The 1,145,462-nt window shown below is 39.8% G+C and overlaps 9 protein-coding genes across 30 annotated transcripts; 6 read left to right on the forward strand and 3 right to left on the reverse strand.

The window, feature by feature from the left end:
* Positions 1 to 30,626: 30,626 nt before the first annotated feature.
* Positions 30,627 to 73,020, forward strand: LOC141921620 (vesicular inhibitory amino acid transporter-like). Its single transcript, XM_074820545.1, has 6 exons — positions 30,627 to 30,863; positions 54,414 to 55,561; positions 67,546 to 67,603; positions 71,923 to 72,048; positions 72,278 to 72,342; positions 72,684 to 73,020. Exons 1-6 carry the CDS (start codon positions 30,627 to 30,629, stop codon positions 73,018 to 73,020), a joined length of 1,971 nt encoding a protein of 656 aa, XP_074676646.1.
* Positions 73,021 to 103,663: 30,643 nt separating this feature from the next.
* Positions 103,664 to 521,902, forward strand: PTPRK (protein tyrosine phosphatase receptor type K). 7 transcript variants are annotated; one of them, XM_074819158.1, is made up of 34 exons: positions 103,664 to 103,878; positions 194,350 to 194,472; positions 244,118 to 244,389; positions 295,670 to 295,751; positions 297,605 to 297,720; positions 311,841 to 312,015; positions 347,704 to 347,997; positions 425,043 to 425,345; positions 435,804 to 435,913; positions 437,379 to 437,580; positions 441,149 to 441,254; positions 448,236 to 448,509; positions 451,462 to 451,498; positions 484,863 to 485,001; positions 486,113 to 486,154; positions 488,295 to 488,324; positions 491,849 to 492,009; positions 494,130 to 494,165; positions 498,341 to 498,525; positions 500,288 to 500,375; positions 501,182 to 501,258; positions 501,453 to 501,470; positions 503,767 to 503,803; positions 505,529 to 505,626; positions 506,349 to 506,465; positions 507,205 to 507,359; positions 508,440 to 508,575; positions 510,363 to 510,512; positions 511,084 to 511,257; positions 514,233 to 514,364; positions 514,596 to 514,721; positions 516,702 to 516,865; positions 518,076 to 518,211; positions 520,637 to 521,902. In XM_074819158.1, the coding sequence occupies exons 1-34, from the start codon at positions 103,767 to 103,769 to the stop codon at positions 520,688 to 520,690; spliced, it is 4,461 nt and encodes a 1,486-aa protein (XP_074675259.1). In that variant the 5' UTR covers positions 103,664 to 103,766; the 3' UTR covers positions 520,691 to 521,902. The 7 variants fall into 7 exon arrangements, with proteins under 7 accessions (XP_074675259.1, XP_074675253.1, XP_074675254.1 ...); XM_074819152.1 differs by lacking the exons at positions 486,113 to 486,154; positions 488,295 to 488,324 and having other exon boundaries at positions 103,665 to 103,878; XM_074819153.1 differs by lacking the exons at positions 486,113 to 486,154; positions 488,295 to 488,324 and having other exon boundaries at positions 103,665 to 103,878; positions 484,866 to 485,001.
* A 17,233-nt stretch (positions 521,903 to 539,135) lies between these two features.
* THEMIS (thymocyte selection associated) lies at positions 539,136 to 622,247 on the forward strand. 4 transcript variants are annotated; one of them, XM_074819159.1, is made up of 7 exons: positions 539,136 to 539,269; positions 554,075 to 554,233; positions 562,190 to 562,648; positions 566,328 to 567,373; positions 605,486 to 605,639; positions 615,551 to 615,707; positions 620,105 to 622,247. In XM_074819159.1, the coding sequence occupies exons 1-7, from the start codon at positions 539,179 to 539,181 to the stop codon at positions 620,112 to 620,114; spliced, it is 2,076 nt and encodes a 691-aa protein (XP_074675260.1). In that variant the 5' UTR covers positions 539,136 to 539,178; the 3' UTR covers positions 620,115 to 622,247. The 4 variants fall into 4 exon arrangements, with proteins under 4 accessions (XP_074675260.1, XP_074675261.1, XP_074675262.1 ...); XM_074819160.1 differs by lacking the exon at positions 620,105 to 622,247 and having other exon boundaries at positions 615,551 to 615,711; XM_074819161.1 differs by lacking the exons at positions 605,486 to 605,639; positions 615,551 to 615,707; positions 620,105 to 622,247 and adding an exon at positions 576,872 to 576,959.
* An 8,440-nt stretch (positions 622,248 to 630,687) lies between these two features.
* On the reverse strand, positions 630,688 to 652,627 carry C3H6orf58 (chromosome 3 C6orf58 homolog). Of its 2 annotated transcripts, XM_074820731.1 has the most exons (8): positions 652,567 to 652,627; positions 648,747 to 648,875; positions 647,824 to 647,853; positions 641,472 to 641,558; positions 637,262 to 637,446; positions 634,347 to 634,477; positions 633,661 to 633,899; positions 630,688 to 631,128 (listed from the first exon to the last, which is right to left on the reverse strand). In XM_074820731.1, the coding sequence occupies exons 2-8, from the start codon at positions 648,808 to 648,810 to the stop codon at positions 630,941 to 630,943; spliced, it is 924 nt and encodes a 307-aa protein (XP_074676832.1). In that variant the 5' UTR covers positions 648,811 to 648,875; positions 652,567 to 652,627; the 3' UTR covers positions 630,688 to 630,940. The 2 variants fall into 2 exon arrangements, with proteins under 2 accessions (XP_074676832.1, XP_074676831.1); XM_074820730.1 differs by lacking the exons at positions 647,824 to 647,853; positions 648,747 to 648,875; positions 652,567 to 652,627 and adding an exon at positions 645,795 to 646,116.
* A 14,935-nt stretch (positions 652,628 to 667,562) lies between these two features.
* Positions 667,563 to 713,492, forward strand: MTCL3 (MTCL family member 3). 3 transcript variants are annotated; one of them, XM_074819166.1, is made up of 12 exons: positions 667,563 to 667,638; positions 667,962 to 668,091; positions 670,347 to 671,371; positions 671,713 to 671,937; positions 675,399 to 675,557; positions 698,946 to 699,017; positions 699,650 to 700,825; positions 701,731 to 701,745; positions 702,118 to 702,453; positions 703,079 to 703,167; positions 709,343 to 709,445; positions 713,476 to 713,492. In XM_074819166.1, the coding sequence occupies exons 3-9, from the start codon at positions 670,421 to 670,423 to the stop codon at positions 702,226 to 702,228; spliced, it is 2,709 nt and encodes a 902-aa protein (XP_074675267.1). In that variant the 5' UTR covers positions 667,563 to 667,638; positions 667,962 to 668,091; positions 670,347 to 670,420; the 3' UTR covers positions 702,229 to 702,453; positions 703,079 to 703,167; positions 709,343 to 709,445; positions 713,476 to 713,492. The 3 variants fall into 3 exon arrangements, with proteins under 3 accessions (XP_074675267.1, XP_074675266.1, XP_074675265.1); XM_074819165.1 differs by lacking the exon at positions 713,476 to 713,492 and adding an exon at positions 704,729 to 704,780 and having other exon boundaries at positions 709,343 to 709,408; XM_074819164.1 differs by lacking the exons at positions 703,079 to 703,167; positions 713,476 to 713,492 and having other exon boundaries at positions 709,343 to 709,446.
* A 47-nt stretch (positions 713,493 to 713,539) lies between these two features.
* On the forward strand, positions 713,540 to 777,534 carry KIAA0408 (KIAA0408 ortholog). The gene is made up of 7 exons (XM_074820547.1): positions 713,540 to 713,674; positions 717,043 to 717,384; positions 717,730 to 717,809; positions 719,143 to 720,517; positions 722,408 to 722,559; positions 776,269 to 776,324; positions 776,852 to 777,534. Exons 1-7 carry the CDS (start codon positions 713,540 to 713,542, stop codon positions 777,532 to 777,534), a joined length of 2,823 nt encoding a protein of 940 aa, XP_074676648.1.
* On the forward strand, positions 776,953 to 815,540 carry ECHDC1 (ethylmalonyl-CoA decarboxylase 1). Of its 8 annotated transcripts, XM_074819167.1 has the most exons (7): positions 777,055 to 777,089; positions 779,944 to 780,088; positions 784,631 to 784,852; positions 789,867 to 790,009; positions 794,735 to 794,787; positions 796,735 to 796,815; positions 815,067 to 815,540. In XM_074819167.1, the coding sequence occupies exons 2-7, from the start codon at positions 780,070 to 780,072 to the stop codon at positions 815,470 to 815,472; spliced, it is 924 nt and encodes a 307-aa protein (XP_074675268.1). In that variant the 5' UTR covers positions 777,055 to 777,089; positions 779,944 to 780,069; the 3' UTR covers positions 815,473 to 815,540. The 8 variants fall into 8 exon arrangements, with proteins under 8 accessions (XP_074675269.1, XP_074675268.1, XP_074675270.1 ...); XM_074819168.1 differs by lacking the exon at positions 779,944 to 780,088 and having other exon boundaries at positions 776,953 to 777,089; XM_074819169.1 differs by lacking the exons at positions 777,055 to 777,089; positions 779,944 to 780,088 and adding an exon at positions 777,521 to 777,543.
* A 5,653-nt stretch (positions 815,541 to 821,193) lies between these two features.
* RNF146 (ring finger protein 146) lies at positions 821,194 to 832,555 on the reverse strand. 3 transcript variants are annotated; one of them, XM_074819176.1, is made up of 3 exons: positions 832,407 to 832,555; positions 826,603 to 826,759; positions 821,194 to 822,961 (listed from the first exon to the last, which is right to left on the reverse strand). In XM_074819176.1, exon 3 carries the CDS (start codon positions 822,958 to 822,960, stop codon positions 821,902 to 821,904), a length of 1,059 nt encoding a protein of 352 aa, XP_074675277.1. In that variant the 5' UTR covers position 822,961; positions 826,603 to 826,759; positions 832,407 to 832,555; the 3' UTR covers positions 821,194 to 821,901. The 3 variants fall into 3 exon arrangements, with proteins under 3 accessions (XP_074675277.1, XP_074675278.1, XP_074675279.1); XM_074819177.1 differs by lacking the exon at positions 832,407 to 832,555 and adding an exon at positions 831,441 to 831,947; XM_074819178.1 differs by lacking the exon at positions 826,603 to 826,759 and having other exon boundaries at positions 832,407 to 832,505.
* A 24,169-nt stretch (positions 832,556 to 856,724) lies between these two features.
* On the reverse strand, positions 856,725 to 918,805 carry RSPO3 (R-spondin 3). Its single transcript, XM_074820732.1, has 5 exons — positions 918,210 to 918,805; positions 883,724 to 883,915; positions 882,079 to 882,225; positions 879,492 to 879,689; positions 856,725 to 857,783 (listed from the first exon to the last, which is right to left on the reverse strand). Exons 1-5 carry the CDS (start codon positions 918,304 to 918,306, stop codon positions 857,590 to 857,592), a joined length of 828 nt encoding a protein of 275 aa, XP_074676833.1. The 5' UTR covers positions 918,307 to 918,805; the 3' UTR covers positions 856,725 to 857,589.
* Positions 918,806 to 1,145,462: the final 226,657 nt, after the last annotated feature.

Consider the following 1,145,462-nt stretch of genomic DNA (forward strand, 5'->3'; position numbering starts at 1 on the left):
GATCGCACTGGCAACCCCTTTCTGACTTGCATCTTCCCAGATCTCGTAACGCTGCACTTCAAACTGAGCGTTCTTTGTATTTCACATAGAGATTAAGCAATTGTATTTCCCGACATGAGTACTTCAGTATGTATGCACACAAACACATCTTTACTTGCTGAAGTCAACACTGAACAAGGCTAGGGATAAGTATGCACAAGCCTGACTTTGATACATTGTCTACTTTAGCTCTCAAACCACAGCATTTTCTGTTAGTAAATTTGTCTGTTGCTCCAAACCCAAATTCAAGGAACGCGGCATTTTGCGAATAATAGACCACTACATCCAGCACCACAGCCTGCTTGTTTCTCTCGCCGTCATCCTGCCCCAAGCAGACTCGTTCTTTCTCTTCACAGTCACTGCTCACTTCTGAGGTTTCACCCCGAATGGCCTGGGCTCTGCTGCTGGGATTCCTCTTGCCAGATGCCCGTTGCGTCCGTGGCCTTCTAGAAACCACTCTCCCCGTACAGGGCGGCAACAATAATGCTCTTACACAACTCGGCCATTTGTCACTCATAAGTCAATGGAAAATACTCCAGTCCTCTTGCCAAGAGATGATGTAGTGGCCTTCTGCACTTCTTACTGGGAAACCCGAGTTCAAGGTTCATCTTGATAGTTTTCGTCTTGTCAACTATTTGCTTTGTTGTGGAAGTGTACATAGTCAGTGAGCTGTGAGGGACAGAGAGGAGACAGTGTTTATGACACTGTCCACAGTTCTATCACTGTCACTAGTCCATAAAGTGTTTCCATATAAGCAGTAACAGTTGCTAATTTCTCATGGCTCCTTCTCCCTGTGCAATTCCTTTCATGCAAAAATTTGGCCTACAAGGCAAGAAGAATGAGTGAATTGTTAAGTACAGCAAATAAAGTAAAACCACTTCACCCCAAGTATATGCCTGTAACTTGGAGAATTCAGTACCAGTTTTACAGGTAGGGATTTGACTACATCTACACCGGTTTAATTCTAAAAACACATTTACTGATGGAATTAAGTCAAGCGTAGTGGCAGCTGCTGCATGAAAGCCATACTAGCATGAATTGCATACTCCCCTAGCTGGAGAAATTCTTTCCAGGGCTCCAAGAGCTGCAAGCACTACAGATGAGTTTGAGGTAATACTCTAGAAGCAGATTGTAGAAACCAGAAGTGACACCTGAAGGAGGGATCCTCTGCTGCTTTATGTAAAGAAGGGTTCATCAGATCTTGGGCAGTAGGATCAGATATGGAGTCATCATTTACCGAAGCTGAAATGGGTTATAGTTTTGGCTTTATGTTCAAAACTATCTTAACAACGTTTTTATTCATATCCAAAGAGGAGTCAAATTCACTTTTGTCAGTGCTGTTTTTTTCCATGTACCAGCCTTTCTTGCCTTTGCAGGTTCTCAGGTTGCTGTTAGTCTCAAAACCAAAAGCTAGTACATTTTCAGTCCCTGTCCCAATATGTTTTCCTCTTTTTAGGTATCTGCAAAATATCTCAATGACTTGTGAATTATTAAGATCAACAGCAGATTGGTTGTAGGGGTCTCTACTTCCCCAAATAACAATATTACACCAATATTAACCCCAACACATGTTATTTACCTGACCTTTTTTTCGAATTGGCTTTTCCTGCTGTTGAGCCTGCATGGTCTTTAATGTGAGATGGCGTTGTAAGAACTCAGCCTAGTTTCAGTTCAGCTGCACTGTTGTCATACCCAGGTACCTAATCACCAGTCAGAGCCAACACTGACATCTCTGTAACTGTACGCCAGAGCTATAAACTTTAATAGCTTGGAGACACAGAGAGGCAAGATATGCAAGGATAACCTACTTATTAAATCAATAGCATTTTTCACATCTGGACCACAGGAAATAATTTCATACTATAAAATGTTGAGCTGTGTCAAGAAGCAACAAGAGGGGTCTGCTCCAAAAGCAGAGGCAAGTTGGAAGATGAAGGCAACACCAAGGTAGGCAGGACAGTGGCCTCACCAACAGGTCCTGATCCCATAGTACCCGAATGCAGGAAGAACAGGTCTGAGGATGATAACCAGAATCAACCAAGAGTCCAGCTCTCCAGACAGGTTCATAGTGAGGAGACAGATCTAAGGTCAAGCCAGGCAGCAAGTCTGCAAATAGGGGTCAGGATGAGTGAGGTGCAAGGTGAGGCACAGGTGTAGCTGCAGTGTAGCGCAGGCAGAGACTGAGGTCAAGGGCTTGAGCTTAAATGCAGCACCCTCTCCTTAAATGCAGGGAGGCACCAACAAGGTTTCTCCATGCTCTTCCTCACACGTCAAATGTGTCACCACTGCCTGACACAAGTTTACATGGCTGTGCCAGGCACAGGCAGCCAAACCCATAGGAGTGGGGAGAAGAGGCTGCAGAGCCTTTAGGTGCAATCAGGGCCATGACAAGCTGGACAAAATGGAGACAGATATGAAGATTTTTAGCTATAGCACCGGCTAAAGGAGCAATAAAGATAGTGTGTACTGAGGTGAGAACTGCTGGGCTGAAAGAAGGATGTGAGTACAGTCAGGTAAGGATTCATCTGGGAACCAATATCACTTAATATTTTCATGACCTTTGCATTAAAATGGGAGGGTTTTTTAATGAGTAAGATTGGGGAAGACCAATGTATATGTATAAATTTATACATTTATGTATCTACATTGTAAATTTATACAATTTTTATTCTGGATGACTGAAGTATAGGTAACTAGAAGATACTAAATACTACAAGACCCAGGGTCATGCACATAAGGACTAACAGTAACAGTTTCTTATGAGAATTAAAAATAGAGAATATAACCAAAACTCCTGGGTGGAAGTTAGTGAGTCACAAGGCATTTTTGAGTCACCAGAGTGAGGCAGCTATGAAATAAACAAATAATGCCTAGGATGCATAAGGCCTAAGATCAGTTGAAATAATTCCAGTGAAGATATGAAAATTAATACTGTTGTACTGTTGCATCCCACTTAGGATATCATATGGAATTATGATCACTCATGTTCAAGAAGAATTAATTCGGACTTAAACAGAGCAGAGGCCTCTGGTGAATGGAGAGCTTATCTGAGACACATAGATTAGAAGAGTTTGATTTGTTTAACCTAGGAAAATAAGATGCGAGTCAGTTCTAAGCATATCAGGGATGTTAATGGATGGAATTGTCACAAAAGGAAATGAGCATAAGCAGGATACAAATCAGTATAGGCTGGAAAACTGGAAGATGGTTTCGAACCATTAGGTGTGGAAAGAGCCTTCTGTTAGGAGATCAGAGGGAGAAAATTTAATTGATTTAAAAGTAGAGCTTGGAAGATTTATGAAAGTAGTTCCATGACAAACTTGCCTGCAAAAGGCAGGAGGAATGGATTTGATGACCTGTGCAACCCTGTCCTATATTCTTCAGAGGACTGTAATCAAAGGATAAAGCAAATAAACATGAAAAAGAGGTTTAAAGGATAGAGAGAAGAATCAGATACAGCACTTGGGATGAGTTGAAATGAGTGAATCACAACAATCAAAGAATTAACCCATTTTAGGGGCAAGGTGAAGCATGGTCTGTGATTTAGACCCAAATCAGGAGGAACCAGAGATGTCCTTGTGCCAGGGTTGTGTTCATCCAAAGTAGGTATTAGGGAAGGGGCTGGCAAAACACAAGATAAAGACAGACAAGGGATAAAGAAATGAGATATGTGACTAGGAATCAATATCGAAGCAGGGAACAGAATTCAAGATCGAAATAGACAAAGGAGACAAGAAGAAAAAGAAGAACCTAACACCGATAGAAAGCCATTCTTGTGAGACCCCTCTGTTGCCGGGGTCACTGAGTATTGTCAGTTTCAAGGCTGATATGCTAGCAGATGCAGATAACTGCAGGTCAGGAAGTAATCCTGTAAAATTACAGGGGGAAAGAAAGGAAAAATAATCAAAAGAACAGTGGGAGAATAGGATAGACCTGGGCCTAGGTAATAAAGAGAGGGTAAATATGATAATTTGACAGGAAAGGCTGTGAAGAGAAAGGTGACAACAATAGCAGTCACTGCATCCTGAAGAGTCAGGAGCAGAGTTGTTACAGTTTGATGAGCTACAAACGGCATCAGGATGGAGCTCAGTTCAGAACAGAGATTATTTTGTTTCAAACCCTCCATTTTGCCTTGTTCACCACCCCTGTAATTAGTCAGACTGAATCTCATGCACCCAACCCACCTACCGCCATTGTTTTTTATTAACTCTTACAAAACTAAATGCTCATCTATTAATACCTCGCTATTGGTACTTATGCATAAGGAACAGATAGGAGTCATGGTCTTGCCTGATATTGGATTCCATGTGCCATTTGTACATGCCACTCATTTCTTCTCTTGACTTCTAATAACTTCCTTTTAAGCCACTGTCCTTTCTATGCTGCTATTTTAAGTGGCTTTCGTTTTAATTTTGGTCCTGTGAGAAAGAAACGATTTGGAGAGCGATGGCAGCAACATTATGTTACCTTATGTTTAGCTAAGAATATGAAGCAGAAAGCAAATAGAGTTGCTCAGCCCATAATTAATTTTTGCAACCAAAGCCTTTATATATTCTCCATAAATAATATACCTGTTGCAAAGCATTTTGTAGCTTATTTTCGGAGAATCCGATAGCTGCCAAAAAAGACTTACTGATTTTAATAACTACTCATTACAAAAAACCTAGAACTTACTCTGCAATGACGCATAATCCTTTCAGCTTTAGAATGCATTTAAAAACAGTCTCTATCATTCATTTATTTAGGAGGTCTGTTGCATGTGAGAAACTGCCAAAATTGTTAGAACTGGTTAATAAGAAGAGTTAACATTTACTAATTTTGCCCTGAAGTATAACTTTGCCTCTCATGGAACGGAGACGGGGATTGTTTGGCTGAATCATGAGTGTGGGCTTTATGTTTTCCTGCCAGCCGTTAATGAATTGTAAAAAATAAAAATTAAATAATAATAATAAAACAGAAGATTAAACCAATTCTGTAGAATTATATTGACAAGCCTTCCTAAAAATGGGTATTACTGCAAAACATGCAGATAGGGAGAGAAACAGATGGACGATATCTGACAAATAAAATTTCCAGATACTGCCCCATCTGTTTCCTTCTACACATTTCAGCTATAAGCTTTTTAGCATTATAGGGTTGCTTAGGTGATATTCCTCTTTGCAATGACGTCACACCCAAAGACTAGCAAAAGCAGGTTGATGCAGTAATCTGAAAGCAAGAATCAGTTCACTAGATTATTACCAATTTATATCCTCAAAAATACAGTCATTAAATTTCCCTCTTTTGTAATGGAAAGATACTATCTTCAAGAAATTGTTTGATAAACCTTTTGGTTTGCTTTTGAAATAGTAAAACCAGCAAAATTAGAGAAAAAAATCAAAATGTGCAGAAAACATTGCTTCATATATGAAGTAAAAGAGATGTACTTAAAAGTACATTGGAGACTTTAGGTCATTGTCAGTTAAGATGTGAGGAGTTCCTGATATTCTCCTGTAGATTTGAAGGCCATATTACTTTATCTGGTAAATTCTAAATTTTTAGCTCTTCTGCTTAAGTTTTATTGTTTTCTTCACTCCCTGATACATTTCTACACAAAATTTATTTTTCCTCTCTGAGACTCTCAATGACGTCATTTATGAAAACAAAATGTGTTGTGAATATTGCTACATTTTATGCAACAAGAATTCATTAACTGGGAAGTATCACGGCCCTAAGGAGAATAACCATACAGACTACCCAAAAGGCAACACAGTCCAGACTCCTCCCACTGGCTTCAGGGAATCAAAATGGGCATTAGTCTAGCAAAGTATTTAGAGAAACGTCTTTCATCACCTGGGTGTTCATGGAGACAACTGAAAGGAGTATGAAGTGTTAGAATCAGTGAAACCAGGTTAAAGTTACACACATGATTACATCTTACTGAGCTGCCTCTACTGTGGTTTGATAAGCTAAGGAAAATGGCATTTTTCTGGATCAAGGCTTTTAGAACTCTGCATCATAGTGTAGTTGAAGCTGGTGACAATTTTGGCTTAAAACAGAGGAACTTGTGCTAACTAACTAGAAAGCAAATCAAAAAAGGAAGAAAAAAAGAGGGGAGGGAGGGAGGGAGGGAGGGAGGGAGGGAGGGAGGGAGGGAGGAAGGAAGGAAGGAAGGAAGGAAGGAAGGAAGGAAGGAAGGAAGGAAGGAAGGAAGGAAGGAAGGAAGGAAGGAAGGAAGGAAGGAAGGAAGGAAGGAAGGAAGGAAGGAAGGAAGGAAGGAAGGAAGGAAGGAAGCTCTTGAATCCCTTAAACTGCTATTGAGTTTTTCTCAGTTGATTTACTCCCAAATATAAAGGGCCAAACAAGAGATCTTCTTTAAAGAGTTCTTCCATGCAGGTGCTCTGCAAAGTGACAGATCCTTATTGATAGGTACACTCCATCACTGTTGGCTGGACGATTATTTTAGTCAAATAAAATTAGTCTATGGCATGAAATCTAAATGCTTTTATTATTGGTATACTGCCCATCTGTTATCCTGCAGCACTGTACACACAGTACTAAAGTATATCCTACCTGTTCTAGACATCCAAAATAATGCCACTTCTGCACAGAACCAATAAACATAAAAAGAAACAGGCACATGGAAAGTAATTCTGTTAATGAAACAGTTGATCTTGTTCTATCTTTATAGGCAAGAAACGAAATGTTTTACAGATCATCTCTCATCAAGCTTTAGCTTGACAGCTTGGCTAAGATAAACAAGATACATTCAGAGGTTTGTTTTATATGAGGCTGGTGACTGGATGTTCAGAAGAACAGAAGGTTCTTCATTCTGTTTCTCCTCCTCAGTCCAAGGTTGTAGACTTCTAGAACTTGCTCCAAAATCTGCTTCTTTATTAAACAAATTCTTAAAAATGAGAAGAAATTTATTTGGATCTTAATCTAGAAAATAGAGTTCTGTATATTTTATATCAGACATGCTTTTTGTTGTCTTTTCAGGTTAGCATCCCAAAGATGTTGAGATAGTGTTGTTTGATTTCTTTGCCATCTACAGCTGAGTTGTGGAGAGTTCATTTGCTTATGCATTTGTTTCAATTTCAGACACTACTTTTTTTTTGTTTATAAATAATAAGGAATGGCTTGACACATATCAGAGCAGTACAATAAAATATGACTATATGCACTGGGAAAATGCAGGTACTTCTCTTTGATGGCATTTGTTGACATTTGTTGGATGTAATATACTTTCCTTTAGTAAGAATTTTGACATCATCTCCTACAGGGTTCTCATTGGGAACCTGAAGGCATATGAGCTGGATGAATCGACTGTTAGATGAGCTGAGAATTGGCTGGACCACCAGGCTCAAAATGTCATAATCAATGGCTTGACATCCAAATAGCATCCGGTAGCAAAATAACCAAGGGGTTGTAACTGGGGTGCATAATGCTTAATGCATTCATCAAAACAGATTTGCAGATGACACTAGACTAGTTGAAGTGTCTGACACAACAGCTGGTAGAGCTTCAGTTCAGAGGGAGTTGGAGAAACTCAAGGACTAACAAAAGCTGGACAGAGCCATGGTTGACCTGATGTAACGTTGGCAGAAGGGCTGCATCAGGCAGGAGGCTGGACTAATGCACCTCCAAACATCTCATCCAGCTGACATTTCTGTCTGTGATTTCTATGACATTTGTATGGCATGCTTGCTGTTGCTCAAAGAATATGATTTATAAATTGTGAATGATCTGTAAGAAAATAGGGAGACTCATAAATTGAAAGAGGTATAAAATGACTTTTCTCTGGCAGATTATAGTTGATGCATTGCAAAGCATTACCTTTATAACTAGTTTTCAAATGTGTATTTACACCTTCTTATACAATTACTGGATTTATAAGAGACTTGTTTTTACAAATGGCTAATGAGGTATTTGACATAAACTGTTTGCAGTGTTTGGAAACAATAAAATTTAAAATACATATGAAGTTAATATTAAACCATGCATTATGCTTTAATAACATTAAATATAACAATAAATTAACAATATTAAATGTGTACATATAAATATGCTTCCAACAGTTGCTATATATGGTTTTAATTTTCTGCTGATATACATATACACATATACACCCACTTGGTGTATGTTAAAATACTACTTTTTCATGAAAGTCACATCCATTAATGTATGTAAATGAATGATATATATCTCTCATAAACACTATCCATACTATTAAAAGTTTTAGTAATACCATTGGTGTAAATTTTACCTGAGTGAAGTTGGGAAAAAACTTAAAGTTTTTTGAAAATTACCTGTAATTCCAGACTTCAGGAAGCTGATAAATTAGTACAGGCAACTGTCTCCTAGCTCCATATTTAGATTTTTTTTCTACTATAAACTTAACAAAATCTCACTAGGGACTTGTCAAGATTTATATATTTTTTATGAAATCACTTAAAGCCTCCCAGTGTAGATTATTAAATATAAATAAATAAATAAAACAATTGAATATGTTAAAACATAAATTAAATTCTATCTCAAATCTCCAAGAGGAAATTACTGATTCCTTACTGCTATGGTAGAGGGTATTGAAGTAATATTTAGGATGTCCTATCCTGCAGGATATACATACATACAGAATGCAAAACCACTGTCAAGTCAGTTCAGCTTCCTAATCTCCGAATTAAGACAAAATGGGTTCACACTCCAAAATGAACTAAATCTGTTAATTACCAGGACAGCTGGGAACTACCAGCATGCATCCTCCCCCATCCTGAGAGTCTGTCTGCCTGGTGAAGGCCTTGAGGAGAGCTATGAGATGCCTCTTTGGGGAGACTTCCCCCACTTCTGGGACCAGGATTTAAACTCAAGATGTCAGCCTGGTTCTGCACCTAAGTCATGATGCAGGTGTGGTTGCGCATACCTCCTCGATTCTGACCCTGACCGACAGACTTGGCTCTCTAGCCTGGTCCCAGACCTGTCTCGGCACTTCAGACTTGTTTGGTGGTCACTGGACTAGGTCCAGCCATGGCTACAGTCACTGGACCCAGTCTGCTTTCCTTGTTCAGCTTCTTGTCAGGAAGGCCACTACCACCCCTGGCTTGGTGTTGTCCTCAGTTTCAGATTTGCTTCTCCTTGCAGAGTAACCCACCTCATGCTGCTCCCTAACACTGATAGGATAGCATGCATAAGGATTCAAAATCTGCATAGAGTAGGAAAGTGACCTGGGTAGGCTCAGCTCACTGTGGTTCTTCAAGGATGTCCCAGGAAGCCTTGTATCCCCAAATCAGAGATTAGGAGCAGGGATTAGGAGTAGGTCACAACCCTTCCATGGATGGAAGGCCCATATTGTTGAGGTGCAGGGAATGATGAGGCAGTCCTTGAATCACAGTGCTCTCCTGCTATTATGTCCTGCTGGAATGGATGTGGTTCCATGGCTCAAAGAATCTGAATCATGAACAATATAATACAAACCCATTTACATTACTCAGCATAGAGAGTATTTTCCAGCATGATGACTGAAGGCAATACAAAATATAGCTTTAATAAGAGACAACCTTTACCTTGTAGACCTTACGAGTGAAGAGGTAAGATAAGCAAGAGGTGGGAAAAAGGAAAAAAACCCTGAATTTTGACAAAGCAGACTTTTAACAGCTAAGATCTTTGAAGAATTTTTAAATATATGTATTTACAGCCACAGTATTGTATTGTGTGCATTTGCCAGATACTATCAATAGCCAGTCATGAGCGCTGCACTCATCTATGCTAGCTTTAACCCTCAGCAAGAGCTGTTAGGCAGCCTAAACTTTATTGGAAATCTCAAAGTATTTTTTTTTTTCTTTGAAGGTCCACTTCCTGGAGGTAAGTGATTTCCTGTGAATATCAGCTTAATTTTAAAACAAAATGTTAACTTATAGGCATATTGCTTGCAGAGGAAAACTTAATCTAAGTGCTTGATCTGAAAGAATAAAAAAAAAAGTAAATAAGACATTAAAATAATATTGTATTCTTATAAATATGGAATTTGGTTATAATTGTCAATACCAAGTTGAGCCTTTTTTTTTTTTAATCAAAATGCATTTGGGTTAGGATTTGGGGACTGGGATTGGATTTGAAGGAGCAAGAAAAAGCATCCTTCAAGCAGGCAAATGTTACTGTTGAAAAAGTTTGTTCTCACCCATGCTTTTGTAGTAGGATCAGAGATTTAGTGGGAAGACATCCAACTTCTTAACTTCTTTCTCCCTTGTGCAGTAACCAGTAGAGCTTCTCCCAGCTCACACAGCACCATCACCACCGTCTGACCTGAGGTTACATGCCTGCATTGTGTCAGAGCTAGCCTTGAGCGCAGGCAGCCTACTCTCTAGGAAGGTGTGTGGCAGGCTGCACTCAGAGCCTTGACAAGGACTGAGGAAAGGTAGTGCTTTTTTCTATGGGATAAGTGTAGTCTGACTGTGTGTCAGTACAATTAACTAGTTTCAGGGTTTTCTTTAGTATGGTTTAACATTGAGATTTTTGGGGGGGGTTTATGTGCAGGGCTGTTACAGTACTGAATAAAGGCTCTTGATCTGTATTGAAGTGTCATGGTAGAAATCACAGGTTTTGCAAAGGATAGCAAAAAAAACCTTTTTGGTTAACTGACACTGTTACTATCAATCAAGCAAATAAGAAAAATATATGTAGATGTCTATCCACAGATATAATGAGATTACAAAATAAGACTGATACTGGTTTGTCAGCTGAAACCACCAGACCTTTTTCATTTTAGAATCATGGGATCCAGTAGCCCAAATCATTGATAAACAGTTGAAAACAAATCAGAGTGAAATTAGCACTGTCAAAAATAAAGGAAATTTGGCTTTATTTTATCCCTATGTTACATGTGAACCTGATTCTGAAATACTAATTCTCTTAGTAGGATCAGTGTGAACAGTGTTGAAGGTTATAATCAGTATGAGCAAAACAATGATTTTTTTTTTGCCTTAGCTCATAAATGAAAAAGAAAAAGTGTGGTTTAGAAAGTACACTTATGAAAGGTTAGGATTCTGAGTAGCAAGCAAGGATTACTTTGGCAAGATGTGTAGGCATTTATATCTGAAAAGCAAATGGAATTTAATTATTTTGACAAACCACTGTGGTTTTCAAGATTCATTGCTCATGAAGAAAAATTAATATGCTTAATAAGTGATCATTCTTGTTCCAGCCTAGTAGTTCCAAACTTTTAAATGCTCTTTTCTTAATTCTAGTTAGCATATTAAGCATGGAATTATATAATTTTCAATATATCATTTGAGCTATAGTGTTTTATTTAGGAAATGTTTTGCAGTCCTGGTCTGACCAAAAAACTGTTTCATCTTCTCTGCTACCAGGTATTAGTCTTCTTCTAGCCTCAGCTGTGTTTTCAAGCAATAAGGGTTCCCTCATTTCTTGGATGCATTTCACCTCAGTTTCTGTAACAGTGAGCTCCTTGCTCTCCTTCCATCGTGGCACAGCCTACTGTTGGTGCTCCCCAGCAGTTCTTATCAGAAAGCTGGTGTATTTTATAACTAGACTGCGGCATTTGAACAACTGCAACACAGAGATCCATATCTACACTTACAGCGTTCTCGATCTGTTGCAATGGCTGCCCTAACAAGAATATTTTTGGGGACTCACAGCTTCATTCACACCCATACCTTAAATTTCTGGGGCATCTCTGGATGTCATACCTGATTCAACTTCACAGTCCTGGTTGAGAGGAATTCAAACATTAATGTTTACTGATAGTACCATTTCATCTTCCAAATTCTGGCGTGATCAACAGTGAGCTACTAATTTCAGTATATCCAAGTCCCTCTTCCAGGACTTAACACTAGGTCTGGTTATTTCTGGTCCCCCATTTGAAACCTAAGACGACATTATCATGTTCCAGTGGGGAAACATGCCCAGCTGTTCTCAGCTTTAGGCAGATACACATTCCTTCCAATATTCATGGAAAAGAATCCATGACTAGTATAAGTAACTGAGAGAAGAGACAGCTGCTCAGTATACTTCAGGGTCTCTTAGTCACATCCCATCAGCATTAGACACATTGGCCATGTTTATGATGCCCAAGATTTTTGAAATGCCAAACAGACACCCTACTGTATTGATACTCGTTGCATGACAGTTCTTACCTTCATTATCAGCATTGATACTTATTTGCCATTGCTGAATGTTTGAAGTGTTAAGGTCTGCCAGGGCTGCATGCGATATTGATTTGATGACATATGCCCTTTACAACCTACAGAAAGCAAATGAGGAATCTTTCTCGCTCATATAGTTCCAGTAAGAATGAACGTTTCACAGACCTTTTGCTGTATCATGAGGATCTGTTTCCATGAAGAAAATATTATCCATAACATCATCTCCACTTACACTGATTCCACTTGCCCTAAACTTACTCTAGAGTCCTCCTCATTCCATCTTTTCTACATCTCTCCTCCTATCCTTTATCCCTCTCTCTTCCTGAAGACACTAGATTTATTTCTTTCTTCTCCCTATAACAGGCAGCAGATTGACTGCGCTGGCTAGAGGAGGGAAAGAACACTTGTATCCTAAATGATAACTTTCTGCTTTACTCTCACTTGTAAAATAAGTTTCACAGCACCAAGTCCAAAGTCCCTCTCACATCCGTATGTAGCATCCTGCTGTTGTGCATGCCCAGTCTTTTTAGAGAAGCCCGGGTCCTGTGAGAGTTGAATGAAAAACGTCAATTCTATTCAGTGCCTAACATAAGGCATAGTGGGTGGCTGCCCACACATGCAGGAAGTGCAAAAATCTGTCTGCAGGATGCTTCCCACACATTTCCCAATCTTCTCTTGCTCCCCTGCTACTATCCTGAACCTGAAGCCTAGAGTCAGGACATATTACCCAACCTTTTATTCTTTTATCAACTTCTCTGAGGTCTCTACTTCTAGGTTAAAAACTGCTAGAATGTGCAGAGGTTTCCATCACTCAGCAGAAAGCCATGCAAAACTTGTCTCCCATTGCAGGGAGTACAAGAAAGGACAAAGAGATGGGCTTTGAGGCATCAGTGCGTGAAGAGCAGGCTTATGTCCCCTTTCTCTCTCCAAGTAATCTGTTCCATTTTATAGCACCTCTCTACATAAGTACAGACCAGTTGCTGGTGTTAGAATTCCTTCTTTTACTAAAACTTGTCTCCTGAGAAGAACAAGATTTTCCATATCAGTATAATCATGCAATTTGGAAGAAGGGACAGCAACCCAAGATGCAGCAGTGGTGCCTCGCTGTCTCTTGGGGGCCCACCAATGGAATGGGAATACTTATCTGCTTGAAAGCCCAGTTTCAGGCTGGTGGCATTAGTCCTTAATGGATATCAGCAAAGCAGCAATGCTGGAAAGAAGATTTCTGGCTGTCAAATGACAGCCTGGCTTTCATAGTGAGCTACCTCTGGTGACCGAAGGCCTGAGGAACTCATTTCTTTGATCCTCTACATTTTCTTTTGGGTGCTTTATGGAGTGGCCTGACACTCACACATTGTGCCAAGAAATAAACACATGGTGAGTGGAGTGAGGGGAAGGATGATCTCCTCCTCATCCCCTTGACAGAGAAAGGGAAGGGTTGAAGAAATACAGGTTTCCAAGGCAGAAGACAGCTCCATTGAGGACTGTGAAAAAACATCAGAAACATCCCCCATGTCTAAACAGGGTGTTTATTTTTCTATGCAGAACAACAATAGGTGTCTGTGAGCCCAGACCATGTTTGTGGCCTGGTATTTTAAGCAAGAATCAGCAGTGAGGTATTTCTTCTCTGGAACAGAAAAGTAGCCCTACATTAGCAGGTGTACAGGCAGCTCATACTCATTTCTTCAGGCAAAATAAAACCATCTTATTTTGTGAAATAAGAAAATCTCAGTGGGACAAGAATGAACAATCACAAACCAGTTTTATATAAGAATATTAACTTGTCACTAACTTCCATATTGTTTCCATGTGTTGAATGAACTAAATAATTCTAGGATTTGGTTACCATGATCCAGCACTGCCTTGCTTGAGAAGCAGTACTGTAAAGGGACCATTCAGCCTTCCTTTAAAATGAGTTTCTAGCCCTTTTGCTTGAGGTGATAGAATTTAAAATATGTTTAAGTGCTACTACTGAATCACTAAATTTAAGGAATTGAGCAACTGAACTTTACCTCTGTGTCAAGATACAATGAACTTTACCTTTGTGTCAAGATACAATACACACAACTTCATGTGAAGTTAGAAATATCTCTGGACACATCTTATTTCTAACCCATAGCCCTCTTCAGAAAAAGAACCTTTAGCCAGGTCTGTTCATAACGAGCATTATAGGTGAACAGGACTTCCTGAGAGGTGAATAGCAAGAGCAGAACACAAATTGTTAGAGAGGGGAAAAATGTTTGATTTACAAATCACCTCAGAAGACCAGATCTGACTGTAGAGCAAACGGACATTGTACAACCTATACCAACAAAACCATTTTTAGTAGCAGTAAATATTTTCCTGGTCTCCGTCTAGGAAAAAAGAGTTGTGTTATTCACATTGTATTTTCAGCATTCATGACTTACTCCTTTCAATAGCTTATTGTTAAAATCCACAATACACATAATAGGGATACTTACACTATACTGTGGCTGTATTACCTTAAATCAACAGCAATTTAACAACTTTTCATTATAGTTCTTCTGCATATGCCAAGGAAACCTTCCTTTTATTACAAATCAACAATGAGTAGTCTCTTATTAAAAATCTGAGAAATTGAGAATACCTCCCAGACAAAACAGCCATACGTCCTGACCATATCAATAGGTAATTTTTTCCCATTCCTCTGGTTTACACGGAACATGTGTGAAGCCCAGTATTGCTTTTCAACCCTTTTTATTCTTGGTTGCAGCTAACAATCGCTGGTTGGGAAAAGTGATGATGATAACATTTAAGGGTTTCATGGAGCAACAGATGCTCATCAGTCCTTAATCTTCTCTTCTCCTCTCCTCTCTTCTCTTCATGCTGTGCTGCTTCTTTAACTTTGCTGCCTCTATCAGCAAACACTTTGTGGCAGACATACAACCACAAATTCAGTCCTGCTATAACTAGGGTAATAATAGTTGGAGTTCTTGCTAGAATATATATTTGAACTTTAATTTTTTTTTGTTTCCACACAAGGAAGAAGCTAAAAGGTTCTGGCTGTGATTTTTCATGAAGCCATCAGTTCCTTGCTCTAAAGCAAGTGCTGTTTCAAAAGTAATCAGTGCCTTTAAAAGCAAACAAAAAAAGGTCTCTCGTGCTTGTTGTTGAAATACTAATTTTTACAATATAGACAGATATGAGTGCATAACATTAAAGACATAAACATTGTAATCTGAGTAATATCAATGAGGTATCTCTATTGTTGTACACATATCATCTGTATAACTACTGAAAAGATTGTTGATCTGTAAACCAAGAACACGTAGAAAAAATGAAAACTAAAATCATCAGGGTAACAAAAATATACTAAGAAAGACTTTGTGTATCTTACAGAAAAAAATGTATGACTGAGGACAGGGTTAATAGAAATGGGGTGGAACTTGAGGAGTATGAAGCTCAATGTTATGCACATAGGGCTAACAGAAATGTCTGCAGTGAAAGGTCAGTTGCAGAATACAACTGAAAAGGTGAGAGACTTGTACATGTTAGTCAATCACAAGGTGTCTATGATTCACAAATGTGATGATATAATGAAAAAGACAAATACACTCTCTACATCTCAAACATTTCCCACAAAAGGAGGAAAGATTGACAGCATTGTTCAAGCTTTGAGAGATCTCATGAGGTACTGAGTACAGTTCTCATTATTCACATTCAAGAAAAATTAATTCAAAATGAAATGAGACAGAAAATTATTAGATGTATCTATGGGAAAAGACTAAGAGACACTGGTTTCTTTCAGGGAAAAAAAAATTAAAAGCTGTATGACTACTGTCTAAGAAAACATTTGTGTTAGGGCAAAAGCACACAGCTAATTCTTGTTACTATGAATTGGCATAAGTTAAGTAAGAATAAATATAAGCTAGAAATAACAGTGCAATTTCAGTGCAAAACCCATTAAGAACAAATACTACCAGACTGAAACTGGGCTTTCAAGCAGGTAAATAATCTCTTTCCATCAGAAAACCCCCAAGAGACAGTGAGGCACCACTGCTGCAGCTTGGGTTGCTGTCACTTCTTCCAAATTGCGTAATTAGACTGATACGGAAAACAGCTTGTTCTCCTCAGGAGGCAAAAGGAAGACTAAGAAAAATATGGGCCCATTGCTCAACAAGGCAGGGGACCTGGTTACACAGGACATGGAAAAGGCTGAAGTAACAAATGCCTTCTTTGCCTCAGTCTTTATTAGCAAGACTGGTCTTCAGAAATCCCAGGTCCCAGAGATGAAGGGGAAAGGCTGGAGCAAGGAAGGTCTATCACTGGTGGAAGAGGATCATGTCAAGGAATATGGACATACTTAAGTCCATGGGCCCTGATGAGATGCACCCATGAGTGCTGAGGGAGCTGGCTGGTATCATTGCAAAGCCACTCTTGGTAATCTTTGATTGATCATGGCAACTGCAAGAAGTACCTGAAGACTAGAGGAAAGCAAATGTCACTCCTGTCTTCAAGAAGGGCAAGGAGGACCCAGGGAACTACAGGCCAATAATCTCACTTTGATCCCTACAAAGGAACAACCCCAGGCACCAGCATATACTAGCATCCACTTAGCTAGAGAGCAACTTGGCAGTAAAGGACCTAGGAGTCCTGATGGACACCATGTTGAATATGAGGCAGCAATATGCCCATCTGAACATGAGAAAACTCTTTTTCACTGTGACGGTGACCAAGCACTCATACAGATTGCCCAGGGAGGTTGTGGAATCTCCATCCCTAGAGATATTCTGAAGCTATCTGGACATGGTCCTGGGCACCTGGCTCTAGGTGGCCCTGCCATAGCAGGGAGGTAGGACCAGATGACCTCCAGAGGTCCACTCTAACCTCAACCATTCTGTGATTCTTCTCATAGGAATAATTTATACAAGAAACCTTAGAAGTTTTAAATCAAATTTGATCAGTTTAAGAAACAGATTAATTTGATCAGTTTAAGACACAGATTACATGAGAAATTTGTCCATAATAAAAGACTAGAACTGATGATAGTGGAGGACTCATTCCTATCTGTCCTACTTTGAAGTTACCCTCAAAAATTCTCATTGAAAATACTTACTGATAGAGATAGAAATGAGATATTGCAAATATTAGAAAATTATTTATGTTGTTTAATCATACAGTGATATGTGTGCTATGCATAATTTAGGATGCTTTTTTACCTAACAAATAATGAACTAGGTATTTTACACACACAGCAACAAGAAATCTTCCCTGTAATCAAACCACTGTGTCAACTCTCTTTACATTTAATGAGCTGGTTCACTTAGAATATACAGCAGTATCCTTTTTTATGGGTAGATGTATAATATAAAGGACCCTGATAACAAAGAGCGAGCTTCAGGAGCTGGCCAAATGTGAGTTTCAGCAGTGGGACTCACTATAGGGACACACTGTTATTTCCATTCTCATTTCTAACTTCTACTGCTATCCCCCCTACCTCGCTCAGATTCAGAGTTTATTCAGTTCCCTTCTATGAATTTAGAGTCAGCAGCTGGATGTTGTACATACCCAACCCCCTCATGAGTCTTAATTATTTTATCTTCTTATGGACTGACCCTAAGAAGTGAAAAGTCATGTGCTTGTGACTCAAAGGGAATTGTTCATGAGGGTCTGCAATTTGGCAAGAAGTGCTCAGTAATTCTGTGTTTAAAATATGAATAACTTCTTTATACACAATCTTAGAAGTAACAATAAGTCTATTGTACTGTTATTACAGTGTGTTGTAACACAGCCTGTGCACCAGCTGTTCTTGTTTACAACATGAGAAAACCCTTCATCATAAAGGCTTATGTTTAAACAGAAAACATGTCATATATTCTGCTCATGCGATAAGCATGTAATTCTTATGAACAATTGTATGAGCTAACCATACTATTTGATGATCACTTAGATCTAATTAGGTTGTGGTTGAATTAACCTTGATCTTTCATCTTATATTCTCCACATATATTGTGCATGGATGTATATCTACAGATTTAACTTAGAAAGAACATGTTTTTTATTATGCTTGCTCTACTAAACAGGTAGTAAGGTGCTATTATCACTATGTAGAATTAATTGCTTTGGTTTAATTAACTGAGTTAATTTGCATCCTCTTCTGTTTTCTCAAAATAAGTCTATTTTTTAATCTAAAAGACTGTGTCGACATATGCAATATGTAGAGTGCCCTTCTATTTATATAATACTGATAATAAGCCACCACACAATTCCTCTTAAGTTCTCAGTAATGAAGTGCTGGCATGTGTCTGATTTTTCTCCACATGGTTTTAACGAAGAGCTTTTCAGTTTTACTAGTACATAATTAGAATATATGCATAAATCCCACTCTATTGCTCCAATGTAATTAAAGATCTTTCTTCAAGAAGAAAATTATAAAGCTTTTTTAAGCAGAGTTGCTGAAACTTGAAATCCTTGACTAAATGCATTTTTATGCATGAAGCAATCTTCTGAAATAGTTCTGAAAACAATTAATAATGGTCTGCTTAAGAGAAACTGTTTTAGTTGTTTAATGTGGGAGAGGAGTTTCTCAACGTTGTCTTTGCACAACTTTTATAACAGACTTAAGCAGAATGTTGAGGCATTCTGCTCATGTAGAAGATGCAAAATCCTTTTGTGATAATTAGTTTAAATAAATCTCTTGACAGGTAAAGTTATTTACCTATCTGGATGCCTTATACTATATACTCCAGTAAAGTGTAAAGCAGAAGACTCATTCAAACAATAGGCATTTTAGGGCTATACAAGTCATATTAATTTATTTAAACTTCATCTCCTTTGCTCAGGATGCAGCAGAGGTAGCTAACAGATACACCACTTTGCACAGCAATTTCTGGGCTTCTTTTACTGCCTGGGACGGTTGGAGGACTTCCTGGAATTTGTCTAAGAATTTTGTGGTAACTACTGCTGTTGGAAAAGTGTGGGTACTAGAGACTTTTTCTTCTAGCAAACAGTTTGTAAAAATGTCTGCTAGCCTTTGCTGCTCAAAAGATGCTTAGAGCTTTTGTCTGTAACTGACTCCTGATTAGGGAGCATCAAACACCCACTGAGCTAGTACTAGCAAAAGATCTATATAGCTACCACACCTACAGTGCAGCAAGTAGTAGCTAATAGATGCAGTAATTCGTGCAGAAGAGTGCATGGAAGGGAGCTGGAAGGCTGCTTAAAACAGCATGTGGCACAAGGCACAGTCCTCAGCATCAGCTGGAGCAACTAGTGGTACAGTAGAGGCCTCAACTCAGAGCTCTGAAGGGCAGATGTGGCCATCCAGGTCTGAGGCTACAGGAAGGGCCTGGTGCCTCTCCCTGGGCTGGGACAGGAGAAGATGGTATCCTTGCCTGCAGGAGGTGTGCTCTGACTGAGGACCTGCAATGCCAAAAGGAGAAGGCGAGCAGACTGTGTAGTGTCAGGGAATGTGAAAAAGATTGACAGGTTCTTCACAAAGATCTTGCAGAGACAAAAGCTCAAATCATCCAACTGCACAAGAGAAGAAGCAGCCAGAGACCTGTACTTGTTTAAGCAGCAAATGAGACTTCGAAGACCAGGAAGTTTGGGACTGACTGGGGAGCAGGTCTGCAGGGAGAGCTTGGGGGTCCTGGTGGGCAGCAAACTGAACATGAGCCAGCGGCTGAGGGAGCAGGGCTTGTTCAGTCTGGAAAAGGGAAGGCTCTAGAGGTTCTGGGGAGAGGGGGAGCCCAACAGCAGCTTCCCCATATCTATGGGGAGATTATCAAGAAGATGAGGCCAGGCTCTTTGCTGTGTTGCATGATGGGAAGTCAAGACACAACAGACATAAGTTGAAACAAGAACGGTTCAGATTGGCTGTAAAGAGGAAATTTCCTCCCATGAAGACAGTCTAGCAGTGGAGCAGATAGGTTGCCCAGAGAGGTTGTGTAGTCTCCATCTTTGGAGTTTTTTCAGCCTCAGCTGGAAAGACCCCTGAGCAATCTTGTCTGACCTCACAGCTGACCTGACTTTCAGCAGGAGTTCAAATGGAGATGTCCTGAAGTCCTTTCTGACCTAAATTATTTTGTGATCCTATTATGAATAAAATATTTGTCATGTGCTCTGAACAGTACTTGCACAAAACATGAAAATATTGTGAAGATTTCATATGGTAACTCTTCAAGCACAAAGACTTGAATGGCCCCACATTTGGTATTTATATTTAATCAGAAATGTTGCTTGACATTGGACACTGTCACTTCCCAAAGGAACAGTGGTTTAAAAAAAAAAATCATTAAAAGATGAAAAGATGAGATAAAAAGAAATAAAATACATTGGATTTTAATTGAGTTCTTGAAGAAAGATCATTGCTGAAAGGGAAAAACAGAAGAGATAAACCACCTATGAAGCTTGATGCATTTCTAATCTAGAGAGCAGAGCATGGCAGTTTTATAGTAAGGAACAAGAGATGTTTATTCAGCTGTTTTCTGCACCTTTTATTTCCTCTGCTTATTCTGATTTAGCCACCTGAAAATTTTCTATTATTTTGATTTAATTACTGCATACTGTTTATTCTAATCTGGAGAAGTGCTGATATTTAATCTTTGTTGGAAAATACGACCAAGCTTAGCACCTCAGAGCATTTGTTTACCTGTGAAAGCAAAGGACAATGATATGTTCTGCAGTTCTTTCTTTATTCATATATACTTACAATAATGGATGTCTGTGTTGTCAGACTATGTGATTTCACTATTTATCTACATATTTGAACTTTGTTTCAAAAAATTAAATGTATGAGACTTTGAGGAAGGTCACAGAACTAAACCAATGTTTCACCTAATCATTCTTCAAAGTCTAAAATGTTTGTCATCAAGAATGAGAGTAAAATATTTTGTTTCCAAATGACTGTAAGCATCACAACACTGTCATCTTCTCTGTTAACTGCAACTACTCCTAAAAGTAACAGTTTCCATGGATAACACTTAATTAAATGCACACACAGATGACAATAATGACATGCATATAAATTACACCTGTATCTTCCTTGAAGACAATACCTATAATGAAGACATATAATAAGGGAAGAAACTCTTCCTCTAAAGAATGACTTCTTGAATACAGGGGCTATAGATGAGAACTGAGAGAGCAGAACTTGCTGATGAAGCAATACAGTTGGGCCTGTGGGACTACAAATAAACACAGAAAATTGCAGCTTTGATGGAGACACATTTTCTTTCCTGAAGGCAAAGTAAAAAACCTATTATACTGTTGAACATACGTACAAAAATATCTAGCATGGTTTTCATGTTGTACATCTCTGTTATTTCTAAAGAAGTGGAAATAATAATTTTATGTGCTACATAAGGAATTGCTTATGTCTGCTGGTCTTCATTATCATGACAATTTTTTTCTCAACAACTGTCTCAACTTGAATTGTAGACATCAACTTCACCTTTACCTGTAGATATGCTTTATTGCTTTCCTATCCCTCACCCTAAGTGGCAAATTACTTCATCTGGATGTTACATTTCCAATTAGTAAACTCTTGATCTTTTCCTTTTCACAGTTTGTCATGGTCTAACCTCAGACAGCAACTAAGCACTATGCAGCCGCTCACTCACTCCTCCCCACGCCAAGTGGGATGGGAGGAGAATCAGAAAAAAGTAAAACTCACAGGTTGAGATAAGAACAGTTTAATAACTAAAATAAAATAAATTATAATAATAAATATGATAATAATACTAATAACAATAATTGTAATGAAAAGTAATATAACAAAAAGAGAGAGAAATAAAACCCAAGAAGAGACAAGTGATGCACAATGCAATTGCTCACCACCTGCTGACCAATACCCACGCAGTGATCTGCCCCTGCTGGCCAACTCCCCCCAGTTTATATACTGAGCATGATATCCTACAGCATGGAATAGCCCTTTGGCTAGTTCAGGTCAGCTGTCCTGGTCATGTTGCCTCCCTGCTTCTTGTGCAGCTGCTTACTGGCAGAGCATGGGAAACTGAAAAGTCTTTGACAGGATAAGCACTACTTAGTGACAACTAAAACATCCATGTGTTATCGACATTATTCTCACACTAAATCCAAACACAGCACTGTACCAGCTATTAAGAACAAAATTAACTCTATCCCAACTGAAACCAGGGCACAGTTCATTTCATAAGGAAGTGGAGGAGGATATTAGTATCTATCCACTGTCCACTCACCTACATAACTGAATTTTTTCAGACATGACAGACTGTTTATTAGTCTTTGTGTGTGCTATTAATATATGGATTGCTGAATTAATGGGCAGTATGTTGGGCTTGATAGTTCTTTTACCATACCATCTAAAATTAGAACATAAATACATATTTATTTTTGTAAAACTGTCATTTAAATTCATCAAAACAAGAACAAAACTGAGTTAACATGCCTTCTACCATTGTGACTAAAATTTAAGATTAAATTTGAGTTATTTTATCAGTCCAGTAAAAGAATTATGCCATTGAATCACTGCATAGGTACAGTTTCTGCATGAGCTGTAGAACAGACACTTGGCATATTCCCCCACAACCTGAGATCCTTTTCTAGTCCTATGAAACAGGTGTACCTCTACAGGATGGTGTATCCCAAGAACTAATTACAAGGTAAGCCTGAAAAGGTGTCATGGTTTGAGTCCAGAGAGCAAGTGAGCACCACGCAGCCGCTCACTCAGCCCTTTCCCCCCCAGCACTGGGAAGGAGAAAATAAAGCAAAAGCTCAGGAATCGAGATAAGGACAGAGAGGGATGATTCACCCATTATGGTCATGTGCAAAAAACAGACTCACTAGGGGAAGAAAAAGAACATCAATTTAATTCAGAAACTAACAACAACAACACTTAACAGACAGAGTAGGACAAGGAGAAGCATTACCACATCTTAAAACCACCTTCCTCCCCCCACCACCTTCTTCCCAGGCTCAGCTTTGCTCCCAATTTCTCTACCTCCTTTCCCCCAGTGGTACTGAGGGCAGGGACTGGGGGGCTGCAGTCAGTCCTGCCGTTTTGTCCGTCTTGAGGGGCAGGGGGAACTTCTGGCATTCTTACTCTGCTCCAGTGTGGTGACCCTCTCACAGGAGACAGTCCTCCATGAACTTTCTCTGATGTTAGTCCTTCCCTTGGGCGGCAGTGTTTAGCTAGCTGCTCCAGCATGGGTCATCTCCACGTGTTGCAGTCCTTCCAGTGCCAAACTACAACAACTGGGGCTTCTTCCCACAGAGTCCCGGCCTTCTTTGGGCACGATCACCTGCTCCAGTGTGGCATCCTCCACAGGCTGCAAGTTGGCATCTGCTCCACTGTGGACTACAAGGGAGTCTCTCCACCAGCACACACCCCTCTTTCTGTTCCTTTCTTCCAGTGATCTCGATGTTCACATAGGTGTTTCCTTCACAGTTCCTCCTCACAGCTCCCCTTTCTCCTCCCAGGTTCCCCTTCTTAAATGCGTTATCACAGAGGTGCAGCCACTGCTGCTAATTGGCCCTGCCTTGGCCAGAGACAGGTTCGACTTGGAGCTGGGGGAACTTTAAGAAGCTTCTCACAGGGGGCCACCACTGTAGCCCCCTTCCCCACTACCAAAAACTCCCAACACACACACAAACCCAGCACAAAAGGCAATGCCAAAGAACTGTGAATGCTATTTATGATTTGCTATTGTAATCTTAATTTAGCTCCTTTATGCATCATTACAATAGTCATTTACCACATAATCACATATATTCACCCCCATCTTATCCCATGCTCAAGGGATGTTCTCCATATAAGAGTTATTCAGAATCTCTTTTTAATCCTCATTCTCACTGTGGAACCTCATACAAAACAGAGTACACAACATCAAAACCACACCTTGAACACTGAGTCATCAAATTCCTACTATCCATAAGGCTATAATTTAAGACATGTAAATATCTAACTTTCTAAATCAATAAGAGCAAAGTACTTCCAAATAAATTAGATTTAAAATCTTGTCCTTATTTCTTTAAAAAAATGAGTGAATCTTTTTCTACTATAACATTTAGCAATAGGGTTAATTATTTTCATTTACATGTATCTACATGTCTGAACAAAACCACAGATTATCAGCAAAATTACCAAAGATGTTGATGAACTTGAATGCCAAATTTAATCAGTATCTGGTGAGAGCACTAAGATGGGCTACACTGCAGTGGCAGTTATTCACAAATTGAAATGAACATTCAGGAAATTCACAGTATGGCATTCACCTCACCCACCTTCACACACATGACTACAGTACAGATAAGTATATAAGTCTAAGCTAGTGATCCCAGATTTCCCTTATATACAGAGGGGGGAATTTTATGGCACTGACCTGTGACATCTGGCCTACTTCAGGTTCCAGCTTTAGGCTGAGACAAACCATTCTCTAGAAGCACCTGTTTTATTCTATTATGTATTTGAAAGCAGCCCACATGGGTAGCTCAGAAAATTTTTCTGGTACTCAGAGGAATCCCACCCATATTAACCCATGTGAAAACCATGGTGCAGCTCACCAACGTGTAACTTAGTGTTGCAGTCAGAGAGAAAACACATTTCTCCATTACCTACAAGGCTATCTTGTGTCTTCTTGAGAACATCAGTCATTTTAGTTCCATAACACTAATTCCTTCCTAGATAATGGTGATTTCTCTTCAGTGAAGTAGGCGATGGGAAGAAATATACCTCTATACAGTTAAGGACTACATCATAATGCATGTGTACAAATGGCCTGAATTAAGGTCAATGCCTACTTCTGGTGTTTGCACCTCTCGTGAGCTTGATTTGGAGACCATGTATTTCTTGAGGATCATCTCTGGGATATGTTTAAATAGCCACTCCTAATGAAGTATCTTTCTGTCTCTTTCCTTGGCATTCTTTCTGATCCTCACAAATTACATTTCTTTTTTCAGCAGAATATCCTTAACCGTGAAAATTGCCAGGACTGATTCTCTTTCCCTCTATTGCAAGAAATAGAAACAATCTTAGCATATAACAACTTTGAGAAACTCAGAAAAGGATTCACAATTCTGGTTACATATGGAGATTTTTGTGGCATGTCTTAGGCAATATTCAATGTAAATAAGTAATAAAGTTCTTCATACTATGACATCCTGCCCTTGAACTTGATCTTTCCAGTTTCCTTTCTGTCTCTATGCCTGTTCTTATTTTTCTCTTTCTTACACCATGCAGACATACATTTCTTACAATCCTCTTCCCTACTGTTTTCTCTATCCCTCCACTATTGGCTTACTTCCTTTCATGTCCCTTAGACTTTGAATAGCTCCTTCTCCTCCGACAAGAACTGTCCTCTACAAATTCTAGTCAATGATCAAGTACTTTCAAGAAACTTCCCAGTACTGATTTGTTCAGTGTTAACCACTCCATTCTGTCCTTTTTGTTTTAAATTGGTATCACCTTAATTTCTTTCTGTCCGGATTAGAGTTTCTCTTCTTAGGGAAGAGACCTAATCTTTCATGCACTTCTAAAATGCCACATACATTTACAGTCATATATTTATATATAAAAGTTTGCATGCATGAACATAATTTTAAATAACTATTCAAAAAGTTGTCAGAGTAATATGCATAGAGCAAACAATAATACAGAAAACCTTACAAAATCATACAAATAAATATAAGTGAATGCAAAGAAACCTTTCCACAAACATACAATCAGCTACAAACGTTGTCTTTCATCATGTGGTATGCCTTCTCTGTGTCTGCTTTCCAAATTTGTATAATTGATAGAAAAACCTGGAGAAGATGAATTTTGGTAATAAACCTGAGCATTCACAAGAAGTATCAGTTACAAGTGTGAAAGAATGTTGCAGGTGTTTGTATTAGGGATCCACAGTACCAAAACTGAAATCCTTATTTCACTAAAAAAAATTACTCATCTCAGTCACCATTAACATACACAAGGCAAAGGGTGGATGGATAGTCTGGTATTTTTTCTGGATACGCCTGTCAAACTGAACACTGTTTTGTTTCAGGTATTTTTTCATTTTGCACTGTCATCTCTATTTTAGTTTAAAGTCATTCAAGCAGTACTGAAAGCTAGACTAATATCAAAAAAGAGCTTCTTTACCAAAAAAGACCCTATTGAACTTGTACTGGAGAGTGGGATAGCCAGGATGTACCTAAACTGTGCAACATGGGCAATGCAGTGCACCTGCATTCCTCGTCACTCCATCATACAGCAGGGTTCTGTGGGAGTATACCATGGTCTATTTTCCCTGACTCTTAAATTTTCATGCTCTTGGACCCAGGTTTACACATAGGCCTAGTGCATTGACATGGAAAGACTGAAAAAGCCCTTTAGTTGCCAGCTGACTCCATTATGGGAAGTAATAGCAGTGCATATCCTCTAAGCAGATATTTATTCTAGAGAAAACATCTTACGTATCTAGAAGTACTGTATTTGCCCCAGTTAGCCTCATGACTAAGAATGGTGACTACTTAAGACACCTTTTTTGTGGAGATCTTCTCCCTTGTGAAAGAGTATGCTAAGCAGCCATGACATGTTACTACCCCAGTGCTTGATCCAAACCAATGTCCCACAGTGAAAGTGACATTATGAGGGAGACATAGGATTGACCATTATATAAAAAGATCTGTAAATACACTGCTATGTAAGATAAAAGCATATGGGATTGAGAAACTATTTTGTTTACCTGCTTTTCATTGCTGTTCTGAAACACTGTCCTGAAGGGTATAACTGAAGGATCCTACAGTTAAATAGATTTTGAAGAAAACATGGCCAAAACAAGTGACAGCTCTGAAGACCTAATTCCCTCAGTCGTAAGCAGCTGCACTATGAAATCCTACCAACCAAGAAAGATGTCTTTTTCAAGACTATCCACATATTCTTCCTGTTCCTGAAATTCAGCCCTGTTAAGCTTATGAATCACAGTGGCAGTCTGCTGCTTTACAAGGAGAAAATTTTAATCTCGATTTATGTACTGAAATAGAAATAGATGAATAGGTGATGAGGACAATGAAAACCATGCTTACAGGTCTACCATAAATCAGGAAGTTTTTCCTAAGACAAGACATAAGTTTTAATTAAACTTACAATATTGGCTTGTGTGGATAAAGAACATCTGCAGAAAGAATGTCTAGCAGAATTAGTGCATGGGAAAAGGGAAGAACTGAATCACCCTATGACTGAGTCCAGTTCTCATTTCTTGCCTTTACTGTTTATTTCTGATGGCCTGGAAGTAGCACACAAATATGAAATTTGCTGCAGTCATCTAGACAGCAGTTTTTAATGCAATAATAAAACCAGATTTGATATATCTTCCTTTGGTCATTATTTATGTCAGCCAGTAGATATACAGTGGTGTAACTAAGAGCATAATTTGTCCTACTGACTGCAAAAATCAAAGCTGCAGGTAATATATAGAATGAAAAATCCATGCCCAGTAGACAAAGAAGAAGGATAGACTCACAGATTGACAAATCGCTGTCTGTCTTCTCATGTTAAACTGTAAACATTTCATAAAGAAGCTGTCTCCTACTATTTGATTTTAAGACACTTAATCCAAAGGTGACTGCTAGGATCTCTAAGCAGTATTATAAATAAATAATAATAAATATTGTACAATGGTGATCTGTGTTGTCCCGTGCTATGCTGTATGTGAGAGATTAATAATGATATTAAATTGAAACAAATAGTCCCAACAGTATACTGAGCTTGGGAGATCTAACATAAATATTTTATCAAAATTCAGATATTTCTGGAAACATATAAACTTACTTGCGTTTGTATTTGATAGTCAGTAGGAAAGAGTGAATTTAAACCAAGTAAAAGTTATTCTTTAAAATCAATTTTACGTTATTTTTTAAGTTCTTTTGCATAACTGTGAAAGAACATTTTTAGCTATTATTTAATTTTTCTACCTTCCAGATGTGATGTGTCTGGCAGATAAGAGATCTGAAAATGGGATTCTTTCCACTGCTGTCAGAGGGCCTTGGATAAAACTAGACAATTCCTCTCTAACCATGTAGACGCAAATGAAATGGTTCTATATCCAGAGGTATCTCTGTTCCTAAACTTGCTTGCACTTCCCTTAAGACAGCTGCATGAAACCCTGACTAATTTACAAGGAAAAACAAACTTTAAAAAAAAAAAAACCACAACAAAACATAAAAACAAAACAAAGAAAAACAAAAAACTATCAAGCAGAACTGATTGCTTTCTCAATAAATTCTTTTAGACAGAAAAAAACACCTACAAACACCAGACAAACAATGCAATTTCTTATGTAATGCATCATTTGTAAATGAACAACTTTTGCATTTGATGTAATTCAATTCCTCAGGATGTTAAAATGGCTCTTATCTGCATTTAATTAATAAATAATGTATTTTTAAATGCTAATTTTGTGTCCCATGAGGTTACACCTTTCACATGAGATAAGACAACTACAAGAAAATGTTTCTGTCCAGAAGTGTAAATATCTTCAGAAGTAATGCTTAAGAATAGACTTACTTATGGAAAATACATACTAATATTTACCACTACCCATGGTTCCATTTGCATATCTCAGACCATTCTGTATATATTAGGAAAATCAACTTTGTAATTTTTATGTTATATTTTTCTCTCTATAGACACTGTTATCAGGTTTACTTAACGTGAGCAGTATATACACTATCATAGAGCAGTTCCCCTCAGAAATCTGCCCGAAGCTTTCAGTTGGAATGGCTTTGATGAGAGAAACCGAGGTCAAAATTTGCTGTAAAAACCATAGTTGTATTTTCAAGCACCTTCCAGGTCACTCCAGAAGATCATGATATGTTTGCGAGATGGCTAGTGACATTCACTTCGGTCTTCAGAAATACCAATAAATGGATATTTTGACAAGCAAGAGCCACTTGTTCAGCTCAGGTCAACATTAGCAGATTTCACAACGTGTAAAAGAAATACTCTAGAGCATCCAGTGGTAAATCCATGGACATGGCATATACAGGTGTCAGTGATGAGGTTTGAACAAGGTAGGCACAGGAACATAATTCTGTACCGGTAGTATTTCTGAAATATTTCTGGTTTTTAGAACAGATGGATAAACTGTGGAGAGCTTCAGAATATTAGTTATGTGATGAGAACAAGAGAAATTTCAGTGTCTGGTCATAAAAGACAGAACAATGAAGGCTGTCTTCATGTTTATTTAATCCTGAGCACATAAGAAAAAACAGACAACAAGGCCTGCATGAAGGTTATTTCATTTTGGAAATGGGCAAGACCTGAGAGTTACTAGTAAGACTGCAGTTCATATATATCTGGCAGGAAAGTCATCAGTTCAGAATTCTAGTTCAGAAATATAAGCTTCTAAATTTGTTTTGAGAACTCCTGAAATTTCAGCTAACAGGAAGGACATGCTAGTGCAAGTAAGGACTGTAACTGATCTCACATGGTCCAATTTAGATCCCTTTTGAACAAGTACTTTTTTTTTTTTTCAGTGTGATCAGCAGCATTGTACCAGTTACTCAGTTGTTAATGTAGAAATATAGCTGTTAAAACCCAGTACTCTTAATAAAAAAACAAAGAGGGAAGAGGAGTGAAGGTAGGGCAGGCATGGGAAACAACAAAAGAAAATGGGCATAAATAATCCTACAACAGTGATACCCAACTCTCTACCTTTCTCAAATTCCATGGGGCATGCAAGAAAAGAAGAGGATACTTTTGTAAATATTATTTTTAGGATTTTGCAGTGTGAATAATCATAATGTATCACTATGTATATCCATGCAGTAAATATACAATCACAGCTCTATACCATTCCCCTGTTACCAGCAACTGTGAATTAGATATAGTTACAAACAAGCTGCTTCTTTTTTTCTTGCAACTTAGAGCTTCTTAAAGAACATTTTTAAAGTTCTACTGACCTCTGTAGACACTAAAATACAGCAGAAAAATCTCACATCTGGAAAAGTGAACTTATTTACATGCATTTACTTAGCAGTCAGTCCATCAACTCTAGTTTTTAATGAAGCATTTTTTTCCTTTGGCAGAACTATTTATTTGTATTAGAAACATGCATAATTTCCAGGAAGAGATTCTTGCAGCCACCTGTAGATGCTTCATGAATGACTGATCTTCATAGATACCATATGTAAAAGGAAAAAGGATTTGAATTGTAAATTGCAGCTTGCAGACTACTAAATCTTGCTGCAGACTACTCTGGGCAGTATGTTGAAGACCCTGGAGATATTTCTTTAGCTAGCATTTGAAACTGGCACAAGTAGATGAACTAAGGACAACAAGCTTCATTAATCATAGCTACAATATTGAGGCTAACATAACAAAAGGATTAACAATGTACAACTGCTGAAAACAATAAAGACATGTAAGAAAATATTTTACTTTAATACTCAGCGTTCAGGATGGCTCACCTGAAGCAGACTTTTTCATCTCTTTTCAACTGCTTTAGGGAAACACCATCTCTCTTTTTAGGAATGGTGAGATGGGACAGCTGCCTTGACACTGATGAAGAGCATGTGAATTTTGCTAGAAGAGATGAACTGAACAGAACTCACAGTGAGGAGAGAGAGGAAGCAGATGGACCTCTGAACTTTGAGCTTGATGTTTGCCACCAAGATCCAGAATACAAGTCCCCAGCTCCCCTGCCACATGCCCAGATCAAACTGATCACCAGCTGGGAAGCAGGATGGAATGTAACAAATGCCATTCAGGTAACCTTTTACTTCCCCACTTATTACATTCATCATTTGAAAAACCTGTTCATCACTTAGCCTGCTTTATTTTACTTAACCATACCATCATTTTGCAATATTCTAAAAGGTTTCTATGAATTTATTACTAATGTATTTCAACCTTTCTGCATAAGATTAGCACTCTGAAGAAATAAAGTTCCAAAGAGAAAAAAAGATAGATATGTTAGCTAAAGTTTAAAACATATTTAAACTAGGTGAAAATGAAAAGGTGGTGATTGCATCTGTTTTGAAAGTGCAGACATTACCTTTAATAAGTATATTTGAATTCAGTGACAGAGATGTTTGATAGAAATGTGAGGTAAACATCTAATAAAAAGAGGATAGCAAGAGCTAGACTGACGTCAGACATAAATTTACTGACATGTAAGTTAGGCTAGATATAAATTGGAGCATGAAGCACAAGAAGTGTAATAATACTTGTCAGTGTTAAACAAAATAGGTCGAAAAGACTGAAAGCATTTGGTCCCAGCATTCTGTGTGGAATTTGAGTATCCTTCTGAATTCTTAAATTTAGCATTAAATGTTTCAGATTCTTTTTCTCACTTTCCATGATTCATTTTCTTACATAATTCTCTCATTAACTCTAACTTTCTGTCTGACATAATAAGAGGAAAGCAGTATCCACAGACACATCTAGTCCCAGTAACTGTTACTTAAACACTTTTTATGGCACCTTAGTTACAGAAAAATAATCCTTCCAGTGTCACACAAGTCTGTGATTATGCCGATGACCATTTGTTTAGGTATCCAGTTCATTCTTCAGCTCTGCAAAGGACAAAAAAAAAGGACATACTTCTAACCCTGCCGTATTTTCAAACGTGAGCACCACCACATGAGAGCCAATGCAATAACATCTAGGGCACAGTAGCATATCATACTCAGGAAGTGTTCAGCTGTGAATAAAAGCATGAAGTCCTAAAATATCCCAACTACATTCTAGTAACACATTTTATCTTCAGTCTCCCTCAGCAACATCTAGTCAGGACAGGAGCCTGGGAGGAGAGCCCATTGCTGTCTCTGTGAGTTTTGCCTTTGATTTCACCGAAGCCAAGATTTCATTCTGGAAGTCAATTTTGTCAATATTTGCTGTATGACCTTTTGGCAAGTCACGTTCTCTCTCACCCATTGTTTTCCTTTCTGAAAAACAAAAGTAATAATATCTCTGTAAATACATCAAAGTGCCTAAAAATTCCTGAATGTTGTTATGTACACAATTACTATTAATTATTAATATTATAGCTCCCAGTTAAAAAATAGACCAATAACACAGTGTAAAAACACAATCAAACATACAGTTGCTTATTTAAAAACAGGACAAATGTAGACTAAATGATCCAATCAGATCAGTGACTATGGTCTTAGTCAAAACCCTCAGCATGCAGGGTGTTGCATACTGCTATTGGATCTCATTTGATCAAATATTTTAGAAATCATCATTAAAAGAGCAGTTGGCTACAGCTGTATTGAGCTTTCCTCCTAAGGCAGGCTGAGGATGGCGAAGCCTGGGAGCTGCAGTTGTGTTAATATTAAAAATGAAGCATCCTAACGAAACACTGTGACAAACTACATGTTTAAGCACATATGTGAATCTATGTACACATGTGTGTATTTTTCCTATTTCCCAATACCTTGGTATTTGGTTTAGGAACAAGGGTAGAAAGCAGAGAAAGGGAAGGGGAAAGGCAAGAGAGGAGAGGGCAAAGAATTTTGAACAGGCATCTGTCAGTAAAAAATAACAGTTTGAAGAAATTTCTATGAATAGCTTTGAAGAGAAGTCAGAGTTGTGAACAGAATGATTAAAACAATCCAAACATTCTTGACTGGTGAAGACAAACTATGCTAAAATGACAGTTGTTTTTGCCCTACCCAGAGGAAAGGGCAGAAGTGTTTTGCATGGCAATTAGAGGTAAACATTTCAGCAGAATTCAGAAGTGTTCTAAACAGTTATTCTGGTGAATACAATTAGTCTAAAAGTGAAATTATATCACAGTCCAGATTTATTATAGGAATGATTGATTCTTTGGTCTCTGAAATTAAATACAGGGATTTTCTTGCAGTGTTTTGAAAGCAAATATTTTCAAACAACCAAGTAGAGATTTTCATTTTTTTTTTAACTTCAAGTGAAAAAATGTGCATTTTTGGTGATGATACTATATGTGTAAATGATTGCTACAGACATCTAAAGTTTGCAGGGAAACGTGTTTTATATTCCAACACTGCACAGGCAAATGAAAACCTGTAGCCAGTTAATCTAAGTAAGGACAGAGTCCATAAAGCTGAGTTAATTCAAAAGTGAAAATAAACAGCATCATCTGACAGAGTGATGCAAGTTGCATTTGTTTGTATATAGCCGTAAAAGGCCAAAAAAATTTGTCCTGGTTCTACAGTAGTGCTGGATAGATAAGCAAAGCAGCAGTCACAAGGACAAAGGTAGTTAAATTCTAATGGTACAGCATTTCACGGCAGAACCAAAGGACAATAAAGTCTATTTATTTGCTAGCCACATGTAGGGGAATTGTGGCAAACAGTATGGAGAATGTTTGACCAAGAAAGAGAAAGCCAAAGTAAAAGAAAAAGGCATTCAATCTATAGTGTCATGAAGGGGTACAAGACAACAAAGACTGGAGAAAAAACAAGAGAGAGAAAGGGAAGAAGTGAAATAATGGCAAGTGAAATAATGTTCATCTCAGCATAACTGTAATCACCAAAAGCATCACCATTGTGAGTCTATCTCTGCTTAGGTCTCAGAGGCACAAACAAGTTTAACAGTGCAAAAACATCAGCCACTTTACCAGGCAGCTCCAAAGTGCTTTCAGTATTATGATGTTCGTACAATCTTTAAAATACAGTGTAATATAAGCACACAATTCTTTCCTGGACATTTGGTAAAACATGATATATCAAAGCATACTGAATGTGCCATTTGATTCAATGCATCTGATACCTAATGTAGCCATCTTTTGTCTCCTGTCTTTTGCAGAGATTAGGCGGTACAAAGATTAGAAATACCTACTACAGAGGCAATTTTCTTGTTCCATGATCAGAATAACACAATAGGGTGCTTGTGTAGGAATAACAATAATGAAATTATTATTAATGATTAAAAATTGTGTCAATACTAAATTAATAATTACAGTAGTGATCATGAATATTTATATTCTGTATACATTAGTTTAGAAAAGACTCAACACATTAATAATCACCATTTTTAAAAATGAAAGTGTATATCTGTATATACTTCACGGTGTGTCATTATAGATACATTTCCATACTGTGTTCCAATTTGGCTCATTTTTATATATCTAAAAGATTCACTTGAGAATATCTCATAGTTAATATTTATTTTTCTATAATGTTTCCTCTGAGTTACCTGCCTTCATCTCCCTAATATAGACTGAATCTTTTGAGTGCTTACACACTTTGGGAGTATCAACAACTCCCAAAGACTTAAGTGGAAAACACAGTGATGCTGAGAAACAGAATTAGCAGAATTAGCAGACATGCCCCTAAAGATATAAAGGCAAACATCTTTTTAAGGCATCTAAACACCCCTCCCATTAAGCTTTGCTGACACTGTATTTAAGCATTTTCTAAATATAAATATGTACATGCTTGTGTGCTTAGAAAGCTAAATGTTTTTGCCATCAGGTCATTAGATGTACCACAATACAAATCTTCTCATCCTCAACCTTAAATAATTTAGTGACATTTAACTAAATAACCACTTAGATCTTAACTGCAGTACTTGATCTTAAGTATTTATTTTCCAGACTTGAGAACAAACGTCAATCCTTTCTGGTGCCCAGAGCAGTTAACTTCCTTGAATTATACATTGAAGCTAAAGTCACATGCTGAACTAAATTATAGATGCCTGAGAGAAATAAACTTCTGCATTTCATATCAAGAGGTGGTACTGAGAATTAAAGGGAGATGCCCAATGCTGATATCTAACCTAGGTCCAGTAAATAGTTCAAATTTCCAAATGGAGCTACTCAAAATATGACAGCACAAAATTCCAAGACTATTGTGGTGCACATAAAAATGCTAATTAATATGATTTTAGATGAAATGTATCTGCAGTACTGGCCAAATTTACTTTTCATAGGTTTGCAATCACAAACCCATATAGCCACAACTGGAGACCCCAAAAAAGCCTAGAGCCTGGTGAGAGCCATCTAAACTCAGATCTCTTTTTCCTGTAACAGAATATCACCATTATACAATGCAATTGATAAAAGATGTATTTTAGGGACGAAGACTCTGTAACTAATGTTTGTGCCCTGGTTTTGTCTTTGGATTTTCTCTTGAGGGAAAAAAAGATTCCGGACATACGTCACTACTTCATATAACCTTTTATTTCAGCTCAGACGCTGCAGTAGATTTCTTTAGTTTTGTGCACATATTCATATAGCACAGAGAAGGCTGCATACAGGATATATATTCTCTCTATTCCCAACTCTACTTTTTATCACAAAAGCTTTTTATCAAAAATGTGTTATCCTGCAACAATGAGATTACATCTACTTCACAGAAGTCTCTTTATTTGACATATAAGCACTGTGCAGTGGACTGATTTTGAGTTAACTAACTGCCATTCCCATAAATCTCATTAGACGATGCACTATATCAGTCTACTTTTCCCTTGGTCAGCTGCAAACACTAAAAATGTTATGAAACCAGAACTCCTAAACATAGAAAAGTGGCTCATCTAAAATTGTTTCTTGTTCCAGGAAGAAATATTTGGATTGTTCTCATGGGATTTAAGTTGCTGTTTTGTAGGTTTTGCATTTTATGTTGTTTGTCACATCATCTGGGCAATGAACAGATGGAGGGAGCGTTGAATAGATTTACATCAGCATATTCTACTGTAACTATTATGGAAATGTTCGGAGTGGCAAATCAGTTTTCCATAGCCCCTCTGTGTTAGATTTGCTAGGCCGTAGGAGCTGTGATATAACATAGCTAGTCCACAAATTATTCCCTGGACATACAGACAGTCCTGACATATGGACAATTGGTTCAGAAAGCACCATACTAGCTGCTGAAACATCCTAGGAACAAGTATATGGGTTACACAAGTAATGGATCAAAGTACTCCAATTCTTGCAGCCATCTAGATGTTAAAATGACATATTAAAAATCTTTAGAAATTAAAGCAGTCCTCAGATTATGCTTGCCCACACCATGGGCCCAAAATTGCATTTCCTAATAGGTGAGTTGCAAGAGAGTTATGGGAAGTATCTCTCTCTCTGTTTCCTTCATAAATGACTCTATTAGCCTCAATAGTTTGGCTATAACTGATATAGAGTGGTCTATAATTTATGATTTTATGTTTTAAGCTAATTACTATATGAGATGAGAGGGAGACATTCTAAAGTATAATAGTCAACACAAACACAGAATTTAACATGCAACCTCAGCCTTAAATCTGAGTATCTTGATTACACTGGATATAAGATAGATATGTTTAAAAATATTTATTCTTAACCAATACCTTTATTTTATATCTTTAAGTGATTTTTACCTGAGCTTTACTGACATAGGTGACTAATATTACATCCTTTTGATAACAGTAGCCACAAGTGCTGCTGTGCTTAAAGAAATCTGAATAATTCTGTTCAGAACCTCAAATTATAACCTCACATTTCAGAAAGTATTTATTCCACACCGGATTTTTAGCAATGTCAATTATCTATCATTTCCGACAACTTTAGCTGTGTAGGAGTCTGGGCCGCGCTGGGAGAAAGTTAGTGCAGACAGAAGAATGCAAGGACGAAGACAAGGCCAGCAAAATAAGGCTGGCAAAAACACACAAGATAGCAGATAAGTGAGAAACACCTGTGGTCAGCAAAAGCACACAAGTCTGAGCAAAACAGGGTATGAGATAAGGGAGTTTTGGCAAGTTTTGGGCTTTACGTGCTAATTGCAATTAACCAATGCAAATACTTGTAGAGGCACGTGAACAGCGCGTGTAGATGACCTGTAGCCTATTAGAAGATAGATGAGTGCGTGTACGGAACTTAGTAGAATATAAATGTAACCAGGATTGGAATAATAAAAAAAGATGGACGACCTGATCATCACATTGGTGTTGTGTCGTTTCTGTTCCCGCATGGAGAAATAAGGACCCCGGCTAATGGTGACCCCAATAAGCTGAAACTCTTCTTGGCTAGTACTTTTGAAATCTATATATTTTAGCATCTGAATTGCAAAGCCACCATACCATCTTGCAGGTTATTCTTAGAAACAGTAGCCAAGTCACTGCAATGCATAATATACTTATCATGGTGTTGATGTCCAGTTTGACACAGTCTGGTCAGGAAAATCTTGAGGAATTTACAAGTGTCTGTTTCCTGTAGGCAGTGACTTCTTGGGGATTGTTTATTTGTCATATAAGTTTGAAAATCTTTTCATCTGGAAAATCTACTACTATTAATCTTTTAGAACAGCTATTTTATAGGTGTGAGGCTATAGTCCTCCTACAGTACAGCACAGAAGTAGCTGGTAGTTGAAATTTTGTGCATGTAAAAGAACAAATGAACTAGGGAGTAAGCATACAGTAGTGTGGTGGGTTAGCCTTGGCTAACAGCTACACTTCCACCCAGCTGCTCGCTCACTCCCACCGACCCCCAGCTGAGCAGCAGGGAGGAAATAGAACAGGACCGAGAAAGAATGTGGATCGAGATAAGGACAGGAAGCTCACTTAACAGATACAGTTTGGGGAAAACAGACACAACTTGGGGAAAATTAAATTTATTGCTAAGTAATAGATGTATATGTTTAATTACTGCATCTGGTATTGGAGAATAAAAAGACAAACATTAAAGTAACACCCTTCCTCTTGCCTTTTCCATGCTCAACTTCACTCCTTCACTCGAGACTCCTCTATGGCACCCTTCCTCCTCTCTCTGTGGCATTTTCAGCCCTTCCTTACACAGCTTTCCCCAAGACTCTGCCATCTTGCCCTGCCATGGATCTGCTGGAGCTGGCTGGACCCAGCTGGGTCCAGCATGGAGCAGCCCTGAGCTCTCCTCACAGAGGCCGCCCTGCAGCCCCCTGCCAGCGCCTGGGATGGACACCCAACACAAGTAGTAGAGCACATTGATCTTGCTGGTGTTTATCCTAACTGCTGCATTCTAGTGCAAAACAGCAGTTTCAGAACAGAGAAGAGGAAAAGTGCACAGACACAGCTGAGTACTTGGACATGGATTTTCAACCACCTTTCTAACTCATTTGCCAGTAAAGACTGCGAACAAAGCTTTTGTTGTCAAAGGTAAACATGACCTCATGCTGGGGGCCCTCCTTCTTGCTTCCTCCTGCCCTTTTCCTTCTGCCTCACAATGAGAGGGAGCTCCCTGTAGGTCTGGTGGAGTCAGAGCAGGGAATGGGTGCCAAGGTCCTTGTGTGGGGGTCAGTGGAGGATCTAGGAGAGGCCAGCTCAACTCTTCTCCTTATGGTGGTGCTTTCTAGCCAGTAATAGCATGAACCTTTGTGTTAACTGGGATTTGTGAGTTGGTTTGGCATGCTGCAAAATTCAGCTTGACAACAGACACCCTTAGCAGGGACATCAGTATTTCCACTATTTTGTATCTCAGTCAGCTTAAGTACAGTTACATGAATGAAGTGAAAGCACATCTCCACCCAAGAGCTTTAAACCCTGCCATTCTTCTAAGTCCAACTACTATCAACAGTGTTGCTAGAGCTTAATAGCCTGCCAAGTGACAGAGGTGTGATTTACATGCACATGTACTTGCAAAAAGGGTGTGTCAGTTTGCATTTCTCCCATGACATACATAAAATAAATTATACACTTCAGAAACCTCAACATTGTGTCTCCTCCTCCCAGACCTCTTTTTCTTTCATTTCATCATTAGGAAGCCTTCAAGCCACCCAGGAGAAGGCCTGCTCTGGGAGTGTTAATGCCTAAAAAAAGCTTTTGCATGAGTAGGTAGATAACTACAAGCACACACATGCTACACCACTCTATTTGTGTTTTTCATGTCAATAACTTTTTGTAAGGAAAAGTGTAATATGAATTAATACACAGGGTCACAACCAGCTTTCTCTGCTCTACACTGCTGTCCATAACCAGGCACAAAACAAATGCTGGTGATCTCTCCTCAATGTCTGCCTCCTGCCTTCCTCCCAGAGGTTGTCACCTGCAGCAGACTCAGGCTCTCAGGGCTGCTAGAGACACTGCTGATAGACACCACATCCTTTACCGCTTGTGGGTGTATGTGACAACAGGAGAGTGTGTTTTCCTGGGCTGGTTCAAATTCCCATCTTATTTAGATCCCTCTGCTAACTACATAAAATATTGGTCTGTCTGTTCAGCAGTCAGTAGAAGCAACTAAACAGAGCTCCTTGTCTTCCATCCAGAGTCTGCCCACGCCAACCTTCTTCCTTCACCACCTGTAAATGTCTTAGTTCTTGTTGCCATGCAGGCCTGTCATCTGGCATCAGCTTTCAGTCAGGCCTCTTTCTAAATCCTCACACTCAGACTATGTCCAGCTTCTACTTATTTTTACTGTAAAACCTCACTAATACATAGTCTGATTTACCAATCCACAAGGCTAAAACTCTTATCTGAACACTAATATTTCCTCATCTGGGTCACAGTAGCACACTCTTCCCTGAGCTTGCCAAGCTTGCCCCATGCACACCCACCTGGAAAGCTGATGCAGTGCCATACCCCATGTGTCCATCAGCTCTTGCAAGCACCAATTCAACCATCAAATCAAATGTAAGCCACTCATCTTTTCTTTAACAATCTACCATTTATCTTTCTGCATCTATTGACTCAGATCTCTGTTCTTCCAGTTATAATTACCATTGTCAATTTGTTAAATATTCAAACAAGCATTCCTATGAACTTATATGAAGACATTTATTTGCACTCCTCTGATCCTCTTAGAAATGTGCTTTTGTTGAAAATTTCACAGTTATAAGCTATATTGAAACCACCATTTACTCTCTTGACTCACAGTTTCCGGTATTGACTTACAGTTTCCTTGACTCCCCTGTCTGCCTGTATTCATTTCCTGTTATCTTACTCCTAGATTTTAAATTATTTGGAGAAGAGATCATCTTTTTGTACTTTGTTTGCACAGTGCCCTGCACAATGAGTTTCCAATCAAGGTCTTCCAGGTGCTCCAATAATGAAAACAATTTTGAAAGTAAGTCTCAAAATGTTTTCTATTTTACAGAAAATCTTTACAAAATAATGGTTGTTTAAATGTGGCCTGAGATAAATCAGCTTGAAATTTGATTTAATTTCCTCTCTTTTTTTCTATGTGGAATGGATTCTCCTTGCTATTGAGACCCATTGTAGGGGCTGACTACAAGATAAATCAGCAGGTGAATGCAGTAAGAGTACCTTAGAATATTCGGCCATTGAAATGGGCATTCCATCTTCAAAATCCAGATGGTCAAGAAAGAGAATGACAGAACCATGTTATCAAAGATAAATGGATAGTAGCATTATGAAAATCATACTCTCTGAAATAGTAAATGTTACCAAACAGGATCAAGCAACAGTCAGCTGCTTGAAATCAATGATCACTTTATTCTATAGGAGAACTCAATGCACCACGACTTGTTGCAGAACAAGGATCTCTGGCTCCCTCAGGTGAAGGGAATAGCTGTTGTACTTTCCCAATACACTAAAATCAAATTAATCTACCATGTTTTTTGGTTTCATCAATCCCTGAGAGTATTTGTAACAAGCTGAATAAAAACAGATGGTATAATTTCTCCCTTTTTAATTCATGGCAGGTCACATGGTATTTAAACCCACTATTATTAGGCAACTTTGAATTTCTATATCTGTTCTATCTGCTTACTTTATTGTTGTGATCTTATGTTTGACAGTTACCTTTCAAAACAAAGCCCAAATTACCTATTATAATTATTTACCAGCATTCTGTGGCTGAGATAATTTTTACACTTGTGCCTCTCTATAACACATGCCACTAAGCAGCATTGGTAGAAATTATTCTTCTTAAAAATATTCTTTCTGTCCCTATTCTTCAACTTATGAGGTGTGTAACTTCAGTGAATTTGTGTTAATAAACTGTATTTAGACATATAACTCCTCCCAAGAAAACATTTCTCCCAAGACAGCAAGAACATAGTGATAGCCAGCAGAAAGTAAAATATTTTGTCAGATTGCATTCCTTTCCTGTTTTTTATAAACTTCCTTCACTTTCATTAACAAATTTCCAGAAGGGGGTTCATTTTTGTATAAAAAGAAAGAGTGAGCCATAGGGTTCATCAAGGAATAAAAGTTGACAACCTCATCATCTGCAGGTGTGTATGAGAATTTAATGCTGAAAGTAAAGGATATCTGAATTATTATAATGTACTGATAGAATCTAAAATAGTAATGTTTCTGTAGCAGACTTTCCAAACGGTAAAGCTTCTTCCACACAATCCATAGATGGTTAATCTACAGTTTACTTCAATGTGTATAATTCACTGAATTCAGAAGATTCACTGAAATGACACAAGCTCTGTCTGAATGATCAAATGGAGCTATTTGAGAAAATAAAAAGCCCTAAACACTGATTACACACAGTACTGAAGATGATATATTGTAACCTAGTTTTAGTACAGTAAGCTGTATAAACTGTTTTGCCTCTAAAGCTAAATAAAAGAAATTGACTTCTATTTGCATCTATTCTCCCTCTTCTCCCCACACACACGTTTCTTGGAACCCAATGTTTCTCTGTATTCTTGGCCAGTGGCACTAGTTTTGCCATATGTACAATACTGTGTTCACTAAATAGCTAACAAAAAAAATATCAAATTTAATATTTATTCCTCAAAAATATAAACATATGAGTCAAAGTAAGGAAACATTCACTTCAACTCATATACACATACGCTGCTATCCATTTAATTTCTCTCAGTCCATTTCTTGAATTGACACAAGTAACAGCACCATCAGATTATGTTTTCTAGGTCCCTAGAGCAAACAAGCATTTCTGGTTGTTTTATGTTATCAGTAGCAATGGTAGCTACAGCTTTTGCCTTTACTGTACATGGGTCTTTCCATTCATGATAGCTTTTTTTATTGCTCAGTTTTCCCCTCTAGAAACATGTTTGATTCTGGCTAGTTCCTCCCTGATAAGCAGAGAATTTTTTTCAGTTTTAAAACCCATGCTAGTTTGATTATTTCAAACTAAATTTGGGTATTTCAGAAATTATGAATAGTTCTAATGAAGCCTGAAGAAATGTAAATATGGGTATAACAATGATATGATGTAAGATACATTATTTCTTTTTTATAAGAAAATTATTTATAAAACATTATCTTGTTTTTTCTTTTATAATGACTGTTAATTCCCTCACTTTACTGTTTGTATCATATTTAGAAGTTGACATTGAGGTTTGTTCTATCTCACTACATTTTAAAGCCATTCTCTTGTCTCATTGTCTGCATGATTTCTGAAACTCCAAATGACATCTCCCCAGCCATTTTCCCTTAAGGGACTTAAAAATCTTCTAAGCTTTAATTGGGATCTGGAGTTTAAAATGAGTTATCCACTCCTGCTTTTGTTGCTTTTGCTTGCCTGCTGACTTTTTTCACTTTTGCTGGGAAGCCAGCTTCAATCAGAGCTCTTCCTTTTGTACTTTTTATTGTTGTCATCTCAAGTTAAAAAAAAAAAAAAATACCTGCTCAAAACTGTAGGCTTCCCTCTGCTGCTTGGATGGGATTTCAGAGACTCTTTACTATATCTCCTAAATTGTGAGGAGCTGCCATTCCACTGCTGCAGGTTTCCTTTCCTAATCAGAAAGGATAATCAACTGCACAGTGCATACTTCCCCTCTAGCCTTCTACTTATTCCTGTCTTATGCCTATAGTTAGATATTTCTCATATCCAGTCATTTTTCCTCACAGCCTCTTGCCTGTCATGTTCTCCTACCCTTTGTTTCTACCTCATATGTTTCACAGCCTTATGTTCTAGTGTTTACCTAATGACATCTTTTTTCTCCCTGTTCCTGCCTCCCCTGGTGCAGTCCTACTTCCAAGTTATCCAGCTTCCTGCTCTTCATTTGCTCTTCCAGGGCACCTCACAGTCTCATGGCCTTCATAAACAAACTCTTCTGACTCTACAGATGACATAGAGAGATAAGCATCTCTAATGGAGATTCACAAATCCTAAAATAAGTGCCCTACACTATTGGAATGAGTAGTCCTCTGGTGGTCCTTATTTCTCTTCATCCTTTCCAGAGCCAGCAGATTATCTTTACTTTTTCCTGTATTTAGATAGGTGAGGTTAGGAATCCCATTCCTAATAAGTGTGCATCAAAGAAAGGTAGATTTGTCATGCATGTCTTTTCTGCTGCTCTGTGTACTCATTCATTAAATGTCTGTTTGAGACAGAAGTTGACTAGATTAATCCGATTCATAGATGCCAAGAAGTGATCATTTCCTTGGGTACCAAAGAGAGTAAAAAAAAGTAGTATCTTTAGTAACTTTACTAATAGTCATTGAGTTTTCACCTAAAATCCATTAATTTCACCTCATTAATAAATTGGGATTTTGCTTAAAAATTTGAATGTGAGCAATGAAAGTTATTTAGGAGAAAGGAACAGAAACTAAATCCAGTCTTATAATAAATTTCTCAAATATGAAATCACTACAGCTCTCCACACTGAAGTATGAACAAAGGAGAGATCCAACAGAGCTGAGAAGTTTTCCCTGCACTGTCAGAATGGCTCAGGTTAAGAAAAAGGAATTAAACTCTTTTTTAAAATATACAAAATTTTACAGTAATTACTTAACTAACTTCATTTTAGTAATGAAAGAATTGTTTTTATCTCTATCCATACGGACAGTATTTGTATCTAAAAGTTAAGAATAAACCTGAAGTCTTTGTCAAAGGTCAAGAATAATCAAGGTCCCCAGTTTGTTCATCCAGAGATCCTCAGCTGTTGTTTCCAAACAACATCCAAGTCTTTCCAGTGTGGCTGCAGATCAAGAAAATAAATGTTTAAAAAAGAGGAAAAAAAAAAAAAAAAAAACAAACCACAGAAAAGGAATATCACTTACTTTATAACTCCAGTACTTTTGTTCATGGGCCAGTAGAGGTCGAGAACCACTGTGCCACAGTCTCTACAGACAGAATGAGAAATACCTCATCAAGTAGTAATACCAAGTATTTTACATCTAGAGACCTTAAAAAGACATCTTCAGCATGCGCTTTATATGCCATATGCCTGGTTTCACAATGCATAACTATATTAAAAATCTAGATTTTTTTTAAAAAGAGAGCTTAAATAACTTTGCTTTTATGCTGAGTAATCAGGGGATGCCAGAAAACTCAATCACATTTCTTTTCTGATCTTTTGTTTTTATTATTAATTATACACATTTGGGAATGTTTGTCTAATCTACTTGAAATTAGGGGAATTATTGTACTTTGTTGAATTTTAAGAATTGTGTGATCTTTTATGTCATTATAGAAGAGAGACACCTCCATTAGAGTAATTCATTTGCAAGCTCAACTTTATCTGTATCTGTGCATCATGAAATACCAGCAGTAAAATCAGTTGCTGCTTTTTTTATCCTAAAGGTAGAAGTCCCTGGGGTGCCACTGAGGTTTAACTGAGGTTAAGAGAGGAAAAGCAGAAGAGATTTGTTGTCTATTCCTAGCCTAATTGTAAGACGTCTTTTCTCATGTACTCCAGAAGAATATACTATGATACTCCATATCAGTTTGCTGATTCCTAGAGACCAAAAATAATAGTATACCACTATTTATGTCTTTCACACAGACTATTAACTGTATTCTCTCCAGGCAGTGCTCTAAGACAAATTTCCCCTTTATATGCTGAGCTCTGGGAGTCATTATAGCTTGAGTAAGAGTCCACCTAAAACTGGTGGTTGGGTCTGTGCTGAGGAAAGAACAGGATAATATCAGCCAGGGGAGGATTCAGTCACCTTTTATTCTGCATGCAGTCATAACAAATCTTATGCCAGTTTTCAGAAAATATAACCCAGCTTCTAGAAGATGCAACATGGCTTCCTTTTCACCTCTCAGAGGTGCATAAGGTTTGTTCCAGTGAAATGTTCTTTGTAGTATGGGGTTGGTTTTTTTCCATTTCCTCTTCAGCCTTATTTGTTAAAAGTAACAAGAACTGTGGCTTGTCCCATACAGGCAGCATTCAAGAAAAACTCGTAACAAGCCAAATGCTTTCTCCCAGCCTGAGTTTGAACTTTCTATGGACTTTAACTCTTCCTTTTGTTATGTCAGTGCACACTCAAATAAAGTTATTTGGCTCCCCACTGCTTTGCTTTGCTTCTAGTCTCCCAGAGTTCCTTCTCTGCCTCCCCTCAAGCTCTTTTGACCACATTTCACTCACTCACATGTTGCTGTACTGGATGTTTTGAGTACTTGCCTGCCTTCAGGTGAAACCCTGAGAAACCATGATGAGCTATCAAGTAAGGAATGGGTAAGCAGCCAGTGAGTTCATGTTGCTCACCGCTACTAACTTTCAAAATAATGTTTGTTTTAGTTTTGACTGCTTTACTTTTTTCATCTCTTTTTTCTCTCTGCTACATAACATATAATAAAAGCCCTCATTCTTTTACTAAAGCCTGTTTTCTCCTTTGGGACCAAGCAAAATAATATGTTTTCTTAAAAGGTAATTTGCTTGGGAGATTATTTTGTGTGATTCAGTGCATTCTTGCAGACAGCTTTGAATTCATGCAAACTAACATTTTCTATCAAACCATGCAGAATTAAGCATCAAGGATATTATTTCAGTTTTAGAACAAACACTTAAACCAATAGCAAAGACAATGGATCAGCTGTCATACACAATAGCAGCAATTCCTTTTTTGTTGAGGCATCTATTTCCTCTGTTCCCTTTCCTAATATTTAGGAGATTCTTAAAACTAATCTGTCCACTAAAAGGAAAAATCAGTGGCTTCTGTCAGTCAAATGGACACATGCATTTTGCAGTGCAGACCATGAGACTTCCTTGCTTGCTTATCTTATCACAGCATCTCCTGAGCAGTCTATCTGCCTTATCATCTGCTTATGGGACCTGAAGGATTGACAGAACAACATTTCTAAAGTTTCTCTCAGTATATAAGGTGATTGTAGGCATTAATCACAGAATAAACACCTTAGCTACTTTCCTCCCTGCAGCTAAAACAGGCTGGCATTGGCAGAGAGAAAGAATAAGGAAAAACAAGATTGCTGTTGTCTAATACAACCGTTCCTGAAGTTAAAGGAAGATTTTTTCACTGCCATTAAAGGAGATGGATCTACTGCTAAGGTCATACAGGCCATGGACAATATTTGAAGTTTTCCACAGAACAGCTTGTAGTATTTTTGAATTCAAACTCAACTGAGCTGTGAACAAACTGTGAAGCAAGTAGGAAAGCAGATGAATTCTTTTCCTGGTGTCTGCAGAGCAGTGCCAGGAGTCTGGGTAGTCAGCTAGGGAACCAGAAATTGTTACTGGTGAGAAGAAATAGGATATAACTGATGATACTGCAAATACATAGTGGGATGATTTATGCAACTGGAATTTTAAAATAATCAGATAAATCATGTTTACAAAAAAAGAGTAGGTAAAAGAAGTTGAGGGTGGCACTCTATGTTAGAGAGATGATTATCTGTGTTAGAGCTATTGTCTGGAAAGAAAAATTGTATTGTTCTTGGTGACTTCAGTTTTAAAGACCTGTGCTGGAGGTTGTATGAAGTCTGTAGTAAAACATCTTTAAAGTTTCTAAAAATGATAGATGATAATTATCTAACACAAAAGGTATTGAACCTAGCATAAGGTAGTTCTATTTTGAGCCTCATTACATTGAATAAAGATGAACAGATCAGTGGATCTAATTACATTCATTATGGGAAAACAGAGGACAGTAATAAAAAACTTGGTACTTCAAAAGAGTGAATTTTACAAACCTGGAGAAAATTATGAGTGATAATTGATTAGGAAGAATAAATACAGACAGCTAATTTTGAAAGCAATTTGAAAGATGTTTAACAATAATTTATGAGATGTCCGGAAGCCACATCTCATAATTAAGAAATAGTACACCTATGTGTTAAAACCCCTCCTACTTCAGATATGAAATGAATATATAAATTAAAATTTTTTTTAAAAATAACAAAAGGGAGAAAGGGAGGGTGAGAATAATCATTGTAAATGATAAATTATGAAGTGTAGCAAAGAAATATAGGAACCCAAAGACACTAGGAAAAAATGCATCTCCGAGGGATTAGGACAGTAAGAAAACAATTATTAGGAATTAGGAAAAAAAAGGCTAGGTTTAGTGTAAAAGTTTGAAACAAATACTAATAAATTAAGTATGAATGGAACTGTTTGTCTGTATATGTGACCATGAATGCTTGTCTAAAAGCACCAGGAGAAACATCAGAACAAAGTTAAAAGGGAAGGTATGCGTTGACTGCTACAGAGCACCATATATGTGATTTCATTCAAATGGACAGGTAGAACAACTGACCTATAGATAAGTGTTAAGGGTATGAAGTAGAGCACAGTATCTATAAAACATGCAGATAGGGAAAGCACCAGTACGGTGAAATTCAGGAATTTTGCCTAAAATTTCTGAAGGATGAGACAACATAATAAGGCAAAAGATCCAAAACTGCAACCATTTCAGAAGAGTAAAGAAGGTAAATCCAAAATCTGTTTGTCATCACTAGTCAAGATCAACACCAGAGCACTTGACTGCCAGCATCCCTTGTCCTCCTTGATGCTTGCAAGTGATCCTGGCCAAGCCACCAGGATACACACACCAGTGTTGTTGAGTATGTGAATCTGAGAGTGGGAAAAATCAACTTAGAGATTTTCTAATGTAAGGTCACCCTCCTCTGCTCTGAGATCTCTTACTGAATTTTGCTACACTGATTTCCTACACTGGCAGTAGAGGGAGGTTCTAAAATTGTTCTTAACTCTCAAAAAAGATTCAAATGTTCATAACGAGTCTCTGTAGAGAATCAGGAGGATGTGCTCATAGCACAGGAGAACTGTGGGTCATTTTGTAATTTTTCAGGATGAGTACCATGGTATTCTGCATAAGACATTTAAAAGTTAACTCTCAGAGTTTCTAAGCTGTGTGTCTACACTCCATTGTGTACATATTCTTTTGCCCAGCAAGAGGAAGAGGGATCTCTGAAAGGACATTTGTCTCAGCTCTGCTATCTTAAGATAGGTGTGAGTATAAACTGAGGTGCCTATTTTTTCCAAGCTTAGACTTGGACAATTAACTATTAGATAACTATAGTTATAGTATTCAATTGCTATTACATGTGGAATTCTCAGAATATTGTGGATGTCATTCCAATATTTTAAAAGTCAGTTAAATCCTGACTAGTGAAACCTGGCAACAATTCTGAGAAAAAGAATGTAATTGGTGATACAGGTTTTAATTGATACAGAATAAAAAGCTAGGAATATAATTAGTGTCAGTCATTATGGTTGTGAAGAAAGAGTCCTTACAGTCCTTATTAAACATATGTAATATAATTCTTAGATGACATTGTAAAATAGGCAGTGAAAGATAAATAATATATTTAGACTTTTAAAAGGAATTTTGACACATTAATATACAACATTCTAATTTGAAATTTAGTGCAACAATAGAATACATCTTAAAAGGATTAACAACTGCCTAAGTGACAGATCCCAAAAAAGAAACTGTCAATGTGGATCTATTGTCAAAGGAATGAGGTTTTAGTAGGGTTAGGAGGTTATCTAGTAGAATAATTGGCATCTGGTCCAGTATTATTGAATGTAGTCAACAGTGATCTGGAAGAAAATACAAAATCACCGTTGATCACAGTGGTGTTTGAGAAAGGAAAAAGACCATGGAGGTCAACAAGCAAGTAGCTCTGTTATCATGGCATGAAATTAAGGGATTTGCTATATTTTTTAATTTAATGCTAATAAAGTTTTATCTTCATATAATTACCACAGCAACACAGGCTTGCATTTGTTCAGGAAAATGATTTATTTTAAATGACAGCAAATGCTAAACGACGTAATTAAATATTTTGTGGAAGTGTACTGAAAAACAGGGTTCTTGAATTTATCTCCCTACTCTTCTAAGAAGATCCATGAAGGAGGCTTTCCTGTATAGTTTCTATGCCTAACCCGTGTTCATGAGGGGAATCAAATACATAGTTGGGAAATAGTTAGGCTTAAATGAACCGTTCCAGTAGAGTAACTACAGATGGTGAGAAAGGCAATCAGAGCTAATTCAGCAGTCTGGGATATTAACATGTATTCTGCATATAGGAGAGTTGTACTAACTAAATGATTTTCAGTTAAATTATTCTTAATTTCTTAACTTATTTTTCCATCTGATTAAATTTTAAGGTGAAATCTTTTTCTCGCTCTTTTTTTTAGCATTGTTTTTTACTCCATTTTATTTCATTGTCTTTTGGCACGTCTCAACTCTGACTATGATTTGATCTTCTTTATTTTTTAATTACCTATCAATCTGCTTCGTTTTTCAAAGTGTCATATTTCAGGTTAAAATAGCCTATGAAATGAAGCATTTTACCTGGGATTAAAAAGTTTTAAAACTGAACATTAAGGAATTTTTATATTTTCTCAGAGTGCTTGTCTGTGCTCATTTATGTATTTTTCTAAGCACATTTTAGTCCCTGGGGAGGTGCTTGCCCTGAGGTGAAGTAATGTCAAGCAGTGATAGCAGAAGGCCCACTTTTTGCATTCTACACTAATCCAGATATCTAGTATTTTTAAAAAAGCAGCCAGACTTGCTGTCGTGGGAAACACTCCCATGTAGTTCAAATATTGCAGTCAAACTATTCACAAATGCAAAAATGTTTTATTGTGCAGATGTAGTTTGGAAATCCTGATCTGCTGCTTCTGTATTGGTAGGTGCCTTGGTAATTTCTGGCGGTAGCTGTCATACCTGGTTGCTTCCGCTTGGAGGTATTCTGACAAGGCTAAGAAACAGCTTTTAGCTGAGACTGACCTTTTCTTATGTGCCCTTTCCTCTCTTGTCCTTGCCATTTCTTCAAAGGCTGATCACCAGTTCAGCCCTCGGTCCTTTCTCCCTTCTAGGCCCAGCTGCCTATGGCTGAGTCTTTGGATATTTGAGAAGGACCTCCACCCAGGCACTTGTATTCATTCATTGACAACAAACAGTTCACTTCCATCCTTAACCTAGGATGAAATACACAAGTCTTGCAAACATCTTGGGAGACAAGGGAAGGTGCAGCTCACTGGGCAAGCTTGGGGTCTCTCCCGATACAGGGTGGATGGAGTGATGGCACATAACACTCAAGCTGAGCCATGATAGAGGATTGTTTCAAAAAGTCCATCTCCCCTGCACCAAACTGTGTGAGTGCTTTTTCCCTGTGCTATTCTATTTTGTATCAGATCACCTTAAAACAGCATATTTAGAGCTAACGTATTTGACTTTGTTCTAGAACAGTTGGAATTAAAACCACTCAGACAGTAACACTTCCCAGACAGAACACTAAACTAAGAGCTGGGAGGCAATTTAAGAAACAGCTCCTTTTGCTGCTCATTTTTAATTGATGCCTCACAACTAAGACTGTCTGTGCCATAATTTGGACATGAGAACACAGGATCAGAAGACTCAATAAGAGCAAGTGTTGTGGCCAGGATGGACCAAATGAGCATTGACAAAAGGCATAGGGATTACCTGTGTCCCTGTTCCACTAGCAAAGAATCAGTGAAATGTTGATATGCTCTGTCTACATTCTCTGCACACTCACTCCTCATGAGAGGGGTACAAAAGCCGCCTTCAGCAACATCCATGAAAGGATTTCTTTATGGAGGAGTTTTCCACAGATAAGTCACTTTAAGCATTGGTCTAAGGCTGTTGACCAGCTTTAAACCAGAGAACACAGCTCGATGCCTGTACTGTCATATTACATTGACAGCAAAATAAGTGCTTATTAAAGATACCTTTTTCTTTGAAACTAAAGTATTTAAACTAGGTGATGTTCAGGAAATGGTCCTATCAGAAAGTATTGCTTTTGGAAAGGTAAGAAGATCAAATACAAAATGCGTTTTGAAGTCTGACAAAGGGTCTTTTGTTGTTTGAGTTCTTGTGGCCATCACTAATATTTTTGGTTATTTTGCAGAAATTTAACAATGTGCTGATACATTAAACCTTTCTTTTTTTTTTTTTTTTAATGGAAAAAACATTTCTGTCAAGGCAGGAAAAACACTGTCATTTCACCACATACATATTTACTGTATTGGCACGTTTGGAGTTCTCCCATTTCTCACCACTAACTATGCTCTGTATCCAAAAAGCTGCAAAACCAGTTATGTCCACAATGTTTGCTTTCTGCTATTAACTGAAAGCTGCAGTTTACAAAGACATCAGCTGAAAGGAAAACTCACAGTTTCTGTAGAGAGTTTCAATTTAGAAATTCTAAAGTCTGAACTTTGAAATTGGCAATCACTGGTACATAATTTTAATAAAGAATATATATAGTGCAAAAATGGGTTTGTTTACTAAGGCCTGAATTCAGAAGATGGGGAAAAAAAATCAACCCAAAAAACCCCACCTCTATCATCCTGTGGTCTGTGTTACGTACCAAATAAAATTATTTGATATAAACAGCAAGGAGATGTTAGAGGTTAAAATTATGTTATGCTCTGATTAAACTAACAATTAAGCATGGAAAAGCAGACACCTGTGGGAAGGTCTGTAAATGGCTGTCTAATGTGATAACGTCTCTGAAAGACTTATGCTTTGGTTTAGGTTGAGGCTAGTCATACAAACATTAATAGACTAAATTCAGCAGGGGAGAAGCCATTGTGTGGGTAAGGCCTGTGCTGACACCTACCTGTGGTTTAATTATACAGTGACCCTTTGTGTCAGCAGATACCATTTGAACTCCCAAATGCAGGTTAAGGGGCAAAATAATAGTGCTGTGAGTACAGAACAAATGAGATAAGCTTGCTACAAACTGCAAGGAACTGAGAAAACATCATTGTTCTTATGTTAATATGGAAGATGACTCTGACTTTTATCCTCTTGATTTTTTCATAGACTTGGTTTATTTGTGATGCTTTTAAAGTCAATCTGTTATGTAAATGTTCTCCAATGATTGTTTTCATAGGAAAGAAATCATATGGTGTTCTTTAAGCAACTAACTAACTTGCCAGTCAGTGAAATCCACAATTAAAAATGGCATGATGTCAAAAGCTACAGTTACATGGGTGCTACCTGCAGTCTGGATACAGCCAGATATCTAGTCTGTTTTAAAAAGTAGACTGTTGGAGGGCAGAAATGGTAGAATTCTGAACACTTCTGTGAAGTTCATGTAAAAGAAATGATAATTACACTGCAAGATAATTGGGTCATGAGACCTGTATTAGAATGGAGCTAAGCCATTGGAGTGGGGAGATTTGGGTGACTGAAGTACCACAAGCTATGTAGTTGAACATCCCAGCTCCTAAATGAAATGGCACCTGTGACTTACACAAAACCATTGCTGTAAATGAAGTCATTGAAAACAACCAAAAAAGGTATCTAGTCAATAATTTTATTGTTGTAGCAGTAAAAATAACTGAGGTACTTGTGTTTCAGTACATGAAGGCATAGACCTTTTTAATCAAAATGTACTAGGGCATGTACTTAATATGATTCTTCCAGCTCTAATTCAGCTGAAAGCTGAAGATAGCTGCATCTAGAGTGAAGCCTGATGAAACAGGCAATGATGTTCATTAATATGATGGGCACTCTATTTTTCTCATTGACTTAGAGAAAAAATACTGCTCTAATTTAAGGATTTCTAATCTTCCTTTTCTGGTTGATGCTCATCCCACAATCTGCCCAAAAAGGACTGCTATTTTGTGGCTAGAAGAAAAGGAGAATACTTTTTATACACTGATGATTATTTAGTGTTTGAAAAATTGCCTCGCTTCAGAGCCCTCCTTATGGATCAGGCCTGGGAGTACTTGTATCACTTAGAAGTGGAGTGCTAGGTATAAACCCTGCAAAGCTGAGACAGGTAGAGCTGGGCTCCTAGATTGTCCTCACAGGAACTGTCTGCTGGGTATAAAACCTGAAGGAGCTGATAGAAAACACCAAAGACAGAAGCATGCCTGAAACATTTGTCCCCCACATGGCCTCATGTCTGCAGTTGTGGATGGAAAAGTCTGAAATTAAGATTTAGCCCATTAAACTCACCTCTTCTGCTTTGGCCCTGAGTGGGCACTACCCACTCAGGAAGTGAGAGAAGAAAAGTGGGTCACCCATTCTGCAAGGAGGCCTGTTTCTGTTGGGCGTTCATGGGTTTTGCAGAGCAGATGGGGTTGCACAGGTTTGGTCAGAAAAAGAGTTTAGATGGGTTTGATCCAAATCAAGTCCTTCTGTCAGGCCAGAATAGCAAACATGAGGACAAATGCTCATATTTCATCATGTCATTGGTGCTGTAAGAAATATTGAAATAAAAATTTCTGTAGAACTAGTTAAATGTATTTTGTTTCCTCCCTACCTTTCTTCAGTCATCAAGAATGAAAACGCCTGACCAGTCCGACTAATGTACATTGTTTAATTTCAGCTTCGTAGCATAAAAAGGGAAATGTCATTGAAGCATCTTTCCTAAATTGAATCTTTTTATGAATATTGTTCAAGGGTTTTGTTGGTTTTGTGCTGATGGAAATTAAACCACATAAAAGTGTCATTTGCCCTTAAATATAGGGAAAAAATAGGGACAAAGAAATACACACAGTGTTCTGTGAAACTAAAATGTCACAGTTTTTTTACTGGATAAAACAAGTATAATTCTGTTCCTTTCAGAAACTGTTTAGAGGAAAGTATATCTATATGTTTTACATGTATTTTTAAACACCTAAATAAGTTTGCACAGTCTAGAATCTGAGCTGTGAGAAGAATCACTTTAGCAGTGGACTTAACAAGAGCAAAGACTGTATGAAGCATACAGAAGCCACAGAGGAAATACAAGCAAAATCTGATGTCACTCTAATGCCATTTTATTTCCAGAAGTCTGTTAACAATTTTTAGACTGAAGAGGATTGTCATTACTGGATCTATCTATAGTGCTATTTTTAATTTGAATGAAACTTGTACAGATGATGCTGCAGTTGCTTAATTTTACTGATATTGAACCTGTTTCATTAATATGCATGTTGACTGAATAACTGCCTGTGAACCTTCTAAAATGTGCTTCTAATCACGTCAGCGTTAAATATTAACTAGGAACCTGACTCTATCATTCAGTCACATTCTCTTTTTCCTAGCTTATCATTATATGTGTGTTGATAGGAGCAGTTATTTTTGCTGATAATTTCATTTATCATGAATAAACACATTTCTCATGATTGTTACTTACTTAGCTAAATGTAGAAGTACTTTCACCATGCTGTTAGGTGAAAGCAGTGTTCAATGGAGGGCAGGTTTGGGAGTGTGGCTTCTAGTAAACATTTTGCCTCAGGGATTTTGTGCTATCTTTTCTTCCTCTTTTTCCTCTTCAGGGAATATTCGTCCTAGGATTGCCGTATGCTCTTCTCCACAGTGGATATAGTGGCTTGTTTCTTATTATCTTGGCTGCAGCATTATGCTGTTACACGGGTAAAATTCTAATCGCTTGCCTGTACGAAGAAAACGAAGATGGACAGCTCATAAGAGTGAGAGATACGTATGAAGATATTGCAAATGCCTGCTGTAAAAAGCTGTCTCCCAAACTAGGTGGCATAGTTGTCAATGCGACCCAAGTGATGGAACTGATCATGACATGTATTTTGTATCTGGTTGTTAGTGGGAACTTGCTGTTACATAGTTTTCCGTATGTACTAGTGACTGAGAAAACTTGGTCTGTAATTGCCTTTGTTACACTGCTGCCTTGTGTATTTATCAACACTCTCAAAATTGTTTCCAAACTCAGCCAGCTTTGCTCCTTAGTCCATTTTTTTATCATCCTTGTAGTGATGACTTACTGTCTCACACAAATACATCAGTGGTCCTGGGCAAAATTCAGACTCTCCATTGAGTTTGAGGACTTCTTGGTGTCTGTAGGGGTGATCATTTTCAGTTATACTTCACAAATATTTCTTCCCACACTTGAAGGTAACATGAAAAACCCAGGGGAATTTAGATGTATGCTGAATTGGACTCACTTTTTTGCTTGTGTCTTGAAAACAACCTTTGCACTGACTTCATTCTTGACCTGGGGTGAAGAGACAAAGGAAGTGATTACTGACAACCTGCCATCATTTCTTCAAACCCTAGTGAATTTGTGTCTCTTAACCAAGGCTCTTCTTTCTTACCCTTTGCCCTTTTTTGCGGCCACAGAAATTGTGTATACTTGTATTTCTAGAGGCAACCATTCCAATTACAGATCTCCACTATTTGCTCTGGGTGTAAGAGGCTCATTTCTCCTGATAACTCTGCTGATGGCCATGTTCATACCACATTTTGCCCTGTTGATGGGTTTAACAGGCAGTGTAACAGGTGCTGCTATGACTTTTCTTCTTCCTTCTCTCTTCCATTTAAAACTTAAATGGAAAAAACTATCCTTCTTAGAGAAATGTGCAGATATCTCTGTTTTTGTTTTGGGTTTCCTTTGTAGCCTTGCAGGCATGGTTTGCTCAGTAAAAGGGCTGCTTGAAGTATTTGGAGGAATGTAAAAACATTTCGTAAAAGCCAAATAAGGCCCAGATCTTATAAATGCCTTTACCTTGTTAGTCAGTATATAAGAGATTTTGTCACTAAGTAAAATTCAGCATATGCTTAAATGTTTGCAGGGTCAGGGCTTTAGTAAAAGTATGTGGCTCTAAGCAAATTGGAAAATAACCTTTATAGACAAAAAGTACAAAATTACCCCTACTTAAAATGTTGAGAGGAAAGATGGTGTTGGAGATGGTTTAGAATGAAAATTATTTTAAACTAATCTTATACAGTTTTGTTCATACGACATGCACATCCTGAAATGGTTACTGCAAGTGATTTCACTAATTTAACCAGAATTTCTCATATGGCTAGATACTGTTCAGTCTCAAAGCTATCAAATCTAGCTTACAGGATATGACAGAGCTTGAGAGAGCTATCATTGCAAATGGATGAAATATGATTTCGCATTATTGGTGGAATGTAATTCAACAAGTGAAAAGAACAAATCAGTGAATTTCATTTTTGATGTAAGACAAGTTCTGCTACTTGTTTTTTAAATGAGTACGCAAAAAGAGAACTCAGTTTACAACAGCTTTGAAAGCCTGCTTTTATCATGAGTTCAAATGGGAATGCAGTCAGAGTAAAACGGGCATTCTAACAGCTCACAGTCATGGAAAAGGGAATTTGTTCTGAAAGAAGCTATAGCTGATGACTGCGGCTTTTCTGCAAGTCTAATTCCTAAGATTCATGCCTCTGCAATGCAGTTATTCTATTGGTTGGGTTACAAGAAGTCTCACTGGTAGCATGAAAAAGTTAATATGCGGTTCACTTTCCCTCTTAGGTAGGAAATTTCTTTGATCTTTGTATTTTATCTGATGATATTAAAAGCTCAAGGAAGTAAATCAAGTTCAATAAACAGACACACAGTTAACTTCCTGTATGACTTGCTGGATCTTTAGCTTTAAAAGATATTGGCTTAATAAAAAGGTCAACATTGCAACGTATTTCACACTAGCGATAAAATATCATGACAAGAAGCAATCGAATCAAAGTACTCTAATGAATACATATAATCTTTTTGTACTAAATCTATGTTATATTAGGTAATTAAAGTAATTATTTGAAAGAAAAGAGTTTACATTTTCATTATGAACAATTTCACACAACCTTCTACTGCATCATATGAAAAAGCCTTTGCATGTCAACATAAGACTGGATTATAGAGTAAAAAGCCTAGTAGTAACTGCTTAACTAAACTATTTTTCTATGTAGTGTCTCAGCATTAACACTTCTGTCCTGTGTGAGCAACAGTGACCTCTCAAGGCTAATTTGCTGGATGATAAATAACATGCAATTAAATTTAAGAGAGGAATTCTCATAAGCCTTGTATATCACCCTGTTCCTTTCTTTGCCTCCTAGTGTATGCTTGTCATGTGTAGAATAGTGATGAAAAGTTTATTAAAACAAATTAATTGTGTAATTACAAAATTATTAAGAAAACTGAGGAAATAACTAGTCTCTTAGAACTCGTATTACTTCTTTGGTATAATGGGTCAAATCCTGCATTCGAATCTACAATTTAATTTATTGATACAGAAATTTGTGCTGGAACAAATAGGAGGTATGTATGTTTAAGAAGCATTTTTATTTTTATGTAGGATGTCAAAAATACATTATTCATTGAAATACTTGAAAGCTTGTTATTACCCCTATGACACAGTCAGAAGGATATTATTACTTGGATGCTGTCAATGAAAGGGTATCATTACTTTCTGTGTGGAGAAGTTTCACAGATAAACAAACATGTAGGAACAGTATTTGTTCTATTTATCCTATATAAATCTCTGAGGACAGAGGGAGGTTGTCCAAAGAGTTTTGTAAAAATTCTTTCACCTACTTTATTTAAAAACTCTCCACAAACAATTCACCATTTTTTCCCATCTTCTACTTCTATTGAATGTGGTTTGTCTCTACCTCTTCAGAAATTCTTGGAATTGCCTCAGTGCACTTGCTGTTGAGGGAAGCTTGGAAATGGGTTAAGCACTTTATTTGTATGGCACTTTTAGGAATTCCCAGGCCCATCAGTGTGATTCAAAACTGGCTTTAGTTGGACTTTGTTCTCTCAGCCTTTTCAAAAAGCCAATGCCTATTCCTTTCAAGCCAAAAGATGTTTATTTCCACCCACAATCATGCTCTCTCACTTACGCAAACTCTTTCCTACAAGGGTAGATGATTCATATTTTATAAGACATGTACTATTATTGTCCTTATTGAATCATTTACATAATCTCTGTTAGCATCAGGAAACAACAAGGACTATGATTAACAAGTAAATACAACTGTAAATGCACAAAAGCGAAAGAAAAGTCATCCAAGTGCAAGGCCTCAAGAAGTCACTTAACAGAGACCACTAGATTAAAAGAGAAAACATAGTTCAAGATTCCCTTTTTGTGCCAGCACTCAGCAATTTTGAAGTGTGCCATTGTTGTGGGACACAAAAGCTGTATGAGCTTCCCTTTAAAGCCACAGCCAGACATCTTCATGAGAAACTATGTTCTGGGGTCAAGATTAAATGAACCTTCCAACTCAGAATGGCAGAGATACACTTACACACCCTACAGTTCAAGCCTGAATGTGGTGCTCAGCCCATGATAAAGACAAAAAATAAATATTCATGATATAAGGCTGACTCACTGGATTTCTTTTCCTAAAACACACAATTGCGTATTTTTAGATATAGACATTTCTGACTACTTTCCAACGGCAAAATTCTATTAATAATGTACTTAAAATATTTGCAACTGTCTATATTAGACATTAAAATACCATCTATAGAATATGTTCAGAGAATCTAGAAAGATAGTATTACTACCAATTGCGAACTAGGAGGCACTGTATTTATCTATATAATGACTATCGGGAATTTTTGTCACTAAATTTATACCACTAATCATTAGAATCACTGAAGCTAGAAAAGTAAAAGATTGACTAAGTATTAATCTTATTATTTTGACCACTCCTGGATTATTCATTGTAATATGATGGTGCTTTATCAAAATTAATTCTGAAAGCAAACAATGAACAGTAGTGAACATGAAGAAAATGCTAAGGAACAAGTTATGTACTGAAATAAAGCATTTTCAAACAGTCTTGCTTCATTTGTTGTGCCAGCAAAATATGAATAAAGGAACCTTTTTCCTTTCAGCAAGAATATCAGAGGCACTGCCCAAAATGCTTCCCCTTTTTTATAGGGATTGCTGTCAACACCAAACCCTGAATTCCTAGTTCTGACAGTAGTCATACAGATTTAAGTCAATCATAGTACTCTAAAAATATAGGCTCAACTAAGGTATCTCTTGCAGGTAAACTGAATAACTTTAAGTGTTTATTTATCAAGGCTTTTAAAAGCTTAAATCTGAAGTTAGGTTGAAAACCTTGATCCCGCTGACTCAGTGAGAGTATAATCATTGACTTCAGTGGACCAAGGCTCTAATGTCTATCAGCCATTAACAATGTTTAATTTACTTTTACACCAAAGCTTCCTTGTCACTTTACTTCATAACTGGAGGTTCTTTTCCACATTATCACATCTTTTATCTTTTTCCAGCAGTGAGATAAATGTTTTCCTTGTCGATGCTACTAGTATGTTAGAGATGTCAGAAGAACTATTGAAAGAAGTTCTTGAGGCTAACACTATTTCATTAACTCTTCATCCTTGATTATTCACTTTATTTTTATTTTGTAAAGTTAATTCTGAACTATGTGTACAAAATTCACTTTGCATTAACTGGTTACTCTGAAAATGTGGTTGTACAAAAATGGAACAAATAAAATATCCTGTGAATGCTTCATTAAATCAAGTTTCAATTTTCAGCATTTCTTTTCAGAATTACAACTTTTCTAAAACTGATAGCTGATTTCTAGAAATCACTTACCCAGTTCTTCTGCATTATTATTAATTATCTGGATGATATATTCATCTAAGAAAATATTTATCTTCCAAAATTAAGTAGAAAAGGAAATGTATCTCAAAAAATATTTTGATAGTATGCTGAGATTTAGTTGTCCCAAGAGTTCATATGGGAAATAAAATGTTGGAAAATTTATTGTGTTCTGTAGTAGCTGGCAATGAATTTGAAAATACACAGTCTGAAAACCACTTCAATATTTTTGTCCACTGCTTAAGTATATGTCAAGTTGTTGCCACTTTGAAGTTAACTGGTTTTCAGTCTTCATTGGTGTCATTACCTTTTTTATGTGGCCACCCCTCAAACTTCTAATATATTTGTCTTCACACTGCCTCTTTGAGAGAGAGAAATTCCAAAATCTTCATTTTACAGATGCAAAGCCAATACTCAGACCATAGTTTAACTCAAAAGGGAATCCCAAGGAAGCTCTAGGTTAGTACTCTTCACTATACCATGCCTTTATGGTGATTCTGACAGTCAACACTTCTTTTTTTTTCTCTCCTTCATCCTTCATTTTATCTTCTCTGTCAGTTTGCACCAGGATAACATGAAGGTATATAACACAGCAAGCAGCCCATTATGCAGCATAAATATTTTGCTGAAAGCTACCTATCCCATTTAATTTTTTTGTCTTTTAAGATAGAAATATTAAGAGATCCAGGGAAATGAAGTAGTTAAGTAATTATATATAGAGAGAAGAAGCAAGTGATATGAAAGAAAAAAGGCATGTGGGAGATAAATTAAAGATAGAGCAAATGCAACAAAAAAGGTAAAAGAGGAGAGGAGAAAAAGTGTGGTGAGGAACTGGAAGAGAAAAACTAGAAACTAGCAAAAAGTGAGAAGCTGAGAGCAAGTAAAAAGGAAAAGAAAGATCAGAGAAAGGAAAAAACTCAGAAGGAGAGAAGGGAAAGGCAAAGTGGGGGAAATCATCTTATGTGAGAATAACATCGCCTGTAAACATTTTCTACAGTTTTGCACAAGCAGTAATTCAAGCTTCTCTAGTTGATGCAAGTCGATATATTCTGTGTGTGAACAGTTGTCATTTCTTTCACTTCCCCAAACCTCTCATGAATTCAAACCACCTAAAATAAAATCTTTCTCATTTCTCTGGAATTATGTCTATGTTTAATGTTCTGTGTTTCTCAAAGGAATCTGAAAAAATGCTAAATAAATAATATTATAAGCAAATTCTATTTGTCTATGTGTCCTTATCTGTTCCTCTTCCTGACCTCTCCTACAACATTGATTCAGATATATGAACTGCTCCTAAGCAGTTGTTGCCTAGCAGACCCAAAGCCAGTGCAAAAATATCTTAAAATGGTAGAAAACCTCTTACAATGACCATAACGGATGGTCTTTTGCACCTCAGACCAGAATCAAAGCTAATATCCCTGAAGAATTCCCAGTCTGGAAATGGTTTAGATCCACTTAGGTGCCTGCTAACAAACTCAAGTCAGGCAGGAGTTGGGAAAAGATAACACTGAGATGGCACTGTACTGTACCTCTCTTGCTCCTCAGGCGACACAACATGTAAAATGGCAATTTCTACCAGGACACAAATTAAAGTATTCCTGTGAGCTCCTTCACATGGTAATAGGGACCTAATTATCCTGTCAGTTTCCCCCAAATCAGGAATGTGCAGGAGATCCAGTTCCCTCCAGAGAATATGTAATACACCAGTGGGTGATTGGGCTGCCTCTGGATGTAACATGACTACTAATCCAAATTCTGCATGGATGCTTCAGAGAGAAAGATTTGCTCCAACATCAAGAGGAGTTTTACTGTACACTTTCTGTGCTAATGCTAAAACACTAATGATGACGCAAAGAATGATAAGAGATAAAGGATTTGTTAATAGCTAATCATATAAATGAAATAGGAAAGAAGATAGGATAAGGATCTTGAAGGAACAAATTTGGAAGTGACTGGAGAAACAAAGCAAAGGAAGGAAAAAGAAACACTAAGAGTGCAGTGGAAAAGAAATTGAAAGGTATAAAGTTAATCTTAATTGCACAGAGTGAATCAAGGTTATCTTTTACCTTTGTCTTCTGGCTTCAGTGATAGATTCAAAAGGGACTGAATTCAATAGTTAAGCCTTGCATCATGTTCTTGTGTCATGGGCTACCATTTGAAATGCTATTTACCCTTCCTACACAAGACTATTGACACCCATAAAATTGTTCCTACTCAAAGTGGAAAGCAAAGCAAAACCAAACCAAAACAGACAAGAAAAGTAATAATTTACAATGAATGCAGAGTGTAGTCTACCTTAGGCCAGGAACCCAGAGAACACAGGACATAAGGCTAGGTCAACAGGTTGCCATAGTTAGTGCTTTAGCAATGATCATAATTTGTAATAATAATGTAATGAGCAAAGATAAGGTGAAGGCAGAAGGATTAAAGGAGAGCACTCAGCACACATAAGCCGTGTTACATCTACCAAATACCCAGTGCAGCTGCTTCAGCGATACTAAGCCTCATGCAGACAGCTGCATCCCCTTGTTGCCATCTGTGACTTGCATCTCTGGTGCTACTGTTCACGACAATCTGCACAGTTGTAAAGGCATAACCCTCCATCAGCAGAAAATATCTGCTCCCACACCTGCTTGCAGGGAGCGTGGCTAGCACCCAATCCATAGCATACAAGGGCTTTCCTGAGATTTAGTCATCTGTTAACTAATCCTAGGAGTGATGGCTACAGAGAGGAATGTCTTGCCAGCTGAGGCATCAGATGGGAACACAGAATAGGCATTAAGTTATCCATTTTATTAGACAACACTAATCTCATTGGTACAGACTTGCTAATTACACTTCAGGAGAAAGTTTTATTAAGAATGGTGTGATGGGAATCTGAAATGGATCAAATTTTAAAGGTGGGTCAACCTAAATCAATCCAAATCAAAGGTGGGTCAAATATTTTGTGAGTGTTCCCAGAACTTCAGGAGCACTGATTTCCAAAAAGCGGATTTATTGGAGCACAGGAACTTAAACAAACATCAGAAACAGATGATTTATAAACAAATTTCTCCTCTGTCCTAGAAATGATTATTGGGCAGACCCCTTCCTTCAGTCTCACCCTCAGTCCTGCAAATCAGAGACTTACTGGGTTGCAGCAAACTCCACTGTAACCCCTTGCTCCCCAGAAAAAGACTTTTCCATCACAGTTAAGGCCCAGTGAGATGTCTGCTCCCTGTTCTTCTTGAATATCCCCTCATTCTCTGCTTGTGCTTTTAGTCCCTGCCTCTCTCACTTGCACATCACAAGGAACTCACCCCTGTGTGTTTTCAGCAGCTTTCAGAAAAGAAGCAACTTCCCCAGATCCCCACAGGCTGCTCTTAACCTGGTGTAGCAGCCAGAGCAAGGGAAACGTGTAAGTGGGCAACCTTCTCTCCTAGTTCAGTGGTGCTGGTTCAGTGTGCTGCTTTTACATGATAATCTGCAGACAGGTAACTAAACTCATAGGCTAGTTAACACAGGTGGTCATTTGAATTAAAAAGTGAATGCTCCCATCATCTTTCTAATCATATCAGTCACACACTTTGCTATTGTGGGCCCAACCTTAATCTTCTATGAATGGAAGTCATGCAAAACAAGTTACTACCAAATAAAATATATCTGCTGTAGTTATTGCAGGTAAACCCAATCTGAGCTTGATAATTTACATTTCACAGTGGCTGTGTGTATGAAACATGTGAAATGATCAGGCCCTAAAATACCAATTCAAATCAGTTAAACATCATGCTTTCTTATGCTCTCAAACTCCGTTAGTCACCCAAATGAAAAAAAAAAAATCAACATCATGGAAATCTTATTATCAATTTTGCCATAACACAGCCATACAGGGAGCTCCAGGCCAGTGTGTAATGCATGAATTGAGTCAGGAGTACAGCACAGATATTTTCAGAGCCCTTGAGCAGCACCAAACAGGACAAGAGGACACAAATTTCAGGAGATCTGAGAGCTGCTAAGGCCACAGATCTCAAAAAGGGAAGGACTGGATCAGAAGTCCTAAAGAAGTCCTATACTCCCAGGAGGGACCATATGAGTAGCACTGAAGGACGCTTAATCAATAAATGTCTAATGCAAAGCATCATCCCTGAATGTTGTCCATCCAGGCTCATCTTGCAGATCCAAATCCTCAAATATTAATCAAGACTTACTTGCAAGCCTAACTTGTTTGCCTACCTGGGAACAAAAGCCTGACCTTGATTTTCAATTACACTTCATCTATTTTAACTCTAGAATTTGGAAATACGGTTATTTGACAAGGCCATCAGGTGAAGCAAATGCAACATCTTACTTGCCGTCCAGGCAGCATTTCAGCCTAAGGCCTGATTAGGATTCTTTTAGGGTGATTGAACATGGTAAGCTTCTGGAATAATGCTAAGCCCGTACAATTGGAAGAGGCTCTTAGAAGAGATCTAGTCTCCTAATGACATATGGTCAAAAGGTTACTTTGAAAACCAAGAAGTCTTTCTGCCTTCATTTCTCAGGTCTGCAGATTTCTTCTTGGCTGAACCTGGGGATGTGGCTCTGAGACTTTCTTCTAAAGATAGAATAAGGGAAACAAAGCCTTTGAATACTGACTTTGTGTGGTAGAAATGGTGTATTGGAGAAACGAACATATCATTTTAAAGCCAGGGACTACTGTATTTTCCTGCTTAATGTTATTAAAACTACTGATAAAAGATTGCTCTATCTCAATGGTTGATTTCTAATACAGAATACATAATATATTATATATAAGAACCATAATTTCATTCACCATTGAACTGAAACAATCTTAGAATATATTATGTACAGTGCAGAATGGAAGTGGATCAGACAATACAGGTAAGAAAAAATTATTTGCTATCTTCCTGGAAATAGACACCATTGATATTTTAGGGAGGGGCAATTGTAAGACAATGAGTATTACTAATATTGGTCATATTAAAAAGTATGATTGAATCACAATATGATCAGAATCTTGCTTTTATGCAAGAATGACTATGTACAGTATCATCTATTTAGAAATTATAGGCCTAAATTATGTTTATTTCACTGAAGATTTCTCCCTCAAATTAAATAGCAGAAGCAGGGAGAAAGGTACAACAAATACATAAAGCAAGGCAGAGGGATTTGAGGGAATATGGAATTTCCCTGCCTACAGTATAATCATAATCTTTGAAAACCTTAGCTTTATGGTAAAATACTATTTAATTTCATATAAGAAGCCTGTAATATATTCTACTTTAAAGCTCTTGACAAAAACAGGTGACAAAATCATCCAGAGATGTTTTATGATACAGCCTACTGTACGAAAGGCAAAACAGAGAGTAATCTGCTCTTTTAATTACATGCTTGGAGCAAATGCAATATCTGCAGCTTTAATAAACATTGACCCTTTAACTGAATGTGCCCTACAAACACATTAATGCCCATCTGGGAAATAATCCAATGAAATAATCCAATCATACCAACAAGGAATGACTGTTAGATTGGCAAGGGAGGGTTCATATACCTTGGTCTGTAGCAGGCTCTTCCCTATTAGCTTGTTGCCAGAGCTGTGCACCTTTCATAGAATTTTTTGTCTTTTGAAAGCAACTTGAAAAACCAGTTGTCATGAAATGAGTCAAACTAACATCAATGTGAAATTAAGCCCTCTTGGGTTACACATACATTAGTTGGCAGAAAAAGATGTAAACTGAATTTCTCTTTGCTAGCTTCACGCCTTGCTTCAGAGAGGTGCTTTTTTCCCAGCAAAAGGGAGCTGATGTTGCTATTGTTTGCCTTCTCTTTAGTAAGGCTGCTGAATGGGCACTGTGGTTACAGAGAAAAAAGAAATTCAATTGAGGAGACTCTTCAGAAAATTGATTGAATCCAGAAAATCTCCGAACTGCCTGGAAGGACCCAATCCAGTCTCAGAAGCAAAGGCTACCTGCTTATCACCTTTGAGACTCAGAAAACATGATGTCCAGCAAACAGAAATGAAAATTTTCTCCCCTTTACCACACTGATGTTTGTTGCCATCAGTTGTGACCAAACCACAGCGAAAGACTGAAAACTTTCCAGTTTTGATGTTACAGTGGGCTACAAAGTTGTAACTGGCTAGCGTCTCATGGCTAGGTAAAATCTCTCTGAATCGGTGAGGTCCAGACAGACCGATATTCATTATTGTACTAACTTAGAGCCACTGCATCCTGATAGTTATCAGGAATTTTTGAAGTGCAGAGAAGGTGTTACATTGCTGGCAATATACATCTACTGGCATAAATATAAAGCTAGCAAAAAAGGAAGAGAAAAAGAGAGGAACAGACAAGTAAGTGATTTGCCTAGGTTGGAGAAAGAAATCTTGTCCTGTTCATTCTTCCTATAATGGCATATTTTTAAATTGTATGTATAGGTCCCTACCTACTGGTCTATGCACCATTTTTTTATATGGATTGTCTCCAAGGAGAAAAAGTGAGAACAGACTCCAGTCATTTGATTCACAGCAATTGCGGGCTAGCGAATTTTTGATTCATGCTAGGTTTTTTGTTTGTTTGTTTGTTTGAATGTTGACTCTAGAAACCAAAAAGTGTGCAATTAATTCCTGTAAGGTCTCAAGCCACAAGCACAAGGTAATAGTTTGTACTCATTTCTAGCCTTAAAAAGCAAGGGTTGTCATGAAACTCAAATACTCATCAGCAAATTGCAAACTGAAGGAGCATTTTATTCCTACTACCTTCATCAGAAACTCTGTGGAAAATGGCCACACTTAAAACACATGCGGACCTCTTTCTACTTTAAAATTCTAGCTCTAATTTGGTAACAGATTTGCACTGATGAATCCCTTTTTTGTTGGAATTCATAACTGTGTAATGTCTACAGATGCTAAGCCTTAAAGGAGACCTAATGTTGTTGTATGTTGAAAAAAAATCCAACTACAGGAAATATTGACTATTTTTTACTTTTTTTTATTCTTCACCCTCAGTTGAATAATTCCTGGGCACAGATTTTCCTTATGGACATTTTGGAATATATTATTTTTGCTCTATCTTGTCTTCAAGATGATTACACAGAATTTCACGTACTTCCTCAGAGGCACAATGTTGTGTGCAATTATTACAAAAAAATAATTTATTATTTTAAATCATCACTTTTTTTTTCATTTCCTCAAGATCTGATGAAGTAGTTTGCATTCTTGAGAGGCCAAATATTAGTAGTAGCTATGACATTCCCTTCATACCTAAAATCTAACCACATTTGTGCCTAAGAGAAAGAGAAGGTAGATTCTGACTAAGACTCTGCCCAGATACCAGGGCATAAAGGACTTCAGAAATTAACCTTGATACCCTTTATAACCTTGTATGGGGTATTCCTATATGCAAATGATGATGCAAATGATAAGTATAGCTTACTGTATAAGATCAAAAGTCCATCCAAAAGTGTAACACCTCTTTGACAGTGGCCAATAACAGATACATTATAATGGTGTGAAAATGAAGCCAGGACATGCCAGTACTTCCCCACAATACTTATTCAATTTCCAGTAATTAGTGGTTCAGCAAATTCCTGAATGAGAGGTATTATCTATATGCACATAGTATCTGGTGGATTTTTCCTCTGTTAATTAGCTTTCTGAACAGCTGTACAATTTTAATATCAAAATATCCTGTGGGGAAGAGTTCTACAGTATAACTAATTTTGTTCATTTTCAACCTACCCCTCAAAAATATCATTTGAGCTCTCACTAGCTTTTGTAGGAAAAAACTCATTGGCTGTTTACCTTCTCCAGGCCATGATAGCTGTACAAAATTAAGTTGTCTCTCCCTGGCTGAACAGTCCTAAACAATTTAGTTGTTCCTCTTGTGGAAGCAGTTTCATCTCTTTGATCACTGTTATTGTCCTTCTTTGAACCCTTTGTAGTTCTGCCCTGTCCCTTCTGGGGATGAGAGATAGGAGGGAAGACCAGAAATGTAACACAGTATTTAAAAGTGGACATAGCTTGACATGCTGTTTTGTTCTCCATTCCTGCAGTAATAATTTCCTGCTCTTTTATTGGTAGCATTGTTCCTGCTGTGGTGGCCCAAGGACATATCAAAGCACGTGACTTGGAAATAGAGGTAATATGTTTATCAGAACAAATGAAAGAAGAAAAAAACCACTTTTGACATGCATTTTGCAAAGGGGCTCATATGCTGAAGAACAAGTGTAACACCTAAAAATTCTGTCTTATTCTGTAGTTGCTTCTTTGACTTTTATTGAACACGAAACTGACATTTTCACAGAATTGTGTTACATATCTTTCTTTTTCTGAGTTGTAGCAACTAGTTCAGAGTTTATCACCCTGCATGTAAATTAGAATTATTTTTTCCACATTGTGTGTTACTTCCCAGAAATCAAAATAACTGGTCTGTAATCCCAGAATCCCTAATTGAGATGCTTGTAAAAAGTTATTGTCACAGTCGCCACCTTCCATATCTTTAGTACAGAGGCAGTTTTCAGGAAGATACTAGTTCAGCTATTTCATCCTCAATTTCCTTTAGATCTCCTGGGTAAATACCATATGGTCCTGGCAGTTTGCTACTGTTCATTTTGTAAATTTGTTCTATAACCTCCTCCACAGATATTTCAGTTTAAAACAGATCTTCTGATCAGTCCTCCTAAAGGCGACTTCTGGAGTGTGAATCTCTTAAATCTTCCAGAACGAGAAAACATGCAAGAATCCCTTTGTTTTTCCTGCGGTAACCTATCCTCTCATTGATATGTCAATTGGCCTTAACGACTCCGAGGGAGGGTCCCCACTCCCAATGGCTTTGAGGAAGAGTTTGCTGTTAGTTTTCATGCGTTTAGCAAATAGTCTCTGAAACATTTATTGTTGGCCTGTGATTTGTGTCATTATGCTTAATTTGCCACTTTTCATACTCTCTTTTGCTTGCTTGGACAGGCTTCAGCTTTTGAAGAATACTTTCTTACTTTTTTCATCATTTTTTAGAATCAAGATGGTAAAACTACATATTTAGAGGGAAAAAAGGACAAAACCCTTTTGTGAATCATTGTTTAAAATATTTTTTTTTACTGTTTCTTTTATCATCTTTCTTTTCTTCACTACTTTTTAAAGACTGATTTATTAATTGCTTTCCTTTTTGCCATGTCATATACTCACATTCAGCTCATTTATTGTTCTGGTCATGCCTTCCTGCCCTCTGAATTTTTCCTGGTCATAATTTGGTATAAATTGCTGCATTTCTTTACTCTTGTGATTTATTCTTTTTCTGTTGGCTGGAATGCATGGGGCACATTCTTAGGTTCACCTATGACACATGCTGACTGCAAATGCTAAAAGTCTGATAATTGTGATTAACATGCAAACACTAATGCATCAGAAGAAGAATGCATCATGTAAGCAAGAATTTTTCTGAGCTGATCTACAGTGTTAAGGTATATGCTGTGATCTACAGACTTAAATGAAAATCAATAGATAGCAGTGAAAATACCTCGGGGACGTTCAGGTTCTACTGAGAGCATTCTCTTGGGGAAGTGCAAACATTTCAGACACGAACAAAAACCATTGATTGCGAGCTGAAGAGGAACAGAAGTACCAAAAGTTCTTTATAAGAGGCTTATTCTGTCCTGTATCCTGAGCACCCTACAGATAAGCATCAGGTAAGTTTAACGTTTTTCTTCAATTGGCTTAGCCACAGAGAAGAATTGCTGTCCTAAGAAAACATGTGTGAAATGTCCAGCCTAAGATGACTCACCTACTTAGAAGAGAAGACCTATAGATCTTACTTTTATCAGAGCCACAGAAAACAAATTTTCAAAGGATGGAATGTCTTAGATGACTGATGTAATGAATTGCCTAATCAATTTTCTGCTGAAGGACAAGGCAATTTCCTGTCTAGACTGTATTGTAGAAGTGCTTGATACTAATTTTCAGCAAGCAAAAGAATAGCTGTCTGTGACTATTTTCTGTTCACACAAAGCCTGCAGAAGACTCTGCAAGTTTTTAGAAGTAATACTGAGCTGACTAAAAAACAGGATACACAATAAAACTTAACATCCTGCTCTCCTCAGTGTTTCTGTTGAGAGCAGACAGTGTTTATTTCTGACATCAATTGAAAAAATTGTCATAGCAAAGCTAACCTTGCCTCAGGTCTTCACTTACAACCTCAAGGTTGCATGACTTAACTGTGATACTCTCCTATCTGTTGTACCAAATTAATCTAATTATTTGTGAAATAAAATGCTTTTTCGAAGTAAAGGTATCACAATTTGACTGACAGGTTGCTTCCCCTGCTCAGTCTTTTTTGTCTGTTATTAAACTACAATTCAAAGGACAAACTGAAACAATTCTTTTTGTTTCTGGACTGGGTTTGACTCATTAAATATACTACTGCTTTGCAAGCAATTTCATTTCTTTGATTACTTGTCATACACTTGTTATCACTATATATTTGTTACCGGGTACTTGCTATATATCTGGTATAGGGGAATCACCTCTTTAATGTTAGTCGTAGTAGTTGCTTGGAACAATTAATTAATAAATTGCAGAACTTCAATATATCTTTATTGGTCACATATGTTCTGCTAATGGCATAACAGAAAAAATGTCTCTAAAATTACACAAGTGACCTAGGAGCACTGTGGTCTTGCTTAAGGACATGCATTCTCTGTTTTATTCAGACATCAGGAGCTGATTTTCATATATTAATACAATAAAAAGATTTTCAGAGGCAAAGCCAAAAGAGAAATATTTGCCATTAATCCAAGGCCAAAGAACTAAGTGGTAGAAATGCTCTGAAATTTCTTTTAGATATTGAGAATATCCAATAACTGTAAGTAGATGCTACATGAAAAATTGCTCATGCTTTTCAAATGAATCATACTGCAAAGTAGGGGTTTTTTTCATAAACATAGGTTGTCATAAACAACCTAAATTGGAAGGGGCCTGTGGAGGTCATCTTGTCCAATCTCCTGTTGAAAGCAGGGCCAGCTCATCAGTCAGGTCCAAAGTGAATCAATCACCTGTATCTTTTCTGCATCCTGAGTCTGAGGTATTCAGCTCCTCACTGCCTCTGCCTTCTGGCCTCCCAGCTTTGTCCCCTGAAAAGCAGAGCTTGGAGGCGTGAAGGACTGAGATAGGGATCACTAATGGAAAGGGGAGAGGGACCAGACAGGATGGCAGGTCATGTCAAATTCTGCAGTCCTGGGGACCACAACTTTAGTCTCAGGAGCCAAGGAAACCTGCCCCAGGGCTGCCTCAGAGCTGTGCTGGAGAACCTCCCCACAATCTAAAAGGTGGTAAGGAGGTCAATTCTTTACTACTTCAGGGATCTTTTTTCCTAGCATATTACTTTATTTAAATCCTTAGTAGCACAGTGTCAGATATCCTTTCATAAGTGAACTTCATATGAGATGAAACGGCAGGTTTATAATTCAAGTTCTGAGCTCCATTTCCATAGGAAGTTTTTTGCTATTCAGTAGGTCCTGAATTTCAGCTTGTATTTCCTTGCATTTACAATAATTTAATTTCAAAATTAGAAAAGGATATCCCACACAAGGTTTCATTGGAGGACCAGGGGAAAACAAAAAAAGCAAAAAAAAGATCACTTGTTCACAACAGATCACACTTGTTCACAAAAGATCAACTTGTTCGCTTTTGAAATCCCATCCTGAAATTATGGTTATTTCTATGGCCCTACAGAAAATCTGAAAGAGTCTTTCATCAAAAAATGTGGAATTATTTGAGTTACTCTGTAGACACTAGAGTATATAAAGCATTTAAAATGCCTGAGATAGAAACAATTACATACTTGACAGTACTGAACACACTGTTGGCACTAAACAAATACAGATCTAATTCCTGACATGTTTAATCAGTTCTATTCAGAAAAAAACCTTTTGACTTCAGGGAGAACTGTGCTGGATTAAAAAACATGTATGGACTTCAGGGTCTAACCTTATATTAATGAACAGATAGAATGTCCACCATGTAACCACTGCTGTGCTAGAACAGAACTGCAAGGCCAGTAGCTCTCTACTATCTTAGCACAAAAAAAGAAGGTGTATTTCTGATTGTAAAAGTATTTTCTGCAGCTCTAAAGATCAAGTAAAAAGAGTATCTGAGGTTTTCCAAACTTAATTACTTTAATTATGACAGAAGGAGTAACATAGGCTGTCAGCATACATCTCAAAATTAAATCTGCATACTATGTAAAATAATATTCTCCTGCTTCCATGGCACTACTGTGGTCTTCCTGAAATAAGATACAACAGGAATAGCACAGTTAATCATATTCTGATGTCAGAATTTTTCAGAAGATGTGATTTTAAGAATCAAACTTTCAACACCATGTACTTAGAGAAAATCCTTTACTAGATATAACCTTCCTTTTAAAAAGAGTAGATCACCTATATACATCTTGCCCTTGTATCACAGGTGCAGGAACAGTGGTTGTTTAATGCCAGAATGAGCGTGACTGCAAGTACCTGTGGAGCTAAAACCAAACTACGGTTGACTGGTACAGCTCAGTTTCTACCCATCTTCAGGCCGAATCTATTCAAGGCAAATGAATTTCAAATTTTAGAGTCTGTCTGCTTACAAGTCTTTCAAATATTATTTCAAACTGTCTGCCTGTTAATGCAGTGGTGATAGAGCCATTTAAAAACATATGCCAGAACACAGTCCACATGCTGAATGGTGGCAGAGGTGTTAAAAGTATGGTGCTCTGTACACAGTAGGCAAATTGACTAGTAAGTCAGTACCAATGATGAGTCTTTACCTTTGCATTTAGCACATCAAGACCTTGCCTGGGCTTGGAGGCAGTGCTATGGCAGCTCCAGCATTCCAGCAGCAACGGTATGTTTCACAGCTTATGATCATAAGAGAAGGTTAAATTCTCCTTTGTCTTGTGCCTTATGCAGTCATTTAAATCTGCTCCATTGAGCACAAACCTGAATCAGAGCAGCAGTGGGTGGTGCAAGTATACACACCTACACTAGAGCTGGGTGGTGGGCAAGTTTGCATCGGCTGAGTCACCTCAAGGAGCTGCCACCCATTCCTCCCCAGGTTCTTGCTCCCATCCCCTTGACTCTCCCACTACCATGATGGCACAAGTATTTCTACAGCCATGCATTGATCCAGCACAGATTCCTAAAAAATAGGCCTTTGATGCTGGGGTGGGTTATTTTTTTAACCAGGTCAGTTCCCCCCATGGTTCCCGTGCAGAGCTGTGCAGACTCCAGCATTAGCCCAGAAGCAGAGGCAGCAGTGCTGCCGCAGACTGTCAGATCGCAGCCTGAGGGGCAGTGTCTTGTTCCAGGAAAAGATGCATCCAATAGCCAAATACCAATTACAGAAAACCCTGTCAAAACTGGAATTACATACGATGTTTCCCATAAGAGCAGGAAAAATTACTATAATCTCTCACCTCAGGCAGTAGTCATGCGGTTGGTACCATCGCACTTCACATCTCCAGACCTGCGTTCCTGCGGGCTGGCGTCATTGAACTTACATCCACATGTAGAAGTCTTGTAAAACTCCCTTAGGAGAATAGGCATGCATGCATATGCGTGCACACACATGTGCACACATGCACACACACGGGCATGCTTTCCACAAGAGAAAGACACCATACAAAACCTCTTTGAGAACTGTGAGGCTCCATAAGACTGTTGACAAAATGTTGCAAAATAAACCTTGGTCACTTGTCCACATAAGCCTTCGCATCCTAATGGACTGGTTACAAATTTTTTGATTTCTACATCAGGAAAAGCATAGCATTTTTTTGTTGCCAAAAAGCAGTGCAATGATCACACTTAACCACCATTTTCCTGACTGCATCATGTGTTTTATCCTCTCTGCATGAAACAGTAGCTGTACATTAGGTATGTTACTACAACATCTGCCTTCAGCAGGAGGGAATATGCTCTTGTATTGCACTGGAAAGTCTATAAATGAAGGTAATATAACTATCAGCCAGTTTGAAGCAAACACCTTTTAAATAAAACAGAAACTAAAGAGTAACCAGTGCATTATCATGTATACAGAATTTTTCAGCCATCGGTATTCATTTTATTCTGTGCTAGTTATTTTTCTCTTCTATGTTAGCACAGTTCTGTGTCTTTGTCAGATACAAAGCTATACAAAGCTATATGCAGGCATGTACATTTCATCCTGATGTCAGCATAGATGATACTAGTATAGATAGCAGCAGTTGACATCTCTGGGCCAGATCAGAAGCTGGGGGAAATTTGCTTCAATGTATCCCTGACAGTTTATACCAGCTGAGAATCAAGATTGCTATCTCTATGTGAAATGGAGTTTCAAAGACACATCAGAGCACTTTTATAGAATTGTTTCAGTTTGTTCAGCAAAGAATTATCTTTATACTCCCCAACTCTCCAATAGGAGGTTTCCTACTTTTTCTTCCACTTATTTTAACAGTTTTGTTGATCTTTCTTCAATTTTTGTGAAATGAAGTTCAATTTGACTTGCCATGTTAAGAAGGCTACTTCAGGCACTTAGATCTAAAAAATTATTTAGGCGTCTGCAGCTAACACACATGTACCCAGAATTGCACTCCCTATAGCCAACACAGGACCAGTATACACCCCAAATGAGTATGAAGAAATGTCATACACTGAACATGGAATTGGCTGTACCTCAAAAACCACTGAGTCCTAAGGGGTATCTGAAATACACATCTCTCTAATGTTCAGGATCTAACCAGGACTCACAGTCTCAAAACCTCCACAAGAAGAAGCACACACTTGCACGTTTTTTAAATAACTCATTCTCTCAGGAAATGGACACATTTGGTTCAACACCTCCTCAGTTAGAGATTTCAGACCTACACCTCCCACCACCCAGGGAAGTGCTCTGACCAGGGTAGAGAGCCTGGATGTGCAGCTAGGATGGCCGTGCATCCCCTGCACTGCTGATGAAAGTGGGGCACTACTCGAAGGGGTGGACAGTCCCTATGGGGCTGGGGCCAGATTGCTCTGCAGTCGAGAGGTAAGGCATTCAACTGCAGGAGAGGGTTTGGAGGAATTTCCTCCTTTCTGAATCAGTGATTCTGCATTTTGCGAGGGACTCCCAGCCTGCCAGAGCATACCTGTACAATAGGGTACCACCTCAAGGCAGCCTCTGTCCTGAAGCCTGGCTCACTCTACATGGCACAGAACATGGATGCTCCAGAGCAGATGTACAGGACTCCACGCTATTTCCAGGTCTAACAGAAAGACAGGAAGGCCCACTATATTGAGTACCTTCAAGACTTGGAGGCAGTCTGCACAGGAATTTTTATGAAACAAGATTTTCAACTTGAACTTTCTTGTTTGAGTCTTATTCACTTTGCATTGGTATCTCTATCCCTTATCCAGATACCTCCATGTAACAGGAGTCTGTTTTATGATCTAGATTAAAGATTATTCTCTGTCCATCACACATAATTTTACTACCCTTGGTACCACATTTCTAAAAAAGATTCAGTATTTTATTTTTTACTGACCTGTACCTGTTACGTGAGAGAGACATTTCTCAAATGCAATTAATTACTTGCCCGAATCCTTCTAATTGCTGGATTCCTTTCAAAATGTTTTAGATTTTTTAAAGTACTAAAGTTCACCAAAGTACTTGAGCACATAGTGAACCTTAAGCATACTCTCAAGGAAATCTCTCTTCAGAGGCATTCTTAAACAACATGGCTTAAGTATATTTTAACAACTGTTTTGCTGAAAAGAGGATATACTGCATCAGATCCCGTCCTGATCTGGTTGAAGCCAGTATAAAAGGATATCATCAAAAGCAGTGACTATTGGATTAGGCTGTTAACCTCACTGCTTTGAGACTAATCTGGGAAAAAGTCTGATGTGCTTAATTCTACTGTAACTCTTCAGAAACTCATAGAACTTCTTCCTTACATGTTTAAATATGAGGCATCTTATACTATGAAAAATAATTTGTACCCTCAATTTCTTTAATGCAATTTCATTATTAAAAAAATAAAACCAACAACAATCTACAAGGAAGCTTATTGCGTTTATGAGGTCTTAAGACACTTAAAATAATTAATAATATTAATTTATGTCATCTTTGTCAAACATATATATTAGAACAAATTATGTGCTGTGGCCTGTTTGGAACAGAGTGATTAATCCCAAACTCACTGGCTGAGATCACCAACACAAGCTGCACTGACAATACAGCACCATTTATGACTTGAGAACATTTAAAGGCTTCTGATAAACAAATGGGGTGTTAGATTGATTAATATTTGCAAAGCACTCTGACTTTTTAAGATGAAATATGTCAAAAGTACGTATTCTTATTTCTTATTATTTTTCACTAATGATAAGCAAAGAAATTTACAGAATTGAAAACAAGTGCTCCTTAAGCAAGAGTTTTAATTAATGCAAAATAATGGGAATTTTCTGTACTATGTCTGGAAATATCTGCACACACTACAAACATCTGCAGTTTTATGCACAGCTGTTGATCTCTGACTGGTGCTTGACAAGCACAGGGCTGGAGGAAAGCTCAGCGAGGAGGGTGCCTCATGAAGAGGCTGTTGCCCTTCACGATGCTGAGCCTAGATCCTGCACCATGGACTCTGATGCTACCAGGGGTATCATGGGCTTCTTAGCTTGACTCACTTCTCCTCAGCTACAGCCCAGTCTTCAGAGCAGGTGTAAGAGGTCTGATCTATTAGAATTAAAGAAACTGACCTTCATATTTGAATGTGCAGTTTGCACCACTGGGTATATATATTTAATGTATGTAATATATAAAAAAAAATAAATTTACAGTAATTTAAAGTTTGTCTGTGACCAAGTACAAGAACTGTTTTTGTTAGTGTGGTTAATGTCTTCATCATTTATGGTTTATTTTTAGAAAAGATCAGGTTTTCTCTGCAGAACATGTATTCCCATGTTATTTTTCCCTCTCCCCACCCTCTCTTTTCAAGGTTCAGACAGTAGGTTTCACCTGAGAGTGTCTGTCGGGTACATACTTTACTGAAAAAATAATGGACCATCACATCATATCATGTAGTTTTGTCATCATTCTTTGAATTCTTCAGGATGAAGGTAAGGACAGATGTAAAGCAGGCTGCCTGTGAATCTGTAGTCCATCTCAAAATGGATAGTCTGCGCACCTGGATTCTGAGACAAATGCTTTTTTTTTTTTTTTTTAATTTTGTAAGTTCTTCTAGACTATACCAGAGATCTAGCACTAGAGCTTCAACACTGTCTCTCTTTGAGCAACATCAGGTGTGTTGTGGCAACCTCTCCCTGACACCACTGATGTGGTCTCTGCTTCTTTACTGTGTTGTTTATGAGAAACAATAGAGATTGTAACCACTGAGAGGAAGCAGACCTTGCCTTTGTCCACCGCTTTATGCTTGGTCTTCCAACAACGGTGCAGATTATTATGCTGGGTTTAAACTCTAAGAGATATTTTTTCTAGAATTTAGGAAGGTAACAGTTGCCCAGTGCAGTCTATTAGACAATACAGAGTTTTTTTGCTCTGGACACAATCTACCTCCTAACTGCAACAGTCTGGGGAAGATCAAAATAAAGTTGAAAAATTCCTAACATTCACTGTAGAGGGAGAAAAAGGGCTACAACTGCTTTTCTCAAAATACCACAGATACCTTTTTATCTGTTAGTTAGAAGGAGGGAAGAAGTTGGCAAACTAGTGTGCAATGGCCTGTAAAGCATTTAGTGCCTGTACAAAAACTTCCCACAGGGAAAGTTCAGGCTTTCAAGAAGAAATCCTGCAGGAAATAGCTCCTTATCCAGCCACAAGCACCAAGCAAAGTGAAGCTCTGTTGCCAAAGGGATCCAACAGTAGAGAGAAATTTCACTTTTATAGAGATTTTCTTACCTCTTACTGTTTTCTGCAGATCTGTGCAATTTTTAATGTATCTGTGGGTTAAAGGAATCTTGGCACTTGCTGTATCAACAACCCAACTTTCAAGCTTCAGCTCTGTTATCTAAAACCCATTTTCTAACTGTAACCTAGCTATTTATATATATATATTGATCCTATATGGGAAGAAAAATGGCCAGTGTAGTTTAAAATGGTGCAAGTGCTCCTTCCTTTGATAGATTAGTCAATGGAATAATAGATTACAATGTAGGATATTTTTTTTCCCCTGTGGGTTAATTTTGCTCAGTTTTGTTCAATATTATTAGAATTGTTTCCACTGCATCTGATTCATGGTCTGTGATATCTCACTAACTGAGTGTCTATCATGTGTGTATTTGTGCCTGAAGATTGGATATTTTATCTACTGTTGCAAATAAGATAAAAAATAAGTGTGGAGCATTGCTTCCCTTGCAGCTGTGTGTACTACACACTCTTATTTAGTCCTGAAATCTTTGGAAAGCTGAAGTCAACAGAAGGTTTAACCTTCTCAAGTTAGGAATCTTGATTTCACAGGCTCACTGCTTATAAACTTTGTTTGAAACATATAGGATTGCACTCTGAACTGCTCTGCAATCCTACTGTTGAGATTATATGACAGTTTGGTGAGCACAAGATTTGGCCCAAAAATCCCAAAATATTTTAGCAGCCTCTAGCTCCAGTAAGACACAGTAAGCTTAGCATTGACTTTCTACCATTATATTTGAAGCAGGTACTCTCTTGTGTGCCCTATTAAAATAATTTACAACCTCATTTGTAGAACTTCATTGCCACCTTGTTCATGCCTTCTCTTGTCAGTCCCTCACACCACTGGAACTCATTACTTATAATTTTTCAACAATTTCTGTGTTTATGAGGTGAGATACACTTCAGATTTTGAGTGGGAAATTAATTAATTAGGGATATTTTCCTTTTGAAAAAACACTAGGTTTTTATCTGGTTTTATGTCCACATTTTAGACCTTCATCCGACCCAAAGGTGCCACCTTAGTTCAACTAAGGATGCCCGAGGGTGCCATTTCATTTTAAGCATTAAGATCACTAACATTCTTTCATCCTATCCACTTAAAGTCTTTGGCAAAACTGTTTGTTTTCCACAAAACTGAGTAGAATTTGAAAGTTAGGTGTTCCCCGCCCCTAATTATGGTTTCTACAAAGCCTGATCATCTTGGTTTTCTGGAATTGTGTCTAATGCAAGCAAAAGGCAAAGAAGAGGGGGAAGCAATTCCTCTAATTACATCATTAGCACCATTAGAGCATTTACCGGAAGGGTAGGCACAGGCCTGGGTACAATCTTGATCTGCATGAGGAACTGGCATCTCCGACTGCACTTGGCAATACCAGAATATATACCACACCCCGGCAGTAACAGGAGAAGCTATTTCCCACTACTAACTCCTTTCCTTACACCCAGTAAGTCAACATACTTAAGATTCACAGAAAACTTCCATTCTTGCTTGACTGTTGGTCTCTTAATTTGTCACTAAGCATATTTTTCACTAGGCTATAGTGGTTTCTAAAGTTGGTCTCTCCTCTTTTCTTTGAAGATTTTCTCTTGTACACAGATGTGGAAATGTGTCGGGTCAGAGAGCGTGAACTGCAGCCCACCTGATAGAGCACCCATAGACCTCCTAGTTTGAGAGGCTTCCAGATGCTCCTTGGAATGCCCTATAGCCTGTGGTTAACACGTTTACCTGAGAAACTGAAACAACCTTCAAATTCCTGCTTCAGCTCAGGCAAAGGACTGATCTCTACCCTGCATGCTGTCCCCAGTGATTACTTTCATCACTGTACAGTCAACTATCCGAAGCAGTGAAGAGGGAAATGGCACATCTCTGCTTTCTCTGACTTAGAAAGGGAAGGGCTTGTTTCCTAGGTCTCTACCATTGAAAGGGATCTGTAGCTGGGAAAAATGCTCATCTCTGTGAAAGGAGGAAAAAATAAAGCCTATTTCTTGCTTTGAGATTTACTTCCAGTTAAGTTTTGTGACTGTACAGAGAGCCAAGGCATCTTAGAGCTGCTGCTTTCCCTAGGTTACAGGCATGTAACCTTTCTTGCAGGCATCTCCCAAGCACCACTCAGCAATGTGCTCCTTGGGTCCCTCTGTGAGCAGGGCTCTCAATCTGTTCAATTCTCTGCTGCGTTAGAAGTCACCGAAAATTACAGACTTCAAATTTCTTCAGGAAGTTATGAAATGTTTTGGATGACATGTTGCTCATCATAAGCAAAACCTTTGGGACCCAAAACAGAGCAGCAATAAAAAAGATGTTTTATGTTCCATGTTCTCTAATGAAAAAGAGGTAATATCTGCTTTGGAAGGAAAGATTCAGAGGAGTAACCTGAGACACTTCAGGGAAGGAGTACAGATAGAGATGTGCTGCTCTTTGGTAAGGTCCAATTTAAGCCTCAAGAGCTGTTTCACCACTGCAACGGTTCCCAACATGAATAAGCTTCCTGAAAGAGGATAGGTGAGGCCACAAGAATAACCATCTGCTGTCTCTCCACAAGCCAGTTTACCAACTCTTTTGGGAGTCCTGGACTCCTTGAAGACACACTACACTCCTCCTGACCTGGGGAAAACCTCAGTGGAATATATTTGAGTCATGACTGGCCTAAATTTCTCTCTGATGCTTTCTCTGTATGATTTTGTCTCAAATATAATTAACAGGAAAATGACCTATACGCCTTCTCCCTTCTGTCTATCTGAGATAATATTCAGGCCTATTTCCTTTAGCAAATAACTTTACAGAGGGAGCTCAACTTCCTTGTTTTCCAGATTAACTCAGGTTAATAAATAACAAATTCTTAGTCATTACACTAAGGATAATTCCTTAAGGAAAAATCCCCTTTTGTTTCATCTCATTCTTTTATCATTGTCCAAAGAGAATTTTGTTTTCGTAATGACAAACCCCAAATAATTCTCTTTCAATTAAAACAACAAAATCTTACCATGCTTATTCCTGTACTTAAGCCACTCCTGCAAAACTCTGCAGGTACTAAAATCCACACCCAAACCAGCCCCAACCCCAACAAGCAGAAAATGAAATTTGACCCTTTCAGCCTCCCTTCTCTCTTTCCACAGACCAAGGGCTACTTGTATCCGACATGTTGGCACAGCCCCTAAGTCAGATGTTCAGAGATCTGAATCTAGACTTTGTATTCAGAGACAACCTGTTAGGGGAACCAGGATGTTTAGTTTCAATACATATATTTTACCCTATGGTACTTTTGGAGGACCACAACTGGGGAGTCCTTGTAGAGTACCTCAAGTGAGTAAGAGTGTCCCAAGTTGCTTATTTGTGATTTCAGTTCTATAGATTTGGTGACATTATGGCAGTGACTGACAATCTAGGTATTTAACCTGTCTAGATATTACACAGACAAGGTCATATTAATCAGCAAGGTAAACAATGAATTTGATGTACTACAGAAGCTGCAAAGATGTTATTGACTAAAAAGATGCCAGTCTTAGTTTGTTTTAAGTTACTTCAGGAATCTTCAATAACAGCTATACAACTGTACATGTGATGGGTATAACTGTGTTTGTGGAGGAGGATCAGAAATGCTATGTTAAAACCGTCTGTTTCCTACCACAGTGTACCTTAATCTCAGGAGCATATGAAACAGAGCCCTGTTCCTAATGGCTCTATCCACAAAAAAATTCAATCACTTTGTGTTGATTGCTCGCTCTGGACACCAAAACTCTCTCTAAAAAGAGGCAATTAAAGCTTTCGATTTTTGTGTTTCCTGTCAAGGCACCGAGGGAGGAGGTGAGTGAGGTTTGGGACTGCAAATACTTTCAGCTGTCTCAAAGCTTGTTACATAGGAAGTGAGGCAATTCAGAGGGCAGAGTACTTTGTACCTCCTGGCAGCTGTATCTTTCCTTGTTTAAAACTGCCTTGTTTGCAAAAGAGCTACGCATGGGTGTACATGAAAGCAACTAAAGCTGTTGTTCGCAAGGTTCCCTAAATACATTAACCTTGTCTTGGAACGGGGTAGGGATTTAGTTTAATGGTTACAGCAGGGGCAATGAGATTCTTGAATTGAACTCTAGCTTACATCAATATTTAACTTTGAGGAAGGCTAGAATTCAGAGAGCTATTCCTTTTTCCCCCTTGTTTTAATTGGTATCATTCTCTTCTCCCAAGATATTTGAAGGTTGTAACGAGAAATATTTAGATCCCTCTTTCCATATTCATTGAATATACTGATATTGTATTTTATTAAAGAGTCTCAAATAGCTTATATCCCACTCTTAATAACCCTATGCATTACAAGCTTCTGTTTCCTCAAGCTACAGACAAATCCTATTACAGGGAGTAGATTAAACTGGGCCTTGACAGATCTTTGCAATTCACTGACAAAAAAGGACAAGTTGTCTTACTAATAAGACGACATCATGATCACACTAATATTATGCATCTCAGTGCTCTCGGATGCAAAAGCTTTTATGCACACCCCCTCCAGCAGTCACATTACCCAAATAAAAACCAAGCAATTTTCTTTTAACAATAAGCTAAACTATCTAAGTAGAAAGAATTACTTCAGATTCGCATTGTGCGAACAGGCCATCAGTCAACAACAACTGCATGCTTGATCATGCCCTCTGGCTCCACATCCGCAAGGGACCTGGCTCATCCAGATTTGCTTCTGCCACTATGAATGATGTGTATGCTTTTGTGTACAAACATGAGCCTGGAACAGAGGGCAGAGCCAGGGCTAAAGGGAGAGAGCACAAAGCAGCATTTTGTTCAACTTTCTCTGAGGCTCTGCAGTGTAGCGGAGGGTGGACCTTGGGTTATGAATGCAAGGGAAAAGGATCACAGTGCATAGAAAAACATCTGTATCCCTTTAAAATGCTCCAAGCAATGTAATAATCCCTAATATACAGCCATTTTTTTATAATCAACAGAAACTAGCCTGAGTGGTCAGGTGATTTTAATCAGATTTTAAAAGGGGCCATGTGATTTCTTCACAGTGTTTTGATGTGTGCAAGGATAAAGGGAACTGGTGGCACCACCAATAGAGTAGCAGACCAGCATTCAGGGCAGCAGTCTGAGAAGAACATGACCTCCAGCAGCAGTTCTTTTATCCAGGATTTCCCACTCCTGGAGGGCACCCATGACAATTAGTAATGGAGAACTGACAGCATGAGAAAAGCTTGCATATTGCTGCAGTGAAGTTAATAAACCCATAAATAGCATATACTGAGCCGGGAAGCTGGAACTCTTACCATTTTCCCAAAGACAGATTTATCAAGAGACTTATTAAAAAATACCCACAAATGATTCTTGCTCTGTTTCTCAATAAAGGTAGTTTACAACAAAAGCTTAGGTGTTATGCAGTCCAAGAGAAAGGCAACAGTAACTGAACAGATCAATCACAAGTGGTTGCTTGGAAGACGGAATTTAACATCTTGCCCAGGCTTGTGTAAGTACAGTCTTAAAACGGGTGTTCTTGAGAGAGAAACAATGTGACCGCATGGCTAGCCATGGTTAGACACAGCTGCACAGCCATCATGGGGAAGAAAGGATCTTAGCAAATGTGGAAATGGTTCATGGGTATCTTGAATGATTACAGCACATTACTTCAGCATTATGCTAGATAAAACCAGCACTGTCCTTCTCATTTACACAGAAATCTGTTCACAGAGAAAATGTGCGAACAGATAAGCACAGTTCTGGATATTATTTATGTATTTTTTATGTACTCAATCTACAATATACTTGCCAAAATAGTTCTGTGCCACCACCAAAGAAACTGGGGCCCCAGTAGCTGTTGCAAGTGACCTAAACTCTTCAGAGGAGCATCTGGTACGGACATACAATGTCTGCATATTCTGCCAGATACTACTCTGATACTAATAAACTGTTATCCAGAAAGATGTTATAAGGCTTTCTAAAGAAAACATGCATATTTGCCAGCATTTTTTATGCATATCTAACTTTTTGTATACTTTTATATTAAAGGTTGTGCTTACCTCCACCTGGGATGTTCTTTGGTGATACCGCCATCCAATAAAGCACATAATAACAACGCACTAGTTTTCTGTGACCTGTCCATTATGTACTATACAGGGATCAACTAGTGTGTTTCTAATAGCTTGTAAAATGGCTTATTCACTGTAAATAGCTATTCACTGTATTTCAGAAACTCTAAGAAACCAGCCAAAGCATTATAGGCACAGCAAGGTCACTGCATGTTTGTCCAGTGTTTGTAAATAACATCTTCTGAGATACTGCGCCAGACTTTTTTCACATTGCTGTTAACTGTATAAGGCGTAAAATTCACACAGATGGAGTTATGTCAGGCAGGGATTATGGCTGGATGGAAATCAAAGGCACAGCAATGAACCTCCTCCATCAGTATCAGCCCCTTCCTTTAGAGAGATTAGAGACAAATTATAGGTCTGAGGCACTTTTTCCCTGGAGCCCACAGCATAGTAGTGAAATCTCCATTTTCCAGGCAGTCTGAATGTGCAGCTGAAAGAGGAATCTCCTCCTTAATGAGCAACAATAAGTTTTAAAGTGTCTATTAACATATCTACTGCTGTGTCTTTATCTTTCTACAGTTACAAAATGGTACAATGGTCATAACACTCTCTTTCTTTACAGGCTACAGTGTAGACTGTGCAGTAAAGACATAGAATAGAATAGAACTGCCCCAGGATAAATATGTTTTGAGAGCGAAAAAAAGAATTTAAAAAAAACCTAACATATAAATTGTTTTTTAGCATGTTCAGCAGCTATACTGCATGCAGAAGTATAGATTCATTTTTTCTGCTCCTTTTGATAGCTATTTGTTTTTCCATTGCAACAGACTGGTAGAAAAATGATTGCACTCAGGTGCTAGTTCAATAAAATTTGGGGCAGATATATAAAATCTGAGACATATATATGCAGCAGTATGGGATCCTGTTGCCAGATCCATTTAGTTGTATTCATGTTTTACTAGTTATAATTCTGTTTACTATTTAAGACTGATATTATTTTAGGTTTGTTATTCTCCCCTGATGCTAATCATACCAGCGGACCACTGACTGGAGTTCTGTCCAATATTATTTTGTCTATGATCTTTCTGTACACTTTTTTTCTTTAATAAAACATAGTAGAAAAAAAATGAATGCATAAAAAGTCAGGAATTCAAAGTTATGGTTCCCATGGCAACATTAAGTCCCTCATGTTGCATTGTACATGCACTAAAAATAAACATGTAATGAAGTACCATATTTTGTATGTCAAGGGGAGCAAGTGACTGCAACTTTAATTTTACTTCCCTGAGTTTTATAGATTTAAGTTCTCAGCCCCAATATTGCAGGAATGTGGTTTTACACTGACACAGACATATAACGCACAGCATCTATTTACAGCAAGTACATACGGTCTGCCGGATGGGCAGCGCTGATTTACACCACCTGAGCTAGGGGCCACCTGTGGGTATACATTTAGGGGTGCACTGAGTCTGTGGAGGGATGGGGACAGCATGTTCCTGTGCAGCACACAGACATTCCAGGGGGGTTCCCAGCAGTGCCAGAAAGAGGGGCCAGGGGCACCACAGACCTTACCCAGCCTGTCATTGGCATCTCATCACAAATACCAGCAGAAGCACCAATAAATTAATATGCCATCCTGCTTTTCTTTACAATTTGCAGCCCCTTGGAAATCTGAAGGTATTTCTTTATGGAAAATAATTTTTTAAAAAATTAGAAATTCAAAGCAAATTGAGAGCTAAAGCATCTGGGAGTGCAAAATAAGGAATAGCAGCATAAGCAAAGAGCTCCCTTTCACATTAGGAAAGGAACAAGTATTTTGTAAATACTTCTGGTCTTCAAAGGAATTTAAATGCAATCAAGAACTTGTAGGCGCAGATAAATCTGCTTCCAAGCTATTTTTCCTCTCCAGAGAATGTGAAAACCAGAACTCAAAGTACATAAGCAGTTCCAATATTTTTTATATGAAGGTATCCTCAAAACCAGCTGGGCAACTGATGTTCAGTCACTGAGACATTATTTCCTTTTACCTCCAGACCTGTTTGCATGTGTTTGATGTCCTCTGTCCTAGACCATCTCATCTTTGAAGGAGGGGTTGTTTTCTCCGACACTGGGGATGCAGCATGAAACACCGCATGGCTCTAACTCATGACAAGGCTCTGAGATGCTGTAATACTACTAATGCATCCCATAAGCTACACTAATAGAGTTTTGTTCGACCTGCAGTTACTAAATAAATAATATCTTTTGCATAGTTCCATTTAAAATAAACGGATATGTGAAGGCTAACTGTGGCATGAAGTGAGTTTAGCTTAGAAACAAATAACTCTTTGGGTTTGAGGTTTGGTTTTGTTTGGTTTGTTTTGAATGATCCTAAAAAACAGTATGCAAAGAAAGACATAGAAACATGCATGTTGTAAATGCTTGTAATAAGGATCATAGGCAATAGGCAGAGACATTGGATATGTTTGTTTCTGGAAGAGGACAAAGAGGCAATAGCTCTATTACTGCACCTTTTCTTGTGTTTTGGAAAGAGGAAATCCAGACATACCCCTGACTTTCCTAATACTTATAGTTATGAAATTAGTTTAATGTAATGACTGTGTCTTACAAATACGCTTTCAGTCCTACAGGGTAAAAACACTTTCTGAACATTTTCATGTGAATAGTATGATGTTTGGACTTACTAAGCACATTTTGACTCAGAAGGCAGGTATGAGTCCATTTGCTATAATATTAACATGAGACAAAGGACATCTCTCCTACAAGTTTCATGTCAGATTATTCAGAAATCTCTGAATTTCTGAATGTGTGAAATTCAGATGAGTGAAATCCTTTGCTCTGAGACATCAGAAATGAGAACTGACCTTAGAACTCCTCCATGATGGGTGCTTGTGCTAATGATGTTGGGAGAGCCTCTCTCAAAATGTTGTGTTGAAATGGCACACTTGTGAAACAACACATTTCAACAGAAAAAAAATAATATTGAAAAGCTGTGACCAGCTCAACTGCAGAACCGTGACACTCACTTCTATGATCATTCTAAAACTACTCCCTATAATACAGTAATTCTCAGCATAAAAATCTCAGTTCTGGAAAGTTAATGAATTTTCACAATGTTTGTCAGTTAATTTATTTACATATTTTCTCCCTTCCATGAAACCACAGAATTCACTGATCAGTTTTATGTGACAGTAAATATTCAGTGATGACAGCAATATCAGGGGCATATGTCTGTTGTGTCTAAACCTAAGGGGTCAAAAATTAGGTTTGTTCCACAGAAAGCACACATCAAATATTTAGTACAGTGACATTCTATATAACAAGCTTTACCGGTACATCTGAAGTCTTACTGATGATTGGCATAAGTTTTCTGAAAACATAATGTTAGAACTGGCCCCTCTGGAGCATGTACCTCAAATGAACTCAGATGTAGATACATATTTTCCTTTTTCGAAAGAGAAAACTGTGATGGCAGCTGGATAGCAGAGCTGTTTCACACAGATGTTACTGAAGCCAGAGTTTGCATCCTAGCTGCAAATCAACATATGGTGTACTAGCTACAATTTTATTTTTCTATCTTTACTGCTACTGACTGAAGTTATTTATTACCGGCTATTGCAAGACTGAAAGAGGAACAAACCAGAAAGAGTTCCACCACCGCAACTACTGTGTAAGACACAGATACTTCTAGTTCAGATCAGCTGATTCTTGCTAATTACTTAAGGGTAAGTGATCATGTAAGAAACACTTTTAAAGAAGCACAGATGAACTGCTGGACCCCAAATGAATATTTCAGAATATTATAATTGAGCAATGCACATTTGTGACATATCAATCCCAGTAATCATGTAAGTGCCAAAGTTAGATCATTTTACATAAAAAGGTCTACTACAAATGTTTACTTGTTTAATTTAAGAATAGTTGAGGAAATACATGTTCTTTGGACCACATACAAAGAATGAGGAACCTCTAAGGAAGAAGTAAGTTGCAGAAACAAAATTTCTGTATTGAGAATTAGCTGCTGTTACAGAGATTCAGACTGGAGTAATAAGGTCATTAATTCTATCTTTCTTTAGTTTCTATGCATTGTGGGTTTGTGTTTTTATACATATTTGCACAGTACTTAACTGTAAGTGGGTGCTTCTAAAAAATAGTTTACTATTAATAATGGATATCTGAGGTGAGGCCAACATAGAGAGAAGAAACTGTAAACAACTCATGCAGCTAATATGTTGACTATTAATTAACATGAGTGATTCATTCAGTGCTATATCCAGACATAAAGCTAGGATGAAAGATGAAAGGGCAATTTAAAAAAAACCCTGTAACTTGCACAGTTATCAGCTGCAGTAGCTGAGACCTCAAATAATGGCCTAATTACAGTTTGTCTGAAAGGTATCAGGGCCTTATCCTCTACAGGAAATATTAATGGAAAATTACTTGCTTTTCAAAGCCAATAAGCCTATCCGCAGGTTCCATATCAGCTCCCACCAGACATATATCTTTTTACACATGGGTGGTTTGTCACATGATGATTGACTCAATCTTGACAAGGAAAGGGATAGAAAAATTATCACTTTGTGCAGATATGACCACTTCTGACTTTGGCAGGTGAGGCAGTTCAGATTGCCCAACACCGACCTAACTGCAAAAGATAACATTTTTGTCAATTCTTCCATTTTCATAAGCACCAGCCAACACATCCGTCCTTTCCGTGTTAACTAATCCCCTCTCAGATTATGACTTCTGTCATATTTTGTCCATTGGGACCAGCCATATGGGTAACACTTCTGTTCAGTAGTACTGAACACTACTGAGTATTCCTTTGCATAGCAAAGTAGTGCTGAGTAGCACTTTGCTACGTGAAAGCAGCTCCTTGTAGCTAAGGTACTTCTCATTGTAAGCAAGTACATCACATCTCTGCCCTTTTACTAAGGTGATATGTATGATCAAAGACAAATGAAAAACTGTTCTGCCAGGATACTGGCAACCTGGATTACAAGCAGAAAGAGTGATGTGCAGGTGGTTTGAGTAACAAGACCTGAGCAATCTTAAAAAACAAAAAAAAGGATTTTTGCCCAGAATTAGGATGTTGACAAAGTTACCTAGGATGATAGTCCCTGGGACCATGGGATGCAAGCCAATTCTGAAGTGAGTCACTAGGATAATCAAATCTCCTCAAACAATAAGTTTGATGGCATTCTTCCTCCCCTCCTGAAGGCTGGCCATTGACCATTTGGTTGAGGCGTTCGATACAGTGGTGTAGCTGGTCACATGGATTATTTCTAAACTTGCTCACTCTTGATTCTCTTGCAAAGGAAGCAATCTCCACTCTTGTCTTGTGACACAGAATTAATCTGAAACCAAAAGCAGGAGGTACTGCTATACCAAACAGGACCAATGCTTGCTCACATTTATTTATTTACAAAACAGGTGCTTTCCAAAAGTAAGGTACAAGGTACAAACAACTAGTTACCAGAGCAGTCTCTAGGCTATGTTTTAAAATACCTTTCAGTGCACCTGAATGTCACTGAAGCTGGAAAAAAATAATAGATCAGCCACTACAACCTCACTTGAATAGTAAAGGACCAGCAGATGTGGAATCTGAATATTCAATAACTACTAAGCAGAAACAGTAAGTCTCTCAGTGTGGAACGTTTTTTTGTTTGTGTTAATTATACTAATTAGAATTAGAACTTCCACCACTCCAATTTCGTGCAGCTGTGTGGTGCTAGCTGCTATTGTTAGCACTCACAGAAAATACTCCAACAGAGGGCACCAAGAAAATTACTTACAATCTGAACACCCACACAATCCTGTCACATTGGAAAGACTGCAGACAGCATAACTAATAAAGTTATTGTGCTATTTTGAAAGAATAATAGCATGTTTGAAGAGACCATATTAACCCTGTTGTAAAGTATTGATTGCGCTCTGTAGTAAAGGAAATGAAACAACAAAGACATAGTGTTTTAATTCTTTTCCTGTTTGCTCTTGCTAGTTTTACTCTGTTTCAATTTACACCTATATTTGGGAACACAGAAAATGTATCACCTATGGTTCACAAAGACAGTTTTATTTTCATAGACACTCTTTCAGCAACTTGGTGCTTTTAAGATTGTACTTCAATTCCAGCAAATGGTTGTGAATATGAAAGGAATCCCTGTCTAAAACGGCTCGAATCCTGTTTGTCATGTTTATTTCTATGTAAAAAAAAAAAAGTCAACCAAAAATGTCAAAAGATGTCAGCTGATTAGCTCTGGACATTTCGGTTCAGACGTGTTACCAAAAAAAAGGTATAATTATCATTTCGGTCTCTAAGGAAATCCTTTAATTCCATACCAGTGCATTATAAATGAGCAAAACAAGTAGCGTGTCTTTAGTAACAATTTGTTGTTGTTTTGAAAGCACATCTGCGTGCATACGTCTAACAATACAATGCCACTGTATAAAGCTGTTCTAAATGAGGTTGAGGCAAATATTTAGGATGACTTTAACGTTTACCATTTTCACAGAATTAAAGCACTGGTCCTCTCATTAAAATAGTCAGGTTCAGTTAATTCTACTAGATTTGTTTAAAGTTGGTAAAAGCTATTTTTTTAATTCTGTGCTAAACTGTAAGTTTAAAGGCAAGAGGATAGCTGAATTAGCAGAGAATGATGGACATTTCAAGCATCATCTTTTATAGACACCAATATCTAAAAATCAGTTATCACTCTTCAGTTGTAAATGAACATCATTTGTAATCATTCTCTGAGGTGATCTAGTATATATAAAATCACTTCACCTTTTTTTTTTTTTTCTTAAATGGTGTTTTTAAGAGCATGATTCCTGTAATTGCATTTCCTTCCTTTTCTATGAGAGTATCTGTAAAGACATTTGGCATCTCATCAGCAAAAACAGCAGATGGAGAAAGGCCTTCCTACGTGCTCTGTCAAGGGAATTGCAAGTTTAGGTGGGGTTTTAATAGACATCAAGGATTTAGTGACATGCCAAAGATTGCATGCCTTCACTGTACCTATTATTTGTGCCTTTCTCTTTTAATAGAAATGAAAACAATTACTGTGCAGAAAAGATTTAGCTTCTCTTTGAGAGTATCATACCATATGGTATGGGGGATGTATAGCTGACAAAATGAATGTAAAAATGAAGTACATACACTTCAGATGATGCTAGTTGAACTAAATTTATGTTTCATATTTTAACTGAACTGATAGAAAAGTTTACAAATAGCAAAAAACTTCATATGCTAATAGCAATTCAAGTAAGACATAAAAATACTTGTTACTGAGTTTGGCTTTATATAAAAATGGCCTTGGGGACCAAAGAACATTTCAAGAGACAACTAAGTAAGCACTGTAATTACAAGAATGAAAATCAACAGTTTTCCCAAATAACAGTCTTGTTATCACATGATAGCACATGAAATTGCAAACAGAGCAAATATTTTTCTCAGTTACTGAGAAATGAGATTTTCCTGATAGGACATGATGTTCATAGATGAGGCATGAAGATATTTGTACTGGCCATTCAAGGAGGGAAAAAAACCCCTTTTGGTAGGGGAGCAAACTCACAGACTGTATCTTGCATATTCCTCAGGGAGCCATTAAAAAAAGCTGTATCTGATGAGTTAAACCCTCATCAAACTTACCGAAAAAATGCAGCTATCCTGAATTTGCACTTTTTGTGAGTAACTGAAAGTGCTCCCAGAAAGTTTAATGTTCTCAAAATCCTACAGCACATGAAAGCAGTGTCAAAGTACTCATCAGACATATATGTGAAATGTTTGGGCCTGCGCAGATTCTAGAGCTGGATGGAAAGATTTTGTAAAGAACCTTCAATGCCCTGAACTCTTTCAGTCTTTCATGGTATGAGTTCCCTCCTTGTCTCAGAGGATAGAGGGAGTTGCTGTCATGCTCTAGAATTTAGTGTGGAAATACAGAAATAACAGAACTCAGTGTTAGGTAGATAGGTAGACATCCATTGACATGGTGAGAATATTCACATCCTTGCAGCAAAAGTTATTTGTAGAAAATGGGAAAAGAGAAAAAAAAAAAAAAAAAAAAAAAAAAAGGACGAAATAAGATTTGGGGACTTTGGGAATAGAATAGCATTGAAATATTAGTTACAGTGTTATAAAAGCACAGGGGAGTTGTACCAAGAACACTGCAGCTGCAGCAAGATCTCTTGAATCAGGTTTCAGACAGCTCAGTATCTGGGTGCACAGGGGAGAAACATGAGCTATTAATTGCAATATTAATCATATACTGCCACCGCAGTAGTGCAAGGTAGCACTTCACCGCATGTTCACAAAGACCAAATGTCCCCTCAGTAATTTCTGCAACTGCTGAATTCCTTGCACCTCTACAGGACCTCATTTTCAGGCAAAACAAACAAAAAAAAGAAGTAGTTCAGTTGGGCTGCCTGAGCAGATTCCTGACCAAAATTCACTACAGTCACATAACCTTAAACTCACTTTCTGAGTATTAAGTGCTAGACATAGGACAGGAAGAAAGATCCTGAGGAGTTTCTCCAGTCACCTTTCCTTTGCATGTTTTTTCCTGCCTTCTTTTTCTCTCTGATCACAAGCGTATTCCTGTCTTGATCTCACCCTCTTCCTCACCAACGCCTGCTGTCCTGAGACAGCTGTATGCCCAGCCAAGGTCCTCCTTTTCCTATCCCACCACAGAATGCCGGTTTAATTTTGGCTTCCTTGAAATAGGAATGTGCTAAGAAACCAATCATTAACAATATCTTCTCATTTTACACTCCAGTGTACCACTTCCCAAAATGGTACTAAAGCATTTTACGATCTATAATCCTCATCTGCATCTGTGAAAATCTCTTGCAATAACCAGTGTGCAATTCACTCATTCACTATGCTATTCACTGTCACATGTTCAGGTCGCTCCCCCAGCTATTCCCTCTGAACTCACTGAATTTTATAGCCATGCAAGAAGAGTCACAAAAAAAATTCACGGTGTATCCCCTCAGTTTCAAAGAGGCACCAAAGCGCTGAAATGAATGTGATCAGCCCCAGGTATCATCAGCTAAGATTCCTTTCTCCAGTCACACAAATGCAAAATATAACCTCTGTTTTCCTTTCAAACAAGGGACACAGAGTAGCTGGAAGGCTCAGGTGATTGGAAACAAAACATTAAGGCATTCATCTATGAGACACAGTTCAAATTCAGACCAGATCAGTCTTAAATGAAAGTCACTACCATGTGCTGACCGCTCAATGAAAGCTGATGTTCTCAGACATCCAGATCACAGAAACTGCCATCACAGTGGTGGGTAGCTTTGGCAAAGACAAAGGACCACATAGCCTGGTTAACTAAAATAACCTCTACTGTCTTGAATGTTTCCCTGGCCATGTAGATTGGGGCTGAAATAAATACATTGGCAGGGTAGCTCACAGAAAGTTGCATTTTTACTAGTTGTGCTGTATCTGTACTGGGGATAAACAGAGGGCTTTCAGTCTCCCAGGGCTGTCAATCTGTCATCTTCCACACACACACAGAGAACAGGTTTTGCCTTTTAAAAGAAAGAACACTGTGAACAGAAACTCGTCATTAATCAAGGCTTATTTCTCCACATGAAAAAAAAAAAAAAAAAAAAGCAGAGTCAAGTCACCATCTCCACATTTGGAACTCTATTCCACTTCACAAGCTGTGGATAAAGAATATAAAGTAGAATCAGAAAGTTTGTCCTTAGAGAAAGGAAAATGAAACACTTAGGTCTCTGTGTGGGATATGCTGGTCTGTGGAAGTTGAATAAACTGGTACAATACACAATGCTATGACTCACAGTGCTGGATGGAAGAGCACTGTATGCTATCCATCAAACATTAGCTTCAAGACAATTCTTAAAACTTTGAACACAGCAGGATGAGAAGATCACAAACCTCTCTGGAATCTGTGCATGCTGCTAGGCACTCTACCTGCCTTATTGCAACCATGGTTATAAAAACTCCTTCATGTGCTAACCTGAAATAAATTAATGAGACTGCTTATAATTTATGACTGGATAGGTAGGCTTCCACTTTCTGATCCCAAAGACTTGTTGGAGTATTCTTTGTTAATGTAAGCCAATAGAAAAACCTATCTTCTCTCAGATTTCACTGTAAATCAGGCATGACTCAAATCCCTGACAGCTGATGATTAAAAAATTACAGTAAAAATAATTTTAATGTAAGTGCTTGCTAACAATATATTTTTAATCATTTTATTACTGACAACCCCCTCTGAGATCTATAGTATATAGATAAAACAATAATTAGTGTAGGCAAAAGCAAAGACTAATTTAGAGAGATGTTGTCAAGAAGAATTTTTGGAACTCAAAGCTTGACACATTTTCAAAATTACGTTGATTAGTCATTGAAATCCATCATGAGGCAAAGTGTTGGTTAAAGACTTAGACTCTTCAAAAATAAAGACTGAATGATTTTTCAGACCTTTGATTTAGCTGAGGACAAGTGTGGTCACTTAACAGAGGGTATTGTGGGATGACACTATTACTGACCGTGTTGCAAAGCAAGCTAACAAACAATCCCTTCTGGTGGCTTTAAAAGCTATATCGGGAAATCTCATCAATTTTTATGGGTACTTTGCATTTTTACCAGTTTGGGCATTTTAATATACATTTTTAGCTTCCAAATGCTTTGAAAACACCCTCAGAAAGGCTGGGGGGAAGTTATAAGATCTGGCCCAACCTAGCAAGCCATTACCATCAGGCATGATGAATGAGGCCCTGATTTCAGTGGGGCTATTCACAGTACCAGGTGGAGAGCCAGTGTTGCTGGACAGGGCTTTCATTGATTATATAAAAACACCAACCAAATAACTAGACCTGAAGTGCTATAAAATGCATCATGTGAGCACATTGAAAAATAGGAGGAACATATATTCTCTAATCTCTCAGGTACAATAATCTGTAGATGTTACTTGTAACCTCAAATGTAAAAATGTAGGCAGAAGATTTTAAGCAGACTATACTCCTTATTAAATTAAATATTTAGCAATTCAGAATTAACAATTCTAATCATAAATGCCAGGCAACCACTTCTGAACTGCTACCATAGCTAATTACTCCAGTGGGAAAGGAAACAGGAGAAAGGGCATTTCAGCTGTGCAAGGACAGGTTGTCTCTGAATCTATATTTTGTCCAAATAAAACCTGTAGTTAGATGGAGTTCATGGGAATCTTAACCCTTCATCTGTAGGAACCGCAGCATTTCTGATAATTGTCTTTTTCTTCCTGCTGAATATACTAGTGATTTTCTCCAAGACTAACATCATTTATATTTATAGTTTTCTTCTTGCGCTTTGTCATTGTCTATTATCTCCTCTGGGAAAATGATTTAATGATATTGTTGTTTTAATGGTGCTATTGCTAGTGCTATCATTATAGTGGTGCCACATAGTCAGCAGTCATTAAGTGCTGGCACTCAGGTGGGCACTGTAAGAGGAGTAAAAAACTAGCCACTGCCTCTCATTGGGACACCAAAAATTAGACAAATGTGCCGAATTATTGCGAATAGGACCTAAAAAGTATTTTGGAGTTTCACGGAGACCAAAATCTTGCTGACTCAGAAAGCCTCAAGATCAGGTCCACTAGAAGTTACTATGATACACTTCTTTTGGGTCAGAGTCATTCTTAAATACATCCTTGATGTGTTTGAGTGTAGAAGAGAACCCTGCCCTTCTTCTCTGGAGGATGAGAAGCCAAGAGAAGAGATGAAAAGACTGGAATGTGAAGAAAAACAGGCTGAGATCCTAGAGATTTCCTCAGGTCTCCTGGGGCAGTTTTGACTTAGGAAGATAATAAGCTACCCAAACCCAGGCTTAAGGTGAAAAATGGCTGGTTCTTTAGACAGCAACACCACTTTGCAAACGGTATCAACGTTACTACTGCTATCAGTACTATAATGATGTAGGGTTCTTGTTTGTATCCGAAATGTCCCTTCCCAGAAGAGATGACAGTTCAAGAACAGGGTGGGATAATGCAAAGACATATTGATCCAGCCGTTGAACCTGGAGAAACTACCTTCTTGTAGGCTAAATGAAGATCTATAAACACATTTCAATCTGCAAGAAAATATTGCTGAGAACCTGAAGTCTGTGATTTGTTTGAGGGAAGTGGCATCTGGAAGGAGTTAGGCAAAACAAAGGATGTGGGCTTATTTACAGCACATAAAAGGATGGTAATGTAGTACAATATATTTTTCACAGCTGATGAAGGGTGGCATTGCATTTGCCATAAGTATTCTTGAACTGTTCTTCTGTCCCCTAGTCTGTCATTACTGAGATAAACCGGACAGTAATACGGCTCAGCTGAGTAAGCGATAGCCATGATAATAAAGAATCACCCCAGTACAGACAGAAAAAAAAAGCAGCCAAGTTCATTATAAAAGCTGCCAGATTATTCTATATAAAATGTAAAGACATTTTCCTTGGACCTGCATTAAAATGAAAAGAATTTCAGAAGCCAGTGGAGATATATTTTTAAGACTAAAATGAACAATCAGGACAGGTAAAATATTTTTCTCACATAAATGGCTGGTGAACCTTCTTTTCAGGAAACAAATTCTGTAACAAGTTTCCAGGTAAACCCCACTAATTCTGCTCTACAAAGTTTTAATTTTTCAACACTCTCCAGACCATAATAAAATTATTATTAAATGTATTACAGTATCCTCTCTCATATAACATTGTCTTTCACAACGCTGTTTTCTCCAACTTTTCTGATTTGTTCCTATAAACTTATTCTAGAGAAAGAAGAAATATTCTAGGTATTACACAACTTAAGCTGGATATAAGAAATGCAAGTTTTAAATTTAGAACTAAAAAAAAAGGAAAAAAAGAAGAATAGAATAACTTTACACATGGCTCCAACATCCTGACATACAGTAATTCAGAGTGAGTCACTTGCCGTCTAGGAAAGACAGAGTAAGGTAATTCAACTGCTGATAAACTCTCTGGGCAGAAGTTAACCTACTTTGGAAAAGATATATACACATCTATTCTTGGAGTAGGTAGCCTTTTCCATTTTAGTAGCTTATTTTAAAAACTGGGAATTGAAGAGAATACTTCAGCTCTGAAATGAACATAAAAGTGGAAACTTAGGGCTTTATGGTAGATACCTGAAAGTCACAATGAAATCTTGGAGTTAAAGTACACAGAACTGAGGCAGTAATATTCTAAGAGCAACCAGAAAATAGCTGTCGGACCCCAGAGACAAAGTCTTTATGAGTTTGTAAGACTTATCTGATGAGACTTCCCACTTTGGAAGAGAAGTTTAGTAGCAGCTTATGAAAGACTGTTCTGATAGAGAAAGCTTTTGCGGAGTGACATGAGCAATCATTATACCAGACGTCAGTTATGACTTGTGAGTCTGCTGAGTATGTATTAATGTGGCTTGATTAATTTCCCTTGGGGATGAAATCTGCCTAAAACTATAGACAAGATGGCACCCATGAATTTTTAGCAATTGTTTCTGCAAAAGTATCTTCAGAGCTTTAACAATTCCTCGGTTTTATGACAGAGGAAGAAATAATTCAATATCTATTCCTCCTTCTTTGAGAGGTCATATATCCCTAACCCAGCTGATAAATTTACATGGTAGGCTGAAGAAGAGAGAGGTATATTTTGTTTAGCATCTTTCCCTGCCCTGTTGCAGGTAATGCCAGAAAACCTCTGACAGATGTGAACTTTCCTTTTCAGGTGGCTGTCACTGATCAGCAGCGTAGCCACAGGTACGAAGTGCACATACCTGGGCCCCAGCTTTGCTTTCAGTTGGTAGCCAGTGAGACTGCAAAAATAAATGTGAGTATAGTGCTGGACTTGAAATGTCTTTAATCATATTCTTGTTCCCTTGAGTATGGACTGATTGATTGCAGATTCCAATTTTAATTCCTGGCTATCATTAAAATTTGTGAAGGTAAGGTTGAATCATATACTGGGCTTCTTGAGCCTCTTTCTTATTCAAATCATAGCCATCTCTTGGTTAACAGCAAGAACCTGAATATATTCCTTTTTAATGGATAAATGTGCCGGAGGAATGGGTAATGTTTTTTATATTGTCACTTACTTGTGGTTGTTTATGCTCAGGGTTGTTTTCTTTAGATCATTTTATATTCAGGCAGACTCCTTAGCTACCCTCATATGTATCAATTTCCAATTAACAAGAAGAGGTGGGAACATGTAAGAATTTGGATCTCATAAAAGTTTTGAATACACCACAGCAACACCAACAATTATTACAGGGAGAGTAATTGCTCTCCTCCAAGCCAAGCCAAGCTTTAATTTCAGTAACAGGTTTTGCAGTAATCTATATTGGACATTTATGCCTGGATAAGCCAAACAAAGTCACTACCAATCCCAGCAGACCTGCTAAACACTACAGAGCTCTGTGTTACTTAAAAGTAATTTTTGATTTATAAGCTTTATTTATTTCACTTTAAGGTTTTCTCAAATAGGTCTTCTTTCAGATAAGAGTTCAGCAATGTCTGATATTGAGGATCTTATGGTAATCTTAAGAATGCTACTTCCATTAAGGGAGGGAAGACTTAATTCTCAATTTATTGTACTTCTAAATAATTAATTTGCCTCCAAGGCACCTTAATAAACTGATCATTGGATATAGCACAACTGGACATAACAGCACTGTGAAAGGTCTTGAGGCTATGGACAACTTGCATGTCATTACTCTCCCTAAATGAATCACACCATCCAAATGAAGTTGTTGAATTTTTTGTCAGTAATGGGGCCAGGGTTTGACATTTACAAATGCATTTCTGATGTCTGTTTTGTATGACATGTCTCCTCTGCAACCTCCAAATCACTTAAACCTTGTAAAAAAAAGCATAGGAAAGAGATAGTCAAGTGTTTCCAGGCCTACCACTTGACAATGTTCACAAACCGCCTGCTCTTTAAAGGTTCTCAAGAGGAAATCATCCAGCTCTGCATTTCTTTTTATGTACAAAACATTGCCATGTCACTTGTGCCAATCACAACATGCTAAGACTGGGTAAAAGCTGGATGAAGAGTGCAATGTGATTTTGGATCACATTGATTTTACTTTCAGTTTGTTTCTTTCATCCATTAACATTTTACAAACATTCCACTCATTGAATTTTAAATGTGCGTGTTTACCCAATTAAGCCACAAATATATGCAGGTTTACCTAATAAGGGAACAGAAGTAATACTGTGTGATTTATCCTACTGATTGTGGCCAACTATTTAGCCCAAAAAGCCACTGCTAAAATGATCTCTCTAGATGGCCCATGTATATATTATCCTTTTACATTCATTTCTCTGTCAGCTTCTAGTTTTCACTGCATAAGATTAACACCTCCTAGACCTCATCCAACTCAGCCATTCTCTACTGTTGGATCTTTGTCTGCTGTACTTCAGTGGTCACACATGCCCTAAGGTCATCTGTCCATTTTTCTCCCAATTTCTTATGAATCTTTGAAGAGCACATTGAGTGGGCTTTCAGAGCTGTTCCAAAACCTGAATGAACACCTTCAGCTGAAGTTCAAGCTCAGCTTTAGTGTTGTGGACTTTAAAGCTCTACATGCTTTCAAACCACTGCAAGCAGCAGGTACAGGCAGGATAATCTAAAAAGAATTGGTTGATCAGTACAGAAATGCAGTGTATCTCTGCAAGTCCTCAGAAACTTCTAAAGTCTTGTTGGTATCTTCCTCAACGGCACAAAATGATGTTTGCTCTTATGTTTCTAATGAGGAATACTAACACGAAGCTGTGACAAATGGCACGGGGGTAGACTATGACTAGTAAAAGGCTTCTAGGTAATGTGGAAAGATGTATTTGCTTAAAGCCATACACACAGAAAAAGTGTTGCAATAACTTGTCTAAAACTAAACAGTTCTGCAGAGTTTAACGCATTCACAATCACCAATAGACAGGTGATCTGTGCTTCACATACTAGCTAGCTGCCTCCCAAAGCCCAGCTCTCAATGGCCCTTGCTTTAGCCAAATAGTGTCTTATGGAACATGACTCTCTTAAAATAGACACTTTTACAGAGCAGTTTCTTCAATGTTTAGACAAACTTGGAGATCAGTTTCTTTCTGGGCTGGACCCTGACATAAGGAATGCACAGTACAATGTACTTTTGAAGGGATGGAATTCAGTAAAACGACTTATTTCAGAACAAGGCCCTGCCTCACTCCTTCTTGAAGGCTATTCCCATGCTGTATTTAATTTGTCAACTATTTTGTCTGCTCAAAGGAAAAATAAGACAGGATTTGGTCAATAATAGGGAATGTGCTCTTTAAAAATCACAGGCTATTTTATCAAAACTGCAGAAATGACAAGCAGACCAAAGCAATAGCCCATCTTTGGATAAAGAAATGGAAAATTCTAGCCTGAAAGGTGGATATTGCTGAGAATGGTGGTCAAGTGAGAACAGGAGGCTCAGGATGGGAAATGCCACAGAACTTTCCATAATCACAGAAACCTGTCACTAATTCTGATGACAGAAGGGCTGGAGAACATGAGCAAGAACTGCAGAGGTGCTCCTGGGGACCGATAATCACAGGGCAGTTCCTCTGTTGCATGCCCTGTTCCCATCACGTACCACAATTAGCTGGGTGAATGTGGGGTGCTCCTATTTGGAAGATATTACCCTAGTCTACCTGTGCACACATGATATGCAGCAGTGAATCCCCATCCTTTTTAGACTCTCTACCAGCCCCACATTTGCATCTGAAAAGCAGCTGTATGAAAGGAAACTGTTCAAAAGCATCAGTAAGACTCTCAGCATTGTCTCCTTCTCTCCAGTCCACGTGTCCAAGGTTTGTTAGGAGAGCGTTGGTCGCTGGTTCTCTGTGGAATTAGTATGCTCTAAAAAAGCCTCTGTGAGCACTAGGCAGTAAAATAATACATTTAGTTGAAATTTGCAGTACATTTTACTGAGATACTTTTTCAGAAGTCAAAATACAATGAAGACCCTGCCGTGGGTATTATTGGATAACACCAAGAAAACCTGAGTCAATACAATACTCAATTTTCTCTAGGATCTCCAACCTTGAGAAGCCAGATCTTCAAGGCCTTGGGTCTTGCTAAGGCTCATAAAATAAGCAAGCAGATTTTCACAAAGGAAGCAAAAATGCAGAGGGGTGGAAAGTTGGGTGGGAGCAGCAGGATAATGAGAATCCTTGACTATTTGATCTTTCGCCTAGAAAAATTTCATTTAAATCTCTTGAAATCCCCTTGTGCTCTAAGAGAATGGTTAAAAGTTCCTGAAAAAAAAAGAGGGAAGAGAGAAATATTTTTGCTGGTTAGGAATATGTATTTTACTATAACATAACTATATTTTACCTACTATTCAAATACCATGGGAAAATACATTAGATATGAATTCTACCATACAGCATTGGAATACTGCTAATTTAAGATATTTTACTGTGAGATGATACATTATGCTAGACATCTGTCAGTCATTATGAACAAAATTAAATGATAGCCTGTGTTAAAAAATGTTATGATGGGCTTAGCAACACCCAAAAATATAATGGGAAAGTTTTAACAGGGAATGCAAAGAGGGTAGAGGCATCTAGTAGAGTTTCAGAACTAAACTTTCTTGAATTTGACAGAGATTTATTTGACACTTTATTCAGAGGTTGTAATTATCAGGATAAAGACTGTACCTTCCTTAAGTTCCAAATACCCCTCGGGCTGGAAGGAAAGGCGTTACTGTGGGGTCGCTCCCTCTTTCTGCTGTTCTATTTAGCTTACATTTAAAAGATGTGCAAGAGGTAATATAAATATGCTTTGCTCTTGATTGAAAATGCAAAAGACTATAAGACATTTAGAGCTCTAAAAATGTAAAAGCTGGAACAAAAATAAATCCATTCATGTCATATAACATAAAAATGATTTCAAACCTGATGTGTAAGTTTAAGTATTTGTCAGGATGCCAAGTACAGTAGAAGGACACATAGAGTGAACTACACATAACAGTTCAACAGATACATACCTGAAGGAAAAGCGGGGTCATGTGCGCATCTTGCCTCTACCTTTCAAGCTTGAACTCTCCAGTCAAGGAAAGAATAGCAATCAAAATCCTCTTTGTTGCTTTTTAATAGGAATGCGAGTAATGGGAAAGGATGAAATCCCAGAAGACTCCCACTGGAAGATATGGAAACTATCTGGAAACTATCACCGCACAGGTGACTGTACGGCAGTGGGACCCACAACTCACAGCAGTGAAATGGAGTAGTGACCTGGTGCTGCACATCCACCATCACCTAACAACCTCTCTCACACTCCTGATGTGGCAATCTGCAGTGCTGGTCACCGGAGATACTTGTGAGACTGCCATGGAGGTTAAGGGGAAGCAGGCATTAGTCCTCCTCTCCCCTGCCCTCCCAAACCATGCACGAGTTACCTGGCTTGAACTGATTTTTACAGTGTTAGTTCTATAGCTCCCAGCATAAAGGATGGCATCAGATACCCATGTACCCCCCCGACCCCTATACCAAGATTAATTGGTACGTCTTTTCCATTAAAAATTTCCACGTAAGAAGAAATGGCAATGTAACATAACGCAACAGAAGCTGGGCCAGCACACTGCTTTCCTTCACCTTGCTCAGAAGAATTTCTCATGTTTACTTGGACCCAGTATGTGGCCCATCCTTCCTGAAACACCGGGTGTCATGAGATCTGCCTCACCCAGCTCCCATCCTTCTCAAAGTTCAAACAAAGAGCCAGTGTTCACTGAAGCACATCACTTTATAGCTCACAATAAGCATGCAAGTTGGTTTCTAGCCACTCCACCTAAATGAAGTACGGGGGTTTCCAGGTGTAGAGCTTTTTTAGCATTCCTTCTTTTTGCGTGTGAAGTACATGTTAGCTTGTCTAAGAAAGCAAACTGTTGTGTTTCACCTTTTTTTTTTTTTTTTTTTTCTGTGAAAACATGAGGGTTTGCTTAGAGGCAAACCTATCAATTGCCACGCATTGGCTGGAAAGGATTTTGAATCACAGCAAACCTTCGATGAACCTGGATTGAATTTCGAGTTTGCAATAAAACCTGTGAGTTTCCAGTGGCTTCAGGTTCTGTTGCAACCATTATACAACATCTCTAATTACAATCTGCCATACAGAAAAGAAAAACTAATAAAAAAATAGGTTACAAATTTTGCAGGAAATTTATTTAAACAGAAACTCCATCACCGGTGCCTTTATCTGCTATTCCAAATGTTTATTAGGGTCCTAAGGCTCTGGAAGCATACGGAGCTCCAGGGCTTTCAGAGACAGAGAACGAGGCCTTTATTGGATGGCATACCTGGAGCCTGGGTCTGGGGAGAAGATCCTGCTTCACAACCCACCGGTGTCGGAGTCGTACAGCTGCATACAGACCTGTCTGGAAGGTCGGTTATTTATTAGATGTGGAAATGACAGCATTAACGGCAATAGCGTTTATTACAATTTCAATTCCCATCAATGAGACTTCACTGGCATTACGAACCAGGCAAGTGTTGCCAAAGCGAGGGGAGCAGAGAAAAAACACAAGCCCTGGCTCGCAGATGCAGCCAGGCTGCCTGATGCACGGCGATAACGCAGCTCTCGCCCCCCGGTCGATAACGCGTTTCTAGCAGCCGGCACCGCCGGCAAATCACACCCGGGGCGGCTGCACTTTCCCCCTGCAAACAGCTCCCGGGACCCGCCGCCCCCCGGCCGTGCTCTCTGCCCCGACCCTCCCCGCCTCGCCAGCTCCCTTTCGCCCCTCTTCTCCTTCAGGGGCGGCAGGGACCCCCACCCCGGGCGGGGGGCTGCGAGCGGGGCTCTCGCAGAGCCGCCGGTAGCGGCTGCAGGGCCGCGCTGTGCCGTGCCGGGGGGAGCGGAGAAGAGGCGAGGCGAGCTGTGCCGTGCCGGGGAGAGCCGTGGCGAGCCGAGCCGCGCCGCTCCGAGCCGTGGCGAGCCGAGCCGCGGCGGTGCTGGCCCCCGCGCCTGCAGCAGGAGGCGCTGCCGGGCGCCGCTCCGCTCCGCCCGCGCCGGGCTGCGGGCCGGAGTCCCACATTCCCCCTGCCAAGTGCCGGGGAGCGGGGGGTTGGACGTCCGCGCTCGGCTCCTCCCTCCCTCCCCGCTCACCCAGCAGCAAAGTAACTCCGGAGTACGAGGGGAGCCGGTGCCGCCGCTGCCGCCGCGCTCGTCGCGCCGCAGACGGCTGCCCCAGCGGGCGGCCCCGGGGCCAGCGGGCGCCCCTCGGCGCGGGGGGGTCTCCTGGCCAGGGGCGGGGGGGGCGGGCGAGGCGAGGCGAGCTCCGCCCGCTGCCGCCGCCGCCGCGGGCCGGGGGCAGCCCCGGCCTCTTTCGGAAACTTCTCCGCAAGTCGGCATGGGCAGGGGGGCCGGCGCCGCCGCCTCGCTGCCGCTGCTGGCGGCGCTCGCCCTGCTCGCCGGCAGCTCGCCCGCTCTGCTCGGGGCGGCCCGGGCCCAGCTCTCCGCAGGTGAGTTGCCGCTCGGCGCTCAGGTGAGGGCGGGCGGGGTCGCGGGGTGCCCACTGGGGAGGGGAGGGAGAGGGTCGCGGGTGGCACCGCGCCGGGACCCGGCTCCTGCCCCGAGGAGCTGCGGTGGGGCCGTAGAAGGGTTTCCCCCCCCCCCCCCCGCCGCCGCCGCCGCCGCCGCCGCCGCTCTGTGGGGCTCGAGGGCGACCCACGCGTGTCCGCAGCTGCCGGCGCGGGGCTCGCAGGACGCAGGCTTCGGGCCCCCCACAAACTCCCCTTCCTCCCCTCCTCCTCCTGCTGCCCCTGTCACCCCCGGCCAGCCTCCCAGGGGGCGGCGGGGCTGGCGGCGGGGCCGGAGCTGCTGCCGCCCCTTCCCCCGCTCAAACTTTTCCCGGCGTTTCCCTGCCCTGCGCGGGGGGTGCAGCCCTCGGGGCGCCCCGGCCGCTTCCCCGCCCGAGCGGGGCGCGGTGCCGAGCTCCCCGAGGCGTGGGGCGGGGAGGCACGGCCCGGGCTGCCGCCGGCTACTGGAATCCCCCCCTTTCAAAAAAAAAGAGTGGTGGGCGAGAAAGGGGAGGGAAGGCAGCATATGGGGCCGGCGTCTGTTTTGTTTGAAAGCCGCGAATTTCTCGCTCCTTCCTCCCCCCCCCTCCTCACGCCACGGCGTTTTGCAGAATAAAAGCCCGCGGGGCCGGGCGGTGGGAGCTGCGGCCGGTGCGGCGGTGAGTTGTTGGCCCCGGGGGAGCCTCGGGGCCGGGGCCGGAGCGGTCGGTCGTTCCGGGAGGGCAGGGCAGGGCGGGGCGGGGGGGCAGCACCTCCCGGGCGATGCCGGGGCGATGCGGGGCGCGGCGGGCAGTGGGGGCTCGTGTGCCGGACCCTGAACCCGCCGTAGTTTAAGAAGCATCTTTGGTTTGCTTAGGGTGAAGCTGTAGCGTGAACGTGTTCTTCTTGCTGTCTGCGGTGTGAAGTACTACGTGAAGGACTGGCTGAAGTAGACTTTAGGCTCTTTTTTGTGCGTTTGTCTGTTTTTAAATAGCCCTTGCAATTGCACCGGGTGCATCAGTTGGACAAGCGTTTGAAGGCTTTATCGTAGGATACTGATTTGAAAAGTGCCATTAATAAAAGTATCTACACTCATGAGACTTGGAAGCACAGTTTTCGTTAAGGACTCCTGTAGTTAGGAGGCTTTTTTTTCACTCCGGTCCTCCTCTAAATTAATTTTTAATTGAGACATTTGAGATGTCATTGATTAAGAAACGTACTGAAGCAGTAAGAGAAATTGTGCTGGTCTGAACAGATTACATCCCTGCTATGTGGCTGACTTTGGTGTGTATAATTTAATATCTGTGTATCAGAATTGTAAGATTATGTAAGCACCTATAAGCCTTTTACTAGGGGAAGGGCAGTGTACCATATATGCAGCTGGTATGTTGTAGGAATAGCCAAAATAAAATATGCCCGTGCATAACATCTTCGCATTCAAAACCATACTGAAATCAGACCAGGGATTTTGGCTTTGCCGTAACTAGTCAGGCTAACGTTAACACCAAAGGTAACTCTTATGTAAAGATTTTTTAGGAGCTTGTTTACTGGCATAAGAAGAGTAGGAAGTTCTGATAACTTATATGGTCTGTGGTATTTTATGCTGAAAATGTAGCATGCAGCCCTTTTTGGAACTGCAAGTACAAGAAGCTGGGTTGGTACCCTGGGGTATGTGTTAGGTAAGCAGAGAAGAATGTTCGATATCCTTCTGACCACAGTAGGTGAAGCTTGTCAAGGAGTTGAACAATTGTATCTAGGAAACATGAGATTAATTTTTTTTTTTTTGTATAGTGTGTCAGCAGCTCGAAACTTCAGTTTCTATTGCCAAGCATCAGAAATACTGATGTGTTGCACCGGTTGGAGGTTTATTAATTGGAGACTTGCTCAGACTTTCCTGATGGTTTGCAGAAATAGATTTGTTAGTAGCTGGTGCTTTCACTGCACTCAGTTTAAGGTATAGTGCTCAGACTCTTAGTAAATACATTCAGTATCCACATGTAAGAGCTATGCCCTGCTGAATACTTGCTTGTGGTTAATCTTGGATTGAGGGCTCTGAATTTGATAGCTACCATAAACTTTTTTTTTGTTCCTTATTCTAGGTCAGTCCCTGAAGTGTGTATCTGTGTTTGTGTCTTTGTTGATGAGACATCTTTATCCTGGTGTTAGTGGATGAAGGGCACAAAGGTTGGGGTTGACATGTCTGTACCAGTGAGGGTCTCTTTGTAGCCTACAGTGAGATGTTTCTGTGTTTGGTGCACCCAGGAGCATCTGTTTTCTTCATAGTCATCTCCTCTGTTTAACAGTACTGTTTTTCAAGCATCTTCCTTTGACTGCCTTTCCCCCACCTCACCTTAATATAGCGGTCTGTACTTTCCCATGTTAAACTGAATCTAACTTATTTTCAGCTTCCTTTTTATTAGTATTCTTATTATCTGAATTCTAAGAATTTAAACCTGTTAATTTTTCTTTGCTTTTAATGAAGCTATTAATTCAGTCTGGACTTTTCACAAATCTTTCATCATAATTTGATTATTATTTCCTTTTTATGATGCTTTGTACTACTCCTGAGTGTGAATGTTGGCCAGATCTGTAATTCTTCATATAAATTTTGGTATGTTTATTAAGGGTCTAATCAAATTACAGAGTATGACTTCCTTGAAAGTTGTCTTTCTGCACAAGCGTGTGTGCAATGGTTGTTATCTGTTCTTCCTCATAACATATTCCATGAAAGCAAATGAGAAGGCAAGAGGAGGAGCAGCAGCAAGTTAGGAAAAGGAACAAGACCCATCTTGTAATTTGTTGCTGTCTTAAAAATTGTATATCATCTCCACCCCCTTTGCACATAGTAGAAACACTGTGTATTTTGTCTTTCCCCACAGATCTCAAGTGAAAAAAAAACCCAAGCAGCTTCTCTCTACCCCCCCAATCCAGCCATAATCCACAGTGTAATGTTTTCTGGTCTCTGTGGATTGTTTCTTTACACCGCTGCTTTCCATGACCCTTCAACTTGGGTGCGTGCCTGTCAGAATCTAGGCCAAAATGTTTTGGCAGTGAATTCTCTGTTGAAGTCTAGCTATTCCTTTTATAGCACCTCCTTTCATCTGCAACTCCTACAGTTCGATAAAGAACAAGTTCAGCTTGTTTTCACAACTTGATCACTTTAAACTTGTATTTTTTAAATATTATTTTTAGCAATTTACATGTTTTCAAATTTTGGAAAAAAAAATATATCAAAAATTTTTTTGAAGAACACTGCTGGCTGATGGAAATAGCATTGCACTGCCTCCAATGGTGTCTGTGCAACTGTGTGGCTTTTTTAATACTAAATGAAAGAGATGAGGATAAAAATTCTAGAAATGCATCAGTTTACCTGAAGTTATTTAAGTGTGGTATTTCAGACCATAGGAATAGTTAAGCACCAAAAGGAGGACTGTATGTTTTATAAGTTCATGTAATTTATTAGTTGTTCCTCACGCTTTCTCATGCAAAGTAGTTACAGTGTCACAAATGAACAGGCAAAAGTAAATATTTCTGGATGAATCATCTTTCCCCCCGCCTCGATAAAATAGTTATAGTCTGTCTTTGGGAGAGAATCTCACTCAGAAATTTGATATTGTAAAGTCAAAGATATTATTTGTTTTAAAAGGATTTTCTAATTAAATATACTTACAGAGAAATACACAAAAATTGTAATAAGCATATCTAATTTTTTTTTTAATTTGTAATCATGTAGTAGAAGAAATTAAGTGCTTTTTGAAAATGTTTTAAAATACTTTTAAGTAATTAAACTCACATTAGCCCTTTGCTGTCAGAACAGCAAGAGTTGCTTCAGTCATATTTTATCCCTGAATGCGCTACAATTTGCATGTAATATACAAGAGACCCTTGTACAGGTAGGCGTGTATGTATAAGAGAACTTCTCAGTAGCTTTTTTTTTTTTCCACCAAGCTGTTAAAATGTATTGACAAATTATATGGAAGATGAGGGGAATTAAAAGTGAACTTATTTCTTGCTTTCACCCTCTTCTTCCCAAATGTTTTCCTTTCCTTTGTACATTCAGCTCCTTCCATGGCACTGCTAGTTCAGAGATCGCTTGTCTATCTGTATTTTCAGATGCAATATTACAATTATAAAATGTATTTAAATTTTCAAAGTGGTACTTAACTGGTTCAGATGGGATTGAAAGTACCCAGAACACAGTGACCCCAGAAGTCTTTGTTTAGTTTGTTTTGTCTGAGAAATCACAGTACTGCTTGATCAGATTGGTGGTGATGTAAACAGTGTCTCTTAAACCAGGTTGATGTCTTTTTGTTACTTGAGATCTACTTAAGATAATTAAAAATAAAAAAAAGGGGGGGAGGTAAGAAATATGCACAGGATCAGGGCCAGAGGTCCACCTAGCCTGGTATCCTGCCTCTGACGGTGGGCACTCAGGGGGGAGGGATTTTGGCAAGGTGAGTGACTTCCTCTGAGTACTGTCTATCCACAGAGACAATGTGTTGGTATTTAATGTTGTAAGTGAATTCTTGTAACTGTGATTATGCCTAATATCTTCAGCCTGTATTGCTTTTAGCGTTCGCCTCACTTTATGACAAGGTATCTGTATGTTGTGTGGAAAGAAGTATGGTCCTTTGTTTTTGAAATTGCTAGTTGTATTTTATATCTCCTAGCTCTTGTATTAAGAGATGATTAATAATTTATCCCAATTTACCTTCTTCATGCCATGCAGGATTTTTCCACCCTCTCTCAACTATTCCTTTTCTAGTTGGAAAAGTCCAGTTGTAGCCACTTGCTATGAAAGTACCATTCCATATCTTTTTTTCATCCTTTATCAGCTTTCTCTTTCTTTTCCAGTTTTACATTGCTCAGAGTATCCAAGAGACAGCTGCCTGATGGATTTATATAGTGCTTAATAATGATTTCTGTTCTGTTCCCTATCCATAGGGTGATCGTTTCTGGCATTTGCTTTGCTTTTTTGTACCATTTGTCCCACTCCAGGTTGTGAGCTGACACTTCTGTGGAACTATCTATTTAATTACTGAAGAGCTGAGATCTTGTGGTTAAATGGTGGTCTGTGGGGTGTCTGTGTCAGTGGACAGCAGGACACTTGGAAAGGGGAGAGTCTTTAACCAGCCCTTTGGGGTGGGGGAGGCAGGGGAAGAACTTTTAAGCAAGGCTCTGAAGGACCTGTGACCTTGTGTTGGATGTCTGGGAGAGTTAACCTGTTTAATGCTTACCACTGTGGTTTGTCTCTTCTTTCTGAAATGCTGTTAATACAGGTGAGTTAAAAAAGAGTTTATCCTCTTACATGCACAGATTCACAGTATCTGGATTAACAGGCAGAGATCTGCAGCACTGCTGTATAGTTGCTTCTTGCCCTGGAGCCTTTATGGTGTCTTTATATGACCTCTTTAGTTGGAAAACCTTTAGGCCGTCTTGACTCTCAGGAGTTGGATACATCACAAAGTGTGTCCGCTTTGCTTTACATTAGCATTTGTTTTGGTGAAATGCCTGCTCTTCCTTTTGCAACACGGATCCTGTTGGATGTGTAGTAGGAAACTTCCAAACCTATTACTTTAGTCCTGATAACTGAGTCAGTCAGGACACACCTTGTGTTTTCATGTGCTGATGGGATCTTATCTGTCATAGTTTATTATTGTCATGGAAAGATGCCTTTGTAGTGTTGCTCCCAGAAGTGTGCACTCAGATTTGGAGCTTCAGTTAGTCTGCCGATGCCATTAAGCTAATTTAAGTTACTGCTGCCACAGAGGGGGGCATTTCCGTCATTTGAATGGCTCTCAGGTGCTAGATCTGGCCACCATGTGGCCTGTGGGTGAGTTGGTTTAAGTTTATGTGAATCTTCTTTGAGGAATGATAGGGCTTGGGATTAGTTTCCTTTTGATTGGTGAGTTTAGCTGACTTGCAGGTGTGTGGCCACATAAATTTGATGTATGGGAGGAGGGGTCTGATGGTGGGATGGCTCTGTTTGACAACAAGCTGTAATCGCAGCACAGCTCATGTAAGGTGAACTTGCGTTGTTTTGAGTCATGTTGGCTCTATGCTCTGCTGTCCATGCAACCGCTTCATCCGCTCGAGGAAGTGCAAAGAGGAGGTGGGAGGGCATGGAAGAGGGGTGGGAAGAGAGGCCTGGTGCTCCCTCTGGAGCTGGAGGGGTTGGACTGGCTGAAGGTGATTGAGATTGTGTTCTGGCTGACTGCATGCGTACCCATGACACAGTGCTAGTGTCTCTTTCCCTGACATGCATCTTTGAGTAAACTGGGCTTAAGTATGTTCTTTCATTATAATAGATAGCTAAGGCATTTATTACAGAAATGCATAAGCAAGAAGTGGCCTATTAATGTTACTTCGTAGAGAGCAGGTGTGGTGGCAAGCAGTAGAGGGCTTGGAGGAGGTGACACCTAGATACCAGGCTAGAATTAGAGGATGTTGTGACACCTAGTTTTGGGGTGCAGCAGAAACCGGTTTAAAGCCCAGTTCTGTGTTTTTACCTTTTCAGCCACATGATCTGTCCTTCCCCATCCCGTGGGGTGTTTAAATAGGATTGCCCATGAGACATGTGGATGTGGGTGGAAGAAGAAAAATGGCTGTGGTTTCTAAAGGCCAGGGTGAGCCAGTTGGAGTGGTAAATGACTTTGGTGAGAATTTTGTAGCATCTGGCTGAGCATAAGGTCCTGCTGTATCTAATTTTGTAGGTCAGAAAGGCCATTATCTCATGCTGCTTCCTGCTAAGTCTTGACTACAGGTGACTTTATACTATGTAGTTTAAAACTATGCAAACTACCAGTTTGAAGTCACTTATAGTGCATATTTACCATGTAGTTTAAAGTCACTTACAGTCTACTCTTACCAGGAAGCTGTATAGTTGAAAGTCATGTTTGCTTTTTCTAGAAGTTTTATAAATATTAGAAGGTAACAGAAACATACTGAAATCTTTTCCTGAACAAGAAGTTATTAGTATTTGTGTCAACTCAATGCTGTGTTTAAACAAAGAAACAAACAAGCAAAAAAGCCACACACTGCCCCAGCCCCCAGAACACAGAATATGACAAAAGAATAGCTGTTTGTTGTAGAGTTTTTTGTAAGTGCATGCACACTTACCCTCAGACTTGAAAAGCTGATGTTGGTGGCATGTGAAACTGTTTTAAATCTGTTTTTTCCTTCTGAATGTTGAGCTGCTCAATAACCATTAAAATTGTGGAAATTAAAATTATCCATTAGAAAGAATATTTACATGTTCAAGGAGCTCCTTTTAGTTGACTTAATATCTGAAACATTTCTCTCTAAGCTGCATTTATCCTTTGGAAGGTAAAAGCTAAGTATTGATCAGTGAATTTGAAACAGCAGAAGTTTTTAGATTTGCTTTTTGTTACTGAAATTTAATTTTGATAACGGAGTTTTTATTAACAAATCTCTACGTGTATTTCAGTTAGGAACCATTGCTTTGTTTATCTAACCAAATCTATTTTGTGATTACTGTCATGGTCAAATCTTTGCCTTGACAACATTTGCACTGTTTTATTTTAAACACTCTAAAAATATTCAGCAGGATCTAATATATCACTTAGTATGAAAACAATGAACTAATGACACAGTGCTGTGATTTGGTTTATTTGAAGGACTGCAGACAAAAAGTTCTGTGAAGCTGCTAATCAAGTTAATTTCTGCTGTTGATAGATAAAGTGGTTGTAGAATTGAAGAGATTCTCAGGTCTAATAGTTCAGAGGGGGGAAAAAAAAATCAGTATTTTCCATGGGCATGAATTAGCTTTAACATGTAAAAACTTGTTTTAAGCTAAAAGGTGTTGTGCATGGGCTTGTCAGGCATTTGTTCTTTTTAAGAAGATCGTATGTATATGGAATTGGCTCATCTTTATGGTAGTGCACCAAGTATATGCCTCAGTAAAAGATTTGAGAGACTTAATTTCTTGAGGATTGGTGCTGTGAAAAGAATCAATTCTTTGCTCAGTACTACGGGTAATACGAGGTTATTTTTGTTAGCCAGTGTATGAAGGATTGGACTCTTCAGTTTGCCAGAAAGTCATTTAGTTCTGCTACTGTTTACAGAAAACATGTGATTATATTTATTAATTGAGTAACAAAGGGAGCCGTTTCTTGACTACCATGTCATGAACATTCTACTGACTTATGAGACAATGTTGTATACTTTAAAACCAAGTTCTGCTGCAATTAAATTATGGTATTTTCATTCTAATTATTACACACTGGTTACTCAATTTATTCTGAGGTGGAGTTGTATGCTTTCTTTTGTGTGTAAACACTTGCTCTGTAACAGTAAAAATGACTGATGAATATTAACCAGAAGTGAAAAATGTTATGAAGAACAACCGTGGCTGTAGTTCACATGAATTCAAAACAGCTCAGAATGAAAATTTTGACTGAATAGCTGAATACTTGAACTACTGGGTGTTTTTTTGTTATTTCCAAATACAGGTCGTATTTGTTTGTGAATCCTATAGTGTGATTTAGGATACCTGTTACTTTTTAAATGATTTAAGGATTTAAGTAATAAAAAATGTATTGAAGCTCTGAAATTTTAGGCTGCTTTTGTCATCTTCGCTACCGTGAAAAACAAAAATTGTAAGACCTGGTGGAGACTTGCCCCATAGTTGTTAATTTGAACAATGCTCTGATTTGATATTTTATCCCTTAATTATATCTGTATCATCTCTGTGTGGTATTAGGCTGGAGTAAGATCAAAATGGGGAGTATCAGTTGTCTTGGTTCTGCTAGTGTTATCCTGTTTGCCTGTTCTTTGTAAATGTGAAAGCACTTACCAGTCGTGAGAGCACTGAAGAAATGTGGCTGAGTTCATGGCTTAATACAGCAGAGATAAGTTCTCAGTGCTGACTGCTGTCGCTGTACTTAAAATGCTTTAAAGAGACAATTTGTTAAAACCTACTAATCTGAAATACCAAAGACAGTTTTATATTTTGTGAAACTTCTGATTCCTTTGAAGAAATGCATTTTTATATTTGTAAAGACATGTCTTCAGGTATCTCTCAAATTAGTATGCTGAAATCTGAGTATTGTATATGTTTTAAGTATTAACTTTTCAGTGCTTTTCATCATATGTTTTACAGATGAGATAATGGTGTTGGTTTAAAAATAATATTAAATAAATAAACCCAAACCAAACTCAGAACCACTGAACCATTTCATAATCCCTTAACCTGTCCCTGAAAAAAGAAGTGGGTTGTCATTTTTCCACTACTCTTATCTCCTCTCCCTACTCCTTCTTTTTTTAAATCTCTTTAGCTCTCCTTGGTTTTTCTTGGAAGAGTTTTATGGCAATGTTACAGGATTTCATGCCATGATTGAAGGGAGGCAAGGTATGTGAGATTCCTTACTCAAAAATGGTTAATGAGTATAAATACTAGACTTTTCAGGAAATTTACATGCTCCTTCACTTAACTACTTAGCTGTATCTGTCTTTGTTCATGTGACAGTGTTGTTTGGTGCATTCAATATGTTCAGTTTTTCAGGCTAGAAAATTTCTAGTGAAAGAGGCTTTTTTTTCTTTTCCACAACGGAAATGTAATAAAACGGTCTTTTCTTTATTCAGAAATTCAGAAAAGCCAAACATACAGTCTTTTTGGAGTTGGTTTTTACTAGTAATCCATCCTGACCCAACCTGTGAAAATACTAGAAATTGAAACTAATTCCACAGGCTTGCCAGCTCTTCAGCATCTGAATACTTTCTCTGTGTGGTCTTGTTTAGTGCAAAAGGTCTATTTATATTAAGTTTATTGCATTTGCAAATCTCTGTGGGGTTGGCTTTCCTCTTCCTTGCTACCTTTTCTTTCAGATAGTATGACAAACTATTAACAACCCCCACCCCCAAGAAAACCCTTCATCTCCTTGCTACATACACACATAAAGCTATAATGTACGTACATATGTAAGTGTAAAATAAGGACAGAGTATTTCCAGGTGAGAGCAAAACCTTTAGCATGTCATGATTTGAATTTCTGAATCAATTGAAACAAAGCTTGGTAATGGAAGGGAATATAATTTCCCTGGTAAATTCAACTAAATAATGGGTGTAATGTCATAGAATGTAAAGATGATTTTTTTTCTGGCTGTAGTGGCTGAAACTTGGCAGTGAGAAGTTGTCAGTCAAATTACTTTTTTTTTCTTTCTTAACCATTAACTTTTAATATTTTTAAAACAATTCTATTAGTAGTTACTGAGTTTGGATGCTGCTAATAGCCAAGCTATGTAGCTTTTTTCTTTGATAAAGTTGGTCTGATGCTTTGATTCATCTTGCATAAGTGGGAAGGTGTTGCATTCTTAGGTGGTGTGTTATTCTCAGAACTTTTTTTTCCCCTTTCCTTTCCTTTTGAAATCCCTGTATACTGACTTGGTTAAATACTACAGAGTAGGTTAACAGCTTCTGAGTCACGTTGAAGGCACGAAGTGTTTCCAGGTCTGCAGCCCTTTCCAGGGATGAGTGAGTTCCTCGCTGGTTTGTGTATCCTGTGTCTGCACAGCAGCAGTTAACTACCAGGCTCAATTTATAGGTTGTTTTAAACATGTTGAAGTAGATATACTAAACAGCTTTTTTGGGGGTGGTGGTTGTTCCCTTTGGCTCACTTATCTGTATTTCTTTAAGTTTATACTCCAAATGTGCAATTCTTCTGGTGATTTATTGGTGTTTCTGTCAACTGTTGAACAAGGAGTTGCATTAAGTGACCAGCATTTGGGAAGGGCAAGATTATGCTCTCGTTTAGAGAGACTGCACAGATGTTCTTTATGAGCATTCAGAAGAGGGGAGACTGTACATTACTTTCAATTTGACAGAAACCATGTATTTGAAAATCTTTGGTCGAAGCTTTATGGCCTGTGTGATGAGGCTGTGAACCTGAAAGAGTAGCATTTGCAGACCCTAAGAATACTGAAATAATCTGTTGGATGTCTTTGCATAGTGATAGTATCCAGATGCTAACTATAAACATCTTCCTCTGTTTGCTTAAGCATGGAAATGGGAATGAAAACAAGTATTAGATAGTTTGTGTTTTAGGGAAAGAACTTTGGCCATCCATCTCTTAAAACACCTATTCTTCACTTGTCACCGGAAAGCAACCTTAAGTAATTTATAGGTCCATCTTATTCTATGATGTTGAAGTTAAGAGATTTAGAAAAAAAATCTGTTTAATGGATGTGAATGCATGATTAAAAAAACCCCAAACAAAACAATCCCTGCACTTGGATGTGAAGCATTTGCATGGTGAGCCTAAAGCTAAAAAAAAGTTAGGTAACCGGGAACTGAAGCAAATGCCAAAGAAAATGCTCAAATTCAGTAAGCTTATATGTTAGACAGTCCCTAGAAGACACAGGAACAAGAGAATTAAGTTAGTAAATGTTTATTTATCTCCTAAATAACATAACAATTTGATTCACTTTGGAGGTGCACTGCAGTACTGACGTTGATTACCTCATAGATACTTAAGTTCTTACTGAATACTGTTCCCTGGGCACTGCATGCATCGTCCTTGGAACAAAACCGTAGTGGAAAGTAGTTTTGGAGAATTTCTTGCCATGAATACTACTTTGAAAATAGGAAAAACATAATATAATCTTACTTTGATTTATGAAATATAGGGGAGTCATAAAGGTATTGCTTGTTATGGCATCAAAATCCATATAATTACCCTTCTCTCAAAGGAAAAGCAACTGCTTTTGTATGTGGAGGAAAAATACTGGGTCCTGGGATCATAATTTTATAACTAAAAATTGTATTAAAAAAAACCCTTTTAAGTCATAACAATCCCAAATCCTCTTCCATGTTCTTCCACATTACATCAGTTATTGCCTTGTGGTTAAGGATTGAGTCCTGAGACAGTGGCAGCCTTGCAGTCATGCAAACAAAACAAAGGGTTTGAAGAAGAAAGTGTAATATTAAAAAGTGGCAAAAGGGTCTGTAAATCTATTGTGAAAATCTTGAAGTTGATGAGTTTCTTTAGTGTGCCATCAGTGAGGAGGATGATTTTAATCTCTTTAAAATGGAAAAGGTGGACTGAGTAAGTTAAGCCTATGCTTGCTGCTGCTCTTTAGCTTTTGGTACTTTAGGAACAACTCATGTTTTATCATCATCTTGTTACTCTGACAGTTGTAGGTGTGTGGGCAGGAATAAGCAAAATTCCAACCCCTCCACTCATGCTGTGTGTTGACTGTTATTGCCAGATTAAACAGGACAGAAAAACAAACGAGCGTACTTGCCTGTGGGATGAATACCTTCTTGCTTAAGACACTTTCTAGGCTCCCAGCCGCAAGTCAGGGGTTTTTGGTAACTTCCCTGATAATTCCCTAGTTTCTTCCTTGCTTCTGCTTAGCCTTTGCTTTATTGGTGTGGGTTTTTTTAAACTCCCAGGTCACAGCATCTTTATCCTCCAGTTTACTATATTAAAAAGGCCTCGTCCAGGAGGAATCCAGGTAAAACTGGTATCTGTTTACTTCCTAATCCTTTTCTGAGAAATTCTGCATCTGAGATGACTGTGTCTTGTTTGTGACAGTATCCTTCCTGCCCTTCTTTTACATTCTCTCTCACCTGCTTGTTTACTGTATCCCAACTATAGTAATCAAGCATCTGATTAAATTTACATTTCTTTGTGTAAGAATTAAGAAAGAGAAGGCAGTACATGGTCTCAGTGTTTAAGCAAAATGGGGCCTTCTTATGTAAAAGACTACTTTGGCTATGTTTAGGACAAGAGAAGTTGCTATTAATAACTTTTGAGGTTCAGAACCCAATTAAAAAGGAGTGGGAAGGAAAATCAAACCTCAGAATTTCTCTCATCTTGAGGGATGGGGGAAAAGTAGAGAAAGTGTAGCAACATTAAAAACACTAGAGTTGCATATATTGGAAATTTCTGTCTAAATAAGTTATAATTAAGAGGATTTGCCTTTAGCAGCGTATAAGATAAACTACCAATGATTGTATCGTCTATGTAAATGTTCAGTAATTGATGTGTAGCTCATAAATGGACCCAGTGGCTGTTTGAGGAATGTGTTTATATGTGGTAAAATATATAAATACTCTAGGTTCCCTGGAGTGTTATTGGTTTCTTTCATATATGATTGATCAGTTTACCTAAGACAGAGTAGTTTGTTCTCAGACATGGCTTACAGATTCTGGCATCATGAAATGTAATAGCAGGAGATGAAGTGCATAGGAAAAGAAGATATTCTGGGGGGCTGTAATCAGTGTTTGAGAACTGGCTAATAACAGATTGCAGAAGATAGTAGCCTAGCAGACAGACAGCCATAAGGACCATGTATGAAAATGCAAATGCATGGTAAAATTAAGTTAAGTTAAAGCTTGGATAAATGATCTAAAAAGTGTTATTCACTTTGCTTTGCAAAAAGTTTTGAATGGAAGACTTGGAAAAGCCACTCACCTGGATAAGTAGGAAAGCTTCTTTTTTTTAATTTAAGCTTTTAACTTGAATGTCTGCAAATAGAAGCATTTTCAAAAAAATTTTCCAAAGGCAAAATAAGGTTATGTTTGGGTAGGGTTGTCTGCATGCTTAGCTGCGCTGCCTTTTTGCTCTTGAACTTTTATGAGCTGCTACAGCGAGAAGTTAGGAGGATCTTGGCAGTTTTATCTGTGACACTAGTAACTGCCAGGGCAATTTTGGTTTGCTACGTCTTAGGAAGACTGTGGCTGTACCTACATTGGCAAGCAATTTGGTGCAATAGATGCTGGCCACTAAATGGAAGCATTACAGAAAGTGAGGATCTCGGAACTATTGCATGTGGTGTAGCCAGGCAGGGTTGCCTCAGATTAGTTTTTTCCTGTGGACCGAATGGGAAAGGGAAAACAAGTGTTGCGTTCCTAGAGATTTTGTGGCGTATAGTCTACTAAGTCTGAACTGAGCTTCCATGTGAAGTGTTGCTGCGCTTCAGACGTGGAGCTTCTGGTTTGCTCTTCTCTGAATGTGGTGGTGTCTCATGTGTGTGAGAGCTGTGCTGAGAAACAAGCTAATGCTTGGTAAATAGAGGCAATCAGGGCATTCACTTTTTCCTGCTGTTTTGAACCAAATTCCTAACGCAGGTACAGCTTATTTAAAAAAAATTAGGTAGGACATTAGAAAGGCTTCCTGCAAGAGAGTATATAAAAAAATCAATGGTATAAAAAATTGAAGAGATGCATGCTCTGAAAGAGTAGTGATATTTTTGAAATAATGCCTCTTGCCCTTTTTACAAATGTGCATCTCTGTGTTTTGGATTTAACTATTTGGCTAGTAGGTTTTTCAAGTGGTGGGCAAATGGGTGATGAGGATGATTATTATGTCTTAATTTGGTGATGAGAAAGTGATTATGTTTTCAAGGCTGAGAAGCAAACTTTGCAGGGAAAATTGAAAGCTTGTTTAGATAGTGAAATTAAATACCGTATTTGTACAGTGTTCTATATTCAGTGGGAAGAGCAAAGATATGGTCTCAAAATGTTTGAGGTCAGATATCATGCAGGCTACAGATCTCTGGTTCTGTTTTCCTCCTTTGGGATTCTGTTGGCCCTTATGAGACTAATTTGAGAGACCTGAAGTACTTTAGCCTCGTGATGTTCCTGTGAGGTCTGTTTGTACTACACTCCCCATTTTGAGGGAAGAGGACTGCATGCCCACAGACTTGACTGTCAATTGGAAAGTCTACAAGAAGGCATTATACTTTAATTTCTTATGTTCTAACTTATGTCTTAGTTCATTACCTAGCTGTGGGGTTATCCCATCCTGAGTCAGGCAAGTGAGATTTTATATGAAGCAAGGCTGCACAAAATTAAGCCCAGCTGAGAAAACTAGTCCTTCATAAGTCAAGCATTATCAGTATGTTTGTGAGTAGTATTGATGTCAATAATGCCTATTAACAGTAACACCAATAACACCTCCACCTGGACATAGCACCAATAATACCTACGATGATTTTGAGAGAAACGGTGAAAGGGACCAGACCAGTAGTTTTCCTGTGAAAATCTCTGAAAGAGGCAGAGGAGGGAGAGAGGAGACCTGTTGAGAAGAGCGAAGTAGAATATATTAAACTTGAAAGAGGAATATAAATCACAGGAAATTAGAATTAAAATAAGAATTGACCAGAAGAGGGGGAGCTGTGTGCTAAGGCCAGCTGAGATGTCTGCCCCCATAGAGATTAATATCTCACTACGTGTGAAGACTCTGATCTGGAAATGAGATTAAAACAAGAATTGACCAGAACCAGGAGATGAACCATTGCACCTTCACAGAGGTGTCCACCCCCATGGAGATTAATATCACACAGAATAACGAAAATCTGATTTGGAAAGAAGATAAACATGCATTCTCCATACCAAGGGGATGATCTTATACCACTTGCATAGTAAATAGCCTTGACTCTCTTTCAGAGACTAATGCTCTGTTGTCAGATAGATTCTTCCAAGGCCATTTGAACATTTTACTTTAGCAGACTTGGCAACAAAACTACTATTGAACGCTTTATTAATGTTGCAAAGCAAATCATGGCAGGTTCACTCTTCTCATATTTAATCCTCTTTCTTACACAGTGTAAGTAATAAGCAGATCAGGTTTCTGCTTAAGCAATGTAGGATCGATGTCATTATTGACATATCAAACAGTTCTTTCTACCTCTGTCATTTCAACAGCTCCTGAAAGCATAGTTTCAGAAGTTAGATCTCCCTTGGGGAGGAGGGAAGTGCAAACTTTCCATAGTCTATGTTTATCTGTTAGAAAACTGTGTAATATATTTTTGTATTTAACACTTCAATGTTAAAGCACAACCTTTTTTTAGGAAAAAGGTAGGTGTGTGCTTATGCTTAGTTTTCCTTAAACTTTATTCTAATTTGTTAGGATGAATGTGTTCCTTTGACACTTTTCCTTAAATGCCTGCAGAAATTGACTTTGAGCCAGCTCTTACTCAAAATATTAGTATTATGGTTCATATTATGGATGAATCAGGTTAGAAATACAGATCAGTTGAAAGACACTTTTTTTTTTAAACTCCAAAGATTAGTTGCCTCTTTTTCCTCAAGTTCTCCTATGCATATTTTCACTGAAGAAGTCAGGGAGGTATTAGTATATCAAACTAGTGATCTCAAAGTAAAATTCCAGATGAGATATATTCAGTTGCTTGCTGGGGAAATCTGAAGGTGGGGAAAATTTTTCAAATCCCCTCCTACCCCCCCAGTTTTTACCTGCAAAACTTTCAGGTGTACAGCTTTGCTTTTGCTGCAAGTCATGTGGGTGTCAACTCTCAAAGGTGTGCATTTTAGTAGGCACTCAGAAGAAGAGCATAACTGTAATTCATGTTATAGTAGCAGTACTGACTCTACCACTTGTTGTTGTCTTTTCATTTTCAATGCCAATTTTTTAATGGAGGATGACCAGTGCTCCTCACTGTTTCTGGTAGGGACTGTCTGATGTTGAAATAGCACGATTTACAAAGTGAGTTGTGGAGTCTCTATTCTACAGTAGTCATGACACATGGTATGTTACTGCAAGCCAGAATGATTTATGGTTGATCATTTAATTTTGAATGGAGTCATGAAGGGCATCTAGACCAAGAACATCAGTGCATGGGCCAGACTCAGCAGGAGGAATACCTGTACCTGGGTGCAGACTGGATAGTGGCTGGGTGACAGCTCTGCCAAAAAGGGATCTGGAATTGTTACCTGGCTGAGTATTAGGCAGGTTTTTGGGTTTTTTTGTGAACAAAGCAAATGGCATACTGGGCTGCACTGGGAGGAGTATAGCCAGCAGATTAGGGGAAGCTGTTGTCCCCCTTTGTTCAGTGCTGGTGAGGTATGTCTGGAGTATTTTGTTGGGTATTGGGGCTCATGCCCTGTTTCCAGATCTAGAAGGATGTGGGGAAACTGAAGTGTGTTGAGAAGCTGATGAGGCGTAGAAACTGAGATGGTTAGGGCCCGGATGGTGTGACCTACAAGGGGTGCCTGAAGGCAGCTGAACTTGTTTGGTCTCAAGATGAAGAGTAAGGGGATAATCTTAACAGGAGCTTGCAAGAACTTGAAGGGCAGTTATGAAGATGACAGAGCCAATCTCTTTTGATAGCAGCAAAGAACACAGCAAGGGGTAGTGGCCACAAATTGCAGCTTGGGAGGCTCAGACTGAGTGGTATGAAACATTGCTCATGTGGAGGAGGGTGGTGGAGCAGAACAGACTGCCCCAGGGAATCCCTGTCCATGGAGGCTTCCAGGTCTTGCTTAGACAGAACCATGGCTGACGTTACAGTGTTGGTGATAGTTCTGCTTTGAAGGGGATATTTGACCTAGATGGCCTCCAGAGGTGCCTTACAAGCAACACTGCTGTGACTCTAGTAGAACTGTAGTCTGCAATTTCATGGCATGTGGGAACAGGTTGATGCAGGTTGAAAATGCTCCAGCCTGGCAGAATGACTGGTTGGTCTCTGCTTTAGACTCTTTCATAACCTTTGCTCCTTCTTTGAACAGTCGGACAGAATTTTTTAAGTAATGTGTTTCCAGCTAGCCCAGTATCAAAGAACTTTCAAAAGTTTTTGTTGCAATGAGCAATGCGTTTGAAGAAATACCTACACTTCTTTCCTGGTTTTTTTTTTTTCTTTCCCCTTCTCTAAAGCTGTGAATTGAGCAAGATTTATGGTTCTTAATGCAGATTCATTCACAAACTTAAGTTACTCTGCAAGTCAAGCATGAAGACAGCTAGTGTTTGGAATTGAACTGCTTGTTTCTGTTCTTCAGTAGGCATAGCTCTATGAGGAAGAGGATGTCTGCAAGTTCTTCCATATGGTTTTCACCTTTCCCCAAAAAAGGTGTTTTACAGTTGTATTCAACAACACTTGTTGAGGTGAAACCCTTCACGCCTGTTTAACTCTTGGCTTTTTAAGGAGGTGGCCAAGTGAGAAACTGCCTTTTCAACAGGGAGGACAGGATGCCTTTTGTGAATTTTTTTGCCTGGCACAGCAGTGTCAGTAGATATATTGTTCCATGTTGTCAGGCCCAACTTCCCTATTTCAGGTGGCCTTTTTTTCAAAGCGTGGGTGAAGGTGACTTGTCCATATGTGACAATAAGGTCACATCCAAATTAAAAATGAATTTAAAACAGTTTAGTTAAATCGTGTTAAACTTCTGCGTGGGTTGCCTTCATTCAGTATTAAAATGACATATTAAAATTCAGTTTAGTATAATTCATCTTAGGAATGGATTAGGATAAATTGGATTAAAGTAGACTAATTCTGGAAAAAGAGGCTACGCAAGTTTTTCAAAGTGGAATAAATGACTTTAGAGTTAATTCAGACTAATTTTCAGTGTGTCATCCTAGGGCACATATACCTTATTTTAATCTTGGCAAAAGAATGTTTATGATCCAGCTCTTTCTTGCTCTGCTGGGCATAAACCTTAAATAATTTTTTTAATGTTGAGCCCCTGTTTTATCCTCTTCTGGGAAGCCTCAAAAGGCCTTCTTCCTCAGTGTGTTAGGGAGGTACATTTTTAGTGTTCTCCAAGGTTACATCAGAAGAAGAGTGAACTCAGTTGATATATTTTGCTTATTCATGTTGATCTGTGGAGATTGGGTAGCTTTCAGGACAAGGCTGCTTTTCAGGATATCAATAAGGAAATGTGTATGAAGGGGTGTCCCCAACAAAACAAGTCACCTAACTAAAGGCCTGGCATTAAGGTAATCAGCATGAGTGCATTATTTGTGCACTGCTTTCACTGAGACTTGCTTGGCTTTAGCCTCAGAAATAACTCAGATAGCCAAGGTCTCTGAGGCCTCTGCTGATCTGTTCTGGGGCAATTTAAGGAGTTGTTATCCTCACTGTCTGCTCCAGTAACCCCCATCAGGTTGAAACCAAAGCTTGTGGCCACAGTTGACAGCCTGGCTTCTGCCGAGGTGGGTGATGGTTACACATGATGTGCTGGGCTGTGAGCTCCCCAGCTCTCATTCCCAGTTTCTGTGGGTGCTCAGCGAAAGGGTGAATTAACTCCTTCAGCTGCTTTAACCAAATCCAGTGGGAGTTGGAGCTGCAAGTGTGCTGTGTCGGCAGATTCTGAAAGGGATTAGTTTAAGTCTCCTTGAAGCTGTGTGCTCTGAAATTATTATAGGCAACCTTCTCATGGTTAAAAATGAAGAAACAAGCTGCTGCTTACCGAGGAGAACATGCCCCCTCTCCCAAACCCTCAAACCCAAACAACCCACAGAATGGCACCTTTGTGTGTGATGCATTTGTTGTGATGTATACTAATATTTGGGAAACAAACCTTACTCATATTGTCAAAACTTTTTCAGCTAATATATTCAGAATATTTGGTATTTGGGAAAAGTAGTTTACCTGTTTATATTGGTTTTAATTTATGATAAATTGAGTGACTTCTTTTGTGAAAGGAAACAGAAGCAGTTTCTATTCCAGAAGTGTAGGGCTTGTCTTATTTTTAAAAATTTTTTAGCTTTTCTTTTTAAAGGAAGCCCCTTTCATTGTGTTAACTTTAACCATGCATTGAGTGTGTCTTAAGGTGGTGATATCTTGCTCTAGCTGCCTAGTGACTCAATTTACTAGTTCAGATAGCTCATTACCCCTTTCTAAATGGTATCATAGATAAGACTGCTAATTATTTCATGCTACTTTTTTTTAGCAGAAATATTCAACTTTTACCTGTTCTGTGATCCTAAAATTCTATCCTTCTACCAAAACCATGAGCTGTTTCTAGACCAATTAAGAGTTTCAGTCTTAGTTTTGTACAAGATCAGTAGAAAATTTTGTAGCATATAGAGAATTTGCTGTAGATTCAGTGTAAAGTTTTAAATTCTGACTGATTTTGATAAGTTGGAATTGATTTAATTAGTTAGAATTAAAATTTAGTCAGAATTTAATTTTAAATTCCAGTAATTTTGACTGGTTGTTGTATTGCTTGGTGCTTAACTAGAAGATTAAAAGAGAAGATTTTATTTAGCCTGCACAGAATTCTTAAGCAATTTCTATGGACAAGATGCCTTCTGTCATGGGACACTCATTACATGTAAAGATCACTCTTAATGGCATTAAGACTGCAGTTAATATTGTATTTACCATATTTGAAGGAATAGTCCCTCATTTAAAATGCATTCAGTTCAGGGTTACATAACACTAATATTCAAGACCATTGTGATTGTAGGGTTTTGCTCCTACTTTTGTATCCCCTGTATTATACACTGTGTGTTTTCTTGCTTTGTCACTCTTTGTTATTTGCATGCTGCATTTTCAGTCTGATGAGGAATTTGATGCACACTCTGGAAAACTGCACAGGACTAGCAACCTATTGTCATAAAAATACACTCTGAATGCAAATATGCAGATAATCACAAAATGCTTGCTTTAAAGTTCTTGAGAAAGATCAGGAGCTTTAGCTGTTTTAGATGTGGAAAAAAACCCTCTCTCCCTCTGGTTGCTAGTAACATCTTCCACTGAAATGATAGTACAGTTGACCCAGACATGTTTTAGCTTCTTTCTTTTTTTGTACACTCCTGATGACTCCCTGACATTCAAAAGTCTAGGAATAATGATAATTGAAATGCTTTTTGAATAGGAAAACCACAATATTAATGAAAGTGAAGGAAGAATGAGAAACCAACAAACAGTGGAAGCACCAAAGCAAGGAGATTGTGTTTAGTAAGGTGACTGATTTTTTTTCAATCTTTTTTTTTTTTTTTTACACTCTTCATGATTTAAAAGAAGTATGAAGTTAGACAGGGGTCAAATTCTGATCAGATACATGACATAGTACTGTGAGAGGATTTTTTTTTTTTTTTTAAAAAAGTAAAGACAGTATTTGTTGGCCTAGAGCTTTGAAGCCCATTTTTAAATACTGGCAGTGTTGCATCTTGTTGAACATACTTGAAACTTTCACAATTCCCTGGAATTTCTGGGAAAATGCTTCAACTCTAAATGGTGTTTCTTGCTTGTTCTTCTTAAACTCACTGTGCTTAGAAAAGTTAAGCAACCGTGTTCAGAGAATACTTCAGAACTATCCAAAGCGATTAGTATAAATTTTGTGGTTTCCGTTTAAAAATTCTCATTCCCAAGAATCTACCCAATCTATCCCATTTTTTGTTTACTGTTTTGAATGAAACAAAAATTCTCAAGCCTTCAAGACTGCATTTGTAAAATAATTTCAAATATAGTGTGTAGGCTTCCAAATCACTAGTGGAAACTAGTTTGTTTAGAAGGATGTCAAAACCTATTAAATCTAAATTCTCTGTGGTTTCATGTATTGGAGAATGTTCTGTGTGGGATCTAGAGCTTTCCTTGGATTCTGTAGCAGCAATATGTGCTGCTTGAATGAGTTGATTAACACTGCTGGCAGTTCAAGTAGAAAGAAAAACCTGAGGAGAAATTATGTTCAAGTGGGTAGCCACTTGCAATATGATACCAGTCTTTAAATTCCTAGAGCCAGATTAGTATGATCTGCTTTATTCTTACAAATGTGGGCCTTGGGGCTTTCTTCGTTGTCAAGTAAGTACGTTGAAGTCACAGTTCACTGCAGAGCCATATGTGTTATGGATATTACATACTTCTAGCTTGAACGAGGAGGGGAAAAAATGAGAAGTGTGAATATTTTTGTTTTCAGGCTAGGTTGATGCAAGCTTCTAATGGAGAGAGAGGCAATTTTATAGAGCATTTGGCACTGTTAGATGGAAAACTCAGAAAAAATCTGCTTACGTTCAGGAAGATTGGTACTTTATTTCCCTCTTTGTGTTTCTAGCAATACCTTAATTAAACAAGAAATCTTTCAAGCGTTGCTGAAGTGATGCTGTAAGACTGTTATACCTGTTTTCACTGAAGCTATACCTGCCTCCTTCTGTAGCAAATTTGTGAATTAAACATGAGTCACTCTTTCTACATGAGACAAGAACCATTTTGAAAGTTATCAGAAAAGTGCATGTATGTATCCCTATATATTTTTTCTTATTTTCTGCATATTTGATTCTTTTTACTCCCCCCTGCTTTGTTTTCTAATTCTTGAGCACTAATTCCAATTGCTTTTGCTAATGCAAACAGAGGGGAAACCAGGAGAGAAACCATGTGTAAACTGAAAGGGTTACTCTTCATACTGGGAAGTTGAAATCCTTTTATTCAGGGGCTATGTTTCTGGGGTTTTCTGCGATAATCAACTGCAAGTTGGACTCCATCGTGTGGTTATAGATTTGTCTGCCCTAATGTATAATTTAAGCTGGTTTTATAGTGCTTTTTTGGGACTGGTTGGAGGGTTGCTTCCAGCCCAGCTGAAGCTTTCCAGCATCTGGAGGCAGCTGCTTGAGGGTCTTGGAGTTCCTCTGAAACAGAAACTCCAGCAGGTACGGAGCTGCCCTGGGACCAGGGATTTGTGCTTTTGCCTGTCTCCTTCAGTTTTTCTGTGATCTTCCTGCTCAACCTGCTCTGAGGATAGTAAGCAACTTCCCTGTGAAGACTATGTAAAAAAAGTGGGAAGAGACTGGCTGAGGCTTCTGACTTGTGAGCTGTGGAAGACAGTATTACTCATGGTAGCTTTAGGCTGTCATGAGATAGAGTTTGAGCTGAATTTTACATATAGGTTTAGTGCTCTGGAAAGTAGGTGGTTATGGTAATTGCATCTCCAAGCCTACTTCATTTCTATGAATGGAATGTGGAAGTAAGGGTATTTTTTACTTCTCCTCATGCTTGAGTAGCTTTTGACTGTTGTCTAAATAACTTAAAAATGTTAATAACACATTTGGGTTAACATGGCAAGCAATTTTTCTTTTCCTGGTTTTCAGTGAGGTAAGGTTAGGAGTCAGTTCCTTGCCAGCTGACCTGAAATGACGCTTCCCTGGTGCCTCTCTTCTCCTTTCCTTGGCGTGAACCTGCTTGTTCCTGGTTTGCCAGTCCAGCCTGATAATCCAGCAGGAAACTATTCCCTGAGGTGCCACGCAGGTGGAAGGGAGGGCTAGGAGGCGTGCTGTGCCGCGGGAAGGCAGCGGGGCCAGCGGTAACCCTCGGGTCAAGCTTCGATCTTGGTGGGCTCTGGATTCCTGGCTTTGTGACTCTGGTGAACGTGAGTACCAGCACAAAGGGTGGAAGCCAAAGTCAGCGTGGCCACTAGGTAAGGGTAATGAATGTTAAATCATGCCCCTAGGGTTTCCCTTCATCTGTCCTTCTGTTTTACTGAAAACCCTTTCAATTTTTTCCCCATCAAACTTGGCTGGGTAGCTTTTTAGGGCTTCAGAGTTAAGGCTGTGTGTATTGCTTTAGCCTGGGTTAACCACCTGCTGTTGGTTAGCAAGGGTGAAGTGCCCACTCCTTGTCCCTGGGCTCCCCAGAGTTACACATGCAGCTAAAATGTTGGAATTCCCCCAGAATCCTCCATTCTGGGGAAAGGATACCTTTTATTTCATCCTGAACACTGTGCAATGCTAGTTGTCACCAGTCCTTGATGCGCACCAATAAATTGTGCACTCTGCACTGTGCAAGCAGTAGGCTGGCTTGACCAACTCAAATGCCAGTATTGTCTGTAAGCACTTTCTATGAAAACATCCCATAGCTCCTGTTTTATGTCTCCTGTGGCCTCTGACACTTTATTAATATCTGTTTTCAAATGCTCAAAAAGGCTATAATGTTACTTTAAATGCTTGTAGTTGTGATGTTATTTTTCTCCTGTGACTTAAAGTGGTAAAAGGTCAGAATTGGTAATCAAATCTACATCCCTTTCTGGACTCAATTTAAAAATGTATGCTTCCCTATTATGAATGATTTAGTAGTCAGGCTGTTTGTAACTTTCCTTGGATAGCATGTAGCAACCTTTTTATAAACATGAGCATGCTATAGCTAGTATGCCAGCATGTTGGATGTGTTTTTCCTATTGCAATTTTTTTCCCCAAGTAGTCCTTCCTTAGCGTTAGGCAAATAGGGAGGCGGTCTGTTACTGATGTTGCTAATTTCAAGCTGAAAGACTTGAAAAGGTCAGGCTAGTGAAATAGTTGAAGCGAACCAATTTTATTTTTTGACTCAAGGTAACTTTGAGATCCCTCTGGATGGCATTAGTCCCATTTGAAGGTTTCTATAGTGATTTCTGTTCTGGAATTTGAAACCAGAAAGTATTTTTGTAAAAGCAGATCCGTAGTTTGCCATTGTAGGTTAGTACCTTCTTTTTCATAAAAGACTGAAAATGCTACCTATTCTAGATAAATCATCCTAATTATATCCTTCCATTGTAATTACACGTGTAGTATTATTAGGTGGCATTAAAGATGTAAATAATCAACATTTGCTCTCTGCAGACTTACTTTTTATTGTGGTTTCAAGGCTCAGCTTTCTGAATTGTTGGTCCTGACAGTGTTGTGTGGAGGTATAGTCTGCTGCTTCTAATCACAATTTTATTTTATGGCTTCCATGTACCGTTTGATGTAGATGCAAACCAGGTTGTAACTATAACACCTTGAACAGATCTATATTTTTCTTGGAGTGATCGAGGAGGGATAGTGTTATGTGATTAAAACCCCAGAGCTTATTAACTGCATAGTACAGAAAGTGTGACCATCTCTAACTGTTGGATTTTTATCTGTGACATTCTGTTTTTTTGAAGGGGTTTGAAGCGGACAAGTGATACTAATTAAAATAATCTTGATAGTTCTATTAACAGGAATACGTGGTTAGGGAATGCTCTATAACAGCCTCTTTGTGTTACCAGCAGTGGTATTACCCATTAACATGTTACCACATTTGCATTTACTAGAGCTGCGGGGTTTTTTGTTATTGTTCATTTTATTTATTTTTTAAATAAAAAAAGCCATTTGCCAGTGGCCGCTGTGTCCTTTAAAGTTTACTTTGTAGAAAATTAGTCAGGAAATAACTTGTGTCATATTCAGTACTGACCTTGGGGATGTAAATACCCAAGTATCTCATTTTGACAGGCTGCTCCTAGAAAACATTATTTTTTTAAATCTATTTTTTTTCCTGACTTAATCACCTAAATTTTAGTATTGTATGTTCTTATGTCTAACCTCAGAATTTTGCGCTTCAAGGGCGTTTAGAAAAGAATCCTTGTATGGAAACTTACCAATGATCTCACTGCAAACAAGGAAAGTGGCGTTGTAGGTACACATTTGAAACTATTTTTGCTTTTTGTTTTAAGTAGTGTTGGCTATATCTAGAACAAACAGTAGAAAGATTTCATACTATCACTCTGTATTGTGCAGGCAAACCAGAATCTGTGGTGTTGACTTATTCTCATGGTTGAGTCATTCATCTCCAATTTGCAGTTGTGGAAAATAAAGGGGTTCTCTGGGAAGTGATAAACGTAGCTTAGAGAGGGTGCTATGCTTCTCAGTACAGTCTGGATTTTGGCTGTCTTTATAGGAGGAACAGGGAGCACTGCGACGTGTCTGAGAGGTGTTAGTTGAGTTTGTGACAGTCTATTCCACATTGGCAATAGTATGCGATGTTAAATATGGTTTTGCCCATAATTGTCTAAAGACACATTACATGGTTGCTGTTGAGTCCTTAAAATACTCACTGAAGACTAACTCTGAGTTAGTTAACTCAGTGTTAATTGGAACATTGATTGCTCCACCAGTCAGACTCCTAAGAAGATCTCTGATCTTCAGCATTGCTTACAAAGGGGATGTGAAGAAGGTGAGCTCATTGTCTGGGTAGACAGAACAGGAAGCATTTTAAATATGACATTCTTAACTAATACTTTGTTACAAAATTACTTCTAGGGGTAAAATTTTAGACTGTCCTCATCTTGAGTCTCGTTGAAAGGTCAAAGTTGGTTCTAGATCTTGTAAGAGTCAAGTTTTACAATATTGTCCCCTACTACTAAGTAAGGTATTACTTTAATGGTTCTGGGAGATCTCGGAGTAGATGCCTGCATTTTCTCATCCTTCCTGTTTAATTAATTTTTGCTGGTCATTAAATCTATGGAGATCGCTTTGTTCAAGTTGTGGAAGGAGGATGAGACCAGTAGGATTTACTTAAATTATTTATAATGTTCCTGTGGCTATCAAGATAATAACAATGCTTTATGAAAGCTATGAAACTTGATGTTATAACTTCCCTGATTTTAAATAAGATTTGTGGGATTTAATACCTTCTCTCAAAGTTTGCAAATGAGTAGCAGAATGCACAACAGGAAAATAGCAATGAAGTTGATCACACTTTACATTATACAAAACCATTTTGCAGTCTCACACATTACAAATGCAAAGTGTGTTGGAGGTAATAGAAAATACAAAATCACAGGTGCTTACAAGCCATGGTTACAAACAAACTTTGGAATTTAGAGGAATGGCAATTTATCTTTTTTGAAAAGTAGTAACTTTAAAATACCTAATTCTGATTCATGGTCTGGTACTGTGCTTCATCCCAGGCAGAGTCATTCTCTCTTTTGGGTCTGCAGTGGGAAAACCTCTAACTGAGAGCGATGAAGAAGTAATCTTCCTCTTCACTGATTGCTATATTTTTATCTAGGAAGAAACCCTTTGGGAACATGATCTTTATGTTCCTCTTGATTTTTGTATCTTTTGACTCATCCATTTGACTTCTGTTCTTGAAGATAATGGAGTAAAGTTTTCAAGTTACTGAGTTTCATAGATTCTGTGCAGTAGTACAAAGCCTGAGGAATTCTACTATGAGCAGTGGTGACAGCAAAGACAAAGAGCAAACTTAAACTATGTTACTACTAAGTTTTGGCACAGATTTAAACTTGTAACTTGTTTAAACTTTCAAATGTTTCTAACAAAGCAATTTGTAAGGGAATTTGTATGCATGATGTTTGTTGTTTCTGTAGAGCTGTAAACATGAATGACTCTTTCCTACACAAAAAATGAGTCTCATTTCCCTTCTCTAAAAAGCTTATGATCTGAGATACAAGGCAAGCTGTGGAGCAGTAGCTTAAATCAAGGAAGTAAAAGAGTGTGAGCAGGAAAAAAGGTATAATCTGCATCTGAGTTAAAAGATGAAATTCCTGATTTTATTTTTGGATTTTAAAAGGTTGTTTTAATCAAAACTTAGTAGAGAACCTCTACCTGCCCATTATAAGTAGCAATTTTTGTGGGAAATAGGAAAGCTGGACATACAGCAGGTTATGAGCCCATAATTTATGATCCAATGAGTAAGCACCTATGAATGGAATAACATAACTTAGTAGAGGAGGCAAAAGTGCCATTTTTCATAGAGAGGTTGAATCTACAGGACAACATTAACTTTGCAAACATTTTAGTGAAGGTCACTGTTAGCCAAGCAGTGATTTATAAGGAATGGCATAATTTTTTTTGGTCAGCACCCAAAGTAAGGTTTAACTTCCATCTATATTCGTTTATTACTTGCTGGTGTTTCTTCCACTCCCTCCCAGTCCCTTACCCCCACCCTGCAAGCATTCCAAAGATAGCCCAGAAATACTCTTGGGTAAAATCAACTTGAAGGCTCTGGAGCGCTTGTTGTAAGGAAGAGATTAGATTTGTTTGGACAGGAATGTAGAGTTGAGTTGCTCATAGCGTGGTGTCACGCAAGTGCATGTAAATTATTCCAACAAACAAATAGTCACATTTTATTTTACATGTGACATTTTAAGATCTGTTTTTATAAGCAGCCTATGTTGAAGATAGTAGAAAATGTCAGACAATTTCAAATGCTTGTAAGCGGTGTTTATAATTTCCAAAAGTGATTTTTTTTTTTTTTTGTGAGAGCAGTGGTTAATTTTATTTTATTTTTTTTGGGAAAAAAAGCTCTTCTGTGTAATTATATGTGCACTAATTATAAATGCAACATTAACTTGAAGTGTAACCACAAGATAAATGTTTTGCCAGATGTTTAAATAGTGTGATTTCACAAGTATTGCTCAAGTGAATTCTATCTTCTTTCTGTTGACATAAAATCTTGGGTGGTAGTCTTAAGTACAGTTAGGTACAACCACAAGAAATGTATCAGAAAAACTATGTTCTTGGTTCTTGTATGTAGCGCATACAATTTTGTGTACTGACTCTGAACTTTCATTTATCTTGGAATTTCAAGCTTCATCTATGCAGCAATTTTCCTTAAAGCTGTGCTCGGCTTATTTGCAGAAACACATCTGTTTTGTCAATAATCAGTGACCAAGTGCGAGGAAGTAAAGTGATTAAAAACCACTGGAGAAGAAGCCTTAAGAAAAGACTAGAGGTGAATGCTTTGGTTCTCCCCACCTTGCACAACAGCACTTTTCCTTCCGTAGCCATTTGAGTGTGGGCCTGAAGGGATTTCTGGTGTTTCCAGGGGTTTTTTTTTCCAGCTAGCTGGGACTCATTTGAATGGTGGATGTGGGAGACATCGCCTGCTACAGTGAGGTTCAAACTTTCTGCTAGATGAGCTCATGTAGCCTTTAAGTTGATTGAAAGCTGTAGGGGTTGTCCTCCTGGTAGCACAACCCATGAAGACCCTGCCTGGAGGCCCTTTTGGGGCCTTCAGGAAGGCAGGTGGCAAGGAGTCAGCAGATGGGTCAATGTCCAGGTGAGCCTTCTCCAGCTTCCAGAGTTTAGGCCTTAGGCTTGGTGCAGAGCAGGAGATTTTTACTTGATGGTTTCTTTTTTGACACAAACAAAGCTGCTCTATTGTTTCCCATTTCAATAAAAACTAACACAGTCTGGGGGAGACTCCTGTGGTCTTATGCTTTGCCTCTTCACCACGCTGCTGGGAATCGGTTGGCCTGAGCTTGTCAGACTTGAGGCTCTTATGTGTATCCCCGGTTTGACAGTTTATCCTCCTGCCTAGATCAAGCCTTTTCTCCTCCTTTGTGGGAGAAGCAAAAGCAGCTTTAAAAAAATAATGTTCAAACTTCCTCGGGTATTGGTGTGGGGTTTTTGTGGGTTGCTTTTTTTTTTTTTGGTTGGTTGGTTTGTTTTTGTTTTCCCTGTCATGGAGTTTCTTTCAAGACGGCCGTTAACGTGCCCCCTCCGTACCCGCCGCCGCCCGGGTCAAAAGCTGTTCCGGAGCCTGGCGGCCGCCAGCAGGTGGCGCTGGAGAACACGCGCAAGCACCGGGCAGTGACGGCCGGCGGCGCTCCTGCCGCCCGGGCCCGGGCCCGGGCCGTGGGGCCGCTGCCCCTGCCCCGCTCCTGCCGCCCGGGCCCGGGCCGTGGGGCCGCTGCCCCTGCCCCGCTCCTGCCGCCCGGGCCCGGGCCGTGGGGCCGCTGCCCCTGCCCCGCTCCTGCCGCCCGGGCCCGGGCCGTGGGGCCGCTGCCCCTGCCCCGCTCCTGCCGCCCGGGCCCGGGCCGTGGGGCCGCTGCCCCTGTCCCGCTCCCGCCGCCGGGGCCGTGGGGCTGGCCGCCTCAGAAGGCTTCACTTTCTTATAGTGGCTGTGCATTCCGGAGAACTGCTATTTAAAATGGTGTCTCTGTGAAAGTAATTTTTAAAATTTTGATTTGTTTTGAGATTTTACTAGCCCAAACTAGGGAGAAGAGAGGTAATACATTAGCAATGCCTGTGTCTAAATCTTAATAAGCATATTCTTTTAAAGCTAGAATATGATGTAGACAGACAGACAGTCTACTGATTTATTTAAGGTTGTGTGAACTTTTCTCTCCTAAGTTCCTTATCTGCCACTTGTGAAATTGGAATCTCTTGGACTTCATTTTACCAGCCATCCACTTTCCCCAAAGGTTTATAGAAATTCACGAGTATGAATCACGAAGCCAGAGAAATGTTAAAAATTAAGGAAAGCCTATTAGTTTTATGGAAAAGCTGATGTAGCTGAAACAGTTAGGAATTTGAATGTGGAAACACAGCAGTGAAATACCTCCTCCCTTCCCACTCCTATCTTCATGTTGTCAAGAAAAAGTAAATTTTATTTGACCAATTTACAAGCCTATGCGACTAATTTGTGCTGTACAGGTTAGTTCTCACTCCCTGCCTTTTCTGAGCCCACAGCATGCTTGGCAAGGGCAATATTGCATACAGTTTCACCAGGTAAGGTTGGTGTCCCTCTGTCAGTAAGTCAAAGGTGTGTATGGCTGGTGGCAAGGGCTCCCTATGGAAACATGCCTGGTAGAAGACAGCGTCACACAAACTTAACTGCTGTTAAATTTGGATTTTTGAATTATGCTGCAGGTCTGAGGACGGGCACAAGGAATGAGGCATTCGTGGTGTAGGACTGCTGTTGTCTGTTGTGTGGCCAGACACCCACAGCCTTTGTAAGGATCCATGCCTTAGGTGTGCGCCTGACCTCCAAAGCGCGGGGGAGGCTGGAGCCAACCTCCTCTACCTTTGGTGGGTGAATTGCAAGGGGATCCCCTCTGACTGTCCAGATACTTCTTAATTATCTTTATTCTCAGATATCGGGACCACATACACTAATTTTTAAAAAGTTTTGCATATCAAGTGGTATGATTCAGTCATTTACAGTCGCTTCTAGAAGCAGTATGTACAAACAGTAACTTCCATGCTAACTTGGATAGAAATGTTAGTTGTATATTTTGAGCTGTATGTCTGACTCCTGGGACTTTGGAAATAGTTTCCTATTCCAAGTCATAATTAGCATAACTCATTATTATTTAATAATTGTAATGTCTTATGTTTTCTCTGTCATCCGTACCTAGTGTTGAATCACTTATCCACAGAAGAGCAAAGCAGTTCAGTTTTCATCGTTCCCCTTTCCTGCCTTTTTCCCTCCATTTCGAAGTTCTGAAATGCTCTAAAGGGCTCTTCTGGAAAATCAATTTGCTGTTTGTGTTGGTTTAATGCTTAACACTTGCTGCGTGTCCTTTGTACTGGCAGCTGTGGAATGCTCTGCTGCAGTTGAATATGTGTGTTTTCTGACATGCTAAATACAGTGAGAAAATTCCTTACAAGAGGAAGGGATTTAGGTTTGTTTTCGGTACCTAAATTTTTTGAAAGAATAACATTTCAACAGTAACATTTCCATAGTTCTGTGCACAAATGTTTTATGCAATCTTGTACAACTTTTCCTATGTTGCACTTCGATAATCAATTTTATATTCCACTTAGTAAACTTGCAACCATTTTTGAACAATTTTAGTGTAGAAGTGCTACTGCATTTGTATTGCTACCTGCTTCCAGTATTACAGGGAAGCCTGAGGTAGGAAGGAATAGAAGTTGAAGTGTGCTAGATATTGTGAAACTTAAGTGATATAGTTTATTTTCTTCACAGTTTTTTTTGTTTGTTTTCCATGCTGTAGGGAAGAGTGAGTTATCATCCTGAAAACTTGTTAATTAATACTTACATACTTTGTATGGCACAGCAAAGTTGACAGGCCTCTTCATGAGCTTGCTGCTTATCTCTAGTATATTTTCAGACTTGCTCACATATAATTTGCTTTGCCAAAAGGAGTAAAGGAAGCTCAGGGAGGTATTAGGTATATTGCATGATTATCTTGAGCTGCAGTCACTATCTGGACAAAAAAGTCCCGTAAGTTTTTTGGGGAGATTTTTTTTTTCTATTAAACTAGTTTTAGAAAGTAGGAAAATCATCTAGCAGTGTTTTGTTTTTTTTTTTTTTAAACTGTAATTTCCAAACTTCTTTCTCAGCAGCTTCTAAATATGAATCTTGCTGATTATTTCACAAGGACCATCAACTACTTTGAAGTAGTTACTGTCCTTTTGAAAACTGTACAAGGAGTAATGAGAAGTTAGGAGACAACAGTAGAAGGAAACTTTGTAAGTTGTTGACATGTATCTTGAGTCTAGCTGAGTATGTAGCTGGGAGGGACAAATGCCTAGTGGCAAGGCTTTGAAGAATATTGTGAGAGACATTGGTTTAATTTAAATTGGAATTTAATTTGGCAATTGATAAGGGACATTCATAACACGTTGATAAAGAAGAAAACAGGCTTTCTTTAGAGGGAGGTATGCAAATTGCAAGTGGGGAAATTAAAATTAGTTTAAAAAAACAAAGGAGAAAAGCTGAATACTAACTCTGGCTTTGATTTTAATTCCCTTAACAAATTTAGGGAAAATGCTAAAAATGGGAGACATGCATTTAAGCCACTGGAAAGAATTCTGTGGGTCAGAGATGGTCTCCTGAGTGCTCTTAGGCCAGATGAAACTGTCCATAAGGTTTTACCAGTAAAATAAGTTTTGAGCTGAGAGCTATTATGAGTGGCAGCTAACAAAAAGGAAGAAGTATGTATTTGAGACATGACTGGAAAATTTCTGAAAATTCCTGGTGTGGAAGTGTGTGCATGTGAAATGTACCATAGACATTAGTTGGTTTCAGCCCTGGCTGCTCTAATCGAAATGAACAATTTGAAACTTCTTCTCTTGATGCTGGTAGTGACCAGCGTTTTCAAGGGCTGTATTGGGAGTGGATTTCATCCAGCGCATGCAAGAGGTTCTAGGGTATGAATAGAGCAAATATGTGGTATTGAGACGCGGAGCTGCATGCTAATAAGGGCAAGCTTGGACTTTGAAGGACCATTTCTGTGACCTCTGATGTGCCCATAGGGAGACACTACATGCACTCGTGCAGTGTTTTGAACTAATCAGTTCTGTGCAATGATACCTCTAAAGCATTGTGCTGTTGGAGTGAGCCTGCCAGGATGTTTCAGTCTGCGAATGCCTCGTCAGCATTGTCTAGTGGAGCTCTGGTGCTAGGAGAAAAACAGGTTTTGGCTGAGAGCAATTATAACATAGTTAATGAGGAGGGTGCAGTTTAAACTCAGACCTGGAGGGTAGAGTCCACTGTAAAAGGATTTTCAAAGTTTGTCAGAAGATATGAGATAAAAAGATATCCTATTGATAGAGGCTTTCCTAGCAGTTAATCAAAGGAGGTAGTTACCATGAAGAGCAGCTGCTTATAGAGAATGCTTTCAAAGACAAATGAAGAGATTGAACTGTGCAATGAAGGCTAATGCTGCATTACCCTTTAAGAGGGGGTGTGGTTCTTTAACGTGTTGATAACAGTCCTTCTGGGGTCAGATAGTGGAGAAAAAGTGTTAAACCAGAGATGGCCTAGTTTAGCAATGTTCACATGCCATGGAGTTTGGAGACTTTCATGTATATTGGCTGTGGACTGATATCTAGGTAGCTTTGCCCTGAGGACATACTCCATAAAGTGCAAGGAGCAAAATGTTTAGCAGGTTTTTGTTTATTCTGAGGATATTCCAAATCAGAAGTGTTTTGATAGTATGGGGGGAGGAGTAAAGTAAGAACTCAGTTTATCTTTGTGTGTTTAATGACTTCATTTTTTGGCATGAGATGAGTAACATAGAGGGTTGGGTGGTGGGGTTTTTGTTGTTGTGTTGTTTTGTTTTTTAAAATGTTTTATGGTAGGGCATGCCTTTTGCTTCCTGTAAACTGAGTTGCCATAGTTGCTTCTCATTATTAGTGAGATGGGTCTCAGTCTTACAACTGAATATGAGAAAGTTTTTGTTTCCCATAAACCTGGAGAAAATTTGTAGTTAGTGGATTCACAGATCTATATGCTTCAAAGTCTAGCAGCAAAGCCAGTGACTTTGAAGAGGGGAACACTGAAAGGCTTTTAACCCCTTGGGAGAAGACTTCACAGTAGCATTTGTCATGCTTGTGCTAGTCCACTTGTAGTAATCAGTGCTGCCTTCAAGGCTGCTGCAAACGTGTTGCATAATTTTAATGACATCATAAATTAAATGGTACAAAGTTATACCTGGACTCAATTGTGGAGGCCCTGTAGACCTGTGTCCTATCTCCTAGAAAATGAAGTTTAGACTAGTTGTAGAGCACTGTTTTCCTGTGGTGTCTACAGCCAGGGAGAAGGCCTTGTCAACCCCAAAGGAGTCATAGTTCAGAGTTATAAGTGAAATGTGGTTATAGATCTCTTTAACTGTAGGTATTCATTTGTGTGAAAACAATGAGAAGCAGCAATTTGTGATGGTGTCTGTTATTGATCAGAGGAATGATAATGTGGCACCTCTGAGGAGAAGAGCCCAGAGTAGGCTGGTGCAGCATAGGCCTAGAAGAGTTACCTTGAGTACGTTTGGTGGCAGGGTGTCCATGTATCCATCACTTCAACTACTTTTTCAGTGGAAGAAAAAAGTTCACTACTTTGAGAAAATATTTTCAATGTATCTGCAAAGTTATTGCTACTAGGGTGACTAGGTTTAAGCCTTGACTACCTAAAGTTGGCTTTCATTTTTGGGTTACCTACTGTTTTATTTGCCCAATATACAAAATACTATACATTTAAGTATACAGTGCTGTCAAGCAAAATATTTTGTGGTTGGTTGTGTTACATTCTTCTGTGGCTGGGACAGCGTCTGCATTGGTGGAGTGTCCCATCTAGTTGGTTCTCTTAAAAGGAGAAGAAATTCAAGGAATAAGGAGGGAAATGGTAGCAGCCTTCACATAAAGTTTACCATAGCCTATTTAGAAGGATTTCTTTCAAATGCTTGTTGCGTGTAGTAGAACATGTAAACAGACCGGATTACCAGGCCCGTTTCAACAGTGGCTGATAGCATGCCTCAGCATAAGAATGAATTCTTGAAATTCCTCTGCTAGTTACTGTGAAAATATGAAAAAATGTGGTGCTTAGTAGCCAAGCAACATAAAGCTGACATCCTGTAATTTGTACTTTGATCTATTATATAAACCAGTTGACTGTAATAGGAAATGAAGTAAAATTTTTTTTCTGAGACTTAATCCCAGAGAGACTATACAAGTTCCAAAGACAATCTTTAAGGATTTTCATCAATGTTTGTTTTTGTCACCTGATAGAGGAAGCAATGTAATGAAATAGCTGAAAATAGTATAGCTTTTCTGTGATCAGTTATGCCTCAGACCATAGAAATATCAAAAGATTTGTGTTAGTGTTGCTACTCTTCTTGAAAAGGGCAGGTGACCTACTTAATTTTTAAAACATGGTGAGCCTAAAATTTATTGAACTTGGTCCAAGAATTACATATAGTTGACAGTGTAATGCTTAGGAGATACTTTGCTGTCTACAAATTAATGCAAAACAGGAGTGGCTGTTTGTTTCAGCAAATAAAAAAGTCATATGCTGCACAGTACAGGAAAACATGCTGTAGAGTAGCAACCATTTGATTGTGAATTACAGGAGATGATTGAAAATATGAAAATATAGAGGTATGCTCCAATAAGCTGTATGTACCCTGCAATGGAAAGGCTCTTATTGGATAGTCCAGATACCAGTTACTTTTGTACTTGGTAGGAGACTCTTACAATTATGACTTTTAACTGCCTTGTAAAAAACAAATGAAATGGGAAAAATGAGTAGAAATATTGATTGACCGAATGCTACTTTTTATTATTACAGTGTGCTAATGTTAGGGAGTTTTACGTGATGAGTTTGATTTGTGTACTACAATGTGATATACAAAGATTGCTTGTTGAGTTACTTGAGAGGTGAAACAGGTGATTAAATCACAAATGTAACTGTTCTGTCATGCTGTATTTTCAAGGTAAAACATAAAGAGGGGAGAGGGCTCATCAGTAAAATAAAAAATTTGGTTTCTGTGTAACTGTCATAGTTTGATTCCAGTAAAAAAATCCCCACAAACCTACTGTGACCTTATTCAGTCACTTCTCTGACAATTTTTTTTATTAAATGCATTATCGAAGAGCTCAAGTCTAATATACATCTAGATGCGGATTTTTTTAGAGTGATATTGGAAGACTCACTAAAAAGTTCACACGATCTTCAAAAATCTTGTCTTGAGAAATAGCTTTGTTTCATATTCAAATACAAGTTCCTTTAGTTTGTCGTGTCCTTTTCTACCCTGAATGCATCAAACGTATTTGTGTAAATACATTGGAACAGACTGCAGCAATTTGTTACTATACATTAAGGCTTAGCTTTAAATTGTTGATTTAAATTGCATCTCTGAACAGATTTTTATTTTTAAAAGAAAACAAAAAACCCAAGCCCTATACCACTTGAAACACCTCAACAGTTATGTTTATCACTGTAGATTGTACATCTTTAGCATCCTCAGGTATATAGATGGTAAGCTAGGAAAATGAAGTTTCCTTGGTACCTGCATTTACAAAAAACTTTTTTTTTCCACTTATGATTACCTCCTCACTCACTGTAGCCCCGAATTGGTTTACTAGACATTATGTTAATACATAAAATTAATCATTGTATGCAGTTTGGAGAGAGCATTTTGCCTATGATGAAGCAGTGGACATTCTTCACCCGGAAAGAAGTGAAGGTGGAAGGGGGAAGACACCTGGAAAGCAACACACTTTCAGATTCAAGTTCAAGTTCTGTATTCAAGTCATCTTCAAACTGGGTTGATGTTTTTAATAGCTCGCTCTGAATTTTATTTAATTATGTTAATCAAGGAATAGCTGAAGAATAAGCTAACTATTAAGCTATCCTAATAGCTATTCTATTAATAGCTAAAGGCTAACACAGCGGTTAGCTTGCTGATTTGTTTTTTCTTTTTTTCTCGCCAAACTGTGCCTTTTCCCCTTGCTTCTCTTTTACTGTATACAGCTAGTCCCACTGACTGAAGATGCTAACAGAGAGTAAAGGATTTCCTACCAGCTACTCATAGCACTGGTGTAGTGATATATTTGTTTTACGCAATGTGCTTCTAGCTATGTTTAACTTTCCTCTATTTTTAGAGATAGCGCTTAGAACATTTTAAATATACCTAGAACCGGATTTCTTCCTCCAGTATTGTATAACTCAACCCTTTAAAATTGGCAGAATGTTTTCCAATAGAATTGAAATATCTGTGGTGATTGCCTGTATGTGTAGATATATTTATCTCCCTCTAACTGAAAAAGATTAGATATAGGTTAAAAATGTACTTGTATATACCACATCTTATGGTTCATGTGCCTGTTATAAAATGGAGAAAGCATAATCTGAGAAATGTTGATTGTCCTTTTGAATACTAAGTTTTCTCTTTGTATTACTTAGTCTTTTGTTAGCTTGTTGGTAGTGAACCGGATTCCCTTTCTCTGTTGAAGCTAAAAGCCTAGGAGCTTGAAAAATAATCTTTCAGTATGCCATTAACGGGCTTGTCCTTCCTACGGATGCTTTAAAAATGCAATTTTAAAATTCATGGAATCTTTAATACAGCATCGCTGATGTTGAGCTGATCGTTTAGCAAGAGTTAGGAAACTTCACACATTCTGTCATTGGTGCAGTGAAGCCTTTTGATACTTGGCTTATCTGAGCAAGGAAGTTGTCTGATTCCATTTGCAAAATAGCCATGACTAAAGGTAGTTTTTTGGGGATCAGTTAAAAGTTCTTTTGCATTAGGAAGCATTTCACCCTTCCACACAGATGTAATATTTGCTGGAAGGAACTAATATTTGCTTCTGGTGGAATCCTTAGCTAGTCTGAAGTCCACTCATTCTCAAGGTGGATTAAGACAGAGTCAGGAGACTAGTCTGGCTGCTGCTTATCACAGTTGGGTGAATACAATCTCCAGCTGTTAGTTCCACCTTCCAGCTCTCAAATCCTCTGGTTTTACCTGGCTGCTCTTGCACTAAACCTGTGAAATAACAGATTTTATTTTTTTTTAAATTTGTCCTTTTTTTTTTTAAAAAAAAAAAAAAAAAGAAAATCTGGCATAGGGAACATCTGCACTTTTTTTTTCTTGTTGCTGTCATATAGATTAGGAAATGAAATTTAAGTGACTTATTAACAGTCAGACAAGGGCCAGTGATGAAGATAGGATGGGCAGTCCAGAATCCAGGTGTACAGTATGTATCAACAGGTATGCTGAAGTCAGGCCACCTTCCTCATGATCTCTTCCTGGAGATGTCTACTCCCAGTGATATCTTCCAGATGATTTTACTGTTCTGTACTTGCCTGTATGGGACTTCTGTTTTTCCCTTAATGAAGAACATGAAAAAACTTGTAGGGCTACAAAAGGAAAGATTAGTGGTGTTTGTAAGCGGATCCTTCCTCTTTATAACAATAATGAACCCAACATAGGAAGTTTTATGGGAGTAGGAAATTTACTGGGGACATGGTGGTACTGGTGGAGAAGGAGCCCGAAGGATGTTTTCTGTTCTTACTCTGTAATAAAAACTTGTTGTTTGCACGTACTGTGTATTGCTGCCAGAAGGGGAGGGTTTTGACTTCTGTTCATTTGTATCGTTTCTTTGATGCCAGTGGAAGAATCTGAGGACAGAGCCACCTTTTCAGGAACAGTACCTGCTTATACTTGTTGGTTTCACCAGAACTAAGGTGTAGGTCTTGTATAGAGAAATGCAGTTTTAGTATGGATCTCACCAGGCTTCAATGCTTGTTGGTGTTGTTTTCCTTTTATTCAAATTTGAGAACTAATGCATTAGAAGATATGCTGGTTGATCACCTAATTAAGATTTTTGTATTTGCTTGATTAGAAAGATTTGCTGAAATAAGATGCTTGACAGATTGGTTGCAGACCTCCTAGAGGGAGAGATGCCATTATCAGTGGTTTAAATGCCAAGTTGTAAGAGTGTGTAGGATAGTTGTAAATACTGGTATGTTCTCATCACATCTCAGAAGAAGAAGGATGTAAGCCGTGATCTCAGTCAGAAACTTTTTAAAAGAGAAGATATTGGCACTCTTCTGATAAAATGGGCAATTTAGTTGTTCAGTTCCATAGTCATTGTTAAGTTTTAACCTGTGTTATTTCCGTTATGGCATTTTGTGCTCAGGATGGGCAAGTATTGCAAACTGGGAATCAGAAGTGGTAGATGTAGGGATTTTAATGGCTTTATTCATGGTCTGCGAGCACACAAATATTGTCTGAATTTATCTGATTGCATTTTGGTTTGGTGACTTCAGCGAAGTTGGGAACTGTTTGAGGGATAAGACAAATAGTCTGGGAAAACACCTTTGGAGGCAGAACCTCCTGTTTGTGTAGACTGCCGTTATTTCACTTTTGCCACAGTTTCAAAGGAGAGTTGGTATGTGTTGCTTAGCTTGACAGACAATTATTTGCTCTTGTGGGATCGCTAAGTCAAATTGACTAACTGTTAATGAAACTACTTATTCTTGCCTGTACTTTACAGTTTCTCTGTAATAACTATTGCAAGAGGTTTGGGACAACTAATTCTCGTAACGAGTATAGATAAATAAGATACTTGCCATCTTGCTTTGGATGTTGTCAGACTCTTCAGAAACTGGTTTTCCAGTAATCATGAATGTAAGACCAGGGTATAGAAAGCTACTTTGTATAAATTTGAGCCTTATTTTTCAATAGACAAAAGCAAGTAGACAAAACTATTTTGAATTTCTGTGAAATTTGCTTACAGTAAGTTTTCATGAGAACTTTGTTTCTATGATACAAGTAATGGGATATTGGGCTTTTCACTTAGAGATCACAACTCTGAAAGTCATTGACACATGATGTGGAAAATGAGATAATCCAAAATGCTGGAATGGTTAATCCAAATTTATGTTCAATTGCAGAAGAATGAATGAACAAATATACAAAGAGAGGCTGAATCATCCTCTTGGTTTTGTAAGTAGTCTCTTCCCCGAAGCAGTATTAACACAGTCACACATGGAGCTTTTGTCTCAGAGTTTCCATGGCGTTTTAGTTTTTAAGGAATAAATGAATGAATCTCACTGTCACTTTCACGACTGGGAATACTAAATTATAATTAAAAATGCTGCTTGCATAAACAAAACCATTTGGATACTAGTGGATAATGCGATGTCCAACCTTATAATAAACTTTTATCATAGATGAAATCAGTATTGTTTGACTACACATTAGGTTTTTCGTATACCACCTACCATGAATTATTAAAAACTGATCGTTTTCCTCTATTTTTTTCCTTTAGAGTCTAGGAGGAGGAAACAATTAACGATCATGTGCTGTCAAAAAGTCCAAGGCAGAATGCAGTTACGAAACAGTCTTCTGTGTAGATATTTAGAGAGTGAAGAGGAGCTAGTGTTGACTCACAGATAGCATAATTTCCCTTTCTTTTTTCATTCCCCCAGGCCTCGCAAAATTGTTTTGCATCTTGAAACGTGTTTAATGGAGCTATTAAAAAGTAATATCTTATGTTTAGGAGCTGCACTGGTATCATGGGATACCACCAATGAACCAAAAATCACTGAGATCAGAGTCTAGTTTTAAATATTTAAAAACAACTTCTAAGCGCATCAATTTTATTGAGATGATTTAATATACAGAAGGTCTTACTGGGCCAAAATGTCAGTTTGAGATTTTGTGGGTAAATTTAGGCTCTTAGAAACAAAGCTATTCAAATTTTAAAGTATTCTGGCTAACTGTCATGGCTGAAGTAATACTTTGGCCAAGAAAAAAAAGTTATCGCAGGTGATTAAACCTCATAAACTGTGAAGGTAGTACTAGATACAGAAGAGGAAAAGGCCAATTCAGAATGTTTCATGCTTATTTGTTTAAAAAAAAAACCCAAAAGGTAAATGTGGGATGAGGTGAATGTGCCTCGATGCTGCATTTGATGTTTGACTTTACTGTTGTTCTAACAGTTACTGATCACAAGTGGGTTATAGGTTATGTCCAATCTGTTTAAAGGTATGTGGAGATTTCTCTTTCAGAGAGTTCTGATTGACCTGACGGGGTTTGCTTTCAGTATTTAGGCATCAGGGAAGTGCAAATCAACAGTGTTTTTCCCCCTAGGTAGGCTTAAATAAAAAAGGTGTAAGGCTTTCTACCCATCTTTTGCGATCTGAAGGGCTGAGAGGCGCTGTTGTGGGAGAGGGCAGCATCTGCCAAGCACTGCTTTCTGCATATTTTTGGTAACTTGTATTGTGGATCAGAACAGCTTGGATTCTGCTATACTTTCCTCAGCTAAAAAGAAATTGAATAGTAGATTAAGGTTTTTTTTATCTCCCTCCTCCTTAGCAGCGCTTTGTTCCAACTTCCCTGTGTAGCTAAAGGTATAGGTATTTGAACAAGTTGTCACAGGATAAGGTAGGGCATGAACTTCAAGCATGCCAATGACTGTAGCAACTGCGGGCTTGGTGTATGCTGCGGTACATGTGGAAATAACCTAGTGCTTAAGTTATATTGAAACAGGATTTGATGCATAGTCAAGGAAGTAGGAACAGAAGCACTGGGAACTGTTTTCTTCCTTGTAATGTGCACAAAGTTGAAGAGGAGCTACTGAGCAGCAGCAGCAAGAGATGAGGGGAAGGCCTTGGGCTGTACTTGCTGTGCCTGATTCTGCATGGGCGGGAGGAGTAGTAGTACCCCCAATTATTTCTTCTGTGAAATGGAGGTTATTTGAAAACATGGGTTTAAAACCAGTTGGACACTTCCACAATCAAATACAAAATGGCATTACCTTTGTGGTCTACCACAGAAATGGTTGGGGAAGGAGGTCTGTAAGATGAAAACTAACCTGGATAAAGTATCTTTAACATTCCTTGGATGCGTTGAAAATAGGGTAAAATAGCGTGCGTTTATGCAATAGTTACAGGTGTCTGTAGAAAGATTTATGGCTGTCCTCTTGTACTCAAAATATTCAGACATAGAGTGTTTTTTAGAGTGCAAGATAGATTTGTAAAACACAGTGAAAAAAATTCAAGTCATCATTAACACATGTTGTTTCTAGATGCCTGCAATCTCTCATTTGTCTGATCAGTGTGCTTGGATAAACTAACTCTGCAGGAGCTCTACCTCCTCATATGTAAGAAAGTGTGAGGTGTGAAGAAATACGTGTAGTGGTGATAGCAGAATGGGATGGTGTGTGGCTTTAAAAAAAAAAAAAAATCAGTCTCATGAGCAACCTGTAATGTGTATGAAAAATTCGGTGTTAGAAAGTCTTGCTGTAGCTACATCTGTGATGTAAATTCAGACTTCTTAGAAGGCAATTTAAAGCAGCCTTGTATCTGGACAGTATTTCATGTGAGGATTTGCTTTCAGAGTGTAAATTCACATGTTTTTGTTACACTTGTAGTGTTATTTTTCCACCAGATTACTGGAAGATGATTTTGACTGTTTGTTTTTTGGAAGAGTTCACGCTGTGCTTAGCTGTCATGATTTTTTTTTTTTTTTTTTTCTTCTCCTTCCTGACAGTTTAAACTTTCAGAGTAGATAAAGGCAACCTTTTCTGGGGACCCTTCTGAGCCAGGAAGTGTTACTAGATTAGATTGACTCTCACTGGCTTACCAAATTTGTTTTGTCATGGTGCATACATTTGACTGTTGTTAAAAAAAAAAAAAAAAAAAAAGTCAGGTGTGTTTTCTTCAGAAGGCTTTTTAATACTTAGGAGTTACGGTACTGCTGCCAGTAGGAAAAGTTTAGGGAATTCTCTTTATATATAGAAACTTAACCTAACCGTGGAGAACAACAGCAAATGGGACGTTTTTTCATTGCCATTTGTTACCAGTGTTGTCCTCCCCTTCCCTTAGTGGTCCCCGATCAATTTTATGATGCTGACACTAAGACAGTGTCTCCTGCCTTGTCTTAGCTAACTCTTTACCAAAACTTTTGGCCAGTAGCTAAGCTCACTGTTGTTTTCCAGATATGAACACATAATTGGTTATGCATTTGTATAATAGGCGTTTGAATTCTGCCAAGGACTTCTGAAATTTGAGAAGTGCTCTCCTGTGTTTTGCCTCAAACGCTACAGTTAATTATTGTACCTTTTGTGAAAGGAGTCTTTGAAAGACTTGGTGATCTGCTAGCAGACAGATACTGAGTGAAAATCTGCCATAGAAGCAGTCAGAATTTTACTTGATGTGCAGGATCCTGAAAAGCGTCAAGACTTGTATTGCTTTGACTGCTGAGTATATTTCTCTTATCTTCTATTTTCTGGTTCACTGAGACACTTTGATGCTTTACAGTGTTCATGTACAGTTGAAATATTTTGTCTGTTTTTAAGAGTTTGGAGTTCTGTTTTAAATAATTTCAAATGTTAGTGGACACTTGCTTTCAAAATTAGAAAGTGCAAGTTTAAGTGTTGTATCTGATAAAATTGCGCTGTGTGCTGGAGAGATAATGAAATACTAAAGAGGTGTTTAGCATTCCATGTATACTTACTTGATCTGACTGTATGACTGCCAGAAGTTTCAAGGGAGACATCTTTCCGAAGTCTAACTTCTCTAGTGAGCTTTTGGGGTGAGAGAAATGGTCTATGTCGTTAACCTTTGGTATATATTACACTTGACATAACAAGGCAATTAAGTTTTTGACAATGGTTTCTTAATGTCAAAGATGAGTGCCACCCAGAAACAAACCCCCTCTATTTGGGGCTATGGATATGTTTCTTTGCAAGCTAGCACAAGAGTGGCAGTGCACAGAGCTGTACTGTATGTAGAAGCGTATGGAAATCCTGGAGGGTGCATGCCAGCATTTTTCTACACTTGGTCAACAGGAGGTAAATAACAGTTAGAAGAAAGAGTGGTTTTATAGGCATAAAAAGCAGTGGTGGTAGTTTTCATGCTATGTGTAACAGAAGGCGTTTAATTAGGTTGCAAGTTTGCAGTGGGGTTTTTGGCAATTTGTTTCTCATCAAGCCATAAATCCCTTTCTTCGTGTAAAACTAAAGCTAGTTTTGTTTGTGCTTTAATGAGCTACAGTTTATGCGACAGCAAAACTGCCTTGGTTCACTTATATCCAAATGACAGTGTTCTCGGAGGGGAAGGGGGAAGAATTGAAGAATTGTTGTAGGTTTGTGGTTTTTTTTTTCCTTTTTTTTTTTTTTTTTGATTACCAGTGTTGGGGTACCTGGTTTATACCAAGTATATATTGGGGTACAGGAGTTGTGTGTGGACTGCTTCTGTGAGCAAAGAGGTGGTACATAGGGGAAAGGGGGAAAGTGCATTGTTACAGGGAACTGCCTCTTAAGCAAACACAACTGCTATTTTACTAGTAAAATATAAATATTTTGTTTGCGTTCACATGTTAAGCATAAAGATATGTGTTACAAGTGGAGGTAAGAGAAGATGATAGGCTGGCTAGTAGAATTTCTTTTATGTTATGGCATGAACTTGTTTTCTCAACATTTATTGTCTTTCAGTCGGGGATTGTCTGGCAAAATTTTCAGGCTTATAGTGTCAAAGCAGCTTTGAAAAGGAAAAGAATCTACTGAACACCTCTTCAGAATTGATAAATAGAGATTATGTACTTTCTGTCCTACAATTTAAGTTAATGGATTACCTTGTTAATAAAGTTACCTAGTGACTTACCCTGGCCTTGCTGTTGACCATGAGTGGGAAGGGAACATGTTAAATGACAGCAGTTATTGTGCGAGATCCTCCTCTCTACTGGCTGGTGTTGATGTTTGGTACTTTTCCATTAGCTGGAAGGGCAGATACGGCTGTCATAGCACTGAATGCTTGACTCTACATTTTTATCTCCATGATAGGAAAGTGCCTCAGAGAATAGAAACAAGTACAGTGTTACACGAACTGTGTCTTGCAGTGTATCCCTGACCTTACTGTTTAGGAGTCCCTGAATCCGAGCCAGCCCAGTCCTTGGGTAGTTTCAATGAGCTGTGGCTGTATTAGGGTTTGTTCTGTATAGGCAAAGATTGTGTAAGACACTACTGAATAGTGGGATGAAACCTGGATGGTTTGGGCCAAGCATTTAGAATTTCTCTACTTGCAATTACCTAATTGCAGTACCTTAACACTCTCTTTTTCCTTGCTTCCCTTTTGAGTAGTTTTGTCACTAAAAAGGTCAGGAGAAACAGTGATGAAAAAGTTTCTAATTTATGTATGCAACGTTAAGAATAGCTGTGTACGTTGTTTCTAAATTTGAAATGATAGGCAAAGATACAAGCGTAATATTCTAGCAAGGAAAGCATATAATAGTTTTATTTTTGTCCCTATCCCATCCATGCATCCTGATGTTTGCTTTTGATGGGACCTGAGGGCAGAGATATTGACCATAGTTGGGCTCAATTCACCTTTGCTTTTTTCCCCTCCTCTGTGTCCTAGTTTGTTCCCTGTGACCTGTGCCCTTGCTGTTCTATAGATGAATGTAAATATCCTCTTGAGCAATCTCTGTAAGCTGAAGTATTCTCTTATTTCTGGCTCTCTCCTTTCCAGCCTCCACCATGCCTTATTTAAAAAAACCCCACAAACTAAAACAAATGACAACAAGAAAAACCCCCAAACCCAAGCCTGTGACATATAGCAGAAACAGGAATCTATAAATAACTGTTAATAAAACTATCTGGCTGAGCAAAGCAAAGTGATGTTAAATGTCTAAAGATTTTTCCTTTCACCTTTGGTGTAATTTTAATGGTTATCAGCAGCAAGTATTTTTTTCTAATGAAAACAGTTTCTAAACTGGAACATGTCTTTGTAATAGGGGTTTTGTATCACTGCATTACAAATGTAGGAATACTTCTAAGGGGGAAGAGGGGAGGGAAATATGAAGAATCCCAGATGTGTTGAGAGTTAGGTACAAGTTTCTAACTTTTAGAGCTGTAGAAGAAAATTCTTACAAGTTGCAAGGATGCAGACAAGCGTTCCCTTCTTGCTGAAGGTTTGTGGACTGAAGAGGCTGCTTCGTGTAGCTGCTTGTAACTGCTGCCATGCAGAGATGATTGCCCTCTCATGTCTTCTGCCTCCCCTCTTCATTTGTTCAGTCTTCAGTCCACTTGTCCAAATCAACTGGGTAAACAGGTTTCCTGTGCAATTTTACCTGAGAGAGAGGTTAAATAACCTTATTGCCTGATGGATATGGGAGGGAGGGGGGAGTGATGGTCTCCAACGGAAAGGTGCAAACTCTTGAACCCAGGCTGTTGACACTGAGCAAGATAGTGCAGGGTTTGGACAAACTCCTGCACTGTCTGCCTGAGCCTGTGGTGGTTCGCACCCCAAAGTTACTGTTTTATTTTTAGTTGGGACTAACTTAAGAAAGTCAAAGTGAAAATTCTCTTAAATGTTCTGGCTTATTTGAAGGAGTTGGGGGGAAGGAAGACGGATTGGGGGAAGGAAGAAAAAGAGAAGGGTGTAGGGATCTTGTGAAGATCTCCCAGCACGCCAGCACGTGCGGTACATGCCGGGTAGCATCTCCCACCTGGGGGACAGCCAGGAGTTTGTGTGCAGTGTCTGGTCCTGGTGGACAGGCCAGGACATGTTTGCTTTGGAGAGGCAGAAGGAGTGTGTGGGGTGTCCTATTTTCCAAAAGCTGGAGAAATCCTGCTTTTTAATGCAAGGCTGTGTATCTCCCATTTCCCAAGGAAGGCTCTAACTTGGGATTCAGAGTTCTCTGACCACTGTGGAGAGAGGCAGCTTGCTTGATACGACGAGCCGTGCAAGCTTGCACAGACTCTGCCTCCTCCTTTGTGTGCGTGCTTATGATTGATGTTTTCTATTGCTGATCCTGACAACTGGCACTATTGTACTGAGGTGAGGTAGAGAGAAATTGTCAGATTGCTTAAATTCCTGTGAAGCCTGGCAGCAGAGCTGTGGTAGAGGAAGAGGGAATACAAATAATGTGAGGCTGACTTTCCCTCCCCCCCCCCCCTTCTGCCCAGCCTGTGTCTTTGCAAGTACAAGGGCAACACAAGGCAGTTCCATGTGGGAAAGTTAAGGAATTAATGTGCCATGTCTTAGTGTTACTGTACTAGGGCTAAACAGATGGTGTAATTAGCCTACAGCGGTGAAGAGCTATTTTTCTGATAAGATAAAAGGAAGTAGTTGTGGGTGGTGGAAGAAGAGTCTCTTAAATTGGCAGGGCTTACAATGTGTTTATACAAAAGTATGAAGTGTATGTGTATTACAGTTCCTCTCCAATTGCAGTTTTTTCTTTATATTTTTGTTTATTGAGTAGCTTGTAAGGGAAAAATATTTTGTTGAATTATTGTTCAATACTTTTACCAGTTCATCTGGAAGAGTGAAGGAGTCAAAAATAGGCATTCCCTTTTCTTGGATAACGGTGCTCGTATTGCTTTGGAGCAATGGGGAAAGAAATCTCCCTCCTTTCCCACCATATGTGTTGGGAGGCTGTTGGGGGATGCGAGGGTCTGTAGGAGGTCTGTTCTTGACTGACCCCACATGTTCTGGATTTTGAACTTGTTCACTTTTCATGTGTTTCTGACTCCCCCTTAACTTAGTTCGGTTGGGATATTTTAAAAAAGGATAGGAGCGGTTATAAAAAAAGAGTTACAAGCAATAAATGAGATGAAATTTGGTTTGCACTGTTTGAAAAAGAAGACTTCATCTAAATTAAAACAGTGGACAAACTGAGGAATGGCAACAGGAAGAGAGGAAAAAAGGGTTATATTGGGAGAAAACACATCTCAAACTGGATAGACGTTCAGGTTTTGTTAGTTTGTTTTCAAGTCCTTTGACTCACTTTTGCTTCCTTGTGAAAAGATAACAGGTATGCTTGCTTTTCAAGCCCAGCTGTTCATGTTTTGACCCTGAATCAGTAGTATCTGGTCTGTTAACAAGTCAGTAATTCTGATTTTTGCATGGTTTGGTTAAAAATGGCTTCTCAGATATATTTCAGAAAAGACATCAGTGAGTAGAAAATGTGACAAAAGCAATTGCTTTGCAGATTTTTTTTCCTAATATTTTTCTGCTCGTTTTCCCAGGAAGCAGTTAGGTTTGGTACATTGGTTTTATTTGCCTTAGCTGATAGAGACTGCTTGCTGTTGTGCAGTGCTAGCTCCTGCCTGTCTTCAGAGGATTGAGTTTCTCCTGTTTACTCGCAGGAATCTGTGCCCTCCTTTATCTGCTTGAGAGTATATAAAGTCTGTCAGTATGCTGGGTTTTTTCTTTTCCACCAAAAAAACCCTAAACCCAAACAACCCTTCAATCTAAATTTAAGCCTTATTTCACAAGTCTCTTTTTCTGCATCTTCTTTCCTGGGAGAGGAAGTGGGTGGGGAGGGCTGTGTTTTGGTGGTGGTCTGTATTAAAGCTTAAAATACCGCTTCAGGAATGTCTGCTGGATTTCTTTTTTTCTTTTTCTTTTTTTCTTTTGTTCTTCCCCCTCAGCTTGTAGTCTAAATGACACCAGAAGATAGTCCACAAAGTAATTTATAAACTCCCTTCTCCAAAGAGTGTATCTGCATGTTTGCTTGCATGGAAGCAATCAAAAGGGGAGGGAATAAAAATAATAAAGGAATGTAAAGACACTTATCCTCATCATTATTTAGCTGTAAATGAACACCATTAGAACAAGTTTATACAGTTTTTTTGGGGGTAGCTTTTTCTAAAAATATTATATAGCCTTTCCTTTAAAAGTGTCTGAGGAAACATGCCGTTAAAAGTGATTTTCATGAAGTCATGGTAGGTTTTTGTCCCCACGTCATGAACAGCAGTTGAGTGACCAGTGTGTGTTATAACTTCTTTTGGGCAATTACCAGTGTTGCAGAACTTCCCGCTTTCAAAATCGTGTTTCCTCTTGCAGCCATGGGAAATGGGCACGTGCAAGTGGATGCAGCCTCTTGGCATCTCTTACCAAGAAATTTCATCTAGTTCTGAGTGCTCCCAAAGAAGCAAAGGGGTCAAAGGATCCAAGCGTCAGCCTTAAGGTTGAACTGCAGCCCCTTGCTATAGCTCATGCCAGCTGCCTGCTTTCTTTGCTTGACTGTATTCTCTGAACACCACGCTCCTGGGCAGGTGTGACAGCTTAGAGTGCTTGAGGGTAATGAAAGAAGATTTTAAAGTTTACCACTCTTCTATACTGTCTCTGTTACTCATTCAGGAAGGACTAAGGATTAAATAGAATGAGGAGAGGAAAAAGAGTAAGAATGTAGTTTTTCTTCTCTGAAATATTTTTTGTTTTCAAGGAATTATATGTAATGTAATAATATGTTACGGATATTTTTGAAAGTTCACTGAATTCCTACTTTTGGAAAAGGCTGTAACACTGCAGCTGACATTTAGGTACCTAGTTTTAATGAAAGAGTGAGATGGTTGGATTTAGGTTAAATACCCTTCCAAGTCAGCTCCTTTTTTGACTTAACAAAAACGTGTGTGTGTATAAATGCATATATGTCTGCATATATTTTTTTAATATACATACATGCTCTCTTTCTACATAGTGAGCATATAAAACCAGTTATTTATAAATAAAAATGAGGTGTGGGAGGATGTACATTTCTTCTTTCTACCTTTCCTTTTTTGTGAGGATAGAAACTTGAGAAACAGTGATTATGTTTGCTTTCATTTGTAGAAAGTCTATTTGAAGATTTAAAGAAATATTTATTGTGTCTTTTCTTCTGCCATTGAGAAGAATGAAAAGCAGAGGTGTTTGAATGTCTTCCTGCTAGTCCTGATGTTCTAGGAAGGATTTTCCCAGCAGGTATTACCATAACACACTTCACAGTGAGTTTCAGGGAGGGAATCTATCCCCCTGGCTTGTTCTCAGTATTGCAAACACTCTGTTCTTATTGCTGAACCTGCGGTTCTTGAGCTACAGAACAAACTCAGACTACATATTTTTTTACTAGATATATATTAGGTTAAAAAATTTTATGCCCGTTTCAGCTATTGAATTTTATTTTCTACTGCCTTAATGTGTGTAATTGTTTCAAATGAAGATTTTTATGAATAAAAATCTGCTTTAATTGAAAAGTCTGGCTTTGAATCCCTTCTAGATTTAAAACAAAGGCAATTGGAAAAAGCAAATATTTTTGATTTGGTATTCTCCAATATTCAGACTTACAGGAAAATATTCAGTGTCATTATTATTCTTGCTTGAAGGTGTATGGACTAGAAGCTTATGAATAGATAATGGGTATATGGTAAAAAAGGAACCTGTTCATATAGTTATATTCTCTGTGAAGAAAAGAATTACCTGGTTCACTTATATTTTTGGTCCCAAATAGTGTCTCTAATTCTCTATTTGCCTGAGAAGTTCATGTTTGTATACTAGTGTCTTTCTACTAAGAGCAAGTCTTTAGAAAGCCCTAACAAATTGTAGTCTCTATTACATTTCTCTGGAACTGAACAAATTCTTTAATTAGCTAGAACCTGCCTTTCCCTATATCTTAACACTCTCCAGATGAGCTTTTACCACTCCTCATGAAACAGAGGAATAGCAGGCCCAAGTCTGAAATATTTTTTTTTTTTCTCTTCTGTGATTCTTAGCAGCAGTTGCAAAATCTGAAGCTGAATCTTGGAGGGGCATGAGAGATAGGAAGCAATAGAAAGGCAAGAAAAATTGCTTTTTGGTATGTAACACAACTAGTACAAAGAATTTATGGCCGATGAAGCATGTGGTATCTTCTTATCAAAAAGTGCTACTGAAAGTGAATGGTAGTTACGTTTCATGAGGGAATATGAAGACTTTATTTTCCTAGAAAACTAAAGTTGTACGACAGTAAATGTCTATTATTTTTTGAAGTAACTATGTTTAGTTGATTGCATTTCTGCTTGGTTTCATATCAGATATATCTATCGGGTTTTTTTGAAATGCATTTTTAACTTCCAGCCCATGGGGCTTAACTTGGGATCTGACTTGATTTCTTATCTTCTTGCAAATGTTTTGTGGACCAGAGTAGGTCCTCTGCAATAACTGTACAGCATTCCTACTTTTTTCTTAGACTTATGGTGTCACAAGGCTGAGTAAGGTTATGAAAGTTGTTGTATGTGTTGAGTTAATGAGCTCATTGAGAGGTAAAATGTCTGGAGAGATCAGAATTTATCTTTGGCTAATCATTTATTGATTAAATGCATCTTTCAAACATGTCTGAACTTAATTGAATCTCTTGATTTAAACATTGTATAACTGCTGTGTTGTTTTTTTCTTAATTCAGTAAAAGAGCCAGATATCTGCTTTGACAGACTGAAAAAAATTTAGGCAAACTTTCAAGGTTGAAGCGCTGTCCTGAAGTTGATCTGTTCTGGTATGTTGTGCCATGCTCTTTGCTGTGGCACAAATGTGAATCCAGCTCTCAGATTTTGGGGAACAAATGCTCTATTTTTTTTTTTTTCAAAAGACAAATACGTCACTTTGCAAATAATACAATGTGACGTGGGTTTAGAGATACTGAAGGGCAATTCCAGAGTCACTTTTATTTGATGTCTTTTTATCCTTAAATAAAGAGAGTATTTAAGGGGGTGGAGGGGAAGAATACTGGCTGCAATAGTGCTGTACTGGAAACACTCGCTGAAGCCCTATATTAGGCCATGGTTGAAGACAATGTATTTCCTTTTTAGTAGCTGTTGCTTGATCTTCAGTATGTGTACAAGCTAGTTTGGAACAAATGTTTCCATTTAGTTACTGTTTTGATCTGTTTACAATTGCTTAGTTTCTCTACTCCTCGAGTCTTCCCTCCCACCACCCTTAACATGAGGACAAAATTACAAGTCACAACAGTAACTTTCTAGTTAAACATATTTGCCTGTAAAGGAAGTGATTCAAACTGTGATAAATGTCCGTCATATAATGCTTGGCTTAGTTCACAAGAATTACTGTGTCCCTGTGCAGCTTTGCTCAAGTTAGCGAAGATGTGTTTGGAGGCTAGGATAGTCCCAGAAAGTTAGAGGTCATCAACTGCAGCTGGCAGGTGTGGATGTGCTTTTACCAGTACTATACAGCATCCTTATGTCAGCATACGTACAGCAGAAAATGTTTAGGAGGTTTTAATTTACAAATGTCCTCTCTCTAGAAATGCACTGAGATTCCCTACCTTGGCAGAAATTCCCCAATAGACGTGGACATAACTATATGACAGATTATTTAAGGTGCTTTTAAGGGATTTAAGATTGGTTGGTGATAAATCTCTCATATCTTTAAACCTTAGTTCAGGATTAAAGCGAATGCTGATCTTTTGTGCTATATACTTTGTGTTCTCATTGTCTTCTCATTTACTTTTAAAGGTGTATCTCAAAGGAAAAACAGTGAAACTTTGCCATGATTATGTATCAAATAGGCTGAATGCTGTTTTCTGTCCTCCCCCGACAAAATATTTTAGGAATTTTGAGCAGTCAGCTTTGATTCATTCAATATATTGTGTTTGTAAACTTTTGGGATTATCGTATTTCAAGAGGGGGTGGTGGTGTGTTAATCTAGGACTACTCCATTTAATTTTTATCTAAAGCAATGCAGTAGCTCTCATTTTGTCTGGGTTGTCACTGCTACTTGCTGTTCTCATGTCTGAGGACCTGCAGTAGTGCACTGTCACGATTTCCCAAGAGTCTGGGAAAGGGTAAAAGAGTTCTTGGAAAAATGTGGAAAACTCCAGCTGGTTGTGATCTTGGGTGGAAGTCTGACAAAATCTCTAAGGTCCAAATGGCATGAATCATTTGAATTGCTCTGATTTCAAAACACACAATACATTAAAAAATGTTGTTTGTTTTAGAACCAATTCATGTTCTCTATATAAAAATGTTCCTTACATCCAACACGTGACTACAACACTGTAGCCAGTTTAAGGCCTGAGAAGAAACAAAAGACCAGACCAGGTATGTTGATGCCAATCTTTCATCCTTGATACTGGCCCTTTTTTTTTTTTTTGATACACAAATGTAAGATAGCCTTACAATGCAACATCTGTCCTGTTTAAAACATATGTGGTGGACCCGCTGTGAGGTAAAAACCTTCATTCTTATTCTTAGTTTATAAACATTTAAATTGAAATGATGGTGACAATAATGTGGTTTTTCATGTCTGAATGCACTGAAAGCAGTTGGGAGGGAGCTCTTCATGAGACTGTGGACCTCTTCCTTCTTCCCCCATCGTTTTGTGGGTGACATGTTGAGCAATGCTGCTGAGAGAGTGGGTTGGAGTGAATGATTGTGCCACAGGACACCTGTGTATCCCAATCCCTCATTCTAGTTAGGTTTTAAAGTGTTGATACACTGAATTCCATAAATTAAAAACAACTGATGGGTGGCAGGGAGAGTGTGTGAGGGAGTGCATGTACTTTCTTGTGTCTTGAGGGAAGGAAGTAAAGATGTTACATTTTGGGCAGACCCCAGAAATGTGGACAACTGGGGCAACAAGATTTTTTGAGACAGAAATAAAAAGGATGATTCATAGGGGTGGGTCTCTATTCCAGAGAATGAAAAGGGTGAATTGGCAGGAAAAAGAAAAGGGATGACGTTTTCAGAGATCACAGTTTTAGAGTGAACGTGAAAGGGATTACAAGGAAGTTTGAGCTGAGAGGGGGCAGAAATAATATGAGAGACAGGCATATAGCATTGGCTTTACCAAGAGAAACTATAGAAGAACAATCTGGCCTTGCAAGCACTCAGGTAAAGTATTGCCTACATTTCTAACCAAAAGGCAAGCATTTATCCCCCACCTCCTCCTCATGTTCCCCTCCACACCCCTGTTGTCTTTGCAGATAGTGCACTGGGTTTCCAGTCATCCTTGGTCACTGACAGGATGTCAGAATTTCCTTAAAACTTTAATAGTGATTTCATAGTGTCTTGAAAGTAGATATACCTCTTTATGGAAATTTTAAAACATTCTCAGGAATTGACAAAAAGGAGTTTGTCATTTAATTTATGTACGTTAGCTTCAGGCTGAACAAACCATAAAGTACTTTAACCTGCATGTACTCATTTGGTACTAAAAGGCTTTCTTGAACTTAATTTAGACGAGTGTTTAATGCTTGAACTAAGGCCACTTTAAACCAGTAGAAGCATCTGTACAGATTTAATTTATTTAAGATTTGTGTTTGGAATTATGCATTCCATTTTCCAAATACCTTGGGTCAGAACAGCTTGATGGGTGGGTAGAGTATAGTAATTTTGGTTTGAATGGCTGTAGTTTACAGTGATGCTCTTGCTATTTTTGGCTGGAGGCAAATTTCTGTAAGAGTGGCTTAAAAGCACAACACTGCACATGTTCACATTTTGAATGCTGTTTGCATTTTTCATATTCTTTTTATATCATCTTCTATCTTGCAAAACCAAATGCTCTCGCTCTTTTTCAGAGTACGTAGAAAAACTATTTTTAAAACTTCTTTTCCATCTGTTGGTTTCTCTTATTAACAGAGAAGAGAGACAGTCAGGGAGGTGGAATGAGATACAGCAGTGCAAGCTGGTATTTAATTCAGCTCAACAAATAAGAAAATTTTTAATTATCTGTATGTAGCTACTTCATTCAAAATTCTCTTAAACAAAAGCTTCCTTCTGTTTTGAAGAGCCTAAAATTGTCTAAGCACATCAGTGCAATCTTGACTTATATTAGTGGTTGTTAAAATAAGAGGTGAGACTACCCTGCTGGTGATTCTTCCTCCCTCTCTCCCTCTCCCTCTCTGTGGGGAACATGGAAACAAAACCATTTCTGATTCTTCAGGATTTTTCTTTTTAAAGTCATTTTAGACAACATTTCATGACAATTTAAATTGAATTAATAGCAAACATGCAGAAAGTTTGCCTCTAGGTATTTTCTGGCAGAATTTCAGAACACTGTTTAGAACCAGGGGAAAGTAAGACGCTAAACCTTTCCAGCTAAAATTGGCTCATATTGACTCTTAAGCCAATATGCGTATGCAGACAAGGAGCAAACAGTATTTGCGCTTTTACTAATTCTGTGTAGTGATGGACTCAATGAAGTGACCGTAAGTGCAGTGAGTTGTCACAACACTCAGCCACTTCAGCCTTGTTTTAAATTTGAGTTAATGATGGAAAAAAGGATTGCATGCTTGGTGATGTATGGTAATTTTTTCAGTGCCCCAACACAGTGCCTCTTATTAATGTTAGCGTGCTGATTTTGCTTCCCTGGGGGAAGAAATAGTCATCTGGGATATCTGATCACCACGTTTCCTGGGATGTTTGTGAGTCAATATGTTTGCTTATTTGTAGAGGAGTCAGAGGAAACAGCGGAGGCCCAAGAAGTTGATTTCTTGATAGCAACTGAGGGGAAATGGTTTACAGCAAGAGCTTCATCTTTCCTGTGGTGGGTAGCAGTGGGTTAGTCTTTTCCCCCCTCTTCTGCTGCAGGAATTGGATAGCCTGCTTCTGGACTAGTGAAGCTGTAGACAAGAGGTATTACTTAGAAGCAGGATGATGACTGAGCAGGGCTCTGTGTGTGTGGAGTGGGGAAGGACTGCATTGGGTTAAACAACCTTTGGTCAAGCCCGGCCCTGTATCTTTGGTTACTGAGAGCTAGTTGAACATATCTGCTATACGTATAGCGTATATGTTGCTAGTCAAGCCGCATATATAAGCTGGAATCCTTAAATTGAGGCAAGAAAATAGTTATGCATCTTGGACTAAATATTGGTAAATGGTAGGATTTGGGAAATTACATTTATTCCAGGAGGTGCTTAAAAATCATAGCATCTTACTGCTTTTATCTAATGCCTGGGAACCTTGATACGAAGGTGACAGGTGGCGTAGAGTGTGCAGTTGGCCATGGCTGTTCTTTTTTTCCAACGTTTTGCGCTTAGTCAAAATATTTCTGAGAAACACTGAGTTTAAAGTTACATGGTACTCTTCAAACTGGTGATGAAGCCTTTACATGTGCTGCTATCAGAAGGTGAATTTTAATTATATTGCCTGCCTGTCCCCAGTTTTGAATAGCACAGCTGGGAGGTAAGTGGGAAGAGGACAAATGGGAGGCAGATGGTTGTGTCAGAGAAGTTTACAAGAACTCTTTCCTGGAAACTGTTTTGCAGAATCCTTCACGTTAATAGCAGTGATGGATCCCAAACAAGAGTCTTCCTGCATCCTTGCTGCGGTAATGGGGAGTAGCTTCTGTGACTGAGGAATGTTGCTTGCTAGGTGAGGGCTTCTTGCATGTTCTGCCTGTGTGTCAGTGCCTGGTTTGAAGGGCCTCTGCCCCCCTAGATATTCCTACTTCAGGTGGTATCGGTTCTGGCACTGGGATGACCCCTACCCTAATGGGGTTGTCTTCAGGCTCTGCCAGAACACAGTCTGTTTTGTTATGCCAAAGTCATGGCACTACCAGTTTTCTTATTATTCCTTGACCTTTATTTAATTTACTTTGGATGTCTTCATGTGTGTTCTGAATTACTGTCTGTTCAGCTCAGTCCCTGATGATTAGCCAGAAGCTCCTGAAACAGTGTGCCTTGTCAGGCTGGAAAGAGAATTGTATGAAATACTGAAGATGTAGTTAAATGTCTTCATATCAACCTCGCCCGAGTTTTGTTTCATGCTTTTTCTTTCTTACATATTTTTGAAATAGAAAGCCTAAAGAAAGGACCATCAGGGTGGATGCTCATGGAGTAGCAATAAATAAGATATGGAGAAGGACCCATTCGGATCAGGTCACAGTTTACAATACTGTACACAGATTGTGGGAATAGAGTGAATCTATGCTTAGGATTGTGTGCTCTCACAAACTTTGGGTTAGCACAGTATAATTAAAAGTGACTGTGTGGTCAACCCCTTTGTTTATAGTGTAGCATTTTCTGCATAGAACATCCTTTTAACAGGGTGAACAAGCTGAGCAAGAGATTAGTGTTCAGTGAAGATGAAGGTTGTGAAACCCCTGCTCTCCCTCTGCCAGTCTGATTGATGCTCTTCGTGTAGTTGGATCCATTCTGTCTGGCCTAAGACAGCTTTTATAGAACTCTGTTTAGAAAACATTTACAGACTTCCTCTTATGGAATAAGTACACCTGAAGTAAAACTTTATGTAATAGCGACTGTGGAAGATGGGATTTGTAAACCTAGTTATTTGAGGTCACTTTGAAAATCTTCTGCAAGTTTTATGTGATTTTTGTCACCATCTGATTGTAGAATAGATTCCTGTTTGTTAAGTAAAACAAGGCCTCTCTTAAAGATCTTAATAGACTTCTTACTCTTGGTTTGCATTTGGTTATTTACAAGTTAGGCCAGGTATTAAAGTTGATGAGGAGAAGGGAAGGAGTAACTTCAGGGTCATGAAATGTGGTTAATTTCAAACCTTGTAATTTAGTTTCAATTTAAACTTAACTGCATTTAAATAGATGGGCTGCCAATTTATTTTCTATCACAGGCATACCAGCCTTCTGCTATTTATTGTCTGTATTAAAGCCTTCTCAATGCTTGAATTTGACAGCTTGCACGTGACCGGCATAGTGCGACATTGCTTGGTTACAAGCCTTTCTTCTCGATGCAGCTATGTAAAGTATTCTACGCGTGTTCAGTAACAGTAACTGGAATTTGGCTTCTGTAGGATTAATCATCATAGATGAAATTCAGGCCTGTGCATGTTTTGCTTTCTCTGTCACTTGGTGCCGAGTGGCAATTCTTTGTGAAGGACGGGGTACGTACAGGCTATGGGTGCTGGAGGGAGTGGCTGAGGAAAGGCCAGGGGCAAGGGGACGTTGTGCACCCACAGCCGCCTTCCTGGCACAGAGGGATCTAGAGGGCCCTTGGGAAGTCCAAATTTCAGATTAGTACTGCAGCAGCAGAAGAGGCTGTTGAAGCCTCCTGGGTGTGTTTTTGTTTTTTTTTTTTCTTTTTCTGGCTAGTCAGGAATTGAGTGTGGGTTCCCCTTCTCAGATCAAGTCTGGTCTGGTCACCTGGTGAGGCTACGAAGGCTCTGCAACTGTGCCAGCATTTTTGCACAAATTTTTGTTGTCACAGCTCTAGCGCTTGCAGCCTTAGCATAGACCAGGGTGTCTCCCACGCAGAGGTGTCTTAAAGATTGCAAGTGGACAATGTGTATTGGTGCTTGCCCTCAGTAGAGCTTCAGGCTCATTGGGAAGTAAATGTGAAATAAAACGCTACCCTAGATGATGTTTATGTACAAGAAGGTGGAGGAGTTGAATACCTGCTATGGGGGAAGGAGTGACTCATCACACAGAAAAAGTTTTAAGAGCTAACAGACTTAGATTTCAAGTACTGTTTATCCTTGTTTCAGGGCTACATCCTCCCTGAAGTTTAATCACTTAATGTATAAAGACGAATAGAGGGCACTTTCAAAACAAAGGTGATTCTGTAAATGAAGAAATATGCTATTGCAATTTCTTAGTATAGAAAAAAATTAATTTTCTTGTACTTAATTTTCTCTCAAGAACACTTGCCTATTGTGCTTTGCCAGTTCCTGTTCCTTCCAGTTGATTTTTGGATTAAAATATATATGTTCAGATATATTAAAAATCAGGATGGAAAATAATCCTGATGCCTGCTAGCTTAATATTTGAGTTTGCTAGAATAGTGAAAAATATCTGTGTTGCCTCTGTGGTATATATTGTATGATTGCAGTATTTTCTAATAGACTTGAAGCTATGGTGAGCTTTTACAACAATTTTGAATGGTTATTAATCTTCTCTAAAAATGCCAAAGTTCATGTGTACCCTGTTGATACCAATTTATACTGATATCAGTATAAATTAATACTGTTATCAGTATTGTTTTTTCCCTCATACAAAAAGCCCTTATCTGGGCTTAGCTTGTGAGTTACAATATCCATATTAATTTGGATGGTTTTTTTGTAATTGAGTATTTTAAAGCAGACTTGGACTAAATAACAGTCCTGATTTTATGCAGACTAAAAGCCTCTGTGTTCTGTCATCTCCCCCTTTCTCCCTCCCTTTGTTCACACTGGCACTTCATGGCTTTACTCTGTCCCTTGTGACAAAGGTAGTCTTTTTAGTACTTTGTACTCTTTCCCTGCATTTCCTCCCATTGCCTCCAGACTTGTATCATTTTTTCTGTCCTGGTCTACTTTCTCAAATTTCCTCTTTTCTTGTCTATTCCTACACTGTTGTCAGAGTAGCAACTTCTAATACTTCTCTCTTCTGTGTCATTTATAAAATGAAACATATTGTATTATATATTAAATAGTTATGCATGTCATTTAATATGAGCTATTATATATATATAATATATATATTTATATATGTGTCTATATATTTTATAGATATATCTTTAAAAAGAAAAAGCATTCCAAGGAGTCTTCCTCTTGTTTGGATTGGGAGGGACACAGCTCTTGCATGTGTGTGCTCATATACAGTTTATGACTTGACACTTCTGACTTAAAAGACTTCTCAGGTTTTAATATGTAGGTGTTTAATGAATTTTAATCCTATATAGAAGAAAGATGAAGAAATGTACATAATGATATGAGCCTTTAATTCATATTTCAGTTTAGAAAAGGCTTGTGTAGGCCCTTGAGAAATTTGTTACTCACTATTACACTTAATCTGAGTACCACAAATTTTAACTAGCTCGCTTTGTTTGCTGTTCTGTGATCTACTCACTGTGATATGGAAAGCAGACAGAGGTGGCCAAGTCTGATTTGGAGTTATTTTAATTTCATCCCGAGTCTTACAGATAGGGCTCTTTGTTTCACAGTCACGTGGACTCAGTTGTTTAACTGGAAAAGGTAGTCTGTCATGTCAAAGATGAATCAGTCTTGTATCTTTAACTAGTGAATTAAGGATGATGTTTTTCTAGGTGTGCTTCTAGTTCCTCTTTGCTTTTTGCAGCAGGGAACTGTTAAGGGACTCGCTTTTCTTTCCCTTCCTAGTTACAACTTATTTAGTTGAGAATTGTGGAGCCTTCTTCAGTAAGCGAGGCAGCAATTGTTATCAAGTCTTTTTTTTTCACAGTAATATGTTCTCCTCCCTATTCATTATTTTCCTTTTTAATTTTTTTTTATTATTTCTTTATTAGATTTGTACTGGATGGAGTCCTTTGTCAGGGCTCTTTGCTAGTCTGCTGTAAAGAGACAGCTTAGTCCGCGAGAACCTGGTTATGGACAGAAATTGTTGGGAAGGTTTCTGTGCTTCTAAGGGCATGTGAGGTAGGCTTTGAATAAACTTTTACCTGATGACAGTTAACTTTCTTAGAGACAACAGGCTGGCCTAAATGCACCTTTGTTTTTCTGCATTATTCTTCAGAGTAAAATTTATATGTTCAATGTTAATTATTTCAATCATGGAAACAGATGATGTGGTCAGTTGGCTTCCAGGTGGAGTTGCTGTTATCAGAATTATATGAGCATGTGAGGTGGTGGTGTGTGGTCACAATGCTGTCTCTTGAGTTAGACTACTCTGATGCCAGTATCAAATACGCTGCTGAGGTGCTGCCATCCCTGCTGGATGAGGAGGCAGCAGGAATTGGGTTGAAGACATGTGCCATGGGTAATCCAGGGATTCTGCCAGTGGGCTGTAAGAAATCCTCTCGGCTTCCTGCTGCTTGCCCCCTTTTTTTTTTCTTTTTTTTCTGTCCCAGTGCAATCCTCAGGCCCCTCACACTGCAAACATCACCACTGTGACCATACATGTGGTGGCTGTGCTTTACTTCAGTGCTTTTTCCAGAGAGCTGGACAGCGAGCTTCCCTTTACCCCCCCAGCCTGTGCCCTCCCTTGGGCCCGAAAGAGAAAGGGCACAGTCGTATCCCGGGGCTGGAGGGTCAGGGGTTTGAGGGAGCAGTGCTACATGCAGCTGTGCAGCATTTCAGACCCTCACTGTTCTTTGTCCTGAGTCACGCTAGTACGGGGTATTGATGTATAGTCAGCCGTAGCGCAGGAAACAGTGTTAATGTTTATTGGCTTTGTCTTTACTCGTTTTGTTCGTGCCAATTCTCATCTATAATACAGCATGCATAAAGACATAAAAATGCGTAATGAATACTGAACATCTGTACAGAGTGCTTTTGAGCACTTTTTTGGTAGGAGTGTTTGAAATGCTGGCTGACTATTTAAAATACCCACAAAGGAATCTTGTGATCTTACAATGTTTTATAAAACTTGTCCTAAATATTTAAAGACAATTTTGGGCTTTGTAAAATAGCTTTATCTGGTGTTAGTGAAACTCTTGGGTTTGAAATGTGGTTTTCAGTAGGTATGTGTTTGAGAGAGAAAAGTAAGCCAAAATGATTATATATTAAACACTGTGATAAAATATACCTTGGCTATGTAACATGTTCAGTATTTTTCCTATTGATGCTCACTTGAATTTGAATGCCTTCTGCAATAAATCTTGCTGCTTTTTTTTTTTTTTCCCCCAATTAGCTGTTAGGCTTACAGATCATTATTTAATGGATAGTGTATTAATGGACTTCCCACCCTAATTACTAAAATGAGTGCCTTGCAAATGCACTAGTCAATCAATGATTGAGTGCGTGTGTTGGATCTTGAACTCTTCTATTTCACTGAACTGCCTCAGCTGTTTAGAACAGAGATATCCTGGGAATCTGTCTTCTGAATTTTAGTCACACCTCCATGATATATATAGAGATACCAGTTACATTTTGTCAATGTAATTGTTGTTACCATTAAATATTCTTTTTGATGCTAATTGTTGACAGTGATTTTGTTGAAAGAGTAGAGCCTTGTTTGGTCCTACTCCATAGCTCTTAAAAGGTAAAATGTGAGTTCGAAATGTGTGAATGTGTGTGTATCGATAGCTGTCTGTCAATTAGATACATATAAAGGCACTCATATAGATGTTTATATACATTTAAGGCTCTGGCCTTAATTGCTCTTATGCTTCATTAATACGCAACTTAGCAATATTGTGTTACGTTTATATCAAGGTTCAAGCTGCAGAATAGTTGTTTAAGCTATTTTATTGAAACCAGTCAAAAGATATATGCTAGAAGCGGTAGCTATTGTGATCAGGGCTATTGTTTTGAGTGCTGTTTTCCTAAATCTGAACATATTCCAGAGACCGGGCTGAAAACTCATCTTCCAGTAACTGGAACCAGGAAGGTGGAAGCTTATTGAAGACCTTGAAATTCAATATAAGGCTTTGTAGTGTGTCTTGTAAACAGCAGTAACAACCAACAAAGTTGTGTCACTTAAGTAACCTGTGCCACTTTTGACTTTGTGTACCAAAGCTGTTTTCTTTTCCGAATGCTGTTGGCACATCCCAGGGTTTGGGCAGTGGGAGGTTGTGTGTGCACTGGCTGCCGTGAGCCTATTCGGCTCGTTAGTCTTCTGGGTCAGGTGTCTGGCTGGAAAATCCCAGAGTGCTGAACTGGATCAAAGAAGAAAAATCTGTTTTAAGTTTAAATCATTCAGTGATAGAACACTGTGAATGTCATAAACGTGCTGGTGAAAATACTGGGAGCTGGTAAAGCCTTGTTTTCACCTGGATTCCCACCGCTGAGCCAGTGGCCACACGGGTAGCTGAAGAGGTGTGGGTTTTGTGTAGGGGGTTGCGCGTTAAGTTGCTGAACACTTCCTTTCTGTTTTTTTTTTTGTCATTGTTAAGAATGTTATGAATTGTTGCTAAGAGTTACCAAAAACCCCCCAACAATTCCAGGTCAAATAGACTTGAAAGAAGATCGCTAGCTATAGTGCAAGGCTGAACGACAATAATGCAGTAAGGCAGTATAATCCTAGCTTTCAAAAGACATCCATTTTCTTCCTCTCTCATGTGGATTGCTGCAGAAGTGCTGAATAGCTTCTTAATGAGTCATAGGTTGCAACCCAGGCTGTGCTGCGTGCATAACCCTCTTTCTCCCTTTGGCCAGTTTATCACAGAGCTGACACAACATGACTCTTTCCACATAGCTTCCAGTCAATTATTTTGAGGCCTTGGAGACAGCCAATATCAAGAAATACTGATAAGAGTGCAGGCTTTGCAAAAATGTTAATGGTAGATAGGAGTGCATTTTTATCCCTCCAGGCAACCTGTCTCCTTGAACTCCTGCTGTCACCTGCTACTAAGGATAAAATGACCTTCATAATTTAATAAAGTTTTGTTACTAAAGTCACGGTTTTATGTTTTGATTTTTAGGCAAGCCTTTGAATTTAGAAGTAAGCATGCTAGTGTTTCACAAGCAGGATTCAAAGACTGTTGGTTTTAGAAATTAATTGTTTCCAGTTGTTTGGATATTCTGTATGCTTCATTGAGTCTGTTCTCTAAGATGACTATACCTACCAGGGCTCAGCCATAGGTAGACTAGATGCATCTATCAACAACCCCTGGCTTTTTCTTTAAGGAAGACATTAAGGTAGATATTTCAGTGTTTTTGCCCATTCTAAGGTTTTCCTTTTAGAACAAGAGTATCTACAAATAGCACTGGAGACAGTAATTGATATCTCTTAATATTACTAAGAAATTATGTCTCTGTATCCTTAAATGAATGATATAACGACTCTCAGGGGCTTTGATAGGCTAGTTGAAAAAAAATGCATGTAGTGTTATAGACTAAAAAGATGATGCATGTAGCTATACACCTCAAATAAGTGCGAAAGAAAAATGTCAGTGTTACAGTAAATAATCAGTTATTGGTTCACTGGCCTCGTGTTGTTCCAAAATCAAGAGTCTGTGTATATGAAACAAGTAGACCTGCATTGAGGAGTTGCAACTGTTGTGAAAGCTACTTAGTCATTTGAAAATCTGTTGGAGAAAATACCTAGTAAGTCAAACTTTTGCACCTCATACAAGTGAAAAATAACATTCACATAATGTGAAACATGAACATAAAGTTGAAAAACATTTGCGTATATGTAAAGTAAGCAGGTTTATTCAAGAAGAATTTCGTAGAAGGAGATTAACTTTTGATGTGAATACAGTGAATGATGCCAGGATGAACCAGAGTTTGGCAGAACTGTAGTACAAATCTGCTGTGATTCCAGGTGGGCATTTCCATTTCTGAGCCTCTTAGCATGGCTGTTGACTTCTGCTGCAGTGAATGTTCCTCAAATTTTACACTTGTGTTATAAGTGATGCTGTTGTATGATCATTTAACTCTGTCTTCTCCAGCTGCTTTTGGAAGTAGTTTGTGTGAGAGAGTCTCATGTACCAACAGCAATATACCAGATGTTAAAAACCCAAAGTGTGCACAACTGTAATGTAGAGAATTGCCATGCTAAGGTAATTATTGTTTCAGAATGTTATTTAACCTCTGTAGGCTACCCGTTATAATCTTTTTCGTGGTTTAATCTGAATCTTTGTCATCCAGTTCCTTCACTTCCATGAAGTCTGGTTTATTCAGACAGAAACGGCCAGGAAGGGCTTCTTCATCCAAGAAGATCAGAACAACCTAGTGGAAGGAAATGTAATTATATTTGGAAAGGTTTAGTCATATAACTACAAAGACAAAGATGTAGTGGACCTTGGTTAGGGCTTAATGTACTAATTAAATATTTGAAGAGTGCTTTGACATAGAGGAGAAGTTTAAATAAACTAAAAATCTTCTATGTGTTGGGTTTTTTTCTGTGTTCTCCAAGCAATGTCGTGGCTATCAAAATACTTCAGCATTCTGAAATTTGATTAGCTGCTGTAAAAGAGGTCTTTGCTTTGAAACAATCTACCTTGAGACGTGTAGTGACAGTACGTTGGACAAGAGACTGTCAGCTGTGCAGACTGCACTTTAATAACTGTTTCTTAGGTGCTGCAGTTCTAGACATGTTATTTAAGAAATATTAGAAGAAGCATGGAAAGGCAATTTTTTAAAACCATGGTGAAGTCCAGAAATTATATGCTTCAGATTTTTCTGTTGTCAACAGGGCATTATTAATCTTCTAATTGAATTCTTCCATGTAAAAAGCTGTCAATCATATCCTGCCCTGCCTTTCTCTCCCTCCCAAGAATAAATGCTTATTTTGAGGCATAGAAGTTACATTTATTTTTTTAAATTGAATTCTCTTTTTAAGGTGCTTAATATGTTATATGGTGACTTTTCTGATGGTTTTACACTTTCATCAATTTTTTGTTGTTGTTGGTCATTAGAATCTGTTGTCTCTATTTTCATGACATGTACCAGCAGAGCTGGATTTGGGAATCTCTGGCTGGTGCCAGCAGAAGCAGCAGCTTGAATATCACAGTTTAATTTCTTCCCAGGGCATTTAAGATGGATTATGTTGCCTTTGGGGCTGTATACATTGAGAATTTTCTAACCAGTTTTAAAACTGGTTGGAGCAGTAGTGTAGATCATGCTCTCTTTTCTTCAAATAGCGCTGTTTTGTCTGACCTGTTTTCTGTTGAAATAGCTCAGTAAAATGCCCCCAGACTGCAGTGTTAATACACTGCTTATTGCTCTTCAAATGCATTAGGAATTTCTTGTTCTACTTAGAGCTGTTCATATACAACTCTAGATTTAAAATCACTTTGCATTTATTTCTTCTTGTTTCAGTACAGTATGTTGTTGTCAAGCTCGCCTTCTTAAAGGTCAAAATGATTTGTAGGTGTGAGCACAAATTTGAGAGTGGTAATTTGGGAAACAAATGTAGAAGATGTCTATTTGATGCATTTGTCTGCTACTAAATTTAGTCTGAGTTGCCTTGAATTGCGTATAAATTTAGGTCAGACCTGCAAAACTGTTCTGACAAAAAATTTGTTCATAAATCTGGTATTTAACTGATAGCACAGTACTCTGTATTGGGAGGTCAGGGTTCAGTTCTCTCCACTGTCATTATTACTAATGTAAATCTGGCCATTTTTCTGTGTTATGTTGGCCTTTTTCTCTGGTGAGATTCATTTTTTTTCTGAAGTGGCAAACTGTGTCAGAATTTATGACTTTGAGCAGAATGTTTTAGGTTTGGGTCTCCTGCTAACAGGGAAGGATACTTACTGTTAAGTCCTCATGGCAACGGAGCATCATGACTTTTGTTTGAGGCTCTTTCTCAATTCCTTCTCTATGAAAAACAAAACCAAAAAAATCACCACAACTGGAGACATTTTTGGCTAGACTCTGATATGAACCTGTTGTTGTTTACTGGCTTTATGTGATGTCTTATTTTGATAGAAGTATTTAACGTACTGCATCCCAACTGAATGTTTTTTTCCCTGCTTTACCTCTAGTACAAGCTGTTACGGCCATTTTTCAGAAGTGACGACAGCTCTCCACTGCAGTTTTTTTCCACGCAGATGACTAACACAGGGTATGCTCACAGAGTGTTTTGCAGCAGACACAGTGGAGCGTGCTCCAAGCTCAAGGAGCATCATGTTAGCTCTCATCCTGGAGCTGTGCTGACTCAGCGCAGTGCTCAGACCAGGCTAATATGATTTCCTTCCAAGCAGGGCTTTCTACTTCAGGCTGGCCACCGTGTTAACACAGTTGTAAAGCCTTCCAGAGGCTCAGAGCATTGGCAGGGCAAACTTAACATCTGCTGTGGAGCCAGGGCAGAGTGAGTCCCTGTCTGCCCAGTGTGGACGTGCTAATGGTGTTTAGTGAGCCTGACAGATCACTGCTTTCCATAACTTGATGTTCTGTGGTTGCACCAAATGGCAGAAGCTGGAGGAGAGCCTGCAGGGAGGAGTTAGGGCTGTGGGCACATGGCTGGAGTGACAGCAGCAGTTTCATTCCTCTAATAAGTAGTTAATGAGGAGCCCACCTACTTTTGGAGAAGCAGGGATTAATTTTGTGTGTGTTACTTAGTGTGCAGTAACTGGAACACTTGCTTGATGATGGGAAGGCAGTTTTTTGTCTTAGGAAAGGGAATCTTATGTTTGTGCTTGTTAGAGAAAGATTTCACTGTTCTTCCTGGACTTGGTTTTGTTTCTTCAAAAAAAGACTATAGATTTCAGTAATTAGTAGGATTTGCACATTGATGTGAGAGTAGATGGTTTTCAGGTGATGGTGACAAACCTTTATCTGCATATGTATTTTAATTAATAACAGACATAATTAGACTCAGCGTACTTCATTAGCCAAGTTCTAGCCTCAGAAAGAGAAATGGTTAAGCTGTTCAGACTATCTCTTTCCTTAAGCACTGACTGTCAAAGAGAAAAAAATGTAACAAGTCATAGCTACGGTTCTTATACTGCACACTTTTATTCTTGTTGCTTTAAGTATTTAGATTTAGAATGCTAACTTTTTCTTTCCTGGCAGATTTTTAGAATTCCCTCCCCTCCAGCAACACTAAAACCAGCTTCACTTTACTTAAAACAACTCCGAAGTTTTTAAACTTTACTTTTACAATGGGAAAAGTACTAAACTGGAGTTGGTAAGACGCTGAATTTGCTTTTCATCTTAGGACAAAGCACAAAAACGTCTTCTGGAGGAGAGATAAATATCAGTAAACACTTTTATAGTTCACAAGAAGTCTTAAAACACTATTTAGATAAGATCTCATTTGTTTGACATACATGAGAACTCTTTCTTGCTTATTGCTATTTGTTAGCAGTTGGTCAGTGTATCTTTACTTCTACGCTGAATTTATACTAACCTTTTAATCAAAAGCTAATGCCAGCTGCTAATATCCTCTAGGATGAGAAGTCACTGTTCTGGGTGCCCATGTTTTGCTTGAGGGACAGAATAAACCCCAGGTATTCTGTGTTTTGTATTTTTGAGTTTCATTTACTGGTATTTAAAGAAGAAATTATAGAAGGAAAATGACAATTCTTAGCATACAGACAAATAGAATGAAAGACAATCACAAGTGCTACATTTGGAAGAAAAAGTCAAATTGGAGAAGTCTAAGAGGGATATGTATGCTATCAAAGCTCTTTGGTCCCCTGTCAGCTTGTGTATTATGGAGGAGAGATTGGGGTACTTTGATAGAAAGTAATGGTTACTCCCTGGTGATCCCTTCCAAATTTGTGTTTTCTCCTCTCCGCTTAGTAAGTGAGAAGGAAGTGCTAAGTGTACAGTAAGTTGGGTTTGAGTCCTTTAATGACCAGTCAGTTGCTTTGACTTACTAACCAGAAGAGTGGGTGGTAAAGTGGGTGAATTATATTCAAGCTCATGTAGTGGAAGCTTTACATTCTCACTTTCTTCTAGGAAGGTTTTGTACTTGTGACACGATATCCAAGCATCCTAGGCATCTAGAATATATAAATAAATTTTATATAGTTCCATAAAAATAGAAATTTAAAAAACAATTGGTCCTGTTTTTCTATCAATTTAAGACTGACTCTGCTGCGCTTTCGTCAGCTAGCAAATTGTGAAGCTGTAATAAATGACTGATGCATAGCCGAAAGCGTGACAGTGACCATCATCACTGGAAATTTAATGTTCTGATACTCCAGAAAAACTGATTAGTAACAGCAATGGCCCACCAGGGAGCTGTTGCAGTATTTAAAGGCAGCAAACCTCATGATATATCGTGGCTCAGAGATGAACTGTGAGACAAAACTCTGATTGTTTAGGAATTATTAATCCACCCTATTTTATAGCTTCCACAGAAAGCAGATACTGCCTACCAATTTCTCAAGAGAGACTTTGAAAACAAATTAATCTGTAAGAGTAACTTTGTTTTTTAAGCACAGTGCTATATTATTGAAGACAGACAACAGTGGTACAGGTAGTGCTTAATAAAAGCTGAAAGTGTTCTACTTTTTACTGTACTTGATTCTCATGAAAATTAAATGGAGTAGAAAGAATTGGAACAGAGTACTTCAAATAGGGTAGGTGAAAATTTCCAAGCCTTTGACAGTAAAGCCCAAATAAGAGAGTAAAGCCATATCGTACCAAAGCAGTAGCTGCTCCTGTGTGATCACCAGCTCTCTGTGTAACAGAGTAAGGAGGGGGAAACATTGAGCAGTGGCATTTGTCAGGGCTATAAAAAGTGTTTTATTGCCAGTGCCTCTGGGTATATTCTGTTATATTGAGTATATTAGTTGTAAGTGCATTTTCAAATATTTTTATTCTAATATTATATATTTTATTAACAAAAGACATGCAGAAATTTTACAGATATTTGATCCCCTGTTTATATTAGTAGGATATACAGAGTATTTTTTTTTTTCAGAACAGTACTTCTTTGTATAAACTAGTTGCCCTAAACTTGACTAAAGCTATTTATTACTTTTGTAATTGGTATGTTTAGGTACTGAATGACTTAAGACTTGCTTCCTAAATTGGAAGCTTGACATTTTATTGTGATAATTTGTCATGACGTAATTAGCAACAGTGTTTCTAACTAGAAATGTTCTTTATTGATTTTTTTCCAAGTGCTCATTCTATTCCAATTGTATTGATGGCTTATATAAAAAGAATTCAATATCAAGTCTTTTTCTTTTTCTTGGAAAAAAATAATAGTATAACATCTAATGCTTATTCACTGCTATCTTTCTCTTTCACATTTCAATACTTATTCTTAATTTTCCTTTTTTTCCTTTCATCCTATCAATTCAAAGTAAGATGCTGCTGATAGAGCACCTCCCCTCCTACCCATTCCCTTCTATTTTTAACAGCCTGAGCTGAAGAAGGCTGCTGCATTTGAAGCATTAACATGTGTGTAAATAGCCCCTGTATGCATAACATCTCAACTCAAAAAAATAAAATAAAATTCTGTGTTAAAAACTTATTGTAAACTTAGCATCAATCTGCACTTATGTATACCTCCTGTATTTAATCCTGAGTAACAGCTAAAGCTTACTTCATATTGCTTCTACGTATTTCAGGCACAGCTGACAAGCGGGCTTTGCAGCAGGGTTCTGTCCTAGGGCAGAACTGTGTCACTCCAGTGCTGCTCCGCAGCTTCTTGCTCTTCTTGAACTGACACTTTCTCCTTCTTGAATTCTTTACATCAGCGGCAATGTTCAACGCTCCCTCCCATAGGCCAAGTAGTATATTTGTCCAAAATTCTAACTACTTTTTCTGTCTGCTAGTTGCTTACAGATTAGAGCACCAGTGTTTGAATCTTGTAGAAATGTAAGAGCATTTAATTTTCATGATGAACTAACATTGTGAAACGTCAAGCTGGTAAAAGGTCTAAACCCAGAGGTATTTCTGTGGTTACCTCAGACTATGACCGCTACGTGATAATTCACTGGTTTTGGATGTCAGTGAGGTGGCAGTTTTGGGGGCCTACAGTTATTGGCCAGCTGGAATAATTTATCTGTCAGTGCTTACTCTGTGGGCTTTGGCAATGACGTCGTTTGCAATTCTTAAATGACAGGTTCTTTAACAGATTTTTGTCTTCCCATTAGATTTCTGATATACATCTGGTCTGATCTAATATTTAAAAGTACTTAAAAGTGTAAATTGACCATAAGTTTTTTAGATTGTAACTTGTGAATTGAATATAAAAATTAGGAATTTAAGGTCCTAGCTTTTTTCTGGAAGTAGTACAAACTGAACACTGTTTTGAGACTTCAAAAGAACCAAAAAAGTAAGTTCATCCTCCTTCTGCTCTTCAAGGTCTACAGCGACAAGTATGAATTTCCTCTTCAGAGAAAAGAAGGATGAAACTGAAGCAATTAGTCTAGCATATGAATTGGTAGCAGAAGGTTTAAAGGTGACCTGAAAATGTTGATTGAATAAACATAATCTTAATTCATTTATGGCTGTATAATTTAAAACCAGCTCAAATTAGATCCTCCTCTGCTTACTTTCTGAAATTGGAGGTGTGAATTTCTGGTTTGCTAGGCCTAAAAGCAGCAAAGAAATTAATGAGTATATCAAAGGATGAAGATGACCGCTTCTTTCTGAGGGCAAGAAAATGGAAAATTTTGAACCCTCATCAGAGTAGCATTGATAGTAAAAACAATTTGGCCTAAGGAAAAATGTCTGTAGTTCTTCCTCTCGTCTTCTGCCATTTTAACTGTTTGTAATTGTCTTTCAGTATTTCTAAAAAGTAGGATTGGTTTTGGTGGTGCAGTATATTCTTTTACATTTCCTGTGTACAATGTACAAATGTAAAGATGATGGGGTGAGGTGGTGGGAGTTGCCTTTATCAACCTGGCGACAGTTGCTTTTCATAAAACCCACTGTATCCTAGTAGTGCTATTCCTACTGTGGCAAAGGAGTTTTCAGGATTTGGTGGGATCCTAACTTTTAGTAGTGGTTGTTCGCTGTTTGTTCCAGAGATAGTGTAGACTCTTTCTCTTTTGTTGTTTGTAGCATTATTAATTGCATAACTATAATGTGCTAGGTAGTCACTTGTCTTGAATAATATTTGAGAACACTTGCCTAACATTTTCTTTACTAAGTATAGCAATGGATTGGGGCATGTGTGTCTTTTTCTAGCTGAATGCTGAAGGAATCAAAATATTTCCTGGCAGTCAGTCTCCTTCATTTTGTGTTTCCTGTAACAAATTAATACTTTTTATTTCTTGTGCTTTTCTTCTTTGGGATTTTCTAGTTCTCTAGTTTATGGATTGAATGTAGTAGTATTGAGTGGGTTAAAGTTGGATGGATTAGCAGGGAGGTAGCAAAATATTTCTGGTAATCAAGTTTCAGATTTCATTACTACTGTGGTTGATGTATGTACAAAAACCAAGCCACAGCAGTTTTGGAAATGAAATTCCTTGCATTAGCCCATGACTGCTGTGGGCTGAAGCCTGTCCTCTGCGAGGCTGCTGCCTTCTGTATCTGCATACAGATGTGCCAGTCCCTCTGCTCAGCTGGAACCCAGCTGGGTCCTTTTGCTGCCTCCTTGCACCAAGGGCCTCTCTGGCCAGCAGACAGGTGATTTGGGAGTATCCTGAAGTAGCAAGGCAGAGAAAAACCTGATTGCTGAGTGGTATCTTATCCTCTTCTAGTGAGTTGCCTCTGACAAACAGCAACATGACAAAGCTGGCAGTAAGAAAAAATTGAGGCTGATACCAAAACAGATCTAGGTACAATAAGTCAGATGAGCTTTCAATCTTTGTGACTATTTTAGCAAATGCATATTCAAAGTGAGCAAATGGCAGAGCAGTATGACTCAGCAGTGGCAGCTGGGGTAGAGATGCCATCTGTAGTCTGAAATGACACTCATAGTAGTGCAGAGTTGCATGACAGCTAACTACATGTAAGGTAGGTGGGCCCAGAGTGATACGTGATATTCAGGCTATGGAGTAGCAGCACTCAAGAGCAGATGTCCAGAGTATGAGTGATCCCTGGATACATCCAATATTGCTGCTGTGTAGACTATTATTGTGATTTTTGGGCTTGGGGGAAGGGTGTTACATCCAATTTTATCAGATGGCCGTGCTAAGTCAGAGACCTACTGAGAGTGATGCTGAGAGAGAACAGATGTGGATTGTTTTGGTAGAGCTCTTTTTTGGAAACACTTTGCTACTGAGTTGCAAAAGCATTACTAGAGATGGAAAATATGCCAACTGCAGTTAAGTGTCTGCTGTAACTGCCAGTTTGCAATTCCTGGTTCCCTCAGGATTAGAAAATGATTGAGATTGGGTACCCAGACAGATGTCATCAGCATAGATAACTGTACTGTATGGATTGAAGAGTAACACTGATTAGAGCTTAGAAAATGTGGAGCGCTAGTAGTTGTACTGACTGTTAAGGTCTGTTCAGTTGAGCTGTTCCTGTAGATACTGAAAACGGTGGCTGGTTACAAGGGCATTGCACAGTAGAGACAGATCACTTAAGGGATGTTCTGGATAGATTTGTTAATAGACTGTCTTAGTATACCTCCTAAACAGACTAAGCAGGAAAGCATGGCATCAGTCATCAGCATTTTCTCGTCTAAGTTTGCAAAATGGGGTGTCAAATTGAGACCTTCAGAACAAAGCCAATGTTAGAAACTAGCTCTGTCTTGTTGGCTAGTCCATCATGAAATAGATTATTAGAGTACCTTGCAGCAAATTCTGAGTGGTGATTTAGTTCTACAAAATGTAACTGATCTTTATCCTCATTTGAAGCTGATTATTTGTCACCAGAAGGTGATTGTTCACCTTGGTGAGAGGGCTATGGACAAGGAAGAAGTTGAGCTAATGGGTTGAAAAGGGTGTTGGTATGGCTCAACTTTCCCTGCTCCCCTGCAGCATACATCCCTTCCTGGATCGCAGAAATGAAGGCTGTCTCTCAGAGCTTGCATATGTAATGCTGCATCTACCAAGTTAACTCTAGGTGAAACTAATTTGGACTGGAAGATGAGGAGTGTTTTCCATATAACTGGACTGTATAAAGAACAAGACAAAGGCGTAATAGTGCATGGGTGCCACAGTCACTGCTAGACAGAAGACAAGACCCCACTTGCCATCTAAGGATAGACTGATCACTGTTGAATTGTACCTTCCCTGAAATTTGATACATGGGCATTAAATGCCTGTAAACATTACAAGGAGTTGTCTTGTACAAGAAGGTGCTGACAATGTCTCTCTCTCTTCTTTGGCTAGTGAAAAACATGTGCTGGCAAAGTTGGTCTTTTTCAGATCCCTTTGCCTCTCTAGTTGGTAGGAGATGCAAGCAGTGCAAGACTGCAGATTAATGCTATTGGCCTCTTAGTTTGGCTCTGAATTTTGAGATACGCTAGCACTTCTTCATGCTCAAGCCCAGAGACCATATCAGTGCAGCTATGGTTAAAACCCCTCTTTTAAAGAACAGTTGTGGTTTGTTAGCTACCTACAACACTTGTGCCTTTGCCAGGTCAGCCAGTCTGACTCTAAGTAGATGTTGTTGGCAACTTTGAGTGGGACAGTGTGTGATTTTTTTTTTTTTTTTTTTTTTTTTTTTAAAATCTTGTATTGGAGACCTGTGGGCAGCCAAATGCAGGAAACCTAGCCAACCAAATGGTTTGCTTGCCCATGCTCAACATTCCATGCTTTCTCGTCTCCCTCTACACACATCTGCATTATTCTAGCAATGGACTCTTGTCACCTCCTTTTTTGGGCACTTTGACCCCTCAATCCCCTTCCCCCTTAATCTTCTGGGTTGTTTTAACAAGCTAAACCAGAGGAAAGGAAATCCAACAAAGGAATAGGGTTCTGCCAGTTACTGCCACGAGTTCTGTTGAGTTGAATTGGCTGGCTTTCCGTAAGTGGGCACAAACAGTGAATGGTTACAAAAATAAGTTTGTTCTGTGAAAATTGAGAGAGAGGAAGTGAAAGTGGAAGGCAGCCAAAGCAATGGGCTGTAAAGAGAGTCTTTTCAGCAGTACTGTGAATAGATAAGAGTGGGAGAAGACACATTTGTCAAGGGCAGAGAGGAGATGCTGAAGTGATTGGGTTAAAGGGAGATAAAAGCTGGAAGAGAGTTAGAGAAAGTGTGTCTCGGAGAAGCTTTTTACTTTCTCTTCAAAAATCAGGCATAGTTGGAGTGCAGGACACAAGAAGAGGCTTGAATACAGATGTGAATGATGGATGATGGTGTCTGTAATACTTGAGAAAAGAGGTTCTGACCTGAGATCAAGATGGGAATGAAAGAGTAAAAGGGTAGTTGTAACTGTTGTGCTGCTTATGATAGCCAGATGTTGTGAGAAAGGCAGGCTGAGGTTCGGTTTAGGCAGAAGGAGGCTACATTCAGTCAGTGGTATGGTGGAGTCAATGCCACAGTGAAAATGTTTGTGAATGTTTTTATAGATGAGGATACCCAGAGATGAGATGCAGATGAGAAGACCTGGAGTCCATATTCGTCCCTTTGAAGTATACGCAAATATTCACAATTACAGGGATCAAAAGAGGACAGAACCTCACCGTGCCCATGGGTGACATGGATTTGTACTTGAACTTAAACCAGTGATTCTCAATAGTCTATACCTGTCACTTCTTGTTCCTTATGAAATTGTGATTGACTTACTGGTATGGTAGGAAACATTTCTATTTTTCCATTGTCTCATACTTTAGCGGTGTGAACTGTGATATGGCAAAAAATTGTGGTGGGGAGGAGCTTTTGGTCACACTTTGAGGCTGTTGTTTTATTACAAATTACATATATTCCTCTGGTACTAAAGTGTTTCAATTTAAAATCAGCAAAATTTTATTATGCTTGTTGCTTTATTTGTTGCATCCAGATTATGTGCTGGTTATTAAATATCGATTTTTATATTGTATTAAATAGTTCTATGCTTTTCTTGGCTTTTGATCTTTATAAAGTATTTTCTCTGACTGTATTGCTCTGCATTATGGTCTGTATTTTAACTTTAAAATTATAACTTAGCTAAAAATTGGCCCTGCACTACTTTCTTTAAGTTATAGTGCAGAAAAAAATAAGAAACAATCAGAAGAATGCTTCTTTTGTGGAGGGGTTGGTTGGTTGGTGTGGGTTTGGGTGGGGTTTGGTTTTTTTTTTTGGTGTATATATAGTGACAAGTAATGCAAGCATCGGGACACACATTGCCTGCTGAAACAATTCACACTTACTCTCCTGGCCTTAAAAAACAGAACAAAACAACCCCCAAACATGAAACTCTTCAAATGTTTCTTCCTCCCATGAGGTTTTCATTGTCAGATGAATTACAGTATGAATTTTAACTTAACTGATACTTTTTAGAAGCTTATCCTGCTGCCACCTTTTTCACTAGCAAACTGCCCCTTTTTAGGTAGCGGCATACCAAAAAGTGAATACTTTGTCATATACACGTTTTTGTGAATACACTAGCAAAGGGTGACTGAAAAGATGTTGTGAAAACATGGGTGTGTAATATTTGCACAAGATCTACTTGAATGTATAAATGCCTTGTCTAGCTTGAAAAAGAGAAGCTAGCGTAAGACTTCTTTTTTTTTTTTTTCCCTTTTTCCCCTAGGAATGGGGGTACAGAATGTACTTTAGTCCACTGAACAGTGAATCATAAAATACAGCATCTTTTCCAGAGTCTAGTTTGATTGCAGCCTCAGTTACTAAGCTCTCAAGTGCTGGTTAAGGAAAAAAGTTACAAGGGGGTTTATACATATGTGGTTGACAATTGCTGAGAAAACTACTGCATGTATATCTTCTATTTGATCACATCAGGACTACATCTGCATCATTAACTCATTTTTAGAGGTGTGTACAGCTGTTTCCTCACAGAGACCCATATATGCTTCACTGCACTGGGCAATACTCTTGACTAATGGAGCCCATCAGTGATTGCATGACATAGGAGAGAGTGATGGGGAATTACCAGCACAAACCTACAGATTCTAGGCTACTTGTAACAATGCGTATTCAGGACATGATTTCTTCAGATTTCTTTGCCACTGATTTTAGTTGTAGTCCTCCTGTTACTCTTTTTCTATCTTGTTCTCTTCCATTCAATATAATATCTCTTCCTCTCTCACTCCTTAATTCTTAGTGTCTCATTTTTGCCCTCTGAGACAGTTTAGCCTTATTGTTACATCAGTCTGTCAGTTATGGCTTTATTTCGTTCTACATCTCATATGCTTTTCTCTTACTCAGTAAAATGTGTTGGTCCAAAGACTGATAGAGGTCAGTATCTTTTCTCCAAACGCCCTTATTTTATATGGTCTTCTAGTCACCAGAGAAATCTGTAGGTATGCTTTCCCAAAATACAACACCCGCCCCCCCCCCCTCCTCCGTATTTGTAGCAGCCGTAGCATACTGTGGCAAGGAGTCCCATGGCTTAACACTGTGGTGTTTAATTTGATCCTGACACCCCATAGCTTCATTTGAAGCCCTGTAATGTTTTCACATGCACAAAAAAAAGGATGTTTGATCTCTATTCTCTTCATGTCACTAAGGATGCATCTGTCCTATTTTCTGTGTCATCTCTGGCTGAAAATTCCTTGTCTTTTATGTTATTACTTAAAACATCCTGTGATCATCTCTATTGGATGTTCTCTAAGCCTTTTTAATTTCTGCTGTAACCCTTAGGAGATGGAAAACCAGAACCACAAATAGTGTCTGGATGTGGCTTAGAATGTTGCAAAGAAATGTTGTGTATTCTTTTCTAAATTTCTTATAACTTCTAACTTCTGAATTATTTTTTAACTACTATTTACCATCAAGCAGATGTTTTCATGAAAGTATCTAATTCAGCCTTAAAATCTTAAGACTGGGTGGTAAATACCTGCTCAGAGACTGTTACTGGTACCCTGTCAGTGCCTACCAGGAGTTTTCAGCCATACTTTTTCTTGACTTTTGTGCAATGTATAACATAAAGGGATACATTTTCACTTGTGCGCTGAAATTGTAAGATTGTAGGGATCATGTTTTTCTCTTCTCCTTACTGTGCTTTGGGCAATATGCCTTCAGGACATGGACAAATGATTGGCTCCAAAATGCTACAACTTCATTGCACAGCCTAAAGTAGGATGCATCTAACCTTCAGGCTTATCTATTACACCATTTCACAAAGCCACCCCAGTGAGTATATTTCTCCATTTAAAAAGTGGAGGGATTAAATACAACTTGAATCTGCTTGAAAAATACTATAATACAGCTAAGGATTCTTGTAATAGTTACTTTTATTGAAACTAAAGTGCAGATTTGCAGATAAAAATACAAGTTTCAAGTCCTTGAGTTCAATTCCCTGAGGAGTAACAAAATAACATTTCCTTTGTTAAAGTGCAGTAGACATACAATTCTGATTGTAAATATTTCTACCTTAAAATAGTGGATTCTTGGTAGAGCTTTACCCACCTATCGCAATTTGTCTGGAAGAGGGTATTTTTAATTGCACAAATAAAGCTAAGTTTGATGGCATATCAGTAAGCTTTGTCCAAAATGCTGTGCTAACTTGTGTTTCTTCATCAGAGGTCTTGTTGAGGACTAATGGTGATGAGAAAATACATGCACAATTTATACGTTAAATAAGTTCAACACTAAGCAGTGCTTTATGCACAAGATGTAAAGGAAGAAAGGGAGTTGTTAGTATCTTCTTTTTCTGTATGTGTGCTCTGATTCTGTTAAATAGCTTTGCTGTCAGATGACACTATCCTAATGAGATCTACCTAAAATATCTTCCTGATAGTCTATGAAATATTTTGATAAGTCTTGCTTTGTTGAAAAATGAAGTAACAAGTAATGCAAAGAGTAGCATGTGAAATGAGTCATCCATTTGATGTTAATTTGACTATGTAGGGCTCCTTTAATGAAAAACTTTGATTTGTAAGGCTAAAGAGGAAAGGTAAAAGACATATCAGAAAGAAAGATAAACCTCTGTTTCTGTGTATTTGCTGCTCTCAGCTTGTTAAATATTAAAAGTTTTCATATAATTCTGGGTTTTATCTCAGTTCTCTGATACTCTATAGTCCATGTTTAAGCATGATATTGCAGAGGGCAATGTTATACTTGTCTGTGATTGAATAAAAGGTGATAAAACTTGTAAGGATGTGCAGAGCTTTGCTTTGATACTGGAGAAAAGGTGAAGTATTACTGAGAAAAATTTAAGAAGAGAGTATTTTAATAGGAGATAATAATTGGGCAAGAAGGAGAACCCAGGGAAGGACAAGGCTGGTCAGTCTAGTCTTAATCCTGGGAAGATGATAGAAACCTTCACTATGTTTTCAAAATGCATTTACATTGTTCTTCTTTGTACCCTTCCTTTCATGAGAATATTGCTGGATTGCATGAAAAGATATGCAAGATATTAAAATGCTTATGACTATTTTCTTACTATAAAATGGGAAACTAGAGCAGTAACTGCACTTCTGATAGAAAAGGATTTGGCTTTCAGTTTAGCAGTGCCTGTGTGTGTGAAGATATATTTTTGATCTCAGTGTTGCATGTTACCTCTCTCATTCATGTGCCTGAGTTCTGTGATTCACCACTAGCTTAATTCTTCATGTGCTTTGATGTCGTTTCTTGAAAGATCTCTTCTGAGAGGTCTTTGTCATCCTCCTGTGACTCTGGATTTATACCATGACTGAACTCTTCAATCATCTCTCCACCTTCTTGGACTTATCTCCTTCTGTGGCTTCAGAAATGACCTTTTGTAACAACTTCTGTCATTTTTGACAACAGAGCTTTTTCCATTTCCTTGCATTTAATTTGATCTTCCTTTTTGCATGACCATTTAAAATTTTACGCACAGTCCTATGCTCACCTTCCCCTAGGAAGTCCTCAGCTTTCGTGTTGGCCATATTCCTCTTGAACTCTTTGCCCCCCTGTTCCTTGAGCTCCTTTTGTAGTTTAGTGTATATAACTTACGCACTCTTCTGTCATTTCCTAATTTGTTTTGTCTGGCTTTTGCACTGATGCTGTGGTAACTTCTGATCATTTGTTGTCCTCAAATGAGACTCCTTTTTATTTTTGAATGGTTGCTCCTACTCTCCAGCTGGAAACTCTCACTTTCATCTGTTGAATTTGATTCCTGATATCAAAAGAAATGGTTTTTAGAACAAACTTTAAATAACCTGTTTTTTAACCCTGTCACCTTGTTTTATGGTTAAACTGTCGAAGTTGCAATAGGGTGGCTAGTGTAGTTATTAGGCCTGCTTTTGTGGTTGAATTGCTGATGTGATTAGTAGACATTAAAGTTGAGCTATAAACTTTTTTCTTCCAAGTCCTTGTTTCAGCGTGTTTTTTTTTTTTTTTTTTTTTTTGTTCCTTGGAGAGTAGGTTACAAAATAACCTAGCACTCTGAATCTATAGAAAATTTTGTGATTTAATGTAATGGTTGTAGGGTTCTCTTCATTCAGCACTCCTACTGAGTTTAATCGTATTCTTATCCATTAACTTTTAACAGCATGTTGTGAGAACATTTAGGAGAAATGCCAGAGACTGTGATATCTACATTAAGATTTTCTATAAATAAGCACTAACACTGTCTTGGAAAAAGGTGTTATTTTCAGAAGCAGCATTGTAAGACCACATATCCGTAAATAAGCAAAGTGATTAATTTCATTTTGGAGCTCTCAGTTGTGTCCTTGAAGTCATAGAATTTGCTTGCTGTTTTTTTAGTTACTATTGGTGTAGTCATGAAAATATTTATTAATCTCAAGTACATGATTCCACCGCATAGACCCCCAGTTATTTGTATTCAAATGGTCAACAGTGCAATTGGTCAAAAGCCTGCTCAGTGCATTGGAGGAATACTAAATCTTGCAGCCTATGAGCTGAAATATATAATAGCTTTGGTGTTTTGTGGATGTTGACACTTGTGTATTAATGAAGATGTGTTCATAATTTCATCAAACTGTTGTATCTCTTCATGGCTTCAGAAATATTTTGTGAGCTGAAATGGAAATTGTCTTGGTATCTTCAGTTATATAAAGTAATTCGCATATGCGGGACTATTTCCTTTCTGTTGCCTTGCCCATGCCAAGGAAGGATGAAGAAAACGTGAAAAAGACGTTAAGCAACTGTGACTCTTCACAGCTACCTGTTGTCATCTGTCCAGTAAAGAGCAGAAAACCTCCCTTTCCCTGGGGAACAGGAGGAAGTTTAAAGACACTTCTGTTTAGATTAGATTTTGTTTAGTTTGGAAACTGAAGGACAGATAGTGTAATAGAGATTGATCTTCTCTCCGCTTCGTCTCTTTCCTTTTTCCATTCTGTTCACTGCTGGTAAAGCATGGAAGGGTTTCCTGTTGCCCATCAATAGGGAGCTTTTTGAAATTGGAGATGAAGAAGCCTTTTCCAGGCCTGGTATAGAAATAAGGAACCTAATTTAATAAAAAAATCTAATAAATAGCATGGCTATGTGGTAGACCACATCTAATTGTGAATCTTCGTGCTCTCCCAAAATTTGGGGTTAGGATAAATGCTGAGATTAATAGTGAGATCTTTCCCTGATGATTACAGGAAAGGATATCCACATGAAGCTTCCTGCATTCTTGGTAACTCGTACGTAATAATTTTCAAGTTCCCTGCCTTCCTTCTAAAATAAGCTACTATGTTTTATTAATAATAAATATGGAAGACAGACACAAAATGAAACACATTATGTCTAGATTGGACTTGATTATGACCTGTTTAGCCTTCACCCCCACTCCTTTATATTGGTTATGGTACTACTTTATGGTTATTGGGAGGTGGGATTGTTTTTTAATGTCAAGGTGATTTATAGCATGTAGTGATTTAGGAGTGGTTTTGTCCACTTCGTTTTCTGAAAAGTTTATATTTATAGGGATGTTTATATTATTTGACTGTTTTAACAGCACCAACAAAAGCCCTACAATGAAAAAAAAGTAATGCTAACTTGGGAATATGACCAATTATTCCTTATTAAGCTGTTGGTGTTTACACTTCATTGGTGCTTTTGGGTGAGACTTGGAGTTCCATGTTCAAGTTAATAAGCTTAAGAGGATGATTAAAACGTACTGATAGTGGGAACAAGGTTTGTAGGTAATTGAGTTTACTTGGCTTTTATTGTTCTTAACTGTAATTAGTCATGTTTGTGTAATGAATTCAAGTACTACAAAATAGGATACCATTGCAAAGAAGATAAATATTCTTAGTATTAAGCATGACTTTTCCCTGTAGTGAAGGAGAATCTGTCATTTTCCTTAAGTGCTGCTGTTTTCATGGTTATTTTTTAAAATTAAATAATGCCTCTGACCTTCTCCCTTTTTAGATACCATAGGTTAATTAAGGTTATTTCAGAGTTACATTTCAGCAGGTAATACTGAACATAAGCATTTTAACATAAGTCATTAAAATTTATTTTCAAACTGCATTAACAACAATTCATAGTATATTCTTAATAGGTGTCTGAATGCTCTTCAGTCAGTGTGTTTTGAATGCTCATAACAGAAGTAACATAGTGCCTTTAGAAGGTGAAAACATCCTGTGCTTCAAGGCATGCTGTGAAAGAAACAGGTAAATTAATGTGGCAGGTCGGTGATTTTAAAAGCAGAACCTGTTTCTGGATATATGACTGACAAGAGACCTGCAATAGCACCTTTATATTCTTCAAGCATTGAACTCACCAATCAGTGTGAGGAGAAAAATTAAGTTTTCACAGGACTTTTACCTGACATCCCAGATAAACATAATTTTTTAGTGGGTTCTTACCATGGAGCTATCTACTTTGATAGATTTAGAGTTAGTCATTATGCTTTTACAGCAGGTGGTGGAGAAAAATAAAAGCATGCTGTTGAATAAAAGGAGCAGATTGTTCCAACTAGGCATTTGAGCTGGATGAGAAAAGGGTATTTAATTTCTGATGTGACATCTTTGTACATATGAGCCCCAAAGAAAGCATTGGTAACTGAGCCCTGTGTAAGGGAAAAGTTGTCATGATGGAAGTTTGTTGTGTACCTGTAGTACAACTGTTCTTTCATGCTGGAATTGTTTTTTCTCCTGTATTGCTGATATGCTTGTTCTTAGTGGATGAGTTCCTGGGGTTTTAACCAGCTCCTCAAAATTGAGGAGCATGAAATTTAAGACGTTACTAGTGTATTTTACTTAATGTTCAAGGATCACCTCCTCCAAGCTCAGGAGCAATGCATCCTGACAAAGAGGAAGTCAGGTAAGACTGCCAGGAGGCCTGCATGGGTCAACAAGGAGCTCCTGGACAAGCTCAGACATAAAAAGGAACCCTACAGAGAGTGGAAGCAAGGACAGGTAGCCTGAGATCAGGTTAGGAAGGCCAAAGCCCTGACAGAATTAAATCTGGCCAGGGGCATGAAGGGCAATGAAAAAAGCTTTTACAGGTACGTTGGTGATAAAAGGAAGACTAGGGAAGATGTAGGCCCTCTCCATAAGGAAAAGGGAGTCTTGGTCACCTGGGATATGGAGAAGTCTGAGGTACTCAATGGCTTTTTTGCCTCAGTCTTCACCAGCAAGTGCTCCAACCACACTGCCCAAGACACAGAACGCAAAGGTGGGGACTGGGAGAAGCGAGAACCATCCACTGTAAGAGATCAGGTTTGAGACCATCTAAGGAACCTCAAGGTGTACAAGTCCATGGGACCTGATGAGATGCATTCGACGGTCCTGAGGGAACTGGTGGATGAAGTGGCTGAGCCACCATCCATCATATTTGAGAAGTTGTGACAGTCTGGTGAAGTTCCTGCTGACTGGAAAAGGGGAAGCATAACCCCCATTTTAAAAAAGGGAAATAAAGAGGACCTGGAGAACTACAGGCCAGTCAGTCTCACCTCTGTGCCTGGCAAGATCATGGAGTTGATCCTCCTGGAAACTATGCTAAGGAACATGGCAAATAAGGAGGTGATTGGTGACAGCCAACATGGCTTCACTAAGGGCAAATCATGCCTGACAGATTTGGTGGCCTTCTATGACAGGGTTACAGTGCTGGTGGGAGGGGAGAGCAAATGACATCATCTACCTGGACTTGTGCAAAGTATTTGACGCTGTCTGGCACAACATTCCTGTCTCTAAATTGACTGGATGGTCTCACTCAGAGTTGAGGTCAATGGCTCTGTGTCCAAGTGGAGAGCGGTGACGAGTGCCATTCCTCAGGGGTCAGTGTTGGGATCAGCGCTGTTTAACATCTTTGTTGGTGACATGGACAGTGGGATTGAGTGCACCCTCAGCAAGTTTGCCAACAACACCAAGCTTGTGGTGCGGTTGACACACTGGAGAGAAGCAAGATGCCATCCAGAGGGACCTTGTCAGGCTTGAGAGGTGGGCCTGTGCAAAGCTCATGAAGTTCAACAAGGCCAAGTGCAAGGTCCTGCACATGGGTAAAGGCAATCCCAAGCACAAATGTAGGCTGCACAATGAGTGGACTGAGAGCAGCCTTGCAGAGAAGGACTTGGGGTATTAGTGGATGGAAAACTGACCATGAGCCAGCAATGTGTGCTCACAGTTCAGAAAGCCAACCGTATCCTGCATCAAGAGAAGTGTGGCCAGCAGGTCAAGGGAGGTGATTCTCTGCATCTACTCTGGTCTCGTGAGACCCCACCTGGAATCTTGTGTCCAGCTCTGGGGCCCCCAACATAATAAGGACATGGACCTGCTCGAGTGAGTCCAGAGGAGGCCACAAAGATCATCAGGGAGCTGGAGCACCTCCCTTATGAGGACAGGCTGAGAGAGTTGGGGTTGTTCAGCCTGGAGAAGTCTCCAGGGAGACCTTATAGTGGCCTTCCAGTACTTAAAGGGAGCCTACAGGAAAGATGGGGAGGGACTCTTTATCAGGGAGTGTAGGGATAGGATGAGGAGTAATGGTTTTAAACTGAAAGAGGGTAGCCTTAGATTAGATGTAAAGAAGAAATGCTTTCTTGTGAGGGTCTTGAGACACTGGAACAGGTTGCTCAAAGAAGGTGTAGGTGACCCCTCCCTGGAAGTGTTCAAGGCTAGGCTGGATGGGGCTTTGAGCAACCTGATCTAGTGGAAGGTGTCCCTGCAGGGGGGTTGGAACTAGATGATTTTTAAGGTTCCTTCTAACCCAAACCATTCTATGAGTCTATGATTTTACATTTTGCGTAACACCAGAAGTAATTGAATGCAAGAACAGATCTCAGAAATGAACTGTAAAGTTGTGTTCCTTTGACTGTCCTTCTATAGATGCCATTCTATGGCTGAAGGAAATCCTTTGCAGTGCTGATACATTATAGAAATAGGTAATGAAGAAGACTCTTAAAAGCAGTTTGTTTCAGAAACAGTACCTAATTAGGTAGTCCAGTTTCCCTTCTCTCTACCCCTGCCCCAAATCCAGAAGACACAGTTTTCTTTCATTGCTTTCCCTTATTAGTTTCTGAAACTTAGTGCTAGATTTTGGTGACAATGTACTTGGGAGTTCTAGCAGATAGATATTGTTGTTATAGGAGACTTAAAAATAAGTGCCTCATTCCTGTTGTTGCATATAATTTGTTATACTTTTTTTTTTTATTTTTAATTCTGTAGAAACTGTGACATAAGATAAAAATATATTTGTTGTTGGATTTAGAAAAATGAATGCCAGCCATTCCTTTCTCCTATCCTGATGCTAAAGGTCATCCTTTTTTGTAAAGATGGTATAAAGAATGACCAATAAATGTGTGTTATTCTTCATCAGCTAGTTTTATCAATAGGTATTTAATTTATTGCAATTTAGTAGCTTTATGAACATTTTGAATGGATTTTTTACTATTGCTTTTCTGACTGTATTTTAAAGGGCACTGGAGTTGTTAAGGTCTAATTAAATATGAAAACTAATGTACACAATTTTTAGGTGACATGTGGGAATAGTGCCTTTTAGCTAGAAGTCAGTAGATCTCCACTATAGCATCCCTATAATGCCATTCATAATAAATGTTATGGGTATCTTAAATTTCATGTAATATTGGTGTGCAACCAACTGTTTCTATTCTAAATAGTAAAAGTGACATCATCTCAAGGAAGTGTAGTGAGAACACTGGAATTAAGATAAAGATCATTAGTGCAGAATCTGAATCAGTTTTCCTTTCTGTCCTGAGCTGATGATCTGGGGTGGCCACCATCAAGTTGTAGTGGATGTCCATTTATCAGTGGGAGTTACTGACACATGCTTGTCTTAGTCTTAAGCTCATTTATATTTTAACCTGGTGGGGAAAAATCCATTCAGCTTTTCTTTCATGAGTTGGTATGGAAGGATGTAGGATAAATTAAAATGAGAGCAGTGTCAGCACTGAGTGTTGCTGCTAAGGATATATCATGTGAACATCTTAAAAAATGTAATTTCTCTTTAAATTCAAGCATCTTTAAATAGTTTTTTATCAGTATATTGGTTTTGTGTGACAAGGTTTTGGTAGTGGGGGGGCTACAAGGGTGGCTTCTGTGAGAAGCTGCTAGAAGCTTCCCCTATGTCCGACAGAGCCAATGCCAGCCGGCTCCAAGACAGACCTTCTGGTAGCACCTGTGTGATAATGTATTTTAAACTAGGGAAAAAAACCTGCGCAACAGCAACTGTAGCTGGAGAGAGGAGTGAGAATGTGAGACAAACAACTCTGCTGACACCAAGGTCAGTGAAGTAGGAGGGGGAGGAAGTGCTCCAGGTGCCAGAGCAGAGATTCCCCTGCAGCCCGTGGTGAAGGCCATGGTGAGGCAGGCTGTGCCCCTGCAGCCCATGGAGGTTAACGGTGGAGCAGATCTCCACCTGCAGCCATGGAGGACTCCATGCCAGAGCAGTGGATGTGCCTGAAGGAGGCTGTGACCCCATGGGAAGCCCACGCTGGAGCAGGCTCCTGGCAGGACCTGTGGCCCCATGGAGAGAGGAGCCCACACTGGAGCAGGTTTGCTGGCAGGACTTGTGACCCCGTGGGGGACCCACATTGGAGCAGTCTGTTCCTGAAGGACTGTACCCCATGGAGGGACCCACACTGGAGCAGTTCATGAAGAACTGCAGCCCGTGGGAAGGACTCACGTTGGAGAAGTTCATGGAGGACTGTCTGCCGTGGGAGGGACCCCACGCTGGAGCAAGGGGGAGAGTGTGAGGAGTGCTCCCCCTGAGGAGGAGGGAGCGGCAGAGACAATGTGTGATGAACTGACCACAACCAACAGGCCCTGTCCCCCTGCACTGCTGAAGTTGGGGAGGAGGTAGAGAAATCAGGAGTAAAGTTAAGCTCATGAAGAAGGGAGGGGTGGGGGAAAGTGTTATAAGATTTGGTTTTATGTCTTGTTATCCTACTCTGATTTGATTGGTAATAAATTGATTTTCCCAAGTCGAGTCTGTTTTGCCCGTGATGGTAATTGCTGAACAATTTCCCTGTCCTCATCTTGACCCATGAGCCTTTTGTTATATTCTCTCTTCCCTGTCCAGCTGAGGAGGGGAGCGATAGAGCAGCTTTGGTGGGCACCTGGCATCCAGCCAGGGTCAATGCACCACAGCAGGTGATGTGTAAATCTTAACTGTATAATCTTTATTAAATTTAGGTTAATCTTTGGGATTTTAAAATTAATTTTAAGATTAAATTTAAGTTAATATTTATGACCTTGTTACTTAGTAGAGCTTTAATTTCTTTTCTGGGAGTTCAGTGTGGGATATTCATATCTTTCTTTTTATAATGAACATTTAAGATTCTTTATCTTTTATAAATGAAAGTGGACATGTAGTCAGGAAATTTTTTATCAGGCTAGCATGATTTATCACTGATCTTTTAGAAGTAAGTTGAAAAGGAATGTGTGAGCTTTCTAGGTGCGTTTAAGCTGAAGTTAATAACATAGTGAAGCTTATGGGAAAAGATAATACAAACAATGAATTGTTGATTTTTTTGTTGTTGTTGTTTTCGGTGGAATGTAAATGTTTCCCAAATACCTTCTCAGCAACTGATCAAATTGGATTGACCCAAAATACAGTTAGCAGTTTGACAAAATAACCATCCAGACTTAAAATTCCTTCTGTCTTCCTAGCTTACGATTCCAACTCTTGCTAGGGTGTTTGTTTCTGATGGACTACCTGATTTTTCTTTTTGTTAAATTGATTATTGAGGCTGACTTGATGGCCGCTGCCACCACCACAGGTATGGCAGGTCATGGCTCTGGTTGGTGCTGCCCCTTAGCAGAATCTGCTGCTTGTCCCTGTCCTGCTCTTCTGGGCCACATCCCGATGGCAGCATTGTTTGAAGGGAGGAGATGCTCCCTGTGTTGCGTGCCAGTCTCTAAGCCCACCTCAGGTTGTTGAGGTCGGACCAGTCCGATGTATTGCTTTGATTGCTGCTGCTTCTGCCACTTTTTTTCTGAAGCATGATATTAGAAATCTAAGGTAAACATGTAGGTACTGCAAGGTCCAAGAGCATTTGAATGTCAGCTCTGCGTGCTTCCAGCCAGGAGATTGAACAGAAGTGCACAAATCACTGTTTGTGGCATGGTGTGTGTGTGTTGGTAGGTGTGCACAAATTCCAGTGGCAGGGTAGTATTGAAGATAAATTGCAGGTTATACATTAGATGTAGCTAAAGAAATGAGGCAGTGATATGTAATGGGACAGTGGTTGGTAGCAAAGTACCTTTTTATTGAGTTTTGGGGGAAGTTACAAATGGCTGAGTTCGAGATTTCTGACTTGTCATTTGTAGGATATTAGCAGACTGTTGTCAAAATGTTAGGCAACAAATACGAATGTATATTTGAGTTCAACTGCTGAACCTCACTGGAACGTACTAAACACTCATTAAGCCGATCTACTTTCTTCCCTGAACGGTGCTCTTACATTATTCTGGAGAGTGGCCCAACAGCTGAGTTAGGGTGCTACCAAGTCCTGACCTACGGTGTACTTCTGTCAGATGTGGCTTTATGTTTGAGTAGTTAAAGACTGATTTAAAATGTATACAGTTTTGAACAAATGACTGGGAACTAAATATCACTGCAGGTTTCACCCACCCACCATCTCTTCTTGGGTTTTCCACAGAGCATGTTACACTAGGTTTGTCTCTTTGTACCCAGAGTTACCAAAATAGCACACAGGCAATTGACTATTAAAAGAGAGGAGATCCAAACTTGCTCATGTTTTAAGTCATCAGGAGTACTCTGCAGGGGGTTTAAAATGCTTAGTTATACCGGATGATTTGCTACAGCATTGGCTTTTACTTTACTTGGCTTGAAATGTCATGATATGTTGGTAAGAAGGTGTGCTGTGCTCCATAAGGGGAAGCCATTGGTTTAAGCAGTTGTTACAGGGTGGATTTTATAGTGGGTTGATAATTTGTCCTGTTAATCTTTGTTCATGTGAATGTGATAAATGGACACTTGCTTGTTCTGTGGATGCAGCCATGATGTGCTACGCATAGGGAGTTTTGGATTGCTTGCTGTGTAATAACAGGCATGTTGTTATTGCTAATCAGAACCCTGGTAACTAAAATTAATAGTGGGCACAAAGATGAACAATTAAGGACATTCATCTTCCAAATGAGACTACACAATTCATTGGTAGTTTAAATTTATATACTGAGGGCACTTAAACCATTAAAAAGGGTAATGGGTGCCCTGCAGGCATGTGCTTCAAAGCCATATGTCATTTTGGTGCTGGGACAGCAGACAGTGATAACTTCCCTTTAAGGGAAACTGCTATTCATTTATCAATTAAATGTCGAAGAAAATGTACATTTTTGCTGTAGAGTGATCATAGCAGTGTATTGTAAGTTAAATCAAACCCCAAGATTTATGTTCTAAGACTTTCTGGCTTTATCATGATAGATGTTAATTAGAAAAGTCTCTCAGTGGTAATAGGGCATTGGAGTTGGGACTTTTAAAGGCATAAATGTTTCTTTGATGCACAAATATGTCTCTTCTTGTGCCTTGCAGTCTTTCACAGTGACACTGATGTAGTAACCAACTTAGTGCAGAGTATAAAATGTTGGGACACTTCTGTTGTTGTTGATGCTGTGCTTGTGTTGTCACAGGGTAACATCTGAGAAGGTTTTGCTAACATGGAGCTGAATATGAAGCTTTAAATTTTATGGTACAAGGATTTGGCAGAAATTTTGCTATAGTGTAGAGTTTTTTTTTTTTCCCCTGGTGTTGTCCTTGCCAGCCAAAACTGTTTAACAAGTGGTTCTGGGTGTGCCTGGGAATGAGTATCTGGCAATGGTTTTTGGTGAAGTAGAATTACCTAAAACTTGTTTTTTGCCATTTATTCAAAATGACAAATACTTATGCAGAGCTGTGGGAATTATTTGAGTTGTCTGTAATTGAAGATGAAACGTAACATCAGTTTGGGACACAGCCTAGGTTTGCTGATGAAATTTAGTAAAAGGAACTTCCCCTTCCCCAAATATGAACACTATTTTTGCAAACTCTGAGTGTTACGTGACATTTGAATACTCCATTTTGGGTAGGTAAAAAATATGTTTATCCTCTATTTGGTGTCATACATGCCCATTCCTCCTTTCCTTATTCTCTAGCCTGTCTTAGTTCCAGGCCGTGTATGTCTGGTACAGAGGGCAGAAATGAGCACAGGCTGTAGTTCTTCATGGTCTTCCATCTCCCCTTTCCCACCTCCAGCCCATTCTCCTTCAGGGTGTCCTGTGGGCTGGTGAGAGCGTGGCAGGCATGGGAGGGTGTTCACTGTTAATGCAGTGGTGGTGACCCATCTTATGGTGACACCAGAATTTATCATAAGGGTTTTTTGTTTGTTCTTGGGGCTTACAGTACTTGTCCCATATTTTCCAATCAAAAAGTCAGACAATGAGGCCAACACAAATGCTTCTGTTACTCTGGAGGTGTCTTCTTAACAATAAGAATTTTTGTTGTAATGACAGTTGTTAGTTGGATTTATATGCCCTAACTACTGAGGACAGGGAGAAGAGGGTACAGGAAATATCTCCCCCAATTTCTAAGAGTTGTTTATAATTCTTGAGTTCTTACATAGCTTCTTTTCTGGATTAAAAAAACCTGTCTAAATAATATGAATGCACTGTGTTCTCTCTTTCACTCTCTCCTGGTCTTGCCTTTTATTTTTGAGCAGGAGGAGTGAACTCGAGGACTGTGTGCCATGAATGGAGATAACAGATGCTGCAGAGTTGTATGCGTCACATCTGTATTTTCTTACATTTAGGCTCTACTTTTTCTTCAGCCAGGCTCTTTTGATTCCTTTGTTTCTTCTTTCTTAAATCTTGATTTCTTTCTGCAATCATCATGTTTTCTTCTGTCTTTTTCCCAGCCTACTTAATTGCCTTGAGTGAGTAATGTAAATAAAAAACTTGGTGAATGAGACCAGGCAGACGTTATTTTGTTGTTCCCCCCCCCCCCCCCCCCCCCCGATCTTTTACATTCCTCCCCTTTTTTCTTTCCTTTCTTCCTGTCACTTCTCACAACTTTGGTTGTAAGGTCTTCATATCTGTTGTTTGTGTGACCCTGAAAAAGGGCCTTTAATTTGTGTTCTGTTATGCTAGATTGATTTAATAAAGCAAGATTATCCAATTCATTCTGCAGCAATTATTTCATTTCTAAGTAATTTTAATTATTTTCTCTGACTGCTTTTGTTTTGTGCACAGTATTTATCCTTCTTGGTGTTTGGACTACTTATGCTTTCAGTGCATCAGAACTGTTGATTTACACCTTTAATTTCTGAGCCTAGTCCATTATTTTCTGTTTCTGCCTTGGTTAGATAGCCTGTTGCTTTTTGTCACACAGACTTTGGACTGGGTTTCACTTGGACTGAGTGATTCTGCCTGTGATCTCCTGCTCTGACAGAAGGTGTTCTTGGGGGAAATTAGTTGTGTGAAGCAGAGACTTTTAAAAAAGAGAGAGTGGAATGCTGATGGATGAGCTGCTTGTGGGTTTTAGCTTTACACAGGCAAGCCTGTGAACCATGCAACAGGCTGCATGGGCTCCATATTTGTGGTGTGCCCAGGAGGGACACCACTGCTTGACTCTTGAAAGACCTCTGCTTTTAAATAAACTAATAACAACTCTTTCTTTCCTAGGGGGATGTACGTTCGATGATGGTCCTGGACCCTGTGACTACCACCAAGACTTGTATGATGACTTTGACTGGGTGCATGTCAGTGCTCAAGAGCCTCACTATTTGCCGCCTGAGATGCCTCAAGGTGAGAAACTCCACAGATACTGAAGGGATAAGCTTATTAAGAAACACAGAGCCTCACTGTATATGGCCTGAAGGCCATACTCTGTGATCTCCACTTTAACCTTGATAATGGAGGTAATAAAAAGAAACAAAAGTAATAAATATAACAATCTTGGTAACTGAGAAACCTTCTTAGGTCAAATTCCCCTTTAAAGTTGGGGGACATAGGGAAGGGAGAAGGGAAGCCATAACCTCTTCTTTATTCTGCGTGGAATTCCTGTTGACTCGCAGTGAAATTCTGCGTCTTAAATGACAGCTAATGTATCGATTGAATTATTCACGTATGCATTAGAAGAAATGGTGAAGAAAAGGATACATGCAGAAACCCATACACTGGTTCCTTTCCTCCCCTCCCCACAACTGCTCATCATCTGAAGGTAATCAGAAAAGCTTTGATTTATGGAAATATTGCTGTTGTTAATTACTATTTAGGACAGGTAATGAATAACTGAAGAGGTACAGCCTACATGACCTTGCCTGCTCACCTTTGATGAACAGCTTAATCGGTGCTTCCCAGACAGCATGATATGCTGAGAAAATGAAAGCATTTGAAATTCAGCTACATTTTCCAATTAATAATACATTAAGTAATTAATCATGCAGAGGAGGAGAAAAGGTCATGGCTATTTTATTTGTATCTAAAAGGTTTTGTGAAGTGAGGTACGTGTGCAGAAGGAATGGGAAATGTTGCCACACAGAAGTAACCTAACCTCTGCACCATTCCTTCCCCTGCTTTTTATATATTGTTGTGCATTATTAATGGTGGTTAGTGTATGTAATTGTACTTAACTGCTAACTAGCTGGTTCCCCCTGCTTTGGAGTTACTGGTATGAGCAGCTGTTACTATGCCCATGTCTTACGAAATAGGTTAGTTAAGCAAGATCCACACCTCATTTAATGGACTGCTTAGCACTTCAAGTTTGCATATGGAAGAATAAATTTAAGCCCTGAAGCCTTGGCATTCGTGATGGTCTTGTGTTAACAAATTCAAAAGAACATCTTCCCTAGGAAGGCCAAAATTAGTTACTTTTCAGTTTGTGTTTTTCAGTCTACATGGTTTGCTGAAATGGTTGAAGGTATGTTAATTGTGGTAGAAGCACCATTTTGTAAAAAAATTTCATATTCTCAGACCTCAGTCACACCTGGTATAGGAAGAACAGCAATTTGAGGAATTGTATTTTGAATGAATATAAATGACAAGGTAGCGGCTTTGTGCTTCTCCCAAATAACATACTTGTGGTGGTTTAATCCCTGCCGGGGTCTGAGACCATGCGGCCGCTCCTCCTCCCCCACAAAGGGAGTGAAATACAAAACCCCGAGGCTGAGATAAGGAGAGGTTTAATACAACAGTGCAACAGTAACACAACAAACAACAACAGTAACAATAACAGTAACAGTGATAACAATGAACAGAGCAAAATATCTACCAATACAGCAGTGAGAGGACCGGCTGTACAAAACCACGCGCTCTGTGCTCTCGCTCCAGGATGTGATGTCCACATGGTATCTGAATAACCTGGCTAGAGCTCCCCCCCCCCCACTGCTAGGGAAACTTAACCCTATCCTGGTTAAACCAGGACAATACCTGTCATCCTTATGCGGTTTTCAGAGTTAAATGACACAGGGCTTTCTGACTTTGGCAACTGACTTCTTTCTGTTCAGTTCTGCTGCAGACCCTCTTCCTCAAAGTGTAGCATGTGGAGGAAGTTCTTTTTTCACGTCTGTAAGTGAAATTGTGGCTGCTCAGTAAAATCTATCAGAATAAAGGAATGTTTCAGAGATAGTCCAAAACAGATACAGAAGAAGCTCTGATTATTTTTTTTTTTCTTCCTCTGGTTTCAATTCTAGACTTCTTGAACCACTGTTTAAAAGTTTGATGTTTGGTAATTGAGATCCAGACTAAAAGTGAGCAGTCTTATCTGATGAGCTGCCCTTAAGAAGTTCACAGTCTTCAGATTCTGAAGATCTATGCTGTATCTAAATACTTAAGCTCTTTTGTGTTTGAAATAGCATGATTTTAAATTAAGTCTAAGAATGTAACACAGTTTTAAAACGAGCGCTAAATTCCTCTGGTGAGTCTGTGGGAAGTGGAGCAGCAAGAGGTTCAAGGCAAAAGCAGAAGGGAAATAACTATGCAATCATCTGCCATGCAGTTTTTTAACATTTCTGACCCTGCCTGATTACTGTTGAAATTGTAGGTTAGAAAGCAGTCCACTGCTCATGAAGAAGTTATCCAAGTAGAGTAAGATGTGGTAATGAAGGTATAGGTAAAATTAAACTACTGCTGTTTTCACTTTGAAAAATGCTGGGTTTTCTAACCTGTAGAAGCCAGGGATCTCCTAGGAACCAGAGTCAGCTCACTTTTTCTGGCTCAGAGAATGAGAGAAGGGGTATCCAGAAAAACTGAGCAGCACAGAAGCTGAAGTGCTAGGGTAGGGCCTGTTTTCTCTCCATCTCTTCTTCTAAGGCTCTATAATCCTTCAGCTAGGCTCAAAGCTTCTTAATGCATGTATTGACGTTCTCTCAATGGACGCTCTTTGTAGTGTTTGAAGCCTTTGTCTCTTACGTGTCTCTGGAATCCAGTACAATGTTCTGGCCTTGGCCTTAGTAAATGAAATACCTATTCCAGTACAGCTTTGTCCTGGAAGTAGCACTGTTTCACCAGTATGTTAAAAAGATAATATCCTTATACTGAGTATGCGGCTTTCAGGGCTCTAACTTTACCAGATTTACCCAGAACCATTGTAGTCTTAAAGGGTTATACACAGTTTTCAAATGTCAATTTTTAGTCTTCCGTTGCTTCAGAAAGTCTTATTTAATTAAAAAGAAAAAAGAGAAAGAGAAAAGGACATATACTAAACAGGAAAAGGGAAAAAATTGACAATTGACTTCGTGTTCTACTTTTGATTCAAGGGAGGGGTTTAACTCCAATGTTGTGCTTTGGAGAAGGATAAATCATGGGAAATTTCAGACCTAATGGTACATGCTTTGGAGTGCTATGCAAATGTGAAAACTTGTCCTAATGGAAAGTGGGTATAGCAATAGTAAACACTATTGGTAAGGCAACTGTAATTACCTCTGAGTAATTAGTGCACCTTCAGAATTTTTTTACAGTGACCTACATTGTATTTCTCAAATTATGAGTGGAGGCAAAAGCCACTTATAGTCTGTTATGGGAAAAATAAATGCAGTACATAATTATTAATTTTGAAGTAAAGTGAACACTTAGAGTAGGTGCTTGTGTACAGCTTTAAATACCAACTTGTAAATTGCTTGAACTGCAGCTTACATGATAAAACCTTTGGATTACTTATTGAAACATTGGAAAACACCTGATGTCTAACATTAGGTTTCTAAGAGCATATAAAAGCGACTGTGCTAGATGAAGCTAAAGGTCTGCTGGTTTTGAGAGTAGCCATTAGCAGCTGCCTAGGGAAGAAGGCGAAGGTAGGACAGGTAAGTGCTGATCATGCCCTGAATGCTCTCCCAGTTTCCAGCTGTTTGGCATTTAGGAATGTCCTGGACTAGAAATTTTCTTTATTTGTGATGTTCTCAATGAATTCATGTTTTCGCCCTGTCAGCTTTGTCTTACTGTGTGTGGGCTCCTTGCAGCCTTCTAGTATCTGCTATGTCCTACAAGAGTGCCAGCTTTTGTTACAAATCATGGGAAGATGCAGCTCTTCTTACTTGTTTTGAACTTGCGCATGACTTCTGTTTGATACATGTTGGCCTTTTCAGCAAGCAAAGCTGATTCCTAATGACCACCTCCAACCCATTCAGTTTTTTAAATATCTTTTATATAAAATACACACCCTTCTCCTTACATCGTTCTAGGTTGAATGGTCCAAGACAATTGAGTTGTTCCTTATGTAGAAATGGTTTCACAACTGTGGATTTGCATTTTGTGTGAGGCAAGGTTGGTAAGCTGTTACGTTTTCGTAGAGATGGTGACAAAAATGAAGTCAGAGTATTTACCTGATGGTCTTTGTACCTCTGAAGAAAGGCATATTCTATATGTTGAAGCAAACCCTTTAGAGCGTGCATTATGTTCTTAGGTGTATGATTTTTATACATTATACTATGCAAGATAGAAATTAGAGAATGCTATTAAGATGAAATCCAATTTTGGCTATGGATTTTTTCCAGTTATTTTTAGGGGACTATTCATTTTGTGTAGGTAACTTCGTTTTACAGGTGACAAAGTAAATAATGGTGCTTTCTTATATCACTGGGGATATGCAAAGGGGTGATTTTATCCATATTAATCATACATTTACAGATGTTTTTACCCTTAGATAGAAAAGATAGTTTATTTACCCTGTTCGGTTTGCTAGTTAAAAGCAGCATTATTCTGAGGCTATGCAGGGTCAGGGCATGAGAGCCTGTAATGGGCTGTGTGACAGGTCTTAATGAAGGGCTTTTTTAATGTAAGAGCTATTACCCTCCTGGATACAAATGCAATTTGAACAATATCTAAATTATAGTGGACAGTAGTGATGTGCTCAGATGGACATCTTGTTTCCGATCTCAGATGGATAATGTGCCTGGATTGGATGTGTGCTAATCTTTTTTGATTAGTTTTCTAGAAATCTGAGGAAAATAAATTAAGTAGTAGGGTAAGTCCTTAGTTGCACTTGTCATCCAGCGTGACTAAATGAGAACAGTTTAAATCTGTAAAGATGTTCTTCAATATTAGAGTGTGTTTTGCAAATGCAAACTTTATTCTTTACAGTTAAGAGTATTGCAGAAATTAATTTTTTTACTTTGCAGAAATTACATATGACATATTACATTGCATGTTGCCCTGTAAAGAATAAAAATTCACTACTCTGAAAAAAGGAAAAGAAACACAACAGTCCCAAAAAGTAAAACATTGCATATTCTGGTTTAGGCTGATATTTTGGGGTCCCCGATGGAAGACTGCACAGTTGTTTTAGAATGGAGAACATACATGGTGAAAGGCAATGGAGATGGAAGGAAGTATGTTGACAAGTAATCTTACACCACACTTCCATGGTAATTTCTTTTATATGGGTTTTAGGCAGAATGTCTCTGGCTGCTTATTCCCTTGTCCTGTCATTCCGAGAGGCATTTTCACGTGGCTGCCTCCTCCTAGTTCCTCTGATGTGCATGTAGTTGTGAACTGCTGTGGATTGCAAATAATAACTGGGGGTGGGGGAGTATGCAGCATGTGTTGGTTTGTTAACCCAGTTCATTGTGCAGCTGTAAGAAGAGTTGTTACTTTGGTGCAGCCAATGAAGACCATGAGAGCTGGTAGTGTGGGTGGGTACAGGTGTTGTATAAACCTCTGGGGTGCATAGAAGAAATATGAAAATTACACCCTTAGATTTGTGTGCAACTAACTTTCCTGTACAAATAGCATTGAGTATTTGTTGTGATCTGGAAGGTCAGTTGTGCGCTATTTAAGTTCTGCCTTGTACAGAAAGGAAATAGCTTTTGTGTCACCTGTGTGACCCAAAATGAATTTCAGCCCAGGACTAAAGTAAGTGTTTATGAAGTGTATAAATGAGAGAGGGGAGCTAGAAGGTCATGAAATTTGTGTTTTAATATAGATCTTGTATGAATGTGACTGAGGAAGGAAAGCTGTAATGTAGAGGTCATATAGAGGAGACTTGGCCTTTTACTTATCTTAAACCTGGATTTTTCTCCTGTAGAAATGAAACCACCAACCCATGAATAAATTTAAATTATGTGGATGTGTATGGGCACAGTCAGACAGAAGTTAACTGGGAAGCAGAGTCTGGTGAAAGCTGGGTATTTCTTGAGGCGTTGGCAGGACAAAACCTTGGCGAGCAGCAGGAGAGCCCTCACCATGTCCTGGGTTACTAAGCTTTTCCATGGAGATCCTGCACCACACATTACGATCCAGCTTGCTGTTTTGCACTACAGAAGGATGAAGTTCAAACAGAATGCTTTCTGTGTCTCTTTATTTTAATAGACAAACTAACAAAGTTTACCGGACCACGGAGTGGTTGAGAACTGACTTTTCAAGGTTTTGCTGCTGTATGGCTCACATTGCCAGTTTAAATGTAATAGATCAGAGAAACTGTGCACAAGGGAATTTATTGACTAGTCCATGGATTGGCAAATGCAATTCAGGAAGGTAGTGGTTTTCAAGTTTGATCATTGAAAGCTTATCTGGGTCATTACATTATGAAATAAATTGCAAAAGCTTGGATCTGTGTTTGAGGCTCTTAAGAAATTCTGGTTGTTTCTCCTTTTGCCTTTATTTATGTGATGGGATAGATACATTTTATGTAAGGTGACTAAGAGAATTTCTTTTCTTCCTTAGATACTTAAGTCTTCATACACTCCTTGGCCCTAAAAGCTGACTGATAAATTGCTTCCTGTTTAACTTGTCAATATACTACAGAGCTGAATTTATTTGAAATACTTTCTTGATTGCAAAAAACATTTTACTACTTTTCTTATTTCATAAGCCTTGTGGTTGGTTTCTTGTCTGTATTATTTGTTAGTAGCATCTTTAACAGAAAGAAACCTTCCTTGTTAGTGCAGTGCAATTAATGTCTACTTGAAGAACACCTGTAAACATCCTGATCCTATTTGGCTTGCTGAGTACAGTGCACTAATCAATCTATTGACTAATTCCAAGGATTCCCTGTTATTCTCAAGCGCACTTCACTAAAGGAGGGAAAGCTTTATAGTTAATGCAGTGTAGCAGTGCTTTTGTACATGTAGAAAAGCTGGTTTTTTTAATTGGGAAATTTAGGCACGGGATTAATAAAAGTAAGGTTTTTGTAGCAATAGAAATGACTTTCACATATGTGTTGGTTTTTCATTCATTGACACAGATGGATTTCTTGTGTTTCATTTGGGTGGTGAAAGACAGAACATTTAAAAAGGATTACTTGCAGTATTTGCACAAAATATACCTCACCTTGAAGGCCAGCTGCTATACCTGCTTATGTAGAGTGATATTTGGTTGGTTGGTTGTGCTCTTTTTCTTTCTTTAAACTTATAATACTGTTTTGTTCAGCCATTGTTCAACCTCTTCCATGCAATATGGATTTCCAAAAAGCTCATTTGTTCTTGAAGAGCTTATCTTTCTACTGGCTAGTGTGGGTCAGATGAGTTTGTTTTACTGATATTCATTACATTTTAGAAAATCTGTCAGATTGTTATTTTGAGTGTAGCATAACCAAACTCCAGTGAAAGCTGCACAAAACGCTGCCTTCTGAGAAACTGTTTCTTGTCTTTCTTCATTTCTTCTTTTTTTCCTAGTTCAGTATTAGAAGCATATTAGTTTATTACTCTGAATCTGGAGTAATAAATTAAAGCAAGGTGAGAAATCTGTTTGCTATAGATAGAGGTCCAAAGTAAGAGGTTAATCTTGGGCAATTTACCTTTGCCATGCTGATTACCATCAGAGCATTCATAATGGTGTTCTTGCTTGTGACGCAGCCTTCTGTTGCATGGTGCAGCTTTCTAGCTTCCGATATCTGTATCTTGAGATGTTCAAATGGTATTGGCCATCACTGCAGCACTTTCAGGGGAAGGGGAGTGACCAATTTTTGTCAACTCTTGCCACTGTTAGTCAGGAGCCTGGTCTGTAAGTGGAAGCATTTCATTGCTTGTATGAAGTCAGCTGCTGCTTGGGGAACTGAATGTCAGTAAGAGGCATTATCTGAAGCTGCTATTTTGGTGGCATTGTGAAGGGTGAACAAAAAGCAAAATGGTACTGTGCTAGCCTTTCAGAATTGCAGGGAAAACAGGGTTTGAATAGCACCTTGGTAGCCTGGAAGTTATTCCAGATTGAGGCATTTAGTGTTCAGAGTGTGCAAGGCTGGAAGCTTGCACACTGTGGACTAGTGTTTGTTTGATTTCTCACTGCTTCCCTGTATGGAAAGGAGCAAGCCAGCCCTGCTTTTCAGTACTGCATCTGCCTGTTGTGCTGTTGTCCTACCATTATTTTAACTCTCAGCCTGCTTGTGTGTGTGTGTATTATATATGTAAGTACAATTTTTTTTTTTTTCCCCTCATGTCCTGAAGATAACACTAGTTTGCCTTGCCTTCAATTTTTCTAGCTATCTAAGAGCGTAGTGGAGGGCCAGACCTGAGCTAATGTACTGCTGCTTCTCATGTGGCTTTGTTTGGCTCGGAGCGTGAGCACAGATCACAGCGCTCCTGCCCACAGAGCATGGCATGGGGTCAGCACATCTGGTGACTTTGTACCCTCTCTTTGTCACGCTTTGGCTGGACCCTTTCACAGAAAAGAGAAAAAGCAGACAACCAGTGTATGTGAACTTATTTTATATTTACATGGTTGCTTCAATTTACTGTAAGTGTAGGTGGCCTTTCCTTCCCGGCTGTTCCTGTCTTTAGCTTTGACATTTCTGTAGGTTGCCCTGACTGGAAACGTTATTGCTCTGCTTTCCACTCCCACTTACCTGGGTGCAATTTTTAGCAGTCCAATGAATGCCAGATTCAAGCAACAATATAACTACAGGCTGTCCTGTAGGAGGTGTAGGAGAAGCCAGGTTAGAAGTAGAGGAGGAAAAAGTAAAATAATTTTACTACTTAAAAGAGTGAAAATAAAAACAGGGCCTGAGAACTATTTGGGTGAGGGAGTGAAGGAAAAACACCATGGTGTATGAAAAAGAATGGTGTTCAGACAAGATGGAAAAAAGTCCTGTAATAGAATGAGTAATGTACAGTAGTTGCTAGTGCAGTTTAATATTTCTGAAGCAGTAAGCTTCAGAAATACCATGTATTTCTGTGGTCAAGGTGCTGTGGTAATCCTTTGTGCATGGATGCCTCACCACCTGAGAGGATATTTCCCTTTCCCTGTGCTAACTTCCCACTTCTGTCACATCAGAGACGAAGCCTCTTAGTAGTGGAAGTGAAGCTGTGAGATACTTCGAATTCACTACAGAGTAAGGGCATTCCCAATCCCACTTTTAATATAGGACCTGTTACACAACTGGAAACTAATAGCTGAATTACCTACATATCTAGAATCTGAGCAATGACAATCCCAACAGAAGCAGCAATGCTTGTAAAAAAAGACAAAAAGCCTTCAAGTAAGATAAGGTGAAATTCAGCAAGCCACGTGATAGTAAGAAAACAAAGGGAAGTGATGCTTTCCTCCACATTTTTTCATGTACAGTGCCTGAAATTTTCCTATCTGCTTAAATATTGATTTCTGAGCTCTAACCCTTTTGCTGCTCAGTATGGCATTTATGTTTCCTTGTTGTGCTTTTGCTGCAAGTCCATGCTGATGCAGCAATCGTTGATGTTTGTCAATAGTGACTAAAGCTATGGTAGTAATAAAACTATATTTTACAGAACAGATTTTGAGTCAGCTGAGAAGATTCAAACTTTTTTCTTAGGTTGTGGTGAACTAATGAAACAACTGTATTCAGAAAACAATAAGGTTTTTAATTTGGGTATTTCTGTCATTGCTTGTACAGATACTTGTTCAAATTGCTGTTATCAAGCTAATTATGATTGGTAAGGCTTTTTTATTCTTTTTTCCCCATTTTTTTTCCCTCCATCCTTTCTTGGGATTATTTTGTTCCCTTTCCCACCTTTCTATATAGAGATACTTTGAAAAGGCAAATCTGTTGTATTTGGGGTGTCACACAAACCTCATTTGCAAGTATGTAGGCTGTGAAGAGGCAATTGTTTAGGTGGATATATTAGGGAAGGAACAGGTTTATGTTGGTTATCATTCAATTGTGTTGCTTTGCCTCATATGTGATGCTTGTTTGTTTCTGAATCCTGCTTAATTATTAGCATGGGTAATGTTGCTGCCACAGATACAGTGACATCCAAAGCTGTCTTCCTTTCTTCCCATCTCCTCCTGGACTTGAAAGTGTAACCTCCTTTAAATATGTTTTAATGTAGATTTTAGAATACTATTCAGAAATTAAATCCATGAAGAACATGACCCACTGGAAAAAAATACTACTTTTGAAATGCAGTGCATTTCTTCAATTCCAAAATATGTTGCTTCTGTCCAAAGGTGGGTGGATTTTAATCAGATTTAAACTGTAGTTAAAATTAGCAAGCAAGAAAACTTTAATTAGATCATACATTTTTAACTTTGATTTGCATTTTACATAGTGTCTATTTTGGAGAAGAAAAAAAAAAAGTAAATTTTTTTTCCCCTTGTACCCTCCCTCCTAAAGGACTCTTGTCTCCTTCAAGAAGCTGTTCACCAGAGCTGTCAGCCATGTCACAGGTTCAGATGGCCTAGCTATCAAATGTTACGTGGTGCTCTGCTGAAGGCTTCTTTGTTAAGAAGGTGAGTTTTCCTGGAGGTGTTTGAAACCCCAAACTCCTCCTTTCCTGAGGGAGTTACAAGTAGGGAGGGCTAGCGCTTGCATCTATCCAAAGGGAGATGATGGGTGTTTTACAGGGCAGCCTATGTGTGATTTGGGAAAAGATACGCACCTCTTCCCATCCCCTCTTTTCTGTTTGTAACTTGCAGCGTTAGTTTGGTTTACTCCCACTTCCCTAGAAGAGCTTGAGCCTTTTTCGTTATCGACATAGCACACATGCTGGTTTCTTCAGAGCCTCTTGCTGGAGCAAGCCATCAAGTTTCTTCTGAGAAGAAACCTGGGTCTAGGTTCTGAGAACTTTGGGTATTAAGTAGTCACCGTGTTGCCTCAAGTTTACTGCTTCCCAAATGGGGCAGTCTCCTAATGCTATTGCAGATATGCTTGTGTTCCAGAGTGTCCCCTCGTGTCCTCGTTTACAATGCATGTGTTAAGCTATAAATACATCTCTCAGGTGGATGCAGAATGTCCCTTTTACTATTTCCAATAGTGTAAACTGAAGAAGAAATGTCATGTGGACAGCAGTTGTCAGCAGGGCTCCAGAGGACAGCTGGGCCAGGTACGATGAGGTGTAGGTGTGAGCCAGGTATGAGCCTGTCTTCTTCAGAGGGTGATGAGCGTATCTTATATGGACAAAGACAGCTGTCACCAGTTAGCTCGGAAGCTAAGGTGGTTAATTCCCCCTGCCATCCACGACAGCAGGATAGACACAGTGATACTCTGCCAGGTCAAGTTATCAAAGTATAAGCAGAAAGAACAAAGGTTCCTGGTAGGTCTTGAAACAGATTGCTTGTAGCAGTGTGCATCAGTGGAAAAGTATACAGAAAACAAATACCCTACCAGACAGCTATGAAAATACCAGTCTACTTTTTCACTGAATGTTTTATACCTTGTCCTACCAGACTTGAAAAAAACCTGCCTGGTATCAAAACTCTACTTTGTTTGGGGAGGTATAATTAAGAAATACTCTGGACTAATAAAAGCACAAAGGTGCGATTCCTTTTTTTTTTTTTTCTATTTGCTTTTTTTGCATGCATTTTTGGTTTTGCTCTTTATATCATGAAGGGAAGATGCATTTAGCTCTTATTTTCTTTCAGAGGAAATGATTTTTAAAGCTCTCAGTCTATCCTACAGTATAATCACAGCTTCAGAAAAAAAATCGATAAAAGTGCTGAACTTTTAGGTACACTTGTGATGTACAGTGCTGGACCATCCAGAGATACTCCAGCTAACCTTGTGTTCCTGAGGTAGGAGAGATGGCCCAGCTCTCTCTGTTACTGAGTTAGCTTGGTTGTATGCTGCACTGGGGCAGCTGTTACTGGTTCAGGGACATGGGTATTGCACAGAACTGGGAAGATGTGCTCGTGTTCATGTGTCTTACATATTGTGGAACCATGTATACATCAAAATGGTGCTTACCAAGGGATTTGTGAGTACTTTGTCAATGCTTCAGTATTTTGCAATTTAAAGGAAAGAAAAAAAAAAAACCCACAAACACAAAAGACCCCCAAATAAAAAATTCCTCTGCTTTTGTCTTTCTAAAGAGCAGCTGTCAGGATATAACAGCTATTTACTCTGTTTTGGATCAAACCATTTTTAACTCCCTTGAGGAAGAAAACCTAGCCATGTATAAACATGAATCTGACATACCGTACTATTTTAGAGAAAGTCAGCAAACAGTATGAACTAAGCATTTCTCTTGTGCGTTTGGTTTCTCTTAATTCCCATGAATTGAGGGATCAGCAAGCACGTGACATTCAAACAGAAGAAACTGTTGTCGTTAATTTTTTCTCTTTTGTATAGCTGACATCTGCTAACCTAGCCTTTACCTTCTATCAGCTTCTCCCACTGTGTGTGTGTTTTGTGCCAAGCTTATGGATTGCTTTGAGATCTCCGAACTTGTGGACTTTTTTAAAAGAAATAAAGAAAACATGCTGCTGAGTGACATCTGCAGTGCCAGTAGCAAGTGTCTCTTGCTCAGGCAGTAGAGATGGTTTCCCATGCTCTTTGTGCCTGTTGGTTATAGTGACTTGGGAGCAGGTTGCTTTGGCTTGAGGTTTTGTAGGTGGGCTCTTACCACTTTTGTCCTGACTGGCAGTAACAGCTTTGCTTTCTAATTGGACTGCACTTGCAGGTAGATATTAAGCCACTGTAAGTTTCTGATTAGACTGCAGCATCACAAGTCATAATGGGCCTGCCTAATACCTTGCTGTTGAGTAAAGGCATTATTCTGCTCCTCTCTACTCCCTCTCCTCCCTTGCCTTTATGATACAGCTAGCTTTCCTAGCTAGCTTTACTCATCAGAGCTTACTGAGAGCTGGTATAACTCATTATCCCAGACAAAATGTTGTTGTTTTTCTGGATTTGGCTGGCTTAGTGAATTGAGTTGACTCATGGAAAGGTCTGACAAGCATCAGAGCCAGCAGCACAAGGGAATGAAGGAGCTGGAAGCAGGAGAGACGTAAAAACGAAAGGAGAGGCAGGCAGGGAGTTGTTAGGTCATGTCACCTGTAAGCTGTAAAGAGCAGCTTGTGTTTTGAGTTTCATGATAAATATAATCTAATTTGTACCCTGTAAGCCCCCAGTTTTTCATTGCATGGTCCTGCCAATGCCCTTGTATTGCGTCTTGTGTGAAACCAAGAGATGAGTCTGTTCATCTTCTGAGTCAGACAATGGATATGTGCATTTATGTGTAAGTGCCCTCTCCAAATGAGGAGAACCATGTAAGTGGCTTCTTTGGAGGTTTCAACCGGGTATATAGTCCAGACCTTTTGGGTGTATTGATAGCACATTGTTGCAAAACATTCTCCACCGGACTTCATTTATCACCAATTAAAAAGTGATGGTTACCTAGGAGCAGATGACTGCGCAAAGAGAACTTCTGCATCAAGCAAATGCAGCCTACTCCGTAAAAAGGTTGATGTACCATAGCTTAAAGCAATCATGGACAAAAGTGTACAAGGAACTTTTTAAACAGGAGAAACAGATGATTTCATCTAGAATAAATACATTTTTGCAATCTGATCAGCTGATCTAGTATGAAAAGAAAAAAACCTCCTTAAAAATACCATGTAAATTTACTTACATTAGTATAAAATTCATGTTATCTATAATATACACAATTTAATTTACATATATAATTTATATTTATATCAAATTATATTCATACAATATGTAGAATTTATATAAAGATTTTGATTAAGGAAGGTGAAAGAAGCAAAGCTACAAAACAGTAGATAGCTTATGGGTAAGGATCAGAGGATAAATTGGCACAGGTGGTATGGCAGTGAGTGCTACAGCCTATCAAGAGCAGGAGATGGATGAAGCCCTCTTTATGCAGCTGGTGATAGCCTCACAATCACAGACTCAGAGTGGTGCTACCTTCACAAACAAGGCAGAACTGTTGGAGTATGGTTGAGGGCAGCCTCAGTTGAAATAACCATGAGACTTAAGTTTGAGATCCTGAGAGGAGTCACCAAGCTGAACAGTAGAATTACAACCTTGGACTTTTGAAGAGCAGATTTTGACCTGTTCAGGGACTTGCTTGGCAGGATCCTATGGGGAGGTGCCCTGAAGGGCAAAGGGGCCCAGGAGAGCTGGTTGATCAAGGACAGCCTCTTGGAGCACAAGGATGGACCGGTGCCTTGTGCAGAGTTGAGCAGTCATGGCAGAAAGCCATCGTGACTGAACATGGTGGTCCGGACTGAGCCTGAGCACGAAAAGAGACTGCACAGAGACAGAAGCAGGGACAGGCTACTTGAGAGGATACAAAGACATTGCCTGCTTATGTAGGGATGGAGTCAGGAAAGCCAAAGCTCATCTGGAATTGAAGCTAGCAAAGGAGGTGGAGGACAACAGGAAAGATTTTCTCAATAAGTACATTGACAGCAAGAGGAAGGCTAATGAGAGTGTGGGCCCATTGCTCAGTGAGATTGGGGACCAAATGACAAGGGAAAAGTGGGTGTACTTGATGCCTTCTTTGCATCAGTTCTCACAGGTAAGGCTTATTGCCAAACTTAGCAGAGTCTGTGGGAGTGAGGCCGCACCTGCAGGAGATGAGGACAGATTTAGGGATCACTTAATCACTTGGACATGCACAAGTCTGTGAGACCAGCTGGGATGCATCCAAGAGGTGGCTGATGTCACTGCGAGGCTGCTCTTTGTTATCTTCAAAAGGTCATGGCACCTGGGGGAGCCGCCTTAGGACTGGAAAAAGGCAGTATCACACCCATCCTCACCGTGGATGAGAAAAAGGGAACTACAGGCTGGTCTGCAGCCTTCTCCTGGGATAATGATGGAACAGGTCATTATAGAAACAGTTTCGAAACACATGAAGGACAAGAAAGAGATTGATGGGAGTAGCCAACATGGGTTTGAAAAGGGCAAATCATACCTGGTCAGTCCCACTGCTTTCTGTGATGTGAGGTGGACAAGGAAAAGGTAGTATGTGTCGTATACCTTGGCTTTAGCTAGGTCTTTGACATAGTCTCTCATAGCTTACTTATCACTGAACTGGTGAGATATGGGCTCTGCAAGTAGATGGTGAGTTGAAAATTGTCTGGACTCCCAGACTCTTAAGTTGCGATCAGGGGTGCAAAGTCCTGTGGGCGGTCAGTTTAATGTGGTCAGTTTAATGTCTTCAGTATGCTGGAGGGCCGGGCTGTGCTCGGAGGGTCATGGACAGGTTGCAGAAATGGGCTGACAGGAACTTCATGAAGTTTAACAAAGGGAGATGGAAGTCCTGGCCCTGGGGAGGAGCAGTAGCCTCATGCAGCAGCACATGCTGGGGCCAACTAGCTGGAAAGCAGCTTTGCAGAACCTGGGAGTCCTGGTGAACCATGAGCCGGCAATGCATCTTTGCAACAAAGGTGGCTAATAGCCTCTTGGGCTGCAGTAGGCAGCAGGTGATCCTTCCCTTTTGCTCAGCACTGGTGAGACAGCACTCCAGACGTGTGTTTGGTTCTGGGCTCCCCAGTACAAGAGAGGCATGAACATACTGGAATGAGTCCAGCAAAGGGCTACCAAGCTGGTCAGGAACTGGAGCACAGGGCACCCACGGAGAGGCTGAGAGAGCTGGGCCTGTTCAACCTGGGGAAAAGAAGGCTCAGGGGAGACTTTGTTTGTTGTCTAGAACTGCCTGATTAGAAGATACAGAAAAGGTAGAGCCATACTCTTACCTCACGGTGATGGGATGAGGGACAGTGGATGCAAGCTGGAATATGGGAAATTCTGGTTTAGATGTTAGGAATTTTTTTTTACTATCAGAGTGGTCAAATACTGGAGCAGGTGACTAGAGAGGGTGTGGGATCTTCATTCTTGGAGGTGTTAAAGACCCAATAGACCTGCTGTGTAGTTTAGCCTGATTTGAGCAGTGGGTTGGACTAGCATGACCTCCAAAGGTCCCTTTTGACCTGAACCACTCTGTGACTCCATGAAAGCAGGTATATGAGGATGCTGATTAAGAATGAATATAAATCAATTATTAGAAAATTAAGATGATGAAAAACAGACTAACGAGTTGAGCAAAACGGAAGGAAAATTGATGTGGGTTTCTGCCTGCCACAAATCAGTATTAGGCAATGGCAGTACAGATCTGAGTGAGTTGAGAGTTCTGCTCAGGAATAGGCAGGGTGCAGTACTCCTTACTTGGTAATGATAGACTTTCTTCTCCCACTGGTAATTGGGATATCAGATGACAACTGCTGAAAAATAAATACATGTTAACTCTGTAGGATGCTATAATTTGCATACAGGACCCTTCAAATCAAACACTTGATTCAGTACTTTTCCAAGCCACTGGTACTAATTTTTTAAGATGAGCTAGATCTTTTTTTTTAAAAAAGACTATAGATTATTCCAAGTTTTTGTGTTTTTCTTTTTAAAATCTGATTGTGAGCTTGTTGATGTGATGTTGTCATTGTATGAGCTAGGTTTTTTTTGAAGACTAGAAATGAAGCAAAACTTTTGGTGTCATTTAAAATAATCTCGTTGGGAGGCAGTTGATATGATATTGTCAGCAGAGCAGTATCATGGGATGCATGAGGTTTAAAGATGGTAGCATAAGAAGATTTTGTTTGTTTTATGAAGGTAGTGTTTTATTCACAGAATATTCTTTGTTTTGGCACCTGTGTTCAGTCAGCCATTTATGACTAAATGTATTTGTGGGACTGTGGCTTGAAAAGCAATGACGCAGAAGATCTCAGGGATCACAGGCAGCCATACAGCCACGTATGTTTGTAAGTATAGTTGGAGTATAAATTATTGGTGGGCAGATGCAGTTGCATCTGCAGTGAACATTTGCCCTTGTGATACTGTCCATTTCAAAACCAGATGCTGACAAATGGGAAAGAACAGAGAACGGACAAGTGAGGAAGGTTAAGGATTTAGAAAGTGCCTCTTGGTGAGACTGAAGAGTGATCATCTCTTCAGTCGATCTGAAAGAGATTTCAGCTCTTGTGAGGATGGCGAAAAAATGGCTGCATGAGGAAGAGGTTTAATTGGTGATAGCTGTTCAACCCAGCCAACAAAGACATTGTAGTGTCTAGTGATTGTAAGCAGAAATGATATAAATTCTCTTCAGCCCTATTTTAAACATTTCTTTGCCCAGTGAGGCAAGTTTAATGTTAAAAGAATTTTGGTTGGTTTAGATTTTTTTGTTGCTTGTTTTGTCACTTTTTAGTTTTCAGTGACTGTAACTGGCCTACTTCAGATCTAGTTTTTGTAGCTTGTTTACATATTTATTATTAGTTTTCACGTGTGATCTGAAAACAGAACTATCTGTTCAGTCTGAAATAGAGAAGTGATTACATGGATATGTGCTATGAAGGTGCAAAACGAGTAATGAGCTGGAATGCAAAACCCTGAAGGCAGCTAGGCCTGTCTTTGGGAGAATTTAGTTTATTCAGTTTCCAGGAAGCTGCTTGGTGGAAAGATTTATTTATTTATTTATTTATTCATTAATTTTTATATATTCGGAATATGGCAGCATTTTAAAGTCTGTATCACGGATGTCCAAAACCTTCAGATTTGCAAGTTGAGAAATTGTGGTGTGGCCAAGAGTTCAGCACCATCAGCCAGGATCACCCCTAACTAGCCCAGTACTCCTTCATTCTGCCAATCTGTCCATCCTATCTCCTAAAATCAACTGCCCCCTCCATATTCCTTTCCCACTTCACTGAGACAGGTTCCTTTTGCTCCAAGCTTTATTCAGGTCTGAGATCTCAGGAGAGGATCCCACCTGCTCAGTCATGTGTACCAGCAAGCAAGTCCAGAGAGTGGAGTCAGGACCTAATGCTACATCTGTGGTCACGCTTGAAACCATATATAGCTTGAAACCATATACTGCTTCAGCCTCTCTTTCTCCTTGGTCTAGTGTAGCTGGCCATTACAGGTGTGATCCCCAGATGTGGGAGGTTGCAGCAGTGCTGGAGAGAGACATGCATGCCTTCTTGAGGGACCTGCAATATTTGTGTGTTACTATATATTATTTGTATAATATCTATATACTTAAGGTATGCTTTGATAAGATTGTAATAAAGAAACATCATATGAAACTGCTTATTAAACTATGCAAAGTTGCTCAAGCAGTATCACTAGCTTCTTGGTTGTGGAGCTTCATGCACAGTAGAGAGTCTGTTTCAGAGGTAGTAATATTTTGCAGTTTCAACCTTTTTAAGATAGAGGAACAAAAGGAGTATTTTCTTTACCATCATGACACCTGTGACAGGTGTGTATTTTGGTGAGCAGGCCTTTGTCAAGCCAGGGATTTGACCAGATCCCCCAGGTAGGCTTCCTGGTGTCAGCTAATGTGTTACAGGAAATCAAGTGAACATTACAGTTAGGGGTTAGTGAGGGTTGTAATTTTTCCATTAATAAATCAGAAATACTAGCTTCAGGGAGAGAGCAACGTGTTGTTGCAGTACAACATTCAGGTTTCTGCTTAATGTGAGCAAGAAATAGTGATAGCATTAAGAAGCGGGAAGCAGTACGCGTACAGATCTTTGCTAAGTGTTTCCTATCGACTTCTGAAAAGGCAACTGGCAAAAATCTTTGCTGCTCTTTTTTTTAAGTCATGTGCTGGCTGTTACTGGATTGCTTGGAGAGTTTAGCTGACTTTCCTGCTGGGAGAAACTTTCAAATATATCTGACTTATGAACACTGATGAACACTTATCTTCCATGTGCTTTGATAGCTCCTCTTAACAAGTTTCCTGTTAACAAAGATATTTGCATTTAAATGTTTGTCTCTTGCATCCCATCTGCTCCATCTCTTTGATCTTTAACTGAAATCCTAGTTATGATAGCATTTATGATTGTTCCCCAAGTAAACTTAGGTATCACTCATATAGGAGCTAATATCACTACAGCAATGTTTGAAAAGGTGAAGTTTTACTTCTTTAAATAAAAATTTGATCTGTACAAGGAATCAAATTTCATGTTTAAGAGTGTAAATGGGGAACAGAACAGTATTTATTCAACATTTACCTTTATTCAACAGTGTTTTACTGAACTGGAGAAAGAAGTAATGTGATGCATGGTTGCCATAATTGAAAGGTGCTGAATTTAACAGATGAATGAAGTTTGTTTATTATACATCCTAATGTTCTTCAAGTGTGGAGTAGGTTACATTGTTTTATATTCAGGTGTGATGCACTGAGGTTTTTACTTAGAAAGCTAAATAAAATAAAAAATTTGTAAAAGTAATGAAGAAACCCTTTGTTTGAGGGAGAGAAAATAAAATGATGCAAGCCAGAATCTTGTGGAACTAAAACCTATGTTACTTTCAGAATAGCCTAAAAAAGGATAATTTCTTCAAAGATTTGCGTAAGGGTTTTTATAATTTACCTTCATATAGCCTTTAGAATGTAATTTTCTTTTTTTGGTCACTGTGTTAGTCCTGTTGAAGATGAACAAATATGGAAACAACTATCTCTAAGTTAGTGGTATAAAAGCGTTGTTGGGGGTGTGGAGGGTGTTACATCTCCACGATCTGTTTGTCTTCCTTCACTTTGAGACTCAGCATGACTTGTTAGAAATGTACTGAAATCTTTTGGAGGTATGTGGGAGTTAAAATGAAGAAAATTGACTTAAAGGAACAGAAGACTAAGTATCAGCTGAAAATAAGATGTGTTATGTGCTTCCATCCCTTCCTCCAAATATAAACTGTAAGTGTGGGACTAAAAACTCTTTGTCTGGTGATTTACTTCTCTTTAAAATTCTAAGTGAGATCGAGCAGTTACACAGAAAAAGAAAATCCAGAGTTAATATAAAACTGGAAGCAGTAGCCAAGGAATTTTATTGACAAGATTATAAGATCTGAAGCTGATAGACTGAATGTTTAAATTATTTGTCAGGTTTCATAAATATTTTATAATTTTGTTTAAAAGTTTATATTTTGAAATAAAGTTTGAAAAGTAAAACAAAGGCATGATCTAATCTAAAATAAAAGTATTTTTTAACACGGACCACTGCACTTTTGCATGTTCCATTACTAAATTCAGCTCCTATACCAGTCTGCCCTCAGATAATTTCCAAGAATATTAGGAATTTTTATGCTAAACATTAACCGCTTTTAATTCATCATTTACCACAACAAAGTCTTGGTTCTGTAATGTCATCAGCATATTAATTTTCTGTAAGATCTAAAATGCTATAGATCTTGAAAAAACAAACTTTGAACAAAGATCTGAACTTGAAATATATATGTAATTCTTCCCATGTTTGGCATTGATAGGATAGTGAATATTTTTTGCATTAAATAAGCAAATTAATTTTAATACTTTTAAAAACCTACAGTAATTTGCATGCTTCTCTACGCCTCTGTACTTGATTGAAATTTATAATAAGAAGAAAAATTACATATAATGATGTTTGTCTTTGACCTTCCATGTTAATTAAAATGGTAACTATCTCTAGTTCTATTTCATCACCTAAATGATGAAAAACGTTGATTTTGTACTTTGTAATTTCCTAGCCATCCCTTCTTCTTACTCTGACTCTTCCCCCTCCCTCTCCCACTCTCCTGAAATGCTTTAACCTACCCTTATGTATATAGGCACAAGGTCATACAGTAAAAGGACATCCAAAGCTGCAGCATCATGACTTCAGTGCTTTACAATCAGTTTGTTTGCTTACATATGCACAAGATCTTAAGGATTCTACTATTCCCTTCATGTCTTTCCCTCCCCCAAGTACTTTCCTATGTGCTAAATGAGACTAAGCGATGCACTCAGGAAGCCTGAGGCAAAAGAACAAGCAAGCATTTTTCATACATATTTGCACTGCTTATAAAAAAAAAATTAACGACTCAAGTTTTAATCTTCTCTCAATTTGATGAGATGCCAGCCATTTGCAGAATTCTTAATTGACCTTTGAAATATAAATCAATGAGTTATTCACCAAATTAATTCTTCTGAAAAGAAGTCCTGAAGACAAAACTCTCCATGAGTAGGTAGGCATGTTGGAACACAATGTAAATAAGGAGTATGTAAAATGACCCAGAGTTTGAATGATTTGTTTTCTTTTTATTTACAGAAGACTGACTTAACATATAATGATAAAGAATTATCACAGAATGGTTTGGGTTGGAAGGGGTCTTAAAGATCATCTAGTTCCAACCTTCCTGCCATGGCCAGGGACACCTTCCACTAGACGTTGTTCAAAGCCCTGTCCAACCTGGCCTTGAATTGTTCCTGTTGCTTTACAAGACAGAGCATAAAGAAAGTTAATGTTGTCATGGTGTATGGCAAAAATTAGGTCGAATGTATTTGATCTGAAATTTGTGGCCCTATCATAATGAGGGAGAATGGAGACACTGAATGGCTTTCTGGCTCAGATTTTGTTCTGGTAAAACTTGTGTGACGAAGGCCAAGTCTTCTGATGCTTTGAGCTTCATAAGAATACAGATGAACTTTTACCTCTGAATGAATAAAAGGCTAGATCACCAGTGAAAACAGATATTTTTGCTTTTAAAAGAATTCCTCTACCCAAGGGTTTTCTCTTGATGGCCTGCTTAAATATACAGTTCTTATGTCATGCTTCATCTTTAGTCGTGGGCTTTCTTTCATCTGGTACGCTCTGTGCCTAACACTTAGCACTATATTGCTTTTCTCTAAATCTGGCCAAATGTCTAATCTTGTGCATCAGTGAGCTAGGAAATTGGGGAATCTTATCAATATATGTAAATACCTGCTGGGAGAGTGTAAAGATGACTGAGCCAGGCTCTCTTCAGTGGTGCCCAGTGACAGGACAGGAGGCAGTGGGCACAAACTGAAACACAGTCAGTTCTGTGTAACAATGAGGAAACACTTTTTTACTGTGAGGGTGACTGAGCACTGGTACAGGTTGCCCAGGGAGGTTGTGAAGTCTCCATCCTTGGAGATATTCAGAAGCTATCTGGACATGGTCCTGGGCAACCAACTCTAGGTGGCCCTGCTTAAGTAGGAGGTTTGGACCAGATGGCCTCCAGAGGTCCCTTCCAACCTCAACCTTCTCTTATTCTGTGAAATCTTTGAATTTGGTTTTCTTATTTTCTGTAACTGTGGAATGCTTTTAAAATAAGATTTACTACAGCAAGGCAAAGGAACTTTCCAGCTTTGAAAGTGTTGTCCAGCGCTCTTACTGTTGTGGTCTGTATGTATGGAAGGAGATTTGGTTTTGTCTAGACTTCTATTGGTAGCAAAACTAGAAGATCATTGGAAAAACCATTCTCTTTTTAAGTGTTGCACAGCTATCATGATTCCTGTGTTGCTTTGCCCATCTGATACAGGCTCACAGTAAGTGTAACTCAAGCAAAACGTCTTCATCTTATGTCACTTCTTTTTTTAATAATCACAACTTTAGCATGATTTTTCTGATGGATTTCTCATGTTGGCAGTGTTAATTTATATACAGTTTCCTGGGGCAACACAGACAGTTTCATTACTGTTATGCCTTTTCATTATAATGAAAATTCTACAAATAAGTAGCATGCATGTCAATATTGGAGATTTGTGAGAGAGAGAGGAGGGAAGAGTAGATTTGCTCAAATTTTCTTCAGTCTTTGTCCAAGTTTGTTCTAATTTAAATATACCCGTAAAATAAATCATTTTCAAAGATTTAATCTATTCTGAGATAGCACGAGTTTGTAAAATTGCAGAAGGTAGGTATAATTTTATTTTAGTGTTTCTAAAGTTTGAAGTTTATGACTTGCCATATTGTATTAAGTGTATGCATAAATTGCAGTGCATTGTGCTGTTAACTGGCATGATATAGTAATTTCAAGTCTTTAAGCACTTTATTAAGGGATGGAGAAATTGGAGACTTTTTGCTATCCAAGAGAAGAGAACATAATTAAAGGAGGCGCAAACCCACATTTATAAGATATATGGCACATCTGGCAGCTTGTGTGAAGATAATATGTTTGTTTGGCTGTGGGAATGCCTGCAATTGTATCTGCCAATCTGACACAGTAGGAGTTTAGCTAATGAGGTTGCCTAGCAAAAAGTGCATCAGGAGGAAGTCAGGGTTAAAAATAAGCATACATATGAAGAGAGAGCAAAAGATTTATAATGGATATAGAACTGTTCCAAGTTGTTATGGCAACTAACATTTTAGACCCATAATTACATAATAACAATGCTGGCAATCCTAAATAGATTGCATTTTTGTTATGTGTTTTTCTTTGATATTTTTTTTAAAAAATCTTGAAATATTTTCTAAAATATTCAGTATTTTGAATAGTCCACCAATGATTATGTAAAGCCCATATATTTTCATTCCTATAGAACTACAGTGAACAAAAAAATAAAACTTAATGGAATAAATCTGAAAACTACAATACAGGAAAACTGTGTGTGATTTTGATACCAAAGCGCTGCTTTTTTTTCTCCTTAAACCTACAGAACAGATGTAAAGATATAAATTCTAGTACAATTTGTTAGCTTAGACTTAAATAATGGATTTTTCAAACTTTTAAAAATTAAGCTAATAATGCTGTTTACTCTTTTGGGACAATTTGTAGAAAACCTTTGAAAACATACAGAAATAATAACCAGAATGCATAGTGTAGTTATTTGCCCTAATTGTCCCAAAAGGGAGAATAAATCTATTTTCTTTTTTTCAGAAAGTCCATGTAATAGATGATATGAGAAATTATATTTGATAGACTTAGAGTTGCAGTTCTTCCAAGAGTGAAGAGAAATTTTAAGTATGAGATTTTTTCATAGAAGGATTTCGTGTCCAAAAAAGAGCAATGAAGCTTGTGAAGGGTCTAGACCACAAGTCTTGTGAGGAGCAGATGAGGGAACTGGGGTTGTTTAGCCTGGAGAAAAGGAGGCTGAGGGGAGACCTTATCACTCTCTACAACTACCTGAAAGGAAGTTGAAGCGAGGTGGGTGTTGCTCTCTTCTCCCAAGTAACAAGTGATAGGACAAGAGGAAATGGCCTCAAGTTTCTCCAGGGAAGGTTTAGACTGGATATTAGGAGAAATTTCTTCAGTGAAAGGGTTGTTAAGCAGTGGGACAGGCTGTCCAGGGAAGTGGTTGAGTCACCATCCCTGGAGGTATTTAAAAGACATGTAGATGTGGTGCTTAGGGACATGGTTTGGTGGCGGACTTGACAGTGTTAGGCTTGTGGATCTTAAAGCTCTTTTCCAACCTAAATGATTCTATGATTCTATACTATTTCTTATTTCTTAAGAAATTACTGTGCCATAGCACTCTTTTAAGATTTGGTATAAACATTATTAATTTTGATTAAATCATAATAAAAGTAATAGTGAGTTACACATTTACTATTTAGAAGCCACCTTGGAGTGGTCATAATGTGACGTATGCACAGCCTGCCTTGAGGTTGTTCTCAATTTAGGCTTTATTTTTTGAGGAAAGCAGAATTCCACCTTTTTTTTTTTTTTTTTTTTTTCCCCCTATATGATGTAGAGAACTTGCTGCATCATCTGTGCAAGAAGGATGAGACAAATATGGGAAGGTAGTTGCCATAATTCAGAACCTGCCTTTTTTTTTTTTTTAATCAAATGGGCTGAAACAAGATGATATTTCAATTATTTGAAGCGTGAAGATGTTGAAGATCACCCAAGAAAAGTAAACTGCTCCAAAGACATGCTTAGATACAGCCCTCTAAATTTCTTCTAGAAGGAGCTGTGGCAAAGCACTGGCTATTTAAGGAAAGGTGTGATTCTGCCCATCTCAAAAATTATGAAATTGCCATCCCAGCTTAATTAAGTGCTTGGAGCACTGCCTTGCTCTCTGGCTGACAAGTTTTTCTTGACTAAGAAACAAGTAACACAGGTGTACTTAATTCTTCTTCCAGCTCAAACTACTCCATGGTGGTGTGTCTTCAGTTCTTTAACCCTTCAGGTTTTCACATGTATGCAAGGACTGAGTTGTGTAAGTTGCTTGGAAAATCAGTGGACTTTTGAATTGATTGAGTCTTGCATAAAATTCTTGTAGTATTGAAGAAGACTGGATTATGTTCCATGATTTGTGAAGGTCATTGCCAATGTCACAGAATTGTTGGATTTATTTTCCCACCGTGGCAAGGAAAGGCAGTTGCTTAATATTCCTGAGTACAGATTCATAAGCGTTACTTAGTACAGTGTAGTGAAAACTATTTACTCTGCTGTCTTTCTAATAAGGGTGTATTTACAATATGATAAAGAGAATTGGTACTGGTAAGCATGGTGTTTGATACGTTGTAGGTATGTGTGCATAAAATAGTGACATCGGGTTTTCTGATAATTTGAAAAATAGGTAATTAAGCTGGAAAGAAAGCTGACAGAGGGCTTGAGTTGCGAATTCAAGCTTGGTTAGCCATAATTGAAGAGTGAGGTTACCTGTAATGCTCAAGGTCTTATTTTTTTATCAAATGTATTAGGAGTGTGAATTACGTACCAATGAGGAAAACAGGAAAGAGTATAAACCCTGGAACATTAAGTGCAGTGTTGCAATACGGCTGTCCAAGACAGATTTTTTTAGTAGGAACTTGATAAATCTTAAAATTTAATTAAAACCCCAACTTTTTGTGAGATGTCAGAAGCTAAGAGGTTGGGCGAGGGCTGTTGGGGAGAACAGATATTGAAGGTTTAAAAAGAACATTCCAGACCACGTTATTACAGGGAAGCTGAATGTGTTATTTGAACTCTATATACACAATAGAGGAACTTCTTCGTGTGAGAACATCTGCAGCTGTGTTTATAGGAAGTCTCCATAGTGGATACTATCCATTGCAAGGAATCACTGGCAGCAGCAAATAATGTTCCAGACATCTGAAAAACTCCAGTGTGAAACTGTGGAAGTATCACCTGGTGTCCTGACCATTGCTGACACTACAAGGTAACAAGTCTGGTGCTAGCCTTTGAAAAGGGAGAAGGTAGGAAGTAGGAAAAATAGCCAGTCTTCACAGTGGGAAAAGTTATCAGTAGGCTTTCCAAAGTATGTCCTGTGGCCTTTGCTGTTACGTGTCAGAAATGTTTTGTGAAATAGGGTGGATTCTGGGGCTAAAAAGTTGCCGTGTTTAAAAAAAAAAAAAAAAAAAAAAAAAAGGAGGTTATTTAGGATGATTAAACCTGTAGCTTATTCCAGAGAGTTGCAGAAGACTCCTGTGGAGTGGCTGGATGATATCAGAGACAGTATTAAAGCCTGTGAAGCACAATGCACTAATTTATTTATCCAAGCTATGGAATAAATCTTCATTCCCTGTAAAAAAGTGCCTGGTAAATAGTCAAATATTGTGCTAATGTGAAAGTTATCGGGTGAGAAGATGGAAAACATTTGTAAGCTACAAGAAAATTGGTCTTGTGCCTGGTGTAGGCCTTGCCAGTGCAGAGTAGATGCAATAGAGAGAGAATGGTCTTATTAGAACTTGTCTTGCTAGGTGGGGGGGAAAAACCTGACAGTTGCTGGCACTCCCTTGTCTTAGGCAATTTTAGGTAGCTCTTCTATGCATGTCAATATGTCCAGGGTCGATGTTTGCGCAGGTGGCATGATCTTCCAGTCCAACACAGTTTTAGTAGAATTACCTTTGCAGACATACAGTGGCATGTATGCTGCTGTTACAGATCTGTTAAAATACTGCTCTTTGAAAGAGGCTTAGCTTTGCAGTAGTTTGTAAACCTTCTTGCATAGCATTTGTTTTTGCTAATTTGCTCTGTTATTGTGAGCATGCAGGAGATGTATTATGTGGTGAAGGAGAGTGTGGTCAGCTGGTGGGCTTGGGCTGACGGAATTATCTTTACCAAAGTGGTTGTGTAAATCGATGGTGGTTTCATGTCTTCATGTGATCAGGAGTGGATTGAGTATTATTTGAAAGGATATAACCCATCTGAAAAGATAAAGATGCAGAACAAAGAATGAAAAAGGGATAAAGAGTGATATCTCTGTTCCTACCTTTACTTGAAGGTGATGAATTTTGAAATACACCCAGTAGTGTGGAGCAGCTTGGACAAGAGAAGTGAGAGAGCATATATGTCAGACATTACATACCACCATGAAACAGTATGTATGAATACAGAATATTTTTTCTTAGTATGCCAGTGGGAGGGTGAGACAATGAGAACAAGCAGCACATCTTAAGGAAGGATTATACGTATGTTTGCACGTAATGAATTTTTTTGACAGACAAAAGTATAGCTGGATTAAAACAAGTGCTGGATGAATTAATGAATGATAGGATTCCTAGCACAAGAGTTCAGTTATAAAGTGTGGATCATGAAGTTCCTGACCTCTCGTTGGAAGAATGAGCATGAGAAAAGATCAGTCCTTTTCTTGTGCTGTTCCTTAAACATCCCAAGTGTCCCGTGTCACAATTATTATGGTCTTTTAATGTTTCATGAAAGAACATAAGAAGCTTATTTCAGAAGATTCTGCCTACTGCTTTTTCCAGCTCTATCCCGGCATGACTTGGAGAGAAAGTGACTAGTTCTAAACTACCCTTAGGAAGCCGAGATGTTGGCATGAGAGATTAGTCCTCAATTTTTGATCTTACCAGGAGATGGACCTGGTGTGGAGTGGTCCACAAATGCATCGAAGGATGTTTAAAGTGGCTTTGAAGCTGCCCCTATAAGTAGCTTCTTCTAAGTTCTGCTCTTTTCCAAACAACAGGGATGGAAATGATTGTAAAACTATGATTATTTCTGTGGTGGATAGTAACATGATTTGGATATTCTCAGGTTCATGCTGCATGCTTCGTGGCAGCTGGAAGAGGTGCGCTGGGAACTAGCTTGTAGTTATGGATGTTGCTGAAAAGTTGGCTGCTGCAGTTAAGCAAGGAGAACCAACTCAGATTGTGCTGTTTAGAGGAAACCTGTATTATTACAGGACTGTTGTTGTTTGGATACACCTTCTGAAAGGTTTGGGGCCTTTTTGGGTTTAGTGGTTGTTAATTTGTATAACACCTTCAGCATCTTGGATTAGGGATTCTTGAAGTAGAAGCAGCTCAGAAGGGAGCTGTGAGGCTGCTTTCATTTTATGAAACAACCTGTCATTTATTTTCTGAGTGGTAAGTTACATAGTTCTGTGGTATCTTCAAATTAATAGAAATGTTGTTGAGTAATCAGAAAAGTATGAATCATTGATTAGCATCTTTATATAGTTGAGTATAGTTTCTGTCTAGAACTGATTAAAAATATATTTTTATGGTACCAGGATGTAATTGAAACAAAACAGAATTAATTTTTACAGTGCATTTAAAAGCATTCTCTTTTTGCCTTTCCATCCTCCTGCGCTGGAAAGCAGGAAAGCAACATTCAGCTTTGTTTTGTTCATTTAAGGTGTGAATTTTGATTCAGACAAAAATATTCTATAAAGAAAAGTACAGACAAAAGTGTTGACAAGCTGTCTAGCTGTAAACGGACAACTGTGGTTTTGCATCCCTTTCTACTACACAGAAGATTTGATAGCCTCATAAAGAGTTTATGGGAAAAAACTCTGGATGCTGTTTTTCTGCCCATGAGTATCTTCTCCATCTTGCTGAAAATTTAGGCAGTGACAGGTCCTGAAATTAGGAATGTTGGAGAGATGAATCTTCAATCTCAGCATTGTTAGCAGTAGAGCGCTAACAAGGAAGAGTAGCCTGGTAGCCAGCTTCTAGGAAGCTGTGCACGGCGGAGTTGGCTTATTTATATACCTTAGGCATCTCCCCTTACAGGCTTTCAAAAATGGTGAAGTCTTCTGTGTATGTAGTACCTACTCTTTTGCACTGAGAAAATAAACAAAAAGCAGTGTCTCTCCCTTTTTAAATTATATGGGCTTCCTAAAGAACGTTTTTCTCTCTTTTGTTTTGGTATGTGTTTTTCTTGTTACTGTGTTTCTCTCTAAATTTTGACTGTAGATTCTTTAGGTTAAGGAACAGGTTTATACATATGAAGTAGCATATTCACTCAATCTCATATAATTCATTTTCTAAATAAATATTTCTAAGCTGATTTACAAGGACTGGAGAGGATGCCTGATTAAAAAGTAGTGGGAAACTATTAGCAAACATCTTAAGCGTAGAACTAAGAAGCTGAATGGTAACTCACTGGACATGATTCTCCAGTAAGTCTGCTCAATAACATATGAGCTCAAGCAGCTCATTGCTTTTAGATGTGTGCATATGTGTTTTGAAGGATTTGTCTTGTTTCTTAACTTACTAAAACATATTGATTGGTCAATTGGAAGTACTAAATTGAATGAAAAAGTAAATTAAAAAAATACATAGCTTTTTACATTCAGTGAGTACTTGAAAAACTTGAGCATTATCCTTCCTTGTCATTTGTAGTAGTCTGGAGGGTGTTCATGCTAGACAAGAATTGGTTTTTTTACAAGTGGTAATTTCACAGGTTCTTAGTTTTGCTGTTTTTGCAAAAAGACTTAATCCAGTAATAAAATTAAGCTGTAATCAGTTCTTCTATTAGATTTAAATTTTTTATAGACTTGATCAATGGGGAGTGTCATGAAATACATGCTGAGGTTGCTTTTGGTGCGTTGTTGCCAGCCCTTGCTGGTGTTGTTCTGCCCCCGCTTCCCAGAGAGGTGCAATTTCTTTGATATTCTTGAGAGGGCGATTCTTAGATATTTTTCAGAAGGAGTTAAAATTCAGCAGGGAGTCCAGGTTTGGCAAAACAGCTTAAAGTTTCATGTGAGTAGTCTTTTATGCATTATATGCCTGGGGTGGATATGGGCTAATATTTGTCTAGTTTACTGTGAAATGTATTTTTTCTGAGATACTAATAATTAGATTTATTTAAGGTTAATACGTAGGTCCCAGTTCAGTGCCATGTTGCATTTGCCTTCACAAGAAAAGCACTATGTATTGAGCAGGCTGTATTAGGGAAGCAGTGTGCATGGACAAAATCTTTTTGTAAGAGACCTGGTGCATTTCATATGAACCAGAAAGGAGCCGTGACAGGTTGAATCACTTCAGCAGCATGGCAAAACATTGCTTGGCAAAAATGGCAGCACAATATACATGCTGGACAGCAGGAAGAAGATGGAAGGTAAAACTCATACTTTGTTGGAATCTAGGAATAAGTGGGAAAGGTTGCATTAATCATCAAAGGTCTGGTGACAAACAGAATTAAGGGAACCAGGGCTGTGTTTGCTGGGCCGTGCTGTCCCTTTCTCCAACTGCAGTTCTTGGGTATTTCACTATCAGTGCTGGTCTCACAGTTGCTGAGATTTTTATTTTTTTTTCTTGGTAGAAGGTGAATGATAACATATTTTAAAGGGTTGCTAGTGTTTCAGTATGATTGGTTGATGTTGGAGAAGTGAAAAATGAGTTTTCATCACCCCCACCTCTCATCCAAAGCTGAATATGGGAATTTCTTGTGAACGTGGGTTGGGTATAAGGCATATTTTGTTTGAAAACTTAAACAACCCCCCTCATTCCCCTCACATCCCCACGCCCCCAAACCCAGAAAACAAAAGCAGTTCTTCAAAATCTGATTTATTATCGTGTCTTAGATCAATAATTTAAAATTGCACATTTTTAAGGAAACTTGTTATACGGTAGCATGCCAGTTTGCTTCATAGTATTAATTTAATACTGCACATTACAACTGCATCAAATGTGTGAGAAAAGGGTCTTTTTTTGTGTTGTTATTTTCTCTTGGCGCTTACAAGAGTGAACAGTCTTTCTAAAACCTCAGAATTATTATTAAAACCCCTAATACTCAGAATTATTTCTGAATGAAGTGACAGTTTCTTTCCATCCAATTAACTCCCTTTCTCTGCCCTCTATTCTAGCCTGTTCTACTTACTAGATACTGTTTTCTCTGCCCCTCTACATTTTGGATTTCCAGTTTTATTTTGTATGATTATCAAATCTTAATAAGAGACGTGAGGCACTGGAGAGGCAAACTGGGAATCCTTGTGATTTTATTTCAACAATTTTAAATACTTCATACCTCCCCTACTCCTACGGATGTGGATATCCATACCCTCCATTTATATATTCTCTATAGCTAAGGCCTTTGCAGAAATACATAATGACATCAGTTAATATGAAAGATGGGAAATTATTTGGGTTTGTTTTCTTTCTAAAATGGAGCTAGAAGTGGAATAAGTAATAAAATTTTTCACTTGCACCTGTGCGTCTGAAATAAATCCACAGGAATTTTACAGGCTTTGATTATTTGTATCTGAACAAGTAGATCAGAGATTTAGAAGAGAACTAGAAATAGTTTAGTGAGAGGAAAAATAATAAAAAGGAAAATCTCCAAATGTCATGTTACTTTCCAAATGAGATGCTGTAAAGCAAGACTGGCAACCCCTTAACAGTTACTTCCACAGCCTTTCTGCAAGGACTCGGAGAGGGACAGAGAGCTTCAGAAAACCTGCAGTGGTCTCAATGTGTGCATTCTCCTCCATTCAGTCCTTCCTTGAGGAAGGTCAAGGAGAGCCCCAAGTGGGGTTTGTTTGGGATTTTTAAAGGCTACTTTCACTGCTCATGAAATATTTGAAGTTTTTGTAGTCTGGAGGCCTAATTATCTAGCTATTCACAGACGAGACCTGGAAGAGTTGTTCCCAGTCTCATCTTCTATGTGTTGCTTGTGTGCCTACTTATGTGGAACAAAACCCCTTAAGTACTTTGTTTTTATTGCTTATTCACTTAATGATGTCTCTACTGAAATTAAAGTAATGAAGAGTGTTTTTTGTGAGACAGATACTGGCCTTAGGTGTACTGAAGTCACTAAATTGATGCTATCTACTGAAGGATTATATTGCCAGATATTTGCTACAACAGCAATCCTGTCCTTGAATTGGTAGCCTAAAAGTGGAAGGTCTTGCTTTCTAAATACGAGCGAGATCTGTGTATAAGAAAAATGTATCCTGGAACTGTTGAAATAATGTTCCAAGGGCATGTTGTTTTGGGAAAAAGATCCTCCCCATGTTTAATGTGCAAAATCATTTACTTAAAGCTTTCTTTCAAGAGGACTTTAGGATCATGTAGCATCATATTTCAACCACCCATGACATGGAGCTGGACTTGGTGTTAGCACTATTTGAACTATAGCTACCTCTCTTGAACTCCTCTCCTCCTGCTTCTCTGTGTTTTCAGCTGTTGGAGTCTTATATCTAAGGTCTTTAATTTCTGACATTTCAGGTTTTACAACTGTATTTCACCAGCTGCTCTCCTTTCCTTTGATAACCCTTCTTTGTTTGTAATGCTCTTGTTTTCCATTACTTTGAGGTGTCTCACAGCGTTGTATCGCAAGCAGTCGTGCAGAATATCACTGCTTTTTTGTACTATGATGTATTCTAGGGCTGGTCCTGTAGAACTCTTGTTAACCTCTCTGCAGCCTGATGGTTGCCTTAACAGAGTGCGTGGGTTTGGTTTTTTTTTGGTCTAGCTATGCTTTCCTTTCAGATATTTAGATTAATTTTCATCTCTGCTGTTCCATCTGGTTTTGTGCTACTTTTTTCCCACCAGCATATTTGATGTGATTTTTATGGTGATTCTTCAGGGTGATTCAAGCCATATTTATATGTTAGCTTCTACTGAATTTGTTCTTTGTTGATCCCCCCCCCCCCCCCCCCCCCCGCCTTGCATTTATTTTGTTCTGGGCAATAAGGTTCTTGCCCTAGTAGTGTGAACTAGCTAGCAGAACAGGGTTTATGTGAAGAATTTTGCCTACTCATCTCACAGTGATGAGTGGTCCTGAGTAGAAATTAATAAACCTAACAGAGAATTGTGTAGTATTAAATTTGTCTGTTAAATTGGTTAACTCTCAGAAATAATTCAGAGCATTATTGAAGTGTCTGCCTATGTGTGTAGGCATGTATGTTACTGTCTTGTTCCTTCCTCAGCTTAATTATACAGCACCCAAAATGATTCATGAAAGGTGAAGATAGTTTCTGTTGAATCAGATGGGACAATTACGTGTTTGAAGGTGATGTGGGATTACTCCAGTGCTTTTCATTACTTTGAGTAGCACAGGTTCATGTGTGTTTAGTTTGAAATGAGAGGGTAAGAGTAAGAGCCTTGTTGTATGACTCACTGTTACATCGAAGGGAAATTTTCCAGTATGCTGCTTCAGAGTGCATGTCTCTGGCAGCACAGCACTTTTAATAGTGTTATGATTTATCAGTATAGAATCCTCTTATACCAATGTGATGCCCCTATCAGTCTGCAGTAAGTAATCAAATTTTTAAGGCTTTGGCTGGAGGTGAAACTTCATAACCTTTGCTTCTTTGGAGATGGGAGCAATTTTTTTAATTGTTATAGATGATAAATAGCTGTCCAAGTAATTGTACCTTATAAGGACAGTAAGGCACTGATCACTCAGATTAGCAAATGTGCTTGCTGACCTTTGAATTAAAGGAGAAATTGTGGCAGATATTAAAAATTACAGTCTGCTGGTAGTTTTCCTTCCCAAAAGTTATGCCTATCAGTGACTTTGAACTTGAGTAGCATAGTTTAGATAACATTATCATTCCTTTTTTCATGGAAACTTGATTCATTGGATATCCTGTAATATGAAAGCCTTAGCATTCTCAAGCAAATGCTAATTTACCAAAAATTAATATATTCTCTGAATATAAATTACAAAAATAAACTATGACAATTGATTAGTTGCTATGAGACACACAGAACTGAGTAAGTTCTGGCAAAAGAGAAGTGTAAAATTAAGCACAGAGTTTGAAGTAATTGTTTTAGATAGACTACAAGTGTCTGGCATTACACAGGTGTAGATATTATGTGCATTCGATATATGCTTTCATTTGCTTCTGTTGGCTTCACCCTTCCATATTCCTGTACACCCACAATCTCTGAAGGTACCTTTTGTGTAGAACTATTGAGCCTTACAGGAGAGAGGCATTTCTCTTGATAATTCTAGCAGTATGCATCATTTTATATGATGATTTTATCACACATTGTTCAAATTGGTTCATTAAAATTAAACATCATTGAATACTTCCATAGCCACGCGCACTGCCTTAATTCCTGTTTTGCTGTACGACTGAGCCATACGGTTGCTGCAAGCTTTGCCTTGCCCTTGCTATGTGCTTATTACAAAAATGCTTGATTATATTAAAGAAAAAAAGGTACTTGCTTTCAAAATATATCTTGCATCTCTCAATGTATTATTTTTATTCCTGTAAGTTTCTTAGTAGATTTACAACTAAAACGGTAATTTGTACCTGACATTGAAAGAAATGAATGGTTTTTATTAGCTGTATAGACTTCAAAAATATTTTTAGCTTCTGAAGGTATTTAAGTTTTTTTGTTTTGCTTCTTGTTCAGACAAAGCAGTTACACCAACCCAAGCTCTACAGCCTAATTGCTCCTTTAGGTCCCTAAATCTCTGGGCTTGCTTATTATTTATTTATGTTCCATGTAATAATAAGAACATCGGAGAAAGGAACGGGGGAAACTGAGATTGTAGATGTGTAGAGTCAGAGTGGCTTTTTGCATTTATAATCACTGGAATTATTCTTCACCTCGCCTCTCTCCATCTGCAGTCATGCACTCGGTTACTAACAGCTTTCCCAAAACCAGCCAGCCAAAAAAACCCCAAACCCAAACAGTTGATTCTTACATAAGGTAAGTCATGAGAATATCTGTAAGTATTTTCTGTTGTTAGTCTCTAATGTTTGCTTGATGAATTAACATTCAAAATGGAAATAGGTGTGTTGCAGTAAACTTTGCTTTAATAGGAGCAAACATTTTCAAGAGCTGTGCTTCTTCACTTGCATACTGTAGTCTGTAGTTCAGTAAGATGCACCTAAAGAAAACCTGGTGTGTCTATGCTGTCACCTGATCCTCCCTGTTTGCTCATGGCTCCTGGTTGTGCAGCCCTCTGTGCTAGCCCGGTGTTAGCTGAGCCCCAAGTGCTCGAGGTGCAGTCCTGGGCGCTGCCCTCGGCCGGCAGCGTGGGTGCTGCACTCTTCCAGTTCATGGCTTATGGCGTCCGCCAGCATTTTAGCATGGCTTCTCCTTCCAAAAGGGTACCCTTGGGTGTGCAGTGATAGCCTCGGCATCATGCTACAAAAGCTGCTGAAGCGCAGCCCCCTTGCCCATACCGTTCCCAGCCCCAGCATTTTGAACTGGGAAAGCACCAGGAGGGGCGCGGGGAGGGTTGTCTCTTGAGCTGTGGAGGTGACATGCAGGGCTGGGGTGTGAGCGAGCCAGGTGTGTGGGGGCTGCCTGGCCCATCTGGATGGCCTGGATGGAGTTACCTGTGAGTGCCTTGGGATCAGGTGCCCTTGCTGATCCCCTCGGGTCAGGGAGGAGCTGCTTCCGCTGCTGCTCTGAACAGCTCGGGGTTAGGCATTGAAACGAAGTGTCTTCTGTCCAGCAGAGCTGATGATCTTCAGTTCCTTAACCACATCTCAACATGATAGTCTGTTTTATGTGGTAGTGAGCAAAAGAACACATGCTGGGGAGTATGGAGGAAGAAGTTCCATAATATTTAATGCAAAGGCGAAGAGAGTGAAGCAGTTGATACCACATGCCTTAATGTACGACGCTTACCCTATTAAGCTTAGGAAAGAAACATCTTGTTGAAACAAATTTCTTTACAGTAGGTAAAAAGCTGCTTGGAAAACACCAATAGCATCTAGTCATTCTTAACATTTTCATTAGTGCCGTGGATGATGGAACAAGTGTCCTTTGAACTTGCTGAGGATATCGATGTTACCCAGCCTGCGAGCCTATTTGAGAGTAATCTAGGGTTTACGATGATTATGATGGATTGGGGTACTACTAATCCAGAAGAATTGAAAAACGATGAAAAAGAAATGATTTGGTGAAACTGTGCAGGCTTGCAACTACACATGGGTGAAATGATCAGCAGCATGACTGCAAGATGAAGTAGTAGATCTGCACAAATGTTTTTTGTGGCTGCTGTGAGTTACTAATTAAATGCAAATCCACATTGTTACACTGTTGTGAAAAAGACAGCCATTGTGATCGCTTTCTAAAGGATATTCTGTATAAAAATATATAAAATAGTCATCTTGGGTTTTTTTCTTAGTGCGGTTAGAAGAATAGGTACTTGTATTCTGTTTGAGGAGTGCAAGGAAAATTCCCATTCTAGGAAAGCAGCAGAAATGACAGAAGGCTAGATTAGCAGCATATCCTCTCTGGAAAGACTGAAGAAATTAGGATTGTCTTTTTTTACAGGAGAGAAAGAAGAAAAGGAAATTTTCAGAAAGTAAAAAGTTGGAATAGAGAAGGCGGTAACCTTTTTTTTACGTTGGCTGATGATAGGTTAAGCAGTAATAATCTTAAATTGCAATAAGAGAGGTTCAGGTTGGTGATTAGCTAAAACATTAATTGAATTCTGAAATTGAGTGCTTAATAACTGTCTCATACCAGAGTTGTAAGTGTTCTGCTATCTACGGTCACAGTTTTCTCTCCTGAAATGTCTCTATGTGCATAAATGCCAGGAAAAGTTGAGTGTCTTCTGTATGCAAGAAAAGAGCTTTTTGGCTAACAATACACAGACTTTATTGCCTATTTTTATGTATTTTTTGTTGGAAAGAGTCTACATTCCTTTTTCTTTCCCTATTGTGGATTTCCATTCTGTATAGGGAAGATTCTGGTTAGCTCTTGATCAGTCCTGGGAGGATTGATAGATAAAACATAAGAGGAAATAAATATTTTATCTTTTTTTAAAAAAAAATTTATATTTTTAGAAACTACTTCTTCATGATTAACAGTTGTGCTTGTTTTCTAAATTTGTTTGATATTCCCTTCATAGAAAGACATTTTTTAGAAAAGTTTATCATTAAAGACAATACTATATGATTAATATCTTCATTTTCTGAGATGCTTCTTGACACTTGACTCTTGAGTATCTTATGTGGACGTTCGGAACGATTGAAGGCAGTATTAAGATTCATAGTTGTTAACAACTTTTAGATTTCCTTTATGGTTTCAGCAAATATTAAATTTGAAAGAAAAGTTTTACAGACTGAAATTATACTCTTAGTTCAGGATAAATTATACATTCCCTTAGGAAGTACAAGTGCAGAAACTTTATTTAAAAGCTTTAAAAAAAAATTAAAAATGAAATAGCTCCTTGCATGACTTAGTACTCTGGTATCTGTACTGTCACTGGAGAAACTAAAATGTGAAATAATCACAGAAGAAATTTGCATGAAATTACATTTGGACCATGGGTTCAATTCCTAGTTCTAATAATTAAGTACAGTGTTTGACTAATGAGTGTTAAAAGTTCACCAGTTGTCTGAAACAGAAACTAGATGCTCATGTGTCATATGGTAGATCTTTTTGTAGATTTCTCAGTTTTGTATTTTTTTAGAACTTTAGGTTAATCACATTAGTTGGTGTCAAGCTTTAGCTGGGAACCTCATGCAGGTAGAGTAATGTTTTATGGTCTTGGATGAATATGCTTAGTGTATTTTTGTTAGCATTGTGAACTTCAGTATTCAAAATAAAGGAGGATTTTAAATAGCATTAGCATGTATAAACTAGCTATTTGGAAGCAAAAAGCTGTTTCAAGTTTTTATTAATTGAAAAGTGTGGTGTCAAGAGGAAAGATGCTGATCTTCATAAGCTGAGATGTTTTTTGAGAACAAAACAAATCCCCCAAATAACAAGAAAAAACACCAAACCCCATTAACATCTGTGAACATCAAGTTTTCTCTAAAAAGCAGGCCTTGTTTATATGCAGTCTTTTTCCTTGCTGTTCTTCCCATTGCTGAACACTGAGCCCAATTATTTCCTTCAAAACAGTATAAAAAAAATACTAGTATGTTAGCATGAGTGATTTTTATAATAGATAGGGTTGTTTCCATCCATCTCAGAAGTATTTCCCTGTAGAAGAAAGATGGTGTGTACTAGAGTGTAAAACCAATTGAGCTGCTCATATAATTTGAGAGGCAAGGGTTTATAGGGAGAGCTTATTTATTTATTTATCTATTCATTTATTTTAAAGCAGCTAATTCAGATGGAAAATATGATGACCTCTCGGGCGTTCTAGCCTCCATCATGCCTGATGGAGATGCAGAAAACATCAAACTAAGTACAGGTTATAACCATTGCTCTGGATATAATGTATTAATGCTAATCAGTTTAAGTATTTGGGAGAGAGGAGTAGTTGATGTCTGTGGAACAGAGGGCTGTTAGCAAGAGGTGAAGCGTGACGAGAGTTGTCACACACCATAAAACCCATGTGTCGTTTTAACTGTGAGCTCCAGCATCTATGAGAGAAAGGAATTCTAATTTCTGAACTTAAGTTTTTTTGAAGTATTTTCTAAGCTTCCCTAGAGTATCAAGACAAATGTTTCAACTGTGATTTGGGTGGATTTTCTTCTGGTTTTGTTGTTTTTATTGCCTGTATGAATTCTTTCTGGTGCACAGCGCATATTTAGGGTTTTTAATCTTGTTTCCATGGTATTTAATATGATGGATTATGAATCCTTATATTCTTGGATAGGATTCTTCAGTGCATTTTTTGGATATGTAGGGTCTGTGGGTTTTGACTGTTCTCTTTAGGTGGTGTTGAGTTATTTATTATGGTGATCACAGAGAAGCATTATAGGGCTGTTTGTGCTTGCAAGATCAACATCACAGTCAGTAACTGGAAAATCAAAAGACATTCCAGAAGTAGCTGTCTGTAGAAGTTCCTTTTTTTAGCCTTTTCATTTCCATCTGTGTAAAATTCAGAGCTTTACAGGGCATTCAGTGTTGATGTATCACGCTTGTTAAATTGCTTAAGATTTTATTTTGCAAATATGCATAACCGTGTGTAGTTAATGGTCTGAAGACAGATTGAAGGCTTCCTTGAAAATAATAAACTTCAAGGTTTCCAGCTTTTTTTTCCTTAAGCAAGTACTTAAGTTCACTAAATAATACTGTAACTGTATTGATAGACATGACTCCTGGTTATTCTCAACTGGAGTGAGAATCACTACAAAGTAAGGTACATACTTCAGAGGGAAGGATGGGTGATATTTTCAAGAAGAGGTAACAATTTGCTATTAGATCTATCTTCTGAATATATAGGTAAGTATTATTTCCATGATTTAAATATCATTCTATATTGTTTTTCAAAACTCTTATTAGTGGTAACTATTATCAGTAGTTGGTTCTTAATTTGTGTTGTGCATTTCATCAGGAGATAAACAGCTCTTTAAGTGTAGGTCCTACACCTGTGAAAGGAATAAAATCTGAAAGTAAAAGATGATTCTTCAGGTCGCTCTTACATAAAGCAATGTTTTCATAGCAGGAAAAATTATTATTTGGTGCCAGGAAAAACTGGTCCAAAATGAAGTAATTAATATTCTTCCAGTTAAAAAAAAAAAAAAAAGGTCTAATGAAACTATTTTATAAATCTCCCATGCTTTAAATAAATTCTAAGACTACTTCCAAGAAATACAGGACACCTTCTGAAAGGTCTGTAACACCAAATGTAACCTGCTGTCACATATGGTAATGATTATGGCTTTTGAGCCTTTATTTAACTGTTGGTGATCCTTGGGAGTGGCATTCTCAGCATATTGTTAATTCTTATTTTCTGCGGTTACATGCTCATCCTGGGAATGGCCAGTTTAATTTCTGTTTTCAATTTCAGTGTCTTAAGCTGATGGGAATAAGTATCTTTTCAGTGCACTTTAAACACTGTTGCTTTTTGGAAGGATGATTAGTGTGATAAAGACACTCTGAATATGAATGCTGCTTCAAAAATTACATTTTCCCATTCAGTTAAAATCTAAATGCCACTTAGGAGGGGAAAAAAATCTAAAGAGTTTGCAGGACTTCTTTTTTTTTGTTGTTGTTGTTGGCAATGAAGAGAAAATTTTTGAGCTGTCTTTCTCTAAAGACTTTCTATCTACTTGAAAAATTACTTTTAACTAAATTTAATTTTTTCTGGGGAAAAAAAAACCCCTTGCTGTGTATGTATTACAGATTCATTTTCCTCTTGTGTCTTTACCTGGCTCTGGTGCCTGTTGGCCTGTTCCAGGAGTCAGTTTATTTCCCTCACCTGGGAAGAAATCAAACTTTGCTGTACCCATGCCTCTCAAGAGGGGACAGAAGACCTGGGACATTTTTTGCTGGATTTGGGTGTTGATTTGTCTCATGCAAGGGTCCGATGAGCACAGCTGGAGGAGGACATGGGGTGTATCTGTGTGCTGGGAGGAAAAGCCCTGTGTGTTTCAGCAGCAGTGAGCTTTCAGGTCGTCTCTGCTGACATTTGTGAATTCTCTGTGAACTTATTTTGTGGACCACAGCAAACGCACAGTACACCAAAGACTTAGGCAAATGCTCAGCACTCACCTTTTCTATAAGACTGTCTGCCTTAGAATACTTCTAATATTTTCAGACTGTGTTTTAATTTCTTTCCAAATAAATAACACCCTGCAGAGAAAGTGGATAATTTGATCTCTGTCTGCTTGTAGCCTTCTCAGTGAAGAAAAGTGTGTGTCTCTAATCAGCATTTGAAAAATCTAAATGCCTCTTGGCTTGGGCGTCTGTTTGGGTGTTCACTTTATGTTCAATAGTGGTGATGATACGGTTGTCATTGGAGTCCTATAGATGGACACAGAATGGCCAACACTGGTCTTTCATCCTAGGAGGTCTGCCGCAAAAATGGGTAGAACAAAACCAACACACTGGGAGATGTTTATGCATTACTGCTCATCTTATCCAGCCAAGTAATATCAAAGCCGTTTACAGCAGTGGTGAAGCAAAATGGATTTGAACTCTTTTCTGCACCTGTATTTCATACAGTGGAGTTGTTGCAAGTGTTTGTGGGTGTCTGTGTTTCATGGGACTGAATTTTTCCCAGGAGGTGCAGAATGCCTTGAGGTTTGGCAGGGTCAGCTCCTGCTCTGGGAGCAGCAGAATGTTGGAACGTTTTACTGGCTTTAGGCTGTGCAGGCATGAATGGTACCCAGTTATTTGATATCACAATTGGATAACTTCATACAGAATTGATATTATTCTAGAGTTGGAAGTTTCTTGGAAGATTTGCTTAGAAAATACATTTTCTTCCAGACAGATACCTACCAATGTATGCTGCTTCATGGGCAGCCAGATCAGCCCCTGGGTAACAGAGAAGCATCCTACATTTGCCACCATGCCACCACCTGTGGGGTATTTATGGGTTTACAACAGAATTTCAGACAACTCAGAGCTGTTGTTACTTTCATCTTTGCCATCCATTCATGGGCGCTGATGTTACAAATTCATGACCGAGTGCCTCGCTTAATTCCCAAATAAATATGAAACTATTCCATGTGCCTTTTGGTTACTTAAATGCAGCTTACTGTTCAGTAACACTGTCCTTTCATAAGCTTGCCTGATGCACCGTATCAAATGTCATTTTGTGAATGCTTTGTTGGAAGAGACTGTTGAAAGGAGCACGTCGTAAGATAAATGGTCTTTTGTACAGCTGCTGCAAGCTTGCATTACAAATTTCAGTTGCTGACATTTTTCTGTCTCAGATTTTGGAGTGCTTAAAGCCTATGTATTTGCTAAAGATCCTTCACAGGAAAAACCAGGGTGAAAAGACTTAAATTATCATACCTCAGAAACTGGTATCTCATCATGTTTTCTTTCTGTGCATCAGCACAAACATATCCACAGGAAGCTGGTGTTATGTATGAGAAAACTAGGAATTCAAACACTTCAAAAGTGTGTATTTTTCATGTTTATTCATATGTAAAATGCTGATAAGGGGAACAGAACTTTTGTAGCTGCTTATAGCCTGAGGAAAGATTTTCAGTCAAAACGTCTTCATAAACTTTGCTCCAAATACTGGCGTACCTTTGAAACATGGGAGCTTTTTTCTTTTTTTTTTTTCTTTTTTCTGTTTTTTTCTTTTGGTCTTTTAATTGGAAACATTTGCATATTGTTATAGAATAGATGAGTCATGAGTGATAGTAGTTTCGTGCCAATAGTACTATAGGTGTGAATACTGATAAACTGTGGCGCCCGTGATAGTAATTCTGTGGCTGACTTGGTGCCGCTTCGATTTACCTTGCTTGCATCAGTCGTATTCTCTGCTGCCTTATAAGCTGTCTCTCTCTGTTGCTTGACCTCCGTGGGTGTGGAAAATGAGGGAATCCCAGTTACATGACCCTGCTGTAGAGCAGTGCTTCTGGCATCATCAAGTACAGGTTGGAGGGCAGGACACTTTTTCTCATCACATGAAATTGCAGTGTCTGTGCAAAATTGATGAGGTATTGCATTCCCTTAAGATGAGTTTCTGTTTGAATGAGTGAGTGCCCTGCTTTTATTCACATGGTGTAGCTTAATGACATGTTTTGGTTTGGTTATTTTAATAATTCTCATTCTCTATCAGAAAGAGGGGGAGGGGGCGAAGGGTTGCATTCTCCAGAAAAATTTCCCCTGTCTTTGTGTTGTGTATTTGGTGGTGGTGGTTTTAATCTTTGTAGCAAATTCAGAGTCTTGTCTTGACGTGCATTTGAGTTGTGGTGCATTGGCAGTGAGCTATGCAGTGAAGTTGAAATTGGTGATCCTGATTTTTTTTTTTTCCCCCCTTTCATTTTGACAATCTGCAAAGAAATTGAAACAAGCCTTTAACAATTTGATTCTTGAATAGGGAATAATACTGCAAGCAAGTGAAGTGTACAGAAAGAGACCCCTGAATTGTAGCTATTTAAAGAAATTTTGGAGAGCTCCTGTGTTGCTTACACCAGTAACATTATTTCAGATTTTTCTTAAATGAAAGCAACTGACAGACAAATCAGGATATAAAGAGATTGCATATTTTAGGCATGTATCAAGTAATGTATCTTAAGTGGGATTATATAGTGTCCTTACATTTAGTTTCAGATACACTCCTTAAGGCATGGAACTGATGGGACAGGGCATTAAAATTGGAAAGCTTAATATTGCCTCTAGTTTTTCTTCATAATTTCTTTCATACTGTTTTTTCTCCGTCCTAGGGTGGCAGTTATTCACTATGTGTTGGGTAATGGAAGGAGAAAGAGTAAGTGGAGGCTATAATGGTTTGAGGGTTTTTTTTTTTAAACCCAAGCAGATGGAGGTTCACCTGGAGTATATTTAATTTATTCATTGACTTTCTTTTTTTCTTTTGAAAAGAATATCCTTCCTGCAAGAAGAAAAAGTTAATAGCTTTTGAGGTTTTATCATTAGCCTTTACTTTTTTCCCTTCTTGCAAATTACAGAAGTACATGTGAAGGACCCTCTGTGAAATGATCACAGGGGTATTATTCTGAAGAATAAAATAAGCATAAATACTAGTGTGTGTGAAATTTAAGTTTTCTGTGAATTAATGTAGATGTTTCTGAACTACTACTGTTTGCAATCTACTTCCAGTTGCAAGCCTGTTTCTGTATTTCAGTGTCAGTTCATTGCCCACTGTCTCTCATAAAGGTTGCCTGAAACCTAATTGGGGACTATAATGTTATATAGTTGTTATTAAAAAATGAAATAAAAAGGTCACAGAGTCCTGAGCTTTAGGATAATGCACTTAAGTACCTTGACTCTCCACCTCATGTCGTTGACATTGCCATGAAGTAAAGACAACTCCTTCTTTTAACTTTATGGGAAGGCTTCTTTTTACCCAATCTTTTGCCATAGATCTACTTAACCATCTTCACATTACTCCCTACTACAATGGCATGTATATCAATTTTTTTCCCCATCAGCAAACCACAAAGCTGAATCCACTTCTGTACCCATAAATCTAGTTGCATACGAAATTCAGAACTTTCTGAACTCTTTTTTTTCACCTGAAGGCGATATAATCGTGTGCTGGTAACTGAAGGAGCACACTCACAGGCAGAGAAGTTAGCGTGGTGTGCCCTTGAAATGGAGATGGCTTGATGGTTAGTATGGTTTGGAGGAAAGAAGATTTGCAGGAGTTGAAGACCAGCCTGCTGAAAATTACAAGTTTCACACTTCACACAGAAGCTCGGTTTTCAGGGAACAAGGAAGTGAGAGAAAATAATTTGATTGGAAAACTGATCTGTCACATTGGTACATTACAGCAGTCATATTTTATTTAAGGATTTTTTGTTTTTTTAAACCTTAACATGATTTCTTACCTGCAGTTAACTGATAGATGATAGGAAAGCTTGGTTTTCAGTAGGGGATAAAACCAAAGGCTTTTCACAACTAACTAGTTAAGGAATTAATTTATTCTGAAGTGATCTAGCCTTGCCACTGAGCTAAGTCATCAAGTTCGATGTTTATCAAAATAAACAAAACATAATGAAAGCTATAAGGAATGTACAGATATGTGGCTCAGGAAAAGTCTGATGTGTCTTCTTCCATATCTATGTAGATGACTTTTAGCAAGTTCATGGATAAGTGCTGAATAGGCAACAAAATTTTCCTGAAAATCAGATCCTAAAGTTGAATTCTTAGCGTGAGCTGGGTAAAGGCTTAGGAGGCAGTGCCGTTTAGCTGTTCTATACTCTGAAGTTCCTATTCTGTGCAGGAGAGAATTGGATTAACCTTTTACATTAGGACTAACATTAGGCACTATTAACTGGCAAGTAAGTAGAAGGCATGTCAGATAAGATAAGCAAAGAAGAGGATGGTGTTTGATTTGAAGAAAAACAAACTACATGTCAGTAGGAGAAATTAACACTGAAGGGTGTTGGGGGAAAGAAGGTGTTTTATGAATTTTAAAGATGGTAAGCTCGCAAGGGTGGAGAAAACTTTTGGGAATTATTGAAAGGAGGGTGAAGCAGCATCAATGTCAAACTACATGTTTCAAGAAAAATGTTGCTTGTGATACATTTTGTAACTGCCCTACTGCCAGAGTAACTAAAGACTTTGTGCTTGGGCATGGTGAAAAATAGACAGTGGAAGAAACAGTTAAGAGCAATGGCTCTTTGTCCAGGTATAAATGATAACTTTGGATACTTTTCACCTCTAATTTCTTGCAGCATCATCCAAGGATGAAATCTTTGGATTTCTTTGGATGTCTTAAAAGACATCCTTTCTGTCTTGTAAGAAGAAGAAATGAACTTTTGCTCTTTCATGTTAAGTTTCTCTTCCTTCAGTGCCCAAAATATGGATTTTTTAAAAATTTTTTGGTTTTGCTTTTACCATTTTGGGTTTTAATGAGGCAACTCAGTTGCATTGACTTTCTTCTTGTAAAATCCTAGTGGAAACAGGGCACAGGTCAGTTGTTTTTTTGGTTGGTGTGTTGGTTTTTTTTTTTGTCTACAAGGGAAGTAGGAGTATATAGTGTTTAACATCTGCTTGTGCTTGATCTGTTAGTCCAATAACGATGGAAAAAATCACAGACCCTGTCTCCACTGGCATTTAGTAAAACAGCTAGTATATGCAGTATCTAACTGCAGTTAGCTAACGTTATCTAACTCTTTACATTTTTGACAACTGTGGTGGGTTAACCTTGGCCAGACCCCCACCCTGCTGCTCTTTCACTCCCTTCCTCAACAGCACAAGGGGAGAAAATAAGGTGGAAAAGCTCATGGGTCGAGACAAAGACAGGGAGCTCACCTCTTTGGTAAATCACCCGTTACTGTCATGGGCAAAACAGACTTGATTTGGGGAAAAATTAACTAAATTTTCACCCCATCCCCCTATACAGGGGGATGGCAACTGAGGGCTGTGGTCAATCCATAGCACTCTGTCTCTGCTGCTACTTCCTCCTGACCCTGTTCCCCCTGCTTCAGCCTGGGGCACTGTTGTGAATAGTTAGCTCTATCATTTGCTCTAAAGTCTCACAGAAGAACTCACAATCTCAGTAATCCCCAAGATTAACTAACTATTTGAGAATCTCCCTTGTTTATACTTTGCATTTCTGCCAAGTCCAATAATATCTTACCATCTAGCTTGTGATTGCCTGTCCTCTCTTTATTTCTCTCTGTTTTAACATTAAATATCTGGGTAATTGTTCCCTGTTGCTTGAAGAAGTTTGCTGAGGTTTGCATACCACCTCTTGATTTTGTACCTTGCTAGTATTACCAATAATAATAATAATCCAAGTTGTTGGTTAGTTCTGTGAAGTGGCCTCTTGGCTGTTTTGTCATTCCTTTATTAAATACACGAATTAATTGAAATCTTTTGACTTGTTAATACAGTATTACAGATTTATTTCCTGTGTGTTTGCTTTTATTTTTCCTATACACAATTATGGCTATGTTTCCTTGTTTGTACATAAATAAAATGCTATCTGCCCATTTACAGGGTCAGCTGGGCATTGCATTAGCTGTACATGAGAACAGGTCAGATGTTTGCCTGACCACCTGGGATCTCTATGCCAATATCTGTGCATACCCTGGAGCATATGTTATCTTTGAAAGTCTTTTTATGTTTCTAATATCATATATTTAGGCATTTATTTTGGTTAGCGTTAATAAATTACTTTCTATCTCAAATCAACACAGTCCCTGTTCTCTGTGGCTAATTAATTATATTAAAAATAAAGGAAAATACACTGGCACTGGTTTTATTTGATCCTTTTACTTCATGTTTTATAACATTTATAAAATATGTGCGTTTGTTTTGGTACGTGAAGGGACATTTGGTGCTAATACTGTGAGTGCTTATTTTTATAGGATGCATCTCCACTGTGATCCTTCTTCCAGTGTGTATTGCTTTATAAAAGTAGTCTAGTATTAGCTGATACCTTTCAAATTTGAAAACTTATAGCTTGGTCTCATCAATGCCATGCTACCTCAAACTTTGCTGGATATCTAATCATAAATGTTTTGTTTCAAACACTATCCTTGCTATAATTTCTATTATTCATGTTCATGTGGCCTTATTCATTTTAATGGATTGCACAGAAACTTGTGCTACATGCATAGTACTGCAAAATACAGTTTTCAGTGTTAAAGAAAATACTTGTTTAAAAAAACCTGTAGAGACTGCAGAGAGAGTATCTAGGGCTTAAGTTTTGCTTAACGTTTTTAAGTTTTGACTTAAGATATTACAAGCTTGTATAAATGGGGGAAAAAAAAAAAACCAACTCTTTCAATCCTATTGTATTTCTTTACAAATAAAGAATGACTTTCTCATAAAAGGTGTAAGAAAATATTTTCTGTGTTTTCCAAAGATATAAATTTGATGTATAGTTTACTTTGGCATTGGCTTCTGATTTTCTTGGAGTAGGTAGATGACTGAGGAAGGAACGAGGTTGTGTAGATTTGTGGGATATATAACCTCCTAAGTTTAAAAAAAGGGAGTGAAGGGAAGTGGTTAGCAAGATGCTGAACAGATGCTTTGGCTTTGTGATAAATGGTTTATGAATGCTGTCTGAAGCATTTCATGAAATGCTGTAGGACCAACAGATGTAGACAGATATATGCAAATTTACTGCTAAGTATTTTTAAATGATGAAAAATGAGGTTGAGAAAGTAGAGTACTACAAAATGTGTTGATATGCAGAACGATGTATGTTGGAGCTTCCAAAGACTATAGTCTTCCTTACTATAGGAACAAGATCTTGAAATACTTCTAGTTTATTTATTATTATTTGATTGTGATTTTTCTCTTCCTCCCAGTGGTTTCATATTGAGATAAGTTAAAAGAAACAAAATTTCAAAATTTCTTCAAAGGTCAAATCTTGTATTCTGTTCCTTCTTTGCTGCCCCCACTTCCCTACAGAAAAAGTTGGAGGGTTTATCTGCTTTCTCATCTTAGTTTTAAAAATGTTAAAAATAAATCTTTGATTTTTTCCTACACAAAATAGTTACTTCTTGTGTATTGCTTAAAAATAATTGCAAGATAAATGTAACAAAGGCTTAAGAGACAATGCAGATGGCTATGGAGAACCGGTGCTAACGGTGTGGAAAGCAGTCTTTGTAATTTTTCCCTGATCCTTTTCAGTTTTCCAACTCTTACGTAGGGAAAAAAAATCCCAAATTGCTGACATACAACCTCACCCTGCCGCATGCATAGTATTTATTAACAAAACTTTGAAAATATTATTCTGTAGTCAGTCATGTATAATCAGGTGCTTATAAGCACATATGTATTATTAAACTAGAGATTAGAATAAACTTTATTAATATGCTTATTTGTAGAGTCAAGGGACATAAAAACTGCACATTAGTGGACATGGTTTACAAACACTTTTTTCTGAGCAATGCTCATGCCTTTGTCAATTGATTCTAGACCGTAATCATTAAAGACTTATAATAACAGCAAACCTAAATAGTATAATACGATTCCTTTGTGTCTTTATAAATGGGTGCTAATGATGAAGGGATGATCAGAAACTGATGCTTTGCCAGATTCTCTAATTAAAAAAAAAATCCCATAACAGATTCTGCATACAATTCTTAATATGAACTAACTGCTTATGTTACATTATAGTAGAATTTTATTTAAACTTTTCTTTTTTAAAGATTAGTATTAAAAATAAAGATCTCGCCACTATAATAAGAGCTGTTTTCATTCTGTAGTACTGCTTTCTCTTTTGTTATAAATTTTTTAGCACGGAATTGCTTTACAGGCTAGTAAATTAGCATGTCACACAGATGACTTAATCCATATACATAAATTTTCATCTTTTCTTGAGCAACAGCTTGTCAACAATTTTCAGAATGGTTAATACAACTGTTTAGGACATATTGGAACACAATTGTTCCTTGTTGCCTAAAAATCAAAGGACAAAACTTGACATACAGAATGATAATAATTTATACAAATATATACTTCAGAGAAGATTTTTTTTTTTACCAATAAATGCTCATTGATGTACATACTCTCAGGACTTCTGTGAGACTACTCGTTTGGGAAATGCTCACAAATCTGTGATTTCTTAAATTTAGGTTAATTTTTGAACTGTATTTTTGATGGATTTCATCAGAACCTTCCCCAGAAGGAAGGGCTGTTTATTATGGTGCTCTTTAGGGCTGAAAGTAGAAGGAAGATCTATGAACATGAAGCTTCTGGAAATATTAAGCAGAAGAGTGGGTAAGTTCAGGTTGGGAAGCTTTCCTGCAGCAAGGATTCAGATTGTATACTGAGTTGGATTTTCTCACTTGGTTGTAAAGTTTTGCCCAGCATGCTGTGCCTCAGAAGCTTTGTTCTGTGGGATTCATTCACTAGATAGTACCTGATATGGAGTTGTTGGCTTTGAAGAAATAGGGCTGCTTTAGGGCTAGGGTAGATGATAGCCCTGTCTTTACTGTCCATTCTGCAGAACAGCAGGACAAACTGTATCAACATTATGTTCTGTATAACCTGTTTAAACATCTGATTTCCGCTTTCTGCCTTTGTAGCCAGACAGGCTCAGCTTGTTCTGACTTCTGTATACTTGTAAAACAAATTTATGAGATGGGCTTTCTTCCAGCTATAGAAACTTCTGTTATCCCCTCAAATCCATTGACAAATGGAACAGCAAACCCAACTTTTCAGGACAAATGTGGCTTGGTGTGCTAAGTGAGCTATTTCTATTGATAATGTATCTAAAATTCAAGTCTGCCTCTCTGGGTAGAAAAACTTGTGATAAAGCTGCCCTGAGGAATGTGAACGCTACTGTTCCATGTTTTTCATTTACGGGAAACCTGTGGAGCAAGTTGAGAGAATTTTGGCTTTGGTAGCCTCGGAATAATGATGATCCTCATATTTCCAATTATCTGATCCTAAAACAGGAGAGAGAAAGCTTTGTAGGTGGCAGCATCTAGATAGGTCCTCGGAGATATGTGATGTCTTCTGTAGATACTGCTTCAGTGATGTTTCTAGGTGTTTTATAGCTTGCTGAATTTTTTGCTACTTCAATTTTGAGATTTTTGGTATATGAAAACCTATACATTCCATCTTTTTTCACAGTGAACATTGAGTTTCTTAGCATTTATCTTCTTCCTTACTACTGTTTTGTTTTTTGGTTTTTTTCCTTTCCCACTCCCCCCTTCCTTAGGATCATACATGATAGTGATTTCTTCAGACCATGACCCTGGGGAAAAGACTCGTCTCCAGCTTCCAACGATGAAAGAAAACGATACTCACTGCATCGATTTCAGCTACCTTCTCTACAGTAAGAATGGAGCAAACCCAGGCACTTTGAACATCCTGGTTAGGGTGAACAAAGGGCCACTGGCTAATCCCATCTGGAACGTCACCGGTTCCACTGGCAAAGACTGGCTTCGAGCAGAGTTAGCTGTCAGCACTTTCTGGCCCAATGAGTATCAGGTAAGCTTGCAATAAATTCTCCCTGCTTTATAATGTTTACAGTGAGGTCCCATACAGTGTGTGTTTGTTTTGGTCTGTTCTGATAGAGTATTATCCCAGTGTCCTTAAAGTGTTCTGTTCAGAATAAACAATTATTTGGGGATGGGTTTTTTTTTATAGAAGGTGATTGTTCAAAGTTATCTGTTACTGTAGAATAGGAAAAAAATAAGCTGGAAATAAGCCTCATTAAAAGAAATTGTAAGGTTAAAGTTCAGGAATATCAAAAATTATAAACTCCCAGAAATAAATTGCCTGGGCAACTGTAATTTGTACCTGTCTTCCCTCCTCTTCTGGATATGCCTGTGTTACCGTGTCTAATTACATGACTGTAAACTGTGGGTTTTTTTCCACATGACATTTGCTTCATTTGCTGTGCAGGCAGAATGGTCGTCACATAATGAGCAGCTGCTCAGGACGCGTTTTTCTCCTGTTTGCTCTCTATGGGACAAAACCACCTGCAGTGTAGGGCTGTTGTTTAGAGAGAAAAATCATCTTGTTATTACTAGATGCTGTTATTTGATTTGTTTGATTAACCTGAGAAAGTACCTGCAGCTGTTTCGCTCAGTGGGTATTTGATGTGAAGGATGAATCTCATACACAGGCATTTTTGTCCTGGAGTGTAGGAGCGGGAAGAGTTGGATTAGATGCACTCATCTGAGTTGTTACACCATGAGGTGTTATGTCGTCATTGTATGTAGTGCTTACAGGTCCCTGTTTAAGGACGCTTCGGGTCATTAGTGCTCTTGCAAACAGTTTGGATGTCCGGACTAGTTATCACATGAAGCAAAGTGGACTTTTTATTAATGGTTTCCTTGAATAATGGTATTGTAGGAATGCTTCTTAAAGTGCCTTTTCTAAAGTTCTTTGCAACTGCCTACCATGAAAATAATCTCCAAAAAAACCCAAGCTTCAGAGCAAGCAGCCTTACCTAAATGGTGAAACCGATGTAATTTTCTATCATTTTATGTTTTTCTTTGGTTTTTGTTTCCCTGTTTTTAATATTTTTATTTATAAAGGAATTTAATCTATCAGTGACATTGAAACTGGGTGAAATTTGATTTAAAGTTCTGAAACCTGGTTTCATAAAGCTTGGCTTCTGAGGAGGTGTTTTATTAACCCTTTTACGTTGCTAGAAAGTAGCTTTTGGTGTGCTTAAAAAAACCAGGAGCCTTTCATAGCAGTATAGTGGTAATCAAGTATAGCAGTATTATATGCAGTAAATCAGGTTTCTGTTGACAGATGGCCAGGCTTGACAACAAGATTGGTGGTTGGGCCTTATCTTAGCAACATGGCCATTTTTCACTTATGTTATAGCCTTCACATTATCTCTCTATAGACTGCACTTAAATTCATTCTTTCCCTTGCTTGGTCATCCGGCAGAATATTGAAATCACGTGTAATACAGTTTATTTTTAAATTAAAAATAAATCTGGAGCAGGACTGGAGAACTGTTAATGCAACCTGCTGTGATTTCTGTACAACTTGCACAATTGCTTTTAAGAACAGGAGGGGAAATCTGCATGCTGTCCATGCACACCTCCTTGTTTACACAGACAGGGTTGGTATTTTTGTTGTTTTAAGTGGTCCTTTGATGTCTCAAAGTCAACATTGCTCTTCATTGTTTGTTTGTTTGTTTTTTTTTAATTTGTTAGTTTTTTGTTATTCTTCAGCATGGAAATATTTTTTTCATTTTTCTCATAGCAGTTCTTTGCTGTAGAGGTCTAGCTCATGATTTTGGCACTTTGATCTACCTGTTGGTCAATGAGTTTAGCTAGCACTGAGGGAAATACACACTGGTTTTTATAACGAGATGGAAATGGTTCCTTACTAAACTGGGAATTGGATCCTTGCCTGTACAAGCAAGGTGACTGCTGAAGATCACTGCAGAACACAACGGTTTGCACGTACTTTGTTAATCAGGTCAACATCATTGCCATTTCCTTCACTTTTAAGTGAGGGAAGAGAGTAGAGATTAGCAGGGGCTGAATAGCAACAGGTTATGTTATAAGGAAGTCTTGTATGGTGACTTGGAAGTTAGCAGAATGGCGATGTTAATAGTACTAATACAGTGCTGTACCTCGGCTAATTAGCTCCTAAACAGCATTTCTGTGCTCTGAAGCTTCATTGGTTCCTGTTCAGAACTAGCAGAGTGTTTTTGCATGTCACTCTAGTACGCACTATAGGTACAATTTATGCATTTTTGGATGGATTTAACATTTCCTTTTACTTATGGGATTATTACAATCCATTTACTTGCCTTTCTTTAGCCATATTCTGTTGAGTGGTTGGTTTTGTTTGTTTTTTTGGTGTGTGGGGTCTTTTTTAAAGTTATTTTCTGGCAAAACTTAGTGCTGTTTATTACAATAGCTTTGCTGGATCAAACAGAGTTTTTGTTTAGCTTCGTATCCTGTCTCTGATAGCAGATAACAGTGGAAGCTTGTAGCAGAGTTCATGAACAGGACAAACTCATGGTCATACCTCCCCCAGAATACACTTCCAGCCTTGAGCCTATTTGTGGTTCAAGAGTTTTGAGCTTAAGAAACAAAGTAGTGCCTTTCTATTTTCCTGTTAGTCCTTGGGTTATCTTTTTTTTTTTTGCAGTGATTTTTGCTTCTAGTCTCTACAGTGTATATGACATGAAATTCTAATGTTAATTCCATGTTAGGACTGTTCCTGTGGGTTTCTCCAAGCATGGGGCCTGTAATTCTTCAGTTGTCATACTTTGTACTTGGGGAGTTCTAGCAATTCTGTAATGATATGATCTGTCTTCTCTTTCCTGCTAGCAAGGCATCTGAATCTTCTATTCTGCTTGTTTGACATGTGGATGAACTGTTGAGGGAAAGGGTTTGATTGGAAAATCCCTTGGCATCGAGGATATGACTTGATTTTGGTCCTTGTTAGTTCTGGAATCTTTTTTTATCACTCTGTTGGAAATACGCCACCTTTGACCTGCCTCAAATTTGCTTCAAAGGAAGAATATTTTGGGACTTTGGTTGTTTAAACTTTGTAACTGTCTGGGAGTTCTTTTTCTCTGTTGTCTGTGTTCGTTACTACTGTAACTCATTAATTTATTTTAGTTGAGATGTTTATTCCTGTCTGGTTGTGTTGTTTTGTCTAATGCTTCTGTTCATTTCCCCCAGTTCTCTGCTGCTTTGCACAGTAGGAATTATCCCAACTGCTGAGGGCTGTCTCTGCCTTTCTGCTTCTGTCAAAGTAATTTTCCACTTTTCTTCCCTTGCTACATTCCTTATCCTTTGTTTGTTTGTTTTTGAACACCATCCCCCAAAAGTCCCTTGTTTTCTATTTTTTGTGTCAGCACCCAGCAAATTTGTTTTGCTCCCACAGGTTCATATCCTTTCTTGATCACATGCAAGGTCCACTTTGCAATGTGAACCATGGGCTTTCCAGTTTTGGTTTTATATTACATCTCTCTGTTTTTTGTAGCCTTTAATCAGAAACTGATAAACTCTTGACTTGGAACCATAAATCTTAAACTTGTAAAAAATCAATTATTTGGTTTCTTTGTGGTTCTTTAAAACTTCGTTATACAGTAATGATGCTCTGTAGTTTAACAAAGAGGCTGGCTAGGTTACCGGATTGATAGGAGTGATGGAAGTATAACTAACAAAGTAAAAATACTGAACTGCACCAAGCAGCAGTTCAGGAAGACTTAACGATGCATGACCATTTTAAAAATTGCAGGAAAACTCTAGAAAGCCAAATCATTTTCTTGCTGAATTGTGAATCCTGATTTGGATAATGTATCCCTCACTATCAAAACCCCGCCACACACACAAACACAGCACAATTGTATACAGTCTCTAACCTTGAAACACATGTAGCATCAATAAAATCCAAAGAAATTCTTTAAAAAAAGAAAGCATTCCAAAGAACTGATATTTTCAAAGGATTTTATTTATAATGTATTGGAATACAGAAAATTACTTAAAGACATACTGGATGAATAAAATTTGGAACTAGTGAAAGTTTGTTGACTAAATAGATAAGAATACAATATAGAAAGTGTTATATAAGAAACACTGATAAGCAGCCAGCCAATTAATGTGAAAACCTGCTGTGTAAGTCATGGATGTTGCATTGCAAGAAATGGCATGGAAATAGCTGCGTGGAAATAGCAGCATGAGCAAGAGTTCGGTGGCGGAGGATCAGTCTGTAGCCATGCATGAGAGGCAATGCTCAAATAGGCTGTTTCTCTGACCTGGAAAAAGACACAGTTCAGGGGAATATGATAGAGTTCTGCGAAACCATCACTGGCACAAAGGGGAATCCTCTTCCAGTTCAAAAATTAAGGGCCTTTTTGGTCTGGTGGGGGAACCAGGCTGAAAAGAAGCAAATGGAAGTGGGTCATGCAGCAGGCTCTAGACCTGTGCAAGTCTGTCAGAAACAGCTGTGTGGATGTCAGAGGAGTATGTAGGCTTAAGGAGACACTGGGAAGATTCTTGAAGGAGAACTATTAGAAATTAGTAATTAGGCAAACAAGTCCAGTAAGTCTCATGAACTGAAAGTAGTTGGAGGAGCAGAGAATGTTTTGGGGGACACTGAGAAGTGATGTGCATTCTTGCCCTGTTCTTACCTTTCCTTATGACCACCGTTAAAGAGAAGATGTTGGGGTAAGTAGACCTTTGTCCTGAACTGCTAAGCAATGGTTAAGTTTTTTTAGTCAAAGGGCAAAGACCTTTTTCCCTTATTTTTTTTCCAGCTCTTTCTGCTTCCCTCCCCTGCCCCCTCAAGTGGATGTGTACTTAATTTATTTCCATATTCCTAGGCAGACTAAATATAGTTTTTATATTCTGTGGTTACCTAAACCAGTCTGGTCATATTCTGTGAAAGTTTTTGTTCAGGCTGTAGAAATGAAAACTAACTTAATCTACCACTACCAGCCCTATGCCCATTTCTCTTGCCTCTTTTCCCCTTGTCATCTCCTTTCAGTCTAACTTGGGGTAACAGATAATTTTAGACTTTTAAAAATTGGAAATTACAAATTAAGTTTGTTAAATTCTTCCAGTTTGTAAGGATTCTCAGAAATAAAGTATGAGAACTTTTGGTGAGTGGCTAGAATTTCATTCTAGCAGAGATATAAGAGTTATTTAGTAAAATGTATTAGTAAAAGGTTGGGTAGCTTTATAATTAAAGAAGACTAAATTAATATTTATTAACCTGAGACAGCTTTTTTTCTAAAACTTGCAGCAGCTTTTGTTTAGTAGGTAGTATAAATCACCAAAATGCTCCTTGTATAGGTGCATCATTCTTTAGCACTCCTTTTGTGGAACAACTTCTTTAAGAATACTTTGTGGCTTTTAAGAATTTAAGGTGACTGTCCATAAACAGTTTCATTCCTAGTTCATTAATACTCAATGAAATGGGTTATAGATCTGTTTCTTTCTTTCCACTTCCTTCTTTCCTCCATAATTTTCATCACTTAAAAGCACTTTTAACTGTCTCACCGCTTACCACTATCGCTAATGATTGAAAGTGGATGCCTTTGGAAATATCTCCAAATAGGAACAATGTTGTTTTCTTGTCAGAAATCCTTTGTAAACCCCTAACTGTACTCCTGACTGTTACTTGCTAGACAGCACTTAATCAAAAGACAGACTTCCTTTATACAGTTTATTGAAGAGTAACTCAGAGAAATGCTTTTTTATAATGAACTTTCTTATTGCTTCTCCAAGACTTGTTAGTACAATCAAAACATCTTTTTTAACTGTTAGGATAAACATGAAAGTGTGCAAGCATATCTGTCACATTTCTGTCTCGTTTATTCCAAGATGTTTATCAATTTGGTGAGGACAAAGAAAGATTGAGTTCCAGCAGAGTGATTACCAGCAACATTTTAATAATTTAGTTCTGTAGATCACAAAGCACTTAGAGCTCTCAAAGGACTTCTATAAATACTCTCATTCAGTCTTCAAACTGGGAAATCACAGTGCACAGAATGAAAGTGAGCGCTGCCCAAACAAGTCCAGTCACAGCTTAGGTGCCAGCCTCCAGGTTTTCAGTCCTGCCATAAGTATTGGAGATTTCATGGAAGCTCTTTCTTTTTTCTTAGAAATGACAATGCTGGTTTTGACTGTTAGTTCAGGTCTGTGGCATCGTTTCAGTAGGGTGTGTTCCACAGGCTAGCCACAACATGTCTTTTTTCCATCTGGAGTTAGCTCATTTATGAGCACAGGAAGTTCCTGAGGGATAAGGGAATGATGGTGGTGGAAAAGCAAGTAAATCTTGCTGATACATGCTGTTGTCCTCTCCCCAGTCTGGTTGTATTGTGTTTCCCGCCTCCTTTTTTTTTTTTTTTTCCTTCAGAATCTTTAATTTGTCATATGGAGATGTGTATAATAGCTTTCCTAGCTTGGTGGATTTAATTTTTCTTAGCCTATTTTGGAGATACCTAATTTGTTTCTAATTTGGTCTGCTACATTAAAAAAGGGCAAATATGATAAATTAGTATCAAAGAATATTTACAATTAAAACCATCAGAGGTTATTGTTAATTGGGTAAAACCTGCCCACCTTGTCAGTGACCCAAGCTGTACTTCTCTGTTGCAAGCAGAGATGGCTCTGCCTCCACAAAACACTGAGAAGTCTGTTCCATCAGGAGTGTAGAATAAATCACTTTGGATGCCTTAGTTTTTACAGGCTAAGGAACTATGGAGTCTGAGCAACCACTTATGTTACTGAATCCTTAGTCCTGTGCTGAAGAAAAACTGAATTTGCAGAATTTTGAAGCTAAAGTCTTTGTATGTCTAAAAAGGAAATTTTAACAATAATATAGCTCTTCAGAAAATAACACACTTTTCTAAATTTACTCTTTCCCTTTTCCTTTGTTTAAATTTTTCAACACTGTCTTTTCCACTGCTTTGCTTTCTGTTATATTACAGTCTTAGAATCACAGAATCATTCAGGTTGGAAAAGACCCTTGGGATCATTGAGTCCAACCATCAGCCCTACTCTACAAAGTTCTCCCCTACACCATATCCCCCAACATCTCATCTAAACAACCCTTAAGCACATCCAGGGATGGTGACTCCACCTCCTCCCTGGGCAGCCTATTTCACTGTCTAACCACTCTTTCTGTGAAAAACTTTTTCCTAATGTCCAGTCTAAACCTCCCCTGTTGGAGTTAAGCTGTTCCCCCTTGTTCTGTCACTAATCACCTGTGAGAAGAGACCAGCACCAACCTCTCTACAATGTCCTTTCAGGTAGGTGTAGAGAGTGATGAGGTCTCCCCTCAGCCTTCTCTTCCTCAAACTCAACAGTCCCAGCTCCCTCAATCTCTTCTCACAGGATTTGTTCTCCAGGCCCTTCACCAGCTTCGTTGCCCTCCTCTGCACTCGCTCCAGCACCTCGATATCTCTCTCGTATTGAGGTGCCCAAAACTGGACACAATACTCCAGGTGTGGCCTCAGCAGTGCAGAGTACAGGGGGACTATCACCTCCCTATTTCTGCTGCTGGTCTTTTGTTCTACCGTGTTCTGAGTTTCCTTTGCTAAATGTATGAGCTGAACTCAAAACTAGGGTAGAAATGTCATATTTCAGTGGTTCTCAACTGTGGTCCATGGACCCCTGGGGGGCCACGATGTCATCACAGAGGGTCTGTAAAGGCTTAAAGCAGGGGTGGGGAACGTCCAACCTGGAAACATTTGGTCTGGCCTGTGGCAAGCACTGCACCTCCTTTTCCCACAGCCCCCTCCCCTCTATGCTGCTCTCATTCTCAAGCCCCCCACCACGCCACACCTGTCCTGACACACTAGTATATTTGGTGCTAGTATGGTTGATGGAACCCGCTTTAACTAGGCAGTTTTTCTCTTAAAGACATTTTCTTAACCCAGCAGCCCTCTTTAGGGCCACAAGCAGCCTGAAGTCTGTTCCTCCAAGTGGTGGTCCTGGACCTGTAAACAAAAATATATGGTGACTGAACACAGACAAACGAGAGGGGAGGTGAGAATTGTAAAAACTTTTCATCAAATTTTAATGTAAAACTTGGCATCAAATTTGGGATTAGCATGTTAAAATGCCATAAAATGGGCCATTTGAGCAAGAAGAGTGTGGATGCTATTATTTTAAATTCACATGGAATCATTACAATAAAGATATTCTGATAGGAGTGTGTGCATTAACAGATTAACTTATTTCCCCTTCTCTCTGAATTTGAAGACCCTTGGTGAGAAAATAAATATTTGATGCAGTCTGGTGCTTTAAATCTTGAATTAATTCTTGGTGGTCTGCACCCACAAAAGGTATGTAAAAGGGGTCTGTGGTAAAGGAAAGGTTGAGAACACCTGTCATATTTGAAGCACTGGAGTATTGTAAGGAACTGTATGGCTCTACATTCAATTCTCTATCCATTAAATAACGTAGTGTCACTGAAACTGATGAGCATTTTGACTTTTTCACTATTCCCTGCAAGACAGTGGACATCTTCAGGGCAAGGTGATGAAAATTTGGCAGATGCTTGGCATTTCCAAAGGCTATAAAAGATATGGAGGTTAATGTGCTGTATGAGTCCATGTTATAAATTATCTTTAATTACCTAAAAGTCTTGGGTGGAAAACTGACTGGTTGTAAAGTCATGAAGACTTACTTTGAGATAAATATGTAATATTTTTAGCCAGTGCTTAATTTCTGATGAAATATATGTGACTTTAACCTCAGTGCTCTTCCAGGAAACATTCCACTCATCAGCAAGGTGGTATGCAAATTTTATGTTAACCTTGATTACCAAGATTATGAAAAGCTTATAGCATTCCCCTCCCTGTCATACACCAGGCACTGTCAGGGAATGAAGTGGAAAACACTACTGCTAATCAGCCACCTTGGAGTGTCTGATTCAATTTTTCAGAACTACAAGATTGACTTAAATCATGGTGTGTAAATAAAGAAGTTCTGGATGGTTCCTTTTGTCAAGATTTTTTTCTTTTTTAGGATTTTTGTCTGTAGTTGGAAAGCATAATTACTTGTTATGGAAGAAGCTTGGATTTTGTCATATTTTTATCAGCTTCTGAAAGATCCTGTCCCTTTCTAAGAAAAATTGTGAATATCACGCTATCAAGGAGCTGGCAATGATATACTCTTCCACTCAGCTCTTCTTAAAATACATTTTTATGCACATGAAAAGTGAAATGAATGAAAGAGGGTTATGGCAGAAATCAGTGATACATGCTTGAAGTAGATAGTTAAAGGAAAGCAGAAATTAGTAATTCATTATACGGGTTGTGAAAAGATTAAGTAATGAATTGTGCTCTGCTAGGGATTTCTAGACTACCCCTAAGTGAAAGCAAATAAAAGAAAAAAGTATAATAGTGCAGTATTGAATCATTATCAAAAAGTTCACTAAAATCTCTGCAATTCAAAAATTGGAAACCAATCAGCCTCCAAATTTATGGGCCTTGAAGAGTCAGGGACTTTGACTTAAAAGTCTGAACTCATCAATTCATCGCTGATCAGATGTATTGTTAGGTAATTTTTCCTGTGAAGCATTATATGCTGCTAGATGTCTAGATTTTCCATGACACCCCCCCACCCACATCCAACACCTCCCAATAGTGCCTGTGTTGGGGAAAAAAATCCCAGAAGTATGCAGCCACTTAACTTTCTTTTTGTCCTTTCCTGCCTTTTATTATTTAGGGCAAGATGAAGTGCTCTAGAATATATTTTTTTTTTAAGTCTGTGCACACCATGCTACAATGTGTTGGTGGTTTTGATGGGGTTTTTTGAATATTTTCTCTTTTTCTAATGCTAAATGGTGAACAAGCCTGAGGCTTGGAGTAAAGTCAAAAGGTTTTCTTCATCCAGAGTAGTATGTAATAAGAGTCCCATGTTGACTGGTGATATGACCTCCTCATAGGAAAATAAATGCCCTGTATCTTTATAATTCTCTCTACCCTGTATGTACTACTTTCCTTTTGTTTGAGGTGACATTGAAAAACCAACCGAGATGGTTACTCTGAAGGAAAGAATATTCAAATTTCAAAGGCGAGGGAAGAAATGTATCAGTTACTTTGCACTGGGATTACATTCTGATCAATTATGCAAGGTGTGTATAATTAAAGAAATAAACAAGCAAACAAACAAACGAGTATCGTTTAATTTTCCCCTTTGCCCAGAAGATATGACAAAGCATTTTAAAGACATCTCACCCTCCTGTCCCTTCCTGCCATAATGAACTAAATACACCTATTCTGGATATTCTGAAACACCATCTGAAGTAGAATAATTTTCTGGCTCAAAGGTAATGATGGGAAGTTTGCAAACTAGTAATTGCCCTGTGGGATGCAGGGCGATGGCACAGTCAGGCAGATAGTGCTCTGGGCTCAGAGCCAGGAACTGTTGCATTGTAGTCTTTGCAGACATATTATTTCCTTCTTTGAGAGCGCTTTCTCTTATTCTTAGTCAGTTGTGGAGCTCCTCCGCAGTTTTCTTTAAATGTCTTTATGTGCAACTCCCAGAAGGTTTTAAAAATTGGTATAAAACTTGCTGGAATGTATTACTTCAGTAAAGTACTTGGCTACCTAGAAGAAACTCTTCGCAATCCTGTGAGCCAGGCTGGGTTTTTTCTTGGAGTTTTGTTTTTGGTGGGGGTTTTTGTTTGTTTGGTGGGTTTATATGGATTTTTTGTGGTTTTGTTTTGTTGTGGGTTTTTTTTTTTTTTTCCCCTCAGGGTCTTCTGGAGTCTTTTGCATGTGGTCCATGAGACCTTTTCACGTACCATTAATTTGCTGGAATAAGTTCTGTAGCTGGAAATCTTTTTGGCTTTAGAGTTTACAGTTGCTCACCGAGGTTTCATTGATGCACACATGCCAGGATTACCATGTCTCTGCCTGAGTCTTGACAAGCGACAGCAAATGGGAATTCAACCCATAGCTTGTCCTCTACATTGAGCTGGGATGGTGCATTAGTACCTGGCAACTGCAAGACATAGTGAAGAAACGTTTTCCGTGCTGGTGGAGCGACATATTGTGTGGGCATCTCTGCTAATGCAGAGCAGAGAAATTCATGGGGTTGTGGTGCTATCACTTTACTGTCCTGCTGCAGTGTGATGATTGTTGTCTTTACCAGGAGTAGTGGTGTGTGCCTGTTTGGTGCCCATGTGAGTTGTTACCTTTAGAAATTTTGTAACATCAATTTTCTTTTTCTTTTTCTCTCCCCCCCCTGCCCCTTTCTCCATCTTGACTGATCAACTTTTTGGCTTGGGTAACACAACTGACAGTTATGGCACAATGTATTTTTTGCTGTGCTTGCCAGGCAATGAATTTATTTCACAGGTTGTGCATTCTTCAGTAGGTGTGGTCTGTTGGAAGAAAATAACTTGTCAATTTTTTTAAAAAAAATATTTAAAATTTTATTATTGTGCTGCATGCAAGTGACTGAAATTTCGGTGCTGCAGGTTTTTAGTTATTCAAATATAGGAGACATACATCTGTCACGTGAGGATAGTAGAGGCTTGCTGATATTCATGGAATGAAATAATTTACAAGCAAGGAAAGCATATTTGTTCAATTTGAATGATTTTATGATAAGCCTTTAAAAAAAAAAAATCCTATAATGCCAGCCTTCCCAGTGCACTTTTGAAGTTCTGGAAGAGGAATCAAGTATTAGGGATTTTTTGGTGGCACTTAAGTGGTGGCGGTCTTGAGCTGTAAGACAAAACAAGAAAAGAAGCAATAGAAGAGAAAGAACGAGTGAGAATATTGTATCTTCCTGCTGCCCTTTGGGCGTGTGTTACGCTCGTGTTGTGTAACTTGGATAGGTTTGATCATTAGTTGACTTGGTTGGACCTGATAAATTTAAAAATTTGTGGTTGACTGGTTAACTTCAGAATTGGATTTCATCAGAGAATGCAAAAAAAAAAATCCTCACAAACTAAAGTCCACTAACTTTGTGGTCTTTAAGGCAGGAATGGAGACAGACAATCTTACTTTTCTCTGATTTTTTTCTTCCTTTCTTTTTGTGAATTTAAAGGCAGACACACATGCTCATGTGCTCTTCCTCTCACATGTGAGTGAAACCCTGTTTCTCACCCCCATCTTCCTTACTATGCTTAGGTGATTACTGTAAACTTCCTAGCCTTCAGAAAATGAATTAGGAAACAATTGCAACCTGCACAAGTCTGGCTTTTCACCCCTTTTTTTCTTTTGAGTTATGTTACCTTTTGTATCAATTATGAGTGTATCCTTGTGTGTCTGCCTTGTCAATTGGTTCACTCTTTCAGAGGTTTTGTAGGGTTTTTTTAAATCAATTTCAGCTAGTGATGCGCTTAAATTGCCACGTGGAACTTTGATGAATTGAACTTTGGCACTTCTCTAATTCTGGTTCATTACAGCGCAGCCACTGTGCTGTGTGTCTGGAGAGGCAGCCAAGGAGCAGTGAGGTCCTCCCTTAATCTCAGCGTTGCCTTCAGAAGGACAGGGAGGGCGGCAGCACTGTGGTCCTTGCTTCCCTCTCCTGGTTGCAGGCAAGAGGACTGCGACGCTGGTTCTCCCTGGCCACCACCCCTTTACCAGGCTTCCCAGCTGCTGGCGTTGGAAACAGTCTAGGGGAGGTCAGTTTTGGTCTTTCCTCTGCTCTGGCACAGGTCCCTTCCCTGTTGCATAACCAAAGGCTTCCAGTGTGATATTTGGTCTTCTCCTTTGGCAGACTGAATATGTACAGCCCTTTATGCTACCCTTGTATTTGCGAAGAACACACAAACCCAAAGAGTGTCATGTTTCTTAAAAACAAATAAACCAATAATTAATAATAACACCACCAACAAAGCAGACCACTTCCCTTTTTCTATAATGATAAGCCAAGGGGATGACAAGTGTCTGTAACCATTTTTCCAGTGCTTTTTAATCTTAAAAGTGAGGTAACAATCTGTTTTCTACTGCTCTTAATGAGAGAAGAGTAAGCCTACCACATTGAACAAATTTCAGTACAATTTTAATGTACTGAAAACTGTGATGTTATCAATGTGGTGAGGTGTTTTTTTGATACAGGTTAAAATATCATGCAGCTTGCAGTGCATTGCAGTCAGATTTGCAGGTTAGAAAAGAATATTTTATGTCATAGATCTTGAGAGGAGACCAGTTGGGGTTTTTTTTGTGCAACTTAACATAGAAACCATGGAACAAAGCTGGAATTTGGCATGTTTCTATTTTAACCAAAAAATGCAAACAACAAATGTGATGACGGGTGTCCGTGTGATGGGGTTTGTGTGTATATCAGCATGCGTCTAGGGGTTGGTTTTCTTTTTGCTTTTGTTTTTGAAAGGATAAAAATAAACCCTAAAGTAAAGCATCACCTTTGGTCCCGGACATCATTATGAGATCTTAACACCATATATATATTTGAACGATGAAAAGGAATACAGTTTAGGAGCAGCTGTCTGGTTTTCCCTAAAGAGTTGGACCATCAGATATACTTATCTCAGTAGCATTGAATTCAGTCTGAATTACATTGCTTAAGCGTTGATTTATTACTAATTTGTCCAAAGTAGAACATATAGCACAACCAATATTTTTCAAAAAGCAGTGTGAGTAGTTTCAGTTTTATGTTTGTCTTGATTCAGAAATCCTAGTGAAATAGAACATGGCATGCATCTTAATATATTATTTGTTTACATATGTTAGATAAATATTGCATAGCGAGTTGAAACATAAAAATGTGTTAAGTGGGTATTTTGTCACAACAAAACAGTTAAACTAGACACATACGCTTTCGTTGGCTGCAGCTTTACAGAACCATCAGTTAGGTTCAATATATTTGATAGAATAACTGCCCCCCCCAATTTGTTTTGGTTGGTTTTTGGGGTGTGGTTTCTTTTTCAAAATTGTAACAGTAGAGCTTTAATTTTCCAGAAATTTACTATTTTCTCCCCCTTTTTCTTATTTTATTTTTTTCCTCTTGTCAAGGGTATTATGTGTAGTAAGATAGTACTGGAAAATGTGTATGTTTCAGGACCTTGTTGATTGTGGTCAGATCTGTAACGGGGAAGTAATTTGAAATACAGTTGTCTTCATGTTTCTGCTTCTGAAGTTAGAGATCGTTTTATTTTGAGCATATGTATGTCTTGTTCATTCTCAAAAAGGAGTGGCAGGATCAGTAGGACAGGTAATAAGCTTAGCTTCTTTTTCTGTGAATGTGAAAACATCAGTGTAATCCAGGTACAGATGTTCTTAATAGCTGCATAGAGGGTTATAATTTCACTCAAAAGTAAAGTCATAATGAAAATAAGTAATGTTCTTCCCCAGTTTAATTAGATTGTTAATTAAATTGGGAAAACTAGCTTGTCCATTGTTAAATCCATAGTACTTTTGCTACAGTAAGTCGACTGTAGTGTTAAAACCGGTTCTGCAAGTGCTGTGTATGGCTGAGATTGCAGAGCGGTTTCCCTGCTACAGAACACCTCGACGCCAACTCTGCAGTAACCACCTTGATAGCTTCATTTAACAGGCAATATTTGGTTAAGGTATTCAAAATCCTTGTACTTTCACAACAATCTTTTCTGATAAGTTTGAGGAAAAAGTACTTTGGGTTGGACCAGGATGGGAGCAAAGCATAGCACATGATAATTAAGTTAATTGTGTTGTTTTGCAAATGCTGCCTCTTCCCCTTGGTGCTTATTGGCTTCCTCCATGAGCAGGTTCTTGCTACATTGGTGGGAAGAAAAAAAAAAAAAAAAACAACTAAAAAATTGCAACCCTCCCAAAACAACACCTGGCCAAACCACACAGCAAAAACGAAGTATTTGCCTGTGAGGCTGGTGAATTGCCTACGGTCACTGAAGAGTGTGGTGCTTCCCGGTGTGGGTGTAGGAGAGCAGGCAGCAAAGGGGACCGAGGGAGCGGTTTGGGGACCAGGAGGCTCTGGCACTTTTTAGCCCATAGATCATAGGCCTTTGATGCTGTGACTTGCGCTTGCTTAACCAGGGCTGTGGCAAAATGAGTGCAGCCGGCTCTGTTGATTTGTGAGGAAACAAAAGGCTGTATTTCCACTTAAGATCTGGGAGGTTGTTTTCTCAGGGATGGTTGGGAAAAAAACTTGTGCCAGCACTGTTTGGAGACTTGACTTGACTTTAGGCAGGTCTCCAGCCTTCGTGCTCGGGAAGGGAATTTTCCAAACCTATAGCAAATGCAAAATGCTGTAGGGCCTTTTTCTCTGAAATCTGCAGGCGGACACAGAAGGGATAAATTGCAGGGAAGGCTCCAAATGCGAGCATCAACAGAGCACAAGGTGCTGGAGCAGTCAGTACCAGGAGGCAAAAGCAGGGAGAAAGTTGTCACTTCACCTGCAAGTTCCTGGAGTTGAGACATCAGTAACAGGCAACAAATCTTTCTGGAGGCATTATTTAATGGCCAGTTAAGTTGTCTCTGGAGCACTGATGACAACAAGAAGTGAGTGCACATGTACTTCTAGAGACAACTTATTTTTAGCAAAAATTGTTAATGATTAGGTATTTGCTTTCAGAATATATATGTCAAAATGAGAGTGGGATCTGCTTCCTTAAGTGTAGTCAGCAGGTTTAGTGTGTGTGTTTGCAAGAAAAATAAATTTGTGATTAATGTCTTCTTAAATTGTAACAAAAAAATCAAGAACAGTTTTCATAAAAATGGAAAAACAGGTCAATTTCCAACCGTGTAAATTTGGAAGTTTAATAATTTGAGTATTGTTTGATACAGTCGATTTATTCCTGAGCGAGAATAGGGCCAGATACTTCATGCCTCCAAAGATCACATAGGGGAGGTGTGCAGCTGCAGATGGAAATTGTTTGTGTAAAAGCCCTAAGCTGAAATGATTATTTTTTTTTCCTAGCACTTCTCTGAAAGTGCTAGGTGAAGCTAAAGCTGAATATCTGAAAAATGATCCAAGAAAAGTTATCAAGTATAGAAAGTGGCCTTCTGATTTTCCATTGGTGTCACTTGTATAGTTTAAAATCAGATTAGTTTATTAAATAAGATGACACAGTTTGTGTTTAAGTTAAAATGTGGCTTTGACTGCTTCACTTTTATTAGTTCAATTACTGTAATTTTAAATGTAGTAAATTTTCATGGTGTACAAAGGAGCCTTATAGCAGATCTTAATTGCTTTTCTAAATTCTTTGGTTTCATATAAATATTGTGATTCCAGTTGATAAGTAATTTTTATCTATGTTATTTAATGTTGAGGCTTTTACAGGTGTTTCCTCCTTTAGTTCCACAGTGATGATATTTAAGATATAATTATAAGTTTACTGTTTAGAGCTGTAGGAGCTCTTTTATCTCTGCTCTAATATAGCTACAAACTGAAGTGGGCTGTGTACCGAATGGGAGTAAAATTCGGTTGAAAAACTGATACAGACTGCCTGCAGAAATATACTAAGTATTCAGAAATATACTAAGTATTCAGGAAATAAAGTTTTGTATATTTTTTTGTGTACAATATTTTCAAATAAATCATGAAGAAAGGGGCTGAATGAGTCTAATCTAGATGCTATTCTGGTGTAAAATTTTTCAGGAAGGCATTAATATTCTTCTGACATTCACCAGGGAGAATTGTTACACACGCTATTTAAAATAAAGCTAGCATCTACAGGTTTTATTAATAAATCCAGATGTGGTTATTAGTGGGCTTTATGTTTTCACTTATTGTTGTTTCTTTTGCTGGCTAATGTACTTAAGCTTTGATTTTTCTTAGCGTTATGAAGACATATCAAGTGACTGCCATTGAATGTAAGTTTCCACATAGCAGTGGGAATAGTATTTCCTATTTACTTACTCTCATTGCCATGGGAGGTAGCAGTAAATAAGGCAACTTTAAAAATGGTGGTTTAGTTTCTCTTTCAGGTTTTCTTTCCCAAGCCAATTAAAATGAAAAATACCCCCTTCCCTCCATCCCCTGATTATGAGTTGCTGTGTTATTGCTGCTTTTCCACCGTGCTTGGTGGTAGCTTCGTAGGCAGCATGCGACACTTCTGCTAAATTACAGAAGATTGAAACTTCTGGCAACTTTCTTCTACCTTGTCGTCCTCATCATCTACCTAATTTGCAAATTCATCACCCATATTACAGCATTCAGTATTTTAATTTTACAAATGAACCTTTGCTATTTTTCTCAAAGGAGTAATTTGTTCCTTCAGAGTGTAAATGAGCTGTTGGTATTGTGCTGGTGGTAAGCTGTCTTTTCTAAGGATGATTGTTATTGAGCCAACATGCTACGGCTGGTGCAGACCAAGGAAAACAGTGGTACTGAAAACAAGTAACCACAACTCAGTTTGAACGTGAGTTGGTCTGTCTCTTCTGGTTAGCTGCAGCATCCCAGGACATGCATTTCCTGAAGTGAAATGTAAACAGTTTCTAAGAACTGGTCCTTGATAGCTGATTTAGATATTTTGTGCACCATTAATCTTTGTCATGTCTTGCAGGCATGTATCCATCACTGAAATCAGCCCGTTAAGAGTGTTTGGTACCACAGATTGAGTATCTGCATGCATCACTGCAGGAGCTCTAGGTTGTCAGTGTTACACAGAAAAGAGGATGAGGTCTGTTAAATGAGCAGCATACTATAAAGTTGAAGATGATTTGCGTGGGGTATGTTAAAAAGTGGTCTACCGGCACCTTCCTTGTGAAATCAAACCTGACACTTTAGATGTATATAAGCCCAAGTCAGCAATAAAACAGCCAGAATGCAGTACAGTGTGACTTCTGACAGAGAACTACAGTCATATGGTGGAACTGCAAGTTCAAGAAGTTCCCGAAGTCTGCTGTGCTGTGTTCAGCCACTCGCGTTCAAATTGCTAACGCAGTCAGCAGTTCTAGTTTGCTTAGCATCACAGTGGAGATGGAAATGTGGTCCATGCTATGCCCCTCTTAGTCCATCAAAGGATTCAAATACAGATGTAGTAAGCACAGTGCACAGCTGGAGAGTAAAGGGATTATTCATAATACTAAGACAACCTGCATGCTGAAGTTTTTTGATAGACATGGTGTTAACTTAGCATGCATTTTCATACAGTAAATAATGAGACTTAATGAGGTATTTTACTTGAAAATAACACTCTGAGTATGTTTTGTATGTTCAGCTGCTGTATGGAACTGGAGTCCGTGGTTGAAAGCTAATCCTGCCATATGTAATGTCTGTTAACAGCACTGAGGCTTAACTTTCTGGTGTCTTCAGTGGTTATTTCTAATACAAGAACTAAAAAAAAGTTTATATTTGTTTGTATCAATCTACCACTGTAATTTTCCCAATTATGAACATTTGAGACAAACTTAATTCACACTTAGCAGGTGTATGCTTTAAACCACCGTGCAGTCCATAAACCACTTTTAAACCACTCTTCAAACCACTATGCCTGTGTTCCTTTTGAACATTCACACATTAAAGATAGTTAGCCTCCCGGTCCAGATAGGGCTTCTCTGGGCTGCCTTCAGGAGATACTGACTTTGCGAGTCAGGGATGTGTTGACTTGTTTCTACTTGGGACAAGTCTACTTCAGCAGTGCCCTGTGCATTGCGGGTTTTGTTGTTCTTCTTGCTGAATGGCAATTTCAGAAGAAAACTGAAAAATTCTCCCAAGGCTGCAATTGCCATCTTTCATCTTAAAATCACTTCCACCAGAAATAAAAGATCATTACTCCCAGTGTGTAGTTATAGGTAGTGTACTATCATGTCATCTTAGTTCAGATTATTTTCACTTATTCGAGAGGCCAAGGCAGGAGAGTTCCAAGATGACAGTGGTGCTAAACTGAGCTCATCAAAGCTGCAAAGGTTTCACAGTTTGTCTACCAAAGAGGCAGCTGAACTACAGAGAAAAAGCAATTACTTTTCTCAAGATAAAAAACCCCTTTTGATAGAGATATGGTTTAATCCAACTTCCTAAATTCATGTGAAACATAACAGTAAAAAGATTCTGCATCTGTCCACAGATAGGCTTACTAGACATGTAATTTCATCGTCTCCCTCCAATTTCTGAAGGACAAGGCCGTGCTGTTCTGCTTTGTGTAGATAGTGGTGAGCACAGAAGTAGACCCTATTGTGATGAATTGTGTGGATTAGTTTATATTTAGTTATTCATAAGCCCCTGCTATTGAATAGTTCTTTATTTGGGTATTATCATTTCAAAATATCTTATTTCTGTGCACTCTTAACTACTGGTGCTGTAAGAATGTCCTCACCTTGGACTTGTTCATGAACAGTTGTACTGAGTAACTGCATGTAGACAAGACTGTAATCTTTCCTGATGAGTATAAATACATATTTATCCAAGTAGCTGAAACTGTTAACAGATGGCAGATGGAAGTAAAAACATATTGTGTGTGCTGCTCCTTCTTTCTGCATTCTTCCCTCCTCCTGTATTTGGGGAAACCAAGAGAGAGAATTATCATGTGTTCTTGAAAAGTGGATATAACTGCTCTGCCAATGAGCTTTCAAACACTCTGCTTCCAACAAAAGAGTTTTAATGTTCTCATGCCTTTGCAGAGTTGGAAAATGTTAAAAAACAGTTCTGAGAAAAACATCATAGCAACTCCTTGTCATCTATTTAGAGCAGAACATAGATGTTTGCAAGACAGAATGTCAATCAGGATCTGAAGTGATTTTTTTTTTTGGTCCATTTGAATAGAGGAGTACTTAGTTCTGCTGTTGTTGTAAGGATCTTAAAATACTTAACTTGCTGTGCAGAACAGTGATTTTTAAACAATTTTGAGGGAATCACAGAATCTTGAACCCCTAATTATTTTTGTAAGAAGATGAGGGAAAACCTTTCATCCTTGAAGCGTATTGAGCAATACACCTTCTCCTTAGTTACTCTGCCCAAAGGGTCATTTTTCTATACCCTGCAGCTACTGAATGAAATCCTCTGTAATTTTGGAAGCTTGCTTGCTTGTTTTTAAAACATCCATCCCAGCAAAGAACTAGGGAACTTCTTTTGTTTTCAACGTATATCTAAGGCCATTGGTCATTTGGAAGTTTAAGAGCTTTTTTTAAATAAACAGATGGGAGGGGTTGAGGATGGCAGTAATTTGAAAGGGCAAATACTTCTGATGTTTTTTGATCTTGTTAAGTTACTGTGAGCTGCAGTTACTCTTATGCAAGTTGCATGAGGTTAGCTGTCAGAGGTGAGCTTTGGGAACCCTGTGGCTTCCATGTAGTTTTTATTTTTCTATTTCACTGGGGATTCGTTTGCTTTTTCTGAAGTGTTTCAGTTTTATATTACCTTATTGTTCGCTCCCCATGATAACTCTTATTTTTTCATTTGAAGTTAGTGAGTTTAGTGTATGATACTGGATAAAAATGGTAGGAAACATTCAGGGATTTTTCTGCTCAGCTTCTTGCCTGAATTACAGCACATCTTCAGAGAAATAACTCTTTCTTTTTTCCATTGGAAGACTTCATTTACCCACTTCCCTCATCTAAAGAGGGGGAAACCTTGTGGGTAGGATCTACAGGAGAACAGTACAGACAGATTAAAACTGTCAGAAGACTGACATTTGGAAATTCCGGGAACTGTAGTTTGAACTGGAGACAATAACTTCACTTACTGAAGGTGTAGGAACACCCACGGGGCATGGTTGTAAAAGGAGGCGGTCAAGCCTGCCTGCAGTTTCACATGAGTTTGTGAACATATTCCCCTCCCCACCATCCCCAGCGTGGGTCAGTCAGAGTCTGCTTGGCCCTGGACAGCTTCCTAGTGTTTAGTAGGGGAAATACTACCTGGTCCTCAAAGTATGAAGCTGCTTCATCTGTGACTTCAGTTTTATTGTTGTCCTGAAAGGGTGTGCTTGTTACAATTGTGATTTATTTAATGTAGTTGTTTCCTTTGTGTGTAGACCTGTATTGCATGAGCATTGAAAGAAAACAGGCCTATAGAAGAGGAGAGGTACTTTTGCCAGCCCCGGAGCCCCATGAGGGTCTCTCCCCTGTTTGTGGCTGTGCAGGGCTACTGCTAGCGCTTTGCACACTTTGGGACTCTTGGACCAACCAGCTGGCTTAAGCCGTTAGCCTGGCAGAAAAACCTGACCCTGCAGTAAAAGTCAGTACAACAGAGTTGCTTTGGCTTCTGGAAGTATCTGATGAGCTTTCATGCTGGCAGAAGGTGGGGTGTGGACTGTTCAGGCAGGAGCAGTGAGATTAAGAGGGAAGCCTGCCTTTGCTGATGGGAAAGTGCTAATAGTGTCAGCAGCTTGTTAAAATGTTGCCAAAGCTATCCAAATTTCAAGAAAGTAATCTTTTTTTTGTCTTGAAGTTTGTGTTTTATAATTTATTAGCCATTTAAAACACTTTTACCTATCTGTGAATCCTGAGTGTTTCTTAACATGATCAAAAGCTGAAAATTACAAAATGTTACAATACAGATGCTTGTTAATAACCAAATATATGAGGGATCTGAAAATAACCCTATGAATAGCATCTGTATTTTTTAGTACTACTTTACAGTGTTTTTGGAACAAGACAGGGATCTGTTCTTGGGGTTCTGTAGGAAAACAAAATGTGATTTCATGGGTTTATATATTAAAAACTGAGCATTCTGTGTTAACTTTTAAAAAAAAGTCACCTGTTACTTGTGCTGTGTCACAGAGATCCTTTTAATCAATCAGTGTCAGTCACTGTTTATTTTAGAGTGCTCACTTTCAAAACCTTGCTCACTGTTTAAATGGGATTCACAATGCAGTTTGGTTACTCTAAAAAAAAGATTCATTTAAATCTGCTGGGTCAAATTGTGTATATTGATCTGGAAAAATAGTTCTTGCTGTTTGTTTCTAAACATAGTCTTCACTTTCTACTTTGATGCTCAGATTATCATTATGCTCTAGTAACTACCCTAATAGTAACCACCACTATTGAAAGATAGTAATTCTAAAAAAATATTTCATTATTTAAATTATTTTAATAAACTAAAAACCTTTAAAAGCATTTGGAAGTAGCACTTACCATGTAGTAAAGATGGGAAAGCTGATATGGAATAAGCTATAATTAACAACCTTTTCTGTAAGTTTTCAGAAGACACCTTTAAGTATGTTTTTCATATTGGAATGTGAAGAGAGACAGCTCCCAGTGATTAAGCCAATTTGATGAATATGGAGAAATTGCATTCCTATTCTTTGAAGAATACTTGAAGGATTGAAAACCAGAGTTCTGCACTAGACAGCTGTTTTGTCTTGCTTGCGGTAGATGAGAAGTCAAGTCCATAGTTTAGTTTGTTTCGCTTGTGATTCAAGGAAAGTTAGAGAATACAACAGAAAAGAAGCTTCTCTTGGGACCTGTCAAGAGATGTTAACTATTATTAGCTATGGTATCTAATGACCTTTTATCATTGTGCCTGTTATGATACTTTTTCCAGTGCACAGCAGTTTTTATTTTGCTTCCAACCGTATTAATTATAATAATCTTTGTCATAGCAACCAAGTCTCACAGTGTTCGGTTGCTAAGGGTTTTGTTAAAAAGATAAAGTACACTTAATTGGGGAATACTTTTTTTTGTTAAAATGAAGGCAAAGTACAATTAATTGGGGATTTTTTTTTAATTAGTGTGAATTTACATCAGTGGGGTTTTTTTTGCCTGAGTCTTCTGACAAGATCAGAATCTTCGATTCTGCTGAATCTGTAGGTTCACTTCTACTTTTTATTTCCTTTTAGTAAAGTTTTAATAAAGAGTAAGATATACAGAAAAGGAAAAAAAAATTAACTCTTCAAGAAATATTTCAGTAATATATTGTCATTCCTTATGGAGATACTGGAAAAATCTTTTGCTCCTAAGCAAATAACTCACCAAAGAAGTGTAACTGGGTGTGGGGGTTCTGCACCCATTTGTTCACAGGGCAGCATCAGACTCTTAAAAAATTGTCAGCTCTATAAAAGCATGAAAATTGTGATTTTTTCAGAGAAACCCTCTCAAAAGTTCTAAGACATTGTGAACCTGATTAGCAGAAATATTATCCTAGGACTGTAGTCCCAACCTGGCTAGGATGGTTGCTGTTAATGGGATATACTAAGCCAATAATACTGATTGGTAGGGTAAATATTAAGGTGCAATGTGGAGAGTAAGGTTTCAGTTCTATGAGTGGTTATTCCTTGAAGTAACTAGTTAGGAAACCTATCAAAGAGAAACCTCTGTCTAGCAGAGGAAAACTCAAGTTGTTATTATCTCTATAGCTATTCCATAGGAGTGATCCTCTTGCATTCCATAGGAGCAGTCTTTCAGGAGTGAGACCTTTCTAGAGCAAAACCAAAAAATACGTTGAAAGAAACAGCTGAAAGGTTAAAGTAATTGCAGGTAGCATGGAACAACCCTCCTGCATAAGAGGGGTCAGGAAGAATAAGTGTAGCAGGACCAAGAATATCCCAACACCACTAAAACCAAAAGCTGTTGTGATTTAAGACCAGAGTGAAGGCGTGTGAAGAGGATATCTTTCAAACAGTGCAAGTCATGTCCTAATAAGAGTAATTAAAAAAGAGAGTGAGACTCTAAAATGGCAACACACCAGGCCCAAACATTAATGACTGAAATAAAAATAAAACCATTTCCGCCCCTCTTTTGTGTTTTCCCCTTCCTCTTCCTTTCCCCCAGCTTATGTTGCTGAACACGATGTCATATGACGTGGGATATCTCTTTGGTCAGTTGGGGTCAGCCGTCCTGGTTGTGCCCCCTCTAAACCTTTTGCCCACCCCCAGCCTAATTGCTGGTGGGGCAGCGTGAGAAACAGAGAAAACCTTGATGCTGTGCAAGCACTGCTCAGCAATAGCTAAAACATCCTTGTGTTATCAACACTGTTTTGGTTACAGATCCAAAATGCAGCACCATGTGAGCTGCTATGAAGAAAGTTAACTCCATCCACACCAAAGCCAATACAAATAGCTAAGATGAATTAAGTGTACAAAAATGGAGTAAGCCTTCATCCACTTTATGGAAATAAGTTGTTCCTCATAGATCTTTGAGTTCCTAGAAAAGAGTTGTGTGAGGAAATGTGTAAGGATGATTCAGTTGATATTTTTGGAGATTCAATGTGAAAAGTTTTGACTAAAGTTTCTTTGCCAAGGCTTAAATTTGCTAGTGAAATATGTCAAAAAGACAACTTACGTGTCAGTTGCCTATAAAATAGGAAATTATAGGTAGGAGTAAAATTTGTGGTCATGGATTGGGAAGAGAAAAGCTGATACTGGAGTTTTGAAAAGATCTCTTCTGGAAGCCATGCAGTTCAGCATCATTCAAAATGAATTAGAAAATGGATGGTTAAGCAAGTGTTAATATTTTTCAGATAATTCAAAATTAGATAGTCAAAACTAAAATTGTCTCTTCCAGGACAAGAGTGGGCCAGATAAATTTAATAATAAAAATATTACAGAATAAATTATGGGTTTGAGAGGGAATTCCAACTAATAATTTGTATCTCATGATGATCACGGATGATGGCAAAGAAACTGTTGCCAGGAGGAAAGAGGCAGTGGAATCATTGTGGATAGTTCTGTGAAATCTTATTGCTCAAAAAGGTAATCAGAAAGAAAAATAGAACATTAGGAATTGCTTAGAGAGGAATAATACATAAAGAATGAAGCAGAAAGCATTATGTGAATAGTTCTAATAGCATCAGTTTTTGACTATTCTGAAACGGTGTCTGCCATACAGCTATGTAAACTGTGGTTTAAAAAAATAAAAAGGCAACTGAACAAAGAAAAACAACTCCATAATCTTTCAGGATAGGAAAAATCCTTAAAGAGCAGGAAATATGGTGAATAATTGTTTTAATGAAATACATATTTCACAACAATTGGAAAAAAGAGTATTTTTTTACCATTTATGGTATATCAGGTAAACTCTCCTATAAATATTTTTTTGTGTAGTATTATACAATACAGAATAATTTAATTCAAGTTATTTTTTTGTCTGTTCTATATTTGATAACTTTAAGAGCAGTTGATTGACTCATAGGTTTATGAATAAATGTAATGTTGCTCAAAGTGTGAAGAGCAATGTTAGAATTATATCTCATTTTGGAACTCACATTTTGACAATGAAAATGTATTTTGGGGTCAAAATACAAGAATATTCTGCATAATAAGATACCATCTTTTATGGACTTCTGACATTCTTACAGTGGCAAGAAAGACCAGTGCCACAGTTATTCAAGTGGTACAAATGAGAATAGTGTAGTGTACTTTTTTGGTTTTAAGCTGAGTAGAGGGAAGGTAAAGTTGTCTACTCTCAACCTGTTCAACTTTCAGATACTTCAGAATAAGTTCTAATCTAATGGGTTCTTCAGATATCAAATACTATCCATGTTACTAAGTGTCATCCGGTCTTCCTAACTTCTTTTTAGTACAGTAAAGAAGATGTCTTTCTGAGGACTGTAGTTTTTGGTCTTTTGTTTTAACCATCTTTGACCCTGAAAGGGCATGCAATAAAATAGAGGCACCCATGATTTAGCATCTCATATATAATCATACCAAGAAGGAAAAAAAATTATAGATATCATCAACTTTTCTTACTGTCATCTTGTTGACAGCATTTTCTGGCTAGGGAAACATACATCTCATTAGCTAGAAGATGGAAACTGCTGAACTGCTGCTTCAAAGGTCATGTGTTATTAAAAAATTAATAGAGCTTGGGATCTCTCCTCCTAATAATCAGAAATCTCTGGATGACATGCTTCCTTTTTCTTGTGAGTAGAATTGGATTCTGACCCTCTCCTCTTTCTGTGACTGGCTTTCACGAAATATATGTCTATGTGGATAAATATATACATATATAGCATACTTTCCGAAAGTATGTGGAAAAGCAAGCTGCAAGCCAAATAGAAAGAAGTTATCTAAATTTCCTAGTGTTGTCCTTGAATCTACTGCCTAAAGGATGCTAAAGAGAAGATGAAGCTGTATTCTTCTGAGGGATGAACGGTAAAAGGATAAGAGGCAGCAGTTACGAGTTTCTGACTGGATGTAGGGAAAAATGAGTAGTGAAGCACTGGAGCAAGTAGCCTGGAGTGGTGGTGGAATATCTTCCAAAACTTGATCGCATAGTAAGGTTGCTTGTGACCTTAACTTTGAAGTTGGCTTGCGTTGAGTGGGTGGTTGGACTAGATGATCTCCAGAGGTCCCCTCCAACTTAAATTATTCTACAAATCTATAGAAACAAGTCTACTTAGAGCACCTCTATCTACCGGAGTTGTTTTTTTATGGGAGGAGGCAATGGTGATTATGAAATGGTAATCCTGGAAGTACTGTGTTCTTGTAGAACATTCTTAATCAAGTAATGTCTTGGATATTCAAAAGCAACTATGATTTGGATTTGTAAGCTTTTAGAAGGGAATGTTGTCACTCTTCCTCCGTTTCATAGACAACTTTTGTAGGTGGAACGATAATTCCTTATATTGTTCTGGCATTTCATGTATGGTCTCTTGCACTGCTACTGGAGTCACCCAAGGGCAGCTATTTGCTGCAGAACAGTTTGGCTGCTTGATTTTGGGAGAACTGGAAAGGGAATGCTTATATAGGGTTGTAGGTTTTGCATTGGAGGAACTGTCTTTGAGATGATTACATACAGAAATAATCCTGTTCATTTCTCTATGGGACTGTGTTAGCATCAGAATGATTCAGTTCTAGACTTGTGTTACATTCATGCCAACATTTGTATACTTAAGTTTATTTATTTCCCAGTCTACACTTTGCACACCATCCTGACTATAAGGATGCAGTACATCACTCTGGGACATATTTCACAAGCACAGCTTGTCCTGTAAAAGGAAGAGCCAACTCTCAACACTTGGACAAAACCAGCTGCTCTTACCTGCAGGGGAAGGACTTGGAGCTTTCCAGGAAGAAGGAATGAACGAGTTCCTCACTTGCATGATGGATTGAAACTAGGCAGGCATGAGGAAAATAATGAAGGCAAAAAAACCTCTTTATGTATAGAATGAAAAAATTGAAAAGAGGTGCAAAGCACTAGCTGACTCCTAAGAAGCAGTAGTTTACAACAAATATGTTTGAATTGAGCACCGTATGAGGTTTCAGAGTGCAAGCTGTGTGTGATCTTCATGGGTGGGCTGAAAATGGAAATGCTAGATAGTGCTTTTCGCAGTTGTTGACATGTGATGGCTCTTTGATTTGTATAAAATAGATTTATATTTTATTGATTCATGGCAGGCATGTTGTTATAGCAGCAAGCAGCTTATTTACAAAGGGAAAATATGTAATGTAAATGACAGTGAATCAAAAGAAGCATTACAGAAATGTGAGCAGCCTGATATTGCTAAGTAAAGACTGAAACAAACAAAATGATGCCAGTAAAATAAGCACTAGTTTGTTTGCTTCCAGTTTATTCTGAAGCGTACACATTGGCCCTTCTGAGGTAAGCAGGAATAATTCTGGGTAGGTGGTACTCCAGACAGATTATGATGAACTATTTGTTAAAAATATGATTCTGAGATTTAAAACCAAGAGCAAAACCAGAAGCTGAACCAACTTCAGTCGCATAACTGATAATATGGTCATTAATATGCATATGTATATTTATAGCACTGTAAAAACTATCACTTACAGGTAGATGTTACCAGATAAAATAATTGCTCTCTTAGATACAAGCGTTGTGAATTCTTTTATGATAAAAATACTCTTTATTTTCAAGAATAATTATGTATTTCGGGTAACATAGGTGATTTGGTCCATCAAGCATGAATTTCTTTATAAAGATTTTTACTTGGGCTCTACTTTTGAAAGGCTTCACATCAATGTGATTGCTTTCCATTTTTCATCTTTTCTAGCTGTTTTTTTCTAAATACTTTATAGTGATTATTGTGAAGTTCTGTAAATCTTTTCAGACTATACAGGTTTACTCATAGAAGTCCCTAACCCAGAAACTCTGGCTGTTCAGTTTTCATTTTAAATGGGAGAAATTTGGCACTTCTTGGATTCTTTGCTACTATAGTAACACTATCTGACCACTTCCTCTTTATCCCTGTTTTTTTTTTTTAACCTGTGTATAAGAGACTTTTAAAAAATCAGTATTAAGTTTGTGTCACAGCTAAGTTCAGTACATTTATCTCAAGTTGGCAAAATGTGCTAGATCTAGGCTAAGAAAGTGTATTTCCTGGCCTGTAGTGTAATGCTTATTTTTGAAACACAGACTGAAATCTATTTTTTTTTTTTAAGAACTACTCATTTGTTATAACAAGACTTAAGTGTATTCCCAACAATTCGTATATATATGTGAGATAATAGGTTTTCTTTAATAACTGTGTTATATAATCTCACTTTTTTTTTTTTCCGGATTTGTAGGTGAATTAGTTGAGGAGATGAAACAGTCTTTGTGTATCTGGTAATTCAGATCTAGAGTGAGTTAGGATTAGTAAAGGAGCAGTGAAGGCTTCATGGTCCAGAATACAATGAATCTCATGTTTCCAAGTACAAATCATGTACATTCTCCGTGTCTGTGGGCAAAGCAGCAAACCTGAGCCTTTAGCAAGTCCTGCCCTGTCTATTGGCAGCACTGTACTAGTTTTCATTTTCAATCCTTAGCCTGGGAAACTGCTCCCAATCTGTCCAAGAAAGTTGTTGTTCAGACCTGTCTTAAGAAGTATTATCATGTTTGGTGAATGTGAGCGTGGAAAATAAATGCAAAATCAGAAAAAGTGGAAAAGATAAATGAAAGGTCCTGTATGTGCAGAGATAGGTAGTTCAGGAAGGTGTGACTAGAAAACAAACCAGTGGTACTTGCAGATACATCCAGGACAAGGGCAAAGGGTCATATGATTCGGCTCTAAATGGTTGAGTAAGTGACTGTGTGACACTGAGAAAGAAGTGGAGAACACAGTCATCCTTGTGTCATGTCAACAGGTGATGCACAACAGGCAGTGTAGGAGAAGGGAAAAAATTGCTTCAGATCCCTTGAGACTTTGCTGTAGTTGTACAAGTTTGTTATGCTTAGCAAGATGCTTTTATTAACAGCACAGCAAGATTGCCAAGAAACGCTTGCCCGCTGTTCAGACATACTGTGTGTATGTGGCTTTTTGTTTTGCATATGTTTTATTTTGTCTTTTAGAAGTGGATTAAGGGCTTTGTTCTTGGACATGTATGTAATTGCTGGATTTGCTGAAGTCATTTAGTGACTCAGTCATCAGTCATTTAGAAATTTGCCCAGTAAACTGAAGACTTTTTATTTCAGTGGAGTATTTAGCAACATGTGTCTTTGAAAAGTGACTTCATGGTAAATTGGTCTTACTGGTTAGACCAGACAAAGCATATGCTTTGCTGGCAAGGGCAACCACAGATGATGAATTACAGACTTCCCCACCTCCCAAGGAGAACACATAGTATAGTAGTTAAGAAGCAGGATTTCATGCTCTTTTTCAGCAAAGATGCTTGTAACTTTTATACACAGGCTTCAGCCTTAGTGAATGAAAGGGACATTAAAACAGGTGCTTTCAGATAAGCATGTGATTTAAGAATATTGATTTATTTTGGTTTTAAGTAATTTAAGTTTCTATTCCTGACTTTTGCTGAAAGCTGTGGGACACTTTCAGCTTCTGGCTTTATTTTTACTCTACTGTGTTACAAATAAAGATATTGTCTATGTAAGAAGCTTTCACATATCTGTTTGAAAAATATATCAGTAGCCTTGGATAGAAGTCTTATGGCTTTTATGAATGGAGCGGAAAACTTTAAATGGAAGGAATCAAATTACTATTCCTGAAGATCTTTTCAGAGGATAGCAAAAGATACTTTATCCTTTGCAGAAAGGGGAAGAAAGAGAGAGAGAGAGAGAGGGGAGATGGTTAGGGAAACTTTGGAGGGGAAATAAAGAGAATAAGATGATCTGGGGAAGTAATCTTTCCTTTTAAAAAAATAAATAATAGACTTTAGTAAAGCCTTTGACACTGTTTCCCACAGCATTCTCCTGGAGAAACGGTCTGCTCATGGCTTGGATGAGTGTATTCTTTGCCGGGTAAAAGACTGTCTAGAAGCCGATCCCAAAGAGTGTGGGTGAATGGAGTGAAATCCAGTTGGTGGCTGGTCACAAGTGCTGTTCCCCAGGGCTCAGTACTGGGACCAGTTCTGTTTAATATCTTTATCAGTGATCTGGACGAGGGAATTGAATGCACCCTCAGTAAGTCTGCAGACGATACCAAGTTGGACAGCAGTGTTGATCTGCTTGAGGGTAGAAAGGATCCACAGAGGGATCTGGACAGGCTGGATCAATAGGCCGAGGGTGACTGTATGAGGCTGAACAAGGCTCAGTACCAGGTCCTGCACTTGGGTTACAACAAGTCCCTGCAAAACGCTACAGGCTTGGGGAAGAATGGAAAGCTGCCCGGTGGAAAAGGACCTGGTGTTGGTCACCAGCCATCTGAATGTGAGCCAGCAGTGTGCCCAGGTGGCCAGGAAGACCAATAGCGTCCTGGCTTGTATCAGAAATAGTGTGGCCAGCAGAACCAGGGAAGTGATCGTCCCCCTGTACTGGGCGTTGGTGAAGCCATGCCTTGAATACCATGTTCAGTTTTGGGCCCCTCACTACACGAAAGACATTGAGGTGCTGGAGTGTGTCCAAAGAAGAGCAAGGAAGATGATGAAGGGTCTAGAGCACAAGTCTTATGAGGAGCAGCTGAGGGAACTGGGGTTGTTTAGCCTGGAGAAAAGGAGGCTGAGAGGAGACCTTATCACTCTCTACAACTACCTGAAAGGAAGTTGAAGCGAGGTGGGTGTTGCTCTCTTCTCCCAAGTAACAAGTGATAGGACAAGAGGAAATGGCCTCAAGTTTCTCCAGGGAAGGTTTAGACTGGATATTAGGAGAAATTTCTTCAGTGAAAGGGTGGTTAAGCAGTGGGACAGGCTGTCCAGGGAAGTGGTTGAGTCACCATCCCTGGAGGTATTTAAAAGACATGTAGATGTGGTGCTTAGGGACATGGTTTGGTGGCGGACTTGACAGTGTTAGGTTAACAGATGATCTTAAAAAAGTCTTTTCCAACCTAAATGATTCTGTGATTCTACATCTCTCTTTATGGGTACTTTGACTTGATTTGAACTCAGCAAACTTACATATGAAGACATCACCTTGAATATGATGGTTATTATTTCTTTTTTTATGGAATGTTTTTCTCATGAAGTGACTTACTACAACTGGTTTGGCCACTAGCCTATGAAAAGGGATGCTACCCTTTGGTTTGTCAGTGATAACAAATTGTTGAGTGACCTGATCTCATTTTATTGCCAAAGAGATTCATTAACGGCTTAGGGTTTTTTTACACTTTGGTCTTACTGGTTAAAGAGGCAGCGAAGTCAAAAGAGACAAGTTAAGGACTGTGCAAATTCAGTATAAGAAATGCTCATTTTTGAGTGTGCTGGATCTTATTTAAATTCTAAAAGAACACTGTATATCTGTCTTAGTATCGTAGTCATTACTTTCATGTAGTTTAGGTGTTAAATTATTTGTATCAATCTGTGGTGGTAGCCCTTGTTATAAACAGGGCTATTAAAACGGTGTTTTTCTCAACTTTTACATGTTGTATAAAGTGTAGCATGTGCTTGTCTAGCTACGCTTACCTGATATATGAGTAATAGTCTTACTGACATGTAAGTATTGGAATACACTCTTCATTGGTTAGTTTTTAGAGATGACGTGAAAATCCCTATAGGTGCAATATTCCATTTCTTCTTTATTTTCACTTTCCTCAGGCCACGTACACCAAGAAACTTAATTTCAGCTAACTGCTGTGAGCTTGATTTCACATTGCATCAGTTTTAAGAAATGTTGCTACAGTGACAATTTTTATCCAATCCTCTCATTATCCTTTTTGAGTGAAAGCAGTGCTGGAAAATGGGGAGGAAAAAAAACCCAACCCTCCAAAAAACCCAAAACCCCAAACCCTGAATTTTTTTTTTCATTTATCCTTTTACTAGTTCCTCCTCTGTTCACTGAGTTAGAAAAAGGGTTTGAAAGTAAATAAAAATTGAACAACTGATACTACATAGTAAATCTTTACAGTTTTTGATGTATGGATGTTTAAGAGCATATGTTTGAGGCTGCACTGGAGGAAGCGTCTCGGAGTATCTTCAGAATGAATGAGCTGGTTTTTGCATGCTAGTTAGTGTAATGGTTTACATTAGAGCTCTGTAAACAGGTAAAAGCATGAGATGCTCTAGTAACTTAATGATGCGGAGACACAATGGTCTGCTGAAGAAAGGCTGTGTGGAAATAAGAACACCGTGTCAGGAACATTCCCTTTAATGATATTTCTGGGTTTTCCCCCTTTTAAATTAAAATGTTTGATAATTACAAAGCAGGTCTTTTTGTATTTCTTACATATTTCTATTACAGTTAAGTACTATTCTACATCACCAGTTGTCTGGTTTTGGTACCTGATAAGTATATGTTTAGTTAGTTTCTTTCATAAGGATCAAAAATAGCCTTTCAACATATGTCCAGCTTATTTATTTTTTTATTTCTTTAACTCATAATAGCAGCAGAGTGAAGTGAGATATAGTGAGAGATGCTGGTAAAACTCTGGGTTTTGCAGTTTGTAGAAGTGTGCTTTAAAGCTCTGGAACTTCTTAATGGCTTTTTGGCATTAACTGTGTACCTTCTGGTACAGTGTACCTGTCTTACCTTTTGGTCCTCACCAGAAGTTTTGTTTGGATATAAGATATAAAGCGTTTTCTGGGTTGAACTAGAACGTTCTTAATGTCCCACCATGAATAAATTATACTTGAATTTTATATACTCCGTGTATAGTGTGTGGATGAAGTTTTTAGAACAAACATGGAAATCTTTCTTTAATGTCCCTTACAGTGTCTTGAAATCTTTTATATTGCTGGAGATAGTGGCAATAAGACAGTAAGGGGAAAAAAAATTGGTGTGAACATGCACACGTGTGTGTGTTAAGACCCAGACACGTACATAATAAATTGCTGCACTTACAGTGAAAGCATTTTCTCAGAAGTGCATCCTGGATTTAAGAATTGAGGCATTCAACAACTTTACTGTAAAGTAGTAAAAGATAAAGAGGAAGGAGGAAAAAAAGTCATGACTGTTAGGAAGGGATTGTTCTACATACCTTTCAGGCACAAGATGAATGGCACCTGAGTTGCCTAGATATTCTGACATCTACTAAATTTATTGTTCTACAAATGCCTTGAATTTTTTCACATCTAAAGACCTGAGATGGATCACACAGTTTTTTCTTCTTTTAGTTTGTATTGTCCTTATTCATCACTTACTTTTGTCAGGACCGTAATGTTTGAGTTCAGTTTTGTGCACAGGATTGACTAAACTTAAAGCCAAGGATAGCTGGATGTGCCAAAGGACAAAATGACTATTACTCAGTATGTCGTGTTTGCCATTATTAAACAGTAATCACTGTAAGGGAGGGGAATAGAAGTGCTTTGAATAGTCCTGTCCTATCCCTGTTTGCCATGATCAAAATGAAATTCAGCTTTTGCTAAGGTACATTGGTTATTTTGCATTCAAACTGTAGAGGAGAAATTATCCTCTGGAATATCACTGGGTTATAGCTATCAGGAAATGGTGATAATGTAGAGGTGATCTTTGAATATTTTGTAATATTTTGGGGTGTTAGTCTTAGTTAATGAAACATTTTCTCTTTACCGCCTGTAAGGTAGCTGGTCATAAAAGTTATTGAATCATATTTATGGTTCTCTAAGCAAGGTGTGCAAAAGTAATTTTAGCAAATGTTATGAAATAAATTTAAAAGGACAGGTTTTGTGTAGTGTTCTTTTTAAAAGAATTAAATCTGGGTAGAGCTTCTGTGCTCAAATGTCAGGAGTTGAGGTCTAAAGTAAACCTAGGCAACAAGCTAAATCTACTGTTCAGATTTACAGTTCCAGATTGCTTTTCAGAAGTAATAAAGTCTTGCTGCTTTAGCTGACACATGACTGACTGAACCTCTCTGGAGCATTACACCACCATGAGACAGAAGATCTAATCACATCAGTTTTCTTAAATCTCCCAAGTGCTTCTTATTGAATATTTTATAAGTATTAGGTTACTCTTCATATTATTTATGTATCCTTAGCCAAAATTTAACTTACCTGAGTGATTAAAAACAAAATTTAATGATTGCAGTTTCAGGTCAGGATAGTTGAGGAAAAAGTACAGTGCAGGAGACAACATGTTTTGCATGCGAGCATGTGTGTTCTGGTATCTGGTTTCCAATAATGGAGACTTTATCAGCCTTCTGCAATTGGCACATCTCAAGCCCTGGTTTGTGACAGGACGGTGATTGCAGAAACGGGGATGACACACTCCGCTGAGAGAAAATAATTGTTGGTGCTGTATAAACACCTCTGTGAGATAAGATCTGTTTGGAAGCTCTGGAATCCAAAGAGCTGGGGGATGGAACTGGAAAGCCTCAAAACCTCAGGCTGGGGTTTGGGTAATGAGGTTGGTATGTCTGGTCTGCAACTGCAAGGAGAAAGAGTCTGACACGCATGGCTGAAGTACTTGGCAGCAAAGGGAAATCCTGTTTATCAAATTGTTTTTTCAGATTACTCTGCTATGTTAAGTTATCCTTGTGGTCTGTTCATATCAAGTCAGAGTAGAATTTGCCTTTCTTATATACAGTGTAAAGTATGTATGTGGGAGGGTGAGTTCAATCTACATCTGTGGGTGAAATGGAAATGGGCAGAATAATTTAGAACAAGTTGAGAAAGTGTTAGAGAAGCAGCAGCAAAAGGAAGTACAGCACTCAGATTTCCACACTGTCTAGAGGCAGATTAATAGAAGAGAATCTGAAGAACGCGAACAATACAAACAACTGGTGAAATCTGTGGCTATTTTCTTCCTGAAAGAAGAAATTCTTTAGGTACTGACTGTTGTATTAATGGGTTTTTTGGGAGCAAAGTAAAACCTTGGACTACCTGTAGTGTGATCTGGGGACATTGTGTGTATATTTTTTTTTTCCTTCCTATTTGGTGATGCCCATTTTCATGACAGCAATGGTCATCACCAGATGTGATGGTGATGCCCATCACACCAGATACGACAGAGTAATCAGTTGGAGTTTAGACCTAGTGGTAACTGCATCTTACTTTGGTGTCTTTGTTGCCTTGTGATACCTTGATGCTTATGTTTCCAGTCTCATCGTCCCATTTATTTTATTCATGCACTGGCCTTTCACTCAGTTGCCTGGGATGGAAAAAGCTTACTTACTGCACCAGAAGTTTCCACACCGTTTTAGTTTTCTATTTCAAAAGTAGTAGAAATATATTTCAGTTTATAACTATTTTAGTGCCTGAGGGTGTCAGTACTGTAACAGTTACTGTGCTTGCTTCATTGGCTGTTCTCAGCAGTGTGGTCCAACTGATGGAGCACATCTCTGATGGAGCTCTACACTTTGACTAGTTTGCCACTTTTTCCTCAGAGAAGGTAGCAAATGGCTTTTCAGTGAGTGTGTACTGACAAAAAGCTAATACTTTTTGCACTTATTTCTGGGACTCATTGCCATATCAGTATGGTCCATCAGAGCTAGGAAATGGAAGGGATGTTAAAAGAAGCAAGTTGTGCTGCAGCTGTCTAGGTTGTATGTGTCTCATGGAAGGTGCTCCATCTTCAGCTCTGCTAGTGCTGTGCTTCATCTCACAAGTTATGCTTAGAGGCAAGAAATTTGTTCCCACTTAAATACTTCAGGAGCTTATGCTGTTGCATAAGTTAATATCCAAATGGAAAAATAACTTCTAGATTCTCCATTGTCTTCTCTTGCTTGAGGCAAAATAATGGGCACCCCCTGTCAAGGGGAGAAAGAGAATGAAAAAAAAAAAAGAGAGAGAAAGGAAAGAATGAGACCGACAAAGGCTTAGTAAAGATCCTGTGAAGCCCCAGTGCTACAGGAACAAGAAAAACCTCAGGTGGTATCCCAAGAGGTGACCTAAAAAAACCCCCATGGTGCTACAGAAGCTAAGTGCACTCAATTTTTGAAGGGAGGACAGTAAGACAACTTGTCAGATGAGGATGGAAATGAATCTTAGCTTTGTTGGGGGACAGATTTTGGTGATGGTTGTTTTTCTGGTAAAGATGAACTAAGGAAATGTAGTAGTGAAATTATGCATTTGGAGATTAATTCATTGAAAAGAGGGACAGAGAACTAAGGAAGATGGAGCTGTAGTTGGAGTGTACCTTGTTTTCAGATGGGCAAACTGAGTGTATTCTCTTGGGAAAGAGCGAGGAGGACAAGATGGGTGAGGTGGTGAGTAAAGGCAGGTGAAAAGGGAGTCTGCAAAACAAAGCTGTTAAGAAATGTCTGATAGAAGAGAATGTTGTGGTGAGGAAAGGAAAACTGAGGAGAAATTAAATTTTCATAAGGAGAAAGTTGCACATGAATTTTTTCCCTGAAAGTTATTATTTTTGTTTCCTAGGAAGGCTGTTGGGAAGTCTGACATTGGAAAATAAAAAAAACATTGAGGAGCTATTAAAGCACGTATTAATATAAAGCATGCATAGAAAGTTATTTTAGGATCACCATGTTTATTTTGGTAGAATATTGTGCAATGTACCTTTGAGTTAAGTGAGTGTTTATTTTGTGGAGCGGAAGAGTTCACTCAGTGCTGCAGATCAGGTGCAGGTATAAAAACATGCAGTGAATAGCCATTAATCCAAAACTGCCAGGAAGCGTGGGGAGGAGAGTGTAGACTTAGGTGGAAAAGAATTGGATCTGCTGTAACTGAGGGAGAGGGGAGGGGGAATCTGATAATTCCATGTGGATCAGCTGAGCAATTAGAGAAAGCTTGATTTTGACACACCTCTTTACAAAAGGCTTCTATGCAATCCAGATGATTTGCTCTAAATGCTGTGTTGCTGAATATATGAGAGAATATCTGAAAATGTTGCTACCTAAAAATGGCATCCAACAGTCTTGACAGTTTGTCAGCATTACTTGGATAAACATAGTTAATGTTTGATAGGGCACAATGTCCTGTTCATTGTGTGTGATCAATACCTTGCTCAGATTCAAAGTATGTATAGGCACATGTAAGCACGAGCACACATGAATCTATATATCAATTGCTAAATGCAGAAATGTTTTAGTTTGCTATAATCGGATGCCTTGTTCTTTTCTAGTATATAGATGTTGTGTACATCTTGTTGAACTCTGCATTGCGATTTAGGCTTGTGATTTTATTGAAAAGTTTAGTGAGACTTGGTATCCAGAAGAAATTCTGTGAACAGGTGAAGGCCTGTAGTTTTTCACACAGAGATGGATTTGAGGTAATTTTTGCAGCTCATCTTTAGAATTGTGAAAACAAATATTTTTGCATGTGTATTTAAGTGTGAGCATAAAGTAAATGTGTATTCTGTGGTGATCTTTGCTAATTTAAATTTACAAGGATTTTTCAGTAGGAAACAGTAGAGAATTTATTGCAGAGACACTGGCGCTGCCTTCAGTATCTATTGTGGTGGAGCAATGTACTCTTGGCTTTTGCCTGGGACTTGTCTGTGGTTGTTAAAGTTGTGTTTTAATGTTGGGAATTTCTTGTGGCCTGTGGTGAGTGTAACAGATGATCCACAAACCTTTGTGAACTGAATGTGTTGATAATTGCCTGTGACTGCAGAAGCCTGAATCTGGTGAGGAGGGAATCGCCGTTTCATTCGAAATCCCTAATTTACTCCCACTTAAGAATTGCCTTTATTATCTTTCATAAAATACCATGTAAGTGAAAAGCGGCAGGTTGAACATAATGCAGCATGCTGTGATACAGATATAACTGGATCCACTGGTGGGACAGTGTCCTCGCCCCGCTGTTGGAAAGAAGGGCAGCTTAAATATAGGTTTTGACTTTCCTGTAATTGCCAGTGGCATGTTCTTTAATAACTTACAATAGCTCACGATAATGAACCATGAACCTTGAGAGCAGAGACTGTAAAATGTGTTTGTTTTGGGATTGAAGTTTATCTTCAGAAGGTTACTAGTAAGGACGTCCTTTTCTCTTATCTGCTTATTGTAGATAAAAATTGTAATTTTATGAGGTGAAAGGTTACTATTCATCTATGCAATCATTTTCTGCCATTTAATAATCCATCTGTTAGAAAATTATTTTATAGGAACCTTAAAAATATATGTCTCAAAAGAATCTATGGTAGAAGGTTTGTTCTGCTAGTTATAAAATCTAACCTGTTTCAAGAATAGTAATTGCTTGGTGCTTCATAGCTATTTTTCTGAAGAATTTAAAAAAAAGTTAGTGCTTTATCCTGAAAAAGTTCAAAGGATGTGAGTATGAATGGTTCTTAGTTATGTGTGTCTTTCAAGAGACAATATTCATTCTGGTAGTGAGTACTTTTGGATTCCTCTTTCTGTGGAGAAAAAAAGATAAATTTATGTGTGGTACCAGAGACCTTAAGCATTACTCATTTTGGGAGACAAAAATCACTGAAATAGCTTATGCGATATATCTATAGAAGAAACAAAGAATATCTGCTTAGTATTAATCTTCAACACTTAAAAAATGAAAATGGACTTGTTTCAGAATGGAGAGACCCTTTTCTCTTGAATTTAGGATTCATTATTCCTTGGGTTTACTTTTCATTTTAGTTTGTTTGCTCAAAGGCCAGTCAATGTAGCAGATGTCTTTGGAGATTGATCAATAGAAGGAAGGTAGAAGGGAAAAGGACTAGTAAGATTTTAGTGGGTATATTCAAGGTAAGGGTTTTAAGGGGGACAGAGGAGGTTCTTTGCCCCCAAGTCTCTGTCTTGTTGATTTTTATCTTCCTGTGATGTGCCTGACTTGACTTGTCAGTAACTTGTCTTATCCGCTCTGATCCAGTTTCATTTGTTCACCTCCTTAATAGCATCTCTTTCATACTTCTTCCTGCAAACTGAGAATATAAGGTGAATAGCTATAGCTTTCTGCTCCAAATAAATGGAAGAAAGAACAAAGATTCTGAGTATAATTCTTTTATTATTATTAATATAATGCCTGAAAGCTCTAAAAATATCCCAGAAAAATGTATCTGGAAAATCCCTTCTGAGTTAATATAACATATTGGCTTGCCAGGGCGGGGTAAACTAGATCTGTATCATTCCTGAGTGATGTTTATCTTATCAATAACACAGACAGATTCCACAGCCATTACTTTTGGTGCTTCATCATCTTTACTACCCATTTCTGATGTAGAAGTACTTTGAAAAAGAAATATTTCACTGTCACAATCTCAAATGCAAGTTTCTGCTTTAACTAGGAAATTAATCTGACTTGTCTGATTTCATTAAGCAAGGCATGTTTTATTTCACATAACCGAGTAATAGTGACAGTTTAAATGGTTTCAGCGTTACTGGTCTAATGTTTTCAGAAGTAGGAAGACAATTTTCAGAGACACTTGTTGAAAAGAATCTGAGTATCTGGAGGTCTGGTGTATCTAGAGGCCTTTTCAAGGTCTTTCTGTAGTATTGCTGAAGGCAAAATTGCCAACGCTTGGTCCCAAGTGTACACGCTAGACATGACATGTACAAGGATGTCAGTTAATATACTTTGAAATATTCAGTTAGTGATTCTCTTTTTCTGGTTTGGGTTTTTTTTGGTTTGGTTTTCTTTTTTTTGGGGGGTGGGGTGTATTTATTTTTCTAATTTTACAAAAAAGTCTTACATTTAAAGAGAAAAAAGCTGTGGATACCATTGTGTATCTATGGAGATGTATTCTGATCTTTTAAAAAGGGATATTAGTTTTTGCAGACAGAAGCACAAGTTGGTTTAAGCTTTTTCTTCTCAGGTTCTCATATTTTCAATGCATTATGCTCTTAAGAACCACCTTGTTCTTTCACGTTTTCATTCACAAATGTGAATTTGATAGGCTTCACTGTCACTTTGCTAACCATGAGCAATTTATTTCTTTCATTTGTTGTAGGAACAGAAAAAAGGAGTTGAACCAGTTACTAGGCATGGCTTGCAGTTGTTCTTCTATCCTAACCCTATATGGGAATTATGCTACTTACATTAACATAAAGGTGTTATCTGTCAAACTGATTTGTGCAAAACTACTATGGAGCAATGAATTAACGTGGGCATGGCTAACAGAATTTAGCTGGCATTCTGTTGCTTCACTGTGACAAAAGCCATTTTATACCTGATTTCTTTGATGTAACGTACTCCTAAGAGAACTTGCATGTGCTGCCTTCTCCATGCAACTGTTCCACCTGTAAATTATGGTCCTATGATTATCCTTCATATATATACACACATATATGAAGAATAATATATATATGGGTTTCTTGGGTCTGTAATTATTACTGGTAAACAAATGGTCATCACAGAAAAGGCAGTAACAACCACTCTCTTAAACTTCTGGTGCATTAAGTCAAAACTCAGAAAAGCTTTGAGGTGCAAAAACCAAGCAAGAACATACAAAAAGAGCATACAAGGTAATTTAGGAGTTACCGTATCAGTCAGCTCCATAATCCAGGGCAGCATGATCCTTTAGGCCTGGATTCCCTCATGGAAAGAAATAGGAATTGACATAGTAGTTTTGGGGCTTTGGGTTTAAAAAAATTTTCCTTATTATGGCTATTCTTATGTCAGCATTTGGCAACCAAGGCTCTTTGAGCTCACTCTACAAGCACAGAGTGGGTAGGTCAAGATTGTTTGAGGTATATTGCGTTGTCCCTTGAAAGAGTCTCTCCTTCAGGGACTTCATCTGTTAAATTGGTTACGGATAACGCTTGTTGTGGCTAAAAATGGTTGCTCGAGAATATTTCATAGCTCAAAACTTTTCTTTGTTGATAGATTGTGTTATGTTTTTACTAGATTCTAGTGGAAGGGAATAGCAAACCTTTCTGAGTTAGGTAGTCCAGGTGGTTTACACAAATAGTGCTCCTATCAACCCACAAATGATTCATAGGCAGGAATTATACTAAATGAGTAGATGTTAGTTAGGGTCTGGCGTTCTGGCAAGAATACATCTAGCAAGTATTAATAATTGTAAAATGCATATATGAAAATTTTCAGTTCATGCTTTCTAAAGAGAAAGGAGTTATATACAATCCAAACTACAGAGAAAGTCTGGAAGAAATATAGTCAACACTGAACATTAGTCCTTCTATTTAATATCAGTGAAATCATATTTTGGGGGTCAATATCATACAATCACAGAATGGTTAAGGTTGGAAGGCACCTCTGGGGGTGTCTGGTTCACGCCCCTTGCTCAAGCATGGCCATCTAGATCCAGTTGCCCAGGACTTGGCTTCTGAATATCTCCAAGGATGAAGACAACCTCCTTGGGCAACCTGTGCCAGTGCTCAGTCACCCTCACATTAAAAAGTGTTTCCTGATGTTCAGATGGAACCTCCTGTTTCTGTTTGTGCCCATTGCCTCTGGTCCTGTCACCAGGTACCACTGAAGAGAGCCTAGCTCCATCCTTTTGCACCCTTCCTTCAGGTATTTATACACATTGGTGAGATCCCCCTGAGCCTTCTCTTCTCTGGGCTAAACAGTCCCTGCTCTCTCAGTCTCTCCTCATGTGAGGGATGCTCCAGTCCCTTCATCATCTTTGTGTGTCCCTTCATTGGACTTTTTCCAGTATGTCCATGTCTCTCTTGTACTCAGGAGCCCAGAACTGGACCCAGCACTCCAGGTGTGGCCTCACCAGTGCTGAGTAGAGAGGAAGGATCATCTCCCTCCACCCACTGGCAACACTTTGTCTAATGCAGCTCAGGATATCAATAGCCTTCTTTGCCACAGGGACACATTGCTGGCTTATGTGTCTACCAGGACATCTCGGTCCTTTTCCACCAGCTGCTTTCCAGCAGGCTGGCCCCCAGTATATGCTGGTCCTCAGGCATGTCTTCCTTGTTCCAGACTTCTTGGTTTCTGGTCCTTGGATTTCAGAAGGTCGATCTTACTAGCAAAGACTGAGGTGATGGCAATCAGTCCCTCAGTCTTTTCCATGTCCTGTGTCACCCCAGGGTCCTTGTCCCATTCATCAGCAGGCCAACATTTTCTCTAGTCTTCCTTTTGCTACTGATATACTTGCAGAAGTCCCTCTTGTTGCCCTTGACATCCCTTGCCAGTTTGAACTCTGCCAGATTAAGCTCAGTTTAGTGGATAGTGTGCAAGACTGAGAGCAAGGAAATGTTTTGATGTCATAGGTCCTGTCTTTAGACATAAGCTGTTAGTACAGATGTCTGTCATCTTCTATGTTTGTCCAGCACCAGCATGTTGTGACTAATACAAAAATAGGATAAAATAAGAAAATATACAGGATTTGTGGATGGAACTATTGCTATTGCATCTTGAAGTACATATCAGAGTAATTTCCTACACAAACAGTGCTAGTTTCAGTGTTAGTGTGGGCAGGTGCTGATGCAATGAGTATCTCCACAGCACTGTTTGACATAACCTGTCCATTGCTTTGAGTGAGTTGCTTTTTGTTTATTTATTACATTTTTTTTTCCTTGGCAGTATTTGATCTGTATTTATTAAATATCTGTTAAACTGTATCTAACAAACTCCCTTCCCCTTGTATTGGAACATATCCTAACTTTCCCGATTTAAGACATGTTGATGTTATTCCACACTGTTCACGGTGACACAGTTAGGAGATACTGTGCAGTTTTGCCTTTTTTTGTTGTTTACTTCCTTCCTGACACTTGCAGCTGTCATAATTTAGGACAATTGGATGTCTTTGGTCACTGAATTTGCTTGCAACTGTTCTCATACTAGCAAGAACCCATGCTCAGGGCTTTTTTAAAATATTTTTTTAAAAATATTTTTGTCAAGATACATCTCTGAAATATGCTAGGTTCTATTTTTATTCTCTGTAAAAGGCTCATACTTTTCTGCACTCTGCTGTAAACGGACCTTTTACAAGAATGATATTAATTCAAAATTGTATCTTTTCACTGTATGTTTTTACACTTTAATTCCTTTCTGGCAGGGGCTGTTCTTCAAGCAGGCTGAGTATGAACCCTTTTGGAAGAAGTTGCAGAGGGTGATAGCTTCAGTTATAGCTCATGTGAGTTTTGTTATGGAGGAGCAGAAAAGAACGAGGAAAGGGAAGCAAGGTACCTGTCAGCACCTTGATTGGTGGTTGCTAGAATTTAAAAAGTGGTTTTGACCAGCATCTTTTTCTGAAGCAAGCAAATGCATGGACATGGATTTGACTCTCTGCATAGGTCCTTCAAATTGTTTTGACTGCCGTTGTGAAAGTAAGCAATTTTGGATATTGTTCTCTGATATGGACTGGAAAAAGGTTCACATTGCATCCTACATATTGCTTTCTAGAACAACTGTGATTTTTGTCTGCTTGTCTTGTCTTTTGCAGTTCTCTATGGATGAATTCTATGAGGTTGTCTTTTTTTAATTGAATATGGAAAAGATTCAGTGGTTGAGATACTGAAATTTTTATTTATCTGTATATTATTAATGGCTATATTACTTCAAGGGATAATGGTTGTGTTTACTAAGCGTGTTCAAATGTATCAGTAATTTGGTTGGGAATATATATGGTTTGAGATGGAGCATATTTAAAAAAAAAAAAAGAAAAATTTCTCATATGGCAAGGAATTACCAATGGTCACTGAAGATCAGAAAGGACTGACCTCTGCTATAGGTTTAGAAAAGTACAATGTCGTCATGTCAGACCTGTACTGTTACAGTTTCTAGTAGCTACCCGTGTTCGAAAGGACTGCTTCTGTCCTACTGGAAAGTATTTTCTTAAAGTTCTAGTCTATCACAAAAATAAGCGAAGTATTAAGTATTTCAGATTGATTCTTAACTTGTCATTTACTGCTACTGTCCCAGTTTTAGCCTTTAAATGTCATGATTTACAATGCTATCAAGGTTTTAGCTTCCCATGGTTAAAACTCATGCCTTTGCATGCAGTGTTATTATTTTTAAATCTTAATCATTTAAGAACTTTCACCGTTAAACAAATGTTTTGTTTTATTGAAGATCTTGTGCTTACAGACTATATAAGGATGCTTTTTCTTCAACTTCTTCAGTCAGGCCAGAGCAGGGTGGATTTTTGTAAGACTGGAAGGATTCCCAGATGGTAAACTACTACTGCTCCAAAGCCAGAGCAGCTGTAACTCTTCTGTGTGTGGTGTTTCATTCAGACATTTTCTAGGCATGAGCCTAGAAACATTTGGCGTAAGCAACTTAAAAGATATAAGCACAGACAAGTGGAAGAATGTGAGGTTTTTCTTGGTGTTCCTAACTAACATAGGGGTCTCCAGGGTCACTGAGTCTAGTCTCTAGCTTCCCCTGTATCAGGTAATGGGCCCTTTCAAAGGTTTGTTATGTTTCATCTTAATTGTGTGTTTTTGTGCAACATCTGTGTTGTTTGTGGAGGTAAAATATTGTTACTAACTCCTCATGTTTAAATTGTGTAGTTCACCAAAAGCTCACCTACAGTTCTTGCTTACATGTAAAGAGACAATTTTAGGGTTTTTTCCTTTTTTCCCTTCTTTCTTTTTTGTTTTCTGGGGTTGAGTAGTGGAGCTAGCTCATTTACAAGTAATAAATTCTCTGAAGAATTACCCTTTGGGACCCTTGGTAGGCATGGTTTCTGGGTGGTTCCTCACCAGAGTGTAAACTGAGATGAATCTTTGGAGTATAGGCTTCTCCATGTTGAGTGCACCTTAAATACGAATTTGGGGATGAGAGGAGGGGTGTATGTCAGAGATCCCTCTGGGTGACTCTGAGAAGGTCAAAGAATCTGTGAGCCGACCAGCTTTGCGGGTAAGGATACTAGTGAGAACATGGCCTTAACTCCTTTGGTTTTCAATCTCAGGTGGTGTGCTATAGAGGAAAAAATAAGTAATAGGGTGGTAACTATTGGCAGAATGGAGACCCCAAAGTTTTCACCCAAGTGTTTTATTTCCTGTGCTGGGAATTCTCCTGGGCCCTGTCAGCAGCAAAGTCTGCCTCACAGCATTGCTTAAGCATTCAAATGGAAGTAATTATGTTTTCATAATTTCTAAATTAGTTCAGTAAAATATTCTAACTTTCACAAGGGAAATGCTTTTTATTATGTCAACAAAAGTTTTATATGTTAGGTAAAAATTTGTTTAGCTGTCCCTTTCAGCTAGCTTCTATTAAGGATTTCTTTTGTAACATGATACTGTTTCCATGTTTGTATTAATATTTAGTTTCTTGGTAATTAAAAACTTTGCTTTAGTATTTTAAAATGCCTTTAACACTGCAGAAACATTGGATAGAACTAGAAGCTTGTCAGTGAATAGGATTCATTAGTGTTTTATCTTGCATATAACTGGTCTTGCTGTTCATGGCTTTTCATCTGCAGAAAGTTATTTTGCTACAAAACAAATTTGCTCCTATGTGTTGTTTAATCTTTATGAATTCTAGTATAAGTACTAGGCTCAAGTATATCTGGAGTCACCCTACTGTGCTTTTACAATAATTAAAATGAATCAATGAAGGAGATGTGTATGAAGCAGAAAAAATAAATAAAGTGTTTTCGTTTTATATTCTTATGAAAGAATTTCTATCTGGTGAGGTTAATGTAACTCCACTGCTTCTTTTGGTTCTAAGGAATTTATTCTTCATTTGTTTTATTTACAAGTTGAATAGAAATTATGTGGGATGTGCCAAAAATAGATCAATGTACACCATCAGGATTATGCGTACTGGAACAGTGAGGAAGGAGCACAAAGTTTCCAGTAAATCTGGACTCTAGTTGAAGTTCAGTTTTCATTTTTGTTTGTTTGGGGTTTTTTTGAGGTGGTTTTTGTACTGTGATTTATCACGGATATGATACCTTCTGTTTGCTTGCAGGTCTCTAATACACCTTTCCACCAAGCATTGGAATGAACCTATTTACAAGTTTGATTTCAGATAATTAAGCTAGTAGAAGCCCTTCTGTAGCTGAACAAAAATGTATTGCAAGTTGAATGCTCTGTGGAAATTACCAGATCCAACTATTTTTTGTCTTCTATATCCATCTCAAATTCCCTTTTAGCACTCTCTAATGTGTATTAGAGTCTAGCAGGAAAAAGTAGTCAATGAAACACTGCATTTCTGTTGTAACTAAACCTTTTAATACTCACTTTTATCTAACTGATGTGTGGATGCTTGGTTCATATATATGATGGTCTTACAGGACTGCTATTAAACCTCTGGGAGATCCTCTCCTCCTTTAATACTGTGAATAGTCAGAACTAGTCAAGCACAGAAATGACAAGGAAGGTCTCAAACTGTAGGGAAAATACCCTGCTTGGTTGATGGTGGTGTGTAGTTTACAAGAAAACAGCTTTTACAAAACCTAAGAGAATTATGTTCCAAGAGTAGGCTTTGGGCTACAGAGTTGTTCTCCCTCTTTCCTGACTACATTTTGTACTTAATTGACTAGGTATGCTTTGGGAATGCCTATTTTGATCAATGCCTCAAATGAGCTAATAATGAGGATACTTAAATTTTTGGATCCTGACAAGAGTTAAAAATTTGGCTAGACCAGTCGTTAAGATGTATATTTTGTATATTCCTGCAGTCTTCATGGTGATTGCAGGATGTAATGTTAGGGCTGTCTAGGAATGTGAAGGTTTGAGTATTTCTTAAGCATTAAACTTAAGCAACTAAATCCCTTTAGGGGTCTCTGCTGCAACAATTACTACTTTTTTACATTGCATTCAAACACTCTTGAGTATGTAAGTTGGTCACAAACATTTATTTCTGGAATAATATTAGGTGAAGAATGATTGTAGTCATCTCCATTTTAGAGCTGGGATGTGAAAACAAAGTATGTTCTCTGTTGCAGTGTCTGACACAAAACAACTAAATTTTTTTTCTCTTTTTTGCTCTATATTGCACATAATAGGCTTAATTTTCAACCTGGGAGCCCTTTACAAGGGTCACCAAGAATATAATGGTGATCTGATTGATACGGGCTAGTTAGGTTTCCAGAAGGCTTTTGACCATGTCCCTCTGCAAAAGCTTGTAGTGAAGCTAAGCTGCCATTCTGTGAGAAGGAAGATACTTCCATAGATAGGTATTTGTTCAAGAGGAAAAAGAGAACGTAGGAATAAGTTGTCAATATGCATAGAGGTAATCACCAAGGCATCCTATAGAGATTTCTGCCTTTCAGCATGTTCATAAGGGACCAGAGTAGGGGCCAGAGAACAGTGCGAAGACAAAAGTTTGTAGGTGAAAGCTACTTTGGAATAGCAAGGACATTATGTGATTGTGAGGACCTATAGAAGGACCATAACAATATCACCAACCGTGAGTGATTGGGCAATAAAATGGTAGGCACATTTTAGTGTAGATAATGAGATATAAAACAATGCACACTGTATAAAGTCCTAATTTCACACAGAATGATGGACTCAAAGCTTGCAATTGGCACTCTGCAGCAAGATCATGACATTCATAAAAGTACAGCTTAGAGCCCAGTGATGGTCAAAAAAAAGTAGATGAAGTGCTAAGAATGGTTAAGGAAGTTCAGTATAAATCAGATAATGACATTATGCTGTTGTATAAGTTATGACTCACCCACATCTTGATTACTGTGTGCCAGCTCTGCTCTTGTTATCTTCAAAGAATATAGCACAGTTAGAAGGAGCTTTAGGAAAGGATGAGAAGGGTTAGCAAGGAAAAAGGAATGGTTTCTATACGAGACTGACTGAATAATCTGGGACTCTTCAAATTTGAGACAAAATTACTTGGGGATATATAATAGAGGTCTACAAACTGTGAATAATAATATAGCAGGAAGATTGGGATCAATTTTTCACTGAGTTGGGTCATTAAAGGAAGCCAGGTACAAACCAGACAAATGGCAATGGCTCTTAATACTGTCAGTAGTAAACTGATGGATTTTCCCAAATGATACTGTGTTCACTAAAAGCCTGCATGGTTTTAGGGGGAAAATGGACCCATATATGGACAAGATATGCATTAGGGATGGCTAAATACATAGGAGTGTGTCCAGTTCAGGGAGTTCTGACACTGTATCTTCATTTGCATCCAAATGCAGGCCCTTCATAAACAAGGACATGCCATTTTATTTGGAGAACTAACTATTTGAGTATCACCTTGGAACTGTGTGGAAAATTCAGGGATCAAATCTAATTCCCTTGAGTAGTATTTGAATTACCTGAGCTATTCAGCATTTCCGATTCTCATTCATTGCAGTGATGCTGGTACAAATGAGACAGGATAGCTCTCTGCACAGCCCTGCACTGTGCAAGACCGATTCATCCCCTGGAAACAGTCTCTCCTCTCCATTAAAAGGAAGTGAACATCTCTCAAAGTGCAGTGGATGAGCATACGGTTAAATTGTAATAAGTGGAAAGACATTTATAGTTGCACGGGCAACTAATGGTTTCTGGCTAGAGTCATTTTACCTGAAAAATAATTCAGATTATCAAAGTGTTTAAGCCATTCTTTCTAGGACTGTAAACTGAACAGCAGTGTAGACTAAGTGGAGGATTCACTTCTAAAGCACTGGTGTCTTATTAGGATAAACCTTCTCTGGTGAAAGGAATAGCTCAACAGTCTCGTTTTTCTCAAGTAGTGTGTGCATATGTGAGGAAAAGAACTCTACCTCAGGTTCTGGTCTGACTTGTCAACATTTTAAATTGCTGTTTTCACATATCTATGGAATTCCCTTTTTCCATTTCCCATTTTAAATATGAACAGATGTTATCAAATTATAATAATTTTTTAAGTGAGCTGCACCTTTTTCTATAGAGTGTCTATAGTTATGAATGTTTCATAGCTGTATTTATACCAATCCTGAATGTAAATAAAAATAATTTAGCACTGTATATATGAAATCTCAGCTCTCTAATATCTCTGTCTTTTTAATCACTTTATTTTTCCTTTACCTACCTCATAAACATTACTGTGTAACAGTTTATAGGCTTCTTACATTTCCTTATTTCTTCATGTTTTTTGTTTTGTTGTGTGGGGTTTTTTCTTCTCATGGATCTCCATGTCTTAATCTTACACTTTCCTGGGAAATGCTCTTTTTTATGATAACTTCATACTCTCAGAGGGTGGGGATTAATTAAATTAATCTGGCAGAGGTAGGAAAAAAAAAAAAAGTAGTAAATTCATGTCCCAAGAAAAGTAGCTTTCTCCCCTTTGCCCCCAGTGTAGGAAGGTATCAACATACAGGGGAAGGACACACTTACATGAGGCCAAGCTTCCCTGGGAACTGGATCTAAGTTACTTCCAAATGAATTAATAGCAAACTGGTTCAGAGCGAGGAGTAAACTTAGACCAGTTCTTAACACTGATTTCTTAAATGGACCTTGAGAAACAAAGTGCTTTTGGAGTTTGAACGGTAGAACGGTGTTGTGTTCTAAAGAAATTGGTCTGCTAGAAAGGCTTTAAATATAGTATTTACTTTTTATTACTTTTTATTGTTTGTCTTCCACACCACACAATAATTTAAAAAGGGGGGGGGGGAAGGAAGGATCAATCCAAATTATTAAAGAATTGAAGATATTCATGTTGATGTTCCTTACTGGGAACAAGTGCCGACTCTGAAAATGCCTGAGGAGCTGGTGGACACTGTCAAATAGTGCACTGGTCAGAGAGATCATTTGGACAAGGGAGTGAAAGTAGGACCCCCAGACACTAAATTTCTTTCTATCAAGCTGCTGTTCGCCAAGGCATGAGGAGAAGGCAGAGAATGAAGTGGTTTCTGTATCTTAATTACACTGGGGTGCAAATAAAATTAAAAGAAAAAGAAAAGGAAGAGGAGAGAAGTACAGCCAGAACCTCATCAAGAACTTCTGGAGAAGTTGGAAGAGGGATTTGTAGCCTGGTGCTGTCAAACTATATACTCCCCACAGGCTGCTGCCTCCTGCAGTCAAAGCACAAGTTGGGGGACCCTGTGAACCACACCATGAACATGCCCATATGCACCTTTCCTCGGAAGTTTTCCTTATTTTCCCCCCTTTTAGTCTGTGGAATTAGTTCTGAGTATAAACAGGCCACCAGGGGTCCCTTTCTCCTTTGGTGGGAAGATAAATTGCACTTCATGTCTGGGTGGAATGTAAGTCTGAGGAAATATAGCAAGTGGAGCATAAGCACACAGGAGTGTTCCTGATGCAGCATTCAGAGCCAAGTTGCGTAAATGCCAGGCATCTTGCTAAAGAGGATAGTTTTGTGAATGAGAGGTCTGAAATGAGCTCCAGGGGTAGAGCAGAGCTGCTTGCTCTCAGGACTACCCTGAGACTGAAGAGTCCAGTGGTCATTATTTCCTAGGAAAGTGCCACGTGGATCCCCCAGTAAGAAGTCCTGAAAGGTGCTTGATGGGGAGACCATTCTCCTGTTCACCTACAGGGTACGTTGGGTTGTTAACCCGTTGCCTTTACTGCTCCCTTACATTGTCCCCAAGAATGAGAGATATAAACTACTTGAAAAGATTGTGTATAGAGCAGCTGACTAGCTCTAAGCCTGTCTTGCACAGAAGACCCCAACAGATACTTTGGGCAATCACAACTCAGTCTTTACTGGTGTGCTTTCCTCTTTCATATCTTCCTTTTAGTTTAGACATTCATGCTCCATCCTTTATTTTTTTCCCTCTAATTATTTTTCTTTTACTTTCACCATATTCCACTTTTTTCCTTTTTTTCATCCATACAGGGAGACATATCTTGACAATAAATTCGTTCTGGTCAGTTGGCATTGTTTTGCAATATCTGTAGCAAAACACAGCTCTGTGCTCTGGAGCAATCCAAGAGCAATTCTTTGTTGTTACTGCCCATTTGGGGTGGGACAAGAAGTTGGATATGAAGACAACCTCTTCTTTTCCTTCACACACAGCAATTTCCCCATTGCCCCAAGAATGAATGAAGTTAACGACTACTACATAAATCTCATGCTACAGCTGTTCATTTCGTTGCCACTGGGGAGTGCTGCATTATTTCTGTGCTGCTGCGTGTTTTTCTGTGCAATTATGCTGCAGAATGTTACAGGAGGGTATGGACTATCTGTGACCCCCGATAAAAATAGAAATTTCGTTAAAATTGGTTGATCAGTTGTATTCTGTGATGTTGAACCTGTCTGAAAGTAATGGTGTTTTTCAGAATTGAATCATGTTTATACACTTAGTGGAGAGAAAGCAGTATGCTGTTAATTGAGGTAATAAGCATGCTTTTCTGGTGTGCCATAAGCAGCAAATCCAAAGCAAGTCATGTATGTGAATGGGTATGGAACTGCAATACATTAAGTAATAAATATTCCATTCAGTTGTCAAACCTTGTAGGAACTTCAAGTAAATGAAAAAGGCAATGTGTCTTGTATCTACACGCTTGCCACTGTGGGAAATCTGTAGAAATGAGTGTTGTAAACATTTTTTCTTTCATTTTGACAGGTAATATTTGAAGCTGAAGTCTCAGATGGGAGAAATGGCTACATTGCCATTGATGACATCCAGGTTCTGAGTTACCCTTGTGGTAAGTAATGATTAAGAGCTGCATTTTTCTCTGTCTTTTCAGGACATATTTGATATTGCTGTAGACTGCTGAGTTTTCATCACTTGATCACTGAGTTTCTTTGTTCTTTCAATAGTATTTTTGTTGCAGCTTCCAGGGAAAAATGTAGTGTTGCAATAGTGATTTACCTGGGTAAAATCTTTGTCTGCCAGATGTAAAGTATACAGGAATACAAAAGCAGAAATTCTTCAGTGTCTTTTTAGTCATACCATAGTTGGTGTGCATAATCAATATGGGTTTTAATGTTAATGTGTATACTCACTGATTAAAGAAAACTGAATTGGCAGATGCATGTAGGAGGTTTATCAGACTTCATGCCCTTTGTTCTTTTTTTATTTTTTTAAATTTTTTTAAAAAAACCACAACAGTTCGTTGTTTTTTTTTTTTAAAAAAAGCTTCTGGCTGCTGAACTGCTGAGGGACTGCTTTTTGTTTTTTTTTTAGTGGACAAACTTCAGGCATTTGTTTGCCTTTCCCTGCTTAATCCTGGGGAAGAATTACACACATGCAAATATAAGTTTTGATAAGAAGAATATGCTATGAATAAAAAGTTGTGAAGAAGAAATTATTACTATGCATTTCTGTCAGTTGTTTTCACTTTTTTTTTTGGTAATTTGATTCTGTCCAACTCTTCTGATCTTACCCTAGACATCCCCTTTCTAAAACGTGATTTCATTGTAGCGGACCTCATGGCTGATAATTTAATTGCTTTCTGAAATGATCAAGATATAACAACCCCCTTCCCCAAATTTGCAAAACAATGCCAAATAATAAAGTTGCAATGGCAACCTCACACTTTGTTTTCTTGTACCCCAAATCTGTTAAGACCACAGCTCTCAGGGGCTACCAAGCTTACAGGGTATTTGAGTGAGTTCCTCTTTCTATTTCAGCCAGCCCAGGTATATTATGTCTGTACTCAGAAAAGCTTTGCTCGGATTCAGTATCTGGCTTTCATTTTTTTTATTCTATTTTTTCTTTTTTTTCTTTCCCTTTGTGTTTTTCTTAACTGCCAAAACAACAGGCACTTGGGTACAGCCATGACGGCAGATTATCAGCATGATACAGTATTCAGATAAACTCTTTTTTGTTAGTGATGTTTAAACCCTGTTGGTTTTAATTTGCTGTTTTTTCCTGTGTGGTGTTTTCTTTTTAGTAAGAACAAAGAAATAACAGTTCTGCTACTGGTTTTGTTAGTTCTTGAGAAAGGAATGGGCAAGAGCTGTGTAATGTACCCATTCCTCAAATATGTTTTGTTGGCTTTCTTACATCTAATAAATCCTTCAGGTGGTTATGCCAGTGAGCTTTCCTGTAGCCTTTGTCAGTGTGGGAAATAATTTGTTGCCTCCTGAAACACTGTATTTAACGGCACAAATTATTTCATTTAGTAAAACAACAGAGTTCTGAGTTACATTGCAAATAATCTGAATAGTATCTCTCTATTTGCCCGAGCAGTGTCCTGCTAATTGAGTTTTTCTCACTATGATGTGTTTCATACAATTGAAAGTCTTTGGGATAATTTTTGTAAAATGCTGCTGACATTTTGGCATTTGATCTCCTTCTCTTGGCTTTGATTTTTAAAAGACTTTATTATAACTCATTTATAACATAAAGTTAGTAGAATCACCAGGGGAGAAGGGAAAGGACTGAAAGCAGCCTTTCTTCTCAAACAGAGATGAAATAAATCATTTTCTCTCTTCTGTTTCTGTTTTTTAAGCCAAAGGTTCTTATAATATGCATCTTCAGGGAGACAATAATGTTGCTGGCACCTTTTTTAGCAATAAATGTTATTTGTAATTTTTGTTTTCCCCTCTGCAGATAAATCTCCACATTTCTTGAGGCTGGGGGATGTAGAGGTCAACGCAGGGCAGAATGCTACATTTCAATGCATTGCTACAGGGAGAGATGCAGTGAATAACAAGTTATGGCTCCAGGTAAGGCCAACTCATTCAAGTCTATTTGGCTAGAGGACAAGCTGATTTCTGGAGGTGAAATATTTAGATTCCTAAGCCTTTTTTTTTTTTTTTTTCTTTCTGCATGTAAAATATTTAGTTTAAATACAATTTTTTCTCTGTTAAATGGAGACATTTCTAATCAATTTTGTAATGTTAAAAAGCTTGGATTAGAATTAGAACAACTGGTGTGGACAGCAGAGGAGGTTTGGTCTTTAAGGCATTGTGGGCCTTCTCTCCTTCTAAATAAGCTCCTCTGTATCAAAATTTATTATCATTAAATGCAAATAATTGGCATTTGGGATCTGATAAAACACAAATATCATAAATTTTGAGGGTTATTTTATCATATAAATTACAACTAGTTCTTTGTCCAAGCTGGTGACTGGAGGGATGTGGGTGTACTTCTGTGTGCATATCAGTTTTACTCAGCAGCATATTTAATAGGACAACATAAAAGGACCGTTGCATGTCCTTTGTCTCCATAATAGGAGAAACTTAAACTTTTTTTATCATCTGTAATTCGGAGTAGTATGTATGTTAGTATGTAAGAGAGAACTAAAACCAGAAAATAACTCTTCTCACTAATAAGCAAGAAAAAATGAGAAAACAACACAACCACCCCCCAAAAACAGCTACTTTGCTTTGTGGTGTGGGGGTGGGGTTGCTTACAGTGAAAACCACCAGTTAAGTAGAAGGATGGCAAAGTTTCACAGTCATTCCTTAAAAAATTAAATTTTGCCACTTAACAAGGGTTAAAAAAGTCACTTTAGTTGTATGTGTACCTTTATGTGTATGTTTTAGTTTATACATAAACCTTAAGCACCAACATTCCTTTAAAACGATTTTTAAATATGCGCTTTAGTTTTTTAAAATGTGTATTTCTGTATATTTTCAGAACTGTAGAGTGTATACTTTTTGGGAAGCACTGTACTTGGAAATGAACTATAATCAGAACTTTAAAATCTATTTTTTGGCAAGCGTTGTACTTTGAAGTAACTGATTATAGTTCGTTTCAATCTGATTTTTCTTTTAATGGAGAGTGGAGCTGACAAACCTTTAACAGTTGCATGTAAGTGTGTGATAAACTTAGAATTTTAAAGATATATTTTTTAATAGATTGAGATTAGAAAAAATCTGATATGCAAAATCTGTTACTGGACAAATATGCTGCAACATTAATAAAGGAACACAAGTCTAGCAGTAACTGCATTGCATTTAGTGAAGAGGTATCATAGCAGTAGGAATGATTTGTACTCCATGTCATTGAGTAGTAACTTGTTTAAATTGAGCAAACATATAATGCATTCACTGAGGAGGAGGAGTTTGATTTCAGAGGCTTGCCAAATAGAGCACACAAAATGAAATTGAGCTGGGTTTTGCTATATGAAAGGCAAGACTACAGCAATAGGAGCTTACCAGGAAACCCGTGAAGCACCACCTTCATTTGATCATGGGTCAGAAAGGTCCAATGGAGACAGCCAGCTGGAAATCTTCCCTATCGTTCACTCCTCAGAGTCAGATAACTCTGACAGATTATCCTTTCTAACTTTCACTCCCCTGAGAAGCCTGGTTAGCAGCCAGAACAACTCAGAAAACATATGTTTTGTCCCTCCACATACTTCATGGGTGGATTGTTTGTTTGAGATTTTTCTGTGTATGTGGATCACAGATGTGGTAATTTCTCACAGTGCGAAGGATAAGGTAGCTTTGAGGTTATAACTCTGCTTGCTTGTGCTTATGAAGTGCCTTGATATTCTTGGAGATGCCTTGTTATTAAATTACGTACTTGAACTTCTGTTCCCCTTGTTTTCCCTTAAACAGTGCCAAATTTTCACCAATTTAAAGAGGACCCATTTTTTTTATCTCCCTCATCATTCCACCCCTCCATCGTACTTGCCCACCATAAGTGTGAATCAGCAACTTTCCCTCTCTGAATGCTCTTCCTTAGATAACACAGCAAGTTACTGCTGTTGTATGCAGCTAATGGTGAATTCGCTTTTTTTCCTTAAAACCTGGTATGGATATATATGGGTCTCATGAGGCTCCGGAGTGTGACTTGGAAAAGGTTCACTTTAACCTTTGACCAAACCAGAAATTCATAAAGCCCGAATAGCCAGAAAGGAAGAACCAGCAGATCAAATCAAATGCCTGAGTAATTGTTTTTGAGAGCCCTGAGCTGAAACATTCCAGGAATGTGTTTTTCTCATAACAAGAAAGTTTGTTGGGGAAAAAAAAAGTGCAAAAATGAAAAATGAAGGGGGGGGTGGGATGGGGAAGAAGACACTTTCCAAGTACGCTGTGTTAGAGAAAATAGCTTTTGGTTATGTCCTTATTGAAAGAGAAAAGATATTTCCGTGGGAATAAAAAAAAAAAAAAAAAAAAAAATAAGAAAAAGCTGCAAACAATTTGCTATTAAAATTCTTTGACGAGGAAAGATCTGAGCTGCGGTCTGGCTTTTTGTATCTGAAATTATCTAAGATCTCATTTGCTTGTATTGAAGTATTAGCGATGTGTAGGCACAGATTTCATTACAGAATCTACCAGTGCTCTCTGGCTCTTCCAGCCCTCTGTTTTCAGAGAAGGGCTAAAGTAAATTCAGCAGCAGGAGAAAAAATATAGCAGCCACGCTCTCTGTGTTCAGAGTCATGCAGCCTCACAACTGCTTCAGCCAGGCTTGGTTCGAGCTGCCACAGGCTCGGCTTCACCCTCCTCATCCCTCTCTGCACTCACACTGGAGCTTTTGTAGGTTGCCAGAAAATCAGTTCAGGAAAGTGATCTGGCTAAAAAAGATTTTTGTTGTTGTTGGGGGTGGGGAGGACTGTTTGTTTTGTTTTGGGTGGGTTGGTTGGTTGGGTTTTTTTCTTTCTTTTTTAGATGGATTCGTGTCTGAATTACCCATATAAATAGTGCCAGCAGGTGGAAAAAGATGGGGATGTTTGGTTAGAAGCAGGGAAGAAGGAAAGATTATAACAACCTGAACTGAAGTAAAAGTGGATCTCAGTGGCATGTCTCATTGTAGTGTCCTCCATAAACTTTAATTCTTTTTAGTTATTGGAAAAAAGCCCATATCATATACTAGATAATCTATGTGTGTGCACAGTTCCATGCTTATGCTTTTCTCAGTGTGTATATAATTAAGTGCACATACCCTTGTGTGTCTGAAAATAAAAATGGACCAAATAATCACAGCATTTCAATATGCTGTTTCCTGTGTGTTTACTGTTGTAATGACAGTCTTTTCATCAACTCCATTTTCTATAATTGTACATCTGTAAACATTTCAGACAAATAGGAATTAACATTGGATTGAACTTCTTCTGACTTTCATGGCTGCAGATTCTGCTCTTAGTTGTTTGGTTTTATCTGGTCTCTTGTCCACCTTTCATGCGCTTTCCCTCCCACGTCTGCATTTTGCCCCCCCACTGGACCAAGGTCTGGGACAGTCAGAGCTCTGGCATTGAAAGATGAACAGTGAAGATAACAGAAGTCTTTTAAAAGTTGCAGCTGCATTAATATGAAACATATTTCCCCAGGCAAAGAGATTTGACTGGTTGAACAAGATGGTCTGAAACACACCTTTTGTAACAGTGTAGGTGTAGACAGTAGGTGTGGGAGCAGGACAGATATGCAGCTCTCAAATTTTTTTGTTCTGCATTTTTTCAACTTAATTACTATCTAATCTATTATGGTTGTGAGCTGAAGGATTCTTTTTATGACCTGCGATCATTAGGAAATTCTGAGTTTCGAAGTCCATGGTTTTTGTTTTAAGTGAGCATTGATGCTGTTTCTGAAATACACACCAAGACTGAATGTATTATGTCTGAATGTAATGCTGCGGGGTTTCTTTTACTCAGTATTTTTCCTCTCCTCTTAAAATTTCCACTGTAATGTGTCGCACACCAACAACTGTAGCTTGGTGCCACTGTACACACTGAAGCAGTTGGGTTGTGTGATAGGAATCCCCCAACCCGAGGTGGTAACCTAGCTTTTCTACCTGTTATGCTTTGGTATGCTCTGTCTTAGAAGCTTCAGGAATTAGCGGAAGTTCTTGCTGAGAAATTGTTTCCTGTAGGAGGTGAATGTAAGAGTGTGTGTGTGCAATCTTAAAAGATTGAATATAGCATGTATAGACATCATAATTGATTGATTGTTACCCACTTCTGCCAAAATTATTTTTTCTAAAGTCTATGAATCATCTTTCTTCAAGAAGAAGGATTCTTTCGTTTGTTAACATTCGATGTACCTTGCTGCTTTGTGCATGTTGATCTGATGAATTAGTATAAATAGGACCGAACCCCCTTTTTATTCTGTTTTTTTCCCTGTGAAACACCATACATTCCAGTGGAGTTATGTCAATAAATAACCTTGCAAACAAGTCACTTCTGCACATTAATCCTGTGTTTGGGATGGATAAGTGTTAAATATTTGAAAGAGTAGTGCACACAGGGCATTCTAAACATGAAAATGCAGGAGTGGGGTGGGAGGGTCTGTTTGCACTTTTGATTTGGAGATTTTTATGTGGAGAATGGTTCCATGGTTTTAAGCTTCATTTCTTTACTAAGACAGCAGAGAAATAGAATTGACTGACTAGAATAAATAACATTTGGGTACACAAAGACTCCAGAAAGCAGTGTATGTATTGTCCAGCATTTGTTCTGTGGATCTAATTGGGATATCAGAGCAATAGGGTTTCTTGCATAATCAGGCTGTGTTTAACGGCTTCCTGAGCTGGGAACAATTGTGGCTCCCAGAAGCCCAATACGATTTTCAGTGTCTTATCGATGTCCGGTTTAACTGGACACTCGCAGAGTGTGGAGAATAGAGCTTTTTGCTAGAACATCTGTTAAACCATATGTCTTGGCACCTGGTTCAGATGGCGATAACTGCAGCACTAATGAGTCCATCCATCATTGCAGAGCTTTGCATTAACATAGCATTGGATTAGGGAAAGCGGCTTGTTCTGGCTTTGCAGTCGGATGTGTTTTGCCACGGTCTGCGGTGATACCATTTGCTTTGGCAAATCTGAAATTCAAAGGGGGTACCGCATGCGTTTAAAAGTTTAATACGCGCCTGGTAATCCTGTGCAGATTGCCACGAGAGCGGTGGCGAGCGGGCCAATCTGTCAGCAATAGCTGTGGGTGCTGGCTAACCGCCGCTCCACTTGGGCTGCCAAGGCTGGCAAGGCAGCCCTGCTCTCGCCCGTGGAGAGGCTCGTCAGCGTTAATGCGTCTGATGCAGCCCCCCTCTCCGCCAGAGGAAAATGTCATTCCTTGTGGAATAACAGATAATTAAAGCAATTGCCTGAGAGTAATAATTGAAAAAGTGAAATTAAAAAGCATTATGGAAAATAAAATGCAAATTGCTGTAAAAACAATGGAGTTGGGCTGACCTCCCAGCGGTACCAACTGTTACTGGAGGATGAACGAGCATCTGCACAGTTGTCTGTTTGGGCTCAAACAACTGGCCATACCTCGCTCCCTTTCTTGAGGAAACTGCCATAACCCTTAATGTCCTGTTTACCAGCATCTTGGGCTTTGGTGCTGGTTGCCGTAGAACGCGATTTGATATTAGCATTTGTTTTTCTTGCTAGATACTGCATATGCATGCTTTTTAACAAGTCTTTGGAATAGGCCCATGCAGATGGTATCGTGTGATGATGCATTTGGGCAGATCGTTGTGCAGGACCAGTATAGCGTTTCAGGAATTTAGACTGGAGTGTGTATACGAGGACCTGTGCCTCTAGCAGGGAGTTGAGGGACACAACACTGACTGTTTTGTTTTACTTTTTGGATGGATGCTATTTCCTTTCAGAGGAAGGAAGTTGTGCCACACAATTCCTCTCTTCCCACTGTATGCAGAAGGTGAAGGCCGTGGATCAGTATTCAGCAGGAGGGTTTGAGTATGGGCTGTGGGCCTCTGGGGTAAACCATTTAGCTGCAGTGAAGTGTTGGGAGTCTTGCTCGTGGTCTCAGAAAAAAAAGTATCTCTAATAGGAGAGTCACATCCAATTTAATTTTATTTTCCTAGTTTGCATGTTTTTTCTACTTTAAGTTTTTCATAGTTTTCTAATGTAACTTTGCCTTTTGAGATCCCACTGCATTTTGATGCAGTTAATTAATTGGCTAATATACTGTTTCTTTAGTTTGAACATTTGCTGTTATAGTGCACCTGCCTGTTAACCATTTTCATTACATTTGAAGAATTTTTTTTGTTATTTTCAGGAATTTTATGACCCCTGAATGTTAAAGGGAGCCGAGTACACTCTGAATGTTAGAGAAGCTTTGTTAGCTTTTTCTTTTGTGGGGCCTAGAGAAAATTCAGAGAAGGTGCCTTGTTAGCATCCACAGGGTTTTGACTGTGTAACTGATGGAGATTTTTGGTCTCCTTTTTGGTTTTAGTCAGCTGTCAAGTTTGGTGCTTTTTGGTGTTGAACTGAAATAAGTCAGTCAGGCCTGCTTGCCCTAAGGAGGAGTCCTAGCCTTGATGTTGTGTGGAGGCTGTGGGAGGAGAGAGAACTGATCACTCTGGATTTGCTCTTCTCCCTGGGTGGTAGGAGTGATGGGTGAACCTCTGAGGAGCCTCTGGGAAGACAGCAGACTTTTTGAATCATCAGCATCATATGCCCAAAACAAGTATTAATTTGTACAGCAAATTGGGCCATTTCTGCCAAACCTTCTTTCCTCAGCCGGTAAATGCTGCTTAAGTCTACATCATTGTACCTCTATTGTGATTGCTGACAATGGCCAAGCAGCGTATAAGTTCTTTTTCTGTTGCACTTGAGGCTTGCACAGAAACTTTGCTTCCCTCATTTGTCTCATCATTGATTGCTTTTACTTATAGAAAAGATGTTTTAGAAAGTGAGCAACAGAATAGGGAAGCATAGAGGACAGGGCTTCTCTTTTGCAATGACTTGTCTACTTTACCTGCACTTTCACCTCGTCATATTTATGTTCTGTGATAGACGTTCTGGTTTTCCAATCATTTTTTTCAAAGATGTATGAAAAGCTACCTTGAAGTGTTATATCAAACTCCTTGTAAATGACTTGGCTTGTAGTTTATTCTGTATCACACACTGCTGACTGTGACATGGTTATAAAGAATATTCACCAATGAAAAATACAGTATTCATAACTTCATATATGAGATTCTCCTTTTAACTTGCTTGTCTCACAAAGGTTTTTTTTTTTTTTCCCCCCGACCTTCCACTCTGTATTCACCTTTGATGCTAATCTATGTCATTTAACCCTAAAGGAACCATTGTCCCTCTCTCCCTCCTCAAGTTATCAGCTTCTTGGATAAATATGGCAGTTCTCCCTAGATATCCGGTCATCTTAGGTTTCAGCAACATGAAATACTGTAATCCTTCTGGTTTTAATTTAATTCTGCCCCAGTTAACTTAAGTCCTCCAGCCTGCATAGCTACCAGTCATAGTTTACACAGCAGCCTTTGGGGTTGTCAACCCTCTATGTCTTCCCTAGGGACGGTACTGATCCTGCAGCGGCTGGAGCATCAGGTGCTGGGGGACTGTGCTGGGGACTGTGCCTGTGCCGGTGCCCTGGGGTGGCTCACTGACCACTTGACACAGCAGGTGCTGTTGCCTTCTCCTGCCGTTTTGTAGTTTACATCTAGACCAGCTGTGGTGGAAGCTTGGTCAATGTGTGTAGTCCTGGCAGTATTTCCTCAGCCAGCCAGTGGCTTAAACCCATATAAATGAGACACATGAAATTAAGATGATGTTTATAGAAACATATTGTTATAAATTCCTTGACAGCTGAGTCCTGTGAGTCTTGTCTGTTAATGCCTGCATTCAGGTTGTCTCCTCCTCAGTGATGTGATGTGCAGTAGGTAGTGTAATACCCCAGGCCCTAGTTTCCTCAAATAGCTACAGGACTTAATGAATTACAGAAGAATAAGAGCAGCTGGCATAGTTGGCTGCTTTTAGAAAAGGGTAAAATCATCTGCTGAGAAGTGTTTGAGGAACTGTCTTGTTCAGTAGTAGATTTTTTGTAACTTTTTCCCTTCATTGTCTTCTCTGAACTAACCAGACTTTTTGTTTTGAGCTGCAGGATGAATACTGTAGTTCAGCATGCACTACTCAGGTTGATATAGATCTTTAATCACTGTGACCAGAGTTCATATTTCTGTGAATTACGTTTTTTTTTTTTTAAAAAAAGTTAACACTGCATTCAAGAACTATAGGTTTCTGAAAAGCTTTTTTATTATTTTTTTTAAGTATAGATTTTTTTTTTTGGGGGGGTGTATGTTAGATAGGGTTCAAAATAAGATGCTTTAAAATGTCCAGAGAAAGCAAGTGTTATTTTTATTTGTGTAGTGGAATGACCAGTGACACTGTAGTATGAATTTCGCTATTTTGCCTCCAGTGGATTTTTTTATAATAAAATAAATCAGGGTTGCCACCTCTGAAGGGCCAGGTGGCTCTCAGTTAGATTATTTCATGAGAACCATTGCTTTCTTCAGTAGGAGGTTGAGTGCAGCTTGAGAGAAATTAAGCTACTTCAAAGTGGACAAGTTTGAGTAACAGCAGTGCATGCAACCAAGACATTTAAAGTAATCATGGATTTTTCTGTACTGCAGTGCAGCATGCAGGATAAAACTTGGCTTGTCGCATTTATTCAAGATCTTCAATATGTGTTTCCGTGGGAAAAACTATGTTGCTTTTTCCTGTTAATAAATGAATGCATAGTTCAATGGAAAGTAGAATCTTAGTCTGGTTTGCCATGCATGTAGTGAGACCAGAAAGTTAAAGCAAGTTGTATTAATTTCCTACTAAAAAAGTTTGACTGCATGATTCCTCTTAAAAATTGATCAAACAAAAGAAATTTCTACTTCACCTTCTTGTATACTAAAAATAAGATAGGACTATCTAGGCATATTATTGAAGCTATAGTTCCAATTCATGTTACACTTGGAAAAAATTACTTATTAGGCTTAAACTGTGTATTTGTAAATAAAATTGACTGGAAAAAAATGCCACTTGTTCAGTCATTTTCTCTTTTGTAGGTAGGGAAAAAAATAAAATTTTATTTATAACTTCTTACAATAAATAGATATCATGCTTTATTATGTTTCTAGTATGTTTAATAAGTTTTAACACTCCAAGAATATATATTGACACATTTGTGTAAAAGACTAAAATATACTTAAAGTAATAATAAAGAAATTTTTTTAGAAAGATTTTTTTCTCTGTTTGGAAATTGTGTCCTAAATGCTGTAAAAGTGTATGCTGTGTGTTCTGAAAAGTGCCAGTCAGCTACATGTAAGTAAAATTTAAAAAGTATAGTTACTTGTGGCGTTTATTCTTCTCAAGTTGTTTTATTTTTTGAAAACATCTTTCAGCAGAGATCATGCATTATTACTGGCATTCAAGCTATCCACATTAAACCCATTTCCCTCTTGCAAAAAAAGACATTTCTCCCTTTACACAGTGAGCAAAATCAGGAACGTTTTGGACCATGTTATTTACAAATTCCCTTTTCCCTGGGGCAGCAGAGATGTAATTCCCCTGGCTGCTGGGGGCATCCTTCCAGCCCTCCCACTGTCCAGTGAAGTTTTGATTGCACCTTTGGGGACCAAGTTGCATAGACAAACTCTCGCCTTGCACCCTGCTCCCCGCACAGATCCTGCCCTCTTCTCTGCTCTCCGTGTCTGCACAGTGAATCTGATCATGAGCTAATCCATTTGGTGAGGGAGTATGTTTTCTGGGAAGGTTTTTTTTGTTCTGGGTCGGTTTTGTGCATGAGCACAGGAGTGAAGGCAAGGAGGGAGCGAGTTGGGGTCAGCTGAAGTGGGCGCTGCTGCCAGAGTAACGTGTGTGTCATTGCAGCCGAAGTGTTGACATCTGATCTCTGGAGGCTCCTGGCATCCAGCCGAGAGTCTGAGAAGGCAACCAGAGTTGACTGTAATTATTAGCAGTGGAGTGGACTTATTTTAAGGTGTTTGCACTAAGGGATGGGGATATGTAAGGTTGAGCTGTCCAGGCTGATAAAAATCACTGGTGTGAAAAAAAAAAAAAAAAAAGAGTTCAGAAAAATTTAGACGGAACATCACCACAGAAAGCTATGGTATCTTATCGCTGTTTTAAACAACAAAGCAAACCCCACCACTTTTCATCCTGGAAAATTGAGAGAGAAATGCAGATAAGTTTTAAATCTATATGACAGAATTTGAAATGCACCTAAATTCTATAAATTAAATAAGTTGCTGGGGTTTAGATGCTTCTGATTCCATTTAGGTTCTAGCATATCCACTAAAATTTCATTTCATGTTTATTAAATGCTTGATCTCTTTCATGAGATGGAAAAGAGAAATTTAAGGCTAATTGTTAATTTCCCTATGCTAGTTTTTTAAGCTGTGTAGACTTTGCTGTTGACTTTGTTTAAAATATAGATGATCTCATTTCATTGCCTGAAAAAAAAAATTAATAAAATCATGTTCCTATCAAATTAAAAAGAACCTTGAAGTCATAGAGACTTACTTGAGGTCATAATTTTAAAGGCCTGAAATGCCAGAATTAAGGAGTTTTTTCCACATGCTTATATTTCTTTTAATCAAGTGTTTATACAGTGTAGTTCTTTGTGAAGCCCAGAGTTATTTTCACAAAAGGAGGAGAACTGCCTGGTGGTGACCTCTCCTAAATGAGCAATTCAGGGTTATCAAATCAGACAGCAAGGGACTAGAGGAACCAAGGATCGCACAGCGTACAGCCATTACCTATTAGTATAATTCCACATTAATCTTAAATTGAATTTTTAAAACCTAATTGAGCAGCATTTTCAAGCTCTGTTCAGTGTGAGAAGGACATAAATTGAAACAGTATGTACCAGGAACCCTCTAATAAGCAAAGAGTACTGCTGCCTTTCTTTCTTCTCCTTTAAAATCAGTAGTAATGCCCTGACATTAAAAAGAAGAATTTAATTAAGAGATCATGGCAGTGCATCTGAACTCTGACTGGCTAATGGCTTACCAATGTAAGGGATACACGCCAAAATGAATGCAAAGTATTTTCTTCAACATTCATTTTTAAGTGAGAACTCTCTTCTGTTTGAACTTTTCATTTTAATGATGGAAAAATATTTTAATGGATAAGCTGTACATGAAGACAGACTTTGAAGATGTAATTGTTCAGTAGGATTCCTAAGAAACAAATCTTAATACAGAGAGATTTGAGCAACTGCTCTCAGCCTGGTAAGATAAAGTGGTAGGAAATCACTGATGTAAATAGAAAAGAAAATCCTAGGTTTTGTTGTTGGAGTAGAACTGTAAAGCCTGTTAAATTTTATTTTGATTAATTGTTCTGAAAGTGCATGAATATTTCATTTTAAGTAGGAGCCCAACTCACTTTGTTTCTCAACATGAAGCGTGCAGATGAGCTTAAGTAAGCAAGTTCTGAGCTTTGGAGGGTAAATTATATTACACAGCAAACTTGGATGTGCTTCTCTGCTGCAGACTGAGCACTTGGCATTCAAATTTAAAGCACTGGACTTACTGAAGGGAATCCTTCATTTTGGAAAACTCTCTAATATTTATTTTTTCCTTCATAGCAGAGCAAGAATGAATGCATTATGTGGGTTACTTGTCGAGTCTGCTATTATATAATTTTTAACAATACACCTTCTGTTTATTATATTCTGCTTGGTCATTTAACAATCATGCAGCAAGTTTGTGTTTAGTGGGGGAGCTTGACTTCCCTTGGCTTTCTGGCAGTGGTGTGACGGTGAGAGCGTGTGCTGTGGGAGGGCACGGACAAGTATGAGAGGAAGAAAGTACCATGAGGTTTGTTTATTTTGGTTATTTCAAGGCACTAGATCCAAGCTTTATATTAAGTTATCATTCCAGAGAGTTCAAGCCTTTGCTCAAAACTGAGGTGGAGGGGAAGGGGGAAAGTAGCTTGAAAATCCTGCTTTTGGATTTAGCTTTTGCTATCAGGAGAAGCCAGCTAACCAGAGGGGGGGAGGTGCACCTCGCACCAAATAACTTTAATGTAGCTTAAGCAGCACCAAAAAATAAAGCCTTTGACATCACCCCTCTACGTGTGATATTGGAATTTAATAATTTCATTGATCCCTGAAGTTCAATAAGGTTTTTCATTTGTAGGAGTCTTTGCAAGCGTCAGCAAGCTTCCTTAATTCTTATTCATAGGAGGCAGATACTAGCCAAGCTGAGGAGGGAGACAGTGCCTGCCATGGGGCAACTTTGCTGTGCCGCACTGGATCCAGATTTTCAACTACCCAACCTCCATTGCTTTTGCCCTATGAACACCCTGTCAGATAGCACCCATGTGATAAGCAGGCTTTTGGCAGTTACGGGATGGTGACTGTTTTAGGGAGATGTGGTGAGAGAGTACCTTTGGAAGTGTCTCAAGTGCCACATTCTTTTGGAGATCTGGTTTCACTTTTTGCCTCTCACTGTACTTTCTGGCCTGGCTCTGCAGGCTGAACTTACCCCTGGGGAGTGGCTCCTGGCCATTTCTGGTGTAACAGCAAAGAGAGTGTCTGCGGGAGCAAGGAAACTGGGTGGTACCTTCATGAAGTGGGGAAGAGTCACACCAGTAGACCTGTTGATAAAGACGATGACGCGGTCTTTGTAGTGGAATACCAGTGACTGAAATCTGCCAGGCTGGTATAAATGAACGTTTTCACCAGGGCTTGCAGTGAAGCATGGGAAGAGTGCTTTGACTGCTGCAAGAAAGGTGGCAGAAGCTAAAATTCATCTGTTTAAATATATTAATAGTTAAAACAGATACTTGTTTCAGTGAGTTTGAAGCAGTGCTGAACCCCTGGCTAATCTACTGCAAAACTGTTTGGAGAGTGACTAACCCATGCTAAGATCACGAAGGGTAGATATAAAATGAAGTATTTTGAGTATTATGAAGTACTCCTGCCTGTGACAGGAGGCCAGCTAATATACACATGCAGCATTAACTCATCTACTTTTCCTCCCCTTTGTATTTTGCCACAGGCTTTCAGTTTATTAAATTCCGTGGCTCAGCAGTAGCGCTTCTTGTGTTAGACAGAAAGCTTGGAGTGTAAGACCTCAATGAAGTTTCTCATTCCAGGGGTTGATTAGAGCTAAAAATGTCTGCAGAGGTCACATTTTGCTACGTATCAAGTAGAGCAGGTGATGCCGTTAGAAGGAAATGATGATGTCTTTCTGGGGACTGAGCAAAGCTGAGTGCTCAGAAACTATCCTGGTCAAAGAATAACATGTGGTTATGGGAAAGAGCAGTGACATCATTTGTTCTTAGTGCATATTTCTGGGGTTTTTTTTAATGCTAACTTTTAGTGAAGGGTCTGTTTTTTGATTAAAATAAAAAAAATCATCATTTAAAGTGAATGGTAATGAGGAAAAGGGGTCACCAAAGAGCTCAAACTATTTTTACCTTACTGACTGATCTCTCACCCTGCCCTGCAGCTCCAGACAGATTAAATTTTTCAGTGATTTGTGGTAGCTGTGATTTTTTTTCCAGAACTCTTTAAGCTCCTTCCTTTAGATGAGATATACATTATTCCTCTTTTAGCAGCTTCCTTCCCTCCCCTTTTTATTTCAACTAGCTTTAGGTAGATAGGTGGTGCTTAGTATAACAAAGGTACAATTTTAGAAGTATTGAATTTAGACAGATAAAAGGTAGCATTAGAAAGGAAACATTGGTTGATTGCTGAAAAAGAGCTGTTGAAAACCTGTGAAATCCCTCAATGCCAGGTTTGTTTAAATATCTCTTATAATACACCCAGTATATCTGTTATAATTTTATTTAAAGTTGAATGAATTTTCTTAGGAGTACAACTGCTACTGCTGGGCTCTCCTGGGATGCTTGCAGCTATGAAGTAGTGGCAGATGAGTATGTAGTGGTCATGTTTTGCGGCAGTGTGAAAGCCTGATGGTGCTTTTCACCCCCTAACTTGATTCTGAAATGCTTTTGAGTACCACTTGTCTCTTGATGGGACCTCAACACTGAGCTCTTCTACCATGGAAATGAGGCATGGGCTGAATATACTTGGGGTTTTTTTATGTATTCATTGTATGATGATCATGCTAAATGTCTCTTGTAATAACTCTGCTTTGGTTACTCTTATTTTCAGAGAAGAAATGGGGAAGATATTCCAGTTGCTCAGACTAAAAATATCAATCACAGAAGATTTGCTGCTACCTTTAAGTTGCAAGAGGTGACAAAAACCGACCAGGATTTATACCGCTGTGTAACTCAATCAGAGAGAGGTTCTGGAGTGTCAAATTTTGCTCAACTTATTGTTCGAGGTAAAGTTTTAGTTGCTCTCATTTTGTCCAGTGAAATGCTCTTAATACCAGTGATTTCTACTTGCACCTTTTATTTAGACTACAGATGCCTTGGTCTGAAATAATCATACAAAGATAGCCCTGTGAAGTGTCTGAAGTTGTCATAAAATAAAAGACTGGTTTGCAAAACTTCTTACAATTGCTTTCCATAGAATGCATCTGTGTAAAAAACCCTGATCTTACAGTGTGTTTAACATGCCTGTATGCTTTTCTGTGGATGCTATTTATTGAACTTCAGGTGAAAACTCCTTAAGTTTTCATAAATACTTTTACAGGTAAGAGAGATTCCACTGTACTTAGTTAACCTTTTAAAATCAGTTGCCTTGAGCAGACTGGTAGTACAGCAAATAACACACTGCTCTGTTACCTGGGAAACAGGTATATAAAAATAGTTGAAAACTTTCACCTACCCGAGGACTGAGAGCTTTATGGAGATGATCTGTGATGATTTCCAACCTCTGAAGTAGGAGGAAGAAAAACAAAAACTTGCTTTTTCAACTTGAAATATTTTTTTTGTTGCAATTCATTCAGAAGCCTGCTCAGGTGCAACCACAGCTTGTGTGTGGCAATGTTGGGTTGATGATTTTTTTATTTATATATTTTATGTTCTGGAAGTATGTAATATATGATTGAATATAGGAGTTCAGTTTTCACTTCCAGAAGTCACTTTCTGGTTGGCCTGGGATAAGCTATTAAGCCTCTCCGTGCGTAGTTGTGCCACCTGCAGAACTGCCCATTTCACTCTTAGTTGTGGTGAGGCTTAATGTTTTTTAACTGGGAAAAAAAAGTGGTGTACAAAATCTGTCTGTGGTGCTGCTGCCCGGTACAGGGGCTGTTTTGGCCAGGGAAGCACAGGGGTTGGGCACACGATGGGCTCTTGCTTGACTCGGTGGTCCAGCAAAGGGCTGTTCAGTCAGTTGGTATCTGGGAGTAAGCCACTGTGTCTGCAGCCCGAACAAGGAAAGCAAGTTTCTAGAAATAAAAGTAGCATAGGAAATGCTCTAGGATATTTGCTATCTGGCATTTGCTGGCAGAGGTCCTTTCCCTGGGAGACCAGTTGATTGAGGTCAACTAGGTTTTACACTTTCTATATAACATCAATAAAAATGGCCTTTGCTGACCATATGAGGATTTAGACAATATGTTAACAGCTTTGTGTTATTCTGTTACGTGTACCTTTTTTCTAGCAAAGTGCAAGATAGTTTTTATCCTAATAAAATGAAATCAGTCCTGTTACATCATGAAAACAGACTTTTGTTGTTAGAAAAGCAGGGCAAATCGATGTATTTATCCAATAACCAAAGTTTTCTAGTTCTAGTGTAATAGAGCAATAAAATGGTGTTTAAAACACTATTTCTCTCAAAAAATGAGGTAACAATATCAAAGTTCATAGTACTCTCCTTTTAAATGCAGAATATTGTCCTGCTGAGAAGCTTAGCTCATTTGATAGAGAATACCATCTTTATGGCTTGAAACATAAACTTGATATCTAGCTATATATACAACAGCTATATAGGTTTTATATTTTAAGGTTAATTTTACTTTTTGTGTGCTTTTTGGATTGGAAGCCCAAGAATTTTAACTTCCTTTTAAAAATATATATATTTACATGTATGTGTATATATATACACATATATGTATATATATTTATACCATTAAAAAAAAAAAGAAAAACATTAATCTTCTAAAAACATTTTCATCTATTTGACATCATGGTAGAGAACAAAGATTTATGTTTTATAGTAGGATTTATTGCTTGCTGTTATATTTGAAAAGCAATATACAGTAATATATTTTCTTGTTTGTCTGGATAACCACTAAATAAATCTTGTTAGCCAAAAAAGCATACCCTTAGGGATCAGCTACCCTGGTGTTAAAACTGTACTGAAAATTAACCATAATGACAGGTCCTATATCTCAGTGGCACTTTAAAGCTGACATTCTGCTATGTGGATACAAAAGATGATAATTTTAAAGGAAATTTTTGGGCCACTGATATGAATTGCCTTTAATAAGAGCTGGCATAGTATTGCCCATTGTCAAAGATGACCCAGGGGGAAGAGTTTATTAGTGTGTTTCCTTCTAAACTGGAAGTGACAGGGCATGCTTGGGGCCCTTTTGTTGCTGTTTGTAACAAATGAAAATTTTGCTGCAGAATTCTCATGCTGAAGAGTATTGATCTGTGTGTTCTCACAGCCAGAGGAGGGGAAAAAACCCAATGAAACACAATTTACTTTGTCATGGCTTTAGTATTGCTTCCAGATCATTTTGAGTAATGATAAGGTCTTCAGTTTGTAGAAGCCAAACTTTATTGTCAACACCAGTTATTAGAGAGCAAGAAACAAGGAACAGGAGTTGTTGCCCAGGTGTTCCGTTACGTGGCTGAGATCCTTACATACTCCACATCTGTACAGACATGTGGTATCATAATATAGGTGTGGAGGCATCTGATACTTTTTTGATCAGCAGTCCATAGACTAGTCTTGGTAATGAAAATTCCAAGTTATAGAATGTATATCATGTTGAAACATCATTATTTCATTCTGAGCTTTAACAGAAGAATTACATTCAGTGGAGTTCTCAACTTCATTTCAAATGTAGTTACCTGTGAGGGATGGTGTACATTTAAAGACCCTGACTGGGATAATTCAATTACTCTGGTTAATTTTTTGAAGAAAATTCAGACTAGGATAGGATTTGTAATTCAATTATGACATTTTACCAACAGTAGTTCCAGTCAATGATTTAATGTCTCACCTTTGCTTGGAGCTGGTCTTCATCTCCCAGGTCAGCAGCTGCATTGTATTGATTTTTTTTTTTTACATGGTTTCTATGACATTGCTGTCATTTTTGGATACATGTGCAAGGAGCTCTCCCTTTTCCCTTCCTTTTACAGGAAGCTTGGTGCTGTCATTACTGTTAGTTGACATACCCTCCCGAATAGGTCCATCTGATTAATTGTCTATTTATATTTTGCCTTGGTGTCTGGTAAGTTGGCAATTTCTGGGAAGGTAGTTTCTTGATGTCTTCAGGGTTGTGTGTACTGGAAGTTGAAGGAGATGCTGAGAGGAACAGTAACTGTGATATGTAAGAGTGAACGAGAAGACACTGACTGTTTCTGTTCACTTGTTTCTTACTTGCTTTTGAGAACAAGTGTATCATGCTCTCAAAGTCTTTCTGCTCCTTTTGCTACTTAACATGGAAATGTAGAAATTAAGTGCCCAAAGTATCACCTGTGCACTTGTGCTTGTATATACTTGATATATACAATTGTATAGACTTTCCAAGTTACACTACTAAATGTACTGATCTTCAATCAATAAAGAACTTTGCCCTGTGATCAGTTCTTGTACTGTGTCATCGTTCAGAGCTCTTAAGACAAATATTCCAGCAGGTTTTTTAAGTTGGCAATATTTATCAGAAGAGTGATCTTGTGCCTCAAGAAATGAGGTAGTTTTCATCACAGCAGTTGTGATCAACTTCTTGGTTGACTTGGCATGTTAAAAGTGGCTGGGCTGTCAGGAGAACAGGAAGTTGATGATGTATTCTTATGGGATTTGTTAGCAAAACTTTGTAAAAGAATCCAGATTTAGTTTGTTCCTGTTTGGAATGTCTTATGCTCAGGCAGTCCTGCAGGGACCATGAATAAAATCACCATTTTCTTTGGCTGCAGTGTACCTGGAAGATCCACATGAGTGATAAGTCTTTATGTATTTTTTTTTTTTTTAATTTTACTGAAACAGCAGTTTGTTGCTCTGATTATCAAAAAAAAAAAAAAAAGGCAAACCACTCTCTCAAATACAATGATAATGAATGACACTTTATCTAAAGTGTTTGTATACTTTCCCAACTTTTCCTTTAAAGTAGCTGTACGTTGCTAGCAGACTAGTTGTACAAAACTTAATATTGTGCTATGAAATACTGCAAATTCAGCAGGAAATGTGCATTTTATTTTATGTAGTGGATCTTACATAAATTAGTTGGAAGAAGATGTAGATTAGTGTTAAAGACAGGGAGGAAAAATAAGGGAAAAAGACCTCAAAATGTATGAATCAACTGTAATGTTTGTTAATAATCTGTGAACAGCTCTACCATATGTCTGATTCTACTGATAGTTTCTATTTGAGTCGTAAGTTATAACAATTTTTTATGTTTTTCCTAGGTGAATGTAGTTAACATTTCTTCATCCAATCCAAGCAGCCCTTCTGTGGTGGGGTCAAAGCAAGGGGAGGCTTACACCTTGATTTATGATTCCCATATGGAATTGCCTTCATGTCCCTGGTAAATCCAAGTTAACAATAGAAAAGAAAGGCAGTTTTCCTCCATATGTTTTTCTCTACTGTTTTCTGACTGTTCTTCCAGAAATCAGAAGTCTGGTAAACTTACCCATTTGTATGAGTTTGTTAATATGAAGGAGGCTGTTTTGTTTCTTGTGTTTACTTTGACATGGCAAGCAGTCTCTCTGTCACGAGGCTCAAGTTTTGGTGCGGTTTGTGATTATATTCTTCTTTGGTTCCCTTACTGGACTTAGTTTACTATTAGGAGCAGTTCTTATTATGTAAGTAAGTCTGGCAGTGATATTTCTGCCTTTCTTGTCTGAAATCTGTTTAGGGGTTTTATACAGGAAGACCAGCCATTTGGCTGGTCTCCGCTGATGCCAGAACACTGTGAAGATGGAGTTTGCCATCACAGGAGTACATCATAAGAGCATTATTTTTTTCTCTTACAAGAAACTCTGAAGTATTTCTATTTAAGAAAGTTGTGGACCAAAATTCATTTTCCAAATTTCACTAGTACTTGTTTTGTTTGGAAAAAGAGTGAAATCTCTGGACTTGCTCCTGGTGTGTGTCCTCAAATTTGCTACCTGGTTTATTTGTTCAGTATAATAGCAGACTTAAAAATATGCCAAGGAGAGCACTAGGCAGCAGATAGAAGTAAATGCATCAGGTACTCTGAATATATACTCCCTGTTTGCAAATAGGCTAACTCTTTTTGTACCAATTTTGCAAAATGACCCATATCTCTGTCCTCCAGTATTAAGTTCTCTGATGAATAGTAGATTTTATTTTTTTTTCACCCCTGGTCATATCACCCACCATCATAAATGCTAGACAAATCAGATTATTAGTGACACTTTGTTATGTGTTCAGAAATTCAGTCTCCAGGAGACAGTGGTGATATATAATAGGGCTTTGGACTGTATCTTTGAAGAGTCTTGAGCTAGGTCTTTGTGTGTGTGTTTCACTGAATTTCAAAGCAGAGGGAAAACTGGGGAGAGAGATTCCACAGTCCAAGTTGTTGAAATCTGTGGGCTTTACATAATTATCTTGGCTAAGTGCCCCTTTGAACCATCGCCAGACTTCTGTAGGAGTATGCAAACATTTTAGTTGTAAGTTGGAAGTCCCATGTGGCTGCTATGCTTGGTTCATAAGGTGCATTCTTGGAGTACATATATTAATACTGTCACACTTTTGGACACTCATCCCACTTTCAAGACTACTTTATATTCCAAGTTTTCCTATTAGTTGAAGCCTAATTCTCTCATGGTTGTATCCCTATAGGAAAAGCAGGTGACAATCTCTTAATGACTTTGCAGCAGTTGGAAAAATAATTAAATGATTTTGAAGTTTTTCTAAACCTTGCTAATAAAACACAAGTTATATTTTGGGTGTATGTTTAGGTGTAACCATCCTTCAGAGAGTCCAGGATCCAATTAACTTGATCACTTGATCTTTTTGTGGCATCCTCTGGTTTAGATTTCTCTACCATATTAAGATCTTATCCTCTTTAAGCAGGTTTAACAGGGAATCTTCCTATTTTCAATCCTCTGTGTATTACAGTCAGTAAAGAGGGGTTGTCTCCCTGAAGTCAAATCCTGCCTCCTTTAAAAAGAATGAAACAAGAATATAGGAAAATAATTCAATAGTCTATATGTTCATAATTAATAAATTGAGTCAGATAAGAGTCCTGAGCTCTTCATATATCTACCATACCAGAAAGAGTAGCAGTCTCGCTTTCTCTGAAGGCAGCTCTTCTGTCCAAGTAACTCTGCTAGACTCCTTTGCTAAGGCAACATTTGTCTCTGGTTTATGTAATTAATAGGTGCATTGCTCATTTTCTTTAGATGGCACAGGAAATTTGCTTTTCCTGGAGAAGCAGGAGAAAATAGTTTTGACTAGATTTTTAAAAGAAGCTGAAGAAACTTATATTAGCAGGAGGTAACAGAAATGCAGTGTTTGGAGTAGGCTCAATTCCATCATTCTGAGCAATCTTTGCTGGGCAGTGTTACATTTGAAATGACAGAACCACCTAGGGCAGGTTATCTAGGAGTGTGTCCAGATGGCTTCTGAATATCTCGAAGGATGGAGACTCCACAACCTCCCTCAGTCACCCTCACAGTGAAAAAGCATTTCCTGATGTTCAGACAACCCTTCCACATTTCAGTTTGTGCCCATTGCCTCTGATTCTGTTACTGGGTACCACTGAAAAGAGCCTAGCTCTGTCCACTTTGCACCCTCCCTTCAGATAGTTATACAAACTGATGAGATCTCCCCTGAGCCTTCTCTTCTCTAGGCTGACCAGTCCCTGCTCTCTCAGTCTCTCCTCATGTGAGGGTTGCTCCAGTCCCTTCATCATCTTTGTGTGTCCCTTCATTGGACTTTTTCCAGTGTGTCCATGTCTCTCTTGTACTCAGGAGCTCAGCACTGGACCCAGCACTCCAGGTGTGGCCTCACCAGTGCTGGGTAGAAGGATCACCTCCATCAACCTGCTGGCAATACTTTGTCTAATGCAGCTCAGGGTACCATTAGCCTTTTCTTCTTGCCACAGGTGCACATTGCTGGCTCATGTTCAACACAGTGTCCACCAGGACCCCCTGGTCTTTTTCTGCCCAGCTGCTTTCCAGCTGGGTGACCCCCAGCCTGTGGTGGTGTCTCAGGTTGTTTCTCCCCAGGTGCAGGACTTTGCACTTACCCTTGAACTTTGAGGCTCTTGTCAATCCATTTCTTCAGCCTATTGAGATCGCTCTGGGTGGTAGCGTGACCCTCTGGCATTATCAGCCACTCCTCCCTGTTTGGCATCGTCATTAAACTTGCTGAGGGTACACTCTGCCCCATCACCCAGACCATTAATGGACATGTTAAACATGAAATGCTACAATGCTTTGTAGCAGTCAGTTTGATTATTTACTTTTTTTTTCAAGGGACGATCAAGTTGCTTTCATTTCAAAGTCTTTTCATGCATATATGATTTCTTTAAAAGTTTGCGTGGTACTGTCAGAAGTAAAACCTTGTATTCTTGACAAAGATCAGTCTCCTGTTTGGTGTGATGGACTCTGTTTAGCCGATTCCTTCATTGCAGTGTTGGCTTAGTTTGGGTGGAGAGTGTTTCTATCTCCTTATAATACTCTTGAAGTCTTTTTAATGTGAACTGTTGCTTTATTGTAGTTCTGTGATTTGTTCTTCAGAAAGATCTGAAACATGTAAGGTAAAGCACACGTTTTGCTTTTATCTCATAAGACGTGAGTTTTGTACTGCTTGATATAGTCTAAATTAATATTCTCGTTAGGCAAAAGCTAACCTTTTCAGCGCTGATACGTAGCTTCTTACTGTATTCCCTGAACTTTAAGGTCACTGATGTGGATCAGAGCAAGAGCCAAAGTCCTGTAGCCCCATGTCCTGCCTGTGGTTGGGTTCAGTAGCTGGAATTTGGGACAGGGTATCGGGGAAGAGCAGATGTAGAGGTGACCCTTGTTGGGTCACCAGTCATCTTTTAAGTAAGGGGTGGTACCCTCTCAGCTCAGACATTAGTGATATGACTCTAGTTACTCATTCAGGGAGAAGATGTGTGAGTATAGAGCAGAGGGGCAAAGTACAGAGAGAGAAAATACTGCTCGTCTTAACTTGTTCTTGAAAGTATACTGTTTGCTCTACATGTGAAGCCTGTCAAAAGAGTTTACCAGATACTAACAAAATACAAAATTAATGTCTACATCAAAGAAGTGACTGTGCAAAGTGATTGAGCTGATATGAGGTGGTTTTTTTCAATCTTTATTTTTATTAGATCCTCTCCTAACCAATGAAACTCAATCCTGTTATCACTGGCAGGTGGGAATGGATAACATATAACCTCTTGTGACAAAGCGTAGATTTAAAACCTCTGTAGAGGTTTTACATAACTGCTAAATATCTTTATATAAGGATCATAGTTAACCTAGAAATGACCTATTAAAAAATAACCATGCAGGAATCAAACCAGATTCACAGTTAACTAATTTTATAGTTAACTAATTTACAGTTTTCATTGCCTGGTGTATACTTTTTTCTGACATCTGTGGTGGATGCTGATGTTGTGTGGCACTTTGGTTTGTGAGTCCAAGCAGCCAGCTGTTCCTGTTGTGTTTCCTGCAAGACTTCATCCCACCTGTATGAGAGCACATGGGATAGCAAACCCTGTGGAAGTCCTCTTATCTTCTCTCTCCTCCAGTCACTTCTCAGTGGAAACCCTGTGGGAACTCCCTTTCCACGGGATCTGGGTGGAAACCAGCAGGACAGAGGGGAAAAAAGAGGAGGAGGAAGGCTGGTGATGCTGGTAATTAGCCAGATCGATGTTTACGTGGCTATCTTTATTTCTTTAAGAGCATTGCTTTTATATATCTGAAGCTGATACATTTCTAGGCATCTGATCACTTTTAGAACTACAAATAGTTTTCCTTGTATCTTTTCTAATTATTAGGTATAACACTATTTTGTGTGCCATTAGGTGCAACACTGTTTTGTGTCCAGGACTGAACATGTAACAGACCTGACTGATTTTTTGAGTGTTGTCTTCGACCACGTACATAAACATTCAGACAGGAATGTACTTTCAAAACAAATCTCTGGATTGTCTCCGCTTCTGAGCCCTCAGTTCCCGTCAGAACAAGGGATCTACCCTTCTTTCAGAGGGAAGTAAACCAAAAGGAGGCACATAATGCTTTCCAGCTGCCAGTAGGCATTCAGTAATGACTAAAACTCATCCCAGGTACAACTACCTGAAATGGACATAGAGGGTGTTGCTGGGTCTTCAGCACCAACACCTTCACTCTGCAGATCTACTAGCACAGCGTTAGGGAATCCCAACCGTTGATTAAGTGTGGGGTGTTTTCCCCACCAAGATTAACTCAGAAAAAGAACTTTTGAGGTTAGGTCTGTAATCCCGATCCCTCTTGCCATGTGAAGGAGATATGCCCGTGCTAGCCAAAGAGCGAGCAGTGCAGAGCCAGGGAGGACTGGGCCTGGGCAGGGCTTTAAGGAATGGCTATGCTTAGTGTTTGGGTAAAATGAGGGTGAAAGGGCAGTTGTTGGCAGGGAGGGAGGCTTTGCTCCTCTCCTTGTTCCTCTCCATGCCCCTAGGGGTGCGCAGTCCCTGTTCTCCTCTTGGCTCAAGGGCTGTGTTGCTTTTGAGGGCTGGTTCAACAAGCAAAACAGTCATCAAGCTGCTCCCTCTCAGCGTGGCTGGAACACTTCTGCCTTACTGGGAAGTGCAGTCAGCTTGCTGGAGCTGGCCCAAGAGCCAGGAGCCCGGAGCAGGGAGGAGGGCAGGAAAAGGGCCCTCCCCTGCTTGCCAGGCAATGGGCTCCTACTTGTTCTTGTCAGGTCTTGTGGACACCTCACCGTGATTTGGCTGTAAAATAAATAGAGCTGTAGGGTCAGTCAAAATCAATGGAAGCCTATAATGGGAAGTGGTGACCTGGGATGAACTTGGCCAGGCAACTCACGGTTTCAGAGGAGTTAGCTCTGTGCCAGCAGCCTTAGTGCTGAATTTAGGTAATGTTCTGCTGGGGTCTTCTGCCACTGTGGCAGACCAGGTATTATCAGCCCCCTTACTGGCAGCATAAGTTGGGTATCACCTGGATATGATGTGGCTTCACTGAGCCCAGTTTAAAATTGTATTGCTGGTGATACCACAGGTGTGGTATTAATGATTGATTGTGTGAGCATGGTCTTGCCATTTAGGTGTTGTTCTATACCTCTGTCATTTTTTCATGTGCCTCCTTATTGGGAAAGTACATAGGTGTCACTTCAGGGAGGAAATAAGGGGATTTCTTTGTTTTTTATATCTGCATTTTATCCAAGTAAAATGACATGAAGATCATTTGAAGTAACATGATTTTTTCTCATCTTAGAGATGTCTCCAGACTGCCCTACCCCATCAGTACTGTATTTCACTTGGATAATTTCCCTCCCAGTATCTGGTCTGTCTCTACGTTTATTTAAATCGCATGTTTTGTTTGAATACTGCAGCTCAGGATGGTTTGTCTCAGTTTAAATGCCATTGATGTAAGCGGGGAGGTTAAGAAAATATTTACTTAAGGGTAGGCAAAGTTCCCTTACCTGCCATCATTTCCCAGTTTGGGGGAGGGGAAAAGCCCTCTAGGTTTGACATCTCTGTGTATTGTGCAGGGTTGTTAAAAAGTGTGTCGATGAGTAGATGCATGGTAATGATGAAAAGGAGTGCATTTGGAATTCAACATAGATGGCAGAAAATGCAGGATGTCAGAGAAGCCATATATTAAAGGGAATTTGAATTGGAAACTGAATCCCAACCTGCCACTGGGGGCATTTTGATCATTTTGATTTATTAAACTTTTATAACAGCATTCAGATGAAGCTGAATTAAAACGCTTAGTCTTGGGTGGTTTATGGTACACAAGTCATCATGCTAGTGAAGTCTTGCCATGATCAATGTAGAGTTAATCTAAGTTTCTTTTTGAATGCAGGTGCACCTGTGTGCTTTAGTCTGTATTTTAAAATCTAATAGGCTTCTAATTCTGAATCACTTAACAAAAATACAGAGTGAAGCCACCCCTGACATTAATTTTCAGCTGCATTTGAGTGAATCTTGCTATTAAATTGTAGATGAACTGTAGGAACACAAACTGCATATATATTCCTATACCAATTTTATATATTGATAAATATACATGCAATATGAAATAGCTAGCTATGGAAATAGAGCAATATTTCCTTGGAAATGGGTCATATTCCTAAAGGCATAAGGCACTTGCATTGTAATACTATCCTGACCATCTCCCAGCTTCGGCAGCCGTACATAGTCTCTGCACTGTCTGAGCACCATCTCTGCAATAAAAAGAGATCAATTACTATTAGAGTGGTACTGCAGGTTAAAGGCATTACAGGTTCACACTCAGTTTTGCAGCAGGGAGATGATACTTAGCTGCAAATGGGGAATGATGCAAAAGATGGATGAGACAGAGTTCAAGGAGCAGTAGTGTGAGGGTCCAGCACTATCATTCCAAGCTGTCTCAGAGACATGATGGATGGTTCGGTGGCAAGAAGCAATCATACCAGATGATGAGAGATTCGTCTCCAGATCTTGAGCCCGCTGCATGCTGTCTACATGTTGGTGTTCTAGTGGCATAATGATTCCTGATGTGTTATGAAGAGCTAAATTACTGTACTTAAACAACTAAACTGGTATGTTGAATTTAGTAACCCAGATTTTTTGGCAGCTGCTAGAAAAGCAAGTAGCATATCAAACGCTCCTGCACATTGTAAATTTAATTACCTCATATTTATGCATAGTACTTGTTGACAGGATCTTGTAAGCTATGCTAATATGGTAGGTAATTTGTTACCTCCAGAAATCACTTTCCATGTGCCTTCTGATCATTATCATGAAACATGATAAATGATCCAGCCCATGAGGTGTAAATGAAAATGAAATGGATAATTGGATTCTATGTCTAAATTGAGGCTGGAATAGTTGCTGCAATTATAATGGAATTTATCTCATAAAAATATGCTTTGCAATGTACTAGTGACCTTTAATCATTTTGGTTGGGGAGTTATTTGAGGATAATTTTAAAGAGATTACAAAAACTTTACTCAGAATAGTTTGGATAGAAGTTTTTTTTCTTTCCTAAAGAGTTTTAAATATTTGTCTGTTTAATAATTCATATTGCAGGATTATCTGGCAGTGTTAACTGCTGGAAGATAGTTTATTTGCAGAATTATATAGAAAATGGTGAGAAACATATCTGCCTCTCCTGAAGAAGAGTGAAGCTTAGCTACGTGCAGAAAGGAATATTTCTTCCAGGTGAGATGCAGTGTTGAATCTGGATGTGCTGGTTTGCTAGAGAGCTTGTCATTGAGACTGATATGGAACTGCAAACAGGCATGTCTTGGAGAAGATTTAAGGAGTGTTATAAGGAAAATGAATGTGTTTCTCTCCCCTGTTTCCCAGGTATGTGCATGTTTCTTATGGCAGAGTTAGTGCCCTACCTCCTCAAAGAGGAAGGGTGACACTGTTGTGTTGGGACTGAAGTTTGAATTTTCAGCTCTTCTCTGAACTTTGTGTGGTTTTTGGTTTTGGTTTGTATGTTGGGTTTTCTTAAAACTGCTTTGTGTCTGGGACCTCATCTGTAAAATTTTGTGTAGTTATTCTATGTCTCTTTTTCTTAGCCATTTAACTCTTAAAGCTTGTAGCATATATTGTGTTGCAAAAATTTTGAGTTTACCATCCCAGTTGATGTCTATACATGGTAACTAATGCAATTTTTCATTTTCTAGATTCTTTACTAGTAAATGGAAGCAAAAATTTCCACTCATGACCTTGTGGACTAAACAAAGACAAAACCTCAGTGAACAGTGTAAGAAAAAAGTGAGAGTACATTCTTAGGAATTAAAAATTGCCTAGAATCGACTTAGATTAGAAACCTTACAGCCTAATAAAAATTATTAGTAGGGATGGTAGGGAAAAATCTCCCAACAGTCAACTTACATGCATTACTTTATCCTCCAAGGAAGAAGTTCAAAAGTACAAAATATGTTCTTAACCAATGTGATCTGAAAGGCTTAGACATTGCATTGGGTTGGTTCAAGGCTTGTTAAGGTAGGGTCGACATCTGATGAGGAGTTCTAGTATTATTAAGAATGATAGTCCTAACTTTGTATGAATTACTTAATTTGAATAAACAAATAACAGTAAAAATACTTTTCTCAATTTAGAGTTCTTGTTTAGATTTTCACACAAATAAATAGACTATAACTTAAATGAATTTAAACTTTATTTGAAATTGCCAAGCATCTTATAAGATAATTTCTGTAACCTAATGGAAAGTTTTATTCAAATTTTTGAGTATTTATAATAGCTTTTTGGTCCTTGTGTCTTTTTTGTGGTAGATCCCATAAGCCATATGGAGCTGTACCTGTTTGTGGACACAAGGAAGAATATTACAAAGTCTCAATGCCATACATGTTTTTTGTAAAGCTGTCTGTAGACCAGCTTACTTGTTTTCTGGGAAAATCAAGATTAGTGTATTATATTGATGATTTGATCTATTTCACTATCTAATAAGGATGAAATCAAAGTTTATGTGAAAATTTCAGTTTTATTCTTACACTGACATCCTCATGGTAATATAAGTTGAGTTTTTAACAGCTGGAGATGTAAAGGCTACTGCTTTTGAAGGGAGATATGAGTAAACCAAATGCTTTTCTTTGGCTTAAAAAAAAAAATCAGACTGTAGTCTCATGATTTTTAATGCTTGCTTTGAACTTCACTCTGACTTTGAAATGTGTTGACAGCAGTTGCTTGACTAATGATTTATTCTTGATTCACTTCTCTTGGACTGGATGACTTACATGTCCTAGACAAAACAAGATGTTCTCAGTGGGATCAAGCTTGTGACTATAGGTTCCATGACCAGCCATGGGAATATCCTCCTCTTCTCTTTACTGGGGATGGAAAGGAGCAGCTGTCTGGCAGTGTATGAAGCACTGCTTTATGTTGGCAGCCAGATACTTCCAGGGTACAGTTGTAGGGTGTTGTTTTGTTTTTTTGTTTTTTTAAAATATGTGGAGTTGTGGCACAGTTCTTCCTTTGGATGTATGCAGCATAGCACTTGGTCACCTTAGTGGACTGAAGAGAAGAGATTTCTCATGTTCCTGTAGTTGAAGGCTTGGGTCATCTTACCATATAGAATTTTCCTCTTGAAAGTAAGCCAGAAACATTCTCTAGTATTTCTGTGTCATTCTGCCCCTTTCTAGTTTAGTCTGCCCCTGCCTCAGGGCAAGGGGTAAGGCATGAGTTCAGAACATAGGGAGAAGAAAAGCAGCATCTCTGCAGATCATCCTCCCATGCCCTCAGACCAACTTCTGATCTCTGCGGTGTCTGAAGACAAAGTAGTGAGGGAAGCCAGCACAATTTTTCCAAGTGTAATAATGACTGACAACTCCTGCTCAGCTCTTAAACAGGTTAAAAGAGCTTGGGTGAAGTCAATGAAGCTTACCATTTTGATTGTGGATAAGCCAGAGTTCTTGTCTGTGATGTTTTTCTCCATTTTACTTAGGTGAAACATGGCATATATTACAAGAAGCTGGTAAAGTAGACAACTGTGGGGAAAAAACCTTGCTGAAATTATCAGTATTTGTGCAAAGAAATGTCTTCCCATTGTTCCAGGAACATCTTTAGTCTGATATTTGAAGCAAGGGACTCAAACCTTACTCCTGTGATGACTTTGTCAGCCCATTGACTGCTGTCCACAAAGTCCCACTTGTCATCCTCTCAAACCAGGCCATTTGGTTTATGCTTCTACCCAAGAAAGTACAACAAATCGGCTTCGCTATTAATTTTTGGTTGGCATCACGGTAATGCAGCATCAAGAGTATGTGCCTCTCCTCTCTGCTTCTGCAGGGGAGGGATTTGTCTCACCAGTTTTCTCATGCCCCTTGACTCCTTGCATTGGCTGTCCTTCAGCAAGTTAACAAAATTATGTGACACACACTCACAGCTTGCCATTACTACTCTTCTCTGCTAGTTCTCGTAAGTATGGCATCCTGTAATCCTCACTTTTGCCACTGCCTTCTCTCTATATTTTTTCAGTTTTGCACCAACAGACCCTCTTGAACTTTCTACAATGTGATTTATCTCTGCCATCTTTTGTACTCTACATTCCGGCTGCTACTTTAATCAGTGGAGCAGAGAAAATGCTGTCAGGTTGAATATGCCAATAAATGACAATGAGGTAATTGAAAGGTGGTTAAAAAGCATATTTTACTAGAAAGAGTAACTCCTTTTCCAAAAGGTTTTGTAAAGGCAATATAATTGGACACTTCAAGAACAACTTTCTGGCTGGCTACAGACATGTTTAAGATGTATTTTGAATGTAGGCTCACAGACTTCTCTTCTTTCCTGACGTTTATCTGGTTTATCTGAGAACCTGCCTCAACCTTTTTTTTTTTTTTTTTTTTTTTCTGCATAAGTTCTTTAACTTCAGCTATTTCTTAATGCTGTTTCAGGAATCTGTTTGACCTTCTTCTTGCATTTTTCATTCAACATGGCTGCCTAAAGAAATATTTAATGAGTTTTATTTTTCCTGGGAACACCTCCGATACTTGACCTCTAGGTATGTGGACTTTGCCACAGAAAGAATGGTGCCCCAGTGACACTTCTTTTCCCTCTAAATTACCCTCGTTATCAGTGACATTTTCACAATTAGAAACAAAGTGATTCTCCTGTTTTAGTTGTTTTAGGAGCAGCTTTAGCCTATTGTTTGAATAATATATAAGGTTAAAGAATTGATTGAGAGAGCACAGGTTGGCTATTTATTCAGCCCAAACCGAGTGGCTGCTTCAAGAATTTCACGAAGCAACTTTCTGGAGTTGCAGAGGGATAAGAGTAGTTTAATTCATGTTTTGTTTTGACCAAATTTTGTTGCCCTGTATGTAAAAATAAAATGAACCCCAAAATAGGGATTTAATTGTATGTCAGTACTTCCAGGCTGACATTTGTTAAAAGCGTGTAATGAAAGGAGGAGAATGATCTTGCTTCGAAGTTGAACGCTTTGTAACAGCTGCTATTGCTTACATTAAAAAAGGGGGGGGGGAGGTGTAAGTGTGTGCCAAACAATACATGGTACATGCAAACTGTCACCTTATTAAGGAGACTGTCCCCTAAGACATTTGCACCATTAGGACTTCTGATAATTAAGATGAACTATATTTCAGCAAGAAGGCAGCCTTCTGGCCAACTGACTAAGCAGATGCCAAGTGGAAGCAAATGAAACTAAGTTGAGCTCTCAGGCAATTAACAGAAATTAATGGACCAGGTACCTACAGTCTGTTTCCTGCGGGTGTCAGTTGAATGTCCTCGCACTTCCTGCACTTCCAGCTCTGCTTACTTTCAGGGGTTTGGCACCTGAGGTTTCCGTATTGAAATTTGCTGGGATTTATCGCCTGCTTAGCAGACCTCACAGGATTCCTGTGGGGGATTAAAAATTTCACAGGATTCTGGAATTTTAACGGATTGAGAGGGAATCATTGAAGTGATCCTTTGATGACAAGAATCTTGTTTTGACTCACACTGTTGGAGTACACAGGAAGCCTTCCAGAGGGACTTGCACTAAGTAAAGAGGTGAAGCCTATCAGTCACTGTTTGTTCTGGTTTCAGCCTGATTTCTGAAAGATGCATCTCCATACTGCCATAATTAATGAAGCTTCCTAGTCTGTGAAGGAATTTTTTGCATGTTCTGTTTTTAACTGATTCTGTGCCTCATGAACAGGTTCATACACTGATTATTTATTTGTTTATATATTTATTTATTTGTTGGACCCTTTCTGAAATACATATGGAGGCATGGGCAAGGGCTGTATATGTTACAGCAGATGCACCAAAAGGCATGGCCCTTCTTCTCTTTTCCCTCTTCACTCCCAGCAATGTTATTCTTGCTTTTTTTTCCTCTAGAACTGTACTTGTCCCTCTCTGCAGTGAGCTGGCTGGGGAGCTAAACTAACAGACACTGTAGAAAGAAGTGGGTATTTTTATGTCAGGGTAGTTTTCTAAGAGTAGAACCACTGGTCTAAAAAAAGATGGAAAGACCAGGGAAGAGGTGGTAGTTCACTTCCCACAACAACGTGGTCATTTTAGGTTGGCTTAGCTGTAATGTGCACTGCATACTCAGTCTGCTTTGCAAGTGGATTACACTACACTGCAAAAATCTTTGTGCCTACAGGGAAATGTGGTGTGGAATGGTTCCCGAGATAAACACTGTTGTCTTGGGTTGTTTTTTTTCTGTAGCAGCTTCCTTGTATGAACAAGCCCTTAGAGGAGCTGATATAACAGAAGGGGGCTGACAGGAGATACTAGTATGTTCCCTCAAGCCCACATTATCTTGTCATAGTACAGGAGATAACCAGATACCAGAATGATGGGCCTTAATGTAATAACCCTGAATAGTAACCAGTATATAATCCTGAATAGAACCCAGTAAACCTCATCTTTGGATTGTTAAGTAAAAGAACAGTTGGACTTGGTATGGAAGAGAAGGGAATCTACCAAAAAAAAAAAAAAAAGTAAATAAGAAGGACGAGAAAGGCTAAGTAAGTAAAATGTCTCTCTTAAACTGATTGTGCAATTCAATTCAAGTTCCGAATGCTAATTGGGACATTTAAATACATAAATACAGTAACACTTGGAGTGGCTTTTCCACAATATCCTAATAAAGTATGCTAGTATGATTTGTATAGGTATAATTAAAGTGTGGAAAAGCAAACATATCTGTGTAGTTGTTGTACCAGTAGTAGTCAATGAATAGCATGAACAGCTGTCTGTCTTATATCACTGCACTGCTATAAAGTGTATTTGAAATTTTCACCCACAATAAACACTTAAAAAGAAAAAAAGTGGGGAAAAATGCACTTATGTCAAATGATTTGTTGAGTCTAAATTAAAAATATTCTTCTGCTGAAGAAACAGTGACTGGTTGTGATATTAGAAGTAATTCAAGTTTCTCAAAAAGTCATTTAAAAAGAGTGAGGCAACCAGAGAGCACTGTTAAAGTGTTCATAATTCAGAGAAAGAGAGAAGGCAATATGTAGGCAAAAGCAGTATACTGAAGAGCAAAGGATTATGAACCTGGATGAGGAGAGTGCCACTAAAGTCACTTAGGTGGAATTACAGGTGTGTTTGGTTTTTTTATAGTCAGTTATGGTGTAAATGACATAGGGCATGAACAGAAACACTTGATTAAATAACTTGGGAAAAATTAGGCAACATATCAAAGTGAAAATATCTAGGTCGCTCTAGTGTTTTCAAAGGGTACTTTGAGCTTCAGCAACATTACTGTCCCACTTCCATTACCCATTTTTTCTTTTATGTGTTGGAGAGAAAGAAATTATAAATAATTCAGGCCAAGGAAAGTATAAACACCACAGGGTTAGAATACTTACCAGTGGGGGAACTTTTTATACTGACTGTGAAACAAAGGCAGACAACAGGGCAAAACATTTTGTCTTGGCAGGAGAGGCTGTGTGGACAAGTGATAATTTTATCTTCTTTTAAGGTATTTAACAGTTCTAAGCTCCAGTAATACTCATGGATTGGCCTGCAGTGAGAGGAAGAGTTAAAGGAGTTCAAACAAGCTATTTTACTTACTGACATTGTTTACCTTTGCTGTTTAATTCCCCCTCCATGCTAAAGAGATGATGGGATGGGAGAAAGTTTTTCATAAGGATGACTTAGTGCAGATACAACATAATTATGCTCTTCTTACTACACCTGTATTATGTTAACTATACATGGTATGTAAATTAACAGAAAATTAATCTCTTTTTTCAGTTGGTTAGTTTATATTGGTTTAGCTTGGCAAAGTAGCTTTTCTTTTAAAACCAAGAGCTTTCCATTCAAGCATCGGAAAAAATGAAACTTGATCATTTATAATAAAATGGGAGAAGGAGATGTGGCCATACAGCCATGCAGCATTCACACCCTGAAAGAAGAGGTGAATTGGAGCATTTATGGTTTTATGCAGAGGGCACTCACCTAGAATGGATTGAAACCTGTGTTTGTCTCTTTGTCCAACACTGATTCAGTAACTTGACCACTGCTGTTTTTTTTTCCTCTGGAGAACGTGATAGCAATTTAAGAAAACACTGCTACTGGGCCAGAAAACTACTTAGTTTAGTATATAAGCTTAGGGGAAGATTTAAGAATGGGAGACGCACACAGTGATTCACTCCCTTCATGCATCAGCATAGCATCTAGCAATCTACGGTTCAGGATTTATCAAGCCAGAGGCTATATCAACATATTTGTGTGTAATATCCTTGATGAACCTTCTATTAATTTGTCAAATCATTTTTGAACTTGTGTTTTTGCCCATCATCTTGCAGCAATGAATTCCTACGGTTAACTCGAGTTAGAGAAGTACTTCCCTCTGAAGCTGCAGGCTACTCTTTTTTAAAAAAATTGTTATGCACCATCTTTTTTCACTGCGAGAAATAGAAAAAATCATTCCATATTAATCTCTTTCATGCCACTTGTCATTTCATAAACACCTAGCATGTATTCCTTCAATCATCATTCTTTCATTTGAGTAATCCAGACTTATTTAATATCTCCACGTACGAAAGTTGTCCTAGGTCTCTGATAATTTCTCTTTGGCCTTTTGTACATCTTGTCTTCTAGGCCATCCATCCAGAGATAGGAAGACCAGACCTATATCTATTATTTTAAATGAAAGAACATTATGAGTTTACACAGTAGCACAAGATACTATGCTTTCTATTGTGTTCTGTTCCTAATAATCACTGATATCTTTTCTTTGTCTGAATTGAGGTGACATGGTCATGAAATTTCCCACAGACATATTATTCCTGTCTGATTATACTGATTTAGAGTCCATAAGGGATTGGCCCCCTCCTCATATGCACTGTTTGGTATTTATCAGCTTTGACTTTATTTACCATTTTATTTCTTAATTCGTTAGTATCTTAAGGAAAATGAGGTAAGCTGGATGCATCTATTCACAAAATACTACCATCACAGATAAAAGTATTGCTGCACTAATTGGACCCACGACTAAAAACCGTTTTTTCTTCCTGACCTTCTAGGTAGATGTATGACTTAATGTGTTGCAGAAAATGGTTCAGCTTCAAAAGGAGGGATGTAGAGACACTGCTGAGAATCCCTGAACCTGTAGGTTAGGGTGTTGTTCTGGGAAATGGGAAGTTTCTGCTGAAATCCCTGCTCCAGTTCAGTCAGACAAGATGAATGGAGGTAGAATGTCCTTATGCATTCAATCCTTATGGATTGAATAATCCACTTGCTATAGACACAGTCCTGAACTGCGCTCTGAATGCCCCATGTTATTATCTAGTGCCCCACATGCAACTAGGCTAAAAAGTCAAAGTGTCATTTTGGAAAGGCTAATGTAAATGGTTTTTATTGCAGCTATTAGCTGAATTTGGATGAATTAATCAATCTTTTAAAAAATCTTAGCCCTCTCAACTGTTATTGAGTGTTTTGCTCCATACCTCCCCCACCCTCTTCTCCTCCTCAAAAAACCCAACCCTAACCTCAGCCCATCTATCCCATTTCATTCCCAAGGAGAAAGAAGATTTTTTTTTTTTATGTGCAGTTATTCTGTTTTCAATTTTTAAGCCTCTGCACTTAGGAAGGTATAAAATATGGGTGTGTGAGATTGGTTTGTGGTACCTCTGTATTCTTGGCTGTAACCATAAAATAGGTTTCCTTCACTTTTGTGGCCCTGAGAAAGGAAGGGATTATTTGAGGACCTGAGAAAAAGCCAGAAATGGCTTTGTGCTCAGGGTCTCCTAGCCCCTGAATTTCCACTGGCTGGATGTGGGTACTAAACAGGAGGATTTGCACCCTAAGACGTGCCTCAGAAGTCAGGAAAAGAGGCTGTTGCAGGAGGTCAGTGGGGGGAGCTTAGAGATACACAATCAGCGCTGACTTCTCGGTTCTGTGGCCAAACCATTTAACTTCTTAAAGTAAAACTCAAATGAATTTTTGAAGAAAAAACTATTTTAACTAAAAAGGGGAAGGTTTAGGGTATTTTTTTTTTTAATGTCAAAATACTGTGTTGTGGGTTGTTATGTTTGGAAAAAAGTTATGTGCATCTATTCTGAACATTCTGAACATGTAAACCCAGTTTGTCATTCCCATTGCAGGGTGGCGAGGAGGATGAATAAGAGGCAGAGGCTTTCTTGAAAGCAGGCAAGATAATTATTTGAATCCAGAGGTAGAAGCCTAAAGAGTTCAGGGGGCAACTTCACCAGTTCTCTGACTGACTTGACAGAACTGCTTTTTTTTCATGAAACCACATTTATCAGAAGGGTAGTGAGTCCCATGAGAGAGGTGCTTGCAGTTATTTAAAAACAAACAAACAAACAAAATCCTTCAAAGAACCCTCACACATCAAAAGTTTGAGGTAGACTTCGGGATCCGGCAGGAGGAGTCATGACTTCCTTTGTCTTCATGAAAAGCGGTATTTAAAATTCCTGAAAAAATGCTACTAGCTTTGTGTACTGGTGCTGACAGCTTGCTGATAAAATTATGCAACATTTTTCCCCATGGTTACATGCTTTTGTTGCCAGTATCCTTATGTAAGTGTTTCTTTAAGGTATTGTTCCTATTTGTTTAACTGGTAATATGTTTACATCTGATTTATTTTTGTCTCCAAGTACTATTGTAATGTGCTCTTAGCAGCTTGATTCAACATGCAAAACCAGCAAATACAGTCTTAAATAAAGTGCCCGTATGCACAAGCAATCTGAATTTAATCAATAACATAGCTTAATCTTTGAAGGTAGCAATCTCCATAATCTGTATATTACTATAAACTGTATTATTAGCAGTGGATCATGTATTTGAAGAGGAAAGCTGTACTGTCCAGTTTGTGCCCTAGTAATTTCTTCTCTCAGTATTTCTGTAGTGTTGTTGATTTTGTTTGCCTTTTTTACATGAATATACAAGGCTAGTTACTGAACTTTCAATGTGCTAGCTCAGCCTGAAGAAGTGTTTGTTAGCATCGTATTCAAAAATTAAAACATGCAGTAGCAGAATAAGAAGCTGTACGTTCTCAGGTTTGCTCATCAAAAAAATAATAAGATAACTCAGAGTGATCAAAATAAGGTAGAAATGAAATTTTTCTTTTAATTTGACTATTATAGAAGCATATTTTATTTCATCTATTAAAGCTGTGATGAGGTGGGAATCAGCTCAGTTGCCTGAATTAGGGTAATGTATAAAAATTATTATTTATCTTGTCCCATATTTGATATCCGTGTCTTCAGTTTATCTATTCAGTATCAAAATTCCTGAGTTTAAATAGAGATTAACAAAATACAGGAGCACAACAAGGGACAATCACAGCTATGCAAACCAAGGATCTAACTAAATCAGGATTCTTAAGCAGTGGCCAGAGGATGACTTCTTGGGAGAAGAGCTTAATAAACATACACGACATTTCCCCTGATACCCTCTCAGCATCTGATTCCTTTCAGCAGTGGTCCTAAGCCTGGTGGTTGTCTGATTAGTAAGGGGTAACCTTCATTTGCCCACAGCACCATTTTGCAATGAGACTGCTACCTTTTTTGGCATGAAGACCCCTTCCTTTCTTCTTTATTTTTGAGCCTGCCTTCTGCTAGCTTCACTTGATGACCTATATTTGCTGTATTGCAAAAGGTGAAGATTAATTGAATCTTAACATCTCTCTGGTGCTTGACTTTTGTAGAGCTCTGTCACAGAATTACCCTTAGATAATCTCTTTGCCAACATGAAGATCCCTACCCTACTCAACTGTTTCTCATATCCAGGGTGTTCCATGATTTCAGCAACCGATGTTGCCCTTTACTGAAACGTAGTCATAAATAGGCAGATGCCTTGACATAAACAGGCGTATCTGGAGGATTGTTCAGGATGGTACTCTTCAGGTGATAAGCACAGTATTTAACAACAGTGTTGCCTCATCCTCCCATGCAGTGGAAGTGCAGACTGGATTTCAAAGCCAAGCTTCCCCAGTGGTCTGCCACCATGTTGTCCATTTATTTTGAGAGAATGTTTCTACGAACTCGAGTACAAGAGCTTCTGCCTCTCAGATGAGTGATATAGATATGGTATGCAACCCATATCTTAAGGTACGGTTAACTCTTAATTGCTAATGAGTGAACATTGAGCACTGTGCATTAGTTGTGCTGTAGATCTACAGAAACTTGAGCTGGCTTTTACTGATTGTCCAGTTGGGTTATGATTGAACAGGTCTATTTCTCATGAGACCAGACTTCCTAGTCAGATTTTTCCCAATGTAAGTGGTCACACTAATCACTATTACCACAGAAAAGCAAATGTTTGTGTCAGTAGAAATAAGATGCAAAATTTAGACTCTGTTACTGTACTCGGGGACTTGCTATTCCAGAGTAAATGATTGGTAGTTTTTGTCATATTGATACTTTGAATCTTTGTTGCAACAAAACAAAGATATTAGGATACAAAAAGCTTCTACAAACTATTCCTTGGAACATATTTTTATAATACAAATCATCTAATACAGACACTAATTTTTAAGCTGTCTATGCTTTTACATCCTGTAGCGAATTTGGGATTCAATGCACTGGGTGTCAATTTAATTACAAGGACAGCCTCTTCATGGCAACGCTATCATACTTGACAATATACCCATTTTCAAACTCTTTAACAGAACAGCCCCATCTGAAAAGTAGATTATGAAAATATCCCATTAAGACCAATCTAAATACTTTTCAGGTCAAAAAGTACCCTTTTTTCCATAATCTAGTGTGCTGCTTTCTCTTTCAAAGACAAATATTCTCATTCCCTGTTTTTGCTGCACCAGCTGAAAAAAAGACCTTAAACGAGCTTGGCCTCTCAGGAGTGAAGCTGTTCTCATGATATGAATGAAATAGTCACCCCTCTCCATTGATTATGTTAGAATTTCATCACCAACTTCACTCTTCCATTTCTACTTCACTACATTATCAAAACTCTTAATAAAAATCACTATATTCTGTTCATTCCTTTAAAAAAAAATGTGTATCATAATGTGTTTCCTATTAACATGCAGAAGAAGTGGTGAGGAGTTTTGTTCTGGTTAGTTTTTCTAGAAAGCTCTTCCTGGCTTTTCATCACAGTCAAAATCCATTTGGCCATGAGAAGGTGGGCAGCTGCTTTGTTACCTATTCCCTTCATTTCATAGGTATTTCTTGTCTAGATGCTGTGGCAAGGATGTTGGTTCCTTCTCACTGCACCCCTCTGCACTGCCCCCCACCCCCAAAGGTGGCTTTCCTGGTAAAGTGAAGCAGATGTAATTATGGCCAGCAAAGGCAGTCTCAATCCTTGCCCTCCCTTTTCCTCTCTCTTAAGCACCTGAACTTGTGCTCCTGCTTCTGTGCTGACACTGGCTCTTGTCTGAAGACATGTACATGTCTCCACATACACACACCCACCCCTCCACACCCACCCCCAAGATCAGTTTTAAACCTAAACTGCCTTGGGTGTGGAGTAGATGAGTGGCACTGCAAGCGACACATGGTGGGAAGTGGAGGAGCAGGGTTGCCCTTTCAGGTAGGCGTTAGATGATGTGTAATTCACATCTGTGATGTAAAACTGTGGTGTAAAAATTAACCAAGTGGGTTTCCATTTTGGTTTCTGTTGGTTCATTGCATAGATCGAGGGAGGTATCTCAGTCCCTCCTAAAATTAGCCCCCTTCTCTGTCATTCCAGTGGGCTGCCTTCTGGCATTTTTGGCAAGAAATATTTGGGCATGCTGTAATAAGAAATGTGAAGACGTTCCTGGTGGGAACATCTAAATGTGTCTTGGAAAAGGTTATGAATAGAAATAAAGGGATTTGAGCAAGGAAACAGTCCCTTTAAAATAAGTTTGCTCAGAAGTGATGAATTTTGTCATTTTTCCCCATAGACTTGAGTAGTCTGAGCACACAAAATCTCTAGATAATCATTAAGGTGTAACCCATATACTAAATTGTATCCCTTTTTTCTTTGGTGATAGTATTGAAGTGCTGATAGAAAGCTTTTAACTTCAATGAAATGGGATACCTGAGGAAGAACTTTGGAGAAGGGAGACATTATTTATCCAGTTCTACGGGCATTCCTGGATGCCTTCTCAGGTCTGAAGGGGAAGGCTTTAAGTTCACCTCTGTCCCCTGTGCATTTGTAAGGGTCTTGCCTCAAGAATATGGTGTGTGAGCTGCTTTCCTTCCTTCTCCTACTTCTGTGCATCAAGGTCCATGGTCTGGCTTGATGCTTACAGTGAAATCAGTCTTTAAGGTACGTAACTTCCTTCATTTGATGGATCAAATAACCAGAAATAGAAAGACACAGGAGGAGGAATTGGGGCTGCCTAGATGGGCCCCAGGGTGCTGCTGGGCAGGTAGAGTTGAGAGAGAACAGTGCAAGGTGGTGGGGTAGGAGCAGCCTCAAGCAAGTGATATGACATGTAGCCCTGTAGGTGTGCAAACAGCTTGCAGGTGCTTGGCTGTCACACTTAAAAACCTGCACAGGTACTACATGGCAGTGAGTGGTTCTGGGACTGATAACAGTATCTCAGGTGCCAAGTGAGCAGGTATATTACAGAGGATGGGGAGGGCTGGGAAGGTGAGATGTCCATGACTCACCTCTTACACTCCTGAAGTTTCTGTAATGACTATTAAATAAAATTGTAAATGCTTGGAAACCATGCCAGCTATTCCTCTCAGCTGCAGGTACATTATATTACAGTACCCTTCTGGCACAGCGATGTGTATAGCTCATTGCACTTAAGGAGCATGATACGGTTCTGAATTCTACCTTGCCATGATACTGTCCCAACAACATGTGAAACATTTTTCTCTGTCATTTAAAAGGCATGCAGGAAAGCTGATGATAAAAATTTGGATTAGTGATGACCAGATATAATGTGGCTTCCAAAATGAGACATACAGGAGTCTTCCAGGACAGGCAAACGCCCTGGCAGGAGGGTCAGTTGGTACGCAGGAAAGTGCAGATCTCCCACGTGACACAGTCATGTCATCAGTTGAACAAAGCTCCACCTTACCTATAAGTACAGCTGGGCTGCGTATAGGTAATTCCAAGTCATTATGGTAGATGGCTTTCACTGAACTCCAGGAGTGCTGGCCGGGGGAGGGTTTTTAGCTTTCAAGTTTTATAGAGATGTAGAGTTAGTAAGGTGTAAATCTGTGGTAGGTTTGGGGTTTTTTCACTGAATTCTACTGAAACACTCTAGTTTTGTTGCAGGGCGTTTGAAGTATTTGAGTTGTGTTATAAATATGTCACTGTAACAATTTGTCCATCAGAAAGTTTCTGCACGTAGTTTGCTTAGGCGGTAAACGGAATGTGAGCATAACTATAGCATCAACAGATATAACAACAATGCAAAAAATCTTTGCAATATCAGTTTATTTGGCCAGTTCAAACTTGAAATTAAGAATAAATAAATAAATCCAAGTACTTGAGAAGCAGGAAGGAAAAAAAAAATATTCTCATTACATAACTATGTAAAAGAAAATCCTGGTGTCCCTAAAATACTATTTTGTCCTCCTTCAGGCACTCTTTCCCTAATCTCTAGTTTTATTCCTTCTCATCGACAGCATGTGGATGTGCATCCAGAATGCAGTATTGTCAAATAACCTATTGCAAAGCCGTGTAGAGTTGAGAGTAATTCTTTCCTGGAAAGTACCAATTTTTGAAGAAGGAATTCAATTTTGTTCTTAACGTGCTAGTTTCTGACAATGAAGCAGATAAAATATTTCTTTGCAACTATAATCTCAATGTTGAGATCTCAAGGGAATTACTGATACATGTGGATAATGAAGTCATTGTGGTCAAGTCTTTGCCTGAGACATTTCTATAACTGGCTCATTCATACTGAGTAATTTTTAATTTATTTTTTTTTTTTAAGATTTGAATGTCTTCTCATTGCAGGCACCTCTTTCTTACATGTATTCATTTTTCCTGTAGGAGTGTACTGCTTAAATGTCTTTAACACAATACAATCTTTTTTATAAAATATGTCATACTCTTCTAATTGATTTCCAGAGTCACATGGACTACTGTCATTCAATAAATAGACATGTGTTCTGTTCATAAATTGTGAGGAGGGATGACATGCTCCAATTTTTAGAAAAACTGGGGGGTTTTTTTACATGTAAGCTGGGCATGAGCTTAACCTTGTTTACGGTTTCTGCTGACAATGCTAAAGCTGCACACTGTTCCTTTTATTTAAAGGAAGATAATAAAATGAATGCAGTAGTGTTTCAAATCAAGGTGAATAAAATGCCACAGTGATGCATAGGATATAAAATCACTATGCAGAAGTTAGCAGTTTTCACTGTTGAAATAATTCTTATTTCAGCACTTCAGGTGGTCAGTAACTGCCATGTCACTTACACATTTTAGCTGCATCAGCTTGCAGACTTTGTACTTACTACACAAACTTGATATATTAGGCAGGTGCTCAAAGATAAATCAGTAGTTTGAGGTGAGCTTGTGACATAGTATCCCCATTTGCAGACCCAAAATTAGAGATGATATTACGGTGAAATATGTCAGTATCCTACCTAAGCCAGCACTGCGAGCTCACGGTTCAATTTGCCATTTCTGTTTGTTGCTGGTTTTTCTCCAGTAACCAATTCTCTAGGTAATAACCTGAATCTTACTGTGTTATAGATATTTATTTGGATTGTTTGTTTAAAATAGATTCTTTCAGTTTTTCCATTCCAAGTAATAAAAGACAATGAAAATGTTCCTGCAGACTCTGAAGTGAGTTGAATAAATCACTTGATATGACCTGGTCACAAAGCTATTGCTTAGAATGAGTTCTTTTGTTCCAGGCAACTAACTCTCTTAATTAGAATGTAACATTGTGTAGGTATTGTGTCTTAACCTCAGGTCTAGCAACTAGTGCCAGATACTGAACAGTTGTGATAAATTGTATTTTAAAGTCACAGAGAGAAAGTTTCTGGAGTCACAGGAATTAAGTCTGCATAAGCATCATTGAAAAGAAAAAAAAAAAAGCTGGAGATAAAGATGTGTTGCAGAATAATAGATCACAAGCTGTTCAAGTTTCTCCATGCGACCACCATCGCTGATGGTTGCAGAACAGCAGGTCTGAATTAGCTTTTGCTTTTTTAAAAAATATAAAGGGAGGCTTGTGGCTGTTTGGAACACTTAACTGTAAAAATCTGCTGATTTCTACATGAATTTCTACATGAAATCATGATGTGGCGTAATATGTTGAAGTCAGTTATTTGCTGACAAGTTTTTTGCTGCCTTCTCTTCAGTATACTTTTCGGAGGAGGTATTGTTAAGTTGCATAAGCAGCAGGAACCCACAATAAATGCTTCCTCCAAGTTGTCTGCAGAAGAAAAAGGTGGAAGCAATAGAAACTTTTATATCAGAAAAAAATAACAATGTAGAAGAATAAAGCAGTTGTTAAAATGAGTTAAACTTGATGAGCAGAGGGAGGTTTTTGACCACTGGAGAAAACAAAGAACCAAACATATTTCTTGCAAAAATGGTAAATGAGTTTGTGAACAAATAGAGAAGCCAAGCAATGGCTTAGGGAAATATTAATTAAACCTGAAGAACGGCCAAGGCCTGTGAGAATTCCAAAGGCCTGCAGCTGGTGAGGTTTTTATTGTGTGATTCTATAACCAGGTTTTGGTCTTGGAGTAGAGGAGGTGATTCTAAAACTCCTCTATGGTGTCTCTGTGTTATTTTGAGTCTCACAGCTGGTTTAAGTTCTCCTGCAGCCTGTGCAACATGCACTACCTGCAGTTGAGCTCATCCTGCTGAAGCCTGTTTTTGACTGCCACTGTACCTGGCTGTCTTTCGAGGTGAGACACAGGATCAAGCGTGGGTTGAGGGGTGGTAGCTCCTGCCCCACTGTTGGTATGTAACTGGTACAGTCTACCCAACTGAGGGGTAGGAAGGTGGTAGACAAAAGTGTAACCCTTGGGGTTTTGTCCCCGGCTGGGAAGAGAAGAGGCTGCTGTGGCAGCTGCCTCTCACTCCAACCCCTCCCTCTTCCATAGGCAACGCTACAGCAATTGAAGAGTTGCTTGTGCACCCGCTCCTTTATTCTGATGGTTTTTAGATACATCATGTCTTTTGGGCGGGAGTAATCTCTAGCTGATGTATAGTATGTCTGACCGAGAATAAGCTTACATTTACTCTCCTCCTTTGCCACAAGAATAAGGTGGGCTGCCCGGGTGAGAAAAATCAAATACCCCTATACAGTGTGCAAGCAAGAATCCCATGAGCTAAGCCCTTAACAACAGCGTTTCTATACTTAAGGATGCATGTGTGTCTGCATCTTTGAATTGGTTAGTTAAGATTGTCCTGATGTTACTTTTGTTTATTGGACTTTCCACGTGAAGTCTTGGCTAGTGGTTAGAAGGTGTCGGAGCAATGTACATCTAGAGTTGTGTTCGTAATAATGCAGAAAAATATGTTAGAAGTGACAGCTTTTTTTTTTGCTTTTTTTTTCTTCTTTCTTTTCAGCAGCCCAGTAGAGTACTCAACTCCCATTAATGAGCTGTCCGCAGTGTGTTGGGCAATCTCTTTGATCCATAGGCTGTTGGGTTTTTTATTTGTCTTCTGTGTTATACAGCAAAACCATTAAGGACCTAACTATTCACTAGAGATGGCATGTATAGGGTGACAGACTGAGCTGTGAGTGTAGTCTGTCATGCAGAGAAAGTGAAAACTTGAGATCTTGTTGGAAATTTAAAAATAAACTGCAGAGGCTTTCTGTGACTCTAAGGTTCATGATACCTCTGCTGTTAGTCAGATCTGTGCTTTCAGCTTGGGATCCCTCAATCCCCTGCGTTAACCTGCTTTTTTAACTGAGTAGAAGAATTTCTCATCAGGCACGTACTGCTTTCTGTAATGCTTCTCCCCTCACTTGGCAAAGCCTCCTGTTTGTGTTAGTGTAGCTTTTGTTGGGGCTGAGGGCGACAGGTCTTGTCAGGCTGTTGTCAGCGTAGAAGACAGCCAGGTGTCCTTTCAGGCAGGCACAAGCCCAAAATAAACCTTTTTGTCTTAAATTCTGAATTTCTTTCCCTAGCAGAGCAGTACTTCCTAACCATTTTGGAGAGCTGAATGAAAATATTTCTAGTTCATATTAAAGATATGCCACATGTGGAATGATTTTTCTAAAAATAAAAGGAACCCAGTATTTGTGGTGGAAATATCCATAGTTTGTTTTTATCTTCAACCTTTTCATAGCTGATTTTGTGACCACCTTCACAACCGCATAATTTCTTTCAGTTGTATTTCTTTGGAGCCTTACATATTGTTATCATCTTCCATTTTTTTCCCCCTAACATATAATTTATAAGAAGACATCCAGCCTTGACTGAAAACACTCAGAGAATGCAGAATTTCCTACAGTATTACTATTTATTGTTCTTCAGTTACTATTTTCACTGTTAAATTTGTGGCTTAATACCCTATTTGAATTTAAGCTTTCTGTCACTGCTTCTTGTTAATTCTTTTTTTTTCCATTAGATTAACCAGCTTTTAAGACCGAGAATTTTGTTTCCCTGCTAGTACTTGACTGCCATAATTCTTTCTGCTAAATCTCATACATTTTTCTTCAACTTTTAAACAAATGTTCTTGGTTCTTCAGTTTTTCAATATTTTTTATAATGTGTGAATCCCTAAAGCCATGTGTAATCTTCCAGTACAAGAAGAGTACTGAAGCTGTATAGCTGTTGCATGGGATTGACAGCCTGCTTCGCCATGCTCTTCTGGCTCCGTGCTGTGGGTCTTCTGACACAGCTTTGCCACAACATCTCCATGTGCAATCTGGAGCCCAGCGCAGCTTCTGCACAGGTCCAGCTCCTGGCAAGCAGGGATTTTCCACTTGGCCTATATGCCTTGGATGTCTTGAACTGCACTCCCTAGGGCCGCTGGTCCCAGGGGGCTTTGTACGGCAAAGATCATGCTCTATCTATGCATAGCCAGTGCGGGTCAGGCACTGAACCTCAACCAGAAACCCACAGTACTTGCAAGAAATATGCAGATATACTTAGAAAGCTTTGCAAGAAGTTTCTGTAGAAGAGGGAATGAGTTTGATTGAGGTGGGAGCTGAGTCAGTCTTGAATCATTTGTGGAGGCATCTCCGCTGTACTCCTCGGAACACCGAGTATTAGCTGCATTTATGTGGATTTGTATGTTTCTCTGAATTATGAAAAATTTTAAAGGAAATTTGTATTCTTTTGATTTACCTGCTTTCTTGACAATTTATGGCATAGTTAAGATGTAACAATTTTAATTTCTGGAGGGGTGAGGCTGATGCTGGGCTTCTTCTAATAAATGAATGCCTTGTTATACTTGTAAAAATTAAGATTTTTATGATTACCCCTGTTGTATGTATTGGGTTAAACTGTTGATACCTGTCAGCATACCAACTGTATTTGACAGAGAAGGCTGAACATGCTGTCACCAGAGGGAAGGCACGCTTCACATGTGAACAGAGGGAGCTTGCAGGCATTAATGCAGAGTATTAATGTGTGAAGGCTCCATATGAGGCAGGGGTGGGATAGAGAGTGGCAAGAATGAAGGCACAGACCTATCTTTCATGGTCAGGCTGTATGGTGATCAGCCCTCTCCTCCTCACCTCCCCAGACCCTTCTGCTGTAAGCAAGGCAGCAGTCTCCTGCTCCTTTAGCAAAACATGACTTCGTGTAAAAATATAAGATTTTATCAAACATGCATCCCGTATCAGCTTTTCCCCCAAAATGGAACAGCCTGTAGGATTCTGGTTTGGTTTGATTTATTTTTTTTCCCTTGCTTTGAACTGATAATCAACAGTATATGATTACCGCTAAGATAATAATGAAACTCCCTTCTTTTATTTTAAATTTAGGAGGTGTTTAGTCTTGGAGGGCAACGTAGTAGGGATATTGTCACCCAGGCTGGGTAAATGGTATTAAGCAACATAGTATGCATATGTTACTTGGGAATATAGGAAGTTTTATGCATACTTGTTACTGTACTAATAACACTAGTGACCTTTACTGGTTGGTTTTTTTGTCTATGAATACATAATTATTTGCATACAATACTTAATATTAAGAATATGACACAACTGCTTAACTGTAGGAAGACTTATAGCTGGCGTTGATGCTGCATGCTTATTCTAGTCATTGGTGCCTAAATATCACAGTACATTTAATATCTAATGTCATATACATACTGATGTGAGCATAATGTACTGCTAGTAGCTCAGCAGAATGAGAACTTTGTACTGATGAAATGTCAGTCTTAATTTTTGATTAAGTTAGCTGTGGGCATTTTATGTCAAAACCAGAAATGACCAAATACTGCAAAATGCTATGCATGAAAATACTTTAATTTCTTTAATGTCTTGCAGATGTACAAGTGGTCTTTTTATATAGTCTTTCAGAGATGTTAGTGGCCATGCATACTGGGGGATTTCATCAGATTTAACACCTTTAAGCAGTGGCTAGAAAATATAGTCATAAAATGAGACAGTAATCAAACTAGTTACACTGGAAAAGGAATTCTAAATTTCATGCTTAGCGAAGGAAAAAATGAAACTTGCCATGCAGGTTCTGTTTAGTGGGAGTGTCTTAAATACCTATTGAAATTGTGATTCTACTGATGAGTTAATAAACCATCCATGGATTGAAATATTTTTTCATAAAATATTCTTTAGAACCTTTATGGCTATTCACAGAGGGTTCATGGCCAAGAAAGGGGGAACCATGCTCAATAAAAATTGCTTGCTAGGAATACTGTGTACCTTAGCCACATCTGCTCATAAGAATTGAGGGGGATGGGGTTTTTTTGGCAGAAAGAAAGGGTACAGTTCCGTGGTTTGGTTGAAGTGACCAGGGCAGCGGGGGGATGGAGGGAGGTCACCATGCTGCCTGACCTGGCTGTGGGTGTGAGTGACTGAAAGCCGCAAAATGCTTTGAGTAGTGTCCATCTATCTGCAGGCAGGGTGCCTCAGCAGGGCCCGGCAGGACAGAGGCTGCCATGGTGGGTAACTGGTGAGCCTCAGCTTCCTGCAACGCTACCTCGGATCCAGGCTCTGAACTCCAGAGCTGTCACTTGGCTTGCCTGAAGCTGAGTTTTTATATTGTTTATAAACCAGACCAAACTTCCGAGAGGGTTATTTTCTTTGGGGTTCCCTTTCATACATCTCCTTTTTTTCATACCTCATAGAAGAGGTTTTTCATTTTTGGTAGACTGCCTTCTCAGGACACTCTGAAAGTGTATTATTGATTTACTACTAGGTGGACCCAGATTGCTAGAGTGAAAAGCCAGCAACATCACTTCCTTGAAGGATGTAAACTGTGTTTAAAAACGCACTGAAAGAGAAGTATTGTTGATATGTGTGATATTTGCTACAGGAGTGGCAAGAAAAACATTATTAATGGCTTTGTACTTTTAGTTATCAATGGCAGTTTTTAAACCTTAGAAGTTTCAGGTTGCTGTATGTATAAAAGGAAATTATGTTATTTCAAATTATAATTGGGGAATATTTGATGGATCTGGTTATAGAATAACGAATTAGAATAATTAATAGAAAGTTAATTGGGTAACATCAGAAAAGTTTATCCTGGTATGTTGAGATTGCATGCTTCAGTTGATACTTAGTGTACTTTTGGGATTTCTGGTTGCACCTCACCTCTGGTTCTGATAGTATATTGTATTATGAAGAATATTAATAATGCTGCAGAACAATTACTTGTTCATTTGCTAACTGATTAAAATTCATGCATAATTTATTGGAACTGGGAGAGACTTTATAAATAAGTCTCCTTGTCCTCAAGAGCTTAAAAACAAAATGCATATGCTAATATAAGAATACGCTTTATCTCTTAACATAAAAATTTAATATGCAATGGTATATTAGTCTCATTAATGTGGGGTTTTATTTGTGATAATCGTGCTCTTAATCAAAGTGTATACTTCTAAACATAGCCTTATGTTTTAGAGGTTTATAACTTGGAGTTGGTAGTGCATCATGCTCATCAATGTTTATGTTTTCTGCTGTAATATACATTGACCTTAGAATTCATTAGTTTGACATTTAATGTGTTAGTTCCACAGCAAATAAACTGCCCTCATTAAACCTGGCTGCATTTCTGAGCTTTGATGCAGGTAAGGATCTAAATTAGTTCATATACACATTTCTTGCCAAAGCAGGGTAAAACATGTTAATAATTAATTGAGATACTTTCTAGAGTTTTGCATATCCCAAAGCAGAAAGAGGAACACCTTAGATCATTCACCTTTTCACTCTGGGAGGAGAAAATCAGCTCTGCTTCCAGTTACTACGGCACCTTCACAGATTGCCTGGTCCCCAAACTGAGTGGCCTAAGACACAGCTAATTTAGAAAAAAGTCTGCAAGAAGTACTTTTGTACCAAAATGTGGGAAACTTGGTTGCTTACCGAGCTGTTAAATACAGTTGGGAGCCAGCTCTGGTATCTGGAGGGGAAACTTTACCGCTGGATGTAGAGAACCAGGGAGTCAGTAGCCGAACTTCACCATGCAGGAAGGGTGGGATGTCAAAGGAGGCCTGGAGGCCCTCTGTGAGCCCCTCCGTCACCACTCCCCCCGTGGGCTCTGTCAGGGACACTGGTAGGGTCATTCCTGGGAGGCAGAATATGTGCAGTGGTTCTGTGTCTTAACTTCTCTTGTGCAGAGCGGTAGGGGGAGTGGTGATGAGAAGAGCGCCCCTCTTGGGAAATCTTATGGTCTGGGGTTGAATATTTTTAATGTACTGGCCATGAGATCCCCTCTACTTGCTCAGAGTTTTCACGTTGTTAGTTCTGCATCGCTGCTGTGTGAAACCCCTGTGTGCATTGAATTTAGCATTGTTGCCTAATTAACTGAAACAAATTAGTTGAAATATGAGCCATCTGGAATGAAAATGAACCTTCCGTGTTTATCAGTGGATCCATTTTATTAGAAAAGTACATGTTGCTTGTGATTTGTTTTTCAAAATAAATCACGCTGACGCAATGTGTTGCTTCTCTACTTAAACATTTCTCAGGGTAAGGGGGACCTTGCCTCCCTGTTTGGTCCGTAGTTACCTTTTCACTTAGCAGGTGTGTTGAAACATTTAGGCAGGCAGAAACTGATGAGAACAGAGGAAGACAAAGGCAATGTACACCCTATTGTTTGAAGTTTCTAAATCTGTAGTAAGTTACTGAAGAATAAAATATTATGTCGTTGCTATACATCTTTTGTCATTCTCCTGGCAGTTTTGCTCAGTTCCAAGTATTCTGAATGCCTGTAATGGGCATCTGTATCTTTTACCTTAACTGCTTCTGGTGGGTTTCAAAAGAACTGCAGTGATACTCAAGAATATTTTGTGCAGGGCTACTGTATCAATTATTGTAACTGTTTCTTAAAGTAAAGTACATATGTGGCTTCTGTCAATAAAAGAAAATCAGTTATGTTTCTGAAAATCTCAAGTTATTGCCATAGTAAATTATATAAATGAGCATGAACCCAGATTTTTTTCAGAAAAAATGTTAAAAAGTAGCAATATGTAAATCAACTAGGATTTTGTGGTCCCTAGCTGAGATTTTTACATGGAAAAAATAGCACTGGGCAGATGCCAGTGGTGTACCACTTGCTTCCATCAGCTGAAATTCTCCTCAGCTTTTCTTCATTGATGTCACTTTGATTTTGCTTTTGAGTTTTGAAATCTTTGCTGATCAAAACTTGACAACTTTCTGTGGAAGGAGCCCTCTTGTTAATGGGTTTTCCAGCTTTCATTTTATCACTGGATTTATTTATTTATTTTTTTTTGTCTCCCCTACAGAGCCACCTCGGCCGATAGCACCCCCGCAGCTGCTGGGCGTTGGGCCCACATACTTGCTCATTCAGCTGAATGCCAACTCAATCATTGGGGACGGACCCATTATTCTGAAAGAAGTGGAGTACCGAATGACATCTGGGACCTGGACTGAAACCCATGCTGTCAATGCACCGACTTACAAGCTCTGGCACTTGGACCCCGACACTGAATATGAGATTCGGGTCCTGCTCACTAGACCAGGCGAAGGTGGGACTGGGCAGCCAGGACCACCGCTCATCACCAGGACCAAATGTGCCGGTGAGTGCTGCTTTGGAAAAACAAACAAGCAAACAAAACTCTTTATTTAATGATTTAATTGGTTGGTGGGTTTGTTGGCTCTAATTAACTTTTAGCAGAACTTAAGTGTTTCCTTGGCACCCATAGGTTCCCCAGGTTTCTGGGCCAATGAGGATTTGGTGTGTCCCTTGCTTTGCCTGGTCACTGTGTAGGTTGCTGTTTGCTAACCCTGGGAGGGTAGCTTAGGAGCCAGGATGTTAGAAAGCTAAGAAAATATTTTACTTCTCCTCATGCAAAGAAGGAGATGTCTTCATTTCTGGAACAGACAATCCACCTGTTTTTTCACCTTCATATTTTCCCTTACATTTTAAGTAACCTTGCACATAAAGGAACGTGCACGGGGGAAGAAAAATCTGTTTAAGAAATAGCATTTTACAAGAAATGTAGTGTACTTCTGTGTAATTTTTCTTTTTCCAAGCAGATATACCAGAATCTCCAACAACTAAAATACAACTATTAAAATCTTTTAACTCCTAAAATACAATTGCAAATATTAATAGAGTGTTTTCTCCATTTTTGAATACCACCACCAAAATCAAGTACTGCTGAATCCTGCAGTCTGCTTCTGGTTTGTTAGAGTGCCCCTGCATGGCCAGCACCAAGAAGATTAAGCACTGCCAACTTGTGTTATATGCTGTTCCTTCTAAAGCTACTTAAAGTTATTTAAATCTCAGCTTTCATAAGAAGAAAGATAATACCTATGTCTCATAGTTGTAGAGGAGAAAAATTATAGATTTGAACATCAGACTAGGAGGCAAAAAAGCGGAAATTAAACCATGGGGGTTTTTTTGTTAATCTCGGGACTTTTGGGGCCTGACCGTATTTTAAAGTTTGCAGTATATTAGATTTAGCAAAGAGTGCTGATAACAATCTATTCAAAACGATGTTAAAATAATAAGAAAGAAGAGCTGCAGTTGCAGATATCTGTGTCATGTATATGTGTACATATGTAAAACAAACATAAATGAAATATTTCTTTTCACAAGTTGATGACAGACCTCAGTGGGACAGCTGTTCAGGTTCTCATCTAAGCAAGGACAACCACTCATTTTATTTAAAAAAGGTAGAGTCTTAGGGTCTGGATCAGAAGCAAGAACTTCAAGTGGACCAGGTCAATAGATATGAATCCCAAAATTCTAGTGTTTTTTGAAGTTGGGCATAGTACTGTTGGAAGCTGAGGCACACAGCTGGAGCAAGACTAAACCGAAGGCATTTTTTTGAATTTGTGATTGTATTTATAATTTAGTCACTTTCCTGTGAAGTAAAAAGATCTGTGTGTCCATCTCGGTTAAGATGGCAGTCGTTAGATCTAAGTAAGGTTAAAGCATTGATTTATTGTACTGAATTGGTTTAGGCATTGTTCTGAAAAAGCAGGAATTTGAAAACAGCTCTGTTTCAAAGAGACTGAGCTAAGACTAACAAATCCCAAATGTTCAGGTTCTTTTTTCCAGTGCTTGAAAAACTATAATTTCATTTACCCAGGTTGTGACAGACTAAAGCTTTTTAATGGGAAAGGAAAAGAAAGGATTTATGTGATGTATTTTTAGAAGCCAGTTAGGGGAAACAGCATCATTGTGGGTGTGACTTTATTTTTAATTTGTTTTTAACTTAACACCCACATATAAGGCACCAAAATCTAGTCTGTCTTGAGACAAATTTTCAACTCAATTTAATCCACTATGAAATGAACCAGATCAAAAAAACACTTGAAAAGAAAAATCTGAACTTCCATGGCAATATTAATAATAATACAATTTTGAGCTGTTTACCTTGCAGTAAGACTGGTTCTTCTTATTCTGTGAAAGTGAAGATGAATAAATGTTACTATTAACCATCTTCAATTAGAAAAAGGTGAGTCAGCAAGGCTTTGAGGAGACTGAAGGAGTATGCCCAGCATCAGGGATGAGTCAGGGGTGGCACCAGGTTGCTGTCTCCTCACCTGTCTGGAAAATGAAGACAGACCTTCTTTTTCCATGGTGTTTCCCCAAGACTTCTGTAAGACAACTGCAAGCCCAAGTCAATATGAATATTTTTTAAAAATATTTTGCTCATAAAAGGCAAGCTATAAACATAAAAATTAGTCTCTTCTGAAGAGAAGATTTATAAGAGAAGGTAAAGCTCTCTGGAATGGAATAGCTCGCCCTGCAGTCTCTGCTGCTGGTATTGTACGAGTGACTGGCAGGTGATTTACTGTGCTATATTAGATGACATCTCCGCCGCAGTGTCTTCTTTCTGGAGATTCTTCAATTACTCCTAATTCTTGTTTCTGACAAGATCACTTATTTTTCAGACAGATACTCTCTTTTCTGTCGATGTTCTTTGTCAATTTTGTCTTTCCATAAGTTTTGTATGCATTAGTTCAAATTCTGGAACAAGTTATAATTGATTATCTGCTTAGCATCAATTGGACTAGTGGGAAATAAGTGAATTTTCAGCATGAAGTTTGACTGCTCTCTGTATGGATTAAAAAGCACCCATTAGCAAACGTTGATCTGATGAGTTTTTAATGTTTACATTCTAAATAGCAGCAATAGCAAACTCACTGACACATCAATAAGAATAGGTTAGCATTCTGCTTTCTGTTTATTTAAGACCTAAGTAAATATTAGCATTGTTTTCAAGTGAAGATTCAAAAATATTTTTTCCATAATTCATTCAGTATTTATAATATCATGACATTTCTTAATAACATATTATTGATCATTTGATCTGTGCTTTGATGGAGATATATCCTAGTTCTGAACGATTTGAGTGATGATTGTATTTATCTCGGTATCAGACATTCACTTCTATTATTAGGTATTTGGATCATTTTCTGTCTTCCTCATAGCAAAACCAGTGTCTGGTGATTCATTTAGTAAATGTTTCCGCTAATGCTAAACAAGATTGTTTTCTAATGAAGAAATAATTCTTCCACTACTTAAGTCCTCCGACAGCCTGTTTGTCTACCCAACATTTCCCAGGTAATCTGTCCTGAGCTGAAGCTGAGTGACAGCATTTTGCTAGAAAACTTGTGCATTGTTTTATCAGTCTGCAATTAAAGGTAGTGCTGAGCAGTCAAATACATGAAACGACTGAGTGTTTTTAAACAGCTGAAGTAAGACTAAAACATATGAAGCAAAACATTATTTTCTGACATTATTCTCCTTAATAGCCAGGTGTATGCTTTGTATTTTTATTTCTAAACACAGCTGAAGTCAGTGCCGAGCGTGGCATTGTGTTCCTGGCTGCGTGTGGTAGGCACAAATAATTTCAAGCTGCTGATGCTGAAGGCTCCTTCCTCCCCATCAATTCTCATGGGGCACCTGCGCTTTATTTCAGTATGACTGCACCTCTTGCCTGGTGTCGTTGCTCAAATTATTCACTTCTCAAGCATTTTAAAACCAAAATGAAAGGCAGAGAGTTGCGCTTTAATCAGAAGTACTCCTTAAGGCTGTTTTCTGTGGCTTTGGGATGTGTTGTCGTGAGCGTATCCTCTGAGTTGTGATTGCCTTTCCTTTGCGGGGGGGTGGGGGAGTGGGGTGGTGTAGAAAATGTGGTAATCTAAAATTGTCCACTTAGCCTGCTTTATCAACTGTAAATTAGAAGTTTTTCTCTGCTTCTGAGTAACAGCTCACAGCTCAGTTTTATGATTAACTGATATTTTAGTGGCAAAGGAGGTCAATAGTTCAGCCTGTCCAGAGCTTAATATATGTACACAGTGGAATTGCTTGTTCCTGCTTTACTGAAGTTCAGTGCAAGGGTGTGATTTTCAGTAAAACATGAAGAATTGTAGAGCAGTTGGAGAAAGAGTCCTGTGTGGTTTTAGTTTTTTCCAAATGGCTTGATTTGGGTAAACAGTTACCATATTATTTAGTTTTGATAATAAAATGAGTAAGGGGGAGGGGAAGCTTTGTAGCTTTATTAGAGCTGAGAAAGGAACTATTATTATTATTATTATTTTGTTCAAAATCGTTATGCATCGAAGAGAGCTAGCTATTGGTAACAGCCAGCCTCAAGGTACAATAGAAGAGATGCTGGTTCAGCAGGGCAGCACTGGCATATGATCGCCTGCAGTTGAAGGCTTGGGAGCTGGGCTGCTTTTCTGCCTGCCTTTTTGAAGTGCAGAATGTTTACAGTTTGCACATTAATTAATTTTGAAAACAAAATACATAGGATACAGGATAGTGCTGAATTCACCTCTAGCAAAAAAAAGCCCAAGCAAAACATGGGGAAACATTGAAAAACAAAAGCAAGCTTAATGTTTTTGTTCATTTCCTTGGGATTTTTAACAGAGGGACCCCAGTGATGTTGCTATTGAGAAAGTGACCTTGCATAGCCATCTGGAGAACTAAAATGTTGTTCTGGTTACACAAAAATTGTGATTGATTTTTAAAATGACTGGAGCAAAAGGGACAGTGCAGTATAGAATCTGCCTGTGCCGATGTGGGATGTGTAGAGTGCTGCTTCAGTTGGTGGTGTTTGCCTTTTACACTTTGCAGAGTGGAGGTGGAGGGTTCAAGGTTGTGAGCTGGATTTATAGGCTTTGCTGTGTGCTGTACATGAGAATTTAGGATGTTGGTATGTGAGGCAATGGGCTTGTAAAATTGGGTACAGTCAACATCACAGGAGGGTTCTGGAAAATATGGCACTGAATGGATAAGCTATGCTCTTTATTTGTGTCTCTTGCAGTAGTGCATCTTAAATTATTGTTTAAATCTTTGAAAGCTAATAAAAGTACAGATAAATGTGTAATTTGCAATCATTTAAATTTTTTTAAAAGTGGACAGAGAGAAGATGTTTACAGCAAAGCATCTATCTTAATGTTTCAAACAGAATCTTTACCTTTTTTCCCTCGAAGTAGGTATCATTAGAGACTTACGGTACAGCTTCAAGAGGAGCTTAAATACATTTTGAGCACTTAAATTACACGTATTTATTACTCATGTTTTTGTTTACAAGTTGAACACTCTTAGAATAAACTAAAGATTAGCAACTTGAAATTAAACGAATGGGATACTTCAGAAATTATTTTACATTTGTCATTGCAGAAGGACTCACATTACACCAATATTTATAAGTTGCTGTTGTTTTTACAAATGTTTGGCACTCATGACTGTTTCTGGGCTTTTGGCCAGGTAGTAATTGGAAACATTTAAGATCTTGCTATCAGATATCAAATGCACCAGTCTCTTGTTCCATATAGGTTTACCAGTTGGCTATCATATGGGGAAAAAAAATGGTATTTAAACAATGGAGAAAGTCTGGACTAAGGAACTTCATCATATTCCCTTTAGGATTGAATACCAGAATTGTTACTGAGAGAGCATCCTGTAGAAAAGCTATCAGATTTGGACCATCAGCTGGCACATGTGACCATACTCTGCTTATTGTGCTGCTTGCCACTGTTCAGATACCCATACCACATATAGAATCCTAATGATGCTTATATCCATAAGAAAGGACCGTAGTGCAGCTGACTTACCTAGCAGGAGAGCAGGCAGACTGCCTAGCCAAGTTCTTGTCAGATTGTGTAAATTAAGCATGCTATCCTCTTTTTCAAAGGAGCACAATGCTGATGACTCAGTTGAATTGGCAGCAAACTGCAAGTTCAGACACTGACCTCCCCTAAATTAGTTTTCAACTTTTTTTTGTTCGCTATATTCAGCCTTGCTTAGTATCATTTTTTTGGTATTTGCAGCTGCAAGCTCGCTCTGCACTAACTGGAAACTTTCTTCCTGTGACATTGTGAGTGCCATGTTATACAATGAGACATGGGTTTCCTGAATTCTCTTGTGCTTCGTTTTTGGGATAAGTTTTGTGCGTGTCTAGTTCTTTATTGTGTAGTGTTATATTTGGCAGTGAACCACACTGCTCTTCACTTAGGGTTAGGGTAGCAGACCTAGGTAGGTGGGTTCCTCTAACATGGCCACCCACTTTTCAAAGCCTCTGTTGTGTGCAGTGACCTCTTCCTTTGCCTTCTTTCTGAGGTGTCTACCAGTGGGCAGGGCAGGACAAGTTAGCTACAGCAAGACGTGGTTGTGGTCATTGACACCTGACATGCTGGGCAGTCAGGGCTTCAGTGCAAAGTCCACCAAGTTGAGGGAAGCCCTTCAGTTGAAGTTAGTGGTTCTCTCTGGGAAAGGACACTAAGTCAGGATACCACTACAGCTGTGTGAGGGAGGCTGGGGGAACAAAAAGAGCAGCTGCCAACCCCACCCCGAGCTCCCCTGTCTTGCAAGCAATTCCTCCATCTCCTGTCTCACCTCAGCTTGTTCGGCGGCTTTTCCCAAAGCCGAGCGTGCCACGGCACGGAGACCGTCGTGATTTATCCAAAGTGCGTGTGACTAGTCAATAGATCACACTTCCAAGAGGAGCACTGTCTGTGGCAAGAAAATGTATTGCGGTACATTAATCCACAGCGCCCATTCCAGCTGTAAAAGAATGGACGTGGGCAATAATTCATATTGCAGCACTTGAAAATGCTATGGGTGCACCCGGGCCAGATAACTCAGAGCCTGATTATAGCTTCCTCTGAGTTTGGGGACTGATGTTCACAGATTCTTGGTCTGTGTTCGCTTCCAAAGAACATGACTGCAGGCTGAGATAATCTTACCCTTTCAGAAGACTGGAGCTTTTTTTTGAACTGTGACTTCTATTATAATTTCAACTGAAATAAATAATTTTTTAGTATGATTCATTAGTGTGCTTGATACTTTAATTAGCTTGCTTTCATAATTAAGTTGTCTCAGCTGTTTAGGGGTGCAATATTACTTTTGTAGTCTTTGAGAATTTGTAAGTACCTAAATAAACTTTCATAGGACTTGCTTTTATTGTATTTTCATTTATCACTGTTAAAAATTAAGCAGGGAAAATTTGAATAAGGTTTTGAAAGTTGCTCTGGTCATTGCAACACTTAAATGTACATTTTTGGAAACACTTATTTTTCACTGTTATTTTGGCACTATCAGCAGAGTAGCGTGGAGTAGGTAGAAAGGGCTGTGAATAGCAGGAGTGGCAATGTGGAAGAGTAGAAGAGGAAAGCAGTACCAGCAGAATGTGCTGGGGGGGGGAGGGATGTTGATGAGATTTCCCAAATGCATTCCTTATTCTTTCTTTCTCCCCCATATGTCTTTCTCCTCCAAAGCCATTACAGAGAAATACCATTTCATTCATGCTAGTGTGAGATCTGGATAAAGTTCAAATTAACATCCTCCCAGAGTTAGGACAGGCTTCACCAAAGCTCTGGTTCTTACTGACATTGATTCTTTGGGCTTCATTCTGCTAGATGAATCTTTGTTTTTCATTTAATTCTTGTTTGCTTTTCTTATTTTTTTCAACTTTGCTTCATTTTGGAAGTGGGCAGCATAATTCTTTCCTCCTAATTTGAACCTAGACTGTGTGACACAAAACTGAGTGAATTTCACTTTCTTCATTTTATTTCTCAGTAAATCCTCCTGCTAGTGCTGAGAGGGAGAATGGGCCAGGTGATGCTTTTGTATGGTATGATAATGAAAAAGCTTCCATTATAAAAGTAAGTTGAGGAGCATATTAAGCAGCAGCTGATGTCAAATTACACCTCAGGTGGTCAGCAGGTCCAGAATCCTAAAATGGCTTGTCAAGACGCTTAATGTTACCTGGTTTTGTTTGCTGTTTAAAAAAAAAAAAAACAACAACAACCAAAAAAACTGGAGCAGTCCTGGAATGTTCCAGAGGACTTGAAAACAAACATTAAAAATACTGACATGAAGGATCAGGATCACCCAATTAATTAAAAGCTTGTCATCTTGACTTTAATTCTAAACAGAATAATGAAACAGCCAATACAAGGGTTGATTAATGAAGAATTAAGAAAGTAATATAATTAGAGACAGTCAACAGGCTTATGGAATACTGATCTTGTCAGAATAACTTGATTTTTTAAAATTAGATTACAGATTTTGTTAATAAAGGCAATATTGTTCTTCTGTAATGCATTTAATTTGATATAAAACATTTTGATTAAGAAACCAGGATAAAATCAACTCAAATGGAGAAGAACTGGCTGATATATCTAAAACCGTTTTTATGGATTAACTGAATAAACATTTCTGTTTGGGTCCTATCAGGAACAGTTCCATGTAATTTATAAAGAAAATATAACTACAATAAAGCTGGCAAATTGCAAAAGATTATGAAAGTGGTAGAAAAAAAAAACACTTCAAAAAAGAATTGAGTTACTATTTTACAGTGGTTTGAGTGATGCTAATCTATGTTTCAGGTAGCCCAGCTGCAGTATAATAAAAACAAAGTAGTCCGTATGTACAGAGTGGGAGAAGGAGGGGCTCAGGCCCTAGGGATGGGCTGACACAACGTGGGGATCACTGATCATTAGGGCTGTCACTTGGGCACTGGAACTAAAAGAGCTCCTGTAGGCCTTGACTGTGTAAACCAGAGCAAAATTTCTCACCCTTTTCTTAGTATTGGAGACTGTTTCAAAGCTTTTGAAGGTGCGTATTTGAGATTGCTTATCAAATTAGTTTCTTCTGACTCAAACCCTTTGTCTCCATCTCCCCAACCCTTCCTTAAATCCGCGTAGCATCCTGTTCTATAGAGTTAAAGGTATGGTGTTGTACAAGAGGTTGTTGTAAGAAGGATTAAGAAACCAAAATAAAAGAGTTATGGCAGAAACTTAGAATCTGGAAACAAAATCTTGTTGTTAAGCTGTGACGTGACCAGAATTAATACTGGTTTTAGAGATGCAGACGTAATTTAGGCAATGATTTCTCATGTGGTTGAAATATATTTTCCTTGTTTCACATCTCCAACCCCACTGCATAAACAGCCTACCATTTCATTTGTATATTAGTATTTTTCATTTCATATTACCTTTTAAAACTATTTTATGCATTTTGTTTTCCAGGTCATTAATTGCTGAAAGCTATTTCATTACTCTTGGAAATGGCAGCATGTTCAATTATCATTCAGATAATTAAACATTTCAGATACTAACAGTTACCATAAGCACACATTTTGCAGTTTATTACCTTTATTTTAGAGGATTATGCTGAATCTGAGTGACTGGTGCAACTATATTTGACAATGTACCTTTTTTTGTCTGTAAAATGAACTCTACCAATTAGGCTGAAATGTCAGAGGCACCCACTGGGAATATGATATGCTGCATTCACAGTCTACAACTTGTAGCAGCTTAGATGATTACAAATAAGTAAACTAGTTCAGTTGCACCATATTTCCTTAAAGTAACGACCTTTGAAGACAGTGCTGAACTTCGATTCAAGAAACTTGCTTTCTGTTTGTGGCTGGTTTGTCACCTTTGACAAATGAATTCACTTTGTGTATCCATGCCATTTGGAAAGCAGGGTTAACATGCATGTTTCCCAGCAATTTCTCTCATTTTCACTTACCTCATGTGATTTATTTTTTTTTTTTTTTACCTTTTTTTCCAGAGCAAACACTTCTCTTACTTTTATTATGCTGGCTGCAACGAGATTTTGGTTTTATCTGTCTGAATGCTTTCTACACATAAGTAGTTTGTAATTTGAATTCAGGACAGTGGAGACCATATTTTAGAGAAGAAATTTTTATTAATTCAGTGACAAATTTTGTTACTGATGTCATTTTTGTGGTCCTGTGGACAGACACCCCCCACTTTGAAAATGAACTAGTACAACTGCTCTTCATTCAGCTCTTAGTACGACCAACATTTCTTTGTGTCTGTCCATGCAGAGTCTACTCTTGGTGTTCGCTTGATACAGTAAGGGCTGATGTGGGGAGTGTGGGAAGAATGCAGCAACCATACTGTATAGAAATCAGTAGAGATGAATTTATTCCTGAATTTGTTTTTTGGCTGTCTTAGCACTTCTCTCCCATCCTCTGAATGGCTGTAATTAAGGGTCATGCTAGTTGAGCATGTTCCCTTTTTGTGTGTGTGTGCGCCACTTCACCTCTTAAGACTTAGGTTGCCATTACCAAGTTTTCTTTTTCTGTTGCTCAGCTTTTTTGTTTTTTGGAATATAACAATACCCTCCCCACCCCACCCCCCGCCACCCCCCAGCTACTTCTTCCCTTCAGCTGTGAAACAATTTAAAAGTTAGAAGCAAAAACACTTCTAGACAGATGCTTCTGTCTAAACAATGTATGAGAGAACGAGTAATGTGTTGTAGAAATTACTCACATTGGGTAACGTGCTTGTGGAAGGTTTGCAGATCATTCAGTGATGAATATAGCATAAGAACATGTACAGAAAAGAAACAAGTAAAAAGTTTCATAGATATGACTTATCTTGCCTAGCAGTAATTGGAAAAGGTGGTGAATGCATGTTTGAAAGACAAATTAAGATGGTAGACATTTTTCACTGTCACTTTATGGATCGGCATATTCAGAGCATATACCCATAGTTTGTACAATGAGGAAAAAAAATATACAACAGTAATATTGTATAGAAATCAATAAACATATATAACCGTGATCTTTATGTCTTACTGTGAATTATTTAGTCCTGAATTTACTAGTTGCTGTGTGCTTTAAATAAAGTCAGTTCACAAACTTAGGTTTTTTTCCCCTGTGTTAATTTGATCTGGTTCCCACAGTGGAAACAAAAGTGTTACTGCTGTTCAATATTGCCTTCACAAATCAGCTTACTGTCTCCGTGTTTAAGAAAGGATTTGCAAGTTTAAGGTGGGAGTTCTGAGTCTGTACAAAGGTTTCTGTGGTGACTCTAGGTGATTTAAAGATCTCTTGGAAATAGATATGCTGTGGATTCCCAGGGGTGAGGCTTCAGCTGGGCTGCTGCGCCCCAATGGGGAACGGGTTCTGTGGGAGCTGTGCTCTTTCAGCACTCTCTGAAAGTCTGCCTTGTGGACAGACTTATATTAGAAGATGTCAGGTGCTTTTGTTATACACGTTGTTCTCCTAAAACTAATCTCTTGGACACTTCACATGTTCTCTCAGTGGACACACATGTGCCCGTGTGTGTTTATTTCCAGCCTCAGAAGAGCAGCCTCCCTGCGATGGTAGTTCCATATAAGGCTGTCAGGTGTGATGGGCATCCTTCCTTTTGTCTGTCTAGACAGCAGCTCAGGCCAGGAAACAAATAGGCAGCAATTGTAATAAAGAGCAACTACAAAAGACTTGTAGCCTTTGCAATATGGTTTTGCAACCTTAGATTGCAAAAATCTGGTTTTAAATATCCTACTGTTACTCTCACCATCCTTCTGTCTGTGTTTCATCCTATGCCTTACTCCAGCTGGTGTGGGCTTGTGGTGGGATTGAGTATCACATAGCACTGACTGCTCACGAAGAAACTCTTGTCTCTGCTGCTGAAGGTCTGTTTTTTGGAACGAGGTTTGCTGAGTTGTTTTCTGCACAGAATAATTGCTGGTAAGAGAAAATGGGGTACTCAAAGCAGTGCACCTTCTGTAATAAAGTTCCTCTCAGTGGATATGAGGGCATTTAAAAGAATGTAGAAGTCATTGTATATGCTTTCTTATTTAAAAAAAATAATAATTGAATCCATCTCTCTGAATTTAGTCATGTCAGGAGTAGCTTCCTTTATGAGGAACAAGAACATGAAGAGGACACAAGTCTGGGCTGCTGCAGAGTAAGACGCCTTGTTGCTGGGGGGCTGAGTGTCCTTGCAGATGGGCAGCGTTGAGAAACAGAGCTCTAACATAGTGGCTAGCCTGTAATATGTTTTAATTTCTGCAAGTAAAGTGTAACTTTTCATCCTTGGTAAAGTGAAAATCTAGCTATTTAGCAAGGGACAAAGCATAATGTCATCACTGGAGAGATGTATTGTCAACTTGGACAGGTGATATTTAAGGAGCCTGAAGAGAGAAATGACCTGGCAGTGTAACAAGACATATCACAAGTGACTGTCTCAGAAAGAATGAGAACAAGACAGACAATTTCCATTACTTCTCAGTGTTAAGGTGCTAGGATTATCCCCTAAACAACCACATGCTCCAAGCAATAATCATGCACTGTCTTCTTCTGTACTAATATGAAAGTGGAATTCAATCTCTTTGACACATATTGCTTCAGCTTCTGACTTGTCAAGTTGTTTCTCTGCTGGAGCTCAGCTAATATATAGTGAATGATCTTTGTATACTGACTGAAATGGGGAAATAGTTATCCAGTTTCCTTTGAAGCTGGCTGCAGAGGTGCCTAGAATATGCTAGAAAAGAGAGGCTTTGTTTCTGGTAGCCTTTAAGTTATTGTAGGTTAGGAAACCTGTGAAACCTTGAGCCCTTTGTCAAACTGGCTCCTCTTTTGGAGTCCATTCTCCAGTCTGAACCGAGTAGCCTGTGGCTGTGTACTAATTCCCATAATAGCTTGGAGAGAGGCAATTGCTGTTTTCCTGCTGTCTTCCCATCAGCGTGTGTGTACGCGCTGGGTTTTATGGCAGAATTTCATGCACTTTTTTTATTTTTTTGCTTCTCAGTGGGAACATATTTTTACAATAGCTGACGAAGAGGTTCTGCATCTTCTGTATCAGTCAAGTCCTGCCTTTCCATGACAGTATTCACTGTCATTATGATATTATGCATATTGATGAAACACGTTTTACAGTAAACTTCCTTTAATTCTGAATTAATAGATACTGCTGTTCAACTGTTAGATTTCTGCATATGTAAGGAGAAATTAAGATATCAACTATAAAAATGAAGAAAATAAATGTCCTCCAGCAATAGTCAGTGCCATCCTGCTGCTTCTTTTTAACCTGTGGTGTGGTGGAACAACCCACTACTTCCATATTTGAAGGATTTGAAAATTTAAAATACTTAATCTGCATCAGATACAAGAAAAATTTTTAAAATCAATATTTTATGCATAACCAGAATAACTTTTCTAATAAGCTAGTATCTATTTAGTATGCCTCTGTTTCTGTTCTTTTCATTTTAAAGCAGGAGTGTAAGCTTTTCTAAGCTGCAATTACAAGATCAATTTGTTTAAAGAGTTAGGATAACTGGATTTTTTTAGATTTACAGAGCAAATTGGGGACACTTTTTCCTGTAGTGTGACTGCATCAGTACGGGAAACTGATAGGATGGATTAACCACCCTAGCATGTGCTGAATCAAATGGTAGATTGTGAAGCTAATATTACGACAAACATCAGTAGCTTACAGGCGAGGCAAACCTTTCAGGATGTTCTCTGATGAATGCCTAGTGGACTATGTGCTTCCGCGTACAAAATGTGTGTGAGGGTTCAGGCGGTAAGACACCGATGCTGCTGCACTTACATTTTCCTGCAGCTGTCAGTAATGTGTGTTCTCTGATACGACTTCTGCGATCTAGTTTGATTATTTAAAAGCAGTACACAAAGAATGCAGGCAAAATACATACCCAGTTGTATTTATTGCTTTTTTCCAACTGGTGCCACCCTCATTAGTTGACCTTACATTTTTATTTATAGATTTTTGTGTGTTGTCTTAAGGAAAATAATGTGTTTAAACATAATATCATAATGCATATGCAAAAGGAAATTGAATTAAGCTTGTTACTGATATCACAAAGGTGGCATTTTTTAACTTTTGAATACTTTCTTCTGCTCTCTTACTGTAATATGGCTTTTGTGCATATAATTTGCTATGAACAACAACAACAGACAATCCTTCAAATTCTTTCACTTGAAAGTTTCTGCTGGCAGAGGAAAAGAAAATTAATAAAAAATTCATTTTGACATTTAAAAGAGAATTATTTGCCTTAAAATGCATAAAACATGCAAACACTTGAATTGTTTGAGTTTGCCTATTTTAGAGCATTACTCTGACTGACATTTATTAGCTAAGTTAAAGCATGTCTAGCAGGTTTCTGTGTAGCAAGTTTCAACTTTGTTTCATAAGCTAAATCACATTAGAAGAAGTAGCCTTCCAACTCTGAGAAGGCTACAGAAATTTTTTTGTCATCAACATGTCTTTCCCCATCCTATTCAGATCTTGGACAGATCATAGACGACCAAGTCTATGTCCCGGTGACTTCTTATCTTTTGGACTTGCATATTCAGAGCCCACCTCGTTGATCCCTACATTTTTTTGTTGCTGTTTTTGTGGTCTTCTTGGAGCCATCTGTAAATCATTTTCTTTGCACCAATCGGTAACCTCTGGATTTGTATTGGTGGTGCTGCTGTGTGTGTGCTAAGAGTTAACAGACTGCATCCATCCTCTGTAGCTGCTGGCCCTCGGGCCTTTTGCTTTGTCTGAAGGATCCTTCTGCTCTCTTGACAGTTACACACTGACAGAGCAAATCTCAGAAGTGGTGAGGCCAGCGTTTGCTTACAAAAACTCTTCCTCCCCATCCTCTACTATGTCAGGATCAACTGAAGTCCTTATACAAGAGGACAGTATTTCCTATTTAAATATAAAAAGGGGGGGAGAGTGAGATAGGTCTTGAAATGTTTGCTGCTATCTTAATTTTTCTTAGGAGTGAACTAGTCAATAGACTTTACCATTGCATAGCTACTGAAGCTCTCATCTGTCAGTTGTTTCTAGGCCACATAGTTCAGCTCATGTTGTCTGGCAGGGTGCTGGACTTGATTTCTTCCTCCATGAGGCCACTAATGTGAGGAAACAGTTCCTGGCTTCCCAGGTCCTTCAGAGGAAGATGTGTAGGGTACAGACTCATATGGACTGAAGAAACCAAAGGAGATGAAGGTGGTGAAACCCAGATTTAGCAGCTAAGATCTACTGTATCAGAAAGCTGGAGAAGAGATCAAGGCACTGCAGGACATGAGAACCAACTTGTCCCTTGCAAATCCTTGCTGTTCCTGTGCTGTTGAAATCCTGTCATACACCGCTGTAACCAAGTGGCAGGAATAGACAAGGGGCAGCTCATCCTTGAAGGCTGGGGTCAGGAAACGGCGTGTGGCAATGGTGGGTAGTATGTTTTCTCATCTGCCTTTTGTATGGAAATTGTCCAAGGCATAGAGGGAAGAACAAACATGAACATTTCCTGAAGGAGTCATGGTGAAATACATGTTTCAAAATCAGTCATTCTTGCTTAGCTGCTTTAAAAAAAAGATAAAAGAAGGCAGACCACTATTCTCTGCTGTGTTCAAGGACAGGAAAAGATCTAGCTTTGTTCGGACTTCAGTGATTAATTGAAATCCTGCGGTACCTGATTGCTTTCAGGAATTGCTTGCAAATGTCCATCACCTTTCATAGGTGTTGCTGACAATGTTTTTTGCAAAAAGATTTGAAAGAAATAGAGAAACTTTTTTTTGAGATTTAAACCCATGTGTATGCACATAAACTCATAGATGTGTTGAAATATTTATCAGTTTCAATAAAAATATTCTGATAGTTTTGGAAAAATAAAAAATTGGTTTCATCTTACTGAAACATTTTTCTGTACATTGTTATAATATCTTTAATAGCTAGTCAGATGGTTAGAACTATTTTTTCTCCCCAGTGTATTACAATAGGTATGAAGGGAAAAAATCCATACCTGCAGTATTTTATGAATTTGAAAAAATAGACAAAACTGTATGTTCCTGCCAGGTATCATTTGCAAAGAAGGGGCCACTTATTTTCAGTGCATTTTTCCAAATTTTTGTCTGCATCACAGTCATGTCTTGGTCTCAGTCAGTCATGGAGACAGGTACATAAATTATACCAGCTACCTGGATGTCTGTAGCAACCTGAATTCACCTTACTATTTAGAAACCACTGTATTGTAAGGATGGGTTGTGGTGAAAGAAAGAACTACTTAATCTTAACAGTTGTGTCAGAGAATTACATTAGGAGTGTTGTGGTTTGAGCTCAGAGGGCAACTGCGTACCATGCAGCTGCTCATTTCCCACTTCCCCCCCGCCCCCCCAGCGCTGGGAGGAGAAAAATAAAGCAAAGGCGTCACTCCCCTCTTCCCCCCAGTGCTGGGAAGGAGGAAATAAAGCAAAAGGCCCAGGAAATTGAAACTGAAATAAGGACAGGGAGGGATTACCTCATCTATTAAGGCACATGCAAAAGACAAATCTGTTAGGGAAAGAAAAAAAGAAGAACACCTTAATGCAGACACTAACAACAACACTTAACAGACAGTGGGACAGTGAGAAGCATTACCATTTCTTGAAAACACCTTCCCCATCCCTCCCATTTTCCCGGGCTCAGCTTTGCGCCTGATATCTCTACGAGCAGCGCAGGGGGCAGGGAATGGGGGGTGCTGTCAGTCCTGCTTGCCTCTTCCACCTCGGGGTGGGGGAGCTTCTGGCATTCCTCCCCTCTTCCAGCGCCGTCCCCCTCTCACAGGAGACAGTCCTCCACAAACCAACTCTGACACGAGTCACTTCCACGGGCGTGCGGATCACCCGCACATGTTGCAATCCTCCCAGCACCAAACTATAACAGCCGGGCCTTCTTCCTGCAGGGCGCCGGCCTCCTTCGGGCGCAGCCACCTGGGTCAGCGTTCACCACAGTGGTCACCACAGGCCACACATCTGTATCTGCTTCACCAGTGACCTCCATGGGTGGCGGGGGCGGGGGGGCCCTGCCGTCTCACCATGGGTACAGGGGAGTCTCTCTCTGGCACATCTCCCCCCCTCCCTTCCTCCTCCTTCCTTCCACTGACCTCGGTGTTCACACAGATGATGTTCTTGCAGCTCCTTCTCCTAGGTTCCCCTTCTTAAATATGTTACCACAGAGACACGGTTAATTGTCTTGGCCTTGGTGCAAAGGCAGGTCCCACTTGGAGCTGGGGGAGCTTTGAGAAGCTTCTCACGATTTGGTTTTCCAGTTAAAGATGGGGGAGGGAAGGGACCTACTACTTTTTTTTTTCTTTTTTTAAGATATTTTTAAAGTTTATGGAAAGGAATTTGGAGAAAACCTAAAAGAATTGCTAGAGATGGAAAATTATTTGGATATCCCAGTTGCTGATATTGAAGAGATTGGATTTCCTTGCATTACACATGTGTGGTAGTAATCTCGTGTGTCAAGATTGTTGCTGATCTCTGCTGGGGCCAAGAGCATCTGCCCTTTCTCCTCCTGCCAGCCGCCTTGGTGCATAATTTGTCTTTTAAGTGTTCTGCTTTTAGTCTTTCCCAGAAGCATTTGTCACTGGTTTTGTGTTCCCATCTAGCATCATCGGGAATGAACCAGCGGTTGGATCTATGGTCAGAAGGTCAAACTTTTATTAAGGGTAGACTCAAGTATCCCATAGGTGGTATATCTGGTAGATTGTGAACACTTACTGAAAGGCTCCTGCTTCTGTCTGGAGGGTAAATGAGTTGAGGTAGGCTAGCAGAGTTTTTCAATTGTTGCTTTGCAAGTGATTTCAGTTTTCCAAGTACATATTTAATGATGTTTCCCTTGTGAGCCATGTTTAGTGATCTCCTCAAAACCAAGCTCCCACTGAGGCATGGCCAGTGAAACCTGACCTTGAAATGATAATGCAAGCTGTGCCGAAAATTAATTACTAGTAGCATTCTCTCTGCTGTTTGATTTTTAATGAATAAAGAGTTACTGCAAGTTTTAAAGTTTTTAGAGACAGGATGCAAATTTACTCCTTTTTATTTTTTATTTCAAATTGAGAGCTCAGTTGCTCTTGGTGCAGATTATTGAAGGCATCTTTTAGGAATTATTTTGATTTTTAATGTTTCATTATAAAATAAAAAGGAAATACAATGGTTTAATGGCATTTAGAAGTTTACATCATTAGTTTAATATTGTACTTGCAAAACACATAAGCGCAATACCAATTTTGCATTACTTTAAATTTAATTTAACAGTGTTCTTAGAAAAAAATGTGCAAGTCTAATTTCTGTTGACAAAGGCAATACAAAAGTATTTTGTAACAAGCACTAATACAGCACACAAGAAATCGATTTCATATTACACTTTTGTATAATTAAGTAAAGTGCTTACTTTGAGCTATTTCTTATAACAGCCCATAAGGCTGTATTTTTTGCACTCTCGCAGTTAGTGTTTAAGTTGAAAAGCACATTCAATTTAAGAAATGTTTGCTACCAAGTATGCTAATATAATTGGCACTAAAGTAATTTAGCTTTATATAATCTATAATTAAGTAGAAGTAATTCTGTATAGATTTTGTTTCCTTGTTGCTGTGATTTTAATTACAATATTGGGAGTATCCCACATTTGAAACATTACTCAACTTTATCTGGTCCAAAGTGAAGGGATGCAAGATAAAACCATCTGTGCATTGTTTCACCCTATATTCCTCTCAAACTTTTCATATGCTTTCCTTTTAAGAGTAGATTTATTCACTTCATAAATTTAACTTCCAGTTTTAGAAGTGAGTTATGGAAGTATGTCTTTGGGAATGTGTTATTCCAAACTCCCAGTGCTTTATCCCTTTTTTCTGGAATATAAATTCAAGGCGTTTTGTGATGGGTGGGTTGGTGGGTTTTTGGGGGAGGTAGTGGTTTTGGTTTTGTCTTTTGAAAATATAAAACAAGTCAGAGGATGCAAGACTGTTGTACTTAACTTTCTTCCTTTGAAGTATTTTTCCCTAGTGCTGATGGCAATGAATTGGATGTGCTTTACCACTTCACATGTTTTTCTCATCAACTGTCTGACCCTCAGGGATTCACTTTCCAACTTTCCGTTGTATCAGGATTTCAATTTCCAGTTAAGTATCTGATACTGAACCTGGAAATTGAAATACGTCTATGGATGGGGACTGCTGTGAATCAAAGGAAGGCTGTAGCTCTGTCCTACCAGCAACAGCATCTGCTTTTATTTCCCTTGTATTCACTCTTCTCTGTAACACCTGTTCCAAACTGCCTTAGCAATACATATAATTTTACAGTTGTGTTTTTATTGGGGTTTATATGGTTTTTGTCCTCTGCTGACAAGGCAGAAGCAGCAAATTATTGGAAGAAGATATGAGGCCAACCCTTTCCTTTCTTGTTCAGAAACTTCTGATTCAAAAGAAACAAGGAAATTACCATATTCAAAATAAAATAACGAACAGTGATTGACTGTTTCAGTTTATTATTCAGTGGGAGCATTTTAAGTTGTGCCTGATTTTTAAAGGATGTGTTAAACACTTGTTGAAAATAAAGAGAAGGGGCTTCCAAAAGCACAACTTCCTGAGCTTTCACTAACATAATTTTTATCCTTTGTTTTAATCATCAATAGAATGAAACTGCATGATTGGCTTAAAGTCTGACATAAACCTGTCAGGTGCTTTATGCTGTGCAATGGCCACAGAATTACTGGTGTAACCAAAGCTCTAGCTAATTGGGATGACCTCAGTGCATAACAGTGCCATCAGATATGACCTGTTTGTTTTGAAATTTTATTTGAAAATACCATCTCATTATATTTGAACTAGCTAGAAAACTTAGTATTTGGAGAATATTGCATTCCTTGCATAGAATGTTCAGCTTATGCTTCAGATTTGTTATTAATATTCAAAAACGTTCAGCTTTCAGCATGCAAACCTTGGGTCAGGAAATTGTATGCATTCTCAAAATTTAGAGATTGCACCACTGAGGTTATTCTTGAGAGGTATTATCCTGTGTTTCCTGTTAGGAAGAAGATACTCTATAATGGTATGAATTTTACTCTGTGTTGTTTACATATATACGCAATGAAGTTTGCTTCAGTATGCTTTGAAAAACCACTGGGTCTGCTACTTGTAATTGTAAAATCTTTGTGTCAAGTTGATAAGTTCCAAAAAGCCATTTGTTGCCTTTCTAAGTAACTCAGTTTAGGCAGTTGAAAGAAGATCATAAAGATAACTAGTTTGTTTCTCCTAGAGTTCCTGTTGCTGCAGTGCAATTTCCACAGAAAATAAGAGCTGAAACAAGGGTATAGAATAACATTAAAGTTCAGTTATCTCAAGAAACTAACAGTGCAGATTGATTGAAAAAGAACAGATTGAATTACTGCAAATGTGACATAGGTAATAAATGAGTGCAGTCATTTCCTGCTTAAGAAGCCTCCCTTTTGAAAGACAAAGTTTGCTCATTCTACTGAAAAGTGAAAATAGCAAAAATTAAATAACACCATTGAGTCATATTCCTTTTTGTCAAAAATGAAAAAAAAAAAATTATCAAGTGTCATAAAAATAAATTAGTCGGAATAATCAACTTCCAAGTTATTACCAGTACCAAATAACAAGTAACAGTATTTGATGCCTAGAAGGAGTGGATTACTGTAGGATATTATTGTACCAATGTATCTGATGTCTCAGAATTTAAATACGCTAATTTTTTGAGCTTTTTAATCAAAAATATTTTCTTTTCATTTTCTCTATTTCCAATCCCAAAGAGCCAGAGTGCTTACAATGCTTTATGACAGCAGTGTGATCTATGCCACATAAAATGGTCCCTGAGTTATATAATGCAAGAAGTAATGTGGGATTTGCCACGTGAGTGCTTGAGACAGCCTAGCTCAGAAGAGCAAGAAAATAAAATCAGTCCAGGGGCCTCCAGAGTGTGATTTTTCAGAAGTGTGGAGGTACATCAGTTGTATGGACATAATTAGAATTATGTGTCTTAAGACTTCCAAAAATCCTATTGCATTCCTGTATGCATTTTTATCTCAGAATATTTTTCTGAGTACTGGTGAGTTCTTTCCTTAAAACCGAGCAAGGTTTTACATTACTTAACTCACTTCTAATAATTTTACCTTATTTCGTTGCTGTATGTTGACTGCAAACTTTGCTTTACATATAGATGGCTTGAGGCGTTATTGTCCTTCATCTTCTTACCATTGCATCTCTCATGGATGGAAACCTTGCTTTCCCCAGCCTTCCCTTCGGCAGGGAGAGCGAAAAAGATACTGCCATGCAAAGCCAGCTGTGCATATTAACTTGAAAATCCCCCTTGTTGGCAATTTAATCGGAGCTGCTTGACTTTTCACTAAAGAAAATGAGATTTGCTCATTGTACTGGAGGAGATTTTGGGGGAGAGAATTGTTGGCTGACAGGCACTAATTAACTAACTGCTGGAGTGCTAATACTTTCGGGGCAGTACCAAGGTTTTGATTATCTCTCTCTCCTTACCTTGGACATATATCTGCACAAGTATATTCTTCCTGGATCATGAAATGTGAATATTTTAAAATTACCTGTGATGAAACTGCCTAGAGAGAGCAGTACAGGCCAACTGGCACAAATGTTAAAACTGGAATGATAAGTCAAGCTTCTAGTTCCCAGTTTCATGTTGAATCCACCAGTAAAGATAGTGATATTAATGTTAATATAAGACAGTAGGGCAAATTATTCCATAACCATTAACTACTCTGTTGGGTTTTTGATGTTTCTGCGTGTAACAGGGATGCCCAGCCTCCTGTCTTAAAGTAACCACGGAATCTTCTCCAGGGAGCTGGTGTCTTGACATTCGCTGCAAAAACCAGAAAATTATTTGGCTGGGTAAAGAAATGTCATGTTTGTGTAATAGGATCTAATGTGTAAGCTATAGACATCAGGCTCACATCAACCTATCTGATATGGCCTGTAAACCAGCTACTGCCCCCCAAGCTGTTCGAAGTCTGTAATTTTTCTTTACTGCTAGTTTTAAAATAATGAATGTACAGTGCTTAGAAACAATTAACTGTGTAACACCAAGCTTTACTACTTTCATTTCTGTAGCATGTAGGAGATGATGTGGCTTTTTCTTGGCTTGAATTATGCCATGCCATAAAGGACTCTAACAGTACTAATTTGCTTGAAATGTGGTTGAATTTATCACAGCCAGCACAAGCTTGTTTGTGTTTTCTTTCCTGTTTGATTTCACAAATACAAAAGAAAATAAAAATTAGTTTTCCCCCTCTGTTCTTGCAGTTCCCCCCTCCCCAACCCATATGAAAAATAGTCTTTCAGAGCATGTTCTGAATTCACATTAGTAATACAACTTACTGTGTGTTTTATTTTTAAATACATTATACCAAAAAAGTGAGGCTGGGTGGGTGTCTTGTGGGTGGTTTTTTGTTTATTTTCTTTAACTGTAAGAGAAAGTATAAAAGCATTTTTCTAGTGGGTGTCGTACGAAGAAAGAGTATTGATGAAAGCCAGTCTCCTCAGTGTCTGTTGGAGCAGTCTGTGACAGCTACTGTTGTTTAACCGTCTAACCTACTTCCCCTTCGCGCTGTAGATATTAACCTTATAAGCCCAAAGTATTTAGAAGTTAATGGCCTGTTATACAAGTCTAAGCGTTCATGGTGATGGGATATTAAGTTATTAAATGTATTTTGCTATGTAACTAAACCTCAAGTTGTGCTCGTAAATAATGGCTTAATTTGTTAGTTTAAATTGAGTGCATCTATTTTTCTGCCTCTGTAGTCCTTGTTGTGTTAGGAATAGTATTAAAACGCGAGTCTGGTAAACATCAGCATAAATCTCTTATCTTCCCTGAGATAGTGAAAGAAGTGCAGATCATCAGTTTTTTTCCCTTGAAAATAGAAATTTCAAAAGTAACAGATTAAGGAAGATAAATTCAGTAGCAGTATGTTCTGTCAAGACCCTTACATGTCCCTGTCAAGCTTCACTGAATTTCATTTTACATTTTGAAATTTTCGAAGAGTTAAATTTGAATTGAAGCTAATGTTACTGACAAGAGGAAAATAGAAGCAATTGGTTTGCACTAAACAAGTTTGAATGGTTGTTAATGTGAATGACTTTCAGGCAGCAAATGTCAGAGAACAGTAGATTACTTTCTTTACCTCAGGCATTTTAAACCATCTCCTGTGGTAGGCTTGACATTATTTTTTTTTTCTCTTGAACATGGGAAGCAAAGTAATTGGAGTCTGGTAATTTCAGCCCATGGCTGATGAAGATAAATCATAACGAGCTACTGGAATGCACACTGACAATCCACATAGGCTACTAGAACCTGAACTCTCACTAATGCATTATTCAAATTTTGTTTCCTTCTGATTCATATTCTAGAAGGCCCCTGAAACTGTTAATTATTAAGCCAACCACCATTTGTTATTCTGCAGAAATTTCATTCCAGAAACCAATTGCTTCAAAATGCCTTCACTTTGTTTCCAGGACTTGGGCACCCGAGTGCCGTGCAGCTTGCGTGGTGGTGCTGGGGCGGGTGTTCAGGATCAGCTTATTTGTCATAGGGAGTGAGAGCTGGTTTTGGTGCTTCCGAGCAAAGTTGCCTTTCATCCGAAATGGGCAGCTGTTCCTCCTGGCAGATGGTCATGTCATTCCATCCTGGCATTTGTTTCCATTAAGGTGTGGCTGGACGGCTGCAGAAACTCAGCCCAGGCGATACATCCAAAGATCAGCCGTGCCACCTTGCCAGACTTCACCTGGATTCACCTGGTCACTTGGGGTTAATGCTTGACCCAAGGAAAGGAGTGCAAAGCTGGCCACAGGGCAGGAATGTGGCAATGCAGCTTTAGCTTGGGTTATGCTTCCAGGGAATTACACCCTTTGTGACTTTGCGCTTTTTCAACCCTTCCTAGCCAACGATCCTTTCCTAGCCTTGATCCTCGTGGCTGGTCTGGGCAGTCTTCAGTAGCAGGACCTTCCAACCATATGTGATGACTCTGGCTCTATCCTTCTCTAGGAAGGAAAAGCAGATACATACCAAATATTTTCTGCCTAAAAACTCTCCATCCTGTTATTTCAGCCAGTTAAAGCAGACACTGGTGGCAGTGCTGCATCACCAGGTGTGGGGGGGGAAGACAGAGCAGGGGGGACCAGTGGGAATGTTGTTTTCTCTTCGGCTACTCCATCTCTTGTCCTTGAATTTAAGCAACGCTGTAGTTTGCGTCCCGCAGCAGATTACCCAGTAGGCAGATTGGCTTATTTCTGTGGTCTCGATTGTACTCATAGTAATGCTTGATGAAATTGTTTATGCAAATAATGTGTTAACTGAAAGACACAGTGCTGTATTGATCAAAGCTATTTTCTTGTTTTGATGCAATTCATCCAGTAGTTTCAGCTGAGGAGAAATATTGGGAGCCTAAATATTTAATTTCAGTGGTTTCATAATGAAATGGTTCCACTTTGATTTTGAAACAGTGTTTTGTTTTGAAATTGAACGAAGCTAAATTTTTAAAAGGATAAAAAGTACCTGGCAACAATTGTATTGTGAGACATCCAGAGAAAAAGTTTTACTTCAGTTTTACTGAAACTAATTTTTTCTTTTTTTTTTTTGCTTTTCCTTCCACCTTTTTTCTTTTTTATTCTTTTTTTTTTTTTTGCTTTTGAACTGAAAATATCTCACAGCTCTGTATGTGAGCTGTGAGAATTGTTTCATTTTACATTTCGGTACCTTGTTTCCTTCCCCTGTGTTTCACAGCCATGGAATAGTTCACTGCCACTGGTAATTTTCAGGGGACCTGAAAACACAGAGGAGGAGAATGAGCACTTTTCTCCAGGGGGAAGCCTTCTCCTCTGATTCAGGAGCAAGCCCCTCCGTGTTTCTGATTGAAGATTTCACCTGCCAGTTGCTATCAAAAGCCCTGCGTATATCCGGAGAGGATATTCATGTGAAGAAGTGCTTTCCTTTTGAAAGGAAGCAGGGAAATCACTTACGATGTTTCACAAAAATACCAAAGAAATGTTTCACAAGTCTGCTGGCTTACCCCCGAATTCAGCGTTTCACTTGTGCTTGGGTGATTTTGCCCTGTGAGGTTTATTCTCTCCAGGAACTGTGCCAGTGCAGACCAGCTCTCCCAGTTAGTCGGTCCCTCTCCATCACCTCTGTTTTGTGGCTGGCAAGTTGCGATTTGTCATGGAACTCCTGAGCTTGCCTGCAGAATCACACTGTGTTTGCTTCTGCTGTTGCCATGTGCTTTAGGGGACTGCTTGTAGCTATGTGAACCTGGATTTCGAGACCTGTGGTGGGAGAAGGAAGACCATGGGGCAGCAAGGGAGGGAATTTCGGGGATTCTAAAGCTTAAAAGGTTTTTCAGCACTGAAGGTCATATATCCAAGGGGAGAAAGCGCATATGGACTGAAGCATTCAACCTAGGCATTTAAAATGTTAGCCAACTAGCTCATTTTCCTCATAGCTTTATGATCATAAACCTTATTGTAGTTGCAGAGATTGTATGCAGGCTCAGTCAGTGGAGATGCTCTATCTGTGGTCTCTGACCACCAAACCAGTGTTTAACTGGTAGTATAAAGCTGGTGCTTCCATAGTAGATCTAGTATCACTTTATGGCTGGTAGTTAATTGGTAGCTTCATCTAACAGACCTCTAAGGATGTTTTATTACTCCAGTATGGAAAGCCTGGCAAATGAGGTAAGGGACTCTGACCAGAAGGAAATTTGGTCTTAACATTTGCAGCTGCAGACATCTTAAGACTGTCAAGGCTATGATTATGATTTGTAGCCCTTTTGGCTGAATCATTTTATTTGAAGTCTTAGAACTTTAAATTGTTGTGAAGGACTGCTGCTTGCTAGAAAGAAGACATATTTTTAAGTGCAAGTATTTTAACAGCTGCTAAAAGAAAAAGTCATGTGAACCAAGAACAGTGAAAGCTCATTTTCAAAATGGTAGTCATCAGAAAAGAAATTCGTCATAAATCTCAAATCTGCTTTTGCCTAGTCATTTATTTCTTCAAAAATTGTCACTGTATCATATTGAAAATAAATCAGTACTTTTAAACAGTATGTACCACTTTATTGACCACTTCTTGAGAGGTTATAAAGGCCTTTTTTAACATTCTTTCTAGTGTTACTTTTTAAATTATTTGTTATGTGAAGTTAGGAAAGTTTGGGAAGATCTGTTTATTATATGGGAAGACAGGCATTAATGTGAATTTTAATGCCAGTCTTGTGATCCTGTGTTGTTTCATCCTTAACCAAACACTAAGAACAGTATGAAGGTGAACACGAAAACAAATAAAAAAGAAGTTAGGAAAGGAAAGAATATTTAACAAACAAACCATATGTCTTAAGTCATTCAGTAAGTAATGGATCCACTTTTTTAATGGCTGGTACTAAGCTAAATAATTATAACACACCCCAGTAAGCAGTAAGGACACTATATCATTTTAAATAAAAATTAAAATATAGTGCTGTTTTAAATTGCTTCCAACTATAATCATAAAACACATAATTATCTAGTAGGCATAAGTAGAGAAGTAGGGTGAGTGAGAACTAGGAAGATATTTTTTGCTTGCATTTGTGTACAAACTGGGGTTTTCTAAAATCTGTCATATCAATTGTCAGCCGTCAGAAGAAGGCTTTTATCATAAGACCTACTGCTCACGCACACAGAAAGGGAAAATCTCAATTTGATTAGATTATGATAGTCTTTGTTTTTTTTATCCTGTTATTCCAAAATGCTGGATCTGAGTAAGGGAACTTGTGGATTTTTTTTTTTTTATTATTATTATTATTTGTGGTTTTTTGAGTACCTTGGTCTCTTCTACTTCATAAATTTAGCTGGCAATTGAAAATCTTATGTTTGATCTCTCAATCTAATTGCCATGGAAATGAAGGGTATTCCAGAAATTCTTGCTTTCTGCATTTGTTGACTGATTCAGAAGGGAGAAGAGGTGAAAAAAATACAAAACATCTTTGAAGAAGAGGGAAAAAGAGATTGTCAGAAGTGTTGTATTAGGGTAACTATTTTGCATTCTTAAAAACTTCATTGCATTCAAATTCCACATGTGATTTTTAGTGCTATATATAATACTGATTCTAACTATTTTAAATTATATTTTTAACATGAGCTGATAGTGGAATTTCAGCATTAATTGTGCATTCATTTATGACTTTTAATACATGATTAACTACTTTGCTAGTGCATTTGAGTGCTAGTCAGCATTTGAGTCAGCAAAAATATTAATGATTTGTAATGCTGCTTGGCTTTTAAGATAGCTGGCTAGAACTAGTCATGTTATATGACATCTTAGGCAGGGCCTCAGTTAAACTTCAGCATTAAATGATGCCTATTTCTCCCAAATTCTGTGATTCCAAGCAATTTCTGAATAGAATGGGAAATCATGGATTAACTGAGTCAGCATTAGGAATAGAAGAATTCAGATCTTACAAGTGCAGCCCAGGTGAAAGCTAAAAGAAAGGTGGACAGCTAACACAGGTTTTCAAGGACCTGGTTCTTTAACTGCAGTAAAGAGTTGCAAACAGTAGAAAACAGCCATAAAGAAGCTGGGGAATTATGGAGAAAAAATACATTTCAGAAATATGAAGTACACAGCACTCACATAAGACATGCTGCATCTCCAAAAGAGCACTCAGGAGGAAGGTAAAAAAAGCATAGAGAATTTGGCTGTACTTGGCTGTCTACCTTTTTTTTGGGGGGAGGGTGGGGGTGGGGGTGCAGAGGATGGAGGGGGATTTCACAGGATAGAAAAGAGCTTTAATTAGAAACTACAAAACCATGGCCAGTTTACACAGGTAAATTATTAGGAGACTTGCAATTAACCCCAGATAAAGCAGAAAATGTGTCAAATAAAATACGATACTGTGAGCGGGCCAAAACTTGTGGAGAATAAAGCTCTGATGGTGAGTGCTGAGAAAACCCACAGTGGTTTGTATTCTTGAGGGAGAGGCAAGTAGGGTCTTAAGTCCAATCCCCAGAAATAGCAAGGACAGTGATGCACATGAGGTGTTACCTATAAATGTAATGGTATACTAGAACTGTGATTGTGAAGCCATTCTGAAACATCTGTCCCAGGTACCTTTGGAGCACTGGTGGGCTGTGGGATGCTGCCAAGAGCACTCCAACATAAACAGCAAAATGGAAGAGGATAAACAAGACCATATACACATAGGTGCTGCCTCATACACAAGCTAGCAAAAAAAAACCCCCAGAAGTAGAGAAGAGCAGCAATACCCAAAGGTTAGTCTGCTTTGCATTTGGGAATGAGTTACACCAGTGTCCAAAGTTGTCCATAGGCTCTTCCCTGTGCCCCATCTCTTCCCTGCAAGTTACAGGGATTCTTTGGATAATCTGGTCCAAAAACCTTTGCTCTTAGTCTCAAGCGTTTGATAAAAATGCAGGAAAGTGAAGTTTGGAGCTAAACAGCACAAAAATGCACAGCTAGCTGAATAAATTTGGAAAGAGATAGCCACAGCTGTGATTTCCCTCAAATAGTTGCTGATTATTTCCTCAGGCTGTGTCCACAGTTAGGAATTTCTGGGGAATCTATAGGTTGTGGGAAGCTGCTCTCAGGATGATGACCTCATGAGGTGCGTGGTAGAACTGACTTCTAAAGAGAGAGATAAATACTGCACAGCCACCCCTTCACTGGGACATTAGTAGTGTGTGGAAGAAATCTATAGGATTCCCAAGCAGACTGTTCAGTAAGCAGCTTCATTCCTAGGCAGTGCTGTTCTTGTGCTGTTTGTGAGGTCTCTTTCCTTCCTTGTTCTTTTTGTCATTGTGTATCTCTCTTGCTATCCAGCCAGGGAATTGCTGTGAATAAAGGGTCATAAGAGAAGAGAACCTAATTTGCTCTGCCCACAAGAGATGCTCTGTGTAAATAAAGAGAGATAATGGAAAACTACCTTCTGTCCTGAAAAGTTAATGTGACTGACTCATGGGTGGAGGCAAAACCAGTATTTGAAAGACAATTTTGTGGCAGTGACTAATCTTCTTTTCTGTGTAGGAAGGCAGGGATGCCGTACAGAATACTGAGGCTCCCTCAGATTTTTTTTTTTTTTTTTAATATTTTTTTTCTTGTTTTGTTCTAAAGGTGAGGAGGACTGGAACATAACCCTTCTTTAAACTGTCATTATTAAGCCTTGGAAAAGTGCTATTTTGATTATGCTGGTGCTTCTTTCCAAATTTGAATGTATTGTATTTTAGAGCCCTACCCTATATGTCTACCCTGAGGAATAAGAAATACGTGGGGAACTTGCAAGGTCAGAGACAGTACAGTGTAGAAATCTGCTGCTTTTGTTTCATAATCTCAAGTACATATTTCCTGCTTCTTTCCTTCTTCAGCGAAGATACGTAAAGGCTAAATGTAGCAAAATTTGAGCTTAGAGCAAATTTTGAACATAAAAGAACAGATTTATAATAGAACTTGGCAAGTGGATGTTATCTTTCATCCAGAGATCAAAATCTACAATGTGTACTTTGGGGATTGCAGCCATGCCTGGCCGGACAGAGGGATTCAGAGTTGTTCTCTCCCTTTCTTCTTTTAAAAAAAAAAAGTCCTCATCAGTTTAATTGCTTTGACCAAAGGATACGTCTGTGAACACTTTTACTTTTTTGGGGGAGAAAAAGGACACTGGAGGGTTAGTGACTACATTACTTGCATTTGAAAAAAACAGATGAATTTCACTTGCTGCAAAACATGTTCGTGCATCAGCCAGACGTAGAATGCACTTTCTTTTCCTAGTGTTGCCATGAACTTTAGGCAAACTGTATGTTTTATATACATACGAACAATGTATTTGATGTAGCAGGAGGAAGCTGCTATTTTTACATCAGCTAAGACCAGAATGCCGCTATTAAAACTGCTTTATAGCTAGCAGGCACCCTGTATTGTTTGCAGAGCAGCAGTTACTGTAACCCACGTTTTGGGGGAGGCTTTTGTGTAGGTTTACATTTTTGGTTCTGAGGTTCCCTTGTGGGACTGAGGGTTTATTAATAAGTAATGTGGGGTAGTGGGTACGTGCCTTACTATTTGGAAGGCTGCTGATCTTGAGCTGAGCAAAGAAGAACTTGTAGCAAGTTCCTGTCTCACAGCCATGACTTTATTGAAGTGGCTCTTTAATTTCAAAATATGTATATGCTGTTCCCTTAACTGATCTTTCTGAAGTTTTTAGCTTATCTGTTTCCAACAGATTCCTTAGATGAAGATATTATTTGAATGGTCTTTTAGGTGTCCCCTCCCCTGGTAGTTGCTCCAGAAATCTCTGACTTTCAGTAGGGAGGAGGAAAAGAGCAACTTGGCCTGTGCATAGGCTGGGATCAAAGGCAGGTCATTTGGTCATGGCCATGCACACTTGTCCACATGGAACTGCCTTGAGGTCTGCCGGGGCTCATCCCTCCTCCGGGAGATACGGGAGGACTGCCTCTTTGATGGGTTTCTTGGCATATGGATGAAGTTTTCTGAAACTGCATTGTGTTAGCAGCGTGTACTGGGACCAATTATGGCATAGCTAAAGAATTAATATTTTAAAGTCTGTTTTTCAGCATTCGTTACTATTTCATTGGAATTCTGTCCCTGATAAAGGAGGTCAGATTTCAAACCAGTTGATGCACACTGCATATTGGTGTAAACTGCTGAAGAAATCAGCAGAAGAAAATTACTTCCTTTACCGTAGATTGCAGTTGCATCTTAAATAGTTATTCTCTGACACAGTGATCCAAGCATTTATTGATGAGTCTCCAAAGTTTTGATGGCATTGTGTTTTTCAGGAGGAAACATTTTTCAGGACCAGACTTTAGGGGTCAGCCAATCATTTAAATAATATCTTGGCTGGCAACATTATAAAAGTGTTGTTTATTTCTAGAGACTTTTCAGCCCATATTGTGGAATATCAGTTATGCTGGCTGTAGCATAATTGAGTGCCACAGTAATTCTTGTATATCTAGTCCATGAAGCATGCTAGCATGAAATTTTTTTTGAGAAATCTTTTATAATTGCAAGCCATTACTCATTAGACGATGATTGTGAAGCATTTTTTAAGCCTGGAAGCCAGTCTACAAATGTAGATAAATTCTGTTAGTGGGTTAGCGAGGGGGTGAAGGCTGAAGCAGTAGGAATAGGACAGCCAGGCAGGAGGTAAAACTGGTTTTGCCTTCAGGCCCTTGTGATATTTGTGCAAATTTCTGCCCAAGAAATGAAGCCCTTTCTCCATTATCGTAGCTGTATGCTCTGTCCTGAGACCAAACTGAAGCACTGTATTTCTACTGTAGAATAATCAAAGTCAGTGGAGAGCTTTAAGTCAATAGATAGGTCTTTCGAAGGAGCAAATAAAAATACCAGTTTTTCAGCTACAGGTTGTTGTGCTGGTTGTGATGGCTGGTGTATGTCAAAGAGCCCATCACCTACTCCAGGAGCAATAGAGCAAAGAATACTTTGGTGCTCTTGACTGAACTGTGATGAAACCCAACCTCTGCCCATTGCTGCTTAGATACCGTGATGGATTGTTGAGGGATATGAGTATCCCATGCATATGCTGGCTTCAAAAATCATATCTTGGAAGCTCATACATTGGAAAGCATAAAAATTATCCCTGTGTTTAGTAATCACACACATCTGAGAAAAAATTAATTGGAGGACAGATACGCAGAAGGTGGTGGAGTTTCATAGCAAGGTGTTTGATGTCAGTACTATTTCAAGTATAGGAGCGGGGTCTTTGCTTCCTGGTTTTTGAAAGCCAGGTTCGTTCCTTGACCGGGTTTGCAGCAACTCATAAACACAGTTATGTCAGCACCTCTGTGGGGTGATTTCTGAAATGCAGAAGCTGTGGTGGGTGGCCACGTGTACAGTCAAGATCTCTGTAGACTTTTATCAGGTTGGAGGTCCATGTAGCATTTCACCCCACGTGTGGAGGGACAGAACAAGAACAGACCTTTACAGATTCCCATGGGAAAGAGAAGTGGGAGATGTTTGATACTCCCAGTTAGTTTTGTTGTTTAGGAACAACCTGAATTACAGAATCTCAGTTACTGCTACAAAACCCTTCCTGGAAGTGAAACAGCCTTGCTGGTGGGCAGAGGGAGTGTTGGGCAGGAAGGTGATTGGGAAAATGGTTATAGGTGTTTACTTGCAGTTTTCACAACTAGCTTTTACAAGTTGTTCTACATAACACAAGTCACTTTTTAAAAAGCCTACTTAGATAGTATTCCAGAAGCGGTGCTCATTACATAGGTGGGTATATCATGGTGCCTTTTCCAGGTGTGAAGACTCCAGAGTTGAGCTGAACCATTAGTATGTCCCTGCAGAGCAATTATTCACCAGAATGCCCAGTGAAACTATATTTTACAGTATACAAAACTATTTTTTGTTGTTGTTTTGTTTTATTCAGAGGTCCCTTATTCTGAGAGGAGTGTGATCTTACTTGAGAGCACATGTTCAACTGCTGTTATTGCTACTGCTGCTTTTCTTCAGGAACATACCAGAGCTATGGAAGCTTAAATCTAAATTGCAACATACAGAGTAATAACTTTGCAGTAGAATATAAATTGGTTGAGTTATAATGAACAATTGCTGCTCACTTGTAACAAATGAAACTTCAAGGCATAGCACCAAGCATACTTTAAGAAGAAGATGTCTTACTGTCGTTTTCATTCTTTCAGTTGAACCCATGGAGAAAACACTGTGGTGTTTTTTCCTGTGTGCAGTGTGGTCGGCTGACCTTCTGCTGTTAGGAGAATCACAAAATGATTACAGGATGGGACAGAGGACTTCTCAACCATAAAAATGTGTCAGTACATGTTTAGTGAATGCTAAGGTTTGCTTTTATCACCCATAATACTTCATATAAGGATTACAGAGATCTCAGCAGAGAAGATTCCGCCTTTTGGATTGTCTTCAGAACTGGCCTTGATTTATGCACAAGAAGTAATTAAGGATTTATAGGATATGATTGGACATAGTTTCATGCAACTTACACAGCAGAGCGAATATATATGGTGCATGCCGCGTGTAGCAGTAGGAAAGCTGTACAAACTGTGATAAGTAACAAGTAAACCATGGGGTTTTTTGTTTTGATTTGTTTTTGTTACTGAAATCTATAGTGTTTTCTGACTGCTCAGAAACTAATGCCTGGCATGTGTTATTGTTTAATTATATCCTGTTGGGTGATTTACAATACATGCAACCTGATCCTGGAAAGAAATGGACTTTCAAAATTATAATGTGTTCTTCATCCTTATTAAATCTTTGGATTTTGTTGGAATGTGAGTATGGGCTACTTTCACTCTCTTCAGTTTGCCCCTGTAAAAATTAAAAAGTTTTTATTTTAGTCTGGTTCTAATGGTAGAACTTCCCCTGTCAGGTTGTTAGCTATTTCAAACCCATAAAATCCCCGAACAAATTTAATTACAAATCTTTCTGTGACTGCTCATTTCCATCTTGCTTCTGTTATCTTCCCATCTGTAACTTTATTAAGGGTGATTGCCTTGTAGTTCCTTGCTTCTTGCTCCCCCTCTGGCTGAGCAGTCAGACTCTTAGAAGTGCAAAAATGTGTAACCCCTTCTCTGCTGAATCTTTTGAGGAGACATTGAAAAACTATGACGTTAAGGCAGAATACATAAACAGTTTCTGTTTAAAGAAAAAACCAAAACACACACCCCAAAAAAACCCAAACAAAAACCCCCAAAACCCAACCAAAAAATCCCCAAACCCAAAAAAACTGTTAGTAGCTTTTTTAGTCATTTATTTGACTCTTATAGGCTACTTCTAAGGCTACCAACAGTGTGGTTTGGGTATTTGCTAATGTTAGAGAAACTAGGCTAGTTGATATGTTCCACAGGCTATTTTCCTTCATATTTCTTAATTATGAATGGCTAGCTTGAGTGGGCTGTGTTTTTGACAACCTTCAGAAGAATATTGCAAAAAAGTTATTCCAAAGCCCCTATTTGAATGTGGTAGATACTACAGGGATATGACATCTCTTTTGTGTTATTTGTTATTGAATATCTCAGCCTTCGCTAACTGATCCTGTTTTTCACAGTGCAGGCAACTTTGATGTGGTCTCTGTGGTATAAAACAAAAGTATAGAATTTACTACAAAAGCTGTAGGATAGCTGAAAAAGCACCTTAGTGACTCCAAAGCCTCAAGTGTCTGAACTGCTTTTGAAATATTTTTTCACACATTTGTCAGAATTTCTGTAGCGTTGGCTCTGATAATTCTAAAAATTCAGGTGGCATTATCATTCCATCTCAGCCCTGCAAATAAAAATGTCTATAACTATTCATTTGAATAGTCCCAGCAGAATTACAGCAATTCAGCTGAATTGTGTTTGCATGCAAGGTTAAGACGAAAGAGACCGGAGATGTTGCTAGCCATGTTGAATGGAGTATTTTGTGGATCGAGAAAATAGATTCTGAAAGGGTAAAACTTCATTCAGGATCCTGTCAGGGTTGTCTGAATGACAGATGGATAAAGAAGAAAACATGAACACCTTAACAAAACAAAAGAAGGAAATGTAGGTACTAATAGTATCTATTAGCTCCTAATCTGTTTTTCATGCTGCAACACTGATTTTTTGTTCTGGTTCCTGGCCATCCTTACATGCCAAACTGACAAGTTTTATCACAGTTCTACATTGCACATGAAATGGTGACTGAAGTTACCTAAAATGGTGACTAATCAGTAGCATCTTCCATGAGATCTACATTTTGTAGCATTACTTTCTTAAAATATCCTAACAGTCATTACTTTTTGAAGACAGTGGGCGGTATTTGAGAGACAGGAAAGAGCAGGCACAGCCTGCCCCAGGGGGTTTAGGAGAAGCCCACAGGATTTTTCCCTTGGGTTTCCTCCTGTGCTGCTACTACCAGAGAACAGTACTGAGATCTGTACTGAGATTTTCATGGGGAAGGAGGAGATGGGTGGTCTTCTCTGGATTTGCCAATGTTTTCATGGTATTCTTTTAATTTTATTTTCATGGTATTTCAATATTTTCTTTCAACCTTCAAAGGGATAAAATGCAGTTATGAAAGTATAAAAGATGAGAAATAAAATGACATCATGCCTAGCTTGTCAGAAATTAACATCTAGAGCATCTTACTTCTTTCCCCTCTGCCCCAAATTGCATGGCTTATTGTTGCTTTAAAATGTCTTTTGAACTGCTATTCCTAAATTCATTGAAGTAATCCAGGTAAACTTAAAGCATCAATGTCAGACTTTTTGGGGACTGTATGAAGTGTGGAGTTGGGAGGGAAACTCTCGTCCAGTCTGCCTTGCCTTCCCAGCATCCATTACACAGCACCCGTTGTCCTTTCCACTGGATATTGGGAAAAGCTGTGCTGCAGGGATACTGCCAGGGACATGGCGAAACATGACTCCCCGCTTCAGAGTGCTCTTGGCTTTTTCGTGGTTTTGGAGCCCGCTTATCAGATCCAGCTGGTTAATAGGCTAATGAGTCTGTGAAGTGAGAGTCCGGAGAATGAGCAAGCTGCTTCTGTTGTGGCAAGAGGGGAGGAAATGAGACCCAAGGGAAGGCTAAGCTTCCTGCGCTGGAGTCATGCCTGACTTGGATTACATGTTTTAGTTTAACAGTCCTGTAGATCAGGCTTGAGATTCAGCAGACTTGGTAGTTTCTGGTCCGGTAGAGTTTGAAAACAGAATGAAATTTTGTGTTACAGAGGTTGGATGATCCATAAAGGATAAAATTATAGTTTTCCAGGCATAAAACCTAAACAACCTTTTTAATATATACGGTTGTTACTGAGTATGTCATTTGGGTAAATTCAGATACCAATGGGCACAGAAAAAGACATTATACAAAGGATTTTAACATTATGTTTTACATTAAGTGTCCCTATTTGTCTGCTTAAAGAGCAAGAAAAATGAAAATAGGGAAAGAAATATGGAACTTAATGAATATTTAGGCTATTTAACCTATTTTGTTGGTTGACTGCTGAGAATTTTCTCTGTCTTAATCAGAGTTCTGTAATTTGAGCCCACCTTCCCTCCTGCACTTTTTGTTATTTTGGAATATGGTTTATGGTCATGCTTTGAACTTGTATAGTTGCAAACAGGTCCGCAGGGAGGGATCAGGCATAGTCTTTGTTCAGAAGTGTTGATGGGTTTTGTGATGATTATTACAACTACAAAAAGATCTGAGACAGGATAGGCTCTCCTTTTTTCCCCTCATTATCCCTTGCAAAATATATACCCTTTCCACTGCAGCCTTTGTCCTTCTGTCTTGTGAAGTTTATGACATTTGGGGAGCTGCTAAATTGCTTCATGATGTCTAGCATTCTTTCTTTTTCCTTCATATATTGTAAGTAACAGTTTTCTATATGGCTGTGCTTAACTAACCTCAGCTAGTTATGCATGGCAGATCAGACCACCACACAGCCCAGCTTTGGCCAAACCTCCCACAGTTTGTTGCTCTTGGCTGACACAGATTTCTGGTCTCTCTAGTCTCTGAAATACCTACGTCTTTCCTCACCATCACAACCAGGGCTGGTGACTCCCTTAGTTTTGTGTCACCTAGTTCTCAGGTTTACATTTTAAGTTATTTTTATCAATGTCTTCTGACCTGGACTCTTAAGGGAAAGCAGAAACAAAGACTGAGATCACTTTAGGGAGAATGAGCTTTCTTGTATAGTAGCGCACATTCAGGCAACTGGTGCCAAGCAGAGCTGTGTTTGAGCAGTATTTTGGATATCCAGGCACCCTGTAAGATGTGGAGGTAAGAGTTCAGGGTTGTCATTCAAGAAAAGGGCATGATGGATCTCTGTTCTCAGAAATCAGGGAGAAATGCTGCCAGGTAGTCAGCACAACCCCTGTGCCCCTCTTCAGAATACAGGCACCTGCAACTAATTTGCTTTGCCAAAGGGGATGGATGCACTTGCTGATTGAGCTACAGAGCTGTATTCACCATGACTAGAGCTGTTTGTTAAGCCAAAATCCTGTGCAAAGAAAATATATTAGAACACTGAACTCACTGGGAGAGAAGCATAAGGCTGGATTCAAGGTATAAACACAGTATGGGTCCCTAACAACCACACTTTATTTAAGGGCAACTTAAGAAAGCCTGAAGGTTTGTGAATGCTTAGAAGTATTGACTGTTAAGTAGAGAGAAATTATTAACCTTCATATTAAAGGAAACTATAACATGCTAAAATGAATGTTTTACTTAAGTATGATTAAGTAATATACATACTTAAGTATGATTGCCATCCCTTCAGGGATTTCTCTCCAACTTCCTATTCAGGTTATATCTGCCTGGCAGACATACACAATCTTGTTGAAACTTGTGTAAACCTGGGCAGGTTTTAAACTTAGCCACTTTACGTACCAGTAGGTGTATTGCTAAAGGAACAGAGAGCCCTCCAAAAGCTGAAAAACTTATCAAGGTGCCTGGGCAAACTCAGAGGGTCCCCGCCTGCGCTGAGCTCAGTGCTGCCTCATCTCTGGTCCTATGTAAGTACCTGTGCTGCTAGCATAAAAACAGGATGTAGCCAAGCAGCATCACATGTTTTACTGTAGCATGGATATCATCTGAGATTTCAAATAGAAATGAGCTGTTATTAATGCTTTATATGAAAACTGCATAAGATAACTTGAGGCCCTAAAAGAAATTTCACAGTCTTAATCTTCCATCCAGAACTTCAAATCCTGAAAGTGTCTTTTCTATCACACTCACCAACATTTTGCATTTCAACCCAAGAACTGTATTGGTGTTTATTACTCCCTTTTTTTAAAAAAATCTATTTACTATTTGGCCATTCTGGATTTTAAAATCAGCTGTTCTTAATGTAGTGACTTTGATGTTAGAACAGGTATTTTTATGTATCACCAATACCTTTCCACTAAATAATGTCTAATTTGTAGGGGGGAAAGGGCAATTGATGAGGGGAATGAAAATTGTGAATATATGTTAAAACAGAATTGCTTCAGAACTGAGAAACTGAAAGCCAAATCTGTTCTTTTGGTGAACTTCTGATGTGTTTGCTCATTAGTATGCAAGAGTTAAAATTCAGCTTAGATTGAAGGAATGTAGAAGCTATATCTCAAAAGATAACAGTGGTACTGAACTAAAGTAAATGATTTGCTAATTATAACAAAACAGGGAAAATGTTTCCATTTTGCCCCTCTAGCGGATGTTTTTTAAGCTGTTCATTTGTGTTGAAAAATGTTCATGTTTGAAGCAATTGCACATTGCATGTAGATTTTGCAAACAAGATATGAAACTAGTTTTACTGCTCAAGAAAGAATATTAAAGTATTAATTCTACAACTTGTCATCGCCCCAGTACACGTTTGCAAGTGCAACAGTAAAGAAACACTAGTTTTCTGAGAATTTGCCCATATGTAGTGAGCCCAAAATAACAAATTTAATGAAACAGAATTACAGCCAATGCTAATTTACACTCCAGCTCACTTACCATATAATTTTTTCATGAAATGTATTTCTATTTTTGAAATGGTTTAAGAGTATCAAAATACTTTAAAATATTTGCTAATGTGCTGTGAATTATCATGGTGAACAACATTCACTAATATTTATTCCAACTAAGTCTACATGTTTTTTCTGTCTTTTGCTTCCAGTGTTAGGAGATTTAAAAGTTATCTCCCCCGTGTTGCAGAAAATCATCATTCTCCTCTGAAATAGCATAGGGTTTCTCTCTGCTGTACCCAGTACAAGTGTGAGGGGGGGGAAAAAAGCCAGGCCTTGCTGTAAATAATTTAGAAGCTGATTAAAACAAGGCACTGACAGAGATAGAGGTCAAAATACAAGGAAACATGGGGCAGTGTTGGTTTAGCCACCTTAGCTTAATGGTTGTCATGTTTTTTGGAGGCACTGTGGTCAGGAAAGGTTTTAGATAAGGAGCCTTATTTTTCTTCAGGAGGAACTGGACCAAAGCCAACAGGACAAAGCACCCAGGAACTTGAATAACACTATTACCTGCTTCACAGCTGTGGCGCCCTCAGAGATGGAGGTGTTACATGAAAGATAGCACGTGACAACCTTGAGTGTGTACATGAGTTGCAATAAATAAGCATTTATTCAAACAGGCCAGGGTGGGATGGAGTCTTCTGTTAGTTTGGAGGAGTTGTCCTAGGAGAGGAGGTGCAGACCGGCAAGCACAGAGATGGGGCTTCTGCAACCAAAGTGGGGCCGTCAGGGCAGCCTCCTCTAGCCCCTGCAGCCTTCCTGTTCCTTTCCACATTCAGCAACAGTAACTTCACTGTTTGGTATAAGACTCAACTGTCTCTTATTCTCCTGTTTTATGCTTCCTGGGCCTTGGTAAGCGACAGTGGTGTGCTGGGTTAGGGGGGGCAGCTGTGGTTAATGTGTGTTTGGTGAGGCTAGGCTGGTACTGGTTAAAGGATTGGAGAGGACAAGCTGCCATTGGGAGAGTGGCAGGATGAGATGAGGAGGGGAGATGCAAAGGGAATTACACCTTCATAAAACACTAATCCAATCCTTCTGACAGATTATGCTGGACCCTCTCCTTAGAGTTATAATTATTCTGGTTTTGTTGCCAGCTGCTAAAGCTCTTGCAGTATAATCAAATGTTCAGCAGACAAAGCTACACTGCTACATGGTGTAATTTCAGAGGGCTTTTTTATAAATTCCCACCAGTTTTATGGAACAGGAGGTGAGTATGAGTGTTCATTCCTTCATTCCATTAAGCTTTGGTGTATTAGCAGCTTGCTGTAGTACATTTCACTCCAATGTTGATTGGATGAGAGACAATAGCAATAAATACTGCAAAATGTAGCATTGTTTTAATATTAGAAAAACTTGGATTTGTAAACATTTAGTCTTCTTGCCATGCTACAAGAAATGACCAACGATGGTGTTTATTGTGATATTTGTTGTTTTAAAGTGAGAAATCGATCATTAAAACTACTATTTTCATCTTGAAAAATGTCACGCGAGACACGCTTGGATTTAGCTTTGACAGTGCTGGTTACAACCTGTAATATGTTCTTGACATTACTTGATTAATCAGAATTCCCCCAGAATTTTTGCAGTTTTTACCATAGACATCACATATTTTCCTATTGTCAAACTGTAATCTATTACTGAAAATAAATACATGGAAATAAAAATGCTGAAGCAGCTCTTTGTAGAGATTAAAAAATTTTCATATATATATATATGTAGTAGGATAGATGTGCCTGGGATGCTAGGTCTTTTTCATATCTAAGCTTTGGTTCAACATTCATATTTTCATTGTGCAAAGAAGTTTAGGACGTTGTAAGGTTATCATGTGTGCAACCTGACAACTGTATAGAATAAATATTGACGGTGGTTCTTTGTTGATTGCTGTGGGCTAGCCTAATAGCTGTAATTAAACAAAACCAGCCAAACAAAAACCAACACAAAAAACCACCCAAAAAACCAAATGTATTTTTATTTTATTTTTCACCTAAGTCATGTATAAAGTGTGAAAGTAAACACTAATTCTGAAGAAATCCACTGTACTGAAATAAGTAAGAGTGACTGATTTATCTTTGTGACAGGTCTAACAATAAATGATGTGCAGAAGTTATATGAGTACTTAGTGTTATGGCTGATTGGCTAACAGACTTTTGATAGAAAGAGGCAGCATGACTGCCTCTTTCTCATGTTTGGGTTTTTGGGTCTTTTCCTTAAAAAAGTATTGAGAATTGTGACAATTCATGCTCCTCAACTTACCTCCTTTAAAAATTTCCTTCTTGCTCTGGTCATTCTTTGTTAACCCAACAGTTGAAGAATGCTTCTTACCTTCTGCTTTATGTTCTTCTTAAAATATAATGCGTACCGTAGAACTCCATTTTATTCAGAACTCTAAGACACATTCTTGTGTATATAATATATACTCTTTGAGATATTTATATTCATAACTCTAGCTGCATTTTGTGCTTTGTTTTGCTTGCATGGGTAAGAGTTGTGATGGATTCGTTCACCCTAGATGATATTTATTCCTTTTACTTCATTACATATAATCCACCTGTGCTAGATCTTAAGGTCTGTGTACACTTTATACTCTACTAGAGAGCTTATCAGCTTCTCTGCAGGCAGCTCAATTTGAATTTTAAAACTGAAAATGAATGAATTTGTGCTGCTTCTTGAGCTTCTGCACAGAGCTACTCTTGTACCCTCCCATTGGTGTGATAACTGGAGGATATCAAGTTTGCAGGTTGTTGTTGATTTTGGATGAAGGGTTTATGATTTCATTCTGATCAGCAGCTACTTCTACTATTTTTTTTTTCTGCACTCCTCCACTTCTTTCTCTTTATGAGAAAGTCTGAGATTTGTTGGCTGGGATAAAGACATCAGGAAGAACAAGAGTAATTGGTACTTTTAATTTTAGACAGAATCAAAGTCCAGGCCTAAGTGTATAAGTAGTATTCATGTAAATAGTTTGATTCATTATCCTGTAAGACACAGGTTAACTCACACTTGGCTTCCAAGTCAGGTAGGTGTTTAAGAAGTCGCTGAACGTCATTGGAATTTCTTATTGGTAACTGAAGTTTCTGCACCTTATTTATGAGACACACCTAAAGTCCTGTTAGCATCAGATTTTAAAATCAAGTCAAATTCAATTTATGAATACATTACATTTTTTTAACTTATCTGCGTACTATAATCCACTCGAGCTAATCATCATTAAAACATTTTAGGGATTGTGTATATTTTAGCATTCTATAACATATAGCGGAGAAGTACCTCTCCTGATAAATCAGCTGTTTCACGAAAGGAATAATTAATCAAACCAGTACATGCAGTTCCTTATTATGATGATTTTCTCTGCCTAACCTAGTTGTATGTAAAGTATATTACTTAATTGGACTCATAAAACATTTGTTTTTTGCCCTGACAATAATACCATGTTACACTGTCCTTATTAAGGAGTTGGGTTGTCTTTTAAATATATGTATTCTAAGAAAATGCCACTTATTTATCTTCATCTTTCACTCCATGAGTTTAAGGCTACAAAGACAGTAATAAAAGTCAGGTGCCTGTTCTTGAGGTCTTCATGGTGGTTTTGGGGGTTTGGTTTTGGGGTGGCTTTCTTGTTTGTTTTCCAAGGATGTCTAACTTGTTAGCTAGTTGTCCAGAGCTTGAGTTTGTATCATTGAGGAACTGGAATACTGCTACTTCCTTTTCTACTCTGATGGGCTTCCTAGTGCTTGTGAAAAGGTTTCCCACTCCATTCAATGTGTATGAAGCCAGGGAGAGGTAAGCCTGGTACAAAACATTTTTTGCTGTTCTTCAACATCCACAATCTAATAACTGAGCTGCAAGCATTATCTTCAGTGCATGGTTTGCTATAACACTGATCCTTATTGAGTGAGTGTCAGTCAAATAGTGCCGTCTATTTGGGTCATCCTTTTCTGTGAATATAGAGTCACAGAATGGTTTGGGTTGGAAGGGACCTTTAAAGATCATCTAGTCCAACCCCCCTCCAAGGGCAGCAGGATCACCTTCAACTAAATCAGGTTGCTCAAAAGCCCATCTAACCTGGCCTTGAACACTTCCAGGGATGTCTCACCACCCTTTCAATATTGAAAGAAGAATTTGCTAACTATTGCTCCTCCTGTGGATCAGAGGATGTCCTTCTTACTACAGAACTTTTAAGTAACGTAAAGGAGGATGGTGTGGAAGGAAAAATTTTTCTTTAGCCCCTTATTTTGTTTGGTCAAAAACTCTGAGGAGACGCTTTATAAAAAGATGGGCAGAGAGAAAAAGGGAGAAGGTAGACCATGAGAACAAAATGTGTATAGTTAGCATTTAGTTCTTTTCATAGCAAACTGTAATACCTTGGTGAAATACAGAGGCAGAGATAATTGCTTTTTTCTTTAACTAGCTGTGATTTTTACCTTCAAATATTGTGTCCAATATGTTTTGACACTGTAAAATTCATGGCTTTGTATTTCCAGTTTTCTCAAATATCATATTTATTATTTTAAAATATATTTTTATTTTTATATTATCTTTATTCTTTAACACATCTAAAACTGTATTAAATACAGAGCTGACTATGATGTAAGCTATTTATCATGAAGGGTAACTTAATTATGTTTTTATTGAAATTAATGGAATTAATACAACTATTTCCTTACCTACAGTTGCAGGGAAGGTGAAAGAAAGAAGGCATTTCTTGACAATTATTATCAATTCTAACTTACACAGACAAGCTGCTTTTGTTTCTTGACCCCAGATTTTATCTACTATGGACACAGCTTGGAGCTTTGCATCTTAATTTTATATGTTTTACTTCTTTTTCATCTTGGGGCTCAAACAATGTCTCTCAGTGATTTAACTTGGTTTACAGTCATGGATATACTTGCATATGATGACCAGTGATGATGTTCCTTTTTTTGTCATGTCAAGATGAAAGCAAGCAATATTAATGAAATGTTAAATCATTTCATGGTGCCCTTTTAAACTTTGCTTCTTGAAAGTTTGTGTATATTTCTTATTGTTTTAGTACTAATCCCATCAATGTGTTCGAAGGTGGGTTGGATTTCTTATTTTCTTCACATTCGAAACCTATACCATTCTATTTGAGCTGCAAGTAATCTTGTTCTGGGTTTCTCTTTTACATTTCACAAAATAAAAAGCTGCAAAATCATAGCATAGAGATCAGTTGCACTACATTCATGTTAATGGCTGAAAGAGGCTATGTGTATGGCATCTGTTTCATCTTAAGGGGCTAACGATTCAAAGGAATCTGCAGTAAGTGAAGGAACTTCATTAGCCTGTTGGTGCACCGGTCCTGAGTTAAGTGATGGAATACCTTCCCTTCTGTACAGCATAATTCTGTTGAGGAGATAAATTGCAGGGTGCATTTTGTCGTGTTTTCATGTTAGTTGATTGTAATTACTGTTCATGGGGTTACTGAAGTTAATTTCTATATGGGAGAGATATGTAATTTTCCTAGCTATATAATGCAAAACATGTTCAACTGTCACTAATACATTTAAGTTTCATTAGAGTGAATTGTTTATCCTGATTAGACAGAACCATAGCATGCCTGAAAGGAAAGCAGAGAGGTTATAGGATGTGCTTATAGTTACGCACTCTGCATTGACACAAATTTTTAAAAGGAAACACTCTCCAAAGTTTAAATATATCAAGTGGGCAGCACTGTGGCCTTCCCAGCTGTCCACAGACATGGTGTGCTTTCATTGAACCTTAATTTCTGAGCTGTGTGGCTTTCACCTTCTGATAGCAGATCTGTAGAATTTGAAGAACAAACCACAGCTGTCGGCAAAATAAACTGGGTGTGATGCAGGCTGCAGGTAAGATGTCTCAGAGTTTTTCTTCTAGACTGAAAGGGAATCTAAAATACTGGTGGCCTTCAAGTAAATTGTGAGCAGCCTTTTCGGGAATACAAAGCTTTTGAGAGAATGAGCTTAAAATCAGTAAAACTAAGTTGGATTAGCCAATGCTAGATAGCAGTTATGGGCAGGTATGTGTCATTTGCACAGCCATGGCATTCAAGAATCCTGATCGTAGATTGTCTACCCTGCTACTTGCTGTGCAAGCACGTATACAACACTGTGCATATTCTTTGGAAGTGAAGAGAAGGATGAGTCTGATTTCTGCCTTTTCCAATGCATATCATGTTTGATGCACACATTTTTCCTGAGGAAACACATCCTGAAGAGATGAACACATTTTTCCTGAGGAAAGCAAACATCCTTACATGGTGGATATTTGAATAAAAGGGACTCATTTTAATATCCCTTGGTAACTACTAGGGGCTGCTGTGGTGGAGGTGCTGATATAAACTATATGGCTTTATGGACTATAGGCATTAGCTGAAGCCGGGCAGTTATCTAGATTTTGTAGTTGGCCTTGTGATGAGTCAGTTTTATATTGAAAGAGTTCTTCCTGCCTGGTGAGTAGAAAGTGAGAAGAAAGTTAACAAAGGAAACACTGTTTCTCTTTTTCTGTAGGTCACATTTTAATTAAAAAGAACTCTATTTGTATCATTTTGTAACAAGACCTTTGAAGGCAGCATTTCACTTGCTCAAAATGTAGTAGAGCTATATAGTTTGTTGATGTTTTCTGTCAACAGGGAAAGCTCCACAGGCACTTCGAACTTCACATGCCTCTTAAACAGCAAGCCAAGGGAATGGGTCAAATCTTATCATCATCTTCTGTCTACGGACCTTTGTTTAATATCACTGTTTCCTAGCTCTCTGTTGTTTTAGCAATAAAGGAGTTTGTTGGCTAATTGGTGGGACTCCCAAGATGAAAAATTAAAAGTCTCTTTTAAAAAAATCTGCCTTTTTTCTCAAGAATGTTGAGGTAATGAAGTAGAAAGTCTGCTCTGGTCAGAATAATTACAAATATTATTTGTACATATCTATCAACCCTAGACTCATTATACTTGCACTGTAAATATCAGCAAAGAGGTTTTTCAGTTATTTCTCTCTGCACTCTTGTTGTGTTGACTCTGCATCTGGTTATAGACCTGTTTCTTCTTCATTAGTCATGCAATGACACTGAAAATAAATCCATGTTAAAACTTAGAGCAGTCTGGTGTCAAACATTAACTTTCAGGAAAACATGTATAGAGTTTAACCGGTGAGCAAACTTAAATATTAGCCAGGATTCCCTGCTGTCCTTCCTTACCCCTATCCAAAATCATGCAGTCATGATTTATTTTTCCTTAGTTTTTTTCTATGGGGAAATATACCTTAGAAAAATACACTTTAAGACTGCAGGATTTTAAACATCTGTGATACTGTCCTTTAACTGTGCACAATTTCTGTTGTGGGGTTTTGTTGGGGTTTTTTTACATTGCCTTACATTAGCATAGTAAATTATAACAACAGAAGTTCTTCATCATTTTTGAATGAAGAAAAGTTCTATTTTTATCTTTAAAGAAAGGATGCTTATGCATAAATGAGTAATTTGTTTAAATGTTTTGTGTACGAACTACACAGGGTAATTGTCTACTTTGGGAAAAAGATCAGAGTAAAAAAGAGCAGCTAATAACACCACTTACAACTTCTGAATCCTTTTATGAAACATTGCAGCATTTAGTTACCACTAATTTGGCATAATGAAAAAGTGGTGGAGATATATTCTTTGTGTTTAAATAGTTAACTATACTTTGTAAGAGAAGAGGAAGGAAATTGTCTCCTTTTAAAAAAAATAAGTTACTTGTCTGCCTATTGCTTATGTATATACTATATAGGGGTTTTTATCACAGAATTGTGCTGTGACACCTAAGGGATGACATAGTGCTTCCTGTCAATTTTTTTTTTTCTTTTCATTTTTTTTTGTCCCCCAGAACTGGAAGCTCTTCAGCTATAGCTTCAATGAGATAGGAATGCTGTTATCTATTACAGAGGTCAGCGTTGAGAGAAGCTTTCAGGAGAAAACCAGTGAATTTCAACAGTGATGCCTAATTAATTGATTATGTGCATCTAAATGACTCTCCATCCTGTATACAGACAGAGCACAACACATACCTAATCTGCCGTAGTTTCCTATTGATCTCCATTAGGTCAGTTTTCCTTTCAAACCCCCACCATTAGTAGTTCATGTTTAGATACCAAGGCAAGGAGTTATTCCTGTCAGGCACATCTCGGATTTGGAAAACTGCCGTAATTACAGACGCTTGCTTGTCTTCCAGTGCTTGAAAGAATGCCAGAATTAGAACTGCTTTTAATTATACAAAGGCTGCTGTGATTACTTGATCTTTTGCATAGCATATCCATTGTAGATTTCTACTTTAAAGCACCATGGACTTTCTCCAAAGAGGAGGAGGTCTTACTCATCACAATGTTTCATAATTTATCCACGCAGAGTAGCAATCTGTCCTTACCTCTGAGCAAAGATTTAACGGTGGATGACTGACATGAAAGTTCCCATTATTGCAAGATTTCCTGGCTCTTCCAAAATATGCTACAAACTTTTTTAGGAATTTAAAGCTATGCTATATTTGTTCAGTGAGAACAGTATATTTTATGATGCATTACCTGTGCTGTTTCATTAATTTTAGGACCGAATCCCCCAAAATGTAGCTTGAGTGAGTAAGATTCTACTGAGGTCCATTTTAGTGAAAAGTATAAATGGATTTATTTATGCAAGTTTGAAGGAAGCTGAAAACTGAAAGTTATTGCAACATCTGTTCTTAAACCTGCTTTCACCTGCAGTCCTATGAATAACACTGATTTATGAATCTGTAAGATTATATAAGAGGGCAAATATTAATAAACACCATGTTATTTCTTAGGTGTATATTCTCACACTTCTAAATTTCTTCCTTGCTTCTTGCAGTTTATTCTGACACTAAGAAAGTAACTTGTGGGATAATCCATTCTGCACCTGTTTTTAAACGGTGATATTGAAAAGTTTTTCCACTGATCATACTACAAAAGCAGCATTCTAGTTGTGTTCTAACTAAATCTGGATGTGAGTTAGTTAGAAATGGATCATCGGTGGTTATGAAAAGCAGACAGATGAAAAAAAATTCCTATCTTCCTAACTATACTCAAGAAACTTACTATGAAAAGTTAGAAACCATACCGTGTTGAAAAAGATGTACTGAATTGTTACGGCGTCTTACCATGCAGTTGTTGTCAAGCTGTATATTCAGGATTGGCAGGACAATTGTATGCATGTGGCATTATCTGATGACACATAAAAAGATATGAAGAAATGCCTCATTGGTTCCCTTGGGTAGTGGGGTTTTTTTCTTCTTTGAGTGGGAACATGGTTAATGTACTCAACTAACTTGTCTGACATCAGAAAACATAAAGACTAAAGGGAAGATAGACGTGGGCAAAAGAGGTGTAAGAGATCTTAAAAAAATATACAGATTTTTCCTAACATTCCTGACTTTTATTAAAGATCATTAAATTTAATTTGGGATTATATTTGGTAGTATTTGTGATTGAGAAGTCTCTAGGTCTTGACTGAACTTGATGAAACTCAATTTTATAAATGGAAACCATTTCTCTAAGAAGACTAAGAGTACAGGAACTCTTCTGTGGGATTGGCTGTGTTCACCAAGCTGGCTGCCACTTCCCATTAGTTACAGAAAGGTTTATTGCTTGCCCTGTTCTCAGTTGCATGTAACATTGGGTTGAAATTTTCAAGGCAAGGTGTTTAGAGTTTAATTGTCTTTTGCATGGGGAAAAAAAACAGCCAAAAGATTTCAGAGATTTCTGAAAGCAGTGACTAAGGGATATATGTTTTGTCTGCATCAAAAATAAAGAAACAGTATGATGTCCCTAAGCTTTCAAGCAAGGACTTGACTCTTCACAAGGAATTTGTGTGAAGGGAGTGGCTTTTTCTATTCCTGTGTGAATCCTGTCAGAGTTGTAACCCTTTGAAATATCACATCTCAACAGAGACTTGTTAAGAACTCAACGTCTGCTTCCCCAGAGGTCCTGTCTACATTAGCATGTTGCTGACCAGTACTGCAAGAGGCTGAGCAGATCTTTATTGCTGTCATTCTGGACTGTTAAAAGTAGTTTCCATCTAGACACCAAAACAGAGTAGGACATACGTGTGTCCCCCTGTGCTCTTCATAGTCTGGTAGTTTCCTGGCATCATGGGAAGGGAGTGAAAAAAAGAAAAAGAAATGAACCTGAAAAATGGGAGAAAACTTGGCAGAAAGTCTGTATGAGGGAAAGAACAGAGACTGAAGGTCAGTTCAACAGAGCTTAGGTTGTATAGGATCTGGAAAGCTGCAATGCAGAGAAGCCAAGGGTAGTGGCTGGAAGTAGCTGGGCAAGATCCAAGGGGAGCAGGGTCTGCTAAGAGAGGAAGAAGATTATAGAGCTGGGGCAGACAGAGTAGATGGGACTAGAAAGAGGAAGCTTGTGGAATGAGTGTGGCTACAAAGACTGGGATATGCCATAAGAGGAGAGTATGAGAAAGCTGGCACTGTTTAGTGTGGAGAAGAGAAGGTTTAGGGGGATCTTATCCATGTGTACAAATACCTGATAGGGGTAATAAAGAAGATGGAGCCAGGCTCTTTTCAGTGGTATGCATTGAAAGTGCAAGAGGCAGCAGGCACAAACTCCAGTAAAGGAAATACATAAGAAGAAACTTTACTGTGAAAGTGGTACTGTGAAGCTGGATAACGTTGCCCAGAGGGGCTCTGGAGTCGCCATCCATGGAGATACTCAACACCTGACTGGACAGTGTCCTGAGCAGCCTGCTCCAGTTGACCCCACTTTAGCCAGAGGGGTGCTTTCCAACCTCAGCTGCTGTGTGAATCGGTGAGTAGGGCAGACTGGAAAGCAAGCACTGTGACAAGAAGCCTGGAGACAAAACAAAAGAGTCAATGTGGGAGAAGTAATACTGGCAAGAGGAGTGAAATCAGGGGAAAATTAGATGTGGGTCATGGACAGCCTAGAGGATAGATAAGAAAGGATCAGATTTAGAGAAAGCTGAGAAGTGAGTGTGAAATGTAGTCCAGGATCACTGCATGTTGCTGTTTTTTTAAATGCCAGCATAAAACTGCAAAACTGACAACAATGTCATTCCTTCAAAGTGATGTTCCATGTATCTGCACTAGGTTGTCAATCCCTCCCTGTTGCCCCATTGCCTCAAAGCTGCAGATGTCTCTGCTGGGGACCTGAAAGCTCAAGAGCTATTGATGATTCTGGTGGATATCTGCATAATAGCACAAATTGTTCTGTGAAGGAAAAGAAGTTGTACACAGGTGTCAAAGTCAAGCCTTCGTTAGTTAGGAAATGCCAGGTTTTGATTGCCAGTGCAATCTCTTATTTGTTCCTCTTCAGGGTACATGCCGAGATAATGTGCAATTGTCTCGTTAGCAGTAATCTTTAGCTCATTCAGTGGAGAGGATGATTGTGCTCTGGGGTGTCTCATAACGAATCAGTTATTTAATAAAAGGGTCTCTTGGCAGTAAGACCCTTACTGGATTTGTAGAAAGTTGAGACTCATTGGCAAACAAGGCAAAAGACTTCAGGAAGAGAAAGAATCCCTTTTTAATGAAAGAAATTGAGCTCTGCTCACAAAAGCCTGTATTCTCTGGAAATTTTGGAGTAATTCTAGGTAGGTCTTATTAAACCAGATATTTCACAAGTGGCCATTGGTAGAATTTAATCTGGGCCCCTGCACTGGGGTCACAGGGAGAAGCCTACAGAACTGCTCATTTTTGTCAGCTACAACTGGAGTCAATGGGAAATTCACCCTGCAAAATATTTAAGAATAGTAACACTGTTGTATTTGTGACGGCCAGTGTTACAGGGAGATAGCTTTATGGGGGAAAAATGATATAATTTAGTAGACCCAGTGGTACACCGGAAAAAAACCCAAGCAAACGTTGAGGCTTACAGGCCCCTCCTGAGAATGAACGTCTCTGTGTGCAGAGCAGCCCTTGGACTGCATGCAGCTTGCCAGGCCAGGCAAGAGGGGTGGATGAGGCGTATGCTGGCGAAAAAGGAGGTCTTGACATAGAAGATTAATAATTTTGCTCTACCATGTTTAATACACTATTGATGTGGTTAGTTATGTGCCTGTGTGACTTGCAAATGTGAAAATAATGCACAGTTATCTGCTTTGGCATATGGAAGGAAATAATAGGCCATAAGCAGTTTAGCATCAAATTCAGCTATTAATTACCAAGATGTCTAAGCAGAGAACGTAGTTCAGTTCTAAGCTTGATAACTTTTCCTGAATTCATTTACAGTTTTATTGTCTTTAACAATACGAAAAATTCTGATGGTGATTAGTAATGAAAACTTGTCTGCTTTCACTTGAGCTACTTGGTGTGTACTGTAAGTGTATTTAAATGGATCTTTTGGCTCTATCCGTGCCACACTGATTTTTGCCAATGTCTTTCCTGAATCTCCAGTTTCAGGCTAGTTTTCTTTTTTCTTCTTTTCAATCGGTGTTCAGACCATTGCCGCCTTCTCTTTCTTAGCTGCCTCTGAGCATTCATAGTCCTTGGCAGAGTGCCCAGCAGTGCTTGTCCTCACCAAATACCGTTCGCATGCTTTTAAAGTGACACTTGCTTGAGAAAAAGGGAAAACTAGTATGAAAATAAATGGTAGGATCAATACAGGCATAGCTAGAATGTTACATCTTGAACCCATAGCTCTTGGTGATATATATGTGATCTAATGAAATCCTCTTAATTTTTTAAATCCTTGCTGAAAAAGTCACAGTGCGTGACTTCAATTTATTTCTCATTTCTCTAGAGAAAGTTTGACGTTTTAGCAAGTTGTCTTTACATAGGCAACCTCTGAGCAACGGGAAGAGACAGTGATGGTCTAGGGCTCTGTTTTATACCCAGGCATCCCTTCAGCATTTTTTAAGTTACTTGCTGACCTCTTTATTAATTGCAACATTTGAGTTAATCATAATTTATTCAAATAAAGTGTACTTAATTTTCTCCTAATTTCTAGAGAGACATCATTTACACATCTAAAGAAGTTTTTGAAAGTATCTGAGGTCTCTATGGTGTGCACAGAAAGATAGCATCTGCATACTTCGGGGCCAAGCTGTGAGGCCCCGCCCAGACCTCCCTAGGTGTTCCCTACTGCTCCCAGCCCCCAGGGAGCCCCCAGATCCCCTAACACCCTAATGTAACCACTGGTAGTTTTTCGATGACTTTCTCCAAAGACAACATCCCCCATCCTGCCTTTTCTAGTCCCTTTCTTCCTCTTGGAAGAAGGAGGGTGGGTGCATGTTTCAATTGACCCTTGGCTCAAGCCCCATGCATTGCCTTTCTGCCTGGAAGGTGCAATGATGTAATGCAGCTGCTTCTCAGGAGAAGTGGGGATGCTTGAGAAATACAGAATATCTACTAGAAATGAAGGAGACATCACATGTCTTCTGCCTTTCCAAGACAAAAAAAAAAAAAAGCACTTGTCCTGATCTAAGCAAGTTTCTGTATTTTGTAGCCCATTTCTGGGTATTATGGACAACAAAGTAACACTGCAGTTTCTATCTAGAGCAGTGGTTCTCAACCTGTGGTCGGTGGACCCCTGGGGGGCCACGATGTCATCACAGAGGGTTCGCAAAGGCTGAAAGCAGGGGTGGGGAACGTCCAGCCTGGAAACATTTGGTCTGGCCTGTGGCAAGCACTGCACCTCCTTTTCCCACAGCCCCCTCCCCTCTATGCTGCTCTCATTTTCAAGCCCCCTGCCACGCCACACCTGTCCTGACGTACTAGTATATTTGGTGCTAGCATGGTTGATGGAACCCACTTTAACTAGGCAGTTTTTCTCTTAAAGACATTTTCTTAACCCAGCAGCCCTCTTTAGGGCCACAAGCAGCCTGAAGTCTGTTCCTCCAAGTGGTGGTCCTGGACCTGTAAACAAAAATATATGGTGACTGAACACAGACAAACGAGAGGGGAGGTGAGAATTGTAAAAACTTTTCATCAAATTTTAATGTAAAACTTGGCATCAAATTTGGGATTAGCATGTTAAAATGCCATAAAATGGGCCATTTGAGCAAGAAGAGTGTGGATGCTATTATTTTAAATTCACATGGAATCATTACAATAAAGATATTCTGATAGGAGTGTGTGCATTAACAGATTAACTTATTTCCCCTTCTCTCTGAATTTGAAGACCCTTGGTGAGAAAATAAATATTTGATGCAGTCTGGTGCTTTAAATCTTGAATTAATTCTTGGTGGTCTGCACCCACAAAAGATATTTAAAGGAGGTGAAGGAAAGGTTGAGAACCCCTGATCTAGAGGATTCAGTAGATATTATTCATCAACCAGACAATATGCAAAGTAGCTGCAAATTAAATAGATTTCTCCGTATTTGTTTCTTTGGGTTTTGAATTTAATTGTTATGTAACAAGAACACTTCGTGTCCAGCATAAGCGTGCTGCTGATTTTCTGCAAGCTGTATTTGTGTTTATCACATCAAAAATACCATTTTTTCCCTGTTAGCTGCTGTCTTGTAGGGTAGAGATGACCGTGAGTTGCACCTGTCCCGGTGTTTCCCAGGCTTCTGGGGCCAATCAGGTTATATTCCCTGTGCCTATGCAGCTGCTATCCCACCACCACCACACTGGGCTGGAAACATTGTCCCAGCTATTTGAACTTGATCACCAGCAGAGTTCAACTGTGTGTTCTGGATTAATGTTCAAGCAGCAGAGGAAATATTTAGGCAGCTTTAGGATAGGTCAGCAGTTCTGAGCAGTATGGAATATAACCAGCTGTGAAGATGGAGAGATAAGATGGGGCTCACTTTATTGTATTGGGTTATAAATTGATTTCTGCAAGATGACAGCTATCCTCACACTTGCATGAATTTTTATGCATGTTTCTTACCTACTGTTAGTTTTAATGACCTACTGATACAAAGATGTTTTTTTAAAAAGTTTTCCTTAATTAAAATTAATTTTTCTTCAAAATAGAAAGAAGCGAGGATATGTCCATATGTGTGAAAATATTACCTGTTAAAATAATTATTTAAATGTGCAAATGATAAGAACCTGCCTTAAATTTTTATTATTATTTATTTAATTATTTATTTTACCCAGGGACACCTTTTCTTGCAGTGCTGTGTTAGCAGCAGTGCTTTGGTTTGCATTGTAATGGCTCTGTATTTGCAACAGAAACTCAGAGAGGTAATCTTGGAGGCACTGAAATTTGCATCAAAAGTTTCAGAGTAATTTAGGCTGCTGATCTCTTAAAATGTGCATGCACTACACCATTTTCTCGTGTCCCTGATATTAAAGCAATTTTCAGGAAAATCATACTATATGTTCCAGTAAGTTGTTTTATTTTCCTTATTTCAGTTTTCCTAGACTCACTGTAGCTGGACACAGTTTGCTAGCGACAAGGTGGCTGCACATTCAGGCAGAGTAGGAAGCTGTGTAAAATGTCTGAAAACCTGGTGTGGTTGAGGATTTTACTGTCTTTGTTCCCTGCTCTGCTTCAGCTACTATCCAAGGCTGAGAGCATGAGTTGTGTTCATGAGAGGAGCCTCAGCTTGCCTTCAGCTCTCGTCCTTTCTGCCTCCTAGACTGAGCGCAGAGGGAAACGGGTCACGGTCAGCTTTTCCCTTCTCCCAGCTTGCTCATGCTTTTAGTACCATTTGGGAGTCAGAGGAAGGCAGAATGAAGCTTGTTTGGGCTGAGGGTTGCACGTATCAAGTCAATAAACTCTAGGAGGGCTAACGGGACTAGCTCTGAGGTTTGAGAGAGGAGTTCTTATGATAAATCACCTCCAAAGGCTCCCTGCACCACTACAGCAAGGACAATCCAAGTTGTATCTCCTCTTACCCTCAGAGAACAGCAAAATTTAATTTTGCCTGCAGTTCTGCAGTATTTTAAAGCAGCCTCAGCTGGACAACACTGGTAGGTGCTTTCAAAGGCCTGGAGAGAACAGAGCGAGGTCAGTGCCAAAGCTGTGATGTGGTTTGCACATTGTTGGCATACCACTCAATGTTTTGCATGGCTTCCTTATCTTTAGATGTTCAGAAGCAGCACTTGTTAACCTGAGGAGCACTTGGGTGGCTTCCTTAGTAAGCCAGGTTGTACTGTTACTCCCTGCACATCCCAACACACCAGCTTCCTTCCTTCTACCCTGGGTCTTCAGTCCAGCCATTCTTGTTGCTGACAAACGATGCCCCTGCCTCTACTGGTAACCCCCCTGTTGGTCCCTGCAGCTGTTGGCCAGCATGGACAGGCTGGGGACATGCCTAGCACTAACTGCCTTCTCATCTCATCGAGCCGCTGCAAAATCTGGCCTCGTGTATAACTGTGTCGTTTCCTTGTGGGACACATAAACAGTGACTTAGTTCTGCCTGAGCGCCAGGATAGCATTTGTGAAAGCTATTAAAAAGTTTGTAGATGTCAAGTAAATGTATATGATTAAATAAGTGATTCAACTAGTATAATTAACAGATGGCAGGAACAATTACATATTCATATTTCAGGCCAGCAACATTTGGTAGATATAATTACTTTACAGGTGTTAACTGCCCTTTATCATGAAACGAGGTGTCTCCAAACACTAGTACTCTGCAAAGTGACTTGCGGTTATGAACTTACAAGGAGGTTAACAGCTCTTCTTTTGCATGTGATGTTGGAAAGCTAAATTCAGATCCTTGGTCTGATAGCAAACCTACAAAAGTGGAGGGAAAAAGATGAGCAGGTGTTACATAATCTGTTTTCTGGAAAAAGCCATCGAACATTACAATGGGTTTAAAATTCACTTTGACGTTTGAGAGATGCAAAGTCCAAATAGGCAGGGATTCAGGGACAAAGAGACAGCTGGTAGGAAGAACTCCTTTGATTTTTTTCAAAATTACTTTTTTTTTCATATGTAGAAGAGTAAATTGCATGTAATTTGGATTGGATTCTAGTACAGATTGTGATGACTTGTGGCCAGAAGAGCAAAAATGAATAAGTAGGTTGTAAGTTTATGCTCATTTTGTAACTGATTTTTTTTTAATAGAACCAAAAAGTGTTAATTCACTGTAAGTTTTACATAATAAAGTTTGCCAAAGAATAAATTGTATTTTTTGGAGGTTCTTTGTTTTATGCCTTACATTTAACATTTGCATTAAACAAAAAGAACTAAATCCGTGGAAAATGAAATACTTTTCATTGGCAGATAAATAGGAAGTTAGTAAAATTTCACGATTTCCACAGATGGAGGGGATGAGCTATAAAATCAAGAGCAGAAGCTGATCCTTAATTTTCACTTTGCTTGATATTTGGTACCTAGAACTATCAAAACCAAAGATTTATTCCAATATTATAATTTCAGCATTGCATGATTTTGATTAAGGTAATTAGGTTTATAGCCTAATTTATTTCTGATTGGCATCAAAGATTGATATTTATTAAACAACTTAGCTTAAACACTAGCTTACAAGATCTTACACTTAATACTTCCACATTGAAAGTCATGCATTTATACACAGTGTTGCTTGTGTTGATGCTGGTTGTGGTTTTCAGCTGTGTTTGTCAGGGGACACAGCAGTGGTTCTCTTCAAGGTGCCAAAAGATGCATGTTAGGGGAGAGGGAGCAGAAATGGTGTAGAAGGTGTGGAAGGAAACGAGTCTGGGAACTTCTCTCCAATATAAACTGAAATAGAGTGGGAAACAATGTTTGTAAGCACTGCCATCTGAATGCTGTAGCAGAGGTTACATACATTTGTGCAGTATAAAAGCCTGCTGCGATGTTTATAAGAACTGGGAGGGCCTGGGTGGTGTGCGGCACTCAAGCTATTGGCTCTGGTGCCTGCGCTGGACACGGTATGGGTTGCATGGCCATAGCTGTGTCTGCCTCAGTGGGTACTCAAATCTCAAGACCTGGACCATAAAGAAGCCTTCCTAATCATTACAATGTTTATCTCTTTTGTAAGTTTTCATGTAGTAAAAATGTCACATGCATTATTCTTGTTATGCAAAATCCCAGCAAATGGCACAAGGTCAACAGTAGCTGTCAAGATTATCAGAGAATAATTGTAGCAGCTTCATGGCATATCAAATGTGAAGGCTTTTATTTAATAATAGTTCACATGGAGTAGCTGGGAAGTAAATATCAAATGCAAAACATGCTATGCGAAAGGAATGTAAGAGGCTTATTTTTTTTCACTTTGTGGGTTTGTTGATCTTGCTCGCTCAATCATTTTGACTCCCTTTATCACTACAGCAGATGTTTCATCTCCTCCATCTCTGATTATGTATTTTTGACAGTTTTGAAATCTCTGAACGTGAGCTGATTATATGTTAATTTCTTTCTTTTCGAACCTGCAAAATAAATATTTTTTCAATTTTTATTCTGACTAAAGAGCATGGAAATGTACCATTTCAGCAAAAAGACATTCTATACCGAAATGGTTTTATAACGTGACATACTTCCAAACTGAAAGGCTGTCCTGAGCATACAGAATTAGATCTTCTTGGAACAGTTTTGACAAATGCTGCTTAACTTACCAGTTGTGCATTAGAGGCAAACAGGATTGTTGATAGTTTGCTATTTTCTTACAGAAGTGTCATATATGCAAAAATAAAATAATGCTGCGGACTTGATCCCATATGGTTGAGGGAAGGGAAAGAATTGTGTGTTACGTACTACAAAGCCTGAAAGTGTAGGGCAATATGAAATAAAAGTAAAAATTGAAGAAATTAATTTAAAACAAAATCTGCTAGGTGCATTCCAAAGTCCAGAAAAAAATAAAAATATATACAACTTTTTCCTCCTTTTTTTTTTTTTCTGTTTTCTGTTAAGAGAGTATGAAATTAAATATTTGGATTGCTTTTTTAATTTATTCATTTATTATCATAAGTGATAATAAACTGTTGAGGGCAGCTGGTTCATTATGCAGTGGGTACACAGTAGAACTAACCAATTAAAGCTTGGTTTAAGCAACTTGGATTGCTGTGGTATTAAGTGCTAAGTGTCAATTGTTTCCTACTGTTTTGAGTTGGTCTGCTGAACCCACTTTCAGGGTTAGGAAGCACTTTACTAATTTTGAGTACTGGGTATCCTTATATGGATTGTAGTTTTACCACTCTTATAATTCCAGTAATTATCTTTTTAAAAAACAGCTTAGGTAGAGATTCCTTGAAATAGAAAATAGCATTCAGCCTTTTACTTGTTTGGGTTTATTCAGAGAGAGAATTGGCTAGAAAACATAACCACTTTTAGAAATATAGAATCAGGGCTTTAACAGTGATTTATTAATTCTGGCACTATTACAGGAAATTAATTAATTTTCTATAACGATTATTTAATATGGATTGCTATGTCTATGCTGTGCATTGTTGCTATTGTAAAACTTCTAACCTGCTTGAATTTGTGAAAAAATCTTTAGATTTTTCTTATCAAAAAATTATTTTTACAAAGTATTATTCATTCTGTGTGTTTGGGCAGGAGAAAAGAAATAATTCTGATATTTTCCTTATATTTACTGAGTTACCTTGTGTATAGCACACCTGCGAAGGAAGCTAACTGAGCAATATTTGTACACAAAAATGGGTGTTGATGTTGCCAGTGACAAATAGAGAAGTGTGTCAGAGGAGGCTTTCCAGGACATTTGATAACTGTGACTTGAGACACATCTGTTAAATAGCTGAAAGATACAGATGAAAATGCATACCTCACCTTCATATGACAAGAAGTTGATTCTAAAATATGATAATAAATGTTCAATATACTGATTATCTACTGATTATCTACAAAGGAATTATAAAAGATGTTTTTTAAAGGTTAGTTGTTTATCAGTATATCAACGAATGACGTTCAAAGGTGGGGGGAACATAAAGTACAAAGAATAATTTAAAGTATATATCTACTGTGTTATGAATTAGCCATACCATAACTCATAGGATTTCCTTGAGGTGTTTGGAAAGTTTGTAGTGTGCCATTATTAGAGATTTTGTCTTGATTTTCCTGGACTTCAGCTCCTAGTATAAAGTAGAAGAAGGTGAAAACTTGGAGAATTTTTTGATTGTGTCAATTCAGTTTGGACTATGAAATTTCCTCTGCTGGAATTCAGTTTTATTTAAGGCTTAGTTAATTCAGCATCTAATGTCTTGGCAAAAAAAAAAAAAAAAAAATCAATTTAACAGCTTGTTTATTGATTTATACTATTCAATTGCAAGACTAAAGGAAAATGGATGAGGAGGCAATCCACTCCTTCACGCAGCATAGGCCTAAGACTGTCTGGACCCAAAATGTTTCCTTTCTGTTAGCATGTCTCATTTTGATGTGGAAGGGAGGTGGGCAGAGGGGAATGGGAGACTGGTGCCCCAGTCATAATTTTTTGGGTGGTGTTGCATCCCATCTGACGTAAAAGACATGAGCTCTTCAGAGATGCCCCATTCAGGTCAAAGCCTGGGAAACAAAGAGAAAGTAGGAGAGGTCCTGGCACTGGTAGAGAGTCTGAAGTCTATTAATCTTGATTTTTAAAATGCTTTTGTGATTGTTGTGAAGACTATAAACACATTTTGTGACATTTTTGTGTTTACTCGGTGCCTCAGTTCTGTATCTTGTTTGCAAGTAATAAAATGCAAAATACCTTCGATTTTTGCCTTGGTGTGGGACAGAAGTATCTGGAATTGCTATATCTATCTTTGGAGTTGCTGATGACATTGTTGGATCAAATCAAGAGCAGGGAAATATTTTTTTAGCTGGGGTAGGAGAATCCAACATACCTGAGCCTTTAAGATGGAGCATTCCTGGAGTATAGAGATTAAGGAAGCCAGGTGGGGCAGGGGGAAGAGAAGTGTTTAAGGAGAAAGCAAAGAGACAGCAAGTGTGTGAGTCTGCTGGAGACCCCGGTGAGCTGTCAAACATGTCCAGGAAGACCCTAAGCAGTTCTTGTTCTGTGATGGACAAAGACTCTGGTAAAATGGTTTTCTGAATGAAGACTTTTTTGGTTTTAACCAGAAGACATATAAATGCTTGCCGGCTCTAATTACTTACTGTTTAAATTTTTCTATAGAGCTAATTTATGAACAAATTTGGATGGTTCTTATGGGATACTAGTGTCAAAAAATGTGCTATGCTTGCAGGCTCAACCTAAGTCTGAAAAGACATGGGGGTCATTCTTATACCTAAATCCATGCCTGAACAGGACTGTCTCAGAAGGATGGTTGAAAAGCGAGCAACTAGGAATCCCCTTTTGTATAAACCCACAGCAGTAACACTTAAATTTCTAATGCCTTTTTGTCTTTTAAATGCTGTTATGTTGATAATGCCAGAAGATAGTATTTTGGAAGGGAAAAAATGCGATATAGAATGGCAAAAGGAGAGTGGCATCTGCTTTTATTTTAGTTGTGTTGATACTTGTTCAGATATTTGAGTTACTTGGTTTTGAAAACACTGAAGAAAAACAAACAAAACTGCCAGTGCAATCCCAGTGGTGTGTTTTCCTGACCAGAAGCTGCAGGAGCATTTTAAATGGGCAAGAGGATTAGGTTTCAGAGAGGTGTCTTTATGTTTGGCCTCTGACTCTAATTCAAGTTGTCCTTGGGGAAGCTTCGGTGACTTTCAGTGAGACACTAGTCTTTAAGAAAAAAATGGTATGATTGGTTTTTGCAGTCAAGCACGACTTCTTTTTTTGTGTTGCTTATATAGGGAGACGGTGTGACCCCCCTTCCTGCTGCATTGGCATTCTTTTCTGGTTTTGTTTTATTTTTCTCTTCAGTTGATAATATGGCATAATTGTCATATTTTAATTCAGACAAATGTGTGTACACATACACTCATTTTGGGTTGATGAGCAAAGTAAATTAGTAAAGATGTTTACAGATAAGGTTTACTGACCTTCACTTTAGCCTGTTGTGTTTGCCTTTAATCTTTTGCATCTTTTGATTGCGAAATGCAATCAAAATTGCATTTTGACCTGTGAAGTGAGAATATGAAAAGACGAGATTGCTCACTATATAAGTTTATGATGTTACACTCGTTAGAATTTCATACTTGCTTTGAGATTTAAATTTGGGGGTTGATTTCTGGTTTTGTCCCTCCTCTGATAGTTTAAGGTAGAGATAGTATAGATAATATGGCATACTATCTACACACAAATGCATGTATTTGGAAGAAGCAGTACAGAAACTCGAAAAGAATTTTGGGGGACATAGGTCAGCAGTCAACAATAGTTCTTTGTGTAGTGCTATGAAAAAAACAGGGCCATAGCTAGGAGGAAAGATGTGATTTTTGTGGGTATGACCAATACTGATATACTGCATGCACATCTGCTGTCCGTGCTTTCAACACACTGATGAAGATTTGGGAGGAATGGAGAAAAGTGCCACAAAGAGAGTCATGGCTTAAGATGTAGGCTTACAGTAGGTGACTTAAAGATCTGAACCATTTAAGTCTATCGGAGAGAAGGTGGGAGGTGAATATGTATGCATATAGGGGGAAAATAATGCCAGGTACAAAAGGCCTCTTTCCTCTAGAGAAGGAAAAATGTTAGAACCTCAAATGGCTGCATGCTGAGGTCAGACTCATTCAAATTAGAACTAAGGGACACTTATTTATCTTTAACAGTGGGGCTATTAATCATTGGAACAAATTACTGAGAAAAGTGGTAGGAACAGACAATTGCCATAAATTATAACTCCCTGAGGAATTACCACTGGATTCAGTTATTGGTTTCACCGAAGAGGCATATTATGGAATCCAAATACATTATCTAAAGGAAATTGAACTCAGGCAGTAGTACAAGCCACGTAACACTAGGATATAATCAGATTGTGCAACACCAAAGCATAGTTATACTTGTAATCGTAGCTACAGCTCTGTCATTTGTTTTTACTTCGTAACAGTATCATTAAAATGATTTCTCATCCTCTTGTCTTTTTTCAAAGAATGTTAAGGAAATGAAAGTTGTTGGATTTTCGTACTTAAATGGAGATGAGGTTAGCACAAATTTTACAACTTCATTTACCTTTGCAATGAGTCAGTATTCTTTTTTTGTCGATAGAATCTGTTATCTTTTGGATTTATTGCATGTCCTTCTCAAATGCCAAATGCCAGTTGTTATAATTGAGCTTTTAAATTGCTGTGCAAACAGCAGGCTGTGAAAAATTCTGTTTCCAACCAGTTCTGTAAAGACAAAGCTGTTTAATTTCTGGTTATTTAATTTAAATTAGTTTCTTACGAGTCTGTGGATAACTTCCTCTTCTGATATTCTATATTTAGGTAAATTTGAATTGATGTGGGATCTATTAATCATGATAAAAATAATTAAAACTAACTTGGAGTATTTTGGATCCCTTCTAAGATACATAGCAGTTTTCCTATCATGCTACTCAGTTATGGCCTGATCAAGCTAGGCAGGAATGAGGGTTCAGAGCCAGCAACAACAAAGAAGCCAACCAGACATTTCAAATAAATTTCTTTGAGGACTTTTGTGTCTAGAAAAATAATCTGAATTTAAATGGAGAGTAGCTTAAAAAAACCCCACCAAACTCCTCAGCAAATGAAGGAAACTTCATTTTGTATGCCCTGCTTTAATTAGGCAGTAACATTTATGTCCAAAAGAAGACAGGCAGTTTGTTGTCCCTTTGGGATGAACGCTTTCTGGACATGTTTCTTGAGGGACACGTTCCTCAGGAGCCAAACTGCAAGTAGAGTGTGGATTACATTATTTGCTTAGAAATTTGTTTAGCTGTGGTGATTTTTTCCCTGAAATCATTCAGGAGTTATGCTTGATATACAACCTGTGCTCTCTTTTTTCAGAGTATATGACTGCTTTCCTGCAGACTATGTGTCTTAGATAAGCCAGTCCTGCAGCCTTGGTAGAAATACCTGATGATAGACCTCATTATTAAATAAAGTAGTTCACCCTTTCAGTAACTGGCTTGATTTAAATGCTTAGCTGTGAAAATCATATATTCTATCAGCCTCTTCAATTGCTGTATAAAGCCTTTGATCAAAACGAGTTTATACAGATTACTCATTTTGTTGTAATGCTGAAAAGAGCACTGCACTAACATGGTGCTATAGCAGTTAGAATAGAGACTGAAAGCATAAATTTCATTAATTATACTGGTGATTACAATGGCAATACAGATCAGAAAAGTATAAGGATATTAGGCAGTTTCTTATAAGACTTTGATATGCATGATTTTGTCTAGATGTCAAAACATCAGCTTCCATGCTCAGTACATTCAGATTTCAATTGTTTGCCTTTTCTGTCTTTCTTTTAATTTCATTAAGAAGCAAAGGCAATGTACTTAGATGCATCACTGCACACTTGTGATGATTGAGTTCTGTTCTTGGGTTCTATTATAATGTCCAGTAGAAGTAAAACCCAACCCAATCCCTCTAAACAAAACACCCAGCAACAAATTTCTAGTAAATATGTATAGTAACCTAAGGGTTATTAAACAGGACAACCCTAACTCATTTGGTTTAGACAGGTGTCCCTTGCCAAACATCTCTAAATAATGGTGGAAAATATGCACAGTGTAGTAGAGTAGATTGCTTTGTTCTGTTCTCTAGCATAAGGTGGCTTGCAATGAGGAGAGCTGAATATTTCCATTCAACTTTTTTTTTTTTTTTGCACATTTAACTTAAATGCTGTAATTAAAAATAATATTTTTATAGGAAGCAATGCTTCTGATATTCTGCAAACTGCAAAGTTGTATGTCAAACAAGGTGAAGCAAGGTGAAATTTAAGTGAAGTGCTTACAGTCTTGCCATCTAACAGAGGTCAGTGCTAGATGCTGTGAATCAAGAATAAAAAAAATCTGAGTTTTTTTAGGGAATTGTAGAATTCTCTGCTCTTCTGTCTTGTTAGAAAAGAGCTCAAGCTTTGAAGTTGTATTTATATCTCCTATATATCTTCCATGCCTCCTGTCCTGAGACGATGTAGAATCTCCCTCCTTGGAGATACTCGGAAATAGCCTGGACAAGTTCCTGAGCAACCTGATATAATTGCTTTGAGCGGCAGGTTGGGTTATATGACCTCCAGAGGTCCCTTTCAAGCTGAATTGTTCTATGATGCCATGATTCAAGCTGTCTTCCAGATATCCAAGTCAAAAGCAACAAGTAAAGGGCTGCTGGGAAAGGCAAACATGTGCTTGGTTTTTTGGTGGTTCATTTTTTTTTTTTACTGTTAGCACATGTCCTTGTTACACTTGTTACAGCTCAAATTAATAATAATGCTGTAATTTTGCCTAGGGAAGGCAAGAGCTGCTATACCTTTGAGGTTCAAATCAAGGAAAAAGGGAGAAAATGGTTATGAAGAACATGGACATTGGGAAATTGAGGTTGGCATCACTAGCTGGTATGAATATTAATAGAATGACCACAAAAGGGAATGCAAAAGATGTCAAGAATCAGGTGTATTTGGAATGTAAGTAAAAAAATAATTTCATTACCAGTCATAACAGTCTTCAAACCAACTCTGAGGAATTTTATATTTCTAGTCAGTCTACAGCATATTCCTATTCCTTCAAATTATCATGGTTATTGATGAAGTTTGTAAGCTAATAGGTTGATTGTAGTGACAAGAGGGGATGGTAGTAGATTGCACGTGTGCTTATTATGCCAGTCTGCAAAAGGTTAACAGTTAGATGAGGTGTAAAAAAAAAAAAAACCAACACCAAGAATTACAGAAGAGAGAAGCTAGGTCTACAATTGCCTAGCAGACAGTCAGGAGAATTTTAAAGCCTGTCAGTAATAATTTGGGAGGAAGGGATTGTTGTTCTTTTTATTCTTAAGTATTTATTATGCTTAGCAATAAATCTGATTTAAGTGACATAATGCTGGTGTCCAGCAATTAGCCTGCACTTTAAATTAATACTGCTTTCGCCTGTGTGGCCTTGACTAATTGGCCGTCTTTCCTTTTTGTATTCTGCTGTGATTGTATGATGACAGTGATTCAGCATGTACAACATAGGCATAAAAAAATAATTTAATGCTCCACTTACTCAGCAGGCATGATTGACACTCTCTTGGGTGACTGTTACAGTAGTGCTGGTCGGAGTAGCACGTCGGCAGTTGCTTCGCAGTAACAGTGAAGCCAAGACAACTGTGCTAGTACCATATCTTTTTGAAAGTCAGAACGTGGTAAAATTACTGAATATGACTGACAGCTTGAACTAGATAAATCTCTAGATGGGTATCTAGAATAAGGAAACACATAGTAAAGAGTGGTGACTCCTGTAAGTGAAGACCTAATCCTTTACATTTGCATGTGAATGAAAACTAGGTTTGTTGGTTTTACACCATCTGTTCCGTATAAAGCAAGATCAATTGCTCATTAATTAAGCATGTTTTAGAAAAAACACCTCATTTTAAAAGGAGAGTAAGTTGCTATCAACAGCATCTAAAATTATTTTTTCTTTTGCTGCTTCCTGTAAGCTGCTGGGTTTGCCACCTTTTTCTGCTACCACTCATCCTGCTTTACTGTCAACTGAAAATACTCTGGGATCATTTTTTGGGAGCATTTTTGTGTCCTGGGACCATGGAATAAACCAGAAGTGTTTAGAGGAAGTTTGCAAAGAGAAAATTGTTTCTAAAACAAATTACCTTGTTTTATTGTAAGGTGAGTTATTTTTTGTTTTCCAAATTTCTGATTAGACAGGAAACAATAGCTTTGCGGAACACTGGCTGGCTCCAAGTAAAGCAGCAGGGTAATTTCTTTAGAGTGTTTTATGCAGCTAAATTTTTAGAAATATATTATTTAGATTTCATGGCCTATTTTAGAAAGCATTTCCCCACCTTGCCAGTGCCTCCATTTGCAAGCAAGGCATTTTTACTTTTGTATTCTTTGTCACGAGGACCCTGTTTCATGGTGCTTGTGAGCTCACTTCTACAGAGCTCTGCTTCTTTCAAGCAAAGTCAGCTCCAGGAACAAAAGGTTTGCAGGATTAGGTCCCAGTTCCCAAAGTGGCCTTGCAAACCTTCGTAGCCAGATGGTGGTAGGAAAGAGAACTGATACCATGTAAATTCTGCCCAGACAGCACTAGTCAACATAAAAAGCAAATATTCCTCATCGTCATTTTCCTTTCTGAAAACAAATATTGTAAAGAACTCTTCAGAAAAAAAAAAAGACAAAAAAAGAAGAAAAAACCCAATTCGTCTGAAAATTAACAACTTTGGACTGTATTTTCTAATGAATATTTCACAACTGTTCCATTAGCTAATCGTAAACAGTGCTTTGCCTGTTTACTCAATAATACATTTTTTTTCCTCATAGTTACATCAAGGGACATTCAACAAAAATTGAGTTGCTTAAAATGCACAGAAAATTTTTTGTTGTTTAAAATATTTGTAAAGAAATAGCAGCTTAAGGTGTGCTGGAGGCATAAGGAGAAAGGATTCCTTACACAGGGACAGGTATTACATTTTCATAGTTACATGGCATTGGTCATTGAAAAATGGATTGAGAAATTTTGTAGCTGTATTAGCCAGGTTTTTGCAGGTGACTGAGTGACTTAAGTAACAAAGTTTCATCGAAATTCAAAGGTGGTAAAAATTCACAGTAATCAGATAATCTAACTTAAAACCGAATTTGCCTTCTTGCCACCTTACCAGCATTTTTTAGAGTTCTAAGTACCTTTGAAAATGGTTTCTGATTTTGCATAAGATTTTAATGTCGGGTGAATTGTTTTTTGCCCGCCTGTGTTATTTTTGACTGCATTTTTGAAGAAAACAAGCTTTCCTGTATTTTCAACTTAAAGTTCTTCACCTTATATGAAGCGATGAAGAAAACAAAGCCAGTTTACTAAATGAATTTCCAAGTGGTTAAGCAAAATTTTTCTGTACAATAGAAGCCCCAGGTTTGAACATTTGGAGTAAAACAAAAGATAAATACCAGAATTGTTTCATTAGCAGGACAAGAGACAAACAACAGATGTGTTATATTGTGAGTTAATTATATAGTGGGTTTAAGTCACTTAATGAATTTTTGTTTCAACCAAGGTTTATCATAGTAGTTCTATGACACATATGTATCACTATATGATATATACACAGTATGACATATATATTGGTATATATTGATATAGAATCATAGAATCATTCAGGTTGGAAAAGACCTTTTGGATCATCGAGTCCAACCATCAGCCCTACTCTACAAAGTTCTTCCCTACACCATATCCCCCAACATCTCATCTAAACAACCCTTAAACACATCCAGGGATGGTGACTCCACCACCTCCCTGGGCAGCCAATTCCACTGTCTGACCACTCTTTCTGTGAAAAATTTTTTCCTAATGTCCAGTCTAAACCTCCCCTGTTGGAGTTTAAAGCCGTTCCCCCTTGTTCTGTCACTAATCACCTGTGAGAAGAGACCAGCGCCAACCTCTCTACAATGTCCTTTCAGGTAGGTGTAGGGAGTGATGAGGTCTCCCCTCAGCCTTCTCTTCCTCAAACTAAACAGTCCCAGGTCCCTCAATCTCTCCTATAGGATTTGTTCCCCAGGCCCTTCACCAGCTTTGTTGCCCTCCTCTGCACTCGCTCCAGCACCTCGATATCTCTCTCGTATTGAGGTGCCCCAAACTGGACACAATACTCCAGGTGTGGCCTCATCAGTGCAGAGTACAGGGGGACTATCACCTCCCTACTTCTGCTGGTCACACTATTTCTAATACAAGCCAGGATGCCGTTGGCTTTCTTGGCCATCTGGGCACACTGCCGGCTCATGTTCAGCTGCTTGTGAATTAGAACCCCCAGATCCTTCTCTTCCACACAGCTCTCCAGCCACACCTCCCCAAGCCTCTAGTGATGCATGGGGTTGTTGTGACCCAAGTGCAGGACCTGGCACTTGACCTTGTTGAAGCTCATCCCATTAACGTTGGCCCACCGATCCAATCTATCCAAGTCTCTCTGTAGTGCCTCCCTATCCTCATGCAGATCGACACTCCCGCTTAACTTGGTGTCATCTGCAAATTTACTGATGATACACTCTATGTCCTTACCAAGATCATCAATAAAGATGTTGAACAGAAATGGTCCCAACCCCGAGCCCTGAAGAACACCATTTGTGACTGGCTGCCAGCCGGACTTAGCTCCATTGACCACCACTCTATGGGACCGTCCATCCAGCCAGTGCTTGACCCAGCAGACTGTTCACTCATCCAGGCCATGAGCAGCCAGTTTTTCTATGAGAATCCTATGGGGAACTGTGTCGAATGCTTTTCAAAAATCCAGGTAGATAATATTGACAGCTTTTCCCTCGTCCAATAGTCGGGTCATCTTGTCAGAGAAGGAGATCATGTTTGTCAGGCAGGACCTACCTTTCATAAACCCATGCTGACTAGACCTGATCCCCTGGTTGTCCATTATATGACTTTTAATGGCACTCAAGATGACCTGCTCCATGACCTTCCCTGGCACCGAGGTCAGACTGACAGGTCTATAGTTTCCTGGATTGTCCTTTCTGCCTTTCTTGTAGATGGGTGTCACATTTGCCACCCTCCAGTCCAATGGGACCTCCCCAGTTGATTTCAGTTAAATCATGGAAAGCAGCTTGGCGAGCACATCTGCCAACTCTTTCAGCACCCTTGGGTGTAACCCATCTGGTCCCACAGACTTGTGTGCATCCAAGTGGCGTAGCAGGTCTCTGACCACCTCCTCTTCAGCTGTGCTGACCTCATTCTGCTTCCCCTCCCCATCTCCCAGCTCATGAGGCTGGGTGTCCAGGGAACAGCCAGTTCCACTGCTAAAGACTGAGGCAAAGTAGGCATTGAGCACCTCAGCCTTTTCCTCATCCTTAGTTACCATGTTTCCCTCTGCATCCAGTAAAGGAGGGAGATTTTCCCTAATCCTCCTTTTGCTGTTAATGAATTTATAGAAACATTTTTTATTATCCTTAACAGCTGTAGCCAAGTTGAGCTCTAGCTGTGCTTTGGCTCTCCTAATGTTCTCCCTGCATAACTTCACTACATCTTTATAGTCTTCATGAGAGACCTGCCCCCTCTTCCAAAGGTCATAGATTCTCCTTTTGTTCTTGAGATCCAGCCAAAGATCCCTGTTTAGCCAGGCCGGTCTCCTTCACCGCCTGCTTGTTTTTCGGCACACGGGAACAGCCTGCTCCTGTGCCTTTAAGACTTCTCTCTTGAAGTATGTCCAGCCTTCCTGGACTCCCATATCCTTCAAGGCAGCCTCCCAAGGGATTTTGTTAATCAGTCTTTTGAACAGGTCAAAGTTTGCCCTCCGAAAGTCTAAGATATTGTGAAAGGGGCAGAGCCAGACCAAAGTACAGCATACAGTTATTACTCAGTTTTACCATACAAACACAGCATTGTAAGGGCAAGTTCATGGACTGTGACCCAGCATTGGAAGGGCAAGTTCATGGGCTGTGACCCAGCATTGGAAGGGCAAGTTCATGGGCTGTGACCCAGATAGAAATTCCAGGCTTTGCTGGTTTCAGGGAGTGGGCTGGGGAGTGGGTCGTTTCAACCAGGACCCAGGGGGCTACAGGAACCAGACAGGGTGAAATGGGAACAGGGGCAAATTGAATTGAGAACGTTTCAGTAGGTGTACAGAGAGAGAGGATGTATTTTGATGGGTGTTTTATCTGCCTGTGGTGAAATGGCTGTGTATGCACATAAGTGTGCGAGTATCTGTGTGTACATGTGTGTAGACACACACGTGTATATAAAAGTTTTAAGTGAGTATTATGATTACTGCTTGCAATTTTCAATTCTTAATCATCAGAGGTGAATGTGGCACTAGCTTTATTCACAGTCTTGAGTCTCTCTTCTGTGCTTACTATTTATTTATTATAGACTGTGTCCCACATTTGATCATTTCATTATGTATGGTGATATTTATGCTGCCTAGCTTAGGAGGACTGAATTTTTATACACAGGAGAAAGGAACTGAAGCTTTAATGATATCCATAGAAAACTCTTGTTCTGCTTATTCACACTACTCCAACTTAGGCATTTTGCATAATACTCATAACATCCTAAGCTCCCAAATATATTGTTTGTAAACAACACCATAAAAAGATGTTTATGAATGTGCATTGGGGAGAAATGAAAAATGTATTATCTAAGCAAACTGGTGATTTATATTCAAATAAATGTAAATGCTTTCTTCATAATGTTGAATGGTTAGGTTCACTGTTAAGATGGGTAAAAAGTGTATACATGTGTGTGTAAACATGTATTATATATTCTATTTAATATATTCTTTATAATTTTTATTTTTTTAGATTATGAGTCTTCCATTCTGATTTAATATATCCATGTCACTTATATTTAAGTCAAAGTTCATTTTTTTCCCCATCGCTATTAATTTTGTAATTGACTTTACACAATTAAACTTCACCATTGCAGTCCTGGACAGGTTTCCTAGGAATTTTATAATGTCAGGCTTTCCCTGTGTTTACTCCTGCAGTCTGATGCTTGTTGACATGCTGATTCTTCATGTTTCATACCTCCAAATAGGTTTTGTCCATCTGGAGGAATGAGCTTAAAGAGGTTATGCCAGCTTTTCCTCTCTCCTCCTAAACTATATATCTCCTCTAAATTTAAACTAGAGAAAAAGAAAAAAAAAAAAGAAAAAACAGTGGATTTCTGGATCTAAACCAAACTGGAGAAATCAATGGAATTTATTATCAGGGGATGTCTAATCTCTAAAGCTAATACAAGACTTCACAGCTATTGATTACATACTAAGGATGCACAAACTGTTAATCATGCATGGAGGCAGTAGAATAAACATACTATCAAGAGGAAATGGGCAAATAAGTGTCAGTAGTGCAGTTATATCCATCTCTTTACTGTACCTCTGAAGCAGGGACAGCTATATTTTGCATTCAAAAAGATCTGTCCTAAAATATATTGAATATCTCCTCATTGCTACTGAAACTAGCATAGTACAGCTGATTATTTAAGTAATGATTCAGATGTTTTCTTCAGCTCCCTGAGGTATATGGTCAATAAGAAATTTGTAAATTGGCTTAATAAGTCAGTTGCTAGATGAAGTGCAAAGAGAAAAAATATCATAGATTTTCATGCAGTTGCATTATAACCTTCATTTGCAACAAAATAAATCTGTAGTGCTAGTACCGTATAAATGCCATTTTTTCTTTTATTCTGCGTTCATATTTCACATGATGAATAGGTGGACATAGTATTTTTTGTGTTTGCATCCCTATTTGTTTTGTATTCTGTATGTGTATTCTGTATACACATCTGAGAAAGGAGATGCCCAGTAATTCCTTCAATTATTATTGTGGGAATATGTACCTGTTAATTTCTCATTTTCTGTCAGACTGCTGAAATGCTTTCAAATTGTACGACTTCTGTCAGCTTCATTAGATTTCTCTTTCTTTGATGTTCACTATTTCTGGATGCTTCTAAGTTTAAAAAGATTGAAGACCTGAGGTTTCAAATTTGGCTGCCTGAAGTCAGGCCTTTAAACTGCTGACATGGAACAAGATCAGAAAAAAAACCAAAAACCCAACTCCTGAGTACCTCAGTTAAACTTTCCAACCTGTATTTACGTACATGACAAGTGTTCTGGTTTTTTAATGTTCTGAGCAAGAAGAAATGCTGATACTCCAACACTGGAATATCTGGAATAATAATTTATTCCAATAACATATGAAAAGTCTATATTGATCCAGCTGGTAATATGATGTTTTGGCTTGGAATACACATAAGTAGATAAGAAAGAGTCCCTGACTGAAGATAAGTAGTTCATGAACTATCATTAAGTAGTTGTTAAAGGATTGAGGCCAGCACTCTTAATTGATTTTTGCCTTTAACTCTAAGTTGGCATTTAACTCTACGTAGAAATGGTCAAAAATCTGCCAGAGTTACAGACCATAAACTTCAATAGAATTTATAAGAATTATTCTGTCATAAAGATAGACTGGTTCAAGGAAGTCAGACTGAAATGCATGGCATTCTTGGGATGCCTGACTAAATTGCGTCTTCCTGAATTGTAATCATAATGTTAAATAATGGAGTTATTGGGAGTTAGTTGAAACCAAATTCTTTTGGATTTGTAGATTAATAATCCTTGAAACACAGGGGTTTCATCATGGATATATTCTAGGACAGCTGACCTTACCTAGGGACTTTTGTTAGCTTTGTTCATAATGTAGTTATAGGATTCTCCTTTGACAGGTCGCAGATCACACACACAAGTGCAGAAGTGATCACAGTCACTGTACATAGTTCTTGCTCAGACTTCGGTTGTCTGTTGAAATGTAAAACTCTAGTTCTGTCCTTTTCGATGAGTGATACACTTCTATATACAGCTATCTTAACCAAGTTCATGATGTGAGGGAACTTAGTATCTACATAAAGCCTTTCGATGTGATTCATTGTTCACTAATAACAAAAGTAATAATTGAGAGTAACGCAACTGAAATGAGCATGTGAAGAACCTGTGTTTATTGTTTCCTTACTTTTGACACATTTGACAGCTGTTCTGGTTTAGGTTGTACTTCTGCTGGTGTTTTTCACTCATACCATTCTTCCATGCTCTTATCAGGAGTCTTTTAGAAGAATTCTTTGCAGCAGCAGCACTGTAACTTTTTTTTTTTTTAGTTTTGGGAACATTTTGTTTTTGTAGGACCTTGCATGAACCGAGGAAGCAACAGGAGCCACAATGACATCTTAGAATAATCCTTTTTTATTTCCCACATGCCAAGGAGAGATCTATCCAGGAAAGGTCAGGAGAAGCCACAGGACAGAGAGGCTCATGTTCTCGTAGAAGAAAAGTCTGGGGAATTCCAGTGGCTGTTCAGACTGAGAATATTAGCAGAAAAATGAGGACTTTTATTTTTCTATGTCATATTTGTTTTAAAATAGAAGGGCAAAATAATTAAAGTGAGAAGCACTGTGTTTTAAATTACAGGGTTACCATCTTAAACCAGATTTACTCCTTTAATAATTGTCATGTGTTTGCTTTTGTATGTCAGAGTTTTTATTTAATATAAGCCCCACATCTTTCTGCAGTTCCCTCAAACCTTATGCAAATTTATGTGTTATCTCACCCTCCACGTCCAGTTAGTTTTCGCCTCCTGTGTCACCAGTGAAGGTGACCTGGGTCACTCTTAAACTTGGTATGAATTTCAGTCAGTGTGGTTAAAGCAGAAATTTGAAGTCAGCCCCTCAGTGTAATGCTATACCAGAAGGAGTTCAAGGCAGGGAGGAGGGATCCGAAAGCCAATCCCAGTTAAAGAATTGTATACACAGTATATAGACAGTATACGGTGGTGTTTGAGAAGCACCATCTTTATCTGAAATGTTTGTGCTTTAAAATTTGTCTGATTGTTTTCCCTTTCATGCGAACAAATTTGTGTTCTGTCTGCTGGTCAGAAGATCTAATCCCCCCTTCCTCTGCCAGGTAAACGGAAATGAAGCTGTGTCTTGCAATCAATATTTTAGGATTTCTGAGGAAAGGCAGCAAAAGCAAAGGACTTGTCATGCTTTACTAGCCTCGTTTTATGGGATTTTTGTCACAACTTCGGGACATCTGTTTGTCTCTGACAGCAGGGTAATACGTATTATCATTAAGAATAGGTTCTGAGGAAATGCATGCTCTCGCCTTCTTGCTTCTGCAGCTGTGAAGGGTTTTGTTTTCGCTGCCATCTCTGTGTAAGTGAAGATCATCTCTACCAAGAGGCTGCAATATTGACCTGTCATATCACGTGTTGCTTATCAAGCACTAAAGAAATTGAATTTCATTTATCTGTTATCTGGAGCATCTTATTAAATCATCCTGCAGTTGGCAGTTGGTATGGGGTCAACAGGTTCTGTCTCTTTTGCCATCTATCCCTGGATTATTAACCTTTGGAGAATTACTAAAGCTGTTCTTTATCCCATAAAGTTGGGTTAAATCTTCTTGATCCATAAATTGTTGTGAATGCCACATGCATGAAATTATTTTGCTTAATGCATTTTCTGGATAAGGAATGAGTATTTAGTAATCTGCATAAGTGTAGAGATCTCTTATTATTCTGGTTTTTCTGTTCTTCTGATATTCTCCCAAGCCTCTGGTTTTAATTGGCTCAGTGAGAGTAAAAACAGTCAGCTCCGATGGTGGATCTGAGTCAGTGAGCACTTGGTAGTATTTGTTTGCCAAGAGATAAAGGGAGGGTGAGGAGGAGGAAGATAGAAGAGCTGGGTATTGCCAAGCATTGAGATCAAAGGACAGAGAGAGAAGCTGGCTGTAAGCAGAGGTGGGAATGGGGTGGAGGTCGTAGCAGCAGCCCATGGGCAGGAAGGATCTGGCAGAAGGGAGCCTGCCATTAGCAGAGGGGCTTGAGAGGATCTAAAGGTCAGGGTTACCACCACCACCACCATATGCATTGTTGCCATATTTCTGTTGGAAGACGTGACTCTGCCAGTCAGGATGTTCATGTTTTAGGGCTTGATACAGTGACAGGATATTGAATTTCCAGCAACAGCAAAAGCCCTGAGAACTTTGTGTTATCACCACAAGGAACTTCCTCCAGTCTTAAATATATTTTCTTCTGGAGAAAAAGGCTTGAAAAAATAAATCATGAATGCCCCCTACCCAAAATTTTAATTTTAAATACAAGATGTAATGCAAAAAATATGCTGTTTCACTCAAATTCCAAGTTCTCAATCAAGAAATCTTTCAAAAGGAATAAACCAAACTTGTTTTACAAATAACTTGTCCTTATGCTCAGATATTCACTTAGCGTCTGAGCACTGTTACGCTTTTTCAAGCTTGTTCTAAGAAAATCTGCAAAAACCCTTCTAAAAAAGAACTAGAGTTGTGGAGTAGAGTTAGCATTTCTGTGGAAGCACTGACAACTAAACTGTAAATGAGCTGTCTGAATTGCTGTTGCTTGCTGGTGCTGTCTGGTGGCCAGGGCATGGGTGACCTGGAAGCTGGGTACCATTCAGTTTTTTTATGACCCTGGTAGTAAATCACCTTGTAGCTTTGAACAAGCTATTAACCATTTTATGTGTCTTTGTCCTCAAAGAAAAGAATTAACACCACCTACTTGTCTCACAGGGGTAATTGGTAGATTAATGTTTGGAGAATATTAAGTGCTTCCTGCCATTATTATTGAAACTCCAGCTGATAGGTTAAGAAATGAACAGAGATTTGGAGAGAGTGTTATTTCTTCCCGCTTTTACATAGGATGCCAGTTTGACATGAGTAATTCAGCAAAGAAGTTAGAAGTCATGGGTTTGGATGTCCATGTATTTTGTATGTTCTAGATGTGACTGAAAGAAGAAAGGTGAGAAAACAACAACTGGGAAGACAAGGTGTAAATTGATTTACTAGGGTTAGTAGAACTGAAAAAGTTTCCAGAGATCAGAAGAGAATACATCAATTGAAATTAAATCCTGGTAGGATTAAGGAAATGTTTTGGTAAAATGCAAACTCTAAAGTGTGATGGGGAAAGGGAAAAATGGCAGATGAGCACTTCTGTTTGCCCCACACTGAGAAAAAAGTTATTCTTAATGAGATACCGAGATTTTTAGGAAGCCTACTCAAAAATTCAGTAGTGTTTTATCTGAGAAAAATAATTATTTGAAGATTGGTTTTTATTGAGGTGTTACAGATGGAGGCTTTGTGCTGTGGTAGTTTAAAACAATTGGTCTTTGCCTCTAGAGATCCCTGAGACGAGTGTTGCCCAGAAATGAGAGTAAAATTCTGGTTTTAAAGCATCATTTTAGGAGCAATGGGACAGTTGGCAGACTTTACCAAAGCTGTTGAGAGACTCTGTAGACTTTAATTACCATCTCAATATTGCAGAAGTTGTTTAATTTCTGCCAAAGAAGGGAATAGTTGTGAGAAAGCAAGATCACACTCTGTCTTTCATTCTCTCCTTTTGACAGGTGAATAAAGGATGCTTTTCAGATTCTCCTCTGATACTGTGACACATTTGTAAAATTTGCATAGAATTGTAAAATAATTTTTCTTTAAGATTAACAAAGCGTTTAATTTTTTTCTTCTCATCTGAAAGTGCTGTACAGCATCTGTGAATGCAGTTTAAGTCTTCTCTTGAAAGGTGCAAGATGAGAATGGAGTGCATTATCTGCTACTGGTTAGTCAGCTTCAAACATTAATAGTTTCAACCTTCATGGCCAGATGACGTGTATTATGTTGTGTTTATTTTAGAGGCTCCAATAAATTTTAAATTCAGGTTTGAATTCCATCTCTGGTGTGGGTGGTTGAAGGCACAACCTGGATTTAGTAGAATAAAGAGGAAATTATTAAAATGAGAAGGATCATTCCATTTTAGAAGGAAAAACAAGCCTGTAATACAAAACTTCCTTGATGAAGGATATGTTTACTCTTTTAGGCCTCAAACTCTAAATCTAGTGTGCAAAACTAGGTTTTTCATTGTCATTCATATGAGAAAAAAGCTGATAATATAAATCTTGTTTGTCTTTTAGCAGTTCTCTTCCCCTGTGACACCTGCCTGTGTTCGTTTTTTTTCTAAGTGCTTGCAGTAGCCAAGGAAATACTGATTCTTTGAAGACTCTTACCAGCTCCTTCAGTACATCTACTGTGTTGCTACTTTTTTTTTTTTTAATGACTGCCTCACACCCGACTGTACTTGCTAAAGCACCAGCCACTGTTTACTCTATAAAACCCTTTTTTTCTCCCTTCTTTTCAAGTCTCTTATCTCTCAAGGACCTTTTCAATGCTATCTTTCAGCTTCAGATCTCTATTGTCACAGTATACAATATATTCAGAAAGCTACTGCCCAGGAAGTCTACTTAGTCATTTGTATTTTTCGCCTTATATATGATAAATAGGTAGTTAAAGGCAAAGGGAACATACTTGTTCAAAATCCAGAAAGGGAAGGATAGATCATGGAAACAAATAGGCACATTTTTTAATCCTTAACACTCATATATTACTAGGAATACCTTTATGTTATATTTAGAATTTTGTTGTTTTGATGTTTGAAACTAAATGTTTGCAGTTTGTCTGGCAAACTGCATGCTGAATAGATTACACCGATTCACATTTCCTTATTTCAATATACCATCTGTGCTTTTGGCTGGTTTTTAGCCTGGTTGGGACTCTTATTTCATAAATGCAAGTTACAAAGAGCTGTTATGCCCAGAAAGAGAAATCCTATATTTCACTTCCTTGAATGATCTTGCCCGTTTTGACCTTACACCAGCAAGGACATGAGGCTGAAGCTGTACCTACAGCAGGGTTTTATTTTCTCTGATGAAGAAGGATGTATTAGCAGGGTATAAAGATCCCCTTGGTATACTTGCAGTGAAACTCTAGTATATATAGTCATGGTCATGATTTTCATTGTGTAATCATTTTAATTAAGTTCAACGATAAAAGTTAGTCTTGCATGAGGAACGAATGCACTAGAGAGACAATGAAAGATTGATGGCAGCTTGGGGAGCATCATGTACTCTGCTGGTGAAAATGCATGTGTGGAGAGTGGCTGATCTTAGGTAGCAGGTCAGAGATTACCAGCTCAGAGCAATGTCCAGGCAAAGGTTTGGGGATCTGAAAGAGGTGGGATACAATGGGAATATCCAAGAGCATTTTTGGTAATATTTCTGAGGGTTTTTGCTTGAATGAATAGCTTCATTACTAAAATAGTAAACATTAATTAATATCTGCATCATTTCTGTAACTGCTGGTTTAGTAAGGTAATTAGTGTAATTAGCATACAACATTGCTTGGTGGCATGATAAATCATAGTGTAGTGAATGTTGACTCTTTACCACTATGATGTATTATCTAATTTACACAGGTAAAAAAAGAGAGTTAAGGAGGAAATGAAGAAGGGAAGCCAGCAGTGACAGCTGATGGCCTTTTGGTCACTCTTCTTGCATCTGCTGCCTGTATTCTCAACTGCTTTGAATAGCTTCACTGTTAATTAACAGATCTTTTTCTCACTGTTGCTAAGTCTTAATCACTGATTGAAACCTGCAAAGAGAGGCCAGAAAAGAGTGAAGTAAAAAAACAGGGACTGTCAGGTTTTTTCCCTTCAGGGGACTTGTACAAAGGATGATACTTCTTCCAGTAATAAGTTTGTGTTTGTGGAGTATCTCCTTTGCTTTCACATTTCTGGAGACATCATCTACCAGTTACAGTTCAGTGCAAGGATGAAAACCATTAATGATGTTTTTCTTTATTATATTCTATTTTCTAGAACCTATGAGAACACCAAAAACGTTGAAGATTGCTGAGATCCAGGCCAGACACATCGCTGTGGATTGGGAATCTCTGGGTTACAACATCACTCGTTGCCACACTTTCAATGTCACTATATGCTACCACTACTTCTGCGGACACAATGAGAGCAAGGCGGACTGCTTGGACATGGACCCCAAAGCACCCCAGCACGTTGTAGATCATCTGCCTCCCTACACGAATGTCAGCCTCAAAATGATCTTAACCAACCCAGAAGGGAGGAAAGAGAGTGAGGAGACCATTATCCAGACAGATGAAGACGGTATGCGTAAATGCTGTTATGAAAATCACATCCAAGTCCAGTCTAGACAGGTGGAGGGAAATGACTCTATGTGTTACAATATGTGTCCTGAAGGATGGAAGTTCTCTTCTATTAATGTATTAATTGCCCTAAAACAGTAGCTTTAAAAGTATTATAGCTGTTAGCCTGTATATGTGGCCCACACTGTCCACGTACTGCAAGTCAAACTCAATCTCTCTCGCAAGAAAAAGGAGGGTGGCTTTCCAGTCATTCCAAAAATGTGCTAACACAGGCGACAAGAAACACGTGGTGGTGTTAGGTGAAGACTTCTTCACAGTATTAGGTGTAGTATTTGAAAATTAATTGAATTCTGTAAATTTATTTTTAAATATTTAAATATTAAATATTCTATTCAAGATTTAAAACCTCTTCAGCAAATATATTTGAACAATAATTTATGTTGCAGGTTACAGTATATAGTATCTGTTAACTGTTTGAAAGCCACCTATCAGATTAAAGTATTATTTTGACAACTTGGGAGTTGGACTTGATTCTTATGGGTCCCTTCCAACTTGAGATATTCTATGATTCCTCTTTAAAATGCTCTCGATGAAGTTTCATTGACCAGACAGTTGAACTTACCTTAGCTGGGAAGAATAGATGTAGATGTTAATGGTGACAATCAGTGGTTAGACTATGAATCTTGGTATGAAAGAGATTAAAATAAAAATATCTATTTTTCCCTAATAATATTTAAAATGTGGTTGTAAAGAGCAATTTTAGTTTCCTTTTCTTATATTTAGATTTTATTAAAATACTGACAACAACAAAATGAAAATAGATACTGCCATCAGTAACAAAAAAAGAATACTTGGTCTAATGTAAGAGTGTATGTAGATAAGAAGATAAAATTGAAAAAGGTAGTGTGTTTGCCTGTAGATTGGAGGAGAGATTATAGTTTTATATATGGATAGCAATCAAGGTTAGAATCTGGTAGCACTTTTTTGCCATATATTTTCCATTTCACAAGAAATAAAAGAGAAATATGTTTACTGTTGCAATAAAGAAGAGAGAACAACTTATTAAATAGGTATGTATGAGGATCTGTAGAGAACTATAGAGACATAGGGGCATCACATGAAGATTTATTGACAAGTACAGAATTAGCATATTTCATGCAATTCAAATTTTAGCATTACTTTTTAAAAAGTTAATTATAAATATAACCCATGATGAATTGGATTTCTGTATCTGTGTTTACATTATAGATATTTGTGGTTGCTCTTTTCCTTGAGGTTAAAACAAAAAAAAAAAATAAAGTAATATTGTTATGTCCATGTAAAATAGATTTCTTTTTAACTAAGTTTTCAAGAAAGGGTATGGTTTCTGATAGCCTTTATCTAGTTAGATGTGCAGAGGTGGTGGCTGGTCACTATAGTTTGTGCTTGTCAAAAGCAGAGTCAAGTGCATATATTTTGTCTTCTGGTTCCGTTGTGGATTATTCTTGGAAAATGATGCACACAAGGCAGGTTTTGGTTTGAAGCTAGAGTGCTAGTGTGCTACCAGTGAACTTGTTTAGACTCAGTTTTGGTGTCAGAGGTACCATAGTGTAGAAGAAGCCTCTCCCAGTGAACAAAAGTTGCTAAGATAAACTATTTCAAGCAGATGTTGTTTTCAAGGAGGGATTAATAAATTTTAAAAGGTACTTATATTTAGATGCAGTGGTGGTAATAATGCTTGTGACCTGAAAATTGCCTCTTGTGAGATATACTCGGTGGTACTATTGGAAATGAAATGCAGATTTTTAATTGTGTGTTACTGATTGATTTGAAAGTCTATGTCCATTTTGTCATGTATTTCAAAATACAGAGCATGCAAGCAGTGTGCAATACAGAGGGCTTTCAGCTGTCATATCAAAGGGGTATTCACACCTGCATCTCTCCTTGAGCGCTCATAGCAATAGTAAACTGAGTTCTGTAGCTGACTGCCTATGTGTATGCTGCTAGTTTAGTCCCATGTCCAAGTGATCACGTATCTGTCTGAAAGTGTTTTAAAAAACAGTTTGCAGCCTAAAGCAGGACTCGGACTAAGAAGATGAGAGCTACAGGTGTCTGCCCACGTATTTCACATGTGGTCAGAAGTAGCTGCATTGTCATGATGATTTTTGCAGTTTTTGTAGAATGTGCATGATTTTAATTACATAGTGGGGGCATTATCAGTGATGCATTTATGAGAAGGAAAATAGGGGGATCACAGTACTTTCCTACATTTTTGCAAATAACATTAATTAGAAATAGCCATTGATTACATGATTATCTGAAACTGTGCATTTACGGTGTGTACTTTTTCATAAATGGAAACTTTGAAAACTCCAGATGACAACAACAGATAATTAACTTGTTGTTAGCTTTTCTGTAGTGCAGCATTCTTTCCAATGCCATTCTTTCTTACAAGGATCTGCTAATCAACTAAAAACTTTGCAGACTGTTGGAGTTAAAGCTGTCTACCCCACATTTTCTTGTCTCTCTTCCTCTTTAGCATTTTGGCCTCATCTTCTGTTGCTTTGTCCAGCTTCCCCATGCTCCCAGCTCTCTGTCCCTTTCTTCTCTTTTTTTTTGTTGTTTTGCTTTAATCTTTCCCTTCATCTCTCTTCTTCTATCATTTCACCTCCTCCCTTCTGCTAGAAGCTTTACATATATTTGAACTTCTGGGATTCCCTAATCTTGGACTTTTGTGGGGCTCTGGTGTGAGACAGGGAGGGTCTCTGGTGATCTTTCACAAAGCTTAAGTAAGGCTGTGTAGCTGTGCCAGACCTCCCAGAGAGATGAGTGATAACTGAGCAATGTATGGTACCAGGAGCATAATTAACTCAGGAAACAATTAGTAGAAGAACAGGGTAAGATTCAGAAGCTGTGCTTCAGACCTTTGGAGCTGTGACTGACAAATGAAGAAGGTTTTAATAGCTTGTAATTCGGTATCTGCAAGAAAGCAAAGCCAGGAATATCAGTGTGAAAATAACCTCCTTTCTGACCAGAGCTAGATCTGAGTACCTGTGGTTTTAAGTATTTCTATTTAGCTTGGCTAGATGTAATTAATCTTTAAAATATATTGTAGTAATTTGCACAAAGCTGTATTCCGCATAAAAATCAAGCCCTTGAGCAATACACTATTAAACAATTTGTACAAAAAGAAGATGAAAACAAGGAAATTGGTCAGTGTTTTATGGGTGAAACACTGTCTTTCACTTTGGGAAGAGACCTAAGAATCATTAAGATTTGGGAGAAAGGTCTTCTGAGTAGCCAGGTACTTGGCACTATCTGTGCCAAGGTACTCACTGCTTCACCTGGCTTATATAGGAGATGGACAGTGTTTGAAGGATTGATAAAGGAAAAAGATGAAGACTCACACAGTCTGGGGATTCATACGTGCTGGGAAGAGATGATGTTTGGCATTTCAAACAAAGTACAAGAACCATCAGTGAATTTATCACTTAGCATGAATCAGCAGCATGCACGCGTTCTCAGAGCTGCCTGTTCACAAGGGCGCTGCGAACTCAGAGGGACCCTTTGTAAGGGCAGCGGATGGTGAATGGGATTAAAGCAGATAAATGCTTCCTTAATTTTTAATTGGAAACAGATGCAAAAGGCAGTGGATTAACAGGAATGGTGACATTAGCTCTGAGAGAGCAGCTACAGAGAAAGGAAATCATGAAGCTGAAAGTGTTCAATGGTGATTTTATAACTAGTAAGGGAGTGTGTCAGCTAACAGCAGGCAAACAACTAATTGAAAAAGATCACTTGGAATAAGATAAGTACCCATTTTGGGCCTTAAAGTATACCAAAGCTTTGGTCTGAGCCAAAGGACATGCTCATTGGACAAAAACTCTTTCAGAGATCTTTCTGAGAGTATAGCTCATTCAGCTCCATGCAGGGATATCTAGAGTTACAATGCAAGGTTAAGACACCAACTGTCCAACCATTACTCATGCTCCTGGGAAAACTCCAGCAGGTTCATCACTCTGGGGAACAGCAGAGGGAGGGGGAAGTGTTATAATTAGAGGACAAAAAAAAATTATAGTGAAATGCTTAATTATAAAGTGAAATACTTTGTATACTGTCTAAATGTGTAAAGAGGAAATAGCTTCCATCAACTTCAAGGGAGGATTTTATGTAAATAGTTGACATTTAGTATTTTTCTGTGATCAATAGTATTAAGTTTTGTAAGTTGCCTTTACAAAAAAAGTGAAATATCTCTCCTCTGCCCCCCCCCCCCCCCCCCCCCCCCTTATTATTTGCTATGAGAAGCATTTTTCCTTTGTTCTTTTCCAAGTTTTTCTTGCACCCCAGGAAAATATTGGAATATGGGGGGGGGGGGGGGGGGGGGAAGAGAAAAGGTAAAAAATATACTTCAGTCAAAGGAAACAAACAAACAAACAATGCTTGAAGGAGCTTTGAAAAAGCATAGACATAAAACTCTACTAGTAATCTTTTAAAGGTAACAGAATTAGCCCACCTGGGAGAAAAGTTAATGCAGCAAGATGAGCAGGCAGGCAGTATGTCTGATGCAGCAAAGGGGGGCTGCAAAGAGTGCTTGAAATGGCAAACTGTCTCAAAAAATATGTGACTTATGGAGCTGAGTGACACATGCATGGATGTCAGGTGAACCTGGTATACTAATCCTGTTGGGAAAAAATTGGCAAATGGTTGCAGTTAATAAGGAGAAACCCATGACTAAGATATAAAAGTTTCAATGTGAAGTTGCCCATAAATGCTGCTGCTAAAGGTATTGACCTCACTCCTTGATCTAAAAGGGAGACTAATGACCCTACATGTCATGAGCAGAAGCAAAATTTAGTGTCAATATAGTCAAATAAGGGAGGAAGTTTTATACCTCTAGCAGCAGTGAACTGAAACTGATTATAACTGACCTACTGCCATTGGTAAAAGGAGCCTGGGATAACCTATTTGTCCTTTAGCTTGTGAAAATAACCCCAATTCTTTTTTTCGGATGGTAGGTAATATTCGCTATTGGTATATCCTTGAGAGAGAGAAAAGGTGGTTGCAGAAAGACATGTGAACACTTTTTATTAAAGACATCAGAAAAGTTGATTTGTGGGAAAGTAAGAAAAATATTGAACTTATTAGCAGAGATTTATTCTTTAAGCTTACACTGAACAAATGACAAATGAAGTAAGCTGTTTTAAGATATTGCAGAGACTAGAAATACAAGTTAGGTTTTATATTAATAGCTCAGGAAAAATTGGCCCTGAAACACAGAATTATTTACCCTGGCTGAAACAACTTCCTACTTTCATTTCCTTTAGATACCTATATTAGAAGCTTTATAGCTGAAAAAGTGATACTGCATATGAGATTCTTTGTTGAAATGGTGTGTTTGACATAATGATGCCTGCAAATAGGCCAGAATTAGCAGCTATTTCAGCATTTTGCTGTGGAATGAGGGCTTACACCTGGGCCCACAAGTTCCTCTTATTCCCAAGCTGTGTGTTAGCTGAAAGCACTCTCTGAATATTGATTTACATATTTTTAGAAAGTTGTAAGGTATGTGAGGTTATTTCACCCTGACATGGAGAAACATTTCCAAATCCCAGAAATGAGGAGTACTGAAGTCAGCATTTGGTGTAAAAAGGCTTTAAACAAAATACTGCATTAGGTGTCTGAGCCCTCAAATTCAGGAAATCTAGAACTCGAGGATTTAACCCCATTTGATATTTGCTCCAGTATCTACAGTGATTGCCACCGCCTCTGAGACTGACTCACCTCTGTCAGCTTGCTTAGTAGCTTGATTGTAAGCATTTATGTTTGTAAGGCTAGTCATTTCATATAGGCTGGAAGGTGTGGGGACCCGTCACAGGCGTGAGTGGGTCAGTGCCCGTGCAGTCCAGCAGTGGCCCTGGGTGGGTGCCACAGACCTATGCAGGGCTGTGGGCTTTCTCCCCAGGGAGCGTGGCCCCATGCCCCCGCTGCTGCCCACCACCCAGGGAGGGCAGCACCCCTGCTGCCTCCCAGGGCACCCGTGCCAGCCCCATTTCTCCAGGAGGAGAGATCATTAACCATGTACACTGAAGGAGACTGTTAATATGCAATCAGTTTTCTTCTCAACAACATTTTGTTCTTCGCTGCAAATGGTGCAACTTGAGCGATTTCCAAAGAAGTCATTTTTGTCACCACCTTTGGTGTACTCTTATGGTAAAGAATAGTAATAGCAGTTTGATTTTTTTTTTTCCTTTTTATTATATAAAATTTGCTTCTGTGTAACCCTTAGTCTCGAGTGGTAACAAAACATAAATTTAAAATGGTAAATCCCTCAGAAAAAGCCAATGGAAAGGTGGGCTATTTTAATTGCTTGTAACATTTACACAGAAGAAGAGATTGACTGTCACCATCCCCTGAAAATGAGCATCTACCTTCGGAGAAAGGCTGCAAGTTTGCTGCTCATACACTTTACTTTTTGAGTACCACAAAGGAATTTTTCCCAGTATAACCATTCATATATCTGAACATAGCCTTTACCGTATAGCATAATAATACTCTGCACAACTTTCACAGAGTATAATAAAAATAAAAATACTCTGGTTTACATGCACTTTCATTATTTTGTAGCAGGAAAACTGAAACCATATAAATTCATTTTTATAGTGGTTGGTGTCAGTTAATACATTGTTTTTCCAGAAGTAATGTATTGTAATATAAATTTGCCGTTAAGTTAGTGTAGAACAAGGTTCAGGTGACGGTATTTGTGAATAACAATTTATTTGTGACTGTGACATAATTTAATGCAAATATATTGCTCTAAAATGAATTGGTCTGATGTCAGATTGATGGTTTGTACTTCTATTATGCATAATATTTATAAAAGTCCACCATCTCACACGTATATAGAAGAAAAGATTATCAGCTATTCACTATATGGATATATAGCTTCATTAAAAGGGCTCTGGAGATCCATGTAAATCATGAAAGAAGAGCTTGTGATGTTTTCACTATAAAACCTTGCTGAAATTCCCTTTGTTTTATGTTACTTTTCTATACATGTGCATTTTATGTTTGTATACATTTTTATAGGCTGGGGTTTTTTTGCTTTAAGTTAAAAATCTCTTTTGAAACCCATACAGTTAAACCCACCTATATGATTTCACTTCTTCATATAAGTGTAAATCTTGACTTGTTGGAAGTTTAGCGTAAAATAATGCATGTGAGAGTGTTTACTGTTGTTGTCACTGAGAGATGGTAGGGCCACACTTACAAGGTCAGTAGATGGAAAGAAAATCAATGGGACCAGAATCTTTTTAAAAAGAGAGTGTGGAGGCCAAAAGGTCTGAGTCCAACTCCTCTAGAAGCCACTTACCTGAATAATTCAAAAAGTATACCTGTCCATTGATAGGGAATCTTAAATAACGTACTTCACCAATATACTCTTGTAATAGTCGTGATTTAGTACAGACTGTCTGTAAGTCCAAGGGGAAGAGCAAGAGCTCGCGTAGGAAGAATGGGAGTTCAGAAGGCAGCATAGAGGCACTGTGGTGAGCGATGGGGCTTCTGGAGGTGCGCACACAGGCCCAAAGAAAACCTTTTGGGCTGTTTGTGAGGAGGTTTCCAAAAGCTGTTATCGGCACAAAGATGATGTTTACCTGGCTGTTTTTCACCTGAGTCCTTGCTAAATATTATATAAAAGGGAAGGATCTTCACAGTGCATTGGAAAGGTGAAGTTTAAGGTATTTCTTGAGTCCTTAGAGTCCTGCCGGAAGTCATAGGGAATAGGCAGCAATGGCTGCCCACGTGGAGAGATGCGGTTTGAATTTTCAAAGTAGTGTTACCAAAAAGTTGCCTTGCTGTTGTTTTTCTGGTGTTGCTTTTTTGGTTTTATGGGGTTATTTTTACTAATTTCAGCCTTTTTAAAATTTCTGTTTGTAGCTAATACCAACCTGAGAACAAAGACATAAAACCACAAATGGAGGACATTTAGTCATTATTTTGACTAAGTTGACTGATAAATCTATGGACCTGCTCACAGATACTCTGTTCTTTAACCAAATTACTTTGCTCTTGCTTTTCTCTTTCCTTGCTTTCCTTTGCCCATTTGGTAAAGCTCTGCAATTAAAAGACATTTTTACTGTGGTTGAACTGAAAAATGAAAGAGAAAAAATAACTTCAGACCCATCAAAATGTGTCCTTCAAACTAAAATTAATCTATATTCCTCTTTCTAGGCATTTGAACTTCTATTTGTTTGTTTCTTTTAATTCCAGTTGAGCTCTCAAATAATTTAAGCTGATCCCAAGTTTAATTTTTGGTGAATTTGTGGGGATGAGTGAGGTTTGTGGACATTACTGCTCTCTTTTTCTAGACCTTTCCTCTCTTTTACTTTCTGACCTTATTTTTACTGGGATTCCCAGCAAGCTGCTCATCACTGTCCTAGCTTCTGTTCTTGTGCCCTTCCCATGCCAGTGGGAAGAGAAGCATGAAACTAACTGGAATCATGTAGTTCCAGTCAGTTTAACATTGCTGCTACTGCCACAAGCAACAGATTTTATATTGCAGGAGAAGAAAACACAGTCATGCGATGTGATGAGCCTAGAGGCTTCTCCCACTTGGGTGATTAAACAGAAAATGTAGGAGGCTTTATGGAGTCTTCAGACTTAGAACCCTGCACCCAGTTTCAATTGAATATGAAACATGTTCCTTAAAATCACCACGCAAAAAGTATTTTGCAGGTTTTTGAGCAATGGTGTCTGTTTTCTTTTTACCTCTCATTCTTTAACGTGTTTTAATGTCAAATTTCGTATTATGTGTGCGTGCCCCAGTGCATTCCTGTGTTCTCTCCCAAACACAGATGTACATGCACATACACACACACGTGCACACATCTTCCAGGGAAAATGTCACGTGCATGGGTATACTAATACCTCATTTGAGATGTAAAGAAGAAAAACAGTAGAGCATTCCCATGAAAAACAGAAGTGTTGCCTACAGCAAGTCTCTCAATGCCACAAACAGCACACAGGGGTTGTCATGGCATGTCAGCCTTCATCCACTGCCCAGTCTGTATCAGGACACTGAAGCAAAGCAACAGCGTATGATTTAAGTTTGCTTGTCCTTAGTCTTCATGTGACAGATGGATGAACAGCTCTAATCTGTTTACTTCTGGGCCTTTTTGACTCCATGAATTTATTATTAATGTGCCAAATTATGTTCTTTGTACCAGGGGTCAGATCATCATTTATAGTTTCCATGTAGACTGAAATAAATCCTGCTGTTGAGACAGACCGCTCACTCCTTGGTGCTGCAAACACAGTGCTTGGCACTTCCTTTGATCCAGTGGGTTTTAATCTATTTTTACTCTTTGTAAAACTTCAGTTTGCTTTGATAATTAATGCCCAAGAAATGTCAGGCATGAGGCTCACTGAAAGTTGCATTGAAGAAAGTAGGCTGATTAAGAAGAGGAGAGAAATATATGTCAATATATTAAATACAAGTAGCATTTTAGTTTGAAAGTCTGCAGATTTAGGCAACTTTGGCTTTTTGAGAGGGGAAGATGTTTCTTTGGGTTCAGGGTTTCTTCAGGCACTCTCTTATCCTCATCCCCTTCTTTCAGCATGTATGTGTTCAAATCTAGGTGAGCTGCTGTGGTTAAAAAAGAATTGTAAGCTGAAACAGGAGATAACTAAGCACTCCTGCCTAGTGTTGATGGGATTACCAGGTACTGTGAATCGCTCAGGCAAAGAGGCCTGAGGTGACACTTCAGACTTGTTATTACACCAGGGATATTGGTTCCATTTAAAATAAGAAAGTAGGGTCATCTTAGTGTGGTTCAGTTCAAAGCTTTGAAAATGTCTCTTACTGGAAGGATTTGAAGTATGCAGTTTTGATCTTTCTGCAGCATGAGCACGTCAGTGGCTGAAAGAAACGGCAGCTGAGCTGGTGTGTTCACTCTGTGCCCAGCTCCCTTTTTAAATGAGGATTTCTTTTAAAACAACAAATCATAAAAGGAGTGACTGAAACCTATTTTGTAAGCATTTCTCTTATTTGGAAGATGCTGTATAACAGAGGCTCTTCCTTGCCTTTGATTTTTCTCTTTAAAAGGATTTTAAAACCGTGTAGTCCTTGTCCTAAGATACGCTTATTACAGAGTTCAGTGATGTTCCCTGAAGACGTAATCTAGCTTGAACTGTTTCCCCTGGCTATACTACGAGACAATTTGACTTTGCATGAAGTTTTGAAAACCATATACGTTTCATATACGGGGATAACGTTTCAACTTCATGCTCTCTCTGCACTGCGAATGACAAAATACACTTTGAAGTGCTTTTTCATACTCTATACCACTCTGTTTTGCATGCGAATGAATATTAGTAAAAATAGACCTGCACTCACTTTTGGTTTTAATAGGATGTTCTGTCATCTCTTTAATTTTTCTGTTTCTTGGATTTCCTATTTTTAAAAGTTTTCTTTTGTTTGTAGTGCCAGGCCCTATACCTGCCAAGTCGGTGAAGGGAACTCCTTTTGAAGATAAAATCTTCCTCAACTGGAAGGAACCTGTGGATCCAAATGGCATCATTACTCAGTATGAGGTAATCATTAAACAGTTAACAAGTATAGGATGGGGCTAGGAAAGTGCGGCAAGAGGGGTGGCTGATGGTGGGCATTTATGCTCTGTAAGCAGCTATTCACTTATATGCTGCTTTCATTTATGGAATACTGGATTTTGTGTAGTGATTAGATATTCAAAACCCGTAATTATGGTGCATGTATTGTTGGCTGGCCAGCCCTGTCAAGTGGCTTTGGCATGTGAGTATAACAATATTACAATACACATGGGAGGTGCTAGTTTTAAAAATCTTATATCATTACTATACACCCTTCAAAAGCCATGACAGCCATGATCTGTGAAATCGTTGTTGGAAGAGAAGGTTACATGAAAAGAAAGATGGTTATTAAATTTGGAGCAATGTTTTTTGCCTTTGCCAGTTCTTTAGATATCACCCTTCAAGGAAACCTCCATATATATATTCTATTTAAAGTGTATTTAATATATGAGCCTTTTGGGGACCTACACAGGAGATTGGCAGGAAATATGAGCTGATTTGAGGAACAAACACCATCCTCTCCATCCTTTTTTAAAGTAACAGAAGATACAATTTTCTATACTAGTGAATTACAGGAAGAAGACAAGCCAACTAACCAAACAAAACACCTCACTATGAGGTCAGTGAGGCACTGAAACAGGTTGCCCAGATAAGTTTTGGCTGCCCCCTCCCTGGAAGTGTTCAAGGCCAAGTTGGACGGGGCTTTGAGCAACCTGATGTAGTGGAAGGTGTCCCTACCCTGTGGCAGGGGGGTTGGAACTAGATGATCTTTAAGATCCTTTCCAACCCAAACCATTCTATTAAATCTGTTCGCTAACAGATTGCTAACAACGTTCTTTAAATAGTGTGGGTTAACCCTGGTGGGCAGCTCAGCCCCACTCAGCTGCTTACTTATTGCCCTGCAGTTAGTTGGGGGGAGAATTGGAAGGGCACAAGTGTGAGCTTTTCTGTTTTAATCACAGATCCAAAACACAGCACCATATGAGCTGCTGTGAAGAAAATTAACTCCATCCCAGTCAAAACCAGTACATTAAGATATCGCCGTGAAGTGCTAAGGCTTGGACAATAAGCCCAAGCCAAAACACGCCGCTGCTTTAGACAGCATTTAAATATGATTGATAGAAAAGGAGAAGGAAATGTATTACAGGGAATGAAAAATAAAAAGAGTTTTGGTGGGGATGGGGAGGATGGTGGGGGTGTCCTAACTTAAATGTAACAGTAAAATTTTCCATATATGAGCTAAAATCACAAAGAAAGATAGATGAAGGGCACCTGCATGGCCTTTCTAGGGAAGCAGACTGCAGTAATACACATCAAGTCATCATGGTGTCCCCAAGATAGCTGGGTAACTAGATGAGCATGTGTCTTTTGTTTCCTTTCCCGCCAAGCTAACATAATCCCTTTGCACCAAAAACTGTAACAATTGTTAGAAAAATAATTGTTTTCACAGGTCAGCTATAGCAGTATACGGTCATTTGATCCTGCAGTTCCAGTTGCAGGACCTCCACAAACTGTGTCGAAGATGTGGAACAGCACACACCATGTCTTCTCACACTTGCATCCTGGTACTACTTACCAGTTCTTTATACGTGCAAGCACTGTCAAAGGGTTTGGACCAGCAACCACAATCAATGTAACAACCAACATCTCAGGTAAAAAAAAACAGAAAAAAAAAAAAAGTGGGGTGCTTTTTAAAAATTTTTTTGTAAGACTTGAAAAATCATGAAATGGGAAAGAAAATCCCCAAAAAATCCTGTCATGTTGTGAAACTGTATTACTGAAAATGTTTTTGAGTGTATTTGCCAAACAGTAGCATAAGTTCAGGGATAAATCCTTGCATGAGGTGGAAGTTGCACACCTGTAGTTGTTAACTGTTTGATTTTGTGTAACCTTGTACTTTCATCTGAAGATTTTGAAGTGCTGTATAAACCTTAACTAATTAAGCCTTACAGCACTCCATAGGTCACTAAGTACTGTATTTGTTTTGCAGATTAGAGAAGTCAGATGCAGAAAATTAACTGACTTACTCAAGGTGACACCACTTAGCAGCACACAGCTATAACAGAACTGGGACAGTTGGGAGGAAGTGTGAATTTCTTTTGCCAGATTCATGGAAGTCTGCTTCCTCGTGCCTTTATTCACTTACTGCAGTGCACCAAGATTGACACTATTCGTCTCAGTAACACGCTGCAAACTCTAGAAGAATGTAACATGCAATGGAATGCTTCAGTACTTTTATTTTCTTAAATTTCAGTATTATTCTCAAAAACCAAGATAGTGGCTTATGCAGTTGATAGCAGAAGATAAGTCAATGCTATGCCTAGAGAGACTGTTGATTTTATGACATGGCAACTTCAGAGCTTTGGCAGAGATCAAAGTGAGTCATTTAGAAATCTAAGCAGCACAAAGCAGGCTATTTTCCTTATCTGCCATAATGAAACTTACAGTGTCCTGTAAAAGGAAGTTAATAATGTATTGGAATGCACCTACCATTTCTGTGGGAAACTATTCACGTAATCTCCTTACCCAATTCCCAAAAACATGCACATAAATCAAAATGTGAGAAAATTCAAAGCAGAGCTCCTTGAATTATGTAGCAAGCGAAATGCTGTAGTTGTAGTTAACTGGAACAATCTGTTGAATTCCATCCCAGCGCATAAGCACTAGCACTCCTCATGCCCCAGCCCCTTCAAAAAAATCCAACCAAGCCACCAAAAAAACCCAAATGACATGTTCTGTCCTGTTTATCTAGCTATTAGGTTGTTTTGAAGTCTAATATTTTACTCAGGTTGTTTTAAGGTCCTTGTGTTTCTTCACAACAAACTCCAGTTCATAAATTTTCAGGGATAATAGTGGTGTAGTACTTGCATACTTGTCTTCTAACCTCTATGTAGGAGGAATAAAAAAGGTGCAACTATGTAATGTCTTGCTAGCATTTCTGTCCCCCAGATATCTCAGTATTTTGAGAAATAAGCACCTCAACACGTTTGGATTATTTAGGACTACAGTGTGTTCAGGCTTCTTCAGATACGCCCTTTTTTTCCACCCAGAAATTTTGGGAATTTTGTCCAAAATCCAGTCTACCACACTTTCTAGGCACAGTATGAGTCTGTTAGTTGGCAAAACATGGTTAATAGTAGGAAAGCTTAAAGGCAGCCTGTGACACCCTTTGTATCTGAATTTCAGCCTGTTTTTTTTTCATCTTGCTTTATGCTGAACTGTTGTCTAATTTTTCTCTGCATAACTTTTTACAAAGCAACGTATATGGTTCAGAAAATGCTACCTTTATTTCTAATGAGGAGTGAAATTATTCTTCTTAACCAAGCTTACAAGTGGTTGCCATGATCCTAGTGAACATGGTGTAAACATGAATTTATAAATTAACATTCAATGAATATTATTTCTATAAAATAATATTTCTTGAAATAAGAGCGATTTTTGTGTTTATCTAGGATCTGGGACTAATGAAACAAGGTTTTTAATCTTTCAGAGCTTCTCTATCTATTGATATATTATTGTAAAATTATTATGACTTAAATGATCAACATCCTACTAGGAAACATCTTTTTTGTCAAAGTTCATTTTGAAATATACAGGCATCATTAACAATTTTATAAAGATACAGCCACATATTAAAAAAACCATGCAGATAGTTTTCAAGCTTGTTAAAGATTAGTAATTAATAGAAATCTATTATTTCCTGAATCACAGAAAATCCTGTTTCTTTCCTTGCACTAGAGCTGAAGTAAGCAACTGTATTACCAGGGAGGACTCTACAAGGTTTGTGGCAGCAGATTAAAGTTGGGTGGTTGAAGTGATCACCAACACTAGCCATATGTCCCGATCCGATATCGGGAAGGGTTCTTAAACGATCCCAGGAGTGAAATTAAGACACAAACGAGGTCAGATGCCGTACAACCTTGTTTACTTTATTTACTATAACAATTAGTAATAGCGATAGGACAGAGAGGAAAAGAAGGGGAAAGTCAGAATCCCTAAGCAAGAAAACGGTACATATGCAGCTAATTACCACCACCACCGGGGATCCAGCGATGTTCTGTTGGCTCGGGCTCGGTGCAGATGATGGTGACTCCAAGCTCCAAGCTCCGCCGAGGTCCCGGCTCCAAGTAACAGGTGTCGAAGAAGGTGCAACGAGGGAGGAGTACACAGTCCTTTTATTGTCCCAGTCCCCTCGACCTTTTCCAAAAGCGTCCGCCCATTTCGTGCCAGCCTGCACGTCTCATCCCAATCATGGGGCTCCTGGTCCCGTGGTCCTCCATGCGCAGATGCCCAGGCACTGGTCAGGCCGGCCCGCGTGTCTCCCGCACCCTGATTTAGCTTCGGGCGGATGTCGTGGTTTTGTCTGGGACCCTTCGTCTCCTTTAGAACGTACTCTTCCATGGCAACAGGGTGCCGAGGCCAGGAAATGGCGGTGGTGCAACAGCAATGTTGAGACAAACAACGTTTAACACAGTTCCTTACACCATACAACCCACAACAAATATTGCTACCACGAAGGGCTGACAGCCAGTCCATTACTGAATCAGTTCCTGAACTGCTTCTAGTTTTGACTTTGATTTTTTTTTTTTCTTGATACCCTGGGCTGAAAACTGCAGTGTTCAGAAACTGATTAATGAGCAGCTTGGCCATCCATTGTTAGAAATGGAGAAGAAATGGGCATGGGAATAGACTCCCCCAGCCAGTTCTAGGCCACAGATGCATGTCTATCCAAGCCAGATTTTCCTGCACTCCGGTTGATATTGGCATGGTCTCCCATGACCTTTAAGAGGAAATGTGAAAGGTCCTTAAATTGTTGGAGGAGGAAAAAGAGAGGTGGTAGTGTTGGGGTCTTCAAGATGGTGGATATAGGTGTTTGTAAGGTAGAAAGAGTGAAGCCACAATGGGGTTTTGTAGTCTTAGGGTTTCTTGGCAGTCACCTCCTCCCTTTATTTCTGTCCTTCTTGAATAAACCTGTTTAGCTTGATAAGTATCATGATTTGAGGGGGAGCAGTTAGGGATGGGATTATCAATTGTTGGTGAAGTCCCATTCATGCTCTAGTAAAAAATTGTACCTGACTGGAAAATCGTTAAAAAAGACTCATGTAGCTGATGAAGGATTGTGGCTTTGTACTATATTATGAACAGGCACAATCTCATGAAAATTCAAAATGTTTTCAATGATTTGTTTCTTGTTCTTCCTTCCCACTCAACATTAATCAGCTCCCACTTTACCGGACTATGAAGGAGTCGATGCATCTCTCAATGAAACTGCTACTACAATAACTGTACTCTTGAGACCAGCACAGGCCAAAGGTGCACCTATCAGGTAAAAAAAAAAAAAAAAAAAAAAGAAGATTTGAAGATTTTTTTTTTAATTGATTGTATGCTGTATCGCAGCTTATAGAGCTGTTCATTTCCAAGTGATATCCATTTGACATTACTATTGTTTTTCTTAGCTAGACTGAGTTTGCCAATAGATCTGTAATTAAAAAGAAAAATGTCTTTGGTTTTGGTTGTTCAGGTTGGGTTTTTTTTTTGAAGGTAGTCATGACCCGAATCATCCAGCTGTCTGTCCTGTTTGATTTAGGGTCCCCAGGACCACCTCCTATCCATTATGATTTCATTTTTCTTTCTCACAGTGTCTCTGAAATACGAAGTTGAAAGGTGTTTGTCAGAAAGTGAATCTGAAGATAACACTTCCTCACCAGTGCTTCAAATCAGCTGTTCTATAGCATATATGTATGACTGGAAAATTGGAAGCTCAGAGAAAATGGGAGAATAATAGTGATAAATGCAAACTATTTGACCTTTATCCTCTCAGAGTGCTTCTTACTAGAAATCATGCAGCAAACTATTAAATTTTATTTGGCGTGTCCCATAATCATATTAAAATGTTTATGTTAACTTTGAGGGGTCTTTCCCTTTCTACTCTCTATTGAGAGATAATTTAATTCTGTTTGCAAAGATTAGTCCACATCCTGCTCTTTACTCCTACTTGTTAGTGCAAAAATTTTGTGATATTATTTGATTCCATTTGTGTTTTACTCATGTGGCTGCATCAGCAATATTCAGGGACAGGATTGACTAATAGGGGGTTAATTAGCTACTGAGCATCAGAAGCTTTTCATGCTCTTACCCTTGTGACATTTTAGAGAAATACAGGCTAATGCATTTCATTCTGTGTTACATTAAGTCGGTTACCATGGCTCAGCTGATGTCAGGTAATGTGCCTGAGCCCTAAAAGTAGAGGAAAAATAAGTGTTTCTGAAGTCTTTCCATTAAGAGGAACGTATGTTTTACATGGATGTTGTGGGGATGAGTCACAGACCTATAAGCATTTTTATATGCTTATATAGTCAACCTGATGATTGATATGATGAAGTTATTTATTAATATTCCATCATAGAAGATAATCCATATTCATCCCCTTTATAGGAGATATTGATGTGCTATATCCATAAATTAAATTGTAATCCCATACATCATTAGTTTCTGAAAGATTGCCCTGGAGCAAAGCTAGGATTTTTTTGGGTGTGAAGAATGATAAAATGTACAGGATACATTCAGTACAGGACTTGGATTCCTAAAATAGGGTTTTTGTTGAATTGATTCAGTAGAAACCAGGCCTGTGATCTGAAAATGTCCCCAAGTTACGCAGGTGCTTAAACTCACTATTTGCCTTTGTAGGTGCTTTTAAAGGACTTCCAGGTGTCCTGCTGCTGGCCATATCCAAAGCTGTCCCTGTTTGACAAATGTGATATCTATCTCTCTGTAATCCATGCCAAATCCTTTCGGTCCTGTGCCCGGTCCCCTGAGGGGGCTGATGCATAGGCTCCCCGAGAGCACCCCTGCCAGACACCACTGGGATCTTCTGACAGTGGTGCTTATCTTCTCTACAGCAACTGGTCGGTAGCACATGGGTGTAGACAGCAGCAGGCTCCCACCTTCAGTCCTGCCACTCACACTGAGAGGGGTCGGTCCCATGTCCCAGCTTTCTCTCCTGGGAGTTTTCTTTCATGAACTGGTAGTGTGATGGAAGCACTGTACCGGCAGGCGAGTAACTCACTGCAGACTATACCTGCAGCACACCACCTCACATTTATTCTCTCAATTTTCCTTACAGCATCCTCAGTTCTATGGCATGAGCTGTTCACTGCAGCCTATGAAGGTGGCAAAAAGGATTTATGTACTAAATGTTAATCGATAGTTTTATAGAGTATTAATAACTGATGTTTGAGTATGTTCTCAAAAAATCATATGTATTCCTGTCTTCCATATTCCCTCACCACTTTAATTAATTTCTAAAACGTAAGAGATTACATTGAATTTGTAACATCAGGAGGCCAAGAAAGTAAGTCCACCACCATAACCGGAGAGCTGGGCTTTATTCTTAAAGACAGACAGGTGTTTTATTCCTTGCTTGGAATGAGGAACATTCTCCAGGGGAATGCAGAAGACGTGGTCCTGTTCCCTTCCGTGAAGTTATGCATGTTGCAGTCAAGTATTTTTCAGCAGTTTTTTAATAGGGAAGGTAAATGTAACAGTGAATTCTGAACTGATTCAATGCATTTCGCTGAACTTTGTGATGCGTTTTACTGAAGCTTCACTCCATCCACACTGCAGCTGTGTTTCCACTACAAGCTGGCTTGCTGCCATAATGAGTGTTACTAGGTAGGTGGGAAAAATTGCATCGCCATGCCTGCAGCTGTGATTGAGTAGAAGGGACTCAGATGCTGTTCTTTAGCCTGACACTGAAGAATACAGTTGCCTTTTTGGAAAGGTTTGTTTGCACCCAGTCCTCTAATCCCTGGATGATCAAAAGATCATTTTATTTAATAGCAGTAGGTCCATGTTTTTAAAAAAAAAAAAAAAAAAAAGGACAAAAAGCCCAAAAGAGCTTAGTCTGATACTCTTTTGCTTTTACAAACAGAATTATAACATGATCAGATTTTGTTGTACCTCAGTCTCTCCATCAGCACAGCCCCCCAGGAAACAGATGTTCCTTAACTCTAGTGAAATCTATGTGCAGCTGTCAATCATTTCTTTAAGATGCTACATGCCATAGTCATCACATTTTAAACATGACTCTAATCATATCTTCCCTGTCAAATGTTATCGTGTAATCTTTAGCATTCTTTCTGGCCTCCTGAAATCTTAAACCAAATTACAAACTAGAAATGTGAAGGGAGACAGGGCTGGATGGCTCAGGCTCACTGTGAAGCATGTACCACTTCACCATCAATCTCATGGATGAGGACCCAGTCAGTAGCATCAGTGGTGCTTCAGTGATTCATTTGAAGGTGTGATTTGTCACTGTGGTTTTTTCTGAAGGATCGTAACTGAGCACCCACAAACCAATATTTTGTTTTCAACCTACTGCAGATGAGTATTATGAAGCACATGTATCAGAATCAGCATAGACAACTTTTTAATGATTAAATTTATTTGATTGGTAAAGTGTTTTCCTTATACCTCCATATGCAAAATCAGGTTGTTTTCATTTTGCAGCGAGACTAATTAAGCAGACCATGGCAGGGAGTAGCTAAAACTTAGTTGTCAGTTGGGCTTCCAAGAGCTCAGGTTGTAACTTGGGCTGTCTGTTAGTCAATCTGGCACCCATCAAAGGAGAGGACACTGTCTCCACTAGATGCATGGAAGGAGGTCTCTAGCTCATATTAAAGCCCTGTCAGAATAGGGCTGAAGTATGAACAACATGTTCACCGCTGCAATACCTCTTTGAGAGCCTGAGTTTTTAGAGAGAGATGAAAAGCAAGATTTGTTGGCAGGGGCCTCCTTTAGGCTGTTTGTAATTGTCTTGCTCAATAGGGAGGTTCTGTACAGGTTTTCTTATGTAAAAGTTTTTTGACAACAAAAATAATTTCCTCATGCAAAATCTCAGCAGAGGAGCTCTTCACCTGTTACATCTTCAACACTTTCTCCACTTATCTGACTCAGACAACTGTTGGGCCTCTGATCCCGGCAACTAATGTAGAAGCTTCTGAAATTTGTATTACTCTTTAGAATAGCTCAGAATTTATTTTAGTCATCAAGGAGAAGGAATATTGTCACCTAGGTTTTCCACCCCTCCCTCTTCCTTTCTTTCTTTTATTCCTCATTTGCTGTCTGGGAAGACTGGGAAAAAAATAGCTGTTCTACGAATTTCCTCAGCTCTAGTCACAAGAAAGTCTCAGTAATTGAATTCCCACTGTTACACAAAAAAATGTGTAGAGAACATAAGGTAGTTGAAGGATTAGGAAGGAATATTTAGAAATCCTATGATAAGCACAGTACATAGCCTTTAAAATTTCACTTATAGCCTGATATCAGACCACCTTTGCAGCCAGTGAACACCCTGCTTTTCAAGTTGCAAATTTAACTTTGGCTTCTGTCTTCACATCTTACAGCAAAGTGTCCTTTCCAAAACTGTTATGTGTGCACCGAGTGACAGTGCTGCTTTGCAGCCACTGTAGCATTAGTAAATGGACTTAAACAGATGGTATCACAAAGGGATCAGAGGTAAATTAGTATTCCTACGTGTCTTGTTAGACTATAATGTTGCATGAAAAATACTACCAGATCCCCTGTCCAAAGAGGATAGGCACATCTTTTATTTAAAAAATGCTTTGTGAAAATTAAAAAAAAAGCCTCATTGGAGACTTTAAGGACTTTCTGTCATTGGGTATTCTTTCTTTAACTAAAAGTAATTGTATAGACTGGCTACAGTGTGTATATTTGTATCTTATTTTCCACATTTTATAATTTTTCAGATGTAGGGGCCCAAAAAGCATTATTTTTGGAAGCATATTTTATGTAAATTATTTGAAAATTTGAAAATTTTTCAGAACCTTCACATTTTATTGTGATCTCATGCTTAAAATTTTACCGTACCTTTTATATCACATTCAAAAATTACTGTGTGTTTTTAAAGAATGCTATTTAAAGAGACTTTCCTAATATTTCACTCTCGTGCCCTTCATCTTTGATTTTTGGTTTGTTTTGGTCTCCAAGGGGACTTGACCTTTAAAAAGGAGATGTCCCTTAAAAAAAAAAGATACCTTATTTGCCCCTTATTCTATAAAATGGGGAGGGAAAATGGGGGTTAATTTGGTAACTGTGGTGGATCTCAGCTTCTGCACTGTGTGACAAACCAGGCTGTTCCAGGGGACAGTTGCCGCCGTCACATGCAGACGTTGCACTGTCCTTCCACTCGCCCTGCTGGCTTCCTCCTCCTAAGTTGGCAGGGTGTCGCAGATGACAAGTTTCCTGCTCTTCTGGCACTTCGGAGACCAGAATTTGTGTTGGTCCCAATCCTTTGGCAGCTCATGAGAGAAGGCTGCAGAAGGGAGGGAGCAGACACACGGTGTCTGGTGTTCCCGGTACTCTTCAGTTGGTTGGCTGCCCAGTTCAGGAGCAGTGGTTTTATTCCTGCCTAGGCCCAGGGCCAGGCCAGGAAGGGAATGAACACCGGTAGTAGTTTCTGCCCTTGGGACATCATAAATAAAAATTATTTTAAATATTTTACATCCTGTCAAGTTTGTAAAATATCGATGCTTTTAGGGTTTTTTGCTAGTACGTTAATTTTGAAGCGTAAAGAAAGATTCCGGGTGCACAGGGGTCTTGTGGAAGTGGTTTGTTGGTGCAGGCCACATTAACTGGACATGGTTAATACATAGAGTTTACCACAGAAGGTGATTTATAGCCAAGCTCAGTTCACAGACAGTTTATGAGAAACAGATCCCTGGAACTAACTCATCATTTTTTTGTTTACTTTTTTCTTTTTACCTGGAGTTTCAAAAATGAGGTGACTTTGTATATTCCTCTTGGACACTTTGAAAGGGAAGAGGCTTTCCTCCTTGATTTTTTAGGTGGTAGGAAAAGGGGATGCTAACTTTTTCTTTCAGCTCAAGAAAGGCATGAAACTAATTTCTTATGTTTTCTGCTCTCCTCTCTTCTGTTCCCGAGTATCATACTTCATCTCTGCCACAACAGTTATTGGGTTTTCTGGGCAGTAGTAGCAGAGAAAATTGACAAAATAATTTAATGCTGCCCTGTAAGTTCTGGAAGAAGGAGGATTGTCTTTGCCTTTGCCTTTCGGAGTCCCGGCAGCAATGCAGAAATACTTCGAGATCTCTGTTCAATTTTACTTTTTCTGTTTAGAAAGCTTTAAAACAAAACCAAGACAGACAATTCTGCCAGTTTAATTGAATAGCTTCAGGTCTCTCTACATGATTGAGCATATTTTCTTGCTAATCTCATAAGGTCCTCAAATGTATCTGCATATAAATGAGGAATTGTGTGCATGTGTACACGTGTGTATATGTGCGTATGTGTACATATAGTTCTTAAAACTCTAAAAACTTTTTTTTTTCTTTTCTTCTTCTCTTATAAAATGAAGAATTGCCTCTTGCTCTCAGTATGTAAGTTCTGTACTTCGGCAGAGCAGGGGAAGCTGATAATGAGTTGGTAACATCCTGCAGTTAGGTAGTTTCCCTAGAGGAGAAAGAAGAACTATAATTACCTGTTCTATTTTAAGCAGGTGATTTTGAAAAGTGACCAAGCCATGGACTGTTTCAAGAGAGGCATTGGGAGGTTGGGATGGCATTTTAATAGGCCGAATGCCATCTGCTTCAGCAATTTGTAACGTTTTGTCATTGACAACTGTAGAGGAATGAGGCAGTCTATTTTGGTGGAATGGACAGATTTCTGTCCATCTGTGCTTGTATTACAGCATGTCACTTATACTTTAGATCTGCATAGCTCTGAGCCAAGATAGAAGCCACAGCAAGGTCAAGAGGTGGAGAAGCCTGTCAGCGTGTTCTGTCTCTAATGATATGACAACTGCAAATTGGTGCTTCAAGCACAGCCTGGAGGCAGTCATTATGTTGGGCCTTGAAGCTCAGCTTTCTCTAATATTGTTTCAAAGGAAAACGCTAACTTCAGATGCTTCTGATTAACCAAGAGTTTAATCTCTTGTAGTTTAAAGTCAGCTTCATTCCTGTGTTTCTTCAAAAGAAAAAAGCCTGGGGGTAAAAAAAAAAAAAAAATCATTGTTAGAAGGTTGTCCATAGATTTGTACTGTTGTTTTCCATGAAAAAAATGGATGCTACTTCTTTCCAATGGCTGAATTAGATAGCTTTGCTATATTTCAAGCCTTTTTTCCCTCTCTGCATCAATGCATCTGCTGTCTTTTCCTCTCTTGCTTTCTTTTTAAGTTTACACAAAGCAATTGGGTTAATATTTTTATGAGACTAGACAGCTGACCCTGGCAGGTCCTTAAAGATATGCTGTTCTTCCTCTGTTTCGCTAGTGCCTACCAAATCGTTGTTGAGGAGCTGCATCCACACCGAACAAAGCGAGAAACGGGTGCCATGGAGTGCTACCAAATCCCCGTCACATATCAGACCGCTCTTAGTGGGGGGTCGCCATATTACTTTGCTGCTGAGCTGCCCCCAGGAAACCTGCCAGAGCCAGCACCCTTTACCGTGGGTGACAACAGGACTTACCAGGGTTTCTGGAACCCGCCGCTGGCTCCTCGGAAAGGCTACAACATCTATTTCCAGGCCATGAGCAGTGTTGAGAAGGTAAGTGCCAACCACACCTTTCTCCTGCAAGGAGTCAAAGACATGCCTGTGGTGACAATTAGGACTGCCGGAGTTGGATGTAGTTTGGTGTTGGCAGTGGCACTGCTGTAATCTGGTCCATGCTGTGACAGTATGGCAGCATGCCAGTCACATTTCACACCACCTTTGTATTATAGTAACTGCTACTAGATGAAAGTTTAATACATCTTGTAGTAATCACCTGAGTGAAGTCATTTCAGTGCTGGGACTCTACCTCCTCAGTAAATAACATCCACAGCCCTTTCCCAAGTTCTCAGTACTTGCGCACTTCAGAAGATTAAATTACTGCAGGATAAACAGAATGTGGGCTGCTCAGTGGGCTAATAAAACTTTACAAACTTTTTGAGACTCTTGCACTGAACATCAAATAAAAAGCAAAAATTTGCTTGAGTAAAAATAACCTCAAGCCCATGGTGTGTTTTCGAGAGCCTTTCTGAAAAGGTGTGCTTGAGGCTTGCTCCACTGCTGTGCAGTAGTAAGAGTATGGTTGTCGCTCACCTTCATTACCTCCTTGGTGTTTCATTTTTAACTGTGTTGCTGAGTGCTGTTGCTGGCTCTCTATACATATGGGAGGGGAAAAAGTGCCGGGGAGGGATGTTCCGGGTGGGAAGAACAACTGTGGCTCTGCAAACCCTGTGCTGTCACTCTTGAATGGTTTTTCCTCTCATAAATGAAAAATGGGGAAGGGGAAGATGATCAGTTAGGAGGGAAAATGTGCTAGGCACAGAAGCTTCAGATATTTAAAAATTTAAATTTTTTATTTAGAGTTTAGAAAACTGAAGGAAATTGCTGTAATATGTCCCTAAGAGTCTTCATAGGAAGTGTCCAGGCAGGTCAGAAAGGAACTGCCTGACAGACAGGTAGATCAATAGCCACTGAGGCTCACCAGAGCCATCGGAAAGGATCAGAAGCCATGTTTATCCTCACATTTGGGTCTCTGCCATGACTAAACAAATCCTAGCTAACAGGTGGCCTTGCATTGGAGCCCCTTGAAGAAAAACTCACCTTCTACCTATGGTTATGAAAATTGCATATGCATCAAGTCAGAATGGGGACGAAGCAGGAGCTAATAAAACCATACTGGAACTGCTTGAGACCCAGCTTCCAGAACTACTGGATCTGATGGAAGCTGTTCCTTCTTTGTAGTTCTTATCTATAGACCTGTATGAAGCAAACAAAGCAAAATAAAGGTAGCGGCTAGTCACTCATTTATATTTCCCTCACCTGCTACATATATTCCCTTTGCTTTTGTTGGCTTCCAGCTGACTAAATTGTAAGGAAATTTGTTTCATTCCCCGAGAAGTAAATGGGAGGGAAAAGTAAAACAAAAATATTAAACACAAAAATAGATCTTTATTTTGGCTTTTACATTTTGACAGATAAGTAGAAGATGAGGAAAGAACATGTTATTTTTTACTGTAACTTGATTTCAGTTTGTGAGGGAGTTTAAAATGGTTTTCTCTGGAATGATTTAAAGCTTCAGATCAGATTTCTGTTCCTGGGGTAATTTGGGGGAAGATTCGGGGGGGGTTGCACTGCATTCTGCCAGGACAGAGATCTAGTGGTTGTAAGATAACCTCTGAGCTGCAGAATATTTAAACACATGTAAACCAGTGAGATCATCAAAATAGTCAAGGGGAAGTAAAGTATGCTCTGAAATACACTAGTGTTGGGATGAGGGTTATTCCATCATCCTTGCAGATAATCTGAACAAAAGTGGACAAGTAAATCCCAGTGACTGGGAGAACGCTAATTAGGTAAGATTATATTGATAAACTTTGTGGGGCTTTCATTTACATTGAAAAGTTGTTTTTATTGTAAGCCTCTATTCATGGCTTTGCTCATTCTTTACAAGCTATGTTTACAAAACAACATCAACATATTTTACCTGTTGCTCAGGAATCTTCAAGAGGAGAGAGATCCCGGGGATGTATTCGGGGATGGAGTGCTGGGGGTGCAGGACCAGAGGGAGTGTATTTTATAGAATGAAACTGTTACTATATTTTCTAATTCCGTGCTAATATTGTTTAGAGTGATCTAATACAGCAGCAGCTGCATCCTCTCACACAACCTTATGCTATTTCAGTATGTTTGCCTTTAAAATGACTGGACATTGTACAGAAAGGTCAGAAAACCCATTTATGACTGACCATTGTCTGTTCAGATTGTCCAAGCTGTGCATAACCAAGTCATTTCTCTGTCCATTTTTTTGGACTTTCTGCAGTGGGGGATGCGGGGGGGGAAGTAAAATACATAAAAATTGTCTTTGCATGTGCAACTTCTTTTGGAGCACATCATTGTCAAATTACTGTCTCTCCTGGGCACATTATGTAGGTTGTAGATTAACTGTGTCATATGTGAAGGGATATTTGGCTACTTCTATGCCAATTCCACACTCAGAAGCATGAGGGATTGTGTTGCTGACGTGCTTCAGGTGACTCTATTCAAGACCATCAGGATGCAGCAAGACAAGTTAGTTTGGAAACAGTGCTGAACAGATGTACCTTCTTTGCTTCATGGTGCTGGTAGAGGTCAACGCTGACTCAGGATTTCTGTGCCATGAAATAACCAGGAGCACCAGTCCTCCCCTTCTCTTTCACTGCACCCTCCCTCTGTATTCTTATGGCATAATTTCCATTTGATTTGAATAATCTGAAATGTGGCTACATCTGGGCTGTCCTGCACCTATTCTCCCCATTGTTATCCTGAATAGTACAGACCAATGTCTAGGTTTCATCCAGCTTTTGTAAAGCCAAAATCACTCAGCTTCCTCCCCTGCTCAGCCCAGAGCCCTGTGTCACCTTGTTACGTTACCCTAGCTGATCAGCAGATCTAGGATGAATTTATGGAGCAGGGAGGGCAAGAAAAAGCAACCTGATCTGACTGTTTTCTTTACTTTTCCCTCCTCAACAGGAAACCAAAACTCAGTGTGTTCGAATAGCTACAAAAGGTAAGAGGTTTGTCCCTCCATGCAAAGTAGCTTTTTTAATGAAATGTGGCATTTCTGTTAAGTGTTTGAACCAAAGCCAGTACTCTCCCTGTATTTAGAACCACTTGATTGTCTTCGAATGTAATGGGCTACTGCTTTTATTCTTTGGTATGAGGCCAAGAGACTACTGTTCTAGCAATACTCAGAATGTAGATAAAATAAGCGCTCCTTTTTTTGTTTTTTCCCCTTTCTGTGGTTTTCAAGATCTGCTTTTAGGCTGCTGGAGCATTGCAAGCGCCAGATAGATGGGCTGGAGACTAGAAAGAGCATGTGGTTAAACTGTTATACTAACAATTATTTCCAAGCAGGGGTGGAAATAATTTAAATGAAGGACATGATAGTTAATTTTCCTAAGTAAGAGCTCCCAGTGTTTGCTAGACATAGGGGAGGGTTGATTTGAGGAAGGCTCGTGTCTTTGATAGCAAGTGAGGCCCAGGGCTAAGACTGACTGCATAGCTGTGAGAATAAATCATATTGACCCCACATACAGTGGGTTAATCACATACCACTCACTCAGAAATGCTGTTTCATCTTCAAATGAGGACTTAGTTGTTCTGCTTATTGTTAACTCTTGCTTTGACTGTATTTATAGCCATTAATTTTCGTTGCTTAACTGTGTCAACATGAGAGTTGTTTGATAGACTCTGGCAGCATAAACAAGAAAGGAGCTTACAAATGCTGACAGACTACTCTGCAGAGGCCCAGCACTACTTACATTGTCTCTTTCTAATTGCATATTAATATTCAGCATAAAAACAACTTTAGATATTAGCAAGTGGGCATTTAAAATACTGCAGTGGCACATCAGCACCATTTTTTCAATTGCTTCTTTCAATTTAAAACTTGTTCCAATTAAAAACTGATGCCCATAATGAGGTGGTAGCAACCAAACGTTTTCCTGAGAAAACAGAAAATAAAATGTACTTCTCAAGACATGTTAATATTTCTGTCAAGTGAGGTAAGCTAATAAAAACAGGAAATTAAAACCATGAGCTAAGTCTTCTGTGAAAAAGTACATCAGCATTATCTTTCTTATGTTTACCTGGCAAGATTAAATGTTTGAATTAAAATATATTTGCATAAACAAATATTTATGTACCACAAGCATGTATTGCTAGGCTTTGAGTCAAGGGAGAGTCTTGAAAGGCTCAGAAGTAACCTAAAGTATGCAGGACTGAGGAAGGAGAAAGCAGTGGTCTCTCTCATCATAAATTTTCTGGATAGTAATAACAAAATAGGGAAGAAATTCACCTGTCTTAGGAGGAAATTATTTTTCACTTAACCATACTCAGTCCACCGATCTCAAAGCAGTGTTCACAGGAGCAATAGTCCTGTTGGTGGTTGCTTGTATGCCTTCCTCTGATGTAACAGTCACGTTCACCCCAGTGGCTATAATCTGAAGGAAAGGGGAAACGAGTAGCAGGTTTCTTACCACCATGCCATAAATTTTGCCTTTGCCATTCTGGCTAAAGACAAGTTTTCCTGAAGTAACTGCATTGCCTAATATGTCAGTACTATACTCCTTGAACATGGAACTGGAAACCAAAATGTTTTCTCTGACTTTATTTTAATTGATAGATGTGAACTGTGGGGGGGAGGCAACATTAGGAGCAAATGCTTTCTCTTGCTCTGAAGGAGTGCATTTAATAGGGCATCATCACTTCAAAGTCACATACATTCATGCCTCTCAAAGAGTTACACTGGTATTCTAAATAATTTTTTTAAAGCTGATACTCAAATTTTTTCTCATTGTGGTATTTTTTTTACAATGAAAACATTTCTTGTACTTGAAGAAAAGTATACTTAATATATTGGTTTATGTGTATGTTCATCTGGTTATGCTGACTTTTTTCGTAGTGTGTAAGTTTGCTTTAAATCATTGACCTCAGAAACATCTGGTTACATTTGTAATATATTCATAGAGAAAAGAGGACCGTCTCACCTTACCTAATGCACCCCAGTAAAGCTAACGTACCCTTTTAAAATCCAGCAAATTGTCTAAACTATGTATTCAGTTGTAAAAGTAGTGCGTAGTTCTGTGCCATCTCCTGTGTCTTGAAGGAGCCTACAGCTGGCAAAACCAATTAAAAATCATAAAGATCTGGGGTGGAAGGGTGCAGGGGGGAATGACATTAAAGGTGCATGTAAAGGCAAGACAAAATTTCCCTGGTAGTGAAGTTCAGTATTACCAGCAAAGGTACTTTCTCATTTTTGTCTCGTTCAAGGGGCTGGTGTTATCTACTGTGTATATTCACACCGATAAGATGTAAAGATGGAAAAAAAAATATGGTAGTAAAGTCATGGTTTGGTGCTGGAGAAGTTCATATCCCTGAAATTATAATCTTGATAATTTAACTTTCTTAGATATGTTATTTTTCTGACTAATTTTTTGTTTGCTTGGGCAGTTCCCTATTAACATAATTTACATTTTAATGCATAAGGGATTTTGCACATATCATTCCCTTGGGTTGCCTTCTACCTTTGAGAATTGGTGGAATAGTTTGTTTATTGGTGTCAAACTAATGAAAGTCAGCAAATTTAAATTGAAGTGCTCATACTTTTTCACTCCGTATATGCCAGGTGCAGTGTTCTCATGTGCTTCTGATAACAAAATGCACTGAAGTGTGAACTCATCTAAAAGATGGTGCCAAATCATGACTAAAGTATGTTGCTGCTTTTGGTGTGTCTTGAAAAAATGTTTTGAGAGTAAGCTGAGAGGCTTACTAGTGTCTGGTGTATTAAAATACACTGAGTTAATTTTTCATGGAAGAAAATACTGGAACAGCACCAGATTAAAAAGTCCTCTCCTGAGCAGTTCCTGTGTACTTGCAGATGAAAGATGAATGCCAGAGTGATTCTTTGATGCCCCTGATTTAAAGTAATAATAGGTTTCCCCCTTTATCTGGACACCTATTTCCACAAAGCTTGTAAGAATTTAATGACTTTGTGACTTTTGCCCTTCTGCAGATCAGACTGAATTGGCCAAGGGAGTCCCAAGTTATTAGATGTGGCAAGAGGGTATGAAAGTTGCACACATGTACACAATCTGTTCACATAAGCTTTGATTCTTGAGGAAACCAGGTTAAAAATAACTTCTTGTGACACAGGTGGTGGGTAGGACATACCTAAAGCACCATATCCATTACAAGTGTAGCCCAGAAAATTTATGAACTGTGAATCATTTTAATACCTTGGACACTTTTAGCCAATACTGCTTTCCTCTGTCAACCTGAATTCCCTTCCCATTCAGATCCTCTTAGTAACCATTAATCAGCATCATTTAAAAAAAAAAAAAACCAAAACACAAAAAACCAACAGTTGATTGTTCTCTACCTCATTATTTTTCAAATCTAGGTAGTAACATTACCCAGTCACTAATAGTCTGGTTTTCCACACATAGTAGCTGAAGAAGGAGGAAAACAAAATCTTGTTTTCTGAAGTGCAGAGAAGGGTACAGAGACTGACGTAATAGGTCAGATGTTCATTAGAAACAGAAAGATGGAATTATGCTAGGAAATGTGTGTTACTTGCCAAAAAAAAGTGTTATATATAATTTCCTAAAGAAAGTTCTCAAACTTCCTAAAACTAGTTTGGTAAGGCAGAGTTCAACCAGTCTGAAACATGCTCATATATCAATGAATACATGATAACTGAACCTGCCTAACCAAAGTATTGCTAGAGAAGTGAATAAAATATGTGTGATTCCCATAGCATGCACTTCAGAGTAACACACGATATTGATGACTGATCAGTCACATCTTGGAGTTGAGTCTGACTGTGTAGAACTTTGAATGGGTTGCCACTTGCATACAATGTTGACATTTCATTTTACAGTCTAAAATGCTATCAGCTGCAAAGGGAATGAAACCAGATTAACATGGGCAGAGAAGAGTGATGCTTCAAATTATTTAACGTGTAAATAGACATTTAAGAGGACAGAAGGGACAGCAGAGCTGTTATTAAGCAGAGACTATATGAAGCTGACATTTCTGACAGTTTTTAGGCTGCCAAGTTTGAGGCTAACACTGATTTACGTGTATTCTTTTGTTTTGTTTAGGGGACTAGAGAAAAATACTGAAATTTGATTAGAAGAAGTGTACTGTGTCAGTAAATAAAGAAGTGGTGGGCCTGGCAGCTCTATCCCAAAGTAGTTAGAAGGAATAAATGAAGTCCAAGGTTCCTCACTCCGCATTTAAAACATGAACTTCTTCACCTCCAAATTTATTTTCCCTTGTGGTTTTCATTTGTATTATTAGTTCAGGCAGTGTAGAACTTCTCTATCTCTATGCACGTTTGGTTCATACAGATGGATGAAAATGCCATTTGAGATGATGCGCATCTGGAAGTAATTGTGAAATAGCAGAAAATTACTTTTTAATCTGATTTGAGGAATAAAAAGGTCTGGGTGGTAACATTTCAACTGCAAGTGTGCATTTAGTCCACCATCATTATTGCTCTGAATTCATTCCCACAGCAGCTGGGGATTGATCCGAAGGCCTTTGATGTCAATGGGAGTCCTTCCACTGACATTAATGTGCTTTGGATTAGGTCTTTAGAAGTCATAAATCTGTCTAGACCATAATTATTTCCTTGAAATTGTTCCTGATGATGTCTCTGCTCTTAGGGAAATTTGTGAAAGTCAAATCACCTCCTGTAGCAGGATGCTCAAATATGTCTGTTACTGATTAATGCACAAATAAGGGAAGATGTCAGATGCTAAATGTATATGAAACGAAGCTTCTCTCACTGTTGTTTTTATGGTTGGATCAGTGCTCCTACAATGACTTTTAGCTGTAGCATCATAATAGGCACTGGAGACCTAAGTGGCAATATAAATTTAGAGAAGAATGCAGATATTGCCTAAGTCACATCTTTCTTTTCACTCATTCATTGGAAAAAGCTGTTAATATGTTTAAACTTCAGTGGTCTTTTGCATAATGTCTTTTATCTCACAAAGAGGAGATTTTAACTGGCTTGCTGAGCTTTCCAAAGATGGAAACAAAATATTAGCATGGCATATTTTCCTCTTTTGTATGTGAAACTACAGTAGCTCACTGAGCAACCACATCTGCCAGTTCTGGTAAGTGATACCTTCCGTTGCAAATAAAAAATTGAATGATCCTTTGATGGAATACTTGATGATGGTTATAAAAAAAGCAGTTATATTAGGGACACCTCAAGATTTCCAGACACAAAACTTATAATGTGAGTACTTTCGTATATGTGTGGAATCATGGAATTCAATTACAAAAATTTTATTAGATTAAAAAGGAATTTAATGTAACAACAGCATTTATCAGGTGAAGCTACCTGATTGATATGCATGGAACAACAATTTTCAGAGAATGTATTTCCCATTCTTTATTATAAGGCACCAAAGAGAAGTACTCTTTTCTGCTTGTTGCTTGACATCTTTAAGAAATAAGGGGTCCTTCTGAGGGTAACAGCAAAAAACTCTGAATTACCTGATGGTTTTTTATGTGTATGACTTTGCCTGAGCTGAACCATTTATTTTAACTGTATTTGAGAATTATTATTATTAGAAGTATTTTCTAGTTTTTGGCCACTTTTCCAAGTCTTCAGGAATATGGGTTTATTACTATGTTTTGAAAGAGTAGTTGACTGCTTTTGGTCAGAAGAGTTTCATGGATGAGTAAATCTAGTAAATACAATTGATATATCTAATTGCTTTACTGGAGAACTTTAGTTTTAAATACTTGCTTAGTGAGTAAGTGTATTACATGCAAACATTCTTTTATTAAATTTAGTTTGGTTGTGAAAGATAGCTTTTTTAAAATCATTAAGTTTTAAATCAGTAAGAGGAAACACTAGTGATACATTTCAGTGTTTTCAAAAAATCAACCATTAGAATGAAGATATTTTGAGTCCTAAGATATAACAAATATTAGCTTTCCTGACTTTGAAATGTTTTGGTATTTCTTTTGGCCTAGATACTTAAAAAATTACTTTGTGCAGATGCTGTAAGCAGATTTAAATCTTAGGAACCTTAAAGGCTTCCTAAAGAATAAGAATTTTAAAAGTAAGAATTCAGGTAGAGGATTCTAGTTAATATTTAAATATTAGAGAATGAATGTTGATACATTATCTTGCTCTAAGTGAAGGATCAGCATCTTAACATATATGTTCTTTTAGGAGGTGCCTGGTTTCTTAGGTCTCTCCAGCTATTATGAATATCATTTCATTAATCAGATTGTGGACATTGAATGTTTTGCATCCATTGTTAAAGAATATGGAGACATAAAGGTAGAAATCTATTGATTTTACAAAACCCATTAGACTTTTAACTGCAGTATAAAATCCTTGATTCCCCTTATAATAGATATGCAATTAAAAAGAGCATTTAAAATTACTATTTGCTAATAGTGCAGTGGGGTTTTATTTAATTTTACCCCCCCTTTTTTTCTGTTCTTTCATCATTTCTTACTTGCCTTTTTTTATGTCTTCACCTTCTTCGTGTCATTGTAAAATTACAGATGTTTAAAGAAGGTAAACTCTTATCATCACCTGATAGGACTGGCTCATTATCCCTTTTTCACACAGAAAGCCTGTGTCCACTTCGATTTTATATCGTGATTAACTGTACCACTGGATCAAATGGCCCCTTGCAATGCCTGGAGTTGAAGAGTGTGTGAGGTGGAACAGGCAGAAATTGCTGCCTCTAACAGTCTGTCACAGCCTTCTCATGTGCATGCTTGTCCCAGGAGCAATAGGATTTTGGCTTACCTGTGCAGCAGCAGAGCTTTAGAGCAGCCCCATTAAGGGACAGTGCTGTTTCACCTTTTCAAAGAAAGGAGGAGAAAAGAGTCTCTAGGAATTAGTAATTGTGTTTATATCCAGTCAGTAGTCTTCAGTCTGATGTTTTCTCCACATTAGGGGGCATGTCAGTACTTACAGTCCAGAGTAGGTTTTGGCATGCATATCACTGAGATGTAAGTTTAATTCTGTACCCAGTAAAGCAGCCAATTGCTGATGCTAGAAATATCCCTACATACCTTACCACCGTTGTTAGTGCCAGTATAGAAACTACAGTTCAAACTGATGAGATCAAAATCAGTCATGATTGAAACTGGTTCCATTAAATGGTGCATTAGATTGGGAAATTTTAATACACATTTATTGGATTTGGAAGTTTGTAGGAAAGTCCCAGATTGTTTGGAAGTGGTAATGAAAACCTGAATGGCACTCCAGTAGTGATGGAATGCTCTGAGCTGTGGATGGTCATCACTGTCCCATAGTTCTGATGTGCTGTCATTACCGAATGGATGCATTCAATGTTGAAATAGTAGCAGCTTCCTTCCTATGCTACAACTTAGCACTGGTCAAGTAAAAAATCATTTATGTGGCAGATTGATGATACAGTCATTAATAAGGAGGAGTTGATGTTGGTAGATCACACATAAGCCAACACAGATAGAAAATCAAATTATTAGAGAGTATGTATGGCTGGTGGTCATAGAGCTAGTGGAAGAAGTGCCTGTCAGCAGCTCATTGCTATCCCTGTTACGAACAACCAGTCTCGCTCAGATTCACCAAAAGAAACTAATTTAACATAGTAAAAATAATTTAAAACATGTCCTAGGTTAGAAGAATTGCATGAGCAGTTCTGAAAGCAGGGTAGAAATGACAGTACATGCTGGAGGAGTAGCGGTGAAAGGCAAGGGGGGGGGGTGGTTTTCACCATCTTCAGGTGCAGACAAAAGGTCTTGAGGTCATGTTTAAAACTGCTAGAAGAAATTGAACCTCAAGGTCAAAGCTGCTTCAGTCCAATTACAAAAAACAGACATAAAATGTTATATCAATATGTGATATCTTAGCACAGAGGTGATAATCTTTGCAATTATCCATCCTTGTATTAACAGCTACCTAACACAGACATTTTACATAGAAGACAAAATATTTTTGAGCGATAAAACTGCTCACTGGGCACCTGGACAGGAACGACAAGCAGGACTTTATCTCAGGAAAGAATGATGCCCAAAGAATGCAGAACAACTTCAGCAACATCTGAAACGGAAATGTTCTTACTGAAAACTGTTTACAGCCCTAAAATCAGCATCACTGTGTTTCTCTGTATCTAATCAAACACTTTTAACTAAATGAAAAGAAGTTCCACCTCGTTGTCATGAACATTACAAGGGTTTATTAAACTATTTGCTTGTCATCTCTGACAGAGTGCTAAGTGAAGTTCTACAGCTAGTCATCTAGAAACAAGGAGCTGCACTGCCAAGCGTAGTAGCACTTTGTAAACACTGTCAAATGTGTTGCAGAGCAAGTCAGTATGGTTGATTGGCACTGCTGCCAAATTACTCGAATACAGAGATTGATGCTTTGTCAGCTGTGTAAGGAGACGATGGCTCTGAAGTTCAGGAGCACAAACTGCTTTCTGCTCTGATGGGAAGTTGTGTGCTAACCACAATATTTCTGGAAAGATCCTGACCAGAAACATATTCAGGTGGACCTCGCAGGAGGGACAATCTTTCTAGAAATTGTGTGTTTATCACACATCTGTCTGTCAGAGCAGGAGGCAGTTGCAGGTGTTGTTAAAGTGATTTTTTTAGACAGGTAAATTCAAAGCATAGGGAACAGAATTACGACCCTGTGTGTGGCTTTCAGTGCTGTTGACTTTGGAAGTGTGTGGAGGCTTTTGTGCAAATTCAGCAGTCTAGAAAGGACTGTGAATATTCTCTGTGCTTCACAGTGACGTGGTGATGAAGGTTCTTGATCAGGATAGACTTCCAGAACCCTTTACTGTCAAAGAGGTCACAAAACAAATTGCATCTTTTGCCACTTCTGATTAACATTTGCTTTGTTGAGTCAACAGGAAAGGTAACCACATTCAATACCATATAGATGTCAGAATATTTAACCTGAACATTAAATCAGAGGTCCCATATCTGCTGACTTGTGTTACTTGCTCTTTGCTGATGAGTGAGTATTGGTTATTCACACATATGTAAGCAGGCTACATATTATTGACTGTTTCAGCCCCTCTGCCAAGTGTTTTGGCCAGACCATTAGCACAGAGGAAAAAGAGGTCCTGCTCTAACCTTGCTGTGGTGGAAAATATCCTGAGGCAGTAGTCTGCACTGACAATACACTACAGAAATTTGTGAGAATAGCAATGCTACTTCAGCAGCATACTTTTTTCAAAACACTGTAGTTAATAGCAAAGTCATGCAGGGAATAGCAAAAGCCAATATAGTATTTAGGATGTTAAAGCAGCCTGTCTGAAATAAAAGACATCTGGCTTCAAATAGAAGTAATCATGTATTGTGCATTAGTTGTTGCCACTCTTTCTATGGCTACAAAACTTGGACCGTTTATGGTCGCCACATCGAGCATCCAAAGCATTTCCAATGCACTGCTTTCATGCCTTTGCTGCCATGAAACTGCGGGATTTTACCTTGAATGCTGCACTCCTAAATTGCTGTCATGTTGTCAGCACTGATGCAAGATTATAGGACATCCAGTTATGCCAGACCTAGCTCTCATGTTGGACAGCAGATTGCCCAAAACCGGTTTCTATGGGCAGTTGAAACGCAGAGAAAGGCTCAGAGGTAACATAATGAGGTGGTTAATGGGCAAGTTTAAAGCAAATCCTCAGTTATGTGTCATCAGTTTCACAGTGTGGGAAATGACATCTGAAGATTTTCTGCTCTGGCAAAGAATAGAGACTTACGCCATCATAACATGCAAATAAAATCAGAATGGCGCTGTATGGTATAAGTGAATATGGTAGCGAAACAGATTATATCTGTACACTTCACAGTATCGTGAAAATGGGCCTCTTTCTGGGACGATAAAACCAAGTCCTTATGTACTGATGGAAAACAGGCATCATAATCACTCTTTTCATCCCTGGTGCTACTGTATTTCTGACTTTGCTATTTCAAAAAGGGCTACTTCTGGAAGATATGAATCGTATTTTTTCTAAACACTGGAACAGGTTGTCCAGAGAGGTTGCAGACGCACCATCCCTGGAAACATTCAAGGTCAGTTGGACGGGACTCTGAGCAACCTGATCTAGTTCAAGACGTCCCTGGTCATTGCAGGGGGGTTGGACTAGATGACTTTTAAAGGTCCCTTCCAACCCAGATAATTCTGTGACATGAAGGTACATTTTTGAAACATTTTCTGATTGTGCATCTTATTGTTGGGACTGTTAGATAATGACAGAAAAAACAAATTGTTGACTATTTGCTGGAAATGTTGAAGGAGTTTTTGCTAATATATCCATGTTTTTAAAAATAGTGAAAGGATAACTCTTCTTCCATATGAGAGAGAGATAGAGTGTAGGATTCTACAATTACAATAATTGGCATTCAGATTGCCTCAATATATGGAAGGCAGTTGATTTGCACAAGTACAGGCATTTTTTAATGTGAACCTTAATTTTTATGTATACTAACACGATCCAGATTATCTGAATTGTCTGCTTGTTTTGTTGACCCATTGCAAAAGAAAATATGTAGTCAAGTAAATCTCAAATTAATCCTTGATCTCTTTCTGATGTCTCAGATTTTACTGAATTGAGACTATGATTCCTGTTTTGAAATGATGGTGCTGCATTCTGTAGAATTTTTTAATAAATTTTATAAGGACTGGTAATTCAACATGCTGTCATTATTTTCTACAGATGTAAACAGATTTTTCTTATAGTTCGTTAGCATTTCTCACTTCTGGTAGTTCATAAAGATTTAATCCTGAAGAATTTAGTATCTGATATTATTCCAAAATTTAGAAAGGTTGTCAGCTAGTTCTCATTGTGCTTGAAATCACTAAGTGATAATGTTTATACAGGGATTTACATCCATATGTTCATCCTTCATAGCACTTCCTTTTGTACACCTAATGGGTTACCATTCCTTGCCCTGGTGTAAAGGTTTTTAAGATACTGAACTGTGAAACCTGGGCACTGGGTGCTTCATCTGCTCAGTGAAACATCTACAAAGAGCCTCTGTCCTCTGTATCTCAAATGTGATCAAAGATGGCGATTGCTGTATGTAATAATACATTTCATTTTCTACTCACACATTTACAGAAAATTCTGCAGTGTAGATATCAGATAGGAAGGTTCATTTTTCAGATTGTCTGTTGAGGAATATATGTCACAAGTCCCCATGAATAGTTGTCAGATACTAACCATCAGGGTTAGATGGGATTTTTGATCAGTAACTTGAACTGTGGAGCATGCCATTGCTGTTACCAACCACTTACATGTTTCAGCCTAGATCATGCCACACGCTAAGATGAGAAAGGCTGGTGGCTATTTGCAGCAGTCACTACCTATTTGTAAATCTACCGAGTTCTTATTTTGCTTTTGAACAGAATTTAGAAACCCTCATTCTACATAAGTAGCTGGCAGTTTAGGGACGGAGAGATGGCAAACTGAATCTCATTATATGCTTGTCCAAATATGAAAGCTGGTAATCTGGTTGCCTTTGTATAAAAAGATATTGCTTACTCGGCATAAGCTCTAAAGCATGATGTTACTTAGCCAAATCAAATAGCTTTACTAATATAGATTGAATACAAACTAAACTGAAGAGCTTTCTCAGGCTCAGAAAGTGAAATCAATTTGTGCATGCAGAGAATCGAGCAACAGAAATTGTAACTTCCTGGATGTCCCTTTTTGAGTAGTAGTGGTGAAATTCAGACAGTAAAATTTTATATCCATGGAACAGAAGCAGTGGAAAGTATTTTTCCAAATCTTTTGGGAAGCACAAATCTTTTACACTTTAAAGTAACCCATTCAAAGAACTGTTTTGGATGAACGCAAACAATTACTTAGGTAAAACAATTTGGTTTGCTGAAGGAGGAGGTCTGTAGTGCTTGAGTAGATCATAATGTGACATGATGGATCATAGGCACACAGCATGGCAGCATTTGGAGGACAGGGGGTTGACTTGCCGAAGCTCAGCTGCAGGAAGGCCTGTTCATGGCAGGCCTCCTGAGTCATCTTGCATTTGTGATTAGAAGAGCTCAGCAGAGCCCTTGTTCTTCTGCAATAGCATAGCTGAATAGTGTTTCAAGTACAGTCTGAGGATGTTGGACCTCTAGATGTAATGGCTGACTGCTGACCCAGCTGTTGGACCTGAACCTGATAAACTTTTGTATGAACTAATGCCTAGAGCTTGGAGAAGGAGAGGACCAGCCACCTGGGTGCCGTGGCTGCCTGCGCCTACAGCAAGTATGCACTGCCTCATCTGCCACCAGCCAGCCCGTGGGGGTGATAAGCTGTTTGGGCAGATATGTAGCACATTGTGCATAGCTGGAGCCACACAATAAACCTGTCGGGAACCTGACCGCGGGATGTAGCCCCTGTCACTGCTGAAGTGGGGTCATGATGCCAGAACAATGGAGCCCTGATTGCTATAATTACTCATTCTGAGATTTGGGAAAATTAGAATGTGTCCATATGCTGAACAAGACACTTGACTAGTCTTTCAAAACTATCAAACCAAGTGACAGCTGCTTTTTTCAAGTGATAAAATTTCTTAAAATATTACTCCTTCAATGTTTGAGCTGCTTGCTCAACCTCTCTTCAAAGCAAAACATATCAGCTGTACAGCATGCTCCAGTCAGCCATGTATGGAGGCTCCTTGAGCCCAACCTAATACAGAAGAATTTAATCATGCCAAAATTTGTCATTGCCATCGCTGGCCACAACATAATAAGAAATGCAGTATTTGTCTTAAGATTTGTTAGGTTAAAGGGGAAATATAACCATGCAGGCTAAACTGACAGTAAGTCCTTTATCTTTTTCTCTCCTTTCTCAAGATGTATCTATTGCCTGTTTGAACATGGTTAAGGTAGTTAGAACCAATTTATGTTGTGGTATAAATGTTTGAGACCGAAACATAAATGAAACATCCCTAAACCAGAAGCTAAGTACAGATATAAGGTACATTTCTTTTGCCAGCTCTGAAACTGGCTATTGTGTTGTTTTAAATTCATTTTTTATGAGAACAGGTACTCTCAACCATTTTCCTATCCTGCTGGTGTTTGTGTAACAGTAATTTTGAGAACTATGTGGTCTTTGTCTCCTGAATGAATGTCTAGCTAGATGTTTTACAGCAAAGTGAAAAAAAGATGTTATCATAATGAACACTAAAAAATAATTACTTCTGTAAGCATGATGGCTAGCTTGTGATATTTACAGTTCCACAATGTATTTTTAACTTGGTTAAACAACTTTGAGGACTTGTTTCTGGTTTGGGGTAGGACATATGAAATATGAATGCATGCTTTCATGTTTGTGTTGAGGCCTTTCCAGCCTCTCTTCCATTTTATTATTATTACTGTCCAGTTTAATAAGAGGTATTTCAAATTTTCTGGTGGGAGTTCTTTATCAAGAGAAAGGTCTTGTTTCCATTGTGATATACAGCAGTGCCTTTCCTAGCCATGCCTGTGCTCTCTGCACAATGTATCAGAGCTGCTTTTCTGCAAACAGGATAGCTCTTTTCTTTAACAGCACACCCATATAAAATTAATACTGTAACTTAATTTTCAGCAAACAAGCAATGACAAATCAACAAGTGCCAGGAGACAAAAGAGAATGTATGTTCTTGTACCTGAACTATGTGCTGAACTTCTTAAGATATGTTATGGATTCAAGGCTGGATGCTGGATCTTGCCCCATTTCTCTGTGTAGCTGTAGATTTCTCTCTTGGAACTGTACATCTTATTAGGATCAGAGCATGAGATTTTCGTTGGAGGACTGCTCTCCTCTGGTTTTTAACTATGGAGTAGAGGGTAAAAATAAAGATACTTCACCTGTGTAGAGTGAGCATAGTTATTGCAGCAGTATATATGTTGAACAGTTACTTGCAAAATAACAATAACCACCTGTTTCTTCCATGTTCTGAGGACTTTCATTTTAAAGTCTGGCTTTCATTCAACATACTCAGTTTCTCCATGCACATCTAACAATGTGATTATTAGTAAATTCCCATGAGTAGTATCGAAGAAAGATGCTGTCTTAAGGATATTTTAAGTTTTTCAAGACAAAAAGGACTTGGTATCAGAATTTTTATTGATTTCCAGTCACTGTAAAGTACACACGCATCACAATAAAGGTTAAGTGCCTAGAAGAATGTAAAAGAGCAGTGACTTTAAGTAAAAAGAAATTACAGATTAAAAAGAAATTACACATTAAAGTAAATGCAGTGAACTACTTTATGAGTAAGTCTGGAATGTTTTCTTCATACAGCTGCTGTAAACAGGATGTTTTCTCTCTTTTTTCTTACACAGACATGAACACATCAATATTTAATTTGACCATGAGTAGTATGTGTATTGCATTTAACCCCAAATTATTTCAGACTTTGTGTGGTTTTGTAACGATTATATGAATTTATAAATCATTAATGCCCTTAATGCTGCCCATATGTTGTGCTGAAATCCTTAGCAATCTGTAAAAATAAAAATCAAGAAGATAGTTATGAGCTCCGAAAGCTGAAAACAGACCTAGGCCCTCTTAACAGCTAAAGATCTGTCAACTGGATCCTAATGCTCCTAAACCTTTGGCATAACAAATGTTGCTTTTGAGAACTTATCCCATTATATCTGGACATCTTAAATCACTCTACAGAAATAATGTAAAATAAAATAAAATACTCTGCTTCTAAGTAGAAGGCATGATCCTGGCATCTGTGCTTCTGCCCCAAATGCTGTCCTTCTGTGCCACAATCAGCATGAGCTTTTCTTAGATTTATGCTTGTGGGCATATGGACAACTAGAAGTCATTTGGATATGCCAGTTGCCCTCTTTTTTTTCTTTTTTTTTTCTCTTTTATCCTTATCCACTGTCAGTTGCTAAGGATGGTACTAGTTTTACTCTGAAGCAGTATGCAGTCATAAAGCTTTGTGTACATTTTCAAATTTCAGAAGCAGAGAGCAAGAGAAGCCATTATGAGGACTAGCATGTTTGCATATAGAGGTATTTTCCACCAACAGAAAATGGTGTTGATTCCTCAGCCTGTGTAAAAGCTCTGTCTCAGGTTTTTACACACACTTGCCCAGTACCTGCTAAAGACTAGTCAGATGGAAGCAGTCAGATGCTCTCATCAATATGTAGACTTTTCATGCTCATTTGAAACCGAACACTTTTGAAAGCCACGGGTCATTACTAGTTTGGAGGCTACCCTGCCCATGGGACTAAGAATTTCTGCTAGTCTTCCTATCTTTTGTTGGTAGCCTTTTGTTAGGCAACAATTGCTTTCTTCCTTTCACACCGACTATTCATGTTGCTGGGTTTTACTTTCCCTTCCACTCATAGTAAACTGATGCACCAGCACAGCATATAATGAATTTCTATTTGGTTAGGCAAAAGTTGGATTGTCGTGAGTAATCGAATTACTCCTCTGGAGACAGGATTTCTAAGTAAAGTGATGAGGTGAAGCGATTACAGCTGTAACCCTTACAAGCATAAAAAAGATGTGTTATGCTAATCCTTTGTGAATGGGTTGAATTGAAAGCGAGTGGAATAAAAAAGAATGCTCTTGGAAGAAGGGGGTATGAAAGGAGTACTGTGTCATTTATTCCCTTTTCATTCATCCTCTGTTGCTATAGGGAAAAAAAAAATGTAGTGGTAAACTGGAGTGCTTTACCTTTAAAGTCTGTCATTCAAATAATTTAAACTGCCTGAAATACTGTGTAAAAAAATCAAGGAGGAAAAAAAAGGAGGAAGGATAGGTATAGCAAAAAGAAATGTGTGAAGAAGTACCAGTAAGTGTGGGTTGCTTTTTTCTAGGTTGCTAAACCTGGTATGACCTTATCTTACCTTGGTGTAAAAGCAGCAGAATAAGGAGGGGGGAAAAGACACTGGAAAGTAAGAGTTATGCCAAACGTTACCTTTATCTGCAAACGTTTATAGTTTAAGTGTGAGATCCTTGTCACCCCCAGGCTTGTTTATTTTCTATTTTAGCTTTTTCAGCTGTTAAATAGGAGTGCTCTGTCTCAAGTTAATACCTGAAAAGACTTCTAAAGGCTCAGCTAGGAGAGATGTCATGCAAATTACAGTGTAGTAATTAACCGAATAGAGCAGCATAAATATGTTTTGTTAATTGGAGAAGAAATAACTTTTTTGGTTTTAGATGACCGAGCTGAATATAAATGACCGATGGTGTAAGTTGGGTTTTGTTTTCTTTTGTTTTGATTTTTAAGATTTCAAACAATTTTCATTGTTGCTCAGTTTTTCACTTTCTGTATACTTTTTGGAGGGTGGGGAAGTTAGCCCCAGCCAGCAACTATGCACCCATCCAGCTGATCACGCACTCTGCCCACCAGCAGAATGGGGAAGAGAATCAGAAGAGCAACAGTAAGAAAACTTGTGGGCTGAGATAAAGATAATTTAATAAGTGAAGGAAATATTTATTTATTTATTAAAAAGTGATACAAAGGCAGTCACTCACCACCTCCCACAGACAGTCCAATGCCTGGCCAGTCCCTGAGCTATGGATACTTCAGAAAAAAAAACCTCCCAGATTTTATTTCTGAGCACAACATCATATGGTAGGGATGACCCCTTTGGTCAGTTGGGGTCAGCCGTCCTGGTTGTGCCCCCTCCAAACCTGTTGCCCACCCCCAGCCTATTCGCTGGGAGGCAACGTGACAAACAGAGAAAGCCTTGATGCTGTGCAGGCACTGCTCAGCAATAGCTAAAACATCCCTGTGTTATCAACACTGTTTTGTTCACAAATCTAAAACACAGCACCCTATGGACTGTAGTGAGGGAAGTTTACTCTATCCCAGCCAGACCCAGTACATTCCCTAAGAATGTTTACATTTTATGGTCATGCTTTTCAGCATACTATATTTCCAAGGAGAAGATTGGAGAAAGTTTGGGCAAAATTTCTTCCACTACATACGCCTACAGTGTTGAATCCAATTTGGTGTTCTGAAATTTCATATTAATGAAATCCTTGATTAGCTCTAAATTTGTAAAAAAAATACCAATAGGCACAGGGGGATGAGCTGTTTATTTTTCCCTGTCAGGTATCTGAAACTAGCTGGGGTTTAAGAACAGAGCCTTTGAAGGAAAAGGATGAAAAAATGTAATTTCCAGAGCTACTACTTTACACTTGCATTTCCCCCAAATTCTTTGAGTTCAACCTCCCTGTAAAGCCTCTGTTTACTACTCTCTTTCTGTTTTGCCCACATCCCTCTTGAAAGTTTTAAGATATTAGCCAAGGTGAAAAGACTTGTTTTAACTTTAGAAGTGCTTTTCAAACTATTCCTGTTCTTTTCATCATGGCTGGAACAGACTTTTGTGTACAAGGAGCCCTGTCTGAAAAGGGAGGGATACCCCATCTCTGAACCTAACTCACCCTATTCTCAGCTGTAATCTTCCCTCATCTAATGTTAAAGACAAAAGTGAAATCCAAGGTGAAATCTTTTGTTACTAGACTATTTGATGGGACAAACATGTGAGAAAGGTCTTTGCAAAACACCAGGCAGGAGTGTCTTAGAGTTGCTACCTACCTTGCAGTAGCACAGGCGTGGTGGTGATGCTATGGGAGGATATTTGGTTTTAATGAAGGAGTACCTGCCAGTATAAAAAGCTAATTATTCTAGGACTACAGGATGAGGAATATTTGGCTTCTTCAAAAAAAATAGTTTGAATTTGTCTGTTGCTGTTACTGGGTTTTCAATCAGCAACTGTAATTAAAGTTTTTTTAATATTAATGGTACTTTTTACCCTTGCCAAAAGTCAAGATCAGTGTAAGATGGTTCAATGCAATGAAACTTGGTTTGAATTCACATTCACTGAGTAAACATTGTTAAGTCAATGAGCTAAGTGAGAGTAAAATTTAGTTAGTGTAGTGCTATGTAGTAATACATTTAATGTATTTTACTGTTTATTGAAATAGGCTTTACACACACTCAATAAACAGATAGAGAATTGATATTATATAAAAATATCTTGTGATGAAACTGATTTTAATAAATATTTGCAATATCTATTAATGTTTAATAGAGTATTTTTTGGTTAGTGAGCATATATTTTGCTGTAAATGAATGAAAATAAGGATGGTTTGTGTATCATTCTGCTGGGAGCTTAGAACCAATACATCTAACAAATTGTTGAAAAATTTTGCAGTAGGTATTGCTTTTATGTAAACTGAAAGTCCTTAAACTGTCATCTTTATTCACTACATTTGATGAAGCAGAAGACGAAGAGATTGGAAATAAGGCTTTTCTTTTATTAGTTTGTACTGAGTCGTTGAACCACCACTCCGTTTGTCCATCCTGGCATAGCCCCATTAATTTCAACTGAAGGTCCGCTCCCAGATGCATATATGGAGTTGTTCAGTTTTCCAGGTCTCAAGAGAGTAGCTGATGTAGAGAATATTTGAAGCAAACAATTTTTAGTTTAAAAACCTGTTCACACTTTTTAAAAAACACCTCTGTGTTTACAATGCTAATAACGAAAAAATTAAAAAGACTAAATGGACTCTGAAATTTGGTCCTTGCTTTGCTTATATTTAGACTTAATCTGATTTCAATTTGTTCATTTGGTCAATAAAGATTACTTTGAGAAATAATTTCTTTACACTTAGAAAAAAACACACAGGCTTAAAAACCTTGTAAGAAGCATCAAGGGTAAAAGTAGTGCAATAGTTGAGGCCAGAGTTGATTGGGGATGGCAGGGGAGGGTTAAATGATGAGGTCTGCATTGATAGTTTTTTGGTAAGCAGAAGGTAACACCACTTCCCTCATTTCAGTAACTTGGGTGGGTTGGTTGGTTGGGGTTTTTTTACCTGCATGGTAATAAATAGAAAGGAACATATTTGCTACACTAAAGTTGAAGACTTAGTAGCAGGTGACCCAAGGTAATATATATCAGAAGGAGGTTAATCTGTAGATTGCTCCATGCAGATCTGACAGTGCACTTCAGCCATGATTTGTAACACTATTTATGTTCTTGTTCTGCCCATCTCACAAAAAGGCAGTCAATTTATGCAGAGTTACATGGTAGTTTTGTGTGGTGGCAGCATACACATATGTAGTAGCATCTGAAGTTCCCATTGCTAACCAGCACAGGGGATGCCCTTTCTAGAGTGCACAAAATAATGTTTGTAACAGGTCTGAGATTGTGCCTTTGGGAAGAAGGAAAGAAAGAAGTCACTTCTTTTCCTCAGAGATCCACATTTGGGTTTGCTCCTCTTTTCATTGGCATGTATCGCTCAGATTCACGTAGCAAGGGAATACAATTCAAGTCCAATTTAAATTGACATGTACAATGAAAAGTCATTGATTTAATCAAAAATCATTTATTTTTATCACTAAAGAATTTTAAACATTTTCTATATCAACCATTACCCTTTCTTCTTTTTTGTATTTTATGCTTGCTTTCTTTTGCTGTTTTCCTTTTTGCTGTTTTTTCTTTTACTGTTTTCCTAATAGTCCAAATTATTTTTTCATCATGTTTTCTTTGTTCTGCATATCTGTCTTCCAGACTCTTTTTCTTTTCATTTCTCATTTCCCTTGCCATGTCTCTGTATTTTCATTCTCCTGTCAGACCTAGGGTAGCTCCTTTAACCATGAGCCGTCTTCCTGCTGCTAAATCCTGAATCGCTTCTCTTTCATCTCCACACTCTTTCTTATGGCAGGGTTTCTCCAGCTCTGGGGGGCCCCTGGGGAGAGGTCTACAAGCAGATGAGGGGAGCGTTTCCAAGAGAAAAACAATCATGGTGCTATAGGCAGTAAGTTCTTCTACCCAGTATGTAGCCAGCCATATTAATATCTTGAAAGGGTAGGGTGCTTTCTATCTACTTTGTCAGTTAATGAAACTTCAGCTGTTCAAGATGCTTTCTGGTAAGCAAGGACTAACTCATCTACTGTCTCTTCTCCCCTGGGTTGAGAGACAGGACCTGAAAAGCAGTCTTCATCTTTATATGCAGTCACTGGCCACTGAGAACCAGACAATACTGCTTTGCGCATTTATTTATTTATGAAAACAAGGCAGTAATGAGTACTTAGAGCCATGAGGTGAACAGAGTCTCAGTTGTCTTCATGTATGAAGTAAGAATCTTGGAATAATTCAGGTTGGAAGGGACTTCTGGGGCTCGGCTGGTCAAACCCTTATTCAGAGCACATGCAGCTTAATTGAATCTAAATTAGAAGTTAAATTAGGTTGTTCAGGGTCTTGTCAAGCTGAGTTTTCAATGTCTCCAAGGATGGAGATTCCTCTTTGGGCACCTTTCCCAGTGTTTGACCACCCTCATTGTGATTTTTTTTTTTTTTCCATGCTATCTGCTTTGGGATTTCCCTCATTGAAAGTTATGTCTGCCCCTAGTCCTTTTGCTGTGCATCTCTCCAAGAAAAGTCTGACTGTGTGTTCTCTACATCTATCCAGCTGTGAGGCAGCTGAAGATGGCAGCAAGATCAATTCTCTCCTTCCTTGTTTTCTGCAAAACTGCTTTCTACCCCCAGACTGTTCCGTGATGTGGTGTTACCATCCCAGGGTGTTGCACTTGTCTTTGTAGGTGAAAGAAGGTGGAATTATTTTCCGTGGAGAATATCACGTGTAGCTGAGTAGGAATGTATCAGCCCTGATACAAGATTGGGAGTACAGAATTGAACACTTATTGTTACCAGTTACACTGAGTAAAAGCTCTGGGTCTACAAAACTGAAAGATTACTAGGTCCCTTCTCCTTTCTCAGTGGAGTAATGGTAAATGTATTTACCCCTAAATGATCAGTGAGATAACAAAGACAGTTGACCTTTAATACTATAGATTTTCTAAGATTTGTATTTATTGCACAGTGAAAACAAGTTAGTGTTATATGTGATTTTTAGATCAAATTACATTTTTATTTCTTGCTTTTCCTATTCAACATTTTGTCTTGCTGAAAAAGCTGTTAGATAAACATTTACCTTCTAAAGTGTTCTAGTGATCAAAAAAATGCTTTTATAGTTTTCTTATGAAGCTTAATGTAGTACAGAGTTGTTTAATGTTTGGTTCAGAAATACTGCTCCACTTTATTCTCCACTTTCTATTTCTTAAATGCTTGAGATATGCAAACAGTTTTGTATTTAATTTTACTTTTGGGATATTCTGTAAGTAGCAGACATGATCGTACAGGACTGCACTGTGTTTTCATGTAATACTTACTAGTTTTACCAGAGACCAGAGTCAGGCAAGAGAAGGTCTTATCTGGAGATATTTCATTGCATTGATTGGCTAATATGTTTCCCCAGGTGTACATTTCTTTTCAAACATTATTTAAAATATGATAGTACATCTGATTTATGAGAGGTGCTCAAGTAATCTGAAAATATTCTTCTGTGTTGTTGCTGTCTGAATATGTCAGGGTGACTTCATCTACCCAAGTTTGAAAATTTTGGCTAGCTCTCTCTAAGAAAGCTGATAGATAATATTGCCTGGGTTTTAAGGAATAAGAAGCTGAAGCGAGTCATTCATTAAAATCATATCAAGTTAGTCACCAAGTAAAGCCATTTTTCACTTCCTTGAAGAGAACAAAGATCATTTTTGCTGTGGATGATCAGGAATACCTGCTTATAAATGGGAGCTCACACCATGGAGCAGCCTGTGTGTTTCAAATCACAAGTCACATTTTGCCAAAGGGACAATTTAAGTAAAATACAGATGTGTCTTACCCTGTGTCTCTGAACACTGACATTGTTTTCATGTCAGTCCTTGTTTAATTTAGTTTTTCTTATTATTTGAAAATGCACATTTGTTTTTGCTCATCGTTAGGCAAAGCTCAGTGCCTCAGTGTAGATATTTTTGCTACCTCATCTGCAAGAGTTCTCAGTTTAAGGTGATTTTCTCCTCCAAATTAGTCACATTTTAATCAGATCACAAATGATTGAAAATACGAAAACCAGATTTAAAGCATAAATACCAGTACAGTAATCTTCTTTGCCAGTAACTCATTACATAAATCATAATACAATATTTGCATGTTATAGTTGGCTTCATTTATTTTGACTTCCGTGTGAATTTGAAGCTTCTGTTAGATATATTCTTCTTTTCCTTTGATACAGTTGTATTTTCCCAGAGAAGCTAGCCGGGAAAGCAACAGCCCAAGGCATATCCAATACATAGCAGCTAATTTCATCCTCTGGATAAAAACAGCTAAATGCTCCACTACCCACAAAACACGCAGCCAAGGGGGCCACAAAATCACTTTCAAACTGATACCTTTTTAGTTCTGCATACTGCACAACCCTACTTTTCCTGCAGCCTGGCTGCCTTCTGTCAGAGTAAGCTTTGTGCAATTAAAAACTGATTCATCTTTACTTTTTATGAACCAGTGTAATAACAGATATAAAAAGTTCATCTAACTTTAATCATGGAGGCTCTTTATTACGTCTGGTTCCCCATCACAGTTTCATGTGAGTGTTTACTTGAATAATGGAAATAACAACAAGTCTCTTATTTCTTTCAGAAGAGAGAAAAATTGATTAGACTTTAACGTTTGAAGGCAACAAGACTTCTTCACGAAAAGAAAAAAATGTGAAAAAGTAAAGCCAAAGGTTCAGAAAGTGGCAATACACATTAACAGTCTTCTTTCTTGCAGGCATGTTTTGCCTGTAGTCTGAAGGACTGCCACCTCTTCCTCCTGCTTGAAAGTTTCTTTGAAATATTAGTAATATAGGGTCCTGTAGAAAGAGAGGCAATGACACAATATGAAAGGCTTTTAATGTCATTGCAGGTCCTGATCTGAACTCAGTGTTCAAGGGCAATCAACCCAGAGCTGTGAACATCAATGTGTTTTCTTCATACAGTTGTCATTGCATTAGCTGCATGTTGTTGCAGTGCCATTACAGCTGTGTTTCTAAATGTCAAATGCGGTAAACAGGCCTATAAACAGACTTGTGACTTCTTACACAGGGTTTAAAGGTTAGGTAACAGGTTTGTGTTGCAAACGGTTGGTGTAGCAGAAGATAGCAAAGCTTTCAATCAGCTAAAGGCTGTTGCCCTCACATCACAGCTGGTAGACTAACATGGATAAGCACCACTGCTTTGACGTTTCCGTGCAAAATCAGGTGGCCTAGCTTAAAGTGCTGACATAAGACCTTTCAGATGTATTTGGATAAGCAGATTTGGGAGCAACTGCATAATTAGGGTAATGGCTGAGGCATTACTTGCAGCCTGCTGCAATGTGCAGCTGGGTGATACCCAGTTGGTTTAGAAGAGGATATTTGCCTTTTCCTCATGCTTCCAGACCTCCAGCTGCTTAGTGCTAAAGAGTTCAGGAGAACCTCAAGAGTTTTGACCCATGTAACTTTCTAAGCGTGGATGCTCTTCAGATGGGAAGAGAAGGAAAGTTCTCTGCCATGGGTGTTGCACACCAGTGCATCCTGTGTTGTTTTGCAGCTAGCCCAGTGGACTCCTGTAGATGCTGAATCATGTCAGGAAAGTATTGTATAACTGAAGAAGTTGCAAAAAAAATCTCTAGATGGAAGAATAGAGTTCATGTGAAAGAAAGCATCTTTGATTCTTTTGGGGTACTTATATTTACTCTTTCACTTTATTTGAAAAAGTACCAAATTTTACAGGAAATAAAATACTGAAGGCTGGCAGTCATGAGAGTAAGAATCTGGGATCCTAATGACCAATGGGTGCTATTAAAGTCTAGTTTTAGCACTGTATAAACTCTAATCAATGTGGGTTTGGAAAAACTGGGACTTAACTCCAAAGGAAGAATTAACCATTTGTTTTCTTGGAAGGGGTTCTGTGTATTTTCTCAACTTCTGCCATTCTGAATGCCAAATAGTAACTGATGGGTGCTATTAAAGAGTAGTTTTAGCACTGTGTAAACTTTAATCTGTGTGAGTTTGGTTTTTATGAAAGGATGAAGGAAACACTATTTCTGTTCCTCCTCATTGCCTTTGTCTTTTGATTCCATCCTCAATGGTATTAGCACTGCATTTGATCTAAGGTAATTTTTCATCTTGGGAATTTCTGTATTTTGCGCTAGTGTGAGTATAGTTTCGGTTGAGAGTTTGCAGTTTTGTGGTGAAAGAAAGTTAAGCTGTCCTTGCTTCATTCAGTGTAATTGCACAGGTCTGCAATAACTCTGCAACTCCTACACTACCAGTAAATTCTCACTTACAATTTTATAGTGGCTTAAATTAGCAGAAGTTATTCACAGAATGTTATTTTCAATATATATAGCAAAATGGAGCTTCAGACATTTGAGAGTAATATTTTTCCCCATAAACCATGTTGTGTGCATGTATAAATGATAACGAACATTATAATGTACTTTCTCTGCTAAACTTCTTAAATGTTACCTGCTGGAAAGTCACATAAAGATGAGGTATTTTGTATATTTGTTACCAAACATTGCTTTCATAGTAATTTTCTTTTCAGGTTTAATCTTGAACTAACAAGCCATATAGGAGTCATTGTCAAAACCAGATAATTTCTTAATGCAGTGTTTTGCATAGTTGAAATTTTATAGCTAACATTAAGTGAGAATGTATTTTTTAAAACACATGGGTTTGAAAGCAGGCTGTTTGTTAGGACTAAAACTTGAAAGTTGATAAAGTTGACTAATTTGTTATGTGGCCAAACATAACACTTTTTTTTCCCCCTAAAAAAACATCATAAATGATCTCATTACCAAAAGGCTGGCTACCTTTATATGTTCTCAGGAAAAAATGCTACAACAGGTCTAACAACAGAGCCATTATACTCAGGAAGTAATCATAGTGACCTTAAGAAATGGTAACAGTCCATCCAACAAGTTATTGCTAGATGGTTATGCTCAGGTGGATCAGAGTGTTGGGGACCATTCTCAACCAATGCCCCTTTCCAGAAAATCAGGGAGAAATAGTGATTTAGATTTCATTGTTTCAGTCTGATACTTTACAGCATGCATGTTATGTGTTTCTACAGCTGTTTTTTTACGTATCTTTTCAAAGTCTGTTAGTACATGTGCAATGAAAAAATTTGGTTTGAGTCTTTAGATCTCTACTTCCATGTTGGCTTCTGAAAGAAATGCATAAGTAGCTCAAGAAAATCTTATTCTGAGAACTGATTTTTTTTCCAAGACACAGAAAATTAACCAGATTTCAAAACAAAAGAAGATTGCGTTAGGTATTTCTCTTAATTTTTCCAGCATTTCGTACATGCAACCATTACGGGATGAGACCTGGTATTTTGAAACAAGCACTTAGTATTGTCTACAATTTATATTTTAGGAGATCCTGTATCTTTCTAAAACCTGAGTTCTCTCACAGATTAGGATTTTTTTCAGGGTAGGTCTCTAGCCTTTGCACTGTTGGTGATAATTTTGAAATAATGACCTGAGAGGGAACCAAAAATTGGAAAAAAAACCCAAAATATGGTATTCTGATTCCTTTCAAATATTTGTTCTCATGTTTTGAAAGTAAGGTAGACCAGAAGGGGAGGGGAGAAAAAAAAGTTGTGTCATGGATTTTCAGGTGTTCAAACAGACTAATGAATAGACTAATGTATCCATGGGATATAGTTCCACTGTGTAAACCCAACAGCATCATTTGTTTTGGAGTTGACAGTTCCAGAGGCAAGCACAGCTCTGCCACCTGGACTTCGTCATAGGCTGCAGCCAGGAGTCTCTGCTCTTTTGGGCAGTGCTGCTGCAAGACAGGGAAGGGCCATGTTCTTCTGGCCTTGGAGTTTGCTCTTTGCTTTGAGAGGTGCCATTTCAGAAGGCTTAGCCCACATTTTTGTCTTGTGTCCTGTCCTGGTTAAAATAACTGAACCAGAAGCTGACAGTGTAACTTTAACTTACACCCCTGTGTAAAATACCTTGTCACAGTTGCCATCTGCATTCACCCAGAGCTTTTTGTGTCCTGGGGACACAGTTGCATCACTGAGCCAGCTCACTTAAAGCTAGCTTAGTTGTCTCTACTAAACAGCTGTTTCCTGCATGAGGATAACAACTTGCAAATCAAAAGCAGTACAACCTGTAGATTATAAGATGCACTGAACGTCTTCATTCCCTATAACCGCATCTTATCCTTGCTGTACTTTGAAAGATAGTAAAGTGCCTACAAAGTACACGCACAAGTAGTACGTCTTAGTGGCAGATGTAGTAGAAATGCATTGACAGCACTAATCTGCTCTTTCAATGTGACCTGTGGACAGCAGAGCAGAGTGTTGCTGGAACATTGTCTCTTCAGCATTGTTCCTGCTTTGGCTCTTCATCTGCACATGTCCAAGGCTTCAGAGCTAGTGAGGCAAACGGATTCAGCAGTTTCTTCACTTGATACTTCTGAGTCTTTTAAGGTCAACTCTTTCATAATTGGTTATAAATTCATGGACAGTACTGTTTTCAGAGTAGTCATTGTGAATTTAAATTGCTTCTTAGTGGAATATTGCAAGAGTAAGTCCTCATTAATTTTAGTTTCAGTCCTTAGTAGCAGCAGACACTTGATTCACCTGATTCTGTTTTCCTTGTAGTTTCCTACCAAAGTAGTACTGGTCAGTGAACTGGTCTGAAAGTCCTGGAGAGTAGTAAAGATGAGGTTAATATTTTTTTATTATTATATATGGCTTATTGAAACAATATATATCTACACTTGTGAGGGCTTAACAATACCAGTCAGAAATCAGTCTATTATACATTTATATATTAAATATAAATATGTATTTATATTATATAAATGTACATTATATACTAGAATTTCCAGGTAGCATCCTCATCATTGTTTGGCAAGATAGGCTGTGCTGGTTTGTTTAATTAATTAAAATTCATATAAATATCTATAAACTGCATGTTCATCATTTAAAAAGCATCCAGTAACATAAGCTCAGGATATTTTTCTGCATTATCTGGAAGCAGGATGTTTAAGCAGGTAGTCACCTGTTCACCTGGTACCATATTTGTATGCAGAGTCACCTGTGGGACTTCCTGTCCTTAACTTCTACAGCATCTTATACCATCCCAAATCTGACTAGAGGTTAGCCTGAAGCTGTATTTATTTCATTTTTGCACGTAAGCCATCCTTTGAGAGGGATCAGAAAGTTCTTTCAGAAGGAGCCATAGGGGCCCGTGGAACGGTGTCTCTATCCATTTCTGCAGCAATGACCTTTTATGTAGAGAACAATGGTATCTAATTTTTTTTCATATGAGGGCTTAACTTATAATACCACAAAGCTTTGGGGCCCTGAGGACCCCCTCTGTTAGACATAGCTGGTAGCGTCTGTGACACCTCCCCCTTTCCCCCAGCAAGGGACACACATGAGGACAAAGATGGGTGCAGTATGTTGCAACACAAAGTGGGGCAGCAGATTTTACCTAAGCATCATCTCACTACCCTTCTCTTTCAGGATGGGTGTGGAGAAGAGGCTGGTGGTGCCGGGCATCCCCCCTTTCACCAGCAGAACCTGTTAAACTCTTTTCCTTGGGGCAGCTGTGGACCCTGGTTACCATGGTGACAGGGATGAACCTGACACTTCAAAGCATAGCTCAGGGAATCACGTTTTCTGTTCATAATCAAATACAATTTTTCTTTTTAATAATACTACCCTAAAATGCTCTAATTTAGTCCTGGAAGCAACAACTTAGATGTACCCAAACTCTAGTGAATTTCTGGCATACCTTCATCTCTCAGAAGCTGTACTCCAAGATGGAAGCTCTTTGGAAGACGTAGAGAAGGGAGAATTGTGAAGGGAGAATTCCTTTCCCTGTCAATGTGTCTCCAGCTTTCAACCTGAAAAAGAAAACCTTAAAGAGAGGCCAGCAGTGTGCTAAACTGACTCACATGAGGAAATCTGTAAGACCTCATGAATCATGTGCATAGTTTGCTGGAACAAATTGCACATCCCATCTCCCCCATTCCTGCAAAAGCACATTCAAGTGTTTTCATCAAATAGAATCAGCTGAGTCTTTTTTTAAAACGTAATTAAGCTAAAAGGCATTACAGATCTTCTCTCTCTGAACTTGAATTTATTAATTAACTTTCAGACTTCTAAAAATTTCCTTAATTGCACAATGATTATCATTGTAGCAAAGCAGTAACAAAACAAAACTGAGGGAGACAGAACGGTATTTCTGGGCAGATGATTAAAACACAGGGCAGACCAGTCTAAAAGAAAATATTCATCAGAGAATCTTGCGTAGTTTCTCAAAGGGCCCTTTTCTCAGGTGGTAGACTGACATATCTCCAGAACTGGCTGGAACTCCAGTTTCATTTGATGTTATCCTGATGTTACCTTGTTGAACTCATTCAGACGTCATTCCTGGTTTTAATTAAAAGTTTTTGAATGCCACATAACAAAGGTGCAGTACAGATTATCTCGAGCAGAGCTATTTTGAATATTAAGCTATGCAGCAATAATGCCAGTTTGTGAGAATTCAAAGATCTGCCATGAACAGAAATTAACATTCAAAGAAAATGCAGTGTAATAAAATAGCAGCTTTAATCATGCATAAAACAGAGTTTCTTCCCCCACTCACACAAAGGAAACCCAGCATAAAATGCTGTGAATGTTAAGAGAGTCAAATGGTACGGTGAGAAGGTTACGTATAAAATCTTGTTCAAAACCTCTGATTTAAAAGCTGTCTTTTAGAAGGCTGGCTGTTCTCTTAGTTGGTACCATATAAGCAGCCCAGTGAAATCCTACCAGAACTTTCTGCTTGAATAATTTTTTTGGAGGAGCGAGTAGAATATCATTAGCTTGATTCTAATGCCATCTCCATAGGAAGGTATAGGTGAATAGATTTTGTGCTGAGTCTCATAAATTCTCTGACCATTTTGCAAGGCTGTGTGTAAATTCTGAGCCACAGAAGGAAGGAGAAGGCAGGAAAGCAATATGTGCTGTGACTGGATTCCTTATGCCACGGTATACTTTAAGAATTAAGTATGAATATTATGCATACACTCAATTTTAGAAGTGGGTGTTGGTTTTTTAGGAGTATTTGATTAAAAACATGATTAAAAAAATTTAGAGGAATTAAGTACTTCAGGAAATTGAGAGAATGAGATGGACTCTACCTCACCAACTGTTCACGATTTTATTGTCCCTGAGAGTGTTAGCAATCCTAGTCTAATTTAGTGCTGTTCACAGTTGAACTTCATGCTATTGGTCATGGAAGTCAACTGATTGAATATTGTCCTCAAGTATCTATGAAAACAAAGAAAATTACTTCTTATATGGTGACTATTATTGGCAATGTGCAGAGCCAGAATCACTGGATCGAGTTATTTTATGAACTTTGTGAATGTAACTGTGGAATATGATTGCTGTTACTGTTCATTAGTTCAGAAGAAAGACGAGTGGATAAGTTGCTAAATCCAGTGTTCTCCCAGTCTAGCTCATAAATCTTCTGTGTAGGCAGCTGTTCTTATAGTGGGGGAAAAATGTAGTTAACTGTTTCAGATCAGAAACTGTTCTTGCAAATTTTATGCAAGATGAGTTTGCACTGGTTGAAAACTGTAGGATTATCTCTTCTTAGACTTGCAGGGTCAAATTGTGAAAAACATGGTAATATGCAAGGATATTGTAAAAATTGACACTGGCTGGCCAAAGTAATTAATAGCCATTAGAGAGTCCATTTTTGTATTATCATCATTCTGTTACCACACAAGGTTCTTTTTCAGATCAATAAATTACCTTTTAATACAGTCTGCCATTCAAGATATAAGAAAGGAGTGCAGGACTAGATTACTAAAAAAGGAATGTTAGGAATTATTAAAGCAGATGTTTTTATAATTTAAATTATTTTAGACTATTTTTACCTTGTTTGGAAATATACGGTAGTTAAGGGCAACTATCAAAATAATTCAATTTTTAACTACTGTATCTCTCCAATTTAGAGAGAAGGATGTTGGGGGGGAATTTCTCTTGCTGCTGTAGTCCTTGTGCAAGCAGCAACCAGGAGACACCGGCTTAAAAGTTTAACACTTTTAATGTTAAATAGGCACGTTTTCTGTGGTTTTGTGCTTGGTTGTGTTATGTCTAAGCTCACACATGCTTATTAAAATACATTGAACTATCAAAATTAAAACACAAGTAATATGAAATACTTTCAAATTCATAAGTTTCATTAAATGATTCTGTATTACATTGAATGCCTTCCTTAAAATACTTTATTGCATACAATGCACATACACATAAATAATAGATTACAGTGCGATTTATATCGATAATTGCTTTCATATGGTCCCCAAATGTAACATTTAGTCTAGAGAATGCATCTGTTGCTGGAAACATACATATAATAATCCTAGCTTCATTTAAGTCAAAAGCAATTTTTCTGATGATACTGGGGAGAAGGGTAGTGTTTTCCCCATAGATCTTAGCATTTTGGACATAGGAGGCTCAACCACTGGTTATATGCTTGCTTAGTCTATGACTGTTCAAAAAAGTTTTTCTCCACTAATTTAGGACTCCATGGTACATCTCTAGTGGGTACCAGCTTTATCTCATAAGCAGCATTAAAGTTCATGGAATGAGTTATTGTCTCTTACTTCAAACCCCTTAGTGTAAGGAAACCAGAATAAATGGACAAACAGTTGATATCCTCCTGACTTTCCACTGTTGTTCTAAAAACTTGGACAGAGAGATGCATTTTGAACACAGATGATCCAAACTCAGTCATTTCTCACAAAATATATAATAAAACACCAGTGCCTAAGTTAGGTGAGTAAGTAAACTCCCTCAGTAACCTTTCCTTAAGATTTTCTGAGAAGTGTATAGTTGTTTCTCTAAGGTAACTTTTCTGAATGAAATAACATTGTGAGTGGCCAAACAATAATTTTAAACATGACTCTGAGAAGCATTTATGTTGTACCTTGCTCTATCAAGCAATAAGGGTCCTACCTTTCTCCAGTAAAGTGTGAGACAGGTCTCTCATTCTTTCCCCTTTACTCTTTCATCTCTCCCTAACACTCCTGCAAAAATACCACTATCCTGATCAAGTCTCAAAGCCTGTACTTTTTGGGTGTATTTTTGAGCCTTCAACTTTTGAAGTGCATCTTCAGGTCACATCCAGTCCTTGTATTTGTATTTTGAAATCTCTCAAAAACCTGGCCTTAAGTCTCCATCCACACAACTAAATCTCTTGCTCAAGCCTTAGTTGTTTTGCAGCTTGAGTAGTTCTTACCTTTGCTAGGTCAGAGCTATCCAGCTGCTCTCAAACTGTACTCATGGCGGTTCCAGACACAGCAACTATGCCACTCCTGCATGCTTCTCTCTCTACCCTTCCCATGTCCTTGCTGTTTCTTAGTGCCCCGTGCAGCAAACATGAAGGTTTTTCCCATTGGCATATAAAGCCATTTATATTTTAGCTTTGATTGGTCTTTTGACTCTACTGATTGGCCTTTTGGCTCTAATGCTTATCAAATGATCATTTGTACTTGTCACGTCCAGCCCAGCTAATAGTAGACTGGGAGTTGATTCATTTTAAGCACTGAGAATCTCAAACACCATCTTCTTCCAGTTACACCTCAGTCATCCCCCTCTGTTAGAGAGCATCAGATGTGTATCTGGTGTTAATTCTAGCTTGTGTGTGAGTATGTGTTGTGTGTACTCAGCTACATGTGCACACACCACTTACCTGATCCTGACTTTTACCCCTAGACACCTCAACAACACACATAACACAAAATATATAGTATTGAGTCCACACAGGTTATGCATGCAAGTGTGTGTGCAGGCATGTATTTACACAAAGGAGGAAGCATTTAGTATTTCTCAGCAGATAGAAGTTCAAGGGGAGAGATGATTATGATGATGAAGTCTTATGATGATGATTAGGTTTTATGATTAAAGCACTGCCATATCTCTCACTGTCTGCCTAGCTCTCGCATGGGTGTCTGGAAGAGAGCATGTTCCTAACTCAGAAGGTTGTTCTGAGGGTGAGTTGTTAGTGGTTCAGATTCTGCTGAGATGAAGGTTACAGAAACAAGTAATAAAGAGTGATTTTAAACAGCAGCATGATCCTTGCCTCAAAAGAGAATATGGGTTCCTGCACATGGAACCCAAATAGAAACAGTCTGAGTAACATGGTTAAAACCAGAAAGTATTAGATACTAATTATCCCTGGTGGTGACTACACTGGCTTTCTGAGAGGCCTGTGGAGCAGATTTTCAGGGGAGTGGTAGTCTTTCTCAGGTGTGGCTTCACCTTGTTTTTCATTCTGCTTCTTCTGGTGGTCTGTTGAGAAGCATCCTAGTTTCAGAGTAAAGGACATTTTCTGTGTAATAACATAGGCATAATGACACCAACAGCTTGTAACTACTCCATGTGCAGCTGCTGTGAGGCGGAGAGGTTAAGTGGCATCTGCTACATGCTGGGCAGAGAGTGAGAGAAGGGTCAGCAAGAGAGCAAGCACACATACCCATCCATGCCTGTGAGCAGGGGAAAGGCAAAGTGCTAAGCCACAGCCTTAGAAAGTAAGAACTAGAGAATTGAAGAGCCGTTTCCTATTTTACAAGTAAACACCTCATAGGATTTTACCCCTGGCTGAAACCTATTTATATTTTTTGATATTTTGCCAGGCTGGAAAACCCCATGTTCCCGATCGTTTGTACACCAGACTGTGATGCAAAGAGGTGCAGACTGAACGGCTGTGCACTTTCATATGTATTCTGTTTTCCTCTCTGCTGTAACCTGTGGCCTCAGCCCACTCAGCTGTGTTACAGAGTGATTTCATCTCTGTGTAGAACAGCAATTTTTTTTTTTTCCAGGGCCTGTAAACAGAAGTAAAACTACTGCTGACTTTAGGCTTGGCTTTATGGATGACCTTATTTGGAGAATCAAAATTCCCAGTAGAATGCAGATCTCAGGGCAGATGCTGTAAGGAGAATTAACATACAAAGGTGGACTGAAATTGGGCGAAGGAGAGAAGGACTAGAGTTTAACGTGCCGGCTGTGGCTTGGAAAAGACAGTTTAAATTACTGTTTGTGGGTTAACGTAATATCACTAGTCAATGTGTTAAATACTCCATATTTAATATCTGAAAAAATAATGTTAAAGGAAGTAATGGTGATTTAGTAGGTACATAGTCTCTGCTTTGTCTTCTGCTTTTTAATACAGTAACTTGTTTGGAAATCCAGATGCATATACATTTCTGGATACGTGAAGTTATATATATACTTGCACCTGTATACACACATACATAATCATATACTGGGTGTTGCAAATGTATGGCATATAGATTGAAATTTATAGGGTGTCTACATACATCTGTGTAGATGTATAAACACGACGCATGTGTCTATTCTGGCTACTGTATTAAAACACACACATATTTGGAAATTATCACCAATGATGATTTTCTTGTCTCTAGTGCTTACACATTTAAGCAACTTCTTTTTTGATTCATTTAGCAGCAGCAACAGAAGAACCTGAGGTGATTCCAGATCCAGCTAAACAAACAGATCGAGTGGTGAAAATAGCAGGAATAAGTGCTGGAATTCTGGTATTCATCCTACTTCTCCTTGTTGTCATATTGATCGTCAAAAAAAGGTAAGAAAATGATCTGTGCTGATCCCTCTTCTTTTTCTCCATATCAAACAATAACAAAATGGGTATTTTTATAGGTCTTTAAAAAACCAAAAAGTTTCAGGACCAATAGCTCACATCAAGTTTTGGATGAGTTCTTTGTGTTTCCTGCTGGTTTTGCTGTGATTCTTATGGTGGATTTAAAGAGAGGATTTCTTTATATTTGGGATCCAATAGCTATACATTTTCTCATATTTATTTCCAACTAGTTTTAAGTTACAGCTGAAGGAATGTGCAGAATGTTAAAATGGATGGAATTGAAATTCATGGAGCATTTTTTTTTTAAAGCAAAGAAAAAATGAATAACTTACTGCACTTTTCATGTTGTAATCACCTAATGAATTTGATTTTCTATATGCAGCTCTAATGAGTTATTTGTATCTGTATGTTATCCAACTTGCAAAATAATGTAATTTTATACCTCTACTTATGCTCTTGTAAACCTGGAGTTTTTTCTTAAAAGTCATACCACATCACTGTAAAATTATCTAGCGAGTCCTTAGTGCATGAAATTGTTTAAAAGTGTATTAATTTGAATGAATTTTAATTTTTTCAGTGCTTTCTTAGCCAGTAATCAATATCGCCATCTTCTGGCATTATACAATGCTAACGCTTCATCCAGATGCTCCTGCCTATAGTAAATTGTGCTACCCTATTACTCGGTCAGTTTTTAAAAGTCTCGACTTCCCAGTAGTTACAACTCTTTTGAGTTGGCATAAAACTTCATAATATGGCTCTATAAATCTGTAGTTATAGCATCAAAACAAATTCCTCTCTTTCTGTGCACCCCCTCCCTGGCGGGTCCCCTTTGCAGGGCACAAGCTGATTTCTCTTGGGTAGAATGAAACCCTTGTCTTCCAGTGGTGTGTGCATCGCGTTCTCTTGCCTTTTGCAGAAGTCTTAATGAAAAGTATATTTGTAAATGTTGTGAATGTTCCTCTGAAATGCAGCTTGCTGTTATTTTTAAAGATTAAGAAAAAAATTAAAATTGTACCTAAGATCATTCTATATGTTATAATTACTGGTTTGCATTAGATTTTTTTAATTTATTGCCTCTTTACAATTATCCCTGGAGATATATAACTTGGAGAAGAAACGTCTGCATTAGAAACATTAGGTATGCTTATAGTGTTCTGTGTTAGTTAGCTACATATGTGATTTTTCCCAAAAGTGCTTTTACTTTTCTCTGTTGTTTACCTCTGTGGTTGAGAATTAACACATATGCGAAAGGTCCAACTCATCATATGCAAGAAAGACACGCAGTCAGCCCATTTTCTTTATTCACACAACTTTTGGAAAAGAAAAAAGTTGTTTTTCAGCTTTCAGGAAGAAATCTCGATTTTATAGCTTTATTGCAAGGTATGTGCTGGGGAGTATCATCTTCTCAGTGCGTGTTGTAGTGGTCCCCTTATGTATAAGAGAAGACTCTCTGTGTGTGCATGTGTGTGTGTGAGAGAGAGAGAGAGACTATCTACCACTATATATTGTCAGTCACTTCCAGACGGGATTGACTAGCTTTGCAGGTAACAAAAAAAATAAGCTTTAAATTCAATATGTTCATTTTTCCTATCCTTTTTACCTCTTGCATTCAGAGTCCTTTTAGACTCGTACTTTCCATGTTGAATTGTTTGATAAAAATAAGTTAATCATGTCCGTGAAACGGTACTTTAAAATTTCCCCTTTTTCCCTCTTCCCTTTTCTGAACCTGTGAAGTCAGTACCCTCTTAGGAATGATACTTGATCATCATTCTAAAGCATATAATGTTTCTAAACTCCTTTACTATTTTATATTCAAAATAGGTGAGAAATTAACCTGTTTAATGAATCTTTAATGTTTGGCAATTTTTCATTATGATAGTTTAATTGGTTGTCTATCGCGTATGTTATAGGTATGCCATTTCCTCCCCTCCCCCACCCCGTTTAGGCAGCAGTTTTTTAATATCAGCTTTAGTCAAGGTCTGTTAAAAAAAAAACTTAGAAAACCTTTGTATACCTGAGTTTAATTCAGTCCATCTAGTGAATCAGGGCAATCCACATAATGAAGCTAGGAACAGTTGTAAAAACCCTGACACATTCACATGTACATAAACACACTTCACTTAGTTGTGGGACTGAAAACCGATCCGTTTGAATCATCTTCTGTAGTGTACATATTCAGTGATCCATTATGTAGTATCCCTTTTGGTACTTGAATTGACCACAGCTTATTACACAGAAAAGTCAATGAAACAATGGTTTCTGCGTTTTCATTGGTTTGCTAAGTTGTATGCACTACCATCACTATCTCAATCCGATTAAATGCAGCATTACATTTTATTGAAAAATGGAGTACTAAACAGTTTTTTTCACGAGCTCGAGATGTTTTAGGCTTTGCCTGATCATTTTGTCCAAATTGGTTTGAAGTTTTCCCGAATGAAGCTCTTAACAGCTCTCACAGAGTTTTACTGGAGTAATCAAACCAGCTAAGAAAAGGGATACTGCATCTTTAACGAGCAATGCCATTTTTATTTTCTAAGTCATTGTTGGACTATTTCCAAATGTCCTTCATTTCCTTCCATTTGTTTACCTTCCATGTTTTTAATGCTTAGCATGACTACATCAGCATTTCCAATTGTAAGATTTTGAAATAGAAAGCATATGTTTGCATTCAGGAAATGTGTGGTATATATGTCAGTACACGCATATCTGTTGTAAATGTGCATTCTTTAAGATGTGTGTACTCATATAGCTACATACAGTATGCATACAAACATATACGTATACACCTGTGTACCGATAAAGATGTTAAAATGAATGACATGAAATTTGTTTTCTGAATAAATGTATTTATTAATGTAATCTTTAGTTTTTGTAACTGAAAAGTAAAAAGCATATTTACTGCACAAGATTTGTACACAGCTGTTCATTTGTCATGACATCTAGGTGGTAATCATTATATTATGCTGAACTGCATGTTGAAATACACGATCCATTTAATTTTCAAATTTTTTGGCAATAAATGAAATCTCAGCATGTAATTTTCTCCAGTGATCTTTCTAAAAAACAAATCATTTTTATATGCTAGTGTATTTTTTTTTTAATTGCATGGCAAAGTAAGGCTAGTTTGTGCATGAGCAAGTTGAAATGCTAACCAAAGAAACATGAATTTTTCAATTTTTTTTTAAACGCACATTTCTCTGCTTTATTGAATGTGACAGAGTCACGCTTTTCATTCACCATTGCTTCTCTTTTTCCACTGTCTGTGATTTGCTTGCCAGGAGGAGCTACTATTCTTACTCCTACTATCTGTAAGTAGAATACGGGTGACTTACTATTTTACATGTTTTAAAGATGCAGTATCCCTTTTTAAAAAAGAAAAACAGTCTCTATAATTTTCCTAAAGTTTTATTGATAGTTACCTTTCTTTATTCTCAGGCTTGAAAAATCGCTTCTATCATTGTTCCTGTTACTGTTACCCTGTGTTTTTTTTTTAAAGGGATATTGTATTTCTAACTGTATATTGAGACTTTTGCTTTTTGCTACAGTTTTTTCCATAACTGTCATTTTAGTTTATTGTAATCATAATTTAATTTGCATTATGATTCACAGCGACACATCACACTAAGGAAAAAACCTCTTTTCCCATTTCCTAGCTAGAGAACTGTGCTTGTAAATCACAAATTGTTCTTTCTTACCATATCAGTTACCAGGAGTGATCCTGTGCACCACTTTTCCTACGCAGATCGTAGGCAGATGCCAGACCTTTATAAAGACATCTCTGCCCTACCAATGACAGAGCAACACGTCTGCCTCTGTGGTACCAACCGTTTTTTTTTTTTTTCCCAAGAAATATTTATTGTGGAATGATCTGCATCTATTGCTTGTGAGGTGCTTTGCGTACACATTTTAAAGTGTGGATCTTAGTTTATGATATTGGTTTGCATAAGGTTTTGCTTCATTGAAGCAAAATTGACTTTTTTTATACATGTTGACTAAATGAGTTTTTGTGAGGGCTGCAGCAGTTTTCGCTGTGATTGAACAAAGCGGTTTTACACACATTCTTAATTTTAAATAAATTCATAGAGCCCTTGACTTCAGAGGGGATCTAAGAATGCACTCAAGTGCTTGGATGAACTGGTGGTGTCTGATAATGATGGTCTTCCACATTTTTAAGCAGATTAGTTGATTTCTTTAAACAAACTTAAAAATTAAAAAAAAAAAAAAAAAAAAAAAAAGCTAAGCTGGTTTAGCTAACTGCCATTCTCCGGTTTATTGTGACAAATTATAATTTCCTTGTTAAATAACAATTGCTTCAGCTCAAGATAATTAACTGCACGGTTTCATCCTATGATGGAGTACTTTTCCCCTCCAGCTCCCACTGAAACACCCACCTGCTCAAGTTCACCCAACTGGATCCTTTAGCAGATAATGAGAATCATTTACACTTTCTGTCAGCCTCAAGTACCTTAACCTAACGATTTGCTTAACTATCATGAAGCATAGATTGCAATATGCCTTTCCCCTAGTGAGGGAAGCAAAAAAGGAAAGGAAAAAGAAATAGTCAAAACCCGAGGGAGCCAGGAGCTGTTGAACAATAAAGCTGTCCTCCCATTTCCCAGCAGCTTTGGGTTGTGGTGCTGCAACACAATAGGCCTTTTTAGGAGTTGAAGCAGAGCATAAGAATTAGAAAGTAGCTACTGTAATAAGCTAATAACTTGAAAGGCTTAATAGTTGTTGATTTATTTAGTGTAGCTAGCAAGTTTGTAACAAAGTGATGCTTCAAAGAAGGGCTTAATATAGTCAAGAGATGAGAAGTAATAGTCTTTTTTGTTCCATTTCTGAGGTGACATTAGAAAAAGACATCACTGTACAGAGACTATCTGAAAGGCTTTGAAACTTAAAAAAAAACCCAACAGTCTGAACTGGAAATGCCAGGTTTTCGAAAGCTTTGATAGTATTGGGAACCAGTTATAAAGCTCAAGCAGTTTCACTTCTGGAAGTTTGGATGGTCTTCATTTTTTCGACCAGAGTATCATTTAAACCAACTTTTCTTAAGTAAATAGGAATGTGTGGAGTAAATGTATAAAATAAAGTATTTTAGGGGGACATCCAACAGTTAGTGTTTTTTTAGTTTTCACTGAACAACTGTTACACACAGAACCCTCATGTACACAACAAGGGTTTGATGAAAAAATGGTAGGTTTAGAGACCACCTTTGGGATTTTTGTAGCAAGGGGGTTATTGAGTTGTAATTTTCCAACTAGTCTATCTGTAAATGGGGAAAAGAAAGGTGGGGTGGACACAACAAAATAAGGAGATGAGTCCAATTGGTGAAAGAATCTTTGTTATTCTCAGGAGTGCTTTGTCCATCTATATCCTACTTTGTGGCCCCTTATTGTCAACCGACTTAAGAAACAATGCCCTAACATTTTCTTAAATATGCAAAACCGTGAAGTGCTTCCTGCCCTTGAGAGTGGTGTAGGTTCTTTCTGGTGGATGTTCCCAGGACTTAACAAGTAAATGGATGGATAATTTACACTAATATTCTTTTTGTCTACTGTTAGAGTGCAGCACGGAATATTAAAAGTTATCAGAGAACAGAGGAAGAGCAAACAGTCCTTTTAGTCGGAGAAATGCAAGATAAACACTGTCTAAACAGTTAACAAGATATTTGATTATATTTTATGCAGAAAAAGCTTGTGAAGCTAAACTGTGTTTTAAACATACATTTTCAAGAACCCAGTATTTTCAGTGATGATTGTGTCTCTCCCATGTGGTGTCAGATTTATCCAAATAAGCAGGTTGGCTGTCTATTATATTGCAATCACAGCTTCAGATGAAAACAGGGAGATTTCAGAACAGTCTAATGCATGTCACAGATTCCTGCAGAACCAAGTGTGGTTTGTGCTGCTCTGCATACTTCCTACTACTTGAGATACATGCTTTAAGAGTAGTAGGCTATAAGTGATAATTAAAGTATATTGTCTGCTTCCATCTGACTTCTGGAGACAGTGAAAATCAATTTCAGTTCTTCATCAAAAGGAAAGAATTGAGAGATATTTCTGAAGTGTGCACTTTAAAGTCATTGGCTGTTAATTTGGGGGGTTTAGTTGTACAGGTTAGGTTGCTGTTTAACTGTGATACAGACTATAAGACTGTTAATGTCAAAATTTAAGATGTTCCCAAACTTCATGAAAGGGTAGAGTGGTGAGGAAGGTTTTGTTTGTTTTTTAAAGAACGAAAGTTCAGTGTCAGGAACGAAGTGTGGTATCGTGTTGTATCTTGTGTACTGAATGGGAAGAACAACTTTTAACATAAAAGGTGATATGATTCCATAGCAAATACTTATGGGGTTTTTGTTATTTTATAGATTTTTTTTTTACTAACAAAGTAATTTAGAAGGTTAAATGATTTCTTCCTAACAAGGCGAGCAAGGAGAATGAATTATCCATTTATAAAATCAAAACACAGATTTAAATGGAGATGGTTGATAAAACTGCATGCACAGATGCTTCTTATTTATGATTTCAGTTAAAATGTAATTATATTCTCTAATTTGTTTATATTAGTGTAATTACTCTGCAGGAAAAAAATATTACCAGGGTACAGAAGTTAGCACTTCTATTACAGCATTTGTGTGTGTACAGAAAACACATGATCGTGACTCTTTCGTAGCAGGGTGCATAGTTTTATCAATTTCATGCTGGAAAAGTTGTACACAGGAAAATCAGCCAAACTTTTCAGTCACTCAGGATTATAGATAATGATTACTGTAGACATCAATGTTCACCAAATATTAAGGTGGTTTGGGTTTTTTTTTTTGGTTGGGCAGCAAACTTGCGAAGAAGCGCAAGGATGCCATGGGGACCACCCGCCAGGAGATGACACACATGGTGAATGCAATGGATAGGAGTTACGCTGACCAGAGCACCCTGCATGCAGAGGATCCCCTTTCAATCACATTTATGGACTCTCATAACTTCAGCCCCAGATGTAAGTACAACAGTGATAGATGGTCTGGAGTGTAGGTGAATAGAAACATAGAAAACAGTTCTACTTTTTAAGGAAAGTTGTTGGTATCTCCAGGTTTTCTAGGAACACTGGTAAACCCAAAGGTTGAGTAGAGATGTCATATGTTATCCTTGTTGGTATGTTTGCCAATTATTTAAATATTTACATGTACTTTCAGTATGCATTGATACTTGTTCTAGGGAAAATATTACACTTCTAGAATGTCTCAATTAAAATCTGAAATTGAGTTTTCCCTCATGAGGATATTTAATACCAACACATTAAATATTACTGCATAACACCATGTCTGTAATGAATAATAATATGAGGTCCAAATTAATGTCTTTCTTTTGGCAGTAAGGACATTATAACAGAAGGAAACTGACAATTTTTGTTGCTGTTTGTGAAGTTCAGGAACAAGCTTGTTAATATATCTGCAAATTTGCTCTATATTTGTATTCCTTTTTTGTAGACTTGCCAACTGTCTGGTTTTGATAAAGTTTGGCAGTTTGGGTTTCTGACTGTTAAGTGTCTGGGTTATAGCTACTACTGTCCAGCACTCCTGCCTCCCAGCATCTGCACTGTGCCTTGCACAAAAGCGAGATACTCTGCTGTAGGACTCTGAATACCTCAAAACTAGTATGTAAGTTACCAAAGGGACACAATTCTGCCACGGAGCTGGCCAGGAACCTGACCTTCTCACAGCCGCATGGACTTGTGGCTTGGCCTTAAACAGATCTGAGCAACCTGAGCTGCTTCTGAATTGCCATCTTTTGGGAATGGTACTCCATCTCCCTCCTCTTGCCTCCCATACTGCTTACCGTGCTTGAGCAAAATGCATCCCTTAAGGCTCTTAAGTTCTTTCCTGATTGTTATAAGGGAAATGGATTTTGGAGGAGGGTTTATTGCTCACTAACTGCAGAGTGCTAACATTTTAAGTGTCTCATAACCAATTATAAATGGGAGTTTAGTATCAGCCTGTGAGTTTCTCTACGCAGCTTTGGCTGAAACTGTTTGAAAATTCTCCAAAGTTTGATGTCTTACTGGCATTAAAATTTACAGGGGCAGGTTTGCAAAGACAGTTTGATTTGAACTAAGTTATGGTGGATCCCAGGCAAAGTATCCCTCAGGAATTCACATGGTTATTAGTGACCCAAAACTGCCAGGCACTTGGGCAGCCTTGCAGATGGACTGACATGATGCCAAGAGCCCATGAGCCCCAGCCACCTCAGCTGTCCTGGTTGGCTGACAGAGAGATTTGGCATCACTGTTTTCCAGCGTCCTAGGTATGTGATTTTTTGGGTGTTGGAGGATTCAGTTCTCCTGACCATCATCTGTGCTGAGACAAAGAACCTTTCAAGCTTGGGGTTTCCTGCTGTGCGGCAAAATTTCAGGAAGATTGCTTGAGGAGTGGAGCTCAATTTTGTCACAGAGCTGTTGATATTTTAAATTTTTGTTCCAGATTGGAACAAAACCAAATTCTGGATTCCGCCATTTCTGTCCGAAACAGCGCATTTGTCTCCACATGGTTCTAGTTGTAGTAACGAATGATAAAATTCCATGAATTTTATTCAAAGATTTGCATCTGTGTGTCTGTGATTTTCCTATACTCACTAAGAGCAGTATCTTTGGCTTTGCACATTAAAAAAGCTATTAACTGTAAATATGCATATAATTTTTCTAAATTACCTGGAAGACTTTAAAGAAATAGCATTTTATTTTGAGATGAACTATTCAAGTATTACATGAGAGGATGGATTTAAAAGGAACGGAGTTGGTTCTATATTGAGAAGCAAAAGAACAATAGCAAAGGAGGAGCCCTTTCAAAAACTAAATTGCATGTAATGTCTTCTTTATTTCATTTCAGTAAGAATTTCTTTGCCTTTATCATTACATTTCTGAAGTCCAAAATCACTGCCTTTTCATTCCTTTTTTATTCAGGATGCTTTCTGGAACTGTGTATTCATTCTGGTTTTCTGTTGTAAGAAAAATTAATGGGGTTTAGTTATCTCTTCGTTATACTGTGAAGTATATTGTCTTTATTCTTAAAAATGAACAAATTGAGGGGAGTATATTTCTTCATGAGCTTTGTTTTCCTACAGTGCCCAATGATCCACTTGTGCCGACAGCTGTGTTAGGTGAGGACCCTAGTCCTTCATTATCCATTACTGCATGAGTTTTGTCTCCTTGCATGGTTGAATGTTGAGACAGCTTGTTTCATGTAAAAGATAGCTATGCTGTTGTCAGAAAGTAACTCTACACTCAGTTTATCAATTCAGAATTAAACTGACACTGCTTTTAGGATAAAAATTATTTTATGTACTCATTAAGAAGTTATTCCTGGTCAGTGCTAACTGAAGAGTAAATCAGAAAATAGGTAAATGGAAGATACTGAAACTTTTCTCCCCAGAGCATTCAAACTGAGTTCCAATGAACTGACGCGTGAAACTAGAACTCTGTTAAGAGATATGTAAAAATAAAATTCAGATCCATATTAGCATTACTTGGCACCCAAAGCTTTTCTAACTAACAAGAATGAAAAGAAAAATAGGAGAAAAAATTCTGTAATATCCAGAAAGAAACAACTTTGTAGGTTATGTACAAATATTCCTACATACCTATATTAATTACATATTTCAATTGACCTTAACTAGTAAGTTTTCCAACTTTGTACTTACTTTAAAAAGAACAGAGGTTGGGAGTGGCCAGGCTGCTTATTTCTATGTCACATCTAACACTGAATGCATGTTTTAGGGTTTTTTTTTTAAATACAGTGATAAAAATATAATTTGTATCTGAGTTCTTGGTTTGATAAACGCAGTGTGCAATACTGAGTTTTAATCAGTTGCTGAGGTTATATTAGGATAAAAGACAAATATCAGGAAGTGAACATGAATATAAGCTGAAATTGAAAACTCAGTTCCTAGAAGTAAAGCTTAAAGGAATCTGGAGGCAATTTAATCCCTCCTCTGTTCTGAGATGGGACATTATATATATAATATAGACTCTTTCTGACAATTGATTGTCTATTGTGTTTTAAAAATTTGTAGCAAAGAGCATTCTCTGCTTGCAGTGGCATGTTCCAGTGCCTCACTTCTCCTAAATAAAATTCAGATCCATATTGGTATTATTTGGGACCCAAACCTCAATTTTCTGAGTATTAGTTACTACTAACTGGGTGTTACTACTGAGTATTATTACTGCTCACTCCTAGTTTTTCCTACCTAGACTAATCTAAACTAAATCATCATTTGCTGTGGATTGAGCCATTTCCTCTTGAGACACTCATAGAAAATATGGAGAACTGACACACTCCTATCCTTTTAAAACAGTCTTATACCCATTGACAGGCTCACATGTCCTCAACTGCTCTTTTCTAGTCGTGGGAAACCCAATTCTTTCACTGTTGTCTTGTAGCTGATGTTTTCTAAACTTACCATTCTTTTCCTCTGAACAGTTTCCAACTTGTAGGTTGAATTTTTTAATTGTGGTGCCCTAAATCAGGTACAGTTCTTAGAATAAGTCTCAATGCTGAGCTGAGTGGAATAGGTACCCCCATCTGTAGTGTAGCCCTACTTGTAGTGTTCCTGTTACCTGAACTGTATTTTGTCCTTTTTATTGCACTCGTGTTGCTGCCTTACATTGAGTTACCTGCTGAAATCCCAGTTATCATTATCCAGTCCGTTACTCCATTTTGTAGTTACATATTTGACTTCCCTTTCCTACACACAGTATGTTGTATTCACTGTTTAATTCACCTTGTTGATTTTTGCATTGTCTCCCAAATAATCAAGATAACTTTGAAATCTGATCCTGTACTTGTGAAGAACTTGTGGTGCCTTACCACTCAGTGCCCTCTGCCCATGCTGTCATGGTATTTTCAATCCCATTATGCAAGTTGTGGGTAAAAATGTTCATAGAAAATTTACTCGGGAGGAGCCCTTGCAGATCTTAATGTAAAGTGTCCTCCAAGACTGACAGCAAATCACTATTTGTGAGTAGTATTTGGTCTTTGTCAAGCTGGGTATACTCATGCTGTGGGAGATTTATTGAGTCATATTTTGCCATTTCCTTTTGATAATGTTGCAAATGCCATTCTCTTGACTACAGTAGTGTCTTAGTTTATAACCATCACAGCAGTTAGATGCTGGAGCCTTCCACTTTGTGCCCAAGGAAACTTAACAAGGTTGTTTAAGAAGTTCATGAGGGGTGGTGAAATAGCACCAGTGCCTGAAAGAGCAAAGGGGTAGACTCAGTAATGCGGAATACTTCCCAAAATTACATCAATGGACTTGTAGAAAATGAGTCTTTTCCTGAAATTCTTCTAAGATCTTCATGTACCTTCTAGCTTTATTTCAGGCACTTACAAACTACATAGATACTATCTGGTGATACTTGTCAGGGTATTCCTAATAGCTCATTTAGGCTAGAAGCATATCCCAAAGGTCAGTGTGTTGCCACTACATAGTGGCAGACACAGACAGGGGCAGCTGTGAACAGGGAGGACAAGGGATTAATTAAAGAACAGTTTAATAGTTCCTGTCTGCATTTCTATCTATTGATAATGGTGTTTTGGGCAAAGCAATGCTAGTTGGAAGACATAATATTTTTCATTGCATGGACTGAAATAGCACAGAGAAGTAGACAGTCTTTTGGGCATGTAGAAGGGGTTGGGTACCCCTAAGCTTGTTCCTTTGAAACAAGATCATTTGGCTTACTCCCATCTCCACGTAGCCCTTGCTTGGCTCAGCATCACAAAAGAGTTTTCCTCTGTTTTATTTAGAGATGAGCACAATTTTATGGGCTCTAAATTATAGAGCATGTTATTTTATATGAAGCTCTTATTACTTTGTAGCTGTACTAGGTTTCTTTTTCTTCATGTATAGATTATTAATGCCACTCTCCATTCTGTGTACATTAGCACTGAGTTAGTATGACAATTTTGCTTTTCTCAAGTCCCTATCATTACACTGATGGCATAATAATGTAGCCCTTATATTTTTTAAACGGCTTTCATTGTTACCTATTGTGAAGCTTTAACAACTTTTAATGTCATTTTCTTTTAGTCATTTTCTAATATAGTCTTGAAATAAATTTCTTATGTTCTGTTCACTCATTGTTTTTTGCTGCTTCAATGGGTTAAAGTGCCTATTACTGGTAAGTATACTGCGAGGAATGGGGAGAACTGCAAATCCTGAGGTGGTTTGAAATGTGTATGATTTAATATGGGTAACACTACAATAAAAAGTGACTGCTGCATGTCACTCACATAATATTAGGCAGTTTAGTGAGGCATAAATGTACTGAAATTAGCAACTTGTGTGACAGTTCAAAGAATCAGGTTTCTTACCAGGAGATCTCATTTCAGAAGGCATTAACAAGGTTTGCATTTTGGCAGAATTGTATAAAATCCAAGCCTTGGGGTGCTCATTTTTTTTTTCTAAAGCATTTTACTTCCTAATCTGGACCCTTTGCATGGAAAATAAACTGATTTCAAAAAAGTGTAGGAGGGGTTGGCTACCCACTTCTCATTTTGGTAGCTAATTTCCAAAAAGGTTTTAATTAGAATTTTTCTTTCATTCTAAATTCATTTGAACTGCTGATTGTTAAAAAAACCCAACTATTTCACAGAAGAGATTGACAAATGTGAACGCTTCATGCGGCTTTGATATTTGGTTTTGATAAAAGGATTGGTATAGTATAGGGCATTAGACAAGACTTCTTTGTTTATACAGAGCAAAAACTGCAGCTGAAACAGCACACTCAACAGTTTCATTTCTCTACTAAAAGACCTGAGTTAAAATGACCACTCTGAAGTGCTGATTCGTCTTCCCAAATGGAGGTGGTGTTCTGAAGCAGTAGCATAATTGCTTCTCTTCTTTTTTACTGGGATCTCAATTTACTCTTTGTTGGCTTTAGACAAATGATGTGCTGATACCACTACAGAGTTATTCTAATTTATTGTTTAAGGTGTAGTATTGCTGTTGATACATATTAGCCATTAAAAAAGTTACTTTGGGTGATGGAGGCTGGAGTTCCCAAGTACATTAACGTCATAAAGTTTTGTAGCTTCAAATAAAATGCCCTTCAGACATCTTTACTGCGGGATGAAGGATTGCAAACTTTTGTATGTGTTTGCAGTTAAATTCCTTTATGTACTTCACAGTATTTATGTGCTGAAGAGCAAGTACTTTGTGTTCTCAGAAATTAGACATGTTTTCGAAGGAAGAGGTTGAAAATAGATATTGATATGTATAGCAGCAAGTGCTGTTGCCTCAGCGGTACCTAATGCATTGGTTTCTTGTGAATACAGATGAAAACCACAGCGCGACAGCAGAGTCCAGCCGGCTCCTGGATGTCCCTCGTTACCTCTGCGAAGGCACAGAATCCCCATACCAGACTGGGCAGCTGCACCCTGCTATCAGGGTGGCTGATCTCCTGCAGCATATTAACCTAATGAAGACCTCTGACAGCTATGGATTTAAAGAGGAGTATGAGGTGAGATCTTCAGTGGTGGGTTTTTGCTAGGAAAAATCCCTTTGAAAGGGGCAGCCTTTTGTTTGCATTGAATTGCAAAAAGATGCAACTAAGTGTCATGGTTTTAAGTGAAAAACAGCTAAAGATAAGCAGGCATAAGATTCCTAGGTGTGTAACCCAAAAGTCAAATAGTGAATGGAGTCGAATGGTCTGAGCCTTTACAAGTGCCTGGAAAAAAGACTATGTATGTTCCTTATGGAATAAGAAGCCGTGCCCTACTGAATCTTTTCAAGATATTGTAAGAAGTTACCACCCTTTCATTGCTGTTTTTTAGTTGAAATGCTGTAATCAGTTATGTGAGCTTTCTGAGCCATCTTCAGTGCAGATCTCCTGGATTAGGTTAAAGTAAAGCTTTAACCTGGCTGGTTTTGCAAGAAGCACTGTCTGGAAGCACTCACATCATTTATTATAGCACCTTGGTAGGGCAATACTGGGACTAAACTGCAGCTGAGAAGCAGCAGAGATGTGTGCTGAGGGTTGAAGTTCTAATTAGACCTGCCTGAGCATGTCTACTTGCAGCTTCTAATGTCAAAATGGAAGCAAAAAATTCCCAGCACTGGAGTTAGAAGATGAGTAGAGATTCATTTTGGTTCTGATCTCTGAATCTGTTGTGATTCTTTGGGATTAGAGTATCAGGCAGGGCACACAGTAAAGATGGGAATGGTACTGCCAAGGTCGGTCGCAATACAGCTGGATTTAAAATGAGTTTTCTCTGAGTAAATAATCTCTTCTGACTCAGTTTTCAACCTTTTCTCCTTTCTGCAGCTGTCTCTACTGTAACTTAAGAACTGGAATAAATAAATGTGTGGTTTTTAAAAGAATATTATTCTCTTTTCCTCTCTTTTACTTAAATACACTTTGTTATGCTCTGCCAAACTTCAGGGCTAAGCCCAAGTGTCAACCACTGCTGGGGAGGAGGGTGGTCCCTGATGCCACATCAGGTGTTTTGCTACTTGATACTTCTTCTATTACCATACACGACATCTTTGCCTTGGCTTGGGCGTCTGAGTGTGCATTAAAGTTTTGCTTCCATGGCTACTGTGTACTTCCTGGAGGTAACTTGCCCAGATCAGGATAAGAGAACACCTGGAAGGAAAGAATAGCATAGACCTGCAACAGCTGTAAAATATCTACGGGCAATGAAGAAAAAGCCGAGGAGGAATAAAAGTTGCTTCTATCACTACTGAGAGATCAAACTCTTAAGAAGCGTTCAAAAATGTAGAATAATTTTGTTAGTGGCTAGAGGGAGGAATATGAGGAAAAACAACATGAACAATGAACATTGGCAGAGGAGGCTTCCTGATGGCTCTGTACAAGAAAAGCCATTTTACTAAGCATTATGAAGAAAATAATATAATGCTGTAGCAAACAGGCTATATATTATGGTGACTTGTTAGACGGGTGATCGGTCGCCCCGTGCTTTCTCAGCTTATTGTTTTTCCTCCATAGCAAGGATGTCTGAACAAGTTTAGCCTTCCAGCAATTCCAGGATTTGAAACCCCTCTGGAGTCCCTCAGTGACTTGCCCATTGACCTGTAGCAGTCAGAGGGAGAGAGCCCCCCTTCTTCTCTAGATATATTTCTGTACCATGGTACCGCCTGGGTGACCAGAGCAGATGAGCAAAGCTGAGCTTACTTTATGGTAGGGCAGTTCTTTTAAACTGTTATTTTTGGAGATAAATTAATGGTCAGAATGTTTTCTTTCGGAACATTTTTATTTATAGAGTTTCTTTGAGGGGCAGTCAGCTTCTTGGGATGTCGCTAAGAAGGATCAAAACAGAACAAAGAACCGCTATGGAAACATTATAGCATGTGAGTATCGGTGTGCTTGGTTTGAGCAATAGCTGTAGTCATGTGTTACTCGTGCCATGTTCTCTCTTTCTTTACAAGTCTCCGGTGGTGTAGCTGCTTAATACCCCAAGCAGAGAAGGAGGACAGTGCCTTTTCCAGCATTTTTTTTGTCCTTCACAGTTCAACTTTCTTCCTTCTATAACTCAGGCTGAATTTCACATTTGCATCTCTGTTGTGCAAGCTGTGGTAAGCATATAACAGCGACAAGCTAGCACTCATTTGGACATTAATTCTGGTAATTCACAATTTGTTATTGTTTTACAAATGCAACTGAACACGCAGGAATGAAGCTACCAGAGAAGTCCCCGAACGGTAGAGTTACCTCTTCATTGAATCCCAAGTGCATTGCTAACCCCTATGTTGTGACTTCCATATTTATTTTAATGTCTGAATATGAACTGAATCAGGTGGGGCTTGGAATTAAGGAAATAGTAATCGGGATTTGGTTTTCTAGATAACCATCAGTGGAGCTGATGTTGAAAGGAGCTTTGAGCAAGTAACCTGGTTTCTTTGGGTCTTTTTAACCACATGTAACAGGGTGATACCTTTCAGCTACACTTAATGAAGTTTAGTGAATGTTTTTGAAGTAATTGGAGACCTCATACAAAATGGTTCTTTGTAATTCTGTGTAAACACTTACAATTCAAGGATTGTAAATTGTGAGCCACATATGCCAGCTGATTTTGTTTTTCTAGATGACTTACCATAATAGCTTGCTTAAAAAAATCACACTTCAAAAAGGCACCGTAACCACTTGGTTTTTACAGATGACCACTCCAGGGTGATTTTGCAACCTGTTGAAGATGATCCATCTTCAGATTACATTAATGCCAACTACATAGATGTGAGTGAACTGCACAGCTTTCTCCCTCTCAATTTGACAGCTTCTCTATGTGAAACGATTGCATGTTATGCCTACAAAATTATTGAAAGCTTTCTTTTATTAAGAACAAAATGTACACTTTCCTTGTTCTGCGTCCTAGTACTCACTGACATTGTTGTGCTTTCTTTCACATCTGACTTTGGTTTGGGCTGTAGATTTGGCTGTACAGGGATGTAAGTACCACTATATGTGAATAACAGCATCCTATTGTAAATATTTAATATAGATATTGTTATTAATTACTTTCCTCTTCTATTTTTATCAGTCAATAACTATGCATGCCTCATCTAATTTATCTCATCTGTCCCTTTAAAAAATTTTCTTTGTGTTAATATTTTTTGTACCTGTTTTTGAAAAGATAATTTAGCTTTTTAGCATAGCTCTGAATATTATTAGATATTGTTAGATAACTCAGGTGAACCTGTCTGTTAAAGAGAATTTGCTGTTCACTTTTTTTTTGATGATTTTGGCCACTAGCGTTTCTTTTCCCCTTCCCATTTATATGTGAGAAGCTGGATAGTTGTCTGAAAATGTACCTGTGAAGTAGTCATAATATATGTTTGGCAAAAAGGGAGGGATGATGGCCTTTTGTGGGGGGTGTTTTGTTTGTTTTGTTTGTTTTTAACAACTATTTAGCTAAACAATATTTAGCTGACATTTGTCCTAAGGTGCTAATTTAGATATTACAAAGTATATACACAAACATATATCTATATAAAAATATTTTAATGTAATAGAAATTTCCTTACTTTGCAGAAAACCTCTAAAGTTTCAAATTCCATACTTTGAGTAAAATACAAATTAAATTATAATATTTTAAAAACCACATAAAAACAGGAAATTTGAACAAATTCTGCCAGGTGTTTTGATTTAACAAAATATAACTTTTATCCAATTAATACCTTAGGAATAAACAAGTTATATTCAAAGTAATTCCAAAGTAGTTCAAAAGATGCTGGAATAGCTAGTACAAGTGTTTTTAAAATACTTGGCTTTGGTTATTTTTCTTTACAATTGCACATTACTAATTTCTTCTGTCCACTGTTAGTTGATAAGTTATTTAAGACCCTCTTGACTTTCTAGGATATAAAAATTTAGCTCCAGGTTCCAGTTCCTTAAGGATGTTGTTTCTCTTATTTAGGAGAAAATTGAATCTCATTATAACCAGGCAGGAAAGCTACAAATTAAAACTGACACTTTGCTATTTTAAAGTGACACTTTTACCTTCTTCTGGAAAGCATTACTGAGTGTAAAACAGTGCAGCATGGGTTCCACTTTCACAATTTGAATCTGGGCTTGATATTAAGGACTCTGGGAGAAATTTTTTAGTCATTTGATGCAATCTTGGTCTTTTGTAAAGCCAAAAGTAAGACACTCAGAAGTTTTCTCATAAGCCCCAGAGGAAGGTGCTCTCACTCTAAACAGGATAATGAAACAATCCGTGGAAAAGGATATAAAGTCCTTGGGTACACTGAAATCCTTCACTTTAGTATCATCTTGTGAATACCAGGAATCCAAGGACTCGTGCTCCCCTGTAATGCAATACTTGAAGCAAGTGGCCTAATAAAACCGTAACCTAGAAAATAAGTGGAGTTACTTCTTTAACATTTGAACATTGTGAAACTCTGTATTGTCTTCTCAACAGCAATACTAAAGTTTCCTTCCTCTTTGTACCTAATGTTGCTGGCACTGGTCAAAAAATATTCTGAATTATTTCCTCAAGAGCAGCAGCTCTTTGTATTTTGTATGCAGATCATTAATTCTGTATAGTAGCATTGGCATAGACCCAGCTAACTGGAAAAGCTTAGTTGTGTAGCGTTATCTATCTATCTATATATATATATATATGTATGTATGTATGTGTATATACTTGTGTTTATCATGTACAGTATAATTGATGCACACTTTGTGCAGTAATGCAAAATATTTTGCAGAAGCTTCCACTGCAGTAGGGCCTTAATTCTGTGCACACACCACAGTGGCCAGCTCTGTTCCCATTAGTTACGGCTCGGGTACATACCTCTTTGTGCCTTACAATAATTCTCTATTTAGAAGACAAAAGGTCTGTATTTTTTCATATTGGATAAGTTGTGAACACAGATCAACCATTGAGATAATCTGGTGGCAAAGAAATTTTTACTAAATTTTAAATAAATGCCCCAATGTATGTGGTTGGGGAGATAATAGAGGACTAATTTTTAGGCCCAAGGCACCCATCTAGAATACTCCTTCCCAGTACACTACAATGTCTGTTCAAGTCAGATGTTCTTTATTCCATTTTATCTGTTGTCGTTGGAACCTTTTCAGTATTAACCGTTTTTTTAGGTTTTGAGCTTCATGCTGCTCTTAAATATTGGTTTGTTCGGAAAATGTTGTCTAGAGATAAGAATTCTGTAGTACCTTCATGCTTTTATTTTCCCCTCTCTGTTAGTAATATGGTACTCAGACCAACTTATATTACTGTTTTAGGGATATCAGAGACCAAGTCACTACATTGCAACCCAAGGTAAGAATCCGCCAGCATTAATCAAATGAACAGGTATTCTCTGTAGTGTCCAACAGTGTTTTGGTAAAATGGAAGTAGGTGAAAATAAAGCATATCCAATATTGTGAGTTGTTGTCTTGTGTTATGGTAAACTAACATAGCATGTTCAGGTAGAATGTGAATAAATGCAAAAATCGCACTAATTTATCATGTTAATTAGCTATTGAGCAACTCTTTCAGTGACAAATTCAGCTGATAAAGTCAGAAGCTACTACCATGATTTCCAATTATGAAGATGAATAGAGAAAAGAGGCATGTGGACAGAGAAGAGAACAGTTTCAACCTGCCTTGAGGCATTTTTCTTTCCTCATGTGTTATTTTACTGTCTAGGATTTAGTCCAGGATGCAGACAGTGAAGATAGTAATGATAAATTAAATGCTATCTCAGAAAATCTGGGTGAAGTAAAACCAGAGAAGGACAAAGCCTCTTTGTAGGAAGAAGTGAGGGAAATCTTTGTCATATAACAACCTGCTAATAAAAAGGGGAGTTAGAGGAAAAAGAAGAATTTCTATGGAAATTACTCATTTTGTATTTCTGATAAAACTCCTCACAATGAGGAAAACCAGATAGATTAGTCTAAGATTGCACTGAAATATCAGAAGCTATGAATTAAAGTAAAAAATAATTAGATTTAGATGTGTCATTATTTGATCTGTGAATATAATCAGATACCTGGCTGTAAATATCCTGTTATTTGTGCTCTCGGTTGATTGTGGCTGCACCCAGGAAAGACAAACCAAAGGCTCGTTTTAAAGCAGGATGCTCAAATTTCTGTTGACATTTTTTTAATTTTTGTGTAAATGCTGTAGTGCTGTCTAAACAGGTCTCTCTATGACAATTAAGTCTACATTTGTGTTTTATTTCTGTTTTACTGTGTAAATCATTGCATATAATAGTGTGTAAAGGACAAAATTTATTACTGCTTTAGTATACATCCTTTGATCTAGCATATGAAGGAATATGGTTGAATCTTCAGAAGTGTGTTATATACAGTAATATTTATACTACTGCTGGACTGTGGTCAGGGAGCTGTTTCTGAGATGATTGTAACAGGGTAAAAGCCTCTGTCACTCAACTGGATGTGTCTTGTCTCTGCAGCAGAGCAGGAAGCAAAGCTTAAACAAGTGCTCCTCATTTGCTTCACAGAAAAGTAGTTAAGTTAGTTTAAATACCTTTCAGTGGGAAGTTTATGGCTCAGCACCTACTCCTGCTTGCGTACTTTGCTGGGAGTTGGATGCTAAGTGCACAGGCTGTGTACCACCGCCCCTCCTGGCGAATACTCCACTCCAGCGTGGGCATCTTCTCAGTTGAAAATCTGAAGAAACTCACACTAACACATTATATTTAACGCATGTAAAGCAAACTAGAAATGTAACTATAGATGTAGTCACATATTGCTGTGTCCTTGTAGTTTTCAAGCAACTTCTGACATTTTGCTACATGAAACACCTGCTATTAATTTCTTTCAAGTGGTAATTCAGTTAAACTGAGAAGATTCAGTGTTGGTTAGAAATAACAATACAGTCTGGAAACTGACATGATGGTATGATGATGTGGTTTCGTGAAGCTTTCATGTTTGAGCACGATCATCTTTGTGTATCAGCTCTGAAAGCACAGGATTTTATTTTTAGCATTCGCTTTGACTTATTTTTTTGCAGAGTATTACCCGGAGTTTTTTCTTACAGGTCCAGTTCATGAGACTGTGTATGACTTTTGGAGAATGATATGGCAGGAGCAATCAGCTTGCGTTGTGATGGTCACAAATTTAGTGGAAGTTGGGAGAGTAAGTTTTTGGTTTGTTTTTCTTTTAATGCTACAAGCCTAAAGAAAAACCTGCTGAGAAGATACGCTATCAGCAGGATGTAGAAGAGTCTTGTGAAGGACAACCCTGCATCCTGAGAGGAGGGGAAGGGGGAGAGTCCAGACATTGTCGCGGTTATGGTATTGTGTAAAACCAAAGCTAATTTCTGAAGAAGGCTGAAGCTGTGTTGCTTTCATGAGTAGTGAAAAATTGTCTGAATCCCAAATTCATATTTCAGAAAAATAGATTTGTATGTTGTCACTCAAATGAGCAGAGAAAGTGGACTAGTGAGCAAATGTGCTTCTATATCAGTGGCTAGAAATCAGCAAATTATTTACAGTTTAGCAGTAACACATCCCTCAGGGAGTGATGTAAAGTATCTGGGATTACTTGCAACAGTTTGATTACTGATATGAAATGCATCCCAGTTTAACATAAGTGGAAATGTATTCCATAGCTCAGCACTAAAAAAAGATATAAATGCTCATTTAGAAATGAATTTGGCATCTAAGTACAGCTGTGTAAAGCAGTGGAAACTCCTCATAGCTGGTGCTTAACTTGACAGAACAGCCATTAGCCATGACAAGCCACAAGAGTGCATGGTCATTTTGGAAATAAATGTGGTGTAATGCAGTACATTCAGTAACATATCCTCAAGCTTTTATTTTCCTTTGGTGTAAAATGCATTCCCATTTTGTACTTAGGTCAAGTGTTACAAGTACTGGCCGGATGACACAGAAGTTTATGGGGACTTTAAAGTGACTTGTGTAGAGATGGAGCCCCTTGCGGAGTACGTCGTCAGGACCTTCACTCTGGGAAGGGTGAGCACATTTTGAAAGGGCTCAGCAAAATACTGTTCCCTGGCAGCAAGGAGTGTGGAGGAGGCTGTGCTTGTGCCTGTTCCTCTGTCTGGTTAGCAGGTCCACAGTGTAGGCAGCCCTACCTCACCATGGGAGTAATGCATTGCATCAGTACTATCCAAGCATGCATCTCATTGTGGGATTTCAAATTTCCCCAGAAATGTTGGCTGCTACCCTCCCCTCTGTGACAGTCACCTCTTCTCTGTAGCCACACTTCTGAGCTGAGCTCAAGTACCAGTTATGAGTCATGCCTGTCATTCATCTCCATTCACTCTGCCCTGAATGCCACTGAGTCAATCTCAGTTAATCAAAGAACAAACTCTGTGAATGCAATATATGTGATACAGTTGTGGTCTTCTGATAAATCATTATACTTGCCTGTATATGTAGCAGGCTACTGTCTTAATTAGCAAAACTTCTGAAAATCGATGCAGATTGCATCCAAGTCTATAAAAAAAACCCCTAATGAGGCAAAACTAACGTACTTAATGGCAAAAGTAAAAATTACAAACTTCAAAATAAAAAAAAACCCACCAGTGACATCTTCAAGCTTTGTATGGTCTTTGCTATAAATAATTGGTGAAACAGTAAAAACAGCATGTAGATGTATCAGTCTGTGTTATCATTATTTGAGTTAGAGAATATCCAGCTATTAAATACTTTGAATTTCATAAACCCTTTTTTTTTTTTTCCTTTACAGAGGGGCTACAATGAAATCCGTGAGGTTAAACAGTTTCATTTCACTGGCTGGCCAGATCATGGAGTTCCTTACAATGCCACAGGCCTGCTTTCCTTTATACGGAGAGTCAAATTATCTAACCCACCTAGTGCAGGGCCTATTGTTGTCCATTGCAGGTGTGTACAGAAGAGGTAGATTGATTTTTTCCACAACTGTGTATGTGATTATTTACAGCAGTCTCTTGTGAAGCATCCATCAGTGTTTTGTTTTTGTTGTTCCCTTTTTGAATTGCCTAATTCACACTGTGGTAGGATTTGGCTGTCTACAGCGATGTTTGGAAATAACTGGATTCTAGTACACTTTTCCTAAATAGAATAGCCAGAGATTTAGCTGCACCAGCTAAATCGAATGCTACTTCAGGCTATCATTTTAGGTAGCCTACAACAATTTTGTGACAGCATTCAAGAATAAGTGTAGATACAGCTGCGTTGATATCTTGGTGTTGCATATAATGTCTGAACAGATTATTAATTTAAATCAAAGTAAACAAGTAGAAGAAGAAGATGGAATGAAGTTAATGGCAACAAATACAGAATGTTGGTTTTCCTGTGCAAGTTTTGCAAGGTTTGTGTTTTTGGAACACAGTCCTTTGACAAATAGAATTTTCTTTCAGCACCGTCAAATGTTTAATTGCATTCTGTAGATAAAGTTACTCAGCCTTTACAGATTTTAAGAATTCCCTGTGCAAAAAGTGTCATAGCTTTATATAAAACCAAAATAAATCAAGAGGGATTCTTCTGGATAGTTAAATGCGTGCTGCCTAGATCAGCTTAGAGCTTGACTGGTAAAACATACACTTGAGTTTCTTATTGTAATATATCATTTTAAAATCATCCTTAGTCTTACTAAATAAAAACAAGATCTGTCATATTTTGAAGTGCATGAACTTAATTATCCTCCAGATTTTAGTTTAACTTTTCTTCTTTACTTTAAGTATTGATCTGGGTGATAAAAGGAGGAATCAAGTTGGGGTTTTTTTGCTGTTACTTAGTGGATCAAATCTGATGAAAAAAGGCTGTTTTGGGTACATCAAAAGATTTAAAGGACGTTACGAAGAGAAGGAGAGAAGATAAACTTTAGGTAGTGGTTGTGATGAAAGAACTTAATGACTTTTAAAAATGCTCTCAGTAATGGGTTTACAGTTTGTAGGTGTTTTCGTGGGGCTATTCCTAACAGTATTTACTGATTCTCTTTAGTGCTGGTGCTGGACGGACAGGTTGTTATATTGTGATTGATATCATGTTAGATATGGCAGAAAGAGAAGGTGTTGTGGATATCTACAACTGTGTCAAAGCCTTACGGTCCCGTCGCATCAACATGGTACAGACAGAGGTATGGCAGTTTACCTTCAAAGCACCTGATGCCTTCTGAAACGTGCTAGGTCAGAATTTCACTGTTACTCTGAAAAGAGCAGGCAGTGGCCCTCTTGATGGATTTTCTCCATTGGAGAGCATTGCCCAATGCAAACAGCACCCAGCACGAGCATGGTGCAACAAACCTGCCAGCTCTTTCAGCCTTCACACAAATAAGTGCCCACCTGTCTGGCATGTCTCCCCCAGCTCTGGTATCAGCAATTCCAGGAGCCCAAAGTTAGAATTTCAACAGGGTGCCACTGGTTTCAGACTATCTCCAGTCACTTTATCCGTAATTTGACTTACCTGTGGAACTTCATTTCCATTTCACTCTCCCTTTTCAACTCTGTTTTTATTTGCTTTATTAACCTCATTGCCAAGTCCACACTAAAACCATTGCCTTCATGATGAAGCTGTAACAGCTCCCATTCTGCTGCTGCCTGAGTATCATTGAGCTTCCACAGAAACATAGGTTACTGATTTATATTAAGACAGGTTACCTGAAATGGTTTGCCACTTCTCTCTCCTGTCCTCCATGTGGACATCTACCTGAGAAGTTATTTCACCTGTGACCACGTGAAAATCTCTGCAGTTGGCAGCCAGGTATATCAATGTAATTTGGTGCAGTCTTTATTCTATGCTGCAGCCTGTGGCAGTTGAACAAATAAATGTTTCCAATCAAGTACCCCTACTACCTTTTCCAAAAACCTTTTGGAATTGCGTGGGGTGGAGTGTTTCAGTGTGACTGCTTCAACCATCCCAGTTTAATCTGCTCTTGCATGTGAATTAACACGCCTACTGCTGTTTCTTTCTCTCTTGCTCTCCCTTTTGCCTCTTGCCTCTCATCTTCTCGCAGAGGTTCATACATACACAGCAAAATAAAGCTGTAATTGCAGCAAGTTCTCGTGATGGTCATCTGGACAACAGTGATGGCAATAGCTCCATAGCTATGTGGGTAAAGCAGCACAGGCTGTAGAGCCAGAATATGACCATGGTCCCTGGACGTGTGCTCTTGTTACAGGCACATGTTAAAGTTTGTGCTGTTAATAACCTCATTGGTATCCACAGTAGCTAGATGAGGCTGGAAAGTTCTCACACTTCGCTGTATAGACATAATTTACATCTGTTACTCTCACGATGAGTAAATATTATAGGTGTTGTGTACAAATTGACAGGAGACCTGATTGAAATAGTATCACAGTTGTCTAGGACTCAGGATATCTCAAAGCAAGTCAGAAGGAAAAGCGGGAAGAAATGCTGTTTCTGTTGGGACACACTTGAATTTATTACTGACCTAGAGCCGGCTATCAGACAATTGGTGTACTAGCTTGCACACACATAAGGACAATGCAGCATGCCAAATAATTGCTAATCACACTAGTAGTGCTTGAAGTAATTTGCACTTTCTGCTAGTACTATAAGACTGAAAGCTGTTTTTAAAAAATCCAAATTACTAAAGCCAACAAGTCACTGGCATGTATGTAGAAACAAACACCACAAGAAAACTGAAAACCTCCCGTTCTATAAATTGCTATGCCTGTTCTGTTAAGTTTTACTGAATTTAAATTGGTTCTGAAAAAGACATCCTTGTTAAGGGCATCCCAATTAGGACAAGACTGTGTTTGTATTAAAGTGTTATTTAATGGGTTGATGGACACTACCTTGAATGAGTTTTACAGTGTGCACGAGATCTGTTGATCCTAGAAGAAGGAAAGATCTGTTGGTTTTAAATGGCTATAATTTTTGTTTCTTTGCCTAATTTGGTAGGAGCAGTACATCTTTATTCATGATGCCATTCTAGAAGCTTGCCTGTGTGGAGAAACTGCCATTCCTGTCTGCGAATTCAAAGCTGCTTATTTTGATATGATTAGAATAGACTCTCAGACAAACTCTTCACATCTCAAAGATGAGTTTCAGGTATTCACAGTTCCTGCTAACTCTTCATGTGACATCAATTTTTTTGCCTCTAGATACCTTTAACTTATTTGAAGGGAAGGGTTTTTCAAATCACGTCTATAGCATTGGGTCCCTTACTTTTAGTCCACAAAATAAAGCACCTGTGTTTATGTGCTTTGCAAAGTTGTTTTAAATATGGAATATCCTCTTTTGAATAAAACTGCAGTAAATATCTGTCAGGAATAAAGAGCACTGACTGGGAACCACAAGGAGTTTTGGCTTGCATTTGCACAGCTAAATCATAGCTCTTTAGGGCTCCAAAGGATCCTCTTTGTTTTATTCCTTTCAGAGAGGATGGTGTCATGCAGAATCTGTTCAGTGGTACACAGAGCACCTTTTACACCTGCAGCCTAACCCCCCTTGAAAAGCCCCAGCATGTCCATCAGACAGATAGGAGCTCTTATTTGCTAATGTCTTTTTGGTAGTGGCTCACGTTTTCCCATATTGCAATATTTTAAATTAAAACTTGGGGAATCTCGAGTTCATTGTCTGTTAGTTCAGCATGCTAAAGCGAGCGTCCTCTCTCCCTTAGACCCTGAATTCTGTGACCCCTCGCCTGCAAGCGGAGGACTGCAGCATAGCCTGCTTGCCAAGGAACCACGACAAGAACCGCTTCATGGATATGCTGCCACCTGACAGATGTCTGCCTTTCTTAATTACTATTGATGGGGAGAGCAGCAACTACATCAATGCTGCTCTTATGGATGTAAGAGACTACCTTCTTTGTCTGCGTAGTGTGCCATGAAAAGCTGTGTAATATGAGAGAGAGCACTTGCTGGTTTAAGAAAGGGTAATTCTTTCTTACTGTAGTGCCCAGTAAAACAGTCCTAACGAAGAAGAGTCGGGGGAATGGGTGAGAAACCCCACCAGCTTGTGTTGCTTGTTCAGAAGGTTTGTTATCTTTAGTCTTTTGCATCTTTGTGGGACCCACTGGAAATCTCCCCTTTTTGATAGCATTATGTAGAGTTCTAGTCTCCAGCCCTCCAAATCTCAAATCTCAACAGGATCTCAAAAATCTGCTGTTTGTTCGGAAGTAAATATTGCCTGCCTGAGCATGAGGTTACTATCACTATTTTATAAAAAAGGCTATGTATACTGAGGCAGGAGAGACAGGGGAAGAACTAAAAAAAATTGTTTCTTTAGCATGTTTGGGTATAGTGTTGGGGGTTTTGTTGTTCATATTTTGAGTTGCAGCTCTTTATAAAGTTGAAGTTTGAGTGACAGAAGTATTGTCAGGGGAAAAAGTGAATTAATAGGAAAAATGGAAGTGAACCTGCTTATAGTTGTCTGATCGATAAAGCAGTTCATCACATGCACTGTCAGATACCTGCCTATGTCTGCCATTAGCATTTCCAATGTTAGGCCCCTAAAGCCACCTTAGCAGTAAATAGTTAAGTGGCCCGATTTCCAGGAGCATCTCCCCTTCTGCAAAAATTCAGTGCTGTCAGAAACTGCAGTGTCAAGAAGAGATGCTGGAATAAAATGGTTAATAGCAGCAGAAATCATCAGAACTGAAGGATATATTCATCCCAAAGTTCTGCCTGAGCTAGTGAAGGAAACATTTGAACTGCTAGCAAAATGCAGTCCCTAATCTCACAATTGGCTATTTTGCCAGAAAAATAGAGGAGTAGCATGTGTGAGACCAATCTATTAGGGAATCACTGGGGCTGAATGGATGAATTAGAGCAGTGAGCAGAATTTTGGTAGCAACCAAAATTGTTTAGAATTGCAGTTAAAATTACATTAAGCACCTGGATAAAATTGATGTGCTGTGGACCAACCAACACAGCTGCACAGAGAAGTGTGGTTTGGGGAGAGAGGAAGACAACGCAGGCTGAACGGCTGGATGGCAGGGGGACTCTGAGTTTGTAACTGTGTGACAGACAGGGACAGGAACCAAGCAATGTATTAATAGATGAGCAATCAGAGGCAAGTAAGGAAAGACAGGAATGGTAGTAATGAAAGGAAAAAGGCAGGAGAAAAAAAGTAATATATTACAATGAAGGCATATAACAAAGCTGTAAGTACAGGGTTAAAACCTTGGGCAATGAAAGCTTTGTCTTGACCTTTCTCTTCTGTTTTTTTTTAAGACTGATTTATGCAGAGAGGGGCCCCACTGCTGGGCAAGGAATGGGACTTTCAAGAGCAAAACAGAAATGGAAACTTTCCCCTTTCCACAATGTACTTGTCCCTGTGTTCCCACAAGAAGGTTTCTGCTTCCCAGTGTGACAGCAGATCTCCTGCCTGTTCTTTTGGAAAACCTGATCATCTCAGACTCAGTACACTCTCTCATCTCGGGAAAGACCAGAAATGATGGGGAAGAGAACTAGGAAAACACAGCTAGTACATGTTTTATTTCTTAAAAATACAAGGGAAGAATTGATATCGGCTGTTCCTCTTTGCTCTCTGGGCAGATCTAGGAAGCAGGACAGAAGCCACTACTACCCCAATATGCCTCCTACATTAGAAAAGGATAGTAAACAGATAAAAAAAAGACAGCTTCCCGATTCTGTTGTCAAACAGGTACTGATGCTAAAGACATTAATTTGTTATCTTCACAATTTATAGCAAGTAGAAGGGTGAAAAGAATGGTTTTTTTTCCTTCTGGGCCTCACACTATGCTCTTTGAGGGTATGTCAATATACTGCACATGAAGATCCCTCATACTAATCTTCAAACAAGCAAACTTCCATACCAGAAGTGGTTTAGCTACCCTACCAGGTCTTTCTCCTAGGTTAATTTGCTCTACCTTAATTCAGTAAAACAACAGCCAATCTGCTTTTGGTACCAGCATGGGTGTTAAACATGGGGATAAGTGTGCTGCATACAGGAGTCCCAGCACTTCATCTTCAAAGTGGTGACTCACAATCCCATCCACCTACAAGAATATTCACCATCTTACTCTGTTTCTCAGATTAACCTGTTGGTGCTTCCTTGCCAGTTCATATCTGTATTCCTTCACTGCAGAACTCTTCCATGCATAGTTGCAAATTGTCTGCCAAAAAACTCCTGATCTCTCCTCTTCTGCTCACTGCTCATAATATGTGTGCTGGAGAGAATTAGCCCCTCTGCTATTAGTTGCATCTCAGCTAACCTGTGCAAGGCTGGAAATCCCTATTTGCAGTTGTGTATGACACAGCATACAGAAAATGGAATCTGCTGTAACTTCTGCTTTCTGCTGGAAATGGGCCCCAGTAATCCTGAAGGTCAGTTCCATGGGTGACCCTGTGGCTGTGGCACTGAAACAGAATTTGGGATTGTCCCCAGTTCAATCACAGAGATCATGTGTAACCTGCTGAGGATGGGGTGACCTTCTGAGATACCTGCAGCCCTCTCTGCAACACAGGGAGGTTTTCTGCTCAGTCTCCTGGACGCAGTGCCTGGAGCGGAGTTACCCAAGCCTCAGCTCAGCAGAGCCCTGAAGAGTATCTTCAGTGCCAAATGCATATCTGAACTGAAATAGGACTTGTCCTGTAACAAAGCAGAAGGCAGACCTGAGCAGAGTAACCTCTTTGTTCTTACTGGAGACAATAATTATTTTTAACACCAGCTTTGGTGAAATCTGGTGTAAATGATGTCGCAGCTTTGTTCTATTTATATGTTTTTTTCTGTTGCAGTTTTTGAGTGGAAGTTATTAAGTACTTCCTGTACCAGTGCTAATAAAATCGTTTGCCTTTACAGAGCTACAGGCAGCCAGCAGCTTTTATTGTCACACAACATCCATTACCAAACACTGTGAAAGATTTCTGGAGATTAGTGTATGACTACGGCTGTACTTCTCTTGTGATGTTAAATGAAGTCGACTTAGCACAGGTTAGTTTGGGGCTCAAGTTTTCCATGTACGGTTGCATGCTTTAATCACTCTGGATCCACTACATGATCAAAATGTAGAGCAGTGCAGTGACTTTACAGTTATTCTCTGCTTTACAGCAACTGGTTAACACTAGTTGCTCAGCAAAGGTTAGGTGAGATGTCTGCAGTGGCATAAGGCAACGCTCAAGTTGTAACTTAACATCTAATTATGCCTGTTCTGGTCTGGTGCAGGGCTGCCCACAATACTGGCCTGAGGAAGGGATACTGCGGTACGGTCCCATCCAAGTGGAATGCATGTCGTGTTCAATGGACTGCGACGTCATAAACCGAATTTTCAGGATATGCAATCTAACAAGAGTAAGCATTATCGTTACAATATGTAATGGAAAAATACATAATTTTTAATGCTTTCTAGGCTCTTGTGGTTTTTTAATTTTGAATAATAGTAAAATACTAATGTTCTTAAGACATTACCTAGAAAAGAGGCAGTCAAGCATCAGTATCTAATACTAATTTCTAGTACTTTTCTATAGCTACACACTAAGCAGAGAGAGCAGTAAGGTGAATGACTGTTGTCCTGTGGCATTCTCCCTGATGAATAGAAGATGTATGAGAAGTATTCTGTTTGCTCAATGTACAGTGAAAGAAATATCCCTGTGATGAACATGCAGTGACAGGTATTTAATTCATAGCTTCTGTAAGACGTTTCTCCGTGGTGAATCAGGAACAGGAGTGCTGAAGCTGGTTATGCAACCAGCACCTTCTCAGACTAAGATGCAAAAACCACAACATAAAAGGAGGATTGTTGCACCCTGCAAAGCGGGGTGTGAAAAAACTCTGAAAGCTCCTCTGCCTCTGAAGGCTTCTACACCACTGTGCCTTGACCTACATTTATCATCTTTTTCTCAACTTCAGTAGCAGTGCCAGTCTTTCATTCTTGTTGACTCTTTCACACCTTGCAGCATCTTGTCTTTTTGCTGTCCCATACTGTTTTGCACTATCACAGCATCTTCTCAAACTCTGTTTGCCATGCAGTGTCTCCTCCTTCAGCTCACCTCTGTAAATCACTTATTTATGTTGCCTACACATAAAGAATTACAGATGCTTGTGCCACCGTTACATGTACAGTTAACCAGCAATCCCTATTTTACTTACCACTACTACTTTGATTCTTTCATCCAATACTGAATTTACACTCCAGCAATTGCTATTTGGAGTATACGTTTAACTTTCATTAATGTTGAAGAATAGCTGTGGGGAGAATTGATTACTGTGTATACAAAGATTTTTTTTTTCCTTTTATTTTGGTCACATTTTCATTTTTCAAGTGCAGGGATCAGTTTTCATGTGGCCAGTATTTTCTCCAAACTTTTATTTTGCTTATATTCAGAGCTAAGAAAAACATTTTCAGCTCTTCATACCTTGTTTGGAAACTACAGGAAGCTAAGGTGTAGGCACACTGGCAAATATTACACCATAGTGCTTTTTTTGTTGTATTTTGAGACTTCCGCTTTTTTTTTTTTTTTGGTTCATTTCTTATTTTCACTTTTTCCATTTCTTCTTTTTTACAATGTTTTGATTTTCTTCTCCTCTACTTCTCTTTGCCTCCCATGCCTTTCCACCTTTACATCTTGCTTCTAAATATCTCTCTGCTCTGTTCTTCCTTTTTTTAAGATCTGCATTCCTACTCCTTTTCATCTTCTTCAGCTCCAAGAAACTGAATAGACTATTTATTCTTGCAATTATTGAGGCCTTTCTTTTGACAGTCTAATTCTATTCAAAGCTCTCCCTGTGTAGCATCTAGTACGTGGAAGGCTCAGAGAATGGCAGCAAGGCTCTCATGGTTATTATAGTCTGGCAAAAAGGGAAGACATCAAGGAAAATAGTCATATTTGTGCACCAATATTACTTATTTATAATGAGGTCAGTTCATGCACAGGAGCCAAAGGTATATCTCTTCATTTCTGTAGATCTTAAGACTTTACTAGTGATGTTTTTAATTGATTATTGATGTTAAGGATAAAAAAAAACCCTTGGCACACAGAATCTAGGGAATTTGTCCAATTAGAAGTCAGGATAGGTTATATTAGTGATTGATAAATTGTGGATTGATAAACTGTGATGTTGTCTTCAATGTAGTTCCCTTGTTTCCTTTTTTGAGATCTTCCTTGAGCTCAGGTGATACAAATTAATAGAGACCCTACCATGCAAAGTATATACATGTTGGGATCTGTGCATAATATCAACACTTATGTTTCATGTTAATTTTATATTTTGGTTTTCTAAACCAAGATGTAAAGGTGCCATATTGACCTAAAACTCTTTGGTTTCCCTCAGCCACAAGAGGGCTATCTGATGGTGCAGCAATTCCAGTATTTGGGATGGGCTTCTCACAGAGATGTACCAGCTTCCAAGAGATCCTTCTTGAAGTTAATTCTCCAGGTTGAAAAATGGCAAGAGGAATGTGAAGAAGGGGAGGGCCGGACCATTATCCATTGCCTGTGAGTAGTTGGGAGAAAGTCAAATTGCTACTCTTCAAATAAATGCTTATAAATTTGTTCTTAGTTTAAGTTCAAGCAGTATTCTTATGGCTGCATTCTTTTGCACATGTCCTTGTTTCTTTTATCTAAAATAAAGTGCCACTGCTACTGTAGGTTGGCTTTTGGTCAACTTTCAAATTTGTCAAAATACCATGGGAATTAATATTTTGGACATGATACTATGGTGATACTGTGTGTTGTATCCTTCTGTTCATAATAGCGTATTTTTCAGGTACAAAATGTGTACAGATCCATTTCTTCTGTATGGTTTTAGTAAAGAAGTCTTTTAACTTTTATAGTTGTTTTTTTTGTATCTCTTGCATATCATGTGTTGCATTTTTTCCAGGAGGTCTATATTTTGAGGGTTCTAGACTGAAAACTATGGATATATGAAATCAGAGAAAAGTTCTATAATACTATGCATGATCCTAAAACTACTGTTGGTAAATGACTGCTGGCTGCTTATCTGAGCCTGATATTTAAATGGGAGCTGGTTTGGAAGATTTGAATAGTCAGCATCTTTTTCTCCCTAAGCAGAGAATGACCAATCTCTCTCCTACCTTGTTTAAAGTTTAAAACTTAGAAATTGAATTATGTATTCCTCCTTACTTTTAAAAAAAAGCTTCTGTTTAAATGTTCAGAATTAAGTTGTGGCCCCTTTCTGCCCACCCCTCCTCATTATCTGTGGAACCTTAATTTCTTTGAAATGAAGATTAAAATAGTTCAGAAGCGTCCACAAAGGTCAACAAGATATTGAATCAGTGATGTCTTGGCATTACTCTGGCTAGATAATCCTCATAGTATAGGCTAATTTAACTGAATCTCTTTCCAGAACTATGTGGAAAATGTTGTACTTACCATTGAACTTGATTTTTGATGTTGCACTTGCCATTGAACTTAATTTTTTATTTCTAATGCCTATGTAAATCAGGCTACAGCCTAGCTGGGCAGCATGGTGGGATGTAAGGGCAGAATTCAAAAGAAGTAATTGAGAGGAAGATCAGAAACAGCAAATGTCTCAGACCAAACCCACTGAAGCTGTAAGGAGATTGCTAAAGTTGGTCTCCCTGTGGGACTCACGAATCACTTACAGAGTGAAAGAACAGAAATGCATTTTGATTGCTCTCTTACGCCATAGTGACATTTAACCAGCTCTTTTCCTTGTGTACAGAAACGGTGGTGGCCGGAGTGGGATGTTCTGTGCCATTGGCATTGTGGTTGAGATGGTAAAAAGGCAGAACGTGGTGGACGTTTTCCATGCCGTGAAGACTTTGCGGAACAGTAAGCCCAACATGGTAGAAACTCCGGTAAGCACCAGCCCATCAGGGTTACTGCAAACAGGCAGGGAGCCAGAGGTTCTCTTCTTGTGTAAGCTGCATTCTCAGTCCTGTGCCCACAAAACAGAGCAAACCTATGTTGGGCCACAAGAAGAAAGGGGCATTTATTGAGTGTACACACAAGTCAAAATCATGAGAGGCCAGGCTAAGCATTTTACACTACTTTTCTTGTAGTAGCACCATGCTTTTCACAGTAAACATTCTGAGTTAACAGAATGCACTTTAATCTCCCAAAATAACCTGCTCTATCTGAAGAGAAGTTGCAGCGGGTTGTGCTCACACAAACTGTCTTGAAATTTTACAGAGCAAGGCATTTCTTCTTGGTAAGGAATAAGCTGTAATGTCCAGATAAGTAGCTGGTGATGTGAATGTTTTGCTTCTTAATAACAACTGCTACTTTGGAAGCTGTATTGAATAATGGTAATGTTTGTTACACAGATTTGTAGTAGTCAGAATGATACCTCAGAACTTTAAAATCAAAGACTTGGATCTGGTATGTTGCAAATTAATACATAGAATCATAGAATCATTGAGGTTGGAAAAGACCCTTAAGATCATTGTGCCCAACAGTTAACCTAAATAATAAACAATAAACTAATATAAACAATATGAGCTTGAATTAGCAAAACCACAAGACTAAATATTTGTACGTACATTGCTGGAACTCAAAATAACCTTCACTCTTCTGGTCCATCTTTATGCATACAGTATGAGTGCATATCCATCCGTGTGATCATTTCAGTCGTGAAAACTGAACACTGTGGAAAGTCCTTAAAAAAATTCTCCCGAGTGGATTTTTTTCCTTCCTGTAGGTAAATGTAATGTGAAAGCAGGTTAGACAGTGTTTGGGAGTTTCTGCCATTTGACTCTCACACTGCCAGCAGCCAGTGTCACTTTTCAGCCAGATGGCTGCCTACAGCATAAAAATCAGGGATGCCAATTGAAATTAAAAATGTTTTGCAGTTTATGCATAGTGAAAATTGCTTCTGACCTTGTGAACTTGCATACTGAGCAAAATGGCTGTAGCTGCTTCTTCCCATATTGCCCTTTTTTCCAGGTGTCAGTGTTTCCTTGGTACCAAGTAGTTTCTGTGGCATGATTTGCTAAATTATTATGCATCACTTCCATCCCATGCCACCACATAAATTAAAAAGATAGTTAAAAAGTTAACAGAGCATCCTGTAGCAGCAGTGACATTGGTCTAGGTGTTGCTGGTTTTGCAGCAAATACTTTGCAGTCTGCTGTGCCATAGATGTCTGAGACACAACATATTGAATTGCTGCCTGGATTTTGGTTCACTGCTGTGAAGTAAACAGGTCAGATCACATGGAAAATTACTTGTGTCACTGTAAAGGGAGGCCAAGGTAGATTGTGTGTGTTTCTGATAAATGGTCTGTAAACTTATATTTCATTTCAAAATAGTCCTGAATTCTATTGTAGCTTTAATCTGCAGTTACTGAATTTCCGTAGTTACGTGTTTCTGTTGTGTGGGTTTTTATTCAGAACTCTTGAACAGCAGCAGCTGTTGAGTCGTTAGTTAGAAAACAAACCAGGAAAACCAATGTATAACACTGTCATGTGCCCTACATTCAGCAACATGATCAGATAACAAAAATGAGCAGCGCAATAAAGCCTTTAAGATATCCCCACCACTTCCTGCTAATGGATCACACTGGCTTCCTTTGCAAACTAAAATAAATCACAAAAGCAGATTTGTTTTGTTAGGTCGCAAGGACAATAGAGATTGAATTAATTTCCTTGTTTTTTCTTCTCCTCCTTGCCCTCTTCTCTCTCCTTCCTCCTTCCCTCTCCCCCAGTATCAGCTTTGAACAGCAGCCTTGTTAAGGAGAAATACGAACCATGATGAAGTTTTGAGCTTTAACTTCTCATTTAAATGTGCATCTGATCTCTTGGATGTTACATCGACACAACTATACAATGGGCTGTGGGCCCAGAGCAGCTTTGTGTCACAGCTCTGCATTCCCTAGCTATTCCCTGGCTGTCCAAGCAGCATGCACTGGTTAACTGCTCACTATCAGCTAACTTAAATATAAATGGTATATCAGAGTTGAGGTCCTTACACTGCAAGAATACTGACTGATAGGAGAACTTTTCATGTTTGATAAACCAGTTCAGAAGCTGAAAAAAATCAGAGAAGCAAATCATTGCATTTCATAGTCAGGTTTTTTTTCCAGTTTGTTGGTTAGGGTGAGTTTTTAAATCAGAGCTGGCAATATACTTGTGTAGTAGGAGGAAAAAAAAAGGAAAACCAAGCATGTCAGGCTTGAAGTTAAAATTGCACAGTAGTTAGCAAAGACTTTTCATGTTTGTATATATTCTTGCTAATACTTTAGACTTTTAATTTAACAACTTTTTCTCCTCTTTCCCCTTAAAGGAGCAATATCGCTTCTGCTACGATGTTGCACTGGAGTACTTGGAATCCTCTTAGTCAGAATGGATGTGACAAAGTCCACCAAATACGTGAATCTCAATAAGCTGTTTTGACAACAGTTCTTGATCCTGTGAAGAAAGATTTTAGGGGAAGGGGGGGGTGGGAGGGATTTTAAATTTTAAATGCAAAGTATTTTTCTTATGAAGTTGTGTATCTTAATAAAAGAACTCAATCTGTTTCTATGCTTGTATACAGTATTTAGTGCCACATAAATACTATAATGAAAACCAGAGTCAGAACAGATTTGCGCAAATTAGGATTTTTCAGTGTTTGTATATGCAGCTGTCTCTCAATTACAGTAGAGCGACCATCTGTTGCATGTATCAATATTTCCTATATGGTATTAATTTTTCTTTTTTTTTCTTTTGATACATTGTTAAAGTACAATAACAGTGGAAATTGATAGTGAGGTTCATTCTTTATACGTTTCAAGTGTTGCATATATATATTATATATAGTAAAAAAAAAAAAAACCTGGCTTATTTTGTTTTAATGTGCAATGATGGCTGGATCACATAAAGATCTTTATAAAGAAACTTAAACATAAGCCAAAGACTCAAGTGTAAATATGTCTATATGGAGAAAGCACATGTATTTATTGTTTACTTGCATTCCTTTTTTGATGGCTGAAAAAAGAAGAATCATTTTTCTTGAAGAAAGCTTTTTTTGCTGAAATCAAGTGTAAACAATTTTTGTAGTTTATTTTTTGTATGTTTTAGTGTAAGTAGAAGACATACTTTTTATGCATAGACCAAGAAACATTGGTATAGTGGTTTTGTTGTGTACATGCTTGTGATTCAAATCCATGTAAACAACTCAGTTTTAGAAGGTCTTTAACTACAGGACCAAAATCAAAACATTTTCCTGAAAATGTATAGTTTTTCACAGTTGCATTAGTTAAGTACTGATCAAAAAACTATGTAAGGAAGGGCAGACATCAAAATGGTCTTGCCTATGACTTGCACAATATTGGAAGAAATTTTTAAGCACCATTAAAATTGTAAGGGTACCAATTGTTTAAAAAAATATTGAAGCACAGGTCAACAGGAGAACTGCCCAACAAATAGATAGCTCTGCATATGCCCTTCAGGGTAAAAAAGTATTTGTTTAGCAAATTGTAAAATTAAGCAATGTTTATTTTGATGTTTACGAACATGTAAGCTTTGCTTCCAAGAAAGCAAAATTTGAATAAACCGATGCCAGATTCTCGTTACAGTTGTGGTGTACAAAATATTACTGTGCTTTTCACTTAGCTTGTATCCATTTGTTCACAAGGCTTCCTATATTTTACCAGCTAAAATCATTCCAGTCTCTTGTTGGTCTTTTTTAGAACTGACAGTAACAATAAGGTGCTTTTAAATAATCTGTAAAGTAAGAGTGAATTAAACTTTTATTTAAAGATTATTTTATATTCTTTCCTATTTTGATACCCTCTCACTTATTGTCCTTGTTAAGGAGTCATTCTTGTCTGGAAGACCGATATATTTAGATAAGGAAAATCTCAAAAGGAAATTATATTATTTGCCGCCTCAGTGTTTTAGGGAGTATCTGAGAAGACTCCATATCATCTGTTTGCCCTAAGTTCCTTCCTTTACTTCAGACACATGGAATTACCCATCCAACACTATAAATGGCAGAGAAATGTTTAGAGAAATTCAACTTCTCAGACTTTTTTCAGTGCCTCCATCAGTATTGCATAGCTCCACCTCTTCCAGATCTAAACAAAAAGTCTTTTTCTTTAGTCACCCATTGTTAGTTTCTACCTGTGAACAGCAAGGTAAACAAATCTGGTTTGAAAACACTCACTGGGTCTGGGTTCTTAATGCTCAAAATTGCTTTTTTTTTCTTTTGCCACATTGGAAAGGAGTTTATAAGCTGCATGCAACAAAATTGCAACATTCCCAGACTTCTCTGTGAGGCCACAGCATTCAGCTAACTTTGGCAGTCAAAGTGCTGGATGTCTTAATCTAAAGCTATCTGTCTGGTCACCACGTTTTGTGGAAACAACACACCATCTCCACAGACTGATGCATCCTGCCTGTTAAGACATGTGTCTGGTACTAAATGAATTGGACTCTGGAAGAACCTTCCTCTGTTGTGCATAAAGGGTGATGAGAAGATTAGTCTAGAAGTCTAGAGTAATTTTTTGACAGAGGAGTAGCCCTTAGGGTTGTGGAATGCAAAAGCCACTTTCCGTACTGACCAGAGTGATTTTTATGTTGTTTTTCTTCTTTCCTGATCAAAAATGTAGCATTACCATTAGGCTGAATTAATAGTTATTTTCAGGGAGAGCTCGTCTGTTGGGGGCTGTGGGGTCCGTCCCCATCAGTACTTCATAATCCTTGGTAAGATCTTTGTGCCCAGTTTACCCTGTATGGTAAGCATGATTGGTGCAAATGCCAATATGAATCCTGGCATTGCAGCACACTGCCTGCACAGGAGTCCTCCATGGGAGCATCCTTCTCACCTAGAAGGTATTACAGCTGGCCGGTGCTTATTCTGCAAATGGGAACTCTGCGTTTGTTGTTCGAATACTCTGAGAGTCATGTAATTTCTGTAACTGTAGCTGACTGTGGTGACCTAATGAGTTTTTGTGATAGCTCATGATTGAAAAACTTGTGGGAAGTTCTTCCTTACAAAGCCAGGGAAAAGTATGCAGAGAGAATATGATGTGTGAGAAGCAGATCAGAAATATTCTCCAGTAATGGTATGTTGGGGGGGGTTTCTTAGGCAAAAGACAATATTAGAGTCAGCTTTTTAGAATAAAATCAGGAAGAGACAATTTGCTTTCATTGTGGCAGCTCTTTCCCCTCTCTTAGCTTACCCAGTGGCAGCAAATGCCGGCTTTGTTTTCTGGGAGCACCAGCTCTGTTACCCCAGACAGGTGCTCCAGTATCCTTTTCATATAGCTGTGCAAGACAGAAGAAAGAGAAGTGAGGGGGACTATGAAAACCTGCCCCAGAGAGAGAGCAGGTATTTCTCATAAAGGGAGCATGCAGTGGAGGGAGAGAAGTAACAGTAACCAAAAGGTAACTTAGTGATGAGTTCAAACTATCTGCATTTTCCTTAAATAACCAGATCTTAGGATCCAACACTGAAAGGACCATATCAGGCCTCAAGCACCTTAAATCCTTGAAATTGTCTAAAGCAGTGTCTTGGAGATTGGAAGTTTGCTAAGACAAGAGCTACTAAACCTCCCTGTATGGACAGAGGCTTCTCTTTGTTTTTTTTTTTTTTCTTTAGCCCTCTGAATCGGCCTTTCCTGTTCATAGTGACCCAGCTCCAGCAGAAGGAGATGTGAAGAGATGCAGTTTTTGAACTTTTATCCAGGTCCTGAGAGATCAGACCCTAGCTGGTTGAGGAGATCCTAGAATTTACATTTCCTGCTTCCTGGGTAAATGCTGCCATCAGGGAACAACAGCTTTGAAAGAGGCTTTTGCCTTCCTGGAAAACAGTCACAGCATGAGTTTGAAGCTTGAAGCTTAGTATCCTCAGTATATGCTAGCAGTTACTGGGATTTATTTCATTCAGGAAGTCATTCAGATAATAGAATTATGTAGTTTATGGTATGTCCTTGCCTTGCCCAAGGTGCTACATTAAGAAACACAATATTCCTTAGAGAAACATGAAAGCAAAAGCTACTGCAGGAGTGTGCTTTTTCAAATGGGTTAACAATTTTCAAAATCAAAGGTCTAAAAAAGCAAACTAGGGAAGCAATGGTAGGCAAGTGCTATGTCATTGAGCCTCCAACATGAATTGAAATGTTAAAGGACAAGAAAGGGGCAGCCTGAGAAAAAATGTTGCAGAATCATTGCGTGGCCAGGCCACCTGGACTGACAAATGACTCTATAAAGGGCCTCTTTTAAGCTTCATTCTGCTGCTGTGTCAGAAGAAACCCTGAGATCTTGAAATAAATGTAAAAGCTGCTTTTATAGTGCCCTGCTCTATACTGAAAAGAAAAGTAACTCATTTTCTGCTGTACTTTCCTGTGTCACGTAGAGGTCTGAATTGAGTTAAGTGATCCTAATCTCACAGAAGAACCTTTGTGGTGGTTTATTGCTAGTGCTCTTCCTTTGTTAAACAGCCAAAGGTCTTGTGACCTCTGTAGATACAGGATAGTCGAGGGCATCTGTGAATATTCACTTACATCTTTACCTTCTGGGGTTGAATAATCTGCTAGGAACAGGTTGTGTATACCGACAATGAGACTTTCAGAATATGCAGAGGTTTAGTCACATAAATTTGCCTTCAACTTTATGCAGCAAAACCTTGTCTTTTTTTTTTTAACTAGAGGCTCTGTTTGAGCAAAGTTTGAGATACTGACAATATAGAGGTGTTTCTAAATTATTTTAAGCTTGCTGGATGCTTTTTCTTTAAGTCTGAGTAAAAGAATGATGTGAGATTGTGGTGGTGGTTGACAGGCATAAACATTATTTTGGCCCACGCTTCTCAGAAATTAATTTTTTCCCTGCTGTTGGGTTTAGAGTCCTAATTTATGCAGAGATTGACATGTGTGATGACAGGCACAATAGGATGCTTACCTAATAATAATGTTTATTAACTGTGTCTTGGCCAACAAAGAACAGATGTTTTTGTGCCTTTTTAAGATACAAAAGCTTGATTTCAATAGTCTTTTGTAACCCCTTCTAGCTTCCATCTGGATTAGAAAATAGTCTTGACTTCACAAATTGCATCAAGATAAATTTCAAATCCCCATATGCTCAGAGATTTTTCAGACCCCCACTAAATGAACAGAAAAAATGAAGTCTGTGTTGAAAAAAAACCAGCAACACCCTCTCTTCTGGACATAGAACCAAAACATGATCTTTCTGCAAGCTTTGGAATACCCTGGAGATTCTCGGTAACAAGCACAAAAATGACATCTGGCAAAACACAGTACCTCCAGATTGTGATAATATGTGTGTATTTTCCTGCCAGGTGCAAACCAGTGTGAGCTTTTTCCATTTCACGGTGGAAAACTTTTGTCTGTCTTTTGTATATCTAATCTTTTGTAGAATAGTAACTGAAACAACACAGTATTTTGCAGAGTCCCAAAATTTTGAAGAAAGTTACTGTCTTTTTGCACTCCAATAGCAAACATGAAACCAGAGATTATAGTATCTTTAGAGCTTCTCCCTTGAGGTAACCGGAGTGAGTTCATTTTTCTAGCAGCTGTAAAGCCAAATTATGGTAAGTTTCAGAAAGTTTTGGAAGTCATTTGTTTTGCTTAAATCACAGGAGGTGAAATCCCAGTTCATTTGTGGTCAAGGACATTATGTCTCGCTACTCATGTTTTATTAGTCTTTCTGATCCACTTGCAGTATCCATGAACGGGCACAATAAATAGCCCATCTGGACCCACAGTCTGAACTGTCTTCAGCACAGAACCTGGTGCTGTTGTCTTTTTCCCCAGTTTCAGCATGAAGTTGTTATGGAACTTGCTGATAATACAGATTAGCAACACAAAATTGCCTCTATTTACTGAAAATGCTTGAAACCACCTGGTGAAGGAGTGTATGCCTTCATTTTGAGTTAGGTAGAATAGGAAGCTGTGGTACTGCTGCAACATTTTCTGTTGCACAAAATCGTATCATTGAAGCTTCAGTTGATGCAGTTTGAACTATATAAATAGGTTGCTGCTTAGTTTCATCTTCTGAAATGATCAAGGTTTCCAGCTTACCTTGCTTTAAGAAATACAGCAGTGTTTGAGCAGTAGTTCTCACAGGTCAGACAACTTCAGGGATAAGGATAAAAATGGAGCATAAAAGCACTAGGCATAGTATAGGTTCTTCTAATATTTTTTCCTCCAGCAAGATGAGCTGGTTCAGCTAGTGTGACAGTGAGCTGTAATTACAGCTGTAAGAAAATAGCTGTGTGGTTTTGTCTGTGGCAAAGGCTTTTAAAAATTTCTTAAAAAAAAAACAGGCTTTGTTTCTACTTCAGTGTGCCTTCCTTTCAGGCACTTGTATACTTCAAATAATAGCCTTGCTTAACACAGACCCTTTCTGAGATTATAGTCTTTTAAGTAGTCAGAGTCACAGCCTGCAGCAGTCTCTGTCCTTAAATACAAGTAAACTGTTGGTATCTGGATTAAAGGTAACAGGTACAGATATAATGGATGGTATAGTGCATTCAGGGGGGAACTGCAATGGGCAGAGGCCCAAGGAACAGGCCTTTTGCTTTTGCACAGGGGTATTTATACACTTTGTGCAAGAGAAAGAGAATAAAATAGTCAGTGAACTGACTGGGACCAGCATAAAGACAGGAATCTTGTTTACTGGTTGTTTGGGCAACAACATAGAAAGCACTGGCTTTGGATGTAAGAATAGGCAGAGTATAAAAATATAGAGAATAGGAAAATATAAAGAGTATATAAAAATAGAAAGAATAGGAGAGTGTAAAAAATCTAGATGAGATGGGAACTTCCCAAAAAGCATACAAATATAAAATATATGGAAGGAAATAAAAATCCTGAATGCTCTAGTCAGTGAGAAGGTTTCAAATATTGAGTGTATGTTGTGCTTGTTGTCAAGCAAGGTTGAACAGCTGATTTAGGCCACTGAGGTTGAAAGATGCTGAGCAAGGGACAGTGTCAAGGAAAGAAATGGGCAGGTTATGTGAGCAGCTCCTTCAATAAAGGAGAAATCTGAGTAGGTATCATGAAAGTCTTAAAAAATAATAATCCCCCCAAACCAGGCTTAGCACAGACAAGAGACTTCAGGACCAGTTCACGTATCTCATTTTATGACCTATGAACTTCACGTGATTTTTGGACTCCAGCAGTTGACTGCCTTGAAGACCACAAGGTACAATTTTTGTGATAACACATTTGTCATTGCTGATCAAGAAAAGGAGAACCCCACTGCTTCAATGCTGAATGTGATGATTGTTCAGATAGTCATTATCTTAGTTTTGAGGACAAGCAACAAACAAGAAGTAAAGTAAATGTGACTGTAAGTTATAGCTCAGGCATGATTTCACAGGCACAATCTCAGCCCCTACTCAACTGTTACTCGAGAGTCAAATGCTACTTTGCAGGCCTCTTTTCTGATGGTTGTTTTTAAACATAATTATGGTTTTGTTTTGCTTTCCCTTTCTTAGAAGAAGAAAATTTATACTGAGAAAAGCAACGTTAGAGACTGGGGAGTGAGAGGAGAGGCATTTTGGGAGGGCACTCTGAGAGGCAGCTGCTTGACTGTGGCATCAGGGGAGCCACTGTGAAGGAAGATTTCAAAGTCTGAGAAGAATTCAGAGTGTCTGAAAACATAAGCCAACTTGGTAAACGAAATTGCTTCAGAGTCCTACACCATTTAGCATTGGGGAAAATGGCAAAAATTAAGAGAGGGAGGGGCACATGCCCTGCAAGTTGTTATTCTGTATTTACAGTCCAGCATGGCAAAATAAAAATTGAATTAGCAGATGGCCCTGGGAAAAACAGGGAATAAAACGTGATAATTACTTTGATGATATACACATACAAGCCTGTGTTTTTCTACATCTTCACTTTTAAAACTTTAAGTAACACACCTACTTGGTTATGCAAAGACTCATCACAGTGTCATGATGTCCTGATCTTGTTCATTGCTTTGAGTTTGCTGGTGAGGTGTCTATTCTGGACTTGTCACAGGACACACAAACATTTAAGAAGGACATATACTCACGTCTTTTCAAAATTGTGTGTTTCTCATGATAGACTCTATACTTAGCTGATCGTTTTCCTCTTCTTCCGGTGGCCTTTGTACATGACTGGATCCAGCAAATGGGCACTGTGTATACTGCCCTTTCCAAAATATAGCTTAGGTTAGTTTAGGTTGCTCAATTTTGTTGTTTTGGTTTGACTTTTTTAATTCTTATTTTCACTGATTTTTTTTTTCCTCCTCTGCTTCCAATAACGTTACCATAGCTGGTGTCCACATGGCAGTGGGGAGGCATGCTGTTGTCTCTTTGCCATGGTGCTGGGTTAAAACACACCACCTGGGGACAGAATTCAGAAATACAATGTTCTGGGAAGACCATAACTGCCCAAAATTAGGTGAGGCACCCCAAGTTGCAAGCATCTCTTGAGTCAATTGCTCTTTTTGCAAGGAAAGAGGACAACCCCAGGATGCAGCATCGTGATGAGTGCCTATCATAGGGCAGGCTTGGATGAGCAAAGGGCTCTGGCTATCTGCTAGTTTTAAGAAGCTGTACAGCATCCTCAACTGCGTGTTAAAACAGGTATCAGCACATTTTCATCAGCATTTTTGTTCAATCATTGGACTGGTTTTTGCTGCAAGTCTGCTTGCTTTGATTTTATTTTATTCTCTATTTTATGAAGAGTTTGAGTGTTCGGGTTGGATGGGGTGTTTTTTTCCTTTTTTAAGTACCTTCTGATGTATTAAATCTTCCTTGGCAAGCTTGTCTTCACCCATACTGTGTTGGTGGGTTTTGTAGGTGAGCAGAGAGCAGAATGCAGAAAAATAAATGAGCAAACATGTTGTTTGTAAAACGGACTTTGGTGTAAGTGATGGCTTTGCAGATTTCAGATTTCATCCTCTAGCCATGGCAAGTCTGTTTGAATTAATTTATTGACATAATTCTACAAGAAAACTTACAAACATATTCCTCAGAGATATGTGAAGGGAGATGTAGACTTTTTTCAACATGTACCTATCTATTCTTGCTGGCTGTTTGCTAGATCTCACAGCATGCTGAGCACCAGAAGGTCCAGGATGCTGTAGTGCCCCACAGGCTCTCAGCACCCCCTGGCTTGGGGTCTCTAGCAGTATGGTGAAGAGAAGGAAGGAGAAGGTTCCAACTGCTGCGCTGTATGCTTCACCCAGGAGAACATGTGCTAGGAACACATTGAAGGAGATGCCCAAGGGTGACAAATGCTCTTGGATGTCAAATAAATGTAGATGCAACAAACTGGAACAAGATGAAAGGCTGGCAGAAGGACTTAAACTCCAAAGTGAGAGCCCCAGGATGCTTCCTTACAGACTGTTTAAAATCTTGATAATTTAAATGAAGTTTGTGAAGAACGACAAGGTGAAAGGGCCTTGGCTGGATCGTAACATATGTTCCATATTGCAAGGCTGCCTACAAGAAGAAATGGATGCAGTGTATGTCACTCAGTAAGTTATTACTCTACATGAAAAGTAATGAGATTTATTTAGCTTTGGAAAAGCAGACAAAATAGGTAAGAAACCACATGGTGAAGCTTATAGACTGAGTATTTTATTAGGAAAGGTCTAAAATACACACTAGAAAAGTTAGAATAAATGTTACCTATGGGTTCTTCAAGAAAAAAAATATTTTTGCAGTCTTTTTATAGGTTGTTATGGAGAAGAGTCCCTGTGCTCTTTCCTCCTCCACAGCACTTTTCCCAAACTAGTCTCTAAAGGCTTAGCTTCTCACAGTGGGAAGTGTGCTGCATGCTGTTAGTGATCTCCCTGTTTGTCGTAGACTGTCACAAAGATGGTGAAGACTGTGTAGGACTCGAAAAAGATGTTGGCCAGCGGCTATTGAAAGGACTGCATTTTTCTCTTGTGTGAGGTTAGAGGACAGGGTGTGTGCCACCATTGAGGGCATCAGAGGGGTTTTGGTGACCACCCTGTTTGTATTAATGGTACCAGGCATGGTGGAAAAGGCAACACTCTGCTCTTGGAAAGGGACAAATAGGACTGAAAGAGGAAAAGAGGGGGATGCTTATTTTTGCTTGATATGAAGCAAATGAACATTGCTTATGCTGCTCTCAGATTTTTTTACGGCCAGATGTACCAGATTCTGCATTAATTTAAAAACCAATCTCTATTTAATTGCACTGGGACTCTTTCCTGAAATCAAATAACTGTATGGCTCATAAGTAAAAAACCTCGTACAACACAAACATGGAATAGAGCACTAGTTGTATCTGTGCCTGGGATGAAATGCAGATGGATCCTGGCCTCCAACCCCACCATCCCTAGGGATGAGGAGTCATGAGGGCAGACTGAGTACTCCCTGGGCGCCCTCTTCTCCCATGGGCTGACACTCTGGCGGGTGCCAGCCCAAGAATCTGGTTGCCTCTTCCAATAAAATGACCCTTTAGCCTTTTTTTATTTCAGATCTTAGTTTTCCCACAGCTTTCTTAGACTTTTTCAAATCCCTCCATCTATGTTCAATTCTCCTGTGTATTTCAAAAAAAAAAAAAAAAACAAACCTCCAAGAAAGGGGTCCGTCAGTTACTGAAATCTTTATACTGCTTCTCTATAAGAAAGAGCAAGGGACACCTGGAACAAGGCCAGAGACGCAGATCACTTAAGCAGCAAATGCATTTAAGCTTTCATATGTTAAAATAATAATGATAACCAAAATGCCTTGCAGCAGGGTAATATCAACGCCTTGAAAAAGGTAGGAAATTAGAATCCATTTAACTGATACGTTGGCAAGTGTTAACTGCATTTTATATGGAGCCTTTATTCTTTGATGAAACCCAATTTTCCTGCAGAAACAATTTGCTTTTAGATTCAACTTCATACACAGAGTGGAAATAATTGCAATTAAGTTTGTGCTCCAGCTTTCTGAAGCTGTTTCCACAATCAGGTCAATAAAATTGTGTGCTTGACAGACTATCTTTCTGTGTACTTTTTTAGAAAGTTTCCCATTAATGATTAAAAAAAAAAAAGAGAGAGGAATGTTTGGTTTTGTATGTATTTTTAAATGACAGCTGATATTTCAATTTATTAAAAGTGGGCAAACATATTCAGCGCGACTGCTTTATCTTTAATTTTAAAGTCAGACAACAAGTCTGTCATTTAAGATAAATATTAAGGATGACAAAAAATTCAAGGTAACCATTATTAAAATAAATATTTTGTTGATTTCTTTTCCCTGCTGCTTAGACTAAACTGTGGGTTCTAATGCTGGCATAAAAAGGGGTTGTTAGTGCTCTTTCTTCTGGTAATGTAGACATTAGCAAGGTAAGGAGTGCGAGATGCCAGTTTTCATTCTAGTTTTGTTAAAGCTCTTTGCTGTCAGAAAAAGTCAAACTGTTTTGCTTCCCTTCTGTAGAAAATTGTCAGTTGATAGGTGAAACTTCAGGAATAATTAGTGAAAGTAGATGTGTAAATTCCACTGGGGGAATCAATCTTTCACAAATATATTTAAATTAATTCAGTGTCCTTTTCTTTGAACAGTGGCAGGGTGCAAAAGAATTATTTTGGATTCCTTTAACAGCATCTAGAAACCTACATTGCCTCTTTAAAAATAAATTACAGCACACCCCACTCAAGAAATCACAAAGGGAGAGAGTGATATTTAAAATTAATTCAAAAAATTTCTCCAACATGTCTCCAGCTGTCACAAATGCATTAAAGATATGCCAAACATATTTCAAAACACTTTTTGTAATTTGAAGATATCTCAAGTAATTTTTACTCCCAAAGTAAATCTTTAATGGACCTGTACTTCTCCCTGAAACTGTGGGATATCTATCTTTTTTCTAGGTCCCTCCATCTCTTCTTCCCCTAAAATACAACAACCCACAGAAACCACATATTTAATGAAATCTGCAGAGGTGGTTGGGTTTGACTTTTTTTCTTTTTCTTGGGTTTTTTTTTTGAGAGAGTAGAAAAATAGTTCTGTGGTGGGAGGGCTCAGGTCTGGTTTTGGAAATCTAGGCACAAGCCATGACTCTGCCATGGATTTTCCATGTAGCCCTAGATAAGATGTAAGTTGTTTTCTTTTGGTCTACTCTGGCAAAATGATGCCCCAAACTGAGTCTCTGAAGACAGAGACCAAAAATGCTTCATATTTGCTTAGCTATTGGAATGCTGAGGGTCAGTCAAGTGCCTGTACAGATTTTAACTGTGTGACACCACGTACAGATATATTAATATTCCTATGGGAATACTGAGTTCATGTTCTGTGCTGTTAAATAAAAAGTGGTAACACTAGTTGGGGACCACCTGGATGGCCCGCTTTGTATAAACACCCATTTGGACAGGTTCTTCTTTGTGTTGGAAGGGCCCAGAATTCCTACTGTATTAAACATTTGCATTCTGCTTTATCTTAAAAATACTTTATAAACACTTACAAATCAGTCATCTTAATATATTTCTAGTGACAAGTAGCATTAGTTAATATGTGTCAATAGATGGGGGAGTTTTTAGCTTGATATTTTGAATCCACACTATTGCAGTGCTTAGAAATCTCACATCATGTCCTTTTCTCTGTAGTTGAACAAAACATTAATAAACCTGCCTGCCTATGCAGCACTTGAACATTTCGGGGTTTTGAGTGTCCAGTTCATGCACAGTGCTAAAACTTTAAATGTATTTATTAAGACCATGATGCTAATCACACTCACTGACAGCTGGAGAGAGAGTTCTGGAGATATATTTCCTATAGTTTACTGATGTATGCAAAGCTATCACTCTTTGTTGAAGAAACTTTGGAAAAATGCATGTCACTATTCTTTGCAAGACTGTAACTTAAAATGCCATTATCAGCAAGGTGTTTCTATGGGAAGCCACAACCAACTGAAAGTCATAACTCTTCCTTATTAAGAATCTACTCCAACCCCTATTAAAATCAATGGAAAGACCTTTCTGACTCCAGTAGGTACAGAATTGCTCAATAAAATGTAGAAAATACCCACAGGTTATTATTGTTCAGTCCATAAAAACAGTCAGCCAAAAACTTACTATTTTTCAAAATGTAATGTGTATACATGTGCTTCAGTTCTTTTAAAAGCACTGGGGGATCCTGGTTCTTCAATAGACTGTTCACTGGAGTCAAACATTGGCAAACAACCCTCTGGGCTCAGGAGCTTTTACTAACAGCCTTTTGTTCACACCTGCTAAGCCATTTAAATTTCATATGAAGAGCACGTCTAAGATCTCTCTGCCGAGCTGTAAGGAAATGTCAAAGAACCCAAAACGTAGTTCCTGAAAGCGTAAAGGAAAGTTCACAATACAATCACAGGGCATAAAATGTTCCAAGATTTTAAAGCCAGGAGCCATCACAATTCATTGGGGTGACTGCCTGCTTTGTGAAGGTGCTAGGATTTTCAACCCAATCATTTTTGTACCTAGTCCAAAAACTTGGACCAGAGCAAGATATTATCTTCAGAAGGTCAGATTTTGTCTTTATCTATGGGCTTCAGCTGATGGTGAAATAGCATAAAAGTCTATGGGTAATCATCCTCGCTTTTTAACATGGCTCCTTATTTTAAATTTCAGCAGGATCTTGCTATGCCTTTGTCTGCAGGATTAGAAAGTCCTCTATACAAACTGACTCATCCTAGGGGGAGTATGTGCAGAGGCTGCCTGTGGAAGTAGGAATGTTAAAAAAAAAAAAAAACCACATCTTTTTGGGGTCATTGAAATATGCTGTGCAATGAGTGCTTTATATTTTCAGGTGAAGTTAGAAGCAATTGTTGCAGATGCTGGAAGATAAGTTATATAAATGTTAGGCTAAAAAAAGCTAGGTTTCTTTGGAAGGAATGATTTCAGTATTTAGGAGGTAATCATTTTGGCTTTACGGGGCAATTGATCCCATCCACCTCTACATGCAGAAGCAGTAGAAATAACTTGTACACAAAGACCCATCCACCATATTGTAACTCATTTTACAACTCATGTTGCTGTTTCAATTAGGTCTTTAGCTAACTCAGTCATTGTCTCTCTGGGACAAACCCAGGGGTACCATTGTAGGGGTTGGATTTTTTGCTCATGATGGGGACAGCTTGTTCAAGCTGCTGAGACCATCAGTTTATGTCACAAGGGCCACTGAAAGGGCATGAGTGTCAGGTACTTCTCGGGTGGGTTGTACAAAACCTGAATGATGCTACCAGAACTGGTGCTGGCTGGGAGAGGAAGATCCCAGCTCCTGAAGTTTCCGTGGATTCTTTTCTTGGTGGGTTCACCTCTGGAGCAGTTTCAGTATAATACTGTTCACCTGACTTAGCTTCTGTGACAGTAGATTCCTATAAATGAAGGGTGACACTACAGCTGATCACCTATAGGAATAGATGGCCTATCTCCCTCTCTTTATCAGAATTGTTCTTGATGGTGTCCTATAGTCTATATTTATTCAAGGCCTAAGCATCCCAGGTGTCCATTTGTTCCCTTGGGAGATTATTTCACAGCTCAATGCACCTTTGTCAGGGAGGATTACCTGCAGTTTATTCTGACTTTATTTTTAATGACAGGTGGACTTTCCACCTTACACTGGAAAAAATATGTAAGTGTATTGAACTTCCTGCAGTATCTTGAGTTTGATTCAAAAGATAGCATAACCATTCAATATAAACCTCACTCACACCTGCCTCCCAGGGCTTGGCTGTTCCCAGTTTCCCTAAAGCATATTCTTCTTTGGAATGATGGTTCTGCCAGCTCAAGTATCAAATACATTTCCCTTGTGTTTATAAGCTCAATAAATGGGGCATATCTTCCTGCAGACATAATGCCTGGTTTCATATTTACAGGATCGTTTTAAAGATTCTCTTCAACCAGTTCAACTAATGGCTGCATTTATTTGGAGAATAGTCTGAGCTTAAAAAAAAAAAATCACAAACCTTCACAGGCTCAGAACGGATTTTATTTGGAAACTTCAAACACTTTATTGGCTTCCTGAAAACCAGTAAGTAAAAGAAACGAGTATTCATCAGCATGGTAGAAAAATATTCTTGGAAATAGTTTTCAAAATTCTGTGTTTGCCCATTTGTCCATTCTTCTGAATTAGTTTTCAAGCACATTCCCCTACAGCTGGTTCCTGGCCACCCCTCCCAGGGGAATGAGCAGGGGCTTTTCCACATGAGGAGACATGGGTCCCTGTTTGTGCACATCTTCCAGAGCAGCCGGGACTGCCGACACCGTGGCTGCATGAGGACTTATGGCTTCTTTGGCTCTTGCAGGTTTCCGTGCTGCCTTGACCTTCACCCTGTTGTTGGCAGTAGGAGATGGAGTTGCCAAACTGAATGCCACCTGCAGACTCCCACAGGACATAGGTAATACGGAGGTCCCAATAAGCTCTTTGTGAAGAACGCAATAACTCAGAAGTGGAAGTGTGGTAAGGAGAGGTTTCTAATCTCTGTTCTTTCAGTATGGGAAGAACAGGCTTAGATATTGCCTCCTCTCAGTACAATACACATGCATTTTTCAGCAGCTTGTCTTTAATCTTCAATACTGAAACCTGGACAAAGCAAAAAAGAATTTTTCCAAGTCAAGATCCTCCTGAGGATTTAATCTCCAATAGGATAGCCCTCCCAAATGGTCCCTTATTACCAGCAGTCCATGATGGTGGTGTGATAATCTTCCACTCCATGATCAAGGATGATTTGGAGATGGCAAATTATTTTTCTCTGCACTTGGCATTGCACACCAAACTGGAAGAAGCTCCTGCAGAGCATTCTGGAGAACAGGTCAGTGTTTCTTATTTACCAGTCTAGGTGCTAGCAGAGATGGGGACACACAGAGAAGCACAGAGGAACACTGGTGGGTGGGGGAACCCCAAAGGTACTCTGCTCAGGGTATTTCCAGGCACATTACAGGAGACCCATCAGCCTATTAACATCTCGTCTTCCCACTGAGGAAGCACAGAGGCACAGCACCAGCAGGGCACCCCAATAACCCCTCAGATAAATGGAACCCTGTCTAGAGCCCCCCATGGCATCACAGAAGGATGATCACCCCTTCAGCTGGGCATGACACCCACCACATGAGTTGAGGGCAGAGACTCTCTGGAGCACCTTACAGACTGAGGGAGGCTATACTTAGAGGTATGGGATGCAGGGCAATAGCCAAGTACAAGACTTACTATGGGATGTTTAGGAGGGGAACCAAGGGCAGGCAAAGGGAAGGATCAAAGTGCTTTTGGGAGGAAGAAGGGTGGGAAATACAGGGCCTAAGGGGATAAAAGGGGCTGGTCACACATAAGCAAGCTGCTGGTCAGTACGCTTGTCCGGCCATGCCCTGCACCACATCAGCACAGCCTGTCCTGGCTTCTCATTCAGCTCCATTTCTAATTATTTTTCTGTGTATGTGTGTGTATGCATGTGTGTATGGGCAGCTAAGTGCCAGCAGCCAGAGCGGGACCATGGGTCACGGGGCCATGTGGGTACCAGCAGGGCAAGTGGCTGGGGAGTCAGGGGGGAGGGGAGGTGGGGGTGGGGGTGTGCGCTTTTGTGTTGAGGGGTTCTGTACCAGCCGCTGGCATGGGGCTCTGGGACTCAAGGGCTGCTCACATGCCCCAGTGCCAGTGGGATCAGAGGCCAGTTACTGAGTGGACTGTGCCTAAGCCCAGCTATTGGAGGCATCCCCACTGCATATATATATATATATGTATATATTTCACACTAAGAGATCTTCATCTGGATCAGCCAGAGAAGGGAACAGGATGACGCTGTTGGTGCTTGTGTGAGTGCTCTGGTTTCTGCCTAGGTTGAGCTGTGTGGCTGGCAGTGTATTTATGTGTGTAAGTGATGTATATGTGTGTGTGCATGTCCGTGCTTATTGGGAACACATGCTGCTGGTTGGCCCTGGGAGCATGGACCTGCAGTATCCTCCTCCATGCTGTAGGCCTGCTGGATCCAGTAACATAAACCAGGTTTTGTTCAGATTTTTCTTGTACGAAATCCATGCCTGTTTGTACATTTGCTTTGTTAGCTTCAAGTGATTTTGAAACCAGTTATTAATTTTTATGTGCGTTTGCAGTTCATGTTAAATTTTTTATGTGGTGGTGTTCCTGGCAATATTATCAAAGTGAGGAGCCAAATACGAGTGAATCCAGGAACAGTAGAAATGGCCTTAGGGGCTCTTTATCCATAGACCAAAACAATGTGGACAGGTAAAGCCCAGCTGCTGGCACTGACACAATACCTGACAACCTTAGGAGCCAGTACATCCAGAAAGTTGGCTTTGATTTGCTGGAGTTGCACACGTAATTTTTAAACACATAAAGATGTCCCACTGAAATAGCTGAAACCACTCATACATTTCAGTTCTCTGTGCCCTGTAAGAACCAGTGTTTTACAATATGGGTCTTTTGATTACCACTGAATGTGTGTGATTTTCCAAGCTCTCTCCCAGATCAATTATATTTGCCTAATTTCGAGTGTGTGTTATTGGGAGGGGAGAATGAGGGATCTTTTGTGTTAAAATATTTGATGAGTGGTTGGCTGTGCATGTTCTCTGGTTTGGCTTTTACTAATACCTGTCACTCCTAGACCCAAAGTCCTGTTATTCACCTTGCCTGCGGCATCTGCAGCATTAACAACTGGCAATAGTGAGCTCTGCACCTGCAGGATCCCCACTTAGAAAACCTATTTCACACTCTCTGGAGCAATATTTGTTAAGACTAAGTTAACAAACTCTTCAAACCCGATAGATAACCTGACACCTCAAAGGCCTGGGCACCCACTATAAGCATTTTGGGTATTAATATGTGAGGTTTTTTCATATGTGAGTAATATTATCTCCTGTAAATTATTACATACAGACAAAATGAAGCTACCAAGCTTTTTGAAAATAAACAGTTGGCTATCTTGTTCACCATTTTGACACAAAGTCATGCTTCCTTGCTTTCCCTGACACCTCAGGGAGACAGGAGAGCAGTGTAAGAGAACAAGAAATTACAGTCACTTCAGTTTTCCTGGTGATCTGCCACTTATTTTTTACATGGTCTTGCTCTTCAAGAGTGCTGCTGCAATCAGTCTGAGCACTTGAACGGGCTCAGAACAGCAGAGTTGGGACCAATGCTGGGGGTTTGCCCTCAGTGCAATCTGATTTTCACTTGGTACTGGGCAGTAGCCTCTTAAAATTCATTCCCAGTTGCAGCACCTCAAATTCAAGTCCCCACAAGTCACTGGAGACTTTAAAAAATCTTGGCCATTTGGCATAACGACATTGTGTTTTAATGTCCATTTACGTGAAAATAATTTGTATTCTATTTGTATGTCTTAGATCCAGATACAATATTTAAGACAGCAAAAAACACAAGAACAAAATGGCTTCATTTCTTTTCTTCGAAGGTTGTTTGTGGTTTTGAAGAGAACAAACACCAAACTATTTTTCAACAAACAAACCCCACCCAAACACGATGTTTTTTCCCCACCTTAGGCAGGGCTGATATTCAGTATCTTCTTTTCACAGAGTCAATAACCATCGCCGCTGAGATGGAGTTTTGTGGCAGATCTCCCTGCCGCCTCCGAAGCCCAGTATCCACAGCACCCCCTGCACCTCTCCCAGCCTGGTGTGGACCCTCGGTGGGTATGGGTGCCCTGGCCTGGTGGAGGGGTCACTGATTCGGCATCCCCCTGCCTCACCCCACTTCAGCTGCAGCCATGGGAGGAAGCGCCCACGGAGGAGAGGAAGTAAAGTACCTCCCTGTGCTGCTCCTCCCATCCGCCACAGAGCCCCACAGCTCTCCTGGGCGCAGCATGTACCAGGCTGCAAGTGTTCCTGCCTTGAAAGCTTTTCACTGGTCTTTACGTGTCAAACCCACATGCTGCCTTGCTGCGGACCATGACATCTACCCTGGAGAAGTTCATTCATTCTCTGGATCCCAGAGCCCTTCCCAGGGTCCTCCAAATCCAGTCAGGCATCTATTTCCAAGGTGAGCATCGAGTGCTTTCTGGTAGGGCTTTGCAAGTCTGTCTTTGACAGGTCCCCCTTGGGACTGGGATGTGGGGGAGGCAAAGGGAGGATGCTGACAGAGTTGTCTCCCAGTAGTTTCTCACCAGCTCCAATTTTCCCTTTGAAGAACCAGCGTAAAGCTTTGGAAACATCTTTGGTAGGGTGTGCATCTGGTCTTCTCACAGGCAGTGAGGAAGGAGCTGTAATTAGTTCTCATTGTATCCTGGAAAGAGTACTGGAGTGAGTCATGAATTTGCTTTGCACTCACACAAAACCATCAATCCAGCAATCGCAAATCACCTCACAGAGGTTAATTGATTAAACTTAACTCTGCTCTTCTGGGGTTGGCATGGAGGGGTGCCCTCTCTCTCAGAAATAAAGAACCAGGGAGTCTGGAAAGTGACCATGAGGGACCACAAGGTTTTCCTGAAGTTCTGCCCTGCATTTGGGGCTACTTCAGGTGGTGCAGCAATGCAAAGGGATGGGTACGAGCCAGACAGGCACATCACAGGGGCAATGTTTTGCTGGGTTTTCCTGCTGCAGATCTTTTTATGGTGTTTTTAGTGCTGCGCTCTGCTTGTGCACAAAACACAGTGGAAGGATGGTAAAGAGGCTTGCACTGGTTAGGGCTTGGTTAGGGCATGGACTCTGTTGAATGACAGTGAAAACACCATGTCAAGCCCACGTATCAGTCTAGGAAAAGAAAGTTGCTTCCCTGCCACTGCAAGGGAAAACTTGGGGTCACGCTAAATAAAACTGAGGGCTTTATAAATCTGCTTCAGCTTCAGACAAATACCTGCTTTGGGATCCACAGTATCTATGTTAATCTAAAATTCCCCATGCTGCTCCATAGTAGGAGGAGAGAGGAGGTGGCCGCCATTAGCTGTGGACATGGAAAGTCTGAGCTGTGATCAGCAGCTGTGGCTGGAGTCGACAGTTCTTCCCTCCTTGAGAACAGCTTTTTGGGGCAGGAAGAAAATGGGAAAGGACATACTTAAGCTATGATGGAGCGTACTGTCCATGTTCTCCCAGTTGCCATCCTGACTGCTCTAGGAACTGTCTAGGACACATAAATAGTACTGATACGCAAAAAAGCATTCTGGAAAACAATCTTGGGCAAATTATCAGAAACTTTAGGAAATATGCTTTTTCTCACCTTTGACATGTGGTCTGTTCAAGTTTTACATTTTAAACTGGCCCAAGACCTCAAACTGAATTAAGCGCTTAATAAGGAAGCTACTACCTAAGTGATGAAGAGTGGAATTTAAAATAAAAATGAGAGGATGACCTCCTTAAGTTGGAGTAGCCACTATATTTGTCTCTTTCCACACACCTAGGAAGCAGAGGTAATGTAAATAAAAGTTGTGTATTTGTGTATATATATATATCTGTATGGATATGTTACACAAAATGCTGAGATATATATGTATGTACAAAATACTATGATAAAATTATCAGCACCCAGTTGCCAGCAGGTTTCTGAGTTCCTACAGTCTGCATCCTGCTGCTAGTGGATGGTAAAACTCGTACTAGTACATCTTTGGAGCCAGAGTATTTCAGCTTGTGCTTCCATTTACTGTGCAAACCCCTCCACATGAGGAGAAAAAAACCAGTGGTGACAGCTCACAGATCATTTTGCAGCAATGCCCTCGCATGTGAGAGAAAAAGGCTATTAGCTGATAGCTGTCTATAATAAAAAAACCTGCACAGCCTTGGGAGGGGGTGGTATGTGCCCTAGAGACCCGGGAATGTTTGCATTAAAAATGAGAGACCTTGTGTTGCTCTGATGCTTCTTCAGTCTTCAGCAGCACCACCTCTTGCTGTTCTCTGCTTCTGGTGGCTTTCTCTCAGCTGTACTCACACATGTTTCTACCAGCAGGCTAGATGCAGCACTAACACACATGCAGGTGTTTCTTGCTTACACCATGAGCAAGGCTGATACAGACGTGTTACTTGGCTCCCTCCCCTCACAATCGGCACATCCCTAGAATACTTGCAAGTACCTAGAAACACGGATGTTCACTAGCAGGCTTGTGCTGGTTCCTCTGTCGTCTTCTTCCTTGCTTCAGAGGATGCTTGAGACACTCAAGACACTCTGTGCCTGATAGGTTTGCAGGATCTAGGGCTACAAAAGCTCTTCTCAGGTCAGACTCTCCCTTTGTCTCCCTCCCTCTCTCCCTGAGCTCTCTGTCTGTGTCGGATTTCTCCTAAACTTTTTGCTCCCCTCCGTACCTGACAGCAGGGGTGAACACACTGTTCTGTGATTGCATTATGATTTATGTTGCATTTTCTGAAGCGCGAGTAGTGCTTCAGAAAGAGTCTGAAGTAACTCCTGCTATATTGCTAAACAGGAGTGGACCACTTTGTGCACTTTGAATTTCCATTAGGACAACCATTCTTTAGACCTTTCTCAGGCAGATTCTCCCCCCCCCCGCCCCCCCCAACAACCCTTTTGATTTCTCTTACCACAAGCAGTACACCAGCAATCACGTTGTGGGTAATGGCAGGTCTATTGACAGGGAACGTGGGTTTATTGCTATAGTTGCAGGGACTAAATCAGAGCATTCGTGCACTGATTGTAGTAGCTCCCAACTGGCTACAAAGTCAGCTGAGTCCTACTTGGATTAGCAGCTTTAAGGAGTTGGATTTCATAGGAATCTTTAACCATTCTCAGCACAACATGCAGATAGTAAGGGAGAAGATTTATTTTTAAAGCATTAGTTGGGATGATTAATTTTCTGGTGTAAGAATTTAAAATAGTGAGAATTTGTACTTATGTACTTCCTATGTATATTCCCCTTTCCACAATCCCAGAAAAAAGTGCAAGGTTTCTTAATGTCAGTTTAACCATGTACATAGAATGGCTACTGGAGTAAATAACGACCTACTAATCCAATTGCACTGTAACATCAAAGCTGCAGCAGCCAAACAATGAAAACTATAGCTATCTAGGTGGTAAGGAGACAGAGCTTGATTCATTCACTGGTCTTCTGTGGTGCAATGTGTGCTGTGGGGACGAAACTCTTCATTTACTCTATCTGTAAGCAATATTTTGCACACACTGCACTTAGGTCTAGATGATTTTACAAGTAAATATATGACTTGCAAATTAGCCCCACTGCTCTTGATAGAGTTTCAGTACCTCTGGAAGCATAAGGAAAGCATAAGTCTTTGTAAGGATGGATGTATTTTTTTCCATGTAGTAAGGTATTTTTATTAGAAACTGCAAAGTCAAGCTCCAGGGAGAGTGGGAATTTGCTTGTCCTTGGACAAGGTAAAAGCTCTAAAAGACCCCATTCTGCCTTCATATCCATGTTACACCAAATGCAATCTATGTCTCTCTTTTTAGACACAAGCATGTCTGCTGCAGCTCCTGGTGGAGAGTAAGTTGAAAACATGCTGCATGCACCCGTTCCACCATTAGTCTCTCTACTGGCCTATAAAAAATTATGTTCCTGATGCTATTAATGGAATTGTGATTTATTTAACTGTAACTCCCAAAACTGCAAATGGATGGAACTATATAGACCCTGTTTCCTTTCAGAATACTTTAAGCTAGAGAAGCTACAGATGATTGAATTTTTGCTGTTGGTAGTGAATACTACATCCTAGACACCTTTCTGAGGAAACTCTGTTCTTGTTCACCTCTCTGTTCCTGGCTTGAAGCAGAGGGAAGGGTTTCCCTGGGATGCTATCACTGTGTTTCATGCTACACCTGGAGTTTTGGGTTGGTTGAAGCCTTACCCAGTTTGCCTCAAGCAGGACAGCCAAGGTTTGAGGAGCTTGTTCATACTCCCATGTTCCCAGTGCCCCTTCCCTCCATCAATGTGTGACTGTGCAGTCAGAGCCCCAACCTGCAGTCACCGTCTACAGCAGCCCAACACTATGCAGAGTCAGGAACATGGGGTTGTAGTAATAGCCCTGAGTTCTTCTAAAGTGCCTTTCATTCATCACACTCAAAGGACCATACAGAAGTAGAGAAATTATTGTTATCCTTGGTTTAAAAACAGAAACAGAGGTGAAGGGAGAGGAAGGTTCTGCAAATCCCAGGGATGGCTCTCAGGGCCGTTGTTTTGGACTGTGCAGTCATAATATCATTGCTACTGGACTGTTGAATCTCTGAAGGGAATAGGAAGGCTGATTGTAAAATGAGAGCAAGTTTGCCAGATAGATACAAATATCTTGGTAATCAGCACTGATTAGAAAGGAACTATAGTGCAGACTGAAGTACATGACAATTTAATAGCTCATTAAAATATGTTATTAAAAAATTAAACTACTGAAACTCCATTGGAAACTGATTTGATTGAATATTTTTCTTTGAACATTTTAGTAAATATTGATGCATAGTGAGCTAAGTACTGTATGGCCACTGATTTTTACAGATAGCATGCAAGTACAGGCTTCCATCTTTATGTTGCAAAAATTATGTCTGTTTTAATACTGATATAATTATTTTATGGGTAATTGAATTTAATATTCTGCAGACTTAATTTAACCAGTGGCAGGACAGTAAAAACTGTCAAACTTTAATTGTGAAAAATGTAGAACTACTCAAGGCACCTATTCTGTTGGTGTTTCTTGCCACTAGCCATGTTCCCCTACCTGTAGCCTTCCCATTTTTGCTCTGCCTAAATAGAAATCCACATTGCCTTCTTTTTCCCCTAAGGCTAAATGCACACATCAGTGATGGGATTAGGACCCCAAGGATAGGGACTTGCCACAGTACAGGGAGAGTTGGTAGCTTCTCTCTGCAGTTCAACTGTTCCAAAGCAGCATTTGTGTTGTGTAAATTGCAGTGCCAGGACATCTCCTCCTTATGATGGACCCGTGAAACTCATCAGGAAAGTTTATGCTATGTGCTCTTTCTCTGGGGAGAAGGGATGTGTAAGCCAGCAGCCTCCATCTTTGCAGGCTGGGGGTGCAGTGAAGCAACACGCTGTAAATGCAGTGGTCCACTCCCTGCTCCCTCTCCTGGAGCTCTGGAAAGTGCCAAGTCTTTCTGCAGAGGAAAAAAAATGATGGGAAGAGACAATGGTGGGGTCATACAGACATCCCTGGTTAATGCTCTTCCAGGTGGAAGGGAGTTAAAGATGTTCAGTGTTGCCAGGTGGAGATCCCCCCTCTGGGTGGCTGCTTGGTGCTCTCTGACAGCTGCATGAGGGGCAATGAAAAAAAACCCCAATCCTTTGGGATTTGCACCTTCTTTGGGGAATATGAATAGCTTCATTTCAAAACTCTCTTTGGTGAGCTATAGAGAGCATGAACATGCTCAGGCTCACGGTTCCTCTTGGCTCTCCTTTGCTGGCCACATATCCACGTCTGCTCACCCTCTCTGCAGTTTCAATTTCACCCTTTCTGATTCTGTTACTGGGAAACAGCATCTTTCCAGCGTGCGCCTCCCTTTCCAGCTCTGCCCCCTTTTATGGGTTCAGCAGGCCAGCAGCAGAGTGCTGGAACCACTTACAAAAAGTCCTGTTAACCCCGTAACTGCAGCTAGGCAAACTGAATAGAAGAGGAATCCTTGTATAGGAAGTCTCAGCTGCCCAAGTCCTAATTTAGACAAGAAATTGCTTTCAACACTAATAGTTAGAAAACTATCATGTAGGATGCAATGATTTTTTACTGGTTTTAAGCCAACCTAGAGGGAACAAATCCTGCTCCCTTATCAGTGTGAAAAGCCAGTGAGTCAATGAAAGCTAGGATGTGAGGTCTGTATGAATATGTATGAATAAAGCAAGCTGCCTCTTCAGGATTAATAAAGGCACTTTTTCTTATAAAAAGCAACAAGACAATTTAAACAGAGGCTAAAGCATGGACAGCTTTGAACAGCTTTGATGAAGAGAATTAGGTTTGTATTTCTTACAGGTGAAAGATCAATAAAAATGACCTGTGCATTTACTGGGTGGACTCTCAGTTGAGTGCATGCCAAAGGGAGAATTGCACACAAAATGGTAGAAATTTGTGGTACAGTGTTTGCACTTGCTAATTTGTCTCATTTTTTACAGAGATAGAAGCCAAATCTGTCTGTAAAAATGGAAGGGTTTTTTTCCCTTGAACATCATTGTTTCCTTTACTCTCGATTCAGCAGTTAGCACTGAGTCCTAGGTACAGCCAGAGTAGTAGATAGTTTGGATTCTCTTTTGTGGTCAGTAGTCAGACCATGTTGGTATATTTTCTCTATTAATATGTACCACTGAAACTCTCCTGCGCTTGTTCAGGCTGCTTCAAAACCATGTTTTATTCTGAACAAGAAGGAAAGTGCCCTTCAGTGAATGCAATATGAGAACAAAACCTGACTTTTATGGGTCAAATATTGCTCATTTTATTCATGCTGCCCTCAATGGGATGACTCATCCAGACACAGTGAGAAAAATCTGACCCTGTATAGCTGGTGCTCAGGGTGAAGCTGTTTCAAGGATCTCCTTGTGGGGATTTTTTTTTCCATGACATTCAGCTTCAGGCCTCTCTATGGATGGCATGGGAGGTGGGCAGAATACCCAAACTGCCTGGCTTATCTCAACACAGGGATCAACCCCCTGCCTTGGCTTGCTGAGATGTGCTGGTTTCTTGCAGTGGAGAGGGTTCCCTGGCTGTTGTTGCACATCGTCCTCCAGGGATGCGAGGAGGAGGTCTGCAGCAGGACAAACCCCATTTCCCTACAGATGAACCTGACATCCTATAAAAATAACAAGACAATTTTCACAAACTCAGGCTCTGGGAAGATAAGGGGACAACTATAGCAAATGACAGAGGAAGGAAGATCCTGAAATAAACATCTCATGATACACAAGCCCATGACCATGCACCATTTCTGAGTTACAGGGCTTTTGTGGGGTATTTTTTTCTTCCAGTACGTGGTGATCTATGCACAACAGAACATGACATTAGTCCAGGTTCACTGTTTCTGATTAGATCTGTGGACACACAGTAATGGCACAAGGGGCAGCATGCTGTGATCTCAGTAGGGGAAGATGCTTAAACATGTTTCCAGTTCTGGGCTTCACCTGTGAAATGCTCAGCACTCTGGCCTGATCCTGCAACTTAATTTAAGCAGCTTTTTTAAACCTAGTCCAACAAAGCACAGGTTTTCTGTTAAACACACACTTCAATAAACATACCTTAAGTCAAAATAATTAACACTGCAAAGAAAATGAATAAAACTAAATGAAACACAAACAGCTAAAACAGTGACTAATGCTCTTCAAAAGCAGCTTTTGGCATTCTCTTCACTGCTACTGTAATTCCGACTTGTGTGGGTAAACCAAACAAAAGGTCAAAGATGTTGCATTTGGAGCTGTGGTTTCACTTGCTCTTTCCATTATAGTAGGTGCTGCACGCACAAAGCTCTGCTGCCACATGCAGAGCGCAAGCCCTCTGGATAGATGAGAATCAGAAGAAAGTATTAAAAAAGAAAAAAAGGCCATAAACCTATCAGGAAAGGAATAAATCAGAAACTGCAGAAGTAATTTTTTAAAAAATTCCATTATGATTGAAATGGCTTAAAGCACTTGACATTTAAAGTTTGACTTTATATGGCAAAAGATAAATCTTACAGCTTTTGTTTTTTGATGGTTTTGTGCTGGCAAAAATCAGACCCTCTGCAGCCTAATTAGGTAAGATCAAGATAAGATGCGTTCTTTGCAGAGAGCCTTTTGAAGGGAGTTTATGTCTGTGGCAATTCAGCAGCTTGGAGGATTTGTGTCCCAGACTGACCAAACTTGCAGATTTTCATTGCTTAGGATATTTTAAAGAGAAAAGAGCTGTTACAAAGTCCAGTAAGTTGCTCTATCACTTGATAGAGGATCTTCCACACAAATTCACGCTGCCTTCGTGACCACTGCTAACCCTGTGCTTCTGGAGCACTGTGTGGGCACGGGGGAGCTGGGCTCACCCACTCTCAGTGGATAAACCTTCTGGGGGTAGGAAGGAAGGGGTGGATAAAAGCCATACAGGTGCGTTATACTATTTGTAACCACTCCCACAGCCTGGGATTGGAGAGTGAAGCTGGGGCATGCTTCCTTCTTAGCCTGCCATTGTGCATATGATTTTCAGCCTCTTTGTATTTTCCCCACAAGATGTTAGTTTATTTGAGTTTAGTGGGGAAAATCCAGCACGCTGATAACATCTTCGGTGCTCAGGAAGTATTTGACTGAAAAAAAAGTGACACCTAACTTCTCACCATCAGCAACTGGTTGCTTTTCCCTACTTAATCAGAGTATAATATGATTAAAGTTATTAAGCAAAACTCTCCTCCCCGCAACTTTAAAATAGATCTCTCTTCTTGCCAAAGAACAGAAACTCTGAACAATTGGCTAACCCCCAAATAATGCCCCTAAAGAATGATATCTTTTTTATTGACACTAATTATAGATACATTATGCCCTTCATATTACTTTGGGAGCCTGCAGCAGCCTTAATAAAACTGTGATTTCAGCTGAGCTATGTTGTAGGGGAAAGCAGACTATTGTAATTCTGGCTGAATGGCTGCACCAGGGGACCATGCCTTTATATGAAAAGCAGAACCATTTCACCAGCCCCTTAAACAGAGTCACCTCTGATCCGGGAAGACAGCACCCATATGGGCAACTGATGACAACATAATAGTGGAGAAAGAAGCACTGGGAAAAGGACACTGGGACAAAGTTCTACACTTTCAGGACATGTAGGGACATCTTTCATCTCCCTGCAAAGCAGCCAGGTTCCCGGTTCTTTGGATTTTCTTTCAAAGACCGCTCAGCCTGCCAGCTGCAATGAATTTGGTGGGTGCTACTGAGAGATGAAAGGGAGAATTTTTTCCTTCAAGGATTCAAACTCATGGGGCTAGGGAGTCAATGCCTAGTGGTTTGGTTTTGTTAGGAGAAAAGCTTGGTCTTTGTTAAAAAAAAAAAAAAGAGAGAAATAAAAACAAAAGAATGGGGATATTTGGAAGTGCTTAGCAGCACCGTGTAGCAGACAGACAGTTAGACTGGGAGTCAGCCAGCCTGGGCTTGAGCTCCAGCCTTGCTGAATGGTCCTCTGTGCCACCTTAGTGAAGCCTTTTGTCTTGTTTGCACTCTCTCCCTAGCTCCCCTTGCTAAACTGCCCAGGGGCGTACAGCAAAAGGGAGTTACATACAAGTGATGTATTATTGTTGTTTAGTCATGGACCTGATTTTGAGTCATATTTCCTATCAGCATCAGTAAAACATTCCTTCCAAGAGCAGTCACTGGCAGTCACTGAATGGGGCTCTAAACTGCTGGGAAGAAAATGGGAAATATTACTGAGATTTTTTGCTGTTCTACCTTGTATTATAAAATCTTTCTCTCAGTGGTACTGTCATATGCCCTGACATGAAGAATGACATTCTCCATCTCATGCATGCACTGTATTTATATTTTATATTGTTTTTAATACAGAAAGACTCTTTTTGTACCTATAATGAGTAATAAATCAAATAAAGGGCTCATGTCAGAGAGGACAGTGGTGTGGCTGCTTAGCATTTTAGGAAAGATGGAGGAAAAAGATACTGAAGCAATTGTTATGGTTGCTTTGATGTGATCACAGCAGTTGCTAATATGGATTGTCAAACTAGAGATGAGTTTATGAAAGGATATAAATGTGTTTTTTATTGAACAAAGTAACAATCCAGAAAAGGTGGTTTCAAAGGCAACAAGCTCTTTAATTACAGCCTTCAAGGGCATTGTTTGATCACTGTAAATAAGCTGTTTTATTCTGGGTTCTGCTACAATGTTTTTTGCATTATATTGCATACATCTTTCTCAAATCAAAAAGATTCAGTCCTTAAGGTTACTTGAATTACATTTTCAACATCTTACAGCTGCTTTGTGGCTTGAGCGGGAAAAACACAGTTACTGTTGTGCAAGAACAAATAAATGTGCTAAAAGGTCCATTTTAATTTTATTTTTCAATATATTGTGTATGTGTCCATATCACACAGCTGAAGTAAAATCTTTCAGGGTCATGTTGTCACACAGTGGGTATTTTCACAATGTTTTAAGCCTAATTATCGTGGCTTTTAAAGGAAAAAATTTTTAGTGTCCCTTTTGAAAACCATGTGGTTTCCCTCCCTCCCTTTTATCAGCACAAATATTTGCTGCAAATGCCTAGATGACAAATCACACAGGTAACATTTTTCTTGTCTGAAAGTAATCTTCATTGTACTATTCCAGGCAAATCGCCAAGCAAGGGCTAAAATCAGGGCTAAGGCAATCTAGTTGCAGACAAATATGTAATTACAATCAATACGGTATGTGCAATTGCACCCCCAAAAATGAATCGGTTCTTGTATAGCTGGAAGAGTTTCATTTTTTAATGATTTTTTTATCCTAGTATCATTAAAAATGAGGCTTCTGAAATCATGGTCTTGGTCTGTTAGCCATCCTCCTCCCAACCTCTCACCCTCATAATCTTTCAACCTCTTGGTGTATTTCAAACAAATCTGATAAAGGAGGAGGTAATTAAAGTCCTAGAAGTTGCCCAGGAAAATGGTCATCTAGGTAGATATCTATCTGTGGACGTATATACACCTCTATCTATCAGCCTATCCGCTCATAAATGTAAGTGTTACTACTGATAAGGTGTTGAAGGTTGGTCTCTGACTTCCTTAATTGGATGGAAAAGGTGGTGGCATACCTCCGTTACTCAGTGGTTATACCAGCAATTTATCCAATGTCTCTTCTGGGATGAAAGGTATCATCCTATGGCCATGAGTCCTGGTATTCTTAGACACTCTTTGCTTCTACTACGTTAGAAGCTTTCCTCTCTTCTAGAAGACTTAAAGCATCCTTCCTAGCTACTTAATACCCTTTCCCTCTTGACGATGCAAAAAATACATATTTTCTTTCTTCCTCTTTTTTTTAATTCAAAAGGGGTTTCACTTTCTTTGGTATAATTACAAAACATTACCTTTGCCAGTGGATTACGTACCCATGTAATAGTTTATTTCTTTGATGGTAAGACAACCAACTCCCTTGATTTTTTAAAAAATTTTAATTAAAAACATGACTTTTTTTTTAAGTTTTCATTTTAATTTCACTTTTTCCTAGAACTGATACTTTTAGATGATTGATCCATTTGTTTTCCACAGCAATGTTATGTTTTGTTCTGATGAAAGACCCTGAGAGTTAAGGTGCTGTGACAGCCCTGTGTTTCTATTCTGTGCACACTCTTCTGTGGCTTGCAGTCTGGCATTTATAATCCATCTTTTTTCTGAATGCATTGTCTTGGCCCTTGATGTTTCAAACAGAGCCTGCAGCTCCATGTAATGCTTTTTGTAGACTCCAGCTTGAACTCCATATGCTTGTCTGCCTCAGGTACTTTCTCTCTTTTATGATTGCAGATTTTCTTTTCTTGTATATTTTACCCTTTCTTGTAGTGTTTTAGATTCTCTGCCATCCCTACAGTGCCAGGCCACTGTTTACCCTGTGTAGGTTTTATCTGTATTTCTCATGTTTTGCAAATTTTGATTGCTTTGTCAAAAGCTAAATTCAGTGTCATTCAATCATCTATTTTTGAGTGTTTGGCAGAGCTAGTCTCTTCTCATGGATATTGCCAGATTGGGTCTTCAGCCTTGGACCTGTCACTGGATCAGTGTTTTCACTTTTGGCAAGCGCCATTTATACTTTTTATTTTGTGATGGAAGGCAGGACTTCTCAAACTCTCTGTAGTACAATTTGTAGTTAAGCTATTGTGCCCACAGAAAAGCAAACCTGATAAAAGTAGTAAGTCTTTCAGAACCAGCCATGATCAGAAACAGTGCCCTTCTCTAACTCACCTCTTTATTTCTTGGTGGCACCACTCTGCTGCAGATATAGTCTGAAGTAGTGGTTAGATCTTATTCAATCACATCATTTTTTTGAGAGGTTCAGCCTGTTAACTGCTCCATTCTTCCCCTCAGGGCCATTGCTTGGTTTGGTCTCCTCCAGCTACCATGTTATTTGGAAATCAGCCACAGCCAGCGAGGCGACCGAACCTGCGTGGTTTGGTGCCTGTGCTCCTATGGAGTGGCACTGCCCGCTCGTGGGTGCACGGTGGGGCCCGGCTGCATCGAGGGGCACACTTGCAAAGGCTGTCTAGCAGAGATGAAAGCAAATGTGCCCAAAACCTATAATTAGTCAGTGTAGTTACTTTCATATGTTAAATGGTCTGTTAGGGGTCTATTTTCAGGTGAGGTAATCTGGAGAAACTGGATCTGCACTGAAGAGAAAAACCTCCAGAAGCCATGAGCTCCCATTTTGAGTAGGTTTTTGCAAAGAGTTGTTCAGAGGTGAAAATATTGGAATTCTTTGCTTCTCTTTCCATGTTTCTATAATGCAGAGCTCGTCACACTGGGTCCTCTGGGATTCCCTGTATCTAATAATATCATGGTTGCTCATGATCTCTGCTGTGTCTGATGTGAGGAGTGAGGTGGTTCAGCACAAAAGGAGTATTACCCTCTTCACGGCTGCTCAATCTTTCCCTCTCACTCTAATATGAAATAAGTATTGCACATACACTTTTCAAACTCTCATAAAATATCCTATGGAGCTCAGCTAAAGCAATGAGAGCTCTGATAATTCCTCATGTGTTTATTAGAGCAGCAGCCAGCCTACTGATGGGAGCTGTAGCAATATCCAGTGGAGACATCTGAGTTAGTCAATGTCAAATTGCTCAGGGACTAAAGGGAGACCAAACAACTATGTACTATCTTTATAATAAGAAAAAGAGATTGTTCTTTTTTAGTTAAATGACAGCAGCTCTCTTGGTCTTCTCCTTAGTACCATATTGGTTGAAAGGATGCATAAACAGTATGTTCTTTCACCTGACTGTGATTGTTATTTGTGTGGCACTATAATCCAGAATATCCTGGTGTGAGACAGAAAGGCAGAAGCCTGCTGGGAGAGTTCAGAGCCTAAGTACAACTGTTCCCTTGATTCTTTGTAGGATTATCAGCAAGGGAAACCAGTCAATGTTGTCACATCCAGCCTGCCAAAAGCATCTACCACATGATTTTTAAATATTTTTTTTAACCTAGATTCTTCTGCATAGGGTTAGAAATGTACCTCAGTACCTGTCTTCTTCAGGGGAGCAGCTGGGTATTTCCTGGTGTACATCTCAGTTGTGAGAGCATTGCACAAGCAACAGGCAGATTTGCCTGGACATGTCTTCACAACAGAGTAAACTTAACCAATCAGTTGCTCAGTGTTACTCTCATTCATCTTTCTGTCCTGACACAAACCCATTGTTCTGTGGTGCTCTAGTGAGGCTTTGGATTTATGCTGAAAACAGAGCAACTTTTGCTCAGGTTGGTCTCGCAGTGACTTCCAGTGAGACTGAGGTGTTAACCAAGTGCTTGTCATCTGCAAGTGCTGCAGCAGACTTGATAAATATATCCCAGATATTCAGTAAGAGATGCTTATTAGCCCATGTTAGGGTTGTGACTGGAATTGATTTTGAGTGAGCATTAGGAAAATCACTTGGCTAATAGTTACATTTCTGATATGACACCTTGGGGAAAAAAAAAAAAAGGGCTTTTTTTTTTTTTTCTCCCCAACAACTAAAAGGAGATCTGTCGAGTAAAGGATGTTACTTTCTGTGGGAAATGAGTTCTGCAGGCAATGGCAATATTTCAGTACAGGCCATCTCAATTATTGATTGCTACTATATAGCCAGAGGTCAAGTTGTAAATGTCTTTCATTGCCTGAGACCGTTCGGGTTACCTAGGTTAAAAGGAAAAAAAAAGAGAAAAAACTTTAAACTGAACAAGATGCAAGAAAGGGCTATTAGAGGGACTGTGGGAATGAAAATCTGTCTTCTCAGAGGAGATAAAGAGAATTTGTTTCTTCTGGATTTTTGTCAAAAGTGTGACCAGAGAAGGACAAAATTAACCTTGCAAACCCTTTGAGGAAGAGAGAAATGAAAATGAGAAAAAAAGTATTTTAAGTAGCAGGGCAATGTTAGTAGCAGAGCAAATGAATACACTCACCAATGCATTGGGAGTGGAAATGGGAATAAGGTTTCTCACCATGAGGGAAATTAAATTCTGAGATGGAATTCCAGAAAAGGTACTTTCACATCACTTCAGGACAGAGCTTGGTAAGTTCTTGGAAGGATCTGCACAGCATCAGAAGAACAGAAGCTAGCATTAAAGTCAACATTTCTGATGTTTTGTCTTCAATGCAATTCTATCTACAAATGGAACACTGTGTTTACTGCACTGCCTTAATATATAGTTAATTGATCCCAGGTCTCAAAGCTGCCAGGTCAGAATCAGTAGGCTCATTTCAGCATGAGGCAGGGATTACCACGTTAATTTGCCAGTTTTCCAATTTCTTGTACTTTCTTCAGGTTTTCTGATACTAGGGAAAGCTCAAATGCTGGTTGCACTTTGATGTCTCCTGGCCTCTCCCTAGGCACTTTTTAGGGTCTACAGGTTTTTGTCTTCCGTTGTTTCCTATGGGATATGCTATGCCCTGTGACATGCAGCTCTTGATGACCCGGGTGATCCTATGCTGTACTTCATTCCATTTTGGTCTAATAACTTCGAAATGCAGGTTCTTCAAACCTTGTTCTCCTTACATGCATCTAAGAACAGGGTACACACAGAGCTGATCTAGAGACCACTGAAGTCACAAGGTGGATTTTCTTGTGACAGTAAGGAAGAAAAAATTAAGTTAGTTATAGCAGGATAAGTATTATTTCATATAACTTAAATTTTAAGAAATTTTGCTTTCATTCAAAGAGGTAAAGACAAAGTGAGAAAAAGATGAATAACACTTTTCTTTTCTTTTGTATTTCTTTTCAGGCTCCATCTATGAAATGTTTGGAAACGAATGCTGCCTGTCAACAGGAGAAGTCATTAAAGTTATTGGCTTCAAAATTAATAAGCTCATAGCAAGTATCTGTGAGAATAATGAAGTCAGCCAGTTTTCAGCCAAAGTGGAATTGCCACTAAATTTTCCTGGTATAGTATTTCATTAATTATTTTTGAGGAATTATAACCCTGAGTAATCACCTTTGTTCATTTTATTGATTTGCTGTCTTGATTGATACTTGTTTGAGGTTATGACTCAGCTGTCAAGGATATAATTTTATCAGATGGCACAAGACACAATCAACTAGTTTTTAAATTTCAACTCTTACAGTTCTTTTTCAAGCCTGGATAGAAATTATTAATGTTATGTTTAGTAGGAATGTTTTCTATACTTGAGGTCACTCAGTGTAAGAACCACTACAAAAAATCTTCTTTTCAGTTACTTATGACTTTGCCAAACTTTGTCTGAGCTGAAATCTTCCTTGCTGTGTGCTTAGACTATAATTTATTTACTATTACTATATTTTTATTTTATTATTTTGGTATAAATTATTTTGACTACTTTGTTCCATTTTGGTTTTATTTTAAAGATTTATTTTAATTCCAGTGGCCAAAGTGGCTGCTCCATGCCTGGAAACATGATTAGAGGAAAATGGATGTGTTTTTCTGCTTGAAAAACACTTCAACTGTTCTACAGAGAATTCCCAAAATATCCAGATTTTGGAGGATGGACTTGAAATTTGTCATGTGGTACTGACTTGTTATTTGAAACATATCTTCCTCTGTTCATATGGCATTGTTAGGGAGAGCTAGCCAAGCACTGTACCCAGGGTACCTAGTTCATCACGTGTCATATTTATTCATTTTTGAATTCTGCTCTCTTCTCAGTTCCTCTACTGTTAGGGCCCAGCAATCTTAATTAGGGAAGTGATTGGGGTGCAGAGGGAGAAGTGCTGGGTTGTGCGTATCCATGTATGGGAAGCGGAGGTGGCAAACTAAGTTAGGAAACTGACAGAAAAAGATTGGACCTTGGAGCAGGGCAGAAGGATGAAGACTTGATATGCAAAGGTCTGGGACTGGAGGCAACGGTGAAGGTGGTTACCAGCATCATAGGAGGATTGCACCCACACAGAAATATATATGTAGGAGATTTCCTACACTGGGAGTCTTGCAGACAGCAGAAGTAATGGGAGGTCCTCAGGGAGAGGAGATGAGCAGGCTGGGAAACAGCTCAAGGAGGCCAGTGGGATGTGCGAGGGAGCCTGTGTAGGTCTGGGAGAGAAGTTATGGGACACTGTAAACACTGGGACAGAGCACACAAGACACAGCAGCCCTCAAGAGCCTGAGATCACATCCAGGACTCACTTTTGCTAATGCACTGGATGAGTCTACAGTTTTGTAGAAAAAAACCCCAGAATGTAAACATTTAATTAACACTGTATTGTACTGCAAGCACATGGGAGATTAAATTGATGTTGCATGGGGCAACAAAATATGAGTGTTTTCTAGCATTTGAGTGCTTGACTTGGTAACCTCACTGATGTTCTAATGCATTGCTGAGCACATGAGAATGTGTGCGCATGCACTTATATGGTTTAGGTTATGCCAATGCCCAAACTGGTATGTGCATTTTCTGCAGAGGGAGACACTTCTTGAAGCAAATAAAATGTAAAGGCACATGTGAATGCAATGTTTCATCTGAATTCCACAGGAAAACATCATTTGCCATGCCTTCATTTTCCATCTCCAAAATACAGATTTTTCTCTGAAATGGTCCTATATATAATTTTCTTTTCCCCAGTAGATCCTCAATTTAACTTCATATTTTTCTTACTTGGTGAATCAGAACCATTTATATGAGCACTTATTAAAAGACTTTTTTGGAATGTCATTTTCAAGCACTAGTAGGGCCCAAATGTAGTGATCAAAGACACTTTAATTTTCTGTGGCTACCTAGAGATATTGAAGTACTGCAGTACTGTGAACTCTCAAGACACTTGGTATTTTTCTTGAAATCCAAGCTTCTTTGCTATTATTAAAATTTCTTCTATCATCTCTAATATATATATACCTATAGGAAGTCACAGTCTACATCTTGATTGGCAGATGGATTTGAACATTTGAATCCTAAAATATCCAACACAACTGAGTGATAAAAGTAATCCTACATTTATTAATGTTGAATCTCCTGATTTTTAGAACAGAATGACTTGTGATTTCAAACGCTTGAACCTGGTGAATATGGATTTGTTTGCATTCAAGTGATCAATTTTACAACTTGGCATTTGGATGTTGTTGCCCTATTGAGCACATTTTCAAATTTGGTCTAATCACTACAATTTGCATGCATACTTATGAACTCTCACAACCAATGTTCTAGAAAACTGGGTTATTTCACTAGAAAAATAAATTCAGAGTTCATTTTGCTGAAATTTATCATTATTATCCTCCACATGACAGCTATTACTGAACAGCAGCACTGAAGAGGGGCATAATGACACTTCTTATTAGCCCAACAGGGAGCACCGCTCTCTTGTTTCTCTCTGTATATGTACTCTTATGCATTCAAGAGCTTTTTGGTAAGGTGTAAATTTGTCATTTGTCTAATTTAGTTCTTAGCTGAAGAATGATTCTGCTTTACAAAGTCAAGATGTCCCAGTCTTTGCTTTTCCTTGACCTTTTTCCTTTTCACTTTATTACATACACATGCTAAGCTCTGAATAGCATTGTATTAGAGTGTTGCTGACTTGTCCCTGTCTCCAGATCAAAGCACAGAACCGAATTGCAAGATGATCTTTTTCACACTGCCGTTGACTTCATTAAAAATATCCGCAGGTCTCCAGGAGTCTGGCACTGTATTTACATTGTATGTACAGTGCTCTCTTGCTGATGTTGATGCAAAGAAATATTTTGCTTTGATGTTATTTTCTATTTCCTCTGTCGTGAGTTATCATTTGCATGTGATGGGCTCATGTATCCTTTCACCGTGTGCATGCTGGCATAAATAAGCAATGCTTCTATTTAGGTTACTCTGGGGATAGCGTCTCTGTGAGTGAAGAACTGGGCTCATTGGCTTTAAACGAGCCTTACTCTTTGTCTTTCTGAATGTATTCGCAGTCTACAGAATTCCTTTTTTCTGCTCTGGCAAATCAGATCCTTGATAAAGGCCTAATCTGCCCTTTGCATTAGAGAAACCACTGCAACCGCAAGTTCACTATCTGTGTTATTTCATTTTATCCTCATTCTAATTTGTTCTTTTTCATGCCTCAGAGGGCCAGGCTATTCTTTCTATGCTCATACACTGGGTGAAAAAAAAAGAAGTGTACTGTTGCTCTAGACACTTCAATGGCTACATCTAACAGCATTTTGAACTACAATTTTCACTACTAACAAGTTAGCAGAGAGAGGTAATTTGCACAACACCTGAACTGTGTGCCAGCACAAATGTTTTCATTTTGTTCTGTTATATTCCTTCTTCTGCAAAAATGTTGCTGGGCTGTCCCTATTCTCAGGAGGGCCCTGGCAGTTGCTGCTATTCGTTTGTACGTGGTCTGACAGACATGTAGCTGAGCATGAATGTCCCTTTGAGCTCTCAGCCTCTGCAAGACACAAGAAAGGAGACTTGTCTGTGGCCATGCAGCACATGCATGGAGGACAGGGGTTAGGCACTAGAAGGCTCATCTTTATAGGAGATAACAGAGAGATAGGAGAGATGGCCTCTGCGGCAGGATGGGGAGAGGAGGATGCTCAAGCAGAGGAGATAGCAGAGTGGGTGGTGGAGGTGAGGGAAAAGAGGAATAGCAATGAAGTCAGCTCCAGGGAAGCTGGGAGCTGAGCTCTTCCCAGTCTTCTGCATTACCTTGGGGAATAGAAACTGCTAGTTTGGGACAGAAGGTCTTTCTGCTATTTTTTTTCCTTGAAGGCTACTTGCTGCTCTACTAGGTGAGTCTAACTATTGGTTTTCTCAGTTTTCTCTGGGGAAAAGAAGAAAAAGAGAGAATAAAAAGGATACTCCTTTCCTTCAGCACTCTAATTAACACTGAAAATGGGAAGTCTATAAAGCTACAGGGAGGTACACTTTATCACTATAACCAGTTGAAGAGAGCTACATATACTGTTCTGTAAAAATCCTTCTATCAAAACATGCTTTCCCAGAGGACTAAATGGGTGATCCTTGTGCTATGTTTTCTCTCCCATATCAGTGAAAACATTTTTTTCAGAATCCCAAACCCTCTCTTTCTACCAAGGTGTACATAAATGCCTAAAGCTTTTCTTGAAAATGATGGGCTGTTAGGTTTGGGGTTTATTAATTATCATCTTATGGCTAAGCAGGCACTTCACCTAGTAAAATGCCACTAGTTCACAATGAACAATGAGGGTTCATGGAGTGTGACAATGGTTATACATTCCTGTAGTTATTATGTATATGTAGTTATTCTTGTCTCTATCTGTAATTTTCCCCAAAACTATCGGGCATCAGTGCACTTTGGTTGTAGGCCAGATTACATTTAGAAAGTAGACCTATAAGACAATAATGCCAGCTTTCAATAAACCAGCTGGACTTTTTTCCAGGTTTGTTAGTTCCATCTGTCTTTCCCCCCAGTAGTCCACCAAGTTCTCTTAGGAAAGTCTAAGTGAATTTGATTCAGTCATTCTATGATTTATGAAAAAGTACAAAAATATTTTTGTTTGACCTCAAAATGTCCAACCTTTAGCATCTCAAACTTACCATATGTCTCCTACTCTGGAGATTTCCTTACTATCTTAGATTTGGAAAATATTTGCTTTTGTAATTTGATTCATAATGATTTGAATAAGGTTCTGAATTATTGCAGATAATGTTGTTTGGTTTTTGTGTTTGGTTTTGTTTGGGTTTTTTTTTAAATATATATCGAGGCAAGGAGAGCATTTATGAGAAGATACCATGGTAGATTATGGCACTTAGATAGGAACCACAGTGGCTTTCACCCATCATACCAATATAACTTTTTATATATTCACCTCTTTTCTGTAGAGAGAGAAACATATGGAACTTTACATACCCATAAGCATAAACAGGTGCCTATTAGGTGCCTCTACTTCATGGGTCCCATCAATACAGAAGCTAAGTATGCAAGGCCACATGGCTCTTTAGTTGCCTATGCAAACATTTTGTTACCAAAATTAAGAAAACCAGCAGAACGGAAGGTGAAGATTTTTCTGCTCCCAACCCTGATAAAGTCAGTCTGCCTGGGCCCAAGGGGATCATCAGTTATCCAGTTTTGTATGAGATCTGGTAATTATGTTTCCATATGAAACTTGCTTTTCAACCCAGGATGCTCATCAGTTTGTTGCTGAAATAGCTGGCTTCCAAATAGCTCTGCAGTCCCAGAAAAATTAGTAGAGCCTGAGCCTACTGTCAAACTCAGAGGAGAAGAATGTTTCTTATACCTGTACATTGCCAAATATTTTCAACTGGGAATGTTTTTTTAACATAGTTTATGGAGTTTTTTAATGCAGTTCTGGAGGTTTTCTAGGGGCGATGCATGTGCTCCTGTATTACAGATGGATAAACATAGTTATTGCCTTTGGGATACATCATATGTACTTTGAATACATTTTTTAATGAAGAATATTCCTATTTGCTTTCTCCCAGCACTGCTTTGAGATGGTGCCCATCTTGTGCTTGTAAAGCATGACACTGGAACACTGTTTGGGGGATACTGTCTTTTCCATAATTTCAGTTTGTCATCAGTGCCTTGTCACTGAGATATTTTCTACATGCTGATGAACCAGTTTGTCTTGGTCTGCACTGACAAGTCCAGTAGAGATTAGGACTGGGTTAGCTAACTTGCTCATTAATAATTGTGTTAAAAATGGCTGTGAGAAACATCAAAAATACTAGTGAGAAAGAAAATCGTGCTGAAGTTGTACATTGCACTTGTGCAGTTACATTCATGGATGTAGCTTCCTTGCAGCCTGGAAAAAGGCCTGAAGGCTTTCCCATAGTGCTGCAGTGAGGACGTATATGTAGAGGATGACTTTGCACAAGGGTACTAATTTCACACAGGAAAAGCTAACTGTCATACAGACAACTGGGAAGGCAAAGAGTTGCAGAAAGCAGTTACACAGGCACAACTAGTGACTATCTCTGCAATAGATCAAATAGGCTGTTACTCTTTAGGCTGCTGACAAGATCTCAGAGCTGTTAGTTGCTACAAATCCTAGTGGTCTCATGGGATACCTAGAACAAACATGCCCAGTCTGGTGATAAATTCAGTTAAAGGCTACTCAACAGACAGAATCCTAACATCTTCTTTAACAAGAAGGGCACTAAAGCTATGAAGTAAAAGTAACTTTTTTGTTACAGTGAAACAAGAATCACAGCAATTCTGTGGGGAAAAAAAAAAAAAAAGGAAAAGTTGTGGTAGAGGGAATGGTTTATCATATCCTTTTTAAAGAATGCAATCTTAAGGAGCTCATGTTTCCATTCAGGGCCCTCAGTTGTGTTGATTGTGGTCAGTGGGTGAAACTCAGTAAGGGAAAAGATGTGGTAGAAAATAAGCAATTTTGAAGTTATTTCTAACTGAAGCAATCTCTCAATCTAATTTGTTAAACAATCCCACTATCAGAGGAGGTCTAGAGAAAGGAGTGATTGTCTTCCCAACATCCACCAGAAGCTGTGTTCTGGCAGCATCCCACCCAGGTATCTGCTTGGCATCCTGCTCTTTTGTCACACTCTGATTCCTACAAGAAGAGAGTCATAGCCAGTGTGAACCCAGTTCCCACACTAGACAACTGGGGGCAGGTGGATGAGACACTTAAACCTTTGTAGACATAGCAGAAACCACTCATGACCTGTGGAGCTGCCACTAGACACAAAGAGTTTCTAGTGACGCCACGCAGCAATCCTTGAGTCCCCATTCCATACTCCATAACTGCCAAGGTGGGAGTATTCCTTTACCACAAAGGTACGGTGCCCTTTGTGCAGTCCAGAGGAGTCAAGAGTGTGGAGCAGCAGGAGCCATAGGGTTTCTGCTAGTTGGCTTTCGGGGAAGGAAGGAGAAAAGACGTTGCAGCTCCCAAGGAGCATGGCTGCTTTGTCACTGTAGCTGTAGCTACCAGTTAACTTATGTGGGTCCCCTGGCTTGCAAACTTGGCCTAGGAATAACCTCTACATTCAGTTATATTCACTTGGAAGAGGGCCTTAGTCAATGTTTGTCCCAAGAAGCTGCAATGTAATTCCACGTGGCAGCATTCACACTGCCATGCATGGGGAATAAGACAGCTGAATCACACATTTCAGCTATACCCTACTATTTAGTCCTCCAAACTGTCCGCTTCATCTTCCTCTATAAAAACACTCATGCAAATACAGAAATGTACATACTTTACTTGTAATGTGGAGTCTTAATGAGACAGCTCCAACAGGCATGATTAACATGAAATAATAATATCCCTACGGGATAGGTAAGCTCAGATGCAGCTTCTGCCTTGTAGTTCTTCAGCATTTTAATTGTCTTGTGATGCCCACAGTGCTACAGCACCCAAACTTTGAATTACTCCATCTGGTGGTCTGGGCTATCAGATATTCTAAAATCAATTCCTTTGCTCATTATCTGCAGGCACTACTTTTTTATTCATGATGGGTCTTTAAACATACTTGGTCTAGGAATTCGCAGTCTGTGTGTGGAAGAATACATAGTACAATGTTTAGCCAGAAACTTTACCCTGCATTTCACTGATCACATTAGTGCTGCTCTTCCTCCCACCATGTCTGCATTTTTTTCTTAAAGGTTGGTTTCCTGAGAAGGCAGATAAGAATTTAAGATAATTTTTCTTTTTTTCTGTAGCAAAGAAAATAATTTCTTTCTATTTTTACCATGGATATAAAAATGTTGGATATCAGAAATTACCTACAGAGTAAAGGGGCTAATTCCAGCTGCCTATGATTTGTATCATGTAGTTGATATTATATTTATAAAGCCACATTTCTAGCAACCTAATTCTCAGCTATGAATTATTTGATGTGCTTTGCTCCCCATTTTTATTGCATTCACAGCCTAAAAATTGTCATAGCTTCCTTTATATGTTTCCCTTTTTATAATGTAAGTTTTCTGTTCTTAGGTCTTTATAAGGTTGTGGCAGATAAAACTCCATATGTCAGCATTCAAGAAATTACAAGAAAATTCTCTATTGGGCCAACAAGATTTGGCCATCCATGTTTCTACAGCCCTGAGGATATAAAATTGGCAAACTTCACTATCAAACATGGTGAGCAGATCACCTTCAACTCAGTGGAAGAGGTCAATGGAATGATGGCTGTGAACTGTGGCGTGGTCAGAAATAACCAGTCTCATTCCTTTACTTTTCCCCTTTCACAAGAAGGAAAATTCTATGAGTGTGAAGATGACCAGATATATACCCTAAAAGAGATTGCAGAATGGAAAATCCCTAAGTGCAGAAACAGGATTGTCAAACTTTCTAATACTTTACATACCTGGGACTCCTCGAATCCACTTCCTGAGAATTTTGATGGCTGCTTGATTCTCACACCTGTCTATGAAGTGCAGGCAGTAATGAAATGTAAGTAGTAATCAAAGTCAATGTTCTGTTCATCTCAGTGTAGTAATGTACCTTAAATACACAGAATTTGCTTAAAATAGGCAGGAAGGATTCAGTTTTGTCAAAAATTCCTGACCCATATTTGCCACTGATGTTAGTTTCAAGATGAAGAAAGATAAAAATAATATTGCCCTTTTTATTCCTTTATCAGCCGTTAATTCAGATAGTTACCTTGCATTTCTTTCCATTGCTATCTTATTAATCGCTACATCATTGCAAAGAAAGTATATTGCATAAAGAAAACGTGGAGCTTAGAAATTCTGTTCAGTTCTCAGATTCTCTTTCTTTGTGTCTCAGACTTTGGCCATGGAGAAGCCACTTCATCATTTATGGCTATGGCTAGGAGGTAGAAAATATAGACATACATGTAACACACTCAACTAGTGTTTATTTTTCAGAATGAGGATGTTGCAGAAAGCAAACCTTTATTATTGTTCTCTATTGCAGAAACAAGTATCAATAGAATATAAACAGAAAAGACTCATGGACAATTTCTAAAACCTCTAGGCTTGAGGAAACAGGAAGATACTACAAAACCAATATTTTTAAAGGCTGTAATTCATGTTATGAGTTTTTATTTTTAAAAAAAAAATATTTTGTCCATGGTACATTATCACTGTTCTAGCTGTTCCACCAAAACACTGAAACTGCTGGGTCCTCTTCTTACCAATGTCTATATCTGTGCCTTAATTTTAAAGCCAGTTAGTGAAACTAGTCATGGAATAAAATTAGAAGGTGTGCAAGGTTATAAGCACACAGTGAAATTCTCCTGAGTTATGGTGACTTGAATAGCCAAGCTGCAGTAATGACCCATGTGTGTGTGCAGAGCGTACCCTCTCTGAACTGGAATACTTACCTAAGCAAAAAAACAGCTTAAGCTAAAATGTTTGACCTTGCTTGAGGACAATCAAGGCAGTAGATGGAAACTTGCTGCAATTTGACTTGTTGATGCACCCATCCCGTTAAAGTTTGCAGAATAGGAGCTTAGCTTTTGGGAAGGTTTTACTGCCTGTTGCGTTTACTATAAGCAAACCAGTGAGCTCCATAGAAATGAAATCCTAACAGAAATATGTCATTCATGAGGGTATTAAGCAGGAAATTTCACAGTTGAGCTTGCTCTGATGAATGGTGTAAGTAAATGGATAAAAGAGAAAGAAAATAAAGTGGGCAGAGACTGTTAGCACAATATACTATAGTTGTTAAATGTTTATCATGAGACATTCAGCTGTGCTTGCTATGTGATTTAATGTGTGAGTTTGGAAAATATATCTTCACGAGATAAAATACTTCATTTTCTACAACTCTACCTAGATTCAGGAATCTAACCTGTCTCCTAAAGCTGGATTCACTTAGGTGCATTCCTACACCCACTTAGATATATGTGTAGAATCAGTAAGAATTTAATGTTTCTAAAAAGCTTTATGAAGACTCAGAAATGTTTGGTATTCACTTGTCTTCCAATCAGATATTCCAGGGAGAGTTGTATTTGTTGATTTTATTCCATACCCATTTATGTTTCATAGTGTGCTCAATATTTGAGCAGCATTAAGTATGTCCTAAATAACTATTTAATACAAACTTGAAAAATAGGCTTCATGGTAAATGATTAACTACTTTCTTGTAGACCATGAAAAATGGATTTTCACCATTTTTAGAGCTATAAATAGACACAAGATAAAGTATAAGAAATACTATACACAATTCAATAAAAAAGATTCCTGATAAGAGGGATAGCATTTTCACAGGCTGTGGGCAGGAATCGTCTATACTTATTCTTAATAATGAACAAATTATGTGTGTGGAACTCCCCAAAATGTTCATAGAAAACTTTCATCTTCCCTTCATTGACTTTCCCTTGTGGTGTTTAGGATGTTTAGCACCTGAAGGTGTCAGTGTGAAAAAACAGAGTTGGAATAAACAGATCCTGAATCATTGTCATAAAACTCTGTCATATAAAACACATCTGATACTGACTTTTAAGTATAAAATATTGGTATGTCCTGCTACAAGGAAGTGTGAATCCAGGATATACAGTCCTTGTGTGCAGAATCACAGAATCATCTAGGTTGGAAAGGACCTTGAAGATCATCTAGTCCAACCGTTAACCTAGCACTGACAGATCCCATCTACACCATATCCCCAAGCGCTATGTCAACCTGCCTCTTGAACACCTCCAGGGATGGGGACTCCACCACCTCCCTGGGCAGCCCATTCCAATGCCTAACAACCCGTTCTGTGAAGAAATGCTTCCTAATATCTAGTCTAAACCTTCCCTGGCGCAACTTGAGGCCATTACCTCTTGTCCTATCACTTATTACTTGGTTAAAGAGGCTCATCCCCAGCTCTCTGCAACCTCCTTTCAGGTAGTTGTAGAGGGCGATGAGGTCTCCTCTCAGTCTCCTCTTCTCCAGACTAAACAACCCCAGTTCCCTCAGCCGCTCCTCATAAGACCTGTGCTCCAGACCCTTCACCAGCTTCGTTGCCCTTCTCTGGACACACTCAAGTAATTCAATGTCCTTTTTGTAGTGAGGGGCCCAAAACTGAACACAGGAATTGAGGTGCAGCCTCACCAGTGCGAGTACAGGGGTAAGATCACTTCCCTGTCCCTGCTGGCCACGCTATTTCTGATACAAGCCAGGATGTCATTGGCCTTCTCGGCCACCTGGGCACACTGCTGGCTCATGTTCAGCCGGCTGTCAATCAACACCCCCAGGTCCCTCTCTGACTGTGCAGGTCTATGTAGAATAAGTCTTATTGAAGAGAATCATTAAATATTATTTGCTTGTTAAATTTTACTGCCCTGGTCAGTGATCTGAGGTGTCACTGATCTGGAGACAAATTCTTAAACAAGCCTTAATTTCATAGTCAGCTTTGTGCTTGAAAGTTTTGCATCCAAAATTTTGCAAGTTCAGTTGTGACAAAGGAGTTGTTGTTCCCTGTCAGACTGTTAAATGCAATGGCTCAGTTCTGACAGTGAACAAAAACAGGAAAAGATGCAAGAGTTCCACAGAGTACCATTATAGTAGAAATTTCTTCATTCATTAACAATAAGTTTAGACTTTGTTATACAAAGGTTTTGTCTTTTTTAAAAAAGTGATATTATTTTATAATAATTATAGATGTTTTCATTGTTCTTATAAATATAAAAATATCTTATTTCTCCCAGATTGGCCATAGCAACAGCATGTGTTAATGGATTAAAATGGTTTTAAAATGCTCCCCCACACATTTCTTTAGAGAAACCATAAGTTACTATGAAATAAAAGAATAGAAATACATCTTGTACTCAAGAAAAAGTTTGGTAAGATAAACAGCTGATTAAAATTGGAAGTACTGTGAGAAAGATAGTGAACTAGAATTTTTTTTCCCTTTCCTTTTTCTTAAACTTTTGTTCACTTACACACCCTATTCTCATCTCCTCTTGTTTCTCATTTCCTTTGTGAGGTCTCCTGCATATCTGATAGCCATATATCTCAAATTAAAAGAGTTAGACTTTGACTGATCCTATTAACTGTGCATGTTACTATATGGAAGTGCACACCACAGGGAAGGTACTTTTCATATGTGGCCAACAGGACATGTATATTTTATTCAATGTCAGTTTGAAAACAAAAATCAATTCATTTCTTTTTCTTTTCAGTTCGAAAGGACATAGTTCATATCCTCTCAGATCTAGATGTCGAGGTCAAGGATATAACAGACTGTTATGATATTAACTCTTTCCTTCAGCCACTGTCTTTGGAAGATGTATTTGAGAGAACAAGCAAGGAATTTCCTATGGTTGCCGAGATAATGGAAGGGCCTTCAGGAGGCCAAAAACCTTATAACTTATTGAATACAGGGAAAGAGATTGTCATCTACAAAAAGTACCAGGCAACAAGAGTCCTAGCCTCTGAGATCAGAAGTGATTCCCCCAAAAGACATTTTTTAATCCCTATGAGCTACAAAGGAAAGTTCAAGAGAAGACCTCGGGAGTTTCCAACTGCCTATGACTTAGAGATAGCAAGAAGTGAAAAGGAACAGCTTCATGTTGTAGCAACTAAAGCCTTTGATTCCCCCCATAAAGAGCTTTTTTCTGTTTCGGTTGGAGATCAATTTCTAGTTCAGCAATGCCAGACTAGTGAAGTTCTGTATGAGGGAAGAAAGAAACTCATAGACGTTCTAGCTTGTGAACAAATACTAAGTGATACATATAAGAAAGTGCTCCTCCCTATGTACATGGAAGGTGGCTTTGTGGAAGTAATTCATGACAAGAAACAGTACCAGCTTTCTGAGATTTGCAAAGAATTTCATTTGCCTTTTAATGTCAAAGTGTCTGTGAGAGACCTTTCTGTTGAGGAAGATGTCTTGGCTGCTGTGCCTGGTCTGCAGTTTGAAGAAGAAATCACAGACTCTTATTTGCTGATCAGTAGTGCCAGCAGTCCAGTGGAGAGTTGGGAGATTCCTGTATATCGTTTAAACATGTCAGTCCATTTGCTCAGCAAAGATGTCCAGACAATTGTACCACCTGTGACTAAGACAACAGTGGAAGAGATCAGCGAAGAGCAATACTATATGGTGCGAAGATATGAAAATCAAACCCTTCATCCACCACCCAGGCCTCCCAAAAAGCCAGCAACGCCTGCACCAAAACCTGGTTTTGCAGTATCTAAACAAGGTTTTTCTGATGTACTACAGGCTCCAAAGGTAAGGTATCACACGTTGTCTTTGAATCTTTTACAATCATAGGCCATGTTGTGTCAGTTTACAGTCTCCATTTCATTGGTGTATTTTTATGGCATGTACACAGATGGCTCTCAGTTCCCTGTAACAGGCAAATTAGCCATTATAGACAACAATGGTTAAAATCTCCAGTGGGTGTTAATTGATCCATGAAGAACAACAGAACCATGCTGACTCACAGCAGAAAGCTTGGCCATATAATTTTGCATGGATAATCCTTTACCGCATTGATACAAAAGTGAAGAGACTCAAAGTGGCTGTGTTAAAATCTTTATTAAGGGAAGCATATGTTTTCATGATGTAAAGATAATTTTGCTCAGCTGGAAATGGCAGAATTAAATTCACAGAAAGGCAGGTTGTATAGATATTTTTGACCACATGGTTTTGTACTTACCTAAGTGGCAAATAGATTTGGAATAAAAAGGGTAGCCATTTTAGAATAGCATTTGATGTTAAGAAAGAAGTGCTCCTTCTGGGATCACTTTCTTCATGGTTAATCTAAGGCAATGCATTTGTTCATTAATTTTTGTGTTGAGTCTGGCTGAGATAGAGTTAATTTTCTTCACAGCAACCTGTAAGACATTGTGGTTTTGATTTCTGACTAAAAAAGCATTGATAACACACCAATCCTTTGACTGTTGCACGGCAGTGCCCCTACAGTGTCAAAGCCTTCTCTTTTCCCAGGCTGCCTGCCCCCTCCCCCCCCCCCCCCCCCGCCCCCCCTCAGCAAGGAGGCTGGGAGTGGGTAAGAGGTTGGGAGGGGACACAGAGGGGACAGCTGACCCCAAATGACCAAGAGATATTCCATGACATATAATGCCATGGTCAACAATAAAAACTGAGGGGATGGTTGGCCTGGGAAGGTAGCCATAGCTCAGAGACTGGCTGGACATTGTTCTGCTTCTGGGAGGTGGTGTGTGACTGCCTTTGCATCACTGGGGTTTTTTTCTTCTTTCCTTCATTTATTAAACTGTATTTATCTCAAACCACAAGTTTTCTTGCTTTTGTTCTTACTGTTGTCTCTCCTGATGAGATCATCATCTGGATGTTGAGGGAAGTGAGTGAGCACCTGAGTGGGTGCTTAGCTGCTGGCTGGGGTCAACCCACCAGTTTTCTTGCATATATTGGAAGAATCAAAGAAAGGCACCTTGACAGACTTTAATGAGCAAGACTGTCCAGGAGGTATTTAACTTTGGTTGCAGTTACTCCCATGTGAAAATACAAATTCCCTACAGGGAAAGAAGAAAAAACATTGGAAGTACTTTCAGGTCTCTGCACTGTGATTATGCTGCACTTTAAATGCAACGTAACTCATGGAATTATATTTTGGGGTGTTCAGGAAAAGCTATTTTTTGTGTTGCTCTCAAATTAAGGTCCAATTGTAACCACCCTGGAAGGGGAGTCTGTGTGAGTAACCCCTCCTTGCCTGCTGGAGGTGTTCCTCAGTGCCAATGCCAACACCACATGCAGGTCCACAGCTGCACAGAGGTCCTGGGAAACGATTAGAACAGACCTCAGGAGAAGTGAATGTGTAAGGTGGGTCCCTCAGATAAGGGCAATACAACAAATATCTACATCATTTCATTCTGTCTTTACTTGTACTATGGAAACTTGTTTTCTGCTAATCTGTGCAGTGAATCTTGTAGCAGCTTAAATAAGCCATCCTGTTAGGCTAGGGAGGATACACGAGAAACTGGAGCTAACAAGCAAGCCGTTGGCCTGGTACTGACCTAGGGTACAGAACTGGAGAAGAATTCCCTAATGTTGTGTTTCTGGTAGACCCATACCCTTGTCAGGAGGATTTAGACCTGCAGTTACTAATGGCTGCATGTGGAGCACAGGTAGATGCTGACTCTAGGCTAACCTCGTGCAGAAGACAATATTTTACTGAAGTGAGAAGAGAGCAATAAGGGTAGGAGAGGGATGAGCTGAGGTTCCTTTGCACATTCAAGAGTGAGAGCGACCTTAGACTGCAGCTGTCCAAAGAAGCGCGTTTAAGCAGACTGTTCCAAAGACATTATTTTTGTCACATGCTTGTTATAAATAAATAATAAACTGCAGTCAGAATGCTTAGAGTTATGCAGATTCATAAATCTCCTTCCCTGGAAAGGTGAAACAAGTAGAGATCCCTTATTCATAAGATTAAACATCCTGAGTTGTAACATAATAGGTTTAAAGTCACACAGAATGCATTATCTTCTCTATCCCAAGCACCACGAATCCTCTGAGAGGACGTGGATTGTAGTGGATAGGCTCTGCCTTGGCCTCTCTGCCAGCAGTAGCGATAGGGGAGACTGCATTTTCTTCTACATGTATCAGGGATGTCTCAGGGTTCAGAACGTTGGAAATTGTGCCAAACTGATAAATGGCCCTCTTTGCATATTTTGTGACTATGCATAGACTCATTTGCATAAATAACAGACGAACGTCCTAATGAGCCGAACTTAAGCTTGACAAGGTGGCAGCCTGGAATAAGCTTTAGTGCTGCATGAATTGCCATGCTCCTCCCGCAGGCAGCTCCCTGCCTGGTGCTTAGGGAGCTCTGGCTGCTTGCTGGAGGGTGGTGAATGGCTTCCGTGCCCACCAGTTGGGAAGCTCTGCCTGGCTTCGTGCTCCAGGATTAAATGCTGCTGCTCCATGAGTCCACAGAGGACTAAGATCCGGCTGTTTTATGCCAATACCTGAGGATGCTCTGCAAGGGTGGGTCACCTCTAGCTATGGCTTGTGCTTTGATCGCCTCTTAGCTCACAGCAAGGCTGTGAGGGCAGAGAGGCTCCAGCTGTCTCTGCCTGCTGTTGCCTGACCTTGGTGAGGGAACACTAGGGCCAGGAGAGGGACTAGGCAGTGTGCATTTCACTGTGCACTTTTGTTCATGCTAATTACTGAATTGTATGAGATTAGCTGCCAGCATGGACTGGAACCTCAGATGAGTGCAAGAACTGCCTTTGCTTGCGCGCAAGGTGCAATGCTGCAGACACACATGTTTGCACAGTTCAGAAAAGTCCGAAGACATCATGTCAATTCTCAAACTTAATATAGCTACATTAACCAAGCGCTCTGCCCAGTCTCTTCACAGGGCTAATTAAGTTGGCTTGGCTCCTGCTGACACAGCTTTCACTTCCAGAGCCTGGGGATCTCTCCTCTTCCCTCCACAGTGCAGCATAGACTTTCCTTTTCCCTCTCATCTGATCTTTTTGTTAGGATAAGAAACATCCAGACCACGTATGTTCGCAATTTTGTATTAGTTGTCAATTGAATAAAGACAGAAAACCCCAAGGGAAATACATGCAAAATAAACAAATTAAACAAAATGGTATGTATCAAATGATTAAATCAGTCTGATATTTCAGATATCAGATATCTATCTAATATCAGTATCAGATATCAGATATCTAATAACCAGTATCACCTCTACCCACAAACCCTACTGGCTTTGCACCCCCAGATGAGGATAGCGATGGTCAATTATACCCTTTGTCTAATGGTAAAACTTGGGATACAAGCAGTCATTCACAAGAAATCCACATTTTCCTCACTGGAATCATTGGAATAAAGTCCTCAGGGAGCTCTAACTGCCATGTTGAATTAAATAGTTTAAGCCATTTAATTTCTGATTAGTGAGCTTAGCCAGAAAATGAGAATGACCTAATAAAACCCTAGAAGGTAATGCTACAGATTTGAGAATGGAGCACCTCACTCACTTGTCAAGTTGTTCCTGGAGAGAAGTTCCCGTGGGAGGAACCAGTCAGGACCTCACCTTCTTGAAATTAAAATTCATTTAAAAGGAACAAGCCAGATGTGCTTGTTCTTTTCAAAGTTAGAACACCATGGTGAATATAACAAACCAAGTTTTTGCTTAGTAACTCCAGAGTAATGTTTCAGGTGGGATCCTGGACAGAAAAGGCTTGAAAATTGTTTCCTAAAACGTCCTTAGGCTTTTTACTTCCTAACTATACTTTCCTCCCCTTAAGGGGATTCAAGCAGCAAAAGTTTTCTAGCTTTCTTTTTGCTTATCAGAATTACCTGTTCAGCTGAGAGGCTGACATAGTGCTACGTGATCAACAGATTGAAAGAAATTATCACCAACACAGTTCCAGCAGTGAATAACCTTACAGATTTAAGAATGTGTTAATATATGTCCCTCAATGGCTTTGTTTTAAATGGAAATAATCAAAGAAGAGCCCACGCCAAACATTCCTAGGTGCCTGTTCATACTGGGGGAAGTATAATCAAGGCATGGAAGGCCACAGTTTAGTCCTGTAATACCCTGAGGACACTAAGTGCACTGCTTAAGGCAATTTAGAAGGACAGTATTTGGCTCCTGATAGAGTAAGAGAGGTTAGCTCCATCCAAGGCTATTTTCAGTGGTCCGCTTAGGTGTGTATTTAGCCTGAGCAACAGTAGTATCAGTAAAATACTCACCAGCTTCAAGTTAGGATTGCTGCTAAATTTCTTTTTGAATGTGGAACTGGAAAAGTCAGTCACACAGTAATCTGCTTGGCTCTGGCCAGAAAGCTGAGAGAATTCCAGATGGGGAAACTGGAATTTAATAAAATAGTAAGTATCAGGGCATGATCGTTAATCATCATTCTGTGCTAAGGTCCATTATCCTTCAAAAAGTCATTACAGTGTTACAATATCAGGAACTTCCTTGCTTTCTTGTTTTTTATTTCAAAATTAAAATGAAAGAAAAATTATCACTTCCATCTGGCTTTGCAGTTCTACAAACTGAACTATCGAAATCTGCCATTAACATATTTATCTCATCTGTCTTCACAGCAAAATGAAGACTTATCTGGAATTAAATTGATAAGACATAAACTGCATATTTCAGTAAATGAGTTTTCCTGCAGCGCCTCCTTTCCTTCCTCCTAACTATTTCTTTTCTGCTTCCTGAGCATTTTTCAAGTTTTTAGACTTTATAGAGTAGATTTAACACAAATATTTCTGCTGTGTAGCAAGAAACTAACCTTCCTAAATAAATACATATTAGAAAATGCATGCAGGTCAGTCAGGAAGGAATAGGTAAGAACAGACTTCAGGAATTAATAATCTTTCGGCACTGGAAATGAGGGAGGAAATTGTGGATCATTAGTAGATGCAAAAATGTGCGTATGCAAATGTAAGAAAGAGGGTTTCTCTCTGTCAGGTTCAGCATTGTGGCTGCTGAAGCTGCAGCCATGCTTCCTCTTCCTCTCTTTTTCTCTGTCCCCACTGAAGAGGATGTTTCTCTCTCCTTGGAGTCTCACCTTCCACCCTCTGTCTTCCCCTCCTTCCCCACATCCCATGTACTGTTGCTCCATGTCACTTTCCCATAGCTTTGTAAGTCCCTAATAAATATCATGGGAAGGCTGAAAGTGCAGCCCCTACAGATTAATGACCACCTCAAATTGTCATTGTGGCCAAGTTCTTGAAGTCTCTCAAAATGCCATGCTCACCCAGTGAGTTAGGTTCCAAATCCCCCCAACTCCTTCCCCTGCAGCTTCTCACTCCTCTGAGCACTACTTCCACACTGTGCAGCAGGGTCTCTTTCCTCCTAACACCCATCCTGTGCCACATTTCCCTGATTTCACCCAGACCCATGCATCTCAGGCCTCCCAACACTGCACTTGTCATGTGCCCTTCAGCCCCCACAACTTATATGACCTTGGTTCCCCAGACCTCTCTACTGCTTTCAGTCAGGCTTGTCTTTTTCTCTTCCTTGTTTCTTCCCAACACATCTCCCCCACTTTCTCTTCTCTCATGCAGTGCGCTGAAGCCAAGGCCACAGGCATTATTGGGTAGGATCTGCAAGACATTGCAAGTTACACATGGGTTTTCATCTCCTTCCCCAGCAGCGCCTGTTGCAAACCTCATCAGAGCATCAAACTGGAGCAGGCTGTAGATGATGACAAGTGTCAAGCCATTTAATTCTATTGCAGGTTGGACAGTCCGAGCTGAAGGACTTTGTATTGGTGTTCTGTTGCAGAGATCCTTGTGGCTATGTCCATACCCGGGGGTCATGACGGTTTTCTGGTAACTCTATATGCATCCTGGAATCATGCTGGGCTGAAGCCTGCATGTGTGCCATCTCACCTCATGTCCTGGGCTTTTCTGCAAAAGAAACCAAGCAATGGTGGCTAGAGAAGCACTCTCATCTGCATGATGGGGATCCAGGACTGCTGGGCACACTATGGACTTTGTATGAACCAACAGGAAGGAGTTAGAGGAGCAGGAAACGCTAAAGCCCCAGCTAATAAATGTCTGGAGTTTCCTGATATTAAGGCATTAAGACCTCTTTCTCTTTTAAACAACACTAAAAGCTTAAAATTTCCACAGAGGAGCATCAAGTCTGTAGTAGGCACTTACTGAGGATTGATGTTACTCTCAAAACCAAAATATAGTGGGGAAGATAACAATGTGCCTGCCAGAAGGACAGGCAGTAGATAATTTCCTGAAAAACTAGCAGGGCAATCTGAGGTATAAGTCTCATTGCAGAAAGCCGTTACTGCTACAGGAAATGCTGATAGAGTACATGAAATTAAGGAAGGTACAGATGAACATTTGGATATGCTGACTGATGAAAATGCCAACTGGTTAAAAGCAAATTGCTTAATTTAGAGCTAAAAATGAATTACTTGGAGAACAAAGAGAAAAGAAATATCAAAATAAAAAGGATGCCCAGAAGAAATAAAAAATTGGACCACATGAAAATATGGAACCCTTGATAAGAAGAAGGAAAATTCTGCACAGAGTGTATGAGCCAAAAGCCATTGATGTCAGTAAGGGGAGAATTGGCTGGCACATTTTTTTCTCTCTTGCAGAAAGTACACAACATAACAAAATACATAACATAACAAAATCAGATAATTATGTATAATTATGAAGCAGGACAAAAAAGTAGGAAATTAAATCCAAAATTCTAGGAAGTACTGCAGTAGAATAACTCTCCAAAAATGTAATTTAGGGGGGATCTGAAATGGTTTTTTTTTCATCTGGTGTTCCAAGTGGCTAGTCTTCCCCTGAGGCTGTTCTCCAGGCTGAAGTCTATCATTTGCCTTTCTCTTCATGGCAAGAAGGTTGGAAAATTAAGTTCATGGATAGTTGATTATTGAAGTGCTACCTATTACAGCCTGTATTTTGGTCTGTTCAGAAGTCACCATAGAGTTTTCCAGTTTAAACTGGCCAGAGATAATCTACCCAGAATGAATTTCCAGCAGGAAACACAGTCCCTGTACTCCTGCAATGCCCGCCTGCAGCACCAGCATGCCACGATCTGCCTGGAGCTCCTGAGGCTCCTGCAGAGCCAGCTGCTGGAACTCTCTGACTCCGTCCCTGCTTAAACACCTTTAGGGATTCTTCTGGGCTCCGAAGGCCAACCAGCACAAGGTGGCTGATGTCTCTGCTAGTAACTCGATCTTCAAGTTCGTGGGGCTGCTTGCAAACAGCATACTGGGACTGGGCCTTGGGGTGTTCTAACTCCCAGATCACTCCCGGGAACTGTTTGGGAAAGAGCTAGTTGGCAGAGGTTGAAACTGAGCCCAGGGGTGTTTACAGGCACTGTTTAATCAACTAGTGTTGATGTAGCCTGTGCTAAAACAGAAAAATAAAGAAAAGGATGCTCATCAGAGTCACTGAAGTCTTGTATGTGGTCAGTGTAAAAGAAAGCACTGACATTTCCCATTTCCATTACACTTTCCTTCATGAAATTCAAACTTTTGCAGTACTGTCAGAGCTGGGCATCCCAAAACTGAAGGCATCCCAGAAGGTTGGGATTATGCTTTGAAATATATTGCCCCATGAAATGAAATAAGAAAGTTGCTGTCAGTGTGACAGCAGGGTCAAATCCTAAAGGACCTATAGGCATGACTCACATTTTCCAGAAAGTCCTTGCAGTGAGGAATTGAGTGATTATCAGGGAACAAAAAGTGCTGTGGAGAGACACATCAAATGCATTAAAATTCGTAAAGACAGTCTGAGTCCTGGGCTTTCCTCTCTGCTTTTCGAATGTGTTAGTCCAAAGACATGACATAAAAAGCATGATGATAATAAAATGCATAGTGAAGTTTATCAATTATTATATGAGGGAGCTTTTAAAGGCTGAAAAACAATGTATTTAATGTCTGTACTGAGAAAATTAATTTCCCTTCTTTATGGATAGACATGTATAATTTACACTGAACTTTGTCAAGGTATTTAACAGCATTATGTTCTTGTTCTACCTCAGGACATGAAATAATTTTACTTGTAAATATTTTAAATGGCAATATGTTGTGATGCTGTGATTCAGATTTTGCTCCCATTGGTTTCTTTTTCTCTTTTTTTAATACAAAGTAACAAGGGGTTTGAGGAGGCACCGGGTATTCTATTTTTGTTGTGATTTCTATGCTGTCACTGAAAAATCAGAACAATGATCCCAGACTTGCAATGACTGTAGGCAGTGACTTGTATCAATTGTCCACCTGAACCAGTGTGATGGAGTCTCAGTAGAGTATCACTTGATAGTAGTCACAGGGGTAAAAAAGGAAAAGAAAGAAGCCTCTTTGCTAGCTTGTGGCATGCCATGCACCACCCTGATGGACAACACAGTGGCTAAAGAATACTTAGACTCTGCACTAATTAGGACTATAGATCAGCTAGAGATGAAATCTGATTAATAAAGCAGAATAAAGCCTTTCCCAAAGCATCATTTTCTTTTAAACTTTAAGTGTTTGAAAAAGTAAATAATATTTTATGTGTGAAATGAAGAACTCTATCTGGAAGCTACTTTTACCGATCCATCTGTTTTGCCTAAGTGGTATATGCATGCTCTGTAGTACTGATGAGGAAAAGAGTGGCTGAGTTTGCTTGTGAATTGCTCTCATTTGAAGGGAGATGTGCCAAGCAATTGAACAGCAGCTCTTCAGGAAAATTCTGGCCATGCAGGGAGTGGGGTTTGCAGGAGGTCAATACATTTGGTTTATATTCCCACTTCTGTCACATGCTGCTTCGGTGACACCAGACAAATCACATAAATATCATGGCCTCAAGATACATGAAGAAACTGCCGTGTGTGAAGAAAGAGTGTGGATTTACAGCTCATTAGTTACTTTATATGGATGCTTAAATCTCAGGTAAATGTAAGATACATTGCCTCACTTTCAGTAAGGGTCAGAGCTACCTCACATTTACTCTGGAGCAATAACCACACAGACAGTTGCTATGGAGTAGTTAATGAGCTGTAAATCCACGCTCATTTACTTGGTGGCAACTTGTTCATATAGCTGTCTCTTCTGTCTATGAAATGGGACACAATACTTCATTTTCCCATCTCGGATATTTATAGAGACAAGCATAATTTTTTGCAGGTATGCAGCTTTTTGTGCATTGGCTACCACAATAGGAACAACAGTAACAACAGAAATATAATAACAGCAATGAAATTCCTGGACACTAGTACATTTTAATCTTGCTTAAAGTTTTCCACTGAATGTTAATTTACAGAAGAGGTGCAAAAAGCAGGTGACTGTTGTCTAGGACAGCTGGATTCTGAAGTGTGGACATTTGAAAGAGGAAGAAACAAGAAAGAAGAGAGGTGTGAACTTGTCCCATTTAACATTGCAAGGTGTTAACCTTGAGGCCCTCTAACACCTTTGTAAGTTTGGATTTTTGTTAACCACTTCATAGTTTATTCTTATAGCAGACATCAGCCTTTGTGCTTGCCTTCTGCATCTGCTGTGGTATATCTGGTGTCTTAAGCCTAGTCTTCACCTGTTGGTTTATAGAAGGTAGCAGTTAGTTTCAAGACATGAAAGGTTATGGATGGAAACTCAGATGCTTCTCAGAATGCCTCCATACATTTCCCCAGTTTGTGGGACTTTGACAGATGATAACATTAAACTAAAAGCCGCATGTTAAAGGTTAGCTTGTGCAAGCATGCAAGGTGTCAACAAGGGAAGAAAATGAGGAAAGAGACTGCTACAGTATGAGTTATATCTATTTTTATATTGATAGATCATATTTGGATAAAAAGTAGTGGGACGTAACTGATGATGTATAAATGAATGCTGGACTAAAAGGCCATTTTTCTAAGTCAACCCTAGCACACAGCCTTTACAGCCAAATCATTTATACTACTTGCAATGATGAAACAGCACCACCATTCCGATGGAAGACTGGATTAAGGAGGTAGGCTAGGAAGGTGAAATTGAGAACTAGTGAAACAGAAAAATGGGATATCCAGTTATCTTCTATCAAACTGTGAAATGGGATGGGAAAGCAGAATTTATGTAGGATGGAGGGAATTGCATTTTTGTTATAAAAAGGTTTTTTTGAGAGGGAGGATTTTTCTTTCTAAATATGTTCTTTTCCTCTTGTGAATACCTAATTCATAACTATCCCGCTTTTAATGTCTCTCACATAAAAATGAAAAGCAGTGTATAGTAGAAAAAATCTGCTCTGCTTGAGCCACACGCAATGATTTTAAAATGCATACATACACAGTGGATAACATGAAATATCTGCTGTTTATCTTCTGCCTTGCACCTTGTTGAACAGAGACGGACCACAGAGGTCTTGGTTTGCCTCCTACTTATATTCCATACTGTCAGCATCTGACGATATAGACACACAGGCTACAAACCTCCTACACTACCGATATTCCCTCTCTGCTCTCATGGTTCAAGCAATAAGAATGTGAATGCAAAAATATGGAAGCTAAGAGGAAAACAGAAACTAAATCCTTAAACAGCAGGCTTAGATTTTGTATGAGGCTTTTCGTTAGTTTGCACCTTCAGAAAACACAGAGACAAAATCCTCTCATGAAATATTGAAACCACTTCTGCCCCATATGAACATCTGAATGTGAGAGATCTCCCTCTATCCTCCAAAATGGAAAGTAAACCTGCTTATGAATGTTATGAGTTATTGAATAATAATATGCCAGTGGTCTGATGCTGCTATTGTTGAACCTAAATGAAAAACCTTATTAATCATGGATTTGACAGCTCATTCAGTTATAATAATGTTTCCTGTCAATCCAAGCTCTCATTATAATTGGATCTTACTTAGAAAGGAAGATGCTCCATTGACTGCTCAGATGGAGGAAAATACAGGTTTGAAAATGAAAGTATCAGTCTGAATTCTGTTTCCAGGGAGCCTGCTTATGCATGTACAAGTTGGATAACACTTTAATCCTTGCTGTATGTCACATTTGGACGTTGCTATAATAAGATTCTCTCACTGACTAGACACCAGCTCTAGAGTCATGGCAGTGAAAGTGAAAGCAGGAAGAGTAAATGAACTTTTTCTTGGGGATGTTGGTATATCATCACTACAAGGTAGTTGCAAAGAATTAAGTGAAATAGATGGCTTGTCTACATAAAGAAGTGTGCTAGGCTGTGAATTTACAATTAATTTGGTTTCCTGTATGGCCTCTTTTGTGGTCACTCAGAGGATTAAATTGTTTCAAACCAAGGCAATTCAGTATGCTGTAGGAGTGTTTACAGAGAGTTAGTGGCAAGGAACCATAAATTCATACCCTGACTTACTGCGCACTATCTTTATAAACAAGGCCAGAGACAGGACAAACAGCTGAGAAGGTTATAAAGGCAGATGAATATTCAGGCCAAGACTGAAACCGCTTAAAAATGCATCTCAAATAAATGCCATTTAGAGGAGATTCTGTGGGCAAAAATCTATAAATTGCATATTGGAAGCCCCGATTCCATGGGTGTAGCAGAGGGAGGCAGTGTATTTCCATGCAGGTGGCAGTTCATTAAGGACACAGAAGCCACAGCGTAAGTATGTCTTAGACTCAACTTAAAAAATAAAATTTGTACAGAAAGCACTTTTCTAGGGCATCAGAAATGATAATTCCCAGAAAGTGTTCTTGCTCACTAATAAACCAATGTGTTTACAATAAATGGGAACTTAAAGTAGCTTTCTAATGAGTAGTATAATGTTAGCAAACATGGAGACACTAAATTGTTTTCACTGCCCTGTAGGACAAGCAGCAAATAATTTTGTAACATCAGGCCAATATACAGATCAGAAAATGGTTATAAAGTAGGAAAGAAACCTATCATTTATAAATATGAATAGTAAACACTCCCTACAAGAAATCATAGGGGGACCTGAAGATGAAATTTTTGATGCAACTCGTTTTGAGAAAAATAGGTGTTTGAAAAAATCTGTCTGTTCTGGCAGAAAATAAAGAGAGGCAAAGTAGCCAATGGGAAACTGTTGCAGCTGGTGTAAACGGTATGACAAGTCCTTTTACAGCTCTCATTTTGGACATGACTGACTGATTAACTGATGGGCAAGCAACTTTATGTCAAATTTAAGCAACCCCCTATCCTCCTTCAAAACACACAGTGTAGGGTCACCAACATGCTGGGATATCAGAGCCATTTGAGTATTTGTAGTAGGGGCAGTGAACATTTTCTTATTATGTCCCAAGAGCTTTTAATTTATGACATGGCCTACAAGTCCAGTGGGGCTAGAAGGCAAGTAATCCTAACTGCACAAAGCCAGTCTTCCTCAATATACATGTAGAGAAAGGTCTTCCTAAGAAACCAAATGATGACAAGAAGTAATATTCTAATGCAGGATGAGAATGATTTTGTGATAAACTAAACATTCAGTAATCCTGTTAACATCTAGTAGGCTTTGGGCATTAAAAAGAAATCATAAAATTATTTTAATTATTTAATTCTCAGTTTTCACCCAAAAGCTAGCCAAAATTTAGGAATATCTAGTATTTTGTGAATTAATATGCCTTTCTTGGAGCTTCATGTGCAGCGATAGATGAGATAGCTATTTTTCAGAGTACACATGAGCTGTATCTTTTAAAGGCTTGTGTAAGTTTAATTTAATGGAATTCATTGCATGAGTGTAAGGGCTTACTGTTTGTGTGCTTGCTCCTACAGCAGATATACACACTGGGAAGAAGTGAGTAAGCAATCTTTTCTCCCTCAGTGCCTCAACTAGATGAGGCGCAGGAGGGAGAATAGGCTGCAACCCATACCAGAATTTAGTAGCGGTACTGAGACAATATGCTTGCTTCTATTATTTGTCTTCAATCATTGCAGCTCAGCACTATCTTTTACTTTGCTTTGTGCCAAGCAGAGACAACTTAAGTCTTCACTGAGAGTGCAGTGCCTGAGAGAAATAAGGACAAGCCTAAGAGTGAAAGTAAGCACTGCAAATGTGAACAGGAATAGAATTCCAAAAGAAAGTGAAAAGGGTTTGTTTCAGTTTTGTTGTTGTGAATTCGTTTTTAAAGTTTTATGCATGAGTAGCTAACTGATTTCTCATCTCTGAATGAATAAATAAAAGTCAAGATTTGTTTTGGGTGAAGAGTTAATATCAAAGAGGATTTCTTGTACCAATAAAGTGCAAAGATTATCCAGTCATAGACCAGAAGTCATCATTTGAGAAGTCATCATATACAACCACTCATGTAGGGTAAATCTGTGGAGGTTATGCAATGGTTTGTAAAGTGCCTATTAGCATAAAAAACCCATAAAATTTGCTATGAAACTATGCAATTTGTATGATAGAATAATATTTCAAACAATACTTTTTACAATATATTACTTGATCAGCAGCTGTTAAATGCAAACAATTAATATTTATATTCATGGGATATCTGCGAAAAGGTCAAGTAGGAGACATTTTAATCCATGTTTTCAATTTGTGGCTATATGGTTAGAGTAATAAATCATAGCAGCTTTAAAAAATAACAACAAAAACAATGATATATGACTCTAAAATTTCTGTGAACTGCAGATGAAACTAATTTGTTTTTCCTGGGCACTTAAACACATTTTCTTTATTTGTTGGTTGTCATCTCTCATGTAATTACAAAAAGACATTTGATACCTAATGGCATAAAACATGCTAACAATTTCAAATTAATGGGAACTAGATTATTTCAAAAGACACATTGCCAAGCACTGCCATTATATTTTTTATAACTTTTTCAAATGTACAAATGTAATTTGTATTTACAATTTTCAAATGTAAATGCAACTTTTCACCCTGATTGCAGGTGCAGCACAGCTGTAATAACACGATAGTCTGCGACACTAATGTATTGATTTAAAAAAACCTTTACAAATTTTTTACGTCCTTATACATTGTGTGCACCCCTAGCCAAAATGTCGTGCTTGGGTTTCTCTCAACATGTAGTGTTGTTCAGATGTAACCACAAAGAAACCTCTGCTCCAATATGAAAATGCCTGTCAGAGCATTTGGTTTTTCTAGCTGACGCCGTTCATTTAGGCAGTTTCAAATGGTTTCCTTTCCGAAACCCACACTATGAGCGATTTTTCAACTGCTCTACTGTGTCTACCTGCTCAGCTGTGTCTATATTTTGATGCTTATGTTCTGTCTCAGACTGTCAGTGCTTGCATAGATGGGCCTCCCAGAACACATGCAGACTTGGTTTAAGGAAATACAGCTCCATTCACTTTGATAGAATTGAAACTTTTTCCAAGAAGTGCGAATTTGGAAGATATGTTTTGGAAAAAGAAAATGGCATGTGTGTTTGTTTCTTCAGAGCTGACCCAGCATGTAACAATGACCAATGGGCTGGGACAGCCCAGCTCCAGAGAAAGGCATCTTTGCTTAGGTGGCCATGTGCATGCTACATCTCTAAGCTTCCATTATGGCCTGTACTGTCAGCAGCACCTAGAAAGCTAAGTAGACACTTTGTGGTTAGCTGAATCATGTTTTAACTGTATTGATGAGGTTTCCTGACCGTAGTCAGAGCAAGGACATGGGAGCATGTAGGTAGGTTCATGTAGTTATGTACATTTTTATGCCTTGATCTGGAGCTGAACTCCACCCATGGGTTAATAATTAACCCAAACTGAATGATAGGTGTCTCTTTTTCATGATAGAGCTGTGATTAGTACATTTGTGTAGGGAAAGGGTCACCACATTATGGCTGCTGGCACGCATGAGGCCTGTCAGCAGTTCAAGTGAAACCCTGGTGTCGTGGCTGTGTTGACCCGGACACCGCAGGGTTGTGTGGATACAAGGTCTGAGGGATGAGGTGAAACCCTGGTTCAGACGGAAGTGCTTTGGCAGGGAAGATTAAGGCTTAGGTATCCCTGTGTCATCCAGGAACCTACAGCACACCTGTCTGTAGAAGAAAAATCCCATTCTCAGAGGACTATTTTCATCTCCAGCCTACGAGCTGCTCTAGTGTCTTGCCTTTTTGTCTCTCCCAGGTTATGTGTCATGTGCTTTCCTGTTGTGCACATTTCATTCCTACTGAAGTGAGAAGGTGTTCAGCGAAAATGTGTAAATAAGCATTTAACAGAATTACTTAGTAAGGCTGGAAAAATTTGGGATTGTCAGATTTGTTTTTCTTAAATAAAACAAAATATTGTCATGCCAATTCTCTCTGAGTAAAGAGATAAAGTAAGAATCCAAATGTAAGCTAGTCCTCCTGTTTCCACAGCTCTTGCAATGTCAGTAATTGAAGGGCACACTGGATTGTAGGATGTCTAACACATCCTTGTTTTCATCCACAACTTTGCTTTTGTAGCATTTTTTATAACAGGAACTAGGGGCACAGATGAGAAGGTGCATGAATGTTTCAAAGGCATCAGAAACACTGACCACTCACAAGTGACAGCTGTGGCTTTTTTTTTTTTTCCTAACTCTTATTTAAAACAGGTTGTGTTTGCTTAGTGTTGAATCTTTGTTTGAAGTCTTGAAATTTTTGAAGAGTATCCTTTGCCCTCTGCAAACATGCACACACACAGTACGTCAGAAAAGATGAAAAGTGTTTATTTTGACAGTCTAACCCTATAGCAAGCCCTGTGTTTTCCTTACAACAAAATGAATAATGGGGATTTCTGAAGACTTCATCTTCATTGCTGGTGAAGATGTAAAGTACCAGTTTAAATTAAAAAAACAGTTCTAATAAGCTTTTAATACCTTTCTTGTGACAAAAAAAAACTTTAATTACATGAATTTATATTCGAAAAATCCATTTACATTGGAAGAAATGTGTATGGTTTGTACTCCTGCCGTAAGTTTTGATTCCTATACACCGAAACATTGCACATGTCAATATGTCTGTTCAGTTTTCATTTCAGCTATAAGAGTATCCACGTATCATGGTTTTCCATTCCTCACTGGTACATAAACTGTAACAATTCGTTAAAATTTGGCCCCACACATATAGGGTTGTGTAACTGAATAGGTCCTCTCCTCTCCCTCACCCCTCTCCCTTTTCTTCTGCACTGGATATTGCCAAATGTAGCACAATAGAAGTACAACATTTTTGAGCTTTCTTTTTATTTTGTAATATTTTTGAGCTTTCCTTTTCAAATATTATCAATCCATTTCATTCATGCTTATTACACAAGCATCTCTCTGTATTGAACTTCTGTCCTAGATAATTTTCAATGGTAGATAAAAGAAATAATCTACAGAATAATTTTGTACTGAAAGTCTTTTTTTCTTCAGTATTTAATAAATGTGTCCCCAGCTACTAATCACACAGTGTCCATATTTTCATTAATAGGTGCAATAAAGTAAATTTATTTCTCTTTCATGTTACTTTCTGATCTTTATTTCATTAACACTTCTCTTTCTTTTGGAAGATGTATGTGAATAGATTTAATTTATAGAGGATTATGAGTTACAAAACACCACACCATATAGAACCCTTGCCTAAAGCCTAGTAAGTTAGGGCTTTCTATTAATTTACCTGAAAGGGTCATAGCTTACAGACTGAGATAACCTTGGATAAGGCTTTTTTTAAAATCTGAGAGGATTATCTACTGATATACAACCACTAAGAGCATTTTTGTGCACCTATCATTGCATTACATTTAAAAGCTTGTTCAGTTAAGGAAAGATGCCATCTCTACTGTTTCAAACAACACTTTTGTGAAGAAACAAATCAAACCCAGAAAAAGCACATTTTTCATGTTAGAATTTGATTCACTTCTGCCTAGTCCAATAATAAATGCAATATTCATCTGTAAAAATGTTTTTTAGCCACTTAGCCTGTGTTTTACACTTTACAATAAATGGGGTGATATAAAATCCTCATTTAATAAATTGATCAGTCTGGGAAAACATCACTGTCATTCAACTTGCAGAACATGACTGATGAGTAAAATCTTCCTAGTAAAGCATATTCAGTAGAAGTCCAGAGGACGAAGCACTTGCTAATGCCTCTCTTCAGAGCACTATGTCGTCTCCTACTACTGTAAATCTTTTTCCCTTTAAATGATTTAATGTATATTTTTAACATCACATACATCTTGCTTTTTTGATTTGATTTTTGTGGGCCCATTTGGATATATTTTTTGAGAAGGCAGAATGCATCAGCAGTATTTTTAAATAAGAGGAATTAGCAGTAAGAAAATAGAAGCATACCTGTTGGTTTCCCAACATTCCCAAGGAACTTTTCACAAGTGAACTGTCTTGATGAACGTCAGCATATATAAATACCATTACCTAATGTCTCCAGAGAAGAAAAAGAAAAAAAAAAGCAATATTGTATCACCTTTGAAGGCCCATCAGTGTATCACTGAAAGATGAATAGCCTAGCTGTAGTCCCTCTGTTTGAAGGGATCATAACCAGTTGCAATAAAGTAGAAATGCTTTGGCTCTAAGGCAATATTGAATGCAGCCATGTTGTTGAAGAGTTGCACCACCACAGATACTAACAGCACATACTGGCGGCATGAGGAGTGTGCTCATGCCTACCCTACTGCTGTTGCTTCTCTTCAGAAAGATTTACAACCTCCACCACGAGATCTGAAAGCTCAGAGAAGGCACTGGCTCTGACAATAATTAATAGTTAAGGAATTATTTTTTTTGCTTTAAATATGAGCATATCTAATTTTTATGACCATTTTCCTTGCTGTCATTTGTGACCTTTAAAGCCAAAATTTCAGGAGTTTTATGTAAGCAGCCTAGAAGCCTTGGTTATAGAATTCCCTTGTTTTACATGGCTCATCCCTCTGTTTCCTCTGTTTGAGAGCTGAAAGGTCTGTTCCTATTCCTTTATGAATCAATATATGGATTCACCAGATCTACAAATGTTGTAAAATCAGAGTCACTGGAGAATCCCAGAGGATTAATAATTTAAATAAAAACAATCAGGACTGGGTTGGTGTTTTACAGTTAAGAAGTGTCTTTTTCCCATATCATTTACAGTCAAAAATGTCTTTTCCTGATATTGTTTCTCCTTCTGTGCATAAATAATTCCTCCAGCACCAGTAGAGCTATGTTAATTTATATCCACAGAGGACTTGGTCTCAAAAGTCTAATTTAGATTACAACACTGAAGTGCAGGGACTTGCCATTTTTATTTGTATGTAAAGTACCAGGCACTCAAGTAGTGGTGTGCCATTAAATAATTTCTAGAAAATAAATTGCCATTTGGAAGGTTTGCTCTTGGGTGAAATTATATCTTTTTGTATGACTTAAGACAGATGCAATGAGTTAATTTGAATAGCTCCTCTTCACTTCCCTAATTTTGTTCTCTCTCCTATCTCCTGTCTCTCCTCTGCTGAGCATGCCTTCTTCACTAGGTCTGACTGAAACAAATACATCCTTGGATGGTAGCTCATGTAATTCATTGCAATGTTCTCTCTGTTCTGAAGGGCCTTGGTAAAAAACGAGGTAGTAGGGCATAAAAGTGGTCGATGTCAGCTATAGCTCCTGAGGCAGCTAAAAGTTGGATGATAAGAAGACTGTTTTAAGCCATCAAAGCTCCCTTTTTCTCAGCCGTAAGTTTTTTGTTACACAGCACAGAATTTCACCCTAGGGTTTTTGACTGAATAGTGATGGATTTGACAACAGTCTCACCTGCACACTGGACATGTAACCATTAATGGGGCACTTCATTTCAGAGGAACCATGCAATTAAAATAGATGATGTGCTGCTACTTTTCAAGTCTCATGTTAGTAGTTTCATAAAGTCTGCGTTCTGTTTTTTGTGGTCAGTTTTCTCCTCATCATTAATTGCTGGATTATTTGCCTTACTGGTACCTGAGGCATGCTTCTGTGTATCCCTGGTCCAGGTCTGATGCTGCCATTCTTGCACATTAATCTTTCCTTATGACAAAATTAATTTGGAGTCATCAGGACAGCCATGTACATATGGAAATGCTGCTAAACATGAGAGGGGTCTGCCCTGTTTGCAAACAGCAAAGAAGAGATGATCCTTGCTGAAAGAGCTTGCCATCTGAAAAAAAAAAAAAAAATCTGCAGAAAAAAACTGTATCAAGGTTAAGGATGGTGTTATAGTTGATGTAACTCAAATGGAAAGCTTACGTGGCCTGTAAAGACATTATGGGCATTGGGGGAAGGTATGAACTGATCCTATTGCTTACTAGTATTTGACTCTTTGCCTGTCATTTAATCTCAATATTCATTAATGCTTACCTGCCTTACAGTCCAGTGGAATACAGTGTACTGCATTCTGCTTTCTCTTTTGTGTAAGTCAGGTCCCTGCGGTGTCTCAGATAACACTGTGAGCCAGTTGGTAATTATTGTCATGGTGACCAGACTATACGGTGAACCCTCACAAAAGGCAACTCTTTGTCTTGAGGAATCAGTTTTACGTTTTCTCTGAGGTTTTAATATATTGGGGTTCAGATAAATACACATCTGCAAGGACACCGCATTTTGATGCTTTTTGATGATGAAGTCAGTTGCTGGAGACAGGATTCTTTCAATATACGTACAGAGATGAAAACAGTTTTCTTTATTAGCAGACTGTATTTAAATCAATTCATCTTTGCACCCTTGACCATAACTTAGCGGAATTTCTCTGACTTCAGATCTCTGCTTCATTTAGAAAGTTTCCAGCATTCTGTATGCAAAATGTGTATATTTTATAAATATATAAATATTTGTGTGTGTCTGTGTCTATGTTGTCAACACAAATTAACTAAGGCAAGCTTGATTTTTTTTTTTCTTCACATTTTTCAGGTTAGTATTGGCTATACAAGAGGACTGTATAAGGGTAATATGAAAAGAGATGAGAACAAAAGACAACTGCTAGCTAGAAGGATCCTGGGGAGGTATTTAATACTACTACAGCTGTCTGTAGCTTCAGTTTCTAGGCAGCTGGAGGGCTTCTCACACCTGGGGACTTGCCTTGCCCAATCACTGAAAATAAGAGTGGGATATTTGGATTAAATGAAATTCCACTAGGAAATGGTGTGATGGTAAAGATCTCTTGCATGGATATTTACAGTCATTGTATCACCTACAGGCCCATGTGGAGGGAGGGTTTTGGGGTATTTGAGCCCTGCAGAAACACGCAGTGAGTGGCAGTCCCAGAAGACATCCTTATGCTCTAAATAGATGGAGAACACATGGCAGAGGGAACAGAGAGCAGATGACTTGCCTGCAGTCACTCAGCAGGTTAGTGGCTAGGTTTCTTGGCTAGCAGACCTGTTTTGTCCTGAACTAAATCTCTGGACAGAAATTTTTCTCTGCAGTTTTTGGGGAGAAAAATAGACTAAGATCCCAGACACAAAGTTTGTCAAACCACCAGCCTATAAACTGCATTTACAACAACTATAGTATTTTTGAAGTCAACAGTTTGTCATTCAGGTTGAATTAATGATGTCCTTGGAAGGATGCACTTGTCGCAAGGTTGAAATGTGTCCCTATACATCTACATCAAAGCCTAGTAAGAAGTTCTGTGTTAGAATAGCCTTGTGAAATGCTATTAGGCATTATTTTTGCAAAATTATTCTGAATTAGTTGGAGATCATCACCAGACAGCTCTTTCTTGAATGATGCCCACTTTTGGACTGATAGTAGAAATAAATTTTCCACCTTACTTTCCTGGAGGCCCCTCCTCTTCCTCTCTTTATGGTGGAAAGATGAAATATAGGCAGGTAAGAAGAAATCCTGGAGCAAGTGACTACTGTACTCAATTCTCCCCTGGAGTAAAATCCTCAAGAGACCCTTTTGTGACAATGCATGTTACAACTGTTTCCCTGGCTCAGAACATTAAGTTCCACCATGGCCATGAGAGAGCTGAAGTCAGAGAACTACCTGAAGTGAAGGATTTTGGTCAGGAATGAAATAAATGTTTTTAAAAAGGTAATTTTAAAAGGAAATATTTGAGATGGGCAAAAAATGTTTTTAACACAGGGTAAAGTCTACTCTCCTGTACTGCTGCTTTAAATCTTTAAATGACTTTGCAGCCATTGATAATGTGCATCAGTGACAAAGCTTGTGGCTCCATTCCTGCCCCTATGCATTATCTGTTAAAATCTAGTCAGTTGTTGAGGAACTGTATTGGGGTTTGACCAGCCTCTTGATTTTACGCCCCTGTAACGCTACTATGTTCAGTAACGTAACATCTGTCTATACTGGAAACCCACTATGGACCTTTGGTTTTGCTTTGCCTTCCACTTAGGGCTGTGACCTAATAATTACCAAGTGACAGCAGGAAGATACTGGTTGATTTTATTAAATGACCATGTGATAAATTTCTAACAAACAATAAATAGATAATTAAACCTTTTTGTCTATAAGAAGAAAAGCATCACTGATCCTGATGTATTTACTTGAACCCTACTTTTACCACTAGCAAGACAAAAGTAGCCGTCAGGAGCAAGAGATGTGCAAGACTCTGGAAGAAAACAGAGTATATTAATGAAATGTACTCAGCAGAGAGCCTATTACGGTATCTGTCCTCTCTCCTGTGCCACTGCAGAGCTAAAAGTGATTGATAATAACCTTGTAGTTACTTACAATTTGCCTACAATTTTATAGTTGCAGTCATGGCATTGATCTACAGTTAAATGAGATAATTCCTGTGTGCTATCTTGCCAGTCTGCCAAGAGCAATGTACCAATTGTACCTGTAAAGTCACAAAAAATGAATACCTGCTTGAATCCAGGGCTTAATATAGAAGTTTTAGATAGCTACATTATGAAATTGCTATAAAGAATATTCTTAAGTTTGTAAGAGATATGTGATGAGGACTACTTAAACCTAGAAATTTCTATCAGTAATACTGCTTTTATCATCAGAATGTTTTATAGACTCTGCTTTCTTCTTCACACTATATGAATGTTGAAAACCATTTTTTCTGGAAAAAATAAAAGGAAACTTTGTAACTGCAGTCTTACTAATATTAAGTTCTAATGTTTATGCAACATTTACTAAATTAATCTGCAAAAGTGGTAGACTACTACTGAAATAAAGTGGTTTAAAATACTAAATCTTTTCTTTCTGCTTTTTAAAATAATCTCAAACATATATAAGACAGATCAAAATTCAAGCTCTTAGAAATTTTACCTGGAAAAATCCAGTGAAATCCTACTTTGGACTAGAAACCAGGTGGTTTGTGAACAGATTTGTGTGATTCAAAGATATGTGTGAAGCTTTCAAAATATGTGTAAATCTTTCACCCAATTTCTTCTCAAATATCTTCTTTCACCCAACACCCCAAACTTAAAATGAAACTTTTGTGTCACAAAACCACATAGACCACCCCCTGCAAAGATGTGCTGAAACCAGAGCGTGGTGAAACTCACCCGCTTCAAAAAGCTCTACACTGCAAGTGGGGCTTCTTACTCCTCTCTGGGTCTAGCTCTCACTTGCATTGAGACTTCTTTTTGCTATGCCAATGTAAAACGGGGCCTCAAAAGGGAGCCAATTACCGTCACAGAAGGATATGTTTCCCTTGTTGCTAACATGCTGGTTATAGAGGTGGCCAAATGGGCTAGGAGGAGTCAGAAGTTGTTGACCCGATAAATTCTGGCTCTGAAAGAGGCATCAGGGGCATCCTCAGGTTGCTTATGACACAGCTTTTTAATTTACATCATTTTGTTTCCATGATTTCAGTCAAGAATGCAGGATTTGAGAGTGTATGTCTTAGGAAATGAGTAGTGCTGAAGGGAAGGTTTCTGTTGGCAAGCAGGGTTGTGTCATCCACAGACTTGTGCTACCTCACAGATGCTCTCTGATGATCCATGTGAAATTAATGAGAGATTTTAGTCCATCTCCAGGTAGATTAGAGAATTTTCTTCCAAGAGCCACTGTCACATGCAGTGTCACCTGCTGTTGATCTTATTAATGTTATCCAAGAAGCTGAAATAAGTGTTGGAGGGTGAGGCCAACCTGAGCTCTGCATTATTTATGTAAGATTTCAAATGTCACCAGGTACCCAGAAAACATAGATGGATTTGATAGTTTTGAAGTTTTCTACACCAAAGTAAATAAAAGACTATTAAACCTCAGAATTAATGATAACAAGCTGTACTTTCTTCTTTTATTCTTGTCAGCCTTCTCATAAATCCACAAAGAAACAAATAAATAAATGATGCCAAGTTATTTTCTCTATTTATTATTTGAATTTTGGTAGCACCTGCAATATGTTAAACACTGACCTCATCTGTGGAAAAATATAGTTCCTTCCCTGAATACTTTTCGGTTTAAGACATACAGGTTTTGTGTATATGATAGATTATTTGGCTACCTTCTATCAATTCCTTAGTGCCAAAAATATGCTTTACTGTAGAAAACTGAGTCCAAGGTGCCGATCTTGCCAACTGTTAGGCATGTACAATACCACGGTGAGATTTTCCATTTGCCAAATGGGATTGTTCACCGTGGTAAACTTAAGTATGTGTGAATGTGTTGGCAGGGTCAAAGCCTCTAAGGCTTTGCTCCTGTAAACAATTACGAATGAGCATAGCTGTACTCACACAAGGATGCACACTGATTTTAATAGACTAATTTACTCCAGCTGATTAGATATTTTTCTTGCATTAATCTGTTTCTCACTGGGTCAAGAAGACAACAATAGCCAAAATCAGCCAAATGTTTTTGAGCTGCTTTTTTTTTTTTTTTTTTTTTTTTGTGCTGCTTTCATTAAACTCTCAGCAAGCTGTTTTTCAACCAGTTTGAAACAAGTAACGGCCACCTTATCTTTCTGTGACTTGTCTGGGGTTATTTCAGGTTTGCCATTTTGTTTCAGCTCAGACAATTTCACTTCTGCCACATGTCTCTTTGTTTGCATGATCTACAGCAGTCCTGATCTGCTCATGGGAGCTGGCCGAAGGCACAGCTGGGAGAGAGCCCAGACTCTCCGGTGCTGGAACATTTTTGCATCTGCTCAATGCCATGCCCCTCCACAGCACCATACTTCCACAATCTGTATTTTTGGTGAAAGACAGAGAAGAGAGCAGCTCTGGAGAGAGAAATGTCTTCTCACAGCTGGCTGTGGTGAGTCTTTCTTCCCCAAGCCCCGCGTTTCTGGATGGATGCGCCGGGCAGTTTCCTGAGGCAGCACCAACTAACTCCTGCCACTTCAGCCAAGAGCCCAGCCTCCTACTCTCCTGCCTTGTCACCATTTTGGAAACCAGATGAAGTAAAGGAAGGGAGGATAGAGATCTGCAGTCATTTCAGCTGAGGAAAAAAAGTCCTGCTGCTGCCAACACTGCCAGTTTGATCAGACACACTCTCCTTTTGAGTTCTGGAGCCGAAGCATGAGAGCTGAGTTGGTAGGTCTGGGAGACCAGCCTGAGATGCTGCTTACAACTCCTCTGAGATGTGGGCCATTAAAACTTTACTAATAATCTGATGTGTGACACAGACTGTTGAGGGAAGATTAGTCTGCATGTTTGAACTATTTGCTGTTGGTAAGAGTGAGAAAGTCGTCTTTCTTGTGCAGGTGATAAGACTACAAATATTACCTCTCAAGACTGGCACAAGATTGATGTCATAATAATGTCTTTTAAAACCTTCTGTGAGCTTGCTTGGGGTCATCTCAATTTCCATCTCATGAAAAGAAAGTATCGACAGCAGAAAAAAAGAACCAGCTGACCATGTGAATGTTGAGCACGAAGCCTCAGGAGAAGACAGCATTATATTTTTAAAGGCTGGCTGCTGAACTGAAAAGCAAATGAACAATTAAGCTTTGTTCAAAGACTGAATGAGATAAAATTTTAGGCTGCAGAAATAAAACCTTTTCTAAATTCCAAGGTAATTCAGTGGACTGCAGAAACCAAAGCAGTCCTCTGTGACCAAACTCACGAGAGTTACACAGCCCTTTGTCCTCAGAGCAAACTGAAAAGCACTTTCTTGTCAATAGTTTGAAGCATTGTCCTCCAAACAATTATTTATTTGCTCAGAGAATCTTCTATCTGGTGTATATCTGTGGTCACTGTGGCAAAGCCCTCTGAAGATGTATGTGTTTGCCCTGACAGCTCAGAATTTAACTGCTGTGTCTGTGCCTAGACACGGGACACATCAGGACTATCCATGCCAACAGCTGTTTAATGAATTGATCAGCTGCATCAGTGCTTAAAACCCTACCAGTGTGGATGTCTTCTTGGGCTTTGTAAACATAGTATGGAATTATTGACTTCATTGTTTTGGTTAGGAAATGCAAATACTTATCATTTAGAATGTTTTCTGCACATAGGGTCTTCCAGAAAAATATTAAAGAAATGGTTTAAAAGGCCTGGTTTAGTACCTTGAGACTATATGCAAAGTTCAGACAATATTTGATGAAGTTGGACATATTCTGAACGCAAACAAATATGAAGTGGGGAGAAGCAACATCTACTTTCAGGGCTGCATAATCATTAGTGTCATCTGCAGAATGGTGGAACTAACAACCAAGGTTTTATTGGGGTATCATTAGTTTTTAAGACAAATGCATACTTAAAATGGCTGAAACGTCATGCTCTCCTTTTAAGCTACTGCACTCAATGAACAGATGTGAGATAAAACCTTCAGTGAGATTAATGAAATCCCTTATTTTTATGAATATAATGAAATTCTCTTATTTTTAACCCGAGCAAACCAACTGTTATTATAGCTGAAGTATCATTCTATAATGGAGAAATTGTCCCATATCAGAAAGAGACAAGCAGAGAAAGGAGACCTATTCGTCATGCATGCTGTCTGACTGAGAATAAAATCCACCCTAAAGGCCTAAAAATTACCTAAATATTTAAATACCTTAAAAGATTTTATCACAGACATTTCTGTGTCCAACAAAAATAAACCACAGGTGTTGGCTCCTGTAAAAGCATGATTCTCTTAATTATACTTGCAAAGCATCAATATTTACTTAATGGACTATTCACATCCAATCTACCAAAGCTGTGGCAAGAACATTTTCACTGATAGGTGGACTACAAAGAATCTGTCTGCTCAAGACAGGTGAGTGGGAACATGGCTGTGCATGTAAAACAGGCAGTGGCAACCAGTTTGCTGAAATCTGTTTGTTTTGAACACAGTTTTGTCAGCTTCATCATCAGTGCCAGGAGAGCTCACCAGGAGACAAGTTGTATCCTGATAATGCCATGCACTGAGAACATAAGCAAGAGATTGCCCCAGGGACTGAGAATGAAAGAGATCTTTTGGTCCTTCCTGTAAGCTTGAAGACCAATATTCCCCAAGGACAGTGTAAGAACATTAACAAGATCATCAAATACAGCTCATATATTCACCATGTGATTCACCCAAACCTTTTGTCTCAACTGGAAGTACTTGCCTGCCCTGTATGATATATCCAAAAGATCAGAGGAATGAAGACATATTGTTTATACCTTCAAGTTTGTCTTAACTTCCTTGATGGTGTGTAGGAGCTGACCTGTTTCAACTGACCAGTCAGGGGTACCCTCTCACCACTGGGCATGTTATTTTGAGCCAGGCAGTCTTGAAAAATCAAGCGATGCAGGCTGAAGAGCTCAAAGCTCAAAGCTAGAGCTCAAAATTTCTCAGAGGGTTTCTTACCTGCTTGTGAAGGGTTGTGCCATTACTGATCCTCTCCAAACTCCTGCAGAGAGAGTTTGAACTAAGATTCAGCAGCAGCAGTACCCATGAAGGCCCAAGGTAGCATTGCCCAACATTCATGATAGGATGCTTCCACACCCCAGTTCTGATAGCTCCTCTAAGAGCTTAAAACATAGGTCTCTGAGCCTCTTCAGGAACAATAATACAATAGCTAAAAAATGACAACACAGCACATCTCTTTACCCGGTCCACCTGAGTTGTTGGCATGTGTCCTCAGAGACCAGCCGAAGAGAACCTTGTTTGCTCTGAGATCCCGTGCTGGCAGTCCCTCGCAGTGAACACAGCCTTAGCTTTTCACCGTGAGCTGCGGGAGGGAGTGTGGCATATCTGACAAGACTCCATGCTGTTTACTGATCATAGAATGCAAATATGTAGAATTTGCAAGGAATGGAGGGAGGACAAGGTGGTAAACAGTTTGGAGGTCTGTTTTCTGTTTCCTTTCTGAAATACTACATTCCAAACATGGAATAGCATGTGCATTTGGTTTACACGAGAGTGCTCATGTTCACAAAGATATGTGATTTATTTCCCAGCTGAAATAACTTTGAGGAATCGTGTAAAAGAAAAAGCTTCTCTTTCCTAGGTGACTTCCTCTTTCTTCTCTCCCATGTGTGGCTTTTCAATTGTTTTATGTGTTTTGTAGTTGTGAAACAAATTTAGATTTAGATTGTGCTTAATCCGTTGTCATCTGATTTAGCTCCAGTTTCAGTGTGAAAGCCAGTATAATTTTAGGAGGCAATACTGGGAGAATTTTAGTTTACCTGTATTTTACTTTAGCTATAACTTAAGCCATAGTTTTGCAGCACAGAAGGTGGGTACGTTTTTATGCTCATCTTTTTAATAGTATCCTAAATAAACAGAATACATTGAAAATGAGTAACTACTGTCTCCAGAGTAGTTCCTTTAGGAGCAACAGAAATGAGTGTCAAGGATACCTTCACAGTCACTGCAAGGGAAGAAAACACATAATTGCCATGTAACCACAAGGAAGAACATATAGGAGGCAAAGCACAGTGGTGCCGTGTTGGAAGAAGCCTGTGGTATGGCATATCCATCTGTGTCTTATGAATTAACCCATTATGCATGAATATGAACATGTGCGTTACAGGCCTTGACTTCCACAGTAAAATGACTGAATATGAACCTTCTTCTGATATTCAATATTTCTTAGTGTACGAGTGAAGTACCACCATCACAGTTTTCCATGCCCCTTACTAGGGTGACAGGTGTTTTTCTGCAAGCCAAATTTTAACACTGATCCAAGAAATAATAGGTTGGGATTTGTACAGATCCTTTCTTCACACCTGTCTCTTTTTGAATGGGCTTAAAAGGCCTTATAAATGCCACAGCGGCATAGCTCTGAAGACCGCTGAGTGCCAAGTCTATCCTACAAACCCAACTCTCTGGAAAGAACCTAGAAATGGAGTGGGTTCAGTCTGGCTGCTGACCAGGGCCTGCCATTTGCTATGGACACAACCCAGGGAGAGCTCTCAGACCTCCGGTAGCTCCAGCCAGATCCAGTGCTCGGGAGGGAGGGTGATTCAGCGAGGGGGGTGGGAGGCAGAAGTGGGTGCATTGTATTCACGATTTCATTTTGATACCAGAGAGCAAACACTCTTGAAAGCCTTTCCTCTTCTTACTTTTTGTTCCCCACAATGAACTGAAGAAATTTGAAATCTAAAATGTCAACAGACAGAAACAGGCCAAAAAGTTCCTTTGTAATAGTTTTGATAAGTACTTGTAATTAGAAGTGAATCTTTTCTGGAGGGTAGACACTTCCCAATTGCCAGAAGTTAGAGAATTCAAACGTCCTTCCTGATGCAGAAGAATCCAGCTCCTCGCCAGGGCATTTTTCAGTATTGACAACAAACCGAAACCCCCTGTGACTTGGCCAGGTTTGCTAATCACTGGTGTGCAGTTTAACACAGCTGCAAGTGAATTCAGTGTCAGAGAATAAAGAAAAAAGAGGGAAGTGAAAAATGGGGCAGAATAGTTTCTTTATGCCAAAACAGACTGGCTTCTAGTAGGTAAGCTGAAATATTTATATACTCATACCTCTGTGTACATTTATATGTGTATACGTGTGAGAGAAGGCAAAATTCTTGAAGGGATACAAATGTTGCAGAAATACCTGTTAGAATAAGAATGCATTTATTAATAAAATAACCCATTTTCCTTTTGGTCCTGCTGTTACATTCCCCACTGTGGCCTGGAAACCAGGTGATTTTGAAAAATAAGAAGCCTGATGCTGAATTCAGCCATGACTGAGTAAATCCAGAATAATTCTTCCAAACTGCGGGGAGTGACTCCAGATTTACACCTGGTTTTTGAGATCCGAATCTGGTCTGAAATATTTAATTCCTACCAACGTGGTGTCCTGCTGCTTTCCTAAGGCTGCTGTCTGCCACACACAGTGTTTTCTGTCATGCAGTAAGAGGAAGCACAGTGTGAGCTCTGCAGCTGGACTTGTAGACTCATGCTAGGAGGGGCAACACAGCAGTAAGAACTTGGAAACAATTTATTTTAAAAATCTTTCTCCCCTTCTCCTCCTCCTCCCCACTCTCCGCAGGGCCACAATTAGAGGAAATGGGGCAGGATACATTCAGACCAAGGGGAGCCAGAACAAGGCTGGAAGTGGATCAGGAGTTCAAGGGGAGACTGGACAAATACTTGGAACAGAGACCCTCTGAGAGTTACTAACAGACAAACCACGACAAACTCAGGAAATTCCCTGAGCTGAAAATAGTAAGAGGCTGAGAGTGTATTTGGAGGTAGCAGATCGCCTCACTCTGTCCTTACTCTTCCTTGGTGTCTGCTTAGGGCAACGGAAGAAAAAGCACTGACTGAGATGCATTTTGACCTGAACTAGTATGACTGTTATTTCATTTTTTAGGGGCAGAGAAGATCTGAGGACCGAGGGAGAGACAGCCGGGGGAATGGTGCAGTGAGGAGTGATTTGTTTGAGGTTCTCTGTCAGGAGTTACAGGAAATTTTGTTCTTTTCATTTGGTTTCAATTCAAATTTTCCCCACACTAAACTGCACTTATGTTTGCATCAGCTTCAGCATTCAGATTTCATTCTGTTGAGTAGATTCCATCTGCAGTTTGGCAAACCTGCAGATAATTAGCTTTCCCTTGTAATTAAATTTCCAGTTAATGTCCCATTAAGATAAATGAGAAGAATTCGCATCTTCTGCTTAAGTGGTGATTTCACAAAATGTAACATTTCATAGTCTTTGAACAAACAAGCACTTCCATTTGCCGAGGTGAGATGTATTTGTAATACAGAAGCAGATCTTAATAATTTACATTTCAGATTTACACTTTTTTTCTCCTAAGAACTTCAGTGCTTAGTGGGCAAGTAGCCCAGGAGAAGAGCAAAGCTTGCCTTGGGGTTAAGGCATCGAACTCTCCATCAAACAATGGGGTCCTCTTCTCGCTTCCTTTCACGGTTGCCTTCTCAGGCTGTGAATGCCATGGAAACCAGGATTTTCACAGGTGGCTGCTAACTGTGTTTCATTGCCCAATATGAGACAGCCCAGGCCTAATTTCTGTAGCTGAGCGCCTGCATGTGTGGCTGCAATCCCGGGGCAGGGCAGGCAAGCAGCGCTGCTGGCAGCAAAGGCAGGGTGGTGAAGAGGCAGGGTCCATGGAAAGGTGACAGCTGGGGACACCTCACTGGTTCCTACCCACTCTTTGAAGCTATGTGGGAAACAGCACATTTCAATTTGCCAGCATAGAAAATGCAGAAAACAATACTTACCTTCCACTGCACAGTGCGTTAAATAAAGAAAATCTGTTTAAGACTAAGTACTCAGAAGAAAACAGGCCTTAAGATAAAGACGTATCTGCAAAAATAAATGTAATGCTAACATATACATGTCAGATGTATATGAAAAAGCTGTTCTCTGCTCTGAGGCTCTGGGGATCAAGCGCTCCCCCCTTTATGTATTTAGCAGTGAGAGGAGAGGGAGGAGATGGAGCTGGGAGGGCATTATGCAGTTCTGTATTTTGTATTTGAACTATTGCTAAAAAAATTTAAAAATACCCTTTTGATTTGTAACACTAATAGCTGAAGGTGTAAGCCTGGTGATTTTGTGCTGGCCAATACAGGCATTGTTTTGTCTCAGGCCCCTCAAGGGTGCCCAACATAATTTTCTGTTCTCTTTTGCTTGTACACACACAGAGCAGGAGAAAAATGTCTGGGAAAAGAGGCTGACAGCTCTAGTTACCCATTGACATAAAAGACCCTTTGGTAGCAAAGCTTCATTTTAAAGTCTCTTGAGACATACTCTGTACTATTCTGGGACAGATTTTGAAAAAGAAAAAGATCTCATTCAACAATAAATGATTAAATGAGTACTGTGAGCAGTGAATGAGTACATGAAAGTCATTGGATTAAGAACAAAAAGCTTGGGGCTCTGAATTTCTGGAGCAAGCAAAGAATTTTAGTAGAATGTAATAGCAGTACACCCTTGCATGTTTTTTTATTAATAACATAATGCAACTTATTTTGTCTCAATCAGCTGTGGAAGATTTACCTGAACTGTGGGAACTGTCAGTAAAGAGTAGCAGTGTTTAATTACCTCCTTAAAGCCCTCATGAAATTTCCTTGAAAAGTGCGTACCGTGCCCATACTGCAGCCCTCCTTTAAAGGTCATTCTGCTGGCTGGATCCCTTTTTTCCCCCCCATTTGCTACTCCCTCCAAATTATTAATCCTCACCCTGTTTAATTATCAGATTTTAACATTTCACCACATATCACCGCCCCAAAAAAAATCATCAAATCTGATCAGAAATATTTTCTTTCTGCCTAGACACAGGTACAGCCGCAAAATTTGTTGTGTTTGTGCTTTCAAATTGGGGGGGGGGGGGGGGGGGTGGGGGTGGAAGGGGCGGTCCAGAAGGAGATATCTGTGTCAGAGGAGAGTTTGCGGCCGAAGTTTTTCCCCCCCCGTGTCAGCGCTGAAGCGCCGGCCCTTCCAGCCCCGATTTGCGCGGGAAGGCTCGGCGGGGCGGCGGCCATCCGGCGGGGGGGCAGCGCCACCTAGCGGCGCCCGACGCCCCTTCCCGGCGCCCGCCCTCCGGCCCGACCCCCTCCCGCCATCCCCGGGCGAGGTTCGTGTGTGTCCGCCCCCCCCCGCCGCCCCCAAACACGGCGCCCGGCTCCGCGCTCGGAGAAGTGGCGTTTCCTTCGCTGTTTCTTCTTTTTTAAATTTTTTTGGCAGTATCTCGTCGGAGCGTTTGGTCAAGATGACAGAGGAACTGCGAGTGGGGAAAACGCGGAACGGTCCGCGGGTCGTTGACTTCTCCAAGGCCATTCGGTTTGATGCATTATTCACTTTTTTTTTTTTTTTTTTTTTTTGGTAGAAATGGATATGACTAGATCATGACTTCCTGCTCTGTTTTGGTTTTTAAATCCAAATATTCTTATTCAAGTGCTGAACGAGGATTAACTAATTCCGTCCTTACAGTTACGAAAATAATGCTTTTTAAATACACTGTTTGAACCCCAAGAATGAGCCTACAGTGGCACCTGCCTACAATCTAGCATGACTTTATTAGATAGCCTTCCCCTTCTCAAACCTTGGGAAAACCCAGACTACTGCCAATGAAAGTCAAATTAATTGTGATATTGTAGGCACGTACATAAAGTACCTTGTAAGGGATAAACCTGCTAAGAGCTTGAACCCTGATCAAAAAAACTTAATTTGCTCAGATGTTTCATGCCCCTTTTAGGCAGAGAACTCACTAACTAATGTAATTTTGTTCCTGTCTTTGAAATGATATAACCTTGACCCCTTCTTTGGCAAAAATAGTTCATCTGTAGTTTATACTACCTTATGAGTTCTGCGGGCAAATAATAATTCTCCGAAGTGCTCCCGTCCTGTATGTTAATGAGGCTAAATGAGGATCCTCTTTATTGCCCATGGCCTTTCTGAAGCATCTTCTAACTAGCTCTTCTCCTTTTCCACACTCCAATGGACTGTGGAAAATGAAGGCTTGATATCGTGTGCTGGAATCAGTGCAATGGGGAAGACTGTTAAAATTCTTTACTACAAAATCATAGGCCCTTGTCAGCACCCTTAACTGTGGGTATACTGTGCCCTTGCAAAAATTACCTTGATGTGCAAGACGAGTTGGCTTGCCAGTAGATCATGCAAGAAGGCTACCTTGGGATACAAATGACTAATAATCTAAAGGTAATTGTTTCCTTTCAAGTGGAATAGATCACTGCTAACTGTCTGCCATAATAATGCAAATTTCCAGAGAGGTGTCAGCAGTTTCCATGTATGTATTTCCATTACTTGAATTTGTATTTCCCATCTGTTAGGTGGAAGTACCCATTCCTACTTCTAGTCATGCAGTGGATGAAATTTTATTTTGACTAACATTGGTGTAAATCTGACTGATGTAGTTACTCTAGAATGTAGTTACTCCAGATTATGCTCTTGCAAACTGGAAATAATTCAGATCTGTGTTTCAGGGTGGTCTAAGGCTCTGATTGTGGTAGCGCATAACCTCTATTGATACAATACGGGAATCAGAACCTGTGATTCTTCTCTGATTCGCTGCAGTTCCAAACTGCCCCTGCAGAAAGTCATGCAGATATAATGAAGGTTGGAGAAAAAATGATATAGGTAGGTTGTCATTGTGTAGGTTGCTCTGAAACTCGTAAGTCTTCTCTATAAACCAGCAACTATGAATACCCTGTCTCACTTAGACTGAGATGTGTCTCTCTACCCCTCTCCCATAATTTGTTTATAGTATTCTCTGAAATATTAAAAGCTAAAGCTTCATTCAGCCTGGTTTGGGCTTCGCCATGAATACAGTGCTGTGAGACTCTGCTACAGAATCTTTTTGTAGCTTGTGGGGATACATTGTCTTTTATGTCTGGAAACAGTGAAATGTGTTTGGACTGCAAAATCATTCATCAGACTTTCTTTCTATGTATATAGCTTTTTTTCTGGTTGAAAGGTACATGCAGCAATTAAGCATTTTACAGATAAATATACCCATGCAGTATATGCCAAAGCAAAGATATATATCTAGAGCTTTGGCTTGAGTTTCTGAAGGCAGCAAAGAGTGCCACTCCAAGCTGTCTTTAAAGAGTGCAGTAAAATGTTTATGATCTGTATCTACTAGCATGGGTGACTCATAATAAATGCACTCCAAAGGTGTAGTGCCATGTCCAGCACTGATTGCTCCAACAAATGAGTACTCCTCTTCACTAGAGTCATCTGTAATCATATAACAGCTTGACTTTCTGTCTGGAAAAGCACAGTTTTTTTCAGATTGGTTTATGCCACTACATCTCTCACAGCATTTTCAGAGACTATGACAGCTGTTGGTTTCATATTTACTCCCACATTTTTCTGTACTTTAAACAAATGTTGTTTCTCCTTCTTTACTCTGAACGTTCTAGATGCTGTTGAGGCTTTCTTTCCTTAAAAAAAAGAAAGAAATATGAAAAGAAACCAAAACAATAATGTGTATTATGAACACATGTATTATTTTATTTTTTGGTAAACAGATTTAACAGCCTTTTTTATTTTTACTTGCTTTAAAAGCTTATCTTTCTGCTATTCTATCTCAGATGTTACACTAGTTTTGCTGGGTGCCTCCAAAGTTGGGGGTTATTTAATTGTAAGAACTCCTGCACAATTTTTTTTGGCTTACTGAGTAGCTGTGACCAAATACTGCTTGTCTGAAGTATGTGTGGTATATGGACTGCCTTCAGTAGTTTTAGGTTGTATCTTGCAAAGAAATGGGAATTTCAGGAGCTGGTGCATCATGGATTACAATTTGGCTCTTGTAGAAGGGAAGATTAAATAGACCAGAAACTCTTCAGCCTGAAGAAGAGGTGGCTCAGGAAAAAGAGTAAAAACCTGAATGTAGGGAGAAAATGAATAGAGAGGGATTACAGGGGAAAAAAAAAAAAAAGAAAAAAAGAAAAAAACAAACACAAAACCAAACAAAACAAACAAAAACCAACAAAAAAACCCCAAAAAACCTCAAAGGAAAGACAACTGCTAATAGCCCAAATTTTTTAAGTCAGAGGAGAACACACCTTGGAGCTGTGAGCATATGCTTAAATTGCAGAGGAAATTGGCATTTTTGGAACAGGTTTTGTGCAACTGGGGCTGTAGACAGGCAAAGGGTTACTATTTGTGCAGTGCCATTTCTAAGAATAAGAACTGCTGTCAGGTTTCACTTCTTCTGAAGCAGACAAGCAGAGGTAAACCTTGCTTGCAGAAGAGAGCTTACACACACACCCACAAATGCAGTACATTAAGCTCTTCAGGTAATCAAGGGAAATTAATTCAAACCGTTCACTCTGAAACTCAGTTTGCTACTGCAGTGCTTTCAGTTCATGCATCTTCGATAAACTGCACTTGCAGCTTCTGCAGAATGCCGAAACTCCTGTTCTTACTGAAGTGATGCATGTCCAACACTTTAGTTCTCACCTTTGCTCTCAGACCTTTTTGTATCCTGTTTGCTATAACACCTCCTATTTCCTGAGATGAACTTCACAGACTTAGGCTACCTTACCTTTATGGCTTTGTGCTTTGTCTTCTGAGTTTTTTCTGGACAATGAGTGAACCTAGGGATGTAATGGACAATGCTTAGCCATTGGGGTAGAAGTTTTACTTCATGAACCTGTAGCTGTTGGTTGGATTTTCCAAATGCTGAGATTTGGGTTTTCCTCATGCGTAGTCTGTTATAACAAATGACTGTAGTGCAGATTGTGGGTTCTTAATGGAATTAGTGTTTCTTCTGGCAGTAAGAGTACTGAAAACCATGGCTGATATTCTGACCTCTTTAAATTAGTGGAACAATGACCCCACATAGATGGAAACCCTGTGCTGTTAAGCCTACCTAGTATTTGAAAGACAACTATAAGACTTCACTCTTGTGTAGTTTAAAAAAGCATCTTATCTCAGCTGGTCTCTGGTATAATTGTTAATTATAGTACTATTAAGAATGTTAAAGTGATATCAGATTTCAGCAGTGGCAGAAGTGACAGTTTTCAGATTTCAGAAGTGACATTTCTGTTTCTCTAATTCTGTGTGTTTTAAAATGTTTGAGTTTTGCATATTGTAATTTGTATGCAAGGTGCCCCAGGTAACCATTGTATCACAGTGTGTGGTTTTGCTGATGACTGATAAGATTAGCACAAATGTCAGCTGCCTTCTTCTTAATTAGGGGATCTTTCTGTTTTGATACCAAGGCTTGTTTCTAGTTACTTAGAGCAATGCAAAATAAATAATCTCAATATACTCATTCATTATATTGATTGCTAGGATTAACATGTTAAATAAGGAGCTGACTAGAAAATAAGAGAATTCATGATCAAAAATATAAAAAAAATTTTGTTACGCCTACTATTTAAATTAAGGTTCCCTCATTACCTGAAAGCTGACTTTTAAGTGAAAGATTTCTGTGTGCTAAGTATGCCCAATAACTTGAACACAGGAAGAATCTTCCTATGAATAATAACATTTCCCTGCCCTTCCCAAGACCTTTAATTTGTGATAAACAGGTATGACTAATACTGAGGATAGGACAAGTATAGTGACAGCTTTGAAAAATCACTATTTGAGCATGTATTTTCCCTGAGCAGAAGGTGGATATTTCTCAATAACTACCTGTAAAGTGTGTGTTTGTATTACCAAGCCAGGCTGGCAACAAACAGGTGGTGCATACAGGAATGTTTAGGTGCAGATGATTGAGGAAAGAACTGGACATGAAAGAAAGGCCATGCTGTGCTGGTGAAAGAAAGGCAAAGGTCCTGTAACCTCAGTGAAGCTATTCCACAACACACCAGCCGATCATCATCCTAGTTTGAACAGTGCCTTTTCCATTGGGTTATTTTAATTCTCTGCAGTGAAGAACTTCTGATATTTCTATCCTCTTCGCAAAATAATTCTCAGCTGTATTGTTTTTTGTACAAATCCCTGAGATTTTTGTGAATTACATCACCACTTAAAGCTTTGCTTGACCTCAGAGGCTCTTTTGCAATCAAGGAGAGCACTAGCCAGCATTGTACAGCCTGTACTGCACAAACATGGATTGAACGCTGTAACTCAGTCAACTCCTGCAGATGCTTATTTTAGAAAATGGAGAAAACTACCGTAGATTCCTCTAACTGAAAAATGAGGATCTTCCACTTATGTTATATTGTGACCCACCCACTGAGGAAAATTGTCCATATATTTTACAGATTTCATCCTCATCTGTTCTTCTTAATATACTCTCTCAAAATCTCTATTTCAATTACCAGTGACTTTCTTGTTGCTAGCTGATATATTTTTTCAAAAGGGGCAGATTGTCATAAAATATGGGCTCGTGTTGTGCTTTCGCAAACTGTGGGTTGATTCTGAAAAGATCAGACAGTATTACTGTGTAGCTACTGTCACTTTTACCAACATGACCTTCTTTCTCTGAAGTTTTGTCATTGCTGAGGAAAATCTACGTTTGATTTTGAATGGAAAATCTATACTGATTATTTTTTAAAATATATACTCTCTGGTATCATGATTGCAATTGGGCTGTACCTACATTGCAGCTACTTTATAGCTTCACTGAAGATATACTTTTTGACGCTTTTAATTGACTCTTATTTACACAGATGAAAAATATGTATTTGACTGAAAGTATTTATGTCATAAAAACCTCAGAATTTTAAAACCCCAGAATTATGGAAATGAATGTATCAAGCCTGAATTTCAAGGGATGCAAGTATTGCAGCATATAACTTACTTTCTGCAATGTAATAACACTATAATTAATTACTCCATAATTGTCTGTTCCCATCATCTAACTATACTCACTATACTATGAACACTACTGGACAAATGTAATTGAAATGTCGGACTTTATATGAATTTGTAATGTAATATTTAACAGAACTCATTAAATGAACGATCGATACAATAAAAATAGTTAATCAGAAAGAAATCTTTATCAACCAAAAGGGATACATAAATCTCCCTCCTTGTGTTTGCATGACTTCATATACCCAAAAAAAAAGAAAAGAAAGACCGGACATATGTTTTAAAAGTAATTTCTTCACCTAGAGTGCCTTCTGGTCATGTTATTTTGTGATGTACATGCCTCAAAGACAAGCATTATGGTAAATGTGACTGATGACTTTGACAAACAGGTTTGTGGTTAAAATTCAGAGAAATAACCCAAAGAATGTCACTCTTACATGTCACATCTCTGAAAGCATCCAGTTTGGAGTAACAATTTACATATAAAGTCAATGTGCTTTTCTATGTAATTTCAGAATTTCTGTGTAGACACCACCAAGAAATTGTGCTCAAATCAAGCTGCCGATGTTTCGGAATTACAAGTTAGTTGTCAAAATGATTTGGTGCATCGTGAGAATAAGAAGGACATGACTGGGAAAGCTACATTAGTGGAAACCAGTGTGATTAAAGGTCAGTTAAGCTTTATGGTTTGAGTATTAATATATCAAAGCTTAACCCCAACCCTGATAAATAATTTACATACAGGATTATCTTGCGTGATTTCACTTGGAATCTGTGGCTTAGTCAAAAGAGATGAAAAGTGAACATTTCTGTTCTTCCTCCATAAATGCTGTAAGGCAAATTCATCCAAGCTCTCAACAGCAGCATGGTATTAAACTCTGTTTGACACTGCAGCATGAATATTCAGTAGTTTTTAGGAACAGACGTGTGGAAAAGATGCACTTTCCCTTTGCTTTAGGATGATGCTTACACATCATCTGTTATAAAAAAACACTGATTCTAACAGGTTTTAAAGAGTAGCAAGCAATTTACATTAAAGATATGAAGATGTCTTCCACTCACAATTTTGAATTATTTTGTTGAAAAAAATAATATTGAGCAAATTACTTGACCTATAATTGTTTTTAAAGTCACCATTTGCTTGGATTTCCCCAGCATTTTTGATAGCTGGTTAGTTTTTCTACTTATCTTTCAAGTTTTTCCTTTTTCAGAAAGGAAACATAATGAAGTTGAGAAGCTAGATGATAAGAGGACAAATCCAAAAGACTTTGCAGTTAATATAAAAAATTCAATCGATTTCATTAATCTGTCAGTCACAGGTTATATCTGAAATATGAACACATTACATTAATTACAACACTGAACATTTGGAAGACTAAAGCACAAATACTCATCCTCACAGCATTTGTTAACTGTTAACTGATATCAGTATAAGAACTTCCCATAAAGTTTTTCTTTATTGCCTTGTCATTCAGTGTGTGAGACTCCTAGAAAGGACTGCCTATTTGAAACTACGCATATTGAAACTTCCAAATGAAACATAAACAACTTTTATAGTGAAGAATTACTGTGGTGTCTATTCACTAATCCTTATTGCTGTGAAAACTGATTATTTGGGACTGGTTTGTGAAAGGTATTTTGGTATCTGGCTGCTTTGAAAGATAATCCTAAATTTTTTATCTCGTGGTTTTGAAAATTCTCCCTGCAGGCTCCATTTTGTCACTGTTTAATGATTTGATTAGATTTTATAGGGGTAAACGGTGGAGATTCCATATTGACAGCTACAAAGGATGGTATTCTCTGTTTAAACCCCAGAAAAAAATTAATACCGAGATGGGTTAATGTTGTACTCTTCTGTGCCAAGGCAACTACCTACAAATCACTGGAGCTTGACTTTGAAAGCTGCTGTCCATGCTACAGGGATCAGTTGGATCACTTGCATGGGTTAGTCTCTGTGGGATGAGGCAGGCATGGGGAGCAGGGGAGATGCACCTGAAGAAAACATGACCAAAGCACCCTTACTGAAGTAAGCCAGGCTTAAAGTTTATGCTGAGTACTGGCTTATTCACAAGCACAGGAGTCAGTGCTCGTGTAGGTGTTTTACTTGATGGGTTTAGACTCCTCACAGACAGGGAAAGCCACACAGGTTAAAGTCACATAATGGTTTTACAGTCAAGACTTTTCAAAGATTTTTCTGAACTCAGCTACTCAGTGTGTGCAGTGAGGAGTCATACAGTGACTTCCTGTGCCTCTTACAAGAACTGTCTAGTAGTTTCTAAACTGAGATCCCTTGGCTGAGAAAAGAAGTTTGGAGCCATCTTTACTAAGGCTTCAGCTCAATAACAGGACTGGGAGGTCCCCTAGTCTTTCCATTCTTTGTACTGGAACCATTTTCCTACTGTGAGAGTATTTGTTACCACTTGTGTTTCTTCTGTCAATGGGCACGACTGAGAAGAGTCTGGCTACATCTTCTTCACATCTTCCTATCCATTATTTATATCCAGTGACAAGATCCTCCCTGAGCTTTCTCTTTGCCAGGCTGAACAGTCCCAGCCCTCTCAGCCTCCCTTTCTATTTCAGATGCTCCAGTCCCTTGATCACCTTCATGGTCCTTTGCTGGACTCACTCCAGAATGTCCATGTCCCTCTTGTACTGCGGAGCCCAGATCCAGACCCAGCACTCCAGGTGTGCTCTCACTGCTGAGCAGAGGGGGAAGGATCTGTGCTGTCACCACCTTGCCTAATGCAGCCCCAGAGGCTGTTGGACTTCTTTGCCACAAGGACACATTGCTGGCTCATGGTCAGCTTGTCTGCAAGGACCCCCATGTTTTTCTCTGCAAAGCTGCTTTCTAGTCAGTCAGCCCCAGCCTGTACTGGTACAGGATCTTACCCCTGTACTTGGCACTGGTGAGGCCGCACCTCAATTACTGTGTTCAGTTTTGGGCCCCTCACTACAAAAAGGACATTGAATTACTCGAGCATGTCCAAAGAAGGGCAACGAAACTGGTGAAGGGTCTGGAGCACATGTCGTACGAGGAGCGGCTGAGGGAACTGGGGTTGTTTAGTCTGGAGAAGAGGAGGCTGAGGGGAGAACTCATCGCCCTCTACAGCTACCTGAAAGGAGGTTGCAGACAACTGGGGATGAGCCTCTTTAACCAAGTAACAAGCGATAGGACAAGAGGGAATGGCCTCAAGTTGCACCAGGGAAGGTTTAGACTGGATATTAGGAAGCATTTCTTTACAGAATGGGTTGTTAGGCATTGGAATGGTCTGCCCAGGGAGGTGGTGGAATCCCCATCCCTGGAGGTGTTTAAGAGTCGGGTTGACATAGTGCTGAGGGATATGGTGTAGTTGGGAACTGTCAGTGTTAGGTTAATGGTTGGACTGGATGATCTTCAAGGTCTTTTCCAACCTAGAAGATTCTGTGATTCTGTGGTATATGAGGTTATTCTTCCACAGGTGCAGGACCTTGCATTTTCCTTCACTGAACTTCATGACATTCCTCTCTGTCTAGTCCTCCAGTCTGCCCAGATCCCTCTGAATGGCAGCACAACCATCTCAGACACTCCTCCCAGTTTTGTATCATCTGCAAACTCACTGAGGGTACACTCTGTCCCATCATCGATGCCATTAATGTTTCACTGTGTCTGTAGCAGAGACGTAGAACAAGATCACCCATGTTGTCTGTCCACTAAATCCTGGCTCAGAAGCTCTCAGCAGGCTCTTCACCTGTCCCTAGGCAGAGGGCTGCCTCTATTAACCATGCTACCACCAAAGTTTCTGCCTTCTCCTTCATGTTGCTTGCTAGCTCGTGCGGTTTGCGGTTCTGGACACTAGAAAACACACTTGAACTTTTTGCAGCTGTTCTTGATTTGGACCTTCTACTGAACATGTTTCAGCACTGCAGTGAAACAAGGCAATGTTGCTGACTGTCCCATCTGCCCTGGTTGGAGTCTGCCTGACTTCTCTCTACTCATTCTGAGCCAGTAGCATTAGTCTTTGTCCACCCTGCTAAACCTTATTTATATGTCCTTGATAAACCTTTTCCAGAATCTCCAAGAGCACTTGATTTTTATTTGCTATTTCTCACTTTTCAGTACAAATCTATTTTTCTTAGCCAATTCTTCATTTGTTTTTAATTTGGAAACACTCTAATTGAGAAAAAAATCTTTTTTTAGGGACTTTTTCAAGTTTTAACTTATCTTCTCTTAGTTGTTCTTGCTCTATTTCCTTTGGCCTTCATTCCATTAAGATCCTAACCTTTGTTGTGGTACCCTTTCTGTGAAAGCAGAGTTTTCTTTTCTGCTGGTTGAAACCCACGCGTCAATTGTAATGGTAGATTACTGACTTAATTCTTCCTGCTTCCAGTAGACACATTTCTTTTAAACTTTAGGTATCATTCAGGCTCTTTTTTTTCCTATCTATTTCACTGAGTTTATGGCTAGACACCTGTGCTTTGCCGGCAGCCCTAGGTGTATGGCCAAGAGTATCAGAGTAAAAAGGTTGTTTGTACTGCTGAAGACTTGCTTCTCTCTGGTCCTGCAAAGATTCACAGCACTACATCTTCCCAGCTATCCCAGTTCTTAGCCATGTTTCTGATTTAAAAGCTCATCAGTCATATCTCTGCTGACTCATTCCTCACGAAAGTTCCAATAAGTTAATTTGAACTTCATCCTATATACTGTATTAGCTTAGACTGCTCACAAAAGATCAGATAAAGAATAGCCTTTGTTACCGAGGGTTTCAAAGAGTCTTTTAGCACACACATAGAAAATCAAGAGGTAGTATGATGTCTCTTCTTTTGCAAGGCTAGGAAATTGCTTCTTGTTTAATTGCCTTGGAGTATATCCCTGTACACACTTTGTCTAAATTTGAGTATAGTGTGAGTTTGAGCTAGGCAGATTTAACCTAGACCAAAGAGCAGTGATGGATTGTACACCGACATACCCAAATCAAAGCTAAAGGTTTTTCTGAAATATGTGTTAGTATAGTCCAAAATTATTTGGCTTAATTCAAAGATAACTGCAGAATTATACAGGAGATTGGAATAGATGATATAGCAGTTCTTCCTGGCCAGTCAAGGGATCCCCACGAGTCCACTGTTGTATGTAGCAAGCTTGCCTGTTCCAGAGAGTATACTCTGCTCCGCTAATTCACAAGATAATGGATTAGAAAATATGTCAAGACTAATAACACAGACACACTCCTGTGGGTTTTGAGTAGGAGGAAATGCACCCTTCACTGACTAATCTTTAAACTTCTACTGGTGAATGTTAAGCCACCCTCCAAAGCACCAACATGTTTCAAATTCCTAATAAGGATGTTGAATCCGTGCTCTCAAAAAAACCAGTTACAATTACTATTTCTTACCAAAGGCCAGATAGTTCTGAAAAGAAAAGTAACATGTTTTTCTTTCCATTTTAAAGCCTCTGTTGTCTTTCCTTACAGAGTTTATGTTAATAAAGATAGGATTTATTATCTTTGTTTCTAAGAAATTGAACCTTTTTCCTCTGTTGCAATTAAACCTGAATTGGCCACTAAAGATATCATCTTATTTTTTTATATTTGACTGAGTTTGAATTCATTAGAAATAGTAGTAATATCTGCAGGATAATAACTCTCATCAAAAATCTGCTGTATCAGTTTTTCTTTAACCTTGAAATTTATTCTAAGTGGAGTTTCTAAAACATTACCTAATCTTTTTGCTCATGGCTTAGGTTTCTGGAATTGTTATAGTCTGCAATAAAAAAGTGTTTATGTTGATTTTGTTTATTGATGTCAGGACATTTCAGGGAAGATATTTATATATTCTGACTTTAGGCACTTGATTTAGGAGACCAGTGAGCTGGAGAAAGAAAAAAAGGAATGGGCCTTCTGATTGCAATTTAGGATGCACATGTAATGTCTATTAAATTTTACAACAAAAATGGTTTAAGAAATTCCTGTCCCTGTGCTGTAGCTTGCTGTCCCATCAGTTACAGCAATACATTTGGTTATGGGGCTGTGCTCTAATATTAAAATGAATTAAACTTAATATAAAAAAACCTTAAAGCAAAACATAGAATTCTGAATTATTTTGAAAAAAGCTGTTTTTTCTTCAGTGACATTACAGGAATTTCATTTTAGCATTCTGAATTAGGCACATAGGGATAAGCAATATGAACTAGGGATCCTTGTATCCATGTATGATAACTCTCTCCAGCTTCCACACTTTCATTCAGTCTTTGATTAGGGCAAAACTGTTATTAGATCCTTTGTCTCCTATGGTCCTGTAACTATCTTTAAAAAAATAATTGGGTTCTTTTTCTGGGTTTTTGGGCTGTGAACACAAAACTTATTATTGGCTGACACATCTTCTGAGATAAGTTTAAAAAAAAGTAGAAAAATGACTTAAAATACGGAGATCACATCATTTCATAGGATGGCAAGTACACTTTAGTAAATTATATTTAAACATTTTCAGTCAGCTTTCTTCTCAACCAAACTCTAAGCTGCTGTATAGCAGGGGAAAGAAAGCATAGGCTCTGAATCTTTACGTATTTCTCTTGTTTATTAGTTATGACTGATTTTAATTGCAGTAATATGGAGAGGCTCCAGGCAGGAGCTTGTAGAAGTGCTTGCAAGGAGGAGGTATCGCAGTGTTATGTGTAGGGTAACTAAAGGTGACCTCACCTGAGTCCCCTCTCCCTCCCTCTGGCAGCACTGCTTGGTTCTGCTCGACCAGACCTGCCCAGAGCAGCACCTGGGAGCCTGTGGCAGGTGGGTGATGGTGCCCAGGGCTCTTCTCCTTACCCACTTGCAGGAAGGTATGATGGCGCCTGAGATACGTGGTTGTTTAAAACTTGTGGCAATCATTTCTCATCTGCAAGACCTGTTGATACACTGAGGATTTATTTTACAAAAAGAGACATTATTGCAACAGTAAAAATCAGTGTCTCTAAGAATTCAATAAAACCAGCAAGATAAACTAGAAAAGAAATAACAAAGAAGAAATTAAAGAATAAAAGGACAGGTCAACAGATATCTCTTTCAGGAAATTTAAGATTTTTTAAGAAACTAAATTTAAGATTAAAGTTTTCCAAACAATGGGCTAGCAGATTCCAGAGGGAGATAAACATTATCCATACATGAACTGTAACCCTACAGTGCATATGAAATACTTTGATTGTGGCACTTAACAGGTTTTAAAGAAACACTACATCATCACATGAAGGAATGGTTGATGGATCACAGCTCAAGGAACAGTCCATTAGTTTTATGGGCTCTGATTCTGCTATCACTACAGCTTTCAGTAGCACTCCCTAAGGAATTAGTTCTCATTAGCACCAAGGAGCATCAGAACCAGGCCTACAGCAAATAAAATGCTACTGTTCATAAAAACACCTTGGCTTATGCATATGTCTTCAGTTCTGTGCATTTTCACTTGAGTGAGGTGCAGAAATAAGGATGTGGTGCTACTGCATTTAGTTCACAATATTTTTGCACATAATAATTCACAACTATTGTTTTCAAGTTAGGCATAAATAAACGTAAATGTTATTATGTGGTTGAATGTTAATTTATGCAACATAAATCCTGAACTGAAGTATCCACCACAGTTATAAAACTGTGTTATGGTCATGGCCAGGGGCATTTAGGTGTGCAGCCTTGTATGTGTATGAGTTGGGGTTTCTAGAACTGATTTCATGCAAGCAAGGGTCCTGTTGGGTTGGGTTACTTCTGTTGCCTACATTCTGAAGGAGGGAAGAATGGTGAGTTATGGCAACTCTTTGTGACCTTGAAATTTGTGAAAAAACAGCAAGTATAGTCTGAGGGCGGAAAAAAATCCTACTCACTCAAGGATACAAGTGAGATAAATGGAAATTTTAAGTCTGCAGAGCACTACCCTTCCACTATAAAGGCAAATGTAATTATACAAATTGTTCCAGGAAGAGCAGAATTAATGAAATTTTGTTTAATAAGTATTCAGGTCCATGGTCTTCTACTGCTCTTCTCCTTCTTCCCTGATAATAACCAAAACTCTCCTTATGGCACTCCTATCAAATGAAAAAGAGCAAGTCTGGAGCTATCTGTGTGTTGAGTGGCCAACCAATATGCACACGCTGATTTATCCTGCTGTCTGCTGCCAAATGGAGTGTATAACAGCTGTGTTCTGCATGCTTTTCTTTCAATAGAGGAACTAATTCAACTCTCGCTTTTGTAACCACGTTGAGACTTCTGCCCCCTTTTCAAATTTGACTGAAATTGGCAAAAAAATTAAAAAGTACTGAAGAGATTGACAGATGGATGGATAGACAGCACGATGACATAAGCCTTGCTTTCTTAGCAGGCTGAGGTGGCATATCTGATTCAGTAATTCGGTGTTGAGGCTAATAGATCTTTTTTTTCAAACAGGGAAGCAAGTTGCATTGATTTCACTGTTCAGAATCCCCTTGGGATCATTCAGCTTGTCCCATTCATTGCTTAATGCTTTATTGAAGTGTAAATTTATACATTTCAGAAGACATCCTATACAGGTTTGGGACTGGGGACAGCTGTGATTTAGTCTGGCCTGATGATATTCATTTCCTTTCTCCTTGAGCTGTCTTGCTTGGAAGCTTATAATTTTGCTTACGTGTGTTTGGGAAAGAAGAAAGTCTAGCTATGCCATCCATGAGCAATCTGTACTTTATATCCGTATTAGCAAGTCTAAGTGCACAAACAATATTTCCCTTGCTGAATCACAAGGATTAGCTTATTCTTTCAGTGCCTGTTTTATTCATTAGTTTACTTTTACTGATCAAACACAGCCAACTTGCAAATGGACTACAAACCTGGAAATGCTTATTAATAAGATAGTGGCCACATGTGTGAGTGAGATCTTCATTACATTTCTCATCATAAGTTTGTGTTTGTTGTTTGGGTTTTTTTTTTCCTTTTGATGCCTAAATCTGGAAATACTTTGCTAATTTACTCATTTCTAAAAAGAAGCAGGGGGACTTGTAGGTAAATTGGTCTCTGATAAACTCTGTGCTGGGGTGGCCAGACAGCTGCTTGATTAACTTAATGCTTATTTCTGGCCTTAAAAAATCTATAAAGAAGAGGATCACAGCTTCAGAAAGAAATAAGTCCTACCCGGTTCTTCAGGTAGAGGTATCTCAGCTGTGGAGGTCTCTGGAGGAACACAAGTGGGGTTTGGAGACCACCAAGAGAATTATACAGCTATTTTTGTGGTGAAGGGACACATGGTGGTCACATGAGTAAGCCTGGGAGGATTCTTGTTTGAGAAGCTCAGTCCCATAAAGTAGGACCTGTTTGACAATCACGGCCTTGCCGGGAGGTCAGATAGGCTATGAGGCCTTGTGCACATTTGCAGATTGTTTGAGGTTATGTCATAGCAAATTAAACAACCAGGAACAGCTGTACCAAAACCAGTGTTTCACACTGTTTTGCCATTTCAGGTGAAACTTTCTGCTTTAGAAACACAGTATCCTTGCAGATCCTTTAAATGTGAGGCTTCCTGATAAGCTCCAAGGGCAAGCTGCTACTGGCAGGGGAATTTCTGTGCTGCTGCCTTAACCCTGGCTGGTCCTACTACTGACTGGCTCTTTCCCCACCATGACCTGGACCAGAGGATGTGGTGACTCTGGAGGGGGGATGTGGAACACTTAGTGACTGATCCAAGTGACTAGAGGTACCACGTGTCTTGTGGAGCTAACTCTAGCCCCAGGGAAGCAGTAGGACCAACCAGGCAGGGGAGGAGACCCTGGGGCCTTTCTGGCAGCTGCCTGTAGCTCATCAGTGTGAATGTAATGTGAAGCTGTTGCTGTGCCAAGATTCAGAACAGAGTCTGCTCCAGTGCTGGAGATGCAAAGAGGCCTCCTGGGAGGGTCTCTGCCCTTGTGGGAACAGGACACCTCTTTTTGGAAGGTTTGTCCTCAGCATTGCCTCAGGCTGATTTGGGTAGATGTAAAGAAGGGTACTTCAAAACTTTGCATTTTAACCTCAAGCCCCTTTCAAGCCTGTATCTCTGTTTATTTTGCCTTCTGAATATGAAGAAAGTGGGGGGTTTGGGTCTAGGAAATCCCACCATAATACCATAGCTTCCTAGCTGCAGAGGTTCATCTCTTCAGGCAATGAAACAAAACAGCATGGGAGCACATCTGCAATAGGGATGGTACATCTGCTCTTCTCTTGATATTGTCAGGCAATTTGCCTGCTTTTATGCTGTAAGTGATCACACTTTTTAACCTTTGTAATAAACCTTAGAGTTATTTGTGGACAGCTAGCAGGGAGTGTGCAACAGATTATTCTGTTTGCCCCCAGACTCTAAGGTACAAGTATTATGCAACACCTGAAATAGGGATTCTTAAGAGTGAAGACTCTCCTATGAAATGCTCACCTGGGTTTTATTCTTGATCTGCTACAGATATCGTTCAGGAGCTTGAGCGAGTAATTTAAGATCTCTGTGTAAAGGAGAAAAGTGAGAACATTGTTTTCTTTGTTTTTTGCTTTTGTGATTGTCTGTATAAATTATACATTTTTTCAGGACAAGGGCAGCGTCTTCCATTTCATTACAGTTATTTTTTGTTAATTACTCAGGTCTAACAAATAAGGCATTTGGAAAATGTGAGGCAGAAAAGGAAGAGGAAGAAGAGCACAACTACGACTATGTTGATGAAAACATAATTGAAAACATAAGAAAAGTATTTCAAGACACCACTGTTAAAAATAAGCATGCACTCTCTGAAGGAAGAAGGTGAGTGTGACCTATGATCACTTATGGATGCAAACAAGTGCAGGCAGAGTGTTTTTTTTCAGACTGGCCAGTAACCTTCACTCTTCAAAATGAGGGAGGGTTTCCCCTGGGAGCTGCTGCTGTTGCCCTGTGAACAACACAGGAAGGGCACCTCTGAGCTGCTGTCTGTGACACCCTGATACTCTTAGCAATGTCACCTTTGTCAAAGCAGTACCTACCATCGTTCTGGTGAAAGAGGTGCACAGGCAAGACCAGGTTTACAGATAGAGGCAAAACCTTAATTAGACCAACAGTCATCCTTACAAAAACACACAGAAACCCAGAGAAAGGTTTTGTATCTGAAAGTTTGTCTAATTTTTCTGATTTGTGCCAGTTTGCTGTAACAAATGATAGGAGTCTAAATGCAATCCTTTTCCTCTTTTTAAAAGTGGATACCTTGTTGTGCATGACTAAGGTTTGTCTCTTAAAAAGCTTTCAGGAATTATCTGTGTTTTCACTAAATCCTCAAGCTTCTGTTCTGGCAGACTGCAGAGACTTGAAATGCTAGTGAAGAGGGCCTTTGCTTCTAAAAAGCTCCAAGCATCATTTCCAGCTAAATACAGATTAGACTGTTTTCTAAATCTGAGTGAAACTGTGTAGTGTCAGCTCTTTTCACTCATAGCTGAACCTTCTATGAACTTCACTTGATTAGGCTGAATTGCTTCTCTTGTTAAGAGAAACTCCTGTAAACACAGCAAAACTTGAAACGCTGTGTTTCAGAGATTTTAAAATTGATTTTATTATGAAGTAGTATTTTATTCAAAATGTACTTTGTATTTATTTTTAAATGGCATGCAACTTTTCTATTCTATTTGAGTTATAAGCAGCATACTGAATCAGAAATACGATTATTTTATTTTTTTCTGAAATGCTCAAACCTCTCAGAAACATGACATCCAGGGCAGTGCGTAGTATCTCTGTGGCCATCTCTTCCCCTGCTCACAGTCACAGAAACTCCAAAATTACAGGAAAGACTGAAACATGAAACAAAGTAGGGCGTTTCACATAATGCGTTACTTCCTCAGTCCACATGCTGCTGAGGATGGGGTCTTGCTGTATTGCGTAAAAAAGCCAGAAAAGAGAATGAAACTCTCCGTGGACTACAATAGTCCTTTTGACTGTAGGCATTAAGGAAAAAACAGTTTCAAGAAGCAATGCCAGCCTAGAGGATTAGCCTCTAATTATACTACTTACTGTTGTGGCATCAGCTCCTTTAAGTCTTTATCCACCTGCACTTTAAACTCCCTATCAATAGAGGCAAGGTTTCACTTTATTAGTTGTCTTCTTTGAGAGCTCTAGCAAAACATGAAAAGATGGATCTTTGCTGCCTTGAGGGAGATCACTGTCTGTCTTGAATTATGAAGCAATCCCTTAAATTATCATCTTCAATGGATGACAGAAGTATCCACCCTCTGAAATAATTAGCTAGCCAAGGAGCATGTAGCTCCTCCATCCTGCTGATTTCCCCCCCCCGACCATCAGAAATCCTCCATTATGGCTTTTATCTAGCACTTAAAATTTCTATCAAACTTCCATGAGCACACCTGTGAGCATTTTGAGAAATATGGATTTGATGTGAGCATATGAAATTAACCTTTGATGCGGACAAAAACCTTATAAAGTATCTAGCCAGGTAAAATCATTGATGGAGTTTAAAAAACCAGCTTTTGAGTATGTATGCTACGCAGTTGGTTAAAAATCACCAAACTAGCTGTTTTAGGCTTACTTACAGGCAAATAATGCACAAAACTGTGTTGTCTCTTGTATCTATGCCAAATGCCTAACACCAGGTCAAGTTAGTTCTACTTCAAGAATCATCAGTCAACCATTTCCCACCCACAGTCCCTCTCTTCCTCAGGACATTTATGCTATTTATGAATATCTACTTTTAATTATTTGGTATATATGATCTATCAAAATTAAATCTATTGATCCAAGTTACTTTTAAATAGAGTCATTAGGGGGGAAAATTGTTTTAATGGAATACAGAAGTAAACCTCTACAGTCTGGTGTACTTTGAGAAAATCAGTATGTATTATTTGCAGTGTTTCACCAGTGTCCCCAAGAAAATCTATCCACAATCAGGGGCAAAGCATGCCAGGATGATATTAGTAAGAGCTAGTCCTCACCCTAAACAGTAAGGAGAAAGAACAGGGTTTTGCCTCAAGTCATTGCTATGTTAATTTTGATAGAATAAATGTGCCCAGAGGGTCAATGATGTTAACATGACCTCATCACTCCAGAACAATAAGCAATTAAATAAGGGACTTGACTACAGATGCCTGAGCTTGCTATAGCAACAACCACCATTAACATATTTTAACCTTTCATTAAAGATTCAAGAGAAAGTAGGAAAAAACCCTGAAAGCATTTAAAATGTGTGGCTTTCTTTTTAACAATGTGAGTTTCTTCCCTTTTACTGCCATGAGTTGGTTTTGGGGGGATTTTTTTAATGAGGAAAGACCTCAGTTTGGCAGTCTTTTAGAAGGCATTAAAGATGTTAACAGTGGTTTTTCTTGGATGTGAGAAAAATAGGGAGAGAGAAGGTTCATTGTAATGAACTGCAATAGCTCTGGTGCTGCTATAATGTCTCATCCCATGTCCCTGCAAACAAAAATGAGATGGAGGCATGCAAAAGCAGCAACAACAACAAACAACAGCAAACCCAGAAAAGGCAGCTACTGTCTCCAATACTGATAGCTGCTTGTAACTTCATGGCTGGAAAAGGACAGAAACAACACGGTCCAGCCACCGAGAAATCTGAAAACATGTACTGATGTCAGGTTGCTTCAGGACATTGCTTTCTGGACTTGAACTTCACACAAGTGCTGGAAAATGAATGGTCTCAGCTGACTAAGCCTGAGTGCTTATTAAATAGGAGCCAAAAAGGAAAAGTAGAAAAGAGAGAGAAATGCAGTAGGGAATGAAAAATCTACACAGCTGTGTTTTTCTCTTGTCATGAACTCAACACCTGAGGTGGTTTTGTTTGGACAAAGTAGTATACTTTATTTTCAGTTTGTACTGATTTTTTTTTTTTAAAGTAATTGTATGAAAAGGATTGAGGTGGACTATTTTTTTTTTTACCTTGGTTGTGCTGAGATGTAGGTTCCTGCATAACTGAAAGCTAGAGACAGTGCTACAAATGAAACCCAACCTTTCTGACCCCACCACATCTCCATTAATCCTTTTGTACTGTTTTTCTAAGACATTTCTCTGGAGCTTTCATACCACTGACCCTCTAAGCTAGCTGTTTCTTTTGTAGCTCCCTTTGTCTCTGGCTGAAAGGCTGAGGCAAACTTTGTAGCCTTGGGGATATTGGAGTGAGGAACCCAAATCCATGACTGGAGTTGTATGTTCTCAGCACTTTTGAAAGTTGTTCTCCTCTTAAGTAGTTTTCAATGCAGATTTGGGGACATCACCTACTTTGCTAATTTTCATTGTTAGGTAATTTTTTACTGCCTGGTGTTTTCACTTTTCCTTAATGTCCAAACTGAAGCTTTTTTCCCAGGGTGCAATCAGTGGTGATTATAGAAAGAAGAGTCAAGAGGGAGCAAATAGTGTGCTGCTCCAAGAGCTGCAATTCAGTTCCTGGCTTTGACATTGGCAGGACTTCAGTCAGTCTGTCTCAAAGCAGTTGTAGGTTCAGAGATCCTAAGAGCAGGGAAGACTACCAGGCTATCTAGATATTCTTCCTACATGTACAGGTTTTGCTGTTCCTTTAGAGGGCAGATTAAAACATGTGTTTTTGTAGTGTGGCAGAGCTGGGAAGAGAGCCCCCTAGTGAAGTCTCAGTGCACCGACATATTGCAATTAAATATTAATTAAATTATTAATTAACTTCCCTCCAGAACGGCAGGTCTGTTATCCCAGCCCCAGGGCACACCCATTGGAAGCCTCTCTCCAAGATGGGGGTACCTCCATCTCCCATGTCTGCCAGACCAGCGGCATGACACAGGCATCATGGGCATAGTCACACTGGAGAAACGTCAGGAAAACTTTTTGCTGGAGTCACAGCTTACACTGACTAAATGAGCTCTTTCACCCCATATAGGTCAAACATTTCCCTAAACTGCATAAGCTATACTAGTAAACGACAAATTTACTGGTATGAGTTTCACACACTTAGGCAAAGTTGCTGGCATAGCTGCGTCAGAGTCATATATTAGCTTTATTTTTGCTGTAGTCTGGGGATTGCTGGTGTAATTGTACTGACAAACCATTTTATGGCACAGACGAGCACTAACTTGCAGCCATTAATTTGACTCAAGAGCTCATTCACCTGCACACTCTGTGTAATTTTTAAATCCAAATGTGAAGTTTCCTGATTCACCCTGTCATTTTGTTTTGTTTGTTTTCAGAGACATCTGAAGCAAAATAATTCTGAAGTTAACTGAAACAAATAGGAAGCTGTGTCCTTCACACATTAAGATCGACTGCAACTAAGAAAAAGCTGCTCATGAAAGTGCCCTTCTTGTTTCTTGAAGAGCATATGAGACTGTAATTTAACTATAAGAATCCCCTGAGAAACTAAACTGCTTACTTGTCTTAAATAAGAAGTCAAACCAGCTAATGTCTCATGACCCTTTGAAGGGACAAAGTTCTTCTGTACATATTTATTCATGAATTCAGATAATGATGCCAAGTCCAATCCTTCATTCTTATTGCACCTGAAATTCCAGTTGATTTTCTGAACCACTGCAGGGCATATACAAAAGGAACATCCCTTGCTGAAACAGCTGCATGGCTGTTTCCTTTGTTTTTCAGAGAAGGGAAGGGTTAGAAAGGGGGATGAAGGGTTGTCTAAGGTGAATATCCATTTTATTAGCCAGTGTCATATGCTTCAAGTTAAGGCTCAAAACTGGAAATGGCCAGATTCTGCCACTCTTTCAGATGATGAGCAATGCTTTATTGCGCAAGTAGTACTGTTGCACGACAAGTAATTCATCCTGGAAAGCAATGCCACTCCTCCCAGAGGGAAGTGCTACTCAGAAGGACTGGGAGTGCCTAAATTAGATAGCATTGCCATCTCCATAACCCCTTGCACAGCTGAAGTTGTCTAGAATCACACTAGAGCTATATACTTCACTATTATGTTCAGCAATTTGCTGAAAACACAGACAGGAGGGAAAGACAGAAGCTGGAGCTGAAAGAGTAGTGTTTCTGACAGGCCTCCCAACTGAGAAAAAAGCTGCCTTCTTTAACAGGTCTGGGAAAAGCAATGCTGAAGAACTTCACCTGCACATTGTGTGTGGTACCTTGTATTTCCACACAAGCATCTGGGGGAAGAGGCAGCTTCAGGTGCCTCTCCGCATCACACATGAATGGCCAACACTACCCTGTTGGAGAGAGGGCATGGGAAGAGCAGAACAATCTCTTATACTTTTTTTAAACAAAACAAGTGTTTGCTTTGAAGGATTTCCTTTCACTTTATATTTCTGAAAATGAAAAAAAAGTGCCAAATGGTTACATGGTATCTGAAAGGATACAAGACCTCCTTGGCCCAGAAGGAGGGACCTCCCTTTGTGCCCTGACCATGCCCTGTGTGTGCGGAGCAGTGGCAGGGAGAGCCTCTGCTTACAGAGATGAGCATCTCAATGGGCTTGGCAGTGAGCATGTAATTAGTGCTGGTATTAGAGCTGCCATATTCCTGTCTGGGATTGCTGTGTGCCATCACACGAGCTGCACAGGTAGAGTGTGCTTAACATCTTTGGGTGGCACTGGACCTAGTCTTCATGTACTGGCAGAGCAAGTCTGATGCCCATCATTTATGGTATGAAAGAGTAAGAACTGGGCAGCACATGCATAGCAAGTGTTATGTACCTAGGAAGTGTCAGATCTGGGGCAAGCGCCTATCCCTCTGTCAATGATTCGACTCTCGGGGAAAACTATTGAGAACTGATGTGTAAATACACAGTTGATGTGCCAAGAGTTTCCAGACTCAGCAGCAGGGTGATCAGAATGGCATATCCAGAAATCCCAGACACCATGGTGGAGAAAGGGAACATGTTTAGAAAGCCTAGACATAACACATTTTTAGTCCTACTGAGGCATTAATAAGCAAATGCTCACAAAAATGCCTTAATATACTTTAAAATAAAAGTCTTTTCAAGCAGGCAGTAAAGTATCTTCAGACTCGCCTATTAAAATTCTACCAAATGATTAATTTTCACTAATGCAAATTAATTTAGTATTTCTCAATATTGTCTCATATTAATTTATTCAAGATAAATGTTCATCCTCATTAAAATCAGTTACAATTTAAGTATTAAGGATATTGCTCAGAGTGCTTTGATTCCATGCATATGTAGCATACAGTGTTTTGCATATCACTAGTTAATATGGAGGCTTGCAGGTGTGTACAAAACTTGTAACTGGCTGACACATCACTTGTGGGTATTTTTCACAAAAACCTGTATTTGTCTTTGTAGCAGCTCAAAACAGCCCTGTTCGTTATATCAGCAAATGTAGTCTGATATTTGAATAAAATGAATTTGTTGTGTATTTTACTGACTTTTTTTTCTTTTTCTATTGAATATCATGTTGTCCTCTGCTGGATGTCTGAAAGATATGATGTTACTACCACAATTCTCCTTCACTAAAGTACCAGAAGCCTGACTTCTGCTGCTAGAAAGGAGGAGAGGAAAGCCAACATCCTGCTGAGCTGCATTGGTGGAGCAGGGCCAGCAGGTCGAGGGAGGTGACTCTTCCCCTCTGCTCAGCACTGGCAAGGCCACATCTGGACTAATGTGTCCCATTTTGGGCTCCCTAGTACAAGAAGGACATGGACATACTGGAGTGAGTACAACAAAGGGCCATGAAGATAACTGAGGACTTGAAGCATCTGACATACAAGGAGAGGCTGAGATAGCCTAGAATAAGGCACTCATTAGTTGCTCTAGGTGTTAGGATGGGTGTGAACAGGGTGGGATGCAGTTACTTTCCCAATAAAACTAAGCTTCTTTCAGACATTTTATAAAAGTAAATGGGATGTAGCTTGTGAACAAACCCCAGACTTACCAGCCCTTTTTGCAACTTCTTCCATTTAAAATGCTTCCAAAGAGGAAATTTCTCTTCTTTGCATAGATCCTGTCACATAAGGAGTCACATTCTGCTACCCTTGTCACGTGCAACAATCCTGTCTTGTATATTCAACCTCATTGAGTTCAATGAGTTTTATTCATCTGAGTGAAGATGGCAGATTTTATGAACCTTGTAGCAGAGATGTCTCCAATAACCTTTCCTCAGGCACATGAGCCAACATCATATCCTCTCACAGAAATGAGAACTAGTCTGGCTGTTCAGTTTACATTACACAGAGGGACAGTGGCATTTGCATTCAGTTCTTGGCATGGAAGAGAAGCCGTGGTGCTGTGCTGAGAGGAAAGGGCATCCAGTCTTGCTGGGGAAAGAGGAGAGGAGGGAGGAGGCATGATGTAAGGTCCTAGGAAGAGGCTCAGGTTCGATGTTTAAGACTTAATAAGTACTGTGATTCCCTTATGCTGTACAGATGACCACAGTGATTCCATATTGTTTGCTAATACATGTTTGACAAAGCTATAATGTCATCACAATCCTTCAGGGACCTGGTTATCGTGCCCAGACATTAATGCTCAAGAAGACTACATTCAAGAGGGGAAAGCCATTTTCAGCTGAACACAGACCACAATTGCTATGCCTGAAGAGAATACAAGTGTATTTAAATAATAAGATATTTGCTTTGCAAAAGATTGGCATAAGCTTTTGTACAGACTTGTTAGCTTAAAGGCTTATCTCTTTTAATGCTAAGAAGTATTTTCAGTGTGTTCTCACTGAAGACCTGCTCAGGAGCAGCTGCTTCTGCAGCATTCCATGTATGCATAAGCCCTTATGAGATGGCATTTTCTGTTTGGATGATGAACATGCACATTTTTTATATATCCAGCCTTTGTGCCTGGGAAGATAAGAAGTATCTTCTCCCTGCACTCTTCTTTAAACGCCAAAAGCTCGTCTGTTTAAATACAACATGTCAAACAAATGCTTATGTACCACTCTCTTTCCAATAAAAATCGTAGAATCAAAGAATGGTTTGGGTTGGAAGGCACCTTAAAGATCATCTAGTTCCAACCTCCCTGCCATGGGAAGGGACACCTTCTTCCACTAGACCAGGCTGCTCAAAGCCTCATCCAACCTGGCCTTGAACACTTCCATGGAGGGGGCAGCCACAGCTTCTCTGGGCAACCTGTTCCAGTGTCTCACCACCCTCACAGCAAAGAATTTCTTCCTTATATCTAATCTAAATCTACCCTCTTTCAGTTTAAAACCTCATCCTAGTACTACACTCCCTGATAAAGAGTCCCTCCCCATCTTTCCTGTAAACTCCCTTGAAGTACTGGAAGGTCACTATAAGGTCTTCCTAGTGCCTTTTTCAGGCTGAGCAACCCCAACTCTCTCAGCCTGTCCTCATAAAGGAGGTGCTCCAGCCCCCTGATCATCTTTGTGGCCTCCTCTGGACCCAGTTGAGCAAGTCCTTGTCCTTCTTATGTTGGGGGCCTCAGAACTGGACACAGGACTCCAGGTGTGGTCTCACAAGAGCAGACTAGAGGGGGAGAATCACCTCGCTCAACCTGCTGGCCACACCTCTCCTGATGCAACCCAGGATACGGTTGGCTTTCTGGGCTGTGAGCACACATTGCTGGCTCATACTGAGTTTTCCATCCACTAATACCCCCAAGTCCTTCTCCGCAGGGCTGCTCTCAATCCACTCATCTCCCAGCCTATATTTGTACTTGTATTTACTGACCCTTGTGCAGCACCTTGCACTTAGCCTTGTTGAACTTCATGAGGTTTGCATGGACGCACCTCTGAAGCCTGTCAAGGTCCTTCTGGATGGCATCCCTTCCTTCCAGTGTGTCGACCACATCACACAGCTTGGTGTTTATTCTTGCTATCTCTTCAGTTAATGCATATGATACTTTTCCTACCTCTCCTAAGACTGCCCAAGTGTTTTCCTAACATTTTTTTCACTTTGATATGCCTGTACCATATTAACTTTCAACTCCTTGACACCATATTAAAACTGATAGTCTGCAAAGAGAAAGGTTTTTCTTCTTTCTACTTCCTGTGTTCGTGGCAGGTTGTTGCTGGGGTTTTTTTAATTTTTTCTTCCCTCCTTTTGTGCTGAGAGTGTTCTTGTGCTTTGCAACAATACATCTCTTTGATGAGCTTCCTCTGTCTCTTTTCTTGAGTTTTTGTGTTTTCTAGGATAGCCTTTTATGACTCTTTCTCTGGGACAGATAAACTGTGTGGGTCTGGTATAAGTGCAGCCTGCCAGAGGCTGGCAGGCTGGGCAGGAGGAAGGATTACCCTGCCTTTGCCTTGCTGCTGCTGCTCTTGCCCCAGTCCACTGCTGCCAGACACTGCCAGAGAGGGAGTACTGGGGTGGAGAACTCAGTCCAGCCCTTTTTATGTTCTTCTGTAACTTGAAATTCCTCATGTGTGTTATGATTTGGGAGTATGTGAAAACAGCTACATGATGTCTTGAGGGCCTGATCTTGCCAGGATTTTTAGAGATGCCTGTATGTACAAGTGCCTAGTCCCCATGCTCTGAGTGATATTGTCCCTGAGGCTCTGGGTGCAGCATTGGCAGCACCTGGCAGCTCAGGCCAGCCTTGGAAAGCAGTAGCTCTTCCTAGGGCAGCCTCAGAAGTTATGATCCTTCTTTCTTGCAAATACACTGGCTCCTCTCTAATCCCCCTCATCCTCACAGCGCAGAGGAAGGGTCTGAGTGGGGCTCAGGGGGTTGCCCCATGGGGTAATGTAGACACGTTGTCAGCAAAAAGAATTCTTCTTTTTCCACCTTATTCCAGCCGCCTGTTCTGCTTAAGTTCAGTGATTACATCTCTTAACATTTTGGAGCTTAACATCACACAAAAGGAGAGGTAGAAACAGCCTTTCTTTCTAAAATGTCGCTTTTCTCCAGTCCACAAGGCTGGTTTATACTGCCTCTATCTGTCCCACCATACCTGCCACAGTCCTTTCCTGCAAACATACGCACAAACAGTTCATGCAACTCTTTCCCACAGTTACAAATGGTTTGCAGAAGGAAGTGGGAGACTTTAAGGATTTTATTCCATTGCATTTTCTGTCCTGGAGAGTTTGGTTATCCATGAATCAATTAAAAACATTTAAAAAATTGTTTTTTCTAGATAACTGTCTGTGCTTCCCAGCTAGAGCAGCCCTTTCCAGCTGGTGCAGTCTGGCAGGTCTGCAGCCCCTGGGCTCTCCTAGGGATCCTTACCAGACCCTGCCTGGGGCAGTCCTTCACTTCATGCCATGCAAGTTATTCTTAAGATGTCTCATGGCCCATTTTGTCTCATTTGTAGTACAGAAGTTTAGATCCAAAAATGAGTTTAGGTTCAGATCTCCAAGCGTATTTAAATTCTTAAAGCTTATCGAAAACATCCTATTGGGTGTTAGGAGCCTGAATGCCTCTATGGATATGGGCTGTAAGCACTTCAAACTTAAATAGAACAGAGCCCAGCAAGTGCTCTGATGCCCAGCATCACTGCAAAAATGAAATGGCAGTGAAACAGGTGGTATCAAGCCACGATTTTTCTTCGAAAATTAAACTGAAATAAATTTCAGACCTTTTTCAGGTGTCAGTTCTTTGCACTATGTATATGAAGGCTCAACATACAATCAGAAAAAGAACGTGCTCCTCCTGGTGCCACCGAGGTTAGGGTGAGGGAAATACTGTAAAAAGAGTGTATCATTTTGAATCTCACTGCCTTCAGTAGTAGGAACTGGAGGTCCATGGCTCACAACGCCCTGCCGAGGAGAGCAGGCAACATGCCCTGCTCTGAAAACATAGCTGACCAGTTTGCTTTTGGGAAGTGTGGGTCTTTTTTAATGTTATGCACCAACAGTTAAAGTACTTACGCTAGGTTCATTTTTGTTTTCTGCCTGGGAGTGTCCGAATCTACATCTTCTGCTTCCCAGCAGAACCTCCTAGCTGCCAGGTTAAAGGCTGCCCAGAGCAAGAACATCTTTGTTCTCCCTCCATACCTGTTAGGTGTCAAGGAGAGTCCTTTTTCCCACCAGCAAAAAGCACTTTATTATGCATTAGAGAGCATAGGCTGGAAATGAAGAGAGCCCAAAAAATTCTGCACAGATTAGGGATCACAGAGAAGGGGAAACCCAAGAATCCAATTCCTGCTTGAAAAAAAAAAAATGCGTTTTTGCATTTTGGCTAACATCTTTTTGCATGTAGGCCCTGTAAGCTCTATGTGTTGATACCTAAGAAAGCTAAAGAAGTGACAGCTGATACCTGTTTATAGCTCTGTGAAGACAGAGGTACTTTTCCCAGAGAAGAGGAAGGATGCCATTCCCCTTATGGAACAAAAAAGGGAGATTGCTGAAGAGGTCAGACTGTACATATGTCTATTATGTGACAGTTAGGAGAATATACTGGGTAAAACACAGGCTGTTACAGAGGCTCCCAAATGAGCAACCAACCACCAAAAATAAAAAATTAATTATTAACACAGTTAACTAGCTCTCCGTAAATTACAGGTTCGAATGTCTGCGAGAGGAGAACAGAACAACTTTCTAGGGTTTAACAGCAACCCAAAACGCAGAACAAAGCCCCACTCCCTAGGGTTTAACAGCAACCCAAAACACTCTTATCACTCACCTGACAAGTGAGGGCTCTCAACCTCGAGGACCTGCTCAGGGCAGCGTCCCAACCCAAGGCACCTCGAGGAGTTTCCTTGGGCAGCGTCTTGACCCAAGGGGAGAGTCCTTGACCCCAGCGTGCTGCTCCAGGGGACAAGCTCAAAATGGCTCCCCCAGGGGACTCCATTTATACCCAGGCTGAATCTGACCTGTAGCCAATAGCGGCTCCCATTGGCCAAAGGTCCCAACTACCGCGAAACCCCAGGAGCTGCTACACTTCAGCAGCCAAGAAGCTCTGCTTTCATTGGGCGGATGCACCTGCCACACAGGCCCATTTTGTCGTGGTCGTGCTTACAGTTGCAAACACGTAGACAAGGACAAGAACCTCACTTCTGACCATTCCTCAGAAATCCTACTCCTGTAGGAAAGGCACAGAAAACTGCACATCTCTCAGAAATAAGGAGCTGACCTGACTAAAATGAGCCTGGATAACCACGGGTGCGAGTAGAGTAGACCCAGGAGAAGAAGGCGGTGGTTCCCCATCAGCCCTGCAGAGCTGTGGAACAGGGTTCAGCAGTATTGCCCAAGCTCTGAAGAAGGTCAGATTCTTTCCTGGTGGATTTTTATTCTCCCGAGTTCTTTTTTTATTATGTATCCATTTCTAGCCTTCCCTCCTTCCCTCCTAAATGTTGTTTGTTTCAATCCCCTTAGACTTGCTATTAGCAAGTCTATGCAAACATGTAGAGAAGTTTAACTTCCTGGCTTTCCACAGCTGCAGACAGTTCTGTTTATGCTTTCTTCTAACAGCACCTCTGTCAGCTAGAAACTGGCCCTTCTTAGTACCAAGCAGTGCTCGGCAAAGAGATTACACATGTAAAAGGCATGAGAACAGGGCTGAAAACCCCAGGCTAATGCTGAGTAAGAAAATCCCTTCTGCTTTGTGAGTCCTCCTTTCTGGGCAAAGCCCTGCTTCGGTAGTTGTCAGCTTTTGCTAGCTCTAATCAGCAAGCAGATTCCTCTGGTGCTTGCCCATCCTTCTCCAGAGACATCCCACCATACCTATACTGCCTTCTCTTGATACTTTTCTCTCTGCTTACTTTTTGATACCTGTATATTTTCTTACTAGGATGCATCTTCTCTGTTTCAAGATATCTGGATCTGCCCTACTTCTAAGAATCCTCCATCCCATGTTTTCTCTAAACTTTAATACGTGCATTAATCTCCAAAATGCAATTGCTAACCAGTTTCTAAAGCCTTTGCCTGACTAGTTGGCATAGTGGATTAAGACAAAGTGTCAGAAATGCATAAATGCTTGATGCTCTATTGAAAAAGATGGTTCTTTTTCAAAATACTGAAGTATTTGCTAATGTTATCATAAATAAGGAGAGATTTGCTTTTTAAAAATATGTTACAAATATCCCCTCAAGTGCAGCAGTTTGCTATTTGTAAGTTTGTTTTCTCTATTAGTATTAATGGGTCTTTTTGTTTTCTCAAGTGCACCTTAGGTTAAATCTAAGTTAACCACAGAAAGGTCAAATTTTTTTTCCAAACTTTTCTGGAGCACAATTAACTTAATATTTTAGCAGCTGGCATCTGCGGTAATTACTATTAGATTATATGTAAAGCCTGTTGGAATCTAATTGCTCTAATCTATGAACCAGGTAATGAAGGTAAAAACTCCCACATTTTCCTAGACCTCATTAATGTATTTCCTTTGAAAACTATTAACTAATGATGGTACATTAAGGGTTTATCCATAAAATGACAATGAATAATTAAAACCTTTGTCCAGGGACATTAAAGGACAGACTAGTGTTTAACTGCTCGATGTATTGATAATTGTTTCTTACTTTGCAGTGCAAGGATCATGCAAGTTTGGGGAGAAAGAGCCACTCAAGCAGTGAAAGTGGCATGGGAAGACACAAATGACTTTCTTTTCCTTCATTTACTTGGTATCCAGCTAATAATTGAGGAGGTGTGGAGGCCCCCAAGAAGCTAATGTTTCTCCTGCTGCCTGGAGCATGACTAGCACCACAAAGAGCCACGGAGGCTGTAGCCGCAGGGATACCCATCAGCCACAGCTGCAGCCACAGGCTGCCTCCACTCCCTGGCACCATGATCCCGCCTTGGAAAGTGCTGGCTGGAGGGTCCCTGCTGGAAGGGTCCTGGCTCAGTGGCCACCAAGGCTGAGAGAGCTTCTTTCAGCCACTCTGGTGCTGGGGAAAAAGTCCAAAACTCACCCCTAACACCTGTGGAAAACCTTTGACTGTTGTACATGTGTCAGAAAAGCTATCACTGCAATAGCTACATACAAAAAGTAGTATGTGAGCTCAACAGAGTGAAACTGTGCTCCAGCAGAAGAGTGAGTGGCACATGTCTTTCTCCTGAGCAAGGAATATGGGACAGAGTTACCAACTGAGGTGCTAGGTCTGTGAGGCAGACCTAAAATGGTGGCAAAGCGAAGCTGCTTGCTCTCATTTTGGATTATGAGTTTAAGGCTTGTGTTATTTTTAACTACGCTGTAGTGAAAGCTATAATCTGATAGGCAGTGGCCATCCCCTGCTCTCCACCACGGAAAGGGAGATCTAGCCATGCTTGTTTTCCAGGGGAAGTTTTCATAAGGATTGAGGATCCAAGTCAGCAGATTTCCTAAGAAACTTTAACCCCTGTCTGCCTGCAGGACACCTGTCCCACTTCTCCACAACCTCTGATCCCGAGACTTGGATCAGCACTTGGGTCTGAACACACCAGGCGTGGGAGTGCGAACAGTGTGAGTTCATCTCTTCCTCAGTAATCAAATCTGACATATGACACACTGCAACAAGAAGCATTAGACATGAGGGAATGGAAAAGCAACCTGTGGCTATGCAGACTATGTAATCACATAAATCGGTAGATAGATCAATGTTTTCTTGAAGTAAGTGAAATGAATCAAATAACAGAAATCTCTGTTGGTCATGTAAGAGCTGCTATGGAATAAGCTCATTTGCTTCAGGACTTTTCTCAGGACTGACTCCACGGTACCACATAAGGTCCTTACTCATTGCAAAGCAGCATTCTGAGGGAATCCATCTGTACTCAAGCTTTTAATCTGATAAGCCTGAAAGCTTCAAATTTGGTTGCAGCTGGTCTGCAAAATAACAGCTTCGGTGGGAAGGAGTTGGGGCATTGGTTTTGGATCAGAACTTCAAAGAAAAGTTTTGGATGATCATCTGCTAGACCATCAAGGACCCGAGTAATTAAATATCTGGTGGGATCCCTGTACATAGGGAAAAAACAGTCTGAAATAGAATATAATTTGCCTTTATTTAATTTTGTCTCCAGTAATGATACATTATTTATAAAATTAAAAAAAAAAAAATACTTTCTGTGAGGCATTTTATTTATACGGAAATGAGTTAGACAAATGAAATAATTAGGAAAATTAAGGATAAAAATATTGATTCAATATGAGAGAGATGCACACATGGCTACTCAGGAAATCCTGCTGTAAGAAATTACCAAAGCCAGATTACCAGACCCATATCTGCTAAAACATTAAATCAATCAATGTTGGAACTGCTTTTTCTCAAGAAACGGGGCACTGTCAAATCCGCTCCTTTCAAATCATTATATATTTCCACCGGGTCAAACTTCTTGCTGGAAGCCAAGTATTCAATCAGTTTTCGGCCCATTTTTCTTCCTGCTTCAGTAGACATTACCTTTTGCCAGAGTTTCAGCAGCAGTCCTCCTTGGAAAGAAACACAACATGACATAGTCAAATTAACATGGAGTCCATGTAGCTCATGGCACACAAGAGATGAAGCACACATCTGGCAACAAACACCCATCACTCTCCTGTGGACAGTGAAATGTAGACAAAGCTGGAGTGTGCCAATGGGGTAATAATTGCCTACAGCTGTGTAGGGAGATGCAGGCCATTCATTCAGCTCAGAATCCTTCGTACTGATAGACAACTGGGCTTGTTCCCTTGTCACCAGGGTTGCAAGTCAAAATGATTTAAGACACATGTTAAGGTCTTGTTCTGCAATTGCATATAGCTTCATGGCTTATGAAGCAGTGGCCTGGTAGTTATAATTATACACATCTTTGTTTTTACTCTAAAGCAACCAAGAATTTGCACTTCTGCCAGCTGAGGCCTCAAGCTAAAGAAGAAAATGATCCTGATATTTTAATCCAGGCAATAAGCAGTGGCTCTCTAGGAAGTGTGCCTGACCAGTCCAGCATTAGCACCAGTTTGCAGGATAGTCATTGCCTGCTCCCCACTCCTCTCACTGATGATCTTTATGGTGGACAAAGGGTCCACAGAGGAAATTTTAGGGTAAAAAAAATTTACTAGAAAACCAAGAGGAGTTTATTCTCCTGCAAAACATCCGTTTGTATTAAATTGTCAACAGTTTACAATTGACTTTGCACAGTATTGTACAAGGAAGGTGAGGAGTTTAGAGGAGAAGGCAGCAAATGGTCCTCTTGCCTAGGTGGACCACAGGAGGACCACACAAAACGTGAGGACAGCAGGAAAGATCTCGAATAACAAGGCATCTGCTGTTCTGCCTTTGGATATTGGTGAGGGGCAGAGCATAAAAGTAAAGCTTCTGACTGTTCATGAGTTGAGAATTTTTAGAGGTAGCACAGCACTCTCTCAATACAGGTCCCTGCTGGACTGGCAGAGGCAGCTAGAGGTAAATAAAGAGTAATCAACCTCTGAATCAAGAAATCAAATCTCATGCTGAGTTGGACAGGATCCTGTCCTAAGAGGTACTGAGACCCTCTATCTGCTATTGAAGTTTGCAGCACCGGAAGAGGAATCTACATCTCACAGGATGTATTTAAAAGTTTGAGGGATTCGACTCTACAAAAACAGTATGTCACATTTTGTCATCTGAGTTTTGCAGCAATAAGATCTAGTGTTTCAGGTCCCCACTGAGGCTGTGGATCCAGACCCAAGTCAAACTTAGTTTAAAGCTCCTTTTCTGATCAACAAGTCAGTCACCAGTTTGAGTTAGCTGGCATTTAACTCTCAGCTGAATGCAAAACCCATCCCTTCAAAGCAGAGTCAGGGAAATCTCCCACATGCAAAGCAAGGGATTTCAGCTATGGACTTCATTATGGCTGCAACTGCATGAAGCTTCTTCATCCCTCTTTCCTTCCCTCTACCATGTTCAGCATCCATACCTCTTTTCCTTTCTCCCTCCAGGGCTGCCCTCATCTGCTCTGTTGCCCTGGTGCTCTACTCCCTCCTTGCTGCCCTGCTGGTTGTGCTTTTCCTTGCTGTGTCCCCTCCCCTCCTGGAGGTAGGTCAAGAAACCCTGAACTATGGCATAGACTACCAGGCGTGGGATAGAGCTGTTAAGATTCTTATTCAGACTTCGAGGAATAATGCTATGTCGAAGGTGTGAGGGAAGCACTCTGTGATGTGAGGATGCTCTTCTGTAACACAGAATATCTTCATCACACATCTTTTTCAGCTACAAATACAACTAGTGAGAGAATTTTCACTGAAATCTATGGACAGGAGAAGAGGATCGCAAAACAAATGCCATAGCTCTGGATACTAGTTTTTCAGTGTATTTTTAATACTGTATTTTCATTTAAAAATTCTAAGTAACGTTCCTTCACAAAGGACAAATAAAAACATCCAACACAGCAATATCTACGAATGAACCTCAGAAGAGTGTAATTCTGACTGTCACCGCTGGATGGTGATGCACAACTTATTTTAGTGAACGTGATGAAGCCAGCATTGTCTGAGAATACAGTTTTGCTGGGACAGATGATATTCTCTGTTAAAACAAGGATTGAGACAAAACGAAAAAACAAAACTAGAATACTTGTGGACACACAGACTGTTGTTCATGATCATTTGCCCATTTTTTTGTAATGACCTCAACTGATCTAACAACTTCGCAGAATCATGGAACTTCATTTACAGCTTTAATGGTTCCAGGTTTAACTGGTGAAACACAGACTATTGTCTGTGTTTTTAAAGTTCCTGCGAAAACTGGAGCGAAAAAAGTAAGATCATCTGCTCCAACAAACAATGCATTCATCTCATGTGAAATCCTCACTGCATATCATCAGTGTTATCCCATCGCTGCATTTGATCTCTGGTGTGTTGTTTACTTATGGTTGTATTTTTAGCTGTACTGTTTTACCATTAGTCTCTAGGAAGTGTTTATACTATTTTATACCAAAAATCACTGTGCTCATATGGAGAAAGGTATAGAAAAAGAGAATAAGACATTGTAGGTCAGGCTCCTACCTGTTAATTGATTAGCTTTGTGAAGCGCTCTCATTGAAAGCAGGACTCTGTTTTGCTGTGGACTGAAGTCACTAATGGATGGGAGGACATCTCCTTCCACGAGCATCCTCTGGGGCAGGAAAGCTTGGAAGTTATTTGTGGTCAGTAAATCTGTAGAGAAGTGTGTGGCTGCAATGAAATCTACAGCATCAGCCCAGGCTTCACCAAAATTTGCTTCTGGATCAGAGAGATATTTTAAACTGAAAGAGATTAAAATAAAAGTGTAACTGATAATTGAAATCCCCTGTAGAACATGTTAGTCAATCATTTATCCCAAATGTGTTTTGTTCAGTGTAAAAACCTGAGTGGTCTCTGCCAGTGACTTAAAACTTCCTTCAGCACTTCACACCTAATTTCTCCTGTCATCACTGCCTCTGCCCAGACTAAACACAGCTCCTGACTCAGGCGCTGGCTCCCAGAAAGGAATCAGCATCTCATTTTAAGCCCACAGCTTGCCCACCCATTGCAGCCTGGGCAGTGATCTCTTTCTGGTCATCCCATGTTCCAAGAGAGCAGAAGGAAGAGCAGAGACTAAAAAGTAGAGGCCTAAAGTAAGAAAGCTCATGCAGGCTTTGTTGGGATACTATCCTTCCAAAAAGGCATGCAGGTGGGAAGATCCTCCTTGGCCACCTCTCTCATCCCCATACCTGTCCTGGAACTTGGGCAGCGCGTAAGCAATGGAGGCGACGTGTGCCCTCCACATGAGGTGAAGGGCATGATCCAGTTTGAAGGAGGAGGTTGCAGGGTTCATAGCTTTGTGTTCTGTAGATAACAGATACTGCAGCAACAGGGAGGAAAAAAAGACAGAGAAACAGGGGGGAGGTTTAAACCCAATGGATTTTTTAGACTTATGCACATACCTCACAAAATAGTAAGCTTGTAAGCTAAGGGAAATAGCTTTTGAGTAATTAGAATGTGCTGCTTTGCAAGTAACTATAATGTCTGATATAGGGACAAAAAGATGATTAATATAGATGTATAAAGTGAATACATATCCCCACTGAAATTAACAGGAGTTGCAGTTCTTTGACTTCAACAGAACGAGGGTTTTATCCACATAATTTAGGTATTCTGCTACAATAATTCAGTGGACTTTAGTATCTGAGTGCCATGGAAACTTCTGTGCTGAAATATTGGATTCCCTGAAAACCTGTTTATACTCTTTCAGCTACAACATTCTGAAGATTTTCAGAAAGTAAGAAAATTATCCTTAATGGTTATTATCATGGCTATCTGAGGAGTAGCTCTTTTATAATAACTTCTGAAACATACTGCTTAGGAAAAATAATCTTAAGAAAACAAATGCAGTCTTGCTCCTAAAACCTCTACCCTCACCCACAGTTGCCAAGAGGGACTTATGGTTTATATTTTCTGATCATTATCAATTATTTGATTGTCTCACTGTAGGAGAAGATCAGGTTCAAGACCATCTAAGGAACTTAAAGGTGCAGAAGTCCATGGGACCTGATGAGATGCAGCCAAGGGTCCTGAAGGAACTGGTGGATGAAGTGGCTCAGCCACTATCCATCATATTTGAGAAACTGTGGCAGTCTGATGAAGTTCCCGCTGACTGGAAAAGGGGAAACATAACCCCCATTTTTAAAAAGGGAAATAGAGAACACCCAGGGAACTACAGGCCAGTCAGTCTCATCTCTGTGCCCAACAAGATCATGGAGCGAACCCTCCTGGAAAGTATGCCAGGGGACATGGAAAATAAGGAGGTGATCGGTGACAGCCAGCATGGCTTCACTAAGGGCAAATAGTGCCTGACAAATTTGGCGGTCTTCTAAGACAGGGTTACAGTACTGGTGGACAAGGGAAGAGCAACTGATGTCATCTCCCTGCATTTGTGCAAAGCATTTGACACTGTCCCACATGACAACCTTATCTCTAAATTGGAGAGACATGGATTTGATGGATGGACCACTCAGTGCATAAGGAATTGGCTGGATGGTCGCACTCAAAACATTGTGGTCAACGGCCTGATGTCCAAGTGGAGAGCACTGACAAGTGGTATTCCTCAGGGGTCAGTGCTGAGACCGGCGCTGTTTAACATGTTGGAGACATCGACAGTGGGATTGAGTGCACCCTCAGCAACGACACCAAACTGTGTGGTGCAGTCGACATGCTGGAGGGAAGGGAGGGACCTTAACAGGCTTGAGAGGTGGGCCCAGTCAAACCTCATGAAGTTCAACAAGGCCAAGTGCAAGGTCCTGCACATGGGTCAGGGCAATCCCAAGCACAAATACAGGCTGGGAGATGTGTGGATTGAGAGCAGCCCTGCGGAGAAGGACTTGGGGGTATTAGTGGATGGAAAACTCAGTATAAGCCTGCAATGTGTGCTCGCAGCCCAGAAATCCAACCATATCCTGGGCTGCATCAAGAGAAGTGTGGCCAGCAAGTCAAGAGAGGTGATTCTCCCCCTCTAGTCTGCTCTCATGGGACACCACCTGGTGTAATGTGTCCAGTTCTGAGGCCCCTAACATAAGAAAAACATGGACCTGCTCGAGCGGATCCAGAGGAAGGCCATGAAAATGATCAGGAGGCTGGAGCACCTCCCTGATGAGGACAGGCTGAGAGAGTTGGGGTTGTTCAGCCTGGAGAAGAGAAGGCACCGGAGAGACCTTAGAGTGGCCTTCCAGTACTTCAAGGGGGCTTACAGGAAAGATGGGGAGGGACTCTTTATCAGGGAGTGTAGTACTAGGATGAGGTTTTAAACTGAAAGAGGGTAGATTTAGATTAGATATAAGGAAGAAATTCTTTGCTGTGAGGGTGGTGAGACACTGGAACAGGTTGCCCAGAGAAGCTGTGGCTGCCCCCTCCATGGAAGTGTTCAAGGCCAGGTTGGATGAGGCTTTGAGCAGCCTGGTCTAGTGGAAGAAGGTGTCCCTTCCCATGGCAGGGAGGTTGGAACTAGATGATCTTTAAGGTGCCTTCCAACCCAAACCATTCTATGCTTCTATGATTTGACTACCAACAAAAATGTTGATTATAGAAGTTTATCTATAAAAATAATCTAAGAAGTAAGTAATATTGTCATCTTTGGGATTAGGGAACAGCTGAATGAGGAGGAAAGAGACTATCTACTTGCATAAAAAAGTGTCCTTCTGAATGAAGTTTCAGCATTTTCAGTTTTTTAGATGTTTAAATGAATAAATGAACCTTATAAAACCAATGCAAGGCCATTTCTCAAGGGTAATGTTCTATTTCACATGTTTATTTTGCATTGCTAACATAAGCCGTATGGGAAGAATACAAATATAACTTAACAAAAGAGTCTCTTGGGACAGGCTAGAAAATAGAGAATTATCTTAAAGGAAGGAAAAAATCCATAACCTGTAAAAATCCTGGCCTTCTTATCTCTGACTCACTATGTTGTGCTTTTCATTTTTCCTGCTTGTTACTTTTACATCAAGCTGTTATTGAAAGCAAGCCAAGATCTCTGAATCTTACAAATAACAGTAATAATATTTTTTTTATTTTTAGAGGTAATACTTTTTAAAGGTAATATTCTGGTATTATTTCCTACAAACTATGAAAAAAAAAAAGTAAAATTATTTACTTCAAAATAGGCCTTCCAGTCATCCATTAGCTTGGGAATCCGAGACCAGCAGTCGGCAACACTATAGCAGAAATCAGCTCTTCTCTCCTCTGGGGGCAATATTTCTATCTCGTACTGCAGCTGCCCAAAGAGGCCAGCCTCCACTGCCCCCAGAAAGGGTATGACAGCCAGGTAGTAATTCATACCTGTAACAGTAATTAAAAAGGAGGACCACAAGCAAGTGAAAAATTCCCACATAGAGAAATGAACACTCTCTCATACTAAATGCAATCATTTCAAATTGTCACTGATACAGCTGTGTTCAGCAGTGGGATACATGTACTGAAATGCACTGATGATGATATCTGCATTGATTTAGGTATGATTTGTAATATTTGTAATATTCATTTTTATATTGTCCTTTAATACCCTTGCATGAGCTGGCATAGTGCTATACTTTGCAGAAAAGTACAAAGAGCTGAAAAAATTTAGATCTTTATAGGTTGTCATGGACAGGACATCAAAAGTCTCTCAAATATTACTTGTGAGCTAAGTACAGAAAGACTAAGGGGTACTCCATGAATATTGTTTTAATTTTAAAAAACCCTGTTCTATGCATCCTAGGCATATAAGAAAGGAAAAGGCAAACACTGCTGATATTTTACTGGAAAATAATAATTTTGCTTTTTAAAAAGATTTCACTTACTGAAGATTTTTTGGAAATTACCTCTGTTTGTTTGTTTTGGTTTATTTTATGTTGACAGCTTCCTTTGGTCTGATTCATAAATTGAAGCAGTCAGACCCAGCATGTAGGAAACCCAGGTTCAGTTCTCACTTGTGCTGAACCTCAGCTCCAGTGAGAGTGAGTGCCCATAGGGCTATTTGATATTCCTCATTTGAAAGGAGGATTTTAAATTCTCCTTTTAATTGTGTTCTCTTTGTAGAAATAAAATTTAATAACTTCCAGTCAAGAAGAGCCTGGAGACCAGCTGTTCTCCCTCTTGGGTGGGTAGTCCTGACACGTTGTGCTGAGAAGTCATTTGCTCGTGCTTGGTCTCAGGGCCAAGCACTGCCTAGGTATTTTGTACACAGTCTCAGCAGCAAGGACTAAAATCATCAAAACCTGACCACCTACCACACACCCCTGTCCTACTCATGGGAAACCATTGTTCCACCTCCTGTATGTGGGCCTGACTGGGAATTCAGGAGGAAATGTATGGGCAGTCAGAAAAGTAAAGGAAAAGTCTCCCCTGATGAGAAGACAGTGTCGCACTGGGAGTCATTGCTAAGCTGGACCTTGTTCCTTGTTCACTATTTTCATGAGAAGTGTTGAAAATTGGATTTCACATTAGAAAGTACGTACATTCTTTTAAGTGGGCTTGTATATATTACATATTTGTACCTGCTTTGGTGGCTTGTAGGGCAGAAAACAGTACAGGAAAGGACTATACTGAATATTATTCTAGGCAAAAAGGGCTGAAGTTCTTAAGCAGGGAGTGTCTCATACACCTTGGGGTGCATTAAATGTGAGTGTCTGGTTTAAGATCATTCCTGGCTTCATATGACTACTCATGCCAGAGAGAGCTGCCCTGAAGGCCACCGAAACCACTTACATCCTCAGAACAGTAAAAGATATTTCTGTGCAGTCTGAAAGACTTTTTTCTTGTTCCTGCTACAATAGGGTAAATCAAAGCTGAGTTTATACATATTTGGAGGCAACAAAATTGTTATCAAGCAAATGTGCAGTGTTTAGAAGTAAGCGAAGAGTAGGAATGCAAACACTGAGAAAGTAAAGGTGGTGGTTTCTATTCCAGGAAGGTCCCCTGCTTGCACAGGGCTATGCGTTGACCCTTGATGCTTGTCACTGCATGGGACACCTTCCCACTGAGCATTTAGTGCTAGCCACCCACAGAGATGGGAAACTGAAGTTGGAGTGAGTATCACAGTGAGCTTTGATTTTACTTTAAATTTACATTTTAAATTTACTCTGTGCTTATGCCTTTGTTCACTTGAAGATATATACATTTAATTGCTTGCTCACAGGCAGAAGCTTCATTCAAAGGGCCTCTAGTACTCATGTGGCAAGGAAGGGACAGAGCTGTGTGCTAAAAACCTGCCAGCAGGTCTGATGGGAAGGGGTACTTGTGACAGGACATCAGGAAAGATGAGGGAGCAAGGGACAGAACTGATGAAGGGAAAAAGTGCTACAAGGAAAAGAACATGAGACTTTCCCATCCCTAAGAAGGGAAAGAATGTTTAAACTGGAGGACTTACAAGCCCTTTTACCTCCTTAAAAAGAAAATATTTCCATCATTTTATTGCCTTCAGATATAAGTAGTGATTGTAATCTATAGGTTGGTCTTGTCTTTCTTCCTTCCACCCTATCTGTCAATTTCATTTCTTTAAAAATAGAAGATAAACTTTCTAAGAGTCAGAGTTCCAGTTTCAGAGAAAACTACCTAAAAATATTGACTTTGACTCAGAATAGAGATAAAGGGAATCTTTTCTTTTTAAATAACATGTTCATTCAGGTTTTGAAAAATGGAAGCAAAATCACCATTTGGGGGATTCTATTTGGATATATTCAATTTGTGTAGGCAAATTAATTAAATATTTTTTGATTAATCAAATTAGAAAATTTAATGGTTATTTAATTTTTTTCATGGGCTTAGAAAAAAATCAGTCTTGTAAAATGAACACTGCAGAAATCCAGGTATGCATTGTTGTTTGAGGAAACTGTTTCTATATAGACACTGGATGTAAAAATACCAGAGGGGAATAGGCAACACATGTTCTTGAACTTGAGATAGGGAGAATTGTAGTATGGGTGCTTTTTCTATTGATGATACAAATCTTATTCACTGGGCTGTCCTGTGCAACAATAAATGTATACCCTTGAGTTGCATGTGGCATTCCAGATTCTCTCCTTTCCTCTTCTGCAAAGCTCTTAGACAGAAGTGGAAATAATGTTTTATCCTTTCTATGTAAAAACATGGTTATAGGATCTTGTCTCACACACAATTATTTCTTTCAGATCCTGACAGTGGACCTACCCTTATGTCCCACAGGAGGATAAGGTGCTCTGCCACATCTATCAGGAGTGATGCCAACAGCACATATGGCTGAGTTAGCTCACAGCTGATCCTGCAGTAGAGTTTGTCACTTTGCCTTTTCTCTGCGCTGCATAGTGCAAAGGAGATTCCAAATCTGATACCACCATCACTGAGAAGACACTGCTTCCTGCAATACATATGTACTTAGGTGTAATGGATAGACCCATTCTCCTGTTACACCTATGATATACATTTTTACAAATTAAATTCTTGTGTCTCTCAGGCTAAGAGAAACCATGTATTAACTTGATCCTTCCTGTTCAACGGGGCAACACATGAATGGCCTGAATTATCAAATGCATCCAAGAATTTCGGATGTTTCCATTTTTGGAAAGACTGAATTATCTGGATGTGTATTTTTAGAGATATTGAGGAAAGCACTGAAAATGTCAGGGGCATTGACAGTGGAAATTCAGATCTTTACACTTCTCTCTTTGTCAGTATCTTCAATTTGTTGCTACTTACTAGAATAATGAAAAAAATTTAATGGAATTTCAACCTGCTATAACTCCAAAGCCAATATTAAAGTGAACAAAAATTGTCTTGTGGCTCATGTACATCAGGTCAAAGTATTAACCAAGTTTTAGCTGAATACTTGAAACCCAGCTGGATAAATGTCAGTGTAGTGAAGATAATGAAGTTATTTGGATATTATGGGCACAAATTCTCCCTTTATTTTATTCTCTGTAGCCTACTGGACACAGTGAAGTTGTGGAGGTGCAACTGAAGGCAGAAACATCCTGTCAGATTTGTATTACCAAGGTGACACAAGGCATTCTCACACTGTTTTAGTTTGAAGTACTAGCATCTAAACTGAACAACTCTGCTCTGGAGTAATTGAAAACTGTAATTTCTACAAATGTCTATAAATACAGATACCCATCAAACATTTTTAAGGCTGAAAATTTGCATTTTTTTCCCCCCTCAAATAAGTTATCAAAGTCAATTAACTTTCATTTACTCACACTTAGATGTCTTGCTGCAACTTTTTGATGGAAAATTATGTAACACTGAAATTACTTTGTAATATAGAAGTCTAAGGGGAAAAAGGATTCTAAATTGCTTTCTAGGACACTAATCACATTTTGGAGAAGAACAGTGTAATACCATATACTTACAGGACCACCAGCTTCTTACAGATATGCACAGGAGGTCTTCACCTTCATAACCACAGGAAGTCACATGGGAAGGATCTGCTAATCTGCCTGAATCAAATGAAAGAATACACCAAATACTTCTCAATCTTTTTTCCACAAGAAATCCCACAGAGATGAAAAAAAATATAGGAGTAAAGCATGCAGAATTTTGCTCAGAGAAGCAGAACAATTACTGTTGTTTTTCTTCATAAACTACCGTTCCTAGAGTAGTTGAATTTCTCAGTCAATACTTCATGCAGTGCATAGTAATTTGATTGTGTTTTACAATTCAATTTATTCCTCACTGTAAATGTATTCTGAGAATTTATGGAACTGTCTGAAAGTAGGACATTGCAGTGATATTTTTATGAAGATATAAATATACATGCACATACGGACATAAACACATGCATAGCTGTTGCATCATTTCCAATAGATGCAGGGCTGCTAGTTTAGGAGAGCTGCTTAACGAGCAAAATAGCACAAATAAATGTGCTAGTAATTGTCTCACCTAATTGGGTTGTGTGATACAGAATTCCTTCCAGTTTAATGATACATACAAACACGGCCTTACTGTGAAGCTAAGCATGTAAATGTTGTTGTATCTGATTAGCAGGGTTTTCAAGCATCTGTGCTGTAGCAAACATGCAAGACATTTCACAATTATTCATGACAGCATGTAAGGCATATTTTACTTTAAGCACGTGACATGGAGAAACAGCCTAATTTCTGAAAGCATAATGCACATGTACATCATGCAGTAATTAGTCATGTAGTGAGCCAGGAAGTCTGCTTTGAGCATGTGACATGAAATTACCATGGTCAGGTCCAATGATTTGAGCTATTCCAGAAGCTCCCAAACTCTGACCTGCAGAGGACTTACTTTCTGACAAGTCAGGTGAATAACGACAGTGTAATTTCTGTCAGATTAGAACTAAACCTCATTACATTCTTTAAAAACCAAACCAAGTTTTCTGATACTTTTTACTCGAGAAGAAGAGATGATCATGAATCATGTGCATACAGATTATCCTAATTATTCTCTCTAGCTGACTGGACAGAGCTCATGCTTTGGGGCATGCTAGCTGCTCAAGCCGGTATCTTTCAGTAGCAGAGCATGAGAGCGTGAACTTGCAGTGGTGAGGAATGTAGTTCAACGGGATTTTTTTTTGATGAAAAATGATATTTTTTAATATTTACAGAAAGATTTTTTTTTCCAAGATTCTACACAGGGTGTCAGAAATAGGCAGCAGTAGTTCCCTGGTGTGCAAAGGGGATGAATGGGAAGGATAAAGGAGAAGAAAAATAAGACAAAATGTTGCTGAAGAATTGTATGTGAGATTTACCAAAGATTGCTAGCCTAGGTGTTTTGGGAAAATGAAGAGTCCCGGGCAGTATTGATGATAATTATAAGATACGTACAAATTACTTGGAGCTGGAAGCACTAACCCCACTTCCAGGTCTACACTCCAGTTTTGTTGTCTCTGCTCCCTCCTTTTCCCCGTGCTTCACATGATTGCTGTTTCAGTCTTAGGTCTACTGAAGCTGTCTGTGCCTTTCTCTGTACTGATAGTGCCTCCCAGCTGTATGTCATTAGCAACTATGTGCAACCTCACCAGCAAGATTTCTCTGCTATTTTTCGCGGCAAGGTTGATAATGAAAAAGCTAAATGCAGTTGTTCTCAAGAATGATAATTGAAGAACTCTAAGCATATCCTCCATTTAGCTGTAGACTTCCCTTAGCAACATTGGTCACTAAATTCTCCTTCAGTTGTTCCTTTACCAGATTAGCAATTTCCTGTTTCATCCTTATTTTGTAAATTGTCATTAAAAACTTTCATTCTATGCTTTGATTTTACAAAGGGAGGAAATACATTTCTGGACTTTGGTAAAACATCACTTATATCATAAAAGAAGATACCGAGTTAGTCTGACACAATCTACCTTCAATTCACGTAAGCCGTGCTTTATCTCTTTTCCTATTTAGATCCGTGTCTTTAAATATTTTTTCCTCTATACTTATTCTAACATCTCATCTACTGCTAATGTAAGAAAAATAAATATTTTTTTGTCCTTATCCCATTTTTCCTTCTTCTTAAGTGTAGGTACAACATTTTCCACTCTTTGGATGTACAATACCACATGAATCTTTCTGAATTTGTACTTCTATATGTCAGTTCTTCCAAGTGAGGGTAGAAACTATCTAGTTTCCTCAGTCTGTAGGTAGGATTCTCAGTTTAGCTCCATCTCCCAAGTGACAATTTCTATTTCCACAATCTCATTCCTATCAGCCATGCTGTTTCAACATCATTGTCTCTACTGTAAGTAAATTTAGGCAAATTACTGATTTCATTTTATGCCCATGAGTAGATTATTGCAAATCTTTGTACCACTCTTACTAAGTAGCAGCTTCACTTGCTCTTTATGCTTTATGTAGGACCATATCTACACAAACATTTTCTCAGCAACTTAAATTTCATGACCAGACCGAATTGTTAATTCAACAATTTTTCTAGTATTTTCAAGGCTCTGCTGTCTTGCATCATGAATTCAAATCCTGCTTTTATCTGCCCAGGCTTATTGTGTCAATATACAAATGCTTCAGTCATTCCTCACTAATCTAGCCCAGCTGCCTATCTGTATTAGGTTTATTCAGTTGCTAACCTCACTACTGTATGCACCAAAATTATGTCTTTCTTTACCCCTTATCCATTTATCGCTCAACTTCTCACTTTTTTTACTGTAAAACTCTTTCCAGCCATGTGATATTTCTCCTTCTACTATTTTTTTAACCTGATCATGTAATTTCAAAAAATATATCTCCTTGTCTAAGGACCAGTCCTATGACTCTTTGGAAGGTGACAGTAGGTCTTTACCTGTCTGTGCAACTAGGTGCAAATCTTCCTCTCACTTACCATGTCCCCCATCTCTATTTGGGAACTGTCATTGCAACCAGACACATCTTCACTTTGTGGATGAGGCCACACTACATAACTAGATCTTTTCCAGCAGGTCACCACCCAAGTGTAGCTTCCACATACAGTCATCTTTGCCTCTGCCACACACTGTCAACTCTCCTGCTGCACCAACCATCCTCTTCATCTTCTCTTTCTTTACCTTTATATAAAGAAGGGAAAGAGAAAAATGCTTGCCTAAACTCCAGTCAAATTCTCCTTGCTGCTGTCTGTTTGCCAGCTAGTTGCCTGCTTGTATTTTGCTTCTTCTACCTCCTTTTCTTTATTTTGGCTTAGCAGTTAATTTTCCACTAGGTGTGACTAAATGCTCGCAGCTTTCCTTCGCCACCAGCTGCAGCATCTCTGTCTTCTTCCAAACATACAGCTTCACCACCTCACGAAACTACAGATTACAACCAGTAAAGAAAAGACCAGGCAGACAGGGGCATTTTCTTATGTCTGGTTACCACCAGGCACAAGTTCCTGAAAACATCACTTACTCTTACTCCCTTTTTTCCACTTCTCCTGTTTGCTAGAACAAGACAAGTCAACTCTGGCTTTGAATGGAAAGCTTCACTGCCTGCTTCATGTGAAGCAGCATGTGGGAGAACACATTCTCTGATAAAGCCCTCGATAAGATATTGCAGCCTTAGCCTCAAGGGAGCCTCAAGGGACTTTTCACACGTGTTTCTGTCTGCTTCCCTGACATGGCCAACAAGCAAACAAGAATGACTACCCCAGATAGCGACCAGAATTAGAATTTGGACATAATTTAAAAAACCAAACCAAACCAAACAAACCCACCCCCAACAAATAGAAAAAACTTTAATTTTTGTAAAAATACATATTTAGAAAATAATGAGATTACTCCTAAACTCATCAAAAATAGCAAATGAAAACAAATTCTCAGATGGAGAGGGGGACTTTCAACTATCTATTAGAAATTAAACTCAAACCACCAACAGAATATCATAACATTAACAACCAAAGAAAGCTTATTAGTTAACAATCTAAGAACAACACTGCAGAGTGCAGGCCCTGAAATCTACCTCCTATAAACTGAAGTAACTGGGAATATTTTTTCAAAGGTTTTCAGATAACTGAAATATTGCCCATCTATACCACAGATCTTCTGGATTCTGACCAGTCCTGTTTTGCTATTAGAAAGTTTCATACCTATTGCTCAGCAAGGCAAGGATTTCTTTTTCAAATTCACAGTTTAGCTCAGTATGTTAAAATCTACACTGTCTGTGGCTATACTGGGCTTGCAAGGCAGAAACCTTGGAAAGGATGACCCAAAGTGGGTCTGTAAACACTTTGTTGTTCCAGCAGCTTAAGGACATAACTCATACCTGTACGAAATTGCCACCCATGCTGCAATGGTAATCCCCATAGAATATTGCCAAAATTTTGGGATCCAAAGGCAGTAAAATATTTGGCTGAAGAGTTTAGTAAGTTCTTATACACTCCCAGTCGTTCTTGATAGTTCCAAGCATTGATGATAATTTTGTTGTTCTTTACTAGGAAATCCAGTAGGTTTTCAGGGGCAAGGTCCCACAGAGGGGGATAGACAACTTCTCCAGTGGCATCTTCTTCACTTTGTGCTGTGGCAGTTGCTGGACTCAGGGTAACAGTCATTATAAGAAGAGCATGTATGCCAAAGTAGGGACACATTGTGAAGGTTTGTGACCCAGGTGTTTGTGGCTGCAGGGCTTTTATCATGAAAGGTAAGGGCTGGGCAAAAAAGGGTGACTCAGATACAGACGTCTCCATCTCCCTTCCCTCTTTCCGGTGACCCTGACGTGGAGTTGCCAGATTAGCAAGCTGTGAGTAATGCTCTGTCCTCCCCATGGGGAGCAGCACCAGATGTTTAAGATGGATCAGTCTGACCAGAAAATGTCCAAATCTGTGCTGCCCATGAGGTATATCCACCCTCCCAAAGGGCTGAGGTGCTACAGTACTGATTGTACAATCATGCTATAAACCTTTTTGTCCCTGTGTTTCTTACTAGCTGTCACCTTCCTTTTGCCTGCCTAGTTCCTTTGGGTAAAGAAGGAACAGCTGTGCAATACAGCTCACCCCCAAACAGACATAGTCAGGGTTAGCTTAGGGTTGAGGTGCTCTGAAGAGGGCTCCAGGTGCCAACCAAGGAGCAGCAGTGACATATGAAGGGTGCTGCCATTGGCACCTTTGTCTTTTGGCCTTTGGACAACTGTCTGCAGCCTTCAGGTTGTAGGAGCATTAGAAGTAGCCAAATCAGCCTGGTTGCAGGCCCTGCAGCACCTGATTAGCTGTATTTTTAATGTTTGTTTGTCTTGTGTGGAAATGGTCATCATAAAGACCTAAAGTCTACTACTAAACCTCCATGGTCTTGTAGACTGCAAAGGGAATACAAAGGCCACCCCTCCACTGATTAAATCAGTTTCTGACTAAGTTACACTCCAACAGAAAGGAAACTGTCCAGCTACCTTCACCTCACCTACTTCTAGGACTTTATAACCTTCAGCTGCTTTTTCTCAGATAAACAATGGTTACAAAAGAGCACTCAGCAAACAACCACATCATTTGTTATCTCTGTAGTCTTTCTTTTGCATGAGAAAATTTGCAAATGCCCATTTTCTTTGAAGTAATTCTGTGAGTTTTGGTTGGGTTTTGTGTGTTTAAAGTACCTTAAACACTGGATAAGAGCAAGTCAAAATTGCCTACAAACTTCAGACAGTAAACTTAAAAGAAATATATCAGTTCAGTTAGAATATTTTCCATCTTCTCTATTAATTAAGGAGACTTTCAGGTAAATAGCTTAATTTTTCACTGGTAACTTTTTATTTTTGGCTCCGCTACTGAGACAGAAACCCAAAGGTTTTTGAAAAACAATCAATGTTCAACAGAGATTAGTACAGATCTGAGAACACTTTTCCTAATCATGCTGCCTCACTGACATTTCGAATAATCAGGTTGTTATTTCATTAAGTTTTTATAGATGGGATTTATGTACCCTAACTGTGGACATTTGAACATTAACTTAGCTATGTAAATTCCCTCGATAGCTAAAATAGAGAATTGGGCATGTCCAGAATGTAAATCGTTTAGAATACACCACTGAGAGATGTATTGCTCTTGACTGACTGTAGAGGGAGTTGAAATTACAAGTTTAGCTTTAGACATAGAAAATACTTTTATATTAAATAAAATAAATATTGTTTTCACCTGGTTTTATATAATAATTTCAGAAATGTTTTCAAAGGTAATTCTTTTTTTTCTTAAAAGAAGACATTCTATAAAATAATCCTGAGGATAAATGCCAAGAACTGTGTTGTTTTTATATATATATATATATATATATATTCAGCTCTAATTGAGGTAATGAGCAGCAAGGCTTACCTGAAAAACAAAGATGGTGAAAGGCGTTAGCTAGGAGACAAGATATATGGAGGAAATCTGTGATTCTATGAAACAAAAGGCACAAAGATCATCATTACACTAGGGCAGAAATTCTAGCTGGGAACATGAAGGAGTAACAGTGGGGGTTATTTTTACCATCACTGAAAGAAATGTCCAATTTGGGAGTCTAAACTCTCTCTGCCTTTCTATAATCAAGGAGGAGAGTTTGAATTCTCCTAGTGAGAGATACCAGTCATTCATATTACATGAGTGATTTCACATTGCGTGCCTAAGGTAAAGAGATGTGAATAAACATCCTCATTTTCCACAGAGATACCATATATTTACATCCTCATGGCAGATTACATGTAGTAAATTGACCAGTTCCATGTTTGTGTGGAACTTTATTGTGCATGAAAATCTGTCCTCCTGCTCTGCCATCTAGAAAGGCAAACCCTATTAACACCAGTCTGGGCAGGCAAGCAAATATGAATTACTAGTCTGGATGCAAAAACATACTTTCTCAAAAGACTTATAATAAAGAATTAAGATAAGTTAATGACATAATGCTTGCCTTATATCAATTTAAGCAAGCTGATAAAAAAAATAATTTGTGCTCTATACTAAATAGTGAATAACATAAACCAAGAATATGCCTACTAGACAGACTCTGCTGAATTCCTTCACTTTTTGAAGTTTGAGCCTTTTGCCTTATTATGATAACAAAAGGACTCAACAACCCACTTAATCTTTAAAGAGTCAAGAATAATTTTTAAATCAAAATAATAAAAATATTCTTCCTGCAAAATATTATAATTAATTTTATAGCTCTTACACTATTTTCCCACTTATGTGTGTGGGTAAATAAGTTGCTGAAGCTTTTCTAAGACTTCACCTTTCTTTTGAGAAACCTCTGCACTGACCTTTCCAGCTTGGAATCCAGCCCTGTTGGTTTGCTCCCCTGAGCGGGGACAGGGGAGGATTCATGACATCAGTTGCACTCCAGTAGGTGTTGGGTCTTGAGTCACAGCATTCCTTCAGGGATGTCAGCACTTTAAGCAAGTGGAAGATTAAGGAAGACTATTAGTAATGTCAGCAATTCCAGCTTGGAATCCAGTCCTGTTGGTTTGCTGCCCTGAGCTGTGAGAGGGGAGGATTCACATGACATCAGTTGCACTGGAGTGGTGTAGGTGTCCGGTCTTGAGTCATAACATCCCTTCAGGGATGTCAGCATTTCAAATACATGGAGGGTTAAGAAAGACTATTAGTAATGTCAACATCACTGTTCTATTCACCACTCTCTTAATAAGTATTCTACCAGTTACTCAGTATGGCTGTGCTCTTACAGACATTGTAACAGAAGCAAGTCCTGGAAAAGATTGTAGATAGTGATAGATGGTAAATTCAGATCTGATATATAATTGCTGTCAAGTTTAACACAGAGCACTGTAGTTTTCAGCTGGGCTGCAGAGTTTGCTCCAAGAAAAGCTGATAAGCATTCATTAGATTAGCTGAAGTGACTTTTCGGCTACAACAACCACCAGCAGCGCTACAGGCTTGGGGAGGAGTGGCTGGAGAGCTGCCAGTCAGAGAGAGACCTGGGGGTGTTGATTGATACCAGCTGAACATGAGCCAGCAGTGTGCCCAGGTGGCCAAGAAGGCCAATGGTATCCTGGCTTGTATCAGAAATAGCGTGGCCAGCAGGGACAGGGAAGTGATCTTGCCCCTGTACTTGGCACTGGTGAGGCCTCACCTCGATGACTGTGTTCAGTTTTGGGCCCCTCACTACAAAAAGGACATTGAATTACTCAAGCGTGTCCAAAGAAGGGCAACGAAACTGGTGAAGGGTCTGGAGCACAGGTCTTATGAGGAGCAGCTGAGGGAACTGGGGTTGTTTAGTCTGGAGAAGAGGAGGCTGAGGGGAGACCTCATCGCCCTCTACAGCTACCTGAAAGGAGGTTGCAGAGAGCTGGGGATGAGTCTCTTTAACCAAGTAATAAGCAATAGGACAAGAGGGAATGGCCTCAAGTTGCACCAGGGAAGGTTTAGACTGGATATTAGGAAGCATTTCTTTACAGAATGGGTTGTTAGGGGTTGGAATGGGCTGCCCAGGGAGGTGGTGGAGTCCCCATCCCTGGAGGTGTTTAAGAGTAGGGTCGACATAACGCTGAGGGATATGGTGTAGTTGGGAACTGTCAATGTTAGGTTAATGGTTGGACTAGGTGATCTTCAAGGTCTTTTCCAACCTAGAAGATTCTGTGATTCTGTGACTATAACAAGAAATGACAGCCCATGTTTAAGCCCCAAAACTATCAAAACTATAAAGTTCATTAGTACTGATCGGACACACTGAGGAAGGAACTGGCAAGCCAGTGAGGAAGAGGCATCAGTACCCTCACTGGAATGAACTCAGAACTGATGCAGAGCTTTGCAGGTGAGAAAACCTTCAGGTAATGTGGGGATATAACTATACTTCAGTCATGTAAAACAGCACTGAAAGGAAAGGTTCACCCACTTTCTTTTAGGGCAAATGTCCTAAAGAGGAAGAAGAATGAGTTTTCACCTAGATGGGATATTGGTCTGGATGAGACCCTCTGTCACCTGCCACCCTTTTTTCATGCTCTGACACTTCCACCAGTGCTTGTGAGTGCTGCTTGACTACAAACTATTCCAGGAAAACAAGATTGCACTCTAGCTAAAGGTATTCTTCATGTATTTAGCTGGATAAACTTGTAGCAGTTAATATATATTTAGGTTACTTTCCAATCTCTATTGCTATTGTCTGCAGTTATCATTTTGAACAGACTTTCTATTTCTTTTTGTCACAGGCCTTTCACATTTGGCAGGGAGGATGCCTCTGGCTCCAGTGTCCTCCAGCAAAACCCTGTGACAGGGCTATAAAAGGGATTTTAAATTGCTGCTTCACTTCTCTTAGGTGTGGTTGTGAGTAAAGGTCATCAGCCAAAGCCCATGGCCACATGAGTGGACTCCACCACTAATGCAGCAACACATGTTGTGGTAAGAGCATCATGCATCTGAGGGGAAGTTACACTGTGGTGGGTGATGGACCTAGCAGGAGGTGCTATCTGCTCAAATTCTGGCTCCTGCATACATCCTTGGACCTAAAATTTCTCCTTTGGAAAATATCATTCTCATGTTATCTATTAATCCTGTTCTCCCCCCTGCAAAAGCCTTCCCAGTTATCTGCTGATCTTGCCTCACCAGAAAGAGTAATCTGTGTTGCAGATCCTGACAATCCAGGCTTTAAATTGTGTTGATAGGTCCTGTTGATGAAGGATGGCCATAATAAAATACTTACTTTTTTTTTTTTTTTTAACAGAAGTAATCTGCTGAATTGGGCATATACAGTAGCACCAAAAAAATATGTTTTTAAAATTAAATTGATAATGAATATTAAAGTGATAATGAATAATGTTCCAAATGAAATCCAATAACTCCTATTTTAGGAAATATCAGATTCATAGCTGTGGTGGTATATTTACCATATCCAGTTTTTCTTTCCCAGATGAAACTGTCATTTTATCATGCGGCTGTCTGGGTGAACAACTGGCTAGATAAATAGCTACAAAGACAAGTGTAAATCCAACATTTTCAGAGTTCCAATTCCTAATATTAAAAGAAGATGAACTACCAGAAAGTTAAAAATATTGATTTAGGAGCAAGCCTCCACACAAGATGTGTAATGGTTACCTGATGCTATCCCAGATGTATACTTTCAGATCAGAGTGCTCCAGAGGAGGGGTTGCAGGCTTGCTTGCAGGACCAATGTTAAAGTATATGTAGATTAAAAAAACCCAAACAAACAAACGTCCCCTCCATCAGACCCAAACCAGGAAAATTTTAATTAACCTATATGTTTCATTTTCATAATGTTATTATGGAAGTGTATTTACCTCATAGGTTAGTTCAGATGGTACCATAACCTGACATATTTTTGTTATCTTCAGCTCAGAAAGTGAAAGTTAAACTGATCATGGAGTTAGATATCTGTAGTACTTAGCACCTTCAGATACATAGTCTTCATCATCACATCTTCAACATCACTTATCATAAAAGACATCAGCCTTATTTTCATAACTGATGGAATTCATTCCTTTGAGGCAGACCATACAAAACCCTCACTCACTGAAACACATATTTAAAATATGGTGAAACCAAAATAGATAGCTATATTCCTGAGATCATCAGGGTTGAAAACAATTGTCTAATGTAGGAAGATGATCGTAAATTTTTAAGACAATATGTCTATTTTGTCTCAGAGATAGTTACCCAAATGCAACCCTAAGCCTGCTTATAAATTCACAGAAATCTTTTGGCTGTTTGTTTGTATATCACTAGGGAAAGAGCAAACTGCAGAAAAAAGTTCCAGAATCACAGTGTGAGTTGGCTTTTCTTCAATCTTTCATTAATTATGCATCCATTTATAAGACAAATTAACTGAATCTTCACTTATATTTTTAGCATGGCATTTTAATTAGATGAAAATGAGAATAAGTGGGAATAACTAATTAGAAAAAATCAGAGTAATGGCAAAGATTCATTAAAAGAAAGGCACAAACATCCAAAGCAGTAAATGTGTAGCTAGATGCTAGCGCCCAGATTAATTTATGTGAAATATGTAAAATGACAGCATCAATTAGAAACTTGGGCCAAAACAGCTTTTTTGCCATTTGGAAGTAGTAAACAATTAATTCAGAAATTTAAATCAGAAGGTATTTTCACCTCTTGAATCTCAGAGACTGCAGAGAAAATTTTCAGAAGACTGTGATCCATCTTCTTCCAGCTGCAGCCATTTTCCTTAGACTGAAAAAATAAAAGGGAGGGGGAGGGGAGAAGCTTCCTTGCAAGAAAAGAAAGGAGAGCTAGCAAAAATGTTTCTCAAAGAAATAAATTAGTCTTTATTGTGTAAGCTAGAAAAATAAATTTTGGTACAAGACAACTGGAAAGAAATGTAGTAAAATAAAAGACAGGAGGTATAAATTATCCTTACATTTATTGCCTAATTTTGCTTCTGTCATGGGAAAGAATAACACTCTTGTTGTTTCTAATTGATATTCCATGTTGGTATACAACACGGTAATTTGGTTCTGCTGTTTCATTCACAATGACAGAGGAAATAAGGGTGATTTTCAAGAAAAACAGATTTCAGTCTTGTTTAGAGAAGTGTGAATAACTCACTAGAAACAAATTCCAAACCTGTTTGATTAAATTAAGATGTATATTTAACATATACTTCCTACAATAAATCAGTCATTTCTGAAACATAATCATGATACTATAGACCTAGGAAAGGTATGTAAGGAGCAAACGTATCCATGGACAGATATTAAAAGGGAGAAATGACTGGGTATTGACAGATACTTGCACAACAAAGCTAGCATTACTTTGACGTGAGATCTAATATGTATGGAGAGATGTCACATCACCAAGTTGAGAGATGAAAGATAACACATTTTTTAAAACAGAATGTTTTTTTGGAAAGCATGCTAATATTTACATTGTTCACTTTTTCATGCTTTTGTTTCACTTCACTTTTATTTCTTTTTAGATTGTACCCCAAACTCCAATACCTGGATGCTCCTAAGGACTCTGCTTCTGAGATTTCTCACATGACATGATTTCATACACACCAATATCAATTCCATAATACAAGTGTCCAATGCATAAAGATTCATGTGAAATATATTTCTTGTAGCTGACAGGTGTCGATATTACACAGCAAACATAAACATGACTAAGTGCCACAGAGGCCCCCAAGCTTGGGACCATAATGAAAACTCTGAAGCGCACAACTGGGCAACTGTTGTGGGACAGGGCTTTCTAGTCCGTTGCCCTGTGTCACCAAAAAATTAGGCCTTGGATTATAAAAGGGATGCAAGAGAAACACATATTTTGTTTTAAATGGGTTTGAAAGGAATTCATCTTAGTCCCCAGGAATTCCTAGGAAACAAGAGCCTCTGAAGACTCACTGCTTTCGCTGGAAAAAAAAAGTGCAGCTTCCCAAATATTCCTGGCCTACTCTGAAGAGCCATTTTCTTAAATGAATGTGGCACATGACCTTATTCAGCTTGAGTCATATTTGTCACATTTTATTCTCATCAGGAAGATAAGAATATTCTTTATTGAAAAGAAGTATGTCTCCCTCAGCCTTCCATCCAGCTCTCTATCCTGATGCCACCTTGTTTTCCAATATAACCTGCCTCCATCTTCTGCCTTCCTGCACCATCACTCAGGTCATGCTCTGTGGTCTTACTCACAGTGGATGGCAGACCATGGGAAACCATCCAGCAGAAGAGGCTGGGGAGCTATGATCTAAATTTTTTCCGCTGTTCAGGTGGTGAAGGGAGCTGCTGTGCTGCTCCCTATGAATAAAGGTTGCCTTTCCCAGAGAGTGATGAGACCTGTTAGAGATGACTGGGAGTGTCAGTGAGACAGGTATAAGAAAGCCTTACATTATAGCCTGGATTTAAATGAAAGACCAGGGGTAATTTTTTTTGCCTCAACATAGAACTCGCTACAGGCTAATTTACACATACTAAAATAGTATGCAGTTAAGCACAACCAATCTTCAGATCTTAAAATCTTGAAATCTTAAGATTTTAAGAAGGAGGCAGAAGAAAAAGCCCCTCCAGAACAGTGAATATAAACAGCCAGGCTTTACAGAAGGTAGGTTTCTGAAGTCTGTGACTTCCTCCTGGATTTCTGTTGCATTTTCTTCTAATTAATCTAATTAAAAAAAACTCAGCCTTGGAGCCAGAAGATTTGGATTCCTCTTCTGATTCTCTGACTTTGAACAAGTAATTAAAAAGTAAAGTATTTATAGTTTATTTTTTCAAATCTGCGTGAGTACATTGGGCTCTGATCCTGGGCTTTTACTATCCTTATACTAAAATTGCCCACCAAAATATTTGGCTTAACCTCATCTGCAAAAAAACTTGCAGTAAGATACTTGATATTCTTGTTCCTCAATTGTGTATGCTAACAGCGGGGGCATAACACAACTTCTAACCCAATGCTCTATTTTTTATTTTTTTCTTAGATGTCACAGGCTGACAGCTGGAAATAAGTAATTTACCTCACATTTTCCTTTGGAATCAACACTGGTGCCAGGTAATCTGAATGAGTAAGGGTGGTGAAACTGCAGGCTCCTGTAAATTTGTATACGACCACTAGATGATGCTATATAACTTTTCAATCTCTCTATAACTTTCACACATAACTGAAAAAAAAAAATTTAAAAGTCAAAAGACTGGAATAGAACTCGGCTTCAATACACTGACAAATATGCACATAAGCCAAATCTTAGCACTTAAGTAAAAAAATCTACATTCCTCTCCCAGTCAGCAATTGTTGACAGATGGATGCAACAAGACCGTACATCTGATTTTAGGGCTCCTTGTTCCAGACCAAAAATATTGTGGCAATGTGCTACAGAATTATTTTAAACAAACCTTTCACAGTAAAGGTGCTTTCAAAAACCGGTATAAAAGTAACTTTGCTCATCAGTTTTTATACTGGATCAGGTGTCAGATCTTTTCCTGGAGTCAGGATAATGCCTTAAACGGGCAAAAACATCATAAGCTGTACTTGGACTAAGACAACTTGGTTCTGATCCAGATGAAACTTGTCCTACCAGGTAATGCATTAGTGTACAGAAAAAGGCTGTGGTTGAAAAAAGGCTTTGGAGTCATTATGACTTCTCCTAGTTTTCCTATAAGAAATAGCTCCTCTGTTCTCTATGACCCTTGTATGTGTGGTCTTCTATACATTTCGCATCTCTGTGTCACTGTTCAAACACTAACCAACCAGTGAATCTGAGTCTCATGATGGATAGTTACAGATACAGACAAGTCCTTGCCCACATATTCATGAGTTTTTCGTCATTTTCAGAAATACTGAAGGGCAGAATCTGAAATTTTGCTGTCTGGGAAGCAGGTTGGCAGCTGCTCTTGCCCCGGGGAGGTATTGATCTATGTGGTTTCCAGAACTCCCTGGTCAGGGGACACTGTCTATGCACTAATGCGCTCACCAGGCAGTCATGGATAAAACTCTGCTGTCACAGATGTACTCATTTCACATCATTGGTGCAGGTCACAATTATCTGAATGGCTTGAATCAGACTGATTGAAAGGGTAATTGATCAGGGCACAAGGGCCTGAGTTAGGCTTTAAGCTTGCTTGAAGAATTAGTTTGGTCCTTTGCCAAAGCTTTGGTAGTGATTACAAGATGTAGCTTTAGAAGGTTCTTCAGCAAGGGCTGCAAAACACTTCCAAAAGGTGAGTTGTCTGGCTAAATCTAATTGCTTTTCTTCTTTTTGGTCATTCTTTTTGGGGTGTTGCAGTGGTGAAAAGAAATCTCATACTTTTGTAAAGTCTTATGGACTTTCCAAACCACTACTCAGAGACAAACTCTATCCATTAGATGGATGCACAAAAAATTCCCAATTTTCAGGAATGTGACTGAGCCAAGTTGTATAAACCACTGATTAAGTAATAAAGGTCTTAATGGATAAAATAACCTGTTCCTTCATACATATTTAGTCAATCTGCTCATTTGCTTAAGGTTGAAATGTACAAATACCCTTGGATTATGTTTTTTGCTTGGCACAGTTTACCCATTGCATGCAACACGTCAAGGTTAGGAGCATCCCTACACCTGCCTGTCACATGCTATTCCTAGACTGGCCTACTCCATCCTACTCCTGCTCCCCTTCCTCAAAGGAAAGCCAGGGAGGAATCTGCTTCTGACAACTCGCACTGCTCCTGTTTCATGTTGCCCCTATGTGACAGAGGTGAGAGACAACATCTCCTTAGTATCTCCTGCTTCCCATCCTGTTTCTATCCCAGCCTGGAACAGAGGGAGATTCAGGAAGAATTCAGATCCTAAATTACCCCAAGAACTGAGGGGGCACACATGGAGCAGTGAAGATCTGTGTTGGGCTTTGCCTCCCCCCTGACAGGCTTGCCCTGGGTCTGGCTGGCTCTGGCTCATCATTGCTACTGTGGTCTTGCTTTGTAAGGTTTGCTCACCAAGATACATGGAGAACTGGGTGACTATGCTTAGTTTTCAATTTGGCAAAGAAAAGAGAGATGGTGCTAAATAACAACCATGTGTCCTTTGTTCCTAGATGACTATGTCATCTGACAGATGTCTTGAGTCTTCTGTTGCTGTATCAAAAAAAACCCCACCCATGTAGTAATACTATTAATTGCAGCATAAAGTTAATAAAAACATTCATTATCACCACTGATATTTTACAGTCAAATGACAGAAGGTGTTTCCACTACCTAGTCATTAAGACATTGAAATATCTATCTGCATTTTTCTGTTGCTTTATATGTGGGAAAACAGTTGTGCTTGCCTTTTGCATATGATAAAAGTTTTATGGCATTTCACTAATTCAAGACCTAGTAATCATAGTGTTCACTTAATTCTGATCTAAAATCAAGAAAGAGACAAAATGCAGCAAGTATTTGTAGTGTCTTAGAAAATATATAAATTAGTGAACACATCCTATAATGAATAAGGGGGAGAAAAGGGTACAGCAATTCCACCTGTACGCAACTTACCCATCTCTTCTAAGATGTCCTCTCTGACCATATTTATACCCTGTTCTTCTTGCAGCTCCTTTTCATTTAATGTCTGTGTTGAAGAACAGAAGACATGAAAATGCATATGAAAAACATAAGATGCAGGGTTGGGTTTGGTAATCCTCCACTGTTGGACAGAATCCGATTATGATTCCTGTTGTGGGACGATTTGCATGGCCCTTGCCTGCAGGGCCTCAGAAGTGTCATGGTCCTGCCTGCAAAGGTGTGTGGCTCCTCAGTGTCCCAAGAGGCACAGAGCAGACTGTGGCAAGATTAGTCAGTAGAGCATGGAAAAAAAGGAGCATACCTGGTTAAAATCTCCCAGAAGACTTCTGCAAAAATGGGTGGGTTTCAGGGAAATCATTGAGTAGACTGAGCAAAGCGTCACTGAGAAATCCTGTTCAAGTCAATCACCACCGTAGCAAAGATGTATGTTCTCAGATAAGACACAGCAGAGCAGCTGTGCAGGCTGAAGAGAAGGAAGAGAGATCTGTAGTGGTAAGAGTTTAGCATACTTGAATTTTAGCATTATCAGAACTAGAGCACAGGGTTTTATAATGTTCTGCTAGAGCCTGAGCGCAACTTTGGTCCCTGCCAAGTGAGTATGATTGCAAGTATGATGGTAAGAGTGTAACCAGGGAACAGAAGCTGTTACCTCTTTCATACGAACTAGAGAAGTTCTGACTTAACGACACTCATTCTCAGCAAGGCTTTTCTATCTGTTGTGTATTAAGCTCATGCCCTCATCAAGAATATTTTAATATACAACTGAACTTTTGTACTTACTGTGGTAGGAAATGAGGCTTCCCTGCACTCAGGCCCATTGTCTTCTGTTTCATTGGTATTACTTCAACAACAGTATACATCAAACACCTGTCTTACAGTTTCCTCTATATGCTTCCAAGTGCTTTATGGAGAGATCAACATCCTCCTTTATGCATGTGGGGAAACTATTTGATTTTTCCGGTACGCCGAGGATGCTAGCAGGAGCCTTCCTTACTCTGGGAAGCTGTAAAATGAGACCGCTTCACAGCTCCTCAATTTCACATCTTTGCAGGAGCACAACATTTTTTTGGGGTACAAGTCTTTGTTGCACTATACAGACAATACCCAATGTGCAATTCAATCTAACTAACTGCTTTATTATAGTTATGAAATTCTCACATACTGCCTAGAAAATTGGGCTGAAAGGCTATAAAAATAAACAAAATCAAATAAGGTTCAAACTTCAGCACTCAGACTCCCAATGGCTCACAAAACATCCTGTAATGAGGGAGAACATCACCACAAGAGTCGCTGAACAAACCACTTATTCTTGCTGAAAGGGATATTCTGGGCTCAAAAAAAGTTTTCACATGTGTCTTTTTGTGGGCTTTAATGGTAGTGAAGCCTTCAGTACTGGACTTTTCAGTATTTTAAGCTATTAAAAGTATGGTAAACAAAAAGAAAGCTGGAATTGTGCTTTGACTCAGACATTTTTAAAATTATTATGGTTTAACGGAAAGTGCATGCAAATGAAAAGTGGGTAGAAATGCCTTTTTTTTTCCCTCAAAAAACTGAACTCAATCCTCTTTGAGAGAAGGGACTTAACTTCCCTGCATTAATCTGTTTTTCATAGCTTGTTCCAGGATTAGATCTGAAGGGGAAGCGGGGAAGAGATGGCAGCGAATATTATCATGACTTTAGGAGACTGTGACACTGAAGGTCACGTGGTACACAGCCAGCATCACACAGGAGATCGGAGTGCACTGCTCTGCTCTGGGCCTGAGCCTCAACAGCCCCAGCTGAGCACATAGATCCTTCGTTTCCAGTAGCTACAGTACTTTCTTTCAAAAGAAAAGCTTCATTATAAAACTGGCAACATCTAATTTATTGCTTTAAGCGACTTTTATTTTGCTTATATTATTTTCTGTCATACAAAAATTTTTACATGCAAGGACATCAAAGACAACTGCTGTTTTAATAAAGTCCATTCCTAAAATCTCTTTGTAGTACAATTCATTATCATGATTCACAGAATTTCTCAGGTTATATGAAGTATTTCAAGTCAACAGTACATTCTCTTTTTCTAATCATAGCAGAAATAATCAATGATTTGAAAAGATGCATTTGTTTTATAGCAGTTTATTTAGTAAAGCTTCTAAATTAAATCTGTCAGTGCTCAAATCACTGTGAACAATCCTGTCAGCTTAGAGGAGGCATTGAGTAAAATGGCCAAGGAATCTTAACGTTTGGGGCCGGCCATTTTAATGACAATGTGAGATTTGCTATTGACCTCAGTGGAGTCAAAATTTAGTCCCAGAAGATTTTAAGATTTTAATCCCTGTAATATGAGGTTTTGTTCCTTCTTATACATGCCTCTTCCACAACTGCAGGACAACTTGAAGCATGGGAAAAGAGGGTGAGTTTGGAAAGAGAGGATCACAGCTCTTTTGAGCAAGTATGGATTTACAGCAGGGTGAGTTTATGTGCCTTCCTTTGACTTTCTCCCTCAGTAATGAATGAAACCTGTGGCATATCCTCTCCTGTATATATATTTCATTAATAACTGATTAGTTAGGCCAAACACAAACACTTGTGTTTATTGCTGACTTTGCTGGGATAGATACCAGGTTAACCCCACACTCAGAGGAGAGGGAGAGAAAAGATTCACTCAGCAACACCCTTTCCAACCCAAAGGCATTACCTTAAGCTTAAGGGTACCCTTTAATTATGGTCTCTAGTGCCTCAGATCAATAAAGGATTATCTCAGATCTGTCCTGCAGAATTCTGATTTTCCATAGGCAGCAGCATCAGCTGTCCAGGGCTTACGATTTGCTATGTCAATGCGACCCAGAGCCTTGTCGCCAGACTCCAATGTCACCTGCCTTGCCCTTACTCCACAAAGCCTGATTGTTATTTCGCTTGTACGAGTTACACCAGAGTAGATGTGCTGTGCTGAATAACATTACTCCACTGGGACTCCAAACAAGATCAGGCTATCAGCACCTTGTCTCTGCTGTGCTTCTGAGAGGTGCAAAGCATGCAGGAGGGAGTTAGGCTGGAGAAGCCCAGCATCCCCCTGGAGCTTGCCCTGCAGGAACGAGATCTCTCCTATTTCCATTCTCTGATCCTCCAAGACTACCATAAAGGCTACAAACGTAACACATCAACTCTGATTTCCCAGGCTCCTCCTTGGAAATGCTCCTTCCTCTCCTACACCTCCTCTCCCTGCCCCCCACCAGCACCGTGGCATTGAAGAGGGGCTGCTTGATGGGGTGAGGTGCGGGTGAAGTCACCATAGAAACGGGGACTCTGGCCTCATTCGCACACTGAGCTGCTCCCCGGCAGCCCAGAGAGAGCACAGAAGCTGTTGTAGGTATAATCACAGCTGATCGACACTGCCTGTCCTTCAAAACCTTACAAAGCAATATCATCAGCATAGACAAGGAAGGGTATTTCGGGCAAATCATTTGCTCAATTGTTCTTCTCATATGTAGCCCCTGAACCAAAAGCCATGAAATGAACCTGTTATATGTAGTTCTCAAAACACCTACAGAGCTTTTTCTGTGCACATGTACCAGGTGGAAAACCTGATATCCTGATTTTACTATTTTGATGTGTGCCAGAAGTCCTCTAATTTCTCCAACAGCACTAGGGCATTATGTAAGCAGCTTGGATATGATCCAGGATGAAGACAACAGCATAACAGGCGTGATAGAAAGCCCAACAAATTGGTGAACAAAGGATCAGATTCATTATTGATTTATTAATTTTCAGCTTGCATAAGTACGATGATTTTTCCCTAGCCTCTGCAAGTGTAAATTACAAATAAAATGTCAACTTATCCTATTCAAAATCCATAAAGTCATAGGAATGAAAAAACTTATTTTCAAAATTACTTATGCTGAGCTCTCACAGGCATTTAGGAGAATAAAGAACAGCGATAAATTTGCCAGCATTTTCAAAAGTTCCTAGTCCAAGTGTTATCTCTGAAAATGTCATTAAGCTCACAAGCGACTTAGATATGTACAAGAACCCAGTGATCCTGAAATACGAGTTATAGTGAATAATTACCAAAGAGGCTAAAAACAAAATTAAAAGACAGATTATCAGTGAGAAGATGACAATAAGGTAGAAAGCAATTCAGGAGGCACCACAGGTGGAAAGGCAACCAATTGTCTAACACCAGCTCTTGGAAAATCTGGTTTGAATTTTGCATCTGGAAGCTTATGTGTATGGTAATGTGATGCCACCTGGAAGTCAGAGTAGCAAGATACAATTCCAGCCTAAACAAATATACACCTCCATAAGTTATCAAAACAAGCATTCCAAATTAACAAGGAAGAAAAAAAAATAAATTAACATTAAATGAGTAATAAATAAAAAAAATAAAACACTCAAGCTTCTCAACTAACAAGACTCAGACTGTTTCATCACCTGTTTCCTCACTTTAGCCCCTGCCTTTTCAAGGTAAGGGCGTAAGTCTCCTAGCAGCCAAAGAGATTAGGCACTTCAGCGTGCAATTTAAAGTTGTGCAGCTTCATTTTACACTTGCCTGACTGATGCAATGACCAATTGCTGGGCTGTAATGGATTAACAAAGAAAAATCACCTACTGTGGAGACCTCTGGGAAGGACTTTGTCTCATTAGTCACCAGGTGTATGAGACTTGGGATGACCCTGCTCCCCCCAAACGTTCTTTAGGCACAGAGAAAGGAGTCTGTAAGCCCATATGGATGCAGGCTCTGTTGTTGCCATTTCCTTTAAGCTGTGGTGGAGCACAATGGGGTAAGAACCTCTGCAACCTTCTTAAGTAGGTCATGATCAGGACTTTAAAGATCAAGATGAGCAATAAAACCTTCATACTGACCAAGGGCCACCACTCAGTGAGCTGCACAGGTTGTGGCATAGCCTCCCTTGTGGGAGGAAGCAGACAGACCCTGGACTACAGCCTGTTCATGACTAACTTCTTTTAAGATCATCCATTTAATGCTAGAGAAGAGCTCTGAGGTAACGTGTAATCGTTGCCCTTTTTATATTTGAAATCTCTGCCTGGAAATGGCTGTTTGAACATATTGGTACTGTGTTAGTGCCCAAACAGGGATATTGTTTTTCTTCAGCAGCCAGCGAACATGTTATGTAAAATGCAATGAGACAGGGTACAAGACTGATTAATCTCGAGAAATTCTGTATTTTGGCTTTCATTCCTATGATCTTAACTATAACATTTTCTGTACTGTTGCTCTCCTGTTAGCCTCATTAAGTAATCAATGAGCTTTAGATGCTAATGCAATATATAGACTATGCAGATATATGCATGCATGACAGGATTTATGCAAGTTTGGTATAATCCTATCCTCTGAATATGAAAAAGTAGAGTGGCAGCAAACACAGTGATGCAGAGAGACTTTTTTCAGTGTAAATAATGTCTTAAGGTCCAAATTCATAATTTTATTTTTTTAAAAATCATTCTAGTAACATGAGGTATAGCAAGTCCAGAAGAGACAGAGAGAGACTGGTAGAGGTCGTGTTTTCATTAGAGATGGTTGAAGCAACACTGGACTGTTTCAGGGCATGATCAGTTCTGTCATTATTCTGAACAATAGGTAGAACTGATTGCTGTAGAAATAAAAATAGGAGTATAAAACTTCCTGAAGCCTTCAGAAAGGCTGAATGAAATGTTTGGTAGCAAAAATAAAACTAAGCCTTTATTTTATAGCTATAAGAATTGAGTTCTAATAAGCAACAGACCTAATTTCACCTGGTTTTATTCTCCATTGACCAAAGACGTGTCTAATTTTCATTACAATTTGAATTTTTTGTGCCTTCTCACCCCTTGTGAGGCTGAGAAACCATCCAGGCTTTGGAACGCAAAGGTTAAACCAAGACAGGTATGTCACAGTGCAAGACATACAGGCTTCCCTGACTGGGATATAGGAGATCCCTTACAGATATGAAGGCTGAAGCTGTTTCCTTTACATAGTGGTGAAAAGTAGTGTAAACTACTTCCCCCATTGGGATGAATTGTCAGGGATGGTGCATATGGTATCACTGTCCCTTTGGTGGGGCATCTGTCCCCTTGGTGGGTCCTGTGGGTATGAGGACGTGAATGAACAGAAGGTGCAGCCTCAATGTGCCATGCTGTAGCTGTCTCTGGCTGAGGAGTAGACGTTAAAAGAGCATGAGGAGGAAAAAGGAGAGAGACATGACAGCCAGGACCACCATGATTTTATATAATGATCTGATCAAATGTGTGTGCCAAAATATGCCTGTTTTAACCATTTGGTGCTGTTAGCATGTTTCTATTTGATGAGTGGTATGAACTTAAAACATTATCTATTTCTTAGCTTTGCTTTTTCACCCAAATGTTATTCCTCTTTAACATAAACTCTTTTCTTTTTGAAATATCATGATTTGGTGCTGTGCATTCTGCTACACAGTACATCTGGAAAGCTCTTCCATTTCTAAGCAAATAAGAAAGGAGAACAGTTATAAAGTTTTCACTGGTTATTCTCGAATTACTGCTTGGTACAATAGACATCAGGGCCATTTAGTCAATATATTAGAAATGGGTGACTTAAAGTCTCAAACTTTCAATTTTCTATGGAGAGAGAAAAAGGGCTCTGGTCTGGTGTATAATTAGTCGTGTCCGGCACATCTCCTTGGGCAGGGAGATAAGCTGTAGCCTGTGCCAGCTGGGGCATTGCCAGTACCATGAACAAGCACAGCACGCTCCAGCAGCTCCTCGTTCTGCCCCAGCATAACCCAGCATATTCCCAAAAGGGCAGAGAAGGTGAGTAAGCGATGTGGCTGAAGTACAGCAAGTGCGTGCCACCCAGGCATACTCCTGGAAAAGCGTCCTCTCCAGCCCGCTTCTGAAATCTGTTATTAAAGAGCTTTCTACTGAAAGCTAGGAGGTCGTGCTTGGGTCATGCTTTGAGGGTGTTATGTAAAGGGATTCTCATCTTGACTTAGGAAAAGAAACCTATATGACTTAAACTGAAACTCTGCTTGGAGGAGAAATTCTTCCTCTCTCTTCCTCTCCTTCTCTTTCAGTCTGGTGTCCTTTCGTCTCTTGCACAAGTACATACAACTAAACGCAATTGTAGGCTGAATAAAAAAATATGTCTGTGTGAGCAAGCAATAATGGGGAATAGAAAACAAGGTATTCGCAGCTCTAATTCAAGTTAAAATACTTTTAGCTATTGAAGGCAAAAAAGTATTGAAAAAGTCGGAAGTATGCTCTACCAGGGTGCAGTGGGTTACCAATGCTCTGCATGACAAGGAATCTAAGGAGCAAGAATGAAAAAGGAATTAAGAAAATAAAGGAAGGTGGGAAAGAGAGGCAAAACTAGAGGATAATACTAACAGGATAAAAATTTTCGTATGGAGCCAGATCAAAGATCTTTTAGCTTATTGATAGTTATCTGACTATGGTCAATAGCGAATGTTAGAAGTGAACACAAAAACGCATACTGATATCTCTCCCAGACAATTTCCCAGCTCAAAAAACTGATCAGTGGAGAGGTTTTTTTGAACTACGTGTTTTGCCTTTGTTGTCCCCAACTGATTTTTCTTCCATGACTTTGTTCAATCACTTTTTACACTCATATAGACCCTTATATTCACAACACCCTGTGGCAGGGAATTGAATGGTTTAACCACAGGACCGTTTTCTTTTATGTTTTTTTTGGAATCTATCCCATGCTTATTTCTTTCATTCACATTTACTTCTTCAAACTACTTGTATGGGAAGAATCTGTGAGTGAGAGTGAACCTTTTACCCTTGTTTACCTTCCTTACTAAAGGCTGTAGGGATCTGCATCATATTTCTCCTCAGTCACCCCACTTCCAGCCTGAAAACTCCTGCCATACCTAGTCACTCCTTGAGCAGGGCCACTTCAAACCCTGGCCGCTCCTCTCTGTACCTCACTCCCTTCCACCATGACTGGTTTGAGATGGGGAACCAGAACTGCTGTAGGTAACCAAAATCTGTCTGTACCATTGAATTATACTGGGGCAATAATGATGTTTTCTGGCTTGTTCTCCACTTCTCCTTAAATAATTTCTAATATTTGATTTCCATTTTTTTGCCTGCCACTGGCATTTGAGCCAATGTATTTATACAACTGTTCAGCATCATGTCAGTGTTTCATTCCTGAAAGGTAAGAGTCAGCTGAGAGCCCCTTGTTTTCTATATGAAGTTAAGACCTTTCTTTCTGTGTATTATTTTCATCCACAGTTTTTTAGAGACTATACAATAAAATCTGATCATAAATGGAACTTTTACTGTATTAACTTTTCTGTATACGTGTCTTCATACTGGACTTATTCTAGGGTAGACATAGTTATTGTACCTATTATATCATGACCTGACCTTCTGGTGATGTAAAATACATACAGAGATCTAGCAGCAAATTTTCTAATGGAAATACAGCTTTTATTAGCAAAAGAGTGCTTTAGCTTGTGTAGATTAAACCCATTCCTCTCAGAGAGTACATGATATGAGTAGAAGCATTTTCATGCCCATGTCAATTTTTATAACTGTGTCAGCACTGAAGTTTTAGCCAGAATAGAAATTTTGAGAATAAAGTCAACAATCCCAAATGACACTGAGAGGTGGGCAGATTTTTCTACTATAAGATTGATCTCTACTATCAGACACATGGCCTGACAATATGAGTGAAGATAATCCGACGGCCTGGTTTTCATTTGGACACTACTGTGAGAAAATAAGGATCTGTATCTTTCCAAAAGCACAATAAAACTTGTAGGTGGTATGAGATGTCATCACATCCCATTTTTGTTTTACTGTGGAAAGTCCATCCAGGGATCTCATCCACTGAGGGAGCAGAAAGGATGTTAATTGCTGTCCAGTTCTTAAAGGCAGGAACTGCTGTGCTTGTCCTTCTGGAGGATATTGTGTAGATGAGATGTTATGTTATTGTGGTGACCCCATCACTGTTATTCTGTAATCTATCCAACACTTTCATAGGAATATTTCTCAGCTCTAACTCCAGAAATATTTTGTATTTTCATTCCTCATGTTTTCAACAAATTACTATGTTTAGTTGGTATGACTACAGTTAATATTTATGAGTTTCAAAGGCCTAACAAATCATTAGATATTATGGATTTTAAAAGTAGCTTTTTATCATTCCAGTATTTTTCTTCTTCAGCATAAATGTTCCATTTCCTATTTTCTGATTGTCCTCAAGTCATCACATCTATATATATCCAGTTCATGCAGTCCCTGGGCTCAAGGCTGGAGGACATGCATCTGCATGGGGGGGGGGGGGGGGGAAGCACCTTTCCACATCCCAGAATATGCTGTTTCAGATGTGTTGAGTCCTGCTTGTCATATCAACAGCAGTAGAGAGGACTGTGGGGCAGGGGCAGATGGAAAGGGGGCAGCTGGTCTCCCCTGAGCTTGCCCTCCCCCAAGGTCTGCGCAAAGGCTTCACAGATACGTATATATATGTACATACAACATATAAACCCATGCAGATGTATGCATATTTTATATGTCTGTTCACATGTGTGTATGCGCACACATTTATGTATATAGGTATGTACACTGTATTTGTGTATATATACATGTATTTTGTATAGAGATGTATGTATAGATGTATGCATGTATGTATATGCTGGTACACCTCTGGGCACGAAATCCTCTGTTAATTATCCCTCGGGAGGGACTTCCAGCCCCGAAAGGCAGTCTCCCCCCGGCGGGGGCTGAGGCAGAGCCCTGCCAGCTGCTCCGCCGAGCCTGTCCTTGCCGGGTGTTAGAGACGCCGACACGCAGACACAGGTGGGTGCAGGACACTCCCACACGGCCATCAGATGGAAATACTCCCTCCTCGGGGGCAGGGGAAGGGAAAGGAAAGAAAGCCCTTTTCTCTGCTTTTCTTTGTCTGTAATTGGGGAAGAGTTCAAGCGCGAAGTCTTAAGATCCCTCTAAGGTGCTTCAGAGCAAAGGTAAATTCACCTCATGATAAAACCCAGGTGACACAGATGACCGCCTCGGGGGTCTGCCCGCGACAGGACTAAACGGTCAGCGCCCCGCTCGCCCCTGTATTCGCGCGAATAAATCAAAGGAGGGGATGATCCTGAGTGGAGCGCCTTGCCTTTGTTTCTGCCCCCCGGGCTGCTGTCGGAGGGCCGCGGCCCGGACACGCCGCGCTCCCGGCGCCGACGAAGGCAGCGAACAAAGGAAAATCCCGGTACCGTCCTGCTGTAACGGGGTGTGCCGGCGCCCGGCGACCCTGCCTCGTCCGAGCAGGCTCCCCCGACGAGGGCACTAAATAATTGATCAGGATCGATTGCCGGGATGCAGTGGGAAGGGAGACCGGGCGCATCCCTTGCGAGCAGCCTGCTCCTTCCCCCCATTCGTGCTGTAATCCTCTGCCACCATGTGCAGATGGATAAGGGGACGCAACTCAGCCTTCAGGCCTGGGCGGGGTTCTTGCCGTTTAATCTTTTCTTTTCTCTTCCCTCCGCTGCTCTCCTCCCTCCCCCCCCCCCCCCCCCCCTTGCCGTCTCCCAGGCCCAGTGAGGTCAGCTCATGAATATTGCTTCATTTTCCTGAGAGGCTCTGGCAGCGCCGGGTACCTCGTGTGCGGGTGCCCGTCTCTCTGTGCATGCATTTCGCCAGCCCGGCAGCAGACAAAGTGGTGGTGAGTAATGCGGCTGCTTTAGATCCGAGCCTTTTGGGTTTGGGTGGTTGTTTTTTTTTTTCACCCGCCAAAAAGGGAATATTACTCGGGGTTCAGATGTAACAAACCCGCCAGGTATAAAGGGGACCGGCGAAAATCCTCCCGCGCCTTTAGAGCCCGGACAAAAGGCAGAAGCGCTCCCAAACCTTTAAGCCGAGGTTGCGAATTAGGATCTGGGAGAGGGAGAGGCGGGCGCCCGGCGAGGGGAAGGGGGGCCGGGGCCGGGGGAAGCCCTGCCTGAACCCCCGGGCGGGGGAGATCCTCACGCCGGCGGGTGGAGCCACCGGACCTCTCCCTTTTGTTGCTGCCGTTTATTTATGCTTTTTTTTCCGCCTGGACAGCTGTTCCCGACAGGAAAACCTGCGGAGACGCCACGTCCTGGCGCCACGTGGGTTTGCCTCTGGGGAGGAGGTTGTGTGGCAGAGTTTTGGGAGGCCGGAGGTTTCGGACTTGGGCTCAAACGTGGAGAAGGAAAAAAAAAAAAAAAAAAAAAAGATTAAAAAAAATCGGCCAAATCGGCCAACTGAACCGTAGGCGGTAGCCGGCCCTGGAATCGGGGGATGCAGGGTGCGGGTTGGGTTCCCCGCAGATCGCGGCTGAGCCCGATGACTTTGCTGCAGTGCAACTTCCCAAAAAGATCCAGGTATAGTGTAGGGTTCCCGATTATTATTTTAAATATTCTTCAAAATTAATTGAAGAGTAGGCAAAAGGCAGAGTAATGAGTAGGATACGGCATCTAAGCTGAGTCCTGGCTTTCTGCAGTTCCTTTAGGTTTGGGTATCAGAAGTGACATTTTGTACCTGTATAGCTCTGAAGAACAGTAACGTGGGAATTCTGTTTGTGATGGTTAATAGAGATGAGAAGCAACTCTTTCCTAAAGTGTCGTGATACAAGTGTAAGCTTTCATAGGTTTACACTCCTATCCTCCCTTTTTACTAATTAATGCCTGGGAAGTTTCTGCCAAATTGTGCTCTTTTGAGCATTAATTTCCAGCATATTGGTTAAAATCAGGGTGATAATGACAGTGCATTTGAGAGGAAACCCTGTGCTCCTGCCAGCGAGAGCAGAGCAAACACAGTCTCATTGTCTAGTATGTTGCAGGGAGTAAACCAATTGTCAGGGTACGGTGTAATGCCTACACTGACTTTGCTCGGTTGTGTTCCTTTCTTTATTCCCTGTTCTAGTAGGGAATGGTTAAGCCGCGTTCTAGGAGGGAATTGTTAGGCCATGTTAGGGGTGCCGTCGTTTCTACTTTTGCCCACGTTTTCCCTTTAAGGACAGTTGAATAAAGGCTATGTGAAAATAGTTTGTGGATCGTAGCCATTGTTTTCAGAATATATTAGGGAACATTAGCAGGATGATAGGGCTTTTAACAGTTCTTTTTAATAACCTGTTGTGGCCATGAAAACTCTAGTTTTGTCACTGTGGGGGAAAATTGCCGTGTGAGCGCCCTTCGGCAAATACCACATAACATCTCGCACGGGGTGCGGGATCATTCCCTGCTTCCTCTGCTTTGAAAATCTGCTGGAGCGATGATGGCTCAGCTCTATGACAGCGTCACCAGTAACAAACCTGAATCAGTCTTCAGTCCTGACAATGTCTCTGGAAAACAGACTGGGACAAATCCGGGTTTAGAAGCTGATTGACGGGCCCCTTCCCTTTATGGCCCTCGATTCCCGAGTTTTGGAGGCCTAACCTTGTCCTGGGAGAGTCCCTATCGAAGCCGAAGGGGAATCTGCTGCTGCTCCGCCGTGTGCCGCCCTTTGTACAGCAGCCGTTCCCCACCCGGCTGTGACAGACACCTGCAGAGGCCTTTGAGGAGGCAGACGGGTGCAGAGCAACCCGGCCTGGTGCCCGGCGGGGCAGCGAGGATGAGGGAAGGTTGTGCGTGGATGGAAATCCAGCCGTGCTGTGGCACCCCGCAGGGGGAGGGCTCCGGCATCGCGGGGGGGAAACCGCCCCTAGGTGCAAGCGGAGCGGGAACGGATCTCGGCCTCCGCCGTGCCGTGTGGACTCGCTCCGGCCCGACGCTGGGCTTCAGCCTCGGCCGGCTCGTCGCCAGCCGCCGCCCTGTCCGCGAGGCCGGGCCCGGGGCCGGACCGGGCGCGGCGGCGGCAGGGAGCGGGCAGGCTGGTCGGAGAGCCCGTCTCCCCGCCGCCCGCGGGCTGTCCTCCCCGACCCCACCCCGACCGTCTTCTCCGCTTCTCCTCCCCCAGCTCTCGGGGCGGCGGCGGCGGCGGAGGCGGAGGACGCCGCCGGTGATGGACGCCTCCCCGAGATAGCCGCCGCCATGAGCCAGCCGCCTGGAGGGGGCGCCGCCGCCGAGCCTCGCCTCCATCCCGAGGGCAGCAGCGGCAGGAAGCAGCCGCGAGCCTCCTCCCCGGCCAGGGCCCGCGACAACCCCCCGCGCCCGCCGCCCGCCGCCGCCGCCGCCGCTGCCTCCCGCGCCCCGGCCGCCGCTGCCAAGGCCTCCTCGGCGCGGCCGTCGCCGGGCCAGGCCCCCAGAGCCGCCCGCGGCCGCGCCGCCGACAGGCCGCCGCGCGGCGCGGGGCCGCCGGGAGCTGTCCAGCCCGGCGCCGGTGCTGAACCGCCGCCCCTCGCCGCCGCCGGGAAAGCCGCCGCCGAGGAGCCGCCGCCGCGCGCCGCCGAGCCCGCCGCGCCCCGCGCCGCCGAGGAGGCGCCCCCTGCCGGAGGCGGCGGCGGCGGCGGAGGGGAGCGGGAGCGGGAGCGGGAGCGGGAGGGGGCGGGGGCGCCGCAGCCGCCGCCGCCGCCCAAGCAGTGGCGGGGGAAAGCGGGGCGGTCTCCGCTGAAGGGCGCGGGGGAGGCGGCCTCGGCGCCTCCATCTTCCTCGGGCGCGGGGAAGGGCCGCGGGGCGGCGGGCGGCGGCGGCGGGTACTGGAAGGAGGGATGCCTGCAAAGTGAGCTCATCCAGTTCCACCTCAGGAAGGGGCTGGCGGCGGCCGCCCAGATGCAAACCAAGGGCAGCAACCACAGCGGCAGCGGCAGCGCTTCCTCCGCCTCCTCCTCCGCCTCCGCGGCCGCCGCCCCGGCCGAGCCTCCCCCGGCCGCCTCCTCCTCCTCGCCCTCTGCCATGGCGGCGGCCGGGGCGGAGGGGCTGCGGCAGGGCGAGGCGGGCGGCGGCGGCAGGAGCGGCGCCCCCGAGGGCGCCCTGAGCCCGCAGCTGCAGGAGGAGATGCAGGAAGAGATGGAGAAGCTGCGGGAGGAGAACGAGAGCCTCAAGGTGAGGGGCCGGGGCGGCGGTGGCGGGGGTGGGGGTGGGGCGGGGGTTGGGGGGGGCACGGGGGCCGGGCGGCCTCCCCACCCCCGCGGCGGGAGGGGGCTTCCCCGCCGCCCTCTCCTCCGGCACTGGCGCTGGGGGCAGAGCGAAGATGGCCCTGTCGTGGGGCGTGCGGGCAGCGGCACTTCCCCGCTTCCTTGCGGTGCTTTTGATGAGCCGGGCTGCCTTTGGCTGGTGTCCCTGCGGGCAGGAGCTCCATTTTGGCTGCCTTCCTCTGTACGTGCTGACATTTGTGCTTTTGACCCACCTGTTGCGTCCCCGTCCCCTTCTCACCCCGGTGCCAGAACGAGATAGATGAGCTGAGGACAGAGATGGACGAGATGAGGGACAGTTTCTTCGAGGAGGACGCATGTCAGCTTCAAGAAATGCGCCACGAACTGGAGCGAGCCAACAAGAACTGCCGGATCCTTCAGTACCGGCTGCGCAAGGCCGAGCGCAAGAGGCTCCGCTACGCCCAGACCGGCGAGATCGATGGTGAGCTCTTGCGCAGCATGGAGCAAGACCTCAAGGTATGGACCTTAGCAGGTGTCAAGGGCTGGGAGCGCCTCAGATGGAGACGCGACCGTGCTCTTGGTTCTCATGACTCGGGCATTTCCATCCGTTCTGCAGTGCACTGTGCACCCAGTGCAGCTCGTAGGATAGCAATGGCCAACCTTACCTTGGTAATAGATGCCCTTCAGTACACAGGTAGGATATTTTCAGTCCAATCATTTTTTGTAAAGTTGATGCGCAACAAGTGACTCAAATACAAATTAGGATCTGGAGGTTTTGGGTCTTTTATGATGAACGCAAAAACATACCCTACAACTGCAAAATTAAACCAACCTGACTGAACAGTCCCATTGACTTTGAGGTGATTACGATACTCTTCAGTAAAGATTTCAGAGGACTGACAGATTAAATACTTGCAGACTCACAACACGAAACCCTGACTCCGTTGGTGTCAGTGGAAGAACTGCTGTTATCTTCAGTGAAGCCAGGATTTTCCACATCCACCTGAAACCATACATACAACCCACCACATTTCAGTGTGTAATCAACTGTATTTCATCCATAACATCTGGATGAACCACAGCCCATTGTTGAGGAAAGGTTTCAGCCCTTGTTTAAAGATTGCCGTTGGTAAAATATCCATTATCTCCATTGGTCTAATTGGCCCAAAAAAACCCATCTAGATTGGTCCAATTACAGAAAAAAAAAACCCTTCCTTGTGCTAGTTGGAAGTTGTTTAATTTCTGCTTCCATCCACTAGACTTTGTTAAGGCTCCTACTGAATCATGGCTCCTAAACTTTTTTCAGTTGACTGGTCTCCTGCCATTTCTCATGGAAGTACAGAACTCTGTATATCAGCTGTGAGCTTATTGACCACACCACTGCTAGGACTCTAGTTACCTATGGCTCGTTGGATTCTTCGGACTGCAGTTGAAAATGCTAATTTAATACATGATCAGGAACAAGGTCATTTTTAAACTTCCTTCTGATAAGTATAATGGATTGAAGGTCTGCTATTCCCAGGCTTGGTTTACAGACTTGGAACATCTTTTCTGAAAATTTTCCAGTTTGTCATCATTCTTATTAAAATGTAGAAACCAGTCCAAGACACGCTCCAGTAATTTTCTCACTAATGCTGTCTAAAATGCTAGTATCCTTCTCTCTATTTCTATTTGATATTCCTTTTCTGTACCTATTCAAATCCCAGATTTGCTGTTGTGTCTGTGAAAGTTCTACAAGTACAGGTGTCCATGTGGCTCTTGACAAAAGAGTCTTCCTGGTCAGAAGCAAAACAATCCCTTTGCCAGGGGAATTTCTGATGGAAACAAGGATTATTTTGCACACTCAGGATGATGCTTAGGTGAACAGTTGAGACACGCACCTTTGCAGGCAGAGTTTGAACGTGAGCCTTCGTGTCCCAAGTGAATACTGTGATTCCAGCTTATAGAGTTGATTTCTTTGCTGGCTCAATGTTATTTTGTATTAGCAAGTCATCCATGTGCAGGGCCTGGGAGGGAAATGGTGAGGGCACCTCTGGTGAGGTGCTCGCCTGCAATATAGGAGATAGCTCCTAAGGCCTTAGGTTAAGCTGGACAAAGGGCTCACTTTAATTAGGATTTCTCCCATGTCTTTCCCAATAACCACACAACTGACTCTTTGGAAAGGAACAGTGTTTCTGCAGAGTATTCCCACAGATCAGTTCTGCTTTGGAGTAGGGGTGAACGTCTAATGCCAAATTTCTGCCTAATTGAATTCTGGGTGCTGGCTAACTGTAATTGTAACTCACATGCAGTTCTCTGTAGTGTTCCCAAGTCCTCTTTGAAGAATTTCTATCCAAAATAACATTGTTCATTTTTTACGGGTAATATATTAGGGGACTTAATCCTTCAGAGATACAGTTTGCATATAGCTGTATTAAAATGCATCTTGCATAAGTGAGTCCCATTTTCCGTGTAATCTAGAATGCTCTGTAGAATTTCCCTGCATTAATTGCTACTCCACCAAATTTTGTGTCGAAAAATCACTACCAGTAATGATTTTGTTATTTGGTTGCATTTCCTGATCCAGACTATATCTATGGTCTGAAGACAGGTTCTGGTAAGATGCTGTTAAAAATGTCCCCCATGATTTTCCATTTACTTTGGTTGGACAACCAGATGAGCAGTTTAATATTGAGTGTAGGAAAAGACATCAAGCTATAGCCCTGTGGTGTGATTCTCAGCTCATCCTGCAGTCTCTTTGGAGTATGGTTATAATTGAAATTCGCCTCCACTCGCTCTTTCTGTTGGGCATTATGTGTCTTGAGTGCGTGTGCAGTGGGGGAGGTTACTGAATGATCTTGTGCTACACTGCAGTGTTGTATCTGTAATTCACACACACTGGGTTTCTTGTCAGGGGAAGCTGAGTCACTAGCTGCTGCTGTTTTCTGATAGATCAGATCCTTCTAGACTGTTTGCTTAAAATTATTATTTTTTTCTTTAGAGTTTTAGTATGTTAAAGAGAGTTCTTTGACATACGAACATAAAGATCGTTATAGTGAAAGCCATAAAGGATAGCTCTCTGAGCTCCCCTAGCTAATGCTAAGAAGGATTAATTATACTTTCCAATGTTCTAAAAAAAGCAGGAAATTAGGCTTTTCAAACTCCATGTCTAAATCACCATCATAACAGTGATTAGTTTATATTTCAATATTTTTGGTGCATGATTATAGTTTCCGGTGTTTTCACAAAATACAATGCAAGTGACTTGAATGGCAAAATTCTCATTACTTTACAAGAAGAGGAATTAGGTCTTGACATGTGCCTTTTAACTCTCTTTCTGTGAAAATGCATTAACCCCCCCCTACAAAAATCTTAGTGTTTATTTTTATTTAAAATACTGGACGTCATTTGGGTGAACACAAGGTCAGTAAAAATGTCATTTGTTCATATTTTACTCTTTAAATGAACCAATAGTAGTAAATGCCAGATATTTAGATTAACTGCCCAAGAAGGAGATTGAAACTAGCAGTGTCAAAATAAAGATGTGTCTGTTTGTGGTCCTATACAAGGCACAGTTAGGGAAGGCCTGGAGAAGGTAGGCTGCTTTTAGATGCTTCTGCATGTTAAATATTTGGAGGGCATATGCCGTAGTGCATTGAAAAACATAAGCTAGCAGTGGTTGAGAGAAAATAGATGCTGCACTGTCTCCAGGAATAATGAAGGTCCTGTTTCACCGTTGACCTTACAGAACCTTAGAAGGAGTGTCTAATGTGGTTTCCAGTGAAGTCCATAGGAATAGTGTACCATTTTTTGGAAGGAACTGGCTTGAATTTGGAATCATTTAGAATTCTATCTGTGGATGTCCTTGTCTGCATGTTTCCTTACATACCACTTCCATCAAAACATCCAAAATTAACCTCTAAATGGTTGCTTAGTCAGTAAGCACTGCATCAGGAATTCTTTTTTTTTGATGTCTTTTGAAATACCGTTTCATTTAGGTTGCAAAAGATGTATCGGTGAGACTTCATCATGAATTAGAAAATGTGGAAGAAAAACGTACTGTAACAGAAGATGAAAATGAAAAATTAAGACAGCAGCTTATAGAAGTTGAAATTGCCAAACAAGCACTACAGAATGAACTGGAAAAAATGAAAGAGGTTAGTGTTGCTATTTACTTCTACACAAAGTATTTGAAGTTCTCAAATTCTTATTGCTGGCTCTCTTCCTATAACTTGTTTTGGGGGCACAAAATGTGGCAGGCAAAAGTTGAAAGTTGCAGAGTCCTGAAGTACAGCTTGGTGATTGGGAAGCTGAGAACAAACTAAAATATTCAGTGTTTCCTAGGCAAAACAGAAACCAAACTGTGGCTTTGGTTTTCCTATGCAAGGAGGGAAGTGTGAAACTTACGGTAACAGAGTCCAGAGGCTTTGAGACATTGTACTTACGTTAAGATACATGTAGGAAGAGTGCTGAATGGAGTCAGGCATCTAACTCTGCAGATGACGTTCCCCGCATGTTTTTACAAAGACCAGTATTTTTCCCTGGCTAACTACCACTAGGGACTACCAGGCACACTGAGACCAGGGATCTAGCTAGCCACCTCCCCATCTTGTTCAGTCATGCTCTTTGGGGTATTGGGAAGTGAGGGACTCTACTTGGCCTTTCAGTCTAAGCATAACTTTACATTAGATCTAATTCATCTTCAAAATGACTCCATTCGCCATTATACAGATGCAAGACACCGTGCCATTAAGTAAGCAGAAAATTGTATTACAGCAGTAATAGCCTGGCAGTCAGAGATAACAAAGCATGTAGTAAAAAGAGAAACTGTTGACTAAGAATGACTTCTCAGAACAGATTTTAGAAATAGGTCTCCATTTCAGTGTTTAAAATTCAATGAATGCCACTGATTTTCACTTTTAGTAATATTCCCCAGCAGGAATGCCAATGTCTACTTTGATCTTGTATGAAGCAGAAAACATGTATTTCAGTTGTTAAGAAAGGCAGGAAATTTTCAGTTGTATGATAAGTTACAGAACTGTTAGGAACTGCAAGTGCTTACTTTAAGTGGTTTTAGTATTAAAAATATTCATATGCTTTCTTTACAGGAACTGAATTTCAAACATGTTAGTAGAGGATAAACAGGTGGTTTTTTCCACCTTCTACTGCTTTTCCAGATAATTGCAGATTTGAAAAGGGCATGAAATCTGAGCCTTATTCAGCTTCCCTCTCCTCTGCCTGAGACTTTCTTCTCTGTTTTCACTCTGGTTTTTGCCATCAAATCCAAGTCAGTTTCCAGGACCATCTTCTTTATGGGAGCATGATCCTTCTGTCTGTAATTATCCTTACAACTTGTTGCTAAGCTTGGCTTTACTCCAAATTGTTCATTATTCTTGTCCATTCAGATTCAACTTTCTTGTAGATTTCCATGTCTGGATCCTTTCCTCCTGCCCTCTGATATAGTTTGTACCACTGCAAACTTCTTTTGCCTTGCTGCTTCTTATGTGTCTTCAGATTACAATGAAGTGTAGTGGCCATTTAATAGCTTATGTTCTTTGGGAGCTGTGTACCTGCAGGAAATTAACCCAATAAATAGGCTCTGTCTCTGTCATCAGTAGTCACTTTCTCCTTGTCCTGATTCTTCCCTCTGGCCCACTGTGCTGAGCTATGGTTCCATTGCTCTCATACTGCTCTCCACTTCTTTCTTTGGCTTAGGTGTTTTCTTGTTCATATTTGTTGTTTGAACAATATGAACAAAGACAGCCTCTTTCTGTCTTTGCTCTTGGTATCAATGGAAGGATACTGGAGACTCCAGAAGATAGTGTCATGTTTAAGCTAGGGGCTCTGAAGCTGAAACAGTTGGATGATTCCCACTGGCACAGAATGGGGACACTGAGTCAGAATGGAAAAATGCAGTAAGATGCAGAGTAGAGGTGGAGTGGACAGAGTCAGAAATACATCCTTATACTGAACTGGAGAGGAGAACTGCTATGCCCAGTCATTATATGCGTCATCATAATTAGGCAGGAGTTTTCATTTATGTATTTCAAATGGGTTGCTGAGTCCCTTTCAGTCGGAGAAGGCTGCTTTTCAAGCTGGGGCTTTCAGCACAGCATGGGGGAAGTTGGAGGATGGTTGAGGAGGTGCAAGTGAGAGAAAAGCATGTTTGAAGTGAAGCCAAATTATTATGCACTTTGCAGGCATGCCATGACTTGGAGGACCAGAATACTAATTCTTACAGATTTGAAATTTAGAATCTGTGAAGAAGCTATGAAAATGTTAACATGAAACAACCGTGGAAACAACTCAAAGCAGTCTGAAGTGCATTAGAATTTTTTTCTGTGACAAATACCTTTTCTTCTCTGGCAATCAAAGTTTTCATGCATCTTAAATGTCATTGTCAGATAGTCATAATGTTAATTTTCTGTTTCCTTGTGAGTTATTTCCTCTAGTTTCATGGGTTTAAAACCCTTTCTCATTTCAGTACAGCCATTGTAACCAATGGAACCTCTTGCTTAAGGAAGTTCTACTTAGCATAAATAGAAATGCAGAGTCAAGACCTTTTGTCTGGATTGTGATCTTCACTTTATTGAGTTTAGAATTAATGGGAGAGTTAATGTCCAAAGACAATGAAGCTTTTTTTTTTTTTTTCACAGCATAACAGTGCTCAGGGTATGTAATGACTGATTTCTGTACTTTTATGTCATCAAATGTACTGCAAAAACACACACCTTTCCATTCTTCTTAAAATCTATTTATGTGTAACTGCCATGGGAAATTTGTTCTTTTATAATGAACAATGTGAGATAGCAGAGAATGGTTAAAAGACTTAATAGAAAATATTGGAGGCAGAAGAATAATTTTTTGTTAGGTAGTCTCTAGAGCAGGACCAAAGCCAAAGTTCTCTCTGTGTAGATTCTATATTGTTCTAAAAAAAAGGTAGATTTGACTGGAAACATGTATAAAAGATAAATGTTAGCAGATGTGTTTTTGTAGAGACAAATGTAGAGCTCTCCGATGAACATTTGGGTGAATATAGACTGGTGAATGTATTTGTCCATTAAAGTAGAAAGTTGCTGTTTGCTTTCTTGGTTTGGAAATTCATTTTGAAATGAATAATTATGATATATTCCATGACAAATAGAAGTTGTTGTTGATAGCAGCAGAAGTTTGCAAGCGTCCATGATTTGGAAGGTCAGCAAAGCATACGTTTTCTATCAGCTACTTTTACTTTCAGCCCCCCAATGTGCAGCTATTTCATTTAGTGTTATTCCTGCATACATCCACACAGAAACACAAGATTTTTAATCTGCATTGTCAGCTCTTGGAATTTATTTGTAGTAACTGCTGCTGATTTCTTCTTTATTATTTGTTATTATTCATTGTAATGCTTTTTGGGAAGCTGAAAACAAAGTAGAGAAATAGTTTCCTAAAAGAAAGAGAAACCAACTGTAGCTAGATGTAATTTTTTCAGTTATAAAAAAAATTTTAATGAGTTGTTCATTAATTAATTAATGTTCATTAATTTCTTGGTAAGTTTGTTAAAGCCTAGCTAACTCTTGTAGAGCTTTTAACAATCATGGTATGAACTAAGAATTCATTCATTTGCTATAGCTATGGAGGAAGTGTCCAGTTAGCCATGCTTTAGGTGGTTTGTTATGAGAGAAATGAAGCAGCAGGCAGATCTTAGATGTAGTGGACACTGGGCTTTAAAAATCCTCATTGAAATGCAGATACGGATTTGCAAGAGGCATAGTGTTTTTCAGAGACATATGTCTTTCTGGATAGAAATAGAAGCTCTGCTAGTGCTCCAAGCTGGGCAGGTGCAAGACAGCACAGTTCTTACAGCCACATTAGGGTGATGTTGTCAAGCTACCATTTTCTTCTTCTAAGCATAGGTTTTTAGCTCAGATACAGAGCTTGCGATAACCATAGCTACATGGCATGTGAACCAGAGATGTCTTTTGTCCCTTCAGTTCAGACTTCAGGCAGAGGAATTTATGCCTCCCTACATGGGTCTGTGTTTTGCTGGAGTGGTGCCTGTCTTGTCAGTCAGCCTGTTTTGTACGCTGTGTGGAAATGGAAGAAGGCAGCAGGGTCTGGAGAACTGGGCACTGAAGCTGGGAGGAGGAATCTGAATTCTGTTCCTGGTTTTGATACTAACCTGCTGTGGGATCACAGGAAAGTAATTACACTTTTCTGCTTGCTCTTGCAACCTTTGCCTGCCCTGTTTATGCACAGATTAGCTCCCTATACATTCTGACTGCTCAGGCTGCACAGAAATCAGGAGGGTAGCTGGAAATTTCACAACAAAAGCTGCTGTAAAAAACCCAAAGAACCAAACAATCCCTGCCCCCCCCCCCCCAACAAATAAACAAAAAACTGGAGAGCTGTGAGAAGAACTGGTAAAGCATGATCTTGTCCCAGTCCCCTTGATCACCAATATCAGCTTGCCCACTATGGCTGTTTGATAAAAATCCAGTGTCTCTCCTTTCTCACAGCCCTTTCTGTCTCTAAGCCCCTTCTCCTGCCATTTAACCACAACCACTTATTTCCAGTCTTTCTCCTATGACTCACATAGTCTCAGATTGTCCGGGTTCTCTCTCTAAGTCCTGATCCTGTGTATGTTTTTTCTTTTTTTTTTTTTTTTTTGGTGTGTCTTGTAGTAGTGGTTGTTTTGCTGTCTTCTGGTTCTTAAGTCCCAGTCTTGTCCTTCCCCCTCCCATTCCCTCCTTCCCTGCATCCTTCAACTCTTCATGAGTGTCTAATCTCTTCTCTGGATTTCAAGTCTTTTCCAGTCCATTTTCCTCTTATTCTACTCTGTGTATATTATCCCCATTTCTTAGTTACAGCTTCTCTCTTCTGTGAAATTTGTCCTTTTCCCTGGTTCTTCCACCTCCTCATACAAATCTGTCAGCTTCCTTGGTTTGTTCTGTTCCTTTCCTTGTTTCCAAGCCTTAGCTCTTCACTTTTACATCTGGACTGAGAGCAGTGGAGGATCACTCACTGTGCTAGGAAACAGCAAGTATATCACTGTGAGCACTGTAGAAAAGGTTTCTGGTTCTAACACCTTGCCTCAGCTTTATCTAGACCCACATGGAACAACTATTGCAGGTCTAGTTAGGCTTTGCATTCTGTAGTTTGTAAATATAGAACTTTCAGCAGTTTAAACTCCCAAGAAATAATTACCTAGTAATGTATAGGAATGGAAGATTTCTGCAAGGTTTGGCCACTCATGATTTGGATGAATTAGGAAAGTATGAGGTATATATCATATACAGACACAAAAATGTTCCAGAGCACAGGCATACTGGAACTTCTCAAAAGGACAGTTGCTAGAATAATTTGAGTAAACCAGGATATTCTCTTCCTGGAAAGAGCTGAATAATTTTGCTGAAATTTTCCAAAATATTAACAATGTTGATAACTTATCCTGAGACAGATGTTTGGCCTGGAACTCTGCAGCATCTAAAATGTGGTGAGGTTGAAAGAAACTGGAAACAAGTCTCATAATAGCTGGTGGTTTGCAGCATTTCCAGTAGGCAAGACAACCACATCCAACAGCAGCATTACATTTTTGGATGCCTTCAGAATCGAAACTCTCATCCACTATTTGTCTTGGTCCCTTCTCTCAGGACCTTAAACTTCACCATCTTAGAGTCAGGGCTGCCAGTGCTACCATTGGCCATCAAACCCCTGAGCAAAGCTTCATTATTTGCAAGAGGTCCATCAAAGTGATTCCCACAGCCAACTTTTTTATCACCTGTGGCAGAAATTGTCTTCAGTCCATTACAGAAATCATGTGACTTCTTCTAGTTTTCTGAAAAATGCTTCATCTATTTCCTCTTATTCATCAGATGGTCTGTAGAAGATACCCCAAGTGATGCCACCCATGCTTCTCTGTCCTCTGATTCTTACCCATAGCTCACAGCTGGCCCACCACCCATTACAAGGCAATGCTACATGCAACTGAACTGCTCTTTTGTTTAGAGCACAACCCTTCTTCCTCACCTTTAGAGTTTTTATCAATCCATGGCTACACTGCAGGAATGTGAGCTATCCCGTCATGTCTCTGTGATCCCAGTGAAGTCAGCTCCGTAAATGTTCACGGATTTTTAGCTTCGGTTTGTTGCCCATGCTGCATGCATACAAGTCACTGGAGATGGATACTTGATTGTGCTGCTTTAAAAGGGAAAGTTTGAGTCTCATCCATCATACTGTGTCCCCCAAGCACTTCCTAATTGCATCTCATATTTTCATTTCTCTTCAGAGTTTGAGCCTCATTTCAAACAGCTGGTAATGGAGGGAGTAGGGACAAGGCAGAGAGAGAGATGAGATGCTAGTATGTCTGCTGAGGTAGCTGATCAGCTTCACAGTATCCATGTAGTAAGTGGTACTCTTCGAAGATTTACAGTAATTTACTTGCTTCTGGCACCAGATGGCAGCAGGGGAGGATTTAATAGGTCTCTCACAAGCCCAGTTCCTTCCTGGGTCTTTTAGAGGACTCAAATACCAAGTCTATCAGCAACACCTCTTCTAAAAGTACCTTTAAGCAGAGGGTTTCTGTGATCTGGAATCTCACTTTGTTGCCTCATGAAAATTCAATTTGCTTTGTTGAAAAGAACAACAGGGTAATGAGGAGGTTTTTTAAAAAAGAGTTGAGAAATAAGTCTCTGCCTGAATTTATACAGGAAAAAGAAAAAAAGTTCTGTCTCCAAGTGCAGCTCAGTGATTCTCTACGTGCAGAACCCCCCAGTTACTTCTGTCAGACTTGCTTGTGTGAAATTCTGTTACCTTTGGTATCCTGCCCAAATATTTTGTTCCTTTAAAAACAGTACTCAGCAGGGATGCTATTCATAATCTGTGAGGGTGTGATTCTGACATCTTTGCTCAGTGCACACTGCGATTTCACAGTGAGCAGGATAAGCAGAGTTTGCTTCAGTTTAGGTCTTTGAATATGACAAAAGAATCATAATGAAGAAATAAATTAATCTATCTTACAAAATCTGTTGTCGTAATTCTCTGAAAATGTCATGCCATAAACAGGAAAAAAAAAGTGCATTTGAGAAGCAGTTTACACATAAACCTCATAAAATTACATTTTAATTATGTATCAGCCATAAGCAATTCACATGAGCCATTTGCTTCAAGAGAGTTTATCAAAACTGAACATAAATAGCCTGATGGTCAATAATAATATAGCGCCAAAGCATATATAATAAATAGTGAATGATTTGAAAAGAATGAAGCTCCACAGATATCTCATTGTGAAGAGGTTTTGTGAGTAAAGATGCCTAGAGGGGCTTTTTTTCAGGCAGTCATTGAAGCTGGTGTGCTGCTTTGTGGATTCCTATTGAATTGTCTTAAAATTTGCAAGAATGTGTAAAAGGATGGCAGGATTGCTTGCTAATGAGGAAGTAATAATAAAAGAGTGGCAACTGTAGTAAAAAACAGTGTCTGGAATATGTTTGAAACAGAAAATAATTTAACCATCACAAAATAAAGTTTGACCAGTTCTTTTGAATCTGTAAACATAATGCTGCTTCTCTGGTTTGATGGGGGCATGGGAGACCCTTCCTTGTGGCAGTGTTACCTTGTTTTCCTTCCTTCCTGTGATGGATATGAATGGTCTTAGATTTGCAAGTTCTTGTGTCAAAGCTGTTATTATTGATCTACATACAGTCTGTTATTATTGACTACATACAGTCTCCAGGTAAAATCAGAGTCTCTTTGTAGTAAGCTCTATAAAAAAAAAAAAATTACCATATTAAAAAAAATCTAACCAGAATGGAGGCACAGATTAAAAGCCAAACACATAGAAACTCTGTGTTAGAGAAGGGACATGAGTCCCTACATCCTGGTCTCAAGTCAGCACCTGAGACAATTTTTTTTGCTTGTATCAAGCTTTTCAAAGTTGTTCTTTGCTACAGATTTTCTTCCATTAGTCAGCAACTAGGTTTGTAAAGTAAATCAGGCTAAGGAAGGGCCCACACACTGACAAGCGATGCTAGCACATCCCTCAGATGGTTTTGGTCTGGGTGGACTACTACTGCTTCAGTGCTTGGGCATAATTCAGGGAATAGCCTGGGGCAGAGCTCATTCCTGATTGATGGTTTGAATGCAGTCATGCTTGTTTGGGAAGTTTAGCTGTATTGTCAGTTTAGTTCAAAGGAGATTGAGTTGTTGAGTGCTGGTTGGCATCAGGTCCTGAGAACAGACCCTGACTGTTTCATTTACTAGTGTAAAAACTAGGCAAAGGTCTTTGGCTGGGTATGGAGCCAGATGAGATGGCAAATGAGACACAGAACAGCAAGTCCAGTCCATTGCTGCCATGTGAATTCCTACTGCTGAGAATTACTGGCAAGGGACAATCAGAAGTAGTGTCAAAGCCAACACAACTGACATGTCCAGTTGTCTGTGGGAGTAATGGACAGCACGGTAACAGTGGATCAGGTGGTGGATGGTAACTGGTTACCAGAGAAAATGGTTGGTGAGCATGAACTCACAGTGGGGCAAGCTGGAAAAGATGTATCTCTGTTGTTACAGACTTTAGGGTATGACTTCCTTGAGATCTAAAGGAGAAAGAAGGCCTTTTATATCTCATTACCTAAGTAGGCGATGTTGGTAACAACTTCAATAAGGTCCTCAAAGTACCATACCACATTAACAAATGGAGGAAAGTTTGGGAAATCCAGAATTGCTTCCTTTATATTTAGCCATCTCCTAATCTTTTTTTGGCACTGTGCTGTTTGTAAGCCTGAGAAGTTTACAGATTTTCTAGGAAAAGATGTAAAGTTTTATAGGAGCCTGTAATGGTCCTCAATCACAGAATACAAGTTTTTATCTTTGCATTTCCCAGTTTCAGTATTTATTTACTCAAATGAACATTCAAGTGTCCAAATATGTAATTTAAACATAGAGGTACCAACTCGATTGCTCAAATGAAAGAAAAAGTTGCTAGGTAACTTAAAAGTCCAAGTGAAAAATGAGCTCCCTGGATGTCATGCTTCCTTTCACAGTTGTATCTATAGTTGTATCCATAGACAGTGTGTAATCCGCATTGGTTCTTTTGTTGTTGTTTTGCTTATCTTTTTAAAAATAATATATTATGCTTTTTAAATTCCAACTATAAATTTATTTATGACCATTTTGTCATTTTTGGCAGGTCTCTGGAATTTTTTGTAAGACACTATGCATGATTTGCTTAGTTTCTTAAAGAAAGAGACTGCATGATAGAGAGGCCAAATTCAACCCTTTTGTACTGCTAGAAGAGCATGAAGGGGAATATAGAGGTAGGCCAGATTTCTCTAAATTTAGAGGAAATCCAGATGACTTGTCAAAATTGCTTCTATTGGCTGGAAGGCTTTATGAAGGCAGAACAGAGACATTTTCTAAGTGCGGAACCAGAGGTTAGATACATGTTTTCGTACAGAATCAGTATACACCAAATGTCATATTCTTACTGGAAGTCTCACCAAGGTTTTGATGAATAATAGTAATAGATGATTTCTGACCCTCAGAATACTGTGTTTAGTCCACTGCTTAACTGCACCAATCCCTTCAAGAAACACCTGGAAAAACAGAACTTGAAATGTGCTGATACAGGTCAAAGCTGAATTTATTTCAGATTGAAAGGAAAATTACCACAGCTTTATTTTTGTGTAGTGCATGTGCTTACTGCTGGCTTCAGGGCTGTCTTTCTCATAGTCTTAGATTGAACTCTTCAGCCATCCCACATGAAACAAATTTTTTGTGTTTACATTCTCTGGTCCTGCTAGCAAGTCTACAGTTACAAAACCTGGACACCATGTAGCTTAGTAGATTTATTAGTTATTCTGCACATAAAATTTCCCAGTGCATCTTTCAGGTGCCTGCATTCCTGATGGCTCACAGCCCTGGGTAGTTTGTCCTGGCTTTAGGAGAGTAAGCAGAGAGTAGCACCATGGAGGTAAGTGCTATCCTGTGTTTCGGCTGAACTCATCTGCCAGTGTGAGGAAGGAGAACCTTCTGCTGTTATAGTACAGATGGCTATTCTGGAGCATGTCATGGACCCTCAGGGAGTAACCTCAGTGCAGTTTTCAGTGTAAAAACAGGTGAAAGAGTCTGGCAAGATCTCAAATGGGAACACAGATAACAGACCCATATGCAACAAAACTGCCACAGAGATTGCTGTATTTACTATTCAATACATTACTCATTACTGCTTCAGAATGATGGTTCTGAGAACTTCAGTGGTTAGCATAATTCTTACAGAATCAGAAGAGCCAACTGAAGCAATTATAGCTTCTTTATGTGCTGATATATATGATTAATAAGTAGTTCCTGAAAGAGAGAAAATACCGTTTGATAACTAGTATACTAATGACACGTAGTAGAATGCAAAAGATGTAGTGTGATACTCTGGGCTTTTGACTGGACTGTAAGTCTTGGTCCTTTTCTTTCAAACTTGTTGCCTAAGCCATCGTTTTTCCCCCCTGAAAAAGAGGCAATCCAACTTAAATGTTTTGTTGCAAATGCTTGATAATGTCTCTTGTGTTTGTCTCCAGTGCACTTAGAAAAAAACCCCATGCAGTATGGTGAAGCTATTGGTTGCAGCATTGTGAATTTTTGAGTGGTCCATATCAATGTGTAGGAAATAAAGGTGATCTTAGAGAAAAGTAGAGACACTGTCCAAACATACAGGGATGGTGTTAGAAAAGCCAAAACCCACCTGGAGCTGAATTCTGGTGAGGGACATCGAAGGTCAACAAGAAGGGTTTCTACAGGTATATCAACAGCAAAATGAAGATGAGGGAAAATATGTGCACACTGGTGAATGGTGCAGGGAATCTTCTTTGCATTGGTCCTTACTAGTAAAGACCAGCCTTCAGGAATCTGAGGCCTCTGACATTAATAGGGAAGTCTGGAGCAAGAAAGGCTTACACTTGATGGATGATGACCAAGTTAGGAAACATTTAAACAAACTGGGTGTGCACAGGTCCATGGGGCCTGATGGGATGCACCCATGAGTGCCGAGGGAGCTGGCTGGTGTCATTGCAAGGCCACTCTTGATTATCTTTGAAAGATCATGGTGATCGGGAGAAATTCTTGAGGACTGGAAGAAAGCAAATGTCACTTCTGTCTTCTGGAAGGGCAAGAAGGAGGGTGTAGGGAGCTACAGGCTGGTCAGCCTCATCTCGATCCCTGGGAATGTGATGGAGAAATAGTTCTGGAAACTATTTCCAAACATACCAAAGAAAAGGTAATTTGGAACAGTCAGCATGGATTTATAAAGAGGAAATCATGCTTGACCAAACTGACAACTTTCTGTGAAGAGATGACCAGCTTGGTGGATGAGGGGAGAGCACTGGATGTTGTTTATCTTGACTTTAGTAAGGCTTTTGACACGATCTTTCATAACATTCTCCTAGACAAGCTGATGAAGTATGGGCTAGATAACTAGACAGTGAGGTTGATTTGAAAACTGACTGCTGAGGCTCAAACAGTTGTGGTCAGCAGCATGAAGTCCATAGGGAGGCTGATGACAAGTAGTGTGCCTGACAGGGAACAGCAAGGGCCAGCTGGTCTGAGGAACTGGGAGCCAGGAGCCATGCACAGTAACAAAGCCTGTAGGGCTGGGGCCCCACCAGTCAGGGCTTAGTACCTGAGTGAAGGGACCAGAACAGGCCTGGGGAAGGCAGCTGGGATCAACCAAGAGTTCAGACCATCCGATAGGTTTGTGGTGACAAGGCAGGTCTGAGATTAAGCTGGGAAGTCAATCCACAGGTCCAGTGATCATGAAGTAAGTGATGAAGCAAGTGCAAGGCTAAGGCAGGAAATCAGGTCCCAGGTCAGGGTTAAGATCAAGAGGATCCATGGCCATGTACAGCTATGACAGCTGGATACAGCTACAACGTAATTCAGGCAGGGATTCAAGGCTCTGGTGGGAGCTCCTGGGTCCATGGGCAGGGGTGTGGGTGTAAGCCCTTGGTGAAGCTCATCAGGGTAGTGAAGGTCTATTAACACACTCAGGTCTCTGGCAGGATCCCAGGGGTCAATGCTTGGCCAGTCATGTTTAACGTCTTCATTACTGACCTGGGCGATAAGGTTGAGACCACCCTCAGCAAGTTTGCATATGCTACAAAACCATGGAGTGGTTGATACATGCAATAGTGTTACTGACATTCAGAGGATCATCAGTAAGCTGAAGAAATGGGTTGACAAGAGTGTCATGAAGTTCAGCAAAGGGAAGCACAAAGGTCTGCACCCGGGGAGGAACAACCCCAGGCACCAGTACAGGCTGAGGGCGAATTGGCTGAAAAGCAGCTTTGCAGAGAAGTACTGGAGCGTCCTGGTGGGCACCAAGTTGACCATGAGCCAGCAACATGCCCTTGCAGCAAAGAAGGTTAATGGTATCCTGGGCTGCATTAGGAGTCATGTCACCAGCAGATCGAGGGAGGTCATCTTTCCCCTCTACTCAGCACTGGTGAGGCCACAGCTGGAGTGCTGGGTCCCATCCTTGGACCCTCAATACAAGAGAGACATGGACACACTGGAGAGAGTTCAAGAAAGGGCTGTGAAGACGATTAAGGGATTGGAGCATGTGTTGTATGAGGGGAGGCTGAGAGAGCTGGGACTGTTCAGCCTGGAGATGCTGGGGAGTAGCAGGGTCTGGCTGCTCCCTGTGGGATGGGGAGCTGGGGGGATAACACAGCTCGCAGGACAGAGATGTTGCCAACCAAGCCCCTTTTCCACAGTACCTCAGTGAGGTGAGCAAGGCAGACCCAGAGATCATGGCCAGGTTCGAACAAGAGTCCAGGTTACAGGCAGGTACAAGGTGATGAGGCAGGTCTGAGGTAAAGCCAAGAAGGAAATCTGCAGGTCAGGGCCAGATCAGCAGGGTCCGTGGCTGGGCACAGGCACAGCCGTGGTGAGCTGGAGACCAGTAGTCTTCTCACATTGCTGAAGCAGGACCTGAAGCCTCCTGGGCTGAGCTGAAATGGGGCTCCTGGGCCCATGGGCAGGGTGTGTGGGGAGGTGCCAGGTAAGTAAGGCCTGTGTGTGCCCTCAGGGCCCTGACAGGAGAAGAGGAAGGGACTGTGTGTGTGGGGTGAATCTTATCGGTGTGTATAAATACCTGATAGGAGGGTGTAAAGAAGGAGTCAAACTCTTTTCAGTGGTGTCCAGTGACAGGACAAGAACAAACTTTTTATGAAGGTGGTAAAACACTGAACACATTGCCTATAGAGGATGGAGTCTCCATCCTTGGAGATATTCAAGAAACTTCAGGACACGGCCCTGAGAAACCTGCTGTAGTTGACTCTTCTCTGAGCAGGGGGACTGGACTAGATCTCCAGAGGTCCCTTTCAGCTTCAAATAGTCTGTGATTTTTCTCAACTCTGTGGTCTGTACTTGTTAATAACAAGCAGAATCTAATTTCTCATTTTGCAGCAGAGCATACAGGGGTTAGAAAGGTCACTTCTGGAAGGGGAGAAAGGAAATTGTTTCCAGGTTGTCTTAAACAAGGGAGAGTTCAGGGTCTGTCCAAGCTGTCTTTCTTCTCAGGCAAAACATAGCGAGTGAACAGGAGGTCAGAGGCATGTACGTGCTATCAAACAGGGCATTTTTCCTGCTGCATTGATATGCACGGTGTTTTGTTCAACTAGTTATGTTCTGTGCAATACAGCTGTATGTGTGTGTGTGTCTGTGTGCAAAGTACTAAGCCTTCCATCAGGCAGATACCTCACATGCAGTAAGGGGAGTGATAAAGAACAAAGTACAATAAAGAAGGTATTATACAGTACAGTGGTGGGCACTATTGCCCAATAAATGGCTTCGGTGCCCAGGCTGGACAGGAGTAGAGACTGTATGTGATTGTGTGAGGCCACCAGCTGATTCTTCATTAACTATCAGTGTGCTGGTTGTGCTCTACCTCTGAACTGTCCTGTAAGTACTATACTCCCTACAGAGAGCAGAATGGCATGTTTTGAGTCACCTTCTTTTAGACCCTCTCATTTGCACACATTTATAGCCATATTCTATGGTGTATGTCACTGCATATTAAATAGAGATGAGTCACCTGACAGGGAGAACACCCAGCTGTAGGGTGTGCTGGGCTCTGGGATCAGCCCAGCTGATCTTCTGAATTGCATGGAATCAATACTAGCCAGGAACAAGAACACCAGGCTTTTGATGTTTGTTCACTACAGCCTGCAGGTTTATTTTTCACTTACTACAGTCTACAGTGTTCATAATATCAAGAAATCCAACCCCCTGGCATTTAGCAGATTCAGGTTTTGATAATGGTGCATAGTTAGGCATTCCAAGCACTGCTTTTCTTATTTTGAAGTAAAGGCAGTGGATTAACCTTTTAGATGTGCAGTTGTGCTTTTCTGAAGCATCTGTCTCTTCTGAGATGTTTTGACATGTTATGTGATTTTTTTTCCCATTGCTAGTATTAACAACAGCATATATCGAGATGTGTAGAATGAGACCTGTGGGTATCAATTCCGTTTTGCTTTCTCTGATCCTAGTTGTATCATTGTGTCAATTGACTTTGGCTATCTCAGCAATGAATCCAGGTTAGGATAATAACCAAGCTCTTTGCTTAGGTCACAGATGAGTACTTGTGCTTTAGAAGGTATTTGCCATGCATCTGTTTCCATCAGTGTTGTGTATAATGAGAGGCTTCTGCATCCCTGTAAAGCATGACTGATGATGACATCCAACTGGCCTAATTACCATGAGTGTTTTATATTATAGGCTTGGCTGAATTATTTTAATTTTTACAGATGCTAGCAGTTTAGGTCTTTGATTAAATGATTAATTAGAAGCACCAGTAACACTGCCCCAGAAAGAGTTTTGAACTGGAACATTGCCTTGATGGTACACATAGATACACTCAAAGGTCCATTTTTCTTTTGTTGTGCTTCTAGGAGCATTGTTGTTGCATTCACAAACTTTGGTCAGGTTTCATGCATTAAGAAATTATGAGGTCAGAATTGTATAATGTGATCAACCAGTCTGGCCTCCTGAACAACATGGGTCATAAAATACCCCCAGCTATTTTGTTTAAATAGCTGCCTACTTTTCAGAAAAGGGTGCTGGTCTGTGTTAAAAATTGACAGCTGAGAACTGTCTACCACAACTCTTCTTGAACTGTCCCAGGAACAGTGAAAAATTGGCACCTCCCTTCTCATCTGAATTTGCTGAAAGCTAGTTACCAGCCAGGAAACATATGTTCTTACTACCATGCTAAATTCAAGAGTCCAGCATGAATGCTTTGGTGTGTTGTTTTTATTTTTAAAATCTGCATGCTTAGGGTTGATCTCAGTTAGCTATCTAAAAATTAAGCATTTAACCTAAGTTAGGAATTTGACCTCCCTCAAAGGAGAAAGATGGGCACTACTTGGAAGTGATTCATTCCACTTGTCTGAGGGTGGTTTGACCCTGTGGAGAGGCACATGCCTTTCTAGTTATTGCACAGTGAATCTCAGTTCTGACATCTACATCCTAGGACTAAATTGAGCCTTTTTCATCACAAAATTACACTTGGACATTATTTCAGCTGATTATCCTCTATGACCCTGTAGTGTTTTTCGGAGATGTGGCTTTTCAAGAGATCTTCTCTATTCTGTAGGCTGTTTTCCTATTGTCTTAGCATAGCTTTCACTGCTTGTTCTTACATGTGTATCTTCACATTTAGCAATATTAAACCAGATATTATTTGATTTCACCAGGTTTTGTATCAGTGACCATCCTTTTCAATATTTAACATTTCTTGAACTCTTACTCTATCTGCAGTCTTTATTCAATATTATTTTATGTTTTTTCCAGGCAGCGGCAAAAAAATGTTAATTAGTGTGGAACCAAGAATTGATTCTTGTGTAACCCCATTAGGACCACTGTGGCATTAATTTGCAGGTGATTTTCTGGTTCAGTGACATTTATGATAAATGCTGAAGAGTCGGATGTTTATTCATGGTAGCTAGTTAAAAATGCATTCCAGTGATCAAATATTTATAATGAGCTGAAGACTGTCAAACTTCATTTCAGAATGAGATTTTCACATTTCTAGCAAAGGGAACCTTTAAATAGCAGTCTTAAGTCAACCTCCACATGAAGGTTTTAAGTCAGCCTAAGAGCCAGAGCCGCTTCCCTTGCTGGGAGTAAGCATTTCCCTAAGAACCTGAGCAAGCTTCATTTATGGGGAAGAGTCATCATTTAGGAGGATGAGGCATGGGGATCAGTCACAGATCTTCTGAGCCTTTCGTAGTCAGTGAAGCTGCTGGACACTCTGCTCCAGCCAGCGCTACAATATTCTCCTTCCCCTCTTCTCCATCTTTGCATGGTTGAAATACCAGGAAAAGCACTGGATGCAGGCTTATGGGAGAGCAGTCTGGTATCAGAGTGCGAAAGGTAGGTGTGGGGATGTCTTCCATTTCAACTTCTAGCCTCTGTGGTTTATTTTTGCCAGAGCACCTTCTTTACATGAGCTGCTCAACAAAACTTAGATTAAAACTTAGATTTAATTTGTGGCAGGATCACACTGGCATAACTTCAGAGCACTGCAGAGTCTGATCCTCTGTTTTCAATAACCCAAGTTCCCAAAAACACCTTTGAAACTTCCCTATACATTGTATTACAGAAAATATTTTTCATCCCATTTACAAACAGTTAGCTTTACAATAGAAGTTTCCCAAGTAAACACAGGCAAAAGAAATGACAAAGAGCAACAGAAGACCCCTCCTTATAGTCAGAGGACTATGCTGACATGTGAGAGAAGGATTTCTTTGCCCTGTTAACAGAAAATCTTCTGCTCAGACTTCTAGACCAAGTGCAGGTTTCAGAATTTTTCCTACCTGAATTCATCTTAAATTTTTGCATCCTCTTGAACTCTAAAATCTGATTTTTGGTGAGATGTCCCTGTAACTGGAGGTGGTGTCCAAGGTGCACAGTTTTGTAGGGCGAGCTGCAAAGCTCCTTTCTCTGCTGTGTGCCTACAAACCTACACAGATGTGCGTGTTCTAGATGCCATCCTACCCTGTGAATCCCGGTGAGGGACTGTAAGAGCTGTCTGTGTATTTAATACAACTTTTCAGAATGAAATGGACTTGAACACAAATGCACAGATGTGATCAGCCCACAACTTTGCCGAACTGGCTTCTGTATACATTTCCAGCAAGCAGTGTAGAGGTGCACTTTGTGTGCAGAATCATTATATTCCTTCTCGTTACTTCTCATTTTCAGACTAACCTTTTTTTGTAGGGATATGGTAACTATGCTTTGGTTTATATATATGCATTTTTGTAACCAAGGCAATGAACCTAATCTGGTTGCTTGCACTTTCCTGTTCTCATGAAAATTTCTGTGGAATATCTTCTGAGATATTCTTCTAAGAAGACTGAAAAACTGTACATGTGATAATAGTGTGAGAAAGAAGACTTTTTGGATTTGGTAAAATCTTGTCTGTATCTAATTCATAATCGCCATATCCATGTCTCTGACTGTGATTATTGCTGTTGTTATGTGGTGGTGGTTTGAGCTGTGTTGACATACTGTCTGTCATACTGGCAGTCCCAGATAAAGGCTGTGACAGGGCATTGTACTAGGCATTGTGCAAACCCTGACAAAAAGACTGACTCTCTTCCCCCAAAAAAGACAAATAGCTGAGCTAACAAATAAACAGCAACTTAGGAAGCCCTAGGAAATAGGTTTAACTAGCATCACTATGCAGCAAAATACCTTATTCCTGCACTTTCACTCCAGAATATGCATGGTGTTCTGAGATTTGCTTTTGCATTTCAGGCTTAGGGAGCTAAGTGTAAGCTGACTGTGATCTCTATATCCATAATGAGGCCTAGTTGGATAGGGCTGGGGAACTATGCATGTCTAGTTCTTCCATCTTTAAAAAGGTTCAAATGGCAGGAGACCTCTTCCTCTTCAGAGAACCTGCTTCCACTATCTTATGATATCCTGGTGGATGAAGGAGTGTGTAATGACAGAAAGCAAAGTATCAGAGTTGTCCAGCTATTTGACCAGGTCATATGGAGAGCTTTGAAAAGGCAGCTTTCATCTTCTACTGCTCAGGATTTTTTTCAAATAAGAAAAAGAAGGAAGCAAATGTAATGGAAACATAAATGTCCTGCTTCATTTTATGCATTGCAAAGAATGCTTTTACCTAGTTATACCACAGAATTATCATTATTTGCTCTAGTAATATGGTTTTGGTTCAAAATGCAAGATTTCTCTAGGTAAAGTGCAAATGTTGTGTATCTTTTTATCTCCTTTTATTTTTTTTCTCATTTAATTGGCAAATGAATAATGGTAAAGAATCTGAAAATGATAACTGAAATAAGTCCTAAATAAACACAACTGAAATAATACAAATATTGGAGGGTGGCTCCTCTTTTCTCCAGTATGAAGACATTCAAAAGACCACATAAGAACTGTTTTTCTCTCCATGGTGAAGTAGCAAAGATTGCTTTCATTTTGTATCGTTCCTCAGCAGTGTTTTCAAATATGCCAGTTTTAATATGAAGCGAGCATTGCTAGAACTAGTAGGGTTATGCTTCTTGGACAGGGGTGCTGTGCTTTTTTGTGTTTCACTTATCCCCTGCTTTTTCTTTCCTGCCTTAATTTTGCAAGCAAGTAGAATACTGAAATACTCAGGACCCTTCCTGCCCTTGAAGCAGGGTGGAAGGAGTAAAGGGTTGTATTATTCTATGTACTTGTGCCAGTGACAGACAAAGCCAGCATCTTGAGTTGGTTGCTGGCAAATTGCACTGATAGAGTTGCAGAATAAGGGAGACATTTTAAAAACAAATATTTTTTTGGAGGAGAATATGCATTTTCAATTTGCCAACATGGATGGTGTCCATTTAATTTTTAATACATATTCTAATACATTGAATTAGAGTCAGTCGCAGTCAACTAAAAAAATCTGTCTTGCATCTGTTTTGACCGTATTGACTGAAGAGAAAATGCAGAGGGTCTTAGGGCAAATTTCCATTTCCCTGGCCATAGTCACTCTGTGCCAGACAGAGGCAAGGTTGTGCAGCTTAAAAGTTGTTCAATATTAAGCAACTTTTCAAGACTGTAAAGATGGTGTTAGGTTTGCTCTGATTTTTGAAAGGTCTACAGACCTGTCACAGCAATTGGGAGGCAGCTAACCGACACTGTGTACAACACAGTTGTGTGCAGGTGAGAAGGTTTGGTTGCAGCTGTGGACGTTCAAGAAGCTGCATGCCCTTTGCCTTAGCCTGCTCTATGAGGAGGGATAAGGGCTGTTATGGGGACTCTGTGCACCCATAAATGCCTTTATGTGTCAGGAATTCCTCCTGTGGTTGCCTACATAGATTTTTAGATCATACACCCCCAGATCAGGCTTGAAATAATCAAACCTAAGTGTCTTGAAAAATCTTGGTATGTTGCTTAGGGTTTCTTTATTAATTGCTGAGAGATTTACTGTAGCTTAGGATCAGGTAGCGAAAATTTGAGTTCATTTTACAGCTTTCCTACTCAGTGGAGTGTGATGCTATTACTTCTGCATTGTGTTACTCTCAGAGTAGATTTCAGGTCTTTTTACACCTGAGAAACACTGAGCATCACAGGTGTTGTTAGGACTGCACATTTGGCTTGCAGTTTAGGGCTGGCAAGAGAAGGATTATACCATCTGGTCTTGAGAAGTGCTGAGCATCTCCAGCAAGACATTGGATAAACTCCAGCAAAGCTCACTGGAGAATTGATGCTGCTGAGCATCACAACAGAATTGCCCATTGCATGTGATCTGGTATGCATATAATATGAACATTATCTGTGGTCTTATCTAAACTGTGGAAACTCAGCATTGCCAGAACACACACGCAGATCCACGTGTGCTGGCTACTGTGAATGCTAGAATAGTCAGGTTAAACCTCCTTTTACCTCCTAGTCTTTCAGAGGTAAGCAGAGAGTATACAATACAATGATACTTGCCGCAGTTGCTGGTCTTATTATCCCCAGTGCTGTTGAAATATTTCATTAGTACTTGAGCAGTTTAGCAAACTCCCCATTGTAGAAACAGTACTATATGCATTTTTTGCTTGTTCTTTTCTCCTGCAGATGAGTAACTTGGTTCAAGGTTATTAAAACTGTAACGCTGTCTGGTAAGCATTACTGATCAGATAGTGCAAAAGCAGTCTTATGTTTCTTACTTTACCTTTGTATTTTTTTAATTCATAATCATTAGAGTGAATTGAATGTGATTTTTAAAATTATATGGAAGAAAAATGATCTGAGCCCCCAAATTATCCTTCACAACATACTCTCAAAACCAATTCTAGAATACAAGGGGCAAATTTTTTTGCTACAGTTGAGAAAACAGCAGAGGTGTCTTTTAGCGGCACTACAGTATGCTTTGTGGTACACTGTGATGTGGGAAAAGGATCAAGTGGTGCATTATATTAAAAGGTGATCTAACACAAAAATTTTTGAACAGGTTTTGTACATGAAGGTGACTGAATCACTCACCCTGTTTAACATTTGTTAGTATGTCAAAACAAGCAACATACAGTTTTAATAGTGTCCAGTCACAGGGATAGTATGAAGATTCATTTGCAGAATCCTGTCTGGGTTGCTTTTGGGGTTTTGTCATATGTTTATTTGAACTTTTTTTTCCTTTTTCCATTTTGCTTTGATGAATTTCCTTTCATTAGCAGCAATACATTGTTTAATGTTAAAAATTGAATTAGAAGAATGGACTAGTACGAGGCTTGAGAGAAATAATAGAGTAGCCACTGTAAATTGTGAAATGTACCTCTGATAAAACTCTCAAAGATTATTATTTATAGCAGGTTATACTGCTTGATATGTGGCATTCTTTGTTCAGTATGAGTGTTGCCTCAGTGACCTAACATGATGTTATGGGGCACTGTGATTTTGCAGATGTCATCTGTCAGCTGAGATGTGCAAGTGAGATCTTAACCTCTAGTGATCAGAAGTTGTCTCATGGTGTTTTTCATAAGAAAAGAGATCACACCAATTCCAGCTGGGCCTAATCCACTTAGCCAAATCGTCCTGCTAATTGACTTGCACGTGTTCTTCATTGTTTTCTGCTATAAAATTTTGTTGCTAAACACCATCATTTCATTGGTGAATAAAGCAAGCTCCATGGATGGTTTGTTGTAATTCAAGTAAAGCAGAATAGAAAGTAGTGCCTAGTCATTACATAGCCACAACTACTGTTGTAATTAAAATGTTGCTATCCTGACTACCAAAAGGAACACAAAAGATAGAGAAAGGAGAAAAGCGGATTTTTTGTTTTATGTCAAACCTAGAAAAACACTTTTTGCTCTCTGTAGTTTCTCTTTTTTCTTTTTTTGTCATGGAAAACTTTTTCATATATTTCTTATCTTCTGACAAGTTGTAGGGTATACGAGAAGTTGCAGCTCAGCATTTCAGAATCTCATTATATCTGGAGAGGTGCTGAGCTCAGCAGGGTGAATAGAAGGCATTTAGGTAATCAAACAGAAGTATAGTTTAACTATCTGTTAGTTATTTTATCAGTGGGTGGTATTGGAAAGAATCTGGAGCAAGGAGAAGTTTGTGATGCTATCTGATTTGGAAAGGGTTTTTTCATAGTGATAATACATAGTGGTATAATTAATGATAATACAGAGGAGGAAGCTGTTCCTCTAAAAGTTTAATGCTTTATAAATTTGCCAGTTCAAAAAGAAAAACAACAAAAAAACCTCCACATGCATATACCATTTCTGCAATAGGATAACTGATGTGTGACCTTGGAGAAGAATAATTTTGTTTGTAGACAGGATCCCAAAGTTGTTGGCTTTATATTTAAAAGGAAAAAGTGAGTTAATTTAACTATTTTTTGTGTCTTTTCTGTATTCCTTTAGAAGTCTGTGGTTCACAGCTATCCAGCTATCTAGCTATCACAGCTAATGATCTTTGACTGTTTTATTGTCTACTGAGAACATTCAAGGTTTCTGCAAGAGATACAAAAATTTTAATTCTGGTTCTTGGTCGACCCATCTGTGAATTTTAGTTCTGAATCTGAAGTAATTTTTCTTAATTCTTGCATAACTCTATAGTAAATTTGAGCTAAAGGCCTCATGAGAAATCATCTCTTGTGGTTGCTCAGATTTATATATGAGTCATTTCTATGGCATTGACTGTTCCTTTGGAGTGAGCGGTCCATGAGCTTAGTATTTGTTATGGGGATGATCTGCAGAAGAAAGAGAACCATTGGTACCAGCTGGCGAATTGTGCACCAGATTGTTATATACAGCATGCTCACCCACTGTACTCTGTTCCTTGAGTATGAACATATTTTAATTCCCACTGTGTGGAACTGCATGGCTTTTAGGTACAGCTGGATTCTCTCCCAGCTGGTGCAGGGAAATGCACGTTTCTCAGTGGCACAAAGGGTCCTTCTACCAGAGAATAATCTCAGAGAGAGATGGTGTTGGTTGTATCGCTGCCCTGCCTCAGGGCCTATATTTTACCTGGGGACCATAAAAACTAGGAACAGCTGCAAGTGAGATGTTATGTATTAACATGTTCTCTCACTTGATTTCCTCTCTCCTGCTGATTTCTTGATGTGTATATTGAGTGTTGACACCATCCGGTTGCAGTTGTTTTCCACTGCTACCACTTGCCCACTAACAAACTTTCCATTATCAGCAGTTACAAGATTTTTGCTGGATATGCTAGTATGATTTGATCCCAGTGCATCCTGCTCTAAAAGCAGGAGGTTTTTTTCTACTCACTTCGGCTACATAGCAGATCAGAAGACACCAAAGAAGCTTGCACACATGGTGGTACATACCTGTGTTTGTGTGGTGCTGCTCTTAGACTGATATGCTTTCTTTCTCACTAGGACTTTGTAGTCCAAGCAGTTTTAAATTGTATTTACTCAAATATGCTCTGAAAACAGAACAAGCCTAGCGACCAGATCTATGTGTGAGTTTGTCTGCACAGAGTTTGTCTGCAGCGTACACCTACAGAGTTGTGACCAAATACACTTCGAGCTTGAAGCCTGTGCGTGAGACAGAGAGAAGGGTGTGCTTGTAGATGTACACTCAAGTCAGCTGATGGGATCTCAGTGACACTGTTTTATATAGCTTGCCTACCACAAAAGCTAAGGCTACACGCCTGGTTAGATGCATCTTTAAGTGCCTTGGTCCCATTAGGGCTAATATCACATGAGCAAGCTGGGTTTCACTGCTTGCCTCAGTTTTCCCATCTGTAAGTTACCATTTGGGATACCTGCTTTCTTACCTCTCTTGTTATGTGTTGAACAGTCATTATGCATTAGTCTTAAAATGTGTTGAATAAAAAAGGTAACAGACTGATTAAACTGATACTGATTAAACCAATACTTTACTTGTATAACATTGCTGTGTCATTTTTGGGCAACTGTGTCTCCCCTCTGTATTTGGTACCTCAAGGATTACAAGAAATTAATTCCTTTATAATTGCATTTGACTTGCTATGTTTTAAAATGAATGAAATATGAATTATATACTTCTTTAGTGAAATATTCAGTGCATCTCATTTTGTTGTTGCAGCAATCACTGAAAAGAAGAGGGAGCAAAGACATACCAAAATCAGAAAAAAAGTCACAGCAGACACCAACAGAGGTATGTTGTAATAGCTGTAGCCTGGATTCTCATGTTGAGGCTTCAGGGACACTATGGAAATGATGTACATGATTTGTAGATTTGCACTTTGCTTGCTTGTTTGCTTTGCTCTTTGTTTTCCTGTGTGTTGTGAAACGAAGAGCTCTTACCCTAGATCTGCAGTCAGACAACACTATGTCAAGGACCAACTAAACAAACTGCTGGTGCTGCAACAGAACGCACCAGCTTTCATGTACTCTATATTTTAGGCAAAATAATTAAATGGGAACACCAGTGAAACAAGATTATATGTCCTTTGTGTGCTGACTTTAGGACTTTTGAACACTGTGAAGTCTATTACAGTGTTGTAAGCCTAGAAAATGCAAGTGATTTTTTACAAGCCCACCTGCCCGCAACATACTTTCTGGGGACTGTGCAAACTTTAGTTGCAAGTAAAATAGTATTTTCCCCTCTTTTAAGTATTTATTTCCCTCTCTTTGATTTATTATCAGTGAAAAAATGATTTCAGGAAAATCTCTTAGTATCTAAAGCAATGTACCTGTGATTGTTAATCTTGTAATTTAAGACCATCCACTGGAGGCCTCCTGTTTTGCATCAAGTTTCTTCAAATACCACTTTTTCTTTTTTCTAAGGAGGACAATGAAGACCTGAAATGCCAGCTACAGTTTGTCAAAGAAGAAGCAGCCTTGATGAGGAAGAAAATGGCTAAGATTGATAAAGAGAAAGACAGATTTGAACATGAGCTGCAAAAATATCGATCATTTTATGGGGATTTGGATAGTCCTTTGCCAAAAGGTGAAGCAGGTGGGCCACCTACCACAAGAGAAGCTGAACTCAAGCTTCGATTGAGACTTGTGGAGGAGGAAGCTAACATTCTTGGGAGGAAAATAGTGGAACTAGAAGTAGAAAATAGAGGTCTGAAAGCAGAGCTTGATGATTTAAGAGGAGATGATTTCTCAGGGACCGCTAATCCGCTCCTGGGAGAGCAGAGTGAATCCCTTTCAGAATTACGACAGCATTTGCAGCTAGTAGAAGATGAAACAGAATTGCTGAGGAGAAATTTAGCTGATTTGGAAGAACAAAACAAGCGCATAACAGCTGAGCTGAATAAATACAAGTACAAGTCTGGGGCCCATGAGAGCTCTAGGCATCATGATAATGCCAAGACAGAAGCGTTACAGGAGGAACTAAAAGCTGCACGAATGCAGATCAATGAGTTGAGTGGCAAAGTCATGCAACTCCAGTATGAGAACAGAGTCTTAATGTCCAACATGCAGCGCTATGACTTGGCCTCTCATCTTGGGATCCGTGGCAGCCCCAGAGACAGTGATGCAGAAAGTGATGCAGGAAAAAAAGAGAGCGATGATGATTCCCGCCCCCCTCACCGCAAAAGGGAAGGCCCTATCGGTGGGGAAAGTGACTCGGAAGAGGTGCGTAACATTCGGTGCCTGACACCCACGAGGTCTTTTTATCCGACACCATCTGGGTGGCAAAAAAGCTTCACTGACAGGCAGCAGATGAAAGACATTCGCTCTGAAGCTGAGCGGCTGGGCAAGACAATAGATCGCTTAATTTCTGACACGAGCACCATCATAACAGAGGCGAGAATTTATGTAGCTAATGGGGACCTCTTTGGACTGATGGATGAGGAAGACGATGGCAGCAGAATACGCGAGCATGAGCTTCTTTACCGGATCAACGCACAGATGAAGGCCTTCAGGAAAGAGCTCCAGGCTTTCATTGACAGACTCGAAGTTCCAAAGTCTTCTGATGATCGAAGTGCAGATGAACCTTTGTCAGTGAGTCAGGTAGACTTTTACTTATTACGGCCTACAGGTAAAAAGGCTCTGCCAAGTGAATTAAGCCTCAAATTGGATGTATGGCACATGAAAATTCTTTATTCTAGACAGTGGACAAAAATTGCTATTTCTTAAATTATTTTAAATCCTCATTTGGCCAGATGAAACCTTGTTCTACCAATGGGGTTGTTTGCAAACAGTGAGTAAGTCTAGTCTCCTGAAAATGTAAATGAATTATGATCTAGGAGGTGGAAGATTTTACTCCTTTCTGGCTTTGCAACTGCATTTGCCAGAGTTGTGCCTTCATTGCCAGTAAAGGCAGTGCAGACAGTATTTTTGGCACGTAAATTAACTTGATTGTTTTCTTAGTGGTTGGGTTCCTGCTAAATGAATAAAAAGAAAATCTGATTAATTTTAAACAGGAGGAAACATTAAATTTCCAAAATTATAGGGAATATGACAAACCACAGAGAAAAATAAACCATGCAGATCTACTTTACAGAGTCACAGAGCCACATGGTAGTGTGAATATTGGAATTGCTGTAACTGATTGTATCTTGTTGAAGGCCTATAGGTCACTGCTTAAATGCAGCAGTGATGAGTATCTTTTCTGTAGTTCATTTCTATGCAGAATTGTTCCAGAGAGGTTTTGGGGAGTTAATTCCTTGCTGACTCAAGATCTTTTGCCATGAAAAATGAAAATTACCTACCCTTACCTTATCATGCAATTGCTATAGTTGGCAAATCTTGTTATTGCTCATGGTATTATCCAATGTTTTAGTAAGTCTCTTGCTGTGTTAATTTACTTTGTGCTGTCCTGCTAGTTTACAGTCGAAGCAGTTGCAAGGTGAAGCTGAAAGCTATTATTTCTTATTCCTATGCTGACTAATTAGTCTTTTGTTTCCTTGTATCAGAAAGTCACAGACGCAGTGAGTTTAAAGCTAATCAATTACTCTACATGTATTGCATGAAATCAAACAGAAACGGCATTTAGCATGCTCACTTTCTGATCTGGCAATAGCTCTGAGCTTGTAGAGCTCCCATTAGCTTAAAGGCAGAGCGCTGCATGGGCTTATACAAATTTAAAGCAAACTATTTAGTATTTTCTCTAAAGAAGTAACAGCAATAATTAAATTGGACATTTCAGGGCTTGACCATGCAGAACTCCTACTGAAGTCAATGGGAGATGGACACTTGGTCCCTCCACAAGCATAGTCTGATTCACTATTTATTTTGTTGAAACTCTGGACTTGCTATCCATTAATTGACTGTTCTCTTTGTCTTTGTATTTACTTTCCCAGATGTTCCAGCCTATCATTTTACTTATTCTCATCCTTGTATTATTTTCATCCCTTTCATACACAACTATATTTAAACTTGTCTTCCTTTTTACACTGTTTTTTGTACTGTAAGCCATTCATCATTTACTGTTCATTGTAGTATTATTTTCAGTTTGTTTATTTTGTCCACCCTCCAAGATAAGAAGTGCAAGAGACATAGTTTCTGTAATAGCCACTGCTGTAAAAACACTGAAGACTACTTGTTTGCCAAAACCAAACCAAACCAAAAAAACTGCAAAAAAACATACCAAAAAGTCACCCAGTTGAATAGGAAACCTGCTCACCATGGTGTTCCAGGTAAGCAAACAGAAAATAGTATTTTTTACTTAGTCTGGTTTTATCATTTTTGAATAAAAATTTCCTGAGTGACTGGAACCAATTTAATATTCATTAATTTGCACCAAATCAGATGCAAAACAGAAATATGCAGAGTGGGTGTGAAGAGTCTGTTCCTTTCCTCTTCCCACTCCCAGAAAAAGAATTTGTATTCTAGCCACATATGAATAGTAAAACCACATTCAATGTGTATTCTGTGTATGTCACAGCTTGTATAAATTTTGCATGATTGTGATGATAATTTTTTTCAGCACTGTATTATGTGGATTAGACACCACAGAGGGGACAAAATCAGAATGGTTGGTATATAGAGCACTGTATCTGGAAATGTGGCAAGGAGCTGGAGCCCCTGAGAGTGAGATAAATGAGGAGGAGGTATCAGAGTATGTGAGGAGCCTTTTGAGAGATGTAGGCTGGCTGCATTCTCTCTGTGCTCTAGATAAATGGCCACGCTATGGTCTGACTTGAACTGAAGAAAGTGATGCTAGTCACCTTGTCTGATGTCAAATATCTTTTTTTAACAACCTAGTTTATCAGATAACATTTTCCAGTCTGTAGCCGCCAGGGCTCTGAATTCTCTCTCCAGGTTTCAGACCAAGTTTTGAATGAACATGGTAACTCTTGGCTTGCTGAGTGACCCCGTCGAACCATGCTGTTGGTAGTGAGCGGCCACAGGTGAGGGAAGCTTATGTACATAGGTGTGCATCGATAGTCACTGAATATTCCTGTCTTGCCTATGAGGGGCTGCACTGAGAGCGCAGGCGACTCATGATCTTCCTATCACACTGAACTTAGGCAGTTCCTACAAACAGTAGATCTCCCACTATGAAAACCTCATCTGAAATGCCCAGTGGAGCTTAGTTTTCTATTCAGCCTATGTTGAAACCACTGGGTCGCACAAATGTGAATTCTCCAAAGGTGATCATTTACAAGTAAGTGTATCAATGAAATTTTTTTGTGCAGATGCCAGGATAAAAAATCTAGTCATAAATAACGGTAATAAATAAAGCAGCTGTTTTTCTAGCTGGCAGTAATGATTCCCTTTGGTTTATCATGCTAGCACTCTGTTCACTTAACCCATTCCCCAGTGAGAACAGTTCATCTCCACGCCTGGGTTATGCTCTGCTACCTGAAGTAGCAGAGAGACACTGTTTTGAGGGAAACCTCTCAGAAGGAAGCAGAGGTTGGGCAATAAAACTTATTTTATGAGAACAGAAAAAATAGTAAGCTCACAATATTCAGTATTAAGCAAAGTTTGTGTTTTTCTCCTTGTTTGTCTAGCTTTTCCTCAGCATACTCTGCAGGTGTAGTAGCCTTGATCAGTTAAATCACTTCACCTTGGTTTAGTCCAAATACTTATTCCTACCAGGAGATGTTGTCATTATTTATTTTGTAGTTAGCAAGATATGTCTAAAGAAAATTATAATCAATATATGTCAGATTAATAGATAGCCTTGCCTGGTGTCCTAATTAAAGAGAAAGTCAGGCCCAAAGTAATATGAGGAGTTTCTAAGCTGCTGTAATTTATGCTCAGTTGCCTAAAAGTTAAGTTCCACATATTAGAAGCTATTATGGCAAGATATGGTCAAGCATATCATCCCTTCACAGTGAATTTCTGTAACTGTAAAGATAGTTCTCAAATACTGGGAAAAGGCCTTTTTGCTGCTTTTCTCTCAGCAACTGCTGTAAGAAATTTTTCAGCAACTGCTTGAGAATATTTTTTTCCCCATGGATTTGCAATTCGGACATTAAAAGTATAATAATTTGAGGCTTAAACTTGCCATATCAAATCTTAGCATGAGGCTGAATTTTTGAGTTTCTTTCTGTTTTGCTGTCTCCCTTGGGGGAAGAAAAGATTATTTGGGTTTTGTTAAATGTTATGGGCTCAATCCCATAAAAGAGAAAAAATCATACTTAACTCTGAAGTTCTGGACTTTCAGATTTTACCCCACACTTGTCTACACCTTTCTCAGCCCTGTATGTAATAAAGATGAGTAGAGAGGGTTTGATTTACACCAAGTGTATCAGTAACGGTACTACTGTAAAGTAGTAGAAAGTTTAATACACCGAGTTCATACATTGAATACATCTTAGAAGTAATTGGGAAAGATTTGCTTCTTTCTGATTTCCAAGAAAAGGTGAGGATGAACCTCTTGAGAAAAGGTGGAGATAACCTCTGTACAGGACGGCATTTATAACCCCATTGATTTCTCACAGTGTTTTTTCTTGCATATAGCTGGAGCTTTCCTCATCCTCATTCTGTCAGGCATCAACAAATCAATTCAAAGGTGAGACCTTTTAAGACATTTAGAGAGCTATTGTACATGCTACAGTCTGAAATTAAAGCATACTAAAGCACACACAATCATTCTGGAAGCTCCCCACAGTCTTTGAATCTGTGATGAGCAAGGGGAACGGTGAGGACCCCTGCAAACCTCAGTACAGAGAAATTTTAGTGAGAAATGAGATGCAGTTTTCATGTCCTGCATTCAGCTTGAAGGGAATGATGGGAGCCACTTATTCGCACCAGATATTGCAGAGAAGTTCACAGCCCTCCATTTTTCATTATTTTACAAGCTGCTGAGAAAGCTAATAAAATCAGTATGGACATCTGTCCATAGCCAGAAGATAACATCTAGCCAAATAAGTAAGTGTTCTGTCTTGCTGAATTGAGATAAGTTGGGCTCACTAAGAAATGCAATAATTATACCTGCCAAGAAAACAAGCACATTCTCCCCACTCAGCTACTGGCCTGGTGGGCAAAGTCCACCTCACAGGTGAGTGAGTAAATGCAGCCAAACAGGTCCACACCCTCTGGCAGGAGTGTGTGGGCCTCAGGCAGAGCAGAGCCAGGCAAAACACTGCTGATTCACTAGATTGTCTGCCGCATAGCATCTAATTCTGAAGAGCAATAATGAGAATATAAGATTTTGCTTTTATGTGACAGCAAGCTGGATATGCCAGGTTGCCTATCAGTTCAAATCTCACTTAAACCAATAGCAGATTCACAGTTCCCATTTTGGAATATTCTGGTGAAATACTAATGTTCTGGCAAAAATGTCATTGAATTTAAACCCTGAAATTGCCTTAATTTTACATTTCTCTGAAAGATTAAATTTCTCTTTCCCGTGTTCCCAGGGAATTTATTCCATGTTCTTTCAGAAGGAAGAGATATTGCATCTATAGGTCTAATTCTGACATTTTTACACTTGTGTAAATCAGCAGTAAAGCCAATGAATTTTTATGTCATTTAGAAAATAGATGCATTTTTTCCTTTAATGCAACCCGATAAATTAAATCAAATTTGTTTCCTATATAGAGTCGTCTCTGAATTCCCTGACAAAATACCTCTACAAATATTTTCTTTACTGTTACTGAAAAATTCCCATGATACTAGAATGATCATCTTCTCCAGGATCAGAGATATTTCTTTCAGCCAAAAATATCCATGCCTGAAGCTCCAGTTAGAGATAGAATAAGTGTCTGCTGACACATGTCACCAGTGCTTCAGGATCAAAACTAGAAGAGAGCAGGTGCTATAGTGCAGAAATATGCCTGGCAGTTGGAAAATAGAAAATTGCCAAAAACATGGCTGTCTAAATATGTGTTATAAAAAGAGATGAACTGCACATGAACTTTGGGAGTTGTTTACAAAAACAAGCAGAGCTTTAGGGTATTAGATGCCCTTCTCCTTAATCACCCCAGAATTTGATAGGTGAGTAGGAGACTTCTAAAGGCATCAGTATCAGGGACGTAATTCTCATTGGCTTACATTTCTGTCTCTGATTTAATGCCAGGGGAAGTGATATTCAAACCCAACTTTTGCCATTACACATGCAGTTGCCTATGGGGAAAATTACAGTGGCTCTATTTAAAGTAAACATCTAAAGTATCTGCCACCGATTTCCAATGTAACCTTGGAGAAGTGACATGACATAACACTTTGTTGGCTCTGCTTCTCCACTAAGTTATATACTATTGCAGAAGTGCACAATTGTAAGAGAAGATAGAGTTTGTAGTCCCTTCTGCCCATTTCCCGATTTATGTATCCACTCCTGAGATGTATTTGCCAAGATTATCAAGGTGTACATCATTCAGGAATCTGATGTTGTGGTTGGGTGGCAGCAGTGCTGTTATTCCTTCTTGTTACCAAATTTATGTGGACATAGCAAAATGGGTGTGCCATAACCAAGCTAGTACAGCAGAACTGAAGATGCTCGAAAATTATCTTGAGCGCAGGCTATTAACCAGAATACATGCTACCCTGAGTACATAATCAGATTATAGCCTATGCTGAAACTCATGCTCCTTTGTCTTGCATGATGAAGAGAAGTTTAGCAGAGGGCTTGTTGAAAATGCCCTCGCACTTTTTTTGTTGAGGTGCTGACTTTTAACACAAGCAGAACTGATACCAGGTATAGACAAAGTACACTTTGCCTGTGGAAGCAGTGTGTCAGATGTAGTAAACCTACAATAGCTTTCCTGCTTCTTTTTCCTGTGCCAGCGGCCAGAAAGCCACATTTTCTGCTTTGTCTGCTGCTGCTGGGGGAGGGACAGTATCTGTTGGATGACTTTTTTTTCCTCAAAAGCAAAAGTCACTACTGTTACACTTAGGGATGTCTGGAGCAATGAGCCCAAATTTTTAGACGTCGCTTCATGTTTTCTTTGTCCCAACTTTTTCTCTGCCTTTCCCATTTTAGGATGAGTTTAACATGGCCTTTTGACCTATGGTCTCACACATTAATAATTCCTCATGCTGACAGAAATGTAGGATTTTGCCTGAGTGAAAACTCAATCCTGGGATTTAGTCCCTTGTTTTCTTTAATTTTACTGTGTTTTATTTCAAAGAGTTCACGTAACAAGGTGAGGGGCGTTGAGTTAGCAATTTTAAAGGCACAAGAATAATAGCCTGTGGTGATGGGTAAGAGTAAAAAAACATGTCTTCAGCGTCTGTCTTCATTTTCAGTGGTGCAGCTGTGCTGGCTTCAGGGAGGAGGCAGCACTGTGGCACCCGGCCTCCAGCTGTGGGCTCAGTTCTGCTCCCAGGCACTCGGGCTTCGCTCACAGCCATGTCAGCTGGTGTGTTGGGATGTAGCCTCCCAAAGAAGTCACACGGTTGCTTTATGAACAGGGAATTTTTAAATCCTCAGAGTTTAGAGGCTGGAGTTTTTCTTCAGGGACATTCAGTCGTGTACTTGGGCATCTTTGTTCAATTTTTAGACCATCTTTGAAATTTTCACAAATAGCTCAAGTCCCATTATTCATGTTACATAGGAGCAGAATAAGATCCCCAGTAGTGTATTCACTGAGACTTACAGCTTGACCATATAAGGAGAAGATATGTGTTTTCTCTGAAACCTGCTTTGGTGTTTACTATAAAATGCACCCAGAGCTAAAATCTTTATGTTGTGCATGGATTTTATCACAGATAAAACCTTATTGTTCTAAAGAGGAGAGTGCTGACTAAGCAAAGGACGCATGAATCCTCATATTGTGTCCTTCATCTCGCCAATCCTCTTGTCATCAGTTGCTCTGCCCACAAAAATATACGTCACTCTTGCTTAGTGCATTCAAAGACACCCATCTGATGACAGAATTTGTCCAGAGTTTTATGCTGCGTGAGTCAAGTACTTTGTGGCCCTTCTCCAGGTACACATGGGGGCAAATATTCCCTGAAATGTGAATTTTCTGACTATGGGTGGTCTCACTGTCCAGAGGCACATCCAAGCACAAGTACCCAGCAGGGCAGTGCTATGTGCATGAAGATTCTGCCCTCTCTCAGTGTGCCAAATGAAAGCAACTTAACACATAGCGCAACAGGAGAGTTACTGTGGTGGGTAGACACAAGGAGAGAGCGGAGCTCCTTGTGCCCACAGCTCAGCAGGGGGAGCAGCTAAATTTCACTATGCTGGCTTCAGGGTCTCCCGTGGACTTTCACTTACTGGATCATTTTTATCACATCACTCCCTTCCCTCACCCCATGCTGACACTTGCTATTGGCACTCCCAGTGCTTTAAATCCAGGCCAAGGTGTTTTTGGACCTTCCTTGCTAGCCTTGTGCCAGGGATGAGTTTCCCTGCGCAAGGGAGATTCTCCATCCAATTTCAAGTGCTGTGCATTGCTGAGACACAAAGTATCTTAACAGACTGGAGAATCTGATCCAGGAACCTTATAAAGTAGCAGGAATATTTGGGTATATCCCAAGGAAACCATTAGCACCATTCCCAGAATGCAAGACAGTAGGATTACACAGTGCCCAATAATTCTGCACTTCATAAGTGATAGCATATTTAGAACACAGAAAAAGATTTTAGGGAGGAGTGGTTTGCTTTTAGCTCTTTAAGATAGATGTTAACTAACAAAACTGCTGCTTTAGACAAACTCCCTTTACAAAGCAGTTTATGAGGATCAAGCTGCAAAGCTCAAAATGATCATACTAAAAAATATAACCCTGAAAACTGGGTCTGGAAGGCAGCAAAAATCTTCCTTTACAACATGGACGCTAATAAAAGAAACCTAAAATTGCCTATTGTCATAGCTTTAATATTAACACTAGCTGCTTTGGCAAGCTTTAAAAACTGGACTGCACTATAAAACCTAAAAATGTCCTGGACTTGGAGTTGTTTACACAAAATATGAGGAGATATAAAGTTACAGAGCTGGGGGTTGGAAGAGATGGCTTTAAAACCATCCTCCATGCACTGACGTCACGTGGAAGCCAGCTGCTGGGATGATGCTGAACGGAACTGTTTTTCAGTTTGCAAAAGTTGCGGAGTTATTCAAAGGGAGTTGCAAATGCTGCCTTAGTTGAAAGGTTGTGTCTTGCTTAGCTTTCTTATTTCTTTTAAAGATCAAGATTCGCAGAACTGGATCCCAGCTAGCTATTTCATTGCTTTCACTGCTGTTTAGAAATGGACTGAAAAACTTCTAAAGGATTTCTTATTCCATGAAAGGTATGGTTACAGTTTATTTTAAATCTGTGTTTTTGAACAGTTAAGATTAAAAAAGAAATCAAATTACTAATGTGGTAAACAGTTATTTAAATATCTCTCTAATGTTATTTACAAGTAATGTGGTGTTCATGTATGTTATATATGGTCTTTATTCTTAGAGAAAGACTTCATTAGTTCAGTCAGATTCTTCAGAGCAGGCACAGATATATCAGCTGTACAAGGATGACAGGTAGCATTGTGAGCACTTGTGTCTTTCTCTCTCTTTCTTTTTTCTTTCCTTCCTCCTTCTTTCTTGTTCTTTCACTCTTTCTGATTTCTCTCTTTCTCTTTTCTTTCACTCAGTTGTAGTTTCTTTTTATGTATAAAGTGCGCAGTATTGTGACACATGGCACACTTTTGTAACTGAACAGATACATAAATTCACAATTTCTTCAGTCATCCAAAATACAGCACTCTGTTGGAAATATAATTTAACTGCTTTTTTCCTGTAAAATCAAGGGAATATTTGTGTATATGAGTGGTTGTGCACATGCAATCTAATTAATCTCTGTTGAAAAATAACATCGCAACTGATGTCACTGCAGATTATTTTCAGAAGTTGATAGCAGTTGGTTGCAAACTATGTTGCATTTTTAATATGTGGATAGAAAGGGCATGGGTAAGACATGGGGGAATAATAACATTAACATCAAATAGTTGCTTAAAACATTTTTGCTTGAGAGGAGGGAGGGCTAACGGAAGAGTTAAGGGAAAATGCAGCTGATGTAGACAAAATTGATTATTTGCTTGAATTTGATTGCTCTAATGAGCTTCTGACCTTGTCTAGGACATGCAGAAAGTGCCAATACTGCAAGAGTACACATACTGGTTTGATCCACACAGCAAATTATAATGTGACATTTTACATCCCTTTGGGTTGCTTAAGCCATGTGAAATACCCATGGGGACATCTCAGTGCACTATATAGACAGAGGGTATACTACCAGGACCACAAATTGGATTTTATTGCTAATAGGGAAAAAATAAGCAACATCCTCCCTGAGAAAATAAACCCAAACACCAAGGAAAAAAAGGGCAAAGAGTCATAGAAATAGGAGTTAAAATTCTGATGAATTTATCCACTGTACAATAGCAGCAAAGCTGTATAGTCATCCAGCTGCTAACATCAATAAACATGAGTGTTCTTCTCAGAATTTATGTCAAAAGGAAATCAGAGAAGCATAAGAAGCAATACAAGCTTTCTGTGGATCTTAGAGCTAAAAGTGACTACCTGTAACTTCTGTAACTAACCTATTCCAAGACTTGATTTCATTGTGATGGTCTCCAATCTCCTTTTATAATCAGAGTTCCATATGAAACAACTTGAAAATTGTTAAGATGAATTCAAACATGGCAACAGTAGTTCCCAGCACTAAGAAACTACCAGGACCTTTTCAATGCTATATGCATGCTTGAAAGGAGTACATATTATATATCTATTCTTATATGTGTAAAAAAAATAGGCTATGTAGTACTGACTTTCTTTCTAGTAACATGCTGCTGATTGAAGCATGGTCATTATTACTAATAGTGCACTGGCAAAATCACCATTTGTGCAAGTTGTAGACAGATTATACCTGCCTGTCTTGTTCATGACTTTACAGTGATTGTATTCTTTTCTATTTCTTTCTGGCATGTATTTGAAGGATTCTAGTGGAGCAGAGAGTTGACTTGTTTATTTCTCAGAGATGTCTTGAAAGGTTATAAAGATATAAATGTAGCAAAAAAAAAAAAAAAAAAAAAAAAGGGCAAATGACTGTACTAAGAATTGCAACCTTTGAATTACCAAAGTGTGAAAGTATTGAAATGGTTTTAAAGTTCATTAACAATAGATGTTTTGATTGCAATTTTTGTAAGTTGTTTTTGGTCAACACTTACTGAAGTCTGGCACAAAGCTGAAACATTGGTCTGGAGAGGTGCAGTCTCTATAGCCTGGCTTTCCCTAAGAAGCCACAAACAAACCAGTGCTTGACTACTTTTGTGATGAGAATGCTGTGCTGTCTTTCAGCAGTGCTTAGTTTCAAGGAGTTTTATGTTTTTATAAAGCTGCCTTGTATGGTTTTAGGCAGGTGGAAGAAGAAGGGTCTGAAATCTGTTTGTAGGCAGCTGAGGGACAGTTTGCCATTTCAGAGCTCCAAGGCAGGTTTGAAAGGGTAAGCTCCAATACCATGTTGCATGGTGACATGGTTACACCATTGTGAAATGGACTGACAGAGATAGTTGAAGAATAGTCAGCTTGTTCTCCAAGTCCTCCAAAATTGCTTGGGGTTTACAACCCCTGATGTTTTGCAACCCCTGAGTTAGGATTGGACCCATGGTGGCTGTCAGTTGAGAGATCCTGTAGCAGGACTTCCTATGACCCAAAGATCTGAGTAATCTTTTGGGCTTCAGTTGAGCTCTTCTGCTTACTTGTTCATGAAAGAAGCTGACTCCAAGTTTGGCATCAGCTTCCCAGTCAGCTGAAATAATGCAGACACTGGTAAGCAGTGATTACGCGGTAGCCACAGCTGAATCAACAAGACTTGTCCAATAAAATACAGGATGGGGAAGAACTTTGTGTGAAGCTCAAAAATGAATTTTCACTATATCAAAGAAAATGTAGGTGATAAAATGAGCAGTTCCTGTGAGTTGACAATCACTGACCATCAGTCAGGGAAATGAACCAATTCCAAGAAGGTAAACTGGGCTTATCCCTAGTTAACTCTCTGATAATTCATTTGCCTGCCCACACACTTGGTTTCTGGCAAGAGATGAAAGGAATGCAGAGACCTTTCGTGAGTAGAACTAGATTCCATGTCCACCTAAGTAACACAACAGCTGGCTTTGAGAGCGAAAGTTAACAAACTCAAATGTCAATGTGTGTGTACCAGCCATTATTCCACAGGAGCCATTGTAACTGAATGAACGAGTGTTATTTTGGCCTTGCTGGCATAGTAAATGTGCTGATAGTGGATTTTCTATTATAAAGCCTAAGAAAGCAAGAGGAAGACCAGGCCCATAAAATCTGTAAATGTTTTGCTCCAATGTCAGATGAGCAGATCTAAAATATTTCCCTTAAAATATACCTTTTTAGTGGGTCAATTAATAATTTTTCATTTGCAGATACTAAGATACTAAAAACTTCTGAAGGGAAAGGAGAAACTGAAGAACAAATTAGTTAAATATTCTGAGCAAGGTTTTGAACTAGATTTGAGTTAATGCTATTGGAGAATAGTTTCTAGTTTTCCCTATGCTGGTCCTGGAACTAACATTTATAGATTCAGATTTGTAAATCCAAAATACATATATATATATATATATAAGTCTTTCTAGTGACTTATAGTCCTTTATATAGTAGAATGATGCTTTCTACTGTATATGTATGTTTGTTAGCTGTTATTAACTTTCCTGTCCTGTTTTTCTTCATGTATTCTAAAGCATTCATATAGCCATATGAATTTTCTGCATGTATTGAGTTTACAATCTTCAATTGCCAGAAGAATGTCACAGTCTTTGTTGTGCTACATGCACGTGTGAAAGAAGTGCATGAGCAAACATGATACCTTTACACTTGCAGTTGTCTTTTGAACAAATGTAAAAATAGCTTTCACCCTCAAGAGCAGATGTTGCAGGATCCCAAGGTCCTGAAGTGCCATTCAATGTCATGCAGACTTGAATTTCATTGAGAACAGGTTTATAGTGAAGAGTAATGGCAAAGGTGCGAAGTGGCCATGGTATAGAGCCTGCTGTGGCAGACGTTCCTGAATTCTATGATGCTGGATGCGTGTCCTTCCTCCCCTTTCCAGATTGTGCCTCTCTGTCCTAGGGTTTGTGTCCTATAATGCTTAGTTTGTCCATATTCCAGTCACACTCCAGATATATATCATGCAATTGTGTGATGCTGTCTCCTGGAAGCACATTTAAGTTACTTATTTGGGGGTTTTTCTTGGTTGTATTTTTTCCTGAAAGCTAGAATCAAACACAAGTAAGACTTATTCTGATAAACTTCCAGGAAACATTTAGGGAAGACAGAAAAAAAGCAGAGCTATCTTCTTGCTGTTACACAGACTGTAACCATGGACCTTCGTAAACAACTGGAGAATACTGAGAGGAACTGGAATAAAGAGAAGATGGAATTGCTGGAGAGATTTGACAACGAAAGGAAAGAATGGGAATGTCAATGGAAGGTCATGCAGAAGAAAATAGAAGAGGTACTGTTAGACAAAACTCTGAACACTAATATTTTCACTTGAGGTGAAGTGACTAGGGATCACGTCAATTCACTTTTTTTTCTGAATTATATCCTATTTCTTATCTGTCACTGGAAGTTTCTAATAGCTAATAGTAGTTTGAAAAACCTGGGGTTCAGCAGTATTTGCAATTGCTCATTTAATAGTCATGATTATGAAGCAGGAGATTAAATATCACTTTGTGTGAAGTTTGCTATGATACTGTTGGCTGTATACACTGCTGCCATTTCTGCTGGGCTTGAGCCATGATACCTATATTATACATGCTTTTTTCAAGTACATGCTGAACAACTGCATATATGGGGTTTAGGAGAATGCATATTCAGTAATAAAAAAATCTAGGTATCAGAATTCTCCGGCAAAAAGGAATTAGATGGCACAGGTCTGCTGGGGTAAAAGGTAATATTAAGAAGAATGTCATACATTAAATGCTGCATGATGCAGCATCGTTCTGGCTAGAACCTGCTCCAATTATGGATGACTTTTAGCAGAGAAAACCGATATAGTAAATGCATGAAAGCTCTGACACCACTTGTGTTTACACATACTAACAGACACTCACTCCCTACCATTCCTAATACATCTTCCAGAAATAGTTAAGGTAATTATTTATTACTCTTTTATCCCCAGATTGTCCCTGCAGCAGAACCCTCTGGCACTGTAATGCATAAATTGAATCTGCCTTGGCAACATACAGAAGCAAGATTTTTCACCACTGAGCTTTCCACATTTTTCATTCTAATATACACATGGAGTAGTTTTGCTTGCTTTCTGCCAACACCGTCCTGTGGCTGAGCAACACAGGAATGTATGGCAGAGATTGCTCACATGAAAGTATGAGAAGAAAAATTATCAGAGCCAAATGAATTGCAGCCATACACTGCCCGTTAAACCAGCCTGCAGCATAACTCCATAACGTCAGCTCCCTTATATTTTACCCGCAGTTCTTGCAGACTGATATGATAGCTTTTGCCACATTTTGTCTTTAGCGTTAGGACATTTCTGTGCAATGTTACCTAATTTCACTGCCAAGGTGAAAGTGCTTCAAAAGTTAGTAATGTGATCTCTGTGTGTAGTTGAACTTCAGCCTGTTAGGTGTATATATATAAGCTGTTTTGGAATGATGGTAATGTGTTGTGAAAAGGTATTCTGGCTATTAGTAGTCCTGACAATGGCAGCGAAGACCATGTTTTTTCCATGTTCTTTATCAGCATATGGATTAGGAAAGTGTGACAGAGACAGAAAAAGAGATAAAGAATGGAATTGGGCTGAGGGGAAGAGAATGAAGCAAATGGCTGGGTGCTGCAGGACCAGACAAAACTACAAATGATACCCCAAGGTTACTGGTATCCTAAAATCCCCTCTTAAACTGTGTCTATAGTTGCCCTTGATTTCAGTTGCCTGACATTTCTTTGCCAAAAGTCACATGGCTGGAGAAAAGGGGAGTTACCTTTTAAATGCCATCATCTCTAGAGGGATTTCCTCAATAAAACTTACGCTACCTTATCAGCTTATAATTTTATTTGGTAATTTTCTCTAGCCCACCAAAGCCTAACTTAATTCCTGGATTCCTCCAGGAAGACTTACGTGGTTTAGGAGATGATATTGTTGAGTTATTGTGGTTTAACCTCAGCTGTCAACTAAGCACCACACAGCTGCTCGCTCACTCCCCCCACCCAGTGGAATGGGGGAGAGAATCGAAAAGAAAAAAGTAAAACTCATGAGTTGAGATAAGGACAGCTTAATAGGACAGAAAAGGAAGAAAACAATAATAATGATAATAATAATAAAATTTCAATAATAAAAGAATTTGAATATACAAAACAACTGATGCACAATGCAATTGCTCACCGCTCACCAACTGATGCCCAGTCAGCTCCCAAGCAGTGATCCGCCCTTCCCGGCCAACACCCCCCCAGTTTATATACTGAGCATGACATCCTATCGTATGAAATACACCTTTGGCTAGTTCGGGTCAGCTGTCCTGGCAGTGCTCCCTTGCAGTTTCTTGTTTTCACCTCTTTGCTGGCAGAGCATGGGAAACCAAAAAGTCCTTGACTTAGTTTAAGCACTACTTAGCAACAGCTAAAACATTGGTGTGATATCAACATTATTCTCATACTAAATCCAAAACACAGCACTGTACCAGCTACTAGGGAGAAGATTAACTCTATCCCAGCTGAAACCAGGACAGTTATGAGGTGGTATCCTCCCTTCTTACTGCTATGGTGAGTCCATATGAGGCCCTCATTTCTTGGAAATGACAAATTTCAGCCCTCAGGTTCCGTGAGCAGCTGGGCTTTGGGAGTGAAAGCTAAAAGCCCAGGATGAGGTCAAGTGTCAAGTCTCTGAATGTGAGAATACTTCTAATCTACAGCACTACCCATGAAATGGCCACATGTTCTTCATGTTGTTGTTCTTTTTCACTGTCCTTCCAAAAGCTGTTGTGATGGCCTTGTGCACTGCGAGAGAGCAGGCAGATGGCTGTTCAGAGATGCCTGCCCTGTGCTTTCTTCATAAGAGCAAGTTAAGAATGAATGTTTATAAAGAGCCATGGGATTCTTGGCACTGGAAATGATACTGTAAACAGAAGAGGTTTTTATGATGTTGCTGTTTTTTGTAATCTATAATTTGTCACAGTTCTCTACTTTGAATGTGCTGGGTGACTGGAATTAACACCTTTTCATTTACTAATGAAGCCACTGGATCTCAGCGGATAGCGTGAAAGAAGATAAGAGAGTGACCACACATTGCCAAATAATACCATTCTGCAGTACTGATTTATCACTGCAGTCATAGGGAAGAATTCCACTTGCCTGGAAACAAGAATAGACTGCTGTAGTGCAGATGGTGCTATATGTGATGAGAATCCGCTTCCCTTCCTTAAACTAATATACTTTACCAGGCTGTAACATAGCTAGAGCCCTCTCCTTCCTTCACATTCCCTCACATTCCCCATCCATCAGATCAGGGCTGTGTCCACCACACAGTGTGCTGATATTACTTGAAAGACAACCATACAGCTTCTGGCTCAAGGCAGGGCCATTGACCTCATGAGATCTCTTCTGATCCCATCCTATGGATGGAAGCCATACATTAAAACTATGGCAAAGAGTTTGTGAATGAGCTCTTTCCTCATCCTGTGACAATAACTGTCTGTGAACTATCACACCGTGTGACTCAACACTTTTCTACTAACACATGTATAAATTCTTTCTACTTGGTGCTACTGAGTGAAGCATCATTCAAAACAGAAGACGAATATGTTCTTTTACCATGATGTTCATCACATTACCATGATTTAATAGATGGGTTTATTGTTTTTTCAGCTTTACCAGGAGGTAAAACTTAGAAGGGAGGGCAATATGAATGCTCATGATAATAAGGCCATTCAGAGCAAGATGCTGCAGCTGTCCATGCATTCCCCTACTTCGGAAGAGAGTGACACAGTGGAGCTGAACTATCAACACAATGTGGCAAATGTCAGGATGGAAAAAGGGAGTTTGCTCAGTAAAACAGGACACGAATGTAAAGAAACCAGAGCCAAGAGCAGAAACAATACTCTGTTAATGGACAATCTGGCCTTTGAGAACTGTGAGGAACCTGAAGACAGCCTCAGCATCAGAACTTCCAAGAAAAATGCCAAGAATTATATTGGTGATCTCAATGTAGTAAGTAAAGTATGAGCATGTTTCAGTTACAAGGGTAAGGAAAATACCAAGGGCTTTGGCCTGCCAGGTTAACCTAAAGAACTGATCTCCCTGATTTTAGCTTTCCGGCAAGGCACTGTCTCTACTTCCTCCTCAGCTTGCCATTGATGCATGTTTTCTCACTGTTTAAGTGTGTTAACAGTATGCTCTTTACCTCCCTTCACAACCTGGGGAATTTTTGTGTCTTTCCTTGTGCTGCTGTCCTCTGCCTTGCGTCTTAAATGCAAATCACCACACGTTTCAAAATAATTCTGGAGATAACATTTAAAAGGCTTATATTTAAGGACTCTTTTTATATTTATAAAGGCTCTTAAAGAACTTGCCAGAGTCAGTGAAGAATTATGCAGTTATCAAGAGGAAATTCGAAAGAAGTCCAACCACAGAAGGTAAAAACATATTTGGACTCTTCTATATTAGAGGAAGAAAATGAATAATGAGATTGTGCTCCTGTTCACTTTGAAAGGGGATTTGTTGTTGAATTTATTAGTAGTTGGGCAGTTCCTATCCTCCTAGTGTTTTGGTGTTCAGCACAAAACATTCAAATGAAATATACTAAAATATGATACAAGGGCACATTTTACTAGCAAAATGGAGTTTATCTATAGAACTTACAAAATTAAATTAGTGTTTATACAAGATGAAATTGTACTTGTTTCTAATGGCTGTAGAGAGGATTTGGAAAGTGAACAGATATTTCTGCCTGCCCTGGTCCCATTTCCATGCAGTTCTGTACAACACTGTATGGATTTGTTAGGCTGTGAGGTTTCTTATATCAAGCCCAGATCTAGCCTTAAGTGTGGGGGATGTGTCAGGGACTGACAATCCAAGAGTACAAAGAAGGCAAGAGAAGGAAAAACAACCATACTTTGGTACTAATGGAAAGATGGTAAGCCAGACCCTGTAAAGTATGTCAAATGAACATTCCACCATCTGTTAAGAATTCTATGTTCATTGTCTCTCCTTTAGCAAGCTAAACACTAGTCTTCCTCTTGAGTTGTGCAGAAATTCTCGGAAGGCAAGACTGAACCAGAGGTGTGTCTGTGCACACCATGAAAGAGCTTGAGAAAGACTATGTCTCAGCTGTGATGAGAACCCGTGAAAGTCTGCATCATGGCAAGCTCTTCTCAGATGCTCCCAAAGAGCAGAGGGACTTCAGTCAGTTGGCTATCTGTCACTAATTGATTATTATCAAATTTATCAGCTGGGTTAGTGTTTGTATCTTTAAAGCAAATAGATTCATAGCTGCAGCACAATTTCTGAATCCTGGCTGAGAAAAGTGATTTTTGAACAGATCTCAAAAGACACATTTGTACTGTCATGTGTAATGTAAGCCTACACAAGGGATGCACTATGTCCTAAAGCTTTCTTCATTCAGTTCATAGTCAGGTAGTCTCTCACTGAAGTCATTAGAACTCACAAGATCCCACTCTCCTTACTGTAGGACAGGTAAGAAAACAAACAATCATCTACAAAAACTCAGAAAAAGCATTTTAGTGGCAAGGGAAAGGAATACAAGATTCCCTTTGTTGAGCTTTCTTCAAATTCTTCATGTATGTTTCAAATATGTTGGGTGTACCAGCTGCAGCAAAACTGCTCCCAAATCTTTTTAAGCAGCCAGTGTTAAAACACCTGCTCAGGGGGAGAATGAATCCATGCTGAGGTCCCCTGGGGGAATACCCTTATTGCTCATCCCTAAAACACTTCTCCTTTTATTTCCAGAATGAAGTCACTTCCTTTCCTGGGGGAATTTGAGGAAACCCAAAGCACAGTTATTCTGCCTGAGATGAACCATGTGTCCAGCAATGAATCACAGACTTCAGTTGCTTTTGAAACAGAGGAACATAATAATAGGAAGAATCTGATGAGCTCCACCAAGGCTTTGAAGGACATATCTTATAGTGGTCTTACTGGTGACAATGAAACAGACTTCAGACCTTGGCAAAAGAAAGAAGCTCCACCAGTTCCTCCACGGAGCACTTCTCGCCACCTAACAAACTCACTTTCTGCAGTTGTACAGCTTTCTGAAGCACCAATAAGAGATCCAGGCATCAAAAGTAATTGCAAGGCTCAGGACTGTAGGAGTGGAAGAAAACTGATGAATCCTTCACCTATAAACCAGAATGAAACTGCAGCAGCCTGTGCAAATGAAGGGCAGGCTGTGAAAGGTCCTGTGACGGTAGCTGCTGCAACACCTGTAACCAAAAATGAGTGCAATGTACCAACAAGTTTCTGCCACAACACGTGGGCATATGATGTGGGCAAACTTGGAAAAGACAGTAGACGTGAACCTTCCCCACTGTCATCCCAAAAGAGTTGTTCAGATGGAAATATGGCCCAAAGCAACAAGATGCACCAGAAACAAAATCCCAAGTCTCACAGCAGCCCTTATTACACTAATGACTTTTATGCCCCTGCTACCCTGCACAATGATCTTTTGGAAGACTCTAGGTATACTTTAGGAAAGACCCAAAGAAATGAAATTTTAGCAGCAAAGATCGATGAGTTTAACCGGACTGTATTTCACACAGATAAACGTAACAATGCTTTACAAGAAAACCAGGTGCTTCGAACAGCGTCAGAAGATCACAAACCCTGCGATCCACTGTGTGACTCAGCTATTAGCAGGACAGAAACTGTAAATACATCTTGTGTTTCAAATCCCAAATTCCCTGCAGCAAAGGAGCAAGAAACTAGCAGCTCCAGCAAAGCTATCAGAACAGCAGGACAACAAAAGCAAATAAATGGACTTCCAAATACTAGTGGTTATAGGCACATGCTTCACGAGCATGACTGGAGACCGAGTAATTTATCCGGTCGCCCGCGTTCAGCTGACTCAAGGTCGAACTATGGTGTTGTTGAAAAGCTTTTGAAAAACTATGAAAAATCAACAGTGACTTCTCCGTGTAATGCAAAATGCTGCAAAGAGAAGTGGACACAGGCAAATCCTGAATTCACTGATGGGGGTTGTGAGACATTGAGTCAGTATTTAGAAATGCTCCAGATTGAGCAAGGAAAGCAAGAATGTCCAAGGAATTCAGCCAGGCATATTGGGCAGCAACTCAAGCAAGGAAAAGAGAGACAGAAGTTACCAGAGGTAAGGTTCATGAGAATGTCAAGAACAAAATAATTCAGTTTCATACCAAGCTTCAGATTCTAAAATGAGGCAGGCTAACGCAATATTGTAAATAATTATGTAAAAATAGACACTTTAGGCCAGGATCTGGAAGCATTTCCTCCAAAGATAATAGAGTTGTGGGAGGGCAGAAGCATGTAAGTAAGAATGACCAGTGAAGATGTGTGCCAGATTCTGATCTCTGTTGCTGTTGTGGAAAGCTAGATTTTACCTGCAGTGCAGTTATTCAAGGATTAAACTAGTGAAAACAGCAATCAGGTTTTAACTCCCTCCCTCCTTCCTTTGGCTAGCAAGTTATTTCATAAGCCTTCCCAAAAGGCTTAAGCACACTTGGTCATGTCAAAATTCTAGAGAGCTTAGATAGCATTCTTCAGCATCCAAGGTGCTGCTTGGTTCAGGATTTCCTTGGAACTGCCTATGAAAAGGGGTATTGTAGCTCCATAAAGTTTCCAGTAATAAAGTGACCCCCTCTTACTCATGTCTCGGTTCCACGCTTCTCCTATATATTCAAGCATAGGCTCACAGAAACAGAAGAGTATGGCATGACTAATTAATGTATATTTGGCTGAATTTTATTTGCAGAAGTTTAGAAATATTGCTTTTGCCAACATTCTTTCTTAATGAAAAGAGAAACAGATGGTTTTGAAAATACACTGTAAGTTGCAGGTTCTGTAGAAGGCCACAAAGAAGGAAAAATCTTTTTTCCTGAAGAGCTCCTTGACCAATGAACACAAAGAGATATGCCCCTTAGCATCTCAGAAAACGAAAGGCAAATGTGTTTGGAGCTGAGAAACTTAAATGGGTTCAGACTGTCAGCTGGTGTGCTTTAAACTGTCACAAATTCGCAGACTTCGGTGGAGCTATGTGGATTTAAACAGCTGAGAATCCGACCATGCAGATTTTCTTCTGCACATCTTTCTGACAGCCTTGCAGTGATGCAACATCATGCTTAGCAGACACATATTAACCACAGCACAGAAAGAAAAAGACATGAAGCTTCTGATTTCTTTTTCATCCAATGAACTTTTGATAGGAAAACAAATTTTCATAGTGAATATGTAAGGAAGAAATAGTGACTAGATAATGACTAAGTTTACATGGATGTAAGCCCAGAATAACTTTACTAAGCCAACTAGATTTTTTTTCTCCATAGGCTCACTCTATCTGTACAAACTAAACGTAGAATATTGCCTGGTTAGAGGGTACCATTTTAGGTCCAGCAGCATTCACATCACAAAGATGTAAAGCCCTACACATAACATGAGCCATTTGGTTTATTTTCATTCTTTCCAATTTATATCACTGTACCTATGACCAAAATCTGTTGGTTTTCCTGTGTGTATAAGGCTCTGCATGTAGACATGACACTGCATTAATACATAACCATTCTGAATTATGTTACCAAGTGTAAACAGCTTCACATTGCCCTAAAGGAAACAGAGTTCTTAGCAAGATGTGACTACTGAAATAGGATCTATCAAAAAATACCTGAAAAGTATGTAGACCATACTCCAGACTGAGTTCTACATTTAGAACAGTATACCGTGTTCATTGACAAAAAAACTTCCAAAAAAGAAAAGCAATGAGAAGTGAATGTCAGTTTGGGCTTGCATTAACATTTTATACCTTTCCTTGTGTCTGACGCTTGCCTCCATATATTTTAAACCACAGCCGATGTGAGAATCCCTATACATAGAAATAGCTGTTCTTTTGCATTCTGCGCATTACTGTGCTCCTTTTAATAGCGTCAGACCACCTGTTCTGAGGTCACCCCAAATGTCTTCCTACATTCCTGCTGCGTTCCACAAAAGCCATAACTTGTTAAAGCAAGGAATTGCCTTTGTGTTCTAGATATCTGTGCCAGCTAAATGTTCAAGTGGGAAGGGTTTTTCCCGGCCTGCTCGGCCAGCAAATCGACGCTTACCTTCCAGATGGGCATCCAGATCACCTTCAGCACCGCCTGCTGTGAGAAGAACGGCGTACAACTGCTCTGTCTCCTTTCGGTCAGAGACCTCCATAGTCTGAACCCAGAGCTGGGTTGGACGGTTTTGTGAAAGCTCTACGCCTCATTATAACTGTGTTTGGTATGTGTTATAGCAGCCAGTTCTACACTGTTGTATCTTGTCCAAGAGTGACCCCCACCACAGGCTGGACAAAGCGTTTTGAATCTTAGGTCATCATCACCATGGTCTTCAGTGTTTTTATTGAGATGAAATAACTATACCCCTGGTTTTCTCTGTTTTTTTGGTAATAGCTCACAAGGAATTTCTTTTGAATGGCATCTTCCCCAATTTGCCAATCAATTTTGAGTTGAAACAATGTATAGTGCTGTATATTCTGACTCTTCTGCAAACAGCAGAACGTAAAGCTGTATGCATGATCATGTGTTTGTAGGTGCATGTGTTGGACTAGGAAGTATACAGGTCTGTGTCTAGAAGAGAAAAACTGTGCTAGTGTTGACATTGAAATTACAACCTATATGCCTACATATATATATAATTTGTGTTTATTTTAAAAAGTTTGAAATATACAGTCCTGATGACATTTATATTTTGTATATCTTTTACATAGGTTCACAGGTGTAGTATTTAATGTACAAAAACTAAATATGCATTTTTGTGACTGATTGCAGCGATAATGCCTTGCACAATATGTATCTGAAGCAGACTAGCTCAACTGATTCATCAGTCATGCTTCATGGCATCCTCGTTTGGTTTCCTAACCCTTATGATGCTAGGTCAAAATACCCAAACATATTTTTTCTGAATTAAAATACTATATGATTTGTAATACATTAGCCTTTTTCAGCACCAGAGACATTCCTGAAATGTTCTAATTCCTTTAAAAAGCTTAAATGTGCCATTATATATATAGCATACTGTAAACACTTCGGTAATTTCAACTAGTGTAACACACAATTTATGAAGGGAAGAAAAGGGTTGTATACGCTCAATTCTGTAAAACTTATTTTTTCCTCTAGCATTATACTTTGAGGTTTGGCAAAGTCAGATAACAATGGACTTGTTTACTTTCACTCAAGGCAGGAGAACAAAGACCGTTGTTCCCAGTGCTGCAGCCACACTCCTTTTTTACTCTTCTAGACTAGAGTGCCTGAGCCACTTGCTAATTTACTGCTCCCGGACTGACTCGTGGCAGTCAGTTATGAAGTTTACTTGCACTCTGGCAACCAGCTGCATCTAGTACGGAAATATTGCATCGAGGTATGATCACAATGGTGCCCAAAATCCTAGACACATGGTGTTGGAAGTGTGTTTTTGGCATCACTTGACTCGGTATTATGGACCATCTGAATGACCTGCACAGAGCCTGGCTTGTTCCTTCCCACAGCATGAAAGAAATATGGATGCTGCCCAGACTCTTGCTGAACTTTCAGAAAGACAATGTCCCTCATCCTGGAGTTTTTCCACGCTTCTCTAGGCCGTTGCTGGATGCATAGTGGGGTAATGATGATAAATGTTACCTTTAAACAGCATGTCTAGGTTAAAAGGAGTAAAGAGGCACTTCTTCAACATCAGCCTGATATTGTCTTACAACATTTCTTCTTCTCCTGGAAAACATAGTGTGTTCAAAGGAATTTCAAAAATCATCCCAGGATCCATTAATGTGCACATCTTCTTATGTAAATGTAAAAAGGATTTCAGAGAGAGTGTAGGCTTTTGTCCTGGTGAATTGTATATGTGGCAATATAGGGAAAATTAATTGTGCTTAATTTGATAGTGATCTATTGTCCTACTCCAGTCATGTTGAGAATCCACACCTTTTTCCTTCCTTTCAGGGCCTTATTCTTCTTTCCTCCGCCATATGTTCTGAGCAATATAGCCTGTATGGTAGTATCAGTAACTGTTCAGGCATGCCAGTGTTGGAGCAAGCAGGCATTAAAGCCATAAATCTCACCTTATCATGCCATTGTGGCTGCCTGCATGGCAAAAACATGCTCAGAGTTATTTGCCCAATCTAGACTTCTGGTCCTTTCTAGGTGTGAGTGGTGGGAAAATCCCACAACAATACATGAAGGCTTAAAACGGATCAACAAGTCATTAAAATTTACTCAGACATTATCTCAAAGTTATTACTGGAAAATATACAAGGACAGAAAATCTTGAAGAAAAATCTGTGTGCTCAAGTAAAAAATCAAGAGTACTATCAATTTGCCTGTTTGCCATAATTTAGGGATTGCACTCCATTAACTTCCTTAGAACTAGAAAAATTAGAGATGATTCATAGTGAATTTGGACCATGGATTAAGATTCTAGCTAACTGTGGAAATTAGCAAACCAAAATGCCTTGCAGATTGACCTTTTAAATGCCTACGTAGCTGAGCAACTTTAATTGCCTAAGGCTGAGGAAAGGGTAATATGAGAGAATTGTAAAAAAATATGGTTCTTAATTTCAGTCAGTGTTGACTGTAACAAAATTTTACTTTAAATTACCTTCATGGTAAAGTTAAGCAGTTTTGTTCTGAAAAATGGTGGTGCACTTTTGTTTGAAGTATGTAACTACGAAAGCATTTCTTTTGATCAGTCAGTGAAGGTGTTTCTTTAGTTCCCTTCAGTTTCTTTGATCGCCTTTGACATATATCACATCGTTGAATACCAGAGAAAGGATCAAATATCTACAACATTCCCTGATGTATGTAAGTTTAATGAACAGAAGGTTTTTGAAATAAACTAATAGGTCAAGGACAAGTCCATTTTGTCAAGATTTTCTGTGTCCGTCTAATTACAGACATCGGTTCTGATGCCCAAAATTATCAAAACTGATGATTTTGGTCTGCAGGTGGCTAGTTGGGCATACCCATTTTAGAAAATTGCCACTGACACTTTAAATATTCTCTTCAACTGAACCCGTAACAGGGCCAGTGCACTGTGGTGAATTTTTTAGTTCCCAGAACTGTGATTACTGAAAGTAATGGCTTTATTGCACTTATTTGCTATAGGGGAAAGAGCTCCTTTGGACTTTCAGGTTCCCCCATGTTACCTCTGACAAAGAAATATAGTTATCTTGGGAGCTCTGAAGCAAGGGACTCTCTATACACACACACACAAACTCGTGCAAGAACCACAGATGATCTGAGTATAACTTGACCTTTCTATTAACCCTAGTGTCACCTATGGAAGTGGTGAGTTTTGTAAGCCTGTTTTTAAAATAGGTTTTTAATATTATTCCTTCATATGCTGTCTAAAGTTTTAATGCAGATATAGGTTTGTCTTACCTGTGGTCTGAACAATCCTAAGACTCTCTTTATTGCATGTTTGTGGGCTTTAGTACTGAAATAAATGCAAAACTCCCTGCACAGAGTCAGCTGCCCATTGAAATGGGGATGTCACTAGGAATCATCTGGCTTGTACTTAGTTGACAGAAAAGCATCATTCTCCCTCTCTCCAAGCTGGGAGATGGAGCCATAATCTTTCCCTGCGATTCTTTTAGAGGAGCGTGGCAGGGTAGAAACACACAGAGGAGTCAGTCAGACCTTATCTACATATGCAACATAACAGGCCACCTGAAGGCTAGAAAAGTGACCTGACTCCAAGACTCTGCTAGAGGTAGGAAGAGTAGAGGAAAAAAATTTCCTTTGAAACCTCTGGATATCATTCCTCAAACTCAGAGTACATTTCCACTAAATGTTTTTTCTTTCCAGTGTTAGGGATAGACTTCTTATGTATCTTTAAAATGTTGCTGGATGGATGAACTTTGCTTGTTCTCCAGCAAAATGCGGTTATCTTTCACTGTTACACATACTGTAAGGGAGTTAGCTGTTATATATAGCAAAGAATTGGCAATCAGTGTAATGTAATTTTCCAGAGCACTAATTTATTTCTCCAGTCATCTATTTAAACAATTGTTTCTGTAAACTGAGATTTTGTACCCAAATGGCTTCAACATCATTTTAACAAAGATCTACAGCAACCCAGCAGGCAGGCCATTTGCCTTAGAGTTTTGTTATTTCTGGACCAAGCCTAAATTTCCTAGCATGCAAGAACTTATGCAATTCTGACAGTGCTGCTATGCAAAGAATTTCTTTGGCTTTGAGATCTGTAATATACAACTCTAGCCATTATACTGCTGATATTCTCTGTTGGACTAATTTGTAATGGTGTCTTTGGTTGTGTACATGCTCTTTAAACTGGAAGGCAGAATGTGTTTTCTCTAAATGCACTAAATCAAAGCCCCTTGTTGCCTCTGGCCTTTTCACCCCTCCTCGATTTCCAGTGGATGTATATTTTTATGTGGTTTATTGCCATTGGTCTATATGTATATGCCATACCATAGGACTTTCTATCTGTACTGCAGTCAAAATATTTTTTGGACAGCCTAGTCTAAAAAGTGCTGATATTACTATTGCCATTCACAAATATATTAGATCTTGATCTATTGTTTTGCATCACTGAAAATGCACTTTCTTCATCAACCATTAGTGGCATACATTATACAAAACTTGTGCTCTTGTTTTTTTGAAATGACGATTAATCTGCTTTTGAGGTTTGCTTCTACCCCTCACCCTCATAGCTCTTCTGTTTTGCAAAGTACTTGCACCAGCAGAGACATGTTTCTGATGTGTGCAGTTGATCCAGTTGCTGTGTGGTTATGGGAGCTCATACCTAAGGGTGCCTTGCTAACTATGCTACTCTAATTAATAAGAATTGTATCAGAATTTCAATGGGGTGAGAGATCGAACCCTCAACATGATCAAAGCGAAAGTGTGCAAATAAAAATCAGAAAGAATACAGAAGAATCAAAGAGGAGGGTGCAACACTTGTAGTAAATGTTGTGGCTAGTTCTTTGCTTCTAATGGAAGATCCCTCTGTGCTGCCTGCTTCATACCACCTGAAACCCAGTGATGTACTCTCTTTTTTCAATCATCATCTTTGTACGTATGCTTTTCCTGCTCTGTGAGCCCATAACAGCAAGAGATACTGAAAGGCTGATGTTAGTAATGTCAGATTAACACTAGTCCTTCCTCTTCCCATATTTGATGGTATGGTGGTTACTGAAGAATGCTTAAGTTTCGGTTGTTAATTCTTTCTATAGCAGCAGTCACTTTTGCCAGGCGATGCATAATGGTGTTCACAGCATGAACATTATGGAATGCACAACATCTTTTGTCTTCTACCCATGCTGGATTCCCAGCACTGCATGAGGGCACACTGTCATGCTGCTGAAATGGGGAGATTCCTGGAAGATAAATGTGAACCAGCCTTGTGCTTGAGTACAACAAGAGCCAGACCATACCTCAACTCCACTGGTCATGCCCAGCAGTGTGACTAGAGTACAAGCAATTTCAGTCCTCAGTACAGAATGTTTTTTACCATACTGTGACAAAATTACAGTCTTATGGTCCTTTGCAGAGGGATGCACTTCTCTAGGGACAGCTGGGGAACAAAGGAGAAGTAGAAACTGTGCTAGGATGGGGCATCTGAATTTGGATCAGATCAATTTCAGGTAGTGTTAAATCCCTTACTACTTTTGAAGCGAAAGAAAAATGAAGGAAAAAAAAAAAGTGAGTGCAATATACCAATTAGTGTTAATTCTTACAGTTTTCCTAGTACTATACAGGGGCTGCTTGTTTATGCCTTTTCTCTGGTAACCACAGTCTGTAATGTTTCTGTTTAAGGGTCCAGAGTTTGATTTCTTCTAGTGGTGCATGTTTGTGTCAGTATGGCCAGGATTCACTGAAAAATGACACTGTAGGGGAAAGTCCATACACCTTACACTTTTAAATCAGATTATGTAATGTGTGAGCCCAAAATATACTGCTCTTATTGCATGAGATAATGTTTCCCTTTACTACAGAGTAGATGTGATCCCAAAATGAATAGGGGGAAGAGAGCAGGCACTGCACAGATATGTCCAAGGCATGTAATACAGGTAAGCAAGCTGTACTGGATGATATTAATGGGTGAGCTAAAATCCCTTTACTAGTCACTCCAGTAAAGCCAGAGGTTCTTTAATATTCGGTCTCAGTGGATGTATAGACTTCTACTAATTTGCTAATGTGTCACCGGGATCTTAATGCTAAAGAGTCTGGTTTTGATTGCCCCTCCAACTGGAGGTATGCAGATGTGCATGCATAGTCTTCTGCCAGTGCCCCTCAAATTTCCCTGAAGTAGTTTACTGCAGCTAAAAGAATTTCTAAATCATATTCACAGCAGAAAAGGACTTTAATGAAAGAAAATTGCACTCATGTGTGAACTCTGCAAACATGACACTGCCAGTTGGCATGGTGACACAGAAAATCATACTGAGTTTTACTTTTACATCACAAAATATCTGCAGCAGGTCAGCTATTCTGGTACCATATATGATGTAGAGTTGCTAAAGGTGTTATTGATGGAATTGCACTGCAGACAGATATATGTGTATATATGGTCTGCTTGTTTCTTTGCAGAACCTTTCTAGTTTCCACAAAGATATTCTGATTGTTTTGGGAGTTTGGGATTTTTTTTCTAAATTCACCAGAAAACAGTTGAGCTACCCAAGCTACTGCTGGTAAAAAGTTGTACAGGGAGTTCTTCTGAAACCAAAATGTCTACTCAGAGAAGTACCTGGCTACGAAAGGAGGTAAGATGTTCACAAGCTGACTTGTACACTGTCACATCTCCTCTGTGTATATGTGTATATATATATATATATGACACATCTTAGGAATTTTTTCTCCAGAAAGTCCCACAGCGTCCAATGCAGCTCTTTTTGCTGTAAGACACCATTTACTGTGTATATGAGTACCACAGTCAGATACATAGTACACACAGAAAAATGATATCTAATATTGTATGTAAACAGACTCCTCCCAAAGAATGGTAATGAAATGCTTTACATTAAAAACAGCATGTGATTTAATGGGATCCAGCAGTTTCTGAAAGCCCATTTTCATATAAGTAAATGCAACCAATTCTTTTAATGGAAAAAATGTGCTTATGCATGTCACCTTTTCCTTCCAAATATTGTAAGCCTACCTTACAGTTCTGATCCTGATTTTGCCTCTTGTACTGCAGGAGGAAGGAAAAAAAAAAAATGAAAGTGGAAATAGAAATAGCCAGAAAAATCCTCTAGCTTAGGCACTGCAAAATGACTCGTACTGGTCTCCCTGTACATGTATATGAGACTTTGACAGCTGAAGATTAAAGAGTATTGTCCATGTGGAGAAACTGACCTTCCATTTCTCCTCTGTGTAGTTTTACTCCTTCCTTCCTTCCTTCCTTCCTTCCTTCCTTCCTTCCTTCCTTCCTTCCTTCCTTCCTTCCTTCCTTCCTTCCTTCCTTCCTTCCTTCCTTCCTTCCTTCCCTCCTTCCTTCCTTCCTTCCTTCCTTCCTTCCTTCCTTCCTTCCTTCCTTCCTTCCTTCCTTCCTTCCCTCCCTCCCTCCCTCCCTCCCTCCCTCCCTCCCTCCCTCCCTCTCCTTCAATCAGGGATGAAGATTCAACCACCCAAGGAGAAGAGAAATAAGCCTGATAAAAATAGGTGCCTGGAAGCCACTTCACTTTCCAGCTTCTCTTCCGCAGGCCTCCAGACCTGCAAAACACATGCCGTTTCCACAGACCAGCTCTGAAAAGCCAGAGAAAAATGCCTTTTCTGGTCCTTCGGTAACAAGCACTAATGCAGCCAGTTTGGGGCTGAATGGGTGTTTTTTTTGCTATTGTAGTGTGGAGAATGCTTTTGCCTCTTCTGTGCAGGAGTCTGTCCCCCTCTCAACCACCTCTTGGATGGGTTTCTGCAATTTTAATTCATTTTACAGCAAAATTTCATAGCAGTTTGGACAGAAAGTGAAGAATTCCTCATTCTCTACTGGAAGTTAGCCAAAAGCTGAACTAGATGTACAAAGGGCCAAGAAGAATTTAAAACTGTTTAAAAATCTCCAGCCAAAGTGATCTGCAGTCAGCCCACCAAGGTTTTTAGGACTAAACTGTCTCTTTAAGCTTGGCTCTGGGAAATAAACCAACTTCTTTCTGTTGTAGTGAGTGGAAAGTGGATGATGAAAGTAATTTGCAACATTCAGAAATGAAGATAACAGCAGTCTGGTGATTTAAGTAGCACTATGCTACTTGTGCAGCCTCCTATAAGTAGTTATGTGTTAGATATTCTGTTTTTCCTAGGATGCCATCCAGTGCCAGCCCATATGTCTTTTGGTCTAGACTGCTGTGTTTCACAGGAGGTATACATTTAAATATGTCTGGCAGAACCAGGCTGATGTAACGCTGGAGATACCATCTCTGTGACCTGCAACATTTGAGAAAATCAAAGTTCATTAATTCAGAGTGCCTGCTTTCCTTTTATGTCTATACACACGCAAAGATGTACACATCACATGTATATATACACTGATCAATTTCTTTACTGCTTCCTTCTTGCTTTTGCACTGTCACTCCACTGTATGGAAACAGCAACAGTGGGGCCTGTACACAGTTACAATCAATCTTAACTAAACTGGAACAAACAGGGGCGTTACACTGGACTTGGGATCCCAACCAAAATCCCAGTGAAAGGAAATGTTGAGACATTTTAGGGTAGGAAGTTGAACCAAGTCATTTAACATTCATTTCAGCTAAAGCAGTCCTTATCCTTTCTCATGCTATTCTGTTCAAACATTATACATTTGCAGCTGTCTTTACAAGGCCACTTTGAGTATATTCATATTTTTGTCTACCTACATTTTCCTCTGATTTGGAGAAAGACAGGCTGTAGTAAAAGGACTTTGAATAAGATTGAAGATTTCCCAAATTCAGGATGATTGGATTCAGTTCATTCACTTGGCACACAGGGATCAAATGTAAACTGTGTCTGACCAGAATTTACTGAAAGTTGGAGAGAAACTGAGTCTTCAAATTCAGACCTTTGGTTTAGTCTAATTGCTGCTTGAACCTCCCTAAAACCCAAAAGCAAATCTCAAATTAATCTGCCAGTCTTGGTACCTCCCACAGAGTTTAAATTTTGAATAACTGCAGAGAGAAACTTCAAGTTTTACACGCATGTATAAGTATTTTTCCTGCTAATATTTCACACTGGTGATCTCCACTCTAGCCTGTAAGACCAACTGTGTAAAAGTCGTGAACCCCAACACCCACAGGAGAAAGAACAACAACAAAACCACTACAAAAACCCACAGAAGAAAGTCCAAGCTCCAGCTACACCTGGGACATCTCTAGTAAAACAGGGAAGCAGATACCAGCTTTGCTGCATAGGCTTACTACTGAACAAGAAAGGCAGAAGGAAAGAAGGGTCACCCATAGGAAGTTTAGATTGTTGAAGGGTGAATCTTACAGCATTTATTTTCCTAAATACGGTAAAATACCCAACAGCTTCACTTCTACTCTTTCTGAAATGCTATGCATAGACAGCTAGTCACTGTTGACTAAAACTGTTTTTCATGACAAAGATATTACCCACCGTTGACTAATTGAGTATTACAGGAAAGGTCAGCTGCAGCAGGTCAGGAATAAGGAAATGCCATTCTTGAATTTCTTATTTCTTTGGCAGAGACACAGAGAATTTGGTTTTCATTACACACATAGCTTTTGGGTTTCAGTTGGATCAAGAGGAGAGGGCATTCAACCAACTCCATCACTTCAGATAGGTCTTGATCTGCAAAATTCTTTAATGCTATCACACAAGAGGAACTTCTGATAACTACACTTTGTTTGGAGAGAGAATAAATGACTATGATCCAGCTAAGTCATAAATTTAGGGGTTGGGAAGACCACTCTTCTCCCCACAGGCAGCTTACATGTGAGAGCATGCTAGATATGAGATATTAAATCTTAAAGCACCGCACTGGTACAAGTTTATCTTCTATCTGTGTTTTCTGCAACCCAGTGGAGCAAGCATTAACATTCATACTTTTGAAGTGAAGAAAAATGAAGCAGAAAAAGAAATAGCAGGAAACTCTTTACTTTCTGTGAGGAAGTGAGAGGAAGGAAGTGAAGCAGAAGATCAGGGCAGAAATGGCTGTAGCAATGTAAGATGCGCCATCCTCTTTCTTTACTGCTCAGGGAAAGAGTGGAACCTCTACCACCTTACAAGCCAAATGCTCAGATTGATGTCAGCTCACCTAATGTTGGGGAAGGGAAAACCTAGCTGATTTTGCATTGAAGTGGGTGAGGAACTTGTATGATTCATTCCAGCAGCTCTTCCTGGGAAAGTGGGTGCCTCCCACAGAGGGAGGCGATGCAGCTGGTGAGAGGGGGCACCTGCTACTGAGCCAGCATTGATGTGCTTGCTGTGATGGTTCACTGCAGCCTGAGCAAGCTTTCCCTAGTGCTCCAGTCCAAAAATGTTACTGTGCCATTACATGCCCTTGTGACAGAAGACTTTCTGTCACCACTGCCCTAGTAGAGTTGGTTGAATCGGATAATGCATTAACCTGGCCTGAAACAACATATAAGGTGTCCCCATACACACCTTGCAATACATCTGGCAACATGTTGATTTGTTATAGTCAAAGGCAGAACAAGTAGGAGGTAGAAATCAGTCCCTAGTGATCTGTACCAGGCTACCCAAGGGTAAGGGGCAGGTCTCTGGCTAGAGTGCAGAAAAGTCAAGAAGGCAGACCTGTTCTCTGAGCTTCGTGTCCTGCTTCTTTCTCCATGTGGGACCACAAACTCTTAGACCTCTCTCTTCCCCACCCCCAACATGAAATATCACCCTGTTAAGTATCTCAGAGCTACATTATATTAACCCGAGGTCTTACTGAAGACTGAGGAGGTACCATTTGTTCTGTTTAGATTCAGTTCACAGTGAGTAACTTACTGGTTGGGTACAGTCCTTAGTTACTTTCATCAATTAGCAAGGAAAGAATTTTTTAGAGAATTGGTCACTATCTCAAGTAATTTGATAACTCTGTCAGGCTTATTCTAGCCAGTGAACTATGTAGCAATTGGTTAAGTAATTCTGTAGTAATTCTCTTAAGAGTCTTTTTTCAAAATGGTTCTACAGAGGTTTATCCTTGTACGTACATTTCTGGTCTAACAACCATGTTTACTATTAGTTTTCTGTTCTTGCTCATCTGTAGAGGCTTAATCCAAAGAACAGAAACAGCAGCAAGATGGATCATGGGACTGGGACTTTGGAGATCTGTGCTCAGTTTTTTTGATCTACCAGGACATGCCTTAGCTGATCATGCTCAAACCAGTGGGTGAGATTCTCAAATAGAGATGTAGTGCTTGCTTATTTCTACAGGAGTGAGTGAGGCACTTGCATAGTTCTGTGGGCCTTGGCTTTCATTCCCCTTGTGCAAAATAACGGTTATAATAATACTTTCTTTGGCTGACTGGTCTGTTTAGATTATGTTAGTCACTCTGCAGACATAGCAGAGAGACAACAGGAACTCCCTTTCGGTGCAGAAGGAATAGTAACAAATCCAAAATCCACTGAAATCATTAGAAGCCTTTTCTATCTTGGATCATGCCCTGTGTGTTTAAGATCAATTTTCAGATAACATTTCCTATCAGTGAAAGGAGCCATGAAAGAAGGACCTGAGCAGATGTGAAGGGAATTCTTTTCTTCAATTAACAAATATCTCCCAATTACACTTCAGCAAAATTTGCTGAGTGTTAGTCCTGGTTCTGGACTGAAATGTGGGCATCCTGAAGGCCAGATGACAGTCTTGCAGACCGTTGTCAAAAGAACTTCTTATTATCAAGGCAGTGGATAAATTTATTAAAATATTGCTCAACTTACCATATAAGGCATATTGGATTCAAAACTGGACTAGTCTGTGACTGTCAGTATGATTTAACAGATTCCATGCAGCAGGTTCCAAATCTGCAATACTTTATTCTCCTGCCACTGATTATGGTCTTGGATCCATACAGCTCTCACATTTAATTGCACTCTTTTTAGTTAAAAACACGTCTTTAATCAAGTGCTGGACAGCCACAGTTAGCACAATCAGATGTTCTAATGAAAGAGAAGTTGTGGGTATTGCCAGCAGAGCTCACACAAAGCACGCCAAAAAGGCAGGCAAACTGATGGCTGGAAAAGTTTCTGTCTCTTCCCTTCTCTTTAATCACCCTTCCCCTCTCCTGCTGACATTTTCTAACTCAGTAGAAGCTGCCAAATCACAGATGGTTGTGGGGCCTGCATGAATCAGAATAAAACAAGGAAGCTAGTATTTGTAGGAGAGATTGGAACAGCAACAAATAAGACTGACCTGATTATTCAAGCATGGTCAGACATAATGCCAAATTGCATCTTCTGATATTTGCTGTGTGATTTATATACCAGTATGTACTGCAGAATGCCATCAAAAAGTGCTGCATCCCCTTTTTTTCTCCTCTGGTGTGAATCTAGTAGCTTCTCGGTGTTCTGAACCTGCTGACTTCTGAATTTTGCTCTAACAAATGCCTCAAAACACAGTTTTCAGGGGGCAGCAATACCAAATCAGATAATGTTTGCTCATGTAGTCGTAAGTATAGACATTTTGTTACCAAGATTTTTAATTGCTAGGCAACCAATATTCCATTTTGATGAAGATATGGTATTGCATGCTGGGACTTGTAGTTTCAGCACTGTATCAGTGTATGAAAGTAAAGGATCAACTCATTGTTGACAACAGTTGGTTCCTAGACTCACTATGAGGTCACTTTTGCTACCCTTTCTGATGCTTTGTTACTGAAGGTCCATGCTGGAGAAGAAGTATGGATATAGGTTCAGCCACTGAAGTTTAAAGACAGGCAGAGGAGAGGAATGCTGAGTCTCAGGCAAGAGTCACCAAGCACTGCTTCTGCCCTCCTGACCCTCTGGCATTAGAATAACCTCCCCCAGGAGTAGGACTGATGCTGCAGTACAAGCCTAGCTAGACCTTGTAGCAGCTAGCAGTATCGTGTACTTTAGGGGAAGGAGAAAAAAAAACCACCCACAACCAAACAACAGAAAAAAACAGAAGTAGGAACACGAGCTAATTTGTTCTGAAGATAATGTTTCTTCTATTCTTGGTCACAGGAATATGTATCTTGCACACAGATGGATTGGCCCTTTCATGGTTTTTGGATGGAGTGCAATGCCTTTGTTCCCACTTTGTAGCTGGAGAGCAGAGGCACAGAGAGACCCATGTTTTAAAGGCATTGAACTGTGTCATTCCAGAGACTTCTCATGGGAGTCAGGTTTCCAAACCAAGTTTCAACATCTTTCCTCCCTCCCTGGCCAAACTGAGATTACAGGGTAGAGAAAGAAATTGAACCCACACCTCTCACATCCACCATTATAGCTACATCCCCACCAACTAAGACTGGGATTTGAGCCCTGCTTACTTGTACTGTTACAACTCTGGAAACTGCTTTAAACTGTAAGCATACATAACTTGCGTTTCTGCCTTAAGAGGTGCCTGCTTTAATGGCAACATAGGTTAGCTGTGCATATGGTGAAAATGTACAATTTTTTACCTGCTTTTCTTTCATTCCTCCCCTTGCTCTTATGAGAGAGAGAATGAATGCAACTTCCTGATTCACTTTCTCTGTCTGGGTCATTTTATATGCTTTTAGTCCTGTTTCTTTTTATTCAAACTTTTTGATTTAGTCTAAGAAAATGGTCCCAGACTTTTAAAGCATCCTTTAAGGGGAATTTTGCCTTGCCTCTAACTATGCTTTGGAATTGTCTCCAATACCATTCTGGCCTCTCAAAATAGGCAGGAGTAAACAGTGTGTTTTGGATAAGAAACTCTCCCTGGGTTATCAAATGACACAGAGCATATTTCATGCTGTTCTTCATCCACTTCTTTTTGTATTCTGACATACATCAGCTCTTTTCACCACTGATGCAAACTGGGCAGAGGTTTTTTTGTGGTTCTCTATGCTGACGCTAATTGCTAACATGGACTACAGATGCCTTGGGGCACATCCACACAACGAAGTGGAGCTGGGGCACGCACTAGCCTGAGAGATGCTAAACCACTGAATGTCACTTTGTGGTTGTCTCTGAGTCACTTCAACACAACTTAGTCATGGAATTAGCACCTGGATCCCAGGTAATGAGCCCTGCAGGTTCACGTGGTGCCTCTGAAAGATAATTTTCAAGCAGTCCCAGCCTTTCAGTTGCAGACAGTGAAATTATCATATCTATTTGTTACTCATATGGTTAGACAACACACATACAAAAGAAAAATCTTTCCTTTTAGAAACTTGTCATTTTGTTTTGTATAGCAGTGGGCAGTAAATGCTAATGAGAGACCAAAAACCATCACACAGACTAAATGACAAGTCTCTTTCTGCAGCCAAATTTAGCTTGCATTGAAGTCCATGGGAGTTTTGCCAATGACTAGTAGAAATACTAGAAGTTCCTCAGGGTCAGACAAACAGTAAAACTATATAGGGAAAAATCTAGCTGAAAGTTGTGCTTGAAATATATATGTAAAAGTTAGTCCTGCTCGTAAGAAGTTCACTGGCTGGGCTTGCACAGCTGCTCAGGAGCAGCCCCCAGAATAACCATGGGGCTGAGTTGACCCTGCTGACACCACTTGCCAGTGGGAGCTCCTCGGGACAGCCAGGGACAGCCAGATGATGCTCCCCAAGGTGAGCCCTACACCACGCAGCCTCCCTGGCACACCTGCCTGCTGTGCAAAGCATCCCATGGCCCCATTGCCTCTGGTAGTAGCAAAACACAGGTAGAAAGGAGTGGATCCTGGATCCTGCCTAGGAATTAGCTCTTCCTAGAAGAGTCACCTGACATGAGGCAAGTGATGGTTGAAAGGAGCCTAAATTCAAGCCAAAAGCAGGGATACAAGTTCAGCCTGCACAGGTACAAAGTAGGTTAGCCTCTGCTCTGAAACACACTGTTATGAAATTTTTGTGGTACAGTCTCATTAAAGTCACTAGTTTTCTTGTTTGGTAAAATATAACCCTTTCTTTAAAGAAGATGGCAATTAAAGCATGCAAATGAAGTATATGGAAGCCTGTTGCTTAGACCTTGATCTTGCTTAGTGCTTCTGATCCCTGGCTTCATTGAAGAAGTGTTTAAGTGGATAACTTTGTTTCAGTAAGTGAACCGTTCTCTTAGATTACCAGAGAGTATTTAGAGTTCTGACAAGCTAGGGTTCATAAAAAGATGCCCTCTAAAATAGGGTAGACAAAATAAAGTAGGAGGGTAATCATACACTGGGTAATTGCTTAAAAACATCAGAATACTAAGAGACATGCATTTTAATGTGAGAAACACAAATCTAGTTGAATACCTTTTGGAAGCACCAGGGGAGATTTGGACTGCATCGTGCCAGACATACAAACACACATTGATCAGAACTTGTGGACATGAACAGCATACAGCATTAAATGGATGAGATGGAGAGACAAAAATAATTGTTTATCCTTGTGATGAAACTTCCTACTGTAGGCAGAATCAGACAGAAACTGTTGCTGGAAGTGTTATAACCAAAATGAGTGTAACTACTGCATCTCCAAATACTCTAGTGTAATTTATCATGACAAGAGGCATCCTACAGCCTTCATTTCTTATAACTGTGCAGACAAATCTTAAAAGACATTTTACCTCAAAATGCGGTAAATCTTCTTCCACGTGAACTCATAGGCTCACCAAGTTCAAGAAATCAGCAATGACTCATTTCTGAATGACTAGGTTATAGCAGAGGTACTAACTTTTGTCTGGTATTGAAAGTATCAGGTGTGACCACCTCCTGGTCACAGGACCATGTGTGTTTACACATTTATGGGTGTTAAAAAAATGTGTGTTTACACATTTACCCTGGTGATGCTATTTACATAGCTGTGGTCATTCTGTCCCTATGGGCCTCAGTACTGCCTGTGAAACTGGACAGCATTGCCAGCAGTGGAGGAGAAGGAGGAGGGTGTCACCAATCAGCCATGATAGTTTAGCATATCTGATGTTTACGTGGCATGTTAGATCCCCAAAGCACAGGGCAAGTAGTGATCTGGTAATGTGAATTCACATTTTATGCCAGAATAACCATTGGACATCCCTAGTAAAAGTGTAACTTGGTGCCTGTGCTTGCTTTGAGTACCTGAGTGCTACCAAGACTTTACAAAGGAAGGGGAGGAAAAATAACTTTTGGCAAAATGTACATCCCAATAACGCACAGTTTCTCTGGAAATCAGGCTCCAGACATTAGCAGCTGCCCAGGACACAGTCCACAATATCAACAGTCAAGAGGTACAGACTGAGAGCAAGCCAACCTCTTCTTTCTCAAAGGCAAAGCTATTTGGGGATCCAGCCTGCCAATAATGTACTAATGGATATTTTCAGATCCTGGCTTCTGACATCTGTAACTCACTGACAGCAGTGAGTTTCCTCTCACCAAAGGGTAAGTGGGTCCAAGAGACAAATAATCTGTTTGGTTTATCTCTGAGTCTAGCTTATATTTTGGTCTTGACTGCTACCTATTTCTCTTGCTGCCTCTCAATTTGTCTCTCCATATTTCTCTCCTTGTCTGGCAGTTGAAAAGGCAAAAAAGCACAAGCAGTGTTGCCACTTTAGGGAAATAAAAAGAACTTTATACTGTTAGTTGCTGTAGGCAACCTCCATGTAGATGTGAATGGTATCCTGGAACACCAAATGTGTTCTGCCTCCCTGCTTTCCACCTCGCAACAAGTCATCCTCATCAGTTGTCAGAAAGAATTAAGTGCTCTGGAGAAACCAGGGATGTAAATGCTGCTATGGAACATAATGTATGAAGTTATAATAATTATATAATAATATATTATAGCAAATTATAAATAAAACATACATAAAAATATAATAATTCTATTATAATAATTACATTGTACTTACCATCCTGCAGTATATAATTGAAGGGGTCTTTTTTAAAACATTAGCCAAGCTTTTAAATCTGTTAGGAAAGAAAGTTAAAACATGCACTTTTCTTAATGTTTCTAATAATTTCTAAAGAGGGAAAATGCTGAAAGTTGAAACTATGTGTTTCTCCCAGGTCCAGTTATCATTAAGTGTTAGTACATGGTATTTAGATTTTATTTACTAGTGTTCTGAGTATTTGAAGTCTGCAGGTTGATCATGTTCTGTGAAGGTTTTCCTCAAGCTCATATAGACATATGAGGTCTCTGCCACATGACTGGTTGGTTAATTGCCATGTACCGCCTAAGACCTGGGTATCACTAGTAATCCTCTGTGTACCAGCTGCTAGTCTACCATAGATACAAGGTAATGTAACATCACTCAGACCGTTGTGAAAATAAAACATAGTACCCAAGGACTGCAGTCAGACCTAACAATGCAGGGGTTAGGAAACTTGAGGTTTTTTCCTCTCTCTGCCACTCATCTGCTGTGCAACTCTGGGCAAATCACTTTGACCTGTCATCTTCCTCTCTCTCTTATTTACTTAGGTTAAAAGAACTTGAAGGATCATATGCACTTGGGGTCTCTAGACTTTCCCATACAAAGAATTCTTATGTTTGTTGAGGTTAACATCCACCTAGGATATGAATCTTTTCATTCATATGACCTTAGAGAGTACTCTTGTGAAGACAGCCATATATGTAACTAGTGCGAGTTCAATGAGGGAATTACATATTAACTGCAGCAAGACCAGTGAATGGTACAGTGCCTGAGTGCAGAAAACAATAGCCGTTAGACTGAAATATTGCTAATTGAATCTGACTCCTAACTAAACCACTGCTGTGACTCACAGCAGTTCTGCAATGTGAATACTTTTCTGAGAGACAATAAAATATAATTGGAGTCAGCTTGTTGTTATTGATTAGAACATAATCCATTAGAGAGCAGCCTTTTCCATACACTATTTATAGCGTCTGCATCATGGAACAGTCGCTACAGCTTTTCCATCCTCATTGCACAATCATGAACAAAGCATTAAACACGCATTCCTGTTAGCACACCAACTCAGGCCTGTCAAAAATGACAGGGACTAAAGGCAGTTGGAGAATCTAGCACTTGGCATTTCTGTAAGAATCTATCCAAGTAGAGTGAAATCCAGGGGAAAAGGGATGTGATTTAGCAAGGGATGTTAACTTTCTCTATATGGGGCGTGCTACATGTTGAAGACATGGTATGTATGTTTACACTGCCAAAAAACATTTACAGGGCAGATGGCACTACATGAGTATTTTCTCCCTGCAAAAGTGGCTCTGTTCCCAGCTCTGCAGCTTTCCCTCCACTCCCACCATGAACCTGCAGTCCCAGGAGAACTTTTCTTAGAGGATTGCAGTAGAAAGCAAGGCTTGTGTTCTGCCAGACCTAATTCACTTTCAACTGTAGTCAGCTGAATGAGGTATGTATTAAAAGGCAGGAAAGCACCTTTAGGTTGATGCAGTGCAACTGCATGGACAACTAGAGAGAAACTAATGTGCTGACAAAATATTCTTCCTACCCCTTGCTTTGAATGCCATGGAGGGTACGACTTTGAGACTGCTCTCTTCAGAGCTGCTGCTGCAGAGTGGTATCACAAGAAGACTCTGATTCAGAGTCCGCTTTCTGCAGAGGACACAGAAAATTGCCGTCTCAAGAATGAGGTGTACATAGGCTGAGACTGATGCTATGACAGCATGATGCGTTCCCAGGGGAAATAGCAACTGTAATGCTCTTGAACAAGTCCAGTTGGTCTAATGTTTGGAGTAAGCTCACAGAGCCTAAAGGTGAGGTTAGCAAATGCTTACTATCATGCACCACCGTCCTTCGTGATATGAAGCAGGTAGTTAATAATCAGGCTCCCAACTGACTAAAGCACATAAGCACATGATTAACTGCTTGAAGTTAAACGTTTGCCCAAGTATTTTACAGATGGAAAAGGTGATAACAAAGGGAACATTCAACTGAAAAAGAAGAAAAGAAGCATGTTACTGGAAACACTCATGATAATTCTTTCAAGTTCCTAATCTTCAATATAGTCTTTATTTTGTCCCTCCTTGCACCCTAGCATAGATATGCAGGGCCAAGCTGGAATGATTCACCCTGGAGGGGTCTCTATTTCAGTGGAAATTACTTTAGGAATGTAATTTATTCTGATTGTTAGTAGTAATTGCGTACTTTTCTGGCAGTGAAAGTGAGTAATATTTAAAAGTGAGTAGCAAACAGCAGTGGAAGAAGACCTACAATAAACTCTGTTGTTTACTAGCCATGAGCAAATACAGCTTGCTCCAGATTGTGCATCCTTCTGCTACAGCAGACCCTGGACCTCAGAGCACCCCAGAGCCATGTGCACCTGCTATAAATAACCACCAAGGGCTGTTTGAGAGTCTTCTGAAGGTACTAAATATTTTTGCAGAACTAGATCTTTCATTTGTCCTTCACGGTATGACACAACATGAAATTCTATTGCTATGATATATTAACTTGTATATTTTAGGCCTGGCTGTCATTTAGAGCAAAATAGGCAGTAAAAGCACCAATTGAGTTGATATAGAATTTATGTCTACTTCAAGATCTTGCACTCTTTCTGCATCATGTAAAATGTGCCATACCCAGCCATGTTCCTCAGTGCCATGCTTGTCGTGCTCTGAGTTCCCCACGGACTCAGTGGCACCTGTGAGCAGGACCATGGAGCAGCACATGGAGCAGCATCCCAAGCCTTCAGTGAACATGGTTCATCATGAGCTTCTACCTGTTAAGGTGTCTCCAGGGTGAAAGCAAAATATGTATCCAGAGGAAAGAATGAACGTTGTTCCCAATGCACAAGACAAAGTGCAGGAGGAGATGCAGGAGTGGGTAAAGCCTGCTGGATCATCTCATGTCAGATTCCTGTGGGTCCCAGGAGAACATGTGGGTCTCACTCCTCACTACATGTGGTCCATGAAGTTATGTTGAGCGGTCTGCAGACCCACGTGAAAGATTAGCATCTTTCGCATCTTCAGGGAATGGTTTTATGCTAGCAGTGTCTTGTGTTTGTGAAAAGGTAGGCACTATCTTTTGGTCCATGTGGTGTAGAATATGAGTTTGATATTAAGCACTATATTGTGTCAAGAGGTGGCCCGTAGCAGCGTAAGAGTGTACTAGAGAGCACACGCAAATTGATGTACAGCAAGGGCGGGATCTCTACAAACACACAAACTTTCACAGGACCACTAGCCAGATGACATATATCATCTCCAAGGGATGACAAGAGCTCTCATTGTTTTTTATGGGCCAGAGCTGGGTTGACTGCATGGCTGTTAACTCAGACAAGCCAAAGCTGTCAAACCTAGAAGCTCCTGCTGGCCCACTGCTTGACACAGAGGACATCATCCAACAAGAGCTGAATTGTTCGTAAGCTGCTCCTCATGAACCTCCTTGTAGTGTCTGAACTCATGTGGAAAGGGCAAATACATCCTTGGAGGATTTCTGTCCTGCTGCTTCTTCCCTGGCACCTGACAAACTGACGGGCATCAGAGCATGCAACAGTTGAATGAAAGAGAAGGTCACCACGAAAGGAAGCCAAAAGATCAGGCACTGTTCCAGGCACGGCTGCTGATATATAAAATATAATCCAATTGGCGTACAAACTCTTGTAGCTGCCAAACATATCCCACAAAGAGCTCAGGGTGGTCTCCAGGGCTGGACCACTGCAAGGAAAAAATGCACTAATGGCATCAAGATGGGGAAGCCTTGCCAAGTCAGGACAAAAATCATGTGTATACCAGTTTCTATGCCTGTGAAGACAGCTCTGTTATGTCTATGAGAAAGGACCTACACATGGATGTGGTCACGCACATGGTCATATGCACATGCCCAGCTCAGGCACAGACAGCCCAAGATGGCTCACGGCAGCATCACCCTGCGATGGCAACGGCATCAGAGGCTGCTGCTTACTCAGACTGCAGTGTGTCCCACTGCTGAAGGGGACTTCACTCCCAGCCACATGTTGCCAGTGCTAATGCTTGTGCCTCCACCTGTCAGACAGGATCTGAGGAGAGGTCCAGCTGAAAACCAACTCAGAGGGAAAATAAAGTCTCATTCAGTCTGAGGCGCTCCCTGACTCAGTTTGCCATGGATCCCCACTTCTGCTGGTGACAGTGCAAGGGAGGTTTTGGACATGTGCAGCAGGGCCAGTCTTGTCCCTTCTGATGACAGTGTGAAATCAGATCTGTGTAGTTGCACATGAAACCCCAGGCTGGTTCATGCAGGTCAGACTTGGAGGAGCATTTGAGGGTTTGTTTCAAGGAGACTGTTTGTTTATCTGGACCATCCTTTTAGACTGAAATAGAAATAAGCATTAACCATGAAGAATTTAATTCCTCTAGGCACTTAGATGAATTTAGGTCACTTAAGAGCTCAGTTGTTGGCTGACCTGGCTTCTCTCCCTTTTTCTCTTCACCCACCCCTTCCCAGATGTGTCCTGTCCCCTTGCTGTAATGGCTCTGAGATTTGCAGAACCCCATGGTGAACGGTTTGGCATGTTAAATCCTCAGCACATTAAGCCATCAAAAGAAAATTCATTCTTCCCTAGCAGGCCAGAGCACTGACACACCTGTTGCACAGCCTCTGACAACCACCAGAAAGGGGTGGAAACATGGGGGTAAGAGCAGCAACAGTGGCAGTCTGCAGGTAAACCAATGTAGGCCCCGCTTTGGGACAACAGCCCCAGAACAATCATGTTTTGATCTGAAACAGCGCATTTCCTGACTGTTTTGTGAATGGCAAAAGCAGTGAAAGGTGAGTTAGAGTGTAGCCTTTGTTCTTGCTAGTGCTTTGCAGTTAGTTTTGAGTGAAACAATCACAATTCAAAAATGCAGTGGATTTGCTTTCTTGGCTTTCTTTCTCTTGGTGGCCAGCAGACAGGAGGTGTTGAAATAAGAGATGTCTTGTCCAGCTGAAGCAGTTGATTGATATTCGGGCTTATTTCCATTGGAAGGAATAATCAATTACATGAACCACATGTCCTTTGGTGTGAACATATTTAACCTACAAAGCACGAAGCCTTGATCTCCTGATCACAGTTGGGAGGAGTGGGCACTTTCCATGCTCAGCACATTCTAGCCTGCCACATCAGCAAGCGTGTCCAGTTTCTGTTGCCTCCCAGGAACACCCAGGATGCTTTCTCTTTTTTGCTGTCAACACACATTTGTCTTTGGCTCATATGCTCATCCCAGGCTTGGGAACAAACTTCCGCACTGCAACATGCTGTGCAGCCTTCACTGGTCACTCCTCTTGCTTTCATGAGGTTTTGCTAATGGCAACTGGTGGCTGCTCCCATTGAGTCAGGAGAAGTGAACACCACTGGTGTGCTGTCATGTCTCTCATGTAGTCTTCTTTTAGGACAGGAAAAACTGTCAGGACTTGTGCACTCTTGAAGATAGGTCTTCAAGAGGTTGATTTCTTGATCTCTCTTCTCTACGTAAGAACCCTGTAGTGGGAGGGGGAACAGCCCTGTACAGCCCTCTCCCCCTCTCAGTTGTAGGCCAGTGATTCACTCTAATGCAACAAACCCATTCATCGTCTACATGAGGCTTAGTCCTGCAAGTGCCTCATGTCTGCACTAGGCAACATTGAGGTTAGTACTTGTATTTGTATTTTTTTTTCTGCTCTTCAGCTTTTATGTTCTGGTTCTCTCTTTCATTTGTTCATGCCTGGTCCACTTATTTTCTCTTTACACTACACTTAGTTTCTTTCTGTTATGTTTTTGTCTACCAGGAAAGTGTTGTTTCCAGTTGCTCCTTTCCCTAATTCCACATGCAGCCCCGCATACCCCTCTCCCCGTACACCCATTCTTTTGCTACTGGCTTGACCCAGACTGGTCAGCCAGTTTCTGGGAGCTGTTTTGAACTGCAGCGAAGCACTCTGTACAGACTTGAAATGTCAGTACGTGCACAGACTTGAGATTGCTAGTAATGGGCATTCAGAGACCAGAGAACTTCCCTGAAACTCAAGCCAACTTTGAGCCAATAGTTGTTGATTATAAATTACATCAAGAAATAAAATAATATTGGAAATTTAGAAGCATGTACATTTACTTTTCCAATATTTTCTATTTACTTTCATTTTTTTCTGCTCTCTTCTACAGAGACATAAATCTGTGAATTAATGATCAGTTCTGGCCCTGCAAAGACTGGGAATTAACATTATGGGGTATGCTGAGTGCATTATCTAGGGGGAGTACTCTGACCGTGTGTGCATACGTGTCTACACATGTGACAGCTATGTGACAGTGTGGTTTCACCAAAGGTGGCAGGTGTAAGCTTTGCATTGTAAGAGAGCAGATTTTCCTTATAAAGGTTCAGTTTTTGAACACAGAAATATCCTAAATACAGACACCTGCATTTTCAGGTTTTGTCAGTGTTCATGCTTTCAAAAAAAAGAAAAGAAATATCAAAATCTCTAAAGGAAAACTACTGTTATAAAAAATGCATTTTAATTTTTCTGAGTGCTCAGTGACTGCCCAGTGTCACACTCTCAAGCCTCACACCAACCTGCTAGACTATCGTTCTTGTACCAAAAGGATGTGAGAATGAAGGTGGTGAGTGGCACTGAAAATACATATTATGCCTGATCTGAATCCTTGTGTGTGAGAAAATAATGAAAACATTTATCTGCCCTCAGTGTTCTGATAATTCATTAATTATCATTTGTACTGCACTCTGAAATTCTCTGGTGGGAGGCAGAACTCTGCGGTTACCCTTAGCAGTAGTAGCAGGAGTGGTTTCAGCCATGTAAGCAGGACTGGTTTGGTGGCTAAGTGCAACACCGTGCCCTCTGCTGCCATGCCAAAAACTCAAAAGTTCAAAGGTATTTTGTGGGTCGTGTTACTTTGGCCACTTCTCCCCATCTAATATTGAAATCTGATGTGTTTTTTGGAAGAAGCAACTTCCCCTAATCCAGCAGGGCTGTTTTCATTATAAACAAACCTCTCACAGTAGGCTGGAGCCTGCACTGCCTTGTGCCTGTTGGCTCCGACAGCAGTTTCCTGGGGTGGCACGGAGGTGGAAAGCAAGTGCCAATGCCTCCAGCCAGCAGCGTTTGCTCCGGCATGGCAGCAGCCCCCCCCGCAAGCCGTCCAGACCCCATGGCCCCATGCAAATCCCGTGCTGCATCAGTGCCAGCCCCACTGGAGCATGAGCTAATGCGGGGGGAGAGTGATGGAGTGCTGCTGGATGGGGACCCCAGCTCTGGTGGCAACCAAAGGAGGCACAAGAGAGGGGTGGGGGTGGTGGATGGAGGCAGTGGGGAGTGGGAGGGGGAGCCCTGCAAGAGAAGCCCCCCAGGAGGTTGAATGGGGATAGAGAGGGATGCTGGAGGGTGACTGAGCAGAGGAACGGAAATCTGGGGGATGGGGTAAGGACAGGGGATTAGGAAGGGGAAAAGATGGTGACATGGGAAACCATGGAAAGGAGGACAGAAGAGGGAAGATAAGGAGAGAGGATGATTTCAGACTCTCATGAGGGAAATCAGATGCTGGGAAATGGAAGGAACTGTCTAGGGGTGTGGAGGGACATGTGGAGCAGACCAGCATCAGGGACAGCATGACAACTGATGGGAAAGCTGTGGACAAAAGAGACATGAAGCAGAGAAAAGATAATGGGGACAAGGCAAAGGGAAGATAGACTTGGAGTAAGAAGAATCAAGAGAATAAAAAAGGAAAGAAAACATACAAGAGGTTAATGTAATGGAGAGAAATAAAGAATGAAAGAGAACAAACAAGGAAATACCCAGGACTTTTAGAAACTTCAGTTCATTCAGACTTGTTCCAGCCCAGTTTTTGGGGGTGACTGTCGGGATGGGCTCAGGAGCCTGTGTTAAACAAACTCTGCTTTTTGGAAATGTCCTTCCAATAGTAATGAAGCAGGATGCTTGAAAACTGGCATGTTTCCTATAACACAGAGGAGATGTAAGGAAAGAAAATAATAGACTTGTCCATAAAGACAGTAATTACAACCACATGCTCTTATAGCAGAACTATTTTTAAAGGATCATTCCAGTATTTTTGTTTATTAACTGTCACTGGGGAGGAAAAGGACCATAGTGTAGTAAGGAATTAACCAACCTGTGTTTGCATCACTGCCTGCTGCTGATGGACTAGTGCTTGGAGGCTGTAGGATAACTTCTGTGTCGTACACCATGTGGTAGCAGGTGGGGAGCTGAGGTGCAGTTTCACCAGTGGTTTTAGCCAGCGTGGTACTGCAGTGCTGACGGATGGGCTGCGCTCCTGAAGCAGAAGCCAGGTGGAGGAGGAGACCCTCTCCTGGCAGGGATGATGCCTCCCGTCTCTGTCTGGGGGACCCTGGATCCCTGTTGGGCACCGGCTGTCTGGGAAGGGGCTGGTTTCCAGCCAGTTCCCGCTGGCTTGGCTCCTTCTGCCTCAAAGGCTGAACAAAAGCAAGGGAATTCAGCCCTGAAAGCAGCCAACTCTCCGCATCATCCGGTACTGCCAAATTCTCAGAGCAGAGACTTTAATTGCATGCAAGCAGTGCTGTGAGAGCAAGGTGGAGACTGGAGGGCAGTCTTTCCATCAGATGTCTTGCTGTCATGAGCTTCACAAGGTACCTACCTGATAGCACGATGCTGCTTTTAATCTTTAGTATGCTCCTCAACCCTGAGCATCTGAATTCCAGCTGTTCAGTTCACAGCTCACCCCGTTCCTGGAACTGGGAAGGAAAGACCACACACGAAAAAGAGCTGCACGTGGCATTGCCTGTGGATTTTTGGCTCATTTCTGCAGCCGCTGTCCCTGGAGGCTGTCGGCTGAAGGCCAGAGGGCAGAGGCCGGCAGCAGAGGGGGGCAGCCATGCCAGGCAGTGCAGAGGCGGGTGAGCCAGGCGGGATGCAGGAGCTCTGCCGCTGTCACTGGCTGGTGCCACACGTGCTCCCACCCCACACCCTGCAACCTGTCCTCTCTGTGCTCCCACCACGTCACTGGGAGGATGACTAACCTGATACATGTACCAAGGACAGATGGCGAGTATGGCTGATCACAGGGTAGAAAAACCCTTCCCTGTCTGGTACCACTGACTGTATGGAAAGCCACCCCCCAAGCTGTGCCAGTGCCTTTCTCCTAGTGCCCATGGAGATGCACACCCCTAACAAAAGCCACTGTGTTTTAGCACCCCAGAGCAGAGGCTGTTGATGAACAAGTTCAGCAGATGGCACAGGCTGACACCACTCACTGGAGCTCTCCTCCTAAGGAATTTCTCTGCTCTAGAATGTGCTGAAAGCTTTAAAAAGCATTAGCAAATATAGTGGTTAAGTACTCTCCTGCATTTTAAATATCTTGTTTACTGCAGGTGACATTAGAGAGCCCCATTTTAATTTCATGTTCAAAGAGGTATATGTGCCAGTGTGCACCAAGGGAACTGCTGTGCGGTAGCCCTGCAAACGTACTAGAGGGGTGGTGAGAAGCCTGCCTGCGATGCTGCATGGGGAGGCATTTGCCAATGGCAGCAACTTCATTAAAGACAGCAGTAAAGTAAAATTCTGTAAAAATCAGATGTGCCTGAGCAGCAAGCTCTTTTGGAAATCGAGCTGGAAGAAATGGCATTTGTTCCATAAAGACGTAATGAGAATCACTTAATATCATAAAAACAAAGCATGGATTTGATGAACTCTACTGAACAAGAAAAAAATAGTATGAATACCTGGCACTAAGAGTAAAAATTCTCAGCATATTTGACTCCTCAAAATATCTGCTTACAGATGGGAAAACAGCTTTATTTACTTCATAACTGTCAAGGTTATAATGTCTTAAAACAAGCCTCCTGAGATCTTCATCTGGTTTTATAGGTCTTTCCTTTCTGATGTAAGTGTTCTTGGGAAATGGTCTGTGCTCTGGCATCTCATTAGAAATAGAATTGTATTGCCTGAAATGGACTGTAAATAAACCTGCATACAAGCAGGCTGTTTCTTGCCATGGTCCATATCCTGATATTGCATTCATGTACACACTTGTTAGGGCCTTCTTTTTTTCAGAGATACTGACACCTGCAATTCCTGCTCATGTCAGGAACATTTCTGGATGCACCAACCTTTTAAAAATCAGGTCAAATGTAGTTTTATGTTTTGCTGGTTCCACTTCAGCATCTCAACACCATGTTGGTATGGTGTGGACAATGTGAATCTGGTCCCTGCTTCCCTGCTCTGTGCTCTGTGGTAAAAAATTGCTACTTCCTACTATCATTATATTGATTATTTTTAATAGGGTAGTGAATTGCCATGGAAACTGCCAGTCCGTTTCTTCTCCTTCTGCATCTGGCATATCCAATTAGCTCAGAAATGTAGTCTGAACTAGCTGTCTCTGACAGCAATATCTGTGGTTAACTGTGTTCATGAACTGATTCTTGAGGGGTTCATAGAAGGAAAAGCAAGCTAATGAAAGTGAGAAAAAAGGTCTCCTTCTCCTCTGGGAAATGCCTGATGCCCCAAAAAACAAAGTTGGAAAGGGCTGGGATAGCTTAACTTCTCTTCAGCAAGGGCTACCTGTGAGTTTACATGCTTGTGGCTTTGCCAGAGTGTGCTATAGAGCTGCCATTGTTTCTCCACCTTTTTTTTTTTAATGTTATGTGCATATATAGGTGCATGGACATTAGCTATGCTTTCTGTGAACTTTTGCTTATTGGCTGATGCAGGACTACCTGCTAAGGCAGGAATTCCCAGGGAATTACAGGCATTTCTACACATAAACAAATTGCACTAAAACTATTAGCAGCCTGGGTTTAATAAAAGAAAAATTGTATTTGTATGATGCAAGGCCTGAAACAGAGGACAACTTCACTGGTCAGGCTAGTTTAATACCAGGAAAATGTATCTGCTTTCTGGAATAGCTCATAAAATGATAGGAAATAGGGGTGGAATGAGCTTCGAGAAGAGTCTTAAATATCAAGGCAAGATCAGCCAGGCTTGAACTGCCTCAGAGCGATCCCCTTTGCATGCCTTGTTATGGCTAATGTTGGGAGAGCTTTCTCCAAAGGCTAAACAGGACATCTGACATTGCACTTCATTTAAAACCCCTCTTTCTTGTCTTACCTGCTATTGCCATGGAGAATTGGTTTTCCCTTTCTCCTTGCAGCATTTGCTTTTATGTCCACGAGGCCTTTGCATCAAAGATCCTACTCCAGGGAAGTCCTGTCTGTGTTGGTTTGCCTTCTGCAGAAGACGGTTACCAGAAGGGTCCCTGCTGTAGAAAGTCTGAACATGGTCCTGCACAAGCTTTAGAGAAGACCTTTGTTCAGACTTGTTTACTGCATTTAAGCCATCAGTGCTGTCAGAGCACAATCAGAGCCAGAGGGACATAAAAAACTGCCTGCTAAGGATAGTCTGTGTGCAAGCACACCCCCGCCCCCGCCCCTACACTGCCATTCCTCTACCAAGGCAACCCACATTTTTGCTGTCTTTTGGCTTCTTTGCATAAAAATTGTAAAGAGACTTTCACAGATCAGGGAAACGGGGAGAGAGCGCATAGAACCAGGTAAAGTGGTGGCTTATTCTCTCAGGTTATCATAAAATGGTGCTCTTCAGAATTTTCACTGTGATAAAAGTATCAGGATATCTGAAACAGATGGGAATAACTTCAAATTTAACTCAGTCCCAGCCAGACCAGCTTGCCACACACATATTGTTTCCTATTGTCAAAATATGATTGGATGTCTTATTTTATTTGTGGGAAAGGGCTGAGTGTGCATCTTGAATGGATTAATTTAACTTCTTACATAAACCTACAAAACTGCCCACAAAGCTAATCTATATGAAAATTGTTCCTTTGGTAACAGCTCTTTCCCCTAAATTCTATCATTTTTTAATTCTAAAAATCCATATTTACAATAAATCTAAGCTGTGTGGTTGTGTAATTTTGGTTTTCCTTAACTACAACAGGTTTTTAGAAACTATTAGGGAGCTAACCTGCAAGCGCAGTGCCCCAGGGTGGGCAAAGACTTCCACGCACACACTCTCCTCCACAAACCAGCACAGTGCTAGCTTTGACCAGCGCTATTGGATTCAATGCACCAATCCTTTTTAGTTATTTATTTAGAGGGAGAAACTGCTAAATAAAAGTTCAGATGTTACACCATCAGTGAAAGCCTTTTCATTGCCCTCTGCCCTGTGTTGCTCTTCTTCATCCCCATTCTCATCCCCACACCAGCAAAGCCAGACAGGGATGTGGGAAAGGGTGCAGCCCACCAGTGGTGAGGGGCAAGGAGAGGAGCTGGAGGAGCTGGTGTGTTTACACACTTAAGGCTGCAGTTTGGTAATATAAGACCTTTAAGACTAGAAAAGTTAGGGCTCCTAGTACTGGATCAAAACCTCCTCAGCCCCCTGAAACAAATCTGACACCAATAAACTCTGCCAGCTCCCACTTGTTCGAAGAACATTGCTGGGTTCAGCTTTTATCAGCTGGCTTTACATCACTGTTTTAACTTCACACCACATCAGGTACTGCCTGTTCTCCCACAGCACATGTGAAAGCTTCAGGCTGCCAGAAACCACTGCTATGGGCTTGGGTTAATTAGGCAGGAATGTGATTGTTTGATCTCATTTGTCCTGTTAGGACAGGTAGCTGGTACTAATTATCATGAAACCACAGTCTTGGGAGGAGGCACAGGCAGTTATTGGAGAGTCAGAGCACAAGATAATTAAAAGAGAGACTAAGGGAATAAAAAGGGGGTGGGGAGAATGTGAATCTCCAGGGAATGAGTAAAACCAGAGCAATAATAAACCCCAGATAAAATTCTTTGGGGATAAGTAGCCAAAATAGGCATGGTGTGGTGAAAGGATAAGGCTGGATATTTTGATGAACCCTTCATTCAAAGCACTTCCTAGTCATCACTGACTTAAAAAGAGGCATATGAAATGGGTAAACACTCTTCCTCCCATTTTATAAGTGGGGAGGTGAAGATGGGTATATGTGGGTGGTAGGTTTGTCCGACATCTCGCAGGAAACCTTGGCAAACCCCAGGCAGCTCTCGAGCCCTAGCAGCAGATGGTCCCCTCTCTCCAAGTGGGAGCCAAAGAACCATGGCGAGCGGTCACCCTCAGGAAGGTGTCTGGCTTGCTGTGGTGCCCAGAGCAGGCACAGTTGAGGGTGAAGAGTTGGAAGAACCAAAGAATCAGCACTTCCCCCTCCCTCATAAGCACAACTTCTGGCAAGTCTTCCCAGTGAGCTTTCAGTATCTGTTAGCAAAGACAAACTCTGTGTCAAAGGGAAAACAGCCTCATGGGTAAACAAGCACTGCATTTTTCCAGCCATGATAACCTTGTCCAAAATGTGTTCTGGCAGTGGGCTTTTGTCTTCACGTGCTTCTGCTCCTGAGGATCTCCTATGGCAGAATCAGAAACAGCAGTGAAAGCAAGCTCCTCAATCTCTGATTTAAGTACACCACGCTGTGCTCTTAAAGGACTTGGCCCCACAGTAACAGTAGGCTTAAGCACACATGAAAGTACTTTTCATTTTAATGCTTCTCTGCCTCAGTACTTTCTGTCTGTGAATTTTGTAGGCAGGGGTCAGAAGCTGAGATCCCAGCACAGCGCGGACCAAGGGGAAAAAGAACAGCTGAGTACACCAATAAAATAAAAATAGACATGGTAGCCATGCCGAGAGAGGCAAGGCTCTGTAACCACGCACTCTGGCTCAGTATTGCCCTTGGATCAGAAAAGGGGGAGCAGGAGGGAGGGACTCTATGCTTCCTATATGGCTTCACCCACATCCTGCTGGGGAAAGATCTTTAACAACATGGATCTGGCTAAGGAGGAGCTAGAACAGTTAATATTGATGTAGGCAGAGTTCATAAAGCCCTGTTCATTTTTGTTTTATTGAAGTATTATGTAGTGGCAATAATAAGTGGGTCTCTTTTCTCTTTTAGATGTCTTCAGGGAAATGTGAGGGGTTTCTGATTTTTTTGAGTAGGGTGAAGCAAAAAACTGGAAGGTGGATTTTATAGTCTGAAACCCAACATGCTTGAAAATATTCCAGAGCATTTCTGGGCTGGGATGTTCTTGGGAGGGCACCTCTGGATACCAAAAAGTTGTTCATTGCATTCATCTGGAATTTGCCTTTTCTCCTTTAATCTTGTCGTCTTTGGGAAGATTTTCACAGAATTGGATCAGCAATTCTGATAGGAGAGCTAAAGCGATTTCTTTCTGCTTCTTTTATGTAACAGGCAGGACATTCAACCATTTGATTGCTATGGATTTCCTTGGGAATTAGGCACCTAAGTATTTTTGGGATTTGAACCATAACTCTGTGAAAATCTCCTTTTTGCACTTACAAAATTTCTGGTCAGTCTAAGTGCCATAATCTGCCTTGAATCTTAGTGTTCTCAGCCATACATCCCAAATTTTTTGCTGACTGTACAACAACAAAACCTACCCTCGGTGTTAGAGCTGTAAACTGTACAGCTTGGTAAGAAATGGTGTATGGGTAGAAGGGCCTTCCTCTGCTCCCATCCAGGTCATGGGGTGGAGAGACACTCTGTACTGGCAGCTCAGGAAGGATGAAATGGGGATAAGTGAGGATGCTCATCAGAGGATGAAATTTGCTCAGATGTAAGTTAGGTCAAACAGAAGGCTAAAAAAAGTAATCCCCAAAGCAAACAAAATGCAGTTGGATTACTAGCGTGAGCTCTGTCCATTCTCTGGCCACTTTGGGTTCTTACACCACAAGTAGTCACTAACCGAGCTTTTTGAGAACAGTAAAAAACCAGCACTTTAGTGCTACCTTGGCTGGCTTTAAAGTATGTGCTTTCTTGCACTGTTTTTGCAGAGTGGATTTTGGGAGACAGTTTGGCTTTGACTGTGTCCTTTTTGAAAGGATCTGCTGACCTCTCCTGCATCATTTCCCCCTCACTCCTTGACAGCTTCATATAAATAATAATACTTACAACTGGCAGCTGACATTTACATTGTCTAAAGAAAATTACCTCAAAGGATAGAGGTCCCCTGATGTGTGAAGTTTGTAAAATGATAGTGAACTTGTGTGTTCTGCAAAGTAAAATATAAAAATAGGTGGTACCCAGTGAAGGTGGAATAGCTCAAGTGAAGTTTGACAGTTTTACTACCTATCTGTCCTTCATCACAACCCAGATTGCTCATTTCTGCCTTTAACTGCTGGATTAGTTTCCTCACTAGCATTTCTACTGTAGCCAGGAAAACCAGGGCATGCAGAAGCAGGCTCTGAATTTGCTCTATCTGCTGGCTGCTGGGTTTTACTGTCTGCCTCTGAAATCCAGCTTCAACCCTAGGCTTTTCCCGCTCATTCATTTCCTGCCCTGCTAAAGTCTTTCAAATGCTGATATCATGCACTGGGTACTCTAATCAAACCAGACCGTGCTGGCACTGCCAAATCTAAAGCAGTGTTAAGGCAATGTCTGAAGACACTAGCAGGTATCAGAGTACATAATGGCCTGGATTTCTAGATGATGCTGGCTACTGAACTTACAATTATGTTGCCTACATGAAGAAAGACTGGTCTCTTTCTGCACCTGGGATTTTCCTAGCACTTACATTTTAGCCCTCTTGGGGCCATCATCTCTGTGTGCCCCATTGAGGGACACAGTCACCTCTCAGCAGATATCCTAGACTTCTACACACATTGCTGCAAATAGGTATGACCAAGTACTTACCACTTGCAACTGGATATAGTGGTTGGAAAAGCTCCTGAATGCCAGGGAGCTCCCTGATTCCATCAGGCACAAGCATTTCTGGGTGCTCCTACTGTGCTGTGACTGGCATTATATACTGTGAAGATACAAGTCACCAAGCCCTAACCACTCAATGTGCTTATACAGTGTGTTTTTACTTCGGGTTTGTAGACTACTTCTAAAAGGTCTGTGAGACGGCACTAAGGAAGGCAAGCCTATTGTCACTAGGTTTAAATTCAGTGGCAGGCTAAATGTTTAAAAAAAATAAAATTAAGAGTCAGCAAGTCAAAAAAGGTTTCAACACACTCTTCTAGGAGATATTATTTTGCATCTGAAACATGGCAAGTTAAAAATCAGTATCAAACTATAAGGTCCATCATCAGCCCTTAAGTAGTTATAATAAAGATTTCTGTTCTTAAGGGTTACTGTTGCTACTGCAAGGCATGAAGGTAATAGGCATGAAGAACCCTGACAGAAATTTTTAGTAACATACTGAGGATGATATAGTTTATAATCCCTTTCCTTTGATTTTTATCTTTTGTGTTTCTCCATGTCTCTGCTCCTTGATCATCTAAATGGGAAACCTGTTTAGATTCTACAAAATGTGTTGGGGATATGCTTTTCACGTGTCACTTTCTGTTATTGAATCAATATGTATGAATAAAATCTATAAGAAAAAAAAAATCTTGTAGAAAGCTGTGTGAAGCCTTCTGCTATGCAGCAGGCAATCCCTTGGCCCACTCAGTCCACACTGCCTCCCCAAGCCACTTCATAAGCCACAGTAAAAAAGACACACCGCCAATAAAAGGATGGCAGATCCATGAGCTAATCCCTCGCTGGGCAGAGGAAAAAAAGGTCTCTGAACATCTGGCCACAATCTTCCATATCATTTGTTTCCAGAGAACAATTTTGGGGCATAAATGCAAAACATGAGCATTAGTGCTGACTGAATATTTTGAAAAAATGTTGCTAACATTCCTGCTAATGGTTCTAGTTTGTTGCTTCAGTATTTAAATGACTGTTAGATCTTCAAATCTGGCTTTCTGTAAAACAACAGGCCATTACACTTCATTCAGCTATTCCTGTACTGAGTGCAATAATTCATTTCTGACCCAAAAGTAATGTGTTTAGCTAAGGCTTCTGGAAAGAAACTAAAGGCTACAGCAAAGGAAGATCTGTCATCCCATTCAGTATGTTCTGGATTGCTGGGTTTATATATGTATACACACATACACACACATATACACAAAGGCAGGTTACAGGTATATGTCTGATTTCTCACATGAACTAGTTTGGCTTCATTTTCCAGCCACTGTTCTTGTAAAACCATGTCCATACAATTGGAAATATTTTAAACCTTATGCATTTCCTCATGAAATGTCACTATATAATCACATCATCTTGTTTTTTCATGATTGAACTCTTTAGGTCATTTTATTTGTTTCCTAAGATAGTGCCTTTCAGGCTGCTAGTCTGGCTTGTATCTCTTCTTCCTTGACGTGAAACTTTGCAGGTTTGTGTTGAAGCCATTTTCACCGAATAGTTCCAGTTTACCGAATGATCAAGATCATGATGGTTAACAGTCTTAGCCTGATCTTATCTATTTCTTTCATCTTGTCTCAGCCACCAATTTTAGCATCAGTGATTTTACATTTACTTCTTGGTCCACAAGAAAATGGTGACTATTGCTAGCCTAGAGCTGAAGTCTGCAGAAGCTTCCCAGATACGTCCCCCTTCAATGATTATTCCTCAGTAACAACTGGTTTTGAGATATGGGGTCACATAGTGACCATAGTGCCAGAGAGTACTCATTTTTAAGACAAGAATGTTGTGTATTTTAAAGCTGGCTGCATTACACAATTGGACCAAGTTTTAGGTTAAGGTCATATATCTTGTTAGAATATCCAAAATCATGAAAATTTACATATGTTTAATATCTTTATCAATGATCTAGACAAGGAGATCAAGTGCACCCTCAGTAAGTTTGCAGGTGACACCAAGTCGGGTGGGAGTGTTGATCTGCTTGATGGTAGAAAGGATCTACAGAGGGATCTGGACAGGCTGGATCAATGGGCTGAGGTCAATTGTATGAGGTACAACAAAGCTAAGTGCTGGGTCCTGCACTTGGGTCACAACAACCTCATGCAATGCTACAGGCTTGGGAAAGAGTGGCTGGAAAGCTGCCCTGCAGAAAAGGACCTGGGGGTGTTGATTGACAGCCGGCTGAATATGAGCCAGCAGTGTGCCCAGGTGGCCAATGAGGACAATAGCATTTTGGTTTGTATCAGAAATAGTGTGGTCAGCAGGACTAGGGAAGCGATTGTCCCCCTGTACTTGGCACTGGTGAGGCCACACTTCAATTACTATGTTCAGTTTTGGGCCCCTCACTACACAAAAGACATTGAGGTGCTGGAGAGTGTCCAGAGAAGAGCAAGGAAGAGGATGAAGGGTCTAGAGCACAAGTATTACGAGGAGCGGCTGAGGGAACTGTGGTTGTTTAGCCTGGAGAAAAGGAGGTTGAGGGGAGACCTTATCGCTCTCTACAACTACCTGACAGGAGGTTGTAGCGAGGTGGGTGTCAGTCTCTTTTCCAAAGTAACAATCGATAGAACAAGAGGAAATGGCCTCAAGTTGTGCCAGGGGAGGTTTAGATTGGGTATTAGGAAATATTTTTTCACCAAAAGGGTTATCAAGCATTGGAGGTATTTAAAAGATGCGTAGATGCAGTGCTTAGGGCCGTGGTTTAGTAGTGCACTTAGCAGTGTTAGGTTTGTGGCTGGACTCAATGATCTTAAAGGTCCTTTCCAACCTAAATGATTCTATGATTCTATTGTTCGATATGTGCAAGCTACTTTTATCAACTGAACTCTTCAATGAGTGAAATCAGGGCTGTCTTACACTAAACAGTTTCCATAAACTGTGTGTCCTGACGCTGTCCACACATACCACATTGAATGTGATATCAGGGTAGATGACCTATAATTATTTGAGTCTTCCTTTGTGTTCTGTTTGAATACTTCCAGACTTAGGATTTTCTCAAGTATACTTAGATTTATCAGAAATAATGACAGAAGGCCATTGACCTTTTTAGCTTATTTTTCTAGGCTCCTGAATGAAAGCCACCAAGACTCAGGCTGTATTGCATATTCAGAGTTCAAAAAATCCTGTTTAAATCTTTTTAAGAAAAATACAATATTTTCTGGAACATTTTGTGCACATGTTGATCACAAAATTGTGGGAGCTTTTTTAAAAAGAGGTGATTGTAGTTTAAAAAACGTCCTTTTCATCGGTTTAGGTAAATTGAATTCACTTATAGTAACATATTCCAAAGCAGAATCACTGAATCCAAATCCATGACATCAGAGCAATGTATTTGTGGGCAAGTACTGCTTATTACTGCAGCTGGTGACAAGGATTAGCTTTACAAGAAAGGTGCGGCCTGAGGAAACAAAAAAAAATACTCCCACTTTTTAATAGCTTTACCACGCAAATCAATGCACTTAACTTACACTTACCATTTAATACAGATAGTGAAGTACCTAAATTCAGCATTGTAGGTGAGACCATGTAATCCTTTGGTTGCACCATCATTAGACGATGATAAAACTTGTGAAACATTGCATTTTAATTAGTTATGAGCCTTGTGCTCCTGGGAAGTCATGGCTTCAACTTGTAGCTGAGAAACCTTTGAATAAATGTTGGATAGAAGGAAATCTCAGAAATAGTTCAGGAAATTTCAAGAATATTCCCACTTTCCCTAAGAAATTATTCTTGGTTTATATTTCTTAAAAGAAGAATGTGAAACCAAGATTTAATTGTAACTTCCCTGATCTTCTTTCCTGTTGACACAGTTATTTACTCACTATGTGTGAAAAACTGTTAGCCACCAAACTGCTCTGTTAATTTGATCTTTACTTGCCTGCAGTAGAGGTGGGTTTCTTGGTTAAATTCACCCATGTGCTGGCATTATTACAGCTTGCAAACTGGACACAGAACCCATTCCCCCTGACACCGCTTCTTGCTGTGCTTGCTCTCAGGAGTGACACGATGGCTTCTGACGGCTGGCTGGCTGGCTCCAACTCCAGCTTAAAAATCCCACTTGAATTCTGATTTTCTTTTTCCTGGGAGACACTGACATAAACAGGAATGAGGAACTTCAGAAACTATGAAATCATTTCTTTTCCACCCAAACAGACTGTATGTGGGACATTTTTCCAACAGTAAAGAGGGTTCTGTCAGATTTATTGCCTGGGTGCACAGTTTGCATTTAATTTTCCCTCCTCACCATCACACAGGTTTATTGGGATGTCCATATGGAATAAACAGCAGAACTGGATATCCAGATCCCTAACATGCCTTCTACCACTGAGGCAACTCCTCCTTTTCAAAGGGGACTTAAAGCATCTTTAATACCTGCACAGAGGCAAGACACTTAACCAGAAGACTTTCTTGAATGATAAAGAGGAAGCAGATCCGGACTGGAAGATGGAGAAGCCAAAAACTCATATGATTCATCTGTTCTGGTTAGTGAGATACTTCCTTGGTTAGACAAGTCAATGTTTTACTAGATAGGCACCCTAAGGCTAGTGCCAGAGTTGGTTTGTCTTCTGCATACTTCAGCGTGATGGTTTGGTAATAGACAATGCTTCTCGGTAAGCCAGGAGACAGCTTTTGAAATAGAGGCTGAGCCTCTGTTCAAAAGAAGAGGCAAATCTCATTCTGATGATTTTCTAATTGTAGAAATTGGGCTAAAATCCTCATTTGGCATGTTATTTTTTTTTATTTTAGGCGCTCATCAGAGGGCCTCTCTACTAGCTTGGAAATCTATGTCCCATCTCATTTGACTTTTCACACTGTCACTGAGGGTGGAGTCTGCTTTCTGGAGTGCTCCTGCAAGAAGAAATATCTCTTCATTGAAAAAGAACCTTCCAGGACCACAGGAAAGCTGGAGTTCATTGATTTTTAACTTATGACAAACATCCCTCATTATGTTTTGCAGTATGAACTCAGCTTTCATTACTTCCTGAGGAGAGAAAACATTACATCTGCCTTCCTGATCAGGCTGTAACAGTTTATTCATTTCCCAGGAATGCTAATTCAGTGCCTCTCTCCTTTCTCTTATAGTCAAACCACTCAGGCAAAAGTTTGGGAACATCCAAGATTATTTTAAAGCAATTCTCACTCTGTATTTCATTACGCTGTTTCATTGAATTGCTCAGCTATCTAAGAGCATCCAAATGACGACGTCATGCAAGCATGTCTTCATTATGTCAATTCATGAGCATAACGATGCTCGTATATGTATACATACATTTCTAGGAGTTACAGCTCATAGGTTGTAAAGCTGATGCACTAATCTGAAGCAGAAGGTTGTTCTGGCCTCTGTTTCTTTTCTGTAAAAACTCAGCACCACATTGTCATATAGATGTGCTCTGGATCACAGTGTTAGCAAAACGTACAGCTCTGCTTGCTAAGTAAGAGCTGGTGCCTTGAAACGAACCTGAAGTGTGTGGCTGGGATTTTCGTTTTCCACCAAGGTGCTTAGATGCCGTTAGAGTGATGAAAAAAAAAACTTCTTAAAAGGAGAATCGTACCCAGTGAGCCTACAAACACTTTGGCCATGCTGCCACGGCGTGCCTCTGTCAACCTTATTGGGGCTGGTTTCAGTTATTTATTATTAAAACCAGAGGAAGTACTGTCAGTTGTAGAGCTGGGAAATCTGTTAAACTGAACCCTTATAATCTTTTGTTGAACAGATTAATGGAAAACTTAAGCAAAAACAGTTTGCCTAAGAGCCAAACTATGCCTGCTTTTGAAAGGGATTGGTTTTGCATGGGCCAGACTTTTTTTTTTTTTGGCACCAATATGATTCAAGACTTCAGTTTGCCCTGTCTGGATACAAAACCAGAGTTGTTTGAAGAGTTTGACTGAGTTTTCCTCAGGTTTTAGGGATTTGTTTGACCCTACCCTTTCTCCTCTTTCCCTCCCTGCCTCACCCAACAAAGCATTTGTAGAGCAATCTGAGTCTTAATTGGACTGAACAAACCAAATGTTTTAAAGGAATGCTGCCCTGTAAATAACACGATTCTTCCCCCTTGTGGCATTTCTAGCAAAAATCACAATTTGTGATTACGGTAAATATTTTGCAAAGCTGACAAACACAAACCCTTGTGTTTCATTTGTAGCTACAGGCAGGGAGAGGGAGGACGACAGCAGAGGTCTGAAGCAGCATTTGAAGATGACTTGTGTCACTTTTAACATGAGTTCAGGGTACAGCAGTGCAGCACATCCAGGTACGGAGGTCACATCTGCTGCTCTGCAGTGTATGACCTGACAGGACAGTGTTGGGCTCTGCTGAGAAGCTATTCTGTTTTCAGGGGTCTCGTGCTCTTCCAGTAACACCATTTAACTCCACGCTGCCTCAGCAATCACCGGAGTCAGTGAAGAGAGTGTGTCCCTGCAGCAAAGAGTCACTTCTTGGCAGTATCTGACTGGCATCCCGTTCTACTTTACCCTGATCCCCCACTGTTCATTTAAATAGGTGCTCTGGAGGTCACCTAGCACTTCTGGCATTTGATATGCTGTCAATGCAGTGGAGATATGGTTCCTTGTAGGAGATCGCTCATTCTTTTAACTCGGAGCAGTAATGGCAGAGGATGCATTTTTCATGTGCCATTGCAGAGCACAGAGGAAGTTTCAGAGGAGCTGCAAGTGAATTTCAGGATGTAATACCATGTCATTAATTTTATGAAATTATCAAAATATAACTTAGAGGAGGGCTTTGCTTGCCACTATTCTTCCTCTAGTGACTTGGCATAATAAATCCGTGTAGCAAATAGCTCTGCTTCTCCACATTTATCCTTGTTGTTTAATGCCAGATCCCTGCATCAGTATATACCTAAGCTTTTTAAAGTTTGTGATGAAAAAGAAACTAGATTTCCTGGAAAGGGGAGGGGATGCTCTTGGGTCACATCGCAGAAATTCCTATTTGAAGCTCTGGTTCTTATTTCAGCTCCAGCACATCTTCCAGGCCTGGAAGCAGCATTCAGGCTCTCTTGGCAACCTTCTTGTATCAGTGTGCAGCTGTCAGAGTAACTACTGGGGGTTACAAATGAGGCACAGCAGTAATTTAACAGCAGAAAAGCACTCCTCCCATTAAAGTCTTTGCAACACCTTCAACTAAGGCAGAGCTGTGCTTCACTGAATGGGGTGTGCACATTTAACTTCTTTCACTCCGTACTGCAGGCAAGGTAAGGGGCACACACTTCCACTACAATTTTTCCTGCTTGGAAAATCAGAGCCTAAGTCTGCTTTTGACATGAAAAATAAAAACCCATGTGCACTTTTCAGTCTGTTTCAACAGCCTGGATCAGAGACTCCCTGTAAATTCACTCTGCTGCAGCAAACTAGCACTTTTATTTTTCATTCTGAGTCTTGAAATAGTAGCAACCTCCTATTTAATTTCCCTGGTAACTGTATGGAAGAGAATAGAGTATTCTCTGGCATAGATCTGCAGAGCAGTAATTGAACTTCATGATGAGCAATTTCAAAATATCATCAGTCTTTGCCACTGCAGGGTATTTTTTCCTCAGTTCTCCCACAAAACCCTGCCCACAGTCAACAGTTATTACACTATCCCATTATGTTCCCACACAGGTTCCCAAACATTTGATTATCACTTTGGTCAGATCCATAGGTCTGCTGCAGCTGTTTTGTACCACCACAGGTACACAGTGGCTGTAATCTTGAACTGTGCTTCGTGGCTTCTGTGTGTCAGTGAAAGTCTCAGGTCATTAACTGAATACAGCTGTAGGCACAGAGGGACTGGGATCTGGTCCTAACATGGCAGCTTGGAAAATCTCAGCTTAAAATGACAGATATATGTGTTCTGCACAAAATGATAGAAAATTGGCTCTTTGGCCACCTTCTCTGGTCAAATCACCTAGGCACACTGAGGAGCTGGATCACCAAGGAAAAAGCCAAGGCTGGGCTGAGGCAGTTCACACTAGAGTGGTGGAACCAGCTGCTCAAACCACAGTCGTTTTGCAAATCCCTAATAAAGCCAACTTCATCAGGGCTATACAGCACCAGTTTCCATGTGCTATTGATCAGAGACGGTCACCTCTTCTCTATAGTACCTTGGAAAGGCAGTTTGTGGCCAGCAGGCAGCTGATTCTTTCCCACAAGAGGACTGGGAAACAGGCTCCTGCAAGACAGCTGAAAACACATTTCATGGAGCATGTGTTGGATTATAGCACAGTGAGATGGGACACATATCTGCCTCTGTCTGATGAGGACACTTTATAATTACAGTGATGTAACTTCTGGTGCCTGCCTGTGAGGGCAGGCATGGAGGCAGGCCAGCTGCGGGGTATGATACTGGATTATTGGATTACAGAGAAACAGCTGGCAGTTCCGGCTCTGGCTGCCACAGCTGTAGATCAGCTTTGCAGGACAGTCACATTTTGGAGTTTGGGACACCACTGACTGAAGTTTAGGTTATATCATCATATATTCCCTGCCTACACTGATATTTTTTAAATGCTTGGTTTTATCCCCAGGGAGCATTTGGCCTTCTGTAACACAGCGTACTTCTGGAACAAGATGGTATTTGGTACTGGACACTGATTTATAAACTCTGAAGCCAGGACAAACTGGGAACCATCTCATCTGACCGTCTGAACAAAACAGAGCATTGCATTTCACCCATTTATTCCCACATTAAGCCTAGTTATTTGGGAATTTGATTGGAAGACGTTTGAGTCAAATGCAGACCAAGAGCTAAAAACCCACTGGTTCTCTTGACATTTATTTCCATGGTTCATTCACCACTCCACCCCTGCGCTTAAAAAAAGGGTGCCTATTTTCTCACTTGAAAACTTGAAAAATTCCTCACCTGGTATTAACTGGTTCACATTGGTCCATATTATGACTTTTTCTCTGCTGGCACAAAGGGCCATGTAGAAGCTGGTATCTTCTCCTAGTGTGGGCATGAGGACGACAAACTCAAGCCAAGGCGTACGTGATGCACAAGCCTCAGCGTGGCTCCTGTGAGACGAGTGGTGGAGGCACGGGCTGTCTGCCTCACCTGCTCACCCTTGTTGGGACCTGAGGGCCTGCCTGTCCGTGTAATCACTCTGGCACCTCCACTGCATAAAGTGTAGCCATCCCTCACAACCCAGTGAAGACAGGAGTAAATGAGGATCTGAGGTGTTTGCCCATCAAGAAGCCACAACTCCTGAAGTCTCCACTCTGAGGTAAGCCTCAGGTGCAAGGCTTTATTTTCTTCTGGAAGTCAAGCCTGTGTTATGAATACCAGGCCAAACTAAAATGCATATTGATTGCTGTGTTGCCTTCCTGGGAGTTGTATCATTAACATCATCAAAGCGCCAGCTATGACGTCCTGTGTTCCTCTGTCCTGCTGTAAACTTTGGGTTTCCCCATTTGTCTAACCCTATGGGGAATTTGAATTGGCTTATTATTTTAGGAAAACTGTATCTCCATTTCATTTTGTTAAAGTATCGCCCAGTTACTTTGGGACTACTATTAATGATTAATAACATTGTTTAAGCTGGCAAAAATGCTGAGAAAACCAGCAGCTCCTCCATTATTTGTTCTAAAGCAAACCCAGTGATTGTCCCAAGTTGTCCCAGGTACCAGCAGCAGGAGCATCAGAGCTTGCAGACTCTGTTTCTGTCCTCTGGGAGCTGCAGGCAGCCACGCTGCAAGCTCTCCCTCAGTCTGCCATGGCTGCAAATCTTGCTGAGAAAGGAAGGGACAATTCCACCACTGTGCTGGAGCAAACATAGGCTGAGTCTGAGATCTGGCTGCATGGTCCATGTTGCTGTGAATCACCCTGTTTCTATGACTTTTGAGTCCTTGGGACTAAATGGAACCCCTCATTGTATTTTCCTCTAGAAGCTCAGTGCAGCAACTGAACCTTGAGGCTGAAGGATGTGCTTAGACAATAATTCTGTGTCTGCTCTCAGCATCCACCCTTAACTCAAAAGAGAGGTCTCAGACTAGGGTGGTCCTGCTGCTAAAACTATCATTCTTGGTTTATGCTGAGACAAGGCTATGTAGAGTAAGTACTTCAAGATTATCAAAATATGCCATTATTTCAAAGAGCACGGTGAGGTCAAACTGTACCAATATCACTTGTATACACACTCAGCTCTCTATCTATCTATCATCTATCTATCTATCTATCTATCTATCTATCTATCTATCAATCAATCACACAGGTTGCTTCCTGGTTTCTTCTTCAACTGGGTCACCATGAAGTGTTACATGCTAGAGAATTCATCTTGGTTTTCTCACCCAAGCCTCTGTAAATGGATTATGACCTGTGTCATACAGTCACCCCAGACAGGATGACACCTGGGCGTTGATATACGACACAGACAGTGTTTACCTATCAGCACAAGCCCTGCAGCTGCAAAGCTCAAAAAGCATGGCCACAGCAAGGGATTCTTCTGCTTTATATCAAAAGCATTGACCCGTCAATACCATCTTCGCAAACAGATTTCATTGTCTCTGGTCTTGGTGGGGCCAAGTAAGCTCTTTGTGCACCACACCTCACGCATTTTCTTCCCCTCCTCCACTTTTTTGTTACTCTCATGACACTTCCCTTCTGTCTCCACTGTATAAACTTGCCATTGTTATTAATGCCTTGTGCCTTGTTCCTTCCTGCCTTGACTTTATAAGGCAAGAACAGAGGAGCAGCCCCCTTGGAAAGAAATAAATGTTATTACTATGAGGGGATAAAAACCCCACTGCTCCAGGTCTGTAGGCTGCAACATTGCCATTGTGTTTAAGAGAGCCAGGAGAGGCAGCTAAAGTCCTTAAACTACCCATATCACATGAACTATAAAACCTGGTAAAGTGTGCCAGGGAGCCCTGAATATCTTGGACAGACGATCCTCTTACAACAATAAATTGCTTCTCTGAGCTCATTGTGCTTGCAGGCGACAGGTATGCATGCAGTCCCATGATTTAACGCAGGCCTTATGTGTGTAAGCCTGGTGTCAGAGGAGAGCTATATTCACCGGAAATTGTGCTAGTATCTGGCATATCTGATTGCCTGCGTAGGAAAAAGCAGAGGTTTCCCTCCTGTGAACTGCGGTAAGGTACATGTGGCCCCATGTATCAGACTGACTGGATCCGGAAAGGGATCTTGGAGCACAGGACAATGCGGACAAGATGCCAAAAAGACATTAACATACTGTGAAACAGAGAAAGTAGGAAATTTAATATTTGTTCTGTTGAAGAAGATGTTATGATAGCTCAGATGTATGCTTTGGCTATGTTGTGTCATTGTGACAGACATATTACATTAATGTTGAAACTTACTTTATTTTTAAAAAGACAGAAAAGCTGCCAAGAAGGCTAGTGTCTCTATACCTTATTGAAGCAGGAGATAATACTTGGTGCAGGGATGAGCAGAATCACTAGTTTCTGCTAAAGCAGCCCGGGTTATGGCTTCGTGGACCTTTATTCTGCAGTAATGCTTGTTGAAGTGGCCCCTTCTTCCTTCTCACCTTGGCGTCTTGTTTCTACACCGCACTTCCCTACTTTGTTGTACCTGGCACAACTGCTTGTATAGTCATGTACTAGAGCTAGATCAGAGAACTTATCTGTCTGAAAGTCAATTTGCATTTCCTTGGCTGTGCTGCTTTTCAGTCAAACCAAAACATCGATTCGATTCATGATCTGGACACACAAACCAGAGGTAGGACAGGCTGAGAGAGTTGGGGTTGTTCAGCCTGGAGAAGTGAAGGTGCCAGGCAGACCTTATAGTGGCCTTCCAGTACTTAAAAGGGGCCTACAGAAAGGATGGGGAGGGACTCTTTATTAGGGAACATAAGGATAGGACAAGCAGTAATGGTTTTAAACTGAAAGAGCGTGGGTTTAGATTAGATGTAAGGAAGAAATTCTTTCCTGTGAGGGAGGTGAGACACTGGAACAGGTTGCCCAGAGAAGTTGTGGCTGCCCCCTCCCTGGCAGTGTTGAAGACCAGGTTGGATGGGACTTTGAGCTACCAGATCTAGTGGAAGGTGTCCCTGCCCCTGTCAGGGCAGTTGGAATTAGATGATCTTTAAAGGTCCCTTCCAACCCAAACCATTCTATTATTCTACAATTCCCCTTCTTTACAGGTTGCCTGGTCCATTCTTGCTGCTTACCTACTCTCACAGAGCCAAACACTGCAAGGAGAAATCCCTGGAGGCTGTGGGCATTGTCCCTCTACCAGACTGCAGGACAACAGCTGCAGGGGCTGCTGCCAAGGGTGTCAACCTGAAAGAAACCTCTCACAGTGAAACTCCTTACCTGTAAAATGGAGAGGGTGGTGCTTGGCCACCAGAATTTCCCAGAACCTACAGCTCTGTTAGAAGTAGGCAAACTCTAATATGCACTTACCCTTACCTACTCAATGACTTTTCATTTCCAAGGAATTTTGCCAGTTTAAATTTCCAAACATAAGTCAAATAATTATGTGAGGATATAAATTTTTAAGTTCATTTTTAGTCGTTCTTTAGCAATCTCAAAAATGTGATCCAAATTATCATAATGACTCCAAAGAATCTAGGTAACAAGCACAATGTATGTGTGAGCATCACATTTATTACTGTGATTTTTGGCCTGAAAATTAGTTTTACAGGATTATGCTGTCTGCATATCAGTCACTCCCCTTACAGTTTCTGAATCCTTTGCTTTATGTCAGCCAAGTCTGACAGAGGTTTCCAGATCTCAAAGGTATTCAGATTCCTGAAAGTTTCATGTAAATCACCTCAGAGGACTCAAATGGGAAAGTTAAGCAAAACAGCCATCAATCCCTCTTTCTGGCAGCGGTCACCTAGTGCACTGGCAGCCAGCCAGCACACATGCTGGGGTGTGCTGCCTCTGCCTTGGGGTGCCCTATGGGGAACACTGGGCTCTTGCAAAGGAGCTAGATGAGCCACCAGGCAGGCACAAATCTGTAGGAAAGTACATCTTGTTTTTCTTGCTCACAGGAAAATCTGTCCAGTCAGTCCCAATACTGAGTCTCATGGACTTGGAGTGCAGAAGGTAATGCACAGGTCTTGCTGTGGTCTGTTGCCTTTTCTCACTTTACAGCCTTAAATATACATTACAATTTAGTAAATTAAGATGGAATTTCAGTGCTGTTTGAAACAGTATTGATTCCACTTAAAAAGCAATGTGGCAGAGTAGAGGCACGGTAGTATATAAGGGACCTGAAAAGTCCCAGGTTATGTGGTGGCAAGGCATGGTAGGAAGAGGAATGAGCTCACATGGCAGCTAATGCAGAGGAAATTTTGGAGAATCACTTCTCGTGTTTTCTACTTCTTATTTGTCCGGTTTGACAAAAAAGAATCAGGAAAAAAAAGTCTTTTGAAATAAATGTTCCTAGGCCAATAAACCCTCCTTCCATCTTTTAGTGTGGAAGAGCTTATTCACATTAGTAACTTGTATTGACAAAGGCTTTACAAGCTATAGCAGGACAGATTTCTAATTATAACATGGAAAAAGCCTTTATCTCTGCTGAGAAACCTTTGTGAGCAGCAGTGGCTCAGCTCCTGGTTCTGAATGAGTCCAGGCCGTAGCTGAAGCCGGGCACCACTGCGAGGATCCACCAGTCAGCTGCACCAGAGCCCACCAGGAGATGGGATTGGTCAGCTACCACAGCATTTTTGGTGGAACAGTTTTTCCACCTTTCCCTCAAAGACCTGTACCACATGCAGTGGTACATTTCAGGCAGTGCTTTGGCCTCTCTTCTATTTGGTAAGTATGTGTTGCTGTAGCTGTTTGACAAATGGCTGTGATACATTAGAGGGCAATAGAGGAAGAGACTAAAGTGCTGTGGGAGCAGCATAAATACATGTGAGTGCTCCTGCTACTTACAGGGGTCTCTGCCCCTGCTGTGTGACCCGGCACATGACAGACAAAGACCCTCTTAGGCACTGGATCATGACAGATTTCCTGGTTCACTTTTTTCCTGGGTGTCCCATCCTCCCTCAATAACATTTAGAGCACAGCAGCTGCTCTGAGGCTCCCAAACAGTCACAGACAGGTTGGGTGCCAGGTCTCCGGGCAGGATTTTAACCACCTATGGCTTGAGATGAGGGTAATTCCCCATCTTTGTGCCAAGTCTGTAGAAAGATTAATTTCTGTTATTTTTGTTTGCAGTTGTTTTTTTTTAATGATGCCATTATGCACCCTACCCATCTCTTCCTGCTTGGGTGAGGAAATAGCACATGGAATACTGCACAGCAGGCCTGGTTAGAAGCTGTTAAAATATATATGGCCACAAATGTCTGATCACATTTGATGAATAATAATATCAATACCTAGTGTTACAAAACACTCTATAAAGGATATCTCTCTAGCCATCCACCATTCTGCAGAAGGGGAAGGGAAAGTAAATGGAAAAGTGGGAGGCTCCCCTTGTCAGTGTCTGTTGTCTTCACCAATAGGGAATGTTTGCTCGCTTTCAGCAGAGATATTAGCTCAACCCCATGGGCAGAGCATCCCCCGCTGCCAGCTCACATAGCTCCGCTGCCTTCCTGTGAAACTGCACCAAGATCTGTGCTCAGCACTGCACCAGCATGCACGCACACATGTGGGTCAGCTACCCTCCGAGCTGAGCAACCCAGCCTCCCAGTAGAGCCTGGCTGAGTGTGGAGGGAAAAACAACACAAAACCTAAACACCTTTGGAAATGGACATGGTACCTCATCACCAGCTTTATAGGGATAGAAAAATAAATTTGTCTGCATTGCATAAATTATTAATTGTGATTTATTCACTTGATTCCACAGTTAAAAGCTTGTAAAATTTGTTTTCTTGGTATATTACCAGGAAGTACATGTTGTTTAAGCACTAGAAAGAAAGGCATTCTGTGAAAATTCAGGGTTTTTGTTAATATTTTAAATCCTATTTTATTCACAGGTGAAGTAAAAAGGCAGTAAAGAGAGATGATAAAACTGACAAAGTAAGTGATCTTAAATTTCTTTATGCCATTTCTTGTCAGGGTAGGCTGGTCATATTTTCAGATGCATTCCGCAGCAGCATCCTGAAATAAAGCTGTTTGAATGTACAACCAGATTATGCACAACTGACGCAAGCAGGAGCAGCCCTTCCTCAGGGACACAGATCATACAAATTTATGCTCAGGCTGACTCCAGCCTGCCGTCCCCTGGTTACCTTTGATAGTTCAGGGATTTTGCACCTCTGTTATTTTAGGCCAGCTGGCAACATGTATCTATCTAGATCAACTTAAGTAAAATAAAGTTCGACTGCACTGCTAGTGAAAACATAGTGAGAATGATAAGCTAACTCACAGATATTCATATGCCTGTGTTATTCATGTTAGGTGTTATTTTAGGCTTAAACTATTTATTTAAAAAGACCCAAAACAGTTAATTGATATTTTGAATGTTGTTTGTCCAGTTGTCATTTGTTGACAGGGAGAAATAGGTCAGCACAGGAAGCACCAGTAACACAACAGCAATCTTGAGAGGTTTATTTTGCTTCCAAATCTCTCTGCATGTGGTTTATCTTTGAATTAAACCACAAAAGCAGTAAATTTTAGCACTGTAAAAAGAGTGATGGGTTAGAACATTAGACCTGTATGAGATTATGCTTTCAATGGAGGAAAAGTGCAGGGCGTGGTTAATCTTTAAAAGTTTTAAGAACACTAGATATTGAAGGTTTTTTTCTGTGAAAAACAAACAAACAAAACACAAACCTAGCATTTTACAATATTAAAAAATACTAACATATAGGTATAAATGAATTTATTCCTAAATTAATTACTTCAGAGACATGATCATAGCCATTAACCGTTCCTTAATACTATTAAAATATCTCAATTTAATACCATGAAATCTCTGGTGATAGTCAGAAGTTTCTTTTTATTAATTACCTCTTTTACAATTACAGTATTTTTACATGCTTTGTGTTTCTATTGAATGTGGTCTATTACAAGATAAGCTCTAAGCTGGTCAGCTTTCCCATGTAAAGTCCAGTAGCCCGGGTGAAACTGGGGTCATAGGACTCAGCAGGCCTCAACCCAGCTGAGAACCTCATTATCCATCTTTTGAAATATTTCAGCTGTGGAAGCGATACACTTACATAATGCATACTTCGACAAATAAACCCATCTCTGCTTTTAAAGAGGAATTCTCTGCAGCTCCGGCCACCACTTAATTCTCACAATTTCCTCTTTCTCTGTAAAGTGTGAACTAGAAAAATATGATGAGCAAAAAATAGCGATGACCAGAAAAGACAGAAGAGAACTGATTAAAAGGCAGATGAAAGCAAGGAATAATGCTACCTTAAAAATATTCCAGTTCTTCTCAGTTAGCAACAATCCTCACATCACATCACAGAATTTTCCATTTCACATGGAACCACTTGCTATTTCTTCACTTGAAAAGGGGAACTAGAAACATGTATTAAACAAAACCAATGTCAATATAGCATTTCTGTGAGCAGCAACCTCAGGAGCTGGGGCCAGGGAGCTGGCAGGCAGTGTGCCAGCCCCACCGATGCCTGCCCCAGCCACAGGACTTGCTCCCCCACCACCGCACGGCCCCCACACACGATGGATGACCCTCTGGCATAGCAGGTACAGGGGCTTCTCCTCAATGGCTGGATTTCATGGGATCGGTCCTGAATCGAGAGCTTGTCTCTGCTTTAGCTGCAGAGATGTGGCTGCTCTGTAGATGAAGACCTTATGAAGAATGACTGTTGTCTGCCGCAGTGTGTTCACCCGCGCTTCATGGAAATGCGGCAATGCTGCTGGGAAAGACTGAAATCTTCAGCCAGATCTACATAGTTTCTTGCAGATGGACATCCTGCATAGGTATCTAGGCATAAAAGTGCCAACATCTACCACAATTTCACGTTACAGCTACTGATAATAACTGGAACTGCGCTTCTAAAATCGCTAATACACTGTGAGACAAGAAGGAATGCAGTCTGGCAGGCCAAACTCCATCAGGAGCAGACCTGATTCAACCAAGTGCTTATGTGTCACTGAAATCAATGGAACTATTTAGGGGCTTAATTGCTTTCCTGAATCCAGGCCAAAGAGACAAAAAGCAAGATGGTTAATCTGCAAGGCTCGGATATGTATATATCTTTAGTCTGGAACCCTTAGATCCTTTATCAATATTATGATTCTCCCTAATAATTCACAGTGGTTTAGAAAAGTTTCAAAGGAAACACATGCCTTACTCTCTGGCCCTGATTTAGCAAACATTTTGGTGTCTGTGTAACATTATTCATGCAGATAGTGCCATTTTCTTAAGAACAGAAAGACACAAGTGAAGTGTCACAAGAGGCTGTTTTCTCAGGTCAGAGCTGTATTTTAATATCTACAGCACTTAAGCATTCCTACCAAGGTTATACAACTGTTAGAGACATCTGGACCTAATACCGAAATGTTCCCTATTGCGATCGGCGTGCGGGTGAATATTCTTGTGCCAGAATATTTATTTTTGGTTCTCTTTTAAAAGAAATAACAATAAGTTCAGGGACTTATAATTTTTTTTCAGTTGTTTTTCTTTCAATGGTAAACACACCTCAGACAAATAAAAATTAACAATTCCAATACCAATGTTGAAATAATGCTTTTACTCACTGGTTAGTCAGAGACCATACAGAATGGCTGCATTTGCCCTAATTAATGTCCCGTTTTTAGGAGAGGCTTTAATTAACAGCTGACATTTAAGCAGCACTACAATGTGCTGTGCAATTATCACCTGGCCTACTTCTGTGTGATTCAGGTGCTCTTGGAGAAAAAGGCCCGATGCCTTTTTTTCCTGAAAGTTTTGCAGAACAGAGTGGCAACAGAGAACTAAGGAAGACGGAGGAAACACAGTTGGATCTTCAAAGAGATTTAGAGTGGAGTTTTCCAGTACAATTAGCCTGACCCAGTGACTGGCAGCCCCCTCAAAAGACGGGCACCCGCTCATGCATCTCTCAGCTTTGCCCTGGGCGACGTATTTCTAACCCACTGCTCCTCAAACTGGCAATGCCCTGACTGCCACAGGGAGAGTCAGGAAGAGTAATACAACCAAGCCCATTTGATAGCTCAGTGCTGCTGAAACGGGGTGGCCTTCCTCCTACAGTTTCTCCATCTTCTTTCCCCTGTTTTGTGTCCCTGAGGCTCACCTGGTGGCAAGCCAGGCTGCTTCAGTTCCTTAGTCCTGCAATCAAAACAAAAACTAGTTGTTGTGCTAAAGCAGTTTCCTGCCAGTTCAGTGAGCTCAACTGGCTCACTGTGCAGTCACCCTTGGTCCCAGCTCCCAGGAAGGAGGAGGAAGAAGTGTGGGACCACCACACATCAGTGGAGATGAGCTAGTATTTTAAGCTGTACTGTAAATTGAGTAGTCTTGTGAAATCAGATCTTATCTTGTGTAGGAAGGTACACCACATACTTTTGTACTGTATACATTTCCTGCCAGAAAATTAATGTCTAATCAAATGACAGTGGGAGCACTGGCAGAGGCCTGCTGGCCCTTTTGGCTGGACTGAACCCACTCTTCCAGTGGTGAGCTGTAACCAGACGGAGGACTTTTTGCAGAGCAAGAACATGCTTTACCCTATGTGTTCAAACTGCTGTATATGGCATGCAATAACTTAAGTAGCTATTAATGTTTAAATACATCAATATTTGCTGGGTCACTGAGAGCTTGAGCAAACACAAAGCTGTGTCCACGCTGAACCTCTTTCCTGCTCTCTGGCCCGATGAATATTTCATTATGCCAAGTGAAACAGCTTTTGGCATGGGGGCCTGGGCTCCTTTCCCTCAGCTTCCCCAGAATATACTGCAGCCTGCAGATCAGATCACCTTCCCCAGAGAAGCGAGCTGGTTTACTTGGGCAGAAGAGGGCATTCAGCCTGGCTGGGTGACACTTCCTGTGCCGTGCTACAGAGGCAGGTGTTGCTTTGCCTCTTCTTCCAGTCATGTCTTGGTGGAGCCCGGGGTCAGCTCTGTTGGTTCTCACCAGGCCCATAGCAGGAGACCCTTAAATGACATGGGCAGAGAACATAAAATCAACACATTGTGGCAGGACAGGTATGGAGCTACCTGGGAAGAGCTGAGCCCTTTGCAGACATGTCCAGTGACCAAATACTGAGTGGGAAATAACCCCAGTCTCATGTGCTGGCGCTTTGATTCATGAGGCGGGCAGGCTGACATACAAGTGCCTGATAAGGCTGCAGTCCTGAGGTATGCGTGGTGACTGGCCTGTCCCCAGCCAGCCCCTGCCTAACAAAATCAAACCAAATTTAACTTGGCATGCAGGGCTGTGTTTAGAAAGCTGCAGCAGCTCATGGGTATTTCAGATATCCGCAGTGGGGACAGGAGAGGCAGCTGGGGTGGTAGTCTTGTTAGCTAAACTGATAGAAATTGTCTCTTCCCAGGAATCACAGCTGCCAGGCACCAATGGGATTTGGGACCCTCCAGGGTTAGGCTGTGAGAAGAAACTGAATATCATGATTTTGGATCCAGAAGTCTGAATTTTGGAAAGATTTTGGAAATTTAGAAATAGAATGCAGGTATCCATGTCCTTTTTGTGGATCACGTCTTTGGAATATGCATTAGGCTGGCCATCCTTTAGCCTGTTACACTTCCACACAGAGTTGATGATATTTGCCTCCTAAAAATTACAGTTAAGGGACCCTTTATGAACTGACTGTGGGGTTATGTGTCAGTTAGTTTCCAATAATTCCTGAGATCTAAACCCAGATCTGTCATCGGTTTGTTCCATGTCACTGAAAGGAGTTTGTAAAAATAGCACCAGGGAGCTCTGTCTCTATTGGAATTCAATATTTCAGTCTGGCACGCTTGGATCCGAGAGTGAAGCGTTGCTCTTTTAGCCAGTACACCATCACCGGCTTCTTGGTCAGTGATAGGGAATGGGAACATACTAAATCACTCAGGTGGTGACCTGACTCTCCTAGGGCAGTAGTGCTTTAGCAATGCAAGAAGAAAGTGTTATTGACATCAGTGGGATTATTCCCATGAATATGAATAAGAAACTTTGCAGGATTGTGCATTTTTTTTTTCTTTTTTTTTTCTTTTTTTTCCCTTCTTATTGTACAGTCAAACATGCAGGGACTAGTGTCACCACCCTGCTGGAAACTACAACTTGTAAGGGATCTTTAGTGTCTGTTTTCAAAGAGGATCCCATGCATCTGTTCACTTTCCTACAGTCCTTATTCTGCTCTCTGAGTATATCCTATTCTAATCATCATGTCACGTATGATACAATGCAACAAAAAAAAAGTGAGGCAAACTGTTGTTTATGGAACTGCAGGTCAGGTTTGTGCTACTTTCGCTAAGTGCTGCTAGGTGGCAATATGTTACCTAGAAAACCAGGAGCTTCCAACCACCATCAGTCTGCTCGGCTTCCGACCTAGCTGGGACCTGTCAGGGCATTGCTCTGCACAGAAAGGGGACAAGGCCTTGGAGCAGGACCTGGTGAGAGCTGCTTCACTCACACAGATTTCTAACTCGGTAATGAGGTTTTCTGGAAACAAATGCAGGACCGAGTCCTAATGGAAAAATCTCTCCTCTGTGAACCCAAGAGGAAAAATAAAAGGCAGTCCTGCCTGTTCAATATTTCTGTTTATACTGAGAGCATTGTAACAAGGGAATGAATCCTTCTCTTGTGTAAAGATAGTACCAGCTGGGACTACAATATTTCATATTCTCACAGGATTCTCTTAACAATACAAAATTGAAAATATCTGTTCAGAGTGCAAAGATTTTGTTTTTCCAAATGTATGATTAATTGAAATCCTCTACATGTTCAACCATAATATTTAATCAACTAGTCCAACTTCAGGAGATTTGTATTGACAGTTCGGTTGAAAAACAGCTTTAATAAAGGTGGATAAGATGTATTTCCAGATATATCTTTCAGACACGCTACAAGTACTTAAAATTGAGTCATCTTATGTATGTGTATTAACAAGGACTGCAATAAAGACTGGCTCATATTTGCATACTGCTTTGAATATACAAAGTGATCTGCATTGAAACAAGCATTTATTTCCCTTGATCTGGCTCCTGGTGTGGCAGCACATATTCTTCCAGGCAGTGAAACACACAGCCAGGGGAAGGGCAGAGAGGGCAGGGCTGTGTGTGATGGTGCCAGTTTATGCCAGCTGTAAATTTACACAAAATTACAGTTTAAGGATTACTCCCTTTTGATGCAGGGAGAGTTTGCAGCTGGCGCAGCATGTTGGCCCCAGCTGCCAGAGCGTGGGTGCAGGTGAGCAGCACCTGAAGCTGGGGAGGCAGTGGTCAGGCACACACCTGCTGGAAAGGACTCACACTTGGGCTGACAGATAAAATAGATATATGTGAACGTGGGGAGCCTAAGTCTCTCCCTGGGGCAGCAGGGGTAGGGCATTAATGCCTCTCTTCCTGACAGTATGACACCGGGGAGAGCAAGTGGGTTGGGAGGTCAGGGACCAGCTGCTTTGTTCCAGGCTGAAGGATTCACATCCTAACTCGAGTGACCTGAGGCGAGATGTTGTTCTGGTATGGCAGATAAATTAGCGTCTTTAATTATACTGGCTTGGATAGAAATCTTGGGCTTGCTTTTTAATGATGCAGGCTACTGGTGCAGGAAACAGAAATAATAATGACCTGCTTCTGTGGTATTTAGCAACCTTGGAGCTAACGCGAGTCTTCTGCAGCAAAACTGCTTAAATTTGGACAGTTTTCAGTGCCTGGGGTTACCCATAAGTGGATGTGGCATAGAGCCATGGTCACTGCTTCCCTGCTGCGGCTTAGACCAGCCAGCCGCCAGACCCAAGTCAGCCTCGGGCTCGCAGAGGCCCAATATTCTCTTTAATGACCTGCGCTTCGCCCCGGGGTCTGCCCCGGTACCCGCTGCTCCCGCGGCAGGGCGGCTGCAGGCTCGGCCTAGAGGCCTCGGCCCGGCCCAGCGCGGCGGCGGTTCCCGGCGGGGCCGCTTTCACCGCAGCACCGCCTGCCGGACCGGCGACGGGAAGGGGAGCGGCGGGGCCAGGTCAGTGCCCGGCCGCGGGCCTCCGCTTCCCCCCGGCCGGCTCGGGGCCTGCGGCGCTCGGGGGCTGCCCTTGGTGGCTCGCCGGCACCGCGGCGGGAGGGCGAAGAGGGCCTCTGCGGCGGGGTGGCGGCCGCTGAGGCGGCTCGGGGCCTCCGCGGAGCCTTGGGGCTTGCGGTGGCCGAGGGGCAGGGTCGGGCCTGGGCTTCGGGCCGAGGAGCGGGCCCGGGTCCGGCGGCGGCACCTGCCGCCGCGGCGGACGGGAGGCGCGGCCCGGTCGCTGTGGGGCCGCTGGGTGTCTGGGACAAAGGCCGCGCCGGTGGTGGTTCTGCTTGAAAATGTTACATTCTTGCTCGGCTTCAGCCCAGAGACCTTATTTTGGGAACAGCCAGTTACAGCCCCCTTCGGCCGTGCTCGACGTGGAGCCCTCCCCTGGCTGTTGATTTAAAATACATAAGTAAATAAAAAATAGTCCGTGCCAGGAATGTTTGCCTAGGTCAGACCGAGTGCTACAGTGCACTTGTTGGGATTTTGGCATTGCACAAGGTCAGCAGCAAGAAACATCTGCTGGGGAAGGAGTTTCCCCCTTTTGCCTCTCGAGTGTACGCTTTCTTCCCAGGGTGATAACTGTGCAGGATTCCTCTGCTTCCCGAAATCTAGTGTGTGGAGCCGATGAACCAGGCGCTGTGCTGGTGCACTTCTGCTACTTCCCGGTGCTGTTACGGGGGGGCAGGGGATAACATCCCTGAGAATCGTGCTGCGTGGCCAGCTCTGACATCAGGATGCAGTTTTGCTGTTGCTGTCAGCAAAACCATATACTGATGGTGGTGGTGGAAAGGAGAGCAATTGTAAAGAATGGTGTACTAAGTGGAATTCAGAGCACTGCTCAACTACAAAACTTTTTACAGTTTTCAAGGCAAATTAATCCTTGGGAAGCATCAGTATTTGCAGTTACAGCTAGAATGAATTCATCCTTACACTTGTTAAGGTTTAGGATTTGGTGACTAAAAAAAATGGTGAGTTGGTTGTGGTTGTTTCCATTCCTGTGAAGTAGTGCATCTGTTTGTTTTAACGGTCTCTAAAATATACCTAGTGGGCAGTGAGCTTTATGAGAACTTAAAAGTGTTTCTGTCACTGTTACAGAGGATCCTTTGCTGACAGAGGCAGAGAGAACCTCTTCAAGGGCCTGCATGCTTTTTGCAGAAGATAATGGATTCTTGTTCTCACCCTCTGCTGTGAAGAACTTGTATTATACACCATGTGACCAAAATTAAATGTTTTTAGGTAGTCATGTGTATTTATGGAAACACTTCTTTTGTCAAGTGGAAAGAAACACTTCTTTTGTTTTGTTTTACATCCTCGAATGCCATTATTTTTTACTGGACTTGGGGAAGTCTCTGTGTGATTTGTTTAGTAGGTCTTCAAAATAATTAAAATGTGATTAAAAGAGAATATAATTGCCTAGGAACAGAGAGACAATTCATATCTAAACCTTAGCCTGTAGGGACTATTAAAAAATACAAAACTAACAAAGAACAAATAATTTGGAAAACATATAGCTTGCTATCCCCAGAATTGAGCTGCTCAGAAACAATGAAAAAACAAGAGAAAGAGATAAAAGCAGAAAAGAGTTGTAAAGGGTAAGCCAGCTTAAAAGTGGAACCACAGACGAGGGTTTTTTACTTATAATGCTGAAAGGTTTTTTCCCCACAATTTATTTTTATTTCACATGTGCATGATTTGAAGTCATTTCAGTTAGTTAATTTGGACATCATCTCACTTCTTATTTCAGTTTCTGGGCAGGTAAATGTTGTTTCTAATGCAGGCATCTAGAAACTTGGAGGTCCAGCCTTTTTGTTCTCAACAGTAATATAGAGGCTAAAAGGCTAAAAAATTGTCCTTTATAATACCAGCTATTTTTAAAGCCTGTTTTTAGAGGAGTCACAAAGCTCTCTAAGTATCTTCATACTGAACTGGAGGGACTATTGATCCTACCTAATTTGTCTACATGTGGGTAGACAAATTGTACTAAAAATTTGGATAGGGCTCAGCAAGTGGGAGCCACAGCATCTTGAGAAAGGCATGAGCTTGAGGCGGCTACTGTTGAACTAGGTAGGAGTTCCTGCTTTGTGTAGAGATTTTGTAGAGGAGGTGCATTTTCCTTCTTGAGGAGGCAGAATTTCCCAGGCTTTGTTTAGTTTCTGTATTTGTAAGTTATGTTTTGTCAGTAGGTTTTCTGCTGCTAATCCCGTATAGCATGCTTAAGATCTGCTCACTCCTTTCTTCCAGTTGAAGGAAAGCAAGCTGGAGAGGTGACTGCCCTCAGCTTGCTTCAGCTGGTAATTATTAAAGTAGGAAGAACCTGTCAGGTAAAGTTAACCTAACCCATGCATGACTGAAGTAAAGGAGAGGTGCATAAGCAGATGAGTTAGATGGAGGGCTCTGTAACCTTCAGGTGAGGGGTGGTGACAAGCAGCTGGGAACAGTGGCCTGTTCAGCCAGTGCTTGGGAAGGAACCCTGCAGGTGAAACCTCCCTCCTACACCTTTCTTCTGTCTGAAGGTAGGGTCCAGTGACTCCTCTTCATTATGATACTCATGCTCTTGTCTTGATTTGCATCCAGGCTGGCCTCCTTTGATCTTGCTGTTTCTGTCTGAATTCCTTCTCTCTGTTCAACACTGGGATTTATTTTCTCTCCTCCCCCTCAATCACCCACCAGCCTACTGTTCCAGGTTCCAGTCAGTTGGTGTTAATGATTTTCACTCATTTTCAACCTTTTTTTTTTTTGTGCAGATGGACTATTTTCATGCTTTGTTTATATTTCTCTTTCCCTCTCTGCTATTTCATCTGCTTTGAAGTTACAGAGTCAGTTGTGCCAGTCCTCAACATTGGGTCACCACTTGCTTTCCATTCATTAGTCAGTCACTGGCAGGAACCTGGTGAAGCATCCGGTAGTCACGATCACTGCTCTCTAGTACAGATGAATGCCTTCTACAGTGACTGGTAAGACACACACAAAGGGTTGAACTGTGAATCATCTCATCATCCTCTTCAGCTCACATCTTCTGTCCCTTTCTCCATGGCCCGTCTTCATGCTTCTGTGCTTGTCACTGAAATTGCAGCTGCTGCAGGTTCTTCTGTGCTTCTTGACCCATCAGCTGCCCTTGATGCCTTTGGCAGTGTCGCAAAAGTGCCTTTCTAATTGTTTTTTTGTTATGTCATTTGAATATTTTTCTCCTCCCTGAGATTTCTTTTGTGGGTTTTGTATGTTGGATCCCTTTATTTCTGCTACACTTTATCTCAGGATACCTTCATCCAAAACCAATTCATCTGATTTTTTGCAGGTGACTCACAAGTCTGTGTCTGCACATCACACCTGTCACTTCCTGCCCCACCTGAAAGGGCATGCCCGTTCCCTGATGCGTTGAAAACACATCTCTGCATCTTTTCTCCCCGTTTTATTTTTCCTTGACTTGTGTCAGTAATTAAGGCACTGTCTTTGAGTTGGGGTTTTCCCTGCTCATGTATTTTAGTTTGCTGGTTATTTCTGTGTAGCTGTTCTGTAGTGAAGCATTTCTTGTTTGTGCATGCAGCTCAAATGCTCATTTGGGCTCCCAGCATCCAGTTCTCTGGCTTGTCTTAGTTCTTCTACCCATCCAGGAAGTTGCTACCTACATCCCTTACCCATTGCTCTGGCCAGCTATCTTTATGCTTGCTGGCAGTTGCAACTGGCAACATTGCCGGAGGTTGCTATTTGATACGGCATGTTTTAAGAGAAAAACTGGGGTTGCGACAGAGTAGTGGTGAATGGAAGGGGCAAACATGCTTCTTTAAGAGTTGAGGCTTATTAGTTTCCTAAAGAATCTGCTCAGTTAGGGAATATTGGTGATGGTGTTATCCCAAGTTGTTTTTGTTTTTTTTATTAATATCATGAGAGCTGAATTTTAACTAGGCGGTTACCAGAGGCTCTCAGAAGGCCTCTGATACATATGCATACATGAAAATACATGTATTGTGTGTGTACCTACCTGCATGTAGGTACATAACTTGCTCTTGCATATAATGTATGTCATTCCTTTGATAGTGAAGTGTTGACATTCAATACATGTTTATATTAACCCACAGTCTGCTAGCCCACAGGCAAGGGTGTTATAAAATCACTTGAGTGCCAAATGGGATTTAAACTGTTGTTTTATGTAAGAGATACAATATCTGCGGAATGAAAAACTATTGATGTCCATACTATCAGCTTATCTCTTGTCACCAGTGATATGTAAAGCTGTAGCACTTAAAACATTTGAAAGATGCTAATTGCCGACAATGTTTGTTATTCCTATGCTGTCAGATTTTTTCTTCTCTGTAAAAACTACATAAACTGTCTGTGCTACAGATGTTAATGAGTATAGCATGTCTGGCTTTTTAAAATTAGACTAAGACTTCATTTCTGTGAGTGTATCTAAATTGACATAATTATGTTAAATTGAAAATTTTAGTGTAATAAATATCTCTTGGCTTGTCCTACAACACTGTGCTGGTTGCTGCAACATCTCTTTCTTGCACTGCTTTCGCTTACAGTACAAAAAAAAATCAATCTCAGTCGTGCCGTGGATTGCGAGTGCTTCATACTGATTGCAATTTTGGATGTCGTTTGTCAGAGATCAGCAGAAATCCCTTTAGTTTGAGAAAGCTAATCACTCAGGAAAAGCATGGTATTTAAGCTACAGCTTTCTCAGGCAGAGCTGTTAAAATAATCTTGGTTTTATTAAAAGAAGTACTGGTTATTGACCAGTACTGTAAGAGATGGTTTTAAAGAAAATAATTCAATGATAATACCTTGCATGAGTCACTAATCATGAGTCATGATCAGCAGGCAGTGATGTCCAATTTGTTTTCTAATCCCGCATTTGCTGATGCTCTTTATTACCATAGTGATAATATTAAAGAGCTGTTAATGCATATAACCACGCAGTTGAAAATGACAGACTCTTTATTTGGTGGAATAAAATTTCCATATCTTAATTCTGTTTTGCTCTGTACATTTTTTGACATGAGAAATCTAGGTAGTATAAAAGTGATCAAACAAGTATAACTTGGTAGGGAGTTAGGTTACCAGAACAGACATTTCCCCCCACCACCACTTTTCTTTCAATCCAATCATTGTGGCTTCCTAGAGAATTAAATCTAGTCTGTCTTCTTATGAGGACTTGGGAGGCTTTGTATTCATTAAAAATTGGCAGCAAATTGTTCAAGCTACACTTTGCAACCAGAGCCTGCACCATCCATGTTTTTAATGTTTGCTTTCTCCTGAACAAAAACTAGTAGCTGGATGGAAAATTTTACTGTGTGTTAGGGAATGACTACTGAGGTTTTAAAGAAAATGGAGGCCCGTTTCTCCTCTGAGAGCCTGAATATAAAAAGATTCATTTAGCTGAGAAATGAGCTTTGGAAACCTGTTTTCACTCTTAAATAAAATTTTACCAATAGAAGTGAGTTTTTTAAAAGCTCTGAAAAGTGATGGCTGAAGTGTTGCAGACAATTTTAGAATGTGCATAGATGGAGAGTGTTGGGGTGCAGCAGCAGTTGGGTGATATAATTTATGAAGTAATGAATCTTGTATTCAATTAAATTTTAATTAGTTTTATTAGTTTACACTTTAGTGTAGAAAAGTTGATTGTGACAGGTTAAAACCTTGAATTTACTAAGGAACTCAGAAGACCCTTCAGAGTGCCTCACCAGATGTTAAAAAATGATCCCTTTACCTATTCCAGTGTGTATGACCTTATACTGCATAGATTTGTATAGGCTTTACTAGTTTCTTTGTGTTGAGCTTGTGAGATAGTGCTGTATTGGCGGATGCGATGTGTCAGGACAGATATGAAACTACTGGCATAGGTTGCTCTTCGAAATTGCCTGGTACAGTGCGTATTCCTCAGCATCCTGTAATGTGGTTGCTGTGCAAACCCCTGCTCTGTTTCGATGAGGATTATACCTGACCCGACAGAAGCATTTTCCACTTTATTGTGGTATGATGCAGCTGGAGACAAGATAAGTGTACACCTGACAGGGTTGTTCACTTCTTTCGGTATAAACTAATTGTGTGTGGTTTTCTTAATGTATGTTTGCTTGTTCATGTGTATATAATAAAAATTATAAGAAATTTGAGTCTGTAAACTGTAAGATGCCCTGAACACAGCATAAAATATAGCTGTCACCAAATTCTGTCTTGGTGAGTATGTTCTGGGTTCACCTTAGAAAAACTGTCCAGGAGCTTCTTGACAATTTTGAGAGAATCTTGTTTCTGCCAAATATGGTTAAGAAACAAAGATGGTCTTTTCCCACTTCTTAAAAAAATGACATCAGCCATGTCTCCTGAATAGCTGTATCCATTAAAAAGGAGACTGGGGCAAAGCTAGGGCTAGTCTAGCAAATTGCAAGATTTAAATGTAGCAAACTTTTTTCTGTATCCTGTGGCAGTTCTTTTGATTTCCACTCGGTGTGGCTTCTCAGATGACTTCTTTTTCAGATGAACTGTTACCAGTTCAGGCTTTTCTTTCAAATCACTTGTCAGCCACTTTCTCCAGTAGATCCTTTTCCAAAGTAAATTAAATAAGGCAGAGCCGCAGATCAAGAATAACTTTTTGTAATGACTTCCTTGTTATTTCCTGGTATAGATGCATACATTGTAGAGTGGAAATAGCGTGGAATAAGCCATGGGTGTACTTATACGTAGAAAGAGACTACCAATACTACATAGCTGTATAAAAGACAAGTGTGATGCTCTGTGTACGATACTGTTGTATCCTTTTCTTCCTTTGGGGTACTGCACAGGTTCTGGTGCTCTATGTCCAAGTGAGATCAGTTCAAAGTGGAACAAAGGCTACTGGAATCACTGGGAAAAATGTATAGCTACCAGAGGCTAGGAAGTCTAACTAGTGTTAGGATGGAGTGTGGTAAATGTGTTAATGGGATTAAGTGACAGGGAACAGACCTTGCTATAAGAGCATTCTTTGGTTCTTAATTTTTGTGTTCCTCAAGTATTTCTCTCAGAAAGATCTTGTGGTGTAATAGTTGCTTACAGAAAAGCAGGAGATCCAGATCCTGAAAACTAGGGGTTTTGATAGGATTTCTCCTTCAACACAGGTATGAGGTGTGGGGTTGGTTTGGTTTTTTTTTTTTTTTGGTGAAAGGGGGAGAGTTTGGAATATTAGTACAGAGTAAGTTGGTCTAATGGAATGTGTAAGCATCTTACTACAGTTTCTGAGCCTCTCTGGTGTTCTGCACGCAAATACTTTGGGGTAATTTTTAGAAGAAAAGAAAAGATGCTAATTTCTGGCTTAACTACTAAAATGATTTCATAAAACTCCTATTAACTTTGTGGGAGTAGGTTCAAACTAAGAATTTTGCAAATGCAGTCTGCATTTCTGTAAACTTTTGCGATTGCATCACGTTTCCATTAGTTTCTGCTGCCTAACTTCCCTCTCTGTCAGAGGACTGAGGTGAATCTTAAAGGAAATTTCCTGATTATTCCCCCCTGTTTATTTCCAGAAATGGCTGTTTCTTTGTGGAAGAACTTACTTCAGACTACAAAGGAAAGGATACTACAACAGAGAAGGATGTCACTGTATAATAGTGCTCATGGTTATGATGAAGAATTGTTAAAGAAGAAACTTCAGCAGTTTGCTGGTGGATCCATCAACCTCGCCAAAGAAGACAATGGCATTGGAATACTTACTTTGAACAACCCGAAGCTAATGAATGCCTTTACAGGTATGAATTAGTTGATGGCGTTGCTGGTTTGTTTTTTTTTTTTTTCTCCTTCAGTTAACCAGTTTAGCATTTTGCCTAAACAAAATGAAAAGCTATGCCTTACCGTTCCTTCGTTAAAAGAAGAAATTCTTAAATTTTATTCAGGTATGCATCAAATACCTGCTCTTCTGCATAGTAGCTTTGTCATAAATGTCATAAGAACCTTAAGAAATTTTCAACAACACAGGGACTCTCTGGTAGAACATGCCTCTCCCCCTTTTTTTTCCACTTGGCACAATTCTGCTACTGTGCTCTTTCTTGCATCTCCTTTCATTTCATCGCTACTGCTTGGAAACATATAGGGTATTTTTATGGGGGTGGGAAGATGCCATCTTTGTTTTGTAGGTGTGTGGAAAGGGTGAGTTTACTTTTGGTTTTCACCTAAAGCCTTTCCTGTAACTTAAGCTTCTGTAATTTGGTCTTTGCCAGTCACCCAAACTGGCTTCCATTTCTTCTTCATTTGCCTTATGTCCTGATTTGCCTTATGCCTTATGTCTCAACCATTGGTACAATGGTTGGTTAAAGATCAAATGAGCTGGGTATTCAAGAATCTATTTAATATGTTTTTACACTGGACAATACTTAGCTATCAAAACCAAGTGCCCTGTTTTATTAATCCTGTATGATGAGAGGCTTTTGATCTCCAAGATAGGTGTATTTGCTGTCTCTCCTTAACTGTCTAGAATATTCCAATTTATGCCGTTTTCTTCAGACATAAGTGGCACAGGTTCAGGGTCTGCATCTGCCTGAGCTGGAGCTGTGCATAAGCCTTTACTGTAAGAATGCCTTTATTTCTTGATATTTTGAAATGGATACATTTGTGTCATTTTTGCTGTTCTGTTTTACTGCCCAGTTCTCACTGTTCCTTTGTTGTCAGCAAATATGTTTGCAACCCACTAGCAAAGTGTAGAGCTGTTTACATGAAGAATAACAATCTACTCCTGCCACTAATAATTCTTAGCTGAAAGGAAGAGAACCTAACAGAACAACAGAATTAGTGATAATGCACCTAGATGTGTCTGCAGTTACTCTTTTGTTTCCCTTTAAAAGCTCATGTATAAAATCATTACCTAACTTGAGAAGTTGTAGCTAAAAGATGTTAACACGGGGATTGTCCTTCTGAATGCCTCCCTGTCAGCATACATGTTGTTATAAAATCATAATTACATTGTTGTTTCCTCTCTTTCTACAGATTGGTTTTTATTTTTGACTCAAAATAGAACTGTGTAAGGTACAGCTTCTAGACTGTGTGCTCTCAGTTTATTTGTGGAAGTTGAAAGGGGCATGAGAAATGAGATGTAATAGAAAGGAGAAAGAACAGTTAAAGCCCAGTCTGCTATGGAGATTGGATGTAATACAAGTCAAACTGCTTAAACTAAACTTTCATAGAAACTTACAACTATATTCTCTGTTTTCTAGGTGCTTGGCAGAAGGGGCTCAGAACTGATTTGTTGAAGTGCCGAGCGGTTGCAGCTGCTATTTAGGCCACTGGTAGCTGTGCTTTGACTCTACGAAGTGCTATGTAGTGTTAACGTACTGAAATCATATTGCACATCTCAAGTTGAGCACCCAAAATTAGCAGATATTTTCTCTTTTGCTCAGTTGGTGGTCTGTAAAAAAATATCTTTCCTCCTTATAGGACTACTGTGAAAAGAAGTTATTAGTGTATGTGAATTAGATGCTCTAGTAGCAAAGAGGAGCTACAAAAACCCATGAGGAAATTAATAGTTTTGCCTTTGTTGCAGACCCTTATTAGCATACAGCAAATGAGCCATGGCGTCAGGCAGTTCTGTTTTGCGGTAGTGTGTAGAGCCCTGTAGAAAGCAGTACACCATTTTGCTAGGTAGTAGCCACAAAAATTTGCTCTGGAAAATCTTACTGTGGCAGTTCAAGAGATTACTGCTTCTTTCTACTGTGTACCTCTATCAGACTTTTGTTTTTACAGGAGGGAGAATAGAAGCAAAATCATGCTGGCCACTTGGCCGCTGCAGTGGATGATATAGCATATTAATTTATATTGCTCTTCATTTCATTTTAACATTACTGTCTGTAAACTGTAGTTGCTGAGGAACTAGCAAGAACTTGATCCTTTTCCTTTTGTTGCCTATCAAGTAATACCCTTCAGGAGAAGTATGAAAAGGAATGGGATGCGCAACCTGTAAATTGCCCCAGTAAGACCTGGTTGACTTCATCAGCCAGAGCCTGTAGATACCCCCCTCAAATAAATTCTGTCAATTCTGTGTGTCGGAGCTTTTGGATAGTGGCAGATGTGAATTTATATATACGTGTATGCTTCCTTTAGAAAGCTGCAAAACATCATTAAACTGTTGAGAGAAATCCTATTTGCCAGGCATTTACTTCACACAGCAGCTTTTCATCTCAAAGGAATTATGTTTATTCTAAGCTTGAGCAACTCATGGAACCAAAAGCAGAACAAAATTGTTGGCAAATTGCTAATGGGCAATGTGGAGGTTGTTATGCCTTTTTTTCTCTTCTTAATTGGAATCTGATAGCCACCTGTTTGAAATGGTATCTTTGGAAACAAATGCTAATAATGTCAGTTTAAGCCTGGTGGAACCAATTTCAGCAGCCCAACCTCTTGCTGAACTAAAGTTGAACTTAATTTAAAAGAGAAGGAAGCCAGCCTGCAGGAATTGGATAATAATGGTGATGATTTTATTTTCTAGAATTGACTTTAAAGCATTTATTCTCAGATTATAGTTAAGATGCAAACAAATTATTATTCCAAGTAGATTTAGTTCTGTGAAGAGCATGAACTTACTGGAATCAAATACTGAAGGACCACAACTAGCGGAATGAGGATTTGCTTTAGTATTGTCTCTTCATTGTTATTTCAAACATCATGGACTATGTCTGTGGTAAAATAATAGTTCAGTGTTGTCAGTAACGGAAGGGATCCTCCCAGGAGGACAGGACAAGCTCTGGCCAGTGTCTCTTGTCCCCTGCTGTTGCATGTAACTGGTTCATATGGTTCCTTTTTGTAAACTCCATTTTTCAGTTAACTAGATTTTTGGCTTGTAATACTCTGTGGAAAGACTCTTAAGTACCTCACTGCTTTGACTATTGAAAGCAGCACAAACAGTGGTTGTGCTGTATCTGGACTGTGACAAAGCTCGGATGCCAGCGCAAATACCTTTCTTGTAAGAAAACTTGGCAAATATGCAAAAAGTGAAATCCATGTGGTTGATGCACGCCTATTTAAACAGAAGCATTGACAGAAAAGTAGAGTGTACTGTCAGTCTGGGAAAGCATTTCAAGTGAAGACCTACAAAAATCTCATCTAGGCATAGTTCTGCTCAGTATTTTCATTCATGACTTGGATGATGAAGTAGAAGGTGAACTGCTGAAATTGTTAGATGACCCCAAATTGGGAGAGCTTGCAGGGAGATTATTATTTGGAGCAGAGGAGTGGAATTCAAAGTGATCTTGATTAAATGCTACAGAGCTCAAGATCAACAAGGTGAAATTCAGTGAAAGGAAATGTAATGTGCAACACAAAAAGCATGACCAAATTATAAATACAGAAGGGAAGGGAACTGCTAAAAGTGCTCTGATTTGTTAGAGGATCGTAGTCTGGACCTGACAGTGGAAGAAAACCAACCCAGTGTTGTTCTGGTATATAATATGTAATATCCACTTAATTATTGACCTCTTGAGGAACATTGTCAAAATGTGCTATTTCAGTGGCTGAAGCCAAGCCTAAGGTGGAAGAGCATCCACTCTTGACCTGGTGCTGGGAAGCTTACTTCATAAGGAACTGCAAGAAAAACAAGCAGGAAGGAAAAAAAAAAAGAATCTCCCATGTGAAGATGGCTGCTAACAGGCAATTTCAGAACAGGATGAATTCTGTACATGCATGCATAGGGTCAAAAACCCACCACTTTTGGCAGAAAAGGAAAGAGCACTTGAGGGTATTAATCTAAAACAGATTTCTATCTGAAGAAGGTAGGCCTGTCCATCTAAATTCTTGTCAAAGGTGGGTAAAGCTGAGAGTGTCATCAGCCTGTATATAGCCTGCTTTCTGGAATTAGTTTCTGTAAATGTTTTCTCTTCAGAATATAACTGAATGAGAGTCATTGGCATTCAGAGAGGAAGAGCTGTAAGTTAATGTTGGGTAAGCTTAATTGGTTGTGGAAAATGCTGCAGTTTAGGACAAGCTCTAGAAACAGGAGTTTCTAGAGTTCCATGTTGGGAAGGGTACTTAAGTGAATATATGGGCATGTTATGTTTAAGCTAGAAATAAAAAGCTAGTACTGTACAATCCATATATTTGGAGCCTAGGATATACTTTGTAAAGAGATCCTTTCTAGAAAGGTACCATGGAGGGAATCAAAGATGTTACAGGAAGATTTTTTTTTTTTTTTTCCTTTTAAAAGATAAAAAACACTTTGCTCCTATTTTCAGATATACCTTTATTTATTTATTTTTTTTGGATGGATACTTCTAAATGCCTTTGGCCTCCAACATAGTTTACTCTTTAGCCTTCTTTTAGGAATCTTTATTAACATTGACTTGGTCGTACCTTGAGCCCACCTTGCACATGATGCTTTTCTGTACTCTGCCAGTTCTTTGGGCAGGGTGAAATGTCAGTAACATGAAAATGACTAGATGGACAGATCTAGATGGATACACGTAACTTCATGTGTCCTGAATGTATGCAACTGCAAACAAGAATAAATCAGGTAGCTTATGCTTGCCACCTTGCACTTGCTTCCTTGCACTTTTTTTTTTAAAGTGTAACACAGATATCCTTCAGAATTTTGGAAAGTGCATCTTTGAGGAAAAAATGTGTGTTAGTGCTTGCGCGTGGGATTTAAGGAGGTGCTTTCCCTTGTGGTTTTAAACCCATCATTTACTAACGATAACTTGGTTTTGGTGGTGAAAAATGTAATGTAAAACATGAGAGTGATAATAATTTCCCATTAAAAATTTTGCTTCTCCCCTCTTGTGACAGGTACTATGATGGTAGAACTCCAGGAGAGGGTAACCGAACTAGAAAACTGGAAGGATGGCAAAGGCCTTATCATCTATGGTGCAGGAAACACCTTTTGCTCAGGATCTGATTTGAATGCTGTCAAAGCAATATCCAACTCCCAGGCAAGTAGTGATACAAATTAAGTTTTTGGAGAAAAATGAGCTTTCTGATATTCTGAGATCCTTTTCAGACAGAGGTGTTGCGCTATGCTGCTGCTATTTTACATGCAAGTCACAGAATGGAGCTTTTAATGATTGAAAAAATGCTGCTGACAGCCCCTTTAAGCCATGACTGAAGTGTTATTGTAATTGATTCATAACTCTGAATTTCTACATTACATATTCTTTCTAGCCTTTTCTTTTAAAAATGTCATTTTGGTTTCTCAGAGCAGTATATGGTGAATTTACACATCAAATAAGCTGTGCTTCAGTAGTTTGACCTTTAGAGGCAGATACAAGTAATCATTTCTCATAAATTTGTTTTTGACTTTAGAATATAAGTAGAATGGTCACTATTAGAGAAGGGTTTCAATTTTGTCAAAACTGTGCTTGGACCTGCATAAAATGGAAGGACAGATGCAATTCTTGTGCTGTAGAGCTCTGACATTGATCTTGTAGTCTAGTCACGTGAGTTGTCTGTAACTATGGGGTTGAAGAGGTCAGGGTTTGACAGCAGTTTTTCACACATGCCACCCATCTTGACAACTTTCATATGTGCTGCAATTCTTTTTATGGGTTAATATGTGGTTCTTGGCAATGTGTGAAATAGAACTTTGTCAACTGCAGGGGACGAGGGTCTTTCTGTGCTGCTCTTAAGTCCTGGTTTGCGATCGTGGTAACTGGCATCCTGGTGCTTTTTTTGTGGCCGCTTCAGGTTTCAGGAGTTAACCACCCAAATTAAACATTTAATTGAACATTCCAGTAAGAACACCAACTCAAAAACTGATTAATCTGGTATTTGTCTTTAGTGGTGATTTGTTTCTGTTGATGAAACTACATATCATAAAAAACACCGTCTTAAATATTTCTGGCCTAATAAAATGAAGAGGACGGTTCAATTTTCAAAAGGTATAGGAGTCTGTTTCCTTTGTGGAACATCATGAGAGGTATACTTTTTCTTAATATGATGACATCATGCTTTATAGATATATGTTTTTTTGGGAGTTTTCATTTGGATACTTTATAAGCACTGGTCATTTAAAAAATATAGATGTATCTGTGATTTTTTTTGGTGGTTTTTTTAATTGAATTCTTTTAAAATCTGAAATTTTCAGCTTATTTTAGCATTATAGCAACAGAAAAGGAGCTGAAACCAAGCATGGGACAATTCTTTCTTACCTGCAGTCTAGGCTTTCCTCCAGAGTTCTGCATTCAGTGATTTTTGCTTTCGTACTCTTTGACATTTAGTATTCTGTCTATATGTTTATACAAATTATTTGAAGCCACTACAGTGGCAGAGAGGGCTCTTGTAAGGATTAGGGTCCATAACAGATATACTGAGCAGAATGAAATGCATAGGTGTTAATTATAACTTTGTTGAAAATTCTCTGCAAATAATCTAGATCTCGTGCCTAGTACTGAAATGTAAGTCTAAGAGTCATCAGAAATGTTCCAAGAATAGTTAAACATGATTGCTTTTTATTTCCTTGTGAGAGTTCAAACTATTTATCCTGAACTGAGAGTTTCTTTATGATGGCCAACTCCTAAACCATCTGTTTGGTGGGATTTAACAGTCTTTATTAAATAAAACCTTAATAGAATAAGGAATAACATTTGCTGTTATTTAGTCTTGCAGAACTCTGGTCTCTAACTCGCTGCAGATGAGAGAGTTTTGTCTGGTTTCAGGTTAAAAGAGCATTAGGTTAAGTTTTCTGTCCACAAGCATCCCTAAGGCAAAAAAAAAAAGTTAATAGCTTCATGCCTGAACTGATATGTTTTTCCTTTTTATTTTTTTGCAAGGCTGCTTTAGCCCATAACTTTTAGTAATTACAGAAAACAGTTTTATTCAACCAGTTAGTTGAGGAAAGATTGTGTTTTTCATAATCTATGATACAGTTTGCCTTTCCCTCTGGTGCAGAAAAGGCAGAATAATGGCCAAGAATGCTGGAAGGATTTTCATGCCCCCTAGTGGCTGCTCCTCCTTTTATTCTTCCTCCGCTTCCTCTTCATCCTCCTCCCATGTTCAGTACTTCCTAACCCTGAAACAAACCCGGGGCCCCTGCCAGTTCTTCCTTGGCGAGTGCTAACATTACATGATCAAATCACAGTAGGCAAATTAATAGTGGAATTTAAAAAAAAAATTTTTTTTTTCTTCCTGTCCCTGTAAGCCTAGCTCCCAAGAGCAATAACCTCATTCTTGAGTGAGTCTTGAAAAGCTGGCTAGCTGAAAAGCAGGAGAGGCTCTTGAAAAGACAGCTGAGAGGAAGGAGGCACAAAGAAGAATTTCACTTTCCTTGGTCCCTGTCTAGAAGCCTTAGGACAGAGGTTTCTGCGCAGTAAGCCACAGAGGAGTTGGAGTTCAAGCAGTTGGAGACAGAGCAGTATTTCCAGACCATCTGTAGTGAATGAAAGTGGACTCTAAGCTCTTGCAGCAAAGAGAGACAGTGTTACAGTTTTCTACTTTACAAAGGTGACTTTCTTCTTCCCTGCCTTCCCCAGCCCCACTGCAAACTATTAATCCTTTTCTTCCATATGTTTTGCATACTGTATTTCACCTCACTTTCTGCTTGTTAGATTTCTTCTTACTCCAGGGACAGTATTAGAGCTGAAAATGTGATTATTCCACTAGACTGCAGTGAACACCTCTCTTATTCAGATAAAATAGTCTGACTAGTAGCCTTATTTTTCTTATCAGGAAGGTTTGAAGGGTATGTTGGCTGGGACTCAAGTAATTGTGATTATTTTTTTTCAGGGTGTTTTTGGTGCAGGCATTTTTTCCATGTGATACACAGTAATCTCTCTACCACCTGAGAATATGAAGACCTTTCTTTTTGTCTGCTCAGCCATAAAGGCATTTATCAAGCTGGTCTGTTCTGGCATTAATCTTTAATTACCGTTTTGGATTTTGGTATGAATTGAGACAATCAATTTGAATGCAAGGACTCTGCTGTGACAAAGTGAAAAATTACTTTCTCTGAAGAGTTTTTTTGCAGCTTCATCCTGATGGTTGTAGTGTGGGAATTGTGCAAGTCCATGTCTGAGAACTGGTACCTTGTATATTTGTGTGGGTTTTGAACTTAGCTGTTAAAACAGCTATCATGGAGGATTTGATTGTTCTTTAATTTGGAATGGAAATACTGATACTGGTCTTAATGGGTGTAGGAGGTGGCTACAGTAGTAACTAAAAGCATCTTTGTAAATCAACATGTACTGAAATTTTCAAGCAGGCCTTTAATGTAATGAAACTGAATTCACTGGTTCCTGTGCAGTGATTGTCATGGCAGCTTGTATCTGCCAGAGATCTGTCCTTAAACACTATAATGCTGTTCATGTTGGGCAGAGTAGGGCTTGAACACATGAATAATTGGACAATATATCAGCTGAAGGTGGCCTACTGTTATTTCAAGGTCCTATTTCAACATGTACTGAAGACTTACTGCATATCTTTTCTTTTCCTGAGGTATGAGTCAGAAGCTTTTAATTAAGGCGGATTCTTTAACTTGCCAACCCCTGTAAAACTGTGTTTTAGAAATTAGTAAATGCCAGTAGAGATGTTTGGTTTTTCTTTTTCTTCCTACCATTTTTGTTTGTTTTTTTGGTTTGGGTTTTTGTTTGGTTCATTTTTGGGTTTTTTTTAAGACATGCTAAAATCGTTACCTGCTGTTTTTTTACTTTTTTTAAAATAAGGATTAAATGGCACATGTGTAGTTCAGTGTATGCAGTTCAGTATGTATATGAACATGGTCATACTGGGTCATTTCGCCCAGTCATTTGATGAATTCCTGGTTGATACTAGATATGTGAGAAAGAACATAAGAACAGGGAAGGCAAATAGAGAATATTTTGAAGCAAAACCATTGTCTTAGTTACAAATCACTGGGGACTAAGACTTCTAGAGCTAGAGGTGTTACCTTGTATCTGATAACCTTTTGTCAATTTTTCTGTAGTGAGTTTATCTAGTCGTTCTTGAATTCATGTAGAGGTTGCAGTGCCCTGCTGCAAAGTGTTCCACAGTTTAACTACATGTTGTAGGAAGAAGTACTTGTTTCGAACCTAGCAGCAACTGATTTTATTTGGAGCCCCTTAGTTCTTGTACTGGAAGAGAAGGGAACAATTGTTCCCTATTCACTATTGTTTGCAAGCTGATGTAAAACATAAAGGAGGAGAGAAATAAGAAGAATCTTCTTTCTGTTTGTTGGGTGGGGGTTTTTTTTGGCTGAAATGTCTTTGGCCCAAACAATAAAAAATGAAGTTGGTAAATTGTATCTTGTCTAAATCTTTCTAGATTTGGTCTAGTAAAAAGTATGCCGCGCTCTATAGTCCTATACAGACTTTTAAAACTCAGCTTTATGGGTGTTTAACTGGGAATGAGAAGAGGAAATTAAGAGGAAAGGATGTAAAATTTCACATCATAGAAATTCAGTATTGCAGTTACTTTAACAGTGGCTTAATTATAGCTGAAATTCATATACATTGATTGAGTTCTGATTTTTTTTTTTTAACAACTTGATTTATACTAGGTTTTCTATTTGTGCATAGTGGGGTTAGGCTGGAATTCAGGCAAAATTAACCAAAGAGAGAAAACACAGCTAGAGTAAATGTAATGAATACTCCTGTCTATTCCATCTGTGTGTTTAATTGCTTCACATTAGGATCACTTAACATTTTTTAATTTCCTATTCTTTGTAGGATGGGATGAATATGTGCATGTTTATGCAAAACACTTTAACCAGACTTATGAGGTAATATATTTTATTTACCCTTCTTTATGAAGTAATTATAAGGATTGGAATATGTTTTGGCTAACTCTTTAACAAGATGTTTAAAGTTAAATACATAGTTTTGAGTGTGTAATTTTGAATCCCAGACCTTGTATTCGCACATGTTAATCAGGTACGTATTTACGGATTTATATTAGGCCTTGACATTTTGCAAATACTAGACTTCCTAGAGACTGGAACAGAAGAAAACTCTATAGTCTTATATGTAGAGAGCCAGGAGATACCTAGAGTTAAGGAAATCTAAGCCTTCAAAATTTCTGAAACTGACTTGTGTAACTCAGTGGAAATTGGTAGCTCTTAAAAAAACAAGCAGGGCCAGCTTATGCAGCCTACGCAGGTAACATTTATTTAATATATTTATTTAATCTTCCCACTTCATAAGAGGAATGTATTCAGTTCTACCATCTGGTACTTCTGAAAAACATTTTTTCCTTTCCTTTAGAGTTAGTTTCCCTTAAGAAATCACATTGCTATTAAATCCATGTGTGGTTTTTTTCTGCTCAGAGTTCTTTGAAGATAAATATTCTTTGTTTTCAAATAATCTAGATGAGAGAGTGTTATGAATTAACATTATTCTGTAAAGCTGCCCAGGAGATTGGAGACTTAGTAGTAGTACTGTAAGGAATCCTCAGAATCGGAATTAGAATCCATTTGTGTAAGTTGGTCTCCGTATAATCAAAACTGATGGGACAAAGCAAAGAGGAGGAAGATGTATGAGGATTAAGCCCTCACCTCAGGTGCCTTGACTTGGAGTATGTTGAAGCTGTGGTTTGGGGAAGCACTGAACTGCTGTCTGGGGACATCTATTGTAGATGGGGATCAATCTCCCTCAGATGATCCTGAAAGAGATGCCTCAGATCAGAGTGTGGATGTAGGGGACTTGGACCCATATCTTCTGGTTCCCCATAGACCACAGGAAAAATGAAGTTACTCTCTTCCAGTGGGTTACACTTGTGCCATGTATTCACTTGTATGAAGTGTGCTGTAGCTCATAAGTGAACTTGGGCCATAAGAAATTGTTGGTGCTTCTGTTAAAGTAGAAGTAAAACCAAATGTGGTCATGATTGAGAAGCTGACTTCTGAATGTGGTTTCAAAACTGCTCAATGAGTTAAATATCTGTAGTAAAAGACGAAACAGCTGTATCGGCATGCAAAGTCTGGTACTAACCAGTTGGCTTCAAGGAAACTTGGCTTATCTTACATCAGTCACTCTTCATTAGTATTCATTTCACAATGGCAGTGGGGAAGGAGGTTCTCCCTACATACTTTTACTTCCCTCTGTCCTTTGAATTACCTTAATTAACATGATTAAATACCTTGAGTATGATTAAATACAACACGATCAAAGGTAACAGATTGTTGCTATCCTCAAAGGATGGGTTTGTCCTCCAAAAAAAAATTTTTGTTGATGGCTGAGATGGTAGCACTTTGAAGAAGCTGCTGAAGGTATCATGCTGAATCTCATTATTTTTAGATAACCCAGCCATGCAGTTCTTTGTGTCCCTTTCTAGTGCTTTCTGTAGTGTATTGGCTTAGCGTAGGGTCTTGTATCGCTGTCCTGTCACTCCTTCTTCCAGACAATCTTTTTAGATATTATTTGTGGCATATATTTTTCATAATGATCTTATTTACTTTGATTCCATTTGATACATGATCTTCTTTGATTCCATTTGATGTATCTATCTGTCTTGATGTTTCATTTTGGGATTCCATATTAATTGTGGAATAATCATTTTAGTGTAAGTGGACTTGGTATTGTGCTACTTACCCACAAAGATGTAGTTATTTGAATGAGTTGGAATGGTATATTTTTCAGATCTTGTATTACAGAGATGGTTTGCTTGAATCCTTTTGTAATTTCTAGAAGACTAAAAGCATGAATTCTGGTTACAAAACTCTCTTGTGTAGATTGCCTTTGATCAGTGTTGCGCTAGTCCAAGGAAAAGCTGTTGGAGGAGGAGCAGAACTTACCACAGCATGTGATTTCAGGTAAGATCAACAATTTAAGTAGCTGTTATGTTGGGTCAGTGATTTAATGACTGCACCTATGCAATGTGGGAAGCTTGAGGTACCACTTTTACCAGGACTCAGGTCTGTGAATTCCAAGACACGTGAAACTGGGCTTTGCCAGCAGACTTCACAGGAAAAAAGATTGGCTTCCTGATAGTACAGAGGAAAGATTATTTGCTGCCAGGTTATACCATTTGGATCACTGTGTAAATCAAGACCAGTGAGGAGCTTTAGCAACTGACTGTGTCATAGACCAAGTGGGTCCAACGTCTCACCCCTGAGTGAGAGGTAGGAGGACTGCAAAATTTATATCCTTTTATGTTCTTTATGTGGCTGTCATAAGTAAAAATAAATAAATTTCTGCATTAGTCTGGTATTTTATGGTCTGGATTTATTATTTGTAACATAACTTTGTTCTGTACAGCAAGAAACAAGAGTTTGAGATGCAGTGGAAAGCAAATGAAGTTCTGTCCCTGTTTTTTTCCATGCAGGTGCAGGGATTTGCCAGCATGAAACAGCTAGCAGAAAACAGAGGGCTTTAATTAAAGAGCCTGAATGCAGAACAGGAACTGGGAAAAACTAAAGTAATAAAATGTCACTTTATTTAAACAGTTGGTAATGTGCAAATAGCCTACAGATGTAACAGGATAAGCACTGTGCGTATCCATCTCTGAAAATGAGGAGCTTTTAGTGAAGTTTTTGTCTAAGAGAAGGAAATGTGCTCTTTAAGAGGGCCTCAGCACCTGAAGTGGGAAAGGAATTGCCCAGAACAAACTGAAAGTACTTATATTTATAAAGTAATACTAAGCAAAGTAAACTAGAGCATTACACTGCTGTTGCAGGTATCAGGAACAGGCTTTGGATAGAGGAGATGGTATCTGCACTGTCTGAGCCACTTGGAAGCAGTCTTCCTTTGCTTTGAAACTAGATGCAGCCCGATCTTGCTTCATACCTACACAGCACCCGGTGAACTGGAACCTCAGCTCTGACTATGGCTGCTGCGTACAGGCTGTATTATAAATGCCAAGTAAACATGCAGGGAGGTACCGTGTTTGACAGCTGCAGCGCTGACAGGAGAATGCACCTGGGAGACTTAGTAGACCTTCCTGTATCTGTGAATCCGTTGACAGAAAGTGAATCCTGTTATCCCTAAATAGGAGTTTAGGGAGTGGGAACGTAATTAAATGGAAATCTTTTGACTTTCTAAAATATGTACTCTCTACTTTTATTCCGGCCATGTTGTTTGACATACTGTGTAATTATAGTCATTGTCAAGTAGCTCTTATTTGCATGAATTGAGCAGCTGCAATTCCTCTGATGTGCTGCCATAATTTTCATAATAACTACAGCTGTTGATCCATCTTCCATTACTTTCTAACACACCCATCCAGTGTAACTAAATAGTAGCAATTCAGGAGCAGCAAATGGGACTTAATTAATAACAACAACAAGATAGAGAAACATACTCTGTGCTGCTGTTGCTCCTGAATTTGAGAAATTTAATACCAGGGGAGAGAATCCAGGTTTTTTTGAGGACTGTGAGTAGGTATTAGTGGAACATGTATTCTGTCCTGAGTCACTAGATGCCAGAAGAGGAAATTGAGAACAGAAATCAGAGAGGTTTGTTTTCTTCTTTGAATAAACTGTTTGGACACTTTATTTTTTAAGAACAAAATGAGTGAGTTGTATCTGCTTTTAATTCTAAATTTTCACATCCACTTCTATTTTTCACAGTTACCATGTAAACTACCAAATCGCTTGGTATTGGCTTGAAATATTTTCTTATTTTTATCTTTGCCAGTCTGTACTACATTAACTGTACTAATATAGTTGAAGTGAATCACTTGAATGGAAATGGCTTATGTACCTTCTCTGAAATGTGCTCTGGCAGCATGTTGCACATCTCTACTAAAGCAGAGGTGTGGACAAATCCAATTTTAAAATAGCTGAGGTGGTTTAAGATATTACTGATGCATTCTTTCAGTGGCAGTTCTTGTGGCTAATTGTCTCTTACTCTGTTTTAAGATAGATCATTTAAAATTGAATGGCACATCTATGGCTGACATAAGGGCAGTGATGAAAAGTGAAAACATCTTAAGTCACTACATCTGATCTGGAGGAATAGGTCTTCTCAAAACATCTTCTTCAATCTTAACTGCTTATGGATTGTTGCAGTATGACTCCATAAGAACAACATCCTTATAAAGATCATAAACATGTGACTGGAAAAAAAAAAAAAAATCATTGTCCAGACAAGTGCAAGGTAATTAAAATCATTTCAGACTTTTTCTGATATGAAAATTGGGAAGACAAATAACTACAGTGTCAGAAGTCTTATCTCAATTATTTCTGTAAAACTGAGTAATGTAAAACCATGCAGGTATGAAACTGGTTTGGACAGCTGAGCTTTTTAGTAGTTTCAAGAAACCTAGACTTTTTTCAGTGTGACACAGTTGAATGTTCTCCCTGATGTGAAGCTGTCTCATGGGTTCTGCTGCCACATGTCAGTGTACATTGTGGTTCTGCATGATACTGCAGCCATTTTAGTGAAGTGCACAAATGACTGTAATGTTGGATTCAGTGATGCAATTTTACAAGTAATTGAAATGAAGTACCTGTTCCGAGTTCCCTATATGCAGAAACTTGAAGTACATCTCGTAGTTGCACAATGCGTGAAGTTAGAGAGAACTGATTTGGCAGGGTTGGTTAAGGAATTTGGACAGAATTGTAGTGGGTTGTTGGGCAATAAGCTAACAGTTAGATGTGGGGCAGAGACAGTTTGGTAATTAATCTGTTTGTGCTTTTAGTAGATCACAATAATCTCTGAGTGCAGTAGCTGCAGTATGCTGCCAGCCAATAGCCAGAATAACTAACTTTGAATTCTGAGCTGTCTTGTCTTCTAGTTCATGTTGGTGCCTTTGAGAAATCTCCCTGGGGCGATGTCTGTGTAGGTCTTTTAGACACATCTTCAGCTTTGAAAATTTAGTCCTACATCCCTTGGCAAATGGACTTCCATTGTACCAGAGTGCCTCTGAAAAATGCAGTCTCTTCCCCCCTACCCCTTTTTCCTCTCTAATGCTGCAGTCAAAATAGAGGTTTGTCTCTGCTATGTGAGTTCAACTTAAAAGGTGGTGTCTCCAGGCAGAGGATGAGAGTGCAAAGATGGGAAGCTACCTGTTTGTCTTGCCATTGACCTCAAAATGGGCTATAGGTAGAGGCAGCAGTATTCTCCTTTTTTAGAAAATAAATTAATCAACTATAATTTCTTCAGCTGTAGTTGATCTTGCACAGTTAAATCTCAAAGGGCCAGCTTCATTACTGTTGTTAGTGCTGAGCAGTTTCCTACTTAGTAAAAAGCACCATTGATTTAAAGAGGCATTTGCTTTCTGAGCAGACTTCTGCCCTGTATCTGTAGGAATGACAGAATCAAGCTTTTAACAAGGGAAGAAGCTTATGCTAATAATGCTGCATTTATCAAATTGGCCTTGCTGCATTTTAATTGGATGTTTTCTATATTTTTTTGAAATATGTATTACATCTTAAGGTGTTCAGCATGTTCCATAAAACACCTAATAAGAGATAAAATGAAACACACTGCTGTTGACTAGCTTATGTTATGTGTGTTCTTGTGATGACTTGTATTTATGCATTTAGTGCATTAAATATAACTTATACGAAATTAAAGGAGCAGAGGATACTCTAACCACTACATAGATATAGGCCCACTGTGACTGACTTTTCAGTTGTTGTTCCTTTAAAAAAAGAAGTGTGGGGGGGAAAGCTGTAAAGGCATTAGTATTCTATAGTAAGCTTTTCCAAGAATAGGTTTCAGAGCATCAGAGCACAACACACTAGCTTCTTTGGAAATATTTCGCTGTATACAAGGATTTTGGCTTTTAGTTTTATCAGGAGGAGGTTTTAGGTACACAAGATGCTGCTGTTTGAAATAAGGGTGCCTCAGTACATAGTAGTTCTTTTCACTGGGCAGAGCATGATATGAATGTAACGGGATGGGCTCACATATTCATGAGTTCTTGCAAAGTCCAGCCTGACAGAGCACTTTTCATTAGATGTGACTCCGTAGCATTGCTGCACATCACCAGGAAAAGAATCAGTAGCCAAATCTGAGTGGGTTCTCACAGCTTCAGGTGCTTGCTATATGCCATAGAACACTTTTTTTACTATATAAAATTTTCCTCTCTAATATACACACACACACATATACACACATATATATGTAAAACCTCCTTCAAATCAGTTGGCAATTTTAGAATTCCATTGCAGTCATGCATCACTTCACATTTTAGAGGCCTGGGAGGTTTGTTAGTACAATTTTCTGATGAATTTTCAGAGATGGATTATGGTTTTAAAAGTTTCACACTGCCTGCCTTTGAGAAGGCTGTTCTCATTTTTGACCTGGCACACTTGACATCGGGTTAAGTAATCGCAGCACTGTTAGAAATGGACTTGAGAGCTTGTACATTTGGGCTTGTAGTTATGGACTGGTATTGTTTTTTCTTTATTACCAGTTTTCATTTGGGTTTGAATTTCATGTGTTTACAATCTTCCAGGCAGAGGATTTTTTACCACTTTGATTTTTACTGGAAATGTAAGTAATAGCAACAAAGCATGAATTTGAGTTGACGTTTTCTTTCTGACGTTCTTTTTGTAGGGATTTACTTCATTCCAAGTTTTGTGTTTGGGTGGCTTTTTTTTCCTTTGTGTGGCCAAACCATCTTATCCTGGGTGAATGAGATTTTTTTCTTATCAGCATGTGTCTATGTTTTAGACCACTTGTACCATGCAGTCTTGTGTCCTTTTTGTTGAACAGTCTTGTCTACAGCTGATTCTGTGTTGCACAGTAATAATAAACAGAGATAGCCCAGATAATGGAAAACTTAGCTAAGACAGATTTTAGGGAATGCAGAACTGGACCCATGCTGATTCTTGCTGAGACATTGGGCTGTTGGTACTCTGTAGGGAAGCATTCAAGGCTCAATGAGAATTAGTTTAGGAAGAGTGCAAATGCACTGAAATTATCCATTATGCTTGCATCTGTGAAGTGACTAATCCCCAGTTTAGATAAACTGCCTGCAGGTATTTGAGTTTGATGCTCCATTGCTGATCTTCACTACCAAATTAATCCTTTTTAAATACGTATATAATCAGATAGCTCCACAAGTTGGTTAATACGAAGTCAGAGCAGCACTTGTGTCTGCTGATTCTGAGGTGGGATTATGTTGAGCTGTGGCTTCATGAGGACAGACTGCCTGAACAGTTCGCCTTGATGTGGGAGAGGGGTGTCCCTGCTGCCCAATCCCAGTTCACTGCTTGCTTCTGGTTTGCCAAGCACCAATGAAGGTGCCTGTATTGAATCAACTATCTCACTATAAAGCAACAGAAGGCTTACATATTTCCCATTCTTACAGTAAGTTAAAGTGGTTTGTAAAGGGATGTAGTATTGGCTAGAGCCAATGTAAAGGAGGAACTCAGCCTCTAAGAGAAGATGACGAAGAACAGGAGGGGATGGGAATACAATCTTTTCCTTTTGTCTCTAAGGAGTTGTTAGCCTGTTTCCCCTTAAGTCACAGCTTTCAACTGCCCAGCTTTGCATTGGATCAGCTTCCAGAGTGTAGCTTCCAGAGTCCCTTTACCTATCTCATTTTTCAGTCCTGTCATGTGCTGTTGAAGGATTATGAAAGTAACTCTTCCTCTCTTTATCACTCCAGGTGGCAATGTAGTTAACATTGTAGATATCTGGACGGTAATCATCCACATCAAAGTTACCGTTCATTGAAATGACGAAATGTTTCCCAAATGACTCAATTTCCATGGGTTTTTGCATGTGTAAGTAGGCGTTGCTGTGTGGATCTCAACCTACTTTCATTGTAAACATTGCCTTCACAGTTGCAATTTCCAATCTTCCCCTTCACCCCCCATTTCTTTTTTCCTCTCTAATCCAAAGCAACTCAATGTCTTAGTGAAGATTTGGAGCCCTGCTGGCTGGACCTCTATGTTCCTGTTCCTTTCAGACTTAACCAAAATTGTGTGAAACAAGCCTGCAGACTGTTTGAACCTGTATACCTTGGTGGCTTCAGGTTCCTACTTGTTCCTGGATCCTGCAGTTAATAAGAAATTAATTGCTGCTGCTGTAACTCATCAGTCACAGTAAGAATAAATCAGATTATAAATTCTTATGTTAAATAAATTCCTACTGTGCTTAAATTGTTAATTGTGTAAGAACTTCTACTGTATCCATGATCTGTTAGTAGGTGTTATCCTCCAGTTCTGTTTTGTGTGCTGATGCATTCATATTTATAAACAAAAAGTAAATATATAGGTTGATGAAAAACCAGTCATTTCAATTAGTGTGGATTTGTTTGTGTGTGAAAAAGATTGTAAATAAAAAGATACCAGGGAAATTACACTTTTGGTGATAAGAGAATTGGTCACACTCTTAGGCGTATTTGTGGAGGATCTGTTAGTTTGCTGAAAATGTGCCTTTTCTTGTCCAGCTTGTCTGAACTGAACTGACCATCAGCTAGTTATCTAAAGCAGGCTTTAGTACCCTGTCAATAGGACTAATGTGCTGTATTAAAAAGTAAAGAGGTGAAGAATCTAAGTTACTGTTTTAACGTAGAATTTTCATGTTAAATTGTCTGTCCCATTTATGCCTTTTCTGAGATATGTCATTGTCCCGTGTCCCGTGTCCCGTCCCCCCCCCCGCCCCCCCCCCCCAAAAAAAAAGCTCTGAAATGGTATATCATATCTGGAAAACTTAAAACTTAGGTCACAGCCACTGCAATCACTTTATAAAAAAACACAACCCTCAGCATTTTTTCTTTGAGATTATTAACCTGGTATCCTGACAAAATGGCAACATTTCACTATCATTTAATCACCAGTGATTTCAAATAAGTGTATGATCTCTCTCTGCTTTAGTCAGAAATTGTTGTGTAGGATGTGCAAATGCAGCATCAGTAGCACTGCATGCAGAGACAGCTGAATTTCAAAGTGTGTCTTGTTACCCTAGGCCTTGCTTGCAAAGGGTTGTTAGTGTGATGTTACGACATATTTTAAATCCTTTAAAGTTGTGGGTTGTAGAAATATGATATATCAAACCCATCATAAAATATTAGAGTAACTCAAACCTTGCATCTCTTAGGGCTGGTGTCAAGAAATGCTGTTCCTTTCCAGTTGGCTGCGTTCAGGCGAGTGAGGTGATCTTTGCCTTTTTGACATTTTAGATGCCAAGCTCTAGGCCAGAGTGTTGGGAAGCTCCCCCTCCCCTTCTGTATCAGCAGCTGTGATGAGCAGAGAACATGACTGAAGTGTTCCTGCTTTAAGAGACTCTTGAATTTGGTCTGGGAGAATTTCGTTCCGTTTTCTTTGGTCTTGATAAACAGGTAATGGAAATAAAGATGTGGGAGAATGAAGTTATAAACACGGGTGTATATGCTACATGAAAGTGTGCACATAATTTAAAAAATACAATATTTTAAATTGGAAAACAAGCTCCAATGTGCTTTTTTTGATTTCTAGATGAATACTGGCATTCAGATTTGACTAAAAATTTCAATTACCGAACACCTTTACCTCCAAGTGGTCTTTTTTCATCAAAGAATCTGGTAAAATATCACTAGATCTTTTGTAATGGAATTTTTTTGCTTTAGTCTAAAAGGCATATCTGTTGTTGAAAATGTTTGCTTGAATGAAATCCAAATAACTTAGTTCCTTTTTTGGAAGGAAAGACTCATGTAACATTTTAGATTTCCAGCATGAGTAATTTTTATGTGAGCATTATTTTGACGTTCACTGACTTGTGTATTGAGACTTTGGCAGCCTGTAAAGAATAGCTAAAACCTGCTTCATGGGTAAGACCCAAGTGCCATGTCAAGATGAAAACTACGCTGAAAATAATTGTAGGGTAGTGGAGGTTGCAGTGTGCCTGGGACCCATTGACACAACCAGGATAATAGAAATAAAGTAATAGCTGGGAATTAGAAGAGGAAGAGAGTCTTAGTGAGACATCAGTCGGTAGCAGGGGAGGAGAAATGGGGTGGTACCCTGTGGATTGCTGCCCTACAACTGCAGGGAGAAAGGAGAATCCAGGTGCTACATTTTGGATGATGGGGCTTCAGTCCTGCTTCATGGCTCTGCTGATTCATGCCATTTTCAGAGTTTATACTACACTCTTCAGGGGAATTACAGCTCCCCAGTGTAACTATCTGCTGTATCAGCCTGGGAAATAGGACGCATTCACTTTGCAGTTTGGCCAAATAATTTTCTTTCCTGTCAGTTTATTGAAAAACGGATGGGGAAAAAAAAAAGAAAAAAAAAAAAGGCTCATCTTTCTTTAATATTGCTTGTGGAGTTTTAATCAGTTACGCTTTTTTGAGCCCCTATTTCTTGCCCTGTGATCTGTCATCTAATTTAATTTTTCATTCCTGCTACAGAAAGTCTTTCTGTAATTTCCAATATTCACCTTCATTTTTCCCTTTGAGAAGAAATGCAGCTTTTTATAGCATGCTTTTCTCTCTTCAGCTTCTGTAAAGCCACGGTGAGTGTGTCAAGCCTGAGGTAAAAAATGAGATTTAAAACCCCTAATCCAGGTCTGCTGGGTGAACCTCCATCTGTAGCTGACTTCTGGGAGATTCTGGTCCAGAATGAGATTGGAAGAGCCGTCTGTGTGGATGGCAGCCAGTATGACAGCGAGCATCACCTGCAGGAGACTTTTGGGGGGCCCTACCTACCTCGTCTTGTTTGAGGCTGCTCTGCTCCCCTTGCAGGGTATTAGTAACAGCTTCTTCCCCCATGTTTCTTTCCTTCCCTAATCCCTCTCTCAAATTAAGTCTTTCTGGCCCTCTTTTAGCCACACCTCTTTGATCAGGGAAGTGCTTAAGAAATAAACCTGTTTTCACTTCTCTGGTCATTCTTATGCAGTCATGTCTGGACCAGCTTTTTAGTCTGGGTCTTGCCTGATCACAGAGTGTGTGCTCTGCTGCTTTACAATGCTCCTTTTTGTTGCTGATAGGCCTTTTCTTAATTTTTCTAAGTGCAGACTTTGCTATTGATGAGATGCTGTTTTTTGGGGCATGCAGATTTCTGTATCTGCCTATTATAATTTAACCCCTGTTATCGAAAAGATCTTTTCCTAGTAACAATATTATCTTCCCTGGAGTGGCTTTCTTTGAAATTGGTAATCTTGCAGCCTCTTTGAATTGACTCTGTTGCTTTTGGAGGCTCATCTTCCACTGTATTTGGGCAATAGATGGTGGAGTTATCCACACCTTCAGCTTCTGTGTATTCTTGGAGACCATATTGCTCCTAAATCAGCTTATGTATGTTTAGCAGTTTCTGCTCTGATGTTCCTGTGTTCCATCTCTGCATTCAACTCTTCTCTTGTTACTCCATCTTCCTTTTTTTTGATCCAGGACTCTACTTTTCAGAATTTTAGCATCAACCAAATGTTTTTGTGTCTTTAGATGAAAATATGACTTTGTCATTCTTTCTTCTGCATTTCATTTGACTCTGGGTGATGTGAGAAAGCACGATAGAGTCACATTATAAATGGTTATTTTAAGGTTTTGTTTGAAGAGTGCATCTCTCATTGTTTTGGTCCATATGCTCCCCTCTGGGAAGTGCCCTGGGGTTTCCCAACCAACTCAGAACAACATTTAATCTTGCTCAGGAAAATACATCTGTAATTAGGAGTCTATTTTTTGGATCTGATTTTGACTGTGATCCTTAAGGTTCCGTAAAATGCATTGGAAAATCTGACTGGAAGGCAGCAAAGGTAGGTCGTAAAGGCAACGTGTGCGAGGGATAGTTGAGATATTTTTCTAGGCTACTTTATGTAAGGCTTGATTCTTAGCTTTTGTTGCGAGTGGGGGGGAAAATGGATGCACTAAGAGTGTTACAAAATAATTCAGTAACTATAAATAAAATTCCATATAATCTGTAAGGCAATTTGAAAAGAGCTGTGAGAAAAGTGAGCTCTTGTGTTGGTGAGATTTCTTAAACTGGCATCAAGCCTACTCCTTTGACACCAAGTTTTAGAGTGTGCGTAGAACACTCTGTACTTGGGAGTCTTGATAGGATTTTTTATTTATTTTGGTTCTTGGGTATCATTTTAATTAATGTAAACCTCAAGTAAAGAAGGTGTATCGCTTTGTGGGGGTTTTGGGTTTTTTTAATCACTGAAAGGATTTGAGAGGGGTGGCTTTCTGATGGGCTTACTTGAAATAGTAGTTGGACCTACTTCTTTCCATTGCATTCCTGTAGTAAAGGTTACAGATTAAAGCTCATAAAAAGGAAAGATCATTAATGTTCACACTCTTCTCTTATCCTGTTGAAATTTGGGATTGCAGAGCAGCTTCATGCAATTGTATCTAAGATATGCACAAGGGACATAGTTTCCCCAAACTCTCTCAAACCATTTGTCTTCATTTTTATATTCTTTAGCGGTTACCATTTAGGCATCTTTCAGGTAAATATCTGTGACTAAAGGATTTTCAGAAAGAGCAAAGATTTGTTTTTTTTTTTTTTATGGTGCTAGTTTGCATGGATTATCACTAAAAGCATATAGGACAAATCCTTAGTTTTATTGGTTTTACAGTATTTTCACTTTAGAATCTCACTTCGTGTTGCCACAGCTCTGAAGCAGCAATTGCTGTAATTTCTCATGTTTCTTATGTTTCTTTGCATAGGGCAGAAACATGAGGAGCTCTCCATGTGAGAGAAGATACGGGAGAGGAGCAGGAGGAATTAATACTAGCAATACTACAATACATACTGGGAAAGCACGGAACAGTCGTGGCTGGCCAATGTTCACTGCATTGCTACAGTTCAAAAATCTGCTAAATGTAATTACCAATGAGTTAGTGATTAAATGTTTAATCAGGGCTTTTTGATCCTTTAAGGCCTATCCAATTAATCAAGTGAGATTGAAAGATAAGTGAAATTATGACTAACTCTTCTCAAGATGAATCCATTTGTATTTTCAGAGAATTAGGGGTGGGGTTTTTTTGGTGATAGAGGGTTTAGTAAGACAGCAGAGTTTCAGAAAAATGTTTATCTTTTTAATCCCTTTACAGAGTACCTAAGTAATTATTTGATGACATAATGATAAGGAGACTGATGAGACACTGCACTGGATAGGCTGAAACCGATTAATTTGTCCCAACTTGCTTTTTGGAGGAGACTGTCTTATTCTTGAGGGTCTAATTCTAACAGCATCTGTCACAAAAGTTGAAGTAAGGACTGGAAACTGCTCATCAGCAGCTTTGCTGACTAGCTAAATTATTTTAGTATAGTACTGCATATTTCTTCTGCAAAATATTCTTCCCACTTCAAAATGCTTCAAAATTCATTTTTATCGCAAAAATGACTGGTTTATTGCAGCTGTTTTAAGGTGAGTTTCTGTAATAACCATGGAAAACTTGTGTATTGGAATATTGCACAAGGCTAGAACTAGGATTTTTTTAATTAAAAATAAACCCCCATACACTCTGCGATTAAATACTGATGGAAGTATTCCTAGCCTTTCCAGGAAGGTTTATGGTCCTAAGAATATTTTGAGAGACTAAATACTTATACAAGACAGGTTGTTGCTATTAGAACACAACGTTATCATGTAATTAACTATCAATATTTAGGTTTCCAGGTTAGGTCTTCACAGGCTCGAATTGCAGCCTTAACTTTAGTCAGTACTCTTAATTTCAGGTTTTCTGTGGCTTTGTGAAGATGTCAAGGCAGTGGTTCATATTCAGGTCTTGTTTTCAAGGCTATACTCAGGAATTACTTCTGTTGTTAAAAGATTCTGGAGAAGGTAGGGATGAGTTCTGCAGCAAATTACCAAGGAGTATTCATATACAAGGCCTCAAGAATTTGTATCTTAATGCTGAGGAAGTTCTGTAGTCTCTTACACGTGTATTAACATCTGTCCATGCATGGTGGGGAAGATACGTTTTAGATATACTAAATGGGAAGGTACATGATATCTGGTGTATCTTTCTGACTCTTAAGATTTGGAATTCAGGTATCAGAGGTGGACTGAGCACTAGGTACGTGTTAAAACTTGCCAGGCCACATGCCATGCTAAAGAAAATGGGGAGAAGGCAGCAAGCTTGGATGTTTCCAAACTGTAGTATGTGCTACGTGAACCATTCAAGATAGAGTGCAGTTGCAGCAGTGCTTGACTACTTGTGTGATGGTCCTTGCCCAAGGTTCAGACTAACAGCACCTGGAGTCCCAATTAAATTGCTCTGTATGGTCCAGCTTGCAGGGCTGCCACTTGCCTGGGGCAAGGCCCCTTGGTGCCCCTGCCTGAGCCAAGGAACTGAAGCTCCAAAATTGGCTGGCTGCATTTGCAGCAAAGGGGCTGGATGCATCCGAGGAGACCACCAGGACTTGGATTTTTGGACAGGGTAGGTGCTCCCAGCATGTGCTGCAGCCACTGATCATAGGTTTGCTCAGCCCTTTTGTGGCTGTAGGAAGAGTTTTATCCTGCCGTTGACTGAAGACCCTTTCACATGCTTGCATCTCCTCAGGCACAGATGGACCTTGATTTTCATGTGCCATGGCAGACAGTACAGGAGATCTCAGCTATTCAGATCCTATAGTTGTACTGAGCTCTAGATGCCTATGGCAATGCTTTTGCCTCCAGTGGAGGAGTCAAGGTGACTTCTGTCTTTCACATCCAACTACCCACTTCTACGTCATCTGAACAGTTACTGTGTTTCAGCCATCCACTTCAAAGCCTTTTTTTTTTTTTTTTTTTCCCCCCCTCAAAGCCAGAGATGTAGTATGCTGCCTAGAAGATACCATTTGATTTATGTGCTGCACTGGACTAACCTGAAATAAAGGACTTCTGTTTAATCACAAATCAGGACTTTTGTTGTACAGATAGAGGAAGAGGTAGTTTAGTTCTTACTCTAATGCTATAAATTAAAAAATCATAACTCTCTCTTGCTTTGTTTTAAATTATTGTAACACCCTAGTTGACTAAAAACATCCCATCTACTGCATGTGTTCAGCATCACTTTGTGTGTAAGAGCAGCACTTTTGTTGGTGGGTTTTACACACATGAGCAAGAGGAGAAAGGAGATCAGATTGCAGGTATTACCTGTGTAACACTCTTACCTGCTGCCTGAGTCACAGTCACTTGCTGCAAGAACCCACCACCAATACTGGGATCTCCTGTGCCCCTTGGGATGCTGGAGTGTAAGGAAGATGGAGTGAGATTGTGAGGTGCAATGTGCAGGTGAAGTGATGGGCCAGGGACTGTATTTTGAGTGTTGAGAAGGTGCAGTAGGAGAACAGAGAAGAAGTGGACAATGAACTCCAACTTTCTTGCTCATTTAAAGTCCAGCATGCATTTGAGAGCTGCTGCTGTGGTGGATGGTCCTGGTAGCACTTGCCAAGCAAAATTACAAAATCCTAAACTAGTTACACCTGAGTTTTTGTCACTTGCAAGCAAAGTCATCAAATTTTCATGCCCACCTGGCAAAACAAGTTCCATTCGCATGATAAACACCATCCACAGGTAATGTCATACCTGACCTCTAACAAATTCTTGAACTTGCACGCCCCAGCACTGTGTATTTTAAAAAGCTGTTTTGGCCACATGTTAACATTGCATGGCTGTTACTTAATTTAACACGGGTTACTTGAGCTGATTGGTGAGTGTATTAGAAAAATATGCATGTTGGGGAAAGTGTATGACTGGATTATACATCAACTTTGTTCTTCTCTTGTTTGCTGGTTAAAACAAATGTTTGGCTCTTGATAGCCTTCTTTCTGTTACCATTTCCCTGGTGGTTTTCTTTTTTCTTTAATGTTTCTCTTTTCCTGTGCTTAAAACAGTTGCGTGTGTGGTTTGGATGGTTGGTTGAAAGCCTTTGATATCAATACTGTATTCTTGCTGTCTTCACTGAGTAAGGGAAGTCAGCCAAAATGCATGTGTGGCTGACCATGGCCGTTGCTTTTCATGCTTCTGGATGTCTTGCATCTATGACTTGCAAAAATGTCTAGTTCTATTTGAAGCTCTCTTATTATTTCTATAACTCTTGCTCTGCAGCATGCTAAAATTATGGATGTCCTTTAATTGTATCCCAAGGCCTCGGGATACTCTTGTTTTTGGAGAATTTTCCACTTTGTGTTGGTTCAACCACCTTGTAGATAGGTGTTAACACAATTTGTAGAAGAAGGTAGCAGATTTGGTGAGGGACTCAAAGGTATAAGCTTTGCTTATTATTTGTGTTGATTGGTGGTTTGAGAGCAGGAGGCCATAGTATTTGTGGGGAAGATAGAAGTCATCTCCTGCAGTTCTGGCTGCCCTCTCTCAGTATAACCATAGCTAAGAACCAGGTGCTGCAGCACTGTGTGATGCCAGCTGCCTCCCTCCATGGTGTGCCAGTCTCTCGCCAGCTAAAAGGAGAATGTTGGAAGTTTGGAGCTGTGTCCTTACATGACTCTGGGAGTCAAACAGGGATCGGAACAAAATCTAGGCTGCTGACAATATGTTTAATGTTTTAGGCATCCTTTTTTCCATCAGGAGTTTCAGAGGCATAGTGGTCAGAGCTTTTAAAATGCATAAAATAGAGGATGGTATTTGTCCCTAGTAAGCATCATTAGTGTCTTTGCGTTGTCAGAATGCTGAATAGAATCAAAACCTTGAAGTCCAGGAAATGATGAGATAAGGGCCAGCATAGATCTTAATTCTACCCAAGGAACTGATGATACCTGTTGGAACAGTTCAATAACATGGGTACTATAAAAAGCAGTTATGAAAAACTGGGAAGATACATTTTTGTTTGCATTTTCAGCTTTCATTGTATATGTTCCAACTTCAAGTAGCTAGGAAATACTTTAGCAAAGGAAAGCAGAGCTGTTAGCTCACAGCAAGTGCTGCCTTTGAGGAAGCAAATGTACCTGTTTAAGGATGGGATTTGTTAGGTTGCATTGTTAATGGCAAACAAGGTTTTCTTCTCACGTGCATTGCCAGTGATGTGATGCGATGTGACAGTCGGTAGTTTGTGGGTGCAATGAGACGTCACGGAGTGAAAGAATCCTCTGATCAAAGGTGGAGGGTTTGTAACATTTAGTGCATCTGAGAACATTTAAAAATGTACATCAGGAACATTTGCTGTAGCTCTTGTTTGCTTTAGATGATTAACCCAAAATTGGATGTGGCCCATGGTGGCTGTGCTTTCTTCCTAGGGGTGTTGTAGTCCTTGTAACATAGAAATACAGTGTTCTTAAAGAACGTTTCAGCTGCACTTTGGTGCTTATATCACCTTAACCTCTTATTTCCAGTTTAAGTTGTGAGGATTTTGCTACCCTTCACATTTCTGAAGGATGTTTCTCTGCTTGTAAGGTCTTCAGTTACTTTGTACGTTAATTACATTTAATATTTTTTTTTTTCAGTATTGTCATGCAACAGATTTTCTTCTTTTTTTAGGGCAGGGAGGGCATGTATCTAGGAGCCTAGTGGTATGACCTTCCCCTGAGGTACAGGAGACCCAGATTTTAATTCCCTTGACCTGGAAGACAAAAACAGGCATACGGAGTCAAATCAAGGTTCATTTAGTATTCATCTACTATTCTGTCTCAGGCAGGGCCAGTACTAGGTGAGTAAGGTATAAACAGCTCGGGAATAGATTAATACTTCGGTCTTTTCAGCTTTTTAATGTCTGCCTCTTTATGTTTAGTAATGCTTGATGTACTTTTCTTACATAAATTCATCTAATGGAAGATCAGATCTGTCATACCTCAGAAGGTAGACTCGATTTCTTTCATAAAATAAAAAGAGAAATATTTCTGTGAGACTGCAGCTGGCGATGTTCAGAGGCTGATGTCAGTCTAGCTTGGCAGCAGCACACATCTCTTCAGATCTGATCTCAGGTCTCCGTTGCTTCCTTGGGTATGGGGACTGAAAATGAGTGGTGTACCTAACAGAGTGTGATGGGTGTTTTCTGTAAGAAATGGTGTGACTTCAGGAAGGGATTCATAGTTGAAGAGTCTGAAAAAACACAGATATCTTTAACCCTGAAGGCAGTCCAAGACTACTTTTACACCTTATACTGACCACCACTTATCTCAGTATTTTCTGTGAAGCTTATACAAAGGAGCACTGTAGGGAGAGGTGAATCCTAGTGAGATCCTGGAAGCTGCAGCCTCAATCTCTCTTTTGATTTATCTGTCAGTCATTTATTTCCCTTTCATCATGTTTGATTCCATTTTCTCAGAAGGAGATGAAGACTGTGCAGGGTAACAGAGCCTTTCCCACATACTAAAAGTTTTCAACTTTTTTCTTGTTGGCGTTGATGGATTGGCTGTGCTTCTAATGTAAAATTTTACTTGCGTGCGAACTTCAGAGTATGTTGACCCAACTTCCCAGATGAGTCCATACACTGCCCTCAAGATGTTCACAGAAATGCCTGTCCTTAAGGCCTGAACTCAGGTGTCTGGGACAGTCAACATGCAAACACAACATTGTCTTGCTGACCAGCGGTGGCTGTCTTATAAGACTGTCTACAGATTGTCTAGCATCAGATGCCTAGCTGTGTATGACCACTTCTTTTTTTTAGTGCTTCACATCGCTCAGCACAGCTAGAATTAAACCCTTAATGTTTTCATTATTGCTTTTCCCAGTGGTAAATTGGGTGTCAGCAAATTGCAAAGTAAGCTGAACCAGTAAAGGAGTTTTGGAATACTTGCAGAACCTTCCTTTCAGAGAGGAGAGGCCTGAGCTCCCTGGAATTTGCTGGGTTTGGGAAGCACTTGCTAATGTTAGCTAAAAGCCTTTCCTCCCCTGCAATACTCTGCTCTCTTCCTTTTGTCACACAACCTTCCTCCACTATCTCTACAAAAAGGCTTTCATGCAATCTGGCATGTCAGCTGTTGCCTTTGTGCATTGTGTTGGGTCTGGGATAAACCATAAGCTCTTCAGCCCTGGTGCTTTATAGTATGGCATGAATGCTGATGGTGCTCTGGTTAAGAAAAAAGCAACCAAGCAAACTTACAATTAACAATAACTAAGCTGATTCAGGAACTGTGAGTTCCTAGAAGTAGTTGCATTTTTAAAGGTTTTCTTTTTGTTTCCACTTTAAAGCTGTTCATGTTGGCATTTTCATTATGGAAAACTGCATTGTTAGGAAACAGACTTGTGTGTAGATCTTAGTATTACATGTTTTATCTTCAGAAAGCCAATTAGTGCTTGAAGTAGAAGCTAATCTACTTCACAAGCGTAATTTACATCCCTTGTCTTATAAACAGCAGCAAGCAACCACATTGCAGAACATCATCTTAAGAAAGAGCAAGTACTACTCTGTTTCTGTACATCTTTTCTATATGTTCCTATTTCTTAGAGGCTTTTTCCACTACCCTAATGTGTGTCAGTGTGAACACTATGTGGAGACAGTACAATCCATTGCAGCAGAATTCCTCCAGGGAGATAGCTTAATCAGCCCTAGGGTGAGTTCTTAAATAAGGGAGGTGACAGACTGTAGAAAAGAAGCAAAGATGTGAAATCTTTGAAAAGAGGAATGTGACTCTACTTTCTGGAGGGAACCAATTCTATTACATGCTGTAAGCATAAATAGAAAGCAATTCTATCGCACGTTGTGAGCCACAAGTCAAGCATCCATCCTGACTTCCCTTGCTGTAGTGAGCAGTTAGAAATCAAACTCACGTGGACCCTCTAAAGTAGGAACAAAAAAAACCAAACCCAAACAACTGTGCTGTAATCAAGAACCAGGGTGCTGAGAGAACCTCCCCAGTGCAGATCAGTACTAAGACCACAATTCATCCTCTTAAGAAATATATTTTGTGCATTAGTTTGCTTGGTTTTTACTCAAAACCCTGTTGTTTTAGGCATGAATTAACAAGGCAGTGTTGGTACTGTGAATAAGTGTAACATCCCATCCATCTGCAATTCTGTTTTCAAACACTTTTTAGAACTGACTACAGGTATCAGTGTGGGCCCTAAGCATCTTTACTTGTGGTAGCCTATGTATCTCATTTTGTGAAGAGCCAAAAGCTGCAGCTAAGGTACAGGGTGATGTAAAAATTAAGATATTCCAGCTCTGACTGTAATCAGCATGCTGTCCAGTTGTATCAGCCTTTGGAAGCAGAGGGGAGGAGAAAATAGAAAACTGAGCGCTGGCGAGCTGGAAACGGAAGTTGAGGCATGGACTGACCTCTGCATCTTTGTTCTTCATTGACAGGTTGATGACGCCCGAGAGTGAAATTCGGTTTGTCCACAAGCACATGGGTCTTGTGCCAGGCTGGGGAGGAGCTGCCCGGCTGGTGCGGATCGTCGGCGGCAGGGCTGCCCTCCAGCTGCTGAGCGGGGCTGCCAGGGTGGACCCCGAGAGGGCTTTGCACCTTGGGCTCTCAGAGGAGACACTGTCGTCTTCAGATGAAACCAGAGCATTAGAAGAAGCCCAAGCCTGGCTGAGTCAGTACACAGAGGGTCCAGCCAGTGTGATTCAGGCTGTGAAAAAGGTGGTGACAGCGGGAAGAGAGCTACCAGTAGAAGCTGCCCTAAGGACAGAGAAGGACGTTTTTGGAACTGTATGGGGTGGGCCTGCCAATTTGCAGGCATTGGTTAGAAGACCAAAACATAAATGACAGTGCATAAGAAATGTTCTTGACCTTTTTGCAAACAAAGCTTTCACTAAAGCAGGCATTAAACCAAATCATGTAAGGACTCGTTCATTTAAACTGGCATTAACATTCCTGTCGTTCACGTCAGGCAGACATATTTGGTGTGCAACCACAGAGAAATCACCGGCAGATTCTTTACTGTCCTAATCACCCACTGAATGGAGATCAGTGAAATTAGTATGTAAAGGTAAATACTCTGCTGAGAATAGAACTATAATTCTTTTGGAATGAGGCTGAAGATTATTTTCTTTGCAGTTAATTTTGTTTTTCTAACTGGTATGGAAATGGAAATAAACCTCATATTGAAAGATACGAGGCTTATTTATTTGCAGAACAGGTGCATCTAAAGCTGCAAAATATTAATTCCCCAACATGAGACCTGTGTCTTTAAGCAGCTTTGAAGGGATGATAGCTGGTGAGATGATAATTTTTTATTTTTTCATCTTCAGTCAGTTCTTTGCATAATTGTTGAGAAAGTATCCAAGGATACTTAAATTTTAATGGTGATTTTTACAGGAGAAGCTCTAACTCAGAGGAGCTTGTAGCCCTCATTCACTGACACTGATTCAGGTCTTTAAATGCATTTAGGTAGCTTCTCATTGCCCCAGGAACCAACTACCTAAATATGCATCTGCACGTTCCCATAGCCTGGACCTGTGCTGCTGAGCACACACAAAACTGCTGACCTGATTCTTTACACAGAATCTAGTTGAAATTTTGGAAGGCCATGATGTGTCATGCCCCCACATGGGATGTCCTTGACAGACTGGGTGGTCTGAGTACTTCAGCATTCTGGAAAGACTTGCGTGTGGATCTGTCTACATCTTACTTCAGAGTATTTCTCTGGTAGGGCATATTTGGGCTGACCAGAAGATTTGGAACTTGGTCTCCACTTCATGCTGGTGACTGTGCAAGTAATTAGATAACTCAGTGAGGAGGGTTTTCCCTTTAGAAATTAGAAACTGATACCAAGTCCCTGCTTTGGCAGATGATTCTCCAAATGGAACATCTGTGAGAACAAAACCATGCAGACATCTCCATGACCGAGGGTTTCCTTTACTGTTGGTTAGGATGAACTTGTCTCTAAATCCAGCAGGGGCTGAGATCTGAGCTCAGGGGAGCATGTTAAGGAGAAAACTTTGGGCTACATGGTATTAACATGGATTCTCGCTCTGACCAGGCATAACTAACTCTAAGTACATGGAATAAGCTGCCTTAGGAAAAGGAGGTGATTCCTTGGATGGATATCATGATTTCTACATTGTGGCAGGATTTCTGAGCTTTAGACAGCGAGGTAACTATGTATGTTTGAGGATCTTGGGACAGATCAATGATGGGAATTAGGCCTGGATTGCCTGTTAGGATTCTGCAGCTTTTGAGCAGATGCTGTGCTCTGCTGGGGGTATTTTACTATATGGCTTTCACAGCTGGGAGTGTGTACAGCCTGAAGCAACCAAAGGAAATGCTGAAGAAAGGGATGTGTTTTGAGCTGGCACCTCAGGGAGGATAAAGAACTTACTCTGCTCTGTTGATGCTGCCTGTTTGCCTTCACACCTGAAGCTGCTACTGGAGGAAGATTTCAAATCTCTCTTCCCCAAAAACAAAGTTCAATTTTTACTTCCAGGTTAGAGAAGAAACAAGAATGGGAACATGGGGAGGGAGTAGTCTTCTGGTTTGTACCTCTTTTTCCCACCGCCCCTTTTTATCCAGTAGCCCAGTTGTTAGTCCCCTGTGCAGCTGGATTCTTGCCCATGCTCTAAAGGACTTCAAACCCATGACTTCTGAAGTATGGATGTTTTAATAGTCAGGCAGTACTTGATTGTTTAGTAATGAAACTGTTCTGCTTTTCATGAAGTTCTTCAAGACTTATGAGGGATTGCAGACTGCCACCATCACTGAACCTTCAGAGCATGCTCTAGTCCATACTCATCCAACTTTTTGAAGCAATAGCACATCACATTGTTGTAAGTAAAAAAAAAAAAAAGTGCTTTAAAGGGCAACCGGTTATGTCTTTGCTAGTAACAAGAATAAATTTTCCATTACTAATACTGTGATTATGTTTTTAAAATGGGTGTGAAAATTGCTTAGAACCTGAGCAAGACCCTTCAATTCTTTTAAATTTTATTTTTCAGGTGCCAGGCTGTAAGGCTCACTAGTGTATTGTGTGGACTGGTGATATAAATTTGAAAGGAAGGAAATTGTAGCAGAAAAGCAGAATCTGTTTTACTTGGACATTTTGAACTAGATCTGTGCTGCTAGTAAGTGAAACTCAGTATGTACACCTATTGGGGACCTCTTTCCATTTTGATTTGTAGACAGTGAGCTTACTTCTCATTTCAGCAAATGCACTTTGCCAGCCATCCTCTCTGATTTGTATCAAAGGCCAACATTTGCTTCTAGGAACAGGACAAATAATTTACTTGTACTGAGTAAGACAATTTCAGAAAAGTTTCAGAAAAGGTTACAGAAACTCATTTTGTTGGAATCACAAATATACCAAACAGCTACAGGAGAATTGGAAGGTAATTACAGGTGTTTGTTTTGATCAAGGATTTTGTGAACAGCCCAATACCATATTCTGTCTTCTTTTCTGTTTTAAAAGCAAGTACAGCCCTTCGTATGAAAACCAGCCTAACTAAATTACTATGAGTGCTAGCAGAAGAGCTCTGGACTGAGTGAGATTAAATGGAATTTTTACTAATTTCATTTTCCCAGTACGTTTTACTAATTTCAAACCTAAATGCTTTATTTCATAGAATACTTGCTTACCATCTTAAAGTGACAAATGCCTGTAACCAGCAGCTGATAAGCACTTATATTTTTAGAAAGACTACAAGCTTCATGTCTTGCTTTTGTTCCCCTTCAGAAACAGCCTAAAACCAAACAAGCACTAAATGCAGAAAATAAATTAGAAACCTCAGAGTTGATACTCCCAGTCTCCTAATTAAACGGTGTGCTAGCTTTTTTATTTCCTAGGGCTAGTTTGCCAGCTCCCTCCTCAGCAAACTAGGTTTCCTATTACATTGTGAAATGCCTGTCTTGTTCCCTTGCCTCTGTGTACTGGGACAGCCCGAGTGCTTAATGGGGGTGTGGATTCTGCACCAAGCATTTCAAGGTTGGATACTGGAGATCAGTTTTAGCAATACAGGTACTTTATCATATTTGCTGCTGACAGAAATATACTTACCAAATGGGCAGTCTAGGTAAACTAGGTGTTCTTGCTGAATTCCTGATTCACTATGTGTGTGGGTTTTTTTTTTACTGTGATACAGGATTCCTGTATATGTGGTTATGTGTTTTCCTGGGAATGAAGAGATGCGGTAGATTTTTTAGTATTTTAATTTCCTTTTTCCTTTCCATTCTGCTCCAGTATGCATTTCTATAGCTATGCTGTACAAGTTGAAAATCACTTAATGCATGGAGTTATAGAAAACCACATAATGCAGTGTGGCTGTGGCTTAGCAAAAATTGAGAATGTATCTCCTACTGAAGGTAATGGTTTAAATAGAAGATGAGAATTACCAGTTGCTCCTTTTTCCTAGCTGGATCTAGGGAGTGCATTTGCCACTCTGATGATTGGCTATTATGCTCTCACCAGCCTTACTTTAACTAATTTTAGTACTTCACAGCTGCAGTCAGCCAGCAGGACCCAACAGTAGCATCATGGGTGTTCAGTTGAACAGAGGTCTGACTCTCTACTTCGGTCAAGAACCCCCAAGGATAATCACCAATAAAATTATTTGTAGACTGTTTGGGCTGAAAATCCTGAAATTAAGTATATAGCTAGTCCAGTTCTTGTTTTTTGCTTCTAACTTTCTTACCAGTAGATATCCTCACATGAAGTAAAATATGTGCACATAGCAGAAGTGTTCTTACTGAAGGTTTTTGCAGAACAAAGTCAGACTTTGATTACAGTCACTGTGTGCTAACTCGCTCAAAACAGAGAAATAATACAGCTGGCAACTAACAAATAGGAGAAAAAGCATTCCCTCCTATTTCCTTCTGAATTCCATGTTATTGGCTTATTTCCTTACAGAACTGGAAGATGATAGTAAAAATCTGTGATCAGGAACATCCATTGCTAGTTGAGAAAGAAGAAAATTGTCCATATTCCATCCTAGATTCCTCTGCACTTTCCTTTGTTCATTGACCCACTGATCTCATCTGGGGGCAGAAGAAACAAACTGGAGGGCTGGCACAGCTTTGCCCAAGATTAGACACATCAGCCATCATTACAGTAAGGAGAGTATTTTAGAAGTATAAATCTACCATTTTTAAAAATCAGCCCTTTTAATTCCCTTCAAGTGGTTATTTGCCTATAGTAACTTTTGTCTGAAGATATGTAGTACCTATGTATCAGCTACTGTCCCTTTCTATTCAGGGATACATGTACTAAGAACTGGAGTTTAATTAGCTTTATTTTAAAGATTGAGTCCAGAATCAACTAATGCTGTTTTGCAATTTGAAAAAATGTAAAACTGCCATAGACAGAAAATACAAGCTGTGCTTTTTAAACCTTCTCTAGATTGCTAATACAAGCACAAAACTACCTTTTCTGTGCTGCCACTTGTTTAGATATGAAGAACAGATAAACAGCACTGTAGTCCTTAACATCCATGTTTTGTTGCAGGGTCAAGTTTGCTAACTTACAGAATCACAGAATCATTTAGGTTGGAAAAGACCTTGAAGATCATCTAGTCCAACCACTAACCTAGCACTGACAGATCCCAACTACACCATATCCCTCAGGGCTATGTCAACCTGAATAGGCTGCCCAGGGAGGTGGTGGAGTCCCCATCCCTGGAGGTGTTCAAGAGGTGGGTTGACATAGCGCTGAGGGATATGGTGTAGTTGGGATCTGTCAGTGCTAGGTTAATGGTTGGACTAGATGATCTTCAAGGTCTTTTCCAACCTCGATGATTCTGTGTGTGACTCTTAAACACCTCCAGGGATGGGGACTCCACCACCTCCCTGGGCAGCCCATTCCAACACCTAACAACCTGTTCTGTAAAGAAATGCTTCCTAATATCCAGTCTAATCCTTCCCTGGCGCAACTTGAGGCCATTACCTCTTGTCCTATCGCTTATTACTTGGTTAAAGAGACTCATCCCCAGCTCTCTGCAACCTCCTTTCAGGTAGTTGTAGAGGGCGATGAGGTCTCCCCTCAGCTTCCTCTTCTCCAGACTAAACAACCCCAGTTCCCTCAGCCGCTCCTCATAAGACCTGTGCTCCAGACCCTTCACCAGCTTCGTTGCCCTTCTCTGGACACGCTCGAGTAATTCAATGTCCTTTTTGTAGTGAGGGGCCCAAAACTGAACACAGTAATTGAGGTTCAGCCTCACCAGTGCTGAGTACAGGGGTAAGATCTCTTATTTCAAAATTTCTGCTGTTAAAGTAAGGCTGTATGTGATACTTCTGCCCACCATAACAATGAAGTGAGTTGATCAGCTCTTCAGATGAGAAGTGAGCGTCAAGACTCAGAGAGCATTAAGCCTGCAATGCACGATTTTTCAGCAGGAAGACATACTCGGAGCGTTGTGTTTGAGACACAGCCAAGTCAGGGATACAAGAACGTCAAGATACCACTCAGAGCCAGTCCTCTCTTTTAGCAAACACAGGAAGCTGTTTTATGATACTTTTCTTTAAAGTTCCTCCAGTGAAGTTCAATTAAACTGGAGACATAGCTGAGATTGTTACTGATAAAATGTAGTTTTATTAAATTATAAATTCCGTAACAAAAACGAGACAGATCAAGAAAGACCTCAAAAACAAAACTACAAGGACTAGATGGCAAAGCCAGTGAAAACGCCATGAAGAGTGTATAGGTAAGAATTTGCAACAAAACTTAACAGCATTTTTACATTTCCATTGAAGGAAGGTAAATGATTGCTCTTGTCTAGTAAAAACACATTTTAACTCCAAACTCACATCTATTTTCTCACATTAAATTAAGCATCCTGCTCACACCCAACATCTTGCCTGCTCCCACATTGCTTTAGTGTTCTTTTCATACATCAATCCATGCAGAAAGTAGTAAGACACTTAATGCAACAGTCAGATAATGAAGACAATTCAAGTTGTACAGTAGATATACATTGGCCAAAAAGGGATCGAGTATCTCCAAGGGGAAAATGCTACAAAATAAACACGAGACATTTTCAAGAAAACTGGGCGTTGCTAAGCGGCTTTCAAACCATTAACAGGACAACCCAGTTGCCTACAGTTAGAGTCTTCCATGAGACATGTTAAGAGACTTAAGTTAAACAGGCCAAATCTGTTTCTCCCCTTCACCCTGCCCTCCCACCAAACACACTGCTAGGTTTGAGTGCAATGCCAATGTGGACAGAAAATTTACAAATACAGGACTGAGTTTTTAATCGCATGGCTCTAGATTTAAACTTCAGTGACTGTGCACTGTCCATCTGGCCTTCTAGATCTCACGCTTGTGTTTACCACCCCGCCCCCTGCCACTGGTCTATCCGCTCCTGACTGGCTTGCGTTTGCGTTCAAGTGTCTCTGCTGAGCAGAGGACGAGCGTTGCTGAAGGTGGGCAGACACGTCCTCGCTATCGCTGCTAGCATCCGATTCGGTCTCCTCAACAGAGGTGTCAGGGGCTGGCACCCTACCAGAAGATGACGACTCGTGGTCTTCTTCTCCCTCTCCCCTGTGACTCCTTTCAGCCATACTGTCTCCATTGATTTGTAAGTGGGCAAAAGAGTTCTCTAGAGAATTGCTTGCATCTGGTGACGGCGTTGAAGGACTCACCAGCTGACCATCTAGTGACGGCAGGGGCCTAGCAGAAATGGATGCTAGAGGCTGCACAGCTGCCGCCCCCGGAGTCGGTGTGCTGTCTGCACCGTCCGCGGAGCTCTCTCTTGCCAGGTTGACAGTGTTAGCATCACAGTCCAACCTCAGCCCAGCCACTCCCTTCTTTGGTATATCTATTATGTCCCGTTTTATTTTCCTGCGGCGTCCGTGCTCGTTTCTCCTATACTGAACCATATTTTCCAGATCTGCTACGTATAAAAACCCAGCGATTAGCATTTCAGTGCTCTTTTTGCCCTTGGAAAAAGCATCTTCCAGCTCTCTGCTGGTACGTTCATCATACTGCCACCAACCATTTCTACCTTCATAGTACCAAGCATATTCTCCATTGCCTCTGCTTGCCGCTTTGAGTTCTTCTGGTGACAATAAGGTTGGCTTGTCAAGAAAATCCTCTGGAATCTCCTGCCGGCAGAGCGCACATCGTTTCCCAAGCCAAGAAGCTCCCTTCACACACAGATAGCAGAAAACGTGTTTACAAGGCAGACTTACTGGATGGACACATGTTTGCAGACAAATAGCACATTCGGGGACTGTCAGGGAAGGTGCTGCATTAGCACACGACTCATTCGTCTTCCTATTTGTGGGAAGCATGTTGATTGAATGATCTATTTCTCCACAGCCAGCCATCCTGCAGAGAATCAAAGATAGATTTAAATCAGTTTTATTTTGTCAACTTAAACTGGCACTTTACATCACCTTTGACCTCAATATCCACAGAATGAGATGCTTACCTTAAATTAAGGTAAGGGATCATTTATGAAGCTCAGCTCAAAAACTGACAGGTTAACATTCTGTTTCCTGAGCTGACAAACTAAATGGAGTACTGGGAGAATTTCTTTTGCTAATCACCAATCTTTATCTGTTTTGTTTTCAGCACATAATCATGCCAAGTTAGAAAACAAATTTTGGAATTTCCTCCATTCTTTCTCTGAAGTAGTGTTGATTAATGAACCTCCAGTCAGCCAGTTACTTTGAAGCCTAGTCAGGAAATTTAAAGAAGTATGGTTCTTTCCTCAAGAGGTGATCTAGGTGCAAACACTGAACTTACTTAAAATAATCTCTCTTCACAGTACTGGTGATCATCTGTTTGATTAAGGGCTTGCCTGAACAGTACCTCAGACTAGGTTTCCACAGTAGAAAACATGCCTGGCAACAGCTGCCGGCTGAAATATTCCCCCACTCTGTTTCTTAGTCCCCATGCACCACAGTACACCACCCCTCAAAGTGGGCTCACAACAACCATAAGGCTGCAGAAAGAACCAGATTTGAAAACTGAGGTGGCTTTTTCAAAAGATACCCTGGATTCATTTTTCCTAAACATTGAGTGAACTCCCTGATAGAGCTGAGTGCATCTCAGACGGAATGGCTGCAGCCCAGCAGAAGGAGCAGTGTATCACAGAAGACACACAACCGTGATTCGAATCCTTTGTGAAGTCATTGACTCTACCTTCTCTGGCCATATCTTATTTCTGTCATTAAAGATGATTTTGTAACCAACTGTAAGAGAGCAGGGAATGCAAAACTGTGTCACTTTGGCACTGTGTAGGATTTCAGTAGTTGAAGAATTCTTGCCTAAATATGCAAATACCTTCTCAACTACATTTTTGCCATGACAATCTTTCACAGTCTGTTTCATGGTAATTTTCCTTTTATGTTCTTATTTATTAGCCATCAAAACCAAACACCAGATAGCAAATGAGGGACAAGAATGGGTTTTGGGGGATGGGGCCTAAAAAGGTGCCTTTTTTCATTTAAATCCCTGAGAAACTTTGAGGCTGATATTGAGCAAAACAGCCTTTCAGTGAAACTAGTCTTCGTTGTACAAGCAGCTAGGAATAGTTCATGCAAAACTATCACAGGCATGTGGGCCAAAAGGGACTTTTAGAGGTCATGTAGTCCAGTCTCCTGCTCTACGTGGCACTACCACCAATACTGAATCAGATCAGCCATGGCTCTGTCTAGTTGAGTTTTTTTGAAACCTGCAAGGTTGGAGATACCACAGCCTCCTGGACAGCCTGTTCTAGCGTTAACACATTCTGCTAGAAATGTGTATACCTCAAGAGAAAATGCCTAGTTACTGTAAAAGCCTCCACTACTTTAAACATCTTACAAATTCTTGCTGGGATTAAAAAAGAAGATTTATGCTTCAGTATCTGTATTTATCTTTACAATAATGTATTAAGCGCTATTTACTTAAAAATGTATTTCTGCATGCTGTCTGTTCCCTTTTATCACTATAATTTCCTCTCAAAAGACCAATGCCTCTTTAATCCATTTTTTATCAAATCATTCTTTTAAAAGCCCTACAGCTCAAATATTTTTTTCCTGAAGTAGCACATAATTATATCCACCTGTGTCTCAGTTTCATATCTGAATTTCCTTCTCTGAGATTAAAGACAAATCTGCATACTAGTTCTTAAATCAGCATACCAGATACAGACACAGCATTACCTACCACCTGGTAACTGTCTTTTTACTATACAGTACAGATCTATCTGCGAGATCCATGCTAACGATGTTGTGAACAAGTTGCTTTCTGGGAGCCTCACACTTTTGAGGTTATATTTTGCGATAGAATTTTACACTGCAACTAGGGGTTTATAATGAGAAACTTATTAGAAAAAGTGGGGGAATAAAAGCTACTGAGATTTCAGAGTACCCACGAATACAGCCCAATCAGTATCTCTCAACTGAAGAGCTGAAAGAGAAATGCATGTATTGATTAATTTGCACTAACCATGGCTGAGGTAAAGGATCTGAATTTTCAAGTGCTTCCATAATGAGATACTACTGTGCAAAAAGGCACAGCAGCAGAGATTTTTCTACTTCCACAATACAGTTTTACAAAAAGCTGCTTCTCCCTGAATAGACTTTGTAAGGTTATCCTTTTCAGAGTCAAAGAAAAAACAAGCTGTATAAAAGTTACTTATCTAGAGGTTGCATATCATATTTAAGATTTTGGAGGGGATTAAAATGCAATGCATTTTGACAAATCAAATTCTGATACCAGGAGCTAACTTATTAGTAAATTAAAAGTAGAGTGAAAGTTCTCACCAGTTCACTGAAAGCACGAAAATTCTAACATTTCAACTGTGCTCTATAAGTCACCCATTAATTTGAGGGTTCTTTGATTCCTTACTAGATAAAGACAATAATGCAGGATATGAGAAGAAAGGAGAAAATGTCTTATCCTGAAATTCCTGTGTCATTTTTAATGACTCAGAGGAAAATGTTATGTGTAAAATGAATACAGCTGGAAGAGTAAAGCCTTATCTCTAAGCAAGCACTACCCAGCAACATGAAACTCTTTAAAAGATAAGCACAACTGCAGTTGCATGTGCTCAGAATGCAGGACAATTACGCACTTGAAGATTCGTATCAACTAAACTGATGCTGTCTCACTTTTTGTTTTATAAGGAAGATCCTAAATAATCTTTTTTTGTTTACCTTTTTAAGTATCAAATCTAGGTTATAGTTTGTTTATACGCTGGCATGAGGATGTACATGTAGATTTTTATTGAAGAGGTTTTTCCTCCTTTCTGAAGGATTACATCTAGGACTGCTATTCTCCTACGTTATGACTGTGGAGGCACTTTCATTGCAACCTCATGATATTAAGAGCTAAACAAAACTAAACACAGAATATTTTTCCTGAAATTAAGATTAATATACAAGATTTAATGAAAACAGACTTCATATTAGAACTGTTATCAAACAGTAAAGTTCTGTTTGTGCAGGGCTCGGTTCCCTTAAGTCAGTTCTGGCAACAGGGAAAATTACATTATTGAATAGTGAGGCTAAAAATTAATCAAACTCAAGGACAAATAAAATTATTTTTAGAACTTGAAGTACTTCGATCCTTGATTCAGGTGTAAATAAGGGAACAATAAGCATCTGAACACTGCATTTTAACATAAATACAGCCTAAAGCCAACTGAGAAGGCGCTAGTCCACAATCTTGCCAGATCCCACCTATTATCCTTTTGTGGGTTTTTAAAATTTTTTAATATTAAAACATATGTTTAATTTGTAAGCTTAGGGTAAACAGCCTAGAGCGCCCTCATCAACACACAAAGTATGGAAGGGGTGATGTATAAAACCTGTATGAGAAGACCCCAGGCCTTCTATGACTATTGGAAGAAAAAGTAAATTCCCACAAAGCCACCTCAAAACAGCAATTTTTTAAACTCCAGGTCAAATTCTAACTGCAACTAAGCAGTCTGTCAAGGAGCTGAAATATACAAGTCCATTAACAAAACAACAGCTTACTTTTTCTGAATAATTTCTACTGAAGCATGCCACAAGACTAAAATGTCCTCTCTTCAGATGTCTCCAGCTAGGATGGCAGGTCCTCTTTCCCAAGGCTGGCTCATTCCTTACTTGTCCCGCCCAATGGTACACTACAGTGTTTCAGCTTCTCTGCAAACTAATGGAAAGCAAATAATATCAGCATTACAACATTGTACAGAGGTATAAGCAAGCAAAATACAATGTCGTGGTCCTGTTACAGAAAAGAAATTACCATGCTTTCATTTACCCACGGCAGCCTATTTTCAATAAAAATATAATCAGACTTCTGCTTTATTTTTTTGCAATAATCAATTCTGGCCCACAGTTTTGATGTCATTTTTTTTAATGTCTGACTTAAGCAAATTATCTTTTTCTAAAGTATTATAAAAGGCAATTATCTTTAACTATAATAAGTTAATGGCTCATTTCCATAAAGTAACCATGTACACAAAAGGAGAAACAAGACCAAAGTTAGGAGCATGTTATGTTTATGCAAATTTAACCTCTAATAAATGACTCCTTACATTCAGAGAGTTTAAAAAGCCACAAGGCCTTCCTAAACCTGTTTATAAAAATATCCATATCATATCGTTCCAAAGGACTACCTAGGCTTGTATCTTGTCTCTTAGCAGGGGCTAGTACCAGATGCTTGAGGAGAACACAGTGCATGCAAACAGCTGACTCCCCCTAGGTCCTCTCCATACTTCAAGCAGTCTGTAGCTCAGAGCTTTGCATCCTTGTCCCCTTTTTCAGAAATCACGTGTATTCATTTTGTGAATGAACCTCAGAAGCGTTCAGCACTTTTTTCCTTTATAAATCTACATGTGTATTTTCACATAGCAGCTTATAAACAAACTCTATGACCTGGATTTGATACTTAACAAGGTAAACAAAAAAAGGATTAATGAGGATATTCTTTATTTCTTTATAAGTTGCTGAAGGGCTCCAAGGTTCATTCATGGAATGAATGCATGCAATCTCTGAAAAAGAGGACAAGGATGCAACTCAGCCTTCACACCTCTGAGGTAATATCCAAGATAGCAGATAATGTCAGTCACAATACATTTTGCATAGGTCACCAACCAGAATCTGAGCTAAGTCATTTCACAAATACATAATAATCACTGGAAACCAGTGTCTAACAAATAACCTAAATAACTCTACAGTAGGGAAGTAGGAATCTGCAAACTCAGAGATGGCTGGGGGACAATCAAAGTTTCACTGTCACATTCATGCACCCTAAGCAGGAAGGTCTTGACCTGAAAGAGCCACCCTTAGCTACAGAAAGTATTTGGGAATCCACTGTAAAAAGACTGATGAGCCACCTTCCTCCTGGGCTGTAGCTTTCAAGATGATTCTTAAGCATTTTGAACTACAATTTCCAGTGGCTGCAAAACCTTACATATAGGAATGATATGAAGCAGACATGAGAACATCACGTCTTATATTTCAATTTACTCAAGAATCATTTCAGTATAAATACAGTGCAGATAAGACACGTACAGTCAAGCAAAGTCAAGGAGTCCTAAGTCCCTGAAAGAATATGGAGCATTTAGTATTACAGTATTCTGTGCTGCAGTCCTTCATCAAATGATCGAACATTTATCATTAATAACATCAGTGAAATGTTCAGATGACTTCAGTATAAGACACGTTACTCAACTATGTTATTTTCTTTATAGCTGAGCTCAATGTAACATTCCGTGCAGCTATTTTTAGCAAGAGCTCCTAAGGAAAAATGCAAAAATTAACAAGCCTATCCACACCTTTTCTCCCCTTATCGTTCTAGCAGCTTCCCCTTTCTTCACACATCAATCTGAAAGCAAGAGCTGCAATAGCATTAAAATTCTGGCTCTACTAATCCACTCAGACAAGATACTATGTTTACTGTGATCAAAGAGACAGTTGCAACAAGCTTGATGCAGTGGGTGTGGTGTTCAGTCCACCTTGGGAGCTGGCTTTCTGTTACTTCTGTAGGTATCACTTGAAGCCTTTTATCTACTACCTCTCACAATCCACTATTAGAGGTACATCATAAAACCAAATGTTATGTGAAGATGGGAGAAAAAGGTTGGGTCAGTTCTGGCAGATTTCTTAGGAAATAAAAATGCATGCACATTTTCAAGGTATGTAATTATACCTAGAAGAATCCACTTAGGGCATAATTATAGGATTACGGTAAAGCAACTTTCTAATTGCTGCATAGCTCTTAAAAAGAACTAGTTCACAAACTGACTTCAGGTAACCTCTACATTTCATGACATTGTTATTTATTTAATAAGCCAGTCTTGAAAATTTTACTAAACAGGATAAAAGACACTTGTGGTTACACATACACACACCCTTTTCTGGACAATGACTCCTCCTTTAAAGACAAGTGGGTAAGAGCTGGGTTCTACACTTAGCAATTAATTTTCTATACTAGAAAAGCACGTGGTATGAGGAGTTATGCTATCTGTGGCAACCTGCAAGTATCCCTTCCTTCTGCACACTCACTAAATCCATACATCCTACCACACACTGATTCTGAAACTTTCATTCAAGATGCAACAGATGAAGGCCAATCCCAGTGATCAGGAGCAAGAATTTAAACTGGGTAACATCCCCTCCCAAACTGTGGCTCAGACAGCATTTAACCACTCTCTTTGCCCCCTTGGAAGTCTCTCAGGATGCTTGCTGGGAGAAGTCACATCTGCTTCTTTCATGCAACTTTAAGTTGTTGAAGTGGTGGACTTCCTACCAGACTGATCTCCAAAAAATTCAGATTCTCCTTAAGAAAAAATTTCAAGATTTTACTAGACCAAGATGGAATGAAGTAATTTCTTGTTAGTTCAGTCAACTGTGCCCATTGGATTCCCAGTAAAATATCAGGCCCAACACAATTTTTTCCACTTCTCTACTTCTTTGGAAAAAGCCAGCAACAATAAAAAAATCCCAGAAAATTACATATTTAAGAAGCCAGCTCCTAAATGTCGATGAAGTGTTATATACAGTCTTAAGAAATCTCTTCTGTAAGTAAAAGCTTATAAAAACAAACAAGCATAAACCATTGGCAAATTCAACTAACACCAGCTTCTAACCAAACCAGCCAAAGACTATTAGAGCCCTACTTCAAATGACGGATGATCTTACAAATTCTGCAACTCTGTACAGATTACTCTGCAGTAGCTATCACAAATGCATCATTCCCCCCTGCTCACAGGTTGAAAACTCAACAGCTACAGCATTACTTCAAAAGAGTAAATGCTCTTCTGTTATTAAATACCTGGATTTTTCCATCAAGATCCCTAACTCATAACTCAATTATTGGAGGGGGACAGGAGGGGAAAAAGAACCCCAGATTTCTGTCCTTCCCTACAAGTTACCACAACCGAAACACTGTGGGAAGGAGGAAGGTGGCTGGTTTTTAAGATAGGAAAAATCACACTCCTGTCTGAAGGTCTGCTACTGTCAACACAGCATCAGCTCAAGGTACCGAGCCTATCAGGTATTTTTTAAATTGTCCCTGGGCACTGGATAGCACAACAGATAAATAACCTCGCTGCTTCCTGTCCTTACCACCTTTTGTGTATCTGTTTCTTAAACTCAGAATATCTTCAGGAACTGCTGACTGTGATGAGGCTTCAAGTTGCCTTTCATTCCTTAGCCTTTGCTATTACACATTAATAAAAAAATCAACCCTTGTATGTACATTTGGAACTGAATCACAGAAGAACAGTCAAGGTAGAACAGTCAACCATTTTGGTATTGAACTGCTACATATTCATTCAAAATGAGGTTCTTCTCCTATGATACAACTGGATCACTGAATTTGAATTTTGAGCATATACCCTATTTCAATTCACGTAACAGAGCAAAATGTTAATTTCTCACTCAAATAAAATTATATTATGTAGAAAACAAAGCAGAAACAGGTTCATCTGAACTTAACAATGCTTCAGAAACATCTCATGTATATATAGACTTGCTTAACATGCACAGAAGAGAAAAAAAAAAAATCAATTTCAACAAAAAGACTTTCCCCCCACCAATTCCAGGAGTCCACTGTTCAATAGCCTGTAAAAATACTGCAGTTCCAACTCTCTAAATAAACAAGTCAATTACATCTAAATTGATGCAGTATATTTTGAAAGGAAACAAGAACAAAACTTTTTCTTTCACTCAGCACAGATTCTGCATTATAGCAATTTAAACAATTGCTACTTTGATTCTCTTGGAAAAAAACCACAGTATTAGCCACACAAGACTATAAAGCAAGTTCTTGCAAACATTCAATATTTACTCAAAATGACCAAATCAATATTCAGATTTCACTGTCTCTTCAATACCAATACAAATGGTAACTTTTTGGTGGTGCATTTTTAGAGATGCTTTAGGAACTGTTTTTTAAGTAGCCCACTGTCCAGAGGCAGCAGCTAATAAAGTGTAGTTTTAGCATTACAAATCTGACAAACGCAAAATGTTTTAAAGCTCTTCTCCCTACTCCTCCTTGTAATTATTCAACGTATACCTGCATACTGGACCACCAGTAACAAAACCTACAGTATTTCTAAGTTTCTATCACAGGAGTTATACTAACACTTAAAAGCTCACACTAGTATTTGGTTTTAACTATTTCACCATTCTGATCATCTTGTTTGTATGAAATAGTCGTATTTACAAATTTTTTCAATACAATTACAATAATTTTTCAGCGGTGGCAATATGTACTGCACCAAAAGCCGGACCTATTTTCACATCCCATTTTAACATTCTGAAGAGATGCAATCCAAAGAGTTGAGCCGAGACCCTCACGCACAAAGAAACAAAAGCACTACCATTAAAAACACCAGTTACTTTCTTCCCCATGCTGTGTACAGTGCTCCTATGGCTGTTCGTGCGACTCCCCTTCCAGGTTCACGCAGCTCGTTACAGTAATCGAGGCAAGCCGGCCACGGCGGGGACATTTTGAAAGGCGAGTGACAACACGCCGCACAGAATTCTCTGAAGCGCTGCACATCGGACTAAGAATTAAAGCGCTGCGCTCGCTAGGTCAGGGGATTCTGCCACGCGTGACGCCGCTACGGCTCATGCTCCTGACCTATTTTACTACCCAACGAACCGACACCTGGGAAGCGGGGCCCCGACCCGGCACACAGCCCGCACCCCGCTCACACCGGCTGCGGCGGGGACGCCGCCTCCCTCCGAGGCGAACCGCGGCACCGACGCGCCGGCAGCAGGAGGGCCCCGGCCCGGCTAAGGGGACCCTCCGGGGGCCTACAGGAAGGACCGGCAGGCTCGCCGCCGCCGGCGGGGCGCGGGCTGAGCGGAGCCCGCTCCGGCTCTCCCAGCCCTTCAGCGCCGGGGGCTGGGGAGGTCTCGGGCCTCCCCGGCGGGGCAGACGGGGCGACCGGCAGCGGCCCTGCGCCGCCGCGGCCCCCCCGCCGTCACGTGACCCCGCGGGCGGGGCGGGGCGGGTGATCTCCTCCCCCGCCCCCGCCAAAACAATACCGGGCACGGCTGCCCGCCGGGGCGGCCGCCCCTCAGCGCGGACGGGGCGCCGCGGCGGGCCCCCACCGCATCGCGTCGCTCGCCGGCCTTTTGTTCAGGGTACCCCCCCCCGCGGGGAGGCCTCGGCTCCTGCTCCAGCCCGCCCGGCCGCTCCCCGCCACCGGCGGCGGGGGGGGCAGCGCCGGCTCCGGCCCCAGGCGGGCGCGGAAGAGGGGCGCTGCTGGAGCGGCCGTTGGTGGCGGCTTTCCTCCGCCCAGGGACTCGCTCAGTCAGTCAGTCACTCAGTCACTCACCCGCCGGGCCGGCCGGCTCCCGCCGCTCCCGCCGTCACCTGCCGCCTCCTCCGGCCCCGCCGCCGGGACAGCGGGACGCGCCGACGTCACGCGCAGGACGGGGGAGGAGGAAGGGGGGGCGGGCGAACGCGCCACTGTTGACGCCGCGGAGGGGGAGGGACACGGGGAGTGGGGAGGAACCGACTGCGCGCGCGTGACGCTGCAGCGTGACGCTGCCCCGCCCCGTGCCCGGGGCGGTGCCGCCATGGCGGCGGGGCCTGCGCCGATGGCGGCCAGGCTGCTCCTGGGGGCCGTGGCCCCTTCGGGTGACCTGTGGTGAGGCCTGTGGGGGCGCCGGGGGTGCCTCGCCGCGCGGGTTAGGCCCACTTGCCGTTCCCTTGCCCAGCTAAGGCAGGCACGCTCATCGTCCGCGAGTCACGGCATCGGTGACCCGGGCTGGTGGCGTCCTTGGTGAACCTGAGGGCAGGTGGCGGTTCGCCCGTCCACCCTGCTGAGGCCAGGGAGTAGCTGCGGCCGGAGGCGTGAAGGGCTGCTGGCCTTGCCGGGAGCCCGTTCGGCAGCTCGGCTGCCTGGAAATGACAACGGCTTGGCAAAATTGGGCAAAGTCACAGCTCCAGCTTGACCGGGCCAGTGGCCTGTGCCACTGTGCGCTGCCGGCCACCTCCGGGCGGCTGGTGGAGGTCTGGCTGCCTTGGTGGTCCGCCAGAGGTGGAGAGGGAGCCGGGCAGGAGCCAGGGAACTGCAGGGGGCCGGAGTGTCCCACAGCTGAGCTGCTGCCTTCGAGATGGCCGGCAGGGAGGAGACTTGTGTTGCCTGCTCTTGTCAGAAACAATTGAAGAGTCTGCTGTATTAATTCTTGGATAAACCAGAGTGGGAAAAGATAATGACATCATTTAAGCTGAAATGATACTCGTTTAGGTGGGGGTGGAGGGGCTGTGTCCAGCTACTCATTGCACAGAAGCAGTAAACTGAATGTTTCAACGTGACTGAAGGTGCAAACTGTCTAGCCAAGGGCTTGATAGACCTAGAGGTATTGTTGGCCGCTCTTTCATATTTTAACGCCCAGAAATCACAAACATCTGAGAACATAAAAGATAAAAACATAAGAATACTAAATTCTAAATATACTCAGCAATACTAAAACAAGTGCAGTCGGTTAAACCACTGAGTTTTTCTAAAAGTCTAGAAGAGCCTACCCATAATTAGCACTGGTTTTAACCAATGTGATGTGATTGCATCCAAGGACAAACATTTATGTGGCAACCTATACTTCTATTTAAAGAGGTCTGTGTGAGGTTGAGTCAAAGAACAGAGATTAGAAAAAAGGAAAGGTCCCTCACTGACACTGTGTGTTCAGCAACAATAGGCTTAATCCTTTACTGAACCAGACCTTGATCCTGTGGAAGCTATTGAGGCCAAATTCCTGTTGGAATCTGACCTAAAAAAGGAAAGCAGGCCTGGGCTCTTAAGGGATCTAAAGAGTTCAAGCAAAGCTACTCTCAATGCACACAGCTTTGTAAGAGAAGCAGCACCCTGGAAAACTGTACTTGGTAAAAAAGAAGTCCATGGCTGGGTTTGGATGGGTTTGTGACTGTTAACTGCAGCTGCAGGTCAACTGAGAAAATGCACTAGTGAATGCAAGATTTTATTTTACACTCCGTGAGTTATGGAGCAAGTGCGGCAGTTAAGGGGAATATCAGTGCCAAAGCTACTAACCAAAGAATTAAATGCATTGCACCTTACTGGACTAAAGAAATAAGGAGCACAGAGGTATCTAATTGAATAGATTGGAATAAGGGGATCAGAAATGATCTGCTTAAGTTCTAGAAAGATTATACCTTCTAAAATGTTAACTACACTATTATCAATCCTTTTTGCCAGCTCTTATTTCAGTCAGAATGGGTATTATTTATGGTGTTTCTGGTTTTGGCAGGAAAACATCCCATCTATTCCAATGATGGCTTCCTGTATGCATATTTGTTTATACATGTCTGTTACAATTGAAACCACCTCATTTATATCTGTTCTACCTCTGCTTGCTTCAGAATTCTGTTCCCTCCTATGTTTCTCCTTGTTTATTTTTACTGTTGTCTACAGTGTCATCAATCTGGAATTTATGTCTGATGCTTGCCACTAAATTATTAATTAATACAGTGGATTGAAAAGTAAAGATTCACCAGACTAATCCTTAAAAGACACCACTTCCCCTGTTAAGTGTCTATAGTCTCGCCATTAATATTTTGCTGATGCTTTGACATGGAGAACTATTAATCCGTGTTTCAGTGTTACTATTTATAAAGCATTTTTTCTGCTTCTTCAAATGTATGTGATACTATATAAACCTTTGCAGATGTGCCAATGTCTTAATATTCATCAAGAGCTCAATCCTTGCTGCACTTGATGCCATTAAGGAGAGAGGGGAGAAGAACACTTTACTTCTGCTGTGGTTTTGAGTCGGCTTATATCAAAGCAGTTTGAGAAGTTAGTGTGGAGACCCTCAGAATTGCTGCAAATTACACTAGCGCTAAAGGAGTGGATGACGTGTGGTATCACGCCCCGCCTTTCTACACTCCTGCACCTTCAGCAAACCCTCTGTACCGAACAGAGAAGGTATAAGGTCGGCTGTGTGCCCCTCAAGGGAAGTGTACCTTGGCTCTTTCGTGCTGACAGCCCGAGGAGGGGCTGAGGGTTGAGTTCCAAAGTGTAAATATACTAAACACAAATCCTGATTTTGTTTCAGTGACACATTTGTTCCATGAACCCCTGTTGCTTATTGCTCCCTGCATTCCTTTCCTCTTAAGCTGTTGTAGAGCATCTTACACTACCATTTTCATTACAGTGCTAGATTTTTTACCATCACTGAAGACTAAGATACACAAGTTTTCCAGAATTATTTCTTTTTAAAAATTATGTATATAGATATATAGTTTTTACACTCCATGACACAAGCCTGTCCCTTGTGCTACAGGTGTTTTAAGCATGCTAACAGTGCAGAGCAGCCTGACAGCCAGTTGGGCTGGCCAAGGAGTCCTCTGGCAATGTGCAGCCTCCCTCATGCCCTGGCCCTGGCACCTGGCAGTCCTACAGCTAGGTGAAGAGTGTAAGAGCCATGCCCAAGATGGTGTCAGTGAGACAAAATGACATTCACTTTGACTCCTCTGAAATGCAGTTGCAGTTCTTCTGGTGTTGTACAAAAGGTAAGTTGCTTGACAGAACTCTAAAGCCTTGTTTTGGGTTTGCAAGTGGTTTTGCATTTTGACTGGATGGAAACTCTTGAGGTTCATGTCTATCTCAGCAATCTACACTTGCAGTCCTGCTGCACTGTAGCTAAACTGATCTCTAGTCACTGTAGATGCAGAACAAAGTGTTGAGGCCTGCATTGTCATCTGAAAATCCACCTACCGTACCTCGTATCATGTCTATATTTGACTTACATAATCTAGATATGTAGCAACTTCTGTCTAGGAAACTGTTACTTAGTAGTTTTGGGAGGATTGTGTTGGTTAGTCATGAGAACAATCCCATTTTCCTTAAAAGACAGAAAGTTGACAGAAAGTTGAAGGATGCTGAGGAGAAGTGGAGGGAGACTACCCTTTCTCAGTTCTCTCAGTCTTTAACTTTCACTGGATCTGTACCCATTCTGTCTGTGAACTCCCAGGGAGAGATCCTGATTGTTTTGCTTTCATTTAGTGGCAGTAAAAAATTCCACACAGCATACAAAACAAATTTATTTTATTGCCCCAGTTGGCAGGAAAGGTAAAATTTTCTTCTGCCAATAAGTAAACATTGACTTTTTCCATTATCCCAGCTGTCAGAATCATATCACAGTGTATGTTGCTGTTGAATTGAAGTCATCCATATGGTGATGCAGACAAGCAGGAAAAAACCACCACAAAACAGTTACTGCCTTACAATACAGTTTGTTCAAGTCTTAGTTTTCCAGGCAGAGAGTTTCCAGGATTAAAGCCGCCTTTTCCCAATAGCAAATCTTGTACCTTAGTCTCAAGACCACTAGAGTCTCTTTGACTTTCCCCATCAACAGGGAATATTAACCTTGTATTTAAAAAAAATTCTTTAGGATCTTCAAAATCATGAAGTTGACAAAAATTGCAAGGTTAGAGTTTGGGTTTCTTTTACAGTTGGCCCCGAGCTTTACATCTGTAGGACTTAACTTAAAACTACATGTAAAATGTAGGTCTGTAACTATAAGGCAGACTTTATTTTAACTTTATGGAAGCTGAATTCTTATATATATCTTCTGTACATCTTCAGAAATGAAATCTTGCAAATTAGCTGGAGTCACAAGATTCTTGATAGATGGAAAAACTGTAAGTCGCAGAGAGAAAGTAGCGCACTCATGACTACATTTTATTTTAGTGGAAGGAAAGCAAAATGACAAAAATATATTGTTGCTATCTTTGTCTCTTTTCATTTAAAGAATAATGAATTAGAAATTGCAATTTCCTTTTGTATCACTAGATGGTATATGGTAACTGTAGGGAAGCTGAGCCCTTCAAGGAAGTTTTGATAGAGCATTTGTCTCTCCTGATCCAGCTATTGCACTGATGAGGCTCCTGGCTTTCAGAGGAAATGCATGCAAAGCTATTCCTGACAACTAAAACTGCTTGTTGTTGTACCAAAACCCTGGTCCTATTTCAGTCAGTGGCAAAACTTGCTGAGTGTCTCTATGCTCCTGTTTTCTGGGAAACTGCACGCTAGTTAGGCCTCTAACTCATGGTTGTATTTTAAAAAGAGGGACTCTGTATTGAAACGCTTGAAAACACCCACACTTTATTGGAGAGTTAGCGAAGTCTTCAAACTGCATGTATCAGGACCCTCTGAGCTACTGCTGCTGAGCTCTCCATAGGCATAAAAGTCCTTACAGAGACAGAACAAATTGAAATTTAGGCTTGTCATTTTTGTTATGCCTATATGAAGTACCATATAGTTGCCATGCAAGTAGCTACTTTTACACTGGAGGGCAACATTATTTTTGCAGGTAATATTTTTGATTGCTACAACAGCACAATCAAAATGGCATCTCCTATAGCAATTACAAAAGAAAAAATAAAAAGAAAGAAGAATAGGTAGAATAGGGGAAAAAGTAAGAAAATAAGAGAACAAACGAGCAAAGGACATCCAAAACAAACTCCATAAAAATATTTTTTCCCAGAAATTATAAGAAGATCAACATGAACTTTAGCATCTGAGAAAAATTGTGTTGCTGAATCCATTAAAAGGCTTACCTGACTCGAGAAAGCTTCCTTGCCTGAGCTCTTGTTAGGACCTGGTAACACTGCAACCTTAGGACATAAAGGTCTTCTAACAGATAAGATACCAGCTAACAAGCACTCCAGTAATTTGTTTAACAAGTGAGATGGTTTGTTATTATTTTATAAAAGAACCAAGAACATTTTATGCTGTTCCATTTGGGTAAACAGTTCAACAATTAAAATGGAGCTATTTCCACTTCCCAGTTACAACAATGACATTTTAGTTTGAAAATTTTCAATTCAAAATTAAAACTTCTCTTAATGACTCTGTACTCTACGCTTTACTTGTGTGAAAAGTGTCACACAAGTAAGATTTATGGGCACATTTCTGCAGTGAAATCTTATTTCTCCTGTTCCATATAGGAGCCAAAATTTTATTAGAGCTTTTTAGCAAAAAAAAAAAAAAAAACCCAAAACAAACCATCCAGTTTTCAGAGGCTACTTTGCTGTTTGGTGGTTTGTGCTTTTTTGCATTCCCTTGGTGTCTCCTATGCTTAGAATCTGTGGCATTCTGCGTGAGAGACCCTTTTGTTATGGTGGGCAGTATCATAAGTTTCTCACAGTGTCACCAGTCTCCACAGTAGCATGCAGCATTGTGTAGAACTCAGTGCGCAGGGCTCTTGTTCTGCACAGCCAAACTGCGCTGTGCCTTTGCTCCCCTTGGTCTTCTCCCCAGGGTTTGGCAGGGTAGTGCTCTCGGCTGGTGTGTCCCTTCTACCCTAGTAGTGGAGAGAAAAAGTGGGACGAGACAAATCTCAGGAGGGAAAGGAATGAGGCACAGAGCTATGCTGTGTGGTGTGTAGTCCCCCAGCATTGCACCAAAGCAGCGAATGAGGAGAAGAGTCACAGACACGTGGCACCATCCTCCATTACAATCACCACGGCAGAATGGGAGCCCCCCAACAGCAGGTCTCAGTTTCCAGCCTCAGGGAACAGATCATTTTTTGTAGTACTTAAGACCAGCAAGAGAAAATGTTTTCTGAAGATGTATAGAGCTATGGTACAGAAAAGTGAGAGTAAGTAGCTATACCACTCAAAAGAAGCGTTCATCTTGGCTACAACAGGGAGTCGTGTAGTGTGGCAGTGTCTCTTTGTTTCTTGAGTGAGGAATAAAAACATGATGTAAAGAAAATAACTGGGGTAAATGTTCCTGTTTGAAGTCTGTACACTCACAGCTCCCAGTGAGATGCCTATGATGGTTGATGTTACAGAGAATGAATGCAGAATTAGATCAGACTTGTATACTTACTTTTCAGCTATGCAGTTGCAGTAGTACTGCCAAGGAAAAATGCTTCTTAATATTTTTTGAATTTTTAAATGCCAATAATGTAGACTAAATAAATGTCTGTGAGGAGGTTCTTTCTATGGCTTTACCAGACTTTTCTCCATAAGAAGAAAGAGAAGATGGAGTTGTTACGACAAAATCTTATAAGGAAATTAATGTCAATCAATGCTTAAATAATTACTGTAATTACAATTTTAATGACTGTCACCTCTAAAAGCCACACAGGGTGGGACAGTTAATGCAAAGGTGATGTTGCAGATGCAAACAACACGCTATCACTTGCTTTTGCATCTATTTTATAAAGTGTTCTCAGACAGTATGACAGCATAGCACAGAAAAGTGCATTTCTTAGTGGCATGAACTGTGAGTTTTGGCTGAGAGGAGTTCATTGAGGATTTGAGGCATGAATTAATCAGTTATGCTGCACTGCCTGTTATATCTTAGAGTTTAATTAACAAATTCAGTGAAGGGAAATATCATCCTTAAGCACTGATAAAGGAATGTTCAGCATAGCTTGCAAAATAACCATTTGAATGTTAAAAAGAATGCAGTCAAAATTCTGATTACCCACACAGCCCCCAAGCCAGTACTTACACACAGCCTTACATTTTGCAAGTAGTTTCATTAGATCCAGCAGGATAGACTGGCCAAGCGAGTATCTGTGTGTGTTTAACTGCCGGCTGCCTTGCAATCTGCTTGGATTGGGGCACGTATGAAGGGTTTTATGCCTTCTCCTATGGAAGGGAACAGTGAAGGGTTTGAAAACATGAGAGTGCAGTTATCCCCTGTGTAGGTCTTCTCCAAGGGGAAGAGAGGGACAAATCTACATCCTGGTTGAGTTCACTGACAAACTAGTTTAGAAATGGCATGACCAGGCTGCCCTGCTGTCGCCATTTATCAGGAAGAGGTGCTCCAGTAGATGATAAATGACTTGTAATGTTTAGAGAAGGGATGCATTTTCTGCAGCCTGGAGCACAATACCCTTTCCTTCTGTATGCTTAATGCCTTAACTTCAGCTGTTTCCTGCTCATCCCGTTAGCTTTAGCAGTCCTAATGGTTCTGATTGAGTGCGCATCAGTTCTGTGGACTTCACAGGATGCACAGAATGACAAAACTTAGCTGCTATATTCCCTCTCTGGACCCAAAGAAAGAGAGCAGGCTAAAGAAAGTGGAAGGCAGGGAAGGAAAGTTCACAAAAGGATTACAGTACCTTTGGGATCCCAGATTCAGGAAGGACAGCTTTCTAATCTCTGCTCTGGCATAAGCTTTACCAAATCAGTAGTCAATTTACTTACCTGTTTCACAGGGGCCTTGTGTGGATTCAGTAGTTCCAGTCCTCTGAAGATGGAAAGTACAAAGTGGCAGTATTCTGCTGACACCATAATCCTCTCCAGGTTCCTAAGTATCATCAGGGGACGCTCTAAGGAAAGCAGTTGTTTCCAAACTGAGGTTAGTTACCATTTATTGTCTTTTATGTACGCTTGAGTTTGTATCTGCTTGCATTTTCTTTACTGCATTTTTTTTTCTCTTTAGTTTGGTTGATAGGATCTCAAGATGAAATTCATTTCTTCCATTTGTGGTGATGCTATCCTGGGGATGGCTACCCTGGGGATGGCTACACCTGAGCCTTAGCCTTTGTGTGCATCGGTTCATCATTACTGGTCTCACTGGAATTTAAGTGAGATAGAGTCCTATTCCAGGGCTTCTTGTTCTGTGAATTAGGTCTCTTGGTACATCTGTAATGTTAGCTTGGAGTTTGTTTGTGGTTTAGGTCTGTTTTAATAATCCTGAAAAGCTTCTGATGTATTAATGCATCATTAACTTGCAAGAATGTGTATTCTTTTAAAGGGCTAAGGTAAATAGATTAGGCATTTTGTTATTTTATTCTAAGTTCTCACATAAACTGCATTTTTATAAGTGTTCAAATTATGTGGAACATTGAAAGCAGGGAGAAAGAGCAATGGAATAAGGTGTTCTTGCTCCTTGACTTCCCAGCAGTGCTGATAAAAGCCATGAAGGGTTCCTGTTAGAAACAGATGAGGAGCCTCAGTTCACCACCCTTCCTGGTTTTGCATAGGATGTTACTCTGGGCTCAGTTCTGGCCCTTATTCTTGCTGGATAGCACTTTACTCTAGAATTAGTTTCACTGATTTCAGTTAATTCATTCAGATGTACCATGATCACTTCTTCCACTGTTGTCATCCTCTCTCCAAGGGTCTTGTGATAGGCTTCTTTAAATCTAGGTAAAGGAAACGGCTACACAATTTCCATTAACTTTGAAACAAGGTCTGAAAAATCTCATTTTGCCTGTCTCCATTTTGTGTCACCATTGGGCACCGCTGACTTCAGCTGTATATTGGGTAATACCACAGTGACACGCTCACAGCCAGCATAGCTCAGGGCCATTCCGTGGAGTTTAGCAGACTTGCAGCTACTCACATCAGCAATGAATAATGTGTGGCCTTTAAACTACAGAGCATGTGAACGGCAAGATGACTGGGTTGCATCCATCCCCGGTATAAATTCCTGGATTTATACGAGGGTTGAATTTATGACATCTATTTACCAGGGGGCTCAAAGCTGCCCCTATTTTTCATTTTGAGCAGGATGCTGCAACTGTGTTATTCCACCAATCATGGATTAAATTCATGGCTGTTGTAAGAACATATAACTCCCTGAGTTCCAGTGAAGTGACACAGGGTTACATCTGCTACAGATTCATTCGTATGATTTCATGCAAGACTCCAACACAATTGGCTAGTGAAACAAAGTTGAAACAGACTGTAATGTCTTAAATAGTGAGCAGTAAGGCTAGAAGAGGTGGTCAGATATGGATGAATGAGTTAACTTACTTCTGATTCATATTACAGACTCCACAAGGCTATAGATTTCAAAGATCAAGCAGTTCCTTTTATAGGAGGCATAGTGTGCTTAGTTTGAGAGAACATGATGAATGGACCTGCGTTTTCATTTGCATTTCCATAGCATGGAAGTTATCTATGGGTTTTTAAGGCATGCACGCAATTGTATACATTGAGGATGTATACAGTTGTGGATGCTTCACGCTTTGTGTTCTGTGGCAAAATTTCTGTGATCCCTAGGCCCAGCAAAGTAAATATTTTGTGTAGGTTCAGGTAAATTAGCGCTGATGGTTTTGGTTCAGCTTGATGGGATGTCAACTAATTGTGTTGATGGAGTAATTCTTTGCATTATCTAGCTTATTATACCTCATTACTCCCACTTCAGTTTCTAGTTTGCTGTAAAATGGCATCAGGAGGGATAAATTACAGAACTCTGCAGGATAAAGCTTTGCCAGCTCTTCAGAGGAGTATTTAGGACTCAGGGTATCTGGATAGATATGGTGGACAGTTTGGGATTGCTGGGAAGTGCAGAAGCTGGATATTTCTGCTGAAAAGTTTAGCAGCGGTGTGATTACTGTTTCTATAGTTTTACCTGATTTCATCAGGCTTCATTCTTCAGTGAGGCGAGTGGTATATATCATCATTCCTCTTTGATTAGCTGAAGAGCTGCTGAATCTTCTTTAGGAGCCCAGATTCTGTGATATTGTTTTTTCATTAAGAAAAAACATCCATCCAGCAATGGGATAGAAAGCCCTTGTAACTAAAATAAGGGTGTGAGAGAGCCTGCAGCTTTACACAGAGCAAGAATTTATAAAGGAACATTCTTTAACTGGTCACCCAGCTAAGATGCAGTCCAGCCAAGATCTCTCCGGAAAATATGAAAGCTTGTATTGGAGAGGTGCCTGGGATGATAGTAGACTGAGAAGGGTAGGGAAGGGAGGACTCATATTTTAAACTCATTTAAAATTGTTAACTTGGTTGAGGCTAGATACACAGTCCAGTTATGACAGCTTAAGAGCTGATGCTCTTAGCTGAGTGCCCATAACTGTCTTTGTGTAAACTTCTAAACCAGAAGGAAGTAGGTCAAAGCTAGGTCACACTGGGTGAGATTCAATATGAGTCTTAAAAACACTTCAACCTCTGTATGCAGGTATCTGTAGATACGCCACCCATTTAAGTCTGTGGAGATGTAGGTAGGATTCAGGTGCCTGTGTACAGGTGTCTTGTGCCTCTTGAGATGCTGTAGGTTTCTGAGACACCCACTTGGGGCTGGTATCTCTGGCACAGGGCCTTTGGGATACCGATGTCCCTCTGCAGTGGTAGGTGGGCTCCAGGCAGTCTGTCTCAGGGCATCTCGCATGGCACGCCATGTGGTGTTCAGGCAGCTGCACCAAGCTACTGGGCAGTACAGCTGGAAGAGTCTCTGGATCAGTTCAGTTTACCCTAAAGTAGGCATCAAGGGTGGGAAACAGTTGCCGTGACATCTAATCCTGTTTCAGAGCGTAGGTGAGAACCATGCATTGTTGCAGATAGACACAGGCCTTACAGGAGACCTGTGCCCTTTTTGAAGTGCTGTTTGGAAGTCAGATAGATGGGATGTGATGGGGAATGTGAAATGGCCCTGGGCACTTGCCTTTGGAAAACTGAATCACCCTCCAGGCTCCACTGGCTGTATTCACCAATTCTCTGTTGACAATAACAGGACTTTAGACACCTACCCAGTGCAGACACCTCCACGGAGATGGTGAAAGTAAGGCACACTCATCTTAGACAGAACCTCATCTCTTCCCTCAGAGCTGAAACAGCAGATCACGCACAAAGGTTGACTCGGCCAACGGGTTGTGCCCCAGTGAGTCACCAATTCCTGCTCCTGAAACTGTCTTTTCTTGCTGGGAATTACACTTACCCATGCCTAGGCACGTGCATGCTGGTAGAAGCCATAAAAGGTCTTCAGGGCAGCTGTGAGCAAAAGAGGCTGTTGCTAACAGGGCTGATAGCTGCTGCACTGGTCAAGGCTGCCAAGGCTTTTTTTCCCTGACAGCAGATGCTGAAGAATTGCATGATCTTGTGATCTTTTTCATATATGATGAGCTATACATAAAAATTTCTGCTGTGTCACGGCAGTGAGGGGACTGTACAATGTATACAAGGAACACCAAAGTTTTAATCTTTCCACTGTCCACCTGTGGGTAGTAAGGTGGAATAACACCATAACAGAATAATTGCCATAATGTTCTTTAACAATGGAAGTCTTGCTGATAGTTGAGCATATTTAAATTAGGAGATGCCATTTCTCATGATTCAGTGAAAGACAGTATTGTTAACTGCCAGTACCCATAACTTTACAGGTAATTGCAGCTCAGTATGAGCCATGCTCTTGTTTGATTAAATTGGTTTACCCAATAATTGAAGGCTTATTTTAATATAATTGCAATTGTAATATACTGTGTTATTTCTGAACAATAGAGAAGTAAAGGCTAAAGGGTGGAACAAACTACCTCCTGCATGCAAATAAATTATCCAGTTGCTGTTATAAACAAGAAGCATTGTGTTCTGCCAGACTTGCAACAAAGAAGTCATTATCTGTCTGGCCTCTGCACTGAAGAACAATAATCTGTATTTCCAAAATTAAAACCATAATTAAGCTATTATTATGAGTCCACAACACAAGAATGAAGAAAATGATAGTGTTAGGCCCTCTGAGACTCAGATCCCCAATTAGCAACCCCTGAATCAGTGGTCCAAATTTTTCCCACATAAGGATTGCTTCGCCTCACTCTCTGTTGGTTATGGAGGCATCACCCCATGGGCCAGCTGAGTCACTGTAACGCTTCTCTCATTACCCACCTGCCAAGCAGGTCATTGCCAGGAAAGACAAAGTCTTGTTGGGATGTACTTCAAATACCCTGAGAGGTGGCTTAGGGTCTGTTAGTTACTGGAAACTGGAAAACTATACAGGAGCCCTCTGACTGGTAAACAGTGATCACAGGGGTTTTTTGAGCTAATAAAAAATAGGCTGGAATCACTTCTTGTGCCCTTCTTCAGGGTTGCATTTCACTTTCCTTTGGGTGTGGCTAGGAGTCTTGGTCTTGATCATTGTGTCTAAATAGAATCATGGAAAACAGACTAAAAAAAGTCAAAGGTGATCTTCCAAGGTTTCTACCACAAAGCAGGCCCTCTAAATTACAATTGAGAATATACAGGGTGTGTGTGTATGTATTTGTCCAAATCCTTATTATCGTGAGATGTTAAGGCCAAGATCTTAATAAATCTTATGTTTCATGTCTGTTATTAATGCGTCATTGAATTTAAAAAGAAGACATTGTTCAGATCACCTGAACACAGTGACAAATAGTAAAAGTAAGAAGTCCCTTGGTAGGTCTTCAGTATCGCCTAAGCTTCTATAAAAAGTAAATGAGTGAGAACGCTGTAGCTAAGGAATTTGTTACATTATCTAAGATGGCTGATGGTGCAAAAACAACTTCAAATTTTGAAATACAAAACTTCAGTGAGTCAGAAAATACAGAAAACAATGTTAACATGACTCACTCACATCCTGTCTCCTGGTTTAAACCTGAATCTGATTGAGCAAAAAGTCTGGAATACCCTGCATGGGTAGGACAAAAACAAAAGCAAGATGACTGGGGTTTTTTTGTTTTTGTAACTTTGAGGGAAAAACATGATCCAGAGCAAGTAGTAAAGAAGTTCCAGGTAAAATATGTTTTATTGGCATATTATCATCACCAAATATTCTATCCCATCTGTTATTCACGTAACTTCATTCTTCCCTGATACTTCCTCCAGCCAAAGAGCTGATAACTATTATCTGGGATATTGGCTCTCTCCTGTCATTCATATGTAAGGAAATGTCTTTTGGCAGAGGGCGTATTACCAAGAAGTTTGTTGTGCTAGAGAAGTTGCAGTCTTTTCAAGAGTGCTGTGAATAGTCAGTGATTATTCAAGTACATAAACATCCATCCCTCAGCTTCACTGCCTCAGATGAACACTGTGCATTGCCAACATCTATAAGCCTTTGCAGTGAGTTGTGAACAACACAGACTCGAAACCAGTAACCAGGCTCTTTTTTGCCTCCTGTGGTGCCTTTGAAGTGGCTCCTTTAACCACTGCCTTCCTCAAAACTGCTCCTTACTTGTGCCTAGATCAGTTCTCCAGCCACATCACTTTCTGCCCTGCAGGTGAACAAATGTAACACTGCTCAGATGCTGAGGCCACACACATGTCCAGGAGATCTTGAAACAGGTTGGGTTTTTTTTAAGTAGATGTTCCTTTACTTCCTGGCCATGTGATCCTAATTGCTTTAGCTTGCATGGCCTAAATTGGGACAGTGACACGGTAGGAATGCTGTTCTCCTCCCATCTCTGCTCCAAATTGGGACACTCAGCTGTGAACCCAGCTGTCTACTAGTCCTGTGAAATGTCACTGTCCTGAATCTTGGTATTTGGAGTAGAGGTCTCTCCCTTTGCACATGTTTCTTTGACTTCCAGATCACAACACATGCATGAAATTACACGCCTAGTGGATGTAGGCATTGATGTGCCAAGCTGGGCATTCAGTCCCAAAATTTGCCTTCTAATGCTGACTGAGTTTAGGCAGCTCTTTGCTCTGCTTTCTGAGGATCCCTGTAGGGACCTTGGTTTCAGGATGCACTGCGGGGAGGGGGTGAGTGGAAGCTATCTTGATATTAGTGCTATGTGTGACAAGGAAGGAAGGAGTTGGATTGCTAATCTAGCTCCAAGGCTTTCAAGAAATCCAGGTCAGTCCTTCATTTTCCTTAATTTTAGATATAATGTATATATGTATATCTTAAGATGGCAGAATCAGCAGTTCTCAAAATCTCATCTGTCTACCTAAGGAGCGACTACTGGGGTGGTCCTGCATTGCCATACCCCATCAGCTCCTCTACCGAGTGGCACTGGGAGGATTGCACACAGAGGTGGGTGCCCAGGGGAGCCGGTGGAGCAGTGATGTGAGTGTGCTCCCTCTCTTTGTCTCTTCCCTCACACTCACGCTGACTGGAGCGACCTGCAGCGCTCAGCTGCCTTCTGTGCACAAGTCCACCCTGGAGAAGCTTTCCCTGAGCTAGACAGGGTTGCAGCATGTGTGGCACAAGGTATGTACAGTTCAGCTGCTTTGGTCATTAACGGGATCCTGTTTTCCTGCTTGCTGCTCTCCTGTTGCTGAACATGGGTAATGTTAGAGGGGGCTCTGCTCTTCCAAGCAGCATCCTTCAGGTGCGACATAAAGTCACAATCCTGGATGCTGACAGGTACTGCTGATCCAGTGGTACATCTTCTGTATGGAAATAGTACTGTCCTACCAAAGATTTAAGAAAACATAAGTTGTTTGTCTGGACCATTCCTCCCCCCAAAGTCATGAAGATGAACTAAAAATTTTAAGTTTAGAAAGTAAAACAAGTCACTCAATGAGCAGCAAAAATAAGGAAGCCAGTTTTCCTTTGTATTTGTGTCTTTAGGCCCCAGTCTTTCCCTTCTTGCCCCAGTCTTTCCCTTCTTTCCCCAGTGACCCTGCCTCTGTTGCATGCTGCCCACAGCACCCTTGCAGACAGGTCTGGAAGTCTGTACCTGCTGACTGGCAGCCCAGGATCTGTCTGTTGAATGCCTACCTTGTTCAAACTTAATTTTCTTGGATTATTTTTTTTTCCCCAAATCAGGGCAAAACTGGCCAGCAAGCTGAAAAGTCACTGAGACAGCTAGCTGCTAGATGTCCAGCATGACAGCACAAGTTTTGTTCCTCTAAGAAAGGAGATGATAAAGTTTATGTTTTGTATTTGACTTCTGAATTTGGAAGTTCCAGTGTTCGTTTGAGTCACTGAGAAACAAGGAGGCTAGATTTTGTTTGGAAAAGAATAGAAAAAGTGTTATTCTTGTCTAAATGTATGAATATGGGAGCTAGGAATGCAAGCACTGTGTATCCTGAGAAAGGGTAAAATTCTGAACTGGTTACAGATGGGATGGAAGGGATATTTTAGTTTTACCTACCTAGACTTCTCAGTGAGTTTGCTATGTGCTGCGCTTTTTTTTTTTCCCTACCTGCCCTCACTGAGTGTTATTGTTTATTATATCCAGAAAGGGGGAAATTTATACATATAAAGAATTCCTTAGTTCTGTTTCCTTCAGCTGATTCCCATTTGTGGCCATATCCTTCTCATCCTTGTCAGTGTTGCTGTATGTCTATTGTCTGCTTCACAGATACAGTTAGGCATGGGAGCATTTTTCTGGAGCTCATTTTTCTGGAGCCTTGACCATTCTCAGTGTGTTTGCCTGAACAATTTCTAGTTAGACCAGCTCTTTCTTCAACTGTGGTACCTTAAGTACCTTACCACTGCACTTTAGCTGAGACTTCTAGCAGTACTGAGTAGAACAGAAGAATTTCTCCATGTATATTCCAGGCTATATTCCTGCCTGTGTGTCCCAGTATGATATTTGCTTTCTTTGTGATATCATGACACTGTTGGCATTCAGCTGTGAATTACCACTGCTACTTAAGGGGCCTTTTCTTATTACTCTGTGAATTCGTATATTCCTGCCTTCATGTAGTGCTCTGCATTCTCCCCTTTGAATTTCATCTGGCTGCTTCACAGAAGCCCATGGGAACCTTCTCAGCCTTTGGCTGCAGCCTTCCAAGAGACTTCTTCTTTTGCTTAGCTGAGCAAAGAGACTGTGTGAGCTTCAGACCGGCTTCAGCAGAGCTTGTGAAAGGGAACACATGTCTGTGCCAACAGCTTTATGTGGAATTATAAGTCACTGTTAATGCTTACACAAAAAATTATATGCAAAGACACCTTGACTGCAGATCTGTGTCACTGTATTAAAAAACCAAGTTAAAAGCTGTTTAAGAAAAAAGTGGTGTCAGCGCATCCTCTAAGCCACTTTATCTAGATGTTCTGCATTGCCTGTTGCCTTACAGCAAGCCAAGAATGTCCACCTTTCAAAACAATATTGAAATTCCTTATGATACTGTCAACTATTTTTCAAAACATGGCAGTTATTGCTTTCCTCCAGGGGGAGATAGCTGAAGGATGATGAGGATGCTCCTGCATCTCCCACTTGTAGTAATAAATAATACAATACATGGTGCTGCTAGAGTGATTTTTTATGAAGTAACATTTCAGTAAAAGCTGGTTACAAAACACACTAAGTATGATTTATAGGCCTGAAATTATGACTATCCAGCATTCCCGAGCGATGACTTATTTATTCTTGTAGTCAGACGACAAAGCTTTCTATATTGAAAAATAGTCAATACCTCTTTAATTACAGCTTAGGTACAATGTGGACATTGTGCTTTTTAACCACCCACTGACAGTCACTAAAGTGCAGTGGACCTGCATTTCCTAATGTATGAAATTGCTCCTAGGATTCTGCAGGACCCATGAGAAAATTGCAAGGAATTCTTACTTACCCCTGAGCAAGTGTATCTCGGCTGAATAAAACTTCTAAGTCTTTCTAAAAGCTTCATTCTTAAGATCTCATATTGAGATGGCCCCCTAATGGTGTACCAGAATCTCAGATTAAGGTGCCCAGCTGACTTTCAAATACTCACTTTTAATTATTGTTCTTTTCTTTCCCCTGGGATTAATTTTGAAAATATACGTCTCAGGGTGCATGTGCTTAAGAAATTGTCTTATGTTGACATTCCGCCCTTATATAAAAAAGCAAAACAAACCAAACCAAGAAATTGATCTCTCAAGCAAGATTTCCACTACCACGAGAATACTTAGTTCTCTTTTCTCCTTCCCTCTAAGCAGCAAGCACAATGTGTCTAGACTTCAGTAATGCATTAGGCACAGCAAATGTAAGGTCATAGGAAACGGGATGTGAAAAGAAACCACAGATGAGAGATGCTAATTACATCATTTGATGCACTACTGGAGCTCAGATAGTGCCAGTAAGGTAAAAGGAGTCATAAAGAGTAGAATATGTACTTGTACTTAAGATGATCTAGAGAGCTATTACTAAAATATACTCCAAAGAGGATTTGTCAGGATGGAGAACAGCGAGTGGCTCAGCCCTTACCATTCATTAACAATAATGTAAACAACTTAATTAACATTCAGGAAGACTCTTCATTTATTACAAATCCCATTAGGAAGTGAGCTGAACATCTGTGGTGAGGAGAATGATACAGAAATAACAAGATATATTGCAAACATGTAGAAATGGGCCAGACCTGTAGCCCAAGAGGTCAGGCTGCGCTCTTGGGATTCATTTCAGGGATAACTGCAAGAGACTAAGATGTATGAATGCTCCCTCACAGGCTTTCAAGGTGTTTAAAATCATACCTGTGGCTCATTTAATGTCCTGCCTGTTTCAGAGAGATTTGATCCAAAATCCAGTCTCCACCAGTCCTTCCATCCCTGACCCCAGTGCACATACACATGCACATGGGACATCCAAATCATGCGACCTTGATCTCAGCAGAACTGGGTTAGTTATCCTACATATGGCCCATCTATTGAACAGAAGGCAGGGGCTGGTGTGTAGAAATGTGTTTCCGAAAGAAGTAACTAGAATCTGGAAAAATAGAAGCTCATCGCTCTGGGAATAGTCAAAGTCACTCTTCAGTGGAAGGGAGATCTCAGATACGGGCAGTGAATAGCATGACAGGAAGACATAAGCATCTGACATGGAAGCATCATCACCAAAAGTGACAGAATTGTGCACTTTGGATGCTGTTCAAGAAATCTCCTGGTTTAAAAACAGAGTGAGTGACAGCTCCTTGCCCAGCTATTCAGTCTCTGGTTTGCAAAACCAGGTGCTCTTCCATCAGCTAGTTGAGGATTAACAGTGGGGAGAAAGGGGTGGTAAAAGGATGACCTGGGGTTTATTATTTATTCTGGACATTACTCTTCCAATAGCTAGTAGGAGTACACTGATATCTGTCAGTGTCATGTGGAGATAATTTACCCATTTTTAGTCCCCTCCTGCTGTCTGAAACTAAATCCTGTTTCCAGAGAACAGAATTATTAGAGTAGCTATATGACAGATTTCGTTGTCATTTACTCACTGGAGGTTTCTTTTATGAACAAAGCATGACCGTGAAAAATAACTTCCTATATAATTTTAATTTACGCTTTTTCCTTAAGATGTTTCTCAAACTTTCTACCTTTGTTCAACTTTGACAGCAGAATAAAACAATATGTAATTTCTTATAAAAAAAGCACATATCCTTGAGGTTGATTTGCCTAAGAAATTTTATCCACATCTTCCTTCTTCCTAGAAGCCTATTTTATGGACTGATGTGTATTTCTATGGTGCATTGATAAAATAGTGAGGATCAAGCCAGTTGTGAAACCAGGTGTTTTGTGCTATAACATCAAGTAGAAAGGGGAACATCCCTCCTGTTTTTCAGTCACAAAAAAAAAAAAATCAAAAAAGCAGTTCCTTAATCTCATGCTCTGGAAAAATACCTGTTTCACTAGTGCAAGGGGTAGGCTGCTGTACCAGCTCCCCCTGGATAATGGCTGTCCAAACATCTATAGAACTTTATTAACCTTTTTAGCCATAGGTGCAAAGGAGTAGACTGTGAATGAGTAGAGATTATTTCATGCATAGGTTAAATAGTAGTGACAGTATGTTTTTCAGCTTCTTGCTTATGTGCAGCCAGCCATCTCTCTGTTCCCATCTCTGCATTAATTTGTCTCATCTCTGGTTTCCTTCTATAGGCATATCAAGAACTAAATAAATTGAAACCTATTGGTTTCATTCTGGGGTCATTTATCTTAGTGCTTTATTCCCTTTATACAAGAAAAAGCAGTTGCTGTTGCTAGTTTAATTTGGTTCACATCACTCTTTCAAAGGTGGCAGACCAGCTGACAACTGGTGTTCCCTCCTGTTCCTGTTACATTGCATCCTATTTTTGTGGTACCTGCAGAATTTCTTCTTCCTCCACGGTACTGATTACAGAAAAGTTGTGCTGGCAGTTTTTTCTGAGAGAGGCTGCTTACCCTACCCTCCTTTCCTCAGACTGAGGCTCCATGATTACAACTGAGGCTGGTAGTAAGACAGTTTGGTTTCGCTTTACTTCATATCCTTCATAAAGAAGAAACAACTGAAGTAAGATAAGCAAGGGAGACGTGTAAAGAGAAAGAAAAAGATGAGACTCAGAAGTCAAATGCAGTCAGCTTGCCACTCAGGTAGCAGTTAGATTTGTCAGTGAGGATATCCATGGTGGATCAGAAGAAGGAGAGGAACGGCGGCAGTGCAGAAGAAAGGGGGAGCAAAGGACACTTAGGCAGAAAGTGGAGAAGACAGGAGGAAGAAGTAAGAACAGAGGTGAATGTGAGATCTCTCTTTCCTTCTATGTGTGACCTCAATGAGCAGAGCTTCAAAAATTCAGCTGGAAACAGAAAATTCAGAAGATAGTTGTACCTAACTGAAGAAAAGCCAGTAAGAAAGGACAATGGTTAATGACCCCAAACTGAATCCATCTACAGCGTCTATGCGAACTAATCAGGACAAAGTAATTTAGATGTATGCACAGTGTAAGTGCAGATGTGTGTGTGCACTGAGAGAGGAAGGTGGAGAGTACTGTACCTGTTACTAAACTTTCCAAGAACAGCCCAAATTGGATGATGTAAGCCTGAGACAGAAACAGAGCCACAAGATGCTGAAATATGTTTTAAGACTACTCCTAGGAAATACTTAGTAATGGCCAATTTCAAAAATCCTTAAAGGTCCCTTTTCTGACATATGCATGATGATTCTCGGACAGCTTTATACCTAAAAAGATGTTTAACAAATGTTTCTCAGGCAAGATGTTCTTCCAACCAGCCTTCTGTAGGAGTGCAGAGGGTCGTTTTTTAAGAAATTGAATGACTATCTTGTGTATGAGGGATTGATACGGTCAGTATTAGTTCTCCAAATGCTCTAGAGAACAGTATCAACAAAAATTTCATCTACTCATGAAAAACCAGAAATTTCTGTGCCAAACCTATCTATGGTTACTCTTGTTTCTCAAAGGCAAATGCAACTAGCATTCTGGATCTGAAAGAGCAGGCCTGTATTCACTAGGAATATCACAGCTAAGTTGAGAGAGGGAGATGTAAGGGACAGATGGGTTATTATAATGGTGAACAAATATGCTGAGTTAACTTCTCTTTTAATTATGTCAATTTGTTACAAAATAGTAGGAAAAATCTAATCCCCCGTGAACGAAAGGCCATATGGAAGAATTATTTGAGGATGTGTAACTGCAGAGTGTGCTTGCTGCATAAGAGTGCAAGGTCTTTACCATGTAAGCTTTGTGCTAAGTAATGGCAATGAAGTAGCAGATCTGAGCCTGAAAATGTGACAGTACCGCCCAAACCCTCTCTGTTGGACTTAGGAAAGCCTGAAACTGTGGCTTCAGCTGACGCTTGCAGAATGTCACTGTGAAGAGTGGCTCCCATGATCAGCTGTTATGTCATGCTGTGCAGATTTTTTTGTGTGAATTCTTGCAACTTCATATGAACCATGCGAATGAAACCCAGTGCTGTCTCTGAAAATAACAATGCATAGCAATTAAGTACAGGAGTCATGGTACATTCAAGCTGCATCATAAAGTAAAGGCTTCAATAAGTTTCGGAGCCTAAAACCGCAGAAACAAAAAATAAACGACAGTGAATCATGAGGGCTGTAGAGGAATACTTCTGAATTAATAACAATATCCATGTGCTGCTTTCCCATCAGCGTACCAACCACAAGTATCCAGAGGCAGTTGGTAGAGGGTATGATACAAGACCTTCATTGTGGGGGATGACTGGTGATGGTGGTGGTCCCATTCTGCTGATGGGTCCTTCTGCTGCCACTTTACTACAGGATACAGCAAAACTTGTCATTTATTTAGTGCATCAATCAGCCTGACAAATCTGTCTGGTGGCTCAGAATAAAGCTGCTGGGACAATTTCAATGAAGCGTTCAGCAATTCAGAGCTTAAACTGTTTATGATACCTTAACACTGGATTCCCTTAGTCAGGTCTTCACTAACATGGAGCCAGATAAGAGAACAAGCTACAGCTTGGTCAGACAGATCTGAAGCCTGGGCCATAACAGTTGCTTTTTTGCATTTTTCTGCCTCTTTGTTACTGATTATAATTCTCTGAGCCGCTTAACTGTCAGAAATAGCACCTCATTTGTGTATATCTACTGACCATAACTGATACTTAGTATTTTATTCCAGAACTGTTCTTTAATAATTAACACACTATGAATTTGGCTGACACCACCCATTCAATTTAGCTCCCATTTTAAGAAAAATTGTTCATAATCCTCCTCTGTTCATAATCCTCTGGAAATTACTTAAAATTGACTCATAAGGTTTTGAGGTATTTTGTAACTGGGAAGCAATTGTCAGGAAAGAAGTTTCACACAAATTTAGTCTCAGCTACTTGCAGTACTTAATCAGGTCTTCTCCAGTAAGGTTATGAGAGTTCCCATTAGCTCTTACTCAGCATGTAAGGTCATTGACTCCTGATTTTACATATTTATTACTGGGTGGGCAAAAAGTGTCATTGCAATATATATTTGACCTACAAAGGTCCATATTCTTCTTCAGTTTCTTGGGAGTCCCAGTGGAGTAGTTCACCTACCATCAGGGTAGTCTTAATTCAGTGCCAGGATTGGAGAAACTTTTAGTTGCCCAGATGAGTGGATGTACTTTTTAGTGCTTCACCATGGCTACAGGAAATATTATCAAACATTATCCTGCGTGGGAGGGAACGACATGATGGCAGTTCCCTTGATCATTTCCAGGAAAAGTTGTATCATGGTTTTTCAGGTACTACTGCTATGAATTACTACTGCCACAAGCCAAATTCCTTTTACATTTTTATCCCTTACTGAAAAGTGATAGTATTCCAAGTCCTGCTCTTGGTAAGACAAACTGTCTCTCTTGTCACTGCCACTTGTGTAAGCAGGGAGAGGCACGCTCGAGTTTGTAATAAAGGTTTATGTGCCAGCGTATATAACAAAGCTCACATTTGTATCCTAAATTCTCTTCTTTTCCTTTCACCCTCCTTTTTTTTCTCCTTCAATCTGTAGCTCTTGAACTACTTGATACTGCTTTTCCAGTCTTCTGTCTATGTTTGACAGATAAATGGCATTCCTTTGATTCCTCCAAGTGTTGTAGAGAATAACTGAAATCAGGGACATTCTGGGATTAGCTCCTTGTTTTGCTTTTTCCTCTTTTTAATTCCCCTCTGAACACTCTTGTTCATTTTTATGTTTTTTGCTTGTGCTTTTATCAAGAGCTGTCTTCCATCAGAAACCCCTTGCCATTTAACTCCTATACTTAATTAAGGCAGGGAAAATACATAATCCTACTGATTAGTTTTAAGAGTTGTAGACAAAGCTCTCCTGGGTTCAGTTATCTGTGTGGTCCAGCTGGTGGTCTAGTTTGCTGAATCCAACTAGGGATACTTCATCTGGCCAACAACCTGTCCCCAAAGGAAGTAAATTGAGCAGTAAATCCTTCCTGAGCAGCTGAACATCCCCATCTGTCCACCAGCACCCCAGACAGATGGGTGACTGCAGCTGCAGGGGAGGGTTTGATGCACCGAGTGCCACTTTTTGTTGTGATGCCAACCCCACTCAGCCCAGAACTTGCATCTCATCTGTTGGTGCCAGCCTCTGAGTCTGGCAGCAGCAGGATTTCTCCTTTCCTCTCTCTGCCTCCCTTTAGCATCACACCGAGCCTCAGTCCTGAGCACAGGTCCTGTGCCCTTCACTTCTCTGAGACCAGCTTCTCCTCAGTTGCTGCTGCCAAGAAGGTGGGAAGATGTTGGTGGAGGAAGATGACTGCTGCTGCCAGAATTGGTAGTGGGAGACTGAGACCAGCTCACTCTGGAGGAGGGTGTAGACAAGTTGTGTGTTGGAGCTGGGAGCCCACAGATAGCCAGATAGTTTCCCACTGTTAGCTGCCTCTCACAGGCATTCAGCGCACCCTGCTTTTCTTTCTCACCCATTCAGACTTCATTGTATGTGATGAGAGTTATGTGCATATGATACTCATCTCTGTAAAATTCAGCCTTTAGCATTTAGGTCTTCCCACCATCAAAAATATAATATATGCATATAATTGGGGACTGGTTACAGAAAGTTTGACTAATTCTCGTGAAAGTTGGAGGCAAGCTATGGGATGTTTAAACACCCATGTTATTAGATACTGCATCTATACACGTCCTCATAAAGAGACAAAGATCTTGCAAAGCAAAATGTAGGAAACTATCCTTGCATTGCTGTCTGGATGATTAGGATATTCCTCCAAAAGTCACTGAAGCCTGTCACTCAGGCTTCCTCAGCTTAAGAGACAGGCTACAATGTTGGGCAGAGACTTTTTTAAGGTCAAACTCACTGTGAGAAACAGAAATAGTTAAATAGGGACGTGAACTGGCTGGGAAGGCTTGCCTGCCACCTTTTGTAGTCCACTCGCCGCACTGGGCAGGCTGTTACCCCTATGACAGCTGCCCTTGGGGAAACCATGGCAATGAAACACATGCTATGAAGCATGTTGGTCCCTCAACATATTTCTGTAAAGGGTAAATCCATTTCTGAGCAAAGATGCAGGGTATAGCATAGCCTGTGCTTCATTTGTGGGTAACTTTAGCCACTAATATGGTGGTACCAAGGGGTTTGGCTTGTCCCCTGAGCACTGGAAATTTTCACTTCTGCTGTGTCAGAGAGAAGAACTAGAACAAGAATTTAAGTAAAATTGGAGGAAAGTTTGTGAATTCTGTCCATCAATAGATTTATCATTGTGGATACCCTTGCACTAGACACACATTGTGGATATAAGTTGTGTCGTTTTCCGTCTGTGAAGCTATGAAATGATTCCCTCCCCCAGAAGAAAAGGTAACAACATCACTGTGAAAAACACATACTTATATGATCTATTTTTCTGGGTTTTATTAACTCAACATTGTCTCCTACAAATACGATTTGTCATTCACCAGAAGATTTGAAATGTAGACTTAAGTTACACATAGGTATAAAAAGCATAAAACAGCACACACGGTACCACTGTTTAGACCAGAAAACATTGTGTTGTCCCACAGATAAGAGCGCTATTCAAGCTCAGCTCCATCGCCTCTGCCTCAGGGATTCAGTCTTCAAAGCTGCAGATGCTTCTGCTTCTTTTCCCTCAGCTTGTGAAGCCCTGCTGGCTTTCCCCTGGCGTTTCTCACCCATGTCTGGAGCATGGACTGGGGAACTGCAGGGCAATCCCATCCTGCTCCACCAGAGGTTATAAAACCTTGGGTTCCTACTGGCTCTTCAGAAATGTTTTCCTCCTTCTCTTAATATTTATGTACAATATATGAAGGGATACGTTTTGCGTCTTTGATTTAGACATATCTCTTGCCTCATACTTAAACAATAACTTGAAAAATATTTTACAAAGAAAAAGAACATTGTTCATCTGAATGTCATTCATTATTATATTGCTATATTTTATACCCTATTATTAATATATACAAAGTTTCTTAATTGCCTTTTACAGATGCATGGAAGCATATAATATAACAGTTTTAAAGTATCCCATTTTTAGAAATCTTTTTTCTTGGCTCATGTCAATCTCTTTAATAAACTATGGTTGCTTGGAGAATATAGGAAGTATTTGGAATGTTGTTTAAAGTTTAATAATAACTGGTAGCATTGTCCATTTGCGGCCTGAACGGTTGGAGCACCTGTCAGGGCGATCTGGTAGAGATAGCAGCATCATAAGACTTAAACAATCATGGAGGGCTGTTAATGTGCAGTGTCGATGGGTGCCAGGTTCTGTTCTTTATTTGGGGCTTTTCTTTTCTTCGGCTGCGTTTTACTGTTGTTTTCTCTCTGTTCTCGGTTTTGTCTTCGGGCTGCTCGCCCTTTGCTTTCCTGTCTTGTCTCCTTGCTTTCATCTTTGTTGGACTTTTTTCTTTTCTCCTCCCTATTTTTTTTCCCTGAAATAAAAATGATGGCACATTAGAAGGTTTGCTCAGGCTGTTGCAATTTCTGACACTTTGCCATAGCCTGTAAAACCGACCCTGGATTAGCACCTCCCGTTAGAATCTGGACACTAGTACCAGTGTTTAAAAATGTCCAACTCTTCATCAGACTACTAAATTCGGCCTCTGGACTAGCACATCCCATCAGTCTGACTCTGAGCAAAGAGCCAAGAACTCCCTGGGGAGTCCCGGTGCTTTAGAGCTCACATGCTCATAGCGGGGGGCACAGCTCCATGTACTCCACCAAAACACAACTGGTTTGGGGACATCTATGACTGAAGCCAGGTAGCATTAACTACTGACTGGTCTAAATTTGTCTGGGGCGGGGGCCCAGAGATTATGGTGAGAGGAAATTAGCCATCACGTTACTCCCCTTCACTGCCAATGCTCAGCATCTACATCTTTTAAAAATCCCTCTCCCCTCCCTTGACCCCCACCACACCCACATCCCGGGGGATTCTTGGTATTGCAACATGAATCTCATGACAAAGTGTCAGCTCCAGCACAGGTACCTGACCCTCGTCAGACTAAAAAGTCGTGTTCCAAGTCTCAAGTCAAGTTTAGACCATCGTTACAAAACTAGGTATTCAAGTACTTTATTGCTTTAAATACTTATAAAAGTAAGATGTTGAGGATTTAGTTATTGCTACAGACCTCTCCTTCCTATCCCCTTAGGAACATTAAAACTTTGTGTATTGGCTGTGGAAGTGATATTGTATAGTGCATTTACTCTTGGACATAAGGAAGACATGTGGTGAGGCACTGAAACAGGTTGCCCAGACAAGCTGTGGCTGCCCCCTCCATGGAAGTGTTCAAGGCCAGGTTGGATGGGGCTTTGAGCAGCCTGGTCTAGTGGAAGGTGTCTCTGCCCATGGCAGGGAGGGGTTGAACTAGATGATCTTCTAAGGTCCCTTCCAACCTAACCTGTTCTGTGTTTCTATGATTCTATTCCTTCTATTTGCTTTACAAACCAATGCAGGTATGCCATTGAATCGAACTTGTATGTACACCTAAGCCTAAAACAGATGGTTAGTTTTTTGTGTGTGGAACTGGTTCATCTACTGAGCTATGCAGCTGTAATTCATCTGTGGTTAGATGAATCCCAGTGATGTCTTCAAAAGCAACCTCGCTTGAGAGTTTCATGATACAGTGTCATACTGACCTGTATGCCTTCTTACATGGAGAAATTTCTGGACAAGTATTGAAAAGTATCTGGTCAAACTGTTTTATGATATCCTGGTAACAATACTACTGAAAATAATCTATCCCTTTGTTACTGAAAAAATACTTTTTGCTTTAAATATCAACAGAAATAATCCAGGCTTTCCTACACCATTGTTGGGGGAGTTACACAAATCTGGCAATAACCAGAGCTGGGAGTATTTCGTGCCTCGATAGGCTCTCGGGTGTAGGTCACAGTAAGGGAGTAGGTGCAGGGGCAGTGGCTTTGTTCTGAGAACAGATGACCATCCAAGGAAAAGTAGGTCAGATGAAGGGAGAGAGATTCAGAGGTGAAGAGAAGGCAGAAAGCAAGGAGTAAGACTAAGATGTGAGGGTATGCTGTATCCTCTTTTTGTTGTGTAGTTCTATGGGCTTATTTTACAGCTTCTCCATTCCTTACCATCACTGCCTGAGATAGGAGAGCAGGGGAAGGTTCAGACACACATGTTAAGTCAAGTAGGGACAAACATCTGCCTTTCTCATCTGTTGTTTCTGAAACATTCAGTAAAGCTTTAAATGTAAAATGGCACTTCAAATTTTAGGTAACCAGTCAAAGATTACCCCAATATACGCCCACATACCTGCAGAATCCCTCTCTGAGTTTGGCAATGCCATCTAAGATGTGCAGACGTGAGCAGGGGAGACCTGCAGAATGGGTGTGTGAGGCTCAGCGGGAGCTATCACTGTGGGGAGAGCTGGGGGAGCTCCATGCAGAAGCGAGCCTGCCTCTTACCCAGCTGTAATGCTGTCTCTTACTAATGGATAAATGACAGTATGAAATTTCGTTCCACTGGTTTGTAAATACAGTTGGCCCAAGATGAAATGTTATTTGAATGGAAACTGTCCAGACATTCAGTGTTTGACATTGTTCACTTGGTGATTAGCCAAAATCCCTCAGCTGCGACTTCCTAGCCACAATTCTTCAAGTATGTTGGAATGACATGTAATGGCTTCCCTTTCAGTCATGGATCAGGATGTATTTATGTGTGTGAATATACTAAGAATACGCTATCTCTGTCTAGCTAGAACCTTATCTAGGCAAGGCTTCACTGTTTCTGTTTTAATCAGACTGGTGTCACTATAAAGAAGAAGTAAAACTGATCTCTGGAAAGTACTTAACAGTCCTAATTCTCTTCTGCTCTGAGGATAGCTAGTTTGGAGTCCTCTGTGCAATTTTATACATGGTTACTCCATGCTGCTGCCATTTGTGAAAAGATCTGCCCTCTGGGCCTGTGCTGTTCTGGTAACGCAATAAAGCATAGAAGGGTCATCTTTGCTGGTTGTTTAGCTCCTTTCACCACTATTTTAAAAAACAGGATTTTTTATACAACAGTATAATGTTACTTCCAGTCAGTCTTTGGTTCAGTATAGACCCAAGGGAAGATTCTATCAGCAGTTATCTGTTAATGTTGGGGTGTAGCTGGAACCACATTCTTGTGTGCATCGCTCTCCCTGTTTGTATCCCTGCACTTTTCTTCCCAGAGTCTTGTTCCTGAGTACTTTTTCTTCTTCCCGCTACTTTCTGAAGCCCACTTCATCACAGCACACTGAACTGGATGACAGAAGTTGTGGAAATCCATTGGAAATTTGGGCATTTGGCTATCTGTGAATTGAAAAGTGCAAAAATGCCATGGGCCATTATGTTTGCAAGTTCATCTCTGAACTACTTTGCATTTGAAGAAGAAGAAAAGGCAAGGACAGCATTAAAACCGAAGCTCGTCAAAGAAGTAAATGATGCAATAATGTAACTGAGAAGAAAATACTCTCCCGAAATTTCAATTTCCCTTGTGAAGGATGTTGTTAGAAATCCTTCCGTGTTTGAACACGTAGCATTTTATGCATATATCTATAGTTATGCACATACCTCTACACATATCAGTGCCTTTCCGCGTGTCTATCCTGCATTTAAAGGCAGCTCTCCCCCGGGACGCGGGCGCGGCGGGGGGGTGGGGCCGGGGCCGGGGCCTCCCGCCAGGGGGCGGTGCGGTGCCGCGCCAGGCCGGGGCGGGCGCGGGCGGCGGCGGCGTGCGGGAGGGGGCACGGCCGGCCCGATCCCGGCGCCATCCCGGCCCCATCCCGCTTCTTTCCCGGCCCCATCCTGCTCCCCTCCCGGCCCGATCCCCTCCCTCTCCCGCCGGGGGCCGGCTCCCGCAAGCCCGGGGTGAAGCGCAGGGCTCCGCAGGCGTGGAGGGTCCCTTCTCTCTACCCTCCAGTTATTTTTTCAGGAGTTAGCAACGAGTGTTTCCTGTCCAATTCCCTTCCTCCGCGTTTTGTCTGCTGTTATATCTTCTGTCTGTGCTTTATATTGCGTACACGGTGAACTTTTTTTAGGATGCCAGGAAGAGGATATAAAAAAAGGCGGCGTGTTGTGCCACAACATGGGAATATTATTGTTTCCTGATGGGCTATAGAATTCTCTTATAGTGATGACTAATGCTACTAAAGTTTATGTCTTATTATGGATTCAATAAAACCTTTCAAAATTTTTAAAAAATTATAAAGAGCATAAGTTTTTAAATAGGAGATAGTCAAACATTTTCCAAGCAAATGTTACGCTCATGAAGATGTTGATTCATGAGATTCTAATAGTCCTGTGAAGTAATTATTTGGCATTAAGATAAGCTTTTGTTCCAGAAACAAAACCTCACACAGCCAACTGTACTGGAAGAATTAGTCTGTAGGCACTGCCCAGTGAATTTTCTTGTAGATAGGGGATATTTTACTACTTCTAATAATAGTAACTTTCTATATTGAAGAAAATCTACAGACATGCTATAATTTTTAGAAGTTCAGTAGTTCAAATTAAATACAGACATGAAATTAATTCAGACAACAATATAATTACATGTCAGATCAGTTTAAAGGTGCTGAGTTCTTGTTAATCTAATTTATAGCCCATGGTCGAAGAAATCCCTGCGTCTGCATTTATGCAATCCATGTCTGAATGCATCTTTAAGTATGCAAGCCAGAGTATTTCAGAGAAGTCTTTGCATTATCACATCAGATGTGGTGTTTCCACTAGACCTATCACCATATTTTGTGGAGTTAAGGGAGGAAGGCTTTGTCACAACTTGGGAGAAGTTGGTACTTAAGAGCATGTGAGAGAGAGTTACTTAAAAAATCACGGCTGACATGGATTAACTACCACAGGTTACAGATTTCATCTACTTTAGGCATTGTCACTTAGTCGCACCCTATTATATTCAGCTGTAATTACTACAGGGAACTCAGAACACCACATTTGTTCCCTTCTCCCTTCCATGCGCACTGAAACCCCAAACCACCATAGGAAGGCATAAAATCTGATTGTGCAAACTGCTTCGCTTTGTTGGGTGGTGGTGTCACTGGGTAGGTCTCATGGAAATCCCAGAAGAATGAAAATCTGGCATCAGGCATTTGGGATGATTGTATTTCTTTTGGAGACATCACTCCCATGAAGAAATTTACCCTGGGACAGCAGAAGGGTCAAGAAGAGTCACTGAACTGCTCCTGTTGGAGTTGCAGGCTCCGACGTAATCAGCCCCTATCTGGAAGGGTCCTGGCGCTTCTACTGTGCGTGTCACCACGGACCACAAAATCCTCCCCACTACACTGTAATGAGCCAAAGACCTATAATAAAAGACCACAAGCCACAGCTGTAACATGCCACAGTGTTCTTTCGCACCCCTCACAGCCTCGGCTGACCTCTCAGTGCTTTCCTGGCTACTGGAGCAATGTCAGCACCGATGCTCCGGTACTAGTGCCCCAATACATCGGTACCCCACAAGGTACAGGGACAAATCTTGGGGGCTAAGTGCCACCACTCTGTGTCACCCTCCTTTCCACCTATCCACACCCTTCTCAGAGACTTTTTTTAGGCCTCTTAAAACTAAAAGTCTGTCACCTCATGACATGACCTGGACAAGAACAGCATAACATGTGCCGAGGGAGGATACCAATAAGAAGAGCATGCCCCAGGCTCTAAAACCACTTACTACAGCTTCATCTATAATACAGTTGTGTCATATTATGCAAACGAGTAGATCACTCTCATTTTCAAGAAAAGTAACATTTTTTTTTCTGGAACACAGGCTGTAGCATGTGCTCACACTACTTGCCAAGTTAACAAGCATTCAAACCCCCAACTGCCCACTGATGCAGAGGACATGCTCCTTTCATTCATAAGTCACTAGCAGCTGATTCATCTGGTATGTCTTTTTGAAGTTTAAAGAGCATAACTTTCTTAGCAGCAATCATTGTCTTCCTAATTATAGTGGCCCTATTTTATAATCGCTAAGTTTTTCAGGTGATCAGAGTACTGAGGGTCAACAACTTCGGAATTATCTAGGTGCTACATGGCTCAATGCATTTCCTGGCCTTGCTTATTCTTGAAGATGCACCGATTGCTGAAGTGAATATGGATAAAAATTGTAAAGGCGCTAAGGTCCAAAGGCATTCAAGGAGCAATTAATTTGGCCAAGCATAGATTCTCCTGCTGTTGAGATGCATGAGGACAGCCTACCTGTCTTCCACCTACCAGTCCAGATAGATACAGGTGTTAAGGCATGTGTCATATCCACAGTCCTATGTGGTGATCTTAGATAACCCAAAATACCTCAGATGATACTGACACGGTTGAGCAACTGCATTAGGGGACTTTGTGGCTAACTTGTACTTATGTGCCCTATCTCTCCTTGAAAATGGGAATACTTCTCTAGATGTAGACTCTAGGTGATGTTGGAGCCTGGGACCTACAGAAGTCTTTCTATGAGATTTAGGATCCCTGAGCTTCATTTGCCTCTGGAAATAGGATCTGGACAACTAGATTGCATTCACTCAAATGTTCTTATTTATGTTCTTATTTATGTTGTATGTGCTAGCCTGTGCTTGCAAGAAGAGGACAATACCGAAGCAGGCACGTTAGGAGGAACGAAAACATTGGGTCTAAATACAGGAATAGATCAGGCCTGTGCGACAGCCCTTTGCATAAAGCAGGCAGAGGAAAGAGGAGGCTGAGCAGATCAGCTATGCCAAAACAGGAGACGTCAGGCTTTGCTGCTGTAGCAGATAAAGAACAAGTTGTATCCCATTAGGTGTATGGGAAGTAGGAAGGGATCATTTATTCTGTGGGCTGCTTGGGAAATGACACTGCTACACTCGTGAGCTCATAAGCAAGGCTTATGGAAAGTCCCTGGCCTAACTGTCTTGTGATGACCTCTTTGCAGTAGAAATGGGTTGAATCTGCCTTTCCTGTGCCATTGCTGGTGCCTGAAAATACAAGAATATCCTACAGTCAGAGAAGCAGCCAGAGGAGGAGGATTTCTACAGTGAGTTCTGTTTGCCGTTTGTGGAGACATTTACTGCTGTCTCTTCAAACCAGAGCCTGTGGGGATTTATTTCCTTTGCACTTGTCTGTTGGGACTAAGGGAATTTGTTAGCAGCCTTGTTTTAATCAGGACTAATGTTGTGCTAACAACAGCAATTTTATAATTACATAACAGTTTTCATCTTATAAGAACCCGCAGCTTATAAACTGGGAACACAGCTTCCACAGACAGTAAAGTAATGGCTATTTAGCAGTGCAGAAAACCACTCCTCATTGCTTAGAATGGGAAGTGACATACACCATGTTGGTATTTAGGAAAGTGGCATTTTCTCGCTGAGCTTGCTTTGAGATTTTTAACGGTGGCTTCTGAATGGGATTTGATTTTTACATCTCTCCTAAAAGTGGCAAAAAAGTAGATGAGTGTCCAAATCCGCCTTATAAGCCTCTTTTAAGGCTAACAGAATCAGATGCCATTACAAAGATGGGCGGTAGTAGTGATCGGTACCAAACCCCCTTACCCTGTTGTTAGAGCGTCGGGATATTGGCAGAAATCTATAATAGCTGTTTTCCTTTTAGGCACCAATAACCCAAGCCCTCCCATTAGCCCGGATTGAGATCATAAATATAGTCCTTTTCAGAGACTTAGTTCAGCTGGTGTAGCCTTTTGAGCAAACCAGAAATAAAAATGTGATGCTGCATTATGTCAGAGCCGCATGTTTAGTCTGCCTCTCTAGAAATAATCAAGAAAAGTTATACATGATAAGAGACAGATGCTAGTGCCTCAGCAGACATTTGAACTCTTCTAGCACAATAGTAAAAAGGAGAAAACACCCAAAGAAACTTGTTTCTTTAGTACTCAAATTTGTACTCTGAGTGCTCTGAAGGGAGGGATAAACAAGAAAAGACGTTTTCCTTGGCTTTACTTAAACTGACTGCATTAATGTAACCTGCCAATTCAGAAGATACTTATGCAACGCCGATGTTAGGATGCATCCATAAGAATGTCTTTTTTTCCTAAGCGACCACGACTTGGAGCTGGGCAATACCGATGATTGAGTACGGATCTTGGAGGGGATTTGCGAGTGCTGAATCTAATGCTTGGGCAAGGCCCTGGCCTGGTGCTAGACACCAGGGCCAGGGCACCTGGGAACCTTCCATCATTTCATTTGCTGGTATAGGTGCATCTATCCGCTCCCCCTGGAGTCCCCTCCTTACATGTCTTTAAGTTTCCCGACATGCCAGGAAGGTAAATGAAGAAGAGGAGTCAACAGGATACACCTCTGGCCCTGCTCTGCACGGTTCACTTGTCCCCTCCGCCCTAAGCGCAGTTTGTTTGCATTCCCGCCTGGGGTGACACCCGTGCTGACAGGTGGGCGGGAGCCCCAGCATACCCCACAGGTAACCCAGGCCAGCCTGATGGATGAATCGGCTGGTCGGCAGTAGCTAACACGCAGGGAGATGGCAGCCCCTGACGGATCCACTCAGCAAAACCATCAGCCCAGAGCCAGGGCGCTATTACTTAAATTCACCAGAGGCCCAATTCTGCCCTCTGTTGTACTTGCTCAAACAGATGGAGGTCACCAGGGTTGGGCTCTGGTGTAAATGAAGGGAGAATTTGCTTTCAAGGATACTTTTTAAAACAAGGTGTTGAAAAATGACTGTTTCTTTCTGTTTCATGTCTCCAATGTGTGTGTACTATTTGAGCTGGCCAAAGCATTGATCCGCCCCTCTCTAGATAGTGCCAATATTTCCAAATGCATTTACATGCTGATTAAAATGACAGGTCAGGTTTCTAAATTTCACACAGATCAGGGACTCCAATGGTCCCCTTTCAAAAAAAGTGATGTGATATTTCATTTTGGCCATCTCCATGTTTCTGAAGATTTTTTCTCACCTACTGAGAGGATACCTGGCAGTTCACTAGGTAGAGAGCAGCTTGTGGAGAAGTGAATTGGAATCACCAAGACTCTCGGGCTGCCTCTGAAAAAGACTCAGGAAATTTTTATGCCAAAGTGAGTCAGAACTTAGCCCTAGGAAGCTCAGGGAGCTTGGGTGACCAAGATGCTCTCAAAATGATCTCAGGTTTTCAGGCTCTCGGGTCTTTGTCAGCCTGCCAGGTGGATTGCCAAAGACCAACCCAATGGACAACCTGGCAGGATACTAGGCAGAAACCTAACACAAAGGCAAAGTTGTTTCAAAACCTGCCTACTTTCCACTGGGAGTTCATTGAAATCAGCTAGTTTCTGGGAAATGTGATGACTTTGATAATCTGGTATTTTCCATTCCTTTGGAAAATGCAGCCCTATAAAATATTTAAAAAAGATTTCTAAGCTGGGGTCATGGAGGACATGCATGAAAAACTTGAATGCAAATATTTTAACATTGCCCGTAAGTCTTCAATTTAAAATGAATCACAGATAGAATTTGTCCATGTAACTTTTATCCAGGCTGTCTTGTCTTTTTTTTTTTTTTTTTTTTTTCCCCCAAGAATGTGATAAGTTTATTCTTTTTAACCCTCTGGGAATGAACTGTGCATTTAGAGCTGTTTGTAGTAACACAGGCTTTGCACACTGAAGTGAGCAGCCGGCTTTATGAGTAGCTTGAAGTGGAATGTGAAGAATGAGTATGCCATGTGACAGTGCATCACTGGAGTCCACTTCACTTAGTATACTTTATAAACTGACCACTATGCCATTTAGATTGGATACGAATGAGGTCGCATGGCTCAAAGATTAGAGGACATGCAGCCCCCACTGAGATCAGAAAGCAGCCTCTCATGACGGAGGGCAAGTACCAAGTACTAAGGAAAGTCTGTAACCCCTTAGCCACCCCACCAAGACATCTGCCCTGCGTCCTGTCTAGCACAGTTCCCACCAGCAGTATACAACGGCAGTTCAGTAGAACCTGCTGTAGGTATGTTTTATTTTTCTGCTTGGTGCTTGGCTGGTGTCTTAAGAGTGCTACAGCAGTGCTGGTAAATTGGTGACAACCCCAGGCTTTATACTTCCAGGTGTGCCTGTGGGGTGTGCACAGTCCATGTGGCAGGGCTCATTACAGGAGCTGAATTGTAGGGCTACAAAAAGGTTCTAGGGAACCTGAAGCAAAAGTTCAGCGAGTGATAATTTCTGTACTACAATGTATTGCAAGAAGTCAAAACCTTCTCTAGCCTCTGAAAACTGGGACTGTGGGAACCAGCAGTCTCTCTTTCCAGCTGCCTCGTGCCTCCAGATGAAGAAGCCCACTGTACACAAGTCAGCTAATATGTTCATACTTCTCTTTAAAACTGAGTAACTAATCAGTTTCCTGCCTCCCCAAGAACTTTTACATTAGTCAAAAGGTGAAACTACTCAGTATTTCTACAGATTTGAGTGACACCTGCTTTTGCTAGCAACTCCTTAGGCACTCTTTTACAACATCTGAGACCAACCCTGTAGCCACTAAAACCAGCAATATTTTTCAAGGGTCCGGGATGACATGCTCAGAAACACTTTATAGACTATCATACAGAAATGTAGAAATCTCAGGGGCAAGAAAACAGCAGTTAGTTCACACATACTGTAGTAAGATACTAAATCCAGAAGTAAATCCAGAAGAATCCAGAGTAAATAGACCCTTACTCCAACCTCAACCAGAAACTCAAAGAAGTTACTTAAAATTGTTCATGTACTTTTGAAAATGTTACCCAAGATGTATCTATGTCCAGGAAGTTAATTTATGTGCTCTGAAAGAGTGAGTTGCTTTCAGTTAGAAAACAGAGGTTCCATCAACCTTAAGCCTGTAGTATTCAGAGTGATTCACAGAGACTCTTCCATCTCCATATTACATCTTCCACTATGTCATATTTCAACTTAAGAGATTTATCCGTCATAGTTTGATTTAAGACCACTGGCAAAAAAAATCCAGCAACGTACAAAATACTATGGCTGGGAATGTGATCCTTCATCTTAGTGATGAACCTTTTTTTCTTTATAAAACAGTATTCATATGACTTCCTCAGGTTCCGCAACTGTAAAATGGAGCTGGGAGTTCCTTAATTTTGCTAGGTGCTTTAGGATCTATGGATAAAACCCACTACTGCTGCAAATCAGAGCCACTGAAGTGGACAGAGAGTCCTCCTTATTTCAGTTAATGTCTTGAATGACCAAACATCATTCTTCAATCAAATAGAGAGCTCAGGATCCTTCTTTACAGAGTATTGTTTCCTTGCTCATGCTTAAAGGTAGCAAGGGCTGGATCACCCACTGGCATTCTCTCCCACCACCCACATCCGTACAAGAAATAAAGTCAGTTCCTCTGGGTTTAAACTAAATCCTTCTGGTTTAGCAATGCACATTTCTACTTAAGCAATAAACATCTGTCGTCTGCCATTCATTAATATTAATTATAAATGGTCACTAGCTCATGGGATCCAAGTCCACCAGCTGAGATTTTTCCAACTTTGACCTTGTTAGGGTTTGTATAAAAAGTGTTCAGAAGGGTCCTTCGAAGCTTGAAGCCAACAATAAGTGCAATTTGCAGAGTGCAGCATTTAGATTATGCACTTAGAACAAGGGCAGTCAGAAGGGGTGATGGGGAGCGGGGGAGGGAGGAAAGGAGGGAATACAGAGCCTGAAACAGCGTTCCTTTAAATGCTTAGGAGTTTTAGACCTTTCTGCAGGCTAATGACAGGGAGAGGCATTGTCCATAATGAAACTGGCCCATCCATTAAACATTACTGTAAATGAAAGGTTGCGTGAATTAAAGGTTGTTCATCTCATGTTTCAGGAATGTAGCTGTGTTTCATGTCTGAAGCCTGTTTTCCTTTGAAATGGAGTTCTTCAGATGACAAATGAGAGAGAGAATTTCAGAAAGCAAATGAGCAGAAGTAAATACATGCTTAAGAACAAAGCAGAGACATAACTGTAGCTGTAAATCTTTATACTGGGGCTACTGTTTGCCGTAGATATTGGGGAGGATTAGATTAGAATTGAGAAATTTCATTAGTGGGACATTTTGCTTGTAAACTAAAAAACAATAGAAAAATCCCCACAGTTAAATGTTAAATTCTAGCCTTAATATCACCTGTACATCTTTCACTCATGAAGTGCTAGTTAATTCTTTTGCTACCATTTTGGTTTTCATGGAACTAAAAATAAAAAATTTAGGAAATACTTCTGAATTTTGCGTGGCCACAGCATCTTTAAATGATAAATGTTTAATTTTTTTTCTCCCCTTTAATTTCTTGCTACTGCAAAATTGCTTCCACAAAAATTACTGAAAAATAATACTTGTTTGCATCAGTCCTTAGAATTAGCTCTTTTTTTTTCAGGCCTAATCATACAGCAATTTTACCCTCATGGGCCACACCTTCATCTGCTCTTAAAATATATATAGCTTCATTGACAGAGAGGTGCTAGCTTATATCTCTGGTGAATTAGTGTAACAAGTTCACTGAAATTTCTGTAACAAAATCAGCCCTATACTCTTCCTATAAGAGTGATTCAAAGCTGACGAATGCAAAGAGGAATATGAACAGATATCTCAGCAATGCAAATGACTAAACTGGACAAAATGAAAGGAAAGCTGGTTTCAGTTCTTTGACTGAGGCCCAGATAAAAGTCTGAGCTTGGTAAAGACAGCAGGAGGCCTTATATTGATGTCAGTGGACAGAGACACTTGGATTTGTGCTCTGTAAATGTGCAGTATGCTGTCTCTCTGTGGAAGTGTTACAGAAGGCAACAGGCAAGAAAAAAAAATCTAGAAATTCTGTAGAAATTTTAGAAATGCTTATCAAAGCCCCGTCTAGTCCCTTACTAGGCTATGAAGCTGAACTGCTATACTTAGACTGTCTCTGATGGATGTTTGTCTAACCTCCTTAAAAATCTTCCATGATGGAGGTTCCCACAACCTCTCTCCTGATCTTTATGATCTCTGATAATAACACTGAATGTTATCATCTCATTGGGAACACTCTGAAGCTCCTTTGGACCTTTATAAAGGAACATTATGGCAGTGAGTGTTTTCTTTTTCAAAGTTATGAGTTTGGAAGAGAGATGGGAGGTGGCAGCCTCAGCAGACCAAAGGCTACATCAGGTGTCAGAGCTGGCAGGGAGAGTGAGCTGAGAAGAGACGATGAGACTGGAGATGCAGAGACCTGGGTGGAGAAAAGCAAACAAAACTGCCTGGGTGGGAAGAACAGGCAAATATCCAGTAAGATGAGGAGAAACAGCAGCCAAAAAGTGCTCCTTTGTTTTCCCTTTGTTACAAAGGAATGCTGAAAATCCCTTCTTTACAGCTAGATCCAAAGTACTCTGAAGTCAATGGGATTTCAGTGGGTCTTGGATCAGGCCCTTTAAAAGAAGGGCAGCTGTAACACAGTAATGAATGAGTGCCATTGCTGTCCACAACTGGCAGAGTTATAGCAGCATTGCTATACATGGAAGTGTTCCACAGCCCAGGATTTAGCTGATTAAACAGTGCTGCATGTGTCACCATTAGACTTGAAATATCCACTGCCTGATTTACTCTGTAGCTCACATACCCTAAATGTTTTGCATTCTTGGACTAAATTTGATAGATGGGCTAGCAAACTTCTCTCTTGCATTTTTTCTTCTTTCCAGGACACAAAGGCTGAAATAGCAAGGGGTTTAGATCTCCAGGTAGCGAGGGCTGGGTGAGCCCTGCTGTCAGCAGCCACTTCCCTTTGTCTTTACTTTGTGGTAATATATCCCAAGGGTGAGAAAACAGGTTGCTGTGGTCTTCTGAAGAGTCAAAAGAAGGAAGTTGTCAAGATGCTTTGCTGTGGCACACAGCCTGGAAGAGGCTTATATCCTCTTCCAGCTGTGATAAATATGTCCCTCCCTCAGAAAGAGCTCCTTAAAGCACTAGAAATTAGGGCAAGGACTTTGGAAGCATTGGCTGCGAGAATTGGTAGAAAGACCAGTGTGGAGAGAAGGATGGGTACGTGAGGATGTGCAGGCAGAGCAAGGAGGTGAAGTGGGGTAAAAGAGAACAATACTCACACCTGATCTCTGCCTGGCACTGAGAGAGTAGCCATAGTTTCCTATTTGCCTCTCCCTGAAACTCAACGATGTGAAGTCACTGAAGGTGCCATGGATAAGTAAAGTACAGAGACCAGGCAGACCCCTGCATGTCTGCACAGCATAACACGTAGTTTGTTTTAGGAGTCTGTTTGACTGGCAACAGCCATCCCTCTTCCCTGGTCAAATCTGCTATGGAGGGAATAGACCCAGCTAGTTTGGATGCAAGCCAGAAGGTGGCCTGTGGCCTTGTGGCCAAGGAGCAGACCTTTGCCTCCATTTCTTTAGCAGTATAGACACAGCTGCAGATTTCACCTTCTAAAGCTGGAGCTGCTCCGCTCAATCCCAAACATTTTTATTTAAGAGAAAAGATTTTGGGCAGGTGCTGGAAATTAGGTCCTGAATGAATACCTGATGAGCCCTTTGGAAGGGAGAGGAAGAGGGGTTTGTGAGAGGTTTGTATTCCCTCCTGTTTTTCCTAGAGAGCTCAGGCATCTAAAAGATAGTCAGGAGCCAATTCTGGAGCACAAGGAGGCACCAGAAGGGAAGATCAGAAAGGGAAAAAGAGCTGATTTTATCCCATATTTGGTTTAATGATCTGAGGAGAACAGCTCTCACATCCTTCACATTTTAATAGAAGAATGCAATCAGCTTTTTTCTGATTCACTTCCCATACGGGAGCAAACCACATGCTTCTTTCTCAGCTTTGACACCATTCCTGTTAATATGAAGTTGATGATGTTTACCAGCAGCTTGTCCAGCACATTTTTTATAGCATGCTCCAGAGGACCTTAGGGCAGCTGAGCAACCTCCCCTCTGCTCCCAGGTGCCCAGAACAGGGAGGAGATGGAAGGTGGCAACAGAGGAGCTGGCAACAGGAGAAGAGAACGTCTCCCAAGGAGCACAGAGACAGCATCAGCCCAGCACCCTGTGAGGCTAAAACCAATTTTGATACCTGAGGGCACAACAGGTTAGCCACAGCCATTTACAGCCTGACTGTTCATTGAGATGCATATTATTCAGAGAATACAGCCTTGGCACGGTACACATATACATAGTGTGTACCTATGTGTATGGTACCGTATGTGCAGAGGCACACAGCATATATGTATTACCTGCTTGCATGGTTGTCTGTCAGAACTGGGAGGTATGAGGAGAATTTAATGTTCGCACTAACACAAACAAACATACTTGTAGCAAAGCACACTATTACTATTAATTAGTTCAGATTTTAAGGTCTCATTTTGCAGGTAGTAACCTAATAAGTCTTCCAAAACTGCCTGTGATTAAATTTTGAAAACAGTGTTTTTAAAGTTTAAAAATGCCTTTTCCTAGCCTTTTCAGCCCTTGAATTCTAGAGCCAGTACATCCTCTACTATTAGCTGTTTTGTATTCACAAATTGGTCTGACTCATATTGGTCCTATTTTTAACCCTCTTAACCCTTCTCACCCAGATCTCTTTTCTAGATTGCACCCCTGCCTGCTGGCCTGAGGCAGTGAGCAGCCCTGTGCTGTCCATGCCCTGCCTTGCTTAAGGTATCCCCAGGACGCCATTTCACTTCGTGTTACAACTAGCAGATTCCCAGTCTCAACAGCCTTGCTCTTGGAGGCTGGAAATGTGTTAAAGTTAAAGAGTCAAAACCCCTGCAAGGAAAGGAAATGAGAGGTCTTCTTGGCAGCAACAAACAGAAAATAAACAACCAAACTCTTCACAAGACAGATTCCTCAATTATAGTAACTCAGGCTCACAAAGGCCAGAGTTATGACCCATTGGCGTATGCAGTATGTAAACACAGGGTTGCAGTAATTAGCTTTGTGTTCATTTTGAGGCTTCAGAAGTCCTGTGACCTGCCATGGAGTCAGGTCATTAACCATAACCACACTAGTGACCTTCACACAGGACACCCCATGTCTCACAGTTATACGAGCGAACTGTGCACTGTGATGTGTCCCTGGCTCACATGCTCCGGCACTCTTTTGTTTTAAGTTTTTAAATGCCACTGAGCTATACATGAGGGAGAGGATGTGACTTTTGGGATGAACTGTGATTGGAATATTTCACTTTCCCACATAGCAATGCTTAGGACTTAAATGTGATTAAGTAAAAATACTCAGTATCAAAAATATCCAGAATTTCCCCCAGTTCCTTTTTTTTTTTTTTTCAGTCAGAAAAAAATATTTTAAAATAGTACACTGAAGAATTATTGGACTGGTGTGGGCCTCCATTCCCCTGGGAAGAGACTTTTATCTTTGGTGTGTGGAGTGTGTAGGTACAGACTAGCTTGTTCTGTAAAGGTCATTTCACCTTAATAAGCAGGTGTGCAGCTGGTACTAGCTGTTTATCACTAAACACAACACAATGCTGTTCTAACCCTGATTTTGCCAACACTAAACCAAATTAGTAGTGGGAATGAGTATTTTTCAACTCTATTTTTTGTCTTACTGTGTCTGACCCATGGATCCTCTGAAACACGCTCATCTTGCTTACAGAGTCATCCTGGGTTAAACTTGGTTTCGATTTTGCAGTGTGGCAAAGTAATTACTGTGCAGATGAAGAAAATGTGCCCTTTAATTTAAAAGTTAGCAGATAGAAGTCCAGATCACTCATATTAGGCTGTCCTTAACGGTCATTGGAAAGAAACAGGCACTTTCAGGAGGCAAATTATTTTACCCTTCTTAGAATCCATCTTACAGTGTCATGGATCCCCCTCCCCAGGTGCAGTATTAACCTCACCATTAAAATGACCCTTGCTTTGACAAAAACAACTAATTTTTAGCTGTTCAGCTTAAGTGCAGTGAAACCCATCAGCCTATGGAAGCTCAGTAGAGTTCCAGCTTGCCATTCCTTGTCTGAATTCTCAGATGGCAAAATCCTCTCTGGGAAAATTGCATCCATGTCAAATTCAGATTGTCCAGTGTGATAACGGCTCAACAAAATGCACAGAGGTCTGGCAGTCCAGAATTTTTGGGGAAAAAATGAGTATTACCACATGAATAAATTCATTGACATGGCACATACTTGCGCAAGTCTTAAGTGGCTACATAGGAGTTTCTGTGGGTTGTGAAGATCATTAAACCCTGATTTTATGTGCTGTGATTCAAAATCTGTACAAAGAAGTGGTGAAACTCCCACTGGGAGTTTCAAATGGCTTCCTTCACTACTGTACTTCCACGTACATTTTAAAATGTAATGCAACTTATGCATCTTTTATTTTAGTAGGGGCTCTCTTTTTCTTTCTCTGTTTTGTCTGGGACACCTTAACTGACTGACTTTTAATTAAATTAGTGCACCTCAACAGGAGATCAACTGCAGAAACTTTTCTTTGTGAGAAATACTAAAGGGGCAACTTAGTTTAGACTCCAGAGCCCTCCATGCTCCATTGTTACATGGATCCATATGGCATCAGAACATGTACATTAGGGTGGGTAACTCAATGAGTTTAAGTGAGTGAAATTAGTTTACTGTCTAATATTATTAAGTTACATTGTTTTTGGCTAAAGTAAATTCTTGATGAATGTCTTGGGATTTTTAGTGAATGGTGGTTTTGGAAATCTGATGGATGCCAGACAGGATTCCTTCCTCACACCATAGCCACCTAAAGAAATTTTCAGTCATGATCTGATAAATATGTTTGAAGCATTATGCAGACATATAGCAATAAGGGGTGGAGGAACTAGTTCAAAGAAACAACAGAGATGACCTGAGTCTCAGTTTTCTAAGCTATTCAAATCAAACCTGGATTTTTATATTCACATGTACACAGTGCAGGATAGAAGCATTTATTTTAGTTTATTTCCCCCAAATATATACACTTCCTCATTAAAACTGCTCAAAACCAAATCCTGTTCCCTTGGTTCCCTTCTGTGCACCAGTCTGTATCTAGAATTCAGCTCCTTATCTCAAAGATACTGCTTTCTCTCTTATTCTTCCTGTACACTAAAAAAAAAATCACAGCATATCTGTATTCTCCTTACAGCACAAGCCATTAACTGACAAGCTACCTTTCCTCCAGGGGGTTGCAGTCTTGTGAATTTTGACTAAAATTGCCCCTCTTCCTTTCATAACAGTATCCTACTTTCATACTCTACAAGGTGACAATTCCTACACTCCACAGTGAAAAAGAAATATGCTATCCTACATTGGTCCCACCATGTCTTCACGTCTAATGCTTGAATTTTTGCCTGTCAGGAACAGGAACTTTCTTTGGTCTCTTTGCACAGAACTGGATGCAGTTAACATTGGTTCTCTCCTTTGAATATCTAAATGCCACCAGCATGCAAATGAATCAATATATGAACAAGCAACAATTGAAATGTATTATTTATTTGTTTGCAACAATACAACTCTGTAACCAATGTAGCCTATCTATTCGCTTGCATAATGCTCAGCTTTCTGAGATGTCTTCCTTGTACATAACTGTGCACTTAGTCTTTTGGTCGGTGTTTTTAGTCTCTTCGAACTGATCAGGATATGTTCTCTAAAAGCACTTAAAACTGTCTGCTCTCTGGGGGTTTAGTTGGGACTCAATATAAAGTCATATGGTGAATGTTCTTGGCAGAATTACTTGTGCATGAAAACATGCAATTGCTTCCCCACAAATACTTCTGTATGCAATTCTGATATTTGTCTTTTGGCCAGTAGAAGTCAATCTCATACATTTGCAGACAGCAGTCCAAAGGGATTTGTGTTTGGCCAGAGCACATTTATTAAGGCAAAGAAATAATATTGATGGATAATTTGCACTGTTTGAAGAGCTCTGCAAGCTATGGTTTTCCAGTACATCTATTTGTCATTAATGAACATGGCTACAGGAAACACATGACTCTCAACATATGTCTATCAATTAGTGAAATGTAGGAGCCAAGTAGGTGTTAAAAGTAACAGTGCACTGCGCTGGGGGAACAAAACAAAAAGTGTGAGGAAAAGATAGGAAGAAGAAGAAACTGGAACTTAAAATCATATAGTCATACGGACTAAAAAGAACTCACCATCATGTGATTAAAAGAGAAGAATTATGAAATAAATTACAGTGAGGTTTGGATGGGACTGCACTATAAAAGGAGCCTGTATGTGAAACACATGGGAATCAGAACACACTGGAATCAACTACTTTAATGTTAAAATAAGTTAAAAGAACCTTTTAGGCTAGTTGGGCTATTTGTATCATCATTATTCCCATTTCTTTGCGTTCATTCTGAAAATACTAGCACCTTTTCCTGGTAGAACTTCATTTATAGCCAGTGAGGTAAAAAAAAAGAGTTGTGATAGATCTCACCAGCTTTAATGACACACCAGCAGATGGAAACAAAAAAAAAACCCCTCTTCATCTGTTTTATCTTGTTTTGCGTAGCTGTTCCAGAAACATGTCCTTGCTTCTGTGCGATAGCAGCGACTTAGCTGACTAACATCCTGTCTCTGACCTCAACTTCTTGAGCAAAGTTGTTGAGGCATCTGTGACGAGCATACCCCATCATCATGTGGTCTTTGCCCTAACTCCCTTGGCCACAGACATCTATTCAACATGGAAATGGCAGAGGCTGGCCGAGCTAACTCTCTGTTCATGGTTGCGGAGAAAAGATTAACAGCACTGTTGGTAACTGCTGGGTCTGCTGCTAGACTTCAAAAGCTGATGCTGTGAAAGCTAAACTCCAAAGCAATGCCTGAGTGGCAATGGGGAGTCATACAATACAAAAGAGCATTTTCAATATTTCTTAACAGTAAATGCAAACATATTTACTTTCCCTTCCCTTTCCCAAACTGTTTTTGTTGTTACCTCCTTCTGCAGTCACTGACTGGACACAGCTAGCCATAAGAACAGAGCCTGGCTTGGTTTCTTGTGCAATTATTCTGTTGTTCAAAGGAGAACAGAAGTTTCTCTCTGTGTAATAAGGGACAGCGGCAGTAGGGAAGATAAGTTGCCTGGAAGTTAAGTTGGAGAGCTTCATTTCCCCATTCCAGTAGGAATAGAAGGAAAACTTTTAGTTTAATTCTCAGTTTCCTGGCTTGTCACCATAATCCAACCCTTAAAGCTATTTTAACCTAATGTTTTATGTGTGAATTTCCTCAATTTTATTAAGAATTATCTATTCTCAAAAAAATTTACATTCTTCTCCCTGTGAAGGTGTATGAAAGTGAATGGGACAGACTTTTGTGGATACTGAGAAGTATATAGTGGTGGATTTCAGAATATGAAAAAAAAAATGTCTCTCAGACATATACATACAAATCCCAAGGGCATGGGTAGAGTTGGAACATAAGTTCCATCTGCTTGCATTGGTTTTGAAAAAATTGTCTACTGAGTATAAAACAGGCTAGAATATACTCTGTGAATTGCTCAAAAGGAAGAAAAAACACCCCACCTTTATGCACGTTGCAGAAAAAAAAGGAATGAAAAAGATTCATGATTGTGAACAAATTCTTGTGGTGCACAGTATTTTTCAAGTATGGTTTGGCTCAGATCCCATAAAATAAGAATTGACAGTAAAATACGTGAGTAGTTTCTTCTAAAGTACTGACTACTCAGGAACAGCAGGCATTTCTCAAAGAGAAATGTCCTGTCCAATCTGAAGAGACTGCCAAATTGCTATAAGCAAATACACAACATCATTATCACCTCAAAAAAAAGTTTCACGGTTCCAAAATTACAATTCAATCCTATATTTTCAGCTCTTGCAAAATTAGCTTTGGCAGAGAAAAAAGGATTCTTCCCCCAATTACGGCAGGCTAATGAGAGGCTGTGTTTCAAGTTGTGCCACTGTGCAGAAGCAGAGGCAAGCATGAACATTTTGGACATAGTTTCTAAGCATAAGGCAATCCGTAAATAGCTTGCCTTGGCTGCTCCCCTGAGGCAGATACAATTCTCTACCTCTTCAAGGCACTGCTTGATGCAAGAAGGAGGATGTGACATCTACCCCATAGGTTCCTATAAGTCAGTAGATCCAGCCAGTTTTGTGTGAGGGGGAGGCACCTGCAGCTATCTGGTTCATAAGATCCTCCTTCTAACGTTATTTCACTTTTCATGAAGTATATCCCAAGGGAACAAGCCAACCTTCAAAAGGATTACAAGCTCCAAGCCCCTTTAATGTTTCTATAAGTAATCTGTAGCATTTAACAATAAGATGGTAAGTTAGTGCTTGGTACCAGCAGCTCATCCTGGCTAACAGATGTTCACACAGGGGCAGCTGCCCCACCTGTTCCACTCATGCTCAAAAGGGGTGAAACCTTGAAAGTGGGAAATAAGAAGGGATGGGGAAAAGGAAACATTCCATCGACACTCCTGTGCCAACCAGGGTAACTGCACTGGGGACAGAGCAAGTGACTTCCCTTCTGCAAGAAGGAGAGAAAAAGGAACAATGGAATAACAATCTCAACTGTGTGGAATTTGTATAAATTATTATTTGATAGACTTCTTAAGCATCTCCCATTCTTAATATGTGGGATGCCATTCACTAGGTGCCATGATGGGGAATAAGTCCAACAAGCTAGCTCACAAGGAGGAGTGGTTCTGCTGGCAATCTTACTTATTGAGTGAAACCAAGTGGAGTTTCACTTGGCTGGCACGCAGTGTTGTGGTCTTTCTCCCATGCTGGGACTCCATGAGCCAAATGCAATGGCAGGATCAGGCCACGTTGTTCAGCCACAGCTAGTAGCAGGAGCTCAGGGTGGGAGAGAGGCCACAGAGCTGCTATTGCAAGAGTTATGGTCTTACCTGTAGGGAAGCATGAATTAGGAGTCGATTTAGAGGAATCCCATGGTTGAAGCGTGAAACTTGTCTGCCTGATACCCAACAACTCCCACCATGAGATGTTTTACAATGGATCTTTTTGTTCTGAGCTCCACATGCAACCCCTCATCTTGGCAGCTCTTTTAGCAGAACCGAGAGAGAATGTCCCTTCCCATCCAGCCCACCCTGTCCTCTCTAGATCACACAAAGCGCATTTCTTGAGCAGCGTTAGGACTTTATTTACTCCAGGCAAGGGCACAGTTCTCTCCAGCCCAAAGAATACCACATCAATGGGAGCTTTGGTGAAGCCTGCAATCGAGGCCTGGGAATTCAGATGTGAGTTATTAAACAAGCACAATACCAATCTCATATTATGATGATGATAACATGGTACCTTTTCCTTCCTTCTGACATCTCTTTCTTTGTACAATACATTTTCTGCTCTCGCTTGTAGCTGGGCAAGGATTGCCCCTTGCTGACGGATGCTGTACGATCTCTCTGACCCTTACTTCATTTCCTCTTTTGAAACCACATGTTTTTCCTTTCTTTGTGCAAGGGCTCCATGGACTCCACTCACTAGCTTCACAGTGCACTGCAATAAACATAGGACAAGCTGAGCCTGGCCAATATCTTTTTGTATACACAATGCATATGGTACATTAATTTTATTCTGCATCAGCCAAAAAGTGGCAAAAATTAATGGAATTAATCAGGATTTGCAGCAGTGAATTGCCAGAAATTGGACTGCTGAGGATATACTGCACAAAATAATGTCAAATAATTATGCCAGTTACTATTTTGTACTGTTTTGTAATTCCATTCCTGAAGTGGGGCAACAACAACGTAATTGGTCTCAGTGAAATCAGTTACTGGGGCTTGTTCTGGGGTTGCTTTGGTTTTGTGAAGGTATAAATCCTTGTAACTTCAGTGGAATTAAACTTTGGCCATGCCTGTGTGAAAGGAGAGTGAAGTCATTGGGTCAAGCTGCTGCAGCTGGTCTCAAAGGTACAGAATTTGGAAATCCATAGAGTTATAAAGGACCAACTGATATCAAAAGGCATTACATTAAAACTCAAGCATCTTTGGTGATATTGGTATTGCTTGGTATTCATCTTAAATAGTGAAAGATCCTTCATCTGTAGCGTATACAAGCTGTAAGTAGGCAACGCAGAGAATTTGGGTCGGGGGGGTGCAAAATTTTCAAAAAAGTGCGGGTTACAGTTTATAAACCACAGTGATCTGAATGCTCATCCCGTACTATTGGGAACTCAAAAGGTGTGCCGCTGGACACTTGTCCAAACAGTGTAGACAAAAATGGGAGTAACCTTGGAAGCTCAACAGCATGCTCTTAATAACTACCCTTTTGTGCCATCTCCTCAGTATCCTTCTCGTGATAAAAGATAGTAAACATTTATATTTACTTAATGTTCACATGTGTGCTTAAGACTATTAAACTACTGCTGAAGAAGGAAAGAATTCCAGCCCCTCTATAAGGAGGAATTTATAATTTAACATTTTTCCAGCTCCAGAATTTACTTCCAAATTTTTCAAAACCTAAAAATATAACTGACCTCAGGCAATCTCTGAGCCTTTCTCCAGTGAATTGTCATGTGGGTCATTTTGGTTTTCATATTACAGTGGAGCTCTCCTGTTAAAATAATTGGCCTTCACGTGCACAAAAAGGTTCTGTTTTCCCTCCGTAGCTTTAAATGGCTTTTCCTAGTTGAGACTGACTCATTGTTAAAGCAGCTAAGTCTACAGCACTTGGAAATAGCCATCAAGGAACAAAAACCATCCCCTGAATTTCTTTCAAAGATTAAAGTCTTTGCTTGAAAATAAAACCATAAAAACCATCACTGCCACCTGAACTAATATGTATTTGAGAAGAAAAATGACAAACTACTGTACATTATTTTTATTCCTGAATTACTTCCCCTTCAAAACGTGCAATGCCAGTGAGAGCTATGTGCCTGATACTGTGGGGGAGGAGAATTCCATCATGGCCAGACTGCGCCTAAGTGCTCCCTGGTTGCTGGTGGCTGAAGAGGTTACCGCTTCCACCGCAGTTCGCAGCCCTCAGCCACCACAATTCACAGCCGGCGTACTAAAATAAGCTGAACCTTGCCGCAGCTTCGGCGTGCACATGGAAGGGGGTGTCAACTGCAGCAGCCCAGAGGCAAATATATCACTTGTTCTGCTTTCAGCTGGAGAGATGGCAGAGGGATGGAGCAGAGTTAGGTGTGGTGACCTCCAAAATTGCCCCGGCATGAATAATCGGAGCTTGTGAGTCAGAGGCTGGAGAGATACAAAAGCAGGTCTCTTCTCTGCAGCCAGTGAGTCACAGGACCAGTGTCGCCAATCTCATTCCTTCAGTGACAGTGCCTCACTATTTGGTGTTTTATTTTAATCCTCAATTTCTGGAGACAGGTGATTATGCACCATTTTGGGGTTTTGTTGGGGTTTTTTTGTTTTTTCCTTAATGTTTTAGTTTCCAGCCTTCACCTTTTTGAAGGTAAGCTTCAAAATCTTGATGCACACATCCTTTGAAGGCTCAGGTAGCACAAGGGAGCTAAAGCAAAGCAGTTAGTATTTTAATCTTTCAGGTACATGTGGGATCTGGCTCAGGTTTTTTGAACCTTTGATGTTAGCAGTGCTGCATAACACTGTAACAGAGCAAGTAAGAGATGGATGTCATTCTACCTCAGGGCAGACCAAACAGGCCATATTTCCTGAGGCAGAATTGCCCTTAGCATCAAGATTGTGTTTGTGGGGCACAACCAAGCTTGTGCTTCTTGTGAAATGGCAGGCTTGGGGAAAATACCTTGAGTTTGTTGTGCTGGGGAATACATCTTGTGATGCAGAACATTTTTATTTTAAGTTGCATTTCCCTGGGGGTGTAACTGATCTTGCAATTCATGCCCTCCTTAGATCCCCCATCCCCTGTGAGAAAACCAGGCAGGACATGGGGGGACCAAACTTACCAGTGCTAGTGCACTCCATTGTATGATTGTTGGCTTCCAGCCCATCAGGGCACTTTTCAAGGCACTTTCCACTGTATAAGTAAAACCCACTTTTACACTTTGTGCAGAAGTTTCTGGTGAAGCAGGTATCACAGTCAGCTTTACATTCTGAAATGCAAACAGTAAACAATGTTGTTGCTCTTTGCCATGAAACGCCATGGGATCTCTCACATATACCAGAATCACACAATTCTAGCAATATTAATCAATCTTCAAAGGAAGCAAATTATATTTAGATCTTCTTCGTGGCCTGTGCACACAGTGAGGCCAGCCACAAGTGACCTTGGCATGAGTGAGGATTTAATAAGGATGGCCTGATGCTGAATGACCTCACAGTGCTTGTCTTCTTGCAGACCTATGCAAAAGGAAGGCAGAGCACAGCACATCAGAATAACAATATACTCTTCTGCCTTACACTGACACAACATAGATACTAATTAACCCCACAGAGCACAGGTACTGGGCCAGTTCCACACTATCTATCTCCATTCATCCAGGAGAAATAAAAATATGCCAGAATTTAGAATCTGCTTAAGACTGTTCTGCATTAACATCTTTTTCTTTTTTTCAAATGACTCTCTGATATTCAATCAGATGTCCTGCAGTATTTCATGTATTCTCTGTATGACTACCCAAATCGACATTAGTGGCATATTTCCCAGTTCTCAGATGTTTTGAAAAGAAATAATACATAAAAACTTGTGTATGGCACAGCTCATGTCTGATATGCAAGGCCACACACTGCTAAAAAGTGAGCAAATACTTTACAGCATCAAGTTACTGTGTAAGACTTTACTCTGGGGTCCGTTCATTAAATAACTCTTATTACCAGGTAAAAACTGAGAGAGTTGCTTGGCCGCTGCTCTTATGTTTTTATATCACCTGTGGGATTAAAAACAGTGAATTCAACAACAAAAAGAGGAGTGGGGAGGACATTGCGAACTTTTCCAGTTCATTTATGGTTCAAAATACATAGTGGGGTCAAAATGTTGCCCACACAGTAAAGAATAGAGTTGGGTTCTCTGTCTCCCAGCCCAGAGGCCACATGAATTGGTAACTTCCCCCAAATCAGGTTGAAACCTGGACAGCTGCTACAGGCATTTAGAGGACTACACTGAGTGTGAGACCAGCTCTAATGAGACCAGGGCAAACCGCATCTCCAAAGAATGCCATCTGCCATCTTCTCTCCTTGATGCAGAGGTCAGGCAAGTAAGGGCAGTGGGTTAAATGGCTCCAGCCACTGAGATTCAGCATCCGTCCGCCGGCGCTCTTCAGAGTTGCCGTCACTCCTTCCTGTGGCTGGAGGCCAGTGCCTGGCATGCACGGGCACTGCTCTTTCTTTTGCATGGAGGTGTAGAGGAGACCATCACCTGGGTCCTAGGCAGGTCATTCACGCAGAGCCGGGACCCCTGAGCTTTAGGCCATTTTGTGATCCTTCACCTTAACTTATTGCTCAGGTTAATATTTACTGCAGTACTGTAAAAGAACTGAACAAATAAAGACTCGGCCTGTCTGTCTGCTTCTCTGTTGACTTGACTCCTAATGGGATACAGCATTCAAGAGAGAGCAAACAAATCTATGCACTTCCCCTTTCCCCAGCACTTACTTGCACACTTATTAATGTCAGGATACCGTGTCCCATAGTATCCACTTGGACATGAGGAAAGACATACTCCGATCTGTTTCATGCCAATCCTCTCCAGAACGAAAAAGAGCCTGGGCTTACATGACAGGCATCCGTTGTAGTCAGAACATGTAGCACACCCTCCTTGGCAACCCTGGCTCACGTTAGGATGCACTGAGAAGACAAGCATTAAAAAAAAAAAAAAAGGTGAGAGAACAAGATATTAGACAAGACCATGAAATAATAGTTCCTCTGTTCTTGGAAGGGTGGACCATCGACCTCTCTGACAGCTCTTAAAGATTGCTTCATTTTTTCTTGTGTCTCTTATGACCTGACATTTTATTTCAGAGATTATTTCATCTGCATAAAAATGAGAAGCTCGGCTGATGTGCTCACATCTTGCAGAAATAGCTAACAGCAAATTATATTTGAAATAGATTCTATGGAACAGCAGCATCCTAGAGAACAGTTATTTTTCTTTTAGTTATTTTCAGTGGCTTTTCTGCCTTGTATGCACTTGGCTCAGCAGATAAATACATGTTCACTTATCTTTGCTTTTCCTAGCTGGATGATTAAAAATCAATCTAGTGTATAATTTTCTTCATTCACTAAATGCCATTTGATTAAGTTCTGCTGTGCAGGAATATACCCTTGCAAGATCTGATGCTAATTTGCTTTAATAAAAAGACACAGGAGACCCATCCTTCTCACCCTCCTTCTTTTCCTGGAATGTTCTCTCTGGCATGTTTTTAATCTCTAACAATTACAACCTGATGTTCAGACTTAACTGTGGCATTTACCCTGCTCCAGTCCCAGCATGGAGCATAGGTAGGATTATATTTGCCTTTCAATTGAATTGTTCTGATTCTTCAGACAAGGAAAGCAAAACTTAATGCACTCACTGCTTAAGACTATCCAGTTCTTCTTTAGGGGCTTGGGGGTAGCAGGAAAGAGGATGCTATTGCAGACCATCTTTTCAGTAGCAGACATTAATCAGTCTATTACTCCTCAGTGGTAGAGAATAATGTTTTGCATCTTCCTGTACTTTAGAAGTTATTACCTACTTTTAATTCCTTCTTGACTGCATTCTTAAATAGGAATTGGATCTCAAAAATAATTAAACATCAAATAGCTCCAGACCCTGTGTCCCCTCTTTTTTGGACTTGTCTTGTATGAAAAAAACTAGGCATTTTTCTAAGTGTTAGCTTTCATCTCTCAACCTGAGACATCTGGTTATATTTCATATGTAAGAGAAATCCAGTCCTCATTTACATTTGTAAATCCTATTTGTAAATACTATTGGCTTCCTTTTCCACCTTCTCCTCACGCCAGTGATAATTTTATAAATATGCATGTGCCATAATTTGATTGCCTATTTTAGTGTCTTGATTTTATTTTTATCTGAAGACACTGCTAAATAGCTTGCATACACAATGAACTTGCTTTTGTCAGCTCCCTTCTGTGGACCCCTTGGAGACAGACCAGAAGCCCATATGAATCCATGGCTTACAGATTGAAAGCCACCACACTCTGCTAGCTCAGGGGAGTTTGCCTGGTGGTAGGGAAGTTCAGGAATACCTCTATACTTTGTTCACTTACAGTTTTGGCAGAAAAGACATGGCCCATGAATGGGAAAAGCAGTCCTCTATGCTCTGAGGTTTCGGTGACCAGTCCTGCAATCTGAGAAACCTCAAAGGGAGTTCAAGTTCACTTTTCCTCTTTCATTAATAGAATGAGGAATTAAGGTTATTTCTCTCAGTAGGACTGGACATGTGGGAGAAGAGCAAACTTTGGCCCAGCTGTGGGCAAACAATTTCAATGGGAATATAAGAACCCAATTCTCTGTGCCCTCTGAGGCATGCACTTTGTAGAACAACCTGGAGGGAAGTGTTTTTACCACCAGGACACACCACTACTATGAGAATAAATGGCATCCCCCATAGTGAGAAGCTTCAATCCCAATTCAGTTATCAGCCTTGCTTTCACTAGACTCTCACAATACTGAGTGCTCAATAAGTATAGCATATTTTTTTCTGAGAAGATTCCAAAGATACAGAGTATATTGATTTTGAAATTAAGAGCCTCAAAAATTGTCTTTCTTTTTAAAGTTAAGTAAATTAAAATGTCCTCGTCTCTCTCTCCCGTCTTGTGGCTCTTGTATGAAGCTACTTTCAAAGGCAGACACAGTAATGTGATCTAAGAAGCTGACATTATTTAAAAACTATCCGTGACTTTCCTTCATTAAGTCTGACAGAGGAAAGAAAAAGCAGCTGAAGTACAAAATATTTGTCATCAAAGCTGCTATATAAAATATGGATGACCACTTTTGATGGGAAACATATTATGTGTGAGCACCTGTGACACGTCATTATGAATAGATTCTCTTGACAGAGAAAACATTATGTGCAATTGCTCTGAGGTCAAGCTGTGTGTGTGAGCCTTTGAGACAGGCAGTACTTTATTACCGAAAGAAGATAATTCTCTATAGCTAAGATCCATTACATGGCCAATTTCCATCTCCCCTTTAACTCCAGAAGTATTAAGTATAAACCAAAATGTACTCCTATCCCTTTTCACCATTTCTGCCTCCTTTCATGCATCCCAGATACATCTCATACAACTAACACAGCACAAAAATAAAGCCTGTAGTTGCAAATGAAGAATCATATTGTTAATATTCTGGAGTAAAGAATAAGTTAAAATATGTAAGTCAAGCTCCATTTAAAGGTTGATTTCATGCCATTGTAACTCAACGTGTGAAGCAAAACATGCTTCTGTTCTTGGAAATGCATAGAGCAAAAGTCTCACTGAAAAGTCAGAATTGACATTTTAAATTAAGAAAGACATTTTTTTTCTCTTATAAGCTATTAAGGGGATCCTTTTTTGATTGTCTCCTGTTGTGCCTGACATTTCTTTGAGCCCTGTATCTGTGTAATGAGACTGGCTCTCATTGTGCTTGCTCTGAATGCTAGGAAAACCCTTATTCTGGCTCAGGTGAAAAAGCAAAGCAGGGACAGCCGAGTACTCCAGAAATTGGTACTGTTTGAAAGCACAGCACTGGGCTTTGTCATTGAACCCATGAGAAAATAAATGGTGGAAGAGAAATATTTGTGTCTAGAAAATGAGTTAGCATGTTTGAAATAAGGCATCTCCAAGCTCCAGCTTCAGATCACATTCCTGTTTCCTCTCAGCCTCCTCCCTCTCCAGTTCAGATCCAGGCACTTGCCTGATCCCTGCAATGTAGAGGCCAGTCCCTCACCTCCTGCAGAGGCCAGGTGGGAAAAAAAGGGGTCCAGAAGGAAACGGGGCAAACTCAGGCTCTGAAACATCTTTCTGCCACAGGGAGGGAACTTATAAGTGCTGGGTACAGAACTGGCCTGTACTATTCCTCTCTCATTACAGCAGGGTGTTAGTGCCTGCAGATCTCGAGCACTTCAGCGACTGTACACCATAACTATGAGGAAGCAACCAGAAGATTTACTCCTTTTTTTTTCCCCACAGCAGACAATGTGAGCTCAGAGTTTAAGTGATGTGCCGCAACAAGCTGGGAACATCAATCCCATCTGGTGAAACCTGGCCATGGTACACCTGGTGTAAGCATTGCTTCAAATTTCTATACTTAGGTAAACAGAAGAAATGGGTAAGTAATATATATCCTCTTTAAGAAATGCTTTGAAGTCTACAGGTGAAAAAGCACTAGGAGAGTGCAGACCACTCCTGTTAGCCACAAGTTTTAGATGTGGTAAGCGGGGCAGAGAGGTCCAGTCTCTTGGCAGAGGGGCAGGTGCTGTGGCCTCGTGGGTCAAACTCTGGCTGCAGAACCAGGAGGTCTGGGCTTTAACATTGCAAATAGGTCCAAGAAATGCTCTCGCCTGTAACCATTTGATCTTTGGTGCAACCAGGTCCATTATGAAGACAAATAAAACTCTCCACAACCCTCAGAACTGACTTAGATGAGGATGAACTATTCTATGCATGAGCTGTTAGGAGCAGTGTTTGCTGTTAGAGATGGCCCTACCAGCCATCGAGCAGTCTGTCCTCTTGTATTCAAATACTCTTTAAGCACAGTGAAATCCTAGACTGTTAAGGATGGAAAATACAGCACAGTGATGGGCAAAGCAAGTGGTGGGAACACAGAGACCCACAGACAAGTGCTTCACCATCTCTTATACAAGTGTCAGCCAGGCCTCCTGACTCAGCAGATACAAAGTATGTATGTCCAGGCTTGTGACTGGCTTTAGGACCAGAATCTATCCCTGTGTTTTTCTTTTTATACAACCTAAATAGTGGACATCAGAGAAGACACTAAGTTTATCTTGAACTATTCTCTTCCTCTGCCTGGCTTTAAGCCCTTTTTGGCTTGGAGGCCTTTTTTGGGGAAAGCTGTTTGTCCAGATATTAGTTTTAAGCCTCATCAGCAAATGAAATCACTGGGGATTTTCCTTTCTCAGAATATTTTCCAAAGCCCTGCTCTGGAAACAATGAGTTGTGGTCTCTCTGTTAAAAATAGAAAGTTAGGGACAAGGACCTAAATTTGAATCTGAACTTTCAATGATGAGACAATAGGAGATTTTGATGGCATGCAGCAAATAAATTCTAAAATCTTTGCAATGAAATTTTTCTATCAGTTTTACTTTATACATCAATTAAAATTTATGAGATCAAAAAAAGAAAATAAGAAAGGGCAGGAGGAATTCAGGTGGGTGTATGTTCTGACAGACAAGGGGAAAGCTCAGGGTAGAAGAATATTCTTCACCCATTTGCTGCAGCTGAGGTGCACTGTCTCATCACCAATCTTCAGCAACAAGTTATCCGTTTAGAGGCTCGCTCTTGAAATGGATGTGCTAGACAAATGGAATCCATCCCTGCTAAGAGAGCTGCTGCTGCTCCTGGTTTTTTGGGCTTGCGCATTCTCACAGAAAATATTTTCACAGCAGAGCTGCTCTGGAATTCAGCCTCCCCAGTTGGGCTGCCCCTCGCCGTGAGACCCAGGCCCTGCCTCAGCTTTACCCTCCACGCTGCACTCGTGCAGGCACCGGCCCTTCTGGTGGGGCGAATTTGGGTTCTCATGTTGCTTGATCACTCTGTGCATTCACTGGTGTTCATTTCTCTCTCTCTCGCCTAGTGCAAAGTAGCTGCCTGTGGCAGTGGCCTGACAATACTTCATGTAAAGCAGAGCTACTCTTAATCATGCAGACCATCCTTTCGGCAAACACAAACAGCATTTGGCAGTGAGCTCTTCTAATGAGAAAGTCATTAAGGAATTCAGTTTGCAAACCACAGCGTATTTCCTCAGACTCTTTCTTGGACAGTGTTTCTCTGTGTGGAAATGTGTTAGAAGTGGAACGGACAATGGTGGGGCAAAAATACTGAACCAACGTGTAGGTAACATGCAGTGTGGATCAAGGAGAAAGTCCAGGAGTGGTGGAACAGCACTGGTGAGAAAGTACACGTGGGTTTGATAAGTTTGTTTTATCACTGCTAAATAGATTGCCAGCCTGGGTGAAGATGAAACCTGAGCTCAGTCTTGCAGGCTAAGCTCTGCTTGATTGCTTGGCCTTAAATCACCCACAGGGATGCAAAGGACTTGCTGTGTCATGATGGGACAGCAGCTGGGCTTTGTGGGGAAGAAAGACCCATACGTGGCAATTGCTACGTTGGATTTGCAATAAGTTTTCTGGGATGAAACTGAACCAGTGGTGATAGCTGAGGATTGTGGACTCTCCATCCAGCCTCCCCTGGATCTACAGGAGTCTGAGGTGGCCTTGAAAGGAGAGGCAACCACAAAAGGAGCAAAGAGGAAAAATCAATCTAGAAGTCAACTGTTAAAGGCTTAACATCTTCTATTTCTCTTTGTGATTTGTGCTTCACAAATGCTTCAAGATTTCTTTCTAAGATGATGGCAACTCCTCCAGAGAAATCTGACTTCAATTTTACTTCAGACCATTGCTGCCTTCTATGGTACGAAACACATAACAAAGAAGATCCTCAAGTGTTCTCCTGTGTTTTGAAGGAAGAAGATCCCGTAAGGACTGAAAAAAAGTTTTCCTCAAACATCTGCCTGGCTTGGTAGAACATTTTCCTCCTCAAGAGACACTTCCCATCCAAGGGAAAAAAAGCCAACCTATTTTGTTCACCAAGTGTCAACAGTTCAAAAGAGCAGCAGAGACATGAGTGTGGGACTGTCCCACAGTCTCAGGGAGTATCCGTAACTGTTTTGTAGTGGTGTCTACAAGCAAGGAGGCCCTCAGCCCAAATGGCCAAGATCTCACTGGGGAATGCCTCATCATTATTAAACACATGTCTGGCAAAGTGATCCTGAAAATTAAGTATACTGGCTGCCAGAACACATTTCCCCTGAATTTGGTTAGAAAGAGCATCAACAGGCTGAAAAATCTCACCAGGGGTGCAGAGTTTTATGCAGCCTCTTAGCATCTTCAGCACAACAGAAATCAGCCACAGCAACCACAAATGGCTCCTTCTCATTCCAGAGAGTTTTGTAAATAAACTGAAAAATTCTTTTCACCGAGAGAGAAGGGAAATTGACTTTTTTTTCCCACGTACTACAGAACACAACCAAAATTCAGTGATCCAGGAAGTTTAACTGGTATAGGAACCAAAGAGCATCCCTGAGACAAACTGGTTGTGATGGTAAAGGCAGGACCAGGTCACGCGATGCCTTCTCACACCAAGTTCTAAATTCTGTAAGCAACTACAGATCTTACTTTTAGAGTCAGCTGTAGTCGATTCCAAATACCCAGCATTCAAGACTATACATTATGAATCTTCTCTGAAAATGGAAAACTGAATTACAGTATCTCCTCCTTATTGTCTAGATAAGATGGCCTGTTATAGAAGGGGAAGTATGTGATCTATAAAAAGTAGTAACCTAACAGTTGTATAACCAACGTGTCATGACACTTGTCAGTCTCAGCTACTTGCAAATAAAGCACCTGTACTGAGTTGAAAAAAGGAGGCGTGACTTTTGGAAAGAGGTTATATTTGATGTACATATATTTAGACAGTATTTTAATACTCTAATCATGCAAGATGCTGTCATGAAGATCCGTAGTTGATTTCACACTTTTTGTATGCACACAGAACTCTAAAACAAAGTTGTCAACATCATCGTGTTTCCCATGACTCCCCAGTCTCTTCCCTGTAAAAGCCATGTACTTCTATCAACTAAAAAAGCACAGCTGTATATTGCACATGCTCAATCTTTGAAATATTCAGTCTTTCTGCTTGATTTTCCTCTTGATACTAGTGTTTCATCTATCGTTCGTGTGTTTCTAGCAAAGATGCTTGGTGCTCATGTTGTCCTGGTGGCAGCAGAACCTGTCCCCCCCGGTTTGCTTCTGCCTTTTTGTTACTTTAGCATACTAGAGACTTTTATTGTTGCATATTACACAGATGCTCGTGTACTTCCAGGCTGTATAAGGATCACTCAGCTCATACTGTCAACATTACACAACTACAGTAGCATTTGCAAGTTTCTCATTTCCCACAGGGTCTTTTGAGACCAGAGCTTTTCTCTCAAAGTTTTGTTTCAGAAACCACAGAAAGAACAGCAGGATGTAACAGATTTTACTTTCCATGCTGGGGACTAGGGAGAAGGGTTTAGACGGCAAAAGCCTGTAATCCCATGTTGAAGCTATGATTTTCTACTACCATGTTTATAGCGTTAGAAAATTAATAAGCCAGACAGCAAGCCAGCCCACTGCCTTGGCGTTGCTCAGATGTGCCTTTGATCAATTACTTAATATACTCTCAATTTTGTATATTTTCCTAAGTGGAACTGATCAAAAGTTTGTACTGAATGAAATCACTTTTTCTGTGTAACGATTAAATTCATACCATACTGAAGCTAACTAAGAGCCCCAAAGTATGTTGTTTGCAGCGGAACTGTTCTGGACTGATGCCTGCAAACATTGAAGCAGAACCTGTCTCTTTAAATACAAGTCTCACATGAAGATTTGAACCCAGAGTAATAGATACTAAGGAGTATCACAGTGCTGGAATAGCTCTAAAAATTGTTTTCTACAATTTGTAACAAGGGGAAACTCTGTTCTCAAATTTTCATATAGGAAAAAGGGTAAATTCTCCAGGCTGACCAGACCATGCATCTGTCTTGTGACACAAAATACTGTCCAAAATTCCAAGTTTAAATGAATGATTAAAATATTAGCTCTAGTGACTGCTTCTCTGCTGTAGTGCTGTGTAGTGATGCATTTGCTATCAACACTCAGCAAATGATGATCTAACTATTTTCACCTTTCCCTCATGCCACTGGGACCCATGCCACTCTAAAGAAGAGAAGTCAAAGGTTTTTGAGTGCGAAGTATGAACAGTATGATATGAAATTGAATTCAACTCTGATGGAAAACAGACAAGAGACTTCATCACCATCAGCTCGGACTCACTGATGGACGTCCTGGCTCACCAAAGTCAATGGCAAAACTCCTGCAAAAAGATGGGGGTGAGGATTTCACTGATTTGTTAATAGATGCTAGGATAGTCCATGGGAGTACAGTTATCTGATTTTTAGAGGGCAGTGTGATTGGATGGCCTGTTTTGATTGGGATTAAGTAATAGAATGGGTGAGATTTAAGTAGGTGTCTGATTCCTGAGAAACTGACTCAGTTTAACAGCTCCTTGTGCCTGGCTCTTCTTGTGAAGTAACTATGAATGGCACGTAGTTAGGGCTTGTTCCATCACCCCTTCTGCATGCTGCCCTCCCTTTGAAGTTTGAGCCTTCCCCTCCCAACCCGCTTCGCTGCCTCACACGCTGCCCCACATGAAAGAAATTTAGCACTCACACCAAGCATCATTCACTTCCCCAAAACTGTAATACATCTAACATCACTGCAGTGATACACAGCAGGCAGTTTACAGTCGAGCTAAAGCCATGCTAGGAAGTATCTGAGCTGAATTATTGGGGTGCTGGTGATGAAATCAAGGCTATTGTCCATTTTGTGCTTAAGCAGGGATACAGTTCACTTTTCATGTGGTGGTGTACCTCCACTTCTCTGAGGATTTGCATGCCAATCAGCTCAGCTGATTGCAAGAGAAAATGAATTAAAATGAATTAAAACCACTTGGTTTTGTTTGATCTTTTAATGTAACAGTATAATGCTGACCTATCAGACTTTCTAGATAAATTATTTGAAAGCTTATGCACAGGCTGTATTTGAAAATGGAAGCTGCAGACTGCACATTGTTGTTAGTGACTGTTGTAGCCAGTGGCTGCACAGACTGGGCGAGCTCCGTGCCACCGTGCAGGTAGATGGCAGGCAGAGCCATCATGACCTCAGCAGTCAGTGAGCCAAGTGATCACAGCTTTCCCTCTAAAGCTAGTTTGACTGCAGCAATCCTACTGTGTTAGTGGCACAAAGAGGTCTGGGCAGAGGTCAAAATGCCCTCTTGTCCCCTTGCTGCCACTGCCAGCATAGAAGACACTCACCATGGCTGCTGAGTCAACACAGGATGAAGCCAGGTCCCCTGTATCCACCTTCACTTGTGCTCTTCCTGCTAAGACAAGCCCTGTGGCCATCACCTCCATTGCAACCTAAGGCTTAAAGCTGCCAGGGTGCTCCAGACTCCTGAGGATGCCCTGGAGAGGATGTGCAGCAACTGGGAAATCAGATTAAATGATTAAACATCTCTATGATTGTTATGCTCTGCTCTGATGTCTGCTGTAAGGATCACACCTATAGGGGATGACGGAAATGCTCTTTGACAATGATTTTTAAAAGTGGGATTCATACAAAATTGCCATAAAATGCAAAAATTGATTAAATAGTCCACAGAAGAATAAAAGATAATCTGTTTCACTTTGGTGGGAATACTTGGTTTCAGTTATTTGAAAAAATATTTGACAAAATTATTTCAAAGTTTTTTACAAAATATTTCTCTTTTTAAAAAGTGATGTGTTCTAATAGAATTTTGTTCTGTCAATGATTCCTCAAGTTGCTTTAATTTGAAATAACAATAGTAACAATGTAAAGGTGATAAGGAATAGTAAGGTATAAAATTTCCATTTTAAAAAAAAGGAAATTCTAAAATAAAAAAATAAATAAACTGAGGCCACCTATTGACAATACTAGCTAAAGGAAAACAAAGTTATATAATTATATATAAAACCAAGAATTAAATATCTAGGAAATTTAGATTTAGTGTCATGAGTGTTATTAAACATTTTATAGTAAGAACTGTAAAGCCAAAGGTTTTGAAGCCACTTTAATGTTTTTCTACAACTGCAAAAAAATATGAAAAAAAAGCACCTTATGTGTCTTTAAAACCATTTTAACCTAACATTTGGAAAGATTAAAGGTTAATCTATGAATTATAACTTTTAAGGATGACTGGTTTTTATTTGTCTGATATATTGTTTAATATTGGTGATGCACATCCAAAGTGATATCTGACACTTTTTATGCACAATTGAACAACTGGTCTTAATATATTTTTGCTAAGTACTTCACCAACAACAATGGTAAGAGCCACATAATTTAGGCTGGATCACAGCATCATCCTGAGGGCGCATATTTAACCTTACGCTGCACGTGCAAATACAAATTTGTGAGACACCTCTTCCTACCCAACCTGCTGCACAACAAAATGATCCATTTGCTGTTTCATGGCCTGAGAGAGCTGCTTTTCCAGGTGTCGGATGCCTTAGCCAGCTTGCAAAATATCCTTGGCACTTTGCAACAGTGCTCTGTTGAAGAACATTTTTCTAATAACTACATTAATGAGGAAGAGAGGACTGTTCAGTTCTGTTTTGTCATGCTGTAAAATAATTAAGTTAAGTTGATGCAGAACAAATGATAGAAATAGAACCCGTTACTGCAAATAGAACTGTCTAATGTAAGTTATACCAACAATTAGTTAGGCTTCGGTGAAAACCAAACATCCCCTAGATATTAGAAAAACATGAAATCACAGCAGTTATTTTTAAAGCATCCAATGTGATGAATATTTGGCAGCTTGACTGGTGGCTAGTGGCTTGAGGCACCACGTTGGGCTGCCATGAGACAGTGCTCGGATATGAGATGACCGCAACAACACCACTCCAAATGCTGGGCTGCTGCAGGAAAAATTGTGATAAAAAATTGCACAAGCAGTTGCCAAAATGGAATAAGTGAAAGGGAAGGTTGAACTGTGCCCTAGTGTGAAAACATCCTTCTTAACTGACTCCTTGACCTCATGGAGTTGCATGAAGCAAGTCAAGCAATTTGCTCTCACAGAGAGGTAGCAGTTCCCCACAAGTACATGCACGCAGTGACAGCAAGTAAAATTGTATATGTAGGGGATTCTGTCCTGGGGTAGAAGTGATGGATCCAGTTATCAACGTGTAATCTGTAGACCACCAGATGTCTGCATAATGTTAGAAATGAGGAAAAATGGTTGTGATGGTATCAGTTCCCCACCCCCAAAGCAAACATACACAACCCAGTACAGATAGAAAAGAAACAAACAGTGTGGAAGAGAATAAAAGCAATAGGTGAACTTCCAACATCTAGTTACTTTGCCTTTCCCTATATTTGAAAACCCCCCGCACCACTGAATTATGAGTTTTTAGAGAAAGATAGGGGTTCTTGGATTTGAAGGTTGGTGAAGTTGCCTGCTTATGGTCCCTTTCTAGCATTGGAAAGTTAAAAGTATTAGCATCTGCATTTTCAAACCCAGGGCCTCCAGTGAGACAACTAACCTCCTGCTTCGTTCCTACATACATAACCTGATTTTCAGAATGCCTGTGGAAGATGCAGATGGTCAGAAGTCTGAAAATGCAGCTATTTATTTAGGAGTCCAATCAAAGGATTGCTGCTTCACTTCTAGAGCCAAACTTAAAAGTTTTGGCCTTGTCATCTTTGGACTTCAGTTTCTTCATCTGCAAAGGAGAAATGATACCTATCTCTTAGGAGTGTTGAGGTGTTTAATTCATGGATGTTTACAATATGTCCTTAGCTTTGGCTGAAATCCCTGGCTTCTTTGCACATGCAAGCCTTCATGTGCGATTCTGTTCCTGGCACTGCATGAAACCTTGCTTTATATGGGATTCTCTCATATACATCAGATTGTTATGAACACAACTACTAAGTCATGGGTGCAAGTGTGGTAACAATTTATTGTAGTCACTCTCACAACCTTTCCGTGCACAGATTTCAAAGGTGGACTGAGACAAGTTGAGAAGCCAGTTCTTTTAACTTTCTGATTTCTGCTCTGTGACTGAAGAGATTAGATTATTGGAAAACATGCTATTAGCACTGGCTTGCAGCCAAAGGTTCTGCTATGCATTCTGCAAGGGGTGCTGTACTCGCTGTAAATTAAGGAAAAGAGCTGGATAAGTTACTCCAGCGAGGAATGTTCCCTTTGGGAATTGTCCACAGCAAATGAGAGCTGTGGTTGGTGAGCAAAGAGCAACAGGGAGAAGAAAAATAACAAAAAAGGTCAGAAATTTCAGGGAAATAAAAGGCCCTTTTTCTCCTCTATACTGAGCACCGTTAACAAGCTTTAATGTTTGTTGATCTCTTTTATGCTACTTTCTGCATACCCAGACCCAATTGAAAAAAAACCCCAACTAGCACGTAAGCCCATGCTTAAATTCCTCCCCATTTGAAAAAGCACATCAGCTTATGGTTACCTTCACACATGTGCTACAGACCCCTTGACTTCAATTAGACTTAAATACCTGATTAAACTTAAGGACACATTCTTGAATAGACGCTCTTGTGCTTGGAGCAGACACATATCTTCCTGAAGTAGGCAAAAGCCTAACTCTTAACATACTAACTTTGAAACTAATGCCTTGAACTTCTCAGCCGTTAACTAATTCAAAGTTTAAAGTATTACTCATTTTTTACCTTTTCACTACTTTTAGGTAATTTTGTAATAGAGAAAATAAAATATCAAGTATTTTCAACATAATCACTGTGTTTTCATGGTGTTCCAGAGTGCAAAACCATTATTCTTTTCTCCGTTTTCAAAAGATTAAAAAAATAAATTCTCTTCCCTAATTCTGCCCAGAAAAGCATAGCTATGTGAATTCAAAAGACTTATGAAAGGCTTCTGGTACTACTTTAATTTATTAACTTTTTTAAATTAATGGTCATGCATTTTAAATTACTGCAATTATATCTGTGAGTAAGATCCCTACAGTGCTTGGAGTTAGCAGCCCTGTTTCTTTGTGTCTCAGCAGGAGACCCAACACAGATGATAATTTCATTGCTTTTTTAATATAGAGATTTTGAACTTTGAGATTATTAAATAATTTTATAAGGGGCTACTAAACTATATCCTGATAGGAAGGAAAACAGATTGCTTTGATTTCAGTAAGAAACAAACTGGTGTCCTATAAAAGGAGAGACTCAAAGCCTGTTCATTAATCTCTAAAGTATCTTTTTCAGCTTAAATCTGCTGTTTACTATGTAATACTTTCCATACCAACATCATATGTAACACTCCATATGGAAAAAAAAACCCAGTACAACAAAGGTGTTCTCACAGAAAATTAGAAAGAGGTGTTCGAAGGGAAGCCAAGTGAAAAGGAGGCCAAATGATCGGGGAAAATGATTACAAAGTTTTTTATGGACATGTGAAAAAGAGAATAAATATAATTATTGCAAACCGTATTGTGATTTCAACCATCCTTAAAAAACCCTGAGAACATGATATAATCAAATAGCAACAGCAGCAGCAACAGCAAGACTCCAAATATATGTGCAGTTCTGTAGGACCTTTCACCCTGTGGTCCTCAAGGCACTTTATAGCAATCAAGATGCAGCTCCATGATGTAAGTAAATGCTTTAGGGGTCATATTACCTTTCTCTTAGCTGACTGCAGCAACTCTTTTACGACACATGCTTGGAGAAGAAGGGGAATGCACTGCCTGTTTGATAACTCCTATAACCAGTCTGAACTGAGACATTTGGGGAACGTTTAGGGCTGAAATTGTGGCTCTTACTAGCAAACGCAGCATGACTGCTATAGACCTTATTCTGCTTTATATTGCAAGCAGGAGGCGTAGCCATCCCAATGCCCATACTGAAACAATAGTTCAGTACTAGGGATTCAGAAGGGTCAGTGCATCACCTCACTGCTTTTTTCTTCCTCTGAAGATCTCTAAGCTTTGAAATGTCTTGATGCTACATAATGCCTGAGAGCTGCTGGTGGCAAGTGGGGCACAGCCATGAGGGAAAGTGGCACTGGGATGTCTTCATGGTCTTCAATTCCATCAGGAACACAGTTGCTTGGTCACAACATAGGAACATCACTGTGGTAGGCCCTGCTCCAATTCTTCTGGTATGACTTCATAAGCAAAGAACAGCTCCATGAAAGTTTAATACCAGAAGAGTTACACTGGCATATAACAGTCATGCCTGTTCTTAGAGATGAAAAAACATAGTATAAAGTACATCTAGCTTTGTGGAGTGTTTTCTCCAAAACCTGCCTTGCCTGGGGCACACTCTACAATAGTACCACTTTCTCCAGGTGGGAAAAAAGTCAGTGTTCCCTCTAAAATATCAGATGTTATAAATCTATCTGCTACTGGAAGTAAAGATACAATGGATCAGTAGTTGGAAATGGGCATCAGTGAATCTCAACTGCATTATCCAAGACAAATTGCAGAAAGCCTTGATAATCAAATCATTGCAACAGTCTCAGGGAGGCAGTATAATCCCAGTTGCATGTATGCTTCAAATAAGAGGTCAGACATCTTTCTAAAGTCATGCTGTAGTTTAACCATAAATTATCGTTCCTGAAAAAGCAACGATTGAGTAGATCCTACAGTTTCTGCTAGGCACCTTCAGACATCCCTTGCCACTGCACCCCTGGCTAGGGGCTGCATATGCCAGCGAGCCAGCTGTTTGTTAGTGTTTTGCCTTAAGATAGCATCAGCAATATCATCATTTTCTTACTTGCAGTGAGTTGTATTATGCTCATCAATCTGATTCTGATGACATAAAAAAAGAGAAGGAAATAATTGTGGATAAAAGCAAATAAAAATGCCATTTTTTAATATAGGGTGATGATCCAATATTTTCTTTGTGATTTGAGAACTACTTGCTTCACAGGAGTTTTCAGAAATAAAATAAACTTCAGTTTCCTTAAAACAAACTCCACATTGTTGCCTTATGAACAAAATTGGATTTTTATGTCTCATAAGGTTTCAATGTAGCATATCTGCTGGATGAGGCATCAGTGTAAGCAAACAGATGGTAGGAGACTTGCTGATTTTACCACAATATATTTGTGCAGGATAGAAAAAGGGAGAATCTCAAGAAAGTATCCTTTTGGTTTCACATAATTTTCTCTTGCTGTGTCTTAGCCACTTGTCTAATGCAGTTTAACATTCACATGAAGTTACTGGCAAAACAAAAAACTAACAGTACCTTTTTATTTTTAAAAACCTAAACATCCATCTAAAATTCAGCAATGTGGTCTCTTCCTCAGTTTGCTTATTCTTTATATCAGACAAAATTAAGAAAGCACTAATAAATTAGTATTTTAAAGAGGATGCAAAGATGGAATATTGTTTCATGTAAAAATGTAGTGAAATGATGGAATACTTCTCTTTCAAAAATCATTAGGAATAACAAGCCAAGTTATTCACTGTTCAGCGTACATTCCACTTTGCTTCTTCAGACTAGCATCTGGAAGGAGTGTTTAAGGTGCTCTCTGTACAGAACTTGGAGACACCATTACCTTAGACAGCAGATTCCCTCAGCCAGCATGGGTGTGAGCAAAGGAAGAAAAAATACCTTTATTACGATAGCCTCTCTTTTTACACCTTTCTTTCATCCCCATTGTGCTGTGGCTCCTGCTCTGGAAGTGTAGGGCTGGATCCCCCCTCCTGCTGACCCCAGGGTATACATAAGGTACACCCAGGGCTAAGTGGCTGTAAAATGCTTTCATTCTCAGTCAACAATTTCACAGTCAAGTTGCATGTGCTTATGCTGTAACCTATCATATGGCAGTGGAACAGTGAATACTGAGAAACAATTCTTTTCATCCTGATCATTACATTGTAAGATAAGTGGGTATGGCTCACAGCATCACAAACTTGAGGGGAAATGATATCCCAGCAATCCTCCTGAAATGATGTATAATTAAAATATCTGCTGCCCTTGAACATTCAAGCATGGCTTCAGAGTAGGAATTAAGAGCTCTGGAGATTCCGTTCCCTTTCAACTACATTTTAGCACCTCTGAAAGATTTTTTTATCTAATTTTAAAAATTAAGGTGCCTGCTCTTAGGGAACCATGCTGGAATTCATCTCCCCTGCTTGTAGGCACTGAAGGTTTGGACATCCATGATTGAGCCAGCTGTCCAGGCTCCTCAAGCATCAACACGGGTCTTGTTGGGTTTAACTTTTCTATGGACAGAATGGGGGAGATCCTTTGGGCTTGGGGACACCAGACTTTGTAGTTATTGGAGGCAAACAGACATTTCTAGGGCTCATTCCATCTGAACTATCTTAAAACTCTACCTAAGCATGAGGTGGCCTGGGGATTGCCATGTAATGTCCAATGACTAGCTCATTTGTTTATGCTTTCAATGCCTGCAGTCAAGGGAGATGGTCAAATTATTTATTTGGGTCCAATGTCACTGTCCTGTAAAACTCAACATACCCCTGCCAAATTATCTAGTGGAAGATTTGTTCCTTGATGTACATAAGAGGTCCGACCACCTGGAATTCAGCAAGATTTGCAAATAGGTGATCTGTGTGTTTTAAAATGAGATCACTGCTGTTGGCTGGTCTTAAAAGATATCTGCCTCCTTTTCACTTTTTTAAAAATTATGACAATGCCCTCTTCCAAACCTGTCAAGAGGATTAATATGAAAAATGAACTGATATTTGTACAGGTTTTGAAAGGTGCATTCTTGTTGCTGTTTCTTATTGTTATTATTTTAAGGTGAATACAGTCACTTAGGGGAGTTTGTGCAGAACAAATCCAGTTGCTCTCAGCTATCCAAGAGCACTAGCTTAGAAACATTCCTTACTAATGTTCCTCTTCATTGAAGAGACCATCTAGTCTCTCCCTCTGTAGCCTTTCTAGAGCATGAGCATCTCTTCTGCCTGACTTCCTGAAGCTCCCACATATGCACACATGGAGATACAGAAGAATATAAATCGCCTTACATCCTACCTGACATTCATCATCCTTACTACTGTCAAGAAGCTCAGGACAGCTTCCTCACCCTCTCCTCCTGCTAGCTACTGGCTCTAAAGGTAGAAGAATGTTGGCACCTGGAAGCCTATAAACAAGTTCAGAAAGACCAAGGCCTAAAGAAGACTTCATGGCTTTCTGTCTCCTGTTTTTGGGCATGAACAATGTGTGGTGTAAGGCAGCCTGTAGCAATCATTCTCTGGCAGATGGCTACTGACTTCAGACAAATATCAGAGATGGCCCTGCCTCAGCAGCACCTCGAAAATGTCCTGCACACAGTGGAGTCAGGCACATCCCTGCCTATGCTTCGAGTCCATCTCATGCTTGGGAACCAATGATAACAACATATTTACTTCATTCGTGCTGGGTGCTAGTTGACCATGCAGAGTGGAAGCTGGAGCAGATGTTACCCTCCTCTTCACTCTTGACACAAGCATCTGAACTAGTGAGGAGGCTGTTAATAACTTCTTTTGCCACCTTCTTTTCTGTTTAACTTGCTGAGGCCTGCTTCAGGTGATCACAAGCATTGTATCTTCCCCTTTTCTTTCTCTGGGAAACCTGCAGCACCAAACTTTACCTTGACAAGTTTCATCCTTCTTCCCTTCTGTGACACTGATGCCAGCAATTCCATAAGCCACCATGATCAGTGATGGGAGTACCCAGCAAACATTTTCTTTAAGGTAGGGGGACAGGAAAGGAGAAGGAGGCTGCCAGCTTCAAAAATTAGATATGATGCTAAGAGGTCTGTCTTACATGCATTATTTCTGAGTACCAGACATTACCACCCTAGGAAAGCATCACAAGTGGCCTGGGTAAGCCCCAGGCCTTTTTGCTTGCAGGACCTAACCAGTGCAAGGTGGACACCGGAGCCAAGTCTGGTGATTCAATTTTATCCCTTCTGTATTGGAACCAGCACACTACTCACTGCAAACTGACAATAAATAATGTAAATAAAATGAAAAAAAATCCGTACCACCAACCTTTGTTGGGATATAAAATTCTGCTATAGTATGTACATGCATAGATGTATATCTGCTGTTTACTGTGTTCCTAGAATATGACGTATTTTTTCATCAAAGATATTGGTTAGTGTGTAGATGCATTTATACATCTACATTTATCTCTGTTGTAAATGTGGCCTTTTTTATCCTCAAAATTAAGTCCACTGGAAAGTGACTTCTGTCAGCATTACTTCTTAAGTATCTCATCATCAGCCCCAGAACACTGTTAGTGTTCCTCCCTTCTCTGCTACTAATGTAGCATCACAGTGAACATTTAAGACACTGTATAGTCAGGATAATTTTAGAATACAGTAAAAGTTACAAATTCCACCAGAGCAGTCCTTGTCTTTTCCCCCATAACACATGACGATTCTTGATACATTTTGGGGTGGGAGAGGACTTGGGGGTTTTGGTTGGGGTTTTTTTTCATATTTTTGCAGCAGACCAGAGAAAGTCAAAGGCATCCAAACTGGGTCTCTGAGTACTTTTTCAGCCTCATGCAGATCATTTAAAATACATTGGTCAGCATAGCACAGTCTACCTGTTGTTGTCTAGATTTGCAAGCATGGTGCACGCATTACAGAATGCTGTCTGTGCACTGATTATTTATGATAACACACTAATGCTCAAATTACACTGTGTTCTGGCTGCTGCCTTCTATCTTGCCCTTTTCTACAAGCAGTCTAGAGGTAGGTCTTTCATACACATTTGTAAAATGCCTATTGCTTCAAACATTAATAAGAGCTATCACTTAGGAGCAGTTACTTACACTTTGTTTAATCTCTAATGGATTCTTCTAAATATTTAAAATAGAACAGTTGTCAGACCAAATGCTGGAAATTACTGGCAACTTGAGGAGAGGAGAGGAGAGGAGAGGAGAGGAGAGGAGAGGAGAGGAGAGGAGAGGAGAGGAGAGGAGAGGAGAGGAGAGGAGAGGAGAGGAGAGGAGAGGAGAGGAGAGGAGAGGAGAGGAGAGGAGAGGAGAGGAGAGGAGAGGAGAGGAGAGGAGAGGAGAGGAGAGGAGAGGAGAGGAGAGGAGAGGAGAGGAGAGGAGAGGAGAGGAGAGGAGAGGAGAGAGATCCCACTTGTTGCATTCTTCTGTGGGGTCAGGGTCTGAATTCTGTAACTTAGTGGCACTGAGCAAGGACAGTCCAGAGAATTGTGCATGCACCAGCGCCCTGTACTTGGGCAGTCTCTTGGCTGTTAGATCTGGAGCCTGCAGTATTCCCCTGTTGTTGTGGCTCCCTGGCACAGGCTGATTGCAGGCATCCAGACTATTTAAAAAAAAAAAAAAGGTAAGCCTGTGAAGCTGAAAGAAAGCCTTTGGTGGGCTTCATCTCCACAGCCTCTGAAGTTGCCTTGTCTCTGATGTGCAAGATGTGTGTGAAGGAGGTCTGGAGAAGGAACAAGAGGATGAGCATCAGTGGGAGCCTGTAGCTCCTGGAAGGGATTCTATGTGCCAGCAGCAGCTGGCTGGCAGATCACCCACCAGGCTATCCAGCTGCGCCCAACTAGTGGAGCCCTGGGCAGGCAGGAGGAGGTGGCAGAGGCTGCATCACTGCTTCACAGCTGGCAGAAGTGCCAGTGCATGGGAGGGGGACCTGAGATGGGAGGCACTTGTGTGACTCACTGTGTCCCACTGTGACATAGCAGGTCTGTACTTACACAAAAAGGCTTCAAGGATTGTTGTCTTGCTTTGGAAAAATTTCCATTGATTTGAAAATGAGAGCTTTGCCTGAATAAGGATCTGTGGATTTATCCAGATATAGAAGTTTTCTGCAGTATTTGCTATTGTAAGGGCCTGTCCTAATTTTGAGACTTGTGTGTGTGTGTGAATGTGTATGTGTATGAATGCATGTGCAAGAGGGAGAGAAATCTCACTGCCTAAAACTGTTCTGCCAAGATAAACTTTGGAGCATTTTATAAATTAACTCTGCTCTATGTGTTTATTTTTCTTTTGGAGATTCTAAAAGGAGACTGTTCAACTCATCTTATTAGAGGCAGCATATTTTTTTAAAGAGAAAAATAGGTTCCTACTCTGCACTGGAAAGTATTTGCTATTTTCAGCTAAAAGTATTCTTTCCTTCTGACCTGGCATATTTGATAAGATTTATATTTCTGACCTGACATTAGGTAGTTAAGATTTATTCTTCTATATTAACTTTACTGAGCTTGCAAGCTATTCATTTACAGCATAGGGAATATATTTATGGCAGAAGCAAAGAAAGTTCACTACAAAGTAGTAAAATATGTTATTAGGAGTGTCCTGTAGACTGATGAAAATTGTGAGTACCCTTGCAGCTGGCTCCCTTCTGGCTCTTTTTTCCTTCTTTGTTATTTCAACTTTAAAACTTGAATTTGAAGTCAGTTTCGATGGTGAATAACTTAAAAGAGTCCAGATGATTCTAATATATCCACATATATATACGTATGTATATGCTGTGATTGAGAGGTGCAGAGAAGGGGATAACAAGTGACTCGAATTCTCTCCGCATTCTGCTGGCAATGACCCAGGCATAAGTAATTTGGACCTCACTCTCCTGCCAGTATAAATCAGGAGGAACTCCACTGAGGTATAAAGCTGTTGTGTGAGTGAGAGCTGAATCAGATGTAGAGCTTTCCTATATCCAAAGGTGTGGGCCCAGGCAATCCGTTAATGTCCAATTGACTTAAAGAGGAGAACCGCAGACTATGATGGAAACCTGGAAGCACTTCAAGCCTCTATAGACAGAAAGTTGGAAAGTTAAAGGCCTCCTATTGAAATCAGTGACAAAACCTCCCATTAACTTCAATAGGAACAGAATCAGGCCCTAGAAATGGCTGGAAGCCAAAGAACTAGATGGCTCAAGAAATAGGTAATAGGAGCTGATGACTTTCACCAATAAATCACCAATGCAAACCTGGCTGTGCTTGGTTTAGACTCAAAATTGCTTTCATCTGATGTTTGTTTGAAATTGTATGCATTGTAAAACTTTCAAGAAGAACTGGCAGTCATGATACTGTCTCAGCAAGAGGCCGATGGCTGGATGGGGTGTGGTATCTCCTCCCACCCCACATCATCAGAGGGAGTCCATCTTAAAGAGAAGCAAGAAGCACTGGCCTGCCTATAGAAAGAGCAGTGCTTGGGCTCTGCTGTTAACCAGAGGTTTTCTATTTCAGAAACTGTCAGACTAACTCTGTAAATCCACTTAGACTGCATATATTGGGGGAGGGGGTTATTGGCTCCACAGCAAGCCAAGAGGAGAAGGTGATATTTCCATTTGTAGACATTATTCAACTGCTGTCACAAGAGAGAATAGCGATGTGCAGAGCTTTGAGGAATTAAATGTGTCAGAGAAAGGGCTTGGCATAGGGAAAGTTAGGACCAGTAGGCATTACGAAACCTGGGAATTGCTTATAGAGTGCAGCAAGCAGTGCTACGCATTGCAGTTTGGCTGATGAACTCCACTGTCCATTCCTTCTGTGACACGGCATTGCTCTGCAGCTGAGGAGGAGGATTTTGTAAGTTGTACTGAGACCAGTTGCCCTGCATGGCACTCCCCAACAAAGTTGTAGGGAAATGCAAAGCATTATGGAGGGGACTTTCCTCCCTTTCCCAATATTTTTGCAAACAGTGAACTTTTTCTGCTGGTCACTGAAGGGTCCTGCCCTGATGCTTGGAGAGCCATAAACTGGGTGAATATTTTGCTGTCTGTGCTTGGTCAAACAGCCGTAGCCATGTTTGATGTCAACTGACACATTCACCACTTTCCAAACTCCACCCTTCATATTCTTGCATTTGATAGACCACAGGGCTACGTACTCTATTACAGTAGGCAGACTTTTCCAGCTCCTTCCTTATTTCTACCAGGCCATGATTGACAAAGGCTCCAAGGATTCACATCTTTTTGTATACACAAAGATTCATAGCTTGTTTTTACAATCTCTCTTTGTAAATCAAAGAAGCTCTTCACTGCTTCTTTTCTCTCATCAAGAAACCCACTGCTATCATCAAGTCATCACACCACAGCTGAAGGGCATCCATTCTCTTTCCACCATTTCTCCTCAAAACCCTGCGCTCAGAGCTGTAAATTACAATAACTTGTGGCTTGGCATGAAAAGGGAAAAGTATGCCAAGGAAGAAACTTGCTTATAGGTATGAATAGGGGAGTGAGGGAGAGGGAACAGTAAGGGTGTGTTTCTCTGGGGTGACACTAAGGAAGAACAGGAATTGGTAGGATGATGAGAAAAAAAAAATTAAAAAATTAATTTGACAAAGGGCACATTATCCTATACCCCACATAACATTGTTGCATATGAATTCTGGTGTGTCTGCTCTGGTTCACTACATTCACCTGCCAGTTCTTGTTTGCAGTGGGCTTGTGTTGGATCCAGGCATGTTATGGATAGTGAGGAGTACATGGACCACGCCTGTATTAAATCAGGCAGGCTAATGGAGCTGACCTAGAATTCCTCTGCCACTTGCCACTTCAGAAAAATGCAGCATTTTGTGTCTACTCCTCTGCATTTATTTAGCTAGTCTGGTTTGGTGTATGTTCTCATTCTGCAAACTACTTCAGTCACTACTTTGAGAAATAGTGCCCTAGTTCAATACCTGTAGGAAGGGAGGGAAGAGGGAAGTGGGAAGCTTGACAACAGTGAGCAGATGGCAAAGTAGGAGAAAGCTCATGAATGCTGGGCAAGATGAATAAGTACAGCATGGAGAAGCAGTAAAAGTATCCCTCCCACACTTTTAAGTGGCAAATTGCAGTTGTTCTCTGACAAAAGATGGTGGAATACCCCTGTGTCCTTTATCAGCACCTCAGAAAAAGAAGTGCAGATTGCATTGCTGCTCCTTTTGTTGGTGAGTGAGAACAAAAATCCCCCACCAAGTTTTTTTAATAGCCTGTATAAACATTTAGGCTGGATTCTGAGCACATGCAAATTTTATGCTGGCAGAGCTCTGTGAGTTATTTGCTTTCTGACATGCATTGTAACTAGAAGCAGAATCAATCCCTTAACCTTTATGAGATGCTTATTCTGCCTACACCAACTCCCATTAAAAACAATGCAGAGGCTCTAATTGAAAACCTCATGTTACTCTGACACGTACCTTATGACCATGACATTTCTGTTTGCTGACAAAAGAGAGTAATATTAACTCTCCTTGCTGTTCCCTCAGCACATGCACAGATGCAGGTACACACGTATCCATACACATGGTCATACCCCCGGAATGTCAGCAGTAGTTGTCACAGGGGCAAGGAAAGACTCTTCTCTAGCAGCACCAATTTACCCTGCCCAGAGCCCAGCGTAAGGAACATTGTTTTCCTTCTCAATAGCTGAGTAAAATTTCCAGCCTAGTAATACATGTCATATCAAAAGCCACAAAGGTTTCACCTGTACACAGCTGAAAAGGGAAGGGTCCATATAATGTTCTGGTATAGTTTTAAGCATGCCAGGCTCAACAGAAATATTGCTTTCTGTGCATTTTTTTTTAAATTTAGTGTTTAGTTTAACCTATATAAAACTAATGATTTTGTTTTTCATAACCAAACAGACCATAAGAATGGTGGGAGGAGAGATAGAGACAAACCAGAGGGCTTTGTGTGGTTTGAAAGAAAACTTCTTGTCTAGGGTTATCAGAATCCTTTTCACCTATATTTTAAGACAATTTCAAAGTGAAAATATTTTAAGAAGACATCAAGACCTTTAATTCTTGCTTGTGTCTATGTAAATTTGCGTGCGTATATGTGTATGTGTATATACAGATATGAATGTGTAGGAGAGAAGGGAGAGATGACCCAACGTATGAGCATTTATATTATTTTTATTTATTATTTATATTTGTGGGGTGTTTATATTTTTATGTTTTCTAAAATATTATATTTTCCACCAAAATTATTAATCTTAATGCTATTTTGTGAATGGTTTTAAACACCACCCTGCACTTTTTTGTAGGTTTACAGTTTTCTGACACCTTTGTCAAGTGTATATATGCTGATGGTCAAAAAGGTCATTTAGCAGATCATGGGCATAGACTGTGTAAAGGAGTTTTTCCAACTCTAGGGCTACAACTGTAGGCTTAGGGGGTTCCAGGGGATGAGGTAGGAGTCAGGGAGTATGAGATGGAAGCTTCTGAGTAAGCTCTCTTATATGCAGTACTGCAATTTCGGTGGCTGATCTCTTTTGGACAAGATGTGTCCAATGTCTCTGCATACTTCCAGATGAAAAACACAGGCCCTTTTTGGTGCACACAGCAGTAACCACAGTCAGTCATGGAACCAGGGTAGAAGGCTCAATCAGCAAGTTCCATAGATGAGTACCTTATTTTTCAACAAATTATGCAAGGCTTCAGAAAGGATTACGGATTGATTTTCATAATACTTGGTGGTCTTTTAGTGGTAGCTATGGTTAGAATCCTTCTTTTTTGCATATCAATGAAGCATGGAAATGCAGAAGAAGACTACTCTTTTGATTAATCTCTTTTAATCTGGACTCAGGTGTGATTTATACTGAGGAAGAATTTAACTTCTCCACTCATTTGGTACCTGGGAAATTATGTGATTTCAGAGAGAGGTGAATAACAACCTGTCCTCATCTCAAAGGGGTACAGTTTACAGTTTCCTTTATGGCCAGCCAGATCCTGGCAAACAGGAATAAACACCGCCCCCACACTCCAGTCCCTCCCCAACCAGTGCTTCTAACCTCCATAAAACTTGGGAAGGCTTGTGTTCATCAGAGTATCCAGCCACAATACATAGATGAATTATAAAAGAAAGCCTGTTTGAAACCTCCTCCATAATTTTCATGTCCACAGAGTGATCAGGCCCACTTTGACCTCTAAGAGACCACACAACCATAAGATATGTCAACACTTGTTATGTTAGTTCCTGAAATATACTGAACTCAGAGTTAGTAATGTAACAGCTTACTTGTTCTAAGACATACATTTGAAAGAAGCTGGGAGTTTAAAGTGTGATTAGTATCTCAGTAAATTACCCAGATGAAAGAACATGGTACCCAGCCATGTAAGAGAATAAGCATTCTCATATCATGCCAATTTTGTAGTTTGTTAGCAGAAATAAATTATGCCAACAGAGAAAGAGAAATAATTTTGTCCACAATCTGTCCAGAGGAACTTGTTTTTATATTTACCTGTTCCTCAAAATGACTTTGTTCTCTTCTTAGGAAATAATATATGACCTAAGCAGCCATGTGGATGTCCTCTTGCTGACATTCACTCACAACTGAATCCTACTGATACATTCTTACACCACTAAAGCTTTCCCTCAATGGGTATCTTGAATAGCATATTTGAGTTGTTTCATTTCTAAAGCCAGGGCCTTGGGCTTAAAAAATGCTTCTTCAGGACATAGCACAAGTTATAAACTCTACACTCTCATACAGAATTCTACTTTCACTTTTAATACACCCTCAACTCTGAAACTCTTTAATTGCTTGACTCTTCATAAAACATAAACACAAAGCACGGATGTGTGACTTCATTTTGGACCGCAAACCAGAAACTGTTTTTTTGCAAAATACCAAATCATGTAATTTATTTACCTTTCCTGCCTTCAAGATCTTGTCTATTAGATTTTATGACATCTGTGACCTTCGTGCCCAGCACAAGAAGGTCTCATCTTAGTTGACTTTCAGCTCTGTGTCATACTAAAACTTTCTGGAATCTTGATCTGTTTTCATGTATTTACTAAATACATGCACTTCAGATCTTCTGACTCCCATGTGAAATAAATATCCTTTGGTCCCACTTGGTTCTATTTTGGAGGGGTAATTCTTCACTCAGCAGTGTAACATAAAGTAAAATAAAACCAGCAACTCCTTATTCAGTGGCATAGAAAAAAGTGAAATTAATTATGAACATTCTAGGAAAAGGAAACAAGGTTATGAAACACTTGCCGACGCTGGTGTTTGTAATCTTCATGAATAAGCAATGCAATAATGCTGGGCAAGTGTGCGTGGGAGGCGCACTCTGAAGAAACTGGCTGTTTTCCTCTCTCTGACCAGTTGAGCTGTTATGAATAAAAAATGTTGTTGCTAAAGAAATCTGTAATAAATCCTGTTGGGAGTATTACATGTGCTGATAACATACATAAACTTTGTAAACATAATAAAGTGTCAGGTTTTAGTAGCTCTGGTTCATGTGGATGTTTGTAAATGTTAGTCGAGAACTGCAATGGAAATCTTCTTCCACCAGCTGGCTGTTCCTACAACTCTGGTTCACACAAGAGCCTTCTCTTCCTTCCCCTTGAAACAGAACCTCACTTTGTAGGGCCAATGAGGAAAAAGGGCTCAAGCCCTAACTCTACTGTAGCTTCCCACCAAAACACTATCACCAGAGAAGCTGCACACCTGGTGAGTTATTTGGGGAGATGAGCTGGTGCTTGATAAAGGATTTATGCTATTCTGAACATCCCTGCTTTGTGTAGCGGTGCCCTCCATCGATGCCTCCATCAAAGTACACTTGGCAGCCCTGAGCGAGGCATCTAAGTTGCCTTTCAGTAGGTGGGAAGAGCTGGGCACCTCCAAAAGGGATTGACAAAAGCCAACACACTGAACAAGGGATTCTCAACCTAGTCGTGGAAATGCTGAGGTCAGAAACTGTCTCAAATCCTGGCTGTCCAGGGGATTTAGGTGCCCTGGCACTGCTACCCAGCCCTGCAAGCCAATATATTCTTTAACAAAAGAAAGGAAACCTCACTCTTTTGAAACACACCAAGAAGGGAGCAGCAACCTTGCTGCCCTTAATGTATCCAAAACCTTAGAAGCTAAAATATTCGGCCAGGAGTTGAAAATGTAAGTTAAAATTGCTCTTCTATCTAGCATGACTCTAGCCTGTGTTGATCTGCTCTAATAAACTGACTTTTTATCACCTGGATTTACATGTAATCTCAGGTCATTTGATTGCACCCATTTTAGTTAGCACAGAAGAGAAAAGGGCTCAGGAGGCCCGTGTACGGGAGCAGGCAAGTTTGTGACTATATTCCACTTTCAGTAAGCGATTGCCTGCAAAGTCCTGTGCTCCCTGTGGAAGAACTTTGTATTATTATTTTTATTATTTGTTATGATTGATTTATTGCCTTTTTTTACCCAGGGTTTCTTTAAGAGAAAAATCTCAAAGTCTCTGCAGAAGGGACCCAAAGTCAGAAGCCTCCCATGCCAGGTGGACGCCCAATATCAGTAAGCTGAAGTCTCATGTCAGAAGCAACAGAACATTTGAGAAACGCCTGTGCATCAAGGGTGAGATGGAAATTAAACAGGGCTTTGAAGGTGAGGGAGTCAGGTGTTTAAATCCTGCCCCAGATACACCTTAGGCACCTAAGTCCTGTTCTTGGATCTGAGCCGTGCTGTGTCTGCCCTCGCACTTTACAGGAAGCCGCAGGAATCACACATCGTTGCTATTCCAACACCAATCAATGAGCTCCTGTTTTATTTTACAGTGCCCCAAAATCCGCTTTACCCTGCAGGAAATATCAGACGTCTGAAATCCCATCTAGGACCTTTCAAGTTTTAACATGAAACATGTCAGGACGTAAAACTGACACACAATAAGAAGCTTGAAAGGATAAAGTTTATAGCAGCATGCTACCAGAACTCAGTGTAGACCTGTGGTTGGGGGTTTTACTTTCACTTAAAAGTATCACTATATGCAATCCTTCATGATCTTCCCCCTAATTACTCTGTTGTGCAGAGCCAAAGTATGGGTGCAAGGCCAGGGTGCTGCTCGGAGCAGGCGGGAGCTCGGTGCCGTTGCCATAGCCAAAATTCAAGATTCCCCTTCACGGCTCTCACGGTTCAGCTCCAGTCCCCATAGCTGAGTTCTTGCCTAGCAGCTCTGGAGGGAGATAAGTTTTGTGGCTCCTTTGCTTCAGGGGATGCTATTTTTGATCACACAAGTAAGTAACACTAACATTTTAAAATGCATGGTCTATAGCTCGTAATCTAGAAATTGAAACACAAAAAAATGTTTATTAGTCAACTGTCATATAACCATAATACAATTGTTCCTTCTATTTAAGTTGAGTTGCTCATTGCACTGCTCATTGCTAACAACAAAAATTGTGTAATCATTAATAAAATCTGTTGGATTTTATTACGACAAAGCTTCTAATAAGTAATTGTTCTGCCATAGCCAGAAGCTCAGTTAATCAATTATTTATAAAAAAGTTGTAGCTCTTCTCTTTTTTTTTTTTTTGAGAGCCATAACATGTTTTGCATGAATAAATATTATCTGAATATTTTTATCTATCTGTGGCATTGTTTGTGGTAATAGCAGACAGACTGACTTTTGTGTAAAAACGTACATGGTTTCAGCTGCCTTTTGTCATCTGATAAGATTGCTTTATTCTGCGTTATTTTGGTAAAAAATTGGCAAAATGATTTTGAGTAGTTCAGACTCCAAAATTAGAAACGAGACAAAAATATTATTTTTTTATTAGCTTTTATATCTCCTCCACCAGCCTTTCGCAACTTTTCATTTAATTTCAAGAGAAAAAGAAACAATTTACTGTTGTGGAAAAAACTTCTTAAGAACTTAGTTTTAACGGATGGGTTTTCCTAGTAGTCACCGTCTATAAATGATTGAATATGAAATGGTAGACAGCTTATAAATGTTAGCAATAAATAGCAGTGGTCAAGCCAGCACACTATTATTTTATTTATTAACCAGAAAGCAAAATGGGCACGCTAAGCAAGAGATAATGAGTAAGTCTGATTTTTAAGTCCTAGCTCAGATTTTATGACGCATAACTTCCATTATCTTCAGTGAAAAGTTTACAGCACAAAGAAACAGCAGACCGGGGATCTGCAAAGGCTTGATACGCTAATAACAAAGCTTAAAAGAGGAAATTAATCTCAGAGTTAACTTTATTGACTTCAGTTGGCTGAATAGGTGAAAGTAGTAAAATAGCTGTTCTTTTCATATGCTTAAGGAAGACATTGCCTCCCAAGCAAGCTATATATCATAGTTTTGAAAGGTAAAGAGCATTGTTTTTTCCTACACAGGGGTTGTACATATTTGGATCATGCAATTTTCCAAGTACTCTAGCATAGGAATTCTTCCAAACTCAAAATGTTTGCTGAGGTCCTGCAGAAAAAGACCTCTCTCCAGCTCCAGAAAAATCCATGGGACTTTCTCCACTGAAAGCAAAGGAGGCAGGTTCAAGCTCTAAAACAATCTCATTAATAATAGCAATATTTTATTCTGCCTGCAAAGAGAAATAGGACTTTTTATTTGCTGATGTACCATCCTACATCAATGTCTTCGAGAAGTTGTGGTAATGTATGTATTTGCAGCTTAACATGAATTGTATACAGTGTAAGAAATGTCTTCAGCAGCTGAAAGAAACAGAATTTGAAATTATCACCCTTTCTTATGTCAGGTATGAAATGGGAACTGGTCTGTAACATCCTTTAGTCTCTTGGGATAATAACACGCATTGTTCCACATGCAGCTGGTATACTTCAAGCAGATCTACATGCACACAGAGTTGCAAAAAAACCAATGCCGAGTAGGCTATCCTATAATACTTCTAATGCTTTCAGCAATGGGTAGTGATTTTCCAATATTTAATTATTTAAGATATCGCTACAATGAAGTACGTTCGCAGTTTAGGCAATACAATGACACAGTTCTCCGTCTGCTTTTGTTTCTAATGACCGCAATAGGAATTTTACAGTCTATTTCAAAACAAACAGGATCTCATCCAAAAATGAGAAGTATAGTTTCACTGCAGAAAAGATGCACTTGTCACCAGCAAATTATTTACCCTGACAATACTTACATGAAAACATCACAGAAAAAATAATTAACAACGGCATACAAGTACTTTGAAAGAGAACTAAGACTGAACAATTTAATCCCGCCCAAGGATAGATTCAGCTTACTTGATGGCTGCTTGCTTGGCTAACTTCTGCTTTAAATTACTGCACTCAAATATTAAACTATTTCTTTTTTTAAAAATTGGTAACAACACCTATATTATATATAGAATATATAGCATTACCATCTGTGTCATGCCAACCCTAAACATACATGTAGATATCAGTAATATATACATTGATGGTGAGCTATTAAAAAAAATGCTTCCAAAATGCAGTGTTATTTTAACTAATAGCGTAATTCCTCTTTTCTTGTTGACATTTTACCTCCATGTGAATGACACCCTCCACAAGGGTATAAAAAAACCTGAAGACATAATTTTACCAGTTTGTGTTTTGTCAGTTCTCTCCTGTTTTGTTTTATTTTATGTAGCTGTGTTTTCAAACGGGCTGTTATGCATCTGCTTGATTTTGAATTTGTAAGTAGTTGCGTGAAAACCAAGCCAGAGAGGCAGCGTGTTTGCAGAGCAGAGCCCTCCACTCATGACTGTGACCAGAAGCAGATGCTGGAAGACCTGCAGTCCCGCATCAACAGAGGAGTGACCGAAGGGGCGACTGAGGGAACGAACGAACGCCAGCTATCGCAAACATGCCATTACAGCAAAAGGCAGGAGGCAACTGCCAACATCAGATACTGATGGGCTACCAATAATATACATCATGGTAGCGCTGCATTTCCATTAAGTCATACCGATAGTTTTACTCCCAGATGTGGGAGTTGTGGTACAAATGCAGAATTTTCTATCACTTTGCTTATTTTAGCGATGTCCAAATTTAGTCCGTGGCTCACTGGTAGTCCACAGGGTCATGACAAATGGTCTGCCGGTCATTCACAGACCCATAGCAAATAATAATTCATTTCTGTTGGTTAAAAGGTCAATGAGAAAGGTGCACAACTGTCAGTACTAAGTTTTGAGGGTTGGTGGTGGCCTGCAGAGCCAAAATATTTCAGCACTATTGACTTAATCCTACTTTTTTCCCAAGCAAACTGTAATCACTGGCAGATACATAGAACTTCTTATTTATAGGTATGCTAGTCTACACTCTGCTGCTTATTAATCTTTCTTGTAGGACCCAAACAAGCAACTTAATTTGTTAATCTTCATTGCTCTTATCAGAATAAAACCAAATCTCTTTGCTGATATGTTTGCTTTTGAACTTTTATTGATCTTGTCTGCTATGTCTAATTGTGGACCCAATCCTCTGCATTCCGTAGTGGACTTCAGAGGAGTTCTGCCTTTGCACAGCCAACTATGCATTTACTACTGATCATGAGACAGAAACTTAGCATGCTCAAACTAGAAACTTCAGTAGGAGTTTGGGGAGTGGAAGGACTGCAGACCAAACTTTTCTGCTAGTAAATATTACTTTGGCAATAGGTACAAAATAAGTAATGCTTCAGGACCAGGTCCTTCTGATGGGGTAAATTAACAAAGAAGCTTCAACTTATACTGGTTGAGAGTCTGGCCTAACATAATCTGAATTAGTCTTTTCAGGCTTTGTTGTTCCTTTATCTCAAAATGTGGGAGTCTACAATATAATACATAGAATGGGGGACTCAGATATTAAACAAAACAAAGTAACATGGGCTCACTGACTGCTTGATGGCAAGTGGTTTGTACTGTATTTAAAAATACATAGGTTAAATGGAAGTTTGAAAACGCCTCCCTAGAGATGGGTTTAGGACTTACACTTAAAGGAGACTATCTGGTCAAAAGAAACAAATCCAGAGAAAGTCGCTCCATGTAGTAGATGAATTTGACAGGTGTCTCCTTTATCTGCACACTATCATTTTTTTCAAGTTCCAGTATTCACTAACGGTGATTCATAGATTTTTAAAGCCCAGATGATCGGTACAATTGGTGACCATACCGTACCCTCTTTTATAATAACTTTCATAAACACGCTCTAAGTTTTGCTTTACACCAAAGAACCACTAGTTATACCAAGCCTGTTTTACAACCAGCCCGATTTGAAGACCACGGCCATCGGACGGTCCAGGTGAGGTGTCCTGACGATTATTTGTCTTCACTGCCAAAATAACAAGGCAGGTTTCCATTCTGACTCTTCCTAGCTGTGATTTTTCAGCCCCTTGTTCTGCTGTGAATTTAACTTAACTCTTGCATTTTAACCAGGAAACTGAAAACTCAACACCTTCTCTGCGTTGTACCAACCAGCTAATTATTTGCAGCCAACGCTTCCACCTCTATTTCCCGAAAATCACGCTGCTAAGCCGGGCGCCTAAGCAGGACGGCGGCGGGACGGCGCTCGCAGGGGGAGCGCCCCACACGCACCCGCGGCCGCCCCGCGCCCTGCGCCCCGCACCCACACCGGCCGGGGGCAGGGGGGCGACCTGCCTTCCCCCCCAGAAATGGGTGGGCCCAGGAGGGGAGCAGCGGCCGTGCCGTGCCGAGCCATACCGTGCTGAGCCGAGCGGAGCGCAGCACCTGCCGCCGGGCTGCCCGCCGCGGCAGAGGACAGCAGAGGTCGCCGCCGGCCCGGCTCTGGCCCGGCGCGGCGCGCACCAGGTGCCGGAGCAAGGACGGGTGCAAGGGGGGGCGCCGCTCCCCGACCCTCGCCCCACGGGGGGTGTGTGTGTGTGCGTGTGTGTGTGCGTGTGTGTGCGTGTGTGCCTTCCTACCCCTGCTGCGCCCCCGACTCGGGGCTGAACCCCTCCACCGCGCCCGTCGGGGTGCCCCCATCGAAGGGGGGGGAAGAAGCGGCAGCTTGTGAGCCCGCGGCTGCCAGGGGTTAAAGGAGTGGGTGGGAAGTGATGGAGGCTGCGGAGCCCTCCCTTGCCAAGGATAATAAATCGGATGCCCTGACATGTTTTACTTAGCCCTTAGTGCTCCCTCGCCGCGCGCGGCCGTGGGGATGGGAGGGCTGGAGCCCCGCTCTCTCTCGTCCTCGGCTCCGCTTTAGGGGCACTTTAGGTGAATCAAACCTTGTGTGCAGGAGGTAAAGCATACAAAGGCGGCTTTCAAGGGCTAGCCGCGCCAAGCAGGGGAAGGGAGCGAGGGCTGAGCAAAAAAAAAAATAAAATAAAATAGTAGTAAGCCCCCCCCGTCCCCTCCCTGAGGAAGTAAGTCAGTTACTTCTCGCCGATTAAATGCAGGCTGCCGCGTTTTGTGACATTTCCCGGGTATCTGCAGCTGTCAGGAAAAGAGGAGAGGCACGAGCAGCCCCTCCGCGGTAGGTGCGCAGAAAATGCCTCCCCTCCCCAGAAACAGCGACGGGTCCGATGCAGGCGGGGGGCGAGGCGGGATCTGGGGCGCGTCCCTGCGCCCCCCGCTGCCGCGTCCCGCCGCCGTGGGCAGCTCCTTGCGGCGCCCCGGCGGGGCTCTGCTCGGCGGCCCCGCCGTGGTCAGGGGGCACTGCGGACCCCGCGTCCTCGGAGCTGCTCGGTGCTGCCGGCCACGCCGGAGCCCCACGGCGGAGCCAGAGCCCGCCCGCCCGCGGCAGCGCCCCGCGACCTGGACAGCGCCTTCCCGGGGGGGCGACTCGCTGCAGCCCCGCTTTTCCTCCTTCCCCGGTGCAGGGGGTTCTCCTCACCTCTGGTCTCCCACACATCGCCTCCTCCGGCCGGCAGCGCCCAAGGAGGTGCTGCCAGCACACCTGGGGGCTGCCCCTAGCCCCCCGGCCCTCCCGGCTCCCTCCCGCCGCCACTCCGCACCCAGGCGGCATCGGGCAGGGGCTGGCTAAGCCAGAAGGGACGAACTCCCCTCGTCCCATGGGATTTAAAAAAAAAAAAAAAAAAACAAGCTAACAACAAACTCCAACATCAAAAATCGGGGGCCACAGCCCCAGGACAGTGCCGATGGAAGAGCCAGGGGCTTCCCGGACGGTGCCACCGAAGTGGCTAGTGGCGAGTGGAGGCTGGAAGCCAGCGGGCCGGGCAGCGCCGCGACACCCCAGTCCCCCACTCCGCATCCCTGGGCACCACGCTTAATCCTACAGCGATAATCTGTACTGCTGGTTCTCGGGGTGGGGGTTTCTCTCTCCGTCCTCCCCCGGGTTGCTAAATGGTGACCGGGGTGGAGAAAGGCGCTTAGGGCATCACGGCAACAAGTTACCTGTCGTGTCATTGCGTTTTTCCTTTAGGAAGGAGCTAGGAAAGGACGTTCCCCTTTACCAGACATTAAAATATAAAGCGGCAGGCGCAGGTCTTCCCGGAGCCGGCTCTGCTCATCCCGGCGAGGTGAGAGAGAAAAGCAGAAAGAGATCAAAAATCGCCTTCATCCCTCCACCTCAATGAAACTGCCCACAAATCCGCCCGGCCGCGCCGCGGGCGCGGGACTGGCTTCCCGGGGCGCTCGCCCAAGCACCGGGGGCACAAGCCCCCCCCGGGCAGGTGAACAGGACAACGAGAGGAAGCAGAAGTTACCAAAGTATAAAGCTCTTCGCACTTACTTCTTCCCTGTCGCCGTACCCTGGAGGCGTGCTGGCTGCCAATGTATTCCATAAAGTTCAAAGTGATAAAAAACCAAGAAATCAGTCGCAATTGCATAGTAACCCTTTGAGAGTTCGACTTCTCCTTTTCGTTCTTTTTTGCTTTCCTTTAAAAAAAAAAATAAACCGGGGGTGGCAGGCGGCAAGGGATGAACACAGCAGCAGAAATACCTGCACTGAGATCCAAAGCTGGGCTTGGCCGGCTTGATGGCTTTTGCCTCTTTTTTTTTTTTTTTTCCCTTTTTTTTTTCCTTGCTTTTTTTTTTTTTTTTCCTTTCCTCCTTCCCCTCCGCTTTTCCTATTGCACTTTCCAACCGTCCGCCCCGCTACCTGCCGCAAACCTCAGAGGGGAGTCAGCAGCGGAGAGGAGCCGCGCAGCCGCCGCCGGGGTCCATGCCGGGCCGGTGGCCGGCAGCATGTTGTGGGGGTGCCGGGGTGCGTGCGGCTGTGCGCGCCCCTGCGTGCGCCGGGCGGGCGAGGTGCCGACAGGACGGACGGACGGACGGGTGGCGGTGGGAGAGGAGTGTGCGAGGGCGGGAGCGGCGGGGGGGCAGGAGGAGGACCCAGCCCCGCCGCCGCCGCTCCGGAGCAGCCGCGCTCTGCGCCGCGGGCACCGCCAGCCGCCGGGCGCAGGTGGGCCGGCCCCCCCCCACCCCCCCACCCCCCCGCCCCGGCTCTCCCGCCGCCGACCAGGAGCCCCCGGGCTTCATGCGGGAGCTGCTCCGGAGCGGGGCCCCGGGAGAGAGGCCCCGGGGCGGGGCGGGGCGGGAGGAGGCGAGCCCCAGCGCCCCGGCACGGCGGGGGGAGGCTCCCCGCGCCCGGCCGAGACCCCTCGGGGCACCGGCGCCCGAGCATCCTCCGACGGCGGGGCCGGGCGGGGGGCGCCGCTCCGCGCCGGCCCCGCGGCTGCGGTGCCCCCCGCGGTGGGGCGGGGCGGGTCGGGGCCGGGGCCGGGGCCGGGCCGGGCCGGGCGGCGGGGCTCTGCAGCCTCGCTAGCAGCCCCCGCCCGGAGGTCTCCGCTCGCCCCCCCTCCGCCGCCGGCCTTGCCGGGGCCCCCGCGGAGCTGCCGCTACCCGCCGCTCCCCAGCCCCTCCGTGGGGAGGAGCTCCCCCCCCTTACCGGGGGGACGGTGCGGTGTGCTCGGCCCCTTCCTCGCGGAGGGGGACACAGGGGAGTACCCCTCTCCTGCCCGAATCTGCCCCCCACCCCCCCCACCCCATCCCAGCTCTGAATAGAGATGGAGAGACGGGAGCGGGGCTGAGGGGTCTCCAGCCTCTCCCTCTCCTCGGCATTTTCTCCGTTGTTGCCGTTCTCCCCCGGGACAGGGGTTTTTCGGGGTGGCCTCTCCGGCGGGACGGGGCAGAGCAAAGCCGTGTGTCCCGTCGGGGCCGGGGGCCGTCCCCAGGGCCGGCTGGCAGCAGGGGAAGCGCGGGGCTGGGCCGCGGGCCGAGGCCGAGCCGAGCCCAGCCGAGCCTAGCCGCAACGCCCCGGGGTGCCCGCAGCCGCCTCCACGCCGCCGCCGGGACCCTTACCAGAGCCCCGGCAGCTCAGGCGCAGCTCAGCTGCACCTAGGCGAGGCACGGCCGCCTGTTTGACAGAAGGGTATCGCGTTTCCTTTCTCCAGCAAGGGTTTCTTTTTGGGGGGGAAGGGGAGGGCTAGAAAGGGGGAGGTGAGGCTGATTCAGGGGGAAAACGGCGACTTCACTGAACCCTTTCTTGCTTTGCTTCTTATCTCAGTCGCTATCACTGCGATGAGAGAGAAAGGCGGATAAAACGGGGCTGATCACATCAGGAACCTCAGTGGTGTGAGGAGCAGCCACTCTATTTGTAACTGTTTTCCTCAGTCTCTCCCCCCACTGCCCCTCTCAGAGCTGTTAAATATCTGTACCATAAAATGTGGGGGATTTAAAGGTCTGTGGGAGGCTCCCTTTGAAAAGGACTCTGGGGAAAGTCTTTCTAATCCAGGATACTTGAGCCGGATGGGGTGGGATTGCCAGAGAGGCATAAAATAAAAGTCATTCGGCAGACAAACCGAGGGGCTACGCTGACATGAAGAAAGTGCTTTCGCCTTGGTGTTTTGTTGTGTTGGAGATTGAGACGTCTCGTGTGCTAGTGCGTGTGTGGAAATTTCTGAAAAAGCCAGGCGAGTGACATAAACAAGGCTGTGGAGAAAGGATGGGACACACGTGTGAGCCAACCTGCAGCCAGTCAGCCAGCTTGCTCGAGCAGCATTAGCACCAGTGGGCAGAGAAAGCATGTCAAAAAATAAACGCTCCGCGAGAAACATAAGGAAAACATTAAACAAACGGGGAGTGCACTCCCTCTCCTTGCCCTGACACAGCACGGCTGAGAAACTCCGCTCGCTGCCTCTCCAGCCTCTTGCCTTCCATGTGTCCCGGCTACAGCGGGGATGTGTGGGGTAGATGTGCTGGGCAGCAGTCCTGGGGACCATGTGGGTCGCCCAAGAGCCTTGGCCAAACCAACTTGTGGGGTGTGTTCCGGCGAAGGGCCAAGCAGAAGGGCAGGGCATGCATGAGTGACCAGCGGCGGGGGGGAGAGTCGCTTATTTGCTGTGGAAGAGGGGCAGAGGCATAGACTGGGGAGAAAACAAAAGCTGCGTCTTGACTCGAGATGGGATCTGAAAAGAGGCAGGACGAGAGGACGCCGGAGAGCCAGGTTACCCCCCCAAACCAGCTCCATTAGGGGGGAAAGAAAACACCGAACAACAATAACAAACCAAACCCATAAACAGTTACTGCCGTTCTGCGATAAAAGGAGAAGATTTATATTGCTGAAATGTGTGGAAGGAGCTTGTTCCAGAGCAAAGCTCTGGCGTGCAATTCTCTGTTTATGTCGCTCATCCCGATGAGATATCAGTGGCAAAGTTCAGGCTGACATCAGCCCCGGGGAGGCTGAGCCAGCGGGCCGGGTTGGGCTGCTGGGGCCGCACAGCTGCGTGGCGGCCCGTGGCCGGTGGGCTGCCGGCGTCAGGGGGATCGGGCTTCCAAAACAGCCTCCTCTCGCCAGGCCCGGGACATGAGGAGCCAGCAGCAGCGCACACACGGCAGAGGTAGTATTTCCTTGCCACTGAAAGGGATGAATCAGAAACAGCTCCTGGGGTGGTTTTATGCGCCTCTCTATTTTGGGGTTTATTAAAGAGTGTGGGGAGGGGGCGAATGGCTGATGGTCTGTGTTGTTGCCAGAAAGCCAAAGATGTCTGAGCCCTCTCTTTTACTGAACTGCATTAAACCCAGCAGCAGGAGACTGTAAAATCAGCTAGGTATTGGAGTTATTTTTTTGAAAAAAATAATCCTTTAGTCAAAGAGGAATAGTGTGTGGTGGTTTCGCTATTGAAATTCCTGCCCAGCAGTTTCTCTGTGCAACTTTCCATAGCTAGAAAATGTTAATTTCAGTTTTCCAAATAGTTAATAATTTGGAGGGGAAAAGAAGGTGGCCTTAAGGTGCTCAGATTATATCCAAAATAAGAGAATAATATTCAGTTAATAGCTGATATTGTGCTTGCTTAAAATGCCACTCTAGTCATAAAAACTAACCATGTGAACAGGACAGCTGAATGCTAACCCTTTGTCATTCTTCTCTAGACTGGAAATAGTTTGTGTAAGTGAACAAAAGGGTCACTAATTTGCCTTTTCAACTTGGGAAACACAGTAAAGAAATAAAGGCCTTGGATTCCTTCTGATACATAAGTTGAAAATGGAGCATACTGTGTCCAATACCATATCCTTATTTTTTAGGTGCAGCTCAGGGTGTAGATGGCATAGGTTAGACTTCACCACCACAGAGGTATCCACAGTAGCATCCCCACAGACCTGGGTTGGTAATGTCCGCTCAAGGGAGAAGGGTTAGAGGACTGGAGGCAGGCATCCTGAGTAAAGGTTGCACAATCCAACACATCTACTATTTGTTAAACACCAACAATATTCTTGGCACTGCACAGGACACCAAATTATGACAGTTTTTGCCCCAGATATTTCTTTTCCTGTACAAGCTAAGAAGCATGCACAGCGTGGGCAAGACATGCAGAGGGGCACAAATATACAAGAAATTACCCAAAACACACACACACACACACATATATACATGTAAGTATGTATGTGTGTCAGTATTACTATTCTTTTCCATATTTCTCAATCTGACAGTTGTTACATTTCTCTGTGTTTCCTAACACAACCCATTTGTTCTTTAGTCATATTCAGTTTAAGAGGTTAATCTTCTGTAACATCATGAGCATTCTCAAAAGCTGTTAACATCACAAACAGAAGATTATAATTGCATAGTCTAAATAAACAAAAAGGAGTGAGTGATGAGAAATGCTCTACTCACAAGAAGTTGAACCTATGAGAATATGTGTGCTTTTAAAAAAATAAACTGGTTCCTAAAGATCCAGTCCCACATCTTTAATAATGCCTTCATGCTTCAGATATTTAAGCCATGGCAGAACATTAACAGAAGGTGCAGTAGGGAACAATCCTACACTGGCAACAAATAGACTAGATGACCTAATTGATTTTTCCCATTTCCGACTTGTGCAATTTTGTCATTGTAATAAAATCCCAGTGTAATCAAAGTCTGCGGGATCAGGCCCTAAATTAGCATGTGGGTCTGGACTATCCCTCAGCCTGAGCCAGGTCCAAAGCCTGCTGCTGTCAGCTTGACCCTTCATCAGTCCAAGAGAGGTTTGAATCCGGTCTTCTGGATCACACTGGAAAAGACCTGAATTATTGTTTTACTGTAGATAGGGGAAAAAAAGCATATTCGTGGGAAAAACACATGGGCAAATTCTGCAGCACAAACGTTCCAGATGCATTTCAGTTAAGAAAGTCCCAATAGGAGAGTCTCAGAATAAGAAATTTTGGCACAGAGGAAGTTTTAGAGGTTAATACGAGGATGATCAAACCATGATAAGTCATTGTTTCTCTGTATTCATCTATCAGTTGGACTGGCTCTTGGACTTGCTATCAGCTTGTAAAACCTTTGGGATGCAGATCAACTTTTTGTTCTGTGTTTGCAGAATCTGTGTCTAGAGCAACTGTATCTACAAGAAAAAAATCTCAGCATTGCCATGGAAGTATCTGTGTATTTTGGGTGTAAATACTCAACCTAGAACAGAAGTGATTAACATAAATGTTTTTGTAATGTATGTTAAATAGGAAAAGGAAAAGCTTTTGGTCTAGATTAACTTTAACCACCCAGAAGGCAGTACCAGAATAACTTCACGAGTTTAAATTCATGCATCAGTTTGCTCAAGTATACTTCTCCTGTGGTGACAGCCCATGAGGTGGAACTGTAACAGGGTAAAGCTGGATGATGTGAGTAACCAACAACAAAGGTTTCACAGGACTCTGACACATCCATTTGTCTAGGCATTGACTTCTCTATGATTTGAGTATTTGGGAGGGTGATTCACAACACCTAAGTTAGGAGCTGTTTTCTCACTTTGGCAGTGTTTCCTGTGAACTTCTTTGGTGGTAATGTTAGACTAAGTAGATTCCACACTTGCCCAAGTGACTTGCTCATTCCCACTTCCTGGATTGTGCTGGTCCAAACATTAGCAGTCATACACTGGATTACTGAAATATCAGGCTGAAAAAATGAAATCCCAGGGAAAAAATAAAAAAACTTTATTTCCAGTAAATTTGGTTCCCTGATCACCGTGAGGAAACAGGAATTAAAAGCCTGATGTGTAAAACAGTAAGGGCATGGAGTGTCCCAAAGAGGTCAGTGAAGCAATCTCACTACTGAAGGTGAAATTACAGATTTAGGGTCCTTTGGAAAGGCAGGGAGGAGAGAAGCCTGTTTCTTAATGTGTCTGCTCACACCCCAGCATGGGTGATGGGCATGTTGTCTAGTGTGCATACAGAGGAACAGGCAGCCACGCAGAAGGATGATGGTGCACAGTGTGGATGGAGTTCATGTGCTGCAGTTCCAGCTGTCCTCAACAATCCCATCCCATTGCCAGGAAATCCTGAAGCAGTTCAGCTCCAGTGACATGAAGGTGTAAGAGGTAGTACAGGGCTGATAATAGCTGTAGATGAGGGACTGTCACAACATGAAGCACAGAGTGTGCAAGCATGGGGTACCATGCCCTGTGCTAGTAGGGAAGTGCAACAGGAACCAGGCTGAGCCACACAAAGTGGGTCTTGGATCCCATGTTAATAAATACAATGAACCAGCATCACTACCCCTCCTAAACAAGCACGTCAGGGTTGGCACAGGAGGAAAAGTTGTTTCTCTGGCCATACTTTGTGGCATTCAGAATTTTATCAGGTGAAGACAACTATTATGCTATTCAAGGGATGGTCCTTCACTAAACATTGGTAAATGTGTCACTGATACTTATTCTATGAGACATTTCAGTAACAGATGATTGTATTAGACAGATAATGCTGAGCAATCAGGAAAAACTTTTGTACTCAAATGCTCCTGTTGCTTATTCAAGTTGTAAATGGAAGGTCCTGAAAAACTGCAAAATGGTCATCTTAAAGAAGGATGTTTTCTGCTTGACTGTGGCACACCAGAAACATGGTACTCTTGAGAACTTTTAAGCACAAGCTGATGTCAGTCCCTATGCCTGGAGAGCTTGAAGCAGATGCGTATGTTGCACTGACATCATCAGAACTGAAATAAACCCTTGCACTTGTCCGAAGAGACACATTTTCCTCAGTCAGAGCCTTACCATTTTTGTGTATTTTCCAGCATATTTCTGACCACCTTTCATGACTGGAAAGAACCATACTGCATTTTAATTCTGGACTTAGTTCTTTTTCGTATGGGGCTGATGGCTGGTAGTAGAATGACAATGATTTAGTGATGTGGAGCTTCTAATAAGCTAATATCAACATCTACTACATTGAGCAAGTTACAAACCAGGCATCAGACAGCTACAACTTGAAAGCCAAGATTTAATGAAGTATGACGGCATCTCCAGCTTAGGAGTAACAAATCTTACCTTGTAGGTGTATGACTTTGCAAGTGACATCCAACACTCAACAGATGTCTGACCTCCCTGAATAAACCGTGGGACTAAGTGCACCTCTCCAGACTGCTACCAGAACCAACATTCATCCTGAACTGAGAGCCAGCAGGAGCTGGCAATAAGGAAACACCCAGGCTAGTTGGGGTTTCTGCCCAGTTGAATATCCGTCCGTGCCTGATCCAGCCAGCCTCCTCCATCAGGCGAGAACTTCAGATCTTTATTTCACCAAAAAAAGTCATCTTTCTCTTTTTTTTCAGAGTTCCCATTAGTATAACAGCCCAATGCCAATAACACTTGGCCAGCATGTGGACCTGTGCTCCATGTGTATCTTCCATGTGAATGTGATTCAGGGTGCAACCACACCCCACGCCCTAAGCTCACAGTTACAGGATTCTTCAGCTGGGGTCATTCCAGAGGCTGCTTGATGCATCTGTGCCACCACATAGCAAAGGAGACCAGATTCTTGGTGTCAGACCATAAGAAGGAACCAATTTTAAGGCACATGAAGGGAAGTCTTAATTTGTCTCTTTTTTTTAAAGATTGCTTGCACATTAAATGGAAATTTATGAGCAGAAACTGGTATCTTCTGGCTGCATATATCCTAACCACTAAGCAAAGGCATTATCATTACCACTTCTTTTTTTCTGTCTCTGTTTCATAACGAAGCTATTGAACACTGCTTGCTGAGAGGGGTCTGGTCCCACTGGTGGCTGGGTCTAGCTCCTCAGTGAATTTAGCTCTGCTATGCTCAGCTTTGGCCCACAAACTGCTCGCGCATTAGTCCTGCCTGGGCTGGCTCTGGGTCTCTTCAGGGGCTGAACTCAGAGGAGCGTTCACCCTAAACAAGGAAGGGCATTGTGAATTTAATTAGGTGCTTCCAGGCTAAGCTGCTGCTGAAGATGGTTCTTAGATCGCTGCTTTCTGCACAGCCATCAAAGTCCCTGCTTGGATCAAACCTCTGGTACCAACCTGCTTTAAGGTGCCTGCAGAGTTATGTACAGTAATAACATTCAGGACATTACAGGGAAGAGTTTCACGGTTCCTTACATGATACTGTCCCACCAACCTGCCATCTAAAAAATAAAATCTCCAACTGCTTCATCTGTTAGATACTTATCTTTAGTGGTTAACTGATGGTTTTAGTACACGCAGACTCATAGAAAGACAGCTAGGGCAGCATTTTGTAGCAGGACTTAATGATCATTGTTAAGAAATTGTATCTTCCTGGATAAAACATGGATTTATAACGTGTGGAGTTAAGAGTGGTTTTTATCTGCAACGGTAGCTTCTACAATTGTTACTGGCAGGCTATTTAACAGAAGCAGGGCTGTTTAACCATGGGGTATGGATATAAAGAACACATTTATATGTATTTCAGGAACTAGAAAGCTAATTTTGTAATACGGAGTCAAGCAGGGCATATGGTAGATAACAGTCCCCTTTCACATTCTAACACAGGATTGTGATTTCTTAACAAAGGCAATAGAGTTGCAAAACAGCATGACTTTGTTGCAGTTAGTAATTAATGAGGTGCTAAAAGTGCCTAAACAGAGGATCCCAGACAGAGAATGCATGACTCAAGAGGATAAGAAGCCCCCATCATTTCAAACAACAGTGTCATTTAAATAAACAAGCGGCAAGTCACTGGGCTTGTGGGGTGGGAGGGGTGCATTAGCAGCCATCGCTGCAGCAGCATGCACGTCAGGCAGCGCTTTTCTGCCTGTGAGAAACCAGTTGTGCTTTTCCAAATGCAGCCAGAGCCTTAAGGCGTGAAACATTTGTTTAATGCACTGGGGCGGGCGGGGGAAATCCCACACTCCTCATTGCTGCTGCTTTTCTGGTGGTATGTTAGTCAATTCGATTTATAATCAAACAGCAGTGATTGCCCTGAAGGCTGTTACCAGCTACATACTCTGCAGGATGGAGTCTACCTGGCAGGCCTTTTTTTTCCCTCATAAAATACATGACTTCTGTGTTCTCAGATTAATCTTTTGGTTTATGTTTTTTGATTTTCTCCTTTTTGCATTTTAACAAGCATGGGAGATTTTGTGTCATTCTGCACAACACTCCAGGATTATTATTTTTTTAAGCAAAACCAATTCCAGTTCAAGTATTATATGAAAATAGCAAAGGTTTATAAAGTGTTTGTCCTGTAATGTTTACTTTCTTTCCAACCAAACATTTATAAATAGATTGAGAGAAATGTGGCAAAGCACCAAAGTCATCCACTAAGCTATTTCATAAGAAACTATAATGTGAAAGGGGAATAAAGAAGCACTTTTGGAAGTGGTGTTTGTTAGTGAATTCTTTTTTGTGTAGAGGGATGTGATGCAATATGTCATGTTGACCCTTTGGAGTCTATAGCATAGTGATCCAAATTTATTCCTGGAGGGACTGCAGTGCACTACATGTGTTGTAGTCACATTTAATTTATCTACACATTTCTGCAGCTAAGAAGATGCTAGATTTTGGAGTTTTTTCCCTTTCTTTTGTGGCTTTAGAAAACTAGTGACTGGGAATCCATGACATGCTAGGAAGTGATGGAGCTAGTTAGTAGGTAATCCAGTTTCACTATTTTCAGATCCAGGCAGCTACAGTATATTTACACAATTTTTTTTCTCCAGGTATCTTTCCATCTTACTGTCTGGTAAAGGGTGAAGAAAAATTGTGCATGTCATACATATGAAACTTATGGAATGTATTTGATGTTCTGTTTGTTTTTCATTAGAAACATAGATATAAATGCTTTGGAAGACTCTGTGTCTTGTATCCACTGGGCTCTTTCTTGAAAATTCCGTTGTTTTTTCAGTGCTACCTTTTCTTCTGTTCAGTATCTCACTACTACTTGTAATCCCCTGTGGCTCCCCCACAGTGAGCGGTAGTGGGAACATTAGTGGATACAGAGCATGGCTGAACATTGCTGTTTCTTGTCGTGCACAACGGGAGTGAGGGAGTTTAACTGAAAGAGTTGCGAAGACCTCGGTAACTACATTGGCATTGCTCGTTCTGAAATAGGTAACTGATCCTCCTTCTAGAAAAAATAGACATTTGGGATCTGCAGATGTTACAACACTGTGTTGAGTTTGTTTGAATCCCCAAGGGTCAAAGGGAATGAATGTCCTGTACTACAACAGGTCCCTACAGATATGGGTCCACTCTGTTCTGTCTCATCACTATAGACCAAATCAAAGCCCTTCTACTGCCTTTAGTTGACAAAACAGGCAGAATTTGGCCTCTTTTCTGGAAAATGTAGGCATGCACTATTATGGCTCTTTCACCTCTTATTAAAAAAGATCTTCCTTTGTTTTCTGGTCTCAGTGAGGCACTGAGGAACTCTAGTCTGAGCCCTGCAGGGGCCTGGTTGTGACCGGCACCAGGCAGAGAGCTCTGCTGAAGAGAGGCTGACGGGCACAGAGGGATTTTTGCATGTGGAGAGAAGTACATTTCAGTGGGACTGCTGTGTGAGAGTTTCTGCAACAAAAAATGAATCTCCTGTACCAAGCTTTTCCTTAAAAATACTCTAGAGGGAGTCAAATCTAAAAGTTTATTTATCTTCAAAGTATTTCAATTGCAGTTCCTTCTTTTAAAAAGTTCTGTTTGTTTCATGTTTATTTATTTTAGGTCTGTCTATTAATATAGCATTTTTGTTTAAATGTGTTTGTACATTTTCAGATCAGATATGTGCTAACAGTACTTAAGGGGTATTACTTGGAGTGATGTGTCACTGTCACAGCAATAAATAGACCTTGAAACCAGCAAATACCAGTTTTAGCTTTGAAGGAAACAGATCCCTAGGAAACAAGAGTAGAAAAGAAAGTGAAAGAGTTTCACATCCCAAGGAAATGGAGGTATTGCTTGTATTGAAGATCATTTTCTACAGTGCTTAGTATGAATTCAGTATCTGGTGACACGCTAGTACATGATAACTTCATATTAGAAATGTAAGTCTGAATCAGATATAACATCTCATCAATTGCACACTAGTGTCTTGGATGAAGGCTGTGGACATTTAAAAAAGTGAGCCCACTTTTAACATTGATTTGTGGTTTGAATATGCAACTATCTTTACTTTGAAGTGGTCACTGGACTGTGTTTTTAAGAATTAAACCTATATCAAGGTTGGAGGGGAGGGAAGGCTGTGCCACTTAAAAAATTATTCTGGGTGACAGTCTCTCCTGGAGCAGAGCTACCTCTCTTTAACCTCACTTTGCGTCTGTATCCAGTGTAGCGGCAGACTGGAAATTTTCTGCTTTTATTCGTCTTCCACTGTTACAGCTGCTAAATGTCTCCTGGCTTTCTGACAACAGCAGAAAACAAGTATTTGTCAGAAAACCATGAATTCAATTTCTTCCCTTAGAGGAATGCTCATGAGGCTTATGCTTAGAGCAATGCTCATGAGGCTCCCTTCTAGAGATTCCTCCACAATCATTGAAGGAATTACACCCAGTGCCTCACGGAAAAGACTATCTGGTATCTGGAAACCCAGAAACTCCACAAATTCCCTGAGATCTAAACACCCAGCAGAGATAATGAGTGGGAGGACAGAGCGAGCAGTTGAATTTCAACCTGGTTTCACTCATCAATGAACACAACCTGGTGTGACTCTGCAGGCAGAGCCCTGCTTGTGCTGAGCCTTGCGCTGTGAGGAGATATGTATTTCTTCATATAGGAAAAATGTGGGGGAAATAGTCATGGGGTTAGAATTGGTCTGACCAGATACCTGAATATGAACTTGTCATCTAGACTGCTTTTGTAGTCAGTGGAAAGACACAGGTATTTTATAAATTATTTATTTGACTTGTGATAGATGTCTAAAAGAGCTGAGTTGAATTGTGTCCTAAAATATGTAAATGTCTGAAGTTAGATAAAATAACTTCCCTTCTGCACTGTTGTGTATAGACAAAGGAATGCATAAGAGGGAGGTCAGGCAACTGGTAGAGTATGAGAGACTAAACCCTAGCTCATTGATATTTCTGATTTCCAGAATTATTCTTGTTAGCTTTGTTTCAGGCCTAAGGCATTTTGAAGAAACCCCTGAAAAGCACTGCTCCCTTCCCCTTGTATGCCTGTGTCTCCTCGGGTGATGAGGGCACTTGTCTGTTCTGTGGGAAAACTGCTCGTGTCCATCTTTGCCATCACATTTGCTATGGACTCTGCAGCAAGAAATTGAATGGGACATCTTACCTAACAGTGTTCATCACGTGAACACAGGTTTTTCCAGCCCATCATCTGCAGCTTACTGTCAATGCTTTTCCCAGCTTTTGAGCTCTGGAATAGCACATTGCTCAGGTTGCTCTCACTGCCTATCTGACTGGCACAAAGGGATGGGTGACCAGGTCTCTGCACAGCAGCTGAACATCCCTGTCACTGCAGGCTCGCGGATCTCCCTTCCTCTATGACAGTCCTCATGCTGGAAAAGTTCTAGCTGATTTGGGAAAAAAGAACTAATTGATCAGAAATCACTGGTTATGGCAGGGGAGAGCCACCTTGGTTTTCCTGTTTGGAGCCAGGAGGGACAGGGGTTTGATTTCCAGCTCTCCATTTACTCAGAAGGTGCACTGCCCTACCCTGTCTAACCCAGTCCAACCAAACCCAACCCAATGCAATCCAATGGTTTCTGTCTGGTTGAAAATTCTCCAAACTTTCCTGATAGTATCAATAAAACCTCCCCATGATTTCCATAAGAAACTTTTTCAGTGCATCCCCTTTTCTTACAAAGCTGCTAGATTGGAAAATCTAGTTAAATTCCTCAGCAATATTTTTCCTTTAGCTCTTTCTAACCATAACACTGAGCCTCCCTGAGGAACAACACAGGCTATAGGACCAGTGGATGAACTATGGCTGTGTTTTTCAAAGATATCAGCTGGATGAAAAGGAAGCCAGGGTTAATATGAAACATTGCCCTACACCTCACATTGGCTCAAAGAATATATTTTCCTTCTCTGTCTTTCTCTTTCTTTCTCTCCTTTCCATTTTTTTTTTTTTTTGTTATTAAATGAGATGGATCAGGTTTTCCAAAGTTCATGAAGAGGAAGTGCATGTCCTGATGCCATTGTTTATGTACAGAGATTGACTGCCCTCAGTCATATTCAAAAACCATCATCACTAGAATGTTATAAAAGCAGAATTTATTTAAATTAGATGGTTGGCTGGTGCCTTTGCCTCATCCATGTTTTTATAACTAGATAGAATATTTCACACTTTTCATCTTCAAAGCACTTTATAAGCATTTACACATTAGTCTTCATAGTAACCTTGAGAAATATCATTACTGTTATCGTGTACCTGAAGAAAGGGGTGACAGAAAGGACCTGATGAAAATCACATTTTCCTTACAAGTTGCCCGCTAGCAGAACTTCTGTTGTGGTACTGATGATGCGAGATCTGGTGTGGCAGCAGCCACCAGCATGGATTGCAAACACTGCAGTCTGCCCTGGGCTATGATTAGATGATATGGTTGTTGAATTAACAGTGATCAGTCACAACAGTGTTACAATTATTCCTACCTATTGGTGGAACTGCAGCAGTGGGAACGTTCTTTGGACCAAAATCAGTACAGAGACAGCAAAACAGTCTTGCCCACAACCAAGCCTATTAGCTATTGCAACATAATTCTTGTGTAAATACTCCCATTAAATTCAGCTGGAATTATGAACTCTTAACTCAGGATGCTCTGTAAGCCATGGCTAGGTTGTGGAGAGGTGAAAATAGCAGTGCCAGTAATTCAATTTAAATGGCTTTTCCTGTTTTGTTTTGTTTTTTTGTTTTTTTGGGGTTTTTTTCTCCCAAGGCAATTGTTGATCTTGAAAGCAGATGCCTCCAAGCCTGTCTTCTCCCTGCTGGAGGAGTGTGTTGCAAACACTTGCATGGCAATGGGGCTTGCCTCCCTCAGGGCTTGGAGGGGAAAAAAGGCAGAGGACATGTGGCAAAAATCGGGGATGTTGGACAGTTCTTGAAGGACCGTGAGTAGCATTAGTCCCCATGAGTTGCTAGTTAATGATAGAAATGCAATGCTGTCATCAGAAGTACTGTGGCCCAGATTGTACTCTCAGGTGATCCAGCCTGCAGAGTCTTTCCAGTTGTCTGCCTCAGGGCAAGAATGTCCACATATACATAAACCCATTTAGGGATAGCTAATTAACTTTAAATTTATCACCAGTCTTCATCCAGATTATTTTGCAATAATCATCAGTCCCCAATATTTTGGCTTCATCTAATTTAGTTAAAGAGGTGAAGTAAAACCCATCCAAGCCCTTATATAAATATGTTTATTTAATTTCTTAAAACTAGCTCATTTTAATTCACTTACCAGTTCTTCTTGACAATTAAAAAGGTGTATTAAAGAGGTGGAACTGCCTCACCATTCGGGATTTATGCTGGCTATTAAAACCATGGAGAATCCTGCACTGGGACAGATTATGTTGCATCTGCCCTCCAGGGGATTCTTGTTCCTGCCTCTGCAGTGCCTTTTCCAAATTATTGTCAAAGATAAACACTGCAATATTTGCAGATTCAGGGTGGTTATGCCTCTGCTATACCAGAAGTCCCTGGTTCAGCTAAACCACTTGCACACAGTGCCCTAAAAAGAGCTTGTTTCATGCTCAGGCTTAAAGAGGAAAATTCTCATTTTTTGTCCCTGCTTTTCTGACTCATCGCTGAAAACACTGAGGAGGTCTCCTTCTGTCCTTTGCTAAATCTCACATAAGCAACATGTCCCTGGCAGCCAGTGCCTGTGTGAAAGGGAGAAGCACAAGGACACAGAACTATACTAAACTCAACTTTCTTAAAGTTGAAGGAAGAAGGAAAAAACCCTGAAGAAACAGAAGGGAAAAAAAAGCATATGCAATCTGAGCTCTTTTGCAAATGCCATTCTTACTTGTGGCATTGAATTTTTATGGTGGACTTTGGTGGAACTGGGTCCTGAATGAGTATAAGATAGGTATTAGACATGATCCTGCAATCTCACCTGATGTTGGTCAGCATTAACATCTGCAGAGCTATTTGTTAGTGGTGTGCAGTTTATGTGGGTAGCAGGGTAACTGTGACATGGTTAAAGAGAGACATGAGCAAACACTGTGCTAAAGGTTTGTAACTCAGGGATAATTTCATGAGACTGGGGCATTACCACTTCCAGCACTTGCTGGGATCCAGAAGCAAAGTAGCTGCTTTGGCTAAGGATGAACCCCAAGCTAGGAAGCCCTGCTGGGCCTGGGCCGGTGCTGCGGGGAGCCTGCTTGGAGAGCCTCATGGTGACCCAGGACATTGGGGGATGCGGTGCTGCAGGCATAAGGTCACATGAAGGCAGATGCTCAGCTGAAGCCTGGCCCGGTGCAAAAGCTCTCATCTCCTCTCAGGTGCCCATGTACTCACGGGGTAGGTGTGTGCAGGGGCGGCTCCAGTTCGGGATGGCTGGCACTGCCTCACAGGACCTGAGCTGACTCCATGCTCCGCATCCCCCCACTCATCTCTGTTTTCCTGTATTATCTGAGCTTCCTCTGGTGTCCCTGCCCTCCTCAGCCCCCACTCCCCACTCAAGACAACACAGGGTTAACTGGATCTGTTGGAATGACTGAGCCTAAATCTTAGTTTTCTCCTGCAAAAAATGACTGCAGAAAAGGATTTGGTAGAGATTGGTCTGACTATGAAAAGAGGTGTCCATCTGAAGACTAAGAATAAAAGTGCCACCCTAAAAAGAAAATGCCAGAAAAGACCGAGGAAACAGCAGAAATACATCCACTTAACGATGCTCCAGACTGTCTAGGTGGCAGCCTGCTGGGGCAAGCGCCCTGGGTTAATGGAGTAACCTCTCACCCCTGGAAACTAGTTTAAATCTTGCCTTAGGGTAATAAAGGAAAATTGCATCTGATGGTGTCAAATTAGTCCCTAGTGGTCTTTCCTCCATATCACAAATTCACCACAAATTTCACACAGTTTGTCATGATTGGCAGAATCTGCTAGGGAGAAGTTTAGGATGGGAATAGCTCGGGGTTTGTAGGCTGGAAGTCAGGGGCTGTTTGCAAAGGACTTTAGCACTATCATGCCTTCGCTGTCAGAACAAAGCCCCAGATTCATCCCCCCCCTCTTCAAAGCAAGGGAAACAAATAGATGAACCATCATCTCATGACAGAATTAAACCATTATTCACCTCTAGAGCCTAGGAGGTTTGTTAGAGACAGATCTGGCCTATCCCAGATTGACATCAATGTCTCATTTGGTGAAGTTATTTGGGGTTTACATCAGTCCAAATGAGATCAAAAAATATAATCACATGCTAGACTTTAAAATAATCAAGTATTTTAAAAGAGTGTGGCCTTGGCATAAATAAAACTGCAGATTCTGATGAAATTTGGCCATTTCACATGGACCACAGTGAGTGAAATACCAGTTTGGAGACTCCCCCTGACCAAGTCTGCAGGCAGGCGTACATCTGCTTTTTGCACAGGCACATATCTGAGTCTCACACTTGCTCTGTACACACAGAATTTGAAGATAAATTGTTTAAAAAGCATATCCTGTGCATTAGAATTTTGAACAAATTATTTTTAAATAAACAAAAAGACCCTTTTAGAAGGCTTCAAAGAAGAATTATGAGGATAGGGAAACAAACAGGAAAAAATGAATGTAAAAAGCAGCAGGAAGGTGGGGTCTGGATTCGTTCTCAGAATTGATGGGATGTCAGGTCCCTCTCCTCTTGGTTCTGGTACCTGAGCAAATTCACCTGTGATGGAGCTGGGAGCCTGATAAGAAATGGGCTGGAGAATTTAGCCCAAAGTCACTTCATTCAACAGTGTAATTTGAGAAATAAAGTCCCTATCTCTGGAATCTGTAAGAAAGAGACAGCGTGCTGGCCCACATGAGTGTTGGAGTAATAACACTACCTACTGACGCAGTCTGGTGTTACCATATGCTGCCTTTGAAAGTATCACAGCCCCTTTTTGTGTTATTACTGGATGTCCTCACTGCAAGTTGTAGGACTTGTCAAATGGCTGCTTTCCAGATTTGTTGACTTTGCCTGTATCCTGTTGAAAATTCTTAATAACAGCGCTGAATTGGATAAAAACATGTGCTTAATGTCTTTGAATACGAAACTTAAGCACTTTCCAAAGATTAGGTGAAATATGTGGAAGTAATGTGTGTTTTCTTTTAAAAAACAGGCAGAAATACTATGCCTTTTTTTTTATGAACAGGCTCTCTTGACAAAACATACTTTAGAAACCTTCAGCTACCTTGTCCTGCTGGTCATTTTGGCTGGTCCACACTGATCTTCCTCCATGCTGGCCAAGGATGGAAGCGGCCGTGCCCTGCTGCAAGCCTGGTGCTTCCCTATGCCTGCAGTGGGGCAGTGCATGGGCAGTGAGCCTACAAGTGGAAAAGGGCTAGAAGCCCTTGGTCTAGAAGTTAGGGCCGTATCTGGGGATCTGGGAGCACAAGGACAGCACCAAATCCAACCCTTGACCCACATGAGGTGCGGTTTCACGCACACCTTTCATGGCAGGGCCAGCTCAGGGAGCTCTGTCTTGCTGCCTCTCCTGCCTGTTCCTCTTCCCACCCTGTCACACGTGGTGTTTTGTGGAGAGCCCTCAGCATAGTGCCTGTTACCTGCTACAGGGGGTGGTCACTGCATAACACAAATGAGTGGTATGGTGGACAACCTAAATGAAAGCTTTTTTTTCAATATATGCATATATAGATATAAATTTTCTACATAACTAAAATACAGAAAAATGTAAATCAGATAAACCTTAGAAGTTCTGGCAGAAAAGTAAAATTCTTGTGTCCATTCCCGTTTGCATGCTCAGCAGCTCCCTTTAAATGATTAATGCATCAAGTTTTTCTTGACATAGACTGTTGTATTACAGATCCCTATCTAGCACTCTAATATGAGCAAGTGCTAACATTTAAACAAAATAAATCTATTTTCTGGTGGAAGTGATTAGGTGGATTAAGCTTTGAATGAAGTGAGCTTTTGTAGCTCTAAAGACCAACTACAGAGCTGAGTTAAGAAGTGCGTTAAGGTGAACTATATGTGCTCAAGTCCTCCCTCGGTACTGGGAAGGTAAGGAAGGGAGAGAGGACTCAGAGCTGAAATATATTTAAATTTTTTATGAAAAATAAACCTTTTTCCAAAGTACTCTGTCATTTCCTGTTTTCTAAAAAAAATTTATAAAAATTCCCCAGAGTGCACTGACTCAGAAATCCTCCTGCACCATTTGCCACTATTTAGGAGTACATTTGACCTGAAATTCGACTTCAGCTCAGTTTCATCTTCCATATAAGCAAAAGAAGAAATGATTCTCAGCACATGCACAGATGAATACAGACATGTCCATCCCGTCACACATAACCCACCCCAACCTGTTCAAATAATACTTTCATCAAAAACTACTGATAGAGGGGAAGGTCACAAGATATGATGTACAATGGGTAGCTGAGGAGAACCAGAGATGGTGTCATGGGCAAGATCTGACAGCAGAGGAAGGATACAGATCTACACTTACATTAGTCATGCTTTCTGTACAAATCCATGTAGAATTTTTTTTTTCCTTCAGAAAAATACATCCCTTAACTATTTTAATCTAAACCAGCACTCTGTTAGCTAGTAAAAACAGCAAGGTCTCATCTTTTTGCTGGCTACTTGCTAACAGCATAAATTAGACTTAGAAAATTCTTTCTGCTGTGGATGTCTGAGGCATAAATAACACCATATGTTCAGCAGTAGTTTAAATAAAATACCATTCTTACCTTGACAATGATTACCTTGACTCTAATTTAGGAGCCATGGCTGTAATCAAAGTGCAAACACTGAATTTTTCTGCTTAATCTTTGTAAAATACTATATTACTTTTGCACTGCCCTTAAACTATAAAATACTGCATTATATTTGCAAGGGGAAATTTGCATCATCTTCTAGCTCTGTGCTGCCAATATATACCAATCAGAAAATCTAAATGTCATTAGGAATGACCCACAGAGTGAAAAACTTGTTCTTAAGAACATATGGACCCCACTGGCCTCAGGAAATATTTGAAGAGTGCACACACATTTTGTCAAGATTTTTGAAATCCCAGGGGGAAAGGAAGGAATGAAAACATGACAGAATAATTTAAAATGGCAGGTATTGCACTTTTCTTGTTCAACACTGGAAATCAGATACCTAATATTAATAGAAGTCATTATTTTTATTACTCCTATTAAAGAGGTTAACACCTGCCATCTCCCAGATTTCTGAGAGCGGTTTAATTTTTCCTTCCCTTCTGCAGTGGTGGTTATATTGCTTCGGGCAGGGGCAAATGCCATTACTTTAAAGATTGACATCTATTTTATCTTCCCAGGAAGACTGTACCTAGAACAGTCTGTTCTGAGCAGAGGGAGAAATAAACATTCACTGCTGGAGCAGAAGCAGAGGCAGCAAACTCTGAACCCAACAGGGCCAGACCTTTCCTTTGGGGAGGGTCATCTATGCTAAGGATGACCTGCCTCACTGCAGTCTGGCTGCTGGAGGTGGTGGAAACACGTCCTGTGCCAGGATGCTCAATGCTGAGCCATGGGGATCTGCTTTCCCCTTAGCTCTTTGCTATCCCTCAGCTTGACTTCGGGAAAGTCATTCGCCTCCCGTGTTTCCCTCTGCCCTTTGTGGGGGTTATTTAGATGACACGGGATGAATTTCTTTTCTTTTCCTGAACAGTTTTTTAAATCCATTTCCATAATAAAGTGGAAACAATTTACAATTGATGACAGGCAGTTGAATTCCTCCTCTTCCTGACTATATTTCACTGCCTGCTCATCAGTCCCACATTCTCAGGACCCTGCTGGAGAAGAATTCATTTTACTTCCAAAGTCCTGGAAAAACAGTTTTAAACAATTCAGTCCTGCAATTAAAGTGTCCTTTTCAAGGCTAGATATAATCAAATCTCTTCTTTCCTTTTTTTTTTTTTTTTCTTCCCCCTGGTAAGACAGACTTTATAAACATAAACTTTTTAACCTTCTGGGCTATATGCAAAAGTGATTTGAGGAGTCTGATATAAGGCCTGATACCAGGCAATTTTTGCAGTTGCTGCTGTTATCATAATCTCTCAGCACAGTCAGGTAGCCACATAGGATGGTGGTGAGAAATTTTCTACCAACCCTCAACCGCAGGATTTTCAAAGGCATTGCACATATTTTTCAGGCTACTGCATGAAACATTCCCTTGAGAGCACAGAGGGCTTGGATTTACTGCTGCTGGCACAGGGTATGTGTTGCACTCATCTAGTTAGAGGTTTCCATATAAATCATATACAAGTTACCTACTTTTGCCTTTGCAGCAATGGAATGAGAGGCCTGCCCCTGGTGATGTATGGCTTAATATTAAAGGATTTCTAGTAGTGTGTAGGTGAAATATTGCAAAGTTGGAACATTTTACAGAGATGAGTTTGCTGTGCTGGCATTCAATGCCACAAAACAGTGCCACTGCTTCCAAATTTCTCAGAGGTTTTCACAGCTTGTTTTCCCCCAGGTTCAAGGACACATTATCAACGGGGGAAAGAAAACTTTGGTGACAGAGTCCACCTCAAGACTGATGCTTCATCTGGGCTTGTTGTGCAGTCGCTGGGTTCCTCAGAGAGACAGTAAACAAGTGTGCCTCACACAGGCGATGTTTTAAGTACATTCCTTCAATTTTGAGGCCTTTACTGCTGTCAAAACCCCCTAGGGACTTGTTTTGTGGCATAACAGTGCTGAGCATCCCACAGGGCACAGACACATTTTCAGTGGGTGTTGCAGAGAGAAGAATCTGCCTTGATAAAATGAATGTGTGCTATTAAAACCCCAGAGATAAGAAATAGGAGCTGCTGAGATAAGCCACACTGGTACAGGTTTTCAGTGGTCATATTGGTTGCTGGTGCTGCTGTGTCTAAAAGCAGGCCAAATGGTCAGCCTTGCAAACTCCATACACAAATGGCATTGGTGCCTCTTGCAGATGTCTTTGTGCCTATATGAGAAGATCTAGTCAGCACAGGCTGGGAGAAGGAAGAAGCAGTGAAGAAGAAATATGAGAGACATTAATAGACAAGAACCTTCACTGTGTGCATCAAACTCCAGGTTCAGAGACATGAATCCAACTTCAACCCTTCCATTGGGGCCTATGGTTAACCCTCCTTAGTTTTTAGTGGACACATAAGTAGTAAAGGGAATTAGATATGTGGACTGGTAATTACCATTCATAAATTTCACAGTTAACACAAGTCTGTGTGATAAGATTCAGTGCCAGATGTCTGGGCTGGCGCTGGATGAGGTTTCTTCAGGAACAGAGACAACGTCACCACATCGGTATGGCACGGGACCCAAGCAAATGAGCTGTGCTGGGAGAAGCTGCTCTGTGAAGTGCTGCACTGCGCTGGTTATCTTGTTTCTGGTGTGGTTGCTTATCTCTTTGCATGGTGCTGTATGGTGCCATGTAGCAATGAGAATGTGCTCTGAGGTAATGTAAGGACATAAGGTCTGGCTGGAAGTCACCATTTCCAGGGCAGAACTGTAGAGGAAAGAGCCCGTGTTGCTGCCAGTGCAAAATCAATGGGGGACCTTAAACAATCTTTTCCACAGGATGCAGAGGGATTTGCTTTATTTCTCTTCTTGTATTCCCTTTCATTAGACAAAACCCAAATCTTAATTTAGTAAACTTTTCTTTTCAGCACTGCTCTAACTGTAGAGCAGGGATGCTCAGCTAGAGGCTTGCAGGCAGAATCTGGCCTGTAGGTTTGATCTTGCCCCCCAGAATAGTGTAGACGGAGCCAACACAGCATGTACCAAAGTAATCCTTTCCTTTTTCTCAGGGAAGACATGCAGCTGGAGAGGAAGCATGTGCTGCCTGGCTGTCTTTTCCCACTCAACCTGTTTCTCCAGTATGCCAAAGACATTGCACTACGTGCTGCACATACCTGCACTAGAAATGCAGGAGACTGGGAAGCGGAGAGGAAATATTAAGAAACTGATGAATGGAAAGGTATATTTGAACTGGGTACTTCTGACCTTGTCAGTCTTTATATATGGAGGGTTTATAGAGGCTATTAACTAGCCATGCCATGGGTACAGAAGCCCCAGACCAGACCCATGCATCACTTTTTCCAATTTAGCAGGATTTATTAAGTCAAACTTCACAATATCTAAGTCAGCTATGCTACTTTCAAGGTCACTCATCCCTGACGAGTTTATGATGATTCCATGCAGAAGCAAAATGAAGGTCTCTGCTCTGCACTCCTGGTATACTGGGGCACTGCAGTACTTTGCTTGAGGCTGGGGTTCACCAATACAGCAACTCCATCTTAAGGGCTCTTCCTACGAAATCGAGAGGTACCACAAAAACATGATGCAAATACTGATCAACCTGACTAGTGAATAAACTCATTTTGCTAGAACCAATTTGTTGCACTGGCTTATCATTTCATTGGTTAGGTTTATGTGTCTCAGGCATTGTCATCCTGTGGTTGCTACCTTGGAAGCATAAAATGAACAAACTTTAAATAATGTGCTCCAGTACATGGGTTGGAAGAAGGGTTGCATGTCTGCACTGTATCCAGATCAAACATTTGTATCTGGATCAGCTGAAAGGGCTCAGATCTGGTGTTATCATTGTGGACCCACGGCCAGGCACAGCAGGAGCTTGGAAGGGAGTGGAGGAGCAGGAGCTGGCGCCAGTTCCAAGCAGACACCGTGGTCAGTGCTGCTCACTCTGCTGGCCCTCTGCCTCACTCAGTCAGGGGACTGGGGATATAGCTGGGGAAATTCCAACCTCACAATCAGCCTGTAACACCCCTTGTGAAAAAAAAAAAACCTGACTCCAAAACGTAATAAAAATAGCTACTTCTGTATTACATAGTAGGTCTCCCATAATTAAAATCTACTACCTAGATGTCGGATTCCCCATAGAACAGTAACTCCCTAACAGCAGAGAAGTGATTATGAAGGTGGGAAGAAGACTCCAGAGATATAAATCTGTTTACATCAAAGAACACTTCCCTCATGAGCAAAGGCTTTTTGCTGGCTCAGAAATCCAGTCCAAAAACTTCCAAAACCTTTGATTGTTTTCTCTGCACATTCTCTGAAAACACGTTGGACAAGGATGGTTTGCACTCTTGCCACAGTTGCTGTAGCATGCGTAAATTCTGTTTTACAATAGCACGATAGGACTGGTCAGCATGCACATGATTTTAGGAGGTGGGTGGCAAGAACACCCAGCACACGTGCACTGTTTCTGTACAGGTGATAGAGTACTGGGGTGATGACAGCACTGGATTTTCTTTCTGCTGGCTTAAAATTCATTTCACATATGTTTTGGTTTCTGCTTTAACCAGATGATGATTTCATTGATTTGATTGCTATCTTATGAACCTCATATCAGTTTATATCACCATGACTGACTACAATGAAACAGCTCTCCCACATGAGAAACAAAATGCCAGGTCAACTTATATGTGTACTGGTGATAGTGATATGTGCCTTATTGACAAATAGCAGAAGATAATAAAACAGTGTGATTGGGATAACAAGTGTTAGAGTGACAAGGAGTGTTTCCAAGGGTCAGGCAACCGTGTTTCAAAAGTGCTGGAGCTTATCTTGATCAGTAGCCTTTACTGCCATGACTCAAAACACAATTTTTGTCAAAGTTTCACAGTGGCAGATCCCTGGTCTACATGTGTTGCTTAAGAAAAGGTAAAATCAATTGAGATTAGACCTTCATATTACACTTGTGTATGCAAGCTAACAACTTTTCTATATTTAAGAATTTTGGATTTAATTAATTGTGCAGCTTTTTGCAACTTTTAATTCTTGTGTGATTTTAAACCAGATTTTTTTGGTCTCCAAAAAAGCAAGTGTATGTCTTCCAGCTCTCAGTCTAGTAAAATACCACTGACAGCGATACCATTACATACTTTCACCCACGAGGTGAGATTTCCTTCTGTTTTTCAGGGGGAGAGGTTTTCCTTTGTCAATCTATAGATCTGGGACAGTGGATTTGAGGCAGCCCATGGTGATTTGCTCATCTCCCTAAGCTACATTTCAGAATAGGTATGTCTTTCAGTTTCACGGCCAATTAGTGTTAGTCTGCAGGAAAACTTGGATGACTGGAGCTAGCCCCCAGGGCACCATATCCCCCTTTCAGCTGTTTAAAGTAATGCAGTGGGCTCTTTCCTTATTAACCTACTCCTCCTGAAACAGGGGCACACCAGGGAGCAATCACAAGGTGAAAGGGGTTGATATTTTGGCAGGTGCCCCATTTACATTGGAATAGCCCTGGAAATAGTACCTGCCCAAATTAGCATAGGTAGGACTACATTCTGCCTCTTATTTAGCACAGGCTTTGTTACTGAAGTTGGTGGGAACTGAATGCATTCCCAGAAAAAGGGTTTTTTGCAGAAGCTCCATTATTTCCTTTGTCTGGCTGAAGTGAGCAAGGCTGACATGATCAAGGGCCTTCACAGAACGCAGCTTTTGCTGCAGCTTTCACAGTTGTGAAGCAGGCATCTGGCTTCCAGACAGCCCCAGCCAAGTCATTGCTGTGGGGTAGGTGTGTGCTGCAAGGCAGTGCCACCCTGGCTGAAGCAGGGATGCGAGGCTGTTTCCTCTGCTGCCTGCAGCATGGGAGTTGTTGCACAGTGCTGTGGATCCACAAAACCTGTCACTGGGAGGGATGAGCAGTCAAGATAGCCAGCACAGAGACCTGCTGTCAAGGAGAAATCCTTGCCAGCACTTGCCCATCAACAAGGTGGCTCTGGTCCCATCAGCCCTAAATCCTGCCTCCTCTTCTTGATGTGCAGTAGTCGGTGATGCTCAGGGGAGAGCAGAGAGCTTCAGTTCCTCTATTCTCTTGCGAGCTGGAGTTTCTGATCCACATTTTGCTCTTTCCTATTGCTGGCAGGCAGCACAGCTTTATGTTTCTGAAGCTGTAAGAAAGGAGTTGATTCAGCAATAAACGTAGCCTGTGCTGATTTGGTTTTTCAGTGACTGTGAGCAATGGGTATTACACATGCCGTACCTTCAGGATTATTTGAATCTGGTATAAATCTAATCTGCTGCTGAAAGTGGTGGTCTCATCCTGTGCTGTGGGCTCAGTCTTTCACTCCCACAGCCCTCGCTAGTGCTGTTACTAGCACTTATGTGGGCCTGTGGTGAGCTGGATCAAAGAGGGAATTCCACTGCAAACTAAACTCTCTCACCCACTCCTCTGACCATGAAAAACTCCATACTGATATAAGCAAGTGCTACTTTGGAAGTGCCAGATCTGTCTCTGCTAGGAGTTTGCCTCCCACAAATGGTTCAGGATAACAAAGGAGGAAATTAAAGTGGCGGGAAACAACTTCTTGTTGTTTTCCAGCAGTTGTGGCATCTGTGTTACACTTGTTTTTAGACTCTCTCCAAATGCCAAAATGGGATAAACTAGATCAAAACTAACTTGGAATAACTCAAACCACTTGTGAATTCACAGCACTTCTGGGCACAGGCCATGAAAGTTGCACCTGCTTAGTCCACACTGCATTATTTTGTTTCATGTAGCGCTTCAGTGCTCCCTGCTATTTGAGAAAACTATACTTAAAGTGCCAGGAAACCTGACTGAAAATATGTTCAATAAACTCCCCAGGGCAGTTTGTGAAAAAGACAGTGTACTTCAAGTAGCATCACACATGTTTAAAATTGCAACAGACACTTTGAAACCATGTGTTGTGTAATGATCAGGGTGCTAAATCATGTGTCAAAGCTGAGGGATCTGGTTTCTCTGGAAAGTGCTAATGTTTTTTGATGCTGAGTAGAAGCTGTGTTTAAAAGAAATGATCAGAAAGCACAAGCCAGTTTATGAAAGCATTAGTGCTTCAGATGTGGTTTATCTACTTAGCAGCAAACTCAGCCTGCAGCAAACATATTTTGGACATACGAAACAAATCATCCTATCTGCACACAAACCTCACATAACAGTTTGCCTTGGTAGTAAAAGTAACCAGTGATTAAACTGCTGCAACAGCGAAGTTGGTAAAAAGTGATGTGTCGGAGAGAACACGTTGCTTAATGTAGGTGCCCTTCTGTGGAAAATGAAGTCTTAATGCCACTTCTTGGCCAAATCTGAAACACATTAGTCATTCCAGTGATTTGAACTTCATCCAAGACTTTCTCAGAACTGTTCCTAATAATCTGTCTGCACTGTCTTACACTTGGATCTGCCCCAGTATGTGCCTGCAAATCTGTTGCACCTGATATTCTTGGTGTCCACAAGCCTGACCAGTATTTTCATCTGTCAGTTCACTAAGAACCTGTTTATACTATGATGAGCTGAACAAATTGCTTACCATTTCCCCAAGAAGAAAGTCCATTTTCATTCTGAAAAATGGGAGCTACTAAAACTCAGCTAGGAGCAGAAACACAAGAAGAGCTGGAGCAGTCATTAGCAGCTTTGGGACCAGAGCAAATTAAGCAGCTTTCAGTGAAGACAACCCCAAACTGGGACCTCTGTAAGGGTAAAAAGGAAGACCAGACTGGAGAGGACAACAGAGATAAACCAGCCACACAGCAACTCAGAGACTGCTGACTTTACTCTTAATGTGGGGCCGTTAACTGCTCCAGCTTTTGCCTAGTACTGACAAATCACTTATATAAGTGTAAAATATTCCCTGAGCTAAAGTGAGATTTTTCACATAAAGCTTTAGTTGAGGGCAGGACCTCCATTTCTTTATTTCACTTTTGGTCCCTAGCAGATGTGACCCAGGACAGCCTCTAAGTAGAGAAAACACATTTTCAAATATGTAAAAAGTGGTTTACAGTATCAAATGGAGCATGATGCAAGCATTAGTAATAGAAACCCAGGAATTCTTGCAAGTGAAATTGCAGGATGCACAAGCATAGGTATATTGATTCATATGGGTTTTTTTACCTCACTTGAGTCTTCAGAGGAAATTTGGGTTGGAAGCCTAGTGTGTAACTTCAATCTACTGGCTGACCTGAGATCATTTTAAGCCCCAAGCACTTAAAAAGTGCACAGATCCCACAGCAGCTTGCAATGAACAGGGCTCCTGCAACCTCACTTAGCATCCTGTTCCTATTAGTCCACTTTTCAATCCCTGCCTTCACAGTGGTGCAGGGCAATTTCCTTTGTAGCAGAAATTTCAAGGCAGTGTGTTGGAGAATGAACTTCTAGTGTTTTCTTGTAACACACAAATTTCCTTAGTCTTCAATGTATTATGTCACCAAAGCTTAAAAGAGGTCCAGAATCACAGGCAGATACACTCCTACAAAAGTCCTACTGCTTAGCTAAGTTCAGCTCTTCCAGTGCCTCCTCAACCTCAAAATATATTAGCACTATAGGCTAATAAGAGATTATTAGCCTACAGTGTCCCTTTTCTCTTCCCTCACAATGTCCAGCTCAACAAACTAGTTGGAAGCCCTGATATTTGATTTGTTTGAGAATTTCAGGAATTTCAGAATTCTTCAACAGTAACAATACTGCAGTAATAGCTCACCTCTCATTAAAATCCCTGCAACTGACAACGTTAAACTGTTGTAAACCACAAATCTCGGGCTATTTAAAGGACAGTTTATAGGGACATATTTGATAACAACCCATTTCTGGCTTGATAGGGTCTTTCTAATTTGTGTGTCCTTATCTGGGTTGGAGGCTGTCCCCCCCTTAAAGACTACCCCAGAAAGCACGGTGATACAGTCCTGGGACTGTGTTCCAATATTGACAATCATCACAAGGAAACGCTGTAGTTATTAAAACCTGCTGTATCCACTTGTAATCTGTGTGATCTTCTTAACAAAGCCAATCTGCCTTCCTCAGATGCCAGGTTGCTCTACTGTACACCTCACGTCATGAAATCTGCTCTGGGGCTACAAAATGAAAGCTGGATTAATGTCAACAGCTAGAACAGGTCTGTAGAGTCTGTGTCTTGCCATCTGTTAGAATAAAAATCCTAGACAGAAATATGGAGCATAACAAATAGGAAGGAAATGTTACTGAGTTGGTGGGCTGTGAGCACTTCAGCATAGGCATCTGGAAAGAAACAGGGTCTCTCCTAACACATAATGAAAGCAATTCAGAGTAGTGCCACTTCATACAGTGCTGTGAGTCACAGGATATGTCCTTATGAGTCCTAGCACCTCATACGAGAGGTGTGACATCTGGATGCAGTAATGAGAGGATGACTTTCTGCTGTAGCTGTTCTCATCCACACTCAGCTAACCCAGATGCCAGGGAGCACCTGAATTAAATTCACCAGGGGTGGCATATTCTGAAACACTCTGTGAAGACATGAGACTCTTAGGATTTACTCTCCACACTTGAAAAGCCTGTCACATGACTTTTGTTTAAGCAATAGGACACACATGGTCCAAGTCAGTGTTTAGGATGAAGATCTGGATTCAGGGACCAAAACAAAGTCAGTAGCCAAAAGCCAAGCTGAAGGTCAGGGGAAGGGCTAGCAACAACAGGCGTCAGTTGTCAGCCAGCCCATGAGCAACTGCAAGTTCTGGCTGCTCTCTCCAGCCAGTAACCCAGGGTTACTTTAGTATGACCCAAAGCGGTTGCTTATTCAGTCATTCCTGCCAGGCCTCACTGGCAGGGAGGTCTGGTCCAAACCTAGGACCCAGAAACATTCACTTGGTTTTTATTTGAGAAAATAAACAGAGCTAGTGTTTCAATCTGTGGGTGTTAAACGCCCATGAAGAACTTGCACGGTACAGGTCATTCTCCTTCCTCGGCTTGAAATATTCCACATGAAAATCTGGCAGACTATATCTAAGCAACAAACACATTTGTCCCACTGTGGGATCTATTTTGAGACAATACTTAACCAAAGAAGGGCTCAGCCTGAGGAAAACATTTTTCCCAGTCACTAGTAACTTGCAGAAGCAGTTTTCAAACATGCTTAACAAAGTCTGCTGTTAAAGTGAATGTCTAAATTCATGGACATCAACAGAAGCCAATTAAGAGCAGACAGAAAACACTTTTGACAGTCTCCCGCACATAATTCCCTGTGTTGGAAACACTGTAGGAAGATTAATATCCAATGAAGTTAATATGAAGAAAAGAAGAAAGCGATCATCCTTTCAGCTTCTTGCGTTTGTGTAATTCTTTTCTTGCAAATGGTAATCCTGTCAAATGTCATGATGGTTTTGTAATTTTGTTGTTTTTTTTTTTCAAATGACAGGCTACTTTAATGGCCATTACTAATATCTCTTGGAATGCAAAGCATGACCATGATACAATGCAGGAAAACTTCACAATTCAGAGAACAAAAAGATTAAACGCAAGCCTCAAAAATCTTTTCCACTTGTGTATAGATTTGCATGAATAGATTTTTTAGAAAAGACTTGCAGATTTTAGACAGCGTTCTTATGTCATGAGTGAAAACTGAGAGATGATATCAGTCGTATCACAGTGCAACTTCTTTGGGAAGCTAAGAAATTTGATTAACTTTAACTGGAATCATTCCAGATTTGTGTTAATATACCTGAGAACTGAACTCAGTATTTAGCTTTCCTTTAATCAGTGAAGTAGCTTCCATTCTTATAAGAAGTCTTACTGAAGATGATGGAATATCTATTTGTTGTGTATGGCACAACTGATTTATTAGGCTTACACAAATTACAGATGCCACTGAGGTTTGTCATATGTTGCCTAAACCCAAATTTAATAAAGATTTCAAAAATTCTTGCACTTCTGATATGATATTTTGCCATGCTGACGAAATAAGTATCACACCATTTTTTAAAACTTGCATTTTATAGGAAATTGTAAAATAAATTTGTTGCAATTATAAATTAAAGCTAATAACAGAGCTTCTACATTTCTTATAAAGCAGAAATACCTTTTTTTTTTCCTCAGCTTTATTCATTAGAGCAAGAATGGGAGTAATTTAGAATAGGTGATTCCAAGTTTTCCAGAAGGTTGTGTGTAGATTTACTTGTAGCTCTGGAAATCCCCGAGAGAATGGAATTGAAAATAACAACACAAACAACAGCTTCTTCAGAAAATTTTTAAGGATCTCTGAAATGTATAGCTAGAATACCATACTTTGTCAGAACAGTTACATGAACAACAACTTTGATGGCAAAGCCAGTGTACACATACTCTCTACTTCCTTTCCCCACACTCATTACCTCACTGCATCTGCACTGCAGCTCATGGCTCTTTCAGGTAGGCCAGAGAAAGCTGTTTGTGGGTCCATACTATAAGCCAAGCTACTGTGAAGTCATCCCGACAAAAAAAAAAAAAAAAAATTGCTTAACAAGGAAAGAAAAACACAAAATTCTCACAGACACATAGTTGCTTTCTTCCACAAGATGCTTGTTAAAGAAGACACTGGGAATTCTAGCTAAAGTTCCAATTTTTCCCTTTCTCTTTTATTTCAATTTCATTTCATTCCATATTTCATTCCAATATTTCATTGTTTTATTTTTCTTTTTTCCTTTCCTCCTCTTTTTGCTAAACCAGATCAAGAGATTAAGCACATTCTCATACATATGCTGTGATTGAAACAGAATAATATGTTAAGAACACAGTTTTTATCCATTGGGGTTCCTAGCTCCTTTGCTGCAGAATATGACCAGTTTGTAGTGAACAAGGCAGGGGATCACAAGAAAGGGAAAATCTCACAGGAAAGGAAGCCAAGTTCTCTCTCAGACAACCTTGATTTCATCACAGCACACTTTCCTGTACAGAGATTTGCAAAACCTACCCATATCGCAATTCATTGTATATGAAGATGGCATATTAGCTTGAAGATATATACATTCTTCAGGGCTTTCCATGGGTATGGAACGCTAATATATAGAAGACGGAAATCTAAACCTTTTATAAATATCTTTCCATATTTTGTCTGGGTTTTTTGGGAAGTATAGTGAGATCTTATTTCCTGGAAGATTTTTTCCATGTCTATAGTTTGGAAATATTCAGAAAGCCACAGTCTAGCTGACATTTCCAATGTATTCTCTGCTGTTTGGCTACTAAACCCACCATAGCAGCTTTAATTCTGTTTAGTAGTGTGATTCCAGTAAGTACAGGCAGGCTTTGCTGTCTTGTCTGGATTTTCTAGTCAATCTGCTAAGGTACTGTAGTACTGATAGCAATGGAAAAACTCTTACTTTTTCATTTAAGTGTCAGTACCTTTTTCAGCATCCAAATATAAACAAGGGATTTATTTATAATTTGTGTTAATGCAATTAAATTTATTAGTCTCTATTTTCTTGACTTATTTACATAAACTACCTTTCTTCAGCTCTTCCTTCTTGCTGGAAATGAGTCTGTTATATGGCAAAAATCTTCCCTGGCACTTCTGCTTTCTGTTCATTTTGGTTGTTTTCTTAATGATTTTTCTGGTCGAAAATATTTCTTCTGTCTCATGCTATTTTACTGTTAACATCTCAAAGATCCTCTCTCAGAATATTCAGTCTGTAAGCATTTGTGGGGAAGAGCTTCATTCCATGAGAGATTCATTCCATGAATTTTTTCTTTGCTGTTTTAAACACGATCAACTAATTGCTTGTTCTTGGAATATGGTTAGAGCTGATGCCAATGAATTTCCCTAGAGCAGGGAATTTTTGCTTGTTTGTCCAGACTTGCAGCACATCCAAACTGATATAAATTCATTCGAGACAATAACATATTAGTAATCTATATGGTGATAATCCAGTGCATTTTAGTTTAATCATTTTATAACATGTGGAAGGTTGGTGTGCATGTATCATTTTGATCAAATCATATGTCTCATGTTAAATACCTAAGGAAGAGGGATCCAGGAATAAATTTCGAGGTGTCAAAAACTGTAGTCTTACAGTTATTTATCTTGGGAAATATAGATGGAAGTCTGGTTACCATACAAGATTCTTTTCTGCACAATAGTGTTTCTTCTACCTCAGCATCAACAGGTACCTGCTTTTCTTTATGGTTGCTAAATTCAATCCTTATCTAAAGGTTTTTTAGGAGGCCTTGATGTCTGAAAAAAATAAGCAATAATGGTAATTTATATAAAATGGAAAACTAAAGAAAAAAGCTCCCAACCCTTTGATAGAAAGATTATTAATGTTATTCATATAACCTGTTATTCATATTGCTGTGCACATGGTTCTGATCAAATCCCTTTTTTGTTGCCATTTCACACATCAGATGAACAAAATGGCACATTACATTGACATTTGCAGGATGGAACAATTGACACAGGATTTTCTGAAGTTAGCTTTTCTTTTTTGATATATCCTTTCCAGTTTTGTCAATAAAGAAAGAAACCGCAACAAACTCAAACGCAACTTTGCAATCTGTCTGTTGTGGGCTGCACCAGTGTACTGACTTGTATGCTTCTTTTAAGGAGCATGGATTCACTAAAAGCGATTATAACCACATGGGAACATTCAAGTCAGGCAAGGAAGAGAATGAATTAAAAATGAAAGAACCTGGAAAAGTGTCTTGCAAAGAATCAATGTCAAGAGACACTAGTGTTTTGTAGGAATGAAACTATGCAGATAATATTCAAACCACCACAGGGAGAAAGGACAGTCACATTGCCATACAGATGATGTGGAAAGGAGTCCAGCCAAACGATGATTCCTGGATAAATCCAACAGCAAACACAACCATGTGGTGCTGGGCTGTACTGTGGCAACTTGTCATCCTTGTTACATATATATTTTTTGTTCTCTTTAATTACAAACAAGGGTTATTCAAACACCTATCTTTTTTGATTTGCCTTAGGCATTTGCTGCTTTTTGGGAGCTGAGATTGATCCAAGGCTCTCCAGGTGACATGGGAAAAAGCAGAAACCTGGGGACAGAAGAGGAAACACGGGCCTGCCCTCCCTTTTGAGACTAATGCTGGTCCATGCAACAGCTGGGTCCTTCCAGAACCGGAAGCTTGAGCATTTCCAGCATCAGAGGATGTACTGGAAATACTCCAGTGCCTGCTGCCATTGTGAAAAAGGAAACACTATGAGAAGGATACTTGTCCTAAGAAAATCAGAAAGCCCAGAAAGCCTAAGTGATTGGTGCTCTGAGATCCTGGGATCCACAGGCTGGACATTGCTGTCTTCCTCACCCAAAGGTGAGAAAATGCCTATGCAAACCAGGTCTGTGCAAGGCAGCGTCATTAGCCATTCCCCCTCACAACAACTGGAAGAGGTCCTTCTCACCCTTTTCAGAGAACATGCTGTGGGTGACAGCATTCAAGAAGTGAGAGCATTACTGAATACCCTCCTGCCCCTGAGAATGTTCTCACTCTCCATCATCAAGGGAGAGGCACTAAACCACAGAGATGCACTCACACTGGTTCCTTCTTACTATGTTCATGAATATTTCATTCTTAAAATGAAAAGTTAAACCGCTGCAGCTAAAGGGAAATGATATGTTGCGTTCCCCTCATTAGTTCCCAAAAAAGAAAGAATGGCAAGAACATGGGAGACATGGTGTGACCTTTTTTCAGCCAGGGAGAGAAATCAAACCCAGAAGGACACCTGTGCCACAGTGGTGCTGAGGAGACAGTCTAGCATGGAGACAGAAGGAGCATTTAAAGTATTCTGCTTTCCACATTTCATTGTAGTTGCAATGGGCACATTTGTGTCAAACAAACTGGCTTCTCCAAATTCCCTGCAGATCTCCCTTATTCGCTTTGTAGCTATAGACAAGTGGAGCCTGGGAGCTTCACTTCAGGATGTCAGCTGTGAGTAGCAGGGACTGTCAGCATAAAAAAAGCTGACAGGCAGCATACAGACCAAATAGACTTAGGGATATGGTGTAGTTGGGAACTGTCAGTGTTAGGTTAACTGTTGGACTAAATGATCTTCAAGGTCCTTTCCAACCTAGACGATTCTTTGATTCTGTGATTCTGTGACTTGGAGAACCAATGTCTGATCTCATTAAGGTTTAGTTACCCATCTGTAATAGAACTAGTTTTTAACTCTCAGACTGATCAGTAGAAATATCTCTTGTTAAAGACAGTGAGAACAGAAAGGGAGCCTTATACTTACACAAATATATTTGTACAGATCTCTTTTCAAATGGAATTGTGCTTGCAGTACTAGGAAAGCAACAATAGCTTTTATGGCAACTAGAAATTCCTCAAATAGCACTTAGGAATTTTAGAATTAGCAAAAGTTCTTCTTAGACACTGCAGATAAAATGACTCCTGGAATTCAGTGGGAGTTTCATCATCAGTTTCAGTGGAGTCTGGATTTCAACACACAAGTATGAAGTCATAGAAATTAGAGATGGGAAAAGCTGCTTAATCATTCAGACCAGAACCAAAACCTTTTTTTTAATTTCTATTTTTTTTCCTCAAGGACTTCTTTGGCATCTGACAACATTTTACAGACTCTTTTGTTCTGAGATGTTCTGTTACTTCCTTTGTAAACATCTCAGACCCCTTATTTAGCTGGGGAGCCGAGGAGCAGAGCCAGCAGCTTGGAGTCCCTGATGTTCCTGATCAATGGGTCCATCCCCCTCCTCTTTTCCATACCTCATCAGCCCCAATACCCCTCATGCTCCCAGAAAGATGGGAAAGAGATTCTGTCCCCTCACTTCACCTGTAGGATGTTTTCATGCCGTAATGTACAGATGAAAGTCCCTGCCAATTGAATAATCCACAGCAGCTCTCAGGAGCCCAGCTTTGGTCACTATGACTTTAATCTGTCCTGTACCAGTTCAGCATCTTACCATACAATGGAGTTTCTCCATCCTTTGAAGGCTTTACAGACCTAATTTTTTACATGTTCTAAAAAAATGTCTGTTAAGGCATACCCTAACCTTAGCAATCAGGTGCAAAAGCAAGAGGAAAAACAAGACAGTGTTCTTCAAGTGGGAGGAAGATGCCTACTTATAAAATATTGTTTGAAAGCTTAGCAGACTTGGTCTACATAATTTAAACAGATATCTTCAGTCAGGCAACTTTCCTAAAAAGGGAACATAAATCAGAGAGAGACTGAGCATGAGAGTCAAGACATCTTTATTCGTACCTTGGTAACTTTGTGGGAAGCGGTAATCTAATGGAGCTTCACAGCAGATCTTATGAACAGGTGCACTAGTACGGTCAAAGAAGGTAGAGCAAAGTGCCAGATATCTAAAATTATTAATGTAGTTAAAGCAGCAGATTACCTACAGGGATATTTTCAGAAGTGTCAGGGGAGCTCACTCCTTTTGATCACAACCAAGTCTGGGAATCTGAGTGTGGTCTGTCTGTCTGCTGCATTATGCCTTTGATGGTCAGGCTTGAATACACTGAAGAACATATCTGTAAGTAATGAGATGCTTCTCTTTTATGCTCGCTGAGAGTTCACTGTTAGGAAGCTTTCAGAATTTTTTTTTTCCTTATATTTGTTCTGTTTGTTCTTATTTCTACTTCATTATTTCTAGCTATATGTCTTAGCACACTCTTCTTGACTACTGGTGATGTATCAAAAAATCTTTATAAGGTGTTGAAACACAAGATAGAGGCAGGAGGGATGGTGAAAGGGGGCTTCCAGGAATGGGTGCAAGCACAGGAGGTGGCAGTGGCTCCTACAGGGCCCTGTGGCTGCATTAGAGTGCAGGTGGGATGCTGGTTCCCTCTTGTCTCTTTCCTCCCACATTCAGAGATTGGGTCATTCCAGCAGTCTGCAGGCAGGCCCAGTCTTATTGCCAGTCAGCTGATGTAGATAAAGCCGAGCAACCCCAGCATATCAGGAAAACTCATTTTTCTTGGTATTTGTGATGCTGAAGAACATGAAGGAGGGTTTGTGTAACAGCTTAACCAGGCTGTACTAATGTGTTAGCAGTTCTATTCTTTCCTCATAGGTTGTTCCTCTTGCTTCCAGTTTTTAAACTTGGTTGTGTTTCATTAACTGTGTGGGTTAGTAGAGAAGGTATGTGCAATATCTACAATGCAGATGTCTACATGGGGGCTAGTTCCGTAGCTTCTCTTTGTTGTCAGTGTCAAAAAAAAAGAGGCATTTTTAGAGTGTGGTTAACAGATCTACTTTAGAAATCTACTTCAGGAAGAGATGAGCAGTGCCTTACAGGAGCCTCTTCCTCTAACTGTCTGAAAGAAGAGCTTAGATGACGAGCTCAGATGTACACATCTACACTGCAGACACACACATGAAGTAAGAGGAAGCCCAACTAGGTACATATTAAGACATCTATATGTCTGGATGACATTTTCATTTGGAGGTGCTGAAATCAAGTCTTATAAACCTGAAATAAGCTAAAAGCTAGAAAGGGTTTTATGGGTTTTAGACATTCAAATGTGAAAATTGGGCCTTTCAGGTTTGCAGTGAAGAAATGTATTAATCTTTTCACCATATTCCAGTTCCTCTAAGACAAAAATCTTATAGTTTTATCCCTATAGGGGTATGCCCTATATCTACAGGTCAAGACCTAAGTGGACATCTGTAAAATCTTAGATAAGGACTAGAAAATGCAAACCACATGTTTGTCATGCTCATCAAATCTTGGAAATAGACTCATCTGTAGATCTGTGTTGTATCCACTGCCATATGGGAGTGGTATGTTGTAAAAGTATAGATGAAGATACAGGTTTAGGTAGAGATGAAGAGTACCTGGTAAGAGCACTTTGCATTGGAGAAAGAATGCATTAGTGAATATATTGCTTGTTCTTTATGGTGGATATGTGCATTACATTTTGCATGCACTTATCTAAGGGCCCAAACTGCAGCCCAGTGTAAAGAATTTCCGTTTTTCTCTCTTCTTATCAACAGTTGTATTCTATGGAGCTTTACAGTTTAATGTGTGATTGTTGGAGAAGCAGATCATTCTCCAAAGTTTCCTGCATGACATTTCATTTTAAAAACTACTTGTCAAAAACTGCATAGCAAATAACACATGATCTCTCCCTTTTCCAATTAAAAAGTCTACCTTTAAGAAATGTGGCAATAAGCAGAGACACATGGGCTATTTGGCAGCCAGCCTGAAAATCGCTGCAACCAATGAATAATGATTACACTACAGAGCATCTGCCATCCAGAAATAGACAGTACTGTCTCTTGAACCTGCTATTGTGCCTTTCTACATAACATGGTGAAGGTGAACGTATTTTTTCTTCTGGATGCAGTGAGGAGCTAGATCTTCATTTAAATTAGAAATGTGATTAAACAAGGCCAAATAATTTTAGTAAAATATTAAAATATCTATTCTGCTTCAGATTTTTCCATATGAACTTCAAGTATTTTGTTGCTTGTTATGTAAATGTAGAACAGTTTTAACAGAAAGTTGTTTTCCAGTAGTCTTTCATTAAAAATTTCAACACTGATTGAGATAAATGGCTGACACCCGAAAACAAATGTTTCAGACAAGTTACTAAACACAGAGAGCTGTTAGGGCAGGTCAAGCCATTGCAAGCACTCCTACTCCACCCACAACAGGAAAAGTATTTTTATTCTCATCAGAGATTTAGCTGATAAATCAAAAGCCAATCCTACCTTTCTTTTCAGGCAGAGGTATCCAGAGAAAGTGCTGAAGGGTCATGAGGAACAAAAATGCCTCTAGAAGGTTGGGTGGAAAGAGCAAGCCATAAATAGCTAGAACAGTTATGAATTGGAGATAATGAAGGAAAGATCTGCTTTCCTGCTTTTTTTTGAAGCCCTGGTGCATCTCTGTTAGAATTAATAGGCACTCAGCACCTAGATATTGATACCACTCTTTCATGAAACCAGATCCACTTGTATCCCCTAACATTAAAGGTACATGAATATTGAACAGTGGCGCTTCTTTTTCTCTTCTATGTGTCAGTGACTTGAGTAGAAGCCACAGGGATTTTCTATGACTGCTGAACAAGGAAAATAATAATTATTCTCAATTCTTAGGACTTCCAAAAGAATATGATGTTATCAACTGAATGGGAATTTAGGAAGTTTACGTATGGACAGACTATTCCAATCTATGCTTGAGTTTGACAACCAAGTAGAATTTAAAAAGCAAAGATTGCATGTTAGGAACTTGTCGGTACTGGAATAGCATTAATAGGAATGACAGCTCAACTCCCCCATATGTTTCTAAGTGGCTCAATTTAAAAACTTGTGTGTTTAGGATATAAAACTGAACATAATGCATATACAAATAAATAGCTGAACTACGAAAAGGTTTCAGAAATTTTTGACTTGGATTCAGCTTTCCTGCAGAAATCCTGAACACAAAAAATTAATCCATATTCTGATCAAGGCTTCATTTTAGTTTGCTTTCTGATGCCTTAGAAAGTATGTTAATTTTACTCAGGTTATCACAACTTTAAAAAATATATGAAGGTGAAAGTGTTGATTTCTGCTGCACTGTGATGATGATTAGGATGTGAATCTGCAGGTGGTTATGCATTAGCTACATCTTCTTTGTCATTGGCTGCATGAAGGTCAGAATATATAAAATCATGCATAGCTCTAGACATTGGATAAATCAAAGTCACAGATGAAGTAACCACACAGCTCTGGAATCATGGATCCAAAACTTTACTTGGATAGGTTAATAGAATATTATCTTCTTTTTCTTCCCTTTTATTAAAAAGAGGGTTCACCTGATCTTTCAGGGCTGGATGTCTAGCCCTCAAGACATTATTGGGTTTTTGTAAGTATATAGAGAGCTACATATTTCTTTATTCTTATAAATATCAAAAAAGGTGAAAAGATAGTTGTAATTTTAATACACAAAGAAAAATTTATCCTCTAACATAGAAGCTATTTCCAGAGTGAAAGAGCGTTTAAAATGTTAAGACTGTGTATAGTTTTCTGATTCTTTTCCTTATGAGGAAAGTTACTTATTGCAATTGTTTCCTCTTAACATCATTGTCTTATTATATATCAACCTTGGTTCAAGCATCTTGATACTATTGTCACACGTCAAACCAAACATTACTTGGCAACAGGCAAGGGCAAACAGATAGGCTTACAGTTTGCTTTTATAATTAGCTACTGTGTCAGTGTGAAAGCTAGGAAAAAGTCTTAGGATATGTGTCCAAGGTACATGATCATGAAGTGCCATGCAAGACTACTTGCTAGGCTCATTTGCAGCATTGATGATCAAGAACAAATAGGTATGTAGCAGTGTGTAACCTCAGGCAGGGCAAGGACAGGTTCAACTATTAAAGTGTCTCATTACTGAAGCTGCATCTAGAATTTAAGTGGAGAGGGACCATGGTAGTTCATCACAGAAACCTGGAATCAACCCACCTAATTTCAGGTCCTCGGCAATGATGCTTAAGTCATGGGCCGAGACTTGCTAAATTTCTTTTTCTGTCAGTGGAGAGAGGAACAATGTCAGAGGCAGATGTCTAAAGTTAGGGGGGATGAGTGAAAGTGCAACTGTTTGCAAGCATAGAGAAGGTGGCACATATTACCTTCACATCTTTTCATATATATTCCTATAGAAGGGTACTCTACATAAGGTGTAACTGAGCTGCAAATGCTGTAAGTTAGACTCCCCCCAACCCCACCACAATGAGTAGCTGCTACCCATGGTAGGAAAACTTCAGAGTTTATGAAGGACCATCTCCTTAAAGTACTTGCCTTTGTAGGCTGAAAAATCACACTAGAATGTTCTTCGTCCATTATAACACAGTAAATGTCTGGACATAGAAAAGAGACATGACAATGCTGGGAGCAAATAAACTGATCATTGGTGTGGCTGCTACCCTAGGAAACACCACTCAGGGTGATGGTGCAAGAGGAACTGTAGGACCTGCTTAGGGCTACACCATATCTCTCAGGATATTCACCACTAAATAATGCATGTGCTTGAGCTGTGTGAAGCTACACTGCAGTTTTTACTTATGTCACATTCTATTTGATAGGCGGATGTCCTATGGTAGGCTGCTTGGCTGTGTTGTTTTCTTATGCCTTGCAACAGCTTAGGAAGTAATGCAAACACATTCAGACTGTATATTTGTAGATAAGGTGGTATATATATGCATGCAAAAACTGTTTGCTGGGCTTGATATATTTCTCTGGATTGAAACTGTATATTAAATGCAGCTGTTCTCGTCTAACAGAGGTTTTGTACTCTCTGGGGCTATGTGGTTGATACAACAGGACATGCAAGAAAACCGGGACCACATCATCCAGCTTCACTTCTAGAAAAATAAGTACGTTAGTTTTGTATTTTGGACAGACTTCAAGAAAGTGATTATGGAGATGATTAACTCTGAACACATACTTCAAAGTGTTAAATACTTTTCTTTGTCAGGGTCTTGTTTATCTTTATGCCTTTGTTCTTTACTATGAATACATCCGTAAACATTTTTCTGATGGCAAAACCTGTCTGTGTAATGTATGCATTTGTTTTCTTGAAAATGTAATGAATTTGAGACACTTTCAGCAAAACAAAGAAGTGTTCTGCAAATTCTCTTCATTCTTGACAGCTCTGTCCGAAGGACAGGACCATTGGGTCCCCAGCCTTGGGCAATCAGTTTTGTCTGAGAACAGTAACCTCCTGTTAGCACTCAGAAAAAGTGTTAATTTCTCTAAATAGCTGCAGGATGGAGGAAGAGATGATTTGGGCCTAACTATTATTTGGCCCAGAATGGACTAAACATTAAAGGAAATCGTGTCCCATTCTCCCCATCATATTTTCCTAAAAAGTGGTAAATCTGTTTCCTTGTTGGCTCTCTCTGCAAATATTTCTTGGAATAACTCCAGATTAATGGCTTAAAGTTTCAGAACATTCACTCAGTCATTTTGATCCACAACATGATGGAGATAAGGGGTTAGGTGTTTAAATACTTCAGTGATAACAAGAGGGGTGCAGAGCACCCAGATCAATTTCACTGAGCACAACAGAAAGCAGAACATTTTTCTGGAGGCCAGAAAAGACCTATAAATAAATACTGTGCTATTATGTGTCAAAATAAATACCTCTGTGTTGAAAGTTGATTCGGGTTAATTGGTTATTTCTCTAACCAGACACTTACTGCTCCCTATCTTTTTTTTCTCTGTCTAAAGCAGCCGTAACTTGCAAGCATGGATTTATCACAGAGGTGAGAGGAGAGAGCTTTAGCTCCCTGAGCCATCAGCCAGGGCAATATGTGCTCCTGTATTACACGAGGCAGTTGTGGTCACATGGCTGTGCAGCCCCTCCGTTCAGCTACCTCTGTCTTAAAAGCATTGACCCTCCAAGAGCCTCACCCCAGCTCTCTCATGGGTAAGATTTGAATAATAAAATAAAGACAATTGCCAGCTAGTTTCTGTACACTCTCTTATCTGTCCCGGCAGAAGGGATTTGGGCAGTTTTAAAGTATGTCATAAAAAAATCCATTGTAAACATATTCTTTTTCTCCAAATGAATGTAAAGGGAAGCAAGAATGGGCAGCTCATGGACTGATATCTACTGTGTAGATATTTATAGACAAAAGACTAGAGTTTCATGACCTTAAGAAATTTCTAATATTTATGACAGCATAAACTGACCCAAAAATGAGGTACTATAATGTGATATGAATTGACTGAATTTAGAATCTGAAAGTTCAGCCTCAAAAATGTGGGGGCCAGTTGCTGTGAAGAAATGTTCCTCTTTAGAAGTGAGTATGGCCCCTATTCCTCTAGTATAGGACCACCACGGGCATCAGTGTTTATACCCTTAATGTGTGTTAGAGAGGAAAATGACATAATTCCTATTTATGCTTGAAGAACCAAGCATATCGGCAGATGTACTTTTACTTAACTAGCCAGAGTAGTCTATCAAGTTTGCTCCCCTGTCAATTTGTTACCACAAGCCCACCAGAACTTATTGCCACATCCCTTGCTGGGATGACATGACCGTCCATATGAGTGCTCTTAGTTTCTCTCAGAGCCTGCTCAGCGATGCTTAGACATTATTTGCAGTTTTCAAACCACACTCACAACTGCTGCAAAGGCACATCTGTCTATCCTCTGAGGCTGTGGCAGCGGCTGCATCTTTAAAATAGAGATGCCAGATGGGTTCCTCTCATGTAATGCCGGGAGAAGGACAGTGTGGTGCAAGAGAGAAGGGAAACACTCTCCATCCCCCCATCGTCCCCGCCCCTCTGCTTATGTCCATGAAGACAGAGAGATTTTCCTCAGGCCATACAAATGGGCTATTTAAGAGTCTGGGATTTAGGTCCAGGTCTTTTGAGCTTTAGGTTGGTAGCTTCAAATCCAAACTCCTCAGGCAAAAATAAAGGAAAAGAAAGAAGAAGATTTATGGAGAAATTAATGAGTAAAAATGCTTTGTTGGATGTGAAAACAAGTAATGTTCCCTACTAAAACCTCAGCAAGGAAGAAGTATTAAACAGAAGAAGATTTAGGCCAGAATATAGATTGAATGAAGACTCTGCGATACCTGGGATAAATTTATCCTCTAATGTTCTTTTTCACTTCACTAACTTCACCATATTCACAACATATGGGATAAGACAACAGAAATGTGGCAAAATACATGGGGCTTTTACAAGGTAAGATGCTGCCTTGTACCTCTTCTTGAACAGAACTGGTCCATAATGCCTCCTTCATTGCATGGCAGTCATGGGCTATTCCAAATTGATCAGACATACTTATTTATGATATTCAATTTCCTGGCTTTTGCCAAGGTTAATAAAAGCATCAGAACTCAGTGTTGCATAAAATGGCAAATAGATGCAGTAGAAGGGTAAAACTAAAAAAAAACCCCAACAATTTACATCAATGCTGAGCAAAGTAATTGAAATTCTTAAGAACAGATGTTAGTTAAAATTCACAAGCACAGATCAACATTTCAGAGAGTAAGGAAGTTTATCATTTAAAGACTGTGCTGGAATTCAGGAGCCAAGCAACAGCAAACAGAAGAGATGCTATATTAGGATTTGGTGAGGCTATATGCTTGGATTCATGGATGGCAATTCCTATGTACTCATTAAATGTTCTTTAAAAAGTTACAGGCTGTATAGGACATCCAAAGCCATTTTCTGTGGTCATAGGCAAACAGCACCACTAGTTTGCTGGCATTTCAGATTTTCTGCATCTTGTTTTAAATTCTTTAGATTCACTGTACTATATAAAAATGTGATAGTGTGCATATAGGGAGTTGTGGTTTTGTTCAGATCTGTGGTTTTTGCATCCTGGAAGTCTTGTTTTGAGAGAAAATCTGGTCATTCCGAATTGATTACACAAAAGCTATAGAGTAGGTTATAATTTCCATGGTGTGTGTAATATGTGGTGTAGCTGATTGGGTGCTCAGAAATTGTGGTAGACCCTCCAGCTTGCTAACTTCCTAGCTCAGCAGATCACAAGCCTTTAGACATATGTATGTCCCATAACAAGGATGGTGATGTTATTACTGTAGGTCTAATTAGATATCCTTTAATGTTGCTTTCACTCAAAAATCTTGGAGATGCGTTTCATCTGGATTTGGTTCTCTTCCAGATTTGTTAAAAAAGAAAAAAAGAAAAAGGAAGAAAAAAAAAATATTTATTTTGTAGCTCTGCCACAATTTAAAAAAGTATCACTAAATACTTGTAGGAGATTGCAGACTGAAGGGAATTAAAATAAAACCTCTCCAGGAAAAGGAAACTTACACCAATTTACAAAAAAACCCCTCTGCATGAGTAATTGGATCCCAAAATGTAATGAAATGTTGGCTGAACATTGTGCTGCATACCGAATACTCCCTTTAACAAGCTGAAATCTGAAAACAGTGGAAACATAGGTCAGTTTCTGCTCAGAAATGATAGTGTAAGAGCAAGGAGCTGTATTAGAAATAGATTTCCCATTCATAAATATTTTTATGTTAAGCATTGTTTTGAAGAGACCTTTTTTTCATGAACAGCTAGAATCAGAAAGGAACAAAAGCATCAAATAAAAACCTACCAGGGCTTAAGGGAGCTGACATATCTTATTAGGAGAATGACATTTTTCCTCCTGAGACAGTATTGTCACTTGGCAGAAATTAAGAGGAGAGAGAGGAAATAGAAAATGTAATTTATACTCCAGCAATAAATTTGAGTTGGAGAATTTTAAACGGAAATATCAGCTCTCACTAAAATAAAATAAAATAATGGGTGAGTTTGTTTTCAGTCACTGGATCTATTAATAACACAGACTCAGGTTGTCACCACTCTGGAAAAAAAAAAATCAAAGATGGGATACTGCATGAATGCACTTGCAAGAGATCTCCCTCTCCTTTCCCTCTCTCCAGCTCTGGAGTTTCCTGTGCAGTCTGGGAAGCGTGAATCAGGCAGAAAGTGAAGCTGGACAAGACTGCTGTGGCCCAGACCTTCCAAAGTATCAGAAGAAAAACCACTGAAAGCTTAACACAGCACAAATGTTACTTGACTAACCCTGACACAACAGTGGGATGCTGAAAGAAAGACAAGGTTTTTAAGTCTCAGTTCTGTAAGTGATGAGCTGAAGCATGACGAGCAGTTGCAGGAGTGAAGAAGAAGGAGGACTGTCCTGTACATTCTGCTCAGTAGTCACTTCCACACCTATGTCTCAGCGTGCAGGTACCACACCACAGTACCATGGGACTTACTGTCCTCTCTATAAAGAGGAACTTCAGTATCTTCTGCTGGTGCCTGGAGATAGGAACAGATACAAACATAAGGAAATACAACTCCTTTAGGTCCAGGTTTGCTTTATAGGGTCATAAACTTCACTGAGGTCTTAAACTTCAGTGTATTAATAGGATGTTATTTAAAACTTGAACTGTATTTTCAAAATCAAGACAAACACTGGGTCAAATGAATTTGAGCTTCTCTTCATTGTCTCCTCATTGGTGACAGGTCAAGTGATATTCCATTCTATGATTCTATATAATTGCAAAAATTCCAGGAAGAGGAATCTTGCCAGACCCTTTCCCTAAGTGTGGCTCATTAACATCTCCCCACTAAAGGGAGTGGATCTCCTCTGAATTTTACTGGCTGTCTATGTGACACCCATGCTTCTTCTCCACATGAAATACAAGTAAGTGAACCTCTCCCTGCACAATGAAAGACTCATTTCTTTATCAGAAATTACCTTTGGGTTGATAATTTCTAATTTAAAGTTGCTATGATGAGGAGAGGTCAGATCTATAAGCACTGTCAGATACCCAGGGCTCAGTTCTCCTAAACATAGGAGAGTATTCTGCACCACCGCCCCACCACCCCCCACCATCATAAAGATATTCAAGCTGTTGGTCCAGAAATGTGTCATTCTCTTGGAGGTGCTATTTATATCTGCCAGTCCTGTGTGCCAGATACCCTCTGTCAGATATTGTAAGGTCTCTGGAGTGATACTGAGTATCTGTATATGAGCAACTGAATCAAACCTATTAAGACATTTGTCACAGGATTTTCAAAAACATTTTGTCCCTTGTCTCCAACTGAAAGACACTGAAGGTGCATTTGAATCATTATCATCATTAGCAACATAAATAATTGGCCTGAAGCAATCTAACCTGTTACCATGCAGCTACTGAATATCTTGCATAATAGCTGGTGCATGTCTACTAGGTAATTTGCAAAGAAAGTTGTGGAAGTGTATCTATAGGCAGGATAAAACACAGGACTTTAAAATCAGCACACAGTTGGATATGTTTGGAAGACTTTTTTATTACTATATAAAAGCATTATAAATATTCGTTAGTAATATCAACCTGTAATCACAGAAATATAGAATTATATATAAAATTGACTGTATTTCAAGTAAAAAATATTATGTACTTGAAAGTTTTAAACATATTTTTAACAATGTATTTGAAACACAAGCCATATATAGATGTTTTCCATCAGTCTGCATTGCCATTTAGCATCTTTTTCACATAATTGATACACAATTACCTTAATTTTGGCCAGTTCTAGAATAGTAATCTGGGTTTATTGTCCAAGTTCTAGTCCAATATCATGTATCTTCCATCACAGTCTCACAGTTCATAATCCTGTCTTTCAAAAGGTGATAGTGACACAAGGGGAAAAAAAAAAAATACAGTGCCAAGCAGCAGATCAAAAAGCATAGGAATTTTTCACATCCCAATCATAGAATCACAGAATCACAGAATGGCTTAGGTTGGAAGGGACATTAAAGACTGTCTAGTTCCAACCACCCTGCCATGGACAGGGACACCTTCCACTAAATCAGGTTGCTCAAAGCCCCATCCAACCTGGCATAAACATTCCTGCTAATCTAACTGTGAATTGCAGTTTTACTCCTTGCCTGCCTGTGTTTGTTAAATGAAAGACAGAGAAAAAATAAATTCCCAGGATACCATCATTTAGTGTCATTAGCAAGGTCATTATCTCTGCAGTCCCCTTCCTATCCCTTTTCCCCTTGAATTTGTCTCCATTCAGTAGTAGGAAGAGATCATCCCTTGTTGATGCTGTAGGAAATCCTTCAGCAGGAACAAAACGATGACCTGTTAAGACTGCTTGAGGAGCTGTAGCACTCACAATAGAGAGCCAAGGGGTCCCTCCAGCTGACATGTCTTCTTCCCTTGCATGTGCTCCACAGATCTGTGAGCTTTCCTGGTATCATGCACTGCTTCTGTGCTCCACTGAGGAGCTGCAGCCTTTCTCACTGGGTACTGAGGCTATGGCTCTGCAGAGTTTCTTCCCCACTGTTTCTCACTGATGCAAGTTTCCCTTGCATAGGATGGGATAATGCCTTGAAGGTATAGGCATCTTTTGAAGAGGCTGAATGAAGAAAGTGTGTTCCTTCGTATAGCCTGTGCTTTCTGCCACCCTGCTCTGACCGGCTCGGTTCCAGGGGTGCCAAGCAGCTGGGAGCACAGGCCAGGCTTCAACCCCCCCTGGAAATGTGTAAAAATAGTTGTAGATGCAAGGGAACAAATGACACTTCACAAAAACATGGTAGCATCCCTTCACTTTTGCCTTTGCAAGGCATTTTTCCCCTGGAATAATGGAGCCATTTACACCACAAGGTTAATGTGAAGTGAGCAAAGTCTACCACTAACAGATCACTGCATGAATGAGAAACATGTCTTGTTTCTTCAATTTGACCGTTTAACTCAGATTTCACCTCATGTTGTAGCTGACAGGTGGTGCAGTGTGTTGGAAAGCAAGGGCCAGCCTATGTAATGATATCTCCTACCATCAGCCACTGCTAAATCCGTTTCCCTCAGATGAGGATGCCTGGACAGAAGAAAGAAAATCTGGGAGTTTTCTTCTCTGTAATAGGCAGAGCACTTTCTCACTCTACTGAGAACCAGGTTCTTGGCTGGCATAAAGTCACTGACTTAGCTGGAGCTCCACCAATGTATCACAGCTGAAGAGCTGGGCCAAAACAGAGTCACACATCCAGATGAATAAATATCTTAAAATGTTTATACCTGGGAGGGAGAAAGTGCGGAGAGAGAGGACATGCTGCGCTCCAGACCTCGAATGTGTGGATAAATAAGAGTTGCTATTAAGCATCCATACCTTTGGGGCTATGAATAGGGTCTCCCTCACCTCTGGGTTTTATTCTTCTCTCTGTTGTCCTCCCCCACCCCAACATATTTGGCATTTGGAAATTCTGAAGCAATTTCCTCCCTTGGCCTCACCTGGGATCTCTGCTGTCCCAGAACCTCCTCCTGACCTCAGTGTTGTGTTTTCATTTAAAGTCGGGGATGTCTATAAATGTCAGCAGTACAGGGCAATTAGAAGTTTGAAAAGGGCTGTAACATAAACCAGCATTATAGTGAAATGGATACCGCCTTAAGCTGCCTGAAATTCACTTGCTGTTGGAAAGACAATATCCTGCCATTCTCCCATGGTGGCCTTCAATTGAACACATTTGGCTGAGGGTTGACCCATTATTAGGGTAAGTCTCTGCATGGCTTGAAACAATGAAGAAACACAGGGAGAGAGAAGCAAGCAAATTGGGCTGGTAGTTAGCCAGCACTGGGCAGAAATATGAGACTGGATTAGGCCTTAATAGCTGTCTGTGGTGCTATCTGTGAAATCCAATGCTGTCCTTGTTTCCCTGCATTGCAGGGCAGAAGCATGTGGTTAGATGTTGAACGAAATCCCCCCCTTCTTTTTTTATTTGACTAATAGCTTCTAAAACATACCTCCTGTAACTAAAAATAAACATTCATTGCAATAACAATTTGGTTCGTTAACAAGGTCCCTTTTTTTCATATGTCATCACACAATGTTAATTTACGATGTTTCTGGGTAGCTCTGTCCCTGTCCCTCCAGTGCACACATGCTGCTTTCCCTCTCTGCTCTAAGTTGCTATATATAAACTCTACTTCTGCCTTCACATCGGCTCCATTAAAGCCATTCAAACACCCTCAAAATTCAACATGTTCCCTCACCGTGAAGGGGAAGGAGAGGAATTTTCTGTGCAAAATGTGTTCTGGATTCATCAACACTACCTTTCCTTTTTTTCATGATGAAACCTAGTACAAAAACACTATGGTAACACTCTCTCAGTGCCTGGGAATATGTGCAAAAGAGAAGCAGGACAAAAAGAAAAAAAGAAAAGCTCTGAAGTCATCTATTCCATGGATTTCTAAGTAAATACATATATTTCTGCAGAGAGGTTTCAAGGAACCCATCTCTCTGTTCCTAAGACAACATTTCATCATGTTGCACATTGTTATAAACTCCATACAGGCAGAATTTTGCTAATTTTCTGACAGGGAATTTTGAAAAAAAGATGTCTCCGATTTATAAATGTTTGGATTCATATGTGATATTTTTTCCTCTTTGAACCTAGCATGGAAACACAAAGCCAGCTTCTTAACTTGAAACATGCATGTGAAAATAATCATGCTTTACTGTAGCTCCTTAAAGTTCAGTTAGTTCACTGATCCTGGCTACTCCCTAATAGATACGGGTGTTCTTTTGTGGTACCTTGACTTTTCTCAAAGGTCCCATACTGCGCATTCACCTAAACGCATTTAGTTCACAATCAGACCAGGATGTCCTGATGGAAAACCCTGAAAAGATTCCCAGCAGGCTTTGGGTCAGGTTGTGAAGGTTTTTGAAAGGATGCTCTAGCAAAGTGGTAATATTTCAGCACAGCCACCGTACCTCACCAGGGACTGTCTTGGACCCGTTGCTGCGTGTTGTGCTGTGCTGTCCCAGGATTGTCCCTGGTATGTACAGCCATATGCTGCTACAACATGGATGCTGGAAAAAGAAGGTATGGCTGATTTCAGACCATGTGTCAAAACTTCCTAGTCAGTATGATGCCATTTTAAAATCTGTAATAAAACGAGTCCTCTACATGAGATATACAAACAGGTCATGGACCGTGAAAATATCAGAGGTGTCAAGGGAAAACCAAAGTATGAGGTCGATGTTGGAAAAAAAATGTGTAATTTATTACACAATGGTCAGTGCAAGTTCTTGTTCCAAGCAGTACTAACTTCCTAGAAGCAGAACTTTGTGGCTCTGTAGGGTATAATATGGTTGTTCCAGGACATTTCTAGTCACCCTGAGATGTTTTGTAAATGGCATGGTGTACTAGCTTCATCTCTGACCTTAGCAGTCCTGTCATGAAACTTAAAGCATTCATGGTCGCAAGTAAATATGTTGTTAACACAGCAAGTATATCTGCACAGCAGTATAGTGCTGTGCTCCTCATTTATACAAGGGTCAAATCCACCTTTGTGAAAGAGCAGGGATGCAAAAAGACTGTTAAATTTGCCTAAAAATCTCTGTATGTCATCAGCTGAAGAGAGAGAGGTATATGAGGTCTTGAGCAGGAAAAACTTAACACAGAGGAATGGAGACTTTTATTATATTTTATTTTTCAGACATAAAGTATAGGTAACACTTTACTTATTTTTAAGAAAATTTACTTACATTTTACTTATTTATAAGAATTTGTTAAGAAACTACAGAACATACAGAGACTTCCTAAGGGGGCAGAATAATGCCATGCTGAACGTACCATGAACCCAACCAAATAACTCCCAGTTACAGATGTGAGGCAGAACTGGTCCATGCCACTGCCCTGCCCACAGCCTCCAGGGTCTTCCACTGATCCTGCCATGCTTGCACAATTGTCTGGCTCCCACCACCACGCGGTCCCTTTGGTCCCTGCTGCTCTGTCCAAGAGGTTGCTTTTCAGGAGTGGAGGGCAGGCAGTGACCCAACACATTTACCTAATTTATGTTGCTTTGCAGCACAGGTAGAAGCTCATCAAAAGTCTTCACTACCAGCATTACAATCTCAGGGGCATCAGCTTGAAATTCAGCATGTGTTTTACGTGCTTTACTGCCTTCAGTTGGTGTAGGATAAGGACATGCCCAAATGCTTTCCAGAACAATAGCCTAATATGAAGGACAGTTTTAAATGATATCAATTCATGCGCCTCTGAGGGGTACTCATTTGCTGATTTGATTTGACTATGTTTAGTCTCTTCATTGGGACAAAGACATTCAACCTTTGGGCTAAATTCTGCACTCAGTTATGATAGTGTAAAACTGGGTTACTCCTTCAGCAAAAAGTTGTCATTTCAGACTTACATGGGCATTGATGAGAAGAGGATTCAGCCACAACTTACAGTATTTCTCATAATACCAGCTGCGCATTAGCCACAAAAACATCTCAGAGATGCTTGAGTTTGTTTCAGTGCTAAATGAAAACAGGTAATCTCTTCTTTAGAGATGATTGTGTGGAAGGGTTTTTACTCCTTCCGTGAGAAAACCTCCACAGGGCTCTAAACCATCTTCCTACTTGAGATTCTGCTTCTAATCCTTCCTACATGACTTTAGACCACAGTGAGTACAAGCCAAGCCCAAATCCGTATATAGCAAGCCACAAGATTGTACAGCAGAACACCACCAGTGTGCAGGCCAAACACAGAACAAAATGTGGGATGACCATAGACCACCTGATTACCTTCTGGAATGACCAACATGACAGGCAACAGAAGGGGCTGCAGCACATGTGACTGTGTTCAAGGAAAATGCTGAGACTACTTTTGCCTTCTCAGAGGAATATTTACAAATGTTCCTAATGAAAAGAGGGCTGAATTTCCTGGGTGTCAGGTTAATTTGAGCTCTACTGAAGTCAATAAGACTCTGCCAGGATATATCAGCACAAATGTGGGTCACTGTACCTGAAAATCTAGACAAGCCTACTGTTGTCTTGTGGTTAAAAATTACATGAATAGGAAAATCACATCCATTTCAGTTATGATCTTTTTTCTGTAAAAGCTGAATGGCCACTCCCCAAGTCCTCTATTCACAGCAGCTGACCGAATACACAAGAAACGGAAGAATTAACACTGAGTTTACAATCATATTTGTCATGCACATAAAGTATCTGTGAGATCTACATCTGTATTACTGAACTAGAGTGCCAAAGACGTGGGGCAATGTGCTTGTGGAAAAGTGCGCAAACAGTGACATAAACCACTGATACTTTTATTCAAAGAAACTGAGATGTTGTATTTGAATATGTTATGCAGAAACCAAATAAACAAATAATTACCTTTACACGAATAGTTCTTGGCTTCTGCATTCTTAAACTGAAGAGTTTCCAACTTGTACATGTTGTCTCTGGCACACTTTTAAAAGACAAATAATGAAGAGAGGTAATATACATATTTTAATCTATTCTCTCGGAAGTCTGACTGCTAGTGCTCAAGAATGCAAGACAAAATGAATGAAAACCTACCTTGGGAACCTTGAGAAAATTCCTTGCACACCACACTGGCACTTTATTGCATAATTAAATTTATTGCAAAGGTACTTTATCTTCATTACTCATGACAACTTTGCTTTTTTGCCCTGCAGTCTTCTTTTTAAGCCTTTAAATTCAGAAATTCTTGCTTCTCCAGACTTATGTGCACATGCAGCTTAACAAATTACAGAAATAATTTATCTGTAAAGAGTCAGAGTATATTTTAGACTTATGCCTCAATCAGAGTTGTCAGACAAGCAGAGTAAATGCAATGTATTGCAGTCTGGCCCGCTACTTACCTGCGTGAATGCTAAATTCACTGTGTGCCATACTGTTTCTCTCTGTGTGGCCGCATGACCACACTGATTGCATCATCATAAAACAAAATAAAAGTCAATTGTAATGGGTTAGTACCAGAGAGTATTTACTGATCACATACCAAAACAAACAGCACTGAATTTTAGAGCACTTTATTTTTAGGAAATTAAAGAAGGAAATGACCCTCTAGGATCCTGTTTGGGTCTTTAATGGGATGGCTGGAGAGGATGGAAGAGAATCAGAAGCCAGAATGTGGGAGGGAAGTGGGTACCTGGAAGAAGGGCATGTGGAAGGAAGCTGGAGCCAGGGAGGAACCCAAGGCAGTGCTGTGCCCAGGATAAAGCATAGGGACACATCCCATGTAGGAGATAACATGCCCACTATAGCTGTCCCGATGAGAAGTGGGGAAAGGGTTACAGACAGGCAGAGGAGGGGATACAGGTATCCTAGGGATATGATCTAGGGAGAGGGAAGCATAAACCAATCCTGGTTCTCTGAAATCTTTTTGGAGAGGACATAGGAATTGCAGACAGCAGCTGAAGGGAGGAATCCAAATTCAGAGCTGAGCAGGAGAAGGAAAGCAACAGAAGGGCAGGTGTGAGGGGTAGGCAGGGCAGAAGAGAAAGGAATTGGAAGCTGTGTTTGGAGGAGGTGACAAAGGAGCCCCTGAAATGAGGTCTGCAATTGTGCTGGGGAGAGGGAAGAAGATCTGGTGGGCAGCAGCCTGATGATAACATGGTGATGGGCTATGGGGAAGGGTGATGGCAATGGTGGACTGAGGGCTGAGGATCTTACAAGTAGTAAATAAGAAAAGTTTCTGGAAAAAGCTAAATCTGAAAACTTAATGAGTTTTTGCAGAAGGACCTCATTGTCATGTGCCACCACATGAGGAAGGTTTCTTAGGTCTGACACAGGAAAAACATGGAAGAACATTATCTCTCCTCTCTTGTGACAGCTGTCCCATCTTAAGCTACTGAAGTTTCCTCATTTCACTGTTTTTCAGCATGTACGATATGTAATACTACACACTAACCCGGCTTTCTCCTACAGAGGTTCCAATTTCAAGCTTCAATAAATAGTTATGGTAGACCCCACAGCTGACTATTTTTTCCCATGATTTTTAATAAATTTGCCAGGAGTCTTGCAGTCAAATAAAAGACATGGTCCATGGTCTGGAGACCTTATCACCTAGGTGGGATTTGAGCAGGATTTGTGGTTTCAGGAGAGTCCTACCAGCAGTTGCACAGACATTCCTCCCAACCATCACACCACATTTTTCACAGTCCACAGTTCTGGACCAGATTTGAAGTCTGACCCCTAGTTATGAGTTTCTGGGTTTGGACCAGACCTGGGACATTTTTGGATCTGCTTGACAGATTGTTCTGTTCCTCTCTTTTGTCAAAACCAGCAGAGGGGACCACAGTGATCAAATCTTCTGCATCTGCACTGAAACACAGCCCTGCAACTGCATACTTTCCAGCTTGCTGAAATACTAACAGCAGTTGCAGAGGTCTCAAGGAGAAAGGGCCCCCTCAACAGCTTGCGCCCTGCTTAGTGACCCCATTGCCAGTGCTTGTGCTCTGAGAGGAGCAGAAGGGTCACATACTGTGAAAATAAAAACCCCAAAAGAATGAAAGCTGCTTAGACTGGATTCCTCTGCCCCATTTATGTTCCTTTCTGTCACATGGTGTTCATGGGGGCCGTGGTAGCAACAGGGATTGTGGCAGAGAGAAGGAGCATCCCATTCCTTCTTTCACTGCCTCCAAAAATTAGTGAAATACATTAATGATTTATGCAATAGACTCTGGGGTAAGATTGTAAATTACTGTATATTTCGAATTGTTATACATGAGATGCTAATGGTTTCTATTTCAAAACACATTAAAACCTACAGCAGTGATGTCCCTGGCAGCCTGGACCTCAGTAAGCTCATATTACGTTTATAACTACAGCCTTTCTTTTGTTTCCTTTTTTGTATAGCATATGTTTGACATTTTATTTTTATATTATGGTTCAGGGAGTCTTTTAGTGAAGCCTCATGGCTAATTCTGGAGGACTGAAGACATCCAAACATTACGCACCCAACTGCGCCAGCCACCTGCTATATCTACATGACAGAAGCAGGGAGGTGGATTCAGTCTGGATTTGCTACTTGCCTTTTGTAACCAGCATGTCAGAATCAGAAGAAACACCCATACGGCTCATGTGTTCATGAAATATCATCAGCCTCTCCTGGGGACAAATGTCAGCTCTGTTTACGAATGTAGGTTCAAATGTTGGTTATAATAGCATGGTTAATATTGCTACCTCAGTGATGAACTCTGATCAAACCTTTTGTGGTTTCCAGTTGCAGCTGGTTTGTGTTCCCTTCTCTTTCTCAAAGTCTTGGGAAAGGACAGGTGTGGGACTTTCTACTTTGCTCAACCTCAGCAGTTATAATAACATTTGTATGAGAGGGGAGACATTTATTAAAGTGCTCCCAGTGCAGCAGCACCTATGTAAACAGAAATCCCAGCACGCCAGGAGCTGCATGAGTAGGTGTCTGGCAGCAGTGCCTGTCCCCAGGGAGCTCTCAGCCCAGCCAGGCAAGCAGAAAATTGAGGAGAGACACAGGAAAAGTCCCTGTGCAGGTCACTGGGAGAGCCAGGATCTGGGGAAGGCAAGTCCAGTTCCCCAGATCTTGAGTCATAGCAAGAGTTTACTGTCACTGGCCAAAGCCAACCAGCCCCTAAAGAACTCAAAGAAATTATTTTGTGGGAACCAAAAATAAAACACTTTGCTTTCAGACAATTGAACTCTTATCTCTTTTACTTAAAATTGTACCCCAACATCAAAATAAAATTGGTATTCTGAAACGACAAATTAAACTCTCTTGTCTTAAGGACTCTGAAACAAAATATTTAGACTTTAGAAATGCCTACATCTTCCCCTCACCTTTTTGACTGAAACAAGTCTTTCAGTTCATAGCTGCATTACAAAATAGATATATTTTATATTTATATTTTATATTTGCCAAAAATGCATTCACTCAGGTCTACACACAGCCTTCCAGTTTCTGGAGTTAAATAAATGAAATGAGACATTATATTTAACTTTTTTAACTGTGTGGTGTATGCAAGCTGAAATATCCAGTAAACTCAGTCACTATGCAGGAACCCCAAAGAACCCTCCCTAGCAACCTTATAGCCCATCTTCCTTGCTTCTGTCAGTGAGGATCTGATAGCCAGCCTGGTAAGTTCTCTTTTAGTAACCCTTAGCTGCATATCAGAGCATGAACAAGTGACATCCACGACTACAGTAAAGGTAGGCAAGGAGGGGAGGGTCTCTGTCTGGTCAAAGGCACAGATCAGCAATGATGGATGGCTGCATGTAGCTCTCGCACGGGGGCTTCAGCTGCTTGCCTTGCCTGTCCCCTGCTCAGTGGATGCCACTGCACGGTGGCAGATCACTAGCAGTACCAGAGGACTGCTTAGCCCCCTGCAGTAGCCTGACCCTCACCTGTTTTCCCTGGGTCACAACAATTTGACATGGGAAGGATGCTGACAAACCGGTTTCAGATGGAGTCCTCTGAAGGGACCATTTGCAATTCATAAACTGAACTGTAGCAGGATGTAAGTGGCAATCCAGTGTGCTCTGATAGGACACAGAGTCCCACCCCTCCTCTTCCTGCTTTCTTCTCCTCCCCACTACAGCCTGTCTCACTTCTAAAAATAGTTCTAATAAGGCACCGGAGGGTGAAATTACTGGGTCTCAATCTTTTAATTTTCATTGAAGCTGATTTTCTAATGGCTTATAAAAACCATCATTTAAAATATGCATCAGGAGTAATCCAAGCAGACTCTTTACTCTGGTGCTTAAAGGTGAGAGAAGGCACCCATACTCAGCAAAGTGGCAAAAGCGGAGTCTGACTAAGGCTGAGTGAATTGCTCTGCAATGCAGAGAAGGGCTGTAGCCATGGACCCTGCTCTCCCCTGAAGCAGCTCCTCCTCAGACTCTCTGTACTGATGCTCAATATCTGGCATTCTCCATATGACTAAACCCCTCGGGACATACAGCAGGCTCCCTGGCACCAAGAGGGAGCTCCACCTCTGCTAGATTACTCTCGCTGGATAGGGAAGAAATTTCTGGTTTTGTCTCCATGATAGGTCAGAAGATAATGAAGCCTTTATTCAAAACCCTGAGTTTGTGGCAAGGAGTGAACAAGACTAATTTGGGAAAAAGAGAGTTCAATGGAAAATGACTGCAGAAACAGCCTTATATTGATTAGTGTTTAATGAGGGCATCTTTTCAAATGCTGGTAATTTTTCTAGGGGTGAACTAATCCACATTAAGGTACTGGAAATCAGTAGCAACAAGGATGTCAAAGCCCAGGAGTATAGAGCACAGTCAGTTAAGTCCATTCTGTGAGAAATAGCAGGTCTTTAGATGGATGGTGATTTTGTTTGTATAAGAGCAGAACAATGCAATAGGTAGCATCTTCCCTGGGGAAGGAGCACAGCTCTCATATGTGTTTGTATGGAAATGAGAACCCTGGTGTTAGCAGAGGTTTTGGAAGCTGCAGTGAGGCAGATAAACAGCCCCAAACCCTTCCAATAGGACATATGACATACTGCTGTGTAAATAGGGACCAACTTATTTCAGGTAAAAAGCGAAAAGGTAGAGAAGCAGCTGATGAATAACAGCAGCCAGATTGTTGGTAGTTAAGGCATTGACTGAGCTGGGTCTGAAGAGACCCAGTGATTTAGGTGAGAACAGGCCAGACTGTGAGCTACAGCAGGCTCACAGGCAGTTCAAGGGGAACTCCCAAATGTCAAATGAGACTTTCAGTGTGACTGTGTTACCCCGGGTCTGCTGGGTATCCTGAGTCCTCCAGCAAGGATGGAAAATACCTTGTCACAGGGGCTGAAACTGTCATTTCTGTTTGGGATCCAGCTCTCCATCTAGCCCAACCTAGTCATAGAGTGAAGCAGTGTTATCTCTTTGTATGTTCATAATATCATGTGTTATGTCTTTCCTATAAGCTGCTCTTGAAGCTTTCCCTTCTCATGGGTTCCGGAAAGAGATGGTAGATCTTACGGATCCTGGTTAGATGGAGATTTGGGAATATAAATGGTGAGGACCTGTTTTCGACAGTCCCCTCTGCCATATGCCCATGTACAGTGCTGCAGCTGTCACACCCGTGTGCTGCAGGTCGGTGGGAGAACTGGACGATAGCACCTGGGGAAAGCAGGGAGGAGCACCAGGGCACTGCTCGCACCAGGCACCATGCCAGCCCCCTGCTATGGAGTGGGCTCCTGTTGGGCTCGGTGCACAAGGAGGGTTTCAAAAGGCTGTTGTGTGACCTGGCTGTATGAGGCAGGGTGAGTTTGGGTGTGAAGCAGAACACAGGTTTCAAACCCAAAAGCTTCATTTAATCTGCTAAGTGCGTGTCATCCTTTATCATACCAGATGCTCTTGGCTGGCAAGTGCAACCCCAAATGTCTCTGCTCTCCCTCTCCCACTGCAGCCCCTGAATAACGCTGATAACCCAGTTGGCCTTTTCCAGAAACAAGTGTTTTATCAGCCAGATGAAGCTTTCACTGGGGCTGTCCGGCAGAGCGACAGCCGGCTTTGGGAGCGGCACTGCTCTTCCAGTGCAGGGACTCAGGGTTTTGCTGTGGGAGCCGTTCATCTGGATCCTGTTCATCTTCCCTGCAAATAAGGGAATACGAGGAGTTTGTCTCTGATTTCTCTAGTGACACCAAGTTATGTAAACATGCTTGCTGCCGTTAACAGCTCACGATTTTTACTGTTTGAAACATAATCAGTTTGTATAACAGTATGGACCGATTTGGGTATGCAGTCCAATGCACTCTGCCCTCTGGCTAAACATTTTATTGTTGCTAATTTATGGGGACTGTGCTGGCCTCTTTGAAAGACCTTTCAGAATTGCAGCAGTTCATAATGATACCACAATGCATTTCAGCATTTCCAAGAATTACTTTTGTTTCCTTTAGAATAGAAAGGCCTTTTTTTTAAGCTTTTTTTTTTCTGTTTCTGACCAAACAGAAATATTTCTATTTATGTACTTTAAAAAAAACGTTCCCAGTTTCTTTTTTTTTTTTTTCTAATTGTTGGCCTGACCCTCTGACTTCAGTGGGATCCAGGGAGGGGTGTGTTGGTACCTTGTTGAAAAGTCTGTAAGCATCCTGCCCAGAGCTGCATGTGTCCCCAGCTGGGCCCTGCCACTGAGCCCCGTGCACGCTTTGGAAACCAACAACAGTCACTCAGGAGTGTGTGCCTTTGCAAACCTGAGCACAGAGGAAACTATCAAACATTCAGAGCAATTGTTGACAATTTCCAGTCACCACTAATTGCTTGGGGCTTTCTTGGACCTCAGCCACATCTATACCTTTGTGTCCTTAATCACTAGGCACCCTTTGGATAATATGTCACACCTGGGACATAAGGTAATTTATCGCTTGCAGATGGATTAGCATCGCAGCTCGCTTAGATAAATTTTACTTTAGCCTCAGTCCCAGAGGCCCTTCTTTTATAGCACAGTTTTATCCATTAAAATTATGACTTCCAAAATTCTGTTGTATTTTATGGCTTCCATGAGATATTTATGACCCTTACTGTTTAAGTGGACATTTCTAGAGATTTACTGCAGAAATAATTCAGGCAAATAGCTCAGAAGAGGTACTGCCAATAGCTTACAGTTTAGGTTTGGTGTTGTTAAAAGACACAGAAAACAGTGCACACATTGAAGTATGGATTCTTAATGCATAAAACTGAAATGGCATTAAATATGTATGCAAAAAAACTTATCTTTATAGACTCATTCTAGACAAAATCCAAACATTGAGTTTTAATCTTCCAAGCTCCCTCTTTTCCCAAAGCTCTTCATATCCTTTGCTTTTCTGCAAAGTGTGAAAGATGAAAGCGAAGGCCAATTAAAAAGAATGTGTAGAGTCATATAGATTAGAGTCAGAAGAGCTGAAATAACATATGCTGGCCAACCCCTTGTTAAGGCAACATTATCCCATAGCACATTTTCAGTGTTTTTACTGCTCTTGTTCTAAGATGTCCCATGAAATTAAATATATGTCTTTTACCTTGGGATGCTGTCACACAGTTTATTAGAAAATCCCTTTTTCACTCTTTCTTTATGCTTCTTTGTACCATGATTACCTTCAGATATTTTGAAAAGCCAAATGTACAACTTATAGCAGCTGCATAGACAAGTAATTTCCCTGAGATTTATTTTTTCCTAGAAATCCAGAACTCTGTACATTAAGCCTTAGACGTAAAACAGGAGGTGAGTGCAAATAGTTGCAGTTCCCCAAGTCACTGATTATCAGAAAAGCTGAGAGAAAAGATTTTTTTATAAGCAGTTGTTTCTTATAAGTTGTCTTTCACCAGTGAGCTTTGATGTCTGTCACAGACACAATACTCAACTAGATAAGGCTACAAGTGTTGCTGGGTATTATGCAGTAATTAAATCATCTGTACATTGATGGATTTAGGGAACATGGAGAAAAGCCAGACAAGAGGATTCTGAGAGGAATACATGACAGAATAGCTTTTAGCTCAAATTTAATATATAGTTTATATGTCAAAGAATAATGCACCAGGTAAAATCCTAATCACACCAAAGTCAGACCCTCATGAGCAAATTTGTGGTTATTGTGTATTAATTTCAGCTGGCTCTTGAGATTCTAGGGAAACCCACAAGTTCTCTGGAAGAAATGCACTTCCACAGGACTCATGAGGGGGGAGATAGGAGAGGTGTTTCTCTCCCTCGCTGCTTATTTCTGTCCTAACTGGGCTAATGCTATGGGTGGCTGGGCCCTGAAAGACAGAGCTCAGGTTGCAGTTTGGCAGAGCCACTGGAGGCTTAACCTGCTACAAGGGGAAAGTTGAGCTCTGTCTGTTTGGTCCTTTTAGGACCAGAGCTGGTCATCTGTTTTATACTAGAGAAAGTCTGAGGATTAGAGAAGTAGCCTCCATGGCTTATGCTGTCTCTGTGAGAAGTGACTGATGCTGTCAGGCAACTCTGTAATACATTTCCCAGCTTTTTTCTCTTTGGGATGAGTGTGAAGCCTTTTACAGTACTGCAGCACAAGAGCAGAAAGCGCTCTTGTTGGCTTGCCAACTTCCACATTTCCAGCAGGCACCTATTTTATCACTTTCAACATCCTGATCCCTTGGTGAAGCTGCTCTGTTGGGCAGCTGAGGCGAACCCCACGGAATGTCTCCAAGCGCCTCTCTGGGAATGGCACACCAGGGTACACAGGTGCTGGGCTCAACGGGTCACAGAGCAGCAAGAAGTATTTCATAAAGTGCTTCACTCCCATGGATTTCAAGTGCAAATCAAAAAGCAGACTTATCCAGATACATCAGTTTGCAAAACATACTTTGTATTAGGAATCAGATTCCTAAATACTTCTAAAATTTGACACAGATTACTGTTTGAAACATGGAAGTCACTTCAAAGTCAATAGCTTTTATTCATTAGGTTAATGTAATTCAAGAAAAAAGACCAAGTCCCTCCCTGCAGGTGGTTCTTCAATAGATTTTACAGCATGACAATATTTCCCGAATGAATCAACTTGTATGTGTGAAAGGTATGAATATAGCCCTCACAAATGCTTAAAGGAACTGATTCCAAGAGTTTATCTGTTTGCAGGAACAAATTCATAAGAGGCAATGGGAGGAAGACATCCAACTTTAGCTATTAGTTAAAGTTAACTTGTCCTCATCTGTCTGGGAGAGAAATAAATGTACCTGTGGGAAGATATCCTAACTGCATGTTGCGTCATCTCCAGCTACTATCATCTCTGGCTCTGTCAAGGAACTGCAGCCAATAGCAGAGCTGCCGCAGAAAGGAAGGGGTTTAAATTATAATAATGTGATATAAGACTGACACAGGTCTTGGACTGACCCTTACACATGGCAAATTTTATCCTTTGAGTTTCTTTCCTCCCCTCCCCACCCCAAAATATGCTCCTTTTCCCTTCACTGCTCTCCCCTGATGAACTCACTCTATACATTTTGTAACAGAACTGAAAAAACAAGAAACAGACACGCTATTGTATGTTCAAGCTTATACAGGACTCTAAAACTAATCTTTGTTCTGGCAAATCTCATACACCATTGACTGCTTTTCTGGCTACTTCATTCATCATGTGGAAAATGCATTTTACTGACTACCAATTACAAGAGCCAAACAGTGGCTTTGTCAGTATTACATGGTAACCATTACCTTTGTAATTGCATAGTGACTGATGTACAGTATGATGTAATGACAGGTTAAATAAATGCATACTAATTTGTCCTGCTAAAAGAAAGGAATGCCAGCACGTTAACACAATTGCAAGTTATTTTATATGATTATACATGAAGTAAAAGTATACATTTATCATAAATGTCATGGGTAGCTGCTATGTTTCAACTACCAAAAATTCTTTTTTACCTTTAAAATGTTTAAAGATGTTTAATCTCTCTGCACCCTTGTTAACAGTGTTTGCAGAATAAACATTTAAAAATGTGCTAGAAATGTTGGAGTTCCCTTGTTATAAGAGTTGAAATGTTGGTTTTGGGTATTTTTTTGTAAAATGTTCCATTAGAAACTTTCATTTATTATTGAAAACTCCGTAACAAAATATATTTTGGTAACTACTTAAAACAATGTAGACCTAAATTGTGGGTAGTAATAAATTGTCATGTGTTAAAGAAAAAATGAATAGAAAATTAGTGTGAGGTCAGTTATTTACAAAAAACCTCTCATGTAGTTAAAGAAAAAGATTTCTGATTGGAGACAATGTGAAAAATGTCAATGAAACTTAATGGGAAGGTAGGGAATTAATCTAAGTAAAGTTTCATGTATGGAGAAATAGAAGTAAAATTAATGGCACGAAATGAAAAAAAATATTATCATAGTTGGGAGTAAAACTTGGAGGTTTTCAGTTCTGTGCAGAGAGCACTAACTCAGGAAAGTATGAGAGTGCTTCTACCCTGAGCCAGAATGACCAAGCAGTCACAAACCAGACTTCCTCTGCATCCATATTTCAGTTTGAGTATTCAGGTTAGTTTTCCTCCCAGGTCATTGAAAGCCCAGATTTCCCAGTTCACAATCTGTAGCTAGGACTGCCTCTACTGCAGTGTCAAAATGGCAGGAAAGGACAGGGTTACGGTTGTCTTGCTTTGGATTTGGCAGGTCCAGAGGAAAAAAGGAAAATTGAGCAATTTGGAAACTTATGTGCCAGAAAAATCTATACTTAAAATCTTTGAGATCCTTTCCCCAACACAATCTCTTACCTCTTTCCCACATCTAAATTCACTTTCCAAAATGTCCTCTTCTCTCTAAAATTAATGTGTCCTTCCTCTTGTTCTTCAGATTACATCTCTCCTTAGTGCTTTAACATTTCTGCTCTTACTATAGGATGTCTTCTCTTCCCTTGAAATAACCTGATCTGGCTTTGCAATTCACAGACCTTTCATGCTCCCAACAAGCTCTGGGACAAGTAACAGTTCATAAAGGAAAAAAGATTAGTTTTTCCCTGTGTGAGACAATTCACAATCATCTAAAGCTGTAATTTAGCTTTTACATGTTCAATATGTAAAGCTTCTGTGGAAACATTCTTCCTTGCAAATGCAAATCTGGGAGGATTTCCTCTGTTGGTGATAATAATTCCAATACCAGTTTTGTAATACAGAGCAAAAGGAAAGGGAATGCCCACATGACTTTAAAACCTCTATGACAGCCTTGAAGGTAAGGTTTTGGCTAGATACAATTCCTACACAGACAGAGAATGGATCAGGCCTTGAGAATGGTTGGAAGTCTTTCTTCTCTGGTTGGAAGTCAGCAATGTCCCAATTTTGGTATAAGTGGTGCTCAAATTGAGAAGTTATATTGTAGCCTTATCTTCTCACAAGTCACAAGAGGTAGGGTTCATTTCAGGCTAGCTATGTAAAAATGAGGAGGCTAAATGGAATTTTTTGCCAAATTAAGGAATAGGAGTCATAGATGAAATGCAAAAGCATTATGGCTGTGTTTCTTGCCTGTGTAACAAGATACTAAACACAATGAAGCTAAATGCTTTGGAAGGTACCAAAATGCTCCTGTTGCACAGAAAGGCTTGTGGTATGGGGGCATCTAAGTAGATCCACAGGAAAATCTGGGTGAAAGCAGCATCTATCAGGCTGGTCTGTGAAGGGGAGCTCCAGTGGGACCAACTTTCTGGCACCACCTCTGCTGCTACTGCCATCCATGTAAACAGGCTTCACTTGCAGGGATAAGAAGTAGCATTGACCATGATGGAAATCAAGTGAGAAAGGATGAGAGAACAGACAGAGTCCAGGAGCTAGAAGACCAAGGATGAGAAGCTGATGAAATAAGAGGTGGGTATCATGTCATCACCCTGTGGTTTCTATTCCTAATTTCTTATTCAATTTCTTAAAATCATATAATCATAAAATTACTGTGCCCTGTCATGCTGGGCACAGTAATAATTTTTTGCACATCTTTATGAAGACACATGAACCTTGGTAATCTTGTCAACTGTATCCATCCTTTCAAGTATCTTGGACTAAAACACAACTGAGACAGTGAAATTTTGTAATGACATCTGGAGAATATAGCCTTTTCCTCATTCACAATACAAAGTAATGTTCTTGTGTAGAAAGAATTAGTTCTTCCTTCTTTACAAACATGCAGTAGATGTTAAAAGCTGCGAGAAACTTGAAGAATCTAGGTTTAAGTTACAGAACAGCAGTATGATGTGAGCAATCTTCAAATTATCATGTCTGGTAGGTCTTCAGAACTGATTGCACAATACCTTCCATACAGTGGCTGGATGTGGTAATTATTACTGTATCATTACAACATAAATACATGATTGGCCTCTCCTCCAGCTGGGAGTTCAGTTTAGTGAAATTATACGGTTACCAGGGAGGAGCAATTGCCTAGATTGACACATGATCTTAGCAAATTCTAGTAACTGTAAAGTTGCATAATTGCATCCAGTTATTCAGCAATATTTTTTCTCTAATTTCTGCTTACTGCCATGCAATTATGATATAATTACATGGTTATTTCACCTTATAAAAGAAAGTAAACCACAAAGATTCAGAGCTTGCTTCACAGGCCCTGCTTAGTCTTCAGCAGAGGAATAACCCTAGACGAAGTCAATGTGGCTTTCCCTGGGCTTGATGTTAAGCAGGGCTAGGGCACAACAATGTGCAACATGCCAGATTTATAAAATGCCTTTGAGTCTAAGCAGGAAAAGTCAATCTCATTTTGGAATTTTAGCTTACTTAAATGTATTCATCTTCATATAGAGATGTGACCATAATTTAGTCCATTTCCAATTGGGAACAACTGGGTAAAAATGGTGAGAAAAAAAAAAAGAACAGTAGAAGGTACATAGTTTAGACTATCCATATATATGTATGTGTGCGTTCCTAACTTTAGCTAGACTTTTATTTGAATTCATTCACCTCTGAAATGAAATGAGTTTAAATTACAGAGGGAAAGCACTCACAAAATTACCGCTTACTTTGTGAGTGCTGCAAGCACCACTGGCCAGGAAGCTCACTGTGCCTCAAGCTGCTCAGAGACTGCATATTTTCCTTGTGCTGCAAGGTGCTCATGGCTTCAGTAATGAGTGTGTTGGGCTCAGGACCACAGTTCTTTTGAATCACCTTTATTTTGTCTACAGGGAATTGTAACAGTTGCAACTGGTCGTCACCACTTATATTCCCAAATCTCCATCTAACCAGGACCTGTAAGATCTACCATCTGTTTCTGGAACCCATGAGAAGGGAAAGCTTCAAGAGCTTTTTGTTACATATGGTCTGGGACAGGACAGCAGTGGAACTTGGAGCCCCCTCTCTGTCCCTGGACTAGCTAAGGCACAGGCAGTTGCATGCCAAGCTATCTCCTGCTGCCTGCCAGTGATGGGAGGGCTTTCCCTCTGCAGAGCTGGCAGGTAATTCAGTCTCCGTGCTGGGTCAGGCCTGGGCTATACCTGAGCAGAGGTGGCGTGTTGCATTAAATTACACTTGTATTTCTTTTGTTACACCATATGAACTACTGTTTGGGGAGACTGGAGGGAGACCACCTAGCAGTCTTTGCTCTGGCACACTGGGGTGGGCAGAGTCTGGAGATGTTTGTGGCCAAAGGGAAGAGCATTTGCTCCCAGGTCTCATTTGCTCTCCCTATCACCCCTTCCACATGCAGCAGTCACATGAAATGGATAGCTGGAGGTCCAAAAACTGTCTTCCAGCACAATAAGCTCTCCACAGGCAATGGTTGCCCTTGCTACTTCAACCTCTTTTGTTGGAAGATCTAGGGATGTCAAAGGTTATTTTTCAAATGCTGCAGATCTAACCCTGAAAAATCCAGAGTACACCAAAAAGTTTTAGACCTGGCACAGGGGTGCTGCAGCACTCCAGACCACCAATTACTTGTGCCCTAAGTAAGGGTTAATTGGCATAAATAAATACTGAATGGGGTGCAAGAAGGCAAGGTTAGGCTGTCCCAGTTGTGTGTGGGAAAATAGTGCAAATACTTGAAAAGTATGAAATGTAATTTTACTTGACTCTTCAGGAAGGCTCATTTGGTTACCCAAGACAAATTATTTAAGAAAATTGAACTGAAATGGACACAGATAAAGGGTTCTCTGGTAGAGACATCATTTGAGACAGTGCTTTCCAACAGTGATCATTTGATCACCTACTTTTCAAGGACAGGACCTCACCTCAGGTTTTCCTTCACAATGCACACTTTTGGGATCTGAAAAAGACATAGATAATTTTCTCTAAGGTTCAGTTTTATGGAAAGAGTGAACCCATAGATGTTAATAGCTACTAAAATGTTGGACCTGGAGTATTCTGTGCTACATAACATACAATAGGAATACATGACATACAATAGGATACACAAATATCTGTTCTTTTTCTATCAGATCGTGAAGGCCAAAACGTAAGTACGCTCTAATGAATAGCAGACAACATCAATCAATTAATTTAATCTTCAAAGTCAGTATGAAATAATATAATAAAAATGACCTGTTATCAAGCCTATGTGAGAATGAAAAATGAGATCTTGCCTATATAGTAACTGTTAAGGTAGCACTCAGTTGCTGTACTTTAAGGAAAACTGCTGACACTTTTAATTTTCTTTGAATCATGCGTGTGCCTATGTTGAATTAATATAATTTGTAAAGGATTGAAAGCCTAATTGCCATTATCAGGCATTAAGGCAGCTGAGCTGGTTTTCAAGTTCTTCCTCTCTCCAGGCAATCACGTTTGAATATGAACCCAGTGAACAGTACTTTTAAAAATGAATGTTTTTAAAATAAACATTTTGAAAAGTACTGTTTTCTCAATTCACTGTTCTGTCATTTTAGAAGTGGTAAACTTCCCAGCTGATCTCAACCCTCAGCCCTGCAACTCTTCTTGGCAACATCTCAAATAAATAGAAGGGGTCTTCTTTTGTCTTCAGGTATGTCTATGCAACTGTCCTTGATTACAGAGAGATTTGTATGTGCATATTAGTGGTTTTTCATGTGGAATAAAACCATTTGTATTAAATATATTTCCAAGACAGATTTCCCTCTTTTCTCTTCCATGTTATAATTTTTTTGGCCTTGAAATATGCTAATGGCAAAAAGTATAGAAGCAGAAAGCACAATCCTATGCCAAAATAGAACCAACCTGGCAAATTTAAAAGTAATGCAGCTTTGTTATTTAAAATATTTGGTTGAACTAAATTCTCACTAGTAAGTTACATCTATGGAGGGCAGAGATAAAAATGGAGAAGTAGGCAAATGGCAACTGTAAGAAGATCAAAGTAGAATAGGGAGACTCTTGAAGGCCATACTACCGAAGATATTGTCATGATGTCAACAACAGAGAGGCCTTATCATTGAAGGAAACAAGGCCTTTCTTAGCTGCACATAATGCACTTAGCTTTCAGCACTGTCTTATAATATTTCAAGCTGCTTCTTTGAGATGACAGTCAATTGTCTATGCTTTCTAGGGCAGATCATAGGTATAGACACTTCCCTTGTGATTCACAAGTATCATAGTGAGTGGAAATGTCAAGCTGGGTTGAGGGAACTCTGTTTCCCAGCATTTTAATATTTTTTTTGTCACTATTATATTTCATTGAGATTTGACTTTTCAAATCAGGATATATGCAAAAACTGAATGTATTAACTGTGTCTAGCAGAGCAACATTCAGATTGAGGTGGCCAAGGCTCTTGTTCAGATGGGTTTTCTGCCTTCTAGATTCACATGAGACCATCAAAAATCTGTTAGGAACAAGAAACAAGATGGTAGTATTGACTTTTCTTTATTTTCTGAGCTCTGAAGATTTGGAAATAAAATCCTATTTATGATAAAACATTTTTCTCAAGGTAATCGTGGTTTACAAGAAGAATTCAAATTCACAGTCTGTACACTGCTGTTTTGCTACAGTTCCAGAGGCTGAATGTGCAGGCAAATGCAGCTATAGCAAATGACCTAAAGAAACTAACTCCCAGCTACTCTGGAGAATCAACTTAAGACAGGCTAATAACTTCCAATGACTTTTTAAGCCATCGCACTATGTTGTTTTATGCTTCTTGCTCATTATATTTCTGTGCCAGTGGTCCCAGTGGAAGATTTGAAACAAATAATAAGGGGTGCTCCTTCCCAGGAGGCACAGGTGAGCATTCCTTGCTGCAGGATATTACAGATGGTAACAGTTTACTTGGGGCCAGGGACAAAACTATGGAAGAGAAGTTCCACAATGACTCAGTGCCATGAAAAGCAAAAACATCACTTCTGGCTCAGGAAGTCCCTAAACCAAAAATTACTAAAGAGAATACCCTGGGGAAGTATTTCTAGAGCCCTGGTGTATTATGTTCTACCCTCACTCTTCATGAGAGGACTCTGGTTTGGATGAATCTTTGGCCTTGACTCAGTATGGCCATTGTTAGGTTCTTATGTCCCTGAATTCATCATTAGTACCTCCAGAGATTCCTTGGTCAGTGTTACAGAACAATTTTTGAAGAAACTGTTAGTACAAAGCTACCTTGTACCTAAATTAGACTTGAAAGGACTGGCTACATTCAGGAAAAATTCTGAAATACCAATTTGAATGTGATATATAAGTGGGATTTCCTCACTCAGTTTTTAAATTGAATATATATGCTGTTACGATGTTCCTAAAACATTGATTTTTGTTTCAAAAATTTCGGCAGATATGACTATTCAAAACAGAAAAGCTGTCAGGAAAACAAGCACCAAAACAGTCCAGAGAGACCAGAAGTGGCTTGTGGCCTTTGATAAGTATAGATCTTTCCTGAGGAAACATGTCACTTCAGTCTTTCTTGCTTGAGCAAACCTCAAGCAGTATTTTACATGTTAAGGGGGTATTTCAGTGCAACCTATCTTTTCTTCTGACATCCTGAACTTTAAAATACAGGGGAATTCATCTCCATTTCTCTAGCATCAGCAGCTAATGTGAGTATATTAGCACTGCACCAAAGACTTCTACCAAAATTGAGAGAAGAGCAAAGAACATGCAGAGAGCAACGTAATCTATTTATTTTAACTGTCTGGTTACAACTGTAGAGGATTGTAAAAAAAAGTAATTTCATTAGATGTCATCATTCTGCTGTGATCCTCACTTCAGATTGAAATTAATCTGTTCAGTCCCAAAGTGATTGTGTCTTATTTTAATCATGTGTGTAGTTGCCACAGGACGCATGAAGTTCTCTGTATTTTCTTCTGTATCTTAGAGAAATTCTTCTCCACCTTCTTTCATATATTACATTTTTCTCAGATTTTGCTCAGAGCCATTGAAAGTAAATGGCTCCAGCACTACCACACCTCTGCTCCTGCTTTCTGCTACATTAAATAAAAGTGCAAAACAGTATAACAATTTGATCCCAGGACTGTGATCTGCAGTGTTGCCCTGGAGTGTAGATAGTTGAGCGTGATGGCTGTAAGAAGAAAGCATGAGGTGGGATAAAGTCAGATGCTGCATAGGAGCCCAAAAGGAGCTGTAAAAATGTGGTCACTTAAAAGTGCAAATCTGGTTTATTTTTCAAGTATTAAAAACAGACATTGCCTTTGGCAGCAGTTTGGAGAAATGTGTCTTAGCAAATTTCCTGACTGAACCAAAGAATTATTCAACATTACTTAAAGACTTGAAGCTATGGCCTAAATAGTAATTAGCATACTTGTTATTGGCATTGATGCTTTTCTCTGCAGGAAGCAGATGTTACAGAAAATATGAAAGTGATAAAAAGTTTAGTTTTTCACCAATCCTGAAAGTCATTTGGGGATATTGTTTTATTTTCTTTTTTACCATCATCTCATTCACTGTTCAGAGCTCTACTAACATTACTTGTCCAAACACAGAGAGACAAAACTAGCCAGAGATCTAGGAGTATTTCAGCGCAGTTGGCATGGCAGAAAACCATTGAGATTAAATGGTGATCCATAAAGGATGCTCTGTAATCCCAAGGAGATATGCGTTGGTGGAAGCAATGAACCACACTGACATTTTTACTGATGGTAATGGCTGACGTTCAGAGTATTTAGCATTTGGCAGTGATGAGCAGCCAGCCAAGGAAGCAGTAAGATTTGAAACCATCTGAGATCTCCTCCAAGCTAACAATTTACTTCTGTTCCTTTGTTATGAAGTTGACAATCTGGAATTCATGGCTTGCCTTGAAGGAGGGAAATGAATCAGCCTCTTTCTATGACGCAGTGTTTTCTTACATTATATAGAATCTGTCCTGTGGCACTTAGTTTCAGACAGTGTTTCGGCCTGACATTTGTCTTCTCAAATCCATACCATAACTCAGACAAATGTCTCAGGAGCCTTATCCAGAAATGCTGGAGGAAAAGAAAACAAAGAAAGAAGAAAAAACTTGGTTTGTGGAAAGAATCTTCTGATCCTTATAGTTCTCCACTTTAGAGGGTCTAAGATAAGCAAATCATATGATTTAAATTTAAAAATCTTGAATATTCTCACAGCAAAGATTAAGAAATTAATGAAATTCATTAAGAAAAAGAATTAGAAGAATTGGATAGCATCCAGCTTTGTGAAAAGCAGTGAACAAAAGGGGTGGCCAGAGTACAATGGCCACTTCTGTGGAGGTTTCTGAAGACATTTTCCTCTTATACTGGAATGAAAACCAAATCTTCTGGAAAATGAGCTATATCAAAACATCTGCTTTCACGGCAAAAACATTTATTTATTTATTTGTCTTTGATGTGCAAAATCAATTTCAAGTCTTTCCAGTGCTGAATTCAGAGTAGATTTTTCAGGTGAAATCCATCTCCACACAGGCAGAAAATGCTGTCTTCCATCCTGGTACCTAAAACATTGAGAAACAAGTAGTGAGGGATAGAGAGAGAGAGAATTATTTACTTAATTTGCTTATAAACCTACAAGATAGATGTCTTCATGTGAACTAGTGGCTCACTCTATAATCAGAAGTGGTTTTAGGCAGAGAGTAATAGAGGTGTTTCTGGCACACAACTCACTTGCCATAATTAGGTCTCTATGTTAGGATGTTTGTCTTAGGATCCACATCAACTCTTCAAAAGTGATCTGGCACTGAGACTCCAGTGTTCATTTTCAGTATGTGGTTACATATCTGAAACCTGGATTTATTTCAAGTCCTTTCTTAAACTAGTTCATGGACAAAAAGGACTACATTCTGAAGTCTTCCTCAGATAAGACCTCATTCCCCACCAGGTAGAGAGAAGTTCACCACTTTAATTTCATTATGTCTTTCTCAGTCTGTGAAAGCACGTAAATAATTAATTCAGATGGCAACATCTGCTAAGTGAACATCTAAATTTGTGAGGCATTTCAGATCTAAAGCTTCTCTTTCAAACTGTATAAGGAAAAGTTATCTTCCATGAACATTTTATTGAAACCAGTAAGTACTACTCCTAACAAGGCACAATGAAAGAGCAGGATTTCATCGAAGCTTCAGCTTTGTGAACATTTTGCAACTAGATTGCTTTGAAAAGATGTAATTCTATGAGTTGAAAAAAATTCAGCTGTGTTCTTCCTGTCACACAAACAAAAATTGTTGTTGGTTGAAAGACAACAGAAAGTAGTGTATTCTATCACCAGGGTGAAGTATAACTTGCTGAGGCAGTGGAAAGCAACTATGCTGTTCCCTCTGTAGCATTTTACCCATCCTCATGGAAACACCTTTATGAGGGCTGTCTGGCTCCAGGGTTGGGAAAAGAGATCAGGTCACTGCAGAAATTGATCAAAATAAATATACCACACAGTCCTGTAGAAAGTGTCTGCTTTGCTACCGCTACCTACTTCCTCTTCAGTCATGAAGAAAGTAAGAGAGAGAACATAATACACCCGCTATTTTATTGCCTTTGCAAGTGATATTTTTTCTGTTTGGTAAAAATGTGTGTAATTGTTTATTTTTAAATTCCTCTGCCAGGCTGACATCACGCTCTGCACATTATGAGAAAAAATTACTGCAGGGAGTTTTCGGGTTTTTTTCTTACTTTTCAGAGAATGTAGTGTTGCAACTACTGGCAAGTTGCGTACACAAACAACAAACGGATGCTACCACATTTAACTCCTCATTGGACCTTTTCTCTCCACATAGTAGGATTTTTGGGTTTGTTTTGTTTTGGTTTTTTTTCTTAAAAGATACTGTGTATGAAAGGTCACAGGCAGCCACCAATGTGATCTCCACTAGAAATCTCAGCTCATAGAATACTATCTTTTCATGTGTATACTACCAAGCCCCAAGTTTCTCTGATTCAGCCTCAGGGAATGAATAAAATAGCTCTTTAGCTCATAACTCATTCTCATATCCAACTAGTCCCTTCAGTTGCCCTGGTCTGCTCCCTCTAGTGCAGGTACTCCCTCCTGTCCCTGGCTCCCCACAGTCCTGTCTTTTTCTCTTGACCCTCAGTGTGCTTTACCAGCTTTCTCTTCATTCCAAAACTTGACACCAAAGATACTATTTTAGAGGGTGCTTTCTAATTTTAATGTGGACTTGAAAACAGTCTGACTTTTACTCTGAGTGGCTTTTATTCATATCTGGATATATTAGATTTTTTCTCTGTAATTTGTTGCAGTGTAGTCCCTGAGCACCACAAATGCTTCTTTGGGTTGGTCTTCATGGCTCGTTTAGGAAGGGAAGTGTTTTTCACCTTCGATGCTAGCATTCCCTCTCTTTGTTTACCTGGGTCAACCCATAATCTACTGGGATTATTCCAAGATTACAATAAAGCACTTGAGAGTCTGTGCTCTACCTTGTGCGAGCTAAACTCAAGAAGGTTTTATTCACATGATACACCAAAGTGTAAACAAAAGATACAAATCCTTAAGGCACCTGAAAGGAAAAACTAATGGGGACAAGGGCCAGTGACACAAACAGCATCTCGGACCTGGTTTCATCCTTCACTGTTCAATGTTGAGAAAACAGGCAGTAAAAAATCTGAGGTTTCTGTAGAAATTTGACAGTACCTTCTCCCCCCTGCCTACTCTAAGATCAGTTGTCCTCTGTTGTTTTTCAGAGAAGTGACTGTAATAGACACAGTCCATGGGAGAAAAAATGTTCCTCCCAGTTTCAATGTCTGCATCTTATCACTTTAAGAAAGACTTTAGAAAGAAGCTTAATAGGTTGGAATAAGCAACCAGATCTTGCAATCAGCTCCACAGTCAGTGAGACCCTGTGCAGGCCCAAGAGGCTGAGGAGGGAACCTCTTATGACCTGGCTGCAGACCAAGATCAAAAGACGTTTACCTTTCATTTCATGTGACATAAAGCTAATGCAATGTTTTAGAGATGGTGTTGAACCAAAACATTGGCTCTGTGCCCCATTTGAGCATACAAGGAATCAGAATCTAAACTCAGAATTAAGCTCTGAAATTTATGGCCGTTTTTTATTGGTATGCTGGAAAGAACAAAAATCCCAGCTATAAACCACTGAGCGTTGGAGGAGAGTTATCTCCCAGATCAAGACCTTGACTCTGCATCTTGCATGTAGCTCAAAGTTTGCCTGCTCATTTCCCACGGGAGTCATCTTTGGCTCTGTCTGTATTGGTAAATTAAAGGTGCTTGGGATAGTTCTCTGGCACTGACCCCAACCCACATGTGAGAATCTGTGTTCACATCCTTAACAGCTCTTGCCCTCCAGAACAGGATGGCTGTGTCCCAAACTGTCCATTTGAAATGATCCTTGGCCCGCTGCGGGGGTGCTTGCACAGCCCACCCTTGGAAAAGGGCCTGGATAACCCCACCTGCTAAGATAAGCATGTGGCTGTAAACAGCATGTGTGGATCGAATACACAAAACCACCCCAAAACTCATCGTGTTAAAGAGGAAGATGACCATAAACCAGAGTAAACAGTAACCAAGGAATTACAAAGAGACTTTTGAAACAAAGAAGGAATCAGCTTGAAAAGAAGTATAAAAGAGGGATCTCAATTTGTAACAGGGGTGGAGATCTTGACATGAAGACAGCAGTAGCCAAAACCTGGTGTGCCACCTCTGGAGACGCCCTGCAGCAGCCTGGCCTCAGGCAGGCCTGGCAGAACCTGGCTGCCCCTGGAGTAGCCAGCACCCATCGGGCCAGTGGCCAGCCAGGGTGGGAGCCTGCCCCAACCTGCCAGGGCATCAGTGGGTTGCAGGCAGCAGCAGGAAGCATACCTGGACAACTGGAGAGCCCCCATGGCCCAGTATGTGCATGTTTGTGGGTGCACCTGAGTTTAAAGCTTCTTGGGATTAGGCATGGAAAGGTGTTGAGGGGTTTGTAGGTGTTTATTAACATTTTAGATATGTCAAGCACTGTGATTTATCTGTTGTGTTAATGATATTGATCCTGAATGTGTAGTTCACTGATTGGTGGTTAATTACTATCATGAACAGCAAACCACTGCAATCCTGATTTGACTTAAAACTCTGTGAACTCAGTGGTTTTCCACTGCAACAGCTTGTGCTAACCTTTGAACTGCATGTGGGTATTGTCTGCAGGAGTGCTAGGCTGTCCCAGTAAAACAGGACCAGGGCCTAGTCTATCACTTCTAAGAGTATGAACAATCAAATTGCAGTGCCCAGGAACATTTACTGGCCTTACTTCATTTACCAGTATAGATGTAGCCTACATTTGTCTCATAAGAGAGGCAGCATCCTATATGGAACATGTACCTCATCTGCTCCTTTGGAGATGTTCTCCTGCTAGATGCCAGGAAATAAACAGTGTCTGTAAGAGTAATATAAGAACTTGTACGAATGTAAGAAAACCTGGTCCTGGAGCACCTTTTCTTTAAGTGCAATGTAGCAATTGTTGTGGAAATTAGCACAGCATCAGCTGGTGAGCAGTTTGAGAGAGTTATGTTCACTGGTTCTTCACCTTTATATCTGCACTAGATCTTTAATGCTTCTTTGTTTGCATATTCTTACATTAAAATTGTAAGTGCTAATTTGGACCCAGCACTGGTATGATGGTGGCTAAAAGTTCACATCTATAACTCCACAAGATTTTGGTATCAGTCCCTGCACAGTCTGTGCATTGGAATCCAGTCTGACAGTGGTGACACAGAACCCCTGTATTACTGGTAAGAGCAATTTTAATGCAAGTTACTCATGGGGAGAGCCAGCTCACCTTGCTTTGGCATCTAATTCAGTGTGTAGTGAGATGATGGTAGAAATCACCTGACTCTGCTAGTGAGGGAGGAGGAGAGCCCCCAGAAGAAGACCAGGTACTCACTCTGGGTGTCAGGGCAGGCAGACAGCGTCTTCCCCTGGAGACCCTTGGAGATGTTTTCCCTTCCCTGGGTAGGCAGTGATGCTTGACTAGCTGCCTGAAACCTCGGTACAAGTTTGTTGCAGGCAGACAGGATTTCAGCCGGTGATTCCTTTGGGCCTGATCGAACACCTAGTAAAGAAACTGGAAATTATCCCACTTGCTCCACTGAGTTTCACAGGCTTTTTTTTTACATCTGCCTGACTCCCTTTCTTGCCTCTTGTGATTTATATAGAATACACAGAGGAGGAAACATTTAAATACAAACATTCTCACATGAAGACCAGTATTTTCTTTTTTTCGGAGCGGGGCAAAGACAGCAAGGTGCCTTTCCAGATTACGTCAGTGACAGTTTCTTGCTCTTTATCCTCATCTGTGGAGTATTGCTCTTCATCCTCATCTGTGGGCTGTGCAGAAACCCCCAGGCTGGCTCTGAAGGAAACATTTGCACTAATAATGGACTAATATTTGTGGCTGCTTTAATTGCATGTGATTTAGAGTAACAGTCATAAAGTGTAGAACAACAGTCATAAAGCGTAGTGCAATATCTTAAATCTGGATATTCTCAGCAGAGACCCAATGCAGTCTAGGAAAAGCAGGTAGAATAAAAAGCATACCTTGGATATACTTTATTGCTCTTCTATGGCATGTGAGACTACAGTAAGATTCCTTTATTGTTCAGGAAAATAAAAAAAATAAGGTTCTCAAAATTCTGACATACTAACCGATGTTAAAAATATTAGTGCTGAGGTAAAATCACTTCACATGTTATCAGTGACTGATTTGTTAAGTCTGCTTTGGTCTATAGCCTGACCTAAATTCTTTCCATCCTCTCTCTTTATAAATTTAAGGCTAGCTCTACAAGGGGATTTAGGCATGACATCAACCACACTTAACTTGCTGTCTTCCTCCAGATCCTTGAAGTAGCTACTCACCTAATGGACACTGAGGACCACAGCTCCCTTTTAAATTAAGAACAGTTAGGCTCCTAAATAGCTTTCTAATGCATGCATTTAAGTGCCATCGGTGAGCCTGCTGTAACTTGCAGAGAAGGAGTGCAAGTCAGATGATACGCCATGACAATAAAGTCACAGCTAATTCTTGAAGTGATATCATCCTCAAAAAATAATAGTTAACAAATGTTTTGAGCTGTATCTGGAAAGGAGTTGGACACTTCCTCATATGGTGAGTGGGGGAGTTAGAGCTTCAGCTGGGATTCACAACCAGCCACTAACTGAGTGGGGACATGCCTACACCATTCATTTGGAAATGCTGACATCTCCCCTATTCAGCAGGCTAGGCACTCATCTTCAGCCTCTGTGGGACTGAATTTAATAACTCAAGTCTTCTTTTTTAACCAAGGTATCAAAATCACCTCATTTAGCAATAAGTGGTTGTCTCACTCTTTTTGTTTAAATTATGGCTAGCAGTGGTGGCGGTCATGTTTCATGTTATGTATTTGCCTGCATAACAATCCCTGCTCTCTGGACTATTCCCGTATTTTAGCAAATGATCATCTACTGAAAAATGTATCAGAAGTCCAGACCACAGTGACCAGGATTGAATTTGCCCCTCCAGCTGCATGTTTTTTCCACTATGCAACACAGCCAGACTTGTCTCTCTGGACCATGACTCCTACACTCTTACTCATCACAGTGGCTCAGCTGTAGCAATAGGGCAGTACTGCCTTTAAAATGGGATATAAACTCCATGGGTTCAATCTCAGAAAGCTCTGGAGATATTAAAGTCCAGGTTTCTCCTTTATGGTTGAGTACTCCAACCAGTAAACTCATAAGCAAAAGGTCTCCTCACCCGTTTCTTTTTAAGAGGAAGATTGGTAGTGGTGTCTCACTTTCAAGGAAAAAGAGAGGCACCCAGAACTGATGTGGACAGCAAGGCTTTGGAGAAGCGCAGGTGCTTGGACTTGACTTTAAGCAACATTAAACTTTCTGGATCTTTTTTTTCCCCAGACTTTCCAACCTTTTATGAACTAGTTTGGAGTCTTGTATGCATAAGCTGATATTACTGGGATCATATGTCCATCTTGAAGGCATTTTAGTGTCCAAGTTTGGAACTTACACATCTTACCTTAAATTACACAGGAAGGTCTCCACAGATCGTGCAGAGTTACCTAACTATTCACCTGTTCTGGCTTCTTCCTCAGCTGAAGCAGAAGAGAGCTTGCATATTTATTACAATTTAAAATTCTCTAGCGTGTTCTTTCTTGGATTTCTGGGTTTGTGGGTTGGTGGCACAATAATTATTTGTGAACATCTATTCGTTCTACTTTCAGAAAGAGAAATAGCTGATTGTAGGTGTCTGGAAAATTTTATCTGATTTGAGTTCAAAGATCCATCTCCTAGATATTTGGCTTGGCAAATCTTAGCAAGCACTGTCATCTCCAGCTTAGAACCATAGTTCCCCTCAAAACCTTGGAAAGTTGTATGGTACAATCCCATTAAAACAGGACTTTTCCTCTCTCCTCCCCCAACTCGTGATTCTCCTTCTAGGAGTTCAGCTGCCTGTGATCCCAGGCTTAATTTTGATACAGCCCAGCTGTGCAACCTTAGCTCAAACTTTAGAGAAAAAGTTAAATTATGAGAAAGAGCTGTGAGAAAGCATGTAGACTAGAATCAGCCAATTTAAAAGGTAAAATTGGAGGCAGAAGTAGGATCATTGGGAGAGGCATAGGTAACAACTGAAGGATTCAGGAAGAAAATCACTGACAAGAAAAGTTATAAAATCTTATGGGAGAAGACAGTGAGTCAGAAGATAGCAACTCAGTGACACCAAGGACCAGTCTGCTACCAGGAGCAGCAGCAAAGGCTGATGCTTACCACCTGACCGATGCCTGCATGGCCAACAATGTCCTATGGGACATGGTAAGCATGCTAATGCTTAGCCTAGTACCTAATGCTAATGCTTAGCTCCTTACATCCTAGCTATTTATTGTGTGCACTATCCAATACATAACTGTATTGTGGGGTTTTTTTCAGGTATACACTATTTGTAGAGTTTGTATCTTCCTTCATACATGGTAGAAGTTGCCTGAATAAAGAGAGCCAGGGGACAGAATAACAACCTGTAAAAACATGACTCTATACTGCTGTACCCTAACACAGAATAATATAGTATTACACAAGGTACAGTTAAATCATTAAGGGTATTTTTATATTGCATGTTTCCTTACCAGGAACTATGACACTTAAGATGTGCTAGTTATAATGGGTTAGAAATCTACAGCTGCCTAACTGGAGGCACATGCCAGTCTAACTCTGTAACACAAAGAGTGGGAAGTACCCCAGAGGAGTTCAGTGCTTGAAAAGAAAAATATCAAGACCAACACAGCTCTCTCACAGGCAAAACCTACACAGACTTAGCAAAGAAAAGAGGTTATTGAGACACATTCTCACTTTACTTTTGCTAATATGGGTAGTGGAGAACAGAAAGCTAAGAAACAGCCCTTCTCAAGTCTGGACATACAACCTAGGAGGGAAAAATCCTGATATACCAAGAATTGTCGAAAGAAGAATGGCAGTTTTCAAATTTGGGGGTACCTAAAATTAGGAATCAAACCTTTTATCATTATCATGAAATTTTATTTCATTTTGCTCTAGTGGGTAAGAAACAGAATAAAGCAACTTTAGTAGTCTGAATGTTAGAAAAGGCAACTTGTGATTTTTGGCATGTATAAAGTTGTCAAAATGTTCCCGCTCTTGATGTAGTGTCAGAAGCTTTTGGATCTTTATAAATATTCTGCCTTCCTCAGCTGTTTATTCTTGTATTTATTTGATAGTACTTCCTTTGAGTCTAACTTCAGCTATCTAAATTAGAAGATGGTAAAGTGGAGTACTCTGGAAACTGCATATTAATGTATCATGCCTTTTATTTATGAACTCCAGGCTTCTTCAGCTTTTTCTTTTATTCCTGTATAAATGTGAACTTTTCAACTTGGATAGTCTCGCAAAGCATTAAAAAAAATGTACAAAAATCACCAGTAGAAACATATATCTTAAAATCATTCATGTTTTAACATATAAAGTCCTCGGTTATTTTATAATGGTTACTTTATATTGTTCCCTTTCTTTTCTTTCTTTCTTTTTTTTTTTTTCCCTTTTATTTTCTTCTACATTCAACTGGTTATGTCCATGGAAACTAGCCGTAGTCGTAGCTTTACAGGCAGGCCATGTTTTCCATCATTGGCACATACTGATGTAACTCACTGGGGAGTAGCACAGGACTGAGCTGCTGTTTTCTGTTATGCTGCAAATCAGAACAAGATTGGTATTTCTGATTAATCATTTTTTCAAGTGGCCTACCAATTCCCTGCCGGATTATCATGTAATAAATAAAAACATCACCGAAGATACTAGACTCAGCACTGATGAAAAAAAAAAAGTCTTTCAAGGAAGATGTTTCTAAGTTTGCACTTACTATAGTGGTCTTCATGACCAAAGTTCATTTTACCCATAAAAAGCCTGCGTGTTCTTTCTGTAGGTGCAGAGACATATATATCATCCCTTCTTTCACCCTTGGTGCAGGGCTCTGATGTGGAGCCTGTGACACCACTAGGCAGGCTGCTATGGAGATGCATGGACAATACTGGTGGTGCAAGGATGCCTCCAAACCCTGTTTTTCTAGATGGCTCTCTGATGGCTGTAAGACTTGGGAAATCTGGGACACTGCTAACCAAAGAGGGAGTCTGGGAAAGTCTTTTTTGCCAGCAAGGCACCATTGAGACCTCCAGAGGGGTGGGGGAATGCACCAGCAGAAACATGGCAGAGTGGCAGCAGCAGACAAGGGTGCTCCCCAGCCCCCGCTGGCCATGGCTGCCCCGCTTGCTGGCCCCCCCTCTTTGCGCTGCAAGGGGGGAAGGTGGGCAGCCTGCCTGCACGGGTCCATCATCCCAGCTCAGAGGGGAGAGAGGGCTCTGAGTGAGCTTCCCTCTCCTGGCCAGCCAGGCAGCCACCTACCACAGAGAGGGATGCTTTGGGCTGGGGAAGGTGAGCCAAGCTGCCTGCTCAGGAGCCAGCACTTGCTCCACAGCTGCTGTGGTTCAGGAGGCCGCCGGCTTCTGCACAGCCGCCCACTGTTCTCGGTGGGAGGCCGAGGGAGATTTTGTCTGCAGGCGTGCTGCACATTGGGCTGTTGGTGAGCTGAGGCGTGGGTGAGAGGGTGGTAGCCAGCCTCGGCAAGACCTTGAGAACACCTCTCATGGGTGTGGATGCCGAGGCCAGTCTCTAACAACTGCTGCTATTCCTTTGAACTTTAGCCCCTGTTTTGTCTGTTGCTTCGGTTAATACCTATTAGTTTCTTTAGAGCCAAAGGTCCTTGGCAGAAGACAATACACGTCTCTTAAGGCGAGGGGCCATCCCAGCCCTGTGGATCGGTGTAAGAATTAGATCAGCTGGTGTACGAGGATTTCAGATAGCGTGCCGATGAGTGTGCTGTGTCTAGGCAGATCCTTCTGTCAATACAGTTTTGATCTCTGGCCTTTTCCAAAACAATCTCTACAGGAAGAGGTTTTTGGAGGGGTAAACTGAAGTTTAAAGTTTCTGTTGTGAAAGTCTCTATCATACTTTTCTTCAGCCCTTCATAATATGAAAAAATATACTATTTTGATTATTACTGTTACCTCTTTTGTGTTAATCCGTTATGCACTTGTCCTTGGCTGAAGTTTTTGCTGACTTTAAGAAAAACTTGTTTTAAAACATCTGAGAGATAAAAAAGGATTTTTTTTCTGCTTTCAGCTTCAGAGTTTTTGAGGCTCCTTTACGTATTCAATAGCAACTCATGAAGTACAAGTACCGAAACATACAAAGGTGTATTAAAATGTGTTTGCACCTCTGATTTTTTTAATTCTGCTGCACTGGAATGTGTTAAACTGACAGTTAACCTGGAAATATAATATCACAACACCAGGTGCTGGAGGTTGGCTGGTAGAAGCCATACGAGCTTAGGCACATGTGCTCTCCTAATGACACCACTCATTCAATGACATTTTAGCAGCCTCCTGGTAGGAATCACTGACTTGTTTAACTCTACTAAGCTTAGATAAGAAATGTAAATAATATGTCTACCCAATATAAGACAACCACTCCAAAATAAGTTTGACATTGGCTAATAATCACTCTAACATTTTTGTGGCTTTAGCAGCTTTGGAGCCTGTTGAATGGCACAATGGGGAAAAAAAAGTGAGAGAATGAACACCCGCTTGTTACTTTAGCTTATTCGAGATGAATTATTAGGAAGGACAGCCAACACTCGGGCTAAATGCTAACAGATGTGGTGCCGAATGTGCCATTTAGATGCTGGTGGTTTGCTGTGGAGTGGTAGGAAGCGGCCGCAGTGGGTGGCAATGGGAGTCAGTGTCCAGATGGCAAGTGGCTCGGGGGGTGCGGCCCCAGCTTCCCAGAGACATCCTGCCCAATGGTGGGGCTGGAACTGCATCTAGGGACCTGGTTTAATCTTTTTACCCAATTTCTGCCAGGAAACGTGTTGTTGCTAGATATGTCTTTGACAGCGACTCTGGCCATGAGGCAGGAGAAAGGGCTCAGGTCTTTTCAGGGGCACGGGCAGCTCTAAAGTTGCTTTGTTGAGTAGAGACTAGTACAGACCAGCCATCAAAGCCACAGGGCCTGAAAAGAGAAGCCTCCCTCAGCATACTGGACTCACTCAGAATGTGATGAAGCAATAACTTTGCCATTGACGTGTTTAGGAAGGGTTTTTGCAAAGTTGCTGATGGGTTTTGATGTAAGATGAGTCTGGTATCCGTTAAATGTGAGTCTGGGATGTGCTGGGCAGCCATATAGTGTGACAAAACCAAGCTGGCTGCTTCACCTTGCAGACATCTGCCAGTTGTTTTCCAACAGGACTGTTTTTCAGCTTCTTGGAATGCAAATTACAGTGACATAGTCGTATGTTGAAACCTGACAAAGCCGTAGCAAACCGGTTGAATGTCTTGTGGTGTTTAAAGCTTCAGTGAGAGGGACAAAGATTTTCAACACAAAAACTAATATTGCGCAGTGATCTAAGAGGTCAGTCAAGGAGCACAAAAAACAATAACAAAGGCCCATAATGGAAGATGCGATTAACTTTTGAGCAGACCACAAGCCAAAGTTTGCTCAGAAAAAAACGTCACTGAACACTTTTGATGAATGAAGGCATTATCACAAGCTGATTGCATAAAAGAGCAGAAGATGGCCTGTTGGTGAAGATGGTGTGCATCACCTTCCACCTGTCTGCTTTGAAAAGTCATTGGTGTGAATCCTGATTCATGGAGGGTAAGGAAAGGTGTCAACCAACAGTTGAAGTTTTTACCAGAATCATGTTTAGGGGACTCATCTTCCTGTGTGCAAAGAACACGAGTAGTTTCTGCCACGGATTATCACCGATTAATTTTTTTTAAATGGACAACTCAGTTTGATACAGAAAAATGTGTCACTGAAGAAAAGATTGTCACAAGTTCTTCCCAACCTCAACCCTGTTTGGGGGTTGGTTATATTCTGCCCTGTACTCTTCCTAGGATGAAGAGTCTCTCCATTAAATAGTTTAATATTAAATATTTGTTCTTCATCCACTGTGTCTTCTCATCTTCATTTCTGGGGTCTGAAAAAACAGACCATTGCACTTTTCTTTCTTTTTGCCTGTTTTGACTGGTCAAACCCATGTTCCTAGGGTCAAAGAGTTAATCACTGGAAGCTGGATTTCTCATCCATTGCTCTGGTTTCTTGCCTGTCAGATGAGACAGGAGAGCACTGTAGACAGAAGGCTCCTGAAGCCCAAGCAACTACATTTTTAAATGATTGCTCACAGTTTGATGAATTTCATAACTCTTAGGAAAAAACTTTACAGCAGACCAGTGGGAGAAGCCCTAGAGTATCTTGCCTGGGAAAGCTGTGGACAGTTCACCAGCAGCAGTCTGTAGGTGGAAGTGAGACGACCATCTGTCAGGAATGACATAGGCAGTGTTATCTCAGGGTTTGGGGGTGGCCTGGAGACCTCCTGCAGTTCCCCAAGACGTCTCTGACTGCCTGATAGAGGATCAGGGCCTGCCTCATCTCACTGGGATGAGGCTGCATGCCACTATGGCCATATCTCATTAACCTGATGTTCCACTTATGCGGAGGTGAACTTACGAACTTTTATTTTATGGATATCTTAACAGCACTGAACAGAAGGATTTTGGCTTCTCCTTACAGTGTGACAGATTTTGCTGAAGACACCACAAGAATTGGATAGGTAGCCTCTATTCCAAGTCCAAGTTTAAATAGCTCTGAAAACATCTGTTTTAGCTTGACTCTTGCAGGTGGGAATGACATTCCTAGTACTTTTGTGAAGCTGCTAACATTGAGTTTAAAATAATTTTAATGTTAGAAACACAAATAAACAACTCATAGACTTTAATGAAGTATAAGCCACTCCAGTGCCTCTCATCTAGGCCAGTGTGTCAAGGGCACAATTATCAGAGTCATTCTCAGACTGAATTTAATCACAGGACAAAATACAACTGTAAACTCCATCATTACAGGGACAGAAGCATCAGATTTGAAACCATGTTTGTTATGTAGCAAAAATGACAGCAGGGTCTGAAAGCTGTTTGCCAAACACTATTCCAGAGTCCCCTGCCCTTAGTATTGTTGTGTTCACCAAGTCAGCTGGATTTTAAGGGTGCTTGCCCTTTCTTATGGTCATAGTCTCCCATGACTCGGTCAGACCTGAATGTGGGTCTCAGTGACTACAGAAAACAAAAGTGATGACTCTCTGTGGTCACCACTCAGGCATGGGTTTATCCCTGCATGTGCAGGAAAGCTGACAGGGATGGGAAGAACTGTAAAACCTTCTCAGCTCAGCAGTGCTGCCTGGGTAGAAATCAGACATTGCGTGATATGACTAAGCTCAGCCACTTGCACAGGCTCTTCTAACAGTCCTGTGTGTTTCAAATACTGGTCTTTGCGGATTTTGGATTTCTTATTTAGACCTTTTTCTTTCTTTGTCCCATATTTTCTTAAGCAATCTAGAATATGTTCATTATTATATCACGTGTATCACCTGTAGTTGTTGTAAAATGCTGGTAAAACACTGCAACAGGGACTGAAAAGGCCACAGGAAAATGTCATTTAGAATTACAAATGAGTTGGACTGCGATGAGCTTCACATTTAACTGTTTTATCTCACTTTCGCCCCTCATACTGTAAAGTTAATAGAGAGAAATCTGGGTTGCAGAGCTGGGTCCAGACAACATTTCCAAAAATCAGCTAGCTAGAAGTAGGATTTTTGCCTCAGTTTTTGAACAGCAGATATAAATCAGTAGATATCCACTGATTAAAAAACTTCTGGTATTGGTTTATGCCAGCTGAACTCTGGCCCATTTTGTGTCTCGCCATCCCTCATTGCAGTAGGTGGCGAGTGCATGAGGCGCACACTTTTCTGGCATAGCCACCCCCAAAAATCAACCCAGTCCTTAAGGCAATAATGTGAATTTAGGAGATGTTTTTGGGGTAGAAATTCCTTTGGGAGAGGGAAATCATGCAATAAAAAGGGTGGGTGCATGGATAAAACTTCTCTCTGTTCAGGAGCAAGGTCCTTATGAGCACGTCTTAGCCTAGCAGCCAGGGCCATGACACTTACTCCATAAAAGCTGCCTAAATATTTTTGACTTCTGTTCAGCATTGTTACATTAAGGAGATCTTTTAATTCTTGTTTTTAAATGACATGGAAAAGAGAATTACATTTTCTCACAATGGCAGAAGACTAGATATATGTGATTCATTCTTTCCAATGAGCTAAATAGTATTGTTACAGTCACTTACTCACCAAGGATTCCCTGTTACTTGAAAGTGTGTTGTACGTATTCATTTTTCTGCATGTCTGAACAATTGATTAGTTAAACATCTGGTTTGTTTTTTTTTTTTTTCATGATCAGAGATACTGCCTTTTAACTTGCTCTGTTACTTCTGAGCAAAAATGACTGGATTTTGGACATAACTTGAAAAATTCCCTGCAAAATCTCTCATATGATGGAAACTTATATTACACATAATTACCTTAGATATTTTCAGTTGCAAAGTATTATTTTAACTCTAAGAGATCTTATAGGAAAACAGTCACAGAGCAGAGTACTGAATGCATCACTATTTCCTAAATTTGTCTAGAAAATAGTTTTTTTGTCCTGCTAGATTATATGATACTGCATGCTATTTTCCCACCCCAAATCAGAATGAAAAGTCAAATATTTTTGTGTATGAAGAGCCCAAAATACATTCTGACCAGAGCCAAACCATTACTTTTAGTATAAATTCACATTTCACAGTGAAAAATCATTAGGGTCCAGAAAATAAACTTTTACTTAGGAAAACGTCAAATCAAAACTGTTGAAAGAATTGGAATCATAAAAAAAATAAAATAGCTTTGAGATTCACAAATGTCTATGTTTTCCTATTGGCAGCTTTGGTTTTAACTGCCAGGCTGTTACCAATTGCCTGAAAAGTTTCCTACAAAACATATGCTTGATGTCTAGTCTTGCATCTGTGATCTTTCCCCCTATTTCCAGGATTATCCAGCCTCATGTTTCAGTTACAAAACTAATAGAACTCTCTTTTCCTAGTTCTTTAGCAATACAAGCCCACTTTCCACAGTGATGTGTTGGATGCCCCAGCCATGTAACTCACACACTGATTTGGGCTGCTTATACAAAGCACGGTTGTGCAGGAACTTGTTCATTGAATGCATATTAAAAGCATTTGCCATGAAGGTGCAGGATTTGTAGTTCATTCATGGGGCAGCTGGTTTTAGTCTTTATTTCCGTCAGCTGTATTCATGTTAGAAACTCATCTCTTCTGTTGGACTTCATTTATTTATTTAATTATTTTTTACATATCCTATGTGTATGTGTATATCTATATTAATCATCTTCCATTTTCCCTGGCACAAGCCCAGTACTAAAAGGTATCACACTTTTTCTCTAAGCTTATAAGAATTTTACTTATGGCTATACCGACAGATATAAATAGAATAATAAAATTATCCTCCCAGAATTTAGCAAAAAGGCCTAACTAAATAAAACATTTTCTGCAAGAATTGTATCTAACCCACACACCTAGCTGCAGATGTCTAGTTTCATAAGTCATCTATTTTTCCAGTAATTTAAGAATTCAGCATGGAGTTTCTTCCTTAGATGAATACTCTGAGGTGAACATGATATAAAAGGTAAAAATGGTAGATGAAATTTTTGCAGAACTGTAGCCTTGAAAGTGTTGAGCTCTTGTAGAGGAAACTCTATAGCACTATAAAAAGAAGGTTACAGTCCTTTGGAGGTCTAACTACACTTGTTTCAACAGACCTACCCCAGGGATCTGCTTGGCCCATGAGTTATGCTTTCCATGCAGATAGCATGAACCCTGCAGTTATTTTTGTCATCAGTTTAGATCATAGTGGCACAAGATTTCAGCCTCATGGGAGAAAAGGAAAGGTTGCTGCTGAGCTGGAGACCCTTTCCAAGAAATTACTGATATGGTAGAAGGATCCACTGTTTTCAGGCAAGGTAGTGGTCTCCCAGGAAACAGCAAGGGTCTGGGCCTACAGATGCATTTTTTTCTCTCAAGCAGTTATTATTCACTGGGCTAATCAAATTAACATCAAGTCTGATGGAGGCTTGGAACTGGCTGCAGAAATCTCAGAAGCATTAGCAGTTATATTTAAGAAATAGTGGAGGACACACAAGGTACTGAAAGGCTAGAAAATATCATACTTAATTTTTAAAAAAAGAAGGGAAGGATTAGATAAATTGGTTTAACTTAGGTATCCAGGAAATACTGGAAATAATGAGGAGACATGTTTTTGCAGGATGAGTTGAGTAACAAACTGTACAGACTCATCAGGAGCAGAACAATCTAATTTCCCTCCACAGAATGGTAATAAACTTTCTGGTCTGTGTAGTAACAGTAGATACAAAAACATATATCTTGACTGTAATAAGACACTGTGCTATGCACCAAGCAAGTGGTCTAGGAAAACATAGCCTTGAGAGTATGTGGAAGCTGTTGAGATAAATCTTCCAAGATACTCATAATTTTTCACACTCCCATGGGAAGAATGAATGAAGAGAGGTTGCGTGGGATTGTGTCCTGACCAGGCTCTGTTCAGTGCTGTTGTAAGGTGGATGGTGGATAAGACAGAGTTACTACATTTGGAGATGACATGATAATTAGAAAAACCATACATATGCTGGAGGCAGGAGTAAAATTTAAAAGGATATAGAGTAACTGGAGAAATGGTCTAAAATAGGATAATTCTATTGAAGACAAGAAGCATGAGTACCACTTTTCTACACTTAGGTGGAAAAGCAAGTCCACAGTGGGGAACAATTGACTAGACAGCAGATCTACAGGCAAAAAAAAAAAAAAAAAAAAGGAGTTATAAAGAATTGTAAGCTGAACATGCTTGCTGAAAAAAATATGAATGTCACACTGGGGGGCATAAACTTGGGTAGAGCCTAAAAGTGATGCGATATGATCCTTCAATTCCATGCAGGTTTGAAAGGCCTTTGCTGGAGTCCAGTCTACAGTTTTGCTCCAAGGAGGATGTGGACCTACAGGAGAGGATCCAGAAAGTAACAGATTGAATGTCCTGAAAGGAATGGGTCTTTTTTTACTTCCTGAATGGAAGAGGGTATTTCCGAGATAAATATCCATGGCAAAGGTGTAAATAAGGGGAGATTCCAGAGACCCTTTATCTTGAGGTCTTCGGACAAATATCTACTAGGAATGATGTAGTTTGTATAGTTTGTTTCTGACATGGAGTAGAAGAGTTGACTATATGATCTTTTGAGGTCCCTTGATATTTTACCATGATTTTACAATTAACCTTACTCATGTAACCCCAAGGTCTGTGTAACAGAGAGGCCAGTGGGGCTGCATCCTGGCTTGACCATGCTGCTGAATGTTATGTTTAATTATTAATACCAAACAAGAAAAGAATAGGAACTCTGACTTCTGGTGCTCTGACTGATTTTACTGAAGAAGCTAGCAGGATTTCAAGCAGTTACATGTCGGTGCTTCCCCAGTGGAGGAGATGCAGGTACACAGACAACTGGTTAATTCTATCATCAGGCCCCATAGACCAAACAAGGTTGGTTCTCCTGCATATTGTTCAAACTTACAGGAATGGCAGAAAACTAAAATATCAACAGATTTTAATAGCACAGCTTAGTGATTTGAATAATGTATCCTAACTGGTAGGGGTGGATATCCATTTCAGCCCTGTGCAATCTGCAAAGTTCATCATGAACTTATGGAAGTTCATCACTTCCAGAAACAATCAACAAGGGTAGATGCATATGGAAAGCCATTTATGAAGATTACACAAATCCATCAAACAGAACCTGGAGTTTAAAAGTGTTTGTTCGCTGTTCAGGATAAGTAAAGAGACATGGACTGTATGTGACTGGAGGGAGGCACTGAGGGGAATGCACACAGGAGGAGGGATTTTTTACAGTCACCAATTTAACAACATTAGTCAGGACCATTAGAAGAAACAGGCTATCTTTCTATATATTGTAATTGTGTGTGTGATGTTATTTTTAACCTATTAACCCTGTATAAAATCCAGTAACATTCTTGACTGGAAAAACCGTCTTTATCTGAAGGTATGAAGAGATGGAAAATCCACCACTTCTTTTGTAATTTTCTCTAATGCTTTAACATTCTCAGGTCTAGGGAGGGGAAAAAAAAACAACCCCATCTAAACCAAACCAAACCAAACCAATGAAAAACACCTCAGTCTGCATTATTTCCAGTCTGATTTTTTTGTGGACTTAATTTTCAGCTATTCTTTATTTCCTCAGTAGATTAAAAAGTCCTTGAGTGACCGAATTTTTCTTTTTTTTTTTCTTTTTTTCCAAAGTGTTGATAAATTCTTCTGTTTCTCTCTTTGATAAGTAAACAGACAAATTCTTACTGGCAAAGCCTAATCTCAATCTTCTGGTGGCTCTTTTTTATATTCTCTCCAAGTTCTTGACACCCTCTTAAAACTACAGTTACCAGAAGTGGATATGATGCTGTAGTATCTTTCTCCCAGTGCTGAATACAAAAGTTACTTTACCTCTCAACTCCTATTCACTGGTAGCCTATTTATTCAGCCATGAACTGCAGAGAGATGAGGTGACCTCTTGCATCATGAGTCTGGTTCCCTGCTATTTGAATTGCCCAACCATTTAAAAGAACTAGAACTGCTGCACTAGGTCCAGCCAAAAGTCCATGAAGGCCACTACCACATTTCTGACAGTAGCTAGTCACAGAGACTTAAGGAAAAACAGAATAAGCTTACAATGATCTTTTCCCCAGTATATTTCACAGTTTTTAGCAGTCTGTAGTTTAAAGACCTCTTAAATAAAAAGCTGCACCTTTGTTCTTAATAATTCTTGATAGTTTTTTTTTTCCCCATGAATTTATCTAATCTGATACTTGCTAGTCCTTGGACTGTGAAAAAAACTGAATAATCATTCATTGTTCATCTTCTCCATACTGTTCATGACATTTCGTTTCTCTATCACCCTTCATGTTTCTCTTTTCCAAGATGGATACTCCTAGTCTGTCTCACTCTATAGAAGGCATTGCCTATTTTTTCACATTGATGTAATTTCTGACATATTTTTCTCTTTCTACTCTTTTATTTTGGAAATGGGGAAAAAGAACTGCACATAGGATTCAAGATGCAAGCTCTATTTTCAATTTGTTTGACCTGGTAAGAGAGCTCTGCAAAAGGACTTGGGACCAAGACTCAGATACCTAAATTGGGTATTTAAATTGACTGGCGAGATTTCCAGGACTGTTGAGTATCCACTGCCTTCCACTGAGGTAGTGGAAACTGTGGTTTGCTCTTCTGAATATCTGAACCCTGCTGTGGACATTGAGCACTTTGGAACTAACCTCTATAATATAAATATATCTTGGAAACAGCATGTTTGCCTGAACAGCAACAGAAAGAAAAAATTCCTCTAACTCTCTCACATTTTTTAATGGTGAGGTTAAATATGCAATCATGAGTAGGCAGGAAGAGGGTGTGCAAACTCTCTGCAACTGTGTCATTTCATCATTTTTATGAGCAGTGGGGATTATTTTTTTGCAGAGAACACTATGCATTATAAAAACATCTGATTTTTTGAAACACATTTCCTGGCATCTCAGACTTCAGCAATATTTCTTACTTTCTTCTTGTGCTTTAGAGTTTTTTTAGAGTTTTTTATTTCACAAACAATTTTTTGGGGAAATTATGACTAATTATATGTAACTTAGGCTGCATTTATATTGCCCTATGGAAAAACTGTTTATCTTTTACAACAACAGTGGGAATGCTTTGCTAGTGCTCATGTATTCCCTTGTAACAGATAGGGGCATAGTTTTCGTTCTTTTTAAACAGAAGGCTTTTTATTGGTACAACCCTTACTCTTTGCCACGGATCATAACTTCACTGAAAGGCCCAAATGAAAAAAAAGGAACAAATAATGAAGCAAAATTAATGAATTCGAGTACACCTGTCTCTTGTACTGGAAAAACCCCACAGAAAAGTAATATCATTGTTCTCTTCTATCATCAACGCATCCCCTTTCATAAACACTGCACTTCTTTTCTCAACGTAATTAAAAAAGGAGAGCTAGTGTCCTGGGAATTTATATGCTTCATTTACTAGCACCTGGTGTACCTCTTCCTCTCTCTTGCTTTTTCTCCCAGCAAATATATATAGTAGATTATGTAACACAGAAAGGGCAGGAAAGTCCACACAAGTACTTTCTAGAGAAACGTGATTTTATTGCATTAAGAAATGCAGTCCTCCTTTGTCCTTCATGGAAGTCCTTCAAATATGAAATAAACATTTGGTGATTGAAGTAAATGGCAATGTTGACGTTTTTGGCCCACAAATGGCAACTAGGGACCTGCATTGCAGGGATTTCAGATCCAGAAGCAGTAGAAGAAGGTGGAGGTTGGTGACAGTGTTCAGACTAATAAATACTAAGTCTCTTTGGTGAGCTCTACCAGACCTTTCCTGTAGCAAGAAAACTTCAACCTGAGGATGAAAAATGAAAGCTTGTCTCTATTCCCAGGACTGCTTAGAGCAGGTTCTGGATGCCTTGGTTGCTGGAGTAGAAATCATTGTTGCCATCTTCAGCAGTGCTCCATTGGCCAAAGGGATTTCACCAAAAAGAATCTGCCTCAGTATTTTGCTTCTTAAATTATGCCTACACAAGGACTTGTTATCAGAAGCACAGTGTTAACTGAAGACATTTCTTGTCTAACTGCAGTTTAAAGCCTACAGCACAGACCAGTGAAGATAAAGCCCATATTATGTGATGGACATCTTAAAACGGCACTTTGCCCCCCCTACAACAAAATACCTGCTTGAATGAAGGTCCTACTAAATTATACAATCATATAATTCTGAGACCTGTGCTTTGAATTTCCTTTCATAAACAATAATATTCGAATAAAAGAGCATTTTCCTATCAGGACACAAGACATAGTGTCATAGGTGCTGCCCAGAAAAATGAATGCTCTCTTGGGAACTGAAAGACAGGAGTTATGGCCTCAGATGTGCTTTTGGGTTGCTCAGAAAACCTGGGAAAGTGATTACACTGCCTTATTTTCTAGAATTAGAATAATTGCTGATCTCTAGAGCTGTAAATCTGGACCCATCTTAATGTCTGCCTTCTCACTTTCAATGGCCGCAGACATCCCCCTATGTTCACACTGTTCATGTTGGCCTGTCATCCCTCTCCTTGAGCAGCAGCAATGCCAGAGGAGATGTTTGTGGCCTCAGATGTGGCAGCCTTTGCCTGGCATCACCTGGGAGCATGCTGATGCCATGCAGTCTTCTCATTCCACACCTGCTGTGGCTTTGCTTGCAAAATACTGTAGAAGAGGTAGGTCTATGTTATCACTATAGTAGGCAGCACCATTGGTAAAGAAGATATCTGAATACTACATCTCAGAGCAAGTGGCAAAGATATTTTGGGGAAAAACCTGTATGCAAAATCTAGCAGCCACTCCCTCGGAAGCCACTGGCACAGCTCCTGGGAGTCCACCTGACCAGTGGTGGCCAGAAGTCTGGTTGGAGCCAGCTGCAGGCAGGGGAGGGATCCCCAGGCTTTGGATCAGCCCCAGGTAAAGACATTACTGGCTTTAATTTTGTCAATCCTGAAGAAAAGTGAGAGCTGGCACTGAGAAGGTGTTATGATAAGTGGACAAGCTTCACACATCCTCAAATAGGCTGAACAAGGGCAGTAACATAAGAGTGTGACTGCAACTCTCAGGTCTGTTGTCTTTTGTTATGTGGGGGAAGAAAAGTGAGTGAAAACTGTCTACCCATGGATTTGCCTTGCAAAGTCTCAGTTCCCTTCTCAGCCTAGATAATGTTCAGTGGGATGGTGTGAGACGGAATGGAGATGAAGCAGAAAAAGACAGTGTCCTACTTACATGAAGTTAAATAATCTGTGTTGATTACAAAGAAATTATTTGATTCACAGTTTCAATTTACCTGAGTCCCAAGAGACCGGTTTTGTGTTATATCTTGCTTAATGTCCCTTTCCCAAAGGAAGATTGAAATCTCCCTGCACCATCCCAGTGAAGCTGGACTGAGGAAAGCTGCAGAAGATGTAGAGTGAAAAGTAGACCCAAACCATTCAGCAAAATTGGAAGACAAGATATATTTCTTGCTGTTCTGGTGCTGTGTAACTTGCCTCCTGATGTGAACTTTTCACTCCTATAGAAAAATTGTAATGCATTTTTTCCTAATATGATTTAGTCGTGCTATTGATCTTCTGAAAAAACAAAACAAAACAAACCACAAACAAAAGAACCCCATCACCAAAACCCCCAAATAAACCCAAAACAAAAAGCAAAAAACAAACAAAACACCAAAAAAACAGCTAACTGATTTTCCCAAATGTTTTGTTCAGCTGTGGTTGTGACCAGAAAAGGGTATTGGCAATTTCTCTATTATATTAAACTACTAATTACTCTCATGTCCTGTACAAAACAGCAGTGTGCCAGAGTTTGTGTTTGTTTGTCAATGTTACTTTTTCTTTTCAGGGGCGGACAATAAATCTTTGGTTTATTTTTATGCCATGCCTATTTTCAGATGTTTCAGATACTGAGGCAGTAGAGCAAAGGAAGAGGTGTGGGTGGAGGTGTTAGTGTTACTACCTAGTGTGTAACACAGGTTCTGCTCTGAGAGGAACTTATGGAGACCCAAATGACCTTGTGAGGAGAGCAGAAGGGTAGTGGGAGAGAATGAGTAAGCCATGGTGGTTAACATTTTCCAGAGTGATGAGTGGTGCCTGTAGAACCCATTTTTGGGTTGGGGTTTACGGTTCACTCCTGTTTGCTGAGATAAAAATCTTTTTTATTTCTCAATTAGAAGAAATTAAATTATAATAGGAAAAACTAATGAGGCTGGTGAGGTAGCTGGCTGTGAGATGAGTTGTTTACACTTATGAGGGTGTCTTCTCACTCCTTCTAAATGATACTACTGAGATTAATTTTAGGGACTTAGGGACAAACATCCTACCTTACTGAAGTCAAAGCAAATTTTGTCCTCAGCTTCACTGATGCTGCAAATTCACTCTGATCCTTCTGTAGACCAGGGAAATACCCTGAGCACACACTAAAGCAGTTGCACTGCTGCAACCCTACAACAACAGTGTAGTAGTGCTCTGGCCCTCAGCAAGGGCTGACGGCTGAGCAAGCACCACATTGCAGTTGTTCAGGGAGTCACTGCACCATGGAAGCTACATCAGTGTCAGTGTAGAGGTGCAGAAGTACATCATATATAAAAGCCTCCTGTTCCTTTTGAGGCCCCTGGGGCGAATTTACCACCCTCCTCACAGCTTGGGCCAAATCCAGAGCCCTCCCTGCAGCGACTGATCCCAGCACTGGGTATTTCTCACAGCAAACAGCTCAGCAGGTCCTGCCTGTGATCAGAACAGTCCCTTGTCCTCCTGAACAGAATTAGTCCTATTGTTTGATGCAACATAAATGTCACTTCTTATATTGCTGCATAGAATCTAACTTTGCATAGTTCAAATAAATCAGCAATAGGATCTTATCTGATGCTAGTGCAGTGCACTTTACATTCAGTGTTGCAAAACAGCCTGGCTGGACTGTGACCATTTGCTTTTGTCAGACCTCCTGACTCAAGAAGAAATGGAAACCAGCTCACAGATTACTTAGTAATGAATAATACTCCAGATGTTGTTAACCCCATCTTCTGCTGGACATCAACAGAAGCAGTTGATGGGTGCAGATATAATATATCTTTACTCTCAAAGGAAAAAAAAGAGCTGGCTCTTGTTCAAAAGGGGAAAAAAAGGGAGTCACATGAGTGACTTTACTAAAAGAGGCTCATGAAATGTTCCCCCTTCAAATTAATCTTACTGAAATCTTAAAAATCAGAGGGGTGCCACAGGGTGTTAGGTTAGTAAGCCAGAAGCATTTGCTGTGAACTTCAACTCCTCTCACCACAACTCGAGCCAAAAAACATCCCCAGGCAAGCAGATTTGTATTCTTAAGAGGTTTATAACATGGGTGAAATGGCTATGTGTAACTTTTTTCTGTGGGGAAAAAAAAAAAAAGAAAGAAAAGATTGCAGCTGCAATCAGCCCAGAGACACTGAAGCAACAAAATGGAGCAAGAACTGCAGGAGAGAGGAGTTCTGTCAGAGTCCAAACGTGCTGCTGGAAAATGCCCCGTGAACATATCCACATTCCTCCACAGAGGAATAAAGGACACTTGTTAGGACTAACAACCCACACCAGCCAAGTGGCTGGTAATATTTTAAATGACTATTATTTATTCATTAAATAAACCAATTAATTGTCTCTCCTCACCAAATAGCCATAAGAAACATTTACTTTATCATACAACATAATAGATCAACAATAGAAACCCTGGTCCAGATAATCAATCAGCCAACACAGATCACACTATCCAAGTAGGAGAAAGGGACAAAGAAATACCTCCATCTACCTGCTGTTTTCTCCCCAGATGCCTGGGAAATTTAGTAGATCTTATCCAGGTTATGAATTTCAAGCAAACTCAAAATTCAGATCCTCACATCAAAAATGTCCCATCAGCAGTTCCTTTGTTTTCCCCTTCCTGAAAGTCTGGGGAAGAGTGGCAGAGGCTGAAAAAAGGATGCAAGAATCTTCATGACAATTCCTAAATTGGAAAAGAAGATTATTATGCTGAAGAAAAAAACAAACACGACATGATTATAGTGGAAATAAGGTGCAGGAAAAGTCTCAAACTTATTGGACCACCCAGCAAGTACCGTACTCATTACTTTTCTTCAAATGCTTCCTGGCTTCTTTCCTGGATAGACATGCCACAGGCAGCAGACTGAGACTCTAAAAAACCCTCTCCTCCCTGCCTTCCGGTCAGCAGCTGATAACCAGCCAGACCCAATCCGACTCACACTGCAGCAGAGACAGTCCTGAGGGTAAGATTAAAGAGCCACTTCACCTAGGAGAGCACAGCTATATGAGCGAGCAGAATTTTTGCAGTGTAGTCATAGGGAAACATCTCTCATTCTACAGAGCAGGAGTTTCCAGCAGAAAGGAAAGAAAGTCTTTAATGCCAGGAGATAAATGTATATTTATTCCATCGTGCCCAGAAACAAAATTTCAAATATAACAGTTCCTTCTTTGCTTTCTCTTGTGCTCTCAGCAGCTGCCAGGTGCACATCCCATGCCCAGCTTTGAGGCAGCTATGCTGGCCCTCTGCACCTGAGAAAATGCATCCAAAAGTTGTATTTTTCCAGAGCGCTGAGTCCTGACTTGCTTCTGCTCTCACTGAGGTCATCAGCATCATTGCCCTCCATCTGAGGAAAGCTGGACAAAATGATAGAAGTACTTGAAAATCCCATGTAGAATCACCCTCTTGACTAGATTTAGCGATCATTGTAAACATGTTCAATCCATATCTGCTGTTGAGATAGGTATGTTTCTCTTCTCTTCCTCACAGTCTCTTTACTTTTCTATCAGCTACTGCCTGCATTAGGCGTAAAAAGGGACAAATATTTTTGAAACATTCATTCCCCTCCCCCTCTTTCATTGATTTGAACTCTAGGAAACGGTTATCAATTTTATTGAAGGAACAGAGATCAGTATCATGGGTCCCTATATTATATATATAGATTATTATAGTAGCATATAGTACAACATATGTTATGTAGTGCATTACTACATTGTAGTTTATACAGTATATGATATATACTATAACACATTGTGTGTATATATAAAATATATGTAGAATGTATATATGCACTATATGTATACATGCACATACATATATAGTGTGTATATATAGAATACAAGAGTGTATATATATATGCAATATATAATAGAATATATATGATTAAAATGTGTCATTTATGTGCCACAGTATTAATGTGCACAGTATTCATGTGCAAGTTCACAGAAGTTTCTCTGTGATGGACAATTAATGAGGCTGTATGCATTTATGCGGTATGTTTTTCTGTGCGTTTTCACCACAGTAACCTGAGATTACTTATGACATCATACTTCTACAATATATGCAGTTTTCTTCCATGCCACCTATTTTCCCATGCCTCTCTGTCTACTGGTTTCTAGTTAGAGAAGCTGAAGTATGAGCTGTATCAGTTCCAATGCTGACTCGCCAGTCAATGCATATGTCCCGACTGGCCAGCTGGCAGACCAAACCAAGTAGATAATTATTACTCTCACACTGCAGTTTTTTGTTTAGTGCTTAAACTGGGCTAGCCTCCATTACCAAGCCACTGACTCCACAAAGTTTGTAGAAGTGTAATTTTATTTGAATCTTCTGTCCTTCTGTCAAATTTGGTTGGAGTTAACCAATAACCGTCAGGAGAAATAACAGACACATATACAAACAAATGGAGAGAAGGACTGCATGCATATGACCCACTCTCTTAGGAAACAATGAAGGGATTAATATTCTTAGTTATGTCTCTAGTCTAAATTACTTGTCTTGGTCACTTCTACATTCAGTGAAGAAGACAGGCATATCCAGCCGGCATTTGTCCCAGTTTAGGATATGTACAGGAGCATCTCTTGGATAAAATATTTATAGTACTATATAGCATATGGTAAACTATTGATTCAGAAAGGCTGTCTGTTGGTTTATCACACCTATTAGTTGAAGCAGAAGCTGTGCTCTTTCCTGGGACTCCCAGGAAAGATAAACAAGCTGTAGCCAAGCCTACTTCACCCATGACAAAGCTTTAAAAACATGTTAGAAGCTGCTGCTAAAAGAGGGGCAGCAGTCTGTGTGGTGGCAGCCTCTCCCAGCAGCCATGTTCTCTACTCCTACTGACTGTGGTCTCCCCATGTACCAGAAGCAGCAAGCTCAGCTCTTGAGGAGTCTTTCCTGATTCCTCACCACATTGGTCTTTTCTCCATACCTCACTTTATTTTCCTTGGCAGAAGTTTCTTGGCCTTGGCCTTGGCCAAGAGAAACTGTGTTCTTGCTGTGTTACCTGAGGAACCTTGAACTGGCACCATCTTTACACATAGAAACATCTATGAATAAATTACCAATTTTCAAGCTTGCTCAGTTCCTATTCAGCCATTGCGCATTGAACTTCAATGTATTTTAGTTCATCTTAGGTGGGACATGAGTTTTCAGCAAAGGTGGTGGCTAAATGCCAGTCTTTCTCAATTCCCTCCAAAGCATGCATGGAATAAAATTGCAGATGTATATAATGCTGTGTTTGTTAGAGGTAGAAAAATAGAAGGGTATCCGTACAACCATGTCTAATACTTTGGTCAAGCTGTATTCATTCTATACACAATTATTTTTCTACGCATGAATCAAAACAGAGGTTTTTTTCCTTGCTATCAATAAAGGACAATGTCTTATTTATGCAGGTGCAAAGTGCTCTGTGTGTGTGTACCCTGTCCTAGGTGAATGCAGACTCTTACTTGGAAGCCATTTGAAAAATACCACTGATTTGTTTTGATTTTTTTGCCAGCAAGGATTGGTCACAGGGTCAACATATGGGACTGATTTAGGGCATTATTCAAATGAGCACCCTCTGCCACTACTTTCTTGCTCTCTCCCAAACCAGCAGCAAAATATTTCAGCCATCAAAGCAGCAGTCATTTTGGTAGAATATACATCCTAATCCACAATCTGTGAGTTATGCCTTGATGGTTTATCCAGACTAGTTGCTTCTCTATTCCCTGAAATCTTCCTCATGTTGTTATTTAAAAAGTATGAAAATACATATAGCATACAAAAATGTGGGCATGCATTTGCCTGCTTGCATTTGTGTGTTTGTGCTGGTGGTGGGAAGTTAAGTATTATGGATGATCTCATGTTGCAAAAGTCATCTCTGCATATATGATTTGCTAATGCTCTGGAGTGATCAGATCAGTGTTCTGGCAAGGCCAGTGGCTGGGATTAAAATGTTCTAAATTGTTAAAATGGATGTGATTTAAAAGTACCTCCTCCCTTCTAGCAGTTTGCAGAATATTCCCCAAATGCTGAAGAAAAGGCAGAAGCAGGAATGTAAATTTTCAGTGATTATATAGCCTGTTGTTCACTAGACCCACAGTAAGGTCCTCCTCCTGAATAACAAGCCCTTCAGCAGAAATGTTGTCTGGAAGGAATCTGCCCTTTCTGGAGATCTCATGCTGCTTTGTGCTTATAGCAGAGGAAAAAATGATTTGACAAATTGCAGGTCATAGCAAAATCAATGGAAGAATATAGTAAAGATTTAATTCAGGTACTTCCCACAAAAAGCTAATAGGCATACAATAACAACATCTTTTTTTGGAAAGTGATGATGAAAAGCAATGAGAAATCCAAGGAGAAATTGAAGAGTAATCTGCTACTGTCCACCTGTGGGGTGAAACTTGGCCAAACTTTAGAAGAAATCTAGAGCAGATGGACTTGGCTAGGGCCGCAGCGGACAGGGCAGATATCTGTGTGTTGGGGTTTCCTTGTGTGTATGCAGACACTTGCGCAAACATGGACAGAAACAAGCACACTATGTGCGTATAGTATGCATACTGTGAACAACAAAAAAAGTCTGCTGGAGATGTTAATAATCTAAGCAACTAATGTAGCTGCAGTATCTCATTTTCAGATATCTCAGGTTAGATGAATCCCACCAAAAATTACTTTATTTTTATCAATACCCTTCCCTGACCAATTGTACTGGTGCTTATCATTTATAAGCTGTGTTCTCTGCTTCCGCAGGTGATGTGTTTCTATATTTTCTATGTTCTTGAGTATCAGAAGATTCTTCTTTAAATCGTAGCCTTTAGAAATATGTTTGCAGAGAGGAGATGTAAGGTGAGACAAAGAGTTCCAGAATTTACAAGGACGAGAATTCACTCTATTGCCAAGGAAGGCAGCAAACTGAGAACCCCACTGTCAGTCATTCATCTTTACAAAGAGGGTAATGAGACACCAGTATTTTAATTTTGGGTGCCAGATGCTTGGTTTTGGGTATCACTACAGGCCTGGGCATTGGTACAGTCAATGATGCTCCTTCACAGAACAGCCTCAGCTTCCCTTTGGAAGTATGTCGACAGGTGTCAGGGCAAGTTCTCACATGAGGACATGTCTGAGACCTCTTGGACATCATCTGTTTCCTATAATGCCATTCTCATCTCCCTCAGTCCATGTTCAGCTCCTCAGCACACAAAGTAGAGGATGTCTGAGAATTGCCTGGAGTGAATTGTCTGATCCAGTTCACAGGCCTCCTGTCAAGCCACATATTTACAAGTAGATGAACTGTTTCCACAGCTTTACAGATGCTTAAAAAGCGATCTCCAGATCTTAGAGGAAAGTGAGAAGCTGCATGTTTTGTTGCTCAGCTTCTCCCCCCAGAAAAAGAATAATGTGCACAGAAAAAAACCAACACGTTGCTTAGTTTACAAACTTTCACCATGGGACAGGGCAGCTATGGGCATGCACTTAATTTATGTTCTCCCCCACAATGAGTGAACACACAGGAGACAGGAAAATCAGTACTGAGTGATGTGAAAACTTACAGCATATAAAATAACTCACTAAAATCTCTGCTTCCCTAAACCACTTAATGTGAGGCTCTCCCAAATGTGCAAAAGAGTAATCAGCTTCTTAATAACTTTATTTGAACCAAGGGACAAGGAGATAGATGATTATTATCTACCTTGCTTCATTTATATGGCACCCAATAGTGTGCTCTACCCTATCCCTAAAAATCACTGGGAATACTGTTACATAGCTTTTTCTCATACAGGTCTTTCCTCATTAGTCCTTCTTTCTTTTTTTCTCTCCTTCTGCCATCAATTCTAACCAATAAATCTCTCCTACTCTTTCTCTCTGCTTGAAGCTTACCACTACCTAATATTCAGGTTAGTTTGCAGAGACACTGGACATGTATATGGAGGAAAAGGAGGTAGAAAGACATGGTGGCAACACGTGAAGGCAAGGTGTGAAGGCTTCCCTGCTGGTTCCTGAATGAGACAGCAGCAAAGAAGCCTTTGCTCACACAGAGATGTGTCCAGGGCCTCTTGGGTATCATCTGTTTCCAGTAACGCCCTACCAGGTAATTTCTCACAGGAGGTTTCATTTCCTGCTTGCAGAGGTGCTTGAAGAGGGAGATTTCTTCAAGTTAAAACAATGGTCCCAATGAAACCCCTTTTGGAAAACAATATAATAATTCCATGAAAGAAAAAAGTTGGTGGGCATCTTGAGGATGGATTTCTTTCACAATACTCAGAATTTGTGCATGAATAGGTTGCTAAAGGTTAACTACACTCCAGGACTAGTCTTTTCTCAATGGCCATTTGCATTTCTACCATAATTAACTACGATGTCATGAGTTTAAGAGAACAGCCTAAATTTCCAAACACTTCTTACAAAAATGACTCATGCAGACCAAAGCTGTCCAATAACTGAGGCTTCCGTTAAGACTAAAAACCAAATAAGGTACTCCCATTGAACAGAGGTATCAAATAAGTGGGAGGGCAAGACTTGTATGTTTGGTTATATCTGTACTGTGGGACCTGGGAGTGCATCCAAATTTAGAGCATCTCCATGGGACCATGGACATTTCCATCCTTTCCTCCCTCCCGCCCGCCAAAGTGGCAATCAGACTGCTGCAAAGCCCCACTCTCTAGATGTGGCCATAGAGTACTTGTCAGGGAATTAAAGCATGGCAATTGTGTGGGATGTGGGGCATACAACCTTCTCTTCTAGGAACACAGCTCTAATTATAGAACTAGATTTTTTGTCTTATTTACACAGGTATTTCATTAAAAGTAATTCATTTAGCGGTGGTAGAGTAGCTCCGAAGTAAAACATGTAACTGAGAGCAGAATTTAGGATCAGGATTTAATATACAGAAAGAGCAACTCCGTAACTTACTATATTTATGGATGTAATTCTCTGAGACCACATTTGTTCCTCTATAACTCTATTCAAATCAATAGAATTACACTGGGGATTAATTCACTCCTTAAATTTGACCACATTGAAAATAATTATAATGTCCTATGACTATAATATTTTCATTTTCCAGAGGGAGAAATTTGCCAATCTGTAATATGGTCTCATGTACCTGATTGCACATTACCTCCAAATCTGTGAGAGCCTGCAAGAATGGTAAAGCTGAAAAGGTCATGCTGTTTAGGTTGGAAAAGGGCCAGCTGCATCACTGGCTGAACAGCTAGGCTGCCTTCGAAATGGATGCACAAAAACGATGTTGAAATGGTACGACATATGTTGATTACTAAATCTCAAAACTTCTTTGTTGTTGTTTCAGCAAAATTCTTTGTGTGAGGAAAAGGGGGCCCGGTCCTAAGAGAGCCACAGCAGCTGCAATTCCTGCTGACCTAACTAGGAGTTGGAAGTGCAGCACTGGAAGTTAAAGGATTTGTTCTGGTCACACTGGTCTGGTACGTGCTTGGAGCAGTTTCTTTAGAACCAGTAGAATCATAGGCATGTAAAATTCACACGACTTGGTCCTAACAGAAGCCTTTAAGACTACATGCTGTATTCATTTTCTGAATTCACAGTCTCTGTATTATCTAGGATGATCAATAATTCTCTGAAAGATAAAAGTAGAAAATACTGAGCTCCTGAGAAAGGATAGACCTATATCTCTTTATTTTCATCAGTCAGAACTTCACAAGTATTTTTACTGACAATTAATAGGACACACAAATATTTTAAAGTGGAAAAAATTTCCAGTCCCTCAAATGATCTTACAATATTTTAGTTTGTTTTTTCACAACACCTCTCAAAATATTTTAGTTTGGTGTTCAACAGCACATAGAAGTTCATAACTTCTTACTTCACAATACACTTCTGAAAACTGAAGATTTTCAGGTTTTTCAGTCAGAAGTTTTGTTTTACAGATTTTGATATCCTATTCTCCCCTAATGCTATCTTCAAAAAATTTGGGGCATTGAAGCCAGTTTGTTTCAGTTATTAGAGGGGAATATAAGATGGTACAAAGAAAAGAAATGAAAATAAAAGATTCTCATGAATTTGCTTTCCCTTTCAAAAATAACTTTTTATTTTAAAAATTAAAATTTAAAAATCAGTTTTGCCAGAATTCAGTGGGACTATCCAGGGAATAATCAGTAATGATAAGCGGGGATTCTGTTGAAACAAGTGGTTTTAAACTGGGCTTCAATTAATTATGGGTATTTTTAATGCCTAGTATGCAGTGCTAAAGATCTTGTCTCCTTAATTTTTGTACTGGCTTTTGTGATCTGCTAAAACATCTTTTCTGTCTTTCTTACATACTGTTTATATGCTACATCTTTACCTCACAGATTTGCTCTCCAGCCAGGTGCCACCACCAGTTTAAGAAAGGTTTGACTTTGTGGTACAAATAGCTCTTGGAGCATGTCGATCTATATGTCATCACATTGCAGCATTTTAGCACAGGGTGATGATATTCTGTTTTGACACAGTGTCATCACGCTGCATCTCAGTAGGAAGATGTTTTGACACAAAGTGCTGACAAAACATCAAAATGTTAGCAATTGCTCTTTAATATTCATGTGTTCTGTGATGCCTGGAGCATACTAACTGATAATAACAAGACAGAGGACCGGTAAAGATTGCTGTTAAATATATTTATTTAATTTTTATACAGACAAGTTACTACTGAATATTCCTACCCGGGTGAAGGTGAACACATGTCCTCCATAAGGACTACCAAACAGGATGCTACCAACCTAGCATCTTAATCTACAGAAAAGGAAAAAAACCCCAAACCCACAAAACCGCCTTCTTTCTAACTTCTTTTTTCTGTTTTTACAATGCACAAAGAAAAATAAACTAATGCAAATTAGTTTAGCAGCAGAAATAGCAGTGTGGAAGAAGCATGATGTTAATATGAGAGACTGGAGTAACATTTGGTAGAAACTATTATAACTGCCTACATGTGAAAGAACAGGCCTGTATAAGAAAAGGATTGAGTCTTCTAAGAAACATCTCAAGATTTTTGGGTGTGAGGCACAGTGAGGGGAGGAAAGATTTCAAGCTGAACAGAGTCAGCAAGGAGCCAGCCTGCTTGGGGTCCCAGTTAGCTGGTCTGCCCAGAAACCCACAGCCCAGCATCCTGGACATGCAAACAGCCAAACAAGCAAGAAAACTGCAAGGGATTTGCACCCTAGATCTGAAGGCAGTGACTCTATTAATTAGCTCACCTAAGGCAGAAGCCCTCACATAAGTTTCTCAATATGCTTCACAGAAGTGATGCAGGCAACATTTTTACAGAACTCTGGTTCTACTGAACCCGAACCCAGGTTTAACCCGAGTAATTGCCTTGTGCAGTACACCGGGCAGCAGCTGGGGCAGAGAAGCTGCAGCTTGAGGCTGTCCACCAGCCAGGCTGAGAGGAGTAGCAGCATGACACTGGGTCGAAGGCAGGATTTGTACAGTCAGATGTTCTTCCCACTATCCAGCCTGTTCCCACACAGAACCAGCATAGCAATCTGCACAACAGCCACATTATTCATAACATTTCATGATGTTGATTTTATTTTCATCAATGAGGTCAAGTGCATTAATTTTTTTTAGCCACTGCAAACTGTTTCTTTTAAGGCAATGCTAATAAACCAGTAAAATAATTATTTTACCATATCAACTGCTTACTACATGTCATGACACTTATCTGGCATTTTTTAAGATGAACCACTCTGGAACTATTGACAGTTTTGACAATTTGAGACCTGTATTTGTTTTCCAGTCTTGAACTACCCTTCTCTTTATGACTTTATATTTGAGATTACAGTGTTTACCAGAAAGAAGGTGACATACTGAGAAATGACAAATAACTGGAGAAATTTTCAAGCCACAGGTATGCATAAATACAACAGATTAGCATACACATAAAATTATCCCTTGTCGTCTGCAAGTGCATAATATTATGCATGCAAATCCATTCTGCTTTGTGAATAGAGTTATTGATTTCTTTGGATCTATCAAATGATTAAAAGTTAACTTGCATAAATGTGTGAGAAGAATCAGATCCTTAATAAAAGCTGTGTCTGGACATGTTACTCTCTCCTCATGAATTTTCACTAGGTGCAACAGTATAGGCTTGCTGTTGTTATAGTATTGAATTACTTGCACTAATATTAATGAAACTTAAATTTCATCTCTTTCTTTAAAAGGTGAGAGCCAAGGAGAGGCTCACATGTTCTTATGGTCTGAAACAAACAATATTTTATTCTAAAGGATTATCATTAATGTAAAGATTTGGTCCTGAGCCCATTTCTCCAAGGATTATTCTCTCAAAGTTTCTGGCACATGTGTAGGTTACATTTGAATATAACGAATGACTGTCATGAAGAATAGCCATAACCAGCAGCCTATGCTGAATGTGTCCTGCACTGTTATAGGCCGAATCCTGTAATAGTTCAGCACCTTCATTTCTTATTGCCTTCACTAGGAGCCAAGGTGCTTAGAACAAAAACTGACTGGATGATGACAATTCCATTTTATGCAAGTTTCAAGGTTTACCATTTGTTTTGGTTTCATGTTGAACTGTCTCTTACTGTACTGAAACCTGAACTGTTCAGCTAGGATCCCGAGCGGCATTTCATGATTTATTTCCACATCACCTTGAATCTAGTAAAAAACTGAAATTAGCTTTCCCAAATGAATGCAATAGAATGCAAGACTGTCTCTTTTTCCTGAAAAAAAACCTAACCCCCCTTGCAGCTCAAAACTTCAAAGAAGAAAAATGAACCTGAGGGCTTTTGTCCAAGTAACATGCGAACCTCAACACTTCTTCAATTCTGGGTCCCTGGGTGCTGCACAGGCTTTGTGTCAGTGCTGCCCAACGCAAAGGCCCTTGGGCAATGCCCACTCATACTCACACAGCCAAGGAGCATGACTGGTGTGCGTGTGCATCAGCCTTGGATTTCCACTCCAGGCAGTGTGAGCAGGAGCATGCACCTCCAACTTGCCCACATGGCAATCCAATTCACTCCACTGTGACAACATACATGTACTCTTAATACAATTTCAAGTTGTTTCTAGAGAAAATATGTAGTTAACAGCTGATCGGTCTTTTATAAAAACGTATGTAAGTAAGTGGCAAACATGCTTTAGGGCTGGGTTCTTTAGCAGACGGATATAATTACAGTGCACCATTAATTTACAGAGCTGTGTAGGAGAGTTGCAGGCTCTCTCTCTTGCTCCACTCCTTCATGCTTCCTGATGCAGCCAAGCATCCAGGCCTGCCTGTGCATGCCATGCAGAGTTATCTGCATATGCCCAGCAAGCCTGACGCACATATCACACATGTGCTGGCCATCTGTACAGTGCATGTGCAAGAGGTTCAGCAAGACGCTGCTTTTGTCCCTCTGATTTCCTGGACAAAGGAATGGGAGCTGTATCCACACACACTCACACAACACTGACAGTGTGTGACCACACATTTGACCAGCGTGCAGGGGGCTGAGTCCAGCCTCTATAGCCTGGCTGACTTCAGCTGCAGGTCTGCCTGTTCGTTGTGGGGTTTTCTCCTTTCATTCCTAGTCATTCTGTCAGTGACTGCATTGATCTCCATTTGGCTTACCTTTCAGAGCCCAGACAGACTGGGGAAGTGATTGCCCTCTGTGACTGCAACCATGTGAAAGGTCTCTGAGCAAATCCTCTCACTTACTCAATTATTCCTTCACTGAAGTGATTTGCACCGCCGTGGGCGGGGAGACCTGAACTCCCAGTGCACCACACTCATTTATCAGGTGAAATGAGGCAAAGAAAGCAAGGTCAGTGAGTGTCCATGCTGCTTACAAGCTGCAGAGCCCTCAAGCCTGTCATTGCCCAGATTACTTAAAAACACATTCCCTTCCCAGCATACGATCCCCTTTATCAGCAGCTGCTCTCCACTCACTGGCAAGAGGAAGCTTGTTACCATTTGTTGCCATGTCCAAAGAGAGGGATGAGCACTACATACAAAAGCTGAACCAGAGGAGATAGTACCCATGATAGAGAAATAGGCTTTCTTCAGTCTTGGGGCATCAGCTGAGAAGCTCCTCATCCCCCTGATATGTTTTGATGGAAAATCAGGAACAGGCAGATGGAAAATGATCACTTAAAGATTGTTTGGTTTTTTGGTCCTTGGACAAGTAATGACAATAAAACTACATTACTCAGCAAGTTTCAGTGAACCATTTTAGCCTTGTATCTTGTAGAAGGGAACTTCTTATGGCCATAATATATATGTGTTTTTCTCTCTTGTTCCTAATAATTCCCATTTCTACCAAGATTCAGAGAGAAGTAGGGATCTTTAAGAGAAAGATTTAATTCCTGGAAGTTTTGTGAAGATAGGTGTCCCTACAGAGAAAAGAAATCTTGTAAGTGTCCCAGCTAAATGTGATCTAGATCTGTAGGACAGCAAACTTCATTATTTTTGATGTCATACCAATAACTTGTCACTCTTACCATCAGCTTTAATAAACAAACAGGGTCTAGCTCAATTTCAACAGGCAACATTTGTATAGCCTCTGAAGCCAGTAAGTTAATGAGCACAGCGTTCAACAGGAAAATTTGGTGAAGAATTTTTTACTATCTGAACATGTATTTTTACAGCCTAAACCCCATCTTTATGCATTACTCTAATTCTAATTAACCCTAGCATTAATGTGATTTTCTCAGACACATTTTCATGCCTACAGGAGATACTCATATCACCCCATCTAACAGAGAATATGGTTCTGGGATCATGGGCTGTCACTGTTCCCCTTCATGATCAAAGGAGAGCTCTATTTGTAGAACTTTGGAGTAAAATGTATCATGCTATCTATGATAAATCAGTTATGATGAGATACAGATAAGTATAGATATATGCACATCCATGTGCATGCGCGCGCACGCGCACACACACACACTCGCTGCATTTTCAGATTGCAGCATCCTCCCAGCTGTTCCTGCTTATTGGTGCACACACAAAGACTATGCTGTTGGGGTTGTGGTTTCATGTTTGCTGTCTGCATAGTCATCAGTTCTGATTATAAGAGCGCATTTTGTCAGAAAATGGTGCATTTTGTCTTCTACACCAGGGTAAATTGGGGGAGAGCTCTAGTACTGCCAAGAAGTTATTTCTGAGTTTGGGCTTTACTGGAGACCTGTAATGTGTTGCAAGTCAATAGGAGGTTGACTTGCTCTGTCCCACCTAACATTTCTGCTACTGCCAAAGGGCAAGTTACCTGGTTCTTATGCCTAGTTCTTCTGTGATCTATGCAGAAAAAAAACCCCAAAAACCCAAGTTAGAAATTTACTACACCATTTTAAACAGCATTCTTTATAATTTGGAGTGTGATGGCAGCACATGGGGTGACATCCTAGGTTTTTTTCTCTGATGGGCAGCTCAAAACAAAGGTATATTATTGGGGAAAATTCACTCAGCCAGGTTGTAAGCCACTTTGAGTGGGCCCTGCTGCTGAGATTAGGTCAGCTTTGAGAACTGATGTTTAAAACTTCACCACAGAGCTATGGCACAGCTTTCAAGGACTGAGAAACCTGGGGCTTGTACAGGCTGTGAGGACTCTTCAGTCAGCTTGGTGCCTGCTTGTGTCTTATGAAAGACTGATGAGGGACTAATGGTAAGGAGAACAAATGTGCCTTCAGCCAGTCTGAGAAGCCTAGATGCCTCTTCTGGAGGTAATCTTAACATTTACTTGACAGATTATTTATATTTGTCTATCGAACAGTAATTCTCAAATTATCCATCCCATTATTAGTGTCTAGATTTGGCACTTGAGGCTGTCATGCAGAGACATTCCATCAGCTTTCAGGATCATAAAAAACCTGATCATAATCACACAGACCAAATCTGGCTATTCCTCTTTTCCTTTACTTTAAAGGGACACCAGTAGGTCTGCTTTTCCTGACATCAAACCTACCAGACTTCTTTTGATTTAAACACGAATAATGTTTTCTGCCTCTTATCCATACTTATGAACAGGCAGGATATTCTGGCCTTGATTCTGCTGCTCTTGTTCACATCTACATCTACAAGGTGGGCAAGGTATGAGAATAACTGAATATGTATATGCTGCTTTCACAGAAAGTCTTGGGCTAGTGGTGAGCATGTTCCCCAGCCAAGAAGATGAGAGAGATATGAGGGATGAGGGAATCCTATCATTACAGTGTGAAGATGGGATATTTGAACAGCACAGCAACTGTTTCAGAAGCGATATAGCTTTTTTCTTCTTTTTTAAAACATAGAACAGAGTTTACTTAATAGAAGTTTTGGTGCTTCATCCATACAATAGAGTTCCTTTAACAGGATGCTTTGTGTTTTACTGCCTTTCCTTTTCTTGTCTCTGAACTAGACTTTTCAGTGCAGGGCTGACATAAAAGCAGTAACTATACTTATGTGGGCTCTTTCATGGAGATCTGACCAAGTGACTGGCATTGAGAAGGCACCCCTAAGAACAGCTTTTGAAAGGCTCTTGGAGCCACCTCCCCACCCCTCCTCATGGAACAATGAAAACATTGCTAATTATCCTCCATTATTCTCCAAATTCTTGCATGCATGAAGTGTATGAAGCCCACAGTTTAAAGCTCATGTGTTATTTGTGTAGCATTCTTGGGGCCAGATATTGACTCTGTGCCACCAGCTGCATTATGGTTTGGCAAAGAAGAGGTCTGACCTCTGCTGATGGTCCCTAGAGCCATCGTGAGTTTGGCTGCAGCTCTGGAAAGGCACATCTGTCCTCTGCAGTTTACACATCTCCCTTCTGGCTGGTGAGGAAAGGGGCAGTATCACAAGGCTTGAAGTTTTTGCTTTGAATGCAGCTGCTTGTCACAGGCAGTATCAGATGAGAGAAAATTAAATGTGAGCTGTAGGATGGTTCACCTCAGGATAGAACCCTAAAGCAGCTGAAATCGATGGGAATCTTACTTCTTCCTGGTGAGCTCTTTCAGATCAGCTTTGCTCCTGTTGGAATAGTTGTGTGAAACTGCAATGTAAGGAACAGGGTAAGAAAGCAGCGGAAGTGCATTCAGTGCCTTGCTCCATGACCCTGAGAGTGTCATTTTTTATCTGTGTCTCATCCTTTTTCTCTTTTATTTAATGGTAAGTACCTCACAGTTGGGATTACCTCCTACCATGTGTACACTCAGTGAACAGTGAGGCCCTGATCTCAGAAACTGTCTAATGGCACAGGTAAAATAATCCAGGGCAAACATTTCAGTTTCCTTCTGAAACTGTATATTTTGGTGATGATGAAAATATGCCAAAGGCTAAGGTTGCACAGAGTCACACTGAAACAAAAGCAAATATTCGAAGACCAAACATATAACTTCCTTTCCCTCACTGCAGAGCTGTCAGATTCTCTTTTTCTTGTACACAGAGAGTCTTTAGAGGGGTTTCATTGCAGCTGAACTTTTCTCTCATTTACTATAGACTGGATCCACTCTCGTCACTAAAGTACAGTCCTGAAAGCTGTTAGTAGGGAAGAAACAAGGCTCCAAACTAAAAAAGAAAAACAGTTATCAGCTGCACTTTCTGAGCTGGCAGGCTCTGAAAAAAACATGTATTTTTTTATGCATGAGGCAAATACAAGATCTTGCTTTAAGAACGGCTAAGGTTTTGATAGAAATCTTAGAGTCCTAGATCACTAGCCCTGTTGAGTGCTAAATATCTTTGATGAATATGGAGTGCAATGTGGTACACAGATGACAGAGCAGGCGCTTAGAAAGTACAAAATAAAACAAAAAATCCTAACCCTTGGACAGTGAGATTAAGCAGATAAGATGATACTACACAGAACTCCGAAGACACTACATGTGCGGACATGCACTAAATCACAGCCTTTTATAAAGTCATGCAGGCTGCCATTTCAGATCTATCATCAGCTCTGGTGAACGTGATGGACTGTCTGGTGAGTGGGTGCAATGCCATGCTAACAGATGGGTATGAATGTAAACAGGCAAGAGACTGCACAGAAGCTTCAGGATGGGCCCACTCAGGTCACAGGTGAGACAGGAATGGGGAAACTTCCATGTAGTTTCTATGGTTTCTACCTCGGCATCAGCACATGTGATCGCATACCTCTCTGGGCTGGATTGCTACTGAAGAGTTTTAAAACAGCTTTTGTGCATGCAGAAGGTGGGATCTTTAAAATCCAACTGCTGTCAGAGCTTCAGGAAAGAAAGAGAAATTAATGGAAAGACAAAAGTTTGCACAAAATGTCTTCTCTTGTTTCAACACAAATCCCCTCTGGAGTCAGCAGAGGTCTGGGTGCCTTCCATCAGCACAGTGCTGTCTGCACTGAGCAGGTATGGAGGATGCTTCTTTCTCAGAGAAGTTGTCTTGCAGGCAAACTCCGATGATGAACAGGGCCTTCTGTGTGGTCACAGTGTGACCAAGTGATTTTCTTTTAGTGGGTAGAGATTATTCTAGTGGCTTTGGCTTCTCAAATTGAAAGCAACTTGCTTGAGCAGCAATCTGTTTATTTAATCATTTGCCACACAGTATGCATAGCTGTCAGATGACAAAAATCCTCCTTACTCTGTCAGCCAAAACTGATATTTTGCAGATAATTATTTTTTATCTTGCTTCATCTTTGAGGAATTAAGTCCCCCTTGATATAAGATCTTTTTCTCTCTCAAGGTTCTTCAGATTAAATACGCTGCAGCTTTACAGTTGTTTGTGTTTGTCTATCATTTATATTATTTTTGTTTCAAGGCACCAGGTCAAACTCTGTCCTCACTTACTCTCGTGCAACCGCAGAGACTTCAGTGTGGCTGCAATCGAGGATGGAATCTGACCCATTGTGTTTGTTTTTAATCAGAATATGCATGACTTAATGTTTCATTCTCCTTTATTTTAATTTCCCAGGGCAGTCTGAAGAATCAGATGTTGAATCTCAAGAGATTTCTCCCCAGTGAAATATTCTAAATATGTCAGGAAAAATGTTTTGTCAATTCCAGCTTGTTGATTCACCCCAGCCAGCTGGCTGAGCAGGCTCAACCACTACATGCTGCCATACAAACTGGGAGGTCGGAGCTGGGTGCATGCAGGCAGAATGGTGGGGCCATGTGCTAGAGCAGATTGGATGGATTCCACGTATAGTAGTAGATTATGTGTTTGGTCTTCTGAGGGAAGGGGAGGTTGCAAGCCAGCTGTAGCTCAGGACTTCATTTCACTGACTGAAGTAGAGAGAAATTGGAGTTAAGGCTTATCCCCATGTTTTCACCATCCTTGACTAGATTCTGCCCTGCCCTTTCTACCAAACACATCAGAGTTGTGGTGCGCCTCTGAACATGGAGCTCTGCCTTACCAACCTCCAGGTCTACTAATACTCGTTGAAGGGTTCCACGCAGACATAAATCATACTCCAACAAAATGAACACTTCAGAAATTGTCTTAAATGAAGACAAATTTTTTTAGCATTATTGAAAATAAAAAGGATGATTGACTTTCTACATGCTTAATCCTTAGAATTAAGGATAAATTGGCCTTTTTCTTTACAAAACTGATCCAGATCCTGCATATAATCTGGAAAGTTGTCATTTATCTCTGACTCACCAAGAGATTTCCCAAAAAAGGTGGATTTTAATTTTGTAGATTATGTGTATTACAATAACAAAGGAAAGATGGTAATGGTGGCCACCATTGTTGCCCTGTTAAGAACATCCCCTGATTGAAAACAGCTTGGATAGACACATATTTTGAGAAAAACACTAGTTTTATGTTCACATGTGACTGTGTGAAAGAGGAACATCATGCTACTGGCACTACAGGAAGGCACTGAGGTGTTTGACAAATCAGAAGGAAGGTGTGTGTCAAACCAACAAAGACTATCGTCTTCCGGAGGTGCAAGCTCTTCCTTTTGAAACAATGAATTTGTGAGCAGAAGCCCTCTGTGTTAATGAGATTTTTAATACTAGAGTGTGTTTTATGAAAGTAAGGTGTGACTGTTTCACAGAGGGTTATATTTTCATAGCCCTTCAAGTGTTTAGATTTGCATATTGCCCTTGCCTTGGATCATAGCCCTAAAGACCAAAACAATACTATAGGTGTCTTAGTGCAAAATGAGCAAGGAAAACAACCAAAGCAAAGGAGCAGACACAGAAAGCAATACACAAAGAGACAAACGATACAAAGCAGAACCAGGCTTAGACATCAGAGGTCGACCCACAAAATATTGTGACGGGTGAACATGCAAAAAAGAAAGTTCTTCCAAGGAAAGTCGTCACAAAATGGTTTCTGAGAAAGCTGCAGGGCTCCCTCATATGGGCTCCTCATGCAATATGTACCCCTTGCTCTCCTGCATTTGGCTTTGGCACACACATGACACACAATAAGAAAGCACTCATGAACCACCTTTTTTGGGGGATATGTTTGTCTATAGAAATGTTAATTCAACCCTAATTTTAATGAAGGCTTGTTGTAGAAATTGAGAGGGTTCATTGTGACTGAAGTTAGATGCAGCAAACAAAAGAGCACAACTTTGTTTTGAGCTTACTTTGCTGACTGTTACTTCACTTAACAAGAGATACACCAAAACGTCTTACAGAATTAGAATCTACAAGGCCAACATGTGGTCAGAATAACAGAAAAAGAGACAGAGGGGTACACTGAACCATGGATGAAACATGTTTCTTATTGTCAACCTATCCCATTTTCCATAATGTTCTACACCCAGAAAAATAAATGTCAGTCAATATAATCAATATTTTGATGTTTCCTCCTACCATGCCAACCCTGCCTTGTACATCATTAATGGAAAGAAGTTTTAACAGCACTTGTTCTACGCCATCGGAATAAAGGTCATGTTTTGCATGTGCTTCTAAAAATTAGAGTTCAATATTAGCCCAATTAATTTTGGTGTCTCAAAACTACACCACCTATCTTCTCACTGGATAACTGTTGCAGATTTTCAACTGTCCTTAAGTGGCCCCTGCTGAGTTATGCTCAGGGTTGTCACTGTCAGTGTAAACATTGTCAAAGACCCGGAAAGAAAAAATGCTTTGATTTGTCATAAGAAACAATAGTGAGCAAACTGAGGGCTTAAGTTAGGCATATTGATAACTGTGATGTGATATTCAAAAGTAAGCACCCTTCAGAAGGATCCTTATTTCTGCAAGCAGTTATATGACTCATCCTTAGTGTAAATGAGAGGCCTCTTCCAGCTCTTCCCTTTCACATCTGTACAATGATTTTTATATGGCTCTAGATATTTCCAGTTTCTCCTCATCTAACATAAGCTTTCTATGTCTTAGTCTATATTTTTAGTATGAGACTTATATGAGTTTCATTCAAGACTTACCTCCCAAAGTCCACGTCAAAACTAAGCATGGACTGTCAGAACTCTGAAAGGTGAGTCCCCTCTGGGTGCCCAGCTTTTGGAGCACATCCCAAAGGCAGACCCTGCCAATGGTCACTTCTTGCTGGCTGGCCTTTATACAGGAAAGCTTCAGTACTCATGACTGAAACAAAACATCCTCGAAGAATTTACGAATAAGTTCATTTGCTTCCTGCCTCAAACACTTCTAAAACATTAACCTGAAGTGTAAACGTTTCTGCCTTTCATTTCCTTGGGGATGACAGGAGAGAGAGACTGAGACTGATTGCAAAAGCTGTAGTGCTTGTCTGAAGTTTTTAGCCTGACTCTGGTCAGGCCCCAGGTGACCAGCTAATGAAAATAATTCAAACTTTACCAAAACAAGAGCCATTTATAATGTGGAAATTCTAGACAGACAGCTTCACAAAACCCTGGGAACAAACACAGAGATAAATCTTTACAAGAAAAAACAACCCTATCCCACTACTCACAAGGTCAATTCTAAATAGCATTGTGGGGCACAGCCCCCACATGGGGCAGAAAATTAGTTAGTATTAGCTTTTTTAAAAATTCATCCATACCTGTGCGCTTTTTCCTCTGGAGTCATGAGCTATGAGGAAACATTTGGCTTCAGAAATATCAGAAAGGCTTTTGAAACCCATGCCTTTTAAATAGATGGACTTTGGGAATATTCTTAAGAACAGTTTCTATAACAGAAGGTGAAAGAGGAGGAAATTAACCATGGAAAATGGGTATAAAAGCCCTGATTTCAAATAAACACAACACAGCCATAACACAAGACACAGAACAATACAAGGAACATACGTGAAGGAGGAAATCAGCTGGGGCTCTTCAGTAACAAAACTGGAAACTTTCACATGTCAAAAATCTCCCAGAAACAGGAAAAGGAGGATAGCTTGCATATCATGGCACATAAGCTGTGCAAGCTTGGAGCAAGCCAGCACCCATGAAGCGCAGCTGGATGTAACCAGTGACAGGGAGCCGCAGCATCCCGGGGAAAGTGTGTCTTGGGTTTCCTGTGCTTGGTGGTCAGCAGCCTGCTCCTGCAGCAGAGCCAGGCCATGGGACAGGCTTGGGGTTGGCAGGGACTTCCCAGACAAAAAGCCTGCAGTTATGAGGAAAGTGCACATTAACTCTTGCAGGCTCAGGACTATCCCCAGGGATACCAGAAGACCGAGCAATGGGAAACAATTTGGAATCAGTCCCCAAACTGTTCTGTGAAACCATCCCAGATACTACACAAAATGATGTGAAGGTTGTTTCCAGTTAAGTCTACTTAAAAGCCTTATATAATTTAGGGATTTCAACTACATTAGAATGAAGTGCTTTTAATGTGAGTTTTATAAATAAAAAGTCTTTAGAGGTACACACTATGGAGCTAATAATTCTTTCTTTATATTAACTTCACATATATAAAAAACTACATGAAACATTTCTATGTGTATATATATTTTTTCATCTTGCCAGTTATTAATACTTTATTTTTTAATAGCTATCTTCTGAGCATTTGCCAAGAAGTCTGCAGAGACTCAAATTGCATTTCTGCTTCCTGTGGAAAAACAATAATTGGAAAATTGGATTTTTAGCAATTACTGCCTTCTAAGGCATCTTAGATGGTCTTAATAAGAAAGGTTTTAAAACTTATTAAATGAGTTACATTGAATCATATCCTGATCCCACATACTAAACTAAATAATTTTATTTCAGTGTTTAGTCCCAATGAAAAATAGTATTTCCCATGTTTGTTGCTTTATAGGGTTAGAGTTGAGCAAGAGTCCTCTCTTACTACGTATCTATTGTCTGGCTGAACAACATGTGCACAGGACACTGTATTAAGGTTATGGAGAGGACCATTTTAAAGGTATTTATTATTTCCAAAATAGTTGAAAGAGAAGAATATTATATGGAGTCTCAAAATATCTCCATATTAAAAAACACCCTCAGGACATGCTTACTTACTTCAAGTTCTCACTGCAAGAAGAAAACTATTTCTGAAATTGATGGAGAATTCTCAGTGTGGTTAAAATTTCTAAATGCTGATTGTTATACTGTGTCAAGTGGTGAAATACAGAAGTAGCACGGTGCATTATTGCCTACACCATCACTTGAAAACAGTTTTCAAAATATGAATAAAATCACTGATGGAAGTCAGATCTATGCCTTTGTTTCCAGGTGTCCAACATTATTTTGATGGGACTCATTTCTGTACATTATTGAAACTGTCATGAATTAGCAAAGTGAAATTAAAATAGAAGTAAAACCCTTGAGAGTGTCTAAGTATAATTCTGCTGTTTTCTAGCTTCCCTGAGCACAGCTGTCAAGAAGACATCACAAGTCTAGGAATTCAGGAAAAGCACTCAAAGGCTTTTGGTATCTGTACTTGAGGGAAGAAATGTGTTAAACTAAAAAAAATTGTTAAACTGGCTAAAAGACTTTAGAGGAAATATTGTCAGTCTGTCGCTTTTTCAGTATAAGAAGTCTCATTTCTAAATTGCGAGATAACACATTATAGTTTCTTTCTCTAGTTAGTACCAATCATCTTGGTCCATATCATCTCTATGATGAAAAATTATATGAAATATAAAAAATGAAAAAATTACCCATGAAGAGTTATAGTTGAATATGTACCACTTGAACCCAAATTGGAAAATGATGGGACAATCAGCATCATAGTTGCAGCATTCACTACCAGTGCCTACCCACAGACCTTCAGGTTTTGGGTTTCTGGTTTCCCATGACCCCAAATTTATACCCCCAAAACTGGCAGCATTGCCAGGATTTTCCTGCAGGCAAAGATGCTGCTGCTGCAGTGATGATGGGTAGGTTACACCATTCCCTTTCCCTCCAGAAAGCGTGAAGGTTAGAGACACTGATGTCTACCAGATCAGGACATGTCTGGGAGGCTGGTGGGAGCTGTTGCCTCTTCAAGGGAAGCCCCTGCCCCAGCGACCACTTCTCCCACACACAGTTACAGCTGCCACCCACGTCTCAGTGGATGACCACACAGGTTCCCTGAAAAAATGTGTAGGTGATGTTCATGGTCTGAGAGGGGCAAAGTGAAGGGAAAAACTCCTTTACTGCTAGTCTACAAGAACTTCAGTCTTATCCAAAGCACATCTCCAGGGAAGCTTGGGACAGGTGAGTTGCTTTAGCCCTTCCTCACCTATCCCTGACAGTCACTCCAGATGCCTCCAGGGTTTCCTATTATGAGCTTATCAGGTCCTTTTGATGACTAGATTATCAGTTTTTCAGTGATGGGCTGGTTATCTGAAAACATTATGCTGCCTTCACGTTATTTTCTGAACCACCATGCTACAGAAGTAAATCAACAGAGGCTAGAGTAAGTCTTCCAGCAACTCAGCAATCTGATAACTAGCTCAACAATTGTACAAAGAATTAACATTCCCTTAAAGAGTGTCTCCGTGCCCTTGAGACCCATTAGCCTGGTATCCAAATTACAAGAAGATCACACAATAGAAGAAAAGGAAAAATTTGTGTCTGTTTATCTACTCTAGTTATATCTTTTTCCTAATAAATCTTTTGAGAAAGAAGAAACATTTGCAGGGAAATTTTTATGGACAAGCTAAAGCATAACAAATATTTTTTAAATGACTTGTGAATAATTTCCAGAAAACTAGCTTTTTCACAGACAAGTTGTTGAAAAAAAAGTGGGACAGATAGATAGGAACTGCATAGAGCATTCAATTCATCATGATTGAGTCACTCAGTTGCAGTCTGAAGTGAAAATTAAGGTACAGAAAGATATATTCAAATAACATTTAGCTTTTGGCTTCATTTCAGATGAACAAGTATGTTGCAGTTGAGTCAAGCTGAAAGTTTTCCCTGTTCCCATGCACTGTAGGTTTTAAAGAATGAGCACCTTGGCATTTTGTATAGGTCAAGCTAAGTGGTATCATAGGTTAAGTTCTGGCATTCAAACTAAATGCCCTCATGTTTGTACTTTACAGCTAGGTTTTGAACACTACTTGAAAAATTGTCTACATCTAGTGATTGCTGCACAGGGTCTCTCCAAGATTTTTCCCCTCTCTCTTCTCTGCTTTCCTGAGTCAGAGAAATGCATTTCAAAGCGGCAAGAAAACCATTAGGCACTCTCTGCACTTGGAAGGGATGCTGACTTTTAAATAAGTTTGGGTTGAAATGTTGCATGTCATGAAACATTTTGATTAAATAAATTAGTTAATAATACAGTATTTAGAGTGGCATATGCAGACTGACTGGGAAATAAAGAGTCCTCGCTGTTCCTTGTAAAATCTATCTTCTAAGTTTTTTCTTTAACTGTTATAGCAAAGGCTCATCATTAACTATGTGTGACTCAGAGTTTGCATTAATCACCTCCTAGGAAAGCAACTGCTCTCAGTCGCGTGGGTTGTGTGTCTCAGTTTTCCCTGCTCAGTGTGCTAGGGTAGTGTCCAGCGTTGTTTATGTTTGCCACAGCATAAACACTTAGCAGATCTCCAACAGTGATATTGTTCAGACCCAGGTGATACAATGTCATCATTTAGGCATTTATATACAGTGTCTTTGTTTTGGAATTTCGCTCAGGCTTTAATTGAGCAAGACTAAGAAAAACTCTTCAAGAGAAAGTTAAGAAGTAGAAAGTATAAACTGAACCAAGTCATATTTTGTGAGTAACACTACATGTAGCGGGTGTGCTCAAAAACATTCTTCTGGCTTTATGGATTTCGAAGAATTTCAAGATATCCCCTATTCTTACAAGGAGCAATTCTGCTTGCCAATACTCTCTCCCAGCACCACAAGGAAAGGTTTACGTGTCCTCACTACTTGGGCAAACAGAAGACTGAGCCATGCTACAAGACCTGGTGTTAACACCTTTAATCCCCTAGTTGCTTTTCAGCTTGGATAGGGAATCTGCCCTAATCAGTGCTATCAGGAGATGTATCTCATGTGTACTGCAGAATTCAGGGCTGAATCCTGTTTGTTCCACTTGCATAAAACAAAGCGGAGCTCTGATGCGGACGAGGGGCATATGGGCACACGTACTGCATCAGTATCTCTTTCTCTCCCACTCCACCTCTCTGGAGGGCTGGGTGGCTAGTTTTGGTTGTTCACTGGCAGTTGGGGGCGGAAAAAAGAATTTCTGGTCAAACCAAAAGTGAAACTTTTTCATGTGTCCAGTAAAACAAAGGAATTTAATTTCTAAACAAGCTGATGATACTTGAATTAGATTTCAGGCACTCTTAAGGAAAAGGAAAAGGTATTTGGTTAGAAGATCTAAGTGCTGCTCATTAAGAGAGAAGAGTGATCCCCTAATAATCTAAGGTCCCCTGGTTAAAGCATTTTTCTGTGATACTAGAAACACACGTTCCTCCCACCACCTGATTCACAGAAGGAGGGATGTAACCCTCTGGCGTAAGCATCCCCACCATCAGGCTGTAGGGCACCTGTCACTTTATAGGTATGGCCAAAGAACATTTTTTCTCCCTTTGGAAGCTGTTTAAATATATGAAATCTACTCTGTTTCTAAATGAGCACTATCACAGACAGGCTCACTGAGTTTTGAGTTCATCTATTTTCTAAATTTGCCTTTGTTTTCCAGACCATCCTTGGGCAGACAAGCTGTTAATACCATATTTAAGATCTTTCTTATTTTTCCCTTTTTAATCAGCTGGTATAGAAACCTATTGCTTTTTCATATTTCTAAAATATCTGAAAAATTAGAATGTTGTACTTTAATCACAACTGCACCACACATGCCTTGGTAATCTTTTGCCTCAGCTACTCCAACCTCTGCCATTTTGACCTTTGCATCTCATCATGCTTCCCTCTGGTGTGTATACATAGTGCTGCTAAATCAAAGTTACTCTCATACAAATCAAACCCTTGTCACGTCTCTTTTTCAAACACCTCCAGCAGATTCTGGTAAATTCCTATGTCACACGTGAGCTTCTTATCAAAACTTCTTCATATTTTCTGATTCTCAGGCCAATGCAATACCTGACTCATCCATACTTAAACATCACTTTTGTTTTCTTTTCTGGCTTTAGTATTTTTCCTATAAAAGCCTTTTCTTTTTGCTTTTTCTTTTGGGTCAAATGACTACATTTTCTTCATTCCAGCCCTTCCTTTCAAAGAGTTTCTCACAGTAAGCCCTTCACTAGTGTTCAGCCAAAGCTTTCACTGTCTGATAGACTTAGACTATATTATCTATGTTTTATAGACAAGCACTAAATACATTGTAAGCACCAGTAAATTATACTTACCAATACCGCTTCTGGAAAATAAACTTGAGAGGAGTCAGCTCAAACTATAACTTGGATGTTTATGATGAAAAAGACAGAAATAAAATTTTCACCTCAGCCACGGGAACTGCATCAGAGATTAAGAGAAAGAGGGATTGTGTGTGCATGTCTTTCTGGCTCAAAGTCTGATCTTTCCTCATTTCAGTCAGTAGAGGTTTCACCATTAGCCTCAGTGTGCCCAAGACCAAGCCTGTAAAGGGGCTACAGCAAAGACAAATTGAGCTCTCAGATCCTGAAAGCCAACAATGCAAAATACAAAGCATGATCCAGGCACATAAGTTCAAATAAAGACCTTAAGTATGCAAGGATCTTCCTCTAGCAAAATGTGAAGCATCTAATTCCTAAAGCAGAAATTATTCTTCCCGAGTTGAACAAGTTAAAGAAATACTGTTTCTATGGCAATATTGATTCCTCTGGAAATCTGCAAATAATAGATTGAATACATTTGTTTGGATAAAATTATGTGCTGTCAACTCCTAAAAAATCCCACCAATTACAGATTATGAACAGCCTTGCTTAGCTTGTAAACCCAATATGTTTTACTTAATTTAGACCGGCTTAGTTGTCTTCTTTCCAGCCTCATTTGTTCTTTCAGGAAACAAATGAGTTTCTTCTATTTACAACAGAGGAGAGGGAGCTAATGTACATAACTGTGGATCATACTTCAGTATAGCTCAGTGCCAAATCAGTTCCCAAGGTAGTTTGAGCTCTGAGGGAGTCTTGAAGTTTGCCTGCAACTGCCCTCTGGAGAAGGCAACCAAAGTAAGGCTGGCTGCAGCCATTGTAAATGATGTCCTGCACAGCCAAGGCTTGGGAAGAAGGCAACTCAGAGATTGTCCCTTGGTAAATCACCAGTGTCTGTAAAGGATGCCATGGCTTGTTTACACACACAAGAGAGCATGAAGGAACTAACAATGCACAGGAGAGACAGAAGGTCATAAAAAGATAGGAGGGGACATGGCAGGGGGTGAAAAATAAGTACGTTTTTTTTCCACAAGAGGTGCAAAATGAACTAGTTCTGTGGAATGGTTGAGATGTGACAGGACTGACACTAAGGCTCAGGTTTTCAGTAGAGCATCTATATACTCTCACATCTTGTACTCAGTTGCACATAAGATGGTACTGCACAATGCCATTACACATACAGTCCTGGGGAAGACTGGTTCAAGTCAAACATGCCACTGAGAACATTTTTTAATGGGTCTAAATATTTCTGTATAGGTTTTACATATTATTGATGATGGTTTCTTGAATATTTTTGTAAGAGTTTTTGTGATGTTGACAATGGCTCTTTGAGTGTTTTCATATCTGCTTTGAGTGCATTTGATGGGAAATACTCAAGCATATAGAGACCTCATTTAAACGTAACCCACTCTTTGGAGAGAGGAAGATGTGGCCTATATTGAGGTTAATGAACTGGCTGGCAGAGAAATCTGTAAGACCCATCTGTTTTAACCCATTTATTTTTTAGTGAAGATTATGCCCCTGAAGGCTGACTATGGAGAAATTCCCACGTCTCCCATTAAAATGTTCCCACCTACTGCTTTTCAACAGAAAGAATGCCAGAAAGGTCTTTTAGGCCAAAGAGTTCAGTCATGTTATTTCTACCATCCCAACTAAAAATGCCTCCTTGCACTATTGCAGCTAGAAATATTGCCACATTATTTGTTGTTGAGCTTCTTCCAATAGAAATACCACAAAAATGTCTTTTCTTTGGGGTATTTAGACTATGAAATTCTTACAAATTGTATATATCAACATAGCTCAAATTGGCACCAAGTATTTTTCTTTTTTAACATTACCAGTGTTTTGTGGTATGTCTTCCATTTCCATTTTGAGAACACATCATCAGATTAGAGTTCCTGCTGGGAAGAAACTGTCACCAGAATTCTTACTTGGTAAAAGACGAAGAAAATATAAATTATCAAAAAATGTATAAAACCTCATCTTTGCTTTAAAAGTAAGCTAAAATCCTATCTTTCCTAGAGAACGAGATTGGCTGGTGTATTTAAGCAGGATAGACAGTCAAACAGATCTCTTTCTGGATGATTTATTTGTGTACATAGTTATAGAAATCTTGTAAATTCTGCTGCCACAGTGGGCACTGGTAGGAAAAGCATTTCCAGTTTTTAATAGCTTCATTTAGGATATCTTCTAATTCAAAAATATTTGGTTATGTGAATGAACAGATGTTTCCTTCATGTCCCCTTTTCAGTTTACTCCTTTGAAAGATCCAAAGGCTGACTTGAAAGGTCAGAGCAGGGAATGAAAACTGAAATTCTGCTTCTTTGGTGACACAGCTGTTGGAGAGCAGTTAAATCAAAAGGGAGGTATCCTCTCTATATCCATCATCACTTTCAAAAGGTTCTCTGTGAAAACATTACCTTGGAGGCTCCAAAATTTGGAGGGGAGATAGCTAAGGTGAGAAAGCTTGCAGACAAATATACCGATGGTCACCCTGTGAGAATTCAAGCCCACAGCAATTTCCTTGGGCAAGATGTGTATCAAGGTTTTGTCACCTTCACCTTGCATGTATTGTCAGTGGGTACTCTCAGAGGCTCACTGGGAGGTAAGGCTTGCCAAAACTTGGTTGGAGGAGCAATGTCGATAGTTTGTGATGAAGATGGATGCAGGATTCCCTTCAGTTTGGGAAAGTTTGGGTTCAGTCAGGAAACATCTGCCTTACACTGCTTACCATAAGGGATCAAACGGGGCCACCAGCCTGAACTGGTTCTCCACCTTCCCAGCACTGTGTTCAAATCTAAATCCTGAACAAATTTCATGGCTTGGAACCTCCTCTAGGTAGCAAAGGTAATAACTATCCTTGCTTTTACTTCTAGGGGTGAAAGAACCAACCCATAAAGGTGAAGAAAAAATTTCTATAGTTTATTAAATACATTTCCATTTTGTGTCCAATATTACAAAATCTTATCTTAGTACTAGCACTGTCTTCGGTTTCTTTTCAGTTCCCTTCAGTAGCTCACTTGAATAATGCAGTTCTGCAGCCTCTCAGGGCAGAAGGCCAGGAAGGTTGAGGCTCACGAAGGAACTGTCAGACCTGATAACTGCACCACAGGTTTCCAGAGAATGATGTTTCAACAAACTATGGAAGAAGGGGAATGACTGCCACCAAACAGTCTCAGAGTTTGAAGACAATTCCCAGGCTGAGCACCAGAGTGGTCTCTGAGAAATGGTACCGAGAAATACAGACGTCATGCAGAGCCTCTCTCTCCTCTGACTCACACTGCTTTTACAGTGGTGTGGTCCCACTGAGCAGCCAGCATGTTGTCGTGGATGCAGAGGACATCGGAAACGGGCCCACAGAGTAACCACAGAAGCAAGCAACATCTAGGTAGGCCCCTTTGCTCCAGCCTAATTTTTTTTTTTTTTTTTTCCCAAAACTATTTGGCACTCCCCTGAGCTGTTGAGTAACTGGGTTAGAACTTTTTGTTTGTTTGCTTTAAACAAAATGGGATTGTTATTGTGCAATAGCATTGTTCTGGGATGCAGACAGCTTTTGCAGGCTGTCTGCAGCTTTGTATTTGTAAAGTATCTGTGTTTTTAAAACAAAGGTCGGTGATCATGCTATCAGGTCATTCCTGTATCTGTGTCACTGTGGGATCAGAGCCTGCAGATAATCGGGCCACCAGCTCCCCCACGCTCCCGCAAGCAGCTCCGGTGCAGCCATCTGCAGGGCTGCAGGGTTACTGCAGGTGAGCCTGCGTCCTCCCACCCTGCCCAGCCACCCTGCAGATCAAGGTTTCCTTTCCCAGGTGTTCCCTGTCCAGACAGGCAGCGGAGCTTGATTTAGTGCCGCTAGTAATCAGCACCTTGAGATGAATTAAAAGCAGGACTGTAAATCTTGACATGCTCTTTCATCCGTGACTTTTTGGTTCTTAACATCAAAATAGATTGACATTCCTCTACCACATGGCAGGGTTGGGTCTTGTTTTACTGAGAAATTGAAGACTGCAGCCGCAGTGCTCATGCTGTAACGATATAGCGTGTGGGAAGAGGCTGAGTGACGTGTTGAATAGAGTGCTGGCTTTGTTCCTCTGGGATCCAGGTTCTCAGTTGAATCTCAAGTCCTCTGTTAAATGAGTAGTCTCTGCTCCACTCCTGGGGGAACAGCAGTCTGCATTAGAAAACCGCGGCACATAATTCAGCAGGCTCAGTAGCTGAAAGCCAGGAACCAGATTCTGAGAGAAAGTTAAATGTCTTCCTCCGAGACAGATGATCCCTTCTGCTCCTCCTGGCTCATATCAGAAGCTGCCTGATGGGCATCTTGCCCATGGTGAAGCCAAGGACACTTCTGCCAGAGCTAGCCTCAACCACAAAACATGGAGACAAGCCTCTGACTGGTGCTGTCTTGTAGCAGTAATGTAGTTCTCCAGCTTGAATCTGCTAACACCCTCCTCCCAGACAGCACTAACATTAGTCACAAGTGAAATGAGGAACCCTTTGGTTCAAAAAAGCCATTATACTGTCCTCCTTAAAAGCTGTTGGACATGCAAGCCCTGAAGTGGCTTGTACTCTTGAGTTCAGTTCAAAAAATCCCAAATAGATATAGCTGTAGTGCCCTGTGAATTTCAAACAGATCTTGTGTTTATGAGGGGAAATTATCCCACAGCTAGTAACAGAATCTGGTGATCTATTTATCTATTCATTTTACTCAGAATTCCAGGAAAAATACTTTGGAGCCACACATCTGCCCAGGACCCCGACACCAATATGAGCTTTATGATGAGACTACAAATGATTGAGGGACCTAGATGAAAAGAGAGGAGTCTCAGGACTGGACACTGTAGCCAAGCTCCTGGGAAGAGCAACCATCTCCAGCATAGTGTGCTGGTTGAAGGCTACCTCAGCCCAGAATACCAGTCCTTCAAGATACAATGATGGAAATTATGGAACAGAATAATAAGCTCGGGTGAAAAGATAAGACAAAAGCTTTCGTTACTAGGTGAGATGAATAGTAAGAAGGCTGTTTGCATCATATGAGCTGCATTCCATGCTCACTCGCTGATGGTGATGTAGTGTTACAAACATGGAACAACTTCTATTACTTTAAGAATTGCTAAAGAATGGCCTACAGTCTGATATTGCTGTTTAACTATGAAGTATTTCACCAACATGAATAGAATTACTCAGCCTTTATGAAAATCTGAATCTAGCCCAATGTCTTACAAATGCCAACATTTCAGCACATTGTTCTTAACAGTAAGCCAGATCCCTCAAGACATGCTGTCTGCTAACCAGTGGGAAGCCAGGCTGTACCATTTGCTCTTCTGGGAAAAGGCTGTAAGAAACAAGAGGCACACAATTCAAGGGCTGTAGTAGGAATGCAGATGTTCGTGTGCATACTACAAGGTAGTGCTATGCAGAGATCCGGAAACAGGGTGGACAAAGAGTAGGAAGGCTATATTGCCCAAGGGTAGCAATGGTGTTCTGACACGGGAACACAGTTTCCAGGCCCAAGACAGTATCTCTGCAAGGCCCTATATAGATATGCCAGTTTGTCTGGAGGCTCCTTGCACAGGAATCCTTACATAGCGCCAGGCTGTCTCATACAGACATACCCAAGAAGGCTCTATTTCTGTGAGGGGAAGATAAACAAAAGGAGTATTTTCATTGAAACAGCTGTGAGTAAGTCTGGGTGACTTGATAAAAGAGATGCATGGAGTTAAATGTGGACAAATCAGTTGTATGAAGTTCTGCAGTGTACCAGAAGGCAACGGTCTCCTCTTTCCTTGCAATCAATGAGAAATTAATCCATCTTTCATGTAGCATCTCTGGTACCATCATATCCATTCCCTCCTTCTTTCCTTCAGATTCTCTTTTCACATCTCTCCCTGATGACCTTCCTTGAAGCTTTACTGCAGTCCTCCAGGTCTCACCACTCAGCAACACCAGCCCCCCAGCCACCTGAAATGACTGCGCTCAAAGCTGTAATTCACTATTATTCTTCAATGTATACATTAGAGAGAACTGTCCCAATTAATAATGCTTTAGATTAAAACTTATCTGGGCTTTCAGCCACTTAAGAGTTGTCAAGTGTTGTACTTACAGTTGTAAGTAAGTCATAAGTAAGGCCAAGCTGGAGCATGAACAATTGGTTTTTTTCTTCAGAACACTCATTACTAATCTCTCAGCTAAAAGTGTGATGACTGGAGCGTTACTTCGGGGAGACTGATAAGAGTCTTGGGCTATGGGGGTCAGTAGCTTAGAGCTATTTGTTTTAGATAAGCAATTAGGCCAATGTTATCAAGTTGTGTGGAAAAAAAAAAGGCATTTAATTCAGATCCTTACTTAGGCACTTCAGTGGATTAACAGGAACATGAAGGCTAATTCAGTTGTAGGCTCCTATGTGTACGTGACCAGGTTTGGAAATGTTTGACTTCATTTTCCATAGGAGAAGCCAACTGAAAATTACCTTACACTAAATATATAGGAAAGAAGAAAAACTGTTTTGGAAACAGTGATGTAGCAGAGCAAATGTACATAGTTATCAGCTGCTGCTGAAGAAGGTGCACACCTGCAGCATCCTGGAAATCATATCAGCAGTGCTTGAACAAAAGGCCAGAGAGTCCTGTGTTTAAGATAATAATTACAGGGAAAACTGGATGGGCAGCATGCTGTGGTCCTAATTGCATCTAAATACAAAGCTGAATGTTTTAAAGCTGGTCTTTAAATCAAAGCATATTCCCCTTTCATTACTGGACCTTCAAGGCAGAGTGAATTCATAGCAAATTCTAAGGCTTTAAAGTCCTTTCCCATCATTAAATCATCAAAGACTTTTTTGCATGTATTTTGGACTGGCTTATGGCCAGTCAGGGGAGAATTGACCATTTTTACACTATCTGCTTAGTGTTCCCATAGCAAAAGAAAGCATCTTGGGTAGGAACCAATCTACTTTCTGACTGTTAAATCCAGACTACCTGTGTTTGTCTGAGCAGTGGAGAACACAAATCCCCATTATCTCAGGGCTGAGATTCCTTTTAAGACTCAAATCACCACTGACAGGCAGAACCAGAGACAATCTCTGTTCCTGCATTTAGCAATCTAAGGCCAATCTGCCAGAATATATCCAAAAAGTCATTCCTTAAAAAACTACCTCTCTCCCTCAAACTAAAACACCTTTGAGCTTCCCCTTGTATTTCCACAGATCTCCTAGCATGGGAAAAGAGGTGGGTTCCAGCCGACAGTCTCCTCATGGAAATGGACCACCATGAAAGTGCCTCACTCTGATGTCCCATGGCAGATGTAGCAGCTGCTGTGGCACCATCTTACCTCAAGTAGGGGGATTCAAGCCACTCTCTATCAGGTGTGAAAAGACAAAGCCAGCATCCTTCCGATTCCCGCAGGCAGGCACGAAGGAGGACGAAGCCCTCATATCATATACTGAAAAGTGCGGTTCTCCTATTTCTGTGTATGATGCATTCATTGCATACGTGCTACTCTGCCCAGCTGCCCTTAATGTGCCATTTGTCTGGCACTACATGCCATCCAGAAATCCAGGTGGATGGTCTTTAACTGAATGCAAAAATCTGCTAGGCAGAAGAAAGAACAAACCCTGCAAAGAAAACATAAAGCAGCTGCCTACAAGGCAAACACAAAAGTTTAGCAAGTGATACAGGTTTTGTCTCAGTTTTATATAAACTTCAAGTGTAGCTCTTATGTAGTGCTCAGAGTAGAAGCTTACACAATGTAGTAGGGAACTGAGTTGTGCCTGGCTTCTTGTATAAAATTTTGCAGCTGCAAGTTGCTTTCCACCTGCCTCAATATAAGTGAAGGACAATTATTTCTACCACTAGTAACCTCGATAGGAAAAGAGAAATCCATCTGGTTTCTGAAGCAAAACTGGAGTAACTAATGGCAGACACTCCAGCCTAGGGAGAAAATAATTTTTTACCACTTTCTACATCCTTACTATTGGTGGTCCAATCTCCACTACACTCTAATTCAGCTGCAATGAGTAAAAGAACAACAGAAAATGGACATGTATTACACACAGAAAATACCGCAATCCATGACTTTACGACTCAAATTGCAACAAGATGACGCTGCAAGCACAGGGTTAAACACCTGTTGCAAATTGTCCTGCCCTCCTAATTGCTGAACTAAAATGGAGCACTGAAGTATCCAAAGGTGCAAGTAACTAACAGCAGGCAGGATTTTTTTCTTTACCTCTGTGTCTAGCCAAAGCCATCCTTTAGCACTGGAGAAAAAAACTTCTATCTTACAAAAAAGTTTCAGGATGTTTGGGATTTTGTTGGAGTCAAAATGAATGGGGAATTTTGTGATAGCTGAAAAATGAGAGAGAGAAAGGATACCCTTTGGATATAACCAATTCCCCTCAAAACTAAGGAACGGAGAAAGGATGTCAGATGTTATGCCTTTGCATTAGGCAGATAAGCCCTAACATGGGCCTGCCCCATCTTCCTGAATCTCCTAGCCACTGGCTCACAGATCCAGTTTCTCCTTATTCCTCATGTTAAAAGGGTTTTGCCTGGACTGTGCAATTGTCCATAGGCCCAGTTCTGCAGTCCAAGCTTCTGACAAAGATAATTCATGGAGAGCTAACAGCAGAGATGTTCAGGATATATGAGAAAGAAGCACAACAGGACAGATTCATCAATGAATATTTTGCTTCTCTTTTTACAAGCTCTGTGCTTAGGATACAATAGGGCCCAACTGCACTCAGTGGCAAAACTTGTGCTACTTTAGTCACTTGAACCCAGACAGTCTTTGTGTTCACAGCTGAAGAAAAGAGACCGTACCCAGCTGCTCAGCAAGGGAATAGCGTGCATGGAAGAGAAGGAAAAGCAAAAGGGAAAGCACCATGTGCCTGTTGGCCCCCCTCCTCCCACCTCCCTTCTCGTGCATCCCCCAAGGTCAGGCACAATCTGTCCCTTTGTATCCAGGAAAGAAATAGGACGCAAAGTGTTAGGAATTTCCTAAAACTGTCTCGAATCATGTGCTGTTTAAGTAACTGTCATTTTGCTGCCTGGTTCATTGACACTTGGGTCTTAAATGGTGCTTGTGAAGGAGTAATATTTTCAGCTCTGAAGGGGTAAAGAAAACAGTCTTGCAAAACCAAAGCCTTTGAACACTGATATGCTGAGGAGGAATACGCTGATATGCTTATTTCATGTAAAGCCTGCATTCTCTTTGCATGAAATCAACAAGACGTTAAAATAAGTATTTCACCAAAGTGTAGCAAGTAGGAGAAGTCTATTTTCATAGAAGGAAAAAAAGTTAGAACAGATGGTTGAAGGAAAAATTAGTTTAAAGACATCAGAAACAGCTGAATAAACTTTCAGTAGTCCAAGAGAAAAAGAGGCTCAATCTTCTAGTTTATTCTTATTTTCCTATTTACATTCTTTAAATGCACTGGAAATGGCATTCAACTTTTCTAGTGCCTCAGCCTTTTTCATTTATGGAGGTTTTTGGGTATGGATCATAATGTTTAAGGTCATGGGGAAGAACACTGTTAAAACAGCACAAGATCTAGTGTTACTCTCTGTATGTTAAAGTCATAAACTAAAGGGTACAGAAGACTTCAGAGCTGTTATTAGTCCACACCTCATGAACACACCATAACAGAGATCAGGCTCATTTATATTTAAAAAAAAATATCTAACTCATGACTTTCCTCTGACAGGTTCTGCTGTATGTTGTAGCATGCAAATGTACAGCTCTGGAGAAACTTTGGAAGAGGAATAAAAGTATGTATGGCTGTGTGAGAAACACTGGAAGAAACTGCACAGGGTGATGAACTGCCTGATGGATTCTGGTCAGAATTTTTTCTGGTGTAATGCCAGCTTTTAGATTTAAATAGTGAAGAACGAGGGTGCTGGAAATGGCCTTTTACATGTTAAGTGGTAATTTCAGCTTCCAGGTATGCCAGAGACATTAGACAAGCAGCCCTTTTCAATGATACGAGCTCATATCTGTATCAGTCCTGATCTGGATTAAGAACTAAAGAGGAGTGTTGGAATAAGACATAGCTTGAAAAGTTATTATAAATTAGGCAGACCTAACATTAAATTATTTTTTTTTCTGTGGGATATAATTTTTAGAATCTCCATTTGCATGTGAATCCATAATAATTATGCCTATATAGTAAAATACTAAATGCTTTTCTGAGACATACAGTGAATTATCTAATTCTGGGACAGGAAGATGAACATGGATTTTGGTAAGTAATGTATATATTAAGTTTGATGGAATGTGAGGCAGTGGTTTGGTAATCCTAAAGTATCTTTTGGTAATCCAAAAATTTATGATTGGAGAGGTCTTAGTCCCATAGAGATACCGGGAGTTTTCAGCAACAGCAATGAAACAGAATTGTCATTATTATAACAAAATTATTATTTTTTTCAAAGAAAATTGTCCTCATGATAAAGTATATGTAACTTGTATCAAGAAACAAATCTTGATTCTCTTGAGTCAACAGCATAATAGCAGGCAGAAATAGTTTAGTCTGGAAGTGTTAAGATTGTTGGCATATGCAAGTAGTTTGAGTCTTGCTGCCACTCAGGAACATCAACAGGTTATAAATAATACAATATTTTTTTTTATCCTTAGATTTAAAGTGAGAAAATGTGAGGTAAAATTTTCATTTCTCATAAAAGTCCTCAGGTTTTCCTGGTGGTAGAGCAATATAGCTCCAGGATAAAAACTGTAATAAGGTTGAATTTAATGACTGAAACCAAAAACATCTTCTTCTTACCTTTTTATGAGAAGTTGTCTTTTCCACCCAAACAAAGATTTCTAGGGAAAAAAAAAGGTTTTATTTAGTTAATATATAAACTATTTTATAGATAACTAAAAATCGAAGAAAACCCAAGAAAAATCAATAACCTACAGTAACTTCTGAGCAGAGAATGAAATGTGGTTAATTTCTTTCTTTTGTTCTTTCACCAGGATGTCAAAGTTTTTCCAGCTGAAATTTGGCAAAAATAATTTCTTCAGCATTTCCTATGAAAGCTAGTTATGTCTTGTATCGTACCTGATTTTGATCTATCATGAAAAAATGTGAACATTTTGAGCAGCTTTATTTTCATCCTATAACATAAGAATATTTTATCTACTTCCCTTCATAATTCTTAAGAAAGCACACTTATCTTGACTGCATTTTTACTCTACTAATTTTTAGACCAGGATGGGACTTTTTTGTGTGTTCAATAACAGAATGGAGCCAAAACTGTGTTTATAACCTGTGTTTATTAAGAGAGATAAGTCATTCTATAATAAACTTGTTTTATGATTAATCTCATCTTGTTCCAGTGGCTGAATGAGATTCATAGTCATATTCTTCCAGGACAGCTTCCAGAACAGGACCCTCAAGGAAGATAAATTTAATTCACTGATAGAGAAGCACAAGGATAGTTGAAAGACCAGAGAGGAAACCAACTGGTAGCAAAACATGATCTAAAGAATCCCTTTCACAAAATACCTTGAAAATGTGACTCTTAGTAGAAAGATATGAACTTTTATGGGTGAATTTAACAAATCCATTGGTGTACACATGTGAAAAAGCATAATCCAGCTCCTCCTGAATTTTTTTTGTACAATTTGGATGAGGCTCAAATAAAGTCATTTAACATGTACTTCCCCATGTTGTCCTTCAATTTACCATTATGTCATGCATGCTGTTTGAACTGTCTGAACCAGGCCTATATCTTAAGTGAAATGTTCGAACCACTTGAGTACTACTACTATAAAGTAGCAATAAAACAACTAGTAGACTGCATCTATGTCTTTATCATATTGACATTTTTAAAGACATAGTTTATCAGCTGCTTCTTAATGACTATCTACGGAAATTCCCAACTTTCAAGTATGCAGAATGGTCAAATAAGGCATTAGATGTTATTTAGTTTTCTTTTATTTGCCACAGGTAAATCTTCATTGCGGTTCTTGATGGTTTTCGACAGTTTTTGAGCAAACTGCTTTGTGAAAATTGTCTCTTTCCTTTTTATCGTACACGTCATTTCAGAGAAGTGCTTTCTGCATCTGCTGCTTAATTGAAACTGTCTTCTAGTAACAGCATAAAGCTAGAGCTTAAGCCATCAGCCACAACTAGGAGACTGCTTTGATGAACATGAATTCACTGTCCTGTTCAGTTAATATCCCCTTTGAAGTCACGAGGAGATCATCCACAGTTTCAGTTAATGTTGTAGCAAACCTCTAACATCTAGTTTAACAAAACTTTAAATGTGTCTCTCTTTGAACTCCGGATTTAGTTGTGCTTCCCTGCTGCCTGGATATGTCCCCATGTTGTGTGAAGAGGCCACCTCTAAACTCAATGACATGCAGAAACCTCTGGAAGAGCTCATCGCAAATCAAGGCACTGCACTTCAGATCTCTGTCTTGTCCTCATTCCTGAGATCTGGGACCACCATCCAACAGCCAGCCTTTGCAGCTCCATACTAACTTTTGCAGACACTCACAGCTAACACAAATCCTCCCCCAGAAGGCAAGTAGATCCTTCCCTGTTTAACCCCTAGGTGTGGTGTATAATATACTCAACTTCAGGCTTTGCACAGTTCCTAAATGCAATATAGCTCTTAAAAGGCAAAGTACAAGAAAGATTAAAAGCCAATGACCGAACTGGCTGAATACAAATCATTTTCTCTGTCATTCATTCTTTCACTGGAAGCCCATCTGTGTAGGACAGGTCAGGAAAGCAGCTGTGCGCCAGGGAGCTCCTACCCTGGCACTGTGCATCCTGAGCAAAGAACTGCTCTCCATACACATCCCTCTTTTGTCATTAGTCTTGAATCAGCCCCTGGAGGTGGTCAGGGACAATGATCAGGTGTACCACTGACAGGTAATCTTCTCTCCAATGAACTCTTTCACTTAGGTTAAATACCTTCTTTTTTGAAGCAAATTCATTATGAGGGCAAAGCATGCAAATCAGCAAATCTTGTTAGATTTGTTATTCTGTGCTACTAGCGTGGGGAATTTTACCAGACACAGATAAAATTGAGTAACAAAGACAAAAGTGATAAAAAGGAGTTCCTGCATCACATTCACATATGCAGCAAATAATTTCCAAAACGATTCATGAATTGTTATAACTGGATTCTTCATGTCAACACAAGCATTGGCAAATGTATCGCTGAACTGGGGTTCATGGGTGATTGGTGAGCAGCAGGGACTGATTCTTCCATAAATTTTAATGCTGACCCTGAAGCTAAATTTTGGTTTTGAAAAGAGAAGTCAGCTATGCTTTGATACTGTGCTGTGAGACCCTGCTACAAAAATTAAGTGGTCAAAGGCAGGAACAAAATTGCCAACACTTGTAATTTTATTAGGAGAGAGATTGCTTTTTCTTAAAACCCTGGCTCCTGAAGTCATACAATTACAGGAAACTGTCATGTTTCATTCTTTCAGAAGAAATAGTTTCTACCTTTTGCGGTTGTGAAGAAAAGTTGAAAATATAAATCCAATAGACGGGGCCACCAGACAGCAAAAAGACACCAGCTTTACTGGTATTTTAAGGAACGTGGTGGTTTATGAAGGCCTGAAGTTTGGAACACTGAAATAATGTTATTCAAACATAGAAGGCAGTGAATAATGATGTGAAAGTAAAATCTAAAGAGTCAGAGTGCTTTCCCTATCGACTAAAGAGAGGAAATAGCATGTATAGTGAAACTCCCCAACTTCAAATGTCATCCACATTTTTATCCTAGAGTAGTTGTTTAAAAAAAAAAAATCTTTATTCTTGGACAATGGAGCACGTACTGTGTCAGATGAGAACTCCTAATACACTAATGGAAAGATAAAGCAATGCTTTAGGTCTACATGTTGGAACTTTACTTTTCCTGTTTCTCCAGATAAAAATGAGAGAGATATATTAAATTATATGAAGCCAAGCTATTGCAGAATTTGCAGTAACTGCTTCCTGTGAAGAATTAAGGTTTAATTAGCTAAAAAGGAAGTGTACAGAGGGATGATAACTGAGAGTTGGTCACCCTGTCTCTCTGATGAGATTATCCTCTGTACCTCTGAACTTTATTATCCAAACAACAAGTCCATGGCGTGATTTAGTGCCTCCAATAATCTTGTGCTAATTTTTACTCATGTTGTCTGTCAGGAGGCCCTGAGTTTTTTGCAGAACAGCTCTAGATATGAGAACAATTCACTGCATTAACTGTGTGTACAGGGACATTACTGTAGACATCAAAAAATAGACACTAGTTCCTGATCTAAAGTCCTTTGAAATCAAGAAATAACTTTCAGTATTTTGAATCAAGATCTTTGATCACTTTTGCTTAGTATATTTTTGTGTTTTTATTTTAAAATTGGCTTACCTGATTATCTCAGGAAGTGCAGACCTAAGTCTCCTAAATTGGATGAGAGTGTGAAAACAGGATTGGATTTAACTGACCACTGAATCACCGTGTGCAAAGATCAGTGACATACTCCTCCAAATATATGTTCATACATAGCCATCAAATATATCACCAGGACACAGGCAGAGCTAAGGACAGACAAGAGGTTGCCAGTCTGGGTTCATTGCTACAATCCTCCTTTGCTTCCTCCTGGCCTCATGTACCTTCTGGCTGTGACCTGACCTTACTCCCTGTCAGAGGAAGATGTCACCAACGCAACTTTCTGCAGGGGTTCAGACACTGACCTGTTACTACCCACATGACAAAAGACAGGCTCCGCTGCCCATTGCAAATGATGAGACTGGTTGTGTCCCACCTACCACTTGGTGAAACCCTGTTTCCCATGCAAAGGGTGGTGGTAAATGCAACTGTTAAGGTCTCAGGGTGCTCCACAACCATAAAGTGCTCCCTACTGCAAATAGAAAGTGATCCTGTCTGGAGCAAAGCTGCAGTCTCAGGCCTGTGGAAAAAGCTCGCTCTATCAAAAAGTTAAAAAAGCCAAGATTTAACCTTCTTCACTGCCATAGTCTTGGTATAGGCAGGTATTTATCTGGGCTTCCAATACAGTGACACTGCATTTTTTAGGGAAGCTGTTTAGTGTGAAAATATGTCACCATTAGTTCAGGTATTCTGAGGGATTCAGAGCTGTGGGGAAGGAAAGCATATAAAAACCTCCATAAACTGGTGTGGACATAAGGAAAGAACAAAATGAGATGATAAAGGGATTAAAGGATGATACGGGATGAGATGTAAGAGTCATTGAGAGATGTGGATCAAAAACAGCTGTAGGGATCTCACTCTCATTTGTCCTTTAGCAATAGTTTAAGAACATCGCTGACTGAGGGTCCCCACTGTGCTAAAAGTATTGCACAAACTCATTGTAATTTTTACAGGCACGCTCTGCCCTGAACTGTTTCTAATCTCAGTTGGTGAGCAAGGGCACAAAGGCACAGAGAAAAGAAGCAGCTTGCCCAAAGTAGGTTAGCAGCAGAAATAAAGACAGGATCCAGATCTCCTGCAGCCAACTGGATGCATCCTATGGAGAAAAGTGTAATCTGCCTCCCAAGCCCATGGGGAAGCTTCCAGGCAGAAAAATCTGTTCAAATAAAAAAGCAAGGAAAAGGAGAAAGTGTGGGCTTGAGGGTCCTAATTGGCATATGTAGGAGCATGCTGACTGTAACTTTCTCCCAGTGGAAAGCTCCAAGGAAATAAACAAGTACAGATGATTTTAAACAAAAAAACAAGACTCAGTAGCTGCAGCACTCAGAGCCTCTGCTAACGCTGCAGCCCATTGTCTCTTCAGAGAAAGAAAAAGCATGGCAAAGACAGCGCAGACCTCTCACAAGTGTATTATACAGTAAGGACAAAAAGAGGATAAGTATGTTATTCTAAGCTTTAGTGGTTTGGGGGAAATTCTGAACTAGAAGATTTCTTTTTAGCTAAAAAAGCACAGATTCATTTCTTCAGATATTTAAGCCTGGGTTTCTTGCTGGTTTACTTCAACTTCTGTTCCAAGTTGTTTCTGATCCTCATCTTTTAGCTGCTTAGAGATTTGAGAGACTGAAAAATGGCTTCTGTCCCTTGAAATTTCAACATGGCTATGAAAAAACATGGTTTTATAAAAAGTGGACTATTATGAAGCCAAGGTGCAATACAAATAAGCAAATCACATACTTCCATCATGTTGCATGCTGCCATCAAGATGAGCACGGTAATTTCCTTTAACCTCCACAAAGACATTGTTAGCAATAATGTAAGCATGGCATGAAATAAAAATTTTCAAAAAGAAAGCAAGATTGTCAGTGTACCTGAGGTTTTGTGTTGATGTCAAAGGTTTCAAAGCCAAGGAATGAAATTAAGAAGGAAAATTTAAGACAGCGGGGAAACATTATGCAGTGTAACATTAGTACTAAATTTTAATGCAATGATCCATTTCTTGTACAGGAGAACATTATTTTTTTCTTCCAGAAATCTGAAAGCATCCTGCTTAAAAGAGACAGGGCACTTCTGTGCATGAAGTATGATAGTGTTCCTGTATCTGCCCTAAAGGAAGGTAAGCTGAAGTACAGAGACCCTAAGATTAGGCTCTGCTACCTACATCTCTGATCTAAGTTAAAGAAAATAGTCATATTCATCTTCTTTGGAAACTAGATTCTGAATAAAGGTGCTCAAAAATGAATGCAAAAACCATATTTTTGAAACGAAGCAGTTACTTCTTCAAATTTGGTCTTCCTATTGCACATGATGTATTAGTGTCAGAGAGGGTCACAACCCAGACATATAGGCCTCTTGCTTCCTGTGTTAGCCACTCAGGTAGGACATTTTGCCTGCAGGCAAGCACTGCTTGGTTTTTCTCAGATTAATTACATTTCTTATTCTCTTTGCACACAGATGTTCATCACATGCGCACTTCTCTAGCAACTCGGAGAGAAACTTTCTTTACTTCACATTTAAATATGTTGGATTTTGGATATTTTATGGTAGTTACTGTCTCCCTTAATGAGAAAAACGTTGCCAAAACTCTAAAATCTTGAATGACACATGTTACACTGTCAAACCAATTAAGGCAGGGAAGTTGCATGTGCTTTGGTTTCCAGCACTGGATAGGATCATCTTTAAACTGATGTGTTCCCAGTGCAGGTTAGCTCATTATCAGCAGAGCTCTGGAAGGTAACTTCTAACGATTAATTCCTTAGCCTCCAAATTGCTCTGGAAGTTTATCTGCACGAGATCTTTTCCAGGCACATGTGAAGGGGATCATTAGCCTGGTTATTAAATCACAGGACAGAGTCTGGCAGCACAGATTCTGGTCTCAACTCCACTACTGAGCTTCTTTGCTGAATGAAAGCTAGTCTCAATTTTTCCAAAATATCTGCTCAGGTTAGGAGATTAGCCTCTATTTTCAAAAGCAGCAGAGGGGAAATCCACAAAGAGAGTTGGACCAGACGAGCACAAAAATGAGACTCTGTGTGTCCACAAACATTGAGCTTTCACTTTGCTATGCCTGGCACAAGGAGGCACTGACTGCTGCCTGTACACACACACACAACACTTGATGTAAGCCTCAACAGCTGTGCAAAGAGCTCACCTATCCCCAACACACCGCCCCTGTGTTCCTCCTGTCTCCCCTATGTTGATCTGAGCCTTGGTACAGCTCTGAGGTGGACAGTTTTAACACTCAAGTAAAGTTCACAAGGCAGTGAAAAGATGTGGTGAATTGCTTGAGGAAATGACCATAGCTAAAACCAACCTTTTTTTAATTTTCTGGCAATCATAGTTTTAATGCAGATCAATTCACTGATCTGAATCAGGGCATCACAGATGTTTTGTGCCAGCACTGGGACGTCATGGGACAGAGGTGTGAACAAGATGCTAGAGGTGGATGACAGTAGTAGCAGCGCTGATTTATGCTGATCTAAAGTATATGTGAAATTAACTTTATTTATTTTCCTCTCTGCTTGTGGAAGTGTTCAGAAGCACAGCATTCTGGATAGTCTGTCTGAAGGAAAGATGATTGGATGATTATGATGATGATGATTATTGTAATTTTTTAAATGGCTTCACTTCCTTTCACTTTTCAACATAAACATTCTCTCTAGGGATTTAATGCTTAAGTGTTTAAGCACCAAATCATGTTGATGAGACCTATGCTTAAAAATTCACAAAAGCATTACCCTTTGTATTGTTGAATCCATTTATCGGTTTATAAAATATGACTGACATTTATCTACATGAATTTATCTCTTATCTTGCTGCCCAGCTGCCTGGAAAAAGCAAAGAGGATGCTGCCTGCTGATAACACATCACATATTTTTTATGTTAGGACCTATGCATTTGGGATAGGCTTTCTGGAGTTTACAGCTCAGTCTGAGGCTGACCTGAACATACACCGCTGGTTCAGCCCCTGAAAATGCTGGCTGGGTATGAATGGAACATATTTTAATGGATGCAAGATCAGACTTTCATTAATAAAGTTCAAATATCAATTAATGTAAGGACAGGATCTGTCCCTGGGTCAGATCATAAGGTATGCCAGAGAAGGTAAGGTCTCCTACCACCCAGTGCAGGTGTGTGCTCTACTTGCTCCTGCAGAATGGTTTCATAACTCTCCCCAAGAGATGTGTCAGAAAAAGTCCCTTCAGCATATTCTGAGGTGGATTCATAGAATGCCCGTAATTGCCTCTTTTAGTGGAGCATATCCACACTGTATCTCAGGAGACAACGGCATCATCACAAGATCTGTCCCGCCCTCCTGCTTCCCTCCTGCCGCAGCTGTATCCAGTCCTAGTGGGCCCACCTACAGGGGAATTTGGGGAAGAACTTTATTTCTCTTCACCTCAAATAGAATTTTCTTTCTTTTTCAGTCTGAGTAAGGTTAATCCAGAACCAAGCAACTCAAGAGCTCAGTCATATAGTTAAAGTCTTACAGAAGTATTCATACCATCTCTGTTGGGCTATTCTAGGACCTAACGTAGGTGACACTCAAGGGACTAAGCTGATGGTCTCAAGTAACCTAAAGTATGAATTAACCCTTACAGGATGGGGTTTGTGAATATGGTAGAAGCTGTAGTAACTTCTTTTTTAATTTAAGTCTGCAGTGGCTGGTCTTGATTAGTATGAAACAAGGTTAGCTATACTGGGAAAGCTGCTGAGGAGCTCACCCCTGAATATTTCTTATGCAAGAGGCAATATTTTTCATATCCAACAGTAAGACCAAATATTACCTGTGGGTAAAGGGTACTAAACTAGCATCCCTTACCATCTTCTGCACTGGAAGTGGTAGCAGAGAGTGCTCTGGACTCCTCATGAGCACCTTTGCTAAACGAGCGTGTTGTGTACTGAAGCACAGGGAAGACAAAGAATCTGAAGCAAAGCGATGCTTGTGAGCATGCAGCTTGCATCTTACCCCAAGTGCATAGTGCAGCTATAGATGAGCTGTCTATGAACCTCAAAGCACAGGAATACTCACAGTAACAAAGCCACAGAGCAAAAGCCATGTTTGAAGCTGTCACTACTTCCTCAGTGACATAGTTACCCAGTATGTCAAACCTCTTGGCATGCCAGTGAGACATAAGCCACTAACAACAGAGCTGTTTTGCACATCTTCAGTGCTGAGAGCAGTGTGCCCTCAGCTAGACATGAGGCTGCAGCAAAATCATTTCGTCACCAGACTGCATTGTACTCACAGGAGGTACGAGGATTGACAAATGACAAGTGCCACACGATGATGTGCACCAAGTGCCAGCTCTGGGCCTCCATCCAAAGTGGCTTTTCTCAAGGAAAAGTATAGCACATCCAGTATCACCTCACTGGCTACATTTGCTCCCTTCTCCTCCTCACAATATTTCAGAGATCTTCAGGGCCGCAGCTGCGGAGAAGTCTTGCCTTCTTGGCAAATGTGCAGGATGGCCAAGCATATCAAATGAGCTTTCTAAGCTTAATTGATAATGACAACAAGTCTAAGGCAATCACATATAAAATTCTCTCTTCTCTCAGATGTTTCTGGATGAGTGCTGGCACAGCCGCCTTCCCTCTCAAACATTTCAGATACTGTTTCTTACTTTTTGGCTAGAGCTTTCAATAAGATTTGGAAAAAGACCAAGATTTATCGTGGGCCTGGGTTACTTTTTTTTTTCTACTTTTTTATCCTTATTCTCCTCAGACAAAACACTGCTTGATTCACTTAAAAATCATCCTCTAACCCTGTTCTCACTTTCAGTTCTCACTGAGGGTTTGGGGTGAGGTCAGGAATGCTCTGAAGCAGCATCTTTGCAGACAGCATGTTAATGACACAGAGGTCAGATTCATTTCACTTACACCTTGGCTAATGGACTTTTTACAGAGTACATACGCATACACACACAGCTTTCTGTGTTTCCATAAATAAAATCTCCTCCGAGCACAAGACTGTACCTTTACGGGACTTTTACGAAGTGGCATTGTTCACTGAACTTCATGTAATTTTATGTCAACATTATGTTTGGGCCAGTGTGCTACAGCTAGGAGCTGGAAATGAAGGCTTCCAAATGTCAGGAGTGTTCATCAGTGGGGTCTGAAGCAGGCACTTTGCAGACAGTGGAAACACACGGGGTGGGGTGGGGGTGGGGGTGGGGGTGGGGGGGAGGGAGCTGGAATACAGTCTTGACCCAAACCCAAATACTTTTGAGTCTGAATGGGTGTTTGGATCCAAACATTTCGTTTAGTGCATTACTGAATGAAAGCTATCCATGGAAGACAGATCTGATGTTGAACTTTTCTCTCACATGTGGAGTGTCCTGAACTGTGGCTTGGTTCAGTTTCATGCCTAGGTGAAACACCTCTGCTTCACAGTGACCTACATTTTGTGGTTCAAACAGCTTTCCCCCCCAGCCTCTTCCCAGTGTGGTTTGAACTGCTGCAATCTCTGCTTCTTCTCTTCCAGCCATACCAGTCTACCTAAGAATATAACCAAACATGCCCCCTGTATCTCCCCTGAGTCCCAAGAGGAAATCCTTGTATGAAAGCTCAGGTGGGCAGTGATGATATACCTACCAAACACGATCATTTTGCAACAAGGAAATGCCCACGCTCACTGCAGCCCAGCCAGCCCATCCATCACTAGTGAGGAACCTGTGGCTGTATGGGCATTGGCCTGGGCTATACAATAACCAGGACCCTCAGGAGGTGTTTGGTTGTTAAAAGCTGTGTCACTGTAGCTTCACTCATTAAACATATATGTCTCAGTAATGAAGAGTAAAAGACAGGAAATAACAGATTTTGCAAGGTGGTCCAAGAGAAGACTTATGGTCACATTTCCAGCTATTTACCTTTTGCAGAGTAATACTTACCACACAAAGGTAAAAAACAGAAATGGAATTTAGGTTGTTCATTTGCTAAGAAACTGGAAACCTAATCTCAGCTCTCTCTCATGTGGTCTCCCAAGTATGACCATTTTATCTGAAAAAGCAGCTTGTTGAAAACCCCCATGTGTCATCCATGCCTGTGTCTCTTCTATTCAGAGATAAATAAGAATAAAATGTTGATGACCCTCTCTTCTCCTCAGTTCCCCATTTCTCTGCAAGAACAAACAGCTAGGGCTGAGACACCATTCCAAAGTCATCAACTGTTGAGCTCAGCTGAAAACTGCCCATAGCTTTCCACTGCAACATATCGCTCATTGCCTGACTCACTAAAAATAGGTTGTATTTCCTTGCTCCACTGAAACCTGTACAAAAGAGCCAAAGCCTTGACAAGTCAGCAGAAGAACTATGGCTTTTTATGACCATGACCTTAAGTGACCATGTTAATTTACTCTTCTTCCTGGCTCCATGCCAAATCCCACTTGCATGATCCACACAATGAGTCCAAGTTGTCCAAAGCAGACGAGGGATTTCAGTTTGCTGCTGCGTAATTAGGCTCAGTAAATGACAGCACTCTTCAGCAGTAAACCTAGTGCTGTTGGGGCTGAAGCAGAAGTGAGGAGTCATAGGAAGAGGAGAGAAAGAAAGAAATTAAATAGAAGAGAAAGAGAAAAGAAGAGGAAAGACAGAAAGACACACAGAAATTACTTCCATAAGTGTAGAAATTTTCTCCCCTAGATTGAAAGCAACAAGCACAGCAGGGACATCCGATCAGTGTTACTCAGGTGCACCTCTACCTTTTCTGGCTTATTTTCTGGCTGATGCATTTTAGTGCATGAGCACAGGTGTCACAGCTGGCTGCAGGCCAGGAGCATGTCCCAGGAGGCCTTGGTTCTTGTCTCAGCTGTGGAGGCTGGGAGGCAAGACCTGAAAGGACAGTGAAAGCTTGGGGGCAGCAAGGCAGCGTAGCTGACCCCATGAGAAGACATAAGTTTGTTCCACTGCTGAGTGACTGGTTAGAAGAGCCTGCTCCTCCAGTCTTCTGGGCCAAAGACGGATGTCCTTTCCCAGCACAGTGGATTGTGTATCCCTCTCCCAGCCCTGAGGCAGGGAGTAGGTGACATCACTTCCTAAGAGTAGCAGGGAGGGATTGTGCTCTACACATCAACAGCACACTTGACAAGTCTTTGGAAAGGAGAAACACAGGTTAGCCATGCCTTTTAAATTCAGTGACCTGGAGGCCACACTCTGAACTTGAACGGAACATGCATTACACTTAAGTGCCTACTCATGCTCTTTTTTCTGGCAAGTTGACTGGGGCATGAGTTATGTACAGCACCCTATCCCTGGCTGGTTACCAAGAAGGATCCACCAATATTTCCAGTCAGGAAAAGTCTGAGGAGGATTAGGTTTTGGAGTCAACTCTTTGGCCTGACTAGCCTACTTGGAGCTACTGGAAAACAGACCAGACAGTGGAAAATATAAATGCATTTGAAATTACTGTTATGCAAAAATGGAAACATGGCAATTTTGTTTTATATTTACTTGTAAATGAAGCTCATTTGAAATAAATTCAGCATGTGCAACTTGCCCTAGATCCCACAAGTTCTATAGAAAGGTCAGGAGACAATCATACCGGTCAGTAAAGTGGTAAGCAGTCCTTTGTACTTCACTCCTCATCTGTGGAAGCTATCCCTCCTTCCTTCCTTCCTTCCTTTCTTTCTTTCTTTCTTTCTTTCTTTCTTTCTTTCTTTCTTTCTTTCTTTCTTTCTTTCTTTCTTCCTTTCTTCCTTTCTTCCTTTCTTCCTTTCTTCCTTTCTTCCTTTCTTCCTTTCTTCCTTTCTTCCTTTCTTCCTTTCTTCCTTTCTTCCTTTCTTCCTTTCTTTTTCTTTCTTTCTATTACACCCTGGTTTTCCCCTCTCACGTCTGTTCTCCTCTTCCTGTTTTCTCCCTTCTTATGTAACACCTGTGCTGGAAAAAATAATGTTCCGACCTTTCTACAGCTCCAAAAGGAATTATTTAATCAAAATATTGAAAAAATTGTTAATGTAAACAGGAAGAGAAGTTTTTAATTAGACATAGGAGAAAAAACAGATTAGCCCCAGGATCTCTTGTGTAGAGATCATTGGGCCATTACGGCAGCTATTTTCCTGATGTCTGTGTGGACAGAAGCCAGCTACTTTTTGCTCCTGCTGAAGAATCAGGTTAATCAAAACGATGACAGCCAAATGGACAGAGAGCAGGATTCATCCAGGCTTCTTTGTCTAAACTCCAGATGGAATTAGAAAGTTAAAGCACAGACAGCATGTCCAGGATAGCCAGGCCCTCATGTGACAAGCCCTGTCTAAAAATCGTTCCCATTAATTTGCAACTGTCAGTCACCTCAGCATTCTGCTCCGAAACAATGGCTGGCCCTGGATCACAGCTTCTCCCCATCTCCTCGCACCAGCACAGCAGAGAATTAGGGATTTTTTTTTTTTCCGTGATTTGTAAAGACTTCTTGGTGCAGTGTAACTGGCTTGGTCCAAGAAAATAAGCTGCTTGAAGGCCAAGGGACACTTTACACAGACCCACCCCCTAATAAAGAACTAAAACAATTTAATGGATTACATTTAGTGGCTGCGTTTAGTCTGTGTGAATCCCACAAATTTTTCAGCTTGGCACCCAACTTAAAAAAATAGGAATGGCAGGGTGGAAGTTGGTTTGAAGTGAAGTTAAAAGCAAGGGAAACAAAAACCAAGATTCACCACCCCACTGCAGAAGAAGGAGACAGTGGCATCTCTGTTTCACCCAATAGCTCATGGGTGGCTGCTCTCGCCCAGGATGACCTTACCCACAGAAGGGCTGAACGTGGGTTCCAGTTGCTGCTTCAGTGATTATAAGGAGAAACGTTACCAGGAGAAATTGAGAACATCTTTCCTCAGCTGTCTATAACCCACTGCTTTCTACACTTTCTTGGAGGGGGTGGTAGCTGAGTTCAAAGACAAACAAGTAAAAGAGGGAATGAAGCATGGTCTTATTCTGGTTTTGGAGAGTGCCCTGACTGAAGATATAGGGCAGATAGGAGATGACAGCAAGTTCCTCTGCAGTTTTGTGTCTTATCATTTGTATTTCCTGGGAGAAAACAGTACAGAAAATTTGACCCAAGTTCCTAAACGGCTTTAGGATGACTAAAAATATATATTTGAAGGCACATTTACTATTATCAACAAAAATAATCCCTTATTCTATTGCTTGTATAAATTTAATGACAATTAAATTAATATTAATTTCCTATGCAGAAAATTCACATTTCTTTTTTGCAGTCCATATTACTAGTATATTGAATCTAATGCAAGACTCAAGTACATTTTTTTAAATCAAATCACATTCATTTAAGATATGTAGAAACCTAAAGAGAAGGATGCAGGAGGAATATTGAAAAGTCAGTGGATATTATTTGAAATGGCAGCATTTTTTTAAATACTCAGAATAGTATTTTAAAAGAAAAAAAAAAGTCAAACCAAACATTTCAAATTGACTTCAAATGAGGTTTTTTAATTTTTTCAAAAAGTTCTAAGAGTTTCTATTTCAGTTCCACCTGAACTGAGGATCTTTCTGCAGTTGCTCAGTCCAGCAACCAAACTGAAAACGCTTGTTCTTCCTAGCTCTTAATATAACACAAAATAATTTGTTGCCTGAGATTGCTTTCCTGAGTATATTATTCCCCTATCTGGGGATAGAAGATATAAAGCCAGAGGCAGTAGCCTTTTCACTTCCCAGACTTAGGCTGAGTCATTGCCCTGCACATGTTTTGCTTTTTCTGTTTGCCTGTCTAAAGACACATACACACAATATCTAGCACATGTATGATACAGGGATGACATCATACACTATTTTAAAGAATCATACAGTAAAGATTATCTATCGTATACCACATGAAACTTGTGTAACTTGTAGATCTGTATTTTCCCCTATTATTTAGACTTTACCCATGAAGATTTTGTCATAGGAAGGGGAAAAAACTTAGCTACATGAGATTTAAAACAAAATGACACTCTCTCACAACCAATCTTTTGTTAAGAGTACAAGAGAAAAGAGGGGAAATAAAATAGATGAAAAAGAAGGACGAGGGGGTTGAAAAATTACATTACTTCGCTCCTGGGGAATGGAGCTTTTGAAAAAGAATGCAGTCATTAACCATCTGGCTTACTAAATAGTTAGCAAAAAGTTCCTCTGAAAGGGTTGGCTTTACATTCATAACTTCAGTTTATTGGTCCATTGGCACTAGCATGCCTAAACACAAGGGAAAGTCAATACTGTATCATAGCATCGCCTAGCTAACACCTGGAATATATTCTCTGGAGTGAAAACAGCAGGGAACTGACCAGAAATAACCTCTCTCATATTATTCCTTCAATTAGACCAAAACAAGTTTCCCTTTGAAAACTTAATAATAAACACTGCAGGTCATTCACTTGTTTGGAGCCCCTTTGGGAAAGCTGAGCAGATGGGTCCCCTTATCTAGCCCCCTTGCTGTCACAGAGACAACAGCCGCAAATCAGGACAGATATTGATTTTAATTGGAACCAACAGCATCTACATACCGTCTTAATATCCACATCTTCCTGGAAAAAAATACATCTTTTTAAAAGATTGGTTTGTTTTGTCCTGTCAGGTTGATTAGACAGAATGAGGTAATTCTTTGCAAGATGAACAATTATGCCATTTTTCAGGTTCACTGCTTAAGTAGATACACACAACAAATCCCTAGGCAAACCCAAGGTCCATTTCAGAGCCTTTGTACATACAAGCAGCACAGATTAAAACATTGTTCATCCAAACTGAGGCAGTTATATTCTCATTATCAAACAGATTTGAGGTGTCATCAGGGTGTCTTCAGTGGTTTTCACCGAGGCATAAGTATTCCTTAGCTGTGGAGAGAACTAACACACAAAGTGAACATCTACTTAAAATCAAATTATCTGGGACATTTTCACCACCCCCAGGGTAAAAGCAATTCTCCTCAAAATTCTTGTAAATCCATCAAGCCTGCTATTCCCTGAAGAGCCTCAGATGCATTGCTATTTGCCTTTAATGGATGCAAGGAAACTCTCTCCCCCTGCCCCCCCACCCTGCAAATCTCTTTCCCATACGGCATGTTAATTCCTCTGAGGGTGTTGAGATGAACAGGTGCCATGGTTCTTGACTTAATTGCTGCGAAAAGTAGAGCACTAATAACGAGCTGTTCACTAGAGGCAGTCTCCATCCTGGCAAAGGAGCCCTGCCAATCTGGGGGGCATCAGCCAGGCAGTGGCACTGTCAGCCGTCAGGCTGCTGAGACTGCAGGGGTGGGCAGACTGCTGTCTCGGCAGTGGGCCAGCCCAAGTAGACCTTGCAGGGTTGTTGTCATCGGCTTTGGCGTTGTCCTTCCAAAGCAGTGAACAACATTACCCTCCTTCCCCCTGGGAGCCATAAGAAATAGCTTTATCACTAAGGGAGTCATCTCAAGGGACCTCTACAAACCCTGCAATAAAACAATTGGTAGCATGAGAAGAACCCGACCCCTGCCCACACATATCCCTATGAAGGCCTTAATGGGGAATGAATTAGACTGGGGAACAATTAGGCATTGAGTTAGGAGGCTGGGGTGCAAATGGAGGGATCACACAGGGCTTTCATTACTCCCTTCACTATGGGGTGAAGGACTGTCACAACATAGGCTGGAGGCAATGTAAAGTCTGTTTCTACTCTGTCTCTGCATAGTCCATGCACCCATGGCCACATCTGGGCCTTTTTGGGTATACACCCCGGGGAAAGGCATTTGCAGGGAGCTTACATGCTGAGACCTATATGCTCCATATTCCCCTGCTCACAGAGCCATACTGCAGAAGTAGGAGGGTGCATGTTGCACCTCCCCAAAGGAAACTGCTCCCTCCCATGTGCCAGGCAGCTCCGGGACAATTTCTTCCTCCATGAGAATCATCCTCACTTGGTGCCATAATTAGCCTCTCAAGGGAAATGGTATAATGCATGGCTTGAATCGTTTAAAACTAGATTGTAGCAAGTGTCAGCAGATGTAGGGGAGATAACAATCATGCAGGGTGTACAGGGAGGGGGGGAAGGACTACTGTCCGTCTCTGACATTTGTGCTTCTGTGATTGATGAAATCCCCGAGCAACAGCTGCCCTTTTGGCTAAGACTCAACAAATCTAAGGGTTATTAGAGCTTTTCGCAGGGCTGAAGGGGACTGCAAAGATTCAGTGGGTCTCTTGCATCTTGAAAATTATGTAGCACACTCAGATCACTTCTCCCCTTCACTAACTGATATGCCTTTTAATTTCCCCTCATGCCACCCATCTCCAATCCTCCTGCCAGACTGCCCTGTGAGCTTGGCAAGCTTTGTTTCTTCAAGTGCATGCTTACCCTGCATGCAGGTTTTCCCAAGCTCTCACTGCTTCTATTAAAAGCCCCCCTGGAGATAAACTACAAGACTAACACTAATTACCATAATAATTTGTCAGAGCATTGCTTTGATCTTTTCTCACCTACCAAGTCAATCCTGTTCTACTCCATCTCCAAAAGTGTTATATGTGATTACCTAACTAATTGACACAAGAGATTGAATTTTAAAGAATATATGAGAGTAATTCAGATAAAAGTTTTGATCTCTTGATAAACAAGGAAGTGGGCAAACTTAGCACTTCCCAGGAGACTCATAGCAGGCCAGTTATTGCCAGAAAACTGATGTGTAACACAAATGGCTTAGAACAGCACTGCTAAGACAGCAAGTTGTACTGATCCCCCAACAGTTTCTGTAGAAAACACCACAACTTTTTTAAAACTCACAAACTTGAAATAGTCACATTTTATTCTTATATGTGAAACATGAATTCTCTTTGATCAGGAAAACCCCAAACTTTCTCAGAGGTTTTATCTCCTTTCAGGATCAATTTCAGTTTGATTTCTACCTCAGAATAAGACAGTTTTGAGTATTTTCAGATTCTCGGTGTGTCATCACTATTTAATTTTGTAGGATGTCTGGCAAGTTACACAGATGAGCTCTCACTGTATTTCTTTGAATAAATAAGAAAGAGAAGAGAGGGAGAGAGATCACATATCACACTTTACAACTAGGTCAATTTACACAACTTCTAAAACATGTTAACGAGGATTTAGAAAACAGAATGAGAACCTGTTGGATTTATGCACTGGCTCTAGAGATTTTGACATCAAATCACAATAGGTAAAAAGTGTAAGAGGAAACCAGATAAATGTCTGGGAGCATCAGGAACTACATAACTGGGATTATCAAAGCAGTAAGAGCATGGCTGCTTCATGTTGCCACCTGCAATATCTTCGATGTCAGAAGCTTTTGTTGGATGTTGGAAGCCTGTGAGGAGCTACTGATCCAGCATAATTAAAGGACAGTGCTATTAGTAAGAATTTTTTTTTAGATTTTGGACACCTAGTATTTTGCTGTCATGGTTTGTACTAGTCTGTGAGGAGTTTTTCAGGGCAGATATAACTGGTATTTGACTGTTAGGAAAACAGTGTTAAAAAAGAGTTATGACCACTACATTCAACTCACCGTATTACGTTATGCCACTTGAAAGTGCAACACTAAAATATTGCTTGAGGAATTAAACAGTTCCTAAAACAGCAGTGTATTCCATACAGCCAGAGATAAGGGTGCCCGCACAAAGGGTGTTGTGCAGGTCTGCCTTCTTATTGGTTCCAGCATATTTTTCACACTGCTTCGTGTAAAGGAGTGGTCTGCATTGCTGTGGTTGTTAGCAAGGTACACTTCTCCTCAGAGTTTAAAATGTTCAATAGGGATTTGGCATGGTTCACATGCCCACCTGAGGCATGCACAGAGTCAGTTTTCAGTAGGAACTAGAGCTCTCAAATGCTGCTGAGGGAACTAAGGGGGCCTGTGGATGAGGGGAGTTAGGAAACATGTGTCTCCAGGAAATGTTTGCAATTGACTTCTGTTTTTATTTCCTGCCCTCTCTCTTTCTATGTCCACCTCCGTCTCTTCTCTCCCCTCCCCTTCTTTCCTCTCCCTTCCCAAAAGTGGTGCATGTGTGTGTGTGCTTGGGCCAAACTGATTCTGGTTTGATTCTGATGACAGCCCTGGACTGTGAAATGAAGGAATTCACATAGAAAGTTTCTAAATAGATTTCAAACATGCCTGTTAAAATCCCTTCCCTTTTTACTAAAAAGGCAGGGGAGGGGAAGAGAAGAGCCTAGCTTTTTGACAGAGGAAATATGTTGTGTTTCTGTCATCAGAGATACATAATTAAGATCTGAACATTTTTGCAAGCTTCTCTCCCCATCCTTGGTACCAGCCTTAGAACAGCATGCTACTTTAGGAGCTTCTTGTATGACAAATTGCATAGGAGCAGAGCAATATATCATAAGATCTGACTCATGACCAGTACATTCATCCAAATGGCCAAGTCTACAGATCATTTCAGGGCTCACTAATGTTACAGCATTCAGCGTGCAGAGTGTGATTTATTAATCTGAAGTCTGTTTAAATAAACAGACTTTGCAAACTGCCATGTGCAGACAGATCTCTTCTCATATGGACTCTACTGTATGGTAATGTGCACAGCTGAGAAAGAATTCTTACCCATTTGGCAAACCAGCTGATGCGTTTTCTCCTGTTGTTCCTTTACCAATGAAAAGTACTAATATAAAACTGTTGCCTATTTAAGTCACAAAAATTTACATTTCATCAGCAGTGGCATAATATTTCTTATATACACTTTTTCAGGCAAATGGCCAGGTCATTTCCTAGTACTTCAGTTCAGTTACTGGGTTAAAATATACTTCAACATCACTGATATAAAAAAGCATATACCACTTATTAATGATATACCTGAGCTTAGATAGAGCCCGAGACAAAGAATAGACAGCCTGTGTGTGGGCAACTTCATTACCACTGCTTGCACCAAATTTGAATTTGACCTCCTGATCTTTGCAGGGCTATAATGCAATTTAATTCAGTCACTTCAGATTTCATTTGAGTTACCTTTCCCTGAGAAAGGAATTTAGTTTCATGTGTGCTTGAGTTAAAGCTGCCAAGAGAAAGTCAGGCAAATGTTCCTCTCATTTATTCCAGTTCAACTTTAACAGGACCTATCGACATAAACTAGAGGAGAATTTTGTTCATTGTCTCCTCATACAACTATGTGTATCTCATTCTTAATGACTGGAATCAGAAGGAAACTGAGCAAAAGTACAGAAAATTGGTCCCTTGGGTCATTTTTAACGATCTACAAAAATAAAGGCTCTGTTAGCTCTTTCTCAATTCTAACCTGATTGATTGCTGATGCTTTTGGAGGAAGAAAGGTGAACCTAATCTATTGCACACACTCTGAGGTGAACACTGAGATAATAATGATACACAAGAAACTGAGCTTCCTGTTAGAGAGGCCTTTTTCTCAGTAATGTTTTTCCTCATTGGCTTCATTACAACTGCCAAAATATGGCTATCATTTGAGAAGTGAGTGAAAAAAGTCCTCCTCATCCTACAAACATTTTTTTTTTCTTTGTCTGGCTACTTTGGGACATTAGGGAACTCATTTGCAGGCAGGGCCAAATCCCAATTTCCCAGTGAAGGAGAAAGTTGACATCAGTGAATGTTTAGTGAGAACAATGACTGCAGATCTGATCTTCTTGTAAACCCTGCGGCATTACAGAGCAGCAGTCCCTGTAAAATCAACTCAGCACTACCTTACCAGCTAAGTCCTAACTCCAAAGCTTATTGTAGGTTGCTCTGATCCATATGGTCCAGTTCACCTGAGCTTGTCTTTATCTCTGTTCTTCCTAAAGGCTCCCTGCATGATCATGGAAGAGAAACAGGTGGAGATTTAGATTCCTCTCTGAATTTAAGGAATTGGTTAGGATCTAAGTCACTCTTCTAGCTTTGATCTTCTATGATTGGTGGGGGAGATTCAGTGAGTAGCTCAGGGTATCCATGCCTCTGGAAGCACTTATTTCCAGTCACTGTATGCTGAAGCCTTCCAAGGTAGTTAGACTTAAATTCCTGTAGGTAAGCAGGCTGTTTGACAGCATGGAAGGTCCTGATCTCAGGCCTGTTCTTCCCTTTGCAGTAGGATATGAATGATTTAAAAGTCTTCCAGAGGCTTCCTGCTCTATCAGTTTTATTCTCTTGGTTATCTCTGGACAGCCTAAAGATGCTTTTTCAAGTGTTTTGCGCTCTTTCTTGTTTTTACAAATGTAGGCTGTATTCTACCACTGGTGGTTAGTGCCATTTCTGAGGGGAATGCAAAGTCTTCCCCCATGTACTCTGGAATGTATTTGAATGTACAGAAAGGACCAGACTCTTTCATACTTCAGTCCCTGAAGCCTGAGATTTAATTAATCATCTAATTTTTAGTTTGAAATTTAATTAATCATCTAATTCTTAGTCCAGATGAGTAAAAATGCCATGAGCATTCATTTAGTCATGTTACCTCTGGCATATTCCTTCTTCTACCATTCCTCTGTCCTTTGGAGCAAAACAGAAATGCAGAAAATAAGTCTCTGCATTTTATTACAGAGAGTTATTTACTTGATCAGAGACTTGAAAATTTGCTTCCTGGTAAGAGACACTTTAATCAATTTAATTATTTTATCCTGAAGGGGAAATATATATGAAAGTAGGATATTGTGTAGGTCTGCGTGTGTGTGTGTGGTTATGGGTAATTCATTAAAAACACATTCTTCATCCTGTCTGCCCCTGGAAATGTGAAAGGTTAGCCTTTTTAGACTTGCCACCTGTGAGATGAGGGATCACTAGTTCCTTCTTCCTCCCAAGGACCCACAGTGCTCATTCTTGCTATAATGAAGAAGTTGATTGATGGATGTCACCCTCCATGCTGTTGACATCCTTATCTCCCCCCGCTTTATGCAACAGGCATAACCTGCTTTAGCCAGATGGTTTCTGAGTGCTGCATCCACTCCTCACTTCCACCACCCCCTCAGCATGTTCACCTTCAGCACACATGACCATTGGCATCAACCTATACGTCTGTCTGTCAGTGGCTCTGTAATGAGACCAATTTATTAGGTTACATAATCCTACTTCTTTAGGGAAGGGAGGAAAAATTGCACAACGTGCTGGAAGAAATCTATCCTGGCCTCAGGACTGTGGGAGGTAATTTCTTTTTAGTCAAAAAAAAAAAAAAAAGTTAGAGGTAGGCTGGCATGTTTGAAATTAGTTCATTTCAGGGCAATCTTGCAGTTTTCTTACTGTTATGGCTTACTGTTTTACTACCTTCAGAAGGGGGTCTGAATCAAAATGCCAGATGCAGACTCCTCTGGGCTTTGTAGAAGGTCAGACCCAACCCAATTGTGTCATTGTTTTCCTGATACGATTGTATTGCAAGTCATTTTATGAGCCACTGTTATTTCCTTTAAAAAGGGTATCATTTTGTTATGTTGAAGAACTCTGTTGCTTCATTTCATATTTCATTACTGCAGATATTCAAGAAGAAGAACCTAAGTAAACCTTCATTGCAATGCTTATTTTACACATAGGATCTCAACCTTTGGGTTGTAGGGGCAACGCAATACTAGAGGCTTGGATGTGTTACATGACTAGGGAATGAGGACAATAGGCTAGTCTCTCTGTATACTAGGCACTTTATACAAGATGGTCACCCTGCCTAGCCAGGTCCAGCTCCAATAGCTTTCAATATAAGTAGACAAGATTAAAAACAAAACAAAACAAAACAAAAACAAAAACAAAGACAACAAGGAATGTTCAGATAAATATTTCAGGAAAAATATTATTGACAACTTGTATGGCATAAATGCCCACAAATTCCAACAAAGTTCAAGATCCTATTGTGCTAACTGCTTCAGTGAAAGGCAACAACAACAAAACTAAATTCAGATTCAGCCTATATAATGTCAGCACCTAAATTTGAAGCATTGTTTCCCTGGGTTTCCCTTAGTAGACAGAGAAGAACACATCCAGCAGATAATTCAGAGGTTAGATACGTTGAAATGCCTTTTAGAGGTGCCTAATGCTAAGGTGGCTCAACCTAGACCTAAAGGACCACTATCCTTCTATAAGAAAAATAAAAAATACATTATATGTGAAAGTAATAATCAAAACAATTTAGAAGCATAACTAAATTTGGGGTTAATTTGTTTCTGAATAGAAAACAAAAGGTAATGGCCACAACTCTTTAAATATATTTAAAAATATATTAAAAAAATAATTCCTGAAGTTTGTGGATCAGAAGAGAAACCTTTCCAGCAATAGTTAGTTGAAAACTATCAAACGAAAAAAAATACTGTGTGTTTTATGCAATAGATATTAAGTCCCCAGTGCTCTGCTGAAGGACAACTCCCTACTAAATAGAATGGGCTAGGGACCGTTCTTCTCAGCTGTTATAGCAAAGTACTTCCTATTGGTAGCAGTCTCTTGCTCATTCCTACTGATTCCTGAACTGTGTCGGGGAACTGTTTGGAAGAGTGGTTTTTGGCAAGGCCAAAACTGGGCTAAAAAGCAGGATAACAAATTAACAGTAGAAGTGATCACGTGCCAGTATTCAGGCACTTTTAATATACTAGTACAGAAATAGCCAAATTGGCTACAACCAATTTACCTACATCTGGCTCAAGATTCAAGCTTTTAACTAAGTCATCCAGCTATAAGACTGGCATATGAAAGCATAGTAAACAGGCCCTAAGGTTCCCACAAACAGTCTTACTGTAGAGCACCTTATGCAGCAGCTAAGCAATCTTGTCTCTACCTAAATCCAGAGTTTCTTTATATACATAATCCATAAGAAGACACTGAATGAATTAATCTCATGTGCACTGCCTTATTAAGTCCTTTTTTGGGCCCAGCACTGAATACAAAGCAACAGGCCTGAATGCAACAAGAAATGCAAAGATGTGGCTCCTGGTGTTACTGCTCAAACCCAGACTACCAGCTCCCCTAGTGGAAAGTTCTCTGCATTGAACTTGAGTCAAGATTTCATCTATACAAATGCCTGGGTTTTGAGCTTAGAGAGACACAAAAACTAACCAGAACACTTACTAACCCCAGAGGGCATTGATGCTGCATTACCATCCATTCCTTGTCAGACTTAACATATTTATTATACAGAACGTCGTTGGGAAAGGAGCAGGCATCAAAGTGATTGGTGAACAAAAGCGGAAAAGAATAAACACAGTACAATGGATATCACTCACGCAGAGTAATTCATCTAACATACAGAAACAAGGGAAATATCCCCAATCAAAACTATCTGCTCCTTAAGCCTAAACATTCAATAACTTCCCAGCTTTGGAATGTATGTGCATCTCCTCCCTGGGTTTCCTGTGGTTTACATTATCATTTGCAAGGTATATTATGACAAGTTATTTACTTTGGGCCGTAGCCCTGAGGTATTTGAGTGTCTTTCCTTTCAAAGAATGTCATAAATAAACATGAATAATCTGCATAAAGGGAGATGACTTTATCTTATAACAAGTCAGAGAGCAGGCTATGCTCCTCCACACACAGTTCCCTACATATATTTCCTTTTGTCTGATCATGAAGGCATTAAGCTTTTGTGTTCCTGTTAAATAAATAAACAAACCTTTCCTGTTATATCGTAGAGCACTGCACTCACATTCAAACAGTGAGATGCTCACTTAAGTCAAATAGTTTTTACCAACTAAAGCTACTATTTTACTGCCAACATTATTTTTTCTGTGCTATGCTAACAGATGAATTGTGCAGCCAATAAACAAGCAATTCAGTTAAAACCAGTAGCACTTGTCAAACAACAGTTCTTTAACACCACTCTCTGACATCCCCCAGCATTACCTCATGAGGCTAGAGTCAGGGGACAAGGAAGGCTTTTAAATTAAACAACAGAGGCTCACCATAGCCTAGCTCCCAAAATAGCAGAGAGAAAGGCAAAAATAGTTAGACATGCTGATTGTATTGTTATAACTTAAATTGTATTCAGATGCGAACTCTGACGTGCCAGAAACTCTAAGAGCTGAGCATGAAAGATCAGAAAAGTGACATCTGGTATTGGATGCCCCTCCAGACATGACTAATACCATTGGTATTGTGTAGGCTTTGCCCTTCCTAATTTAATAGTCAAATGTAAAGATTAGGCCCCCACAGCTCCTACAGTATCACAAGAGACTGTTTTACTGTATGTCTATATAAAATTCCCTACTATGCTTCTCCATGGATCTCCACAGATGGGCTGACTTTGAATAGGCATGTATATCTTTCATATTGCTATGGACAGTTCATCTCATTACTTCCAGCTGGTGGATTTACAACTGAAACAGATGACTCCATCCATTATTAGTGGGAAACAAGGGAAATTTGACAACTAAATATTGATTTTATGCAAAAGCAAGTTTTTACTGCACAGTATGTGACATATATGCATAGATATGCTAGGCCCACACTTCACCTTTATTTTCATTAAAGCTTGGAGTTATACCTGTAGATTTCCAGTGCATTATTAATAGCACAGTCCAAGTATTTTTAAGTCTTTGACTTTACTCTCATGAATATCATAAAGCAACCAGTATTAAGAATTTAAAACTTTCTCCATCCCTGATGTTAGTCTCTGAAGTCAGGAACCCAGATCTCAATTTTTTCTAACCAGGATGATTCTTTCTCTGAAAGTTTAAATACTTGTTCCTGCCACACCAGATTAGCTAGTGTATTTTTTAACTTTTCATATAGTAAAGCATAATAATAATATGCAGCTTTCCTTAGAGCTCTTTGCAGATATAGGTTTCAAAATATTTTACCTGGCAAGTACATTTACCCACCCTTCACAGATGGAGAAATTGTGCCATGCAAAACCAGCAGGTCTGTTCCAAGTCACAAAGCAAATGGACACAAAGCTAGCAGTAGAAAAGCATCTTGTCATATATCCTCCTCTCTGCGTGACCCAGCTGTAGCAACACACATGTAGACAACACGGTCTTCAAAGCTGTTAACCATAATTTTGTTACATGTCAAAGCATGTGATGGCTGCCCTGAAGGAATGATGGGCGTGACATGAATGACAGCACTGAAGGATCATGGAAATGTTCGTCCACAGGAGAGGCGACATGGAAAATTCTACCATGAAACAGCCAGCCAAGGATAGAAATTCAGCAGGGCTGGAAATGTCAAGGTCAGTGTGACATTTCACATGAGGAAGAATTTACCTATTTTAAAATGATTTTTATATTTATTTATTTACTTTATACTTTATCACCTTTATAATAAAAATATGGGTGCAACTAATCAAACAAGATTGGGCACAAAATTAGAGTGAGTTGAAACATCATGAGAACTCTCTGCAAACACTTACTCCACAGTAAGTGGGTGACAGCTTAAAAAAAGACCCCAAAACACAAAGCCTCAAATTTTGTCACTTCAATGGTGTGGAGTAGTACACCAGCTCTATCATACAAGGTACAACACATGAGCCTTGCTCACAGTGTGTTAACATTCACCTTTTCTTTCCTATAACAGAATAGTGCAATTATTCTTTCTAATATCTGCTGTAGGAACAGCTCACATTCCCTTGGATATGACTGTAACCACTAGATTTCATACCAAATTTTTTAAAACTAATATCAAAAACCTGTTAGCAAACCATAAAAAGCATACACAGAGGGCCCAAAACATTATCTACTCATCAAATAGAAACTCCATGTTGAATCAGGCAGGCTTAACCTGAATGTTATTAATACTGAAGAACAGAAGAGAGAACAAACCTTACAATTCGGAGGTTCACTTTGGTTTGGCTAAGGACCCAATATCCGAACATTCATTTGTGTTTCATCCAGACTGCCTGACCATCTTTGATCTTCAGAACTAGCCTGAAAGTCTTGCAAAAACGGGGTATTCTTGTGAAACTTCCAGTAATTTTTCTGGTCGGGTTTGAAATACCATAAAAGTAATCTTTTTTTGTGGTATTTCAGTGGGTCGTTAAACTCCGAGCACAGTGTCAGTGCTCAATGAAGAGTATGTAAGTATAGTCTTTCAACACTTCTGTTTCCAATCCTGATCAGACATGGGAAGAAAAGAAGAGTGAAAAACCAAAAGCAACGGTCAACTCAAGTCTCAAAATGTCTTTAACATTTGGGCTTCTGTGGTTTTGAAGAAAGAAAAGGAGACCCCATGGCTGCTGTGCAATAACACGGTCACCGCCATCACTGGAGGAAAAAAGATGGGTTTGCTGGCCGTGGCCAGAAAAGAGAGGATGGTTGTGCATCACATGGGAGAGCCCTTTCAAAATACATGCTAATAATGGGGTTGAAGTTTTAAGCTAGTTGTCTGAATGACAAAACATATCTCTTATCTTTTAGCATCCAAAAGTTCTCAAGCTTAAAAGTCAAGCAAAACTTTTGAGTCCTTTAGGATCTTGATGTTTCCTCCTTTATTTTCAATGCCTTCTACCATATTTTTTAAATCTTAGCACAAATCTCTGGCTCCTTGTCAACAAAAAGGCAGCTGAGATGACACTTCTTCCTGCCCTTATTACTGATAGGGGAAAGGGAAAGGGGAGATCTGTGTGACAGCTGGCCACCACAGCCAGCCTGATTTCTAAAGAACAAAATGTGTTGAGGTCTCAGACAAGTGAAATCAGATTTAGGGAGAGGAGTGTGCAAACTGCCCAGGGAAATATCAGCAATTTACATATAACCCACATGAGAATCGCTGCAGTCATTATTAAAACTTAAAGGCATGTGATGATTGTATAGAACAAGCAGGTATTTCTCTAATTTGGTAGTCAGGCAGTTTTTATATTATAGACCTTTATTCTAGGATCTAACCAACAAATATGTCCATTTTTCTTTTGGAACAGAAAACTCTGAGCCTAATACTGACCTTTTCTCTGATGATACCTCAAATCGAAAAGAAAAACATGAAAAACTGAAGTTTTGCACTTCTCTTTCAAGTTACATTAACATGTTTTTCTGTCTGCTGAAAATAATCGACATTGAAGGAAAATGAAAAAAAAGGTTTTAAATAGTTTAAGCCATGAATATGAGTCAGTGCTACTAAATTTAATTATACATTCCATCTAATTATTATGATAGAATATACTGAAGATATACATTTATACATCTATTATTTATAAACCACTCTGTAGTTATGGATAACATATGCAGAAATACACACACACACATGTACAAATGCAGGTAAATATTATACCTATTCTGTAGGTTACTTATATATACTGGTATTGCACTGAAAGCAAAAATATATCATGTTATAATTTTTCTTGTACACAGAGGGTGAAATGCAGATAAATATTCACAAAAATACCTATTAAATTTTCCCTTTTATAAGGGAAAATTTTTGACAAGCTGACTTCTACAATAACAAGGTCAATGTTAGTAAGTGATATATATTTTATATACTCATATCTTGACTGTCTAGCTTGGGTTTTCTGATGCAGCATGCTATGCTCATAGTTGTAGTTGAACATTGACATGACTCAACACACTGGAATAAACTTTTGTGATTAAAACTATGTAGCACAGTAGACTACCTACTCTCATGTCAACCCAAAAAAATATTCATTAACTTTGAACTTTTCACATGCAACAAAAGAAAAGCTTCAGTTCCAAATGTTTTCAGGAAAGGAACTTCACCTTTCAACACACTGATCGTTTAAAAAATGTGTGACCGGTTTAGTAGTTTAAGTCCTATAGTCTTTTGGAAACAAAGGATGTGACTAGATGTGCTCCAAGGAATCTATTTGCAGGAGTTTTAAAATATCCCCACCTTGTCACTTCACCTGTCATCTTGAATTATCCATCCCACAAGAAAGTATGCTGTTCTCTAGCCTGGTTATCAGTGTTAGCTATTCCAGCCTAAACCCACTGCTATTACAAACTTCAGTTACAAGACTGTACTGCGGCAGGCACATCATGCATGCTTGCTTTATACTGCTGACTCTGCTGCCATGGCACTGAACTCAGGCAGGAGGGCAGTAACCAGCAGCCAGGACATAGTCACACCCTGAACCACTTCCAGCAGAGTCTTTGGAGAATACTTGACTGTGCTCTTAGGCTTCTCCATCACAACATTTTGTGATTATGGAATACCATCCACTTTGTGTCATCTTATTTCTACCCAAAAGAGTTCAAATCTGGTTTATTATTCTTCATTGGGAAATCATTCTGTGCTTCTGAGCACCCATGTTACCCACCTCCGTACACTACATCCCCTTTGGTGTGGAGGAACAGGGCTCCACACAGTATTTCAGAGGGGATTACACCATGGTCTTCATCATGTAGTGGAAGAACAAAGCTGCCTGCTTCATTCTCCATGAATGAGCACTGGACTGATACTTTTCTTTCTCTCAAGATATCATTCTTGAATGGGAATAGTCAACTCAATGGTTCTCATTCTATAAATAAAGTTAGGGTCATTATTTTTCCATGCGTGTCACTTTATGTTTACCTATATTGAATTTTTTGCTGCCATTTATTTCTCCATCACTCAGTCTTGTGTGACTCCCTTAGTTTTTTGCAGACAGCTTTACTACATTAAATACCTGAGCATCATCAGCAAAATTTATCACCTCACTGCTCACCTCTTCCCTGAATTATCTGTGAAATCCATGCCTGGACCTATGCTGCTTGGGCCCATGCTGCTCAGGCCCAAGCACATATTACTGTAGCACTTTATGCATAAACTCCTTCAGTATGAAAAGTGACGTTTTAGTCCTATCCATTGCTTCCGAACTCTTAACCAGTTTTTTATCTGTGTGAAGATCTTCCTTCTTATCCTATGGTAGCTGTATTTCCTTAGAAGATTCCTGCAAAAGACACTGTTACAGTTGAAGCATGCTAATTAAATAATCCACTCTAGAAAATAAATGTATTTAAACATGTGTTAACCAAATTAAAGGAAATTTCAGAAAAACCTTATTTTGAATTCCCATCTTATTAGCCAGTAGCAAAATCATAGTGCCCTACACCAGACATTTAGAACATATTAACACATAACGACTAATGTACATGAACACCCTTTTTTTCATCAAGTCTAGACAAAACCTTTTTTTTGGAAATGCCGTGCTAGAATACCAGGCACAGCAACGTCACTATTAACTTGGGATGTGTCCCATAAGCTGGTGAATGTTCATCCCGAGCACTCATACTTTTGTCTTTTCCAGTGAACAACACCTTTCTGGTTCAGTTTTGTAATTGCCAGGCTGACTAGCAAGTGGTACAGGCTTGTCCTTTCCATCACCAGCTGATTATATAATAGGAAACACATGAAGCGATTTTAATTTATTATTTCTTCACTTGCCAACATGACTTTGGTGCAACTAATAAAATAAGGAATATTTCTCTGTGTTCTTTATTATGAACTGAAAATTAAAAAAACACTTTTTAATATAAAATGAAAAAGTTATTATTCCTTGGCCAAGCTGGCATATACCAACTTGTCTTCCTGCTTCTGGTTTTAATAGAAAGGAAAAGAGACATATTACTTTCATAATAACTTGATTATCTTATGGGCCAGTTCCTTCCTCCAATTTGTGTAGTAACTACCCTGTAAATGGTTGCAGTATTTATTTAGCCAGATGCAGTTAAGTTGTGGTGACTTACACTAGTAGTCATGCCAAATCAAGCTACTAATGAAAATCCCTTACTGAGAAATGATAAAGGCTATGAAAAACCCGAAAAACACAAACATCTTTGAGTGTAATAATGTGCTACTCTAAGGAGCATCTTACTTGGGTCTTTTAAATCTGTCAGACTCCCGTCCTCCTCCCCCAAAAAAACCCCCAAAACTTGAATTCTTTAGCTTCAGAAAACATATTCTTTAAATTGGCTTTACTGAACATCTAATCACTCAGTGTCAGTGGAATTTCACAGGTCTTAGTTATAACTCTCTTCCTATGACCCCAACAACCTGTAAATTCCCACATTTTCCAGCCAATTTAATTTCTGTGACTAAAGTCAAAGTAGGTCACAAGTTTCATGTCGCATTGTTATAGTTTCCAAGTAATTGTGATTAACTTGCTGTGACACACTGTTCATTTTTTCTGTAACTTTGTGTCAGGATAAAACATCAGAGTGGTCTACAGTCCTGAACCATGACCCTTCTGGTTGTGCTGATTTCACATTCAGAAGTACCAAAGACCATGGGCTTCTACTTAAAAACTTGGGATTCTCATAGCTGTAAAGTCCCACACTATTGCAGATAATGCACAGGGTATTTAAATAATGTACAGTGGCTGAATTTGCTTTTCTGTGAGATCCATGTTCAGAAACTTCTCAGGCAATGTTTATGCTTTTACTGCAATCTGAAAAGATATATTGGGTCTGCTACTTTGGGTGAAGGAGATTATTATATCACCCTTGTATCAAGCTTGCATTTTAGACAAATATTTTTGGTCTTTCTCCGTAGTTGGAAATATAAAATGCTGGATGTCCAGTGGGCCACATGGCCACAAAACTCTCACTACTGACAAAGATAGAAAGTAGGTCTAGTCCTTTCAGTGCAACAATTATGATCTGATGAAAGAATTATACAGTTTTTCACATGAACTAGGACAGAATTATTTTTAAAAAGGAGCTTCAAAGATATTATAGAGGCCTTCAAACCCTCCATAGACCACTGGCAATCCACAGAGAGTCAGCTGTTATTCTCATTTCCAGCTAAGAGAAACAAAACAGATGGGAAGAAATGAAGAACAAAAGCAGAAAATGCAAGTGTTTTGTTTTTCAGAAAGGGAAAAACATTTATCACACTCAATACAGTACAAATGCATAAATACTTTCCTAGTATTAATTTTCTGTGTAAGCAACCACTGTCATTGCCACAGGGGTATTATGTGAGTGTGCATAACAGAGGAGGCAGCCCACACAGTTCTGAAGGGGAGGGGACCTGGTACTGGATACCAGCTCTTTTACAAAGAGATCATCCACATTAATAAATGTTTTAGCACCCCTCCCAATGGAATTTGAAGAGAATTTTTAATATCAGTAATTTTCCAGACAAAATCCTAGTGACTTACTATGCCCAGTTTGGAGTAATGAAAATTTAGTTTCCTTAAATTCTTTCATGCCCAGTTTTCCTCCCTCCATATTGAGAAAAAATTAAAACTAAATAAAACTTATGTAAAAGCATTCTATCACTTTAGTCACGAGAGTTGTAAAGACCATCAAATAGCAAATGCTATTTAGTAATGGGGTAACCAGTCTAAACAAGTTAACGGGAATCTTTTTGCAGTCTCTGACAGAGTGATCAATGGGGAGGATGTGGCATATAAAACTATTTGTTAAAAAATGCAGCTTGCTGGGATTTTGGGTGGGACAGCACGTAAGCTGCAAATATCAAGTGTAACCTCTTGTCTTAGGCTATAGGGCACATGTCCCATTGGGACTTCTGTGTTCAGCTGCCAGCCACTGACTTTCACATTATAATGCTATCCTGTATCTAAGGCACAGTTCATTTAGGAGTCTCTGACATTCTTCAATCTATTCTAGTTGCACTTAGTAGCTGCACAAAGTGACTGTGGCACAAACAAAGGAGAAAAACACAGATTCTGCAGAGTGTAAAAATGAATGCCTTCTGTCCCAGATTTTCAAAAAACACTGATAATTCTGAATGACTTTGTTTCCATAAGTGTCTATGTTTGGACACTCAGAAGGCCAAGTAGCCTGGGTCATAAGACTGTTCTGAACATCAGCTGAAGATTTTTTCTCTCCAAGCTTCACAAGACAAACTTATGATTTGATTTTACAAGACTTGTCACTTTTGGTGACCTGTAAAGCTTTTGATGTCAAGGGCTTTAAGACTACAGGGTTTTTTGGTAGGCTTTGCTTTTTTTTTTTTTTTTTTTCATTTTGGAAACTGAGGTGAAGAGTGCTTATGAAGTGAAATGCATCACCAGGACTACTGGAGGATATCAACCAACATTATTTTTTCTCTGTTTCAGTGTGATGTGGCTGCTGGACTCTAGAGTCTTTTGTTCTGGAGCCCAGCTGGTTCATGGGTCTGTCCACTGTGTGGCGAAGCATGAAACCACTGACCCTGATGGCTTTGGATCTCCAGTAACACACTACAACTGCATCTACTCTAGTGAATTAAACAGTGACAGGAATTGTTCCTGGGCACTGAAACTTGACTGTCCACAAAATAGCAGAACAATCCCAGGAATGTTTTTACCATAGACAGCTGTTATTTTCCTAAACAATTCTAGTGTATGGTCTGGAAACTGGCATGCCCTACATAATGTTCCCAACAGGTAAACTGGAGGTAGCTATCCTATGATGGAGAGTAAGAGATCTTCACAATGTATGGGATATTCCATGCCAGTTGGCCTTAATTCCAGAGTATGGCCCCAAGAACACTTAGTTTACCAGAATAGACTTAGCCTGGGAAACCACTGTTTCTGCTCTGCTGGACTCCTGTCCATGGTTCAGTTACAATTCCCCAAACCTGGAATGTCTTTGCAAAAGATTTCAGCTTCAGTAAATCAGTATTTTCTCATCAAACTCTTTTATCAAAACACTTCCAAAACACTTTAACCATTTGTACTCACCACAGCCCAGGAAGACGCTTGAATCATTTAACTCCAAAAACTCACATTCAGATGTGGCCACAAAAAGCAGATAGTGAAAGTCAGAGGTAAAATGAGTACTTTTTGTCTAAATTCAGTTAATACGCAGCCACTTAATCTTGTTATAAACATTTTCCTATTAAAAGTCTCTACCTTCTCCCTGTAATAGTGTGGTGTGAGCAAACTACTTCTAGGCATAAATAAATGAAAATAGGTGGAACTTCTTAGGCCTGTTTTTGTTAAGGAGTATTTCTAGGGTTCTCATACTTCTTGTTGTTCTACTTTGACTCCCTTTAGTATGTCAACTTTCTTCTAGCATTGTTATGATAATGCCTGAGCACAACAGTCAGTAACTAATTCAGCTAATATAGTTCACATAGGTAACACAATTTCTTACTCAGTTGGAATGTCCTCTAGTCAGCACATATAGGCATAAAACCCTCTGCTATTGCAATGGTAACTTCTGATCAACTCTTTTCTGTATTTTTTCCAGAATACAGTCCCTACTTTTACTGGATGTTCTTTATCCCTTGTCAGCACTGAATAAACCATTATTGACTGCAGTCTTCAAAAAATGAATATCACAGGCAGTCATCAAACAAGCACTCCATTGGCATTGTGCAATTATTTTTACTGCTATAAAATCTTCAGCACCCCAAGTACCTGCCACTGAGGGTCCAAAACTGCCTGTCCAAAATGCAATTTTTGTATTTTTTGCTTTGTTTTTTGGCATTAACCCAGTGAGTCCTGTAGCATCTTTTCTGCTTTTCTTATTTGCACTAGTTCTGCAGAGTAATAACAGCAAAAACTACACGATGAAGACAGTAAAAAAACAGGAAAAGGCTATTTTTGTTTATATAGCTTCCTTTGTATATTTTTTCTCAAGAGGGGCAGAACAATCTCTACATGCAAAAGAAGAATATGGAGAGAGAATGGTAAGGGTCCAACAGCTTCACTGGAATGGGACATAATAAAAAATGTAATGGGAATTTTGGGGAAGTGCTGAAAGGAAGGTTGGTACTGTTAAGAAAGTAGATGGTCTCTGAGTTGTTTGCCTTGCCCTCCACCAGAGAAGCAGAACTTTCTATTATTTCAACATGCAGATAAGCAGATTTCCACCAAAATAATTGATTCATGTTGTCTTTTTGTTCTCTAACTAGATGACTCTAGAAGATCTAGAGTTCTCTGAGTGCTGGTTGAGACAAAAAGATGTTATACAGAACTCCTATGTCAAACTTACAGCTTCATAACTAGCTGTCTTGTCATGACCACAGCATCACTCACAGTCAAAGGGAAAGCATGATCTGTGATTAGAATTTCAGAAGCCATCACTTAATCTTCCCTGTTTCCTTTATCCTGGTACCTAAAGGCAGGCTGTAAAAACGACTTCCTTTGCCAGATCATCTTTGGACTATAATATATTACACAGTTTGAAATACGACAACTTCATTCTTTCAGGCGTTCCTCATCCCATTCATGTGGCTCATTTGAGATGTGTTTGGCTGCATCGATGGTCTGCACAGCTGGAATGTAAACAAGGAGGGCTTGGCGGGCAAGGCAGAGGAAGGTGAAGAAGCAAGCTTCAGAGATTGTGCTGGGTAATATGGAACAGGCCCGATATGATTTTAATTAGAGCACATGCCACAGGATCATTTACTCACAAGAAATATTCAAGGATTCGTGGGCTAGAAACCTCTGTTTAGAGGAAACTTCTTTGCCCTAGGCTGCTTCAACATGTCACTACATTAGCTAGAGTTAACTATGTGTGGCTCATTCCAGATTCACTGCCCCCCAGTCTTTCTGGCATGATAGTCACTTTCTACTCAACCCCTGTCACTAATCAACACAGAAGATGCTGCAGAGCAGGGCTTGGAGGATATTTAGGGGAACAGATTAAATAAAGTGAAATCAGATCGGTTTCAAGTTCAATCTCTTGCTAGCTCTTGATGTTACAGCTTGCTGCCTGCTTCTGAACTTCTAAAAGTAAGTTCCTTCTGTAAACGAGGTTAATTCAGAAGCATATTGAGCTGAGGAGCTGAGATGTTAAATAACCCTTCATCAGGGATATGGAAGTACTTCAAGTTTCCTACCTCTCTGGATAAATTATTATTATTTGTGTCTCACATTGAAACCCCAGTTAAGAGTTGCCCCATTACTTCTGGCACATCAGAAACGTAACAATAGGCAGTTTTTTCTCTGAAGACCTTACTGAGATGAGAAAAGTGACTAGCAAGCTTCTGTTACAGATAAACTATCTCAGGATCAAATGACTTGACCAAGATCAAACAATAATCCCATGGCAGTTCCAAGAATTGAGACCACTTTCCCCCTCCTCCAGTACCATAACCACCAAATCATTTCACTTCTCTAAGACAGCAACAATTCAAATGAACTTTGTGAGAGGGAGCAATGTAAAGGGAATCATCCCATTATGCTGTTAGGGTTCAGAAAATGATGACTCTGAAAATAGCAGGCCAGGCAAACGTTTTATTTCTCAAACCCTCAATACTTTTGAAAAACTTTCAAATATGTTTTTCTTTTCCATATTCCACAAATGAAGGTCTAGATTACTGGGGGGTGAGGCACTTCGGGTCGAACCAGTGTTTACAAACAGACACCCTAGACAGAGGAACAACTAACAACGAGTACGGAGGACCTAGAGAGTAGATATCATTTTCCTTGTAAGCTAATTAAAAGATACTTTGGAAGGCAGGTTAGTATACAACCCTTAAAACAATTTTTTTAGCAAGGTCTTATAATTATTAGGGATGTGACTGCTGCAAAGCACAATCAGAGATTTTAAAAACAGAACACACTGTGGCTATGTTCCTGGGTCCCTCATATATCCATGTAAACAAAAAGCAGCTCTTTGGAGTTCACTGAGGTCATGTTGTGGTGAAACTCATTGTATTGGGTTTGCATGGCAAGGTTTTGATAGTGTGGGGGCTACAGGAGTGGCTTCTGTGAGAACCTGCTAGAAGCTTCCCCAGTGTCCAATGAAGACAATGCCACTGGCTCCAAGACGGACCTGCCACTGGCCAAAGCCAAGCCCATCAGCAACAGTGGTAGTGTCTCTGTAATAACGTAATTAAGAAGGGGAAAATGAGAACTATGCTACTGCAGCTGGGAGAGAGGAGTGAGAATATGTGAGAGAAACAGCTCTGCAGACACCAAGGTCTGTGAAGAAGGAAGGGGAGAAGGTGCTCCAGGTGCCAGAGCAGAGGTTCCTCTGCAGCCTGTGTTGCAGACCATGGTGAGGCAGGCTGTGCCCCTGCAGCCCGTGGAGGTTAGCAGTGGAGCAGATCTCCACCTGCAGCCATGGAGGACCCCACGCTGGAGTAGGTGGATGTGCCTGAAGGAGGCTGTGACCCTGTGGGAAGCCCACGCTGGAGCAGGCTCCTGGCAGGACCTGTGGCCCCATAGAGAGAGGAGCCCATGCTGGAGCGGGTTTGCTGGCAGGACTTGTGACCCTGTGGGGGACCCACGCTGGAGCAGTCTGTTCCTGAAGGACTGCACCCCGTGGAGGGACCTACGCTGGAGCAGTTCATGAAGAACTGCAGCCCGTGGGAAGGACTCACGTTGGAGAAGTTCATGGAGGACTGTCTGCCGTGTGAGGGACCCCACGCTGGAGCAGGGGAAGAGTGTGAGGAGTGCTCCCCCTGAGGAGGAAGGAGCAGCAGAGACAATGTGTGATGAACTGACCACAACCCCCATTCCCTACCCCCTTGTACCACTGAGGGGGAAGGGAGGTAGAGAAATTGGGAGTAAAGTTAAACCTGGGAAGAAGGGAGGGGTGGGGGAAGGTGTTTTAAGATTTAGTTTTTATTTCTGATTATCCCACTCTGATGTGATTGGTAATAAATTAAGTTAATTTCCTCAAGCTGAGTCTGTTTTGCCCATGATGGTAATTGCTGAATGATCTCCCTGTCCTTATCTTGACCCATAAGCCCTTCATTGTATTCTCTCTCCCCTGTCCAGCTGAGGAGGGGACTGATAGAGCAGCTTTGGTGGGCACCTGGCATCCAGCCAGGATCAACCCACCACACTCATGAGAGTAGGATACGTACCTGCTATGGCTCAACACATAACAAACAGTAACATTTGAAAATAATAACAGTGAAGCAAAAGATACAGCCATCAAACATTCTCTTGTTAAAAGATACACGTCTGTGATGAAATTCTCTAGCTCTAGTCTAAGTGTTACAGCATTGCTCTTTGAAAAAAAGGAACTGGAAGAAGCTGAAAAAGTGACACATGCCACTTGCCTCACTGAATGTTATTTTCATACTAATGTGGAAATTTTGCTTTGTGCACAAACACTTTTCTTTAGGGTGGATAAAAAAAGTGCTCAAAGAATTCTGTATCTATTTCACTGGTGATGACAAGTATGTTAATTGCTTGCAGATAACATCTGCTCTAGTGAAATCAAGATGCAGACTCTTGCTGGACTGCTAGTGCTACACTTTGCTCTTTGTCTAGGAGGTCCACTGCTCTTTGCTGAAGTTTGAAGGGAGCTGAAGCACCTTTGAATTTTTTGAGAATCTTCCAGTAACTGAAACCAAATCTGCCAGGAGTCCTGGGTCATCGCAATGTCTCTCTTTGAGCACAGGACTTACCTTTGAAGCTCAGAGACTTTCATTGACCATGACGCCAAAGTGTGCTCTGGCTGAAACAAGTTCATGGTGATCTGCCAACAGCCCTGCATGAGAGAGCCTCTGATTTCTTTCTGTTTACAGTAGAAGGTGAAGGGCCTCTCCTGCTAGAAAACCGTGAGCCTGGTAAATATAATGTCAGATCTAAGGAGCCCTTATCCTCTACAGACCACATTTACAATTTTACAGTGTGCATATGCAGACCCTGCCATGAAGTTACTTACCAGATGTGCCTATTGAGTCTGTCAATCACGGTATTGAAGAAGCAGCTCCAGACTGTTACCATTCCCTACTTCCCACCAGGCATTTGCATATGTGTTCTTCAGTAAACTTGTAGCTTCCATAAAATACTTGAATCTAGCTCTCCAACATGAGGAAAAATTCCTGGCAATCTGTTATTGCAATAGCATTTATGAGGGAGCAAGGGACAAACAACTCCCACTCATCCTTAAGAGCAGACCATTATTAAAATCCTAAAGACACAATGAATAGCAAGTAGAGGTCAATATGCAATTGCACGCTTAATAGAGCTTGTTCTGTGCCAGTCGGGTTCCCACCAGGAATAAAGTTCAGCCATATACTGAGGGATGTTGCCAAGAGTTGTGCTGCCTGGGAAAAAAAAAAAAAAAGCATTTCTTGTTTTTATTGAATTGTTTTCCAAGCTCTTCTCCTGTTTAGGGATAATCAACTGCACAAATATAGTATAGAAAAAAACTACAAAGCAGCTGAGTTGCAAGACTGGATCTTATAGTAGATTGTATATAAAATCTACTCAGTATCTATCCATGGAGATAAATCTATATCAGATTTATCACAGATCACTAAGTGAACATAAGTTAATGGTTTTTTCCTATTGTGGCAAAGGGAAATTCTGTTACTAGCTGTAAAAAGAAAGATAATGCCTCTAAACCATAGGCTTTGGTTCTTCTGCTTTGTGCACTGCTGGCAAGGCTGCAGTGGAAGTAAATGCATTCATCTTGTGGAGCCTAATTAAAGAAGTTTGTGAATTGGCTAGAGAGAGCCCTGAGAACAGCAGCAAGAATGATCAGAGGTTTTTAAACATACAGAAATATTGAAGGAATTGGAGTTATATTCTTCAGAGGAGAAACAACTAGGGGAAACATGATGATGAGTCAAATACATACAGAATGGCTATGAAGACAGAGGTAATACACTGATCTCCATGTTCAGTAGGGATAAGACAAGGGACTGCAAGCTAAACTCACAGCAAGGGGGATTTCAGTCTGAAACCAGAGAAAACTTTCTAACAGGAACAACTGTGAAGCCCTGGAACAAATTGATGTGAAAGACTGTGAAATCTTTATCACTATCTGCTTTTAAGAAGAGGCTGAGCCCGCTCTTTCTGGTGTTGTAGCTGCTCCTGCAATGGGTTAAAGAGATGGTTTAAAAGGGTTCTCAAAGGTATTGGTAGGCTTTTTTATTATAACTTGACAAAACAAGAGCAACCTAAGGGAAATGTTTTTTCTTTTTTTATCAGGTATTCCTAAAAATTCTAACCAGGTCAGTCTTAAGAGAAACTGAGTGGCAGGGTGTGTCCCTCTCATTAAATCACTGTAGCAATGGCAACATCATTTCTCTTTTTGACCTTGTGTCAAACAAAATTTTGAGGTGGTTCTGGCTACACCTTTTCTCCAAAACAAGCACACCAAGGGGATTTTTAAACTCTAAAAGTAGATTTTATATGACTACATACTGAAACAAAGTCACTTTTGGAACAGCAAAAATTTCAATCTGCTGGGAATGACAAAATAAAAGGAAAATAAATCTCTCCCTGTCCCCTTGCCTACTATGTCATTGCAGGGGGGATCCTTTCCCCCAGTCTTCTCTCAGCTCAGGAATGTTTAGTGGCTTCCTGGGATGCAATAAATTATACACATTCCCTCTGCGTCCCTAGATAAAGTCAGTCTCCTTCCCTCACGGCTGAGGCAAGGCTGCATGTCTGCCCACTGCTCCTCTGAGGCCCGACACAACGCCCGATCATGCTGCTGACCTCCAGCCACCCCTGCGCTCCTCACCCCAGCCCTGCACACCTAGCCTTCTCTCCCAGCACAGCTTGGGCTAGTTTGTCCCCAGGGAGGGCTGTCCTCCCACCTGCCGGGGCTCCCATCTTAACCCCAGCAGTCACCACCAGAACCAGGGAACAGGCATCTTTCCTCCCTGCGGTCAGGTGCAGCCCTTTCAAGGAGCACAGTACCTCACATATGGTAAATGAATGAAACAGCTCCCATCTGTCACAGCAAGATAAGCCTCCTGGCATCACATCCACTCTCAACAAGAAAAGGCTTTCTGCTATATTTTACCCCTTGCTTTTTTTTGCACCATTTTTCTTCTGGGTATTCTCTAAAGGAAAACGGGAAAGTTTCCCTGCACTGCTCTGCTTTCAGAAAGGACAGAGATAATTTTTCACAATAATCCGAAATTTGCCAGATATTGTAGAAGTGGGATTGTGGAAAGGTGGGACAACTGAATTGGTATTTTGGTGCAGTAAGAAACTTTGCATTAAGTCATGTGGTGTGACAACATTCCCTTACCTGCAGAAACCATCCAGTTCTGCTCTGTAAGCACTATTTAAAAGCCTTCTCATGAACAAATGAAGACCTCAGGTCTCAACAGTATAGAGAACCTCAGGTACAGTTGGAAATTAAAAACAAAACAAACCAAAACAAATTAAAATAAAATGAAGGTCAATAGATTAATCAGAGAGATATTTCAGAGCTGTTTATACAGTTTACCAGATAGTCAACAAGATTTGTCAGCACAGATCACTGAATTCCAGAAGACTGTGGGGGTTTTTTTCAGAAAATGGCAGTATCAATCATTTCTTCCTCTAGAATGCAGTTCTGGAATTTCTTAGCTGGTTTTGGTACAAGACATATTTCACTGCTAACTCTGTAATAGCTTAATAAAATGAAAATTTCCAGTCTTTACACAGAGGAATGAAGGCTTTAATTTTATTTCATTCATTATAATGCAGTAGGGTTTCATTTTATTTCATATATTTTAATGTAGTTTCCTAAAATGAATGCCTAAAATTAGGCTTTTCAGTTTATAAAAAATAATCTACTTGATTTTGTAGAACTGCTTAGCACCCAGCAATACCTACCAAGGGCATTCAGCATCTGTTGGATGCAAAATATTTATTTGCCTAAACTTCTGACCACTTAGAGCCTAAATTAAGGTATCCCCTTCCAAAAATCCTATAAAAGCTGTTATAGGTTACCAAAAATATCTTTCTAGTTCACTCCATCTGTTTTTTTTTTCCCTCAGCTCCATATGAACACAACTAGCTGCAATCAGATGTTGAAACTACTTTCTCCAATATTGAGTTTCAATTTCTGTAGTTTCAACCAACTGTCTGTTCTTCAGGTTATAAAAATAAACATATTCTTGTTAAAGCTTTTAGTTCCCTGACTCCCTCTCTCCCTCCACAACTTTTAAAAATAGGAAAGATTCTGTAACCTGATGGATTTGCTTATACACAGAGAGGCTACTGTTATCCACTCCCCAGCACTGGAAAATTTGGAATGTAAAAAAACATTTATATTTTTTTATAGCTAACAATACAGTCCTCCTAATGCTTTTTCTATATTGAATGCTTACATTATATTGAAACAGAGAAACACAATTACATAATTGACATCTGTGTTATTTTAAACTGATACTTACACACACATGCCTTGATGTCAGTGTAGTCATTTCTAACATCAAAGGCAAGAGAGAATAACTGTCATGTTGCAAACAAGCCATAAAAAGGCAATATACTTAGTAAAGTTATACTGAAAAAGAATATGCTGTTTTCCATTGAAACACTGTAAATCCCAAAATCATTCAGTCACTTTCAGTTATGTCCTTCCAGTTGCTTCTTTGTGACAATCTCATAAGATTGACAGAACTGCCTTCTTTTTTATTCTGTTTGGTTGGGGGTGGGGGGGCATTGTTGGGGTTTCTTTTCCTTCTCTCCTTATCCCTACCTAGATAGTGTAGAGATCTCTCATACACACAGCTTATTGACTACCATGACCCCAGTCTCTTAATTTGGAAAAAACAAAGCCTGTATTTCAGCAGCACAATTTTGTGAATTATTCTGCTCTAAGATGCCTGTTATTACAGACTAAAATAAATACAATAGCATCCATAGCTGAGGAGCCTTCAGTTGAGAGAAGATTTATAATACACTCTACCATAAGATTAGTTGGTCTAATGAGTCAGTAGACAGTTCATTTCTGAGACTGTCTTGCTCTAACAATTTACTCAGAGAAATAACCTTTGAAGGAGTTCCTATTGGAAATCAAAACTAAAAAGCTGGGGGTGAATTGCACATGTTAAAACAGCCAGAAAAGTTAATGCCAAAACCAGAAAGGAAAGATAGCAGGGAGGGATGAAGGGAAATAAGGAGCTAACATTCTTTTGGGTAAAACTCCTGCAGACTTAGGTTCATAAACTGACCCTTGTGGTATCTGCTTAGAAGGCTGAAAGCAAGCCATCCCTAGAAGACTTGCCTAGAAGGTCACATGCATGTTTGTCAGGTGTGGAGCCAGAAATCTAAAAGTATTAGTGAGAAATAAAAATATATCAAAGTTACAGTACCTTCCCAGAGATTCTAGTGTGTGCCCACCTTTGTGATAGAGAGTGAAAGTACTTCTGTTTTAAAGCTGCGGGATTTAAGATGGTTTAAGTCTACACCTTGAAGAACCATTTGAAAGGTGGTGAATGCACTAGAATTATATTTCCACTTTCTTCATTGCCTGACAATATGCCTTCTATTTAAGGAAAATTGCATATTTTCATTGTTAGTTCTTTGTTGATAAACTGCTTTACAGATTGTGGTGAAACAATTTGGCAAGCATTTTCTCCAGGCTACACAAAGAAAAGAAAAATGCACTATTTCCAGCTCAGTTGTACTTTCAACCATTCCTTCTTGCAGAAAGAACAGTCCTAGCCTCTTGCTTCAGAAGAAAGAGGCAAAATTTATTTTAGGTGGCGCAGAAGGTTAGAACAGAACACTACAAGAAATCAAAGGGTACCATGGTGCAGAGGAAGAGAAACTGGGCCCGCTTGAAAAGATGGAAGATCAAAAGGGACACACTAGACAGAAAATAGAGAAACTTGTGTCCTATAGCTGTTGTGAGGAAGAGCAAAGCTGTCCCACTAAGCATACCTCAGTTGTTTTACGGTTGGTATACCGGTCACCCCATGAGAAGATCTTGAAGACTTGGAAGAATATTTAGTATTTCTTTGAGCAGAGGTACAGAATCTATCCCCTGTTAAAAGTAACGATCATCAGGAAAGGGAAAACATAAATGGAAATGCTCCTGACTTGTCCAAAAAGGTTTTTCCACTCAGGAAAGTTTTGGGGAGTAAGTAGAGAGGTAAAAACAACAGCAAAGGGAACTGCTTTAAGAAAAACAGGATCTTGGAACTCTGAAAATAAAAAAACAGAACAAGAATGGTCAAAGTTAAAATTATTATTAAAGTTCCTCAGTGAAAGTGTTGGGGATGGCTTTAAGTAATACTTGAATTTATGACCACAAAAATATTTTTTCCGCAGAAATGGAACTTGCTGATGAAAAACGGAAGGTGATATCTGGTCACAAGCTGGTTAAAATTTATAACAGAAGAATTAAACAATTCAAGATTAGATAAAGAACTGTATGAACTAAAGTGAACTATTTATCAAATGGAGGAACGCTTGACTTACATATATATATTTATACGCCTACTTGGCCTCAACACCATATTACAATTGCTTTGCTGAAAGTTTTCACCTACTAATAGGGAGCTCCAGGAAAGTCCCATGTAGAGTCATACAGGTATCATCTCCTACATGACCATTACCAAACAACTCATCTAGTTTACTTGAAATTGCTTCTTTATTTCAACCCTACTATTTTTACTAGACAATTCTTCCAAAACCATGATTGTCATGCTTAGAAATATACTTTAAGTCTTAGCCTAACATCTTTCTTGATCAATTTATACCCCATTTGTCCTAGGGCCTGTATTTTGACAACAGGCCTGGGCCTTTGCTTGCTTCTTGAACACATACCCAAAGACTTTCATTAATATTAACTGAGTGAAGCAGAGTTTTTCCAGAGCTGATCCATTAACACTGTATTTAAGGAAGGCCCGAAGAGCTTTCTAAGCACAAGGTGGTACTTCATTTTGTGAGTCTGAGCTCTGATTAATATTTCACCTATGTGGAAACGCTGGTGTGACATTACACACAGAAAAAGCTTAGATGCTATTGCCCTGTCCAGGTTACTGGCCTGTGGAAAGCGAATTTTGGACAATGTATCTTTGTACCTATGCAAATGCAGACAATTGTGTAACAGCAATACTTGGACTACTTTATTCTGTTTGTATTGATGAGCCCAACGTTGTGGGTACCCAGGAGAAGAAACATGGAAATGACATGAAGCTCTCTCCCTGGCTGACTGAAGCATCTGAGGATGGCTCCCAGCTGAGACTTAGCTGAGCAACCGGTCAAATTTTTGTCATCATCAGTAACACAATGCCTGAAGTATTTTGCAGCTGGTTTGAAGAATCACACTTATATTTTCGGATGTGCAAGCTATAATCTTCTGGTAAAACTTTTCCAAGGGCTTTAAAAAAGTCATGGTTATTTGTTTTAGCAACTAAGATGTTGTCCAGGTAGCTGTCTACACAGAATTTCTTCCACCACCTTCTTATATACAGCAAAATGTAGATGCAATGCTGATAGTTAATAAGTGTAGCTAAAACCTGCATGTCTTTATTTCAGAACTACTGTAGATTACCTCATAGCATGTTTTCAAATGTGCTTACAATTTTTATTTTATAAAAACTGTCACATTTACTAAAATCATTATGATAAACCTTATCTGGGCATCAGATATTCCTGCTAAATGCAGAGGAGGGCTTGTAAATGTTTTAAACTTCCCCTGACTCTTATACCCTTTTGATCTGTGGATGCAGTCAATGAAGACCACTTAGCTCTAAAGGGAGTTTTCAGTTATTTGGTCTTTTTCCCAACTATTTGAATCTCCTTGATTCAGAGCATTCATCAGGGAAACACACTAACTAATGAGTGTTAGTATTCACTGCAAACTATATACTTCAGCCAACATATTTGAAACTAGATTCTTTTAATGATACTCCAAATAAGTCATTTGCTTTCAGACAATTGGGACAGTAGCAGCTTCATGATCATTCTCTTTTATGTATGTAAGTTTGATTGTTCAGTACCAGAGATGAAACAAGAAACCTGTATATGATCTGGAAACAAACCTCAAATCTCCTCCTTCCCAGACTCAAACTTTAGGCACAGCACTATTTCCCTCTTCATATACATGATGAGTGACTTCCTGCCTTCGTAGAGTTCAATTCCAAAGCTTCTATGGACTTACTGTTTCATATTCAGTATGGAGCAAACAAAGGAAATCAGGAACTGTTCAGTTACTAGGCTTTTTAAGCTCTTAGGAAAATATTTAGTGGACATTTATTTCTGGATAACACTGTACTAGCAGGGATTCAGTCAGAAAAGGGATGAAAAAAGTATGTGTAGACAAGTTCACATGCACAAATCTGTACTGCCAGGGTCTGTAGCTGATCACATACACCAACTCTAAAATTGAATATTAACTCTGGAGAAAAATTAAACTAGAAGACTAGAGAAAGGGCTGGGCAGAAGGTCTCCCAGTGACCATCCAAGAAGAGGAACAGGAATTCCCCAGACAAACATCCTTCCTGGACATCCTCTTCCATGCAGCATGTGATCCTCCCCAACAATAGTTTTGCCATAGTAACTCAAAGTTCCCATATAGCTTTTCGTCCAGAACCACTCCGATTCCCTATTCCTGCTGTAACTAGAACTGACTGGAGCACGCTCTGGAACGCCACTGCCACAACAGCTTAGGTTACAGGTTCCAGAGCTGCTACCGAAAGGGGAAGCTTGAGAACTGCAATGCAAAGTCTGTAGCATTGCCCAATTTAAGGCACTTAAGACACTGTGCAACATAGCGGTACTTCATTAGGTTTGCATACCAGGAGAGTGGAGTGCAACAATGTGGTAAACTCCCTAATTTCTTGACCTTTACATGCCATTCATGCTAAAAGTTCTTGTTTGCCTTTTTGATCATTCATATTTTAAATAAAGCTAATTCTGCACAATATAAGCATTGTAATGTAGCATACATCACAACAGCAAACATCAGTCACATATACTGCACAGAAAACAACTAGGATTGGCCTTTGTGGGAAGAAAGTTGTACACACAAACTTCCCAGGGAATACAAATAATGAAGCCATTCTTAAAAATGAACGTAAGTTCAAGAACATTTTGTGAACAGGAAGAAAAAAAGGCTTAGTTCTTTAGACACTTTATTCACAAAAAGTAATTTAACCACATGTACTTCAAAGACAGTGGTTTGGAACTGCTATTTATACAGCATGGAATCTATCGCCAAAACCTCATTCAACTTAAGTGCTGTAGCTCATAAACAGTTTTTTTCAGGAGCACGAATGAACGTACCATGCTCTTAAAGTGTTATTTTGTGTGGCTGATGGTAATAGAGATCTGTGATGTAATCTTCTAAAAAACACTACTGAAGTTCTGAACTACCTGAATTTTGTGCTTGTGCTCAGATAACAAAGTGCCCAAGAACACCAAAACTTACTATAAATTTCCTCTCAACAGTGTCTACATTACCAAAATAAGAAATTACAATTCTATGCTGACATTGAGCCATTCACAGGACAACGGGTGACAGTGTAGAACAGCATAATTCATTTTGTCAGTAACCATATCATTTCTTGAACTGTCCATGTCATATGACATGGTGGCAAAGCATTTGACTCAATAACTGGCAGCAACATTGCTCACATAATTAGTGGAGTGTCCCTAATGATGACTTAGGGTTCCCAGCACGGAAAAAAAAGCCAAGAGGGGTTTAAAAATATGCTACAGCAACCGCATTACTATAGGAATAGTAATGATGGAAATCTTGCAATAGATAGGAAACTTTTGTAAACACTAAATGGGATTCAGTACCGAAGTACATGTAAAGTACATGCTTTTAAAAATGGCTTCATAGCATTGGCAAGTCATATCATCACCCTTTAGGTATAAGTTAATCTATGTAAAAAATAACTTGATATGTCAGATCCCCAGAAGAATAAATGCTTTGCAGGATGAAATACACTAAAAATACGGGGCAGCTGTAACAGATGAATGCTGCATTGTTAAAGGAACAACAATCAAAACTCTGCCCTGTACATTTGCAGTAGGTGATACTTTTGCTAAGCTACTAGTATGATCCAGAAGAAGGCAGTGATAAGATAGGAAGAGGACTTTTCTTCCTCTGCTTACTGTGTTCACTGAAACATAAAGTGGGAAAAAAGAAGAATTTTATGGAGTTAGTTCAGAAATCTACACCTCCCCAGTGCCTAGATCCTGGTAAATGGCACCCATATGATACATTGCTGTGTTCTTGTCATACATCTTTAACCTCACTGCAGACCTGCTCCTTAATCCGTCTCTCATCCACAAGCAGAACTCTGCTGTTTACATAACCCGTATGAGGAAGCTAAGCAGCAGGAGCAAGAGAAGGTTTGAGACAAAAGATGTAATTTGAAACAGAATACAAGATGCAGAATAGCTCTACTCTTATTGTTACAATGAAGTTCCTTATTCAGTGTTAGATGAAAGATACTGACCATTTTTCATGACAGATTTATTCCAACGTAAGAGCAGTCTGAACTGCTCCAACCTCCACCTATATAAAACAAATCAGTCTATAAAGCCAGCTCCTTGTTTAAGGTCCAATTTTTAAATTTCTTCCTTAAATGCTATTTCAGTTTCAGTCTATAACAGGTGGGAGTCTGCTATGGACCACTAAATTTTTCCACAGCAAATGTATAACAACTTTACAGGGTTTTTGTGTACTCCAGCAGAAATAGAAACAAGCAAAAACTTAAAAGACTATTTCTGGCTTATATTATCACTAGATACTAAAATCTACTTCTAGACATTGATAAATCATATTACATTACACCCAGAGGGTTCTATCAACACTCACCTGTCGTAAAACACCTGTTTTGAAAGTAATGAAGCATGAAGCTATCCAAAACTTTTCGAAAACTCTAAGCCACTCATTCCTGAGTGACTTTTAAAAGTGAAATTTTAAAATTTGTTTTGCTTATACCAAATACATCAGAGTGTGATCTGGGAGGCTATAAAGCTTTATCATTCTTTGGGAAGGTTTGGATATTTGCTTGATGTGTTGCCTCTAATTTCCGCTTCTAGTTTATCAAGACCCAGATGAGGTAACCTCATGCTGTGCAGTTCAAATATTCTTACGTGCTGCTGGTGTCCTCAATTTGGTGGAAATTACCACAGCTCTAGAAATGCTGCTCTCAGTTTCAGTTTTGTAGTTTTTGTTTTGTAATGACTTGTTTATTTATTTATTTCTCTGTAAAGAGTTTTCAGAAGGAAAATTAAGAGGCCAGAATATGGTTATTGAAAAGGTTAAATTGGATGCAAAATAAACACCTAAAGTTAGATAAAAACCAAAGTTATTCTTTCAACATGAACTGCATCCATTCCCATCTCACAGAGATACAGTAGGACTAGAAGGGATGACCTAGGTCATTGTTTTCTCAGGAAACCATAACATATAATCTAATTCATACGGTCACAACATTTCATCAGAAATCGATTAGTAGGTTGGTGTCTTTCTACACCTTTGGAAAGAACAATGTGAGAAAATAAAATTTGAATACTTCAATAAAACATGAGCCACATGGGAAATTATTTCCTCAAATTAAACTCAGGATTAGAAGTGCTGAATAAAAAGGTTAACATCCAAAAGAGATAAATGACCAGGAAAGCACTGAAGACTTCAAAGAACTGAAAATCACCAGGACCTGTTATCATCCATGGTTTTGGTATAGTTATTTATGTGTCTGTACAAGGGATTACCACAGCCTCACTATGTAGTTCTACAAGGAGACACCAGTGAATGGATGACACATAGGAAAACAAATAAAATTTTTAATTATTGACCAAGCAAAAGCTTGTCTCCAGCTGTGTGGAGATCATTAATATTTATGATGCCAAAACTAATCTCTGACCATTTAGTCAACCAAAACGGATAAAAATGAAATACAGGAAGTTCAACAGCTCAATTTTTGATTTACAAGTTCATTATGGAGACTGCTAAATGTAAGAAAAGAATCTGTGGAGTAATGTGGACAGATTAAAAAAGATCTATGATTCAGTCCCATAGTCACAGTTATGGAACATTCAGGATTGCAAACAGCTTCTATAAATGCCTATGTCCTCTGTCATTCTTTCCTCCAAATCAAAACCACCATGGTTAAGGGTGAGTTACTCCCATCCCCCGAGACACTGAAGGGTGTCGAGCTACTGTCGCTCCTGGTTCTTACTAGGAGATGATAATGGATCATGGCTTGTTGTTTTCTATATGCTTATGCAGATCATTGTTGCCAAATTATATTTGTACAACATGTGGCTTTTGGTATGTTCAAATTCCACCCCAGCTACCTGCAAGGGGGATTTCTTTCACAAAAACTAGATGGCTTGTTTCCAGTCAAGGTAAATAGCAAGCTAATTGCTCGAGAATCTCTTTGCTTCCTGGCCAGGAGATGTCTGAGGGGACACCTCTAGCTCCAAAGCTGAAGTGCTGCAGTAACAGCTTGGGTAACAGCTGAAATTGTGAATGACAAAAAATTCATTGTATGAACATTTGAAACTGAATAGACCCCTCCAGGGGAAAAGACACACCTAAGTAAAAGGTTGTCCTGAGAGCAAGATTGTACGACCATGCCAACGTAATGACTAGTTTGCAACTAAAGTGTCTGTGTGGGCATCCTGACATCTTGTTGTATGCATGTTACACAGTGGGTCTCCTGGGTTTGAACTGACTCTGTCAGGATGTCATGAGGGCCAGTGGCTCCTTGGGGTCAGGTGCCAAGAGCCACAGGGACTCCCCAAACTGGGAGGCAGATGGGCAGTGCCTTGGTGGCGAGGACCTGCCTGACTGCCTCCCTACGAGGGAGCTGGGCAGCAGGGGGGCAGCAGGGACAGCCCCAGACCAGGACATTAGGCACTTCCCTGGGGATGGGCTGAGGATGGGCTGGGACGAAGGCTTGTGGGTGAGCCCAGCTCAGTGGGGCCCATGGCCAGGCAGGGTAGGGTTGCGGGGAGCTGGAGACTGGCCCCGCCACAGCATCACTGGGGCAGCGGCTGACAGCCCAGGGGGCTGAAATGGGTTCCTGGGCTGTGGACAGGATAGGGGCAGCCCTGGGGGGGGGGGGGCTGGGCAGGGTCAATAATGTGGATGCCTCCACAGCCCTGATCTACTGGTAGCTATAATCTTTAATTCTACCTGACTTTATTTCCATTTATTTTATTTTTATTTTTCAAACAATTTAATTTTGTAATAAGTGACATCTTAAGAAAATAAGTGGTTTACCTTTATTCTAACGTTTTTCCAATCATATGAGTGATTTCAGGGTGCCTTACTAAATCTAAATACCTATTTCCCAAAGGACTGTCTGTCCATGGTAGCAATCCACTGCTGCTCTACTGTTGTACTGCCCAGCTCCCACTGCATGATCAAGGCTATCAAAGAAAGAGCAGAATATTCCTCCACTAACCTGAATTTTACAGTCAAAAGGAGAGGTAACAGACTTCAGTATGCTAATGGAAAGGGGCACATAAGCTAGGGAGTACTGGTGAGTACTCTTCATGAGTCGTGAAGAGTACTGAAGAGCATTTATATCTAGGGAGCGCTGTGCTCTCTCAAAATGTTCTCCTAATGTCAAACAAAACCCTGCAGTGACCTTGAAAGAAGTGGGCAAAGACAGAATTTTGGAAAAAGGCACAAAGGAATGAATTATATGAATAAATAAGAATGCATTAGTCTTTCTTCATAAATCTCTAATCATTCAACAACAAATAACAGTAGCCTTGCCCTCTTTTACAAATAGGTGAAAACCTATACCAAACAGATCTCATTCAGGGCTTCTCCTTTTCTACAGAGGGGTCTGTAACCTGCAGATGAATGCCATTCAGCATTGAATTTTTATGAATAAAATGCTCTTTTATGATAGTTCAAAGTGCCAAGAATAGGGTGCATGAACATGTAGACAACAGTGATCTATTTCTGAAGGGCAAATCTACGCGGAGCCAAAATATTAGATTCTGAAGAGACTTCATAGTTTTCCAAGGCCACCCAGAAGCAGAATTAATGAATGTTTTCAGTACACCTTCTTACGGGCATCTACAGCAATGGTTCTTCCATGAATTAATAGAAAATAAACTGGAGTCACACTGTAGAAAGTCCACTTCACAGAGAGAGATGAATTTCATGTACATTTTGAGATACACTATTTAAAAAGGAATTATCTTAACTTTAAATGATTTAGACTTCAAAAGTTAAGGTGCTCATTTTGGAGAACTGTCACAATACAAATACTATTTCATTAATTTAGACAATAACAGAGAACTATAGACTAGAAATAAATAAATTATATTTATCCAGAGCTACTGTCCTTTCCTGGCATGTTCTGCCTGTCTAAAGGTGTCATAAAATATTGCTAATATTTCTTTTGTGATTATTTTTGTGCTAATTTGTCTCAGCATTACCTTTCCTATTCCTATTTTTGACATTTTTTCCTGTGCTGTAGTAGTCTTACCAGCAGATCTGTATGCATTTTTTTTCTGATTTTCACATGTCTTAACTATCATATAACAAAATCCTGCTTCACACAGCACTGAACAACTTTCCCCCATAGAGGCTGTGGCAGGAGGTATGGGCTGACAGACTCGTCTCTGTGTCTCCTGATATTATTCATTGTGGAATCCTGGGCCAATGCTAGTCTCCATGGTCTTTTCAGTTTACATTCCTTGTTCTGGAAGATGCCAAGAAACAGCAAGAAAGCATTTATTAAATTAGACAGGGAGACATTACAAAACAGGAAGGGAGCTGGATTGATGAGTATTTATCTACAGAAAGTCCCAGCAAAAAGTTTGTCCAAATTGTTGGAGATTATTCGGTTTGTTAAGCTATAGACTTCTACCACACTTCAGCTGGCTAAACTCTTTTAAAATCGCTTGTGCACTTGTGGCCTTTATGGAGGTACAAAGAAGCATGTTACTTTAAGTGGGACTATACAGGTGCAATTGGGTGAACTTATTGTTTATTTGTCATCTATGGGAAACTGTTCCCAATAAAATGAAGCTCACAGAGGGCGTGACAGATTTTTTGTCATTTAAGATCTTCTTTTTTTCAAACAGGTAAAAGGTGCAACATGTATACCTCCAATTTTGAGCTCAGCCAAAATGAAATATCTGTTGCATTCTAAACTCAGAATGAAAGATTACTTTCTATGGGCTGTATTCAGCAAAAAGTCCAATTTTTGTGGTTTTGGCAATAGTATCCTTGTGGGCTTCAATGGTTTAACTTTCACTGAGCTGAAGTCTCAATCAAGAGCCAGAAGTTTCTCCACACTTCTCCCTTGAGAATCAGCCTGGAGGTTCTGGCAGCAATTCTTTACTAGTATTGAAAAGATGTCATGATACCAAAGCACGTAGTTTTGCTTTATATTTACTTATATCTGCAGTTTACTTTAATTCTGTCTTGATATTGGTCAAGTGTTAATGTTAGCATATACATGCTTAAACAGAAAGCAAGAAATAACCAGCTATTTTCTTTTTTGAAGATGTATGAGTAGAAGCAACTATCAGTAGCATAAAGTGGAAAAAAAAAAGGTAACTCCATAGATGATGCAATTATCTGTAAATTAGCTTTCTAAATACAGAAAATACAGAGTTAAGGTTAAACTTAAGAACCCCAAATACATTAGCATGTGGAAACACAGGAAAGATACCAAAGCAACTGTAAATTTACTTATCTTACAGGCTTTTACTACACCTTTTTTGGTTGTATCTCCTCTTTAGATTGAGTATCTGCACACACTGTAATATAAAATGTATTTGTGACAAAGGTATTCCAGTGTTTGTGATATCAGATTAAAAAAAAGAGAAGCTTTTAAAAGACCTTCACTTTTTCCAGTGTTGTTTAATTACAAGGAAAAAAAGTAGTATCTTGGTTCTCTCTTTGCAACCCAATATTATAATAATTCTGCTACCTCATCTCAGTTTCTGAGGTTCGGGGTGATGAGAACTGCATAATGCTCAGGAGCTAATTTATTTTGCATAGGATATGCTGGCCTTCAACAACAAGCTGAAACAATTGACTGGAGCCATCCATTGAATAGCAAAGATCTAAGTACAACAGATTCCCCTATTTTTTGTACTTGTGACTTTGCAACCTAAAAAGCATTCAACATATTTTTATATGAATTACATAAACACATATATTGTATAGATCAATACATTTTAATGCAGATGGAATTGTATGTGAGTTTGCAATTTTAATATTCCATGGAAAGGATTAGATAACAGGTATGTACATTGACAGTGCTCCTAGCCCAATAATTTAATGCTGATTCAAATGCAGATTCTCATAGGGTGTATGGGTAAAAAGATGCATAGGGACTTCCAAAATCTCCTAATTCCCACTGAAATGAATATAAATGATGTGCTTGGGGACATTATGCATCCAGAGTATTTGTGGACAACTGTAAATGTCCAACTGGCCTTTAAAATGTAGCTGTAAAACCTGATCCTGATTTGAGATAAATCCTGAGTGAGAGAGCATCTCCCAGCCACTAGGCCTAGGTTCTTCCTCTGTTCAGTAGCAATGAGCAGGTAGGTTGAAATGTGCCTAGTTCTTTGGGTATTTTGGAATAGACTAAACTAGTATAAAAGTTATGCATTTGTCCAGGTATTCCTAAATTCATTCCCACAGGTAGGCAAATCAATTCTGTGTACAAATATAAAGGAGAAAGATTTAAGGAGATCTGGAAATATTTTTTAATGCTGTAATGTCAAGCTCATCCTTTACAATGTTTTCTGTTAAAGAAACAATTCTGGCATCTGAAACAACACAGTCCTTTTCCTTCTCTGTATCTAGAAAGTAGTAGTGGTATCTTAAGATGCAGGAGCACAAACAAATCACCATGGAGGAAACTCAGATCAGTTGCCTTGCAACAGTTGCTCGCAATGTGCATCATCCCACATTTATCCCAGGGTACAAGAACACACATAAAGTTATTGGGAAGAATAGCTTTTGTGCTGCAAATTCCCATCTAACTTTACCGTATTTGTTGACGTGCCAGTGAATTGTGTCTGGATGGAAAGAGGTTAATTGGTTAATAGAGTCTATAAGACCTATTATTTGCCCAGAAGGTGATGATGTAAATTTACCCAGTTAAGTCCCTTTGGGGATTTTAGGAGCAACATGTATCATTCTAAGTTTCTCAATGACCATTCCCAAGAAAAGACAATTTTTTGCAGTTGTTTCAGATAGAAGAGAGAAGTGCATCATTATCATTTAAAGGTTAATGGAGAGGTGGAAAATTTACTCTGGTGAGCTATAAATAGACAGAAAGGGTTACAGGTACATATTGCAATAGGGCTCATCAGAAGTTCAGCAATATGAAATGTTGGAAAAAATGCTTACAGTCAAGTCAAAGGACATCAAGGAGACAGACAGTATGGAAGTAGAAACTAGGCGGAGAGTGGTAGGTAAATTTATGTCAGTGCTAACCATTATGCATCTTTGGTTATAGCTTGGTAGATTCAGCTGAGTTAAGCATCTGCCATATTTTAAGTGATAGTCCATAAGAAATACACATGAAAGGAAAAATTTGGGATGTTCTATCCATGTGGCCATAGATACATAAAGAGGAGAACATGGCCAAAATGAGTTTATTTCAACACTGAAGAAGGTGAAGGCACATTTGGCAGAAGGAGATTTATCTAGGGAAGCTGCAATACAAGACAGGATACACACAGCAATCATCATATGAGAAGGAGTAACACCTCAGTGATGCTTATAGCATTGGTTACTGGGGAATTGTATGGGATTTCCACTCACATCACCCATTTATGGAGGACATATAGGAGACACTGTCTATTATAAGTGTCCCCACCACAACTACATCCTTCTCCAAAGTTCAATATCTTTCTCTCCAACTAATATGAAAAAAATAACAATGTAACTTTCTCTAATTTCAGAATACAGTATTACTCCAGTCATATTACCAGTAGAGTGTAGGTGATAGACAAAGCAGTGGAAATGATCCAGTGAAAGCTAAACACAAGCTTATCACATTACAGTCTAAATTTCATATGCAGTAGAAAGCAAAGTAATGAAACAATTGACTCATAATAGGACCATACTGCAATACTGAATGGTCGAGTTCTGAAAGAAATGAGAAGAAAATATGCTTTGAATACAAGAGCCTAAAGTAAAAATAGCAGTTAGCCAAATCTCCTGGCAATGTGTACGTTCCTCCCCCTTCCCTTCCCTTCCCTTCCCTTCCCTTCCCTTCCCTTCCCTTCCCTTCCCTTCCCTTCCCTTCCCTTCCCTTCCCTTCCCTTCCCTTCCCTTCCCTTCCCTTCCCTTCCCTTCCCTTCCCTTCCCTTCCCTTCCCTTCCCTTCCCTTCCCTTCCCTTCCCTTCCCTTCCCTTCCCTTCCCTTCCCTTCCCTTCCCTTCCCTTCCCTTCCCTTCCCTAGGCTGAGCTGTTTGTGACAGCCTGAGTATTTTCAGCCAGGGGTTCAGTAGTGGGCACAAGTCTCCATCACCTGGCTCATCTGAACAGGATGGGAGGGAACCTGTTTGCAGGCACACTGGGAGTGTAATAATTTGTTTGAACAAAACCATATACCAAAACTCCTGTCTCAGTGTGGTTGGAAACTTTGTTGTATATCAGGAGAAATCCAGACAAAAGGGCAGTTCCAAGAGAGACACTACAATGGCAGCCTAATCCAGTGTGACAGACAGAGTGAAATATAATCTATAGTAATAATTTGCTGTATTACCGGAATCTTGCCAGGTAGCTGATGTTTCTATTAGAAACTGACAATTTCAAGATACCCATAAGTAGTATGTCACACAGCATCAGTTATCACCTGCTCATCTTTAGTTTTTATAGGATGATTTCCATAATTTAAATAGTAAAGAAGGTTCTAGTTTTCCTGCTAACTAATGAAACAGGTGCTGTATCCATTTAAAAACAAATATTTTATTCTACTAATTGACTCAAGAGCAGCAAAATCCATCCATCCCAAGAATCTTCATTGCTCTTCTTTTGAGTTTTTACAAGAGTTGTAAAAAAGTCATTACTGCTCATAGCATAAAAATATTTTCCCATTAAAACAGTGGCCTGCTTTTAATAAATCCCGAAGTTATTGTTGGCTCTGGATTTCTAACATGTAACCAAATGAATATTTTTTTTGTGTGCAAGTCATGAAACTTAATATACCCTGTAAAACTGTTCAAATCCTTCAACAACTCATTTAGTCTATGCAGATGTCAAGAGAGACGAAGTTGTATTTTAAACTATTATATAGCCATGATTGACCTTTCTTTCATTACTATTATCTCCATAAGTAGGAAAGGTTGTGTTTGCAACATTGCTAACTGGGTTACTGTGGAAAGGGAAATTTGCCTTTGTACTATCAAGAGGATAACCTACTTCAGAGCTTTACCTGCAACCGTGATACATTTTATCAGATAGATATTAGCAATATCTAGGGGAACATTTTTATTTTGTCTTGCAGTTTAGTCAGGTATGTTGTTGGTAATCTGACAAGTTTCCTTGAGCTAAAATTTGATCCACTAAAGTCAAAGGAAATGTAGTCATTGCATTTTATATTGCTGCAATTTCACCCCATGTTTTTGAAGCACAAAAGATATTCCAAAAAGGTTTGTTTTAAGTCAGTCATTTCTGCACCTGAAGGAAGAACAGGTTTGACGGTGCTCTCAGCTTCATTCCACATGGAAGGCTCTTCACTGAACCATAGTAAAATATTTCACTGATTTTTTTTCATGACCAAAATATTTAATATTTACAGTGTGAAATATCTTTCGTGTAATTTTATTATGGCTCCCATTCAAGAAAGCACCCTTATTCTGGAACACTATACAAACCATAGCTATCTTCCGTTGCATGCTCCACCATTTCTGAGTGTTTCAGCAAATGACTGGTACTCAGCACTTCCCTGGGAACCCACACTGTGGTGGTTTTAACCAAAATTAAGTAATTATGGTAAGAAGAGATTTACCTATGCTTAAGTGACATAAATGTACAGAGAATCCCTTCAGCAGTTTCCAGCTTAGGTAAAACAATGATTTGGCATACTATTATCACCATCACTTGTTTGGACTTTTTAAAATTAAAATAGCCATGTCTGTTGTGTTTAATGCTGGACTCAGTACCATCCCAGATACTGCCAAAAATTTAACAGTCAGCTCAAAATTAGTCTCCTCTTGAGATGCATCTCTGGATCCTCACAACTTAGATAGGAGCTAACCATCTTTTTCCTCAGAGCTGGGAGTTTCTGTAACTTCAGACACCTAGTTTACAGCACCCTAGGAACATGCTGGCTTAGAAGGGACATACCTGTCGATGGTTCAACAGCATCTGGGTTGAGGCTTTCATAGGATTATAGGGTGTTCAAATGGTTTTCCTGAGGAAAAGCACCTAAAATTTATAACGGTCCCATTTTGGGTATCAAGCAGGCAGTCTGAAAAGACAGAACTAAATTAGGCATATATCTTTTTAGTTAGCTATGCTAACGTCAACCCCAAGTTTCAGAAATTTTAAGGTCAAAGGGGATCATCATGATTATCATGATTATAAAATCTTTTTTATAGGATGATGGTGTTAAAGAAACTCACTGGGTAATTTTATGTCAAGCTCATAACTCCTCTTTGAACTGTGGCATGTATTTTAGAAAAGTATTTAAAGGATTTAAATGATACAGAGCATGCCAGAAGTGGGAGAGAGAGACTCAGAAAATAAGCCTTGCCAAGGGTTGTTCTCAGTATAAGGTGGAAAGATAGGCTGCTTGAAAGGGTGGTTTATAACAGAAACCTACCTGCAACTTTACAGTACATCTAGGGCCACCTGTAGAGATGTTCATCTATAACACAGAATGTGTCCCCTTGAGTTTGGTTGGCTTGAGGACATGTCCTTTGCCTGACGTGGCTGCTCAATGTTTTTCATCACATAATATCCACGCAGAGAAAGGCTGACCGGTTCCCAGATTCAGAAAGAAAGGCATAATTATTGATCAGATATAACTTAAAATGCCATTTTGAAACTCAGTTTTCCATTTTTATATTTCTAAAATCCTTCTTACCACCCATGAACACCAGCAAAACCCAGGTGGGTTGCAAGTGCTCAGCACCTTGGGACCAGCTGCGTAATGGCCAGAAACTCAGGGTGTTTTCAGTTTTCTCAAATGGAAAGGTTTAGTGACTAAAGGTTCAGTTTATGGTCCTTAACAGTTATAAAACTTGCCTGCTCATAGAGTCAATTTTCTGAAAGTTTTCCACTAGTCATTTGCTGACAGGGCAGAGCAGACGTAAAGGATTGTTTAAATAAAGCCAGCATGGCACCGGTGCCCAAACCAGCTTCAGTCCCTGAGCAGCCTCTGCAAACTTCCCTCGTCGACAGAGCTGGCGCTGCTGGTAGAGGCAATGCCCAAGGAGTTGTTGCAATGGCTGTCCTTGTCCTTCCTCAGGAAATTCCTCAGCTGGCAGCCATTTCAGCAGGGGGATGCGTTCTCCTCCTTTGGGAAATGGGTGTCAAGGGTTTCTTTTAACCCCAGCTGCAGCTTCCCTCCATGTAGTAATGAAGCGGTGAGCGAAGGAAGCAGTCTTTGGTCAGCTCTGCTCCGCAGGGCAGACAGAAGTCACGGTGCATAAACGGGGAAAAACCTGCCTGGGGAAGCAGTGTGGGGTGTGGGTGCACAGAGGACCATGTGAGTGGAAGGGGACTGATACCAGAAATGTCGGCAATGCTCCAGCCTGAAGCCAAACCTGCTGATTGCCCTCTTGTTCAAAGCAGTCTGAAGGAGCAAATAAATATCTTATAAAGGAGTCAACAGGGAAACACTGTGTCTCAAATAATGAGAAATAAGACATCGTGACCTTCTCCTACAAATCCTTCTTTAGTGTTCTTGTATGAAGTAGTGATACACACAAATTTTTAAATCTCTAGAGTGCAACTAAAGCTGTGTTTTGTTTTATTTACTGTTTGGGTTTTTTTTTTTTTGTGTGTACTGTACTTCAGGGTTATTGTAAGAATTAATTAAGAAAAATAACATTATAAACTCAGGCAGTTTATAGAAGTGGGCTAAAATTAACATGACTGTGTGTATTTTATGTGAAGATGCCTAGAAATATAAACTTCATCCTCCAGAACTACCAGGAGGAGAGAAGTAGAATCCTTAATGAAGTTGCTTTGATCTAACCCCAGATTATAATTAATAAGATGCCTGATACATACCTAATATATCATGTTACACTGGGGCAGACGTAAGGTTATTTGGTAGGTTTTCATGTGAAAATATATATGTTTCTATATTGGTTTTTTTTATCTTCTATTCATAATATTTTCTGGTCTTACAATGTTTGTTTTAGGAATACCACAACAGCCTTATAAAAGGATTTCATGCCAAATCACTGCTATGTATGTACTCTCAACCTCATTGTAGATTTTATCTGGGAATATGTATGTGTGTTCAGTCACTTGATGCAGAACAGCTAAACAGCAATCAGGAAACTTATTTTCAGTATCAAAGTGAAGTTAAGATCTCTTCCCCTAAAAATGTGTGTTTGCAAACAGGCATCTGGAGAAGCCCATCACTTTATGAAACATCTGTACCTACATGAAGTCAGTGTCTGTCCCTACAGCTATCTTGCAAGGTGATATCAGCAAGATATTTCAGCTGAAGGATGATATGCAGCTCGAAGTTTTCCTGCATTTTTGACTGATTTTAGTTTAATTTGTAAAGCCATACCCCTAAATATTTTGTCTTTGTTGCATCATCCATTAATTTTTAATTTATTATTTAGAAACATTGCCTATTTTCCATTTTTAAGTGTAGCCGTTGCCCATTTCCTTTGTCTGTTTTTAGAATATACTGTTTTCTACAATGATGTCCCTGCCAAAAATAAAAATTACTTTCTCAGCTGACTGATTTCAGTACTTTTGCAATAAATTTCTCCTTCAGAGTATCATAACTCATATAACAGTGATGAGTTCAAAACAGCTTTATAAATGGTGTACAACTAGACAAAAATATTTGTGAGCATAATTTCACATCTCTGCCATCTCTTTTGGACACAGACAGGAGATTTATTTTCCAGCAGCATCTGAAGCGATGGCCTCCACTTTGTATATAAAATTAATTGTGTCAAAGCAATTTTGCATGCCTTTCAGCTGTTCTGCTTAAGGGTGGCTGAGATCTATGACATTTTGCAGTTGCATGCTGGGAGAAGTAGTCCCCCACAGGGCATACTTCCCATATTGAAGGGATTACAATCTCCCCATTTTCTGCATATCTGATTTAGACCTTCAGCTCCATGCAAGCTGCCAGTGCAATCGTTCAGTTGGGCAACATTTGGATGTTTCTCTCTTAGGTTTTCCAGCCTGTTTTAATATACAATATCTGTTCTGTTCAGATCTTGGCTGTGTTGAACTTTCTTCTCTGGAACTGCAAAATATCATAAGTTTGGCTGCCTAGCACCACTGTCTAATGTAATACTCCCTAACCCGTCTTTAAAAAGCCTGCCAAAGTCAGATTACTGCAAACATGAAGATCAGATATGTCTAATATAACTTTAGAAAAACCATGTGCTGTTTCCACATCACTATTATTGTTCTGGAAAGAGAAGCAGCAAAAAGGATTTGACATCTACTGTCTGCTCTGGTAGCTGTGGTGGCTACTTAGAAGAAAAATGTGTAACACATATGGCAGTTCTGCAGGACTTCTACACTTATTTTACACCTATTCTAATAAGGCTGCAAGTCTCATTTATGTCCCTATACTGCTTTCTTCATAAAAACAAGACAAAACAAAAACTTTGAGAGTTTATTATCTTTCTATGCTGAAAGCGCTCATACCTGACACAACCAAAGACTTGTACCCCACAGTTAAAGAACTGTCTCCTTCTATTTCTCTGTCAACCTAACATGAAAACAGTCACAGCAGTGGCTCAGGAAAGGTATGTTTTTCAGATGTACGTTTACCTGTTCCTCACTGAGGTGCAACCATTTTAATAATGAAAAATATTTTGAATTATAAATGTAAAAGCAGTTGAAAAGATGTTCTGTGTATCCTCAGACAGAATCCTTCTGACTTCAAGAATATTTCTCATGTTAAATAAATTGAGAGACATCAGTAAACTTGATCAGATAAGGGATTTCTTTACAGGAGATGCACAAATACTTCAAATTTCATGGAACTCTGAAAAAAAACCCCATCACAGTAATTTTGTTGTAGCTCATTATAATGTCCACAGAGCAGAAAATATAACTCTGGAAGTCCATTGTGCTACAATAAACTTTTTTTCTTCTTATTAAAATGGGTATGACAATGAATCTTCCAGTCTATAACTAAGTCACAGCTGTGCAAAATATCTGCAGCCAGTACAGTAATTATCCTGTATCTAGGAGGGCTCCTGGACTTTATTTCCAGGTTCTTCTTCAGGCGTGCAGTCTTTTAATAAAAAGATGAGCTTAAGCAAAGCTAACACAGCAGTGCTGAAGCCAGAAGAAGGAATGGTTACCTTGAACCATTTGAGTTTGTAAATTATTGCTGTAAAATCAGTGGGACTGACTGAGGGCAAAGCTAGTAGACTGGCTGCGTTTGCTTGGCACCAGTGAGCTAAAAACCTCACTGAAAAGGAGAATTGTACCTCTGTAATATTTGGATTACCTTCCCTTTTGCACTTCTTATGAGATCTGAAGAACACCTTCCCCCTAAGCAAAGTGATTTCCACAATGTTTTGGGAGAAACCTGAGCTTTATATGTGTATTTCTTTCTGTTGGAGGCAATCACAGCAGAAGTACAACCACAAGCACCTGTGAGGTGTGTACAGAGACAGCAGACTGATCCTGGGGGTTTATTCTCCAGTGTTTACTCCACAGTCCTTGAAGGAAGAGAGATGCAAACAAAACACCTTCTGGGAATTTCTGCAACACAAGATGCCTTTGCTCCTGAAGTACTGGGCATGCTAGTGGCATGACTGTCTTTCCATGTTTATTGCTGACTGTTTCTTAAAAAGTTTAAAACTTATTGTAGCCAGAGTGCCTAAAAAGTGCCGTAAAATGGACGTGCAGTGATTGAAAAATGGGATGCACTACTAACAGCTCCCAGCCATCTTTTCTCCAGACCCTGGTGAGTAGTATGCTGACAACACCACAGAATAAAAATCCTGGATCTTTTGCCCTAACCTCCTCTCCCCAAGTGCTTGTCCCTCCTCGTGGCCTCCTGAGAGACACACTGTCAGCAGGATCTGTCATGGGCCCTGGTGTCCTGTTGTACATGGTATGAAGGTCAGTGATATATGCTTATATGTATCTCAGATGGGTTCCCAGTGGTGAAAAGGCAGCCAGTTCTGCAGTGTTAGGACAATAGCAGCTGTCTGTCTGGAAACAAGCAGCTACACTGGATGTATGCCGGAAAGGAGTAAGAGCATCTCCTTCAAGCTAACCTGCACATGAAGCCTATTCCAAGGCCTTTGGTGGAGTCCTTTCTTTCAGCTACACCAACAGGGACTGATTAAGCACCGATCATTGCATCCCTAGTACTAGTCCTGTAATCTCTAGATAAATCCTGCCTCCTCTAGCAAGCTGTCATCAATTAAAACAGTATGCCTAGGAATATTTAATGGTCCCCATGTTAATCCCAGTCAGAACTCAGTTTCTGAACACTCTCTGGCCGAACTAACAGATACAGGTAATAAATTAGTCCATTAAAAATAAATAAATAAATAAATATCAAAACTATTTCTGTGATTAGACAAATATTTCAGTGGGTATATGAATCTTCTTAACATGACATTCACAGTATAAGACAGATACGTATTTTTCCACATTAAGGTCTTAAGATAGGATATCCCATCAGTCCACTCCTCAGACAATTAGCATATTAGCTAGATTTGCTGACAGGAGTTCTGTGTGAGATTTATATCTCCTTTCAGTCCAAGTGAAATATTTGTCTTTCTGCAGTGTTTTCCAAGAACATACAACATGTTTGAGAGCTTTACTGTCCTATTTTGATAACTAAGTCCAAAACTAAGCTTAAAATGAATTGCCCAACCCAGCTCTCATGAAATGTCAAACTGAAGCTGGCAAAAGAAGATAACAGATCATAAAGGTGGCATTCTCAGGGAGCTAACTGGTGCCATTATGCTTTAGGCTCTCTTCATTGCTACTCTGCATACCCTTACTTGGAGGGGTTTATAACTTGGCTGCAAAAATGTTTTCTGGGCGAAACTTGGCAGACAAAGTCTTAACTTGAGAGCAAATATATTTTAAAACAAATTTCCGCAAAAAAAAGGAGGAAGAAATCTGTCTACAGTGAGGCTTTGAGCAATGCACAGTCAAACTGAGTCGATCTGGTAAGCTACAATGCACACAGCACATCCCCAGTGCCAGCTCTGAGGGCTAGCTCTGCCCATCCTGCCATCGTTCCCACAGAGGAACCACCATGATGTCTGCTTTCACCCTGGGAATGAACAGGTCTCCCCCACCAGCTCAGTTCTGCTTTCACCCTGGAAAAGACAGGTCTCTCCCACCAGCTCAGTTCAATCAGATGTGGGTATTTGGGAGCAGCCACCATGTCTGCAGGAGGACACAGGACTGGAAGAGCTTGTCCTCACTGGAGCAGCTGCACAGGGGTAAGAACTCAGGGTCACTGTCTTGCCCCCACTCATGAAAGCCTGTGGTAGAGCTGTGCCCAGCCCTTCCATGGGAAAGACTTGATGGCTCACCATTTAGTGGGCTTTTGCAGACACCCTCCTAGCACTCATATCCTCTATGTTCACAGAATGTGTAGAAAAAATCACAACTGCAATACCTTCCTCTTCAGTGGTATTTCTCCTTCAGGACTGCCAAAGCAAGTCAGATACTTGTTAAGCCTCTTAAGATTCCCAGTACAAGACAAACTGCAAGCTGTTGCCTGTTTCACAAATAGACCACCATACAGGGAAGTGAAGTAGTTTATAGTCCTTCAGAGTCAAAGAGAGAATTAAGTCCTGTCCTGCTTAAATGCTCTTATGATGGCATGTTTCAGTCTCAGCAGACAGGTTTCAGTTCTCTTAAGACAGGTTATGATTCTCTCTGCCTTTAAAATGGTCATTGATCAGGCCCCAGAGACTATCCCAGAAACCCTGCAGAGCAGAAAGCCAGTAATATCACCTGAACATCCAAAAGATGCAAGAAACTATTCTCTCTTCCTGGCCAGAGTCACATACTATTTACTTGTATGGCAGCAGTCATGCTGTATTGCAAGGATATATGGTATGGCTGGACCATCTGTGTGAGGCTGTGTGGAAGATGGGGAAGGACTCGTGTGTGCCTCCCCAGTTGTTTTTATTCACCAAAAACAATAAGTCTATTTGAACTAAAGATGTTTGTTAATTATAGTTAAATTCAGAAAAAAAAAAGTTTCTGATTAATAAGAAAGAAATGCAGAAATTTCAAAACAGTTCATTTCAGCATTTACAGAATTAAGTGTTTTGCTTTTCTGGGTTAGATTCAAAAAGCACATTAAACAATATTCCATAAAAAACAAAACAAAGCAAACCAGCCAGAGAAGAAAATTATGGCATATAGCCATGCATATGGCAGTCTGTTTGTGTATGAGGAGCATTTTGAACATGCTATCTTCCTGGAGAGGGCACTCACTCACCTTTGAACAAGACAGTCATTCTGACTTGTCCTTTCTGTCCCTATGAAAACTTATTGGCTTCAACCCACTCCAGAATTCCCAGTATCTGGGTGGTTAGGAGGTACGCAGTTGATTTAACATCCCTACTCTGACTCAAGCTCAAAGTAAAAGCATCTCCACACTCTCCTTCTCAGCTATAAAGTAAGAAAAAGAGCAACAACTGGTAAAAATTCTGAATTCAAACCACGTAACATTTCTTAGTTTTCATTTTGGCCATTGACCTGAATAATCAAGTCATGGACTGAATGAATTCACATAGACCAAATGTAATTTTTAGCAAATCCTGCATACTTCCACAAAAAAAAAAAAATCTATCTTTAGTTTTTCAGTGTTGTCCAGTGAAATATCATTGAGTTAAGTCTGTGAGAAACAAGGTCAAACAATGACTTTCACAGAAGATTTAATGAGCAACATTGTTCTGGAAGAACTCTTCCTAAGCTCTAGAAGCAGTGAAAAACCTATGTAAAGTCATCAGAAGCTAAAAACTCTGCAAGACAATGTCTAGCCTAAACTTCTGTTTTGAAATTTAAACTTGTATTAACGACAGAGAATATATTTTTTTCTCATTTTCTTCAGTTTCTCTGACTCTAGGGACAGAATAAAGGCAAAGGTTTATTCTCTGGAATTTTTATCAAAAAGAGACATCAATTCTTTCAAACATATACTTTAGCTCATATCTCAACAGTCTATGAAGACCTTGAGCAAGTGGGCATCTAACTTTATAGTACTTTATAGTCAAGAAATTATGAATTAATAGGAACAGCATATAAATGTGGACAAGAAACATCAAGATCAATGCCTGATTTTACAGTGGGTAGGCAAATCAAGTGCTGATGCTATGAATTCAGCCCTTTCTGATCAACACCCAGCTCCTGACACATAAACATCATAAAATTAAACTTCTGACAACATTTGACTAGATCTCTATATCTGATACATCTTTTGACTCAATCATCTACTCAAATTAGCTGGTAGTAGGAATTACCATTTCATGTGTCTTTCAGAATAAGATGTGCCAGACATTGTTTTCTCACCAGTTCCCAACACCCAACCAGACAATGCCCACTTTGGAGTTTGCCCAGATTTACCTGTTCTTTAACTTTTTCTGCTTCTTCCTTTCTCTACACATATTGAAAATGATGTATATATATGTATACTAAAGAATGGGGTTTCTGTATTATTGTATTGTTGTACCAAGAAATTCCAAATTTGATTAGATAATCTCTATGAAAGAGCAACACCTCCAGAGCTCAGGTAAAGTTGAAAATTTTTCTTGCAGAAGACACACCAACATTAAAAAAATGGTCCACCTCAGTTTTTTGGAATCACAATAGGAATTAGCTTCAGCTGCAGGTGAAATTAAATCAAACATACAAATTTAAAAAAACAAATTAATAAAGGAAACCCTGGTATCTTCATCTAGGGAATTTCATGGATGCCACCCTTAAATATAAGTGTAATATAAAGAAATGGTAGGGTTAAATATTGAACATATTATACTCATTAAAAAAATGAAGTTGATGTGTGCAATCTAACATAAACCCTGTTAATTTTTTGTTTTTCTTGGTTGTCTCATGCTCACTGTCTCCAAGTTACTAGGGGTTCATTTCTCAGTAAACCAATTACTTCAGTGCCCTATTAGATTTACATTCACTGCTCTCAGTCAGCTCTCTTATATTCATGAAATCTTATTCATGGTGCGCAAGAAAAAGCCTGAATTGAGATCTAGGGGATTGGCCAGGTTTGATAGAAACTATGGAACTGAACTGCTGCTAAAGTCATCCTTTCAAGACTGAAGAGAAGTTCTTCAGAGGCACTCAGCGCTTAACTTATGGTGGCTGCAGTGGCAGTATTCAAATGTGTAGGACTGGATGGAGATCTTACATCTATTCCTTCTCATTTTAGGTTTCTGTTCTATTTCATCATCAGTCAGCTCAGACATTGGACATAGATACATCCCAGCACATAGCTGGCTTGAGCAGAGATATCAGTGGAGGGTCAGGACATGAGAGGGGATGGGGAGAGACTCCTGACTTACTAAGACCATTGAAAGCTCAATCGTGGTCATCAACTGCATCCTTACGGAATGCCAAAAGTAATTATAGCTGCTTTGTAAGGTAGCTGAGTTAATTAAAAATTTATGATAAGATAACAAACTAGTAGTTTAAAATTAGTTATCATTAACAAGCTTGACAGTCTTTGAGATTGCAGTCATTCTGTCTTCACCAAGTGGAAACAGGGCTGCTCAATATTGATATTTCTCTTTGCCTTTGCACTAATCTCTTCAGTGTTCCTCCTCTCACTTTCCCTCTCAATGTAATAAGCTAAAGTTTTGTTACAAACTGCTATAATTTCTCAGTAATCTGAGAGTATAACCACAGCTGCAGTTTTGAGGTTGCCAGCAATTCCTGCTACTGGCAATTTTCCGTCGTCTTGTTAAGAAAGTTGCCACAATTTTACCACAAATAGTAAGTCTGTGGCATACTCCAGAATTTGCATACAATTGCCGTTAGCTGACCACAGTGATCATTTCTGTTAACAATAGCCCTCTAAAACTGCTTGAAAATTGGACTTCAGCCAAGCCAATCTGGTTTACATTATACAAAGTATTTTAATGTGAAAACTTTTAATAGAAATCATTACTAAAGTCACCTTGAGATCATGTCTGCTATCTGCAAGACTTGAAAAACTAATTGTATACTTGATTCTTGGATTATTTGTACTGATTTTTCCACAAAAAAATCATTGGAAGCATGTTTAGCCAAAATCTAAGTACAAGTTATTTTGTTAACATTATTAAAATGCATATTCAGCAAATCCATTTGGCTGCATTAGTTCATACATTCATGCAGCTTCTGAGTCTTTATACTGTGTTACTAGTAGTTCAGAAGAAAATTGTGTTTGTGTTGCCTTTTGATTTCATAGGTTAAATAGATGTCATATACAAAGTAAATTACAAAAAATCTAAAGTTATTAACAACATTTGTAGTGATATTTAGAACTAGTTGAAGCTGGTCTGTTTAAGGATTTTTAATGAAATGTGACCAAACTTCACCTAAATTTATTAATTCAGGCAAAGTTTCAGTTTGTAATGATTTATTTTGCTGAACACGACTGAAACTGCATGGATCGTCATGGTTTCCATTATATTATTTCTTTTGGTATACCTGTAGAAGTATAAAATTAATTCTCCAAAACAAATTAATTTTATCTAATGATTTGGAGCTGGGACATTCTTCCTATAATCCACAAGTCTCACACTTTCATTTGAGCTAGGTTTTCAAAAAGACTAAACATAAAAAGTTTTCTGTAGAAAACTAAAAAAGTGAGATTTGATACCAGAGCTGCTCTTGCAGTAAGTCCAGCCATTTGGCACAGAGTTTCTCAGCTGCACATGTAAATCAGGTGTGCCATTGCATGTACATTTTGCTTACACTCATGCTTGATCTTGTTTTATGAGTTAGCATATCGCTGAGAAGGATGGAACAATTTAAACACTCTGAAGGGTTGTGGTTTTGATCTAAGAAAACATTGTGGCTGGTCATATAGGAAAAGTCCTTCCTAAAATGCTAAGGGAATCAGGTTTTTTAATAACAAAAAATTCACCTATTCAGCAGGTTTTAATTCTTTCAGAGGAGCTTGACAGTATATCAAATTGTCCAGTCATTAAATGCTGACACTATAATGAAACCGCCTTCTCTCATGATTATATTGTTTTCTCTGTTACTGAAAAGACTTTAGCCCAGCCATCCATTTAATGGTGTTTTCTTTACTAAAAAGTAATATGTTTTACTGATAAAAAAGGAACCAGTCTGTTCTTCAAGGTGGAAATTAATTTTCCAAACCTCTGCTATATTGAAGGCTGGCACAAGGGTAAATCTACAAATCCCAATTAATTTCACTGGTGTTGGCTGTCCTTGAAACAAAACAGATGCTGGGGCTTTTTTTCTGTACTGCTCAATGTGAATTTTTTGGATTCTGGAAACCAATTAAAAGTGATAGGACAATTATTGGGAGCTTTCACTTATATTACCTTTTAGCATCTAACTAGCATTAGACCGTGTAATTTTGAATGGAGACAGAGCACAGCAAGGCCCCTGTGGTCAGGACTCTCGTTATTCATTCTCTTCCTCTGACAGTGGAATCTAATAGAGTAAAAGTGTTGTAAATAAATGGACAAACACTGAGCTGAAAAATATGTAAATATTCACATCCAAAATCTTTAGCTTAGACTCTTGTCAGTTTATTTAATATCAAGATTTATAGCATTAGTGCCTTTCTCACAGGTATTTAATCTTGTGACATCCAGCTTGGGCAGGTCGATAGAAGAGATTGCTTTCATAAATCTTAAGATTAAATGAATTGATCGTCAGGTAATGAAGATCTTGACTACCAGTAAAATATTTCCTTAGAGTGACTCATCTTCATAACGAGTTATTTCTTCCTGACCTGAGGGCAAGCTAAATTTGTCACACACAGTGTTTAGACTAAACACAGTCTTAATTAGCACTGTTAGGACAATATTTTATTTGTCTGTAGCCATGCTGATGACTTCATAAATCCTCTGACTACTGTTTTTGGTATAGTACTGGCTGCTATATTACTAGTATTTTACCACTCATTGTTCAGTTTCAGACTGAAAGGCTGAGGTACCCTTTTGTCTATAGGCTTGAATCCATCCCATACTGCAAAAAAGTAATCTTAAAATAGTATTAACAAACATGGATTTGGATGGCTTTCTTTACCCTAAGAAAGTGGAAACGTTATGACCATATTAGAGAGTTAGGGGTTTTCCCCCATCATAGTACAATATTTATAAGCCAAACCAGAATTTCCTGGTAGACTTACCACATGCTTTTGACTGCTGTACACAAAGTGGACAACAACTAGATTTAAATTTGTCTTGCAGGTTTCTCTAGACACGCTGTAATTGTCTTGCCGAGACATACCATGTTCCAGGCCCCCAGTGAAGTATTTAATCCTTACCTCCTTCTCCTTTTCCAGTTTTGACCCTTCCTTGTAGATACAATATAACACCTCTTTATAATCAAGTTGATTTAATTAAAAAGTTGCCTTTCAAGAGATCAGCCTTTGAGTCTGTCTCTAAATTACCCTGTTAATATGGTCTCCTAATCAGACTGCTGGAGCTGCTTATGAATTCCTTCTATTTTCAGAATGATCCTGTATACATTATTATGATGAAATTTTTAAAAGCAGCAATGTAGCATTAAATTAGAAGGACAAGTATTTATGCAACCATTCAACATCCATGAAGCAAAATGATGGTCTGCAATTGTATTCCTGCAGAAAGTATTTCCTTCTTGAAATGTTTGGGCTACTTTTTTGACATGAAAAAAATTGCCCATTGTTATCAGCATGCATGCATGAAGTTTAGCACAATGCAGTTACCACAGCCCTTGTTCTAACTCAGTCTGCACAAGTCCACTTTGCAAGAACTTCTGTTACATTCTGTCATGATGCACCAGTGAAACAGGGTAGTCCCTTCAACCATGATTCACTGCTCTAGACCTCACTGCACTTCTGTGAGATGGTTACTGTGTTTCCCCAGTTCCACACTCAAATACCTTCTCTTTATTCTAGAAAATCATGAGCTTGACTATACACATCTCATTGCACATGATCTACCCAGATGCAATGATCAAGCCAAAGAAAAGTCATGTAATGTCAGATGAAACAAACTTTCTTCCAATTATTCATTCTTATTTCATATTCCTCAACTGAGAAGAATCATTTACAATTCTTTTCACAAAGGAATTTGTCTTATAATCTGCACACAATAGCTAAGCACCATTCACCCACTTGGTCAGAGCTCTAGCCATTCATTGTAAGTTTTTAACAAAGAAGTGTATTCAATTTCCAAGGCAACCTGCTGCTTCTCCTAATTCGCATCATCATAAGGATATTTTAATGGCTACTTCAAACAGATAAATAGTAGAGAAGTTAGACTGAAAGAGATCACAGAAAAGAAGTTGAGAATCACATGCAGAAAATAATATGTAAAGTCTGAAAACTAGTCTCTGATGAGTTCTCATACGTCACCACTGTTTACTCTGTCTGTGGAAGACAAAACAATTCTGCTCTTTATCACAACTGCTGCTTCAGTCAATGCTTCCCTTGTACTGTCCCTCAAGAGAAACTCTTCATCAGATTGGCTGACAGTAGGCAGTTGAGCAGACATGAAAAAGGTTGCTTAAGATTACAGAAAGAGAAATGCTTCTGAATATGTTCCTATATGTTTGAGTGAGAAAAAGCACTCAAGAGACTCCTTCCACTTCCATCTTTCCATTTCAATCTTCTCTTGTTGTTACATACCTATAATGTCTACACCACTTCTGTTTATGTTCATGTGATACCTGCACAAAGATTATCTACAAATAGATTTCCCATATGCCCTTATTTGCACCTGATTAGGGAGCCTATCCCAGAGTGTCACTGGGCCATATTCAGCCCTGAAGCATCCAGATGGGATAGAAATTCAGTCTCTGAATTTGCTATGTTTCAAGTGGTTTTGTGCTAATTACTGTACCTCCTGTAATTTAAATTGTTTCTTAATTGCATTAGGAAGAAATCCAGACTAAACTCTTTTCCCTGTTGCCATCAGCAGAAGCTGTTGATGGAATATGCTCAATCATAGTGGACCTGCCAGAATGAACAGACTGTGGTTTCCTGTTCCAGAGGAAGGAAACAATTGGTTTTTCCCACAAGTGCATAAAAAAGGCTGCTGCTTTGTAGGTAAACATAAGTGAAGGTGTGTAAGCCACGTATTTCCTTTTGCAGCCAGCTCAGTCCTAAAAGACCAAGATTATTCTGCATGTATCTGAAATGAATTCAGGCTCAAGTAACCCAACATGAAAATCCAACTGCTGACAAACTATAGCTCTTGAAATACACACCATGTCTTTATTTTAAGCAACAGAAAATTCACCTGGCAGAAGTACAAATTTTGTTGACACAACAAATAGAGATGACAACAATATTTAATTCTTCTATATCTCCTTTAGTTCTTAGCTATAAAAACTCTTTATAAAGATAGGCAAATATTTATATTTTTATGCTCCATCTTCAAAAAAATTAAATCACTCTCTGCTTAAAATTTAAAGCCCAGGCAATGATGCATAAAAAATCAGTAGCAGCCAGATTTCTAATGCTGCTGGTTTAGATGGTTTAGGTATATACTGGTTTAGGTATGTATATTAGATGGTTTAAGGTATATACTGAAAAGCTTTTAAAAAAAAATCAGGAGTGATCATTTCAATGCCTTGATCTAAGCAGTCAACCTTGAACATATTCCTCCAAATGACATGTTGTATGTCCTCACTATCCAGCTTTGGCAGATCCAAGAAAAAATCCTCATGGTTCAGTTGCTTTAAATGATCCACACTGTCATAACAGACAATTGACAACAGGCACTGAATCAATGGTGTAGTGTCCCAACTTTGGATACTCATCTGCTGAGCTGCAGGTACTTAGAAGGGAGCTTTCTCATTTGTGTTTTGACAACTTTGAAAAAAACGAACCACAAAAAAATCTATGCTTTCAGCTTTTAATATCCCTCTTCAATGTAGGTTGCTTAATATTGCTGACCGTTTCTCATCTTACATTATTTATATTGTTTTAAATGTTCAGGATCACCTGAAAAAATAAGATGCTTAGACTATATCCCATCAAAACTCTTGCAGACTGCATCACTTCTAGGGAAAAAGAGCACAAAATGTATCTGCACCTGATTTCAGGATGTTACACACCAAATTTAGGCTTTCTTGCATTTTAGGGCACCAGAGGCAGCTTTGAGTTTCTGTGGTTTTATGCCTACAAATGGAATCGCTATTGACTTTTCACAGTCTGTTTTATAAGAGCTTATATATTTTGTTTCATTTTCTAGTTTGCCTGTAGTTTGAGAAAAGCACATATAACTTCTACAGCCACTGAAATGCTGTAATAGTAGATGAAGCAGAGAGATAGAAGCAGTGCAGGGTCTCATCAGGTCTATTTTACTTTAAACAGTGTCTTGTCCTGGTCCATTACTATCATAGAGATTTTTCCTTAATAATCTGTGAATGGTACTTTAGCTTTCCTGTACATACTTTTTTGGCTTACTTACCAAAAAGCAAAACACTGGATGCTCAGCTGTTATTATAATTATTTTGTTTATTCATGTTATCCCTTTCTGCTGATCAGGGACCACAGAGGACCTTGAGCTCTTATGAAACATTATAAATAAGTCTCTTGGTACAGCAGCATCCTATAGGGCATGTTTCCCTCACACAGAGCATGACCCCACCTCCCCACTAGAGTCAACAGAGGTTTGGCCACTAAGTTCAGTGGGAGTAGGATGAGGCCCTAATGCTTCACCAGTTACCTAGTTGCTCAACTGCTCTGGAGCTGGTAGGACAGCAGGAGCTCGTAGGACACTGTGACGTAGGATTCCCCGGTTTCATAAAGCCTTGCAATGCTCTTAGCCTCATCAGAGAGCCTGATAATCCTCAAATGATACTGTTGGCTTCTTGCACGGTTGCCTGGTAATGAAAACAGAGGAATGCTTCCAGCAGTGAACCATCACCCTTCAGTCCTTAAGGGAAAACACACATGTGAAGAGAAGAACACAAGTATGCATGCATGTGCATGCACACACACATATGGCTCACGTATATCACAAAATGACTGGCCAGAGCCACGGCTGACCTGTGGAAAATCTTATCTTGGTTAGATTAAAATATACCTCACCTCTTAAGCCTTTTTCCTTCATGGATGCAGTCATCTTGTTATCTCAGCGAACCGCATTTTGTCCAATGCCTTGTATGTTTGAAAAATTATATGGTTAAGCAAGGCATTTCATAATCATTAATCTATAGTTAACTCAGCCTGTTGTATTATGCAATACTATGAGGAACAGCTGGGGCCCACTAACCAGAAAGCACTTTTATGGTTTCTCTTAAGGGCCATTAAATCAATGTGATGAGAGCACAGCTGGAAAAAATCCTGCAAAAATTTATCAGATCCCACACAATATGTAAAGGGACCACTCGGTGCAACTGCAGACTCAGCACCAAGCCCTCTCAGTTGAAACTGCAGGTGGAGGAACATTTACAGCACAGCTCATATACAGTCCTGAAAATGTCTGCTGCCTCTCCCTTTTCCCTTGTCTATGGGGTTTTCCATTTGGGCCTCACTAACTGCTATAATTGCTGTGGATCCCTTAGGGGTAGATTAATGGAATCAGGAGAGCAGCCTTTTCGGCAATTGCCACACTGCCTGCTTAAGCCGTTTGAGGTGGAACTTCCTAACACTAATGCAAGGGATGCTGGCAGTGCTGCCTCCCTTACCTCAAGCACACTCTGACAGGGGCCAGAAAATCTCGCGCATTTTGAAACAGAAGACAGAAAAGAGGAAAAAGCTATTAATTCCTGAAACCCACATGTTTCATGACTGTTCACACATCATAGATAATGCAAAATAATTAAGAAGGAATGCTGTTACTGAGTTATAAGGTCCTGCAGAACTAATCTCTGATGAAATAAAGCAGATTGGGAAGTGAAAGGCATATTAATTAGAATAAAACAGGCAAAAAAATAAAAAATCACTATACCTGCTTCATGGATGTCTAATGGGTTTTAAGCCCCAGAGCAATTTCTTTAACACCTTCCTTAAATGCCTATTAAGGACCTGAACCTAAGAGTCTGTTGAAGTCAGTGTAGTTCTGCTGCGGACTTAACAGTCTCTGGATCAGATCCATAAATTAATCAAATGAAAACGTAGTAGAAAGAGAAGAGCTAAGTATTGAAAGAACTCCAGAGGCAGGGACAAAAGAGAGGAAACACTGTCCAAAAAGGACTTTACAAAAAAAAGTGAGCACATTTCTAGAAGACCCCAAGCAGTGGTCCATGGGTATTTTTGCGCACTGGTGCAAAATAATGATTGCACATGCCTGCTAATCACAAGTACTGGACTATGGTCTAAATGCACATTAGAAACACTCAACATTAGAGGCCTTGATTCTACCAGACCTTACATTCAGATCTATGCAAGGCAGTAGACAGGTGTCTTCTTACTGCTCTGCACAAGTGGCTGGTATAAAGCCAAGTGGTTTATCCATCTAGGATCACCAGGAATGTTTTTATTTACAGTTTCCTTCCTGTCTTCTCCAGAATGAGCAAACCACACAGTCTGCTTCCCTTCTTTGCTCCTCTTCATTTGTGAGACTGTGGTCTCTTTAAATAAGATGCTCATGAAACAGCTGCTGTGTTCAACACTGCAGTATTACCAAATAGCTTAGGTTAGGAACTAAAATGAAACAAACAAAGAAAAAACAGACTGGAAATGTGTATGTGTGGGTGGGAGGGAGTGTTTTGAAGTAGAAATGAAGACCACTGCCAAATTAGAACTTAGCTATATACACCACAGCTAGCGGCTTTCCACTTGCAAAGGGAGCCATGATCTTAAAGGATCACATTTTGGCAGATTGCACATGGACAGTACTTACAGAATAGCACATAGTCAGCATCATGTACATATGTAAAATATATCTGCATGCATGATATATGTGTCTGTGTATGTGGGTGTAAAAATGTTATGTGTATAATTTATGCCATATATCTCAACCTGTTCTGTATTTCATATACATATGATACTTAGATATGCACACATACAAAACATGTATCTCATGATATCACACTGCATTTTTATCAAAATTCAAGAAAGATCATATCCCACTGAAACATCTTCTTTTTCTCTGTCACCCCTCACAGCCAAGACCAGGATGAATCTGGTTTTATGTAGCTTAGAAAAACTGAAGGACTCCCAGAGAAAAGACGAATAAACCCTTTTCTCTGAACCACTAAAGTCTATGGAAAATTGGTCACTGTCTTAAGTGGGTGCAGGATCAAATCCATCTAGGACTGAATAGGAAGACCAGGATCAGACATTCATGCAAAAATCTGTGCTTGAGTGGACAAAGCAGCTCTTTCTGCTTCCTGTAACTTCTTCATAGGACTGTGTACACATAGCAGAAGCCACAGGGAGGAAACAGTTTGAAGTGAGGAGGAGGGAGAGAAAAGTGTGTTACACTTTTGTCGATAACAAATATCGACCTCCAGGCAATGCACTCAAAAGAAAATGCTGCTTTACACTGTGCTCTTTTCCTTCTTGCCCGTACATCTTCTGGACAGCACTGAAAGTCTTTATGGAAAATCTCCCTTACATACATGATACTTGAAGGCTAGAAGCATAATGCAAACAAGAGATCCAGGGCATGGCTGGTGCTCATATTTAATAATTCTTTAAAATCTTATGTCTCCCCAATGGTATTCTTTGTGTGTGTGTGTAAAAGGTTCCACATTCTCCACAGAAAAGAAGCTTAAGAAAAAAAACCCACATAGTTTTCAAAGTGTTGTTTGTTCTTAAACATATTTTGACAGGCTTGCTGCTGTTAAAATATCTTGACATAACCAAAGCAGAAATACCCTCTGCAATAGTTCATGGTTCTTTTTACTGAGGAAGTCTGAAATGAGTTTCCAAACCCAAAGCAGGGGAAGTACAGAATTTTTGAATTTTAAAAACACAGAAAGCCAAGACTCCCTAAGGTATACAAAAATGTAGAGGGAGAAATTCTATCTTCCCAAGGTTTGCCAAATGAAATGGGGAAGAGGGGGAATTAATTCTTTTCAGAAACAAAAGAGAAAACAGGAGAAAATCCTGGGTCATGAGCACCAAGCAGGCAACAGAACAGCTTGCTGTAGCATGCATTCTCTCCACTGGAAATCCTAGCACAGGATGCTTTTGGCCCATTAGAGTACTGTACCTTTTGATCAAGACATGACACACAGGAGTGACCAGTAGAAAGCTCTTCTATGATTGTACATTGACAAGTGGCACACTCATAACTGTTATGACATGTCAAGTTTATCAAGTCTGTCAAAAATCCCAGTAGAGTCTCAAAGAGCTGCAAATATAATCCAGTTCAGATTCATATTCTGCTATTAATGGCAACTAATGAAAGAGAGGACAGACTCTGACATTCTTGCTACTTCAGCTTCCAAGAGGATGTTTTGCTGTGTTAATCCTGATTCATACCTGGACCAACAGAAAAATACAAAGGGCTCATATCTCCTTGATTATATTTCAAGATAATATGTGGGTAATGTGACTCATTCACCTCCATTAAATATGAACAGTGCTTCAACATTATTTCTTTTAAGATTTCTCTAAATATTTCATGATCCCTTAGATCAAAATCTGTTCCTTGCAATTTTGATCCCATCTGTTTAATTTCATCCAATTTCTTACATTTTAAGGCTATTTTTCAAGAAGGAATACTTTCTGTCCTTTAAATCCTTCCTCCTCATCCTCCATCCTAAATCAATGTTTTTAAATAAAAATAAACTTGATTCAGAATTGCTGGCAAGCTCCCATGTTCACTTGTGATACCTTATTCAAAATGAAAGAAAATCTCAAGGTCCCTGCAGGATTAAATATCAAAGATAGTAAAAAAACTCTTACCAGAGATTTTTCAAAGCTAGAACTTTTTCTTTTTTTTTTTTTTTTTAGGTATTGGCCCAAAAGCAGCTGGATACACGGGTAGGCAAGGGACAAAGGACATTATAGAAGAGAATATAGTAACTTCTCCTAGACAGAATAAAAATCTTTGAGTTCATTGATTAAATTTTGGAAATTAAGAGGTATTACCGGAAGTCTATGAAGAATTGGCTATTCTGCTTTTAAACCAAAGAGTAATGGCACAAGAACCATTCTGTGTTCCATATCAGAGAGACTGAGAAAGACCTACATAAACAACAGAGCACTTTGTTTCCAATATATCTGGCAACTTAACTAGATATTAAAAACCAACATGCATTTAAAATCTGATGACAAAAAAAAAAATCAAATATATCCCCAAGTGGAAGAGTGCTTATTTGTTGTGGATTTGTACTGTCCAGTGCGTGGTCTCATCTTCTATGGCATAAGTATGACTTACAATTCACTAAAGGCTTAACCTTCACTTCCATGGGGGCAGTTCATAAACTCAGAACTCAACAAACTAAATTAAAATAGACAGTTGCAACCGACTGTCTGAACTCTTCTGATTGTCATGGGTTGTGTGCAGATCACAGTTCAATGAGACACTTCTCATATTGTCTCTCTGATGTCATATCAAGCCCTTAGATGTCAAATTTGCTGTCAGTGAAGTTCCCATGGCATCCAACTATCTGTTCATGGACATTTCCAAAGGACACAGGTCCTTATGGTATATCTAGGACTCACAAAAAAAACCCCCTGTTTTCTCTCGTAACTTGCACCATGTTCCACAAAAAACAAGGCAAGAATAAGTAATTCCCTTTATCTGCTTATTTCTCCTCTTGAATTCCCTCTTTTTGTCAAAATACACACACTCAAAACTGAAAACCCAGTGAACAGAGCAGTCAGTTACAATTTAGAGGAGCTGTCTTTAGTTGCCAATTCTCCCTGAAAGGCAGAAGAGTACCCAAGTACCAGGCCACTTTTGATATCATCTGTGATTAAATTATTTCATATTAAGTTGCATACCAATGAACAATCACTTAGTCTTTGAGCAAAGATGTGAGGGAGAGCTGGTAACTCTGACCCTACATCATTATGGTGAAGAAACTCACCAAGAGGAGTCAGACACAGATTACAGGCATCATCAGATGAACCCTGAAAATAAAATAATTTACTAGAACTCAGGTGAATTGCATAATTGTTATATGATAGTCTTTATTTCTGTTTTCATTTTTCCTTATTTGGTCTGTTGCATGCTTCATCAATCCACCTGAAATGCAAGAGAAGGCAGTAGGCACCACCATCTCCTCTCACATTTTTATAAGGGCTGGCTTAGAGAACTCAGAGATGTAATCCAAAGTAGAGAAAAGCACTGTCTTTCAACTTCAACTCATCTATATTCTCTACATTTCTTACTGATTAATACACTACACAGAATGCTGTTTTGCATGGATGCCATGCTTACATCTCTCTCCCTGTCTACTGTGCAAAGAGTTGGCTTGGCTATCTGACTTGGCAGTAGTGGGTGAGAGACACCTTATGAATTCCTCTAAGCAGGTACCATGACTTAGACCACTACTGTGTCAAAATATTATTGTGATGTGAAAGGTCAGAATGACGACCCTTTGAAAATGTCTCCTTAGTCCAAAAATCTGTCCTACCACCAAGAAATGAACATTCCTGATGACATGCTGTTAATGCACAATGGAAAACCAACTGCCTCCTTCACGCCACTTTGCAAATAACCTTCTGCTTGGGAAAGCACTGTGTAAGTAATATTTCTTTCCTGATATATAGAACATTATTCAAAATGAAAATTCAGTCCTCACTTTGAAAGACTTCTGCCTGTGACATTTCCTTTTAAAAAGCGCGAGTACTGTACACTGACAGATTCTCATCTTATTTATAGCAAAACTTTGAAAATATTAATGGAATTGTAATGAATTTGTAAGCCTGTAAATACTTAAAACACAGTGCTGGGCTCTCATTTGAACTGACTTTTTTACCCATTATAAAATATTAGCATGATGTGCTGGTCCTGAATTTACTATGAGATCAGACCAGCAGGGAAGGAGCTGATGGATAAATAACTATCCCTTTCACCCACAACTGCCTCCACTCTTCTAATACCTTATCCAAAAGGTTTAGCTGTATTTTGGCATTTGGTGATAGGGTGATACTTCCTTGTTATCACTACCACAAAAGATGAATTGCATCACCTATCAATATTCTTTGATGTATATGGGCACATACTTTTGGTGTTTTTAACAGTGATACAGATAAATAAAACTGTGGGGATTTAAAACAGGTGTATCCTTCATTAGAGGGACAGAAAATGTGTTATTATCATTTGTTGCTACTGAACACTTTAACCACAAAATACTTGCCTACTTTACAAATTGGAACCTGCAAGAAAAGAAGTTGAGAGGAATGAATTAGAAGAAATATGGCTGAAACAAAAAACCTAACAAAACTAAATTGAAAGTTTTCTCCTAATTTCAGCAGCTTTGGATTGACTTCCCTTACACAAGTCCAAGTAGCAGAAATGACAAGTTAGTTCAAGAGCTTACAGGTTGTACATGTATCTAGATGACAGAAAAATAGCATTATATGTTCAATTCTGAGTAAACCACTTACAAAGAGATTTTTTTAAGGGATGTTTATACATTCTTAGTTTCTTACATGATGTAAGTACTGAAATAGACACTTTCCCAAACAAAATGGAAATTGCATTAACTATCCAATTGGCCTTTAAAACCTTAGGCTATAGAACTGTGCTTGTATGTGTTTGGGTGTTTTCTTCTCCAAAAGGTTATCAAATGTCAGCCAGAGACTAGCTCAAGGTATAGGATCTACTTTTCTCAGGCTTTCAATCACATAACAGCTGCCATTCATCTTGAGCATTCATTTGGAAGGAAAGATTTCTTGTCTGCTTTTTAAAGTTTGTGTAAATAACTTTTTTAGACGGGGCTAAGAAACAGGCAAAGCAGATAGTTCCCTAATCCATTGGTGTCAGTTACATTACACTTTACAGTCATCGTCAGGCAAGAAAAGTCAGATGGGAAAGAAAAAAAAAGCCACTTCTCTACAAGCACAACTGCATTTAGAAAAAAAAAAAAAAAATCAAGCAGCATTCTGGTCTGCTTCCCTAGCAACTAGGAGAGGCGTTTTTGTCTGGGAACTTCAGAAACCAGATTGCACTGCAAACAATCCCAGAGGTAACATTTATAATATGATTTGGTAGGAAAGTATGGGTGATCATGGTATTGGCCATTAGTCTGAATCTATTTTGAGTGGTTGTTAATAATAGAGCAACAGAATTTCAGTGATGGTATGGTAAAAGCCATTGACGTTTTCTGGAAAAATATGAAATGAAGGACTAATCTGAACTGATCAAAGACTGGGAAGCAGGCTGGCACATATTTAGAGCCTGAAAGGGGGTGCACGTTTTCTCTGAGCACCCTTACCTATAGTTGCACAAACCCATATCTGAAAATCTGAGTTTATGGAAATTTTTAAAAACTGACACTGAATATGGCTCTAGGTTTCTTTATGTTTCTGCTTACAGCTTTTCAGGTCAACTTTGACAGAACAGGTTTGCACTCAGAAAATGAAGTTCTATCCAAATAAAAATGTATAGTAAAATTTTCTTGAAGGCGAAAAGACTTCTAAAAAATAAAAAAAGCTTGTTTTGATATTTTGGGGAAAAACATATAGATATTTCTTTTGCAAATTACTTTTTATGTTGTAGTACATCACATGCTTTTAAAAGTCAAGAAGAAAACAAGCCATTAAAAGTAGTTTTCAGCTTTTTTAATCAACATTTTGGCACTAGAATTTAGAACAAAGTTCTGAAGTGCTCCACAAAACAGAATTTTGGTCTCCATACAGTTCTAGTTCTGGCCCACACTGAGATATAATGATTATAGCATGTGAAGCAAGTTTAGCTTTTGAAAAATTCCCAAACAGAGAATAATAGCAAAACTCAAAAGAATCTTAGAAATACTTTAGCACATTTAGAAAACTCAAGGAAACCTCCACAGCAATATCAGTTGAATCTAACTAGAAAATAAAATCATTTTAATATCCTAAGACATGACAGACATTTAATTATTTAGAATCTCATCTGTTTGCAGAAGAACATTGGAAAGCTAGCTTAAATGCCTATCTTGTTACCAGTTATGTTATTATTTATCTTAAGTATTGTATCAGAACGAAAATCCTTTTAGTCCAGCATCATGTGTACAATATTGCCCAGTAATGGATGTAGGGAGATATTATAAGAAGACAACTTTTCTGAACTAGCCTTTCCTCCAGCTTTCCTTCCAGTACGCCATAGTTTAGGAACTTGCTGAGGCAGAGGTTGAAGCCTCACTATCAACCGCAATAGCCATGGCTAGATCTATCTTCCCTCAATATATGTAATTATTTTTGGACTCATTTATACTGTGGGCCTCTACAGTATCCTGTGACCATGAATGCAAACATTTGATAATGTATTTTAATTAACCAGACTCATTCTTCTGGCCCAATTTTGAGTTCATTTCATCTCTACCCAAAATGTTTCATATGGGGAGGAGGGAATGTTAGATATTGGGTTTGATTTGTTGGTTTTTTAAGAGCTTATTAAAATAAATAAGGATAACAAACTAGGATTTTATTTGTGGGTGTTTCTACCTGTAGCCCAAAAGGCTTTGTTGAAAACATCTAATGTAAGATTACTTTTAATGAAAACCAGAACAGGAAAGTGAAGTCCTGATTTTAGCTGTATTTCACATCCCACCATGTGTAAGCAGTCACTGGATCACTAGATCTTTAAGATTCTATGGGTAGTGGACCTCAAATATATTCATTTTGGCTTAGCCTAAAATCCTGATAGGCACCAGTCTTTATTATGATTATTCCAATACAGTCTTGTTTAATCCACCTATGTAGGTGTTAAACACACCTACATAAGAGATAGAAAAAGGACCAGAAAGAAATAATCATCTCAGTGTGTTCAGGCAGCGAAGGAGGGAAATTCAGCTGACTTCACAGCCTCCTCTAGGGCTTCAGAAATGGTAGAAAATGTCCACTCATACAATTTTCATTATTTGAGAGAGAAGAGTGAGGGAGAAGGTAGATATTTTCCTAAAAATTTTGAATTTTTTGTATTTGTCCCAGTGTGAGTAGATTTTCTTATTTATTTATAGCTTTACAGAATGTAACCTTTTTACATGAAAGAATCATTTCCCACACAGCACTGGTCAGGACTGATTGCAACTAAACTTTGTCCACTTATGTTTTGGGTTTTCTTCTATATAATTAATGGCCGCCAAATGATATCCTACTATAACAGGTGTAACTTTCCTTCAGTACCCCTAAACAAAAAAATTAAACAGATGTTGCCAATTCCCTCATGGTGTTGGAACAGAAACAATCCCAAGACAACTCTAAGAAGGGACATGATGTCCCAGAGGAGACATGAGCTGGGTCTGACAGAGATCAGACATGCTTCCATGGTATAAGCAGGCAAAACCACTGTTGAGCCTTTGCAGTCAGCAAGCAGGCTTTCTCTAGCTCTAGGGGCACCTATTTGGGAGACTAGGCCATGACGGCATCATCCAAGTGCTCTCTCCTTTACATATCCTTCAGGATACCAGTCTTCATCTTTGGAGATGAAAAGAATTTTACACAGATACTTTCAAACTGGACCTTAATAAAGTGCTATTGCCCACATTATTTACTTCTGACAGCAGACCTGCAGTTATGAAGCAATAATAACCACTGTCTATTTGAGTAAACTAGATACATAGAGGTTTGCTCTGGCCACCTGTCTTTGGAGGACCAGTGTATGAGATGAACTCAAGCAGTGCAATTACCCAAGGATCTATTGTCTAACTCCTTTGAAACAATTCGGGCACAGCATTTGGTCGGCATCTGTTCTCCCTGCCTCTCCGTGGCCAAGGTATAAAACCTCTGAATGCAAAAACATATGCTTGGAAAAAGTAATTCAAACCAAATCCACTCTAGAGTCAAAGGTCACCATGCAGCAGAAAGGACACTGAGACACTTAAATTTCCTATTATTCTAACAATTTTCAGAAGGGGGCTTCTGCAGTCAGACTGTCCATTTCGCTACATGCCACCCAAATAACACTGGAATACAACAGCTCATTTCAAACAGTCATGGTGAGGGGACAGAAATCCTCAACTGATAAAGTTGTTCAGCTTCATATAAGTTAACAACTGCACCAGGGAAAAATATTCACATTTGAGTTCAACTGGGAGCAGCTTCTGTATAACTTTGCCCAGGCAGACAGTCTGGAAGGTGAGAAGGAAGCCAGGTTAAAGGATGTGGAGAAGGGACACTGGAAGTATGATGAGACTGGAGGCAAGAGGGAGTGTAGAAAACACCTAAGAATAACAATTCATGGAGTACAGCTGAGTGGGAGAATGAGGCATTGCAGTGGGAAAAACAGAGGGCTTCAGAGAGAGCAAAGATTACTGTGGTGCAAAGGTAAGGACACACACTTCTACAGCAGAATAGGCTTCACTTGTTCAGCTATTCATGGAATAACATGTCACTTTTGTGGTGGTTTGGAGAGGAGATGGAGCATTTGGTCCAAGTTTGGAATGGGTGTGTGAATCAGGAGTAAATGCAGTTTACAGTTCAGAGAGGGAATATCCTCGGAGCATCCCCAGAAATTTTATTACAGACATCTTTCAACAGGAAGAGTGGAGAACACTGTCTCCTTGGCTCCTGATATCTCAAGATATATTCTCCTACTTTCCGTTTAGCTCATCAGTTTTGCAGAAATAACATTAAGCTAAATCAGGCCCTTGAATCTGCCATTTCCAGCTCCTTCTATTTAGAACACAACTGCAAGAGGAGCACAATGCCATTAAAGTTAACACCTTTAAAATATTTTATTTCTTTTTTATAGGTCTAATATGCAATAATTGGCAGAACAATTCATTTGGAAATGCATAGTGCCAAAGGAAAACATTCAATATCTTTCCACTCAGTGCCCTGAGTATTTTCTCATTCCAAGGTGCAAAAACATTTGTTCTTGATTCATACAGTCATTCCAAATCCTTGCCAAATTATGCAAAGAGCTGTCAGATTTAATGGTGCAAGCATCTTATTCCTTATTATGGGACTTGGACAAATAAAAGCAATACATTGTAAAAACTGTTAGTGAAGCTACTGCCAAAAGTTATCACAAAAAGATGTTTTTAATAGTATTCTGTCCTGTCTGCAGATCTCAAGCCTCTTTAGGGTCTGAGTTTAATTTGCAGTGCACCTGTAAAATACAACCAATAAACACTGTTTTCTTTTTAGAGATACAAAGACACTCCTCTTGCAGAGGCTACAGCCTCAATTGAGTAATGTACTGAGCCAGTTGTTTGATTTTAAGTACACAATAGACCCCCAAATTCATGTTTTAAGGTGCTACTGAACTGAAGGTCCAGCAGCTTTCCCTTCCACTCACAACAAAATGCATACCACGCCAGAAATGGAGTATATATTCCCTTGCCTCGTCACATGGAGATCCTTGGAGATGACTTAACCTTTGGTTCAGCAGAGAAATAGAAAAAAAGACCAACAACTGTGCTTAAATTTAATTTTGCTGGGTTGTTTTCCTTTCCTCCCAAGGCAACTCAAAAAAAAAAAAAATCATTGAAAGATTGAGTCCCTCCTGGAATATGAACTGTAACCACCCACCACTCCAGTGAGTGGTCTGAGCAGCTGCCTGTAGAGTCCTGTCAGGTGGGAAGATTTAATCCTTCTTCTTTGGATACTGTTCCACTTTGTATAAAATATCTTCAGGCTTATTTCAACAATCCAAGTGATTTATTTGTTTAACACTATGGACAAAGCACCTTTGACTCTTCAGCTTGCATGACCAGGTAATCATTTACAGATGGATCATCTTTAAACTGATCTCATCACAAAATCAGAGTGAGACATGAACTGTTGCTGAGCACAAAAGATGCTCAAAAGACAGTTACCATGTCCTTCCTCATAATTCCTGCTTCCTGATACTACAAAGTGATTGTTGTGGGCCACAGAAAATCAAGCAGATTATTTTAAATATGTGGAAATAAACCAAAGATAGACAAAATCCCTCCCTAAATCTGAATAAACAGCCCACAAGACAGCTTTTAGCCCAACAATCTGAATGATCATGTAAGTGTAGATCTGGCCTGAAACTGCTAATTGGAGCTGTGAAAATTCTCACTTGGACTTTTTCTTGCCTTTTTTTTTTTTTTTTTGAACAGTCTTACAAGTATGTGATTTGAATTCTACTGTTAGAAATGCATTTCAGAGCAAGACTGTACTGCTCATTAAGTGAATATCACCAGCTTTCAGCCGTTTCACAGTCTTGCTTCCCAACCTGTAGTCATTTGTGTTGGCAGAGAAACCTTTGCAAAATTCGATATGTAATAAAAGTTAAAATGAGGATATTTTTCGGTTTCCACTTGAGTGTGTCAGGAAACTGGGACTGAAAGATTTATAGTTTTGGGTACAAAAACTAGTTAAGAATTAAGCAAGAAGACACTCTTTCTCCCCAGGAAAAAAACTCTAGTGTTACAGTCAATAGGAATTTTTCCATCTACTTCTTGGAGAAGAAGATGATCAGATTTCAAGATGTAAATGGAAAGGCGAAAAACTCAGTGATCCCACTAACTTACTTCTTTTAATGAAAAGGGAGGCACCTCCCAAAGTTATAGCAATTTATTTGCCTTGATTAAGGAAGGTGCAGTACCCCCCATCAGGCATGAACACAACTATATAATTTGCATACCTTCTCCAAATAATCTCTGCATGCAATAACAACTGAATGGGCTGCTGAGAGTTTTATTAGTGGTGACCCCAGAACATAATTCATTCTTCTTAAACAGAAAGACCACCACAGGTAAACACCCTCTGTTCCTCTGGCTAATTTGGACCATAAAAAAAACTAGTATCTGTAGAACTGACCTCAACTGCTCTACAAAAACATTTGAATTCTTTTGAATTAAATTAATAGTTCCTCAGTCTCGAATGGTCACTGAAGTGCATACGTGAACATCTCTAGGAAATTACACCTAAATGAGGATTTCCAAATCAAAAACAAATCTTGCATTCTCCTTTATTCTCTCTAAGTAATTGAAACACATTTCATGTGAGAGACCGGACAATTGGTCTTTTTGTATGGCAAGTTACACTAGCAGGTTTTCTTTCTGATATTCTTAATACAGGGCATCCTGTTTTCTTATTTACAAGTGCTCAGAGTGGTATCGGTTACATTGCTAAAGTTTTGCCTTTCCAAGCAGACAGCACGCTTTACTCTTTGACCCTTTTCTACCCTCCTGTCCTCAGCTCCAGTGCTATAGTATGACACTGGCTCCCCTTCTCAAAAGAAAGAAAGAAAGAGAGAGAGAGAGAGAGAGAGAGGAAAGTATTTTTCGCTAAAATAATAGCTCCCCTTTTGGCAACAAACAAAGGAGAGAAAAAATACATCCAGAGAAACTGAACTGTTTAAAAGTGCTTTTTCGCTGTTTGATGACACAGGCACAAAGCCAAAATTCACCCATTGTACTTCATGCTCAAAATTTCTTTACACAGCTCTAAATTGCTGACAGCTCTTTAGCTGCAGCCATGCTACCGGGCGCCATTATAATAGTTCACCATACCATTATGATGTGTCAATGTTTATGACCTGTATCCCAAAACTGGACGACACTCAAATCTGTTGACTGCCTCTAAATCACTTTTTTGGAAAAGACTTAAAGTACTGAGATTGCAACTAGAATTGCTATTGCTCAACTGGCTCCATCTAATCTTTTTTTCATTGAAAACTCAAAAAGGTTGCAGAATCATAAAGCCCATGTGGAACAAAACACAGGCAAATACTTATTGTTCTCGTATAGAGGAACACATATAATACCCGCAGCTGTATGAAGGTCCAGAGGGCTTTTTTATTGGTGCATGGATGAATTTTTTATTGCTACTGAATAAAGTGTTCTTGACATAACTATTCGACCTCTGACACTAGCAAGATTCCCTCTTGGTGGCCATTAGAATATAAATCCTACTTCATGTCTTTTGACTTTAAATGATGCACTATCTGCAGGGTTTTTTTAGTGGGAATAAAATCAGAGAAACAAGGGTAAGAAAGTGTCTTATTGCCTGGAGATGGGCCAAAGTGGGTTGAGGTGATTTCAGTTACCTTAGCCTTGAAAAATTTGAAGGCATGTTGAGCAAAGAAACCTGCTTCACAAGCAAGCAAGAAAAATGAGCAAAAAGGGGAAGGCAGGAAAAGCAAAGTGATGGCTGAGTAATGCCTGTTTCTAGAGTCAGGCAACTAAGAGAATAATGTGCTTAGCCTTTAGGTGATTACCTTTCCTTAATCAGCCCAAGCCTGCCTATTTGCATAAGAACTAAGCACTACTTGTGGTCCATTTTGAAGGAAGGATTAACATGCTTTTACTTTCAGTGTGGATGACCTCCTAGGATTTCAGTAGTCATATTAATCTCGAGTTGACTGAAAATATGAAAGTTAGGTTCTCTCTTATCCTAGAGGAAGCCTTTATTGATTTCATTTCTTCACAATTTTTTTTGGTAAACTTGGTATCTCTGTTCAGCTCATATGAGCTTCTGAGGACTTTTAATTAAATTGGATAACTGATCAGATTAAAAGGTTTTTGTACCAGTTTTGCTGCACATTTTTCAAGAGAAGTTTCTGTAGGTACTGACTTAGCAGAAAATTGTCTTCTGATATGTTTCTGAGTCCTTCTTGAGTCTTCTCCACACACTTCAAGTTCTCTGACATGCCATATCTTAGATCTGATCACATCTAAGACATCCCTCATCCTCCTCTACCTTCCCAGGGATGTCCTGTGATCCTGTGACCAATAAAGCAGAAAGCCAGGAAAAATACAGCATTATTAGCAACAATGTGTTATCAGAACTTCAGTCCAAGCATTTCTAACAAGTTCTGTGCCTTTGGTCCCATTTTTCAACTATAACAGTTGTTAAGTCACACCCCTCTGAGTTATTCTGGTAATAAATCACTTTGTCCATCTGGAAAGTCCCCACGCCCTTCTGGGAAGCACTTCCAGCGGCTGTCAGGAGCCCGCACCCTGTTTATGAGATAGTCCCGCTGGACAGCAGAAAACACACACAGAGCATTGAGCCACCATTGTGACTCTTTCCATACAAAATTCACACCAGTTTCAGTGGCAAATTATACTAAAAGCCCAGAGGAAAAGCCAAGCAAGAGGCAGAACATATACCTTTTTGCTGCCCTTCTGTTGAATAATGGCTAGGGGTATCCACAGCATCTGCTAGCAGGCAGTGTCTAGGATTTCTTTGAAGAGGAAAGTTGCTCACCCTCGGCCACCATGTTTATGCTCAGTATTTGTGAAACAGCTCAAGTTAACATGCTTTTCAAATGACTGCACCACATAAGACCTCCAGCTTCTCAAAAGAGTTGTTTGGAAAAGTAGTGAAAACTGGCTCCTGGTACCCCACTCCTTCACCAGGATCTTTCCTTTCACCTTGGCTGTGCCAGGATGCAGACAGAAGGTGGAAGCGCTGACCCTCTGCATGCCTGCTCTGCAGGTGGAGAACTAAAGTCTTATACAAGGATCTGCTTCTCTTCCTCCACAAGCCTCCTCTAGTAACTTGGACACGTTGGTGAGTCCTATAGTGTATCTTAAGAAACAGGAATGGGGAGAAAATTTTATAGGGCTACGCAATCTCAAAAGTACCAAAGATGCATTCTAGTTATCTATCACTTTTCCATTGAGCAGAAAGTAGATAACGAGGTACAAAAAAAAAGAAGCTGAAAGAGTGGACACCAACTGGAAGAAGTACAGAAACCACTACTATTCACATCAACTACAACTAACAAGTATCTCATTGCCCGTCGGTAGAGATGGCACTGCAGGCAATACAGATGGATCCCTGTGGTAGCATCCTGTGAGACTCACTTCAGAAAGATTTTAGGTAAAGGGAATCTAACTCTTCAGGCATGAAGGATAAAGCTAGCTTATTCTGCTGTAATTAAATATTGAACGCAAAATTAAAATATTTTCTTTATAAATACCATATTTGCACCTAACCTACAAATATGGGACAGGAAAATGTCATCTACTCAGCCACCCACAACATGGAAATAGCAGAGACTGAGCCAGTCTGACCTGATCCAAAAGAAACAGCCATTTTCAGGGGGTTTCTAACTTTAGCGGAGAACACCACAGGCTTCTAAAATAGCTACAGGGATGTATATGAAGAACAATACTCCATGTCATGGCTGGCTGGTGAGAACAAGACAGAGGAGGGCTTGCAATGGAGCAAGTGATGAAGACGGATTGACTTGAGTGATGTTTAAATTTGGTTTATTATGGGGCTGCGGTTGACAATGTTGCAAGCTGCTCACCTCCCAGAGAGATAGGCATGTGGGCCATTCTTTGATTTAATAAATCATCCAGGAACATACCCAGAGCATTGACCTTTATGGGGAGGGAGCTCAGGGCATTCAGCATAATTTAACACCGGCATGTCGGATGGTGTCCAGCACAGTTTAACACTCCTTAACCTCTGCCTCATTAGACATCTGTCCTGTCATTTATCTTTCTGTTTATTTTCCAAGTGATATATTATTGGTAATAAGTAAGGAATGGGCACTGATGTTACTCTCCATGGAGCTGCCATTAGTCAGCTGGAAGTCAGGCCAGCATCACTCTGAAACTGGTACACAAAACAGCTTTTAAAGGATTTCAGATATTTTCTTTGCCAAGCAATTTCCTCCTGGCATGGGCAGCTAGCACCCATATTATATGATCTTTTATTTATTTTTACTCTTTCCAGACCAGATTTTAGTAGTTTTTAATACCAGCAACTATTATTACTGTTGGTAATAAGACCTGAATTATTCTTTTTGCAGAAGAAACTTCATCCTGTCTGTGACAACTGTGGCTAAATAAGAAGCCAGCAAGGAAATGTCAGGGTCTTCCATTCCAACCACATATATATACATACTTGTACACAGAGACAAATACACATATACACACACACAAACACACACTCACACTCTTCCCTCCTGCTTAGGTCATTGCCATAATGGCAGATATTAAGACTCCTTTCTAAATACAAATATTTTAGCACATCTATAACTGAATGAATATTGGAGGTTTCATTTATACTGTCTTTCTTTATCAAGTGGCAACTACTTTTCCAATATTTGGTATATTGAGTTACATTCTGGAAGGGAAAAAAAAAAGCCAAGAAAGCATGGGGCCACAATGAGGGGAAAATGAAATATTACACATTTTTTCTGTGTCGTGTAACATATGTGTTGTGATATTGGATGGGAAGTAAATCCCAACAAAGATTCTTCTATGGTACATATGGTACTAAGCATGAATTTGGATTTCTAACAGATTATAAAGAAGGTACAAGTCCAAAAGGACCTGTAAATTAAAAAAAGGTATTCCAGATTTGTTTATATTGTGGATATTTGTGACTCAGCTCTGTAATAGATGTAACACCTTGAGAAAATATTGGTCATGTTTTGTTTAACTGAATAACAATATTTTGCTTTTAAATCCATCATCGCATGAAAGATATTGAAAATTTGAGCAATAACAAACAATTTTATATGAGCAATATTACCACTGAGACACAGATTGAAGTAGTTAAGGAACCCACTGGCTGACCTGAAATGTCCTCTATTTAAGCACACACACACACACACACACACACACACACACAGAAACCTTCAGCAAAAATAATCCTAAACAATATCAAATGTCCTGAGACACTGCACAAGACAGGTATCCCTGAAATTTGGATTACAGTGATGAGAAAGTGCAAAACGATAGGAGGCAAGTCTGCTGCTGGCTCAAGTTGGTTGAGGCAAGCAAGCGCAGCTGAGAAGGAATTCAATGGGTGGGAGGGAGTTCGCTGAGGTACCAGAAGCTTTACTTTCCAGATGTACTTTATTTATAAAGCACTTAATCCTTTTAAAACTACCTACGTCCCACATAGATTTGGCATTGCTTTATTGCTTAATTAATACCATCATCTCGGTTTTTGTTTAACACCATGGTTAGAGAAAAAAATTCCATCTCCACAATGCAAATGCTGCCAGATATAACATGACACTGGAAGCAATTTTGATATCATAAACAAGGCATCTGCTCTTTGGCTGCTTTGGTTCACGCTCTGCAACTGGGCATTTAGCTGTACTTTTTTGAAAGTTGGGATCACGTAACTGGAGCTTAAAAGCTTGAGGGCTACTGTGAGTTTCTGGACTCAAACTCTTTGGCAGTGAAAAATCTGCATATACCAGTCAGTCACAGGATGCATTTACAAAAAAGGCAATGTTATCTGAGAATGAATCCACCAAGGTGTTTCTAGGAGTATGAAAGTCACCAATACAAAGCCCTTGTGAATCCTCAACTATTGTTGGCTGTTTGGGTCACCCACGTTGATGGAAAGGGAACTTGTACCAGAACAGGTGCAGAAATGGCTGCTGGGATGATCCAAGCAACGGAGAGTTTATTTTACAAGAGGAAATTAAAAGACAGTGGCTTATTTAGCCAAGCAGATCCAAGCCTGAGAGGGGATACAGTCACTCCTTGTAAATACAGCTGGAAGATAAACACCAGAAAAGGAAAGAGCTTTTTAAGATTAAAGACAATGAGCTGGCATAAGAACAAAGAGATAATGGCCAGCCATTAAGAAAGCCAGGCTGGAAATTAAGTATAGGTTTCCATCTCTCAGAAAGGTGAATTTCTGGATCTACCACCTTTTGGCAATGGTGGACTCAGAATACACCACTAGTTTGGGTAGATTATGAAAGATTTTACATGACAGAGTGCACACGCTGTGCGTTGGTGCTCTCCTCAGCTCTTCCCACCTTGTCCCCAACCACCAGGATTGTGAACCAGTATATTTCCAGCCCACATTTCTGCATTTTTCTTCCTTTGGAAACCAGGGCATGAGAGGCACCAGGATGGAAATACTTCATATGCTGTCCATATTTCAGTGGTGTCCCCGACAGGCATCAGGAAGCACTCCTGGCTGTCTAGGTATGGGGCTGACAGATCTTGCAAATCTCTTTCAGTCCTGCAAAATAAATCTTCTGAGGTAAAATTCTTACAATAGAGCAATCTCTGTTTTTCCTGTGCTAACTGAGCAAGGTAAATCTGCCACACACCCTGTTTTATCTCAGCCTACTGAGGCAGGGCCAGCCTCAGGCTGCCCTGCCTGCAGGCTGCCCAGGCCCCAGCCTCCCACCCCGCCCATCTCCAGGGTCTGATCAGTCACTAACCCCTGCAGTAGGAACCTCCCAAAGTCCGTTTCTGCCCAGTGTACACACTGAACTCCGCACTCATTGCCTAATCCTACTTAAGAGCAGCATTTAAATGCTTGTGTGTTTCTCCTAATTAAGTGCCAAGATTTTGAGTTTTCTACTCAGCGAGTGGAGAGTCAACCCAGCCCAACCTTGACGTAAATCTGATGACGCTAGTGATTCATTCAAGCTACATGAGTCAAATTTGGCCCAGATTTTTTCCCCCATTAGTAATAAAATGTAAAGCTTTATTTTGAAAGTACATAATTGATAACACTGTCACCAAAATTCATCATTTCCCCAGCATCACCCTATAATGAAAAGCAACAATGTTAATACAACGCAGGCCATAAACAAAACATTGTTTAGTTCTGTGTTTCTAGTTAAATTCTAAGGCTTTTAATTTTTGTATATTGAAGTAGAAAATGGAGTATACAGAATATTCTAAATCTATAAATGCATCTAATGAGTTGAAAAAAGAAATTTTAGCTTTTATAGTCTTCTGTTATTATTTAAAGTCCCAGACAGGGTTACTATAACATACACAAAATAGATTATGTTTAGCAAGAAATATAAAGATCAGAATTCCTGTAAACACCAGTGTAACATTTGGGCACAATAAACTCAGCTTCCCTTTCTGTGTTAATGATATTCTGGGTAAATGCCTGCAGATCATTTACTCTGGAAAAAATTTGTAGGAAAAAATATGAGGTTTTGTTCGGATTCTCTCAAGATAGAAAGTGTACTTGCTAGCACTGGGACAGACCCCTGCCACACACAGGTACGTGCTGCACGACACTGAACCTGAAGGAAGCCTCCATCTGAAACACCTTCCAGATTGTGGCGGCAGACCTTTGAAACTTGATTTGTACCTGTGCCAAGATATCCTCTGCACTTCAGGGGAAAGAAAGGGGGTCCCACCTCATCTTGTAACATTTTTATCTCTCAGCTAGCTGAGACAGGAATTTGGGGTGGGTGGGAGGTTTGCTCTCTCTTCAGGAGATCAATGGTCTCAATGTGCTGTGTTTTCTCAGCAGACTGGGACATTACCAGCCTACTGGGGGCCCCACAGAACAGGCACCCAGCATTGGTCTGATGGACACAAAGAATTGCACTCAAAGACTTGTGGTCAATGACTCGATGTCCAAGTGGAGAGCAGTGACAAGTGCCGTTCTTCAGGTGTCAGTGTTGGGACTGGTGCTGTTTAACATATCAGTTGGTGACATGGACAGTGGATTGAGTGCACCCTCAGCAAGTTTTCTGAAGACACCAAGCTGTGTGGTGCAATCAACACACTGGAGGGAAGGGAGATACCACCCACAGGAGCCTTGACAGGCTTGAGAGGTGGGCCCATGCAAACCTCATGAAGTTCAACAAGGCCAAGTGCAAGGTCCTGCACATGGGTCAGGGCAATCCCAAGCACAAATACAGGCTGGGCAATGAGGACGTGGGGATATTAGTGCATGGAAAACTGAATACGAGCCAGCAATGTGTGCTCACAGCCCAGAAAGCCAACCATATCCTGGGCTGCATCAAGAGAAGTGTGGCTAGCAGGACAAGGGAAGGGATTCTCCCCCTCTACTCAGCCCTTGTGAGACCACACCTGGAGTGCTGTGTCCAGCTCTGGGGCCCCCAACATAAGAAGAACATGGAGCTGCTCAAGTGGGTCCAGAGGAGGGCCACAAAGATGATCAGGGGGCTGGAGCACCTCCCTTATGAGGACAGGCTGAGAGAGTTGGGGTTGTTCAGCCTGGAGAAAAGGCAGCTGGCGGAAGACCTTATAGCAGCCTTCCAGCACTTCAAGGGGGCTTACAGAAAAGATGGCAAGGGACTCTTTATCAGGGAGTGTAGGGATAGGAAGAGGGCTAATGGTTTTACACTGAAAGAGGGTAGATTTAGATTAGATATAAGGAAGAAATTCTTTCCTGTGAGGGTGGTAAGACACTGGAACAGGTTGCCCAGAGAAATTGTGGCTGCCCCCTCCCTGGAAGTGCTCAAGGTCAGGCTGGATGGGGCTTTGAACAACCTGGTCTAGTGGGAGGTGTCCCTGCCCCTGGCAGGGGCGTTGGAACCAGATGATATTTAAGGTCCCTTCCAACCCAAACCATTCTATGATTCTGTTCCAGGATCATCTTTGAAACCTAACACAGATGCCCATACTGCCACCCTGCAAAACACTGCGTTGTAACTTGCACTGAAAAACACACTGAGGATGGGCCCCAGAAACTACATTTTTTTACCCCTAAAAGTGGACATGTAGTCTGAGGATGCAGAGGTGGCTCCTCACAGAGTCACGTGCCTGCCTGTCCAGCATGGTAAGGTTTGCAAGCACTGTGCAAGGAGGGGACTGGAGCCGGGAGACCCCTCCAGTCCATCTCACTGAAGGTTTTCATGGCCCCCTCCAGCCCAGGACCGCACCCCATGTGCCACTGTGAGACCCTTGGCATCAGGATGTGACTTCTCAAACTGCAATAACACCCAAAGCCAGATCTGCTCAGATGAGAGGCTTCAGCAGCTCAAATGGTGTTTGTCAAGAGCCACCAATTTGTGTTTGAATCAGACTCCAAAGAAATCTTTGAACAAATATACCAACAGTGTGTGGAAACAACATGAAACCGCATTCACTGACCAAAAATGCCAATATCTGAATTGTTCCCAAGAAGAATTGCACTATTTTTATTTTTTACAAAGGTATTCTTTTTTTTTTCTGGTTCACTCTATTAATAATCCATGCTATCTCAGCACAAATGACTGACTATGGACATGTTTCTGTTCACATGCTGAGACATCAGGTATAGACTCACTCTGAGATGGTTATGCCATGGTGTCATCTGGACCTGCTCCAAACCACATGAGGAAAGGGCAGTGTGATAAGGGTGAACATCATCAGCTTCATGAAGGATCCTACTGTTAAAGTTGGTAGGAAAGATCTTCCAAAAGAGACAGATACAGATCAGATGTCTTAGTTTCCTCTAAACTCACCTCCAAAATTTATTCACCACCTCGGGTTTATCATAAGTGATATTCCTTGCACAGCAACTTTTGTCTCTCATCCCATCACATACATTCCTCTTTTTCAAAGACAACTTTTATTCCTAAAACTGCAGAAATGCTGCTGTTTTGTTGTTGTTGTAAAGCAATGAATACAGGCCTGTGAATTTTTCAGTATTCATAACAAGTTCATTTAGTCTTTGACTGTCTTTCTGATATTTTTAGTTAGACCACGCTGAAATATCTTTAGATGCATCAGTTAAGCTGTTGAAGTTCCCCTGACCTAGTTTCTGTTGGCATTCAGCTTCATTCCAATAATGATGAGACAGAAATTTGTAAGGTACATACATTTCCAAGAAACACAGGCCCTATCAATTCTCAGTCAAATTTAGGTTCCCAGGTACCCCAATTATTTTTTGAAACTGGACTTTAGAATCAAAGTCTATTTCTAATTACAGGAATTCTTTTTCCTAATGCCAGCATATGAAGTAACATCATCTGATACTGATGAGTTCTTCTTTGTATGAGTATCATCATTATCATCATACATAATCCGCAGAAATGCATACTCTCAATGAGTTTCCACTCCTCTGTGAAATATTGTCTGTTTCTTCACTTAACTTACTCTATAAATCTCCCACCCATATTTAAATAAGATACCCGCACAACTTCTGAACAAGGAGTTTTTGTACAATAGCATTTAGTATTAAGACATTAAGGGAACAAGCCTAGACACATGCTGAGTATCATATCATTACTTGTCCCACCACCATCCATATACTATAGTTGGATAATTTCACTATGGCACCAGAAGGCCCTGCTTTTCATTAACCAAAAAGAAATGTTCTGTCACCCCCATAAAGTCAGAAATACTGTTGTCTTTTCTCCCGCACAGGATATGGTCCAGTTCTTTCTGAAATCTTCAGACTTGCTGACAGAGCAAAAAGCAAGGAGCCGGATAACCCCTCCCCCCCCCCCCCCCCCCCCCGCCAAAAAAAGGCTGTTGAGCATACCTAACAGCCTAGAGCTTGCCAATTTTTTTTCTCTCTTAGCACAACATCTCTAACAAATGTACATTTCATATCTTTTTAAAAATTCACATGGAAAAAAATTTGAACCAAATGCCACATGTTCAAATGGCATTTCAGTTATACAAAAAAGTCTTCTTCATTTAGGTTACAAGATGGTGGTTTACAATAAGTAGGGCTGTATGGTGAAGATATTAAAGCACTGAATTACAGGTCA

Source organism: Strix aluco, chromosome 3 (assembly GCF_031877795.1).
Source record: "Strix aluco isolate bStrAlu1 chromosome 3, bStrAlu1.hap1, whole genome shotgun sequence".
In the NCBI taxonomy this organism is placed as follows: Eukaryota; Metazoa; Chordata; class Aves; order Strigiformes; family Strigidae; genus Strix; species Strix aluco.

Bases quoted from the DNA above. Each gene is read 5' to 3' on its own strand.
- ECHDC1 (XM_074819167.1), top strand. The intron at 784,853-789,866 runs GTATGAATTAGT...CTCTTGTGACAG, and splicing joins GCTAATGAATGCCTTTACAG to GTACTATGATGGTAGAACTC. The intron at 790,010-794,734 runs GCAAGTAGTGAT...TATTCTTTGTAG, and splicing joins AAGCAATATCCAACTCCCAG to GATGGGATGAATATGTGCAT.
- MTCL3 (XM_074819166.1), top strand. From the start codon at position 670,421: ATGAGCCAGCCGCCTGGAGGGGGCGCCGCCGCCGAGCCTCGCCTCCAT. The intron at 671,372-671,712 runs GTGAGGGGCCGG...CCCCGGTGCCAG, and splicing joins AGGAGAACGAGAGCCTCAAG to AACGAGATAGATGAGCTGAG. The intron at 671,938-675,398 runs GTATGGACCTTA...CGTTTCATTTAG, and splicing joins GCATGGAGCAAGACCTCAAG to GTTGCAAAAGATGTATCGGT.
- LOC141921620 (XM_074820545.1), top strand. From the start codon at position 30,627: ATGGTGAGATGGGACAGCTGCCTTGACACTGATGAAGAGCATGTGAAT. The intron at 30,864-54,413 runs GTAACCTTTTAC...TTTCCTCTTCAG, and splicing joins ATGTAACAAATGCCATTCAG to GGAATATTCGTCCTAGGATT. The intron at 72,049-72,277 runs GCAAATGAATTT...CTTTGCATTTAG, and splicing joins TCAGGCCGAATCTATTCAAG to CACATCAAGACCTTGCCTGG.
- RNF146 (XM_074819176.1), bottom strand. From the start codon at position 822,960: ATGGCTGGCTGTGGAGAAATAGATCATTCAATCAACATGCTTCCCACA.
- THEMIS (XM_074819159.1), top strand. From the start codon at position 539,179: ATGACATCTACCCTGGAGAAGTTCATTCATTCTCTGGATCCCAGAGCC. The intron at 539,270-554,074 runs GTGAGCATCGAG...ATTTCTTTTCAG, and splicing joins GTCAGGCATCTATTTCCAAG to GCTCCATCTATGAAATGTTT. The intron at 554,234-562,189 runs GTATAGTATTTC...TTCTGTTCTTAG, and splicing joins ATTGCCACTAAATTTTCCTG to GTCTTTATAAGGTTGTGGCA.
- KIAA0408 (XM_074820547.1), top strand. From the start codon at position 713,540: ATGGACCTTCGTAAACAACTGGAGAATACTGAGAGGAACTGGAATAAA. The intron at 717,385-717,729 runs GTAAGTAAAGTA...ATATTTATAAAG, and splicing joins ATATTGGTGATCTCAATGTA to GCTCTTAAAGAACTTGCCAG. The intron at 776,325-776,851 runs GTGAGCAGCACC...GCTGCGGCTTAG, and splicing joins CTGCCAGAGCGTGGGTGCAG to ACCAGCCAGCCGCCAGACCC.
- PTPRK (XM_074819158.1), top strand. From the start codon at position 103,767: ATGGGCAGGGGGGCCGGCGCCGCCGCCTCGCTGCCGCTGCTGGCGGCG. The intron at 451,499-484,862 runs GTAAGAGGTTTG...TGATTCATTTAG, and splicing joins TGTTCGAATAGCTACAAAAG to CAGCAGCAACAGAAGAACCT. The intron at 494,166-498,340 runs GTGAGGACCCTA...TTGTGAATACAG, and splicing joins TGTGCCGACAGCTGTGTTAG to ATGAAAACCACAGCGCGACA.
- C3H6orf58 (XM_074820730.1), bottom strand. From the start codon at position 646,116: ATGTGTCCCTACTTTGGCATACATGCTCTTCTTATAATGACTGTTACC. The intron at 634,478-637,261 runs GTAAATAATTTT...CTGTTGCTGCAG, and splicing joins ACTGGAAGGCCTATTTTGAA to TATCTGTTATCTACAGAACA. The intron at 633,900-634,346 runs GTATGGGGATGA...AATCTCTTTCAG, and splicing joins CTGCCCAAGTTCCAGGACAG to TTTAAAATATCTCTCTGATC.
- RSPO3 (XM_074820732.1), bottom strand. From the start codon at position 918,306: ATGCAATTGCGACTGATTTCTTGGTTTTTTATCACTTTGAACTTTATG. The intron at 882,226-883,723 runs GTAAGTGCTGGG...TTTGCATTTCAG, and splicing joins TGACATTAATAAGTGTGCAA to AATGTAAAGCTGACTGTGAT. The intron at 857,784-879,491 runs GTACCATGTTAT...TTTTTATTTCAG, and splicing joins ATGTCAGAAGGAAGGAAAAG to GGAAAAAAAATAGGGAGGAG.